The sequence below is a fragment of the Chrysemys picta genome, chromosome 2 (genome assembly GCF_011386835.1).
Source record: "Chrysemys picta bellii isolate R12L10 chromosome 2, ASM1138683v2, whole genome shotgun sequence".
Taxonomy (NCBI): domain Eukaryota; kingdom Metazoa; phylum Chordata; order Testudines; family Emydidae; genus Chrysemys; species Chrysemys picta.
The window spans coordinates 50,968,664-51,971,692 of NC_088792.1; the positions used below are offsets into that span (position 1 = coordinate 50,968,664).

The 1,003,029-nt window shown below is 42.1% G+C and overlaps 9 protein-coding genes and 2 long non-coding RNA genes across 58 annotated transcripts; 5 read left to right on the plus strand and 6 right to left on the minus strand.

Moving 5' to 3' along the window:
- Positions 1 to 199,727: 199,727 nt before the first annotated feature.
- On the plus strand, positions 199,728 to 209,321 carry TAC1 (tachykinin precursor 1). Of its 6 annotated transcripts, none has more exons than XM_005299868.5 (6): positions 199,728 to 199,932; positions 200,274 to 200,495; positions 201,972 to 202,068; positions 203,154 to 203,177; positions 204,802 to 204,855; positions 208,682 to 209,321. In XM_005299868.5, the coding sequence occupies exons 2-6, from the start codon at positions 200,373 to 200,375 to the stop codon at positions 208,729 to 208,731; spliced, it is 348 nt and encodes a 115-aa protein (XP_005299925.1). In that variant the 5' UTR covers positions 199,728 to 199,932; positions 200,274 to 200,372; the 3' UTR covers positions 208,732 to 209,321. The 6 variants fall into 6 exon arrangements, with proteins under 6 accessions (XP_005299925.1, XP_042712810.1, XP_005299924.1 ...); XM_005299867.3 differs by lacking the exon at positions 199,728 to 199,932 and adding an exon at positions 200,022 to 200,129 and having other exon boundaries at positions 200,277 to 200,495; XM_005299866.2 differs by lacking the exon at positions 199,728 to 199,932 and adding an exon at positions 200,047 to 200,129.
- Positions 209,322 to 243,590: 34,269 nt separating this feature from the next.
- ASNS (asparagine synthetase (glutamine-hydrolyzing)) lies at positions 243,591 to 277,936 on the minus strand. 3 transcript variants are annotated; one of them, XM_065587008.1, is made up of 13 exons: positions 277,753 to 277,936; positions 265,780 to 265,974; positions 263,498 to 263,793; positions 260,148 to 260,385; positions 257,664 to 257,849; positions 256,584 to 256,685; positions 253,787 to 253,914; positions 252,553 to 252,679; positions 250,901 to 251,007; positions 249,387 to 249,487; positions 246,179 to 246,260; positions 245,750 to 245,905; positions 243,591 to 244,672 (listed from the first exon to the last, which is right to left on the minus strand). In XM_065587008.1, the coding sequence occupies exons 3-13, from the start codon at positions 263,744 to 263,746 to the stop codon at positions 244,463 to 244,465; spliced, it is 1,686 nt and encodes a 561-aa protein (XP_065443080.1). In that variant the 5' UTR covers positions 263,747 to 263,793; positions 265,780 to 265,974; positions 277,753 to 277,936; the 3' UTR covers positions 243,591 to 244,462. The 3 variants fall into 3 exon arrangements, with proteins under 3 accessions (XP_065443080.1, XP_065443081.1, XP_005299928.2); XM_065587009.1 differs by having other exon boundaries at positions 265,780 to 265,977; positions 277,753 to 277,876; XM_005299871.5 differs by lacking the exon at positions 277,753 to 277,936 and having other exon boundaries at positions 265,780 to 266,106.
- A 6,278-nt stretch (positions 277,937 to 284,214) lies between these two features.
- C1GALT1 (core 1 synthase, glycoprotein-N-acetylgalactosamine 3-beta-galactosyltransferase 1) lies at positions 284,215 to 324,006 on the plus strand. Of its 3 annotated transcripts, XR_010599142.1 has the most exons (5): positions 284,215 to 284,516; positions 308,411 to 308,650; positions 311,401 to 312,068; positions 315,511 to 315,667; positions 318,487 to 324,006. XR_010599142.1 is itself a non-coding variant. In XM_065587011.1 (4 exons), the coding sequence occupies exons 1-4, from the start codon at positions 284,505 to 284,507 to the stop codon at positions 318,676 to 318,678; spliced, it is 1,128 nt and encodes a 375-aa protein (XP_065443083.1). In that variant the 5' UTR covers positions 284,222 to 284,504; the 3' UTR covers positions 318,679 to 319,667. The 3 variants fall into 3 exon arrangements, 2 of the variants coding, with proteins under 2 accessions (XP_065443083.1, XP_065443082.1); XM_065587011.1 differs by lacking the exon at positions 315,511 to 315,667 and having other exon boundaries at positions 284,222 to 284,532; positions 318,487 to 319,667; XM_065587010.1 differs by lacking the exon at positions 315,511 to 315,667 and having other exon boundaries at positions 284,222 to 284,516; positions 318,487 to 319,667.
- A 19,888-nt stretch (positions 324,007 to 343,894) lies between these two features.
- COL28A1 (collagen type XXVIII alpha 1 chain) lies at positions 343,895 to 484,595 on the minus strand. Of its 3 annotated transcripts, none has more exons than XM_024101347.3 (36): positions 484,480 to 484,595; positions 483,106 to 483,268; positions 482,019 to 482,578; positions 479,661 to 479,681; positions 478,692 to 478,748; positions 476,324 to 476,377; positions 475,032 to 475,073; positions 474,201 to 474,227; positions 469,139 to 469,183; positions 463,921 to 463,965; positions 459,601 to 459,654; positions 440,191 to 440,259; positions 438,507 to 438,575; positions 431,841 to 431,909; positions 429,845 to 429,913; positions 427,830 to 427,898; positions 426,890 to 426,958; positions 425,008 to 425,076; positions 423,213 to 423,284; positions 420,921 to 420,989; positions 420,381 to 420,452; positions 419,622 to 419,690; positions 416,180 to 416,248; positions 392,729 to 392,797; positions 391,563 to 391,631; positions 383,973 to 384,041; positions 381,799 to 381,867; positions 373,753 to 373,821; positions 373,300 to 373,380; positions 373,173 to 373,208; positions 372,057 to 372,093; positions 368,846 to 369,397; positions 352,401 to 352,591; positions 346,732 to 346,981; positions 345,671 to 345,847; positions 343,895 to 344,753 (listed from the first exon to the last, which is right to left on the minus strand). In XM_024101347.3, the coding sequence occupies exons 2-35, from the start codon at positions 483,230 to 483,232 to the stop codon at positions 345,675 to 345,677; spliced, it is 3,531 nt and encodes a 1,176-aa protein (XP_023957115.2). In that variant the 5' UTR covers positions 483,233 to 483,268; positions 484,480 to 484,595; the 3' UTR covers positions 343,895 to 344,753; positions 345,671 to 345,674. The 3 variants fall into 3 exon arrangements, with proteins under 3 accessions (XP_023957115.2, XP_008161646.2, XP_065443084.1); XM_008163424.4 differs by having other exon boundaries at positions 484,348 to 484,504; XM_065587012.1 differs by lacking the exons at positions 343,895 to 344,753; positions 345,671 to 345,847; positions 346,732 to 346,981; positions 352,401 to 352,591 and adding an exon at positions 353,047 to 353,336 and having other exon boundaries at positions 484,348 to 484,493.
- Positions 484,596 to 503,836: 19,241 nt separating this feature from the next.
- Positions 503,837 to 687,446, plus strand: UMAD1 (UBAP1-MVB12-associated (UMA) domain containing 1). Of its 23 annotated transcripts, XR_010599143.1 has the most exons (7): positions 504,125 to 504,172; positions 559,193 to 559,247; positions 571,467 to 571,577; positions 649,142 to 649,209; positions 652,330 to 652,415; positions 682,393 to 682,519; positions 685,782 to 687,446. XR_010599143.1 is itself a non-coding variant. In XM_065587022.1 (6 exons), exons 1-6 carry the CDS (start codon positions 503,837 to 503,839, stop codon positions 682,421 to 682,423), a joined length of 654 nt encoding a protein of 217 aa, XP_065443094.1. In that variant the 3' UTR covers positions 682,424 to 682,442. The 23 variants fall into 23 exon arrangements, 20 of the variants coding, with proteins under 20 accessions (XP_065443094.1, XP_065443098.1, XP_065443096.1 ...); XM_065587022.1 differs by lacking the exons at positions 649,142 to 649,209; positions 685,782 to 687,446 and adding an exon at positions 619,735 to 619,769 and having other exon boundaries at positions 503,837 to 504,172; positions 682,393 to 682,442; XM_065587023.1 differs by lacking the exons at positions 649,142 to 649,209; positions 682,393 to 682,519 and adding an exon at positions 619,735 to 619,769 and having other exon boundaries at positions 504,121 to 504,172.
- On the plus strand, positions 504,077 to 527,797 carry MIOS (meiosis regulator for oocyte development). 8 transcript variants are annotated; one of them, XM_042856822.2, is made up of 11 exons: positions 504,077 to 504,216; positions 505,066 to 506,437; positions 507,947 to 508,045; positions 509,788 to 510,045; positions 510,605 to 510,774; positions 515,906 to 515,971; positions 517,064 to 517,222; positions 518,689 to 518,841; positions 520,237 to 520,441; positions 523,089 to 523,218; positions 525,444 to 527,797. In XM_042856822.2, exons 2-11 carry the CDS (start codon positions 505,141 to 505,143, stop codon positions 525,634 to 525,636), a joined length of 2,730 nt encoding a protein of 909 aa, XP_042712756.1. In that variant the 5' UTR covers positions 504,077 to 504,216; positions 505,066 to 505,140; the 3' UTR covers positions 525,637 to 527,797. The 8 variants fall into 8 exon arrangements, with proteins under 8 accessions (XP_042712756.1, XP_008161645.1, XP_042712772.1 ...); XM_008163423.4 differs by having other exon boundaries at positions 525,461 to 527,797; XM_042856830.2 differs by having other exon boundaries at positions 504,113 to 504,252.
- RPA3 (replication protein A3) lies at positions 545,397 to 558,944 on the minus strand. The gene is made up of 4 exons (XM_005299876.3): positions 558,808 to 558,944; positions 549,255 to 549,329; positions 547,852 to 547,960; positions 545,397 to 546,143 (listed from the first exon to the last, which is right to left on the minus strand). The coding sequence occupies exons 1-4, from the start codon at positions 558,904 to 558,906 to the stop codon at positions 546,061 to 546,063; spliced, it is 366 nt and encodes a 121-aa protein (XP_005299933.1). The 5' UTR covers positions 558,907 to 558,944; the 3' UTR covers positions 545,397 to 546,060.
- Positions 687,447 to 688,768: 1,322 nt separating the features above from the next.
- LOC101944751 (uncharacterized) lies at positions 688,769 to 720,767 on the minus strand. Its single transcript, XR_508153.4, has 6 exons — positions 720,639 to 720,767; positions 695,046 to 695,130; positions 694,849 to 694,947; positions 692,155 to 692,429; positions 690,510 to 690,717; positions 688,769 to 689,663 (listed from the first exon to the last, which is right to left on the minus strand). It is a non-coding gene; the product is annotated as an uncharacterized LOC101944751 (long non-coding RNA).
- A 781-nt stretch (positions 720,768 to 721,548) lies between these two features.
- Positions 721,549 to 819,952, plus strand: GLCCI1 (glucocorticoid induced 1). 2 transcript variants are annotated; one of them, XM_005299877.4, is made up of 8 exons: positions 721,549 to 722,222; positions 750,234 to 750,385; positions 769,568 to 769,654; positions 792,777 to 792,893; positions 797,233 to 797,385; positions 805,748 to 805,958; positions 815,804 to 815,924; positions 817,038 to 819,952. In XM_005299877.4, the coding sequence occupies exons 1-8, from the start codon at positions 721,706 to 721,708 to the stop codon at positions 817,384 to 817,386; spliced, it is 1,707 nt and encodes a 568-aa protein (XP_005299934.2). In that variant the 5' UTR covers positions 721,549 to 721,705; the 3' UTR covers positions 817,387 to 819,952. The 2 variants fall into 2 exon arrangements, with proteins under 2 accessions (XP_005299934.2, XP_008161641.2); XM_008163419.4 differs by having other exon boundaries at positions 721,557 to 722,222; positions 792,780 to 792,893.
- A 10,593-nt stretch (positions 819,953 to 830,545) lies between these two features.
- ICA1 (islet cell autoantigen 1) lies at positions 830,546 to 923,835 on the minus strand. 5 transcript variants are annotated; one of them, XM_065587034.1, is made up of 16 exons: positions 920,480 to 920,598; positions 912,533 to 912,578; positions 909,446 to 909,617; positions 907,222 to 907,398; positions 906,216 to 906,288; positions 904,160 to 904,283; positions 902,349 to 902,547; positions 859,900 to 860,025; positions 859,613 to 859,711; positions 848,835 to 848,932; positions 846,342 to 846,391; positions 844,012 to 844,074; positions 843,876 to 843,917; positions 839,321 to 839,599; positions 833,950 to 834,045; positions 830,546 to 831,467 (listed from the first exon to the last, which is right to left on the minus strand). In XM_065587034.1, the coding sequence occupies exons 5-16, from the start codon at positions 906,259 to 906,261 to the stop codon at positions 831,346 to 831,348; spliced, it is 1,344 nt and encodes a 447-aa protein (XP_065443106.1). In that variant the 5' UTR covers positions 906,262 to 906,288; positions 907,222 to 907,398; positions 909,446 to 909,617; positions 912,533 to 912,578; positions 920,480 to 920,598; the 3' UTR covers positions 830,546 to 831,345. The 5 variants fall into 5 exon arrangements, with proteins under 5 accessions (XP_065443106.1, XP_005299936.1, XP_005299935.1 ...); XM_005299879.5 differs by lacking the exons at positions 907,222 to 907,398; positions 920,480 to 920,598 and adding an exon at positions 923,695 to 923,835 and having other exon boundaries at positions 909,446 to 909,614; XM_005299878.5 differs by lacking the exons at positions 907,222 to 907,398; positions 920,480 to 920,598 and adding an exon at positions 923,695 to 923,835.
- A 33,693-nt stretch (positions 923,836 to 957,528) lies between these two features.
- LOC135981939 (uncharacterized) lies at positions 957,529 to 962,204 on the minus strand. Of its 3 annotated transcripts, none has more exons than XR_010599148.1 (3): positions 962,068 to 962,202; positions 959,923 to 960,168; positions 957,529 to 958,101 (listed from the first exon to the last, which is right to left on the minus strand). It is a non-coding gene; the product is annotated as an uncharacterized LOC135981939 (long non-coding RNA). The 3 variants fall into 3 exon arrangements; XR_010599149.1 differs by lacking the exon at positions 957,529 to 958,101 and adding an exon at positions 959,255 to 959,795; XR_010599147.1 differs by lacking the exon at positions 957,529 to 958,101 and having other exon boundaries at positions 959,255 to 960,168; positions 962,068 to 962,204.
- Between the last annotated feature and the right edge of the window lie 40,825 nt (positions 962,205 to 1,003,029).

Here is a 1,003,029-nt window from a genome sequence, read left to right on the forward strand (position 1 = left end):
CAGGGATGGTGTCCCTAGCCTCTCTTTGCCAGAAGCTGGGAATGGGCGACAGGGGATGGATCACTTGATGATTCCCTGATCTGTTCATTCCCTCTGAAGCACCTGGCTTTGGCCACTGTCAGAAGGCAGGATACTGGGCTAGATGGACCTTTGGCCTGATCCAGTGTGGCCGTTCTTATTATTTATTGGCCAATGGCTGTATTAGTAACAGTCTGAGACAGTGAAATCAATTGTCTCTACCAATGTGATACTTTTGCTTTGTATGTAATTTACTAGGTTTTTTTTTTTTTAAATTCTATCATGTGGAATTATATTGATACCCATGTGGGTCATCAGCAGTTTTGGAACCTTTAGATCCACAGCACAGTCCTCTGCCACTTGAGCTAATGGAGTAACTGATAGCAGTAGTAGGTTGTAATCATCTAGAAGAAGATGAGAGGCACACTTTGCCACAGGGTTTCAAAGATATTTGCTGACAGCAGAGCAATATTGAGACTCAGGAATAGAGAGTTCAGTCACAGGTTCTGAAAAATTGTTCTCTAGTGGGCACAGACCTTTCTGACCCGTGTCTGACCTGTAACTGTGCCAGTCCTGCCTCTTTCTTCCCTACCCCCTAGGCTCCTTGACCCAATCTATTCTCTCTGACCCCCAACCCACAGTGAACACTTATCCTCTCTACATTTCAGTCAGGTTGCGTCCTCTTCCATTCTGTCTGGGTGCAAGAAGAAGGGGAGAACCATTGGGAGCACAGGAGAACATTTCTCTGCTCTCAGGCTTGGTCTACACTACCCCCCTAATTCGAACTAAGGTACGCAACTTCAGCTACGTGAATAATGTAGCTGAAGTTCGAAGTACCTTAGTTCGAATTAGTTCGAACTTACCTTGGTCCACACTCGGCAGGCAGGCTCCCCCGTCGACTCCGCGGTACTCCTCTCGCCGAGCTGGAGTACCGCAGTCGACGGCGAGCACTTCCGGGTTCGACTTATCGCGTCCAGACTAGACGCGATAAGTCGAACCCAGAAGTTCGATTTCCAGCCGTCGAACTAGCGGGTAAGTGTAGCCAAGGCCTCAGTTCTTGTGTCTGGTGCCATGAAGTCCCATCAGGAGCAGTAATTATAGGGAAAGTCTTGCCTAGTTCCTGCAGCCCTGCATCAGTGCGGATTGACTCTTTAGGGAGTTTAGCTGCCAAATGCTAACAAGTCTCTACCGTGCATGTGCAAACTGCTATTTTTTCTAAGGCCCAGGCAATAAGGGAACATGATGAGTAGCCATAGCATGGAGTTGCTGCAACAGTCATCTGCCACCTCCCTGTCCTAACAAGCAGCTGTGCAGCCATGCAGGCAGGTTCAAATAAGGGAACCAGCAGCGTGCTGGTTTAAAAAGTTATATGGCACACTGATCCTTATGTGACAGGGCAACTTATTCTGTTTGGCTGGCTAGCCCGCTCCTGCCACCTGACTCTTCACCTGACCTTTTACTTGCTTATGGAGATTGTCCAATAGGCCTATGTCCTACCCCACAAATCCATGCTGGAGGCATCTTTTTCAGGGGTGAGCAGGTATTCTCTCACCTCAGCAAACAGCCTTGAGACTGAGAGCTCTATTCACGCCTCTTCAGCCTTTGCCAATGTCCCTTTGACTCTGAGCCTGCCAATTGTCTCTGAATGCATGGGGTGGAAGGAAATTCCCATTTGTGTGTAGCAGAGGCGTCAGTGATCATTGATTAGAAATGATCAAATGTTTGCATGAAACCCTGCAAGGTGAAAGCAGCAAGTTGTGCATCTCTCTGCTGCTACCCCTCTCCCCCGCTGCTGGGGGTGATTCTGGCCCAGGAAGGAAGAATAATAATTAATCAAAAGATTTAGAACCAGTGAAAATCTGGAACAGACTAAGATTAAGTTTTCATTCATCCTGACCTGCATTTCTAAAACATGAAGGTAGTTACATTTGCTGGCCTTTAAATATTCCAATGGGTATTAAACCACATGAATTTTCAGTGTATCAGCAAACACAAGTTCAGCAGAAACCTGCTCCCAGTGCTCAATGGTTTACAGGCCCACATCCTAAGATATCTAATGCTCATATAATGTATAGTTCTATATAAACATGTTCATTATATCTCCTAGGTGATGCTCATGTCTAATTCATAACAAACGAGTCCCCCCAATGAACTAATCAGTAATAAAGCTCATGTCTAATTCATAACAAACGAGTCCCCCCAATGAACTAATCAGTAATAAATCAAGAGATGTTTTAGATATTTAAGCAAATGAGATTTTTTTCTTCCTCAAAGACCATAACGTGGTATACAATCGGTATGATCTAGTGGTTAGTGCACTTGACTGCACATCGTGAGTTCTTCTTATCCCAGCTCCATCGCTGCTGTCTGACTTTAGCCTTGTCACTTCCCCATTCTGTACCTTTGTTTCTCCTCATAACCTTTGTCTCTTGTCTATTTAAATTGTAAACTCTTCTGGGCAGGAACTGTCTTTTACCCTGTGTTTGTGCAGTGCCCATTCAGCTTGGTTGGGGCTATTAGGTGTTACTGTAATACAAATAATACCCACAGTCCTGAGCGATGTAGGGAGACAACAGACCATTCCAATACTAGGGCATGGGATGGGGAGTCAGGAGATATGGGGTAGAGTCCTAGCTCTAACACTGACTAGATGTGACTTTGATCAAATCACTCACTTAACCTCTGTGCCACACTACTCCCATCTACGAACAAAAATTATGATAATGATCTATACTGTGCTAGTTTGCCTAGGGAAGTTAAGCATAATGAAAAGTGTGCTGCATCTGGAATAGTAGTTTGAAGCTGTTAAAGTGAATGTCAACAATGCATTAAATGCTCTTTACCCTAAAATAATTTAAATGGAGGACTTTGTAGATTCTAACTTACCTTTAAAACTGACATTAAAGAACATGAAATTGCTCCAGCTGAAGATACCCTTAAAGCTTTTACACGTGCATTTAATCAAGTACACTCCTCTGCACAAACTGAGTTTTTAGCAAACAACTCTTCCATTAAAAGTTAGCAAATATTGGAATTGCCAAGTCATGATGTGCTGCTAGTCTGTACCAGCAGCCAATTAACACCCTATGTCTGTTTAGCTGTTCTTGTTGGTGCCTGGAGTGCAGAGCCACTCCCCTGTCCACCTGCTCTCATTGAGGGTTAACAGGTGCATAGGCCCAGTGACAATTGAACCCTACATTTCCAAGTTTGCTTTTCTTTATAATTTTAAGAATATTTTTCTCTTTTCTATTTTTATGGGTGTTGCTGTTTACGATAAGAAGAAGAATGTTACTTATGATTGCTGGTGTGATTCCAAACAGCTTCGTTCAGATCTACCTCAGTTTGATAACTCAAACTGCTGTTTCTCAGCCGAATGGTTCTAATTATTCTGTCAAGTTCACGGTTTAATTAGTGTATTGTATGTGATGGGGACTGGCCATGGAGGGTTCAAGTCCAATACCTGTCAAGGCTTAGGGTATGTCTGCTTTGCAATCAGAAGCATACTGCTGCACATGTGGACATACCTGAGCAAGCTTTGATCTAACTATAGCAGTGAAGCTGCCTGAACCCACCCAAGACCCTGGTTATGTACTTGAGCAACTAATCTGGGTTGCTGTGGCTTCACTAGTGTGGTTGTTTGAGCTAGCTAGATTAAAGCTATTTTAGGTATGTCTACCCATAGAGCAGTCACAAGGTCCGATAGAAGTGCACTTTGAGATACAAGGAGGGCTTGGCTGCAGCAGGTCTGAGCATGATCTCGGCCCTCCCCAAGGTTAGCCCTCCTCATGCGGGTCTGACCAAACTTACCCTCGCTGAGCAGGAAAGCAAATTTTGCAAATGGAGATGTGCCAACAATAGGCTAATACTTTAAATCATTGGATAAAAGGTGCTATGTAAGTGCAAAGTGTTAGTGGTGATATAGATTTTTCTTCATTTTATACAAACGAGGTCCTCCATCCCGGGCTCAAAACAGCTAAGGTTAGATTTTCAAAACAGCTCCTATAAAACCCCCTGTTTAGGTATCTATATGAACTGGCCAGATTTGCAAAAGTGCCCAGCCACCATTAGCTCCTGTTGTTTTCACTGGGAGCTGCTCAGTGCTGAGCACTTCTGAAAAGCCAGCCCCAATTGTATAAGCGAAGCACTTCGGAAAGTCTGGCCCCTTGTTCTTTGTCTGGCTATTGTTGAAACATTTAAGCTCAGTGAACTTTTACTGAACAAAGAGTGACAAGTATTGGTGGATATCTAATTTTTTTATATATATTATATCGCTAAAACCATTTCTTTTCAATACGAACACCATTTTTGGAAAGATAAGAATATGTATAAACATCTAGAGATACGGTACATACACATATTTACCTGATCAAGAAGAAGTCAGGTACATAGCAAGTTGGTAGTCAAAAGCATGAAACCAAAGGTGTATGTATTTGCACAGTATTTGATGGTGACTACAAAGGACACTGTCTAATGTGCCAAATTCATCCCTGGTATAATCCCAATGATTTCAATGGTCTAATGCCAGACATAAATTTGACCCAAGAATGTAAGAAGTTAAAATAAATAAAGGGATACTAGTATAGAATTCAAAGATATTAAACCTTTCCTTCTACTTTAACATTCAGCCTGAAATTCAAGAACTGCAGACACATACATAATTCACAGCTCAGGAGGGTTTCAGAAAACAGTCTTTCGACATTCCTAGAGGAAATGTGATGATGCTAGTGTGTTCTTACAAATACGCCTTTTGGAGTTGTTTCATGATTTCCAGCCCATCTTACACTAAAGCAGCATTTTCCAGCCTCCCAGAAAAAAATTAAGTCTTTGGTCTATTTTTGTCTCAAGATGAAGATATTTCTCTAGTCTGTATACACTTCAAAGCAATTTTTAAATGAAGATACTAAAGCAGTGATCAAAAGCAGATACTGGAAAAAGAAATAACTTTGCACGTTCATTTGATTTATGACTTTCTCCCCAACATTTGACCTTTCTTAACTCTGTTCTTTGAACAGTTGCTTGTATTGTTTGCACTGGACACTTCTTTAATATTTGCTGTATTTTGTTTATTGCCCCAGCTAACCTTAAACTGGGGGAAGTTGTGGTTCATCCCTGAAATCCTCATGTTATACAACATTAGAACATGTATGCTTGGGCTAAGAGTAGTGTTAAGTTTGTGTTTCTAGGCTTTATCTAGGGGTAGTGGATGCTGTCTAAGGCAGACACTGAAGATTCAGGGTGAAAAAGCTGTTGGGGATTGATTAGAATCAGGGTCCCTTCTACTAGGTACTTCACTAATGCAAAGTAAAAAATGATCCCACTCCAAAAAGCTTACAAATAAATAATGATACTTAGCATATATGTACATGGCACACACCCCTGACCTCTCATAACAATACTTAGCTCTTATACAATGCTTTTCATCCATTGATCTCAACATGCTTTACAAAGCTCAATATCATTATCCCCATTTTACAGATGGGGAAACAGATAAAGTTTAGGTAACTCAGTTCTCCCATGGCAGAGTTGAGAATAGAATCTAAATTTACTGAGTCCTAATCCAGTGTGCTAGCCACTACAGCCCACTGCCTTCTATGTGTTGTTTTATTGGTTTGTAGAAGAACAGAAATGTATTGTGTATATTGTGTTGTATATAAAGCCTGAATGTAGGGGATCAAATAGTTCTTCAGAGAGAACTAGCTTGTTTGTGTATGTTGTGAAGACAGTTGTCTGGTATATTAATTCTTTCAGAAAATATGTGAACTCAGCCATTGCAATTATTAACAAGCTTTGTCACAACCCTCTCTGCACTCAAAGATAGCCCATTGCTAACAATGGATGTCAGCAACAGATGCAGCTGAGCCGTTGCTTAGCATGATTTGTCCTTGCAGCTAAATCATTTAGCATCAGTTCAGCTTCACCTATTGTCAGCAATGCTTAATTTTCATAGTGTAGGCAAGGCTTCTGAGTGGTTTGCAATGAGATGCAAGGCTGTGTGATCCCACTGTGAACCAAAGTTGGAAAGGTTTGTTGTATAGTCAGGGCCGGCTCCAGGCACCAGCTTCTCAAGCAGATGCTTGGGGCAGCCGCTCCGGAGACGGGCGGCATGTCCAGGTATTCAGCGGCAATTCGGTGGATGGTCCCTCACTCCGCCTGGGAGTGAAGGACCTCCCGCTGAATTGCCGCCGCAGATCGCGGTCGCGGCTTTTTTGTTTGTTTGTTTGTTTTTGTTTTGTTTGTTCTGGCTGCTTGGGGTGGCCAAAACCCTGGAGCTGGCCCTGTGTATAGTTAGTCAATTAGACAAGAAACGCTATCTGAAATCACAGTAGAGAGGAGCTCAAAAGACCTGGCTAGCTTTCTGTAGCGTGTCTTTTAATCTTTCAAAAAAGAAATCTGATATTTTTTTATTATTGTTTTGAAGAGACTGTGCTGAACTAGTAGGGAATTTGGGATTAATCAGTAAAGAGAAAATATTGGTGAAGGCAATGAGAGAAACTACTTTTTCCTGAGGACAATTTAAACAGAAGAGGCCTGAGGGAAGGACCAGAAGGGTGGCAGCTAGAGGTGGCAAGGGATGATGGAGAGGCGAATGACGGGAGCCAGACAGTTACATGAGTTGAACTCAGCTTTTTCAAATTTGTTCCTTTTTCCTAAGACGTGCTGAATATTCTTAACTCCCATTTGCTTTAGTGCGAGTTGAGGATACTCAGCACCTCACAGGATCAATCCACTGGTGAGAGACAGAAAAACCTACTGTTAACAATACAATGTTATACAATCCTTTTCATCCATCCATCTCAATGTGCTTTACAAAGCTCAATATCATTATCCCCATTTTACAGACGGGGAAACCTGATAAAGGCCATGTAACTCAGTTCTCCTGTGGCAGAGTTAGGAATAGAACCTAAATTTGCTGAGTCCTAATTCAGTGTGTAAACATCACTAATCAATGTATAATAGGGTGTCCTAGACACATACTTGAAGAAGATAGATAACTTGAAAGAAATGTAACTGGAGCAAAATCTTCCCATACAAAGCTTAAATGTCATAGTTGCCATATCAGTATTTGTTGGAACTGTAGTTTGCTGATTAAGGGTCACTAAAAACCCATAATGAATCTGACTAGGCCTAGATTCTGTTCTTAGTTACATTCATACTGGAATCATTGAGGTTGCATGGATGTACAAGACTAGAATTTGGCCTAGAGATATTCAAGACTAATGATCTTCTAATGATTACTTCCTTCTAATAAGCTAATTTTAGTCTTCTTGCTGCTATTTCTACTGCTTGGTTCCCAAGCCCTCAAGAATTCATTCCTGCCATGTTTGTTTATTTATGTAGTTGATGGCACTACTCTATAAGACACTTTTGCATCTTCTTTTTCTGTTTTCCCCTAAACCCTGCAGGATGGAGCCCTTGTTAGTCTGTGGAGACTAACCCTCATTCCTGTAGTCTCAGAAGCAAAAGGCTTTATCATTGGAGCTCAAAATAGTTAACAATGATCCCTCTGAGCGAACATTTCCATGAGAGGGTATAGTGTAGTGTACTCGCCACCAGGCTCCGGTCAGCACCATTGACCAGGCTGTTAAAAGTCCGGTCAGCAGCATAGCGGGGCTAAGGCAGGCTCTCTGCCTGCCCTGGCTCTGTGTGACTCCCGGAAGCAGACGTCGTTTCTCTCCAGATCCTAGGCAGAGGCACACTGCCCCCACCCTGAGCGCTGACTCCACAGTTCACATTGGCCGGGAACCGCAGCCAATGAGAGCTGGAGGGCCAGCGCCTGCAGATGGGGGCAGCACGCAGAGCTGCCTGGCCATACCTCTGCCTAGGAGCTGGACATGCCGTCCACTTCTAGGAGCCACCTGATGTGAGTGCCACCTGGAGCCTACACCCCAAACCACCTACTTCACCACAACCCTTTGCCCCAGGTTGGAACCCGCTCCCGCACCCTTACTCTCTCCTAGAGCCTGCACCCCTCCCACACACCAACCTCCTGTCCCATCCCTGAGCCCCCTCCCTCACCCAGACTCCTTCCCAGAGCCCACACCCCCTTCTGCACTCCGAACTCCTCAGCTCCAGCCCCATACCAGAGCCCGTACCCCCAGCTGAATCCCTCACTGCCCCCGGCACTCCAACCCCCTACCCCAGCTCGGAGCCCCACACACACCCCTGCTGCACCCCAGAGTCCCCCCCCCGCACCCTTAACCCCTCATTTCTGGCCCCATCCCAGAGCCCACAACCCCTCCCACACCCCAACCCCCTGCCCAGCGAGGGTGGGGAAGAGCAAGCAATGGAGGGAGGGGGGGTGGCATGAGCGGGGGCAGGGCCTCAGAGAAGGGGTGGGGTGGGGCCTCAGGAAGGGGCAGGGCGGGGTAAGGGCATTCGGTTTTCTGCAATCAGAAAGTTGGCAACCCTACTTGGCACATCACTCAGTCCTCCAGCTGAGGAGCAGCAATTCCAAACCCCTTCTGGGGTAACAAATATCCAGGTATAGTTTAAAGTCCCAAAAATTCAACTTAGCTTCTGAGCCCTGTGCTCAACCCTTTCCTAAGTGTCTCATTTCTTTCCCCAGCTCTGTTCTCAAGCACTGAATGCTCTTAGACTATTTATAAGGCCCAAATGCCTATTGTGCTGTCCCCTGATCTTTCCTTAGTTCCCCCTTCCTTTTCTAACAAGTAATTACCTAATTACTATCCAGGTGAAGTGAATTTCATTAACCGGGCCTTTAATCCTTTCTTGCCCATGATGGGTTTCACTCCATCACAAAGTGTTTGTGAGGGCATTGGCCAGTAAGAAGAGCATGACAGCAGAGCTCTTGAGGACAGAGAAGGCCAAGAAGCGATACAGGGACTTTGGTTCTGGACTGCCGTCCTGAGATTCATATGGACCTTGTGACATCTATGGGCAGGGCTGGCCCTCCACCAAATGACACCCCAAAAACAGTACCCTGAGCCCAGTGCCCCCCCCCAAGGCTGGCACTCTAAGCAGTTGCATGGGTCACGTGCCCCTAAATCCAGCCCTGTCCGCAGGTTTAGGAGGCAAAGCTCCTCTTTGTTTCACTGGAGGAGTGGGGCCAAATCCTGCTCGAAGAACTCTGAGAAAACTTAAGTTGAAGCTCACTGATTTCCTGGCCCCTGCCTGAGTAGGCTTTTCTCTTTGTGGAAACATCCTAGCCCACGATAATTTGGTAAGCCTTACTGCTACAATCCCACATAAGCATTATGTACCTGTAATGCTGTTTAGTAGATAAATGCATATACTATTTATCTTCTAGTTATATGATAACTGATGTGTCACATACAACCTTATGCAGTATGGAGGGGAACGAATGGGTATAAATGATCTGAAAATGGGTGACATTAATAATTCCATTATTTAGCTTTGGAGGGTAACAGCTTGCACAGAGCAGCTAAATGCAGACCCCTCTACTTCTTGGGCAGGTCACACCCCTATTCTACGTGTAGAAGTTTTGACTTCTTAATCATGAAGAGGCTCTAAAACATATATGCAGATGGAGGGGTTACCACCACATAGCCACATTTCCCCTCCAATTTCCACCCTATTCATCTGGTGAAACCTACAGGAGGAGTTTCATTCAGCAGAGGCCAGCAAAGAAGAAGGTCCTGCTGAAAGCGCTAGCATTCTCTGACTCTGCATAATCTTTCTTGGGATGAGGTAAAATGACCTCATGGAGACAGGCCATTTTTTCCACCTCTTCACTTCCTAACTAACAGAACCTAACTCCATTTGTGCATCTGCAAAAGAGCTCCCACATGCTCACACAAAGAGGGGAATAGGTTGAAGTGCAAGAACTGTTCCCTCTTCTGAACCCCCAGAGCAGGTGAGTTACTTCCACAGTCCAATGGGGTAATTATGCATCACATAAAAGAGCATAGGAGTTTTGTGATATTTGTTACCTGTGACTTAGCTTGTTCCCATACAGTCCCAAAGGGCCAGATCCAAAGTCCACTGAAGTCAATGGGCTCCATAAAGCCCATAGTAATTACAATAATAAATCTACAAAGTATTTCAATTTCTGCCAGCCAGACCTTTTAAACAGAATTTCGAAATTTCATCTTCTACTTTTCTATATAGATTTACAGGCCCAAATAGATTTGTCAAGTAGTTTAAATTATATAGTGAACATTATAACCATCACATGAAAATCATAAAGCAAATTATGTCCTTTCCTAAGGGTAATTATTTATGTCTCTGAGTTCGTTTAATCGTTGAAAGTCAGCTTCCTGCAATAGTTCCGTCAAATAGAAGGCCTGATGTCAAAATGCCTCTTTGCATTTCTGTAAATGAGATTGCAAAAAAGAGTGCAGACACTGTCTGCGATCAAAAATCTATCAAGTGTTAAAAAAATAAGAATGGGCAGATCTTCAGCTGGTATAAATCTGCGTAGCTCCATTGACTCCAATCATACTATGATGAGTTTCTGGCCCATGGTTTTAAACCTATGTAAATGAAGACAATAATGACTTTAGAATGTATAGTAAAATAATCTTTTTTTTAATAACTCCAGATATACATATACAGGCAGACTCTTTCAGCTATTTTAACAAGACCTGACCTTGCCATGATCAATATACATACTTTCATTAACACCAGTGTGAGTACTACACATGGTCTCCTAGCTTTTGAGTCTAGAAAAAATATGGTTCATTTAATAAGAGATTGTTCAAAAAAGTTGACATAGGCAAGATCTTCTCTTTTTTAAGCATCTTAGCTATTAATAGTTTTTCCTGAAGCACAAGTTACTGCAGTCATAAAGTTCATGACATACACACACACACACACACACAGAGTGGAACTTACTCTGATCTTAGCACCTACCTAGTTCTCTTAGTGCCTCCTTCCTGTCATATTTGGTCTTTTCTATTACCATTATCAGCACTGTTTATGTTCCCTACCAATAAAGGACAATTTGAAGCCTTTTAAATAGGGCCATATTTTTTTAAGTTGTGACAAACTGTTGTTTTAGAAAATTATTTGCACTAGATCCTCAGTAGAAAATGTAACCACAGAATTTCTGTGAAATTGGATATTTCCTTCCTTGTTGCTCTGTATGGTTTCTGTGATGTGGTGAAATATACATTGTTTCAAAGTTCATAAATACATTTTTTTTAAATAAAATAATTTATTTTGGATCCCTGAAGTAGTCGACTCTTCAAACCTGGTCACTCTTCTAATCCTCAGCCCCATGACTTCAATTTTCATAAAGTGTCCAACCTATGTTAAAAAGCAAATGACAAAATAGCACAAATAGCAGAGAAGCAATAGATCTGTTTTAATGAGGCCAAATGTTTTTGGGAAGAAAAAGAAAATTGAATGCACATAATTCTGTTCTTGCCCAAAATTGGTTTTAACTGGGCTGCTTTGACAAATCAACTATGGCAGAGATACACGAAGGTCAAAGGTTCATCAATGCAAAGTGATCAAAGGCAGCCCTTTGAAAAATGTATTATTGCCTTTGTCACTGTAATGCTACTTTTAATTTCATTAAGTGTAGTGACAACTATGTAAATAGAATTCTCTTTAAGAGACTAATGCTGTATCAGAGGATAATATGAGCTTTTAATGAACTAACTTACCATTTCTCTCTTTCAAAAAATAACGCTGTAATCTGAGAAACAAATGTACTGTTTTGATCTTTCAGTACTGTGATCCATGTGGCTGGAAAAGGCACTTAGCCATATTAACGTTTCTTTCAAAATACTATCACTAAAAAGGACAGAAAAAACAACAACGAAAGAATGTTCCCATTTCCCCCCCTGTAATAAAGAAGTTTGGGTGGATTGATTAGCAAAGTATACGCTCCAATAAGATGTGACTTTTAATTAGATGATTTGACAAGAAACAGAGAATGAGGACAAAGCAATCATCAAAAAAATCCAGATACAGAGAAAGATAGTATATGGCAATAAATAAATCTAATTAATTTAATCTGCATACCAAAGGATCCAAGTTCCTTTAAATATATTAATTTTATTTGACTACCTTATTTACACTGTTAGCAAAAATTTAGCCCTGTGGTTGATGGTACAACTAGCTTCTCTTTGGTAATCAAGTGTAACTGAAGTATGTTTTTACAGCTCCTTGATCCATTAAAATACATTTTTGCCTATTCTAGTAGTTGTTAAAATATTGATAGTGCTGCATGGTTCAGAACAGCATCTTTTAAACAGGCTTATGTGCCATTAACTATTTTTGCTTACTCTTCATAAATAACAAGACCCTCTGGGATTAGGTCTGTCTTATGAAGGTCCTTTCACTCTTCCAAACATGGAGAACAGGCTGATCCTCTATGCCCAGCACTAAGGCAATATAATAAAAGGAGACGCTGCTTGTGGCAATCCAGAACTGTGTCATCAATCCAGATTCTGCCAAACATGGGAACCTATGCACACTCACTAATAAAACCCAATGGATAGTTAAGAATCAGGCAGTGACCAACTGTTCAATACCACCTAAAATCATCTCAAAACAAAAATTGGAAGGGGGAGAACCTCAACACTTGAGATTTCACCAACCTCTCAAAATTGTCTGTGGGTGGGGAGGGTTCATAAAACTAGCTCATGTTTGTGAACTTTTCCCCCTGTTATTTAAAACATCTTTCCTTGATTTTCCAGCTATATGGAAGGCAATGCAATAAAAGAAAGACAGGCACAAAGGAGTGCTCTATCTAGCATATATTTACTGTACTTTCCAGTAGACCAGACAATGTATTTTTCTCCCTTTTCTGCTCCTTTTCTTTGATTTTAATTCTGATGCCGCTCTGCTCCATTTGCCACTTTTTTTTCCTCCATGCTGCCTCCCAGATTCCCCTTTTTGCAGCAGCTCCTTAGGGGAACATTTCTCAGTGACAGCAGCTGAGTTGAAATTTTGACCTCATAGTTTTCAAGTGGATTCAGAATTGTGCACACTGAGATCATCCATTCCCACACAAAAATCCTGACATTTTTCTCAACCTATTTCTTCTAACTCCAGATGAAGGCTTCATCTTGCAAATACCATCGAGCATAGTCCTGTAAATTGTAGTCAGTGAGGAATTACTCATGGCAGTAAGGATTATACACAGTGTTAGCAGGCCCAGACCCTATGTTTGTAAGGGAGGGGGAAGGAGGGCAAGGTAACAAAAATAGGATCACACAGTTACATGGTTTAGCTATTGCATAATTTGGTTCTAAATCAGCTTAAATTTTGTTTAATAAAGGAATTCAGCTATCTTCAACTGCCATTCAACCTAGCCATCATTGATCCTGTAGAGCTGATTTCTCTAGTGAGTCTCAAGTGCTCAACTTGACATAAATCTGGATGTCAGTCTTTCACTGTGTGCTTGTTTGAATGCAGTCCCATAGGCCAAATTGATTCAATTGGCATACAACATATACTGTAGTAAACAACAGCAGCAAATCAGAAGTCAGTGGGCATCACGTTGTCCAACATCCTTCGACAATCCAACATGCACAGTACTGTGTAGGCAATAATTGGTATGCTGGCATTCTTTGTTTCTATAGATATACTAACATGAGTAGAAATAGAATTGACAATGTTACCCTTACAGAGGTCGGCTATGTAACGCTATGATACACAAGTTTGAGAAAAGAACACTCATGCAGTTTTCTGAAAACCACCATTTAAAAAAAAAAAAAAAGCAATTTCACCCATATTCAATGTAGCTGGAGAAAAGTTGCTGAAGGGCTCATTGTCTGGCAGAAATATGGCTCAGATATTCACTGGTTTTTTGTGGCTCTCAAGTAGGTACCTTGAAACCACAGTGCTAAGTGCTTTAGAAATGACTTTTGTTAGGCAAAAGTATGTAAAATAAACAGGGTTTTTTAACCATTAGGAACTGGACCAACCACTCCTATGGGATTGGTTCAGGGAGGTGAACTTTTGCTTTTCATGACAATTTCCCCCTGTACACATAGTTCAGAGTGGGGTTGGGAGCACAGCCTCCAAACCCATAAATGTTAAAAATCTCCAGGGAAGGGGACTCCCCCCCCAAAAAAATGTGTGGAGGCAGGAGGAAGCCAGAAAGTGGAGCGCTCTGTGCTGCTACTTCACTGCACTGTTTTCCCCAGGAATTGAAATTAGAACCCCATGGGTGTTCAAATTTATGGGGCAATGGGGGGCCAGGGGTGAGGGCCAAGGCGGGAGACCGGGAGGGGCCAAAGGTGGGCTGTACATTTTCCTCAGAAAGGCAATTTGGCACTACATTTTAAACATCATAAAACATCAATACACCTCAGCATTTGAATGCATGATGATTTATTGTTGTTTATAGATCCAGGGCCGGCTCTAGGCACCAGCAAAACAAGCTGGTGCTTGGCGCGGCACATTTTTAGGGGCGGCATAGCCGGCGCCAGAATGCCGCCCCTAAAAATGTGCCCAGGCCGCCCTAGCTCACCTCCCCTGCTGCTGCCACAGTGCGCGAAACAGCTGTTTCGTGCGCCGCAGTGGCTCGGGCTCTCAAACCTGGGAGGGGGGGGAGACTCCGAGTGGCCGTGGCGCGGGCGCCGCTTCTCCCCCTCCCTCCCTCCCTCCCTCCCTCCTAGGCTTGAGAGCCTGGGGGGAGGAGGCAGGGCTGGGGATTTGGGGAAGGGGCGGAGTTGAGGCGGGACCGGGGCTGGGGTAATTAAAGAACCCGGGGGGGGGGGCAGCCAAAATTGTTTTTGCTTTGGGCGGCAAAAATCCTAGAGCCGGCCCTGTATAGATCATAATTTGAAATTATTCAGTCAGCCAACATCGCCGAAACAAATGCGCCGACATTGTCATAACAAAAACAGCTGTGTGAGGAAGCTAGGTTTTTTTCAATACTTTTCAAACCTATTATGCTTTTTCAGGTACAAGTATTTTACCATATACGGTATATGCTTTTAAAGTGTGTATTAATGTTTCAATTTCAATTCAAATTTCCAACCAACTAAACTAGAAAAACGTTTAAAACAACTAGAGCTAGTTCAAACATGACTAAATTGGCAACATTGCATGTAACTAGTTGACCACTGGGTGAAGGAGGAGTTGAGGGGTGTGTGTAGGGAAATCCCTGGTTCGCTGCATGCCCAAATCAGAGGGACAGCAGCTGCTGAGGATCCAGCCAAAGGCATCATTCTCCCTATTCACCCATTTAATCCTTGATCCACTATTTGTTTTATTTCTGCATGCAAAGTTGAAGTGGGTGAGCTAGTCATATCTCTAACTGCTGCATCAAGCGTCAAGATCCAAGTACTTTCGAGCAAATTGGAGCTGTGCATATGTTCCATCTTTTTAGCCTTACGGTATTTTCTTTTTCTTTGCGTGTGGAATAGGGATGCATTCTCTCCTCCTTTGAGCAGCTCTCCTTTCATCAGTTTCCTCCTCTTCCCCCTCTCCTCCTGCCCCTTTTGATTTGTGTGCCCATTAGAGAAGATGCCACCTTTGCCTAGTTGAAGGAGACTTTAATGACTCATGAAAGTATCAACCACATGACTGCTGTGGTTTTTCAATGTAACTTTGCAATGGAGAGAATCCAAAAACCAGGATACTAATCACAGTATCAGAGACTTCAATTCCTATCAATGTGATAAAACAGCATCGGGGATTTTGTGTACAACTCGACACCTAGAGGAATGGTTGGATAATTGCCACCCACAATGTTTTAAAGTATGTATGACTAACAACCTCAAGTGCCAGTCAAGGAGACAGTTTTGTGGGAAGGATGATTCATAAGAGAACTATACAATAGTTTCTTGCCCACCAGCCAAGACTGAGAATAATTTAATAGCTAACCGTAGAAACAACTGCAGCACTTTCAACAACTTGAAAAAGAGGATCCAGGTTTTAATTTAGTGGTGTTGGCTGTTTTCATGCTCACTGGAAAGGATTACAGGTCCTCTAGATAAATGGCTAAGGTTTAGAGTCACACAATTAGAGATAACATTGTAGGGCAGAAAGAAAATGACCTTAAAAGCAAGAGATGAAGGGTAACCATAGATGGAACTTTTAAAAGTAAAGCAGGGATTAGTTATAGGACTTCCACCCTTCACAACACAGAGAAATAATATGGATGATGGCGCTAACATGCTGCAGATAATTCTAAAAAAGGAGACAGGACAAATAACAAGGAACTATTCTATATGCAAGACACTGGGATATCAGATGGCCAATGCAAATTAATATAGAAGAATGTAAAATAGCTAATCTGGGAGAAAGAATAATTACCAGTTTGCCTGCAGCCGCGCCCCCCTCAAGATCTTTAATTGTTGTATGCAGTGTTGTTGTAGCCGTGTCGGTCCCAGGACATTAGAGAAACAAGGTGGGTGAAATAATATCCCAGACCTAAAGAAGAGCTCTGTGTAAGCTTGAAAGCTTGTCTCTCTCAGAACAGAAGTTTGTCCAATAAAAGATATTACCTCACCCACCTTGTGTCAAGATCTTTACTTTAATATCTATTTTTAAAGATCAGTATTTTTCATGAGATTTCTAGTATTTTACACTTTGGGGCCATAAAAAGCAACCTCAGTTCTGGTATTTCACTCTACCACTTCCCTTCCCAGCTAGAACCAGATAGCATAGTTGTACAGCAATGAAATATAGCAATTAAAAAATTAACTGACGTTTTAAAATGTCAAAAAAGCAATAAAAGGTTTGGTTTGAGCTTTGGGAAAGATTTAGGTCATTTCTCACATGCTGCATATTAAACAGATCTCTGCCCTCTCCAGATCTCTGCTTCTGAATACTGTGTGTTGAGGTCATACACCACTGAAATCAATGGGCATTTTGCCAGTGTATTCAATAAAAGCATGTTCATGTCCCTTAGGCCCCAATCCTGTGACTGGATCTATACATATAGATTCTTGTACACACCTGAAGCCCAACTGAGATTAGCACAACTCCACTCAACCACCTGCAAAGATCACATGGTAGGCTCTGGGCCTTGCACTGGCTACACAAATAATTGCTTTTTCCAGTTCACTGGGTGAACTGAAGAAAAAAAAAAGGGGAAGTTATTTTGGCAAACTGAAAGAGTAAAAAAAAGCTAGTTTCAGGTTGAACTAAACTTTCCAAACATTTCATTTCATTTTTGACTCTTTACCTTTTTAAATTTTTAATGTAGAGGTGTCATTTTGAATTGAAAAATTGAAATATTTTCATTTAGAAAATGTGGAAATTAATTGTTTAGCTTTTTTAAAAAAATGTTTTGTTTCACTTTTTTTTAATTGAAATTTGACATGAATTCATGACATGTTTTGGTCAACCCAAATCTGCTCTAACTTAGGTACTTCTATAGAGATTTAGGTAATTAACTTTGGACACCCCCAAATTTTAAAGCATTGACCCTGTGACGTTGCACCCCATAATGCTTTATAGAAATATGCTTATGAGTGTAAATATGACATAACTGGAATATGGTTTATGCTAGATATGCCATGTAACATATCTCTGCCAAGGTTATGTTCTACTGAATGTATTCATCCTATTCATATGCATGTATCATTTTTATATCTGAAGTTATGAGCATTGGCTCTATGCTTGTATTTAAAGTGTTTATTTAAAGTGTTTGCCGTAGGAAGCACATAAGGCACATTTGGTCAACATAGTGTGAAGGGGTTATTCAAGTAATTGGGAGTACTCAGCTAACAGTGGACCTTGATAGATGCCAATCCACATCTGAGTTTTCCTGGAAACGTTCGGGCTAACGTGCGCAATGGCGTCGGCCTGTAGAGAACTGAGTCTGTGACTCCAAAACTCCATCTTGTAGCTGTGATTCTACACAGGAGGAGAGAGGGGTTTCCACCCACAAGAGAGAGACTGTATAAGCCCTTGGAAACCCCTCCATTTTGTCTTCAGCTGGCTCAAGCGATAGCCTCTCCACCCCCAAAGAGATGCCTGAAAGAAACTGGAACAAAGGACAGTACTACAGGGGTGTGAGTGACTGCTGGACCCAGGCTAGGAGGAAGTCTAGTCTGTAAAAGAAGCTTATTGGAACATCTCTGAGGGTGAGATTTACCTGCATTTAGTTTCTTACTGTATTAGGCTTAGACTTGCGTGTTTTATTTTAATTTACTTTGTTCTGTCTGTTTTTACTTGGAACCACTTAAATCCTACTTTTTATATTTAATAAAATCATGTTTTACTTATTAATTAACCCAGAGCAAGTATTAATACCTGGCGGGGACGGACGGACATCTGTGCATTTCTCTCTATCAGTGTTATAGAGGGTGAACAATTTATGAGTTTACCCTGTATAAGCTTTATACAGAGTAAAACGGATTTATTTGAGGTTTGGACCCCATTGGGAGCTGGGTATCTGGGTGCTGGAGATACGAGCACTTCTTAAGCTGTTTTCAGTTAAGCCTGCAGCTTTTGGGGGCTGTGCTTCAGACCTGGGCCTGTGTTTGTAGCAGGCTAGCGTGTCTGGCACAACCAGGAAAGGTGCTGAAGTCCCAATCTGCCAGGGAAAATAGGCTCAGAGGTAGTCCCAGCTCATCAGGTGGCAGTTCCCAAGAGGGTTTCTGTGACCCAACCCATCACAGACCCCAACCCACTGTTGGTGCTATACAAATAATAAATAATAATTTATTTTAACCAGAGTGAGTTAACAATCCATAATGCAGTATAGTAACATGTTAAATTAACAATATTCACTCATTTACGGAGTCATGATTACAGGGTTAGCTCTACCTTTGACCTCTCCTTCAATGTCTCCCTTCTTTCCAACTGGGTCTCCTTAGCAGACCCAACTGGGTTTGGCACTTACCAGATGCTTCCCTTTGGGAGCTATGATCAGCAGGAAATTGCAGTGACACCAGACAGTGTCTTCAAAGCAAAGTATTATTTATTTATCTAGAGCAACATAGCAAGCAGAAAGAAAAGGTTTAAAACAGCAAAAGCCCTATGTGTGTTGTGTTATCTACAGCTTAGCATTTATTTCCCTCAAGATTTCGGCAGACCTAACTAGCCTGCTTTTCTGGGCACCCAGGGTCCTCTCTGCTTTCCTGCAGACCTTGCCTCTCTGTCTTCACTGAGCTTTAGAAAGTGTGTCTTTTTAAAACAAAGCGTGCCCCTTGGTCTCTATATCCACTTGTTGTCCCATTATACCACCTGTTGAAGAAGGTGGCTGTTGAACCCAGCATGGACAGAGACAACACGCCAAAGTCCTTGACACCTGAATAGTCAATTAAGCACTTGTGACTGGGCTATCTAAAGCCATTGACTTTGGTTCTGCAGATATGTGAAACCAACTAAGAATGACTTAGAACTTAGTTATTCATAAGCAGGCAGCACAGTAACTATCAAGCAGACAGAGGGTCACATAATAGTCATGAAAAATTACAGATCTCCCATTTTCTACTCTTATATTTACTCTCTCCGATTCTTCAGTTTTCTTTTTCTCTTTTTAATTCACATCTCCTCAGTAAGATATGTAGTCATCTCATAATTCAATGATCTGAATGGGATTCTGAGAACTTCAGTTCACTGAATCTCAATTCTATGGTATGTAATCAGATGCCAATAACTTGCTATTTAATATAAACAGATTACTGTATTCATTTCCATTTGCCAAAGTTATTTGCATCACACAATGAAACTAATGCTACTATAACAGGAAATAGATTTTTTCTAATGGAGATTACAGGTCTCCAAAGTCTCTTTTCATATTGAGTAAGAGTCCTGGAAACTTACAGTAGGTGAAATAAGCAACTGCATACAAATGTGTAATTTTCATTTGGGACCCTCAGATGTTTCTTTATAAGGTCTGGTACTGTTTTCATTAAAGATGGATTTCCATATGTTGGTAGTACTTGCTAGTCAGATTGTTCAAAAGCTCAGTGCTAGCATCACTACTGAATACTGAAGTAAAGATTTTCCAGTAACTAAAGTATTGAAGCCCCACTCTAGCACAGCAGATAAACATATGTTCAAATCCACCCACGTTCATCACAGCATTTAAGCACATGCTTAATTTTAAGCTTGTGAGTAGTTCCATTGAATGAATGTAAATTAAGCATGTGCTTAAAATTAATCACACATTCAGGTGCTTTTCTGAATACAGATGGAATTAAGCACATGCATAAAATTAAGAGCAAAGCTCTGTACTGAAACAGGGTCTGAATTATAATTTAATACTAGCGCTATGAAGCTAGTTATAGCTAACCCTACACTGTCTGGTACTTCCAGTATATTTACGCTTTCTTTCTGTCTGACCATTGAATTATAACACTTCGTGGTCTGTTGTATTTTATGTATTTAATTGTTTTCTATTATCCATTTAAATCATCATATCAAAATTTTGTTTAATGCAAATTTAATTTGACATAAAATAAATGAATCTGAATGACTAACAAATGATACAATTCCAAGATCCATTTGAATGTAAATATATTAGATTAATCTATAGTTAGCCATCTGTCTATTTGAAAGCTATTTGCAGTGTTGTTGTGGCTATGTTGGTCCAAGGCTATTAAAGAGGCAAAGCCCATGAGGTAATATCTTGGACCTAAAGAAGAGCTCTGTATAGCTCAAAAGCTTATCTCGTTCACCAACAGAAGTTTGTCCAATAAAAGACATTACCTCATCCACCTTGTCTCTCTATTTAAAGGATAGTGTATTAGTTATGCAAATCCTGCCTGCTGAATACTGCAGTACAATCTGTTTTGTAAATTCAATTTGATGGAATCTGGCAATTGCATAACGAGGACTCAAACTAGCATAACTACAGGGATTATGAGAACTGAAGGAAGAGACATCATTATGAATAATTGTCCTCAAGGTGGGGTATATTGGCAACTTCAGTGCAGTAGAAAGCATTCTAGTCTGTAGCTAACAGCAAAAAGCAACTCATCTCGGTTTAAGAAAAAAAAGAAAACTGCCCTAACTTTGCTGTGCCACATCTGGACAATTGCCCAGCATCTGCACCTCCTATAGGCTTCACTTGGAATTGCAAGTCAACAGGAGTTCTGGGTATTCAGCACGGTACTGGGTGTAGTCCTCTTGTAAGTCAAATTTGAATATGTCAGAGAAGATATTGAAGATTGAACTTTATTTTTGTGCCATTTATATTTTTATATTTGGAATATTTATCAGGTGACTGGAATTTTTACAGTTTCAGCTGGATGCTAATGCTGTAATTTTAAATCCAACTTCAAAATGGCAGGAGTGGTGAAGTCTGTAGTTTGATAAATTAGTTTAATTCCAGTTCTTTCTAATCTGTTGATTGACTGAATTAATGGTAACGAATGATGGGAAGAAATGAGATTAACAATCCATTTCAGAGAAGGACATTTCCACTAGTAAGATATTCCAAAGAGCTGGACTTCTACATTTTTTTGTCAAACTCAAATGACCCTCAGAACAAGGCTTCGTGGGCTGGTTTGTCATAAAGGGCCCTTTTATTGAGTTAAACTGAACAGTGTGTCAGATGCAGTACCTAAGAGGAATGATGTTAGTCCCTGATGCTATTTAGTGCAGCCACAGGGCAGCATCAACATATATCAGTGTAGGTAGACAGGCAGTTTTCAAGGACAACCCCAAATAGAGGATGCTTCAGTTATCCAGTTTAGAGGTTGTCATGCATGGACTGGATAGTCCAGGCACACTGATTTAAACTACTGTAAGAAAGGTGGTGAATGACCTCCAAGGTCAGATATGAACTATGGTATTAAATGTACAGACCAATGCAAAACTATCCTCTCAGATCTGTGCTGCACACCATCTCCTAGAATCACAGATGTTAGAGATGGCCAATCAGAGATGGCCATTGCCAATTCAAGATTATTTCCTCCAGTACACACACCAGTGCTCTCCTCTGCAGTGCCCATCTCTAGTGCACTTGCTCTGCATGTATAAACCCGCTGAGATCAATGGAAATTTGCAAACAGCAGGAGGCTATGCTGTGTCAGTAAAGATCTGTGGTCCACCCGGTGGGAAAAAAGGGAATTTTGCCTTTGTTGGAACGAAAACAGAAATGGAATAGCTCAACTAAAGTGAGTGGAAACAAAGCAATGAAAGCTGCATCTCCAGGTTTTTATCCTCTTTGTACTTTCCTTATTCTTTTTTCACCAGTCTAAGACAGTAATTTTTATTTTCATTATGAGAAATATATTTGATTTTCAGACCACTGGCTATGGGGACAGATTCACCAAAAATGGTGCAAGGAGGTGCAAATTTGCACCAGCTAATTACACCATGTCCCATAAGGATACATCCAGATGGAGGGAAACTGCAATTAGGCCTGCCTTGTCATCATTCTATGGGGTAATCTGCTAGGATTGGAAGTTATGGCTGGGGCTCCATAGGAGCCCTGTAATGCTGAAAGGATGTACTGAGTCAGCCTATAGACCTTCCTAAATAGTGCTGTCCACTTTTTGAGCTACAAGGCCCTTTAAGGGCTCTCCAGTAGAATTCAGTTTATGCCACCAAAAGCTCCCCTGGTGAGCTTTCCTCCACAAGTTCTGTAATGGATAGTCCAGTGGTTAGGATACTAGCTTTGGACATGTGAGAACTGACTTTAAGTCCCTGCTCCTCCATGGGCTTCCTGTACAATGCTGGGCAAGTCACAGCTTTTCTGTGCCTCAGTTCCCCTATGTAAAATGGGGATAATAGCACTGCCTCACCTCACAGGGGTAATATGAGGATAAACACATTTAAAACATGCTTTGAGATCTACTGATAAAAAGCCCTATATAGGAAATAAGCATTATTATGTAAGAATTTATGTTGGCAGAAGCCAGCATAAAGTGGGGTTGAATCTGGCCCCATTAATTGTAACATGGAGAAACCTGTCAGTTAAGGCCATCAGCGGGATGGCTTTTTTTTTTTTTTTTGTACTTTACTACCATGTTGCTACATAACACAGTGCCATTAGTATGGAGAAATTTCTACAGACCTTGAAATACTAGGTCCATTTTTACAGATGACCATGGGTAAGGGCTCAGTATTAGAGCAGATTTCACTATAACATGGTTTGTTTTCTCATTTATTATATTTTTCCTAGTCACTATTTAATTCTAGACAAATCCTATTTTGGGGCCACTGACTCACTATATAAAGAAGCAATTATCTACGTCCATTGTTTCTGTTGTACAATCTGCCCTTCCAGATTTCTCAATATTTGGGAACTTGAATTCACACCTGATTTCAGTTGTACTGTTATACCCTAAATGCATTTCAGTCTTGCGCAACAGCATGATACAGAACACATATGGGTCCACAACAATGTAGAAATAGCCAATCAGAACTAATTCCTTTGAAGTCCATGAAGCTATGTAGTGGGTTAGCAGTAGTCCTTCCCCCATGTTCTCCCCTGGGTCAGTGAGAGGCCAGTCCACTCACTACATCAGTGGGCACCACCCACAGTCAGGGAATTAATAGAGTAGTAAACAGTCTAAGGCTCTGGCCCTTAGGCAGGGCAGAGCACCAAACTGTCTAGCAGCTTCCAGCCCTCAGGCAGGACAGGACAATGAGCAGTCTGTGTGCTCTGGCCCTCAGGAAGGGGCATGGCAAATGAGCAGTCTGCACTCTGGCCCTCAGGCAGGGGCAGGACCTCAATCAGTCTAGGAACCCAGATCCTCTAGCATGGTGGGGTACCAAACAGTCTAGGGGCTCTGGTCTCAGGCCAGGCAGAGCAGAGCAGTAGGCAGTCTATTGCCTGACATGGCTCAGGTAGACAGCAGACAAATGGAGGCCTCTTGGATTAAGGTCAGTAGGCTGCCACCAGGAGTGGGATGGTAGGGGAAACTGGGCCCACCCAACTCCACTGGGTCCCTGCCTGGGCTCTAAGAGTTGTGGAGTGTTCCACTACTGGGCCAGAGGGGAATCCAGCCACAACATGCTGACTGCATTTCAGGCAGCTCTGCAGCCAGTCTGGAGTCAGCTGTCCCTGGGCCACTTCCTCCCCTCCCCTTGGGATGTACCTGGATCCATAGTTGTCTTCCATCTCCTCAGAGTAGGTATTCAGAGGCTGTCCCAGCAGCTCCCCGGTGTCTCGGTTAGCTCATGGCTGCAGCAGCTCTGGCCAGTCCTCAGCTTGGTGGGGCTCCCCTTCAGTCTTCAGCCTTGGGAGTGGGCAGAAGGCGTCTGTCTCCTCTGGCAGCTGCAGCCCAACTGAGCTCCAGCCCCCACCCTTGATACTTTCTGTCCTGCCCTTTAACTTCCGGCAGGAGGGGCGAGCCCAGACTGGCCCCGCCCACCAAGGATCACAGAGTGACTCCTCCCCCTCTGGGTCAGTGGGCGGCTACTCCACCTCACTACAAGCTACAGTAGAGTAAAACTGGTCTAACGTTAGAATAATGGATATAATATTTGAGCCAATCCCTAGATATTATTGTAATAGGTATTTCAAAAATGTTGGAAGAGATCAGATAGAGGATAGAATGTTATAAACCTTTGACAGGGAAATTGCTTGCAGATCCCTGTGGTTGGTTTAACTGTGTCTGCCAGTGAAAGGACAGTATCAATTTACACAGCTGGCAACCTTTTTACCTGTTAAATTATAAATCACGCATATGACTGCTAATAAGAATAATGTACCTAAATTTCATAGATAACCATTTTAAAATGTTAAATAACCTTTCTGGACTTTAGACTAAATTGTGGTATTTCGCCACTGGACTAAGTGGAAACCCAGTGCAGAATCACAGCACCCTTGCTGGAGCTTTTGAAGGGATTTTCTTCAAGGCCTATGTACCACCTGTCTTCCTATGTGGTTCAGTGTGCTCTGGTAGGGCACTAACAGATCAGTTTTTGTGCTTCCCTCTGAGCACTGGTGTATCAGACCTGATGGTCATTTGCATGGTGTGATGCTGTATGACTGAAATATGACCATTTATCTCATCAATATTGCCACTGTTATACAACTGCGATAAATCTTACACAAAGTATGTCATGTAAGGTATCAATGGAAAAGTAACAATCTATCAAATATGATTATCCTGTTTGTATGCATGTATCATTGTTGTATCTAAAATTATGAATACTGACTATATACCAGTATTTCAAATGTGTTTGCTCCTGGGGTAACACCCACAAGACTTCACATCCAGTCTAGCCAGCACATTGTAGATGGACCATTCGAGAACTCTTAACTCTCTCAATGGGCCATAGAGCTCACGGTGAGCCTTCCTGTGGATGCCTTAGCCAGAATATGAGTAATGGCTACTCCTGTGAGTCATCACAGCATGTAAGGGCATGTGACTTGCTCATGTGACCCAGGACTCCTCCTTGTTCCTGTAGTTTTCCACAAACTAAGACTGAGAGCAGTCCCTTCACATGGGAGAAAGTATAAAAGACCCTGGAAGCATCTCCGTTTTGCCCCTTTCCTGCTCTGATCTCTGGCCTTGCATGAAAAGGAACATATTGACTGTGGACCTTCCAATCTTTTTGGAAGTTACCAGAGACTACAAGGCAGCTGTCTGTAACATCACTGCTACAAACCTGATCCAAGAACTTTGCCATGATTATATGTATATGTTTTCCTTGACCATTTTAATTCTCTCCTTCTTCTTTTCCCTTATAAATAAACAGATATTAAATACTAAAGGATTGGCAACACGGTGATTATTGGGTAAAATTTGAGTTAGATATTGACCTGGCTATGTGGCTGATCTCTTGGAATTTGAGGATCCTATATGTGATGAAATTGGTTTTCAGTAGCCACTCATCATAGAGTCCAGGGTCTGGGTGGTAAGACGAGGGTTGGAATGCCTAAGGAGACTGCAAGGAGACTCTTGTTAACCAGCATGGTGAGACAGAGGTTTACTTTTGTTACTGGCTTGGTATAATCTTATGATAGACTAACCACCAGTTTTTTTTTGGGGGGGGGGGTGTTAGTCTGCCCTATTTCTCAGCAGTTTGTCCTGAATCTGGTATTTTCAGCTGTGACCCACTGAGGCACAGTGACATATGGGCAGAGTGAAATAAGCTGATTATACACTTCCCTATCCACACTGTTTTTGTTGTGGATATAATGGATATTGTGTTGTGCTGGATAGTAGATTAAATGTGTCCATCATTAAATAGGAAAATCATATGGAGTGAAAGAAGGCAGCACTGTACAATACACTATTTGACTGGGTTTTCAGCTGTGGTCTGAAAAGATATTGTGTTTTTCATACTACTAAAAACAACTTCTCAGAGGACAGATGAATAGTTGTTCCACTACATGGATGGAAAAATCTGTTGACTAATATGCACAAGTTATGTCATGACTCAGAATTATGACAATATTCAACAGATATAACAGTATTCAAGTATGTAAAAGGTAGTTATAAAGAGGAGGGAGATATATTGTTCTCCTTAACCACTGAGGACAGGACAAGTAATTGGTTTAAATTTCAGCAAGGATGGTTTAGGTTAGAAATTAGAAAAAAAAAATCTAACTGTCAGGGTGGTTAAGCACTGGAACAAAATACATAGGGAGACTGTGGAATCTCCATCACTGGAGGTTTTTAAGAACAGGTTAGACAAACACCTGTCAGGGATGGGCTAGATAATATTTAGCCCTGCCTTGAGTGCAGGGGACTGGATGAGATGCCTATCAAGGTCCCTTCCAGACCTACATTTCTGTAGTTCTATGATCCATTGACTTTTTTGTTCCTAAGGAAATTAATTCCCAGGATCTTTTCAAAGCCATAAAAAGAAAATAAAGTGGTATGGTACATCCTGGAGTTCTAGGATATTTAAAAAGCTATGTATTAAAAGTAACTGACTTCTAGAAATACTGACAAGTGAAGGATGATACAGATCAGTCAGTGTGACTTTTTAATTCCTTTCAGGACTTATGGGTTTGCCAAAATGTGGGCACAGTTTGTGAACTCATGATTTGTACAAACTTCAGTCAACTTCTCATTTCTGGTTTTATTTGACAAGTCCTTTCATTTTGAAGTGCAAAAGTTAGGAAAGTATGTGGATCATATACATTCATTAGGTATTTTAATTGCTGAATTGAAAATTGGAAATGTGTGCACTTTAATGGAACTTAATGTGCCATAATTGCACAGCAGTGTCACGGTGAATCGATTGCTGATGATGTTCAAGAATAGCTCTGCACATCTCAACTGAACTTCAAGCACAGAAACATTTCTATAAGCATAGAATGTTGTCAAAAACACTTTTATCATCACTGCTAATGAACGTTGGGACTAATGTCATTGGTAAAAACTTGTATCTTTAAAAAATATTATTTCCCTTATTTTTTTCTAATACACTTCATTAAATATCTCTCTGGGATCTGAGAAGCAATTTTCTATTTCTAGTGCAAGGCATTAAAGCAACTTGTGTATGTCTTTAAATTAGTATCATTTCTTACATTTTAGCTATACCACACTTTACTCATTTTTTTAGAGAGTGACAACGTGTGAAACTGACCTTCCTAAATTAGAATTCTTTTTGGCTCTTTCACAAGCTATTATTTAAAAGTAAACAGACTGTGATAAGTTCCACAACCCAGATGGGCAATGGCAATTTGATAGCTATGAATAGAACAACTGTGATAAAACTGAGTTCTTCCTAGTGAGATGAAAAAGGCTAAAAAACGCAGGTTGCAAGAAATCATTATTACTTCTAGAGACTGGGTCGGAACCAGTACCCTGAATACAACCATGTTTTACTTAGGGAAAGGTGGGTTTTGGAATCTGAATGTAGATTTGGATCTGAATTTTGCAGTTCAAACCCTTTTCTAATTATGGCATTTCTTTTCATATTGCAGCTTCTTTGGAAGCTCTGTAGGTCTCTAGGATGGTGGAGATAATTACATGGAACACAATGCAAAAATATGTCTTGAGGTCCTACCAATGGAAGAAGGCAAGACTATTTCGCCTGTGGCTGACCGATCTGTTCCTGATGTCAATCAAGAAGAACCACACGGCATGTGATGGAGGCACACCTCTCACTGTTCAACATTCTACAGCAGGTAGGGAAAGAAACACAGGGTAAACTATACCATTATCTATGGGCCTTGTCCTTCCATGGACTTCAATAGGCTTTTTGATCAGGCCCCACACCAGGGTATAGCATCACAGACAACATTAAGCCCTCCATCTGGAGAATATTCTACCTAACAATAATACAGGTGCTTGTATTTGCAAAAGGAACATTTGGAGCATGAGTTGACAGCCTGGACTCTGGCAGCAGTACTGTGTGTGATGCTTGGGCTGCAGAACCGCAGTACCTGATCGACAAAATTCAAGGCACAGCTGTGGATTGTGAAACATTATGCAGTATCAGATGCTGGGGCCCACAATATAGAGACTTGAGTTCTCCACTTCTCTGCTGGTTTTTGTCACTTGAAAGAAAATAATTGAATCATTGAAGTTAGAGATGAAAAAGAAATATAAGGTCAGTGTAGTTCTCTGCCAACTCAGTATTGCTCCTTGCGAGGACCAGACATCTGTGGCCTGCTGACTGCTTACCAAATCAGCCAATTGGTTCTCATCCAGTTTCAACAGTCTTGCAAGCTGCTGAATGTCAGAAATATTTTGCAACTTGAAATAAGCCTTAATTGAAATGTTTTCACTTATATTTACAGTTCTTTAAAGCAGTATATATAAATGGTGCCATTTTCCTTACAAAACAGATGTGATAGGAAAGCAGATAAGAATAAGACCGCTCGGCTACCTGCATTATCCCACAATGATCAAAACACATTTTTGTTCACTTGCATAATCCTAGGAAATGAATTACTTATCCTGTATATCCAATGAGCTAGCTCTGAAGCTGCTCAAATATTCTGAGATCTGACATGGCCACTTTGACAATTCAAGCTGACAAAGGACCAGTCTGGTTTGATTGTCTGGGAGTCTATTAGCACTCTCTTTTGGAAGCCTGCTGTTTGACTTATATTTGAAGTATCTTTATTATCTCATCTCTTCACAAGTACAGCTTTTCTTTCAGCTGTGAGATGTTATCAATCAACCTAACCTTCATGTTGCTTTAACAATTAGTTGTTTTTTAATCCAGGACTGAGAAATAAAAAATAGGTCAGTGAAGTCTGAGCGAGGACTGAAATGCTTTATTGCAGTGAACTCAGAGGGTAAATAGCTCTGACTGAACTGGAATTATAGCTAAGAGATGTTGGACCAGATTTTCAGCTCGGCTTTACGGTGGCTTAGCTTCATTACCAATGGAGCTAGTCCATTTTATGCCAGTTGAGGATCTGGTCCCTGAGCTTTGTTTTTTGGGTTTTTTTTCCTAGCAAAGAGGGATATCTATGGGAGGTTGTTTTTATAATGGTCTAAAGAAGTTCTCTAGATTAGCTGAAGTCTTTACAAGGTTATGTGATAGGATGTCCAAAAGATTAGGTTGGATATTAGGAAAAACTATTTCACTAGGAGGGTGGTGAAGCACTGGAATGGGTTACCTAGGGAGGTGGTGGAATCTCCTTCCTTAGAGGTTTGTAGGGTCAGGCTTGACAAAGCCCTGACTGGGATGATTTAGTTGGGGTTGGTCCTGCTTTGAGCCGGGGGTTGGACTAGATGACCTCCTGAGGTCCCTTCCAACCCTGATATTCTATGATTCTATGATTCTATGATTTTTGTGACTTTGCAGCGCTTTTAAATTGGTCCTTACAACAAAATAATGTGATCTACTTGATCAGGTATTCCCCATCTTCTCCTACCCATGGCTACCAATTCACTTTCTTTTTTCTTTCCATCGTCATCGATCCCAAATCCTTTGTGTTCATATCCCAGAATCTTTCAAGCTGTTACAGCCCAAGGGATCAAAAATGATCCAGTGTATAATGGATTATATAAGGCTTGCCTTACTCATGAGAGTAGACCCAAATCAATGGGAACTGTTCATGTGAATAAGGCAAGCAGGATTAAGCCTGATGAATAAGTAAATAAAATAAAAAATAGTTGTGTTAATTATATTCAATGGTCCAAATTCAACCCTAACCTGGATGTTATAATTCCACTGACTTAACAGAGTTACTCAGTTGTTCCTACTTAGAGCAGGGCTTTATCTAGCACAATTTGCTTGGTAAACTCAGTTACAAAACACATGAAAGTAAAATTTAGATGCTCTTTTTACATGTCCCATACAATCCTCAGTGTGTTTTCATTTATTATTATTGCACATTTTCAAATCCTGGGGTAGAAGTGTTGCGAAATTAAGTCCTGATAATAAATCACATTACTTAATTAGTCATTACATATGCACTTCTCTATGTGGTTAGTTGGATGTGTTTATGTCTGCTCATTAACTATAAACATTAACATAAAACGTTGCAAGAAAATATCCCCCGCTTATTGGCCAGATTCTCCTGTCCTCACTCATGTGGTGGAGAGGATCTGACTGCTTGAGTGCTCTCATGCTCCTCAGGGGGACTATTATACATAAAGGTAATCGCCACACCCACAACCTGAGATCAGGGCGAAGGGCTGCAGTTCAGCGCACTGTGCACTCTTCAGAACATTTTGAAATCCCTCATCTGACCAGTAAGACTGTAGGTCTGACTTTCCTTTGTCCAGTTGTTCCATTGCTCCAGATATATCAAGGTCAACACCTTGGAGTCTCTTGCTTACAACATTTATTTCAAACAGTATGTCATGCCACAACACTAAGCCACACAGAAATTTGAAGTTATGTATGTTTCTGGTGATTCCATTTCCCTTTGCCACTGTTCTCCCATGAACAGTTCCTGTCATAGCACTATCCTCCAAAATGACAACTATGGCATCATCTATCTTCCCAATTTGGTGTTTGATAGGCTTTATCGCCTCCACTCGACTTTCTCATCATGTGGCACTCAGTGATTTCAGTGTTAGAGAGGATGTTCCCAGATGTTGCTTCAAAATTTGCCATCGATGAGTTGATGCACAGAAAAATACATAGATGCTTTGCATTACATTAAAATATTCAGCAGCCTCACTAGAAGCTGATGCTGCATCACTGACCACCAAGTTCAATGAATGAGAACTGCATGGGACAAAAAAAGCTTGAAGGTTTAACTCTCGGATCCGTGTCTGCACTCCTCTGTTCTTTCCTCTCATGTTGGCACCATTATCGTAGCCCTGACCTCTCATGTCAGCTATCACAATTCCCGTATCTTCCAGCTTTTTAAGAAGCACATTTGTCATACCAGCTCTTGTAGTATCATCTATGTCAATAAAGTCTAGAAGATGCTCTCTGACAGTCACCATTGCAGGGACATTTTCACTAGTTCTGTTGTTGTTACCAAACGCACCATTAAAGTCATTTGTTCCGTATGGCTGATGTCAGTTGTGCAGTCCAGAATAACAGAGTAATATCTTGTTGACTTCAGATCTGCCACAATCTTCTTTTTGACTTTTGTTGCCAGTAACTGTATGATCTCATTTTGAATTGTTTTTTCAAGGTAGTGGTGTGTGTACATTTCTTGGGTGGTGACTCTTCCTAGATGTTCCTGGAGTACAGCATCAAACTCAGCCATCAGCTCCACAATTTTAAGGAAGTTTCCATTGTTTGGCACATACAGCTGATCTGAAGTGTCATGCAGTGCTAGGTTTTGGGTAGCAAGCATTCTCACAATGGCAATGAGCCTTTTCAGAACATTTTGCCAGCAAAGAGACTGATGCAATCTTCTCTTGATGCTGATCATCTATGGTGGCCCTTAGCCTTAGTCTCATCTCAAGCTCTTTCCACCTATGGAATGCTCTCTGGTGATTTGCTGCCTTCTCATGGCTAGCCAGATTTCTAGCCAGATTTTTCCAGTCCTTTGTTCCTGTAGAACCCAATGTGGCTGGAACATTAGACTGGAAGAGTTTGCAACAAAAACAGTATACAGCATTCTGGGTTTTTGAGTACATAAGCCATGGCCTCTCCACTTTGTCGCCATTGGGGATTTCACGGCAATAATGTGTTGGATGGAAACTTCTATTTTCATTGTCTTTGGGGAACATGAAGTTTTCACTTGCTGTGGCCCATGCAATACAAGGAAGTCCCTCAGGCTTTACTGCTCAAGTGGGTCCACAGTCCTGGATCATCTAGACTTAAGGAACTAAACTCAGCAGCAACTGTTTCTTGCGCCTCCACCACACTCTTCTCTGATCTACACTTTTCTTCAGGAATGTGCATGGTTACATCCATTTGAGATGGAGATATGGATGCTGCAGTAGCTGCCAGGTCACCTGCACTCTGACTAACTGGAAGATCAGGCATCTCCTCACCACTCACATCCTCACTGGGGCCGGAAGGCTCACCGTGAACATTTGTGTCTATGTATCTCAGGAGAGCTCCTTCCTGCTTAGCTAGAAAAGCTTCCTTTGCTTTCTTTCTTTTTTTTTTTCTGAATGCTGCCCCAGAGGGGCGTTTTCTTCTTTCACTCATGACTGCTGGTCTGTGCCAGCTATAGTGGCGCTCAACACTCAATTGAAGGGGAAAAATAAGCAGGCTGGTAGCAGGGCCTGAGTGAGGGAACATATCAGTGTCTTAAGGGCCTAACTGGCTCCTACTACTTCAGTTGACTGCCTGTTCTCCTCAAGTGGGTTCAGGAAAGCAGCAGGAAACAGGAAGCTCGCTGAGAAGCTGGTGTTAATCAGTCCAGGCTCCTGGGGGTGCTAGAGAGGTACAGAAGAGGCTCCCTCTCCTCTCTCCCCTGCAGCCCCTGCTGCTTTCTGTTATTCCCTCTTACCTTTTCTCCTGCCTGCCTGTTATGTCTCTTGTGCCCTTCTTCCTCCAGCACAGCACTCCACCATCTGTGTGCATTTAGAGCAGAGAGAATACATATGCACCAGCGCAGACACAATTTTATACACTCTGGGTCCTAGTGGCGCCCCTCCACAATCTGGCACCTGAGGCGGCCGCCTCAGTTCGCCTCATGGTAAGGCCAGCCCTATGCACATTGCACAACCTATGTGATTTCCACAACAATTGTGGACATTACCGAGGTAAGGATAATAGCATTCCATATAATGCTTTTGAATTATTAGGACTGATCACATTGTGCCTAACACTGAGAGGCCCTGTACATTAGAGAAGCTTCCACTGGTGTAGCTGCACTGATGTAATTTACAAGAATAAATCATAGGGTTGCCAACTTTGGACGTATTCCTCGAGGTTTCCTCAGATGACATAATCTTTAATTAAAGATTAATCTTTAATTCCTGGAGATTCCAGGATAATCCTGGAGGGTCTAGCAAGTCAGACTGGAACAAGTCCTGTTTTGCACTCATACAATGTATTGACATTACAGGTTTGCATTGGTGTAGCTGCATCTGTACAAATTTCCCTAATGTAGATATGACTGAAATGATTGATCTACCTTTAATATCATTGTCTCCAAGGGTTTGGCCCAGTATGATAAATCAGAAAGTTAAAGCACTATCATTCTAATTATGCTTGAACAAAGATAGATTATCTATCTAAGCATATGTTTTAACCTTGAAATAAGATTTTTCAGATCTGGACAAATTATTTAAAATTATGTAAATTTTACTAACTTGTATGTGGATGCCAGGTAATTGCAAAATATCAAAGAGAACAAATAGCTACAAATGTGGGTATTCGTTAAACAAAGGAGACAACTTCTCCATTGTAAGTACCTGAAAAAAATTATTTGTTACAATTCAGTTTTAGCTGTAGATGGAATGCATTTTTTCACAGATTATATGATTACATAAGTCTTCATAAAACTCTATTAGTGCTACTCTTGGGAACAATCCAAAAAGGAACACATCTGGAGTAAATGGAAATATTATGTCAGTATTTTTCAAATATATTCTGTTGCTCATAAACTAGAACTATGCAATACAAGGACAATGCCACCAAATGTACATGAATGATCCCTTTTCCTTACAGATTTTCCAATATTTAGAGGAAAAAGCCCCAATTCAGCAATATATCTAAGTCATTGTCTAGCTTTAAGCACATATATTAGTCCACCCAGCCCACAAAGAGCAAGTCTTTGTCCCTGATTAGGAAAAAGACTTAGGCATAGATTCATAGATTTTAAGGCCATCAGGGAACATTAGGATAATCTAGTCTCGCCTCCTCCATAACACATGCCATAGAACCTCACCAGTAATTTCTACATCATAGAGCTGGGCAGCAATTGGATTTTCTATTTCATGGAATAGTCCATAATTTCAATTTTCTTCATTCCAAAATAGAACCAAAAAAAATCAAAATTTCCTGTGAAACTAAATTGTTAAAAAATATTTTGGGTCAATTGAAACATTTCATTTTGATAAAAATTAAGACATTTCTAATTTCAACTTTTCTTTTAAATGATAGAATAACATTTTAAAAATTGAAATGGGAAGTCATTTCAAAATGGAAAATTGAAATGTTCTGTTCTGAAAACATTGAAATGTTCTAGAATTGGAATGCTCCATTCCATTTTTTTTTCCTGAAATGAAATTTCATTGAAATTGACACATATCCTTACAACATTTTGCTTTCAACAAATTGGCATTTTCCAATGGACAAATGTTCTGTAGGAAAATTTCTAACCAACTCTATCCATAACTTTGGATTAAACTAAATCATATTTTTTAGAAAGACGTCCAACTTGATTTAAAGACTCTAAGTGATGGAGAATCCATACTAGAAGTGATAGAGAATCCACTACTATCTTTGCTAAGTTGTTCCAATGGTTAATTACCCACACTGTAAAAAAAAATCACCTTATTTCTAGTTTAAACGTATTTCGATTTGACTTCTTAAGGTATTCACTGTAAGGCAGGTTTTCTAGACCCCCAGTCATTCTTGCAGACCTTTTCTGAACACTTTCCAGTTTGTCATCAACATTTTTTGAACTGTGGACATCAGAACTGGACACATTATTCAAGTAATGATCTTGCTTATGCAGTATAGGGGTAATACCATCTCCCTACTGCTACTTAATATTCTCTTGCTCATTCCACACTAACTTCAATAAGACTTAAACGTGTATTTAAAGTTAAACATATGCTGAGTGCTTTGCTGAATTGGGGTCTTAATGAGCCCTTACTTCCTCCAAAGCTAATAAGAATAGGTGGGCTTGGAGCATGCCTGAGGGATAAACAGATAATGGACTATTTCACAGCAAGTGGGGAGCAGGAAGTAAATTCCAAAATCCAGGAGTTTACAAAGAGTCCCCTACCAACATCCCCTTCCTTTTAATTCAATAGGGCTTGAGTACAAGGCCCAGATCTGCAGCCATATGGCACAGAGGCGTACATACTGCTTTTCTTATTGAAAAAGTATGATGTTATTTGGTTAAATGACCTGACAAACTGACTCATACTTAAGTTTTTTCTGTTTTCTTTAGAGAACATGTGAATTGTTTTTATGTAGAGGGTTGATATCAGAATACTATAGTGGTAGGTAATAAAAAAGTACCATTCTTAAATTGCATTTCAGTAATATCAATGACATGTAAATGTCTGATTAAATCTTTTGAGCAGTTATTTCATCACAAAACGTAATTATTTTTATAGGTGGGGGTAAGACAATAATTTTGGCATTATTTTTCTTACAGTCTTTTTCTCAAATGTGGAAGGAAATACTAGCAAAAAGACGCATGAGTTACCCCATTGTTTGGTCTAATATCTTCTAGGATACCATTAATACTTTTGTTATTTGAGCCTGTGGTGGGGTGACTGCCCCATACAGTGAGAAGAAGGGGTTGAAAGCAGCACCAGGGAGGCTGTGCAGAACCCATGAATCAGGAAAGGGCTTATTGAGCCCACCAATAGGGGGAAGGCTTGCTGGAGCAGCCAATCAGGGCCAGTGAGAGCCATATATAAAGGGCTGCTCAGCAGAACAAAGGGGAGTCTCTCCCTGGAAGGCAAGGGAGGAGGATTGGCTGCCTGAAGAAGCGCCATAGATAGAGCAGTGCTGGGCAGGGGCAGCAGAGTGTGAGGGTGAGCTGCTGGCTGACCACTGCCTGGCTGGGGCCTTGCTACAAGGGCCGAGAAGGTGCGAGGGCTACAGGGGAAGTGGCCCAGGGAAAATAGGGAGCAGGTTGGAGGAGGGCAGTAGGTGGCTGCCGGCTATTGGGTCCCTGGGTCGGGACCCAGAGTAGCGGGTGGGCCTGGGTCCCCCCCCTTGCCAATGAGGAGAGTGGCCGGTATTCAGACTGCAGTTCGCCCCTGGGGCGAGGGGCTGGACCTTGGACTGCAGTTGGCCACTCCAGGCAAGTGACAGGACTAAGGACTGTCAGCCCCCCCCCCAAAAAGGGGGGGAGAGAAAGTGGAGTGGGGCACAGCCGGAGGGCCATGCCCAGAAGAGGATGCTGTGGTCCAGGGAGCGACATGGGTCCAAAGAGTGGAGACAGCAGTGACGGAGGTGTGACACCATAGCTGAAGGCAGACTGGAAGGGCTGAGAGCTAATTCCCAGGATGGCCAGCTGGAGGCACTGCGATGGTGAGTCCCACTTTGTTACAGGGCCTGGGATTCCAAAGATACCAATGTTGCCATGGTTGGCTTCTGAAAGCCTGACCTGAGTATAGATGCCCAATATATCAGAACATTTGGCAGATTAAATCTATTCTATTTTGAGAGGATTCTTGCATAATAAATAATGAGATGAACCAGAGAAGCTTTTAAAAAATACCAGACTTCACCAATTCTTATTCAGACCTGTTGAGTCTTCAAAATTGGCCTAGAAATATTACGAGAATATTTTCTCTTCCAAGATTCTCAATTAATCCTGCATCTGGCAGCACTAACCACATAAGAATGTTCTTGTGGTAATGTGGCCCTTCTGTTTCTGATCCCCACTTGGAACTGGGAAATGCAGAGGGATATGGAAACAAATATTTAAAAAAGTTAACTGAACTTCTGGAATTTCTAAAAAGGATCAGATTTGCCCATTGTTTAAATTTTAATTAAATACTTGGGGGAAGGAAACCTTATTTTATCCAGGTCACAGTTCCTGGCCCTAATAACAGCTGCATAGTAATATGTTAACTAAAATTGGTCCAAAAATAGTAAGTTTGTCTCTCAAAATATTTGAAAACATTATTGTTCTCTTGAAGTTTATTGTGAAAACATTCAAACAGTTCCAATTTTTCAATAAAAAACAAAAAACCTGAATTTTGTTTTTGATTTTGATTTCATAACTCCCCAATGTTTCATTTTTCAGTTCCCCCTCCCTTTATTCTTTTTTCACTGAAAAAGGGGAGACAGAAGCGAGAGAGAGAGAGAGAGAGAGAGAGAGAAAAAGAGAGAAAAGAAAACCTTTTTTCTTCCAGTTTTTGATCTTCAGGGTTTTGACTGAAAAATAGGAAAATTTCCACACACAAAAAATTGAAAATTATGCCCCAAAATTTTCATATATATAAAAAAAGCAATTTTTCATTGGGAAAAGGGTTAAATGAAATATTTTCACTGACTGCAAAATAACTTTTGATTTTTACTATTCTATTCTAAAATTAAGATTTTAGAATGGCCAAATGACAAGGATGAGGATTTCAAAGCCAACTGAGGTGATTTAGCCACGTTAACTCCCGCTGAAGTTAATGGGAGTTATATAACTAAATTCCCTAGTCGGCATTGAACATCTCAGCCTACAGAAGAGATTTGGACAATGATAAAACTAGCTAAAGCCATAACTGTTATACTTGTCAAAATGTATTCATGAGGTTATAGAATTCAGGCAAAGAAATAAATGACAGTGAGGCAGTTGAGTGCTTTGTTCTGTTCTGTATTCCTGGAATCAAGTCATCCTGCTGTATTGTGTGCCTGAGACAGTACATTCGACACATGTAAACTAAACTCACAACAAGACTTGAAAACACACAGATGAAAAGGAAAATATTAATCAAACTATTATCATATTGGTTTGCCAGCCATGAGAACTGTGCACCATAATGCACTTTAATGGGCCTCAGAACATGCATTTGCAGTCCAGTAACAGCAAAGCAATGAATAGTTGATTTAAGAATTAATAAACTGATATGTGATTGGGAAAAAATTAAAGCATTTCATCAAAAAGATGCTCACACATCAGAGGCTCGCCTTGGTACATGTAAAGGATTTGCTGCTAGGAACAGGACTGAGCTATTAGATACCTTTTTTCGCTACACTCAAGACTGTCCATTTCATCAGTCACCCGAGTCTCTTTCGGTCAGCTGGCCAGGCTCAGGGAAAGTTTTATTGTTCTGCTACTGTGTTGTGTTTTTTTTCTTTTGTTTTGTTTGCTAACAGTCCAATGTTAGACTTAGCATGCAAGTGTTATCTGTTTTACCATTTGATACAGACATAGGATAGGGATTTACAAAAAACAGACACTCACATAATTATGCAATGTGTCCATTATTCTGCGTGTTACTGGTGAGGCTACTACAGATAGTTAAATACACTGGTAGTTATATGGGCCCATTACGGAGCCTATGTTTGCTCTCATTCATTCCTAGATGTGGACTTATCTGGAGCAATACAACCAGGGACGGTGAGCTTGTTACCTCTCAAAAAGCTAAGCAGGGATGGGCCTAGTAGTTTCTTGTAGGGAAGAGAGGGCTGAAGGAGTTGGAAAGTCAGCAGGTGGCAGCCTTCCGTTGAGTCAGTACTCAGCCAAGCTGCTGGATACATTGCGCCTTTCCATGCATGCTGTCTGGCAAAGCTTCTGTCCAATTATGCATTAAGACTGTCTTTTGGCTGAGATGTTAAACTGACGTCTTGGCTCCTTTGCGGCCATTAAAGGTCCCATGTAACTTTTTGCAAAGGAAAGGGTATTAGTCTGGATTCTAGGAAACTTGATATACATCCATTACTTTTTTTATTGGTTTAGTTTTTTAAAGTGTAATAGCATGATAACGGTCAAGACAAACAATGGTGACCAAATATATAAATCCAAACTTGGAGCAATTATTAGCACATTAGGGGACCAATTAGTGTTGTTACCAAAAAGAGGATCATAGAGGGAGCTGAAATGAATGTGACAGGGTATCTAAGGTGGCTACTGGAGCTTTGGAGAGCTGCTCCTGAGAAGTGCCAAGTAGGGGTAAATCTAATTGATAAGAGCTGGGAGGAGAATTTTGATTGTGAAGGAAGGAGAAGCTGTCCAATGTGGGAGCCCCATTTTGAAGTTTTGCTTGGGATCCTCCTAGCTATAAATCACAGTCCTATGATAGAGGTTAAATTTATCATAATTAGTCACTGCACTGGCCTGTCCATTTTTCATAATTGAAAACATGGGTGTAAACAGATGCAGCTGCATAGACTGCAACCAAGTTTTGCCCATTTACATTAGCAAAAAATTTGGCCCAAAAGCTTGTTGCCACAATGACTTCCTGTAACACGAGAGACAAAGTGTGTGAGGTAATAACTTCTATTAGCTTTTTAGGTCTCTCCCATATCCTAAGACCAACATGGCTCCGCCATCACATTGCGGTAATGTGGCAGGTAGCCTGACTCAGGATCTCATAGCAACTAAATGAACTCTATGACAACTCACCACTGCACTCTATATCACAGAACATAAGCTGGTGTTTGGATGCTGGAATTGAATATGGTTGTATTTTCAAGAATTACATTGTGAATGCTTTAGTATTTTTCTCTTTCTGAAATAATGAAAGACTTCTGACATGTATTTACATAGTCTTTTACTAATTCCCTTGGAGAACCATGGCTCATATTAAATGCAAAACTTGACAGATGTGGTAGCTAGCCAGTATAAATGAAATTCCATAATCATTATCATGCAAATAGTCATTTTACTTCTGCTTTCATGCACATTGGCAGATAGCTTTATTAAGGAATGGCCTGGCATTCTAATACAAGGCACCGATTTAATCAACGTAGTGGACTGGTCTCCTCAGAAAAGTCAGATAGAATTTAACAACCAACACCATAAGCCTTAGCATTTGCTTATGAAGAACAGATTTCCCACTGGTGTAAATCAGCATAGCTCCACTGACTTCGAAGGAGCTTGGTGCATTTACACAAGATAGGCATCTGGCTCTCAATGTATAAAATATCTTTTCTACATGTGTATGATCCATAGTTAGCTGTATATTCTATTTGTATTTGGCAGAAACAGGAATTAAACAAGTATTTTTGTGCTTACGGCAGTGTCAAATAATAACCCTTTCCATGCTTCTTGTGGAAAACAAAAATTACAAATGAATTTTTGTATACTGAAAATTGTGACCCCTTGTATATAGACGAGATGATTATTTTTGTGCTATTTATATTTTACTACTGTGAAAAATGCATCCTCGTTTCTTCCTGGCCTTTGAAGCTCATAAATGTGCTGCCCATGAAGCTCATAAGTGCAGGGCGATCACATAAGTATTTCAGCAGTAAAGTGATTTGCAATACCTGGGAGAAAAACAATGTTCCTACCAAAGTTGCACAGATGTCATTCAGCTACATTGTGTCATAAATATTTCATTTGAAAGCTACAAATTCTTGCAGTCTGACAGACTCTATATAACAAGGGCTAGTTTTTGCAACCTTATTCATATTGGTGATCATTTGTACAGTCTCATCGATGTCAATGGGGCTACACAGAGAATGAAGCAGAAGGATGTATCAATTCCACCTGAAGTTGTGGATGGAACAGAAAGTTTACCATCTGTAACAAAGGAGGAAGTGAGGCAACACCTGCTAAAATTAAATGTTTTCAATTCAACAGGACTGGCTAGTTTACACTCAAATCCTAAAGGCACTAGCTAAAGAGCTCTCCAAACCACTAATGTTAATCTTGGAAAACTGGGGAAATGGTTGGAGGACTGTCACTTTCTGTATTTAAAAAGGGTAAAAATTGATGAGTTGGGGAACTATACACTGGTTAGCTTGATGTCAATCCCAGGTAAAATGATGGAACAATTAATTTTGGACAAAAGAATTAGAGGCTAAAAATATAATTAACATCAGTCACCATGGTTCCATGGATGGTAGGTAGGACTTATAAAACAAACCTGTTGTTTCTTTTGTTTAAAACAGGATTATAGGTCTGGTTTCTAAAGGCAACTGGGGTAATACAATATTAACACATTTGACTTAATACCATGTCATTTGATTTTTAAAAAATTGAATTATGTCAAATTAATGCGATACAATTAGATTAATTAAAAACTGGCTCGCGGATGGATCTCAAAATGTAGCTGCTAATGGGGAGGTATCAGTGAGTTTCTAGTGCGGTTCCCCAGGGATCAGTTCTTGGTCCAATACTAGTTAATATTTTTGTCTACAATCTAGATGATGATGATATGAATTCTTTGCAGGTAAAGCTTGTAGATGAAACAAAGATTGGTGGGGTAATAAATAATAAGGAGGACAGGTTACCATTACAGTGATATGAATTCCCTCACTAAATGGTCACAATCCAGCAAAATGCATTTTAATGCAGCCAACTGCAATGTAATACATCTGGGAATCAAGAAATAGATTATGCCTATAGCGTGGGAGGTTTTGTCTTGGAAAGCAGTGACTCAGAGTCATTGTGGATAATTGCCTCGCATGCACTGTCAGTGCGATTCTGTGGCAAAAAGGTCTCATGCGATTCTTGCCTATATAAAAAGGGGAATAGAAGTAGGAAAGTGAGCTTGTGTCCATACACAGCATTCATTAAGACCACTACTAGAATTCTGAGAGTTGTGGTGGCCACACTTCAAGCAGGATGTGGTCTACTGGAGAGAGTTCAAAGGACGGCCACAAAAATGATTTGGGGCTAGAAAACAAGACTTACAATGTAAGGCTTAAAAAGCTCAACTTATTCACTTTACCAAAGAGAAGGTTGAGAGGTGACTTGATCACTGTGCATAGGCACTTATACAGGGAAAAGATATCTGATAGTGGGGGCTTTTTAGACTTACAGATAAAGGCTCAACAAGATTCAATGGCTGGAAGCTGAAGTTAGACAAATTCCTTAAAAATAACCTTGAAATAAAACTTTATTTCTTAGTAGTGAGGGTAAGTAAACATCGAAACAGCTTATGAGAAGAGGTGGTGGACTCTCCATCCCTTGGAGTCCTTCAAATAATATTAAATCCCTTTTAAAAAGATATATTTTAATCCAGTTTCTGGGAGATATTCTATGGCCTGTGTGTGCAGGGGTGAGCGTGTGTTCAGGCTGGATGGACATAGTGGTCCTTTCAGGCATTGGAGTCTGTGAATGAGTTCCCCTGTTCATTCCCTTCCTTCATGGGCCATAGGGAGGATGGGAATGTCTGCATTGCCCTCAACATGCTCACAGCACTTGCAGTGCTGCAGGAAGGTCAGGACTGTTGTGACAGGCTTCTCTCCAACCCTGGGGTCCTTCACAAACAGCTTTGGATGCCTCTTGCTTGTCAGCATCTCTGTGAGTTTTATTAATATTACCACCACTGAGTCTCAGTCATAACTGCCATGCTGCACTTCTAACACCAGTGTCCTTCAATCCTTTCTCCAGGGAGAGATCTCACCAGCCAGAGAGCTAGCTTCCCATGGGATCTGCTAGCCCCTCTCCCCCTTACACTGCCTTCCTGTGCTTTTAACTAGCCTCCCCAGCTAATTAGCTCATAACCCCCAGTTTGCTTCAGCAATTAAGTATCTTCCTCCTCCATCAGGCCTTTCGTGGCTGAGCTAATTAGTGCTTAAGTGATCTCATGTTTCAGGGATTCAGCTAGTCTCATGCATGGGGCAGGAAGGATTCTCTCCCTTCTTCCCCCTGCCCCCATGAACAATCAGCTAGATGTATTCAGGGTTTGTTTACCTTCCTCTAAAGCATCAGGGATTGGCCACAGCCAGAGATGGGACTGTGGCTAGGATGGAGCAGTGCTCTGAGGTGGGACAGAGAATCCTCTTTCCAGATGCCTGGCTGCTGTGTCTTGCTCACATGCTCAGGGTCATATTGTGCTGAGGTCAGTAAAGACTTTTCCCTTAGCCCAAGTTGGTAGGGACCTTGGATTTTTAAAAAACCTTCCTCTGCAGCCTGGGGTGTGGTTCACCTGTTGGGATCATCTGGAGGTATTTCACATACTGGATTTCCTGCTACTGCAGGGGCCTCAGGCAGTGGTGTCACATTGGTCTTTCCTGTTCTCTGTTTATGATACACAATAGTTTAGTTTCCTGAGGACTGAAATGCCTTAGTCTAACTAAAGTCTTTGGGCTTCATATAGGGGTATCTGTGTGAAATTTAACAGCCAAACAGCCAATAATAAAGACGAGTTCTGACTAAATGATCCAGTGGTCCCTTCTAGATTTAAATTCTATGAATCTGTGAAACTGTTAGGCTGAATTTTCTTTGCAAGTGTATAGCTCAGAAATATCCGTGTATAGTTACAGAGCTACTCAAACCCACATGCAACAAATTGTTTATAAAAAAGCGTCAATTGAATGATATGAATAAGATGAAGGCTGCATATAATGGCCCTGTTACCTCATTTGTTATCTTACTAGAAAACACTGTGCTGTATATGCAAATTCAGTGTTCAGTATCAGCTACTGCATTAGCACTACTTGGCATATGAAAGAGAGAGTTATTGCTAAAACATTACTAGAATGTGAATATCATGAATGAAATCATTTTAAGTAATATTTTTTCACTCTGGATACTCCACGAGCATCCATTTGCTCATCTTATCAGGGTGGTAGGGAATTACAGAACAGATAGAGGTTTGAGCCCCAAACTCCATGGATCTTAGGGGACATGATGGAGGCCCTATCCATCTCCAATACTTCCTGACCCTTTCTTGTATCCACAGCAACACAGCTCCTGGGAGAAAAGTGAAAGGTAGGTTTGATGATGCATTTCTCCCCCCCCCCCCGCCTCCTTATTTTTTTCCATTGCACAATTGTGAAGTTTCTCTAACAAAATTTGGCAAACCAAAAATGATGGATATTGCCTGGTTAACAATGCAGATGCTAATGTGAAGTAAAAGTGATGCATGTTCTTGGAGATAGGTAGACAGAATATGAGTAGATAAATGAGCTGGAATGCCAATTTAAAAATACTTCTAGAATGCTAATTAATATATAGGGTGCCAGAAGTATTCTCATATCTGATTGTACACTGAAGCCAGCTGTCCTCTAGTCTGTAATCTCATCCTTTGGAGATCAGTCCAGTTCATTTTGTTTTTAACTTATCTTAATAAACATACATCACTAAAATATCCTGAATGATAGGATTTTAATTTATACTAAATCAATTATTCTGGGCTGGATTTAGCAGGGGTCTGGGCTAGCCCAGTGGAGACAGTGAAAGTCAGCCAAAAGTGGGCAGCATGGTCTGCTGAGGAAGCAATTAGGGTGACCGAGGATGAGTTGATTCAGTACATTTCCTAGGCAGCCTCCACTAGCAGTCAGAGCCGGCTCCAGGGTTTTGGCCGCCCCAAGCAGCCAAAAAAAAAAAAAAAAGTTGCAATCGCGATCTGCGGCGGAAATTCGGCGGGAGGTCCTTCGCTCCGAGCCGGAGTGAGGGACTGTCCACTGAATTGCTGCCGAATAGCTGGACGTACCGCCCCTCTCCAGAGTGGCCACCCCAAGCACCTGCTTGCCAGGCTGGTGCCTGGAGCCGGCCCTGCTAGCAGGTATCTGTGGCACTCTGTACCTCAGAGCAGCACTCTGGAACCCCCATATTCACCACTGCCCAATAATTATGATATGTTTCATACAAAATATGCCTTGTGAAGTATCATTTTAAAAGTCTTGATCTGTTGAACATTAATATCCTGTTGGATTGTATGTGCTATCCTTGTATGTGAAGTTATGAAGTTTTGCTACATGTGTGTTACTGAAATACGTTGTGAGGATGGGAATACACACAACCAGCCTTTCAAGTAAAACAGTGGAGTAGCCAGACAGCATTAATAGCTCATCAACACCCATCAAAGAAAAATTCCACTATTTCAGGAACTGTGTACTATAGAAACTTCTCAGCGAGAGCATGTATACAATGGAGACTACTTGACCCACATCATAGCAAAAGATCTTTCCAGCAAGCTAGAAGAAACTATAAAAGAGGGTAAGTGACATCATGACTTTGCCTCTCTCCCACCTCGACTCAACACCTGGAAACACATTTGGAGGACAAAGACTTTGAACTGGGGAGAGTGGTCCCCAGCTGGAAAAGAGTCCCAGCCTGTGTACCAAGGAACTATATCATTATTTGCTTGATTCAAATTATGTTTAGTTTATAGAACTCAGACTGAGAATTTACCTTTATTTCTTAGGTAATCATCTTTGATCTCTATGCTTGGTACTTTTAATCACTTAAAATCTGACTTTCTGTAGTTAATAAATCTGTTTTATATTTTACCTAAAACAGTATGTTTGGGAAATCTCAGATCAGTTTACAAAGGCTAATGTGTGTCCTCTCCACATCGAGGGAGGGGCAGACCTGGTAATGAACTTACACTGGTCAGTCTTCTCACCAGGGCAAGATGGTACAGTTCTGGGGAGCAGGGAGGAGCTGGGTCAGTCTCACTCCAGCCTTGGAGTAGGAAGGACCTAGCTGCCTGAGAGCACAAGGGTACCTGAAGCAGAACAGTGCTGGGGAAGGGCAAAAGGAGCTGGGGAACTCCAGCCTGGCAACTCCCCAGGCTGAGGCCTTGTTAAAGGCCTAAGGAGATACTGGGGCTGCAGAGGTGCAGCCCAGGGATAGGCAGAGGCAGCTGGTCCAATTCCCTTGCCAGTGATGAGTGGCCATTACAGACTGTAGTTTGCCCCAGAGAACAGGGGCTAGATAATGACTGACAGTAGCCACTGAGGCAAGGGGGGCATTGAGGATTGGGGGTTCCCCTGGGACGGGAGACCCAGAGTGTGGGGGTGGCCATAAGGCAGCACCCCAAGGAAAGAGCACACCAAGGTCTGGGAGGGACACCGGGCCTGTGGCAGGCGAGACACCGGCCAGAAGGGGGCGCTCCGAGTGCTGGAATTGAGCTAATTCCTGGACAAACAGCAGGAGGCACCACAGCAATGAGTCTGCGGTCTGCTACAGTGGGCTTTTGATCAAGCCCTTACTCTTTATTCCCCTTTCCTAATCCCAAAAGAATCATACACCAATTCTCTTGTCATTTTAACATATTTAAATGGTGTTTCTTTCATAACTGATCTTAGAGAAAATAGCATTTTATGTATTAAAGAGTCTCAAACCCACATGCAGTATTATTTGCCTATAAAATGTGTCAATATGATAGACAGAGGAAGATGGGAAATTATTCACTTTTGATGATTCATAGCCTCCTGCATATCCAAGTACCATATACCAGCTACAACTGACACATACTGCATTGTTCTACGTGTAAACAAACGCTTTTATTAAGACCATAGCCAAAGGTAATCTTAGTCATTTAAGCAAACACTGCTGTGAGGGAAGTTATCTATCTTTCTAGCTCCATATTGCAATGTGAACTGAACTGCTTTAGGCATGAAGCTGATCTTCACTTCTGTGAACAGGACAAATATTTGTTTTTTGTTTTTTGGTGTGGATCTCTACTGCAATTTTCAATACAAATGTTAGGAAAAACTACAGTATGAATGTTTTCTGTTTACAGTACAAATAACTCCATGGGGGGAAAAAGAATAATGTAAGACACCTCTTACAGGATAGGGTAGACTATGATTTTATTATTATTATTATTTGTATTCAGCTAGCATTTAAGGTACGTCTACACTGGAATAAAAGACCCATGACATGGCTAAGGCTGGCCCATGTCAGTTGACTTGGGCCTCAGGCGGCAGGGCTAAAAATTGCAGTGTAGAAGTTCAGGCTGGGGCTGGAGCCTGGGTTTTGGGATTCTTCCATCATGCTGGATCCCAAAGCTTGGGCACCAGTCTAAGTCTGAATGTCTACGCAGCCGTTTTACAGCCCCACCACCCAAAATCCATGAGCCCAAGCCAGCTGATGCAAGTGTTTAATTGCTTTGTAGATGTATCCTTAGAGGTCTTACCTAAGATTGGTGGCCCATTCAGGTAGGTGCTAGATGGACCGTACCCTGAAAGCTGTAGCCAATTACTTCATTTTATCATTGTTATTGATATGTGATGTTATGACTAACTAACATGCTATGCCATATATAATCATTGTATGCTAAACAGATTTAAGTTGTATAGAAGTATAAGATTGCTCAGTAGTAAGAAGAGATAAACATGCATTAGGTATTTAAGTAAGTAGGGCTAAAACGCAAGGCCTACAGGCTGAGGCTTGTAAAATGTCAGCTTAGCTATACCAGGCCATAGGCTTAAGAAATGCTTGACATAAGAAAGTGACCAAAGAATGACCCTGTGCTACAAGATGATGGGAAAAGATCTGCCAGTGGGTGGTATTGTGAAAAATTAAGAGTAATTTTGACTACAAGATGCCCAGTAGTCACATTTTTCTAGCACATGCACAGATTGCTGGGCTCTGAAATTGGGTAAAATTAATTCCTTGTGGGAAAAGTCCAGCAGGAACCATCCCTCTATGATGATCAATTGGCAAGGCAGCCATCAGACCCTAAGGATATTGTTAAGGATGTGAGTATAACTATATTTGTAATCTGTGCATACACAAACCAGCCAGGCCCGCCAGGAGTTTTCCCTGCACAAGTGGCGGAACAAGTTTGGGAACCACTGCTCCAGACACTTGGTACACCGCAAGATGAACAACAGAGCTGTTCTGTAAGGCTGTCTGTACACTCAGGAAGATATCACTGCCTCCATTTACATTCAGAACAACCAGGATGGCTAGACACACACATTCTGTTAAAAATGAACGTTAGCACAACACTGCAGCGAGGGTGGATTCTATATGTGGAATAGCTGGGTTATGGCCATGGTGAGTCAAGTTTAAGGTATAACTACTAATAAAATATCTGGACTTGTCATTGAATAAATGATCTAAACCAAGTTTGAAAGTAAAGGAGGCATCTCTTTAAACATAATATAATGAGCCCCGACTTTTAAGATGTTTTCAAACTCGATGATGAGTGAAATCTCCAAGGAAGTCATTTATATGTTAGTAACATTGCTCTGTCCATGTTTCAAGAGACAGAACTGAGCCTGTTATTCTTCCACTGATCCGTATGCAGATTGGGTAGGATATTTTCATTAGCAAAGTGCTGCAGGCCATGTCATCATCCTCTTTCCACAGCTAAACTGCAATGCAAGTACATGACATGAAAGGGAATGCATTTCAGAAAGGTCTGCAATTGCCAAAGAGGTGAAAGGGATACTACTAATATTCACAACACCAGCTTTAGCAGCAAAAGCATATTGGCATTCCATTTAATTATACAGTTGAGCATCTGGCTTTTTTGTCATCAGTCCAGAGAAGAGCAATCCTGGCCAGGCAAGCTCAGTTTGTACCTGTATTAGTTCAATAACGAATGGTTTTATAGATGTCATGGAAGATCATTAAAGTATAGAGAACTGTGAAGTCAACTGTGGCTGAACCAAAGAATCATGCTTCTTGATAGTTATATTAATTCTCTTAATAATAAACAAATAGGAAAATGTACCAGATTATACTGCTGCCCTTTTCATTTACATTTCAGGGGATGAGGAGGAAGATTAAGAAGATGATTTAGTAAACAGTGGTATATATTTTTTCCTTTCTTTCCACCCTATTTGATCATTCTCCCCATTCCTTTCCCCCACTTTGGTAATCTCAAAAAATATCAAACTGCTGCTGACTGGACAGCTAGTAAACACAGAGTCAAATTCATACTTAAGGTCAGAGAACTTGGAAATGAGTCTCTCTTATCCCTGAGCTTAGTTTAGGTGTCACCTGCATGCTATGCCATACGATTGCTCTTTGAAACAGGGACCACCCCTTGCTGCATTTGTACAATGCTTAGATCAATAAGCGCCTGATACTCCTAGGAGTTCCATAATACATTAATTAATAAGTGACAGTGCATGGAAGTGGGGAAAATATCTACCAATCTTACTGAAGGTCCAGCCCCAGTCCACCATATTTGGGTAAACAGACCCCCAAATTTTGAAGATGTTCAAAGACCCAAATTTTGGCCCCCCATTTTTAAAATGCATTAGTCCAGACTCCCACAATCTGAACACCCCTGAATGCTGGAGTGTTTGTTTCTGAGCCTCTGTGATGGGGCACTATACTCACCGCTGGATGGCACCACCTCCTGGTCACTCTAGGGATTAGCTCTACACAGCTGACACCCCTTCCTTCAGTGGCACTCCATCACTCTCTCTCAAGCTGCAGCCTGGCAAGTTAATTGGCCTACCCGGCCACCTTAACTCCTTCAAGTCTTGTGTTGGGTGGACACCACATCACAGCCTCCTTTCCACAAGGAAGTGGGGAAATCTGTGCATGCATGAATCAGGGGCCTACAAGTACGGGTATCATTCCATCATTTCTTGTATATATGTTGAAAGTAGTATACAAAATTGCATATTTTAGATTTTGCTTCATTGGGTATTTTATTGTAGCGCACAGGTGGGCAAATTACGGCCCGTGGGCCACATCCAGCCCACAGGACCCTCCTGCCCGGCCCCTGAGCTCCCGACCGGGGAAGCTAGCCCCTGTCCCCTCCCCTGCTGTTCCCCCTCTCCAGCAGCCTCAGCTCACTGTGCCGCCGGCGCAATGCTTTGTGGCCTGATCCAGTGCTCTGTGCTGTGCGGCGGCATGGCTGGCTCCAGCCGGGTGGCACGGCTGCCTGTCCTGGTGCTCTGGGAGGCACGGCTATAGCGCCGCCAGCCACTGGTGCTCCAGGCAGCATGGTAAGGGGGCAGGGAACGGGGGTGTTGGATAGAGGTCAGGGGAGTTCTGGGTGGTGGTCAGGGGGCAGGGGGATAGGATAGGGGTCGGGGTGGTCTGAAGGCGGGGAACAGAGGGGTTGAATGGGGGCAGGGGTCCCGGGGGGCAGTCAGGAAGGAGAGGGGGAGTTGGATGGGGCGGCAGGAGCAGTCAGGGCAGGGGTTCCGGGGGTGGTCAGGGAGAAGGGGTGGTTGGATGGGGCAAGGGTCCCGGGGGGCAGTCAGGAGTGAGAGGAGGGGTTGGATGGGGTGGCGGGGAGCAATCAGGGGCTGGGGTTCTGGGAGTGGTCAGGGAGAAGACGTAGTTGGATGGGGCAGTCAGGAGACAGGGAGAAGGGATGGTTGGATGGGGCAAGGGTCCCAGGGGGCAGTCAGGAATGAGAGGAGGGGTTGGATGGGGTCGCAGGGGGCAGTCAGGGGCGAGGGGTCCAGGGGCGATCAGGGGACAAGGAGGGGTGGATGGGGTAGGGGTCCCAGGGGGCTGTCAGGGGACAGGGAACTGGGGGGGGTGGTGGATGGGGCAGGAGTCCCGGGGGGGCTGTCAGGGGGCAAGAAACAAGGGGTGGTCAGATAGGGGTCGGGGGCCGGGCCATATCTTACTGTTTGGGGAGGCTACCCAGCCCTCCATATAATTTCAGAAACCTGATGTGGCGCTCAGGCCAAAAAGTTTGCCCACCCCTGTTGTAGTGTGACACATTTTTTTTAATAGATGAAACAAGCAGAACCCAAAAGAATACATTAATATCTAGCATCAGACCTAAAGAACAGCAGGATTACGAGCGTTTCTGTTGTATGTGACAGATAATACACAGTGACTGTACACTACTGAACACAGAAATACAAGAACGGAGCAGGTATGGGCAGAGCAGTGAAATGAGGTATGCTGTGATAGGGTACGCACACCCCACACTGGGCTGGAAGGGGTTAAAGGGCAGTACTGAGCCCAGGTAGTCCTGCTCCTCCAGCCCTGCAGAGCATGCTCCAACTGGAGAAGGGGTTGAAAAAGAAGCAACCCAGCTCAGAAGGTAAGGCTGGGGAGGAGGACAGACCATCCCTGAAGGCTCCTGACAAAGGCGCTGAAGAAGCCTCCCTAGAGGATAAGATTATATTTTGAGCCAGGTTCGGGCTGAGCATTTGTTTGCCTTTTCTTTTTCTTTTCACCTTATCTTGGACTGGAAACTGGAAGGAAAAACCAGCAATAGCAAGTGACCAAGAGAGAGTAACTCAGAGGACACCTGCAGGGGCCAGACACTGTTGACTCTTCTAGGGCTCCCCTAAAACTGCCCCTACAGCCAAGGGATCAAAGCCACATGCCTATCTCACCACACCTCTGCTTAAAGGAGGACCGGCACTGGAAGCCCTACCCGCCAGGAAGGGGCTCTAGGTGCACTAACCCCTAGGCCACCTAGTCCACCAGGGACTCTATTACATATGCATAATGTTATGTTTTCACATGCCCATGTCTGCACCCAAACTAAGCATGCTGGAGTTGATGGTAGTGAGCTAAATATCCCAGCAGAAAAAGCTGGACTTTTCAATAGTTTTTCAGATTTTGATTTGAGACTGATAGATTTTTCAGGCTTGGGGCAAACTTGAAAGGACACATTGCTAGGGCAGGTTACCTTTTGGGCCTATCAGCCGGCATGCACAACTTCAACAAAGTCTTAGTTTTTACTGAAATGTCCAAAACTGTGTCACACTTCCTGCTGTTTTCAAAAAGCTGAAAACTTCAACCATGCTTCCCTGATGACATATTTGCCTCTGACTTCATCTCTCACAGATACCCTACTGAAGTTCATGTTTGAGTTAATACATTCAGAGGACAGCATATGCTAAACATGAAAAAGAAATGGAAGGCAACTTTGCATACCGAGCATGGTTGTGTTTTAACTTCAAAGTTATTCTCAAAACTACTTGATTATTTAGTGCTTTTCTTCCCTCAAACAGAGAGAGTCTCAAAAATTCAAGCTGAATCTGCCTATTCCTCAATTCCACCATCAGTAAACTTGAGATAAAAGTTCTGAAACACTTTTAAAACCACTTTGAGATCATTGGATGCTAAGCACTATATAAATGTTGGGTATATTCGTATTTAAAAAGCTGCCTGATGTTTGAAGTTCTTCTCTCCTCTCATAGACTTTCCCACGAAAAGAAATATTTCCCTTGTATATTCCAGGGCTGCTTATAGGTGAGATTAGGTAACAGGGAGACTCATTTGTCAGGCACTTTGGTGGTCAAAAAATTAGACAGACAGAGTACTTCCATTTGAACTACAAGTAAGCAAATCCATGGGTCATTGTAAACTTTTAACTAGAATTGATCAGGGAAACTTTTTACAAAATGTTTTTTTCATCAGAAAATGTCATTCATTGAAATCAAAACTTTTTGTGGAAAATGGTTAATTTGGATGAATTTCCTGTTTCAAATTAAAAAAGAAAGAAAAAGTTTTGAAATTGTTGAAATGTTTCATTTTGATATTTTGGAAACAAAGTTTCATTTTTCAGTTCAAAATTACATTTTTGTGTAGAAATTTAAGTTAATCTTCAGTTTTCTTTAAAAAAAAGCTAATAAAAATAATATACCAAAAGTGGGGGGAAGTGGTTTTATAGTTCATGAAACTTTTCGGGAATTTTATCAATTTGGGATGAAAAGGCATTTCAGGATCTTGAAAATTCTCACAGGATGAGAAATCCATTTCCTGCTCTGCTCTACTTTTAATCAATGTCAGGACATCACAGGGGATTGTATGTAATTTGAAATAAAAGAAAATAAATAAATAATACTCCAAGCTTCAGTGGCCTAAAAAAACCTCTTTGCTAAACAATTCAATAGACATTTAAGGAAAAGAGTTGGATGCATAATGGACAGAAAGCTATTATTATTTCACAACCCCATTTTATTATTTTAGCTAAGAGGCAATATCATCATGAAATAGTACCAAGAACAGCAATGCATGGAAACAAATGAAAAAAAGCACAGAAATTGTAGTTGTTACCATATGTGTTTATAGAATGTGTGTGTGAGTGATAAGACAGTCTTCATCTCCCTTTTACTGTTCACAAACTATCTAAACGTTTGCTTAAGACAATGTCATATCCCAAAGGTGAAAAAACCCAAAGGTGAATTTTTTTTTTTAAATTAAAATACAACATTTAGGACACAGCAGTCTTGGAAATAGATTCTGTCTATCCAAAGCTCTTATAAAGTATACATCACCATGGAATTTAGGCTCCAATTCTCAACGTCACTAATTCTACTGCTTTATATACACCATCTCTGTGCATACTTAAACCAATGGGGACAGTGGTAGCTAAGAGAAGAACACTGGTTTTAAAAGCAATTACAACATGAACTAGAAATGCAAGTCTATCCTGTACATTGGTTTAAGAACTATTGCTACTCTTGATGTGTCCAAATGTGAGAACTATCACTTTATCCTTACTACTAAGTTGGACATCTAGGGTCTTATATGGAAATTATGTTCAGAATTCCTTAATGAGTTGCTTGCATTTTAGGTGGCCTTCTCTTTGCTCATCCATCACAGGTGCCAATATAATCCCTCTCTCATTGATCTTAACAACAAACAGAGACTCCATTGGGATTTAGGGAAACATTTTTAATGTTTTTTCTTTTCTCTCCTTGGTCTTTATTCTTCCTCTTTCTTTTTCTAGACTCCTTAGTCACAAACATATTTATTCATTCATGTGTAAAAGTTAGTTTATTATTAGGTATCATAATGATTAGACCTGGGTGAATAATAGCATAATTTTTACACAAAATGGAGGTAGGCTGGCTGTTAGATACCTCAGGCCATGAGGGAATGCTCAGGAGGTGGCCTGCCTCTGTTCCCCTCCTTAGGGGCCCTTAAGCAATCCACAACCAAACTCTTCTAATTTCAGCTGTACCCCTCCCTGGGGCTGGATTTATTAAACATAGAAAATTATTCAAAATAAAAATTCTCAAGTCCCCATAAAGTTTCAGCTCCCAGTCTTCCAGCTGAAGGTCTCGCAGGACTTCTTTGTCTGGAGCCACTGTCCATGAAGACTGAGGGTTCACTGCTGGATCCTACTCACTTCCAGCAGTCTCTATAACCACCTACTCCCTCAGCTAGTTCTATGAATTAACCCCTGTGCCCAAGCCAGGTGTGGCAGGCAGTGCTAATTGTAGGGCACTGGCCCATACCAGGGCTCCAGCCCTTAAAGGACAGGCTGTCCCATTATGGTTACTAAGGCTATGTCTACACAGGGGACTGGACTCGATGACCTCTCGAGGTCCCTTCCAGTCCTAGAATCTATGAATCTATGAATCTACACTACCCGCCTGAATCAGTGGGTAGAAATCGATCTCTCGGGGATTGAATTATCACGTCTCGCCAGGACGCGACAATCTATCCCTGAATCGACGCTTGTACTCCACCAGCGCAGGTAGGAGTAAGCGCCATCGACGGGGGAGCCGTGGAGGTCGATTTGCCACCGTATTCACAGCGGGGTAAATCGGCTCGGATACGTCGAATTCAGCTACGCTATTCGCGTAGCTGAATTTGCGTAACTTAAATCAACCCCCCACCCCATAGTGAGGACGTAGCCTAAGACCCAGTCCAACAATGCATTTAAGGACATGCTTAATGCTAAGCATGTGACTAGATCTATTGAAGTCAATGAAGTCATGTGCCTAAAGTTCAGTATGTGCTTACTTGCTTTGCTGAATCACGTCCTAATTTGCCACCCTTATTTTGCCGCTTACTTTGTCACAAAGTCCACAGACCGTTATTATAACCAACTTTGTTAGAAGAGTACAGAACAGAGAGTTAGGAAAGTTAAGGTGCTCAAAATTGCATAATCCAGTCATAAGCGATACAGCATTGCCGCCTATTCTGAATCCTTTTAAATAAACAAAACATATTGTTATTTTAATGGTTTATTCAGCCCTTCTTGAAACCTTAAAATGATTGTTATAATCATCAATATTTCATAACAGGGAATTGTAATTCAGGATTTAAACTTGTGTCTCCTGCCTGGTTCTGAAAAACAGACTGTACAGAGGTCTTTCAATGTTTCAACCTGCAGTTAGCTCTTTATTTATGATACAAAAGAAACTGATTATATATTGTCAATAAAAATACATGGTAATTGCTCTTATTCTCTCCATAACATGTTTTTTTTTAATAGCAGAGATACTGTGTAATTGTTACCAGATATAACACAGGAGACAGAGCACTCAGTCAAATAAATGCCAGATGGAAAAGACCTCTCAGTCAGCTACCTAGTAGGCCCACTCCCTGCCAGTGCAAGATTGCTCCTCACAGTGTATTTGTGTATGTTTGTGCAATCCCTTTTAAAATGATCATAGTTATAGATTTTCTACTACTTTACCTAAAAGACTATTTCACTATCCAAAAGACCTCACCAGCAGGAAATACTTTTTTCCATTTAGCCTTAAGTTTTACTTGCTTACTTTCATTCCTTTACTCCTAGATATGCCCCCCTTGACCACCCTGGACAATCAATCAGTCTTCCTCCTTGGTGATTATGACCTTTAGGTATTTGTTGACTGTTACCATGTTTCCCTTAGTCATTGTTTGGTCAAGTAATGCATCTTTAATCCTTCCTGAGTCAGTTCCTCATGTGTTTAAATGCTTTCTTGAAGCAAGAGTTGCTAAGAAATTACAAAGTCAACATGTTCAGTAGGGATTTTTTGCATCAGTCTTCACTGCAGAGGATAGGGCGGGGGAGGGGGTGGTGGAAATCCCCACACCAGAGATTTCCACACCTGAGCCATTCTTTTTAGGTGACAAATCTGAGGAACTGTCCCAGACTGAGGTGTCAATAGAGGAGGTTTTGGAATAAGTGTATAAATTAAACAGTAATAAGTCACCAAGATCATATTGTAATCACCCAAGAATTCTGAAGAAAGTCAAATATGAAATTGCAGAACCACTAACTAAGGTAGGTAACATATCACTTAAATCAGCCTGTGTATCAGATAGATGGTGGATAGTTAATATAACACTTTAAAAAAAAAAAAAAGGCTCCAGAGGTGATCTTGGCAGTTGCAGACCAATAAGCCCAACTTCAAGGCAAATTGGTTGAAGCCGTAGTAAAGAACAGAATTATTAGACACATAGATGAACACAATATGTTGGGGAAGAGTCAATAGGGCTTTTGTAAAGGAAAATCAGGCCTCACTGATCTATTAGAATTATTTGAGGGTACCAGACAAGCATGTGGACGAGGATGAGCCAGTGGGTATAATGTACTGAGATTTTCGAAAGTCCGTCCTTGTCAACGGACTTTTGAAAAGTGAAGTACAAAAGCTTTTGCCAAAGGCTTTCAAGCAAAGTAAGCAGTCATGGGGTAAGAGGGAAAGTCCTCTCATGGTTCAGTAACTGGTTAAAAGATAGGAAACAAGGGTAGGAATGAATGGTCAGTTTCACAGTGGAGAGAGATAAATAGTGGGGTCCCCCAGGGGTCTGTACTGGGACCAGTGCTGTTCAACATATTCATAAATGATCTGGAAAGGAGGTTGAACAGTAAGGTGGCAAAATTTGCAGACAATACAAAATTACTCAAGATAGTAAAGTCCAAAGCTGACTGTGAGGAGTTACAAATAGATCTCACAAAACTGGGTGACTGGGCAAAAAAATAGAAGCTGAAATTCAGTATTGATAAGTGCAAAATAACTCACACTGGAAAACACAATTCCAAGTATACATACAAAATGATGGGGTCTTAATGAGAGTTCTTGGAGTCATTGTGGATAGTTCTCTGAAAACATCCCCTCAATAGGCAGTGGCAGTCAAAAAAGATAATGTCAGAAACCATTAGGAAAGGAATAGATAATAAAGCAGAAAATATCACAATGCTACTATATAAATCCATGGTACACCCACACCTTAAATACTGTGTGCAGTTCTGGTCACCCCATCTCAAAAGAAATATATTAGAATTGGAAAAGGTGCAGAGGTCAACAAAAAATGATTAGGGGTATGGAATAGCTTCCATACAAGGAGAGATTAAAAAGACAGGGACTGTTCATCCTAAAAAAGAGATGATTCAGGGAGGATATGATAGAGGTCTATAAAATCATGACTGGTGGGGAGAAAGTGAATAGGGAAGAGTTGTTTACCCCGTCATATAATACACCTCTACCCCGATATAATGCTGTCCTCTGAAGCCAAAAAATCGTACCACGTTATAGGTGAAACCGCGTTATATCGAACTTGCTTTGATCCACTGGAGCATGCAGCTCCCCCCCCCCCCCCGGAGCGCTGCTTTACCTCGTTATATCCGAATTCATGTTATATCGGGTCGTGTTATATCGGGGTAGAGGTGTACAAGAATTAGGGAGTCTCCCAATGAAATTAATAGGCAGCAACTTTAACACAAACATAAGGAAGTACTTCTTCACACAACACACAGTCAATGTGTGGAATTCATTGTCATGGGATGTAGTGAAGACCACAAGTATAATGGGGTTCAAAAAAGAATTAGACAATTTCACAGAGGATAGGTCCATAAATGTCTGTTAGCCAAGATGGTCAGGGATGCAACCCCATGCTCCGGGTGTCCCTAAACCTCCAACTGCTGGAAACTGGGGCTAGATGACAGGGGATGGATCACTTGAAATTGCCCTGTTCTGTTCATTCCCTCTGAAGCAGCTGGCACCGGCCACAGTCATAAAACAGGATATTGGGCTAGATGGATTATTGGTCTGACCCCTGGCCATTCTTATGTTTTTAGTAGTTGAATTTATTTTGGGATAACTTAAAATCCCAGGAGAGCCCTGATCCTCCCTGTTAATTCATCTGAGTTATTGTTACAATTTTCAGTTAAACCTAGAAAATGGGAAACTATTGAACTCAACAGAAAAATAGCTCCTCTTTAACTGCAATCGTGCTCTTGTGTGATAATGCCAGATAATGCCTTCTGCTTCTTCCGTCGGGGATGTCACATGTGATATAAGAGTCTTCCCCCACACTGCTTGCAAACGAAGAAAACAATATGACCCATATGCCCTCCAGAACACAGGGAATCAGAGGGAGGGGAAGAGCCACCTGTATTGATTCCCTGTGCCTCCACATCAGCTCGGGATGACTGCTCATTCTTCTGTTGTCTAGTAGTGCAACAATAGGAGTGTGTTGACCGGACTCTATTGCAAATAGAGCTGGTTAAAAAAATAGGGTTAAATTTTCATTCACATTTTCACAATAATTTCATCCTATTTTCACAAAAAATTGCAATTTTGACCAAAGCAAAAGAATAATCAAAACTGCAAGCTTAGAATATTTTTTACAAGCTATAAGTGCATAAGTGCAAGATTTTTAATTAAATATATCAGATTCAGAGATTTTCAGGCCAGAAAGGACCATTGTGATCTTCTAACCTTATAATTTAAATAACACCGGCCAGAGAATTTCAATCAATAATTCCTGCATCAAACTCATAACTTCCAATCTTGGTTTAAAGTGTTCCGGTGACGGCAAATCCACTGCATCCCTAGGTATATTGTTTCAATGATTAATTACACTCATTTGGAAAAAAGTGTGCCTTATTGCTAGTTTGAATTTGTTTAGCTTCAGTTTCCAGTCATTGGATTGTATTATGCCTTTGGTAGATTAAATATTCCTATACTGTCTGAGATCTTCTCCCTATATAGTTACTGACAGACCATGTCTGTTAACTCATGTCTGTTTTTTTTGTTAACCTAAAGAAGATTGACAAAGAGTCCTGTGGCACCTTATAGACTAATACGTCTGTTAGTCTATAAGGTGCCACAGGACTCTTTGTCGGTTTTTACAGATCCAGACTAACACGGCTACCCCTCTGATACTAAAGAAGATTGACTTCTGATGTCTCTTATTATATGGCAAAAGTTTTCCAGGCCTCAAATAATTCTTGCAGATCTTTTCTGAACCCTTACCAATTTCTCAACTTCTTTTTTAAAGTATGGACAAGAAAACTTGACATAGTATTCTAGTAACGGTCTCACTAATGCCATTGGTTTGCTTATCAATAATTGTAGAGCAGCGATTCTCAGCTTTTCTCCATCTATAACCCTAAAATCAGCTTTGATTACTTTGGTATGACCCCAATTTCACAATGCTTTAGAACCATAAGGGTTAGATGTGTGGAAAATGAATAAGTGATTACCGTTAAAAATGACTTAATTCATAAGTGGAAAATAACATCTACTAGCATAAAAAATGACCAATAGATTTTATTTATTTAATTGTTTGTTTATTTGAACCTAATCATTAGCGAGACTACTTTATGTACTGAAGTGTTTCCATCTATTTTGAAGAGGATAGGCATTTGCACTGCTTAGTTTTGATTATACGAAAAATTTTATGCATCATGGATACACCAGGATATAATGGATGCACACAATAGTTCTTACCCATGCAAGGTTCAAAAGTATATAGGGGCAGCAGACTTCGAGATTACGTGAAGGCAACAATTGCTGAATTAAGAATACAGGACAAGTTATTCAGAATGCTGCAAGTGCATTTTCTAAGGGATGTTCTTCCTTGACTCCATTTTGGATATTAGGAGAAGCCACAGGCCTGGAAGCCTTTAAAGTTTTATAAATAAGGCTTGAATTGGAAGGTTTAATATCAAAATATATGAAGTGGTTTATGAGATTAAATAAGTAGAGTTGAGGAGGCTCCCTTCAATAACGTACATCAATGGATTGAAAAGATAAATGAGTCTCATGCCGTACTGCTGCAGCCACCAGGGCTCTTTATTGATTTCTTTGGGCTTTTCCCAGTCTGAGAAGAAACAGAAAAGATCATTGTTGCTTAACTCAAATTTTCTTCATACTTTCTATGCTTCTGCCTTAGTCTTCTCCATGGACCATATCATTCCCTATTCTCTACCATGCTGGCTTCACTTTGGATGACAAGGCCATTTAAGCCCTCAAAATAGCAAGTGGGCCATAGCCCTTGTGCTAGCCCTCTGTCTAAGGGTGAATTTCACCCTTTCCAGAAGCAGTTTGTTTACATCTCTTCTCCCAGTCTCAGCACACTTGGTGCAAGAGCTTTCTTTCAATATTCTCTATCACCGAATCTTTTTCAGCTGACAGAGTCTGTAGTCAACTTCCCAGATGAAATAGTATGTGTCCTAATGCACAAGAAATATTTACATGGTGGACTAACTTTCTCCCATCGTTTAGCTTTAGAGCATCATTTTGATATTCTGAATCACTTGGCCCACTTCCAAGCAAAAGATCAGCTATAGTCCTTCTGATTCCAGTTCAGTGTAATTACTGGTAAATGTAATCCCTTGTGTCTCCAGATAACTTTTTCAAAAATGCCTAAATCCCATGGGATTTAGTATCCTAAGTCATTTAGGCACTTTGAAAATCTTACTGTAGGTCTCTTTGTGATGTGGGAGGGGAATAAGACATAATCAATTAGCAAAGATTAAATTGTTTCCAAACTAGGATTCAGTAGGACTAACAACAGTGTTTGAGTGCTACTAACAGGCTAGAGAGGTTGGTACCTTAGAGTGCTTGGTACCTTGGTACTATGTCCTAAAGCATTAAGATTATACGATGCCAGGAAAACAAGACATAGTCAGGGCTCCATCTGACAATGCAATGTCCTCCTGCTGGGCCCACTGGGAATATATAAATGAGAAATACATGTTTCTGGAATCCAGCATCCCCCCTACTTCTCGAAGTCTGGGCTGCTGTGGTCACTTTGAAGGTCACAGAGATGGATTGACTTTTTAGTGCCGCTGCTTTAGCCATGCCTGCTCCCCTCCTGCTTGTGGCCACTTTTCTCTGCCTACATGGCAGCATGTGGGCAGCAGCTTTAGTGCTCTCGTCTTCTCATCTGCCTACGTGTCTTTTTTTTTTTTTTTTTTGGTTACAGTTTGGGGCAGTAGTGAGCAGCGATCTGTTTCCCAGCCCATGCTCCCCACGGGTCTTTTTTTTTTTTCTTTCTTTTTTTTCTTTTAAGCTGGGTGTTGGAACCTGTCCTGCACCTCTGCTGCCAGGCCTCTCTGTGGCAACTCTGCACCTTCCAGATCTGGCAGAGCAGCCTAAAATGCACCAAACAACAGTCAAACAGTGCTCCCTCTGTGAGACTGCCCATCCAGCTTGGCAGATGGCGAGTTGCAGACTGACTGCACCCAACCCTTTGTCCCTAACTCTGTTAGGCCCCGAGGCTATGAGTCAGACAGGCAAGTGGGATCCCACCAGAACAACTGCTACTCTAACGTGGGGAAAATGGACCAGAAGTCTATGGGCAGAGCAGGGAGAGGCTCCAAGTAAGAAGAGGATCCCAGTCAGCCAACTCAGGGGGGAATTTCCAAGAGGCCTGTGAAAAACAGAGAGGGGACACAAATCCTCCTCCACCTGAGTCCTAAAGTGGGTACTGAGCACCCTGGGAAAAGAAGCAGGGCTCATAAACACCACCCCTTCTTCCCATTTTGCATTGAAACATTCCATTTTGCTCTGGAAACATCTCTCCTCCCACCTCCCTGCAGGAATGGGTGAGGACTCAGAAAGAAATCTCACGAGAGGATTTCAGTCCATCAGCAAGGTCAGCTGCAAAGACCTCATCAAAGCCATGATGGAGCTTGTATGCTCTCTCAGTGAGCTAAAAAAGCTAAAAAAAAATCAAAGAAAGTGGAAAAGGGAAAGAAAAAGCATAAAAGATCTAGGAGGTATGAATCCTTTCCCTCTTCCCTCTCCTCTACTGAGGATGACGACTTGTCAGGCTCTGACTCTGATCAGGACCAGGGAAAGACTCAGCAAAGTTTTTTTCCCCCCTGAAAAATTCGAGGCCATGTGCAACAAGATTGTAGTCACTATTCAGATTCAGCCCGAATAGAATGCTAAGAGGAAGCCTCTGAGCAAATTAATCCCTCGAAATCCTTGATTGCTCTACACTCCTCCTTTGAGGAAGTAATTGGGATGAATGGGATAAACCAGGCAAGGATAAGCACATTAACAGAATCTTAGGTTCTATAGGATCCAGGAACCAAAGGTCCTGATTACTGAGCTACAGAAGGTTGATGCTGCCACAACATTCCTGGGAAAAGATATGGGTATCCCCTCAGAAGGGGAGTTCTATCCTAAGAACCCCACAGAAAGAAAAATAGAGGCCAATCTCAAAAAAGACTTTGACTCAGACTCCTTCAGGCCTTTCCTAGCAGCTACTTGCTTTGCGAAGGCATGCCTCTCCTGGCAGGAAGATCTCAGCGCCCTGAAATTTAGAGATCAGCCTCACTTCGGCTCTATTTTAAAGAAAGTTTCCCTGGCAACAGTGTGCACTGCTGATGCCTCAGATGGATGAGATGAAATTCTCAGCCAAAGCCCTGGCCTCCAGCACAGTCACCAGGCACCACCTATGGCTGTTTCCCTGGAAGGTGGATAGCCACTAGGAGCAGGTGCTGTGCTCTGCCAAATCATGGGAGCCCTGCATTTCAGAGAGAAGCTAGACTAGGTAGTAGTGAACAATTGAGCAAAATCTAAACGGCCCCTCCCGATGCCACACCATGCCTTTAAGAGAGAGCACAGACTGGCTTTCAGACAAATACCTTTCTTTTGGCCTTCATCCTCACAGAAATACCAGTAAAGGCACAGCAGGTTCTCCAGAAGAAAATCGTGAAACTGTGGCTTGGGAGGAAAGCACTGAGGGAACCCTGGTACTCCAAAAGCCTCTTTCTGATAAGGACCACACAGGTCTTCTCCCAGAACTGAAGCTAGGGGGAAGAATTTCCCATTTGCAGCAGGAATGGATTGCTTTGACCATAGATCAGTGGGTCAGAAACAAAGTGAGTAAAAGATAGTTCCTCAAGTTATGGGCTCCACCCCAACCATTTTTCATCCAGTCCCTCATCTTGAATACCCCACAAAGAGCAGTCTAATCCAGAATGAGATATCTCACCTCCTGGATAAGGGAGTAATAGGGAGTAATTTGTTTCCTCAAAAGAAAGATTCTCAGGCTTATACTACATCATCTTTATCATGTTCAGGGGGAATCTGAGCCATTTTAGATCCCAAAAGACTCAACAAGTGGATGAAGAAAACAAAGTTATGGATGAAGACCCTAACCTCTGTGGCATCCTCCCTGCTTTCCAGGGAAACTTTCTGATTTCAGTGGATCTGGCAGATGCATTTCTCCACATTTCCATCAGACTGTGCCATCGCAGGTTCATAAGGTTTGCCTACCACAGAAAGCATTATCAATATCAGAAACTCCCATTCGGCTTGTCATCGGCCCCCTGGGTCTTTACAAAAATGTTGCTAGTAATCAAAGCCAGATTCAGGTTACAGGGGATCCACTTATAACCTTTGCTGGATCAGAGCTCTATCTCTTAATCTCTAGCTCTTAATCAGAGCTCTATCTCCAGCAATGGCACACAGAGTTACGTCTCTGACCTTGAATCTCCTGCAGATGCATGGCTTTTGTGTCTATATCAAGAAACACTCCCTGATTCCACCCACAAAATAACCCACTTGGGAGTGGAGATAGACACCTCAATAGCAAGTATATACCCATCTCTAGAAAGGTTCCAGAAGACTCCTCACATTGTTTCAGAACTTCATGATGCCTATCATAGCACTAAACCTTCAATGGTTAGGACTCCTAGTACTGGGCCTATGCATAGGTGCAGTCACACTTCAGGCATCAAGACTTCATCCCAAAAATAGGAGATCACGCTGGAGAATGCATGAAGGATCAAGTAAAGGTTCTACAGGTGACTGACTCCTTGAAATGGTGGTCACCCCAGGCAATGTCCACAAGGGCATGCCCATATGGCTTCCAGATCCCATGAACTTCACAACAGTTGCCAGCCAGGAGAGCCCACAGGGGGTCCCAAACAGCTCAAGGCATCTGGAACCTGGAAGAGAGGACCCACGGCATAAACCTCCTAGAACAAAGAGTGGTCAAGCTGGCACTGCAAAAATTCCACTCCAGTTTAGAGGGGAGCCCCTCACCCTGATTCAGTCATACACCACGATCACGGTCACGTGTGTGAACAGCCATGTGGGGGGGGGGATAAGAAGTCCACTGCTATGTGCTGAAGCAGTGGAAATCATGCAGTAGACCCAACTTTTTCTCCTCTCCCTCAGGACAATGCACATAAAAGGAGACCTGAATCAGAAAGTGGACTGGCTCAAGGTGAACAACTCTGAGTTGTGCCTGAATAAGGAAGTCCTCTATTACTAGATGGATTAGACTATGCATTGCAGAAGCATACAAGGCATCAGAGATTCTGGTTCCAGAAGGGGTCAGGGTGCATTCCACATGATCTCTGGTGCCCTTGTAGGCAAAAAGAGCTAATGCATCCACAGTGGAAATTTGTAAGGCAGCCATCTGGAGAACTGTACTACCTTTATTAAGAACTACAAGATAGATTTCCTGTTCTCAGCAGGAGTAACCTTTGGCAGGAAGGTACTGCAGGCAGTAGTCCCACAGTGATTTTGCCCTTTGATCAAATGTTATAAATGGGGAGGGATACTGTTTTTCTTTTCTTCTGACTTTATCCTTTACCGTCCCTACATCTGTTCACTGCTTGCTATTTCCTAGATATCAAGAATTGTGGAAGACGCTGGGCTGCAGAATGGAAAATTTCCTACCGATAATTTCCTTTTTGCAGGCAGTATCTCCCACAATTCTACCCTCTTTACATGGCTAAAGAGCCAGAAGGTCAGAGGGTAAGAAGAATCTTTACTACAAAACTTTTTTTTTCCTGTTGTTGTCCACTGTACATAGTTAGCCAGTTGCCTTTGAAGTATTTGTTACTAAGATTGCTGTACAAATTTTTAGTTTAGGAATAATCATCTGGCCATGAGTGGGAACAGAGAGGGTGTGGCCAGAGCACTGGCCCCAAAAAGTTGATCTGTCTCAGTGAGCTGAAAAGTGAGCAGAGCAGCCCAGACATCAAGAATTCTGGGAGTGAAGAAATGATTAGTAAGAATTATTTCTGATTATTACTATATTACTTTTTATTGCCTTTCTCTCTCAATCCCATAAGGCCAGATATCAGCAGGAAGAAACAATAAAAGAATATTGAAAAGGGAAATTGTAGCCACCCTGTAAATCCCATACTTTGAGCAATGATGAACATCCAAGCACACAGCAGCCATTGTTAAAAACTCAATATTTGCCAAAAGGTACCAAATGATAGGTGCCTTTGATCAAATAGAACAGCTAGATCATGCAGAATTTTCTGATAGCTAGAGTAGGAAATTACTGTGTTATCTTAGATTCCACAGTGTGGTAACTGTGAATAAATGCAGACTTTTTAACAGCAGCCACTGAGAACACAAAGAAATGCCAATGATCAGGCACCCAAAATCACTAGTTACTCTGGATGATTTAGGCTTATACATTTAGTATACAGAAGGTTGCACTTGCAAGTCAAGAAATCTAAGTGTAACAGTAAAGTGGACATTTGAGTAGCTTTCATGTAACGCTGGTGAATGCGGAAAAGTATAATAATTATATCATAGTCATAAAGTTGGGATAGTTGATAGTCATTCAAGAAACAGTAAAAACATTAGATTTATAATAAACTCAGTACACTGTACAGCATAGTAAACAAATGAGAGCATTAGATGCATAACCATGACATGGATTCTAATTAATTTATTGATACAAAATCCAGTAGACACATCCTTCATGAACAGAAGCTTCATCTTCAGGCACACACCACTCTGTCATTGAATATTTTCCTTGTGAAAAATATATTTGGTTTACTAGCACCACTAAGCAATCTTATCAAATTAATTACAGTACTCAAAACAATGTAATAAATTTGTCAAAAGCTAGACTGTAGTCTTCCAATAGGCTTAATTCATGTTTGATTTCATTAAAAGTAATAGAAACATCCACTGGCTGATAGGCTGGTTCCCTCATGCTGTTTACATTTTTAATCTCAGAACAATTAGACTGAAATATCTAATCAGTTTTTTATGTGTGGCTTAGGGAAACGACAAATCACACGCTTGAAATCCCTCTATTTCAGAGGTTTAAAAAATCCTTAAAGCAAAACAAATTAATTCATATAGAAGGTCTTTTGCATATAATGGTGATAGACTAGAGAGAGAGTCTAGTAATGGTTGGTCCTCCACCTTTATGGAAAAATCATATAGAAATTAATAGAGGTGAAGCCAATAGGATTTTAAAGGGATTTAGACCCTGATCCTGCAAAACACTTAAGCATGTGATGTACATCAGTCATCCCATTGACTTAATAGGATTACTCACATGCTTCACTGTCTACACTGGCACTTTACAGCGCTGAAACTTTCTCGCTCCAGGGTGTGAAAAAGTGCCCCCCTGAGTGCTGCAAGTTTCAGTGCTGTGAAGCGCCAGTGTAGACAGTGCATCAGCGCTCATGGAGGTGGGAGCTCTCTCCCAGCGCTATGCCGCGACTACACAAGCCACATTAAAGCGCTGCCGCGGTAGCGATTTAATGTTGCCAGTGTAGACTAGCCCTTAAGTATATGCTGGATCAAGACCCTAATAGGACTCAATAGAAATTAGTCTGCAGCCCATAGGGTGAAATCTTGGCCCCACTGAAATCAATAGGAGTTTTGCAATTTACTTCAATGGGGCCCAGGATTCACATACAGAAGTTAATAGAGAACTATCCTGTTTTAGCGTGTTTTAGAATTCTAAAGTAGAGAATAATACCATATTGAATTCTATAGTATGGCTTTGAATTACTGTAGGGCAGGAAATGATTTTCTCCTCCTGTAAATATTTTTTAGTTTAAAATATTTTTCCCATCTCAAATTGGAGCAAAAAGTCAAAATCAAGATGCAGAACTGATGTCAAAGTGCAGCTGTCTGTGTGTTCCCTGCTCCTCATGGCCTGCTTCTGGGACAATATCAGGAGATAGGCTTTTGGGAGGGCCCTTCTGCACCCATATGTCCTTGCCGCAGGGCTGGTGTCAAGCACAGGTTTCTGTGATGTTCCTGCTGCAGCCATTCTACGTCCTTGATGGCCAATAGAATCATAGACCATCAGGGTTGGAAAGGACCTCAGAAGGTCATCTAGTCCAGGGGTTCTCAAACTGGGAGGTCAAGACCCCCCAGGGGGTCACGAGATTATTACATGGGGGGTCGTGAGCTGTCAGCCTCCACCCCAATCCCCGCTTTGCCTCCAGCATTTATAATGGTGTTAAATATATTTAAAAGCGTTTTTAATTTATAAGGGGGAGTTGCACTCAGAGGCTTGCTATGTGAAAGGGGTCACCAGTAAAAAAGTTTGAGAGCCACTGATGTAGTCCAACCCCCTGCTCAAAGCAGGGCCAATCCCCAACTAAATCATCAAACCTGACCTTAAAAACATGTTCTGTGAAGTCCCTGCCTCATTAACTTCTACTTTGTTGCAGGGCTGGTGGGAGAGTCCAGGCTTCTGTGAAGTCCCTGTGACGCCTCATCTCTACACAGCTGAGATGCGGGCAAGGCAGGGGCTTCTGTGACATGCCTGCTTCACACATATACCCTATAGCAAGTCTATCTATGGGTTTTCAATTTATATTTTTCACAAGTTTAGCAAAATTCACTCCAGAAGAAGTCATGAAAGTTTCAAGAGACTGGAAACTGTGGAGAAAGGATCACCTAATATATCTTCATACATAAAATCAGTCAACTGTGTCACTTTAATTATTGTACTAGCTGGGATCAAACAGGAATAGCTTTTTAAAAGTCTGGAGTATCTGATGTTCATCTGCTTTGAAGAACAACATTGGCAATGATTCATAGACAACCCAGTGTAGAGCAACAAAATTCTGAGGACAAAACTTTTAAAAAAAATATACTCAAAAGATCCACACGCAGATTCTTACTGGACAAGAGGTGTATGTGTGTGTGAAATAATAAGATACCCATAAAAGAGCTCTAGAATCTTAACAATTCATTGCTTACAACTGCAAATGATAGAGAGACAAGGTGGGTGAGTAAATATCTTTTATTGGACCAATTTCTGTTGGTGAAAGAGACAAGTTTTCCGGCTTTACACAGAGCTATTATTCAGGTCTGGGAAACTAACAGCTAAATACAAGGTGGTACAGATTCTTTGACATAAGCAATTAACACATATTTCAAGGACCCATCCAAGGTGAAGTGACCCATTAACACCCCTCCTGTCATAGAGAGGAAAGGAAAGGGCGGGGGGGGGGGGGGGAAGCAGCAGAGAGGGGTTGTTAGTGGTTTATAGATTGTTGTAATAAGCCATAAATGCAGTGTCTCTATTCAGTCCATGATTTTTAGTGTCTGGCAAGTTATGAATTTAAGCTCTCACGCTCCTCTTTTGAAAGTGTTATGCAGGTTTCCTTTGAGGATAAGTATTGATAGGTCAGCTTTCGAGTGATTACCCATGACCGTCCAGCAGCAAAACACAAACAAACCATCCCATACAAATAATGAATTAAATCAGCTAGTCAAAAATTCAAAACAGCAAAACAGCCTCTCTAATACCTCCCCTCCATAAACATACTTTCAACCTTCCTCAGAAACTCTGTCAAATAAATTCCTGTTGCAATATGCCCAGAGGTATTAAGTTTGGGCTATTTTGGACCAAAATATTGTTTTGACCATTAAATCATTATTGTTGGTTTATTACTGTATTTTTTTAATTGTTTTAAATCATTACAAATGATGCAGTATTTACTGGTAAGGATACAATCTTATGTATTTTGAAAGGAATTGAAAGATATCAGATTGACAGCACTAGAAACTGCATCACTCTGTCTACAAAACAGATCAACAACAATGCAAGCTACTTCATACCACCACAGTACTTCAACCCTGAGCTGGACGACTCCTAGAGGTGAGAAAGGAGATTTTTGTCCATGTCTAGTCAAATCTTGGCCTCTCTGTTCAGACTAAGGCCTTGTGCACATATTTGTAATTGAACTGATTGAAGAATGAACAATTCAGAGCATCCACACTGGATATGCTGAAGTGGTTTAAATTTTGCCCTGTGTCCACACCAGTAATTGCCTCAACCATTTTAGTTGCAATGCCTGCTGGGTACCTATCCCAGATTTCTCAGTTCTGCTCCCATTATGGGAGATTTCACATGAGTACCCAAGTTTTATGAGACAGTAGTTGGGAAATTAGCCGAACTGTTTCAACTTGTCTATATATATATTGATACTAAACAGGTTTATACTGAACCAGTTTGGGTTTAACCATGTATTGACTCTGCCGAAAGGTGATGGTCTTTTCTAAATGGTTATGAGACCATTTGAAACCATTTGCAGACCATTTAAGGTGCTTTGGTGAGTGGATGCTAAGTGTCCTACAAACATTCTAAGGACTTTAACTGATTTAATTCCTCAAATGTGGATCAGGCCAAAAGGATACCATTGTGTGATGATTTTACTGATATTGAACCCAGTTCACTAGGAACTGCAAGGCGACCTCTAACTAATATCACATGATCTACTACTCCACAGATGATAATGTCAATGACTTTTGATCACTGCTGCTGTGGGCTGGGTTCAAACATTTACTGTGTTACCAGTCTCCTGAGCCATTCAGTCCCCTAGGAATACAGTTTGAAGTTCAGTCAGTTTTCATTCACATCCATGATATTGTTCTTTTCAATAGCCTTGATTAACTGAACAATTTTACCTGATGAATTGTCGCTTTGTGGAAAGCAGTTTTCTGTCAAAAGAAAATGAATTATATTCTTGGTGCCCAATAATAAGTAAAGGTTAAAGAAGTTGATAATATGGATTGTGGTAATTTAATCACAGATATAAATGAATGAGAAATTAAAACTGTTCATTTCCGTACCAGATGTGCTTTGCCTACAAACTTATCTACGAAAACAAATTTACTTGTCATCGGGCAAAAGCAGACAGTGTAACTTCTGCTCTCTCTGGCAGAGATCCGCAATGTTGGCGTCTTTATAGGGAATAGTAGCGATACCAAGCCACATTTTGCTCTGTTACATGTATGTAAATCCATACTAACTTCACAAGTTACACACTACTCAAGTTAGTACAGATGTATACAGCTGCAGCTGAGAGCAAAGTTTGTCCCATTGCTTGCTGGTTGCATTCTCACATCAGCTGCATTAATTATCCTGAAGTCATCCTTTCCATTGATACTACTGTATAAGTGTCAATAGCCCATGGTAAAGCTATTGCACCCAGGGTGGAAATGATCGGGGTCTTAATAGTTCCATCACAAATTTTCTAGGCCAAGTGTGATCTTGGTAATGAATAGCTGCAAACTGGCCTGAATATAGGCTAACAGGATACGGGTGAACATGGCTCAAGCAGGAGATCCCTGTCCTTCAGTCTCAGTACTGAATAACACTGAAAATAAGTCAGAATAGCTCTGTGCATCTGTGAGTAAATTAGGGCTTGATTTTAATCTCTCTGGCACTGGTTTTACACTGCAGTAATTGCACTGGCATCTGTGGAGTTACTCCTGATTTCAACTGGTGTGACTGAGATCCAAATGAGGCGTTGATTTACCAAATTGGGTAAGCACTACAGAGAGATGCCCACAGACAGCTAATATGCAGCTGCTTCCAACCTTGTGAATAAACCTAGTCCTACATATGGCAGGATTTTTGATACCCAAACTTTTGCCCATCCATAGACAATACCCCAGCCCTTGCCCATCTCTGTTCCCCATTATCATTTCTAGAATCACTAATTCACTCTAAGAACTGCTGAATCCATAAAGGAAGCATCTGTGTTGGAAAAACTACTGCATTCTTGTTCCTGAAGAGGGAACAGAAAACAATTCAGGGTTGTTAGAGTGCAGCTGGTACATCAACAGCTCTGGAACTGATGGGATACGAGATATGAAAATGACCCCACATCTCTGCCATTTTATTTAGTGGGGAGGTGGCATTTTGATTACTAACCCCTGTGTTTTAGATTTAATATAAGTAGGGATATTTTACTAGTATGTCAATTAAAATGTGTCTTTGGAAGGATTACTATTGCCTATTGCTGGAAAAGATGCCATTCAATAGGATTTTTGTTTATTTTAGATGTATCATTGGAGTGGCTCATATCATTTTAGTTCATGACTTTGAATTCTCTTATGAGATGCCATTTAGCAATTTCATGAATATCTGAAAGTCTGCCAAAAAACAATGTATTTGTCCATATGAGGCAAAATTATCCCTTCTGCATGGGAGAATTCCCTGTCAGGTGGATTATACATGTTATACTATGTTTCTTTAATAAAACATGTTTTAAAAGGGTCTGTGAATGTAAAGCCACCATCATAGTTTTAACTATGTTAAAAGAAACCCCGTCTTTATCCTGACAAAAAATAAGACATTGGGTGAAATTCTCATATCAATCACAGCAATATAGTGGCATCAACCTCAGTGGGCTTGCACCCATGTACTGTAACTGAGAGGAGAAGTCAGTCCATTGGTGTGTTTCTCCAGCCATTATATTGAAGAAATTTAGTGGGTGCTCAGCTAGCTACCCCCTGGCCAGCCCCTGCATGGGTGTTCAAAGGTGGGGTACATGCAAAGAGTACATCTGCAGTCCTTAGGCTTCCTAGGTGCAAGGATTGCTGAAGGTTGGCACCATTATTCCAAGTAGGGCAGGGATGGGTGTGGGTCCATGCCACAGGTGGTAGCACAAGCTGCACTTCTGAATTCGCTCTCTGCTTGCTACAGGAGATATTGGCACTCCTGGAGCTCAGGGAGGTGTACTTCTGCACCACCCAACACAGACTGATGCTTTAAAATCTCCGTTATTGCCCCAGAGCGTGTGCATCTGTGATTCCTCATGCACACTCTAATTGATTAGATCTCTGGCAGTCCTGAAATGTTAATTGAATACTGTATGTCACAGAAACAGGTGTTTTGTAATTTTACATGCACACACCGGTGGGTTGACACATCACAGTGTTAGAATCCAGACTTTTTCTTGGCACTTACATACAGACAAGAATGTGAGTGTTGACAGCAGATATGGGGGAAGACCTTGTCATGACTCTACTGATCCTACGGCTTCCCACTGTTCTAATGATTTTGCCATCCATGACACTGAAAATGTTGTTTATTAAAGATGATAAATATGGTAATGGAACCTCATTTCTTCTTACATCTCAGATAATATACACAGGTGAGACCTTATCTGGAATACTGCATGCAACTCTGGTCTCCCATGCTAAAGAAAAATGAACTCACACTGGAATATGTGCAGAGAAGGGCTACCTGAATGATCAGAGGAATGGAGAACCTACCTACAAGAGGAGATTTAAGGAACTTGGCTTGTTTAGCCTAACAAAACAAAGGATGAAGGGAGATACGATTGCTCACTATAACTACATCAGAGGGATAAACACCAGGGAGGGCAGTCAGCAGCGAACCAGCTGAGCGGCGAACAGCAGAGGCTAACAGCAGGAGTTTGCCTGGGAGCTGTCCAAGAGGAGGTACGCTAAGTGCTGCATTAGGGGGGCTGTGTTGGTGAGTATCTGAGTGCCTGCTGCTGGGACAGTTGGTCAGTTTGACTGTGTGCTTGATTGCTTGCTTGTTTGTTTGAAAAGTGTGAATTGGGAGTGCTTTGTTCCAGGTGGGCCTTGAGTGGGCCTGACTGGTATATAAGGGCAGTCAGCAGCGAACCAGCTGAGCGGCGAACAGCAGAGGCTAACAGCAGGAGTTTGCCTGGGAGCTGTCCAAGAGGAGGTACGCTAAGTGCTGCATTAGGGGGGCTGTGTTGGTGAGTATCTGAGTGCCTGCTGCTGGGACAGTTGGTCAGTTTGACCGTGTGCTTGATTGCTTGCTTGTTTGTTTGAAAAGTGTGAATTGGGAGTGCTTTGTTCCAGGTGGGCCTTGAGTGGGCCTGACTGGTATGTAAGGGCAGTCAGCAGCGAACCAGCTGAGCGGCGAACAGCAGAGGCTAACAGCAGGAGTTTGCCTGGGAGCTGTCCAAGAGGAGGTACGCTAAGTGCTGCATTAGGGGGGCTGTGTTGGTGAGTATCTGAGTGCCTGCTGCTGGGACAGTTGGTCAGTTTGACCGTGTGCTTGATTGCTTGCTTGTTTGTTTGAAAAGTGTGAATTGGGAGTGCTTTGTTCCAGGTGGGCCTTGAGTGGGCCTGACTGGTATATAAGGGCAGTCAGCAGCGAACCAGCTGAGCGGCAAACAGCAGAGGCTAACAGCAGGAGTTTGCCTGGGAGCTGTCCAAGAGGAGGTACGCTAAGTGCTGCATTAGGGGGGCTGTGTTGGTGAGTATCTGAGTGCCTGCTGCTGGGACAGTTGGTCAGTTTGACCGTGTGCTTGATTGCTTGCTTGTTTGTTTGAAAAGTGTGAATTGGGAGTGCTTTGTTCCAGGTGGGCCTTGAGTGGGCCTGACTGGTATATAAGGGCAGTCAGCAGCGAACCAGCTGAGCGGCGAACAGCAGAGGCTAACAGCAGGAGTTTGCCTGGGAGCTGTCCAAGAGGAGGTACGCTAAGTGCTGCATTAGGGGGGCTGTGTTGGTGGGCCTTGAGTGGGCCTGACTGGTATATAAGGGCAGTCAGCAGCGAACCAGCTGAGCGGCGAACAGCAGAGGCTAACAGCAGGAGTTTGCCTGGGAGCTGTCCAAGAGGAGGTACGCTAAGTGCTGCATTAGGGGGGCTGTGTTGGTGGGCCTTGAGTGGGCCTGACTGGTATATAAGGGCAGTCAGCAGCGAACCAGCTGAGCGGCGAACAGCAGAGGCTAACAGCAGGAGTTTGCCTGGGAGCTGTCCAAGAGGAGGTACGCTAAGTGCTGCATTAGGGGGGCTGTGTTGGTGGGCCTTGAGTGGGCCTGACTGGTATATAAGGGCAGTCAGCAGCGAACCAGCTGAGCGGCGAACAGCAGAGGCTAACAGCAGGAGTTTGCCTGGGAGCTGTCCAAGAGGAGGTACGCTAAGTGCTGCATTAGGGGGGCTGTGTTGGTGAGTATCTGAGTGCCTGCTGCTGGGACAGTTGGTCAGTTTGACCGTGTGCTTGATTGCTTGCTTGTTTGTTTGAAAAGTGTGAATTGGGAGTGCTTTGTTCCAGGTGGGCCTTGAGTGGGCCTGACTGGTATATAAGGGCAGTCAGCAGCGAACCAGCTGAGCGGCGAACAGCAGAGGCTAACAGCAGGAGTTTGCCTGGGAGCTGTCCAAGAGGAGGTACGCTAAGTGCTGCATTAGGGGGGCTGTGTTGGTGGGCCTTGAGTGGGCCTGACTGGTATATAAGGGCAGTCAGCAGCGAACCAGCTGAGCGGCGAACAGCAGAGGCTAACAGCAGGAGTTTGCCTGGGAGCTGTCCAAGAGGAGGTACGCTAAGTGCTGCATTAGGGGGGCTGTGTTGGTGGGCCTTGAGTGGGCCTGACTGGTATATAAGGGCAGTCAGCAGCGAACCAGCTGAGCGGCGAACAGCAGAGGCTAACAGCAGGAGTTTGCCTGGGAGCTGTCCAAGAGGAGGTACGCTAAGTGCTGCATTAGGGGGGCTGTGTTGGTGAGTATCTGAGTGCCTGCTGCTGGGACAGTTGGTCAGTTTGACCGTGTGCTTGATTGCTTGCTTGTTTGTTTGAAAAGTGTGAATTGGGAGTGCTTTGTTCCAGGTGGGCCTTGAGTGGGCCTGACTGGTATATAAGGGCAGTCAGCAGCGAACCAGCTGAGCGGCGAACAGCAGAGGCTAACAGCAGGAGTTTGCCTGGGAGCTGTCCAAGAGGAGGTACGCTAAGTGCTGCATTAGGGGGGCTGTGTTGGTGAGTATCTGAGTGCCTGCTGCTGGGACAGTTGGTCAGTTTGACCGTGTGCTTGATTGCTTGCTTGTTTGTTTGAAAAGTGTGAATTGGGAGTGCTTTGTTCCAGGTGGGCCTTGAGTGGGCCTGACTGGTATATAAGGGCAGTCAGCAGCGAACCAGCTGAGCGGCGAACAGCAGAGGCTAACAGCAGGAGTTTGCCTGGGAGCTGTCCAAGAGGAGGTACGCTAAGTGCTGCATTAGGGGGGCTGTGTTGGTGGGCCTTGAGTGGGCCTGACTGGTATATAAGGGCAGTCAGCAGCGAACCAGCTGAGCGGCGAACAGCAGAGGCTAACAGCAGGAGTTTGCCTGGGAGCTGTCCAAGAGGAGGTACGCTAAGTGCTGCATTAGGGGGGCTGTGTTGGTGAGTATCTGAGTGCCTGCTGCTGGGACAGTTGGTCAGTTTGACCGTGTGCTTGATTGCTTGCTTGTTTGTTTGAAAAGTGTGAATTGGGAGTGCTTTGTTCCAGGTGGGCCTTGAGTGGGCCTGACTGGTATATAAGGGCAGTCAGCAGCGAACCAGCTGAGCGGCGAACAGCAGAGGCTAACAGCAGGAGTTTGCCTGGGAGCTGTCCAAGAGGAGGTACGCTAAGTGCTGCATTAGGGGGGCTGTGTTGGTGAGTATCTGAGTGCCTGCTGCTGGGACAGTTGGTCAGTTTGACCGTGTGCTTGATTGCTTGCTTGTTTGTTTGAAAAGTGTGAATTGGGAGTGCTTTGTTCCAGGTGGGCCTTGAGTGGGCCTGACTGGTATATAAGGGCAGTCAGCAGCGAACCAGCTGAGCGGCGAACAGCAGAGGCTAACAGCAGGAGTTTGCCTGGGAGCTGTCCAAGAGGAGGTACGCTAAGTGCTGCATTAGGGGGGCTGTGTTGGTGGGCCTTGAGTGGGCCTGACTGGTATATAAGGGCAGTCAGCAGCGAACCAGCTGAGCGGCGAACAGCAGAGGCTAACAGCAGGAGTTTGCCTGGGAGCTGTCCAAGAGGAGGTACGCTAAGTGCTGCATTAGGGGGGCTGTGTTGGTGAGTATCTGAGTGCCTGCTGCTGGGACAGTTGGTCAGTTTGACCGTGTGCTTGATTGCTTGCTTGTTTGTTTGAAAAGTGTGAATTGGGAGTGCTTTGTTCCAGGTGGGCCTTGAGTGGGCCTGACTGGTATATAAGGGCAGTCAGCAGCGAACCAGCTGAGCGGCGAACAGCAGAGGCTAACAGCAGGAGTTTGCCTGGGAGCTGTCCAAGAGGAGGTACGCTAAGTGCTGCATTAGGGGGGCTGTGTTGGTGAGTATCTGAGTGCCTGCTGCTGGGACAGTTGGTCAGTTTGACCGTGTGCTTGATTGCTTGCTTGTTTGTTTGAAAAGTGTGAATTGGGAGTGCTTTGTTCCAGGTGGGCCTTGAGTGGGCCTGACTGGTATATAAGGGCAGTCAGCAGCGAACCAGCTGAGCGGCGAACAGCAGAGGCTAACAGCAGGAGTTTGCCTGGGAGCTGTCCAAGAGGAGGTACGCTAAGTGCTGCATTGGGGGGCTGTGTTGGTGAGTATCTGAGTGCCTGCTGCTGGGACAGTTGGTCAGTTTGACCGTGTGCTTGATTGCTTGCTTGTTTGTTTGAAAAGTGTGAATTGGGAGTGCTTTGTTCCAGGTGGGCCTTGAGTGGGCCTGACTGGTATATAAGGGCAGTCAGCAGCGAACCAGCTGAGCGGCGAACAGCAGAGGCTAACAGCAGGAGTTTGCCTGGGAGCTGTCCAAGAGGAGGTACGCTAAGTGCTGCATTAGGGGGGCTGTGTTGGTGGGCCTTGAGTGGGCCTGACTGGTATATAAGGGCAGTCAGCAGCGAACCAGCTGAGCGGCGAACAGCAGAGGCTAACAGCAGGAGTTTGCCTGGGAGCTGTCCAAGAGGAGGTACGCTAAGTGCTGCATTAGGGGGGCTGTGTTGGTGAGTATCTGAGTGCCTGCTGCTGGGACAGTTGGTCAGTTTGACCGTGTGCTTGATTGCTTGCTTGTTTGTTTGAAAAGTGTGAATTGGGAGTGCTTTGTTCCAGGTGGGTCTTGAGTGGGCCTGACTGGTATATAAGGGCAGTCAGCAGCGAACCAGCTGAGCGGCGAACAGCAGAGGCTAACAGCAGGAGTTTGCCTGGGAGCTGTCCAAGAGGAGGTACGCTAAGTGCTGCATTAGGGGGGCTGTGTTGGTGGGCCTTGAGTGGGCCTGACTGGTATATAAGGGCAGTCAGCAGCGAACCAGCTGAGCGGCGAACAGCAGAGGCTAACAGCAGGAGTTTGCCTGGGAGCTGTCCAAGAGGAGGTACGCTAAGTGCTGCATTAGGGGGGCTGTGTTGGTGGGCCTTGAGTGGGCCTGACTGGTATATAAGGGCAGTCAGCAGCGAACCAGCTGAGCGGCGAACAGCAGAGGCTAACAGCAGGAGTTTGCCTGGGAGTTCGCGTGGGGAGAGCGCACTGAGGCTTTCATCTGCAGGTTTCTCTGAGTAGTTCCTGCAACAGTTGAGGAAGCTCCTAAGAGGACGGTGATATGGAAGGTGAGCGATCAGCTGTTGTAACCTGCACAGGTTGTGCCATGTTTGTCTTTCTTCCGCAGGACAGAAGTGACTTTGTCTGTACAAAGTGCAAGCTGGTCTCCATATTGGAGGAGAAGGTTCGAGGGCTGGAGAAACAAGTATCGACTCTGCGTTGCATAAGGGAAAATGAAGATGTCCTGGACAGACGTCAGGAGATGCTTCTACGGCCACAATGTTCTGAAGATTCAGAGCAGGCGCAGCAGGGACAGAAGGATTGTGAGGAGGTTTGGCAGCATGTGACCTCCAGAAGAAGAAAGAGGAGCGTCCATGCACCAGCAATGGAGATACAGGTGAGCAATCGTTTCCATGTTCTCTCTACAGGTGCTAATGCGGAGAGTGGACTAGATGGCCCATCTGAGGGAAGGGAGCAGAAGGAGACTCCACCGATTGGAAGGCAAAAGATGCACTGTCCTAGGGATGCGGGTTCCACGACCACCACTCCCAAGAGGAGGAGGAGGGTGGTGGTGGTCGGGGACTCCCTCCTCAGGGGGACTGAGACATCTATCTGCCGACCTGACCAGGAAAACCGAGAGGTCTGCTGCTTGCCAGGAGCTAGGATACACGATGTGACGGAGAGACTGCCGAGACTCATCAAGCCCTCGGATCGCTACCCCTTCCTGCTTCTCCACGTGGGCACCAATGATACTGCCAAGAATGACCTTGAGCGGATCACTGCAGACTACGTGGCTCTGGGAAGAAGGATAAAGGAGTTTGAGGCGCAAGTGGTGTTCTCGTCCATCCTCCCTGTGCAAGGAAAAGGCCGGGGTAGAGACCGTCGAATCGTGGAAGTCAACGAATGGCTACGCAGGTGGTGTCGGAGAGAAGGCTTTGGATTCTTCAACCATGGGATGGTGTTCCAAGAAGAAGGAGTGCTAGGCAGAGACGGGCTCCACCTAACGAAGAGAGGGAAGAGCATCTTCGCCAGCAGGCTGGCTAACCTAGTGAGGAGGGCTTTAAACTAGGTTCACCGGGGGAAGGAGACCAAAGCCCTGAGGTAAGTGGGGAAATGGGATCCTGGGAGGAAGCACAAGCAGGAGAGCGCAAGAGGGGAGGACTCCTGTCTCATGCTGAGAAAGAGGGACGATCATTGAGTTATCTTAAGTGCCTATACACAAATGCAAGAAGCCTGGGAAACAAGCAGGGAGAACTGGAAGTCCTGGCACAGTCAGGGAACTATGATGTGATTGGAATAACAGAGACTTGGTGGGATAACTCACATGACTGGAGTACTGTCATGGATGGTTATAAACTGTTCAGGAAGGACAGGCAGGGCAGAAAAGGTGGGGGAGTTGCATTGTATGTAAGAGAGGAGTATGACTGCTCAGAGCTCCGGTATGATACTGCAGAAAAACCTGAGTGTCTCTGGATAAAGTTGAGAAGTGGGAGCAACAAGGGTGATGTCGTGGTTGGAGTCTGCTATAGACCACCAGACCAGGGGGATGAGGTGGACGAGGCTTTCTTCTGGCAACTAGCAGAAGTTGCTAGATCGCAGGCCCTGGTTCTCATGGGAGACTTTAATCACCCTGATATCTGCTGGGAGAGCAATACAGCGGTGCACAGGCAATCCAGGAAATTTTTGGAAAGCGTAGGGGACAATTTCCTGGTGCAAGTGCTGGAGGAACCAACTAGGGGCAAAGCTTTTCTTGACCTGCTGCTCACAAACAGGGAAGAACTAATAGGGGAAGCAAAAGTGGATGGGAACCTGGGAGGCAGTGACCATGAGATGGTCGAGTTCAGGATCCTGACACAAGGAAGAAAGGAGAGCAGCCGAATATGGACCCTGGACTTCAGAAAAGCAGACTTTGACTCCCTCAGGGAACAGATGGGCAGGATCCCCTGGGAGAATAACATGAAGGGCAAAGGGGTCCAGGAGAGCTGGCTGTATTTTAAAGAATCCTTATTGAGGTTGCAGGAACAAACCATCCCGATGTGTAGAAAGAATGGTAAATATGGCAGGCGACCAGCTTGGCTAAACAGTGAAATCCTTGCTGATCTTAAACGCAAAAAAGAGGCTTATAAGAAGTGGAAGATTGGACAAATGACCAGGGAGGAGTATAAAAATATTGCTCAGGCGTGCAGGAGTGAAATCAGGAAGTCCAAATCACACTTGGAGTTGCAGTTAGCAAGAGATGTTAAGAGTAACAAGAAGGGTTTCTTCAGGTATGTTAGCAACAAGAAGAAAATCAAGGAAAGTGTGGGCCCCTTACTGAATGAGGGAGGCAACCTAGTGACCGAGGATGTGGAAAAAGCTAATGTACTCAATGATTTTTTTGCCTCTGTCTTCACGCACAAGGTCAGCTCCCAGATTGCTGCACTGGGCAGTACAGCATGGGGAGAAGGTGACCAGCCCTCTGTGGAGAAAGAAGTGGTTCGGGACTATTTAGAAAAACTGGACGTGCACAAGTCCATGGGGCCGGATGCGCTGCATCCGAGGGTGCTAAAGGAGTTGGCGGGTGAGATTGCAGAGCCATTAGCCATTATTTTTGAAAACTCATGGCGATCGGGGGAGGTCCCAGATGACTGGAAAAAGGCTAATGTAGTGCCCATCTTTAAAAAAAAAGGGAAGAAGGAGGATCCGGGGAACTATAGGCCAGTCAGCCTCACCTCAGTCCCTGGAAAAATTATGGAGCAGGTCCTCAAGGAATCAATTATGAAACATTTAGAGGAGAGGAAAGTGATCAGGAACAGTCAGCATGGATTCACGAAGGGGAAGTCGTGCCTGACTAACCTAATTGCCTTCTATGATGAGATAACTGGCTCTGTGGATGAGGGGAAAGCAGTGGATGTGTTATTTCTTGACTTTAGCAAAGCTTTTGATACTGTCTCCCACAGTATTCTTGCCACCAAGTTAAAGAAGTATGGGCTGGATGAATGGACTGTAAGGTGGATAGAAAGCTGGCTAGATCGTCGGGCTCAACGGGTAGTGATCAATGGCTCCATGTCTAGTTGGCAGCCGGTTTCAAGTGGAGTGCCCCAAGGGTCGGTCCTGGGGCCGGTTTTGTTTAATATCTTTATTAATGATCTGGAGGATGGTGTGGACTGCACTCTCAGCAAGTTTGCAGATGACACTAAACTAGGAGGCGTGGTAGATACACTAGAGGGTAGGGATCGGATACAGAGGGACCTAGACAAATTAGAGGATTGGGCAGAAAAAAACCTGATGAGGTTCAACAAGGACAAGTGCAGAGTCCTGCACTTAGGACGGAAGAATCCCATGCACTGCTACAGACTAGGGACCGAATGGCTAGGTAGCAGTTCTGCTGAAAAGGACCTAGGGGTCACAGTGGACGAGAAGCTGGATATGAGTCAACAGTGTGCTCTTGTTGCCAAGAAGGCTAACGGCATTTTGGGCTGTATAAGTAGGGGCATTGCCAGCAGATCGAGGAACGTGATCGTTCCCCTTTATTCGACATTGGTGAGGCCTCATCTGGAATACTGTGTCCAGTTTTGGGCCCCACACTACAAGAAGGATGTGGAAAAATTGGAAAGAGTCCAGCGGAGGGCAACAAAAATGATTAGGGGTCTGGAGCATATGACTTATGAGGAGAGGCTGAGAGAACTGGGATTGTTTAGTCTCCAGAAGAGAAGAATGAGGGGGGATTTGATAGCAGCCTTCAACTACCTGAAGGGGGGTTCCAAAGAGGATGGAGCTCGGCTGTTCTCAGTGGTGGCAGATGACAGAACAAGGAGCAATGGTCTCAAGTTGCGGTGGGGGAAGTCCAGGTTGGATATCAGGAAAAACTATTTCACTAGGAGGGTGGTGAAACACTGGAATGCGTTACCTAGGGAGGTGGTGGAGTCTCCTTCCTTGGAGGTTTTTAAGGCCCGGCTTGACAAAGCCCTGGCTGGGATGATTTAGCTGGGAATTGGTCCTGCTTTGAGCAGGGGGTTGGACTAGATGACCTCTTGAGGTCCCTTCCAACTCTGATATTCTATGATTCTATGAGGGAGAGGAGTTATTTAAGTTAAGCACCAATACTGACAGAAGAACAAATGAATATAAACTGGCCATCAACAAGTTTAGGCTTGAATTTAGACAAAGGTTTCTAACCATCAGAGGAGTGAAGCTCTAGAATGGCCTTCCAAGGGGAGTAGTTGAGGCAGAAAACCTAACTTGTTTTAAGACTAAACTTGGTAAGTTCATGGAGGGGATGGAATGATGAGACTGCCTACAACGACAAATGGCAATTGCATTAGCAAATATCTCCAATGGCCAGAGATGGGAAGGGCTCTGAGTTATTACATAGAATTCTTTCCCAGGTGTTTGGCTGGTAGGTCTTGCCCACATATGGTCAGGGTGTAACTGATTGCCATATTTGGGGTCAGGAAGGAATTTTCCCCCAGGTCAGATTGGCAGAGACTCTGAGGGGAGCTTGCCTTCCTCTGCAGCATGGGTACTGGCTCACTTACTGGTGTGACCTAGAGTAAATGGTGGTGTCTTGGTAACTTGAAGTCTTTAAATCAAGATTTGAGGATGTCAATAACTCAGCCAGTCCCTTATAACCTTAAAGTCTATGAGTAAATAAGTGTGTATCAGGATTCATCCTACACAGATAAATCCAAGTATACATATAATTTCCTTTGTACCTTAGGTTTTTTTGTTAATAATTATCACTTTAATAATTTTGAAAATGAAATATAACACTAAATCTGGTTGAAAAATGTTAGGCAGGACATCTTTCCATTGGAAAATGCAGTTTCATTAAAATCAAAATATTCTGAAGGAACGTGTTGATTTTGACAAAATTTGGGGTGGAAAAAGGTCTACATTAATTATTGTGACTTAACTGAAATGAAAAAGAATGTGGCAATGTTTTGATTCAATAAGGTAAAAACAATTCATTTTGATTATTTTGTTTTGATTTTTGTATTATATTTTTAAAAATCAATACACAATATATTATTTAATATTTTCAATTATATTGTTTTGACATTATTGAAAGGAAACATTTTGATGGTCCCAAATTGAAAATTTTCCTAATTTCTATTCCACAGGAAACTTCATCTTTGTTCTGATTCAGAAAGAAAACACATTTCAAAATATCAGAATTTCTGATGGAATGGAAATTCTATTTTTCAACCACCTCTACTTAATGCACTATGAAACATGGACAGGTCTGTGTTGCATTTCTTTGGAAGGAGCAACACATCTTTCTTCCTTTGTGACATTCCAAAGATTTCAAGAAAACACAAAATATATGGAAAAATCAGATTCAACTAAAGATAAAATCTTGAAAGGCAAATGAAAACTCCTGCATGCACCTTAATGAAAACATCCGCTGCTCTTGATTGACCATGGCTTTGAGCTCATTTGTACAATGTAACATTTTACAAATTATTCTCTTCTGATCCACTGTGCACTGTAAACGAACATAAGAATGACCATTCTGGGTTATACCAATGGCCCATCTAGCCCAGTATGCTGGCTTCTGACAATGGCCAATGCCAGATGCTTCAGAGGGAGTGAACAGAACAGGGCAATTTATCAAGTGATCCATCCCATCATCCAATCCCAGCTTCTAGCAGTCAGAGGTTTAGGGACACTCGGAGTATGGAATTGCGTCCCTGACCATCCTGGCAAATAGCCATTGATGGACCTATCCTCCATGAACTTATCTAGTTCTTTTTTAAACCCAGTTATAATTTTGGACTTCTCTACATCCCCTGACAAAGATTTCTATAGCTTGACTGTGTGTAGCATGAAGAAATATTTTATTATGTTTGTTTTAAACCTCCTGCCTATAAATTTCATTAGGTGACCCCTGGTTCTTGTGTTATGTGAAGGGGTAAATAACACTTCCCTATTCACTTTCTTCACACCATTCATGGTTTTATAGACCTCTATCATATCCCCTCCCCTAGTTATCTCTTTTCCAAGATGAAAAGTTCCAGTCTTTTTAATCTCTCCTCATATGAAAGTTGTTCCATACTCTGAATCATTTTTGTTGCCCCCTCTGTACTTTTTCCAATTCTAATATATCTTTTTTGAGATGAGGCAACTAGAACTGCACACAGTATTCAAGGTGGGCATACCATGGATTTTTATAGTGGCATTACGATATTTTCTGTCTTATTATTTATCCTTTCCGTAATGGCACCTAACAGTATTAGCTTTTTTGACTCCCGCTGCACATTGAGCGGATGTTTTCAGAGAACTATCCACACTGATTCCAAGATCTTTCTCAAGTGGTAACAGTTAATTTAGACCCACCATTTTGTATGTATAGTTGGGACTAACAAATAATTAAAAACAAACAAGAGCAGCAACTTTGCTAACACTTCCAATGTTTTAACACATGGGGGGGAGGGTCTGCTAGTTATACATTAGTGTTCAGCACATCAAGGGCATCCTTGGGTTTACACTCTCTACTAGAAACACCCATATTAGATTCATGGAATAGAGTGTTAATTTTTACTTCACACACCCCATCCTGTTCATGGTGTTATTGAGCCTGCTGGAAAGGTTAATTTGGTTCTGCTAATACACTAAGGCAAGTGCCTTGTTACAGTATCCAGATCTAAGAGATTTGTGAGTGACTCTCCAGTCAGCTGGGTGAGCAGTCTGTTATATTCAGGGTAGTGTGCAGCCATCACTATGCAATCTGAAGGAGGGATCCATAGAAGTACATAGGTACCTAAACTCTGGACTTACAACAAATTGTTGCAATTGTTCACTATCTAGCTAATAGGTGTCATTCAGACTCTTAGGGATAAGTTCTGCCTTATCTGCACATGGACTCCACAGTGGGTACATCTTTCCTCCAGCTCAATACACCCATGTCAGATCCAGGCAGAATGCTCACATTAGCACTCCCTGAACACAAGGAAAAAGAACGAGGAGTCCTTGTGGCACCTTAGAGACTAACACATTTATTTGGGCATAAGCTTTCATGGGCTAAAACCCACTTCATCAGATGCCTGGAGTGGAAAATATAGGAACAGGTATAAATACATGAAAGGATGGGAGTTGCCTTACCAAGTGTGAGGTCAGTCTAACAAGACAATTCACTTAACAGCAGGATACCAAGGGAGGAAAAATAACTTTTGAAGTGGTAATGAGAGTGGCCCATTTCAGATAGTTGACAAGAAGGTGTGAGTAACAGTAGGGGGAAATTAGTATTGGGGAAATTAGCCAGCAGGACTGCTATGGGTACCTGCATGGCCCCACAGTATGCCAACATTTTTATGGCTGACTTAGAACAATGCTTCCTCAGCTCTCGTCCCCTTACGCCCCTACTCTACTTGCGCTACATTGATGACATCTTCATCATCTGGACCCAAGGGAAGGAGGCCCTTGAGGAATTCCACCAAGATTTCAACAATTTCCACCCCACTATCAACCTCAGCCTGGACCAGTCCACACAAGAGGTCCACTTCCTAGACACTACAGTGCTAATAAGCGATGGTCACATAAACAGCACCCTATACCGGACACCTACTGACCGCTATACTTACCTACATGCCTTCAGCTTTCATCCAGACCACATCACACAATCCATTGTCTACAGCCAAGCTCTAAGATACAACCACATTTGCGCCAATCCCTCAGACAGAGACAAACAGCTACAGGATCTCTATCAAGCGTTCTTAAAACTACAATACCCACCTGGTGAAGTGAAGAAACAGATTGACAGAGCCAGAAGAGTACCCAGAAATCAGCTACTCCAGGACAGGCCCAACAAAGAAAGTAACAGAACACCACTAGCCGTCATATACAGCCCCCAACTAAAACCTCTCCAGCACATCATCAAAGATTTACAACCTATCCTGAAGGATGATCCCTCACTCTCACAGACCTTGGGAGATAGGCCAGTCCTCGCTTACAGACATCCCCCGAAGCTGAAGCAAATACTCACCAGCAACTATACACCACACAACAAAACCACCAACCCAGGAACCAAACCCTGCAACAAACCCCGGTGCCAACTCTGTCTACATATCTATTCAAGGGACACCATCATAGGACTGAACCACATCAGCCACACCATCAGGGACTCATTTACCTGCACATCTACCAATGTGATATATGCCATCATGTGCCAGCAATGCCCTTCTGCCATGTACATTGGCCAAACCGGACAGTCTCTACGCAAAAGAATAAATGGACACAAAATTGACATCAGGAATCATAGGTATTCTGAGGTATTCTGCCTTAGTCTTCTATTCACAGCCAGGATGACTCATAGCTCTCCCCTCACTTACTACTGCATTGCAACCCCTACCATCCACTCCAGACATCAGCAAAAACATAACTTGGTTCATCGATTCTGTGTCCTTACTCAGTCCTTGATTTGACTGGACTGTGGGATCAGCTCAAGGCTAAAGTCGGTCTAGATGATCAATTAAAATCTAGATACTTGATAACAGATTCAGTCTGCCCTTGTAAGATAGACTCCCTACACTATACTATGGAACTGGGGAGAAAAAAAACACACACACACATCCTAGCAACACAAAAATTAGCAAGACTCTCTCACTCAGGTAGCAACACTCTTCTCCAGTAACCTCCCAGTAAGATACAAGTAGAGAAGAAAAGAGTAGCTTGATCCTTCCAACGCTTGCACACTTGAGTAACTTTATTCACGTGAGTAATCCCATTACACTCAATAGGATATTCCCCTGCCGTATTAGCACCATGCTTTGTTAGAACATAACATCTGTCTTTTCCTACCCCTTCTTTTCTTTAATATGAAATAGAAATCAAATTACTGTGCATTTTACAAATTCTTATTATGCAGGGAACTTTTAGAATCTTTTATTGCTTCCACTAAATTTGTATTTGTGTCTAATTTTGTAAACATTACGAGACTCAAAGAAAAACATTAAACGTAAAACATAATTAAACGTGTAGATTTTATGTTAATCAACCTTATAGAGAGATTTATTTTATTGTATGGATTAAACTTTCAGCAAGTTGGCAGCTTGGTAGATATAATTTAACATCCCTTAGTAATCTCATACGGGCATAAATTCAAACTGCTCACATTTACAGCTATTTAGAATAGTTCTCACGCATACATGAGAAAATTAATTAGAGAAAATGGGAGGGATTTTTCTATTCATTTTGAAGCTGTTTGATATATGTATTTTTTTATACTTTCCAAAACAATTCAACACTCCATGATCAAGTGCTGACTAAAGAAATACAGAACTCTAGCAGGAGTCATCCTATTACCTTTTTTGAGGCTAACAGTCCCTGGTCCAAATTCTGCTCTGAGCCAACAGACTTACACTGCTGCAACAATGAAACTCCTTTAACCTTCCAGATTAAAATGACATTGGTCTGTCCCTTGAAAAAGAGGAGACTGAGATCAGAGACACTCTTTATTCAGGATATTTCAAAAGAAACAGGAATTGCCATACTGGATCAGACCAGTAGTCCATGTAGTGCAGTATCTTATTATTAGCAGTGGCCAGTATTAGATGCTTCAGAGAAAGATACAAGAAACCCTGCAGTCAATACGTATATTGGACACATACAGGCACTATAAACCAGATTCTGCCACCCTGAGGGCACTTAATGCCACTCCAGCAGGGTGAGAGGGCCATAAAGGGAATTGTCCTAGTTCAAGGGCAGAGTACAGGTATTATAAGCAGGGAGGAAGGATGGTCCCACGGGTGGGTTGCTAGTTTGAGACTAGGGAGATGCAGATTCAATTCCCTGCTCTTCTTCCTGTGTGACCTTGGGGAACTCAATTAACCTTTCTGATCCATAGTTCCTCTTCTCACTGATGTGTTTGAGAATAAATCCATTAAAGCTTGTGAGGCGTCCAGGTACTGTAGTAAAGGGGGCCAGGTAAGGACCACTCTCCTGTACAGCTACTATTACAGGAACAAGTGGGGTGACCGGATGTCCCAATTTTATAGGGACAGTCCCAATTTTTGGATCTTTTTCTTATATAGGCTCTTATTAACCCCCACCCCCTGTCCCGATTTTTCACACTTGCTGTCTGGTCACCCTAGGAACAAGTTAGGACCAAACATAGGAAGGGGCTGAGAGGCACAGTAGCAAATCTGGCCCTGTAGTTCTACTTGGCTGCTCAACTTCCACATTGAGAAACACATCACATAGCATCTATTCCTGGCTTGCATTAACTTCAGTGGAGTTCTTCCTGATTTATATTAGCGTAAAATAAAAATCTGTCTCAGGGTGCAAGACTTTGAAGTCTGGAACTTGATTTCTGCCCCCCCCCTCTCACCATTGGTCCATCAGGTCACAGAGTAAGGCTTAGCTTTTGTACTCAAATTCTTACCAGAACTGGACTGGGGTTAGGCTAGGGAGGGTCTGGAGTTTAATCAAATGTCTGTATATTCTTGAATGACCTTAGAGTCTGTTAGAGAAATATATTCATAGATTCTAGGACTGGAAGGGACCTCAAGAGGTCATCGAGTCCAGTCCCCTGCCCGCATGGCAGGACCAAATACCATCTAGACCATCCCTGATAGACATTTATCTAACCTACTCTTAAATATCTCAAGAGATGGAGATTCCACAACCTCCCTAGGCAATTTATTCCAGTGTTTAACCACCCTGACAGTTAGGAACTTTTTCCTAATGTCCAACCTAGACCTCCCTTGCTGCAGTTTAAACCCATTGCTTCTGGTTCTATCCTTAGAGGCTAAGGTGAACAAGTTTTCTCCCTCCTCCTTATGACACCCTTTTAAATACCTGAAAACTGCTATCATGTCCCCTTTCAGTCTTCTCTTTTCCAAACTAAACAAACCCAATTCTTTCAGCCTTCCTTCATAGGTCATGTTCTCAAGACCTTTAATCATTCGTGTTGCTCTTCTCTGGACCCTTTCCAATTTCTCCACATCTTTTTTAAAATGCGGTGCCCAGAACTGGACACAATACTCCAGCTGAGACCTAACCAGAGCAGAGTAGAGCGGAAGAATGACTTCTCGTGTCTTGCTCACAACACACCTGTTAATACATCCCAGAATCATGTTTGCTTTTTTTGCAACAGCATCACACTGTTGACTCATATTTGGCTTGTGGTCCACTATAACCCCTAGATCCCTTTCTGCCGTACTCCTTCCTAGACAGTCTCTTCCCATTCTGTATGTGTGAAACTGATTTTTCCTTCCTAAGTGGAGCACTTTGCATTTGTCTTTGTTAAACTTCATCCTGTTTACCTCAGCCCATTTTTCCAATTTGTCCAGATCATTTTGAATTATGACCCTGTCCTCCAAAGCAGTTGCAATCCCTCCCAGTTTGGTATCATCCACAAACTTAATAAGCGTACTTTCTATGCCAATATCTAAGTCGTTGATGAAGATATTGAACAGCGCCGGTCCCAAAACAGACCCCTGCGGTACCCCACTCGTTATGCCTTTCCATCAGGATTGGGAACCATTAATAACAACTCTCTGAGTACGGTTATCCAGCCAGTTATGCACCCACCTTATAGTAGCCCCATCTAAATTGTATTTGCCTAGTTTATCTATAAGAATATCATGCGAGACTGTATCAAATGCCTTACTAAAGTCTAGGTATACCACATCCACAGCTTCACCCTTATCCACAAGGCTCGTTATCCTATCAAAGAAAGCTATCAGATTGGTTTGACATGATTTGTTCTTCACAAATCCATGCTGGCTGTTCCCTATCACCTTACCACCTTCCAAGTGTTTGCAGATGATTTCCTTAATTACTTGCTCCATTATCTTCCCTGGCACAGAAGTTAAACTAACTGGTCTGTAGTTTCCTGGGTTGTTTTTATTTCCCTTTTTATAGATGGGCACTATATTTGCCCTTTTCCAGTCTTCTGGAATCTCTCCTGTCTCCCATGATTTTCCAAAGATAATAGCTAGAGTCTCAGATACCTCCTCTATTAGCTCCTTGAGTATTCTAGGATGCATTTCATCAGGCCCTGGTGACTTGCAGGCATCTAACTTTTCTAAGTGATTTTTAACTTGTTCTTTTTTTATTTTATCTGCTAAACCTACCCCCTTCCCATTAGCATTCACTATGTTAGGCATTCCTTCAGACTTCTCGGTGAAGACCGAAACAAAGAAGTCATTAAGCATCTCCGCCATTTCCAAGTTTCCTGTTACTGTTTCTCCCTCTTCACTAAGCAGTGGGCCTACCCTGTCTTTGGTCTTCCTCTTGCTTCTAATGTATTGATAAAAAGTCTTCTTGTTTCCCTTTATTCCCGTAGCTAGTTTGAGCTCATTTTGTGCCTTTGCCTTTCTAATCTTGCCCCTGCATTCCTGTGTTGTTTGCCTATATTCATCCTTTGTAATCTGTCCCAGTTTCCATTTTTTATATGACTCCTTTTTATTTTTTAGATCATGCAAGATCTCATGGTTAAGCCAAGGCGGTCTTTTGCCACATTTTCTATCTTTCCTAACCAGCGGAATAGCTTGCTTTTGGGCTCTTAATAGTGTCCCTTTGAAAAACTGCCAACTCTCCTCAGTTGTTTTTCCCCTCAGTCTTGATTCCCATGGGACCTTACCTATCAGCTCTCTGAGCTTACCAAAATTTGCCTTCCTGAAATCCATTGTCTCTATTTTGCTGTTCTCCCTTCTACCCTTCCTTAGAATTGCAAACTCTATGATTTCATGATCACTTTCACCCAGGCTGCCTTCTACTTTCAAATTCTCAACGAGTTCCTCCCTATTTGTTAAAATCAAGTCTAGAACAGCTTCCCCCCTAGTAGCTTTTTCAACCTTCTGAAATAAAAAGTTGTCTCCAATGCAGTCCAAGAATTTGTAGGATAGTCTGTGCCCCGCTGTGTTATTTTCCCAACATATATCCGGATAGTTGAAGTCCCCCATCACCACCAAATCTTGGGCTTTGGATGATTTTGTTAGTTGCTTAAAAGAAGCCTCATCCACCTCTTCCACCTGGTTAGGTGGCCTGTAGTAGACTCCTAGCATGACATCTCCCTTGTTTTTTACCCCTTTTAGCCTAACCCAGAGACTCTCAACACTTCCGTCTCCTATGTCCATCTCTACCTCAGTCCAAGTGTGTACATTTTTAATATATAAGGCAACACCTCCTCCCTTTTTCCCCTGTCTATCCTTCCTGAGCAAGCTGTACCCATCCACACCAACATTCCAATCATGTGTATTATCCCACCAAGTTTCAGTGATGCCAACAATGTCATAGTTGTATTTATTTATTAGCACTTCCAGTTCTTCCTGCTTATTGCCCATACTTCTCGCATTTGTATATAGGCATCTAAGATACTGATTTGATCTTTCCTCCCAGTTTTGTCCTGACCCTCCTTTCTCTCTGACAATATAGCCCACACTCCCTCTCGTTTCCGACCCATCTCCCCGGTCTCCATGTTCCCCACTTACCTGTGGGCTTTGCTCACCTGTCCCCGTCGAACCTAGTTTAAAGCCCCCCTCACTAGGTTAGCCAGTCTGTGTCCAAATAGGGTCTTTCCTCTCCTCGAAAGGTGAACGCCATCTCTGCCTAGCAGTCCTTCCTCGAATAGCATCCCGTGGTCTAGGAAGCCAAAGCCCTCCTGGCGACACCATCTTCGCAGCCAGGCATTCACCTCCATGATGCATCTGTCTCTGCCCGGGCCCCTACCTTTGACAGGAAGAATTGAAGAGAATACCACCTGCGCTCCAAACTCCTTCACCCATACTCCCAGAGCCCTGTAGTCACTCTTGATCCGCTCAGTGTCACACCGCGCAGTATCATTTGTGCCCACATGGATGAGTAGCATGGGGTAGTAGTCAGAGGGCTGGATAATCCTCGACAATGCCTCCGTAACGTCTCGGATACGGGCTCCCGGCAGGCAGCATACCTCCCGAGATGAAATGTCAGGGCGACAGATGGGCGCCTCCGTCCCCCTCAGCAGAGAGTCTCTGACCACCACTACCCTACATTTCCTATTCGCAGTGGTGGCAGCAGACCTCCCAGCCTTAGGGGTACGAGGCTTCTCCTCCTTTACTGTAGGGAGTGATTCCTTCTTTCCTGTATCAAGAAGAGCATAACGGTTACCTATTACCACGGCAGGAGGGTTCGGAGCAGGGGTGGAGCACTGCCTGCTGCCAGAAGTAACCAGCTGCCAGTGTCCACCCTGAGCCATCTCCTCCTCCACCAGTGGTGTATCAGCAGTCCTGTGTATGGGACAGCTACCTCAGCTGTCTCCACATGGACACTGTCGAGGAATTGCTCGTGGATTCGGATGCTCCTCAACCTAGCCACCTGTAGCTCTCCCACCTGCTGCCTGAGAGATTCCACCAGCAGGCACCTCTCACATTGGATGGTCCCCCCAGCCTGGATATCAGTAAGTGGAAATTGCAAGTTACAGTCTCTGCAAAACCACACCAGGATCTGGGTAGAAGCATCCATGCTCAGGTGCTCTGTCTGGCTATAGGCACAGGTGGAGGAGACAGAAGCAGTGCTGGCACAGGTGTTGCGGGTCTTCCTAACCATCGTAAGCCTCCCTCTGTCAAACTCCCGTCTGCAGCCCCCGGTCCGCTGAAAGGGTTGTTTAAGCAAGAAGTTTTGAATGTAGTTGGTTTATAGGTATTAAGGGGAATAAAGAGAAAACAGATAGAACCGGCAAGGGACCCTCGCCCCCTTCCTGCTCCCTTCCAAACTCCCTGCTGGCAGCCCCTGTTCGCAAAAGCTCCCTGGTCGCTTGTGCGCTGCTTTATAAAGCCCTGGCCTGTATGAATGCCCCGCCCACTGATTAAGGCTCAGCCACTTACCAGAGGCTTCTAGCTTTCAAACCTTCCTTTGAAGCTCACAGCTTCCAACTGCCAGCCACAGCACATGGTCCTTCAAACAACCAAAACAAACAAACACACTGACAAACACAAGCTCAGCACACAGCAAGTAACCCTCAAACACAAACAAACACACACTACAGACAGTCACTTACCCCAAAAGGGTGCTGTATTGCTCCTCCTTCACCTGGAGAACTCCCTTGCGAAACTCCCTGTTAGCAGCCCCTGTTCGCAAAAAAATATTATATAAATAGAAAAAATAAATAGGGATGCTTGAAAAATTTCCAGATTTTAATGAAAAATTTTCCTTATTTCTTTTAAAAACAGCCCTAAAAATAAGTAACTTTTGTTTCCCTGATATCACATCTCACACAGATGAATTAATCACAACTATCTTGTATTGCTTTGTAATGTTCACATTTAGACAGATACATTAAGGCAGCCTGTAAGGGTTAAAATTCTACCAACATCTCTGATACTGGAAAGTTGATTTGTCCTTTATATGGCCACTTGGTGTCATTACATTTACTTAATAGAATTGATACTCTTTGCATTTTTTTTTAATCTGCTTGGTCCCCAAATTTAGAAGTCCAACTGATATATTTCTTCCAGCTCAGATAGCACAGAGGCATCAAAATCAACCTGGGAGCCAATGCTTCCTTCTCATTGTCTTGGGAGTTAAAGGAGTGATTCCTTTTAAAAGGTTCCCAGACACTAGAAAGAGGGAAAGCAAAATGTGTATGCATGCCAAGAAAGTGTCATAATAGCTTATTCAAGAAAATAAAAATAATTTATTCAACTTGGCAAGAGCCTTGCACTCTAAATTTCCACCCAAAGTACTTGATTAAGTGCTACACTTTCTCAGAGACACACTGACTTTCAGGATGGCTGTCTTTCCATTACAACCAACCAGCAAAATGGGATGTGCTGGTCAGTTTTTCATCTCTTCTCCTTCTTCCTCCTCTCACTGCCCAAGAGGACTGATGAAGAGTGATGTATGTATTATAGAGCTAATGGCACTGTGGCTTAGAAAAATAAACATGGAACTAGGGCATGAGGGACACCAGAGATTTAATCCTGGCTATGTCACTGATTCACTGTGGAATGACAATCTGCAAACGCTTTGGTTCAAATTTAGAAAAGAGCCTAAGGGATTTAGGTTCCTATATCCCATTGGGAAAACAAAGACAAAGGCTAGGATTTAGTTTCCTAAACTGTAAAGTGGGGATATTAGTTTCCTACTAACCAGGGGAGCCATGAGGATTATTTTAGTGATTTGTCAAGCTGTTTTAATATGGATACATGTAACATCATATTACATAGGTACTACATAGTAATAATAATGCCTAGCTCTTATACAGTACTGATATTGAGCTAGATCATGGTATTTAGGTATCTGGGGCAGCATATAGCCACTCTGCAATGGGTGGCTATATGCTGGTTTCTGGTTTCTGCAAGCAGAAACCATTCTGCAGACTTCCTCCCAGAGTTCCTCAGCACATAGAGAGGAGTGCAGGCCACTCACCCTCCACACCAATCTTGTTCTGTGGAGCATAGCTGAGGGAGGGGTAAGATAAGACTGTCTCCACTTTCTCTTTACCCCGCCTGTGCCTCTTTGAGGCAGTTGGGGAAGAGCAGTCCTTTCACAAGAGTCACACACAGCAGTCACCTTTTGACAATGGTGAATAGTAACTGCAAGGTGCCCTTGCTGTAATGAGGTTCTGGGGGAGCTTCCCAAAGAAGCACACAATTTTGTGTAACAGTGGGGTAGGGAAGGGGAAGGGCTCCTTTTGCGCTGCACAGGCACCAGTACTGCAGAAAAAAAATCCTAGGACTGACTTCAGACTGATTTGAATATACTTGTAGTAGGCTGTAGTAAAGTCCTGGACCCACTGAAGTACAGCTGTGCTTGTTTACTGAAATTCAAAGTACAGAAAATGCTGTAACATAACATAAGAACATAACATAAGAACAGCCATACTGGGTCAGACCAAAGGTCCATCCAGCCCAGTATCCTGTCTACCGACAGTGACCAATGCCAGGTGTCCCAGAGAGAGTGAACCCAACAGGGATCCCCTTGGACTTCTTTTGTACTGAAATATCAGTGCTCTATTTAGATTTGCCAAATGATGAACTGAACGTGCATTGATTTCTGTTGGATGGTTTATGCTTGGATGGTTTTGCGCTCTAGATACCAGAAGTCTGGAATTGGCCACTGGTGCTGCACTAGCACTACTAGATAGGTTTCTGTTAAACTCACTTGAGGTTCTCACTCTAAAGAGAGAAGGAATTCATGTTGCTAAAATAATACTTAGCGGAGTCAAATAGGACTAAGACAGCTAGAGTAATAGTGATCATTTTAGTCCAAGTGGTGGAGCTTTTGGATCTGAGAGTCCTTTGTCCCAGCTGGAATAGTTCCCTCACAAATTAAAAAGGCACTTCTCAGACACAATGGTTTGAATAGTACTGAATTGCCATGTGCAGCACTAATGCACTGCAAGGGGATTCTCAGAATATTCTCAAATTACTCCTGGAAGTATTTTCAAGTGACCTTTGAGAGCTAGGGAGATACTACACAAGCACTGAAAAAGGAGGCATTGGACTCCTAGAAGTGGAGACTTTCTTTCTTTCTGTCTTGGCATTTATAAGGCACCAATCACTATGGAGAAAACCCTGAAGACTGCAGGATTAGTATGTACTACAGTTAATGGGACAGCTTCTCAGATGGTGTAAGTCACTAGAGCTCCATTGACTTCTGTGGAGCTACATCTATTTACACCAGTTAAGCAGCTGGCCCAGGGTAAGGAATTTCAGACTATAGCAGTTAGCCTGTTTCATTTGTTCCTCGTTCTTTTAATAACAGTAGTGCAAAAGTCTGTAAGTATTTAATACATCCTCAGCTAGTGCAATCAGTGATCCTGTAATGTGGTAGCTGAGAGGCCCTATTTAAAAGGCTTGAATTAGCAATGATACAACATGGGTCTGATTCTCCTCTCAGTTGCACTAGTGTAAATTGGGAGTAACCACAGTGAAATCACCAGTTCGAAATCAGTATGGCTAGTACATTCAGTGTTTATATAGGATGCAAAAATTGTTTTTTTCTCCAAGTCAATATTTAAACTACACAGTAGGCTCAGCTGAAAGTAATAACCTAGCCACACAATTTGCTGGTTAATTCTTTGTTCCTTCCTAAGTGCCTGTGAGAAAGCAGAAACATAAATCTTCCATTCACACAAAATAAATTAATCAACAAGTAGCAGCTCTCAGGACTTTTTCCCCACAGAGCAAGTGAAAATATTGTTTTTCTACTATGGGTACAACATTTCAATCTGACTTGAAAATAACGAAAGAGCTTCATATATTTAATCAGATATTGATTGATTGCTATAATATACTAAGTCAAACAATAGCTGCAAGGAGCATGGGGGTTGGAGGAAATAAAACACCTTTAGACTAACATGTTAGAACAAATAAGTGATAGATGAATATACAATATATGTGATTCTCAGGCTGTTATAGATGCATAAAGTTAACCCTCTGATTAACAACTGAACATTTTCCTTTTTAGTGCAGTATTGTAAATTTAAGAGATACAAAGCTAATTCTGAGTTTGCTTCCGTATTGTATGCTCTTGTACTTTAAACACTCCCTGTTCAGACGCTCATTACTGAGCCTGAGATCTGGAACAGATGTTTTTTCAGGACAATAGCGTGTGAACATCATTCTGATGAAAAGAGAAGCTGCGGAATTACATGATAGTTGCAGCAGATGAACTGGTCTTGAAATTAAGGCATCAAACTGGGAGATTTCAGATCATTTCCTGGCTCTAGCACAGATTTTGTGTAACTGTTGGCACAAGTGCTAATATCTCTGGGCCTCGTTTACCAACCTATCAAATGGGAATAGTAATAATCATCCTTTCTTCCCACTCTTTGTCTGTCTAGTGAGACTGTAAACCTTTGGAGTAGGGCTATGTGTATGGATGCACCTAGCACCAGGCGACTCTAATCTCAGTTGTGCTTTGTATAAATTTGGAATATAAGTTGGATGAGAAAAGAAGGGAATAAAGAAACTAATTAATTCTGTGGTGTTTGTAGTGCAGGAGGTACAACTATATCATCATAATGGCTCTGGTCGACATTGGGCCTTGGGTCCGGGTTTCCTGGTCGGTGCTGGGAGTGCCAGTCTGGGTGCTGGGAGGGTGACTTGGGCCTTGGTCCGATAGGGGTTTCTGGCTTTAAAATCTATGAATATTGCCCTGACTGACTCCCAGGAAACAGAAAGTAAATTAGACTACTGGCATATGTTGATTGCCAGTTGTTTATTCTTTGGTAGGCTCTCGCATACCACAGTAACGGGTACCAGGGCAGAACTCTAGATAGATCAGATAGATGGAATAGAATACATGGGGAATTACCTGGTGAAGGATTGGTGACCATGTAGGGTGACCAGATGTCCCTATTTTATAGGAACAGTCCCGATATTTGGGGCTTTTTCTTATATAGGCTCCTATTACCCGATTTTTCACACTTGCTGTCTGGTCACCCTATGACCATGGGGCAGGGAAATGTGATTGTTCACAATGATTTAAGGTATGTCAACACTAGAAATGCTACAGTAGTACAGAAGGCATTCTTCTGTTGCTGTAGTAAATCCACCTCTCCAGGAGGCAGTAGCTAGGTCAACAGAAGAATTATTCTGTCAGCCTACTGGTGTATACACCAGGGCTTAGGCCAGCTGAATTACACCGCACAGGATGCGAAATTTCTCACAGGTCTGAGTGCTTAAATTAAGCCGGCCTAACTTTATAGTGTAGACCAGCCCTAAGAAGTAGTCCCTGTTGTAAAAAAGTAATAATCCAAATCATAAAATATTTGTTCTAGTGCAGTGCCAGCTGGTTTAGATCTTCATGGTGTTCTTCTGACAGTACAGAGTGTAAATCAGACTTAAAAGGTATCCAGACATGACACGCGCCGAATATTAAGTAAACTCTGAACAGAGTCATTGTGGCATTTTGAGTCTGACAGTAACAAATGTGTTTAGTATTACAGTACCTCACACCATTCGTTTTACTCTGTTAGAAGGGCTTTCCCAACCTCTTTTGGGTTTCCTTATTTTGCCACCAGAACAAGAAAGATGTAGCTGTTTTTATGTTAAGAAATTTCCAAATTACTCCCATTGCTTTGACAATCTGTTTTTCTGGTTTGGTCTGATTTCCCTTTTTGAACCACAGAGGAAGAGTTGTTTGATATAGTTTTTAAATGTATATGTTAAGTGTCGAACGTCTGCTACAGCTATACAAACATGCATCTACGATAGTCATAATGCCACTACTGTGCCAGATTCCACATGCTTTTTCCTCCCATATTGGCAAATCTAAATAATAGATAAAAGGGAAGGTCCTTTTGTGGATTGAGAACTGGTTAAAAGACAGGGAACAAAGGGTAGGAATAAATGGTAAATTCTCAGAATGGAGAGGGGTAACTAGTGGTGTTCCCCAAGGGTCAGTCCTATGACCGATCCTATTCAACTTATTCATAAATGATCTGGAGAAAGGGGTAAAAAGCGAGGTGGCAAAGTTTGCAGATGATACTAAACTGCTCAAGATAGTTAAGACCAAAGCAGACTGTGAAGAACTTCAAAAAGATCTCACAAAACTAAGTGATTGGGCAACAAAATGGCAAATGAAATTTAATGTGGATAAATGTAAAGTAATGCACATTGGAAAAAATAACCCCAACTATACATACAATATGATGGGGGCTAATTTAGCTACAACGAATCAGGAAAAAGATCTTGGAGTCATCGTGGATAGTTCTCTGAAGATGTCCACACAGTGTGCAGAGGCAGTCAAAAAAGCAAACAGGATGTTAGGAATCATTAAAAAGGGAATAGAGAATAAGACAGAGAATATATTATTGCCCTTATATAAATCGATGGTACGCCCACATCTTGAATACTGCGTACAGATGTGGTCTCATCTCAAAAAAGATATACTGGCACTAGAAAAGGTTCAGAGAAGGGCAACTAAAATGATTAGGGGTTTGGAACGGGTCCCATATGAGGAGAGATTAAAGAGGCTAGGACTTTTCAGCTTAGACAAGAGGAGACTAAGGGGGGATATGATAGAGGTATATAAAATCATGAGTGGTGTGGAGAAAGTAGATAAGGAAAAGTTATTTACTTATTCCCATAATATAAGAACTAGGGGCCACTAAATGAAATTAATGGGCATCAGGTTTAAAACAAATACAAGGAAGTTCTTCTTCACACAGCACACAGTCAACTTGTGGAACTCCTTGCCTGAGGAGGTTGTGAAGGCTAGGACCATAACAGAGTTTAAAAGAGAACTCGATAAATTCATGGCGGTTAAGTCCATTAATGGCTATTAGCCAAGATGGGTAAGGAATGGTGTCCCTAGCCTTTTTTTGTCAGAGGGTGGAGATGGATGGCAGGAGAGAGATCACTTGATCATTGCCTGTTAGGTTCACTCCCTCTGGGGCACGTGGCATTGGCCACTGTCGGTAGACAGGACACTGGGCTAGATGGACCTTTGGTCTGACCCAGTACAGCCGTTCTTATGTTCTTATGTTATGTTATTTTAAAAAGGCCAGTAGAGGTAAGGATCAAAAAGCTAGGTACCCTTAGCCAAAGAAAGAAAGCTGTGATTAAGAACCGACTGGACCTAGCTTTCTTAGCCAATACACAGCACTAAGGACCAATTCTACTCCTACTGAAGTCTATGGAAAAGCTCTCATTGATTTCAGTGGTACAGAATTGGGCCTTGGAGAAATGTGTACTGACCAAGTAAGGCAGGTTTTGCAATAGCAATTCCTTAATTTACTGGTCTTTTCTAATTCTACTACCAAGTGTTTATGTCATAGACCTTTATCAAACCATCAACTCATAGCGTGCAGTTAGGTGTCCCAGAAATATCCAGTAAAAGGAAATGAGGTACAGCTAGTTTATCCTTTTATAAATTTTACAAAGAGTAGTTATCAGTGGTTCATTCTCAAACTGGGAGGATGCATCTAGTGAGGTCCCACAGAGGTCTGTCCTGGGTCCAGTACTATTCAATATTTCCATTAATAAGTTGGATAATGGAGAGTATGCTTATAAAATCTTGTAGAAAATCTGTAGCCCCACAAAGCTGGGAGGGGCTGCAAGCACTTTGGAAGACAGGGTTAGAATTCAAAGTGGCAAACTGGTGGAGTGGACTGGAATCAACAAGATGAAATTCAGTAAAGACAAGTGCAAAGTACTTCACTTAGCAAGGAAAAATCAAATGCACAAATATAAAATGGGAATACCTGGCCAGGTAGTAGTACTGCTGAAAAGGATCTGAAGTTATAGGATCTGAATGGATCACAAATTGAAAGTGAGCTAACTATGTGATGTAGTTGCAAAAAAGGCAAATATCATTCCGGAGTGTATAAATAAGGGCATGTCTACACTACGAAATTAGGTTGATTTTATAGCAGTCAATCTTTAGAAATCGATTTTATACAGACGGTCATGCATGTCCCCACTAAGCGCATTAGGTCGGCAGAGTGCGTCCTCAATACCGTGGGTAGCATCGACTCACGGAGTGGTGCACTGTGGGTAGCTATCCCACAGTCCCTGTTGCCCATTGGAATTCTGGGTTAAGATTCCAATGCCTGTTGGGGCAAAAACATTGTCTTGGGTGGTTTTGGGTACATGTCGTCAGTCTCCCCTCTCTCCTTTCCTCCCTTCCTCCTTAAAAGCAATGGCAAACAATCATTTTGCGCCTTTTTTCCTGGGTTATCCATGCAGATGCCATAGCATGGCAAGCATGGAGCCTGCTCAGCTGCACACTGCTTTTGTAGATCAGACCTGCCCTGACAATTGAGAAGTGAGTGGCAATAGCCCTGTGGAAGCTTGCAACACCTGACTGCTACCGATCAGTCGGGAATCAATTCAGAGTGGGCAAATCTACTGTGGGGACTGCTGTGATCCAAGTAGCCAGGGCAATCAAACATGAAAACATGTCATCACGAGTGTGGGGTTTTTTTTGCTTTCTAATCTGTGATAACCTCAAGGACGGAGTTGATGCAGGGAGCATAGAAGCATTTGCAGCTGCAGGGGTGGAAAAAGGGGGAGAATAGACTTTTAAGAAGATACATTTCTGAGAAGAAAAGGGACTCTTTCACAGTGAATCTAGCAATTCACAGCAGACAGCACATGTGTTTTAGATATAAGGTCGCATTTTGCCTTTTATATTGAGCGCCTGCCGGTATGATGACACATCAATACAGCTGGGCAACAGAATTCGGTTTCCAGGCAGCCATGGTAAGCCAAAGGGTATATGGGGTTGGCTTCTTATGCATTCATAACATGTGTGAATGGTTTCAAACTGCAGCACCCTCCTTTTCCATAGCAACCAATGCTGGCTGGGTTTGCCGTTTAAAAGGAGGAGCTGCGGTTTTGGGTGGATGTGCAGCAGACCCCTCCCCATCCCCACGTGACTATTCTCCAGGATGATCCCTTTTAGCCAAGCACAAACAGCCCAGCATGCCCAGGGTCTAATGTGTCGAGGATCACCAGACAGAGGGGATTACTGTTCCCTTACAAAATTTCCCCTGAGGTACCTTCTCCGCCTTCAGGGTCCGGAAACAATATGCCCTGGGAGGGTATTGGCTCCAGGGTGAGGAACAGGTCCTGGCTGTTGGGAAGAACAAGTCTCTGCTTACCTCCTGCACATTCTCCTTCTCCTCCTCCTCCTCCTCATTCTCATCCGCAAAATCCTCATCCATGTTGTGTGAGGCTGCCACCTTGCAGGTGTCCACGGGAGTGTTGGGGTACTGGTAGGGTCCCCCCCTAGAATGGCATGCAGCTGATCGTAGAAGCAGCATGTCTGGGGCTCTGACCCGGAGTGACCTTCTGCCTCCTTTGTCTTTTGGTAGGCTTGCCTGAGCTCCTTAATTTTCACGCTCTGTGTCCCTGGTGTAGCCTCTGTCCACCATGCCCTGTGCAATGTTGGCATATATATCAGCATTTCTTCTGCTGGATCGGAGTTCTGCCTGCACAGATTCTTCTCCCCATACAGCAATCAGATCCACTGTCTCCCGTTCGCTCCATGCTGGAGCTCGTTTGAGATTCTGGGATTGCATGGTCACCTGTTCTGCTGAGCTCGCCATGCTGACCAAACAAGAAATGAAATTCAAAAGTTCCCGGTGCTTTTCCTGTGTAGCTGGGTAATGCATTGGAGTTGAAAGTGCTGTCCAGAGTGATCACATTGGAGCACTCTGGGATAGTTCCCAGAGGCCAGTACAATCGAATTGCACAGCACTGCGTCTACAGTATCCCAAATTCAAACCAGGAAGGTCAATTTTAGCACTACTCCCCTCATCGGGGAGGAATAAAGCAGTTGATTTTAAGAGCCCTTTAGGTCGGTGGAATGGGGTTGTTTGTGTAGACGCATTCATTATAAAATTGACCTAACATGGCTAAATTTGACCTAACCTCATAGAGTAGTCCAGGCCTAAGAGAGTGTCATATGTCATATACAGGACATAATTATTCTACTCTGTTCAGCACTGGCAAGGCCTCAGAGCTAGAGTACTATGTCCAGTTTTGGGCACCACACTTTAAGAAAAATTGAACAAATTGGAGAGAATCCAGAGGAGAACAACAAAAATGATACAAGGTTTTGAAAACATGACCTATGAGGTAAGGTTAAAAAAACTGGGGTTATTTAGTCTTGAGAAAAGAAGACTGAGTTGGAACCTAATAACCATCTTCAAATACATTAAGGGATGTTACAAAAAGGATGGTGATTATTCCCCATATCTGCTGAAAGTAGGACAAGAAGTAAATGGCTTAATCTGCAGCAAGGAAGATTTAGATTAGAAATTGGGGGGGGGGGGCGGAATTTCTAACTATAAGCATAATTAAGCACTGGAATAGGACACCAAGGGAAATTGTGGAAGCCCCATTGCTGGACGTTAAGAACAGGTTACACAGACACCTGTCAGGGATGGTCTAGGTATACTTGGTCCTGCCTCAGCGCAGGAGGATGGTCTAGATGACTCTCAAGGTCCCTTCCACCCCTAGATTTCTATGATTGTTCTAACATAGAGCATGAGCATGTTAGTACCTTGCAGGATCAGGCCTAAATTAGTGTTTTTCTGGGACATGATTCAGAGGTTATAGACATGTAGGAAACAATACAAAAGATTTGGTAATGGGACCATCTTTACAAGATGCACATGCTCTGTCTAGGTGACTGAGAAGCTCTACTTTATATTAACCCCTCTGATGCCTTCACTCAATCTACTATTTCTCCTCAAAACCTAATTAATGGCAATTGGGTGACAATCCTACCTTACTTACACCATGTAAATCTGATGATCTCAGAAGATGATAGCATAAGCTCTGAATGATTCAGCTCTTGTGTGTCATGCTGCAGCATCAGGAAAAGCTAAAAATTCCGATTCTTGAGCTACAGCCCTTACCACAAGAAGTGCAGGCATCAGACTCAGTGCCATAGGATGAAGCTGGCACACTATTAGCAGTTGCAGTGTCAATGTTGAAAGTTTTCAAGTCCCTCTTGCAAACATCTTTGAACCTGAGATTAGGTCAGAGCAGTGGCCTTGGAGCATCTCTAAGTTCTTTATACAAGAGATCCTTTGGAATGCATCTATTATCATCCAGTGCAGGTAAGCAAGCCAACGGAGACATCTGTGAGTGAGAATTAGTGATTAGACTTGGCAGTTTTGCTTTGTGTCAGGAGCTTTGGTTTCCCACTCAATATTGCAAAGACACTGGTTTTGGAAGGTATTCAGCCTTCTCTCGTGCCTGATGAATATGGGCCAGATCTCATCACCATACAGCAGCAGGCTCAAAATGCATATCTGGTAAACCCATATCTTGGTGTTCAATGCTGGTTTCCTGTAATCCGACACATGCTTGGTCAGTTGGCTGAACGTGGTAGCTGCCTTTGACATGAGAGAATTAAGCTCATCATCTAGAGATAAGTTATCTGATCCAGTTGATCTTAGATAGTAGAACTTGTACACAACTTCTAGCGTGGTGTTAGTTATTGAAACTTTTGGTGCAGTCAACACACCTTGTGCCATAATCATCGTCTTTAGGCTGATGGTTAGTCCAAATTCACCACAAGCTAGCACAAAGCTACTGCAAAGTTGCTAGAGCTCCTCTTCACTGTATGTGATGAGCATTGCGTCACTGGAGAAGAGAAGTTATTTTAGCAGTGTTTGACTTTGCTTTTTGTATTAGTTGTGCTATGTTGAAGAGTTTTCTATCTGATCTTGCATGGAGAAGTACTCCCTTTGTGCTACTTGAAAAAGCATGATGAATCAGCAGAGAGTGTTGGTACCATAACATATCCCTATTTGACACCACTTCTGATGCTGTCATATTAATCAGCATCATACTGGACTATAGCATTCATGCCATCATGGAAGGATCAAATCAGGCTGAGAAGGACTGAGGGGACAGCCAATTCTCTTCTAGCAATTGGGAAAGGCCCTTTCTGCTGGCCATGTCAAATGCCTTTGTGAGATCTATGAAGGCCACACAGAGGTATTTCTTGTTCTTGACCCTTTTCTTGCAATTGATTTAATGTGAAGACCTGTTGATAGTTGATCTGCAGACACAGAAGCCATGGAGTAACCCCAGTGTCAGGAAGATCAGAATCTAACCCAAAATATGCAATTTATTCTATGTGGTTTGCAGTGAGACAGAGCCAGGCCATGCTCACCCCTCCCACCAGAAGTCAGTGGGTGGGACTGGGAGCTCAGTTGGGCTGCAGCCGCCAGAGAAACCAGATGACTCCTGCTTGCTCCTGAGCTGGGAGACCACTGCAGGCCCCTTGGGAGCTGAGGACTGGCCAGAGCCGCCGGAGCCGTACACTGAGCTGACCACAGAGGAGTTGCCACAGGCCAGAGCTATAGACTCTCATTGCCCCGCCCTGACTGAGGGCCTGGGCTCCCTAACTGTACTTGTTGCTTGGCCCTGACCACAGGCCTGAGCTATCGACTTGAGCTGTTGACTGTTGTCGCCCCACTAAATCCCCATGGTGGGTGACAAACAGAGACATGGTGAGGCATACTGGCCTCCCACAGACCCGGAGGGGGAGGAGCCCCCACTGCTACATGGCTAGACAGTCAAAGATTAGCTTAATGGGACAAACGTTCAGTTCTGTGTATATTTCCCTCCGACATCAAAAAGTAAGCAGGCCTTGAGGTCAAATTGAACCTGGAGGAATAAAAAGGGATAACAATTTATCTTGTGGCTTTCGATATCTTGACCTATCTAAAAGTCTCACTTATAGTGTTTGCTTCCTAAATGTCCGGCTAGCTCTGATTTGGGGCTTTTGTAATGTGATCACAGCATACATCCACATTCTGGTACAGAAAATAGTTAATTCCCTTCAACAAACTCTCTCTGTGAGACTGATGGCTTGAAGTTATGAAGTATTTTGTTTGGGTCAATAAAGAGATTTGTGACAATGGCAGAAAAGTAAGATGACAATTGGTGTGTATCATAAAAGTGAGAGAACTTAGCTCTGCATCTTACGCAGATGCCGAATCTTATATTCATTTCAAACATCCTCCAGAGGAAAAAATGCTGATTGCTTATATGTTACTTGGTAGCATTAACTCAACTGTTTTTCTCTTATCATGACTTCTGTCTCCTAACAGACAGTGAGCCAAAATCACCTCTGCACTATACCCTGGGCTATTTAATGTATGTCATAGTGGTTGTATGGGGTACGCAAATCAGGACAAGTCTGGGTCCAAAGTAAAGAAATTATTCATTTTTTACATCTAATAAAATGTATACAGAACTACATTTGGGGTAAAAATAAATAAAGATTTTTTTAACCAGAAAATGATTAACTTCATAATTAAACTGCATTGCTGTGGGGCACTGAAGAAAGAAATTCCAATCATTGGATGATGCCCAGAGATATCAATATTTGTTTGTCTGCCAAAGCACAGCAAATGACAGCAGCCAAAGAGAATGCCTTTCTTGAATTACAACACGTTTCATTAGGTAATACCCAGGAGGATTCCTTTAGATGTGCAGAAATGCTAACATTGATCAGACAAGGGTACAGGAAACAGAGGTAATAAAATTTCATTAACAGAATAAAGTGTTGAATCCATGCATGAATAACTATGCCGTGCTATTGTTCACTTTCAAATGCAGTGGTTTATTTAAATACCAAACATGAAATAATGCATGACGGCACTACGGAATTTCCCCTGGAAGCATAATTGATTCGTTTCTGGAATATATTGTTTATAAGAACCAAACACCATTTTTCGCCAGCTGTTGTGATTACCATATTCCTTTCCCTTGCTCATGGGATTCATTGCCGATCCTGACTCCAGCATTAGCGTAGAACCATTTCTTGAGAGAAAAGTGAAACTTTTGTGATAAGTATATACAAGTAAGGCTAGTATGCAGCATGCACGTAGCATGCCCTCTTCATATAAGCTGTAGGCAGTGTACTACCAGGTGAAATGTTTGCAAAAGGCACATTATAAATGATAAGACATAGATAAAATAGTTATTGGCAGTCCTCACTTGTCATCTATTCAATTATTATCACTTGGTAGTTTCTCAGAGTTATCATGGTAAGAATGGATCATGATGCTGTAAATGCAGATGCTGTAGAAGTGGACAAACAGACATCACTAGCAGAGAAGCAGTGGGCGAGGCAGATCAATAAGATAAAGAAGATACATAGGAAAGACAAGAGTTGTGGAGGACTTTAAAGGTGAAGACAGAAAGCTTGTCATTGAGGCATCAAGAGAGGAGGTTTTGGAACAAACTCATAAAGAGTAATTAGTCACCAAGTCCAGATGGTATTTCCCAAGAGTTCTGAAGGAGCTCAAATATGAAATTGCAGAATTACTAACTGTGGTATGTAACCTATCACTTAAATCACCCTCTGTACAAGATGATTGGAGGATAGTTAAGGTGACACTGAAATTTTTAAAAAGGCTCCAGAGGCGACACTGGCAATTACAGGCCAGTAAATCTAACTTCAGTACCAGGCAAATTGGTTGAAACTATAGTAATGAACAGAATTATCAGAAACAGATTAACATGATATGTGGAAGAGTCAACACGGCTTTTGTAAAGAGATCATGCCTCACCAATCTACTAGGATTCTTTGAGAGTGTCAACAAGCATGCAGACAAGAGTGATCCAGTGGATACAGTGTACTTGGACTTTCAGAAAGGTTTTGACAAGGTCCCTCACCAAAAGCTCATAAGCAAAGTAAGAGAGAAGGTCTTCTCATGGATCAGTAACTGGTTAAAAGACAGGAAACAAATGGTAGGAATAAACTGTCATTTTTCACAATGGAGACAGGTAAATAGCAGCGTCCCGAAGGACCTGTTCATGGAACAGTGCCGTTCAACATATTCATAAGTGATCTGGAAAAGAGGGCAAACAATGAGGTGGTAAAGTTTGCAGATGATAGAAAATTACTCAAGAGTTAAGTTCAAAGCAGTCTGCTAGGAGTTACAGAAGGATCTCACTAAACTGGGTGACTGGGCAAATAAATAAATAAAGTCAGATGAAATTCAATGTTGATAAATGCAAAGTAATGCACATTAGAAAACATAATCCCAAGTGTACATACAAAACAACAATGCTAGGAATCATTAGGAAAGGGATAAATAATAAGACAAAATATCATAATGCCATTATATAAATCCATGGTATGATCACACCTTGAATACTGCTGCAGTTCTAATCACCCCATCTCAAAAAAGACACATCAGAATTGGAAAAAGTATAAAGAAGGGCAACAAAAATGATTAGGGGTAAGGAATTGCTTCCATATGAGGAGAGATTAAAAAGAGTGGGACTGTTCAGCTTGGAAAAAAAGTGACTCAGGGGAAATATGATAGAGCTCTATAAAATCATAAATGGTATGGAGAAAGTGAATAAGGAAGTGTTATTTTTCCCTTCACATAACACAAAAAACAGGGGTCACCCAATGAAATTAATAAGCAGCAGGTTTAACACAAACCTAATGAAGTATTTCTTCACACAACACAGTCAACCTGTGGAACTCATTGCCATTGGATGTTGTGAAGGCCAAAAGTATAACTGGAAAAAAGAATTAGATAAGTCCATGGAGAATAAGTCCATCAATCACTATTAGCCAAGATGGTCACGGACACAACTCCATGCTCTAGGCTTCTGACTGCCAGATGCTGGGGCTGGATGACAGGAGATGGATTACTCGATAATTGCCCTATTCTGCTCATTCCCTACAAAGCATTTGGCACCAGCCACTATTGGAAGACAGGACAGTGGCTAGATGGACCATTAGTCTTACCCAGTATGGCTATTCTTATGCTCTTATTATTAATATGTCTCATAGAGCAAGGGAATCTTAAGTAATAAATGACTGGTTCAAAACATATTGCATTATAAATAGGCAAATCAGTTCCAGTAAAAAAAAAAAAAAATCTAACCCAATCCTTCTTCTAAAACCCAAGCTAAATCTGAATGAAACTGTATTTGAAATTCACTCTGTATTTAAGATCCATTAACCTTTTACACTTTGTTTCTGGCTGCAGCTGAAAGCAGAGATACTGAGATCCCATGGGAAAAGGCTGTTCTTGTAATAGTTCCAACCCACACAGAAACAAGGCCCCTGAATGCTAATGGCATATGAGACAGCGGTAGAATCCATAGAATAACAATCTTTGGTTTCCAAAGACTATAGGGTAGAGGATTCTGTTCCCCCATCACCAGTGGAGAACCCCTACACAAAGGCTGTTCTTTTGGCCCATCATTATTTTAGAGTATGCTCTTAGTAAATGATTTGAATGGCTTTTACTGTGTATAGTTTTGTGCAATGAAGTGTGTGTTAAAATGAAACAGGCAAGATGCACACTTTGAGGTCTTGACAACCTGGCAAAAGAGGGTCACACAGATACAAGTTTATTCTGACATATTCTAACGTCTGTAGTGGATACAAATTTAAGTTGTGATCATGCAAGCTTAATTGTGCAGGTGGATCTTTCTGCCTATGCATAGCCCACCCCAACCCCTTATTTCAAGGGGCATCCCACAAAATCCCTTGAAAGTATGGATCAGCTTGCAAGAAGTTAGTTCAAATTTGGTTTATGCGTTGGATCAAATTCAAATCTGATGTCTAAACTAAATTAGATTCCCACACATATGATCCGACACCCCTGGACCTCTTTATACCCTGCTCCAAATGTGAGTGTAAAGGAATCTGAATGTATATAACTTATGTGCCATGGAGCTGTAAGAAGGTGTAATGTAAAGTAGTTGGTTGCCTACTTCAATTTATAGTCCGTTAGTTTCAGTTCTTGCTATGTTCCACTTGGTGCTTGAGTTTCCACAACTAGAATATGGGAGAATGCACAATTGCTTCTTTGTTATTTTCTAAAAATGATCTTCCCTCACCCCTTGAAACTCTCAGGGTGGCCAGTTATAAAAGGCAGAAGATTCAGTCTCAGTTTTATCCAAGGGATGATGAGAAAGTGGCTGCTTATTAAAGCCTGGCCATTAAAGGTATTGAGCATCATCCACTTCACCTGAAGCCAAGGATGTGCAGCCCTTTGTAAGATTGGGCTATTACTGAACATGGAGTCTGAGTCTTCACTCCCTTCTTCCCTCCCCGACTGCACATACTCTGAGGAAAATATTTCCAGTCAGAAAAGTATTCCGTGTATCTATGTTAACGTATGCTCACGTTTTCAAAGCTTTCAGCCACTTGTACTTCATAAAATATTGAGCATGTCTACCAATTACCATATGCACATGAGTTCTTTTTTCCTTTTCAAAGCTTATGATGTTATGTGCTCTCAGACCAGAAGCCTAGTAAGTCTGAAAAGATCAGAATAAAATCAATTACATATTTATAAGGCATCCATTCATCACTAAACACAGCCCACATTTCTTCTTGCTAGTACCTTTTTGATTAACTGGACATTGGTATTTTGTTTTATCTTGACTAGAGTTTAGTAAAGCAACGTGCCTGCCTCTTTAGTTAAGTATGGAATCCAGATCCGTTTAATAAAAGCTGCACAAAGCAAACAGATGCAAGCTACAAAATTACAGCCTGATGTGATGTATTGTATAGCAACCAGGGTGATTCTGCTTAAGAAAACAATGTCTTGTTTGCTTGTGTGTGTTAATAAAATATATCAGGAAATAATCTGATGGATACAACTTCACAAATGCTTTATATAGTCAACGAGTACAAGGCTAAGGTTGATCACTGACTGTAATCCACTCCCCTGGACTAGTAAAACTCCATTCATAGACAGGTAGATGCCATTCTTTCAGATCAGAGGGAATGTGCTAGGTAGTACAAGGGAAGGAAGAGGGTGTTTTGAAAAGTGAAGGAGAGAGGATTGTTTTGAAGTAAGATAAACTATCTAAATGATTCATGCTACAGCATGGATGCTACTGGCATATTAATAGGTAACAGTTTGATTCTGTGTGGCATTTCTATTCTCAAGAGCCAATGATTCAATGTTATTACAGCAAGAGCACCATTAACTGCTACAGTTAAGATTGTGTACCTTTTTACATTTTAAACTCTGGATTTCATTCCCTCATAACTTTCTAGAACGTTCACCTTTTGGGATGAAATTTTTCATGCTTGGTCTTGTTGGAATATGTTTTTTGGTTGGTTGGTTTGTTAGTCTGAGATAAAATTGTTCTGCTTTTGAGTATGAGAAAAGTGAATAAAATATTATTGCTCTTTCTGAATCTTGTAATTTTTTAAAAAAATGGCTTTAGATGCAAAGTGGCTGGGGTTTAGAAGATGGCGTGCCAATAGCCACCTGCTGAAAAACACTTTTTAGTGTTGCAGCAAAAAACGCATTCCGACACTCTTGACATGCATGGTACATGTTGCATTTTTTTCACTTAGCTTGTAGGCCTACATTTTTTCAAAAGTGGCCATGGATTTTGGGTGCCCAACTTGGGCCTGCTTTTCAGAAAACTGAGCACTTACAATAGAGTTTGAAGTCCAATAGGAGCTGTGTGTGCACATTGCTTTTGACAATCAGTCCCAAGATGTCACAAGCTGGGCATAAAGAATCTGTGGCCACCTCTGGAAGTTTTGGCCAGAAAATGCACAGCTAAGAAAGGCTGCACGTTGCATGTGTTCATAATCAGGTTAGCCGAATGTGGACGAGCATACTGAAAGTGGGTTGAGGCACAGTTCTCTGCAAAAGCCTTGGAATCAGTTCCTTCAGACTTGCTAAGGTGCAAAGGGAGTTGGGGAGGCCTGCTTACATTTTGTAAGGTACGCAGACAGACTGATGCACCTTAATAGTTCCACAGTTCTTAAGCCTTTTATCTTAGGTATTTATATATATATATATTGTTCTTCTTCGGGTGCTTGTTCATGTCCATTCCAACCAGGTGTGTGCACGCCGCGTGCGCGCCAGCTGGAAGATTTTTCCCTTAGAGCATCCGTAGGGTCGGCCTGGGCGCCCCCTGGAATCGCACCTTCATGGCGCCCAGTATAGCTCCCTGCCGACCCCCGCACCCTCTCAGTTCCTTCTTACTGCCGGTGACAGCTAGCTGGAACATCGCTCGCTCTTGTGGCAAGTGCTTTAGATGTGTCTTCTGCAGTTTTTTCTTGTACATACGGTGTAAATAGTTCTTTAGTTAGTTATTAGTTAGATTCAGTGGTAGTAGTTTAGCTTGTTTGGAGGGTTTCCCACCAGACAACATTTTTCCCCACTCTGGGGTATGCCCAGGTCTCCAGGGTTTAAGCTCTGTGAGGACTGAGGCAAGTTTATGCCCAAAAGTGACCCTCAGTCTTCCTGTCTGCAGTGTCTCGCGGCCTGGTCTACACTGGGGGGGGGGGGAATCGATCAAAGATACACAACTTCAGCTACAAGAATAGCGTAGCTGAAGTCGACATATCTTAGATCGACTTAGAATCACTTACTTCACGTCCTCGCGGCGTGGGATCGACGGCCGCCACTCCCTCATCAACTTTGCTTCTGCCTCTCACCAATCTGGAGTTCAGCAGTCGACGGGAGAGCGATCAGGGATCGATTTATCGCGTCTACATTACACGGGATAAATCAATCCCTGATAGATCGATAGCTACCCACTGATCCGGCGGGTAGTGTAGACGTACCCTCGGAGAGAGTCACCAGAAAGAAAGGTGCAGGATCTGTAAGGGTTTCCAGCCCAGAACCCTTAAAGACCAGGAGCAGAGACTTAAAATCCTGTGAATGGAGGTGGCGCTAAGACCACAATCCGACCCCGGATCTGCCAAACCTGTGCCAAGTACCTCCTTGTCAGTGTGCAGTGCTCCGGTGCCGACGGTGCATGAACCGGTGCCAATTAAGGCACCGCTCTCAATCCCCAGTGCCGTTAAACAAGAAGAGGCTGGAGAGGGGTTGGTCCCCCCCCCGCCAAAGCCCAAAGGGTCGGTACCATCTGCGAGTGCCTCAGGACAGACCGCCTTGTCCCTACAGAATGCCAGGGTCTCGTCAACTCCTGCCCTGGCTGGGGTCCAGTCGAGTCCGAACCCCCGATAGTGCCCAGATCGTCAAGGCGACCACATCCAGCTCCCATTGATGCTGGAAATGTTTGCGGCGGCCAAGGACCTGATGTGCCTCCCAGTGCCATCCTCCCCACAGAGGAGGGACAAGTCACTGGTGACTGTGTGGCCCCACTTCCATTCCAGGGGCAAACCAGCACTGATGGTGCACCGATCTCCATCCCCGGTGCACTCTCCCCGGCATGGCCCATATGTGTAGAGGAGCTGCACCAATCCCCAGCCTCTTGGCACCGCTCGCCGGAGGCCCAGGGCACAGCACCTCCGTGGTCCTCCTACTCAGAGACCTTGGAGTTGGAGGTGGATTCCTATCACTCCAGCAGGAGCAGGAGGTCCAGATCGCGCTGGAACCACCAGCCCTACCCGGCACCGTAGCCGCAGCAGTGGCAGCCATCATCCCAATGGCCCTTTTGGACACCCTGGGCGTACCACCAGAGCCAGGGTCAAGTCCAAGGTTCATGGTCCTGGTCGGTGTCAGTATCTTCGGTGTCCTTTGTTGCGCCGCAAGCAATGCCGGCACTGCCTACAGTGGCACTGTCAACCGAAGTGCCGGCCCTGCCGTTACAGCCAACAGCTCCAGCACCGACCCTCCCATCAACAGCACTGCCGATGGCTGCAGCTTCGACTCTGCTGGTGTCAACAAGGTCTGCACTGCCGGATCTAGTGGCTCCCGCACCGACCGCGGTACCGAGGCTCCCACCTCCAGCGGCCCCAGCACTGCACCCCTCCGAATACTGCGTGCTGAGAGACCCAAAGGGCACTAAAGGCAGTGAGCAAGGTCCGCTGCCAGTTCTCTCCTCCTTATCCTCGCCAGCTGAAGCAATCACGGGGATGTCAGCGGCCCTGGCTCTGGAGGATAGTTGGGTTCTCCAGCAGCTCCTGCGCCGGGCTGCCCAAAGCCTGGGCATACAGGCGGAGGAGGTGGCGGAGGAGTCAGACCCAGTCGTGGATATCCTTGCACCCTCGGGTCCATCACGGGTAGCCCTACCACTGATAAAGACAGTAGTGGATACAATTAAGTCTCTGTGGCAGACCCCTGCTTCTCTGGCCCCTAAGGCCAAGAGAACCGAAAGGCTCTATTTCGTACCATCTGAGGGATATGCACACTTATATACCCACCCACCCCCCGACTCATAGGTGGTTGATGCAACCAATCAGAAGGAGTATCAGGGCTTCCAGGGTCCCAACCAAAAAACAGGGAGGCGAAGAAACTCAACCTGTTTGGCAGGAGGGTCTATTCAACAGGGGGCCTACAGCTCCGCATCTCAAACCAGCAGGCCATCGTAAGCAGATATGTGCACAATACCTGCACTGCGATGGCCAAGTTGGCAGAGCTCCTGCCACAGGACTCTCGTGCAGAGTTCTCCGCTCTAGAGGAGGAGGGGAAGCTGATCTACCAGGCATCCCTACAAGCGGCTTTGGACGCAGCAGACGCAGCCTCACGCACACTGGCCATGGGGGTGTGGCAGGGCTCCTGGTTGCAGCTCTCTGGACTACCACATGAGGTCCAACAGATGATCCAGGACCTCCCCTTCGAGGGCTTGACCCTGTTTTCTGAGAAAATGGACAAGAGACTTCATAGTTTGAAGGACTCTAGGGCCACCCTATGATCTCTGGGGCTTCACACACCAGCTATTCAGAGCAGGCATTTCAGACCTCAGCCTGCCCCTAGGTTCTACCAGATGCAGAACCACCAGGACACTCCTTGTAGGAGGAATAGGAGCAGTGGGAGGAGGCAGCACCCCTCTTCGGGGCAGAGCTCCAGTCAGCCCAAGCCTCTTGCCAGCCCCAGACCCCCATTTTGAAGGTGCGGTTGAGGACAGCTCACCAGTTCAGACTCTGGATCCATCCCCTCTTACCGTCTCGTCCTGTCTATCTCCCTTCTACCATGGTTGGTCCCGTATCACCTCGGACCGTTGGGTGCTCCGCACGGTAGAGAGGGGATATTCCATCCAATTCTGTGCCCTCCCACCCCACCACCCCACTTCCCCGTCCCTCTTCAGGGACCCCTCTCACAAGCAACTTCTAATTCAGGAAGTGTAATCCCTCCTCTCGGTGGGGGCAGTGGAAGAGATTCCTCAGGAGCAAAGGGGCAAGGGATTCTATTCCCAGTATTTCCTAATACCGAAAGCCAAGGGGGGCCTCGACCCATCCTGGACCTGCGGCAGCTCAACAAGTTCATAAAGAAACTCAAGTTCCGCATAGTCTCGCTGACATCCCCTCACTGGATCCAGGAGACTGGTATGCCGCCCTTGACTTGAAGGACACGTATTTCCACATAGCAATAATTCCTCCTCACATTTGTGGAGAACAACAGCCACTATCAGTTTACCATCCTCCCTTTTGGCCTGTCAGCAGCACCTCACGTTTTGGCATTCGTCGCGGCATTTCTGCACAAGCACCGGATTCATAGTAGTCAAGAAAACCAAGCAATGGTAGGTAAATAGCATAATGGCTAACAGGGGTCAGGATGGAGACTCTTGCCTATATGCTCGGGGTCTTACTGATCGCCATATTTGGGGTCGGGAAGGAATTTTCCTCCAGGGCAGATTGGCTGAGCCCCTGGAGGTTTTTCGCCTTCCTCCGCAGCATGGGGCAGGGATCTCTAGCAGGAGGGTCTCTGCCGATTGAAGTCACTAGTAACAGGATTGGGGACTTCAGCAGCAGAGTCCAGGGAAGGGGTAGGGACGGTTTTATGGCCTGCAGCATGCAGGGGGTCAGACCAGATGATCATAATGGTCCCTTCTGACCTTAAAGTCTATGAGTCTATGAGTCTATGAGGTTTTCTCTTACCTTGATGACTGACTGATCAAAGGCCACTCCAGATCCCAAGTGGAGGATCAGGTCGGCTTCATAAGAAGGACCTTCCTCATACTAGGTCTCCTTTTCAACAAGGCCAAATTCACTCTGTCCCCGGTGCAGAGGAGAGAGTTTATAGGCGCAGTATTGGACTCGACTCAAGCCAGGGCGTACCTCCCGGAAACCAGGTTTCGGTCGCTAGGGGACATCATACAGGGCCTCAGGCAGTTCCCTATGACTACAGCAAGGAACTGCCTGAAAAAGCTGGGGCACATGTCTGCATGTACCTTTGTAGTACAACATGCCCGACTCAGACTTCGCCTACTCCAGTCATGGCTGGCGTTGGTTTATTGGGCGGCCCAGGATGCTCTGGACAGCATTATAACCCTGCCCTGCCCTGTGCTGTACTCACTCCTATGGTGGCTCGACCCACAGGTGGTTTGTGTGGGAGTACTTTTCACCAGCCCCCAGCCTTCCCTTTCATTAGTGACAGATGCCTCGGATTTGGGCTGGGGGGCTCATTTGGGAGACCTCAGAACTCAGGGCTTCTGGTCTCAGGCGGACCTCGCTCAGCATACCAACGTCAGAGAGCTGAGAGTGGCGCGTCTGGTGTGCCAAGTTTTCAGAGCCCACATATCAGGCAGATGCATATCAGACCTTACGGACAACACCACGGTGATGTTTTGTATCAACAAACGGGGGGGGGGGGGGTGCATGCTCCTCTCCCCTGTGCCGGCAAGTCCTCATGCTGTGGGGCTTCTGAGTAGAGCACTCGATTCACCTGCAGGTTTCATACCTCCCTGGGGTATAGAACGAGCTGGCAGACAGTCTCAGTCAGACCTTTCACAGCCACGAGACTAACAGAAGTATTGGGAGCATAAGCTTTCGTGGGTAAGAACCTCACTTCTTCAGATGCAAGTAATGGAAATCTCCAGAGGCAGGTATAAATCAGTGTGGAGATAACGAGGTTAGTTCAATCAGGGAGGGTGAGGTGCTCTGCTAGCAGTTGAGGTGTGAACACCAAGGGAGGAGAAACTGCTTCTGTAGTTGGATAGCCATTCACAGTCTTTGTTTAATCCTGATCTGATGGTGTCAAATTTGCAAATGAACTGGAGCTCAGCAGTTTCTCTTTGGAGTCTGGTCCTGAAGTTTTTTTGCTGTAAGATGGCTACCTTTACATCTGCTATTGTGTGGCCAGGGAGGTTGAAGTGTTCTCCTACAGGTTTTTGTATATTGCCATTCCTGATATCTGACTTGTGTCCATTTATCCTCTTGCGTAGTGACTGTCCAGTTTGGCCAATGTACATAGAAGAGGGGCATTGCTGGCATATGATGGCATATATAACATTGGTGGACGTGCAGGTGAATGAGCCGGTGATGTTGTAGCTGATCTGGTTAGGTCCTGTGATGGTGTTGCTGGTGTAGATATGTGGGCAGAGTTGGCATCGAAGTTTGTGGCATGGGTTGGTTCCCGAGTTAGAGTTGTTATGGTGCGGTGCGTGGTTGCTGGTGAGAATATGCTTAAGGTTGGCAGGTTGTCTGTGGGCGAGGACTGGCCTGCCTCCCAAGGTCTGTGAAAGTGAGGGATCATTGTCCAGGATGGGTTGTAGATCACTGATGATGCGTTGGAGAGGTTTAAGCTGAGGACTGTAGGTGATGGCCAGTGGAGTTCTGTTGGTTTCTCTTCTGGGCCTGTCTTGTAGCAGGAGGCTTCTGGGTACACGTCTGGCTCTGTTGATTTGTTTCTTTATTTCCTTGTGTGGGTATCATAGTTTTGAGAATGCTTGGTGAAGATCTTGTTCACTGTCTGAGGGGTTGGAGCAGATGTTGGTCTCTGTCTGAGGGGTTGGAGCAGATGCGATTGTACCTCAGTGCTTGGCTGTAGATGATGGATCGTGTGGTGTGACCGGGGTGGAAGCTGGAGGCATGAAGGTAGGCATAGCGGTCGGTGGGTTTTCGGTATAGGGTGGTGTTAATGTGGCCATCGCTTATTTGTACGGTGGTGTCTAGGAAGTGAACCTCCCGTGTAGATTGGTCCAGGCTGAGGTTGATGGTGGGGTGGAAGCTGTTGAAATCATGGTGGAATTCTTCCAGGGTCTCCTTCCCATGGGTCCAGATGATGAAGATGTCATCAATATAGCATAGGTAGAGAAGGGGCATGAGTGGACGAGAGCTGAGGAAGCGTTGTTCCAGGTCAGCCATAAAAATGTTGGCATATTGTGGGGCCATGCGGCTGCCCATAGTGGTGCCACTGGTCTGGAGGTATATATTGTCACCAAATTTGAAATAATTGTGCATGAGGATAAAGTCACAGAGCTCAGCAATAAGTTGTGCTGTGTCATCATCAGGGATACTGTTCCTGACAGCTTGTATTCCAACTGTGTGTGGGATGTTTGTGTAGAGAGCCTCTACATCCATGGTGGCTAGGATGGTGTTTTCTGGGAGGTCACCAATGCATTGTAGTTTTCTCAGGAAATCTGTGGTGTCACGGAGATAGCTGGGAGTGCTGGTGGCGTAGGGTCTGAGCATTACTGATTTATACCTGCCTCTGGAGATTTCCACTACTTGCATCTGAAGAAGTGAGTCTTACCCACGAAAGCTTATGCTCCCAATACTTCTGTTAGTCTCAAAGGTGCCACAGGACCCTCTGTTGTTTTTTCCAATGACTGTCCACCTCACAGTCCCTGATGTATTTATCCGCCCAACAACCTTGTGAGGTGGGGACATGTTGTTATCCCCATTTTACAGACGGGAAACTTAGAGAGACTAAGTGACTGCCCATGGTGTCACATACAGTCTGTGGAGGAACAGGAAATTGCACCTAGGTTACTGCACTAACCACTGCAACATCCTGCCTCTCTAAGGATATGTCTACATTGCAACATAAGCCTGTGATAGAGCCCGGGTTCAAGGACAACCCCTTGTGTCTACACTGCAATTGCACTAACCCTGGGATATGATTATTTTGACTCAGGTCTGCACACTGCAATGTGGATGCCAGAGCCCTAGGTTTGAGCATGGGTTAGAAAAGTGTAAACATTGGGTTAAAATACAATGTAGACACTCAAGCCCAGGGATCCCTAACCTGGGTCAACTGACTCAAATCCTGCTAACCCTGAGCTAACATTGCAGAGTCAGGGGTAGGCAAACTATGGCCCGCGGGCTGGATCCGGCCCGCCAGCTTTTTTAAGCTGGCCCTCAAGCACCCGCTGGGGAGCAGGGTCTGGGGCTTGCCCTGCTCCAGTGCTCTAGCCAAGGTGCAGGGTCAGGGGCCGTTCCATGTGGCTCCCAGAAGCAGCGGCATGGCTCCCCTCTGGCTCATATGCATAGGGAGAGCCAGGGGGCTCTGCTCTGCACGCTGCTCCCACCCCAAGCGCCACCCACACAGCGCCCATTGGCTGTGAACCGTAGTCAAAGGGAGCTGCAGGAATGGTGCCTGCGGACGGGGCAGCATGCAGAGCCACCTGGCCGCGCCTGCGCATAGGAGCCAGAGAAGGGACATGCCGCTGCTTCCAGGAGCCGCTTGAAGTAAGTGCCGCCCGGAGCCTGCACCCCTGAGCCTTTCCTCATGCCTCAACCCCCTGGCCCAACCCTAATCCCCTGATGCCCTCCGAACCGCTCGATTCCAGCCCTGAGCACCCCTGCATCCCAAACCCCTCATCCCCCAACCCCACCCCAGAGCCCACACCCCCAACCAGAGCCCTCACCCCATCCCACATCCCAACCCCAATTTTATGAGTGTTCATGGCCCGCCATACAATTTCTATTCCCAGATGTGGCCCTCGGGCCAAAAAGTTTGCCCATCCCTGATTTTAATGGTCTTCTGCAAAATAATATCAGATTATAGAACACAGATACACATTTTTTTGCAGCATAGAGCTTTGAAGTGGTGGTGTGCAGTTCCTTCGTTCTGTATGTACTCTACTGTACAGGTTTCCCCGTGTCTCACCAAACCCGTTAATTCTTTTTCCTTTTAAAAAAGAAAAACCCCTTGGAAATTCCATATGAACCAGCTACAGTAAGACAACATTGTTATATAGTTAAGCATTCAAAAGGCAGAAAACACCACAAGTTGCAAGTGTAACCTTGACCATGCCCCCTTCTCTGTGTGTTCACACTGTTAATTCAGGGTCACATGCTATTTCTTAAATAATACAATACCATACATTAGCTGGGCCTCAGGACCTCCCAGGTGTGTGAAGGAAGAACTGCTTCCTCTTCCACTGCTTCCTCCCTTAAGAGCCTACAGCCTGGTCCTTCCTGACTGTATGGGGGTGAGGGTCGGGGATCAGGGTCATGGTACTGCCTTCCCCTTGCCTTCCCCGTGACCTTTTGGTAGCTAGTGCCTGTGTGGTTTTAGGTAAGAGCAGTCCCTACATTGGAGGGAGCACAGACAATGCATTTATACACAAGGCAATGTGCAGGGTGTGGGAAAGGAAGAGAAAATTGTCTAAAGTCCCATTTAGATGTCTGTGCAGTGGCAGGGAACAACTTGCCCCTAAATGAGAAACTTGTCTCTGGGTCAGACTGCACCATAGATCTTCTGTATTAACAATGCGGTACCATTCTTAATAAGATCAACCATGTCCATCTCATTGATCACATAGTTACATCTGGGCACAAACAGGAGTGCAGCATAGCCTTTTGGCTCCCATACCAGAGAACATCAATCAGACAAAACTCTGCTTTCAGCTTCACACGATGGCACTCTGCTCTCCCTACTTGCACAGGCCTGCCAGGGATGTCAGTGGAAGAGCTGTACATAGAATGAGAGCAGAATATAGGAGTCAAGATTTGCTATATGGGCCGGAAAGTAAAAATTTTGCTCTTAATATACATTAAGTGCTGCAAACACAATAGCAATAAGTTATTCAATAACTCCTGAATTATTATTCTCCTCTTCAAGCATGTCATCTTCCACAAAACTCCATTATGAGCTGCTGTTTTTTCTCCAAGTATTTATAGATGGTTGTAGTGCTTATTTTCTAATGTGTTTAGAAGCACTTTGTTGTCATTTCAAGTGATGAGAGCTGAAACCATGTGTCCTCTAGACAATAACTAAACAGTAAAAACATTCTTATGAATTTCAGGCTGTGGAAACAAGCTGTTAAATGAAAATTAATAAAACCAATTTAAAAGACAGGGATAAATATGAATTCCTGGCTGTGTCCTATTAAACTAAATTTACTCTATCGGTTTTGTTCACTGTGGAAACAAAACAAGTAAAATATATTGTATTTAATTGATAATATGTAGGTGGCATTTGATTATGTTGGGCTTTCACCACTTTCTCTTTAGCAACTTGGTTACATTCTCTTATCTTGTGTTTCTGACAACCTCTCTTTCTCTGCTTGTGAAATAAAATAACTTGAATCATTAAAAATTCTGTTTACCTTTAATAAAAATATTAGTAACTACATTGCAGCTCTAACATTTATTGTAAACCTCATTATATCTTATCTCACTGATGATTTGACTGTAATGACTGTGTGTACACACAAATTTCTTTTGAGCCCACTATTGACATGATTGCACAATGACAATCACAGAACATTTTGTACATTATACTTCCTTGATGGAGCTGGCTGAGACATGATGGTTTCCCTGTGAATATAGGAACTTTCCACATGACTCTGAAAACTATTATGGGCTTATCTTCACTACGGGGGTAAGTCAACCTAAGTTACGCTACTCCAGCTACGTGAATAGGTCAACTTACCCTGGTGTTTTCACGATGCTGGGTCGACAGGAGACGCTCTCTGATGTCTCCTCTGGACCAACTCTTCTCCTGATCTATTCCCTCTGATAGCCATGTGCAACCACAAAAGGAGGTTATATGAAGCGTTTTTCTGTGTTGACCATCCAATGCTATGGATCCTCACAACACAGGACAAATTATAACATGCCAAATTATTCTGTAGTGTAAACCCACTGAAGTCAATGGAATTACATAAGGGATAAATTTGGCCCTGTGAGCTTGATTCTGCAAGAGGTTGATCCCAAAATTTCTTTCATATTTTATTCAATAGCCCCATTATCAAGAACGACATAAAATGGTGAACAGAGGGGTTAATAGTTTAACAGAGCTCCATTCTGTTTTTTCCAGACTTACATTTCATCAGGAAATCCCCCCTCGAAAGAGAATAATAAAACTGAAATAATTTGATCATTTATTTGCTTTTCTATTCTATAGAGTTCTTATGCCTCACTCATCGCTGTAGTAACTGAGTGCCTTCAAATAGCACATTAAGTGATGTGACTAACATCTGGCACGTGTTTGTTCTGTCATCTTCTCCCCAGGAGGAGGAATGTGTGCAATGGAGTCACATTGCTAAGTTTATGTTAGAGAAGGCAGGGGCAAAGAAGTTTGTCTTGTACTTAGAGAGGAAGGTTCCAGAAAGGGGAGAAAAGATGGCATGTGTCCCATTGGCGACTGCCAATAGCAAAAATCCCCAACTGCTAGAGACAGGACATTAGATGGGGAGGGCTCTAAATTACTAGAGAGAATTCTTTCCCAGGTATCTGTCTGGCAGGTCTTGCCCACATACTCAGAGTCTAACTGATCACCATATTTGGGGTTGGAAAGGAATTTTTCCCTGAGTCAGATTGGCAGAGACCGAGAGTTTTTTGCCTTCTTCTGCAGCATGAGGCATGGGTCACTTGCAGGTTTAAACTAGTGTAAATGGTGAATTCTCTGTAACTTGAAGTCTTTAAACCATGATCTGAGGACTTCAGTAACTCAGCCAGAGGTTAGGTGTGGGTGAGGTTCTGTGTCCTTCAGTGTGCAGGAGATCAGACTAGATGATCATGATAGTCCCTTCTGACCTTAAAGTCCATGAATCTATGAGTCTAAGCAGCAGCAAGTAAGTAAAAAGGCAAAACTTTACATGAGGATCTTCACTGATGCTCACAACACTTTATACCAGAAAAAGATTAAATGATGACCTGTGTCCATATCAACACTCTCCCCCGCTCCCTCTCAAATCCTGCCAATTATGTGGGCAAATCCAGTATGCATTCTGTGGGCTTGGTTAGCACTGCTTTCGATAATTAGCTGCAAATTGCTTTAAACACCATTGGTAATGAAGATTCCCAGAAAATCATGATGAAATGCAAAGTAATATCTTTAATGGAGACAATATTGATGAACTTTTTGAAAAATGTAAATAATTTTCAAAGATGTACCAAATTTTCAATTTAGAGATTTAAAAAATGGCACCAGGATTTTCCCGAAAGGGCTGGAGAAACAATCTCTCAGAATCGTGATTCACATCTTATGTTAAATATTACTGGGGAGGGTAGTGGTAGAAATCCTAAAAATGTATAGGTAGCATAAGATCCTAAACAAGGAGAACAGAGAATTAACTGAAAGGATGACATGCTGCAAAGAAACCCAAATGTCATGTCTCCAATCTGCCAATGTTAATAGGAAGATGTTGCAAAGTGCAGGTTGAGGCTAGGAACAAAGGAGCATAGAAGTTGTCAATTTTTAATTCTCTTTGTAGTCTGCTTATTCTCATTATTTTCTCTGAAAATCTGATTTTTTCAAACCAGGTTTACACTGGCCTGGACTACTGCGTTAGCACCTTCTTATGAGAAGAAATGCTTACACATGGTTATTTCTAGAAAGGTGCTCGCGTGGTTTCTCTGCCTGGTGAAGGCAGCTTCAGGGCTTTTGCTGGTTAGCTAGCAGGAGTCCTCCAGAGGACCAGGGTGTAAGCACAAAGCTGCTACTACAACATCCCTATGAAGATGCAGTCAAAGAGAGGGAATTAACAGACCCCAGAAAGCAGCTGGCGCAAGACTGACGGGGAATATATCTCTCCTGAATGATTCCATTGCTCAGCTCCTAGGCAGACCCATGCAGAAGTGAAAAGTACACCACCTTGTGGTAGCTTTACTAAATGGGGTACTGCACAGTCACACTTGTTATGAAGACAGCACATGTGAAGGTGTGGTGTGACTTGTGGGATGGCTGCAGCACTCAAATGTCAACAAAACCTCATACCACATCATAAATGCCACATGATGACACAGGAAACACTTGTTTTAGAATTGATTTACAAAGGGTTGTGATTTTTTTTAATTAAGAGGACTTCTTTTTGTGTCCCTCCGTCTTTAAAGCCAGGCTCCGTTAGCTGCACCAACTGAACAGGCCCTTGAGAAAGGAGAAAAAATACTACAATATTCTAATGTATGGATTCACGCTAAAGGTTAAGTGAGAAAACAGCTTTTCAGGGCCAGATTTTTAAAGACGCAACTAGGTACCAGATTTTCAAAAGCATCTATCTGCCTTTTTAGATGCCTACATACTTCTAAAAATCTGGCCTTTAGTCATCTATGTACTGTACATCCAGATACTGTAATACTTTTGTCTGCAGTCTTAATTGCTGCTGGCTCTCTTCCCCTTGGTGCTCTGTTAATAAATAAAATTTTAAAAAAATTATTTCCAGTGTAGGGCCCAACACTGTACTCCATACTTTGGCACAGCTCTTATTGAAGTTATTGGGATTGACGTTAATGAAGTTAACAGCTCTTATTGAAGTTATTGGGATTGAAGTTAACTTCAGTGAAGTAAGTGAATCAGATTTTCAATGGAGTTTCATTCAGAACTCTTGTAGTCAATAGAAGTCTTTGTCAAAGTAAGGAGAGCAGGATGAGGTGCTTAGTTCAAAATAATTCACTGGAAGGAAAAAAGAACATACTTCTAATTCTTTTAACTGATGTCAGTACAAAGAAAACATCTGACCGCTTACCACTTCAATCTAATAAATGCAGGATATTCAGCTTTCAATGCACAGTGACCTGAAGTATTTCAGTGGGGATTACTGACTTTCTTTTTAAGGTAAAAATCCTTTAGAACTCTAACATTTTAAATACATTTCTTCCATATTCTATTCCCTATGTGAATTTTCCCATCTGAAGCTGCTTTCTTAAGTGCTTCTAATGTTGGATGAATTGATAATTTCTCTGGTCCTGAGAATTTAACACTCAAAAGTGAATAGAAGTTTCTGCTATTTACATTTTTTCATGCTAAACAGGAAAAGGGCAGAGGGGAAAAAAAACATTTAATGATTTTTCTTTGAAAAATGAGGCAAATAAAATCCACTTTTTAGTTGTTCTCATCTACTTTTGTAGTCTAGCTAATCAGCATTTATTTACTCAGGGCTTGTCTACACTTACCAGAGGATTGACACTGTGGCGACTGATGCATCGGTGGTCGATTTAGCAGGTCTAGTGAAGACCTGCTAAATCAACCGCCGATCGCTCTCCTGTCAACCCCTGTACTCCACCTGATCGAGAAGAGTAAGAGGAGTCGACAGAAAAGCGTCTCCCGTCAACATTGTGTAGTATGGACCCCGCAATAAGTAGATCTAAGCTACGTTGATTTGAGTTACACTATTCACGTAGCTCAAATTGTGTAGCTTAGATCAACTTTTCCCTTTAGTGTAGATGAGGCCATAGAGAAGCTAGTAGCCATGCTGCCTAAAAAAAAAAAAATCTATACTTCACTCTTATATTAGCAGCAAGAAGTCAGCTCCAAAGATTTTTGTGATGCTGAGCATATAGGTGCCAATCAAATTACACACTAAGGATATTGGGCTGTCTTCCATTTGGATGAGAACTACATTTGTGAGAGCTCAGGTTGGGGCTGTAAAATCTCTGTCCATTATGGAATGGAAGAGATGGGCTACTCGAACAGGGACACCTGAAAGCATTGTGCTTAGACACAATGGTCTTGATTGTCCCCCCGACTTGCACTCTATCTAGGCATGTATTTATGTGCACAGTGGGTGTAAAATGTTACTATCTTGACTTGGTAGCACCCACTTTGCACATATGTAAATGACTGCACAAGATTTAAGGAACTAAAAGATCAGGTCCAACACCCATCAGAATGCAGTAGTGCAGCCACTGTCTGGTTGGAAAGGAATAGGAACACTACCTCTTCCCAAAGAATTTTGTGCAGCCATCAGCACTAGGTTATTGGAGTCTTTGTGCTTTCACAACATAAGAATGGAGAAGATGAGGCAGGCTGGTATTGTGGTTAAGGCAGTGGAGTGGGACTCAGGAGATCTGGGTTTAGTTCCTGACTCTGAGACAGACCACCTCTGTGACCTTTCTGTGCCTCCATCTGTAAAATGTGGATAACAATGCTTCCTTTCTCTTGCCCTTTATAGGTCTTGTCTGTTTAGACTGCAAGCTTTTAGGTCCAGAGACTGTCTTTCACTATGTGTAGGGCCCTACCGAATTCATGGTCCATTTTGGTAAATTTCATGGTCATAGGATGTTAAAAATCTTAAATTTCATGTATTTAGATATTTAAATCTGAAATTTCATGGTGTTGTAACCATGGTAGTCCCAGCCCAAAAAGGAGTCATGGGGGGATTGCAAGATTATTGTAGCGGGGTTGCAGTATTGCCACCCTTACTTCTTGTGCTGCTGGCCGGAGGGTCTGTGATGAGTTTTTCATAGCTGTGATTTTGGTAGGGCCCTAACTATGTTTATACACAGTCCCTAATACAATAAGGCAGGATCTTGATCAGGTCCTCTAGGTGCTTCAGTAGTACAAAAAAAGGACCTGTGTGGAAGCACATTGGAAAAGGAAGGCTCCTTCTTCCCTACACTTACTGTACCCATGTAGGACTGGGCAAATCTACCTCTCAGAACAGCAAAACAGTTTGACTAAAATAAGGGCCAATCCAAATCCACAGCCAAAATTTGAACTAAACTTTTCTGAAAATTTAGACATCTGAATACCCCCTTAATTGTATTTTACTATTGTTGACTCCTGTGCTACCTGATTTTGCATGGGACAGGAAGAGATAGTACTGAATGCCACCAGAAAGGCTTTAGTTGTAATGCTATTTCCATACTAAATAGAAGCAGAAAGCTCCCAGAATCTTCCAAGAAATCCTATTCTCACAAGATTATCAAGTCAATTTTGCAGACTTCAGAGGATTTTTAGATGAGGTTTGAATAAGCATCAGGTAACTGGATGAGCCCCCAAACCTGTGGAGGTTAGTACATTACCAGTAATTTGGCCACTGAATTATTGATCTCTACCTCAGTATAAAACTGACCAACAGAACATAATGGAGATCTGTTAATAGTAAATCTACTCTTTCTTTAGCTCTATTCCATTTTAGTGTATTTGTCTTTGCTCATGTTACAGTTTATAACAAACTACATTGCAATAAATTGGTATATGGCAGATTTGTGAGTTTTGTTTGGCTTGTTGCCAAGGTAGATAAGAACATAAGAATGGCCCTACTGGGTCAAACCAAAGGTCCATCTCACCCAGTATCCTGTCTTCCGACAGTGGCCAGTGCCAGGTGCCCCAGTGGGAATGAACAGAACAGGTAATCATCAAGTGATCCATCCCCTGTGACCCATTCCCAGCTTCTGGCAACCAGAGACTAGAGACACCATTCCTGCCCATCCTGGCTAATAGCCATTGATGGACCTCATCCTCCATGAATTTATCTAATTCTTTTTTGAAACCTGTTATGGTCTTGGCTTTCACAACATCCTCTGGCAAGGAGTTCCACAGGTTGACTGCGTGTTGTGTGAAGAAATACTTCCTTTTATTTGTTTTAAACCTGCTGCTGAAACCAATTTCATTTGGTGACCCCTAGTTCTTGTGTTTTGAGAAGTAGTAAACAACACTTCCTTATCTACTTTCTCTACACCAGTCATGATTTTATAGACCTCAATCATATCTCCCCTTAGTTGCTTCTTTTCCAAGCTGAAAAGTCCCAGTCTTATTAATCTCTCCTCATACGGGCACCGTTCCATACCCGTAATCATTTTTGTTGCCCTTTTCTGAACCTTTTCCAATTCCAATATATCTTTTTTGAGATGGGGCGACCACATCGCACACAGTATTCAAGATGTGGGCATACCATGGATTTATATAGAGGCAACATGATATTTTCTGTCGTATTATCTATCCCTTTCTTAATGATTCCCAGCATTCTATTCACTTTTTTGACTGCCGCTGCACATTGAGTGGATGTTTTCAGAGAACTATCCACAATGACTCCAAGATCTCTTTCTTGAGTGGTAACAGCTAATTTAGACCCCATCATTTTATATGTATAGTTGGGATTGTGCTTTCCAATGTGCATTACTTTGCATTTATCAACATTAAATTTCATCTGCCATTTTGTTGCCCAGTCACCCAGTTTTGAGAGATCCTTTTGTAGCTCTTTGCAGTCTGCCTGGGTCTTAACTATCTTTAGTAATTTTGTATCATCTTCAAATTTTGCCACCTCACTATTTACCCCTTTTTCCAGATCATTTATGAATATGTTGAATAGGACTGGTCCCAGAACAGACTCCTGGGGGACACCACTATTTACCTCTCTCCATTCTGAAAATTGACCATTTTTGCCTACCCTTTGTTTCCTGTCATTTAACCAGTTACCAATCCATGAGAGCACCTTCCCTCTTACATGTGGCAGTTTACTTTGCGTAAGAGCCTTTGGTGAGGGACCTTGTCAAAGGCTTTCTGAAAAGCCTGGATCCACATGCTTGTTGACCCCCTCAGAGAATTCTAGTAGATTGGTGAGGCATGATTTCCCTTTACTAAAACCACGTTGACTCTTCCTCAACAAATTATGTTAATCGATATGTCTGACTATATTGTTCTTTATTATAGTTTCAAACAGTTTGCTCGGTACTGAAGTCAGGCTTACAGGCCTGTAATTGCTGGGATCACCTCTGGGGCCCTTTTTAAAAATTGGCATCACATTAGCTATCCTCCAGTCAGCTGGTTCAGAAGCTGATTTAAATGATAGGCTACAGACTACAGTTAGTAGTTCTGCAATTGCACATTTGAGTTCCTTCAGAACTCTTGGGTGAATACCATCTGGTCCTGGTGACTTGTTGCTGTTTAATTTATCAATTTGTTCCAAAACCTCCTCTAATGATACCTCAATTTGGGACAGTTCCTCAGATCTGTCACCTAAAAAGAATGGCTCAGGTTTGGGAAACTCCCTCACATCCTCAGCTGTGAAGACTGATGCAAAGAATTCATTTAGTTTCTCCGCAATAGCCTTATCGTCCTAGAGTGCTCCTTTAGCACCTCGATCATCCAGTGGCCCCATTGGTTGTTTAGCAGGCTTCCTGCTTTTGATGTACTTAAAAAAAAAAGTGCTATTACATTTTGGGTCTTTGTCTAACTGTTCCTCAAATTCTTTGTTGGCCTTCCTAATTGTATTTTTACACTTCATTTGGCAGTGTTTATGCTCCTTTCTATTTTCCTCACTAGGATTTAACTTCCACTTTTTAAAGGATGCCTTTTTGCCTCTCACTGCTTCTTTTACTTTGTTGTTTAGCCATGGTGGCTCTTTTTTGGTTCTCTTACTATGTTTTTTAATTTGGGGTATACATTTAAGTTGAGCCTCTCTTATGGTGTCTTTAAAAAGTTTCCTCACAGCTTGCAGAGATTTCACTTTTGGCACTGTACCCTTTAATTTCTGTTTAACTAACCTCCTCATTTTTGTGTAGTTCTCCTTTCTGAAATTAAATGCTAGTATTGGGCCGCTGTGGTGTTTTTCCTGCCACAGGAATATTAAATTGAATTATATTATGGTCACTATTACCAAGTGGTCCAGCTATATTCACTTCTTGGACCAGATCCTGTGCTCCACTTAGGACTAAATCAAGAATTGCCTCTCCTCTGGTGGGTTCCAGGACCAGCTGCTCCAAGAAGCAGTCATTTAAGGTGTCAAGAAACTTTATCTCTGCATCCTATCCTGAGGTGACATGTACCCAGTCAATATGGGGATAATTGAAATCTCCCATTATTATTATTGAGTTTTTTATTTTAATAGCTTCTCTAATCTCCCTGAGCATTTCAGTCACTATCACCATCCTGGTCAGGTGGTCGGTAATATATCCCTACCACTATATTTTTATTATTAGAGAATGGAATTTCTATCCATAGAGATTCTATGGTACAGTTTGATTCATTTACGATTTTTACTTCATTTGATTCTACGCTTTCTTTCACATATAATGCCACTCCCCCAACAGCACAATAATCATTTATCATTTGAGACTGATTTTATTGGGCCTTTATTTCTCTGTTAAAATATTTTATTACAAAGTATTTCTTCCAAAAAATTTCAGAATCTATGGAGATTGATTCACAATAGATTTTGCTTATCATTTCCTCTCACACGTTGTATTGGGTACTTATTTAAGCAGTTTTCACTACATTAAGCCACAAGTCTACTAAAGGTAAGAAAAAAGGTAATCTGCTAGTATCTGGAGTAACTTCAGATGAAGTCTAATTTCCAGTAATAACCAATCTTACATTGCAGTGACTGAATCTAGTTTAAAAGGCCCCAAAGTAAGATAGATGTAATTTGTTTCACTGTATATGTTTCAATGAATATTAAATTCATCATGGGAGTGCAAAGCATTTCCTGCTGCAACACAGTGCCAAAGCTTGCTATCGTGAAAACCTCAGCTAGAACCTCCTAATCATTGTGTGTGCTTTACAGAAGAAATATTTTTTCTATGAGGGAGTTTTTCATTTCCTCAGTGAGAAGTCTCGTTATTTTGGGGTAAAAAATACCTAGATGCATTCAGCTGATAAAAGAAAAAAATAGTGTAGGCTGAATATCAGCAAAGAAACCAAACAGAAAAAAATATCAGATGGTGGAATAGCTTCCCGGGGAACTGGTACAAGCCTCATTACTGGAGTAATTTAAATCTGGAGACTGTATTCTAGACAACAGTCCTTGATTGGGTGTAAACACCTAGGGCTTTACTCAAGGCTCCAAGAAGAGAGTGGGGAAGGGGTTTGAGACTGCTGAAAGGGTGTATAAAACAAGAAGTACTGGGATGAAATAAAGAAAAAGAAAATTTAGGCTGAATACCCAAAAAATGAAATCTTAGAATATAGAATATTGGGGGGGGGGGGTAAGCAGTGGAAACCAAATCACAGGAAAGATTTAAAATTAGACTGGAAAAGATACTAAAAATATACACGGTAGGGAATGATTCTTCCCTGCCTGTTGGTGGCACTTTCCCTTCTTAGGTCTTCTCTAGCCCTAGGCACAATTCTGCAAGTTACTCTGCACAGGAGGACTCCTGTAAATGATGAAGTAGTCAGCGCTACTTCTAGAGAAGCTTATGTGGATTGCCAGTGGAGGTCCACCTGCTCTGATTCAGTCACAGGATCAGGGCCTTAATGTTTATGAGGCAATGAAAAAGACTTTCACAGCCAGGGCTTTTTGTAGGCAGTAAACAATTGTTTACTTCTGAAGATTAATCAGAGGTGAGAATGGTAAATGTTTTGATTTTCCATGCACCCTTGAAAATGTGCTTTTCTTTCATCAACGGCGAGAAAAAAATTTCACACAACTTTACACCTATTACCTTCCCCAGCTCATCTCTTTAGCAATCTCCACACTTGCCCTGTATTCACTCACAATAATTTACCACTTTCTATCTCTGCTGTGCTTTTCATTCATTAAACATCCATTTTAAAACATTTCAAGATTTGCTCTTCTAGGAGGTCTCTTTTCATTTGAATTAGACTTAGGAGTCAGTAAACTAACGGACATTTCTGGGAATCTGAACATTTTTTAACTCCACTCCATCAGTCTTCAGAATTAAGGACAAACATAGGGCCCATTCATCCACACACCCTGCCACCTCCCTCTCAGTGCAACTCAGGGTATTCTCTCTTGTGACTTGGCCCTCTGGCCAGGTCATGATGCTCCTCCTCATCTTGGGTCCTAGAGTCCCACTGAACAGCCATCCTAGGCAGTCTTCTGCTCCGCTCCCTGGTCTGTGCCACTTCTCCAGTGAGTGTTAGGGGAACCTGGCCCATCAACTCCTCCAGGTTCCAGTCCAGAATGGTACAACCAGCAGCCAAGGTCTGCACAATCCCAAACCTTGCTACTGTTTCCCTCGGCTGCTCCTACTTCACCTCTATCAGGGTCTTTCTATACCCTCTTCCTGGTACGCCCTTTCCTCAAGGCCAGGAACCCAGGCCTTCTATTCTCCCCCTAGTTTCCATCTTTCCTTCTCTACAGCCTCCACACTGCAAACCCCTTTCTACTGCCAACTTCATAGCTTTATCATAGCCCTGCCTGTTCCTTCTCATTTGAGTGCTACTCCCAGTCAGGAGTTGCTTATCCAGCCTAATTCCCCTCAAGTGTGGCCTATCAAATTAATTGCCCCCCTGTATGCCTCATTAACCCTTTCAAGGCTGGTGTGGGGTGACCCCCCCCCACCCCCATCACAGTCCCTGACATTCCTAAAGCTGGGGAGTGAAATGGGAGAGTAAAATTGTCTTAACTCTTCTGTAATATCCCTGCATCAAGCTCATATGCTCTGGCTTTAGTGCAGGGAGTAGAATTTGCCCTTAGCCACTAGAATTGCATGTAATATAAAAAGAGACAATTTATTGGTTTTAAAATATGTTTGATATCTTGTACAGTTCCCTTTATCAGAAGATTCCTGAGCAACAGCATATCTTGCCTAAGGGATTATTTTATACCCACCATCAGCACGCTGCAAAATGTAGTATAAGAGCCTCCGGAGATCCATTGGCTAATAATAAAATAGCTAACTTCAATCACTTGACTAGGAAAGTAGGTTTATTATCTTGCACAAATTGTTTTGCAATATTAAAAATATTCATTTTTAAATGTTCCTAGCCATGTAGGTTTTATGCCCTGTCTCTTTTCTACAGGCTTCTTGACGATAATAAGTGCTAAAGTCTGATGCCGAAGCAGATAGGGACACCCAGCAACTTTGTCACCTAATAACATGACCCTACAGCAAATATTCAGCCTCAACTATAGAGGCTGAGCAAGTTAAATCCAAGCACCTTTTGTTGCAAGCTTTAAGAAGCAGCTAACCAGATGACATGACCTGAACCGTAGTTGTTATTATTTAATAAGTATATTCCTATATTATTTTTATCCTTTCGTTTTTGATACTCTTCACTGGATATTCATGTGTTCTATATGTCACCTCTGTATGTAATGCCTTTTGACAGTCTTTTAATTGTAAAAACTCAATCAATTATTGAAAAATTGCCTATGAAATCAGATAAACAGAGTTGAGATAGATCAACATAGAACTTCCACTGCTTAAAGGTTCCCAATGACAGAAACAAGGATGGTTTATGACTATGAACAATTCTTACTAATACAACAACATTACAATAAAGGTTTTTGTGTCTGCTTAACATTCTGACATTAACAAACCATACCCATGACAGTATGAATGACCTCAAGCTTTGAAAAAAGAATGGAATAAGATATGGTGGGTAGAATACCTATTTAAATTATTAAGTAATGAACCAGGGACAAATTGTCCCTGTCACTTCTATGTCTGCCTACTGTGCCAAGTACACACAGAAAACAAGAAGGCATCAGTGTGAGCTGTATTTTCTAAATTAGAAGCTTTTAGGGAAATTACAGGGCTCTGCAGAATTTCAGCCCCCTTAGTAGTGACTAGTGTTAAAGTAGAAAAGGAAAGATCCTTTGCACTTGGTTTCTTCACAGAAACCACATCCTATGTTTACGCAGAATGCTGTCTCTAATTGAGAATAATTACCCTATAAATCTAACCCTCCAATTTCCTTTTTATGTGACAGTCAGTTCTCACTTAAGTGTTATCATGCACAAAATAATGTTTGGGATGGGTCAAAATATTGAGAGGATGTCACTTGTCTGTTCCACGGATCCAAACCAAAGAATACTCCTAGAATTCCTGTATGGTGCTCTTGACATCTCTGGCTGTAATTCTGGCAACAATATTCGTGAATTTTTAAAAATATTTTAACCCCGGTACTCAATTATAGACTAATTTCAAGTAGTCTAGCATGCACGTACTTGCATAATTCAGAAAAGAAAGATGTCTTGGTTAAATATTTTAAAAGTGTTTTAAAAACTCTGCTACTTTAGCTCAAGATGTTTCAGAAGAGAATGTGATAACAAGATGAAGAAAATCTGCAAATGATGAGTCCAGGAAAAAATATTTTAGAAAATGGAGAATTAATTTTTCTAGCTATCTATGACGTGATTTACTAGGATTTTCTTTAATTGTACAGTTATTGAAAGTAACCTTGATTAATCTGGAAGACATGAACATTAAAAGCAAGGGAGAGACTGTGTGGTCTATCAAACACCTCATTTACAGATGAGGGAATAATCTATGGATATCTTCTCACACAAACACTAAAATCTACTTGGTAATTGTGCCTCATCATCCCGCCTTTTTCAGGAATATTAATCATTCTTTCTTGGGGATGATCTTTATTCCTTATTTTTGTTGCTAGCTTCTAAACACTTCTTCATGAAAATTCTACCCCAGTTTCCTTCCTGGACATATAATCCTCTCTTCAACAGTCTATAGTCTGTTTATTTTCAATTTCTTTACAAATTCAAATTCATTACAGAAACTAATTCCCCCCCCCTACTGTTACTCACACATTCTTGTCAATTGTTTGAAATGGGCCACCCTCATTACCACTACAAAAGTGATTTCCCCTCTTTTGGTATCCTGCTGTTAATTGAACTGTCTCGTTAGACTGATTCCCCACTTGGTAAGGCAACTCCCATCTTTTCATGTACTATGTAAATATACCTGCTATTGTATTTTCTACTCCATGCATCTGATAAAGTGGATTCTAGCCCATGAAAGCTTATGCCCAAATAAATTTGTTGTTCTCTAAGGTGCCACAAGGACTCCTCATAGATTTCAGCAGCAGACCTCGCAAATTCCTTCAAATGAACAAGTGCACTTTTAACTAGCTACTTACCCATGCTTAGTACATCTGTGATTAGGAGCATGCACACCTGTAGATTTAAGGGCATTGCACATATTACATTCAAATACCCATTTTTTTGTTAATCAAACATGCGTAGACTCCTGAAGACCATTGTGCCAGCCAGAGTGACCACAGTTGATGGCATTGAACCAGGAATCATATAATGAAGTTCCCAGATCTGGCTTAATCCTGCAAAGCCATGAATCTCTGGGACAGCCCCACAGTCAGCACCAAATAAAGTCAGGGCACACCCCTTCACACGTCAATGGAGAGTTTGAGAGCACAGTGTGCTGTAGTGTCTTTGTCCTTTCTAATGACATGGCCGAAGATTCCCCTTTTAAGTTAATGAGAGTTTTGCCTGAGTGAGGTTTGCGATGTTCAAGCCTGTAGATGTCTAGCTCACTGATCAATTCCTAACATGGCATATTACCCACGTTTCTCATCATTTTAATCACCTGCTCCTGAATTCTCTACTTCATGTAGCTCAGTGTGCAACCTGAATACAGTCATCTGCAACCTCACCACTGTTGAATAGAAGGGAAAAACTTAATTTCACATGTGATAACTGTGTTTACACAATGCAATTGTATAAGCAGCATTGTTGCACTGAGAAATCATTTGCCATTTTCTCTAAGTGTTCTTTTGTGGTACTATTTTTGAGCAAATGGTATTCCATTCCATATGAGAGCTTTTGATTTTTGTCCTCAAATAGACTAATTTCTGAATTTAATTATATTTGTGCCAGACTTATCTTGCTGAACTTTTGCTCTGTCCTTTGCCAGTCATTCCACACTAACAAACTGGAGGATGGCTCACATAAAACCTCTGTGAACAGTGCCTACCATTGGGTCCTGTCAGGAGAGTTACAGTTTTCATTTTAAAAGTATGTTTCTAGCTTTTTAACCTTAAAAAGATAGTAATTGAGATGATTCTTTGGGGAGCTCCTCAAACTTAGCTGACACATTTTACATAAACAACAAAAAATAATCTTTCAATCCTAGGCAAAAATTGGTTACATTTAGGGAGAGGCACCAATTTTATTTATTTTTACAGCCACCCCAAATTGCTAAGGCTGGCTCTAGTTGTTAAAATTTCCAGCCCTTTCTAAATGGACTCATTATTGCTAAGACCATGGCAACAGCTATTTCAAAGGGAACTCCCTCCTTTTGTCCCCAACCAGCATTTCTAGATGTGCCTGAGGGAAATGTACTTTCTACCATCCTGCCCCACCCATACCAGCTGCTCAGCAGCGGAAAAGGTCATGCTGCTACTGCACTGAGTGCCTGTCTCTTCAGCTCCCTTCCAGAAGTTGAAGAGTTGGTTCTGAGAGGTAACCTGGGGCCCTGTTGCCTCTTCAGCAGAGACCTATTGCCCACACTAGGAAGAGACCTCCAGCCGTCAGGTGAGACCTGCCCCTGGACAGAACCAAGTAGATCTATTCCCCCAGCTGGCCACCAAGTCCACTCCTAGGGGGGACCACTTCTCTCCTGATAAGCATCCCACAGCCAAAGACCACAGGGAAACTTGTCTGTCATCACTGCCAGAGTCACTGCCAGGTAAAGGAACCACTTATAGGAGTCTCAGTGAGGTGGTGGAAATGGATATGATGGTTCAAGGAGTACTGCAACCAAGGGTGGAGGTTGGAAGACTGATGGATTTGGGAGAGGAGGTAGAGTATAGAATTGTGAGGAAGATAGGCCCATATTCGAGTTGGACCTGGGAAAACTTTAATTGTCCGGTCTAAGGGAAATTTATTCTGATAGTAATGTAAAAGAAGCTCCTCGTTTCTAGGAATTGGAATTTTTTAAATAAAATTGAGGGAAATTTCAAAAGAAAAAGTATTTTTGAATAAAAAACAAAATGTTTCTTTTAAAAAATGTTAAAGTGAAATATTACAGATTTTTTTTTTTACACAAACTATTTGGCAAAACTGACAAGTAAGGCTTTTGATACTGTCTCACATGACTTTCTCAGAAACAAGCTAGGGAAATACAATCTAGATGGAGCTATTATAAGGTGGGTGCATAACTGGTTGGCAAACTGTTCCCAGAGAGTAGTTATTAGTGGTTCACAGTCAAGCAGGAAGGGCATATCAAGTGGGGTCTTGCAGGGATCAGTCCTGAGTCTGGTTCTCTTCAATATCTTCATCATTGATTTAGATAATGGAATAGAGAGTATCCTTATAAAGTTTAAGAGGAAGAGTTGCAAGTGCTTTAGAGGATAGGATTAAAATTCAAAATGATCTGGGCAAACTGGAGAAATGGTCTGAAGTAAATAGGATGAAATTTATAAGGACAAATGCGAAGTACTCCACCTAGGAAGGAACAATCAGTTGCACACATACAAAATGGGAAATGAGTGCCTAGGCATCTGGGGGTCATAGTGGATCACAATGTAAATATGAGTCAACAATGTAACACTGATGCAAAAAAAAGCAAATATTATTCTGGGATGTATTAGCAGGAGTGTTGTAAGCAAGACATGAGAAGTAATTCTTCCACTCTACTCCATGCTGATTAGGCCTCAGCTGGAGTATTGTGTCCAGTTCTGGGCACCACATTTCAGGAAGGATGTGGACAAATTGAAGAAAGTCCAGAGAAGAGCAACAAAAAATATTAAAGATCTAGAAAACATGACCTGCGAGGGAAGATTGAAAAGATTGGATGTGTTTAGTCTGGAGAAGAGAAGACTCAGAGGGAACATGATAACAGTTTTCAAGTACATAAAAGGTTTTTACAAGGAGGAGGGGAAAAATTGTTCTCCTTAACCTCTGAGGATAGGACAAGAAGCAATGGGATTAAATTGCAGCAAGGGAAGTTTAGGATGGACATTAGGAAAAACTTTCTAACTGTCAGGGTGGTTAAACACTGGAATAAATTGTCTATGGATTGTCTCCATTATTGGAGATTTTTAAGAGCAGGTTAGACAAACACCTGTCAGGGATGGTATAGATCAGTGATTCTCAACCAGGGATACGTGTACCCCTGGGGGTATGCAGAGGTCTTCCAGGAGGTACATCAACTCATCTAGATATTTGCCTAATTTTACAGCAAGCTATGTAAAAAGCGCTAGTGAAGTCAGTAAAAACTAAAATTTCATACAGACAATGACTTGTTTATACTGCTCTATATAATATACACTGAAATGTAAGTACAATATTTATATTCCTGTTGATTTATTTTATAATTATATGGTCAAAATGAAAAAGTAAGCAATTTGTCAGTAATAGTGTGCTGTGACACTTTTGTATTTTTATGTCTGATTTTGCAAGCAAGTAGTTTTTAAGTGAGGTGAAACTTGGGGGTACACAAGACAAATCAGACTCCTGAAAGGGATACAGTAGTCTGGAAAGGTTGGTCTAGATAATACTTAGTCCTGCCATGAGTGCAGGGGACTGAACTAGATGACCTCTCGAGGTTCCTTCCATTCCCACAATTCTATGATAATATTTTAATATTGCCAAGTCTGCAATTTTCTCTGAAAAAATGTTTCAGGCAAAAACTTTTGTCTAGCTCTACCTGTGACAGAACTGAGGTTTAAGGAGGATGTATTTAAGTGGTGAGCTGCAAAGAGATCACAGAATTTCTTTGAAACAAGCCAAGGTGATTTCACCTATTGCATAGAGCTATCTCCCTTGATAAAAGCCTAAAACCACAAGGGACATTCATGTCCTTCACCAGCTATGTGGATACATTGTGATGGCTTGAGGTCTTCAATTAAAGAAAAAACAGCTCCTCCTTGAATCTCTCAATGTAGGGTTAACAAAAAGCAGTTCCTTCCAGTGTTAACCCATGATTTGATTAGATTGGCTGCTGTATTAATTTGGCAATTTGATCATTTAAATCCATTGATCCAATCTTAATTGTGACCTTGATTTGATTATTGTACGGTCCCATCCTTAATTAGATTAGTAAATTATAGTAGTTTAGTTCAGTGATGTTTGTTTAATTTGATATTTGCCTGCTTATGCTTTTTAATAAAATCCATAAAATATATAGACCTGTTGTATTCTTCCAATTTGCAAAAAGGGGCAAGTAACTTTCAGAGCAAAGATAATTTAGCCCAGGTATTTGACAGCCACTTGGCTCAGTTTCCAAATTAATACTTATGCCCTTTACATAATTAATGGATTGGGGGTGGGGTTGGGCAGGAGGGAAGGCAGAGAGAGTGTGGAACTGACAGATTTTGCTTTGGAGGAGAGTATTTTGTCCAGGTAATGTTGTGTACACCTATGACTGAGGCAGAACATTTTTGAGTAAGCCCTTACTGAGGGTTCGGCACTGTCCCGCTCCTGCAATTCACAGGCTTGACTCCTATCTTATCCTGCCTTCCTCCACTTCATGTAATATATGCTTTAATTTGTGTTGAACTCAATATAGCTACTCTTTGTTTACACCAGTACAAGGGGGAGGAGTATCTGATCTTCTTCCACCACTTCAGGTCCAAATATCTACTAGTATTGTATAATGTATTGTAGGCACCATTCCTTAAGGGGTTAAAGAGTCTCAGAGATTTAGCACAAAGATGTTTTTTGACCTCAAATAACACATCTTTTCATTTAGATTGGTAGATGGATTATTAATTTTTTATTGGTGTGAGACTGATATCCCCATAACTAGAACCCCTGGGCCTGATCCTTATCTCACCCATAGATTTTTCTTTATTATGTCAGTGTAACTCCACTGCTTTTAGTGAAACTACTTCTGACTTACAGCAGCGCTTAACAGAGCAGGACCAGAGACCGCCTGCATTTACACATGTACGACTTGGTTTTGAAATTCTTTCTTTGCACAGTTGTTTTGTGAAAACTATTGATAGCTTTTCCAGGGTAGGACCTTTCTTCCCTCGTGACATAAACAGTGCCTGAATTAATTATTCAGTGTGATTCAGTCCATTTTAATTATTAAGTATAAAAACCTAGAGTGAAGACATAATGCTGCTGGCAACCTTCCCTATGACTAAGGTAGCCAAACAGAACAAATTTTATGGAGGGTGTGGCAGGGCTCACTTGTTCCTGCCTCTGCCCACAAACAGCTCAGAGGCCTTTTTGCTGGTAAAACACCCCCATGCAATTTATTTACAATGTTAGCTCTCTCTCTTCCTGCTTCCTCCCTTTCCCATTGTGCCTGTTGTATCATCTGTCTAACGGCCTGATTAGCCTCTTAGTGCTCCTCAGTCCATCCGTTGGGTACAGCACTTCTTAATGAGGTCTGCTCTGGAGTAATTAATTAGAGCTGCAATGATCAGAGTGCTGGCTCAGTGGCTGTTGTCCAGGATGTCACAGCTCAACCTAGCCAGGGTCCCCTTGCTGCCTCACTGGCTGGCTGCTGACGTCGAGGAGGAGGAACTGCAGCAGGATGCTGTGGAGAGGGTGCTGCTGCTGCAGGACTTAGTACACTTACCATCCTGCCAGGGGCGGCAGGTTTGCATAATTTTTGGTGGTTCCCAGAATGGGTCCAAGTCTCCCCTCCCCCGCCTAAGGCTCTGGGAGGGAGTTTGGGTGTGGGAGGGGTTGGGCTCTGTCTCTGGGAGGGCATTTGGGAGGGCAGAGTGTGGGCTCTGGGCTGGGGTAGGGGTGCAGGAGCGGGTGCGGGGGATGGGCTTTGGGAGGGAGTTTGGGTACAGGTTGCGGGCTCCGGGCTGGGGCAGGGGGTTGCGCGGTACGGGGGAGTGGGTTCTGGGAGGGAGTTAGGGTGCGAGGTGCGGAGTCTGGGCTGGGGCAGGGGGTTGGGGTGCAGGAGGAGATGTGGGGTGCAGCACTTACCTCGGGTGGCTCCTGAAAGTGACCTGCACACCCCTCTGACACAGCTTCTAGGCGGGAGGCAGGAGGGGTCTCTGCACACCGCTGCCCACAGGCACCGCACCTGCAGCTCCCATTGGTGCTCAGGGCAGGGGCAGTGTACAGAGACACCTCCCCGCCAGGGGCCGTGGGGATGTGCCGACCACTTCCGGAAACGGCATGGGTGGGCAGCAAGCCGCCTTAGCCGCGCTGCACTGCCAGTGGTGGCGGCGGGGACCTCAGGCCCTTTTAAGTAGCCTGGGGCAGCCGGGGGGAGGTGCGTGGGGGCAGCAGGCGGGGCTGGGGGAGAGACCCGGCCCTGAACTTTGGTGGAGCCAGGCCCGCGTGCTCTCCTATTGGTGGAGTACGGGCAGCATGGGCCCATACAACTTGCCGCCCCTGCCTGCTGCACCCCCTGGCTTGAAGTGGTTTCCATCATATACAGGGTTTACAGTTTGGTTCAATGGCTCTCAGCACCCCCACTATACAATTGGCCCAGCATCCCTGCATCCTTGTTTCAACCCGCGCCTGTGGTGGTTGTTGCTGGTGCTGTGGTGGAAAGGGGTAGTGGCTTGGTGCCCTCCCCCCAGTCCATTCACCCCCACCCCCACCACTGCCCCCTCCACTGTCCCCAAACATCATCTGGGACTGTCTCCACTCCCTGGCCCAGCCACTTGCCTCGACCCTGCTTCTACCTGGGACTCCATCAGCAGCAGCGAGCAGAGACTTTTTGTTCACAAGTGCATATGGGTCCATGCCCCCTTCCTCCACCTGGACTTGCCCTTCCCCCTGCTGTGCTAGGCTGGTGACCCACACCTGTTTTGGTCACCCACCAGACCCTACAGCAGTTTGCCTCTCTCTCCCTTGCTGCCCACCCCATCTTCCCTGCTACTGACTGCTTGTTTGTTTCTTCTGCCCCACCTTAGTACCCTTGCAAAGGTTTGTTTATTTGCCCACCCTACCCTAGCCTTTGGGAGTTTGTTTGCCTTTCCCACCCTGCCCCAGGCCCTTTTTAGTCCTGTTCCATTCCATCCCTCCCCTTTGTTGCTCAGCTGCTGCCCTGCCTGGCCCCACTCGCTCCGTGCACTATGCCCCCCAGTGCTTGTGAACCCCTCTTTTTTCTGTTGATCCCCATTCACTGCACCACCCATCATTGCTATTGTCCCCCCCTTTTTTTTTTTACTCAGTGCAGCCAGAGGAGCTGGTACCCTGTCCCCATGCTGATTATCATGCCCCTCCCCCTTCTTGCCTTGTTTGGCGCCCACAGACCCTATCCCATCAATCCCCTCCTCTCCTGTACGCAGCCTAGCAGGGTGGAGTGGTCAGCTGCCCTCCCCTTCCCCATCTTTTCCCTTCCTTGCCCCAGCTCGGTGCTTGTTCCCATCCCCATACCTGTCCTTTGGCTGGCACATGGGGCTCTCCATGACTTGTGTCCCCCAGCTCATATTCCAGGAGGTGAAGGCAGCCTTACTGCCTACCTCCCAGGCCTTTGCCAAGAGGGTCTTGTGGGACGATGTGCCCCACTCACCCCTGACCCTCCACACCTAGTCATCGGGGCCCCTGCCCTGTGATGCCCTGTGATGTTTGCCGGTTTGTTTCTGAACCATGCCTAGGAAACATTTGTACATACTCATGCTCCATACCCTCCATTTCTTCACCCTCATGTCCCTCCCTGACACCAAATGGCAGGACATTCTACCACCTGTGGAGGGTGAGGAGCCCCGGTGGGCCAGTTTGTATTCCACCCTGGTCCTGCGGCCTGCCAGGGATATCAATTAGCTGCTCCTTCACAGAGCAGCGAATTGAGCATGGGTGTGTACGTGGTGCAGTTCACTCCCCTGTATGATACTTGCCCCTTTTGTGGTGTGGGGAAGACCCTGGCCCACATTTACATCAAGCATGCCAGGCTGCAGAACCTTCTCCTTAGGTTCTGGCTGCACTTTTCCCCACACCTCCTGATCTATGCACATCCCATCCATGTCCACACAAAGTCACAAGGCCTCCTCATCAACTTCCTCCTGGCACTGGCTACGATGGCCATCCACCATACCAAAAGGAGGATGCTGGACAGGGCGGTGCTCTGCGACTGTGGGAGCCTATTTCTGCTCTTCCCTTAGATCAAATATCGAGGCCAAGTTCCTCAGGGCAGCATCCACGGGCTCCCTGGATGCCTTCGAGGAGCAATGGGCGCTGTCCAGGGTTCTCTGCTTGGTGTCCCCCTCTGGATCCCTGCTTTTGATGCTGTAACCCTCATTCCCATAGCTATTTTATCATTTGTTGTCCCCTGACCTTACTTGAGCCCTGGGTTCAGTGGCTCCTCCCCTTAGGCTGAGAGAGGGGCCTTCAGAGGCAGGAAAAGTAATCCAAGGCCCCACTGCTTCCATCAGTTCTCCAAGGAGCAGGGCTGTCCAATCAATACTCACACATTTCTCTCAGTCTATCGTGCTACCTACACAAACCCCCAACACTCAATAGCATTGGCTTGGGCCCCCTCTCACCTTCAGAACCTCCTTTTTCTCTATTTCATCACCCCATTAAACCCACAGGCCAGTTTAGGAGGAAAGAGCAACAAGTGAGAGGGATTCGTTCCATGTCTGAGACTGGCTTCATGTCCAAACTATCTGGCACTTGATAATGAGGACATTGATTAGAAGTACCATCTAATCCAGTACCAGATTTGAGAAACAGAGGGTACAGCCCTGAAGAGAACCAGAAGCCCATGCAGGCACACCATAACCTGGGGACCCTTATGCAAAAGCTGAGGAGTGCACATACCATGGGTATCAGAGGCTCAAAGAACCCACAATAACTGAAGTCAATGAGACCTGCACGTGGTCAGCACTCCTGAAAATCAGGCCCTCATGGCTCAGACCCAGTTCAGTCTGAGAGCTGATTGACCACAAGGGAACCCTACTGTCCCTAACATAGAACCTAACTCGCTCCCCTGGGTTGAGATAGATATACTGTCTCTAAACACTTGCACTGTAAATTTTTGAATTCCCATCTAGAATGTTCATTTTAACATCTGAGACTAGACTAGACTAGACATCCCTTGCCCGTGCCGCTTCCCGCCGCCCCCATTGGCCTGGGACGGTGAACCGCGGCCAGTCGGGGCCGCGATCGGCTGAACCTGCTGCATCAGCAGGTAAATAAACTGGCCCGGCCCGCTAGGGTGCTTACTCTGGCGAGCCGTGTGCCAAACGTTGCCGACCTCTGGACTAGACAGTTTAACTCTTCGTACAGTGCAGACACCAAATTATCTCCATCTATTTAAAGCTGTGATTTGCATTATTCTTAGATAATATTTTTTTCTTATTCATTCTTTGCTACAGATTATTTGCCTTGAATTATAGGTGCTGTTCATCATTGTTTGAAATGTTCCACTATCTTGGATTATAAAAGCATTGCAACGTGATCCGGTAATTGATTGGCAGCCCATGGCAATCAGCTTGATAGAAACTGATATTCAATATTCAGTCACTGATCTATTCGTATATTTAGCGATACTATTATTAGTTTTATACATGTTATTTAAATATAGATTTCAAGTTGCAGTTAGAGATATAAGTCAATCATTTCCTATTTTAAAGGGAGCACAGGTTAGAGGATATTAGTCTGATGAAGACTAATGGCATTTAAGCAAATGCCCTACCTAACTTGTGACCATCATTTGATAGGAAAATGCCCCTTTAATTTGACCAATTAAAACTCATCATGATATATTTTATTTGCTTAGGGTTGTTTTTAAACAAATATTTCTTTGAATTGTACCGTGACACTGTAGTTAGTTAAGCAACTGTACTTAATTTGGTAGTTCTTTTAAAAATAGGTATTTTGGAGGGGCTTGTGTTTGAAGGTGTGGCTTTAACTAGAATAGTCCAAAGCAGAAGAGATGAAAAAGGATTATTTTAAACATTCATATCTATTCAAATAGAGACTGTTTGCTAATGAAGATCATGTTGTTTTCCTTTATCTTGCCATTTTAAGGAGGAAATAGTGGGGGAAAGTCTGGATCTTCTATAGCTAATCCGATAGTTTGTCTTGCCTTGTTTCTAATCCTCGCGCTTTTCCTGAGGTACCATTTCCATGCTTGAATTTCACTGTCAGCAGCCTGAGAGAGATACTTTCTCAAACGCAGTAAGAACATTTTTTCCTCAACTTTGCAGCACATGAGAGATTCTTGAGCCACAACTGTGATTATGATGATGTATTAAGGAAAGTTTAATGGTATTTTCATTATAGCGTCCTGGTCTCCTTCACCTTCTCATTTTTTTCTTGTCCTTTGAATGATATAAATAAAAATAAAAAATGGTATGTCATGCCTGCTGCAGACAAATTATTGACAAGTATAAACTGTAGTGTTACAGTTAGAGTTGGGCAACTGATTTTCTTGGTTTAATGGCAATTTAAAGTCTCAGGTCAAATGAAATGTTTTGTTTTGACTTCAAGCATTTTTAATTATTTTGAATATTTTAAATAATTAAAGGAAATATAAAAACAAAAAGTCAATTTGAACCAAGAAAATCAAAATGTTTCATTCTGAAAATGTCAAAATGAAATGTTTCAGTTATTTTGGATTTTGTTTTTCTCAATGAACAATTTGGTGTAACTGACATGAGGCCTAAAAACAACATTTTGGTGCCACCTAATCTGTATATTTTGCCAAAAAAAAACTTTGGCTGAAAAATTTCACCCAGCTCTAATCAGTTGATAAGAGACAATTCGGCCTGGTTTACACTGTGGAATATCCCCCAAAATTCTAATCGGTTCTAAAACCAGATAAACCAAATTTTAAACTAGTTAAAAATGAAGGATAAACCAGACTCTCGTGGCCTGCACTGTCTTATAAACCTGCTGAAAAGAGCATTAAAACCAGCTCAGGCCATTAACTAATTAATTATTGTCATTGCAATTTCAAAAGAACCTATTGGTTTCTCTAACCATGGGAGGAATATTTGTATGATTATTTGACATGGCTCCCTTCAGAAATTATATTGAGGTCATAAGAGTCACTGAGAAGTGTGGGTATGTGTGCAGTATGTGTGTGTGCCCATTTTGCACACACACACTGAATTTGGTTTGGCTTTAGCAAGGGTTCTGCTGCAGTTCTGAATTTGAAAAGTTAAGAAGTCTGCACTTAAAGCAGTTAAAGAGCTCTTTGTGTGGGTTTGTCTGGAAATATCCCCTTAAGCGCCCTCATTACTGGCATTCTGGAAATGGTTATAAGGACTTTAAATAACTGACATTATTATTTATACAAATGGTTCCATCAGTGACTAATGGTTTTGTTTTGATGCTCTTACAAATATTTCATACTGGTAACACATGAATAGTGGTTAATAATGCTATGCCTTCTCTGTACTAGTTTTCTGATCTGTGCATTATTTCTATGGACATAGTTCTATTTTTGCTAAAAAATACCTATGGGATACCACCCGCTGTTTCAGATCCCTCTATTATTTACAGTTTGTGTCACCAATAGAAAAATGACTTAATAAACACCAGGCTAGCTTCCATTGCTATGCAGACAAAACACAGATCTATGTCTCAAACTTTTCCTTATCTTAGCCATCTGAGTTGAGTCCTGCCTATCAAAAATGAAAATATGGATGGGTACAACTTTTCTTTTTTTTTCCTCATCAATTAAATGCTGATAAAATGGGGTGATGCTGATTGCCCCTCTCATTTGGAAGGTTGCCAAGATTAACTATGTGAACAGCCTATTAAAGTGCAGAACCTGTTACAATGACATGGCGCTTTTTTATGTCCTGCGTTATCTAAGCATCTCAGAATACTTTACACAATACTCCTTTGAGATGGGTAAGTATTAGAGGTGTGCAGGAACCGGAGATTCTGTCTTGTGGGAAATTCCATGATTTTGAAATTTGTTTTCATTCTAAATTGGAACAAAAATATCAAATTTTGAAATTTCCTATTAAATGAATTTTTTCAAAATACTTCATTTCAGGTCAATCAAAATGTTTCATTTTGACTTGCACATAAGAACGGCCATATTGGATCAGACCAAAGGTCCATATAGCCCAGTATCCTGTCTTCCAACAGTGGCCAATGCCAGGTTCTTCAGTGGGAATGAACAGAACACGTAATCATCACGTGATCCATCTCCTGCCTCCCATTCCCAGATTCTGACAAACAAAGGCTAAGGACACCATCACTGCTCATCCTGGCTAATAGCCACTGATGGACCTATCCTCCGTTAATTTATCTAGTTCTTTTTTGAACCCTGTTATGGTTTTGGCCTTCACAACATCCTCTGGCAAAGCGTTCCACACTTTGACTATATGCTGTGTGAAGAAATACTTCCCTTTGTTTGTTTTAAACCAGCTGCCTATTAATTTCATTGGGTGACCCCTAGTTCTTGTGTTATGAGAAGGAGCAAATACCAGTCATGATTTTAAGACTTCTATCATATCCCCTCTTTGTCACCTCTTTTCCAAGCTGAAAAGTCCCAGTTTTATTAGTCTCTCCTCATATGGAAGCTGTTCCAGACCCTTAATCATATTTCTTGCCCTTTTCTGTACCTTTTCCAATTCCAACATATCTTTTTTGAGATGGGGCCACCACATCTGCATGCGGTATTCAATATGTGGGCATATCATGGATTTAAATAGAGGTAATATGATATGTTCTATCTTATTTTCTATCCCTTTCCTAATGATTCCCAACATTCTGTTAGTTTTTTTGACTACCACTGCACATTGAGTGGATGTTTTCAGAGAACTATCCACAATGACTCCAAGATCTCTTCCTTGAATGGTAACAGCTCATTTAGACCCCAGCATTTTATATGTATAGTTGGGATTATGTTTTCCAATGTGTATTATTTTGTATTTATCAACAATGAATTACATCTGCCATTTTGTTTCCCAGTCACCTAGTTTTGTGAGGTCCCTTTGTAACTCTTCGCAGTCTGCTTTGGACTTAACTATCTTGAGTAGTTTTAACAAATGTATTGGAGCATAAGCTTTCGTGGGTGAATGCCCACTTCATCGGATGCACGAAAGCTTATGCTCCAATACATCTGTTAGTCTTAAAGGTGCCACAGGACTCTCTGTTGCTTTTTACAGATACAGACTAACACAGCTACCCCTCTGATACTTGAGTAGTTTTGTGTCATCTCCAAATTTTGACACCTCACTGTTTACCCCTTTTTCCAGATAATTTATGAATATGTTAAACAGCACTGGTCCCCCTAGGGGACCCCACTATATACCTATCTCCATTCTGAAAACCTACCAATTATTCCTATTCTTTGTTTCCTATCTTTTAACCAGTTACTGATCCATAAGAGGACCTTCCCTCTTATCCTATGACAGCTTACTTTGCATAAGAGCCTTTGGTGAGGGACCTTGCCAAAGGCTTTCTGAAAATCTAAGTACACTATATCCACTGGACCCCCATGTCCACCCCCTCAAAGAATTCTAGTAGATTGGTGAGTCATGATTTTCCTTTACAAAAGCCATGTTGGCTCTTCCCCAACAAATCGTGTTCATCTATGTGTCTGAGAAATTGCAGTATTTTTCTAGCCATATTGGTCCCAAAAGGACCAGAAAAAAAGCTCTGTGTAGCTTGAAAGCTTGTCTTTCACCACAGAAGTTGGTCCAATAAAAGATATTATGTCACCCACCTTGTCTCTCTAATATAATTTTGATTTTGACTGTTTTCTATATAGTGTAAAATAAAAGCAATTTCAAAATGAAATAAATGTTCTCCCTTGAAATGTTGAAACAGAATGATGGCTTTTTTTAAAAAAAATTTCTAAACAAAATCTCGTTGAAATGAACACATTTCTGTCACAAAAATGTTGATCAGCTCTAGTGAGTATTATTACCCTACTTTACAGATAAGGAAGTTGAGACACAAATGGCCTGATTTTCAAAGGTGCTGCTGAGTACTCACAGATCTCATTTTCTTACATAGGAATTATGGGTGCTCATCACTTCTGAAAATCATGCTAAAAGATCTTGATTCTCCTCTGATTTACACTGGTGTCAATCAGGAGTAACTCTACTGATTGCAGTCCCTCCTATCTAGTCTATCTGAATGCATTTATATCATGCTTATCAGAGTGATATAGGAGCATCTTTCAAGAAAATAAAATGAAGATTGGCTGTAGGGTAGTTATCTCTCCACTCCTATCCCAAGGCAGGGAAAGTAGTTTGTGTTCTTTTTTATTTTTATGTGTACATGTTGCTTCATCATTATTGGTCAGGAAAACTAAAGCAAAGACAGGAGGGGATATAATTGGGGCTGTTGACATTCACCAGTGATTAGAACAGTAGAGCTATTATCAGACAGTGATTTAGCATGTCTTGATTTAATCTGTGCTCTTTGGCTCTCACTTTCATGAATACTGTACTTTATCACTACCCCAAAATAAACTGCCTAAGTGTTAAAAAATCATGTGGGCCAGATCTTTAGCTGGCTTAAATTGATGGAGTTCCTTTGAAGTCACTGAGGCTACATCATTTACACCAGTAGAGGATCTCACACAAGGATTCTAAATGGGACTAAGCAATACTAAATATATGTGGAAACAACTATATTGCAAATGAAAAAAAAGACTACAATTTAATCTTATTTTCTACTGTCATTCATGAGCTACACTCTTACAGCTCATGTCATCAGCTGATTATTATTGAATTGTGGCCTTTCTATTCAATGTAAGACCATATTTTGTTTTCTCAATATGGAACTAAAAATCAAATCAATTAAATAAAGTATTGGACATTATCTAGAGGTAAGCAGCACCATCAGGAAAGAAATATTGAGATAGTGCCACATACATGTTAGTGCCTAAAACAACTAATGAAATTATTATAGCCACGTATTGTGTAAAGGGAAGACAAAGTGGGAGATGTAGCTCCAACAACCCTATGGACATACATGTTAATACTTAAAATAACTAATGAATTCTTGGCTATGAGAGACCAGTGGGGTTTCTGATAAGCAATGTTTCCAAAATTTTGTCACCTAAATGTTACTTTTCAAAGTGAAGAGATTAAATATGGAAAATGTTAATGTTACCCTACTTGTTTTAAGCCCCAATCCTGTAACATACTTCATTGAGACAAACCCCTATACCTGCACAGAGTTCCAATGACATTAATTGGGGGTGGCCTGTGGCCTATTCACAGATTACTTCAGCATTATGGCCTTAGGGAGATACAAGACTATCCTTAATACTAGCACTTACAGCTCCACAAATAATGAATTTTTTGGTCCAAAAAGTTTTTAAAAAAATCCAGTCAGACAAAAACAAAAACGTTAACATTTCTGGGTGAATTTGAAAATAAAAAAAATGTTCATTTCAGGTCAAACAAAAAATTTTGTTTCAACAAAATAAAAAATATTTCATGTTGATTTCAAGCATTTTAAAATGGCTTTGATTTTTTTTTAAATAAAATGAAAGGAAATGGAAATGCAAAGTCACTTCAAATGAAAAATGTTGATGCTTGATTTTTTTCCACATTTGGGAGGAGGGGTTCTAAACACTCAATCTAGTAAAACTGCCATGAATTTGCAAAACATTTTGATGTTGCTGAATCTGCCTTTTTGCCTAGAAAAGTTTTGGATCAAACATTTTGCCCAACTCTACTAGCACCTCTGTCTTCTCACTAACAAACCCCACACCTTACACTGGGAACATATTGGTGTTTGACATCAACGAGCCACAAGTGAATGCTTTATGCTGCGTTTTGTTTTTTAATCACTATCTTTTAACTGCCAAGGCAATGCAGTGACAGTCTCACTTTCTTTGCAACACTTTGCACTTCCATAATGCCTTTCACTGAAGATCTCAGAACACTTTTCATTTTCCAGACTGAAATTAATCAAGTCTCACAACACCCCAACAGTTCTCTCATTACAAATTGATAAATTATAACTCAGCACTTTAAATGAGCCTATTTGTGAAAAAGGAAAAGCGCTCAGCACGCTGGAGCAGAAGGTTATTTTAAACAAAACTTTACCTCATGAAGTATTTACTAGGGAGAAAACATGCCTTTTCAGCAGACCTATAAGTCTGTTCTCTATTATGTTCCCACACAGTAAGAGACTCTTTTTAGCAGCCTTTGTTCCCTCTTAGGCCTAAGAGAACAAAGTACTTCAGCATTGGAGATCCCCAGCAGATGTTTAACAAGTTCAATCAGACTATAAAAGGTGCTTGAGCCTGGAGCACAGTGTTAATTATGAGCAGAGATCATTCTGGCAGGCCCTACTATTACATAACTGCAGAAGGTTTCTAGCAAAGAGTAAAACGATCTGTGTGCAGGAAGGAAAGGAGGCAGCAGACACATGATTCTTCATCTGATAGGTTCAGATTTTATTAAAAATCAGGATGAGCAGCTTTCCTCTGACAGATTGCTGCTACGTTTAAGTTTTCTGCTTTGATACTACACTTTTCTAGTACAATAACATTTTCCTACGTGTTCTCGCTGTAACTAAGTGAGGATGTCCCTACCAAGGCTGCAAGGGTGAGTTAGAAACATTGTACTACAGTGCTTGTGTGTTCGAAGTAATTTCTAAATTACCTTTCTCTTATATTTATTATATAGTTCTCATGTGTATTATTTTTCTGAGTTACACAATGGATTTCAAATAGCAAAGTAGGAAATGGTACATTATCAATGTCTGATGGGGCTGGGAATCTTTCTTTGTGGCGCGCCTGCCTGTGTAGTTGGAACGAAAGAAAGAAACAAAAATCCCTGTAATTGCCAATAGCAATAAATACATTAAATCACAGTGACCTCATGTCAGACTGGTTGTAATGACACAGAAACATGGCTTTCAGAAGCATGTGTTGCTGCTTACCCGGGAATGTGATTTACCACCCAATTTTGCAGTCCTCATGTGCCCAAAACTCCCATCAGTCATTTGAGGCACTTGTACATACCCAGGATTTGAGGTGGGCTTGTGCAGCCAGCGCAGGGGCCCACGCTGCTTCAGTTTCACTGTTATTTTTGGCCACACTAGCTAGATTAAAGCTAGTATGGGTATACCTACATGAGCTGCAGTCATACCTCTAATTGCAGTGTAGATATACCTTTTAAAGCTCTGCAGTATAGGGCATGGTTTTCACCTGTAGACATTGTAAGCTGTCTAGCAACCCCCCACAAGCTTAGAGTTTACAGTGCCTATTGGCAGCATCTGGCGAGTGGAAGAGAAATAGCAGACAGCATGAAGCTTATGTAGTTTGCAATATGGCAGTCTGCATTTACAAGCCTTGCAAACTCTGTAGTAGTAAGCACAGGATTTATAAATATCACATAGTTTCCAAGATTAATGGTAAAATAACAGCATATATACAGCAGAGAACTAGAGATTCCAAAAAGATAAATGTAATTCTATGCCAGAGCTTTCACTGGAGACAGAAGCAGTGACCTTTTGGCCAGTAAGTCTTCTTCCCTTCTCATGTATTGCCCCTAGAAGAAAGAAAAACTACAGGAAACCCCTCCCCCCCCCCCCCCGATGGAACCGAAAATATAGTCCCAATAGGTCAATACTAAAGCCTGATTCTTATATTTGGTGCCCAGAGACAACTGTGATTGATGTATTGCAAACAGAGATGCAGACAGACTTCATGAAATTTTTAGCAAGATCCCTTTAGAATTATGATTGGACCAAAGAATTTTAAAAATGGAAAATCCTTAAACGTCTCTAATCTCAAATTCCCCACTTTCCCAGAATTATCCTCTGATTTAAGACTAAACTTTCTGGCTAAACGGAACTGTTTTTTAAAAGAATTTTAGAGTAGGTAATCATCAAACTTGTGCTTCCTGGCATCTCTCTCTTTTTACCCCTCTATCACCCAGGCTCTTTGTATTCTGCTCTACTGTTCTGATCTTTCCCCAGTGTTCACTCTAGGCTAGCCTCATTTACCAGGCCACTCAATTACACTTCATTATTCTTCTGTCAAAGAATCTCTTGGGATCTTTGTTGGAAGCTGATGCACAACTAGGTGATCGTCTTATCTTTATGTAACTGGGGGACATGCTTGCTTTCAAGGTAAGGCATTATTAGACATATTTTAATGCCACCTCCTTGATTTAACAGCATCATTATTATATTATATCATACACCTTTACCCCTATATAAAAAATCTTACCGCATTATAGGTGAAACCACGTTATATCAAACTTGCTTTGATCCGCCGGAGTGTGCAGCCCCGCCCCCCCCGGAGTGCTGCTTTACCGCGTTATATCCGAATTCGTGTTATATCAGGTTGTGTTATATCGGGGTAGAGGTGTATTTATATTTTATATTACAATTGGAAAAGGTATAGAGAAGGGCAACAAAAAAGATTAGGGGTATGGAACAGCTTTCGTATGAGGAGAGATTAAAAAGACTGGGACTTTTCAGCTTGGAAAAGAGACGATTAAAAGGGGATATAACAGAGGTCTATAAAATCGTGACTGGTGTGGAGAAGGTGAATAAGGAAGTGTTATTTACTCCTTCTCATAACACAAGAGCCAGGCGTCACTCAATGAAATCAATAGGCCACAGGTTTAAAACACACAGCACACAGTCAACCTGTGGAACTCGTTGCCAGGGGATGTTGTGAAGGCCAAAGCCATAACTGGGTTTAAAAAAAAAGAACTAGATAGGCTATTAGCCAAGATTTCCAGGAATACAGTCCCCTGCTCTGAGTGCCCCTAGCCCCTGTTTGCCAGAATCTGGGAGTAGACAACCAAAGAGAGCTCACTCAGTGCTTATCTATTTTGTTCATTCCCTCTGAAGCAGCTGGCATTGGCCATTGTCAGAAAACAGGATACTGGGCTAGATGGAGTATTGGTCTAATCCACTTTGGCCATTCTTATGTTCTTATTAACTTCTCAAAAGAAAAATCTCAATCCCCTAACTTTGAAGTTTAATCAAACATGTTTTATGGCTTAAAATATTTACAAAATAATGATTGTCCTTTTTCGGGGTCAAAAATGTAATTGCTAGAAAGACTCCTAAGTTAGACCCTTTACTGAGGAAAAAAATCTTTTAAAATAACTTGAGGGCATGATGCAATCAGTGTCCTTCTCAGATTCACATAAAACTGGAGAAAACTCTGATGAAGCTATGTTTACACTTATGGTATTAAATAATTTAATAGATGGTTGCTTGTACTCTAGCATTTGTTCACAGGGGAGCTTCTAGCAGTGAAATCATTAATTATATTATAGAGTTAATGAAAGTATACCCTGTATATTACATGTATTGTATTGTGCAAGTAGGACAAACAAAATAGTCCCATTCTTATCTATTTAAGTACATGCTTTTCTTTAGTGTGCAATGAAAATGGAATATGGACTTTGGGACTTTCAAGTTCACAAGACAATTGTAGCAACAAGCATCTACTGTTATTTGTGCTATTGTCCATTGTAGCTATTTGCTTTATTTAGAAGTTGATGTGCTGTATGTGGCCATTAGTATGAACCACACTTACAGCTGGTTGGGAATTTTTTGATGAAACACGTCAGTTCATCAAAATCAAATAATTTTGTGGGTATGTACCCATTTCAATGAAACTTGTATCAGGAAATGTATCTCAGGTCCAGGATGGAATTTCCAGTCAAAGCAAAAGAGAGCAAATCATTTTCTCCCCAGTAGCCAATGGTTGGCGCACTCACATGGGATGTAGGAGAACCAGGTTCAAGTCCCTGATTTAGAGCACCAGATTGCAGAGACAGTCTCTTGTTTGCTCTCTGGCTCAGTGAATAGTTATACAAAGTGGGAAATAAGAGACAGAGACTGACTCTACAGCCTGGTGGTTAGGGTGTTCCTGTAAGATGTAGGAAACTCTGGTTCAAGCCCATGAACCAGTAAACATTTAAATTTTACACAATTTGGAACAGCTCCAATAGGAAAGAAACCCATTCCAGAGTAGCCAATAGTCTGGTGGTTAGGGCTGGTACCTGGGAGACCCAGATTCAAGTCCCTGGTCTGAATCAGGCAGAGTGGGGACTTGAACCTCCCTATCTGAAGTGAGTACCCCAACCAGCTGACTGTCTTGGGGGCAGGAACCTTTGCACCTCAAAAAACTTCACAAGGTCTAGGTTTCATCTTGATGCAGAATGGGAAATAAATTGAAGTCTCAAAAATTTTTACAGGACCAGTAAACTATTTCCCACTCAGCTCTACTTATGAGAATGCCATGGGTTTTAAATAGGTATTCATACACTGATATAGTTTAAGGGCACAGGGACTATTATGCTCACTAGTCTGACCTCCTGTGTAACACAGTCCAGAACATTTCTCCCAGTAATTTCTGCAGCAAGCCAAATAGTTTGCGGTTATACTTGAGCATGGATGAAATCCTGGACTTACTGAAGTCAATGGAAGTTTTGTCATTGACTGTAACGGGGCTAGAATTTCACTGTGTATCTTTTATAAAGACATCCAATTTTTAAAGACCTGATGTGATGCAGAGTCCACCACATCCCAGGGTAAGCTGTTCCAGTCATTAGTTACCATCACTGTTAGAAATGTGAGCCATATTTCCCATTTGAATTTTTCTACCTTTAACTTCTAGCCATGGGTTCTTGTTATGTCTTTGTCTGCTAGATTAAAGAGACATCTAGTATCCAATATCTTTTCCCTGGGTAGATACTTATAGACTCATCAAGTTGCCTCTTAATTTTCTCTTTAATTAGCAAAAACAGATTGAGCTTCATTAGTCTCTCATTTTAATAAATGAGTAGACAGCATGATGATTTCAAAAATCACTTTTGATTAAATTAAAAGCAATGCCTTTATTGTCTGTCTGCGAAAGGAAAGTATTCCTAGGAAGTTATACTGGCAGGTGTAACTTCATAATATAGATTGTAACATAAAACGGAGTCTTTCAATAGTTATTTCTGCATTAAAATATCCCTGGAAACGATATAGTGATCCACTGGAAATCCTTAAGGACATTAACTTTAGAGACAGTCCAAGTGCTGTATGTTATTTGCATAATTTTACAGCAATGAAAATAAAATAAAACCAAAACTCTAAGAAAATGGGGAAGGGATGATATTCATTGGTGTGTTTGGGTTTTTTGTCCTCCACTCCCTCCAGGAATGTAACCTTCCTGCTATGAAAATTCTGAGTCCATTATAGATCATGTAGTCCACCACTCTGTCCTTGTGGGCTGGTCCAAAACAAGCACTTAGCATTGAGAGATTCATCTGCTATGAGAAACTGGATCCACTCTTCCTACTCCACATACACCTTCCACACTCTACTTAAGACAATACACCACCATTGTCCTAGTGCAGCACAGAATTCTGGAGTGTGGACATCCTTCCAATTAGCTTCGGGGAGGGGAAGGGAGAGACAGTGGGGTTTTTTTTTGGTATATGTGAACAGTTTCTACCACAATGTGGCCCTGATTTCAATTGTATCTGTAGTTTCAACCATAATACAAATACATAATAAGAATGACTGTTTAAATGTCTAAATGTTTCTCTCAGAAATAAGGACCACACACCAACAGCAAAATATTTACTGAAGAGAATTGCTGAAACTAGATGTTAGCTAAGTGTCCATGGTGTTCTCAGGTTCCCTTTTTGTGGATGCATTTGAATAATTTCCTCAAACTTCCAAAAGCTCAGTCATTAAATTTTAGCTTTACTGTCATATTCAGCCAGGCATAATCTTCCTTATACCCATTTCCATCCTAGTGCTGAGCAACACTATTATTCAGCACTTTTTCCTTCTCTTCTTTTTTCAATGGAAGCAGGAAAAAAAAGTAGGAGATAACAGCTGGCATCAAACACCACTTTTCCACAGCACAAGGCAGGTTTCTCTAAACTAATGATGTTTCCATCTCAAACCCACTAACACTGTTACCTTTATTATTTTCAATAGTAATAAAATACGAAAATATCCCATTGAAAATACACTGATGGACCATAATTACAACATCTGGTTTTATCTATAGAGCTAGAAGACCACTCATGTTTTTCAAAATGGGAGCAGGATAAACTCCTTATAAACTCCCAAGGCTATGGCTAGTATAGTTTGGAGTGTTTATTTTATGAAAATGGTAAATCACCAATCAAGTAAAAACAGAACACACCTTGAAAACCCAACAAAAATATTATACTATAAATAAGTTCCTCTCTGCAGGACATAAGCAACTAGACAACAAGGGAAAATGTTCCTAGCAAATATCGCTTTCTAGAAAAAGACATCACAAGAGAAACTGCCTCCAGGCACTGTCTTGCTAGGCAAAACCCCTACTAGCATAAATAAAATGATTCTAGAAGATACCACTATATCCCCACTAAGCAAAAACAACTCAAGAAGCCCCTCTCTGGCCATATCAAAACCCTGTATCTGACTGAATGCCCAGGCAAGGTTCTTATAAACACAGATGAAGCCCAGATGGCCCACAGGTGAATGAAAGCTCTTATTATTCCACCCCAGTTATGTCCAACAAGGTATTTATAAATCTGGGGCCATCATCACATTTATTTTAGGCTCCTAAAGTAAATAATCTGCTGTGGTGAGGGACGACACTGTTAGGAGGCTTATTCCTTCACCATCTCACTTCCCTGGTCCTTCTCGCGTGAACAGAGAGCAACAATTTTCTCTTTAATTTTCTCTGAAGTCCGAAGGTGCAAACAATTCAATGTTTATTGGGGTGAACTTCCAGCAAGCATGATTCCAGTTTCCTTCCTTAGTGTCCCCCTTCCCAGCTCTGACACCACAGAGCCTTGCCTGTGTCCCTGTTCCTGTTCCCATTCCCCCCCTTAGCAAAACATGATCCCAATTCCCCCACCCCCAGTCCCTGTTTCCATTCCCCCCCTTACTTCCTGATTGACTACAGACTATATAGTAAAATTTGAGTTCTGCTTAGCTATACCTTAACCAATCATTTTACTGAAATTTTACTAACCAATCCTAACATACGATAACATGGTTATTTAACCAATTATATCCCACCCCCTTAATTGGTTTACACCCAACAAAATTAATTATACAGCAGTCAGAAACAATCACAGAACCAGACAGAGATTATACAGACAAACAATAGGGAAGTGGAGACTACAGTGAGAGAACATTACAGAAATGAGGCTTTCACATCCCAGCTATTGATAAGGGAGTTCTTGCCAGACAGGATGCTATTAAACTAAGTTTCCTTTTACATCTTCTAGGCTCTTACCTTTCTCTGGAGGTGATAGGAATATCAGGACAGGATTGTATTCCTAACAGCCCAATAGCACCTTATTTCAATGTGACTAGTTTGGAATGTGAGGATGTGACCATACACTTCCCAGTTTATGGCTGGCCTCTGCTGCTTAGCCGAAGGCCTTAGCCTAAGAACCAGGCCTTAGACTGTTATAGTAAGAGAAGGCCCTTACACAGACACACAGTGATTTTGATTCTTTCTTTTATACCTCTATAACTAGCTAAGTGATAAGAATACACCTAAATTCTTAAAGTATAGGCCTTTGCAGACAGGCCTGGATATCTATATCCTAACAGACACACTCACAACCACATGGCTGTTTGTAATATTTGTTTAGTTGTTAGTATATAGTTTATATTGTTAGTAAGATGGCCATTCTGACCAAAGCTGCATAACAGTTAATCCTTGGTTCTCAGTAATTCATTTTCTGTAACTTTCATTATTCATGCTAAAATATTTTAGGTTTGGTCATTTTCTTAAGGTGACTATTTATTTATTTTTTTGGACATTTGAACAAAACCTGTTGAAGTCTTTCAGAAAGCATATACTTATTCTTGTTGTAATTTGTTTGTTGACAATGGGAGTAGATTGTTATGATCCTTTGGAAAGCCCATATCCAGCATGTGCAATATGTTTTGCGTAAGTTATTGCTCAACTCATAAAGTGCAAGAATGGAGTAGAGAGGATGGAAATAAATAGGAGGCTAACTATAATCCTATTAAAAACCAGCTTTGAAGAAAATTCTTAAGATGCTTTCTAAAAATGGAGAGAGATTAACTGAAATGGCATCTCTGTTTAGTGCAGCTATTACATAGAGTACTTGGTATATCAGCCACAGTGGAGGCATATTGCTCCCCAAGTGCTCAGTCTTTTGAAAGACAACTGCTTCAAATTACTTAAACAATTCTGTTTTGAAGTTGCTGGTATAGTCTGAACAGAAATAGTTTTTAGTGTGTTTCATCATCTAACCCTTTTAAAGCACTCTACTGTACATGGCAAAGGCCACGTTGTTTAAGAGCATTTCTGTTGTGTTCTTTTTAGTGTTTTGATGAAGGAATCCGAAGCCAGTATATGAGACACACGATTCTTTATTGAAGTAAACACCCAATCTAACTAGGAGAGAGAGCTCCTAGAAACAAAACTAAAACCTCTCTGGATAAATGCATCCACTGATCAGAGTTGCTAAGGAGAGAGCGAGAGAGAGAGCTAAGTGACAGGCTAGCTCTTAAAGAAAAATGATCCTCACAATTTCCATCACTTTCAAAGCAGCATTATGATGCCCAACAAAATATGTCCAGAAAACCAGAAAATGGTTTTTGAAGGACATACTCATTGTTACTTAAATCCATTTGCCATAGTGAGTTTCTTTCTACTCTGTCCTCTGGACCTGGGCTGTTATGCCAGTATTCCCAATTCAGTTTATTCTTTAAGAGAAGCAGCTGAATTTAATTTATATGTTCAGACTAATTTCAGAGGCCTGATTCTGCTCTCCTACAGGTGAAGTACATGGGTGACTCCACTCAAGTCAGTGGAGTTACACCAGTGTAAAATTGGTAAATTAGAATGGAACTTGTTCCCTTATTTTATAAAGGTTGGTAAAATCAACTCTTGTAATATCAACAGCCACTAGCACTGGTATAGTTAATGAGGTATCATTGACTTAAAGTCTAGTCACTTTCCCAAGCTCACACAACATCTCAGGAAACAGAGACAACGTCTTCTGAGTTCTACTGTAGAAACCTTCATTCATTTCCCCAGTATTTTCTCCATTTATCTTTCATGGTGGTTTTGAAAGACTGAAAATAACACCCTTTCTTGGAACCCAAACAATATATTCCCCAGTGATCTCTGTGGATTCTGGAACAGATGTTTTCCCACATTATTTGAAAACCACCTCTGCAATGATTTACTCCTAGGTGCTATTTCCAGGGCTACCACAATATCTATTATGCTGGCAATTTACAGCTGCCAGTGATAAGAAAAATATTCTGTCTAAAGAGGAAAAGAAACACATTTTTGCCTCATTTCAGTAATATAACTCTTATAATAATAAGTAAGCAAAACCCTCAGCTACAGCATTGAAGTGAGAAAAGAATACACTCGTCTGACCTCACATTTACTGAAACAGCTTTCCATAAAATAATAATAAAAAAAGCTTTTAAAAAGCACTCTGAAAAAAGTCGCAGCAATCCTATAAATGAATAGATTTTCTTTCCCGGTGGAAAGGTGAAGAATGAAGGCTCTATAAGGCCAATGTTTACTGGGTGCATACTATTTCTGGGATAGTGTGCATCTCGCAGAATGTGGCAATTATCTGAAGAAAGCATGAAGGTTATGCATATCCTGTAAAGGGAGCATGGACGCTGTTGTGTGAAATGGAGAGTGCACAGTGAAGACCTTAATCATTCTCTTCTTATAAACAGTGAGAGAAAGCCGAGAAATCAGGTTCATAAGCATTAATCCTGTGGCCTTAGGATCTTATCCTGAAAGACTTCTATTAATTTGAATGAGCTTTGAATCAGGCACTGTCATTGAGACAGGGTACTGAGACCGTACCTGAGCACCGACAGACAAAGAGTTAATTCCCAGCTGCAATCTCCTAGGATGCTACCACACTAGATACAACTAACTGAACCAGCAGGATTTCATTCATGTAAATAGCAATGGTTCAGTGTGTCCACACTAGCCAGCATGTTTTGGGCACAAACTGGCCCATGTCCATAGTCAGCACTTACATCAAGAATGGAAGTTGCACTGCCTTCTGGATACCTATTCCACAGCTCGCAGAAGCAGTGGCTTGTGGTAGATTTGGAAAAGTCTTCTGGGAGCCCAAGAGAATTGTGGGTGAAGCAGTTACAATTCCCGTAACTTATTTGGGAAACTGCTATTTCCACAAAATGTTCTCAAAAAGGAGGCTAGGCTGAACAGCTACAGTTTGCTATTTGCTCAGAGAGTCAAATTCCTGCTGGAGGTCCTGAAAATGAATTACCAAGCATCTCAAGACACCCGGTGGTGATATAGTGTGTTCTGGTAATCTATCCAGAGAGCAAGAGACTGAGTCCAGCAATCCATGGAATTCATGTTGCAACTCAAGGAGAGATGCTACATCTTCCAAAATCCTGGCCCAACCATCTCCTGGAAGCCCTTGGGTCCTTGTGTGTATGTGTGAGAAGAAAAAGGTTGAAGTTAGATATGGGTTAGCTACAACACATTAGCTGACCTCAACCACTTTCCCTACTCTGGACATACCCAGAGCCACCACAGAATGAGCCCCTGCCATAATTCAGAGCACACTCCACAGCCTGACCCTTATACAGAGACTCTGGTTCCTGAGAGATCTCTAACCTATTGCTGCTTTGTGCACCTTCTCTTCAACTCCACTACTGCAGTCCTTTTCCTGCAGCAATGAACCAGATACAAGCTCACTAATATTTGTTCACCTAAGACTGAGATTTCTGCAACAGTGTACTAAGTAGTCCTAGCTAACATTTGTGTGCATTGCACTGGCTCCTTGCATTGCTCCCATTAGTGTAAGCGGGTACCCTGTGTTTCCTGGGGGATTAACGCCCATACACGAGGTGTGAAGAAAATTTCCTCACATAGAAGCAGTGCGCATTTTTCAATCTGCTCCCAGATTTAGCTCGTAGACCCATTGTCCTGCTGAAACTGTAAAGACTGTCCCCTAGAAGACAGCACACTTGCCCAAAGACAAGTGGGTTGTGCTGTGAGGGACACACTACATATATGACAGGCAAATACAAAGTCAGTGTTTGAATGGTGAGGTTGTAACTATTCCATGATCTTTTTCTCCACTTTGGGGTTAAAATACCTTCCAAATTCTTATTTTCATAAAATGTGGGAAGAGAAAAGAACTACATTGAGAGGCTAGTCCAGGATAGTCTCTTGCATATCCCATGTAATCAAATACTACTGTGTAGATTAAGAGTGTGATCCCCACTGGCTGCAAATGGGTATAGTCCATTGACTTCAATGGAAGTATGTTGATTTACACCAGCTGAAGATTTGGCCCTTATAGTCTAGGTGTGGAAGATTCATGGAATCTAGAGAGGCCTAGCTACTTTAAATTAGTTCTTTTTCTTCTTCATAATGTGATGTTTGCAAGTATGTATCTGTCACTTCTGCACCCTACATTCCTGTCCACAAAATGGAGAAGACAGAGAAAGAGACTAATGATACCCTTATTGATTTTGTACACAACATTAGTGTACAAGTTACAATTATTTGGACTTGAGGACTATGGGTGGAATAACGAAAGCACAAGGAGCCTAACAAGTATACTCCGTAAAACCTACTATAATCAATTATACTAGAGTTTATTCATGAAATGGCACTCCTGATCTCACCAGCCATATATTATGCAATATTGTCCCTTTTATCTTTTCTTCTGTGTATTGGTGGATGCATAAACCCTATTCATTAATTTGTGAGGCTACATAAAGGAAGGATGTTCTCTAGTTTATTTTCCTACTTTAATCCCATATGATTATGAAAGCCATTATCTTCATTTAAGGAATAAGGCATAAAAGGAGAAAGTATAATGAAGGGATAAAATTGGGAGAAAAGTACCAGTCTCCACCCTATTTCTCCTTAAGAAACGGAATGAGGAGGTAGATAGAGCTTTTGAAAATGATTTTAATACTATCATTTGAAGGGGGTCTCTTTCTTCTATAGTTAGTAATTACTTTGGGCTCATTTGTGAACCCATCTGCACACAAAGGAAGGGGAATAAGAGGGCATAAGGAACCCCTTCATTCCCTAGGCAGCAGGCTACTTTCTGCAAGGATGAGGAGAGCAGCTGCCACTGGGTTGCTACTCCCCCCTGTGGACCCTAAGGACTCTTTTGGAACTGCAAGCTATAATTTGAAGAGCAGGATGCAGGGTAAGAGTTGTGAAGGGCAGTCCTGGTTGCAGGGTAAGACACTCTGTAGCAAAACATGCAATAAAAGATATTCTGGAAAGAGATAGCTTAAAGCAAGGTGAGGTGAGCTGCCTTATGGAGCAGCCTGTTTTCTCTCTGTGTGTTTTTGGGTTCTTGTGTGTTGTTGTTCTGAATTCTAAAAAATAAGTCATGCTATGTTGCAACCCTCCAGCAAAAGTGTCTGTGGTTTTTATATAATTCCTCTGTGTGTATGCAGTAAACTTTACACCCTCCTACACAGATGGGTGGGAAAGGGCAAGAAGTGGGTGGAGATATGGAGATGTGATTCTGAGAGTCACAGTCAGGTTTCTGCCCTGATCCTGGGACACTAGAGCTGCATATTACCACTTACGCAGGCTGGAGTGCAAGGTACCAATCCAGCCCATAGGTTTTGAGTTATATTTTTCAATTGTTAAATATGGAGGGATATTATCCTTTATTTTTTATCATAATATGTTATTCCTAGGGTTTCTTGCATTAGTTACGGGAATGCCCTTTTGCAGATCATTGATGGAGTGATTTGGGATTGTTTTATGGATGGAATTCTAGGCTAAATAGATCCCAATTCCTACTTTTTTTCCTATTGCCTTTTCTGCACATACTTGTATTTTTAAAATGAACACATATAAAGTACAGGATAGTCTGGGATTTTACTTTACATAACTTTATGATGGAATCAGAGAACAAATTTCTGCCTTCCTTTGCCAAATTTTCTAGGATAATATACAGTCTTAGGATGTGCTGGGTAATATTGTTCTGTAATGACACAATATATTTTCTTCATATGCAAACCAACTCAGCAGGTGATCAGAAGTAGAGGGGGAATTGGTGTTTATGAGTCAAGCAACCAAGGTCCCTGTCAAAGAGGTAGGAGAGCATGACTGGCTCAGTGAAGGATTCCTGCTCATTTAGGGTCTGATCCAAAGTCCACTGAAGTAAATTGAAAGACTCCCATTAACTGTAATGATCTTTGGACTAGGCTCTTGGAAATACCAGAAAAGAGTTGCAATAGGGATCTCCCTTCTCACCAGTAGGGTGACCAGACAGCAAATGTGAAAAATCGGGACAGGGGGTCAGGGTAATAGGAGCCTACATAAGAAAAAGACCCAAAAATTGGGACTGTCCCTATAAAATCGAGACATCTGGGCACCCTACTCACCAGTCGTCCTAGCTACTGGTCAAGTGGAGTGAAGGATTCAGGGCCACTGCCATTTTTGCTTTAATTTTACTGTTCTTCCTAAGTAGGAAAAAAACTCCCTGCTAAAGTCCACAAAGCCACTACTTTGTCCTTCCTCAAATCCCACCCAACTCATCTCTGCCATGATATCTACAAAATGCTACCAGCTAACGGTAGCAAGACAGCTAGTGATCTGAAATCTCTGATTATTGTCCGATAATGTACATGTCTTCCCATTACCTCATCCACTCCCATCTGTCTGTTACATCTTGTCATAACTTAGACTGTAAAAGCTCTTTGGGCCAGTGACTGTTTTTTGTTTTGTTTTGAACTTCATATTTGTACAACACCTAGCTTAATGGAGCCTTGATCCTCGATTGATGCCTTTTAGATGCTACTCATAAAAATAACAGCACATGGTGTGCAGTGTACTGATATGTCCTATGTGCTTTGATTTAATAACTCCTTTGTTATTTGTGATTAGTTTTATATATTGTCCTACCTGGACAGCTGAAAAATGAAGTCAGATGAATCATACGCTGTATTCCTCAGACTGAAGTTATCTTGACAGCTCTGATGCAATACAGTGGGCTGATGCAATACAGTGGGCTGATGCAATACAGTGGGCTGCCCCTCAAACAATTCATCCTGAGCTATCCCATCAGGTGGCTTGCTAAAAATTGTTGTTCCGTACTGAACACAAAGACCAAAACTAAAGAAATGTAGCTTCCAATAACAGGAGGATCCACTGTGTTTGGAGGGGGGGGGGACGAGCGTGGAATTATGTAACATAATCATCTGGCTGGCTTTGGACAACAAATGTTGCCGTTTTGGGAATCAAATAAATAAATAAATATATGAACAATCCTGAAAGTGTTCTCTTCTCTAAGTAGGGCCATTTAGACCATCTATCAATTCACAGTCCGTTTTATTTTACTTACTGATGTCATCCTTTAGTTACTTGTGAATTCAATGCACCCTAACATAGATATCCTTTTCAGAGTAAGAGCAATTCATTATCTGATTACTGTAGAAAGAGGAAAAATAGATTAAAATCTTGATCAGGATTTCTGGGAACCACCAATCAGTTTGGGGGGGAAAGGACAAAATTGAAATGTGTGTTTCAGGGAATAGGAGATTTTATTGTTTAATGTGATTGTACCTCAAAGAAAAGCTGGCTTCATATGTGTATTATGATCAATAAGTTTGGTAGCCTCTGTCTGTGTCTGTATCTATTTCATCTAATTTATATTTACAGAGCAATAATCATTATCATCTGTAAATGCCAAATATAACATGGAAAATTAAAGATTATTTGAAATGGAATGGAAATTTTCTCTATTTTTGCCATCCTTGGCTTTCTTCTTTCTTCTTCAATACTTATTGTAGATAGAGAACTGTGGGGTTTGCATAGGGGCCCTAAAATCCTCACATCAGGGCCACTCTGATCTCTCCAGCACAGTGTTCCACTCTGGCTTTAATTTCCAGCCATAGGTTTTTGTTATGCTTTTCTGTACTAGATTAAGAGCCTCTGAGTACTCAGTTTTTTCACCACATGAAGGTTCTTACACAAGTCTCCTCTCAACCTTCTTTTTGATAAGCTAAATGGATTGAGCTCGTTAAGTCCCGCACTGGAAGGCATGTTCTTCAACTCTCAAATCATTGATGTGGCTCTTTTCTGCACCATCTCAAATTTGTTAACATCCTTTTAAATATCTGTACACAAGAACGGTATGCAGTATTCTATATGGTACAGAGGTAAAATTACCTCCCTACTCCTACGCCCATATTTGTACCACCAACTGTTGCATTCACCCTTTTTGCCTTGGGAGCTCATGTTGATTTTTTTGCCCACTATGACTCCTAAATCCTTTTCAGAGTCACTGCTTTCCAGGATACAGTCCCCCATTCTGTAGGTATGGCCCTCATTCCTTGTTCCTAGACGTATAACTGCATATGGCTGTATTAAAACACATTTTGTTTGGATGGTCCCAGCCTACCAACAGATCCAGATTGTTCTGTATGACTTCCCTGTCCTCATCATTATTTACCATACCACTAATTTTTGTCTCATCCACTAATTTTATCAGCAGAGATTTTATATTTACTTCCAGATCACTGATAAAAATATTTAACAGTGTCAGGACTAGTTCCGATCCCTGCACAACCCCACTAGAAATATATCCATTTGATGATGATTCCCCATTGACAACTAGTTTTTGCACTCTGTCAGCCAATTCTTTATCCATTTAACATGTGCTATATTGATATTGTATAGTGCTATTTTTTTAAGGAGGATGTCAAGGGGTATTAAGTAAAATGCCTTGCAAAAGTCTGTTTATCACTGGACATCAGATTTAACACTTCACTGAGTTGAATGAGCAGTTCACATCTATGAAGCTATAGTTCCAGGCTCTCTGCAAACTCAGGTAGACAATTCATAACAGACAGACACTTTTTTAATGAAAGCTGAGATTCTGACTGACAAGATAGTTGCTTCAGATGCATTCCAGTATGGTATGCACATGAGTACTGGCTTCTTCCAACTCCTGAATTGTGTAGAAAAGGCCTATATATCTAGAAACTAATTTATTTCCTTGTAATCTTAATTCCAGAATCCTTCAATAACCTGATTCCACTGGCTTGGATCAAAGACAAACCATGTATGCAGATTTCGTCTCACATGTCTCACAAAATGCCACTGCCTCACTAGAATGTGGTACTAGAGAAAATATTCTTCCTCTCTGTAAATTAGAAGAGGTTTAATTTTGCTCTTCTTCGACTTGTTTGCTTTCACTTCAGCAATAATATATCTAGCTCTTACACTGTGCTTTTCATCCATAGATCTCAAAGCACTTTACAAACCAAGGTGAGTAATCATTCTCCTCAGCTTACAGTGTTATGACTAAGAAGAGGTTGGGTTTGTGGTGTGGAGAACTGCCTCTGAACAGTGTGCTCACACAGCTCAATTGCTTCCATAGTCCATATTTTGCCACTTCCAAAACCCAAATCCAATATTTTTCTATGGGTGACACTATTTTAAGCATAGTTAGAAAATGAGGGAATGAGGATCATCTTCATTTCCTCCTGTGCATGGATTGATTATATAGCCAACAGCTAGAACTAAAGTGGTACTTGAAAGGAACACTACCAACAAATTATTCAAATCTGTAAAGAAGTGAATAAGTTACCACTGCCCAGCAGCCATGCTAACAGATGCATTATCTTTTTTCCACTGCTGATTTTTCTGTGACTACACATATCTCACATTTGCCTCACTCTGCCCTTCAAGAGTTATATGCACATCTGTGGTGCATAAACAAAAGGTGCTTAGCTATTTATGGAGAAGATTATTTTGGAGAATAATAGAAAAGAGATCATTGCATTAGGATTGCTTAATTTCCACAAACTTATTGTTGCAAGGCAATGATTTTTTACCTCCCAGGTATAGGTCCCCAACATAAGTGCTATCATATCTCCATTGTCCTTGAGTTCCCATAGAATGACAGAAGGTGAGGTGGAGCCCAACCATAGAAAATCAATCTCAGCAGCCTACAATTTAATTTACGCTGCTTCACTAGAAGAGCAGAGACAAAGCAGAGATTTCTATTCATTTTATTCAGAGAAGTAATATTCGGTTTATTGTGAGCAAGAAAACATGAGCATGGCATTGGCGTAGCTGAGTTTTCTCTCAAGTGAGTTTCAAGAAGGCAAAACATACCAGATCATTAGTTGAAAAGTAAATAGGGGAAATTAAGCCAACCACTGAAAGTTAGAGAGAGACAAATGAAGCATTAATTGAGAGACAAGTAGGAGAAAAGCAATTAGGATATCATTTGGAAGTAAACAGGAGATGAGACAGAAGATAAATTATCCATCAAGCAAATCTCTACATTTCATTAGATGCTTCATTACTAATTATTATGAGCTGAGTTTTTTCTCATATCATCTGCAATGTGCTCACAGCAGTTAAAAGCAGTAGGATGACTCAAAAGCACTGAAAGGTTGGTCACTTTTCATCTGACCACAAGAGATAGTGACATGCCATAGCAGTTATATACTACTGTGCTTTTGTAGATTGTAGCAAACATATAAACAGACAAATCCCCTGTCCTGTAAACACTTATGTACACACTTAACTTTACTCATGTGACCAGTCCCTTTGCAGAACAGAAGCCTAAGTTTGCAATATATTTACATGTCATTCTAGATTGGTGGGGTCAGCTGAAAAAAAGAATTACTCAACTTTATCACTGTTGGTGAAATCCTCCCGCCCCATAGAAGCTAGACAAATTCATACTATGAATAAGGTGCAAATTTTAACAGTGAGGACCATTGGAACAATTTATCAAGGAGGAGGGGGTGGATTATCCATCACTGGAAATTTTTAAATTCAGATTGAATGTTTTTTAAAAGATATGCTCTAGTTCAAAATGAATTAAGTCAAAGAAGTCCTATGGCCTGTGTTACGCAGATGGTCAGACTAGATCAGGGATCGACAACCTTTGGCACGCGGCTCGCAAGGGTAAGCACCCTGGCGGGCCGGGCTGGTTTGTTTACCTGTCGCGTCCACAGGTTCGGCCGATCGCGACTCCAACTGCCCGCGGTTCGCCACTCCAGGCCAATGGTGGCTGTAGGAAGCAGCGCGGGCCAAGTTATGTGCTGGACTAATCCATATGTACCAATGATGTGCACATAGGTAGAGAGTGGTGAGAGGGTTGTGCTGGGGTATGGCCAGATCATATAGCATTCTGGTCAGTAAAATGGAGCTTATTAAACCACTCTAGCCAGCATACCATAGACCCACCCATAGTACAGGAACTGCATTTTTCCTCCTAGTGCCTATATCACTCCTTTCACCTTCTATTCATTCTCTGTCTCAATCCCCTAACATCCCAAGTTAAGTTCCAGAACAATCTAGCCCCTAATATCTAAAATGACCAACTACTATTGTTAGCAGGACCCCGCTATCAATATAATATTAATCAGTGTTTCAGAAATTCTCTTCTTATATTAGAAGATTCCTGGAGATTCAGTTACACCAACAGCTTGAAATTTTAAGGTTGCAAACTCACAGATTCAGATTCTCCATCATCAGCTAAGTTTTGCATGTGCAAAATCATTGGCACCAGGAATGGCTGAAAAACTTAGATTTCAATAAGTTAGTGCACAAAAGTGTAAACAAACTGAATTGGAGGATATTTCTGAGAAGCTGGTCCAAAAGGCATAGGCATCATTATTATTTCTCTAGCGAATTGCACCAAATGTAGGAGAATAAGACAAATATCATTGTAAAGACTTTGTGTATCTTATTAATAGTCTAAAAGAGCTTACTTACACTTGGTTGTGTGCTCCTTTCAAACAGGACTGATGGAAAATTGCAGAAATACAAAACTATGTTGGGTAGCAGTCTCAGGAGGCACAGAACTAAATTGGTATCATTTTTTTTCTAAACAATGCGAAAAGAAAATGACTATCTCCTGAAAACTGAAAAAAAAATAGAAATATTAAAGCTTAAGAATACGACATGCTGCTTTTACAGTAATGGATGCTGCACTAAAGCATAACTCTGCTTTTCTGCTGCATTTATTTTATGTTTCTGATTTCTTTGTTTTAAAGTAATCAAAATTATTCTGTATTATATATTATATTGTATTTTCAGACCTCACTAAATCTTTTAATGGATTAAAATGTGGATGACAAAGATGCTTAAGCCAATTTCTCCAGTTTTTCATAGTCTGCAAACTATTTTGTAATGGTTTGGCTGTTCCGTTTTCTAAATACATGAGATTTTCAGTGATCCTGGGTTGACATCTCCAGGAACCTATGTCCTGTGTTTATGTGCAGAAGAGGGAGAACTCAGGCCTCAACCTTGGGTGTATTTTGGAGGTTGTGAAAATTAAATGTAGTCTCATTGCCCATTAGGTCCTGTGCTGCTGCTAAACATTTTGCTTATTAGTGCCAGATAGTTGTTGTGATGGTGTTTGTTTTTAATCCTCTATTTCTACAGTGACATGGCAGTGATACAATATAGACAGATAAAAGGCAGGGCCCTGTCTTGAGGAGCTTACCCCCTTAGGGTCTCATCCAGCACCCACTGAACTCACTGGAAGTCTTGCATTGTCTTAGTTAGCCCTGGATCAGACCCTGAGACCCAGCACAGCTAGGGATAACAAAGGTAGGGAGGATAGTATGGGAAGAATGAGGCTGACAGTATCATGAGTCTTATTGTTGCAAGGAACCATCAGAGTAGCTAATGTAACAGAACCAAAAAGAGATGCAGAAACAGAATGTATGTACTTACCAGATTAAAAATAGCCTAAGAACATTGCTAACAGATAATAACAACCATTCTGGAATAGTGGCACCCTTGTCCAGCAACACTGAGCTCTATACCCTCTATCTTTATGAGCTAGGGTGTCATACCTGACCCATGATGGACATTTGTGAATAGTGAGGCCCAAACAGTACATAGATACATAGATACTGTTTGTGACCCACCATCAATATGATGTCCAAGCAGAGATATGTTCCACTCTATATGCATCCAAAGAAGTAGGCTGTAGCCCACGAAAGCTTATGCTCTAATAAATTTGTTAGTCTCTAAGGTGCCACAAGTACTCCTGTTCTTTTTGCGGATACAGACTAACACGGCTGCTACTCTGAAAGCAGAGATAAAGAACTACTAGTTTGTACAGTTTGTCTCTGTGTTGGAAAATCATTTTAGCCTAACTCAGAACCATTGTAGCTTAGAGCCTGGTCACTGATGCCATGCTGCCATTTGCAAAGCCACATCTTTGCTGATTGAGGAAGGATTTGATCAATATAAATACCTCATTGTGATTTACTGTTGGTGCTTGACGTGGCCTACTGTGTATCTACAGCAAAGAGGCTTATGTCAGAGAGAGAGAGGATACTGGAAACCTCTTTGCCAGGGGTATCAAAAGATTTAACAGGATTTTGAGGAGAGGTCTTTATTTAAGAATTTATTTTAAAATGTCTTCCGTTTGCTTCTTTGAGACATATAAAGGACTGTGAAGGCTTTTTCCACAAAAAGGGGGGTGAGCATGGGGTTTCTGTTTGTATTTTACCACAGAAATATCAAGAATGTCAAGTCTAGTCTTCCATAGCTTTGGTAGGGACCCTCTGTGGTGGGAAGCAGGGGCCTCAGCATGTGGGTACAGTGAGATCCAATTCATTAACTGAAGATGAAGGGGGGGTTGAATCTTTAACAAAGATGTTCTTTATCCAGAATGTTAGACAAAGAATTTTAAACAGTCTGACTAAACCTACCAATTGCTTAATTTTCATTCTCTTGATGTCATCATCTCTCTATTTTGCTGGTCTTCACAGCAATCTCCAGGGAAGATAAGACCTGAATTTCTAATATATATTCAAAATAACAACAATATATATAATCAGGCCTTTATATATTTTCAAGAAATTAAAAAGTATGAAATAATCTTTTTCTCTTTGCAAGTCACCTTTACAATTCATTTTGCCAGGGGCACATTTCTGAGGTAATTCTATGGCAGACGAGTGTTACACATACAAATGATTTACACACACCACTGCTGATGCTTCACTACTTTTCTGTATGATTAGTAGGGAGCTAAAATTACTTCTATATCAGCTAAAACCAAAGTGAGAAAGCGAACATCACAGGTAATGTACAAGTACCACAAGGAGGAGGGAAAGCAGTCATTCAATACTGACAGGAGAGAAAATTCCAGGAGGGAGATTAGGTCCACATCCTACAGCCCCAGAGAAGGTGACAACATAGTTGCTGAAGTCAAACTCGAAATGATTAGCAAGAAAATAGCCCCTACAATAGTTCTGCTGGCAGATACATCATGTTGATGTGCCAGATCCTTGGCAGAGGTGCTTTGAGTCTGAGCCTGCTGCTCCAACACTAGAAGAAGACCTCAAGAGACATGTTAGAATCTATGTTGACCAAGCCACTTCCAAGATTTCTAGAACTCATACGTGATATTCAGAAGCGAGTGGGTGAGGTAAATGTTGTTTTGCAAATTGTTGTTTCAATCTGTTCCTTTAGTCAGAAATGAGTGAAAATCAGGCTCATTGTAATTAGGAATAATCTATTTATAGAGATATAGACCTTATTTATGCAAGACCAACAGTCTGGATATCACTTGCATTAACTATCAAGCCTGAGAACTGTTTTCTCATATGTGTATTTGTAATAAACTGTGGTACTTACATTGAATGGCAATTGTATCATTTGATTTAGGATCTATACATGTAATATGTCACTTATATATGTATTAAATATTAAGTAACCGAAAGAATAACTTTTCATACATTGATTTAAACTAGAGAAGTCCAATCTGCATTATTTAATGTATAATCCATTGTTATACAGTGAAGTTGTTGATGAACCTGAGATAGAAACTATATAGACCTTTTCCAAAGCCCACTGAAATTAATGGAAAGTCTCTCACTGACTTCAATGGGCATTGGATCAGGCTCTATTTCCATTATTTTGCAAAATGTCAGCGATAGGAGCCTTTAAATTATAAATAAAACCTATTATCTTAATGTTTGAAAATGCAATACATTCTTATTACAAAAGCTAACTTTATAATGGTGAAAGCTATTACAGATAATAATAAATATTAATGTATTTCTTTATTTAAAAAAACCTGATTTCTTCCTTAAAGGTCCTATTATACGTTAACTTCACCACACTCATATATCATTGTGAACTTATGCATGTGATCCATATTATGTATATAACTATAAATATTACTGAAGTGTTAGGAAAAGACTTTGGTTGTGAGTTGTGTTATTTAGATGTACAGTTATAAATATTTAGGGCATGTTGAAGCAATCTATTTGGATATGATTTGTGAATTGGGTGTATGACTATAAATATAAATGAAATGTTAAGAAAAATCCATTTGGTGGTGGGTTGAATTCTTTTCTGAACAGGTATATATTTCTATCTGTGACATTTTTATGAGAGTTTTAAGTGTCCGTCTCTACTACTGATATAACAAAACAGGCCTTTTATTTTGGTAAACATGTCTATCCAATAACCAAATAACGGTGTGAATGCACTTACTTCAGTTTGTGAACAGTGTTTACTTATCATTTACTTCACTGTATGAATATGGCTTTATTTTCAAAAAGTTATCTCTATTTCAGTATCAGTGCTGTATTTCAGGATGTTTGGAAGAGCATAAATCCTCTAAATCTTTGACAATCACAAGTGTAAGTTCTGTAATATGTTATAAGTAGTGCAGGTGACAACAACATCTACAGCTAAGGTTGCCCAAGACTTCCCATTATAAGACCCTTCCCATTATAAGCAAATTTCAACTGTTTGGGCTGCAATTTTCCATGCCAAGTGGAATTTTTTTTAAAGTTTCTGCAAAAATGGTTCAGCCATTTCCCCAGAATGAGGTTAGAGAAACATGTTGTTTTGCCCATGTTAGCCATTCCATTGAGAAGCTCTAGATTGCATAGCATACCCGAAATATGAGAGAACCATATTCTACTGATATTAGAGTGATGGGCACATTAAAATCCACCTAAACATGAACACAATAATGATAATATCATTATACTGTGACAGTTCACATGCTAAATTGCTTAATCTTGTCTTCATGTGTTCTGTGCAGTGTTACCCTGTGATATCTCAGTGACACTATGACGCCATTATTTATAGTATGCAAATATTAAAACGTGAAAGACACTAAAGATAAAAGGTATTATTAATATAATATATGTAGTATATGTATTATGTATTTTCTTTTATAATGCCATTGTGCATGCATATATCTTTTTTCAGGCAAAAATAGAACCACAAGGTCCCTGAGACAAAGAGCTTTCCATTAAAATTGAGGCCAAAGACAAAGCAATCTGATTACAAGCATAGAGTAGTGCAAACATAAGACGGGGGATAATAGTGCATATCCTGGTTACTAAGGGGGTACTAAGGCCTGTCTCTCTTCCCATGTGATATTGCCACAGTTGCAGTCTGTGAAAGTAATCAAGCTAATAGACACCCTGGTTTAAGAGAGAGTGGGTTGGTGGTAGGGTATTTTCTATGAAGGGTCATGGACTCTGGAATTCTCTTCCTTCCTCAGTCTATCAGCCCGGACTTGTTAACTTTTATGGTACACTGCAAGGCTCCTCTGTTATCTCACATTTTTGGAGCGAGGGCAGGTTGGTGGTTCGGAGGTGGTCAGAAGAAGGTAATTTTTAGTTTATTATGGGTACATAATAGGGTTTTTTCAAGATTGATTAATAAAGCAAGTTAACTGTATTGAGATTTCCCCCTTAATCTGTCTGTTTTAAATACCTTTTGTACAAGCACCTCTAGTTGAAGGCACAAGTGCTACCCACATATTTGAAGAAATAAAAATGCCTATATAAATATAGGCCTCTTGGCAGTGTTATTTCAAGAAAGCAAGAGATAGAAGCTGGCTGAGCTTGGCTTTCATGTTTGTTACATTTTTAATGTATGATGGGAATGAGTTTTTAACAATGAAAGAAGAAATGAGTTGTGGAAAAAATGAAAATGAAAAGAAGATGGTTATATGATGCAGAAAATTACAGAAAAAGAAACTAAAAGCAAAGATCTGAAACTCTATTGCTATAAGCCAATTGTTTTAAATGGACAATAACCTCCTTAGATATGGGTTATATGCTTTCTATGGTCTAATTTTTCTTTGGTAAAGTATGTAATAGATACTTTGTTAAGGAACAGAAATCAGACAGCAGGGTTCTTCTCCAATTCATTACTCTACTTTAAACCTTTATTCTGCAAAAATAGATGGATGTAGACAATTCTAAATCTGTCAGAGAAAAATCTATCTATATTCAATTGGATCAATCTGAAATTTCTTGTAATTGGTTCATGTCTTCTTGACAGTGTTCATATCTTTACTTTGATCCTGATAATGTTCACCTTTCCATAACAAATAATCCCATAACTGTCCCACTCTGATTCTGAAGGCTTCATTTTCAATGTTCTGCTTCCCATTTTGGAATTTATTCACATAACGATTCTGACCCATGAGCTCCAAATTTGTTTTATCAGAGGTCATTTCTTTCTTCTCTGGATTAGTACCTGCTAGAGACTGCAGAATGACAAATTCACCAATCAAAAGTCTCTTAACAGAAATTATTTCTATGAGGTAAAAAATGTCAGCCATTAAAATCATGTTTGTACTTAATACATAAAAGCCTCTGGTTAGTAGGCACAGAGTCTCCTTTTCTCAATCTATGACTTCTACAAGCATTAAAGCCTGCTAAGCAGTATACTTTTTTCATTTAATTCAATGGTAGCTGAGTCTTGACTCATATGGGAGTAGGATAGGACTCTGTGACCCTGACTTTTTATCAGCCCCCCAAAATTACATGTAGCCTTAAGAGAAGAACTCAAGTCTTTTATTCATCTTTTTGTTAACTGTTGAAGGGTATGTCTACACAGCAAAAACAAAAAACAAAAAAAACCACAGCGTCAAATTGCAAAGCCTGGGTCAACTGACTTGGGTTCATGGGGCTTGCAGTGCAGGGCTAAAAATAGCAGTGTAGAAGTTCAGGCTCAGGCTGGATCCTGGGTCCAAGACCCTCCCCACAAGTATCAAGGGGATTCAGAGCCTGGGTTCTAGCCCAAGACTAAATGTCTACATTGCTATTTTTAGCCCCGAGAACAAGCCCCGTGAGCCCCAGTTAGCTAACCCAGGCTCTGAGACTAGCTGCTGCGGCTCTGTTTTTGCTGTGCAGATGTACCCTAAGAGTTGCGTTGACCAATAAGAAGGCAAGTGTTATTCACTAGAGCTGTCCAAAACTCAGAATTCCATTCTACAGGAAATTCCAATGTTCTGAAATGTGTTTCTGTTCCAAATCAGAGCAGAAACAAAAAAATTCAAAATTTCCAACAAAGCGAACAGTTCTAAAAAGATTTCATTTGGGTTCAATTGAAACATTCCATTTCAATAAAATCAAAAAGTTTTGTTCCAACTGTAACTTTTTGTATTTTAGATGATAATTTATAATATAACATACAATATTTTTAACAAAAAGTTGTTTAGAAACAAAAAAATTGAAATATTGCATTCTGATGTTGGAACATTCTGACCTTTTGAAAATTCTATTTTTCATTTTTTTTAAATAATATAATCAGAATAGAAACGTTCCCATAGAAAGTTTAGATTTCAATGAAATGGCAGTTTTCAGGGGGGAAATGTTCTCTTGGCTCTCTCTATTATTTATCTATAAGCTGGCAATGTTCCAGAAGTATGAGGTTAATGTCAAAAAATGTGACCCAGTTCGTAAGCTTTACCACAGCTACCATAATATAGATATAGATAACACAGCTGTAGATACAGATACATTTTGTTTGTTTTTTGTTTTTATTTTTAAGATTCTTAGACTCTTGCCCTTTAAGGTATTGCCCTATTGTGAAGCTTAAACTCAGAAAACCACCACTTTCTATTAGTATACTAGTGCATGGATCTATATTCCTAATAGTGTTACCAATTTTGGCTGGATGTATTCCTGGAGTTTTCATCACATGACATAATCTTTAATTAAAGATTATATTTTAATTCCTCAAGATTAACCCTAATTCCTAAAGCAACATACTTGTCTCACTTGGTTCTCAATCCAACTTCAATTATTATTGCTGGGCCCTATCTCTTGACTTGTCTTTCCACTCTTAGTGTTACCAGTCCTGTTCTTTCCCACCTTTACACTTGGTCTGTGGGTGACTGCCGCCACTCCAGTAGCTTCAGCCACAATGTTTATGCTGAAGACTCGCAAATCCATCTCTCTACACTCACTCTATTCCCTTCTGTCCAGTGTAATAGCTAATAATGGGAAATATGCTTCCTCACATTTAGAGATACACTGCCCTGATTAAAGCCATGTCGTGTGGATGTTAATATGATTTATACTCTTTCATTTTCAAGTGTTAAAAATGCTTCCTAGATTTTGTTTCACCTTTATTACAATGGGACTGTTAACATGGCCTAGAGGATAGGTGAGAAACAGTAGATGTGATATATTTTGATTTTTGTAAGTTTTTTGACACAGTCCCATATGGCATTCTCATTAGAAAACTAGAAAAATGTGGTCTACGTGAAATTACTATAATGTGGGTGAACAACTGGTTGAAAGACTGTTCTCAAAGAGTAGTTATAAATGGTTCACTGTCAAACTGGGAGGTCATATCTAGTGGTATCCAGCAGGGGGCCAATACTATTCAATATTTTCATAATTGATTTAGATGGAGAGTATACTTATAAAATGTGAAGAAGATTACACCAAACTGGGGGGAGGGGGAGGGGCTGCTAGCACTTTGGAGGACAGGATTAAAATCTAAAACAACGTTGACAAATTAGAGAATTGGTCTGAAATCAATAAGATAAAATTCAATAAAGACAAGTGCAAAGTGCTTCACTTAGGAAGGAAAAATCAAATGCACAACTACAAGATGGGGAAAACTGGGTAGAGGTGACAGTACTGCTGAAAAGAATCTTAGGGTGAATCACAAATTTATATGAGTCAACAATGCGATGCAGTTGTGAAAAAGGCTAATATCATTCTGGAGTGCATAAACAGGATGTATGTAATACACGAAGGTCATTGTCCCACTGTACTCAGCCCTGGTGAGGTCTGAGCTGGAGTACTGTGTCCAGTTCTGGGTGCCACACTTTAGGAAAGATGGGGACAAATTGAAGAGAGTCCAAAGGAGAGCAATAACATGATAAATGGATTAAAAAACAGACCTCTGAGGAAAGGTTAAAAAAACTGGACATTTATAGTCTTGAGAAAAGAAGACTGAGGGTAGAACCTGGTAACAGCCTTAGAATATGTAAAGGGCTGTTATAAAGAGGATCAGGCATCCTTGCATTCACCAAGCATTCTCAAAACTACGATACCCACACAAGGAAATAAAGAAACAAATCAACAGAGCCAGACGTGTACCCAAAAGCCTCCTGCTACAAGACAGGCCCAGAAGAGAAACCAACAGAACTCCACTGGCCATCACCTACAGGCCTCAGCTTAAACCTCTCCAACGCATCATCAGTGATCTACAACCCATCCTGGACAATGATCCCTCACTTTCACAGACCTTGGAAGGCAGGCCAGTCCTCGCCCACAGACAACCTGCCAACCTTAAGCATATTCTCACCAGCAACCACGCACCGCACCATAACAACTCTAACTCAGGAACCAACCCATGCAACAAACCTCGATGCCAACTCTGCCCACATATCTACACCAGCAACACCATCACAGGACCTAACCAGATCAGCTACAACATCACCGGCTCATTCACCTGCACGTCCACCAATGTTATATATGCCATCATGTGCCAGCAATGCCCCTCTGCTATGTACATTGGCCAAACTGGACAGTCACTACACAAGAGGATAAATGGACACAAGTCAGATATCAGGAATGGCAATATACAAAAACCTGTAGGAGAACACTTCAACCTCCCTGGCCACACAATAGCAGACGTAAAGGTAGCCATCTTACAGCAAAAAAACTTCAGGACCAGACTCCAAAGAGAAACTGCTGAGCTCCAGTTCATTTGCAAATTTGACACCATCAGATCAGGATTAAACAAAGACTGTGAATGGCTATCCAGCTACAGAAGCAGTTTCTCCTCCCTTGGTGTTTATACCTTAACTGCTAGCAGAGCACCTCACCCTCCCTGATTGAACTAACCTCGTTATCGCCACACTGATTTATACCTGCCTCTGGAGATTTCTATTACTTGCATCTGAAGAAGTGAGGTTCTTACCCACGAAAGCTTATGCTCCCAATACTTCTGTTAGTCTCAAAGGTGCCACAGGACCCTCTGTTGCTTTTTACAGATTCAGACTAACACGGCTACCCCTCTGATAAAGAGGATCAATTGTTTTCCACATCCACTTAAGCAGACAATTAGTAAGGGGCTTATCTTCAGCAACGTTAAGATTCCACAGTATTCTTACCAGCAAGTTAAAAAAGTACAGATTGGATGAATGGACTATAAGGTGGGTAGAAAGCTGGCTAGATCTGGCTCAATAGGTAATGATCAATGGCTTGATGTCTAATTGGCAGCTGGTATCAAATGGAGTGCCCCACGGGTCGGTCCTGGGACTGGTTTGTTCAATATCTTCATTAATGATCTGGATGATGGGATGGATTGCACCCTCAGCAAGTTCGCAGATGACACTAAACTGTGGGGGAGGAAGATACTCTGGAGGGTAGAAATAGGGTCCAGAGTGACCTAGACAAATTGGAGGATTGGGCTAAAAGAAATCTGATGAAGTTCAGAGTCCTGCACTTAGGATGGAAGAATCCCATGCACTGCTACAGGCTGGGGACCGACAGGCTAAGCAGCAGTTTTGCGGAAAAGGACCTGGGGATTACAGTGGACGAGAAGCTGGATATGAGTCAGCAGTGTGCCCTTGTTGCCAAGAAGACTAATGGCATATTGGGCTGCATTAGTAGGAGCATTGCCAGCAGATCAAGGGAAATGATTATTCCCCTCTATTCAGCACTGGTGAGGCCACATCTGGAGTATTGTGCCCAGTTTTGGGCCCCCTCACTACAGAAAGGATATGGACAAATTGGAGATAGTCCAGCGGACAGCAATGAAAATTATTAGAGGGCTGGGGCACGTGACTTACGAGGAGAGGCTGAGGAACTGAGCTTATTAGTCTGCAGAAGAGAAGAGTGAGGTGGATTTGATAGCAGCCTTCAACTACCTCAGGGGTCAGCAATGTTGGCACGTGGCTCGCCAGGGTAAGCACCCTGGCGGGCCGGGCCAGTTTTATTTACCTGCTGATGCGGCAGGTTTGGCCGATCGCGGCCCCCACTGGCCGCGGTTCGCCATCCCGGGCCAATGGGGGCGGTGAGAAGCTGCGCCCAGCACATTGCTTGCCCACGCCACTTCTCGCCACCCCCGTTGGCCCGGGACGGCGAACCACGGCCAGTGGGGGCCGCGATCGGCCGAACCTGCCACGTCAGCAGGTAAATAAAACTGGCCCGGCCCGCCAGGAGCCGCGTGCCAACGTTGCCGACCCCTGAACTACCTGAAGGGAGGTTCCAAAGTGGATGGAGCTAGCCTGTTCTCAGTGGTGGCAGATTACAGAACAAGGAGCAATGGTCTCAAGTTGCAATGGGGGAGGTCTAGGTTGGATATTAAGAAAAACCTATTTCACTAGGAGGGTGGTGAAGCACTGGAATGGGTTATCTAAGGAGGTGGTGGAATCTCCATCCTTGGAGGTTTTTAAGGCCCAGCTTGACAAAGCCCAGGCTGGGATGATTTAGTTGGGGTTGGTCCTGCTTTGAGCAGGGGGTTGGACTAGATGACCTCCTGAAGTCTCTTCCAACCCTAATCTTCTATGATTCTAAGGGAGATTTAGGTTAGATATAGGAAAATCTTTCTAATTATAAGGATAGTTAAATTCTGGAATAGGCTTCCAAGGGAGGTTATGGAATCCCCATCATGGGAGGTTTCCAAGAACAGGTTGGACAAACACCTGACAGGGATGATCTAGGTTTAGTTGATCCTTCCTCAGCATAGGGGTCTGGAATTCATGAGATTTCAAGGTCCCTCCAAGTCCTATATTTCTGTGATTCTATGATTCTATAACATAATGATGACTAAGATAATTGTTGCTATATTATTACATTAATCATTATTTTAAACGACTCTTTTCTATTATGTTAGAATTATGCACATGAGAGCAATAAGATAGCAAGGTGGAATTTTTCCCTCCATTTTTATAGTCCTTTGCCAACAAGAGAGAGAGGTTTTTGCTGTTACTGACAAGCATAATAGCTCATGGAAAGTGCACTTTCTGTTAGCATTAGGAAATTCCTTATCTTAGTGTCTCTAGGTTAATTTACGTAAAGTGAAACCTGGCCTAGATAACTTTTGCATCATTTATCTCAATGAACCACATGAATCTGAATAGTAAATAATGAATATTCTTATTCATAAGCGTATCTTCTTTTCCACAGGCAAATATTAGTATTTTCTGTGAAAAAGACCCATCCCCAAATATACCTGTGATCAGAAACCTGTTTGCACAAATGTTTGACCTCACATTCACAAACACTGTCTTGTGCAGGATACTAAAGACTTAATTCTCTAAACATATAGTATAGAGCTAGTTGCTTACTCCCTAACAGGATAGCTGCTTTACACAGAGGAAATAATAGACTAGGATGATATTCAGTGATCCTGTTTAAACAGCCAGGTTTGAGCTTTCTGATATTTTATCACATTATGAATTAAAGAAAAAGTCCATAGAAAATGCACCAATTCCTTCTGATGGTTTGACTTCCTCTTGCTTCTTGATGCACAAAGAACATACTCAGTTACCAGTTAAGTATCAGGGAGTAGCCGTGTTAGTCTGTATCTACAAAAACAACAAGGAGTCTGGTGACACCTTAAAGACTAAGATTTATTGACACCTCCTCATCTATTATTGGGAGTGGACTACATCCACCCTGATTAAATTGGCCCTGTCAACACTGGTTCTCCACTTGCGAATTAACTCCCTGCTCTCCATGTGTCAGTATATAATGCCTGCATCTGTAACTTTCACTCTATGCATCCAAAGAAGTGAGGTTTTTACCCACGAAAGCTTATGCCCAAATAAATCTGTTAGTCTTTAAGGTGCCACCAGACTCCTTGTTGTTTTTGTAGATACAGACTAACACGGCTACCCCCGATACCTGACAAAAGAGAATGCCAATTCATCGAAGCTGAAGTGTTTCATGAAAACATCTCAGGTTCAATGAATTTTTGTCACATTTTAGATCGGATTCTGACAGTACCCTGTCTGCCAGGTTTCCCTGCCTGGTTTCCTAGCAGGCTGTTAGGAGGTCTGGATTTCCAGGGTCCAGAGCTCCAAGGCAGCCGCACCATATAGACTCTATAGAGTAACCATAAAACTGACACAAATCATGTCAATTTCAGCCAGCAGCTGCTGGTTTCCTAGGCAACACAATGTGGTAGGGTTTCTGAAATAAAACTTTTTCAGAATTTCCGGTGTGCAGGAAATTTTTGTGTGTGGGAGGGGGAATGATTTCATTTTGAATTGGAACAATCACACATGTTGATATATAGACATTTCCTGCACACTGGAAATCTTGAGTTTCGGCCAGTGCTAATGATGGTGTGAGACATGCTGTGTACATTTTCATTTCCAGACACATTTTAATAGCTTTGATCTGACAAAATTATTCCATACTGCTTTTATGTGCCTTTTTTGTTATGCAGATACTCACTACACTTTTTTAAAATATAAGTTTCCACTCCTTTCTTATTACTCCAGTGACAGTAAACTAGTCTTTGAATCATTATTCCTCTGTACCCTACCATCATGGATGCTGTCCATTGTTCTTGTCTCACTTAATCACTATCACAGTCTGCTGAGCCCCTGGTCATGTCTGTGAAATGTTCACATTCATGTTGCTTTGAAACATTTCTTTCAGGGAGTGTTCATAGAATCATAGAATCATAGAATATCAGAGTTGGAAGGGACCTCAAGAGGTCATCTAGTCCAACCCCCTGCTCAAAGCAGGACCAATTCCCAGCTAAATCATCCCAGCCAGGGCTTTGTCAAGCCGGGCCTTAAAAACCTCCAAGGAAGGAGACTCCACCACCTCCCTAGGTAACGCATTCCAGTGTTTCACCACCCTCCTAGTGAAATAGTTTTTCCTGATATCCAACCTGGACTTCCCCCACCGCAACTTGAGACCATTGCTCCTTGTTCTGCCATCTGCCACCACTGAGAACAGCCGAGCTCCATCCTCTTTGGAACCCCCCTTCAGGTAGTTGAAGGCTGCTATCAAATCCCCCCTCATTCTTCTCTTCTGGAGACTAAACAATCCCAGTTCTCTCAGCCTCTCCTCATAAGTCATTTGCTCCAGACCCCTAATCATTTTTGTTGCCCTCCGCTGGACTCTTTCCAATTTTTCCACATCCTTCTTGTAGTGTGGGGCCCAAAACTGGACACAGTATTCCAGATGAGGCCTCACCAATGTCGAATAAAGGGGAACGATCACGTTCCTCGATCTGCTGGCAATGCCCCTACTTATACAGCCCAAAATGCCGTTAGCCTTCTTGGCAACAAGAGCACACTGTTGACTCATATCCAGCTTCTCGTCCACTGTGACCCCTAGGTCCTTTTCAGCAGAACTGCTACCTAGCCATTCGGTCCCTAGTCTGTAGCAGTGCATGGGATTCTTCCGTCCTAAGTGCAGGACTCTGCACTTGTCCTTGTTGAACCTCATCAGGTTTTTTTCTGCCCAATCCTCTAATTTGTCTAGGTCCCTCTGTATCCGATCCCTGCCCTCTAGTGTATCTACCACGCCTCCTAGTTTAGTGTCATCTGCAAACTTGCTGAGAGTGCAGTCCACACCATCCTCCAGATCATTAATAAAGATATTAAACAAAACCGGCCCCAGGACCGACCCTTGGGGCACTCCACTTGAAACCGGCTGCCAACTAGACATGGAGCCATTGATCACTACCCGTTGAGCCCGACGATCTAGCCAGCTTTCTATCCACCTTACAGTCCATTCATCCAGCCCATACTTCTTTAACTTGGTGGCAAGAATACTGTGGGAGACAGTATCAAAAGCTTTGCTAAAGTCAAGAAATAACACATCCACTGCTTTCCCCTCATCCACAGAGCCAGTTATCTCATCATAGAAGGCAATTAGGTTAGTCAGGCATGACTTCCCCTTCGTGAATCCATGCTGACTGTTCCTGATCACTTTCCTTTCCTCTAAATGTTTCATAATTGATTCCTTGAGGACCTGCTCCATAATTTTTCCAGGGACTGAGGTGAGGCTGACTGGCCTGTAGTTCCCCGGATCCTCCTTCTTCCCTTTTTTAAATTTGGGCACTACATTAGCCTTTTTCCAGTCATCTGGGACCTCCCCCGATCGCCATGAGTTTTCAAAAATAATGGCTAATGGCTCTGCAATCTCACCCGCCAACTCCTTTAGCACCCTCGGATGCAGCGCATCCGGCCCCATGGACTTGTGCACGTCCAGTTTTTCTAAATAGTCCCGAACCACTTCTTTCTCCACAGAGGGCTGGTCACCTTCTCCCCGTGCTGTACTGCCCAGTGCAGCAATCTGGGAGCTGACCTTGTGCGTGAAGACAGAGGCAAAAAAATCATTGAGTACATTAGCTTTTTCCACATCCTCGGTCACTAGGTTGCCTCCCTCATTCAGTAAGGGGCCCACACTTTCCTTGATTTTCTTCTTGTTGCTAACATACCTGAAGAAACCCTTTATTTATTCCTCTTTAGCCTTCATCTTTTTCAACAATATGTTGAACAATTTCAGTTAGCTGGGATATGACTATGACAATGGCATCTTGTTGTAAATTGTACACGACTGATCATTGAGGAAAGAAGCTGCATTATTCCTCTCTGCTGAAATGTCCAGCTTTGAAACTCAGTCTCAGATACCGAACTGGATTATTCTTTTCAAAGATGGAATGTTTCAGCCAGATAATAAACTTTAGCCAACTTTTTGTTTATAGTAGGAAATATACATTGATGGTTCTCCATGCCACATCATGTAAAGCAACACACAATTAGGATAAGATGGTATGATGTTTAAAACTTAAAGAGCTCTCTTATTTTTGGATCAGTTACCCACTCTCTGTTCAAATGAAAACTTTTTCAATTAGAATATTCACCGCCCGGAGCAGATACTGTATGAATGAATGATTGAATGAATGATGACATTTTGGCAATGTGTTAGCTATCAGGATGAGTCAAAGATATACCCACAGAGTAGTTGGGCATATTTTTAAGCATGAGACACTTGTTGAGCTGAAGAAAAAATAGCCTCATTATTTAGATAACTTTTCCATCATTTTAATAATATCTCAGCAGTTTTGGGATTCTGCTCAAATGCATACAAACCCCTTTAGCACAAGTACTGCTAACTATATACCAGATAAAGTCAATATGCAAGGGATACTATTTTCACATAAAAACCAGATCAGCTGACAAAGTAATATAAAGTGTGAATATAAATGATTATTGCAAATTATTCCTCTCTACCTATAATAAATGCAGTACATGGAAGCAAGAAGTTGGAAACTTACAGAACCTTCAGCTTTCTACTCACCCTGCTTTTAGATGCAATACTGACTTCCTCTCTCTCTCTCTCTCCTGAAATCTCCACTGAAAATATGATGTTTTACATGTTCTAACTATAAATAGGCAAGACACCACACTGATCAATTCAAACAGAAATTCTTAGTTAGACAGTTCGGATGCACACATTTCTTTCTAAAAATCAAGATGCACTTATAAACTAAAATAATCTTTTCCCAGCCTTTTTATATGACACAGGTAAAGGCATTATTCAGGGTGAAATCTGAGTAATACAAGACAATTGCTAAATATGAGCCTGATCCTGCAGGCAAAATTCCCATCAATGTCCTGTATCATCTGTGTTTGGGGTTAGTCCAGCTAGAAAACAGAATCATTTGAGTTCTCATTATATGCCCAAAAAACAAAAATAGTTCTGACTCAGTGGTGGCACACAAAACATCACTATTATGAAGAGGAACATGGGAATGTAGAGGTATCTTTGGTATCACTGATAATAATGCCTCTCTGTGGAAACCAGGAAAATGCTCTGAACGTTTATAAAGAGAATAGCCCTTCTTTGAAAGGAGGAGGTAATCATATATTTGCTTTTCTATTGTCTTGCTGCCAGGTCTTAAAAATGTTAATTGACTCCCAGAATTATTATTTGTAAGTAAAACTGCAGGGTATTTTTCCCTAGTGGATAAGGTCTACTGTGAAGTTATGCATTGTGACATTTTTTCAGAAAGGAGAAAAACCTGATGGGAGCCTGACAGGTCAAATTTGAGCAGGTTGTCATGGCTGCAGTGAGAGAACAGAAGCTTTTTGTTCTTTCCTACTTTTAGCTGAGTTGAACTGAGGGAGAGGTATGATGCAGAAAAATAAACTGCTTCCTTCTTAAAATGTTGTTAGTCGTCTTACTTGGACTAACCACAAGCTCAATCAAATATAGAGGGTAAAGAGTCTATAAATTGCTCTGTAATTGGAGTTTGGCTGATTACCAGTTGTTCAATGAAGTTTGGGCCCAGTCCCACGAGCCCTCTGCGACTGGAACTGCCACCGATGTCAAGTTCTGCACTTAGAAGTCTGAATACCTCAGTCATTAGACTCTGCACCTTTTCTGTGTGGACTTCTGTGCACAGATGGAGCCCCCACTGAAGTTAGTGGGGCTGCAGATGGTGTCCAGAACAGCTTTGCAAGATTGGGAACTCAGGACTAGATTCTGTGGCCCTTACCCTTACCTTCTGCACCCTAGCACTTAAGGCCATGACTATGTGGGACAGCACTTAAGCACATTCTTAACTTTAAGTTTCAATGAGACTTAAAGCATGTGCTTAAGTGCTCTCTAGCATGGAGATATTTTCCTAAATCATTGTCTTACTTCATAAGCTGTCCAACTGAAATCACTTCTGCCCATAAAAAAGGAGCAGCAGAGGGGAATAAGATTTCTATAAGATAGAAATAACGATGGTAACTGGTAAGGTTACAATCTAGCCCTTAGCTAATTAATCTTGAAAGAGTAAAGTGAGGAAGATATTAATGCAGTGTGATTTTTTTTTTATCTGTGGACATAATTCTGCTCTTGGATATACATGCGGAATTTGTAATATGTTATTAAAAGTAATTGTACCAACTCATAGAGTGTCAGAAACAAGGCTTTCCTGTTACACATTAGTGTTAGAAGGACAGTGCACAAGCATCAGATGCAATAAGCACATACTTTCTTATCTGGTGAATTATCTTAAACTCAATATTATTACCTAGGGAAAAGTATTAAAGGTAGAAGAAACTACCTACATTTAATGAAATACTCCAGAACATTGGGAAAACAGAATATATAATGTTTTTTGAGGCAATAGACCTTTGATCTATGAGTAATAATTCCATTTTTGATGTGGCCCCAATATATTTCACACACTTCTCTTCATTTGCTTCATTTGATGGGAGTTACTCAAATCATGAAAAATCATAATGTTGCATTGTAGTATTTTTATAAATTATCCATCAGGACATTAACAAGGAAAGATGTGAACATGAAATTGGTTTGAGTGTTGGCCTGCTAAACCCAGGGTTGTGAGTTCAATCCTTGAGGGGCCATTTGGGGATTTAGTTGGGGATTGATCCTGCTTTGAGCAGGGGTTTGGACTAGATGATCTCCTGAGGTCCTTCCAACCCTAATAATCTATGATTCTATGATTTCAATTTGAGAGAAGAAATGTCTATAATTCCAATTCAACTGTGTAGTGTTTAATATTCTCCATTACAATAGGTATTGTGTGTGTGTGTGTGTGTGTACATAAAAATTAAATTAACTAAATTAATAATTGCATTTAGATATGAAGTATCAAAGGGGTAGCTGTGTTAGTCTGGATCTGTAAAAGCAGCAAAGAGTCCTGTTGCACTTTATAGACTAACAGACGTATAGGAGCATGAGCTTTCGTGGGTGAATACCCACTTCTTCGGATGCATGCATTTAGATATGAAGTGATACATTGTTGGGCTTCATATTGACATTGCAACAAAGCAGGCAGTTAAAATCATGCATGTAGCTCCATGCAGGATTTGATGGTTGGCATTAGAGTATAAAGCCACTGTTAGAGAGCTGCCGATTCTCCTTGTGTTAGTTTAAAGAGAATTGTACAACACTTAGTACAAAGGAGTTCTTTGAATCCCTGATTGGGGCCCCTCTAGACACTTCCATAATAATTACCAAGAGATTATATAAAATTAATTTCCTAAAATGAGAATGACCTCATAGACTTTAGCATCTAAAGAATTGGGCAAATAATGTATTTATCTTACTTTATGTGGTAATCTGCCAAGCACCTAGGCCAATGTTTTCAGTACGTCATCTGATAATAAGAAAAAGCTATACTTTGTGAATTTTACCAAAGGTATTCTAGAGCTTATGGTACACCTCTACCCCGATATAACGCGACCCGATATAACACGAATTCAGATATAATGCGGTAAAGCAGCACTCCAGAGGGGCAGGGCTGCGCACTCCGGCAGATCAAAGCAAGTTCAATATAACACGGTTTCACCTATAACGTGGTAAGATTTTTTGGCTCCCGAGGACAGCATTATATCAGGGTAGAGGTGTAATATAGTCAATAGATTTCAGGAGCGGATTTACCATGAAACAAATGGTCAGGTGGCACAGGGCCCCCAATGACAGGGGGCCCCCAAAATGCAGGGCAAATATCTGACAACCTGCCCCTGAGTCCTGGCCAGCAGTGCAGCAGGGCTTAGGCAGGCAGGCTACCTGCATGCTGTGGCCAATGGCCCCACACCACTCCCAGAAGCGGCTGGCTGCTGGCACGTTTCTGCATGCCCCTGGCAGGGATTGGGGTGAAGGGCGCCAGCAGCAGTGTAGCAGAGCTAAGGTGGTTCCCTGCCTGCTCTGCCTCCCTCCCTCCGCACCACTTGGCTCCCGGAAGCGGACGGCATCTCCCTGCGGCCCCTGGGTATGTGTGTGTGTGTGTCTCCACGCACTGTCCCCGCCCCGAGCACCGACTCTGCAGCTCCCATTGGCCATGAACTGCAGCCAATGGGAGCTGCAGGGGCGGCGCCTAGGGGCAGCAGCACACAGAGACCCCATCTCTCCCCACCTAGGAGCTGCTGCCGGAGGGGTGTGTGTGCCGGTTGCTTTAGGAGCTGCGCTGCCCGAGGTAAGCGCCAGCCCCCTGCTCCCCTCTCGCACCCCAACCCCTTGCCCCAGCCCAGCGCCCGCACCCAGCACCCAACCTTCCTCCAAGAGCCTTCCCCCCCTCCTGCACCTCAACCCCCTGCCCCAATCAAGGTACCTCACTTTATTTTCATTTACTTCCCCTTACTTATAATATAGGAGGAGAATGAAGAAAAAAAGAATGAAAAACGGGCGGGAGATAAGAGAGAATGCTCTTTTTCTTGGCTGGGTCCCGAGGGGGGCCCCCAAAAATGAAGCTGTGCACAGGGCCCCACTAACTCTAAATCCGCCACTGCTAGAGATTAAAGTTTGTTCTTCAGTGCTATCTCACAGTATACAGATAACATATATGTGACAGTGCTATGTACTGGATGTATTATTTATACGTTTATATTAAATGTATAAGCCCTTCTGATTTTTTTCGTCTATAGAGGACCAGATTTGCCTAACTGCACATGCAAAAAATATGTGCATAATTTGTGTGCACAATTACATGTGTAATTGTACATGTTGATGTAAAATTTTAAGCTGATCTCTTACATACACAGTTAGAACAACTGCATGCTCAATAATAAAAACTTGGACCATAATTTCTATCTGAATAAATAGTACTGTAAGCCTTGGGAAATCATCTATCCAGGCCCATCTCAAGAGTGCCCTCTGGGAGTCAATAGGATCAACAAACAAATGTTTAAATATGCGAGCTGAACTTGGGCTGGCAGGGAGTTAGAATTGGGGTAGAAACGCAGCACTTTGTGGGCATTCCTTAATGACCAAGAAGAAGTATAATTAAGCTTGTTGCTGAATTAAAAATTGAATGTGTTTGCTGCATATGTATTAACTGGAGAGTGATACAAAATTAAATTAGACTCAACACTTGATACTTACTCATCCAAACCAAACTGCAAGAAGAAATTTATCACAGAGACATATACCCACACCTTTCTGATATGTGACCTAGTCTCTGAACTGGAAGAAGAAAGACAGCTTTGACTTGGGGATCAAACAACCATCTGCTAATGTGAGTTTTTAAAGTCTCTAAAACTATACTTTCTAACATAAGTTAAGTGCCAGCGTAGTGATGCTTTCTGTAGTATTTTCCTAGAAGTGTTTATTTTTGTGCCTTCTTATTTTGCTATTTTGTTCTTTATTTTTTCCTACCTATATTTTTAGCTGGGGCAGTCACATCAGATAGATGCAATGAACTTCAGGTGAAGCAGAGCCAAGAGGGATAATAGCTTGAGTACAGGTTTCTAGGAAAGAGTGTCTATCTAGGTACGTATATGGCCATAGTATCTGAGCACCTCACATTTATTAATGGATTTTATCCTTATTCTTTAGATGGGGATCTATGGCACAGGGTAGAATAAATGACTTTCCCAAGATCACACAGAAAGTCTGTGACTGAGCAAGGAACTGAGCTCAGCTCCCCTGAGTCCAAATCCAAGTCCAGTGCCTTATTCACTAGACCAGTGGTTCTCAACCCGCAGGTTGTCTGCAGCCCAATCAGCACATAGCTGCAACCCATGCGACATCCTCAGGGTCATACAGGTAGTATACATATTGTGCGGATGCAGCATACATAACACATAAAGAGTTGCATATGTGGCCCACAATGGTAAAAACCTTGAGGACCGCTGCACTAGACAATCCTTCCTTCCAGAAAACTGCACTCTTCTGTTCCCAATAGTGGTACAGAAAAGCTATGGAGGCTAGTTTGTGTATGAATAGAGTGAATACCCTGAAAAGCACAAGGACTGCCAGTATTAAAGATACTCACAAGTGAAGGAAATTCCAAAAGCTAAGGCAGCTCCCAGATTCACCTGCCAACATGATACATTCCCCTAATACACTGAAGAGCAGAATGTAAATCCGCGAATGAAATCACTGTGACTGACATGCTATAAATGCAAGGAAGGGAATGGCAAAGAAAACAAAGAACTCTTCAGGGTGACAGTATTCAAGGTGATGGGTAGTTTCTAGATTCATAGATTTTAAGATCAGAACGGACCATTACATCATCTGTTCTTACCTTCTGTACAACACAGTCCATCGAATCTCACCCAGTTGCACCAGCACTGGTCCTACTAACTGGTGTTTGACCAAAGCATATCAAACAACCAAAGGCCTGGAAAAAGCCTCACTACAAAATAAAAAAGAGATTGCAGCATGATCCTTGAGTGTTGTGTAATGTGGTGGTTTCTCATACAAAGGAGCTTTTTCTGGTTCCCAGGTATAGACCATTTCCTGTGTTGTTCAGTGTAGTCCCTCTTTACTGGCAGTCATGCGCTCCAGAACTCAGAGTTGATTTATCTGCTAGAGTCTTCTATTAGTTCTCCAAAGAGAAATCAAAATAGTGACAATGTGAAATAATCCTTCCCTGAAGACTGCTAGCCTCCGGTTTCCTGAATAGATAATTCTAACAATGTTTTATCATGATGGTACTTTGAATAGATGCGTGTGTATCTCAACATTGCTAACACCATCTTTTCATTATTGTAATCAGTCATTGGCTATAATAGAGAGATTAACATTGCATGTTCAGACAGAAGGACTATAATTTTCCCATGTTTCAGTTTGATGCTTTTATCAGATCTTTATAGTATAACAAAATAAGATTCAATGGGACACACAGTATTTGCTTCTACAGCCCTAGTATATCTACAGACCTCAGACCTTACAAGTGCAACATTATTATGAAAGGAAACATAATTTTAGTTAACTCTAATTTATTCGTTATTTTTCTCTCCCTCCAAACCCTGAACAACCTCTCTGCCATTAATCTCTCTATGCAATGCCTTATTCTGCCATGTCATAGACATATTTGTATTTCCCCCTTTCCTAATGAATGGAGCTTTACAGCTGTTCGGAACAACTGTATGGAGAGAACAGATCATGTGCCAAGAAATTAAGATACACAATGCAGTTGAAGAGGTTATCTATAAGGGAGACACATTTAGAGGCCAAGACACAACTCTAAACTGTGATTGATGATTGCATCTTCCTTTGGGCTGAACCTTAGTCTCTTCGTCTTTCCTCCCTTCTGGACCTATGCTCAGTGAGCACGTACAGTGCCAGCAGCACTCCTGAACATTTGCATCCTACTCCAGCAGGATTTGGAGTGTGGACATTGGATGTGCTGCCAGAACCTGCTTGCGCTACTCACTCCTTCCTAGTCTATGTAACCACCCTGTGGGATTCCCTCCCATTTCCCAAATCCTTCAAAAACATTGCAGATCCTTTCATCATAGACATCAAAAAGAATTCTAGAAGAAACAAATGCAAAGTTTTAAACATAAATCTCACCATATCCAGGACTCTATATCAAACAGTGGGAGAGTGGAGGCGGAGGGATGGATTCTCAGATTTCCTCAGGCGTCATGGTGGCCCCCTAAGAATTACTGAGAATCAGTTCCTCCTCCTTCTTCCGCTGATGAAATGTAGATCCCTAGCCCTTTGAAGAATCTACATCAGAGTTGTGACAAGCTTTTAAAGTTGCTTGGAAGTCACCATGGACACAGCTGGCAACTTTCACATGGTAAATAAGCACCCCAACTTTCACAATAAGCCAAAAATCAAGCTAATCCCATTTCAAAACAAGGCCAAAACAAGCCAATTCCTAAGAACCCCCACACTGTATGTGACTAGATCCCCCCCAGCATGCAGTCTGGGACTGTGGTGGGCCCGCTGTGCACCCTGACTCTCTCCCACCCCCTTGCCCCTGCTTGCTGGGAGCCAATAAAAAAAAAGAAGCAACAAGCAACAAGCTACAAGCCCAACAAGCTACAAGCCAAAAACTAGCCAATAAGCAATTTATAAGCCAATTAAGCCAAAAACAAGCCCAATTTCTGTGTTTTTTCCCGCGGATTTGGCACGTCTGACCATGGAGTGACTGGGAAAGAATCACAGCAATGCAACAAAACAAAATAAACAAAACATCCTTGTAAACAATGTGATGAAAATCCTCAGGTTACCATGACACCCATTAGCAACTATATATCTGTCACTTTCTCCATAGGACACACTTTCCAGTATGACTAGCTTCTCCATTTATTTAGTTATTGTCATAAATGTCATTATATCCCATCCTCATAGACCCATTTTACACATTCTTCCTTGTTCCTTCCAGCCCAATTACATAGTACATAATTTTTACCTGACCCATTTAGAACTTGTATGCAGTATAGTTGTAGCTGTGTCAGTACCTGGATATTAGAGAGACAAGGTGGGTGAAGCAGTATCTTTTATTGGACCAATTGCTATCTCTCTCACCAACAGAAGTTGGGCCAATAAAAGATATTACCTCCCCTACCTTGATGTGATTATTGTACTCAAGATGTTTTAAATATTTTAAACATATTGTCAGATTCAGAAATGGTGCAATAGGTAGCCATACCATACAGAGATGTTTTACTGTGATTTCCAGAGTTGCTTGAGATCTTGCAACTTTCTCCCTTTTTCTATTTTTTCTGCTTCGTCCAAGTCTTTTTCCTTCTCACTCTCTCTCCTCCCGGTTCTTTTCATCACCTACTTTTTATCACACATACAAATGTTAAGTTCATTGGTAAGTTCAACGTTTGCAGCAGAAATTCCAACCCACTTTTATGCAGTGCGGAAAAATACTTCATGCTGGGGTCAAAGATTTAGAAGAAAGGCTGGAGAAGAATTGTGAAGAGGAATGAATGAGAGGCAGAGAAATCATAAATATACACAAGATCGTAAAAGACTTCTGGGACTTGTGAAGAGATGATGAACTTCACAACAATACACTATTCAAGATGTGCTGAGAGGGAGAGGGAAAGAGAGCAAAGCAAAACAAAGCAGAAAATGCATTTGGATTAAAAAACAAGGTTTGTCTTCTCCTTTGCCCAGCCACCAATAAAACTGGTGGCGTTAATTTTCTATATTAAGATCAGAATTCAATTAAACTTCTGCTGAGACTACAGTTCTCTCTCCTGCAAAATTCAGACTATGTGGCACTCCCTCTACTGATATTTTTTTTTTGAACATAGGGACAGCCATACTGGGTCAGACCAATGGTCCATCTAGCCCAGTATCCTGTCTTCCGACAGTGGCCAGTTCCAGATGCTTCAGAGGGAATGAACAGAAAAGGACAAACATTGAATGATCCATTCCGTCATCCAGCCCCAGCATCTGGCAATCAGAGTATGAGGTTGCCTCTCTCACCATCTTAGCTAATAAACATTGATGGACCTGTCCTCCATGAACTTATCGAATTCTTTTTTGAAGCCAGTTATACTTTCGGCCTTCACAACATCCTCTGCCAACAACTTCTATGGGCTGACTGTGCATTGTGTGAAGAAATACTTCCTTTTGTTTGTTTTAAACCTGCTGCCTATTAATTTCATTGGGTGACCCTTGGATCTTGTGTTATGTAAAGGGGTAAATAAATCTTTCTTTTTCACTTTCTCCACACCATTCATGATTTTATAGACCTCTATCATATCCTCCCTAAGTGATCTCTTTTCTAAAATGAACAGTCCTTGTCTTTTTAATCTCTCCCCATATGGAAGCTGTTCTGTATCCCTAATCATTTTTGTTGCCCTTCTCTGTACCTTTTCCAATTCTAATATACCTTTTTTTCAGAAGTGGGGAGCAGAACTGCACACAGTATTCAAGGTGTGGGTATACCATGGATTTATATAGTGGCATTATGATATATACTGTCTTAATATCTATCTTTTTCCTAGTGATTGCTAATATTCTGTTAGCTTTGTTTACTTTTTTCTCTTGTTATATTATTGTATGCAATACCTCATCAGAGATTATATCCATAGAATAATATACTGTATACATTTTTTTCTAAAGTAAATTTTGGAAAATAGGGGCTTATCTGTAAAAGGCTTTAATTTGTGTCTTTCATCATTATATGACAAACTTTGGATGTAAGGCATCCAGCAAAATATAGGGGCATGTAGAGAAGGCAAATGAAAAAGTAACCTTTTTTTCATTTGCGGACCCTTAAAAATTTTTGAATGGAGGTGCAGACTGTTTTGTAAATCTTAGACATAGTCTGTGGACCCCCAGGTTGACAAACACTGTTCTAGACTTTCCATACCATTTATCAAATATAAAGTTGTTTGAAGCCTAGGGAGTTAAGAAATTATTTATATTAATTGTAGGTTGTACTGTGTAATAATATCATTAATGTGTTGCTGCTGTTAGGGTGAAACTACCAGGGCCATGGAGAAGCTTGAGAAGGCCCATGATGCAGCAGAACACTCATGGTTTCACTATACAAGAAGTCAGCATGTGGAGGAGCTAGGGAAGGCCTACCCATCCCCTTCTCGGTTGTGGAACTGAGTCTGCTGTGGTCCACTCCATGGGAGTGTAAAAAAGGACAGGGGTGTAGTGGAGTGCCCAGTGGCCCCATAATTGATAGGCCCCCAACAAGAGAAAGGACAATCTTGTAGTTAGGCATGGGATTGGGAGTTGGGACATCTTAGTTCTATCCCTGATCCTGCCACAAATATCTTGTGTGACTTCAGGCAGCAAGCATTCATCAATGATAATGAATTAGCATAGAAATTTTGATAGATAATCATTCAGGTCAAACTTTTCAAACTTGGGTGGCTATGTCAGGACAAGGGACCTATTTTATAGTCAACCCACAGAGATGTAATAAAACCTGAGCAGTTCTGGAGGGCTCTGTGGCGTAATATATTTACTTTGACAGGAGAGAAGATTTGGTAGGCCTGCAGAAAAAATCATCTTTTGTCCTCTACTGTTGATGAAGTGGCCTTAGCCATAACTTTGTCCTTACAGGTCACCATAGTTTTCAGATGACCTAAAACAACTGAAGCAAGAAACAAAATGACTAGAAAGCTAGTCTCTGAAGTCTCAGCCTGAATCAAATCAACTGAGTCATAAACATTTTTTGTAATCTTATGTCATGACTGTGCAGGAGGCAAACAGATTCTTTGCATCATACTATCTGCAAAGTGAGTATCAGTCAGCAGATTTTGTTAATCCAAGGTGTTTTTGCTCAGTGGCTGATATGACACCCTCCCACTATGAGGAAATTTCATGTTACTATTTCTCCGGTTAAGTTTAGGTCAGTGGTGCTCACAAAAGTACTACAGATTTTGAGAATAATTTGTACTACAAACTGTGCCTTAGCCCTTAGTTCTTCCTGGATGTTGAAGGCTAGTGAGGAAAAACAGGAATCATTGTTTACAGAGATTGCTAGCATGTCCCTTAAACATGGTAGGGTGCTTATCTGTGTATAGATGTACATATGCCACAGAGGTTTCGGTAGATGATCAGCTCCTGAGGATGGATAAAAATCAGGTGTCCATGCTTATATTGTTAGATCTAGCAGCCATCTTGCATGCGGTTGGTCATAAAATGTTGTTAACTTGCCACAGACCCTGGAGGGAATAGCTAGAGTTGGTCTTAGGTGACTTTGTTCCTATCTCAAAGATCTCAGTATAATTTGGGGGAATTGTTCTTCAGCCCCACGCACTCTCTCAGAGACTTCTGCAGGATTCTCACTTTTGTTCAGTATGTCCATTGGGCCACTAAAGTAGCAGGGAGGTGCTGAGATGCAGTAAATATTTTCTGTTTGCTGATGAGACCCAGCTCTATAACTCCATTTCATCTGACCCCCACCAACACATCATATGCCTTACACAGTATTGATAAAAATTGGGCCCCAAATGAGGGCAAACTGGCAAACTCAATCCAGATCAGATGAAAATGATGTTGATAGGATTGAGGAAACAACTGGAAAATATTACGAGGACTATATCTCCCTGTGTAATTGGGGAAGTGTGCTCACCATGTGTGGCTCATGCTGAGAATCTGGGGGTACTGTTGAATCTCCAACTGCTGTTAGATGACCATATAAGTGGCAAGATTGGCTTTTTCTGTCCGAATCTGGCCAAGACACTGAAAATATTTCTTTGGGATGCGGCCCTTGCTACTTTGAGATTCTTGTCTCCCTGTGAGCCTTGTACAACTGAATGTATGGCACCTGCCTTAACAGGCAGAAAATACAGTGATTCCCTGTCTCCCCCCCTCTGCATAAGCATAATTAGATGACATCACACTAGCATATATTCTTTATACACACATTCATATTCAGATACATGTGTATTCTAGAACTATAAATCCTCATTACAAGAATAATTTAAAATCTGATACATTTGCATTATAGAATTAAAAAACTTAGGTTGCACAGTAGTTCAGCAACCTGGCCACACTAAATTATAAAATCTGTCTGCTATCTGAGTTCTGCTAATTTATTCCATGTCTCATAAGTGTAATGCAAATTGGATTCTTCACCAATAAATAATTTTAAGATGTCAAAATCAATCACCCATGGTACCATGACGCCTGATCTGTAATCAATCTCATTCTACTTTCTCTTTAGGCATATATGTGTGAGAAATTTAAGAGGTAATCAATCACAGCTTCTCTTACTTATGAATAAACTGAGACACCTCCTGACTAGAACATTTCAAATGATCTTGCAAAGCTGAAAATCAGAAGTGAAGTCTGTGGATGTGTGGATGTTTATATATATACAGAGAGGTGAATTCAGATTTATTGGGGCCCTGGGTACAAAGAACATTTGGGCCTCCCACACCACAGCAGCTATGCCCACCCACTTTTCAACACGGGCATAGTAGCCTCGGGCAGGAACAGAGTGGCAGCGGCAGAGGCTGCACTTTGCAGAGAGGGAGCTCCTAAGGTGATCAGCTCTCCCACTGCAAAGTGCAGACCTTGCTAGTGGTGCCAGCCTCTTCCTGGTGGGGGGCTGAGGTGGGCCTTAGCCCCTCCCTCATCATGGGGCCGGGCCCCCTGCCCCAAAGCCCTGCCACCTGGCCAGGCCGGAAGCTAGAGCAAGGGTATGGTAATAGCAACTCATGGAGCCTGGCCACAGTGGGGAGCCCCGGACCCTCCACCTATCCTGGGTTCCCCCGGGGGGGGATGCGGGGGGGGATACTGGCCAAGGGCTGCTCTTGGACTCCCTGACTCCCCACCTGGGGCTCCCTGGGTGGCTCTTACCATGGCCCTTCCTGCCTGGCCAGGGGACGGAGCCTCAGGGGAAGAGGAAGAGCAGGGGATGAGACCACAGTTCCTGCACTGGTGTCCCCCACCCCACTTCTACACAGGTTCCAGCGCTGAATTGGCCGGGGACCCTGGGCATGGGCCTACTGGGCCCAGGCATTAATCCACCATTGTATACACACACATTATTAGTCTGTATAAACTGGTATTGCTAATAGCTGGTACACATCTACCCCAATATAACGCTGTCCTCGGGAACCAAAAAAAGCTTACTGCGTTATAGGTGAAACCGCGTTATGTTGAACTTGCTTTGATCTGCTGGACTGCGCAGCCCACCCCCCTGGAGCACTGCTTTACCGCATTATATCCAAATTCGTGTTATATCGGGTCGCGTTATATCGGGGTAGAGGTCTATTAGTTGGACTGACAAAGTCCTTTGATGATGGCATACCAGCTGTGCTGTCACATCACTATACTATTGGATTTTTGTTGCAAACCAACACATCAGTTCAGGATTCAAATAAACATTTCTCAAGTATCCTCACAGAGAAATTATCATTTTAGAGCCATCTGAAAAACAACACTCTGTGTAGTTTTTCAGACACAACTGCTTCACAGTTTTCCATTTGAGTTGGGATTCATGCCATGACAGGTTTCTTTAATCCAACTCCTAAATGTGAGACTAGAAGAATGCCTGATTAATAATACTGAAGTCTTCTTCCCTTATTATAATTTGCATGAGAAATACTGAACATTTGGAAGACCTTTGATCCCATTATCTCTGGATTTGTGAGACAAAATTTCTATATCTGTTGTTTGAAATTATAGGGCCTAATATTGTAATCTCTCATGCTCATTTGCAAACAAATTGATAGTATGATGTAAAACTTACTAATATCCTGTAATTCTTTTTTACAGTCATATACGATGTTACAACTGCATGTGCCCAGTGGCTAGGGACCAAATCCTGCAGTCCCTTTAATTGATATTAGCCAGTGATGCAGGTATCTCAAATAATAAAAAGAACCTGGTGACAGAATTGTGCTAAAAAATTATAACTTTTTTCAAGAGAAGAAAACTTTTGAAAGGCTGATTTTAAGTCCTAATTAAGACACTAATAATTCATATGGTTATCTTGGCCTCAGAGTAATAACAATAATGCTTTAGCACTTTTGAGACCTAGATTTCAAAGTGTTTGACAAAGGTAGGTAGGTCATTTCCCCTTTCACGGATGGGCAAACTGAAGAGCCAATGGGAAAAAAATCACATTGACTACAATGGGAGCAGTATGGAGCCCCAACATGACTCATTTAAGATAATATCATTAGTTATTGACAGAATTACAAATAGAGTCATGTGTCCCCTGACTCCTATTCTTGTGCTCTATGCACTGAATTGCACTTCTGTCCCCATCATTTTATGCCCTCTCTCTCTCTCATGTTAAAGATGGGCACTTTTGCTAGAGGCCCTGAGATGGGCTTCTCACTTTCTGAAAAGTCCATAGTGCATTTTTTGTGTGTAAGGTTCGAAAGGACAGGAAAACATTGAGCAATCAGCTCATTGTATGACTGGGAAGAAAAAAGTGAGCTTGCCCTTTTAGTCAATGTTCACTCTCATCCAGAATACTAGATATGACGGCGATAAAATGCTTGAAGTCATTGAAACCTATAAAAAAGAGAAAGGGCAGGACTATATCCATTTTAATTTTGTGGTCTCTCTCTTTCGCTCTCTTTAAAAGAAAATCTTTCTCGTCTAGAAGATCATAGGGCACACTGTCATTGTTGTGGCCATTTTGATGACAATTTAATATTGCTGGAAAACTAGGACATGATAATGTCAGTTAATCATGGCTAAAATATTGAAGCTTGAGTGCGTAGAATTGTCTTCAGTGGGCGCTGTGGATAGTCAGCACCTCTGCAAATCAGGATCTTTACTGTGGTGCCTACATATGGATCTGGGTGTTACATTTTAGGTACTCAAGTTTGTACATTTTGGCCCATATGTTCACAGATGCCCACTGAAGACTGACATGGGATAACCACATGCCCACAGAAGACTGACATGGGATAACCCAAGCACAGCAAAACCAGCAAGGGCTGGATCTTCAAAGCTCATGTGCAAAATGGGACGTTGCACAAAAGCACAGCAAGGAAAAGAGATGGCTGAATTCCCCAATGTTGCTCAACAATGCCATTTCCACCAATGTGTCTATAGGTGTAACGAGTATGAAAGGGACTCATGTTGGGACAGATCTTTATGGAAGAAAAGGAGTCAGAAGAGTAATTATCACTTTATGGTTAACCTTTTCTTTACCAGTCTAACCTGAAACCAGCGGTGTCTTTCACCTAGCAACTGGATGGCAGTGCCGCAGGATTAACCGACTAAATGGCAATGGGCCATTCTGGGAGGGAGGCTTAACATTGTGTTGGAAGGGCCATTTCAGTAACAGCATTCTGAAACAATAGGAATAATGGAGTCAGAAAACAAATTGCCATTTCCTGGAAAATGTTTTCCTTTCTAAAAATATTTATAGTTACTGCCAAGCCTGGAATTAAGTGGTTTATCTAGACAGCATTACTGCACATTCTGACAATACAGGTGCTGGTGTATAACTAAGGTTAAATGAACATCATCATGCATATAAGTAACCTTAAATAAGACAGACAAGCTATGTGAACTGCAAGGGAAGCTAAATGGTTATCTGAGTTGAATGTCATAAGTCACAGAAAACTGTCATATGGAAAAGGATAAAGGTCCAAATTCTCTGCTGGAGTAGATTGGCACCACTTCAGTAAAGTCATTTGAACCATCAGAGAGTTTGACCCCAAATCTTTATCATTCAGACGCCTTATATTAGAAGATTTGGTAGTGGGATATATCGATGTCTAGACATAAATGTTCTGGAGTTTAATGTAATTATGTCTCAGAACTCATTTCTGTTTACATGCTAAACTGCTGTGAGCAGGACAAGACCATCTAAAGAAATAATATTACAGGGAGAGTATATAGTTTAAACATAAAGTTAAGATAATGTATTTCCATAACATGCACAAAAATAAGCAATGTTTCAATTAGGAGAGAGAGAGAGAGATGGTAAGAGCTGCAGTGAAAGCTCCCAGCAAAAGCAAATTTTTTTCTGTAGGGATTGATGTTTCTCATCAGTGCAATTTTATTGTTGGTATAATCATCTCTTACCATAAATCACACCCAACACAGTAAAGTGTAAATTACTGTCAAAAACCACATCTTTTGTAACCACAAGAGAAAAAGAAAAGAGGGAGAGGGAGAATCTGGAAAATGAAGAACTGTAGCCCAAAGAAGCTTCTGTTGTACCGCTTTCACCTGCCAGCAAATCTTTCAGTGGGTACCACATCTGACATCCTTTTCAGAGGTTAATGTAATCGATTATCAGATCTGTGTCCATTCAAGAAAGAGAAACAAAAAACAAAGCAAACATTTTTTTTCAAGAGATGTGTTATACAAAAATGCATCTGGTGTTGTAAAGATGTAAAAGGACCTGATCCAAATATCACTGGAGTCAATGGAAAGGTTCCCATTGATTTCAGAGGGCTTTTGGATCCGGCCCTTAATGCAAACTAAACCGTCATCATTTCCATTCCATGTCTCGTTTTCCAAAGTACCAATAGAAAGAGATCCTGCAACTGTATTGAGCGTTTGAGGCCAATGCAATAACCCCCTGATAAATTAATGCGGATTGAGCTATCCAAGCTGACAAGAAGCCAGGATTCATTCCTTTGAATTTGCATTAGGTGATCAATACTGAAAGAATGTTCTACAGAGGAGTCCCACTGTTGTGTAATAGCTTCCTAATTAATTGTAGCTTTCATTAAGGAATGCCTGGGCATGGGCGTTATTTTCAAGTGTTCCAAGTGATTCTTCGGTTCTCTTGTAGCAATATTTGGGGGTCCCTTGAGATCATCTTTAGTGCACCTGCCCTGACGTCTGAAATATTATCATGAAGTTGCTTTGAGTGCCTGGAATGCGTCACTTGCTCTGCTTTGATGACTAATCTTTGGTGTCAGGGGACAGTGGATCAAAATCCCTCTCTGGGCGGATGGCAGGAGTTGCGGGTTGGAGATGGGCTCCTTCTGCGCAGACTTCCCTAACATTGCGTCATTTGCAACCCTAAAGGAATATACTGTAGTTTGTGGTGGACACGGACACCCAAGGGGTCACCTCCAAAGAAAGGTTCCTTCCGAGGGTCAGAGGGGAAGAAGAAGGAAGGGCTACTCGGGGTAATTGACTACTGATCGCAAAGTACAGCTGGGGGCCTGTCACGTGTTTCACATAACTACAAGGAAGTAATTAGATTTAGGCAAATGAAGCTCCCTTGGCCCTCCCCATCTCCAGGTATATAAACTGGAGAGCTCTCGAGCGTGCATTTAGACACACTGCGAGAGAGCAGCGGAGAGCATCGCGCTTTCCCATTGCAGTAAGTGCGCTCAGCCCCAGGACTCGCCCATTGCTTTGCTCCTTAGATCTTGGCTCTGCTGAGATGCGCGATTCCTCTTGGGACGGATGCTGAGGGGGGGAGGAGTTGTATGCAGTACTCATGCCTTTCTTTTCTTTGTTACAGCAGACAGCAACTTCGAGCAACTGGCCGGAGGGCTCGGGACACTTGTCCGCCACCCACCCACCGCACTAGGGGTACTGCCTAGCAGGAGGAGAGGCGAATATGAAAATCCTCGTCGCTTTTGCAGTGCTTTTCCTAATTTCAGCGCAAGTGTTTGCAGAAGAAATCGGAGCCAATGATGATCTGAATTACTGGTCTGACTGGTCCGACAGTGACCAACTCAAGGTGAGCTAGGGAGCCTGGAGATGCTCAGCTCATGCACGTAAGTAGGGGGGCAGCTTTTATAAGTAAATGCATGAGCTCTGGGCGCCCGTCAGGTGAGAGAATTCTGAGCTTTGTCTTGCAGTGTATCTTATTGTTACATTTCCTAATTTATATACGATACAACCTATTTCCATTTAAGACCGAGCGGTGACTACTGCCAAAGAATTGCTAGGTAACTGCCAGCATTTAGCCCTTTAATGGATGGGTCAAGTGCTTTAAACGGTTACTTTCTTTGGGTGGCTCCCAAATCCTTGTCTGTTCCAGATAACAGCGTGTCGATTTCACACCAAGTTTAACAGAGGTTCCACCTCTCCCATAGCGCGGGCAACTTGCGAGTTGTTGCTTTAAGGAAGAACAAGTGAAGGGAGTAACCGCGGAGAAAGATGTTACGCAGTAAAACAGGTCGCTCCCAAGAAAGTTTACTTGTGGCTAGGAAGACGTAGCGGGTGGATGGGGAGCGCGGAGCAGGGAGGGAGCCGCAGTGAGAAGGGGATGGGGGAGCGTGTGCTGGGGGAACTTTACTCCCAGGGCTCTCCGAGTCGGGTGGAGCTGTATGGAGCGGGCTTGGCGGCGAACCGTGAGACACTGCAATGGGCAATGCCGCCGTAACGTACTCTTGCCTATACGCGCAATGACCGAACGGAGCCGCTTTAGCCGACCCGCTTTTCCCGGGATGTAGGAGTGGGTTTGTTTGGGGTCGGTTTACTTAACAATAACCCGAGTAGCGAACCCGGGCACCACATGCGTCCTGCCCGCTCCCCCGCCAGCCCCACCCAGCGGGGGCGCCATAGCCCAGCGAGCCGGGGCGGGCGAAAGGAGAGTGAAAATGCCCATCCCCTTGCGCTGTGTCTTTTTCCTCTAGGGCGTGGCCGTGGGTGCGCCGCGCTTAGTGCCGCTAGATTTCCCCCCGCTCTCTGTGTGTCTCTTGGCCCGTCTCCGTTCCTCTGCAGATACCTGTTGCTAGACGGCTGCCGGGTAGTCACGGGCTTACTGCAAAGCATATGGCCTGCAGACAGTCCATACACGCAGGCACGTGGCTGGCGGGTGGTGGTTCCCCTGGGAAGGGCCAGCCCGGCGTAAGGTGACCAGCCCTGATCGGACCTGCACGCACAAGAGTTTTCCTCCAGGCTAGACATTAGAATCCAAACGGATCGAAATTCCCCCTTTGGAAAGAAAGCAGCAGCTCCCTCCGGCTCGATGGCAGCTTCCCGGTTCAGATTGCTCTTGCGGCTTCTTCTCAAGCAGTCTCAGTGCAGAGTCTACAGGCAGGCATGCCCAGTGCAGCAGGGACAGGCAGCCAGAAGTTTGTAATGGGGCAGGCTGCTGGGGCGTAGTTTAATTTGTTGGATGCGATTCCAGGGAGACTCCGGGTTTTTTCCTTCCCGGATCTCCAGGGCTGTGCTGCGTAAAATGCTGACACTCTCCTCTACATTTCAGGAGGAGCTGCCCTTACCCTTGGAACACTTTCTGCAGAGAATTGCCAGGAGACCCAGACCACAGCAGTTCTACGGGTTAATGGGCAAACGAGATGCTGGTGAGATTGCATTCTGTTTCTGTGCTGGAGGAATGATTTTACACATATCAGAGCCTAGGGGTCCTTTAGCCTCCTGTCTTTTAAACTAATTCACAGTTCACAATTCTCTCTTTGCAATTGAAGAGGCACTACAGGCATTTCGGTTCATGTAGTGTCTTTGAACTAGCGTGACCGGATGTCCCGATTTTATAGGGACAGTCCTGATAATTTGGGGCTTTTTCTTATATTGGTACCTATTACCCCCCACCCCCATCCCGATTTTTCACACTTTCTATCTGTCACCCTACTTTGAACTGGACTGCGCCCTGTTTATGACAACTCATTTTGAAGAAGAGGTAATGCGGATAAAATGGGAATTTCACTCTCATGACAGGAAAAAAAATTGAAACAGACTTACACTCACCTATGGTACATATACACAAAAATGTAAATCTGACCCTAAATGCTTTAAGAGAAAGCAAACACAAAGATGTGGAAACCTATTTCATTTTGCTCCTCAGGGTACAATCAGAATAAATTATTTTCAGGACCATCTCAAAGATACATCATTGTAGACCTCTTTTCAGCATAACTATCCGTGCCTTTATAAAACTTCATAATTTGTTTTTTAAATATAAATTAAATTCACTCCAGCTACTGAAAGTATTTTCTGTTTAATAGAAAATTAATCCATAATTTGGAAAAACAGTGGACATATGATTTGGTCTTTATAGTAAACAATTCTTAAGTGCACACACATTTTGTAAACACGATTAAGAAAATAAATGATATCTTGTGGGCTGGTATGTATGCCTTTAATTAAATTATTGTCATGATTTCTAGTTCAAAAGGTTTACTAGATTAAGAACAGGGGAAAATACCTATTTTGAGTCTTAATGAAAGTTAACTAGTTGTGTCTTGATTTATAGAAGATATTATATTTTATTAATTAATATAATATATAGCTTGATTGATATGGCGGTAAATTATTGCACTAATTCTCCAAGACTGGGAATATACAGATTGTTTCTATTCCTTCATAGACCTCACATAGAGATCACTTCTATTTCATCACTATTAAAACTACTTTTTTTTCCTTCCTCTAGGTTATGGCCAAATCTCTCATAAAAGTAAGTTTTTTTTTGTTTTTGTTTTTTTCTAAATTATCTAAACAAAATGAGAAACTGAATTGTTCTAATTTTGAGGTTTCTAGTGTCACTGTAGCCTAGAATGTTAGTGTACTTACTAAAGACTGAAAGCAAGAGTGGAGGAGAAATATTTCTAGCTCTGGGTTTACAAAATAATATAGCTAGAGATAGGCTTGGTCATGGTTATCTACTCTGAACAGCCCCTCTTTGGGGCTTTCTCGGTCAGTATGGGATTACTCCCAAAGTCAAGACACATGAATTTAGGTGGCAGAAGCAAGCAAACCAGAACTTCAAATCCCTGGTTTGATTCCAGATGCAAAGTTTACACTTGAGATATATCAATGTTCTAAGTTAAGTTATATCTAACTGACGAATGAGTTGTCACATAAGCAAGTGCACCTGCCAACGTGAATCAGTGTGGACTCCTTTATTCCTGTATGTCACCCAGGAGAAATTGTATCATTCACACTGAGATGTATTTCCCCCCCCCCTCTGGAACTGTCAGAAGATACTAAAATGAAATCCAAAAGCATGGCTTTTAATAAAGATTGATGATATACATTTTGTGAGACCTTAGCAATCGAAGAAGGTTAATAAGCATGCCAGAGTTCTGTGCTAACGGCTCGACTTTATCACTGGGATTACTTATCTGAATGACAATTTAAAAAACTCTCATCCAAAGCTCAAGCCAGATAACCAGTAGCTACATCTGGTTAAGTCAAAATTATAGCCTTCAAATGTCTCCTCTCTGAAGATCAGAGAGATTGACCTCTGAGAGGTTTTATGGTAATTTATCCTGTATTATGAACACACAATCAAGGAAAACTCTTTCCAAAGAGGAATTTGCACTCTGTTCACATCAGAATAGTAAAATAGAAGTAGATACTTTTCAAAATGTTTCTCTGGTTATTTGAAATTAGGCTAGCTACTGCTACGTGTGCAGCATACATTATGGGCTAAATCCTGCAACTCTAAACAAGCCTCGGTCAATGCTTCCAGGGTCACAAATGGAATAAGGACTGCAAAATATGGCCTCACGAGAAGGTAAAAATCCCGTATAGGCCAGATTGTGGAGCCCTAACACATACTGGTAGGTAATCAGCATTTACTTCTGTGTAGTCCTTTGACTAACCAGCTTGACTAAGGACTCCATAATTTGGCCTATAGAGTCCTCTGTTCCATATGACAGCAGGAAACATTTATGTGAAATAATTCATGGAACAGATGAATCCAACAGACCCAAGATATAGGAAGGGGAAGTTTGTCAAGCTATAGGGCCTGATCGTGCTTCTATTGAAGTCACTGGAAGTTCTACCACTGACTACAATGAGGTCAAAATTGGCATCAATTATCTTGTCATTGTCTGTTTAGCCACAATGGAAAGGCACCTAGTAGCCTGACCGGGCTCTGAATCAGACCGTATGAGATAGGTGAGGGTGATGTGCATTCTCCATTTATACTAACATTTCAAGTGATATCAACTTTAGTAAGTAGGAAGAATATTTGTGGAGTCTACATCTTCCTTGTATTTCTCATGAAAACAAATTACCTCAGAAAAACTGCATATTGAAAATGTATTAAAACACCCCCAAATATATTTTTTCAGGGCATAAAACAGACTCCTTTGTTGGACTTATGGGCAAAAGATCTTTAAATTCTGGTATGTATAAACAATGGCTAAGACTAAAACTACCTCTTAATTCTACTATTACCTTTTCATTCTCTCCAATAAATTGAAGAAGCAGTCTTGACATGAGACAATTCATAAATGACAGATGAGTTCTTATGACAGGAGGGAAAAAAGTTGCTTAATCAAAATATTTTAATCTGAAGGTCATTTCAGTGAGGGAGGATGGGCAATAGGTTGAGCCAGGCACAGTGCAGCTGGTGCCATATACATTTTCCTAAAGAATTCTGCTTATGCCCCTCAATCCTGACCTGTAGCATCCATGTTATTCCAGTTCTCCACTTCTTCTGAGCAGAGACTGAAAACCACAGTAAATTCTGGTGACATGAGAATGTTCAAGGATAAAAGTATCCAATCCATTTTAACTGGTGGATTTGAACCTAGATCACCTCAGGTAGAAGGTGCACTACCTCCTGCACCAACTGACTTTTGGAGGTTTAATGGGAAACTGTTTTTATCTTGTACACTACTGACTGTGAGCTTAAAGTCCTCCCATCTTCCAATCTTTACATCTTTTGCCACAAGGTGTAAAGGTTTTATTTGTTAAACATCCGCAACTTTTGTGAACTTTTAAATTTTACATTCAAATAACGACTCAATAAACAAAGTTAAGCAGCACTTTAAACTACTAAAGTATTGCAGACAAGTGCTCACCACGACTTTCCCTCCCCTTTCCCCATATTATCTGCATTTCCCCTAATCTTGCCCACCTTTGTTAATATTGCATATGGATAACTTCAGTCTTCCATTAGCTGTAACTTGTCTTATCCACAAAGCATTAGTTAGCTATCCAGAAAGGGAATTTTTATTTTTTATTTCTGAAGTGATCTAATGCCTGTTTAAAGCTACTGAAATAATTCTCACTGTTTTGTTAAATGGATTTTAAGTTAAATGGCCAGACAGCATTTTGATATTACACAAGTGCACATTGTAAACTATTTTCTGTAATTACAGTTGTCAGTGATTTTATTTTTAACTAGACTGTAGTCAAAGTAATATAGGTCTCTATATCCTAACTATTCTTGCAAATTTCCATGAATCAGGAGCAATCTAGTATAGTTCTTCTCACTGCAAGGGTAATAATGATTAAATGTACATATACTTGTAAATACACATTTGCTATTACAGCAGCAAATGGCATCAAGTGATAAATCTGGTTCAGTTTACTTTGGGATTAAATTTACCTTATTATTTTAAGTATGAAAATCTGAGATGCAGTGAGTGTAAAATGTTCTTTGATTACTTCCAAATTCGCTGGCATAGTTAGAATACAACTATGGTTAGTTAATTATAACCAGGATGAATAATGAAGTTGTAGACAGTCAGGATTTCTAATAGTAATGTACCAGCCTGATAGATAAACCAGTTTCTTAGAATTTAGCATTCATACTCCTCTGCCTAGTTGGGAGATGAGGGTGGAATAGTATAGGTTTGATTCCACTCCTATTAAAAGTATGCTACAACTGCAACATTGTTTGCCCCATACAGACCGGGAGTAAAGTTTGTGTTGGAAATGGGCTGGGTTTCTCCCCTCGATGCCTAATACAATTTATCCAGAAAATTACTAAGTCTTCTGGTGGATGGAAATTGAAATTAGAGGTCCCATGGTACCATAATCCTGGTGATTCACCCAACATTTCCTGTCTCAGTAAAGCAGGTTCCAATATGTAATGCCCTGATCTGCAACGAGTTCATGCAGGCAGAGCCATGCACCCACTCGTTGCAATCAACGGCCTGCAAATAGCCATAATAACTAAATAACCATAAATGCACGGGTAATCTATACTGATAAGAGGTACAGGAATTACAGGTACTGGGGGCATGGCAGCATCCCCGGCTTGAAGTGCTTTCCATCATATACAGGGTTTACAGTTTTGTTCAATGGTTTTCAGCAGCCCACTATAAAAATTGTTCCCAGACTACTGTAGATCATGATTTGTGTATAGTCCAGAATACTTGTTCAGTGAATTCAATAGTAATACCTTACTTTCTGCTAAAGAAAGTAAGATATTATCAAAACTTAAGCAGAATGTATTGTTTTAGTGTTTAATCAGACACACCCTGAAAGCTGTTTATCTTTAATTTGGGCCCTTGCTTGGTTTTTCCTTAAGCCCTGTGGAGCAGTCATAATTCAAGCCTTGCAAGATCAGCAGCACTAGATCCCTCAAAATTAGCAGGGCATTCGCATGTAATAGTTATGCATCTTCATGCTTTACTGAGCATGGCCAGGAATATTCTTGATGTCAGAAGGAGGGTGGGGGGTGGGAAGGTCTCCCTCATGATCCGTGCCACAGGCTTCTGGCTTAGAGGCAGATATGATTATGCTTAAAAAGGGAAAAAAGCAATGAATCCACTAAAACAGACTTATGGAAGATGCAGAGGGTTTGGTTCAATGGCTGCTTGAAGAATTCCTCTAGAACAGTGCTTCTCAACCTTATTTGATCAGGCCCCCCTTCTTCGTGTCTGCAGCTGTTTACTTACACACACGCACACCAGAAGTACACATACCGCCACCCAGCTCTAAAGGCAGTATCACTTTTCACAGCAGACTTAATGCCCCATTGTCACTTACTTCTGAGCTGCTGCTGACAGTCGGAGTCCCACCACCTCCAGGTGAGGGATCCGGGGGTGGGAGAGCCTGAGCATGAGCTGCCTCCCTGTGAGGGATTGCTGGGGAGGGAGGAGAGCCCAAGCAGCAGGGCTCTGGCTGTCCCTTGTAGTCCCACCTCCTATGTGTGCATGGCCCTTCTGCACAAGCCCCAGCCACCCAGGGCTGACAGCCAAAGCTCTTAAAACACACACACACACCTCGTGCCTCCCTTGGGAGGCCCACTCCATAGTTTGAGAACTGCTGCTCTAGAACAGAGGCAGACTGCACAGCTGAGACCTCCCACCTTCTGTGGGGCACTATGTGAAGAAATTAATGCCATTGGCAAGACAGGAAAGGAATCCTAAAAGACCCTTTTGGTTTGTGTTTTCGTTTAAAAAAACAAAACTAGTATGGGAGATGCAAAAGGCTAGACCAGGACCCTCCTCGCACACAACTCTACCCTTATGGTGGAAGGGGAGGTCAGCTGCCTTCACAGCAGCATCCACCTCTCCCACTGCAAACGGTTTGTTAATAAATATGAGGCAGGAGTGAGCTGGGGCAGGCAGTGGGTGGGAGGTCTTTCTTAGGAGAAAGAACATTGTTCCTTCAGCTGGCCTTCTGGAGAGTATCAGGGAGAGGTGTACCTGGAGGTATTTAACATTTTCCACCTGTCCCGTTGAGAAGGTCCTCCTTTTAGAGGGATCCTGGGGACAGCTGTGATCAGTGGAATTCCTGGTAGCAAGGCACCATTAGAGCCATCCAGCAAGAAAGCCACGGTGGCCATACAGAGCTAGCTCAGAGGTTCGAGTCCTCCATGCAGCTGGATATGACCTATTACAGATCCTAGGAGATCTGCAGTGTGTTGTGGGTGGGCCCTATAGCTCACCCCTAGTCTGGAAGTGACCTCTGGTCTCTCACTGGGATTGAGACTACTGGGGAGCTAGCATACACACAGAGCTTCCAGGAGCAAACTGCATTGAGGAAAAACAGCATATAGGCCCAATCTTGAAAGGAGCTGAAAGCCATCAACTTTTATTGAAGTCATTGGGAGTTGAGTACTGACAATCTCTTAGGCTCAGGCCCTTAATATATTGCTCAGAACTGAATGGTGCAACACAATGAAATGTGGTGATACATAAAACTTGCTATGTTTTATATGACTCCTGGTGCTTATTATATTTATACAACACTTTACACTTATTTTTTCAGGGTCCTCTGAAAAGAACACAGCACAGAATTACGAACGAAGGCGTAAATAAGACATTCCCATGTATTTATTAAACTTCATTTGTTTAAATGGCCAATGCAGTGTAATATAAACTATCCACTGTAAGGAATAATTATTTATTTAATAATTGTTGGGTTTTTTTGAGTTGTAAATTCAATAAAATGATTATTTTTCATAGTATGGCAGTGATACATGTTGTATAAGTGTGTTCTAGGTCTAAAATGAAGACGCCCCATGGAACCGAAATCAGTGACATTTCACAACAAAGCACATTATTTGAAATGACCTATAAAGATATGTTCACCAAATAACAAAAAAAGGAAATAAAATTTTGTTAATTTAAAGCAATCATATCAGCTTCACTACTAGTGCAGAACAGAACTAATGTACAGTCTAGTGCCTCAATTTCTTTTCATGGTTTAAAATGTACTGTAATTTTCGTATCAAAAATATATTTGTATCATTGCAGCATGTTTTATGTTTCGTGACTGTGTGTGTATATATATATATCTATTTAAACAAAAGAGGTTTGAATGTGAATCCAAGGTCTTCAGTTCATAGTCTGAAATTTTATGATAGTAACATTTTAAATAAAAAATACTTTTGGGATTTTGCAACATACCTTCCTTGGGTAGAGTGATGGAATTATTTCAAACCCAGAATCATCTGAAATAAGATGCAAACTGAAGAAAAGATATTGGGCTCTAGAAGCTGAAGAAAGCCAGTTATAATTACAGTACTTCATTTTGCAGGGCAAAATATAAGCTTTCTAATACTGGGGGGAGGGGTTAAAACTTTGAGGATTCTTTCTAATTCTGTTTTTAGTGGTAGGGCCAGCCACCTGCCCCTGAGTTAATCTATTATGGGCTCAGTCATACAAGGTGCTGAGACCCTTCCAGCGCCAGCTCTGGCTTTATTGCCACCCCAAGCAAAACAAAAACAAACAAACAAAAAAACACCACAACCCACGGGCGGCAAAAAATGGCAAAGCAAAAAAAACCAAAAATAAAAAAAAAACCCTGCGGCGCGGCCAGAGCCAGGATGCAGGGGGACTCCCTGTGCTGCAGGGGGGGGAGAGAAGGGAGCGGGGGGAGAGAGAGAAGGGGGGCGGCCAGGGCTTCAGTGGGGCGCTGCCACTCGGCCCCTCCGGCCGCGCTGCCTGCCGGGAGGGCTCTGCGCCGCTCCCGTGGGCTGGGAGGGAAGGACGCAGGCTGCCCTGCTGGGCTTGCTGCAGGGTGCTCCCGTCCTCCACGCCGCCAGCCCCGCCACTCCCTACAGGGCAGCTGGAGCGGAACACACACTAAAAAAAAAAAGCGGCCATGCAGCTGGCCCTAGGATTGGGCGAAATGCCGCCCCAAGCACCACCTTGCTCGGCTGGTGCCTGGAGCCGGCCCTGGATCCTTCAATTTCTATTGAAGTAAAGCTCAGTACTGTGTAGGATCGGCCCTATGACCAAACTCCCCTGGATTCTGCAACTATGGAGCCACAGCATTGTTCTGTCCCAAGGGCCTAACCAAATCAGAAACTGTAAAATTGTGAATTATACAGAGGAAAAACGGCTATTTGGCTCTCTCAAGTGTTCCTCTTCTACATAGCACTCACCTTCCTCTCCACAAAAGCAAATGCTGAAAAGCCACTCACATCAGGGAAAACAATACATAGCATTTTAGTTAGTGTTCTACATGTTCAAAGTATTGTACAGCCAATAACTAATGCCACCTTATAGAGCTGGTCAATCATTTTCTAACTAAAGGTTTACATGTTGGAACATTATTTAAATTGAAACATTGCACAGGAATGTATCAATTTTGACAAAATTTGAGTTTGAAAAAAATTGAAACAAAGCGTTTTTGATTTTTTACTTTGAAAAGAAACCTTCTGAAATATTTTGTTCTTTTTCTATTAAAATAGAATATTAAAATGGAAGAAAAATGTTAACTCAAAATCAAAATGAAACATTTCAATTCTGTCGATTCAATGTTTCTATTGATCTGAAACAAACTCTCTTTTTTAAAGTTTAATTTATTAGGAAATTTTTAAAAATTGACATTTTTTTCTGATGCTGAATGAAGACAAATTTTGAAATAATGGAATTTAGGATAGATGGAAATGCCATTTCCCAATGATCCCTGTCACTAGAGAGGTGGGTAAGTAATATTTGCCCCAGGCACCACAGTGAGTCAGTGGGAGCACTAGGAGATCCTGATTCCCAAACCTGTGCATATTCCTCTAGCCCAACATGCTTCTATCACATAGCCTGGAATCTGGTGTCTTGATATGCCATTCAAACATAGTGCTGTGGTAACAAACACTGTCTCCTGGATTTTTGTTTACTCAAGCAGGTATATACAATGATCATTTTGCTTCTCTACCACTACCATCATCTAACTTATTCATTAGTAGTAGTAAGTGAAACAACGGGACTATACATTATCTGAAGCTTAATCTAAAGGAGAAGGGAGTTTTAAGTTTAAACCACATACTACCTGCTAGGCTAAACTGCCTATTGTCTTCACTCACCTTTACTGGGCACCTTTCCATGTTGCTTTTAAACATAATTTGACTTTGGACAGAACTACTTATTGCTGCTGTCACTCTGTATGATGTCAGCTAGTGAGAGCAATTAGAGAGCTGTGCCTGTATTGCAGCGTGCCTTGCTTTATAATTAATTTCCTGCTTTCTGCAAGACTCATGGCAATATACATAAAGCTACACAACTGTTTTGGGGGTGACAGGCTGCCATCGCCCAGGCAGAATTGGATAGTCAATAAAGCTTCAGCAAAGGCATTACCCAATAAAATGGAAACAAGCTAAGGAAACTAAAGAAAACTGTACAGGAAGCAGCACTAAAAGAAGTCACTGAGTGAGAGTCAAAGTCATCCCCATTTTATCTTCTCATTCAACTTTGTGCAGTAAAATAAAAAGAAGAATTAGGAAGTTCACCCTTGTAAAAAGGCAAGTTGAGATTGGAACAAGAACAGAAATTGAGGCCTCATCATAGCATGTACAACTCACAATTTCTAAATATTCAGAGTATTGAAGTCAAACTCTTAGGATTAGCGTGTCCCTGCCCTAGCATGGATAGATGTGGGGAATGCAAGAGTCTTTCTTCTCATCTTGAGCACCCTACACAAGTATCAGGAACAATCAGTTCCTGTAATTGGGGAACTGCAGGGACTGGTCCTTCTTTGCACTCCTCAGGCAAAAAACACTCTAAGGGGTCATAGCCACAGAAAGATACACTTTGCACATTCTCCCTGCACAGGGGGGAATTGGGAGCGGGAGTGGCTCTCTTGAGCAGGAGTGGCTCTGCAGAGCCCCTCTACCCAAGACTGTGGCTAACTGCCACACTTGAGCCTTTTCTGTTTACCTGTTGAGTTTGTGTTTAATATCAGGTCTAATAAAAGGAGGGAAACAACACGGAAATGCCTGAGAGCTGAGGCAATTTAAAAAAAAATAATTACAAGAGTGATTTAAAAAAAAACGCTTGTTATTCAGAATACACATTGAATGGCTCAATCTGAGCTGTTGAGGGCTATTGTACATTTGCATGCTCTATTTAAATCCTTTTTAAAAACTTTTGTTTATACACTTGGTGTAGCATAAAGAAATATTGTGTAAATTCCAAACATCTTAAAGACCAAATTTTGTCTTGATGGGCTTTAATAGCTCCCTTAACAGCAATATTGGCCATTGAGTTAACGAGCACTAGCACACATTTTAAGCTGAGCATTACTGACAATAGGTCATAGCAGCTCCTTCATAATTGTATTTCTCTGTTATGTATGTGCAGATATTAGAAATGCATTGTTTGGATAAAGCTATCCATTTGGTTATTAATGAATCACTCATACTCTTATTCAAAATAGGTGCTACTGGAGTAGAGATTGCTAGGGTAGGATCTTGCTCCTGTCAGCAGCAGCACTGATGTCCTTGAACCAGTCTACTTCTTCTAACAATATTGAGCAAACCTCCTCAAACTGTTTCCAGAATGTTTTTGAAAAGAGTGAACTGACGTGTTTGTCCAGAGAGTCTTACAAAACTATTCATTATGACATTCAATAAATATTATCATTTATGCATAACAAATTTGGCTAATGTATTTCTATTTGATAAGAAGATTAAAGGAGTACAGGCTCAGAAACTTTTTTTAACCAGATACTAGGTTACAGGTTCAAAATCAGGGATCCAGAGAGGGACACCGAGAAGAGAACCCTGGACAGTGCCCACTACTCCTTGAAGGCATCCATGGAGCCAGTGGACATGGCCCAGAGGAACTGTGCCCAGAAACGTGACTGCAGAAAGGATTGGAAATAGGCCCTGTAACCACAGAACACTCCCCATCCAGCTTCCTCCTCCTGGTATGCTGGAAGGCCCCCTGGGCCATTGCCAGGAAGAAGTTGACAAGAAGGCTTCATGACTTTGTAGGGCCACAGATGAGGTATGCATAAAAGAGGAGGTGAGGGAAAAAATGCAGTCAGAACTGGAGGAGTTTTGGAGGAGCTGGAAGAGGGGCTGCAACCTCATGCACTCAATATTAAATGTGTACCATGGTCTCCCTCTCCCAGCAGAAGGAGCAGGTGTCAGGAGAGATCTTGTACCACGCCAGGTACATGCTGATGCTCACAACCCCATTCTCTTAGAGTGGCACCTGAGTGAGTAGCCCTGGTTTGGCTGCAGGTTTGCCTCACAAGACCTTAGGAATATAATTTTCAGTGTATATATATAATTTCTTACACAATATCTGACTATACATTTTGCAGTGATTATGTTGACCAGTGTGACATGGGCATTCATTAGAGACCTTACATGACATTCTTGGGATGAACCCAGGGGATCCCTGTACCTCTGTCTAACCCTGGGCCCTATACAAGTTGGCATCCAAAGGTCCTTGGGTCACTGTACCGTACATCTACGGACAACAAGATAGTCCCTGCCTCTGTTACATAGTGGTCAGGGCTTATGCCATTTGACCTGCAGAAGGTGTTTTGGTAGGGAAGCCTGGGCCCACCCACTCCACCAGGCTCCAGCCCAGGGCCCTGTGAGGGCAACAAAAACACAATCTTCTAAGTTAAATAAAAGCAGAAAAAAATAAAAACATAACCATAACGATCAGACATTCTTTATAAATCATAAAGCTCTGAAAAAAGGGCATAATCCTAAATAAAATAAAATTCTGTGCAAGTTGCCTTTAAGTCTTATTTCTTTTTTACCTGAGAAATATCTGCAATGCTATGACTGATTTTTCCTGGTTTTGTTGGGCCTGTTGTCAGTCTCAGATTTAGAGCATATTCATTGTGGGCTCTAATATCTGAAGGGTTGAATTTTTAACAAAAATAGCCCTTATCCAAAATGTTATTTAGCAATTAAAGTTTTGTGATGGGAGGTGAACAAATTCAGGGAAGGGTTGATGAGCTGCTATGGGCTCAATCTGTCCTGCTGCCCTTGCCCTGCAAGAGCCATCATGCTTCAAGGGGGTGTTCAAAAGGAGAGAGCCAGTTCAATTGAGGGGAGGCTGGAAAGGTGAGCTGAAGGGCAGGCAGGCTGATTTAGAGGGAAGGAGGGAGGGAGAGAGGGAAGGAAGGTGAGATGGACAAACCTGAACCCAGACCCAGACCCAACCCCAACCAGAGACTGTTAGATGTTAGAGCCTCCCGGAAGGAACGTAGGCCTGGTGTGGGCCTGTTGCATTCACTTTGTTGCCTGGGAGTGTGTTCCCTTTTTGACCTGAGGTATTGTGTTTACTGTTTTACTTGAGACTTACGCGTTATCTGAATGGGACTGCTGCAGTCTGAAAAGGAATGACTGCCCTCAATAAACCTTTGTTGGCTTGCTCCCTACTGGAGTCCATGCATTGATTTCTTTCCTGAACCCTGAAGTAACATAGTTACATAATTAAATAAGATTTAAGGGGACCAGATTTTACTTTGGTGCCCAGTGATTCCCATTTAGACTCCTGAATAAGTGACCATTGGGAACAATGGGAACTGGTGGGTACTTGTCACTTTTGAAAAGCTGGTAGCTTCATTTAGGTGCCTTAATGGGAGCTAAATTCTTCTACCAAAAACCATCTCCAACCATAGGTGCTGAGCTTTTCTGAAAATCTGACCCCTGGAAAAAGTCTGCCTAAAAAGCCCCCTCTCAACTGCTTAACTTTCATACTCTTGTGATATAACAGTTTCACTGGTTTGCAAGTCACTATTTAGTCTTCCAGCTTAGACAAGACTTGAACTTCTAATGTAAAAAACAAGCAGAATAAAAACTTTAAAAAATATTCCATCCGTACCCTCTTTGTACACCACAGAGAAACAAGAAAAGATCATAAGCCCCATTTTTTTTCTTTGTAGGCCACCTTTAATATTTTGACCACTTCATAGAATTGTAGGACTGGAAGGGACTTCAAGGTCATCTAGACAATGATGAGCTGCCAAAATCTTAGGAACCGGTTCCCTACCGGGTCTTCGGTAGCACGGCGGCAGCGGGTCCTTCAATGCCGGAGCGAGTGAAGGACCTGCCACCGAAGTGCCGCTGAAGACCTGGTAGGGAACTACCCGGTGAGTACAAGCCCCACCCACCTCCCAAAACAGCCTATCCCCCCACCATCCGACCCCCATCCATGTCCTGCCCCCAACTGCTCCCCTCAGAACCCGCAACCCATCAACCCCCCCGTTCCTTGTCCCCTGACCACTCCTTCCTGAGACCCCCCCACCCTAACTGCCCCCCAGAACCTCACCCCCTACCCAACTCGCCCTGCTCCAGGTCCCCTGACTGCTCCGACCCCATCCACCACCACCCCGACAGATCCCCAGAATTCCCACGCCTACCCAACCCTCCCCCGTTCCCTGTCCCCTGACTCCCCCCCCCGAGAGCCTCTGCCCCCTCTAACCCCCCCCATCCCCAGGACTCCCTGCCCCTTATCCAACCCCCCCCCGGCCCTGGCCTCTTACCATGCCGCTTACCCCCACCTCCCCCCTCTCCCGGAGCCTCATTGCACAGCATCCAGGAGCGGCCCTGGACAGCACTGCAGCAGCGTGATGGCTCCACCAGGGCCTGAGCTCCCGCCGCTCAGCCCAGAGCTCGCAGCCCTGCCCCGCCCTTACCACGCGGTTCTGAGTGGGATAAGTGGCATGGTAAGAGGCCGGGGCCGGGGGGGGGGGTTGGATAAGGGGCAGGGATTCCCGGGGACAGGGAGAGGGGGTTGGATGGGGCAGAGGTTCTGAGGGGCGGTCAGGGGACGGGGAATGGGGGGGAGTTGGTAGGAGGGAAGGCAGAGGCGGAAGCGAGGCTGGAGGGGGAGCCTCAGATTCTAGTGGGGGCCCCTGTGGGGCCCAGAGCAAATTGCACCACTTGCCCCCCCCCCCAGGCAGCCCTGGAGTTCACAGCCCCCCTTACCTTGCCAGCGGCTGCTCAAAGCAGCAGGTCTGGGAAGCTGAGCTGCCGGCGGCTCGGCACACTGCGGCTCTGGGGGAAGGGGGAAGGAGGGGGAGGGGCCGGGGGAGGTCCGAGCTGGGAGCTCAGGTGGGGGACAGAATGGTCCCGCGGGCCGGATGTGGACTGTAGACCAGAGTTGTTTGCTCACCCACCCGGCCCTTTAACAGCCGGTTCTCCACCGGCGTCTAATTTTAGCAACTGGTTCTTGCGAACTGGCTCCAGCTCACCACTGCATCTAGACCAGTCTCCTGCACTCAAGGCAGGACCATGTAATAATTAGGCCATCCCTGACACGTGTTTGTCTAACGTGTTCTTAAAAACCTCCAAAGACAGAAAATCCCTAGGCAATTTGTTCCAGTGCTTAACTCTGACAGTTAGGAAGTTTTTCCCATTGTCCAACCTAAGCCTCCCTTGCTGCAATTTAAGCCCATTGCTTCTTGTCCTAGCTTCAGAAGTTAAGAAGAATAATTTTTCACCCTCCTCCTTGTAAGAACCTTTTATGTACCTGAAAACTGTTATCATTCCCCCCCTCAGTCTTCTCTTCTCCAGATTAAAGCCCATTTTTTTCAATCTTTCCTCATACGTCATGGCTTTCTAAACCTTTAATCTATGGACTTTCTCCAATTTGTCCACATCCTTCCTGAAATGTGGCGCCCAGAACTGGACACAATACTTCAGCTGAGGTCTTATCAGTGTAGTAGAGCGGAAGAATTATTTCTCGTGTCTTGCTTACAACACTCCTGCTAATACATCCCAGAATGTTTGCTTTTTTTTTTTTTTTTTTGCAAGTGTTACACTGTTGACTCATATTTAGCTTGTGATCCACTATAACCCCCAGATCCCTTTCTGCAGTACTCCTTCCTAGGCAGTCATTTCCCATTTTGTATGTGTGCAACTGATTGTTCCTTTCCAAGTGCAGTACTTTGCATTTTGTACTTATTGAATTTCATCCTATTTACTTCAGACCATTTCTCCAGTTTGTCCAGATCATTTTGAATTTTAATCCTATCCTCCAAAGCATTTGCAACCCCTCCCAGCTTGGTATCATCTGCAAACTTTATAAGTGTACTCTCTATGCCATTATCTAAATCATTGATGAAGATATTGAAGAGAACCAGACTCAGGACTGATCCCTGAAGGACCCCACTCCATATGCCCTTCCAGCTAACGACTCTCTGGGAACACTTTTCCAACCAATTATGCACCCACCTTATACTAGCTCAATCTAGGCTATATTTCATGTTTGCTACCCATTAAGTACCATACTTTTGATTTAAAGTGTCTATTCTTAGTGTCTCCACTTGAACTTGAGAAACTGGGGAAGATGCAAGCAGCGTCTCACTTACCTGTCATTTCAAATGTTTTCAGTAGAAAAGATCATTTTATTATCAATTTGTGTATCTAGACCCAAGGCACAAAACTGCTTCAACTAGAAAGGAGGCAATTTACTCTGATGAAAATGGAGAGGGAAGACTTTTAAGCTTTATACAGATGGTTCTTCATTTGCAATAGCAGGATGAGTTTGGGCTGAAGCACCTTTTATCTCAAACTCTCAGTTACTGTCAGAGCAGTTGTAAAGATAACTCCATTTACCAAATAAAGTTTTCTTAAAACATAAAAATACCGGGTTTCTGGTATTCTTCCAAAAGACATTAAACTACCCTTTGGTTAACATTGTGTAGCCTCTGTACTGGATCTCTGCCAACCAAATCTGGTCATTTCAAATTCCAAAATAGGCAGAAAAGCTTTGAGTGGTGCTTGCTTTCTTTAGAAAGAGGACAGTAAAGAAATGGCTCTTATTGTTTACCTCCTTCCAGTCCCCTGCCAAGCAAAACAAATTTGTTATATTGTTTTTATATTCCTAAGGGTTCCAAGTACTTACCTAAGGAATTCTTTGGACAATGACAATCAGCATTGATGCAATATTGCCAATTCTCACTATATCTGATGTTTTTCTTAAAGCCCCAGCTCCCAGAGTCATGTGATTATGTAAAAGCAGCAAGGAGTCTGTGGCACCTTATAGACAACAGACGTATAGGAGCATGAGGTTTCATGGGTGAATACCCACTTCTTCGGAAAGCTCATGCTCCTATACATCTGTTAGTCTATAAGGTGCCACAGGACTCCTTGCTGCTTTTACAGATCCAGACTAATACAGCTACCCCTTTGATACGTGATTATGTAAGACTCTCTTCTTTTATTTTTTTAAAGTACACTTCTAATCTGAATTATTATGAAGAAAAGCTTGAAAATATGAACCCTAAAAGCTCAAAAACCAAGAGACACTCCCCCCAAAATAAAGTATTTTAAAAATCCCATATTTAAATCAGTCTCATGATTTTTGACACCTGACTCATACTTGAGATTGGCAACACTGTTAAATGTCTATTCTCATTAGAGGTCCATCACAGAAATTCAGGGCATAAATAAGTCCTGTGACCCACAGAGAATCACTTTCTTTTAACAGTGAACTTTAAAGAAACAGTATTATCCCTAAAAGTTCTACCCCTCTGATTCACTGCAGCATTTCTGCCTTGAACTTTCCACAGCCTTCCCTCATGCCTGGCCCTCTGTGTGTTAGAATGTAGCATAAAGCAACAAGGTTTCTTTTTCTCTAGATGATTAGTTCATAGACTCATAGAACTGGAAGGGACCTCAAGAGGTCATCTAGTCCAGTTCCTTGCACTCAAGGCAGGACTAAGTGTTAACTAGACCATCTCTGACAGGTGTTTGTCCAACCTGCTCTTAAAAATACACAATGATGGAGATTCCACAACCTACCTACGCAATTTATTCCAGTGCTTAACCACTCTGACAGTTAGGAATTTTTTCCTAATGTCCAACCTAAACTGCTCTTGCTGCAATTTAAGCCTATTGCTTCTAGTCCTATCCTCAGAGGTTACGGAGAACAATTTTTCACCCTCCTCCTTGTAACAACCATTTATGTACTTGAAAACTTATCATGTCCCCTCTCAGTCTTCTCTTCTCCAGACTAAACAAACCCAATTTTTTCAATCTTCCCTCATAGGTCATGTTTTCTAGACCTTTAATCATTTTTGTTGCTTTTCTCTGGACTTTCTCTAATTTGTCCACATCTTTCCTGAAATGCAGCATCCAGAACTGGACACAATATTCCAGCTGAGGCCTAATCAGCGCAAAGTAGAGTGGAAGAATTACTTCTCATGTCTTGCTTACAATACTCCTGCTAACACATCCCAGAATGATATTTGCTTTTTTTGCAACAGCGTTACACTGTTGGCTCATATTTAGCTTGTGATCCACTATGACTCCGAGATCCCTTTCTGCAGTACTCCTTCCTAGGCAGTCATTTCCCATTTTGTATGTGTGCAACTGATTGTTCCTTCCTAAGTGGAGTACTTTGCATTTGTCCTTATTGAATTTCATCCTATTTACTTCAGACCATTTCGAATTTTAATCCTATCCTCCAAAGCACTTGCAACCCCTCCCAGCTTGCTATCGTCCACAGACTTTATAAGTGTACTCTCTGTGCGATTCTCTAAATCATTGATGAAGATATTGAAGAGAACCAGACTCAGGACTGATCCCTGAAGGACCCCACTCCATATGCCCTATCTGCTTGACTGTGAACCACTGATAACTACTCTCTGGGAACAGTTTTCCAACCAATTATGCACCCACCTTATAGTAGCTCAATCTAGGTTGTATTTCCCTAGTTTGTTTATGAGAAGGTCTTCTAGTTCTGTCATCTCAAAAATAATGGACTAGTATAATTTTATTGTACATTATCATTCTACATTTTCCCATTGTCTATGCTGCTTCTTCAGTAGTTGTAACAGTTCAGGACAAGTCCAGACACTTGCTATTGGTTGTAGACCCAGGTACATGCAGGAAATAATTGGATTTTCATTGTATGTCTGGAAGGAGGGTTTTGTCTGTATAAATCACTCTTGTACTGCTTTACCTTGTCTAAATTGTGCCTGAAAAGGAGTATGATTTTTCCATCATGTAGATATGTGCTAGTACATGTAACATGATATAGCACACTGTAAATGTTATGATTTCATATATGTCAATTCTTTATTTATTTGGATTAGTACAATAAGTAGTAGAACTGGTAGAAAAAATGGGATCGTTTTTGGGGTGGGAAATTGACTCTTCTTTCCACTGAAATTTGAAATTTCAGAGATCTGAGGCATCTAGATATTCAGAGCAGCCTTGCCATAAGCTGCTGAAGAATCTTAACCAAAAATGGAAGACTATTTAAAGAACACTAGTTGGCCAGAACTTCAGTGTTGAGATGTTTTCTTGAACAGAGGCTGTGTGAGCACTGTCTTAGGGAAAGCAGCAGCCTGCCCTCTGCAAGGGGGGGCATTGACAATACCCACTAGTAACAGGCCCCAGTTCTTATCAACTGGGCTTCACCAGCCAAGAAGAGCACAACGCATTCAAAGCATGTCATAATTCAGAGATCAAAATAGCAATGTATTTTACAACACCGTATCCTGTATCCTCAGAGGATCATTCATGTCACCACTATAAGCACATACCTTTAATCCAGTTGAAGCAGCTTCCAACCATTGTTGAATTTAAGGAAATTTCCTGCACTTTTCTAAGGCTTAATATTTTATCAAAGCCCAACCACGCTGGTAGTCATATAGATACTCTATATATTGTCCCAGCAGGACTCCACAGAAGGAAAAGGAAAGAGACAAAACAAAGGAGGCCACGGGAAAGGTCTGTAACATTGTTCTTGTTAATTTATGTGGCGCGAAAACCCTAATGTTCGAATTAAAACACCTTTGTTTCTGATCCACGTGGTTTTATACTCTCTCCAGGGAGCCTCCTGCACCCTGTTTTTTTTTTTTTTTAATTTTGGTTTCATTCTATCTAGGCCTGGAGGAATCCAATAAAAAAGTATTTCTAAGACTATGGCTATGTCTACATTTAGGCCAGAGTACAGGCACTCCATGTGTAGCTACACACCTCAGTGAAAGGCAGGCTGTATCCACACCTGTCATTGTGGTGTGTAGCTATATGGGGCAATGAAAGGCTCCAGTCATAGGGAGGCAGCGGGGAAAGGCTCCTCCAGCAGGACATTACACTACTAAAACTAGCAAGCATAGACTTGGGAAGCACTGCTTGGGCACATACAGAGCCCATGTAAGGTATATGCCCTGGGGGCAGATGTGTATGACATTCTACTCACCTAAGCCATGCCTCAGTGCTATTTATACCTGTGCTAGGGAGCATGCAGTGTCTGTATTCTACACACAACCATAAGGGTAGACATACCTTATGAGTAGCAATAGGACTTTAATAAAAGGGCACCCTTTGTATAGCACGTTTCCTGGATTTTCTGAGTGCTCTAAGCCCTCCATTTCTGTCTGTTAAAATAATTTATCACAACAGAGAATTAATCTGAGCATGGTTAGTTACTGTTGATCCCTTTATTCCCTCTTCTGGGGTTTGAAGCATAAAAGCTTATAGCCCACCATATTTTCCTAAGTTTTGTATTGTATACATGGCCACCTACCTTGGTTAATATATAATATGACTGGCAATAGTGATCACTATCCTCTGCAATATTTCTATCCTGTAGGTTTGGGAATTGCCTACTGCAAAATCTTACATCACACCTGGTGAGTCTTTTATTGAACCTTGATAGCTGCGGAGAACCTTTTTGCTCTTGGAAAATGAGCTTGTGACACTCAGAGACTCAAAGAAATAAATCCTTATTTTAAAAATTTCTTCAATGATGATCTGTCTCTAAAATATTTAACTTTCACAAAAAATAGTTCTCATTCATTTTGAATTGTACTATACAGCTGCTTCATCACTCTGGATTGTTTTTAAAGCTCTTGATTTCTCATCTTCCATATGTTGTAGCTCTCTTAATTCAGAGCTCAGTCCTCCTGTTAACGTCAATAACATGATTTCATTTTTTATATATATAAAGAAACAGGTTTGCCAACGGCTGCTTTTTAAAAGTTTTGTACCATGCTGACACTAGACCTTCTGCTGTGCAAATTGTCATCTAAAGACGCAGCATCTCCATTAGCTACTGACAGAAAGCATTGCCTCCAACAGTGCTGATTCACATAGCTAGGCACCTGCAAAATGATGATGGCAGTAGAAAACTTAAATGACAAGATTTTCAAAGCATTGCACCTTATCTGTGTGTGTGGAAAACAGAGAAATGGTGTGTGCAAGTCTACACAACGGCTGGAATGCATGGAAGTAAATGTGCATAACATTTTTCAAATCAAGGGCAAGTATACACATGACATGTCTATGCAACATGTTCTTCACTGTTAAAAATGGGAGGGGAGAGTCAACGGTGCTACATATATTGCTATTCAAGAGTATTTTTAACTTACAAAAGTTACATGTGCATTTTCCATTCCCACCACAGAACTTTAGACACATCCAACTCTTGACAGAAAACAGTTAGATTTCATAAAAGTGTTTACATTTATAGATTCCAAGGTCAGAAGGGACCATTAGGATCATCTAGACTGACCTCCAGTGCTGCAGGAATGTCTCTAATCACTCATTTTAGATGCTAAAATGTCTCTGGAAGAAGAAGCATTCAAACAAGGATCAAGAAGAATTATGCTATAGGGGGCAAATTGAGTCATAAGAATTCACGGGAAATATCTTTTTGGACCTCACAAAGGAACAAGTGTAATTTTTTTTTAACTATTTAGTATTTCTGAAAGGGAATTTGAAAAATCAAACACACACAAGCCCTGTTTTAGCTGGAATGGTAAAAAATTACATCGGGGTAAATTTCAGTAATAGGCTATGTGAATAAAACATTAACACCGAGGTGATTTTCTACAGGGAACTAGTATTTGTGTTCCAATCTCTTTCAAGATGAAGCAGTAAACCATTGTTATTTTTTTAATATGACAGGATAATTTTCTGACTGACCAGCTGCTCAGTCTTGAGCCTATCAAATTTGAGATGCAAAAATCATGCCAAGTTATTGAAATAATTAAATTTCTTAACAAGGAAAAGGAGCTGTGATATCACATATCATTCTGTAAAGGTTTGAGCAAGATTCCTATAATCTAACCAGCCACTCCCCCCAAGTGTTACTTAGGGCATAAGGGTAGACAAACTGAAAACAAGGCCAAAAAAATGCATAGATCATCATAAGCATTTACATTGCTTTTATATGTATGTAACCCTTCTGCCAGGTGGAGCCAGCAGCAACAAGGGCCGGGTTCAGAATCTAGGGGTTCCTTTTCAACAATACAACACAAAACCGACTCGAGCCCCCACCCAGTGACCTGGGACAATTACACACCACCCCAGTGCACCTCTGAGAGGCAATACTTCCCCACTCGCAAGCACAGAATCTGAGTGTAGCAAAAACTTTTAATAAAAGGAGGGAAGTAACTTAGCATTAATTTGGGAAAACACCACAACCAGGATTCATAAACACAAACCATGAGCAAAAGACCCAACCCCAAGTAAGTTGGACAGTGTCCTTTTCCCCTCAGGGTCTTAAGTCCAGCAACCCAAAAGTCCTTTTAACATGCCTATCCCCTCTCTGTACCCCACTCACAGTTGCTGTCCTTGGCCAGTGCAGCCCCAGAGTTCACAAGTTCATCTGCAGAGTTCACTTCCCACCCTGTGCAGAAGGCAGATGGGGGGGGGGGGAGAAGGAGGCACCTTACACGCTGCACTGCTCAGGCACTCACTCATTGCCCCAACAGCCAATTGCCACACCTCTGCAGGATGTTGTTGTGGTCCTCTCCACCAGCTTCTCTGCTGCCTGCTCACCAAGATGTCTTCAGCCTCCCCTCCCGCCCCCAGGTAACACAGCTCTCAGCAATTTCAGCTGTTAGCAGGGGAGCCTCACTGCTGGTACACACTGGGCAATCTCTTGCAATAGAGACACTGTCACAAAGTAGGTCTAATATTTAGATTTAGGTATCAGTGATTTCAGCTCTGCATCAGGTAACAAAACTCTCAAATGAGCCTACATTAGCTCTTTTATTATACCACAGAGAGATAGGTCATATGGTGTCTAAAACCCTTAAACAGGGCCCACACCACCAAGCACACATACCTATCTTCACCCTCTCTTAACTCATTGGGCTTTGGAACCCATGTCCCCTGCCTAGCGAGTGCTGTTCAGTTGAGGATGAGTCCCTCCATTGGGATATGCCAGGTATAGTTCTGCTGCCCTCAGTTCACACAACAAGGATAACAACCCTTTATTACTCCTGCCCCAATAACAAGGAGACTGGGGATCAAACACCAGCCACAAATGATCATTTGGGCAAGCAATCCCATCATGCTGAGCACCTAGGCAGGGTGGGTATGTCCATGCAAATGAGATCAGCTTCTGAAGTCTTTTTCCACAGCTCACCACTAGATGTCAGGGGAGACTCTGCTTACATGTACATATCACATTACTTTATATATTACATTAATGGAGATATCCTATCTCCTAGAACTGGAAGGGACCTTGAAAGGTCATCAAGTCCAGTCCCCTGCCTTTACTAGCAGGACCAAGTACTGATTTTGCCCCAGATCCCTAAGTAGCTCCCTCCAGGATTGAACTCACAACCCTGGGTTTAGCAGGCCTATGCTCAAACCACTGAGCTATTGAGTGTGATTTACCTTGCATAGAGACTCAACACTATGCATGAAGAGTGTAAAACACTCGGAACGACTTTACTGTTGAATGCTCATTATGACTTCCATTTAAGGAGAATGTGGTGGCTGACAAAATATATTGCTAAAACAACACACTAAACTCAAGAAGAGCTAAGCATGTAGTATGGGCATAATCCAAAGCACAGTGAAGTCAATGGCAGTCCTTCAGTAAATTTCAGTGAACTTTGGATCAGGCCTTACATGCAGACGTACAAGTTTGGTCAAATACATATAGGCACGTGAACAACCTGCCTCTTACTGTACAACAGGAAGCCTTGTTCTCCTCCTTCTAAACCTGCTTTTACCTGTCCTTCCCACAATAACCACTCGCCCCGGTCTCTGAGATAACCCTTTGATCTTGATCACGCTACAGAATGATCATTAAAAATTAAACTAGAGAAGACCTTAGACCTTCCAAGATGTGGGTCAAACTTAATTGTTTAATCACTTTGCTTTTATGCCACAACTGTTTCCTCCCACCCTCCTGCGATTATATTAGCAATTCGGGGTACTATATTCTGGAAGTTGCTAAACAGCCTCAGATCCAATTGAGCTAAATGAGATTTGAGAGAGCTCTCCATCTTGAAGGAGGAGTTTAGCACCTAGCAGGATTGAGTCCCTAGACCCTGGTTCTGCAAACACATATGCACATGAATAACATTAGTCATGTGGATAATCTCAGTGAGTTCAATGAGTAACATTCCTATATATATTTGCAGGATGTATAAGTGGGATTCAAAAAGGTACTTAGGCACCTAACGCCCACTTAAATCAACAGAAGAGAAGGAGGAAAGAGAAAAGTGTCGGGAGGGAGGCTGATTTTATTTTTTAGTAAATGAGAGGGTGTGTTGGGACTTAACCCCATCACCTGCAAGGCAAGGGAAAGAACCCCAATTGGTCATGTTCCTCACCTTCAGGGTGATTGCCACCTAGCCAGAGGAGACGGAGCTAGGCCTTATAAGTAGATGGTGGGGGGACTGACTGCAGAGGAGACAGTGCTCTCTGGTGGAGAGAAGCCCTGGGCTAGGTTTTATCCAGACAGGAAACAATGGAGGAAGAACATTACAGGAGTAGACTAGCTCCTGAAGTTGAGCTAACAAGGGAATTGCTTTGAAGCCTGGAGGGTTGGGGGTGGAATGACTGTTAGTTTGCAGATTTGTTTGGACTTGTATTGGCCTTGTTTGTGCTACCCTGGAAGGGGTTTCAACTTTGATGTGACATGGCCAGAGGGCCAAGCCACAGAACACCCAGAGGGAGAGTCAGGAGAAGGTGCAGGCTGAGAGAGGCCCCTAGGGGTCCAAGGGAAAGCCTAGTAGGAGTGTACCAGTGACAAGGACCCCTAAAACACTATTGTCAGGCTGTCTGGAGTGGCTCACAAACCTGGATGCCTACCTCACGGCAGACTGTAAGAACCAGGGCACAAACCCCAACTTGGTTGTATGTTCTATAGTTAGATTTCACCAACCCAGTAACTCATGTGAACTCCTACAGCACTATAACAGTCTTACCATGGAGTCATAGACAGTCCCCTTGGGATTCCAGTTTATCTTGCCACTCAGGCAAGCCTGCATATGTGATAGATGATCCCTTACACACACACACAAAAATCACAACAATATTCAGATTACTCCCAGTCCCAAAGGACTGGTCACTTACCCCAGTCATTTGCACCCCAGATCTCAAACCAAAGACTACACTTGTAGCCAATCCCCTAATAAACTGAAAGGTTTATTAAGTAGGAAAAAGAAATCAGAATTATTTATAAGGTTAAAGTAGGTAAACATACATACACACACACACACACACGAGACACAGTCTTAGGCTTCAAAAGGTAATAGTAGCTGCTATAATATGCAAGTTATATATGTCCTTTAGGGCTAACCCAGGCCAAGCAGCTTGGGGATCCCTTGCTTATGCTTAGAAATATTGCCCTCTCCAAATTCCAAGTGGCATAGTGGATAATTTCTCCTTAACAGAGATTTTTATTCCCTTCCCCAATGATTCAAGCTGTAATGGGCCAACAGCTTGTACCCTCTTCAGGAATGTGGGGGAAGCAATCAACAAAGTCTTTTGTCCACTGATGTTCCACTATGGCCTGTCTGTGTCTATAGATCTTCTTTTGTTGGGAGGAGATAACACCTCTTATGGCAAAGCAGTATTTTGCACTTGGTAATGCTTCTCCTCTGACTCTGGGGGTTTCCAGTCTAAGGCTATGTCTACACTGCAGCCTGTGGCAAAACTTATGTCGTTCAGGGGTTTGAATAAGTTACACCAACATAAGCATTTGTGTGCACAGCGCTACGTCAGCGGGAGAGCATCTCCCGCCAACATAGCTTATGCCACTGATGGAGCTCTCGCCCATCAACACAGAGTGTCTTCACCAGACACACTTCAGCACTGTATGTGTAGACATACCTTTAGGCCAGGTCTACATGAAGAAAATAGGTTGGCATAAGTACGTCGCTCAGGGCTGTGAAAAATCCATGCCCCTGAGCGACACAGTTAAACTGACCTAACCCCCAGTATAGACAGCACTATGTCAAAGGGATGGCTTCTCCCATCAACATAGCTACTGCATCATGGGGAGGTGGAGTACCTATGCCAATGGGAGAACCCCTCCTATCAGCATAGGCAGCATCTTCACTGAAGCGCTACAGCTGCGTAGCTGCTCTGGTGCTGCTGCAGCGTTAAATGTAGACCTGCCCTTAGCAAACATTTTTATAGTTACAGAGCAAACACTTAAGGAATACCTTATAACATGAGATACAGATACTATAAGATTAATAATGCAAGCATGCCATAAAGTCTGAACACTAAACACGTTCTTTTAACTCTAACACCTACTTTAACAATACTACCACACAGGTGAGTCAGAGTGGTTTCCAGCTATGCATTTGTCAATGTTCAGTGAGGCCTGGGAGATTTGGGATGAGCTGGCACCTGGTCTGCCGGCATCACAGCTGTGCCCAGAGATGAGACGGCACGCATGAGGTGAGGATGTGCCCCTACGGTGGGCTTATAAAGATGGCATAGAAAGGACAAAGTGAAAAAGAAGGCAGAGCTCTGAATTTCTTTAAAACCTGATGCTGGAGAGAGAAGCACAGAAGAAAAGAGAGAGAATGGGTGGTGAACTAAAGAGAAGACTCTTCAGCCCAGATCCTCAAAGGTATTTAGGTGCCTAATGCCCATGAAACCAACAAGTTAAGCTTCTAACTACATTGAGGATCTAAGCCTTCCTCTCTGCAACTCTTATTTCTCCCATGCCTGCTCACATTCTCTTCCTTTTGTTTTGTCTTTTCCTCTATGGCCAACATGAAAGTGATGGTTACCTCCTGCCTTCGTACTTTGGTCTATGAGCAGTGGCTTCCCTTCCAGCAAGGGAAGAGAGAGTTGGTGATGGCTTCCCTGTTTTTCAAGAAGGAGAATAGAAATATCCCCCTCCCTCCTCTGCTGAAAGTTTCACGCAGCTCTACAGCTCTTGAAGGCTTTGGCCTAAATCAGGCCTACAGAGCACAATGGGGACAGAAAAAGCTGGAAGGGTCAACACAGCATTTCCTACTCATTCTCCCCTGCAGAGTAAGCAGTGGGCATCAAAAATTCATTGTAGAGATAGCTGGAGTTTGGAGTGAGGGTTTGCTTAGCTACTTAACTCTCAGCTTCTCTCAAAGCTGAGCATCTGGAGAGGAGGGTGAAAAAGCAATGAGACTCCTTAGTGCCCCAATCTTGTAAGCATTTGTGTGCATGCTTAACTTTACTATTTGAATAGGCTTATTGAAACAGGACTGTTCATGGTGTGTGTTTGCAAGATCAGGGCCCAGCCCTCCCCACATCCCTGCTGATCATCACTAATGACCCATGCTGTCATGAGAACCTCTCCTTTGTTAGCTCAAACCGCACCCTCAGGAGGGCTTCACATCATGGAGGGGACTCCAGGCAAAATATTGCTGGCAGTAATGAGGGATGATACAACAAAAAGTGGATTTTCACTGGGCATGTCCTGTAGGAAATGCAGAGCCCTAGATCAGCTTCCATGAATTTCAGGGTAGTGGGAGTTTTCTGTGCTTCTTAGGCACTTTGGACCTGTATTTGCCAGGATTCATTCTCTCTTGACATATTCCCATGGAATGATTGAGCCCTGAGTTTAGAAAACAAGCAATGCTGCAAGCTTACTCCAGGCACATGTTCAGGCCATGGTACTTTCAAATTCCCCAAACAAAATAGTTATTACTGACTTTGCCAGACTTAACAAGTGCTGTGACATGTAACTAAGCCACGCAAAGCACAGAGTATCTAGCATCCTCAGAGGCTTTCTTCTCTTCAATTTGTCTCCAGTGTGGGACTGTTGAGACTTTTGATCCCTGAAAAAAACATGTCAGCATCTCCTAATCTTGCGCCTTGCCATCTATTTTTAACAGATGCTACACTTTAAGCACATATCTCCTAATACATATGAACTTTGCAAAATCTTTTCCATTATTCATCCAATTTGTTAAACATTATGTCATTGTTTGTATGTATGTAGATAAAAAGCAATAGGGAAGTTTGCTTATTTGAAATTGCAGTTTGTTTTCAATTATATAATTCTCCACTTTGGGATAAAATACTATGTATTTAAATAGAAACTGAATGTATTAATATTTCTCTAGTCATTATCATCCAGACTTTTAAAACAAATGCTGGATTTAACGAGCATTTAGAATTCAAACCTATTCCATTAAACAATGATGATGGAGAATAATTAAGAAGTAAAAAATTCCATCTGTCTCTTCAATGCACTTTTATAGCACTTATCACCATGGTATTTAAGGACTGATTCTATTTAATAGTTTTATTTAAATATAAATGCATTTGGGGTGAAATTCACCTGCCTCGGCAAAAAATCAAGCAATCGAGTTTTGTGCATGGATATTAACTGGTAGAATTCTTCCTCTCTGACCAGAGGCAGAATCCCAACTGCTGGGGAGTGGACAGTTGAAAATGCTATCTAGGTACTTATATAGCCTTCATCCTTGTAATATCTGAACACCTCATAGTCAATGAGCTTATGCTCACAACATCCTTGTGAGCCAGGGAAGCATTGTCCCTGTTTTGCAGGGGGGACATGGAATAGATTAACCGATTTCCCCATAGTCACCTATAAAGCTTGTGCTTGAGGCAGGAATTAAATTCAGGTTTCCCAAGCCACAAGCCAGTTCCCAATCCACTAGACCGCCCTCCCCTCCCTAATCACAGGCTTTACCACGTTCTTAAGTTGTATTAACTTTGTGTGGGGAATTCTGCTGGAGGCAGGGAGGAAGGATGTGTATCTCCCCCTAAACCTATCCTTGACTTACCTACTCCTTGCCCCTTCCTAGTTCCAGAACTCCATCCCCATACTCTCTGAGGGCCGCAAGCTAGATATGGGAGAGAGCCACTGCCATCGTTGCATCTGACTCTCCTGTTCCACACAGCGGGAGCATACATAGATGCCTTTATCTGCACCTGGACTGGGGAGACATTGGTGGAGGGTATAATAGGCCAGGGGAGACTAAACCTCCCCCAATAGGATGCAGCACACCTCCCTTTGGAGGCGCGCTGCTGGCCAGCCGCCTGTGAAGCACCACTGCTGAAAGGGCATCCGAGCTGTGGCCCCCGGCCATTTTCTGCCCCAAGGTCCTGCTCCTGCATCCTGCTCTTCCCCTGTGGCCCCATCCATGCTGCTCCTCTTCCCGCCCCTGAGCCTTTTCCCCTGCCTTTTCCCCTGAGCCCCCCCACCGCCCACACTTGTCCACCCCCTCTGCTCCTGTCCCCCGTCCCCTCTCCACTGCTTGCACTTCACCCCCTGAGAGGCAGAGAGGCGCAAGTGGCAGGGGGGGCACCTCGGGGGAGGTGGCAGAGATGCATGGGCGGGGGGGCCTCTCATGGGGCTGAGTGGGACCAGGGCCTGGGGCAGAGTGGGGATGGAGATGGACGGGGCCTTGCGGTGTGGAGGCCGAGGGGGGTGGGCCTCAGGGTGGAACAGGGGGCAGGGGCCATGGTCCAGGCATTGGTGGTCCCCCTTCACTTCTAGGGAGCTTCCGGCGCTCAGGCCCAGCCTCTCCAAATGCAGAAGTCATGTGCTGCCCATGTGTGAGACACAACTGGGCCCATCAATTTGGTTAATCAATTATATTATTTTTACAAATTTCCAGAAACTCAAGTTTGCTGAAACTTTTTTTTTTTAATATAAGTTAATAGAAACATGCCAGTTTTGGTGCTTTCACTGCTCCCCAAAATATGGAATAAAATATATTTTGTAAAATTATTTTATGTACTTAAATAGTTCACAATGTTTACACCAACCTTAAAGTCATTAAGAAAAATGGTAACTATATTGTATGCAATATATCAATTATAGAACGTTGGCTGTTGCACAGCAAATTTTTGTGCAACATATTTGTGCGTTTGTGTGTACAAATATATAATGATGATCCACATGGCTGAGCACTATGGTAATATAAAGAATTTTGAGGCTGCACTGACTACAGGATTGAGTTGTTACACCTTAGATCAACTATCTACTTAATAATAGAATTAATGAGATTAAGCCTGTGCCCACTGAAGTAAATAGGAGTTTTGCTATGGATTTCAGTAGGAGTAGGACTGGACCCAATGTAAATAAATTACAGTGATGAATAATACTCTCTCCTGGTTGGAACTGATTGTATATGCTATGAGAATATCAAACTCAATACTGGGGTAACTGGGTAAAATTTAATGGCCAGTGTTATACAGGAGATCAGACTAGATGATCTAATGGTTCCTTCTGCTCCTAAACTCTGTGAATCCATGAGATTATTCTCAAAGTGTGAGACACTGATCCTCTGAGAACAATGAAATGATGTTTCTTATACAGTGTAATTGCCGTGGTTGGACAGTGGTTCTTTTGTCCGGAAAATGTTTATGCAGTGCATTTGCTCAATTTTATCATTATTGGATCCTTACTAATTTAGAGCCATTTGAGGTTCTGAACTGTTTGGCATCCCCTGACTTGCACAATTAGACCCCGTGAGAGCAGAAATTCTGTTTTCTTCAGGCAATCAAAGACTATCTCATTATTAAAATAGTCACTAAAAACCCATGCAGTTATTTTGTAAATAAGCAGAGTTCTGAGTGGTTAAAGTTTAGGTTCCACTGTTGCAGTCTGAACCACATCACACACCCTTGTGCCAGTAGGATGCCCCAACTGTTTTACTGGGATTCTGAATAGACAGCCCTGGGGCTATAATTTGCCTGTTTAAAACATTATAATGAATTGTAGTGCTCCTGGAAGGTGCCCCATTGTCAGCCCAGGAGATGGATGTCCTCTGTTTACCCACAGCCACAATACAAGCTTCCCCAACCCTTTTCTAACAGGAGAGAGTAGTTGCATCTTTAAGCCCATTCTTTCCTAGGCCTGTCCTCAGAGATTGCTAGAAAGAGCTCCAATTAGTGTCAATTGTGATGACCGGTCTATGTGCCTTTTTTTTTTTTTTAAAACCTATCATCAGTCAACTGTCATTCATCTGGTAATTTGCATCTCTTTGGTATATGACATTTAAATATTTAATTGGTTTTTTAAAACCCCTTTCTATTTTTTCCAAAAATAAGGCTCATTTTAATAAAATGTATCTTGCATTAATATGTTATTTCCAAAGACTTACGAATGGCTCCAAAGACAAATGCCCAGGTATGCTAGATAAATAAGACAAATGCCCAGGTATGCTAGATAAATAATAAATATTATATTAATACCGATAAGTACATATTCCCAAAATGGTGTAGAATGGCATTATTCCAGACTGGACTGTGCTGTCAGCAAGAAAGAGTTGTCTCCCCATGATGTGGGCTGGAGCATCTTTCAAGACATTTTTGGAGGGAAGCATGAGGTGGACTGCAGTGATTTTTAAAGAACGACAGCTATGTTTACCTCAGTACCATTTTGGAGCCAAGTGTGAAGTGAATTCTGGGGTTTGCAAATGGATTTACTGTGCTATTCAGTGGATCCAACCACAGATAAATAGCATGCACATAAAAATATGTTTCCAAGGCCAACTTACAATAGGTGAGAATCTGAACCCTAGATTGTTATGGCTGTCAAAATGAGTACATAAAAGACATCCTATTCAAAATGGCTAAAGATGCCATTATTATATAACTGATATATCAGAATGGCTAAGGGGTTCATAGATTCCTGACAAAATATCAACTAATTACAAGGAATATACTCAGACCCATACTGCAGTTGTCAATGGACTTCTGCATGCATAACTGCAGAATTGTACCCTTAACAGAAAGAGGAAACCATTTCAGTACTGTGAACTTTCTCTGAATATTGTGTTTTAAAACATACAAGAAAAAAATGTCTTTTCTTTTGAAAAGTCTCAGGGCATTTTAATAGATAAAGGTTTCTCACTGCCTCTTTGATTCACACCTGTAACACCCACTTCTAGCAACTGTAGTCATAAGGGGAGAACAATAGCCCAAAACCTTTGCTGAAAAAATATTAAGTTATAACAAACTGGAAGAAGCCAGGGAATTCAAAGTTAAAAATAACATTTATCTTATCCCATTGTGTATTATCTTCCTCAACAATTTAGAGCCAGGACAGAGTACCATATATAACACTAAATTTTCTGTAATTCAGTATAACCCTATTTAGATTATTTTCCTAATTTCCTAATTTAATTAATTCATTAATTTAACAAGCCTTTTCTGTTTTATTTTTTTTTTAATTTAATCTAGCAAATGACACTAGTCTAATGCCTATTATGTTCCTTTCACCAAAGCCAGTGCAATAATCTTAAAAACGACTGTACTTGAGAGAACATGAAAAAAAAAAAACAGAAAAAAAATCGCATTCCTTCCATGTCAACTATGTTCCTTTTAAACAGACAAATTATTAGCTACTGCCATCTGCAGGCCACTGACAAAAATCATTTGATTGCAGACTTATATTTTTCAATAGAAATCCACAAAATACGGACTCAAATATTAACATGTCGCAGAAGCAGTGCACTAAACACCTACTGAAAACATTTGACGACACTCTATTTCCCTTAGTTACATTGTATCAATTTAAATCGTTACGTTAATAGCACATGGTACAGTACACAGAGCAGCAATGTACAAAAATACAGGACTCACCAGCTCTGATTTCTTAGCACAGTTCCAACCTTGGTAGCGCTGAAGCTGTTCCCCCTGGGCCCCTTAATAAATGAGGATGCATTAAGCAATTGATGTTTCTAAGCCACCTGCCAGCAGCTGCAAAAAAGATATGAACCTAAAGACCCAGGTGAAATAAAAATGAGTTGCAGTGGTTTATAAATTCCCCTGATAGAAAAGTCTCGAGGCTACTGATTGAAAGGGGGCGCAGAATGTGCAGGTCCGGCCTTTGGGGCAGGCAATCAGGGAAGTCACACTGGGCACCAATTTAAAAACCAACTGTGGCATGCCCAAATTAACTTCTGGGGGGAAAGAAGGCACCACAACACTCGGCAGCTTGTGGGGGGCGCCCTCGGTGGCAAGATCAGAGCCCCTCCTGTGCTAGGCATTGAACAGATATGTGCTAAGGGACAATCCTTCCTGTAGATCACACAGGAAGTCTGTGTCCGAACCAGAAACTGAATTCAGATCTCCAAAGTCCCAGTCCAGTTTCTTGTCCATAAAACATCCTTCTTCCCAATTATAGGAGAGGACTCTGTGCTCTGAGCCTTTGACTAGAAATTTGAGTGATGCTTAAGTTACCTTTGTTACCTTCCCGTAAAAGAGGAAGGTTTGTTTTCATCCTCTGGCACTTTATGCATATCCTCTAAACAGTGTAAAATTATAAGGATGTTAAATGAAACTAAAAATTTACTAGAAGAACAGATTAAATCAAAAATAAAAACTTTAAACTTCTGGAGAGCCATAACTGGGCAATAACTAATCTACATGCACCATAACCTTACAATTGCATAACAAGAAAACAGGAAATGAAAATGCTGCAGTCTCTCAGCATCTTTTTCAGTAGCCCAGACGATCATGCATCTCCCATAGTCTCTCTATCAAATGTAAATCTATCCAGCATGTCGGAGACCCATCCCTATAGATCTTCCTCTCTGTGTGTCATTTCCAGATCTCCAAAGTCAAAGGTGCAATTTTGATCACTATCTCATTAGTCAGGAAAGCATCCACAATTCTAGCATTGCTTCAATGAAATATTCATAGTTGTACATAAGATTTCAGTCTATTTGGTATGGCCCAACCCAGTCTGGAATGAATTTATAACATACATTGAGTAGCTGTTTTTCTGGGCAAACAATTTTGATTCCTGGGTGGGTGAGGTAATATCTTTTATTGGACCGACTTCTGTTGGTGAGGGGGATGAGCTTTTGAGTCTACAATAAGCTCTTCTTCAGGACTGGGAAATGTAATCAGAGTGTCACAGCTAAATACAAGGTGGAACAGATTGTTGAGCATAACTAGTTAATGCATATTTCAAGGGACCATTCAAGGTTAACTGGCCCCTTAACACCTCTCCAGTCATAGGGAGGGGGAAAACAGGGGGCAGGGAAGGCAGCTGTGCAGATTGTTAGTGGGTTATAGATTGTTGTAATAATACAAAAATCCAGTGTCACTATTCAGTATATGATTTTTAGTATCTAGCAAAGTTATGAATTTATGCACCATGGCTCATCTATTCAAAGTGCTGTACAGATTTCCTTTCAGGATGAGGACTGATAGGGCAGATAGAGAGTGGTCACTTAGTGAAAAGTGTTCATCCACAGGTGACAAGGTGGTTTTGCCTTTTACCATTTTCCTATGTGAGTTAATTCAAGAGCGTAGTGATTGGTGTGACATTACACCCCATATTCTTCATGGAAATATGGTTATGATATGGTGTAACTAAGATATAGGTTATGCAAGATGGGTCTTGTAAGATATCATTGGAAAGATTATGATTTACTGAGTGTGTTTATCCAATTTGTATACATGTATCATTTTTGCAGGGCCGGCTCCAGGTACCAGTGAAGGAAGCAGGTGCCTGGGGCGGTCAAATGAAAGGCTGCCTGTTGTTGGGGTGGTACGTCTGGGGCGGCGGCGGCAGTGGTACTTCAGCGGCAGCTCGATCGGCCCGCTTCAGTCTTCGGCAGCAATTTGGCAGTGGGTCCTTCACTTCCTGTCTTCGTCCTCGGCAGCACTTCGGCAGCAACTCAATCCGGTTTTTCTTTTCTTTTCTTTTTTTTCCCCGCCACTTGGGGTGGCAAAAAAGCTGGAGCCGGCCCTGCATTTTTATATCTGAAGCTGGGAATATTGACCATGTCTCTGTATTTCAAATGGGCTACGTTGGATGAGGCCAAACAATGTTAGTGGCTTATTGAAGAAATGCACACAAGCATAAGGATTATCCCAGGAACTTGTGCAATAGAAACCTCTCAGAGATAGCTCTGCACAATGGGAACTGCTTGACCCAGGTCAAATAGCTCTATACAATGGGAACTGTTTGACCCGGGTCACAGCAAAAAAGCTTTCCAGCAAGTGTGGGGAAGATATAAAAGAAGGACAATGACAACATGAAGTGTCCTCACTTTCCTTACAACACACCTGAAAACACTAGAAGAACAAAGACATGGTCCCAGGCTAAGATCTTTAGCCTGTGTAAGAAAACCTGGGAAAGCCAAAGCAACTTGTGCCTTAAGAATCTGCCAGCCTGTTTATCACTCAGGGTGAGAATTTGTTAATTTGTAACCTACCTATCCAGTGTGTTAAGCTCAGTCTGTGGCTTTTGTTTATTTACTAAAGTAATCTGCTTTGTTCTGTTTGCTATCCCTTGAACCACTTAAAATCCATCTTTTGTAGTTAATAAACTTATTTCTTGTTTATAATATAACCCAGGTTATACAGTTCATAATTGGGAGGGATAAGAGGCTGTGCATACCTTCCTCCACATTGAGGGAGGAGGCAGATTTCATAATATACCTTTGGGTCTGCACTCCAAGGGAGGTGGACACCTGAGCGCTGGGCCAAGTCCCTTAAGCTGAGCCTTCCCAGAACTGATCTCAGTGTCTGTTTTGTTCCACAGTTGGGTGTGGCCCTACCTGTGTGTTTGCTGGAGGAGGCTTAATAGCCTAGCTCAGCAAGACAGGTTAAAAGGGTGCCCAGGCTGGCATAACAGGTGGGCTCAGAGGTATCCCAATACATCAGGTGGCATCCTAAGGGATCCAACCCATCACAATTGGTTTCACCCACATGGTTGCTATTAGGACATTTAGTGCACTGGATGAGGTACACCTCGTGTTGTAATAGGCATGTGTAGGACTCATGGGATCTTGAAAGGTGTGTTGTGGGGGGGTGTTGATTATTGTGGCATTGGAGATATGTCTGCTGGTTTTGCATTTGTTGTTTTGGCAGGGTGTGGTGCTGCTTTGAGTTCATAGAATCATAGAATATCAGGGTTGGAAGGGACCTCAAGAGGTCATCTAGTCCAACCCCCTGCTCAAAGCAGGACCAATTCCCAACTAAATCATCCCAGCCAGGGCTTTGTCAAGCCAGGCCTTAAAAACCTCCAAGGAAGGAGACTCCACCACCTCCCTAGGTAACGCATTCCAGTGCTTCACCACCCTCCTAGTGAAATAGTGTTTCCTAATATCCAACCTGGACCTCCCCCACTGCAACTTGAGACCATTGCTCCTTGTTCTGTCATCTGCCACCACTGAGAACAGCTGAGCTCCATCCTCTTTGGAACCCCCCTTCAGGTAGTTGAAGGCTGCTATCAAATCCCCCCTCATTCTTCTCTTCTGGAGACTAAACAATCCCAGTTACCTCAGCCTCTCCTCATAAGTCATGTGCTCCAGATCCCTGATCATTTTTGTTGCTCTCCACTGGACTCTTTCCAATTTTTCCACATCCTTCTTGTAGTGTGGGGCCCAAAACTGGACACAGTATTCCAGATGAGGCCTCACCAATGTCGAATAAAGGGGAACGATCACGTTCCTCGATCTGCTGGCAATGCCCCTACTTATACAGCCCAAAATGCCGTTAGCCTTCTTGGCAACAAGAGCACACTGTTGACTCATATCCAGCTTCTCGTCCACTGTGACCCCTAGGTCCTTTTCTGCAGAACTGCTATCTAGCCATTCGGTCCCTAGTCTGTAGCAGTGCATGGGATTCTTCCGTCCTAAGTGCAGGACTCTGCACTTGTCCTTGTTGAACCTCATCAGGTTTTTTTTGGCCCAATCCTCTAATTTGTCTAGGTCCCTCTGTATCCGATCCCTACCTGCTAGTGTATCTACCACGCCTCCTAGTTTAGTGTCATCTGCAAACTTGCTGAGAGTGCAGTCCACACCATCCTCCAGATCATTAATAAAGATATTAAACAAAACCGACCCCAGGACCGACCCTTGGGGCACTCCGCTTGAAACCGGCTGCCAACTAGACATGGAGCCATTGATCACTACCCTTTGAGCCCGACTATCTAGCCAGCTTTCTATCCACCTTACAGTCCATTCATCCAGCCCATACTTCTTTAACTTGGCGGCAAGAATACTGTGGGAGACCGTATCAAAAGCTTTGCTAAAGTCAAGGAATAACACATCTACTGCTTTCCCCTCATCCACAGAGCCAGTTATCTCATCATATCTCATCATCAGGAGTTGGTGTGTCCCGGTCTGTGCAGAGCTTGTTTCTGATGATGAGCATGGAGAGGTTGGAGGAGTGTCTGAAGGCCAGAAGGGATTCAGGAAAGATTTCATTCAGGATGAGGTGCCCATTGAGTATGGGTTTTAATTGTTTGATGATAGCCCATATGGGGTCCGGTGTGCACTGGTAGATGACAACTTGGAGTGTATGGTCAGAGGAGGTTTTATTTCTGTATTGAAGCAGGCTGTCTCGGACTATTTGGGTGGCAGGTTCCATGATGTGATCTACTTCTTTGGTGGAGTGTCCTTGTATGGTAAGGTGGTTATGAATGAATTAAGGTATCCCAGATTTTCTCCTTGGAGCATATTCTGTGGTATCTGAGTGCCCGGTTGAAGACAGCAGATTCCTTGGTGTGTTTGGGGTGGTTACTGGAGCTATGAAGCAGGGCAATAACTAGGGCAGGGTGAGCAGGGCAGCTGACCAGGGTGCAAAACCAGCAGGTGCAGAAAAATGGGGTGGCATCGGATCAGGCCCAGTGGTCACCCCCACACACTGTGTTAGCTGGAGCAGAGGGTGCTCAGCTCCCCCCAGTATCAAGCTCATCAGTATAAACTGGAGCCCAGGGTGCTCATTGCCCCCCCTCCCCGCAGGATCTGGGCCCAGTGACCCTGGTGGGAGCAGGCTCTCCCCCCAGTGCTAGCAATGTGGCAGTGGCAGCAGGCAGACAGGGCACTGAGCACAACCAGCTCTCCACCCTGGGGGTGGGGAGGAAGAGGCTCGCAGTGAGGTGCTGACTGACAGGCTGGTGCTGTGTCCTAGGCCCGCAGCAGCTGCCCTGCCAGGAAGTACATTACTCCCCACCTCCTGTGGGTACCCCTGCCACAGGTACCTCATCCAGCACCCCACACACACACACACCCTACCAATACACACACACCCCTCCAGCACTCCCCCAAATATACCCTTCAGCACCCCACAACTGTACCCCCCCCCCAACTCTCCCTCCCTCCAGCGGTGTCCTCTATTTGAATATGGTAACCCTAGCGAGGTTGTTCCATTCTCCCGGCCTTAGTTTCCAGAGCTGATGTGAGCGAGTCTGCGCTGCCAGCAGCAGCCACCTGCCCCCAGCACCTGGGCTGGATGCCAGGTTCAGGCTGTATGACTGCAAGCTTGGCAGCCACGGAGCTGGGGCAGGTCAGCCAAGGGGAGCAAAGGGCAGTTCTACCCCATGCACAAGGAGTGTGGTGTGACCCTGCTGCAATGGCAAGTCCCCAGGCAACGAGCGGGGTGTGATCAGGCTGCTGCGAGGCAGGTGCCCCAGGGCAATGAATACTGCAAGGAGCATCTCTGGCTTCAGGGGGTGTTGCCAGCAGGTGCTGGGCTCCTTCACAGCAGAGGCAAGAGCATGTTGGGGGGCAGCATGGAGCTGTGTTGCTCACCCTGCCTGGAGAACAACTGGCCACGCAGAGATGGTCTGGCTCAGGGAGCAAGGCAAGGAGGGCTGCCAGGCAGACAGCCAATGGCCTGGCTCCCACAGCATGGAGAGCCAGGGGTCCAAGCAGAAGAGGTGTTTTGTTTTGAAACTTGGAAGTGTCCGTTAAGCATGCGTATCCTTACATAGGCCAGTCAGGTTAAAGTTCTTTTCCATAGAATTGGTCCTCTCTCCCAGAAGGTGGTCTGTATGTGCATGCCCTTGCTTAAGGAAGACAAGCCAGTTTCCTCTCTTTGCTGTGAATTTTAAAGAGACCCTACTTCAAATAATTTATATTTTTATAGAATTTTAATTTATATCACATCAATTCTTGACAAAGGGGGCCCAGAAGGTCTGTCAGCCTCTCTGTTGGGTTCCCCATATTCACGACTTGTCTGCCGGCTTTCTGCAGCATCCCTGGAGAGCCAGTCCTAGCGATGTTTGAACTGTGCAGACAGAGATGGTGCCCTTTGTCCGGATGGACTTGGCTCCTGGGGCTATGATAATAAAAACAACAACTGACAAAGTGGTGAGACCCTCATTAAAAGTAGGAGGGAGAATTGAAGAGACTGGCAGCCCTAAGTTACTCTTACATTCCCTCTAAAACTGGCTCTGCCACCGTGTTACTTTCCCCCAGAAGAATATAGCACTCACTCTTGACAGGAAGCCCCACAGCAGCAAATCAGCAACTTGATATTACAGTGACAAACACATTAGAGTGATAGTAGACAAACAACTTCTCTTTACTCTAGAGCTTCTTCTCAGACAAATGCTGCCCCCTCTGGGTCAACAGTAACAGGGAAAAACTTAAGAGTACCAGAAAATTCAGTGAGCAGTGCATCTTTCTTTTGCATCCCAGTACAGTCAAAATGCTTAACATCACCACAGTCTGTCACACCTGTTTAACATGGTGTAAAACTGTTTCAGAACCCATTGTGGGTGGGTCCTACAGAAACTTCACTTCTAGGCTTATGGAAGATGGTAGGTAGCATTAAACTGTCAATTTCAGTTAAATACCTTTATTAAAAAGCAAAGTGATGGTAAACCATACTATGAATCTGTTACAACATAAAATAGTTTCAGGACCCTTGTTATGCAGAGGCCTATACTCAAGTGGTTCAAGTAACAAAAGTCCACATTAAGGTAAAGCCCGATACATGAACTTCTGAAATTACCAAAGGTTAGAAACAGACTGGTACAAACTGAATTCCTTAATTATTATTATTATTATTTTTAAAGGCAATGCTAAGCGGTCTTCAAGGCTCTGGTAAAGTCACAGGTTGGCATAACAATGATCTGAATGAACCTAGAACTGAGAGAAAACGTTTGTAGTTGAAGTCACCAAAATGTGCTCCCTTTGATTAATAATCATGAGATGAGGTTTTCATCCCCTTTTTGGACATTTAAATGGGAGCAGCAGAATGTGTGGACTGGAAGGAGTGAGCTTAACCTTAGCCATCATCATGACTGCAACCCCCACCTTCTCCTGAGACCTTGGAATCCATGGTACCATTAGGCCTTCATCATCCTGATCCCGCAAGGTCTCCTGACCAGACTGTGCCAGAGCAAGTTCCACACGACATTGCCCCCTCCTCTGGCTTCAGCTGAATCTTGAATAGCACTTGGAAGATGATATTTGGGTTCCTACAGTCACCCTCCCTTACACAATTTTCCCATCCTACTTTATTGATTCTCTTTTTTAACCCGTCTCCTTTTGCCTTCTGTCTACTAAGAGTCTGGCTTAGCCAGCCAAGACAACAGCATGCCCAGCAAAGCATCTAAAAGCAATGTCTTAAGCAGCCTGATATTGCCAATGCCAGCTCAAGTGGCTGGTTAGACCATGTACAGAACCTACATTTCTCTAGCAGCAAAGGCCGCAAGTGAGAATCAGCACCACAAACTGCATCTTCCATCTTTGCTTTTTTTTTCTCCCCTTTTGTCTTAAAACAAAAATCAAAACAGGACTGAAGTTTAGCAACAACAACTCCAAATCATCTATCCTAAACTTTTCTCTTTCCCCCCAGTAATACTGATAATACTATCTTTAATACCCTTTAAGATTACCAACTAGGGGAGCCCCCTATTAAAAAACAAACAACCCAACTGTACAGTGAGAGAGAGAGGAAGTAAGGAAAATTGTTACAATAAAAACTTCAGTCCTTTACATTTCAATTCTTTAAGTGTTTTTCTTTCTTCCTTCTGTGTCTTTAATAAAATATTTAAAAGATGGTAATGGTGGCTGTTAAATTAGTACTGATGTACTTCCATTGGGACATGAAAACCTCATGCCACACTTAACAGTGAATAAGAGTTTAATTAACTTCTTACCACCTGTTGGGTCCAAGACACCCTTTTATCAACACAACATCCCCTTTCTCCCAACTAGCCATAAAGAAATGGAGGGTGACTGGCAACCCTTAAATTGAGATCCATGTTGTAATATAACTGCTATTTGACAAAAAATATTTTTCACCATAGCATCTATCAGAACTCCTAGATGTTGTGAATCTGCAGAATGTTCCCTGAGAAGAGCGCACTTTTTTCTGAAACGAAGCTAATAGGTCCCTTATGAAGTCTCACAACACAATAATCTTATAAACCATATAATCTTGAGGTGTATGTGTGTCAGCCAAAACACAGCCATGTACATAAAGCCACCAGACAGTTGTTCATGGGCTCCAGGGTGCCACTGTGGTATTTCAATACAGATTTCTGAAGAGAAATTGAGCACTGAAAAAAACAAGCACACACGCAGACATTTTACAAAGGACCCTAGTACTTCATTTTAAGCATTCATTTTTCTCTGATATTCTATGCAATATCAATAGTCTTTTAGTTAATAAAAAATCAAAAAGTTCTGTCTTAAGAGCTTTTCTACATTTAGTACGCAATTTGGAGTTTGTCAGCTAATCCATAAACAGTGTAGTTATTGATTGCCATTATATAAAACCCATTTTTAAAAACATCCCATTCAAACAATTTACTAGTGGAATAGTGAACTGTGTAGAAATGCATTTGCTATGCTACAAGGGTATGTAAAAAAAACCTGATTGTTTAGGAAGAACTAAATTCTCTTTCAGAGAAGGAGTCCAATCCTGAAGTCCTTACTCAGGTAAAATGCCCATTGAATTCTAGGGAGTAGGATTCTGCGTTTTGTCTCCAAGAGGTCCAGTACATAAAGCAAAGCATAAAGCAAGGGGACCCTTCTGGATTCTGGGGTGCTGCTCTGGCACTCAAAACAGAGCCCAGCACAACTTATAGCAACCTACAGCAGCTTTAACTCACTGCAGCCTATCCTAGGCTGCCTGTGGGCTCTATGGACCTGTGCACTACGGACCTACCCCCAATCCACCACTATACCAGGCCTTGGGAAAGGGGCGGAATAGGACTGCTTACTGGTGAATTCTTCTTTGACCAGTTGTGGCTCCTGTACGGCCACTATATGCTGTTAGAGTAGCATGAGAGCTGAGTAGGAGCCAGAACCTATCGCAACGTACATGTTGTGCCTGAGAAAGCAGTTCAGGGTGGCTCCAGCAATATCTCAGAGGTTCCACTTATTTGCGCATTCGCTTGCAAGTGACACTTTTTATTCTCACTCCTACATTTCCCCAAATGTTGTGCAGGTGTGTAGCCACTTGACTCACATTAGAATCAATAGGAATCATGAAGTTAAAACCCCATACAGCTTTCAAAAAACAAGCCCTTGAGATAGAAACAAAAGGATATAACTGGCCAATTTTATTCCATGCTTCAAATTCTCATATCAAACCCGTTACCACTATATGTATAGACAGGCCAGATCTACAAAGATATTTCAAGTATGTCGACACAGGGATAAAAGTCCCACGGCACGGCCACGGTTCACTGGCGGGGACTGCGGGGCTAAAAATTGCTGTGTGGACATTCTGGCTCAGGCTCCAGCCCGAGCTCTGGGATCTTCCACCCTTGCAGGTGAGAATGTATTGGGATTTTCAGAAGTGCCTACGCAGGTTAGATCCCTAACTTCCATTGACTTTAGTGAGGCACCTAACTTGCTTAGGCACTTCTGTAAATTCTACTAGGTGCCTCTCTGTACCTGTAGGAATTTGCAAATCTCTGTAGATCTTACCCAATGTCTACAGTAACCACATGAATGCTACAGCTTTTAAAGACAGGAGCCTAGACAGAATGTCCAGTCCATAAATGCTCATTTTATACCCCCAACGTGAAATTCGGGCGAACGCACATCGTATGAGCCATTCAAGTCTTCCAAGGAGGCTTTGTTAAAAATACATTTATGTTTGTAACTGAAGTCAGCCAGTCTGAGTATGAACAAGGGGCAGAGCTGCTAAGCACGATGGTGCCCTTTTCACACAGTAGTTTTTCAGACCAGAACTGTAGTTTAAGTGAGGCAGAGGTCCTTGTGCAAGCCCTCTGCCGTGGAGTGAATTTCACACTATTATACTGGCTATAAAGGGCTTTCATCTTAAATACCATTGTCCAAATCCATTTTGAATATTCTTTTAGACTATTGGGTTGCATGCCCAGCTTTAATGCAGATGGAGCCATTTGGCAACAAGCAATTTCTGTTTCAAAATTACTGGAACGCTTATTCTTTGGTAGCTGACTTGTAATGCTTCAACGTGCGAGCAGAAGGATCAGTAGCTTCAATCCATCTTGGCATCCAGTAATGAGCGAGCCAATCAGCACGCCCGGGGTAGTGCTTCTCAAAGATCTGACGGTAGTAGTAACCTTCTTTAGTCTTAGGAGGATTAAAAGGAAATTTCTCTGCTGCCTTTTCCAGCAGAAGATCATCAACCTATGGACACGCGCGAAATAAAAATTAAGCTGTGAAGTTGCTTTATAAATTATTCACCAGATCATTAGCTGCAGTCGAAATCCCATCATCTCAGTGTAGAAGGATTTACCATTAACTCCACCGTTTCTTAAATTCCAGAAAGAGATTAAAAGCTTTCTAAAAGGTGAAATTCTGCCCTAGGATGTGCACATGGGTGCCACTGAGCTCAAGGGGAGCCTGATCTGCACAACTTTATTGAGAATTAGTCCCATAAATGGCCCTATTAGTGAAATATTGTTTCTGGCTCCACAGTAAGGGTCAACTTTTTTAAAGCTAAAATTCTCTTTTCTAGTAAACTTACAAAAGTATCTCCCCATTTTCTTCCTGCCTCTCTCTCTTTATTGAATGATTCTGAGCAAGCTCAGACTATGCAGTTATCTGCTTCTTGATAGGTTCTCTCTTCTGCCTGCGTTCAATGGACCCCAATTCATTCCAATCAGCACAACCCAGTCTGCAGGCTTCCAGTGGCAGAAAGTACCCCAGGAGCAGGAGTGCAGAGGTCAAGTCTCCTGCAGCCTCCATTTCACCCAGGGCAGCTTTCCCTGAAGTACAGGGGTGTAAACTGCACTGGCATCAGCAGAGGTGAATCTCACCCACAGGCTGGCATAAGGTGGACATTAGGTCTTACACTAGTGATCATTTACACACAATCCCCTGTGCTAAGCAAGTGTAGCTGTAGTTACACTGCCTGGCTCGGTAAGAAGAGATTTCAGCTCCAAAAAGAGCCTAGCTATGCTACAACCAAGTGTGGCTATCAAAAATTGACACTGTACTAACTCTGCAACTGGGAACAGCAGGTAGAGGTGATATAAATGTATGAACTACAGCAGCTGCCCTAAACTGAAGGATTTCCCACAGTACCGCAGCTGCAGCATTCATTTCTCACATGAACCTCAGAATCAAGCAAGTTTATCCATAAACTAAACACACACATATATTTGCAATCCAACTATTTCCTTCACTTAAGCAGATCAACTGCCTTTCACAGCATATGGTACTGTAGATAACAAGCAGTAATTTTAACATGAATAGGTGTACCTGGAGATCAATATGCTCTTGGAGAATTGAAAACCAAGACTTCTTGAGAGATGTTATACCATCACTGAAGGCTTCTTTGGGTCTCCAGAGTATTTCTTTCGGAAGCAAGTTGGAATCCTGAAACGATTCTCTCAAGAGATGCTTTTCAATTCCATCCTATTGATAGGACGCATAACAATGCTGTGAATGTGAGGAACGTAAGTGTAACAAACCCTACAAGACAATTTTTAAGGCTAGATTTTTAAAACACATCTTCCCCTTTTGAAGCCCATTCAATAAAAAGATCAGGCCATTGACACCAATCCAGCAAAGCTATCAAGCATGTGAACAGTACCATTAAATTCTATAGGATTACTCCTGCTTAATGCTCTGCTGGATCACAACCTTCATCTCCAATATGCCTTCTGCGTGCTGTGTAGGTTTGTATACCTTTGGGATTCTGAGTTCTGCTGGCAGGGATAGGTAATAAGAAGTAAACCGGTGATCCAAAAACGGGACTCTCAGTTCAAGACTAAAAACAAAACAAAAAAAATTAAATTAGAAAAATACTACATCAACTCCATGACACGTTAGTTTAGAATTCCATAACTGTTCACATCCATTTATTTTGAACAGCAGAAGGAATACAAGGCTTAGTACTTTAATATATGAATATTTCACTTATGCTCAAAATTTAATTTCCGATTAATCAATTCGGACAATCCAGTAAATTATCTGCACAGTATTTATCAACCAAAAAAGTCCAAGAATTTTGTCACGGTGTATGCTGCCATCTATTGAAAGTTTATGATATCATGCAAAAATGTAGGAATTCCTACAGCAGGTTCCACAAAGACCTCCATAAAACAATGCATTTTGCATATAAACACTGAAAAAAAAAATCCTATAATCCTAAAAGATCTGTCAAAAAAAGCAAGTTGCCTGTGAGGAGATGCATTATTTTCACCCTGAGTTTGGCTTTCAAACATGATAGCAATAAAGATGCACCTGCGGGAACCATAAAGACATTTCATAGTGATTCTGCAATGCTCTCATGCAGAATTTCCATTAACTTCAGCAAGAGTTCCATGTGCAGAAGCACTGAGCCCCTACTGCTTATGTTCGGGCCCAATATGTTGTGGAGCCAGATAACTAGTATCATTTCTAAGACTTCATATTTGAGGTGACAAATGAGTTGATAAGAACTTTGCCTTTGGAAGCGAGGAACTGCATCAATCACTCCTGTACTTGCAGCAGGGCATATTAGTTTAAAGCATGTAACATAATGGGCCAGGACTTCAGCCGGTGCAAGTCAGTGTAGCTACACTTAAAGTCAGCTGGGGAAGTGGTCCAGTGTAACTTGGTGCATTCCAAACCTGAGTTTATTATTCTTAGTTTTTCTCCTCACAAAAAAAAAAATAAACACCAACTGCAGGTAATGTGAAATACACACTGCCCTTGGAGAACGACTACGGTTCAGTAATATTTGAGTGCAGAGGCTTGAACTTCCTACCCTTGTATACTGAGTAAGAGGTTAGGGCTTTTCAGTTTCAGCCAAAGATTGTTCAATGTGCATAAACGAGAATCTGCTGCTATATATTTTCTGCAGGTGATAGGCATCTTTGACTGTTTATACTTCTTTGTCCCAACCCCTCATACTGACTGTTACCCCTATTTCTCACATCACATCTACATTTAACTATAAGTTATCATAGCAGGGACCTTGTTTTCCAATTGTTCTATAAAGCATTTCACAAACTTCTGTATAACAGTAAAAGGCAATTGCAGCTCTTCAAGCAAAAGGCAATTCAAAGTGTGAAAATAAACAAACCTGAATAAGCAGCCAGTCGTCGGCGCAACATGCATTCTCCCCGTTATTAAAATAGAGAAACTGAGGCACAAGGTTTACTTGCTCATGGTTACACAAATCTGTGGCAGAGCCAAGAACAGAGCCCCGATTTCCTGACTGCCCAAGTCTCGTGTTTTAGTCACAAGACCCTCCTTCCCTTCATATCTATCCAGCTTCTTTATTAATACTCTATCACTTTGTCTTGTCAATTTCCTTTTTTTTTTCTTCCAGTTTCCATTCCTTAATGTTCAGATGCATCCCTGTTGTTTATGCCAGAGGTCCAAAATGTATATAAACATATTGCCTAAGCTCTTTAGTTATTTTTAAAACTTTCTGGTTTTATCTTGGTCACAAAGGGCCATTCCCCTCCACCCCCACCCCAAATACTAATATTTCTAACTATAGTAAATATTTTGTACTGCTCACAAGAAAGATCATTCCTCCTAGACAAAAGCCTTTCCTGCATCAATTGGCAGAATAGCAACCTGGTGCATTTGATATGATCAGTTATGCACAATGCTATGAATGCTCCACCTAGATTCCTTCAGGATACTTATGTAGGGATATTAAAGAAGGTACTAACAGTGATTCCCCCAAGAGACAGTGACCCCCTCATAATTTGGCCCCCACACTTTAAAATCCAACAGTTTCACCAAGTACAAAAATCTCTTGGGTCTTCTGTTAAAACTTGTAAGCTACTGTCTGTAGAAACCATTGATTGTATCTATCCTGTGACTACTATGTAAAACTTACAAACAAGTTAACTGACTTTGTTATACAATGTAAACAAACACTATAAGCTGTTAAGTGTCTTTCACAACTGCTCCTAGGACAGACCCCCACCCTCTGTGATTAAAGGGCCGGGAGTCTCAAATGAATTAGCACACACTCTGAAAGTGGTGGAGACAGTAAATTAAAATATGGTTAAGGGATGGAATGTATGCTGATGAATGCTTGATATACATGGATGGTTAGGGAGGTGCCAGCCTAGAAAAGGAGTATCCATCGGCCGAAGAATGTGTCAAGTGGATGACCAGAAACCCCCGGAGGATAAACTGGGACCCACCCCATCACCTGGAAGGATGAGAAACACAAACTTTGGACAGTTTGGAGCCACCAGGAATGTGCCACTTTGGACAGGAATGTGCCATCTGCTGATTGAGTCAGCAACAGCAGGATGAAACAGCTCCCATAGACTAACATAGGAATTAATTCCTATAAGAATGGACTCTAAAGACTGATGACTTTGAGTCTCTGGTTCTGCTGCCAACCTCCAGGAGCATCAGGTGCATCTGACACAGACTCGGCTCCATCCTCATGACCAAGATACCTGGCCAGTAACTTGGCATGAGCAACTTCTAGGCTGGTAACTATAACACCTATACAGAACTTGAATGAATGAATAAGATCCTGCTGGTTTTTATTCTATTGGTATAACACAAATCCAATTTAATCTTGGTATGTAACTTTATACTGTTCTCCAGCCTTCTAGCTGAGATTTAATGGGTATCTTTTTCTGTTTGCTTTTTCTTACATGAAGCCACAAAAAAGGATATTGCTTTCCTGCTCACACGAGCTTTTAGGGCCAGATCCTGGTCCCACCAATAAACAGCTAACACATTTGTCCCTTAAAATATACTGAATTATAGATGAAGGCAATTGAGGGTAATATTTCCCACTACATGCTACCAAATGCACCACTGTTTAGATGTTTGTAAGAGGACAGCAAGATTTTTAAGATTCTAGTTTACTTAGGTTCTTAAACTACACTTATAACTGTGGTCTGTGGGAGCCTAAAACAGGCCTTACCCATGAGCCGCAGTAGTTCTGTCTGCACGAAGTACATCAAACATGTAGAGTTCTCTCAGAAGCCTCTCACTCTCTTCCATAGCTTCTTCAGGAGACGGGGCCTGTAACATACATGCATATGTAGTGCACACATATATATTGCATGGTTGTATTGCTACTTTGAGAATTTTCTGTAGCATATATGGATTTCCAGTGATCTCTTTGCACGGAAGGAGAAATTGTACTATGGAATACGCTGCAGAGTACAACGATACGCTACACACTTTTAGGGCATGAATGTTAAAGCAACCTGTACACTAATTTACACTGCAGGCCAACTTATTTCACAATTTCCAAACATTTGAGGAGAATACATACAATTGGATGATTAGGACTCCTTTCCCCAACCTTCCTCACTTCTATAGAAACACGCCACATGCATGCTCATACTCATGGGCTTACTCCAATACTGTACAAATAGCATGTGTCCCGTGTATTTCCCAAAAGCTACAACACATTCTACGGGGAGAATGCCAAATTCTCGTGATTTGGACAAAACTGCTCCAGTGTCTTCTTTCTATTCAAATTTCTCAGGAATCCAAGTAGAACATAAGCGATCTCATAACAGGGCCCTAAGGACTCAAATAATGAACCTCCTCAATAAAGTTTGTTTTGGAAGCAGTTACCTGGAGAGGCTGAATTTAAAAGATTGTATATCTGTTACTATGATAGTTCTCACCACGAGCCAAGAGGATGTAAGTGATATTTGTTGCACAAAAAGTATAAAATGTTTAGGCCAGATTCTCATCTAATGTAAATCAGCATAGCTCCTTTGACTTCACACTTGGCAATCTCAGTACAGAGGCCAAGAACTGCAGGGAAAGAAGACTGAACTGTTTGTTTACCCTTAGAAGTGGTATCCGCAGGTCAGTGTTGGCACACACATTAGCATGACAGTTTGGGGAAAACCTGCACTATGACAGGACTGTCCCTATTCCATAAACAAACAGAGAAATTAATGAGAAGATCTTCAGATGGTGGAAAGTGTCAGAGCTTCACTGAACTCAGTGAGCTATGACAATTTACCCCATGAAGATCTGTCCTTCAGTCTCCAGCTGGCACCTTAACGAACTCTAAATTTGCTTTTAAAAATATAGAAGAGAAAAAAATGTTTGAATTTAAAATTATTACAAAAACGTGTAATGATCTCCAAAAGGAAGATTCTATAACAGGAGGAAAAAGGAAACGTCTGGACCCTGGACACAGCTGGTGACGTTCTCTTAAAACTCTATTTGACTTCAGTGGGACTACTCACATGCACAACAGCTTGTGTGCAAAAGTGTTTGCGAGATGGGGTTTTGAATACTTACTTATTTATCCACTTTAATACATTGTTTATTTGTAAGTGGATATAAAAGTACCAGCACCAGAAAGAATTAATATATTCCAAGGACTCTTTTCTGATTATTGTGGCCCAATATGGGCATGCACAAACAAGAATCCTTTTTCCTTTGTGAACAAAATGGTGTTGTTACCTTATGGAAATAGATATAGCCTTGTGTAAGTTCATCTGATCCTTCCCCTGAGAAAATGACCACACTGTCTGTCTTCTTGCGTATGTGTTTGGAAACCAGATACATACCTAAAATAATAAAATCAGATTTACAAAGTTATTGTAAATTCAGTTATAACTGAACAAAATTCTGACTTCAGAAGTACAGCCTGCACAGTAATTATTTTGATTTAGTGTTTCAGCGCTTCTCTTACATATTAGAAATGAGGGGGAAACAGTTGAAATCCACAACAGCAGCAACTCTTTCCGCTTTTCAATGCCATTAAAATATCACTAACCCATATCATTTTAGGTATATTTTCTGTATCTAAATTGTTCCCATGGTGCATGCTTTCCTATAACTAGTCCTTAAAACTCAAACAATTGAAGGGAAAAATATATATAAGTGGCCTTGATTCAGGAAAGCTAAGTCCTAGTGAAGTCAGTTGGACTTAAGTACATGCTTAAAGTTAAGCACATGCTTGAGTGCTATCCTGAATAGGGATGTTTTCCTGAATTAAAGCTTATATTTGTAAGAATAAAAATAACCAGTCAAATATTTATTACTGCTGTAAGTTTATCTTAACAGTTATACTGTATAGTCCATTTAATTTCCAAAGCACTCTACTAATAAATTCTCTCTATTCTCTTCATATACATACAATGAATTCAGCCTTCTCCCCATTGAACATTTCCAAATGATTTAGTAATAAACAAAACCAAAATTATTCTATTTTTTTTTTCATTTTTATTTTTTTTTAAGACAGAGTTCATTAACAGGGGTTTATTTCAAGGAGTTCTAATACACGGTCATACTAAAATCACATATGAATGCAAACAAAATGTGAAAAAAATTGGAAAAATTATTTATGTTTCCATATTTGTTATGGCAAAGTAGTATGTATATTTTGAATTCACAAAACTTTGCCTGCCTTTCTGGAAGATACACTTTAGCCAAACATGAAGTTTTTGTTTCAGAACAGGAGTAAATGGATGAGATTCTATGGCTTGTGTTTTACGGGAGGCCAGACTAGATGATCTAATATTTCCTTCTGGCCTTAAAATCTGAATATCTGTCTTTCATTTAAGGATCTCAAAGCCTCAATAAACCTCAAAGGAATGTAAATTTTGTTATACCTGTCTTACCAGTAAGACAAATAACTTGCTATGGTCCCACACTGAGGACTTGTCTACGAAAACATTTAGTTTACCACAAACTGTAGTCTAATTCTAGCCTGCGCTAGCCTACCACAAAATAAATAAGTGTCTGCACGGACCCTGCTGCCATGCATTAACAGTTCCCTAGTGACCTCTGATTTACTCCTGTTTCAAAGAAGAGTAGATCAAAGACCACTAGGAACTGTTAGTGAGCGGCAGCAGGATCCACACAATTAGTTCACGGCAGGCTAGTATTGAGTAGATTTACACCCCAGCTTGCCATGAAATAAGTGTTTGTGCAGAAAAGCCCTGAGACAATGACAAAGTTGGAACTAGAAATCAGGGTTCCTGGCTCCTAGGTCCTCTCTGATCATTAGACAGTATACAAGGACCTTTTGTGTAAAATACATCAGTACTAAGTAAAGAGTATATTTAAAAAAAAATAAATAAATAAATAAAAAAAAATATATATCTTACCAACTGAAGCTCTTACTGTTGTAATATCATATGTCTCCAAGCTAAAAATAACCTCTTCTAATGCCTGAATTCCTTCTTCAGAATTAAATATTACTTCATGATGTTCACTGCCAATATAGGCAGCTACCTGTTTATAACAGATTACATTAGTAACCTGCCTTTTAACCCAAAGTGCTTTGCAAACATCCACAACACATCACTAGAATGCCAGAGTTCTTCTGCAACAAAAATTACATAACTGATTAAGACAGGAAGAAAATAAAATGGATATCCACTATAAGCCGTGGTGGAAAATATTTCCCAAATTATAATTTATTCTAACCCCAATGTTTACACAAAGTACAGTGGAATCTGTAATGGCTGTGACATTTGTTTTTTTAAGTACGACACGACCTAAAAGACAGCACAGTGCCCCCCAAAAGATTTGTCTAAACTACAAGTTCATTGGCAACTAACACATTCGCAGATGCTAGACGAGACACTTCCAGTGGTTCTTCCAAGATCTAAAAGTTTAGTGGTTTAGCCTTGGACTCAGCCACAAATGGAGGCAGAATTGAGGAATCTTTGAAAGCATGGCCGTTGCAGCAGAGCCCTGCGTGAGAATATTTTTTTAATCCTGCTCCCGTACCTTCCCGCAATACCCACTCCCACCTACTCAAACATTTTTTCTTGCATTTTTATCCTCCTCCCATCCGCAAAAACCTTAGATCCTGCAAGAAAGACAGATTCCACCATGCTACCAAAAAAAAGTTAATATTTTTATATATTATAAAAATAATTTTTACCATTAAAAAAAATAAAACAAATCATGCTTAAACCATTTAGTGATGTCCCACAAATTTCCGCAGTCTGGTTTTTTTTGCCCACCCAATCATGCCTGCAACAAAAATACATTTTACCACTCCTGGTATTATGGCAGCAGATCCTGCAGGACTCCCTGGATCCATCCCTCGTAGTAATAACGCAGTGACAGTTTTGGTCACAAAAAGATTTTTCAAATACATAAGAACAAACAAATAAAACCAACCTATTTCTGTAATTTAATTAAGATTTAATTAAGCAGCAAAACCAATGCTGTGCAAACTTGGTTTTACTACAAATTCTGATTCCATACAAAAGAGGATTAAGACTACATCCAGGACACATTGTGACCTTATACAGGTAATGTAAAAGCAGTATTCTCTATTCAGCTTGAGCACACTAACTGTAACTGAAGACAAAAATATTACTATACCTTTCTGGCAGCCAATAAATCAGGACTGTCTTCCATTCCAATGGCAAAGGTTTGTAAAGGGTAATTGATGCTTGATTCTTTCATCAGTTTCAGGAGCATCGCAGCAACCAAACTGGAATCCAAACCCCCTATCAGCAAAACAATTTATTTTGTTATGTTTTTAAGGCACAAGCACCTGTACAATGGAAACATGATTTACATAGGTCTTGCTTTTTAAATTGTGTGTGAATCCAAGACATGGATGTACAAATGAGGGTGGAACAGAGCTCTAGAAGAAAAAGACGGCACTGTACAATTTCAGTGGAACAGCTATAGTAGCAATTACTAGTTTATGTGCTGTTCAGGAACCGCAACAAATCTTTTTTTAATATACCACCATGGAAGATCTATTTGTGCAATGATTCTAAATAAACATACCTTCTCTCTGCCCATCCTGCCAAGACTGGACTGATTCCCACCCACCAAATACAAAACTGTACTCATCTCCTTCATGACTATACTTCTACCTACTGCTAACAATGGTTCTCCCTAAGCTTTGCCAGTTCTGGCCTGCTCACAGTTCCCAACTCTCAGCTTCACTATCCTTCTTGCCATTTTAAAAGCAAAATGTACAACTCTTCATGCCTATCTCATTTACTGCAACATCCCTTGGTAAAACACACTGTTGAAACTGCATGCACAGGGCAATAGTTGTATAAATAACACACAATTAGTGTGTACCTAGATTGTAATTATGGAGATTTGACTACGCTGCTGTAACTTGAGAACTTTACATTTTGAAATAGTTTTGGCTCTGGGTTTTTTGTTTGTTTGGGTTTGGGGGGGGGGGGGGGGGGGGGGAGTGGAGGGGATGGACACTGTCCCATCCCCAGCACCACAATACCCTTCCCAGCTTTTATGTAGGTAAAGGAAAGGAGTTAGCAGCACTTATCAAACTAATAATGGCTTCTATTGAGCCCTGCCTCATTCCAATGCAATAAGATACATAGTGAACATGTGTCATTATGCCATGCATACACACATGCACAACCTACCTTAACTCTGTCAATAAGAACTCCTAAAAAAAAATTGTAGTGAATCAAATGTCAGACCCAAGACTAGACAGAAGATACCTGGATTCTACAGTAAATGTCTAACCACCAGAGAACACTGCCTCCCAGCCAAGACACTGAACTTCCTTCTGGACTTTAGATTACCCCCTTGGAAAAAGTTAGTATTAGTTTTGGCCCAGATACCCCTAAGTCAGTACACACAGGATATGCCTTCTCCCTCTCTGCCCCCACAAACACACGGCAGAAAAGAAATCATCTCCACACCCAATTTTCCAACTCCCACTCTTTTCTGGAGTACACAGAGGCCTCTCTATAGATTTACCTTGTTATTACAGTGATGTCTCATTTTTATAAGATATTTACCCTCACTAAAAAGCCCTATAATGTTATGAGTACATTGGATTAGCACTGATTAAAGTGTTGGTTTTAGATTTTTAGTGAAAGATGGCCAGGCACTCTGCAATCCAACCTCACAGCTCAGGTTCCATTAAGTATAATAATATAGTAAGAGGCTCAATAAAGACCATAACAATTTTCAAAACTTCCTTCAAATTTCTGTTAAAATTTTTGGTAGGTAGAAAAAGTGCATTAAAAGTCCTGTTATTCTAGATGCATCACAGACAGACCAGTGTAAGTAAGCACTTTATTTATTTATTTGGGGGAGGAGGGAGTGTAGGAGCAGGATTTTAGAATTGTACTATGAGAATTAATGTCTGATTTGACTTTACCCTGTCAGCCACCCTTTTTGAATAGCAGAAAGGAATGACAGACCAGAACAACTAATTATGGTCACCCTTTTGTTTTAGGATAAGTTATAATGTCTACTATGGTTTCCTATATGTATTACAAATTAGGCACTCTACTTAAATATACATTTCTTTGTTTTAAGGTTTTAGTAAGTAAGAATCAGGATCTTGTATTGTATCTATGTTAAGGAGATTAGAAGAAATGATGAGGGCCTGAAGCCCCAATATGAATTGTTTTAGTTATAAGATTTAGCAAGGCTTGATTTACAATGTATTCTGCTGAATATAAAATGCTGTCTATATACCTTTGAAGGTTTCTGTAAGAGAGATTGTTTGTGTGAATGAGGAATGTGTGCATCAGGAAAGAGATAAGGTGTGAAAGCCATCACAAATGTCCAGATGGTCAAAAAAAGTGAGAGACTTGGAAAGACCAGGAGACAATCAGAAAACATCCATTGTATCTGATGCTAGCAGCATTGATGACCTCAGAGGTGAGGCAGGCACTCCCGAAGGTGAAACAACAAATAGAAGATAACAATGGGAAGCCCGACCATTACCATCAAATGATAACAGCAGAAAATCCCAAGATTAACACCACTTAAGGACTAATGATTACAGAATGACATTGCAAAATGAATGGACTCAAATGGGAATTTGCAACTATAAAGCTGGGATGTTTTGCTATGGAACTTGGGTTGAGTCCTGCAAAGCCTCGGAGCATCGGATCGTGACCAACAAGAGCCCAGCTCCTCACACGTGCTCAATGTAACTGGCTATTAGATTGACTCAAGCTACCACAGACTGGTACCTATAAACATCAACTGGCAGAGAGAGAGAGAGAGAGAGAGAGAGAGTGTGGCAGCATATGCTACCTGTTGTATTTTCAATAAATGTGGCATATTTGCCTTTGCCTGAAAAGATCCCGTGTGCTTTGTATGAGCATAATAAGAGAAGAGAGCAGGGAAGAAAAGTATAATCATTCTAAGTTTTGCTATTTACCTGACAAAAGACAGCCAATTCTTCGGTGACTCATTAAACGTTTTTTAACAGCATTTTCAAACAGAAGCCGAATGTTGCTTTTCACCGTTTCGAGATCCAAACCTGCCACAAAAGGAAACAAGCAAATAGCTTTGTTTCAGGGGTTTCCCTTAAGGTTTTGCTGGACTAAACTAAATAAGGATACAACATTCTTTGCTATCAAATGAATTTCAGACAAGGATGCAGGAGCTCCAATATATTCGCAGGCAGTCACATACAAAGAGAGCCCCCAAGTGTCACACCCATACAGTATAAGGTTTCTTTTCAGCTCTTTGCCAAATAATTCTACCACTTACACCACACAATACAGGTTACATGTTCATAGATTCATAGACTTTAAGGTCAGAAGGGACCATTATGATCATCTGGTCTGACCCCCTGCACGCTGCAGGCCATAAAACCGTCCCCGCCCCTTCCCTGGACTCTGCTGCTGAAGTCCCCAATCCTGTTATTAGTGACCTCAATCGGCAGAGACCCTCCTGCTAGAGATCCCTGCCCCATGCTGCGGAGGAAGGCGAAAAACCTCCAGAGGCTCAGCCAATCTGCCCTGGAGGAAAATTCCTTCCCGACCCCAAATATGGCGATCAGTAAGACCCCGAGCATATAGGCAAGAGTCTCCATCCTGACCCCTTTTAACCATTATGCTATTTACCTACCATTGCTTGGTTTTCCTTGACAACTATGTTTTACCATTAAACCATTCCCTCCATAAACTTATCTAACTTAATCTTAAAGCCAGACAAGTCCCTCGCCCCCACCGTTTCCCTCGGAAGGCCGTTCCAATATTTCACCCCTCTAACGGTCAGAAACCTTCGTCTAATTTCAAGCCTGAACTTCCCCACGGCCAGTTTATATCCATTCGTTCTCGTATCCACGTTAGTACTAAGCATTAATAATTCATCTCCCTCCCTTGGCTCTTTGCCAAATAATTCTACCACTTACACCACACAATACAGGTTACATGTTCATGAAAAATTAAGTAATGAATTATTCTGATTAATTTAAAACAAGGTTATAAAAATCAGTTCTTTCCTGCGTTACCTGCAGGCAGATTTTCCACTGTATCATAAGCAGCATGCAGAGGCTCATCTTTACAACTATGAAATTTTACCAGTTCCACTGATGCAACTTTGCCAGATGGTTTTAAATCCAACACTTCATAGTGTCCCGGAAGAAATGGCTCCACTTTAGGACTAGTGGACATGGAGTGCTTTAAGTTGATAAGACCTGCAGACATGAAAACATGTGGAGAACAAATTTTCAGGAGTTTCTGAGTATTTACCATGCCCATCACCATGGTCCCTGAGCTGCTTAAAAGTAGAACCAAAATATTTTTCTCCAGATTATCTATTATAGTCTAATTCTGCCCTGGCTGGTACAACGATGAGGAAAAAAAAAAAATATGCTGCCTGAGCCCTCCTCTGGTGCAGGAGTCCTGCCAACAATAGATTGGGTTGAGACATGTTTTAGAATAGCAACAAAGTGAACTGCAAACGTAGACAGGGTGTGCCCTGTAACTAGCACTTGCTGCTAACAGCAGCATGCAGCACATGATACCTCCATCTAGCTATGATCAAGCCACAAAAACAACAGACAACAACCTCATTGGGTCATGGTTCAGAGGCTACCATATTATCTTTTAACTCTATGGGGAAACCCTACCTACCTTGTTGCCTGTGTGGGGAAAGAGGCTCTTGACACTCACTTCGTCCCCTAATTCACCAAAGGGTCTGGTCCTGTGCTTATTGAAGTCAATGTCAAAACTCCCATTGACTTGCATGGCACAGGATCAGGTCTCAGTGCAGCGCAGGGCAAACTTTACTATAACTCAGCTTCTAACTGCTAAGTAGTATTTTACTACTGGGATGTTTTAGGGAAAATATGGCATAATTGAAGACAGTGACAGGGTCAAGTGCAGTACATTTACTGCCTGTGTGAGCTTGAAAGAGAGAAATTAACAAGTTTACATATAAAACCAAAAAGAGGTTAACAAAAATCACTAAGTGGCCAAAGTCACTGCGGAGCTGATATTAAAATAAGTAATTATTTATATCAATTTAGCAATTCCATAATTACTAAATTATAGACTCAGAACCTGAATGTGTTGTTTCTAATAAAGGCCTCAGAATCAGACTTGCACTAAAATTGTCAAGGGCCATATTTTACTTTAATTCTACACATCAAACTTCTGGTGAAGTCACAGGGAGTATTTTGCAAAAACTGAACGGGGAATGTCCCACATGGTTATTTGGATGTAGCCAGATGAATTTCAAAACATCAAGTTATCTCAACAGTGATACAGAAGGGAACTGAGAGCTGAATCCAGGAGCCCTTATTGGGAAAAAAAATACCATAGGCAGTTAAGAACAAATAAAAAGACTGTAGGATTGAGTCTCTGAGATTGCATCATTACAATGGTCGAGCTAATTGGATGCAATAACTAAACATACATACAGCAGTTCAAGGATAAATGTGAGGAGACAAGAGATTTATTTGTATCTTGTTCAAATAAACTCCCTTCCTATCCCAGTTTGATAATGTTTATACATATTAATGTCTATGGTTCCAGTATTTCATTGTTTTTCTAAAAATAAAGAACGGGTGGAAGTAGGGTGACCAGACATCCCAATGTTATCAGGACCATCCTGATATTAGGGCCTTTGTCTTATATAGGTGTGGCCAAACTGTAGCTCGTGAGCCGCATGTGGCTCTTTTACAGTTAAAGTGCGGTTCCCGGAGCCCCCCCAACATACCCCCCCTCTCATTCTCCGCCTATAAGACTGGGCAGGGGGGGAGCTCGGGGCTTTTACCCTGTGGCAGGGTGGTGGGACTAGGGGCTTCTGCCCTGTAAAGGGGGGGTCTAGGGGCTTTAGCCCAGTGGAGGGTGAGGGCAAATCGGTGCAGAAACCCCGCACCACAGCAGGCACCGCCCCGCAGGTCAGGTTGTGCACGTCTTGCGGCTCTCTAACCTCTGAAGATTATTGTATACGGCTCGGAGGCTCAGTAAGTTTGACCTCTCCTGTTATATATGCAACTATACCCCTCTCCACCGTTACACACAAGAAAAAAAAAAAAGCAATGTCCCAATTTTTCACACTTGCTATCTGGTCACCCTAGGTCTAATTGACACTGACTTCACCTGACTCCTGTATAACTGATCAGAATCAAGACCTCAAATATTATCTGAAATCAGATAAAGATACCTGGCAGTCATAACTATGTAAAAGTAGATGAATGGCCTTTTAACATAGCTAAAAATCAGTTAACTCTAAAGTCTTCCTATTTTATAAAATGTCTAGAGTTCTATTTACATTTAAAAACAAAACAAAAAACCAAATTGGAACCACATGATTTTATTTTATACTGACCAGATTCAATTACCAATAATTTTGTTGTTCATGTTTATATATCCTTAACGATTATCAAGAGAATGAAATTTGTGTTCCTCCAAGACTTTTTATATTTTGACTCAACAGCGGTGATGATGAAGTTGATTACTAAATTACTGAACTTTATTGATTTTACCTTTTGCCTCAGAGCAGACACCCAAGAATCCATCTTCAGTCAGCACCTTAAACAATGGCCTGACTCCATAGGTATCTCTTCCCAGAAACACTTTCCTGTTTGCAGTGTCCAGCAGGATGAATGCAAACACACCATCTAGCATGCAGGCTGTTTGCTCTATTCCTCCTCTGTTGTAAAGATGAAGGATTACCTCGCCATCTACTAAAGTTTGATATTCAAATCCAAACTGCTTTTGCAGCTAAAGAAAATAATTATTAGAAAGAAAAAAAAGAGATTAGCATTCACAGACACTGACTGCATTCATTTTTACTTAAAAAAATAAAAGGGAACATTTACTTACTTGTAATTAAAAAAATAATATAGATTACTTGGTGAATAAGAGTTTGAAAACTTTATAGATGTTTTCATACAAGCAAAGGTAAGGATACATTTGTATTTCAGATCTGATCTGGGTTCTATTTGCAGCTCTGCCACTAACTTCCTCTGCAACTCACTTCAGGGACAAATTTTCAAAGGTAGCTTAAAATTGTGTGTGCTTCAGTTGCTGGGTGTAAAATTTGAGATACCCTGTGTCTGATTTTGAGAGACATTGAGTTCACTTAATCTAAAATTAAATCTCTTAATGGGAACAATAATCCTTATCTACCTTACAGGTGTGTGGCGTTGCTTAATTCATTAAGATTTCCAAAGCCCTTTGGAAATTAACTGAATTTGCTTCAATTATACAATACAGTAATAATACTTTGACCTGAGAATTTCATTTTGCCAGTTTAACTGGAGGAATTAAAACAAACAAACAAATGTTCGTTCGGTGAAATTTAAGATTCTTTCATAAGCAAAAAAAGCAGTTTCAGGTGCCAGAAGTTTCAGCAGCCATGACTCATGAGTAAGCTTCATGCCCTTGTTGTGCTACTTTTAAAAATTATTTCTACCATCTACTGGATGGTAGAAAATCTAAAAATAACCTGTAAGACAGCATCTGTAAAAAAGGATACTATCACTATATTTTTGATAATTTAATAATACTTTTTAAATCATGAGGTGAAATCTTGGCCTCACTGAAGTCAAAGGGAATTTTGTCATTGGTCACCATGGAGCTCATCTATGGTTCTTTAACAAATAAGCTCCAAAAACATACTTGCCAACTGGAAATCAATCTCTTTACTTAAATTGTTTTTAAACCACATCAGTGCACACATCATTTTAGGTTTTGCCTGATTAAGAACTGCCGGGTTGGACTCATGTTCAGAGTCTGTTTTTAGAAAGCAGTAAGTGCTACTGAAAATGGCCATAACATACTGGAGAACACAGCAAGTATTGCAGACTGCTGATACAAGGGACTCAGCATTGCTTTTCTCTGGAGTATGTTATGGTCATTTTCAGTAGCTTACAGCAAAAGTCAGACACTGAAAAAGCCACACTCTGCAGCACTCAGTTCGTCAAACTGCCAGTGACATCAGTGGGAGCTTGACTGAGTTAGCATTACAGAATTGGGCCTTTTGCTAACAATCACAGCTGCTACTTACCCATATGTTCCATATTTAACATGCTGGTGTGACTGACTATATATAGGCCTGGATTCAGGAAGGTACTTATAAACGTGCATAACTTTAAGGATATGGGTAGAACCAGACAATAAATTAGGGCCACAGTGCCAGGTTTTCAAAAGGTATTTAGGTACCTAAAGATACAGACAGGCATCTAATGGGATTCTCAAGAGTGCCTAAGTTGAGTACCCAACTCCCAATCATTTCAATGAGATTCAGGACTGGTCTACACTGGGAACTTACATCAGCATAGCTACATCGTCACCGCTGAGAGACGCAGCTATGCAGACCTAACCCCTGGGTTATGTCAAAGGAAGAATTCTTCCATCAACCTAGTTACCACTTCTAAGGGAGACAGATTAACTACAGCGATAGGAGAACCCCTCCCGTTGCTACAGTGCATATCTACACTGAAGCAGTACAGCTGCATCGCTGTAGCGCTTTAAGTGTAGACATACCCTTAGACACCTAACCTGTTTAGGTGGTTTTGAAAATTCTACTAGATCCCTATCTGCATTTTTAGGTGCCTAAATACTTTTGAAAATCTGGCCCATCATGAACACTGTATTGATCTATATTAAGAATATTTAAGACATGTCCTACTTCATCTAATATGATGAGATTAAGCAGAAACATAAATAATATACAACTAGGACAGTAGAAGAGCTCCCCCAAAATAATCTGCAGAATACCAAAATTAAGATGACTTTATTAATTTATTGGGGGGGGGGGGCGGGATTTTACTTTTTTTTTTTTTTCCTTCTAACTCCCAAATTCTTTATTAGTAAGCACTGATTATGCGCTTACCCCTTGGAAAATTGGAGTAGATTTCTTTACCAAATAATTTTTCCTCTTTCCATTTATACACAGTCACTATTTACTGTAAATATTTGAAGGACTATTGTATTCTGAGTATCTCTCATATACTTATAAATTGACTCCAGATTTTCACCCAAATAGTTTCTTTTTGAAGTTGCATCATTTGATTATTTGCTTGTTGAGATGAGTTCCTGTCTGCATCCTGTAAAACTTGCCCTGGCCTCTTCTTTTGTCATTCAGTGTTGCACGCATTCTATAGCAATATGCATTTCCTCACCTTTTGGGGGCGAAGCCAGACTTTGAGGCACCTGCTCCCCTACTTGGTGTAAACTTTGCTTGTGCCAATCAGAAACGAACACAAACAGGTTTTGGGCCCCGTCCCCTATGACACTTCTATGATGTCATAGTTGGTACTTTTGGGGCTGCCTGCCATGTGCAGGCAAGGGAGAGGAGAAAGAAAAACGAATCCTGTGTATCCTGTGTACACCCGTAACCGAGCCTGATCACCTCGAAGCCTCTCTCTCAGCTCACGTGTTTCAAACAGAGTGTCTATGTTTGCCGGTCGTTATGCGTTGGTTTGTATTTGTAAGTATCAGTTATTACTAATTGCTGCATCTTTGTTTATAAATATTGTTAGTAGATATTTTAGTCATTGTGTGTTTTAAGTTTCATTAACTCTATTAGCTAATCAAACGCTGCTCCCTTACCCCTTGTAATTATCCCCAATAAAACTTTAAATTGATTCATTTTAGTTGTGTGTGTGTGTGTCTGCAGCTTGCATCGTGACCCATATTCTCCTTGCATCCCTTACCAATATAGTCTATTGCCACGTGCAGCCTGGTAAATAACAGGCCTGCATTTTCTTTCACCCCTGTGTGCCCGTGGCAATCCACATTGCCACTGACATTCTAGTCCACAGTGTTTTAGAGAAGTTCCAAATCTTCACCGGCACTGAGTTACTACAGATCACAGTTGTTTTTTTACCTGTCTGAAATTGTAGATTTCTCCATTGTAACATAGCCATAAATATGGAAACTTCTTCACCCGAATAGGCTGCATGCCATATAATTGATCAACAATCGCCAGACGATGGAAACCAAAACAACAGTTGGTGAAGCCATTGACGTTTTCAAAACGAAATGCATCAGGACCTCGGTGAGCTATTTTCATGGCACTTAGACACTGGACAGAAAGGCATTCATCGCTTCCAAAAAGGGCCCAGATACCACACATTGTGAAATCTCTTGCAGGCAGTGTCACAGCTACTTAAAAAGAAGAACCTGTTAACAGAAAGATATGTGTTTGGGGTTTCTTTGTTTTTTAAACAATTACCAAGCCTATGGCCTTTCTCACTCAGGGGTGTGAAAAAACACCCCTGAGCGCTGCAAGTTTACACTGCCACTTTACGGCGCCGAGACAGTGCACCAGTGCTGGTAGCTACTTCCCTCGTGGGGGTGGTTTTTTTAGAGCACTAGGAGAGAGCCGCGGCAGCGCTTTAACGTGAAGACATAAACTGAAAAACAGAAGAACGTGTTTTTCCTTATTTACTTTGTGTATTTGACAGTACTAATGTTTTCACCGCTCAGCTCTGTTGGGGTTACTATGCCTGCCTGAGCCAGAGTTCTTCCATGTTTAACTCTAATCGACCTTAACAACCACGGACAGGAATTGGAATGTATAAATAGCCAGTTAGCAATTACAACCTTGCTCATACTAGGTACCAAACAATAATGATGAGGTTTGCATGTTTCTAGCTGGGGAAGGGGTAATAAACTAAGGGTAAACAGGACCAAATAACTGTTTAGGGAGAAGTTACTAACAAGCTAGATTTATAGCCCTAGAATGATTTAGTTGCTTAAATGTATAAACATGCCTTCGGTAGAGAGGGGCGGGGGAGTAGAGGAGGGGTGGTAGAGAGGGGGAGGGGAGGGGCTTAGTTGTAAAATGTATAAAGAAGAGAGAAACTGTTTTTGCTGGTGTGCTCGATTTGAGACTTGCCTGTCTCCTTGCACCACTTTGGGATCTCAAATAAACTTTGATTGTTTCTCCACCCCGGTATGTTTATTGGCGTGAAGGCCAATACTCCGGGCACCGAACCCCACTGTTGCTGTCCTCAGGCCCCTGTGCCGGCAACAGCTCTACATAGTCAATTTAGCTGTTTCACTATTTTGTATTTCCTCTATTGTTTGCATGGGTCTTCCACATAGCAAGGGGGGGCGGGGGGATTGTGAACAGAAAAAGTTGCCAAGCCACAAAAATTGGCAAACATACTCAGAGGTAGGTGTAGGTACTTCAAAACTACTTTCAATTTATTTTTAATTGACTAGATTTCAAATTGGCAGTGTCTCTTTAACACTGCAGGACAACTTTTTTCAAATGTTTTGACCATGGAGTGAATTTATGGGGGGACAGGAGGTAACCCCATTTCATTCAGCAAAATTTCATCTAAAAACCCTCCTTTCCCGAGTAGTCTCAACGGTGATACGCAGCCCAAGTAACACGTATTGCTTTATTCATATCCTCTGCCTGATGCAATACTGGTGTCTTCCTCTAATGCAATTCTTAGGAGTACAGCTTTGCACAGCAATGAGTCAGTAAGCCTCTCCTCTTAAAGACTGCATAGCCCACATGAAGCCCAGCGGCTGAGGTTCCATGTGGGCAGAGGAAACTGCCCGCACAAACCAGTTAACAGGATCCGGACTTTAGTCCGCAAACTAGAGTAGGGGCCAGTGTCTGCCTCTGTGTATTCATCACCTAGCAGAATGGGGCCCTCAACCTTCGGGTCTTCTAGGCACTAATTCAACACATAGCAAGGCCCCATTCCTCCAGGCACGTGCCATCGGAGTAGTCCCATGTGTTATAAGCAGGCGGGTAAGAGTTTGGAGGATCGGGGCCCACAGGAGAAGCTGGCAAAAGAAAAACGTTAACATGCTGCACGCGAGTGACCAATGCCACCATCAGAAACCGCTTTTACGCCCAGCTGCCCCTGGGCGTGCGCCATTCCCCGCAGCTGGAGGGCGCGCTCCGGGAGGGCAGCCAAGCCAGTAGGTGGGGAGCAGCGCACACCCCGGCCAGGCACAAACCAGGAAGGAGCTCCGTACGGGGGAAGCAGCGCGGCGGGCGGCAGCAGCCCCCACCCACACCAGCCGTGCGGCGATAGCTCCCCCCGGTGCCCTGCCCGCCAGCCACGCGGTGCGCGCCCTCCCCGGGGAGAGCCAGCGGCTGCCGGGCACAGCAAACCGCCGCCGCCCTCCCTGCCCCGTTACCTCTGCTCCGCCTCCGGCGCCGGGCGAGGCTCCAGCAACCCCCAGCCAGATGCTGCTAGGGAGGCTCCTGCTCCAGAGGGTCAGGATGCTGCTAACCAGACAGACAGACGGAGGCAACAGTCTTCCCCGCCACTCCTGACCTGCCGCCCGCCGAGCAGCGCCGGTGAAACCTGACTCCTCCTCCCAGTCTTCCTGCTGCTGAAACACAGAGCGAGGTTTCATCATGTCGCTGCTCCGCCCCAATCTCACCACCAAGCACAGGGAGGCGCTGCGCTCTGCTCTGCTGTACACCTGGTGCTTCACTGACTCGAGATTTATATTGAACTCAGCAACCTGCCGCCAGCCATTTCCTGCGCCTCCCCGTAAGGCGGGCAGGGCAGGGGAGCCTGTCAATCTGTTCACAAGGAACGTTTCTCCAGAAAGAAAAGAGACACCCTTCCCCCCCACACAAGCAAACAAACACATGTTCTGTGCCAGATTAAATACAAATATTAAAATAGTAGTGTCAAAAATGTCCTTGCTAGGGTGCGATACACTGAGCATAGTCAGCTAATGGTGTCTCCAGTTGTGAGGAAAGCAGGGAGGCTATAAATAGTCCAGCCAGAGCCATATGGTATTATACAGCTATCAAAGCCATTTCCCAGTATACACATGAGTAGATACAATTAAAGATGATCAGAAAGCACAGTCATACCGTTATCCCACTAAAACTACTTCCAAAGGTCCTATTCTCCATCACTTGTTATTACTGGCACCCCGGCGCAAAGTGGTATAGACGTGAGAGCCTTCCAAGGCAGCTGCCAGTTAGAGGAAAAATTACTGACAGTCTGGGCATAATCTTAGTGCAATTTAAAGACTAACAGATTTATTTGGGCATAATCTTTCGTGAGTAAAAACCTCACTTCTTCGGATGCATAGAGTGCACTTTCACCAGCGCCCCAGGACCCGAGCCAAGCCGGGCAGGAGACGCCGGGGCCAGAGCCTCTTGGCCTGGGCCGGCCAGCCGCAGGAGGGAGCTGCTCAGCCGGGGGGGCCAGACTGGGCCGCGCCTCCTTGCGCCCCCCTGCCCCAGCCCCAGCTTACCTGCTGCCTGCCTGCTTCAGGCTTCCCGCGAATCAAATGTTCGCGGGAAGCAGGGAGGGCAAGGGGCGGGGGGGAAGCATTCAGGGGAGGGGCGGAGTTGGGGCGGGGCTGGGGCAGGGGCGGGGCTGGGGCAGGGCTGGGGCGGGGCCAGGGCCCCGTGGAGTGTCCTCTTTTTGGACACTTAAAATATGGTAACCCTACGAAAGTGAGATCTTGGAAGAGTGTTGCCGTTTTCATAATGTAATAAAAATACTGCAATGTTAAATAATAGTTGTTAAAAAATAGTGTGTAATAAGCATGTCATAAAAACAAATTTTATATTTCCAAGATCACTGCTTTTATAATTTATACTCAGGTAAAGGAGAAAATCCCTGGAAATATTCATTTTCAGAAGGGGGTTCACGAGACTTGACATTTTAGTGAAAGGGGATCACAGGTTGTTACAGTTTGGGAACCACTGCCATACAGCAGTCAGATCCAGTGTCTCCTGTTTGCTCCATGCTGGAGCTCATTTGCAATTCTGGGGGGACTGCATGGTCACCTGTGCTGCTGAGCTCACCACGCTGACCAAACAGGAAATGAAATTCAAAAGTTCCTGGGGCTTTTCCTGTATACCTGGCTAGTGCATCGGAGTTGAAAGTGCTGTCCAGAGCGGTCACATTGGAGCACCCTGGGATAGCTCCCAGAGGCCAATAACGTCGATTTGCGGCCACACTACGCCAAATTCGACCCAGAAAGGTCAATTTTAGTGCTACTCCCCTCGCCGGGGAGGAGTACAGAAGTCAATTTTAAGAGCCCTTTAGGTCGACGGAACGGGGTTGCTTGTGTAGACGCATTCATTATAAAATCGACCTAATGCGGCTAAATTCGACCTAACCCTGTAGTGTAGACCAGGGCTGAGTTTAGTTCCTTAAGTCTAGATGATCCAGGACTGTGGACCCACTTGAGCGGTAGGCTGAGGAACTTCCTTGTACTGCATGGGCCACAGCAAGTGAAAAACTTCATGTTCCCCAAAGACAATGAAAATAGAAGTTTCCATCAAGTGAAATCCTCAATGGCAACAAAGTGGAGATGCCATGGCTTATGTACTCAAAAACCCAGAATGCTGCGTACTGCTTTTGTTGCAAACTCTTCCAGTCTAATGTTCCAGCCACATTTGGTTTCTACAGGAACAAAGGACTGGAAAAATCTGGCTAGAAATCTGGCATGCCATGAGAAGGCAGCAAATCACCAGAGAGCATTCCATAGGTGGAAAGAGTTTGAGATGAGACTAAGGTTAAAGGCCACCATAGATGATCAGCGTCAAGAGAAGATTGCATCAGAGTCTTTTTACTGACAAAATGTTCTGAAAAGGCTCATTGCCATTGTGATAATGGTTGCTACACAAAACTTAGCACTGCGTGGCACTTCAGATCAGCTGTATGTGCCAAACAATGGAAACTTCCTTAAAATCGTGGAGCTGATGGCTGAGTCACCACCCAAGAAATGTACACGCACCACTACCTTGGAAAAACAATTCAAAATGAGATCATACAGTTACTGGCAACAAAAGTCAAAAAGAAGATTGTGGCAGATCTGAAGTCAGCAAGTTATTCTGTTATTCTGGACTGCACAACTGACAGCCATATGGAACAAATGACTTTAATGGTGTGTTTTGTAACAACAGTACCTAGTGAAAATATCCCTGCAATGGTGACTGTCAGAGAGCATTTTCTAGAATTTATTGGCATTGATGATACTACAGGAGCTGGTATGACAAATGTGCTTCTTAAAAAGCTGGAAGATACGGGAATTGCGATGGCTGACATGAGAGGTCAGGGCTATGATAATGGTGCCAACATGAGAGGAAAGAACAGAGGAGTGCAGACACAGATCTGAGAGATAAATCCTTGAGCTTTTTTTGTCCCATGCAGTTCTCATTCATTGAACTTGGTGGTCAGTGATGCAGCATCAGTTTCTAGTGAGGCTGCTGAATTTTTTAATGTAATTCAAAGCATCTATGCATTTTTCTCTGCATCAACTCATCAATGGCAAATTTTGAAGCAACATCTGGGAACATCCTCTCTGACACTGAAACCACTGAGTGCCACATGATGGGAAAGTTGAGTGGAGGCGATAAAGCCTATCAAACACCAAATTGGGAAGATAGATGATGCCATAATTGTCATTATGGAGGATAATGCTATGACAGGAACTGTTCATGGGAGAACAGTGGCAGAGGGAAATGGAATCACCAGAAACATACATAACTTCAAATTTCTGTGTGGCTTAGTGTTGTGGCATGACATACTGTTTGAAATAAATGTTGTAAGCAAGAGACTCCAAGGTGTTGACCTTGATATATCTGGAGCAATGGAACAACTGGACAAAGCAAAGTCAGACCTACAGTCTTACCGCTCAGATGAGGGATTTCAAAACATTCTGAAGAATGCACAGTAATTGGCAGAGGAACTTCACTCTGAAGCTATTTTCCCACCCATTCAAGAATACAAGAGTCACCGAAGAAGAAAGCATTTTGATTTTGAGGCACAGGATAATCCCATAAGAGATCCCAAACAACAATTCAAAGTTGAATTATTTAACCAGGTGCTAGATGGTGCAATACAGTCAGTTGAAGAACGTTTCATGCAGCTCAAGGAACATAGCAGTATATTTGGAATGTTGTATGATATTCCAAAACTCCTCACTTTACCTGAAGACCTACACCTGCAATGCAGGGACTAGAGACAGTGTTGACACATGATGACATGCGCGATACTGATGCGAGTGATTTAGGTCATGAACTGAAAGCCCTTTCAAGATACATTCCAGCAGGATCAACTACAAAGGCACAAATAAGATGTGCTCAAATAAGATGACCATCCTCTTTCCAAATGCTTTTGTTGCTCTGTGTATACTTCTAACACTTCCTGTAACAGTTGCCAGTGGAGAACACAGCTTCTCCAAGCTGAAGTTAATAAAAACACATCTACGCTCCACGACACAGGAGAGGCTGGTTGGCCTTGCAACCATCTCAATAGCTCATGAAGGCCCAGACCTTCAGGAAGCAGTTCAAATCTTTGCAACCAAGAAGGCATGGAAAGCACCACTTTGATTATTCACACAGATAAAAATGCCAGTGTTTACTATGCAGACAAGAAAAGTTACATTTGCTGTTCAGGCGTTTTGTTATACCAACAAAATAAAAAAAATGTTATACCAACAGAATAAAAACCAGCAGGATCTTATTAAGAGGGATAAGGCAAAGATGCCACATTTATTGTAAATATACTGATAAAGCAAAAGATAAAAGTAAACAACGTTGTTTGACTACTTATTTCTTATACACACACACACACACATATATATATATAGAGAGAGAGAGAGAGAGAGAGATTCATTCACACAATTCATTCATTCAAGTTCTGTATAGGTGTTATAGTTACCAGCCTAGAAGTTGCTCATGCCAAGTTACTGGCCAGGTATCTTGGTCATGAGGATGGAGCCGAGTCCGTGTCAGGTGCACCTGATGCTCCTGGAGGCTGGCAGCAGAACCAGAGCCTCAAAATCATCAGTCTTTAGAGTCTATTCTTATAGGAATTAATTCCTATGTTAGTCTATGGGAGCTGTTTCATCCTGCTGTTGCTGACTCAATCAGCAGATGGCACATTCCTGTCCAAAGTGGCACATTCCTGGTGGCTCCACACTGTCCAAAGTTTGTGTTTCTCATCCTTCCAGGTGATGGGGTGGATCCCAGTTTACCCTCCCAGGGTTTTCTGGTCATCCACTTGACACATTCTTCGGCCGATAGATACTCCCTTTCTAGGCTGGCACCTCCCTAACCATCCATGTATATCAAGCTTTCATCAGCATACATTCCATACCTTAACCATATTTTAATTTACTGTCTCCACCACTTTCAGGGTGTGTGCTAATTCATTTGAGACTCCCGGCCCTTTAATCACAGAGGGTGGGGGTCTGTCCTAGGAGCAGTTGAATGAAGTGAAAGTCACTTAACGGCTTATAGTGTTTGTTTACCTTGTATCAATTACTTCAAGAACAAAGTCAGCTAACTTGTTTGTAAGTTTTACATAGTAGTAAAGTATTTTTCACAGGATAGATATAATCAATGGTTTCTACAGACAGTAGCTTACAAGTTTTAACAGAAGACCCAAGAGATTTTTATACTTGGTGAAACTGTTGGATTTTAAAGTGTGGGGGACAAATTATGAGGGGGTCACTGTCACTTGGAGGAATCACTGTTAGTACCTTCTTTTATATCCCTACATAATCCCCCTTTTGACACTACGATATTTATATAATCGTTAGTGTCACTTTCTTTTTAACCTATTTAAGAGAAGGTACTGTGAGGCAACGTGTTTGTGATTCCAATTTAGCGTACATTCTTTTTATCTGAAAACACATGCCACACATACCAATTATACAAATACAATTTAATATCAAGACTACTATCAAGGGGTGTAGCATTACTGATAGGATGCCAGTGGTAGTCGGGGACCATCCAGAGAATATATCATACCAGTGGTAGATTGCAACAGAGGGTCCTGTGGCACCTTTAAGACTAACAGAAGTAAGGTAGGTTGTAATTTGTTTCTCTGCAGTGGCAATTCGTAACATGTCCCCATTGGCATGTATAATATGAATAGTCCGATTTCCTACTTGTTCATTTGTCTGTTCTAAAAATTTGGTCACTTCTTTGCTTTTAATTAGACTATCAGTAAGATCTTGCCATCTAATTCCAAGGTCAATTGAGAAGTCGGCCAGCTCAGCTATTAGTGTTAGCTGGGACTTCTTTGGCCGCAGTAAATAGTAAGTGTGATTTCTAGTAAAAACAGTACTGACATTGCATTTACATTCATCTACTGGGGGGTTGCTAACACTCCCATCCTCCCAAAATACTTCCTCCCACTAGTGGATACATACACATTGTCCATTGTACAATACTTTGGTGTCATTGTCCAATTCATCCCACATACATGATCCCAATAAAACATATTTACTACAAGGCTCTGGAGCAACAGGTAAGGTGAGGCATACCCACTTTTGAGGAGTCCATTCGGTACAACCTCTAGTGTCCAATAGTTTTCCTCCCTCCCCAGTCCACTGGGGTTTGAGGTCCGAGGCAGCCAGAATGATCCCATGTGTAATATGGGGAGTGGGCTAACCTTCCATACCTTTGCCTCCAGAGACTGTTGGTGTGCTATTTTCACAATTATTTCCCCAATTAACAAGTCTGATTTCACAGTGCTGGAAACATACTGCATCCAGTCATATTGGTAAGTATCAAACAGAGATCATTTCCTTTGTTTTAACAAATGCATTAAAACCTTAATATTACCCAAAATTACCCAAAACATTTTATGTTCCAAAGTAGATAGGGGAAGTTATGGGGGCCCAAGAACTACCCTTCAGGGCTTGGGGAAGTAGAATACAGAACGCATAGAGGAAAGTGTGGAATTAACAGTACAAGCAAATGTAACTAACATACAAATGTATCAATAACAAAAATTAACAACAAAATGACTATTAGAAAACCTAACAAAAAATAAACCTGATGCATTGGGGACCAAAGTCTTTTGGACACAAGTGTGATTGATAAGTTGGATGGATATGGGGGAAGTAGAGAGAAGAAAAGACATTTGTCCTGTCTAGTGTAGTATCCCCTCTTTCTTTGGACCCAATGCTAGCACAGGACACCACTGGAGACAGACACAGAACATGCAACACAGAACACTGAACACAGACTTTGTCGCGACACTATAACCATGGTATTTTATAACTCTTCAGCTGGTACCAGCTCTCCTGATGTTCAGAGCCTGAAAGATAGAAGCTTGGAAACAAATTAGCACAGTGCTCCCATCATGGCAGAACCTGCTTAGTCTCTGCCACAGTGTGTTTGGTACTCGGGGCTGCACAAATGCTAATTAAGTGGTGCATTTCTTTGTGAGTTAATTTTTTTTTTCTTTTCTTCATTTTAAAATTCCCAGCCACTTTGCCATGGCCTGGAGGTCTGAGGCAGAAGCAGGCACTGTTGTTACTGTTGCAAGGGCATTCTGGCCCTGGGAGAAGGAATTTACTCAAATATCTCCCTTCCTAATCTCCGAGGGGTCCCAAAAATCTGCCCCTTCTGGGGTCTTAAATGTTCCTTCTTCTGATGTTACTGTTGCTGTAAGATTTGAGAGTGCTGTTTTAACTCTCTGTACCCAACTTTAAGGACATCTAACTGGATTTGGGTACTAATGGACATACATTTTATTTCTCTGCTTTTGCAGCAGAGGCTTGTAAATCTTGGTGCAGTTTTTCATTTTTGCATTTAGCCAATTGAAGGAATACCTTGTTACAGATCTTCCATAGAAGCCAAACTGCAGCTGCTTCCTTTTGTTTTTACAGAGTTTTCATGTACCCTCGTCAAAGTGACAGTCTGATTACACAGAGCCATCTTAAGGCTCAGTGTTTCTAGCAGTGCTTCTTTTTGTTTTTTGCACCTTACCCCTGCTGTTGCTTCAGAGAGCACTGTTAATTTCTTACTCTTTTACTATAGCTCTCATCTGCTATTTTGTTACACATTAAAAACAAAACAAAACTAATTTATCTTAAACCTACAAAACAGGAGTTTTACAAACCAGATGTGTTGGTTTAGGTTCTTAGAACCTTACATATTTCCACAGACAAATAGATATATATACACATTTTCTTTTCCTTAACATCTCTTCTATATTGCTGTTTTTACATAGCTGTATATAGATTATATTCCCTTCATACATTTGGGTCAGTTAAGTTCCAATAGAATCCCCTCATGTTTTTAACAAATTGTCCATAGTCAAATTATTTCAAATACCTGGATTATTTACAGACATTCCTTTGGAAAAGGGCCCATTTTTCCTTCAGAATGGCTGCAAAGAAACCAAGAATTCCTTTTCTCTTTAACATGGTACTTTTTAACATTTTCACAAAGTTTAACTGCTTAATTCTGTTCAGCCTCTGTAGAGTTAACTTTTCACGGTCTTTCCTTAAATTACTGTTTATCTCCCAAAATGACACCTTTATCAATCAGATTTTACCATTTTAAGTATTGTTCCAGGGATTCATGCTTGTACTTACTGCTTTCTTACTCCTGTCACTATGCCCTTAAGGCTTCCAACCAATTTTCCAATTTCTTTATCTGTTGCTTGCCTGCTTGCCTGGGCCTGATCCTGCTTTTTCCAATGAACCTTTCCTTCCCACGGGCACAAGCTTTGTTCCACTACCAATTTAGCAAGGAGGGTGGGCTTCTCAACCAGCCCCCACCCTTCCTGGTCCCTTTCCTTAAACATTTTTTTAAAAATTGTGAAATGACCACAATATCATTCTCAAAAACAAAAACAAAAACAAAACAAACAAACACCACACTACACTGCCCAAACTCCTATGTTCTTCAGAGTTTGGTTTAACAGAACAAGATTTGTATCTTACGATTTTAACCCACTCTGGGCCAGAGGGAGAGACACTAAGCTTCCCTCTGTATTGCTCGGGCTTCTACCGCCGAGGGTTCATACACCAAATATAAAAACCCTTTCCAGGGGCAGAGCAAGAAACCCTAAGTTCTCCTCTTATGCTCAGTCATGCTACGACTGAGGGTGTATGCACCTTTTCTTGAACATTTTTAAAAGCTTGTTCAAACTTTCCTGTTGCTCCTGACATCGTTCAGCGAGTGACACAGCCTAGATTTTGAAATCATAGCTTATTAAATTCCCTCGTCACACCTGACACCAGTCAGCGAGCGACACAGCCTAGATTCTGAAATCGTAGCTTATATTTGTTATTTTCCTGCTACCTATCCGGAGGCCAGCAGGTTTGGTTAACCAGATTGTATTACGCTAAATTTACTTGGTGGTGTGCACACCAATGTTTACAATAACTGAGGCATTTTACCAATATTCCCCCTTTCGCAATTCTCCACCAAAATGTTATACCAACAGAATAAAAACCAGCAGGATCTTATTAAGAGGGATAAGGCAAAGATGCCACATTTATTGTAAATATACTGATAAAGCAAAAGATAAAAGTAAACAACGTTGTTTGACTACTTATTTCTTATACACACACACACACATAGAGAGAGAGAGATTCATTCACACAATCATTCATTCAAGTTCTTTATAGGTGTTATAGTTACCAGCCTAGAAGTTGCTCATGCCAAGTTACTGGCCAGGTAACTTGGCATGAGCAACTTCTAGGCTGGTAACTATGACACCTATACAGAACTTGAATGAATGATTGTGTAAATGAATCTATATATATATATATATATTTTAATATATGTGTGTGTGTGTATAAGTTAGGTGTTGTTACGCTGAGCATTGCAACACCTAAGTCCGTTTATGATCTGGCCTTACTCCTTACTTGCTTATGTTCCTTCTGGGTAAGGGATTCTGGATTCTGTAAGTAGGTAAACTATTACTGCTATCATATAAATAGTAAGACAAAATCTAACCCATCATTACTCTTCGGTAGCTAGAAACCAAATCAATATAATGTTTTCCAAAATAACCAGCCTCACCACTCTTCATCAGTTTCATCACACACCATAAACCACTTCTAAAATAATTCAAAATGCAACGTAAGTGGTTAAGGGCTAAATAGTTAATGTTTGGGAAGTGCTGAGTAATAGCAGGCCATATTTTACTTCTAATTTATATTGAGCAGTACCTCACCCATATTATTATGTGCCATCTTTAATGACAGAGGGATTTATCGTTAATATAAAATAATTCATGAACTTAAACTCACCAATTTTTACACAGATTCAACATTTAAGTTTCTGAATGTTTTAATTTTAATCTTTCATAGAAAGATCACACAAGATTTCCAAATTCAGGCCCGATATCAATTTCTCCAGAATTAGATCACAAGATATGCTGCTAAAACAACATTATTTTGAACCTTATCTTAAATGCCATAACTCCATGCATAACCCCACTACATAACTTGTTATTAATTATATTATTAATTATTTATTATTTATTGTTAATTATTAATTATTATTATTATTTTATTATGCCAAGGACATAGTAATCTGTCCAAAATATGAAATAGCCAGACAAAGGAACGTACATGCAATTGCTGGAATTCTGGGCCCCTTCCTGCAATGCTTCTGATGTGTGGTTTCTGCAGGGGCTGCTAGAGCACAAAATGTGCACCCTCTGCTTCCCTTCCTAACTACCTTTTTTTGTTTATGCATATGAAGTACAGATGGCCTGAATTAGACCCATAAGTAATCCATTACAGTGTCATGGATACATATTAATAAGATGCGGAATATCAAAAGATTCAGATTTGTTCAGATACGTGTGTAAAAGTGTCTGAGCCAATCTGGTCTGCAAGCCTCTGATCCAAAACCCACTGAATTCCATTGAAAGATTGACTGTAATGGGTTTTGGATCAGGCCTATAACTGGGATGGAAACATTCTGAGAAAAAATTATCATGTGAGGGTTACCAAGCTTCAACTGGGTCGTATATATTATACTGCATTCTCATTGATATTTCCAGCCTACGCCAAAACCAGGAAACTCAGGAACTGCCAAAGTACCATATATACTCTATCACAAGCTGGTTCGTTTATAAGATGAACCCTCCCCCCCACCCAGATGGATACGTGCTCCAGTGGGCCGGGCGGTGTGGTCACAGCCTGTTCTGGGGGGCGAGGCTGAGCGGCATGGCTGCAGCCTGCCAGCCCCGGAGCTGCAGCGGCTTCAGAGGCTGCGGGGAGAGCAGCATGGCCAGAAGTGGAGCGACTCTGGCCCCGCCTCTTCTCTTCTCTGCTGGCTATGCTGCCTCTCCTTGCTCCCTCTGTTGGGGGGAGGGGCTGTGTCCCACCTCTCCCTCTCTACACCCGTTCATAAGCCAACCCCCTTTTTTACTAAAAAAAAGTTGGCTTATGAATGAGTATATATGGTAAATAGCAAACAAAAGGCTAATTACGTCAAATTTTAAAAGTTCTTACTTAGTCCCTATTTTATCCAGCTCTGTTTGCTATATATAATTACATATATCTTGCTAGAAGTCTAATATAGAACAATGAAATATTTATTCTAGTACACAGATTATATCTATCATAGTTTTGGCACACACTAGGTATTTATTCAATACTCCACAATGGCTTGCTTAAAGTAATTAATCTGTCATGAAAGGATTTACTACAGCATGAATAGTACTTTAGAAATTGCATGATGTTTACCCACAGACAATGCTTCTTGGTTTGCAGATCAGTGACCTGTAGGTATTGTGACATGGCATTCCAGTCTGATGAGAATCTTTAGCTGGCAGATTTCTTTGTACAAAAATAGCTAATTGACAAGTTTCAGCCTGCAGAAAACTTTTATGGATAAATTAAAGACAGGAGCAGAGGGGAACCCTGTTACAGGAGGCCATTCATGCACATGAGTATATTGGGTTAATTTTGATGGAATAAATAGGCACAGGCAATCAAAAATTTTAACATGACTCTGTCAGTGTGGAATATTAAACAGTTAAACAAATGTTGGGGTTTTAAGTACAGAGACGTCTGCCTGCTTAGTCCCAGGGCAACAACCACCATTAATTTTTTAAAAAATCTTTAATTAAAGATACAGAAAAAATAAAAACAGCTAAACATTTGTAAGTTTCACAGTACCCCTTATTCTATTTCCCTTTAACTGTAGGGAGCTTTCATAGGAACAATCCCCACTGCCCAGCTGTCAGTCTTTTAAATGGTAATAGGGATGGTAATAACTGTCTTTATTTGGGGGGAAGAGGAAAAAAATTAGTTGAGATGGGGGTTGTTGTTGTTAAGGTCAGATCCCATTACCTGGTAGACAAAACAAGACAAATACATACAAAAGGGGAGAGAAAAGAAGAAATGGTTACTTACGGTAACTGTGGGTCTTTGAGATGTGATGCAGACCTGTATTCTACTTAGGTGTGTGCGTGCCCAGTGCTCCAGAGCTGGAAAGTTTTGACTAGCAGTACCCACAGAGGGGCAGCGTTCACATCTTGTGACTGTCGCCCCTCCCCTGGCTATATGAGGTGGTGGCTCCCCAACTCCCCCCCCTCCCGCCACGCACAGAATCTTGCACCAAAAGACCATGAGAGGAGACTCGGATGCAGAAGAGACAGAGGGTGGATTGTGGAGTCCACATCTGCATCACATCTCAAAGAACCACAGTTACAGTAAGTAACTGTTTCTTCTTCTTTGAATAGATGCAGTTGTGTATTCTACTTAAGTGACTCACAAGCAGTACCCCACCCAGGAGTGGGGGGTCTCAGAGTCTACCAAAAGAGGGATCCCAGGACCGCCCTTCCGAGGCCTCTGTCTGGTCTGAAAGATGAGGTAATAGCATAATGATCTGTAAATGCTTGCCTGGATGACCATGTGGCCACGCTGCAAATGTCCAGTGTGACATTGCACTCCATAGAATTTTATGAAAATATGCTAATGAGTGTGTTTATAATGTAACTGGAATATGCTTCATGTAAAAGGTCTCTTGTAAGGTATCATTACAAAGCTTATAATCTACTTAGTGTGTTCATCCTATTTGTATGAATGTTTCATTCTTGTATCTGAAGCTAAAAATATGAAGTATTACTCTGAACTACTATTTAACTATGCAAAGTGTGGGCCATTAATGGTGGTTTGGAATCTTGATGGCTCCCATTAACCAGTACAATTGACTGTAGGTGGCTATGTTTACTTGCAAGCCTTCCTGTGAGTCAGGCCGGGAAGAATGAAGGCTTGGGGTCTCACAGGACATGTGACCATGTCACCTGGTACTGGAATCCATTTAGAAGGAGGGGTGGGGACCCAGAGAAACAAAAGATTCCCACCTTGTGCTAAAGCTATAAAAGGGGATGGAACAGAACAAAGGAGGGTCCAGTCATGAGAAATCCCCTAGTTACCACCTGAGCTGGAGCTAACAAAGGTTGTACCAGGGAAAGGATTGGGCCCAGACTAGGAAGGAGTCTAGTCTGTGAAAGAAGGTTATTGTAACATCTCTGAGGGTTGAACCAGCACTGTCTTGGCCGTATCAGGGCTATGAGGATAAGATTGGCCCCATCCACCTTGAGCTTGAAGATGACCTGAGGAATGATCGGGATTGGAGAAAAGGTATACAAGAGAGGTATACAGGTATACACGGTATACAGCTATAGAGGAAGGTGTCGGACAGAGAACCTGGGTTGAAGCCCCCCTGAGAGCAGAACAGGTGACATTTCCTGTATTCCCTTGTGGCAAACAGGTCAATCGTGGGAATGCTCCACACTGTGAAGACGACCTGGAGGACACTTGTCTTCAGGGACCACTTGTGCCACAGAGAAAAATACCTGCTGAGAAGGTCCATGAGATGATTTTGCCCTCTGGGTAAATGGATAGCTATCAGAGTAATGTCCTCCTCCATGCAAAATTACCACAGATTGCCTCTGGGCAGAGCAACCTGAAGTGTTCTCCCTCTTGTTTGTTTACATAGTACATTGTAGTGATATTGTCGGTGAGTATGTGAACCACTGAGTGTCCGATACATTCCTGGAAGGCACGGAATTCATTGTGGATGGCCCAAAACTCCAGATATGGAGCAAAGCCTGACCAGTGTCTGTACCTTCAGCGAGCGCAGGTGTGCCACTGATTTCAATGGCAGTTAGGAATCTAAATACATTTGAAGATCTGGGCTTGAGTGGCTATGTAGGTGTCCCAAACTCAATTATTCTATAGAACACTTGAGAATGAAGGTGTCCCATGCAAAGCCCGTTCACTCAGTCTTTGTTCAGATGATGTGGATTTCACCAACTGGGTATGCCTACACTGCATTGTAACCCAATGTTAGAGTGAACTTACCCATGTTAGAGAACCCAGGGCTTGAGAGTCTACACTAATTCTTAACCCTATGTTAACAATTTTCTAACCCGGGCTCAAACCTGGGGTTCTGGAGTCCGCAATGCAGCACAAAGACCCAAGTCAAACCAACCATATTCCATACTCCCTAGCACCCTCCCAAAATGTGGCCACTCTTGCCCCTTGATGCACTGAGGAAAAATTTGACTGTCCACCCTGCATGTGACAGGAAGTTTGAACAGCCTGGCAACGCATCCTGCTGAGAAGTCATTTTGGTCAGTGCACTCCCACCTAGATTTCCTCCAGCAACATGGAGGAAATGCCTTTAGAAGAACTTCTCTTGCTTGCACTTTCATTCTTGTGTCAGGAAATGAGCAGAGTTTCCATGAGACACTGGTGGACATTTAGGCAGCGTTTTCTGATCCACCAAAGGCACCTGATGGATTTTATGATGCAGCAACAGGAGAAGAAGACAGAAGAGGGAATAGCACCTTGGCATCGCAGACTTGCGCTGGTGGATGTTGCTCAGTACAATGGTCATAGCTGCTGATTCCCCCTATCTAGTCTGGGGCTTCTGGTGCAAGGTCACAACCCCAGCTGGTGGTGCAGTTTGGAACCCCATTTTTTCTAAGCCAGCAATTACCTCAGGAATATCTTTAATGCCCATCACCTTGGGGTAAACCACACACCTGATTACCTCAGAAACCTCCACCACCACTTTACTCACAGTCGACTTTTCAACACCAAACTGGCTGTCAATGGACCTGTAGCAGTCTGGGATAGCCAGCTTCCTGGACTGGCAAGGGTGTCTTTATGCAGGAGGGTCAGGGCAAGCTGCTCACAAAGCTCCAGAAATGTAGCTTTTCTTCATGCAAAAGTTCTGGACCCATGCTTCCTGGCCAATGGGAGCTGAGGAGCCGGCGCTCAGGGCAGAGGCAGAGAGCAGAGTTGCCTGGCCATGCCTCCACCTAGGAGCAGAGGGAGTGGAATGTCACTGCTTCTTGGGATAGGCGGAGCCAGGTAGGGAGCCTGCCAACCCCGCCCCTCCCCAGCACCCATGGCGGCTCCCAGACTTTTTCCCTTCTTTCTTCATTTTCCCACGCTCTTGGTGCTGGAGGGTAGAAGTATCCACAGGAGAGGGTTCAACAAGGAAGGCTGTATGGGATTTATTTGTCCTGCCCTTCCGTTCATAGGGCCTGATTACATAGGCCACTCCAACATGGAGTTATCCAAGCTACTTCTGGACTGAGAGTATGTTGCTGGGGGATCATGTTGTAGTGGAGGAGAAGCAGAAGGAGCCGGTGCTCTTCCAGGCATGATGGAGATGAGTCACTCAAATAATTCTTTGTTGAGCCCTTTAGCCACCGTTTGTTCTAGGAACTGCGCTGCAACTGCCTGCTCCCTTGCTGAAATCCTGTCCTCCAGCTGCACGGTGAGCTTCGGCCTTTCCTCTTGCTTCTCAGCTTGCCATTTCTCTGGTTTTAAGCCCCTCTGCTTCTGGTACTGGACCTGCTTGTGGGCCCTCTCAAGAACACCGACCATAACTTCCTCACAGTAATGCTTCCTCTTGGAACGGTCCATGAAGCTATGTTGGGCCAGGGATTGAGTTGTAGATGTACAGCAGCAGAGGTTGAGGGGCCTGAAACAGGACAAGAAACAGAGGGCTATTGTCTAAAATAGCTCAGTGGAAGAGCACAACATTAATTCTTGTGGAATTTCAAGGATATAAAATGTTATATTTCAAAACTGAAGCACAATATATTGTGAAAAGGATGCTTCAGTTCACAGAATCTCCCCAGATACAGAATGGTTAATCACAGTTATAGAAAAAGTGCAGAGGCAATGGTAAGTTTAAAATTACAAGCTGTTTGCGGTGAGACAAGTGGCCTTGCTACAAAAGGTTTTTTTCTGTCATTTCAGCCTTTCACATTTTGGAGAATATATTTGTTCCTGGGGTGCCCTATTAACAAAGAGAGATGTTATTCCAAGCTGCTGGTGGGAAACCTGCAGTATATGCAGCCAAAGTAGTTAAACATATAGTGACTGAACAGCACATCTATGTGGAGCGAACTAGTTAGCTACGGAGGTGGCCCTTAAAAATATGCCCTTCCCTGAAAAGTGACTATCTGGAGTTCTTGCTTCAGGAAGTTAACGGCTATCACTAAAAGGCACTAGATCAGAATCCATGTGGGAATTAACAGGATGCTGGGTTATTTTACACATAGCTTACCCTGTTATGGCTGCATGCAAACATGCTGAACTCCACAACCTTCCTTCTCCCTGCTCCGACACATTTCTGAATAAAAAACAATACCTCAGTCATACTTGGGAGAAATGATTTTGTCAATCACAGACTGCCTGGACTACCTCTAACAGAAACATTCACTGCTTCCAGGCAGCTCTATAGACCGTTGAGGGATTACTGAGCAGTAAACTTAAAGCCATTATTACTTCAAGAAAAATAGCAGTGACCCTAGCAAAAAATCTGTGCCTTTCCAGTAAAAACACTCTTTAAAGTTGTTCTTTACTGTTTGCATTTCCCAGTTTCTATTTTGAACTCCACTTGGTGATGGGGAGAAGGGGAAATGCTAAGGTGCTGGCATACAATCCACCATTAGCAGATACATGTTGCTAGCTGGGGCTTCTCATACATTTTGCATTTGTTCTTAGAGTGGCAATCCCTCCCATTATTGTAGTAATAAGCTTTAAATTGGAGTCAGAAACATACCGAGCTCAGGGACGGCTTCTGTCTTCTCTGGGTTTGCTGTAGACTTGGCAGTGGGGCAATCCTCAGGGGACAAGACAAACAGCTCTTCCAAGTACAGATCCAGAATTTGCAGCTGATTCTTTTCCAAATGTAACTCTTCTGCCAGGTGGGAGCAGGCAGCAACCAGGTCTGGGTTCAATATCATGGGGTTCCTTTTCAACGATACAACACAGAACTGGCTCGAGCCACCACCCAGTAACCTGGGAAAATTACACACCACCCCTGAGCACCTCTGAGAGGCAATACTTCCCCACTCACAAGCACAAAGTCTGAATGTAGAAAAGAAACTTTTAATGAAAGGAGAGAAGTCACATGACATTAATTAGGGAAAATGCCACAAGCAGGATTCATAAACCTAAAACTGTGAGCAGGACACTCACCCCAGAGTGGCAGAGTCTTCTGCCTCATGTTCTTGAGTTCTACAACCAAACGTTCCTTTTCTGTGCCCCTCTCTGCTCCCTCACCATACCCCACTCACAGTGGTTGTCCTTGGTCAGTGAAGACCCAGGTTTCAGAAGCGCATTTGTGAGTTCACCTCCCACCCAGGGAAGAAGACACCTGGTTTGCTCCACCATCTGAGCACTTGCTTTGGTTGGCTGCCCTGCCAGCCGCTGCTCCTCACCGCCTGGCCACCCTGCCAGCTGCTGCTCCTTGTTGCCTCCCGACTGCTTACCACTTTTGCTGGTTGCTCCCACCGGCCGCCCATCAGTCACTTCCTGCTGCCACCTGCCTCTCTGCTGTGACCTCTGTAGGTCAGTCTCTTAGTTATTTTTAGCTCTCAGCAGGCTGGGGAGAAACACTGCCTCATCACAACTGATTTCAGCTCTCATTGACTACTTAACATAACAAATAGGCTCCTAATGAAGCCTATTTAGCTCTATCTTTGAACAGTGGGGAGGAACAGGCTAAACCAGACCAGGGACCCTTAGAGAAAGGACACACTTCCTTGCTGGGACAACTGTCCCCACCCCTCTTACTTTCACAGGGGTCTGGCATTCGAGCCCCTGGCTTAACTAGGTACTTTCAGCTGAGGGTGACCCCTTAATTGGGACAGATTAAGCACAGTTCTGCTCCTTTATTCATACAATAATGACAACAATATTGATAACAGCATTTCTCTACCCCTTCATTCAGTACTAAAGTGATTTGTAACCCAATACCAGCCAAAGTTGATTACTTTGAGCAACACCGCTCTATCTGCTGAGTGGAGTAGATGTGTTCATATAAATACAGTTTGCTCCTAAAGTCTCTCCACCTTCCAGCTAGTTGTCTGGGGAAAGTTCATTCAGACCCAGGTTATACATGCTCTGGAACTGGTTTTAGAAAGAGAGTCATTTCATGTCCTCACTCTGAGCCTGGCTCCCACCAGTGCCCATGCTGGATTTAGGGGCCAGCAGGGCACCATCTCAGCTGACTAGGTCATCATGCACCATGGTAGACTCCATGCTGGGGATGTTATGTAAAGCTTCCACTCAAATGCGATTGTAAGATGTGTAACTTGTATCATTAAGTTCTGCAGCAGAACCTTTTTGCAGACTTTGTAACTTCAGTGATTGTTAGCAAAGCCTTTGAAGTTTTGTAACCTTTGCAAGCTCTGTAACCTTTTCAAGTTACCACTTGCATGAACTTCCAAGTTTTGTAATATCCCATCACTCAATCAGAGAGAGTGTGAATGAGGAAGTGTGTGGGGAAGATAAGGGAGTGTGAACAAGGGAGTGTATGTGGGACTGGGTGGAGAGGAACTGCAAGGAGAAGAGAGCCCGGAGCCAGGTGTGCCTGATGTAATCTGCCCTGAGAAGGCAATCACAGAGTGCTGTGAAGAAAAGATGCATGAAAGGAACAGGGACTGGGAATGCTTCTTGCTGACGGACACAGAAGAAAAACTCAGTGTACATGACAGGAGCCGCCCAGTTCCAAAATAAAAGGAAGCAGCCATGCACACAAGTGGCTGCTCCTTGAGCTGCTCAGCAGCTTGGATTTGTGACCGCAGGCGGACACACCAGAGCTACCATGCTTCGGCTTCTCGGCCTCCATGCTGTCTCCGGTAACTCTCCGCCTGTGTAAGTGTGTGGGTGCATGAGGGTATGAATGCGGTGAATGTGGGCGTGTATGAATAAGCTCCATCTCTTTTCTATCTGACCTAACAGTGACATTGTAATAAAACTAATACAAGTGTGACCCTGGGTTGGTTTTTAGGGGAACAGAGGTAACAGGGGATTGCCCAGCATCCAGTCAAACTCCTTGTAAAATGGGCATGCAGTCAGTGAGTTGCCCAAGGTGTGGTTCTGATTCCTCATCTTCTGCTACTTGCTCTTCAGTTTTTTAATCCACTCACTGCTCATCAGTCCAGAAAGCTAAAAGGCTGGTAGCTTTGCAAATTATCTGCTGGTAAATATGGTCATTCCTAAAACTTTTGCTAAAGTCCACAGTTTTGCTGGCTCTTGCTCCAGAGATTCACTAAAATCTGGCTGTGCTCCCATAACAATGAAGCAGCGCGCTTTGCAAAAGGCTTGTTCTGTTAGGTCTCCATTACAAACACAGAAGGCTCTTTGATGATGTGTTTGCAGCTCAGTGGTCAGAAGACAATAGAAAGGTTAATACCGACTCACTGAGCTACTGATGTATGCCAAGGGGAGTGGATTCCATTTTCAATTGAGTTGATTGGAGATTGATGGTATAGAGAGGACAAAGGAAGTTGGCCCATGTGATTGTGGAATACTTTTGACGGACTCCCAGGACACAAGTCAAACAGGGCTGTATCTATACTGCAAGGCAGTAGGGCTCAAAGCTTGGGTCATGGCTTGACACGGGAGCAGACCCTTCAGCCCCACAGGGTCCTAGGAACCAAGTCTGAGAGATTTGTGTGTAGGTGGAAGTGGGGGTTGGGCTCAAGGCTGAGGCTGAGCCTTGATTGACATTGTAATGTATCAAAGGGATAGCCGTGTTAGTCTGGATCTGTAAAAGCAGCAAAGAGTCCTGTGGCACCTTATAGACTAACAGACTTATAGGAGCATGAGCTTTCGTGGGTGAATACCCACTTCTTCGGATGCATGCAGCCATTGCACTCTGTGCAAAGAACAGTTTTACCACACTCTGGTAATTTTTAAACCTTCTGTAACTTTCAAACTTTTTGGAATGAAAACAAGCATAAGAAATGTCAGTCCAAAGATCTTTATTCCTAAAAAGGAATAAATTACCAGAAAACACAGGAATAAAAGTGCTAAAGTATAGAAACATTAGTGCGAGGCTTTAACAGAAGTGTTAGAGCTTTAACTACAGTAGTTCAAACAGTACTTCAATAGGTCAATGAGTACAGCCACCCCCTTTTTTGTGAGCTGTTAAAATAATGGCAATTCATCTGTGTGAACTTGAGAACCTCTGAACTCCAGTTACTGTTTGAACACCTGCATCACTCCATCTGCTGTATATTTGTTGTTATTCTTGACTGTGACAAATCTTTGTCCAGCCTCTCCCAATTCACATGCTGTGCTAAACTAATCCCATCCTCTCAGTTCCCTCGTGGGCCTCAAACAGTTTCTCTTGCAAGAACAGTTGGCTTATACTTTTATGCAGATATTGTCTATCCTCGGGAGCAAATAAGCAGCCAAGGCTCAGTTTGAATTGGAGTTCAAAGCAGAACATATTGATCAAATAAAATTGTTTGAGGATACCTGTAAATATTTGTGACAAGGTGTACTCAGCCTTTGTTGCTTCCTGCTGGGGCCCTGCTGCCCTACTATACTGCATCTCAAGAAGCAGCCAGCTGAGAAGAAAAGAGCAGCAAAGGTGGGTCCTCCAAGCTTGCCAAAAAAGGAATCTCTGGAGCAGCCATTTTGGAAACCAGAGACCTGATCCTCCCAGAGCTAGAAGAGCAGATTTAAAAATTTTATTAAGATGATGTTAAAAAAAAAAAAGTGAACAGAGTTTGAGCATAGAAGTTTCTGGTTATCAGGGAATAACGTACAGATTATCGAGGGTGCAAAGTTTGGTTTAAGATCAGGTGGCATAAGGAATACATAATCAGCAATATCCCCGATTGGGGGTGTGACGGGTTGGATCACAGAAACCCCCCGGGGAGCTGCCACCCAATGTGCAAAGATTACCCCTGCTTCTGTTTTCCCTGCCAGCTCAGGACTCCAGCACCCTGTCTTGCTGAGCCAGCCACTCCTGTCCGGCTCTAACACAGATCCAGGGTCCGAATCACTTGTCCCAAAGCTGCAAGTTTACCTGAAAACAGCTCCCAGAAGTGTGCTTGTCTTTAGCACTCAGATGCCCAACTCCCAATGGGGTCTAAACCCAGATAAATCCGTTTTACCCTGCATAAAGCTTATGCATAAAACTTATGCAGGGCAAACCCAGAAATTGTTCGCCCTCTATAACACTGATAGAAAGATATGCACAGTTGTTTGCTCCCCCAGGTATTAGTAATTTACTCAGAGTATGTATTAAATAAAAAGTGATTTTATTAAATACAGAAAATAGGATTTAAGTGGTTCCAAGAAGTAACAGACAGAACAAAAAGCAACAGAGGGTCCTGTGGCACCTTAGAGACTAACAGAAGTACTGGGAGCATAAGCTTTCGTGGGTAAGAACCTCACTTCTTCAGATGCAAGTAATGGAAATCTCCAGAGGCAGGTATATATCAGTGTGGAGATAACGAGGTTAGTTCAATCAGGGAGGGTGAGGTGCTCTGCTAGCAGTTGAGGTGTGAACACCAAGGGAGGAGAAACTGTTTCTGTAGTTGGATAGCCATTCACAGTCTTTGTTTAATCCTGATCTGATGGTGTCAAATTTGCAAATGAACTGGAGCTCAGCAGTTTCTCTTTGGAGTCTGGTCCTGAAGTTTTTTTGCTGTAAGATGGCTACCTTTACATCTGCTATTGTGTGGCCAGGGAGGTTGAAGTGTTCTCCTACAGGTTTTTGTATATTGCCATTCCTGATATCTGACTTGTGTCCATTTATCCTCTTGCGTAGTGACTGTCCAGTTTGGCCAATGTACATAGCAGAGGGGCATTGCTGGCATATGATGGCGTATATAACATTGGTGGACGTGCAGGTGAATGAGCCGGTGATGTTGTAGCTGATCTGGTTAGGTCCAGATAAAATAAGCGATGGCCACATTAACACCACCCTATACCGAAAACCCACCGACCGCTACGCCTACCTTCACGCCTCCAGCTTCCACCCCGGTCACACCACACGATCCATCGTCTACAGCCAAGCACTGAGGTACAATCGCATCTGCTCCAACCCCTCAGACAGAGACCAACACCTACAAGATCTTCACCAAGCATTCTCAAAACTACGATACCCACACAAGGAAATAAAGAAACAAATCAACAGAGCCAGACGTGTATCCAGAAGCCTCCTGCTACAAGACAGGCCCAGAAGAGAAACCAACAGAACTCCACTGGCCATTACCTACAGTCCTCAGCTTAAACCTCTCCAACGCATCATCAGTGATCTACAACCCATCCTGGACAATGATCCCTCACTTTCACAGACCTTGGGAGGCAGGCCAGTCCTCGCCCACAGACAACCTGCCAACCTTAAGCATATTCTCACCAGCAACCACGCACCGCACCATAACAACTCTAACTCAGGAACCAACCCATGCAACAAACCTCGATGCCAACTCTGCCCACATATCTACACCAGCAACACCATCACTGGACCTAACCAGATCAGCTACAACATCACCGGCTCATTCACCTGCACGTCCACCAATGTTATATACGCCATCATATGCCAGCAATGCCCCTCTGCTATGTACATTGGCCAAACTGGACAGTCACTACGCAAGAGGATAAATGGACACAAGTCAGATATCAGGAATGGCAATATACAAAAACCTGTAGGAGAACACTTCAACCTCCCTGGCCACACAATAGCAGATGTAAAGGTAGCCATTTTACAGCAAAAAAACTTCAGGACCAGACTCCAAAGAGAAACTGCTGAGCTCCAGTTCATTTGCAAATTTGACACCATCAGATCAGGATTAAACAAAGACTGTGAATGGCTATCCAACTACAGAAACAGTTTCTCCTCCCTTGGTGTTCACACCTCAACTGCTAGCAGAGCACCTCACCCTCCCTGATTGAACTAACCTCGTTATCTCCACACTGATATATACCTGCCTCTGGAGATTTCCATTACTTGCATCTGAAGAAGTGAGGTTCTTACCCACGAAAGCTTATGCTCCCAGTACTTCTGTTAGTCTCTAAGGTGCCACAGGACCCTCTGTTGCTTTTTGCAGATTCAGACTAACATGGCTACCCCTCTGATACTAGACAGAACAAAGTAAGTTACCAAGCAAAATAAAATAAAATGCGCAAATCTATGCCTAATCAAACTGAATACAGATAATCTCACCCTCAGAGATGCTTCAGTAAATTTTTTCTCAGACTGGACACCTCCCAGGCCTGGGCACAATTCTTTCCCCTGGTACAGCTCTTGTTGCAGATCAGGTGATAGCTAGGGGATTCTTCATGATGGCTCCTCTCCCCTTGTTCTCTTCCACCCCTTTATATATCTTTTGCATAAGGCGGGAACCCTTTGTCCCTCTGGGTTTCCACCCACCCTCACTGGAAAAGCACCAGGTTAAAGATGGATTCCAGTTCAGGTGACATGATCACATGTCACTGCAAGACTTCATTACTCACTTGCCAGCACACACATATACAGGAAGACTCACTGGTAAATACAGCCATCTGCAGACAATGGGAGTCATCAAGATTCCAAACCATCCTTAATGGCCCACACTTTACATAATTACAATAGGCCCTCAGAGTTATATTTCATATTTCTAGTTTTAGATACAAGAGTGGTACATTTATACAAATAGCATGATTACACTCAGTAGATTATAAACTTTGTAAAGATACCTAACAAGAGACCTTTTGCATGAAGCATATTCCAGTTACATTATATTCACTTATCATATTTTTATAAAACCATATAGACTGCACATCACAGGTGGTAAAAGGTTGATGGGTCAAAGTACAGGCATTGAGATATGAGGGTATGAAGTTCACAGAGTGGCTATGTTCGTGTGTGGAGTATAATGAGTGGATATGATGATGAGGTTGGTATGACCCTCATTTGGTGAGATTTAATGTTCAGGGAGTTTATGGTTCCAGTTCATATGAGCCAACGGAGAAGGTGACTTGGTCCCTTTCTCGTAGTGAGGGAACGATGTCACTCTGGATCACGCCTCCTGGTACTGTCGATGGCCGGTGATGTGCTCGATGTAGATGGTCCAGGGACATCCACCAACAGTACCAGGAGGCGTGATCAGTCTATACTGGTGTATGTTAATTATGCATTTGTGGAGCTTGAGGTTTTGTGAACCTCTCATACTACTGATCAAAAGCTAGTTGTAATTCCTGAATATTTTCTACTTGTAACTTAAACCCAGTCTTGTAAAAATGTGCCACAGAACCTTTAATGGCTTCACACAGTCAACTTTAGTTTTATGTTTCATAAGAGACAGCACTACCACAGTAATTAGAGGTGCAGAGTTGTACTGCCTCAGAGAGAGCTCCATGGTGTGCAGAGAGGGTACAGACACTCCTACAACCATTATGCAACGTAGTCCCCTGTGCAAAACTGGCCTGATGCAATCTCTGGTGTGTAGCTATGGCTCCTCTTCCTTCCCATCCCATCCCCTCTTTGTGCATCACTGTGGGGGAATAAGCAGGAAGGAATCCCTGTGCTCCATTGGTGGTAGGTACTAAGATTCTGCTTGTCCACTCTCCAGGCCACTAAAAGGATGGATGAAAGCTCTAATTGCTTTTCCTTCCACTGACTTCCTTATAGCACCTGTCCTCTCTCCACCTCATCAATTCCATCCCTTTTCATTTACTACCATAAATATTCTCAAATCAAAATAGTTTGTTAGCCCCAGTTCTCAAATAGTCTCTGAAAGTGCATTTTGAGTGTCTATTCAAATGTAAAATTCACAATTTACTATTCTTTATGTAACTCACCAACACAACATGAACTGTGATTATTACAAACCAACATACACAATTCAAAGTTATATTCAATTATATAAGATACATAAATTGAGTTATGAGCGAGTTATGGCTTATGCATAATAAGTTACAATGAATGGTCTACAGTATATTCTGTTAAAATATTTGCAATTAGAAATTAAAATATTCTGTTGAGGAATTTTCACTAAAGAAATACAAATATTTTTGAATCACAACTAAATGAGAATTCAATGTTCTGTCCATGGATAATTTGCAAATAGATAAAAAGACAAAAATAAACAAATATGAATGACTCGCTCAGCTCTATAAAGATAAAACAGTTACAGAGTTAACTAAAGTGTTTTGGGAGAGCATTAGTAGGAAATGTTATATAAAATGGTATATTGGGTTTCCTGCTTTGAGAAAATGTCTCTAAGTTCTACTTGGTTTTTAAACACATCTGCTGCTTTTCCTGTTATGATCAACACTACTTATAAGAATGCCCTTGATAGCCAAAAAAGCATAACTATAGCCAAGTAATCAAATATCTGGATAGTTTAGTACATGGTTGGAAGAAGAATTTCAGACTGTTACAGTATTCCCTCCCCCCTCCGAAATTACATGGTTTCTGGGACTGGTACTTAGTGAAGGTTCCTGGTTGGCTCAGTTTCAGGCTCCATGAAAGCTACTTTTTGAAACAATTACTGATTGTGGTGGCTGAAACTACAGAAGTGTCCATTTAGAAAGTGTTATTACCAATGAGAAAACTAAAGGCTGAGATCAGCAATGTGGTGCTTTTCTTATATAACAATGTGAAGATCCACACAACAGATACAATAGTTATGTTCTATCCATTGTACGTGCAACATCAGTAGGAATTAAACTCAGGCCCTCCACTATCCCAGCTTCCTTCAGAAAGCAAAAGGAGCTTCTTACCTAAAGTATGAAGATAAATTATATATTCTGGGTCATCTCATTTTAGCAGTGGTTAGTGATATTGTATCCTTATACATATCAGAAACAAGGACCACAGGACGTAGCTGTTTGTAATATTAAATACAGCCTATTTAAAGCTAACTGGGCAGTGAAAAAGAATAAGAAAGATAGTGGGAAAGGAAATGGATTGAGGGGGAAATAAAGGAAAGTGGGAGGAGAAAGCAATGAAAGGTATAGAGATTAGATATGTGGGCCTGGTCTACACTGGAAAATTAGGTCAGCATAACTACATAGCCCAGGGTTGTTGAAAATCCACACCCCTGAGTGGCCTGGTTAAGCCAACATATGGTAAGTCTTGAGTAGAAAGTACTAGGTTAACAGAAGAATTCTTCCAGCGACCTAGCTACCACCTCTCAGGGAGATGGATTACCTATGCTGATGGGAGAATCCTTCTCTCCTCTGAGCATAGGAGACATCTACACTGAAGTGATGCAGTGGTGCAGCTGTGCCGCTGTAGCATTTTAAGTGTAGGCAAACCCAAAGTGACTTGAGGAAGCAGGAAAGGAAACAAGATAAATACTAAAGGGCATATTTTCAAAGGCATTCAGATGCCTAAAGATGCACATAGGTATCTAGTGGAATTTGCAAAAGCACCTGCCTGCATCTTTAGGCACCTGAATACCTTTGAACATCTGTCCCAAAATGACTAGAACCAAAGAGAAATGGAGCAGAGGGAAAGCAAGACAAGAAGAGGAAAGATGGCACCAAAGGAAGGCAGCAGGCCAGAAGATAGATGAGAGAAAAATTAAACTCTTTGTAATTTAGTTTAAAAGTATAGGACCAGATAGAGTCTGGCCCTTGTGTAGGTGTGCAAAGAATGGGGAGAGTACAAGTAGCCTTCCCCTTCCACGTGTGACTTGTATATAGGCCAACCACAATTGCAGTGAACACAGGAACTACTACCTGTTATCTCCCACAGGTGGCAGGGCAGAGCTCCACTGCAGGTACACCAACTAGCAGAGGTGGTTTGTGGTAGTAGAATGGTACTTTTTCTACACTTTCCTAAGGAGTGTAGTAGTGGATGCACTTCCCCTCGTCCCCCTCGCTCTGGGAAGATATTGTCTGCTGCCCTTAAAAAAGGCACTGGGATCAGCAACAACAGAGCCCAAAATGTTGATTTAAACACACTACCGCTCTGTATTGGGTTTACGATGTAGGTACTTATTTTAACACATGCGGATGGTGTATATCAGCCTTGGGTGTTTGTCCCTCCTTTTTATAGTTTCAGTCCCTGTCTAGAAAGACATTTCCAGCAGAGACCCAGGAGATAGAGTCTAAATGGAAGGATGTTCTCTGCTGGTTTTCTCACCTGTTTGAACTTCCTTTGTTTTCCCTTCCTGCTTGATTATTATTCTGATTACTGCTTAAATGCAAATTAAGGCAAGCACACATTCCTTCCTCTGTCTAGGACAGACCTGACTTCTGCTTTGGCAGGACTGTGGGGTTTGGAACATATTAATAACATCATACAGGGAAATCTTGTAACTTCACATACAATGTTGCCACACATTTTACCAGGACAATACTGGCCAACAAATTACGAGTTTTCAAATGATACTTTACACGGCATACTTTGTACAAAGATTACTACAGCCTTGTGTAGGGGAATACCAGGGTGTATTTGGTCACAATAAGCATCTACCCTGGAGACAAAACCATTATTCCACATTAAGATGTATCTAAGAACTGCATAAAGTGACACTCTTAGCTAAAAGTACTTTTGAAAGTTAGGAAGCTCATGCACTTTGGCTGACAAGGAAATAATAGTTTATAATCTCAAATACTGTTAATCAATATGGATAACTTTCCTTGTTTTCCTAACCGCTTGTGCAATTTTAAAGTGACTTTTCGTCTCGAGATCCTGTTTGCCTTCATGGTACATAAAGAACTATTCATATGAGTCAGCAGTAAAGATTATAAGATATCTATTAGAGAGTAACTTCCTTGTAGTCACTTCCTTTAATGCATTATGCACATTAGAAGACCACTGAGTAGTGTTATGGCACTTGTGTTCTTTGGGTTAATACAGAAAATGGTAATTTTGAACACAACGAGGACACCATAATTTACAACACATATGTTCTGTTTGTCTAGAGAGATCTGTATTTGTGGACTGATTTTGAGCAGGCTTTTGCACTGATTCTTTTAGCAAATATGGGTGGTGTTAATCCTCATGTAAACCTGTGTGTTTAGTAATGCCATGCCTAATCCTGGTTCTTCAATCCAGGATAGGTTTCCTGTTTTATTATCAGAAATAATACAGGCCAGAAGAGTAATTGAGTCACATGCCTCAGTTTTTCCATTTGTAAAATAATACTTTCCTCCTTTGTAAAAGTGCTTTGTCATCTACAGGTAGAGTTGCCAATTTAGGTTGGACGTATTCCTGGAGGTCTCATCACGTGAAATAATCTTTAATGAAAGATTAATTTTTAATTCCTGGAGACTCCAAGGCAACCCTATCTACAGATGAAAAGCACCATATAAGAGCTAGGTATTTTTAGGGACAAATCCAGCCCCCACCCCTGTAGCCTCAGTTATCCACCATCTCCCCCATCCTATCCACTTTCTCCCTTATCTTGGAAATAGAATGAAACAGTTCCACTGCCCAGCAAGAGATTGGAGTTAGGGGTTGAGGGCAGCTGTGCAAGGTGCATCTTATATGGTGCAGAGACCTGATCTGTTGAGGCTTCCTGTGTGGAAGTGCACAGTAAGTGAGTTGAGGTGGTGCAGGGGAGGATTTTTTTCCAGCGTCCATGCTGTGGCTCCAAAACCACTCTTGTAGATTTAGGAGGAAGGACATCTTCCCTTCCCCCTCAGACTCCACCCAGCTCCCTGTTTAGATCCTCAGTTTTTTTCCCCTCCACCTTCCCTAAGAAGATATCTAGTATACATGGGAAATAGGTCCCAAGATTTAGCTGTGAGAACAAAATATTCAACTGAAGCTGAAGGATCCAAATAGAATAGTCTACATATACAGTATATGGATAGCACTGATCCCTAAATACTCTGCATAGAACAATTTTTTTCAAAAAAGCAAAATATAATCAGTATGTCTAATTGTCAGGATTTTTTCATACATCTAGATATTGGACTTTAAAGTAGGAACCAACTTTGGACACCAACCTTTATATTAAATCCTTTAGTATTATTTTTCTTACTATTCTCCATATGTCACTTGCATTCATGAACTGAGAACCTCACTTTATCTTTAGCTAAAATGGATTATATATCAGTACAATAAAGTCAAATGTCAGTCCTAAATTCATGCTGAATATGAATAACTTTTCTCTTGTATTTTATTTTCTTTGTTCTTAGTCTTGTGCAGTTTTAAATTTTATTTATATACTTATGGTGATATATTTGCCATTCAAAGAACTATTTTTTTAAAGATATAGGGCCTTATCCTACTTTCCTTACTCAGGTCAAAGGTCCCATTAATCAAAGTAACCCATCCCAACAGCCATTGTTCTGGCCTATCTAGAAGTTGCTAAAATATCTGACAGTAGGAGATCTATGCTACCTTACTTGCAATGTGGCAGACTCACTCCATGGGAGAAGAGTTGGGGAAGTGTTTTTCAAAAGAATTCTACTTGGAATTATTTTAAACATTAATACAGAGTATTTCATAATCTGAATTGAAATAACATTCTCCTGAGAACACTTTCACTTTCTTGAGAACAAAAATGTATAGAAAGCAAATAGAAGGGGCAAAGAATACCACAGAACAAACACATGGTTTGTATTCTAAAAAGTATTAGCAAATCATTTGTTATTCAGTCATTGCCCAGCTATAGTTATGAGTATATATTAACCACTTTGAGCCAAATACTGCTCTCATTTATAGTGGTCCCTTAATCGGTGTTACTGTGGATTTACACAGGTGTAGATGAAAGTCGGAGAACTGATGCTGGGCCCCACTCCAGTTGCTTTGTGCCACTTGGTATGAGGCAGCCAGGGATCAGTTAGAGTAGCATGGAAGCTGCTCTAACTTATATTGGAAATCAAACATACCCCCTCTCCCTCCCACTATTGGATTGTAAAAATGTGACACTGACTTAAAAGCCATTTACAGTTTACCATTTACAGTCTTGCAACAATCAGTCTGGCCAGATCAGAAAATCTGAGCCAGCATGTAACCTTTCTTATTTTTATTATACACATCACTTTGCATCATTTTCTTGTTTAATACTGTGAAGGAGCACTCACCTTGAGTGCCTTCTTGTGGCTGGGTGTGATATTGCAGTCCTTCTGTTGCCCCTGGTGTCTCCTGCAGGCTGTCAGCTGATCTTGGTGGGTCTTCAGTGGCTTACCCCCTCCAACCAAGTCAGCAACTTCAAATGAACCCCTTTCATGGTATTAAAGAGTCCAATAATAATAGTAAAAAAACCTATCTGCCCTTGCTAGTGTGTACAGCACTGGCCCTGGGCCCTTTAAATTCAGCCCAGTGTTCAAGCTCCCAAATAAGCTACATCCCCTTCTTGGGGTTTATGCTAATTTACCCATGGCTGGTTGGGAAATCCAGGCCCACCCACTACTCTAGGTTCCAACCCAGGGACCTATAAACAATAGCTACATACTGCTTGATTCAATTCATTGCTGCTGCTTCCCTGGGCCTCTTTCTACCTGGCCCCTTTAGCTTCACCCTTTAGCAAGGGTGTTCCTGAAACATGCTGAGTCTATCCCCAGTTCCACAACTGGAGAAATGTCTAGTTCTCCTGGGCTACTTCCTACCCTTCCTTCCGAGTCTGGCTGCCTCAAGGCATCCACCGTCTCCCTTCCATCGGTGGTGGAAGGTGGCTGGGAGTCAGTTGGAGCCTCGGCTCAGCTGGCTTCAACATCTTGGAGCTCCGGCAGTCTCATGTCTGTTTCCTTCTTTCACTGAATTCTATATTAGCCACTTGAGCCAACTTAAGTGTGTCCCTACAAGGGAGCTGTATCAATTTAACTAAATCTGTTTCTAAATTGATTTAGTTACTGCAATGCACTTTTTGTGTGTAGACAAACCATTAGGCACAACTCTTCTCTGGGCTTTTCCTGAGGTGGGGGCTCTGCTGCCCCCCTAGTTCTCAGCTCCTCACCTAGAGTACGGCAGCTGACCGGACTCGGGGTGAGGATCTCCCCACCAGAGGTGAGAAGCCCCAGGTGGCTGCCCCCCTGCTCCTGGCTGGGAACATGGAGGCAAGAAGACCAGGGGGCAGTTGGGCTCCCAAGGGGTAGCTGCAAGGAGCTCAAAGAACCAGTTGATTGCATCCATTAGCACAGAGGTTGGCAACCTTCGGCACGTGGCCCATCAGGGTAATCCGCTGGCGGGTCAGGAAACGTTTTGTTTACGTTGACCGTCCACAGGCACAGCCTCTCGCAGCTCCCAGTGGCTGCAGTTCACCGTTCCCGGCCAATGGGAGCTGCGGGAAGTAACGTGGGCCGCAGGGACGTGCTGGCCGCCGCTTCCTGCAGCTCCCATTGGCCGGGAACGGTGAACTGCGGCCACTGGGAGCTGTGGGGGGCTGTGCCTGTGGATGGTCAATGTAAACAAAATGTCTCACAGCCCACCAGGGATTACCCTGATGGGCCACGTACCAAAGGTTGCCAACCCCTGCATTAGCACCTTCCAGTATAAAAGTACCCCCAAACCTCTTGTTGCGGGTGATGATTGGCTGATAGACTGCAGTCTGCCCCAGGGCGCGGGGGCTAGATGGTGACTGGCAGTAGCCATAACTGAGGTGACATTGGGATAGGAGGTGGGGGTTCCCCTGGGTGGGGAGACCCAGAGAAAGAGTGGGGTACTGCCAGGGGGGCAGCACCTAAGCCAAGGGTACCGAGGTCTGGGAGGGACATGGGGGGCCAACGACAGGCAGATCACCGGCCTGCAGAGGGCGCTTCAGAGGCTGGTGAGCTAATTTCCGGTACGACCAGCAGGAGGCGCCGCAGGAGTGAGTCCACGCCTGATTACAGGGAGGCAACTAGACACGCACAGTGGGGAAAGGGGACTGAGCCCCTGGCATGAAAGAAGGGGTGGGAAAGTTGCAGGGAGTCCCTTCAACAGAGGGTAATGGGGTGGGGGGCATACAAGGAGAGCTCTCTCCCATCTGCATCACCAGATATGGCACAGATGCGCTGATGTAGCGCTTCTAGTGTAGTCTAGCCCTTGGTTTGTACAACGTGCTCAGTCTACAGAAGCAAAAATCGTGTGACCCTCTACGTGTTAATAATCAGTCTTTGTTTGCAAATTCATTCAGCAGTCTAGGGCCTTCATAAAAATAAAATCTCAATTCCACCAAGCTGCGCTAACAAAACCACATAAGCTATCTGCTCTATTTGTAAGAGCTCTATCCTTTGATCACATTATCATGTGAAATGTACATAATGTGAGCAGATAATATAGCTATATTCAGCTTTTCAAAACCAAGGCGTTCGACAGAATAACATCACAGTTGTTAAATAGATACGTGGAATTATCACAATCAGATAAGGAATGAAGGATTGTTTGTCTGAAATATACCAAACATGGCAATAATCTCTGAAGGTGCAGTTACATAGCAATTGTATTCTACAGTGGCATAGAGTTAGTTTTTGAAGTGCGGGAACTTTAGACCAATATATTGAAATGAGCAGAATGAATGAGTGGAGACTGCTTAGCCCCCAATCATCCAGCGGTGACCCTACCTGTAGTGTAGGCAGACAATGCAGCTAGTTAAAAAGAGAAGGCAACAGCAAAGTACATCAAGAAGTAGAAATTTCTAGAGGATTTCAATTCCAAATATGGTTGCAGGGTGGAGGGAAGGGGATATTTAAGAGTTTTGCTTCAAAATGTGTTTTACACTCTGAAATCATTTAAATGTCAAAAGAAACGTGATACTCTCATTTTCCCAGTAACCCTACCTCTACCCTCCCAAATTCCTTCTGCCTTAAACTCAGGGGTGAAAGTAACTTAAAGGACTCACTGGTACGCCAGAGTCCTGAGTGGGAGCGTGGCCTCAACTGGAAGAGGTGTGGCTTCAAGCAGAAGAGGTGGGACCTGTCAAGATTTAAAGGCCCTGGACAGGGCCGGCTCCAGGCACCAGCCCACCAAGCATGTGCTTGGGGCGGTGTCACGGAGTATTGGGGGACTCAGGGCCCTGCACCCCCGGCTTCCTGCGATTCACCATGACTCTCAGCCAGCCAGTAAAGCAGAAGGTTTATTTGGATGACAGGAATACAGTCCCAGACAGGTCTTGCAGGCACAGACAACAGGACCCCCTCAGTTAAGTCCAGCTTGGGGTCCCAGGGCATCCCAGCCCACCCCCCTTTGGGGGGTCAGAGCCATCTCTGCCTCCCAGCCCTCTCTCCAGCTCGCTTCCAGCACTCTGCCTTCAGCGACCCCTCCCACCGCCTTTGTTCAGTTTCCCGGGCTAAGGAGTCACCTCGCCTTCAACCCCTTCCTGGGTTCTCATGTTACACACTCAGGTATGCGCCCTCGGGCAATCACCCATCCTCCAATGCAATGTTACTCTGAAACCATCCTCCAATGCAGACTATCCCAGCCACCCTCCCCTGTCAGCATTCACAGACCTCAGTGAGAACAGGCCCAGTTCGTCACAGGCGGCACCTGGAGGGGCGCGGCGCGGCGCTCTGGCCCAAGAGCAGGGCCGCGACTGGGCTCGCTGCCCTCCCTGCAAATCTCTGGCCGCCGGTGAGAGCGGAGCCCCGGCCGGGCTCTCCACCCTCCTCCCGGTGCTCCGGCTGTCAGCGGAGCCGCGGTGGGCTCGCCGCCCTCCCCTCGGCACTCCAGCCGGTCGGGGAGAGCAGGCCCGCGGCCGGGCTCGGTGCCCTCCCCGGCTGCACTCCCTGCTGGGGGGGCAGGGCAGCAGGAGGCTTTTTTGCCTCGGGCAGCAAAAAAGCCAGAGCCGGCTCTGGCTGTGAGCCCCAGGGCCTTTAAATCACCGCAGAGCTACCAGCTGCAGAGGCAGCTGGGAGCCCTGTGGCTCAGGGGTGAATTAAAGGGCCCGGGGATCTGGCCGCCACGGAGCTCCGGGCCCTTTAAATCACAGTGGGAGCCCTGCCGCCGATACCCCAGGGCAGCAGGGCTTGGGCACGGATTTAAAGGGCCCAGGGCTCCTGCCATTGTAGGGAGCCCTGGGCCCTTTAAAGCGCCGCCGGAGCTCTGGCAGCGGGATTCGGGCCGCGCTTTAAAGGGCCCAGGGCTCCTCATAGCGGCCGGAGCCCCGGGCCCTTTAAATCACCGCCGGAGCCCTGCCGCCGCTACCCTGGGGCAGCAGCAACAGGGCTCCGGCGGTTACTTAAAAGGCCCAGGGTTCCCTGCAGTTGCAGGAGCCCCGGGCCCTTTAAATCCCCACCGGTTTACTTTCACCTCTGCTTATGAGTTTTCATCTTGAGGTCCCAAAGCTATTTACAAAGAAGGCCCTTCCTCATTATTCCCATTTTACTCATGGGCAATCTGAGGCACATAGCCTTGCCCAGAGCAGTGGCCCAGCTGAGAGTCCCACTCCGGCTCTAGTCCTCAAGACTGTGCCACCAGTTGCCTGAATCAACTCTAGCTGAAGGCACGCTGAGGGAGGCTAAGAGGCGGCGTGGTGGCCGGGCCAATAGCACCATTAATCCTCTGCTACTGCTGTGCCACAGAAGCTACATGGGGCTGGAGGGACGGATACCACCCCGATCTGAACCAAGCCTGGGGCTCTTTACTCCAGCCCGTCAGGCTGTGGCACTTGCTGTAGCTCGAGGCCCCCAGTCAGAGCAGCTACGTGACAGGCGCGCGGGGCAGGGCGGTCTCGCCCCCTCCCCTCTGCCTTGCCCTGCCCGGGGACAGCGGGGCGGGCGGAGCTGGGGGCGGCCCGCGGGCTCTTGCCGTTCGTTGGCTCAGCGGCACGCGGAAGGGGCCTGCAAGGGGCCGGTCCCTGCAGCTCACCGCGCCGCCTCCAGCCCGGCCCCGGCCGCTCGCTGCCTAGTGAGCGCGACCAGGCTGCAGCCCCCCTTCGGGCCGCGCGGCGGTGACGTGAGGAGCGGCGCGGCTCCAGCGCGCTGCGGGCTTGCTCAGTGCGCGCTGGGCCGGCGCGATGGTGCCGGGGCCTGAGGGCAGCGGCTCCGCCGGCTGCTTCCCCTCCCCGCCTCCTGCTTCTAGCTAACGGGCGCCTGAGAGCCGGGACCCGCGCTGCGTGCGCAGGGCCGAGCCGGTAAGCGGGGAGCCGTCCCGGGGTCGGTATCGGCCTAGCAATGGGGGGGGGGGGTGTCGGTCTGTCCAGCGGGGCTGTCGGGGCAGAGCCCGGGGAGGCCCCTGTCAGCGGCAGCGGGGGCTCAGGCTGTGTCTGTAACCCAGGCAGCCGGCTAGAGGCCGGGCATGGCGCGGGCAGGCACAGACCCCTGCTAGCGAGCAGGTGCCTGGCTCGCCCCTCTCCGGCGAGCCAGAGGCTGTTTCCCGTCTTCGCTCCTCAGCGCCTGTGCGAGGAGGGCGGGCGAAGCGAATCCCCCTAGAGCCGGCAGAGTCCCGTTCCGCAGGCCCAGCCCAGATCCCTCCTGGCTGGGAGTCCCAGGCCTTAGCATTGATCAAGTTCAGTGAAACAGCATTAGGCATTTATGGGGAGGTGAATTTATTGCTAAGAGAAGGGTGCCAGATTTTTGGCCGGTGGAAGAGAGGTTTCTACTAAGATTTTTCCTCTAAAAATGGGATTATGTTATGGATGGCTATAGGCTTTTTATTTCCATAGTTTTAGGTTTTGAAAGCAATTTTAAAATAAATGTGTCTCAAAATTACTTAATTCTAATTCTTTGTATTTATACTAGCTATGAATGTATTTTTGTTCAGATACCAACATTTCCTTAGAAAAAAATAGTCTGATAAATTTTCTAAGTAAAACTTTCTTCATTATCAGCTGAAACTCATTGATTCACACTGATGAGACCCATTGCAGATGAACAAATTTTGTGAGTTAATGAGTAGGACCCTACCAAATTCATGTTCCATTTTGGTCAATTTCACAGTCAGACGATTTTCAAAATCATAAATTTCATGATTTCAGCTATTAAACCTGTAATTTAATGGTGGTGTAATTGTAGGGATCCTGACCAAAAAAGGACATGTGAGATGGTTACAAGCTTATTGTAGGGAGGGTTGCAGTACTGCTACCCTTACTTCTGCGCTGTTGCTGGCAGCAATACTTCCTTCAGAGCTACACAGTTGGAGAGTGGCGGATGCTGGCCAGGAGCCCAGCTCTGAAGGCAGCACTGCCGCCTGCAGCAGCGCAGAAGTAAGGATGGCATGATATGGTATTAAGTATCAGGGGGTAGCTGTGTTAGTCTGTATCTACAAAAACAACAAGGAGTCTGGTGGCACCTTAAAGACTAACAGATTTATTTGGGCATAAGCTTTCGTGAGTAAAAACCTCACTTCTTCGGATGCATAGAGTGAAAGTTACAGATGCAGGCATTATATACTGACACATGGAGAGCAGGGAGTTACTTCACAAGTATGATATGGTATTGCCACCCTTACTTCTGCCTGCAGAGCTGGGCTCTCAGTCAGCAGCCACCACTCTCCGGCCGCCCAGTTCCGAAAGCAGCAGTGCAGAAGGAAAGGTGACGTGGTATGGTATTAACATCCTTACTTCCACCCTCTGCTGGCGGGGCCCTGCCTTCAGAGCTGGGCTACTGGACAATAGCTGCCACTCTCCGGCTGCCCAGTTCTGAAGGCAGTGCAGAAGTATGGGAAGCAATACTGCAACCCCACCTAAAATAACCTTGTGACGCCCCCCACACACACAATTCCCTTTTGGGTCAGGACTCCCAATTTGCGAAACACTAATCTCCCCCATAAAATCTGTATAGTATAGTGGGAAAGCACACAAAAGACCAGTTTTCACAGTCCATGATGCGTTTTTCATGGCTGTGAATTTGGTAGGGCCCTATTAATGAGTGAACACACATGGTTGAATTGCTTGTTTTGATGTGTCGTTTTTAATTTTAATATATTATATTTCTATGTATACAATACTGTAGTTTCTTAAAATAATGAGATTTTGTCAATACAAAACCTAACTACATTTTATCAAATCTTTACTTAAAAATGAGATCATTCTGTTTGTCATTGCTTTGGTGTTAGCAGCATGGCAGTATTGATCAATTTCATTCTGAAGTATACAACTCTTAAGGAGTATTTATCTTAGGTTTTTTTTGTTTTGTTTTTTTTAACTACACTACATGCGGTAGAATTAACCTAGAGAGAACCTAGTTGTGTATTAATGTGTTTCCATTTAATTAAATGGACAAAGTCAACTTAAGACAATCTTTTAACTATTGCTAGTAACACTTAAATTTTACTTTTTTTAAATGTAAATAAAAATAAAATATATGCCTTTATAAAATATCTAGGCTCAAGGTACCTATGCTATAAATTAAAAATACACAAAATAATACAAAGGAAATAGCCACGAGCATAAATGACAATTTTAAAAATCCAGATTACTTGTGACTTTTTATATTCTTCTTTTAGTTCTTATATTTCTTTCAGTTCAGAGAAAGGAAGTCAGTTAATTATCTTGTACTTTGCTTACTTTTGCCTCAATCATGTTTTGCGTGGGCAGAATCCAAAACGTTCACAGAGTTCTGTTGACGGGTATGGCTTGTAGAACATGTTTCAGGGCAGCAGCCATATTATGTATCACCATAGTGCTATTATGTTTGGGTTTCAAACAAGGCAGGAGAATGCCTCTGTTCTTAAAAATATTTTTCCAAAATTTGAATAAATTCTGTAAATTTTTATGGATTGGGGGTTTTATAAAAGCTCGTCTTTACACAACTTAAGTTTTGGACCAAATTTAAGGTGACAGTCTTCCTTTAAACTGTCACAACACTTTTAAAACACTAAGGAGGCAGTCAGTCCCATTGACTTGAATGGGACTGCTCGCATGAGTAAAATTATGTGTGTATAAGTATTTGCAGGAATGTTCCTAAAGTTGTAATGAGGTACAAAATTGAATATGGCCTTAGGCCACTGTAGTTTATCAACCCTTTAATTCTTGTCTGGTTTAAAGAACAAGTAGTAAGGTAGCACTAGTGGGTGCAAACTGGAGACTTTTGCTACTCCACAGATTCTGCACTTGTCTTGGCATGGTTCTACTTCTTAATGACTATCTGAATAAATCATTTTGTAGAGAAGTAATTAAATAAAGAATATGGGTGTGAGGACTGGTTATTAAGTATCTGAGAGCTGATCTTTTATTTTTTTTTTTTTATATAATTTGATCTGCTCTGGTCAGATACTGTAATGTAATGCAAAAAAAGTGTTTAAAAAACACTTCTTCCTTTTGTTTTGCTGACAAGTAAAAACATTTTTCACTCACTTCACATCTTAACATTATATAAAAATAAATTCCAAAATATAGCCTATAAATATGCATAAACAGTCTCCTATACATTAATTTCTCTAAGACTGTTTAGTGTCATCAGAATTAATATACAACAAACTATTTAAATGGTTGGGAGGATATTTTAAAATGTATATCAAGCATGGGGGCTCCATTGCTGAAGTTTTCAAAAATGTTGTCCCCCCAAAATAATACTTTTACTCTTCTGGAATACTGCCAAAATATACACTGGTGGTTTCCAGGCATAATTGATATTTTTCAGAAAAACATATATTGGAAACATTAAGTAGCGGAAAATGTATTTTATGACATTTTTCTTTTAAGGCACTTTATGTTTGGCATCAGTGAGTTCTTAATATTCCACTTAAATATTTGACTGTAACTTAATACTAAAATAGTTTAAAAATTACAAAAAAATCATTCTGAAATGATATAGTGCTCCCGTAAGTAAAATTAACAATGATTGTTAAAACAGAACACTTAAATTGCATGGTAAAGAGGCAACTAATATTAAGTGTGCAAGAGGTGAAGTGTGTGTTCTTTTGTGAAGGCCTGCAGTTGTTCCATATGACAAAAAAAAAAAAAAAAAAAAAAAAAAAAAAAAAGTTTATAAAGACCTGAGTTTTGGAGGCCACACTTTATCCTGGCACTCTCATTGTCTGTCTTGCCAGTTTTGAGGTGCTCTCTGGTAGCAGATGGAGGCCATCCAGAAAGAAGCACTATAGCAAATATTTTAATACAATGAACAGTTGCAGTGTTACAGTTTATTTGTGTAAATCCTATAAGTTTGATTATTAGAGGGCATTTAGCTCAACTCCTTTTGCCTTCTGTGTTGAGATTAATAACAGATCAGATTCTAATAGTAGCACTATAAATCAAGTCATCGTCTTTTCACAGCTGTAAGTCACAGGGGGTACTATAATGTGGCTTGTACCACCCTGATATTTAAGGTGGAGATATGCTAGTAAAAATAGTTCCCAGTATAGTACTCTACCTTGATCCAAGTGAAGGCTGCCTTAATCAGAATAAGCATCATATGTTGGGACTTATGATCTCGACATCATACTTTTCCGTATTACAGATGAGAGCAGCTGCAGTCAGTGCTATGATATGCAAATTTGGTGCAGCTGTCAAACTTCTGCAGAATGATCAGTGTGGCCCTCAGTTGGGGAACTCCTGCTGTAGTTTGTGCATAAAGGCTCCATAATCACTTGATTTAAAATATAGTAATATGTTGCAATTTGGAGTAATTTCAGCATAGTTTTGTGTGTGTGTGTGTGTGTGTGTGTGTGTGTGTATATATATATGGAGTTAATGTTCCAGCTAATCATTAACAGTTAGGAAATCCCCAACTCAGAGGTCCTCATTGCAGTTATAAGCTTAATAGAATTTTTTTTTTTCTAATTCATCTCAAGTTGTGCACTGCAAATGTATTTTTGTTTTCAGTTTCACTTCTTTCCTAGCAGTTAATGACCAATACAGCCTTGAAGTTTGTGATACTTCAAGTAGCTGTCCAATTAGTTTGGCAGGAACCCAGTAAAAAAACAAAAGTATAAAACATACTTTGTTTCTATCACGCTACATTTTTTAAGTGGTGTAAATTGCTGGTTCTGGAAGCTGGGAAATAGTGCCACCCGTATGACTAATAACTTATAGTTTGCATTCACAGAAGAAATATTATTTTATTAGCTTTTTCTAATGTATCTTTTATGTTCATTTGTCTGAATTCTAAGATTAATTTCTCATAGGCCTTTTTTTGGAAAAAAATGGCAGGCTGTTGTGTACAGTTGTTCATTCTTACAAAAATTTTAGCTCCTGGTGTAGAATCTGATGTTTAGTGATATTTTTATTTTTTTTAGAACTCTATTTTCCCATCTAGTTGACCAAGATACAAGGAGTTGAAGTTGCTTGTACAAGATCATAGTAAATGGCTCACATAGTCCCCCAATCCTTCCAGGAGTTGCACCCGTGCCTAACTTTATACACATGCGTAAACTCAATGATGTCAATGGGACTCCTCCAACTGTAAGCTCTTTGGGGCACGCAGTGTCTTTGTGTGCTATACAAACACAGCAAATCGCGGTGGCGTCATGGTCCATAACTAGACACCCAGGCACTAGTAATGCAAATAATAACAATAATAGTTGTGTGAAAGTTTTTGCAGAATCAGGTCAGGATTTGACCTCAAGAACCATTCTGCATTCTGCTTCTCTAATAGATTGTGTACAAAGAGTAATTATAGCCCTTCTGTAGATCAAATGTATTGCAGACAACAGAACAATCATTTTAAATGCCGCTTTTCTGTAATGTAAAAAATGTGACATAGAACCACCCTTGCTGGGGCGTTGCTTGATGCCACGCATTTGCTGTACAGAGTTCTAGATTTGCTTGGAAGTGAGTTGCTCATCCTTACAGATTGGAATGAGACTATAACACATTTAAAATTTTCCTTAGTTTGAAGTGAAGTCAAATCTAAGGTTAATTTCTTTAAAAAACTAGGGGGTTCCATAAATTGTTGTTCTGTACACTAAGCTTATTGCACACAATAGGGGCTCCTTGCATTCCTCCATACCCCATCACAAGCTCTCTGCATGCCACCTTTCCATCCTCTCTGTTTCTATTCCCTGCAATGCCTTCCTCATGCTAGTCACTCTGTGTCCCCTATTCCCCCTCCATTGTGTGTGTTTGAGTTTTTTAATACCTAGAACTCACATTTGGGAGAAAAATCTTTTTTAAAGGTTTGACTGTGAATTAAGAGCTGTTAAGATTGACTTGCACATTTGGGTCATCCAAGAAATTCTCAAGCATGTAGCAAAAACAGAAAAACATATTTCTAAGAAATGGTGTGTGTGTGGGTGGGAGATTCAAGTCTGGAGGAAGGGAGTAAGGAAATCTTTCAGGGTGCCTTTACAGATCCCAAAAAGCAGAACAATACTCAATATTTTACACTGAAATTCTACACTTACATGTATGTACAAGGACTTCTAACAGTGCTTCTCAAAGTCGGGCCGCCGCTTGTTCAGGGAAAGTCCCTGGCGGTCCGGGCCGGTTTGTTTACCTGCCACGTTTGCAGGTTCGGCTGATCGCGGCTCCCAATGGCCGCGGTTCACTGCTCCAGGCCAGTGGCGGCTGCGAGAAGCGGCGTGGGCTGAGGGATGTGCTGGCCGCCCTTCCCGCAGCCCTCATTGGCCTGGAGCGGCGAACCACAGCCAGTGGAAGCCGCGATCGGCCGAACCTGCGGACGCGGCAGGTAAACAAACCGGCCCGGACTGCCAGGGGCTTTCCCTGAACAAGCGGCAGACCGGCTTTGAGAAGCACTTCTCTAGAACATATTGAGGTTTAACCTCCTGTTGATTGTATCTAAATCCTATGCACTAATTTTAATGGGAACTACTGTATGTGGTAATACAATTATTTGTGAATAAAAATAATCTCTCTTGCTTGCTTTTAGGAATTCTATTTATGTTTGCATATAAGTGTCATGTCCCAATGGGTTTTTTAGACTTTAAAAGCTCTTTTCATAAAGAAATTGATATTCAAGTCAATCCTGCAAAGAATTAAGCACATGTAAATCTACTAGCTGAATTTCAGCAGAAGCTTTAAGGTGTTGGTTTTGTCTTATAAAAACTCATTTTGTGGTTTACTGGCTATTTGAGAGATTGCTTCTCTCCCTATGCATACTGTCTCAAGCTATCAACCCTCTATTTAAAATATGAGAAAGCAGAAAACAGGGTTTTTCTCAGGGTGGGCTCCTTGACTTTAGAATTTACTTTTCATTGGGCTGCTCTACACTGGAGCGGGGGTGGGGGGGATATCGATCTAACATATGCAATTTCAGCTACGTGAATAGCGTAGCTGAAGTCGACGTATCTTAGATCGACTTACCTCCCATCCTCACGGCGCGGGATTGATGGCTGCGTCTCCCCCTGTCGACTTCGCTTCCACCCTTGCCCTGGTGGAGTTCCAGAGTCGACGGGGAGTGCGTTCGGGGATCAATTTATCACGTCTAGACAAGACACGATAAATCAATCCCCGATAGATGGACGGCAGGTAGCGAAGACGTACCCATTGTCCCATCAGAGCCTGGATTTGGTGACTTTCAGGACATCCCACATCTATCTGTTTCTTGGAGGGGTGGGGGGGACAAGACATTGATAGAAAAATGCACAGATAAGATCTAGTTCATTCTAGGATTGGGAGTATTTTTAGATTTTTTTTTCTATCTGTTTGACTTTTTTTTATGATTATTATTACTGTTTGTGTCCTTAACTCTTGTAATATGCAAACTTGTTAGGAGCAGTTGGGGAAAAATGTAAATAAAAGGGGATGTGTGTCTCTACACACACTACTTTTTTGCCTTTCGAATATCCTCTTTTATGTTTATATAAAATGCTTCCACTTCTGTATTCCTTTATATACAAAGGAATAAATATTGGTTCTAATCTTGCTGCTCTTAGTCACCCAGAACGCTAGTTCAAGTAATGGGAGTTCTGCATGAATGAGGGTTCTAGAATCAGGCCCTGGGTTTGCCATTTGACTTCTTTTTCACACTCCCCTATATGTCCCTTACTTAGCTTAGAAAAACTTAATGTTACTTTCTTTCTTGACAGCATATTGCCTTCAGGAAATGGCCTCTTCTAAATCTTTGTTGAATCTTCTAACCTTCACATTTGGATCAACAATAGGATTTTTCACATGTTACATGCTATTTAGCATAGTGTTGGAAAAACAGGTTGAGATCCAACCTAATATTCTTCACAATGATCCCCATGGTGAACACTCAGAAGAAACTGGAAGTGATCAGCTGGAAGGACAAATGAACTTCAATGCTGATGCTGGGCAGCATCAAGGTATTTTTTTGTTTTGTACAATGTAAAAGGAGAGGGAACATTATGTTCCAATTTGACATTTTTCTTTCTTCATTGCTAGGTATTTATACACAAGTTTTTCTTATTACATGTGCACACACAATATAAAATCACGTAGGTTTCCCCTCCTAAAGCATTGAATGATTGTTTTTTCTTTACTAACTTGCATTTTCTAATAAGTGTGATTTTTTCAGAGAGCACAATACTTTTCAACAGTTGCATCCAGACTTGGAAATGGAGGTAGCGGTTTAAAGTTTGGCTCCTGGAGCTTCTTAAGTGGTAAACTACAACCGAGATTTTTTTCTGCTCATTTGACACAATCACAGTACTTCATAGGCAGCTAGATTGCTTTTTAGTTTTACTTAAGCTAATTTAGCAGCATCTATAATTTGTGATTAAGCTTTTCAAATAAAAGTGAAACTTTAAAAGTAGCCCACTATTCTTTAAACCTGATCAGTCAAGCGGTCTACATTTTGGGAGGGGAAAAATGCTATAGACATTGGTTGTCTGAAGCATGTAGTATATAACATCATTATATAAATAAAGTTCTGTGTAAGTTCAGAGTGTTTCACAAACATTAACTAAACCACCTCAGCCCTGTGAGGCAGATAAATACCTATTTTTGAGGTATTAAAACTGATGCATAGAAAAGTTAAATGACTTGCTCAAGGTGTACAGATCTGTGACAGAAAAGAAAATAGAGCTAAAGATTCCTAGCTTTTAGCCCTTTGCTCTACCTACTAGATCTTCAAGGGGAGGTTGTCGTCCCCCTCCCCCCTTCCCCGTTTCATTTTAACACAGGCAACTTATATAATGGCGTGAGGCTGGGGTGGTCTGACTTTCATCAGGGAATTAAATGACTTAATCTCATAACCAAAAAATACATACCAGCCAATTGGTGATGAAAAGGATAATTGGCAATCCAAAGCCATATTCATTCAGAAACAAATTAATTCTACTCTACTTTAATTTTGTTGTTCTCAGGCACTCAAAACAAATAACCATATTTATTTGCAATTCCATGCACTTTTTTTCTTACAGTGGATATATTTTGTCAGAATGATTAACTGTAACATTTAGAGCCTAAATCTTGTCTGCAATGGGACTACTTATGTAAGTAAGCTACTTACTTATGTTAGGGTTTGCAGAGCCAGGCCACTAATGAGTAACTTAAAACTAAATATATTTAAACTGCAAAACACGTACAAACCTGTTTGTTCTCTGAAATGTACACACTATTATAGTAAATTATTGTAAGGAAAATTGGCCTGATCTTGTATAAAGGTAAACAAACATTTTTAGGTCCCCATCCTGCACTCTGATCTGAACCTGAATCTCATAGACTTACATGTAGTCTTTTGAAGGCAGTGGGGACACTATGGGCATGTCTGCACTACAGAATTATGTAGCCTAAATTACATCATCATTCAGCTGCTGCAGTAATTAAATTGATTTTGCGTGTCCACATTAAGCTCCTTGTGTCAGTGTTGCGTGTCCTCAACAGGAGTTCTTGTACCGATTGTACTGTCAGTGTGAGTCATTGTGGGATGGCCTCTGAAAGCTAGTAACAGTTGATGAAAGCAACACTGCGTCTACCCTGACACTGCATTGACCTAATTACATTGATTTTATGCCTCTCGTGGAGGTAGAGTTATTAAGTCGGCATAGAGGGGCAGTGTAGACACTTACATAGTTAGGTCAACGTAAGCTGGCTTGAGTTGAACTAATTGTAGTGTAGACCATGCCTAGGTAGGCACAGGGGTGCATCTACTTGGGTCCAGTTGCAGTATTGGTGCATGAGTTTTTAAACCTGAAACCTATTTAAACCTTAAATAGGTGTAGACTTTTTTATCTGATTAAGTTGTCAGTTGTATCTGGAAATGAAAAGTATTTCAGATACAGCAATAACGATTTTTATCACAGTATTGCAGAACCTATTTCTTGTCTCCTTTCAGTAAATAAAGATTTAATTTGGTTTCTGGTGACAAGTTGCCTTTTCTGGCTTACTTGCTGCTTTTAACTTGAAAACCAGTTTCCATAGTTGGTGACAGTTATTTTAAAATAAATTTGTAATTATTAACATTTTAGGTATTAAAACTAAACATTTAAAAAAAATCTAATTTGCTCTTCACCATAAATATTGTTTTACTTAGCATGGACTGTTAAAAAAAAAAATAGACTGACTGGCTTCAAATTTTTACATTTAGTCAGTTTTTTAAAAGGTTTTCATTAGCTTCGTAAGTCTACCAGAGAATTCTTTTAAATAAAATTGAGTTGAATTTTTTAAAATTCATGTAAGGTTTTGTAAAACCATGTTTGGTTTTTTTGTGAGAAGATCTTAATAGTATCCCTTTTACTTCTTTTGTAAAACTAAGTATTTGAAAATAATTTTAAATTTTTTCATTCCTGAATTTAATTTTGGTCTTGCTGACTGAAGAAAATAAAAGACAAATGTTGGTCACCAAATTTCAGGTAATGTAAATTGGGCTGTACATGACTTGTCTTATATTAAATATGACAGAAAAAAGTTGTCCAAAACAGAAGCCTCATCTGATGCGCATCTATACTGGACTTCTTCCCATTCATCTCTCTGCACTTTCTTAATGGCTAACAACTTATTTTTTCTTAAGCATTGCTGAATCTTTTATATTGTACTTTTCCATTTGTGTTACTATTTAGTGTGTTTGCTAACGTATCATGGAATTTCTCCCCCCCCCCCTTTCCCCCTTTAGATGAGAACAAAAATATTGCAGAAGGACTGTATCAGAAGGTGAAAATACTTTGTTGGGTAATGACTGGGCCTCAGAATCTAGAGAAAAAAGCCAAGCATGTTAAGGCAACTTGGGCCCAGCGTTGCAATAAAATACTATTTATGAGCTCTGAGGAGAATAAAGACTTTCCAGCTGTGGGACTAGAAACCAAAGAAGGCAGGGACCAACTGTACTGGAAAACTATTAAAGCCTTCCAGTATGTACATGACCATTATATTGACGATGCTGATTGGTTTATGAAAGCAGATGATGACACATATGTTATACTGGACAACTTGAGATGGCTTCTTTCAAAATACAATCCCGAACAACCAATATACTTTGGAAGAAGGTTTAAGCCTTATGTGAAACAGGGCTACATGAGTGGAGGAGCAGGATATGTACTGAGCAAAGAAGCTCTAAGGAGATTTGTTAATGCATTTAAAACCAACAAATGTTCTCATAGCTCTTCTATTGAAGACCTAGCACTCGGAAAATGCATGGAGAATATTAATGTAGAAGCTGGAGATTCAAGGGACACAAGTGGTAAAGAAACTTTTCATCCCTTTGTGCCAGAACATCACTTAATCAGAGGATATCTACCTAGAACATTTTGGTACTGGAATTATAATTATTATCCTCCGATAGAGGTAAGGTTTTTTTTTTGTTTTTTGTTTTTTAAAGAAAGGCTGTGTTCATTGTATGAAGTACGTTTCTGAAGTTAGCCTATAATCACTGTATATATAAAAAGATATTTAACTGTCCATTATTAAAATGTTCTGGGAAAATAAAATGATTTTGTTGTGGGTGCCTTAGACAGATTTAAGGGTGGAATCATTATATATTCCATTTATAAATTAAAACTTGAAAGCAAGTACCATACCTAGTGTTCCATGAGAATAAGTTAATCTGAAATTACTTTTACTGTTCTAATGTTGTAAAAGATGGACTGGATGCTCCAGTGGGTCTCTTCTATATAACTCTTGTGCTGTATGGAGAACTGGTTTATCACAGGATGTTGGCTTCTTCTTGTTTCCTGTTGCTAAATCACATTAAAAGGCAGCTAAAATACGTAAATATTGTTCCCAATGTTATCTTTCCATGTCGACAATTACTGTAGTTGCAACTTATTATGCAATCATAATGGGAAGGAATATGTGGTCCATGAGAAAATTTAAGGTGTGGTCCATGCTAGTTTGAGAATCCCTACAATGAATTTCCTTTTGTAATTTTAGAGGATACTATTTGCCTGTCAAAGTTGAGGGGAACATGAGAAGTTTGCAGTGAGTGCAAGTGGTGGAATTTGGCTTTTTAGCACCTCTTTTATTAAATTGCAATAACTGATTGATATTTTTTTTTTTGTTAAAATCAAATTCTACCAATTTAAAACTGAATGTGAGGTCCTTATTGTTGACCCGATTTGCAGAGACATGGAGACCTGTATCTCTCATTCTAATCAATGAGAGCTATAGTTCTTGAAAGTAATGAGGGCTGAAGGTACTCATATCAGAAAATCTGGTTTGTGTGTAATCTCTGCAAGAGCCTTATTAACAACCTAAAGGTAAGGTACACAGGACTGAAAAGGACCTCCTGTCACTGAGTCCATGCTATCACAGGCAACCCATCATATAACCTTGTTCATAAATTTATCAAGTTCCATCTTAAAACTAGTTAGATTTGTAAATCTAACAGCAGTGGTAACTTTATCTGTAAATGGAGTGGGAATTACACTAACACTGGGTGCTTTTGAAACAGTTCCTCTTGAAGTCAGTGGTGAAACTCCCATTTCATTTGAGAGCAGAATTAGGCCATCACGGAATATTTTTGAAATCCCACCTGTCTCATAACACCACCAAACCATTCTTGGTGTGTTCAAATGTAGCATGGTTGTGATAATCAAGTGATAAAATGTGCCATTTAGTAAATAGAAGAAATCTTCTGTCCCACTTTTAAGAGACTGTCTTGATAGTACTTTTAGAGTAATATAATAGGACAGTAAAGATGAGATGCAAAAAATAACACTGGAACTTGCATTGTCCTGTCTTATTCCAAGAAGCAAATATTTAAAAAAGAGATGGTGGGTATGTTGTTCAAAGCTCAGTACAGTACTGTAGCCTCAGCTGATTTAGTCCCCATCCTTGATTAAGAAGGACCCTTTCAATTATTTAAACACAGTTGCCCCCTAAACTGGTTTTGAACATCTCTAGTTGGTGTGTATAGGTCCAAACTGTGTGTCTAAGAATTGTGTTTAAAAAACGATATTCAGAAACATACTTGCAACTAGTTTTGATAGTGAAATATATAAAATACGTACACATAATTACATTTAAGTCAATGGAATGGTCTCGCAGTGGAAATTGTGGAAGCAAGTTGCTTGGCATATAAAAGTTAACTTTTTTAATGTGAGTGTTTACTCCGGTTTTAGTCATCTTTAATTTTTCTATATCTGCATATTTTTAGTTAAATGTCAGGTACCTATAGTGTTGAGGGTGAGGGAAATATCTTTATAGACATTGTAATTCAGGGGTTTTCAACCTTTTTTTTCATTTGTGAACCTCTAAAAAAAATTTTGAATGGAGGTGCGGACTCCTTTGGAAATCTTAGACATAGTCTGTGGAGTCAAAAAACACTGTTGTAAGTTAATATCCTTTTTTCTCTTGATAAATCTGGAAGAGAATTTCATGCATGAAACTGCAATTAAAGGAGCATCCACTGATATCTGCCAAAATAGTTCTGCGTCCTTTGCCAGTCCTGCTGAATGTCTCAGCTGGGTGTAGAAACTAGATCTGTTACCTTCAGCTTTGTGATTACTCATGTATTCATTTCTAATGAGTAAGGCTACGATTTAATCATGGGTATTTTTTAGTAAAAGTTATGGACAGGTCACGGGCAATAAACAAAAAATCATGGCCCATGACCTGTTCATTACTTTTACTAAAAATACCCATGATTGAATCTTGGGGGTGAGTGCGGGGAGCCACGCGGGCCTGCGGCAGCAACTGCTGGGGGAGGCCTGCTGCTGCTGCTCGGGCCACTGCTTGTGGGGGGGGGGCGCTGCCAGGTGCCACCAGGTGCAGCTCCTCCCGCTGCCCTTGGGACCACTGCTCAGGCAGTCCCTGGGGCCGGCTGCCAGCGCAGCAGCCGATACGGCTGGCCCCCTCCAACAGCAACCAGTGTGGCTGCCTGAGCAACAAGCTGCAGCCGGGCCCAGGGCCAGCTGCTTGGGCGGACCTGGGGACAGCCACACTGGCCACTGCAGAAGTCACAGAAGTGCAGGAAGACATGGAATCCATGACTTCCCCAACCTCCATGACAGACACGGATTATGTATAAAACCTAGGTCTCAATTATCAATATTTTAACCATAAAACAGTGAAACTTCTAATAGTATTTTTTGTAAAGAACTGGTTAGCATTTGTAATTAAAGGTGCGGCATGATCTGTAGGAATGATCATATGATTGGTTCTGAGGTTTACTATTAGCCCTGCCACTGGCTCTCACTAGATCTTGGGCAAATTTCTGTGTTTTTCTGCCTCCATTTCTCCATTTTGTAGAATGGACTCTCCTGAGGGGGAGCAGGACTAATTAGTTGTGTGTTTATACACCATTTTAAACTATTGTATACTATAAGGGGAGACTTCTCACAGACACAACGGGGAGTGAGACATCTAACTCTCTCCTGTGTTATTGAAAATCTCTCCCTAAATCACTAAGTGCTAAATTTTATTAGGCTTGAACCTCTGGTTAAAAACTAGTCTTGATAATTTTATTTTGTTTGCTTTAAATGTTCCTCAATTACTGTTAAAGGACCCAGTCTTTCATGCACATCGGAGTTCTGCTTATGAATGATTTGTAGGATTGGCCTAAACTTTGGTGTTTCAGTTGCAAGTGAATGAAAGCAGCCTGAAAAGTGCTTTGGATTGAAAGGTGTCAATAAATTCTATACTTTATTTCTATAAATATCCATATGGAGTGAATATTTTGACATGTTTAGCTTCTTCTTAGTAATAACTAAAATATTTATGTAGTTGCAGCAGTTTCTGAACGGATAGCATATATGATGTATCTTTAAGTATTTACATTCTAAATCAGGAGGGATGGAGATACACCTCTACCCCGATATAACACGATCCGATATAACACGAATTCGGATATAACGTGGTAAAGCAGTGCTCCGGAGGGGGGGAAGGACGGCTTGCTCCGGCGGATCAAAGCAAGTTCGATATAACGCAGTTTCACCTATAACATGGTAAGATTTTTTTGGCTCCCAAGGACAGCGTTATATCGGGGTAGAGGTGTATATAAAAAACACAGGCACACTTTCCTCCTCCCCTCCCCTCCCGCCCCCCCCACACACTTACTTCTAGATGTAATTTCTTTAGAGTGCTTGGCAGTCAGTTCCCTTGTTAAAATACCTGGTCCACGCAGGTAGGAAACCAGTGATTATCGTGTTTTTAGTCTTTTAAAGTCTTCTTTATGGCAACTGTTGCCATGATCGTGGAATAAAAAGGCATGACCGCCACTTAAGTTGCTATTAATGGAATATGGTGTAAATGTGCTAACATTCTTCAACAAACTAAAACAGATAATGTTTAGGATCCAATATTAAAAGATAGTATCTGGAAAACTGTTAGCTGCTTTCCAGGCTGAGTATTACAGTTAAAAAAAAAATAGAATTGCTTTACCATATCTAATCCAATCTCGTCTCCAATGGTGGCCAATTACAGATGCTTCAGCAATGGACAATTATGGAATAACTTACCAATAGGGAAGCTTCTCCCTGACTCCTGGTAGTTGGCTTATGGTCTGAAGCGTGAGGGCTTATAAGGGAAGTAAGTTATAACTAATATAACAGGGTGTTTTTTATCAACTGTATAAATGCTGCCCTTTTTTTGGAAGCCTACTGAGTTCCTGGCTGAAGATTGATGATTTATTTCTTTGCCATTTTCTAATCCATAACAATGCTTTACTTAGTTTAGTTTATTGACTAGGCTCTTCAGAAGGACTTTGTCAAAGACTTTTTGAAAGTCCAAATAATTTTTTTGAAAGTCCACATGTTCTCCTGTATCCATTACTTTGTTGACATATTTAAAGAATTTCCTGACCAGATGTCATGCTTATTTGCCCCTGTCATATTCAGGTAGGTGTACTCGTAGTAGTATTGTATAGCCTAAGGGCTAATCCTGGATCAATACCCCATTGTGCTAGGTGATGTACAAGCACATATCTCTATCATTTCAACCAGTTCATCTGAAAATGAAATTTATGGGCCTCAACAATTTTAGGATCAACCCTAGCACTTTCCTAAAATGAAGAATAATAGATATGAAACTTGCTATATTCCAGTCCTCTAGCATAGTAATTTGATTTTAATCGGAGTTTGCATATTTTGAGCAGTTTAAGCACTTCATTCTTAAGTTGCTTCAAAAATCATAAATGAGTATCTTCCATTCCTGGTGACTCATTACTATTTAATTTATCAGTGTGTCCCAGAACTTTCTCTTTGACAGCTCAATTTTGGACAATGTCATCTTCTATCTGATAAGAGTATCTCTTTTAGGCAGATCGCCAAATCCACCTGGTAAGCACTGATCCAAAGAAAGAATGTAGTTTCTCTTCTGTGTTCTTATCCATGTTAATTATTCCCTTTTATTCTGTTATCCCAATAGACCTACTATTTCTCTCACAGACGTCCTACTTTTAATATACTTAATTCCTTATTTTTGTCTTTTCTTTTTTCATTAGCTGCTCTTCATATTCCCTTTTACGTTTTACATGCTGCAGCTTACTTTCTGCTTGAACTGGTTTTCTATTGTTTGAAGAATACCTGTTTCTTTCAAACTCTAGATCCCTGACATTTAACCATAGTGAAAGGCAGACTGTGTTTCTACTTCCTTATATTTGGCCTCTGTAACCATTACAGTATGCTTACATACTCAGCTCCCATGCTGAGTTTAAAGATAGTAATTTCCTCACATTAGGGTCTCATTAACTAGCTTCGATTCATTTTTTTTAAAATTTCTGTGTCAAGTTTTTCGTGTCACCTTTTTTTTGTGTGCACAGTCTTTCCAGTGAGAGTTTGATTAGTTTGAACTAAGGCTGGTCAAAATGTAGGATGTAATTTGTAGAAACGACAATCCACTTCTTTTCTTCAAAATTTTGAAAATTTAATTGAAATTGCAAATTTGGGGGCGGGGGAATTAAGCAGCTTTAGTTTAAACAGTGTGGTGGAAAAATTAGAGATTTAAGAAATTTGAGGGGTTATCCATTGTTGCTCACTATTTGCGTCCAAGCAGAAATCTATCAGAGTACCTTGCTAGCACCAGGTCTTTAAACAAAGTCCTTTAGCTCTTTTGGCTATTTCTGGCCAGGAGGGAGACTTGCAATTGAATTAGAACATGGGAAACCAAGTTGAAGGTGTCCTGGAGAATAGGTGAGGAAAATTGAAGGTAAGGAAAAGTGGATGGGGAGAAACATGGGTGAAGATTCTGGGAAGCAGAGTCCACACAGATCAGTTACTGCACAACATGTTAGAAATTATACCCTGGTTTGCTCTCTTGTACACCAGACATGCTCTTCGTCATTTAAAAAAAAAAAAGGATATCTCTATCTCCTAGAACTGGAAGGGACCTTGAAAGGTCATCAAGTCCAGCCTCCTGCCTTCACTAGGAGGACCAAGTACTGATTTTGCCCCAGATCCCTAAGTGGCCCCCTCAAGGATTGAACTCACAACCCTGGGTTTAGCAGGCCAATGCTCAAACCACTGAGCTATCCCTCCCCCGATGTTGTCACAGAAACTATCTAAAGCACATCAAGCATTCTTGAAAATCGTTAATTTCCATTTGGAGATGATGATCAAGCAAAATAGTATACCAGGGTCTGGGTATTCTATTCCTGCAAAATTTAGGCTTTGAAATGTGGGAATTATTGATAAAAGTGAATTGTATGATAAAGTGAAGCCACATATATATTATTTACACTTTAGAGAGAATTATTTTTAACATTTTAAGCATATTTTGAAATGTCCTCTGAGTCTTTTGTTTGTTTCCCCCCCCCCCCCATTTTTAGGGTCCTGGATGCTGCTCTGATCTGGCAATTTCATTCCACTATGTTGATTCCACAACTATGTACCAGTTGGAATACTTGATTTATCATCTCCGACCATATGGTTACCTATACAGGTACAATCCTGACTCTCTCAAGAATCTAGAAAAGCAAATCAAAAGCAAAGCAATGGATAATGATGCAGAAAGCTCCTGAAACGGAATCAGACTTCTACTCAATAATAAGATGTGGAACAATGCACTGAAAGAAGTATCATGGAGTGAAAAGCAACTACATCTAGCTCAGACAGGACTCTGGAATTGCTAGTAGTGATTCATTTGAATTTTAAAAGTTCTGTGTTGAGGGTCTTCCTCTGTGACTGCAAACTACAGGTTTCATTGTGCAGTTCTTATTCGTGGGGATAGTGGGACTTTTCACATGTTAGGACTGCAGAATCAGGCCCTAAAGCTTTTATGTGATCTGTGAAATCTGTTGAGGTGGCTTTGTTACAATTTCTTCATGTTTATATTATTGTATTAAAACAAATGGATGGTGGTGAGATTCAAGCACGATTATACAGTATTTTCTAGTCATTATTTTTCTTTTTGCCCCAGTTCCCATTATTTTGGATAAGTACTAATGTTAGAAATCCTGGGCTACATAGGTTCAGCACTTTGAGATGGTGATGATACTGGAGAAATTTGACATGAAGTAACTTGGCTGAAAAGAGAGAGAAAAAAGTCTTCAAAACCACTCCTGCCTTAAAAACAGACTTTAAAATATTTGGTGTAATTAGTAATATTCTGCCTATTTAATGTCGAAATCTGAATTACTTCCCAAATGAAATGAACTTGTTACTCTTGGCCTCATCATAAACGTCCCCCAAGATACTACTATCTGTTCCACAAAACCACCACCCAGTTGGCTTGTGCTAATTGGCGAAAAGCCCAGGAATAGCAAGGCTCTACATCTTGGAGTATGTTGAAGATGTGTGGAAACTTGCATACCTGCCCACTCTATGCCTCTTGGTGTGTACTCCTGGCTTGAATGGGCACAAAATTCATCCAAAAGCTTTTTAATGTACACATGATAGAAATAAACCCCTTATAAGTGCAATTTCCTCCCCTTGTATTCATTCTGTAAGCCAAAAAATGTTTGTGTGATAACACTACAGTCATACAATAAATACTTGTTGTAGACAGCCAGGCGTTTATGATCTAGCGTACAGTAATTTCCAGATTCGCCCAGTGCTACTATTAGTTTATTTCTATTTAATTTACACATTGCTTTACTGGGGAGGAGGAGGGTTCTTTGCTTATGGAAGTGAGCTGGCACCCAAAAAAGTACTATTTTAAATCACAGTGTAGGTTCTCTACTGTGTTCTCTACTATGATTTTTTTGAATGTTCCCTACAAATTCAATTTTATTTGGCTGCAATATGTAGTTCCACCTCTCTCTGAGGGTTTTGTCTGGTTTATAGTGTGGCTTTTTTCTCTGCCTTCAGTTTAAGATTTTCATGTGTCATTTTAAATGCTCTTTATTGTCTGTCTTGTGAATGTGTTGCACAGTTATTCAGGTAAGCCAACCTGAATGCAAGGACCCTTTCAAAAAGTGCATTTATTTCATCCACTATGTGGCTATGGGGAGTAGCTCTATGCCTAATTAGCTAAAAAGGATCCACTTGTTATCTGTGAGACTGACACAGATTATCAATATATTAAAATGCAATCAGAGGTTACACCAACTATAGATTTTTGCTCTTGTGATCAATATAGTATATACATCATTAACCCAATTTTATGTTCTGCCTAGCTTGACACATTGGCTGTCTTTGGTCCTCAGTTTCACAAAAGCCTCTTTATCACTTCTTTGCTGGTTTTCATCTTCATCATATTTGGTGAGTGTGGCCAAAACCTTACTTCCCTTAGCCAGTGTTTTGATGAGGTCATATTACTGGTTGTGAATGGCTTTACTAAAATGGTTACCACTGTTCTCCTGAGGATGTTGCTAGGAGGTTTTGGGAGACTCTGGAGTAGTTTATCTGACTTTGAGAGACACTAAACATTATTTGCCAACAAACATCATGACTGACTTATCTATTTTCTTCTGTTCTGTTTTGTGACATGATGCCAATAACCACAGGATCTCATGAATGTGAAGTAAACATAGCCACGTTTGCTGCTCCTCAGTGTCTGAACATGGGATGTATTTATGTTCCCTAGTACCACTGATGTTACCATATAGTGATTGTTTAATTATTTCATATTTAAATCTAAATATTTTGAGTATTTTTCACTAGCAGGATTGCCTCACACATAGGCTGGAAGGGGTAGGAGCTTTCATGTGTGCTGTGAATTGACCTTTAGAACTCTTTAAAGTTTGAACCTGTTGGATGATTGAAAAGCTGTGCTTTTTATGAGAGACTATGCTGATGCTGGTCCAGAGGAGAATATTTATCATTTGTGTTTCAGCTGAACTGTAGAAGGTGATTAAGCTTAGCAAGGTATTCCCATGTGAGAGTCACTCATTAGACTAACATTAGGTCAGATATGAGATACAGTCAATAGGATTGCTAAATCAATATGCTATAAAAGCACCGACAGCTATAGCGATTAATATATTGTTCAGATTCTTGGCTAAACGATTTTCTTAACAGCTGATGGTGCATTTAATCTACATTTAACAAGTTGATGGTTTTGATTTTAAATTCTGTATACTCGGCCAATGTAAAAGACCTACTGAATTGTAAATCTATAGTTCCTCATTACCCTTCTCTTCCCTCACTCTCCTTCAGCGTCACCCATTGACCTGTAACTTCTCAGCTTGTGGTGTAGGCAGCCAATGTTGTAGTGAATTGGGTAGGCTGTGTCTGAGAAATGCAAATAACCTTCTCCAATAAAGTGTTAGCAAGGATACTTCAGAAAGCGTTTAGTACAGGGGTGGGCAAACTACAGCCTGGGGGCCATATCCAGCCCTTCAGACATTTTAATCCGGCCCTCGAGCTCCTGCTGGGGAGCGGGGTCCGGGGCTTGCCACACTCTGCACATGCTGTGGCTCTGCATGGCTCCCAGAAGCAGCGGCATGTCCCCTCTCCGGCTCCTACGCATACGGGCAGCCAGGAGGCTCCACATGCTGCCCCTGCCCCAAGCGCCACCCCTGCAGCTCCCATTGGCTGGGAACCGCTGCCAATAGGTGCTGCAGGGGCGGTGCCTGCGGACGGGGAAGCGTGCAGAGCCACCTGGCCGGGCCTCCATGTAGGAGCCGGAGGAGGGGACATGCTGCTACTTCCGGGACCTGCTTGAGGTAAGCGCTGCCCGAAGACTGCACCCCGGACTCCTTCCTGCACCCCAACCCCCTGCTCTAGCCCTGATTCCCCTCCTGCCCTCTGAGCCCTTCGGTCCCAGCCCAGAGCACCCTCCTGTACCCCAAACCTCTTATCCCCAGCCCCACCCCAGAGCCCGCACCCCCAGCTGGAGCCCTCATTACCCCCCTGCACCCCAACCCCCTGCCCCAGTCCAGAGCCCCCTCCCATACCCTGAACTCACTTCTGGCCCCACCCCAGAGCCCTCACCCTCTCCTTCACCCCAACTCCCAATTCCATGAGCATTCATGGCCTGCCATACAATTTCCATACTCAGATGTGGCCCTCGGCCCAAAATGTTTGTCCACCCCTGATTTAGTATCTGGCTAAGAAGGCTTCTGTCTCTACCCTTCACCACATATGCCCAGAAAGGAGAACAGGAGGTTTTGCCTTCCAGTATCACTGATTGAGAAGTATTGACTTGACTTTATTGTACATTTTTCTAAAACTGTTGTGTTTTTCTGTCAAACTCCAGTATCATTATGGAAACAAAATGAATTGTATGTAGGGATTATTAACTTGGTTTTTACTTTGATAGCCATTTTACCAGATAGTTTATTAGGTAGCCACGTTTGGAAAACTTTTATGATTGCTTTTAGCAGAGGGGCTTTCAACATTGCAGCCTCCTTGTATAGTGTTCTACACTTGTGAGCCACTGATTTCAGTATCATGTCGTCACTTTAAGAGCAAGCACATAGTAAATTGAGTACTTCTGCCGCCCAGGCAAGCTACTACAAGGAATCCTTCCTTAACTGATGAATTGCTTTTCTATGAATATGCCTTGGAAGTGCAGGGGCACAGGATGCCTTATGCCACAGTGCTTATTACTCTTGATTTTTAATTTTAAAAAAGTCTGACAGAATTCTGTAGCCACAATGTAGTGATTGAAACAATCCAATCATGTAATTCTAATCTAAATTTCTTTAAGAAAATTACTTGGCAGTAAATTTTCTACAATCCCTGGGGTTTATACTGAGAGTCAGACATGGGTTTTGTTCTTTTAATAGGCTTCTTAATATTTTAATTGCTTTGTTTTTCAGTACATTCATTAGACATGCATTAGTTTCCAGAGGTATGACCGTATTCTCAAATTATCCGAAGCTCTTACTTGTGGTCTGGTACTGAATGTTACGTTTTCAGAGGAGTGACTCAATTGAACTTTATTTAATCTGTTCACTCTTTGTTGTTGTTCATTCAGTATAGCAATTTGCACTGTATTTGTCTGCATGAGTGGGTACACTCCCTTGTGATACCTTGTCTGTCCTTTTGCTCAACTTTTCTTTCCCCTTTGATTTTTTTTCCCCCCTGGTCTTTCTGAGAATGCTTCTACAGCTCCATCCAGTGAAGCAGTGTTCAAATAATCTTTTCACAGGTTGCTACTAGCTCTGTTATGCTTTAGTAAGTGAAAGAAAGTTTCAGTGACTGCATTTTAAGACTACTCCCAAAACAGCCAGGAGCCACCCTTTTAGTTTACGTACTCTGATAATCTGGAGAAGGAGGTGGCATCTTGATAACTTAACTACCATTGATAGTAATGATTTGGGTGTGCACGCACCATGATGAGAATGGGACAAAGAGTCCTGTGGCACCTTATAGTCTAACAGAAGTATTGGAGCATGAGTTTTCGTGGGTGAATGCCCACTTCGTCAGACGTCTGCCCATGAAAGCTTATGCTCCAATACTTCTGTTAGTCTATAAAATGCCACAGGACTCTTAGTCTGGATCTGTAAAAAGCGACAAACACGGCTACCCCTCTGATACTTTACATGATGAGAATAGTCACCTTAGTATAGGACTAGGAAATTAACCTTTCCAATTTTTACTGTGGCAAGAAAAAATTTGTGTGAACCCCAGCAGATGTAGCAGCTCTTCATCTTACTGTGTGTTGTGTTTAAAATACTCTGCTAAATGAACTGCAGCTATTTGTGTGAAAAAATAGTTGAAGGAAGACACATGTTGCTGCTGAGCAGTCTATTCCATTAAAATCAGTGAATGGTCTGGAATTTGAGACAAGAAAATAGTTTCAGTTGTGGTAGACAATGGTTGGTGACTTATGTGTTTTGAAGTGATCACCATAAACAAAAGTTTATTTTTAAATAACTTCTTTGAAGTGCCTATGACCATTTTTTAGTAATGAATTTAAAGTGATAACTGCACAAATAAAATAATTGATCACACATAAAGCTTGTCTCTTGTGTTCCTTTACTCATTCAATACAGGTGACCTTGATAGACGCACAACTCTGCTTACCTAAAAAGAACAGGGGTACTTGTGGCACCTTAGAGACTAACAAATTTATTAGAGCATAAGCGTTCGTGGACTACAGCCCACTTCTTCGGATGCATATAGAATGGAACATATATTGAGGAGATATATATATACACACATACAGAGAGCATGAACAGGTGGGAGTTATCTTACCAACTCTGAGAAGCCAATTAAGTAAGAGGAAAAAAAACTTTTGAAGTGATAATCAAGCTAGCCCAGTACAGACAGGTGATAAGAAGTGTGAGAATACTTACAAGGGGAGATAGATTCAATGTTTGTAATGGCTCAGCCATTCCCAGTCCTTATTCAATCCTTTGTTGATTGCAAACTAGACACAACTTTTTATGTTTCAGAGTGTGAAGTTAGGCCCCAGTGTTATAACTGGATCCACACAGGGAGGCCTTTGTTCCTGCAGAGTCCCATTAATTTCAGTGTGATGTGAGTGCAAGGGTCTGTTTTCCATGATTCAGGTTATCGGATCCATATCTAATGCTTATATATAATTACCTCAACATTAGACTAGAACCGTTAGAAAGCAGCCCTTTTTTGTGAAATATCTCACCTTTTTGTTTCCACGTGCTTTTCAATTCTTTCAATGACTATTGTATTTTCGCATAAATACTTAAAATTCATACTTTCTGCTTCAAAAGCTTTGCATTTTTTCATCTGAGAAAATGATCAGTTTAAAGTGACCACTTTTTACTTAGAGCTTCCTACATTCAGCAGACAGCCCACAGAACTCCAGGTTTTTCACTACACTGAATAGCACTGTGACACTGCTGGGCAAGAACAGCTGAGCCAGCACTCAGTGGTTCCAGTCAAACAATGCAGAATGGAGCTGGTTAAACACTATGCCTAATTTGTGGGTGGAGCAGAGCTGGAAGGCTAATTAAGCCATTAGGCAGAGGAAGGAAGTAGAAGGAGGGAAAGCAAGTAGCAGGGAGAGGAGAGAGATGGCTCTTCCCTGCTTGTTGCAGGAGCTGGGTGCTCCGTAGGACTGTTGGAGCAAAGCTGTATATAGTATGAAGGTGGTGGGAACCCACTGTAAATAAACTCCACAAGGTGTTTGACCAGCACAAGGGTCTCTGAGCAGTGTGTGGACCAGAGCAGAGTCAGGAGCCAGAAGGCCCTGCCACAATCTACCATTTTGGAAAACTGAAATGTAAACATCTCCATTTTCAAAGGCCTCACATTTTTTTTGCACACTTTGTACAACAGATTATACTTTAATCCTTTTAAAATGCATCTTATTGCTCAGAACCATTTGTGACCATATGCAAATAAAAGCCCCGATTCTGCAAATATACATAACTTTGCTCAGCAAGTAGTGCCATTGTGGAATTGTGATGCATGATTACTTTGCAACGTCATGAAACTGACAATGTATGCAAAAAGCATGTGCCAAAATGTTTGCCAAATTGGGGCTTGTAGTGGAGTGTTTACTCCTAGCACTGCCAAAATACAGTGCGGTTTCAAATTAGAAAGACTCAGCACACAATATACTGTGAGAACTACAAGCGCTATGTCTTTTATATTTTCCGCATTTGGTTCAACAGGAATAGAGCTGGGCCTGCTGGTATAGCTTTCCATTCTTGGTTAGACAAAGTATAACTTTCATTCCACAGCATAATTTTAGACAGAAATAAAAATGTATTGGTGTGGTCTCTGTGTGCATTTTATTTAAAGTGATCTAAAGCCATAAAAATGTATTTGAGCTTAATTTCAGATGTTCTGTGCTTTAAAATTGCTATATAACTTTCAGTTTCAAACTTTGAACTATATATTTATTATTTTCCATTTAAAATGTTTGTACTCCTATCCAAATATGATCTGACTTTAAAAGTATGCAGCACTCCTTGACTGTAATTTTCCTATCTCTTGCTCTGAAATGGGCATTGCACTCAAGAAATCCAAACTACAATTCCTCTGGATTGGCTTTGAACTATTTAATGGAATAATCTTAATTTATCAAACATTGTATAATACATAGGTAGATATCTTCTCTTTCAAAGTGCCATTAACATCTTCATATGATGCAAATCTAGCACTGAGAGAAGTGTACTCTATTTTCTTCTTTACCATAGATACTGTTAACACAAATTCCTGAGTATAGTACTATAGTAATTGCTTCGCTGCCTTTTGTACTGTACGAGAGCACCTGCTACTACTGTTATAGTTTGGGTTCACTAGCTATTTCCTTATTCATTATTGTTACACATGTTTACATCCCAGTAATAAATATATAATATAAAATATAACCATCAACTTTATGCTAATATGATGGAGGACTTCAGTCAAGGAGCAAAGACATCCCAATGGACTCAAAGAAAAAGCTTCTGTATCCAGAGATTTAGATAGGAGCTATTCTTTTTTGTGCTTCTATAACTTTTTATCCTTATCTTAAGGACCAGCTTCTGTAAAGTGCAGCATGAGATCAAAAAGTTAAGGGTGTTCAGCCCCTTGCACAATCAAACTTTGTTTGAAGTTACAAGTCTAGGGTGAAACTCCTTTATCCTCACAAACATGTTTTTAGTATGGCTAACAAGTTACATTGCACGTACTACATGAAGCTTAATAGATGCTTTAAAAATACATTTCTATGATTTCATTTCCTAATGTTGTTTTAACTGCAAAATCTTCACCATGGGCTGATTACAGAAAGATCTGTATTATCCAAGGAAATTCCTGAAGCTCCATTCTTTGTTACAAAGAAAATTCAAACATAATGAATGTTAAGTTTCACACACAAACTGGAAAAAAAGCTTTAATGCAAACGTTTGTTGCAAAGTACTGTGTTCTTTCTTCCTTTTGCCATATTCAGTTTCCTTGAAGGTCTCCCAGAAGCTCTAGTGCACTCAGATACCAGAGAGATGGCAAGGGAAAGAGGAACAAAAATGGAACTAAATTTGCACTTAAGGCATCTATATAAAATATGATAAAACTAGTGTTTGCTGGTGCACATTTTTAATACTCTACAAGTAAAGAAAGGTTGGCTGGTATCAATAGAGGGGCCCATGTTAAAATAGTTTGGGTGCCTTGATAGAAAGGGAAGCTTTAACTGCATTTCTTGGTTTTCGAATATGGGGCCTTGGACAAGAGCAAACCAAGCCCACTCTCAACATGAGGTAGTCAGAAAAATGTGGCAGGAACACTAACTCTCAATCTGATGTCTTTGTACACTGGTATTCAGATTTGAATTGGGTGTGGCAAACTGAATTTGAGCCTCTCTCTTCCCTTCCTTTTGCTTTCCTTTCCATAGTATCTAGTTTTGTGGCTAGCAAAGCCAAGCCCAGAAGTAATTTTTTTTTCCTGTCCTCTTTTCATGCTTGAAGATTTTTTTTCTCAAGCTTCACTGATTAAGTCTTAATGTGTCATATCTTTTTTTCTGCATAAGTTGGATGGGAAACATGTTTTCATTCTGATTTGGAATAAAAAATAGTTTTAAAGTTTCCTGTGAAAATATTTGTGGATTTTTCACACTGACAGTTAAACAAATCTAATGTAGACCAGGCTGAATGGGTTGAATGAATCTAGCTACCATCACAGGAGCATACTATTAGGGCTGATCTACACTAGAAAATTAGATTGACTCAGCTATGTCACTGAGGGAGTGTGAAAAATCCACACCCCTGAGTAATGTCTTTAAGATGACCTAAGTCCCCATGTTACTAGTGGTATAACCATTTAATTTCTAATGTTATTAGCTGAACAAGTAACCCAAAGAAAATACCCAATGTAAATCAGGGAGTTCTAAATAGCTTAAAAAAACCCTTAAACATTAGCTACACCCAGTTCTGTTTCCCATGCCAGTTTGTCTCATATTATGAAACATCCCACCTTGCTACAGAGGATCTTAAATCAAATATCTATGTAATTCATCTAACAGATTTATAGAGCCATGACATTCTGTTTTCAGCTTTAGCTATTTGTAGGACAGGAATGGAAAGTTTCCTTCTTTAGTGTTACTTCCGATGTGCTGCAAAGGTCATCTCATCTTAAAATTCTGACAGGACTAGAAATAAATAGGTGTGATGTGACATTTAAAGCAGGGCAAAAATATAGCAGCTGTATTGTCTGGGCATCTTGAAATGCCACACATCCTGCAAGAAGCGTTATGAATTCCCCAGAATGTTGCAAGATGAGGATGGGGGGAATGTTAAGATTCAAAACACAATACAAATAATCTAACATTAAACTACTCTACATGATGCAGGCTTTCCAGCATTTTTAATTCTAGATGGGTGACTGCTATATCTAAAGCTTGTCACCTGGAGAATCTTGTAAATTCTAATGGCCAACAATTATATTGGGATAGACCCCCCAATATTGATGAAAAATAAATAAATTTTACATCACTACATTTTTGCCTTATGTGTTAAAAGTAAGTAAGATTTTTATACTGATCATGCTTGGAAGATAACATGCTTAGTCTTGATTTTAATAAATGTCTCTATTCAGAAGTGTTGTGTAAGAGATGTTAGAAGCCATAAAGCGAAACTATAAAAATGGGTTTTTTCTTTTTCACTAGACTATTTTTAGGATAAAGTTACTTGTGGCTGAATAACCTGAAACACCAGAGAGTAAGTCAACTCTAATGGAAGTGCCCTGTCATACAAGAACGTGAACAGCAAGTATTTCTTAATTATAGGTTTAAAGGCCACATTGCTCCACACCTGCATATTCACTGCATAAAGCTGGGCCTCAGGAAAGTGAACAAACCGGACTCCCAAAAATAATGCATGTCACATAGTGACCTGGCCTTTAAAAGAATGTGGGATCAGCCTCACCTGTGCCAAGTGTAACTTCCTTCCCCAGCTGGGGGTACAAGAGAGCAAGAGCTAGATCTACTAAGGGACTGAGTGTTGCAATACCTAAAAATCTATGTATTTTTGCTAAGGATTCTCACAGGAAGTTCATTGTATAAAAAAAAAACTTGCCAAAAGAGGTTACACAGATATACATAGAAGTCTATATATTCTAACATTCATAATTCTGGTTGGGAACCATCTTTTTAACATGAATGGAGCCATACAATATTGGCAGAGTTCTTGTAACAGTGTGGCACACACTTTTTGCAAATGCCCCTTTCTGGTTAGATGTGTCTGAGGTCTTTTAATAGTCCCAGCCCTGGTATCAGGCCATAACCGCCAGGGCTTCATGCCTGGAGGCAATGGTTTTGGCCCTTTGGTCTACTCTGGCCCCAGCCATGCCACTGAGTGGTTTAGTTTCCCTTCTGGGGGTTTCTCGCTGTCTGATTGTAGGCCAGTTCCCCAGTGGCCTATGGGGTGGGGGATGGGAGAGCCAGGATCACCCACTACTCCTGGTCCCAAGTCCAGGGACCCTAAGAATAGCAGTCTCTGCCACCATGTCCCTTTGATGACATTGCTTTCAATTCCCTGGTCCACTTCCTCACATCCCCAGCCTTTGCCAAAGCTTCACCCTTACCTCAGGGCTCATCTAAGTTCAGGACCAGCAGCCAGCCAAGGGCTCTTCCTCACTGTCCTGGTCTCGGTGAGCTGTCTATGGTGCTGCAGTCCCCTTTGGCCAGCCAGGAGAACCAGATTGCTCCAGCAAGCAACTGACTACCTCTGGCTCCTGCAACTCCTTTTATATGGCCCCTTAGGCTGCTCAGCGGACTCCTCTACTGCTCCTTTCCTGGGATGGGTGTGGCAAGACACTGAGGCCTCTGGCAAGGGCCCTGGACCCAGGGCCGGCTCCAGGCACCAGCTTCTCAAGCAGGTGCTTGGGGCGGCCGCTCCGGAGAGGGGCGGCAGGTCCAGGTATTCGGCAGCAATTCGGCGGACGGTCCCTCACTCCGCCTGGGAGTGAAGGACCTCCCGCCGAATTGCCGCCGCAGATCGCAATCGCGGCTTTTTTTAGATCGCGATCGTGGCTTTGTTTTGTTTTGTTTTGGCTGCTTGGGGCGGCAAATATTTTGTTTTTTTACAGTGCAAATATTTGTAATCAAAACTGCTTCTCCTCCCTTGGTGTTCACACCTCAACTGCTAGCAGAGCACCTCACCCTCCCTGATCGAACTAACCTCGTTATCTCCATACTGATTTTTACCTGCCTCTGGAGATTTCCATTACTTGCATCTGAAGAAGTGAGGTTCTTACCCACGAAAGCTTATGCTCCCAATACTTTTGTTAGTCTTAAAGGTGCCACAGGACCCTCTGTTGCTTTTGTCAATAATGTGCATCAAAGAAAGGAACGACTTTACTACCTACACAGTTCCAGCAACTTTCTTTAGTCACCCATTAATATGCTCATATTTCAGCATCTTCTGTATTCCCAGAAAACACAGCAACGGTCACTAATTCATTCCAAGATATTATTTGGTTACCACAAGATAAATGGGCTTTCAAAAAACTAAAGTACTAGAAAGAGCATATGGTCTTTTCAAGTATTCCTTACTCACCCTAAAAAAAAAAAAAATCTGGTACATTTTCTCCTGTTACAAATTCTGATGCAGATACAGGAAATAAATTCAGAACTGTGATGGGATTGACTAGGTCCAGGCAGGGCCAGCTCCAGGGTTTTGGAAAGAAAGGAAATACATCTGGAACTTAGGCTCTTTCCTAGATCTTAAAAGAAACAATTACAAAAATTAAGCATCAAGATAGCTCTCTTGAGGTTCAGCTTAAAGATTACAAGCAAAACAAAAGCATCTGGGGTTAGCACAGAGGAGATCCACAAGCCAAAATAAAAAAATAACCTAATCATGTCTATTTAAACATGCCCTGTCCAATAATTTCTTCTAGGTATGGAAGATGAACTTTCATACCTGGTTCAAGCCCTACACAGCATTCCTGCTTATAGCATTGCTGCTTCATGTCTCTTTCTCCGGAGAACTGCAGACACAGTCAAAAGGAAGGTTTTTTCCCCATTTTAAAAAGTTCTAGTCTTCCCCTTGGCTCTTTTGGTCAGGTGCCCACTCCTTTTCCTTTACCTGGGGAACTTTGTTAACCCTTTACAAGTAAAGTAAACAGAGAACAGCCACCAAGAGGGACTTTATATCTAACTGGCTGGCTGGGTGTTCATAAAAGGGAGCCCCCCCACCACCACTTCATTTATCACACGGGCTCTTCCTCCTCCTCTGCTGAAATCACTGTTAGCTAGTCAGCTAACTAATTAACCAACCATTCAGTTAGATATATAGAGTTTTTAAAAAAAAACATTAAAGAAAAATACAAAACTGAGAATAGCAAAATATGAATGACTCTTTCCCCATCATCACATTCAAAGAAGAGGAGAATTGGTAAATCATACTGGTTGAGACAATTTAACTAAAACAGTTTGACTAAAATCAAATAACATTCCAAGTATAAAATTAAAAGGCATTAGTTTTCCCTCCCAGTTTCCCCTTTCTATAATTAACACTGCCAGAGCTTTCCTGTTGAAGAGTTAATGCTTCAGAGTTAAGGAACACAGCTGGCTTTCTGCCACTGGGACTCAGCTTCTCCCAACCCACACATGGCCTTTTGCAAAGCAGCTGCCCTGACTACTTACCCTCATGGAGTCTGAGTCCGGCATACAAGAACCTATTGAGCTACCACACCCAATTCCAGAAACTTCTGAGTATGGAGAGCTATTTGTGAATCTGCCTAGCAACAAGGACCCAGACCCAACTCATTCCTACCTCTTCTCCGCACCCAACCGCAGATCTCTTCAAGAGATATCTCCCTATTAGGCAGGCGGGTTACAGAAGGAGCCTGGACTAATTATAGCAGTTATCAACAATCATTTTATTTTGATGTTGTTAATATGTTTTACTGTTTGTTTGGTAAATGGAAGCTGTCCCTTTAAAAACAAGAGTGGACCACTTATCATAGGGCTTGTTTGAAGAAGAGGGAGAGCAACATATGTGAGAGTTTGCCTGTGTGTCCAGAGAGAGGATGACCCCTCCTGAGTAAGCTCCAAAAAGGTCAGACCTTGATTTAATCAACATATCTTTACAAAAGCAAGCCTTGTTCTCAAAGAGGTAATAATAGGATGTATTGGGGAACGGATGCATCAGGGCATTGCTAATAAGTTTTATATAGCCTTTCACCTACAGATCACTACCATGAATCCAGTCCAACTCAGCAGGGACTAAAAGTTCTTCCTATGTACTGGATGGATAGTGAAGATAAAAATGGTCATACCAGGTCAGTCCAATGGTCCATCTAGCCCAGTATCCTGTCTTCCAACAGTGGCCAAAGCCAGGTGCTTCAGAGGGAATGAACAGAACAGGAAATTATCAAGTGATCCATCCCGTGTCGTCCAGTCCCAGCTTTCAGAGACATTTCAGAGCATGGCTTTGCATCCCTGCCCATCCTGGCTAATAGCCAGCCATTGATGGATCAATCCTTCATAAACTTATCTAGTTTTTTTTTTAACCCTGTTGTAGTCTTGCTTTCACAACACCCTCTGGCAAAGAGTTCCACAGGTTGACTCTGTATTGTGTGAAGAAATATTTTCTTTTGTTTGTTTTCAACCTGCTGCCTATTAATTTCACTTGGTGACCCTCCCCCGCCCCCAGTTCTTGTGTTATGGGAAGGAGTAAACAACACTTCCTTATTTACTTTCTCCATGCCAGTCATGATTTCATAGACCTCTATCGTATCTCCCTTTTAGTCATCCCAATCCTATTAATCTCTCCTCATATGGAAGCTGTTCCATACCCCTAATGATTTTTGTTGCCCTTTTCTGTATGTTTTCCAATTCCAATATATCTTTTTTGAGATGAGGTGACCACATTTGCATGCAGTATTCAAGATGTGGGCGTATCATGGATTTATATAGAGGCAACATGATATGTTCTGTCTTCTTTTCTATCCCTTTCCTAATGATTCCCAACTTTCTGTTTGCTTTTTTGACTGCCACTGCACATTGAGCAGATGTTTTCAGAGGACTATGCACAATGACTCCAAGATCTCTTTCTTGAATGGTAACATCTAATTTAGACCCCATCATTTTATATGTATAGTTGGGATTATGCTTTCCAATGTGCATTACTTTGCATTTATCAATGTGGAATTTCATCTGCCATTTTGTTGCCCAGTCACCCAGTCTTGTGAGGTTCTTTCCTAACTCTTTGAAGTCTGCTTTAGACGTAACAATCATGAGTAGTTTTGTATCATCTGCAAATTTTGCCACCTCACCTTTTTCCAGAACATTTATGAATATATTGAACAGTACCGGCCACAGTACAGACCCCTGGAAAACACCACTATTTACCTCTCTCCATTCTGAAAACTGACTATTTATTCCTACCCTTTGTTTCCTATCTTTTAACTAGGGCTGTTGATTAATTGCAGTCAACTCACCCAATTAACTCAAAAAAATTAACTGTGATTTAAAAAATTAATCGCGATTAATTACACTGTTAAACAATAGAATACCAATTGAAATTTATTAAATATTTTTGGATGTTTTTCTACATTTTCAAATATATTAATTTCTATTACAACACAGAATACAAAGTGTACAGTGTTCACTTTATATTATTATTTTTATTACAAATATTTTGCACAGTAAAAATGATAAACAAAAGACAGTATTTTTCAAGTCACTTCATACAAGTACTGTAATGCAGTCTTTTTATCATGAAAGTGTAACTTACAAATGTAGATTTTTTTTGTTACATAATTACACTCAAAAACAAAACAATGTAAAACTTTAGCGCCTACAAGTCCACTAAGTCCTATTTCTTGTTCAGCCAATCACTAAGACAAAAAAGTTTGTTTACATTTATGGTAGATACTGCTGCCTGCTTCTTATTTACAATGTCACCTGAAAGTGAGAACAGGCGTTCGCATGGCACTTTTGTAGCCGGTGTTGCAAGGCATTTATGTGCCAGATATGCTAAACATTTGTATGCTCCTCCATGCTTCAGTCACCATTCCAGAGGACATGCTTCCAAGCTGATGCTCGCTAAAACAATAATGCGTTAATTACATTTGTGACTGAACTCCTTATGGGAGACCTGTATGTCTCCTACTCTGTTTTACCTGCATTCTGCCATATATTTCATATTATAGCAGTCTCCGATGATGACCCAGCACATGTTCATTTTAAGAACACTGTAGCTGCAGATTTGTCAAAACACAAAGAAGGTACCAATGTGAGATTTCTAAAAATAGCTACAGCACTCGACGCAAGGTTTAAGAATCTGTGTCATCCAAAACCTTATAGGGACAAGGTGTGGCGCACGCTTTCCGAACACTTAAAAGAGCAACACTCCAATGCAGAAACTACAGAACCTGAACCACCAAAAAAGTCAGATGCTGGTGGCATCAGACTCTGATGATGAACATGACCATGCATTAGTCCGCTCTGCTTTTGATCATTATCAAGAGTAACCAGTCATCAGCATGGATGCATGTCCTCTGGAATGGTGGTTGAAGCATGAAGGGGCATAGAATCGTACAACTGGAAGGGACCTCAAGAGGTCATCTAGTCCAGTGCCCTGCACTCGAGGCAGGACTAAGTATTATATGAATCTTTAGCACATGTGGCACGTAAATATCTTGCGACATCAGCTACAACAGTGCCATGCAAATGCTTGTTCTCACTTTTCGGTGATGTTGTAAACAAAAAGCAGGCAGCATTATCTCCTGCAAATTGTAACCAAACTTGTTTGTCTGAGCAATTGACTGAAGTAGGACTGAGTGGACTTTTAGGCTTGAACGTTTTATATTGTTTTATTTTTTGAATGCAGTTTTTTTTGTACATAATTCTACATTTGTAAGTCTACTTTTGTGATAGAGATTGCACTTCAGTACTTGTATTAGGCAAATTGAAATATACTATTTCTTTTGTTTTTTACAGTGCAAATATTTATAATCAAAAATAAATATAAAGTGAGCACTTGTACACTTTATATTCTGTTGTAATTGAAATCAATATATTTGAAAATGTAGAAAACATCCAAAAATCTTTAAAGAAATGGTATTCTATTACTGATTAATTTTTTTAATCGCTTGACGGCTGTACTCTTAACCAGTTATTGATCCATGAGAGGACCTTCTCCCTTGTTCCACCATGGCAGCTTACTTTGCTTAAGAGCCTTTGGTGAAGGACCTTGTCAAAGGCTTTCTGAAAATCTAAGTACACTATATCCACTGGATCCCCCTTGTCCACATGCTTGTTGAACCCCTCAAAGAATTCTAGTATATTGAGGCATGATTTCCCTTTACAAAAACCATGTTGACTCTTCCCCAACAAATCGTGTTTATCTAGATGTCTGATAATTCTGTTCTTTACTATAGTTTCAACCAGTTTGCCTGGTACTGAAGTTAGGCTTACCAGCCTGTAATTGCTGGGATCATCTCTGGAACTTTTTTTAAAAATTGGCATCACATTAGCTATCCTCCAGTCACCTGGTACAGAAGCTGATTTAATGATAGGTTACATGCCACAGTTATTAGTTCTGCAATTTCACATTTGAGTTCCTTCAACTCTTGGGTAAATACCATCTGGTCCTGGTGACTTATTGCTTTTTAATTTATCTATTTGTTCCAAAACCACCTCTAATGACACCTCAATCTGGGAGAGTTCCTCAGATTTGTCACCTAAAAAGAATGGCTCAGGTTTGGGAATCTCCCTCACATCCTCAGCTGTGAAGACCGATGCAAAGAATTCATTTAGTTTCTCCACAATAGCCTTATCTTCCTTGAGTGCTTCTTTAGCATCTCGATCATCCAGTGACCCCGCTAATTGTTTAGCAGCTTCCTGTTTCTGATGTACTTAAAATTTTTTGCTGTAACTTTTTAAGTCTTTCGCTAGTTCTTCAAATTCTTTTTTTAGTGGCTCCTATAGGAGATGTATTTGGTTGGTTTCTGTTCCAGGTCTGTGATGGTTGGCATTCATGAGGAGTGTCACCTAGTGGTCAGGGAGTTAGGCCCTTCAAAACGCAGAGGAGGTAGGGGAGCCCAGGCCCTCTGACTCCACCAGGCTCTGGCCCAGGGCCTTGTGAGGGCTACCAGAAGTCTAGCACTCAGAAGCACCCTAAGGCTAGGTCTACACTACCCGCTTGAATCGGCGGGTAGAAATCGACCTCTCGGGAATCGACGCTCTTACTCCACCAGCGGAGGTGGGAGTAAGCGCCGTCGACAGGAAGCCGCAGAGGTCGATTTTGCCGTCGTCCCTACAGCGGGGTAAGTCGGCTGCGATACGTCGAATTCAGCTACGCTAGTCACGTAGCTGAATTTGCGTATCTTAAATCGCCCCCCCCCCCCTGTAGTGTAGATGTAGCCTTAGGCTGCTTTCCCTGGGCCACTTCCTACCATCCTGCTATTGTCCATAGTTCAGTCTATCACAGGAGGCTGTCAAGGGGGTCAGCTCACTGCTTGGCACCTCCTCATGGCCAGGCGTGGCATGGCTGCTCTGGGGGCAGCGGCTGCCTCCTCCTGTGACTTGGCCCTTTGGCCAGGTCAGTTCCAAGTCTCTCCCCTTCTGGGCTGGGACATAAACAAAACAAGAGGAATTAACACAAGCAAAGTGAGTTAGTGTGCAAAAGAGGGAAATGCCTCCCTTTCCAGGTACAATGGAAGCAGATCCTCCCTTCCCTCATGGAGGGCCCTTCAGGCAGTTGTTCCTGGGAGAGATCCTGGCTTCCCTCAGCCCTTTCCTCAGGACCTGCAAAGTAAGGGTCCTTTCTCTTCCCTGGCCTGCCCACAAGTGAGTTGTTCTGCTTCTTTTTAACTTCCCCTTCAGTCTGTGTTTCTCTTGCAGGTATGGTGGGGCAGGGCTGGCTGAGTCCAGAGCAGCTCCTTAACCCCTTGTTGCCCTGGAAGGGGTTTGTATACCCCACTACATTGGACAATATGAATTGCAGACAACATGGAGATTCAAATAGAGTTTGGAAAAGCAGGTTTTACTTGTACTTTTAGAATATGTTTGGAAGTATAAAACACATACATTCAAATTCTACTTCATGTCATGAATTGACATTGGTCCACCTCCTAAACCTGCATGATTTAAAGTCTCTGTCCAAGAGCAGTTTCAGAGATGTTTGTGGTTAAGAATAAGTTTCATTAATAGAAAGTGGGAAAGACAGAATGTCACCTGGCCACCTTGTGCTTGGATCTGATCAGTGTTATTTGGCTGTCCGGAGGAGGGCCGCTCGAAGGGGACTGCACTTCAGAGCCCAAGATCTTGATGCCGCACGCTGTCCTTCCGGGCAAAGAGACAACGTGGCCAGTGAGTTCAGCGCCCCCCCAAGAGCAACTTCACCTCCCCAAGCTTCTCTACCAGACCCAGAGGAATCACCTGGTGAGTCTGCAGGCTCAACAGAGATCCGCCCCATGGAGAGTGAGGCAGGGGAAGAAGACTGCATCTACCTCCAGTAGCCGCTCCCTACAGGTCTCCTCCTCTGCCCCTTCTGTCTCCCCGTCCATGGAGTCCAGACCCTCGCGGCCCTCAGCAAACACGTTCATAAGACCTACAACAAATGGATTGCTTTCCGATGTAGCCGCTGCGAGCTCCCCTTCGAGACCCAAAAGAAATGTAAGTTTCATCAAGCCACGTGCAGGGGACCCCCCACGAACGTGAAAGTGAATCCCACTGACATCCTCCGGGTTCCAACCCTGACCCCCACCGATGATCTGGCTTCAGCACCCCAGCCAGCATCCCCAGAGTCACAGCAGATCAGGGGGGACCAACCGCCAACTGAGGGAAGCGTAACCCCCGCCTCGAGGACTGACGATGCCACCAAAAGGACCAGTCCTGTCTCCAGAATCCCCACACTGGACCCTGCTGTGAGGGGGACCACCACCACCTCTCAGGTCAACAACCTCACCAGACGCCTCAGCGACTTCATAAAAACCATCCGGCACAACACGGACGCGAGACGCTGCAGCGCTCCCCCACAGGTAACCTCATGCCGCCCTGCCGTAGGAGCAACTAGTATCGTTCCCCAGGCTGCACGGCAAGATCCAGCCAACGGAGGAGCCTGCCGTAGCCCCCAGATCCCACAGCCAGACCCTGCCCCCGGGAGACCCAACACCTCCTCCAAGGTTACCCAAAGAGCCTCTGACTGCCAAAAACCCCATGCCCCACCGAGGACCCACCAGCCGGATGCCGCCCGCAGAAGAACCAGAACCATCCCCAGTGCTTCCAAACACGACTGTGCCCCGACAAAGCCCAGCACCGGTGCTTCCAGAACCCCACTCCGTCCCGGAAGATCCAGTGCTGCCTCAGAGACACCGAGAGCTGCCCTCCCCGTCACACCAGGACCCCCGCCTCAAGACCCACCTGAACACCGCTCCACAGTCCAAGGGATAACAAGGCCACAGACCGTCCCTGCAGCACCTGAACCTGCAGAGACAACGCAGCAGAAGGAACGACGGCCACGAGCGAGGGTCGCCATGCTGTGGCAATCCGCCTGGATGGAGGAGCTGGCAAAGGCTGAGGACTTTGAGAACTTCGACACCATGATGGACAGACTGACTGCAGAACTGTCCGCGGAAATTACAGCCAGAAGGAGGGAACCCCAGGAAGCCGCACGGGCCACTCGCAGATTCCCTGCGCCAAGCCGTAACAACACCGCCAGAGAAGGCAGGAGAGGGGACGTCGGCCGCCGCCACGATCCAGCGGCTGCATCCCGTATTCAGAAACTATACAGGATGAACCGGACGAAAGCCATGAGGGAGATCCTCGACGGGACCTCCTCCTACTGTGCCATCCAGCCGAGAGGCTCTACTCCTACTTCAAGGATGTGTTTGATCACGAGGCCCAGACCAACTTGCGACGCCCAGAGTGCCTTTCCCCGCTACCCCGGATTGACCTCACGGAAGACTTGGAGCGAGATTTTTCCCCGCAGGAGGTGCAGGCGAGGCTGTCGAGGACCAAAAACACCGCCCCTGGAAAAGATGGCATCCGCTGAAGAAGCGAGACCCTGGCTGCTTGGTGCTCGCTGCCATCTTCAACAAATGCAAGCAGTTCCATTGCGTTCCCCGCTCCTGGAAAAAGTCCATGACCGTGCTCATCCACAAAAAAGGCGACTGAGACGACCCCGGCAACTGAAGGCCCATCTCCCTCTGCTCCATCATCTACAAGCTGTATGCCAGCTGCCTCGCGGCAAGGATCACAGACTGGTCAGTGTGCGGGGGCACCGTCAGCTCAGTGCAGAAGGGTTTCATGTCCTGCAAGGGATGCTACAAGCACAACTTCCTCCTTCAGACAGCCATCCAGGAGGCCAGGAGGTCCAAGAGGCAGTGCGCAGTAGCATGGCTTGACCTGACCAACGCCTTTGGGTCCATACCCCACCATCACATCTTTGCCACCCTGGGAGAGTTCGGGATGCCAGAAACCTTCATCCAGATCCTCCGGGACCTCTACAAGGACTGCACCACCACCATCCGTGCCACGGACGGAGAGACGGACGTCATCCCCATCCGCCGCGGCATGAAACAAGGATGCCCCCTTAGCCCCATCATCTTCAACCTGGCCGGAACCGCTCATCCGAGCCATCTCCAGCGGCCCAACCGGCTTCGACCTGCACGGCAAGAAACTCAGCATTCTGGCCTATGCGGACGATCTGGTCCTGACCACGGACGACCCAGAGAGCCTCCAAGGTATGCTAGATGCCACCAGCCAAGCTACTGACTGGATGGGGCTCTGCTTCAATGCGAAGAATTGCACAACTCTGCACATTGACGGCAGCAAAAGGGACTGGGTGCAGACAATGGGGTTCCAGATCCAGGGTGAGCCCGTCATCCCCCTGGCAGAGGGGCAGGCATACCAGCACCTGGGCACGCCAACAGGGTTCCGTGTCCGGCAGACACCCAAGGACACCATCCAGGAGATCTTGCAGGATGCCGCCAAGATTGATGCCTCCCTGCTGGCACCGTGGCAGAAGATAAACTCCCTGAACACCTTCCTGATCCCACGCATCTCGTTCACCCTAAGGGGATCTGCCGTGGCGAAGGTGCCCCTCAACAAGGCAGACAAGATCATCCGGAAGCTGGTGAAGAAGTGGCTGTTTCTTCCCCAGAGAGCCAGCAACGAGCTGGTCTACATCGCCCACAGGCACGGCGGCGCCAACATCCCCTGCATGGGTGACCTGTGTGACATTGCAGTGATCACCCACGCCTTCTGCCTGCTGACATGTCCTGACGCCACGGTGAGGAACATTGCGGCGAACGCCCTGCGTGATGTGACAGAGAAGCGGATCAGCAGAGCCCCCTCAAACCAAGACATCGCCACCTTCCTGAGCGGCTCCCTGGATGGGGAATTCGGATGGGATGGGCGCGACATCGCTTCACTGTGGTCCCACACTCGCAACGCCACATGTCGCCTGGGGAAGCGGATTGGCTGCCGCTGGCAGTGGTGCAAGGAGCGCCAGGAGCTGGGAGTCCGGGTGCCGCAGATCAGGTCGGACGACAACACCATCGTCACCCCGATGGCCAGGGGCTTGCTGAAGAGGACTCTGAAGGCCACCATCTGCTCGCTCTACGTGGAAACCCTTAAGCGTAAACCGGACCAGGGTAAAGCCTTTGAGTTGACCAGCAAGTGGGACGCTAGCAACCACTTCCTCGCCGGGAGTGGCTTCATCCATTTCACCGACTGGCGGTTCATTCACCGTGCCCGGCTCAACTGCGTCCCGCTCAACGGAGCCGTCCGCCACGGGAACCGAGACAAGCGTTGCAGGAAGTGTGGCTACCCCAACGAGACCCTGCCCCACGTCCTGTGCAGCTGCAAACCCCACTCCAGAACCTGGCGGCTGCACCACAACGCCATCCAGAACCGCCTGGTGAAAGCCATCGCGCCACGCCTAGGGGAGATCGTGAACTACACCATCGCCGGTACTGACAGCCAGCTAGGACCTGACATGGTCGTCACCGACGAGGCCCAGAAAAAGATCATTCTTATCGACGTCACGGTCTCCTTTGAGAACAGGACCCCGGCATTTCGCGAAGCCCGAGCTCGTAAGCTGGAAAAGTACGCCCCCCTGGCTGACACACTGAGAGCGAAGGGCTATGAGGTGCAGATGGACGCCCTGATTGTCGGAGCCCTGGGCACCTGGGACCCGTGCAACGAGTGTGTGCTGCGGACCTGCGGGATCGGTCGACGCTATGCACGTCTCATGCGGCGCCTCATGGTCTCAGATGCCATCCGATGGTCCAGGGACATCTACATCGAGCACATCACCGGCCACCAACAGTACCAGGAGGCGTGAGCCAGAGTGACATCGTTCTCCCACTACGAGAAAGAGACCAAGTGACCTTCTCCGTTGGATCATATGAACTGGAACCATAAACTCCCTGAACATTAAATCTCACCAAATGAGGGTCAATCCATCCTCATCATCATATCCACTCATTATTATCCATACCCAAACATAGCCACTTTATGAACTTCATACCCTCATATCTCAATGTCTGTACTTTGACCCATCAACCTTTTACCCCCAATCGGGGATATTGCAGATTATGTATTCCTCATGCCACCTTATCTTAAACCAAACTTTGCACGCTCGATAATCTGTATGTTATTCCCTGATAACCAGAAACTTCTATGCTCAAACTCTGTTTTCTATTTTTTTTTAACATCATCTTAATAAAATTTTTAAGTGGGAAAGACAGAATGTCACCTGGCCACCTTGTGCTTGGATCTAGTCAGTGTTATTTGTCCGTGTCTTTTATAAGCAAAAAATATTACACAGAAATTAGAAAAAGCAATCTATCTTAAGGTATGTGACAATAAAATCAGTTTAGTGTGTATCTGTATATTTTATTTGCCAGTAAAACAACCTAGTTTATATAGATAAACCTATATTTATCATTCTGGAATTTTTCTCAATGATGATACTTAAAAGTTAGAATATGTAACAATAGCAGTAAAATGGTATCTGATTGCCTGTACTGCAAAAAAACTGGTCTTATTGTAAGATACAAATGATAAATAGTAGTGTTCTGTATTTGGCAACAAGATAGAATACGTATGTATATTATTCACTGTAGACCTAGTATTCATTTGTTTTCTGACAAAAATGATAATGTTATAATAGATTTGCTCTAAAATTGTTGGCTAATTGACAATCGTATTTTAAAACTAAATTTTAAGAAGTACTTGACTTTTTTTTTTTCTTCAGTATTTCTACAAAGACTTACTTGGAAGGGGATGGTAAGTGTCTTCCTCATTAGCAGAAAATATTTATTTCTATTTCTCCAATTATACTTTTCCAGAGGTCTCTTCCAGTCTGAAATATATTCCATTATTAAATATAAATGTGGACTTACATAACAATGTATAAAGTATTATCCAAATTATATAATGCAGGAATATATTAGCATTTAGGTTTCAGTTTAATGGGAATCAGGATTTTAAAATATCACAGATACATTTTTTTATACATCAGAGTAGTAACAGTTCATTGGTTTTATGATGTGAACACTAGTCAACTTGAAATTACCAAAATATAACTTATATTTAATAACATCCATAACATATGTGAAAGAGCCTGGGAGAGCCTGTTTCATGTGAAGCAGACAAGATCCTACCCACTTGGTGTTTTTCAGAATGTAAAAATAAAAGGCTGTTTGCTTAAAATAGAGCTTGTGTGGGCATTGCTTTGTTTTCACACAAATCTCTAAAGCAATATCCGAACAGGCTGTGTTCCATGTGCATACCATTGTGGCAGTGACTGAAGCGTCCTTAGTATCTCTTCCACCTGAACTGTATCTGAATTGCTAGTCTTTGCCTTGCTCTGTAGAATTCCCATCCAGTAGAGAGAATTTCTTGTCCTTTGTCTTTATTCTTGCTATGAGGAACTTGGTAAAAAGATTTTTATAGTTGCCCCATCTGGTGGTACTTGAGGAGATTACATGTAAAATAAAGAGTTCTGTCTTGAATTATTAGAATGAATGTGTACACCTCTACCCCGATATAATGCTGTCCTTGGGAGCCAAAAGATCTTACCACATTATAGGTGAAACCACGTTATATTGAACTTGCTTTGATCCACCGGAGTGCGCAGCACTGATTTACCGTGTTATATCCGAATTTGTGTTATATCGGGTCGCATTATATCGAGGTAGCGGTGTAATTGTGCCCTGCTAAGTGTGGTCACTTATCCTGTGGGCCAGTAAAATCTTAGGTCCCACAAGAGTTTTTCCATATCATTTGCAGTGCATCTGTTGCTATGGCCAAAAGAATAGCAGATTTTTGGTGGCCTTGTTAATAAATTTCAGTATGTTTTGAAATAAGAAATGAAAAGGATTTTCCTTTTTTTTTTATTGTGAAAGAAAATAATATTTGAGCTTTTAACAGCTTGATTTTGTTCTAAATCTTTGAACCCCTGGTATTTAAGCAAGCAACACTATGAAGCTCAGTGTTTCCCTGGTACTCTCCTCATTTTTGACTTTTGCATTCTAACCGAACACTAAATCCCTCATTTTTCAGGATGAAGTGATCATTAGCTAATATTAGTTCTATACATACAGGCCAACATTTTGAGAAGTGACTAGTGATTTGGGTTACTTCCTTTTTGGATATCCAACTTGAGACACATTACCAGGGACATGTTTTCAGAAATGGGTGAGCACCCTTTCTCTGAAAATTATGCCTTGTTTTAGGTGTCTCAGGTTGGGCACACAAAATCACTAGTCCTTTGGAAAAATCATATACTCCAGCATTTCTTTCAGTGAGGATTGCATAACATCTGAGGTAAACAGCAATATACCTTTTGATGTCCTTAAGAGTTAAGTAAGAGGAACTTAAAACTGTGTAAGCATCTATTTTATCTTGTTAAAGATTGGCATGAGTGCCTATGCAGGCATAAGTATTGTATTTCCAAACAAATAACAATGCAAGACTACTTTATATTAATTTAATCAGAAGCTCTTCAGTTTTAGCTTATACAGTGCCTTCAGGTAGGGTTGGGTCTGAAAGGAAAAAGTATTATAATAGAAATAAAGATGTCAGTACATCTTTCAGTGCTTTTCCCTTTTAATTGCAACATAATTTATTTTATTTAACTGTAGTGTATATGTTTTTTTGTTTCATTCTATTATACAGGGGCCCTGAGAAATCAAAATATGTTGAATAGCCTAAAAGTTGAAGACTCTCATAGCTTTTACCATAACTATACAATAAAATGAATTGACAGGGCTTACCTTTCTAACTGACAAAATTATTCTAGCGTTAAATCCAAACCTGCTTCAACAGAAGAAAACACTCATTCAGTTATATCCAGGGTATTTAAATCCCCAAGGGATACTGATAAATGACACATTTTCATTTCCTGCTCTAAGTGCTGTAACAAGAGAAACAATTTCAGGCACCACTAATTTCTGTTTAAAACTGTAGCACACTTTATTTTTCAAATAGATTGAAGCCTTTATTGTTAAATGCTGAGTATCAAAATGTTTGACATCTTAATTCTAAAATTGGAATGATATGTGCCATATACAGTACTATATCAAAACAACAAAGTTGGAGGGAAAAGGTATATTTCTTTGTATGCATCATAAAGTTATTACTAGATGATCTAGATAATATATGCTATATATGAGTGTATCTACACTCTAGTTATTGTGAATGTCATATTGTGACAAGCACTAAAAGATACTCTAGGAGTGTTCATATTGGCACATCATTCTGGATTCTTCTCCAGTGTTCATTCCTGTACACACGCCAGAAATATTCAGCTTCACTAATCCCAACTGACAGTTCCTAGAAGGAAATAAAAATCAATTTGATTATTATAGAGCTTTGAGGAATGCAATTGCTGCAGTTTAAAGTCACTTTTTTAAACAAAAGATCAAATGCAATATATCTTCTGTGATTTAGATGAGTAGAAACTTTCCTAGACTCACAAGCAAAAATAAGGAAGTTAATTCTGATACCAGAGATAATGGTTCAGATGTTGCTGGGGTGGATTCTATATCACCTAATTAATATTATGTACCCACAGCTCTGGTGGTTTAACTGTAAACACTTATGCCACTTACAGCAAAACCTTAATTTTTTAAAAAATGTGTTGGTCATAAAGGAGATATCTAAAACATCAATCTATACAGAGGTAGCTATTATAGAGAAAGCTATAGCTATGAGACAATACAATATTTTTTCTTTGGAAGTTTCAGACTATAGGCTAGGATGACCAGATGTTCCAATTTTATAGGGACAGTCCTGATTTTTGGATCTTTTTCTTATATAGGCTCCTATTACCCGACCCCCACCCCCTGTCCTGATTTTTCACGTTTGCTGTCTGGTCATCCTACTATAGGCAGTCCAATATTCCCACTTGGTGGTGATAATGCTTACCCACCTGTTGTAAAGCGCTTTAAGATTTATGGATGAAAAATGCTACCTAAGGGCTAGGAATTATTTCTCTTTGTCTGGGGAGGCCCATGTTAAACAGTATCTGGGAAATATTCCATATGGCAACAAGACAACTTAATTACTGTAGTACGTCTATAAATCAGGTTTTGCATCCCTTTAGACAGTTATACTTAGGAGACCACTTGAAGAGTTGAATACCTCTGGTCCCTGCATTCAATATGCTGCACAATTAATTTTCTTATCTTTTCAATTTAAAAGATGACTCTGGATTTGTGAGGACAGCCTCCAGCATAGATGTGACTTACTTGTTCATCTATGAATACAGGTTTCCTGACATTCTTTTTCTGTATCAAACCTATTTCTGGTGCCATTACAACCTCCATACCAAAATCGGGCACAAGAATTGGCATCCTTGTCATAATACCACTTCACCAGATAATCTCGACAGTCTCCTTGTTTCATAGGTTCCAAGCACCTAGGATCTGAAAACACATCAAGTTAAGTTAGCTGGGGTTTTTCTTCCTTATTGTGTTAAATTGAACTTTATAAAAGAACCTTCTTCAGTAAATAAAAACCATCTCCTGTTACACCCACTTGATCTCTTGGGGTCATATACAGTCCTCAGTCAAATTCCCATTGACATCAGTGGAAGGTATGTGAATGGATTGAAAGATATACGGACTAGTGGCTCAGTTTTCAAATTTGGGTGCTTAAATCCCTATTTTGGAACCTAAATCAGTGTTGAGGTGCCAGAATTGGATTCTTATTCTAGAAAATGTCATTGCCAAGCAATAGTAACCAGTAGGATAAGAATAATTAGTGATTTGCAAATATTTAACTCCCAATTTATACATGCTTTTATTTTGTTCCCCATATAATTTGGTGAATTCAGTGTCTAGCAAATATTAAGGTTTGTTAACACTGCCTAGACTAAAAAATAGTGGAGGCAAGTCTAGTGAGCAAGCTACCTCCTGAAATATTGTGAATGCCATTCGTCCTTGACTAGAAATATCTGCTACATCTCCAGGCCCCAGGCTCACCTGAGGAGAGTTTCTCAGTTGTATATCAAGCTATTAAATTTTTTCTCTGTCTAGGCTAAATGATTTGAACTCAAGCCCCCAAGCATGAAAACAACTTGTTCACTTAATCCTCTCTGCCTCCTTATACGCTCTGCATTTGCCACCATAAAAAATTTAAAATAGCTTGTATTCAAAGTGTTATGAAAAGTAGTCAGCATTTAGGAGGAAAAAATGAAGTCCTTAAAAAGCCTGAACAAACACCTACTGTAAAACAAAAACCAACAGTAACAAGACAAGAACGAGATCTTTGTTCTTGCCAAATTCTAGCAGCAACATTTGCTCCTTACCTTTTCTAGTCGCTATTACTTGAGGCTTCAAAACTGTTGAAGGCCATTCTACATCTGTGATTATACCGAATGGCAGAGGTACATCTGGACTAGGAGCTCTAGTTTCCAAGTCATCAGATCTGCCATAAAGAGAAGAGGTCACTGGTTGTCTGTGACTACCAGGAATGTTCCTTTGAAAAGGTGTGCTAGCAGTATAATCCAGTGAGGAAGACAACAGCTCTGTCTCTCTGTCAGTCTCTGGAGGGCTCAGCTACAAAAGGATTAAAAGTTTTACATTAATGGTAAAATTCTACTTAGACTCGCATACCAAGAGAAAAATTGAGATGATGTAGGAGGCTAATAGTATTTTCTCATGTGCTATTTAGCTGTACTGCTCCGCAAGTTCATGCCTCTCTAATGAATTGTGAACCTCCACATCTCTCTGTTGCTATTTTTACTAAATACGTTTTTAGAGCTTCTTGGGTGCTGATGGACTGAGAAGGCAATATAGTGCTTTCCACTTAATTCAGTCACAGGCTATGTCAAACCTAATTCTAGTTAATCAATGCCGCAGGAACCTTTTAGTTGGCAAAGTAAATAAAATCAGGGATATGAGGGGCCAAGGAGCAAAATGAATCTGTGAAATGCTTCATCATTTCTAGTATGTAGTTCCAAGGGATTATGTGACATTTTAGATCCTGAATCTAGGCAGTGAGATGGATGGCACCCTATTTGCTGCATTACTTGCAGGGGGATATGCATGCATTCTGCCTCTGCAGAGATGTTTTTAGGAAGTAGGAAAGTCGCCCCTAAGAGACTGCTAGAGCAGAAGGTGATAAACATTTAAATTGTGGAGACCATATCTTAATACACAGATTGGCTTGTGGACATTTCTCCTCCCATTCACGGTCACATGGGATCGTCTCATCTCCCTGCTGCTGATAGTCAGGATTTTTAATGGTTAACCAGATCATATTAAGTAGTAAATACAATTGATCAAATATCAGAATTTGAAAAGAAATCTCCAATTGATAGTGAATTGCTCATTAGGGAAATAGAAATATGTAGAATTTTTTGGACAAAATAACCCCCCTTCCTAAAACCTGTAAAGCTCTACAGATCATTAACCTAACCCCAAATTTTAAAAATGACTCCAAGGTTTAGAAACAATGGAATTATAGATCACAGAATGGAGAGTGTTCTCTGAATTATCTGAACTCCAAATCTATAAATAATGCATTGCTTTTGATTTATGACACTATGTACACTCTCATTTAAAAGAAATAATATTACAGACATCAACATTTCAAAACGCAACTTAAAACATGTAGTGTTATAGATTAATGTGAAATAGTATTGGATACTGGTGAGCTGATTTGTCACTTTTATAACTGGACATTATGCTCTGAATCCCCTTGTTTACAAGCAACCAGAATCCAGGGCCAGTCCAGGAAAAATCCTGCTCATTGTGACTCAATAGCTGTAACTGTGGGAAACGTTTAAGCAGGCGGACACAGTCCAAAGAAGCCTCTTCAGGCTGCAAACTTATATTTGTGTTTCAGCTCAAGCTCTTTAAATGGCCATATTTATTTTGATGGGAGTTAGGAGCTGTAAAGATTTAGCTATTGATATGATCATCCAAATCCACATTAATGAGCACCTGGTCATTTAGAGGTAAAAATAATTAACACTAAATCACATAGTACGTGATCCCATAAACAGCCAATTCACTAATGAGCTCAATACGGTGCTTCCAACTACTTTGCCTAAATAAGGCCAAATTCTGCCCTCAGTTTCACCCATGCAATACTAGGTGTAACTAGAGGCATGATTTGCCCAGAGACTAAAGCAAAAACAGCATATGTATGTTATTCCGCTATTCGTCTAAATCAGGGATTGGCAGCCTGTGGCCTGTCAGGGAAATCTTTTAAGTGTAGACAAGCCCTCAGATTGCTCATGACAGAGGGGTGGCCAGGCCAAATTTGCTACTCTAGACCACTGCCCATAAATCTGCTGCCCTAGGTAACTGCCTAGGTTGCCTATAGGTAGAGCAGCCTCTGCTCCAAACCCATACTGTGTGTGATCCAGTGCACAAGGCTGGGCCACAACAGAGTGAAGAGACCAGACCATTAAAAACTGTTGTTCAGTTTTAAAAAAATTATTAACTTTTTAAAAAGAAACTAGGGCTGTTGATTAATCGCAGTTAACTCATGCGATTAACTCAAAAAATTAATTGCGATTAATCGCGGTTTTAACCGCATTGTTAAACAATAGAATACGAACTGAAATTTATTAAATATTTTGGTTGTTTTTCTACATTTTCAAATATATTGATTTCAATTACAACACAGGATATGAAGTATACACTGCTCACTTTATATTTTTTATTACAAATATTTACACTGTAAAAATGATAAGAAACAGTATTTTTCAATTCACTTCATACAAGTGCCATAGTGCAATCTCTTTATCATGAAAGCGCAACTTACAAATGTTTTTTTTTGTTGCATAACTGCACTCAAAAACAAAACAATGCAGAACTTTAGAGCCTACAAGTCCACTCAGTCCTACTTCTTATTTAACCAATCGCTAAGGCAAACAAGTTTGTTTACATTTACGTGAGATAATGCTGCCCACTTCTTTTTTTAAATGTCATCATAGAGTGAGAACAAGCATTCGCATAGGACTTTTTTAGCCGGCATTGAAGGTATTTATGTGCCAGATACACTAAACATTCGTATGCCCCTTCATGGTTCGGCCACTGTTCCAGAGGACATGCTTCCATGCAGATGACGCTAGTTAAAAAAATAATGTGTTAATTAAATTTGTGACTGAACTCCTTGGGGGAGAACTGTATGACTTTGGCTCTGTTTTACCTGCATTCTGCCATATATTTCATGTAATAGCAGTCTCAGATGATGACTCAGCACATGCTCATTTTAAAAACACTTTCACTGCAGATTTGACAAAATGCAAAGAAGGTACCAATGTCAGATTTCTAAAGATAGCTACAGCACTCAATCCAAGGTTTAAGAATGTGAAGTGCCATCCAAAATCTGAGAGGGATGAAGTGTGGAGCATGCTTTCAGAAGTCTTAAAAGAGCAACACTCCAATGCGGAAACTATAGAACCCGAACCACCAAAAAAGAAAATCAACCTTCTGCTGGTGGCATCTGACTCAGATGATGAAAATGCACATGTGTCAATCCATACTGATTTGGATTGTTATCGAGGAGAACCCATCATCAGTATGGATGCATGTCCTCTGGAATGGTGGTTGAAGCATGAAGAGACATATGAATCTTTAGTGCATCTGGCATGTAAATATCTTGCAACATCAGCTACAACAGTGTAATGAGAACACCTTTTCTCACTTTCAGGTGACATTGTGAACAAGAAGCAGGCAGCATTATCTCCTGCAAATGTAAACAAACTTGTTTGTCTGAGCGATTGGCTGAACAAGAAATAGGACTGAATGGACTCGTAGGCTCTGAAGTTTTACATTGTTTTATTTTTGAATGCAGTTATATTTTTGTACATAGTTCTACATTTGTAAATTCAACTTTCACAACAAGGAAATTGCACTACAGTACTTGTATTAGGTGAATTGAAAAATACTATTTCTTTTGTTTTTTACAGTGTAAATATTTGTAGTAAAAAATAAACAGAGTGAGAACTGTACACTTTGTATTCTGTTATAATTTAAATCAATATATTTAAAAATGTAGAAAACATTCAAAATATTTAAAATAAATGGTATTCTATTATTGTTTAACAGTGCGATTAATCGCGCGATTAATTTTTTTAATTGCTTGACAGACCTAAAAAAACTTTTCTGCTATTGGGTAACATATTGTTGATTTGAACAGATATTCCTTAGAATGGAAAATATCACTAGAATTTGTAACATTTTAACTGTTAAAATAGTTTTACAAAAAACAACCCTGCACCCACTCTTGGATGTCCATAATAGACGCAGAAAGAAAGGAAGAGCCAGCAACGCTTGAAAATTGAGTGATCTGGTATCAGCTGACACTATCCTATAGGATATTGTAGAGACTAGGTGTGTAAGGTAATATCGCTTAATGGACCAACTTCTGTTGGTGAGAGAGACAAGCTTTCAAGCTACACAGAGCTCTTCTTCAAGCCTGGGAAGGGTAATCCCAGCGTCACAGCAAAATGCAAGGTGGAATAGATTGTTTTAGTATAAGTAGTTGGCACATATTGTAAGGGACCATTCAAGGTAGAGTAGCCCATTAACACCTCTGCAGTCATAGGGCAAAAAGACAGGGCTAGTGGGTACAGATTATTGTAATAAACCTTAAATCAAGTGTCTCTGGACATTTAGTGCACTGGATGAGGTCCACCACATGTTGTGATAGGCATGTGTAGGACCCATAGATCTTAAAAGGTGTGTTGTGGGGAGTGTTGATCATTGTAGCAGTGGAGATATATCTGCAGGTTTTGCATCTGTTGCTCTGGCAGGCTCTGGTGCCACTTTAATTGATGTGTCCTGATCTGTGGGGAACTTGCTTCTGATGATGAGCTTGGAGAGGTTGGAAGGTTGTTTGAAGGCCTGAAGTGGGGGTTCAGGAAAGATTTCTTTCAGAATGGGCAGGGCCGGCTCCAGGCACCAGCTTAGCAAGCAGGTGCTTGGGGTGGCCAAGGGGAAGGGGCGGCACGTCGGGCTCTTCGGCGGCAATTCGGTAGCGGGTCCCTCATTCCCCTCTCGGAGGGAAGGACCTGCCACCAAATTGCCGCCGAAGAAGAAAGCGGTGCGGCTGAGCTACTGTCGATCGCGATCGCGGCTTTTTTCTTTTTTTCTGCCGCTTGGGGTGGCAAAAACCCTGGATGGCCCTGAGAATGGGGTCCCCATCACGTATGGGTTGTTTGATACCCTGTATGGTTCCAGTATGGGGTGGTAGGTGAAAACTAAGTGGGTGTGGTCAGAGGGGGGTTTATTTCTGTCTTGAAGCAGGTTCTCTTGGGGTATTTGGGTGGGCTGTTCCATGATGCAATCCACTTCTCAGTGGAGTGTCCTTGTTTGGAGAAGGCAGTTTTAAGTGTGTTAAAATGTTTAACCTGGAATTATTCCTCAGAGATTACAGAATCTAATTTTCAACATGTGGGATTTCATTCTAACTGCACAAAACTGTGCCTTCACAACACGTTTGCACAGGCAATTAGCATATTTTCCACATAAAAATGTCTTCTACTGCATAATTAGGCATGTGCACTTTGCTACATATATTTTCTTTTCTTACATAACTATATTTCCTAATAGTACTTTTCCATGTAAGAAATTGTTCTAGTTGCATTCACAAAGGGGTGGTGATTTGTACAATTGTGAATGGAAGGAGAGGTACCCACAAAGCTCACTTTAAGATGTGTCCATACTATGAAAAGTTTGAAAACCCTGGCATAATATATATTTTACAGATCTCCATTTGATTCTAAGACTCCAACATCTACTTCTTTTGGTAAACAGCTGTTTTTTAATAATTAGCAATTAAGTTCCAGATCTCACTTTAAATATCCTTTGTCCAAATCTTGCTTCTGTCTGTTGAAAGAATTCATGATTTGATCATGTTGCATCTTACAAGGATAATAAACAATGTAAGAAATTATGTTTTTATGTAAATACAGGCATAGTTCTTTTTAAAGATTATTAATAATTACACTTTACTTACAAAATTGATAGTTTCTTGTGTAGGTGGAGGGACATAAAGTTCTGGAGTCTGAGTTTTACCAAACTGATCAATATTACGTTCGTTGGGTGTTTCAAATCCAGGGTGAGGAGTTGAAAATGAACTGAGGACTCTGGTGATATATGAGCTGGAGTCATTCTCACAGATTTGTTGGAAGAGATTATTCTCAAGAGCTGAAAAGTTTAACAGAAATCCACATTTTACTCTGATTCTGACAGGAAATTCAGTGCATAAGTGGAACAGTTGCCAGAGTTGCTCTAAAGTGATCATACACATGAACAAAGAAAAGTCTATAATCCAGTGCAGTGGTTCTCAACCTTTTCCACCCCTTGACTGCCTTCCCCAGAAAACCCTTAGTATCTGTCTGGAATCCCGCTCCCATTTAGCAATATGGAAAGAGCAGAGTGGTTTTGACACCTGACACCTGTTCATGACCCCACTTTGAGAACCCTTGTTCTACTGTCTGTACATCTGGTTGGCAGTCACCTGTTTGTCTTGAAAGCTGCTACATATAGTATATCCTAGATATATTTACCTCTGAAACACAGTGAATTAATTAGTACAGGGGAAATGTACTGAAAAATTAAGTCCTCTTAGGCTACGTCTTCACTGGGGGGGGGGTGTCGATTTAAGATACGCAAATTCAGCTACGCGAATAGCGTAGATGAATTCGACGTATCCGAGCCGACTTACCCCGCTGTGAGGACGGCGGCAAATCGACTGCCGTGGCTCCCCCATCGACGGTGCTTACTCCTACCGGCACTGGTGGAGTACAAGCGTCGATTCGGGGATCGATTGTCACGTCCCGACGAGACGCGATAATTCGATCCCCGAGAGATCGATTTCTACCTGCCGATCCAGGCGGGTAGTGAAGACGTAGCCTTAGAGAATGACGTGAAAAGTAGATCACGAAATTATCTGAAAAGAACTAATATACAATGAGTATTCTCAAATCTGTTTATTTTTGTTACTTCATATATCAGTGATATCTCCCAATTAATGACTGAATGGAACCAATATATAGGGCTTTATTAGTATCTAAAAAGCACAGGGACAGGTGACTAGAGAAAGTAGCTGAATCTGTCGTTAAGGTCCCAATCCTACTATGAACTCTTCATGGGCTGGCCCCTGAGCCCACTTTGAGCCCCACTGAGTCACTGCTGGCCATAATCTGCATCAGAGTATAAGAATGCTATTACCACTCACTCAGTGAGGTGCCAGTTCTGCCAAGATGTCTGTGCAGGCAGACTTCATTACAGGTTCAGGGGCTAACTGAGTAGGTGGTATCATCTGTTCTATACTCTGATGTAAATATTGCCAGTGGAGTTGGAAAAAAGATTTAGGCCCAGATCCACAAAGGTATTTAGGCTTCTAATTTCCATTGAGGTCAATGGAAATCTACCTTGGTGGATCTGGGCCATAATGTTTTAATTTGCCATGGAAAAATCTCAGTCTTATGAGTTTGTAACAGGGCATGCTGGCACTTTAAGGCAAGATACAGGCCTAGCACCGTCCTTTAGAAATTTTAGTTTAGAAAAAAGGCTTTCTGCAGATTATAGCTCCTATGGGACATGGCAACTACAAACCTGAGAGCCAGGCCTGCTGGGAGGTCCTTTTTCCCAGTGTGAAAGAGACATGGGAGGGAACAATACTGGTGATGGTTCTCTCAGGTGAGAGAACCTGGAAAGGCTGTGCCAAGAGCAAAGGAAGACAGAAGGCAGAAGATTCTGGAAGTGAACTGCTGGCTAGGTAAGTGGTGGAGGGTGGAGGGTTTTGGTTTTGTGGAACATTGGTCCACCTCAGGAGAAGGGGAACCAATCTCCTTGGGGACAGGGTAGCTAGAGTAGTCCATGAGGGGGTTAAACTAACAGCAAAATAGGAGGGTAAGAAAAGGAAAAATAGGAGCACTAGTTAGCACAAAATTGAGATGCTGAGAATAAAATCAGTCAAGGAACCAAAGGATATGAAGGGAAGAAAGTCTATAATTGCTTCTACACCAATGCTAGGAGCCTGGTTAACAAAGAAGAGGGATTGGAATTACTCCTTTATGGGCACAAATTTGATTTAGTTGGTATTATTGAAATTTGGTGGGATTATTTGCATTAAAATCAATGGTTATAACCTGTTTAGGAAGGATCAAGTAGGCAACAGAAGGGAGAGTGGCACGCTTTGTCAAAAATATTTCCAAGTCACTGATTAATGCAGAAGAGAGTGCTCTTGAATGCTTATGGATCAATGCCTTAGCAGATAGAGCACAAAACAGAGTGTTAGTTGGTGTCTGCTACAGATCATCAAATCACACTAGGGAACAAGATGACGATCTCCTTACTCTAGAGTATAGGGGAAAAAACTGAGTGATTATGGGGGACTTCAATTTGAGTGACACATACTGGAGGTCTCATGGTGCCAATACTAAAACATCCTTGGAATTTCCAAATATTACAGATGACAATTTCCTAACCCAAAAAGAGTTGTGTCCAAAACTATATTGGACCTATATTAGACTTCATCTTGACAGATAAAGAGGAACTGATCACAGAACTAAAGATTAATGGTAGCCTAAGTACAAGTGATCATGACTTGATCACATTTCTAATGTCCAAACAGAATAAAATTCAGACCAGTGATATATTTACTTAGGACTTTAAAAGGGCCAATTTCACAATTATGAGCCAAATCGGGTGGAAAGAAGAATTTAATCAGAAAAAATGTGAATGATAATTGGGAATTATTTAAGAACACTTTACAAGATGCCCCAAAAGCCACAATCAAGGAAGAAGGCCTTATTGATTAAAGAAAGACCTAGTTTAGAGAGGAAGTAAAGACTGCTATAAAAATAAAAAATATATATATTATCTTACAATAGAAGAAAGGGGAAGCTAATAGTAATGAATATAAATCAGAAGTTAGAAATGATAAAAAAAATTGATAAGGGAAGGAAAGGGACACACGGAGAAATTTATGTGCAGCAGAGTTAAGGAAAATAAGAACAAATTTTTAATGTATATTGAGAACAAAAAGAATCCTAACAATGATCCATTACTAGATGGAAATGATAGAATTATCAATAATAATGCAGAAAAGGCAGAAATGTTCAATAAATATTTCTGTTCTGTATTTGTGTGTGGGGAAGATGATATAGTCATATATGATAACACTCTCTTTCCATTCCACTAGTATGTTTGGATGATGTTAAACCGCAGCTACTAATGTTAGACATTTTAAAATCAGCAAGTCCAGATACCTTGCATCCAAGAGTTTTAAAAGAGCTGACTGAGAAGCTTGCTGGACCTGTTAATGCTGAGTTTCAATAAGTCTTAAAGTAGTAGGGAAGTTCTAGAAGCCTGGAAGAAAGCTAATGCTGTGCCAATATTTTAAAAGGGTAAATAGGATGACCCTGGTAATTATAGATCTATCAGTCTGACGATCCCAGGCAAGATAATGGAGCAGCTGATATGGGACTCAGTTAATAAAGAATTAAAGGAAGGTAATATAATTAATGCCAATGAACATGGGTTTATGGAAAATAGATCCTGTCAGACTAACGTGATAATTTTTTTTATGCAATTACAAGTTGGTTAATAAAGTTAATAGTGTTGATGTACTAGACATCTGTATGTATTTGACTTCGTACCACATGACATTTTGGTTAAAAAAACTAGAACAATGTAAAATGAATATGCCACACATTAAATGAATTAAAAGCTGGCTAACCAATAGCTCTCAAAATGTAATTGTAAATGGGGAATCATTATTGAGTTGGTGTCTTTTTAGTGGAGACCCACAGGGATCCATTCTTGGCCTTATGCTATTTAACATTTTTATCAATGACCAGGAAGAAAACATAAAATCATCACTGATCAAGTTTGAAGAAGACACAAAAATTGGGAGTGTGCATGGAGGAGCAGATCCCTTGAGCTGCAGAGCTATATGCTAATATCTATTTCCATCCAGAGTCCAGGGCCCCTGACTGACCCCTCTAATAAAGGAACAGCTATCCCAAAATGGCTGGGATGTCAGCAGGCAAATATTTGTTTGCTGGAAGCTCTATAAGTAGTTGAAAAACAAGGAGTATGTATCCCCCTTCTCCGTCCCCCCCGGCACTGTGAACAAATTGGCAACTGCTGAGGGCACTATGTATATGGTGGCCCTGCTGAAGAGAGTTGCTGCAGACATAGTAGGGTTACCATTCGTCCGGATTCCCCCGGACATGTCCGGCTTTTTCGGGTTAAAAATAGCGTCCGGGGGGAATTTGTCAATGTCCGGACTTCCCCTCCTCCCCCCACCCCATGCAGAGCGTGCGCGCGCTTACAAAGCAGCCGGTGCTCCAAAAGCCAGAGCCAGAGCCCTGCTTGCACTTCCCCCTCCTCCCTCCTGAAACTTGACACCACTCCCCTCCTCTCCCTCCCTCCCTCCCTGCACTCACAGATCGCCGGCTGTTCGTCTGGAGCTCCGAGCCTGCTGCCCTCCCCCGCTGTCGAGCGTGCTAGGGGGCCGGGGGCCAGAGAAGCGGCAGGGAGGTTCGGGGGGGGGGGGTAATCAAGAGACAGGGAGCAGGGGGGAGGGTTGAATGGGTCAGGGAGTTTGGGGGGGGGCTGTCTGGGGGTTGGGGGTGTAAGGTTTTGGGTAGTCAGGGTACAGGTGGGGGGGTCTCAGGAGGGGGCAGTTAGGGGACAAGGAGCGGGGGGGGTATTTGGGAGTTCTGGGGGGGCTGTCTGGGGGTTGGGGGTGTAAGGTTTTGGGCAGTCAGGGTACAGGTGTGGGGGGGGTGTCTCAGGAGGGGGCAGTTAGGGGACAAGGAACAGGGAGGCTTAGGTAGGGGGTGGGGTTCTGGGGGGCAGTTAGGAGCAGGGGTCCCAGGAGGGGGCAGTCAGGGGACAAGGAGCGGGGGGGGGGAGTTCGGGGCAGACTTTCTGGGGGAGGGTGGATAAGGTTTTGGGCAGTGAGGGTACAGGTAGGGGGTAAGGTCCTGGGGGGCAGTTAGGGAGAGGGGTCTTAGGAAGGGGCAGTTAGGGGATAAGGAACAGGGAGGCTTAGGTAGGGGGTGGGGTTCTGGAGGGCAGTTAGGAGCAGGGGTCCCAGGAGGGGGCAGTCAGGGGACAGGGAGCAGAGGGGTTTAGATGGGTCAGGAGTTCTGGGGGGGGCTGTCAGGGGGTGGGGGTGTGGATAAGGGTTGGGGCAGTCAGGGGACAGGTAGGGGGGTAGGGTACTAGGGGGCCAGTTAGGATGTGGGGAAGGTCTCAGGAGGAGGCAGTCAGGGGACAAGAGGCAGGGAGGCTTAGGGAGGGTGTGGAGTCCTGGGGGGCAGTCAGGGGACAAGGAGTGGGGGGGAGGGTTGGGGGTTCTGAGGGGGCAGGAAGTGGGAGGGAGTGGAAGGGGCAGGGGCGGGGCTAGGACAGGACGGGGCGGGGCTAGGACAGGGGCGGGGCTAGGACAGGGGCGGGGCTCCTCCCGTCCTCTTTTTTGATTGTTGAAATATGGTAACCCTAGACATAGTAGATATCAAGGCCACACAATACAATTCACTGTTACCTCAGTTAACTCCTTTCTGCCAGCGCTGACATGACAAGATGGGTGAATGAAGCAGAAAGAATAGTATCATCGGTGGAAGATCAAGTACAAAGGCTCTCTGCCCAGCTGCAGAGAAGCACAGATTTATTTTTTCTTAAGTCTAAACTGGCAGATCTCCAGGGAAGGTCTCGTTGCTATAATTTGAGAATTATCAAGAGTACCTGGAGGGGCAGAGAAAGACTACTCCCTAGAATTTGTTCCTTGGCTCCTTTGAGAAATGCTTAGCTTGCGGGATGATTTTAAATTTGATTAAGAATGAGCATGTAGGTCCCTGGCTCCTAAGCAGCCTGGAATACTAAACCTTGTGCACTGATTGTCAAATTTCTCAGATTTATGGCAAGAGAAAAAATATTGCAGCTAGTTCATGGGTGGGGGGAGAACTGTTGAGGGGATGCCACAAAATAAGATAATGATTTCTCAAGATTTTGTAAAAGATGTGGTTGAACAGAGATCTGGCTTTAGAAGAGCAAGGGAACTGGTTAAGCAGCAAGGCCTTCAATATTTTATAAAGTTTCGAGCTCAGTTTCATGTCAGGATTAGTGAAGCAGTGCATCTGTTCCAAAAGCCACAGGAAGCAAAAAGGTTTTTAAATAGCCTGCAGTGAAATGAGTATCTGTTCTGTTTTATACTACATTTACTTCCCAGTTGTTATGTCTGCCTTACCTGCACTTATGAACCTATCCAGTCATTGCGACTGACTGACTTCTTTGGGTTATTTCTTCAGCTCCAAGCTTATACTTTATTCATTTTTGGGACACGTATATAAATTCTCATCAAACTGTGAAGCGCCCCAGCAGGGGAGTTAAGAAAACACCTCATCCCGAATTGATCTCATGGGAGCGAACTGACTGTGGAAAGGATTTATTTAAATTGTGTATTAGCAATATTAAGTGCTTTGCTCCTGTATTTGTGCTGAGGTATTCATGAAACATTTGACAACATCCCCATGTGGCAGATCAACATGAATTATTACAAGGCCTGTGTATTAGCTGGGCACCAACATACCCACCAAAGATGGGGTGGTGCAGCTCCCTGATGTTCTGTAGAAATTCGAGGGCTCCAAAACCACTTTTTAAAATTGGTGCCAGTGAGAGACTTTGCTGTGTTGCCATGCCTTACTGCTGGGGCTCCTCAAAGCCCAGCAGCTTGACATCCTATGTGCTGGAAGTAGGAGAGACGGCTCTCTTCCCTGCAAGATGTCCTGGAAAGCTGCACAGAAGCTGAGCAATGTAGTTATACCCCCTATGGTCCAACAGAGCAGAGGAGAAGGTCAACATAGGTTGCTGAGCTACAAGGACAATGACTTCTACCTTCCCTGTCACCTTTTACTTTCTCCCTCTCACCCTGACCCTGTTTGCCCCTCTCCCCACTTCCACTGCCTTTCTCATCCCCCTTGCCCTGACCCCCCACATCTTCTTCAGTTCCTTTCCCCATCCTAACGCTTTCGATAAGCTCAAATCTGGAGTACATGAAGTATGAAGTTAATAGAGGAGTCACTTGTTTGCTGTGTTCTTTGGTGCAATAATTTACAATTTTGGGAACAGTTAGATTCCTCTCCTGTTAGTTATGTTAATATGAAGAAGAGAAACTGAATGTTTGGTTGTAAACTAAAAGGGGGAGGGACACGTGGCTCTGGAATTCCCACAACATACAATGTCTTACTCAATGCACCAACCTGTATTACCCGTACTCTGGTGTTTGGTTTGGCAAACTGAAACAAATACAAATTAGGGGATAATATACAGGCATAACTTTGACATACCTAGTTAAGAAGTATTCCATTTGTGGAGTGCATGCTCCCTTTCTGTCTCCTTACCACGTAGTTACTACTCTGGTATGGGGAAAATAGGATCCCTGTTTTAAATAAATAATAGTAATACTTTCAATAATGGATATTGGTGGATCTCTCGGCCTGGATAGTGTGTCTCCCTGGCTGACCCCTTCCGGAATTTATGAATGGTTTAGTTTTTTCTATATAATGTTAAGTATTTGACAACTATTGCCTTTTCATTGTGCTTGCCTATGCTTGGTGTAAAGTTAAGTTGGTATATGTATGTTATGTTTTTGCTTTATCTTGTCTTTTTGTGCTCTTCTCCCCTCCCTATTCCCTGGAAGTCTGGCAAGTGTCAAGCATCTAGCAAGGTAATCCAAAATCTGTGGAATAAGTGCCTGAGACATTTCATCCATGGACTCTCAGTGGGTTTCTGTATGGGGAGGAGGATGAGACGTAATAGAGCAAATTATACAAACATTCCACCCCCTTCATCTGTAAGGCTACAAAAATAATTCTTAACACAGCCAAATGGTCCTAAATCTTTTATTTCCTGGAATGTAACGGGTCTCAATACTCCAGTTAAAGAAAAAAGTGTACTCATTATTAAAGAAAGCAAAGGCAGATGAAATGCTTTTGCAGAAGACTTGACCACAGATGAGGCTGCTAAATTAGAGCACGACTTGGTAGGAAAAACAATGTCTTGCTGCTTCTCATCCAAATCCAGAGGGATAGCCATCCTCTTCCATAAAACACTGTCCGTAACAGTCTTGGAATCAATTTCAGACAATCAGGACAGAGTTTTAATCCTTAAAGTCACCACAAATGTATCTGAACTAATCACTGCTAATATGTATGGACCTACACTTGATGATCCTGAAACTTTTCGTAGGTTTTTATTAAATTACATAGCTCACCCCATATCCTTACTGTTATTGTTAGGGATTTAAATGAGGTGCTTGATTGAACAAATCTCAACCTCGGGGTCATATACCAACCAAAACTAGAATGGATCTGGAGTTGCACATTGAAGATCTGGGACTATGTGATATCTGGCGACTTATACATCTAATGGGTAGGGACTAGTCATAGTTTTCTTTGGTACCTCAGTCCTATTCCTATATAGATTTCTTTTTAATCTCCAGGGACTTGGTTAATTCTGTAATTGACTCCTCCATTAATATAAGTGCTGTCACTGATCATGTTCCTATAACTCTTCAAATAGGAACAGACCTGAGAGAGAAAAAGCCTTATAGCTAGCGATTTAATTCTTCACTTTTATTAGATCCGCATTTCAAAATTTTTATTGAAAAAAGAAACTGGCTTGTTGCTGGAGACAAATGAACCCTCAACATCTTCTAGCAGGCTATTTTGCTCAAGGGCAAATAGAAATAAAATTGTAAGTTTTGCATCTGAGAAGAAGAGGGAACCTGGAGAAAAAAATGAAAGCCCTTTAGAAAAAAGTAAAAGAGCTCAATTTATCTTATGCCACAACTCCATCTCCAGAATTTCTTTGATCCTCAATTAATTGTAGATTTAAACTCAATAAGCTGCACTCAGCACATCTGAATTCACCCTATTTTGACTCTGGCAGGACTTCTGGGAATTGGGTGAAAAAGCAGGCAAATTGCTGGCATACTGCCTAAGACAGTGGTTTTCAAACTTTTTTTCTGGCAACCCAATTGAAGAAAATTGTTGATGCCTGCGACCCAACGGAGCTGGGGATGAGGAGTTTGGGGTGTTGGAGGGGCTCAGGGCTGGGGCAGAGGATTTGGGCGTGGGGGTGAGGCCAGGGATGAGGGAGTTGCGGTGCAGAAGGGGGCTCCAGGTTTGGGGGGGCTCAGGGCTGTGGTGCAGGAGGGGTCAGGGCTCTTGGCTGAGGGTGCAAGCTCTGGGGTGGGGTCGGGGATGAGGGGTTTGGGGGGGCTCAGGGCTGGGGAAGGGGGTTGGGGCGCAGGGTTGGGGCGGGGACTTACTCGGGCGGCTCCCAGTCAGTGCGGAGCATAAGAACATAAGAAAGGCCGTACCGGGTCAGACCAAAGGTCCATCTAGCCCAGTATCCTGTCTACTGACAGTGGCCAATGCCAGGTGCCCCAGAGGGAGTGAACCTAACAGGCAATGATCAAGTGATCTCTCTCCTGCCACCCATCTCCACCCTCTGACAAACAGAGGCTAGGGACACCATTCCTTATCCGTCCTGGCTAATAGCCATTAATGGACTTAACCACCATGAATTTATCCAGTTCTCTTTTAAACTCTGTTATAGTCCTAGTCTTCACAACTCCTCAGGTAAGGAGTTCCACAAGTTGACTGTGCACTGCGTGAAGAAGAACTTCCTTTTATTTGTTTTAAACGTGTTGCCTATTAATTTCATTTGATGACCCCTAGTTCTTGTATTATGGGAATAAGTAAATAACTTTTCCTTATCCACTTTCTCCACATCACCCATGATTTTATATACCTCTATCATAACCCCCCTTAGTCTCCTCTTTTCCAAGCTGAAGAGTCCTAGCCTCTTTAATCTCTCCTCATATGAGACCCGTTCCAAACCCTTAATCATTTTAGTTGCCCTTTTCTGAACCTTTTCTAGTGCCAGTATATCTTTTGAGATGAGGAGACCACATCTGTACGTAGTATTCGAGATGAGGGCGTACCATCGATTTATATAAGGGCAATAATATATTCTCAGTCTTATTCTCTATCCCCTTTTTAATGATTCCTAACATCCTGTTTGCTTTTTTGACTGCCGCTGCACACTGCGTGGACATTTTCAGAGAACTATCCACGATGACTCCAAGATCTTTTTCCTGACTTGTTGTAGCTAAATTAGCCCCCATCATATTGTATGTATAGTTGGGGTTATTTTTTCCAATGTGCATTACTTTACATTTATCCACATTAAATTTCATTTGCCATTTTGTTGCCCAATCACTTAGTTTTGTGAGATCTTTTTGAACTTCATCACAGTCTGCTTTGGTCTTAACTATCTTGAGCAGTTTAGTATCATCTGCAAACTTTGCCACCTCACTATTTACCTCTTTTTCCAGATCATTTATGAATAAGTTGAATAGGATCGGTCCGAGGACTGACCCTTGGGGAACACCACTAGTTACCCCTCTCCATTCTGAGAATTTACCATTAATTCCTACCCTTTGTTCCCTGTCTTTTAACCAGTTCTCAATCCATGAAAGGACCTTCCCTTTTATCCCATGGCAGCTTAATTTACATAAGAGCCTTTGGTGAGGGACCTTGTCAAAGGCTTTCTGGAAACCTAAGTACACTATGTCCACTGGATCCCCCTTGTCCACATTTGTTGACCCCTTCAAAGCATTCTAATAGATTAGTAAGACACGATTTCCCTTTACAGAAACCATGTTGACTATTGCTCAACAGTTTATGTTTTTCTATGTGTCGGACAATTTTATTCTTAACTATTGTTTTGACTAATTTGCCCGGTACAGACGTTAGACTTACCGGTCTGTAATTGCCGGGATCACCTCTAGAGCCCTTTTTAAATATTGGCGTTACATTAGCTAACTTCCAGTCATTGGATACAGAAGCTGATTTAAAGGACAGGTTAGAAACCTTAGTTAACAGTTCCGCAACTTCATGTTTGAGTTCTTTCAGAACTCTTGGGTGAATGCCATCTGGTCCCGGTGACTTGTTAATGTTAAGTTTATCAATTAACTCCAAAACCTCCTCTTGTGACACTTCAGTCCGTGACAGTTCCTCAGATTTGTCACCTACAAAAGCCAGCTCAGGTTTGGGAATCTCCCTAACATCCTCAGCCGTGAAGACTGAAGCAAAGAATCGATTTAGTTTCTCCGCAATGACTTTATCGTCTTTAAGCGCTCCTTTTGTATCTCGATCATCAAGGGGCCCCACTGGTTGTTTAGCAGGCTTCCTGCTTCTGATGTATTTAAAAAACATTTTGTTATTACCTTTGGAGTTTTTGGCTAGCCATTCTTCAAACTCCTCTTTGGCTTTTCTTATTACATTCTTGCACTTAATTTGGCAGTGTTTATGCTCCTTTCTATTTGCCTTACTAGGATTTGACTTCCACTTTTTAAAGGAAGTCTTTTTATCTCTCACTGCTTCTTTTACGTGGTTGTTAAGCTACGGTGGCTCTTTTTTAGTTCTTTTACTGTGTTTCTTAATTTGGGGTATACATTGAAGTTGGGCCTCTATTATGGTGTCTTTAAAAAGTGCCCATGCAGCTTGCAGGGATTTCACTTTAGTCACTGTACCTTTTAACTTCTGTTTAACTAACCCCCTCATTTTTGCATAGTTCCCCCTTTTGAAATTAAATGCCACAGTGTTGGGCTGTTGAGATGTTCTTCCCACCACAGGGATGTTGAATGCTATTGTATTATGGTCAGTATTTCCAAGCGGTCCTGCTATAGTTACCTCTTGGACCAGCTCCTGTGCTCCACTCAGGATTAAATCTAGAGTTGCCTCTCCCCTTGTGGGTTCCCGTACCAGCTGCTCCATGAAGCAGTCATTTAAAATATCGAGAAATTTTATCTCTGCATTTCGTCCTGAAGTGAAATGTTCCCAGTCAATATGGGGATAATTAAAATCCCCCACTATTATTGAGTTCTTAATTTTGATAGCCTCTCTGAGGCCTTGGCTACACTTACCCGGTAGTTCGGCGGCGAGCGATCGAACTTCTGGGTTCGACTTATCGCGTCTAGTCTGGACGCGATAAGTCAAACCCGGAAGTGCTCGCCGTCGACTGCGGTACTCCAGCTCGGCGAGAGGAGTACCGCGGAGTCGACGGGGGAGCCTGCCTGCCGAGTGTGGACCAAGGTAAGTTCGAACTAAGGTACTTCGAACTTCAGCTACGTTATTCACGTAGCTGAAGTTGCATACCTTAGTTCGAATTAGGGGGGTAGTGTAGACCTGGCCTAATTTCCCTTAGCATTTCATCATCACATCACTATCACCGTCCTGGTCAGGTGGTCGATAATAGATCCCTAATGGTATATTCTTATTAGAGCATGAAATTTCTATCCATAGAGATTCTATGGAACATGCGGATTTGCTTAAGATTTTTACTTCATTTGATTGTACATTTTCTTTCACATATAGTGCCACTCCCCCACCTGCACGACCTGTTCTGTCCTTCTGATATATTTTGTACCCCGGAATGATTGTGTCCCATTGATTGCTCTCAGTCCACCAGGTTTCTGTGATGCCTATTATATCAATATCCTCCTTTATCACAAGCACTCTAGTTCACCCATCTTATTATTTAGACTTCTAGCATTTGTGTACAAGCACTTTAAAAACTTGTCACTGTTTATTTGTCTGCCCTTTTCTGATGTGTCAGATTCTTTTTTATGTGAATGTTTATCATCTGATCTGGCTCCTACTTTATCCTCTTCCATCCTCTGCTCCTGACTATAACCTGGAGATTCTCTATCATTAGACTCTCCCCTAGGAGAAGTCTCTGTCCGATCCACTTGCTCCTCTGCAGCAGTCGGCTTTCCCCCATCTCCTAGTTTAAAAACTGCTCTACAACCTTTTTAATGTTTAGTGCCAGCAGTCTGGTTCCACCTTGGTTTAGGTGGAGCCCATTCTTCCTGTATAGGCTCCCCCCATTCCAGAAGTTTCCCCAGTTCCTAATGAATGTAAACCCCTCCTCTCTACACCATCGTCTCATCCACGCATTGAGACTCTGAAGCTCTGCCTGCCTACCTGGCCCTGCGCGTGGAACTGGGAGCATTTCTGAGAATGCCACCATAGAGGTCCTGGATTTCAGTCTCTTCCCTAGCAGCCTAAATTTGGCCTCCAGGACATCTCTCCTACCCTTCCCTACGTCATTGGTACCTACATGTACCACGACCATCGGCTCCTCCCCAGCACTACACATAAGGCTGTCTAGATGCCTCGAGAGATCCGCAACCTTCGCACCAGGCAGGCAAGTCACCATACGGTTCTCCCGGTCATCACAAACCCAGCTATCTATGTTTCTAATGATCGAATCTCCCAATACTAATACCCGTCTTTTCCTAGCAACTGGAGGTCCCTCCCCCGGAGAGGTAACCTCAGTGCGAGAGGCAACCCCAGCACCATCTGGAAGGAGGGTCCCAACTATGGGAAGGTTTCCCTCTGCTCCCGTTGACTGCTCTGCTTCCCTGGGCCTTGCATCCTCCTCAACAGCGCAGGGGCTGTCTGACCGGATGTGGGACAATTCTACAGTGTCCCGGAAAGCCTCATCAACATACCTCTCTGCCTCCCTTAGCTCCTCCAGTTCTGCCACCCTTGCCTCCAAAGTCCATACGTGGTCTCTGAGGGCCAGAAGCTCCTTGCACCGAATGCACACATACACCACCCGCCCACAGGGCAGGTAATCATACATGCTACACTCAGTGCAATAAACTGGATAGCCCCCACTCTGCAGCTGGGCTTCTGCCTGCATTGTTTCCTAGTTAAATAAGGGGTTGTTTAAAGCAAGAAGTTTTGAATGTAGTTTGGTTTATAGGTTTTAAGGGGAATAAAGGGTATAAGATAGAACCGGCAAGGGACCCGCGCACCCTTCCTGCTCCCCTTCTAAACTCCCTTGCGAAACTCCCTGTTAGCAGCCCCTGGTCGCTTGTGCGCTGCTTTATAAAGCCCTGGCCTGGGTGAATGCCCCGCCCACTGATTAAGGCTCAGCCAATTACCAGAGGCTTCTAGCCTTCAGACCGTCCTTTGAAGCTCACAGCTTCCAACTGCCAGCCACAGCACACGGTCCTTCAACCAACCAACCAAACAAACAGACTGACGAACACAAGCTCAGCACACAGCAAGTAACCCCGAAACACAAACTACACTACAGACAGTCACTTACCCCAAGGGTCCTGTATTTGCTCCTCCTTCACCTGGAGAACTCCTTTGCGAAACTCCCTGTTAGCAGCCCCTGGTCGCAGGGGTGCTATGGCAAGCTTCCTGCCTGTCCTGGCACCATGGACTATGCTGTGCCCCAGAAGCAGCCAGCAGCAGGTCCAGCTCCTAGGTGGAAGTAAGCAAGCGGCTCCGCGCGGCTCATGCTCACAGGCACTGCTCCCCCCAGCTCCCATTGGCCAGTTCCCAGCCAATGGTAGTGCAGAGCTGGTGTTCAGGGCAGGGGCAGTGCGTGGAGCCCTGTGCCCCCTCCCCCCCGCCTAGGAGCCGGACGTGCTGCCAGCAGCTTCCAGGGTGCAGCGCGGTGTCAGAACAGGTAGGGACTAGCCTGCCTTAGCCAGGCAGCACTGCCGATGGGACTTGAGCTGCCACAACCCCGTGCCTTACATTCCACAACCCAGTACTGGATTGCAACCCTCACTTTGAAAACCACTGGCCTAAGACAAAAGACCTCTGCATGTAGAATCATGGCCATCCATGATACACATGGTAAACTATGTACATCACCTGAAGATTAATGAAGTGTTCTTTAATTTCTATAAAGATCAGTACCAATTGGACATAAACGCCTCCACAGATGCTTTGGATCAATTTTTCAAAAATATTACACTACAGCAAATGACTGCAGTCCAGCATAGAAACCTTGATGTGCCTCTAGCAGAGGACAAGTTAATTGAGAAGATTAAGAATATGAAAGTGGGGAAAGCCCCCAGGCCAGAGGGCTTCCCTGCCAAATAAACACTTCCTTGACGTCCTGTCTAACAAGATGCTTATCTATTTGATCTGAATGCCCTAAGACTGCCAGAGGCCTTAGATATACTGCGAACTTTGGAAATGCTTCAGAAACGTTTGTGATGGGAGCAGCACACCAAGACCCCTGACCCCTGCACCCCTTTGCTGCAGGGATGCAGAGCCAATTCTGCCAATTCGGAGCCCCTGCCAACCCCGCCAACCCTCCCCCCACCAGCAACAGCAGGGGTCCTGGCCACACACCGCCTTCCCCCAGCACCAGCGTGGGTCCCGGGCCATGCTGACCAACCCCCCCCCACCAGCAGGGTCCTCTGGGCCACCTCCTCCAGCCCCCACAGTGCCCCAGACTGCCCCCCCAAGCACCCGCAGCCCCCCCGCCCAAGTTTTAGTCACGGGTATTTTCAGTAAAAGTCATGGACAGGTCAGGGGCCATGAATTTTTGTTTACTGCCCGTGACCAGTCCATGACTTTTACTAAAAATACCCATGACTAAAACATAGCCTTATCTCTAAGTACTTACCTGGGGAAGAAATATTTGATAAATGAATTCTTCAGTCTATCAGAGAAAGGTATAATACAATCCAATGGCAGAAAGTAGAAATTAGACAAATTCAGACTGGAAATAAGTTGTAATTTTTTAACAGTATGGGTAATTAATCATTGGAACAATTTACTCAGGGTCCTGGTGGATTCTCCATCACTGGCCATTTTTAAATCAAGATTGGATGTTTTTCTAAAAGAGATGTTCTAGGAATTATTTGGGGGAAGTTCTATGGCCTGTGTTATTCAGAAGGTCAGACTAGATGATCACAGTGACCCCTCCTGGCCTTGAAACTGATGGATCTATGGGGTAGAGAGACTGGAAGGAGTACTTTATGGTGGTGTCTATGGGGAGGAGAGGTTGGGAAATGTCATAAGCTCCATTATAGCTCTATGTGAAACTGTGAAAAAGAGGGAAGGATTGACAGACCTTGAGGGAGATTAGTGGCCCAGAGAGAGACAGAGAGAGAGAGACAGACAGACAGAAGGCAAAGGTGAGGAGAAATCCTCTTCGCTGTCCTGCACGAAGGACAGAAGACTTCACAGACAATGATGGAACTTTGACCCAGCACTGAGGCATTCTGGGGAAAAATTGACAGAAGCCTTCAATGGAGGGCTGGTAACCCACAGAACAAAAGAAGCTGTATAAAGAATGGCTGTGGGAACTCTCATTGTTTGTACTGGACTTTCATTTACCCTGGAAGGCATGAAGATTTGATTTGGCTAGAGGACTAAATTACACAGCGAGTGAGGGAAACTGAGGAATGAGTTGCATCTGAAGGTAAGAGGCAAGCTACTTTGTCACAGAACTGAACTATACTGACTGACTTCAGTTGCTATGTCAAAGGCCTAATTCCATGCAATGCACTATTTTCATGGTTCCTGTTAAAGAGGTAGTTTCTCTTACCTGGGAGTGTGATGAAGTCATCTATCTGGTAGACATGTTCACTGTCAGGGTCTGTAGCAATGAGTTGCAATTCTTCCAGAAACTCCTGAAAGTTAGGATCAGTCTTTTGAACCACCCCAATTACAAATATCTCAATGTTGATGGCATGCGCACTCCTCACTACGACATCCAGGCTTTGATCACGAGTATCAGCTTGTCCATCTGTTATTACAATAGCCACTTTTCTTACCCCTTGTCGTGCAACCTGAAATATCTCAATGGCTTTGCTGATAGCTGTAGCTGTGCAAGTGCCTTCCCCTAGGTACTGCATATTATCAATAGCAAGTTTCACCTTATCTTTGCTCGTGTACTCCTGCAGAGTCGATACCAGCTCTACTTTGTGGCTGAAGTTGATAATGCCAATGCGGGCAGTACCTTGGTTGACCGTTACCCTGTCAATGAGTGTTTTCACAAAATCTTTGACAATTCTGAAGTTGTCTGGTCCAACGCTTTCTGAGCTGTCAATCACAAATACAAGTTCCAGTGGAGTTTCTTTACATTTGACGCCACAGCCTAAAATATTAACAATTTTTGACATTTTATGAGAAACTTCCTTTCGATTACACAATGAATGCAACTGAAAAAATATACATCAGATTCTCAGTTACCCAAGTCAAGGTGACTTTTCTGAAAACAGAAAACTAAAGTAATCTACAGTTACTGAGATTTTTTTCATAGCAAATGGTAGGCCAGATGCAGAATGGAAAGAAATGGGTAGAAGATTCTGACTTCCCAAATTTTAATTTATCTATCTCTACATTTTTACAATGAAGGCTCTCTTTTTCTTTGTTTACATTTTGTTTATTTACCAACCTCTACTAAATATTTATTAGAACATAAGAATGGCTATACTGGGTCAGACCAATAGTCCACTTAGTCCAGTAACCTGTCTTCTGACAGTGGCCAGTGCCAGATGCTTCAGAGGCAATGAACAGAACAAGGCAATTATCAAGTGATCCATCCCCTGTCATCCACTCCCAGCTTCTGGCAAACAGAGATTTAGTGGTACTAAGAGCATGGATTTGTGTTCCTGACCATCTTGGCTAATAGCCATTGATAAACCTATCCTCCAAGAATTTATCTAATTCTTTTTTGAACCCAGTTATTCTGTTGCCCTTCACAACATCCCCTGGCAATGATTTCCACAGGTTGACTGTGTGTTGTATGAAGAAGTACTTCCTTATGTTTATTTAAAACCTACTGCCTATTAGTTTCATTGGGTGACCCCTGGTTCTTGTGTTATGTACAGGGGTAAATAACACTTTCCTATTCACTTTCTCTACAACATTCTCGATTTGTATAGACCTCTATCATACCCCTTCTTAGTCATCTCTTTTCTAAGATGAACAGTCCCAGTCTCCTTAATCTCTCTTCATATGGAAGCTGTTTGATACCCCTAATCATTTTTGTGGCCCTGCTCTGTACCTTTTCCAATTCTAATATATATCTTTGAGATGGGGCAACCAGAACCGCATGTAGTATTCAAGATGTGGGAGTACCATGGATTTATATAGACTCATAGACTTTAAGGTCAGAAAGGACCATTATGATCTTCTAGTCTGATCTGCTGCACAACGCAGGCCACAGAATCTCACCCACCCATTCTTGTAACAAACCCCTGATCTATGTCTGAGCTATTGAAGTCCTCAACTTGTGGTTTAAAGACTTCAAGGTGCAGAGAATCCTCCAGCAAGTGACCCGTGCCCCATGTTGCAGAGGAAGGCGAAAAACCCTCAGGTCCTCTGCCAATCTGCCCTCGAGGAAAATTCCTTCTCGACCCCAAATATAGCGATCAGCTAAACCCTGAGCATGTGGGCAGGACTCACCAGCCAGACACCCAGGAAAGAATTCTCTGTAGTGACTCCGATCCCACCCTATCTAGTGTCCCATCACAGGCCATTGGCCACATATTTACCACTAAAAGTCAAAGATCAATTAATACATAATAGCATTATGATGTTTTATGTCTTATTAAAAGACAGGGGGAGGGATAGCTCAGTGGTTTGAGCATTAGCCTGCTAAACCCAGGATTGTGAGTTCAATCCTTGAGGGATCTGGGGCAAAAATCAGTACTTGGTCCTGCTAGTAGAGGCAGATGGCTGGACTCAGGGACCCTTCCAGTTCTATGAGATAGGTATATCTCCATATAGTATTATCTATCCCTTTTCTAATAGTTCCTAACATTGTTAGCTTTTTTGATTGCCACTGCACATTGAGCAGATGTTTTCAGAGCACTAAGCACTATTACCTACATAGGAAAAAAAGTATCCATAACTATATCAATTTAATAACTTTCAGTGTAGCTATTAATAATTTCAAAGTAAATTAATAAACAACAGAAATGTTCTTTACTCCATTTTGCTTTTATATTTTTAAGTTCTATCTCCCTTAAAGCACACAATCTAGTAACTGAAATCTTAACATTTTTTCTGACAGTTTAGTTAATAATTTCTGAAACCTTTAAAAAAAGACATGTAACTGTGGTTTTTGTCCTCAGATTTCCCAGGTTTACACAGTCTGTAAACTCTAGGCCCAGTCATCTCTTCTGCAGACAGCTGCAGTACAGAGTTAAGGGAAGACATTTCAGTGAGGTTATCCTACCAGTAACTCTGTGCAGAAAGCAAGTTCTTGGCCACTTGCGGAACATTCTGCATGGCTTGCCAACAAACCCTGCAGATCCCAGAGATATGCAGAAGGCCTGGCCCCTGGTGTTCCCTCCTTCCTCTTCTCTTCCTCCCCTTTCCCCCCCCCACCCCCTTCTCTGGCAGTGTGGCTATGCTGTCAGGACTTCCTCAGCTGGTGTCTGCCCCTGGAACCCTTTTTACATTGCTGAGATAGTGTCTAGGGACATATGATTCAGTTTCTGGCTGGATTATACTTCCACTGTGAGCTCTGCTGGATTTCCTTTTGATTTGCAGAATTCCTCTTGCTAGCCCATATAATGTGCTTACTTTTCAGCTGAAAATCATAGGCTCTACCCAACTTCACTTATTTTCTGTAACATCTTATTTAAAATGTTTTACTGCTGACACTGTACATGTGTTCCATTATGACAGAGATCCTTCCTCACTAACACGTGGAGTAGCAGGCTTTACTTGTATCATTTTCACCATGGTAGTTTTATTGTTTTTTATTAAAACTTGTTATTTCTTTTCTATAACATAGATCTTACCACATATTTCCATGATAAGTCTGATAATTTCTTCTTTCTGAAAGACAGTATTCATTAATGTGTTACGTTTATTCTAATCCTAGGGCATGTTTTTCTTTTGTTTGAGCTGCTACTGCATATCCAAAACCTGCTGTCCCGTTTTTGCAGTTTTGCTATTTTACAGAGCAAATTATATTGCACTTAGGGACAACTATAAAGTGGCTGGAACTCATAAATGTCACCAGCTGACATGCGGCTATATCATGCCATCAGCTTCTAAATAGTACTCCTAGTTGAAGTCAATGAGGAGTCTGGTGGCACCTTAAAGACTAACAGATTTATTTGGGCATAAGCTTTCATGGGCATAAAACCCCACTTCTTCAGATGAAGTCAGTTGAAGTCAGTTAGCTGTTCTTAAAAATCTATATAATATGTGGCCCAAAGTATTTACAATAAATTGCTCTTGATACTAATCATAGGTCTCAAGAGTTGTAACGTGTTGGTCACATCTCGGGTATTAAGTCCTTTAATGCACATTTAAAAAGAAAACCTTGCAAAGATGATGCAGTTTACTCTATGTGGTTATCTCAGAGACACATGCTCCATTATTTTATTATCCTAAAATAACTTGTTTGGATGTCTGAAACAAAACTATGTGGTCTAGACAATAGAAAGGTCATTACTACATGCCCCAGTCATTCCCACATGCATTTATATCCACCCATATTGTACATTCTCAGCAAATTGCATGCAGAACAATGCCTGCTTCTATCACATGAAAGGGTTTTGAAACGCTCCATGTTTGGCCTGTGTAGATTCTTCAGGAAGTGGTATAGTTAGCAAAGTATTTCCACCACTCCAACCAGCAACAAGAATGACAACAACACAGCAGAACCTGTCTATGACACAAATTCCACCAATAAGATGATCATCTCCGGTGGAATTTGTGTTCTGCTTCCAAATGTATTGCTAATGTCCTATCAGTGTGTCTCTGAATTCCAGATCAGCCCAATTTATAATAACTTAGTCAAACTCTGAAGCAGCAGGATCAGAATTTATTCAAATTAACAAAACATGCACAGTTTTTGCAAAGGGTAAATTCTTGACTGTCATAAATCAATTAATGTATATACTTACAGTAAGACCAGGTTCACCTTTTCTTCCCACAAACCCCTAAGAATTTGTAGAATGAGATCAATTAATAAATGCTAGTTTATCTCATTTCCATTCTGTAAAATTAAATAATGTAAAAAAGGCATTTTACCATTGGTCCTGCAGGGCCTGGTTCTCCAATATCTCCTTTATCACCTTTTTTTCCTGGATCACCTTTCTCCCCATAATCTCCCTAATAGAAGACAGCAGAGGAAAAAGTAGGGAAGTGCTAGAGATACATAATTGGAACTGTGCTTCCCCAGTTTTTGTTTAGTTTGTACTAGCACATGTCCTCCATACAAACCCATGGAAGAACTCTATCTGTGCATTTGAGACTACTGATCAATGGGCAGTTTGTACGTGAACCACTGCAGTAATTACTGTGGTGGCTGTATGTCGACCTAATATAGTTTTATAGCGTAGACATGCCCTAAATTTTTGCAGGATCAGGCCCTTAGACTGCAAGCTCTCTTTAAGGTAGTGTTGGTCTTTTGTTTATCTGCATAAAACCAGGCACATCTAATAAGAAAAAAAATCGTTTATTAATACATAGGCTAGGATTTACCTTTGAGCCAGGGAGGCCATATCCCTCTGAACCCCTAGGTCCTGGTAAACCTGGAAGTCCTTGTTCTCCCTGAATACAACATGGAGAGTAAATTCAACTAAAAGTGATATTAAGTTATGGAAAAGATACATTCATGTAGTAACATTCTGTGTCATAGAGAAAGCCGAAGTCTTTGCATTATGTAATGTCACCAACAATTCAGAAGTGCTGCTCTTAAGTAGCAGTAATAACTAATGGGTTTGGGTTTGGAGATTCCGTCCATACACTAAAGGTCTCACAATACTTTTTTGTAAAACAGGGGTTGGTGTATGGTGCACCAGTTGCCCTGCTATATGTATATAGTTTTATAAAATGCTTTGTGATAGTGGCACTGTATTCAATATAACTGCCACCATGGAAACTGGACATTAAAAACAGTAATTTTTAGCTACATGTGGACTTCCTGAATGTACAGAAAATCCATTACATTGATAGAGGTTCACAAACCATTCTGTTCCTTTTAATACAGGAATGTTAGTATTTTTTGACTGAGACATCATACTAAAGGCAGAACAACCCCACAACTCAGCTAAGCAGCCTTAAGCAGTCACAAGTGTTACATGACGGGAATGTGCATTTACAAAGCCCAAAGGAATGATAAACAGATGTCTCTATAGTGAAGCCCCACAGAAAGGAAGTAATTTGTCTACCTTAAAGCACTTCTTCCACAGCCACAGGGAGTGCTACTACATTGTACAATACCTTTAAGGCCTAATGAAGAGACAGATCTGTTAGGGTATATCTACGCTGCACTCTGAAGTGTGACTGCAGTATAAGTAGACGTAACCACGCTAGCATGGTTAAAATTAGCAGTGTGGCCACAGCAGCATAGGTTTCAGCGCAGGCTGCATAAGCACACTGAATAATCCACACCCCTGAGTGATGTAAGTGATACCAATCTAAGCGCTGGTGTAGACAGCACTACATCAAAGCTCTCCCACCAACGTAGCTACTGCCTCTCACGGAGGTGGAGAAATTAAGTCGATGGGAGAGCTCTCTCCCATTGGCTAGAGCATCTTCACCAGACGCGCTACCGTAGTGCAGCTGCATTGGTGCAGCTGCACCACGGTAGCGCTTCTAGTGTAGACTAGCCCTTAAGTCATACAAAGTGTTCTCTACCACCTTTCCCCAGTCTCTGGATTGTAGCAGTCATTTTTTTTAAAGTGACAGGGAAAAATAAGTGCTGGGACAGCCTGAGACCATTCTAGGTTGTGATTCCCAGCTGAGATATGGAATTGCACTAGCATAAACCTGGAGTGATGCTGTGGACCCCTGAAGTGCAATCTTAACCCCAGTGAAGTCAATGAGAGTTCTCCCATTGATTTCAATGGGACCAGGATTCCATACCAGGCCTCCGTTCCTGTTCTTTTGTAGATCAAACACTCGGGGGGGGGGGGGGGAGGTAATCTGATCAGGGCTTTAGAGTAAACAGAAATATGATATTTTACATTTTTGTCATTTTTTAATAAAAAGAAAGCAAAAAGAACATTGATCCAATGTGGCCCAGTCAATGGCCGCTCTTTATCAATGTTAATTACTGCAGACAGCAGTCACAGCTCTTTAGTTTTACTGACAGCTAGCTAAAATATTAGATTGGTTTAGAATGATACTAAAATGTGGATGGAACATGTTATGAAATGAAAATCACATATATACGTCTGACATTTTCCCATGAGAACATAAGCACAAGGCTTGAAGCAGATGCAGAAAAGTTATTTATGTTTCACTTTACCCCATTTCCAAGTTTTGTTTGTGTGTGCTCCTGCTAAAGTATGACTGGTTTGAAAATGGAAATGTCTGAGGCAAGACTCTGCTTCCGTAAGGCTCTCTTCCTGTAGCCTCAGACAAGGGAAGCAAAAGACAGCAGAGAAGGAAATAAGGACCTATGAAAATTATTAAAATGATAGTAGAGGGATTTACTTGCAGCATGAGTGTGTTAAACAGAAGGATCAATTAAGAGAGGACATAAATGGCACTGGAAGTTATATGTTAGTAAAATGGAATAAGCCAGTGCAAAGTGATATAATGTACATAGTAAAAGGACAGAGGGGTGAGTTTGTAGCATGACTAATGACAAGAGAATGACAGGTGTAAGATAAAGCTGGCTATGTGAAATGCCGCTATTTCCATTCATATGTTGAAGCCATTTACATCACTAAAGCCCAATGTGAAGAGGGGTACTGTGACAGGGTGATGGCTAGGAAACCCGGAGCGAGCCCTCTGTCACGCCAGCTCCAATCAGGAAAGGGGTATTGGAGCTGGCTGAGTAAGCCCAGTCCTAAGTGGCAAATGGGGAACAGCTGCCAGCCTCTTTAGCCAGGGGCTACATAAAGGCTGGCAGGCAGGAAGCCAGGGGGGGAGTGGAAAGGGAGCAGCTGGGGGAGCCAGAGGCTGCTCTCCCCTGCTGACTGCAGAAGCTAGCAGTCCTAGAGGCTGCAAGCCTGATGCTGTCTGTAGCTCAGGACTGGCTCTAGGCACCAGCAAAGCAAGCACATGCTTGGGCCGGCATAATTCCAGGGGTGGCATTCTGGCCATTTTTTATTTTTTTTTGGCTTGGGCAGTTGCACTCTTGGGGCAGCACATTTTTGCTTGGGGTGGCAAAAAACCCAGAGCTGGCCCTGCTGTGGCTACAAGTTTGTGGGAACTTCTACTGTAAATAAAGAGCACAGGTGATTGCACCAAAGCAGAGTCTCTGGCTGGCTTGTGGGTGCAGAAGTGGCAGATGATAGAGGGGACCACCTGTGCCCTGTTACATATGGGGGTTTGTCTGGGAGCCTAAGCCAATGGATGTGGTTGGTGGTCTGGAGATGGAGGAGACCCTGCAAGGCTTCCAGCTGTCCCACCAGGCTGAGAGATAGGCCTTGCTAACCTGGCAGGCAGAACAGCAGAAAAGCCTAGAGGACTTTATAAGAGAGCAGGCCAACATTCAGCAGCAACTCCTGCAGTGAATGGTGAGTTCTGCAGTAAGGGATGGCACCTGGCCACCAGGCTTGGGACTCTGTAAAATGGGGCTGACAGATGACTCGGATGCCTTACTGGGTATGTTCGAGCGGGTAGCCATGGGTGCCGGATGGGATAGGGCCACCTGGGCCCTATGGCTGGCTCTCTATCTGGTGGGAGAAGCTCAAGTGGCCTAAATAGCCCTGAGTGAGGAACAGGCCAGGAACTATGAGATGGTGAGAGCGGCCATCCTAGACTGGGTGGGCCTGTTGGTGGAGAAATACAGCCAAAAGTTCTGGTCGGCCTGATAGATGGGGGCTGTTTGGCCTCTGACACTTGCTCAGAGACTGATGGATGGGGCCACCTGCTGGCTGAGGCCTGAGATGCAAACGGTGGGGGAGATAATGGATGCCCTCGTCCTAGAACAATTGCTACAGAGTCTCCCTGAGAATGAGTCTGGGTCAGACAACATCAGCCAAGTACGGTTGATGCAGCAGTACCGAGGAGTACACGGAGGTAGACGTTCCCCAAAGGGAGGGCTGACCCTATAAAGACAGAGTTAGGGAAGAAGCTGAGGGAACCCCTTCCTGGGAAAGGCCCCAAGAGGAAGGAGGAACCCTGAGGAGCTCCTAGTAGAGCTGGCATGATTGGTTGCTGACAGTGTGGGTGGCCAGGACATAAAGAGGGGGACTGCCCAGATATGGAATGTGGGTGGGCTGAATTTTGTGGCTGGACTAATGCTGGAGGGTGGACAAGGGGGTAGAGGCTGTCCACCTTCCCAGTGAGGGTGGGGAGGAAACCCCATAGGATACAGCTTCAGCCTGCTTGCTCATCCAGAGAGGGCTGATAAAACTGCACTGGATAAGTCCAGGTGCATGGATGGCCCTGGAGTGTACCTACGGGGACAGGAGACACTGCCCGGTGGTCCAGGTGCCCCTAGAAGTGTAGGGCAACTTTAAATGGAAGCGGATCAGGGCAGTAGAAGGGTTACCATGCTCTGTTGTGTTAGGTACGGACTGGGGCCCTCCCCCCCAGAGGGAAAAGGAAAAGTTCCCCAAAGAAGGAGGCAGGGACCCGTAGACTGAGAAGCCCCAGGAACAAAGAGGAGCCAGGTTCTCAGGATAATGAACATAACCCTAAACAACAGAGCCCAGATAGGATAGACAGAGGAGAAGGAGGTGCAGGCGAGATGGCCAGCCCAAGTTCCTTAGAGGGAGTAAAGGGGCAACTGGAGCTCCCCACGACGCAGCTCCAAGAGAAGAAACAGGGACTCCACTTGGTGGCTTGAGAGAACCTGGGGTGTCCAGCAGGAGGTCAGGATTGGCCTCGACCCACTACCGGAAGAAAAGGGGATAAAGGAGCAGGGATGCTTGCTGGGGTGTGATTGGTGTGAGGACCTGTGGGTGGTGGCAGAGCTATGGGGACATCCACCCCACACCCCCGACCAGTGTACTTTTTGCAGGTGGGGGATGAAGGAACCTCCAGGAGATGATGCTGGTGATCACCCAAAAGAGATGGAGAGGCTTACCAAGATGAACCCCACCGGAAGAGGGTGGAGAGGCCGAGGAATGACGAACCTGGTGGTTCATAAGGGGGAGAGGTATGTGACAGGGTGCTGGCTAGGAAACCCTCAGCCAGCCCTCTGTCACACCAGCTCCAATCAAGAAAGGGGAATTGGAGCTGGATGAGTAAGCCCAGGCCTAAGTGGCAAACGGGGAACAGCTGCTGGCCTCGTTAGCCAGGGGCTACATAAAGGAAGGAAGGCAGCCAGGGGGAGAGGAAAGGGAGGAGCCAGGGAGTTAAAGGCTGCTCTCCCCTGCTGGCTGAAGCTAGCAGTCCCAGAGGCTATGGGCCTGATGATGCCTGTAGCTACAAAGTGGTGGGAACTTCTACTGTAAATAAAGAGCATGGGTGATTGCACCAAAGCAGAGGTCTCTGGCTGGTTTGTAGGCACAGAAGATAGAGGGGCCCACGTGTACCCTGTTACAGGTACACATGGCATGGTTACACAGTTTTGCCTCCAGACTGCCAGCGTGCCAGAGAGGTGCTTCACTGCTGGCTCCACGTAGACTGGTGTGGAGGAGGTCATTGCAGCTGGGCCAGGGAAGAAATTGAAAGATTAGCACTTATGCAGTTCTTATGATCCCACTGAAGAGTCACAGAGAGTGCTCTTCTATCATTCCATCTGCTAGGCTGCAACAGTGGCAGTTCAGTTCTGTGCCCTACCCAGAGACTGAGCAGGTGAATTCAATCCTAGAATCATAGGACTGGAAGGGACTTTGAGGTCATCTATTCCAGTCCCTTGCTGCACTCATGGAGGACTAAGCATTATCTAGACCATTGCTGATAGGGGTTTGTCTAACCTGCTCTTTAAAATCTCCAGTGATGGCTATTCCCTGTTTAGTACTCTATACAAAGTCCAAGGAGGCTTTGTTCAAGAAATAGTGAATTTCATTCCTTATGAATGCCGAACATAAGGCCAAACACAATGCACAGTCAACCTGTGGAACTCCTTGCCATAGGATGTTGTGAAGCCCAAGACTATAACAGAGTTCAAAAAAGAACTAGATAAGTTCATGAAGGATAAGTCCATCATTGGCTATTAGCCAGGATGGTATCCCTAGCCTCTGTTTGCCAGATGCTGGGAATGGGTGACAGGGGATGGATCACTTGTTGATTACCTGTTCTGTTCATTCCCTCTGGGGCATCTAGCATTGGCCACTGTTGGAAGACAGTATAGTGGGCTAGATGGACCTTTGGTCTGACCCAGTATGGCCATTTTTATGTTCTTAAACCCTGCTCATGCAAGCAGTGCCATTAACACTAATAGGTCTTCTCACATGTATAAGGCAAGCAGGATTTACCTTTCAGTGAACATCAATAAAGATCACATTTTGTTAATTTAAAAATATTCAGTGATTTACCAGTTTGACCCACATACTATAATTCAACTAAAAATTGGCTATTTATTCTTACCTAGAAAGCAAATTATGCTTGTGCAATAATGCTGTTTTTCAGGTCCCTGATCCTAACTTCCTGCTAGAGCATTGATCAATAAATGCACCTTTAAATAAAATCTAGACTCTGAACTGATTGTCGATTTGGGCAAGATACACAGTGGCTTCTGCACAAAAACAAAAGTATAATAGGAAAGCCCTGTCAATGCTGCTATCAGATTGTGTAACTGATCTCTTCTCCTATGCTCCATTCTCTCTACAAGCACAGAGTTCCACATAAGTAATAACTTCTTAGGTTGAAATTTGCTGTTGCCCAAACAAAAAATGGGCACTGTACTTCTGAAAAAGATCAGTGATTGGCACCACTGAGGCACCAAAACAGATTTCAATGGATGGCGAAAACAGTTACTGGAGTGTCAAGACAAGTGCCACAGTGCTAAGAAAGAAGGATTAAAGACTTTAGTAGTTTAAATGATTATATAATTCACTAATCATCTTGACACAACTCACTGGACTCTCCAAAATTCTAGGGCCAGCTGTGTATGTTCAGCCACATTATTATAGTAATTGTCTCAAATGCAAGGACAAAAATCTTATTTCAATAGCCCACATTATTAAATGTGTTTTTCAGTGGATCATAGTCACCACCTTAAAAACCCTCAGTAGTAAAACTATTACCGCATATCTCAAAAATATTGCATGTTTTGAATTTATCTCACAATGCGATAGAGGCAACATTTAAAGTTGTGTACATACATGACTACTCCTCTAGAGAATGTTTTGGCTACCTTTTAGCTACCAAAGTAGAGAACACACTCAGATTCTTTCTCCTGTAACTGAAAAAATGTGGATTTGCACAAATACTGTATATTCTGCAGATTATTTTTCCTGCATTTTAGATGCATTTCAACCACTGAAACATTTCCACTTGGTTTGGCTAATCTCCTTGCTCTAGCTAAACCCACTGTAACCACAAGATTTAGTCATATACATTCCACATAATATATTCTGGAACCATTGCCAAATGGGAACAGAAGGTGCATTTCTCAACACAGCTATGCCAGTGCACCTCGTCACTGGGGCTTAATCCTGCAAAATGCTGAATATGCTATTCTTGAAACAGCAAAGCATTTAAATATACACTTAAGCATGTATGTATTTCCATTGATTTAGAAGATAAAGATTGGCACTTGGGGTGTTCTCCATTAAGGCCCTGGCCATTAAAAACTTGCTTCCCTACCTTTGTACATAGCAGCCAGGTTGTTAACCCTCAAAGTGCATTACAAGGTTCACTTTGCTCCCCCACTCATAAGTGATGGCTGGGGCTTGATACCGGGGCCGGGGAGAGGGATTGTGCCGGAGGCTGGTTAACTTCTGTTATATTTATGATGTCTCTGGGTTATTTGATTTAATCTGGGGATAAATGACAGGTCTGTCAGTGTATTTTTAAAATATGGTAAAGGGTGCTCAGAGCAATGAATGGACACCCAGGCCCGCCGACAGAAATTCTGGGCCCCTGTCACTTCTGGGACTGCCTACACAGGCCCACGGGGTCCCCCAGAGTGCGGGGCCTAGAGCGGTCTTACGCACGTAGATTCCCTGTGGCCCACCTGGGTGATTTAAAAGGGCCCGATGAGCCCGGCCGCCGCTGCTGCAACGGCGGCGGACAGGGGCCCCCGGGCCTTTTTAAATCACCCATGCCCCTGGGCAATTGCCCCTTTTGCCCCGCATGTCCGGGGGCCTGTGGACACCCTCTTATTATAGAGTATTACAAATCCAAATAAATAAATAGCATCTTGTAAAACTGAGACTTACTTTTCGTGGTTAAAAAGTATTAATCGGACAGCAGACATAATTCAGATTAATTTAGGTGACCAATCACACACCACAAATAACAAAAGGTGAATAGTTGAAGTAAATAATTCATAAACAACCCATCAACTTAGGGGTTAAATTCACAACTAATATTCACAGAGATTAATTTAACTGGCTACAATAAAACTGCCCTCTACACTGAATTTACACACAACAAAAAAGAAACAAGGAATCTCTGCAAAAGACTATTTTAAATAGAGAACTCTTGGCTATACATCATGTTAAACTTGGTTACCTTGCTTCCTTGTATGCTATCCCCTTGAGGGCCAGGTGGACCTGGCAAACCCTTCTGTCCCACAGCTCCCTGTTAAGAATTGTGCAGCAAAAAGAGAAGAATTAGTTTGAGGACTCTCAATTACTAACATTACTCTTAATCAACACACATTTACCACAAGCAAAGATAAGTAGAGTAGATGCATTTTAAAACTGTACGGGCTCATCTACACTAGCATGCTAAATCGGCACTGCTCTCCTGTGGACTTCAGTACTCCACCTCCCCGAGAGGCGGAAGCTAAATCCGTGGGAGAATGTCTCCTTCTGACATAGGGCAGTGTAGACCCCAGGTTAGGTCGATGTAAGCTATGTCGCTCAAGGAGGTGATTTTTTCACATCCATGAGTGACATAATTTGCATCGACTTAAGCAGCAGTGTAGACCAGGCCTAAGATTCTGACCCTGATTTTCCTCTGGTTGACACAGTTTACACTGAGGTAGTTCTTGAGTTCAGTAGTTACTCCTGTATACACCATGGTAACCAAGGGGATAACTCATCCCAAAGTTTTAAAGAATGAATTATACCAATGAAGCCGAGCCTGATTTTCCACTGTACAAAGTGGGTGTAAAACATTCTGATGGGGTAGCATTGTACGCTTGTTCTATACACATGTGCAACTGAATACACAAGGGGCAAAGCAGTTGAGATATCAGATCCTCTGTAAACACAACAGGTGGGCTGTCGTGCACATTAACCTGTTGTGTGTCACCAGGGCCGGCTCCAGCATTTCTGCCGCCCCAAGCAAAAGAAAAAAAAAAAAAGCCGCGATCAGCGGCGGCAGTTCAGCAGCAGTTCAGTTCGCTCCTAGAGGGAGTGAGGGACCTGCCACCCCCGAATTGCCGCAGGTGCCGCCCCTCTCCCTTGGCCGCCCCAAGCACCTGCTTGTTAAGCTGGTGCCTGGAGCCGGCCCTGTGTGTCACATGTCCAGGTATGCCAAAAGTCACTATTGTGACACATCTGGTGGGGCCTGGGCATGCTGATTCAGAGTCACATTCTGCCTGGTCCTTACACAGTGGGGGAGAAAGATGTAAGTGCCAGGAAGAACTGCAGCCCTTGTGCTTTAGGAAATACAAGGGCTGTTCTCTCCCTATTTCCCTGAGGTCTCTCAATACATAGAATCATAGAATCAAATTGTCTTAGTCCATCTTACTATTTTGTTGTTTCTCCAATACAGTAAATGGAGTATCTCCAATGTTGTGTGAAGTGCCAGTATTCTGCAGATACTATTTAGAAGTGCTGCATAACTCAGATGTCTTAAGAATCTTTATATGCATCTGTTTAGCTCATGAATCTTCCAGCTGTTAGCCAACACTGAAAAGTAGTTGCTGTGGTTTGTGGCAAGAGATGTGCAAGGTTGTACAGAGATTTATTTTTAGGTTGAGTTTGTATAAAATATAGCATGTTGGTGAAAAGACTATTTTGAGACTTGGGTAAAACATGCTTCAATCAGGGCCACAACATTCTTAAGATAAAATGATTTTCCTCTTTCCATTTAAAACAATTTTTTAATTCTGTTACTCCTTATTAAGTTTAGTGTATGTAGTATATTTTCTGACACTAGTTTTTGCTGGCAATTTTTGTTCTCAATCCATATATTACTATTTTTAAATATAGTTTGCCGTGTTGTTGTAGCCATGTTGGTCCCAGGATATTAGAGAGAGAAAGTAGGTGAGGTAATATCTTTTATTCATTAATGTGTTGACTTGGGTTTAGATTTAATTGGGCAAGAATTGCTGGTGTATATATATATATATATACTTTAAAAAAGCCTCCTCAAAGGAAACTCCTAAAAAGAAACAGCACAGAAATAAACAGAAGCAAACACAGTCTGTGTTACTAAATTTAATTAGCGACTTTATTGGTTTGATTATCTATTCAGTTTTAGGCCCCAATCTCACAAACACCTGCATGTGTGCTTAACTTTAATCATATGAGTAGTCCCATTAAACTCAATGGGATTCATCACATGCATAAATAGGTACAGGATCAGGGTCTTTACCTTTTAGGCATGATTCTGATCTCAGTCATACCAGTGCAAATCCAGTAGTCAAAGAAGTTACACCAGTATAGGTGAGGTCATGTCAGGTCTCAGGCATCCATCAAGATCACAAATCTACAAAATGGATTCTGACAAACCTTTGGACCAGATATTCCTATTCCCCTAGGCCCAGAAGGTCCTGGCAGTCCCCTTGCTCCAAGCTCTCCCTGAAAAGAGAGACATAAATCAGTTATCATCTCGTAACTTAACTCATGAACTGATATACTTGAGGTAGTGACCATTCTTTAATTTAGAACTTTATTATTGTATTGTATTTATTATACATTCCTGAAAAAATCCAGGATGAGACAGTCAATCCAGCTTAAATGATATCTTAAAACATACATAAATCTAAGTGTATGCTTAACAATTCTATTTAAGATAAAAAAACAAAATGGGAATAATTGTACATAAAAATTACCAGGGATTTGAGTCAGAAACTATATATGCCAAAACACAGATCATATGACAGCTGTTCAACATCTTAACTAAAATTTCTTGGTTTCAGTTCAGTTCCTAACTGACAAAGGTCCATACCACCAATACCACCATTACAGCTGGTACTTTTTTGCTGCTTTGTCTGTCACAAAGGAATGAATAGGCTTGAAGAAGGTTAACTTTTTGCCTCCTACTGGGGAACTCTGCAGGACAGACTTGAATCACACTGGTGGGTTGCTGTAGACATTTATACTTTTATACTGTCTGTGATGTACCTATTCTGAAATTAAAGGACTTCAGTATCCAGGGCTGTCAAATCAACATCTTTTGTGAGAAATAAATACATTTATCAACAGTTTTCATTCAGATAGAAGATTAAACCATCCATTTATTTTAACAGTATTGCTGAACTTTTGATGCATACCCTCATTTCTTTTTGCAAGGGGTTCTTTTTACTGGTGGAAGCGGCGCGGGCGAGTGGGGGCCGCGATCGGCCGAACCTGCTGCGTCAGCAGGTAAATAAACTTACCCTGGCGAGTCGCGTGCCAAACGTTGCCGACCCCTGAGAGAACATTTCAGTCTACATGTACTTGCTTAAAAAAAAAATGTTGACATGGCCTGTAGAGGGAGCACCTGCACTAGGATAACCAATGTTACACTGATTCACAGAGGAGGCTTGCAAATCCATGAATCATCATCAGTAGATGGGTGAAAGAGGGTGTGACATCAAGTTGGCTAAAACAGGAGGAAAACAAATTTACAGTGTTTTCATTCTCTAGCTTTACTTTGTCTCCTTGGTGATTTTCCATAATTAAACTCCTCTCTCCAAAATTCAACAACTGGTTCTATTTGAAATACTCCAGATCCAATCTTTAGTAGGAAACTACTTCATTATGGATTGTCTTTCTGTAGCCATAATACTCCATTTCCTATTTCCTGGTAGTGTTTTGTGTACCCCTAACAAGCGCCAGAGATACATACGTGTGTTTGTAAATGTTAAAATGTGCATGAACCAAAAACCCAGATCTGAAGGACTTTGGGATGTTTGAAACCTCAGTGCAAGTGATGTGATGGTCTTATTGGCCTGAGTTTGAGTTCAAGTTCATCACATCACCCGTGAGTGGCATAATTATAGGTGAGCTATGCATGTGTTCCCAAATGGGTACCACACAATATTATAGGATAGACTATCTGCACGCACACATCTGTCTTCCCCCTCCACCCCACAAGCCTGTAGACCACAATAATCCCTCAGCTGGCTGCAAGAAAATTCTTCTAGTGCAGGCCACAGGCTGCCATGTTGAAGGCCCCTCCCAAATCTTGGCAGAGGTGCCATGTGGGAGGCAAGATGGCAGTGACAGGGATGTACAGTGCTATGCAGGATTCTGGGCTACTGTGAGCTGCAGAACATATGTAACTCCTGGAAGCAATTGGGTGGGTAGGGGATATATGCCATAACTTTGAGCCACGTGGAGCCACGGCACATACGGAGTGGGGCAAGCCCCCAACCCTGCTCCCCGGTGGGAGCTCCAGGGCTGGATTAAAAGGCCTGATGGGCTGGACGCGGCCCGTGGGCCGTAGTTTTCCCACCCCTGCTGTAATACAATGATGTGTATTAATTTCTCCCCCACTCCTTTTAAAAATAAACATCTTTCTTAGAACCAGTTTGAGTTGTAAAGCCATTCCTTACATTTCATAAGAGCAGTGCATTTGTTTTCTATGCGAGCAGCAGGTAAGATTCCCTGGGTTGTGTAAATGATTGTGTGATATGTAATATGTTGTAAAACATCACTTAGCAACTTTACCTGTGTTTGGTATTTTTTAAACAATGTTCTGGTGGGGGAAGGAAGTTGTGTGGATTAAATAGCATTGTTGTGAAAATGAAATAAGAGAGTGCACAGGAGGGGAAACATTCTGTCTCCTCATTTCTGGATTTATTTCTGAGACACAGGGGCCAAGGTCTGGATGATATTCTTCCTGCAACTGCTTATGGCTTCATAATTCATACACTAGGGACTGTACTGGTGGTTTTGGCATTTCCTCTGTTATTTAGTGAGAGTGGTGGTTTGCCTTTTTCTAATGTTGGGGTGTCTAGGATATAAATTTCTTTAACCATTGCTTCAGGTAGCCGTAATGCATTTATATCCATTTGTGATTAAGTACCAGCTTCCCATGCCCTTGCTGTCTATGCTATAGAAAATTTGGTGCTGTCTATACTGAATGCATTCCACATGTTTCAACTTTGTTTTCATGTGAATCACGCTTCTGTTATACAAAATTTTTATTCTGTAGTATACACATATGTGAACCTACTCCGAAAGCAGGGAGAACAGAGCTGCAATTCAGATGTATGGAACATTCTTATATAATGGTACTCAGTGGAATTTCAGATTGACTAGCATGCAAATTTATGACTGAGTCTCTTTTGTTAAGCAAGTGTGCTTTTTTTAATTGTAGAGATTAGTGTACTGATTGTACTCATTTTTTTGTGGGGGGATGAAGTGGGAGATCCATTGTGCCAAAGTTTTATTTCAAATCTGACAGTCTATAAAAATTGTTACCAAGTCTCCAGTTTCTGGGCTCATTTGGGGGAATTCTGGCATTTCAGATAGCTTTAGGTAGGTTACAGAGTGGGAAAAGACAAGAATTCCCACACCTGTACATACAGAGGAGAGAAAAAGGTCAGATCCTTTGATCTCTCTTTCTTTTTCTTTCTTTGACTATCTGCTCTCCAGTCAAGTTTATAATAGATGCACTGCACCAAAGTTACAGATGTATTATCAGGATATTACCCCTTTTGTGGTACAATGGTCCCACATTGCAACACTTACAGCCATTCTCTTTGGAGAGAGTCAAGCATTTGATTAGGAAAAAAAACCTTAGTTTAATTAAATATTTCATTTTGATTGGCTTAAGATATACATCCACCTAGTTAGAGCATGAAACAGAAGCTATTTTTTAAAAAATTAACAATGTAAATAAGTTAAATTTTAAGTAAAATATCCTTAACTCTAAATTTTTAATCCAGGCCATATAGATAAACATATTTTTGAATTTCTAGTTCTGACTTATAGTATCATGCTGTTGTAACCCACACACATCCTGAGTGTGGTGTTCTGTCCCTGCTAGTGGCATTGAGACCACTTAGAGATTAATGAGTCTGCTCTACTGCCTTAGCTAAGGGCCAGCTAACTTTTAGCTCAAGCGGTAGAGGCTCAGGAAACTGAGCTCCAGAGGCCCCAGATTCCATCCTGCCCAGCGACGACCAAGGTCTGTCGGTTTTACACTGTGATATGTTAAGGACCAATAATACTCCCGTGGAACTTGGTAAAAGTTTTGCTACTGATTTTAATGTGACCAGGATTTGGCCCTAAATTAATTGCTTGAAATGCAAAGAGAGCTACTCCTTCAAGGTTCTTTGCCATACAGCTTGCTTGGACCAAGGCTCCTACATTCTGTATCCCATTGCTACTGAATTCCATTATAAATTTTGGCCACACTCAGATAGAATAGGTGGGTCCTTGAACTTCATAAGCAGCCTCTGTGACTTCAATGGAAGTCTGCCTGAAGAGATCTGATCTCAGATTCCAAGCTTTTGTCTGTAACCCTCTATAACACATGGCTCTGATTGTATTGTATTAGATCCCGGTCTTTTAATAATTTGAAAAGACAACCTTTATTACAACTCATTTTTATCAGTGTAATTCTTAGACCCAAACTACACAATTCTAATGTTTCATATAAAAACATGGAATAAGTCTACAAAAATGTGGAAGGTGTGTCTAATTTACATGATGATTCCAATCCCACCTGAAGTTTCCAATAAATGTTTGAGAATGTTGCTGATTTACTTGCCTTTGCCAAATTCTTTTGTCACTTAATTCACTGAGGCCCATTTTGTATTTAATAGCATTCTATGGAGATTTCCAATTAATTAACACTTGATTTGTTAAAATATGGATTATATCTTAATACTTAATTTTGACAGGTTTAAAGTTACACTTAAGTTTACTGTAGAACATTTTCCATTTATCACACATTTTGATAAAGTGACATGACCTGGCATAAGTGACTACGTGCAAAAATAGATATATCCTTCAGTGAACATTGCAGAATCTCTATGCATTAGGTGGAAATCTATGAATTAGTTCTAATTTCTGAGCTGTTCTAGACCCCAATCCTGCAACCATTTACACATGTGTGATGCTGGCAGCTGGCAGGTGCAAGGTCATGCCAAAGCCCCAGGCCAATTCACTTCTGTGTTAGTATAGATCAATATGATTGTTAATTGTATAAGAATATATTTGGTGTTTAAACATCATGACAGCTAATTACGTTACATGCATTGTTTTCATTTATCTGTATCCTTTTATAATATAATGGCAAACATTTACATTGTATAGACCTGGGAACTAAATAACCCATCAAACAAGAAAGAAGCCTTGTGTAATGCAAATAAAGAACTTTAACAGGAAAGTACACCTCTACCCCAATATAACGCTGTCCTCAGGAGCCAAAAAATCTTACCGTGTGATAAGTGAAAACGCGTTATATCGAACTTGCTTTGATCCGCCGGAGCGCGCAGCCCCCCCCCCAAGCACTGCTTTACCACGTTATATCCGAATTCATGTTATATCGGATCGCGTTATATTGGGGTAGAGGTGTACTAATTTGTGCATATTTGAAGGCAAGTGGTCACTGAGTGTGGTCACTGCGCTCTTCCCTCTCCACCAATCAAAGAATAAACCCTCATGGGTGGTGACCTTGTCAGCTTGTTTTCTGTTAGGATAAGTTCTAAGTATGGATTCAGAGAAAGATCCTGCATCTCTGGGCTGTATGGGTTCTAACAGGACAGAATAACGGAACAAGAAGACTGAGATCCCCAAAGTTATTCTGGGTAAGCCTGAGAGACTTTTGGGAAACTGGCAAATTACTGCATCTCTGCTATCATTTGGAATTATGTACAGGCACATCACAGTCTATATATTTTTATCTGCTTTAACCTCTCAATAGCTCTCATTTCTTTTTCTTAGCTAGTAAACCTATAGTTAGTTTATTATAATATTGTCCACCAGTATTATCTCTGTAAGATCTACAATGCAACTTGACTCGGGTGAGTGACTGGGGTCTTGGGACAGGTAGTAACCAAAAATATTTGATTTTTTTGGTATAAGTTACCGTTTATCACTAAGTGTGGTTTGTTTGGGTGGCAAGATAGACTGGGGAGTCTAAGAGGACTGTATGGGACTCTTTAGTGTATTTATAGTAATAGTAATGTTATAGTAATCCAGGAGTTCACATCTGGTACTGGCTTGGTGATATCTAATTATAGAACATACCACCAATTTAGGGAATCTTCCCTGCTTTTGACAGTCTGGCCTTAGGTAGGCACTCATGTCATGATCCACTCCAGTGTAACAGCATGTGCTTAACTTTCCTCATGTGAATAGTCCCAGTGGCTTAAATGGGACTCCTCACAAGAGGAAAGTTGCTTGCCGGACCTGATTTGATGCAGTGTAAATCAAATTATTACAAGACTCTTCACTATACATAAATGGAATAAATAATGGATGGCTGAGATAACAGTATCTTTTATTAGCTGTTCCAGTGTGTTACTTTCTGGCATAATGAAATATTACATGACCACATAGTATCTTACTTTAACTAGTTACAATTAGACATTGTGCTTTTGATGCATTTTAACATTGGTTTAGTAAATCTGAACAATGTTCAATATCTCATTGCTGTTCAAAATAATTAAAATGATCTCCTTAATGTCTGTGTCTGTCCAAAGAATTACATTTATTTTGCACTCACAATGGAATCAAGTTTAATATCAGGTGGTTTCTTTTAAAAAATGTGAGTTTACTGTTAATGAAACATGCCAAGCTGACAGCATTGCAGGCTGTCATGCACAGAGAAGATACTACATACAAGCTTTCTACATACTGCAAATGTGCTTCAGTTCTGCCTGGAATAAGAGGGGATGGTTACATCTCCCCTTCAGTCCTTGGCCATTAGGATGTGATTGCTAGTTGGAGTCAGAGGTGATTGTTTTTTTTATGAAAAAGTATCAAACTGTTTCCAATTGATGATTTTTGGTTTCTACCCATCTGGTCCAGATTTTAATGTGTCACCTGCAGGTGAAAGACAATCCCCAGAATCTGGTTGTAGCCAGATAGGCTAAATATATAGTAGCCATATATCATGAGATTAAAAGTTGTGAAAATGTAAAAGATTTGGGAAAACTTAGGATAAAAGATTGTCCTAAAAATACCAGTTGGCTCTCTTTTCTCCTAGACAAACCTAGAAATGAAGGGAAACCATGTGCTCCCATTTCTATGACTCCCAGGAAAGAGTAGTTAATATAGAATTAAAAAAAGATTTAAAAAAAATTATAACACTGAAAATAAATGGACTAGTAACGTATTAGGAAAGTACTCCAAAGACTCTTAGTGGCTGAGAGGCATTGCACCTGGGGAAACTAAAGGTGACAAATGTGATTAGAAATGTAGAGTTGAAATGCTTCCACATTGTTTTCATAGTATGTGCAGTGTCACCTAAAGTATTTTAATGTTCTAGACAATCTGATAGCTGCACCACAGAGCTGCATTGCAATTGCTACATTTAAAAACAAATCTGGAGGAAAGAGAACAAAGAGAAACTGCTTTACAGTATCCCACAGGGCAGTATTTAATGATTTGCACATTTCAAATAGAAAATAGAAGGCAGGAGGGAGAAAGTTGATGGGAACGGAGAGAAACAAAATAAATGTTGTCGTCCCCTAAAAGCACATGGTTTCCCAAAATATGGGAGTTTCATTCCTACTCTTCAAATATTTGCATATTCCTGTCAGAAAACATAAGTACACTTATCATCAGTACAAGATATTTTGTGTATGGTATTTTCTAGAACAGACAACGTATGTGAATCTCCTTAGAGACATAGTCACTAGGCAGCTCTCTGCCTGCATGACATTCTGCAGCTCTCTCTGCATTCTAAATGCAAACTCCAGCACTCAGATGAGACATTCTGTAGATTGTGACAATTCTCTGTGGGGTTGTGGGTATATAAAACAAAGAAGGGCTTTCACTCTGCCAGAGATGTTACAATCAACACCTGACAGTGATACAAGGCATGAGAAGGGACTGCACCATTTCATCATATGTGGCATGCATCTCAGGTTTGCTGGACTCATATTTTGGAGATGTCTGCTATTTTAATAGTATGCATTACTATAGCACTGGTACCTTTTGTCCAGGATCTCCTGTGCCTTTTGGGCCTCTTGGTCCTGGAGAGCCTTGCAGCCCTGGAGGTCCCTAGCACAACACCAGAGAAATAGTGAGTAGTTTCCTAAACCATGAGAAAGAAAGGCGTTTCATCCCTAGCTTCGAATTTCTACATTTTTGCTACTGGATATTTTTGTCAGAAGCTTAACATTATTTACATGTACTGAAGAGTGGTTTCCCTTAAATACCAAGAGGGACACTGAAGGAACAGACAGATTGTTAGGAGAGACAGTCACAAAATCCAAAGCAGGGCAAGGGCATGACTCTCAGTGTCAAAAGCATCTGAGAAATCCAGGAAGATGGGGTACAGGTCCTTAGATTTAGCCAAGCTGATATGGTTAACCATCCTCCAGGATTGTCCTGGTGTCTCCAGGAATTAAAGATTAATCTTTAATTAAAGATTATGTCATGTAATTAAATCTCCAGGAATACATCCAACCAAAATTAGCAACTCTACAAGCAGAGTTTGTTAGAGATGTTGGTGACAGCAGTTTCAGTGGCATGAGGGGGATCCAGGATGGAGGTGAGGGAGAGGAACTTGAAGGAACGGTTATAGATGGTGTGTTCAATAATTTTGAAGGTGACCAGGAGAAGGGAGATGGAGTGAGGTAACTGGAGATGTAGGGGTGGTGTGGGGTCAAGAGTGGGTTTTTGGATATGGGAAGCTATAGTATCTTTGAACTGTGAGGGGAAAGACACCAGATGAATATGAGAGGGGAAAAGTCGGGAGGGAGGGAGAGGGTGAGCAGGGGAAGTCATGAGGCAGGAGGGGGTGGGATCACTTGCTTTCTAGCAGGAGTAGTGTCACTAAAAAAACCAAAACATCATGCCCAGAGGTAATTATTTGCAGGATTACGCCTGTATTTAGGAAAGGGAAGGGGTTGGTTGGTTGTTTTTTTAAAAATAAACAAGGAAGCTGAGAAGTTAGAGGCCTCCAAAATGTAAACAAAATGTTCCTGTTACTTCAAATGAGAGAGAAACCTAACTGGGTCTAGACCCTTCAAAGCAGCAAACTCCCATAACTAATACCCACATAACTATTGTTATACATGAAATTATTCATGTTACTTGGGACACCAAGTACAGTATCTAATTGCCATTAAGAAATTACATAGAACAACACATACTGGTGCACCTGGATAGCCATCTCCTTTTGGTCCAGGTAGCCCACGTGCTCCAGTTAGTCCTGGGTTACCCTGAATACAAATAAAAAATCAAGCATTGTATCAGCAACTGGACTGTAAATAACACTGACACACAAGATATACTGACAAACATATATATGAAGAAACTATTGGGGACAATAGATCACGGTGTTGCCAACTCTTGTGATTTTATTGCAAGTCTCACACTACTTGTGTGTGTGTGGTGGGTTGTTATTATTTGATTTTTACAGCCTCTTCTGGAATTGAGAGATTCCAGGAGAACCTCAGGTTTCATTTTTTTTAAAGTATGTTCCTAGGCACAGTGGTTGCAGAGAAGAGTTTGAAAATGTGAAGTGAGTGCACCCTAAAGGCTCAGAAACCAGGAGGCCAACAAAAAGGATTATTATTTAAAAAAAACCTCATGACTGTCTTATTAATCTCATGACTATTTGGGGCTTGACTCATGAGATCTAGCACTGGAGACTCACAATACTGAGAACATGACATGTCAGCCTCAACTTGTCTTGGATTATGTGGTATGTCTGATTTTTTTTTCAGGTAAATCAGCCTCCAGGTTCAACAGTACTCCAGAGCCAGACAGTGCTTTGTGGGGAAGAGAAAGAAAGAGAAATTCCTGCACAATCTCCTTTGATTCAGGGGGAAAATGCACTGAATCAGGAGACCATGAGTTTTTAGCTCATATTTTCCACTGCTTATATTTCTGTGCATTTCAAAAGCCTTACTAATGAGTAATACCACATGCAGGGGCCGCTCTAGGCACCAGCAAAGCAAACAGGTGCTTGGGGCAGCCCATTTGCAGGGGCGGCAGCCAGCAGGGATCCAGCCCGGGAGCTGAGAACCAACAGGGGGCTGTGGGAGCTGTAGTTCCTTGGTTAGCTCCCTGCCTATAGAGCCAGCCCTGGAGCAGGGAAAGAACTACATTTCCCAGCATTCCCTTGGCCGCTATCAACAGGAAAGGGAGGGGGAGGGAGTATGGTAGCTGAAACCTCATGCTGCAGCTTGCTGTAAATGGAGAGCTCACTGCTAGAGCAGGGTGGCACTGTGAATGGGGAACAAGTGTGCCCAAGGAGTAGAAGGCTTTGGCCCAGATATCCCCTTCAGAAGACATCCCCAGACCGGATTAGGGATACTGGTGTGACCTCACCTTGCAGCCCCCAAAGAAAGAATTGGGTGGACTAAATGGACAGTGCCCCTCTCTATCTGAAGCCTAGCAAGGGAGGTACGTGGATCCACTAGAATTTAAAATGAAAAGTAAGGGAGGGGAGACTACTGGACCTGGGCAGCTTTAGATACAATACCAGGCACGTAGGAGGATTTCCACTTAAGAGCCATGGAAGCAGAAATAGACTTTTCCTTTCCAGATTTAGCTAATATTCAGAAAGGGAGTCTAGCATCTGCCTTCCAGATTTGAACACCTCCAAATTCAGGCGTGCTCAAGCTCAATTTGGGCAGCTGTTACTTCATTACTCCCAAATCAAATATACTGATCTATTGTAACTTGCTGTAGAAAAAGTAGGATAAAATTGAGCAAGAAATGCTTCCCAGTGGTTATTAGGACTGGAATTGCTATTTTCAGCAGCCATTGCCTTTTTTTTTTAGTTTTATTTGTTTAAAAGGGAGACAGTGATATTGCATTGGCAAATTCCCCATAGAAACAAAGATTGGAACAAAAGAATAATAAAGGCACCGCAACTTTTCCTCATTTATGGAGGACAGTCTTATAATGTGCATCCAGATATCCTCCAATCACACAAGCTGAAAATTGTTCCACTTTACTGCAGTTCTGTAACCATATGGGAACCAAACCTGTCTGTGTTCTGTGCACATCCAAAATTCTTGCTGAATAACCCACCCTGGGAGTGAGTTACCAGTGACCCAGGGCTGGGGTGGAAGGAGTGTGCAGGTGGGGAGAGCCCAGGGCTGGGGCGGCAGGGGGTGCGGGTGGAGGGGGCAGAGCCCAGGGCTGGGGCGGCAGGGGGTGTGTGGGTGGGGGGGCACTGGTGGGGAGGAAGAGGGGAGCCCAGAGCTGGGGCAGCACAGGGTGCGGGGGGGGGGGAGAGCCCAGGGCTGGGACGGCAGGGGGGTGCAGGTGGGGGGAGGCGTAGAGCTGGGGTGGCAGGAGGATGGGGGGGGGAGCCCAGGGCTGGGGCAGCAGGTGGGTGCGGGGGGGAGCCCAGGGCTGGGGTGGGGGCAGCCAAAATTTTTTTGCTTGGGGCGGCAAAAAACCTAGACCACAACTGCTAGGAATATAATTCTCTTCCTCCATCCCCACTGACATTTTGCAAGTAAATTTATTGAGTTTGCAATAGATCACTTCTTGCAGAGCTGAAGAAAGAACCCAAGTTTCCTTCATTCAGCCACACTGCCTTTCAGAATAAATATACTTAGCCATCCTGTCTGTAACTACTAGACCACAAGCCCCGTTCATGGACAGACATGAATCGTGATCCTCCAACCTTCTACTGCTGTCTAGCAGTTGCACAAACTACCTGCAATGCATAAGTGCTGGAACTAGGAGTGCTGGGGGTGCTGCCGCACCCTCTGGCTTGAAGTGATTTCCATTATATACAGAGTTTATAGTCTGGTTCAATGGCTCTCAGCACCCCCACTATAAAAATTGTTCCAGCGCCCCGCTGCAAAGTGTGTTAATTCCCCCTTTTATTGGCTGGGCCATATCTAGCATACCAGTTAATCTTTAACTCAAGTGGTAAAAGTGTGTGCTGGGAATCTGAAGGTTCAAATCCTGTTGCTGAGCCTTTGGCTAAGGCGGGTCCTTGCAAGAGCGAGTTTCTGTTTTTCCAACTTTCTGTCTAACCTGGCTTATTTAATTAATACATTTAGAAAAGTTATAATTTTAAAACAAGTTATAATTTTAAAATATTGTAAACTGTCAAACATAGCATGATAAGCAACAAAGCACAGCTGTTCCCCACTATGGTCACTGGTCATATTTCAATTTCTTCTGTCACACAACAGCACGTTTTAAGGTATGATATGAAGAGTGGAAACTTTCTATAAATAAATAAAACTTTCACAAGGGGTAGAAGATTATGTAAATTGGGAAGAAGATCACTGACAGAAACAGATGAGCAGTGTTGAAGATGAAATTCAAAATGAATCCTGCTATACAAGATATGATTTATGGTAAAGGAGAGCCTTGCAATAGCCAAAGCTGCGGTATCACAAAGAGGTTATAGTGAAAGCTAAAGTTTGGGAAAGTTACAACTAAAACGGAATTGATCAAGTAGGGCTTTATAGGAAGGAGTTTTGTAGTACTTTACACAGTGACAGATTTGAGCTAGCCAGTAATAAAACAGAAACAGCTGCGAGCAGCGGCACAGGAGGCACCGAACAGGGCTGCTAACGGGAGTTTGAGTGGGAGTTCCATTGGAGGAGAAGGTACCTGTATTTGCGTCTGTCTTTGTATTGCTTGTATGTGTAGAGGCCTGTAGGGGCAGCGTGCTGGGCGGGCAGCTGAGCCCTGATTAGGGGGCGGAGGTTGGCTGAGGAGAGGGCCTATAAAAGCGGCCACCCAGCCAGGCACCGGCACAGAAGGCAGCGAACAGGGGAGTTTGAGTGGGAGTTTACAGGGGGAGGCGGAAGGGGAGGCAGGAGGGCGTGGTGCCTTGTGTACTGTGTTTCCCCAGGTGCAGAGGGCACAGCTGAGCAGGCGGGCCCAGGCAACAGCAGCCATGAGCCAAGCCGCAGGGGACACAATGCAGATGATTGCATGCGGCAGCTGCGGTATGTACATGGTCCTAGCAGCGGTACCTGAACAGAGGTATGTGTGCATGAAATGCCGCCTAATAGAATTGCTGGAAGAAAAGATCCGAGGCTTGGAGATGCAGGTAGATACCATGATAGAATTTAGAAGGGGGTTCGAGCACCTGATGGAGCAAAGGCAAGTGGGGGCTGAAGGGGAATGCTCAGGGGTACAGGTGGTAGCAGGGGCTATGACCTGTGAGGGGGGAATGCCGGGGGGAGAACAAGGGCAGTGGAAGTATGTGACTGTGAGAAGCAGGCAAAGGAAAAGGAGGGCCAGTGAAGGAGAAATAGAGCTCAGGAACAGGTTTGGGTGTTTGGAGAACGAGGAAGGGGTGCAGCAGGTGGTAACTGAAGGGGGCAGGGTGAGGAAAAAGAGACAAGCGGCTAGTCCCATAGAAAGAGGGGAGGAGTTGATGGAGACAGCACCAATTCTGGGCCCCAGGAGGATACAGGATGACGTAAGGGGGACTATAAGGGAAAACAGGAATGGACAGGGGTTGCAACTAGAAGGAACAGGGGATAGATTAGTAGATCGCACTGTCACCAGGCAAAGGCAGGTTTATGTGATTGGGGACTCCTTACTGAGGAGGTTAGACAGGCCTGTAACCAGGGCGGACCCAGAGAACAGAAGGGTGTGCTGTCTCCCTGGTGCTAAGATATGGGATGTGGACCTGCGGCTGAAAAGGATCCTAAAAGGAGCAGGTAAGAACCCTTTGATCATCCTTCACGTAGGAACGAATGACACGGCTAGGTTCTCGCTAGAGAGAATCAAGGGAGATTATGCCAGGCTGGGGAAGACGCTTAAGGAAATCGAGGCTCAGATCATCTTCAGGGGGATTCTGCCTGTTCCTAGAGAAGGGCAGCAAAGGGGTGAAAGGATTGTGATGATAAATAGTTGGCTAAGGGACTGGTGCTATAAAGAGGGCTTTGGGATGTATGGCCACTGGGAGGCTTTCGGGGACAGAAAACTGTTCTCACGGGACGGACTTCACCTGAGTAGGGAAGGAAATAGACTTCTGGGAGGGAGGCTGGCTCATCTCATCAAAAGAGCTTTAAACTAGGAATTTGGGGGAGACGGTTGGGAGATGTCCAGTTAATCTCCACACCAGATTATAACATTGAGAGGGAGGACAGTGAGATAAGAACAGATACAGCCGGGGGGAAGAGATTGGACATAAGGAGGGGTGGTGGTGGATACCAAACTAATGGGTAATACCAGCAGTACGGTGTCCATATCAAATGGGAGAATGAATGTGAGAGAGGCCAAAAGGCATAAATTAAGATGTTTATACACCAATGCAAGAAGCCTAGGTAACAAAATGGAGGAATTGGAGCTCCTGGTCCGAGAAATGAAACCGGATATCGTAGGAATAACTGAAACGTGGTGGAACGGTAGTCATGACTGGAGTACAGGTATGGAAGGGTATGTGCTGTTTAGGAAAGACCGGATCAAAGGTAAAGGTGGGGGAGTAGCATTGTATGTCAATAGTGAGGTAAACTGTAAAGAAATAATAAGTGAAGGAATGGACAAGACGGAGTCTGTCTGGGCAATACTCACATTGGGTAAAAGAACTACTAGAGCCTCCCCTGGGATAGTGCTTGAGGTGTGCTATAGACCGCCGGGATCTAGCCTGGATATGGACAGAGAACTCTTTAACGTTTTTAGGGAAGTAAATACTAATAGGAACTGTGTAATCATGGGAGACTTTAACTTCCCGGATATAGATTGGGGAACAAATGCTAGTAACAATAATAGGGCTCAGATTTTCTTAGACGTAATAGCTGATGAATTCCTTCATCAAGTAGTTGCTGAACCGACGAGAGGGGATGCCATTTTAGATTTGGTGCTGGTGAGTAGTGAGGACCTCGTTGAGGAAATGGTTGTAGGGGACAACCTTGGCTCAAGTGATCATGAGCTAATTCAGTTTAAACTAAATGGAAAGACTAACAGAATTAAATCGGAGACTAAGGTTTACAATTTCAAAAGGGCTAACTTTAATAAACTAAGGAGACTGGTTAGGGAAGTGGATTGGACTAACATATTTAGGGATCTAAAGGTGGAAGGCACCTGGGAGTATTTCCAGTTGAAGTTGCAGGAGCTGTCAGAGGCGTGTATCCCAAGAAAGGGAAAACGGTTCGTAGGCAGGAGATTTAGACCGAGCTTGATGAGCGAGCATCTCAGAGGGGTCATTAAGAAAAAACAGAAAGCGTACAGGGAGTGGAAGGGGCGGGGGGATCAGCAAAGAAACCTACCTTATTGAGGTCAGAGCATGTAGAGATGGAGTGAGAAAAGCCAGAAGCCGAGTAGAGTTGGACCTTGCGAGGGGAATTAAAACCAATAGTAAGAGCATTTATAGCCATATAAATAGGAAGAAAACAAAGAAAGAAGAAGTGGGACCGCTTAAGACTGTAGATGGAGTGGAGATTAAGGATAATCTAGGCATGGCACAATATCTAAATGAATATTTTGCATCGGTATTTAATGAGGCTAATGAAAGGCTGAGGAATAGTAGAAGCGAGACGGATGGGAATAAAGGAGTGGGGATTGACATTACCGTATCCGAGGTAGAAGCCAAACTCGAACAGCTTAACGGGACTAAATTGGGCGGACCGGATGATCTTCATCCGAGAATATTAAAAGAACTGGCGCGGGAAATTGCAAGCCCGTTAGCGATAATTTTTAATGAATCCATAAACTTGGGGGTGGTACCGTTTGACTGGAGAATAGCTAATGTGGTTCCTATTTTCAAGAAGGGGAAAAAAAGTGACCCGGGTAACTACAGGCCTGTTAGTCTAACATCTGTAATATGCAAGGTCTTGGAAAAAATTTTGAAGGAGAAAGTAGTTAAGGACCTTGAGGTCAATGCCAATTGGGACAAATTACAACACGGTTTTACGAAAGGTAGATCGTGCCAAACCAACCTGATCTCCTTCTTTGAGAAAGTAACAGATTTTTTAGATAAAGGAAATGCGGTGGATCTAATATACCTCGATTTCAGTAAAGCGTTTGATACGGTACCGCATGAGGAATTATTGGTTAAATGGGAAAAGATGGGGATCGATATGAAAATCCATAGGTGGATAAGGAACTGGTTAAAGGGGAGACTGCAGCGGGTTGTACTAAAAGGTTCGGTATTGGGTCCGATTTTATTTAATCTATTCATTACTGACCTCAAAACCAAATGTAGGAGTGGGCTGATAAAGTTTGCGGATGACACAAAGTTGGGAGGTATTGCCAATTCGGAGAAGGATCGGGATATCCTGCAGGGAGATTTGGATGACCTTATAAACTGGAGTAATAGTAATAAGATGAAATTTAATAGTGAGAAGTGTAAGGTTATGCATTTAGGGATAACTAACAAGAATTTTAGTTATAAGCTGGGGACGCATCGGTTGGAAGTAACGGAAGAGGAGAAGGACCTCGGAGTCCTGGTTGATCGCAGGATGACTATGAGTCGGCAATGTGACGTGGCCGTGAAAAAAGCTAATGCGGTCTTGGGATGCATTAGGCGAGGTATTTCTAGTAGGGATAAGGAGGTGCTGGTTCCGTTATACAAGGCACTGGTGAGACCTCATTTGGAGTACTGTGTGCAGTTCTGGTCTCCCATGTTTAAAAAGGATGAAATCAAACTGGAACGGGTACAGAGAAGGGCCACTAGGATGATCCGAGAAATGGAAAATCTGCCGTATGAAAGGAGACTCGAGGAGCTCGGTTTGTTTACCTTAACCAAAAGAAGGCTGAGGGGGGATATGATTGCTATCTTTAAATATATCAGAGGGATAAATACCAGGGAGGGAGAGGAATTATTTCAGCTCAGTACTAATGTGGACACGAGAACGAATGGATATAAACTGGCCGTCGGGAAGTTTAGGCTTGAAATTAGACAAAGGTTTCTAACCGTCAGAGGGGTGAAGTTTTGGAGCCTTCCGAGGGAAACAGTGGGGGCGAAAGACCTCTCTGGCTTTAAGATTAAGCTTGATAAGTTTATGGAGGGGTTGGTTTGATGGGATACAGTGATTTTAGTCAATAGGTCAATAACAATGGTCAATGATGGGATAGTAAAACAGAGAACTTTTCCAGGCGGTCTGGCTAGAGAATCTTGCCTGCATGCTCGGGGTTCAGCTGATCGCCATATTTGGGGTCGGGAAGGAATTTTCCTCCAGGGTAGATTGGCAGAGGCCCTGGAGGTTTTTCGCCTTCCTCTGCAGCATGGGGCAGGGGTCGCTTGCTGGAGGATTCTCAGCGACTTGAAGTCTTTAAATAATGATTTGGGGAGTTCAACAGCTAAGTCAAGGGAGAGAATTCTTCCGGGTGTGGGTGGGTCAGGTTTTGTGGCCCGCATCATGCGGGAGGTCAGACTAGATGATCATAATGGTCCCTTCTGACCTTAGAGTCTATGAGTCTATGAGAACAAGGACTGGTAACCTCGGATAAAAGGGAGGATGGAAAAGGGGAGGATTTAGCTTTAGAAGTTCCTACTTAGATTGACATTTTTAAGTGAGGTGCACTGAAGTGAATGTACTCTTGGTAATAATTCTGTACATTACTAACTCTAACACATTGTTCTTTCAGTATTTGGACTTACAGTTTGTAAACAGATACAGATAAAATCATCTACATTTCTTGGATAACTCTTTTGAAAGACCACATGTCCAGAACACCAAGGATATGCATGTATTGGCTCTAATCCATCGCTGGGCTTTTAGAGACTTGGTGCAGTACAAAAATCACAATGTAATAGCCTGCACAAGACTGTGGAAGATACTTATCATGGTTCTCAGCTACAGAAGTCTAATAGTGGTTTTGATAACAACCCTAATTTATTATTTTAGTTCAACTACTATAAAGGAATAATGATGGAAGTCCAAACTCATTTTTCCTTAGAAAACATGTCTACTTAGCTCTTAATACTTGTACATAATAAAGGAGGCGCTAATACATGTAGTCAACCTATTAATTTTTTATTCTTTTTAAGAAAAAGGAAATCATGAATCATAAGTTCATTTCTCTATTTTTATTTCAAATTCCAGTGCTGTAAAGAGCTGCCAAACAGATGTTTCCATTTAACCTTAGCAGACCAGTACAAACATGTTAACATGTTCTCTTCTATAAGAGCTGGGAATTTTGCCAAACAACTGCTTGCTGCTGTTAAAAAAGCAGTTCAATTATATTCCTATGCTTCAGAATATTCAATTTATTCTATCCCATATCTTTCATAACTGCACCTAAACTAGAAGAGATATATGATTCAGGCCAACTAGCCTCTATGGCAGCTTCACCACCAAGTTCCATGAATCTTCTTGACTCCATAGCCATCAAGGCTAACTGCCAAGTACCACTGCTTGTATCTGTGGAGTACCTATTTAAGTATTATGCACTTCTCCTTTCTATTTTTTAGTATTAATTTGTATTATCATAGTGCTTAGGAGACCATGGACCAGGGATCCATTGTGTTAGGTGCTATACAAACACAGAACCAAAAGATGGTCCCTGAGCCAAAGGGCTTACAATCTAAGTACAAGACAAGAGATAATAGATGGGTATAGACAGATGGGTAGTATGAGGAAACAGTGAGACAATATTGGTCAGCGGGATAGGCAGAGGTCTAACATAACAACTGCCTAGCCATTGTTAAGTTTATTGTCGCCATCAGAGCAAAGAAGAATTTTAGAGAAGGGATGTGAAGGTGAACAATGAAGTGACTTCAGAGATGTTTACAGGAATTTCTTCCCAAGCATGAGGGGAAGTGAGGGAGAAAGCACAAAGATGCTTGTCTGAAAATTTAACAAGCAGGTGATGGAGGCTGGCATCATAGGTTCATTGTGGGCAGGGGTCTACCTTATTCCATTTATTCCCCAAATCAATAATGCAGGGACAGTGTGGGCATTCATCTCCATTGCCTTGCACTCTATCTAGTCATTCATACCAGTGCAAAGTAAGTTAAAACATTACAACTGGTAAGATTTGAGATTTTTGATTTAGAAGTATTTTACATCAACTTTGTTTTCATTTTGCTCAGGTATAAATAATTAAACAAGATGCAAGACAGTGGAGAATCAGACCTTATTAATTGTGAGAGGGAAATAACATGACTCCAATAAGCATGTAGGGCCAGATGTTCAGCTGGTAGACTTATGTTGACTTAGACCTTGCAGAAAATCTGACCCCTAGTATATTTCAACTTCACTGCTCAGGGGGCTGATGATGTTTGGAACCTTTATCATTGCAGACCAAATTTTCAGAAGTGGTTTCTAAGTCTGTATTCCCAGAGCTGTGTGTCCAAATTTTTGGAAATGGAATTTCAGATGCTCAAGATTTTACATATCGAAAATTTAAATGTGTGTGTGTGTGTGAACTGGGTAGGAAGATTATCAGTGGGAAAGCTGGCCCTGTACGAGTGGTTCAAGGTTCAGCTCAGGCTGTGTTTCCAATTGAGTCCAAGGGCAATGCATCCTGGGACATGTAGTAAGAGAGACCCTGGGAGCTATAGGCTGGACACCAGTGTGTGCTGGGAAAGGGGGGCAGGGTTATGAAAGTGCTCCCTTTCTGCTATAAAGGAAAGATTAAGGAAGAGACTAGATTTATTGTGAGGGTCTCAGTGAGAAGGGAACATGACCTGTTGAATGTTTCTGCACAAAAAAGCTTAGCAGGAAGCATAGGTGCTGGAGCAAGGGATGTGGTGGGTGCTGCGGCACCCCCTGGCTTGAAGTGGTTTCCATTATAAACAGGGTTTACAGTTTGGTTCAATGACTCTCAGCACCCCTACTATAAAAATTGTTCCAGTGCCACTGGCAGGAAGGCTGAAAGAGCCTGGGAAGAGACCTAGAGGAACAGTCTTCAGGCTGGTGAAAGTTCTCTAAGGAGGGGCTAGTATTTGGGTCTAGAAAACTAGAGGCTCAGGGAGAGCAGGAGCTACCTGTAGCTCTCCAGAAAGGGTTGGAAAAGTTGAGTGGTAAGGCTGCTTGTGAGCCCATGGGTGTAGAGAGCGAGCCCCTGCACAAAAGGGTGAAGATTTTGGAATTTTCTTTGCCCCAAAAGAGAAGGAGGTTTTGGGGACTGGACCAGAGAGCTAAGCCATCATACCATGAAAAGGAAAGCTGAGACTCTCTCCACATGTATTACCACAAAGAGAAGCTAAGCCACTACTATATCTAAATACTCAATGTAAGTGCGCCAGTTATGCAAACCTGCTTGAGGATACAAATGCAGAGGCTTGGTTGAGGCCACTCTGAAACTGCCCATATGTCCTGTTTAAATTTCTTTTACCCCTCTTCCAATATACACTGCACATGTTCTGAAAAATAGTTTAACCTCCATAACATTATATTAGCCATATTAATTTTACACAAGGTGTAACTGCCTCCCCATGCCCACAGAGTTTTCATGCACCCCCAAAGTGACAGTCTGATCCCCCAGAGCCACCCCAAGGCTCAGTGTTCCCATCATTGCTCCCCTTTTCCTTTTCTTTTTCCTGTGCACACATACAAAATTTTATTTTTTGCCTAACATCCCTTGCACTGTAATTACTTTTTGTTACACAACTGTACCCTGGTTACACTCCCATCTTGTACAACCAGAGACAGCCAGGGGCAGTCAAGTTATTTTCCAATAGAAACCCCTGACATTCCTTTAGTGATTTTGATTACATTACCCAATAGTCAAATAATTTTGATTAGATTATTCCTCCGCCTGCTACCTGCAGCAGTTCCCTATAGACCATTTCTGTGGGAAAAGGGCCCATTTCCCCTCAGAATAGCTGTAAAGGCTTCTGGGGACAGAAGTATAGTGGTGGTAGTAGCCACTCTTCCTGACCCCTGGTATAATTTAATTACCAAGCTTCCATCCAATGTGACTGCATAGAGTTGCATATACAGTTACATTTATATAACTGGGTTTTATTATTAAACCAAAAACTTGCTTTCGTAACACCACAATCGTTACCTTTACCATCTTTATAACTGTTACCATTTCCACAACTTCCAAATGTTTACTTTTTTCAAATCCTGTATTATCAATTTTTGCAAAAGGTATTTATTTGTAACTTTTTACTTATTTAAATCACTTACTTTTACATTTAGTTTTTTAAGGTAGTGCACTTTGTTTTTAACAACTCAGCCACCAAGTACAATTATTGCCACACAGCTGCCTTAACCTGTGCTGTCTTTACCTTGAGACTGTTTAAAAGGCATTAAACCATTTGTCTCCGTGGTTGCCCATGGATCTTTTACTTCAAAAATTCCAATGGACTACAGCAGATCTTCATCATACTTTGTCCCAAACAAAACAAAACACAAAACATTTCACACGAGTATTCAAAGTACCCTCCATTAAAACTTTAGAAAAACAAAAGTGTGGAAAGGCAGAGGGAGAGAAGGGGGAAGAGGTGGAAAGAAACCAATTAAGCCTGTCAGGTCAGTTTAAAAGTACAGGCTACCAGCAGCATTACCACTCCTGCAGTCTCAAATGTTTACAGTAACACATTTGACTTCAGTGCAATTATGCTGACTTACACCACCAACTGGCCCAGCTCAACCAAACGGAGGTGACCATCTCAACCCCCCAAATGGAGGTTTCACCTCAGGTAGATTTTTACATTGAAGAATGAGATCTTTTGGTCTGTAAATGACTGTCTTTTAATGATGTCTGAAGTCCAAAACCATAGCAATTGGCTCCAATAGATTTCTAATTGTAAAAGTAGTGGTCATTAACATGGAATAAGTTGATATCTTCTACAGATATTTATATACATGCTTCAAGTTAAACACATATGTAAGTATCTGGAGGATCGTGATCTTAGATTTTTAGTTCTTTAGACTGGAGACTATCTCATTTATATTTTTGTACAGCCCACAGCACAATAGGGTCCCTGTTCGATTGAGGCTTCTGGAAACTACTGTAATTATAGGTTGCCCAACATTTTCCAGTAGAAAATTCTATTTTCAGTTGTTTAGAACTTGGCCACGCTCCAACCATTTGGGCAGAATTTTTTTCATGCTGAGTGTCTGTTGCAGGCTGAATTTTGGGGGGGAAATTTCAGCCAAAAAAGTTCAGCTGTGTCTGAGAACAAGGCTAGAGGAAAAGAGCTTGTTTTCCCCACATTAAAAGATCCTAGCAGCCTCTTTGAAAAGCTCTATCACCCCCAGGCTTTGGACCAGAGTTGAATTCTGGAAGGTGGCCTCTGTGTCAAGGACATGCCTTTTCCTATCTCCAAAAAATCTGCCAAAATTTGGCCAAGTTAGAAACCTTTGCATACAGTGGATTTTCAGAAGACACTCCTTAGATTTTAATGCTAAAGTCTCTGAAGATTGTCTGCTCTGGAAATGCTCCTACCTGGGGCTGAGCCCACACCTCCCTCCCCGGCTCTGCACAGCACAGCAGTCTTCCTCCCCCTGCTCCTGGTACATCCAAGATGGTCATCCATCAGTCACGTAGGAGGAAGGTTGATTGCGGGAGGGGTTGCTCAAACCGTGGAGCTGTTTTCTGGTCCCTCGTATCACATCTAGAGCTAGAGTTCCTCTGGGCAGTGTCCAGTGGCTCTTTGGACCCCTTTGAGGAGCAGTGGGCATGGGCTGAGGTTCTTTGCTTGGTGTCCCCCTCTGGATCACTTCTTTTGGCCTGATGGTCCTCACTCTCATCCCTGTTTTTTCATTTGTTGTCATCTGTAATTACATGCTGACTGGGCTCATAATTCCTCTCCATCTGAGGAGGTGCAGCCCTTTAGTTTTGGGTGGGCCAAGGCCCGCCTGCCCCAATACGTGCAACAGGTATTCCACATCGAACTTTGATCTTTTCCCAAAGGCATCTCTTGCACATTATATCTTGCTCCATACTGCTAGGAGGCTATTACTGTTTGTTAAGCCCTCGCTAGGTGATCTTTCAATATATAGAGCTCCCGTTACAAAACAATTCCCCAGAATACTTGGTATGAAATAATACGCCACATATACCAAATTTCTGGTTTGGTTTTTTTAACAGAGTTATAACACAATTTATATTACTGAGTGTGGCAAAAAATGTAACAGTGTTGCCAACTCTTCCAATTGTATTGTGATTGTTTTGTGATATTTGGTGCTTTTTTCAAAGCACCAGCTGCTGGAATCCAGAAATTGTATGAGAATCTGTTTTCATTTAAAAGAAAATGTAAGTTTCTATCTGTGATAGGGCTGAGAAAGGGTACACAGCCTGACAGAGTTAATGAGGGCCTGATGCCAATTAGATCATCCAGCATCACCTGAGAGAAGGAGGGCCAGGGTTAACTGAGAGGGAAATCCAGCTGGGAAGGGCTTGGAGAGCTCTATAAAACCAGCAAGCTGAACACAGAAAGGGGCTGGGAAGGCTATAGCTAGGGCTACAGTGGCTGAGTCTGGACTCAGCAGGCTGGCTGAGCCTTTGCTAGGCAGAGTGATATGGAAGAGATGACAAATGAAACTGAAACCAGGCTGGATAATGAAAATAGGGAAAACATGGAGGAAGACTGGATGCAAACAAAGAAAAAAAGAAAAGGGTAGATTTTTCTGGAACCAGAAGAAGGACCAGCAAATAGGAAGGCAGGAAAAGGAAATGGGCAAAATTACATAACAGTAAAACCCCTAGGTAAGAACATAATGATAGGGGATAGCAGCCCCCTGAAGATTGCAGAGTGGAGAAGAAAAAATGCTGGAGATGGCAGAGACTTGTTTTTTGTTTTTACATTTCACTAACCAGTCAGGAAGCTCCTTAAGATAAAGATGCTAGGTAAAATTAAAATAAACTGTCAACTACTCAGATTCCTCACAGAAACAAGAGTGGTAGCACATAGTTTGCTAGCTGAAATGTCAGAAGAGGAAATAAAGTAAGGATAAGGTGATAACAGCTAAGAGGCTAATTAGCATAAGAGGCAGTGATAGCAAGTCTCACCAGTTGTGCTGGTCACTCTTAAGGGAAAGATGCTACCAGAGTAACCATAGGGTATCAGATATTCTGGACTAAGCCCTTTAGTCTTCCTCCTGTGAGATGCTACAGGTGCCAATTTGGACATGTAGCAAATAATTGCAAAGGGAAACTACAGTGCAGTAAGTGTGAAGATGAACATCCATTGGATAATTGTGAGGAAGGGACAGAACAAAATGTTGCAACTGTGGAGGAAAACACAGCTCAGCATATGGAGGATGTACCAAGGCAAAACAAACTAGAGGAATAAAAAACCCCCACAAAATTATTGATAACATCTCATAGGCAAAAGCTGCTAGAAAATATTTAAAAGAAAGAAGAGGGAAAACAAAGAACCTGACATGGGAAAAGGAATAGCCAGCAACAAATTAATGAGAAGGAAATAATGAGTAACTTCAAACAAACAAAGAGATTCATTGTGTTTCTGACTGAAGTAATAAAGAAAATGAGAACTATAATCAAAGTGACTGAAAAGTACCTACAGGCTAGCAACCTCAATGAAGGAAATATTGAAGGTTAAAAAATTATGGTGACTATTTTCAGCTGGAATGCCCATAGCCTAATAGCGCATAGGAAGGAATTAAAGAAAATAACTGATATGAAAACAAAGCCTGCTATAATATGCATGCAAGAGACTTGGCCAATAGAAAAATTAGACTAAAATCCTGGGATATGGTGTATATATAGGCATGATAGAGAAATTGGAAAGTGTGGGGATGTCTGTACCTTCATTAAAGAGGACCTGAACTACCCTGAAATAGAGATTAAAAAGCTAAATATTGAGTATTATGCTACTAACATACCAATACAAAACCATTCTACTGCTCTAAGACTTTATAATGCCTATAACTCATGCAGGAAACTAGAGGCTATGGCCTGAAAGAATTAATTGCAGATGTCACATACCCTCTCATTATTTGTGGTATCTGAATTGTCAGAACAGATTGTAAGGAAAGTAAGAAAAATTATAATGATAAAATGTTTAGAACAATTATTTGAAGAGAATAAATTCAGTACAGCTGATGGAAGCTTCTCATGCCTGGATCTGGGAATAGCTTCTAGTAATAGCAAGTATAACCATAGCTGGGAAATTTACAGAGGAGGGAATGGCTAGTGACCAATTCCTCACATAATTACATATCAAGGAAAAGGTAATACAGAAGATGAGGATAATATCCTCACTCAGAATCTCTAAAAATAAGCAACTGAGAAGATATTGAGGAATTCTGTAATAATGTTACTAAGGGAATCATAAAGCCAGCTAGTTTAGCTATTCCTAGGATGCCCACACTACCTAAAGATAGGAAAAGAATTCCATGGTGGAACAAGGAATGTGAAATAGTAATTTGGGAAAAGAATAAGAAATACAAGACAGCAAAAAATTCCCTAAGTAGCAAGGACTTAATGAAATATAAAGCAAGTAAGGCAGTTGCACAAAGGACTATAAAAAGAGAAAAATGGAGAACACACTGTGGGAAGTACATAAATACACCAATGCAGCGGAAGTATATAAACAAATTAGGAAAATGAATGGAATAAAGGGTAAGCCGTATAAACCAAGCATTGCAATTGCAGGACATGGAGTAATAAGCTCCAACAAAGAAAAAGCGGAAATTCTGGCCAAAAAGTCTGTGATGACAACGATCAGAGGATAGAAATTAGAAAGAGGAAGAAATGTTTATTAATGATTGAAGATGATGAAGAGGTGGGAGGAGGATGTGGATGTTATTTTAAATGAAAACTTTGGTATAGACAACTCCAAAAATCAGTACTAAGGCACAAAAGCACCGCGCAAAGCAAGAATGAAATACGTTTTAAAATGCTTAAACACTTAAGCAAGGGAAGCTCGAGGGTGTGTGACTGGGGTCTTAGTCGGGGCCAGCTGAGATCACTCTATGAGGGTGAACTGCAAAGAATGGGGCTGACAAATCCCAGAGCTTGTGGATAATTCAATATTTAAATTTACCAAGCCAGCACTAAACAGCTTCTGTTATACCTTACTGGTTGTTCAGAAGTCCAAACAACACAATTCCCTTGAAGTGACCCAGCCTCAGGCCTCCATCCAGGTACCCAAGTCAAATATGATGCAGATTTCTGAAAATCTTATCATATAAAAGAAAAGGTTCTACCAATCCCAAAGGACTGGACACATTACCTCCCAGGTTAATGAATATTCCAGATCTTACCAAAATACACGCTATAGTCAATTCTTATTAACTAAACTTTTTTTTTTTAAACCAAGAGAGTATGGTTAAAAGATCAACATACATACAGACATGAGTTCAATTCTTAAGGTTCAGATTCATAAAAGAGATGGTGAGATTTGTAGTTGCAAGAATTCTTTCAGAAATCGTTCATAGGTTCTAGTCCAATGTCCAATATCATTGCAGGGTGTTCCAGCTTAGGACTGGGATCTCAGTCCTTATGTCTTAAGCTTCCCCTGTATGAAGCCTCAAGCAGATCTGAGATGATAGAATCAGGACCCAATGGTCTTTTATACAGTTTTCTAGCATCCACTTGACCATACAGTCCTGGATAAACTATAGGCTTCTGATATAACCTTCTGTTTTCTAAACACCACCAGTAATTATTTACACAAATTAACATAAGGCAATTTATCCACTAGGCACTTTATTACAAACTTCAAAGAGACATATAGACAATGACATTACTTCAACCAAGATTCATCTAAATCAGAGGTTGGCAACCTTCGGCACGTGCCCCATCAGGGTAATCCGCTGGCGGGCCGCGAGACATTTTGTTTACGTTGACCCATCCACAGGCAAAGCCTACCTCAGTGGTTTGCGCATTGGCCTGCTAAACCCAGGGTTGTGAGTTCAATTCTTGAGGGGGCCGCTTAGGGATCTGGGGCAAAAATCAGTACTTGGTCCTGCTAGTGAAGGCAGGGGGCTGGACTCGATGACCTTTCAAGGTCCCTTCCAGTTCTAGGAGATAGGATATCTCCATTAATTAATTTTTTTCCATTAATTTATTTTTAGTTCGCCCTTCCCAGCCAATGGGAGCTCCGGGGGCCTTTGCCTGTGGACGGGTCAACGTAAATAAAATGTCTCCTGGCCTGCCAGCGGATTACCCTGATGGGCTGCATGCTGAAAGTTGCCGACCCCTGACCTAAATGTTAATATTCCCTTTTGATCTATGAATCTATAGCTATGTGATAGGTAGCATTTAAGATACACACAATTAGTATCACTTCTAACAATATAGGTTTGCATTTCAAAGTTCTAGCCTAATTAGCATGAATAGCCCTAATTACCATTTGCATACCTTTTTAACATGACTTTAAAGGTTGGCTTTGGGTCATCCAGCCCGCAAGCTGTTTAACCCTTTCTGGCCATGAGTTATATTTTTGTATAAGATTTGTTGCAATTATATAACAATGGTAGCAATAATGATTTGCATGGTTATATGTGACAATGTCACAGGGTGATACTAAAATTATATAATATATGGCAAGAAGGTGAAATCCTGCAGACTGGAAACATGTGATTATTGTCCCAGTGAGGAAACTGGGTAAATTGCTCTCAAGACCTGAGGCATACAGATCAATTGCATTCACAGCATGTTTACATAAAACAATGGACAGAATGGTAACAGAGATTAGTAGCACATCTAGAAAGAAACAGGTTCATAGACGGAACATAAAGTGGGTTCAAAAGAGGTAGGAGTGCGATTGACCATCTTGTTAGGGAAGGGACAGAAGTACAGAAAAGCATGATAAACCAAATAATTCGTGATCAGAACCTTACTGGAGACAGGAAAAGGCTATAATGGAGAGAGGGATACTGCATAAGGTGGCCTCCATAGGTGTTATGGGGAAAATGTATAGATGGGTAAGGGACTTCTTAAGCAACAGAACTATACAATTAAAGTATAAATGCAAAGTGATGCACATTGGAAAATATAATCCTAATTAATAAATCCAAAAAATGGGCTCTAATTTAGCTGTTACCACTCAAGAAAGAGATCTTGATGTCATCATGATAGTTCTCAGAAAATATCTGCTCAACATGCAGCAGCAGTCAAAAAAGCGAACAATGTTAGAAACCATTAGGAAAGGGATAGATAATAAGACAAAAGATATCCTAATGCCACTATATAAATCCATGGTATGCACATACCTTGAATACTCCATACAGTTCTAGTTGGGCCATCTCAAAACAGATATGTTAGAATTGGGAAAAGTACAGAGAAGGGCAACAAAAATGGTTAGGGGTACGGAACAACTTCCATATGAAGAGAGATTAAAAAGACTAGGTTTATTCAGCTTAGAAAAGAGAAGACTAAAGGGGGATATGATAGAGGTCTATAAAATCATGAATGGGGTGGAGAAAGTGAATATGGAAGTGTTTGTTTACCCCTTCACATAACACACAAAGCAGGGGGTCAACCAATGAAATTAATAAAACAAACAAAAGGAAGTATTTCTTCACAGAACACACAGTCAACTTGTAGAACTCGTTGGCAGGGGATGGGGTGAAGGCCAAAAGTATAACTGGGTTCAAAAAAGAATTAGATAAGTTTATGGAGGATAGATCCATCAATGGTTATTAGCCAAGCTGGTCAGGGATGCAACCCCATACTCCAACTATCCTTAAACCTCTGACTGTCAGAATCTGGGAATGGATGACAAGAAATGGATAACTCAATAATTGCCCTTTTCTATTCATTCCCTTTGAAGCATCTGGCACCGACCACGGTTGGAACACAGGATAGTGGGCTAGATGGACTACTGGTTTGGCCCAGGATGGCTGTTCTTATGTTCTTAAATCCAAATAGGGAAAGCTTTTTCTAATATATATTCAATTGCAAATGGAACTCCAGAAGGGAGCATAATTAGCCTAACCTTTTTTAACATCATGATAAATGACTTCCCTAATGGGGTAAGTAGTGATCACATTATTTGCTGATCACTGTTCCAAATGAACTTAAAGCAGAAACCTTGAAAGTGCTGCCAAAAGAAACAATCATGCACTTCAGAGAAGTGCAGAATGAGGAAATGGAGAGTTTCAAATTATCCATAGGCAAAATAAGGGAATGATCTTCACATCAAAGAAAATCCAAAAAGATGACCAACAGATAAATATAGTGGAAAACTTACAAACTCTTAGGTGTGATATTTGATAACAAACCTGCTTGGATGGACCATACTGAAAATATTAAAGATAAGTGCAAAGGTAGAATTAACTTACTTAAAAGTATCTCTGGAACATTCTGCGGAGCAGATAAGAAAATGGTGGAAATGCTATACAGAGCACTAACAAGACCAGTTATTGAGTATGGATGCTAGACCTTTGGATCAGCAGCAAATACAGAGAAAACAGGACTATATCCAAGCACAGGCATTGCAGCACACATGTGGTGCATTCACTACTAAGTTTGTGCGTACTCCAAATAGTAGCTAGTGAAATGGCTATCTTTCTAAGAATGAAACTCCTAGAGTTAGCCTCTTGGGCCAAAGTAGTAGGTAATAGCAAAGATGACAACATGAAGCCAATATATAATGATTGCTGGGAGTTAAGTGGAGGCTGGGTAGGAAAAAAATTCAAAATCTCCCATGTAAGTTGGATACAGAAGTGGATAAAAGATTGTAATGAAAAGAAAAGATTGAAAGAGACCAAAATCTATAGCTATGGGAAAATACTCAGTCATTGGTAAACCATTCCCCCTGAGCTAGACATAGAATTATATAATGAAATAAATTAAAGATGAAGACTGATAAATATACAAGATTTAGCAAATCAATATATATGTAAGTGGGAGTGGAGACACTATTGCCAGATATATACACATGGCTCAAAAGAGGAGGAAACAAGAAGAGAGGGAACAGCTTTCTGCATGCCCTCACTCAGACTCAAAAAAGCCATAAAACTAACTTTGTATATGTCATCACAGCTGAGCTAATAGAGATTATGTTAGCACTAAATAGGGCTTTGGATATATGTGCTGCCGTGGTCACCCTGTCTGACTCCTTATCAGAGCTGCAGGCAATTTACAATAGTAAGTCTGACAGTGGAAATGGTATTCTCAATGAAATATTAATGCTAACAACCAAACTGGTGCAACTGGATATAACCATAGTAATAGCTTGGATCCCAGGGCATACAGGGATAGCAGGCAATTAATTGATGAACAGGCAAAGTGCTAATAAACACAAACAAGTTGACCTAGGGTAGGAATCCCCTGAAGCAAACTGGAATTTAAACACCTACTCAAAAATGAGCTAAGGAGGGAATGGCACAAATGTATTTCTAATTAATATGCACAAAGATGAATTATTCGTAACATGTAATGTTCAGGAAATGATAGATCATATCCTTTTGAATTGTATAGACTGTACCAGTGAAGGCAGTGTTTGTATAGAAAACTAAGAGGCCTTACAGTAACAAAATTTTACTTGCAGCATCTATCAAGAATCTAAGGAAAACAGGACTCATTGGAAAAAAAGCTCTTCTGCGATTCTTTAAGAATATCAGGAAAAGTGCAAGTGCATGGTAGTCATAGAATCAGGAAGCGTGTCTGCTGTGCCACAAAGAGGGGGAGGGGCGGAAGGGGAAGAAGGCTGCTGAGAGAAGGTCTGCAGTCACTCCCTAGAGGGAAAGGGAGTTAGCCAGGGACACAGAGGAGATCCAGGGGGAGAGTAAGCTCTGGGGTCCTGCCCTGGACTGGGGAGTCTGACAAGAGGCTGAGAAGGGTGAAGTAGCAACTGTGAGCAGAGGAATCTCCAGTGATAAACCCAGAGATAGACAAGGAGATGGAGAGGTGGGGTAGGGAGGAGCCAAGGGAAACAGCAACAAGATCTGAGACTGAGCAGACCTATACTGCTAGTTATAGGGTCCCTGGACTGTAACCTGAGTATTGGTGGGCCTGGGCTCCTCTACCAACCACTGAGAAAGTGCCACAGGACCTAGAGATGGCACATCAGACTGTTTGAGGCAGCATCTGAACAGTTTGTTCGGTAGGACTTTGTTACCCCAGAAGGGGTGGACTATATGCTGTCCTGGCCAGAGGACCGAGTCATGGAATGAGAGAGGGATTACAATGCAAGCAACTGATGGCAGGGGGCACCAAATGGAATGAGAGCTAATTCCCAGACCTAGGCATAAGGAGGGCACTTGGGGTGAATGGACTCCTTTGAACTAGCCCTCATAAATACAGATAAAAACTTGAAAATTTTAACTAAATGCCCCCTAAAGGCTCTGGGACAGAATATACCTCTATATTCACACCCTACATACTACTGTTGTACTCTTTATGCAAAAAGCATGCCTTGTAAGGTATCATTTGAAATCTCAGAATTTGCTGTTCGGTATTGTTCAGGTAAAATGTGTGGCAACATTGTATGTGAAGTTGTAAAGTTCCCCTGTATGATTTTATCAACACATGTTCCAAATCCCACAGCCCTGCCCAAACGGAAGTTGGCCAACAGGTCTGTCCTAAACAAAGGAATGTGTGCTTGTCTTAATTAGCATTTAAGCAGTAAATGGAGTCATCAAGTTGGAAGGGAAAACAAAGGAAGTTCAAACAGATGGGGAAAAAACAAAGCACAATATCCTTTCACATAGAGTCTTTGGGCTTGTCTACACTTACAGCGCTACAGCTATACCCTGTAGCACTAAGTGAAGACGCTATCTGTGCCAATGGGAGAGCTTAGGCATAGGTGCTCCATCTCCCTGAGAGGCGGTAGCTATGTCAATGACAGAAGCTCTGCCATTGACATAACGGTGTCCACATTAGGAGTTCGGTCAGTATAACTGGCACTCGGGTGTAGATTTTCCAGTACAGGACATTTCTGGGGGAAGATCTGGGACTAAGGGTGTGTTGGGGTCACCCTGCAGTATAACCCAGGCTGGTGAGAGCTAAGGTATAGCTGGCAGGCTGCAGTTACACACAGACTCAGGGTGTGGCTTGCATGCTGGAAGGCTGCTTGTGAGCAGCCCACATGGAAGCTACTATAGCATGGCATTATAAAGCACCCAAGGTTGTAGGCAGGACTGACAGCCCCCCACTTGTCTGGATTATACCCCTGGTATGTCTCAGGCTCCAAAACCAGTGGCAAATAAAAAGCCCAAAAGTTTTACTTTTTTTTTAGAAAACGCATGACTTTTTTAATTGCTTGCGGTTGCAACACTTGAACATAAGAACAGGTCAGTCCCTCTAGCCCAGTATCCTGTCTTCTGACAATCGCCAATGCCAGGTGCCCCAGAGGGAATGAACAGAACAGGTAATCATCCATCATCCATCCCCTGTCGCACATTCCCAGCTTCTGGCAAACAGAGAGACATCCTTGCCCCATCCTGGCTAACAGTCACAACTATAACTGTTTGACATTTGTCACAAGCTCGAAGTGCAGACAAGCTTTAATGTGGGGTGGGGGTGAATGGAACAAGAATGGAACAAAGACCAAGCAAGAGGATGAAAAGTAGAGAAATTTGAGGGGCTAACTTTGACCAGAAGAGGGATCTCTTGTAGTTTTGCAGAGCCAGGTGTGGTGTGAGAGAGTCATGTAATCTGTTTTGCATTTCTCAAACTAGTCAGAAGCTTATTAAATAGCTAGATTCAGTTTGGAATGATGGAGTTGAGGTATCAGCCTGTTTGGGTTTTTCAAAACCATTCAACCATATTTTTTTCTTTGAAATGGTTAATATTTCTCACATTTCTTTTCAACCAAACATGAAATAAAGAAACATGCTACATACCATTGGTCCCATTATTGAATCTCCAGGATTTCCATCACTTCCTGGTAGACCAATTGCTCCTGGCTCCCCCTACACAAAAAAAATTATTATTTATTGTCTTCACTCTAGGTTTTGCAGAAAAAAACCAGCTTCATGTATTCACTTATTTTTGACACTAAAATGACAGTGACTGAAGGTCTACAAAGTAAGCTACCAATATTTTAGGAAAAACTCTCTTTCTACCTCACTACTAATCTCCCTGTACATACTATTTTGAGTAAAAAATGTAACATGTTAAAAGTGCTAGTTCTCCCTTTGAGAACGAATTCCAAACACTTATTTTCATTAAAGAACAAGGGTTAAAATAGTGCTAATCAACCAATGGGTCACATTCACCTGTGTTTTATGCCTGCTACTGCCAGTGTAAATCAGGGCACAAAACCTCTGCCAAAAAGCTGTTGTGTTGGTACAAAGTGAGCAAAACCTCTCTCCTGCCAGATGCCCTACAGGAGGGTCCGTATTGCCCAAAAATGGCCAGTGCTGGTCCTGGAAAGGGGTTGTGGCAAAGAAAGCCAGAAACTGCAATGATTCAGTTCACCTCTGTTGCAGACTTCCCACATGGGGCTTCTGAGGAGCCCCAGAAAGAAACTTGAGTCTCAGTTGAATATTGCTTGCTATAGTTGGTGGACTTCTCACCTGTATTTACTGATGACTTGATAGATAGTTGGTTTGCTGGGTGCTACCAAGCTTAGCTTTGAGCTTTTATTACATAATTAAGATAGCAGTACCTCCTTGTAGCACTGGGGCTTACCCTAGACCAACAGCTATATTTTCCCCCACCCCCTTCTTTGGGATCTCTCAAAGATCTTAATTTTCAGTAGAAAGTTTGCAATTTATCAACACCAACGGAATGCACCAGTAGGAGCTCAAGTAACATTCCTAAAAAATTATTGTTGCTTACATAAAGCAATCACTGAGCTGCTGCAACCAACTTCAAAACTATGGGGACACAGCATATTCCATAGAGTGCAAGATAGATATCTAATTGTTCATTTCAAAAGTACAGCTGAAGTTACTATAGACAAGCCAGCAACAGGCAGGAGACTGTCTATTTGCCAAGAGACAGTAAGAACTGTATTCATACCTTTTTCGTTCCAAAATAACTGTCCAATGAATGCTACCAAAGCTGTGCAGTATCAGAGGGGTAGCCGTGTTAGTCGTATCCACAAAAACAATGAGGAGTCCAGTGGCACCTTAAAGACTAACAGATTTATTTGGGTGTAAGCTTTTGTGGGTAAAAAACCCACTTCTTCAGATGCATGGCCGAAGACCCATGCATCTGAAGAAGTGGGTTTTACCCCATGAAAGCTTATGCCCAAATAAATCTGTTAGTCTTTAAGGTGCCACCGGACTCCTCGTTGTTAAAGCTGTCCAGGTGTTTGATATACCGAAGTTGCCAACAATGGCCAAACTGGGATGACCTCTGAGAGCCTGAGATGCTCCCAGAGTTGAATGGTATGCAGACTCATTGTGTTAGAAACTGTTCATCTGACTTCACTACTGCAGAATGATGGGAGGCTTCCAGGACAAAATTACTGATCATTGTGCTTGCCAAAGAATTCAGAGAAGCTGGACTTCCATTCATCCCAATATATCAGGGAGAAATAGTGGGTCGCCTAGCAAGAAACTTTTCTAAGGGATAGAGGGATAATGAGAAAAAGGTTTGTCCATTTCCTAGAAAGTTCTTCCTGAAAGAATAACTTAGTGTTTACAATTACCATAAGCCATTTGTTTTGTCAGATCACATCACTCAAAGGAGAGCCTGATCCAAGTGAAATCAGTGGAATGACTTCAATAAGCTTAGCAGCTGGGCCATATTACTATGCAACTGAGGTGAATGGGAGTTTTGTCTGAGAGGGAAAATTCAGTAAGAACCTCAGGATTTGACTCTGCCCATCAAAAAACGTCACTGTTGCATAGTCTAGCCTGCCCTCCTACCAAAATATCTCTTCTTTCTATGCTGGGAACAGTAACAGGAATTCTCTTCACTCACTGTAAATATAGATGGCAGTGCCTGTTTCAAGTGGGGGAGGGAGGAAAGGGCTTTAGAAGCCAATATCTTCATTCCTATCACCTGCAGCAAGGCCAGAATCCTGGGATTTGTACTACACCCCATTGGCCCAGTCAAAGAATGGCAAATTAACAAGAGACAAGGCACCACATCCACAATGGAGACTGTATATGTTGTTCAAGGATGGAAGACAATGGGATATAAATGGCCCCAAATTATAATACTGGTCATTTTTTTGGTTCCAGTGTGATATTAAATGGACTCAATACAAAATAATTATTCAGGATTGGCCCCCTTCAGACCAGCCACTAGAATTCACCCCACCTCTGAATCCTCTACCCTCCCCACAACCATGAGGGTAGCAAGGGTACATGAAGAAGAGAGTCTGAGAGAGCTACCCTTCTTCTTCCAGGATAATAGAGTCCACCAACTATCTTCTGGGTGTGTCACTCATGTTTACCTTTGGGAGCTGCCCCTTTGAGCTTCTCACCTGAGCTGGCCATTGCCCCCAAACTGCAATGAAATTACATGTAAACTTAACTTTTAGTTTCTGCCCTTACTCCCTAATAACCTACAACTAGGCCTCCAGGATGCTGCAAGGAAGGCACAAAAACTCAGACCACCTGACACCTTGATGTTCTTGCCCCAAAGGAAAATTTCCTTCCCGATCTCAGACTGTCAATCAGACACACCCACAGCATCTTGGAAATACAGTTCAAACAATACCTCCATTATCAGGCAGGGCAGCAATGAAAGAAAAATGGCTGCTGCATACTCTGAAGGCTTAATGTACAGGAAGAGAGGAGTTAAGACAATCAACTCTCCTTTTTCCCTTGTCCCACAGCCTACCCAATAGGAGCAGAGAGAGGTGGAGAATCTCTTGCCCCTCTCTCTGGCCAGGCACATCTCAGTGTGAGTTTTGGGGTAGGAAGGGGAAAGTCTGTAAGGCCCCTGAACAGCCAAGCCTATTCCTCCCTTCCAACCCTCCTCCCAGAATCTCAGAGGTTTCTTCCCTGCTGGGCTAATCAAACATCCTCCTCCCCTGCTGAGCTGGTGGGTGGCATTCTGTTACAAAAGGCTGAAAATAAACCTTTTTGCTTTTTCAGGATACATATGAAGTCTCAGCTTTTACAGGGCCATTCTGACAAAAGTTACCTTCAATGAAATGACAAAACAGTTATTTTCCTCTATGAAATAAACCACAGTACAACAGAAGATAGGCATACATCTGTATTAAACTAACTGGGCTAGGTCTGCCTTTATTTCTATCATTGCAACTTTAGTTCCATTAACCTGGTATAAGTATACCTTATATCAGTATAAGGTATAAGTGTTACTGAGTGCAAAATGTTCAATATTTTGGCTCCAGCAGATAAATCTCAGATGATTTACCTTTGGTCCAGGCGGTCCACGAATCGATGGTCCAGGGTTACCAACTGAGCCTTTATTTCCGGGCTCACCCTACAATAAAACAATATAATATAAGTATAAAGTAAATACTTCCTGTGTATGTACTAATTTATTTATTGTTCAACCCTTAGTATAAAATAGCCAAAATATTTCAGATCAAATGGGTAATATTTGGTGAAAAAACATAAATCAATCCATTTTTCCTCAAATTTGCAAACCCTAATAAACCTTTTGAGGAACATAGACTGAACTTCAAGTCTGAAATGAGCACTGGTTGAACAACTTATTTGATAAAAAAAAAATTAATACTAACTCATGTGGTGGTGGTTGTTTCTTTGCTCAGCTAATAGAGCTATTTTATTATATACGTGTGTGATTTGGATGGCTTCAGTGTGCAGGGCATATATATATATATATATAATACATTATACATCAAACTACATCAAAAGAATGTTAAGGTTGAAAAATTAAGCACCCTAGCCTTGGGAAATGCCTGAATTAACAGTGCCTTTGCAATATTAATTTGGTCCCTTTATGATGGTATTGAATTACATAATCACATACTATTTTTCCACAGAACCCCTGCCTCATTCAGTGCACAGGATGAAAATATACTTTTCTGTTTTGCCAGTTTAACATAAAAATCTCAAAGCTTTAGAGTCGTCAATAAATTCACACCATAAAAATTCCAGAGATGTTTGTATAGTGTAGAAAAAGGAGTATAGGAAAGAACAAACCTACTTTTGGTCCTGGAGGTCCTTGTAATCCTTTAGCACCAGCATCCCCTTGGGATCCTTTTTCTCCGTGATCACCCTGACCCAAATATAATCATTTAGTTTATAAATCACTACAAAGATTTTACACTTGATAGTTAAAAAAAATCCTGGGTGCCTAAGGTTAGGGAGAAAGATTCAAAATTATTTAGATATCTAACTCTCATGTGTGCCTTTTGAATATATCCTTCTACATTCCTAAAGCCACATTTAGGCACTAAAAAGTAGCCTGATTTCCACCCCCCCATCCCAAGGAGCTGAGCACATTTACGTCCCACTGACTTCAATGATAATTTTGAACTTTAATTTTAGTACTTGCATTTCATTCTGCCGCATACTCATGCTGAGCACTCTCAAGTTCTATTGAGATCAAATGTTTAAACTGGTGAAGCTACTACTTAAGGAAGACCATAACAAATTCAAATTATACCAGTCATTGAACTGTGTTTTTAAACACGAACATTTAACCTTGTTATGTTTCTCAAAGATGGATATTAATAATTCATACCTTTTGGCCAACATCTCCTTTCCCAGGTGGTCCCTCTGGGCCTCTTAAGCCAGGCACTCCTTGTTCCCCCTAATGAAAATTATATCAGTTTATTAATTCTCACATTGATGTGTATGCTACAGAATCAAAGTTCTAATTAACATTCTGGGAAGTGGTTTGGATCAATACACTTTTCCTGGGTTGGGCAAGGTCAGGCTCCCAACATATCAAAAAAAGTTTGTTCTCTCAATTATATCCTGTGTAGCTGAAACAGTCCAGCTTGACAGTCTCAAAAAATAACCCAACCTTGAGATTTTTCAGCTTGGTTTAAATATCAAACAGTTTGGAGCTAGTACCCAGACTTTTAGGTCCCAAAAGCTGCAAGAGAGTGTCTGCAGGCAGCCCCTTCTTCCTATGCAGAATGCCATTGAAATCAGCAGGGTTCTATGCAGGCATAGATGACTGCCCACACAGAATCAGTTGCAGATCAGGGCCTGATTTGCTTTTGAGAATCATCCATTCACAATTGGACAAATATTGCAAAAGAGAATCTGAAAACATTCTAATAAAAGCTGCAAATTCATTTTTATGCTACATGTGACCAATTCTGGTCAGAACTTTACCAAAAAGGAAATTTTAACCAAACAGAAGATACGAGAAAAGAGCTGATCAGGAAACAGAAACAAATATTAGCAACTGTTTTTATTTATTTCCACAAATACTCATAGGAGTGAGTTTTTCCTTGCAAGAATTGTTGTAGAAAGATACTCTATGCACACATAGTCATAAGGGAAGTACCAGAAGTGCTTGCACAGCTGTCTCAAAAACTCTTTGTGGGATAGATTGTGAGCTATGCAATTTGGAAGCAGAAACAATGCCATTTAGCAAATACTTGAAGCAATAGGTGTGGCAAATAGGTAATAAACAATCTATAGACTGAAAGGCATTCAAGAAAATCCTTCATCCGATTGTTTTTAATAAGAACAAATTAGTAAATAAACATAAGTCATTCACAAACAGAAAAAAGTGTTAAATAGCTTAAGTTGGTGTGTATAGTCTGCCAGCTCTGGAAAAATCCACCGCTGATTAGAACTTTTGATTTAAAGTACAATTACGGGGCATGACTTTAAGTTAGGCCTCAATCTGGACTTCATTTGTATGAGCCAGTTTTGTGTCTGCAAATAATTGTAACTACTTCTTTGTGTCCACAAAACACTGCAGGTGCAAATGCTAGTTAGACTAGTTACCTACTTGCGCCTATAATGAATGTGATAGGTGCCCAACTGCTAATATTTGTGCTTGCAAAGAATTGTGGAAACTATGATGAAGGTGTAACTGTTTGTGGATGCAGTTTTTTCTGAAGACACATAGGCCATCACTAAAATAAGCCCCCTAGCAACTTCTGCTTTCTACAGTTTTTTTGCTAAACTCAATGACCTTCATTTTTGGGGGGTGAGTGGATTTTCACTGACTTCAATTTTTTATGAATGTGAAATAATTTAACATTAAGTTGCAAAACATCACCCCTGCTTTCCATCCACCAAGAAAGATTCCATACTTCAACCTTTAGTCTGGCACTAGTTGTGTCCTTTATAGCGGCACTAAAAAGAAGTTGTATGAAGTGAAAAGTGGACTTGTACTCTTACTTTTGTAGATCTTTATTGACCCAGACTGAACTAAATCTTGCAAAGCAAACTGGATACTGAAGGCCACACTAATCCCCCAGTGGCAGAAAATCTGAGGGGAAGAGGGGCTCAGTGACATAAGATGTCTGCTACCCCACTCTGATGGAGTATGCGTAGTGGGTGGGGGTGAGAAAACAGAAATCCAGAGCTGGCCAACACAATCCACAATATGGACAGGACCCAGGTCTAGGGTTGCCACCTCTACTGTACCAAAAAAATGGGAAATCCGAGATGATTCTGAACCCATAAGACTGGACAGCTGGAACTGTGTACAGAGCATCTTGACAGAGCTCCTGGGACAGCTACCACAAAAAAGGGATGATCCTGGGAAAACCTGGACAGATAGCCACCCTCGCGAGGTCAGCTAGAACAGTTGCAGTTTCAATGCCCAGTGCCCCTTTGCCAGTGGGGCTCTATGGAAACCTATCCATATTTAAAACTGTCTTATCTCAGCAGACCCCCTAGGGAAGGACATGTACTGGTGCCAACCTTCCCCCAGGAGGAACGTCTCTCCATTGTGTAGCTGCCCTCCTGGGAGCAGAGGGATTCAATTTGCAATGAGGTCTGAATTTGATCGTCCTATCTAGCCTAAAGCTTTCACATCCAGCAAACAGAAATACTGGCTTACCTTTTTCCCGTTGTTTCCAGTTAGTCCTATCATTCCCATTTTTCCTGGGATTCCTGGTGTTCCTGGATGTCCCTTAAAAGGTGATCAATATTTATTTCCCAAAAGCTTGGTAAACTCATGCACTTTATACACTGAGGGAGTTACATTCTGTTACAATACTGGTTAATGGGCAATATTTCTGTCCAAAAATAGACTCTCCCTAATTAATACTATACTGATTATCCCAATCAAGAAACCCAACTAATGCATTCAATATGGAATACACATTTTAAATTTATTTTTTAAAAACACTACACCTCTATCAAATTAAAGCATCTCTAGATTTAACAAACTAGTATTCACATGGCATGGCTAGCATGTAGCATAAGGGCCTGCTCCTGTGGTTATTTATAGTTACATTGCATAGCTAATGGATCAGAGATCTCTTCAATCAGTTCCTTTAGTATTCTAGGATGTATTTTAGAAAGACAAGGTGGTGAGGTAATACCTTTTATTGGTCCAACTTCTGTTGGTAAGAGAGACAAGCTTTTGAGCTTATACAGAACTCTTCTTCAGGGATTAGGCGGTGGGGGGAGAGGATTCATGCCCCATTCTCCCTAGGCCTTTGGGTGCAGAAGGAGAGGAACTGGGGAGATGGCAATGCCCCCTGCTCTCCCAGGACTCAGCACAGCAGGGAGGGGGGTCACACCTGTGCAGTTCTTTTCTGCTGCAAATGTAACCCACACACCTTCTGGGTGTGGTGTTCTGTCCCATGTAGTGGCACCGAGACCACTTAGTCAGAGAGAGATAAAATGAGTCTGCTCTACAGCCTTAGCTAACAGCCATATGACTTTTAGTTCATGCGGTAGGGGCTCATGAATATAGCTCCAGAGATCCCAGGTTCGATCCCGACCGCTAATGACTGGGGTCTGTTGGTGTTACACAAACACCCTGCCGAGAGCAGACATCTTGTCTTCAATTCCCTGAGTATAATTGCAGCCTTGCCTGCCCGGCCACCACCTATGGTCTAACTTGTGATAGTTCTGCTGGGGCAGAGCGCCACACTGCAGGGGCTGCAACTCTGCTCTGAGCAGAGGTGTAAGCATGGAGTTTCTTCTCACATTCCCAACTGCATCCCAGAAACCACTTCCTCTCCCTCACAAACTGCATTCCTTATCCCACAGCTATGGCTCTATTCCAGTAAACCCTGGGACAGGTAGTGCTGGCCTGGAGACTTTCCTCACTAGCCTTAAAGAGACCAGGATATAAAGACGGAGGACTGGACTTTAGGAGGAGGGCCAGACATGGGGAAAGGTTGGGAGCACTATGCAGTGAGTTGGGTGAGTAATACAAAAGTTACACAGGATTTTGCTTCTTTGTTTACATATATGACTATTTGCAAATTTGCAAACCTCCTTGAAGTGGGATTTGAGAAGGGTCATAAAGGAGGAGAGAGTGAAGGCATGGCAAGTCGGCCTAGGGATGGGTGTGGATTAGGAGTGATATAAAAACTGCATAGGCAGCCCCTTCTATGAGAGCTCTGTTTGCTCCTCCCAGCTCATCACTCTCATATATTATTCAGTCTTCATTAGCATGATCGTTGCTCTCCCATTTGCTAGCATCATGCTATCACTTAAACATGACTTATTTAGAAGAGTGAATAATGGTTGAAACTATGAATTTTAAACAGTTGAAATACACTTCTCTATGGAGACTTTGTCACTGAGGTACATGGACATAAGCAACTTCTTACTAAAAATTATCATATATTTTTGCAGAAAACTTGGCATGATTTTTTTTTTTTAAATAGGCTCACTTTCGGTCCGGGTACTCCAACTCCTGGTGGTCCTGGATCCCCCTTTTGTCCCAATTCACCTTCTTTTCCCTAGTAATGAAAAATTATTTGTGTTTAGCACAAGTACAGATTTTAACTTTATTTATTTGTATAACAACACAGATTATTGAAGGTTTAGAACAGATTCCCAGGTAGAGCTGGTTGAAAATTGATGACAAAACAGTCTTCCATCAGAAAATGCAATTGTGTCAGTTGAACTATTTCGATGAAGTTTTCAACAGAAAAAAGTCAATGAATCATTTTGACTTTCTAGTTTTATTTTGGTGGTTAAACATTTTGTTTTGACTTTATTCTTTTGATTCAATTTGTTTTGATTTTTATATTAATATATAAATATTTACATTGAAATGAAATATTTTGACATAGTGAAACAAAAATGTCTTGATAGTTCCAGATTAATTTTTTTTTGGGGGGGGGGACTTTTTTTCCGCTGGAAATTTTGATATTTTGGCTTTTCATTCTGATTTGGTACAAAACCTAATTTTGAAATAGCAGAATTATCCCAAGGATCAGAAATTCCATTTTCTGACCAGCACTAGCCTTGAGCTTTTCATGGTCTTAATAGAGATCGTATCTCTTGATCACCTGTTCTCCCTTGCCCAACCACACAGCATCCTTATGGCAACTACAGCAATTGCTTACATGCAAAAATAATGTCCAGAAAGTATTTAACAGGGTGCTTTCAATAAAATAAGCATTCTGTCCTCTTGTGGAAGAACTTAATCACAATGTCTATTTTTGCTTTTTATTTCATCTGTTCCTGCTAATTCATTTGCTCCCCTGCCCATTCTGCCTTGTTCCTTTGCCCCTGAACATTCCTCTCCTGAAGTACCAGTCCTGCTAGTGGCTCTGGTTATGAGGGTGGCGCTTGTTTCACCTATCTTTCTTTCACTTATGTAGCGGTTAGGGTGACCAGATGTTCCAATTTTATAGGGACAGTCCCGATTTTGGGGTCTTTTTCTTATATAGGCTCCTATTCCCCCCACCCCCTGTCCCGATTTTTCACATTTGCTGTCTGGTCACCCTAGAAGCAGTGTCACCTTGTAACTGTAAGCTAGGCTGACTGTCTTTCTCCCTTCATGTTTTCGTCTAATGCTGCAGACCTCCAAACCCTTTTCCTATGATGAGGATGGAAGGCTGCAGAATCAGATGGAAAGAAGAATGAAAGCCAGCATCATGTGACCAGCAAATTCTCTGCAAATCACCAGAGTTCACAGTGGGAGAGCCATTAATTTAGAATTTCTCAGTGGAGTCTGACATTTACATACAGTGTCTATATGCCACCAAACCAACACACAATGAATCAAAATGAAAGAAATTTGACTTGAATCCATGGTTGATGAAGAAAATCTGTATTTGTTTAAACAGTAAAGAACTGCTAGCTTGAAACAATGCAGTGGTGAGGTCCAGCAATGGAGGCGGTTAAAATGGAGTGGCTTTCCTCTTCAGAATCTTTCAAATATATCAGTCAGAAATCTCTATGTTTCTACTTCATATACTATTAAACACTGGTAGCCAGTGTTGCCTTTTATGAGTTACGATATCAGGGGCGTGCTTCCACAGTAGAAAACTGTTCGAGTACTTGAAAGCAAGCTCCAAACATTCTGTTGTAAGGACATATCCATGCTTATTCCACCCACACAGCACAGTGTCATGGGAGTTTTCCTACAAAGACCAAATATGGATCGCGGTCTAAAAATGTACAGCTCTCATTTCTTTCCATTGTTCCCACAATGGAATACACTTTAAAAGCACTGGGATGTCTGACTTTGGTCAGATATATTCCTTATCCCTTGAGGTGGCCAATAAATTTTTTTTTATTTGCAATTCTCTTGAAAGTTACCTTTGGACCCTGCACACCCATGCCTCGAGATCCTTTTGGCCCAGGTATACCTTTAGGACCTTGGATACCCTTAAAAAAAAGAAGGAAGACGTTAATGAACTACACTTCCATGGGTTCATTTTCCAAGTTAATAAAATGAATTTATTATCCTCCAAAGGAAAGAAACCTAACTGGCTGTCTGTTCTAGGGCCAAATCACAAGCTCCTTACTCAATTTTCCCTCAGTCACACACACATGGATTTTACTGAATTACCCCAAGTTAAGGAATTGGCCTACGTAGTGGTGGGGAAAGCCGGGGAGAGGACTTTTGTCTCCTCATCCTAATCCTGTGCAGTGGGAAATTATGCTCTGGCCTCTGAGAGGATAGGGCTACACTTTCAAAAGGGACTCATCACTTTAGATGCATCAATTTTTGAGTGTCCATTGTGAGGCCTCTGTAAATGATCAGAATTTCAGAGCCGCTGAGCACTCACCCTATAAAAATCTTCCCTACTGCATCATCCCATGTGGAGATCTCTGGAAGTCTGCTGTGCAAATTATTGCATGGATTGGTCCAGATAATTCACCTTTCAATTGGCTTGATCTCAAGACAATTGAAATCAGAGTCTTTCCATTGATGTCAATGAACTTTGGATTGGGCCCTGTCTGGTATTTTTAAGGTACAACTCACAGTGGTGTTTTTTGAATCTCTAGGCATTAAAAATTAGAGATTAGGCCAAGTATGAAATCTAGATCTGAATCTAAATTTTGCAACATCTCCAAAGTTTAGAGCTGCGGCTGACTCTTTTCCTACTGAAATCAGTGACACAGCCATTTACTTAAACAAAGCTAATAGGGTTTTAGTTTGGGCTCCTGTCATCTAATAATAATGCAGTATATTATGCCAAAACTAGGCATTCAGTTGAATGTATTTCTTAACTAAACTTAATGTCAGATTTACCTGGATTCCTTGACTGCCGATTCCAGGTTGTCCAATAGGCCCTTGTGGTCCTTCAGGGCCCCGTTCACCCTGCATAGAAAAACCTTGTGACTTGTAAATCACAATGATTTATAACAGCATCATTTTTAGGTCTGAAATGTTTTCCTTACATTCTACCATACAGATTAACTTACAAAACATCCAAAAGAAAAACCCACGAAGAGAAGTCATGGGATACAGAATATTTGGGCTAGCTTTGCCATTATTTTTTCAAAGATCTGTTCTGGTTATGTTTTATTCAGTGTTAATAACAATATATATAGCAACACCAATCTTTGGAACATGAAAAGTCACTAAGAAAATGTGTCTGAATTATTCACAGGTATCAGCTTTAAGGAAGATAAAGCAAATGAAAATATCTCTCTTCCCCCAACTCAAATAACATAATTTAGTTAACAAAATTCTGTTCTAATAAAGAATAAGCGAAAAATTTGCTTAGCAATGCCTACAGTGAGAAGTTTTCTGAAACTTGTATTCACCCAACCCACAAGGGAATTAGAATTAGAAAGCAGCAGACTGAAGTATACATCCTAGAAAGAAGATCTCTGCAGTATGTCACAAACAACTAAAGTCTGTGATGGTGGTTTGAGCAACCAAGCTAGTAATTGCCTTTCAACTATATTTTAAATTACCTGAAACTATATTTTGCAGTTCCTATTATATGCATTTATTACTATTGAACCAAGTTTCCAATATAACTCTCTGCCCTGAATGCCAGTAACTTGCAAACAAGAGAAACCTAGCTGATATGAGCACCTTACAATATTTTCAGTGCCATGCAGGGAAATGTCATACATAGGAACAGATTATCCCTGGCTTTTGAATGGACATGAGGCGGGAGGAAAGATGCAAGAAACTTTCCCCTGCACAAAGACCGGGGACAATTGTAGTTCTTATCCTTGGGAAACACATTGCATTGAGGGGGCAGGGAGGAGGTGGGATATCCTAAAAGGTCATGTGGACTGCTGCACACTCCCCCTAAGCAGTGGTGGACTTGGGGAGAAATTATGGCTCCCAGAGAGACAATCCTTCTCTCATCTCCCACTGAGGTAGGGTGCTTCCACATTGCCTTCTAATCAGAACTTCGGATAAATTCTTCACTCTAGAAGCAGTTAATTCTGAGTGTTGGGATAGTATGTTATACAGAGCACCATGACAACCAATGGCATGTGGTGGTAATGTAGCCACAATGTGATTTCAATGTCTCTCACTGAGATCTCTCAGGAATTAAAAGAATGTGTTGTCTGGCTTTTGGCTGAATTTATTTTGCTAGCAGATGGAGGTGAATTCAGTGTCTGCAGGCTAATTAATACCATACATCAGATTCTGAGGCCATTTTCCAAATAGAGAGCTTAAAGATAGGCTCTTCAATACACATTTGGATGTTAAAAAGTGGCCTTATTTTTGAAAGGGTGAAACCCATTGATTGCTGCTAGATGACCTCATTTTCAGCACACATTTTGGAAAATCATGGATATGGTCATCTTAACCAGTTTCCTGGGAGATTCCCAAGTGACACAGGGCTGGCAATGCACACTTTGCATTCTAATTCCTTGCACAGAGGTTGGGAGCATGGTCAAAACAAGGGGCTTTGCTCCAGCAATCCCTGGCTGACAGAAATCCCCTTGCATGCTATAATGGAAAGGTCCCCTGAATAGCACCAGAAGCAGGCCAAGCCCCAGGATTTGGGAGCTTAAATGTGGGGGTAAAGTCACCTTTGTCAACTTCTTTCCCCTCACTCCCAACTGCACAGAGCACAGCCTGGCTGCAGCTGAGGACTGAGCCCCATGTGTCATCAGTCAATAGACTTAACCAGGGGCATGGTCATAGTATTAGAACAGCATAGAATAGTTCAGTCCACATCCAACTATAAGATATTTATATACTATTTCTAGATCGCATTAAGGACTAAATAATCATTACTTTAACTATAAATCATACAGGTATGATTTAAAAAAAAATCTTATTTACCATACCTTAGCACCTTTGACCGATTCTCCTGCTATTCCAATTGGACCTGCTGGGCCTTCTGAGCCTTTTTCACCCTGGAAATATATAGTATTGATATAAGTTAACTGGCTTTAGGACTTCACACATTTAAATTTCTAACACAAATCAACAGAAAACCACAATAGACGATGTCTGCACGGAAACAGTTTCTTCAAACAAGACACACTATCAAAAGAGTCATTTATCGCAATGGGAAGTAGCTTAGCTACAGTTCATAAACTGCATTTATGCCATTAGAACTATTGTAACTTGAAAGGGCTTTAAAAGAACTCTCAGGTTTAGATAGAGTAAGAAGGGGGAAAGCAATAATAGAAAGGAGACTAGAACACTCTGGGTTTTTCATCTTTTAAACACTGCAAAATGTGCTTAACATAAGAACATAAGAATGGCCATACTGGGTCAGACCAAAGGTCCATCCAGCCCAGTATCCTGTCTACCGACAGTGACTAATGCCAGGTGCCCCAGAGGGAGTGAACCTAACAGGTAATGATCAAATGATCTCTCTCCTGCCGTCCATCACCATCCTCTGACAAACAGAGGCTAGGGATACCATTCCTTATCCATCCTGGCTAACAGCCATTAATGGACTTAACCTCCATGAATTTATCCAGTTCTCTTTTAAACCCTGTTATAGTTCTAGCCTCCATAACCTCCTCAGGCAAGGAGTTCCACAAGTTGACTGTGCGCTGTGTGAAGAAGAACTTCCTTTTATTTGCTTGATAGAGCAGTTTGGTGTGGACTGTTGTAACACCAGTGCACACAATGTGACTGTCTGACATCTTTTCCTTTATAGGGAGGAAAATCCTCTTTGTTCAGCAGTTAAGGCACCAGGGAATTGTGGAACCAATAAAATATCTCAGCATGAGATTGTTGTGCTCTTCTTGTACAAAACAGCAGAAAGAGGATTACGTGGGACTGGGATGTGAGATTTCAGTTCAAGTTCCACCACTAATATTTGGGGTTTTGTTTTAGTTTCAAAAAACTATTTATTAATCAGCACACTCAGATATTTTATTTTAAGATGTTGATGATATGCTATAATGAGGTATATGTCCATACAGACTCATTGTCACGTTCTGAAGTGCTATTCAGACCAGTGAGAGGTTGTGTCACTGCTTATCCTGTAAACCTGAGTGCCTTAAAATGCTCTGCTGCTGTGAAGAAAAGTGCCATGGAGTCTGATGGAGAAGGTTCCATGATAGTTTCTTCCCCACTAGTGCTTTCTATAATTCAGATTGATCTGTCCCTGCAGCTTCTGATATGCCAATTGACTGTCATTGCCAAGTGTCTGTGATTGTGCCTGGATGAAGACATCAGCCTTTCTGTTATCTGGAAAAAAACTGCTTACCCACAGCCCAGATTTGTCTGGTTCAAATAAATTTTAATAATATCAGATAGAAGGAATGCATAACTCCACATATAACATAAATATATGCATTTTCAATTATATTAATAACCAGCACATTATTAGCTTGTATATGATCTCTCACAAGGCATGTTTTGTACAAATATTATTCCAATAGTGTGTAGAGTGTGAATACAGAGGTGCCTAGAGTCACAATCGTATAATCCTTGTCGGAATTTCCCAGAGTGGCAAGAAGAATCAAACTGCCTTCTGAATGGTTCCCTCCAGTACTAAGCAGCTGTATGGGTTATAGTTTACATAAAGAGCTTTCCAAAAGATACTTTTTTAACCTACCAATGCTACCATGATAAGACCTTTTATTAACACAGTCTTCAGCACTAAGTGGGTCAGTAATTTATTACTGTATTTTGGCGAGGGTGACATTTCTTTTGGTAGGACTCAAGCTTTTTAAGAGAAAGTAAAATATTCAAGAAGCACCTAAAATGTCTTGGAGCATACGCCGCATTGACTGACTTTCAGTATTGTGCTCCTAAATCACTTAGGCACTTTTTGAAAACCACAATCACAGTATTTAATAATTTCAGTGTAACATTTACCTTCTGGCCTGGAATGCCTTCTCCTGGGGGCCCTCTTTCCCCTTGTACACCCTCAGGACCACGAGGCCCCTGATGTTAAAAAAAAAAAAAGAACAGTTTCAGACGGCATGTGCAATTAAACATTTCCTTATTGATGCTATTTCAGGTACACGAGTACCATCCCATCTGTCATGGAGCTGAGAACTGCAAGGGCTACAAGAAATTCTGCAATAGCCTACTTAAAGCAAACAATTAGAACACAATGGAGCAGCCACTTTTTGATGAGTTACATAACAATGGTGTGGATGACATAAAATAGATATTTTATTGGACCAATTTCTGTTGGTGAGAGAGACAAGCTTTCAAACTTACACAGAGCTCTTCTTCAGGTCTAATGAAACTTGAAAGTTTGCCTCTCTCACCAACAGAAGTGGGTCCAATAAAAGATATTACCTCACTCAGCTTGTTTCTCTAATATCGTAGGACCAACACGGCTACAATACTACTGCATACATAGTGTGATCTACAGAGGTTTCAGGATCTTTTCTATTTCCCCCTTCTGTGAGGGAAAGAATCAGCAATGGAATCACATCATTTGTTTGGATGGTTCTGTGCCTGTAAAAATCCGTGTATTGTACTGTGTGCTAGTATAAGCTATTGTAATTACATCCATTGTTTGTATAGTGGTGATCCTTAGAGGCTTTGGCTAGATTAGGGCCCCACTGGGCTAGGCATTCTACAAACATAGTAAATGACAGTCTTTGATCCCAAAGAACTTACAATCTTAAAGGTACTACTTATTACCATCAACTCTAAAGGAATAATAATTCATGGAAGAATTAATTGTGGAAGTTATACATAAAATAAATTAGTTTCTATTTAACACATAGAACCCCAACTCTACGTATATAATAAAATTAATGTTTTTAATCCCCTTAGCATAATTTGATCCCTCAACTGTTTTGATAAAGGCATTATAATGCACAAGGCAAAATGCAAAATGAGTTAAAATTAGCTAGGGACATAAAAGGTAATAAGAGGTTCTTTAAATACATTAGAAAGAGAGAGATGAAAAAGTGTAGGTCCTCTGCTTAGTGAGCAAGGAGAGCTAATAACTGATGACATCAAATAGGCTGAGGTTGTTTAATGCCTATTTTGCTTCATTCTTCACTAAAAAATTTAATGGTGACCATATACTCAACACAGTTTAATATTAACAACAAGGGGAAGGAATGCAACCCAAAATAGGGAAAGAACAAGTTAAAGAATATTTAAATAAGTTAAATATATTCAAGTCTACAAGGACTGATTAAGTTCATACTAGAAAACTTAAAGAACTAGCTGAAACAATCTCAGAACTATTAGCAAGGATCTTTGAGAACTCATGGAGGACAGGTGAGGGCCCAGAGGACTGGAAAAGGACAAACATAGTGCCTCTCTTTAAAAAATATTGAACCAAAAGGATCCAAGGAATTTTTGTCCAGTCAGCCTAACTTCAATACCTGGAAAGATAGTGAAACAAATTATTAAACAATCAATTTGTAAGCACCTAGGGGATAATAGGGTTATAAGTAATAACAATCATGGATTGATTAAAAACAAATCATGTCAGACCAACCTAATTTCCTTATTTGACATGATTACTGGCCTAGTGGATGGCGGCAAAGTAATAGACATGATCTATCTTGATTTTAGTAAGGCTTCTGACACAGTCCCAAATTACATTCTCATAAGCAAAGTAGGGAAATGTGGACTAAATTAAATTACTATAAGGTGGGTGCACAACCGGTTGCAAGACTGTACACAAAGAGTAGTTGTCAATGGCTCTCTCTCAAACTGGGAAGGCATGTCTAGTGGGGTCCTGCAGAGGTCAGTCCTGGGTCAGGTACTAGTCAATATTTTCATTAATGACTTGAACAAAGAAGTGGAGAGTCAGCTTGAAAAATGTGCTGACATCACCAAACTGGGAGGGGTTGCAAGCACTTTGGAGGACAGGTTTAAAATTCAAAACAACCTTGACGAATCAGAGCTTTGGTCTGACGTCAACAAATTCAATATAGACAAATGCAAAGCACTTCATTTGGGAAGGGAAAATCAAATACACAACTACAAAATGGGGAATAACTGGCTAGTAGTACTGCGGAAACAGATCTGGGAGTTATAGTGGATCACAAATTGAATGAGTCAAAAATGATGAAGTTTCAAAAAAGGTAATATCATTCTGGGGTGTATTAACACGAGTATTGTATGTAAGACGGGGAGGTAACTGGCCTGCTCTACTCGACACTGATGAGGACTGAGTTAGTGGACTGTACCCAATTCTGGGTGCCACCCTTTAGGAAAGATGTGGAGAAAGTCCAGAGGAGAGCAACAAAAGTGATTAAAGGTCTAGAAAACATGACCTATGAGGAAAGATTGAGAAATTGGGTTTGTTTATTCTGGAGAAGAGAAGCCCGAGGGAGGACATAACAGTTTTCAAGTACATAAAAGGTTGTTATAAAGAGGAGGGCAATAAACTGTTCTTCATGTCTACTGAAGGTAGTGTAGAACACAACAGGAAGGACAAGAAGTAATAGGCTTAATATGGAGCAAGAGCAATTTAGATTAGATATTAGGAAAAACTTTCTAACTATAAGGGTAGTTAAGTTCTGGGATAGGCTTCCAGGGAGGTTGTGGAATCCCCATCATTTGAGGTTTTTAAGAAAAGGTTGGACAAACTCCTGTCAGGGATGGTGTAGGTTTACTTGGTCCTGCCTCAGTGCAGAGCGCTGGACTTTTAATGACATCTCAAGTTCTCATCCAGCTCTACATTTCTATGATTAAGAGAAATTTACAAAGATTTCCACAATATTTAGTTTGTATTCTTGGTCATATATTTCATAATTGCCATTGCAGTATTTTTTATTCCAAGTTACTGAAAGAAAGGTTTTTATGTTTTCCCCAGAAGAACTACTCTGTGAGAAGGCAAAGGGGAAGACAGTTATTATTCTTGAAAGTGTCCATGGCGTCATTAATCAAGTGATGTTATAGCATCATTTTTGAGGTCAATACAGGAATTATCATCTCTGAGTAAGGTACAGTGGTCACAATTATAGAGCTGGCATGTCAATAGTATCTGAGGCCTTGGCTACACTCAGGACTACCCAGCGCTGCCGCGGCAGCGCTGAGAAGCACAAGTGTAATCGCGCCGCTGTAAGTACTCCACCTCTCCAAGGGGAATAGCTTGCAGCGCTGCAGGCTCTGATTACACTGGTACTTTACAGCGCTGTACTCGCTGCGCTCGGGGGGGGGGAGGGCGCGTTTTCACACCCCCGAGCGCAGCAAGTTGCAGCGCTGTACAGCACCAGTTAGCCAAGGCCTGAGAGAGTTACAAGTTATTTCCCATAATTAAAATGTGTGTGGTAGCTCTTAAAGATAAGAACATCTACTGATCCATAATACCAAGCAGGAGTGCCACCAGCTTTTCTGCCGCCCTAGGCGGCGGAAGGTCCCGCCCCGAAATGCCGCCCCTCCACAGAGGCAACGGAAGGTCCCGCCGCCGAAATACTGCCGCGGTCGCCGCCCCCCAAATTGTAGAGCCCTAGGCGACCGCCTAGGTCGCCTAATGGGTTGCGCCGGCCTGATACCAAGCTAGATTACTCTTCTGATTGGTGATACCAAACTTCTCTGAATTGCTTTAACTAGTGCCTAGCACCAGAGGCAACTGAAGTGTGTCTTATATGGTCTGTTTGTGTATTGCTATATGTGTACTATCATTAGGATTCTGGAAATGCAGCAAGATGGCAATTACTTATTCTGCTTTGTTTGGAAAAAATTCTCTGCAAAATCCAAATGTGAGAGTGTGATGATTTAAATTAAGAATAATTTTTTATTGTATGTGTAAAGTAAACTGAGTCCATTCTCTTATATGAGTAAAACATATATGACAAAGCCAAGCTGAAGTGCATGGTTTCCAACAGAGAGCTAAAACTTACTACTGGAGAAATGGTGGAATGATAAAATGATAAAAAAGAAATGGCAAAGCTTAGAAATTCAGAGGCTGCTCTTAAAAAGAATAGCCAATTTTGCCTTAGATAAACACTGAAGTAACTTTCTATTTGTAGCATTCTTTTCTCTTCCCTAGAATTCATTTATCGAACCTACTCTTAAATATCTCCAGAGATGGAGATTCCACAACCTCCCTAGGCAATTTATTCCAGTGTTTAACCACCCTGACAGTTAGGAACGTTTTCCTAATGTCCAACCTAAACCTCCCTTGCTGCAGTTTAAGCCCATTGCTTCTTGTTCTATCCTTAGAGGCTAAGATGAACAAGTTTTCTCCCTCCTCCTTATGACACCCTTTTAGATACCTGAAAACTGCTATCATGTCCCCTCTCAGTCTTCTCTTTTCCAAACTAAACAAACCCTTTCAGCCTTCCTTCACAGGACATGTTCTCTAGACCTTAAATCATTCTTGTTGCTCTTCTCTGGACCCTTTCCAATTTCTCCACATCTTTCTTGAAATGCGGTGCCCAGAACTGGACACAATACTCCAGTTGAGGCCTAATCAGCGCAGAGTAGAGCAGAAGAATGACTTCTCGTGTCTTGCTCACAACACACCTGTTAATGCATCCCAGAATCATGTTTGCTTTTTTTGCAACAGCATCACACTGTTGACTCATATTTAGCTTGTGGTCCACTATAACCCCTAGATCCCTTTCTGCCATACTCCTTCCTAGACAATCTCTTCCCAATCTTTATGTGTGAAACTGATTGTTCCTTCCTAAGTGGAGCACTTTGCATTTGTCTTTATTAAACTTCATCCTGTTTACCTCAGACCATTTCTCCAATTTGTCCAGATCATTTTGAATTATGACCCTATCCTCCAAAGCAGTTGCAATCCCTCCCAGTTTGGTATCATCTGCAAACATAATAAGCGTGCTTTCTATGACAATATCTAAGTAGTTGATGAAGATATTGAACAGAACCGGTCCCAAAACAGACCCCTGCAGAACCCCACTTGTTATACCTTTCCAGCAGGATTGGGAACCATTAATAACTACTCTCTGAGTATGGTTATCCAGCCAGTTATGCACCCACTTTATAGTAGCCCCATCTAAGTTGTATTTGCCTAGTTTACTGATAAGAATATCATGTGAGACCGTATCAAATGCCTTACTAAAGTCTAGGTATACTACATCCACTGCTTCTCCCTTATCCACAAGACTCGTTATCCTATCAAAGAAAGCTATCAGATTGGTTTGACATGCTTTGTTCTTTACAAATCCATGCTGGTTATTCCCTCTCACCTTTATACACACAGTATAAGTTTTAAACAGACAATTTAATACTGGTATACAGTGATGATGATTGTGAAGCTTGGTTGAGGTGGTGAAGTCAGAGGGTGGGACACCCTTACTGCTAAATGATGAACTAGCAATTGGCTGAGCCCTCAAGGGTTAACTCATTGTTGTTAATGTAGCCTCACACTCTACAAGGCAGCACGAATGGAGGGAGGGGAGACAGCATGGCAGACAGAGACAGAGAGGCACACTGTGTGTGTGTGAGAGAGAGATGTGCATAGCTCCTTTAAGTACACTGACCCCACTCTAAGTACACTGCCTTTTTAAGTAGATCAACAAGCTGAGACATCAGCTGCTGCCCGGAAGCTCCCTCTCTCCTGAGCCCTGTTGTGTGTCCCCCCTGCTCTATGGAAGATGGGGTAATCAGGGTGCAGGAGCAGGGGGGAGGGGGACACTCTAACATTAGCCCTTCTATCTCCCCGCTCCCCCACACAGCAAGCAGGAGGCTCCGGGGAGCAGCTCCAAGGGAGAGGACAGGAGCAGCACATGGCAGTGGGGGGAGGGACAGCTGAACTGCCCAGCAATTGATAGCCTGCTGATCAGCTGCCGTACCGGGAACTTAGGGGAACAAGGAGTTGGTAGGCGGGCTGGTTCCAAGCCCCCACCAGCTAGCTGCAACGGGCTGCTCTTCCTGCAAGCAGTGGACAAAGCAGGCGGCTGCCAAACAATGTTATAAGGGAGCATTGCACAACTTTAAATGAGCATGTTCTCTAATTGATCAGCAACATAACAACGTTAACCGGGATGACTTTAAGTGAGGAGTTATTGTACAAGTTTCTTCTCTTTTTATTTATAACCAAAGAACTATAAGAACTAGTTTGAAACCAGGAACTAAGATCCTGAGACTGACAGTGGCAGAGAAACATTTAAAGATATGTGGCATCTAAATAACCTTTCCTGACCAGCTGTGTTGGCGTATTTAAGTTACACACAGGTACATAGGAATGGTCCAACTTTTGATTCTTTAAAGATATATTTTTTATTTCAGACAGTTCTAAAGTGTTTTTCTCCTTAACATCAACTAGAAGAGAAGCACAGATACAAATTGGCATCTAGAGTCTTATTGAAAATGAGGCCCTAAGAGGCTGTTTAGCTGGGATCAGGCAATCAAATTTTTCTTTGTTTCATACTCTTTAGAGATGGCACTGGCTCCTGGCTCAGCTCTGCTACGTGCAGTTGTTATTGCAACAGTTACTAACACATCCCCGCACTTTCATTATCCCAGCAGTAGCAGGTACAGAGTGGGCCAGTCAATCTGACCATAATCTATCAAACAAGTTCACTTAGACGTCTTGTATTGTTTTTAATTTCTAACACGTTATACAGAACTGTCCTGTCCACTTACAGTTAATCCTGGCTCACCAATTCCAATAGGTCCTGGAGGCCCAATTCTTCCTTCCTGGCCTCTATCACCCTATTGGGAAGGAATTTCAGAGATGTTACTTATTGTTTTATTACAGTGTGACTTTCAAAAGCACCCAAGTGACTGGGACTAAGTGACTTTTGAAAATGGGACTTAGCACTCTGGAGCCTAAGTTTCATTGAAAGTCAATGGGACTTAGGCTCCCAACTCATTTGGGCACTTCTGAAAATTTTACTCTTTACTCATAGGTGAGGTATACTGCATCATATAATATTCCCTGGTGGCACTGAAATGAAACCACTAGCATCTTTTAATGAACAGTTAATATGAACTATAATTTATGAGCATAAAAAAGTCATCTTCATTTATCCTTAAGGCTAGATTGTAGCCCATCCTACATGCCAATGGGAACACAGTATGGGGATAACAGGCACCCACTTATACTCATGCACCAGTACATGGTACCATCACAGCCAGCACACAGGGAGTATCAGGCTCCACAGAGCCATTGCATCCCCCACTCTGTATAAGGCAGTAGGGAGTTGGCATAGCAGTCCAGTACATTGGGCAGCATATGCCACACTGGGTGTAAACCTGGTGCAGTGTAGTTCCTCTACAGAGCATCATGGAGCCTGGGAGGGACACTATGACTCCCTAATCCACAATTTCCCTCCTGGGCTGCACCAAAAGCAGCACAACAATGCGCTGCTCCTTCATCTGGGCAAATTACAAAATGATTATGTAGCCCTCATGCAGCACACATTGAATGCATTCCAACATCTCGCATTGTTCCACAGCATGGAAAACGCCCATGAGTTCCATGGATGCAGGGAAAAGAGCAATAAAACCTTACAGGTATGTTGTTCTAGGCATTGGCCCTTTGTCCATACGGTACAGAAGATACATGGCCTAAAGCAATTTTTGAAGAATTAGCACTAGAAGTAATCTTTGGCTCAAACAAGATGCAGTAATGAATAGGTGCATAAGAGAGAAAATAGCAGGGAATCTCCATCTCCCAACTAAGAAATATGGGAGAAATCAGTCATTTATTCTCCAACAAGTATTTAGTTCCCTTGTCTCTGGCCATATATATTGTGTGTAAAAGCAGCCAAGGTATATTTATACGCTTTACATAAATATGCATAATGGTGCAGGATTGGAGGCAGACCATGTGTACTTCAGCCATGAAACTGATCTCACCTCTACTGATTTCAGTAGTTACTTCTGATTTTCACTGCTGTAGGTGAGATTATAATAAGGCTTTGGGATAGCTGAAAGGCAACTCAGCTACCTCCATCCTATGCAAGTGTGTAAACTTCTAAAGTTATATACTCTTCAGCTTCAAATAATAATAACTCACTTGTTATGGCAGTAAACTCAAGCTAACTTTCATTAAAATATACTACAAAGGATTCACATAGAGACTGCATCATGATAGGAAATGTATTGTATTATTGATGGCACCTTAGAGACTAACAAATTTATTTGAGCACAAGCTTTCGTGGGCTACAGCCCACTTCATCTGATGCATAGAATGGAACAAATAGTAAGAAGATAAATATACATACAGAACGTTAGTCTCTAAGATGCCACAAGTACTCCTGTTCTTTTTGAGGATACGGATTAACACGGCTGCTACTCTGAAACCTGTATTATTGATGATTACCTTAGGTCCTTGAAGTCCAACACCAGGGAGTCCGATGGGACCATAAGGACCTCTAGGACCTGGCTCTCCCTAAAGAAACAAAAGAAGTTAAGAAACAACAAAGTGCTTATGGTACTTTCATAATATTCCCCACAATATGTGTCCCTAGTGTCATTACAGATGGGAAAATATGTATTTACTTACAAAGAATTTTTCTGATCTAAGGAAATGAGTTCCAAAATTAATAAATGTCATGGATGAAGTCCCAGGCCTGTTGAAGTCACTGGGAGTTGTGTCATTGACATCACTGGGGTCAGGATGTCACTGCATAAATCTAACCAATCTGAGAATAATGAGACCACAGGATTTTCTTTGCAACCATAAACTCCAAATTGTTGTTGTTTTTTATGCTGGTTCCTTGGTTGTTGACCTTATTTGGAACTTGATGTGTGTTGCTTAGTCCTTCGCTCTTTCTTTTAGGGATTAGGAAGTATTTATGCCTTAACTGTTGAGCTTAATATCTCTCCACACTGCTGACTGTATATTATAGCTCCTCTGTAAATCTTAGTCAGTCTCTGATTCTCAATTGTTCTTAGTGTAATTCTAATCCAGTTAAGGTAGGTTTCACTAACAAAAATGAGATCTGTAGACAATTAGTTCTGATGTGTTATCTAACAAATACTAAAATCACTGGCTTAAAACATCATTAGGATTTAATTTAAACCAAATAAACTCAACATTAAGACAAATATTTGATTCAGCTGCCTTGGTGATAAACCCAATATATACACTAATAGAGTCTTAATCTACTCTAACATTACTTGATATTGCCAGGGTCTCTGAATACGAATGTACCTGATGTTTGATACAATATATACTGTGGTAACAAGGTGAGTTGACCTCAGTGGCTGCAGCTGTGTACCCCAGTAGTTAATTTGGGCCAGTGTGTCGAGATCAGGACAGCTTTTGGATTTCCTTTCTCAGACCCTTACCCTTGTTCAGTGGTATGTACTTAATCCTATCTAGTGGCCTTTTTTAAGAATAGTAAATTTTTAAAAAGAACAGTCCCCTTTATTGTATTTTATTTAGCAAATTAGTAAAACTAATAAGGTTTTTAAAGTAGTTCATACAATATTTAAAATGCTTAGCTTGTTGAATAAAGCTATGTTTACACTACACAGTTTTGCTGACATAAGGCAGCTTATGCTGACCTAACTATGGAGGTGTACACATTGCAATGCTCCTCCCGCTGCTATAACTTGCCTGCTATGCCGACATACTAAAACCACCTCCACGAGAGATGTAGAGCTTAGGACGACATAGTTAGAGCAACATAGTGTCAGTGTAGACACTACGTTGCTTACATCTCCCTAAGTGGACTCCAGGAGGTATCCCACAATGACCACTCTGGTCATCGTTTTGAACTCCGCTGCCCTGTAGCCAAGTACACAGGTGAACGCCCCTCCCCTGTTAAAGCCCCAGGAAGTTTTGAACTTGCTCTTCCTCATTGCTCAGTGTGGAGAGCCCACATAGCAACTGCCCAGCTGAGCATGCTGGCTCCATGCAGCATACACGGCCTTATCTGGAGCACATCAGAGGTGGTGGATCTACTTGGTCTGTGGGGAGAAGAGGCTGGGCAGGCACAACTCGAATCCAGCTGCAAGAACTTGCTCAGGGCAATGAGGGGAAGGGTTATGATAGGGACACATGCAGCAGTGCTGTGTAAAACTCAAAGCCCTGCAGCAGGCATAGCAGAAGGCAACAGAGGCAAATAGTTGCCTCTAGTGTGGAGCTGCAGACATGCTACTTCTACAAGGAGGGAGCTGGGGTCAGGGTGGTGGTAAATAGCTTCCCTGTTGAGCTCCTCTTATATCCATGTGTTCATAACGCACAGCACAATAATAATAATAAATAGAGATATACCTATCTCATAGAACTGGAAGGGACCTTGAAAGGTCATTGAGTCCAGCCCCCTGCCTTCACTAGCAGGACCAAATACTGATTTTTGCCCCAGATCCCTAAGTGGCCCCCTCAAGGACTGAGCTCACAACTCTGGGTTTAGCAGGCCAATGCTCAAATCACTGAGCTATCCCTCCCCAATACTAAAAAACAGTGCAGGATCCATGCTTTCTGACACAGATGTCTGACTCGCAGATTGCCAGGGCAGTTGAAAAGCTGCTAGAAACCTAGTATGATGCCTATGGAATGATGAGATTGAGAAACCTGCATCATGTGACGCTGAATCCCCTCCATGAGGCATTGCAAACCCTTCCCAAAACACCCTGCAACCAGTTGCACAGTGGAATAGCTACCCAGAGCTATTCCACTGTGCATCAACACTGCTCTCTGTGTTGATGCAAGAGCCGTTACTGTGGATGCACTTGGCCATCACAAGGAGCATAGTGTGGATATGCAACAGCGGTTTAACTTAGGCTATGTCTACACTACAAAGTTAAAACTATCTCTTTGTATACTAAGTACTTGCCATTTATTTCAAGGGGCCAGGATGTTTCCCCCAGAATTCTGGCCTGTCTTCTAGCAAAGAGTTAAACTGAGATGCAGGAAGAGGAGTGTAATAGTACATAATTTGCCCCAATGTCCTCCCACTGCTCTACAGCCAAAATGCTTCTGAAATAAATGTAGTCAAACTTTACTAATTCTGGGTCACTGAGAACGAAAATGATGCTTAAAATTGTTGATTGACTCTAGTTTTCAAGATATGCTATTGGGTCAGTATATACGACCTTTGACTTGGGAATGGCAGAGGATAAGTGAGTTATAAAGGCTTTGGCTGACAGTTTAGGACTGCTGCTGGTATAAAGCTGAGAGGAAGGAGGGTCCAAGGTTTAAGATACTAACCTGGGACTTGAGATACCCACATTCAGTTCCCTGCTCCTACACAGATTTCCTATGCAATCTTGGACAAGGCCTTTAGCTCTCAGTTTCCTATCTGTACAATCGGTGATAATACTACCTCCCAACTTCGCAGGGATGAGACACGACATTAAAACGATTGTGAGGTGCATAGTACAGTAATGCAGGCCATGTGAAGCAGCCAAAGTATCAGGCCCTTACAGGAAGAGTGTGTGTTTGTGTATTGAGGAGGGAAATCTTTTTATTGAGACACCTTTGTAAAATCTTCTCCTAGAGCAGAACTGGCAGTTCTGCATGCATCTATTTAATTTGTAATGAATATAATTTATTACAGAACTGTTTCCTCTTTCTTGTTCATGAATTGCCACAAACAGCTGCCCATTTTCTTGAATATTAGTTGTTCAAAAGTATTCACCAAATGATTTCTCCATATAGCTCTTGACCTTGTTTGCAAATAGCTTCTTGTGATACTCAGCATTCTAGCTGTTTCGAATGCACACATAGCACAGCATGCACAGGTCTCAGAGCATGTTTATAGTCACTGAATGGAGGACCATAACCCTCAGAAACAGAGTTCCAGCATGAATGTTTGCAATTACAAATTCTGGGCCAGTTCTTGTGTTGCCCCAACAAGACAAAGAGGACTTACAGTTGCCATAAACCAAAAGCTGAGGATTTTCCTGATGGAAAAAGCCAACTGAGCCAGCAACACCATTCATTCTTCCCCACCAAGTAGGGAGTGTCTGAGCCAGAGTGCACCTGGCTCTGGCAATCCCTGGCTGATAAAAAGAGAACTAACCCAACCAGCATAAATTAGACCAGCTTTGTGGCTATTGTGTGGGCCTGATCCAAAGCCCACTGAAGTCAATGGAAATGTTTCACTTCAGTGGGCTTTGGATCAGGACCTAATTTGCATCATGGATTGGTTTAGCTTCTAGCCAGCCCCAGGAATGGCGAAGGCAAAAATGTGGCATAGAGCCATCCTTGCCTTACAGCAGCTGTGCTATGCCTCCCAGGTGACAAGAACCCACATCTGCAACACCTGGGACAGCTGATGTTCCCAGATTGCCACCAGGAGGTCATGCTAGGTGGCTGCCAAGGAGCACTGTGGAGATTAGGCACGGCAGGGCGTATTACCCAAACGGACCAGAGCAATAGCAGCCTACAGCCTTCTGATTGGCCCATGCTGACTATTTAACCCTGGAGGGTGGTCCAGGAAGTGGTCTGGATAACTATGTAGACTGCTGGGTTGCCAGACTTCACCTTGCTTTCTGATCTCCAATCTCTGACCCTGCCTCTTGCCTCCTGATTCTAAGTAAGAATCTCTGGTCTCCAACCCTGGTTAGAGACTGCCCTGACTCTTACCTATTGATGCTGGCTCTAGCAATTATTCTAATCCCTGCTTGCTGACTGATGCTTTGTGGCTGTCCTTGACTTGTGGACATCAGCCCAGCTGTGACTACTAGACAAGACTGACTCACCTTTCAGCTGAGATTAACTCTGTTGTTAGGAAGTGTTCTACAAACTTAGTTTTCTGCCTTCCAAAGAGACACCCTGTTTTGCATCCACTTCCAGCAATTTGTAATAGAACTTTCAAAAGATGATGACCCTGTGGCATATTTCCTAAACCAATGCACTTGTTATTTCTCAAGTATCCATATGTTCTAGCTGTGTGTGTGCTTACATAAGTGTGGGTGCATGATGGTGGTGCTGACTGCAGATGGGAATCCTACTGAGCTCAAATAGTGCCCAGAGATGTTTCTTAATCATGTAAAATATAGTTTTTTCTTCAAGTGACCACTGGATTTTAACCAACTTTTCAGCAGCTATTATCACAGTTAGTATGTATTGACACTGCTATTTCTTTTCCACAGAACATGAAATCTAAGGGTATTTGGAGTACATGGTAGATTTATTGTCTTAGGATTTTAGGTAATGTGCAAATTACCAAAATTATCAAAGGCTGGATATTACATAATTTTTTGTGGAAGTGTAAACAAAATTTCACTTCCCAAATCTTTTGAGTTATTGTTTCTCTTTCATGCACCCATTTGAGTTCCCTTTCTTTTCTCTTGCTGAGATCTTCTTTCAATTGAGTTTAAAACTAAATAGGATAATGGTAACAAAAATACCATTTGATCCGGGTTTAATATTACTGGGCATTAAAATTCTATTGTTTTAGGTCTGACACATTCTCAACAATAATTGCTGTTTCTCCTCTTAGCTTTTTCCAAACAATTCATTATTTAATATGAGAACTATGCTCACTAAATTCAATGTAGTGCCAGTATAAACAGTGTTTCTTTACTTTTTAAGAATACTAAAGCTTGTGCACACTACAAGAAAGATATTTAACTTCCTGATGTCAAATGAAGCTATATTTATTGTAATCTTCCATGTACTTTTTTAAAATCACTATAAGTAACATGTATCACTGTAGAATATACACTCTACTATGCTAATTATAGCACATTTGAAAAACGCAGTTTCATTGTAAAGGGGTATAGTTGTATGTTCTTCTTAATTTTACATGTATTTAGTTAAATTTCAAGGAGACAAAATTAAGATTGCCTGGGGAGATACAGCTTGCATGAAAGTAAGTAAAGAAGGAATTTACAACATGTAGGAGTGAAGTAGCAGCATCCCTTAACAATTCATTTCCAAGTTTTCACACTTTTGGAGGAATTTGAGATATAGTTTTCATAACATAATTCTAATACATTTTTTGGTACTAGGTAGTTATCATTGATATCCCCTTTCAACCTTAAATATTTGTTAATGAAGTTTTGTGTTTACTATTATTAGTAGGGATTGACTCTTAATCCAAAATGTTGGTACATCTGTGGAATTTACCAGCATTAAAGTTAGGGAAACTATTCACAGTGAACAATTTTCTCTCATGGCTGCAGGAAGTAAGTGTTATTTTTTGCTTTTTAAAAAAAGCATACTTTTCTGTTTGTGAATTATCCAAAAACAATTATAGCTGTTCATCTCTAAAAATTAAATAATAACAATACAAGACTTTCAAAATGGCCTTGAGCATATCTGATGTGAATACTCTTGTGAATATTTTTGTGCTGTTACAATGACAAATTTTGTTTTCTGCCAAAATTTTTCAAACAGAATCTCACTCAACCAAATGTTTGCAAAGAAGCAAACGAATGGGTCTGTGAACACCAGCGAAGTGAACTGGCACGTTTACATGAAAATATTTGTCAATACTTTTCTGCTGTATTAGCCTAGCTTTACATGCAATGGAAAAGCAAGCTCCTCGTGTCAGGATTTAACTGTCTTTGCTTTGCTGCATGCAGGAGATTACACACTACCTGCTTGCACTATGCTTGGCTTGATTTAGAACTCTAAGGGTATGTCTGCAATGTAAGCCTGGGCTTAGACACAGGCTCAAGGCTAATCCCCCTTCCGTCAACACACAAAACACGTGAAACTAGGGCTCGGACCCAAGATCCAGGGACGTATGTGCGCCCGCCTAGTGACAAGGTGTGAAAAGTAGTGCCGCGGCCCCGTGCCTGCCGGGGACAGATGTTCTCTCGGCTTCTCTCCGCACTGCCCAGCGCAAACTGGACTCATTTTCATTTGCCAGAACAACCTATTAGGCTTTGTAGCATCATGGTCGTGCAGATGTAGGCTGTCTCATGCGCGTGCTGTTGATTCCAACCTCTCGTCACTCGTGTATCACTGCTCTTTTTTTCTGCTTGCGCCTGCGCACGCAGTGGGATGTCAGTGACCCGTGTTTCCATATATTATGTGAGTATTCTTTCACTGCACTGATACTGCTGTTTTCTCGTGCTTTGCGATTTATTATTTTTTTAACATTTTGCCCCAAAATGAGTGGTTCAAATAAAAGACAACGTACGTATTATTTCAACGCAGAGTGGGAAGAATCCTATTGTTTTATTGAAAATAAAGGGAAATGTGTTTGCTTATTGTGCGGTGGTGCTGTTGCAGTGCCGAAAAAACATAATGTCGAACGCCATTTCCAAACTAATCACGGATCTTTTGACATTAGCCATCCACTTAAATCTGAGTTGAGGAAGGTTTGATTTGAGCTGATTAATTTTCTTCTATCTGCCCAGCAATCTGTTTTCACTAGACAAGTAATAAAGTCTAAAAGTGCTACTATTGCTCCCTTTAAAATTGCTCATCTGCTCGCAAAGAAAGACGGTGAATTGTTGAAGGAAGCATTTTTGACTGGTGCTGATTGTCTGTTTCAGGATTTTCTAACAAGCGTGAGATTTTGTCGGCAATACAAGGCTTGCAGTTATCAGACAACACAGTTACGAGGAGGATACATGCAATTTCAAGCGACATGCAAACTCAGCTAAAGGATGACTTGGAAATATGTGACTGGTTTTCACTGCAATTCGATGAGTCAGATATATCAGATACAGCGCAGTTGGCAGTTATGGTGAGGATGGTATTTAGTGACTTCACCCTAAAAGAAGAGTTACTAACAGTATTGCCTATGAAAGGGCAAACAAAGGGTGAGGACATCTATAATTTATTCAAATCATTCACAACATCAATTAGTATGCCACTACACAAGCTTTCTGCGATCACCACTGATGGGGCACCAGCAATGATGGGCAGCGCCAATGGATTAATTGCACTCTACAAGAAGAATGAATCCTTTCCGAACTTTGTTTTATCATTGCATTATCCACCAAGAAGCTTTGTGCGTCAAAGTTCTTTCTTTTCAACACATCATGACTGTCGTTATTAAAATAATTAACTCTATTTGAGAGAAACCTTTGCAACACCGACTTTTTAAGGCCCTGTTGGAAGATGTTGATGATAAACAATCTGATCTTATCTTGCACACAGAAGTACGATGACTGAGCAAAGGTAAAGTTCTTGCACGTTTTTAAAGCCTAATTGAAGAGATCAAAGAATTTCTTAAGTCCACAAATCAGAACTTTGAGCAACTAGAAGACTCCAGCTGGTTAATGGACTTGGCTTTTCTTGCCGTCATCACTGACAACTTGATCATTTTAAATCTTGAGCTCCGGGGAAAAGACAAACATGTGGCTCAAATGATAGGGTCTGTAAAATCATTCATAGCAAAACTGATCTTGTGGATGTCACATATGAAGACGAAGTCTCTCGTACATTTCCCAAGTATGAATAAAATGGTATGTGACAGTGATTTTAACCCATCACCATTTGTTATCCACATTCAAACACTTCTGGAACAATTTGAAAAAAGATTTCAACAGTTCACCATCATTGAGCCTGTAGTTGCCTTTCTTGTGAATCCTTTTACTTGCCAAATAGAGGAAACAGAAATGGCTACATCAATTGCGAGTCTCATTCAAGTAAGAACAGAAGAAGTGGAACTGGAGATTTTGGACCTTCAAAATGATATTGTTCTAAAATCCTGCGCAACAGATGAAAACTTTTGGAATCTGGTTGACCGAAAAAAGTTTCCTGCCTTAAAAAATGTAGCATACAAAATAAAATCTTATTTCAATTCCACTTATCTATGCGAAGTTCTGTTTTCAACAATGAACATCATAAAATCAAAATACAGATCTCGGCTTACAGATGCCCATCTTGACGATTGCTTACGAACGGGAATATCATCCTACTCTCCCAACTACGAAAAATTGGCTGAAGAAATGCAGTGCCAAAAATCACACTGACTTTATTAGAAAAAACATGTGAATTAATGATACCTATTTTCCATTAAGTGCTGATGAGCATGTATGATTAACTTGTGTTTAACTTTTTTCATATGTGTTTGTTTGTTTATTGAAATTCAGATACAAGTAACAATACAAAGAATATTTTTTAATTAACCATAACTGGCTATCTGTACTGTTAAAGTAAGAATAATAAATACATTTGGACCAGCAGTTCATCTATGTTTTACTTTTTTTAAATAAATAAGATGAAAACTGTTTATGATATTTATTTTGTAAAAACTCCTTAATTTTTTGTACAGGTAGATAAAAAAGAGCAAATTCACATGGTAAGGTGAAAGAGTAATTGCCGAATAATTTAATTAATACCTTTTACATGTAAAATTACCTTTTTTATCTTATGGATTCATATTTTATGTAATATTAAATATGATGTTTTTCGTATTATTTAATGTACAAATGCAAAATAAGCCTTGAAAAATTGTTGGCGCCCGCCACACTCTTCTGCAAATATGAATGTGCTATTGGCCACAAAAAGCCTGGAGACCAGTGGTCTAGCACAAGTCAAGCTGTGACCCAGGGTTCAAGCCATATGGCTTTGAAGTGCAAATGCAGCCCCCTGACTTTGGGTCCTGGGAGTCTGCCAAAAGTATCTCACAATCTCATGGGACAGCTTCCTTTGTTCTCTCTATCCCAACAAACTCCCATCGACTCCAATGAAAACAGAAGCATGCCCCCCCGGCATACAGCAGCAGCTCAGTAAGTCAGCATTAACCCTTCCATTGTGTTCTGATGACCAAACTGCAAACACACCAGCAGAGAGCCTTCTGTGTTTGCAATGGAGACCAAACAAAACAAGCCTTTTGCAAAGCATGCTGCTTCATGGTCATCAGAGCACAGCCCGATCTTTGGTGAATCTCTGGTGTGAGGCCAGCACAACTGCGGACTTTATTAAGAGTATCCGGAATTATCACACATACCAACAAATAGCAAGATGAGTGGCAGTGTTGCAAATTTACTGGACTGATGACCAGTGCAGGGAGAGGATTAAGCAGCTCTAGAACAAGTATGGGAAAACCAGGAACCAGAATCACACCTTGGGCAACTCACTGACATCATGCCTGTTTTATATGTCACTGCAGCACGGAGCCAACAGTGGTGCAGGATGACCTGGTCAGTCAGGATGATGTCCTGCTGGCCCCAGAATCCAGTATGGGACTGGTGGGAGCCAGCAGCTGGCACTGTGTGAGGACCATGAAGTCACTCTGCTGAAACTGGTCTCAGAGCAGGCTTTGGAACAGGAGCAGCAGCAGCAAATTCTGGGTTCATACTCACAGGACCTGTTTGATGCACTCGTGAGCAATAGGCCACTGCAGAGCTTGCAGCAGCTACAGAAGCCACTTCTGAGCCCAGTAAGTGTCTGGATCCGTTATAAGGTTTGTTAGTCCAGTAATGGGAGGGATTTCTGCTCTGTGAACCAATTAGGGTGACCAGATGTCCAGATTTTATAGGGACAATCCCGATATTCGGACCTTTGTCATATATAGGTGTCTATTACCCCACCCCACCCCATCCCTATTCTTTACACTTGCTGTCTGGTCACCCTAGAACCAATGCAAAAGTCATGAGAAGCCCTGGCTAGCAACATGTATCCACTAATGGCAGATTGTATCAAGGCATCTTGGTTCCTGACCCTTCCACATTCCCATCACCACATGGAGTTGAAAATGGTGATCGGGTAATGGAAACAGAAATGAATGCCTTTGAAAGACAAATTTTTTGCTTGAGCCTTTCCTGCTTCTTAAAAATAATAACCTTACATTGCCATGCCTGTAAGTATGCCTCTCTGTAACCACTCAAAAGTCTATCGAGCCACCTGGAAACGGTGAACTGTGTAGGGCTGGGGGAGATAGAAATGTGTTCCAATTACAAATCTAGTCCACTTCAGTTAGAGGTAGGCCATGCTGTCAATAGGTGACAAAATCATTTGTGCCAAGTATGATTGGGTTTGAATTTTTGTCTCAATGTGCTGGGGTCGGGGAGGAGGAAGGCTGTGGACTTATGTTTGCACACAGGTAAGCCATGTGGAAGCTAACACAGTATCCTGTTGATTCCCTCATAAATTCTGACCCCATCTCAGGTGCTAGTAGCTAAGTCTCTGAGTTTGTCACGGAAGTCACGGATTCCGTGACTTTCCAGGACCTCCGTGACTTCTGCAGCGGGTGGTGCAGCTGGCCCGGGGGCCACCTGAGCAGCTCAGGCAGCCCCTGAGCCAGCCACACCAGCCATTGCTGGAGCAGTCTCGGGCCACCATGCCTCCACCTGCACCAGCACTCAAGGTGGAGGCAGCGCATGGAGCCGTCTGACCACGACTCCACCCAGGGGCCGCAGGGGCATGTTGCCGCTTCCAGGAGCTGCCGGGTAGGGAGCCTGCCAGTCTCGCCAACCCCCACACCCTGTCCCCCCAGCACCAGCGGGAGTCCTGGGCTGTCCCCCCAGAGCACCTGGGCTGCCCTCCAAGAACACCCGTGGTGCCCCCTAGGTTCTTGCCCCCCCGTCCTCCAAGATTTAGTCAGGGGTATATCATACAAGTCATCAACAGGTAATGGGCCATGAAAATTTTGTTTACTGCCCGTGACCTGTCCATGACTTTTACTAAAAATACTCATGACTAAAACATAGGCTTACTAATAGCTGCAAACTTTTCCTGAAGCAGGAACTCCAGAGAGGCAGTCACATTTCAGGGAAGGGCATATTTTTCAGAGCCACTGTGGTAGCTGACCAGTCCACTCCACTCATACAGGTACTGTTCAGTCACTATACATTTGTGTAGTGGGGTGGCTCCCCCACTCCAGCAGAAAAAGGATTAAAGTCAGCCCTGGGAGAAGGTTGTGGCTGAGAGCTGCTAAGCTGGGCTGATTGGGGAAACGGCCGCAGCTGGGCCATGCCCCAATCAGGCCACAGCTGGCCTGTATAAAAAGGCTGTGAGCCAGTGGCCCAGAAAGAGTCTCTCTCCAGGCTGGGAGAGAGCAGGACCTGGCTGCCTGCAGAAAGGGTACTGGGAATGAAGCAGGGCTGGGGAGAGCCAGGGGAGCTCCAGGCTGGCAACTCCCTAGGCTGCAGGGCCTGGTCCAAGGCCCATAGAGGAACTGGAAGGCAGCAGGTCCAAACCCCCTTGCCTATGATAAGTGGCTTTTACTCTGCAGTCTGCCCCAGTGAGTGGGGGCTAGATGGTGACTGGCAGTAGCCCACGACTGAGACAAGGTGGGGATTAGAGGGTTGGGGGTTTCCCAGAGAGGGAAGACCCATAGAGACTCGTAGGGGGTATTGCCAGGGGACAGCCCCCAGGTAAAGGGGCACTGGGGTCTGGGAGGGACATGGGACTAGCTACAAGTGGGACACTGGCCTGCAGAGGGCGCCCAGGCTGGGAAAGCCTGAGATGACCAGCAGGAGGCACCACAGGGGTGCGTCCCGTATGTTTACAGTTTGATTACTTCAACAACATGCACTGCAGGTTTCCCACCAGTAGCTTGGAATAACATCTCCCTTTGCCAATCAGGCACTACAAGAACAAGTATGTTTTCAAAATGTGAACCGCCTGAAATGATAGAAAAAGCTTTTGTAACATGACCACTGGCTGCTCCCTTACACCATCCCAAACCCAAATAGTTCTGCAATTTTTAGAAAAAAATTGAAAGCTGTCTTCAGTTAACTTACCATTGTCTCTACGCTTTCACTGTGATTACCAAGTTGTGTTCTGGGAGCTTCAGTGGACTGAAGCATCCCTTTCACACAATATTACAAAGTAACATTTTATATCCTTGAAATTCCACAAGAATGACTTCTGTGTCCCTCACTGAGGCCAGGTCTACACTAACCCCCTAATTCGAACTAAGGTACGCAACTTCAGCTACGTGAATAACGTAGCTGAAGTTCGAAGTACCTTAGTTCGAACTTACCTTGGTCCACACTCGGCAGGCAGGCTCCCCCGTCGACTCCGCGGTACTCCTCTCGCCGAGCTGGAGTACCACAGTCGACGGCGAGCACTTCCGGGTTCGACTTATCGCGTCCAGACAAGACGCGATAAGTCGAACCCAGAAGTTCGATCGCTCGCCGCCGAACTACCGGGTAAGTGTAGCCAAGGCCTGAGTTATTTGAGTTATTTATTGGTGTATTGCCCTGTTCCAGGCCCCCTTGAATTCTACTGGCTGTTGTACCTCCACAGCCAGCTCACAGTACTATATAAGCCTGGCCCAAAGTACCTTCACAGACCGTTCCAAGAGGAAGCATTTCTGTGATGAAGTTCTGGTTGAAGTTCCAGACAGCAACAACAAGCAGGTCCAGTACGAAAGACAAAGGGACTTATGGCTAAAGAAAAAGCATGCCCGGAGGCAAGAGGAAAGGCTCAGGCTGGCTGCACAGCTTGAGGACAGGGTTTCAGCAAGGGATGCATCCGAAGAAGTGAGGTTTTTACTCACGAAAGCTTATGCCCAAATAAATCTGTTAGTCTTTAAGGTGCCACCAGACTCCTTGTTGTTTTAGCAAGGGAACAGGCACTTGCTTCACAGTTTCTGGAACAAGAGCAGCAGCTAAGGGAGAAGGACAGTACTCAACAGAAATAGCTTTTTTTAGCAGCTAATATCACTAATGGTTGCAAGAGTAGCGACTCTGGCCGCATCATCCACAGCATGGCCTGTCTCCCTTCTGCAGTACCCTGTGCTGCAGTCCAGAACAGCTTGAAAAACTCAATGGCTGGGTGGAAGACCTCTCAGATGGAGATAAAGGAGGTGCTGGTCATATCGAAGCCCTTGGAAGCAGCACAAGAAGGTGTGTGCCAATGTGCTCCCCACCGGACTACCAGAACTATAAAGAAGTTTCTGCATGGCCTGGAGGCAGAAGATATGGACCTGAGTGTGAAGGCAAATCATGCCCTGTCCTCCCTTCTCCAGGGGGAGACTCAAGACCCCTGCAGAGACCCAGTGCAGTCCTGGCCATAAGAACTCCAGAACTAACTTCTGGAGGTGGGCCAGGGTACCCAGGGGCAGGCTCAGGGTGTTGAGTTGGTGCCAGAGCATGGACGGGACTAGTTGGTTGAGCACAAATGCCCTTCCCCGCAGCATTCCTGTCCATCTCAGCAGCTGCTCAGCCACCATGCCCTCCAAGCCTTGCAAGAGAATGGTCCTATTGAGTTCTGGGCTTGCAAGAGATTGGTTGAAGGCAGGTATATTAGCCCCAGAATGATAAAGGCCCTTTTCCCTATAAACTGAAAAGGAACTACCTCAGGTGCCCTTATCTGACCTGAGTCCAATTAAGGGCTACCTGACACCTTTAAAAACCCATCCTCTGAGAGAGGAGGAGGAGACAAGCTGCTATAGGGATAGTGACAGCAGAGAGAGAGGCTTCTCCACTGAGAGGCTGCTGTCCTCCCTTCAGAGGAAACAACCATACTGAATGAGGGTTTAGGGGGAAGGACTGGCAGCCCAGGGCCAATAACAGGACATCACCCCCCCAGCGAGGGGTAGGAAAAGGTATTCCCCTTTATTTTGTGTTTGTGAATTTGTTTGGAGGAGGAGCACTCCTGGGGCCTGCCTGAAGGCCTACCTTGAAAATATTGATAAACCCAGAGTGGGAAGACAAACGCTGTCCAGAGTGGAGCTGATTTAATCCAGGCCCTGCCCCCACCACCACCAAAGGAGGAAGTGCTAAGCCTGGCAGGACAGAGGAGGTGCCTTGCCACAACAGTTAGGTACAGCAATTCACACAGTGCCTGCATGTAAGTTATTCCCAGTTATACTGTATGAGTGCTGTTGCCAGCCACTCTTGAATTACACTGCAGAGCAACATCAGCAAATTCCCAGTCCCAGACTTTCCCCCACCAATGTACATCTTATACTGCCCAGCTTTCTCCAGGACAATACAAGCTCATATAAAGTCTGTCATTTTATTAATAGAAAATTATATGCACAAATCCTGTTATCCCAAATGGAGTTTCCCAAACACATTGGTTTAGATAAAAAAAAAAGTTTATTAACTACAGAAAGCTAGATTGCAAGTGTCTACATGTAATGAGGCATAAAAGTCATAGTCGGTTACAAGAAAATAAAAATAAAATGCAACTAATGCCTAACTTAACAAGCTAAATGAATTCAGAGCAACATCTCTCTCACCAGATATTCCAGCTGTCTTATGGCTGAATTCTTTTCAGTCAGGATCCCTCCCCCAGTCAATGCTGCTTCCTTTGTTCTTCAAGTATTGTTGATGCCATGGGTAGATATAAAGGGAGGAATCATTTGGGGCGTTTGCTGTCCCTTCTTATAGTTTTTTCTCTTCTTTGAGAATCATCTCTAGCTGAGGTTCAAGAGACAGAGAGTCTGCATGGACAGGAACCCCAAGTTATTTCTTTATCAAGATGTAGATTTTTCACCCATACTCTTTTTTCCTGCTAAAGAATGGCCACTTAACCAGATGATAATCCATTTGATTTAGCTGACAACTGGCGAAAGCGTCAGTTTGCCTTTTGTCTCTAAGGAACTGGTTTGTGACTGCTTTCCAGATTTGGAACATGTCTTAGTAATATCATACCATAGAATCTTATAACTTTACATTCAATGTTGCCACACATTTTACCATGACAATAATGATCAGCAAATTGTGAGTTTTCAAATGATAAAGTGCACTCCTTTTATAAGAATCACATCCATCTCGGATTATTTGAATTTTATAAGTGGTTGATTCTTACAACCAGGGTATAGGTTAGTATAGGAATAATTTTGTCCCTGTAGTTTTGATCGGTTGATTCTTATATCAGTGATTCTTATAAATAGAGTACGCTATACATTTCATACAAAGTATGCCTTGTGAGGTATCATAGTCCTGTAAAAGAGTCTATACCCCTATGTTAACCTATCAGGGATGTATCAGACCAAGAAGCTCCACGGAAGCAGTCTGGTTAATTGCAGTGAAAGAAATGCAGAGACAATGGTAAGATCAAAATTCTAAGCTTCTTTTTGTTTTCTAAAAATTGAATAACTACTTGGGTTTGGGGTGGGGTAAGAGGGCAGCCAGTGGCCTTGCTACAAAAGCTTTTTCTATCATTTTAGGCCTTCCACATTTTGGAGGCCACAACAGTTCTTGTGGTGTCCAATTGGCAAAGGGAGATGTCATTCCAAGCTGCTGATGGGAAACCTGCAGCATATGCAACTGAAGTATTGACTGAATAGCACATCTTTAAGTGGAGTAGGCTGGTCAGCTACTGAGTTGGTTCTTGAAAATATACCCTTCCCTGAAATGTGACTGCCTCTCTGGAGTTCCTGCTTCAGGAAAAGTTTGCAGCTATCAGCACCCGGGATTGGGTCAGAATTCATGAAGGTTGATGCATTAGCGTCCACATAGCTTAGCCTTTTATGGTTGCATGCAAACACATAGAACTCCACAACCTTCCTCCTTACCCTCCTTCCCCATTTCTGGACAAAATTTCAAATCCGTCATACTTGGCACAAATGATTTTGTAATCTATGGACTGCATGGACTACCTTTAACTGAAGTGGACTAAATTTGTAAATGGAACACATTTCCACCTCCCCCACCCTCATATAGTTAACTGTTTGCAGGTAGCTTGTTAAACTGTTGAGTGGTTACAGAGTGGCACATTTACAGCCATGGCTATGTACATTATTATTTTTAAGAAACAGGAATGCCCTAGCAAAAATGTGTGCCTTTCCAGTAAAACTTCATTTCCAAGGCATTTTTACTGTTTGCATTTCCTGGTGGGGTGGCGTGGGGGAGCCAAGTCAAGAGCGGCATATAATCCACCATTAAGAACATAAGAATGGCCATACTGGTTGGACCAAAGGTTCGTCTAGTCCAGTATCCTGACTTCCAACAGTGGCCAATGCCAGGTGCTTCCGAGGGAATGAACAGAACAGGTAATCATCAAGTGATCCATCCCCTGCCTCCCATTCCCAGCTTCTGGCAAACAGAGGCTAGGGACACCATCCCTGCCCATCTTGGCTAATAGCCATTGATGGACCTACCCTCCATTAATTTATCTAGTTCTTTTTTTTTTTTGAACCCTGTTAGTCTTGGCCTTCACAACATCCTCTCGCAAAGAGTTCCACAGGTTTACTGTGCATTGTGTGAAGAAATACTTCCTTTTGTTTGTTTTAAACCTGCTGCCTGTTAATTTCAGTTGGTGATCCCAGTTCTTGTGCTATGAGAAGGAGTAAATAACACTTCCTTATTTACTTTCTCCACACCAGTCATGAACAGCAGATACACACTGCTAGCTAGCTAGGGCTTCTCATAACTTTTGCATTGGTTCATAGAGTGGAAATCCCTCCCATTACTGTATTAATAAATATTAAATTGGAGACAGAAACTTACCAGGTTCAAGGGTGGCTTCTGTCCCTTCTGTGTCTGCTGCAGGCTTTGCGGTGGGCTGCTCCTGAAGGGGCCATCAAACAGCTTCTCAGAGTACAGCCCCAGGATGTGCTGCTGATGCTCTTGCTGCAAAGCCTCCTCTGGGACCAGTTTTAGCAACAGTGTCACTCCACTGTCCTCATGTGCAGAGGTGAAAGTAAGCCGGTACGCCCTGGAACAGCATACCGGCAAGAGCCAGTACACCAGACCGGCTTCCCCAGGAGGAAATTTAAAGGGTCTGGGGCTCCCAGCAGCATCTGGAGCCCCTGGCCCTTTAAATTGCTGTCAGAGCCCCGCTGCCGGAGTCCCTGGGTAGCCGAGGTGGCCAGGACCCCGGCTCCGGCGGTGATTTAAAGGGCCTGGGGCTCCACTGCAGTAGCAGTGGCTGGGAGCTCCTGGCCCTTTAAATCACCACCGGAGTCCTGCCCTAGGGCTCCCGCAGCAATTTAAAGGGCCCAGGGCGGTAGTGGCAGCCGGAGCCCTGAGCTCCAGGGCTCCCAGCCACCTCTGTAGCTGGTAGCTCTGGCAGTGATTTACAGGGCCCGGGGCTCCCAGCTGCCACTACCACAGCCGGAGCCCAGGGCCCTTTAAATCTCGTTCTAAAGGGCCTGGTACTTTAAAGGCCCTGCTTCTTCCTGTTGAGACCACACCCTTTCCGGTTGAGGTCCTGTCCCCTGCTCAGGACTCCAGCATACTGGTAAATCCTTTAAGTTACTTTCACCCCTGCTCACGTGGCACCTGCCGCTACTTCCCATCAGTCAATTCTGAGGGCAACAGGGTCAATGGCTCTGTGCTTGGCACAGTGCCCAACAACCAGTCAAACTCATCCTAAAAGGGGCATGATGTAAGCGAGTTGCTGAAGGCACGGTTCTGGTCTCTGGTTTTCTGGTACTCGCTCTTGAGCTGCTTAATCCTCTCCCTGCACTGTTCACCAGTCCAGTAAATCTGGAAAGCTGCCAGCTTCTTTCTCATTTGCTGGTACGTGTGGTTATTCCTGGTACTCATACGAAAGTCCACAGTTGTACTGCCCTCCCACCAGACTTCACCAAAATCTGTCTGTGCCCAAACTAGCACACAAACAATTGCAATGTAGCCAGTGGTTGCATGGCTGGCAACTCGGGCTACCTGCCTGAGTATAAATCCACTCAGACCCCTGGGTACTTAGTCAGGTGGCCTGAGCCACCACCCATGCTATCCTGGCTACACTGCTATTTTTAGCTCACAAACTTGAGCAAAGTTTGTCTACTTCCACTGGGAAGCAACTTCCCAGCTGCAGTAGATGAACCCTAAATCTGCCGTGCTCACTAGAATGGAATATATAAACTAAGAGGAAAGCACCAATACAGTTCAGAAAAAGTAAATGCAATATACAATAAGATTAGCTGGTAATACGGTCCATGCATTGTCAATGTGAAATTACAGAAAGAAGCCAAGACTTCTAACTTTTGCAAAGCTTAAATCAGGATTAGTAGAGACATGGCTATTTCGCCACATGCATGAATAGTTTCTTTCAGAACCATTTTTTTTTTCTTGCTGAAATAATCCACTATGGGCTTCCTTAATTGTGTTTTGCATGAAAGATGGACAAAAAAGAACAAGAAAAGCATTTGTCAGGAAAGGAAAAAATTATCAGACCAAGATTCCAATATAATTTATATCAAATATTTTCCACATATAAAACTGTTCCTTCGTGTCTTCAACTGGACTTGTTGCCTCAGGAACAAAACTTGAATATATCCCAAATTGTACACGCAATTCTAATGGAACCTAAAAATGGTATTTCATTCTTTAGGCCACAGTTCTGCTGTAAAATGGATAACTTGCAGGTGTTAACCTCAACCCCTATATTTTGAAAGAGATGGTTGAGGATTTAACTGTACAACACTCATTGAAGATAATGGAAATTTTATGAGTAGAACAAATATATTTGCATAAATCAATTTGCTAATAATTTGTGAACAGGAAGAATGCCTACATTCCTCAAATACTTGGGCCAATGAATTCTAATTAGCTCTGGTTACAACTACTCATTATTTTGAACAATCTATCTTAAATATGTCAAAGGCCTTGGTATTCATTCAGGACCAACTCCTTGTCTAATGTTTTTTAATTCCATTTTTCAGTCCTCAGAACACAAAGCATTACATAAATACTCAACTCTTCTTAAGAGATCTTTCACATCTGAATATTTCCTAACAGCAAAACAGAAACATATCAAACAACTTCAACAATATTCAAGCACAAAATATTTCACCCTAAAAAGTAATTTTGTAGCAAGCTGCCTGAATGAATTTAGAGCCTTGTCAGTAACGCTAAGATTTACTACCCTGATGACACTGCCCTACTGTACATTATTCTCATGCTGAGCACACCACTGTCAAGAAACTCATGACATCGCAGTGATAAAACTAATCTAGCACTCTGCTAGAGCTTATCTTGCACACACTCCATATTCCACACAGACAGTCCTATATCTTACCTTATTTCCTTGAATACCTTTTGGACCTGGCTCGCCTGGAGGTCCACTGATTCCCTATACCAAAATAAATATCATAGAATTAGTTTTCTGTAAAGATACATAAGTTTCTTTTGAATGTTGTCTTGAACACAATACAGTAAAATATCTTTGGGGCTAGAGCGGTCTTTGTTATACATTTGTACAGTGGCTAGCACAACAGAGCCCTGGCCTCGAGGTGCTACCATAATACACATTAATAATAATAACCAGCTCTTGCAGAAAGAATATTTTACTTCTACATATAATTTGCATGTATTTAATTTGGAGCTTCTTGTTCCTCTTTCTCCAGCTCCGGACTCTGTGATACTTCCATACTGCCCCCTATGCCTGGAATTCCCTTCCCTGGCAAGTTCACTAAACCACCACCTTCTCTCTCTCTCTATTCAAGTCTGTAAAGAAACCACTTCTGTGAGGCCAGCTATCTACTGTTGAGTTGTGGTTTATTTTGATTTTCTGAAAAACATTGCATTCTGCAAGATACTTTTAGAACTAGTTGTTACTGTGGCCACAATTGTGTTCTCAGACACAAAGAAAACAATCCTCTGACCTCTGTGAGTGGTATGTAAGTACCCAGTCTGCAGCACTTACACAAAGGCGTGGGGTATGAGTGTGTCCATATCACAAATGGGTGGTCAGGCTGCTGGGTGCAGGTTGATGAGTTACTGTGAGAAACAGCAAAAATGTGGAACTGACTGTTCTACATCCTATTCATTTAGCCCTTAAAACTCTCCTTGACACCCAAAGTAGATCTCTATCTCCATAGTCAGCTAGTGGGAGTCCCAGGACCACTTGGCAGGTTGCCCATAATGGGGTTGTGCAGTGCACTTCATTGCAGCTCCCAGCAGCAGAGCTGATCACCAGGTCATTGTGTCTCTGTCTATAGGTATGTCTACACAACAAAGGAAAACTTGTGGCTGGCCCATGTCAGCTGATGGGCTCGTGGGGCTGTTTCATTGCTGTGTAGACTTCCGGGCTTGCCGTGTAGCCCAGACTCTAAGACCCTGTGGGGTGAGAGAGTCCCAGAACTTGGGCTCCAGCCCAAGCTTGGAAGTCTACACAGCAATGAAACAGCCCCACAGCCCAAGCCCAATGAGCCCAAGTCAGCTGGCACAGACCAGCTGCGGGTTTTTCTATGCTGTGTAGACATACCCTATGAGGCCTCATGGAGTTTTCCTGTTGGATGGGCAGAGATACTCATGAGCAATAAAGAAGTTTCAACCATGAGAACTGCTTTTTATTACAGTAGAAAGTTTGGGAAATACTAGAAAATGTTATGCTGGTAAAAAGAAAAAGAACTGGCAAGAATCTGTTTCGCTGATTTTGCACCCTCTGTGGCAGGCTTGGCAAAACTATCAATTTATTGTACCTCTCCCTTGCCTAATAAACCATACCAATTGCTCTACAAACCATGCAACAACACACCAGTATTCCTAAATAATCGCAAAATAATGTAGTTCACAAATCATTTTAAAAAAAACATCATAACCATCAACAAAACAGTTAAAATTCTAAAAGGCAAATTATCAAATCACACAACCTAGCAAAGAATCCTCCCATAGAAACAAGCGGTATAGCTAATGTTGTCTGTGTCGCCTTTCTGACTGAGGTTGAGACTAGTTGATTTGTTCAGGTAAGGCTGGTGACAGTATGTGTATTTGTATGTATGTAAATGTCTGCCTTTATTCTGTATTTCCTCGTTCTGAGTTGGTTATTATTTGCCACTAACAACCTTAACTGGTTTTTGTCAAATTGTTGTGTGTTTAAATAAAAACAAATTCTACTTTATTCTGTTAATAAATGAGGGACTTTACATAAAAAAAAAACAAAATAATTTTAAGCCTATGAGAACACAAACATTGAAAATAATTCCTAACAGAAGTTTTGGAAATCACATCACTCTTTTTGATGTATTTGTCTTGGTGAAAAATAGATTACCAAGAAGTGGGATGAAGAAATGTCTGTGCAGTAGAAAATGTGCATCAGGCAGGATGTCAGGGAATCTAATAATGTAATTTTCTGTAAATGAGATCAATCACTATCCAGTTTATTGTTTGGCATGTTCCTTTTGGTCACTGAAGGTACTGTATTCCCATTAGTTATTATTTAGTTGCCACAGTTCATAGTTACAGTAAATCGCTGAGCATATTGGATTAATCCTCGATCTGTTTTTATTTTCCAGCAATTTTTTGCATCAGAAGTCTTCCAAACAAACTGAATATACAGCATAATATACTATAATATAAATATAATATAATTCGTTAATATAATGTTCTATAATATTAACAATATCCAACATTAGTTTTGAAACAAGGGTATCACAGAACTAAAAACTACATTGACTACTGTACATTGAAAGGAAAAAAATGTTCAGTTCATTTGACTTCACCTAAAAATAATAGGGTTGTTTTCCTACTAAATTGTTCCGAAGTTATTTTTTACAAGAATTCAGAAATGGCTCAATTTGCAACAGTTAGCTGCTGGGTACTTTACAAAGGATGCATAACTGAACACACACTGCATGGAGAGTTTAGTTTCTATAGGGAAATGGTGATTATTTGATTTGTCTCATTTTATGATAGGTCTAAATCTCTCTGATTCATGATGTTTCTATCTAGAAATAGTTGGGCTGGGCGCAGAAGTGGAGTGGAAAAACTCTATGCACTTTCCAAGTACCAGCATATGGAGCCACTAGGGAGACATGCGTCTGATGAAGTGGGTATTCACCCACGAAAGCTTATGCTCCAATCAGGGCCGGCTCCGGGCACCAGCTTGTCAAGCAGGTGCTTGGGGCGGCAGCTCCGGAGAGGGGCGGCACGTCCAGGTATTTGGGGGCAATTCGGCGGACGGTCTCTCACTCCGCCTGGGAGCAAAGGACCTCCCGCTGAATTGCCGCCACAGATCGCGATCGCGGCTTTTTTTTTTTTTTTTTTTTTTTTTTTGTCTGCTTGGGGCGGCCAAAACCCTGGAGCCGGCCCTGGCTCCAATACATCTGTTAGTCTTAAAGGTGCCACAGGACTCTCTGTTGCTTTTTAGAGAGACACAAGTAACTTCCTGAGGTCTCTGCCATACTAAGCAAATATCTCCAGATCCCTGTCCTCACTCTTTCTCTGTAGAGGGACTGTGGAAGTTACTGGAACCCAAGGTTACCAGTAACCCCAAGAGAGAGAGGCAAGATATGGGCCTCCTACAACAGATAATTAAAAATAAGTGAGATTGGAACTGGGGGATTTGCAGCAATGAAGGAATTGTCCATCATCCCTTTTCAAGCAACAAGAAGCATTTTCTTCCCAATGAGATGGGACCTTACTTTGACTCATCACTCTTGCTACTGAAACTGTCATGTTAGTGTTCAGGATCTATCAAACCTGTGTGCTGCCTGCACTGCTATATGTGTCATAAACCTCTTACAGACAGAACTGGAGCAGCTAGAGACACACCATAGGCACTGTCTGTGCCAAATCCTGAACCTAAAGTGGTTTGACTTTGTGTGAAATGCCAAAATCTCACAGAGATCTAGCCTTCCTCCAGTTGCTCATTACATTCAAAGCAGCACTACATGCTCTTTGGCCATGTCACCTGGATGGACAAAAATATGCCAGCACACCACGCTCTCAGACTCTCCATCGGCGTGCAAAAGCACGCGTACCTTGACCCTACATGGCGTCGCCTGTGGGGCTGCCCCAGAGATTCATGGATTTTCAGGACTGAGCCAGATCTGGGAATTTTACTCTACAATGTCTAGTGTGATGCCATCAACTGTGGTCACTCTGGCTGATGCAATGGGTCCTCAGTAGACTATGCACATTTGATGATGATATTGACATTTGAGCTCCTCAACCAATTCCATCTCTCCAGCTATCATTCATCTGGGCAGTACTCTGCCCATCTTGCTGGCATATTGGGGAGTCTGCCATATATGGTCATTGAGGGGTGAAGCCTTTAGATTCTAGCTATGTGATTTGGCAGCTACATAGGTGTTATGTGGTCAGTCTAACAGGAGAAACTTCTCCCACAGTATGTGGAAAGCTCTACAGTTGAAGATTCCAACTGAGCCACACAGCTCTGGCTAGGCTCTGTGCCAGATACATAGCAGGGGCCAGGATTTGGTCCATAAAGAATTTTCTGAAATTCATAGAGTTGCCATGATTTACTTTATTTGTCAAAATGTGAAACTTTGCAGAGTTTAGCAATAAAATGGATTGTGTGATAAATACAGAGCAACGTTACAGAGAACAGCATAAGTAGTACTCTTTATTATTTAATAACTTTCAGCTTACTCACCTGTGGTCCCCGCGGTCCTTTTTGTCCAAGAGGGCCTTCTAAACCCTGGGGGGGGGGAAGGTAGCAATACACTTTATCAATTAACTGCATTTAGAACCACATATTGCTAAAGCACAGTATTGAAAATGTAGCCCAAATTGTTTTGTTCTTTATAATATACAAAAAGACCAGATTTGTTTATACCATGTCTCCACTTATGAATTTCCTCTGGATTTCATTCCCTGCTCCACTATGGCTATGTCTACACTTAAAATGCTACAGCAGCACAGCTGCAGCCCTGCAGCTGCGTTACTGTGGTACTTCAGTGTAGACAGTCACTTCAGCAACGTGAGAGTTTCTCCTGTCGCTGTAGTTAATCCGTCTCCCCAAGAGATGGTAAAATTCTTCCATCAACCTCGCGCTGCCTACACCGGGGATTACGTCGGTATAGCTATGTTTCCTCAGGGGTATGAATTTGTTGTTTTGTTTTTAGTAATTCTGTTTTTCCTTTGAATTGTCTCTTGATGTTTGATCAAACACCTTTATTATAAGAGATATACAAGGTGGCTTAGGGAATGTTTACATGGCAATGTAAGCCCATAGTGCAATGCAAGCCAAACTCAGGCTCAAGCCTACCCCCCCTTCCAGCTACACACAAATCACCCTAACTCAGGGTTCAGATCAACGACCCAGGATTCAAGTTCTATTGGTTTGCAGTGTAGATGCAGCTCGACTGGACAAGTGCTCTTGAAGTCTGCCAATAGTATCCCACAATCCCACAAGCTAACTTTTTGTCCTCTAGACAGTCAAGTCTTCCTACATTGCCCCATGAACAAAGGGCTAGAGTGGCAACATTTTGGGAGAGCGATAGGAAGTCTGGGATATGAGTGGTTGGACTCAGACCCACATAATGCAGTGTAGATGCTGGAGCCCCAGGGTTCAACAATTCCTAACCTGGGGTTACAAATGCATGTAGATCCTCAAGCCCTAGGTTAATGAGCCCAAGGTCTGTTAATTCAAGTTCTACTAATCCTGGGTTTATATTGCAGTGCAGATGTACCCTCAGAAATCAATCCCTATTGATAGATAAGAGTTAGTTGGTTGCTTAGCTGGTTGTCATCTGATACATGTTCTGAATCTCAATTTCTATTGATATAACTGATGGAAAATCTTTAACAAACCCAGCAATGATCATGTTATCTCTGTGATACAGGGGCTGAGTCTGATCTCACTTGAATAAGTTTTACACTGCCATAACTTCAATTGACTTTAACCTAGTTACTTCAAATTACGCATCAGAATCAGACTTATCATTTTCAAAAATCATAAAAACCTTTATCTTCAAAAGTAAACGTGCATTTATCTATTATCTTATTAGCTGACACATTTATGCTCCATAAAAAAAAATTTACTAGTTACAGCTACTGTCCAGTTCCAGTGTAGTTCATAAATCTGTCTTTCTGCTGTACTAGTTTTTCACTATTTACCAGAATGCACACTTAGGGATGGTCCACACTAACCCCCCAGTTTGAATTAAGATACGCAACTTCAGCTACGTGAATAACGTAGCTGAAGTCGAAGTATCTTAGTTCGAACTACAAGGTACTTACCGCGGGTCCACACGCGGCAGGCAGGTTCCCCCGTCGACTCTGCGTACTCCTCTCGCGGAGCAGGAGTACCGGTGTCGACGGCAAGCACTTCCGGGATCAATTGCTTACCGCCGAACCCGGAGGTAAGTATAGACATACCCTTAGTGTTTAACTCACATCTGGCTCAATTACAATTTGCTTCCCAAGTAAAAAAGAATTTTAGGCCAATCCAGATGTTCCCCTGTTTTTTTCCTCCTCATCCTCTCTTCATTTTTTTATATTTCTACATATACAGAAGTCAGTGGATCTGGCTGTCCTTTCCACAGCATGTGTCTTGTTTTGATCTTGTAATTGTCCTGATGAATAAAGCAGCTGATGGAATGGAATGCTTTAAATGTCACTATTTCCTCATCTTGAAATAGATTCAAAAGTTCAAGACATTGTATGTATCCCGGCATCTGAGGGCCTGATCCTGCAGGGATTAACTACTGAATATAGTGCTTGCTACCATGAGTAGCCACAATGATTTGATGCACATTTGCAAAATTACATGAAGATATGGCAAAGCAACCACTAGAATGAAACAAATCATGATAGTTAGTGTGTGTAGAATCAAACCTACACTGAGAATATGCATAAATGGTTAGAAGCAGTTCTGATTTCAAATCAAGACAAGTTTTCTGCATTTTGAGCCATTGTCTATATTCTAGTCTGATTTGCATTTAGGGAAACCCATCTTGCAGGCAGTGGGAAATATCAGATGCTCCGTTGAAGTCAGTGTAATTAATTAAATTAGAAGAAAGAAAAATAAACCCTCCTCCTGGACAGCCAACAATACTGCCTATTATACTGCAATGCCAACCACTGCATCTTCTAAATTTGTTTCTGAATATTGGAGTTGTGCTCTTGACACTCCTCTTATGTGTGTTCAATGTCTGATAATTTTTCCAGAGGCACAGATTTTTTTTTTTTTTAAATTCTTGAGAGGTGGTTGGCAGATTTTCAAATGTGCATTGAGCTGGTAATTCTGTGGGTGACTAATATAACTCTGGTCTGTTCAGTAACTTCTAAAAGTGCTTACTCCATTATAATTTCTTTACAGATCCTTTACAGATGTCAAATGTTTTTTTCATCACTGTCCTTAATGCAAATTAAATAACAGAGGAACACTCTGCTTAGCTTTCTGTAGTCTTGGCATATGGTTTTTATGTCCGATCTCCTGGGCTGCTTTGTCCATGTTATTTGCCAGCTTCTGAACAACTTCCTTTTATCTTAATACACATTTCACTTAACCTCCTACTACTTTGCACGTTGCCCAAACTTGTATTCTTTTTTTCATGTGAGATGTGCAACTCCTCTATTTCTTTAATGTCATTATCTCTTCTGATTCACTTGTCCTTAAAGATATTTCTGAACCCCTGCTATTTCACATGATCTGGTAGGTCTTTCTTTGTGACAAATCTTATTGCTTAAAAGTATGTCCTAGCTGCCAACGGAAATGTTTCACAAACATCTGCTTTGTTAACTTACATCAAATGACTGCTCTATAGGCACTAAGAAACTTTCCAGTTTTGCCTCTGATAAGGTGTACATATTACAGAGACTAATAGCGAAGAAAAATTGTAAATATTTTGGTAATATGATGTCATTACAAAGCTAATTGATGCCTCTTAAGAGTTACCACTATTCCTTTTATGTCAATTGATTTTAAATTGCTTATATAAAAGTCTAATCCGTTTCAATCTAATCATAATGCATGTCTATATAGAAAGGGATAGGCTATGTTATCTTTCCCATGGGCCTGATTTAAAATCAATAAAGTTAACAGGATGACTGCTATTGTCTTCAGTGGGGTTTGGCTCAGGTCCTATATGCATCTGTAATTCCCTTTACAGGATATATTCAAAAATAGGGACAGAATATATATAGTATGTGTATAATTAGGGGCTGGGCATAAATTAAGTAAAGTATGGCGGGGGTCCTTAATTTTGTATGTTTGTTTCAGTGTTACAGAGTATTACAAGGGGTAGGTGAGTCTTGAAAATCACCAAAATATGTGTTATGGAATTTATGGAGAGCGCCTTATAGATAGGGCTGGTAGCAGTTTCTATTATGGTTGCTGAACACTAGAAATTATAACTTTCAGTTCCTTATAATTTTGCCAGACTCTAACTGTTTGGGCTGAAATTTTTCATGCTGGATATCTGCCTCAAGCAGTTCAGCTCTCTCTGAGAATGAGGCTAGGGAAAAATATATTACTTAAATATATTACCATGTTAAAAAGCTTCGGTAACGTTTTCTTTGAAAAGTTCTAGCACTCCCATGTTTTGGAGAACTGGGACTTTCCAGGCAGAGAGCCTGGGCCTAGGAGCTGGAATGGGATGGACAGTGAAACTGTATAAAGGAAAGAAGGCTGGGACTGGGAACTAGTATGACTGGAGAATGTGGGTGAAGGGAAGAAAGAGAGAGAAATCAGACAGGAGTGGGGAACTGAACTGTGTGGACAAGAAGGCTGGGACTGGGATGAAACACCTGAGCAGTGGAGACTGGGAGTGAGATGAGATGAGACTGGAGGCTAGGTGAGGAGACTGGGAGTGAGATGAGGAACTGGGGTGGGGAATAGATGGGACTCTGACAGGGACAAGTTGGAGGGATAGGGTAGAAAGGGTCAAGCTTATGGGGAACAGCCAGAAGGGTCCGGCACACTCCCTCCAGAGCCTGGAATGGAACCCAAGATTCCTGAATCTCACCCAGGGCTGGCTCTGGCTTTTTTGCCGCCCCAGGCAAAAAAGCCTCCGGCCGCCCCCACCCCCCAGCGCGGCAGGGGAGGGCGGCCGGAGCGCAGGGGGAGGGCGGTGAGCCCCGGCCGGGGCTCCGCTGTCCCCGGCGGCCAGAGCGCCGGGGGGAGGGCGGCGAGCCCGCCGTGGCTCCGCTGTCCCCGGCGGCCAGAGCACCGGGTGGAAGGCGGCGAGCCCGCCGCGGCTTCACTGTCCCCGGCAGCCAGAGCGCTGGGGGGAAGGCGGCGAGCCCGCCGCGGCTCCGCTCTCCCCGGCGACCAGAGCCGGAGCACCGCACCGCCCCCCTCCAGGTGCCGCCCCAAGCACAAGCTTGGTGGGCTGGTGCCTGGAGCCGGCCCTGGTCTCACCATTCCTCTGCCAACAGCAAATATCTTCAAAACCCACCGGCAAACTGTCTCATCCCTCTCGAGTGCTGGTCCACATCGCGGATAAGTACTACCACCCTCACTTTACCATACTCCATTAGGTCAAGTGGCAGAGGTCTGTGAGGTGGATCTAAGGGTTCCAGCCCTGCTGGTGACCCATGTGGGTTCCAAAATGATGCCACATGATGGAATTTCTGGTTTTGGTGTTTGCTTTTTGAAAAACTAGGAAATTACACACAAAAATACTGTTTTAAAATAACATTATTAAGGTTTCAAAGTCAATCTGTCAAAAGTTAGGATATTCCAGATCTAAGGGTGCCCATGCAATCCCAATTCAGCCCCCCCCCCCATGTGTATATGCATAATGATGCATTCTTTAATCACATGATCCCCACCTGCGTCATTTAGTGCACAGATTGATGGTACTTATGTATGTGCTCCACAATTAACACCATGGACGACATTTTAATTAAAAAGTTGTACTTACTCTGTCCCCTTTTAACCCTGGTGTCCCACATTCTCCTCTTTCACCCTATAAAAAATTAAATTTTTTATAATTGAACAAGATTTTTTGATTAAATAAAATGCATTACATAAGTTTTGGTATTTTCTGAAGACGTGTAAGCACTGTAATTATATCAAGTTCTGCAGAAGTTCAGTTCTACTCAGCATATCTAAATTTATCTTCCTAAGACTATACATAACATAACAAGTCAAGATATACCACATCTACCACTTCCCCCCATCCATAAGTCTTGTTACCCTGTCAAAGGAAGCTAATAGGTTGGTTTGTCATGACTTTTTTCTTGACAAATCCTTGCTGGCTTGTCAACGTAAGAGACGGGTGCATCTCTGGGTTCATGGGTAAGATTTTTCCATAACAACAGATCTGCTCCCTTAAACTGACTGACTCCTTGGCCCGTAACTGCACAGGAGCAAGGACCCACTGAAACCCAGAAAGAAGATGACACAGATGCTAGAAAACAAGGGACAGATGTGATAACCTTTTACTCCTGTGGACAACAGGGGCACTCATTTTAAGACTGCCCCTAGTTGGAGTGTAAGTTCGGGCAGATCTGGACTGGCAAGAATAGGGCCCACAGGAAAAGTCCAGAAAAACTCACAATCCCCATTGAAGTAGAGGGCCAACAGACTCTGGGGTATGACCAGACATTTATCTGAGAACAAGTAGCCTAGGCGACAGAGAAACCCAAGAAGGGAAAAATCCCTATTAAATGTATCCATGGCAATGTTCTATTAGGCATCCCACTAGGACAATAAGATTTTTGATGGGCTCCAAGACCAGATGAAGGTATGTGTCTCTGCAGACCTACCTTATCCTGTAATATTAGGCTGAGACTGGTCATATTTCCCTGAGCTCTTGCAGAAGCTTCCCTTAGCCCAGGAACTCGAGGAAGATACCTCAGAAGAGGTATTAGGCATCCTGTTCCCCTTTAAGAACCCTGACCTTCTCACCTGCCAACCCAAGGAAAGAAAATCTTGGAAGGAAAAATTGGTAGTGGGGAGAGAGTGGAGGGAAGAGGCAGATGTGGTTCCTTCCATGGCTGTAACAGGGACCACAGATGCCAGAGCTGATGCCACTGACGATGATGATCCCAGAGAAGGACCATCCATGAGACCAAATATACCACCACTGCTGCAAATGGATCCAGAGAAGTTAATTGGATTCTTGGAGTTTCAAGGAACTTCTTGAGCAAAGGAACAACAAGACCTTGAGCTGAGCCTTCGAGCAGGTATCCATGGTGGACGACAAAGAGTAGACCCCATAAAGGGCCAGCAGTATCCACACTTTGCCCTCAAGGAGGACTTATTATACCATGTAGACCAAGACACGTAGACACAAGAGATACGGATGCACCTGTTAGTACCTCAGATACATCGCAGTGAGTTGCTGCACTTGGCACATGCAACCCCATGTGCAGGGCATCTTGGGAAAGGCAAAACGCAGTCTAGGATCCTGGCCCGATATTTGTGGCCAGTAGTCTTCAAGGAAGTTGAGAATTTCTGTACCTCTCATCCTGAATGTCAACTGACAGCCCCCAAGGGAATCCCGAGAGCCACACTAGTATCTCTCCGCTTGGTGGAGACCACCTTTGAAAGAGTGGGAATAGACCTTACAGGTCCCCTAGAAAAGAGCACCTCAGGGCATCAGCACATACTTGTCATCGTGGTCTATGCCACCAGGTACCCTTAGGCCATACCACTATGTTCTACACATGCTAAGACTATCACCAAGGAGCTGCTGAAGATCTTCACATGGCTCAGGTTTCCCAAAGGGGTCCTGACAGGCCAGAGGATGAATTTCACGTCCCAGATGATGAAGGAAATATGGACATTCTTAAAAGTCAAGGCCCCGTGGACATCCATGTACCACCCTCATATAGATGGCCTAACAGGTTCAACCAGACACTCAAGGGGGGCTCAAGACACCAGACAACGGCAACTACTCACAGCCTTACTTTTTACCATCAGAGAGGTGCCCCAAGCTTCCACAGAGTTTTCGCCCTGCAAACTGATAAATGGACAACAACCGAGGGGCATATAGTCAACCTGGTATGGTTGGGGGAGACAAACACTGAGAGCTGAAAATGTTAGAAAATGGACGCTATAAGGGCGTATGCTAGAAAAACCTGAAGGAAGCACAGGGACAATAACAACAGTATAACAAAGAGGCACGGATGCATGTCTTTCAACTGGGTGACTGAGTCCTGTTGCTTCTTCCAAGCTCAGAATTGAAGCAAATGGCCTAGTGGCAAGGCCCTTATGAGGTGATAAAGAAAGTGGAAACTGTGGAATACTTGATCAGACAACCAGGAAAAAAAGGGAACAACAAATCTACCACGTAAATGTACTGAAGCCCTGAAAAGGCAGGGAAAACTTTTTTATCTCACCAAACCCTGAAAACTGGAACTAGGACCCCAAGGTAAACATTGCCTAAAAGGTTCAGTGATCCTCAGGGAAAAAATTAAATAAGAAAGCAAACAGGCACTCCATCTGCTGGCCGCTTTCCCATGGGTATTCTCAGCCCCACCTGGGAAGACATTCCGAACACAACACCATATTAATACAAAACCTGGTAAGGTAATACAAGAAGGGCTCTAACTGATCCTCAACAAGTTGAGGGGGGGTCACTGAGAAAAAGATCAGGACCATGCTGGAACTCAAGAGTGATAGAAGAGTTCCTGAGTGACTGAAGCAATCCTATTGTGCTGGTGCCAAAGCCTGATGGCTCACTACATTTCTGCATAGATTTCAGGAAGGTGAACACAATTTCTAAATTTGATAGCTATCCATGTCCTGAGTGGATGCTCTTAGACCAGCTGGGAGAAGCCCAACTTATCACCCCTTTATATTTGACAAAGGGGTACTGGCAGATCCCCTTAACATCAGTGTGTCTGGAGAAGACAGCCTTTTCTACACTGTTAAGTCTATTCCATTTTAAGACCATGCCCTTCAGGTTACACAGGGCAGTGGCCACCTTTCGACATTTGATGGACCAGTTGCTCCAACAACACAGCCAATATGCAGCGGCATACTTGGATGATGTAGTTATCTACAGCAAAGGTTGGGACTCCCATTTGGACATGGTAGCCACTGTCCTCTGATCACTGAAAGAAGCCAGATTAACAGCAAACCCTACTAGATGTGCAATAGGGAAGGAAGAAGCCTGGGACATGGATTCAGTGGAGGACACGACTTGGTGGACAAGGTTCATGTCTAACAGGCATAGAAGGCCCCCATGCCAAAAAGCAAGTGCATGCCTTCCTAGGCTCAGCTGTCTACTACCACCGATTCATACTTCATTGTGCACAGGGCCGGCTCCAGGCACCAGCCGAGCAAGCTCGTGCTTGGGACAGCAGATTCCACGGGGCAGCATTCCGCCCAATCCTAGGGTAGCACGGCCGCTTTTTTGTTTTGTTTTGTTTTGTTTTGTTTTGTTCACCGATCCAGCCACCCTGTAGGGGGCGGCAGCATGGAGGAGGGGAGCGCCCTGCTGGGAGCGGGCTGCGCGTTTCATCTGCCCCAGCTGGTGCCAAGACTTCAGCAAGCCCAGCAGGGCAGCCCGCATCCTTCCCTCTCCGCCGACCGGAGCAGCGCAGAGCCCTCCCGGCAGGCGACGCAGCGGTCGGGGCCACGTGGTGAGTGCCCCGCTGAAGCCCTGGCCGCCCCCCTTCTTTCTCTCACCCCTCGCTCCCTCCCCCGCCCCCTCCCCCACGCTAGCCGGGGCATGTCTGCAACGCAGGGAATCCCCCTGCACCTTGGCTCTGGACGCACCGCAGGTTGTTTTTTTGTGTGTGTTTTTTTTCCTGCTTTGCCGCTCCAGTCGTGCCGCAGGGTTTTTTTTTGCTTTGCCGTTCTGGCCACCCTGATTTTTTTTTTTTTTTTTGCTTGGGGCGGCAAAATAGCCAGAGCCAGTGCTGATTGTGCAACAGTAGCAGCAGTGCTAACAGATTTGACTGAGGATTCTGCCCCAAGATGGGCGTTGTGGACACCCATTTGTGAAAGGGCCTTTCAAGAACTCAAGACCACACTCTGCAGACACCTAGTACTGTATAGCCAGAATTTAGAAAAAGAGATCATATTACAAACGAACGCATCAGAGGTAGGGCTAGGGTGGTCCTTTCTGAAGATGTCAATGGAGAAGAATGCCCAGTAGTATATATCAGCTGGAAACTCTTCCCCTGGGAGAAAGCATACTCAGTGATAGAAAAAGAGTGCTTGGCTGCCAAATAGGCAATAGAGGGCCTCCTAGGAAGCAGGTTCACGCTCGTTATGGACCACATGCGTCCGTGCTGCCAAAATGTGATGAAGCAGACAAACAGGATAATGAGGTTGCTACCTGTCACTACAGCCTTACACCTTTTGGATACAATACCTGACGGGAAGGTTGCACTGTAACGCTGATTTTCTATTCTGGGAAGGAGCATATTTCAGCCAAGGCAGGGCCTCGGCCTTGCAGGGGAGGATCTGTAATAGGGTTTACAAACCCCATACTGAGCAGAGGCAGAAGGGGGAGAGGAGTCTCTCCTACCTACAGGCAAGCAGCCTGACCACATCCCCACGCAGCTGTCACAACTGCCAATCATGGAGGCAGGCACCTACAGCTGAAACAAGGCCTGCTATAAAAGGAGAGAGCTCAGAGAAGTAAGGGAGGCAGAACACCAGGCTGCCTTCAGAAACACAGCCAAAAGGGACTGAAGCAGACGACTTGGCCTAATGAAAGGCCAGGAGCCAAGAACTGTCCTAACCAGGGGCTAACCAAAGAGAGCCAGTCAAAGGGCTGTAGAGACCCCCTTGAAATACCACATCAAGGACCAGTGATGCCCCAATCCTCCAAACACACACATGATTAACTTTATTGCCATGAATAGTCCTATTGATTTCAGTGGGACTGCTCATGGTAGTAACATTTATATCTGCATATGTGTTTGTAGGTTCAGGGCTTAAGACAGAACCTTCTGCTGAGTATCCCATGTGGATTTTCATCAAGTGACAATCTGGACTTAGGTTCTTCACAAAGATCTTACCTTTTCTCCCTTGTTGCCAGGATCTCCCTATTTAAAAAAAAATAAAAAAAGATTAAAAAAATAAAGTGAAGATACAGGACATACTTAAATTACTAACAGGAAAAATATAGATAATCTTATCAAGTATAATGAAGTTTAAATATAGTTATAAGAAAGTCCATTTAAGTTCTCATCTTCTGTAGGCTTCAAGAAATGGTGTTGTCCCGCTCCATACACACCCACCCCATAACAGTAGATAGACAAATATGTCCTTTACCAGAAAAAATTTCTACTGCATTCCTAGCAAATATAATCTCTACCCTAGACTGATTTTCAAATTAGATTGAACTATTGCATTACTGTCAAGTTTATTGACTGTGAATCTTCAAGAGTTCAAACTGAGGGAATACCAGATGAGGGACCTATTCGTGGCAGCTATGCAGATGAGATCTTTATTATGTGAACTTCAGTTCTCCCTTGCAGATAACTATAATGCTGGTCAATGCAATACACTGTCACTTCAAAAGTTCCTGCTATCACAAGGGCCCCATCTTAGGAAAGCACTTAAGCACATGCTTAGCTTAAACAGGTGCTTAAAGTGCTTTCCTGAATACAGATGCTTTTCTGAATCAGGAGCTAGTTCAGATACATATTATAAATGATAATATGAAACATCTGCATAAAAATTTGAAATCTAAGACTAGATTCTCAGTTAGTGTAAATCAACATAGCTCTCTTCAAGTCACTTGAGCTATGCCAGTTTATACTAGGTAATAATCTGGCCCTAGCTTTCTAAATTATGATATTCTCAAGAATAGATCTTAATAAGGAAATACTAAGTCATCTACATACCTCTTCACCTTTTTCTCCACTTTCTCCTTTTTGAGAATCACCCTGTCAGGAACAATGGAACCCAATCAAAATATGCAGCACTGTTTTACCGAACATTACCAAATTAGAACCAAGATATACTGATTGAAAATCAACACGAATTTTAACTTAAAAGGCTCCATCTTCTCTTCTACAATGAAGCATATACAGTGCAAAACTTTGACAACACAGAAAACTAAAGCACAGTTATTAGATGCCTGGGATCTTAAGCAGAGGTGAAAGTAAGCCGGTACAATCCAGTACGACGTACTGGCAAAAGCCGGTACGCCGTGCCAGACCGGACCGGCTTCCCCAGGTCAGCAATTTAAAAGGCCTGGGGCTCCAGCCGCTGCAGGGAGCCCCAGGCCCTTTAAATCGACACTGGAGCCCTGTTGTTGGAGCCCCGGCGGCGGCCCAGGGCTACGGCGGTGATACGACTACCGCAGCAGAGCCCCAGGTGCTTTAAATCGCCGGAGCCGCCCCGGGGGTTCCCAGCTGCCACCGCTACCCCAAGGCTCAGGGCTCTGGCAGAGATTTAAAGGGCCCGGGGCTCCACTGCGGTAGCGGGGGCTGGGAGTCCTTGGCCCTTTAAATCACTGCCGGAGCCTTGGGCTGCCGCCATTACCCAGGGGGCTCCAGCAGCGGGGCTCAGGCAGCTATTTAAATGGCCCAGACCTCCGCTGCGGTAGCGGCAGCTGGAGCCCTGGGGCTCCCAGACGCCTCTGCAGCTGGTAGCTCTGGGGGTGATTTAAAGGGCCTGGGGCTCCCAGACGCCACTACCTCAGCTGGAGCCCCAGGCCCTTTAAATCTTGATTTAAAGGACCCGGGGATTTAAAGGCCCCGCCTCATCCGGTTGAGGCCCCGACCCCTGCTCAGGACTCCAGAGTACCGGTAAGTCCTTTAAGTTACTTTCACCCCTGATCTTAGGCCCCAATCCTGCAAACAGTTCCTAATAAACAGAGCCTGGAGGCCGCACAGAGCCTCATTGACTTTAATACAGCTCCACAAAGGTGCAGGGGTCTGCCTGCAGAGACGAGCTTGAAGAACTGGCATCTTAATTTGTTCAGTCTGATAAGGATTTAGATTCAAATACTATCCTTGCATGCAGTTCTGATAGATTTGAACAGGATTCTTTGAGGGCAGAATTCCATGCTTGAATATTGATTTATGGCATGTTGTACTGTACCTTTTCTCTGCTTTGCTCATTTGCATAGTTTTGAATAAAACTAGAAGAAATTGGCATTAATTTTAAAGAGAAAACTCTGTCAATTTACCTTGTCTCCTTTTGGTCCTTGCTCACCTTTATCCCCTTTACTACCACGTCCTCCCTTAAACAAAACAGGAAAATATTATGAACATCCTAATGATATGTTTCTGGTTTCTTTAAAACTGGACCAGGAAGGAAGGCAACAATGGCGAAGGGAAAAGGTTTAGGCAAAAGTTCTACAGTGAAGCAGCGAGAGACAGAGGAGAAGGAGCTTGACAGGCATAAGATTGTTCTCATTAGTCTGATAAATTTCCTTGCTCAGTATTAGAAGACATGACTCTGGCTGTGATTCTTTACCCATGCCCCAGTGTAAATACGTTTTCCATCTTCAACATTAGCAAAATAGAATCCTAGTAAACCTAACGAACTAAGGTGCAACAGAAAACATAACACACTTCCTCGCTGCTTCCTTTCAGAGACATTCCAGTCATTTTTGTTTAGTATTGTCACATACAGAATATGACTTGTTTTAGCCCATATGGTTGTCTCTGCTCATAATATATTTTACAGAACAGATTAATGCCAACATTCTGCAGCTCTAAGGCCAAGAATTTTCCCCACCACCTTGCTGGTCCATGAGACCAAGTGTGATGTGGCTTGTGCAAAGGGCTGGGCTGGAAAAGGAAGCAGAGGTCCTGGGATTCTTGTTACATACCGTACTGTGATCTAATAATTTTGGACAAAATAACTTAAACGTCTTAGATATTAAATTCTGATTAGAGACTACAAAAAAGTGCAGGAAGGCTCATTTCTGGACTTGTGTTACCCAGCAGTAGTATGGGATGGTAGGCCTGCCGCCATATTCTGGTTCCACCAGGGCTGGCCAGTTAGTCCAGTGGATAAGGTGTGGTGTAGCCTATGAGATGGTCTAGGTTAAGAAATAAGTAAAAACAGTGCTAACTGGCACTTTTCACAAGTTGGACATGAAAATCCTAGTATCCTAGACAACATTCATTCTCATTCATTATAAACAAATGTTTATTTGTTTCAGGCTGTGAAACAGATATTGCTAGACATCTACTGTGTGTTTTGTTAGCCTAAACAGTCACTGCACTCCCAATATCCAACTAAATAGTTTAGGAAGTACATTCTGATCAGCTAAAAATCTAAAACCAGATTCTATTTTGATTCTATTAACTAGAATTGCTCCAGGTCTAGATTTGATTCTATAAGCTAGAATTGCTCCAACTCTAAATTTGCTTCTGTTCTATAAAGTACATAAAATGCATGATTAAAAGCTACAACAGAGGTCGGCAACCTTTCAGAAGTGGTGTGCCGAGTCTTCATTTATTCACTCTAATTTAAGGTTTCGTATGCCAGTAATACATTTTAACGTTTTTAGAAGGTCTCTTTCTATAAGTCCATAATATATAACTAAACTATTGTTGTATGTAAAATAAATAAAGTTTTTTAAATGTTTAAGAAGCTTCATTTAAAATTAAATTAAAATGCAGAGCCCCTGGGACCGGTGGCCAGGACCCGGGCAGTGTGAGTGCCACTGAAAATCAGCTCGCGTGCTGCCTTTGGCATGCATGCCATAGGTTGCCTACCCCTGAGCTACATAAATATTGTATTTAGTAAACTGAACTGGTTCTCAGTTTTACAGAATACCTTGACAATCCCAAGCATCATTGTTTTGTTGGCCGAATATATCTTTAAGTGCTTCATCACCTGACTGATACGGCATCTGGCTAAGATTAGGCAGAAGAGCTATAATATTATGCTGTGACTTTACAGCCGATCACTCAGCATACAACATTAAGATTTTCTGGGTCACTCAGACACCAACTGCATCTGTTAGCCATGGAGAAGCCAGCTACCAAGAAAGATGGAATAAGAGACAGAGATCTTTGCCTGAGCAGCAAAGCTCAGCTCTGACTTTGGATTCAAATTGCCCCAAAGTCTGGGGTGCTCAGATTCAGACTTTTGGCTTATATCCATTTCTATGTTGAATCTTTGCGATGTCTTTCTAAGTTGGAGGAGACAGGCTGTGGGCGTATGTAGCATAGAGCCCTAATAGCCTTCCATCACAACTAGGGTTTCTTGATTTGTGCTTCAAAATCAGGTACCAATTTAGCCAACCTAGATTTCAGCATAGTATATGGGTTCATTTTTTTTTTTTAAACATCATTAAGAAGATTCTCTGTTTGGAGGTTTCAGGCCTTCATTAGGGTATATGAAATCCATAATTTCAGAAACCATAGAAACAAAATTAAACATTTACATTATAGCATATGGAAGGCTGAGATCTTGCTTTCATACAAACTGTAACCATTTTAAAAGACTGTTCTGGCAAACATCCATAATGTTCTGCTTTGACCTCTGATTAGAATTCATAGTTCTGAAGCTTCCTAACAAAAAATATATATACTTACAGAAGGGCCGGGTGGTCCCTGGTCTCCCTTTTGACACTCACAGGACTTCCGCTCACACTAAAGGGTTAATAGAAATATTTTAGAAAAATATTCAAATTTAGCATTTCAAATTTTAGAAGCACTTTTAAATCAGTATTTTTGGCTAGGACATGAGCTAGCTGAAGCACAACAGTCAAGCAGTCAGAAAATAAATGATCTTATAAAATGAGCCTTCCTGTAACAAACCAGACACCACTTCTACACTGCACAATCTCAATTAAAATAATCCCTTAAATCTGTTCCATCTCAATCTTTGATTTGCACATATTGTATTACAAATATTTTGAAAAATGTTTTTCTTAATAGCCAAATCTGTTATACAATATAAACATTTCAGGTAGTGAACACATAGCATGTAATGTTACCCACTAATTTTGGACATGAATCTCAATTTTGAGGCAAGTAGGCTGCCACATTTTATGAGACAGGCAAGTAACTTATACCCGGAGTAGCCCCGATACCCTTTCAAAGGAAAAGTTTCTTAAATTGTAAAACTGAATATCGCCCACTAATGAGCAGTGTTTGGGGATTTATGGTGAGAAGGGCTGGAAAGAATGGATGAGAGTTAATATAAAAGTCTCCATATTTCCATACAAATAATAGAGCCAGATTTTATCACCCTTATTTACATTGGATAGTACCTTACTCCTCAAGTAGTCCCATCCATCCCAATGATTCTGCTTAAGGAGTATTACTCAGTGTAAGTAAAGGTAGAAGAATCTGGCCCAACAATTAATATCAAAAACTGTCTGATTTCTGACACACTGGTTTTTGAGTAAATTCTTCTTCTGTTCTGTGAAGAAATAAAAACATAGCACTACTACATTTGTATTCAGATATCCGTAGTGAAGGAAATGGCACAGCCTTGATGTGCTGATTAAAACATGTTACACTGATATACTAATAGTAGTCAAATCTTGTAACACTTACCCGCTTGTTAAATAAGGCAACCTGGGAAGGAAAAAGAAGAAGAAAAATATATTCTCTTGTAAAATATACCAGTTTATTAATTTAACCAAGGTGTTTGTTATAAAATATATTGTTTCCAAATACCATTCCAAGAATGGTAAATTAAGTGAATGGTTTCAACCTTTAAGTGTGCAATTCTTACACTGATGAACACTTAGTAGGCCTACTCATGCCATATTCACTGAGAGAGACATGTAGCATCATAGGAACATATCCTGACACTTTCATAAGTTCCAAAAGCAGATGAATTACCAGTGTTTTGCTGTGTAGCTTCTCTTAGGGTATGCTTCTCTTGAAGCATGCTTGACAGCACACATACATAGCCAGACACTAGCTCTGCACAAGTTAGTGTACTATGCCAGCCCCGAAAACCCTGTTTTCTAGGGGGCCATCAAAGATCTCATATTTCTTTGCTTAAATTTCCTTAAATCACAATGACTCTGATCCTATCCACCCTCTAGAGGGAGTTACTCATATCCAACAGGAGGAGAATAGGTCCCACAGAATGGCTGGAGGAGGTGTGGAACTTTCAGCTGCATATACTGATGCCTAGGAATATATACTGAAAAAATGTCTATAATGTAGCACCAGCCAGGAAGATACCACCAATGGGCCACCAATGTTAGTATGTAACATCTAGTCAGAATCTTTACCTTGGAAAAGTAGTAAAGATAAGAAGGACAAAGAGTCAAAATGCAAATAGCTAAACCTGAGATCTTGGCTCATTGCACAATGTATGAAGAGATCATGAAAATGCATCAGTTATTAAAGAGAGTAACTCCAGATTTATACCAGTGTAACCCGGAGAGGAATTTGGCCCATTACATATTGATTAAAATAAACAATATAGTGGATTTGATTTTAAAATGTTTGTTCTATAAATATGTCAAAGGACATCTATCTAACACGCAAGACATAAATTAGTAAAGTTCTTACAGTTGCCTTTTACCAATTGCCATCAGTGTCTGAGAAGTCTCCAGATGTTTCCTTAATTGTATAGTTTGTCCATGTGCTTTTACACATATGTGATAACTAGTCACTATATCTGGTTTTAAAACTTTCCAAACTAGTTTTAACATGCTTTTAAAGTGACGTAGTGAAATGTAAACATTAAGAAAACCCTTACAATATTTCTTCTTGTGTAATTACTGAAAAGCTAATTTAATTCTAAACATGTTTTCCCCTTATTTATCTTCGCTTATTATTTACAGCCTCTTATCCTACATGAAAATACTTTCAGTAGCCTTGAAAAGAAGTCCCGCAGGAGACACTATTCCACAGGAGCTCACAAGTCAGTGCCACTAATTCCAGCCACACCAACTTCATAACTGTGCTGGTATTTACTGTCAGCTATTAAAACAATTTTGGACATACTGCTTACTGTATGTTTGTACTACATTGGATTTTTTAGTGTGCTTTCTAAATGAGAACAGTAGGAGACTTGCACTGCTTTTAAGTTGTGATCCAGTGCCTACTGAAGTCAGTAAAAAACTTCCATTGTCTTCAATGCGCAATGGATCAGGCCCTTAGCATGTGCTTGTGAATAATCTAATTCACTTCAATGGAATTACAGACAATACATAAAGTTATGTATGTATATAAGTCTTTGCAGCATCAGGGTTTTAGTCTCCATACTTTTGAGTGTGAGTTTGTAAAATTAGATCAAAATCAAAATGTTGATTGATCTGATGTCAAAATTACTAGTAACAACATAAAAATTACAGGACTGGGGCTTTAGTGTGCAAGCATTTTGGAGTCAAGGCTATTTTGGCAGCACAGATAGATCTGCAAGGATGGTGTTAGATTTTGGTGATCTAAGTACAGCGCAATTCCTTGAAAACTAGGAGGCACACTGGAATTATGAGTAACTATCCCCCAAATTATATTGAGGGATGGCACAAAATCCTCCCTTGCCCAAAATGTTGTTTGACCGAAGGCTGGGCCTGTGAATTGAACTGGATTCATGCTGCCTCAGATCTTTTTCACAGCTGAACCACTTCACCTATTCCTGCAGCATTGCTTAACCTTAAGTATTCAAAAGCCATCATGAGACAGATCCTAAAAAAAATCAGATTGTTTTTAAAATCATTTGATTAAAAAAAAAGTTGGCTTTTTTATCTGCTGTTTGGTTTTTGAACTTTTCAGGTACGCTCATGTAATGTCTTCAAACTTTTCTCTGCAACCAGTAGGGCTAGAAATTTAAGAAAGAAAATAAGACTGTACCTTATTTTCAAATTAATATGTGTCTATATCATCATCAACGACAAAATCTGCCACTAATAAAAGGGAAGAGAAATGTAACCATTCACACTTACTTACCAATTGCTCTTTTATTTTCTCTGAGAGATTAGGATCATTTAGGATTAGAACAGGTTCACTAGGAGCATTCCCAGATATCAAATGGAGGTTTGGTTTATTGGCATTTTTACTAGATAGTCCAATGGTAATGAATGATATTCCAAGATCTCTGGCTGCTGCAGATATCCCCTGGACATCAGGACTCTTTGGATGGTCAATACCATCAGTCATCAACAAAGCCACTTTTACACTTCCCTTACGACTTTCAGTTTTAAACAGTTGAGTGGCATTGGAAATTGCATAATAGGAGTAGGTGCCATGCCCAATATAGTTCATTTTCATGACTTCCTGCTTAAAGTTATTTAGGTCTTTCCAGGCTACAAAGGAATGCTCAATTTTGACTGTACTGCTGAACTGCATGATTGCCAGTTTGACATCATACTTCTGGAATTTACCAGGTTTTATTAGGAAAACTTTGTCACTTAAGTTGTTAACAAAATCTTTCTGCTCACTGAACAATGCATTTTTTGCACTTTCAGAACTGTCGAAGATAAAGACCATGTCAATGAAGCACACAGGATCTGTAATGGAATAAGAAAGTTACAATAATAATTCTGTCTTAAGGGTATATACCTGCTTCCAAGATTTTAAATTAAAAAAGCCACTGCAACATTCCCAAACCTCCCCCATCATTTTTTTTAGGAGATAGAGACAAATTCTGCTCTATAGTACATCATGAGCCCAATATTTCAGATTTTAGGTCACACTTACATCACAGATTATTTTTATCATAGTAATATTACATCAAAATATAAATTTTCTGACCGCAAATTCAATATGAAAAATGATTGTTCAATTTCTCATAATGTGTATCATTCAGAAGTGATATATATTTAGATGAAAACAAAGGATCACATTACAATACAATGTAGATATGAAATGTGCTGCTATATATTCCAGGACTCATTAGCAAACACAAAACAAAAAAAAACAAAAAACAAAATAATCCCACACATGTATAATTTCTCATTTCCTTGGAAATTATCCTGAAAAACTTCTAGGAAACATTTTATACAGCCTATTGCAATTTCTAAGAAAAAGGTTTTACCCGGAAAATCATCTTTTCTTGCAAGAGGATTTGGCTTTTGTCCCTTCTTTCTGTTTTGTCCATAGGCTACATGATCTGTTGTGACAGCCAAAAATAAAAGGCAAAAGGCAAAATGTTTTTTCCACATAGTGACTGTGATCCAAAATCAGATGACTTACTAGTCCTATTAATAGAAAACAAAATATCTATTAATGCTTCAATAATAAAATTAATAGAAACATATTGTGTATATAGACAACAAAATTTTGTATTGAGCATCTTTCAGTTTCTAGGTACAGTATCTCAGAAAGATTTACCGAGGAAGAAGTTAAAACAAAATAATTCTGTGCCCAAGTAGGAAAACACAGCAGCCACTGCTGTGTCAGCTATAGCTCACACATCCTTGGACATTATATTCTGTTTTACTGAGAAAAAACATGTGGGATGGGACAAACAAAATGTTCCCTACTCTTTGTAAAAATATTCACTGCTATCTTTAACTTTCATTTGGACATCCAACTGAGATGGGTAGTAGGGATCGCAGTTAATATATAATTATCATCCCATTTAAATGATAATTACAGAAATATTACAGAAAACACTGATTATATGTTTGCTTCTGCAGATCCAAAAGTCCACTTGCTTAACAATACACAGGAACTTGCTTTTCATGTTTCTAAATTGCACTTTTACACACAGATATATTAAAAAGATGTTAAAAGTCCATTATGTAATTATCTTTTTTTATAAAGGCAATAGTTTACCAGTGAAATTCTACAACTTAATATTTTATCACTTCTTTCTAAAAGGATGGATACAATGTTGTTTATAAAAATACCATTATGGGATCGTATCTATGATATCTGATGGTAAACTGAATATATCATTAAAAAATTTCCTTCAGTCAGTGTGTTAACTAATTTCCAAAATGCACTGATAGCTATTAAACCTGAATTACAAAAAAGGTCTACAATTTAGAGCAATTCATTTTAATCATTAACACTAAAGATTACTTGCTAGTACATAATTGTATAATAAAAGTCCTTGTTAAATATTAATTTTGAACTCCATTCAGTACCTACACATTTAAAATCATTAATGTACTCTTCTGAGAAGATAAAAGGGAAAATGTACAAAACAATAATAGAATGACTAGAATTATAATAAGCAATAAGCTTCACAATCAGTTTTACACAGTTTCTGTTCAAGTCTCAGATGAGTTTATTTCAATTCGATAAGTGTTCTAAACTGTTTATGACTTACCTTATAAATCATGCAAACAGCAAGTTGGCGATTTAAAAAACTGTAAATAAATGTGACTGAAAAATACATTTCTGTTTAAGAAATAAGGCAATTTGTAAATAAATAATCTGTCCAGTTGTAAATAAGGGTTACCTTGCATCTAGTTCTTTCATTGTCCTTTATTCATGTTTTGTTTGTCAAAACTGAATCCAGAGTGGCCAGGCATTTAGCCAGCATTACAGATCTGGGTGGGAATAGTTTAAAGGGACACTGTCCTATGAACATGGTAAAGTCTTACAAGTTATTTGAAGAACAGTTTGAGTGTTTTTTGTTTTCCATAATTGAAGTTTTATATAGAAATACTAATGATCAGTTACCTGTAATAATAATGATCAGTTATCTGTATCTGTATCTATGCCTCTCCCTTCCTTTGTGCTGATGTATGGAAAAGCACCTGTTGTAAGTACCAGGTAGAATAGAGCCCCCAAACAATACAGTTTTATGTTCTATAATATCTTGCATGCAAATTGTATGTTACAGAGAAAAATTAGACAGTTCTGGTGTTAAATAAAAAACAGCCGAGGAAGAGCTTTTAAGGCAGGAAGATATCATTCTGATCAATTAGCATGACCACCTGTACAAACAAGTTATAGAATTTCACCAGTATTTTCTACAGAGTCCCATAACTTGTGGATGAAAGTTTTGGAAAGACATTCAGTTAATGATTCCAAGCGGTGGAGAATTTACCATATCCCTTTAACCTGTTCCATGGTTAATACCACTGAAAAATGTGCACATTATTTCCAACTACAAATTTTCAAGGTTCAACTTGCAGCTATTGTATCTTATGTATTTATCTGCTAGATGAAACAGCCCTCTATTTCTAGCATTTCTCTCTGGGCAGGTATTTAACAATAGAGCAGTTCGGGAAAATCTATTCTTTTTTTTCCACAGAAAATTTCAACTTTTCAGTGAAACTTTTTAAAACTTTTCATCCAAAAACTGAAATGTTTTGATTCAAAGCCTCATGAGATTTTTAGTTTAGATACCTTGTGCTCCCATTCTCCTCTATGGGCTGGGCTCTCAGGCTGGACTACATCTCCCATGATGCAACTCTTTCTCCCTTCTTAGTGAGGGGAGAGGTTCCATGATAGGAGTCCCTTCTCTTTTATAAACTAAATAGATTGCGCTCCTAAAGTCTCTCATTGCAAGGTATGTTTTCTAAACCTCAGATCATTTTGGTAGCTTATTCCTGAGCCTAGTCCACTGGGGGGAGTGGCTCCTCCCCCGTCGCGTCTGTGGGCGGCCAATCCGCCTCACTACGTCTCCGGGGGTCGCTTGACGTGGGGAATCGGTGGGGCAATGGGAGACGTGAGCTCGGGCCTGTGATCAGGACCGAACAACAAACACCGTTACGGAGCCCCAGCCCCTGGTCGGGGCGGGTCAGCAAAGAGTCTCGGGCTCAGGCCTATAGTCAGGCTTGGCAGCAAACAGTCAATTAGCCCAGGCCCTTGATCAGGGTGGGGCAGTAGAGAGTCTGAGGGCTCAGGCCTGCACTCAGGCTGAGCAGCAAACAGTCCGGCCTCCTAGCTGTGGCGAAGGGCCGACAAGCACAGGGTTCTTGCCTAAGAGGGGGGAGACTGCCACCTACGGATTGGGGTGGCAGGCGGGACACAGGCCCACCCACTTCACTGTGTCCTGGCCCAGGGCCCTAGCAGTGGTAGAGCGGTCTGCCACCGGGACAGTGGGGATCCTGACCCAACATGCTGACTCACTTGCTGTCAGTGTTGCAGCCAAACAGGGGTCGGCTACCCCGGGCCACTTCCCAACTCCCCTTCATGGTGTACCTGGCTCTGTAGAGGGACGTCCTGGTCATCGAGGAAGAAGGTCTGTGTTAGGGCTTGCAGCTCCTCCGTGCTCGGGTCAGTAAATTTTGACCAGGGGTTGAACTTTGAATTGGACAGTCTGAGAGACTGTGCTCTTTTTATGGCTGGACTGAGAGGAAACTGAGGCAGGTGCTCCTGTTGTGCCATGGCTTGATGCAAGAGGGTGCCCCAGTTGAGCCTGCCCCATGACAGGCCCAGTATAACTAAACTTATAGTCAAATAAAGAATTAAGGTATATTCAAACATACTGAGTGCACACAGCTCCCATTGACTTCAGTAGGAGCAGTGTATGGGTACTAAAGGTAAGAATTTGGCCCATTGTTAATCCATTTACAGGATACTTTAAAAGTCTATGGAGTTGAGTATGGGTATGGATTGTCTCCAGATGGTTCCGGCTTCTTAGCTTTCTAGGAGAAGGGCATCTGAAAGAGACAAAAGGAAAAGAAAAGGGAGTGATTACAAAAAAATAATCGACATAGACCTTTCCTGTCTTTTTTGGTCTTGAGACTTCTGGGTGTGGTTGGTTTATTTGTCTGAGTCTGAATGAATCCTGTGCTTCTGTGAACAATATGTGTCATATACCTCCAGCACAGAAGAGACTACGCAAGCACTTGCAGAATATTGTAATGTCCTTCTAGTGATGTTTATTGATCTGGGGTACACATAACTACATTGTTAAAACAACAAGCGTTCCAAAGGATGCTAAGGCAAGTAAGCTTGGTGCCTTTCACAACAATACCCTGCTTCAATTTTTAGGCCCCTAGAATGCTGCTGGAGTGCTACATTATAGTACACAAACTGATTACCAGTAACAACATCCTAGTCACCTGATTAAAAAAATTCCTACACTTCCATTATTAAGGCTGGTTATTTGCCACAACAAAAATGGAAAACTGTCATGGCAAAAAAAGATAAAGTAATAATTTTAGATAAAAAGATAGAAATTATGGCACTTTTAAAATTAATATTAAGTTGTTTCTCATGAAAAACTTTACTAGTATACTATACTTTACATATACTTTACTGAATAATAAAAAATGTGTAAAAAATTAAAAAATATGTAACTGATAGTTTAAATCCACTTAAGTACTTCTATTCAATGCACTCAACATATACAGAACAAACTCTGTAAAAAATCATTGAGGAGTCTTGCTCAGTGGCAGGCTGACCAAGATGAGACATTGAGAATGTCTAAAAGTCCCATTTTTTGGTAATAAAAGTAATGGCTGTGACAAACATACAGCCTTATCTACTGTGGACAAAAGTGTTACATTGTGCTTGAAAGAAAGAAAAATACTGTAAGTGGGGAGGGGAGAGAATCAATCCTTTTATTAGAGTAACACCATTTCTAGAGTTCAGATTGTTCAGTATTCTTCAGTGGGAAAAACTGTGCAAAGAAAGGAAACAAATTACTTGGGCTTTTCCAGTCAAACACATAGCCTTCCTAGTAGTATCAAACATGAAAGATGAGGATTTAACCCAAAGAACAAAGATGAAGCTGCTATACATGTTACCACTTGGGGCTTTTTCTAAATGTTAAACTATTACTCATGATTGTGTTTGACTTTCTTGGCAGCATGAACTGCAGCAGATCGTGTTTGACATGCTACCGCCTCTGTAATGTAGCATAGATAATCCTGTCTCACTGTCCCATTTTTGGTTCCCTTTAAGAGGACTGTACAGCAATTGCACTGGATGGGGACCCCCCCAAATGTGCTTAAATTTTTTCCTCCAGTGTTTAAACAATAGTCAAGGGACAGGCTAACTTGAAGCCTTTGCATAGCTAAAGTTCATTTCATGAATGTTTAATATAAACTTTGATGTGGGATATTTTGGGAGGAATTATGTATGTTATTAACCATAGGGCCAGACCACTGGTTATTTGCTATGAAATGTGTCGTGGTGCTTACTTTCACTCTATGACATCATTAGTGAATGTTCTTTATGACCTCTACTTGTCTACTGCCCTCGCCTGTGGGTACCACCCCTGAAGGTCCCATTGGCTGCAGTTCCCCGTTCCCGACCAATGGGAGCTGCGAGGGGTGGTGCCTGCAGGTGAGGGCAGCACACGGAACCCTCTGCCCTCCTCCCCCAGGGGCTGCAGGGATGTGGTGCTGGCCACTTCCAGGAGCGGCATGGGGCCAGGGCAGGTAGGAAGCCTGCCTTAGCCCTGCTGCACCACAGGGCTGGCAATCCGGACCCGGCCCGCAGACTGTAGTCTGCCCTCCCCTGACTTAGAAAGGTAGGAATAGGGGCAGATAATAACAAAATGAGATTTAGCATAGAAAAATATATCGGGAAAATAATCCAAAATAAATGTATTCAGTGAGAGGGAAAAATCTCAAAGCCAGTTATGTTAAAAGACATCAACCAGTATGGGAAAAAGTGGACCACAAATTACACGAGTCTGTGTTATGTTTCCAGGTCAAAGGAAGCCAGACATGTCTTTTTAATGAACTACACTGAATTTAATTCTGAGAATCAGAACAACAAGAAAACATTTAACAAAAACAAATCAAGATGGACCACAGAATGGTACCATACTTAGAAACTACATCCAGCCCACTGCATTCATAAGTCAGTCTCCAACAACTCCAGCTGCAATTTACAACTATTTTAAAATGTGGCACACAGACTGTTCCAGACACCATGGTTTGCTAGGTGATATAGTAGCCAAAAAGTCCAAATCTATCAAGTTGTGTAAAAGTCTCCCAAGAAAAACAGTGTAAGCCCCATCACCTGAACCATTTAAAACTACTTAAGCAGGAGAACATTAAAAATGTATTGTAGGTAACAATCCTGCATTGGCAGGGAGCAGGCCGGGATAAACTTTTATCTGTCTCTGATTTATATGGTCTAAATGATTTTCCTGCTGCCAATAATGAATGCGTACAATGGACTTTTCTATGTTATATGTAGCATGGCCACCTAATCTTGCAATACTTCTCCTCTTCTTTATACTTTGTTTCTTCCTTTTTCTTTCTACTTTTTCTGTTCTAAAGATTAATATTACATAGTATTACTATGTAGTATTAATTACTAATAGAGGCCAGCATCCAACATCTGTTGGGATAGTGATGACATTAGTGATGATTGAGATACAATTCATATAACAAAGTAGTATATGTATCACCTACACCAGGGATCAGCAACTGCTGCTCTGGAGCCACACGCAGCTCTTTGGTTGCCCCCTTGTGGCTCTCGGCCGGCGGTGCAGCAGAGCTCTGGCCCCACACCACTCCTGGAAGCGGCTGGCTGCTGGCACATCTCTGCGCGCCCTTTGGGGGGAGGGGGACAACAGGTCACTGTGTGCTGCCTGCGCCCGCAAGAACCACCCCCACAGCTCCCATTGGCTGACTCCTGGCCAATGGGAGCTGTGAGGATGATGCTGGGGGTGGGGGCAGCGAGCGGAGCTGCCTCCCCTCCCACCAGGGGCGCGTAGAGACATGCCAGCAGCCAGCCGTTTCAGGGATCGGCGTGGAGCCAGAGACCTGCTGCACCGCTGGCTGGGAGCTGCCTGTGGTAAGTGCCTCCTGGCCAGAGCCTGCACCACACACCCTCTTCCGCACCCCATCCCCCTACCCCAGGTCAGAACCCCCTCCTGAACCCAAACTCCCTCCCAGACCCCGCACCCCCTCCTGCACCCCAATACCCTGCCGCAGCCCGGAGCCCCTTCCTGTTCATATTCAAATTCAAACTCCTGAAGTCGCATTAAAAATATTGGTGAGTAGTAATAACTTTAATATGTTCAATTATTATTAGTTGATAAATTCTAACTTTACAAGTAGCTTTATGTGTGATGTGGCTCTCGAAATATTTTGGTCAAAGACAAAAACAAAAAAATGGCTCTTCTTCTTTGAAAGGTTGCCGGCCCCTGACCTTCCCAAGTAACATATTTTTCTTCTTATGTGTGTGTTCCTACATGTGCCTAGATCTACACACATGTAGTAGCATATCCATTCAATCAACTCAACCCTCATAGAGAAAATCACTGTATACTTTTGACTGTGTTCAAGAGTTACTTCACTGCCAGTAGAGTCAAAGGGGAGTTGATTTAATGGATTTTCAGCCCATCTCCAATAGTTTTTAGCTCATTTGGGGCACAGAAATCTGAGCCTTAACCACACAAAGCTCAGGAAATATTAAAATTTACAATTCTTGGACATAATGTCCTCCAGTTATCAGAGTGCTTGTAAAATCTGGCACCTGTCATGAACATCTGATATTCTGGCAACAATGATGTCAGCATTGATTGTATTTGTGTATCTGTGGCTGGGAAGTCTGTAAATCTGTTCCACATATATGGGTCATCTTTGTAGTTTGTGAAACCATTCTATAAGGATAATCCCAGCTCTTGCCTTTCCTCTCAATTTGCTACTCCAAGGAGATATATAATATAGACATTGATTTTTAAGGATGAGAGTTTTACAGTTCAGTACTTTATTTTCTTCAGCTACTCAGCCTGATCAGGTCTTTGCATTTAAAAAAAAATCAAACCTGATGTGAAGAGTGTCCATCTCCAGGTTTAAGATCTGGCTTTAATATTATTAATTCTGTTTACTAAACTATCAAGTGTAGCAACCATGTTTGCAATAGCTGTCTGCACCACATCAAATATTCTTTTTAGTTCATCTAGCGAGGGCTCCCTGCTTGCTCAGATTGTATGATTCCACTGACCAGTGGATTATACCTGTACCATATGCAGCTTCTCCTGTATCAAATGCACAATGTAACCTCTTGGTATGAAAAGTTAGACTCTAAGTTTATTTCCCTTTACTTCTCACATTATTTGTTGCTTTGTTTTTCATAATCTATGTTTCGGTGAATGTACACTTGAATTACATTTTTGCAAATATAGGTTATGTGATAACATATCATATACTGCTTGTAACTCTCCCCAAGCCCCTCTTCCCTCAGAACTTTCTTTTTGTCCCAGTTAACTCATATGTGGATTAGATATCTGTAATGTATTGCCCTCCTTTCTTCCCTATTCCATTTCTAACCTCTAGTAAGCTACCCTGATACTGTTATTCTGGTTTAGTATTTCAACCAAAATTTTCATTGGTAAATCTTTAGTGGTAAAATCTATTATTCTACCTATTAAGAAAGCTCTAAGGATTTAAGTGATTGGATACCTAGATACTATTTGTCCACTAACCAGTGGCTTCTATTTTTATATTTTGGCACAAATTACTCACTTCAGGATTGCTTTTTCCTTTATTTCATAGAGCAGATAAGATTAAGTAGCTCTGTCACATACAGATCTGTCTGACAGATTAAACTGAAATTGCACTTATTCAGGGCCAAATTTTGCTCCCAATTAAGTTGATGGTTAAACTCCTATTGACCTCAATAAGACTAAGCTAAAATCCTTCCTTGAAAATGTATCCTTTTGACTTCTCCTAGTTCCTCGCTAAATGGCTACTGAATCTTTGTTTACTTAGAGATTGTTTATGCCTTTTAAAACCTAGATTTGATATTTTTCAATGCACTGTATTTAGGATTAAGCTATTGTCAATGTATGTTGGACCTCTAGTTCTTATAGTGGAAAGATATTATGATTTCCTGGACACAACTAAGACTTCTTCTCAGGTCACTCTGAGAATTACTGAAAGCGTATATAAAAATTGGTCTACTTTTCTTTTTTTGGCTTCCTGAAGCACGTTAGCTTTAGAATGTAGTTTTATATATAAAATGCTATAAACCAAGAGAGATTTATTTAAGCAACTTCATCCATATTATTTGTTTATACTAATTGCTCTGTTCCACCTTATGTGACTGTACTAGGCCCCGGCGGAAACTTCTAGGCAACTTTAAAATTACAATTTCTAAAAACTCTCCTCCTTAACTGCAAAATTCCCTTTTAGATTAAGAACTGGGAAATTTGATATTTTCACAACATCAGTTTTAAGACATTCTGAATTTTATCTCAAATTATATTTTGCTGATACTTTCTCCAATATTCAGGACTGATTGATCAAACTCATTAGTAGAAAAATGCTTTCTTATTCAGTCTTGCAAAAGAAGGAGATTGGGGCTCCATCTTGTGGGCTTAGATTGTATATAATTTGATTATCAGGTCAGCTATTTAAGTGTCTTTCAAGGACTGGTTCTCACAAAATTTCTTTTTTTATTAATCTAATGAAAGTCATAACTCACCACCACACATGCAAAACTTTGGTTTTTTATTCAGATGCACAAAAAAAATAGTCTGAAAATTAATTTGAGGGTTCAGTCCATTACAGCAGCCTGATTTCAAGTTTCATCTCACTTCAGTCAACATACGCTTATACTAAAACTCTTTTAATACTTGATTATTTTGACAAGTGATGTGAACATGGTGTACTTGTATCACAGTCTAAAACAAAATTCTTGTCTCAGCCCACTAGCACTGTGATGTTGCACTCCATATGTTTATGGAAATATGCTTATGAGTGTAAATTTAATGTAACTGGAATATGCAAAAGGACTCTTGTAAGGTATCATTACAAAGCATATAATCTACTGAGTGTGTTCATCCTATTTGTATGAATGTATCATTCTTGTATCTGAAGCTAGAAATATGAAGTATTACTCTGAACTACTATTTAACTATGCAAAGTGTGGGCCATTAATGGTGGTTTAGAATTTTGATGGCTCCCATTAACCAGGACAATTGGTTATAAATGGCTCTGTTTACTTGTAAGCCTTCCTGTGTTTATGTGAGTCAGGCCAGAAAGAATGGAGGCTTGGGGTCTCACAGGACATCTGACCATGTCACCTGGTACTGGAATCCATCTTAAACCTCGTGCTTTTCCATTTAGAAGGAGGGGTGGGGACCCAGAGAGACAAAGATTCCTGCCTTGTGCCAAAGCCATAAAAGGGAATGGAACAGAACAAAAGGGGTTGCCAGTCATGAGAAACCCCCTAGTTACCACCTGAGCTGGGACTAACAAGAACTGTACCAGGGGAAAGGATTGGGCCCAGACTAGTAAGGAGTCTAGTCTGTGAAAGAAGCTTATTGGAACAGCTCTGAGGGTGTAAACAGTTTCTTAAATGTATTAGGCTTAGACTTGCATGTTTTGGTTTATTTTGCTTGGTAACTTACTTTGTTCTGTCAGTTATTACTTGAAGCCACTTAAATTCTACTTTTATACTTAATAAAATCATTTTTGTTTATTAACAAACCCAGAGTAAGTGATTAATACCCGGGGGAGCAAACAGCTATTCACATCTCTCTATCAGTTTTATAGAGAGCGGACAATTTGTGAGTTTACCCTGTATAAGCTTTATACAGAGTAAAACGGATTTATTTGGGGTTTGGATCCCATTGAGAGCTGGGTGTCTGGGTGCTGGAGATAGATAACCTGAGTGGTGTTCAGTTAAAGCCTGCAGCTTTGGGGTTGTGATTCAGACCTGGGTCTGTGTTGCAGCAGACTGGCATGTCTGGCTCAACAAGGCAGGGTTTTGAAGTCCCCCAAGCCATCAGAGAAAACAGGCTCAGAGATAATTCCAGCACATCAGATGACAGTCCCAAGGGAGTCTCTGTGACCAAACCTGTCACAAGCACCTGTTCAGAAACATCAGTCAGTTTGGTTCCTTGATATATAAATGTGGAGATCAAAATTTGGGTTACATATTACTGTTGACCGAAACAGAAGTTGGAAATAAAAGTAGCCCAGATCTTTCGGTCTTAGGTTCGCCCCCTACCCGTATCTGTCACCGGGGGTTTGTATTTTATAGAAAACTTCACAGAATCAAGGTGCAACAAGGTTTATTAAAGAGAGAAAATGACAAGGACCCCAAAAATAACCAGGGGGGAGGGGGTGAACCTAAGACTGAAAGATCTGGGCTACTTTTATTTGCAACTTCTGTTTCGGTCAACAGTTTTGGCAACCGCGGCAGGACCCCAATTTGGTTTGTAAAACTCCCTTTTATTTTTATTTCTTATTTAGACACAGCTGTAAGGGTGACAACCCATTGGTTGTGGGGTGAGGTCTCTGTCTCCGCAGCATACTCGGAGCAGAGACCAGCGGGTAGGCAGGTGTGCCGGTGGCACAGGCCATTGATTCCTGCAGCGGGCAGCCTGAGTGCTGATCACGAGGAGTGTAGTCACGTCCCGCTTGGCTTCAGCCATCTTGATTGAGCGAGTGGCTGTATCACTATCCGGCAGGGCCCAGGCAACGTGCCATGGTCGGGGAAAGGCAGTAGGCCTACGGAGGGTGGGACGACCCCGTTGTGACTCCGAGATTATCTGACTCCCTTATACTGGGAGGGGGGACAGCTTCAGACACTGTCCCACGGGCTCACATACCCCGACGCACTCAAGGAGGGGCTTGGAGTGCGGAGTTGCTGCACCAAGCAGAGGTGACAGCAGTAAGCTGGAATAGTCTTTTAGGTCCTGGTAGCTGGAAAGACTTGGGTTGACCATGAGTATGCGGACCTTAGGAGCAACTGGCTGGGAAGCAGAACAAAATAAAAACTCCTTAAGTGAAGGTGTCCATCATTTTGGGAAAGGCAAAAACCCATGGTCTGAAAGGTTGTTTAAAGGGCGGGAAGCATTTAATATGCTATCCCATAGCTGGGAAGTTATGGCTAACGATAAGCCTAAGCCTTCTCAGAAGGTAAAGAAGAGGGCTTTGATATATGGGCTATATATGGCCGGCCTGGAGCTCCATAAGAACGGAGAAACGCAGGCCACTGAAATCAGCAGCCTCAGATCCCAGTTACAAACATGGGATCAGGAAATAGAAAAGTTGGGATATAAGTTAGAAGGGCTAGAGGCACAAAACACTACTTATGTGTCACAACTGGGATGTTTAGAGCTCCAAGTCCAGGACTTAACAACCTCACTGGCAAAGAGGGAGAAGGAAGCTCTCTCCCTTCATACCCAGCAAACAGAGTCCCAGGCAGCCATCAGGGAGCTCCTCAAATAGCTGGGTTCCAGGGAAAGCAGATCCGCTGATCATCTAGAGTGCCAGCATGAACTAAGGAAGCTAAAGAAAAAGCTTGGGAAAACTCGGGGTCTTTTAAAAGCCATCAGTAAAGCTCCGGTATGTAGAGGGGAATCCTCTCACAGCAGCCACGATAGTAGCTCCCCAGTATCGGAAGAGGAGTATGTTAGAGCTCCTCTTAGGGCAGGAAAACCAGCAGCATTGCCAACCGCTCCACCGCAGGAACCATGCGAGGAGGGGGAAAGCCTTCCTATGGCCCCAGTGACTATCACTGTGATCAATTTTGGCCCTGATGCTAATCGTCCAACAGGAACCAGGCAGGAAGTAAAAGCATATACCCCTGATCAGGCCCGTGCTATGGGAAAAGCTCTAGGCCCCTTGAAACAGCATTAGACTGGCTAGCTAAAGTCTGTGCCCTCCCCAATATCGTCAAGGAGGATGTAGCAGCATTAATTAGAGAATGTATGGCTGGGGAAGACTTTCGGGCTCTGCCCATGTATATACAGGTAGCTGATGTCCCATCCTGCATGAAACTATATGAGGGGATATGGAAGTTTTATCACCCTAGTCAGAGTATAATAGGATGCTACTATTCAGATTGTCAGCGATCTGGAGAGCGGCCTGAAAAGTACTTGAGCCGTAAAAAGTTACTATACTGGCTAGCCGGTGCAGAGTCATGCAACACCCCAGAATTTGTGGAAACAGAGTTCCAAGGTCTAACATCGACTATGAGGATCGCTTTAGGACCCATAAGTCCAACCTACCTTTTCCTTAAAGAACTTGAGGATAAAGTGAGAATGGCTTATGAGCTACAGAGAGAAATGTTCCCCACTGCTCTCAAGAAGCGGGTGTCTGTGGTCCCCGAAAAGGGGAAGGAGTTCACGAGACGCTCCAAGACCAAAACAGGGAATATCCAGCACCCCAGGCGCCCTGCTGCCCAAAGACACGGTTCATCTAAACCTCTCGGGGAAGGTCCGTCTAGAGAAGATGCCAGGTCCTTTCGAACCATGATCTGGAGACAACTGCTCCAGTTTGAGTGTAAGGAAGACATAGATGGGCTGTCAACTAATGAACTGTTGGGAAAATTGATCAGACATAGAAAAACCCACGAGAGCCTGCAGTCTCCAGCATCTCCAAACCTCTTATGAAGGGGCTGAGCCCGCCCTTGCTCCCCTGTTAAGGCGCCAATTGACTTAGACCAGTAGGGACGGCCTATTACTACGGCTTCGTTTAAGGGTGGGTTTGGTTATTTCCATCGACAAATGTTGGTTGACACTGGCGCCTCAGTCTTAAGTTCCTGTGGAGACCCCAAGGTCAATCACATTCCGATATTGTTAAGCAAAATGCCAGAGGGTTACAGTGGGGAAAGTTGCTCCTTTCCATTCACAGTACCCATACTATGTACAATAGCAGCAGTGACTACTCAGGCTACCTTTGGTATCCAGAAACTGCCTGACAGCCAAGGGATTTTAGGCATTGACCTCCTAAAAAAATTAAGCATAGTAGTGGATCTTCCTAACAAACAGCTAACCATAGGAGACAGAGACAATCAATATGGTATTATCCCAGACTCTCATAGGGTCTCAGCGTTAAAGGCCCCTGAAGAGCTTGCTATACCTAACTGGAGACTGACGTTAAGCATCTAGTCCAAAGACACCTTGGAGCTTTCGCAAGCAACAAGCTACAGTGTGGACAGATACAGGCAGAAGTAAGGGTAGATGGACCTGATCCATGACCTCTGAAACAATATCAGTACCCGACAGAAGCTGCAGAAAGTTTAAAGACAACAATCGAGGCACTAATGCAACAAAAGGTGCTAGTTGAAGTAGAGAGCCCCTGCAACTTGCCCATTTGGCTGGTGATGAAGGCGGACAAGAAAACATGGCGCCTCACCGTGGATTATAGAGTGTTGAACCGGATAACCCCTCGCTTATCCCCAGTAGTGGCGAAGTTCAATGATATCATGGCCGCCATTACCGCAGGTGCCAGATATTTCTCAGTGCTCAACCTATCCAATGCTTTCTTCAGCATCCCATTACATCGAGTCACAGCATAAGTTCGCTTTCACCTTTGAGGGACGCCAGCTGACTTTCATCCGTGTTCCACAGGGCCTACACAATGCCCCGAGTATATGTCATTGTCATATGGAGAAGGATGCAAGATCAGGACCAAGTGCTGAGTTACGTGGATGACATCCTGATTGCCACGGAGAGTCGGGAGAAGAATCTACGAATTCTCGAAGTACTCCTGGATAAAATCCATTCCACTGGATTTCTAGTTAACCCAACAAAGGCCCAGCTAGTGCAACCTGAGGTCACCTATCTAGGCATCCATCTATCCCCAAATAGGAAACAGCCAGATAGACAGAGAGTTGAGCTGATTTGCAAGCTCCCGGCGCCCAGGGATATCACAACACTGTGATCGTTCTTAGGCCTCACAGGGGTCTCCAGAGAATTTATAGGAGGCTATACTGCCATCGCGAGACCCCTCTATAAACTGCTTCAAAAGGGCCAAGAGTGGGAGTGGAGAAGCATCCTCCAAGACGCATTCCAAACCCTGAAGCAAGCACTAGCAAAGGCCCCAGCTCTAGCTTTTCCTAGGCCAGAAGACCCTTTTCATCTACAGCTGGCCACAGATGGGGATGGAATTAGTGCAGTGTTGTTGCAGGATCAAGGTAGCGGACTACAACCAGTCGCCTATGGATCGAGAGTTCTCACCCAGGTGGAACGGACATTCAGCCCCTGTGAAAAGGAGGTCCTAGCACTGGTGTGGGCAATCAGCCATTGGGAATATTTGATGGGATTGGCTCCTGTTATTGTAAGAACATCACACACCCGCATTAAATACGTCGTATCAGGGAAGATCAACGAGGGACGAGTGTCCTCCCCTCGACTTGCTAATTGGACCCTAAGCTTGGTAAACCAAGACATCACGGTATGCAAGTCGCCTCAGTTTAGCATCCTTCCTTACGCACTGCTGTCGGAAGGGCAGGACCATGAGTGTTCTTTACCATCATCGACTCCGATGATTAACTCTCTCTTCAAGGTGGAAACCAGCTTCCTAAAAATCAAGGAAATAAAATTGACCATATGGATGGTGGATGGCAGTTGTTATCATCAAGACGGCCAGATACACGCCAGATATGCTGCTTTACAACCAGTCTCAGGAAAAATACTGCAAGGCATGGTAAGACTGTATTCAGCTCAAGCAGCTAAAATAGTGGCAGTGGTAGCAGTTCTGTAGGAGGAGGAGCAGGAAGAAGACGTGTGTATTTGCTCAGACTCAGATTGGGTGATTCGGGCTCTGAGTGACTGGATGCCAGTGTGGATCCAGAACCAAATGCATTTGTCGGACGGAAAACCCATAAAGTACGCCAACTATCTCCAACATGCCTGGAATCTAGCATCTGACAGGAAAGGATGTACTTATATGTGTAAAGTGAAGGCTCTTTGTAAGGACCATATGGAAGCATCTAAATTAAACCACCAAGTGGATCTCTTAGCCAAGGAGGCCGCTTTATTAGACGAGAGCCATCTCTGGAGACATATGCCACCACCCATCTCCAAGATTCAGCCGTTGGATCCTGATGTGAATAGTCAACTTTACATTAAACAGCTTCAACAACAAGATCAACAAATCAAAAGCTTGTTGGGAAAAGGAGAATGCAAGGGGTACTCTATCTACACAGACAAGCATGGACTTATTTTAGCCTGCAGGAAGAATGACAACAATGCATTCCCGGTGGTGGTGATGCCCAGCAGTCTAAGAAAAGAACTGGTCATTCTAGCCCACCAACAGGGCCACTTTTGTCCAGAAAAGACCATGGCGCACCTAACCTCTGTGGCTTGGTGACTAGAGATCTGGAAGGATGTCAATACCCACATCCAATCCTGTCTAAGATGCGTAGAGAATAACGCAACATCTAGAATCGCCAAGGGACCCTTGCAGCACCATCTTATAGAAGGCCCTTGGTGCAGGATCCAAATCGATTATATTGGCCCTCTTCCCTGCACTGGCAGAGGCCATAAATACTGTTTAGTAGTCGTTGACGTTTTTACCAAATGGGTAGAAGCTTATCCAACAAAGAATTGTACTGTCAAAACAACGGCTAAAGTCCTTTTAGAAGAGACCTTTTCCAGATTTGGGTTGCCCTTGGAAATGGACTCAGACCAAGGTCCCCACTTCGTTGGTGAGATCACTCAGGTGTTGTGCCAAGCTTTGGGAGTAAAGCAACGATTACACATTGCAGGCCATCCCCAAAGCTCTGGCTCAGTTAAGAGGACTAATAGAACTCTAAAAACTGCACTGGGGGAAGTCATCTTCTTTCAAGGGAAGGACTGGGATATAAAACTCCCTCTTGTTCTTATGGCTATTAGATCAACCATAGCTTCTCATGGCTTTACTCCATTTGAGGCCATGATGGGAAGACCCATGAGAGCTCCAGAGCATTGGTGGGTAGGAGGGCAGCCCCCAGATGAGTACCAGTCTAGATTAAAAATAGATGCCTACATGACTTGTATATTACATGACATCATTAATATACTGCGACAAGTAGCTGCTCAATTAAAAGCCAACATTAAGGTCATGGATAGGAAATTAAGGCATGTAAAGGCTATAGAATGGGACATAGGAGATAAAGTTCTGTATAAGTACTATATTGGCTGTAGAGCAGTGTTATTAAAGTTAAACATTTATCAATCTGCAGGACTGTGTAATTTGTACCCAAGAATATTAGAAGAATTGACTCAGGAGCTTCCTTAAACATTAATATTGATTTTTAACAAATCTTGGAACAGTGGTGAGGTTCCAGAAGACTGGATAAAAAGCTAATATTGTGCCAGTATCTTAAAAGGATGAATGTGATGATCAGGAAAACCATCGACTGATTATCCTGATATTGCATCCCATATCAGCCTTTCCATGATTTTGTCTTGGATCAATCAGTAAAGAATGAAAGGATGGTAGTTTAATTAATGCCAATTGCTTTATTAAGCAAACCTGATATCACTTTTTGAGGAGATTACATGTTGGATTGATAAAGGTAACTGTGTTGATATAAATTTCTGTAGGTCATTTAACCTAGTCCTGCACAACATTCTCATTAAAAAAGCACTGTACAAAATCAATGTAGTCTATATTAAACTGAAAGTTGACAATAACTAACAGTAAATGAGGAATCATTCTCGCATGGAGGTGTTTCTAGTGGAGTCCGGCAGGGATATGGTTTTGGCCCAACGCTATTCAATATATTTACCAACAATCTGGAAGAAAATATAAAATCACTGTTGGTAAAATTAGCAGATAACATAAAATTGGTGGAATGGTAAATGTTAGAGACAGGCCAGTTATACAGACTGATTTGGATCACTTGGTAAAGTATGCTAATTTGAACAGCAGCAGCAGTTTCAGATGGCTATGATGTAGCCATGGTGGTGTACAGAAAGGACATCTTGAATGATCTCTTGCAAGTTTTCTTTCTTTGGAAAGAATCAGTATGGGAGGATTTAGGCTTCTTAAATCCCTCAAAATTGCATCTTCCAACCTCATTCATGGTCGGCCACATGCTCTGCTTTCTTTCATCTCAGCTCAATAAACCTTCTATAAAAGCAGACCTTCTGCACATTGGACATGACCCCACCATTGCAGTCGTCTTATTCGCAACTGGCGCAAGACTGCAACTTGCTGGGATTGTCTAAGTATCTCCTCATTTATGGGGCAGGGGGGAAAATGCGAATTAGAACAATGTGTTTTAATACAGCCAAATGCAAGGTCATACATCTAGGAACAAAGAATGTAGGTCACACTTATAATATGAAGGACTGTATCCTGGAATGTAGTGGCATTGAAAAGGACTTAAGGGTTATCATGGATAACCAACTGAATATGAGCTCCCAGTGTGATGTTGTAGCTGAGGGGGCTAACACGATCATTGGATGTATAAGTGGAGGAATATTAAGTAGGGGTAGAGACGTATGCATCATTGAATACTATAGGCAGCAGATGACTTCTTTCAGAACACAAAATTCTATTCAATGACAAAAAAGAACATTAACTGTAGCTGTTGTGACTGGGAGTATCAAGAGATGAATTTCTACTTCTTTCACCCTAGGAAACATAGCAAAAAGATCAGGTCGCGCCACTAGTGATAATAAAAAAGAACAAGTTGAAATCAAATCTTCGTTCATTTGTCATATGACATATATGTTCAAATTCTCTATTCTGTCCTGATCACATAGCAGCCCCATTGATGGTAGTGCCTCGCTCCACTCAACTGTCCATGTTTTATAAGATAGGCATCTGTAAAAGCTACACAGAGATTGAGTAGAATCCAGAAGTCGCTGTTGTAGATTTGTAAGAATCAAGTCTGTGTACTCTTTCAGCTGGCTTAACGAACAGTTCTTTGTCATCTTCACTTAAGGATTCATTGGTCAACTTCTGGACTGAAGTCTTTGCATCTTCCACTATGTTTTTAATTGATATCTCACTGATTGATCCAAGTGTAGCTTGTATTGCTGGACAAAGATCTACTACTGTTGTAGCGGATGCCTGGATGACATTGTTTAATTACCCAAGTGGTTTCAATAGTAAACTTACAAGAGAGAGAATGGTGATTGTCTTCTCTGCAATAATGGTTGCAGTAATTTTAAGACACCAGCCAAGGATCGCTTGTAAGAAAGCCGGGGTTTTTTCGCAGGTTGGCCTAATTTAAACTTCAGTCCCAGAGCATTGTCTATTTTTTCCACAATGTTCAGTCTTTTTGGACTCCTCTTGAAAAAAGTCTATAACAAAGACATTAAATGTATGGCTTTTAAAATGTCTTCTGAAGATTCTGCAGCTCAAACTAGTGCGAGTTGGAGTAGATGTCATTTGCAGTGCGTATAGGAGAGATTAGGGTTACACTTTTTTCTGAGCAAAACTTATTCTCCATGCATTCCAGATAAGTTTGCAGCTCCATCAAATGTACAAGCTGACATCTGTTTGGGGTCCAATTCACAAGCATTTAACTCTTCTAAGATGTGGGTTGTCAGAGATGCAGCCAATGTGTCTTCTATAACCTGAACATCTAGAAATGCATCTACTGGCCTACCACTGACATCAAGATAACATATGCTATGACTTAATATTTGATGACCATTTGCATTGGTGCATTCATCAGCTAGGTATGCACATTTTTTGAATGTGGTGAGAGAATGCTTCACTTTTTCAACTGCTGAGTCTTTCATTGTTGCACCGCAGGCTCCTAACCAGTCAATTGAGTTTCTTGCAGAAAGATAGTGAGCATTTGCTAGTCTTGTTTGGAACCAGTGTCCAACTTCAGGGCTAACAAGTGACAATGCACTTAATATTGGCCTCCAGTTTGTAGTGTGTGGTATCTTTTGCTTAAATAGAAAGTATGATGTGGCAGCCATGTTTTTTAAAAGGCTTCCTGCATGTCAGTACACTCCAGAGGCTTGGTGTTTTACAGCCTTTTCACAGTTTGTCAGCATTGGCTTTGCTGATCGGTTTGGCAAACCAGGCTCCTCCAGTTTTACCAACTGTGGCAGTAGGAAGCTTTCCTTCTTCGTAAGATTCTTTGTAAGAGGTACACCAGTAACCATCTTTTGTAACTTCAATAAATGGGTAAAATTTGACTGACAAACATCAGGAACTGCCTTTTAGATTGTGGCAACACGGTTTCTTTAGTAGATAGCTGGATTTGTACTTTGGGCTGTTCAGATGTGGGTATACCACTTGAACCTTCAGATGACATGTTGGCATATTCTTAGTTCTTGGTATGTTCTTCATCTTGGTTGGTTTTTGAGGCCTTTGTGTGGAAAAACTGTTGTTTTTTATCTTTTCATTTTAATTTTGACCTGCAACATTTAAAACAGATATGAATAAATTAAATGTTTTGATAGGATAATGCAAATTAAACCAAAACACATAATTTTAGATTTCTAAAACAAAAATATTAAAAAAAATAAAAAATATGTAATTTAAATTGACCTACAAAATTTATTATAATATAATACAAATGTTTAGTATAGAAACTCCCTGAGAGAACGACCTCTTGAGATAGTGACGATGCAAGATAACGACCTTGGCAAATAATGCATTTTAAAAATCTTGGCCGACTAGGAAACGTGCATTTATATAAGTTTTCCAGTCACAAATCTAGCATTCCGGAGCAAACTCACTAAAACATACTAAATCAAGTTGTCCCAAGAATGAGAAAGTATATTAATTCCTTCCATATATATATAAACTTTAATGACATATCAATAAAAAAAAGGCGTTATTACTGTGGCTGCCCGGTTGCTGTAAGCAAGTTTTGTATGTTTTCATTGGCAAGGCGATTTGGTGCTAACTCTCAGCCCCACATTTTAAACATCAAAAACACCAATAAACATCAGCTTTTGAATTTGATGATTTACTGTTGTTTATCAACCATAATTTGAAATTATTAGGCCAACCAACATCGTTGAATTGAATCTGCTGTTGTCATAACAAATGCAGCTGTGTGAAAAAGCTAGTCTTTGGTCATACTTTGCACAACTACTAAGCTTTTTACAAGTATTTTATCATATATATGCTTTTAAAGTGTGTATTAATGTTTCAATTTCAATTAAAATTTCCAATCAACAACTAAATGGATTTTTTTCCAACTAGCAAACGGGCTGCCCGAGGTGCTGCGCTAGGTGGCTGGTGGCGATGCGGGGCCGCGGCCCCTCGTGCATGACCCCCATGTGGAACAGTCCCGAGGCTCGCGCCGCGGACGCGCTCTCAGTGACAGGCCACAGAGCCCCCTCGAGCGGCGGGAAACCAGCATTTCCCCTTTCCGACGAGTCCAGCAGTCGCCCTGGCAACAGGGGCGGCATCGGGGCGGGGCTTCCTCTCAGGCCGCCAATCGAACGTGACAAAATCCGTTACCGACGCCCTGGTGACGTAGTCAAACGGCGCTTCTTATTGCGTAGAAAACGGGGGGCGCTTGGCGTCTCTATGTTGGGGTTGTCCGGAGACCGACCCCGGAAGCGAAGGCGCCAGTGGCAGCGTCGTATTCGGTTCGGGAGAGCGTCTGAGGCGGGTGCGCGGTGAGTGAGCGGAGCTTTCACGCCGCGCGCCACAGGGTGGGTTTCCAGAAATGCCCACTTGGCTCCGGGGAAGGCGATTTCTTCAAAATGATACATAGAACGAGTGTTTCTGAGGCGGGAAAGCTACAAAAATTTCTCCCACTAATGTGTGAAGGTTCTTTGTAGCAGAGTAATAATAGGTGGGAATTAATGTTTGAATTAAAGTCCAGTTCTGCGGAAAAAACCGTACTGAAGCTCTTTGTCTTGCAAAACGGAAAGAAGCGAGCTGCTTAAGAGTTTTGTAAGTGCCTTTGACAATATCATAATATGTGTATGTGCTCCTAATACATATATCCTGTATATGAGTTGGTTTCTTTTAAGTCTTTTTAATCAGACATTACATTTTTGCAAGTTGGCATGGCATTCTCCTCCCTTTCTTGCTACAGAGAAGACATCTGTGCTTTGACAGAGTTTTTTTCATATTGCCCCATGAGATGAACTTTAGTCTGACACCATGTGGTGCTGAGATACCTCAATACTCATGGTAGTATAATAAAGGAGTAATAGTCACAGAGGGTTTCATACACATGGGAAATTCTGTTTTCAGTTCAAAGAAGTCTAGCTGGATATTTTTTCTCAGTAGATATATTATATCAATAACAGACGGAAGAGGGTTGAGAATGGAACCTTAGGGTGATGGGGGAGAATTTTACAATCTCAGCTTAAGTATATACAGTGCTTGAATGTTTGTTTGCCTTAGAAATAACTCAAGGCCTTGTCCTAGTTTTAATTTAAAGATGAGTTAGGCAACTAAAGAACAAATATAAAAATCTGTGTTTACTAAAACCATTACAATTCCTTTCTTAACAGTTTCCATGTGGATGGACATCACCTGCGTCTTCCTACAGAATTTTAAATCACTTGCATTGATCTGTAATTGCAAACATGAGTGGCTCCAAACCTGATATTCTTTGGGCTCCACACCATGTTGATAGATTTGTTGTATGTGACTCAGAATTGAGCCTCTATCACATTGAGTCTGCTGTGAGTTCAGAACTCAAAGCAGGGTCCTTGCGATTATCAGAAGAAACTACAGCTACATTATTGTCAATAAATTCAGACACGCCATACATGAAATGTGTGGCTTGGTATCCTAAATATGATCCTGAATGTCTTCTAGCCGTTGGACAAGCAAACGGTCGAGTTGTCCTTACCAGTCTGGGCCAGGATCACAACTCAAAGTCCAAAGAGCTGATAGGAAAAGAATTTGTTCCAAAACATGCACGGCAATGTAATACCTTAGCGTGGAATCCATTGGACAGCAATTGGCTTGCTGCTGGCCTAGATAAACATCGGGCTGACTTTTCAGTATTGATCTGGGATATAAGTAGCAAATACACTCCAGAGAGTGCAGTTGCCACAGAGAAAGTGAGACTTTCAGCTGGAGATACTGAAGCTGGGCTGGTAGTGACAAAGCCACTTTATGAATTGGGACAGAATGATGCTTGTCTTTCTCTTTGCTGGCTTCCACGGGACCAGAAACTTCTTTTAGCTGGAATGCACCGAAACTTGGCTATCTTTGACCTTAGAAATACAAGCCAAAAAATGTTTGTAAATACCAAGGCAGTTCAGGGAGTGACTGTAGACCCATACTTCCATGATCGTGTGGCTTCCTTCTATGAAGGTCAGGTTGCCATATGGGATCTCAGAAAATTTGAAAAGCCTGTTTTGACCCTGACAGAGCAACCAAAGCCCCTAACAAAAGTAGCTTGGTGTCCAACAAGAACTGGACTGCTAGCTACTTTAACTAGGGATAGTAATATTATTAGATTGTATGATATGCAGCATACTCCCACACCTATTGGAGATGAAACTGAACCTACAATAATTGAACGAAGTGTGCAACCATGTGAAAATTATATTGCTTCCTTTGCATGGCATCCCACAAGTCAAAATCGAATGGTAGTTGTGACTCCCAACAGAACTATGTCTGACTTCACAGTTTTTGAAAGGATTTCTCTGGCATGGAGTCCAGTTACATCTCTTATGTGGGCTTGTGGCCGACACTTGTACGAATGCACAGAGGAAGGAAAGGCTAGTTCCTTAGAAAAAGACATAGCCACTAAAATGCGTCTCAGGGCTTTATCCAGGTATGGCCTTGATACTGAACAGGTCTGGAGAAACCATCTTCTAGCTGGAAATGAAGATTCTCAGCTGAAGTCACTTTGGTACACTCTGCACTATATCCTTTAAAATGTAAAATAAGGGACGTTGTAAAGGAACCTTGTATACAGATCAGTCTCTATATAAACAATTTGTATTTCTTACTGAATGTGTAAAGAGCTTATAATGTAAACAGAGCAAGATATTGCAAATACTTTCTGAATATTAATCATAAGAATTGAAATTCTACTTTTCCAAATCCCAGGGGAAAAAATAATGGAGGAAAAAACATATTGTCCTAGTATTTTTCTTTCCAGATGTGTTTGTCTTTCATCTCCCCAGGACGTTTCAAAATTCCCTTAGAGGCAATCCAATACCCATTTGCATGATCAGGGTAATGCTTACATTTCATTTAAATTAAATATGGTCTCTTTATTTTTTGTAATTGTATTTTAGGAAATGTTTCATTGTTACAAGTGAAATATCTACTCAGTGTATTGTAAGGACTCACTAATGTTCGTAAAGCACTTTGAAGATTAAAAGTATGTAAGTGCTAAACATTTGTTTTCATGCATGATTGCATAGGACTCTAAAAATCTACCTGAATAGTTCCAAACCTTTTAGACAGTTGTATACTTTTCCTGATTTAGGGCCCAGTCACATTTACAAACCTGGAGGCAGTTAAATAATTCAGAATGTAGAAGTACCCCCCTGCCTAGTGGAAACTGGGTCCATTCCATGCTATATCCATGGCTACTATTTGGGTGAAAAGCAACACACGTTTGTGGACAAACTGTAAAAAGCAGTCACCTTTTGCTCCCTGCGCACTTTCACTAAGGGCTTGTCTACATGGGAAAATTTACCAGCATAGTTATACCATTATAATTATACCTGTAAATTTCCCCATGTAGATAAGCATGAATATTTACAGGCTATGGACTTGTCTGTACATACAGTTATTCAGAAACAGCTCTTCTAGAATATGCCTTCTTTCTGTTTAGCTACATCCACTTTGAAAATGGGTTAAGATAAACAGGAACAAGGCACTTTTGGAATAGGAGTGTCTACACATGGACTTATTCAGGAATAATTTCATGTATAGAAAGAGACTTCAACATTTAGCGCTTGACACTTTTGGATGCTGGGTAGGCACTTAAGGGGAGAATCCATTAATTAAGTTTCTTGTTGAAGAGACTCGACCTTTCTCCGTTCACCCTTTCCCTAAATTTAGTCCCTTTAGATTTTTGCTTATGTAGACTGTACCTGCCCTTCATTTTATTGAGGGGTGCTATTCAGAATCCTAGTGAGTGAGCTGGGGCCAGCCAACCCATAAACAAATTAGCAAGTAAGGAAATCTTCTTTGACAACAGTGCATGGTACCGTTTTCTTACATCATGTTAATTTATTAAAATTTAGTAGTTCATTTTGCTTACAATGTTCCATTAGTGTGGTGATCTGCAGGTGACCATCCTATTGTGGAGAGGCTGGTATGTAAGACTACTTGAATGGGAGCACATTTGAAAGAATGGGGTCTTTTTCCTGTAATTAAACATTAAGACTTTTTCATGTTTCCTATACGTGTGAATACTTATGAAACAGTATACTGAAGATATGGATCAGAAGCTTACAGGAAACAAAGGGTCCTTAGTTTATGCAGGCATTAAATCAATTGTGAAGTCATCTTTGGGTAAGAACATTGCTACTTTAATAATAATTCTACTGCAGCATGTTTACAAAAACTTTGTGTAGACTGGTATGGTTTGTCACATGTACAAAATTGTTAACTTGTTAGAATGCACGTTGCAGTATATGGAAAAAATGAATATGCAGAAAGATGATGCAGAAGCACAAGTAAACATTAGTTTCTAATTGGCTCTTGGATAAATCCCCGTATATACTCGATCATAAGCCACTTTGTTTATAAGCCGACCCCCTCCTCCTCTCCCCCCCCCCCCCCCCGATGGATAAGTAAAAATGGAAAATTTTTATAACCTGTTCATAAGATGACCCTATAATTCAGGGGTCAGCAAACTTTGGCTCCCAGGCCATCAGGATAAGCTGCTGGTGTCTATGAGGATGTCTCTGACCTGACTGGAGCTGCTCTGGCAGGCTGGGCGGTGCAGCTGCAGCCTGCTCCGGCGGGCCAGAGTGGGCCGCGCAACTGCAGCATGTTTCAGTGGGCTGGGCCGGGCGGCGTGGCCGCAGCGTGCTCTGGCGCCCAGGTGGCATGGTCACAGCCTGCTCTGGGGGCTGGGGCCAAGCGGCACGGCTGCAGCCTGCCAGCCCTGGTGCTGCAGCTGCTTTGGAGACTGGGGGGAGAGCAGTGTGGCCAGAAGTGGAGAGAGACTGGCTCTGCCTCTTCCCTTCTGTCTCTGCTGGTTGTGCTGCCTCTCCTTGCTCGCTCTGTTGGGGGGACGGGGTGGGGACTGTCCCACCTCTCCCTCTTTATACCTGTTCATAAGCTGACCCCCGTCTCTGGTGCTTCCCTTTTTTACTAAAAAAATTCAGCTTATGAACGAGTATGTACAGTAATTTGAAACAAAACCATTTTTCTTGCAATAGCACCCAGAATTTCTGGTTTGCTTTGAAAGTCCGTTAACATAGCGCAAGATGGGTTTCAACTTATTGGAAAAGTCATGAAAATTTATTTCAAACATTGCTTTTCCTGATGTTATGTAAAAGCTTGAAAATGATTCTTTTTCTGTAATCATTTGACAATATAATTTTTTTCTGAGTAAGAATGCAGCAGCAGCCAAATAGACTTTGTACTGGTTACTACTTTGTATATGTCAGAATAATATAATCAGTGATGTAAACCAAAATACCGAGTAAGTCCTCCATGTGTGTGAAAGAGACAGAGGGTGGGTGTGTGTGTGTGTGTGTGTGTGTGTGTGTGTGTGTACACAATCACCCTCTATCTACATGCCATGTGCTTGCTTAGCTGAATAAAAAGATGTTTCACTTATATCAGTCTTGCTTCAAGGAGCTTATAGAAGGTGTGGCTAAGCCCCTTGAAGCAAGAATCATGTCTTTTTATTCTGGGAGGCACCTGGAACGTGTTTGGCTGCTGAACGAAATAATGAACCGTAGAATTCTAGTAATAACAGAAGCATGTGCTGTTCTGTCACCTCTTTCCTTTTTAAGCTTAATTTTTGCTTTTTCAAATTCGAAAATCTTGTTACAAAGTTCATAGGAGCAATGAAGAGTTTCCAGAATGTTGTGTTGGTAAGAAGACTTGATTGGAAATAAGTATCAGTTTAATGTACATGCTAAGAAGCCATGTATTTACAACAAATTCTATTCTATACTAATGCTAAAACAAAAGTTTAGTAAATGTTCCTTTGTAAAACTAACTTTGTTTTCAATGAAGCCTGAAATTAAAATGTTGCAAATTGTCTGTCAAATAATTTAAATTGTGTTTCTTCTTAGGAACAACAGAGAATTTGAGGCATAGCAGGAGTGGGTCCGATAGGCAGGCAGATATTATTCAGTATCTAAGTGAGGAGAGGTCATTAGCCTTGCAGCTCTGTGGGTGGATTAAGAAGGGAACAGATCTAGACGTGGAACCCTTTCTAAATTCTTTGGAACAAGAAGGAGACTGGGAGAGAGCTGCTGCTGTGGCACTTTTCAACTTGGACATACGGCGAGCAATACAGATCCTAAATAAAGGAGCTTCTTCTGAAAAAGGTATATTTTTGTACCTTCTAATTTTTTATTTTTATTTTTTTGGTTGCGGATAACTTGCCTTACAGTTACTAGATCAGTTTTCCCTTCCATAGAAACCCCATCAGGGCATTAATGGCAGCAAGTGGACACCCACCCTTGATACACTTAATTCAGTGAGGGTTGGATTGGGCCCCATGTTGGTGAGGGGTGAAAACATTATCTAGTATTTAACCAATTCTAATCTGTTGCTTCCTTCTTTAATGCATTATTGGTCTTAGTCTCTTGAAAGAGCAAGGGATGATCTCATGCCCTGTACAAAATACATCCACTAGAACCCTAGAAATGCTGATATCTAGTCCAGTACCCAAGACCAATCTTTTTCTTTTATGGAGGTGTGTTTTCAGTTTTATATTATGTAAATAGATTGCTTTTCATTAGTTTAATGTTTAGTGATGCAGGAAGCAAGCAAAGTATGTCTGAATGTCAGCATATGTGGGCTATTTCGGATTATTGTAAAGTTCTTATTGAACAAGTGCTTTTAAAATTTTTATCCCTATACTTGGTGGTTTTTGTTAATCAGGTGATCTGAACCTCAATGTAGTAGCAATGGCTTTATCAGGATATACAGATGAGAAGAACTCCCTTTGGAGAGAAATGTGCAGCACTCTAAGATTACAACTAAACAACCCCTACTTGTGTGCCATGTTTGCTTTTCTGACAAGTGAATCTGGTTCGTATGATGGAGTTTTGGTAAGCAAATTTGTCATACTAAACCTCCTTTAACTGTATACATACAGAGGCCTATATATGAATTCTTTGAATTTAATTCTAATTAGAATGTATTCTTGTTTACTTCCTCCTGATGCTCATTGTTTTCTCATGAATATTTCCTTTTAAAAAAATCCTATGATATTCATGAATAATCTATAAAGATGGAATAAAATTCTAGCTAAAAATGTCAAAGTTCGCTTCATAGTAAAACTTAAGAGTTAATTTAGGTTTTTTCTTTAATTGTAAACTCATTGTAAAACTATACAAAACTACATGAATAACCCTTTAAAATTATAGTTGGGATCTTCTCTCTTTCAAACAATAAAAGACAATGTTAAGAAAATATTTAAGCGGGTAGGGAAGCAAATGAGTGAGAAGATGATAAAAGGGGAGGGAAGGGAAAACAAATAGAGAAGTTCATCAGATTTCCCCCATGTTTTCCCTTAAGTGAGCATTCCAGTTCACTCAGTTGTCGTCTTTGTTTTCTAGCAAATTTAAAAAACGGATCTTTTAAAATTATTTAAAAGATTGACTGCCTTGCTTAGGCTATCTTCTGGAAAAACAAATCAAAATTTCTTAAAACAGCTGGCATAATAGAATAGGGGAATCCTATGCATAGGGCCCTACCAAATTCATGGCCATGAAAAATGCGTCACGGACCATGAAATCTGGTCTTTTTTTGTGTGCTTTTACTCTATACTGTACAGATTTCACTGGGGAGACAAGCGTTTCTTAAATTGGGGGTCCTGACCCAAAAGGGAGGGGGGTGTGTGTGTGTGTGTGTGTCACGGTATTGCCACCCTTACTTCTGCATTGCCTTCAGAGCTGGGCGGCCAGAGAGCGGCGATTGTTGGCCAGGTGCCCAGCTCTGAAGGCAGCGCCCCAGCAGCAGCAGCAAAGAAGTAAGGATGGCAATATCCTACAATGCCATGCTTGCTTCTGCACTGCTGCTGGTGGCAGCTCTGCCTCCAGTACTGGGCTCCTGGCCAGCAGCCACCACTCTCCAGCTGCTCAGGTCTGAATGCAGTGCCGCCCCCAGCAGCAACGCAGAAGTAAGGGTAGCAGTACCACTCTTTTTCTCCCCCGCTAACTTTGCAACCCCCCCCCCCCCCCTACAACTCCTTTTTGGGTCAAGTCCCTCAGTGATTGGGGAAGGGAGGCAAGAAAGTGCCGTGCATCACTTAACAGAAACTGTTCTGGCCAGTGTAAGGATCAGTGTTTAACTGTCATCAAAGGGATAGCTGTCCAGACATTGTGAAGGAAAGCAGTCATGACATAAAGTGAGGCTGAGATGAATGTTCTCCCTTTCAGCAAATGTGCACCCTCTCTTTCCAGGATGTGGGGGAATAAGAGCAAATGGAAATCTAAGGAGGGTTAGCAGTTCATAGAATAATCCACCAAAACACTAAAAACCAGTCACAGGGGTCTAAGAAGGGATTGGCAAAAGGTAACACGAACATGGCCAACAAGATAAAGGGAAGGATAATAAATAAGTGGTGGCTTTTTTGTTTTTGTTCAAGTATACCTTTTATTTAAAAAAAAAATGTAAAGTCTAGATTCCCCCCCCCCCGTTTACCTTAAAATTAAAAAAAATAAAATAAAGAGAATTCCCAATGAAAAATACTATTTCACTTTTACAGTGCAAATATTTGTAATAAAAATAGTGAGCACTGTACACTTTGTATACTGTGTTGTAATTTAAATTAGGGCTGTCTATCTAATCGCAATTAACTCACATGATTAACTCAAAAAATTATGAGATGAACTGAAAAATACAGTTTCATTTATCATTTTAGTGCAAATATTTGTAATCAATTGGTATTCTATTGTAACTGCGATTAATCACAATTAAGTACCATAATGCAATCTCTTTATCGTGAAAAATCTAGATGTTGTTGTTGTTGTTTTGTTTGAGTGCAGTTATGTAACAACAATAACAATGTAAAACTTCAGAGCCTACAAGTCCACTCAGTCCTACATCTTGTTCAGCCAATTGCTAAGACAAACAAGTTTGTTTACATCTAGGGGAGTTAATGCTGCTGGCTTCTTATTTACAATGTCACCTGAAAGTGAGAACAGGCATTTGTATGGGACTTCTGTAGTCGTAAATATCTTGCAATGCCGTGCCAGATATGCTGAACATTCCTATGCCCTTTCATGCTTCAACTACCATTCCAGAGGACATGCTTCCATGCTGATCTCGCTCATTTAATAATAATAATAATAATTAATTAATTAAAAAAAAGGCGTTTAAATTTGTGACTGAACTCCTTGGGGGGGAGAATAGTATATCTCCTGCTCTATTTTATCTGCCACATATTTCATATTCTAGTAGTCTCAGATGATGACTCAGCACATCTTCATTTTAAGAACACTTTCGCTGCAGATTTGACAAAATGCAAAGAAGGTACCAATGTGAGATTTCTAAAGAGAGCTACAGCACTTGACCCAAGGTTTAAGAATCTGATGTGCCTTCTAAAATTTGAGAGGGAAGAAATGTGGAGCATGCTTTCAGAAGTCTTAAAAGAGCAACACTCCAATGCGGGAACTACAGAATGTGAATCACCAAAAAAAAGAAAATCAGCCTTCTGCTGGTGGCATCTGACTCAGATGATAAAAATGAACATGTTGGTCTGCACTGCTTTGCATTTTTATCGAGCAGAACTTGTCCTCAGCATGGACGCATGTCCTCTGGAATGGTGGTTGAAGCATGAATGGACATGAATATTTAGCGCATCTGGCATGTAAAAAATTGTGCAATGCCAGCTACAACAGTGCCATGAGAACACCTATTCTCACTTTCAGGTGACGTGAACAAGAAGCAGGCGGCATTATCTCCTGCAAATGTAAACAAACTTGTTTTGTCTGAGTGATTGGGTGAAGGATGGTGTGGAGGATGGTGTGGACTGCACTCTCAGCAAGTTTGCAGATGACACTAAACTAGGAGGCGTGGTAGATACACTAGAGGGTAGGGATCGGATACAGAGGGACCTAGACAAATTAGAGGATTGGGCCAAAAAAAATCCGAGGTTCAACAAGGAAAAGTGCAGAGTCCTGCACTTAGGACGGAAGAATCCCATGCACTGCTACAGACTAGGGCTAGGTAGCAGTTCTTCAGAAAAGGACCTAGGGGTCACAGTGGATGAGAAGCTGGATATGAGTCAACAGTGTGCTCTTGTTGCCAAGAAGGCGAACGGCATTTTGGGCTGTATAAGTAGGGGAGTTGCCAGCAGATCGAGGAACGTGATCGTTCCCCTTTATTCGACATTGGTGAGGCCTCATCTGGAATACTGTGTCCAGTTTTGGGCCCCACACTACAAGAAGGATGTGGAAAAATTGGAAAGAGTCCAGCGGAGGGCAACAAAAATGATTAGGGGTCTGGAACACATGACTTTTGAGGAGAGGCTGAGGGAACTGGGATTGTTTAGTCTCCAGAAGAGAAGAATGAGGGGGAATTTGATAACAGCCTTCAACTACCTGAAGGGGGGTTCCAAAGAGGATGGAGCTCGGCTGTTCTCAGTGGTGGCAGATGACAGAACAAGGAGCAATGGTCTCAAGTTGCAGTGGGGGAGGTCCAGGTTGGATATTAGGAAACACTATTTCACTAGGAGGGTGGTGAAGCACTGGAATGCGTTACCTAGGGAGGTGGTGGAGTCTCCTTCCTTGGAGGTTTTTAAGGCCCGGCTTGACAAAGCCCTGGCTGGGATGATTTAGTTGGGAATTGGTCCTGCTTTGAGCAGGGGGTTGGACTAGATGACCTCTTGAGGGCCCTTCCAACCCTGATATTCTATGAAGAAATAGGCCTGAGTGGACTTTGTTTTATTTTTTGCATGCAGTTATATTTTGTACATATTTCTACATTTGTAAGTTCAGCTTTAGTGATAGAGATTGCACTACAGTACTTGTATGAGGTGAATTGAAAAATACTATTTTGTTTCTTACAAAATACTTGATCAAAAATACTTGCAAATATTTGATCAAAAATAAATATAAAGTGAGCACTGTACACTTTGGTATTTTGTGCTATAATTTAAATCAATATATTTGAAAATGAAGAGAGAAATCCAAAAATGGTTATTAAATTTCAATTGGTATTCTATTGTTTAACAGCGCAATTTAAAAATATTAATCTTGATTAATCGCAGTTTTATCATGATTCATTTTTTTTGAGTTAATTGCATGAGTTGACTGTTATTAATCGACAGCCCTACTTATAATGTGTGACTGTAGAAAGCAATTGTATGGTTATCCTCTGATTATGTTGCCAGTATGTGGTACCTTCACAATTGTTCTCTGAACCTGTTTAGGAGAGAAACTTGGTTTAACTGTTTGGTTTTCCACAGAATGCTTATAGGTTAATCTGTAACTGTTAAGAGTTCTAACTTTGGGCTCTTGGTCTGTATGGATGAAAGATTAGAGGAGCTGTACAAATATTCAGTTAGTTTACCCATAAGCCAACAGCTAGAAAGATATATCTATCTTGTTTAAATAGACTGAGTTCTTTGGGGTCGGGAGTCTCTTACCCTGTTTGTAAAGTGCCCAATACAATGGGCGCAGGTCTCATTTGAGGTCCCTAGTGCTACTGTAATACCAATAATAAATAACAGAAGTATTGAGGTTATTTTAATGTCTCTAATATGATTTTTTTCAAGAAAGACAATTTAGTAGCATCATCTACTTTTCCTCTTCAGTTCAGCACCTCCTCCCATCTTTCTTCTCTCTCACTTGCACATGTTTTCCAGCCTTCTCCTTTTTTTCACCCTGCATGTATCCCTGCTGCTTGGATGTATTCTCCACTATACATGCTGGAAGCAGTGTGGCCCAGCACTGTGACTTGCCAGCTTTTCATAGACTGAAGTGCAATTTATTGGATCAGGCTCTTTGCCATTGTGGTAGATTGCCCCTGGTAATGGTTTTGTGACTAAGCCTAAGCATAAAAAGGTACCTGGTACTTGAAAGAGTTAATATCACAATGTGAGGGCACCTCTTATTCAAGTGCATAATGAAATTCATGTCATTAGTTATACAGTAAGCCTACTGTTCTGTTTAGAAACAAGTGATTTGGAAATTTGAGCTTTATATTGCCATATGTATCTATCTTTCCCCGCAGTATGAGAATAAGGTAGCAGTACGAGACAGAGTGGCATTTGCTTGTAAATTCCTCAATGATGCACAGGTGAGTGTGTTTGAATATTAGCATAAGCTGATATGTCATCCTGTATCTTTAATCAGAACCTTTTATAGAAAATTCTAAAAGTGTGAATAATGGAAGTAATGATACAATGTGTTCCTTTCCTGGAAAATAAAAAGGAATATATTAACTATTGTATAATCTGAAAATCTGATTTCCACTTGTGATAACTTAAGGTCAATATTAATACTTTCACTATTTTTATAGCATATTACTATGTTAATGTATTTCTAATAGGATACATTGACTGTTAATGCCATAGTCATTATAATCCCTGATATATCTTTACTAGCAATTTTATAATTATAGTGTCTTATTCCACAACTGACTCTGCATAGGTGATTTCCCATTTAATTCAGTGGTGCTTCATGCTGACAGAGTTCTGCTTGCATGGTGTCAATGGCTGGATCAGGACCAAACTGTGTAGAGGAGGTTTTCACAATCTGTCTCTTGGTTGCCCTTCCTTCTCCTTTGTCTGGCTCACATACACATGGTCAGGTTAGCAAACAAAAATTAAGCATCCTTCAATTAGTGATCTTATCTAGGCATGTGAATTTGTTTAATCTGTTTTCATGGGAAATGGTTAAACACTTTGACATGCCTGTAACAAACTAACCTGATTAAGCTATACAAACTTTCTTTGCTGTTTAAATGCTGCATAAATTGTTGTCTAATTGTGAAGATTCTCTTTTAAAGAGAATGTGTGTTAATCTCTAAGACTTGACTTCAGAGTGTTTTTTGTACTGATAGAACAGCAAACGCTTATATTCCAGATTAAGTTAAGAGAAATCAGATAGGTTGTTTGACAGTAGGAAAGGGTATTTTTAAAGTACTGAAATGGTGGCTCATCTTTTGTTTTCCCACCATGTGAGGAAACTTGAGTATGTTTGCCAGGATTTTGACTCTGATGCAATGAAGTGGATGTTTCTGTATTTTAGATTCATTTTTCTGCATAAATTCCAGCAGATACCTCTTAGGGAGAAAATTAATCAAAAAGTTGAAGTGTTAGCATGTGCTAATTGGTCACATTAAAAGTCATGAGAAGAAAATGAAGGTGGAAATCCTTTATTTTTGTAGCTGAATAGATTCATTGAAAAGCTGACAAATGAATTGAAAGATGCTGGGAACTTGGAAGGAATTCTGCTGACAGGACTGACAAAAGATGGAGTGGACTTAATGGAAAGTTACGTTGATAGAACCGGGGATGTCCAGACAGCAAGCTATTGTATGCTCCAGGTTAGTATTTCTCTCTGAAGTAATTTCAGGTTACTCCATTATTCTTCAGCACTATAGTAATAAATCTTTATATAGTGAACTGAAAAGTACTTCTTAGCATGTATTAAAAAAATGAGATATACCATGTATAGCCTATGTAGTTTACTTTCAGTGTTTCATTTGGCATCTTAGAAGCAGAGGTTCTCGTTGCTCTTTCTGGGGAAAGACATGGAATACTCCTTTCCCCTTCCACTAGCTGGGCTGGGCACACCTAGTCACAGTCTGATACTAATTGAGCTCCCAAGCAGGATCCAGGGATGGTACTCTGAGAAACATCCCAGTACCTTCCTTACTTCCCAGAAACTGGTGGCAGAGGAACTTGGATTCTTACCATGTCATTGCTTCTGGATTGTGTTGGCAGAGTTGCTGTCACCACCACCACCATTGACTTTCATACCTACCTTTTGGATAGTGAGTTTAGTCTTCTGATGTCTGGTCCTACTTTTAAAGTCCCGTGGGTCTGGGTTGTTAAGGGATATCGGAGTACAAGTGTTTTCTGCCTGACAAGAAGACTTAAGCTGGGGTAAGTATTAGATACACTGGTGCAGAGCTTGAAAAGTGTATGTGACTGAATGTATCCTGCCATGTCATTACCCCCATTCTGCTGTGTTCTACATTTTTGATCCTGTACACATGCTGGCTCCCTCTCCCCTTCAGATCTCTCCTCAATTCTGCCTTTTCCCACATTCCCTCCCTTGTACAATACACACAATGAAAATACTAGTTTTAAAAAACCTACCCTAACATTGTGTGCCATGTTACTATAGCAACTGTGTGAAAGCACAGCTTTTTCACACTTGTTTTACATCCTCCTCCCCTTCCTGATGTTATACCTCCGTGTCCTATCTCTTATTTGATTTAAATTGCAAGTTCTCTAGTGGGGATCATGTTTGTGTAAAGTGCTATTCACTTGTAAAGCACTATGTAGAAATGTAAAAAAACAAAACTTTGTTGTTAATCATAATCAAACTGTGAATTAAAATATTGAATACTTGGACAATAAGCATATCATGCTCCTAACAAAGCTTGGTACAATTATAAGATACATGGGTTTCTGAACAGTACTAAAGCGTAGTATTGCATTATAGCTCATGTTTGCTGAATTTTTGTATTTAATAGATAATTTTGAATGTTTCCTTTAGTCATACTACATTGTACTGCTTCAGATATCTTTTACTAAATCATGTGAATCCCTCTGAAGAAATACTTGTATTGTGGGGGGCTGTAAAATATGTATTAGTCTTACCGTTAATATATTGCGGTTAACGTTTAAAACAAATTGGCAGCAGCCCCCAACCCCAGACCCTGACCGCTGTTGGGTTAACAATTACAGTTAACTAATATAATTTGAATAGTTTAAACGGGTACTTTTAAAAACTCTATTTACATCCCTAGTATTGTATATGTTGGTTTATTTCATGCTTTAGGGTTCTCCGTCCGACATACTTAAGGATGAGAGGGTTCAATATTGGATTGAGAATTACAGGAATTTGTTGGATGCTTGGAGGTTCTGGCATAAGCGAGCAGAATTTGACATCCATAGGAGTAAGCTGGATCCCAGTTCAAAACCTTTAGCACAGGTAAACATGAATTATATTTTTGTGAGCATTTAATAAGGTAAAAAGTTAGTCCTTCAGCACCTCATCCATAGGGTTTCCTTTCACACGTTCATCATAGTGTCTGCTCAGACCTAGCACAGCTTTATGTGCCTTCAGTAGGTCCAGACCTTCCAACCCTTTCTAAAGGATTTGGGACCTTCTTGGACGCAGGGATCCTGTCCATTTGCTGGGGAAGAAGGCTGTGAGGCATTTTAAAACCAGGCTGTTTATCTAAAATTTCCTATCTATTGGCCCCTGGAAAATCGAGTGTGAACTAGTGTATGTACACCTCTCTGGAGGGTACCTTCAAAGAGCTGACAATGGAGGAAGTGCATTAGCATCCCTCCTCCCTATGAGAGAGGGTACATATTGCCACAACACATACACAATTGCCTTTTTAATGCAATGTACCCCAAAGGTATTCAATAAGGTTTAACTTAATTCATTAGATTTGTTCAGGATATTGTCAGTCTGTCACACATACATAGAGAGGCACGTACTCATTGTTGTTAGCCACATCTTGGCCTCCACCAGCAGAAAGGAAGGCCTGGTTTAAGGCCATGCTGAAAATGTTGCTGCAAGAGCCTGTTAAATGTGTGTAGGGCAGGCAGGGTGGCGGTGGTCTGACAAAAAGCTGCAATCCTGATTGTTAGATGAGGGAAAATAGTACTGAAAAAATCCAGTTTCCCCTTACAAAACAGTGGAAATGAAATAAACTTTCAAGTCTTTTTATTAAAGTAAGCTCGTTTTTGTTCAGTGTTTTTTAGCAGGTGTTTATATAATCATTTTATAAGAGTAGAAACAGGCCTTTCAACAACTTTGATTTCCAGCACTTTCTATGGTGAAAGCAGGTTCCTTCATCCCCTGCTAAAAAGAATCATTCAAACTGCAGCAGTGCATTGAGCTCCACACTCGTCCCATTCACTGTAAGAAAATATTGACACATATGGTGACAAATATTGATTAAAAAGTGCCCTGAATTTATTTGTGTGTGTGATGTAAGATATTTTATATGGCTAAAGACACAAGAATCAATATTTTTTTCCCTAAAATAGTGTTGTGTAGAGTCCTACAGCCTTGTATCTCTCAAGATTCTAAACTTTTGTATCTGTTTACCTTCATGTTCTGTTTAGAACCTCAGATGGGCACTCCTATGTATATTTCAACTCCAATACTTTGCTGTTATTGACTGTGGGTGTTTTTTAATTCTGTAGCTTGTGGCCAACTGTCTATTCCTAATGAGATTTTAGCCTTTTATCTTAAATCAGCAAAGCAAAACTACTCCATTCATGAACATAACTAGAATGTATTGATTGTACCCTATTGCAAGTATCTCATTCCTATTATTAATTTTGGCTCTTGTCTGTGTTTTTGTAGGTATTTGTGAGTTGCAATTTCTGTGGGAAATCAATCTCTTATAGCTGTTCAGCCATACCTCATCAGGGCCGAGGTTTTAGTCAATATGGAGTAAGTGGCTCACCAACCAAGTCAAAGGTTACAAGTTGTCCTGGTTGTCGGAAACCCCTTCCTCGCTGTGCACTTTGTCTAATAAATATGGGGACTCCAGTTTCCAGCTGCCCTGGTATGGCACAATTTTAAGAAATTCCTTTTTAATCTTAAAATGCAGTACTATTTAAAGGTGCATGATTAGTGGCCCCTGTTTAATGACATTGCATTTGTATCTCTCTTTCTAGTCTTATTATTTTGAAATACCTCTCTCATTGAGTGAAAGATTCACTGGTTCAAATCCCACCCAGTTCAGTGCTGAGACCCCTGATTACAATTATTTGATGCCTGACAGTTTGGAAATTAGTTGTTCCTGACAGTTTGCCTGTAAAATACCTACTCCCTCAATGAACATGGAGGTTACCCTGTCATTGCTAGAGAGCAGGCTCTCCCAAGCAGATGAGGTACATTCTTGCATTGCAGCCTACTGTTCTTCTGTTGCTGCTACTGCCTATGAAGATGCATGTATTGTATGACTCAAGACTTCAGTCATCTGGAGTCTAGTCACACGTGGGAGAAGTGAGTCTAGTAGTCAGAACACAGGACAGGGAAGAACTAAGAATTCCTGACTTCTAATCCTGACTCTAACACAGTTTTCCTTTATGACCTTGGGCAAGTGACTTGACCTCTCTGTTTCAGTAAAATGAGACTAAAACTTAGTTATGTACTTCACAGGGTTATTAGGATCAGCTTTGTTTGTAAAGTATTTCCATCTTGGGATCATACTATAGAATTGTTAAGAATTTCATGCTATAAACAAAAAATAGGTAAAAATACAACTTTACTAAATGGTATTATTGTATCTTTATTATTGTTGACAAATCTGTAAGTGTAGGGTGAAAAACAAAGACAATGGCAGCAAGTTAAAGCCATTAAATATATCCAAGAGACTATGCACTTCTTACTTATTACGTGTACCCTAGAAAGTTTTTAGCTAACTGTTTACATTTTACAGTGACATGAATAAGATTTAATCCATGCCTTGAAACTGAAAAAGCACTTTATATTTCTAAAATGTAATTATATTAAAACTTATTCTCTCTTCTCCTCTTCCCTGTGACAGGGATGTGTCCTTGATCATGCCCCCTTTTGGCCCTGCAGGTGTACAGCCCTCAGCTCCCTCTTGGTGCATGCAATCACTCACTGAGACTTGGTACTGAGAACAAGATCCACCCCACCCCTTGTTGTGGGCGCTCATTAACTTTTTTCTTTTTTTACAGAGTACAAAAACCTCCATTGTTAGTCCCTCAAGTCCAACCCTACTGCTGGTACTGTGGTTAATATTGACAAGTGTTTTCTCCCAAGTTCAGGAGTCCACAGCCACTCTTCCTGGAGCAGAGTTATAGCTTAAATGACTCCCACTCCTTAAATCAAGAGTCCAAACTTTCCTGTTGCTGGATTGTATTTCAAAACAGGTTCACTCTCCTTAAGTCAGGAATTCTCCACTGTCATCCTGGAGCTGGGTTAGAGTTCAGGCTAGCTTCTTCCGAGCTGGCCCCTCTTTACTCAGTCCTTTCACTTATCACCTTAGAGAGGTTAACAGGCAAGCAGTTCTCCTGCTAGAGTCTCTGGGAGCTCCTCTCTCCAGGAGCACCCTCCTCCAACTGAGCTCTAATAGCCTTCTGTCAGGTCCAGGTGCTCATTAGTTAGCTGCCAACCAGACCCCCATGGCAGTTAATTGCTTACAGATGGGTTTGTTCTCCTTAAAGAAGTCTGTCATGGGTAGACTGGGTCCTGACTCCCCAGAAAGGGCCAGCCATCCTGTGATGCTCCCCCATATGTAAAATGTCTGTCTGCAAAAATTTTATTGCTAACTAGCAAACTAATATGTCCTCCACTGTACTGTCATGAGGTTTATTTCATGGCTGTAACAGCCTTCAGTCTTACTGGTTAAATGCTAAACAAATTGTGTTGATGCTTTCTCTCACTAACCATGCTTATAGTTCAGTATTGTGATATTACAGACATGGAATATAGTATTGTCATACATACACACATCTTTCCCAACTGTTTCACCAGTCTGTCTTAAGACTTCTTTATTACAATTGTTTCCATTTATAGCTTATTGATAGGTTACTATGCGGTTCTAGAGTAACACTCTTCCAAAGCAGAAAAGAAATCCTCGCAATGAAATAGGTAACATTAGAAAATGTAGCAGTTATTGCAAAAGAAATAGTGTGATATGAAGCTATTAATAGGCAAGCAGAAATTACTGTGACAGTAAGAGCTAAAACAGTAGCTTAGCAGTATAATTCTATTGGTTGTTTTATACTTCCTGGTATACTAACATTTTTTTCCTGTTTATTAATTTTGCTAATTACCTGTTAGGGGTGGAAATGATTTTATAAAATCTCAGAATAGAAATGTATTGCAAATACTCTCATATGAAACCTCCTGAGAAGCTAGAATGTAGGATCTCCGTAGTATTGGGAGTACCAAAAAGTCATGTCAAATACACCTGGTAACACTGTAAACAACTATGATATTTCAAAATATTTGTGCTCAAATGAGAAATACCATATTGAAGAAAAATGTTCACGCTTTCAAGATAGAATCATTGGTGAAATAACTTTTTCTTAACTAATTACAGTTATCACCCCAAACTAAATGAAAATTAATCAGTTTATTTCTGCTTCCAAATCAAGCTCCTAATTTCAATTTTAAGTTCTTTAATACTCCAATATAGCACAGATATTGACTGAAAGTTTCTTACCTATCCATAGGAGTATCAAAGTCAGATGAAAAGGTGGATCTTAGCAAGGACAAGAAATTAGCCCAGTTCAACAACTGGTTTACATGGTGCCACAACTGCAGGCATGGTGGTCATGCTGGACACATGCTCAGCTGGTTCAGGTAAACTGACAAAATTAAATATGTAGCCGCTCACACAAATTTATATCTAATGTGCCATATCTGACATACTTCCTTGGCTGTCGTGTTCATTATATATTGTATTTACTTGTCTGGTATTACGTAAAAATATAATTTAAGCCAGGCATACACACAAGTGAACCAAGCTTAAGGTTGAGATTTCAGCTTTAACTCTGTATCTCCTGATTTTGAATCAGTGATTTCCAAGTCCTAATATTGCATTAACGCTAGCTTTTGCATGGAATGTATGTCAGCAGAGTCAAATTTCTGCTGCTATCATCCCACAGTGGAGAGTTTGAGCATTTGCTTGAGATTCAAGACAGTTGTGTGTGATTACAAGACACTATAACCAGTAATGGCCAGTCATCCAATTAACCCCTGTGCCATTGTGCTGAAAGCCATGCCCTACCTAGAAAAAGCTGTAAGTGTGAACAAACTTTCTCTTTTCCATGACTTTCTTGGCATATTGGTACTGCTTGATAGTTTGATTTGGAAAGATGTGGGGGAGATCTGTCCTGACATAGGGATCAAAGAAATGGCAAATTCTTGTGGGGGGCAGTCATTGTTAGGGGTGGCCCAATGGAAAGGGAAGCTGGCAGCCTACGGAAGCAGTCTGATAAAATGGAGAACTTGCTAGCTGGACAAAAGGCTGCTTTTTATCATGGTACTGGGGGTCAGCTATTGCTCAGGATCTAGGAGAGTGTGTTAATTTCACAAATGTAAATAGCGATTTCACGTTGACAGTCCTGACTGTCTTGTTTTTAAATTTTGTGTATTGTGTTTAAAAACATATTCTTTTCTATTTTCTCATGTGATGACAGGTGTCAAATGTCAGGTTCATTTGAGTTCTATTCTGACAGTTTAACAGCATGGCTAGGATTAGTTTCTAGGTTATCTCGTGATTTATTGCAAGATGTGGCATGTTGCCCATTAATTATTCTGTGTCATGCACAGTTAGTAGCCTTTTATCCCATTAAACTGTAGGATGTATTAAATGCATGTCTCCTCTCTCTAGATGTCATGCTATACCTCCTGCAGTTGGTGCCTACTGCTGGCGATATTTGAGCCCAATTTGTCACACTATATTGGACTCCCTGTCTTGAATTTAAACTTTGAATATGGCACCATTTTACATATTAGAAAGATCATTTTCAAAGATGCAGACAGGACAAGGACAAGAGTGTCATTTTAATTTTATCATAGACTCTTAAGATCAGAAGGGACCATTATGATCATCTAGTCTGACCTCCCGCATGATGCAGGCCTCAAAAGCTGACCCACCCACTCCTGGAATAATTCTCTCCCTTAACTCACCTGTTGAAGTCCCCAAATCATGATTTAAAGACTTCAAATTGCTGAGAATCCTCCAGCAAGTGACCCCTACCCCATACTGCGGAGGAAGGCGAAAAACCTCCAGGGCCTCTGCCAATCTACCCTGGAGGAAAATTCTTTCCTGACCCCAAATATGGCGATCAGCTGAACCCCGAGCACGCAGGCAAGATTCTCTAGCCAGACCCTCTGGAAAAAGTTCTCTGTAGTAACTATTAATATCCCATCATTGACCATAGTTACTAATTACCAGCGATGGCATGTTATTGACCTATTGACTAAAATCACTTTATCCCATCAAACCATCCCCTCCATAAACTTATCAAGCTTAATCTTAAAGCCAGAGAGGTCTTTCGCCCCCACTGTTTCCCTCGGAAGGCTGTTCCAAAACTTCACCCCTCTGATGGTTCGAAACCTTCGTCTAATTTCAAGCCTAAACTTCCCGACGGCCAGTTTATATCCATTTGTTCTCGTGTCCACATTAGTACTGAGCTGAAATAATTCCTCTCCTTCCCTGGTATTTATCCCTCTGATATATTTAAAGAGAGCAATCATATCCCCCCTCAGCCTTCTTTTGGTTAAGGTAAACGAACCGAGCTCCTCGAGTCTCCTTTCATACGACAGATTTTCAAGTTGACTGTGTGAAACTTACTTTCTGAGCCTCTAGGTACTTTCTGCTTATATTTTCATAGTTTAAAAGGACTGATCTTCTGCTTTCAGATAACTTTTATTGCTGATTTATTCTGTATGCTTTATTACTATTTCCAAATTATGTTTAGCTATTGATTTCTTTGATCATGTTGCTGCACAGATTTACGTTTTGGGAAATACAGGACTGAGATTACAGAACTGTTCCTTTACAATTTTATAATCCCCAGTTTCCTTTCTCATCCAGGGACCATACTGAGTGTCCAGTTTCTGCGTGTTCATGTAAATGTATGCAGCTGGATACTACAGGGAATCTCATCCCAGCAGAGACTGTTCAGCCATAAAACAACCGAGTTTCAAAATGTGGGGCTAATAGCTGTCCTTCACAGCCTAAATACATACCTCAAAACAAGCAACTCATGAATCACCCATAGTGGAAAAATAAATCATTCTGTTGGATCAGCAGTTTTGGTGTGTGAAGTTTATATGTGCTTCACAGAGCCAGGTGTTGCTGGAATGAACCTTTTTAAGTGTGCCATGTGGACTATAGTCAGTGTGTTGAAGCAGATCCTTTTAGAAATACTTCCACAGGCTTTGTTGAAATTCAAAGCACCCTTCAAGAAGAATTTTTTTTTCAGAGTAACACTGAACAATCCATGAATCCGCCATCTGAAATGAGCCAGTGTTATATACTGTTGTTAGTACGAGTTCTGGGCTTTCAAAATAGATAATTGAAGACTGTTATTGAGAAAATCCCTGAGTTATGCTGTAGCTTTCTATTTTCATTCATCACTGCTCATTATGTACAAAGGATACTTTTACTTAGAAATTCTTTCAAGAGTCCAGCTATTAAAACATTTAATTTCCCTTATGGATTTTTCTTGAAAGAAAAGTTGCGTTCATGTAATTTTTTTTTCTGTATTCACATTTTGTTAATACCAAGACTATTTCAATGCAAGTTTACTTGCATATCTTGCTGTTTTGAATGTAAAATCTTTTAAGTTTTTTCTTAACAAGAAACAGTTTGAAGAATTATTTCATAAAAAGTGGACTATCAACTTCAAAACAGAATACAAATAAATCCTGATTTTTATGAAGGACTCTGTGTGCGTCTAAAATATTATCAAAACTGACATTTTGTAAAAGTTAATCAAATTCAATTGTCAATTCAAATTATGATTACTGGACCCATATAAATTTCAGATAACATGAAGATTTGAATATTCAGTGTTTAGAAAATCCGGGTTTACCTGCTCTTGTAAAATGTGTTGAAATGTGAAATGCACTAATTAAAATTATGCTACAGATTACCAGTAGATGTTGGCCCTCCTCATAAAATTGCACAATTTTTAAAGTTTCTGGTCAAGAGCAGTTTCATAACCTGTTGCTAGTCAGGAACAAAATTCATTAGTGGCGCACTGAGTGTCATTTGGCCACACTATACTTGGCTCTAGTGAGTGTTTATTTGTCCTTGATTTTTATAAGCACCAAATTTCTCACAGAATTAGAAGAAACTGCTTTAAGGTGTGTGTGGGTGTATGTGTGGTTTTTTAACTGGTGAATAAAAATTGATACTTAACACTCGTATTGTCACTCAACCCCCCCCCCCCCCCCCCAAATGTTAAAAGATGGAACACTAGCAATAAAATGGTATCTTATTGCCAGTATTGTGAAAAATTGGTCTTTAAAAAACAGAACATACTGTAAGATGCAACTGGTTACCAGTATTCCATTGTATTGGCAATAAAGTAGAAGCCAAATGTAAATTATGTATATGATGCCTCACCATGGACTTTTTTTTCTGATTAAACCTATTGTTTTAATATATTAATTACTTTTCCCTACCCTAAAATTGTTACCTAAGTGGTAGTCTTATTTTTAAACTAATTTGTAAAAGGTACTTGATATTTGATTATTTGTACAAAGGCTTGCTTGGAAGAGGGAAAGATTTTTGTCTTATTAGCAGCAAATATTTATTTCTACCTACTCAATTATATTTTGCACACTTTGTTTTTATGTTGTGAGGGGCTTCTGCCAATCTGAAATGTACTCCATTAATAAATGTAAGCTTGAACTTAATGCATAAGGTATTGTTCTGATGATATAGTGCAGGCAATGTAATATTTAGGCTTCAGTTTCACAGGAATCTGGATTTTAGACTGTCAATTTTTTATTTTGAATCCACCATAGTAGTAACAATTAATTGGTGGTTTGTTTGTTGTTCCCCCTCCTCCCCCCCCCCCCCGGAATATTCAGTATAAACAACAGCATGATTACTTATTGTCATCTTTCCCTCATGTAAAAGTTCTCATTTTGAATTGTCAAATCCTATCATCATGAAACTAGAAGCTTATTTTATGGTTCTCTTCATCTCTTTAAATCATATGAGTTAAGAATGTTTGTATATTCTGATACAGCATAAGCACATGTAGTCAGTGCTCAAGCTTTCAGGCAAATGCATTATATTTTAACACCCTCATTTCAGTACAGGATGAGAAGTGCAATGTCTTCAGCATTTTAATCTTGTTAATCATTATCACTATTTCTCCTGTGCTGGTTTTAAAATAAAGTTGTGGTTTCTGTCTGTCTGATTTGCTGCTTTAACGTGAATTGCTTCTTAGTGGTTTTTATCTTCATTGTTCCTTAGCATTCTACTGATACCACAGCCCATGAAGGTAGGAGTACAGTAAAGAATAAATACATGCAATTTCTGTGAATGGAATGTGGTTTTTTCAGTCTTTTTGGTTTATTTAGGTTTCTATACTGGATTCATATCCATTTGATACCAAATGTGAATATTTATCTCATTAGAAATTCCTATAATTAACATGGGATGGGGATTGCAATTTGTATGGAGTCTGACAACAATGATACTCAAATAGGGAGGGAAAAATCTTTGCCTCAGTCCTCAGAAAAAGCCACTAACTACAGAAGCCGGGGAGAGGCGTTGCAAAGAAACCATTTCCGGGTGGCCATTCTTAGCCCTGGCATACTTTAGGGTGGCCTCAATGCTGGCTATAGCTCCAAGTGCCAGCCAGAGAGAGAGTACAGTGTGCTCTGTCTAGGCCTCCTCTCTCCCACAGCCATATACCTCAAGCTAATTGTGTGTAACTATAACAAGGCTGCTGTTCTTCTAGATGTTTTGCTGGTTGTACAGCTTTAGTGGTTACTCTTCCTGAGGTTGGAAACAGCTGTTGTGACAGATTGGTAACAAATCTGCCTGGGACTTCAGGTGATCAGGCTGAGGCCGCAGGATCTTTAGGGGAGATGAAGGAGCACACCAAGTGACTAAGTTTAAAGCTTTATTAACCAAATAACAGCAGTGAGTGCTGGGTGTGCCCCACATTACTCAGAGGGAGGAAGAAAGCATTAGTGCCTGAGCCCTAACCCACTTTCATACTTACACACGCACAACCCAAGGTTGGCTAAGCCTGGGTGTATCGTAAGAAGAAGAAAAGGGGAAGAAGAGTTCTGCCCTGTGCATAGGTTGTCTTCAGCTCCCAGGAGGGTTTTAAGCTCTGGGTTCTTCCAGGGGTGTTTTTGTCCAGGGACCTTTGTCCCCCGTGCTCTCGGTACCAGTCCGAACCAGCCTTCTGCGGCTCCCTTAGTTTCCCCAAAACACACTGGTTTCAGGGTCAGGAGCTTGTTTTTCAACTCACTGGCCTTTGCAGTCTTACTGGTTTTGCAACCCCTTCAGTTCTGTCTGGCTCAGTTCTCCCTTTCTCATAGCTGGCCGGGGTTTGAGATCCAGGCTTCTGGCTGTTTGGCAGCAGAGAGCTTGTTTGTGTGCTGGCCTTGGGCTGCAGTTTCATTCTTTATCTTCCAGCCTAGCTGGATCGCTGACTTAACCCGTTCCTGTCTCCCTTCCTCCCTCTTTGGCCTCTTGTAACCTGCAAAGGAATCTTCCATTCCACACTCACACCTTTAACCCTTCCCAAGATACTTCCCAATGCATATAAAGGCATTAGCAATATACAATGCTGGTGCTTACCCAGGGGACCCTGGGGTGGGGGTGAGGGGGCATTTTATTGTGACACTGTGTCTATTACTTATTTGTATTTCTCATATGATTTTGGAAATATAAATAGCAAACTTTCATAAAGTTTGCTGCTATTGCCTAACCCCCCCCCCCCCCTTTCTGCCATTTTCTGCTGATTTTCTTTCCAGGCCTTTTTATGTATATAAACATTACACACACACCCCCCTCTCTCTTTAACTAAAGTTTACAAGTGGATGCTAACAAAATCTAAACAGGTATTATAAAATGGCTTTTAAAAATAGCAATGAGAAGGTTTTGACTCTGCAAACAGGTTTGCCTGGAATGCTTTTGAATGGTGTGTGGCTGGCATATTTAACTTAGAACAGGCATATATTCCTAATTTCTGCACACCTCAATTGTCAGTTAAATACATTTTACGTATGAACTGGTGTCACATCCATTTACAACAGATTTGATTGGCAAGTTTCATCTCTAGGCTCTAAATGTCAAACCTGTGGATAGCAAATGTGTTCTTGGGTGACAGTTTTGACATTTGGTATGCATCCGAAGAAGTGGGCTGTAGTCCACGAAAGCTTATGCTCTAATAAATTTGTTAGTCTCTAAGGTGCCACAAGTACTCCTGTTCTTTTTGCAGTTTTGACATTATTAGTAGTGTTTCATCCTTTGAAGATAAATACAGAATTCATTTGGCTTTTTAGAGTGCCTTAAATAGTCCCTTCACAGAAACAAGACAGGTCCCTGATCCTGCCAACATTTGCACCTACTTAACTTTAGTCTCATGAATAGTCCCATTGACTCCATATGAATAAGTTTTTAAGCAGTTGGCAGAAACTACGAGGCCTAAATGATGGTTTGACAAGACAACTGAAGCTATAATGTACATATGTACAGTGAAGGACATGTTATTACATACTCATTTTTGTAACTCACTTCAGGTAGACACCAAACTGTTAATATTAAGCAATAAAATTTTCCCACAAAAATGCCATTCCTTACTGGTGCTCTAGCAATGCTGGGTGCTAATTACTTTTCACTTAGAACTTGTAAAGAGCAAATCCTGCCCTCTGCTTTTTGGGTGAACTATAGCTGGGACGATAAACACCTGAACATCAGCAGGCTCTTCTCCCTTCTTCCAGAACCTCCTCCCAGTACAGCAGCTCTGACTGACGCTTTCTACAATTTCCTGAATGAATGTTGTTGAATTAAATTAATACATTCAGGTCCATTGTATTAAAAATGCAGTTGTATATGTTATTGTAGAATTGAAGATATTTCTATGGGAAGGGTGAATAGGAGAACAGCAGGGGTGGTTAGGCAAATTCACTCAGTTTGTAACATCCCCAGAGCAACCACCTTCCTGGAAAGCTAGGCATATACTAGTTCAGCTTTCATTCAGACAAAACAAGGGTTTTTGGATAGTCAGTCTGGGTTTCACTTTCCTGAACCACAGAGGGCCCCAATCCGTAGGGGAGGGTTGGAAGGATGCCTGCTAGAATTTGTTAGGGTTTGGGTTAATTCCAGTAAGCTTAAAAGCCAACACGTTTTATTATTGCTGGGGGAATACTGTGCACATGCAGAATTCATGGGGCATGCAGAATTTTTTTTTCCTGCAGAAAATACATTCTGCCAGTAATGACAGGTTTCAGAGTAGCAGCCGTGTTAGTCTGCCAGTAAGGTGCTGTAATTACCCCTTTTGACCATGAGGGCCACTATGGAGCCAGAACCGAGAGCAGCTGCCAGTGGGAGCAGCCCCAGCTGCAGCTAGGGAAGAAAAAGAGACTGTTCCTCACAGCATCCTTCCTGCGGGGCCAGGTCAGAGGCAAAGGATATGGGGGGCCAGATGGCATGAGGCACATGGGGATGCTGGAAGGTCACAGACTGGGGTTCAGAAGGGCTAGTGAGAGGGATAGACTGGGGCAGGGTCTGAATAGGAGTGGGGGTGTAGGGACACATGGGGACAGGGAGGGGTGGGTGTGGATCTCCCTCTTCAGTGCGCTATTTGAACACCAGGTTGGAATCCCAGAATTCAGCTGTCACATTTCAGGCCAACTGCACCTGTATTTCCCCTCTGTGGTTCAGCAAGGGTACTCACTCTCAGCTTTCAGCTCTCCAGCCATTTCCTCTCTGAGTGGAGAACTATGTCTCTCCTCCTTCTGACCAGGACATTTCCAGGCTGAACAGATCCCTGCCTTCACCAGCACAGAGAGGTTCTCAAAGACATCTGCTTGCTTTCTCTTCATAGACTGATAGAGTGACTGTCAACAGTTATAAATTACCACGCAGCACTTCCTATCCAAGCCTTTTTTTTTTTTTTACCTTAAGAATAAAAGCATTACAGAGAAAAATCTTATACTCCATGTAGGAATTCTGCACCAAAACATTAAATTCTGTTGCAAACAATTAGAAATTATGCACACAATATTTTAAAATTCTGCATATTTTATTTGGCAAAATAACAATATAATCATGCCAGTTTCAATTCATTTTAGTAATTTATTTCAAAATACCTGTCCACAAATATGTCTGTAACAATATAGACCACAAAAGAGATGCAGGAAATTTTTTTTTTTACATTCTTTTCTAGTCATTTCACCCCATATTCTTCATACAAATATGGTTATGATATGAATATGGCATATACTTTATGTAAGATGGCTCATGTAACATGTCACTGGAAAGGTTATGATTTACTGAATCACCAATTATCCAATTTGTATGCATGTATCATTTCCGTATCTGAAGTTAGGAATATTGACTATAACAATTATAACTGTACATATACTTGGGGAAATGCCCACAAGACAGTAAGCAATCAGACTTAATGGGCCATTAGAAAAAGACAATGAGTCTTTGAAGATGTGGATCTCCCTGAAGTGCCTTCTTGTGGACATTTGCAAATAAACCTGGTTTCATAGTTGCTTTGACACTGCAAGGTCAGGTGATAAGAGCATCTGGTACAAAACACCACCTTGAACACTGATGGTACTTTTCCTCTGTAGGGAGATGGGGATCAAACAAAGGTTTCCTGCCTTAAGTAAATCCTTTTTAAGGCTGGGGAGGGGGTTAATCTGGACTCTCCTCCATTGCCTACCCAAAAGAAAGACTGCTGAAAGTATCTGAAGGGACAAAGGAACTAATCTGAGGGGAAAGGCAGGGGTCCAGTTTGTAAGAAGAAATAACTGGAACTGTAAATTACAGAAATTCTGTATCTTGCCTAAAAATAACATTTAGGGTGAAAAATTAGTTCTTGAAACCAGTCTCTTTAAGATCTTAAGCTTGGTATGTGTTTTATTCGCTCAGTAATCTGCTTTGTTCTGATAAGGGATAGCAAACAGCCTTTTAAAATTAATAAATTTGTTTTGTTTATTATGAAACCCAGATTGTGCAATTTCTAACTTGGGGGGGGGGGCAAGGAGGTGTGAATCTCTCTCCTCACATTGAGGGAGAGGGTGAATTTTTATGCGCTTGCGCTGTGCAGATCTTTCTATACAGCGCAAAACAGTAGTATTTTTGGTTTATTTCCCAAAGGGTGTGTGCATGTGAGGGCTGGGTGAATCCTCTCTCACAGATCTGACTGCGGTCTGTGTCTGCAGCTGGGTGTGGTCTTGCCTGGGTGTGTGCTGAAAAGGGGCTCGAGAGCCTGGCACAGCAACCCAGTGCAAGGGAAACCCAGGCTGGCAAGGCCAGAGGGCTGAGTGGCACCCCAGCACATCAGGTGGCACCTTAGAAGGGGGTCCAAACTGTCATGGTGGTGTAGTTGGCAGGAAAATGTGCACAGCTTATTGCTCTGACACACTGGTTGTGATTTAAGTGAGTTTTAAGTGTGTTGGCTGGAGAACAGACAAAGTGGTTACTGGTTTGTTTTTTGTTTGCTTATTTCGGGTAAGGGAAGTAGGGGCAGAAAAGTAGGAAAATGAGTGAAAGTGAAGCTACCAAGAAGTTGGAGCTCCACAGGTTGCAAGTAGAAGAAAACAAAAGGATGCATAAGAGATGGAATTAAAACAGATAGAAATTAAAGCAGAAGTCAGGCAAAAGCTGCACACCAGAGAGTCATAGAACCGAGAAAGTTGGAGGCTGTGGGTGTGCAAGTGCTCCATGCACCTGGCGTTGGAGAATGCTTGCAAGCAGTGTTCGTTGGTCCATGTTTTGTGTCCTTGCTCTCATGCCCCAAACCAAAGGCATAAAGGGCAGAGTGGACTGTCTACCTCTCTTTACCGCAAATCCAGGAATGATCTAAAGCAGAGGGCAGGTAGTGAAATACAGATAGGATCATACATCTGGAAGACCCTATTTACTATTACTACTACTTACTATAAGGTAAGTAACTTACTCTTCTTTGAGTGCTGGTCCCCATATGAATTTGATTGTGACTGACAAGCAATATTCAAATAGGAGGAGGGTGCAAGGATGCAGATGGCAGAGCCTGCTGAAGGACCGCTGTCCTAAAAGATACATCAGTGGAGGCATCCTGTATTAGAGCATACTGTGATGGAACTCCACATATCTACCTTGCAAATGTCAAGTAGAGGTACTTCCTAAAGTGATGCCACAATGTCATTTGTGCTCTTGTAGAATGAGACGTTACCCCATAAGGGGAGGAAGATGTGACAGCTGGTAGTAGAGTAGGATACAGCCTGAGATCCAGTTACAGATCTTTTGGGGAGATACAGCTTGACGTTGGAGGAGTTCTCTCTGGAGAGAAACAGTCTTGGTGATTTTCTGATTGGTTTTGTCCTCATAGACTTGAAGGCTGGAAGAGACCATCATGATCATGTAGTCTGACCTCATACACATTGCAGGCCACAGAACCTTGCCTACCCACTCCTTCATAGGTAAAGAGCCAAGGCTCGTTGCATGTTGAGGGAACTAAGTCGTCTCCTCTCCTAAGATGAATGTGGTTTCATAAAAGACAGGTAAGTGGATTGGCTCTAGAACTCTGAAAGTACCTTGGGGTGAACTTCAAATGTAGTTGTAATGAGACTTTGTCCTTATGGAATATAGTGCATGGCGGATCCACTGTTAGGGCTCCAAGCTCACCTACCTTTCTGGCTGAGGTGATGGCCACAAGGAATTCAACTTTTATCACTGCCAAATCATGCAGTTCCCACTTGTGATTGATGGTGAAATGCCTTTTGAGGGTGTCTGCAAACGCATTCTGAGTTCCTGGAAGGTAAACTGCCGACAAGGTGATTCAATTCCTGATACACCAATTGCATAGGGGTGACTGCTTCTACACATAGTGGGGTCTTGATCTTCCTTGTTTGTTGATGGAAAAGATGGTACTTCTATTGTTCGATATAATAATCAGATAAATTGCTGAAAGGCCTTGCAAGCTTCTCAGACTGCCTGAAGTTTCAGAAGATTGATGAGCATCCTGTCCTCTTGGGGTGTCCAAGTGCTATGTGCCATATTGTTGTCCATGTGGACCCCTCACAGCACAAGAGGGAGGCAACTGTAATAATTTGTCCAGTGAGGGAACAGAAAGGGAGTGCCCATACTTATTTGATGGAGATCCTTCCACCACACTAGAGATGACGTTACTCTGGAAGAAATTGTCAGTATGATATTCATGATGTGTTTGGTTGGTAAATACACTGTTCAGAGCCATGCCTGTAGGCAATGCAAGCTGAAGCTGGTGAATGGGGTAACATAAGTGGATGAAGCCACACAACCCAGAAGGGAAAGACAAGTCCTGACTGGTGTTTGAGGGACCAGGTTACATGTAACAATCAGGTCATTCATGGTACTAAACCAGTCCTTTGGTAGATAAACTAGGATAACATAGATAAACGTAGTAAGAGGACCAAAAAAAGTGCCACCGTGGCTAAAAAATAAAGTAAAAGAAGCAGTTAGAGGCAAAAAGGCATCCTTTAAAAAGTGGAAGTTAAATCTTAGTGAGAAAAATAGAAAGGAGCATAAACTCTGGCAAATGAAATATAAAAATATAATTAGGAAGGCCAAAAAAGAATTTGAAGAACAACTAGCCAAAGACTCAAAAAGTAATAGCAAGAATTTTTTTAAGTACACCAGAAGCAGGAAGCCTGCTAAACAACCAGTGGGGCCACTGGATGATCAAGATGCTAGAGGAGCATTTAATGAAAATAAGGCCACTGAGGAGAAACTAAATTAATTCTTTGCATCTGTCTTCACAGCTGAGGATGTGAGGGAGATTACCAAACCTGAGCCATTCTTTTTAGGTGACTGAGCAGAGGAACTGTCCTATACTGAGGGGTCATTAGAGGAGGTTTTGGACAAATTGATAAATTAAGCAGCAATAAGTCACCAGTACCAGATGGTATTCACCCAAGAGTTCCGAAGGAACTCAAATGTAAAATTGCAGAACTACTAACTGTGGTAGTAACCTATCATTTAAATCCGCTTCTGTACCAGATAATTGGAAGATAGCTAATGTGATGCCAATTTTTAAGAGAGACTTTAGGGGCGTTCCCCGCAATTACAGGCCTGCAAGCCTAACTTCAGTAGTAGGTAAATTGGTTGAAACTATAGTAAAGCACAGAATTATGAGACACTGATGAACACAATTTGTTGGGGAAGAATCAACATGGCTCTTGTAAAGGGAAATCATGCCTCATCAACCTACTAGAGTTCTTTAAGGGGGTCAACAAGCATGTGGATAAGGGTGATTCAGTTGATATAATGCACTTAGATTTTTGGAAAGTCTTTGACAAGGTCTCTCACCACAGGCTCTTAAGCAAAGCAAGCTGTCATGGGATAAGAGAGAGAGTCCTCTCATGGATCAGTAACTGGTTAAAAGATAGGAAACAAAAGGTAGGAATAAATGGTCAGTTTTCAGACTGGAGAGAGGTAAATAGTGGTGTCACCCAGGGGTCTGTATTGGGAGCAGTACTGTTCAACATATTCATAAATGATCTGGAAAAAGGGATAAACATTGAGGTGGGAAAATTTGCAGATAATACAAAATTATTCAAGATAGTTAAATCCAAAGCAGACTGTGAAGTTAAATCCAAAGCAGACTGTGAAGAGTTACAAAGTGATCTTATAAAACTGGGTGACTGGGCAACAAAATGGCAGATGAAATTCAATGTTGATAAATGCAAAGTAATGCACATTGGAAAACATAATCCCAACTATATAAATAAAATGATGGGATCTAAACTAGTTGTTACTGCTCAAGAAAGAGATCTTGGAGTCATTGTGGATAGTTCACTGAAAACATCCACTCAATGTGCAGCGGCAATCAAAAAAGTTAACAATGTGGGGAATCATTAAGAAAGGGATAGATAATAAGACAGAAAATAAATATATTTCCTCTATAAAATATATTTCCATGATACGCCCACATCTTGAATACTGCATGCAGAAGTGGTCACCCCATCTCAAAGAAGATATATTGGAAAAGGTACAGAAAAGGGCAACAAAAATGATCAGACTGGTGTGAAGAAAGTAAATAAGGAAGTGTTGTTTATTCCTTCTCATAAAACAAGAACTAGGGGCCACCAAATGAAATTAATAAGCAGCAGGTTTAAAACAAAAGGAAGTATTTCTTCAGACAACAAACAGTCAACCTGTGGAACTCTTTGCCAGAGGATGTTGTGAAGGCCAAGACTATAACAGGGTTAAAAAAAGAACTAGATAAGCTCATGGAGGATAGGCCAATCAATAGCTATCAGCCAGGATGGCTAGGGATGCAAAACAATGCTCTGAAGCGTCCCTAACCTCTGCTAGAAGCTGGGAATGGGCGACGGGATGGATCACTTGATTACCTGTTCTGTTTATTCCCTCTGAAGCACCTGGCATTGGCCACTGTTGGAAGAGAGGATACTGAGTCCAAAATCACCCCTATGAAGTTGATGGTTTGCATTGCAATGAGGATATATTACCCCCCTCCCCTCCCCCCCAAGTTCACACTGACTCCTAGAGAGATAGGAGCTGAAGCATTATTGAGGTTGACATGTCAACCTGTGGAAGTATTTCAGGAATGAATCTGTTCTGTTCATTCCCTCTGAAGCACCTGGCATTGGCCACTGTCAGAAGACAGGATACTGGACTAGATGGACCTTTGGTCTGACCCAGTATGGCTGTTCTTATGTAGGTCTCTTGATCTGTCATGGCATCGAGAAGCCAGTTGTTGAAATAAGGGAAAATGCTGAGACCATTCTGTCTGAAATGAGCTGCTACTATCAGGAAGATCCTGAGGATGGTGGCATGGCCTAATGGGAGCACTCTGTATTGGAAGTGATTGGGGCCCGCCATGAATCTGAGCAAATACCTGTGGACAGCATGAATGTCCACGGGAAGGTATGCATCCTTCATATAGAGTGCAGTAATTCAAACGTCCTTTTCTAAGGATGGGGATTATTGATGCCAATATGACCACGCGGAATTTCAGCTTCCAAATAAAGCATTTGAGATTGTGGAGATTGAGAGTGGGTTTCAAACCACCCTTCTTTTTGGGTACAAGGAAGTACATTGAGTAAAAGCCTGCTCCCTGGTGTTGGAGAGGTACATGCTCTATTGCTCTTTGCTGAAGGGCAGACTCCACCTCCTGCCTGAGAATCCTCTCATGAGACTGGTCCCTGAAAAGGGATGGGGATTTTGGAGGAGGTAGGGAAATATTCTATTGCATAGTCAGATTGGATATCTAATACCCAGTTGTCCATTGCCACAGCACTCCAGTTGTGCAAAGAGAGTGCTGAATAATCTCCAAAGGATATGTGGGGATCAAGTAGTGGTGGCATCATTGAAAATCTCTTATATTGGAGATTGTTGTCACATTCCAGGGTGCAATCCAGACCCGTGAGAGGTTGTGTCACCACCTGCCCCGTCACCCTGGGTTCCTCACAATGCTTTGCTGTTGTAGCTCCCAACCCGGGCCACTCACAAATAGCCTAACAGCCTGCAGGTCACACCCTAAGTGTCTCTGTATAGCTAGAGCCCAGCAGCTCTGACCTCTGCAGCCTGTCAGCAATGCTCGTCACACTCTGGCTTCCACCAGCCTTGATTACTATTTGGAGGAAGGGCCCCTCAACATATGCGCAGTCCAAGATTTTCCCCAAAAACATGTTTGCTGCATTGTTCAGCCCTCTCCTGGGCAGTTCAGATGTTAGAGGTCCGTTGCCCCTGTAAGAGGACAATATTCAGCAGTTTGCTACTTTAACTGGAGTTTACCAGTTTAGTTTAAACATAATTCTGGATTAGTTTTGATTTTAAAAATAAAACATGTCTATTGAACTACAAAGAGGTAGATTTTTGAGTGAGTACAGGTATTAAAGTCAGAAATGGTTACAAGAGAAATAAAGATAAAAAGTTGTCTAGTAGTTAAAACTTAAACTAAACTTGTTTCAAGGTAAATCCTTATCACATGTTCCCAGCTGACCAAATTCTCTGGTCAGGATCTCCTCCCAGAGTCTAAGGGCTGGTTCCTTTGTCATCTTAGGTGAAAAAGAGAGCGGGAGAGATGCCTTGGGGGTGTGTTTGTCCCTCACTTTTATAGTCTTGTCTTGTCACCCTTTGAAGTGGATTCTTCTGAGGATTACCTCTCAAAGTGAAGTTTATTAAAACAGTAAAGAAGGCGACATAGAATCCAGTGGCGAAGGAGTCTCCATGCACTTCCTTCTTGCTTGGCTATGCTGAAATGCCGATTTGCCTTGTGTCCTGCCATTTCCTCCTCTTGCTGTCTCAAGGACTCTGTTTACTACTTGTATGGAAATTGAGGTAAAAACACATTCCTTTGTTTAGGATAGACCTGTTTTAACAACTTTTGCCTAGTCAGGGCTGTGTGGATTTGAACATGTGCTAACAACATCATACGTGGGAATTCATAACTTTACATATAATGTTGTACATACATTTCACCATGATATTGACCAGCAAGTTATTAGTTTTTCAAATGATACTTCACAAGGTAAATTTTGTACACGTATTATTACAATAGTGTGTAGAGTGTGAATACATGGGTGCTTTTGGTCACAATGGAAACAAGACTTCTGCACCCTTTGTCTTTTCTGAGGAGTGTAAGATTGCTGATGGTAAAACTGCTGAATAACCAATCTAGGTTTGTAGACCTGCCTGTGATATTTTCTCTTTGGAGAGGTAAATATATTCCTAGGGAGCAGAGATTGGCCCTGTAGTCCTTCAGAGTACTAAGTACTCATCTGTCTTCTCTCTGAAAAGGTGGGCTTCATCGAAGTGCAAGTCCTACAGTGTTTTGGAATTCCCTGGGAAATCCCAAAGCATGTAGCCGTGACTCATGGTGCATTACAATGGCTGTTGCTACTGACCTTGATGTGTTTGCTGCATCAACCACTGATTGAAGTGTGGTTCTGGCCACCAGCCTACCTTTTTCAATAAGAGCTTGGAACTGAGCTCTGTCTTATGACCCTTATCTACAAAGTCTGTGAACTTGGAATAGTTCAAATGGTCGTACTTGGCTAACATCACTTGATAGTTCACTATTCTGAACTGAAGGCTAGTGGATGTGAAGACTTTCCTCCCCAACAAGTCTACACATTTATAGCCTCCTTGTCAGGAGGAGTGAATCCTGAATGTTGTCTAGATCTCTCTGTGGCAGCCTGGATGACCAGAGTTAGGTGCAGGATGGATAAAAAGCAATTCCCCTCTCTTGGCTGGAATGAAACAGCATTTCTCTGCCCTCCTGGAGGTAGGAGCACATGTGGCTGGTGTAGCTCTAGCAGGTTCCAGAATAGCTTATTTAACTGGAAGTGCTATTCAACTGGATCCGGTAGTGTGTAGTATATCCTACAGTTTGCGTTGAGGGTCCTAGACCTCCTCTAAGGAGATCTGGAGTTCCTCTTCCCTGTGCATAATAATGCTTGGAACTGTTTATGGTATTCTGGAGGGGACAGAGACACCAGGGTCACTGCTTCATTGGGAGATTAAGACAATCTTTTTGGAATTGGCTCAGAATCTTCCTCTTTCGTGGGGGTCAAGAAGGAATTTTGGCTGTTCCCTCAGGAGGAAATGGAGGAGTGACTCCCTACCAGAATGGACCGGCTCTGCATATCTGGTGTACAGATCCCACATTCCCCAGTATGCCCGTAAGCTGGGTCAGAAGGGGGTTGTGGAGGTTCCCAAAGCATAGGGTACAACTGATCCTTAGGTAAATGCTTTAGTGGAGATTGGTGCCAGAGGCTCTGGATCTCCTGTAAAGGCTAGAATATCTTGGATGAGGAGATGATGGTTCTTTTGGTTGCTCGGATTCTCACAAGGAAGAGAAAACGGGGTCTGGATCTATTGGAGATGCCTACTGTTCTGATGGAGAAAAGCAAGGCTGGTAGACAGAAGAAGTAATAGACTTCTCTCATAGGTAACATCCCCTGGTGGAGTTTTGACCTCTTTCGAGAGAGAAGGTCCAGATGATGGGGGAAATTGAGGATTGCAAAGAGCAAAAACATCTTCTGGTATAGTATAAGTCTCTATCCTCCACTGAGTTTGAGGGATCCTGATTCACTGGTGCTGATGGGGTTGGAGATACTGTCAGTAGTTGAGGCTCTGGTTGGGTGTTTCTTGCTTGGACTGACGGCTCCCGATGTTTCAGCTTGCATGGTACCAGTGGAATCAATGTTGCTGGTACGGGGACCAGTACCAATAGAAGCCTGATTTTATGGGCTTTTGTGTTATGGCCATGGGACTTAGGATGGTCTAAGTCATTATGTGCTGAATAAGCAGGGTTGCTTGAGTTAGGCAGAACTGTAATGGTCACCTTCAAAGCAGACTTAAATGTAGTGTTCCCTGCTTTCCTGATGAGAGTCCATGGATATGGATTCCCTTTCACCAATCACATTTCATGTCAGGAAACACACTTCATGTCGGTTCAGGCTGATATAAGTGGGGGAAGGGAGGCCTCTGCCTTGGTCTGATTGCAGCCTCATTGCATTCTCCATGAGGTGCTTTCTAAGTCAGAGTTCCCACACTTCACGGGCATACAGCTAGGGAAATAGTGACAGAGATCACATTTATCCATGACATTTGCCCCCCTGGGACAGTACAGACAGCGTCGATGGGTGTTGCTGACAGAGAAGGAATGAGGGCAGAAAAGAGTTTTTGAAGCCTAGAGTTCTAGGCATAGTCCATTACCCGTGACAGGTATGTGCATGTGTGGTGGGGAGTTAATTTAATAGTTTCCTGCCGCGGGAGCTATGTACACAATTCACTGAAGGCAAACTTTGAAATATTTTCAGATTGAAGAACGACGAAGAAGCTCCAGACACTGGAGGCTCTGACCCAGGTGGTCAGGGTGATCAGTTGGCTCTGCACTATATGCACTATGGTTGAGGCACTAGGAGAGCAAGGGTGCATGCATGGACTAATGGATGTTGCTTGCAAAAAATCTCTAACTCTGGCTGCATGGAGCACATGAACACACATAGGAACTAGCACTTGAAGAAGAATGGGTGTTAGCAGGGTGGCACACTGTTCATCTTCAATAGAGCACCAGTATTTTCTTCATCTTGCTTTCCCCATGGAATCGTATCCTACAGAGCAGATGACACACCTTGCTGGAATCCTTGTTCCCTCCCCAGTGTTGGCCATAGCAGGAGTTGGTGCCGAGACATGACTGTTTAGCATTTATTTCCTCTTTAAAGGAGAAGATTGTTTCTCAAAAAGGTTCCAAACTAGAGGATAGAAATTCAACATTAGTAGTGTTACGGGGGAGGTGTGGAGGAATTCAGCCTGCTCTTAAGAGCATTTTACATGTCACTTTATTAACTTGCCTACGAAGAACTTTGGTAGCTTTGTAACAAGTCAACAAATAGTGTTTGGAGTCTGTTCCTAGTATTAGTAAAAGCAAAATTTAAAGACAGAAATGTGACATTCTAAGATATCAGACTCCCCTCCTTCAGCCAGTGGGCAGACCATAAGTTTTATGGTGTCAAGTATCGGGGGGTAGCCATGTTAGTCTGTATCTACAAAAACAACAAGTCTGGTGGCACCTTAAAGACTAACAGATTTATTTGGGCATAAGCTTACGTGGGTAAAAACCTCACTTCTTCAGATGCGTAGAGTGAAAGTTACAGATGCAGGCATTATATACTGACACATGGAGAGCAGGGAGTAACTCATCTGAAGAAGTGAGGTTTTTACCCACGAAAGCTTATGCCCAAATAAATCTGTTAGTCTTTAAGGTGCCACCGGATTCCTTGTTTTCATAATTTTTATGTTAATGTTTATATAAGTACATACCTTTCATCCTGAAAAATCCCAAAGCACTGCTGAGCCTTCCCTGCTTCCCTTTCATGAAGCCTTTCATGCTGAGATAGTCAACCTTCAGACCTCTGTTAAATTTAAATTTAAGACTTTGGATCTAGACAAAATATTTAAACATCCTGCTAATCTGAAGAGAAGATTAGATGCTTGGAAAACAGATCAAAGAGATTGTTGGTGCTTGGGCTATTCCAGTTGCTAACATGTCCTGTTGCATTTAGAGAAAATGTATTTCTATTTTGCTAAACTTGCATGATGATATTTTAAAGAATACTTGATTTGTGTATTATACTGCTTCCTAATTCCTCTCAAATTGCTTTATATATTTATATTCAGACAAAAACTGTTATGACAAAATTAAGATTGAGTACATTATTAATGTAGGATAAAGTACATTACAAAGATGACTTAATATCCCTAACCACGCATTATGAACCCAGAAAATTCAGAATTAAGGTTAAACTTAAAGAAAATCCCAACATATTCAGGTATGGACATGTACAGTTCCGGCACCCAAACAATCTTAACTCAGTCCTGTAGTGATATCATGCAATAACCATATGATTAAGGCATTTTAGTGTTTGTGGTCCCATAGCTGATTACACTGATTTTTAAAGACCTTTTTCCTCCCTCATGGCATTGTTAAAGGGGGAGGATGTAATTTGAAATTAACTCCTAAATTATTTAATTAACGTGTAAATTCTCAGAAAATTAATCATTTAAAAATACATGCTATAATTTTGGAGAGGACACATTAAAGCAGGAAACTAGGATTCAGAACTCAATGACTTTTCCTAAATCTGTTGCTGATTCATTATTGTTTGCAGTGTTGTTGTGGCCATGTTGGTCCTAGAATATGAAAGACACAAGATAAAAGCTATTACCTCAACTATTAGTCCAATAAAAGCTTTCACCTTGCCTACCTTCTCATTGATTCATTATGTGAATTTATGTAATCTTAGCTTCTGTGTCTCCATTTACCCATACAGATAATGGTTATATCATACTTAACTATCTCAGAGATAATTATATGTTACTTAAATATGCAAGATGCTTTATAGGGCCAATTAGGCAAAGTGCCAGACCCCAAAAAAATTATACTTAAATTTAAGACACGGTACAATCAGTAAGACAAAGGACCCTGCATGTGCAGCTGGGACCCCAGGATGCTGGGCATGGGGCTAGCAGCAGAGCCCCCCTAAAATGTGGGGGTGCTTCAGCACACTCCTAGTTCCCCGGTTAAACGTTTAACCGAGAGAATTTTAATCAGTTACACGGTTATTTTTTTTATATGTTATGTACATCCCTAGTCCATTCATTCTCTGATCTCTCCACTTGTACTAACTGACGTAGTTTGAGGTGGCCCTTGTCCACTAGGGACTGTGTTTCCGTGGATTTGAGGGGTGTGTGTACCCCAGAATGTGATCAAGCTAATTGCAACCATATTATGTGCATTCAGACACCATAGATTAATAAAATGGAACACCACAGAGTTAAGGATTAATTTGAATAAGCAGGCTTTTCAAGGCCAAGTCAAAACTAGCTGGTGGTTTCTGCCGAGCAGAATGGGAGGAGGGGAGAGAAAAAGTCAACAACTGAGACAAAGAAAGTAAGTGGACGGAGAACCTTGAATTTGGGCACCTTTGATCTAGAAGTATTATTCTGATTAAGATTGTTAGGAATGTTTGTTAAGTAGTTTATTGAAAGTTAGGAAAAGTGATTATTTAGTAGGTGTTACTATGACCAACGTGTTTTTAGAATTTAGTTCTGAGCAGTCCTCTGAAGCCATCTTAAGAGACTTTTTCCTGACACCTTTTCTCTCCGGCGGGTGAACAACTGGCCACTGCGAACCTGCTGTTAATTACTCAATACCATTCCAGGTTTTAGTTGAATATTTGGGATGTTCTAAACCTTTTGCATATGTCTGTGTGTGCTTAAAGCTAATAAACTGCAGTTTTAGACAGAGCATGCTTACTTGCATTAATCTTTCATCAGATGGAATTGCTGTGTTCCTAATGATTTATACTTGACACTGTCTGGAGTGAAACAGTAAAGTTACTACTGCTGTGGGTTCTGAAAACCCTGGGTAACAACTGAACCAGGATGGATTCATTTTTCACAGGTGACTGAAGAACTCTCAGATAGCAGTAACTCTGTTATTGGTGATCTGATCTGGATTTGAACTAGCAGTCTACAGGTGAAGAGTGTTCCATCTTATTTCAGGGACTACTCCCTCCAGATACATAATTTTAGTTAAAATTAAACAGCACAGCTTCCGATAATTACTATATGGTTTAGGTAGTGTCATGAAGATTCAAATTGAGTGACTAGCCTCTGAAGAAGAAACTGTCTTTGAAAATATTTGTTTTCCCACTACCTAAAATGAAAATACTGCAAATGTTTAAACATACCTCTTGCATGTGGCAAATAGCCATAAAAATTGGCAAATATTTTAGTCTGTATAGAGCACTAAAAAATTTAGAAAAGGTTGCATATGAGAGCTTATTCATCATGGACACACCTTAACAAGGTTTGTTAACCAAAACGACAAGTCTCTGAAGCAATGAATTAGGAAGCAGACTATACAAAGCATCAGATTTTTTCCTTTTGAGACTTTGTTCCTGAAGACCATGTTGTTAACTTAAAAGCTCTGAAGACTCCTGTTGATTCACAAAACACATATAAAACATAGGTAGTGGCGGTGCAAACTTTCCTGCCAATGTTAGTCTCAGGGCCACCTTTAGCAATTAAAATAATACAGTCTCATATCTTTTCAGTTCTTGGTGCTTGTGCTTAGATTGCCAACAAGAGTGCAGGCTGTGGTAGGTTTTGTGATATGGCCAACTCCATTTGAAATTAGCAAAGACAACTAGAAACAATATTTTAAAAACTATTTATCAACACAGTGGTTATTAGGTATCTTATAGGTGCTCTCGCTGGTTTGTGTTGGAGAGTTAAATTAAAAATTACGTGAGGCAGCAGTTGAATGTGATTTTATTTAGTTGTTATCACAAAGAAATGGTTATGTTAAAAATAGACAAATCATAGCATTTAATTCAAGTCAGGTTTGAGGCTTTATTGCCAAACTAAGGAAAATGACTGTTTCCAAGACATAAGAACTCATATCCAAGCTTGCATAATCCAAGTTTAAAGATACTGTTTAAAGCTACAACCCATAGAATGTCTTAGCAGGAAATGTGTATTTAAAAATAAGTATCATACAGAACACCTGATACATGCAGTATGGGGGGGAAGCACACAGAAACTTAAACATTAATTTTTTTCTTTTAAAAACAAACCAATTTGCTTACAAAAACATTTCTCTGGATACACTAACATCACATATATATAAAATGCCTGAAAAACATTCAAAATAATATTTTACCTCTTACTGAAAAGATCTCAGTTCCAACAAAACTACATTTTTTCATTGGCTGCACTTAGGATTGTTAGTAAAGACGCAAGTACGAAATAAAAGTCCAGTAGTACCTTGCCACAGTGTCCAGTTCAAATAACAGTTGGCCAACAGACATCTCTTGAGCACCTCCACTGGAAATAATTTCAGCCTCCTTGCTCAACAATAAGATTACACCATGCAGTTATTGTCTACTCTGAAGTTGGAAGATGTGTGCCAAGAAGTATCAATCATTCCTTGTAACACCAAATGGGAAGTACTCAGGAAATTCATGGATAATTTTCAGTGCTTCATTGTAAAGCGCAAGATCTGAAAGAGGGACAGAAAATATTAAGACATTGTGACAAATGGATTAAAATGCTAACTAGCCCAATATAACAAGGTTGACACATTCTCTATTTTTACATTATGGAGTTTGAGAAAGTTCTTCCTCCTCCTTCAGCTAAGTCTCCCCATTTTTAGGCCTCTTTAGCTATAATTTCCTTTGACAGATGAAAACAAATATTTAGAAGAGGTTGTAGTCCAGAGTGCATGTTGGTAGTTAAGAGATGGGGAACAAAAAGGTAATTCCTTAGCAGCTATGCTGGTACTCCATGGTTTGGAAAAGTATTGTATTACTCTTGCTAACCTTCAGAACCTTGTATTATGAAAGTGGGTGCTACTGTTTATCCACTTTCTCTACAACGTCTGTTTATTTTACCTGCCTCATATTGCTTCTTGGGTCTCCTCTTGAAACTAGGTTTTTTGTTTTTCTTTTTAAAAGCTCTCTTCTCTTGGGAAATCCTTGTCATGGTTAACCATTTCTGTTGCCCTCTCTCTACCTGGTCTATTTCTTTATAGAGTTGGGGAGGGGGGGGGAGGGAGGGTGATCAAATTTAATTCTTCTGATGTTATTCACAATCCTCTAGTCTTGACTAACCTACGTCATCCATAAATTTTGCTATCTCAATATTTGCCCTTCTATCAAGTCATTTCTTTACTGCCACCAAACCCAATAAAGGGTGGGGGTACACCCCTCTTAGCCTCCTTCCAAGTCCAATGAAACAGACCAACAAACGAACCATATATTCCTGCTGTCTCTCAAATTTCTAATCTATGAGAAAGATTTACCTCATTATCTGACTACTGTTTCTTGACTAGCCTCTTGTGAGGGACTTTACCAAAGGCTTTAAAAAAAAAAAAAACAAAAAAACCCCAAGTCTATTGATTTCCCTTTATCAACCATTTTGTGGACACCATAAAGTAATTCTAACAAACCGGAGACACATTCTCTTTATGGAAGCCATGCTGGTTTGTACTTATGTCATAAGTATCTAAAGTGTTTTATAATTAAGAAGTAATCTTTGTAAATTCCTCTATTGTCCTTCAGCCTCGCTTTCCCACACCATCAAAACACTATCCAATGAATGAAGGATTGAATCCAGAGAGTACTATGTGTACACATAGCAAGTATGTGCTGTGTTCAGAAACCAATGACAGGAGTGGTACAAATGATCTACATAAGAATACTCTCTTTGGCTTGAACCAGCTCTTGCATAGGGACTTTGACATTACTGTATTTATTTTTATCTTTCTGCTTTCTTTTCTGTTCAAGGTTCTGTAATTAAGACAAGTTACTTATGTAGCCTCCATATTTAAGTCTAAGGACTTTAGGGTTTTTTAGCAACTTTCTTGTTTAGGTTCTTTCTAACTAGCTTTCCCTAAATTCCTCTCTGCCCCCAAAGTTCAATACCATAATACTACATTTTGGTATGATCTTTCCTCTGAGAATATTGCATTATGGTCACTAACTCTGGAACAAAGCTCTGGCACTGCATGGAACCCTCTGTATCAGTAGCAGAGATTTCTGGAAGCAGCTTGTGAATGTGTAGAAAAAGCTCCACTCACCACACTGGCAACTCCCGGACGGACCTGACGCATGAGAAGGGATTAGCAGACATGCCCCTTCCGTCACTGTGGAAATGTTTATAATCTAAAAAGTTACGTACGTTATTTGGAAGGCTTATCTTTTACTTACCAAAAGCGCTTTTATCTTCTCTGAACTGGACATATGACATGCACATGATAGTTGCCTGATTTGTAACTCTTCCCACTACTTCAATGACACCAGAGAGTTCTTCATCTAACTAGTGAACACACAGAAATTAAATCGTCACCAGATTAGGTTTACTATTTCCTGCATGTCACTAGTTACACACCCAGCTACAGTTTAGAAAACAATGTTTGTTACTGTAATTTGTCTGTTCCATTTCACACAATACAGTACTACTGAAATATAAGTCTACAACCTAATTCATTATTTAAAAGATCTACAGCTTTATAACCAAGAAAGGATTTAGTATTGTCTGGAACACACCGATTAGCAGCAACCCATGGGAATCTTGGGTGGGTTATGTCCTTTACAGTACAGCTGGCTCACACTGCAGGCTGGTGCAAGGGGCACGTAGATGCCATGCTTACCAGAGGTGCAGCAGGAGAAGAGTTTTTGTACTCTGAGTGCGCTGCTACAATTGTGACAGGCTTTTGCCCAGACTGTGAAAGGAATGCTCTTCATGTGTTTCAGCTATAGGTGCCTATGCAGGAGTTACAACGTAGACCCTATGTTTAGGCACCTAAAAGTGAGTAGCTTGAGCCCAGGTAATGAAGATTAAAAAAAGAAAACTGAAAATCATCATCAAGGTTGGCAATCCAAAGGTAAGTGCTTTCTTAAGCCATTTCATTATTTCTGAACATCTAGAATTTATTTCCAGCCTACCAATGAATCTCGTAGACTATGAAAAACAGGACTTTCTTTCCAGAAGGATAGATTACCTTAGGGGCCTCTTGTTATATATGTTAGAACAAGGGAGTACGCTAGGGAATAAAGGAATCTGTCAAAGGTAATATATGAGAGTGTTTATTTAAATATATATATAGGGCCCTACCAAATTCATGGCCATGAAAAACACATCACAGACCATGAAATCTGTATAGTATATGGTAAAAGCACACAAGAGACCAGATTTCACGAGGGAGACCAACATTTCTCAAATTGGGGGTCCTGAACCAAAAGGAAGTTGCGGGGTGGGGGTGTGTCACAAGGTTATTGTAGGGGGGTCAGCACTTCCGTGCTGTCTTCAGAGCTGGGTGGCCAGAGAGTGGCAGCTGCTGACTGAGGGCCCAACTCTGCAGGCAGCAGTGCAGAAGTAAAGGTGGCAATACCATACCGGGCTATCCTTATTTCTACACTGCAGCTGGTGGTGGCTCTGCCTTCAGAGCTAGGCTCCCAGCCAGCAGCCATCACTCTCCAGAGAACGGTTTCCAAAAAGGAGCAGGCCTCAGCTCCCTCTAGGCATTTATTGTCCTTTCAGTACATGATCGGAGGAAAGAAAAAAGGTTAGGACCAATAATGGTAACTTCCAAAATGACACTTAAACTTACAGGCTCGCTCAGTTCAACAGTTGTATTTTTTCCTTCTCCATCCGAAAGGATGAAAAGTTTCCCCGATGGGTGAATCTACAAAGAGATTATTAAGTCTTTAAGTACATACCTTCAAACTATCAAAGCAAATTTCTTCTGAATTATAACTTGATTCTGTACTGTACATATCACACATTCAAGAACAGTAGAAGTGTGTAAAGTTAATTATTCCCCATGTCAGCTTCAAAATATTTTTTAAGATCAAAATTCTTACTTTTTACCACCAATTTACTTCCCCCCCCCCCCTTTCTGTCAGAATAGCCGATTGAAAAAGCATCACTTGTTTTTAGCTACTTTCAGGCTATGTCTTCACTTGTTTTTAGCTACTTTCAGGCTATGTCTTCACTTGTTTTTAGCTACTTTCAGGCTATGTCTACACTATGAGTTTAGGGTGTGATTCCCCTGATTGTGTACACATACTCATGCTAATTCTCATCAAGCTAGCACAAGCATAAACAGCAGTGTAGCCATGGTAGTATGACTAATGACAGCAGAGGCATAGCTGAGTTGTGCTGAGTACATACCCTATATTTTCAGGCAGGTTTGTATTCAGCACAGCTCAGCCATGCTTCTGCTAACCGCAACCAGTGCTACTGTGGCTACACCGCTATTTATACTCACGCTAGCACAATGAGAGCTAATGCAAGTATGTGTACACGAGCAGAGGAAGCACAACTAGCTTGTAGTGTAGATATAGCCTAATTTCTTAAAGTACAGCGCTTGTGATGCAAACACAACAGATCATGATTTTTAAAAGTTTGGTTTTCACTAAAAGTTTTTTTTAAAAGTCAAATATATATATTGATGTTAGGTTCTGTAAAACCCTTTTAAACAAAATCAAAATTATGACATTGCTATAACAGCATAGAATTAGATACATTAACAATGAAAAAAGAAGAACAGGAGTACTTGTGGCACCTTAGAGACTAACAAATTTATTAGAGCATAAGCTTTCGTGGACTACAGCCCACTTCTTCGGATGCATAAGTGGGCTGTAGTCCACGAAAGCTTATGCTCTAATAAATTTGTTAGTCTCTAAGGTGCCACAAGTACTCCTGTTCTTCTTTTTGCGGATACAGACTAACACGGCTGTTACTCTGAAACCTGTCATTAACAATGAAGTGTTTGCTTAATATGGAAGAAATGCAAAAAAATATTTATTTACAATATTTTTATAATAATGCCATCTAACAGTATTAAATAATTTTTATTGTAGTTATTAAAAAGTGACCTTTTAGATGCTAATTAAGAATTAGAAAATTTTCATCTTATATATTTATCCAAAACAGGCAGTAGAGATCACATTTTCTAATTTTAAGAAAAAACCCACGACTCATGTTGAAACATAAGCTATCCATTCTTAGGTCTTTGTTTCTGTATTGTGGATTGTGTTTTTAAAACATAAGGCATGGATCATGCTCTGAAGGTCAGCACACCTGGGTTCTATCAAACCAACAAAGTAATAAATACCAGAGTGGAGAGGGTGCCACTGAGAACTTCAGACACAGACTGATATTCAACTTTATCAGCTGCTGAGTGCTTCCACTAACCTTAAAAAGTCACAGATCTCTTTGATTTTTTAAAAAAGAGGTTTAATAAATAAATAAATAAGTACAGATGACAGTCCCTAATATTACTACAACTAAAAATATTAGAGTATTCCCCTTACCCCCCCTTATTCTTTCCCCTTACCAGTGCACTGAAGTTATTTCATTGCTTCTCTATAGACAGGTTTCACACAGCACCAGGGGAGAGAGTCATTTTAATAAGCAACTCCATCTTCCAGTAAGACAACAAAAGTTAGCAAGGGGTTATGGTGTAGTCATGGAAGTTTTCAGGGCAATCAGGTCATTCATCTGTGACTGACCCCTACCCTTTCTGGATGATCAGAGAGTAAAGGATATCTAAGTAGGGTGGATAAAAATCATTTTTTTAAATAAATCAAAAAAATCGGATTTTTTTTTAAATAGTTTTTTTCCTCAAAAAGCATTTTATCAAAAAAATCCGATCTCATCATGTTCCAATAGTTCATGGATTAAAGACCCAATCATATGTGGTTCCAGGGTCTTCTGTATAGATTATTTAGGTTAATCTTTCTATCTACCCAATGGGACTCAGTGCTCAGTCTAGAAGATACCATCAGAGATGCTTAGTTTTGCAGTTCTCAAACTGTGGATTTGTCTCCAGAGATAACATGCTTGTTAACAGCAAAAATGTTTTTCAAATAAATAAATAAATAAATAAAATAATATATAGAGGTGAGAAATAACAGACCTCGATCCTATTGTCCCTCTGCAAATTTGTGTACACTGAGTCAATCCCTTACCTCTCTCTAAGAGTGCAAAGTTTCAAAAAGTTCAATAAATAGAAGATAGTTGGGGGTGGAATAGATCTGGGCAAGGACAAGTAGTCTGGAGATAAATGTGAGAAGGGAGGGATAGGCAGTAGAAACAAAAGTGAAACTGTTTGAGCAGCATATTCCAGAAGTCTTGAATTCTTTCTTAGTGTAGCCTTCATTGATTTGAGATCTACCATACCATTCTCTCGCTAGAAGGGAAAATCTATATTGCCAGCAGGTCGTCAAAGAGACCCAGTTTGGGAATATTTGAATGAAGTCCCTCTACCTGTGGGTAAGACAGGCCTGGGTGCAAAATGCAAACAGAGCAACAAAGAAATGCAATGCCTGGTTGCCCGAATGAAACAACAGCATGAGAAGTGTTCCTTTCCAGGAGGAAGCAGCATTGAAGATGATGAAAGGTTGGTAAACTTTTTTATTTCATACTTCTTTCTTAAGGACTGCTTGTCTTCCCTCTGGACTATTCTTGAATTCTTATGTTTGAGCAAAAAAAATATAGTTGTTACTCTATGGTACTATCATTTTAGATGCAGTTGTGATAAAAAAATAAATAGCTGGAAATAGGCAGATCTTCCTTTTACAATTTCACCTTTAAAGTAGTACTGAATGTCAGTGAATGCAATGAGCAATACTAAATGAGCAGTATGGTAGTAATAATTAAATAACTGCATTGGCTTATTTTGTTTAGGAGAGTCCATCCTCAACATACAGGATTCTGAAGACTATCCACCTTCAAGATTCATCATTTTCTATAGTTTCAGAGTTATCTGCCGATGATCGTGTTTGTTGCATCATGTATGTCACACAGCCACAGTATATCACCTGTAGCAAAAAGAAAAAATTGCCCAGTTTGTTTATGCAACAAACTCTCCTTTCCATATGATTGAGAACCCACACTTAATTAACCTGGTTCAGTTATTAATAGGATACAGTCCACCCAACAGAGCAGCTGTTGCAGGCAAACTGCTGAATAAAGTGTATGAAAGAGAAATTGAGCAGTGTGCAAAAGGTCTAGAGGGTGAAATTGTGAACCTGAGTCCTGATGGGTGGAGCAATGTCCACAATGATCTTGTTGTATGTGCTTGTGTGACAACAGAAGAAGGGAATGTCTTCTTACAGAAACAATTGATACATCAGGAAATGCACACCCAGAAGAATACTTACACGAAGTAGCAATAAAAGCTATAACAAACTGAAAAAAAAAAGTAGGAGGAACCAAGCTAACTCTCCCTCAAGACATGCGATGGGACTCAGTAGTGGACTGTTTTGAGAGTAGTGGACTGTTTATCAAGAACTGGCCTGATCTGAGGACAGTTTGTGAACAAAATTGTGAAAAAATAGATGGCACTGTCACAGCCAAAGTTCTCAACACTGGGCTTAAGAGAAATGTTGAACACACGCTGAGTACCCTGAAGCCTATTTCTGTAGCCTTGAACAAAATGCAGAGAGATAGCTGTTTTATTGCTGAAGCTGTTGAAATTTGGAAGGAACTGATTGAGATCTTAAAAAGAGAAATATGCAATGACAGAGTTAAATTACAAGCATTAAAAAAAACAAATGGGCAAGCACTATCTCCAGCTCATTTTCTTGCAAATAGTCTCAATACTCGGTACCAGGGTCAAACCTTAACTGCTGAAGAAGAGGAGTTGGCTATGACATGGACATGGACATCCAGAAATCATCCCTCCATAATGCCAACTATAATAAACTTCAGAGCTAAGAGTGAACCATTCAAGAAATATAGGATTGCTGATGATGTTTTAAAGAAAGTCACACCAGTGAACTGGTGGAAGTCACATAAGCACTTGGATTCAGAGACTGTTGAAGTGATAATCTCACTTAACAGCAGTAGCTTCTTCTACTGGTGTAGAAAGAATATTTTCCTCCTTTGGACTAATTCATTCCAAATTGAGAAATCGTTTGGGACCTGAAAAAGCAAAAAAGCTTGTTTTTCTTTTCCAGATTATGAACAAACAGGAAAATGAAGGTGAAGATGACTGAGCTAGCTGCAGAAGCCAATATTTTAAGTTTCTCACATTGACTTGGCGTTCATAGTCTATTTACATTTTGTTTTGTTTTTGAAAATTTCATTTAACTATTTTAGTTAAAAACAATTTTAACAAAAACAAACCTGATTTTAAAAAACTTGAATGTATATCTAAATTCAAAAATTCATATGCTTGTTTGGTAAAATATTATATGTTTGCTGTTGGAGAAAAAAATCCAGAATACATAACAGTGTTGTTTTAGTTAAATAAAACAATTTTTAAATGTCTGTCTGGTGACGTTCTCCTCCTAATACAGCATGGCAAGAAAATCCTCCAAATATTAATGATTAACCTGTTGAATTGAAGATAGTTCACCTCCCAATGACTTCATAAACATCTGCTTCAATTACCTTTGGTAAATGGAATAACCAAACAATCATTCATTTTCTGATATAGCTGTAAAACTAATCTGAAAAGTTTTCAAAATAAATCACTTTAAAAATCAGGGCTTTGGAGCTGTGCTCCGGCTCGGCTCCAGCTCCAGGCAAAAACCTGCAGCTCCACTGCTCCGGAGCTGCTCCATGCTCCGCTCCAAAGCCCTGTATTGTATAGTGTGTACCTTCTAAAAATTAAACCTACATCTATCTCTGAGTTGTGAAGAATATGTATTAAGGTTATAACAACCAACAAGAATGCACTTTTATGTAGAAATCCATTATTAAATCAAGTCTTCCTGACTAAAAAAAAAAAACCAATGAGTTGTTTTTGCTGATACAGACTAACATTCTGAAACCTGTCTTCCTGACTAGTGATTTAAATCAAATCCACTCAGTATCTAAGATCACACTTACAGATTTTAAAACTTCCTTTGATGAAGCAAACGTATCACCTATCCTCAAACATGCAAAATTTGACTTATACTAAAGAAGCCTTCAGTCATGAACTGTCCTCCAGCATCCAACATCCCTTTTCTAAACAAGCTAATTTAGAAGCTAGGGGGGAAAAAACAGTTTCAAACACTAGCTGTCAGCATCCTGAACCTGTCGGGCTTCAAAGCAGGGCACACAAAAGACAGCACTTGTTGTGCTGGTGGATGACTTCTTGTGTCCATATTCAATGGAAGTACATTCATACTCATCATGTTAGACATCTTTGGGCTACTTGATATGGTTGATCAACCAGATACTTCTGCCTGACTCCAAAAAATTGCAGGGGTTGGGGATAGACCAAAATTCCCTGAAATGGCTCAAGTCTTTCCTTTCAGAGTAAATCTGAAGAATTGCCAATAGCAATTTCTCTTCCACACTGTTTGATTTTATATGAAGCCTTTGGAAGAGCTAAGGAGACAATGCATGCTGAAGTGCCAACAGTATGCAGACTATGCTCAAGTTGACATCTCATTTACATCAAACTTAAAAACGACAACTCCTTCCTGCTCTCTCAATACTTAGACAAAGTCAGTCTTTTGATGAAGAGCAGCTGGCTAATCCGAATTGATGCTGGTTGGTTCTGAAGTACTTCTTTCTTCCTATCGCTTCAATAAATACTCCCATTATCAAAGGTCCTTGATTATTAAGTTGGTCCACAGCATGGGGTCCTTTGAACAGCTCCATGCACTTGGATACCCAAATAGCTAGAGCAGTAAAACAACAACTGTGACTGGCCAGAAGATTGTGCCTTGTCTTTTTGAGACCAGCATTCATGACTTCCAGTCTTGATTAGTGCAAATTATGCCTACGAATAAAGCCAAATGCTAATCTGACTGGTACAAAAATGCAGTAGCCTGTCTGCCTAGCAGCACAGGTCCCAAAGGCTAGGAATACATCACCTGGCTCCAGGCTCAAGACTAGTTCTCTATCTCCCGTTAAAAGTCCAGTCTGTATATTCAAAGCCCTTCAGGAGTCTGACCCTCTTTACCTAAGGGATTGTTTCTCCCTCCACAACCACAGCCTCCTTCAATAAAACCTTGTCTGCATTTAAATGTTTTCATACTTTAATTATTATGGCATAGTTAAAGTGGCAACTCCCACCCCCAGCGTAGATGCATTTATAACAGGATGATAGTACTTCCACTTTATTGCAGTTTGGTGAAGCAAACCAAGCTATACTATTCCGTCAATGTGCAAAGGCTGAAATTGTGGAAAAGCAACATCACTTGCCCCATAACCTCAGCCATGCTGAACACAACGCCATCTACAGCCTCAGAAACAACCCTGACATCATAATCAAAAAGGCTGACAAAGGAGGTGCTGTCATCATCATGAATAAATTGGAATATGACCAAGAGGCTGCTAGACAGCTCTCTAACACCACATTCTACAGGCCATTATCCTCTGATCCCACTGAGGATTACCTAAAGAAACTACACCATCTGCTAAAAAAACTCCCTGACAAAGCACAGGAACAAATCTGTACAGACACATGCCTAGAACCCCGACCAGGGGTATTCTATTTGCTACCCAAGATCCATAAACCTGGAAATCCTGGACGCCCCATCATCTCAGGCATTGGCACCCTAACATCAGGCTTGTCTGGTTATGTGGACTCTCTCCTCAGACCCTACGCTACCAGCACTCCCAGCTATCTTCGAGACACCACTGACTTCCTGAGGAAACTACAATCCATCGGTGATCTTCCAGAAAACACCATACTGGCCACTATGGACGTAGAAGCCCTCTACACTAATATTCCACACAAAGATGGACTACAAGCTATCAGGAACAGTATCCCCGATAATGTCACAGCTAACCTGGTGGCTGAACTTTGTGACTTTGTCCTCACCCACAACTATTTCACATTTGGGGACAATATATACCTTCAAGTCAGCAGCACTGCTATGGGTACCCGCATGGCCCCACAGTATGCCAACATTTTTATGGCTGACTTAGGGGACGAGAGCTAAGGAAGCATTGTTCTAACGCCCCTACTCTACTTGCGCTACATTGATGACATCTTCATCATCTGGACCCATGGAAAAGAAGCCCTTGAGGAATTCCACCATGATTTCAATAATTTCCATCCCACCATCAACCTCAGCCTAGATCAGTCCACACAAGCGGTCCATTTCCTGGACACTACTGTGCTAATAAGCGATGGTCACATAAATACCACCCTATACCGGAAACCTACTGACCTCTACACTTACCTACATGCCTCCAGCTTCCATCCAGGACACACCACACGATCCATTGTCTACAGCCAAGCTCTAAGATATAACCGCATTTGCTCCAATCCCTCAGATAGAGACAAGCATTCTTAAAACTACAATACCCACCTGCTGAAGTGAAAAAACAGATTGACAGAGCCAGACGAGTACCCAGAAGTCACCTCTTACAAGACAGGCCCAACAAAGAAAATAACAGAACACCACTAGCTGTCACCTTCAGCCCCCAAACTAAAACCTCTCCAGCGCATCATCAGAGATCTACAACCTATCCTGAAAGATGATCCTTTACTCTCACAGATCTTGGGAGACAGACCTGTCCTCGCTTACAGACAACCCCCCAACCTAAAGCAAATACTCACCAGCAACCACACATCACCGAACAAAACCACTGACCCAGGAACCTATCCTTGTAACAAAGCCCGATGCCAACTCTGTCCACATATCTATTCAAGTGACATCATCATAGGACCTAATCACATCAGCCATACCATCAGGGGCTCGTTCACCTGCACATCTACCAATGTGATATATGCCATCATGTGCCAGCAATGCCCCTCTGCCATGTACATTGGCCAAACCGGACAATCTCTACGCAAAAGAATTAATGGACACAAATCTGACATCAGGAATCAAAATACTCAAAAACCAGTGGGAGAACACTTTAACTGTCTGGTCATTCAGTGACAGACCTGCGGGTGGCTATATTACAACAGAAAAACTTCAAAAACAGACTCCAACGAGAGACTGCTGAGCTGGAATTGATATGCAAACTAGATACAATCAACTCAGGATTGAATAAGGACTGGGAATGGCTGAGCCATTACAAACATTGAATCTATCTCCCCTTGTAAGTATTCTCACACTTCTTATCAAACTGTCTGTACTGGGCTATCTTGATTATCACTTCAAAAGTTTTTTTCTCTTACTTAATTGGCCTCTCAGAGTTGGTAAGACAACTCCCACCAGTTCATGCTCTCTGTATGTGTGTATATATATCTCCTCAATATATATTCCACTCTGTATGCATCCGAAGAAGTGGGCTGTAGTCCACGAAAGCTTATGCTCTAATGAATTTGTTAGTCTCTAAGGTGCCACAAGTACTCCTGTTCTTTTTGCGAATACAGACTAACACAGCTGCTACTCTGAAACAAGCTATACTAGTATAAAATACTTTACATTGGTTTAAATGTGTCTATACTAGGGCGCTGACTGGCAAAACTATGTTGGTAAAAACACCCACCATACCACCATAGTTCTCCAGGTAAAAAATTATATCAAGATCAAGCTTAGCATGTTCGACCATAACACTGAAAGCAAACAAGCCACAGGGAGAGACTCATTCTTCCAGAGAGAGCAGGGAGAACAGAGACATACTGGCATTGTTATTTCTATTTGGGTATACTTGCCAGATGCAACAGCACGGGGCTGTGTAAATATCGTAGCACTAGGCAGATATAATTTGAACTACTTGCAATTCATTTTTAAAGACCCACTAGATCCGAAGTTGCTGGTGCCCCCCTACCTATCGTAAGCAGCGCAGGCAGCCGGGAGAGGAGCCACAGGTAGCGGGCGAGTATCCGGTGCAGAGCGGACCCCGCGGGGCTAGTGCTGCCATGCAGGGACGCCGGGGGCGGAGATGCGGCACGGAGCTACACGGGGCTCTGGGTCTGCGACACCTCGGGCCAGGACCGTGGGTAGAGCCTGCCCCGGTGCTGCCTGGCTCCGGGGAGCGGATCCCCAGCAAGGGCTGTGAGGGGACCCACAGCCGCCCCCTCCCGCCCAGCGTCGCCGAACCTGCGATCGAGGGGAGCCGCGCAGCCCGGAGCCTCATGCTGCCCTCGAGCAGAGTCCAGCAGCGGCCGATAGCCCCTCAGAGCCTGGACCCCGGGAACACGCAGGGAGGCAGCGGACTCCAAACCCTCCGGCCTGAGGAATCAGAGGAACCGGGCAGGGAGCGGCTAGCGGCGGGGGTAGGACCTTGGCAGAGTCGGGGGATCCCGCTACCTTCTCCAGTCGGCCCACGAAGCAAACGGGCTTCCCGAGGTGCTGCGCTAGGTGGCTGGTGGCGATGCGGGGCCGCGGCCCCTCGTGCACGTCCCCCATGTGGAGCAGTCCCGAGGCTCGCGCCGCGCTCTCCGCGACAGGCCACAGATCCCCTGGAGCGGCGGGAAACCAGCACTTCCGCTCTCCGAGCCCGGCAGTCACCCTGGCAACAGGGGAGGCGGGGGGGCGGGGCTTCCTCTCAGGCCGCCAATCGAACGGGACAAAATGAATTACCGACGCCCTGGAGACGTAGTCAAACGGCGCTTCTTACTGCGTGGTGGTGTCTGTGTCAGGTGTGAGGGTCAGGTGGGGACTGGCTGGAGATTGAACCCGGAAGTGAAGGCGCCAGCGCCAGGAGGTGTCGTGGTTCGGTTCGGGAGAGCGTCTGAGGCGGGTACGCAGTGAGTGAGCGGAGCAGGGCTGAGCCTTCCCCGCCGCGCGCCACAGTCCCTAGCGGAGGGGAGCCGCTTGGGGTTGCCCCTGCCCACACCCCCTGGAGCGCTGGGTGCGCAGAGGTGCTAGGGAGCGACTGGTCTCGTCTCCTCCCTCTTCCCCCCCCCCCCCCCCAGCTGTTGCACAGAGCTGGGGATGGAGGGCGGCTGATCTGGCCCGTCACTAACCCTTCCCTATTCTGATCAGAGCCGTGACTCCAGCTCGATGAAAGGCAGCCAGGTCATGTCTCCATGTGGGTGTGTTTCAGGAGGGGTTTGTGAAGGGCTGTGAGAAGCTGCTCAGACTTTATCTACATTTGAACATAAGAACGGCCATACTAGGTCAGACCAAAGGTCCATCTAGCCCAGTATCCTGTCTTCCGACCAGGGCTGGCTCCAGGCACTAGTTTCTCAAGCAGGTGCTTGGGGTGGCCGCTCCGGAGAGGGGCGGCACGTCCAGGTATTCGGAGGCAATTCAGCGGACTGTCTCTCACTCCGCCTGGGAGTGAAGGACCTCCCGCCGAATTGCTGCCGCAGATCGCGATCGCTGCTTTTTTTTTTGTTTTTGTTTTGGCTGCTTGGGGCGGCCAAAACCCTGGAGCCGGCCCTGCTTCCAACAGTGGCCAGTGCCAGATGACCTAGAAGGGAATGAACAGGTAATCCTCAGGTGAGCCATGCTGTGTTGCCCATTCCTAGCTTCTGGTAAACAGAGGCTAGGGATACCATCCTTGCCTATTCTCGCTAATAGCCATTGATGCACCTATCCTCTATGAATTTATCTAGGTTTTTTAAAAACCTTGTTATAGTCTTGGCCTTCACAACATCCTCTGGCAAGGAGTTCCACAGGTTGACTGTGTGTTGTGTGAAAAAAATACTTCCTTTTTTTTGTTTTAAACCTGCTGCCAATTAATTTCATTTGGTGGCCCCTCGTCCTTGTGTTATGAGAGAGTCAATAACGCTTCCTTATTTGCTTTCTCCACACCAGTCATGATTTTACAGACCTCTACCGTATTCCCCCTTAGTTGTCTCTTTTTCAAGCTGAAAAGTCCCAGTCTTTTTAATTTCTCCTCATATGGAAGCTATTCCATACCCCTAATCATTTTAGTTGCTCTTCTCTGTAAGTTTTCCAACTCCAATATATCTTATGAGATGGGGTGACCAGAACTGCACGCAGTTTTCAAGATGTGAGGATACCATGGATTTATATAGAGGGAATATGATATTTTCTGTCTTATTATCTATCCCTTTCTTAATGATTCCCAACATTCTGTTTACTTTTTTGACTGCTGCTGCAGCGGATGTTTTCACTTGAAATTATTTCAGTATAACTGAAGTTGCTCAGGGGTGTGAATAAGTTCCCCCTCTGAGCAATGTAAGTTATGCCAACCTAAGCGCTGGTGTAGACAGTGCCATGTTGGCAGGAGAATTTCTCTTTCCAACCTAACTCCTGCCACTTATGGGGGCTGGAGTTAAGGCCTTGTCTACGCTACTGGGGTAAGTCAACCTAAGTTACGCTATGTAGCTTAGGTCGACTTACTGCCAGGGCTTTGGAGTGGAGCCTGGAGCTGGAGCGTGGAGCAGCTCCGGAGCAGTGGAGCTGCAGGTTTTTGCCTGGAGCTGGAGTGGAGCCAGAGCACAGCTCCAAAGCCCTGCTTACTGCAGTGTCTACACAGTGCTGTGTCTCCCGTCGACTTATCTTACTCCTCTTGTTTGGGTGGAGTACTAGAGTTCACCAGAGAGCGCTCTGCGGTTGATTTAGTGGGTCTTCACTAGACCCGTTAAATTGACCCCCGTCCCTGGTAAGTGTAGACATGTCTTAAGTCAGTGGTTCTCAAACTGTGGGTTGGGACCCAGTTTTAATGGGGTCACCAGGGCTGGCTTAGACTTGCCGGGGCTTGAGGGCTTCAGCCCTGGGTGGCGTGGCTCAGGTTACAGGCCCCCTGCCTGGGGATGAAGCCTTTGGGCTTCAGCTTTGAGCCCCCCGGCCGGGGCAGTGAGGACAGGTTTTGGCTTTGGCCCACCCGGCCGGGGCGGTGAGGTCAGGTTTTGGCTTTGGCCCCGACACCTAGGGTGGTGGAATTTGGGTGGGCTCAGGCTTCAGGGGTCATGTAGTAATTTTTGTTCCCAGAAAATTGGGCCTCCCCCTCCTGTGGTCACAGTGCAATGAAGTTTGAGAACCCTGGCCTACGTCTATGCAGCTGTGCTGATATAGCACTTCTTGTGTAGATGTAGCCTCTATGCCCAGCCAGAAGGAAGTGCTTGGACCTAGGGTCCATATAGTGTTGGACCGGGCTCTTACTGTTTTTCTTCACAGTGGTGCAGTAAATTTGACTCCAGTGGTGTAATGTTACAAGTGGGTGAAAGTTCACGCACCTAAACAAGTGGTGCCTTGGGCGCTCAGGCCACAAAGCTCCCACTGATGTGAGCGCTTTCCTGTCTGGAGTGTAGTGCCTCACCCGGAACTGGAAGTGGGAATTGATAAAGGCTGTTGGTGGATGAGGCTGGAGGTGGAATTAGATCTTCAGGATGGGAGGGGAGACAAACTTTACTACCTACTGATGGTGCTGAATTGGTTCATTCTTTGAATGTTATTTTAAGGGATAAGGGCTAACCACTTCTTTAAAAATATAAACTGCTTTTACTTTCACATTTTGAGACTCTCTAATTTAATAGGGGAAATCAGTGGGGGGGAGGGATAGCTCAGTGGTTTGAGCATTGGCCTGCTAAACCCGGGGTTGTGAGTTCAGCCCTTAAGGGGGCTACTTAGGGATCTGGGGCAAAATCAGTACTTGGTCCTGTTAGTGAAGGCAGGGGGCTGGACTCAATGACCTTTCGGGGTCCCTTCCAGTTCTAGGAGATAGGATATCTCCATTAATTAAAATTAAGTGGTCAGTATGGACCTGCAAAGGCCAGCCCTGGGAGTTGCTCCCGCATAGTGTGCTTTAAAAGTGGCTTTCTGCAGTGCTTGGGTCTCCTTTACCCAGGGAGAGCTGCTGCTATTCTCAGGGTCTGTGGATGCAATTGGCTTTTCCTGCTGCCTCACCCATTGGGCACACCCAGTGCCAGGTCTCTCTTCCCCTTCACTGCCCAGTGTGCAAAATTGCCCCTCTCCCTTGACTGACTTTCCTCCCACTCCAGTCGACTTTCCTCCCACTCCAGTCATCCTTCCACCATCACTGAAGTTGTCCTTGTAGTTGCTAAGGATCCTCATTCCATGTTAATTCTAGTTAGCATTTCCTTCTGCCTCTCACACCATCAACCATCCAATTCTCCTCAAGTTCTTCTCCTACTTGAGACTTTGAGTGTTCTTTCCTTGCTCATCTATGAGCTTGTTGACTGCTAGTTTCTGTTGGTGCTCCCAAGGGGGTTTGGTCCCCCATCCCTTTGGTGCACTCCTGGGTATCTTCATCTGCTTCTTTGATTTCCCCCCCCCCCCCATCTTTGTTGATAATCCACAATTCTCCCTTTCTACCCCTGACACTTTCTTGTCTGTCCATGACTGCGTCTCTTCATATCACACTGACATATCTTTGCTAAACTCTCCCTGGACTGTCCTTTCCAGCACTCATTCTTGTGATCTTATTTGTCTATGAACCCATCATTTCCTCAAATCCAGGCTCTCATCAGATCTTGTCCTTATCTGCTCTTCTGTTTTCTATGACATTTCTATACTCTGCTGCATTTGTACCCATCCCCAGGTGCCAAATTTCTGATTCATGCAGTGATTCTTTCTCACTTGGACTACTGTGATTTCTTCGTTTCCAGCCTCTAGCTACTAGTCTCCAATCTATCGGATATGCTACAGACAAAATTGTGTTTTGCTGTCCATGTTCTCCATCCCTACACTAGTTCCCTGTCTTTTCCCAAATAAATTCAAACTAGTTCTTTTAAAGTATTTGTCGCAGGGTAGGTACACAGGGCGTCAGGTTGTTGGGGTATCAAAGTGGAGATTTAGCATCCTGTGGCCTGCCTCCTGTGTTACCACAGCTTCCTGGGCCCCCCAAGGCAGGGTAGTCTAGTAGCTGGAATCTGTGCTGTCTCCCTTTGGTGCAAGGCGGCGCGACCAAGTGACTAAAGTCAGTACGGCAGTCCTGCTGCATGGTTTGCCCCTCTGGGCATTAGCGGCCCCTGCTCCAGCGGGTCCTGACCCAGAGCCCTAGGGAACTGGTGCTTCCACAACCAGTCTCAGTCACCCAGTATCTCAGTTCCGCTCCCTGGGTCACTTCCTACCCTTCTTTCCAAGGCTGGTAGTCTCGTGATCTCCACTGTGTCTCTTCCGTTGTCGTTGGCAGTCGGCTGGGGTGGTCTGTTGGAGCCTCAGTCCAGCTGACTTCTGGGTCCTGGAGCTCCGGCAGTCTCCCTGTAGGAGCCTGCAACACACATCTGCTCTTGTTGGAGCTGGAGCATGCCCAGCAGGGGTGAGGGGATGTGGCTTCCTTGGCTGACAGAGTGTAGTTAACCCCTTCTGAACCATTGTGGGGTAGGTACACCCTGTCACAGTATTCTTGTTCTTCTTAGTGTACTTGGCCTTTCAGAAAGCCTTTGACAAGGACCTTCACCAAAGACTCCTATCCTATGACTAATTACTTGGTTAAGAGGGAAGGTTCTTTCATGGATTGGTAACTGGTTAAAAGACAGGAAACAAAGCATAGGAATAAGTGTTCAGTTTGCAGAATTGAGAGAAGTAAATACCAGGGGTCTCCAAAAGATCTGTACTGGGCCAGTGCTGTTCAACATATTCATAAACTGTCTGGAAAAGAGGAGTAAACAGTGAGGTGGCAGAGGTTTCAGACAATACAAAATTACTGAAGGTAGTTAAGTCCAAAGCAGACTGTAAAGGGTTACTCACAAAACTTGTTTCAGAGTGGTAGCCGTGTTAGTCTGTATCAGCAAAAAGGAGGAGGAGTACTTGTGGCACCTTAGACTAACAAATTTATTTGGCCATAAGCTGCATGCAGTGGAAAATACAGTAGGAAGATATATATCTATATATATTACACATACAGAGAACATGAAAAAATGAGTGTTGCCATACCAGCTCTAACGAGACTAATCAATTAAGGTGGGCTATTATCAGCAGGAGGAAAAAAAAACTTTTGTAGTAATAATCAGGGTGGCCCATTTCAAACAGTTTACAAGAAGGTGTGAGTAACAGGAGAGGGAAAATTAGCATGGGGGATATAGTTTTTACTTTGTGTAATGACCCATCCACTCTCAGTCCTTATTCAAGCCTAATTTAATGGTGTCCAGTTTGCAAATTAATTCCAGTTCTGCAGTTTCTCGTTGGAGTCTGTTTTTGAAGTTTTTGTTGTTGAAGAATTGCGTCTTTTAGGCCTGTAATTGAGTGACCAGGGAGATTGAAGTGTTCTCCGACTGGTTTTTGTGTCTGGCCAGTGTACATGGCAGAGGGGCATTGCTGGCACATGATGGCATATATCACATTGGTAGATGTGCAAGTTAATGAGCCTTTGATGTGGCTGATGTGATTAGGTCCTATGATGGTGTCCCTTGAGATGTGGACAGAGTTGGCAACGGGCTTTGTTGCAAGGATAGATTCCTGGGTTAGTGTTTTTGTTATGTGGTTGCTGGTGAGTATTTGCTTCAGATTTGGGGGCTGTCTGTAAGCGAGGACTAGCCTGTCTCCCAAGATCTGTGAGTGAAGGACAATCCCTCACGATAGGTTGTAGATCCTTGATGATGCGCTGGAGAGGTTTTAGTTGGGGGCTGAAGGTGACGGCTAGTGGCATTCTGTTACTTTCTTTGTTGGGCCTGTCCTGTAGTAGGTGACTTCTGGGTATTCTTCTGTCTCTGTCAATCTGTTTTTTCACTTCAGCAGGTGGGTGTTGTAGTTTTAAGAACACTTGATAGAGATCTTGTAGGTGTTTGTCTCTGTCTGAGGGATTGGAGCAAATGCAGTTGTATCTTAGAGCTTGGCTGTAGGCAATGGATCGTGTGATGTGGTCTGGATGAAAGCTGGAGGCATGTAGGTAAGTGTAGCGGTCAGTAGGTTTCCGGTATAGGGTGGTATTTATGTGACCATTGCTTATTAGTCCTGTAGTGTCCAGGAAGTGGATCTCTTGTGTGGACTGGTCCAGGCTGAGGTTGATGGTGGGATGGAAACTGTTGAAATCGTGGTGGAATTCCTCAAGGGCGTCTTTTCTGTGGGTCCAGATGATGATGTTGTCAATGTAGCGCAAATAGAGTAGGGGCGTTTGGGGACGAGAGCTGAGGAAGCGTTGTTCTAAGTCAGCCATAAAAATGTTGGCATGCTGTGGGGCCATACTGGTGCCCATAGCAGTGCTGCTGACTTGAAGGTATACATTGTCCTCACCCACAAGTTTCACACATTTGGGAACAAAGTCACAAAGTTCAGCCACCAGGTTTGCTGTGACATTATTGTGGATACTGTTCCTGAGGGCTTGTAGTCCATCTCTGTGTGGAATGTTGGTGTAGAGGGCTTCTACATCCATAGTGGCCAGGATGGTGTTTTCTGGAAGATCACCAGTGTATTGTAGTTTCCTCAGGAAGTCAGTGGTGTCTCGAAGATAGCTGGGAGTGCTGGTAGCGTAGGGCCTGAGGAGAGAATCTACATAGCCAGACAATCCTGCTGTAAGGGTGCCAATGCCTGATGAGGCATCCAGGATTTCCAGGTTTATGGATTTTGGGTAGCAGATAGAATACCGCTGGTCAGGGTTCTAGGGGTGTGTCTGTGCAGATTTGTTCCTGTGCTTTTTCAGGAAGTTTCTTGAGCAAATGGTGTAGTTTCTTTCGGTAACCATCAGTGGGATCAGAGGGTAATGGCCTGTAGTATGTGATGTTAGAGAGCTGGGTGACTGGGCAACAAAATTCAGTCTCGATAAATGCAGAGTAATGCACACTGGAAAACACAATCCCAAATATACATTCAAAATATGGGATTTAAATTAGCTATTGCCACTCAAGAAAGAGATCTTGGAGTCATTGTGGATAGTTCTCTGAAAACGTGACGTTGCACACGAGCAAAGTTCTGCTTTACCTAATCCAGGATCGCATTAAACAAAGCATGTAAGCAGAACTATCATCACAACAAGCTGGTTTCGGAGAGGGCCAAGGCACACATGACAGATCATGAATATCTGTCAATCATTGAAAAATGTAGAGTACAGTCATCCATTGATCCTTTGTTTCATTAACTAATCAAAAGCATTTGATACCATTCAACATGATTGTCTTTGGAGGATTTTGGCTGACAAGGATTCCAAAGCATTTTATTGAATTCACTGCAGTGTCTGCCAACACACCAGAATGTGAACAGCAGTAGGTGACAGTAAGTGGTTTTCCATTGCTGCCCAATGTGTGAGACAAATTTTGGCCCAAGCCTCTTTAACCTATATGCAGAATTTATTCTGAGACAAGCCTTGGAAAGTTTTGACAAAGTGGAAGGAGCTGGGATTTCCATTAGTGAACGTCACTTAATCAAGCTCAGATATGCTGATAACACAATACTCTTTGCTACAACCCTTGATGCAATCCAACAAATGTTGGGATCTGTAAAAACACTTAGTGATCAATATGGACTATTCCCAACTGAATACAACTGGATTGAAACAAAATAGTTGTCAATGTACGTACAACAAAAAGAGGTTTCAAGTTGACATCATGATTAATGGACAAGTTGTAGATGACTTTAGTTATCTGGGATCATGTATAGCCAAACATGACAGGTTTTCCAAAGAAATTGGAAGAAGGATAGGGTGGCTTGCTCAACCATGGCCTCATTTGTGGGAAAAAACCTTGGCATCTCAAAGTGCAACTGGTGAAATAACTAACTTTTTCCATTGCGATTTATGAATGTGAATGGTGGGAAGTTGATGTGACTGACGAGAAGAAAATTGAAGCATTTGAAATATGGTGCTGATGAAGACTCTTGCGTATCTCCTGATGGAAGAGAAGACAAATGCCTGTGTTCGAAATATTATTGAAGAGAAGCAGACCATTATATTGGAAATCAACTGATGCAAACTTGTTTACTTTGGTCACATTAGGCATAGAGATGGAAATAACCTTGAGAAAATTATGTAAAGAAATGGTGGAGGGCCTTCAGAGTGCAGGATAATCAGTGAGGAGATGGATGGATGATGTGTGGCAGATCACTAGGAAGATCAGTTTTTGAATGTTCAAAGTTAACAATGGATTTTGAAAGCTTTAGAAAATTCTGCTATATCACTGATCTTTGAACATGAATACATAGATTTGGTTAATAATTCAATAACAGCGGAATGTGTCGGGCAGTTCATATATGGTGAATAACCAGTACTTGTTTAATAAATGTAGGAAACTAGCCACAGCATAGACTTTGCTAATGCTACTGAAAAATGTTGCAGAGGTTGGAATGAATACTTAAAAATAATTAACTCAGTATTTCCTTCGAACACTTGTTTTGGTAGGCCCCCACTAAACTTTCACTTCTTTCACCACTGTATGTTCTTTTCCAAAGACTTTCCCAAGTTTAACTTAATATAAAGTAATAGAATGAAAACCTATATACATGGTGTCATAAATATAGGGGGAGGGATAGCAACCTTTATGTATGCAGTAGCATAAAATCCTTCCTTGGCAGCTGTACTGGATTGCCTTACCTGTAAGGGGTTAAGCAGTTCAAATAACCTAGTTGGCACCTGACCAGAGGGACCAATGAGGAAAGAAGATACTTTCAAATCTGTGGGGGGAGGATTTGTTTTGTTTTTGTTCTCTTTTGTTGTTCACTCTTCCTATGGAAGGAGAAGCCAAGCAGGTACAATATCTTCTGAAAATAAACCTGGAATAATCCATCTAAAACCACAGAAATTGTAAGAAGGGCAAGGAAATGCATTAGGTGTTCTTTTGTTTTTGTAACTGTAAAGCTAAGTCCAGAGGGGAATCCTCTGTGTTTAAATCTTTTTATTACCCTGTAAAGTTACCTTCCATTCTGATTTTGCAGGTGTGATTCTTTTATCTTTATAATAAAGTTCTTCTTCTAAGAACCTGATTGATTTCAGAGTCCTGAAGACAAAGGGTTTGGTCTGTGCTCACATTGCTAAGGCAATTGGTTAGTATGTTATTCTCAAGCCTCCCCAGGAAAGGGGGTAAAGGAGCTTGGAGGGATAGGGATTCCAAGTGACCCTTCCCTGAATTTTTGTGTAAATCACTTAGTGGTGGCAGCAATACCGTCCAAGGACAAGGAAAGGAATTTGTGCCTTGGGGAAGTTTTAACCTAAGCTGGTAGAATATAAACTTAGAGGGTCTTTCGTGCGGGTCCCCACATCTGTACCCCAGAGTTTAGAGTGGGTGGGAGGGAACCCTGACACATGGGATCAGAGGAAAAGAACCTAATCAATCAAACTTCTTTACAGACTGTTTTATTGAAAGTTTGAAAAATGGCAATACTGTATTCAATGGAAAGTAGAGCAATTTAGGCAAAAAGGGAAACCAAAGTAGATAATGCAACACCTTTTCAGTGGACCATAAAATAACCTGCTTATACATACAAGCTTTTGGGCAGGGGTCGGCAACATTGGCACACAGCTCGCCAGGGTAAGCACCCTGGCGGGCCGGGCCAGTTTTTTTCATCTGCTGATGCGGCAGGTTCGGCTGATCGCGGCCCCCACTGGCTGCAGTTCGCCGTCCTGGGCCAATGGGGGTGGCGAGAAGTGGCACGGGCGAGCGATGTGCTGGCCGCAGCTTCTCGCCGCCCCCATTGGCCCGGGACGGCGAACCGCGGCCAGTGGGGGCCGCGATTGGCCGAACCTACCGCGTCAGCGGGTAAATAAAACTGACCCGGCCCGCCAGGGTGCTTACCCTGGGTGCTTACCCTGGTGAGCCGCATGCCAACGTTGCCGACCCCTGCTTTTGGGGTTCCAAGTGTGTCTTGCATGTCAAGGGACTATGGTTTAATAGTTTTGTACACAACTTTTTACAATAATGGAGAATTGAAGCCGCATGTTAATGAACTCTTAATTTTGTTTTTTTCCATAAAATTAAGAAAATATACTAAAGAGGAACTCTATTTAGATTTACTATTGTAATTGTTGAAGACATACTATAGATGGTGATTCACAGCCGTTGAACTTACCGGTAATTGTCCAGCTATATCGGAAGAAGGACAGGAGACATCTGGATGTGGTTTAATTAGGCTGTAATTTTTATTAACTGTTTGTTTGCTTAAAGTGTCATGCAGTTCTTTTGCAAAGGCTGATGGAACTGGCAGTCTCTTGCTTTCCATTACAGGAAAGTCCTTCTATAGTAAATGCACCAAAAGGACAAGCAAGTCCTTCTATAGTAAATGCACCAAAATTGCTGCTTATCATCGGTGGTGGGGGAATTCATACTTTTACAGGAATCCCACCTTCCAGGAGGGGGGAAAAAAACATTTTTATTGGATTCCTACCTCTCAATATGGAATAAATTATACATATAACTTGATTTCAACGTTTCTGTACCGTAAGTGTATGCTTTTTATTAGTCATGCAGACGGCATTTGAATTGATACGGTATATATCGTTCGATTTTATTTATTTATTTTTGTTAGCTGGTAGCTTGATTAAAAATGAAATCAAGAAAGACAGATTGCATCTACGCTTCTTATCATAAAGGATGTGAGAACATTTTAAATAAATATTTGGGTGATGGAAAAAGTCACTTTTTATTTTTCTTCTGTCAAAAAAATCTCCTAAACGAGGCTTTCTCAGAACCAAGTAAATTGGGATACGGAGGGGAGAGCTTGTGGACATGGTTCAAATGAATGTCATCCTGAGTCGACTTCTAGTTTTGGTTGAAAACTTCGGAAAAGTGAGGGTTTTTTCCCCTCATGACCTTTTGTTCTGTGCCTTATTCATGAAGTCATTTTTGATAGTGTTTTCATAGCACATTAAGTCGTCTTCAACTTTTATCTAACTAATACACTGCCTGAAATGATCAAAGGTTACATTATAATGAATAGAGATGTGAAGAGCTGTCCAGGATTCAGTTTTGTATATGAATATAGTGGCTATTCAAAATTGCTGAGATTGTACATTGCAAAGCTTGGATAGTAATTTGGGTATCCACTGTTGCTGTGCAAATTATTTGTTCCACTACTAGCATGTCTAACTGGCTTGTTTTAAACTGGCCCAGAATGGTCAGTCTATAGATTTTCTTTTGGTGACAAAATAACCATGCTAAGCTTGCCTGCTTAGTTTCTTAGCAAAATGCACACTGGCCTAACTAAGAATGACCAGTCATCTGCTATTCACCATATTTGAAAATGGTATTTAAAAGCTGCTGGAAAAGTTACACAGGTACTTTGCTGTTCTCTAGGAATGTAAGCTCTGAAAAACTGAAACTTTGTATTAGGTATATCTCCATATAGAATTCCCATCTCCTAGAATTGTAAGGGACCCCGAAAGGTCATTGAGTCCAGCCCCCTGCCTTCACTAGGAGGACCAAGTACTGATTTTGCCCCAGATCCCTAGGTGGCCTCCTCAAGGATTGAACTCACAACCCTGGGTTTAGTAGGCCAATGGTCAAACCACTGAGCTATCTCTTCCCTCACATACCTAGTATGTGTTTTCAGAAATTCATAACTTGGGGCCCTGTTGTTCAAACCCATGTAACTTTCATGCAGGTAATTCAATTGACTTCAATAGAGATACTTGTGCGAATGAAGTAATATGTGTAAGTTTCAGTGGGATTGGGCCATTGGTTAACTTGCGGCAAAATTTGTTCCAACTTGGTGACAAGCATACATAGTGAGGATTAAATACTTACTGTATTTCAAGTTTCAAAGTTCAGCTAGTTTTGGATTCAGCTATCTGGGTCTGGTGAGTTAGGGAGGGCATAGCAATTTTTCATTGGCAAAATGGGTGTGAGAGAATGTGAAAACATGCATCAAAAACAGCCAAAAGGTTTTCCTTCAACTTTATGAAGAAATATAGAGACCAAACATGGAAACTTGCAGAAAAATTGTGTTTGGATTGAAAGTTATTAGTGAGGGAAGGTGAATAGTTGTTTTGTACCTCTGTCTGTAGTGTTGACTTTCTCAACAAAGTATTTCAATCCATTTGACACAAGGAAATCTGATTTTTCAAATCTAGAGATGCATGTTCAGAGTTAATATATGTAATGTACTATCTTTTTGGTAATTTTTCTAAGCTAAATTGTATTGCTTCATACTTATTTAACAATATTTTCCAGTTAGAGAGAGGCTTGGGGGAAAAGAAGATATGTTCAACTTTTTCCGAAAAACCCAAGACTCTAAGAAGGTGTCATTACCAGAAAGAGAGGCAGATGGATTTGTTCTTTTGGGTGAGTGATTCTAATGTAATACTGTTTATAAAGTGTTTTAATAATATTACTACTGTCAATTTGGTAATTTTTTAATTTTTACATGAAAACAGAATGAGGAACAGAAATTGGTCAAAACACTGAACACATGCACACAATTCTATTTCTTTAAACAAGATTTTAGTTGTTGCTTTCATTTCATATATTGTGATAAAGAGAAACATGGGTACTTTAAGCTAAATACTAAGGCCTAGTCTTCACTTACCGGCTGGTCCGGCGGCACGCCATCGATGTTCTGGGATCGATCCCAGAACAGTGCTCCCAGTCGGCGCCGGTACTCCAGCTCGCCGAGAGGAGTACGCGGCGTCGACGGGGGGAGACTTCCGGCCGCGTCTGGACCGCGGTAAGTTCGGACTAAGGTACTTCGAATTCAGCTACGTTATTAACGTAGCTGAATTTGCGTACCTTAGTCCGAAGTCCAGACTAAGTGGGGACCAGGCCTTAGGCTCTTAGCTGGTTGCCCAATGAAAGAGGAAAAATAAGAACACTGTGTTGCTGAAAAACATGAATAACTTCAAACTTTCTTCCCCCATTAAAAGGGAGAACTACTCTTCTTAAGCACTTATTTGTTATAAACTCAGTTGCTACTAAAGTCTTCCAGATATTAACTCGGAAATGTCTGCAAGTTACATGTGTTATTTATAGTCACATATGAAATGTAGGTCATCTCTGTCAGAATCTGGCACTTGAGTACTTTGGTGAAAATTTAAGAAGTTAGTAATGCTTTAGTCTCCTAAAATGTCAGTTGTTATAAATTAGATTTTCCAGAAATAAAATGGAATTCTGCTCATTTTAATCAAGTCTTTCATGGTCGTGTAAGAGGAATCAAATGTGAGGAAAATCAAGATTTTTATTACCTTTGTATTGCAACCGATGTTTTATTTCTTATTGCAATTAATTCCGTCCTCGTGTAAATCTGTCATTATAAATACTCTGATGCCATCATTATTCTGATTTACTGATTTGTTCTTGCCAGAGGTCTTCCACCTCTCCATTTGCAGCTGACTTTTTCCTACTAATACTGAGTTTTTCAGTTACTGTGGATATATTTAGGAGTTTCTTCCATTTGTGCTGATTCTAACCTTTTCAGAGAGATTCCCTGTGGATGTAACGGGTATTATCACTGGAATGGTTAGGAAATTTCATAACGGAAGAAATTTTTTAACGGAAGTATTAGGCAGTAGCTTCCAGAACAACTGTTTTGTCTTGTAAGTAGTTGGGACACCTATTGGTATGCAAGTTGTTAGGGCAGATCTAATTTCAAGGATGTAATTTTTACTTTTGTAATGTCCTGTTTAACAGTTGCCTCTCAGTAAACTTACTTGATCTGCTACAGCCCTGTATCCACAAACTTCAGTTTTGGTAGCTAAATCTATTAATTCTGACACCTGCATTTAAAAAAAAAACTCTTCAAAAGCTTCTGTAAAGCACTTCAGAAGTAATGACTATATAGCTTGAGGCAGTCCCAGAGTCAGTGCTGCAATGCCAGGCGTGAAGAGCTGTGGGCAGAAGTGTCTTGCATGTCACATACATCCTGGTGGTGACTGTAATTTTTGTGTTGTTTTAAACTAACACAGTGGTTAACCTTGCAAATTACTTCAAAATAGATTGCCATATAATTATTTCTTTTCCTTGTAAAGGAATGTCCAGTAGTCCTGACAGTGGAAGGTATCATTCCTTTATAGATGGAAGCAGGTACAAAACTGTCAACGTCAGGGGAAGCTGTCACAGGAAGGAATGCCTTCTTCAGGAAGTCATTAGCAGTTCTGTCTCCATTTATCCCAGAGCAGCAGCAGTTTAGAAACTTTAGCTACCTGTGTGGTTTTAATTTGGTGATTTTTCTTAATTATTTTTCAGATTTGATGGTAAAGAACTTCAAAACCTTAAAACCTGGTGTATTTTTTGTTGTTGTTGGGGGGTGGTTTTTTTTTTTTTTTTTTTTTTGGTCAGTGGAGTCTGGATTTTAACGAAGGCATACAAGAGTAAATAACTTAAGAAACCGAGTCTCTTTCCAACTCCTTAGCCAAGGGAGGAAGGATAGTTCTTTCTGTACTGGGAAAAAGGAGGGAGAGCCCCAGGTCAAATGTGATACTGTGGTCAGGAGAGTTTCTGTCACTATAAGTCTTCAGCTAAATTCTGTGGCAGATGAGAATTCAGTCATCCTCATAAAGTACTTCTGAATGGGGTTTTATAAGGAAAGGGTGATCCCAGTACACCAATTTATAGAGGGAATTATTCATTGTTCTTTGTGCTAAAGTCCACAGATCTGTTGCAAGAGATACTTCGTCTGTTTGCGAGTTGGAGGCAGAAACAGACTTGTCAGTCACTGGCTGCAAGGGAATGCCTGACCTGAAGTTCCCCTCCAGTCTTCTCTGCTTCCATAGTGGCCAGTGGCTCAGCCAGCTTTCTCTGTTGCATAGCTTTTCTGAGGGAAATTCCAAACTTGATTTCAAATTTTTACACTAATATTTTTGGCTCTCTGTCTGTCTCTAATTCTGATCTGTGTCTCAGAGCTGAGTTTGGCTCTCTTCTGCAGGGCTTTTGCTGAGGTTCAATTGCCCTGATAAGGGATTTTTACAAAAGATGAAGAGTACCCTAGAAGAAATAGGTGGGTGCAGGATTCTAAACAGTGCTACAAAGGAATGAGTGGCAACATAGCATAAGCTTTCACCATGTCGATTGGGTTCAGGGAAAACCAGTTATTGGGAATTGCCAAATAAACCCCACCCCCTTCCCTCATTCCTCCTCCTCTCGCCATGCTTTCCTAAAGGCCAAACAAAGTTAGAAAATAAATTGTGGGTGAATGTAAACACATGGATATCATTAGACTCCTTGTTGGGTCGTAATTGAGAGTTTCCATTTCTCAGTTTTGTCCATTGCATTACCTCTAGAGGTAAGCACCTTCCACAGGTAGAGATTTGTTAGCTAGCAGGTTAAAGAAGTCCTCAACACTCCTTCCCATGAAGCCCATTGCTGTATATGTATGCATCATAGCCACAAGCCAATAGTGTTTTTATCTCTGGATAAAGAGTGAGAAGTCTATTCTCTGTGGAATTAAAACAACAAAAAAGTATATTTTGTTGCTGTGTGTTGTCTTGCGCTAAGAACACCACCTTTGCGCACACACTTCTATATTGTGGTGATCTCTCACAATAAAATTGTTAAATGAACACTAAAGGATCACAGTAAAGATATGGAATGCTACTTGCTAGCATTCCCTAAGTGTTTGGAAGCTGTTTTATGCCAATAGTTCTATTCTCCCTGTTTCGTAATACAAGAACAAGGGAATATTCAATTAAGCAGAATGGTGGCAAATTCAAAACTAATAAAAAGGACATTCTTTTTCATACAATGCATAATCAGACTGTGGAATTCATTTCTGCAACATGTTAAGGCCAAGAACTTACCAAGATGCGAAGAGGGATTAGATGTGTATTAAATAACAAGAATATACAGAGTTATAATAGTGAATGTTTCCAAATCTTGAAAGAGAGAAAACTTCCTGTTTTCAGGCTTTAAGCCAATCTCTGCTAGGGATGAGATCTTTGTTGGGGTCAAAGGGCGTAACACATCATCCCGCATCTGCCAACTGTGATTGTATCTTGTGCAGGATACTGGACTGGATGGACCATGAGTAAGGCTAAGATTTTTGTCAAGGACAGGTCACGGGCAATAAACAAAAATTCATGGACCCCGTACTTATCTGTGACTTTACTAAAAATAACCGGGGGCAGGGCTAAGTAGGGTGGAGGAATGGAGTCCCATGGGTGGGTGGGCAACTGACAGGCCAAGACCCCCGCCATGGCTGGGGACACAGCCCTGGCTTCAGCGGTGGGCACAGCCATGGGGGTGGGGGCGGGGGAGTGGTGGTGGCGTGCAGCCCTCTGCTCCGGAGCTGGCCGCAGCTGCAGGACGGGTGGGTGGCCCCAGCTACGGCCCTGCTAAGTCCCGGCTGCAGCCAAAAGGGGGCACACTACCCTGGCTGCAGCTCCTGGCGGAAGCTGTGGGATTGGGGCATGGCAGGGGGAGCAGCCCCCATTCTAGAGCTGGCTGCGGGACAGGGGTGCACAGCCCAGCTGCAGTCCCCCCACTGCCCAAAAGCCAGGGGCTGCAAGGTCCTGATTCCAGCCATCCAGCCCCAGTTGCAGCAGGGCAGGGGTGCACAGTCCTGCCTCCAGCCCCCACTTCAGTTGCTGACCGCTGAAGCGGAAGAAGTCACTGGGGTTTGGTAAAGTCACAAAATTCGTGACTGTCGTGATCTGTGACTAAATCATAGCCTTAACCATGAGTCTGATTCACTATGGTAATTCCTATGTTAAAGTCCTATGTAGTTCACTTCAGTCGTTGGTATCCTAGCATACAGGAACTGGTTTGTCTACAATGGTGTACAGCAGATTTAATATTTAGCTTTTTTGAGAATTGCAGTTTTGTTGCAGAAAACATTTTAAAATAATCTCTTGAATCCACTGAAGTTCTTTCATATGAGGAAAAAATAATGCAACATGAGTCAGTTTTCTGTCCAGAAAATATTGACTTTGTCCTTCGAAAAAGCTAAGTATTTTTTCTCACCTTTATTTTCCTACAGCGTATTCTAGATATGCAAGTGCCTGAAGTATTGTTTGCAGTGACAGGAAGAATTGGATACACTATAAATTGGAATTAGTGGGACTGTGTAGCTTTCCGTTATAAATAGAGTATAATTAGGGCCCTGTGTAAATCATTGGTTTTTTTAATATTTATTTTTATAACATTCATAATAGTGTAAAGGGCAAAGTATTAAATTTCACAGAGTTTGCATGGTTTGAATTTTACAGGTTAATATACTCCCAGGATAGAATGAGTTCAGTAGACTAAATTTAGCTGTAAAATTCATTGTGTTGTGTAACTGAGTTGGGTTGCATGCACGCAGCAGTCTACTCGTCCCCAAAATTTGGAAACAGCACTGTAAGCTAAGGTAACTTTTTGTATTAAAGACTTAATAGACATTTTTTTCTTTTTTAAAAACTATTTAAAAGATCACAGTTTGGGCATTTTCATGATTTCCATGCCCTTCCTGAAATCAAGATTTACACAAAGCCAGAAGTGTATTATATGCCTTGCAACATTAAAGCCCCAAAACGATGAAGGCAATCGGAAAGTGATAGAAGTAGATTTTGTTTACAAAACTTTTTAAACTATTCTGTAGTGTTTGGTTGAAACCACCAATATATAATGGGACCCCATTTCCCAGATATGTTTATTTTGATCAGAATTTGCCAATGAGAAGAAAATACATGCATTTTAAATATCCTTTTGTTCAAACAAATGTATTATGAAAAGTACAAGTCCATAAATAAAATTACTTCTGTTCTAGTAATAGTTCTAGTACAGCAGCATAATTGATCATTTCTCAATATTTGTACAATTGGATTTATTAGTGCAACTTTGTTTTTATTTGGAAGATCAATGGCATGGCGATAGAAGTGTTAGCTCTTGATGCTTTTGCTTGTTTTCTGGGACTTGCTAATATATGTGCAGAAGAACCATGTCAGTGTTAACAATGTTTTTTCCTTAATATTAAAGGGGCTCTGAATGGGGCTAATAAGCAAGGGTTAGTGGTACTGGTTTATTGTATTTTAAGCAAAAGTATATTAAACACACTAGGCAGGATGCCAGTTGGGCATGTGCTTCTCTCATCTAAAGTCCCTTGTGACTTTCCCCATAATGAAGCTGCAGCATCCATCATGTGGTTCATGTTTCCACCACTGCCCTCCCAAAAAAGCAAACTGCTACTTCATCTCCATAAAATTGTTTTACCATAAAATGAGTGGTGTAGTCTTCAAAATAAAAAGCACTATCTGAATAGCACACCATTAAGTAAAAGCCTGTGTCCATGCAAAGTCTGGTCAAAATTTCTGACAATAGAAGTTGTTTTTTAATCTCTTGATGTGTCATTAACCTACATCTGAAAAAAGTGTATTGCTTTCTGTCTTTTATGCATAAGCAAAATTAAGCTACTAATCCTGTTAGGTGTCTAATACTACAGTCTGAGTTTACTGAGCAAGGAGGAGGGAACAGGCCCAGGAAAATAACAACCCTCTCCTCTGTCTTTCTTGTCACCATAAGGAGATAATGGCTTCCTCCTCATTCAGTAATGAAGTCAAAGTAATCCTCTTGGGTACTTGTTTCACACAAAAACAAACTGCAGTTTGCACTTGTATCACTAGGTGGTAGTTTTTTCCTTGCATTCTGCTGCTACAGTAAAAATCAGTGGAGTACAGTACAGTAATTAAAGTATGCCATTTTTATTAGACTGTAGGTTTTAATCATAATTTCAAAGCTTTATTTCAAACATTTTGTAACATTAAATTTCTCACTGAAGTGGCACTTTAATAGTAAAAAATGAAATCTGAAATGTTGATACCTATTATCTAGATGTTGGCTTGTAATTCCTTCCAAGAGAGATCTGTTGAGGGCCACGAGACCTACATAACACAAAGGAATGAATTTGCATATTTTTATAGCAGAAAATAACAGAATGCAACAACATGAATAATTGGGAGCACAAGCTTCATGCTATATTAATACTGTTGAAAAGCATGTGTTGATTGTACTCTAAAAGCCAGTTGTGTTTTGGTTGAGTGAACTTGGTCAGCATCTCTTATGTAGATTAAAGGAATTAGGTTACAGAACAACAGAAATTCATTGTTTTGCAGTATAAGCAGGTGTATTTCTTAAAAGCAGTATATATGCTTTTTTCTTTCTAGATTTCATATAGCACAGGAAATAGATCTACATTTCACTGTAACTCAAATGTGTTTAACTTTTAATGTCTGTGATCAGAACATATCACTTCATTGGCTGTGGCCTGCACACTAGGAACATTTCTTGTATATCTTTAGGGTAGTATTTAAAAAATAAAAATAAAAAATAAATTCCTCCTCAATCAAAATTCAAACCCTGAAAGCTTTTTAGCTCTTGAAAAATATTACTTAGTCATGTATAATTATAGTTCCCCTGCCTCTTACTTTCTAGGGTTCAATCTGTCAGGTCATATTCCAACATACCTTGTAACATGTAAGCTTCATAATTGTTTGTTTTTTAGCTTTAACATTTTAATAGGAACATTTTAATGTGCATAATCAAGTTTATTTGACATGTCTGTAGTAGCTCCTAATGATTGTAACATAATATGAACAATATATTGTAAAGAACAGCTGTTGTTTATAGTGCTGGGTGGACTAGATGTAGCTGGTTAGCCCTTAATCCTAATAATATTCAAAAACTGGTATATTTTTTTGAAACCTAAACTGTAACAACCAGGACTCCTATTTTTAACTGCTTGTGATTTTAATTTCAGAAGAATGTAACGTAACATGTTGGAACCCAAGAGAATAAGTTGTTTTAGGACTTTCAAGCAAATGTGTGTACTTTCCTTTCACTGTCCCGTTGAAAATTCTCCTTGGTACATCCAATTTAATAAACATTTTAACATGTTATTGAAAACATTTATGTTAAGCATGGACTTGTATTTATGTTGTCTCATTGAAAGAAAAATTGCTAAAATTGGAGTAGCATCTTTTTCAAGATTGTATGGCTGTTAAGCTTTTTGAAATAAATTTGTCATTGACAAAAAAAATTGTTTTGAGGTGACCAAAGTATTTGACTGTTCACCCCCACTTTGAAAGAAAGAGAGGTCATCCTCCTAAGAATAAAATAGTAGATGCCGCAAGCATTTTCCAGAATTGAGTTATTACAGAATGCATCTTTACAGTTCTCATGTTGGAGAATGTATATATTGAAACATCTATAAACATTGCTTAATTGACATGCCCACATTTGGGCATGGGAGTATTTGACATTGCTCTTCTAAGTCCTGCAAATAAGGAGTGATGAATGTAAATAATGTTGAATAGTTATTATCAAAACAGTTTTTCAAAAATAAATGATAAAGAATTCCTTAGTCATAATGGCAAGTATTCTGCAATGTTGGTTGTTCTACACTTTATGTATTTTTATTTATCTTAGTTTCTTGTTCTGATTTCTTTTACTTCTGCTTGTAGTGTTCAAATGGTCTATCAACAGTTATAGTCTGCTAGCTTTATTCACATTCAGTAGTATCTTACTCCCCAAGTAATATCATCTAGCTCATATATAGCACTTATCAGTGCATCTCAAAACATTATAGAAAGGAGAGTTATAGTAAGAAGTAGTCCTGTTTATGGAGCAAGTCATTACAGTGAGAATGAGACGAGCAGAATTTAGACTAATGTAAGTGTAATGTGTTTTGTTTGTATTTTTGAGGTGGGTGGGGGTGGAGAAGGGATAAATATGGTCTGTAATATTTTTTCCATTTAATGTATGGTCCACTGAATCTCACTGGCACTATGTAAACTTGTTTTGATTATAGAACAAGTGTATTTTGGTCTAAAATACCATGAGCCCATTTGTCCTGCATAAAATGAATCTTTGATTTAATTATTTATACTCTTAAAAACATGGTATATACTTGAGGAAAAGACAACCTATCATGCACTTGAAAATGACCATGAAGGTGTAAGCAACATTCTGTGATTCACTAACGCTATAACTTATTAGCATTCAGCTCAGCTATTGTATAGGTGTTGGCATTATGTCAGAGTATCGTTCATAACATTTAGGATAGGTGTACATTTAATGATGGCGTGTAGAGGGCAGTCACTGTACGTCCAACTAGCATACATATAAATAACAATGTAGATGGTGAGGCACTGCTTGGGGAGGTTGAGTAGAATGGCCTCCACACCTATATACCTTACACAGCTCTCTACAGGCCCCATGGAAGCGCCCACTGCTATTTTTAGACTCTGGCTGCCTGCTCACTACTGGAGCCTTTCCCTGCCACAGGAAGGACTATGGTGAAAGACTATGGCAGCTGGGAAGGTGTCATAAACAGACAGTTAAGGGTTAATACCTCTTTTACCTGTAAGGGGTAAAGAGTTCACATAGCCTAGCTGACACTTGACCAGAGGAACCAATGGGGGGGACAAGATGTTTCAAGAGGAAGGAGGGAAGTTTTCCTTTGTCTCAGTGTTAGTTTCAGTTTTGTGCTGGAGAGAAAAGATCCAGGAATCAGCCTCTTATCAGAGTAGTGAGTATTAGAGAAGGAATAAATTAGTTTGTTTATTTTCTTTTGTCTTGTGCATTAGAAGGATAATCAAATTGGGTCGTCTTTTGTGTAACTAAGGTTTTGCCCGGGGGAACATCCTCTGTGTTTTGCATCTGTTTTCTGTGAGAGTAGCTTGTATGCTAATCTCACAGAGGTATTTCTTTTACCCCCCCCCCTTTTTTTTTAATTAAAAGTCTTATTTTAAGAACCTGATTTTTTTTTTTTTTTTTTTAAGATCCAAGGAGGTTGGATCTGGACTCACCAGGAATTGGTGAGGGAAAGGGAAATTAACTCAAATCCTGCCAGGAAAGGGGGGGATGATTAATTTCTCCTTGTTTTAAGACCCAAGGGTTTGGATTGGTGTTCACCAGGAAATTGCTGGAGAAGTCTCTCAAGGTTACCCAGGGAAGAGTTACAGTACTTGGGAGGGAGAGATTTGGGGGGGGACGGGACAGAGTTTTCCAAATGACTCATAAACAGCTGTTTTAAATGATTCGGGTGGTGGCAGCATACTGATCTAAGCTGGTAATTAAGCTTAGGGGTTCTCATGCAGGTCCCCACATCTCTACCCTAAAGTTTAGAGTGGGGGTGAAACCTATGACAGAAAGTTTCTAGCTGAGAGGAGGCAGTGGAGAACGGCTCTGGCAGGGAGGAGCTGCTGAAGCCTTTCCCCATTGCCTCCTGCCGGAGCCTTGATTGCCTCATGTAGCTATACACCTAAAAGAAGCCTGTTTTTGGGGGGGGGGTGGAGGGACATGCTGAGCATCCACCCTCTAAAAATCAAGCTCATTTCAGGAGTCTGGGCACCCAAAATTCCTTTTATATAAAATAGGCATACTTTTTTCTAATTTATAAAATGTGTTTTTATTTTGAACAGCCAGCCTTGTTTGCAGTCACTATTTTCCTTGTATGCAAGCCAAAATCTTTCCATCCAAGCTTGAAGAAAAAGCACCAACAGGGAAGATTTGCTATCCAGTCCATCATTCTCTTCAGTGATATTAGTTCCATTGCTACTAAAGTACACTCCTAGTGGTTGTCAAAGATGTGACCTTTCTGGTCTCCCCTCACAGCCTTTAGTATTGTTTCAGTTTGTCCAATTGATATTTTTTTCTAACTTCTTGGGCTCCTTACAACAGTACTCCAAAATATTGATGTCCATTCTAAAATCAGTCTCTTATTCAACACGTTTCTTCCAACAGAAGATCTGAGAAACTCATTGATCTGGGAAACTTTCGTGAGCTTACCCCCATCAGTCAAACTGGCTTGTATGCACAATGCATAAACTTTCAGTTATGACATGGAAAATGGCTAAAAAATTACCTTGTATCAACATTTTAAAACATCTTCCCACCATATCAGATCTTCTTAAGATCCACCTCCCTTTCCCCCCATGTTTTATGCAGATACAGTGCATTTAAGAGATATTGGTCAACAATAAAAATAGGACTGCCAAAGAAAAACTTCAGTTTGAACCCAAGTTCAAAGATATATTGAAACTTTAATGAGAAACTGAACAAAAACAACATAGAAAATTCAAAAGACATAAAAGCTAACCTTGGGTAAAATTTCACACCAATTGAAAACTTATGTTTTTCTCTCTGAAAGTGAATGTATGCCTCATTTTGGAATACAACCTTATCTACATAGTCACTACCAGGTGTCTCCATACTGAGATGTTTTGATGGGGAGGGCCAAGGTGTGAATGGGAAAGTTTTGATTTATTGGTGCATTAATATAGCTAATGCCTGCTGCTTTCTGTCTTCTAATTTTAAAAATATTAGAATAAGATGTTACATGCATTTTCATCAGAAAAATTGTTTTTAGAGGTCTGAGGGGTGTTGCTACAGTTCAGGAAAACATTCTGTTAATCCCGTCATTAGGTGAGATACATTCAACCTAAGAAATAAAATTCTTTACAAATTGAGTAACATAATAGATTAAATCTTGCTTATTTTAAAGGAAGTGGTATCTTCAGTCAGAGGTGATGTGTTGGGGAGGATCCACATGTGTTCTACCTCTCCCCCCTCCCCGATTTGCCTACCATTTAGCAACAGTTAAATGTTCCTAGGGTGACCTATCCAGGGGAGCCACTGCAGACTCTGCCCCAAAGGCAGTGGGCGTGGGGAAGGGCAAGGCCTTGGGCCACCTCTCTCTGGGATGCCCAGCAGCGAGAAGGCAGCGGTTCCCTCTGGCGGCCACACTTGTGTGCCCATGCAGTACGGGAAGGGAGAAAGCAGCAGGATGGCTGACTGTGGGCTGAACCCCCACCCCCTCAATACATGAGGCTGCTTCTCCTTCTCTGCTGCTGGAGTCCCCGCGCTTTGCAGACCACCGTGGGTGAATGCCATTTGCCTGTTCCTAGGGTAGAGGCTGCTCTCCCACTCCTATAGCAGGGGCTCTACCCAGGGGAAACTGCTCCCCTCACACTGCAGCAGGGCTTTCCCTGTCTTCCATTTCACAACCACTTTGATCCAGAGGTGCCGTGTGGGGTGGTCACATGCCCCCCCAGAACCTTTAAATTGTGGCTCCCCTCCCCAGGCAACAGTTATGTGTCGCCTCTGTCTTCAGTTGAAAACATTCTGATTTTTATTTGCTTAATAAAATCCTAGTCTTGGTTAGTCTGTGAACCACATATCTTGTAGATCCACTAATCTTGCTGATAATACAGTATATCTAACGAACACTTGATACAATGTTAAGTTTGTTTAGTAGCAACATGACACTTTTCATGGAATAGATTTTTCGTCAACAGGACTAAATTTTCTTTGTGGTTCTTTTACATTAGTTTTACGCTTCCTAAATAGATTTCCTTCAAGAAACAAGGGGAAAAAAAATCATGAAAAATGGTTGAGAAGGATAATTTCTTTTAAACTTATTTTTGACTATTTAACGAATTCTAAATATCTAAAAAAAAATCCCTGCTTTGCTGCTGAGAAGTGTATGTTGGAGGGGGGAGCCATTAGTTCAGAGGGACATAAACAAAAGTTGTTTTAGGCCTGGTCTACCCTATGGCAGGGGATTGATCTAAGTTACGCAACTTCAGCTACATGAATAATGTAGCTGAAGTCAATGTACTTAGATCGACTTCACTGCTGCCGCTCCTCCGTCGACTCTGCCTGCACCTCTCATGGCAGTGGAGTACAGGAGTCGACAGGAGAGCGCTCGGGGGTAGATTTATTGCATCTAGACTAGACGTGATAAATCGACCCCCGCTGGATCAATCACTGCACGCCAATCTGGCGGGCAGTGTAGACATACCCTTAGTTTCATGTTTCCTCTGCTGCCTCTGTGACAAAATTGGCACATGCCAGTCCTAGAGGGGGCTGCTATCATTGATAACACTGGCTCATAAAAAAAGGACCCAGATCCTTTCCTGTTACAAAAAAGGATAACCTTGGAAGGCACGTTTTCATTCTGGGTTTTTAAGATTGCTGCAAACCATGAATACTTGAAAGTCTGTAAAAATGTCATCTTAATATCGTCAGAAGCTTCAGCAATGAAACAGTCATGTGAATTTAACTCCAGAGTTCAAGTACTGTCTTGGTAAGTCTACCATAAGCCTACCACATGTAATAGGGTGGCTGTGGTGTGTTTGGTGTTTTTGTTTGTTTTTTACCTCTTTATTCTCTTCATATCCATGTCCTTCTACATATATTTTACATATAAAACAATGTAAATTAAAAGAAAGGAAGTGAAAAATACATTTTTATAAAATTGCACATTTGTTCCTCTTTCTGAAATTGAAAGAATTTTTCTACAGAACTAGTCTTCAGATTCCTTTTGTCCATTAAACAAGTCATTAAGCATGCTCAAACTTATTGAAGTGATTGTTTCTTTCAGGTGTACATTATATACACCGTTTTTTAAATGTCTAGTCTAGAGTAAGAAACCCTTGCTCTTCAACCTCCTTGACCCTAGTGGCTATGATATATACGGTTGCTGATACTGACTCCAGGAAAAAGAAAGGACCAGTGAGATACAGAGTAAAGAGAGAGCTAGCTTTCTGTGTATCCTCAGTGTGAATATTCATTTTTAGTACTTGAATGTATGGAGCATTTCTTCCACTTAGGTTAGGAAGTACTGTGATATATTTCTTAAAGAAGTCATGCTTCCAATTAAGGATTTCTCAGTGCATTTTACAACCATTGACTTTAGCCCCAAAACACACCTTATATCAATCATGTGAGGTAGGTAAGCATTATATGTATTTTACAAATAAGGAAATTGAGTCAGATTAACTGACTTATCTGAAGGCACCCATGAAACATGCCAGAGCTGACTTCCACTGCTGTCTTTGAACACCAAATCACTTTTCCTTTTGATTCTACTTAACTCTGTCTTCATAGGTGGTTGTCAGGACTGCTGGAATATTTACTTGTCTTATACCTACACAAGTTGTGGTAGAATTTAGTGTTAGCTATTTTAATGGGCATCAATGTAGATCTTCAGAACTAGAGTTCTCACTTTTACTACTTTTGTGTGGATTCCCCATAGAGATTGTTTACATCTTGCTCTCTCTCTAATTTTATGTATGTTTTAATTCTTCAGTTTCCTATTGGTAACTATTTCCACTTCTAAAACCTCTATAAACTAGAAATGATTAAGTGCTCAAGTCCTATTTCCAGCTGTAACTACCTGGAAGTGTGACAAAAAATTCTGGGAGGTGATTGTTCTTTCCTCCATTAAGAAATTACAAATATAATTTATTTTTGGCTTATAGTCTTATTTTCTAAATTACATTTAAATTCACGTTTGTATTTTTGGTCAGGTTTTTCTAATCTTCTCTTTCTGGCACTATATGTGAAAGAAAGCGTAGAATCAAATGAAGTAAAAATCTTAAATGAACCAAACTGTACCATAGAATCTCTATGGATAGTAATTCCATGCTCTAATAATAGGACTATATTACCGACCACCTGACCAGGATGGTGATGGTGACTGTGAAATGCTCAGGGGGATTAGAGAGACTAAAAAAATAAAAATAAACTCAGAGTAAAAAACTCTGGAGCTGGCTTGGCTCTATGCGAGCTAGAGAAGCATAAGACTGTTTTGACTTGTGCTATCTGGAATGGCTTTCAAAGGACTGTTCCATTGACCCAGAATTGCTGGAGTGCAGTGTGCTCTAGCCTTACCCTTCCTGACCTTGACGTGACCCCAAAACAGCCACTACACTTGGAGGTCAGGAACAAGTGGCATAGAGCTGTCTATGTTGGCTTTATGCCATGTGAAGATTCACTTACACAAAGGGAATTTTCGCCTTGTTGTTTAAACCAGCCCTCTGTCCTTGTATTTCTGATGCTTGAAAGACAAGAGTAGGGGTCCAGGATTTTGCATGTACTCTCTAAAGTAGCAAGATCCAAAACCGTAAAACTGCTAGCTTTATTCTATAAAGCTCTTGTATATTGCACCCAGAAATAAATTGAAAGCTAGAGTAGACCCTGAGAAATGCTGTTAATGCTGAATTGTAGACATGTGTGGAGGTGACAAGGATAACTTGACAGATTCTCATGTTGCATTGTATAAAAGCAGCCTGGGTTTGATACCTAAGACAAATTGTGCATCTATGTAATGCGGGCAAATTCAATTTATAGGAGATAGCAGGGCCGGCTCCAGGCACCAGCTTGCCAAGCAGGTGCTTGGGGTGGCCACTCTGGAGAGGGGTGGCATGTCCAGCTATTCGGCAATTCGGTGGACAGTCCCTCACTCCCACTCGGAGCGAAGGACCTCCCGCCAAATGGCCGCCGCAGATCACGATCGCGGCTTTTTTTTTTTGGCACCACTTGGGGCGGCCAAAACCCTGGAGCCGGCCCTGGGAGATAGCTATGAATCCTGCAGTCGTCTTCACTCCTTCTAGGAGTTTAGCAACCTGAATTCCATATTAATAAAGTTTTTTGTGCTTTTTGAATTTTTATTTCTTGGAAACACATTCTGACTTTATTTTATTATATTTATACTTTTGTAGTCTGTATCCAAGGCACTTGGTGGGGTGGTTGGGGTGGCACTGGGGACAGAAGTTGAGCACCTGGATATGTTCACAGCAACTTTTATTACTTCACGTTTCTGGACTGTCTGTGCACTGAACTAGTCTCCTACTTATATCAGCGTTGTGGTTAGGCTCCTGTAAATTATGCTAGTTTTGGGTTCTCTATGTTTAGAGAGAGAAGAATATTGTGTAGTCATGCATCAAAGCAGAAGATAATTTGCAGATTAGGTAACCTGTATTCACATCTTTACATTTCCTTCTTGGTAATATCTCAGACCTTAAAGGAAACAATAAATCTGGGTAAATTCTTAGACATTCTAGATCCTTCCACAAAAATATTCTGTTGTGATTACAGTTTTGGCTTAATTAAAAATCAAAGCAGAATTTCAGTTTCATTTATCATTTTTATGTTGCTATTAATTTACCTTGGTTTTGGTAGTATTTTAAGTGATACCAATTGGATACAGGGTGAAAATTTTGCTTTAAAATATCTGAGTTCAATCTTCGGACACTTTGTGCAAGGACATATTCTGTAAATATATGGTTGTTGACAATTGAAACAATTTCAGGATTAGATCTTGATAAAACTTTCCTTCTCAAAGTAAACTCATCAACATTAGTGAAGAAATTGTTGGGAGAAAACAGCTTGTATGTGTTTAATTTCTGCATTACTGTGAATCCAAAGGTGATTAAATCTATTCTATACACTGCAGTCTGCATCTCAATGCTTAAAATGAAAACCAAAAACCATAGTATTGAATTTAGTGTGACTGAACTATTCCAGATAATTCAGGGAAATACCTTTTAACTTCCCTGTATTCTGAACTTTCTAATCTACATTATTTTTTGATGACCAGCCTTTCTGGAAGGACCCTTAAAAACAACGAAGAATGTGGTGAGTGGTTAAACTTAAAACCAGGAAATACAAAGTTATACTACACACCATCTCCACAACACAACCTTAATTGTGCCCTCTAACTGGCTATTGAGAATGGGTCAGTACAGATGATGCAAATGTTATAGGAAGTAGTAAAAATTAAATTTTATATTCTATGCAACAAATTCAAAGTACTGAAGTGGCTGTAATGGCTCAGGCATTGTGCTGAAGAAATAAATGTCCATCTTGTCCAAGATAAAATCAGATTTATTAAATTCAGATATTTAGAGTGGTATGAAACTTAAGCATCCTCTATCTTGTGTCTTCACTATATAAAGTTTCTGCATTTAATGTGTGGGATATTTAAAATAATCACCCTTATTTATTTTTTCATTTTTGTAGAAGTTGATCGGATGTGAACTAAAAAGGATTTTGCAATACCGTAATTCGTTAAGCATGTAACTCAGATGAACCATTGGCAAAAAGCTCCATATAGATGATGTGGTACTTGACGATCACAGCTATTCAATTGGTGCATTTTACACACTTTTACAAGATGAATAATTCTGGTACTCAGTAAAAAGTAAACCTTCGAGGTGTAGGATGCAGTGATGCATAACTCATACTACTTCTGAAAGGAAAAAAACTTTTCTTTAAAAGAAAAATATAGTCATATAGAATATGAATGTTCTCTTTTTGGTGTTTTTTGTAACTTTTCTCCCTGAATAGTCTTCTTCTGATTCTTCTTTTTACATTTCCCTATCAAATGTTTCTCATGTGGTATGCTTTTTTTTTTTTTTTTTTTTTTTTAAGAAATTTTTTGTGTATTAAGAAGAAAGCAATGAAGCTATTTTGGAGGGAAGAGGTTAAGAAATACACTGAATGGAATACATCATGCCTTTCATCAGTTCACTTTATCATTCTTTCTCTGTTGCTTGCAATAACTTTCTTAAATATGAACACGTGGGTCAGTTGAGCATGTGCTTTTTTTTTTTATTGGTATGCCAGTGTTTTAATTTTTCTTGTGTGTGGGCGACACATGTTGGTTTATATAACTTTGAACTTGTGTAGCTCCCTTTTCTTCTCTAAACTTCTTTGTGTTGAAGGCTCTTGTCATGGTATTCCTGTCATTAAATTAATATTCCTGCTTCTCCTTTTCTATGTGATATGGGAGGAGTACTATAGGACTGGGAGCAGCATTATTAGCATATCCATGCTATATGCAGGATGAAAAGGGTATCTAGAGAGGTGCTGTCTCCCAAGAAAAATATTGGATTGCCACACCAGACCATAAATCCCATTACATCTCAGAATATCACAGGAGCACATGCCTCTGTATATGGAACAGGTGTATCATGGTTAGTGGCACTGCAAGCTTTCTCTCCCCTCTCCACCTGTGTGCCTGCTCCACCTGATCTAGATTAACATCTTCCCTGTAGAAATGAAAGATTGAAGTCTCCAGAACCACTTAGCCAATGTGCTGAAACTTTGGGACTTAAATTCTGTGTGCTGTAGTTTGCTCAGATTCAACCTGTGCTAAAGCATGATAGGAGAGAGCTATATCTGTCATAGGTCATCTCTGTTTCACACCCTGGAGGCACATTGCTATAAAAATCTCATTGTAATGGATGTGTGGAGCTTAACATTAACAAGAATTGGCAAATTTATCCATGCTTTCCATGAACATTTCCTTTCTTTGAGTGATAAGGTCCCTGGTTCATCCAGCATAGAAGCCGAAATTAACATCCAAAGATTTGTCTTGGCAGTAGATGGAATTTACCATGCTCTGCAATAGGAGAATTTTTTTTCTTCTAAAAATCCATAATACAATCTGTAATTAAGAAAATAGTTTTGAATTATCCTTATAATAGTTCACCTGGAGGGAACTTCAGGAGGCAGGACATCCCCAGACCCTAGGACTAACAGGTCTAGTTCTGCTCCCAAGCTGCAAGTAGGCATTGTAATGGATCTGTGGCCCTTGTTACCAAAGAGGAAATTTTCAGGTTTGCACGGATACATTTTTCTATTACTATCATAGTCTGTAAAAGGATGAGAGGTTTTTATTGCAGTATTGTAATGAGGACACTTTAAAAGTTATTGACATTAGGGCTTTGGCTGAATCCATTTTGATCCTAAGGCCTAGTCTTCACTTACCGGCTGGTCCGGCGGCACGCCATCGATGTTCTGGGATCGGTTTATCGCGTCTGGTTAAGACGCGATAAATCGATCCCGGATCGATCCCGGAAGTGCTCACAGTCGGCGCCGGTACTCCAGCTCGCCGAGAGGAGTACGCGGCGTCGACGGGGGGAGACTTCCGGCCGCGTCTGGACCGCGGTAAGTCCGGACTAAGGTACTTCGAATTCAGCTACGTTATTAACGTAGCTGAATTTGCGTACCTTAGTCCGAAGTCCGGACTAAGTGGGGACCAGCCCTTATATGCAAGTTATTACATGCTGAAGATAGACAGCCAGTGTCAGTCCAGGAATTTGGTCAGTTTTCTTCCCTGCCCCATCCCATTTAAAAAATAAAACAAAAACATGACAGGCTAACTAGATTTTATGTGAGTGGAGAAATGTACTAGTTTAGAGAATTGAGATGTTCAGTAATATTTAGGGCTATAGCTGTTAGCTTAAAAATACTACATATAGTGTGTATATTTTTTAAAATGCCATTCTTGGTGGTTAAATTTTGTGGCTGGGTGGTTAGGTTTCAGATTTCTGTATATTTGACTTTATCAGTAATGTGTCTGGCTGTGGCTGGAGGAGGCTTACTGAAGTTTGATTAGGCATATGGGAGAGCCTAAAAGATATTTCTTATTTTTTCATCTCTTGGTAAACAAATATTTTTTCACAGACAAATGGCATGGGCATACTGTAGTGAAGATATTGTACAATAAATATTTAAGAGCTTGAAATAACAGTAATTGAAACCTAGCCTGTATACTGCAGAATCATAGAAATGTAGGATTGGAAGGGACCTCAGTAGGATATCTAGTCCAGTGCTTCTCAACCTTTCCAGACTACTATATCCCTTTCAGTAGTCTGATTTGTCTTGCATACCCCCACCTCATACCCTATTCACCTCACTTAAAAATACTTGCTTACAAAATCAGACATAAAAATACCAAAGTATCACAGCACACTATTACTGCAAAATTGCTTACTTTCTCATTTTACCTTTATAATTATAAAATAAATCAATTGTACTTACATTTCGGAGTATAGTGTATATAGAGCAGTATAAACAAGTCATTGCCTGTATGAAATTTTAGTTTGTGCTGACTTCGCTAGTGCTTTTTACGTTGTCTGTTTGTAAAACTAGACAAATAACTAAATGAGTTGGTATACCCCCTGGAAGACCTCGGAGTACCCCCAGGGGTACACATACCCCTCGTTGAGAACCACTGATCTAGTCTAGTCTCTTGTGCTGAGGCAGGACTAAGTATTATCTAGTTCAGGGTTTTCAAAATTCGGGTCGTGATCCAGTACTGGGTCGCGGCATGTAAGGCTGGGTCGCTCTGGTCAGCACCACTGACTGGGACATTAAAATTCCTGTTGGCAATGCTGCCAAGCTATGGCTGGCTAGTGCCTACCTGTTCTGACACTGGAAGCGGCCAGCAGCAGGTATGTCTACTATGCAGGGGTGCCACAGGGCTCCACATGCTGCCCCCACCCTGAGCACCGTTCCCGGCCAATGGGAGTTGAGGGGGGGGGGGCGGTGCCTGCAAGCAAGAGCCAGGCGGAGCCACTTGTGCACCTCCGCCTAGGAGCCGGACCTGCTGCTGGCCGTTTCTGGGGCACGGTGCAGTCCGTGGTGCCAGGACAGGCGGGCAGTCTGCCTCTGCACCGCGGCTACGCTGCTGACCAGGAGCCGCTGGAGGTAAGTCAGCGCCCCAATCCCCTGCCCCAGCCCTGAGCCCCCCAAACCTGGAGCTTCTTCCTGCACCCCAGAGTCTGCACCCACAGCCCAGAATCCTGATCCCCTCCCGCACCCCTGCCCCAGCCCAGAGCCCCCTCCCACACCCCAAACCCCTCATCCCCAGCTCCAATGGGTCATGAGCATCAACAATTTTATTCAACTGGGTCCCCAGAAAAAAAGTTTGAAAGCCACTGATCTAGATGGTTTTTGTCTAACCTGTTCTTAAAAAGCTCCAATGACAGAGATTCCACCACTTTCCTGGGTAACTTGTTCCAGTGCTTTAATTACCCTTACAGTTAGGAAGTTTTTCCTAATGTCTAACCTAAATCTTCCTTGTTGTAATTTTAAGCTCCACTACTTCTTGTCCTGCCCTCGGTGGTTAAGGAGAATAACATATAACAATCTTTTACATGTTTTAAGACTATTATCCTGTCCCTCCTCAGCCTTCTCTTCTTGACACTAAACACACCCAGTTTTTTCAATCTTTCCTCATAGGTCATATTTCCTATAGTTATTTTTGTTGCTTTCCTCTGTACTTTCTCCAATTTGTACCACTTTCCCAAAGTGTGGTGCCCAGAACTGGACACAATACTCCAGTTGAGGCTTTCAGTGCTGAGGAGAGTGGTAAAATTACTGCTCGTGTCTTGTTTACAATACTCCAGCTAATATATCCCAGAATTATGTTTGGGTGTGTTTTTCTGTAGTACTCGTTCCTGTGCAGTCATTTCCCATTTTGTATTTGTGCAATTGATTATTCCTTCTAAAGCCCTAATGTCAATAACTTTGCAGTGTCCTTCTTGAATTTCACCGTGTTTATTTCAGACCACTTCATCAGTTTGTAAGAATCATTTTGAATTTTAAACCTATCCTCCAAACTGTTTGCAACCCTACCAATTTAGTATCATCCACAAACTTTGAACGTGTACTCTCACATCATTATCCAAATCATTTACATTTTGTATTTTAGAGTACAGCATGTATTTGATCAAATGTGGTCTATAATTTTTTTTCTTTAAAAGCCCACTGATACTGAGGGCCAGACCCTTATTGTTAAATGCTTTGCTTAAGTCTTTCTTTATTTAGTTGTTTGTTCTTTAAGTTGATGCAATTTTCTTTGAAATGTGTAAACTTGTTTAATAAGCCAGGTATTTTATAGTATTCTCTGATGTGTGCTGTGATACTCAAATATTGAGGCTACGTCTCAGAATGCACTTCGTTCTCAGACAGTGATGTCCTGTTTTAAGCATGTTTAGTTAGCAAAGGATCCTGCTTTTGATCTTTTTAGTTGTCATTTTTGTGTTCAGCTACTCCTGAAAAACAAAGATACTGAGAGTAATTTGCTTTATTAAAATCTGTTGCTGACACGGTGTTTCACTAGTCATTCTTGGGTAATCTTCTTTGATTAGGAACTCATTCAAATTTGGATCATGTCTTCTGTGGCGACATCTATGGCATTATCTTCTTAGTAGCAAGTAATTGAATTTTTAACCAATTTAACAGAATCAGACTTCAAATATTTTATGTAGATTCAAATGGAATTTTTTTCAGATTTCATCCACTTTCTCTAAAGATTTCCTTACTATGAAATATCATATAAGCTTTTGGGGGGCTGAATACAGGAGGAAGAGTGACAAAATACTTGATGGGGATGATCAATCTTTTAACTTCAGAATGTTGCTGTCTTACAACCTGATCTTACAATTTTACAACTATTCTGCAGATTTAAACTTCAGTAAGTTTGGTACCTATGTTTTGCCATATTGATAAATGTCTGCACACAATGTGGCTGTCTTAACTACTTTTCAAATTCATCCTATTTGTGTTTGGTAGGTTCAAGACATAAAGATGCAGTAAACTTAGTTTGGGTTGGTCTGGGTGGATACTTTCTTACTAGATTAACATTATTGTCATGAAGCATGCCAGTTGAGAAGGTGCCTCCTGAGAAGCAGACACTTGGGATCTGGACTTGCATCACCTGATTTCAGATAGAGCACACATCTGTTCAGAAAGTGTTAACCTTTTGCTTGGAAAATGGTGACCCAGAAAGGCAAATAAAAAAATCATGAACCAGTATTAATCTGATATACAAAAACATTTATAATTTATTGGTGTTCTGAAAAGATGAGAAAAAAACACTTATTAGACTAACAATTCTATAACCAAATAGATTTTTGTGCCAGTACTGGGAAGTTTTCACAGGATGATTGTAAGGTTTATGCATAATATGTTAATAAGTAGATATGCCTCAGATGTAATGAGATTATAACTTTCTGCTGTTGTCCCTTTTGTAGGTTTATTGTTAACAGTTTCTACATAGTTCGTAGCTATACACAAATGCTAACATACAGACGCCCCCCGCGTTACGCAAACCCAACTTATACAAATCCGAACTTATGGAAAAAGTTCCATAAGCTAGAAATAGAAGGGGTTGCTTTTTTTGCCTAATGGTTGGGTATACGTTTCCGACTTACGCAAAATGCGAGTTACGTAAGGCTTTCTGGAATGGAACGCTTGCATAAGTCGGAGAGCATCTGTATATGATAGATAAGGCTATGAGTGTGTCACGGATTCTGTGACTTCTGCAGCGGCCTGGGGGCTGCATGAGCACCTCGGGCAGCCCCTGGGTCAGTTCTGTGGGCTGTTGCTGGGCTAGTCTCAGGCCGCTGCGCACCGCAGCAGCAGCAGCGGTAGTTGTGGGCTGCTGCACCGCCCCGCCCACCAGCAGCAGGGGTCTTGGGCCACCATGACCCCCGCTCCTCTCCTAGCAGCAGTGGGGGGAGGGGGAGTCTCAGGCCATCCCCCCAGAGCACCCACCATGCCCCTGGGCTGCCCCCGGCACCAGAGCACCCAAGGTTTAGTTACTTGTATATAGTACAAGTCATGGACAGCTCATGGGCCATGAATTTTTGTTTACTGCTCGTGACCTGTCCATGACTTTTAGTCACAGGTATTTTTAGTAAAATGTAGCCTTATCTGACTCTTAATTGTTAATCTCAAATATTTTTGTTTGTTTTTTTTCAAATGCAATAGAATGGCAAATTTAGTGATAATGCAAGGTTCTTGGTCAAAAAACTTCCATGGGAAACATTGCTATTTTTCATCACAATTTCAAAATTTTTGAAAATTTCAAATTAGTTCTATTAATCTAGGTTACATAGAAAGACATAATTTTAGGCAGTGATGAGATCAGCGGGATTGATTTTAAATCAAAGAATTTTAAATAACTGATTTTAATCATGATTTAAATCAGCAAGCAGAAAACCATTATTTAAATAATCAATTTTAATTGTTTTGCATTTGTACTAAAGAAAAGTTGATTTTTTTTTTTTCATTGGTTGGTAACCATCAAAACATGCTGATTTGGAACTAATTATAGCCTTTATGTTAAATTTGGTGGTTCTTACTAACCAGGAGAATACACTATATCTATACACTTTTTTTTTTATTTAAACAATTCTATAGCTTTACATTTTTTATCATGTCAGTAAAAGACGAATGATGCATTTCTTATTTATTAGAACAGTGTCTTAGGGGTCCACAAAAGACTTAAACTGAAAAAATGACTGATCAGAATTCAACTCTATATACAGATAATAATAGATTTCCAAAGGGGTCTGTACCTTCATTCAAAATTTCTAAAGGGGTCCACATCTTCACTTAAAATTTTTTAGGGGGCCCACAAATAAAAAAAAGTTGAGAACCACTGTACTAGAAGTTTAATTATTTACTTGTTTGTGTCAGTCTCTGTTTTGATGGAAATTCAAATGCAATTAAAATGTATAAAACAGCATTTTAAATTGTATGATATAAAACTACTTTAAATGTGCAGATATATAAGAATAAAATAACAAATGTTATCAAAACATGGTTTTGCATTTAAAACTAATTGATTTATTAAACAAAGAGAGCATTAGCTGTAATTAGTGAATTGGACTGATTGTTCTGATCTCATGATGTCTTTCAAGATTTTTGAAATTGTAGCTCTTCTTTGAGTTCTTGTCCTTGCACATGCGTACCCATGTACGACATACACATCAACCACCTGAGATGAGATTTCTAACAAGAAATGTTCATTGGTCCGCACCTGTGCACTGGCGTTCATTGTGCTCTGAACTAGTGGTATAAGGGGTGGTCGGGACTGATGCCTCTCCATTTCCTTCTTACTGCCATGTGGCCTGAGTAGGAATTCTGTGTCTGATGTACTTTAAATATATTTGTAAAGAGTTTTTTATATTATTTTTAGTAGTGTTTTAGTCTACTTAGTGTAGTTTAGTTTAGTTCTCCCTGCCTTGAGGAGATTTTCCCCAGAGACAAGGACTATGCCCAGGGTTTAAGAACATCTCCTGTCCCTTTTCCCTCTCTGTGAGTGATGAGCGCCAGTTCTGCCTATACTGCCTTGCAGAGGCTCACAGCTCTGCAAAATGCAGCATTTGTTGCTCCTCCCCATATGCATGATGGACAAGAGCTCTGACTAAAAGAGCATTTCATGTATAAGGCCATGAGACCTCAGTTGGACCTGGGTCAGGGAGAAACCCCACCTCTGGCAGAACAGTCCCACTCAGTGGACAGCACCCCTCTGAGTATGAGCTCAGCTGCTGCTACCATAGCTGTCAAGTCCAAAGAATTGATACGGGGGTTTCTCAAGAGAATATTGTCCACTCTCACAAACCTGAGGACTAGTCTGCTCCTAAATTGTAAGATCCCTCCTTGGCTCTGTCCAAGTCCAGGTGACTCCTTGTGCACAGAGCCTAAGGATTTAGGTTTGCTCAAACTCCTTGAACATGAAGGTATGGTGTGAAGAATTAAGGATCATTTGAAATCATAAGCTAACGGATTGATGCTGTGTAGGAGCTTAAATATAGACCCTGCTTCAGTAATGGCCCGCCCCCTCGAGGATCTGCCATCCACCGTGAATAGAGATGCACCATCAGTCCTGACCATGGGAACACCCTGAGCTCTGGGGAAGGCCGAAAGTTTATATCTCCCCAGAGGATCTCTTTACCTTACCTTATCCACAGTCTCTGCTCATTTTTGGTCCAACCCTACTGAGACATCATGATTTCAGAGAAAGAAACCTCCTTGAATAGGAGGGAATATTCCCCTGTTTCATCTAGCTGGAGCATTTGTTCACCGGTACTGACAGCTCTGATAATTGAATGGGAGCCTACCTTCTTGACTGCCAAGTTAGAGGCTCCGGATAGAACATCACCTGGTAACCATCACAAGGAGGCTAGCCCAGCAGAGGTGCCTGAAGGTCTGGCATCTGTCATTATGACTATCCGGGGGACTGATGGTACCCAGTGCCATCGGGTTCCCCTCTACCAGCCAACTCTTCGTACTGGCATTGTAGCAATACTTGGGATGCCTATACAAAACACCCTGGATCTGTGCATGAATGCCACCTACCCTCTCCTAGCAGACACCAGCTAGCTCCATCGAAGTATGAGGGAGAAGAAATTGAGCCAGGCCTGCTGGGACCAATGGTTCCGATGGGTGTATCCTCCTCACCAGATGAGGTGATTGCCCCATCTTCACCTTCCCCACCCGATGACTACAGGAAGTATCAAGAGCCCCTGAAGAGGGTGGTGACTGAGTTCCAGATCCAACTCAGGGAGATACAGGATAGTCAGACTAGGCTCCTGAACATTCTGCAACCTTGTGTTCCAGGTTGGGAGGTCCTTCCTATGAACGAGGCCATTATGGAAACAAGCAGGATACGTTAGCATACTTCCTTCTTCCTGCACCCCACCCAGAAAGGGCTAATAAGCATTATTTTTACCAGCCAAGGGAGTGGAGTTTCTGTTGACGCATCCAGTATACACTTCTCTGATGGTGCAAGCAGCCACTGTGAAGTCTAGATTTCAGCATCCCATGGTAACACCCACTGATAATGGTACTAAACAGCTGGATTTCCTAGGGAAGAAGATATTTTTCTACTAACCGTCAGTTTTGAATTGCTAACAAAGCCTATTAGTTGGCAAAGTATGATTTCACCAGTTGATTCACATTGTTGGACTTTAAGAACAAGCTCCCTCAGAAGGACAGCACCTGATTTCAAGGCCTCATTGAAGGCAAACTGGTAGCTAAAACATCTCTCTTTGGGCTGCAGTTGATGCCACTGACACTGCTTCATGACAACAGCTGTAGCTGTCCCTCTTTAAGAACAAGTCTTGGTTTCACTGTGTTTCGTTTGGAGAACTTTTATTGGAGAACTGTGTTTCTCTAGTGATGCCATCTTACATTGTCCCCTAAACTTTTGATATCCACCTCATTCACTTTACTCACAACTGGAGGGCAATAACAATAAACAAATGGGTGCTCAAGATCATTCACTCTGGCTACGTGATCAAGTCTGTCACTTCCCTATCACAAACCCTCTTCCCAACCCTTTTTCAGGGACCACTTTCACAAGGAGTTCTCCATCAGGAGGTAGAAACTCTTCAGAGGGGGGCTATAGAGCATGTGCCACCTCAACATCAAGAGAAAAGTTTCTACTCCTCATGTTTCTTAGTTCCCAAGAAAAACAGGCTGGAGACCAATCCTCAATTTACATCAACTTAATGTCTTTATTTGAAAATCAAAATTCTGTATGGTCTCATTGGCATAGATAGTGGTGGGCAACCTGTGGCCCAACAGGATAATCCGCTGGTGGGCCGTGAGACAATTTGTTTACATTGACCATTTGCAGGCACGGCCGCCTGCAGCTCCCAGTGACCACAGGCCATAGACTAATCAGAGTGACGTTAGACTCCACTGCAGCAAGGGCTTTACCTCCCTATGGAAAGATTCCATGTTATGAACAAATCTCCCTCAGACCACAGTCTGTCTTTCCCTAGTAGTCTGCATGGCCTCCCATACTTACATAACACTATTTACCAAGCTCCACCTCTGTTGTCTGCAGGCCTGGTTCTGGTCTGTTTACTCACCAGGCAGAGACAACATGAATACCAGGGTAACAATTCACACCAAGGTCACGGCTTCTCTTGCTTGGGGGATGAACCCAGAACAAGTGCATGTGAGAGTCACTTTTTTACACCCCGGCTTGACGCAACTGTTTTCATGAATAACAGAATCTTACACAGAGATCTTGAAATCTTACACAGAGTTCTTCAGGTCTGTGTAAGCTCGAAATCTTCTGTCACACCAACAGAAGTTGGTCCAGTGAGAGGTATTGTCTCACCCACCTTGTCTCTCATATCCTAGGACTAACACAACCACAACATCACTGCATATCTAGATAAAACCAATGTCTGTTTTCTCCATAAATAAACATGGTGGAGCAAAATCCTTTCTCTGCAGTAGCAGTGCACGTATGGAACTGGTGAATCAGAAACATACAGCACTCTCAGCAACATACCTACCAGGTGTGCAGAACTCTTTGGTGGACAATCTTAACAGACACTTTTCCACAGACCACAAATGCGAGACAATTCTGTCCTGAATGAGAGCTTCATCCAATGGTGAACAACATCCTGGGACCAGTTCGCTTCCCAGATGAACAAGATGTTTCCCTTGTACTTCTTCAGAGCATCTCTGGGCCGGGACTCCAAAGGTGGTGCCCTTCTGCTGCCCTGGACACATTACTTCAGGTTTGCCTGTCCTTCCATCCCACTGATACCATAAGTTCTATGAATGACTCAGAACAACAGAGGTCAGGTCATTCTCATCCTGCCCAACTGGCCCGGGTGACTTTGGTTTTCAGACTTTCTGTGAATGCCAATCTGACCTTCTATCAGCATACAACCCTTTTTTGAGTCACTAAATCTGGAGAGCAGCTTGACCAGACATCCCAATCCAGGCCCTCTTCATCTCATGGCCTGGTATTTGGATGGGCTTTAGACCCAGAGCATTCCTGTTCAGAGGCTGCTCAATCTATTCTCACTCAGAGCAGAAAGAACTCCACCAGAAAATGCTATCTGACCAAATAGAGATGTTTCTTAACATAGACGGTATAGAATAAATTATCCCTAAATTCCACAGGAATTCCTTATTTTAGACTACCTCCTCACCTGTCAAGCCTTTCCGTAAGCTTTCTCTGGGTCCACCTTGCAGCAGTCAGCACCTTCCATCCTCCAGCTGAAGATATACTGCTTTTACTCATCCAATGACAATTAAATTCCTGAAGGTCCTCACTAGAATTTTCCCACTGGTGGTGAAACCAACAATGCATTGGGCTCTTAATCTTGTTCTTTCAATACTTATCAGACTTCCCTTGAACCGTTAGCCACCTGCTCCATGTCCTGCCTCTCCATGGAGGTTGCCTTCCTAGTCACCATCAAATCAGCTAGAAGGGTGAGTGAATGGAGCATTTATGGCTGGTCTGCCATAGAACACATTTCATAAGGAGAAGGTTTCCCTTCGCCTCCTCCTGAAAATGATCCCTAAGGTCATTTCTGAGTTTTACGTAAGGTGGCTACTTTGAGCTTTATCCATACTTTCACAAAGCATTATACATTAGTCCAGACCTCTTCTACAGATGCAGCGATGGAGACAGGAGAATTATCAGCCTCTATACCAACAGCATCTTCCCACCCCATCTTCCTGTCACTTTTATATATGAAACACTTACAGGCATCAGCACTCAAAGTTACTCACCTGTAACTGGAAGCTCTGTGAGATATGTGGTCGCTATTTGTATTCCACTATCTGCCCTCCTTTCCCTCTGCTTTGGATCTTATTTGATTCGTGATAAGAAGAGGAACTGGAGAGGCATCAGTCTGCACTACCCCTTATACTATCCCTGTTTGGATCATGAGGAGACCAACAAACACTCCTAGCTAGAAATCTCTGATCTCAGGCGCATGGTGTTCATGTGTACCCACATCTGGAATATAGATAGGGACCATATTTGTAAGAACTTCCAGTTACAAGTGATACTCCTGGGGAAATTCTGCACCAAAAAATTAAAAATTCTGCATACAATATTTTAAAATTCTGCATATTTAATTTGTCAAAATAACACAATATAATCACACCCATTTTATTTTATTTATTTTTTTGGTCATTTATTTCAAAATAATTGTCAGCAAGTATACTTGTAAGAATGAAGACAACAAAAAAGATTCAGGAAATGTTTTTTGACAAATAGACTCCTTACTAGGCATATTAATTCAGAACTCTGAATAATAATTAATTCACAATACAGAACTGTACTTCCTGCACCCCTCAGAAGCAGTGTAAAGGCTTGGGGGAGTCTGGGGTAACGGATGAGCTGAGGGAATGGGAAATAATTGCTGGGAAGGAGCCTGGGTGTGAACTTGGAGGGTTGTTGGGTATGGGTGGAGAAAGTATGAAACAGGTTTTTTTTGAGGGGGCGGGGAGGGATTGTTAGGGAGCATCCCATGTAGATTCTGGCTGACCCCTAGCCTCTCCCATTTAGTCAGGCACATCTGCCCCTGTCCCCAGGTGTTCCTGCACCCCTATATGTCCTTGCACTCCCTGTCCACATGTGCCCCTCCACCCCCACTCAGACACCCACTCCTCTTTCCCTATGTGTCCCTGTCCCCATGTATCTCTGTGCCCCACCCAGCCACTCCCCTGTCCCTAAGTGTCCCTGTACCCCCCTCCTCCTGTCCCCAGGTGTCTGTGCCCCCACCCAGCCACTCCCCTACCCCAATGTAGCTCTGCATTCCCTCCCCAATCACCATGTGGCCCTGCCCCTCCCTCCTCCCTGTGGCCTTGTGCCTCCACTCCCATTCAGCCCCTCCCCTGTCTGTCCTCCCACACTAGCCCTTATGAGCCCCTGTCTGACATCTCCGCCTCCTCCCCCAGTATCCCACACTGTTGGTCTCCCCGTAGCTCCTGTCTCCTGGCCTGGCCTGGCCTGACAGGCGCTGTGAAAAAGGCAGGCTCGTTCTCTTCCCTCGCTGGCTGGGAGCCGCTGCTGTTTTCTATCACCACAGTGCCCTCTGGTGGGCAAAAGGCAGAACTTCATAAGTTATTTTCTGCTGGGAACGGCTGCTGTTCTTGCTCCACAGCACCCTCTGGTGGTTAAAAGGTGGCACTACAGCAACATTTCAGCAGAAGCTTTTTTTTCTGCATCAAAAAAATAAAAATATGCATGGCTCACTAATTATGTGCACATGCAGTAGCACAGAATTCCCCCAGGAGTAAAGAGAGTAATCTCCACATCTGATTTTCTCACACCTCGTTTGTATTTCTAGACTGGATGAGGGGAATTAGCTTTCCTGGTTTTTCAACTCCAGTTGGCTTCTTAATGTTGAATTAGTCATTCAGCTTAAGTAGTTGAATAAACTGAAATGAAGAACACATTCTCTCCGCATCTGTGGAAGAGGCTGCTACTGTCAAAAGCTGGTTTAGCACGTCAGTGCACTCTGATTCCAGGTGCTTAACCACTGACTTCCATGAGTTCAGTGGTTTGACTTTCTTTAATATTTGGCACCAAACATGTACTGCTTAATATTATTTTTTATTTAATTTTAAAGATAAACTTGTATTTAATTTAAATAAAAAAATCAAGTTAAATTTAAAAAATCAGTTTTTTGTTTGTTTTTATCCACAGTTTTCTAGAAGTGAGGTTATTTCTTTTCACACAGTATGCATTGACAAAGTTCTGTGTCACAGCTGAAAGTTCAATTTGTGAGTGTGTTTGAGAGAGAGAGAGAGAGAGAGAGAGAATATGCGAATACACACAGATGCAACCTTACTGCTGGCATTTCCTTACCTTTAGAGTGTTTGACTTTTCACCTTAATATTCTTAATGTAGTTTTTATAAAATTTGCCAAGTTTTTAAAAAAGCAAACTGAAAAAACAGCAATTTCATGATGTGGAACCATACTAATTCCTACATAAGTCATTAGCAGGGCTTGGGACTTTTAGATCCACAGCATGGAGCTCGACCGGTTGAGCTAATTGAGTAACTGGTGGTAATAACGTATCCTCTTTGTGGACCAACCACTACGGGAGTGAGGGGGGGGGGTGGAAACAAACATTTTTTGCCAGTTGGATTCACAAATATTAGCCTGTAGAACAGGGGTGGGCAAACTTTTTGACTCAAGAGTCACATCTGGGATGGAAATTGTATGGCGGGCATTGAATGCTCACAAAATTGGAGTTGGGGTGAGGGCTCTGGGTGTGGGCTCTGGGGTGTGGCAGAAATGAGGAGTTCAGGATGCAGGAGGGGGGTGACGATTTCAGCTGCGGGTACAGACTTTTGGGTGGGGCTGGGGATGAGTTTGGAGTGCAGGAGGGTGCTTCAGCCTGGGATCGAGGGGTTCGGAGGGCGGGAGGAGGATCAGGGCTGGGGCAGGGGGTTGGGGCTAAGGGGTGCAGGCTCTGAGTGGCGCTTACCTCAAGTGGATCCTGGAAGCAGCGGCTTGTTCGCCCTCCAGCTTCTACGCGGAGGCGCAGCCAGGCAGCTCTATTGCTTGCTGCCCTGTGTGCAGGCACCGCTCCTGCAGCTTCCATTGTCTGTGATTCCCGGCCAACGGGAGCTGTGGGGACAGCACTTGAGGTGGGGGCAGCGTGCGGAGTGGAGCCCCCTGGCTGCCCCATGTTAGGAGCCGGAGGGGGGACATGCCGCTGCTTCTGGGAGCCACGCAGAGCAGCCCTGGACCTCACTCCCCGGCTGGAGCGCCAGAGCGGGGCAAGCCTCAGACCCCACTCCCCAGAAGGAGCTCAAGGGCTGGATTAAAACGGCTGGCAGGCCGGATGTGGCTTGCGGCCTGCAGTTTGCCCACCCCTGCTGTAGAAGAATGTTGGGACTCATGAATCCTGGGTTCAGTTTGAGGTTTTGGAGAGGAATGTTCTCAGGTAGCTATAGATCCTTTCCCCTTTTCATTCCTAGTCAAGCAGCTTCCTCTTTATCCTCCATGTTACCTGGGTGTTAGCAGTGGGGTAATGGAGAGTACAGGAGAGACAGTCTCCCTGGTCTCAGTGACAGTGCTTGGTGCCACTGGCAGTCAGGAGGAGAAATTGTGGGAAAAGTCTTGCTCAAACCTTGCAACATTGGGATAGGATTGGTCAGTGAGAATGATGTATGTGTGGTCTGGTCAGTGATAAGATCTGTGAGGATGGAGTATGCTCAGTGCAAATTGAATCTTTAGAGAGTAATGCTGCCAGCCTCTAACAAATCTCTACTGAGCAGATGAAAACTGAGATTTTTCATAAATTTATAACCTGGCCAGATTTGGGCAGGGATGACAAAAGGCACCTCCCTGATGGTAAGAGAACACCTTTACCTAATTTCAAGTCCCTGCTTCAGCACATGGAGGCACTATAGCTCATCAATGAACTTTTTGTAAGTATTTTTTAACGTGTGCAAAACAGTGCATCTCTCTAGACCTAATTTTATGAAGCAGCTGAAATGTTTTTACTGAAACTTTCAAAAAAAACCAAAACCCTCATACTGAGGCAGACACCTGGCATGGAAAATTTCAGCCTCAACAGTTGAAATTTGGCTAAGCTTTGTAAGCAAGTGAAAACAGGGTCTTATAGTGGAATGTGTTAAGATGCCCTAACGTACATGTGTGTGTAAGTAGTATAAAAACAAGCATGCAGGTTTTTTTTAACAAGACTAAGATGACTAGTCCAGTCATTGTTGGATTGGAGATGTACCTTTCTAAAAATAGTAATTAATGAATGGGTTTTTCTACAGTTACTAAAACACTGTTATGCATGCCTGTGCATGAATTTGGTACATGAGAGAGATAAGAGCCTTAGACCCTTTCGTTTCTTTTTCATAACTGTCATTTTTGCTGTTGTTTTTGTGTAACCTTAACATATTGGATGAAGGTATGTTTTTTTGCTTCCTTTGAAGTCTGCTAATGTTTGTAGATAAACTGAAATGGAGGTAGGGTGACCAGATGTCCCAATTTTTATAGGGACAGTTCCGTTATTTGGGGCTTTTTCTTATAGAGGCCCTTATTACATAAGAACATTACCCTCCACCCCCTTCCCAATTTTTGACACTTGCTATCTGGTCACCCTAAATGGAAGTTGCAAATAAAATCTTCATTAGTATTTGCATTATCACACGGAGTGCGAAACCTAACTTTATTGTGCATGGTATAGTGTAGCTGGCAGAGTCTTACTGTCATACTTCAGAAGTAATAAAAATAATAGTGAATTACACTTGCATGGAGATGAGTACTATTTGCTGATGTGTTTTATTTGTATAACGGATCTTGTCATTTGTAAAACAGAATCAAGGTAATTTTTTTTTTAAATAATCACTAATTCACTTATTCTTTTAATGTTCGCCTGTGTACGTCCATAAAAGGTCAATAAAATCTACATTTAACTGAAATGACAAAGATTAAGAGGTCATTGAAAGCAGAAATTAAGACCTCAGAGAATCACTACTGGAATATTTAAATGTTCAAGAATATGCAGATACTGTATTTGAGGGATTGGATGCCTGTTTTACTATAAACTGGAACTGATGCTTACTATTTCTGTACATTTAGTAGCAGCAATTTTAAGAATTACTGTTAATAAACACGCAATTGCAAAATAGCATGCATCTATGGGGGGAGGGAAATGAAGTTTGAGTTATGTTTTGCATGTATAATGTCAGCATTGGTTTCATGGACTTGATACAGTACAGTAGCTCAGTAAAGCTAACACTGTTGTGATCTAGTTTGCTAGTCTGACCTTTATTTCAGTAGAACCAGCAGGCAAAACTAGAGAGGAAACTTAAATCAGGATCCTGCAGTAAACAGTGCACAGATGGATCCATGTGCTCATGTGGAGCCCATTGACTTCACTGGGGTTCTGTACAGGTGCAAGGATCTGTCCATGCACCAAATAGGGCAAGATCTTCCCCTTTTGTTGCAAGATTTAAAAAGTATCACATTTTGAACAAATGACTAATAGTGAGGTGGTGAATCTGAAGAGGGTTTTGATTCCTTCATAAAATAATACGGGGGCTGAAAAGTCCTCTTGAGTCATCTAGTCCAATTCCTTGACTCATAAGGTAGATTAAGGTAGTTTAGAATGTGAATAATTAGCAATATCTTGTGTGCAGATTTTTTTACAATAGATGTTTAAATAACTTGTTTAGTGTTAATTTTTAATAAATTTGCTAATAATTCAATTGTTTGTTATTAATCATAATTAAATGCCCCAAAACTTCATTAATGCAGAGTTAAGGGTGCCCCGTGGTGTCTCATGGTCCTTCTAGAACACCTGGGTTCTCAAACTGGGGTTTGGGACCCCTCAGGGAGTCACGAGGTCATTACATGATGGGTCGGTCGTGAGCTGTCAGCCTCCATCCCAAACCCCGCTTTACCTCCAGCATTTATAATGCTGTTAAATATATTTAAAAACATTTTTAATTTATAAGGGGAGTCGCACTCAGAGGCTTGCTATGTGAAAGGGGTCACCAGTACAAAAGTTTTTGAGAACCACTGTTCTAGAATGTCAAATTCAGCTATGCTCAAACCTCTGAAAACCAGAAGATGTAGACTGTTAATGGCCCCTTAGTCTTACTGCCCATTCATATTTCATTCTCTTTGGCTAAAACTCATGTGGAGTTCTAAACATAACCATGAATAACTTCTGCCATGTAATGCCCCTCCCCCAAAGGGGGCAAGGGTGCCGTGCACCAACGAATATAGGTCCTAAGCACCTGAGAGAGGTTTTGGGAGGATCAGAGCCATAGTTTGAGTGCCAGGTGTACACAAAAAAGTCAGAAGAGCCAAGTGATTTTGTAAAATGCTTTTTGCTTCTTGGGAACTCCTGGCTCAAATGAGCCCAAATTTTGACCACTAATCCCTACCCTGCGCTCCCATGAGGCACAGCATATTTCAAGACAATCCAAGTCAGCATGTGGATGTTAGAGCACTTTTAAAGAGTAAGTGACTCTCAATCTTCACTTTAGCAGGGCTTATTCTCCAATATAATATAATTTTAACTCTCTGAAGCAGAATTAATTCCAAAACCACTTAGTCATCTGTAGGAGTTGTGCACACCTGTTTAAAATACACATTGTTTTTATCATTCTTCATTATTAACTTGCACATTAACTTATACTTTTAAATAAAAGCACACAGTAAAGAAAACTGAGCAAGAATTTAAATTTTACAAGTAAATGCATAACTGCAGTAGATCAGAAAATGAATGAAAAAGAAAACACAAATTAATGTAAATGTTACTTAAATGCCAGGAAATATGCTTTCTTTGTCTAAGGATGTAACTCGTATGTTCATTTTAGTTTTTTAATGTATTATTTATATTGTAAACGGGACTTTTTGGGAAACATTATGAGAGCTGGTGTGTGTTTATGTTGCAAGCCATTCTTTTTTATTTTGTAATTGATTAATATTCTGCCTGGTTAATTTTGATTTGATTATGGTAGTGAGAACAATTGTGGGATGTGCTAATTTATGTGGACTTCTATCTTTTTAATATTTTTGAGTCTACAGCACTGGATAGGGTGAAAATTATCATTCCTCAAATTTTTTTCTTTTGAGGTGACATATATGTAATGTGCTACTTTAATGAATCAATATAAATCTCTGGGCTTCAGTCCAGGCTTGTATTCAAATTCCAGATTTCACAAAGCTCTGTTCATAAATCTTTCAAGGGGGAACATCCACGTGCCAGTTCAAAATAATTTCAGGCAGTTTTATTTCCCTTGCATCATCACCATTTGATATATAGAAATGGTGTTTATCCAACCACCATAATCCATTATTCTATGCATTGTTGTAGCCATGTTGGTCCTAGGATATTAGAGAGACAAGATGGATAAGGTAGTATCTTTTATTGTACCAATTTCTGCTCGTGAGAGAGACAAGCTTCTGAGCTTACACAGAGCCTAGACCTGAAGAAGAGCTTTTCAGGTATTACTTCACCCATCTGGTCTCTCTAATATCCTAGGACCAACAGAGCTACAACAATGCTGCATATAACAATGGACAATCTCAAACTTTGCCATCTGAAATGGAAACTCCACAACCTAAAGAAAAAGGAAGCAAAACTTAACAGCAACATCTACTTCCTGAGCAAATGCAAGCAACAAAACATTGTCCCCTGACGTCTCACTATCTGTAACTCTCTGGCCATTACACACAAATCTAGACCTGAAGAACAGCTCTGTGTAAGCTCGAAAGCTTGTCTCTCTCACCAACCAAAGTTGGTCCAATAGAAGATACTACCTTATCCAGCTTCTCTCTAATAATCAATTATTGTGATTTTTTCCTTTTTTGTTTTTGAAAACCTGAAAAAATTGTTAGCTCATTAAGAAATAAAAACACTATATTTGAAAGATGCATGCTTTAAGAAAACTTTCAAGTTGCTTGCATTGTTCAGAATCTTAACTGTATATGCAATGTCCTTGCATGGCATAGGTCAAACAATAAATCTTGATGTTTATTTTGTGTCAAAGTTTTGTAAACATATGCCCAGTTCATAATCATTTGTCTTTATAGTTTCAATTATGGCACTATCGCTATCCACAGAATTGATGGCATATTAAATTACTCCCAGAAGTAGACCAAATAAATTACAGTTTAATGCAATAGTGTGGGGCATAGTGTAGGAGTGATTACGCCTAACATGAGTACTCCTGCTGGGTAGTCAATAGAAGCATTGACATTGGATTACTTTGAAAGCCCAGTCCTGAAATATTTACTGAAGTAAAACACCTGTTCAGGATTTTGTGTCTTAGAGGACCTGGTCTGTGGTGGAAACAGTCCATTAGAGAGAAATGGAGGTAAAAAGTAACAACCTGATATTATTTCTTTCTATGGACATTGTTATATTAGAGCCCTAAGCAGGACAGTTGCCTGAATGGCAGTTTTCTAAAGGTAGCAAATAGGATTCAGAAAATGTGTTGCAAAATCTTTATTACAATAATTGCATTCCTCTTCCCCTCCCCTTCACCCTCAACCTCTGTGTGTAATAAAAGCTATTTGTCAACCTTCACTTCAGCAGGATTGCTCATGGTAGTCAGTGCTATGCTTGCTGCTGCTATTGTTTAACATTTATATAGTGATAGTGCCTAGAGGCCAGCCAAGTCAGGGCCCCGTTGTGTTAGTGTGAGCCAGGGAGTCCCTCAGTGCCCAGTGGCAGAGGGCACACTACACAATACCATAACTCACATCAGGCCTGTCACACTCATTGCCCCAATACACTCTGTCATAATCTGTATCTCAAAGGGATCGTGTAAGGTATCCTATGCAAACTAGTCATTAATATTATTGCATGATTTTTGTAAGGGTGGTGTATGAAGCATTATAGATGTGCTGGAAATATGTTCTTAAAGGGTATCTCGCAAACAGTGCATAAGCTCAGCTTGTCCTAAACAAAGGAATGTTGTGTCTGTTTTCCTATATCTGCAGTGTAAATGGAGCCAGGTAATACCTCAGAGGACAGTTGAAAAATACATTTACATATAAGGTAAACCCAGCTATCAAGCTAAACAAGTGAGGGAGGAGAAGACCACTTAACAATCATGACAGGATGAAGCCTTCCTGACTCTTGAAACAGAGACAGAAGGAGAGAGCCATTTTAGCATCCATCACCTAAGGGACAAAGGGGGAGCAGCACCTTTTGAGCTCATGAAAAGTGGCTCCTCTTGACCTAAAAACCTCTGAGACGTTTGTTTTTTATACAATAAACAGGAGCAAAAAGGCATACTTTTTAGGTGACATTTAACCTGCTGCTTCTTGCACCTAGCCATCTTCCCTTGTGTTCCTGTATTGTGAGATTTTTAGATAATATTTTCTTGGGTTTAAAAGTGACAAACTGCGTTAATGCCTTAAATCAGTCTCAGATTAAGTGACTAAAGCCTTAGGTTTAAATTGCAGAAAACAAATGCACACAAAAACCAAACCAGTTTAGCAAATGGGTACAAATAGGGAGTGCAAAGTTATACTACCATAAGGATTTCTTTAACTTAACACTTCAAATATATCTGTGGGAAAGTGTGTTTAGACTGTACTACTATCAGACTCTAGTTGAACTTTGGCTGATGGGTGTCTGTTAATTTTTAAGTGCACAGGTTACTCATATCATTGCTAGGCATTTCTTGTCCTTTGTCAACTGGTTCCTGTTATAGAACAGAGGACTGGATTTAGAAATGCAAAACTTAAGGCTTGAATGCACAATGTTAATGCTGCCTTTTCTCCATACACATTACAGCAGAGACTCTAATTCATGTTCACAGGTTATCTCGGTGTGAGAAAAGGTTTCTTACCTTTCCAGTGTCAGCGTGTTGCTGTGCCTCAGTTTCCCTGCTGGTACATAGTCTCCCCCACTTCTGGGTTGTTTGTTTTTGTGATGTCCTTGTATGTATGGTTGTAAAAATATTTTCAAAGCAGATAGTCTTTGTGCAATATTTAGTTCAAAGTTTGTCTTTTTCTAACTGAACATGTATAAAAATGGAGGCACTCTAGCTTGTGCATTGAGTGTTCATGTTTGCCAGCATGCTGACGTAATCATGCTCATGCATTACCCTATGCTATGTCTTCCCTCCACCTCTCAAAGGAACACTGTTGGATGGAGTTGCAGTGGCAGCCTTAACTGTATGCCATTTATGTAATCATCAGGCCACCTCTGCCTCCTTTATTATCTTTATCCGGTTTGGAAGGTTATACTTCAGAAACATCTCCTGGTTTTCTGGAGATGGTTCTGAAGTATAACCATTAGCAGATTCCGTTTCCAAGGTTCCATTAGCAGGGGGAGTCCCACTTTGTTTTCATGCTTTTGTTTAATGTAGTGTATGTGTGGTGTTAGTAAAATGGCTTAAATTAGTTTCATATTATTTGTGTCTACACTTCCACTATGCACTCATTTGCCTTTCTGTAGTTAACAAATCCTTTTGTATTTCCCACACAGGACTCTAGTCAGAGCTTCCTCCTCTTCTCCCCCCGCCCCTTTCCTCACCCAGGTGAAACAACAATAAAAAACAAGACTCCAGTCCATCTTTCAACAATCTAGCAGCATGTCTCACCTGTGGTTATTCCTTTGGGTATGTCTACATAGCAGCTGGGAGCGTTCCTTCCAGCGCGGATAGACAGACGTGCACTAGTTTAGCTTGAGCTAGCATGCTAAAAAGAGCAGTGTGGTCACAGCAACATAAATTGCAGCTTGGACTACCCACCCAAATACAAACCTCCCTGACCCCTGAATACATACTCAGGTGGTCAGCCTGAGCCACTGCCTACGCTGCTGTGCTCACATTGCTATTTTTAGTGTGCTAGCTTGAGCAAAGTTACCACATCCATCTAACTATGCTGTGATGCACCCTCCCAGGTGCTGTGTAGACATATACTTTGGAATCTGAATATGCCCACCTCCAGGTTCCATTGCATGCTTTAAACAATTCCTCCAGCAAATCTAAATTCTGCTCCTTCTTTTTCTGACTTCTACCCTTCACAATGTCCTAATAATCTTTTCCTCTCATGGGACAACTAATATTCTCTTCTCCCAGATACATGTATTCCTCCTCAAGTTATAATCTTTCCTCCCTGCTCTTCCTGGCATTTTACCCTGGAAACAAGCCTGGATCCTTCTTTCTTCCTTCTCACTTCTTTGTAAGAACTTATTTCCTAGTCTCAGCAATTCCAGATACCTCGTCTCCAGCCCCATATTTTTAATAAAACAAGAAATGTACAATGAATATACAGATTAACAGAGAATAAGATAAGTAGAATTAATAGACTCCAGACTTATTCATATATTTTTGTTAAATACATTGAAGTTGGATCACTTGAATATATACAGGAAAAATTAACTGTAAATAATTATTTTTATTTTGCACCCCACATCATGATATTGAATGACCATTTTCTGTAACACAATTCTGGTACTTGTTCTCCCTATCACGTTGAACTTGTTTTTAACCAAACTAGTTGAAGTAATATCGTGAATTAAAATATCATCCCATGGGCATTAGTCCCAATTATGTCACTAATGGGCCCCACATGCAATGCGCATTAAAATACCTGTTTTTACACTTGAAAACAAGTTAGAAAGTTGTGCATATTTAAGTGTCAGCCCAGTTTAATTTTTCATGCTTCATACCAACATGCAGTACTGCATGTATGCTTGTTAAATGTATGTGAATAATTGGCTTGGAAACAACACAATCATATCTGCTCTGTTAGGTTAAGATAATATGAGTACAAATGCACATTCTTACAAATAAGCTGCCCTAAAATACAAAGTGGAAAAATAAATGTAGTGTGAAATGTTATGTAAAACACAGGCACAGCATAATTAGCAAAGGACTGTAGACATGCTATTTGTTAAGACCTGAATAGTAACAGTCAATTAATTTCTCACAACGGGAAACAGCAAAGTAGTTAACAAAGGAACATCGTCTGTCAACTACAGTGTGAAGACTATACAAAGAATCACAAAACTGAAGCAATTCATGGAGTGTAATTCATGAATTAAAAACCTACACAACAGTAGAGGTGACTGTTGGTTTGTATTGCTTTGCAACTGACTGTCTGAGTCATTTACAAACACATCTCATGTTTTAGTGAAGTACTTGTTTTATTAACAGTGCATTAAATCAGTTTTGGCCAGCGCTCTGTGTGGCCTATGAGGTTAGATGAGTATAATATACATATTTGAATATATAGAAAAAAAATAGTTACAAAATTTCTAATTTTTTTTAAATATGAGACTGTTCATTTCAAAAGAAAATGAGGGAGATTTTCCATCTAATACAATCTCTTAGGATATGTGTATGCTAGAGGTTTTTAACTTGAGTTAACTGATTTGTGAAGTTAAGATCATGCAAGTCTGGATGCTCCATGAATGTTTTGTTCCAGGATTCACATTTTTGGAAACTCTTTGAAGAAGGAACAGCCTTTCATCCACAAAACTTCAACTTTTGTGAGAAGGGAAGTGTCAGATGTAAAAATCAACGTTTAAACTTTAATCCTAATAATTTTGTGTTTATAAAAGAAACAGCAACATTTAAAAACCAAGTATCAGTTGTAAGGGACAATTCTGGAGGTTAAAAAGGAATAGCCAAATATGCATGTCATGGCGCACAATGTAGAGAATGAAATCCTAGTCTTGGATATTCATGGAACAACCTATATCTCTGTTCCACACTAACCACGGGGTCCCAGTTGTGCCATTTTATAGCTTAGTAAGCAAGGAGACACTGAACACTTCCACCTTCCTTTCTTCTAAGTTTGGTGGCTGTAATATTTTCCATAGGATTTTTAAAAGGCATATATTTTCATGCATATCCCTCCCCCCATCACATAAATTTTAGATAATTTCAGTTCACATCTGTGTGCTATTTGCTAGAGTCAAATTGAAATACTTAAGTAAGCTAGTCAAAGTCTTGTGTGAATGGTTACAACCTTGTAAAGCAGTTACCAGAGCTACAGTGGAATATAACAACAAAGATAAAAGCCTTTTACTTCCCTGGAGGAAGAATCAGAAACACATGAGACAAACAAACAAGAGAAACTATCTAGTGTCAAAAGTAGCGTTGCCAACACAAAAGGCCTGTGCTTGGTGGCTTTGCACTTGCAGTTCTTACTAATCTAGACACCTTGTCTAAAGATCTTTTGGATTAACTCATTAACTTTAAAGGTGCAAGATCAGGTCCACTGTAGATGCAGAAAGATAATGCAGCACTATATTATATAGATCTTGCACCTTTAAAGTTAATGAGCTAAATGGGAACAGGGTCAAGCCCAATGAGAGGATATCCATGTCTTGTATATCATTGTTGTTAAGGGTAGTGTCGGGGAGGAATGGGGGCAGAAATACGTTCATCTGATTTGTTTTGTTTTCCTTTCTGGTTTTGAATCTTCTAATGCAGCAGTTCTCAAACTGTGGGTCGGGACCCCATTTTAATGGGGTCACCAGGGCTGGCTTAGACTTGCTAGGTTCCAGGGCTGAAGCCCAAGCCGCACCATCTGGGGCTGAAGCCAAAGCTCAAGGGCTTTAGCCCTGGGTGGCGGGTCTCAGGTTAGAGGCCCCCTGCCTGGGGCTGAAGCCCTGGGGCTTCAGCTTCGGTCCCCCCGTCTGGAGCAGTGGAGTGCAGGCTTTGGCCCCGCGGGGCTAGGGTGGACTCAGGCTTCAGTCCCCCCTCCTGGGGTTGTGTAGTAATTTGTGTTCTCAGAAGGGGGTCATGGTGCAATGAAGTTTCAGAACCTCTGTTCTGTTTATTTTCCAATTGATTTTTCTTTTTAATATGACACCATTTTAAAGTGCAACAGTGTGTTAGAAACGATGCATCATTAGTTAAAAATTATGAAAAACTATTAGGTAGAAAGACTATTTGAAGAATATGTTGGGCTTTTTTTTAGGCTGTGTTGTTGGAGTGCTTTCCTGTACAACTCAGATCAAGTAGAAGTGTATTAAAATAATACCAGTTTCCAGAATGCCACAGGAAAGTGGTTCCTTCCTTTTATTATTAATAAAGTTTTTGTTGCAATACTGCCTAATCAACCAAGAATGGAGCCCCATTGTTCTAGGCTAACATAGAGTAGTACACAGTGCTTTCACTTAAGAGCTTACAATCTAAGTAGACAGGACAAACACAGGGAGAGTGAAGAACACACAGAGTGCACAATGTGATGCCAGCAAACAGCAACAAATATTAGTTCCGAAAATGAATTTTTTAAAGGTGGGTTTAGTTAGGAGTTAGTTAGCTAAATGGGAAGGAAGAGGGATAGGGCAGGAGAAAAGAGGATTGTAGGGGTAGGCGTGGAGTGAAGCTCAGGTGAAGAGACTATGTGTGCGTTGGAGCAAGTAGCCAAGCCTCAATCTGGTGCATTATACATGCTGTGACCTGGGCCTGTTAGTGAACGAAAAGAAATTGACCCTCACACCAGTACAACAAATAGAATTAATCGGGATGGGCCTCGTGTGACAAAGTGGGTTTTTTTTCTTGTTTTCTGTGGAGTTTCAGTGGTTTGCATGCGAAGGGGGTGGAACTCAGTTTCCCTGGGTGTTACTGGTTTAACGAGGTCAGGGGAGAAGGAGTGTGTTTTGCAGAGGACCGGAGAGAGGACTTGGGGACCCAGCCGATGGCCGGGAGGATGGATACCCCAGCGACCGGTGACCTGGAGGCCCAGCTGAGGGAGACGCAGCTGGTTCTGGCCAGTGGGCGGACAATGGGCTGCAGAGTGAGGACCCAGTGACCTAACCAACCAGTTCCAGCCAGAGGACAGAAGTGAGGAGAGGAGGCCCCGGTTTACAACCCTGTTTACCTGGAGAGAAGACAATGGACAGAGGCGGGGCCTGGGGCCGGTGATCTCAGATGCCCAGCTGGGAGCAGGGGGCCTTTGGGCTGGAGAGGGGGAGCAGGCAGAGCCCACCTGGATGCAGAGAGACTGGGATGTGCTGGGCTGAGGGAGGCCAGGCCTGAGGCCCTGAGAGTTTCCTGTGCTGTGTTCAACTCTCGATAAACCCTCCTGTTTCATGCTGGCTGAGAGTCACTCCGGTCTAGAGAACAGGGTGGCATCAACCCCTTCGGGGGTGGAGGCCTAGGGGGTCCAGAGCGAGTGGAAGAAGAAACAGGTGTGCTAGGGCTCCGAGAGGTGCGGATCAAGGAGGTGGAGGGGCCTGACCCCGAGAGAGAGTGGACCCCCGATAAGGGCTGTCTCACTAAAAGGGGCACCCCCCACGGACCGCACGGGGCCAAGAGTGGGCACGATCTGTGAGTCCGTGACACTTTGATTCAATATGGGCAAGGGCATTCCTTCCGAGCCATGTCGGACATAATCTCCCATGTAAGGGGTCATCTGCTCACCACCACCACCCTCACTTGCCTAAGGTTGCTAGGCCACATGGCTGCCTGTACTTACATGGCCTGGCATGCCCGGCTTCACTTCCGGCCGCTGCAGGTGTGGTTGGCGTCGGTCTACATCCCCCAACAGGCACAACTTGGAACTGGTTGTCAAGGTGCCGGATTACATCTGGTCATCACTGGAGTGGTGGTTGGACCCCGCATTGGTGTTGCAGTCCCTTTCGCGGCTCCGTCCCTCTCGCTAACTCTGGTGTCTGATGCCTTGGACCTGGGCTGGGGAGCCCACTTGGGCAAGCTCAGTACCCAAGACCGTTGGTCGGGGGTTGACCACTCCCTCCATATAAACCTCAGGGCAGCTCATCTGGCCTGTCAGCCTTTTCGGTCCCACTTGCAAGGCAGAGTGGTTAAAGTCCTGATGGACAGCACTGCTACCATAAGCGCTGACTCTGTGGGTGCTCCAGGGCTGGAACACCCATGGAAAAAAATTAGCGGGTGCTTAGCACCCACTGGCAACCAGCTCCACTCCGCCCTATCCCTTCCAGTGCCTCCCGACCACTGCAATCAGCTGTTTTGTGGTGTGCAAGAGGCTCTGGGAGGAAGGGGGAGAAGCGGGGATCGGACGTACTCTGGGAAGGGGGTGAAACTGGGCGGGAAGGGGGGGGGAGACTTGGGAGGAAGGGTGGGGTGGGGCCTTGGGTGGTGCGGGAAGAGGCGGGACAGGATGGGTGGGGGCGGAGCGGGGGATTGAGAAGGAGGAAGGAGCCTATGACTGCCACGATGTTTTATATCAACAAACAAGGTGGAGCCAGGTTGTCAGCCCTCTGCCAGGAAGCCCTCCGGTGCTGGGAGTTGTGCGTGCAGCATGCCATTCGTCTCTTGGCAGCACATCTCCCTGGAACCAGGAACGTATTGGCAAATCACTTCAGCAGAGCCTTCTTGTCTCGCCACAAATGGTCACTCCACCCTGAGGTGGTCAACGAGATCTTCCGAAGGTTGGTGTCTCCCCAGGTGGAGTTGTTTGTGACTCATCAGAACAGGAAATGTCACCTTTTCTGCTCATTTTGGGGGGTCAATAGGGGCTCCTTGTTGGAGACCTTCCTACTTCCATAGTTGGGGGCTCAGATGTATGCTTTCCTGCCGGTGCCATTGCTTCACAGAGTCCTCATGAAGTTCAAGCAGGAGAGGCCCAGGGTTATCCTGATGGTCTCGGCTTGGCCTCACCAGCACTGGTTAGGCATGCTGATGGACCTGTTGGTGACGACTCCAATGCAGCTGCCCTTCTGGCTAGATCTCCTGTTGCTGAATCACAGCAGGCTCCTGCATCCAAATCTGGCAGAGCTGCACCTCACAGCTTGGTTGCTCCATGGTTAACTACTGAGGAGCAGGAGTGCTTGGCCTGAGTCCAGCATGTCTTCCTGGGTAATAGAAAGCCCTCCACTGGAGCAACCTACCTGGCCAAATGAAAACGATTTATGTGGTGGGCCTCAGCCCAAGAGGTTAGACCTGAACAGGCCTCGATGTCGTTGATCCTGGATTACCTTATGCGTCTCAAGCTCCAGAGCTTGTCCATTTTATCAATTAACGTCCACTTGGCCACTATATCAACCTTTCACCCTCCGTTCCAGGGCAGGTCAGTCTTCGCTCAGAACATGACAGTCCAGTTCTTAAAAGGTCTGGAGCGGCTCTACCCCCGAGTCCGGGACCTGGTTCCTCCATGGGACCTGAATCTGGTGCTTGCGCGGCTCATGAAAGCCCCCTTCAAGCCCTTGGCGTCCTGTTCCCTTCTGCTCTCCTGGAAAGTGTTATGCCTGGTGGAAATAACTTCTGCCCGAAGGGTCTCTGAGATTAGGACACTTACATTGGAGCCACCCTATACAGTGGTTTTTCATGGACAAGGTCCAGCTGCAGCTGCATCTGGCTTTCCAGTCCAAGGTGGTTTCATAATTTCACATGAGACAGGACATATTCCTCCCAGAACCTCATAAGTCTGAGGAGGAACATAGGTTGCACTCCCTGGATGTCAGGAGAGCACTAGCCTTCTATATCGAGAGGACCAAGCCATTTCACAGGTCGACACAGTTGTTCGTCGCGGTAGCAGATAAGATGAAAGGTCATCCGTTGTCCACCAAGAGACTTTCATCACCGCCTGCATCTGATTCTGGTATGATCAGGCAAAGGTGCCTCCACCAGCGATTGTAACCGCCCACTCAACTAGAGTGCAAGCCTTGGTGGCAGCCTTCCCAACCCATGTGCCAATTCCTGATATATGCAGGGCTGCCACCTGGTTGTCCATCCATACATTCATGTCTCACTATGTGCTTACCCAGCAAGCCCGAGACAATGCTGGCTTCAGTAGAGCAGGGTTACAAGGCGCATGTCTGTGAACTCTGAGCCAACCTCCTTGGCTACCGCTTGTGAGTCACCTAGAATGGAATTGACATGAGCAAGCACTCGAAGAAAAAACGATTACCTACCTTTTGTAACAGTTGTTCTTTGAGATCTGTTGCTCAAGTCCATTCCACTACCCTCTGTTGGGGTTGCCGGCAAGAAGGAACTGAGAGGGTGTAGGGCCAACGGTGCCTGATATACCGACACATGAGTGCGGCACTCAAGGGGGCGCCACAGCCGACCCTACGGATACTGCTAAGGCAAAAATCTCCGACAACTGTGCATGTGGGTGTGTGCACACCTAAAATGGAATGGATATGAGCAACACATCTCGAAGAATAGCAGTTACGAAAGGTAGATAACTGTTTTATATTTTAGATCTGTTGCAGCAGAGTATATGGCCTGGTTCTTAGAACTAATGTAATTTTGTTGTGCGTTATCTGTACTTTGCATGCACAGTTCTTAAATGCGTAACTCCCTGCTCTGTTCCCCGCCACCCCCCATCTTAATTAGCAGAAGGGCAGTAGGAACATCTCTTTATCAGATCTTTTGTAATAATTCAGGAAATTATTAAATGAAATAGTAGCTAAATTACATTGTGTGCACATGCGCAATGCTCCTGTTCTTAGTTGTGTGGTTTTTGAGTTTGAGAAAAGTAATACAGAATCCACTGAACATAAACAAAGCAAAGCATATTTAAAGGTACTTCTCTACCTCTTAGTTACTTCTCAGTACAGGCTATTTCTATATCCGAAATCAGCTTTTAAATGCTGTAGAGCTATTTAAGGAAAGTGTCCATTTTTTAGATGATTAAAAAATAAAGGGTGGGATTTTCAAAAGCACCTAAGTTTTAAATATCTAGGTGATTTTGAAAATCCACTCCAATGTTTATATATATACACAGTATAAAATGGCTGACCTCCAATACCAAAAAAAAAGGACCTCTGTGACTTGAGTACTTGAATATTAAGTTGAATACATTTTGTCTAATTGAGAGTGATGTTGTATACAGTGTCCACTCATATGACCTTCTTCTTCATGTGTGAAGGGAAGAAGGATAATTTATGAATAATGCAGAGAGTGACCTAGTGTGTTTAACTCCAAAGGTTTGCCACTTAAGAATGACTGCATAACACACAACTTGCAGAAATAAATAACTTGTAGAAATAAAAGTAAAAGCCATGCAACTCCAGGGGGGAAAAAAACTTTGTATAATGTGAAGTGAAAGGGAGATGCCATGAAGTGCTTGTATTTCTAGAGTTATAGTAGGAGAACTCAGTAATTTTACTGCTATTAGTTGAGTAACAGTGGGAGACTTAAAGTACTAATGAAACTTCAGAGTGGGAAGTAGCAGTGTCATTGGGAGAGAGGGTGTATTAGAAACTGGCCATGGTGTAGAGAAAGTGAGAAACAGATGAAGGGGAAACTGAGAAGAGAACACGGTAATCTGAGAAGTAGGTAACTAACAACCACAAGAAATGACTTGTTCAGCTGCGAACAGTGCCTCTCATCAAAGACGAGTAGTACTGCCTTTAGGAAAAGCCAGTTGATTAGTGAGAAGTGATGGGGTATGACCTTTCTGAATGTTTATGCCTTTTTTTTTTTTTTTTTTTTTTTTTTTTGGTCCCCGTCATTAGTAGGAGAAAGTCCCCAATTAAAAATATCCTCAATGGACTCTAGTAGTGCTATGTATGGTACGTTCTCTACTTTGTTAAATGTTATGTTTCTGGAACTTAAACATTGAGATTACAATCTCATTTACATTGGCAGAATTTGCTGTCCTTTAGTGTGAAGTTTGGTGACCTTGAAATAGGGTGTGGGTGTTTGCATAACTTCCACTGGATTTAGAGTACTTACACATAGATGGCTCACTGAATAAATGTTTTATTAGTTAAGAGGAAGCCTGCAGCCAGTTAGTGATTCTATGGACTAAGATTAGTTTTGTTCTCTTACTGCCCCAACCCTTATCCCCAAACTCATTTTGTGTTATTATGAAAGTGCTGAGTGACTGATAGCATGCTTGGCTCTTTCCAATGCTGTGAACATGTCTTGGGCAAGATTCCATCTACATAAGTTTACAAACATACTTGTATATTGAGCTGCAAAAAAACCCTCTGCTTTTTCCAGATCTGGCTTGGTGGTTCAAGTGGCTTGATCTTCTGGTGAGTAGTGTCATTGGGGGCCTTTCACCCTTTCTCTCCATCCCCTCATGGAGAGTTCTGAGGACATAAAAAGGGAGTAGCCCAACATGCCCTTCTGAGCCTTTAACTGGTTTGGGAAGTTTTAACAAAAGACTCTAAAGTAATGGGGAAAGTGTTGAGAAGCATGAATATGCAGAGGCTATTTTCTAACCACTCCAGTTAATGATAAATAACCATTCTCTTTCAGCAGCCTCTACATACTAGTTTAGCATGCACTACAACACCAGGGAGGTACACTGAGGAGGCACAGATGAATAAGGACAGCAGAGCTGCCAAAATTATGTGCTCTGGATGCCATGTCAACAGCTTATTAGAAGTGACCACACCTCTTTCTCTCCTGAATCAAGACTCAGAGAAATTTGGCAAAAGAATGTACAGAATTGCAAGTAACAGCTATGCATCAGTGCATCAATCTGTGTTGAAGGCAATGTGAAGGCATACTGTGGAAGCTGCCTTAGGTCTGGTTGAGAACACTTGGACAACTGTAGGTGGTTGATTGCCCATCAAGTCAAAGAGTTGTGAAACATAGTCTGATCATTTGGACCCCCTATATGCCCTAAATGTCTGGGGAACTCATTGGATAGGTTTGATTCCCACAGAGAGAGGAATGGGAGAAAGGTGTGAATGTCCCCAGTTGACATGGCTCCCCAGAACATGACTGTTTGGGAGGCTTCCTGCATCTAAGGTACATATTTAAAAAAAAAAAAAAAGACTGGAAGAACAAAAGGCATGCAAAAGGTGATTCAAGTAGAAAACTGTAATGTTATATGTTGTCATATACTATTTCACATGTGAACATTTTGAAAATTAAATATTAAGTATTGAACAATTGAATTGGCATGCTTTTGTATAAGTGTTATACTCACTAATGTTTGGGGGCAGAGGGCTCACAATAAAAAGCTGAACTGGGCCCCATCTTTCTGTTCCCCCACTGCTGCCTCTCTCTGAGTATCCAACTGATTATTGCTTTAGGCTGTAAACTTGGGGCTTCAACCATACAACACTGAATACACTGGTGATAATAACAAACCAGGGGATGGGGGTAGGGATTTAGATAACCATTACACAGTATCATAACTTCTCTTGTCACAGAACTTTTTACTATATTTGTCATTACTTCAGTCTAATAGCATTAGCTTAAGTAGTGTTAAGACAAACTATCACTTCATGAAATTATGGTCTTCTCTCAATTGGTCCAACATAGAAATATTTTTGTAAAGTTATAAGGGATTTTTATAATGGAAAATTACATTGACATTTGTGAGACTGTTATACTTTGTCAAATAACAGATGCCAGCATTATATGCATTCAAATTAGAGGTAAAAGGCAAAGTGCAGATTATGGAGAAAAAAAGTCTTCCATATGCTTTAAATAACCATGTTTAACAATTCATTTTAATTCTGGACCCTTTTTAAAAAAAAAATCAAAATGAGACCATTTGGTAATATAGCATCAATAAGCAGAGGATGGGACCCTGAAAGGCAGAAATTTTCCTCATAAACAACGAATGCTTTACAGTGGTTAGGTATGCCTTCAGGATTTACTTCATATGAAAGCTCATCAGAGTATCCAATTGACAGCCTGGGTATTTTATCTCAGTGGAAGTTGAATCCAAAGACATTTTATCTTGTTGAAATACTTTCTGCCAGCTCTGCTTATTTCTGACTTAGCATCTAGACTTCAGCATGTTGTGCTTTGGGGTACTTTAACAAATCCATATCAATCTGAAATGGATGAGATTTCAGAAAAAGTATTTTATGTCCTTGTGACATCCAAGATAAAACTTCTTCAGATCCCACAACTGACTATTGTACGTGGTACATTTTGGTGTTCCAGTAGGTGTATTGAGCCTTAGCAATTTTCAGTATTAATTTCTTCCCTGTGTCTGAAGCAAGTCAGCAAAATATGAAATGCTTTCATTGATAGTTATTTCATGAAGAACTTATTTTGTGAATCTTGACCTCATTTTAAATGCTCTTTATAAGCTTCCTTTCTGAGCCTTTAAGGAATGTCACCTGACTTTTCTTACTAGTATTGCTCTAGTGCCTGGATCTCATATGTGGGTTAATTGAAAACTTATCAAATGAAAAAAAATCTGAAAAGGCTATTTCCTAATACTGTGCATTGCTTAAAGCTACAGAGAGCTTGTTTAATTTACATCCTCGTGATGATTCTGTACTTGTACTCAAAATCTCGGGGGAAGAGGGATATGAGTAAAAGACAGCTATTATGATATTAAAGTATAGAGTGATAGCTTAACCTTTTCCTTCCCTTCAAATCAAAAGTGTCCAACCTCCAAAAGAACAGTTCCTCCTATATAAAAATTGACATTGATTACAGAGAGACAGAATCTGACTCAGATGAGTCTTTAAATCAAAATCTAGATTATAGATATATACGTATGTATAGATTTTTCTATTGTTGATGAATTAAAAGATTCTTCTTTGAGTGATGGTCCCTATTGCATTCCACTGAGAGTTATGTGCCAGGAGCCTGGAGCCAGAGCTTTTGAAAGTAGTACTGTTGGATGGTCTGCACATGCGTCCCTGCATTGGCTTGTAGTTTTGTCCGAGGCGATAAAAGGCGGGCCGGGTGGTGTCTCCAGTTGTTTCTCACCTCCGCATGATTCGAGTTGGAGCTTCTACTATCCTCTTGTCCTTGGTGACTCATTTTCCAAATCTTTTAGAAAACCTGTTTTTATTATTGTTGATAGTTAAGATTGTATTGCTTTTGTTCTAAATTTTCTAGTTTCAAGTTGTTTTTATAGGATTAAGGGTTTGGGATTCCACTTCAGCGATTTTCCTTCCAAACATTCCCCCACCAGTACCCGGGCCTGGGTACTGGATCATGCCGAAAATGCTGGTATTCAAAATCTGTGCTTCCTGCCCTGGCTTGTTTTCCATTAGTGATGACCACCAGCACTGTTTGTACTGCTTGGGGGAATTCCACATCATGTCTAGGTGCAGTATCTGCCTCTCCTTCCTGCCCATACATGAGAAAACTGTGCTTTCCGTCTCAAGAAGCAACTCATAGAGGATGCCATGGGACTGGCATCAGATCCTGCCCGGGGAAACCCCCCCCCCCTTCCCCGTACATTAGCCTGAAGCTCTCACCCGTTAAGGACCCCGTGCCAGAGCCTAGCCATGGGCCAAGGAAGCATATGCATAAGCATGGCAGTAAGTCTTCCTCCAAGTCCAAAAAGGGCTTGGCACCATCCACAGGTTCCAGCCATGAAGGAACTACATGTTCCAAGGCCCACAAGAGTGAGAAAAGGCAGCACCGATCACCAGATCCATCAATACTGAACACAGATCCTGGTACTCTGCCTACTTTGGCTCCACCAGGGTCTCCTTCTATGTTCCTGCCACCCCCCATTCCGGTGGCTCTACCATTCATGGAAGACTCTGACTCCTCCGATTTGGATGACACGGCTGTTCGACACAGCCCACTGTTCCCATTCCGGAAGCACAACAACTGCATGGTTCCGACTGCACTGTGGCAGTTCCCCACCTTGCCTTACCTGCAAAGCTGGTACCCAGCCCCCTGGACACATGCTCAACAACAGCAGGATCAACCGGGTTGGTCATATTGGAGCTCATGGACACAGTAGTCACTTCTGGAATGGTCCTACTTGGTTCAGGAAGAGTCCTCCACATCACCACCCACAATCCTCGTCAGATAGATGCTCAGACATAGCATTAGATGATGATTCACCAATCAGCCCATCTCCGATTGATCCGGAGAGACTCCCATCATTTTTTTCCCAGATGTGGACACCTCATCAGCCCCTTCTTGTCCCCCAGATGACACCCTTCACCAGTTCCAGGAGCTACTATGGAGAATAGCCAACACTTTTGAGATCCCATTAGAAGAGGTACAGAAGTGTCAACACCAGCTACTTGACATCCTACACACATCAGTACCAGAGAGGTTGGCACTACCAGTCAACAATACCATCTTTCAACTGGCATGCACTGTATAGCACACCTTGGCCATATGGTTTCTATTCTCTCATCCTCCATCCAACTCACTAATCATCCAGGCGGCATCAGAGCAGTCCAAGCAACAACACCTGCGCTCCACCCCTACAGATAGGGAGGGCAAGGTGCTGGACCTCTTGGACAGAAAGGTCTTCTCCTTGGCTGGACTCCAATTCCATATCTCCAACTACTTAGCCTTAATGGCCAAGTTTTGACTTTATCAGCTATGGACAGAGACTGAGTTCACCAGCAATTACCCCTTCAAGATCGCAACCAGTTCCAGGCAGTTTTACAGCAAGGCATGCTGCTTGCCATGTCCATGCTTCAAGCTGCAGTGCATTCAGTAGACACAACCTCGCATTTGATGGCAACAGGAATTGTCATGAGTAGGGAATCCTGGTTACACTCCTCAGGTTTCCCCAGAGGTGGAGAACACAATTGAGGATTTGCACATGTGTATATGCGCATATTTATTTGTTTTTCCTAAAGTTAATTAAGTATTTTAGGAAAAATTGTCAGAGCAGCCACCAGAAAGAGTGGCCACACTCGGAGGCCACCCAAAAATTTGTTGTGAGAACTCCTGGTACCCAAGACCCATCCGTCTGCATCAACAACTCAGTCATCCACGCGACACATCCAATTATCGTGTAAACGGTATTTCTGAGTCAAGAAAGAGCAGTCACCAACTCCATACACCAATGCCCCTACTGGCTACCCTCTTTGGTGGCCACCTCAAACTCTTTCTGCCAGCATGAAAAGCTATAACAACGGACAAGTGGGTCCTAGATGTTACCCAAAGCAGCTATGCCTTAGAGTTTTTGGCGATACCCCACCCCACCTCCCTCCCACACACCCCCTCTACCACAATCCACATGTCGTGGGAGTGCCCCATTGCAAGATTCTCCACCTAGAGGTGGAGTCCCTCTTTTGGAGAGGAGCCAGTCCCTGTACCCTTTCAAGGCACAGGGTTCTATTCAAACTTCTTCCTAGTACCGAAGAAGAAAGGAGGATGGAGACTTATCTTGGATCTCCAATGCCTCAACCATTCAATTTGCAAACCAAGGTTCCTCATGGTCCTGCTTGTGGCAATCATTCCCTCCCTCAAAAAAGGCATGTGGTTTATGGCTCTCAATATGCAAGATGCCTAGTTCCATATTGACATGCCCCCGACTCACAGAAGGTTCCTGAAGTTCAAGGCGGGACCTTGACATTTCCAATACAGGGTTCTCCCATTCGGACTTACCACTGCCACACGAGTATTCACAAAAGTTTTTTTTTCTACGTGGTGGCAGCTCATCTCTGACATCAGAGTATCCTCATTTTTTCCCTATCTAGATGAGTGGCTGCTAGCAACACAATCCAAAGAAGAGGCCCAGGAATCGATGTCCCAGCTGCTTCTACTCCTCTTCTCCCTAGGAATCCGCATCAATGTCAAAAAATCGACTAAGCCCTGCACAGTCCTGGAGTTCATAGGAGCTCACATCGATGCAGCATCTGCTCAAGCTTATTTGATATGGGACAGATTCCAGACAATGCAAGAAACAGTAACTTTATTGACTGCCAACCTTCTGGTCTCAGCCAGGACCTGCCTTTCCCTCTTGGGGCACATGGCAGCATGCACATATGTCATGATCTTCACTCAACTATACCTGCATTGTCTACAACTATGACTATAAGAGTCTACTTCCTTATGCACCAACCTATGCACATCTTGTTTAGCATCCCGCCAAAAGTTATCTCTTTACTAAAATGGCAGACAGACCCACCATAAATCTGCTCAGGGATGATCTTCCTTCCGTCCTTGCTGAGCGTGATGATCATAACGGAAGTGTCTGTCATGAGCTAGGGCACCCACGTGGGAGACCGCATGATACAAGGCACCTGGACCCCACAAGAGGCCAGGATGCACATAAACATATTGGAACTCTGGTCGGTGTGCAGAGCTTGCTGCATGTTCCCACCAGCCATTCATGGCCGCCACGTCCTGAACATATCAGACAATACTACAATGGTCTACTATATTTAAAAAAAAAAAAAAAAAGGCAGCATGAGGTCCCAAGCCCTGTATGCCTCTGGGAATGGTGCACTGCACATCATATCCTTTTGACAGCAGCCTACCTACTAGGCATCCAGAACGTAATTTCTGATACTCTCAGCAGGAACTTTGCAACCGGCCATGAATGGGAGTTGCATGAAACGGTAATCGGGGACATCTTTGGTCAATGATGGATCCCAATAAGAGACCTTTTCACACGGCACACCAACACCAAATGCACCCAGTATTGCTCAAGGGGAAGACTTGAGGCTCACTTGCAGGGCGACACTCTGGTCGTTGAATGGTCAGACCAGATGAACTACTCTTCTGCCCCTTCCCCCCCCCCATACCTCTCATACCATGGGTCATCCACAAACTCAGGTGGGAAAGAGCAACAACCATCCTAATCGCCCCTTTCTGGCCTTGCCAATTCTGGTTTCCTCTTCATGTTGCAGCACCCTCCACTCAGACTTTGGATGTTTCCAGAGCTGCTGCCTCAACACAAGGGCAGACTCAGTTACCCCAATCCATGCACACTTTAACTGACAGCTTTGTTTTTGGATAGACATCTCCACTAGCACTACAGTACTCACTAGCAGTGTGAGATGTCCTTTCAAACAGCAGTATCGAGCCAAATGGATATGCTGCACTTCCTGGGCTGAACAAGGCCTCATCTCTGAAGCTGTGAGCATCCCAATGCTCTTACACTATTTCCTCTATCTAAAGAAATTCTTTAGACTTTCTCTCAGCTCCATCAAAGTGCATGCAGTTGCCATTAGCACTTTCCATCCTCCAGTGGAAGGCCATTTGATTTTTACCCACCCCTTGACTGTAAGTTCTGGAAGGGCCTTCTATAGAAATACCCACCCATACAGCCTATCGCTCCCCAGTGGGACCTCAGCCTAGTTCTCACCTCATTAATGAACGCTCCCTTTGAACCTCTAGCCTCCTGCTCTCTGTCCTTATTCTCCATGAAAGTTGCTTTCCTCGTTGCCATTACATAAGCAAGGAGGATTGGTGAACTGGGAACCATGATGACTAACTCCCCTTTCACGACCATTCATAAAGACATGGTCTTATTACGGCTGCACCCCAAGAACTGCACCCCAAGTTCTTACCAAAGGTGGTTCCCCATTCCACCTCAATCAATCTATACATTCTGCCTTCTTCCCCTAGCCTCGCAGCTCTAAGGAGGAATGATGACTTCACTCGCTAGCAGGGTTGGCTCTAGGTTTTTTTGCTGCCCCAAGCAAAAAATTTGCCGCCACCCAAGCTCAGGTGGGGTTGGGGCTCGCAGGCGGTGCTGGAAGCGGAGAGAGTGATGTCACCTTCTCCCAGCACCTGTAGGGTCTTTACCCCCTCCCCCGCCCGCGCAGAGAAGCCCTGATATAAGAGGTGGTATAAGGCAGCGCAGCAGCCAGTGCACAGATGAGGCAGCAGAACCCCAGCTCCCCGGCAGGACTCGTCCTCTCCTCCCCAGGTAGTGGCTGGGCCCTGGCAGCTCAGCATCCTGGGGCTGGGGCTTCCCCTTCCCGCAACGGACGGGGGCGCAGCGCCTCGCCCTGTCTAAGTGGCACAGCTCGGAGAGCGCAACTGCCCCCCAAAAAAAGGATGGCCGGAATGCCGCCCCTGGAAATGTACTGCCCCAAGCACATGCTTGCTTTGCTGGTGCCTAGAGCTGGTCCTGCTCACTAGATATTTGCAGATCTTCTATCTAGAATGGACAAAGCTGTTCCAGAAATCTCCCTGACTATTCATAGCCATAGCAGAGAGAATTAAAGGACAAGTGATTTCTACCCAGAAAATCGCTAAATGGGTCTCAAGGTACGTTATGCGCGGCTACCAATTGTCAGGAACATCCCCACCAGATGGGATTTGGGCCCACTCCACAGCTGCACTCCATAGCGTGCCCCTTGCAGACATATGCAAGGTGACCATGTGGAGTTCAGTACACATCTTTTCCTTACACTGCTCTAGTGCATGATTCCATGACAGATGCCTCATTCGGACCAGCAGTCCTCCGATCCACAGTCCTGTCGTTCTCCTTGCACCCTTCTCCTACATAGGTACTGCTTGTTAATCACCCTCAGTGGAATACAGTAGAGACCATCACTCGAAGAAGAAAATGAAGTTACTTACCTATAACTGGAAGTTCGTTGAGATGTGTGATCCCTATCTGTATTCGAAACCCACCCTCCTTACCCTCTGATGTGGATCTGATAGGTCTGTGGTGGAGAAGACACTGGAGAACTCAACGGCCCGCCTGACCCTTTATCCTGTCAGGCAAAACCATGAGGCAATGCAGGGACGCATGCATGGACTGCCAAAGAGTACTACTGTCGAAAGTTCTGACTCATGGTGCATGGTGCATGCACACAGTCCTCCTTGGAATACAGAGAGGTACCACATGTCTCAAAGAACTTCTGGTTACAAAAAGAAGAACAGGAGGACTTGTGGCACCTTAGAGACTAACAAATTAGTTAGTCTAAGGTGCCACAAGTCCTCCTGTTCTTCTTTTTGCGGATACAGACTAACACGGCTGCTACTCTGAAATCTTTCTGGTTACAAGTAAGTAACTTAGTTTTATCACACTAAGAAAAGGTTTAGATGGACAGTAGTCCGATCAGTGATTGACAGTGGTCTTAAATGGTGATTTGCTAGTAAAAAAATGTGTATTGGACTATTTGAAAAAAATATTACTTTCTCAGATGACAGAATGAGAAATGACAAAATGGCCAATCGTAGTCTGAAGAATTCAGCAGAATTTCTACTTGTAGCCAACATGGGAAGCAATGACAATATGAATATCAAGAGACTTGTAAAATAAGGGATGATTTGAGGAAGAATTTGGGAAGAGACCTAAAGAGAGACTTGTCAAATATATGATTTTTCCAGAGAGATTTTCAGTGCCGTGGGCAAACAAAGAGGAAAAAACTAATGCTGGAAGCCAAATGATATGTTGATGAGATAGAAGAGAGGTGATTTCTTGAATACCTCTGAGTTGGAAACTACCAGTACTGGTTTCAGAGGAAATTTCAACTACCCAGACATCCACTGGGTGACATACAGTTGAACATGGATCATGAATATTTTTAAAATTTACAGAGGAAATTTTCTTAATACAGAAAGTAGAAAATTAAACCAGAGAAGATGCTGGAGCTCCTCATTCTATCATCTGCTTTCTGTTCCTCCCTCTTCTCTTCTCCTCCTTGCCTCACTCTACTCCATTAAAAGAGAGGAAATAATCTGCACTACTGGAAACAGTAGAAATTATAGAAAGCCAATGAAGCTGCATTGGCTGGTATATTTGGGGGGGTGGAGGAGTCAAGGCTCCGTCAAGTAGCAGCCAAGTAGAGGCTGCTCCTCTGCTCCACTGAGAAACTTCTGCAGAAGGAAATATTTCCATCCCAACTGATCATTCATGTTTGTGTTCTGAGTACACAGAACTGAAAATACAGTGCATTCTTGGTAAAATAGGTAGCTTGTACAGAAAGAATAAAGGTTTACATTGAATTACCAGAAGAATACTCACAACCTGAATTTTGAAAGGTGAATTACAGGTTCATGTAACTCCTCTTTTGTTGTCTCTCTTGGCATCAGATTCCTGGTCTAGAGTCTGTATTTTTTTTCCTCCTTTTTCAAATAAATAAAATATTAGAGTTTTAAATGTGCTGGGGGAGAACAATTTTTTTTCTCTTCACTAGTACTTGAGATATACAAATAAAATATACAAACCATGAAATGTAAAACTGAAATGTTAACCCTTGTTGCTAGAAGTAAACTTTCCCATACGTAAGTACTTGTGCAAAATAATGGTAATTAATGTGAAAATTCTATACTGAGGTTGCTCTGAGGCATAAGAAAAGTGAAACCAGTAGAAGTGTTTTTTTGAATTTCTTAAAGCAAGGCTTTAAATCAACTGTCTCGAGACATGAACTTAATTTTGTGTAAGAGAGTTTTGAGAGTAGCATAATGGCACCATTCATGTCATTAAAGTTAGGTCAGCACTTCTGTTGTAAATCCTGTTTTTCAGGGGTTCAGAACTTGTCCATAAAAATTGATTGAGCTTGAAACTTTGAATATAAGGTTTCAGTATGGCAGCAATGTTGCTTTTTTTTTTTTACTAATTTAAATAAATTTGTGGTTTTAAGTTATACAGGTGAAAAGAAATTGAACATTAATTTTAGTAGATATCAAATGTTGGTGAGATGATAATGTTTTACTCAGTAGACTCAACTGCATAAAGAGAAAACAACAAATATGCAGCTGCTGGACTGAATTTAGCCAATGGTACATGAGGAAGCAGCTCTCTTGAAGATAAGGTACTTGTTCCTTCTTACATGACAGGCTGTGTTTGGAAATTTTTACTACTGCATGGCAAACCACTTTGACACAATTGACTATAATGGTTACCAAGACAGTTATTTGCAGATAATAAAGATTTATGTAAGAAAGTAAAATATTTAGAATAGATATTTATTTGATTGTATCAGTATTGCAGCAGGATGGAAAGTGGTTCAGATCTGACAGTATCATCTCATAGTGCCAGTGGACCTGATCCAACTCCTATTGAAGTCAATTAAAAGACTCCCATTTACTTCAGTGGGAGTTGGTTCGGGCCCAACTCAGTTTATAGGATGGCTCCAGCAGAAGAGTCCGGAAATGTTAATTTAAATTAAAAACATTGGTTTCAAAATGGACTTCACATTGTACATTGTACAGCTTGCTTCTTGACATATTATCTGTCCCAAACACTTTGCTGAGCAAACTAAGTACTGTTCTTTCAGTTCCTGCAGAACTTACTTTTAGACTGTTTAAAGCATTAGGGTAGCTCAAAACTTAAAACATGCTAGTCAGTAATGGGGTACAAAATTAAGAATGGGGAAAAAAAGACTAACTTTGGGAGTCAAGTGGAAAAAAGGGTCTAATGCTAAAAACTTAACATTCCAAGGCAGTGTGTAAGCAACCTGGTATTCATCATCCATCTCAAATGTCACTATTATAGTAGATGAAGGGGAGAAATTAATGATTTGCATACTGAGAAAATAATTACTTTTAATGGGCATTATCCTGCAAGGAACTTAACACTTTCTCAGATTTCCATGGGAGATGAAGGCATTCAGTGGCTTGCAGGACTAGGCCCTAAATTTTGGGTTATAGTTGATCGTAGCTTACAGAGAAAAAACCCAAATCTTTCCACTATGTTAAAATGAAAAGTGTTTCTGCTACATAAAAATATTTCTGATCACTACCCTTTTTATTTATTTTTTTCTCTCTGATTACACATTTAGTTGTAATTTTGTTATAACCATTCATACTGTTCATAGCATATAGAAATGAATCCTGCTGTGAAGGATTTCCTGATAATACATTGCCTTGCTCCACAAGAAGGTGGTAATAGGATAATGAAGATCCACTATGAGAACGATTATTCCTCTAAAATGGCAGAAATCAGTTTTAAGAAAACACTTTTCAGGTAGATTGACTTCTTTATTTTTATGAGACACCATGTTTCATGCCTTTCTGTTCTACTGTTGATGACTTATTAAATGCATCTGCACATCAGTGCTGCCACAGGTCATAATGAAATTATTTTTATGTGAAATAAAATACATACAAAAGTAATTCATTCCAGATTTTACTAAATATGGCTCCAGTCTTGCAAAGATTTAAACATATCTGCACATGGACTTCAGTGGGACTGTTCTGCAATGTGTGAAGTTAAGCATGTGTGTAAGTCTCTACAGAATTGGAGCCTATGCTTCGGACAAAACTCTGAATAATTGAGAAATTGCGCACACACACACAAAAAATTGTGACAAGGTAACATTTTCATGAGTTATCCTATAAGCCAACACAATCATACTTTTCAGTTAGTCAAAGATTATTTAAGTTGCTAAATAGTAGCCTGTTTTAAATTAGCCAGTATAGTTTCTGTCTAGTTACGTACATCTGGTAAGTTAATATAAACGGTCACTAGGAGTATCCTGCAGGGACTTGTTTTTGCATGCATACAGGAACGTTTATGTAGAAATCAAAGGCTGTGAATCAAAAGAAAACACTTGTTTCCAGTATACTGCAGACTTTTTAAAAAAATGGCTTTGAAAAATTGAAAGTATTGTGGTTTGTTTTTATTGTGGAACCCTTCAGGGAGAACAATTTACAGTCAGTGCCATTCTTCACAGCTGAATGGAGAAGAGGTGCTTGCTTAGTGAAATGGAGCAGCTGCACTGGTTTTAGCTCGGCTCACAAAAACATTTGCTCTTTAATCAAGAAGTTCAGATTTTGTGGTACAGTTTGTTTTCATGATGGAAGTGGTCAGTTGGGCCATGCAAGACAGCTGTAGTATAATTGAGAGAGTACTTCTGAAAAGCAGAATATTCACTAAAACTATGTAAATGAATTCTTAAAATAATTAGATGTAACATGAAAAGCTTATAAATTTAGCTTACTAGCGAGCATTTGCTGTTGTCACAAATGTTATGCTGTGATGGTAAAATAATTTTTATAGAGGTCTGTTTATCTTGAACAGTTTTTCAGGACAGCAGTTTATTACAAATGTTTTTGATAATCCAGTATTTTGGGAAATTGATTAACATGTTTCAATTTCCTCAAAATATGTAATTACAAGAATATTGGAAGTCTGTTTTTCTTTTTCTTTTTTTTAAATCACTTGGGGTACATCATTTATCTTAAGGGAAAGATGTACACGGAACTTTTATACTGACACTTGCATGTTTTATCTTCTAAATATGAATATATAGTGCTTCCCAGAGCAGTAGTAACTTAAATTATATGTGCCTCTGCGAGTTAATAAAAATTAATGCTACATCTGTAAGTAAACAATGTGGCAAAATATTCCATCTAGTAAAATGTGAAGCCTCAGACTGATAGTTTGTTTTTAGAAGGGAATGGTATATTTTTTTTTCTAAGCAGCAATGTTTGTTTGAGCTAAGAATAGAAATACCTTGATTCGCATCACAAATCACAATCCAGAAAGTTCTGTCTGGACATTTAAAAGGGTTTTCTTGTTTTTTTTTTTATTTTTTTTTAAAACATTTTGTGGTCAAAGCTAATACCAGTTCTGAACTTGGAGCTGTATGTCTCATGCTGAACTCTGCAATCTTTATATGCATGACAGATTTGCTGGGTCCACTGTTGATCTCTATAGGTTAGAACAGCAGTTCTCAAACTGTGGGTTGGGACCCCAAAGTGGGTCACAACCCCATTTTAAAGGGGTCGCCAGGGCTGGCTTAGACTTAGAGCAGCCTGATCACAGATTAATACAAGTAAGACATATCTAAGGCCTTGTCTACACTACGAGAGTAGTTCGATTTTACTTGCATCGAATTTTTGTAATCGATATTGCAAAGTCGAACGTGTGTGTCCACACTAAGGACAGTAATTCGACTTTGTGCGTCCACACTAACGGTGATAGCGTCGACATTCGAAGCGGTGCACTGTGGTCAGCTATCCCACAGTTCCCGCAGTCCCCTCTGCCCATTGGAATTCTGGGTGTAGCCGGCAATGCCTTCTGGGTAACAAAATGAGTCGAGGGTGCTTTTGGGAAACTGTCGTCATCCGTCCATCACTCCCGCCCTCCCTCCCTGAAAGCGCCGGCGGGAAAACAGTTCGCGCGCTTTTCCAGTCATTGGCAGCGCGGACGCCACTGTACTCCGAGCATGGAGCCCGCTGCGACCATCGCTGCAGTTGTGGCCGCTCTCAACGTCTCGCAGCTTATCATAAAGGTTTCCCTGAGGCAGATGCAGAAAAGTCAAGCGAGGAGGCTACGGCACCGCGGTGATGTCCTGAAGTCTGAGAGTAGCACTGGTGGACCACGGGGGACGTTTTACCAACATCTACGTGGGATGGCCGGGCAAGGTTCATGACGCTCGTGTTTTCAGGAACTCTGGTCTGTTTAGACGGCTGCAACAAGGTATTTACTTCCCGGACCACAAAATAACTGTTGGGGATGTGGAGATGCCTATAGTCATCCTCGGGGACCCAGCCTACCCGCTAATGCCCTGGCTCATGAAGCCCTATACTGGCGCCCTGGACACTGAAAAAGAACTCTTCAACTACCGGCTGAGCAAGTGCAGAATGGTGGTGGAGTGTGCTTTTGGCCGTCTCAAGGGGAGATGGAGAAGCTTACTGACTCGCTGTGATCTCAGCGAAACCAATATCCCCATTGTTATAGCAGCTTGCTGTGTGCTCCACAATCTCTGTGAGAGCAAGGGGGAGACCTTTATGGCGGGGTGGGAGGTTGAGGAAAATAGCCTGGCTGCTGATTACTCACAGCCAGACAGCCGGGCGATTAGAAGAGACCAGCGGGAAGCGCTGTGCATCCGGGAGGCTTTGAAAGCAAAGTTCCTGAGTGAGCAGGGTAACCTGTGACTTTATAGTTTGTGTACTGAGAAGCTAAACCTGCCCCCGTTTCTTTACCCAGGTAATGTTGACTATCCTATCCAGTTACATACCCCCTTCACCCCCCCTCCAACACACGTGTCGAAATAAAAATAGTTCTACTTTGTTAAAGCACACCGTTTTCTTTAATACTGTTTTCGCGGGAATTTTTTAAAACTGGGACGCAGACTGTGGTGCGGGGCGGGTGTAGTGTTGTGACGCGAATGCAGCTTCTAAACTCAAGGATTGACAGGTTCCGCTGCGGTGGGATGCTTGTTTCAACGGAGCCTGTCAACCCTCCTGATCGGGACTGTGTGTATGGGGGGTCTATTTGACTTTGTGGCAGGGGGAGGACGGTTACAGATCCCATGCTGTGTGGCTCTGTCATCCTGCCTAAGGACCGGCGCTTAAGATCTGTAACTGCCCTCCCCCGCCACAAAGTCACAGAGCAACCCACCCCCCCCCAACATTACATCAAAACAACCTCCCAGACTAACCGGGGCAACTAGTCACTGCATCACTGCACTGTGTATGTGCCCTGCTGCTGTGCCTGCCCCCGACTATGTACCCTGCCAAAGGAGACTGTCCTGTCCAATTACCAACCCCCTTTCCCCTCCTCCTCCAAAAGAACATGATTGAAACAGTAGTTAACAGAAACGAATTTTTTATTATCAACTACACATGGCATTGGGAGGTGAAACTTGGACGGGGGCTTGTGTCAGGCGGGAAGGAAAGAACTTTTCAAATTTTGGGAAATGAGAGCCTTCTGCTACTAGAGCTCTCTGCAGGGGTGGAGTGAGACTTAGCAGGGACTCTGCCGCCTCTCCTTCTTTGCACTTTGGGTGAGGTGGGTATGGGACTTGGTGGCGGGGGAGGGCGGTTAGAGATGGACTGCAGCGGGGCTCTGTCCTCCTGCCTCCGTTCCTGCAGAACATCCACAAGGCGCCGGAGCGTGTCCGTTTGCTCCCTCAGTAGTCCAAGCAGCGTTTGAGTCGCCTGCTGGTCTTCCTGCCGCCACCTCTCCTCCCGATCCATGTTGGCTTGGTGCATTCGGGTCAAGTTCTCCCGCCACTGGGTCTGCTGTGCTGCCTGGGCTTGGGAAGAGGCCATAAGCTCAGAGAACATGTCCTCCCGTGTCCTCTTCTTCCTACGCCTAATCCGCGCTAGCCTCTGGGAGTGTGATTCCAGGCTAGGTTGTGAGACAGTCGCAGACAGGGCTGTGGAAATGGGAAAAAGGGAGTGAATTCCTCAGAAAGATAAATGTAGTTGTGAACAAAGAACATAGTCTTTCTCTGTGAACAAGACCATGCACAGCACCTTTCACATGCGCACTCAGCACAAGGTCGAATTCTCGGCCTTCGCATTCAGTGCCTGGGGTCTTGAACAGCACATTTGAGAAGCGAGGCAGCACAACGGAATTTCTGTTGCAGGCAGACATGGTAAGCCGTACACTTGTGGCAGTTTAAAACTTTTATATTACCACTGGCCTCATTTCACATTTAAATCAATGTCAGTCCCTGCTGCCAGCAATCCGGCAAGCGGGAACTCTGCCCCTGTCCCACCCCCTCGCGGCTGTCCCCGGGAACGATCCCTTTCGGCTGCCCCTCTCCCGCCTCCACCGCGTGGCTGCAAACCAGCGGTTACAGTTCTGTAAAGGAACGGGAAAGCAGTCCCAACACTAACATTCCCCTACCTAATTAAAAGCAGGTCACCATGGCCGACATCACCCTGATGAGGATCTCCGAGAGCGACAAAGAGAGAATGCTCCGGGAAAGCCTCCAAAGACCAGGGCCGTATGCTGCCCTGCTGTGCAGAGCAATGATCCCCGAGTACTTGATAATCTCGTGGCGCGGCAACGTGTCGTACTTCGGAGGACCCAATAAGGCCGCTCTCCCCAAGAACCTCATGCAACGGCTTTCAAGTTACCTCCAGGAGAGCTTCATCGAGATGTCCCAGGAGGATTACTGCTCTATCCCCGGACACATAGACCGCATTTTACTGTAGCTGCAGTAGCAGGGAATAAACAGTAGAGCGGCTTGTGCAGGACAATCACTGAAAACCGGACATTGCTAGATTTCTTTTCAAAACTTGCACTGCCCATTACTAAACCGTTAAGCGCCTAGGGCACACTAATCATGAACAACCCATTCTTTTAATTGTTAATATTCCTGTTTTGTTAAAAATAAATGTTTAGATGTTTACAACACTTACTGGCTGATCCTTCACCAGATTTTGTGTCCGGGGTAACGGCTGGGGACGCTTCGTAGGGGATCTCTGTAAGGGTGATGAAGAGATCCTGGCTGTCGGGGAAATCAGCGTTGTGAGAGCTGCCGACTGCCTCGCCCTCCTCATCTCCTTCCTCATCTTCCCCGTCCCCTAACATGTCCGAGGAACCGGCCGTGGACAGTATCCCATCCTCAGAGTCCACGGTCACTGGTGGGGTAGTGGTGGCGGCAGCACCGAGGATGGAATGCAGTGCCTCGTAGAAACGGGATGTCTGGGGATGGGATCCGGAGCGTCCGTTTGCCTCTTTGGTCTTCTGGTAGCCTTGTCTCAGCTCCTTGATTTTCACGCGGCACTGCGTTGCATCCCGGCTGTATCCTCTCTCTGCCATGTCTTTAGAGATCTTCTCGTAGATCTTTGCATTCCTTCTTTTGGATCGCAGCTCGGAAAGCACGGACTCATCGCCCCACACAGCGATGAGATCCAAGACTTCACGATCAGTCCATGCTGGGGCTCTCTTTCTATTCCCAGACTGCACGGCCATCACTGCTGGAGAGCTCTGCATCGTTGCCAGTGCTGCTGTGCTCGCCACGATGTCCAGACAGGAAATGAGATTCAAACTGGCCAGACAGGAAAAGGAATTCAAATTCAAATTTTCCCGGGGCTTTTCCTGTGTGGCTGGTCAGAGCATCCGAGCTCGCACTGCTGTCCAGAGCGTCAACAGAGTGGTGCACTGTGGGATAGCTCCCGGAGCTATTAGCGTCGATTTCCATCCACACCTAGCCTAATTCGACATGGCCATGTCGAATTTAGCGCTACTCCCCTCGTCGGGGAGGAGTACAGAAGTCGAATTAAAGAGACCTCTATGTCGAACTAAATAGCATCGCAGTGTGGACGGGTGCAGGGTTAATTCGATTTAACGGCGCTAACTTCGACATAAACGCCTAATGTAGACCAGGCCTAAGTCATGTGGGTTGAGATGAGAGAGAAATTCTGTTCCCTAATTGGAACCTCTAGGCTGAGGGACTCATTGAGAGGATTGGTAGTGCTGGGTTATAATTTCAAACTGATCACACATGGCAGATGCAAGGTTGTCCTCTGTATTCTGTTCTATGGCTCACTACGTTAGATGTGCTCTTCTGAGGGCCATGTATTATGACCTAAAAGATGAAAGAACACTGCCTGTAGCTAGGCATCTGGAGAGCTTAAATAATACACCAATTAGGAGTTGAGACCCCTCATATTTCTATCACAAAAGGCATGGGAAAGTGACGCCAGAGAAGATCAGTGGCCAGGTATCGACATGGTGGTAGGTATTTCTGATATTTTAGTCTTTCCTGAGCTTTTAAATCATGATTCTGGGACAGTGTAAGCAGAGACCCTAATCTGTGGTTTATGCTTTCAGTACACAATTGGTTGTGACTAAGACTATAGGCCAATGGGCTGATCTACCATGCAGGGAAGGTGAAATCATGCTCCAAGCAATTGTACAATTCCATTTCCTTAGGGTTTTCTTTATTAATTTAGAAACAAAAAATCAAAACAAACTAAAGCAATCTCACAGGGTCTTGTCTTAGCCCTTCTTCCACAGCTACACGACTTTCCCCACCTGAGGCTTCTCCCTAGCCAGCTCCTGTTCCCTGCAGGTCTTCCGCCTGACCGATGCAGAGTACCCCAAACAAATCCTTCCATGCCCTTAGATCTCTCCTGTCTTCTCTGCTTCCCAAGAGGCAGAAACCTGGTCCAGTCACCATCTTTAGATGGACGGATACCAGTCCATTGTGTGTCCATTAACAGCTGGGTCCCACGTGCTTCTAAGCCCACCTGGGTCTGAGTAATGCTCTGAATCTCTCAGGCACGCTCCCAAGTGCAGATCCCCTGTCTGACATCCTTCTTGGGCAGTAGGATTCCCATAATTAAGAACATAAGTCAGACCAAAGGTCCATCTAGCCCAGTATCCTGTCTACCGACAGTGGCCAATACCAGGTGCCCCAGAGGGAGTGAATCTAGCAGGTAATGATCAAGTGATCTCTCTCCTGCCATCCATCTCCACCCTCTGACAAACAGTCTAAGTTTTGTTGCCTTATACTCTGGAACTAGTACCACACCCCTTCCAATCCCTCAGTTGCTTAGATAATTTCCCAGAGTCTAGCTAGCAGTGGGAAGCTCTCTGGTAAACCCTTCGGGGACAACTAGGAACCCAAGCTTAGCAAAGGAATTTCTTAATCACAAAGACAACAAGGAGCCTGGTGACACCTTAAAGACTAACAGATTTATTTGGGCATAAGCTTTCGTGGGTAAAAACCTTTGGATGCATCCGAAGAAGTGAGGTTTTTACCCACGAAAGCTTATGCCCAAATAAATCTGTTAGTCTTTAAGGTGCCACCAGGCTCCTTGTTGTCTTTGTAGATACAGACTAACATGGCTACCCCCTGATACTTAACCACAAAGCACACTAGAGTGTTACAGATCTTTGAAAAACAGCAAATCATGAACACACCTCCCCATCCCCCCACAAATCTGATCTCAAACCCTCCTGTGAATCCTGAGTTTGGTCAGCATTCTTATGCTATGTAGCCCTGTCTTCTTTAGCTTGGTCTTCTTGCATGTTGCAGTAGTCACCCTTGCTTTAACTAAAAACAAAACAAAACAAAACAAACAAACAAAAAAAACCCACCTTGTCTCCCTTTAGCCCATGTGCCTCCTCTGGGGGAATTCCAGTCTCCATCTCTGCCCATCAGCTTCTGTGTAGAGAGTCATTCAAAATCAATGGCTTCAGTGGTAGAAGACCCCTTATTCCAGTAGGGGAGAGTCATTGAACATTGATGGTTGATTGCTCTGTTATAGTTGTGATGGGTTCCCCCAGGGTGCCACCTGGAACTGGGGTACCACTGAGCCCTCTGACTCACCAGTCTGGGCTCCCTCTCAACACTGTGCTGCTGTGACAAGCTATAGACCACTCCTGGTCCTATACTTCCACCAGCATTCACGCATTGACGGACATACCCAGCTGCAGTTACATGATGCTGACCAGCCACTTTTGCATGAACCAACAATAGAGAGGCTACTGCCAAAATAACCCCCAGCCTAGGACCCCAGAGCTGTACTGTCGTGCCCTGTTGGAAACCACAACCAGTATGAATTTATTGTTCAGTTCACCTCTCCCTCAGTGTGGAGAAGAATATGCACAATATGCTTGTGTTAAATGAAGCAGAGATTTTCCCCAGACACTTCCGTCAAAGGCACACTGGGTTAGATTAAAACATAAAACAAGTTTATTAACTACAAAAAGATAGATTAAATGATTAAAAGATTAAAAGTGATAAACAGATCAAAGCAGATTACCTAGTAAATAAACAAAACTGCAAACTAAGCCTACAATACTAGAAAGATTGGATATGAATTAACAATTTCTCACCCTGATTGATGATACAAGCAGGCTTGCAGATTCTCAAGGCACAAGCTGCACTTGCTTTGCATTTTGGGATCCCAACCCCCGTTCCAAGTCCTTTTCTTTTGGAGCTTCTCTCAGGTGTTCAGTTGTGGGGAGGGAAGAACCCCAGATGATGTCACTCCCTGCCTTATATAGCTTTTCCATATGGCAGGAACCCTTTGTTTCAAACTTGGTTTCCAGGCCAGTTTGTGGAACAATACAGGTACCCAAAATGGAGATCAGTGTCATGTGGTCTGGTCACATACCCTTGCATGCCCTACTGAGTCATAGCAGCCATTACTTACAGGCTGTCTGGAGGACATTCTCAGGAAGGCTCACAAGGTGGCGGATAAGCTTCTTATAAGGCCTGTTGTTTCCCCTGATAACCCATTACCTTGAATAGGTCCTTCCCAACCAGCTGTCTAGACTGGAAGCATCTTGCCTAGTGGATGTGACCCAGGTATAACTACATTTGAAATACAGAAACACCTAGTCAATATTCATAACTTTAGATACAAAAATGATACATGCACACAAATAAGATAATCATATTCAGCAAATCGTAATTTTTCCAATGGCACTTTATATGACCCATCTTGTACAAAATGTGTCATAATTGTGCCATAATTATATCGTAATCATTCAACTATGAAGAATATGGGGTGCAATGTCACAGTATCTTCTCAGACGTAGTTTTCCTACTAGATATTAAGTCTCCACTACAAACTAGATGTTCCAATCTGGAGAGACTTAACCTTTCCAGACTACTGTACCCCTTTCAGGAGTCTGATTTTTCTTGCATACCCCAAGTTTCACCTCACTTAAAAACTACTTGCTTACAAAATGAGACATAAAAATACGAAAGTTTGACAGCACGCTATTACTGAAAGATTGCTTAGTTTCTCATTTTGACCATAGAATTTTTTATATATATATATATATATATATGAAAATCAATTGGAATATAAATATTGTACTTACATGTATAATGTATAGAGCAATATAAACGAGTCACTGTCTGTATTAAATTTTAGTTTGTACTGACTTCGCTAATACTTTTTATGTAGCCTGCTGTAAAACTAGGTAACTATCTAAATGAGTTGATGTACTCTTAGGGGTATGTGTACCACTGGTAGAGAACCACTGCTCTAATCCATAAAGGAGATTGCAACTAGATTAGATGATCCTTGCGGTCCCTTCTCCCCTATGGTTCTATGATTCTATGATCATACCCTCAAATGAAAGTTGCAGTATAAAGTAGAGCCCTTGAACAAAAATCATACTCACAACACAAGATAGAGTTCACAATTTGACACAGACATATTCATCCATTACAGTAATTTCCTCTGGGGCACATGACTAGAAGTTCGCATGTGACCTAGAACTTCAGTTTCCAGTTTTAAAGGACCATAACAGGTGCACTGGAATATGCACATGCACCCCAAGTCTCAAATATCATTTTACATAGACTTCCATCTTTCAGTTGTGGACACGATGCCCAACTTAGCTTGTACTAGAGAGACATGACTGGATGGCAGTTTTTGGCCTATTTTGTCCAGCTAGATACTAAGTTCAGAACAAAGGAAGGGAGATGTGTATGGCCATGCTTTCTCCTTCTAGTCTTACTTGTAAAAGGTGCCCACTCTACAGATACTCATTTGAGTGCATCCATTTCTATCTGTGTAGGTACCTTTTATGGTACTCCTCTTCGCACTGAAGGTCAGTCATCTTCCTTTTCTTTCTTTCTGTCTGTCTTCCTTCTGTTGTCATCTGCACTCAGACCCAAACGAAATGGTACTTTTAGGTAAACTGATTTGCTTTGAGACTTTGCTTATAGTGACCCTTACAGTAGGCTTCTGGAAGTTCTGAAACAAATTTTTCAAAATTAATGTTCTTTCTTAAAATGCAAATAGTTAACCTTTTAGTGTTTAGATCTGTCTCAATGTGGTGGTGGTTGCAGGTTTGACTAGGTGTATTGCAGTTTCTTGATATTACCAAATATGCTTAGGAGGATGACTAAGAATGAGAATTCAAAAGCTTTATGAAGTAATGGAATCTTCAGTTTCGGGATGCAGGGCTCTTTGAGATTTGAGAAACTTAGAACCTTTTCTGTCAACAAAGAAAAGTAAAAGATCACTGCTGTACTGGGTAATGTGAACAGTAAAACAGAATTGCAACTGTTTAATCTCATTTTGTACAAATTGGCCAGGAGCACTTCTCCAAAGTTAACACTTTCATTTGGTAGTGTAACTTTAATTATTTAAATAGACTGATGAATCAATATAAAAATATTATTGTAGTGCAGATTCTATTATATTTTCATTATGTAACATGATAGGTGTGGTTAAAACAGGGGTCGGCAACCTTTCAGAAGTGGTGTGCCGAGTCTTCATTTATTCACTCTGATTTAAGGTTTGCCGTGCCAGTAATACATTTTAACGTTTTTAGAAGGTCTCTTTCTGTAAGTCTATAATATATAACTAAACTATTGTTGTATGTAAAGTAAATAAGGTTTTTTAAAATGTTTAAGAAGCTTCATTTAAAATTAAATTTAAATGCAGAGCCCCCCGGACCGGTGGCCAGGACCCAGGCAGTGTGAGTGCCACTGAAAATCAGCTCGTGCGCCACCTTCGGCACATGTGCCATAGGTTGCCTAACCTTGGGTTAAAACAGTGGCTGTCTAGCCACATACAAAATTAACAAACTTTTTGTGGTTTTACTTGTTTTGTTTAGAATGTTAGTAATAAAAGATGATATTGTTTAAGATAACTATCAAGCAATGTGTTTATGGTATCGTCCTATAAAGTCTCTGGCAGAGAAAATGAAAAAAGAAAAATCACAAGCAAGGGTTTAAGGTTGAAGAACTGTAATCTCGGGCTTAGTGTGTTCGATCTTCTGACATATATTTATAGGAATGAAGATATCGTTGAGAGGGAGAAAAAAAATAAACAATCTACATGATTTGAATTTACTAAAACTCATCACAGTCTGAATTCCCAGTACTACCATATCTGTAGTTTCAATGCTATTAATGACTCAGAGAAGGAAGTGAACAATGTTAAGTATCCCACAAGACATGGCAAGGAGAAAAATACTAGTTTGCACCCAAATGAATGACCAAAATTTAAAGCTGGTCAGTTGTTCCTTGCATTTGAGGAATGAACTGGAAACTCCAAACCTCCCCTGCATTTCTATTAAAAGTTAAATACCACCAAATAGATGATGGGCTGAATGTTTCTTCCAGTGCACTCATTTGAAGCAGTGAAATACTTTAATTCATATCATGCATTTCCTCTCTCCTTCAGTTGCATGCAAGTTAATTGTCTGTCAACATCAGTTTTGGTTACAAATTACAGATCCACAGTATTAAGATGTACGGCATGACATGTGATGTATACTATAAGATCCTCTGATTTACTATATAATAATGTCATATGCAAACCAGTAGCATATTTCATGGTTTTAAACTACGAAACCACCTAATCTTTCACTTTTTTGAGAGAGTAAGGAAATAAATTGTTGAATGTTATGGTGGTAGAATTTTCTTAAAGAAAAGTTTTCGTTAAATGGGTGTAATGCCTGCATGGTTAAACATAAATTAGTTTAAAAACTGGTAGTGTCCTGTTTAGTTTGTACTTGTAATTTACTAACACAGATTAAATCATTATTAACCAAGTTTAAGTGGACTTTAAGACTGTCCAGATACAATGTTGTGTTGGTTTAATTGAACTGGTTTAAAATCAAACCTTGAAATTTATTGCAACTAAGATCAGGCCTAATTTAAATATATAGAAGAAGACTTTCTTCCAGAGATCAGGTTTAGAGATGACAGGGAAACAATTTTTCTGTCGTGTAAAAAGGCTCATTCATATTTTGAAGAAAAAACATTTGTACCAAATTGTGATGGAAGCTTTTTCTTTTTCTTTTTCTTTTTCTTTTTTTTTAACAGGACCTACTACCTTTTGGGAGAACCAAAACAGAAATCTTTTGGCTTCCTCCTTGGGCTGCTCAGGGAGCCCTGGCTAACTGACATTTCACCAGATTAGCTGCCAGGGAACTGGCCAGCTGGGAGCCTATGAAGCTGGCCAGCCAGCCTGCAACGCAGCCCCTGGAATCTGGGAGCCAGAGCTCCATAGCATCCTGCCAGCTGGTCATTTTAGAACAAGAGGAGTCTGGAGAGTGGAGGAGCAGAGCCAGGCAGCCAGGAGTCTGCCCAGTGGTTTCCTACAGGCAGGCTGTCAGGGAGTTTGGGAGCCTTTGCTGCTGAGGAGCTGCAGACCCTGGTGAACTAGAAGCCTTCGTAGCCCCAGGCTGCTGAAGAGCCATGGAGCCCGGGAGCCCTGTCTCCCTGCTAGCTTGTCAGATGGGCTATGAAGCAGCCAGGAGTCTGAAAGCCCTGGGAGATTCTACTCAGTTGCAGCCTGCCAGGTGGTTTGTAGAGCAGGCGTTCTCAAACTGGGGATCGGGGACCCCTCAGGGGGTCACAAAGTTATTACATGGGGAGGGGGGGTCGCGAGCTGTCAACCTCCATCCCAAACCCCGCTTTGCCTCCAGCATTTATAATGCAGTTAAATGTATAAAAAGTGTTTTTAATGTATAAGTGGGGTCGCACTCAGAGGCTTGCTATGTGGAAGGGGTCACCAGTAAAAAAAAGTTTAAGAGCCACTGTTGTAAAGGAACTTGGACTCTCCAATAGCCTGCATAATCAGACCGGGAGCCAGGAAATTAAAGGATCCCATGCGTCCAAAGAGTGTGGAGCCTGGATGCTCAGGCTTTCCAGCAAAGCATGCTGCTGAGGAGCCAGGAGCTTGGAAGCCTTGTCAGTCTGTGAAGGTGGGATAGGTGAACTGGCAGGAAATTAGGCAGGTTTCCATCGTAAGTTTAATTTAAATCAGCACATTCCAGCAATGTTTTGATTTTGATGAATTGGCATTTTCCGACTGAAAGTATTCCATCAGAAAATTTCCAACTGACTCTGGTCAGGCTCTTTGTGGTCATTATACTTCACTGTAATATAAGTGTTCGATGATTTGCGGTTATGGTAGTTTTTCAATTTGTCCACAAATGATACAAGTAATAAAGCTTTTGGTGGTAGTAACTTTGCTATATCTGTTTATGCAGTATCCAAACAATCCATAAATGCATTTGTTTTGTTGTATGAACTCTGTGTTGCTAAAGCTATGAAATAAATGCAGCTCATATTTTGTGGTGTTTTTGTTTCACATTTACCTGGAAGACGCAGCTGAAAAGGTGCCTGTATTTCATGGATTTTTAGTGTACTAGCCTTCTAGTGATCATTCACCTTGATTTTTCTCTCTAAATTATAGCTTGTCTATGGTAATTGTCTAGCTACAGAGAAATTATAATAAATTTTCTTTGATTCTGTTAAGAAGTATCTGTTTGTTTTTATCTTTGTATGATTTCCATTCAAATAATCAGCAGACTTGCGTAAAATCCCAGTATTTTAAAGGTCAGAGTTTTTTCTAAGGAAGTTGTACTGTTATATTTCCAAGTATAACAAGAAAATAAAAAGAATGAATCAACAGTTTTTAGCAAGTTTATGTATAAAAGTGATAAATATGAAAAATCTGTGGGTTTTTCATAACTAATTTTACTAAATGTTTTCTAAAAAAAAACCCCTTAATTATAAAATTAAATTGATAAACAATATGGAAATACATTTATATTAGAGGATAAAAGTAAATGAGGAGTTCCCTGGTTCAGAGTCTCCTTTACAAAACTGGCCTTAAAGTGAAGTTCCTAGAAATGTTAAACCATTTTAAAGCACAAAAGTAATTTGAAAATAACACTAATCCCAGTTAATACGCATTATTGACCTATTTGCTCTTTAAAAAATATAGCACTTAATCTTTTGTTGTATGGGGTTGGTTATGCAGGAAAGAAGTCTGATCCAGAGATTAGCTATTCTGTTGGTTTTGGATGTTGTTTTCACTGTTTCTGAGCACAGGTTAGAGACACATGTTTAATTTTGGTGATGAAAATAGGGAAAAATAGCCAGTTTTTCACACAAATTAAAGTACATCAGGTCACTAAAATGAGTAAGTGTATTACTACTGTTAATTTTATTGTGGAGACCAAGACTAGTGTTTGTTAGCTGTTGAAATATATATATTTTTGGTACTGCGGAAAGGTTATGCCCTCTCTCTGTCTAGTAAAATTGTCTTCGGTTCAGAATTCCTTTTTTCATATGTTGTCATTGTGTAATGGTTTCATGTTACTGTATACCATTTAGGACACCAGGAGTTTTCAGGAGATTATTACTGGGGGAAGAAGTAGATTATTTTGCAATATTATGTTAGAGGAAAAGAATCTGCTTTTCCTTAGGGTTATAAACCTGGGAGTAACATTGATCTTCCCACAAAGAAAGTCGTGATGGAATGCAAATGCTGCAATGGGTGCAACATAAACTTCCATTAGAATCTTAGATCTCTGGATTCACCAATGCAATCCTATGATTTTGAAAGAGGCTGCAATTTAGAGAGAGATTGTATTAAGTAATAGATAGGAGGGGACACAATCTCTTGATCTACAAGTATTCTTGCCTGGGAAATGTAGACGATAGACTTGGCTTACAGGCTATAGTGTATTAGTTTTTAAATTGCTTTTTCTACAGCTTATTGCGTTATTTATTTATTTTTGTGGCGCATGTATGGAGAGGTAGCTGTAGGGTAGGAGAGTTCTTTTCAAATTATAGTGGATAATAACGGTGGGGAGAGGTTTTTATACAGTTATTTCATATAAAAATATTACCTATTTAGAAGATTCATTCTTCATTCTCATCCCTCAGTTTGATCAAATTATGCTATTGTATATTCTTCTCTTACTTCCAGATATATCATTATGTTTAATTTTAAAATATCTAAAGGAAAAAGTTAAGCAAGTACATGCAAGTATAATAGGTAATTTTTAATCTATTAATACTAAATCAAATGAGGCGCTGTGCAAGTATCTCCTTGTGGTGCTGCAAAGCCTCCCCAGCTTGTTGTTCGGGTGAATGTACAAGTGGTCAGTGAGAGCTTTAAAAAAGACCTGTCTAGTGTCTAAATAGTTAGCTGATTTGAGCAAAGTTATATCCCCTCAGTTTCATTAGCCCATGTTCTTTCCCATATTTTGTACAATGTTCACAACACTCACATTTTTCCCTTTTGTTCTTTTCTTCTAATTTTTTTTCAGAACATGGGTCAACCTGGGGAACCACAAACAGGTGTTAGGTGGTTGCTACTGTCCTTTCCTTTCCATATTGCTAAAAGAAGAGCCCCAGGGAGAAACGGTTGAGAACCACTACTTTAAGTTTTCTTGTCTAGTGATGTGGGGTTTTTGTTTGTTTTTTTAATTTAAAAAAAAATCTTCCTCTCTTAGTTTGTCTTTCCTTTAAACTCATTGTGGTACCTTCTTGTGGTTTTTTCTTTCTCTTTACTATATATCTTCCTATTTTCCTGCTTCTTTGATGCCATCTAATCCATGAACAAGCTAAGCACTTCATAATTTGTAGCACAGGCAAGGAAAGTGTTTTTAAAATGCATTGTAATTTATGTCTAACTTCATAATAATTCACACTTGCGTAGCTCCTTTCATATGAAAATTTTAAAATACTGTATAAACATAACATTTTTAGAACATTGTTGTTCGATAGGTAACTCATATTTATGCACATTTACAGAAAACAGCAGAGAAAGGTTAAATGATTGGCCTAGGTAACACTGTGACTCATAACAGAACCAAGGATAGAAACCAAGAATTCTGATCTTCGATGGTACAAGGATTCTGATCTGATCAGATGGTACTAGGAAAGTACCATCCTGTCCATATGAAAGTTTGTACTGTAGTGACGTAATTTTGGATAAGAATCAGGGGGTAGCCATGTTAGTCTGTATCTACAAAAACAACAAGGAGTCTGGTGGCACCTTAAAGACTAACAGATTTATTTGGGCATAAGCTTTCGTGAGTAAAAACCTCCGAAGAAGTGAGGTTTTTACTCACGAAAGCTTATGCCCAAATAAATCTGTAAGTCTTTAAGGTGCCACCAGACTCCTTGTTAATTTTGGATAAGAATATCATGATTATGAGCCTCAGAATTTCCACTTTCAGAGTTCAGAGTCACAAATTGAACTGTATATTTGTTTACAAATATTGCCATCCATAAATATTATGTCAGTGAGTTTTTGAGAGCCTTTCCATGTGTATATGTCATTGTCCTTTGGATACAGTTTTAAGTTGAACTTTAAAATGAAATTTTTGAGAATTACTCATCGTATATATGGGGGGAGACACTGCAATTTTCACAGATGGGGAGAGAGATCCAAAAGAAATGCACAGTAGAAAGTTTTTCTACTGCATTAGGATTAAATTCAGTTAGTGCAGAGTTGGCAAAGGCCATGCTGTTTCAGCTGGTTATAATATACAAAAATGTAGTTTCTGTGGAATAGCTCATAGAAGTCTTGCAGGTTGATCAGTTGATTTGTCTTGCAGTTGAATGAATCGTTTAGAAAGTGACTTCATTAAAAAGCAAAAAATCTGTACTGTTGAATTTTGTAGAAATTGTTGTCTTGTGGTGAAATATGGAGTTGTATGATAACCTATATTCTTTGCTGAACAACAGCTGTGCCTTGTAAACTAAGGTAGGGGCTGTAGAACTCTAATTTCAAAGAATGTTGAATTAGAGAAAATGAGAAATCATAAAATGGTAAAACTAAAAAGTAAATACAAGGGGATATTGCTCACATATAATACTCTGTTGTTATGTCTTCCAGTAGGAGAAAGTAAGAGTAAAGCATTGAGTCAAGCATTGAGTCCCATTCTTCCCATCAACTTTTTCCCCTTACCTGGAATCAAGGAGGCAAAGGTTTTTTGTGACAATGAGCTCAGTATATCAACCCCTCCTCTCTTCTGTGAGATACGGTATTGCCAAAGCAAAATCAGAGAGTAGAGAGGGCAGAACCGTGTCACCCTTCATCAAAAATCAAGAGGATGCTGGAGAGCTATTTAAAAAAAAAAAAAAAGATATATTGCCAGTGAGAAATAGTCATCATGTATCCCTCTCTCCAACCCTAGGGAAAAAAATTAGAGATAATTGACTGGTGTAGGAAGCAGTATCCATTGAAGAGGGCTTACCTTAAAGTGCTGCTTGTAGCGTCTTTTGCCCAAAGGGGGTATCCTGCACAGACAGAAGGTCCAGCTGATGAGACTTAATGGTGTGTGGGAAAGTCCACATGATAACCGTACACATTTCTACAACAGATGCCTCAGTCCTTACTGCCCAGGAACCAGAGAATGCTTCTAGAGGAATGATCCCTGACACTCAGGTGGTAAGGACAATAAGATTGATCATAGGTTAGACAAATGCTTAGACTGTATATCAGTGGGGGATCTTAAAAATAGCTTTTCCATATTGGTGATTATCCAACATGGGGATACCAAAGAAACCCACACAATAGCATTTAACTTAAAAAGGAGAGCTACACAAAAATGAGGAAACTAGTTAAATGGAAATTAAAAGGAACAGTCACAATAATGAAATACCAGCAAACTGCATAGAAACTTTTGTTTTAAAATGCCATAACAGAGGTTCAAACTATATGTATGTAGCCCAAATTAAAAAAAAAAATAAGAGGACCAAAAATGAGTAAAAAAGGTGGTTAGAAACAAAAAGGTATTATTAAAAATTGGAAGTCAAATACCACTGAGGAAGATCTAAAGGAGCATAAACTCTGGCAAGACAAGTGTAAAAATATAGTTAGAAAGACCAGAAAGAATTTGAAGAGCAACTAGCAAAAGACACACAATCTAATAGCAAAATAATAAAAATATAAGTACCGTACATCAGAAGCAGGAAGCCTTCCAAACAATCAGTGGGGACACTGGACAATCGAGGTGCAAAAGGAGTACTCAAGGAAGACAAGACCATTGCAGAGAAGCTAAGTGAATTCTCTGTATCCGTCTTCACTGAATAGGATGTGAGGGAGATTCCCACACCTGAGCTGCCATTTTTAGGTAACAGATCTGTGACGTGTTCCAGCTAATCCCCATCCCCCTGCCAATTACCCACCGTCCCTGCCCACCTCTGCTGCCCCCTGAGCCAGGCTCCAGTCCTCCCTAGCTCAGCCCAGCTCTGCCCTCCCAGCAGTCCTGTGCCTGGCTCTGCCCCTCCCTCCTCCTCCCCCCCCCCCCCCAGCCGTCCCTGTCTACTTCTGCCCCCCTTCCGCTCTTTTCCCTTCCCAGCCCGGCTCCCCCCAGCCTGGTTCCTCCACCCCCTGCCCCGAAGTCCTGTGCCCTGTTCTACCTCCCACCCCCGGAGCTCGGCTCCCCCAGTCTCCCAGCCTGGGTATCCCCCCGCTCTGTTCCCAGCCCGGCTCCCCCTGCCGCCCCCGGCCTGGCTCTTCCTGACACCTCACCTACCCCATTCACATGGATGATGCAGAAAGTTTCGCTCCTGGACCTGGATAAGTTGCAGCACAGCATCAATTGTTGCTGCAGCCCCTGGCCCAGCTCCTCCCCTGAGCTCTCTCACCCCCCCTCCCCCCAAGCACAGCTGGCCCATCTCACCCTTCCCCTGCCCCAGCACTGTCCAGCATGGTGCACGGAGCCGCTGTGCAACCCACAATGGCGGGCGCTGGGATGGGAGTCAGGCAGGATCTTTAAATTGTTTTTTAACAAAGCACAGGGTCCACATGCACATCAGATCACCCTACCTTCATATCACCACACACAGGTACGCAGGTGATGCAGCAACTGGAGCCAAATGCCAATCACCATGCAAGCTTTCTGATTGGCTGGGCCTGGGAGCCAATCAAAAAAAAAAGCAACAAGCTACTTTAAAAGCCCTAACAAGCCCCCCAAAAGTAGCCAACACGCAAGGAGTTACAGAGGGATTTCACCAAACTGGGTGAGTGGGCAACAAAATGGCAGATGAAATTCAGTGTTGATGATGCACCTTGGAAAACATAATCCCAACTACACATACAAAATGATGTGCTCTAAATTAGCTGTTACCACTCAAGAAATAGATCTTGGAGTCATTGTGGATAGTTCTCTGAAAACATCTGCTCAATGTGCAGTGGTAGTCCAAAAATTTTACACCACGTTAGGAGCCATTAGGAAAGGGACAGATAATAAGACAGAAAATATCATAATGCCACTATATAAATCCCTGATATGCCCACACCTTAAATACTGTGTGCAGTTCTGGTTGTCCCAACTCAAAATAGATATATTAGAATGGAAGCAGCACAGAGAAGGGCAATAAAAATGAATAGGGGAATGGAACAGTTTCCATTTGAGGAGAGACTAATAAGACTGGGACTTTTCAATTTGGAAAAGAGACAACTAATGGAGGAAATGATAGCAGACTATAAAATCATGAATGGTGTGGAAAAAGTGAATAAGGAAGTGTGTAACACGTGAACCAGGAGTCGCCCAAAGAAATTAATAGGCAGCTGGTTTAGAACAAATATAAGGAAGTACTTCTTCCCACAATACACAATCAACCTGTAGAACTTGTTGTGAAGGCCGCAAGTACAATTGGGTTTAAAAAAAGAATTAAATAAGTTCATTCAGGATAGGTCCATCAATGGTTATTAGCGCAGATGGTCAGGGACGCAACCCCATGCTCTGGGTGTCCCCCAAACCTCTAACTGCTTGAAGCTGGGACTTGACTACAGGTGACAGATCACTTGATAAATTGCTCTATTCTGTTCGTTCCTTCTGAAGCATCCATCACTGGCCACTGTTGAAAGACCGGATACTGGGCTAGATATACCATTGGTCTGACCCAGTATGGCCATTCTTATGTTCATATTCTATTTGGATAATTGAGCATATACAGGATAATCTGACTAAAATAATTTTTGCACCTTTCCAAATTATCTCCTCACCATTCTTATATTGTTTATTAAAATTATTTTTACTTTTGCTCCTCAAGATCAATTCAAGTTCATAGTCTTTAGAATTTTACTATGATTTTGCCTGCAGACAACTGGCGTGTGTGTGTGTGTGTGTGTGTGTGTGTGTGTGTGTGCGCGCGCGTGCGCACTTAGGCTCCAGATCCCCACTTTGCTGCTGCCTCTCAAAGGCTGACAGCATTTTTACTTTTTCCAGACTGGCTCTGCTGGAATATTCCCAGAACAGTCTAAAACAAGGGTTCTAGATTTTTTTTCATAATTTGGGTCTCATCTTAATCTGTTGTCTCATGGACCACCACTAATTATGACTGTGTGGACTACTTTCCAAAACGCATGTGTGTGATTTTTTCCCCTTGATTTCAAGTTGGAAAATATAAATGTGGAAATGACATATTATATGTCGACTTAATTCTCCCTTGTACAGTGAATCATATAATTACAGAGTAGTACTCTAGAAATTGATTTACTAGTTTGTGTGGAAAATGGAAAACCTTTCACTAAAATAAATTTATTTTTTTGCTTTGATAGGTGATACAATTAATGAACAGAGAAGAGCATCTAAAGATAAAAATTCATTTCCTGAGACAGGACCTACATACAGTCAACCTGTTCAGGTAAGAGAGACTACATTTCCTTAAGTGTCTTTGGTGACATTTCTTAGCAGAAGAGTATTGAATAAACTGCTGCTATTTCAGAGATTTCTAAGGATATTAGGTAGTAGATTTTGCTCTAGCTTTGCAGACAAGGGCATAGATGTGATAGTTTATTTAGTTTAAAAAATTCAGAGGTCCTGCTGAGAGTCAAAGAAAAGTCAGTATGGTAGAGAAACACAACTCTAATAGCGCTGTTGCATTCATGCCTTTTTCTATCAATCTAAGATTCTTCTATGGCCTGCATTAGCATAGCATCTGAGTGCTGCTTAATCTGTAATCTTTGTATCCTCACCATGGAGCTGTAAAGTAGTAGTATTCCAATTTTACAGACAGAGAACTGAGGCACAGAGAAAATGACTTGATCGTGGTCACACATGAATTGCCAAAGTAGGGAATTGTACCTGAGTCTCCCAAGTTCCAGGCTAGCACCCAAACCACTGAACTATCTGCCTGGGGTAGCCCTTGCTGGAAAAGCCAAGGTCAGGATAGACTGTGAAAGGGAGAGCAGATACTCCCAAGACTGGTGGGTAACACTGAAGTTAAACTCCCCCCAAGCAGTCACAACTGCACTTCTGATCTCCCACACTGGTTATCAAGAAGCAAAAAAGAAATCTCACAGCCCTCCCCACCCCAATCTATTGCATTCCAGTCTCTGGCTCCCAATCAGCACCTAGGTCCAGTACAGTGAGAAGTTACTTTAAACTCTGCTCACATATACAAAATGTTCTTCTGACCCCAAAGGGTCAGCCACATTACCAGCTCACTATAGGTTTGGATCTTACCCAAAATGCCACATTGCCAGCCTAATGCCACATTGCCATTAGTGTCTAAAACTAAAGGTTTATAATAAAGAAAAAAGAAAGAACAAGAAGAGAGATGCTAAATGGTAAAGCAGTCACATACATACAAAAACTTCAAAGTCCGTATATCAGGTTCCTAGCAGTACTGGTGAGTTTGCTGTCCCTCCAGAACACATCCACAGCTTGGATGGGTCATTCAGTCCTTTGTTCAGAGCTTCAGTTTTTAGCAAAGTTCCTTCAGAGGTAAGAAGCAGGTTTGAAGACAAAATGGAGAAGATGCAGCTGCCTTTTATAGTTTTTTGCCATGTGGCCTATGCTAGGGTTACCATTCGTCCGGATTTACCCGGACATGTCCTCCTTTTTGTTCTAAAAATAGCGTCCGGGGGAATTTGTAAAGCACTCAAAATGTCCGGGATTTCCCCCCTCCCCCAGCAGAGCAGAGCGAGCAGCTGGGAGGGCTGCAGGAAAGTCCCGGGCTGGACTCCAGAGCAGCTGTAGAGGAGCCGGATCCGCCCTGCATTCTGAGCCGGCAGCTCTCCCCTGCAGCCCGGTCCAGCAGCACTGTGCAGGGCCAGGGACCGGGTTTTGTTGTGCTGGGGAGCGCAGCCATGTGTCCGGCTCGGCTCGCACAGAGCCCAACACCCTGTTCTGAGCAGCAGGGTAAGGGGCCCAGGGGGCAGGAGAAGGGGCAGGGAGGTTCTGGAGGGGGCAGTCAAGAAACGGGGGGGGGGGCTTTTTGGGGGGAGTGGAGAAAGTTTTGGGCAGTCAGGGTACAGGTAGGGGGTAGGGTCCTGGGGGGCGTCTTAGGAGGGGGCAGTTAGGGGACAAGGAACAGGGAGTCTTAGGTAGGGGGTGGGGTTCTGGAGGGCAGTTAGGAGCAGGGGTCCCAGGAGGGGGCAGTCAGGGGACAAGGAGCGGGGGGCTGGGAGTTCTGGGGGGGAGCTGTCAGGGGGCAGGAGTGGGGAGAGGGATCGGAGCAGTCAGGGGACAGGGAGCAGAGGGGTTTAGATGGGTTGGGAGTTCTGGGGGGGACTGTCAGGGGGCAGGAGTGCGGAGGGGGATCGGAGCAGTCAGGGGACAGGGAGCAGAGGGGTTTAGATGGGTTGGGAGTTCTGGGGGGGGGGGCTGTCAGGGGGTGGGGAGTGGTTGGATGGGGTGTGGGAGTCCCAGGGGTCTGTCTGGGGGTGGGGATGTGGATAAGGGTTGGGGCAGTCAGGGGACAAGAGGCAGGGAGGCTTAGATAGGGAGTGGAGTCCTGGGGGGCAGTTAGGGGCAGGGGTCCCAGGAGGGGGCAGTCAGGGGACAAGGAACGGGGGGAGGGTTGGGGGTTCTGGGGGGGCGGGAAGTGGGAGGGGCAGGGGCGGGGCTAGGGCGGGGCTCCTCCCGTCCTCTTTTTTGCTTGCTGAAATATGGTAACCCTACCTATGCTTCCTTTGTTTCAAACGCAAGCTGCCCAGCACATGGCTTGAAAGCCTTAGAGTTCTGTCCATAGGCATGCCCCTGCATGCTTTGCTGAGTCATAAGGTTTATCTGCCTTCTCTCAATAGGTCAGTTGTATAGCTGATGGTCCTCAATGGGCCAACAAGCAGGCTAGGCAGAGCTGATGCCCAAACTGTCTTGGGGTGTCACCCAGAAGAGTAGTGTTGAGTGAGAAAGAAAAGAATGCTTTGCATCAGTGGTGCATCTAAAAGTTTATGTAAATACCACCAAATCCTCAACAAATGATAGTGCAAGTAAAGGTTTAACAAAGCTTTCATGATATATAGGCGTTGGTGCAAATACTGTTTTCATTGTCCTAAACTCCACAAAGATAGAATGTGAGTTTTTCAAAATGAACTTAATCAAAACAAACTCGTACCCACATGTACAGCAAAGCACGCTCCAGGACGTGATGCATTATAAGTGAATGGCCCAAGTATAGATGTTTTCCAGTCCCATCTGGTTATATGGTACTGACTTGTAGATGGACCAAGAGCACCATATATTTTATGAACCCAGTCACAGTATGAACACTTGATAGCAACAACAGACAGCACTAGCGAAGGACTGAGCTAGTACAGCTTGGTATGATCAGTTTTTTTATTTCAAACCTATTAGAAACCTACATGGTATTAGGTATTGAAGATTTTTACTTGAATTTGAAATAAATTATTACATCATAATAGTTCTGACTCTTAGTCTGTTGGTAGCAGTGGACATTTAATCTATACAATAGTGAAGACTAAAGAAAATATTTAAGATCAAGTAAGGTTTACATAAGCCAAAATAAAATAAAAATGAGAAACTCTAGGACAATAGTCAAGAACAAGAAGAATGCAGAGAAATCTAACTTTTTTTTTTTTTTTTTGGCAATCAGATTTGAAGTCTTAGCCACATGTAGACAAGTGATCAGAAGATCTTTCCCACTAACTTTGTCAGGTGTGGAATATGAAAATGTGTCAATTGTTATCTTAGCTAACACATTAAGAATTGAAGCAGTCACCCAGAACTGAAAGCCTGAGCAACTACAGTTTAAGCTGAACAAATGAGCCCTATAGAGAAGAGCTGTAACAGACTTATATCCTCTGTGATTGGGCATAAATTGTCAGCCCTTACCTGTTTTCCAGCTTGAAAAGAATGTTACTACTAGTAATTAGATGGAGACATAGCTAAGACTGTGATATTACGTTCAGCATACACTCCAGTATTGATTTTGAAAGGGAACCTTTTAGCAAAGTTTAAAGATGGCTCTCTGGTAATGGTATGGTACAAGTTATAAATATGTTGGTGTAATGCATTATAACGAGATAAGTTAGGCATTGAAACAGAAGCAATTACAGATAAACAAGATGAACCTATCCATATGTCATGTTAATGCATTTGCACCCCAAAAATGTTGTACATGGTACGCACACAAGCACTTCAGTTTTCCCCCTCATAAATAAATGATGTTTTTCTAAACATGAACCTACTCTGCATAGTCCTGTAGTTTTAAATATATGCAGTACAACAATGAAATGTTTTTTTTTCCTGTTAACCATCATACATAAAATGTTTAGGAAAAGCTATCTAATTTAGCCTTAGAACTATTTCTCCTTCTGCTTTCTGTGTGTCATTGTGACATTTATTACCATGAAGGCCTTGGTCTGAGTAATTCCTTGGTATCTTGGAGGTCTGCATGATGTTAGTGTTGTTCATTTAATAGTGGGTGACACTAAATAAGGTCTGCAGGTTTTTTAAAATCTGGATTAAAAACTGTGCCTGATATGGTAATCTTTAATTCATCATCACTAGTGAGTGTTGTTTAGCTTAAAATAATGAGCAACCAAAAACTGATTTGCTGAACTGGTAGAAAAGGCTTCTGGAAAAGAGCTGGAAGAAGATTAAACAAGAAAACAAACATGAGTCCCAAGGTTGAAAATGTAGTATAACTTTTTGATTTATAATTTATTCATACTACTGATTATTTTTGATAACTGATCTTGTGTTTATTCTTAAAGGAAAAAGACATTTAAAACTATGGTCCTTTTGAGGTTTATCAACCAAACTAAATCATCTAATGAGGGATCCATTTCAATTAATCCTTACTCCCCCTCTAATAAAACAATGGACTCTTTCTTCTTGAGTGTCACATCTGCCCCTGGCTTGATTATTCTCTTTGCAATTTGCTCATTGGAATGTTCTTCATCTCCCTTTATGCTACAGATGCTACTTGTATGATCTATTGTGACATATATAGTTTATCTGTGTATTTTAAGTGCACATTTTTATTTAGTTTGGCCATTGGAGGAAGAGGGAGTTGTCAGTAAACTTTCCTAAAACATAATCTGGCTCTTGTACCGATCAATGGTCAGAATGAAAACAAATATAATGGTTCCATCTCAGGTTAGGATTCTTTGTGTCAACTGACAAAGAAATGCAGTATATAAAACAGTATATATTTTAAATGTTTTTTTAACATACTTTCTAGTAGACAAGGGTTGGACTCTATATACATCATTGCTGGGCTCTATTCTGATCTCAGAGCCATTCAAATCGTTTGAGCATGATGTTGAGAAAATTACCTTTATCATGAAATTCATTCCTGTGAAGGGCAGCCCAAGACCTGTGCACCACTTAAGTTCGACTTAAACCCTGTTTTGAGGGATCCCTGCAAAAAGATGAATTTCACCCTTAATATGTGTTGTTCCATCTCGGTTTCTAGGTCAAATGCACAATGTTGTCTCTACTGGAGGAGATTCAGTAAATTATGGCTGGGATGTGAGAAAACAAACCTTCCTGAAGTTTTCTCTCAACAATGGCTGATAACATAACTCTTCATAACCTATGTAAAATGTACCTTCAATCTTGCATTATTTCAAAGTGTTTTACGTATTTAGAGGAAGGAGGAGAGAAGTTTCCAGAATTAAATATTGGATTTTACTGGGGGAGTAAATCTTTTATTTTATTTTTAAATATTAAGGCATAGAGATTAATTATTTTAATTGCTTGACAGCCCTAAAAACTATACAATTGTTGTATTTAACTCTGTTCTGCAGACTGCCATCTTATATACTTAATGTGGTGTTAGTGAGAGACACAATATTACCCAACTTTGCAGAAGAATATTCTTCTGCAAAGATATTGTAATTTATTTAAAGCTATTTGTCAGTTAAACTACAATGGGTGTCAAATATTTGTTGTGCATAATTGACCAGGGGTGTTCAGTTGTTTAAAAGAATCAAAGCCTTATTTTCTCATTGCAAACTGGCTTTTATTTTTAAACACTATCTGATTTAGATTTTAAAATGTGTGGGCTTTGTACTTGGGGGAACAGGGAAAATGGTAATCAAAAATAATTTTCATGTCATTTTCCATAGGTAACTTGCTTATTCAGAGGTGAAACTATGAAAAGTTTGGTTCTTGAAGCAAATACCTTTTACAGATTCTCCATTAACTTTTGTCTTTTTTGCTGTTCCTTCTCCGTTTAGATTTTAGTGTGTGTGTGTCTTTCTAAATCTTGAGGGAGACCAGCTGGGTGAGGTAATATCTTTTATTGGATCAACTTCTGTTGGTGAAAGAGACAAGCTTTCGAGCTCCACAGAGCTCTCCTTCAGATCTTGTTTCTTTCACTAACAGAGGTTGGTCCAACAAAAGATATTACCTAACCACCACATCTGTCAGATCCTGGGAACACTATGGTACAATACTACAAATTTCTAAATCATGTCAGTTAAATGATATCCACTTTACATAGTTCTTGCTTAACTTAATATAAAACTTAATTACATAGTGCATAAGTGAGAGCTAAATAAAAACAACCATCTTGATAACTATTTTCTGTCCTTCTCAACATATCACAAGGGAACTTGTTTAGATTTCAGCAATTCCCAGTCTTCACTATTCTGAAGTGGCATAACACTATGTAAAATGCAGCCAGAGGAATTTCAAGTATAGGGGCATGACCCTGCAAGGTGCTGAGCACTCTGGTTCCAATTCAGCCTGTGTAGTCTCACTAAGTCACTTCAGTGGGACTATTCACATACCTCAGGTTGAACACATTCCTAAATGCTGTGCTTTGGATAAGGGCCAGAGTTCTCAGAATTTTTCAGAACTGCACCCATAAAATAATCTTTGCTTCTGAAACATGAAGCCTCTAGTTTAGTTGCAGTATTACAGTGATAGGAAATACCATGATTTTATCAGTTTTCACAGTACTTCAGTTTGTAGCTTTTGCATTTTTATTACAAAATTTGTCAATATTCAGTCTTAACCTATTTTCATTGGGATTCTAAAATTAAGATTATAATGCATCCCAGCATCAGCATTGTTGTTAGACTATTTAGATATATTAATAACATTTTGAAGCTTTGGTAATATTCCATTGGCAGAGAAAGGTAGTAAAAATATATATAATTTTTTTTGCTGCTCTTTGACAACTATGTTAGTATGTACTTGTGGAGACCAATATAAAATATTATTTGACAGATGGTATGGTTGTAAATTAGGATTTATAAAGATTACTCTCTATGGTGTTGAGGACACCCTGAGGTTAAATTGATACAAGAAACAAAAGAGATATTTATAGTAATAACTTTGGTTCTTCATATCTCCCTACTGTCATCTTGTAAAGCTGCTCATGTCTTATTTGATATTGCACTTCTTATTGATGACCAATAGCCCCTCTTTACCCAACAGATGTCATCAAATTTAATGGGCAGAAGCTGTAGTAACAGTAATTGTATTAAAAGAAACTACTAAAAGTGAGCTATGCTGGGTCTGTAAATTAAAGGAATTTTGCTTATTAATTTTATACTGTTTGTTCTGCTGATTTCCCCTTTCATGGGCTTCATACTCCCTTCAAATATTTAGTGGCTATTCCCCTATGTCTGGAGAGCTTCTTGTACATTTTTATTGTGGGGTGGGGGAAATGACTCCCTCGGGGATTGCTTAATCCCTAGTTATCCAATTTATATATTGTTAGACATTTTTAATTATATACCTTTGTAAGATACTTATAATCATAATTATAGCTAGGTATCTCAATTCATGTGGAAGACTACAGTATGGCTCACTGGAACTTCCTTGGAGCATTTGATACAGCAGACTATGGAAATGGCAGAGACAGAAATCCTCTCTGATCTGGAACAAGTGGAAAACTGTCTGTAGTTTTGTGGGTCAAATACTGGTAATGCAATGTGCAACGTTTTGGGGAGCATATATTAACAGTAGGAGAACTTCTGCAAAACAAGACAATATTATAAAAAACCTATTTAGCTGAGCTCTTTGTCAGCATTGTGATCTTCCAGGATTCTGAGACTTCTGTAAACAGTGCTTGCTTGTCTGGCTTAGTCCCAAATATGATTAGTTTGTGCTGGATGTCATGAGACCCAAAAAGGACAAAGTGAGATTTTTGTTGTTAACGTCCATTTTATTTGGATCTTAGGGGTAATAGCACATGTTGTTTAAGTTGATAGACTTTCATATTTGCTTCTGCTGGTCACCTTTTTAATCATTTGTTTGATTTAAGCTCAGAGGCTGGACAGTGCTATCATTATCTCTCCTGTTTGTTTTTAGCAATGAGACTGGGCTGTCAGCTTGCCTAAATGACATGTCCAGGTTTGGCTGTTTGGATTATTTTTTTAATGAGTTAATGACAAAAACAAGAGCTATTGCCTGTAGGATGTAGGTGTCTAGATTCAGCCATTCAGTTCTTAGCCCTGGTCTACACTATGAGTTTGGGTCAAATTTAACAGCGTTAGATGGATTTAACCCTGCACCCGTCCACACGACGAAGCCATTTTTGTTGACTTAAAGGGCTCTTAAAATCGATTTCTGTACTCCTCCCTGACAAGGGGATTAGCGCTGAAATTGACATTGCCGGGTCGAATTTGGGATAGTGTGGATGCAATTCAACGGTATTGGCCTCCGGGAGCTATCCCAGAGTGCTCCTTTGTGACCGCTCTGGACCGCACTCTCAACTCAGATGCACTGGCCAGGTAGACAGGAAAAGCCCCAGGAACTTTTGAATTTCATTTCCTGTTTGGCCAGCGTGGCAAGCTGATCAGCACAGGTGACCATGGAGTCCCAGAATCGCAAAAGAGCTCCAGCATGGACCGAACGGGAGGTACTGGATCTGATCACTGTATGGGGGGAAGAATCCATGCAGCAGGCAAGCGCACAGCAGGCAAGGGGAGAATCCTTTCTCCCCGGCAGCCAGAAACTGTTCATCATCCTGGAGCCAATACCCTCCCAACCTTCCCAAAGCGGGCTCCCGGACCATGAAGCTGGAGAAGGCACCTCTGGTGAGTGTACCTTTGTAAATATAATAAAGGGTTTAAAAGCAAGTGTGTTTAATGTTTAATTTGCCCTGAAGACTTGGGATTAATTCGCAGCCAGTACAGCTACTGGAAAAGTCTGTTAACGTGTTTGGGGATGGAGCAGGAACATCTCCATGAAACTCTCTCCTGGAGGTACTCTAAAAGCCTTTGCCACGCAGTGGGTGGAGGCCCATTCATGCTGAGCTGTTTGCGTTTGGCTGAGAGGGATCTTCCCTGATACTAGCCTCGGGGTGGGGGGAGTGAAGCACATGTGCTATGTAATGTGAATCGCTTGATTCAGTGTGAAATAGTCTTCCCTTTGTTCTCTAAAATGTATCTTTTTAAATATTACTCTCCCTTTTTTTCCTCCTGCAGCTGCAAATGTTTCTACGCTCCCCCTATCATCTCCGTCCCAGAAGCTAATGAGCCTAATGTGGGAGCAAACTGACATGCTCAGGCATCTGGTGGAACTGCAGGAAAGGCAGCAGGAGCACAGACAGCCGCTGCAGCCCCTGTATAACCGCCTGCCCTCTTCCCCAAGTTCCATATCCTCCTCCTCCTCACCCAGCCGCCCAAGAACGCGGGGGGCGAGAGGCTATGGGCACCCAGCCACTCCACCCCAGAGGATTGCCCAAGCAACAGAAGGCTGGAATTCCATAAGTTTTGAACTGTAGTGTGGCACTGTCCTTCCCTCCTCTCCTCATCCACCACCCACCCGGTGCTTCCCGCCCTTCCCGGGCTACCTTGCGAATTTTCTCCCTATTTGTGTGATGAATTAATAAAAAATGCATGATTTTGAAACCATAATGACTTTATTACCTCTGAAAGCGGTGATCGAAGTGGGGAGGTTGGTTGGCTTACAGGGAAGTAGAGTCAACCAAGGGGGTGGGTTTTCATCAAGGAGAAACAAACAGAACTGTCACACCGTAATCGGCTGCCAGGCGATTTGCCTCAACCTCCCACCCCGCCATAAACGTGTCCCCCTTACACTCTCAGATATTGTGGAGCACACAGCAAGCAGCAATGACAATGGGAATATTGGTTTCGCTGTGGTCTAACCTAGTTAGTAAACTGCGCCAGCGAGCTTTTAAACATCCAAATGCACATTCTACCACCATTCTGCACTTGCTCAGCCGATAGTTGAACTGCTCCTTACTACTTTCCAGGGTGCCTGTGTATGGCTTCATGAGCCATGGCATTAAGTGGTAGGCTGGGTCCCCAAGAATAACTGTAAGCATTTCAACATCCCCAACGATAATTCAGCTGTGAAGGCTCTTCTCATCTTGGTATTCTTGCGCTTCAGTGCAGGGGAAAGCAAGTCACAAAGTTCCATGAAAGTGCCCTTACACATGCAAAAGTTTCGCAGCCCCTGGGAATCATCCCAGACCTGCAACACTATGCAGTCCCACCAGTCTGTGCTTGTTTCCCGGGCCCAGAATCGTCGTTCCACGGCATGAACCTGCCCCATTACCACCATGATGTCCAAATTGCCAGGGCCCATGCTTTGAGAGAAGTCTGTGTCCATGTCCTCATCACTATTGTGATCGCGCTGTCATCACCTCCTCACCTGCTTTTGCAGGCTCTGCACATGCTGCAGGATAATGCGTGAGGTGTTTACAATGCTCACAACAGCAGTGGCGAGCTGAGCGGGCTCCATGCTTGCAGTGTTATGGCATCTGCAGGAGAGCAGAGTTGCAGTGGAAGCGGTGGATGATGACGGTTAGCACTGCGCACATTTCCCAATGAAGAACACACGTTCCCGGGAGCCCATGACAGACAACATGGAGAAATTCACTATCAAGGCAAGAGCAGGAGAGCAGAGTTACAGCGGAAGCAGTGGATGACGACGGGATGCCACATGAATAGATATTTATAAAGAACGACGAGAGGACCTGCGAGGTGGATTCATGGCACCAGGAGAGTAGAGTTGCAGCGGAAGCGGTGGTTGGATGACGACGGTTAGCCATCCTACTGCACCGTCTGCTGAAAACAGTATGGCGTCTGCACGGAAAAAAGGCGCGAAATGATTGCGTTGCTTTCACAGAGAGAGGGGCGACTGACAACATGTACCCAAAACCACCCGCAACAATGTTTTTGCCCCATCAGGCATTGGGAGCTCAACCCAGAATTCCAACGGGCAGCGGAGACGGCGGGAACTGTGGGATAGCTACCCACAGTGCAACGCTCCGAAAGTCGACACTAGCCACCGTACAGTGGACACACTCCGCTGACTTAATGCATGTAGTGGGGGGACACACAAAATCGACTGTATAAAATCGCTTCCTAAAAATCGACTTCTATAAATTCAACCTAATTTCGTAGTGTAGACATACCCTTAGCCTACCTTTTTGGAAGCTCTATTATACCAGTATGGATAGAGGATTATGTTCTCACAATGAAGAAACATTCACATACTTGGGCAGCACCATCAGCCAGGACGGTCGAACAAGCCAGGACATCCAGAACAAAATCAATGAAGCCAGGAACACCTTCAGGAGCTTAAATACAGTCTGGAAATCCTCAACATCCAAAACCAACCTCCAGATTTATCAGAGCTGCCTACTTTCAACATTACTTTATAGTGCAGAATGCTGGGGAATGAGAAAGTATGACATGTCCAAACTATCTTCATTCCATACAACCTGCCTCAGAAAAAATCCTCTGTATCTTTTGGCCAGGAACAATCTCAAACCAAGATCTATTGACCCAGTGCAGCCAGGAGATACAAGCACCATCATTGCCAGGAGGCGTTGGAGATTAATTGGTCATGTGCTTCGGGTGGAAACTGATTCCATCACCAGAGTAGCAATAAAATGGACCCCTGAAGGCAGGCGAAAATGAGGCCGCCTGAAAACAACATGGCGAAGAGCTGTTTAAGCTGAGCTGAAATACCTGAGGCACAGCTGGGGAACCATTGAAAGACTTGCCAGAAAGACAGGAGTGGAGGAACTTCATCGCTGACCTAAACGCCAGAGGCATAATGGGATGATGATTGATTGATTATACAGCCTATTTCTATGGTTAACTTTAAGATGAAAGTCCTAGCCTGGATGTGCTGTAACATTTTAATAATAGGCATCTGTTCTGGTTAAATACGTTGTTTACCATCTGAGGACTACTGTCTGATATCCTTGTTTGTTTGTTTTTGCCCCATTGTAGACAACTGTAATGGCTTCTTTGGTACTACCCATACAAACACAATAAATTGACTTAAGATGGTAGAAAGTAGTGTGCTTGGATTCTGTCTGGTACAAGCATGATTGAGCATATAATGAAATTCTGTTTCTGGCTAGGTTATACTACTAGCTAGTCATATGCCATGTTAACTTTTAGGGCTTCTCTTGACCTACAAAGTCTTTCAGAATGTTGGTCCAAAGTGTCTATGCTTTGGTTATTCCTTACACCACAAACTACATGCTGAAGTCATCTGCTATTAGAATGGGCTGAATTGGGCCCACCTACAACAGTTCAGTGACCCAGTACTTTTCTCTGAATGATATCATGTTGTGAATCAGAATCACAGCTTTCTTTTTAAAATTATAGGGCCTGATCGTAAGATGCTGTAAATTGGCATATTGCCATTACCTTCAATGAAGCCTTGCTGATTTACACCAGCTGAGGATTTGTCCCACTGTCTTTTTTTTTTTGTATGGCTGTGAGAATAGCATTCAAAATATGAGGTGAATGTAAACCAATGCAGTCATGTGTGTCTCATTCTGCAGCCAGTCTTCTACTATATCTTTGAGAGGTAAGAACTGCTCATGTTTGTTCCTATGTAGTATTAACTATGAATCTTAATGATAATTTAAATATGTGCATTATTACCTATTTTACTGTTGATCAAACTATCTAGAAAGAGGGACAATCCTATTATAAAGATCAACAAAATCTACTGACCTGTGAATTGATCTTGGAAGAGTAAAACCATTTGTTTTTTCAGTCTAAGATGGATGTTAGACTGCTTATTTCACGAGTGACAACATATGCTACACTGTTGCCTCAGTCATTTAGCGACCCTTCTCTGAAGCTCCTTATATAGTGATGTAAAGCATCCATTAAGTATTTTATGGGAAGCAACATAGCCTAAGAAATAGGGCACCAAATTGGCAGTCCAGAGACCTGTGTTTGTATTTTGGTTTCATCACTGACCTGCTCTGTGTCCTTAATGTGGAGAAGTGACTTGCCTATCTATAAAATGAAGATAACGACAATTCCCCTTTTTGCAAAGCTCTTGTGTTCTGCATAAGTGTGAAGTATTATTATTTATTTTTATCAAAACTTAAGGTTCACTTGTTTATCCTTCGCTTTCAATCATTAGATTGACTGCAGACGATGTTAAACTTTTGGATTATTTCCTGGAAGGGTCTTAAGCACCCTTTATCTAGTTAGGTGATTTATAAATTGAAACTGTATAAAAACGAAAAGAGACTCGTGTAGAGAGAGACTGACATTAATTACTTCACCAATGGTTATGCCACTGAACCTGTGACGCAGATCCACAGTTGATCTGAGAGGACAGATTTGAGCAATGGGAGACTATTGGACTGCACTACTACTTAGAGGAGACAAATGTTTTGTTCATTGTTTTGGCTTGTACACTGTGCCTATCAACATATTTCTATGTGTATATATTAAGCACACACAGTAATAATTAACCTGATAGGTAGCTGTCGTCAAAGAGTGTTCAGTTCTCTGACAAAATAGATATTGTGAAGGCTGAATTTGAACGGGGGAATTGATGTGCTAAAAATTAATGAACCAAAGTTTTAGAATATTACATTCAAAGGTTCAAGCATATCTGCACAAATGACCCATTATGAATCTAAATAGTCATATAACTATGCAAATTACTGTGCATGCTTATTTGTAGTTATTGAGCACCCAAATTATGACTGTATAATTCTACAGATTTGATCCAGAACCTTCTCTGCCTTTGCCGCCTCTTTGGAAACTTCCAGTTAAATTAATCACCAAATAGGATTAATTCCCCAATATCAGTAGTTTCTTTTTTCTCCGAAATAAGGATTGTGGTATTCCTCACATTTGGGAGCAACCCCGTCATGCTGGCTCACTGTCCTGCTACAGACCAGTCAGGTTGTTACCCATCCTGATTTTGTGAGTGAATTTTGAAAGTCCCCGCAAGGCTTTCCAAATGTTTGAACTGTCTTGAAATACCATACATGCTGTTAGTGTCATCATAGCCTGATGTCATGATGCAACATCATGTTACAATGACCTTTGCAACATGACACATCTGCATAAAATGGTGACTGAAACACAACCCTAAACAGAAATTGAACAACAGAATCACAGTGTTTACTTCAGTTTTCCCTCAACTGGCAGCAAAAGGAAGCAGCACTGCTCATTCCACTGAATTAGGAAGGAAAAAGCAATTCAGTGAGAACTAGGCATGTTTCAATCCAAAACATCCATATGGTGTTGGTAAACCAGGAGTATGAGTTTTCTACTCTTGTATGCAGTTTGTTGCTATCAGAAACCCAGCCCAGCCAACATGCTGTTTCTGCACCTCTGCCAGAAAAAAAACAAAAAGTTGATATGACTGTGCTAATATCTACTCAGCTATATCAGTCTACAGTCCGTCAAAAAGTCTTGTAAGACAGGGCCGGCTCCAGGGTTTTGGCCGCCCCAAGCAGCCCCTCCCCTCCCCCCCCCCCCCCCAAAAAAAGTCGCAATCGCGATCTGCGGCGGCAATTCGGCGGGAGGTCCTTTGCTCCCAGTGGGAGTGAGGGACCGTCTGCCTAATTGCCGCCGAATACCTGGACGTGCCGCCCCTCTCCGGAGCGGCCGCCCCAAGCACCTGCTTGCCAGGCTGGTGCCTGGAGCCGGCCCTGTTATAAGAACACAATCAAAGTTCTGAGACTACTCAGAGTAAAGGACTTCGTATTGTGTGGAACTTTTCACACTTTAACACTTCTTTGTTATATATGGTTTTAGTTTAATTTAATGACCACATTATTAGAAATTGAATGCAAGATACTTTAATGTTTAATATTGTATTTATATTTTCTGGATAAAATAAATTTCAGTGCCACAGAGAAAAAGATGCTTCTGTTCTCTCTTCATGGTTCAGTAGCCTACATTTCAAATTAGAGAACCAGTAGGCTGAGAGAGATACCTATAGGATGAGCAACTGATTTGTTCTAATCCCGTGTTCCTTAATTATTTCCAAAATCACCATATTTTTACTCCTTTGGCTCCTAAGTCTAAATTGTAATGCCTGTGAACAACAGTTTTTATACTGAAAATATTTGTAGTTTGTAAATCTTAAACAGTTTGGCTTCTGGGAGTCGATTAGCTGCAGCTGCACTGTATTCTCCCTCCGTTTACCTATGCACAGGGTAGGGAGGAAATAGAGAGAACAGGTTTCTACCTGGTTGACTTGGCAGTGTGGGAGCGTTCTTTGTTTTATTTCATCTAGGTAGTCACCCTATGTATGTTTGCAATTAAATAACAGCATGTGCCCTTTTCAGTTTACACAATGAGAATTCCTCCAATCCTTACTCACATTTGCTGTCCCACTCCAGTGGGATTATGCACATGAGTAAGGGCTGCAAGATCAGGTCTCTGTTTAGCAGGATACAGAATATGTCTAGACAAGTGTAATTTTTTTGTTACATATTGCTTGCCCCAGCACTCACTGGTCTTTACAGAAATGCTGATAGCAGTTTAAAAGGGTAGCTTTTTTGGTTGTTTTTCTACTCTTCTTTAAAATGGATTTTTCTCTTGTGTGGTAGCTTTTTCTCCAGTCTCACTGCTGAAAATCTCCCAACACACACACATACTCAAATTCTCTTTTATACATCTCCCCTCTGGTATTATTTTATAGTAATAGTCTTGAAAATGCATGCATTAGTGCCAAGTAAAAGAATCAAAACATTGTAGTCTCACACTGCCTCATAAACATCCTGATTAGTTTGAAATAACATGTATTTTTAATAAAGCAATTGCAGCTCATGTTGTTTTATAACTCCTTGGTTCACAAGCAGAGCAAAAACAAAACCAAAAACCAACCCCCACCTCCCAACATAGTTTTGGTCTGTAGGATTCAGCTGCCAACAAAATTATGCTTGGCAATGGAGTACAGGTCAGATTTTCAAAGGTATTTAGGTGCCTAGAGATTTTCAAAAACACCTAGATGCCTAACTCTCATTGATTTCAAAAAGTTTAATTTTCCTTTTGTCATATTCCAAAATGGCTGAAATGCTTGATCAAACATCCAAAATATTCATCTTCGGACAGAAATCAAGCTTAGAAAATTTCAGCCCTAAAGCTTAGTTCTGGAAGGTTATGAGCAAATGAAAACTGAGAGCTATGAAGAAAATGTGTGAGAAATCTGAACTACAGTGAGTTACAACAATGCCTTCAAATATTGCAAGAATGTAGGGTCATATGCTTTGCTCAGAAATAATAACTGGCAGTTTTCTTAATGCTTTTCACTTAAGCAAATATTTTGTATGTCTTGAATTGGAAAAAGTAGTAGCCTCAAGTTAGGGGGGTTAATCTCTTAAAGCTAATCAATAAAGGAATCTATAACTCCAGTCCCTAGGTGGTACTTGCGAGTTGTCTCTGTTCAATACTAGTTCATGTGACATAGCCTTAATCTCTAAGGAGTATCTTTGTGGTACCCTTAAAGTATAGCCTTTTATGATTGAGGTTTGAAGGAGCTCAAATAATCAAATTTCAGAAGTATCTAAGCTTGCAACCAACAGATGTCATGACAGCTCTATACCCTTGTATTTTGGATTTAAAACTGCTAAATGAAATCCTAGTTTAAAACATTTGGAAAAGCATCTCTCTATTCATGTATCCTCTTCAGAGAACTATTTAGTCATTTCCAGACTGATTAGAAGTATTGTTAGGAAAATGGCGTTATAGTAGGTAATCTTCTTTTCTAATAGAAAAAATATCTAAAGAAGGTCTGGAAAATGGTGGTTTTTCTGATATAACCATAAGATAACTAAGCTGCTTTTTCCTCCTTTTTGTCCTTTCTGAACATATTTAGTTTCTCCTTGGACACTTATTTTGATTCATAGTTCATAGCCTAGAGATGATTGTTCACTAAATATCTCTTGAAGAAGCCTTTCATTGATTCAAAGGAGTCAACATAGTCTGTAAATCACTCCAAGCTTATAAGCACTTTTGAAAAGTCCAAGACAATTTTTCTGTTTCCTCTAACTTTATCTTTGTTCTTGATAGACATATTGGTAATATTTGTAATATCTCTGTGACTGTCTGTGTAATGAGAAATTTCTGATAGTCACATTCCACAGTGAGAGACCAAAATGGTGGTGGTTCATTAGTTTATAATTTGCTATCTAGATTAGGTCATTCAGGAGAAATTTAGTTCTTTTCTTGAAACCATAGCCTGAACTAGAGGTTAGACGTTGACTTTCCACGTGGTGCAGTTGCTAATGGTTTTTTTTTTTCTTCCCCCCTTCCCCTCCACCCCTATCTTAAATCATTTTAACAAAAAGATTTTCCTCTTACATCTGTATTGTGAAATTGTTTTTAGTTACATAGTTCTTTTCTCAAATAATCACCCTACTTTTTCTGTACAGTCCAAATATAGGACTTTTTACTGTCCAGTGGAATGAAGGTGAGAATGCTGGATACATCACTCTTTAGCTCTCCTTTCCAATAACTGGACATAGAACAGATTTACCGCTTCAAAGGCGGCTTTCTGCTTTTCCTGCCACAACAGTTAGTGCTATGTTGTAGCTTCAGCACAGATTAGGAAGTGGGGTGGAGGTATAAAAGAATAGATTGAAAGGATCGGTGAAACGCCAGTTATTCCAAGTGGACAGATCTGCTCTCTTGTGGTTTCACCTTCCTAAAAGCCACTTTGCATAGGCTATTGGTTGGAACAATGCGGTTTTAAGTAAGCACCATTTTTTTTTTTTTTTGATGCACAGTTATTCTCTTGAACAGATATAGCCACTGGATGACAATATATCACACTTGGATGCTGTTGATAAATTCACCAATAAAATCCAATAGAAAATTCTGTTCTTCTGGTGCTTGTTCATGTCAATTCCAGTCAGGTGTGAGTGTGCGTGCATGCACGGCAGCCGGAAGATTTTTCCCATAGCAGCATCCGTCAGGGCAGCCTGGGCGCCCCCTGGTGTCGTGCATTCATGGCACTCAATATAGAAGCCTGCCGACCCCACCACACCCTCAGTTCCTTCTTACCACCAGTAACAGTTAGCTGGAACATCCCATAGCTCTTGCTTTAGCAAGGGCCTTATCTGTGTCATTTGTTTATAGTTCTTTTGTAGTTAGTAGTAGTTTACAGTTAGTTTAGAGTGCGTTGAGGTTTCCCCGCCGACTCCCCGGAGCCATGGTATGCCGCGGTCGCTGGGTTTCAAAAAGTGTGAGGTCTGCGCCAAGCACATGTCAAAAAGTGACCCACACACTGCATGTTTAAGCTGCCTGGGTGAGGATCACCAAAAGGATTGTTGCAGAATCTGCCACAGGTTTCGCCTCAGAACTTTGAAAGAGAGGAAGCAGTGGCTCAAAGTTCTGCTCACCGACAGCGGCGCCGACAGCGCCACCTACAGCCCCAGCATGGGTGTCTTCTGTCCCGGCACCGAGGGGCATGGCACTGTCCGGGTTGTCACCAGCCCGGGATCCTGACAATTCGCGGTACCCTTTGGGTGCCGACGGAAGGGAACAATCACCCTTTTCAGGGGCTGTTTCCTCGCTAGATGAGGCTATAGCCTCAGCCCTGGAGGACAACAGGGTGTTGCAGCAGTTGCTGTGGCGAGTTGCCCAGGGCTTGGGTATTCAGGCAGAGGAAGTAGTGGAGAACGCGGATCCCATGGTGGATATCCTCGCCCCCTCCAGAGCTGCACGCACTGCCCTGCCTCTTATCAAGACCGTATCGGACATGACCAAAACTTTATGGCAGACCCCATCTTCGTTGTCCCCCACAGCTAAGCACAATGAAAGGTGCTATTTTGTGCCAGAGATGGCATCTGTACTCGCACCCGCCGCCTGATTCCCTTGTCGTGGACACTGCCAATCAGTGCGAGTGGCAAGGCTACCAGGGACCCTCCCCTAAGAACAGGGAGGCGAAAAGACTCGACCTTTTTGGGAGGAAGGTCTGTTCTACGGGCGGGTTGCAGCTTCGCATTTCAAATCAGCAGGCCATTGTCGGCCTTGGTCAAGGAGGGTAAGCTCATCTTCCGAGCTTCCCTGCAGGCTGTGCTGGACGGAGCTGATGCAGCCATGAGGGTGGTGGCTATGAGAAGAGGCTCCTGGTCTCCCTTACAAGGTCCAACAGACAATACAGGACCTTCCCTTTGAGGGTGTGACTCTGTTTTCCGAAAAGATGAATAAAAGGCTTCACAGCCTGAAGGACTCAAAAGCCACCCTCAAGTACTTGAGCCTTCACACCGCCGCTACGCAGCGGAAACACTTCAGGTCACAACTTTCGCTGCGGTTCTACCAACAGAACCAACAGGACGATTCCAGGAGGAGGAATAGGAACTGCAGGACAAGGCCACACTTGTCCTCAGGTAAGGGCTCTGGCCAATCCAAGCCACTTCGCACCCGAAACAGGCCTTTTGAAGGTGCGATCGAGGACGGTATATCAATACAAGGACTGGATCCCCCTGCCTTACCTTTTTGTCCCGACTATCCCCTTTCTACTCTGCGTGGTTCCACATCACATTGGACCGTTGGGTGCTCTGCACAGTAGAGAGGGGATATTCCATCCAATTCTGTGCCCCCACCTTCCCTTCCCCATCCCTCTTCAGGGACCCCTCTCACAAGCAACTCCTTGTACAGGAGGTGCACTTGCTCCTATCGATAGGGGCAGTGGAAGAGTTTCCTCAGGAGCAGAAGGGCAAGGGCTTCTATTCCCGGTGTTTCCTAATACTGAAAGCCAAAGGCTGGCTCAGGCTCAGGCTCATCCTAGACCTGCGGGAGCTCAACAAGTTCATGAAGAAACTCAAGTTCTGCATGGTCTCTTTGGCCTCCGTCATCCCTTCCTTGGATCCAGGGTACTGGTATGCCGCCCTCAATTTGAAGGACACATATTTTCATATTGCAATCATTCCGTCCCACAGAAGGAACTTCAGGTTTGTGGTGAACAACCACTATCAGTTCAGTCCTTCCATTCGACCTGTCAGCGACACTTCGAGTGTTCACCAAGTGCATGGCAGTCGTGGCTGCATTCCTGCACAGGCAGCAGGTACAGGTGTTCCCATACCTCCATGACATGCTCATCAAGTGCCGTACCAGGGCTCAAGTGGAGGCACAGGTTGACTTCATAAGAACGATGTTCGACAAACTGGGCCTTCTCCTGAATGTGGGGAAATCTACGCTGCCCCAGTTCAGCGAATAGAATTTATTGGGGCGGTGCTGGACTCTACACAGGCCAGGGCATATCTCCCGGAAGCATGACATCATTTGATGTCTCAGGCAGTTCCCCACCACCACAGCATGGAATTGCCTGAAACTTCTAGGATACATGGCCACTTGTACCTATGTGCTGCAGCATGCCAGACTCAGACTTCTACCTCTTCAGTCGTGGATAGCATTGGTGTATCAGCCAGTTCAGGACAGCATGGACAGGATCGTGACCCAGCCTCGCCAGGTCCTCAACTCCCTCTGGTGGTGGCTTGACCCTCATGTAGTATGTACAGAGGTCCCCTTCACCAGTCCTCAGCTGTCTCTCTCACTAGTGACAGATGCGTCAGCACTGGGCTGGGGAGCACATCTGGGAGATCTCAGGACTCAAGGCCTCAGGTCTCGGGCAGAGTTCACTCTCCACATTAATGTCAGGGAGCTGAGATTGGTGCTCCTGACATGCCAGACTTTCCAAACCCACATATCAGGGAAATGTATGTCAGTAATGACAGACAACACCACGGCAGTGTTCTATATTAACAAACAGGAGGGTGCACGCTCCACTCTCCTGTGCCAGGAAGTCCTCATGTTTTGGGACTTCTGCAACAGGAAGTGTCAGCAGTTTTGCTCGTTCCTGAATCACAACCCTGGCTCCATCATGGACGCGTTCCTCCTCCCATGGGGAGGCCATTTCCTATACGTGTTTCCACCTATTCCGCTCATTCACAAGGTACTGCTCAAAATACAAAGGGAGCAAGCCTCCGTGATATTGATAGCTCCAGCCTGACCTCGCCAGCACTGGTACACATCGCTCCTGGAAATGTCCATGGAAGCCCCAGCCACCTTGCCATTCTTCCTGGACTTATTGACCCAGGATCATGGTTGTCTCCACCACCTGGACCTCAAGTCGCTACACCTCACGGGATGGAAGCTCAATGGCTGAACCTGACGGAGCTTTCCTGTTTGGACCTGGTCAGACAAGTCCTTGGCAGTAGAAAGCCCTCCACCAGGGCTACCTACCTGGCCAAGTGGAAGAGATTCTCAATCTGGTCGACGCAACATGGTTCATTACCCGCCCTCGCCTCTATACTGCATATATTGGACGATCTTTTCCACCTCAAACAGCAAGGGCTATCCATGTCATCAGTAAGGGTTTACTTGGCTGCTACCTCGGCCTTCCATCCAGGTGCTGAGAGCAAGTCGGTCTTTGCCAACCCTATGGTCAGCTGTTTCTTAAAAGGTCTTGACAGGCTATACCAGCAAGTCCAACAGCTGGTCCCAGCCTGGGACCTCAATCTGGTTCTTTCCAGACTGATAGGACTGCCCTTTGAACCACTGGCAACATGCTCCCTCTCTCTTACAAGGTGGCATTTCTGGTACTGATAACCTCAGCCAGGAGGGTATCCAAGTTCAAGGCCCTAACATCAGAGCCTCCTTACACCATGTTATATAAGGACAAGGTTCAGCTCAAGCCACATCCAGCTTTCCTCCCGAAGGTTGTTTCCCAATTTCACATCAACCAGGACATCTTCCTCCGTGTGTTCTATCCTAAGCCGCACTCAGGTGGCAGGGAGCAGAGGCTTCACTCATTGGATGTCCGCAGAGCGCTGGCCTTCCATATTAAGAGAACGAAACCATTCCAAAAGTCCATTCAGCTGTGTGTGGCCATGGCAGACAGGATGAAGGGTCTTCCAGTCTCCTCCCAATGAATTTCGTTGTGGATCACGTCCTGCATCCGGGAGTGCTACCTCCTGGCAGGGGTGCCTGTCCCTCTGCTCATGGCGCACTCCACCAGGGCTCAGGCTTCTCCAGCTGCATTCCTGGTGCAGGTTCCCACTCGGGAAATATGCACAGTGGCGACATGGTCCTCCATACATACTTTCACTGCACATTATGCAATTACCCAGCAGGCCAGAGACGATGCGGCCTTCGGTAAAGCAGTGCTCCAATCAGTGGACATCTCTGACCCCGCCTCCAGAACTGAGGCTTGGGAGTCACTTGATTGGAATTGACATGAACAAACACTCGAAGAAGAAAAAAGGGTTACTCACCTTCTTGTAACTGTTGTACTTCAAGATATGTTGTTCATGTCCATTCCAATACCCAAAGCATAATAATACCAAAAGAAAGACTTGGGATGTGCTCCTGCCTAATGCATCCCCAAATTTTTCATCTCTGAAGGAAAGAGTGAAACATACATTCCCATCTGTTTATAACCAACCAGACTTAAGTCTGCCAAAAAGAGACATAACTATCTCCACTTTATTCACACATCTCTACATTTTCCATAATAGTTCTTGTCCATTTGTATTATAGATCCGTGGTCTCCAAAGTGGGGGTGCGCAAAAGGATCCTTGGAGGTGCGCGGCAGGAGGAACTTTTGTTTGTTTGTTTGTTTTTGCTTTGGCAGTTTGGGCAGGAGTCTGAGCGGCTATTTTTTTTTTTTCTTCAGCAATTCGGGCTGGAGTCTGAGTTTTTATAGGCGGCAGGGGGTGCGGATCAGGTGACAGGCTTGTCTGTTTTTCTAAATAGGGAGTCCCCAATTATGTAGACCTGCCTCTTCCTCGTGTTCATGCAATTCTCTGGCCTTCCCTCTTCTGTTCTTTCTGGCTGCATGTCATCTTGTCTTCTGTTCTCACTTGCAATCTTGTGTGAGTCATCCTCTATCTTCCGGCAGTTCCAAAGTCTACCTATCTCCATTGTCTCTTCCCTCTTCTTGTAGGACTCACTACTTTTCTCTTCTTCCTTTCCCTGCCTCTCCTTCATTTGGAACTCAGCAAACTTATTCCTCAGCTCTATTTCTTCTTCACTAGCAGGTCTTTTCCTCTGCCTTGTTCTTATAGACACATGCTTCCATAGACCACTTTCTTCATCCAGCAGTCTTACCCTCACAGTTTTCTTATCCAGAATGCATCTGCAAGTCTTGGGTTTTCCCTTCAGTTGCCCCTCTCCTTTCCTCCATCTGCTCAAATCCTCTTATAAATTCAGCCATAGTTTCTAGCTGCATCTCCATACCTCAGATTTTCTCTTCCATCAGTTCTGGCAGGTGGCACTTCATTTGGATGACACACTTGTCAGGTACACTTTCTAGAATAATGTACACTCCACAGCTTCCACAATCCAGTCATCTTAAGTGTTTGTTCCATTTTTCGGGTCACTACTACTGCTGTCTCTGTGGCTGTCATAGCTTTCCCTCCCTAAACTCCTGACATGAAAAAACACACACGTACATCCTCCCCCAAACACCCCTGACAAAATCCTGTTTACTGGCAGAAAACAGGCCAGTGACATTGACCACAAACATTATTTCCTCTAAACAGTTATGAAAGGATAAAGCACCTGGTTTTGACGGTATTGCAGCAGAATTGTTAGAGTGGAGGTCCAGATTTAGTTCACTGTTTTCATAGCATTGTCTTAAGTTTGAGAAACCAGTCACATTCCAGAAGATTGGAAAAAGGGCTGCATCATCCTTTTTTTAAGGAGAGCATAGGTGAATGATGCTGCTGTCTGTCCCAAGGAAGGTGTTTATGCTCATACTACTGAACCAAGTAAAATACTGTCTCAGCCCAAAAATGAGAGCTAACCAGTGTGGTTTCTGCACAGGTCACTTACAGAATGTTATTGAAAAACTATTAGAGCAGCAAAAGGAGGAAGGTAACATTGCATTTATGGACTTCATGGTCGCTTTTTACTCAGTGCATCAATCAGCACTGTGGATACTGCTACCCCTGGTATGGGGTGCCGGAGGACTTAATGTGCCTAGTGGAGGAAATGTTCCATGGTACATTTAGGTGTGTGCGCGTGTAGCAGGATGGACCCTGCACCTGCCTCCATCCCAGAAACTGTCACGTGTGCTTTAGGCCCTCTCCTCTGGAGCTGAGAGGAGCAGAGGTCTTTTCTTCCCTGAGGCCTCTGCTAGACTGGGCTCAGCTAGCCCTGTTACTCTCCCCTTTGGCACTTCCTTCCTGTGTACAAAGAGGGAATAGGCATATGATCAATCAAACATTCTTCAAATAAGAGGAATTGTGGCTTAGGTGGGTCAAGAGATTTGGGTTCTATTTCCACTGGGCAACAAAATAGCAGATGAAATTCAATACTGATAAATGCAAAGTAATGCGCATTGGAAAACATAATCCCAACTAAACTACTATTTTGTTGCCCAGTTACCCAGTTTTGTGAGATCTTTGTAACTCTTTGAAGTCTGCTTTGGACTTAACTATTTTGAGTAATTTTGTATTGTGTGCAAACTTTGCCAGCTCAGCGTTTTTCAGGTCATTTATGAATGTGTTGAATAGCACAGGTCCCAATAGAGATCCCTGGGGGACCCAGATATTTATCTCTGTCCACAGTGAAAGCTGACCTTTTATTCCTACCCTTTGTCTCCTATCTTTTAGCCACTTACTGATCCATGAGAGGATCTTCCCCCCCCATAATTGTTTACTTTTCTTACAAGCCTTTGGTGAGGGACCTTGTCAAAGGTTTTCTGAAAGTCCAAGTGCACTGTATCAATTGGATCACTCTCATCCATATGCTTGTTGACACCCTCAGAGAATTCTAATAGATTGGCGAGGCATTGTTTCCCTTTACAAAAGCCCTGTTGACTCTTCCCCAACATATCATGTTCATCTATGTGTCTGATAATTCTGTTCTTTACTGTAGTTTCAACCAGTTTGCCTGGTACTGAAGTTAGGCACTCTGGTCTGTAATTGCCAGGATTGCTTTTGGAGCCTTAAAAAAAAAAAAAAAAATTGATAGGACATTAGTCATCCTCCAGTCATCTGGTACAGAGCCTGATTTAAGGGATCGGTTACATACCACAGTTAATAGTTCAGCAATTTCATATTTGAGTTCCTTCAGAACTCCTGGGCAAATACCATCAGGTCCTGGTGACTTATTACTGTTTAATTTATCAATTTGTTTCAAAACCTCCTCTAATGACACCTCAGTCTGGGACAGTTCCTCAGATTTGTCACCTAAAAGGAATGGCTCAGATGTGGCAAACTCCCTCACATCCTCTTCAGTGAAGACCAATGCAAAGAATTAATTTAGCTTCTCCACAATGGCCTTGTCTTCCTTGAGTGCTCCTTTTGCATCTCAATCATCAAGTGGCCCCACTGATTGTTTAGCAAGCTTCCTGCTTCTGATCTACTTTAAAAAATGTTGCTGTTAGTTTTTGTGTCTTTTGCTAGTTGCTCTTCAAATTCTTTTTTGGCCTGCCTAATTATACTTTTACATTTGACTTGCCAGAGTTTATGTTCCCTTCTATTTTCCTCAGTAGGATTTGACTTCCAATTTTTAAAAGGTGACTTTTTGTTTCTAACCACCTCTTTTACTCTGTTGTTTAGCCATGTTGGCATCTCTTTGGTCCTCTTACTTTTTTTGTTTGTTTGTATAATTTGAGCTTGCATTATGATGTTTTTTAAAAGTTTCCATGCAGCTTGTAGGCATTTCACTCTTGTGACTGTTCCTTTTAATTTCCATTTAACTATCTTCCTCATTTTTTAAATGAAATGCTACTGTGGTGGGTTTCTCTGGTTTACCTCCTATTTTCCTCCCCACTCCCAAGGATGTTAAATTTAATTACATTATGGTTGCTATTACTGAGCAGTTCAGCTATATTCACCTCTTCGACCAGATTCTGTGCGCCATTTAGGACTAAATCAAGAATGATCTCTCCCCTTGTGGGTTTCATGATTAGTTGCTCTAAGAAGCAGTTGTTAATGGTGTCTAGAAATTTTATCTCTGCATTCCATCCTGAGTTGACATGTTCCCAGTCAATATCAGGATAGTTTAAATCCCCCATTATTATTGGGTTTTCTAATTTGTAGCCGCTGTAATCTCCCTGAACATTTCACAGTAACTGTCATTATCCTCTCGTGCAGATGCATCTGCAGAAATGAGGTTCTTACCCATGAAAGCTTATGCTCCCAATACTTCTGTTAGTCTTAAAGGTGCCACAGGACCCTCTGTTGCTTTTTACAGATTCAGACTAACACGGCTACCCCTCTGATACTTGTCATTATCCTGATCAGGTGGGCAGTAGTATAGTCCTACAGCTCTACTCTTATTATTCAAGTATGGAATGTCTATCCATAGAGATTCTGTGGTAGGTACTGTTTGTTTCATGTAAGATTTATATTTGACTCTATTCTTTCTTTAACATATAGTCCTGCTCCCTCACCAACATGACCTACTCTGTCATTCCTTTATATTTGGTACTCTGGTATTAGTGTCCCATTGACTATTGTCATTCAACCAAGTTTCTATGATACCTATTATATCAATATCATCATTTAACACTAGGCATTCAAGGTTCACCCATCTTAGTATTTAGACTTCTTGCATTTGTATACAAGCACTTATTACATTTGTCAATATTTAGTTGTCTGCCTGCATGTGATGTAGTTAAATGGGACTCTTGTTCGTTTGACTGTTTCTCTTCAGTTCCTGCCCTGTACTTTATCAGCTTCTGTCCTCTTCTCTTTACTAGGTTATATTCCCTTTAATAAACCCTTCCCTAAGGAATGTGTCTGTCCGAACTGTGTGCTGCTCTGCACAATCTGCTTTCCCCCAGCTCTTAGTTTAAAAACTCCTCTACCACCTTTTTAATTTTCATCTGGTTCTGTTTTGGTTTAGGAGGAGCCCCTCCTTCCTCTAGAGGTTCCCTAGTTCCTAACAAACCTAAATTCCTCCTCTGAACACAGTCGTCTCATCTATGCGTTGACACTGCAGTTCTGCCTGTGGAACTAGGGTGGCCAGATGTCCCAATTTTATAGGGACAGTCCTGATTTTTGGGTCTTTTTTTTTTTTTTAATATATATATATATATATATATATATTTATAATATATATAAATATAGGCTCCTATTACCCCCCCACCCCCATCCCGATTTTTCACACTTGCTGTTTGTTCACCCTATGTGGAACTGAAAGCATTTCAGAGAATGCTATCATGGAGGTTCTGGACTTTCATCTCTTACCTCGCCGCCTAAATTTGGTCTTCAGGGCCTCTCTCCTATCTTTCTGTATGTCATTGGCAACTGGCTCTTCCTCAGCCCTACACATAAGTCCGTCTAGATGTCTTGAGAGGTCTGCAACCTTTGCTCCCATTTGGCAATTCATTATGCGGTTCTTCCAGTCATCACAAACCCAACTATCTGTATTTCTAACAATCAAATCCCCCATTGCTATTACCTGTCTCTTAGAATCATAGAATATCAGGGTTGGAAGGGACCTCAGGAGACCATCTAGTCCAATCCCCTGCTCAAAGCAGGACCAATCCCCAGACAGATTTTTGCCCCAGATCCCTAAATGACCCCCTCAAGGATTGAACTCACAACCCTGGGTTTAGCAGGCCAATGCTCAAACCACTGAGCTATCCCTCCCTGCCCTCCGTAATAACAAGAGTCCCGTCCCCTAGAGAGGTATCCTTAATGTGAGAGGATACCATGATAGCATCTGGAAGGAGGATCCCAACTCTGGGACTGTTTCCTTCTGCTCCAGTTTGACGAAAACCATTGCAAAACTCCCCTGTTTGCTGCTCCTGTTCACTAACTCATGATGGCTAAACATTTTCCATACCTGTATACTGTGTATCTCTTCTTTCCTGTCCAAATGCCATCTATTTTATGCCTTTTGATGTTGAAAAAAATATGTTGGCTCACTGATGAAGAAAAGGCCCCATTTATGTGAGTTAATTCTGTGTAACCATTTCCTCCTGTAAATTCATTTGATGAAACGTAAATTGTTTGATATTCTGAATGCATTTAATTTATATTGTTTTAGTAGGATGATGTGCCACAGTATGGCAGTGTTTTCTTTAGGAAATGTCCAGAGAATATACTTCGAAATGCATTGTATTTCAGAAATTGTGTAAACTGGATAAACAAATTAGAAGTTTAAATAGAAACCAGTGTGACTCATGTGGGATATCAAATTCTTCAGATTTGCTGCTGTAAATAATGTGGTTGAAGGATACATGCATGAAAACAAAAGCCATTTTATAACCTCAACTTTGATTGTATACTACAGTTTTGTAATGATATGCATATTGTAACCGGCTTGGTGATTTTAACAAACTGAAAAAGTGCTCTGTTAGAGAGTCCAGTTCTCTTTGTTGTGCTGCTGTAGTTGGCATAAAATCTGGGTTTGAGGGCATTATCCTAGGTGTTACTGTTATTTGTCCAGAGTCTGAGAGAGAGAGAGAGAGGGAGGAATGTATTTAATGTTAAAGGACACTGTCAAGGTTCTGGGGCATAAAAATGTTCCTAGCTTTATAATAGTTGTATGTGGCAGATCTTACCTAAGCTCTCTTGCATGCATTCTGATGCAACTTCTTTACTGCAAAGGACCATGATTACATGTACTGGGTACCCCAGACAATATAGGAAAAAAACATTTCTGAAATTGTGAACTATTCAGAGCTGAGAGTTGTTTTCCTTATATGTGTGTACAGTATGTAGTACATAGATGGGAACTATCATAAAACAAATGATGATGAAGAATGGAGTTGCATTTTATACCAGATACCTGGATGTATTCGACAGTACTGAAGGGGTTAAAAAGTGCAAACGTGGGGTTGGATTTTCCAGTTGACTAAGTTCGCTTTGTGCTGCTTACACAATGTAAAGTGAATTTACCCTTGTTTGAGAAATCCCCTGGGGACTTCCCCCTTTGTAGGGATTACTTTCAACTAGTGTAAAGCTGGCAGTGGTGGCTTTATCATTCGTTGCCACCACCTTCTACACTGGAGCTGGCATAAGGAGAAGACATGTTGCGGGGGAGAACCAGGCTCCATTCTCCATCTGATTCTCTGCTGGCAGAAGGCGTCATACCAGCAGCACAATGTAAAGAATCCCCCCTGCAGGTTTAAGTGATGCCAGGACCCAGCAGAGTGGAATCAGGGAACAGTGACCAGGTCTCTGTAAGCCCCCCTTTATCCATGGCACCTGACCTTAGCTTAGGTGTTGCAGAGAATTGATCCCCCTGAGACATTTATTTCTCCACAACAGCAGGGGGTGGGAATTCTTTCAGCAAATTAGTGTATTGTGTGACTCTCTCTAAACAAACCAATGAATGTGAACATCTTAAAATAGTAAAAACACATACTTGTTTTCACTGAGGAGACTGTGTTCCAGTGGTACGTGCACTGTTCCCATCTCTGGCGTTGGCTCGCATTGTGACATTGGACAAACCACTTTACACCTTTCTGAGCCTCAATTTACCCATAGAACTTGAGGCTGTCTCTCCACGGCATTGTTGAAACCAGGGATCAGATTATTCCAGTAACAGGTTTGATGTCCCAGTATTTTTTCTTTCAGCTCCTATCTTTCACATGCTGCTTTGCTCCCAGCTATTCAGAGCTATTCTTGCAATTCTGTTTTTATAAGTTAAATAGCATGCATATCTATGTAATACAGAAATACTTGACAAGGTGGATTTGGTGAATGACAATTGTGGGGATTGAGAGTATGGTGAAAATGGGGTTTAAGAGTAAAATACTGCCAATTTATTTTCTTCTTAGTCCAGCCACTGGTTGAAGTAAATTAGCAGCCCTTCTTTATTTTTTTTTAAATCTTGCACTAACATTTCCAGTGCTATCAATTTGCACCTTTCACAGGCATGACATTTATTACATGGAAGAAGAGGGAATATGTAACTGTCTTTCTGTGTACCACATGCCTGTATTTTTCATCTTAGTTTAAACTAATTTCGGCACATAATGTGCTAATTTGCATTGTAAATTGAATTCATCCACTTTGTGGGCCAATTAGGATGTAAACAGGTGTTCTTAAAAGTGTAGTCTTCCAAACAAACGTAGGAGTCTAGGGATTTCTGATTATCATCTAGGCCATAGGATCAGGACAGCAAATGAGGGCTCATTTTTCCCTAGAAAGGTGAGGAAAAAAATGTTATATGAAGACCCCTTATAACCAAACTCTTACAATACCACCTTTTCCTAACCTCCATTTACTGTCTCTGACTCAGATCTGTGCTTGCCAGCATGAGGCTGATGTAATGCAAGCAGATACCAGCACCTCTAAAGAAGCCCAAATAGGACAGTTATCTGGAGAGATAAAGTGACTGTGATGCTTGTGCAGGGTACAGTTTAAAGGTAAACATGCCTTTTTATTTAGAAGTTAGAAATTAAAGGCACATATACCTCGTCTTTTATTGCTTCTTTTCTAAATGAAACTGAATTGTTAAACTAGTGTGCTTCCTTCTGATAATCAAAGTTCTCAGAAAAGAAAGTGTCTATATAGGCAGGATAGTTTTATTTCAGTATGAATTCTTTTATCGTGCAGAGCTTGAAAATCCACTTTCTTGTTTGCTCTCGGCAAGTAGGAAGCTTTCCCAATGAGATGAACTGCTGTATAATCTAAGATTCCTTTTATAAAAATTTTTTTGCTGGCCTTGATAGTTGCAAAGATAATGGAATGGAGTATAAACCAGTGCAAGAACGTCTTACTGAGCTTGCAGATATACAGCTCCATTGTCTCAGCTGTTCCTTGCAGCTTTGGAAACCTTCAGCAGAGTTAAAATTGAACATATTCTTTTATTAATTTTCATTGCTGTCACTTAGATCCCAGAGGCAAAAGAAAGAAACTGACCAGGACCCTGTCTGTTTCATTCTGCTAATCCTTTTCAAAACTAGGAGCAACAGCACAAGCAAGTACTGGAGCTACTCACAAGAATGCAGAACCCGAAAAGGGAGTCTGGGGATGGGATGAAGAATAAAAGAAACACATCCATTGTAGCATCTAGAAAGCAGAGGGGAGAGCTGAGTAGCAGACACACACCCATATTGCAACAGCCAAGGGGCTGGGTGAGAGTGGGTTAGACTAGCAGAAACCCAACCATAGGCATATTCTGTTGACTGGAGGCTCTAGAATGAGAGATGAGAAGAGAGAAAGAGAATATTCCTTCTTTTCAAGGAGATAGGGCCTTCAGCTTTGACACCAGAGGCTGGTATGAAAGAGGGAGACCACAACCTAAGTTCAAAGGTAGCCACCTAGAGTGAATCCCAGCAGCTAAGTGAAAGGTTCTCTTTTCACCTGGGCATTGCCTATGGACAGTGGAATGCCATCTTTTGTATCTATTTTGGCTACTAAGTTTGTTCATCTGGATATTAGATATCTCATAAAATTTCCAAACCCAAGGTGAGTGTTCATATATATTCCGTGATTGTGGATTTTGTGCAGTAAATCTTAAGTTTTAAATGTCTAGCCTTTATCATTGTAAAGAAAGCCTTCCAAATGCAAACCAAATGTAAGTGATGGAGAACTTCCTTCCTTATTCTGAAACAGTAGTTCTGAGAGGTCAGCATTTCCTTATTAATCTCAGCAGTGTGATGACTCTGAAACCTAATGAATTGTAAATGTTAATGTTAACTCTTTCACTGCTGATCATTTTAGTAGACAGTTATCTAGTGTGAGAATTACTAGATGAGAATCATCTATTTGCTATCAGATTGCTTTCAAGATATCTCCAGTCCTGCCCACAAGGGGAAAATGTCACCCCTCCCCATCCTCTTGCCAAAAGACTCAACTGCCTCTTATAATTTCCCTGGAACCAAAAGCCGGAACTATCCCCTGCCAAGCAGCCACAACCCTTAGCTTCTCCACAAGAACTATAGTTATGTGCAGAAATCTAGCATTGCTCATCTTAGCTTTGACTCCCTTTAAAGTTAATGGGAGTCATTCATCTTAAAAACTTGTCCAACTGTTTGAAAATTTATGTTCACGCTGATCATATAACTTTACATTCCTTCCTTAGTAATAAAAATATTCTTTAGGTTTTTCTATATTTGCATTTACTTGTATATGAGAGTGGTTTAAAGGAATAAACACGGGGCTGGGAATCGAATTTGAGCTCTGTTCTATGCCCTTCTATCACTAACTGGATTTGAACAAGTCACTTAACATCTCTGTGTGTTTTCCCTTCTATAGAATGGAGATACAGTAATCACTTACCTCGCGGAGATGTTGTGAATTATTAACAAATGTTTGTACAGTGCTTTAAAGATATAAATAGCAATATAATATTTACCTCCTGTAGAGTATTTTTCATCCATAGATCTCAAAGTGCTTTCCAAAGGAAGGAGGGTGTAGTGTCTCTGTTTTAAATATGGCAAAACTATAGGATAGAGCAGTGGTTCTCAAACTTTTTTTTTCCGCAGATCACTTGAAAATTGCTGAGGGTCTCAGCAGACCACTTAATGATCTTTCCAAATGTTGTTTGTACTGTTAGCTAACTATTGTAAAGCGCCATGTAAAAAAAGCTTAATAATAATGTGTGTTTGTTCTACATATAAAAGCACACAACTCATGTTTTAATATCAGTAGTCTTACCTTTCTAATGTGATGGATGCGCTCTCTCTCCCCCACCACGGCAGCCCCCGAAATGGGGCTGGGAAGGAGGGGTGAGGGTCTCTCCCTCTCTCCCCCACCGTGGCAGCCCCCGAGCTGGGGCTGAGAGGAAGGCTGTTTCTCCCCGGCAGCCCCAGCCCTGGAGCTGGGGAAAGTCGCCTCTTTCTCAGGCTGCCGCAGCCCTGCACATCCTAAATTCCCCCCACTCCCTCTTCTCACCCCACTTCCCCCTCCCACCAACCCCCTATTCCCCTCAAGGCCACCACCTCACCTTACGTGTGCTGCTTCTCCAGGGTCCAGGCACCTAATTAGTGGAGCCACGCCAGCGCAGCTCCACTAATTAGGTGGGTGCCCCCTCATTCTCTCATGTGTGGCCACCCAGGTGCGCACTTTAGAGGGAACTATCTGCAGACCACCTGAAAGGAGTGGTCTGTGGACCATAGTTTGAGATAGAGATTGTGATTTATCCAAGGTGTTACAACAGGTCAGGACTCAAGTCTCCCCTAATCCAGTACCCTATCTAATGGACCATATAATTTATTTAATCTGCATAGCAGGATTTTGAAGTAAACTGCCCAGATTTTTCTTTTTATCAGTACTTGCTCAAGAATCTATGATGGTCACATTGTGCAAAAACTGTTAGTGCATGTAACAAGAAAAACAAACAATCACTTTATGTGGTCATTACAGGCACACCCAACCAGTTGGGCAATTTCCGTTTTAAATTAGTCTACATTGGTATATTTGTCAGTGTTCACAATTGTATAGTAGGATTATGTGGCCAGAAAAACTGCCATTATTCATTCAGAAAAATCCATTGTTAATACAGCCTTGGCTAAAGGAAGCTTGACTCAAGGAATTGCCATGGTAGGCATTAAGAATTCAATTTGTAGTCTACCCCAACCAAACCACTACTGCATATTATAAGTAGGTCATCATGTTTTCAAGTGTAAAGCTTAAACTTCGTAATTTGTAGTGTCTAAATTATTGTTCCTTTGTTTTCTTTAGCCAAATACAGAAAAACATTCACATTTGACTGTAGTGGGTGCTGAGGAGGGAAATGAGACAAGTCAACATTTGGAAAGCAATCATTTCATGTCAGAATTCCTCAGTGATGTACCCTTCACCCTAGCACCCCATGTGTTAGCAGTACAGGACACCTCTAATGGCCTTCCAGACCAATTGCTCTCCGACAACATCAATGATGATTTATCAAGATTTTGGTATGATTTTACACTTGAAAATTCAGTGCTTTGTGACTTGTAATATGTCTTTATCTTTCTGTCCCTTTGAATGTGCACTGTGACAACTTGAAGATAATTACACAAATATTTTGTTTTGTAACTTAACTGCTTAAATGTTTTTGTGGTATGCCATTTATATAACACATGCATAAAAACTAAAATAATTAAAATCTCATACTGTTTTATTCCTTAACATAGCATCTTACATTACACTTAAGTAACTTTTCAGAAATACTGAATTTGTTCCTAAAATAGTCAAGCAGAACTATTAGTTTTGTTTAATCCTGAGTAAGAGATCCATCTGTTAATGCATTAATTGGTGACTGTCAATAAGTGGACTGTAAATGCACACATTTCATTATTCTTACCTGTCATGTCATAGACTTCTGCCGCATTTGATATTTTACTCTGATGCCACAAATGCAAAGCCTGTTGTGCATATTTCTTTTTAGACTGTCTTTGCTTTTTCCAGGGATGGAAATGAATGCTGATTGTAAATGAAGTCATGCTATTTTGCACTGTAATAAGCAACTGATGCTCCAGTCTCCAAATGCTGCTTTTTAAACTTCTGAAGAAAGTTTACAGGTTTAACTTTGTTAGTATGATTGAGTAGATTTTACCATACACAAAACATAAAGCTAGTCAGCTTCTCTTTTTTTCCAGTAGACCTTGCTGTTCATCTTACCACGTCACTTTGGTCTCTCTTTCTCAAGGGTTTTCTCTCTAACTGCCCTGTTTTTTCTCATTGCCACATGTGTTCCTGGTTTATGCATAGATCAGTTTTTCCTTTTTAACCTTTGTGCCCCCGAAAGAAAGAAATCTCAGGATATGTACTTTTAATGGTCATACCCTTGTTTTTTTAATTGTGGCCCAAAGATACAGATGGCAGTGTTTAACTACTACAAAACATTAAATTGTTCCATACCCAACTAAATACCTAAAAATTCATTTCAAGCCTTGAATATGCATATTTTATTATAGCTAAAACCTAACTAAATTGCTGTTGCCCAATGAACTGCTCACTGAAGTCTTTTGTAGTGTGTGTAAATAATTCTCTGTGCCATATGCAAGATTAAATTTGTTTTGACTATCAGGAAAAAATATATTTACTGTGCCAACTGTAAGTGGGTATTTTCATAAGAAATGTGTGACATGGGATATTTAAAAACATACATACAGGTTTTCACATTGGTGTGCTTTTAAGATGTTTGGGATAATAAATACCACAAACGATAGAGAAGCTATGTTGTAATTACATTTTGGTTTGTTAAAATGATCATATTTTCTCCGATTTTTTTTCTGGAAACCTATGCATTTCATTAGTTTGTTTGCAGTCTGTATCTGTTAAGTTTATAAATATGCTTTGAGCTACTTGTTTTCAGGGAAAGTATCTATATTGCACTTAAATAAAAGCTGTGGTTAAATAATATATTAACATGGTGGGTCTTTCTTTTTAAACATATAAGAGAATGCCATTATTATCTAATCCTTACATACATAGTACATTACAGTCAGGATTATCCCAACAACAGGGGGAATACTGAATAAGTTTGGATAACCAAGAGAATTTTCAGTGTCACTAATAAATATCAGGGGTATGATCTTTTTTTTTTTTTTTTTTTTTTTTTTTTTTTTACAGAATGGAGTTTCACATACGGGACATTATGAATAATCTAGTTTATACTATATTTTCTGTGTTGTGCCCATAGATTCCAGTGGCACATCTGGCACTGATGACACTGTATTCTGAGGTTACCTTTTGTGATCCAAGAAGTGCTAAGATTTCACAGAGAGGGAAAATAGATTTTTAATAAGTTGGTTAGAACTTATTTCTGTGCTGAATTCCTTGGCTAGTGGGGACGTTAATTAAGTTCTGGTTTTCAGTGCTAAACTCAATTCTCATGTTTCTTTTGCATTTAACCTTTAAACTTTTACCTATCTTGAAAATGGCATATTCCTGTTCATATTGTTTTTCATCCCATAACTGATATTTGTCCTCAACTCAGCCATTCCAAGAGCAGAATTGCAAAACAGAGATGAGTATCCAACAAACCGATAGAACTGGTTCTTTCCACATTAGTAGACTTGTAAATACACTTTCTCCACTCTCCTATAAGATATTTTATTAAATTAAAACATTCCTCACTAGAATCCTGCTCTCAAATGCTCACAGACCAATATGCCTCTATATGCATAGGAAAAGAGCAGATGAGCACAGGATGGGAAAGTACACAACCATGACATGAAATACAGCTAGTAGGTCAAACATTTCACCTACAGCCATAACAGTATCTCTTTGGAAGGGTAAAATTTACATACAACAAACCTGCTAGCAATATTCCTCATTACCCTCTCTCTAAAAAGCCTAGGGGCTCAAATCCCTCTCTTGCTTGACATCATCCATAAAAAGTGTATACAGAATCCTAATGGTATCCAGACAGTCAAAGTAAATTTTCCCACTGGGAGATGGAAAATACACCCCCAAAAAATCTATTAGGAAATAATTCGATTTATGTGCATTAGCTCCTGAGCACTTGCCCACTACTAACATGATGACGACATTACATCATTAGAAAATTAAATGCTTTAGAATGTAGCTGTTTCCATTCAAACCTTAGACTGAAGAGAGTGATACATATTTATGTATGTGTTTAATGACCATACGTGTTAAATGGTTAGTAGACGGATGTATATACATTGGAATACATTTATATTTGTCACTGGTTTGTTAATGTAACAAATACCAAACTGTTTTATACAGTGTGGCTTGAATATTTATTTGGCCATAAATGAAGAAATGTAATTTAAAGCAGCATACAAAAATAATCATTTTAATAATTTCTAAGCAGAGAGAGTTAATATTAACATATTTTAAGTGTCATAAGGTATCATAGTTGCTCTATTACACATTCAATATACAAAATTCTGGGACAATTCAATTTATGTGTATTATGTATCTGAGCCGATTTTTGATAGCTTTGAAGTTTTTCATTTACAGTACCAATAATCTCTCAAGAGAAATTGAGTTGTCATCTCAAAAGCTAATGTTTATAGACATTTAGGGTCTGATCCTGTTTCACTGGAGAAAATGGAAGCTTTTCCATTGACCTCAGTAGGTGCAGTAACAGGCCTTTATTTTTTAATAAACAGTTTACCCAGACAGTCCCTTTTGTTTTTTTTCAGGGGAGGCTTTGAGTGTAATCTATGGTTAACAAAACCTCATTTTGCAAGGGATATCCTCTATAATGTGTGATGGCTTCCTTATGAATATTTTGTTATAAATCAAACTTAACAAAACATCTTTTATTTCGTCTGAAAAAGATGTGACTAAGACTTCGGAAAGGCCTAATTTTAAAATGTAGGGAAAAAGAGCGAAGTCCACATGTTCAGTGGTAAATCATAGAATAATTGCATCCAGAACAGCCCGACAGCAGGCTGATCATGAACCAGCCCCTACAAACAGCTCTTTAGCGACAAGCAAAACCAGAAATGGAACTAGATAATAGGGTGTACAAGAGATCTGCCAAGGAGACAGCCACAGACACAGTTGCTGCTATTTCCTGGAAAGTACAATCTGAAGCTTGACATCTCAGTGCTGCCGTTTCCAAGTTTACCCTTTGTGTGACTACAGGTGTAGGCTTTGGTCCTGGAACAAATATAAAAGGAAGAAGGCAAAGAGCATATTCAAGAGTGTAATTACTAGTGTTTCAAACTGATATACAATTTATATATAGTTTATTTTTTAACTTCATGGATAACATGCAAATTGATGAACAAAATGTAAATTCTTAAGAGCTACAAGGTTTTTATCCAGGAGGACAGCGCTGTTTGCACAAAAGACTAGAATGTATATCAGAGAAACAACTTTTTGTGAATTAAACGTCTGACAATCCTGCTTTGGGTTTTCTCTTCTCTCTACACCTAGTATGGGGAAGAATCAGACCTGAAACTATGGGGATATATAAGCCCTTTCCTTCATAGGAAGCTACAGATTGTTCCACCCATTCAACAGCAACATAACAATTCCAAATTCCCAGGGTTTTTTTGGATGGGGAACAGTTCCTGCCTGCACCCCCACTCGAGCATTGCCAGAGATAGTGTTGTTACATTAACAAGGTAGCAAAATTAAAAGTATAACTTTAAGTTCTTAAGATATTGACCAAACTATTAAAGAGGAACTTCCCCCTTCATAAACCATTTCAAAGGAAGGTTCTTCTAGCATGCTTTAGCAGGGAAGAAGGCTTAACAGGGCTAAGCAAAGGACTACAAAAAGCAAAGCATGTTCAATGCCTCTCCATTTCTGTATCTATCCTAGGTCCTTAGGCTGAACATTCTGAAGCTACATGTGGCGACTTTGTATAAACTACTAGAATTAGGCAGACAGGGTCTGATTTACTATTATCAATATATAAAAAGATTCCTTGAAGTGGCAGAGTTTGTCTTCTTCCCTATTTCCCCAATATTTCCACCATTAATCTTGCATGTTCCTTACCTGGTGATTAAGTCTGGTAATTATCCTCTTCCTTTGAATCACCTCGGAAGAATTTCAGAATTGGGGACCTTGTCAGTGAGCCACAACTCAGCATCTTTCACAATGACACAGTCTCCTTCAGGCCTGAGAGCTATCCCAGCCTTAATTCCCCAAAAAGATCCATTTGCACAGACCCCACATTACTGTTTTGCCTTTCTTTTGTCTGGATCTAAAACAACGTAAAGAAGAAAGATGTGAACTTTATGGGGAAGCAAATATGCATATTTAAAGGGAAGCACATTCTCTGTTCAGATTCCCTTTGTACTGCCAGTCAGTTATAGGGAAGATGTTTCTAAATTATTGATATTCAAGATTAAGATGTGTATTTCAGAAGCAGACAAGGTCAGAGGCAAATCTGGTCCTCCAGGAATTACAATTCATTCAACCAGGTCCCTGGCTATTTCTGGGGCAGAGAGATCTCATGAAATCTTTGTCGGTATTTGCAAGGCTGCTCTTCTGCTCACACTTATGTTAGGCTAAAGGCAAAGCAACATTTTCATTCTTCTACACTTTCATGTCTGACGGTCTTCCTGAAGAAGCAGTGAGATCCAAAGCACTACCAAATAGATGATGCCCTCTCTGGATGCAACTTTTGATAGAAGAACTCTGCAATGGGCAGTGCCTTCAGTAGTTTAATTTCTTATCCAGATTTACTCTACCAAAAACAACTGGTTTGCTCTGAATTTCCCTCTCCTTTAGAGCCTCACTAATTCTTAAATCCTTCAGTAGGAGTGTCTGAAAATTCTAATTTCTTTTCTCCTACTGCCATATCTGAGAATCTACCCCACCTTAGTTATGGGTTCTGGGATATCCTTAGATATATTTGTTTTTTTTCCATTCACTCACTTTCAGGATATTAAAATGTTGTTTGGTTCTTTACAAATAGTTATGAATTAATTCATGTTTAACAGTTAAGTGTTGTTACAGCTTTGAGAGCAATGCTGTCTGAAGCTTCTTATGAAAGGACAAGGCTTTCTCCTGCACCTCTTGTTCTGTCCTTTAACTGCACGGGAAAGGAGGATGCACAGTGGGAGTGTCAGAAGATAGGAGAAACGAAATTAACAAATGAGACACAATTTTCCTTGCATATCATTTTGCTGTAGAAGACATAACTAACCAAAACTGAAACGTACAAATGAAATTAAGTGCAGTTGGACAGAACGTGGCATATGGGAGGTTAAAGTCAGAAAATAATTGGGGCATTTGTCCCCGCCTCATTCTGTGAACAAGATCTTGAAGGCTTTTTCAAAGAGAAAATTAGCAGTATCAGCTATAGCCTCCCTTCTATCATCCTCCTGTTCATTATACCAAAACTGCTGTTGCCACATTTTCTGTCTAGACCTTCAGGACAGGGACAGATTCTTTATGTATTTGCACCGTACCTAACACAAAGAGCTCCTGATCCTGGCTAGGGCCTTTTGGCAGTACTGTAATGTAAATAATAGAGTCATGGAGTTAACATTTAATTGATTGCATACATCCTGTCAACAGAGTTTCTGGTTATTTTGTTTTTATCTTTAGCCCTCTCTGTTGCAGGCCTGTGGTCTGAATGCTTTCAACAAACCAAAACATGAAGGTAAATATTCTAATAAGGTTTACTACTTACCTGTCAGTATGAAGGAGTAGCTCAAAGATAGTTAGATTTTCCTTAACCATGGTACATAGTAGACACAAATCTGACAGATTCTTTCAGAGAAGCAAAGGCTTATGGGCAGCCCAGAACTGTTTTTTTTTTTTTATAATAAACAAGCAGTTGTGAAGATTTCAGTGTGTAACCTAGCTTATGTGAAGAAGTTGGAAAGACCTTTCCTAGTTCTACAACAAAATGCAGCATCTGGTGGTGTCGGTGGAAGTTGTGATAGCCCCAGAACAAGGCAGTAGCTGTAGTGCAGAGAAAACAGAGGGTTTAGTTCAGCCAGCCAGCCAGTTCAATTCAGTTTTATCTTTGTTGCAGAGATAAAATAAACTCTTGAGATCAAAGATCTTACTTGCAAGGATGTCCTGTTAAGTCAGTTGACACATATACATCAGTATTAAGACGTAAAGGAAACTGCTTATAAGTAAGCAACAAATATATGAACCTCAGTAATTAACATCTCACATGCAACCATTTGTAGAAATCATTACACATTCAGTGCATCCATTCAAACTCAAATATTTATATAGCAGTTTGTAAAGGTCAGTTCTGGGCATTCATCTAAATCCACTGGAAAAGAATTCTAAAAAAGATGAGGTACAGCATTCAAAGAATCTTAGGCTCATGAAGGATGGCATTTAGATAGTCTAGACAGTGCAAGCAAACAGGCCTCCAGAAGTGGTATGGAAAATATTTTATTTAAAGAGACAGGTGTCTTATTCAAATTAAAGAATTGTATAAGGTCCATAAAGTAGACCTAAGGACATGTACTAGGATCCTGGTAAGAGACTGTTACCCATCCAATTATTATTTCTGCTGGACTAGCTATTGCATGATCACTTTAGCAAGAATATGGTCCTTTCCCTCAAGCAAGTTGCACAATATGTGATGCTTCTGGATTGTGCCATACTTTCCTTCCTTTCAACTGCCATTATGAGCTACGAATGTATCAGCATAAATTGTTCTTCTCACCCAAAAATTTGGGACAGTTTTGGTTGCACCACTAACTTTTTAGATAGACTTGCTGGCTAAGTGGTATTGTGGATCTTCTATTGTTACTTGTTTTGCTTTTTGTCTCTTCCATAATGTCAAAATATAGTTCGCTCTTGTTCGATCTTACCTTCCGTTAAATTAATGTTGCTTAATGTTAAACTACGTATGGCCTCCTTTTAAATGGTAGTGTGGAGTAGATTTAAATATCTACTATAAAAAGGAAAGCCAGATTTTTAATACACTATGGCATTTTACTCTGATGTAATTTTACGGAATCATTTATCGATATTATGTCAGATTCTGATGTTACTAGTGTAATTTAGACTAGAATCTGGCTTACGGTATTAGCTCTGTATCTGTATTATTTAACTTTAATGTTCTGGGAGGGGGGGAAATAGTGGCAACAGATGTGGCATTAAGGAAGGAATTTAAGATACCTTCCTAGATTTCGTGTTTCTGGAATTAGAATAACTGGGAGAAAAATCCTCACTCTTCACTATAGGCATTTCTGTATTTTATTTTATGTTGCATGTACTGTGCAATAGATGCATCCATTCTTCCCCACAGATAAAGTAAACGAAGTAACCGATTTCTGGAAACTAAGTGATTTAAAAAGTTGTGATCACCTTTTTTTCCCTTCAATGCGAGAATAATAGATGCTACTGTTGGTTAGTAAAATTGCCATTTTGAGTAAAGACCTTAAAATGCTTTATACCACTAAAAAGTAATAATAGACCTATGAATTTCAACAAAAATAGTCCCAATTTTAAAATGAAAGTAAGTTTTAAATCTTTATTATGTTTATATACATGATTAAAATATTATGTTAGATGAGCAAAGGTGATCAATGAGCTTTTTTAATTAAAAGAATATCTAGTGAAACTATCTCTACCCTCGTTAAATTTATCACCACAATAACTTAATCTGACTAGAAATTTCCCTAGCTGTTAATTTGTACATACCTAAGAGCAACTCTAGGAATAAAACATTTGCTTACCCAAAATTGTCTTTTGGCTCTAAATTATTTCCATTCACACTTACGAATTACGTTTGAAAGAGCTGTCATGGTTTGGACAAATTGACAGTCTACCTCCCCAAAGAACAAGAAAATGAAGGCAATGCTGAAAAATATCTTCTTTGAAGCATCATTTGCAACAGATATATCCCTGAACTTTGAAGTTAGTGACTTATTCACTGGTCTCCAAACTACTAGCCCACGGTGTTTGAGAGACCATTCAAAACTGATATCTGGGCAAGAAACCCTATAAGACTACCACAGCGATCTGGATCAATGTTTGAATCATGAGACCATACAAGGTGAAAGTAGCAGCTCCACACAACATCGTCACAACTCATTAAACTGGGGGAGCTGAAACATTATTGGCAGCAATGTCAAATGATCTGCATGAAAACAAATGGAAGGCAGCAACTTGACTTTCTGTCCACATGTCTGAGACACTATAAAGTAGGTATCCTGTGGATTGAGCATCTGTCAGGAGAGTCAAGTATGTGGTAGCTCCGTAATCCCTTGGCTTCTTCTGCTCTGTTATTATTGTACATAACTATTGAGCCTATCCTTTTCTGAGCCAGAAATGTCCTTTACTGTTGTGAACATCTCATTGTTAGGATGATGGGACATTAAGAGAACAGAGAGGAGAGAACATTTTTTACCTGAGAATTTCCTTGCTTAGACCCTTCATGTCCTAGAATCAGATTCCCACAGAAGATTATTTCTGAATAGTTGCAGAATTAATGTCCAGGTCTTCAGGCCTGTTATTGATAATGAAAGGCCCTGTTAAAAATGGAAATTAGTTTACTTTTATTTATAATTAAATATTTTGATAACAAGAAGTTTAAGTATTTTGTACCCCTGAAAACTACAATTCTGGGAAAGCATGGTGGGATGATCTTCTGCCCTCCATATGATAAAAGGCCTGGTCTGTTGCCAGCCACCTAGAAGAGAGGAGAAAATCAGTCAAACACTGTTCCAAGAAAATAAATTCTCAGGTAAAACAGATTTTCCATTCATTAATACTATATACTCAAAATGCAGTGGACAACACTAAAAGGTGGAATGGTTTGGAGGAAGACTAATTCCTAATGATCTATATCTCTGAAATGGACTCATCTGAAAAAAAATTGCATTACTGTGTGTAACTGAAAGACAATGAAACCAATCAAACAGTATTTGCAGTTTAGTGTCCTGATTTTTTTTCAAAGATGCTGAGCACTCACAATTCCCATTTATGTTAATAGAGCTGGGTTTGCTCAATACTTCTGAAAATCATGCAAAAGATTCTTGCATGTTTTTTTTCACTCTAGAGGAGATCTTTTGAGATAGAGGAGCAACTCCAAAAGGGCAAAACATTCTAGCTCAAATTTTGACTTCAGCAAAGTTACTCCAAATTTACATTTGTTTAACTGAGAACAGAATTTGGCACCAAATGGTTAGATCTCTTGCCATTGACTAAAGTAGTTAATATTTCTAAAACAATTTCTCATTTTAAATACAAAACCTCTTAGTATGGGTGCTTTATAAAAAATGTGTAATATTGATTTTATACCGAAAAAAGGCTGACCACGTGAAAATGCAAAATTATCAATTTATGCCAGTGTATAGAGCAGGAACACTTCTCTACCAAGGAATGAAGTTGATCACTGAGGGCTAAATTCTGCCACCTTTACTATCATTCTGTAATAGTTTGTTCCTCATACTGCACCAATGGGGCTACTCAGCGTGAGTAAAAGTTGCAGAATCTGGCCAGGGATACAGTGCTCACTAATTAATGGCAGGGCTAGGATCACCGCCTATTAAGGTTGCCCAACACTTCCCATTATAAGTTTTCAGTTGCTTATAACTTAGCTAAACTTTAACCATTTGGTCTGAAGTTTTCCATGCTGAGTATTTGTCTTAGGCTGAATGTGTTGAAAAATTCAGCCAAAATGGTTCCACTATTTCCAAGAATGAAGCTAAGAGAAAAGTACATTGTTTTGCCCATTTAAAAAAAATTCTGATTATCATTTCTTTAAAAAGCTCTCATCCCCTTCTGTCTCCCTTCCCCCCAACCCCCATTTTGGAACAGGGATTTAAAATTTGTCAAGATGGCAGCCTCTGTGTCAGGGATGTGGCTTCTGTTGTCCCCATGAAAATCTGCCCAAATTTCACTAGTTGTAAGCTTTTGAAAAATCACAATTTGCACATGCTCAATAGAGATTAGATTTTTACAACTAAATTCCTTGAAGATTCCATGTGTATAACTATGCACCAGCCCAGGGCTGAGCAGGACTTTTTCTGCAACTGCAGTTTTGGGCTGCCACAGGCCTTGCCATATCTGGGTTTGAGCATCTGAACTTAGGAAAGAGCATTCCTTCTCTATCTGTTTTCTCAGTAACCCCCTCATTGGCCCAGGCAGCAAGGAGGATGAAGCTGCCTGGTCTAAATGCAGAGGAGACAAGAGCCAGATGTGCAGGTGAGTGGAAGGAGTAGACTGGGGGGAGGCAAAAACTGAGATTAGAGATTGGCGAGGGGAAAGGGAGGAGAGACCGAGACAGGTTGGGAAAGGAGATTGGGACTGAAAACCAGTGGGGCAAGGGTAGGAGGTGAGGGAGAGGCATTGGTGGGGATGGAGAATTATGATTGACTGGGCGGGGAGCTCCCGGCCCCTCCCCTGCTGTCCCCTCTCCCCCATAGTCACGCCACCACGCGGGCAGCATTCTGGGCGGCGGGATTGCGTGCTCCTGCCGAGCAGCGCAGCAACATGTCTGGCTCCGACCGGGCAGCGTGGCTACCAGACATACTGCTCTGAGCAGCATGGTAAGGGAGCTGGGGCCGGGGGGTTGGATAAGGGGCAGGGGGGGTCCCAGAGGGCAGACAGGGGGCAGTTGGATGGGGCGGAGGTTCTGGGAGGGGTGTGGATAGGGGATGGGGAACGGGGTGGGGGGGTTGGATAGGCATGGAGTCCCGGGGGGGCCTGTCGGGGTGGGGGTGTGGATAGGGGTTGGGGCAGTCAGGGGACTGGGAGCAGGGTTGTTGGATAGGGGATGGGGTCCCGGGGAGCAGTTAGGGGCAGTCAGGGGACAAGGAGCAGGGGGGGTTGGATGGGTCAGGGGTTCTGAGAGGGGCAGGAAGTGGGAGGGGGCGGATAGGGGGTGGGGGCCAGGCTGTTAGGGGAGGCACAGCCTTCCTTACCCGGCCCTCCATACATTTTTGCAACCCCAATGTGGCCCTCGGGCCAAAAAGTTTTCCCACCCCTGACTTAGATGCTTAAGCCACATGACTCCAGGAGAGGGGATCTGGTTGTGGAATGCTAGCAAAGATAGGTGCCTCCTTGCAGCCCAGACTTAAGCACCTAACTTCATGAGAGGGGAAGGGTTTAGGACATGTCCTCTTATCAGCATCTCCCATTGGCTAACTTAGGCAGCTCCCCACCAACCTTGCTGACTTTTGTGGATCGCGTTCTTAGGTGCCAGAGTAGCAGCCGTGTTAGTCTGTATCCGCAAGAAGAACAGGAGTACTTGTAGCATCTTAGAGACTAACACATTTGTTTGAGCATAAGCTTTCGTGGGCTACAGCCCACTTCATCGGATGCATGTAGTGGAAAATACAGTAGGAAGATATACATCTACACAGAGAACATGAAACAACGGGTGTTACTATATACACTATAGGGAGAGTGTTCAGTTAAGGTGAGCTTTTATCAGCAGGAGAGAAAAAAAAACCTGTAGTGGTAATGAAAATGGCCCATTTCCAGCAATTGACAAGGAGAGATGAGGAACTGGGTGGGGGGGAGGCTAGAGGGGCGTGGAAATAAGCATGGGGAAATAGTTTTACTTTGTGTAATGGTCCATCCACTCCCAGTCTTTGTTCAAGCCTAATTTAATGGTGTCCAAATTGCAAATTAATTCCAATTCAGCAGTCTCTCGTTGGAGTCTGTTTTTGAAGTTTTTTTGTTGTAATATTGCAACTTTTAGGTCTGTAATTGAGTGGCCAGGGAGATTGAAGTGTTCTCCAACTGGTTTTTGAATGTTATAATTCTTGACGTCTGATTTGTGTCCATTTATTCTTTTACGTAGAGACTGTCCGGTTTGGCCAACGTATATGGCAGAGGGACATTGCTGGCACATGATGGCATATATCACATTGGAAGATGTGCAGGTGAACAAGCCTCTGATAGTGTGGCTGATGTGATTAGGTCCTATGATGGTATCCCCTGAATAGATATGTGGACAGAGTTGGCAACAGGCTTTGTTGCAAGGATAGGTTCCTGGGTTAGTGTTTTTGTTGTGTGGTGTGTGGTTGCTGGTGAGTATTTGCTTCAGGTTTGGGGGCTGTCTGTAAGCAAGGACTGGCCTGACTCCCAAGATCTGTGAGAGTGATGAATCATCCTTCAGGATAGGTTGTAGATCCCTGATGATGCGCTGGAGCGGTTTTAGTTGGGGGCTGAAGGTGATGGCTAGTGGCGTTCTGTTACTTTCTTTGTTGGGCCTGTCCTGTAGTAGGTGACTTCTGGGTATTCTTCTGGCTCTGTCTGTTTTTTTCACTTCAGTAGGTGGGTATTGTAGTTGTAAGAACGCTTGATAGTGATCTTGTTGGTGTTTGTCTCTGTCTGAGGGGTTGGAGCAAATGCGATTGTATCGTACACTTTGGCTGTAGACAGTGGATCGAGTGGTGTGGTGGTCTGGATGAAAGCTGGAGGCATGTAGGTAAGTATAGCAGTCAGTAGGTTTCCGGTATAGGGTGGTATTTATGTGGCCATCGTTTATTAGTACTGTAGTGTCTTGATGGTGGGGTGGAAATTGTTGAAATCAAGATGGAATTCCTCAAGGGCTTCTTTTCCATGGGTCAGATGATGAAGATGTCATCAATATAGCGCAAGTAGAATAGGTGCCTATCTCTCCCCATTCATTGTATAGGGAGCCTAAGTGCCTAACACAGATTTTGTGGATGTTCCACGTTGTTCCAGTGATTTTCTAGGTGCCTAAAAGTTAGTCGTTTCAATGCTCAGTTTCATCACCCAAATCCCTTTGTGGATCTGGGACTAATTCTGCCTCTGAAATACTCTGCCAACTTTTGTGGTTGTACAATCATATTTTCTTATGGTTGTTTTTTTATTTCTTCTTTGTTGCTGTGTGAAAGACCCACAAAGGAAACTGAGTGATTATAAAGAAGAAACAATGAAACTACCTAAACTAAAAGAGTTTACTAAAAGAGTTTACTAAAAACTAAAAACTTAAATGCTCAAAGTAAAGAGACTGAAAAAATAGAGAAATATTTTGGATCTGATATTTTAGTTACCGTAATCTCAAGTGCTACTTGGATCAGCTACATAAAGTTTTCAGACAGAAGTGTAATTAAGTTGATATGTCTAATCATTCTTTGGAACTAATCTGAAGTTGTGTTTCCTTTTGCCAGTTACTTCCTAAGGCCAAATTTTTAAAGATATTTAAGGGCCTAGAAATGCAGATAGGTACCTGTCTGCATCTTTAGACACCTAAATACCTTTAAAAATCTGGCCCCTTGCCTCTGTTGTTACCATTCCTTTACATTTTCCCACCAGACCCTTGATGCCTTTCCATTTTAATCTTTGTTTCCCTCTTAGTGGCCTCTAGTCCCACTGCTACTTCCTCGTGGAGCCTCTATTCTGCTGCAAACCACGCCCTGAGATGTTGGCCATCTACTTACCAACCCTACATTGGAATTAGCTATCCTCACTCGTTATGATGAAGGACAAGACTTCTTCTGGTACAGACATCTTCCATGGATCTCAACTGTGCTTCTTTCCCCAGTCATTCCTCCATACTCTTAAACCGTTAGTCCATGGCTGCTCAGCTCTGCCAGTATTCTCGTGTTCTGCATGCTTCCTCCATCCTCCTTTTCTACTTCTCAAAGCTTTTCTGGGCCCACAGGCACCTTCACAGAAGACTGCATATGCATCTCATTTTGCTTTTCCCTTGTAGTCCTACTTCCCACTGGCCTGCTTCTTGATCCTATCAATTATATCTATTGGTGGCTCCCAAGGGAGTGGGATGCCACCAACTACTAGAGGATAAAAAACATGGAAAACAAAAATAGAACTGACAAAGTTTTCCAATATTTTGTTCCTATCAGCCTGTTTCTGAGCGAGTAATAGAAATACAGAGGCTTCTGTACATAGAAAAGCCAAAATTATTAAATGGAGAAGCCAAGTGCTACTCTAGCCAAGAAAGGACCCTAATTAGCAAATTAAAGGCGTCCAGTGTCTAAGGCACAGAAGTGCACACAAGGCTGCAGAAACCATGGTTTATAAGTATGGAAGGAGGATGTGTGTATTTATGTATTTTGTTAAATCCTAAGGCTGGTGAAAATAAAGGGAGAATTAAATGAGTTACAGGGCTTTGTTTGAAAGGCATTTTTATAAAACAAAATAACAGTAATATCCAGGCACATAACCATGAGAGCTTTAAATATTGCTACTGTCAATAACTACCCCCCTCTTCTTCCTGCCCCCAAAAAGAACAAAGGCAGCAACCAAGTAAATGTGTCAGTGAGGAATAAAAGTGATAAATAGTTTGTAAAGTGAAGTCAAGTGGAAAATTACCATGAGAAATATATCAAAAATGTGTTCAAGAATCTGGTTTAAGATATCAAAAAGTCTATTTTGACCTTCAAATGATTCTTTCCTAAATAAGAATAATAGGTTGTAAAATGTGCAAAACTGGATAAGATTAAAGAAAACTAAAATGTTACATGTTACACATTTAGACATTAAACTGCTTGCAAGATAGGGCTGTAGAACGTAGGTTCAATTCCCACTTTTTATAAAGTTTTGTCAGCATAGCTTCCTCTAGCCAAATGACTTACTCTTTCAAAGCTGATATTTTTTCCCAAAAATATTTCATTGTTTTAACATGCCAGTAAATTTATATGCTGACATTTTGTTGAGGTTGTTGAAATGCACTGCTAAAGATCATGTTCGTGTTTCCATAGTGTATTGATCGTTTTACACTCTTAATTTTTTCCCATTACAGGCTTAGTCACATGGGCCTTTAAGCAAATTAACATAAATTAATATAAATCTTCATCAGAAAGAATGATTTATGGAGATGAGTAACGGTAGTAGTGTGAATTATTACACTGTTTACAGAGATAACATCTAAAAGCAAGATTGAACCAATAGGAGTGTGCCTAGAGAAAACAACTGTAACACTATGTAGATTGAGAAACTAAATCCTTCCTCTTACCAGCTACTAGTGTTAATACACAACCATTATAATAGACCTTATTGGTCTTGGTAACACAATGTAACAGCATCAGACTGAGGAGGCAGTCTCCAAGGAAAGGAAAGAATAGGAAGCTCTGAGGGAGGTGTAAGGCAGTGATGGGTCATGTTGAATTTACCTTCTACCTCCACAACTGGTAGGGTTCAGAGGCCTGAGAACAGTATTCTTTTTTTCTCTCTCCTCAGATGAGGGGGTTGGAAGCATGGGTGCCATTGCTTCATGTTCTGATTCTCTAAACCAATTCACCTGTCATTTCTAGTGTTCCTTTTTGCTCATCAACAAAACTAATTAACTACCAAAGCTAAATGCTGTTTTCATTTTCAACGTGTGCAACCCCACTGAAAATAAAGGAGTGGCACAGGTATAATTGAGTTGGAATTTAAGACTGTACATTGCACAAGTGTAACTGATGACCTAATTTGCTATGTTAAATATAAGAAATTCTATTCTATAATCTATACCTACCTTTTAGGGCATGTCTCCAATTGAACTGGGAGGTGCATTTCCCAGCTCGCATAGATATACGCATGCTATCTCCACTCAAGATAGCGCCTAAAAATAGTAGTGTGTTGATGGCAGCATGGGTGGCAGCTCAAGTACATACCGAGGGGGTTGGACGGTATTGTACTTGGGGCAGCTGCCTATGCCACCACCGACACACTGATATTTTTAGGTGCTAGCTTGAGCAGAGCTAGCACAGGTATGTACATGAGCTGGGAATCGCAACTTCCAGTTCAAATGCAAACATACTCTTAAGAGTTTGCAGAAAAGGGGCTTTAGCTTATGGAAGAGGGAAGTTTCCTGCTGGTCTTGATAAGGGATTAAATAGGGAATCCCCGTCCTGATCTTGGAAAAGTCACTCAAGTCTTTATTTGAGCAATCATCTGAGAGACAAGGTGGGTGAGGTGATATCTTTTACACAAGCAATTTCTGTTGGTGACGGAGATAAGCTTTTAATATTACACCGAGCTCTTCAGGTCTGTGTAAGCTTGAAAGCTTATCTGTTTTACCAACAGAAGTTGATCCAATAAAATATTACCTCACCCTTGTCTCTCTAATATCCTGGGACCAACATTGCTAAAATCATACAGCACACTTAATTTGTAGAGACCTAATTGCTTGTAATTTCCTAAACTAGGAAAACAACCTTTTTTCCATTAAAATAATCTGACTTTGACCAATACCTCTGATAATTCCTATGAGATAGGTGCTGGTTGCTGATGGATAAAGTTGCCAGTATGGGCCCACATGTGTCAACAAATATATGCCACATATGTGTTTTGATGAGTAAATTCATCTAACTTGTTTACAATTCATGTAAATTGGTACTGTTAATTAGCTAGAATTCTCCTGCACACTTAAATATCCATAAGGATGATGAAGTATGTATAGGACAAAATTCACTGACAAAAGAGGTGGTATTAGAGTGAAAATAAGAATAGGCTATCCAACAACCAAGTTATTCCTTTGTTACTTTCTTATAGTGCAAGTTACCCCTATGGTGTACATTAATAGTGCTGAAGGCATTTGTACTGTGATGTATTTCTAAATTGGAAGCCCGTACCAAAGCGCTGGTCATGGGTCTGAGATTAGGAGGATGAACCTCCAGTTGTTCACAGTACGTTGTTTTTTTTCCATAGCCTGCTTAAAGAGATGGAATTTGAGGTAACTCTTTCTAGCATGCCGGATGAGATTGTAGAAGGGCAGATGCTGCACTGATCAGGGATATGACCTTCTCCAAGGCATAATAGATACCTTATGTGTCCATCCATAATGAATGTAAATCTGCTGCATGTGGGGTAGTGTATTCCTCAGCCAAGAGGTAAAAGGAGGTCTTGACATTGACCAATAAGCTGGGAAAACTAAGTCTAAAAAAACACCGACGGGACACTATGCCAGGAGTGGGGATGTACACAGACAAACATTCCACAGGACCACTGTAGATGCTTACTGTAGGTAAGTAACTGTTCTGTACCCTTCCAAAATAGACAGTATGAGTTACCAGTGCCAAAGACACTCGTGGTGTCAGCTGTAGATGTACATAATGGAGAAAATGGGTAGTCACATGTCCATATATGGTTGATTTGGTAATGTTCAAATCAGAATGCTTCTTAAATGAGATCCACTGCTGTGCATTTTACCCATGCATATAACATTAGTCAGTACACATGGTGCACATCCAAACTCAAAAGAGTTGAACTGGGCTATATGAGTTTGAATGATCTTTTTAAAAAAAAAAAATTCCTCAAATAAGCCATAGACTATAACAAATCTTGACTATTCTATTATAGTTCTATCCTGATACTATGTTACCCCTTTGATACAGCATACAGCTGATAGATGTGAGACCTTGGAAGCATGGAAACTTCAAAAGACTATTTTGCTGAGATGTGCCAAATGGGCCCAGGGATTATTCTTAAATGTGTGTACCTATAAATGTTTTATGTATCTTTGTGAGGAAAGGATTGTATGATAACTCCATGGTGAGGGTTACTGAGCTTCCTCGAGGAACTAAAAACAGCAGGGAATAATTACTGCAATTCCTGAGACAGGCAAACCACTCCAGAGAAGTACCACCTTAAAGTGGGATTGGGGAGGGGAAATGGAAGAGATCCAGGAGACAAAGGGCTTTTGGTATAAAGGGTCAGCGTGAACTGACTCAAAGATCCTCTTTTGATCCAAAAGGTGACACGAGATTGTAACCTAAAGGGCAAAACCCTGCTGGAAGGGTTTGAAAGACTGTGACCTGACAGATTCTCCATGTGGAAGATGGGTAACACCTGGTAAGCTTAGCATGCATGTAGACTATTTATTATTTTATATGTTTTCTCTGTAATGCTTTTGTCCTAAATAAATGTACTGTACTTTGTGAAAGTTGGCTGCTCACTGGGAAACATTGTCATAGTCCCTGGGAGAAAGCAGAACCATGGGGTGCTGGACTAAGGTCAACTCTTCTGGGATAGTCACAGTGAACTACAAGTACTATAGTGTATATACTAAGTAAAATATAGATGGGTTAAAAAAATAGATAAGTTTGTGGAGGATAGGTCTATCAATGGCTATTAGCCAAAATGGCTAGAGATGCAACCCTATGCTATGGGTGTCCTAAACTTCTGACTGCCAGAAGCTGGGACTAGATGATAGGGGCTGGATCATTTGATAATTGCCCTGTTCTGTTCATTCTCTGACGCATCTGGCTCTGGCCACTATCAGGAGACAGGATACTGGGCTAGATGAACCATTGGTCTGACCCAGTATGGATATTCTTATGTTCTTAATCGCAGGGGGACTGCAAGTCTAAATCCCGTCTGGAGGGAAAGGGACATAAGTCCCCACCAACAAAAAGGTGACAGCTGGAGGCCTGAGATCTAAAAGGGGTGCCTTTGAGCAGACTAGGGAGGGAGCAGAGATGCAGTTAAGCCCAGAACTGTGGCAACAGTTTATACACTGCCCTAAATACAGAGGATATTTCTTTTCAAATTCGCTAGGTAGTGGTGTATAGTCTAACAAATCAACTGACTTCCTTACCTTTCTCAAAAACCCACCCTATATGACTGCTGTAAACATCCCCCTTCTTGCCTGTGAATATTTATGAATTCTTAACACATACAATGCTCTCTCTTATTACAAATGTTTTCTATTAAAAACTCAAGTTCACTTACTGCAGAATCCTTTAAAACAAAACAAAAATGTCTACAAAAGCATTTTGGGAAGGTTTTGGGGGGGATGGGGAAGGGAAGATGGCACTTTTCACAGTTACATCTGTGTACACAGGTGTAGACTGCGGTTATGTAAAGGAAGTGGGTGGCTTAAGGGCAAACTTAAATGTATTATAACAACTTGATCTGTACTTCTAAATTCCTTGTTTCTTTTTTGAACAGTGTTAAGACTGCTAAACTAAAATTTGGTTCTGTATTATGGTATTTGGCATGTAAAGTTGCTGGGGGCACTGAAACATTACATGCTACAATTTGCTACAGGTGGGAACTGAATTTGTGTGATTGCAACATACATAGCTTGACGAGTTGTGCTCTGAAATAAAGAGGACTGACACTTCATATTTCAGAGTGGCTTATATGTATTGTACCAGGAGTTTTTCTGGACCATCCCTCCTCACTCCCTCTCTTCTCTTCAAAGCAAGACAAGTCCACAACTATTAAAAGTTAAGGTCAATTAAAGGTTTGATTAATTGGTTCATTTCTTAATGTAAGGGTGTTTGCTTACTCTGAATAGCTGACACACAACTGGTCTTTATGAGTTATGCACCCAGGACCCAGAAGAACCAACAAAGAACATGAAGATTTAGAAATCCCTAGTTTGCTATTTCCCTGAAAAAAAGCTCTTAAGCAGCCACTAGTCAGTTTTACACATCCCTTTACTTTTTACCAAGACAATAGGGTTTAGCCAGGATTAGAAAGAAGGGCACGACCCAATGCTCAGAGGGCTAAATTCTCTTGATTGGACAAACTGCACTTAGCAGCAGGATTAGAAGCAAGGGGTACAAAAATGATGTTAAGCTACTTTTACATTCTCTTGGTCTGGGGCTGTTCTAACATAAGCCCAATTGTGAGTGACCGCAAGGGGCCATTTTGATAGGCTGGGATATGGGGATGCCCCACCAAACCCACTTTCCTCTAGAAATACTCCCAGTGTTGGGGGCTAGGGCCCTGATCCACTTTTAGCCCAGTGGGTAGAGTAATCACCTGGAACATGGGAGATCCAGGTTCAATTCCTCCCTCTGCCTGAGAGGGGACGAGAGATGGAGAATGGCCCTATAGCCTGATTGTTAGGAAACTCTTTCGGAAACCCAGCGTTCAGCCCTGGCTCCAGTGACTCTACTCTTTAATTATTTACACACAGCAGACCACCTGCATCAGAATATCCCATAGTCTAGTAGTTAGAGCACTCTCCTGGGAGGCAGGAGACCCCCTATACAAATCCTTTCTCCCCCTCTGGCAGAGAGGGGGTAAGTTAACCTGGATCTCCCACATCCCAGGCAAGTGCTCTACTAACCACTGGATTAAAGGTTATAAGGTGGGTAACACCACTACCACGTCCTCCTCAAGCCAGATTTTGAATGGGGCCCAATCCAGTAGGCAGCATCTAGCATCTATGGGATCGGGCCCTGCATGCAACTTAGGCAGCTTGAATGCATATTTTTCCGCAGTTCATGAATCTCTCTGGGGCTTGGGTGGAGATATGTATCCAGATCCATAGAGGGAGGCAGTGGTACATATGTCCAGGGGCAGAAACTAGGAACTTTTCCTTTGAAAACGTAGGCACTGAGTGAGTTTAGATGCCTACAACGTTCAATGGGAGTTTTGTGGATCACAATGGAACCAAAACTGAGACTTAAGCACTTAAACCTGAGACTTAGGTGCCTAAGCTTGGGGTTTAGATGCCTAAATACCTTTGTGGATCTGGGACCAAGCTAGTTTAGGTGCCTACAAGGTTAGGTGGTAGTTGAGTGGGGATTTTGTGAATCACAGGGGAGCCTAAAACTGGGACTTAGGTGCCTAAGTACATTTGTGAATCTGGGCCTGAGAGTCTCTGTGCCAAATAGAGATTCCCTTAGCACAAGGGAAATCTTCAAAGGGCTGAATCTATGGTCTTTACATCTCTTTTGCACTGCCAGATCAGTCCAAAGCGACCTTAATGCAGCCAAGACTTTGGTGCACACAGTCCATACAGTGTGCATGCCATCATAGAGTTCTAAAACTGAGAGACACAAACTGCTCTAAGTCTATGCATTGACCTCCCACTGATGTCGATTAAAAGCATTCCAAGCACTGGATCAAAGTGATCATGACTTGAAGACTAACTCATGGTCTAGTTTGACCTTTGTCCTCAAAGGCCATATTTACTTATTTCTTACAGTGTGTTAATGTAGGGTATTTGCACAGCTGCAAACATACACACCTTGAACAATTCCACAGAAGCTAATACCAAGCTTGTTGATTAAAATTTTTAACTTGTATACAGTAAAGTAGGATACTTCACTCTTTGATGCTGCACTTAATTTGTACATATGGAAAACAGCTAGTCTCTCTCTCTCTCTCTCTCTCTCTATATATATATATATATATATAATCAGTTAGATCTATTGATTTGTGGAGTACTCTCTGCGGGAATTAATTTCTCCATCACTAGAGAAATGTAATACTCTACAGGATACTGAAGGGAACAATCCAGGTTTGGGACAGTAGGGTAGATAAGACATACTGCATCTTTTCCAGCTAGAATGTCTTTGATTCTCATTGCTGCCAATGCAGGCATTTGTAAGAAACTAATTTTATAGGTTTGTAAAAATAAAACTGATAATACCTGAATGACTTTTCACCCCTGGACTGGCATGTTAAGTCTCTAGTGTTAGAACTTTGTCACTAGTGGGGTGGTGTTTATCACACTTTTGCTGAAGAAGTGGGAAATGGCTTGAAGATGGCAGAGTAATAATAGGAAAAATGAACCTTGACTCGTATAAACACATGTATAAAACTTGCATAGTCAAAGTAAAAAAAATTGATCTTTGTGATACCTCTGCTGATTCATTCTATGTTTATATAGTCATATTTATACTAGAAAATAACACTTTTGAAGCAGTCATCTCATCTTCATCTACATACACAATTTTTCCTGTGTAACTGAAGACAAAGAAGAGCTCTTTGATAGTTGTTTCAATATTAATGGGTTCTTTAAGTGCCAGGGAACACTTAAGCATCATGCCAGCATTCATTAAGACTGAGGAGAATTCTAATGACTAATCAAATTAATGTAATTTTAAAATGGAGATTGTAAAAATTTTCTTTAGCTATACATTTGTAACAAAAAATTATGCAGCATTAGGATTAAATTATTTCTTTTGCTACTGGCTTGTTTATAATCTAAGAACATATTTGCCTACCAAATTGCAACCCCCACCATGAATGACTTAACTCTCCCCTAAAGCCCTTCCCCACTCATGCGCCGTCCTCTTTTTCCACGTTCTTGATGACTTTTTCAACAAGAAGAGTGACAAGATCAGACATGACAAACCCCCTCCTACTTTTCCTTTTACCTGCCTGTCCCCTCTCCTCCTTCCCCCTATCACTGACACTGAGGAATTTAACCTGTTTTTCTCCTCTAACCATATCACCTTTTCCAGTGATTCCATTATCTCATCTCCTTCCCACCTCCCATACTCTTCTTAACTCTACTCTCATCAGGTCACTTCCTATCATAATAGGATAGGGAATAATCATAGTGTGCTTCTAAAAATCCCACAGTTGATCCACTGCCCTCTTCCATTACTATCTCTTCTTTTTTTTCCCCTTCACTTCTAAATTCAAAGACTGTGCCATTTACAAACATCTCAAGTTCCTCTCCATCAACTCTATCTTTGGTCTATTCCTATGTGGTTTCTGCTGTCTTCACTCCACTGAAACTGTTTTCATCAAGATCTTTCTCTGATCAAATCTCTGGCCTGTACTCCATCTTCAGACTCAAACTCTCCATTGCCTTTGACACCAGTGATCATACTCTCACTCTGAAATCTTGTTCCTTGACATTTGCAAATTGTCTGCTCTTAGTTCTTCTATCTTTCTGACCCCTTCAACATCTCTTTCAGCAGGGTTCCTCCTCCAGCTTTCACTTTTCATGGAGTTTCCATTGGTCTCTATCCTTGGATCTTTTCCCTTTCCCCTTGTGCCCTTTCTCTAGATTATCTCATTTGTTTACATAGCTTTGATTGTTATCTCCACACTGATGACTCACAAAGCTAACCCAACACTCCCAACCAACTGGAGGAGAGTGCAGATCTCTTTTCATCAATATAGCTCCCACTTGCTGAGGGTTTCCACTTCAGATATTTCCTCAGTCAGAAAAAAGAAAGACTCTACCTTTATTCCATCATGGACTTTAGGAAATTGAACAATTACATCAAGAAGTTCAAATTCTGCATGCTGACACAGGTCTCTGTTATTCTTACCCTTTCCCCCAAGGCCATTTCAAGGCTCCTAAAATGCATGATTTAAAATCTCAGTCAGACCAGCTCAGTAAAAATATTTTCACTTCATATCTCAGACCTCAAGGAAACCAACTGGCTAGTTCAAGCTTGCACATGACAAGCCATGGAGGAATTTCTGATAGTACCATGTACCCCTTCTGACCCTAATACTATGGATAATTTGGGGAAAATATCCAGAAAATATATTTAATTGGAACAATCCTGGACCCTAAAAGCTAAGTCTTTCTTTTCAAAGAAATGACTTGTGGATATTTCCTAAACAATACTCCTTCCTGAGGGAGAGCCAAAAACCTGCGTCATCAGGTTTACTCTTAAGATTAATAGATCTCATGGTCTCCTCCATGTGACACCTTATGCTTAACTACAGATGAGACCATTACTACATTGATTGGCAATGAATAACACTCCACCTGTGGATGATGTGGCAGTACTTTATCACAGACATGTTCCTATTACACTGATATAAAGATCATATTTATGCCTTTATATCAATCTCATTGATTCCACTGCTGGTCAGAAAATTAGTTCTTCAAGTGTACTATCCCCGCACTAGGATTTACACTTCCCTAGAAAACTATTTCTAGTAAAAGACGGTTACTCACCGTTGTAACTGTTGTTCTTCGAGATGTGTTGCTCATATCCATTCCATTAGGTGTGTGCGCGCCGCGTGCACGATCGTCGGAAGATTTTTACCCTAGCAACACCGGCGGGTCGGCTGTGGAGCCCCCTAGAGTGGCGCCTTCATGGCGCTGAATATATACCCCAGCCGACCCGGCGCCCCCTCAGTTCCTTCTTGCCGGCTACTCCGACAGTGGGGACGGAGGGCGGGTTTGGAATGGATATGAGCAACACATCTCGAAGAACAACAGTTACAACGGTGAGTAACCGTCTTTTCTTCTTCGAGTGCTTGCTCATATCCATTCCATTAGGTGACTCCCAAGCCCAACTTAGGTGGTGGGGTCGGAGTGAGACATTGCTGTGTGCAAAACTGCTGATCCGAAGGCAGCATCGTCCCTGGACTGCTGCACTAGTGCATAGTGTTCTGTAAACGTGTGGACTGACGACCAAACCGCAGCTCTACAAATGTCCTGGATCGGAACTTGCGCCAGGAAAGCCGTCGAGGAAGCTTGGGCCCTCGTGGAGTGAGCGGTGAGGTGTGGTACTGAGACACCTGCCAGGTCGTAGCAAGCCCGGATGCAAGACGTAATCCAGGAGGATAGGCGTTGTGAGGAGACCGGTGAGCCTTTCATTCGGTCGGCCACTGCAACGAAGAGTTGCGTCGTCTTTCTAAAGTGCTTTGTGCGGTCAATATAGAAGGCCAGGGCCCTTCGCACGTCCAGGGAATGCAAACGTTGATCCTGGCGAGTAGCATGTGGTTTAGGGTGAAAAACCGGGAGAAATATATCCTGGTTGATATGAAATGGAGAAACCACTTTAGGGAGAAAGGCAGGATGTGGACGAAGCTGCACTTTATCCTTGTGGAAAACTGTGTAAGGGGGCTCGGATGTAAGCGCCCTGAGTTCAGAAACGCGCCTTGCTGAGGTGATGGCTACGAGGAAGGCTGTCTTCCAGGACAGGTACAGAAGTGAACAGGTGGCCAGTGGCTCAAATGGAGGACCTGTGAGCTTGGAGAGAACCAGGTTGAGGTCCCACGTCGGAACGGGCTGACGTTGTTGTGGGTACATCCGGTCTAAGCCCTTGAGGAATCTAACGACCATCGGGTTAGAGAATACCGAGGACGCGAGTTCCCCTGGATGGAAGGCCGATATAGCGGCCAGGTGAACTCTAATTGAAGATATCGCCAACCCTTGCTGTTTTAGGGAGAGGAGATATTCCAAAATAAGAGGAATAGGTGCGTGCAATGGGGACGTGGCTCGTTGCTCGCACCAACAGGAGAACCGCTTCCACTTGGCCAAGTATGTGGTCCGTGTTGAAGGCTTCCTACTGCTCAGCAGAATCTGTTGGACAGAGTGTGAACACTGTTGCTCTGCCTGGGTGAACCATGGAGCAGCCACGCCGTGAGGTGGAGTGATTGCAGGTCGGGGTGACGCAGCCGGCCGTGGTTCTGCGTGATGAGATCCGGATACAACGGAAGCGGGATCGGTGTCTGAACCGAGAGTTCCAGCAGCGTGGTGTACCAATGTTGTCTCGGCCACGCTGGAGCGATCAGAATCACCTGTGCCTGGTCTCTGCGCAATTTGAGCAGTACCTTGTGGACCAGAGGAAACGGAGGGAAGGCATAAAACAGGTGGTCTTTCCAGGGAAGGAGAAACGCATCCGAGAGGGAGCCTGGGGCTCGACCTTGCAGGGAGCAGAACACGTGGCACTTCCTGTTGTCTCGAGATGCAAACAGGTCTATCTGGGGAAACCCCCACTTCTGGAAGACGGAATGTATGATGTCCGGACGGATAGACCACTCGTGCGTTTGAAAGGACCTGCTGAGTCGGTCCGCTAAAGTGTTCTGGACTCCAGGGAGGAACGATGCCGTGAGATGGATTGAGTGGGCGATGCAGAAGTCCCACAGGCGAATGGCCTCTTGGCATAGAATTGACGAACGTGCTCCTCCTTGCTTGTTGATGTAAAACATGGCCGTGGTGTTGTCGGTGAGAACTAACACACAGCGGCCACGTAGGAGATTGAGAAATGCCTGGCACGCCAGGCGCACCGCCATCAGTTCCCGAACATTGATGTGTAGGGCTAGCTGAGGTGCAGTCCACAGGCCCTGGGTATGGTGCTCGTTGAGATGGGCGCCCCAACCCAGAGATGAAGCGTCTGTGACCAGGTGCAGAGAGGGTTGTGGGGCGTGAAACGGCATCCCCTCGCAAACCACATTGTGATCTAGCCACCATGTGAGGGAGGTCAGGACCGAGTTCGGGATTGTGACCACCATATTCAGGCTGTCCCGATGTGGGCGGTATATTGATGACACCCAGGTCTGGAGTGGGCGAAGCCGAAGTCTGGCATGCCTGGTTACGTACGTGCATGAAGCCATGTGACCCAGGAGGGTAAGGCACGACCTCACCGTGGTAGTTGGGAAGGCCTTGAGTCCCTGTATGAGGCTCGTGATGGTGCAAAAGCGATTGTCTGGCAGGATGGCTTGTGCGCGTCTGGAGTCTAGAACCGCACCGATGAATTCTATTCTCTGGGTAGGTTCTAGAGTGGATTTGTCCTTGTTGAGTAGGATACCCAACTTGTTGAATGTGCGCACTATTATGTGGACGTGATCGCGAACTTGTTCCTTGGTGCGACCGCGTACCAGCCAGTCGTCTAGGTACGGGAACACCTGTATCCCTTGCCGACGAAGGTACGCTGCCACGACAGCCATACATTTCGTGAAGACCCGTGGGGCCGAAGATAGGCCGAAGGGAAGGACTGCAAATTGGTAGTGCACCCTGTTTACCACGAATCGGAGGAAGCGTCTGTGAGGCGGGTAAATAGCAATGTGAAAGTATGCGTCTTTCATGTCGAGGGCGGCAAACCAGTCTCCAGGATCGAGGGAAGGGATAATGGCCCCCAGAGAGACCATGCGGAACTTCAACTTTACTACGAATTTGTTGAGTCCGCGCAAGTCCAAGATGGGTCGCAGACCTCCTTTGGACTTGGGAATGAGGAAATAACGGGAATAGAATCCCCTGCCCCTTAATTCCACTGGAACCTCCTCTATGGCCCCCATAGCGAGGAGCGTAGAAACTTCCTGTATAAGAAGTTGCTCGTGAGAAGGGTCCCTGAAGAGGGACGGGGAAGGGGGGGGAGGAGGGGGGGATAGAAGAAAACTGGATAGCGTATCCCCTCTCCACCGTGCGGAGGACCCAACGGTCCGAAGTTATAAGGGACCAAGCACGGTGGAAGTGGGAGAGGCGATCCCGAAAGGAGGGGGCTGGATCCTGGGGGATGACTGGGGCGCCGTCCTCGACCGCACCTTCAAAAGTTCTGCCTGGGGCCTGAAGGTGGTCGAGGTGGCCCCTGGTTCTGGCCGGGTTGAGGGCCGGTCCACCTCCTTCTACCACCTCGCCCTCGCCTCCGGGCCGAGTCCTGTCTCTGACGAGGCGGGGGGGGGGTAAAAGCGCTGAGGCTGCGGCCTAAATGGCCTGCGCTGGGGGCCCACAACATGCATCCCCAGGGAGCGCATGATTGTTCTCGAGTCCTTGAGGCTCTGCAGGCGAGAGTCCGTCTTATCCGAGAACAATCCATGACCCTCAAAAGGCAGATCTTGTAGGGTTTGCTGCAGCTCCGGAGGCAAACCCGAAACCTGAAGCCAGGAGATCCTGCGCATAGCGATGCCCGAAGCCAGGGTCCTCGCCGCTGAGTCTGCAATGTCCAAGGAGGCCTGCAAGGAGGTCCGAGCCACCTTCTTGCCCTCCTCTACCATGGCTCCAAACTCTTCCCTGGACTCTTGGGGAATCAACTCCTTAAACTTCCCCATAGAGTTCCAGGAGTTGAAATTGTAGCGGCTCAGTAGCGCCTGTTGGTTCGCCGCTCTAAGTTGGCTGAGTAAACCTTACGGCCAAACAGGTCGAGCCGCTTAGCCTCTTTTGATTTAGGCGCTGCAGCCTGCTGGCCGTGGCGCTCTCGTGCATTCACTGATTCCACCACCAGTGAGCACGGTTGGGGGTGGGTATACAAGTACCCATAGTCCTTAGAGGGGACAAAGTATTTTCTTTCCACCCCTCTCGCTGTGGGTGGAATGGAGGCAGGAGTTTGCCATATCGTATCCGCATTCGATTGGATCGTGCGGATCAGAGGTAACGCCACCCTCGATGGGGCATCTGCTCCAAGGATGTTCACGATCGGGTCGTGCACCTCCACTATCTCCTCCGCCTGCAGGTCCATATTACGGGCCATCCTACGCAGGAGATCCTGGTGAGCCCGAAGATCTATCGGAGGGGGACCCGTACATGAAGTGCCCGCCACTGCCTCGTCCGGAGAGGAGGAAGAGGATGCCTCCGGTGGTACCGGATCCAAGGGGGGGTCCTGATCCCCTTGCTCTTGGGCCGGGGCATCACCTGCACTTGGGTCCCTGGTGTCGGGTGGCGTGGACACCGAAGCCTCCATGCCTCCTGGCGGAGGCCGAGAGATGGTGGATTCTGGGGCCCTTCTAACCGAGTGACCCGAGCGAGAGGTCGATGGTATTGGAGCCCCTTGCTCTTGGTGGTATGCCCACGGGGTCCAAAACGACCAGTGAGATGGTCCATGAGAGTGGTCCTCTGCCATCTCTTGCCAGTGGCCGAAATTTTGTTCATCGGCGTGCCCTTGAGGGGGGTATGCCGATCTCGACAGGTCCTCCGAGGAGCGAGACACCGATCTAGACGGCCATGGCGGTGCCGAGAGAGATGAAACCATCCCGGTGGGCTGCGGTGCCGCACGGTGCCGGTCCGGAGATGATCTATCTCTACGCGGTGCCGGCGATCGGTGCCGGGACCGCGACCGGTGCCGATGACCTCGTCGGTGCCGGGAGTCGGATCTGGACCTCGACGAGGACCTGGAGTATGCCCGGTGCCGGGAGCGACCCCTCGACGTCGAGCGCCGACCGTAGCGGTGCCGAGAACTACGTCTCGACGTTGATCGGTGCCGACGATCATGTCGGTGCCGAGACGAAGAGCGGTGCCGCGAAGAAGATCTTGGCCGCGAGTACGACCGGTGCCGAGACGATATTCGGTGCCGGGACTGCGAGCGGCGTGGGGACCTGCTTCGGGACCTGGACCGGTGCCGAGGTTCCAGCCCTTGTGATGGCGGGCGCATCAAGGCAGGTTTCCCCCTCGACTGGACCGGGCGAGTCAACGGTGCAGTCGGTGCCGGTGGTTGAGGCGGTGCCGGCTCCGTGAGAGCTATTAAGTCTCTCGCCGCCGCGAAGGTCTCTGGAGTCGACGGGAGGCACTGTATCACCGCCGGCCTAGGGGGAGACGCTATTTGCACCGGACTCAACGGCCTCGGCGCCGGAGTCGACGGTGCCGGAGGCACCTGTTTTCGTTGCTCCACCGGTGGACGCGGCTCTACCCCCGACACTGGGGGAGCTGGCGTCTTCGGCACTGATGTCCCCGTCTTATGGGCTTTTTTATGCCCTGGGGATAAGGACCGGCGCCGAGGCACTTGCTGTGTCTGCGGTGCCGACGAGGTCCGGTGCCGGGGAGGCTTGTCTGACGCCACTCGCGTGGTCGTCGCAGCCGGTGCCGCCGGGGCACTGCGCACCGAGGTGCTAGGTGCCGGGGCCTTGCTCGTGGAAGGAGCGTCCGGGCTAAGAGCCGCCTCCATCAGAAGTTGCCTGAGCCGAAAGTCCCGCTCCTTCTTTCTCGGACGAAAGGCCTTACAGATTTTACACTTGTCTGTCTGGTGTGACTCCCCCAGGCACTTCAGACAGGATTCATGCGGGTCGCTCGTGGGCATAGGTTTAGCGCAGGAGGCGCACAGCTTGAAGCCGGGAGCGTTGGGCATGAGCCCGGCCCCGCGGCCGGGGGAGAAAGGGGGGAGACGACCCCCTTAATCCCCTGGACTATTTAGAACAACTTTAAAACTACTTAACTAACTTACAACAAACTCTAAGACTATAACTATAACTACAACTATGATACAACAAGATAAGCTAGGGAAAGTGGAGAACAGCTAAGCAGCGCTCCACAGTTCCAACGACCGTCAGGGGCGGTAAGAAGGAACTGAGGGGGCGCCGGGTCGGCTGGGGTATATATTCAGCGCCATGAAGGCGCCACTCTAGGGGGCTCCACAGCCGACCCGCCGGTGTTGCTAGGGTAAAAATCTTCCGACGATCGTGCACGCGGCGCGCACACACCTAATGGAATGGATATGAGCAAGCACTCGAAGAAGAACCTAAGATTTCATAGAAGGAATTTAGGTAGTTGGATCTGTACTGCTCTTTTATAGACTTGGCTCAGAGTGCTTGGAGGGCTCTTATGCAGTCCCAGTGGACACAACTTTCTAGAAAGATCCTCAAGCTCGGAAATACTAGAGGTATCTATCTCATATGTGTACATATGCAAAGGCAATACAATCAAACAACTTAGTTGCTGGTAACTAACCTTTATGAGGTCTTTCCCTTGTTTGCTGATAAATATTGTCTCCTGGCACTTGAAGTTTTACTTTACAATACAGAGGCTACCTTTGCTATCATTTCTTTACTATATTGCATGCCAATTAAAAATAATCTGTAACATAGTCCATAGTGCCATCCACATTCTACACGATCACAGAAGTTAGAAATGGAAAAAACCTATTCATCCAGTTAGTCTTCCCTCAGTCAATGAAGAATTGTGCCCTACAGTTTATTCTCCAGTGCTTTGTTCAATTGGTATTAAATGACTCAAGCAACAAGGTTCCCATCTCTCCCCTTGGGAGATACTAAAAATTACTTACAGTTCCCCTCCCTTGTCTCTTTTAACGATGCCTAACATTTTCATTCTATTTAGTTTTTAAATGTAAGAAAAGGAAATTCACATACTAAAATCTGGTTTTAAATGCAATTAAGGTTGTGATGTAAACACACAAAAGCAAGGAAAGACACAGTTAAAGCAGAAAGATAGCATATGTGTTAGTCACCATGTGGTGCCATCTCAGTATTACATTTTTGAGTTAACTGTACATTCCTTTGTTCTTCCTGGTTTGTACCTTAATGTTATGTAAGTGCACTTTCATTGTATAAAAATTAGTATTAAGGCTGGTTATGAAAGTAAGTTTTATTGCTATCACACCAACAAACCACATTTACAAATAAATATTTGTTCCACAAACCAATGTATTACCTGACTGGAAATAATCATTGTCTTCCATAATTTTTTCTCAGTATTAAGGCTTTGTCTTCTAGTCCTTAACCTGTTATATATATTGAATTTCTCAAAATGGAATATGCTTGTTAAAAATACATAACTTCTAGATCAACAAGAGGTAAAACACTCTTTAAAATAGTAATATATGAAAAGTTTTTTTCATACCACAATGCCTCTTTGACAACAGAGCACTCTCAGGCTTAAAGCATACACATTAGTCCAGCCACATATGAAGTGAAGATAGCATGTTCATTGACTAAGGTTTGCTCTACACTACAGATGTATTTGGTATAACTATGGTGCTCAGGGTGTGGAATATCCACACCCAAGTGATGCACTGTTACTAACCTAACCTCTGGTGTAAACCATGCTATGTTGATAAGCATTCCTGTTGACATAGCAATCGCCTCTTGGGGAAGTGAAGTACCTACACCAATGGGTGCATCTTATGGAGATATAGGAGGGGTCGGCAACCTACGGCACACGTGCCGATTTTGAGTGGCACGCTGCCTGCCCGGTGAGAGGAGGAGGAGGCGCCGAAAAGCGCCACGCTGGGGGAAGAAGCGGGGAAGGGGGGAAGCTTGGCTGCCGCAGGACCAAGCTTCTGCCTCCTGCCCCGGCAGGGGAGAGCGGTGGGGGGGGGGGGTCCCGGCCCCCCGCCCCACTCAGGCCCCCTGCCCACTGCTCTCCCCTGCAGGGGCAGCAGGCTGAAGCTTGGTCCTGTGGCAGCCAAGCTTCCCCCTCCCCCACTTCTTCCTACAGCTTGGTGCGTTCCGGCCCCTCCTCCTCCTCCTCCTCCTCCCCCTCCCCCTCCCTGCCGGTGATAACCCTTGTGAGGGGGAGGGGGAGCGGAGCAGAGCCGAGCGGCAGCGTGCTCGCTGCTCCATAGAGCAGGCAGAGAGAGGTAGGGATGGAGCCTGGGGGAAGAGGGTGGAACAGGGCATATCCCTTCCAGCCCCCTGCCTTGAGCTGCTCAGGGCAGGGGGCTGGGAGCACCCCCACGAGCCGAGCACCCCAGCCTTCTGCCCTGGACCCCCCACACTCCCCCCAGCCCTCTGCCCTGACCTCGAGTTGCCCCCAACACCCAGCCTTCTGCCCTGACCTCCCCCCCAACACCCAGCCCTCTGCCCTGACTCCCCCGCAACACCCAGCCTTCTGCCCTGCACCTCCACACACACCCCAGCCCTCTGCCCTGACCTCGAGTCCCCCCAACACCCAGCCTTCTGCCCTGTACCCCCCCACACCCCCAGCCCTCTGCCCTTATCCCTGCACCCCCAGCTTCTGGCACCTGCCAGCCTTCTGCCCTGCACCCCCACACCCACCAGCCTTCTGCCCTGACCCCTGAATCCCCCCACACCACCAGCCTTCTGCCCTGAACCCCCCATATCCCCTCTGCCCTGACCTCTGAACCCCCCCACACACCCAGCCTTCTACCCTGCACCCTCTGCCCTGACCCCTGAACCTCTCCCCCAGGTCTGGGGTCCTGGCTGCCGGCCCCTTGCCAGCCGGCGTCCCGGCCAAAGGCCCTGCTCAGCCCTAGGTGAACAGAACCCCAGGCTGGAAGGGGGCTGAGCAGGCTGGTGGCGTAAGATCAGCATTTTAATTTAATTTTAAATGAAGCTTCTTAAACATTTTGAAAACCTTGTTTACTTTATATACAACAATAGTTTAGTTATATAATATAGACTTAGAGAGACACATGTATTACCGGCATGTGAAACCTTAAATTAAAGTGAATAAATGAAGACTCAGCACACCACTTCTGAAAGGTTGCCTACCCCTGAGATATACCTATATCTCAATGAGCTGGAAGGAACCCTGAAGGGTTATCGAGTCCAGCCCCCTGCCTTCACTAGCAGGACCAAGTACTGATTTTTGCCCCAGATCCCTAAGTGGCCCCCTCAAGGACTGAACTCACAACCCTGGGTTTAACAGGCCAACGGTCAAACCACTGAGCTATCCCTCCCCTCTTCACCAATGATACAGTGATACAGCTGAATTGGTGCAGCTGTGCTGTTGATGCACTGTATGTATAGATAAGCACTAAGCCTATGTCCATACTCCTGCTAGCTCTCATCGAGCCAGTGTGAGTATAAATAGCAGTGTAGCTGCATAGCACTGATAGCAGCAGTGGAGGCACAGCTGAGCTGGGCTGAGGATAAACCCACCTGAAACTGGTACTATTGCAGCGATGCTGCTATGTATACTTGTGCTGGATGAATGAGAGCAAGCATGACTAGTTGTATAGGAGCAGGGCAATTAAGAACATAAGAACGGCCGTACTGGGTCAGACCAAAGGTCCATCTAGTCCAGAATCCTGTCTACCGACAGTGGCCAATGCCAGGTGCCCCAGAGGGTGGGAACCTAACAGGTAATGATCAAGTGATCTCTCTCCTGCCACTCGTCTCCACCTTCTGACAAACAGTCTAGGGACACCATTCGTTACCCATCCTGGCTAATAGCCATTAATGGACTTAACTACCATGAATTTATCCAGTTCTCTTTTAAACTCTGTTATAGTCCTAGCCTTCACAACCTCCTCAGGTAAGGAGTTCCACAAGTTGACTGTGCGCTGCATGAAGAAGAACTTCCTTGTATTTGTTTTAAACCTGCTGCCTATTAATTTCATTTGATGATCCCTAGTTCTTGTATTATGGGAATAAGTAAATAACTTTTCCTTATCCACTTTTGCCACATCACTCATGATTTTAAATACCTCTATCATATCCCTCCTTAGTCTCCTCTTTTCCAAGCTGAAGAGTCCTAGCCTCTTTAATCTCTCCTCATATGGGACCCGTTCCAAACCCCTAATCATTTTAGTTGCCCTTTTCTGAACCTTTTCTAGTGCCAGCATATCTTTTTTGAGATGAGGAGACCACATCTGTACGCAATATTCGAGATGAGGGCGTACCATCGATTTATATAAGGGCAATAATATATTCTCAGTCTTATTCTCTATCCCCTTTTTAATGATTCCTAACATCCTGTTTGCTTTTTTGACCGCCTCTACAATTACACCCCTAGATTACAGTGAAGGCTCTCCATGACCCATTATTTGGCTAAGACTAATGTGACTCAGTAGCATCCCTTTTAGGTAGCTAAGGAGTGGTATGGACACACTTTAGGATCATAGATTCATAGATTATTAAGCCAGAAGGGAGCACCGCTCTGATCTCCTTCAAAATACAGGCCAGAGAACTTCCCTGAATTAATTCCTGTTTACAGTACAGCATATATTTTAGTAAAACAGCCAGTGTTCATTTAAAAATTGCCAGTGGTGGAGAATCCACCACAGCCTCTCAATGGAGTTCTGTCCCAGAAGGCAGCTGTAACACAGGGCTGTAGTGGGGGGGGGGATGTAAAGTAGGATAAATGGGGAGGCAGAAGTAGCCCCAGGCAAAAAGAGAAGAAAAAAAATCCAGACCCACCTTTCTGATCAAGTTCTTTCAAATTTAAAAGGAGAAAACTGGGGCGCAGCTAGAGGAGAGGCCTGAGCGGGTACAGAAAAGAGGGCCTATAAAACCAATCTTAATGGAAAGGAACGAGCCACACATTTCTCACTGGCTCGGGCAGGGGCGCATAACGGCTTCACGTGTAATGCTGAGGGGAGCCTGCTCATTTGACAAAATACTACACCATGTACACTGAGTACTATACAGCCCCACAGGCGGCCCGGCCGGCCGGCACCCCGGCAAAAGTCAGGGCTACTCTCCCTGAGTAGCTGCGGCACCGGCCCTCAAGCAGCCCTGCGCTCGCATGTGCCCGTTCAGCGCCCTCACCAGCTCTCCCTGCGCGCTGTGGCCGCAGAGGTAACAAAGACACGGAGCCATCGGACGGGCCTGCCCGGAGGCGCGATGGGGTGGCCTAGTCACACAGAAGGGGTAACGGCCAGCCCCAGCTCTGCGCGCGCCCCGGGCCTGAGGCAGCCTGCTCCCCTCGTAACACAGCCGCCACCTCCTCGCTAGCCCAGCCCACCCCACCACCGGGCAACTTAAGCCGCCCAGCCCACAGCTGCCACCTCCCCACCGCCCAGAGCTGCTCTCCCTACCCCCTCAATTAAAAAGAGACCTCTGATTGGTGGACAGTGCTGCCCTTCATGTGCCGTAGCCAATCAGACTAGGGCTAACGGAGGCAGAGTACCCAATGGGCGCGCTGCTTGCCGCCCTTGCCCGTCGCTGCCGGGCGGCTGAGGCTACGAGTTGCCATTCGGGGGTAGGCAGGGCGGCGAAGAGAGCGGGTGTCGGTTGCTGCGGCTCGCGAGGGTAGGCGCACGGGGCTGGCTGCGGACCCCTCCCCCCTTCGCCGCGAGGGGCAGCGCTATACGATGTGAACGGCTGCGGGGCTCCGCAGCGCTCCCGACGGGCGGCGATGGCCAGAGCCTGGCGCGGGAGCAGCCGCCGTCGCCGATAGGAAGCGCCGGGGGCAGCCGGGCGGCGTGGAGAGTCGGTCGGGCCGTGAAGCGCTTGTCCCGTCCCCGCCCCCCGGCGGCGAGTGCATGTGGGGAGCCGGCCGGGGGCAGCGCACGGAGCCCCTGCCGGGACTTGCGACCCCCCTGCCCGCCATGTCCTCCTCGTCCAGCTCCTCGCAGACCCCGCCCGGGCACCACCCGCCGCAGAGGATGAGGCGCGGCGCCGCCGGGTCACCCACCGCGGCCAGCGGCGCCGCCGGCAACGGTGCGGGGGGAGGCGCCGCCAGCAGCGCCGGGACCAGCCGGCTGCTGCAGCCCATCCGAGCGACCGTGCCCTACCAGCTCCTGCGGGGCAGCCAGCACAGCCCCACCCGCTCCCCTTCCGCCTCGGTGGGGAGCAACACCGGACCGGCGGGCGGCGGAGCGGGCCGCGGCAGCAGCCCACCCAGCCCGACGCCGCCGCTGGCAGTGGCTGCCCCCCCGGGAGGCGGCGTGGCGGACCCGGGGAGGGTGAAGGGCAGGCAGCGGCGCTCGCCGGAGAGCGGTGGCAGCAGGAGGAGCAGCTCACCTGAGAGACGGAGCCCCAGCTCCCCGGTGTACAGAGGTAAAGCACCCGGGACGGAGAGAGACCAGGGGGCCGAGGCCGAAACACCATCTCCTGAGCCTTCTCCTCCAGAGGAGGGCGTGTGAACCCCGAAATACCCCCCGCCCGAGAGAGGGACGGGGGGGTTGAATCATCCTCTCTGATCTATTGCAAAGAGCCGAGCCATGAAATAATCCCCGAAGAGACTCGTCCCAAACCTGAAAATACCCCCATCATGAGTTTCCCCAGAGAGATGGGGAGTGAACCCCGAAATACCCCTTCTCCCCACTTCCCAAAGAGAGAGTAGGGCTGAGATCTGACCTCAAAAAAATTCTATTTCCTCTCCCTTCAAAAGGGACCAACTGTGGGGATGAGCCCTGAAATGTCATCTCCCTTTTCAAGGGAGAGTGAGAAATCAAGCTTTAAAGCACCCTTTGCAGAGAGAGATTGGGGTTTAGGGCTGAAATACCTCTCTGTGCTCCCAAATAGAATGATGAGGACAGGCCTGTAAAATACACCCCCATACATGCACACACAAGGAGGTGCAAACAAGGCCTGAAAGGATCACTCCCTCATACAAGAGGCGGTACAAATACAACATCTAAAGTATGACCGACCCCATGCTGCCCTCCATGCAAAGAGGTTTAAACGCGAGCTTTGATATACACACACTTGATGAGATATAGATGCTCTAAAATATCGTACCTCAGTGCACATGGGTATAAAACACCATCTCGCCGTATATGCCTGGTTATAAAGAAAAGCCCTAGGATATCCCACTACCACCCCTATATGGGTACACACACATGAATTGAGATGGCACAGATATAAGCTCTAAAGTAACCCCTTCCCTCTCCATGGTATTTTAAAACAAACCCAACCTCTTAAACTGTTCTTCCCCCCCCCCCCCCCATTTTTAATTTTAAGGTTAAAATGTGAATTTTAAAATTCTTCCATACACATCAAAACAACACAAAATTCTGATAGTCTAAAGAAATGCTAAAAATAAACCGCCAGACCTAAAAAATCATAAAATGCCTCAAAGAAAGAAATTAGAAAAATGATAGAAACCTTAAAAACCACAACCTAAAATACAGCCTAAAAAGCTTTAAAATAAGTACAGGCTCATTATCAACAGCTCTAACATAACCTGATTCATGTTGTCTGTTGAATTATTAAAGGTGTTAAAGTGACTGTGGCCATCTTAGTCCCGTCTCCCCTCCTCCCCCATCACTTCAGCAGTTGAATGAATCAGACTGAATGCACTTTGTATGTTACCCTGCTGCAGTTATCAGGTATCGCACATCACCTCTTCATGGGAACATTTTATATGGCTCAGCACCCCCTGTACCTCTCTCTAAATCTCTCAATCTTTATAATTTGCCACACAAATGAACATAAATGTTTTGGTTGTCAACATGTTTTGTAGACTGGAATCGGTTCCCTTATCTCTGCCCCCCCCCCCCCCAATATCTCTATTGGGTTTGTGGTGAATGCTTGAAGTCTATTGTAATGTTTGTGACTTGAGCCGATCTGGCTATTCAAATAGTCCTAGGATACAGGCAACTCAGTATGTAAGTATATAAACATATGACTAATAATATTAATGTATGGCGTTGGTATACTGTATACAGTATTTACCCTTATAGCGAAGACTAAATGCTTTCCATCACATCTTAGTATTTATGCCAACATTATGCAATAGATCTATTATCTTTATTTGGGAAGAGATTTGTAGGGTTACAGGGTTTTGCATGCTTTCAAATGGAAACAGTCCTTGGCAATTTTGCTTCAGTCAAGTTGTATTTAAAAGATTGAGGTTCATTTGTTCCCTTAACTCTAGGAATTTGTATTTTTTTTTTTCTTACTGAGCTTCCTTTTTTTCCCTTTAGAGACATACAAGTGTACAATGTTACTCTGAATTCTGGGAAATCAAATAGGAGGTCAGCCAAAACAAAACAGACTTGATGCATATAATTAAGTGTGAACATTAAAGCTGATGACAAATATTATTATAAATCGGTTCCCAGGTCTAACTTCGTGATAAACATTGTAATGTTGCAGTGAGTGAGGGTCTGCACTTCAAATGAAGAGTGGGATGTGGGTAATTACTTGTGGTTGGAGAGAAGTACTGCAGAGCTGTTAAGTATTTCATTAGTGTATTCATGTGGGTTTTTTTAATAAATACATTTTTGGTTGAGTAAAATTTTAATTTTACAAAGTGACATGCGTGTTTGGAACTGTAAGTTGTTGTCTTTGTCTTAATAGTTCAAACCTATAAATTAGTACTGAATGACTTCTCTATCATTAAACTTGCTTGAGCCTGCCTTATGGTAAACTCTTAGCAGCAGATAAAATTTGATACTGTTTTGTGTGTGTACTATATAAAATTATAAGTGGTCCATTGAGATATCTGTCCATAATCCCCAAGGAATTTGTCCCCCCTCCTTCAGGTCGAGCCAGCTGCTGTTGCAGAAACTTGACATCCTACAGCAAATCCTGAATGAATGAATGAAAACAACGTGATCGCCCTAATAATGACCACTATTGCACACGTCAACAGCTTTATTTTACAGAAATACAGGCACCATTTTCTAGAAGACTAGGGTGATAAAACTGTTTTTATAGTTTTGCGAATTAAAAGGTAAAACAAAAAAAAACATATTTACAAAATTTGGAGCATGGATGAGGTACCCAATGGCATGAGTTTGCCTCCTCATTTCTTTGATCTACTCTGTTCTGGATCTTTAGTACATAATGTACATGAAGTAAAAATCAGTTGTAGCTTGTATGGTAGTGTCTGTACAGAGACTATAGAACGGTGTTGGAATACTACTAGAGTCATAGTGGAGGGCTTGAAACACTTCTTGTCATCAAACATGGACCATCTTACTACAGATGATTGCACAGTTTACTCCTTTGGCTATTGTTAGCCTCTTAATCATGCCTGAGTATGACATAAGTCTTAATGAAACTATTACACTTTGTGTCATACTCTTAAAGCATTTCCCCTTTTGATGTAAACTGAAAGTTCCCACTGTTGGCATAATCCTATTTTTTGCAATGCAGAGACCGTTTTGGTTCTGGCTGTGCAGACTGTCTTGTATTGTTTCAGGAGCATGCTGTTGTGGGAGACTGGCTATGCTTTTGACAGAAAAGACGTTTTTCTCTACCTAAAACACCTGGTGTTTTTCTCAGTTCCTTTCAGTATAGATGCCTTGAATTTGATCCCTCCTCTAAACCATCTTGTGTGAAATATTCCAGTATTATGAGTGGGTTTCCTGAGATTTACTTTTTTTTTTTTTTTTTAAACCATATTCTGTAAAACTACTTTGGGTTTGAGCCTTTTAGGGGTCAAGGCAACTGCTGCTGCTGCAGACACTGACATCACTAGTGTATGAATGAAAATGGCATGCTCCATTTCTTCCTCCCGTCATCCTCTTCTCCACCCACCCTCCTTTCTCGGATGTTCAAAATGCTATTTATATTTCTAAAACAAGATAGCTTTTTTTTATGTTTAGATTTAAGATTTAACATGCCATAAAAATAACTTTGGTAGGAAAACTGTGTTTTTAAAAATGCTACCAGTATTTCTACATGATCAATATTGAAATTGCATGGCTGAGAACTTTTTGAGTTTTGTATACCTCCATCAAATTACCCCCCCCGCCAAAAAAAACCCCCACCCCATCCCAAAACACTGAATAAATGTACTTTTTTTTGTTTGTTTGTTTGGTACACTAGAATAATCTTGGAAATGTGCTAGTTAAACTTAAAGTGAGAAAAGGAAAATACTATGTCATTAAGGTGCATGTTTTTAGAGTTCAAACAAGTGTTTTAGAAAATAGGTATAAAGCCCTATGGCTTGTTGAATGTAAGAATAACCCAGTTTTGTGAGGTGAGGAATGTATGCCTCAGCCTATTTAATGCAGAAATTGATATATAAGGCAACATGACTAGCAACAGAAGACAGTTCAGTAGAAATGAAGGCTTGAATACTATTGCAGTAAGATGTCAGTTGAGTGAACAAAATAAATGTTGCAGTCTGTGTGTTCTGGAGTGGGGGTGTGTGCGTGGAGGGCTGGGGGCAGCTACCAGAATTTCCCGTAGTTGAATAAGTTTAGATCCTTTTTGTGGGGAAGTAAAGACAGTAGTTCATATTAAGTGTAAAAACTTATTGAATTTATGACCTCAGGGGAAGTGAGATGCTATAATGTTATAGCTGCAGTTCAAAATATAAACTTGTTTTGTAGAATTTTTGTCGGTTTTCAGATTGAACATTTTGCATTAAGAAGAAATGCCCTAATTGTATGTTAATTACAGTGGTACCTACTAGCGTGGTTATAATTATCAGAAACAGAAATATCGTTCACTTATGTGGTTTGTAATGTAAATCCTTCCCCCCTCCCCCCCGAAATTTCCAAAGTCAGAGTTAGCTGTAGGGACAACTTTCAAAAAATATTTTAATTGATTTAGCTGTTTAGGGAATTAAGCACTTTTAATATTTTTATAAACAACTTCTGGAGGTTTGCCAACACTAATAAGAGAAAGTAATAGCCAGGTGCTCCAGAGGAATAAATGTGTTTATCATTTACTACTCCTGAAGAGTACTGTTTTGCCTATGCACATATGAAGCTTTGGTATTTAAAAAATAAAATTAAAAAATCTTCAAAAGATTAAACAATTGCATGTCTCCTGGATAAAAAGCATCCAACAGTTTGACACAATGGGAGTTTATACCAAGGGTCCTGTTGTACCAAAAATCAAGACCTCTCCTTTATCTCTAACAAATTAAATATAAGGAAATATTTTTTTATGAAACTTCCTACTCTGAGTTACCCAATGTGCATGCACAATTGCAGCATTCTCTATTTTGTGTGGCCACAACAATGATCTCTCCCTCCTCTTTTACCCTACCCTCGCCCTTAAAAATTGCTTTAGTTGGAGTATAATCCATAACATGAGTGACTAAATTTGAAACAGATTCCATGAGGTGAAAGACTGTTTAGATAGATCAAGGGTCTGGTAATCGTCTCCTTTGATAAGGATGTTTATTAGGTGTACTGTGTTAATCAGCTTGTTTGTGCTATTAAACAGGTTCCTAAAAGGCTTTTTTCAGATACCATGGCATAGAAAAATGGAAAGATTTAGGTATTCCTTCTGTCTGAAGTTGCAGGGTATTGCAGCAGCTCACAAAGATGTAAAGGAAATAGTATTTTTGTTCAGTGAGGATACCACTGTAAAAAAACACCACTTTTGGTAGTACTTACACAGTGATTTATATTTTCAAGTCACTATATTAACTTCACCCCCATGAAGTAAGCAAGTATTATTATACATATGGGGAAACGGAAATATAAGTTGACTTGTCAACATCCACAGAACAAGTCAGTAGCAAAACTGGAATTAGGATTCTGAAGTTTTTGGTTTCCATTCTTGCCCTTTGCTGTATTCCACACAGACAAAAGCTGCACATTAAACTGCAAAAGAAAAGATTGAAAGAATGTATAAAGTAGAATTATATGAAGAAGTCAACATGTTCAAAATATGCGTTTGTATATTAACAGTATAGCAAAGTTCAGCAACCCACTAAACTTAGTAATGCATTAGGAAACTAGGAAGTAAACATTATACTGCCTTCTGCTACTGAAGTTTGAGTGGTTTGATAGGGGTTGTTGCCATCAGTAGTTGATAGCAATCAGTTTTCTAAGCAACAGTTTCATTTTACTTAGACTTGGAAAAGCTAGCCTTAACACTGCATCTGTCATGTTGCAAAGCATATGCATATAATGTTTGAGAAATTAAGCAAACATTAAAAGTGCAAGCGAACAGTCAAGGTATACCTCAGATTAGATTGTATTTATTTTCTAAAATATGCTCTAGGAATTATTTTGGGGAAATTCTATAGCCTGTTTTATACTGGAGGTTAAGATGATCACAATGGTCCCTTCTGGCTTTAGAATCTCTGAATATGTTCAACAGGGTGGATTTAGTGATTTAAATCATGATTTAAATCACTAGTCAGGAAGACTCGATTTAATCATGGTTTTCTACATAAAAGTGCATTCTTGTTGGTTGTTATAACCTTGAATACATATTCTTCACAACTCAGAGATAGATGTAGGTTTCATTTTTAGAAGGTACACACTATACATTTTTAAACAGTGACTTATTTTGGAAACTTCCCAGATTAGTTTTACAGCTATATCAGAAAATGAATGATTGTTTGGTTATTTCATTTACCAATGGTAATTGAAGCAGTTCACCTCTCAATGACTTCATAAATATCTATCTCCAATTCAACAGGTTAATCATTAATATTTGGAGGATTTTCTTGCCATGCTGTATTAAGAGGAGAACATCATGAGACAGACATTTACATTGTTTTATTTAACTAAAACAACAACGTTAAATATTCTGGATTTTTTTCTTCAACAGCAGACATACAATATTTTAACAAAAAAGCATATGTTCCTTGCTTCTCACATTAATCTTCAGACTTCTTCTCCTTGTCCAGATCTATTCCGCCCCCAACAATCTTCTATTCATTGTACTTTTTGAAACTTTGCACTTTTAGAGAGAGATAAGGGGTTGACTCTGTGTGCACAAATTTGCAGAGGGACAATAGAGTTGAGGTCTGTCATGTCTCACCTCTATATATTTATTTATTTATTTATTTATTTAAACAAACACATTTTTGCTGTTAACAAGCATGTTACCTCTGGAGACACAAATCCACAGTTTGAGAACTGCAAAACTAAGCATCTCTGATAGTGCTCGGTCTAGAAGATACTAAGTCCCATTGGTTAGATCAGGAATCGGCAACCTTTCAGAATGGTATGTCGAGTCTTCATTTATTCACTCTAATTTAAGGTTTCGCATGCCAGTAATACATTTTAACCTTTTTAGAAGGTCTCTTTCTGTAAGTCTGTAATATATAAATAAACTATTGTTGTATGTAAAGTAAATAAGGTTTTTAAAATGTTTAAGAAGCTTCATTTAAAATTAAATTAAAATGCAGAGCCCCCCGGACTGTTGACCAGGACCCGGGCAATGTGAGTGCCACTGAAAATTATCTTGTGTGCCACCTTTGGCACGCGTGCCATAGGTTGACTACCCCTGGGTTAGATAGAAAGATTTAACCTAAATAATCTATACAGAAGCCTGTGGAACTATTGGAACTCCTTTACAAAACTTCTTAAAAATTACATGAATATATTGTCTCATACTATAGAATTAGAATTTATAATCCCTATTCCATGATGAGATAGTTTTAATTAAGATACATTATAGCTCAAATATATCTTTAAACAGGTTTTTCCTCAAAAAGCATTTTATCAAAAAAATCCAAATTTAAAAAAAGTTTTTTTTTAATAAAATCACTGATTTTTATCCACCCTGATATTAAACCTATTTTCATTATTACCCCAGCTCAGTACTTGTTGTCTCTTCATAGTGGAGGTTGCAGTTAAGTTTCAGTTTGAAGTGGTTGGTCACGTCTACATTCGGAAAAGGTGTGTTAGCTGGGACTTGCTACTTCCCATAAGTGTTTATCTTGACCACCTAACACATGGTAAAACAGCAACTAGCCTTGACTATACTATGATTTTAACACATTAGCTAATGTGTTTAAAATACATCTTTTCCTACTGAATACAAGGTCATTATGGTAAAGGCATACTAACTAGATATTTCTGCTAAAATAATGATTGATATTCTATGATGTAAATTAAAATGTTGACATTTAAATAGCCATTGTTAGGTTTTAGTGTTAACACGTTATTGAAATGAATTAGGGTAGTTCTCATTTTTCAGAGCTATTGTTTCATGTATTCCCTCCCACGTATTCCCCAAACCAATTCTTGGGTAGAGTCAATGAGAATGAAGAAAAATAAGGGAGGTTTATCACTATAATCCTTAGATCTCTGGCAGAAATACTCCTAGTTCTACTGCTGATAGTATTGCCCTTCCCTGTCCCTCTTCCAGGGTTGGCAATTTCCCAGGAAAAACTAGTTTAGAACAGGGCACCGGTAAATACCAGTTTAAACTAGGAAACATAATTGAATCTGTGTGCAGCAAGTTCAGCAAGCGTGGAACAAAGCTTTTCAAACTTTGGATACATCTGTTCAAAAGTGAGAAACATGCTTGGTCTAGCTACTACATCAGAGTTGGTCTTCTGTTACAGAATGCTGCATGGCCAAATGGGTCTGGACTGGTAGCTTCTGATTGCTTAATGCTTCAAGTCCAAAACTCTGCATTATTGTTTTCATCTAATTGAATGTTTTTGACTTTTGTTTTTACAGTATTGGAAACTGGAATATGAGTCATGACGTGTATAATTTCCTTGTGAATAATACCAAACCAAAATGTATACAGACATTCTGATCTCCAGGATTTCAATTACATATATTAATATTACACCCACTGCAGATTTGCTTTTTATTTATGACCCTAAATTACAAATCTACAAATGTACTGCCTTATGTAACCACAATTTGAATGTTTAACAAAAACAAAGCGTAATTTGGAGTGCATTAACTAAACGGTTTTAAAAATAGAAAAGCCTTAAACAGGGACTAACTAGTCTTTGTGGCTTGGTAGAAACTGATTTTGCTTGGTAAAAAACAGATTTGGTAAATACAATGCTATCCCCTGCCCTCTTCTTTCCCACATTTGCCTCCCTCTGGCTGTCAGTCTTCCTCTTGCCTCTGTGTACCTTCCACATTCTCCTGCATATCCACTTTTTTCTCCTTTTTCCTCTGCCCTCCCCCCCCATGTTCCCCTGCTTCTCACAGTGCCACTCCCAGTATAGCATATGGGGTCACCATCTTCCTAAGGACAGTGTGGTTTCTCTCCTATTGGAACATTGGGAGGTGGTGGCCAGCATTGTTAAAGACAAACTAAACTTCCTTCTGAAATAATGGCCATCTTAACCAAGTGGCCCCAGAGATGGTGGCCATTTTGAAAGAAGTCATTTCTTCATGCATTTCTCCGAAGATTATTCTCAAGTCTGACCAATATTGTTTCTGCAATGAAGAATAACAAAAAATGACTAATAATTGCTTTTTAAAAACTGTCCATTCTTACAGTTACTCAAGATTCAACACAGGTAATTTAAAATTTAAATTTAATATTTTTAAATTTATGCCCTTTATATGTTAAATGCCACACTGAAAAGCCACCTCCATGTAGAGGAAAAACAGGGATTTATGCCCCATTTTAAGATTTTTATTTTTATTTTTTATTTTTTTTCAGAGTGCATCTTAAACTGGAGTCATGACCAGCTGTTCCATAATAAATATTGATGTTTGGGAGAGCCCATACTTCAAGTATCCATGTGTGCTCTTCCTGAAATATAGTGTTTGGCTATGTAAAGTCATATGAAATTTAAAAAAACCCCAAAACCTTGAAAACCATAAATTACATGAGAACATAATTTTTGAAGCTTTCAATAATATTGGAGCTATACATTACATTAGCCAGACTAAATGATATGCTAAATATTCCAATACTTTATTTGTTTACAAGTAGATTATTGCATGTGACCATATGATGAATTGTAACATGGTTACTGCTTATAAGGTATTTAATTTATTACAGGTTTGGTAATGGGTTAAGACCCATTTTCAGATACTGAGTAATTATACTTTTTTTTTTTTTTTTTTTTGGTTTGTCACATTCTCCATTTGATGCTAGTCTTTGCAATGCTGTCCCTGTAGTCTCATCCATACTATTCCAGTGACCGTATACCCAGTGAGAAGATGAACATTGTATTGTGCTGGTATTAATATAAATGCTAAATGACCAAGTGAACTGCGTGGTGTCAATTCCACCATGGGTTTCTAATATTAAATGATAAAAACCTTGGCTAATGCAGAGTGAAAGTGGCCCAGTGATAGCATGTGTCCTCCTAGAACACTGAGTTCTGCAAAACTCAAACTTCTGAAAACCAGGAAATACAAAGTTAAGGTAAACACCCACTCAGCCTAAACTCTGGTCCCCACCTAAAGCTGGTAGTAGCCACTGGCAATTACCTCAATTCACTACAGCTGCATTCAGTGTATTAAGTGTAGCTGAATTGAATGGTGGAAGAATAAGATGCAACAGGTTGGAAGAGCTGTGACTGTGATATGAGGTGATCTGAGTCTGTCTTCCCAGGTGTGCTGTCAAAGGAAAGAGGTACATATTGCACCTTTACATTCCAGTCTGGATCATTTTAATACAGAATTGTGTAGGTTCAATAGCAGGGCACTGGGGTTGTCTTGCCATGGGTATTGTCAGTAGGGAGGTGGGATATGAGAGCAGTATGTGGATTTAATGCTGGGTAAGAGGAAGTATAGTTGTGGATGGTATTCTTTCAGTAAGTATGAAGGGATTGTAAAAGGGAATGAGGTAGTGGTTAAATTTTACAAGTGAGGTATTCTGTCGGCAAGTAGGCTCAGTGTTTGAGGGTAGGCCAAGTGCAGGTAGCACCTGTCCATTACAGTGAAAAGACAGAGTGGGAGTGTTATAGGCATATTGAGCAATGCCCCAAAGAGGGCAGAGTTAAGGTTTCATGGGCATTTCCCTTACATATGTATTTCCTGGTTTTCAGAAGTTTGTTTTGCTGTACTCAGCATTCTAAAAGGGGCACGAGCTATCACTGAGCAACCTTAATGCTACATTAATGAATTTTTTTGCCATTTAATTTCCTAGGCTTTTGTAAACAGGAAGCTATGTTTGCTGATAGGAATTAATGGTCATTTAGACAGCTGCAGACCTCACCTTGGTTTGCAGTTGATATGCTATCATGGCTAGGTAATAATCAAGACCTAGCTTTTGTATAGTGCTTTTCATCAGTAGATCTCAAAGAACTTTGTATCATCATCCCCATTTTACAGATCGGAAACTGAGGTATAGGGGTGATATGGCTTGTCCAAGGTCACCCAGCAGGCCAGTGGCAGACCTACGAATAGTCCAAGTCCAGTGTTTTTTTTTCCACTTGGCCACACAGTTGCTATGTGATGTCTCAGTGCTTCTCTCTCCGCTCCCTGGCACCCCTCCTCCCCCCCGTACATTTTATTATAGTAGAATGGGGATAATGGTCATACTTTGAAATGTTTTCAATGTGTAGTTGCTAACCGACCTTTAGATGAGATTTCTCTCACTGGCCCTGTGTCCCAAAAATTTGATAGTTTTTAGATAGTTGTTACAGTAACTTCAAGCATGTGAGCAAAGACTGGTGTGTGCTGCTTTTTCTCCATACATTGCACCACCATTCCTTGCAATATGTCGTGTGTGCTGCCTCCCCCACCCCCTTCCAGCTCCCCCTCTCCTTCCTATCCCATTAAGCCATTAGTTGGCACTATAGAAACCATTAACATGTGATAAGTTGTTCCTTCCTGTCTCCTGGCCTATGTTGCTGCTTACACCTGTCACAGGCAGTAGCTTACTGGAAGGCCATACGCTATCTTGATTATGTAGCCAGAGCTGCACACTGAACTGGACCTCTCACTACCTACTACCCATCTCAAGTTGGGATTCCTATCTTTGAGACTTCCCCAGCCATATCCTAGGTCCACCCAGTCTGTCCCCAGGTCCACCGTCCCGGAGTGATTTGTATCTTAACTATTCATTTTCTGGGTTTCTGGTGTTTAAACTTGTTGCCTTGGTTCTCCCCACCCAGATACCAGCTAATATGGAGGGGCAAGGAGACTCTCATACACTCCAAGGAGAGCAGGATACCCCAGATCCCAGAGCAGGCAGGGAAGGAGGCTCAGACCAGTGCTGAGGGTAGTACTCCCTGAGATCCCAGCACACACAGTGAAGGGGGAAATTCAGGGCTGATTGTGTGGGGGGGCAATATCCTCTGCTACCACTCACATTCTCCAGCCCCTCCCTTCTCCCCTCCTACTTCCCCAATCTCTCATCTGTCCCCTACCTCTTATTACGATTTACCTCCCTCTCCTTGACACCCCTATGCCCAGCAAAAGATTCCAGATCCTCCGCACTGTTCCTTCCTACTCTTGCACCCCAGTCGCCTCTCCCAATTAGCATTCACATTTATAATATCTTTTTTTTTCCAGAAATAGTTTGTTTCTGCTATACTTGGATTACCTTTCTCCAAAATAAATAAAAACCCAGCACCTTGACAAAAACAGATTTCTCCTCCTCCTCCTTCCCCCTCCCCCCCCAAATGTTGACAGTTCAGTCTTAGATTTCTGCCCACGCTGGGTTTCGGACTTGAAGTTGCAGGCTCAGGAAGTTGTTAAATGGTCCATTCATTTAATAAGAACATATGAATGATCATATGGAGTGAGACCAGTGGTCCATCTAGCCCAGTATCCTGTCTTCCAACAGCATCCAATGCCAGATACTTCAGAGGGAGTGAACAGATCAGGGAAAATATTGAGTGATTCATCCCCTGCCAGCCAGTCCCAGCATCTGGCAGTCAGAGGCTTAGGGACACCCAGAGCATGGGGTTGTGTCTGTGACCATTTTGGCTAATAGCCATTGATAGACCTATTCTCCATGGACTTATCTAATTCTTTTTTGAACCCAGTTATGCTTTTGGTCTTCACAACATCCCTGGCAACAGGTTCTACAGGTTGACAGTGCATTGTGTGAAGAATAGGCAGGAGTTTCAAACAAACATAAGGAAGTACTTCAATTCAACAGGTGACCCCGGCTCTTGTGTTATATTAAAGGATAAATAACATTTCCATATTCATTTTCTTCACATCATTCATGATTTTATAGACGTCTATTGTATCCCCCTTAGTTGTCTCTCTTCCAAGATGAACAGTGCCAGTCTTTAATCTCTCCTCATATGGAAGCTGTTCCATACCTCTAATAATTTTTCTTGCCCTTCTTCTGTACCTTTTCCAATTCTAATATCTTTTTGAGATGGGGTGACCAGAACTGCGCACAGTATTCAAGGTATGAGTGTACCATGGATGTATATAGTGGCATTATGATGTTTACGATCTTATTTTCTATCCCATTCCTAAAGGTTCCTAACATTTTGTTAGCTGTTGTGACTGCCACTGCACATTGAGCAGATGTTTTCAGGGAGCTATCCACCATGACCCAAGGATCTGTCTTGAGTGGTAACAGCTAATTTAGAGCCAATCATTTTGTATGTACAGTTGGGATTATGTTTTCCAATATGCAACTCAAATTTTAGATTGATCTTTCAAAGGGGTTACCTGATCGAGGTAAATACAATCTGAAACAATAGTGCTGAGCTGGTGAACTGCTCCATTCATGTCAGCTGCTGTTTCCTTCCTCCCCCAACCCCACCGTACCCCCAAATTCTAGTTTATTGTGTTTGAGAGTGTTTGAGGGTATTGGTTGCCATATACTAGAATGGGTGGAGAACGTACGGCCTATCGGCCAGATCCGGCCCGCTGTTTCATTTCATCTGGCCCGCGGCAAGTCTCTGTGTCGTGGGCTGGAAGCCCCAAGCCTCGGCGCCGCCCACGGGGCTGGAGCTGCAAGCACTGGCTCGCCCTGCTGAGGGGGGAAGCTGGGGTTGCCAGGCCGTTAAAAGTCCAGTTGACTCCGCACAGCTCTCGGAAGTGACCAGCATGCCCTGCAGCCCCTATGAGCAGGGGCAATCAGGGAAGCTCCACGCGCTGCCCCAGCGCCAGCTCCGCAGCTCCCGTTGGCCTGGAACTGCGGCCAGTGAGAGCTGCAGACAGCGTGCACAGTGCAGAGCCCCCTGGTCTTTCCACCTAGGGACTGGACACGGGGTGGGGGGGGCGCTTTTGGAAGCAGCGCAGAGCCAGGGTAGGCAGGGAGCCTGCCTTAGCCCCACTGCGCCACCGACTGGGAGCCGCCTGAGGTAATCGCCGCCCAACCGGAACTCACTCCCTGAACCCCCTGACCCAGGTTGGAACTCCCTCCCACACCCAAACTCCCTCCTGGACCTGCACCCCAACCCTCTGCCCCAGCCCTGAGCCACCTCCTGCACCCCAAACCACTCATCCTCAGAGCCCACACCCCTAGCTGGAGCCCACACCGCAGCCTGCACCCCAGCCTGGAGCCCCCTCCTGCACCCTGAACCCCTCATCTCTGGAGCCACAAGTGCCGGCTCGCCTTGCTACGGGGGGGGAGCCCAAAGCCTCTCACCCCCCCTTCTCCCCGGGGCTGTGTGGGGGCCCACGACTGATTTTTTTTTTTTTTTTTTCTTTTTTTTGGGTCAGTGGCCCCGATGGAAAAAAGGTTCCCCACCCTTGCACTAGAAAATTAGATCAACCCAGCTACATCACTCAGGAGGGGGGGGAAAACCACACACACTGAGCACCATAGATAAGCCGGCCTAAGTCCCTGTGTAGACAGCGCTAGGTCGACAGAAAAATTATTTCCTATGCATAGCTTCTGCCCCTTGAGGAGGTGGATTAACTACAGTAATGGGAGAACCTAACTCTGCCAATTGGGGAGATTCTGTAGTTAATCCACCTTTAATTAATCCACCTGCCCGAGAGCTGGGCAGAGGAAATAATTCTTCTGTTGACCTAGAGCTGTCTACTCAGAGACTCTAGGTCGGCTTAACTATGGTGCTCAGTGCATGTGGCTTTTTCATACTCCTGAGTAATGTAACTGCATCAGCCTAACTCTTCACTGTGGACCTCACATTTGTCTAAACTCATGCATAGGCCAGGAAGGCGGAAGGCCTGTAGGACACTGGGAAAGATTACTCCTTTGGAGGAATATCCTGTTGTCCAGTTCATGTAGGATGGTTTGAGATGCAAGAGCAGGCCCTGAATGAAGGCTATGAAGACAACTGAGACTTCTGGGACAGCCCTACTATGTCATTCTTGACCAATTTGCAGAGAACATTCCTCCCCACATGCCCTGCCCTTCTGAATCACTCTTCTAGTATTGAAGGAAAAGATGGTGATGAGGTATGGCATCCCACAGCAAAAACTGGGAACAATAAACTAGTTATTAGGGCATGGTGAACCACAGCAGCACTTGGGAATGACAGCCCAATACTGATGGCACAGTGGCAGCTATTGCTAACAGCCCAATATTTTTAGGTGAAATAGGAAATCCTCATTCCTCTGTTACATCTTTCCTGGGAGCATGAGTAGGGATATACAGCTATAATTCATCTCGGGCAGCTGGAGACCAATTATTTAAAGTCAGCCTCTCCTCTGTGACTGTATACGCTGTATACTATTCAGTACTCCATAAAATGACTTTGCATCATTATGTACAATATACAATTCAGGAGTTATGTTCTTAATTCAGTTCTGTTTAAATTGAGAGCTCTGATAAGGCTCAACGATTTAGAATAAATCAACATAAACCACCTCCCAACTTCAGCATTCGGTACTTTGAACTGACCAAGCCTTTAACTGATCTCAGTGTGCCTATGTACTCAAATGCCTGCAGTATCCAGTGTTGCAAGTAAGAAGTGAAATGCACAAAGAGTTTGAAATGATTTGCTTCTGGGGATTTAATGTGATATTTGCAATACTTTATCCTTGACCTATAATATTAGGTTAAGTTTCTTTTACAGTTCTTCTCACCATAACATAGTTTGTACTGCCAGCAGTTCAGCAGCTAAGAAGCAGACCAATTGTCTTTATAGAATTAATTTTCTTCTTTGAGGAAACAGAGTTTTTCAGTTTATCAATTCAGTTAACGTAATTTTTTTAAAAGTAAATGTTTTACATAATGTATTGTCTTGCACACCAACATACAACTTGAGTTGACAATGTTAGTCCTACAGCATATGTGGATAGCACCCAAGATTAGCAACCATGAAAATTCACATACCCTCCTGAGTTAGCTCTATATCTGCCACCATGAACAATTCATGTATACAGACTACTGACACTACTTTCTACAGATGTTTCAAAAATATACATTACCTTTGAGGCTGGTTGATTATATTCTTGCCCATGAGAAATTAAGCTGCTGATGTAGAAAGCCGAAATTTTTTTTCTGGGAAGAAAACCAAGTGTTTGAAATGTGTTTGTACTTTTTGTCTTGGGCAAAGAGGATGACAACACAAAGAAGATAGTCTTCCTTAAGAAATCATCGGATGCACAGAGGAAGTACTGAATGAACATAAGCCAGAATGGACCAATGAGAGTAAGGTTTTACAAGAAAGAATGAGCGAGAGTATTGTGTTATCAACTGTCACAATTAAGCAGGGGCCGGCTATAAGCAGAGCAAGGCTATAAGCCTCAGAACTGAAATTTAGTTCTATGAAGATAGATTTTACCTTAAAATGGCAACTCTCCAATTATAAACCTAAATTCTATTCTTCTTTCATCAGCATAGTTAGCTGACAGTTTCTTAAAAGAAAAAAAATGTCCTTAGTTGTTACACCATCCAAAGTTTATTCACTGACACTTCTGCCATAAACCTAGTTTTTATTTTTTTGTATATATTGCATAATTTCGACACGTCATGGGGGATAATTTTCTCAGACTGCGCTTAAAAAAAAAAGCCATTGAATTTAGATTGAGCATTTGAGGCAATTTTAGATTTGTTTTCTAATCAGAGCACAAGGGAAATTAATAGATTTGCTGCCAACTTGTGGGGTAGTTTCCAGAAAATGTTAAACGTCAGTCGAAATGCTGTATGTGGTATAGTTGTACCTGTGTCATTCAGAGGACATTAGAGAGACAAGGTGTGTGAGGTAATACCTCTTTATTTGACCAACTTCCATTAGAGAGAGACAAGCTTTCAACCCACCTTGTGTCTCTAATGCAAATGTTTGAAGTCTTGAATTTTGTGGTACAATAATCACTATATTAAGGATGCCTATTTTGTATAGGGTGAAATATGTTGGAAGTGTTATGCACAGGTGTGCCAGCTAAACTAGCAAAATAAAAAACTGCTAGCAGAATGTTTATAGCAACAATATATACAGGGTGTATTGAAATATCAAGGAAAGATAAAGACTGTCTGCAATTTCAGTTATCACAGTAATAACAACTATACCACTACCTCGATATAACGCTGTCCTCGGGAGCCAAAAAATCTAACTGCGTTATATAGATCTTGCTTTGATATGCCAAAGTGCACAGCCCCGCCCTTCCCCCTTCTCCCCCTCCCTCCGGAGCACAGCTTTACCACATTGTATCTGAATTCGTGTTATAGCTGGGTAGAGGTGTAATTAATTTACAGGGAGCGCAATATCCAGCCAAACTGGATAACCAGCACCCAACTATAATCTAGGCAAGGGAGATTTAAGCCATACTCAAAAACCTATACCTAAAATATCAGACGGGTAGCCGTGTTAGTCTGCATCTGTAAAAAGCGACAAAGAACTGTGGCACCTTATAGACTAACAGAAGTATTGGAGCATAAGCTTTTGTGGGTGAATACCCACTTGCGTCTGACGAAAGCTTATGCTCCAATACTTCTGTTAGTCTATAAGGTGCCACGGTTCTTTGTCGCTTTTTACTATACCTGAAATAGGAACTTTCATATTAGACCCACTCATCATCTGGAAAGGCACCAAGTTCTGCAACCACATCAAACCATGTGGCTTTCTGTCCAACCAGAACAAAACTGGATGACCTAATATTACTTGATGAAAGGACATCAGGCCAAATTTTATCACTTTAATCTCTTGGTAGCTTTATGTGCCATTTTCAGGCTGTTCACAGTCTAAGGCAGAAATAATTGCATCAATTTATAATCTCCACTTTTGGAATATTTCTTCACAATCATAAGAACTAGAACATTTTTTCCTAATAAAATCTTAATATTTAAATTGGAGCACTATCCTGAGGATAAGTCTGCAGTCACATAACTGTACTATAAATGGGCCTTGCAGCCAGCCAGCCAGCCAAGTACAGAATAATTTGGAGTCATAACTCTCTCATGTTGCTATAACTACTTAGGCAAATACTTGGGGGGAGGCAGAAGTCGGGCAGTAGCCATTTATCAACTTGGCTATTTTTCTACTAGCTAATAATCTACTCCATGATTCAAACAGATATGAATGTTCATTCAAGGAAAAGGGTTATTTTGTGCAACACACAAATTTTATTTTTATTCCCATTGCAAACCAATTTAAAAAAAAAACAACCTTGTAACTGCATGTGAATTACATTGGAATGGAATAAAATTTTCCAGATAGCCTGATGACAAACCATGAATAGATTTTAAGTGCTTTATTTGCCCTGCTAATAGTTAACCTTAAGACTAGCTTTCTGTTTCAAGCTCAACTTTTGAGTGCTCTAAAACCTACACTGTTACTTGGATTGCCTTGAAATTTGGTATGCCTCCTAGAGGGTGGGGTTCTGTTAGTGAGCAAATTTGGGGGTCATTTGACCAAGGGATTTTTAAGTTATAAATGGTTTTTCTTGAAGTTGACATTTTGGCAATCGATTTTTGCTTACAGATAGAAATCAAATGAGGACTCCTTGTACCGGGAGGGCAGGGGGGAGACGGGACAACAGAGTGCATGGCACCCAACTCTTGGGTGAAAATCAAATTAAAGCATTATTGGGGGGAAACTGCTTCTTTAGTTTACAGAGTCAGAAGCTTTTCACATTAAGTGATGAGCTAAAGGAATTACATTGTTCATGGGCAGTGAGAGAGGATAACAATCTGGAAAAACACCTGCTTATCACAAAAGCTCTGATGAAATATCAGAGTCAGTGAACCCAAGCACCGTGAGTTCAAATCTAAACCAGGGCAGAAATTTGAAGGGAAAAAAAGTAGGTATACTGCTTCATATCAAAGGGGACTTTTATTTGAGGCAAATGTAATCACAGGGCAGCATTATATTCAAAAGGTGTTGGTTTGTTGGTTTTTTTTAACTACACAACCCGATGCTTGCTAAGAGGGGAGGATGGTTAGAGGTGAAAGATTAAAGAATAGGGGGAAGGGTTGAGGGATCAAGTGATGGGGAGGTGAGATGGGATGGGTTGGGCACTGGGAAGGGAAACATGGGGTTAAGTGACAGCAGGACTGGGGGGAGAATATACATAGGGGCACCTGTCAGCCCTGCATTCCCCTCTCCCATGTGTATCATGATCTGGGGATCCCAGCCCACCTACAGAGATGTGGCACCCCCTTCATGTAAGTCAGGTTCTGGAGGGAGCTTCCTTTTCAGGGGAAGGTCTCTGAGCCCCATTCCCTACCTCCCATTTGAACTGGGATCTGGGGGTCCCCCTCACTTGTGTCTAAGCCCTGCTCTACCCCCCCCCCCCCATGTTTGCACACCAGGATCTGGGCCAATTTTGAGCAGGGGTTTGACTGTCATCCTTACTCTCCCCCCCCCCCCCCCCCCCGCCCATGTGAAGCAGGTTCTGGAGGGGGCTTGTCTTTCTGGGATTGTCTGAGCCCCATTCCCTCACCTCTTTGTGTGATCTGGGAGTCATTGACACCCCTCAGGAGTATTTGAGCCCCACACCATGCCCCCCCTTGTGTGCACACCAGGATCTTGTGGGGGGAAGCTGCCATACTTCATGTGAACTGGGTTCGGGGGGATGGAGGGTTGCCTTTCTGCGAGTATCCACACCCTACTCCCTAACTTCTTAATGTGAGCAGAGGATCATTGCCCTCCTGCGGATGTCTGATCCCTGCTCCCCATGATCTGGGGGGGGTCCTTTGTGCACATTACAATCTGGGGAGGCCCTGCCCCTCTATGGGGGAGGTCTGACCCCTCTCCCCCTTCTATAAGGCACATTCTAGGGGGTCTTGCCCCTCTGGGTGGGGAGTTTAGAAGGTGCACACTCCAAGCATATACCAAGAACGCATTGCTGAGACTAGACTGAGAACAGGTATGTTTGACATCTCAGATTCTGATGTCAAATTTGGCGTCTTATGAGAATCTGGAATTTCTGATAGGATGATCTACACCTGAGCTAAAGGCTTGGTCTGCACTCAAAAGTTAGGTTGACATAGCTACATTGGTTAGAGATGTGAAAAATCCACACCTCGGACCAGCATAGCTATGTCAACCTAACAACTAGTGTTGACACAGCTATGTCGATGGAAGAATGCTTCTGTCAATGTAACTACCTTTGTTTGTGGAGGTGATGTTCCTGCGCTGATGAAAAAGCCCTTCTGCTGGTGCACACTGTCTCTACGTTATGGGGTTATGGTGACCCAAGTGATGCAGCTACACTGATACAGTTTCCATAGTGCAGAGTATCCTAAGACCATTGTAGCGAATCTCAACAGTAGGTCATAAATGCATTCTTTATGCAAGGCTCTGGTAGACTACTCAGTAGTATTGCGCTTCCTTAAGGAAGCAAATCTATCAAAACCAACAGTTATGCCTACTTTCCCAACCTGGGGTGTTCTCCCATTACTACAGGCTCTTGTGACCTGTTAGTTCAGACCAATGTCATCTGATTATCTGTTTCCTTTCCACAAAGACCTGCTGCTTGCTTTCAGTCACATTAACAATACATCTTCAGAATCTTTGCATTTAGAAGACTTGAGCCTTCACTGTGTCTTCCACCAGGAAAAGGCGTTCTCTTCATGCCATAGAATCATTTATAACCAATGCTAACTCTTCTTTCTACATATCACAGAAAATTATTCTTCCTTTGTTTTGCTCTAAACTTAAGCCCCCAAAACAGAGTGTGGCACCGTCTAGATTTGAGAATGTGGAAGGATATATCTTAATAGAACTGATCAATTCAGAAAAACATCATCATCCATTTACATCCCAAATGCCTGTGTCTGAAAGTATTAAGATTCTCCATAGTCTAGTGCAGGGGTGTCAAACTCAATTGCACAGGGGGCCAAAACTCAAAACTCGCGGGCCGAACAGTATAACCATTTATTTAACAGACTAAATATTTATGTTTTTTAACCATTAATATGAACCAAAATACAGGATATCATTCCAAAATAAATACATTTCAACTTAAAATATTTTGCTCTTCATAAAAAAATATCCTGTCAATACAATACATTCAAAATCTGTACATGCTGGAATATTAAAAAATCTGAAAATATAAATAAAAAATTGAATTTAAAGCAAAAGTATAATCATAACAAATCATAACATTCCATTTTCTTGTCCTATTTAGTCAGAGCCTGATACTTGGAGTCTTTTCTTTGCAACAAGTTCGTTTATGTTTGGGGTTAGGTTCTGTGTTGTGAAGATTCTCAGGATCGATTGCAGGTGTTCATCAGTGAGGCGACTCCTGTGTGACGTTTTGTTAATTTTCATCACAGAGAACAGCTGCTCGCACAGATATGTGCTGCCAAACATGGACAGGATTCGAGCCGCATGTTGGCGGAGCTGCGGCATCGCTTCAGGAATGAAGCGAGTGAACTGTGCTGGCCCCGCAGTGTCGTACTTTGCCTTCAGTGTCCCGTTACATTGCAGTTCTATCAGCTCCATCTGCATTTCTACAGGTGCGGTTTCCACATCGACTGCAAATGGGTTGCGAAGCAGCTCGAAGTTACTTTTCAGTGCCTCAAAGTCACTGAAGCGCCGTGCGAACTCAGTGCGCAGCGCGCTGAGTTTTTCAGCAAAGGTGGCATTTGGGAAAACTGTGGCACTTTCTTGGTTCCGTATTACTTGGCAACAGGGAAAGTGAGACAAGTTGCATTGGTGCATTTGTGTCTCCCATAAGCGCAGCTTCACTTGAAATGCCTTCACTGCATCATGCATATCGGTTATTATGTGCTCCCGTCCCTGGAGTTGAAGGTTTAAAGCGCTAAGATGCGACGTTATGTCAGCCAGGAACGCCAACTCACATTTCCACTTTTCATCCCGCAGAACTGTGCAGTCTTTCCCCTTACTGTCCATGAACTGGCAGATTTCCTCTCGCAGCTCAAAGTGTCTTTTGAGAACTTTTCCCCGACTTAGCCACCGGACCTCCGTATGATATGGCATATCGCCAAACTCGCTATCTATTTCCCGCAGAAAAGACTGGAATTGGCGGTGATTTAAACCGTGGGCTCTGATAAAGTTGACTGTTTGTGTTACAGTGTTCATCACATGATCCATTTTTAGGACTTTAGCACTCAGCGATTCCTGGTGTATGATGCAGTGATACACTGTCAACTCACCGGCACAGTTCTCCTCCCGCATCTTTGAGCGCATCCTTCCCACCAGTCCATTTTTTTCACCACACATAGCAGGTGCGCCATCTGTTGTAAGTCCAACGAGTTTTTCCCACGGCAGTTTCATGTCGGTTACACTTTGAAATACATTTCCAAAGATGTCTTCTCCTTTCGTTGTCCCGTGCATCGATTTAATGTCCAGTATTTCCTCTGTTACGCACAAATTGGAATCCACACCACGGATAAATATCGCCAGCTGTGCAGTGTCAGTCGCGTCAGTAGTTTCATCCACGGCAAGGGAGTATGCAACAAAATCTTTTGCTCTTTCAATCAACTGTGTTTTCAAATCAGTCGCCATCTCACAAACCCGATTAGCAACAGTGTTTCTGCTGAGGCTTACATTTGCAAACGCTCGCGTTTTATCTGGACAAAGGACGTCGCACACTTTCATCATACAATTCTTTACGAATTCCCCCTCGGTAAACGGCCGTTCTGATTTGGCGATCTCTTCGGCCACAATGAAACTTGCTTTCACAGCAGCTTCACTTTGTGATTTTGCTTTGGTGAAAAATGTCTGCTGGGATGTCAAATTCTTCAACTCCTCTACCTTTTGTAGCTTCTGTCCTGCGCTCAGGTTTTTGAATTTGTTCTCATGTTTCGTCTCGTAGTGCCGTCTTAGGTTATACTCCTTCATTACAGCGATATTACTCCCGCAAAGGAGACACACTGGTTTACCTGCAATTTCAGTAAACATATACTCATTCTCCCACCGGCTTTGAAAGCCTCGGTTTTCAGAAACAATTTTTCTCTTGGCCATTGTTGGGGTCTAGCTTTGATTTGATATTAGCGTTGTATACATCAACAGACCGCGAACTTGAACCGCGGCTTGCCGTTGGCGGCAATTGCACTGCATCATGGGATTTGTAGTGTGTGTTATTGGGGCGTCATATCACAGGGCCATTAAAAACAGATATATAAAACGATTTCGCGGGCCGGATATAATTGTATGGCGGGCCGGATGTGGCCCGCGGGCCTTGAGTTTGACACATGTGGTCTAGTGGATTGAGTGCTGTATAATTGAAACATATTCAGCTGCAGATAAACTGTTTCCAAGGGCTTATTCAATGTGTTCTGCAGTAGCCTCCTGGACAGAATGTCCATCAGCTACTATAGAGAATCTGCAAAACTATCCCCAGTCATCCATCAGCATTGGGTTGAAAGTTTCTGCAAAACTTCTTGGCAGGAAAGTGCTGTATGTGGTGGTCCCAAAATAGACTAATACTACTAATTTTAGTGATGGTGGAACTTATATCTTTCTGTTTTTGGCTCTTCTTACTAACTTTACCTTACTGGTCTTTACATCTCATTTGTCTCAAACTGGGGAGAGGTCTTCTTCATTTGAAAAGTTCTTCAGGTTCAGTCTGATGGCCTCTTCAGAGAGTTAATATAATTCAATAAACCATTATTAAGTTCTACTTAATCTGTGTATGAGTTTCAGGGTGGATTTGATTTAAATCAAATTGATGTAAATCATGATTTAAATCACTAGTCAGGAAGACTGGTGTGACTTTCCCATTTTTTTTTAAAATGCTTGTAATTTAACTCTGTCATTGCATATTTCTATTTTTAAGATCTCACTCAGTTCCTTCCAAATTTCAACAGCATCAGCAATAAAACAGCTATTTCCATGCATTTTGTTCAAGGCTGCAGAAATAGGCTTCAGGGTACTCAGCATGTGTTCAACATTAGCCTTTATTTCTGGAACACTGAAGTCTTTGGCTAGGAGGTGCATCAAATGAGCACTGCAACCATATGTTAGTAGCTTGGGACTCTCCTTCTAAATTTCTTCTCATCTTGGATACATTTGCAGCATTGTCTGTGACCAAGCTGCGTATTAGACATTTGAATTTTTTTTCACATTTTGTTATAGCTTGTACTGCTCCTTCTTGTAAGTATTCTGCTGTGTATGCATTTTCTGATGTCTTCCTTACAGAAACAATTGATACAACAGAAGAAGGGAATGTCACACAAGCACATACAATAGGATCATTGTGGACATTGCTCCACCCATCAAGACTCAGGTTCACAATTTCAGCTTCTAGACCTTTTGCACACTGCTCAATTTCTCTTTCCTTCACTTTATCTAGCAATTTGCCTGCAACATCTGCTCTGTTGGGTGGACTGTATCCTGGTCTTAATGACTGAACCATATTAATGAAGTGTGGGTTTTCAATCATATGGAAAGGAGAGTTTGTTGCATAAACAAACCAGGCAATTTTTTCATCAATTACCTCTTTTTGTAATCTGCTGATTCTTATCACAAATTTGTCTATGGTTGTTTCTGGATGATGGAGATGATTTTTTTTTTCTTTTTGCTACAGGTAATATACTGTGGCTATGTGACGTACACGATGTGAGCGAAACACTATCATTGGCAGATAACTCTGAAACTGTAGAAAATGATGGTGATCTTGAAGGTGGATAGTCTTCAGAATCCTGTATGTGGAGGATGGATTCTCCTAAACAAAATAAGTCAATGCAGTTATTTAATTATTATTACCATACTGTTCATTTAGTATTACTCATTGTATTCACTGACACTCACTACTACTTTAAAGGCGAAATTGTAAAAGGAAGATCTATCTATTTCTGCTATTTTTTTATCAAAACTGCATCTAAAATGATAGTATCATGGAATAACAACTATATTTTTTGCTCAAACATGAGAATTCAAGAATAGTCCAGAAGGAAGACAAGCAGTCCTTAAGAAAGAAGTATGAAATAAAAAAGTTTACCAACCTGAAAATCCTGCATGTTCAGATGTATTCCTTTCATCATCTTCAACACAGCTTCCTCCTGGGAAGGAACACTTACGATGTTTCATTCGGGCAGCCAGGCCTTGCATTTCTTTGTTGCACTTTTTGCATTTTGCACGCATGCTTGTCTTATCCACAGGTAGAGGAACTTAATTAAAAGATTCGCAAACTGGGTCACTTTTATGGCCTGCTGTCATTATAGGTTTTCCCTTCTAGTGAGAGAATGGTATGGTAGATCTCAAATCAATGAAGGCCACACTCAGAAAGACCTCAAGACTTCTGGAATATGCTGCTCAAACAGTTTCACTTTCGTTTCTACTGCCTGTCCCTCCCTTCTCACATTTATCTCCAAACTTCTTCTCCTTGTCCAGATCTATTCTGCCTCAACAATCCTCTATTCATTGAACTTTTTGAAACTTTGCACTTTTAGAGAGAGGTAAGGGATTGATTGTACACAGATTTGCAGAAGGACAATAGGGTTGAGGTCTGTTATTTCTCACCTCTATATATTACTTTATTTAAAACATTTTTGCTGTTAACAACAGGCATGTTATCTCTGGAGACACAAATTCACAGTTTGAGAACTGCAAAACTTAGTATCTCTGATGGTATCTTCTAGACTGAGCACTGAGTCCCATTGGGTAGATAGAAAGATTAACCTAAATAATCTATACAGATGCCTGCGGAACACCATAAGATTGGGTCCCTAATCCATGAACTCTTTTACAAAGCTTTTCTTAAACATTACATGAATATATTGTCTCATAATATAGAATTAGAATTTATAATCCCTATTCCATGATGAGATATCTTTGAGCTATAATGTATCCTAATTAAAAATATCTTTAGATCGTTTTTTCCTCAAAAAGCATTTAATAAAAAACATCTGATTTTTTTTAAATCATTGATTTTTATCTACCCTGATGAGTTTACACGTTTTGTACAGCTTTAGAAATATTCATCTGTTGTGAGAGTAGAAGGAGTGTGACCAAGTGTGAACTGCTTCCAGTATCTGCAGTGAGAGAGACAAAGCTCAACCGTCTTGTACTGGACTAGAAGCCTGTATCAGAAGGGGAATAACCATATAACAGATTTTTTTTTCCAAGTTACATAAAGTACAAATACCTTGTTTTGAAGGAAGAATTGAAACCTTGGCTCAGTCAGCCAAAGCACTATTTATTTGAGCATGTTAATATGGACAGAGTGGAGAGATAACTCGGCCATAGTTCATTCAGGTCTTTGAAGATGGCTAGGACCTTGAAATTAAACCAGAATTCTGCTGGTAGCCAATGCAATGTTCAGTGATCTGTGGTGGTACTGATAATTTTCTCTCTCAGGTGCTAGGCAGGCTGGTTCTTGCTTAGGGTCTAACTGATTGCCATATGTGGGATCAGGAAGGAGTATTCCCCTAAGCCAGAATGGCAGTGACTGTTTTTTTGTTTTGTTTTGTTTTCCCCACCTTCTGCAGTGTGGGGGTGGATCATCTGGATATTATATCTCACTTAATCCCCTGCCATTTAGGCACTGATCCATCTATCTTACTCCCTGCCTGTGCCACACAAATTTAGCCTCCTGAGGACTATAATACCTTGGTCTAATTTTATATGTTGGGGTTAGCGTGTGGAGGCAGGGTGGTGGTGGCGGCCTATGATATACAGAGGTCAGACTAGAAGATCTGATGATCCCTTTTGGCCTTAAATTCTAAGACTCTATGAAAATGTTTTGCCCTTTCTCCAGAATCACATCAGTCATGCCTGGAGCAAGCTATAGCTAGCTGCTCCTCATCTAGACCTACAATTCCCCTAGCAGCACAGTGCTTGAGGGAATTGGTATATTTTAGCTGAAAGGATACTTTAGATCTTCTTTCCAAATACTGATTGCATCTGAGCCTGTGGCATCTTGGGCTCTCCCTACTTACTCTTCTAATTGAATTAGATGTGATATGATGATTCCCTGTGGTGCTCTGCCTGTCAGGGCCTTGGAAGTTAAAGGTACTCATTGATAATCACTGGGATCTCTTTGAATGGAATGAGTGGTGTTAACTTAAAGTAATTCCTTCTGCCAAATCCCAAAAATAGAGTGTGAGGGCTGGTCTAACACTACAGCGGGGATTGATGCTCTGAGATCGATCCACGAGTGGTTGATTAGCAGGTCTAGTAAAGACCCGCCAAGTCAACTGCAGATTGCTCTCCAGTCGACCCTGGTACTCTACCTCCCGATGAGAAGAGTAAGGTAAGTCGACAGGAGATTTTCTCCCGTTGACCCCCCGCGATGTAGCCCCCGCGGTAACTCGACCCTAAGGTATGTTGACTCCAGCTACGTTATTCACGTAGCTGGAGTTGCGTAGTGTAGGTCAACTTACCGCGGTAGTGTAGACATAGCCTGAGTGGCACCTTGTGATCCACTGTGTGAAAGGCAGAGCTACTACAGATCTTAGACGTCTTTCCACTGATGTGAGATAACCTCACCTGTATATTGTGTGAGTGCTGTCAGATAGGGCATTGTCTGAAACCTAATTTTAAAGGATCTATCAGTAACCTTTTTGTTTGAAAAAAAAAAAAAATAAAAAATTACTGCTCAGATTTCAGAGAGGATTAGTCACACCTTACTTTCAGTTAGAGACCTGGAGGAGGAGCATTATTCCAGGAAAGGGTGGATGGAGCCACAGAAGAATATCAATAGTCTCAAAACACCCAAGGTAGCAAAAGGCTGGAAATATTGAAAGTTCTGCAGTGAAATAAAAATGGGAACAAACTGAAATTAAGAAATAAACTTGTGTCACCATCATCTTATGTTTATAAAGAAGATATACAAAATATAAACTTATTACTCATTTAAGGTTTTCATAAGATTCTTATGGAAATCTTGAGTACCTATGATGCAAGACAATATCTGAGTACTGGGGGGATGGTGGAGAAAATTCCTTGACATTTTTCCCAAAATTTCTTCTTAGTTAGGGCTTGAAAGGCTGTCTTATTATATAGTAATCTTTTAAAAGTGGGCTACAAAACTATGAATTTGGCCATTTTAAACACTACCTTAACTTAAAGGGGGAAATGATTTTGATGTGAGGACAGTTTTCAATTTAAACAAAAACCCTTTTGCTTAAACATCTTTTTCCCATGCTTAAAGCTAAGGGTAAACTACTTAAATTATAACTTTTTGTTTTACCTGGCTTGTTATGTTTCATATCAAATCTTGAATAACCTTTTTATTTTTTTTGCAGTGGACAGGCCAAAATCCCAGCAAGTTAGAACCTCTGGTACCATAAGGCGAACCTCTTCTTTGGACACAATAACAGGACCTTATCTCACAGGACAATGGCCTCGTGATCCCCATGTACACTACCCCTCATGCATGAAAGATAAAGCTACTCAGGTAAAATCTATAAAATCAAAAAAATCTATTAAAAAAAAATCACAGGACAAAAATTGCCTGATAAATTGGTCTGTGCCTGTTTGCATTTTATTATCTTGTCCAAAATGTCAACTAAACTCTCTTCAGTAGAACAGCAGCTTTTCTTTCAAAATCTCAGCACAAATATATACTTCTGAAAAAATTAGGGTATGATAATGTTTTTGTAATTTGGTGGTTTGATCTTACTAATGTATTGAATAATTCAGAATGTTTCTGTGCTTTTAGAAAGTAAGTTTTCAATAATCCTTCATTTTAATTAATAAGCACAAGTATATACATTTTAAAAATATAATTGAGGTGAATTTCTGTCGGTGGCAAACTAGTAAATTATGAATAGGTGCTGTATTCTTTTCTACAACCTTAATAAAGCAGTCCTCTTGCTGTTGTAATTTTTGCTACTCCTAAAAGCAGTGAATGAAAGGTGAGCTTCTAATATTTATTAATTACTTACAATATTGGTGGTAAAATGACCTGGGGAATGACACTATGAAGATAGATCATTTCAGTGATGAGTGCAAAAGCTAATATTTTTAACTCTTGGAAAATACCACTCTTGAAACAGATTGAAAAGAGTTCTGTTAAGTATTATAAATTATTAAATTCAAGCAGAAACATAGTTTTTACTCTAATCTCTAAGATTAACCAGTCACTTTACCTTTTTTGTGTTTTGGTTCTTTTGTTTTTGTTAAAATGGGCAAGAAAAGTTGGACATTATCAGGTGCTGGGCCATGTGGCTTTTCTTGCATTTTTCAGAAATTAGACACACACATTTCATTCTATTAGATAGAGAGTGAGATAGGAGAAAAGCTTGTACTCCTCAGTTACCTATCCTTTAAACTTGTAGAGTTGCACACGTTTTTAGTCAAGCAGTTTCCATTAATAGCAATGGGAATGGCATTGCTTAAGCCCAGTGTAGGAAACAGTATTTTAGTGGTGTGTATTATGAACATTTCAAAGCAAGCCATAGCTTTTGATTTCTGATTCAAGTTCATCAGGCATTTTGGACCAAGAGGATTAGTGAATACTATTGGTGCAAATGTTTTTCTAACATTCAGAGGTGCACTGGCATAGTAGATTATTCAGCCTATTTTTTCTGTCCTCCACCTGGAAATACCCTTGACTATTCAGACTAGCAAGTGGCAAATTGTTTTCAACATAGCTAAATTTAGACTTGGAGGAAAGAGCCTAAAGTAAGAACATCTGTTAAATATGCAGATGTTACATCATGCTAACGAGGAATCACAATTTACTCAGGTTAACCCAACTTCTAAATGCAAGCCTTCAAAGTCAACTTTGTAGGTCCCCAAGTTTTTACCTTTAAGACCGCGGTTCTCAAACTGTGGGTCAGGACCCCGTTTTAATGGGGTCACCAGGGCTGGGGTTAGACTTGCTGGCCCGGGCTGAAGATGAAACCCAACCCCCACCACCCATGGCCAAAGCCTGAGGGGTTTAGCCCTGGGTAGCGGGGCTCAGATTACAGGCCCCCCGTCTGGGGCTGAAGCCCTGGAGCTTTGGCTTTGCGCCCCCCTCTCACCCCTCCCCCAGGGCATGGAGCTTGGGATTTGGCTTCGGTCCCCGGCCAGGATGGCAGGGCTTGGGCAGGCTCAGGCTTGGTCCCCCATTCCTGGGGTCATGTAGTCATTTTTGTTGTCAGAAGAGGGTCATGGTGCAATGCAGTTGGAGAACCCCTGCTTTAAGAGATAAGTCTTGTTCAGCATCTGTGGAGAAAGTTTAGTGTTAAATAGCTTGTACTGTGTTTCGGCTTCAAAGGACTCCGTGTCCATGATAGTGCTAGCCTCACTTTGTGTCTTATGTACCAGCTTACTATCCAGGCCACTGGTTGTATGTCTTAATCCCATCACAGAATCAAGTGGGGGTTTAAGCTACTAGTCGCTTTTTTGTATGAGGACTGCTGTTGCTGATGTCATTGATGAATAGGCAGTTTAAAACATCATCTTGATATTTGGTTGAATTTGAAGTTGGCCAAATATTCTGCAGTACATTGTATGTTGGATGTTATAAAAGCTAACACATTAATGAGCCATCATTCCATGGGAATGGAGGCAAGAGTTAAACAAGCCTTACAAACTGTTATGAATTTACCGGACTTGCAGCCCTTGTAATTTAATGGAACAAATGGTTGTGTATTGAATTGAATTGTAATAGTTTATTTTAATTTCATATTTTGTAACTTCGATTGCTTGTCTCTGTGTAGTGCATTTCAGGTTGCTCATGTGCCCAGGACCAGAGAATTTTTCCCTTGGAGTGTCTGTTTGGTCCACACATGCACCCTCACTCTCCTCATGCACCTCACTGAGGACATAAAAGGCACTGCCAGACTGCCACCATTTTAGTTTCTTCTTACAGCTTGTGGTTTAGGGTGGGGTTTCAGTGTTCTGCTGACTTCTTCGGCTTTTCCTTGTAAATAGATCAAAAAGGTAGTCTCAGTTGTTTTAGTCTAATTAGCAAGCTAAATTGTTAGGTTTGGCTTCCTAACTTTGGGACTCTTCCCCCCCCTCTCCTCAGGGTGGAGATTGATTCAGTCACCTCTTGGAAGCTGTGGGAATTTCAGCCCTGGCCTCCCTGGCCTGTAGGGTCTCCCTCAGGTTCAAGTGTCTTCCGTTCCCTCCTCTTTGGGGCTAAGGAGACTTCCTGTCAGGCTTTTCTCTCTTTGGCACAGGAGGCCCACACTCTTCCTTCTTGGGCTGTGCTTGTTAATTCAGGCCAGCTGTGGCATCCAACTGGCTCCTCCCTAGACTGATGCCACTTTTTACCATGGTCCTTCTCTCCCCTGGATTGGGAGAGCTCTGCAGGCATCAGTGTTTCCTGGTGTCTCTGGGAGCCGCTCTCACTAGGACCTCTGGCTTCTTAGGGTGGCCTAACTTATTTTGCCTTTTGGTACCTGGTGACATTACACTGAGCTTACCAGTGAGGAAGACAGGTCTAGCAGCTCATACCACCAAGCTTGAACAAGGATATCATTGTAATTTGCTTGGTTTCACATTTAGGAGTCCTCCTTTCCTCTGACAGCAAAATTGTTCATTAAAATAATTAAAAAATAGACTTCAGTGATACAGACTACTCTGTACAGAACATGGCTATGCAATTGTCCATTGTCAAGTCTCCAATGTATTCTTCTAAATTAAGAACTTGATAACTTCTACAATCCATCAACAGACGTTTGTTCAATAAAAGATATTCCCTCACCTACCTTGTCTTTCTCATTGAACCTAATAATGAAAATTCCTTGTTTCTATCTGATTTCCTGTTTCCTTTAGACAACTTCAGGTTTCCAATGTTTAAGTTATTTTCTAGAATAAATATGAATTCAGCAACTTCCAGATTTTCCATGAAATCATGGAATGTAGATATTTCTGCATGTACTTTGCATCAAATTGTCAAAATGGCTGGTTAGCATTTGCTAATATATTAGATACAATATGGTTGACTAAAATCATTAAGGCTTACTCCTTGTTACATAGATGCAGTGGGCTGGGTAACACAACTTTTTCTGTATTTTTGATTTTGTTTTTAAATAGAAATTGTGGTCCAACTGTTGAAGTGTTTCATGGGCAACTGGTGCTTCACTTCTGAAAAATAAGGCTACTAAGATGAAGTGGATTGTTGAACTTGACTCTGAATGGTTATTGAATCTGAGGGCTTGAAATATCAGATCAGTGCTGAGTGTATTTACTTCTTTGGCTTTCATTTTTAAAATACTCTTTTATTGGTATCTTTTCTAAGGAAACAGGAATATCAAACACTTACTATTATTTTTCCCTTCTCATTCCTGGGCTTCCTCCCACTCCCTAAAACGGAAAAGGATAGAAGACAAGTTTTAGCCTTCTGACTGTAAACTAAACTTAACCTCTTCCAGTTGGAAGTGTCAGCCAAGCAAGGGAGGTTAACAGATCGAAGGACAAAAGTATTTTCTTCCAGGAAAAAAAGAGGAGGGGAGATTGAATGTATGAACATATAACTACAAAAGCAAGATGTCCACCAGGCAGACCAAAAGTAAAGCTAGATTTAAAAAAATTTATTAGGAAATCCTGTATTTTGCTTTTTCAGTAGACATTATATGTGGAGCTGAAGTAAATCATTTGATATGCTTCTATAAACCAATCCATAATGGAATAAAATAAAATATATATTTTGGTTATATAAATGGTGACACTGCAGGGAGACATTACATTTTTTCTATACAGGAAGGCTCCCCCAGGAATGGTGCTGGAATGAACAATGACACACATGCATCCCAAAACCAGAATGAAGACTATGCTGAGACCCTCACATGATGGAAGTGACAAAGGGATAAACTTGGATGTGTAGGGCAGTTTGATAGGGAGAGAACTGATTTCTGGGAGAACAAAAGACACGGACCTTTTCTTGGCAGCCTATTAAGACATGGCCTCTGTGAGCTTATTATCAGGCACCATAGCCTTTGTAATGTATGCTTCAACGCTTGTAGTGTAGATTTCAGCAGCAATGTCTATGCAGCAGCGTTTACGCAGAGTACCAAAGAAAAGAATTTGCTTTCTTTCTTCTAACTAATAACAGTAACTATAATTCAGTTGTTTCTCTCACTGTTGATGTGTTTTGATGTACTTCACATGAGTTTCTTGAGAAGGAAGAGAAAAGTAAGCGGAAACCTGCAATTCTAAAGTAAAGCAGGCAGGGATCACAGCCCTTTCCATGTCTCTGATGTACTACATATGATGGTCCATGCTGGCAAAGAGAGGTGTCTTTGTCCTTGAGGACATTTGGGTACCTATTATTATAACTGGTCTGCTTGTTATCATTTTTTAAAAGAATAACTAATACATTTTGAGTTTATTTATTTCCTTAATAGAGGAATAATGTCAATGTATAACAAATATAGCATCATTCCTAATCATACGTCCTTAATGTGCACTACACTTTACAAGCTTAGCACCTTAGTGTGTGGTAAAAATGTCTGTGTCCTGTCTACACTAGTATTCTCACTGTTGCTGCCCCAGTAATATTGCAACAGTGGGAGATTTTTAAAAAATGGTAGTATAGAAATTGTGCGGTGGTAGTGTAGAAAACCCACGCTACTTCTGTCAATATTTTTTCCCTTCTTGTAATTCTAGAAGTCCAAATAGATTCACGCTGCTTTTCAAATGATCCATCTTTAAAAATGAAATCCACTTTGCTTAGTATATGAGAGCCACTTTCTCAGTGATCTGTTCAATTTTCCATAAATCTTGAAAAGCTCTCCAGAGGACTGACCTCTGTGGTGCATTATAGTCAACATTATACATGAATGTGTATGCAGTGGTGTAGCCGTATTGGTTCCAGGATATTGGTGGGTGAAGTAATATCTTATTGGACCACTTTCTGTTCGCGCACATAGAGTGTCTCTCTTTCTCACCAATGAAATCATACAAAAAAAATGATAAGACAAAAACATATCACGTGTGTGAGAACACTTCACAAAACAATCACTTTATATCGGATCTCTCAGTCCTTATCCTCAAAGGAAGCCTGCACAACACATTCAAAAGATGAGCCTGGGAGCTTAAATTCATAATTTTGCTAGATGCTAAACTCATTCATTGAATAGACACACTGTGTTTATGGCTTATTAAAATCTATGACATGCTAAGCCCCTCTCCCCCTTCTCATGCCTGGAGGGGAATTAACAGGTCACTTCACCTTGAATGGTCCCTTGCAATATGTGTTACATAGTTATGCTAAACAATCTGTTCTACCTTGTATTCAGCTGTGACTTTCTGAGTACATTTCCCCGATCTGAGGAGGAGCTCTGTGAAGCTGAAAAGTGTGTCTTTTTCTCAACAAAAGGTAGTCCAATAAAAGACATTACTTCATCCACCTTGTCTCTCTAATTATACATGAATGTCTGATTAGGTATGTGGTTTATTCTTCTGTTCTTTGTTCTGTTGGTGAATTTAAAAAATGGATTAGTCTCTTCCCAACCCCCCACTCCACACAACCCCCCCCCCCCCCCCACACACACACAACTTTTAGTATGAATGTAGAGGACATAGATAAAGAAAGAAGGCTTCTCTGCTATGTAACAATGTGTCTATTTTGTACATTCAGTTGCTCATGATTTCAGAGAATTTAGGTTCAGCATTATAGCTGTGTCAGCATTAAACTCAGCTCTTAATCTTTTTCCTACTTGGCTGAGGAATAGTCCATTTTTGGAACAACTTCATAAAAAAGTGTATTTTTAGAGTTTTAAAGTTAATGCCATCCCTTTCTGAAATGCAGAATTGACCAATCACTGAGCAAATACATCTTCCTACTTTTCAAAATTGAATATTCTAACTAAATATCTTTATATAAATATAATGCTCAAAAGATGCCCAACTGACACTTCACTTTTTTTTTCCTGATTGAATTTAAGTCCTGATATACAAGGCACTTTCTTGCCTGTGATGCAGCATGATCAAAGTTTTTTGCAAAGTTAGTTTTTTACTGAGTTATTAGTTTCTGTGATTCCTATGCTAGCCAGTGTCTTACAGCCCCTACCTTTCAACTCTCCAAGACAGCTGTGCTTCATAGAAATGCTTTGAGTAGAATTGGTTGATGCTTACATCTCTTGGTTGTAGGAGGCCTATTCTTTCTAATAGCAGAATCCCAGTGAGGAGAACTTCATAGAAGGAGATCTGATGAAGCCTGATAATGTTCAGTCCTAAATGCAAGCATCTTCTTTCATAAGATGTCTTCCCATTTGTCTTCCCTTATTCCTTGACGGAGGGGTCAGAGGTTAGAAGAGTGAGTGACCCCAACTGTTCCTCAGTTCCTTCTTAACCATTGAAGCTGCAGCAAACTCTGATTGCATGTCATGTCCTAGATACTTTGTCAATCTTACCTTTTTTTCTGCCTTTTCAAAACAATTTTGTTTAATTATGACAGGTTTCTTTATTTGAAAGAACAAAGAAGAAATGGTACTTGTCTGGTATGGATATTTTCTGGATTGTGCAAGTGGGAAGGCTACCTTATGCATTCCTTCTGGCAGGGGAGGCTCCTCAAACCCAGTCAGCTAAGTCTGGCAATATGCAAATCCAGCATCTACTTTGTAGATCTGCTAGCGTAAGTGACTTTTGCCTGGCTTAAGAGTTTCCCACATTCTTCATCTTAACCAGCTACTGAGCCCACTCTCAAAGTTGTCGTAGAGTTGTCTATGGCACAGAGGCCCTTGGGTCAACCTAATCCAGCTTCAGGGTTCTGATCACATTGGGGACCAGAGGTCCCTGGATCTTCTATGCTCACTTAACATGGTATTGAGATCCTGGTGCCATCAACGTTTCACAGAGGTCCTCAGCTTCCTCTAGGTTGACCTAATTTGGAGCCAAGATTGTGGCACTGAGGTCCCCAGAACCCCGTGGATCAATCTAACCTGATGCCAAGGTTCTGTTACCTCTAGGTTAACAGAGTCCAGTGCCTAGGAACTGGCACTGTGGTCTCTTTTATAAACAACTTGATGAAGCAATGGGGTGTCCATTCTATATGTCAATAATATTTCCAGCAGTCTGTATTGTCTGAGTCTGGTGCAAACATTTTGGTCCCATTGACTAGTTTAGCACTTGCTTAAAGTAGTCAAGTGCTATTATAAGTGGGGCTGAGGATCCGGCACAATTGACTGGTGAGCCACTTACAATGTGTACCAAACTACTTCAACTGTGTGTTTCTAATATTTACTGAAAACCTGTCTAGAAATCCAATATTTTGGTAGATGAATCTATCAAAAAATAATAAATCTTTAGTCCTATCTTAGGCTTTTATGCCAGCACTCATCACTACAGTGCACAAGCATCTCATGTTAGATTGGCATAGCAAGGTCTCAAGTTCATGGAGTCTGTGTTTTTCACCGTTGGTTGGTAGGGAGGTTCTGCTTTGTGTCTTTATGAAAGCTTAGATCTTCACCATGTGTTTGGCAACTTTAATTAAAAAAAAGTACCAAGGCTCCTAACTGGCCATTTGTCTTTAATAACTTGGAAAGCAGATACATTCAAGTATAGGTGGCCATCCCCCTCTCTGAACTTTCCAGTCTCAAAACTGTGCCCAGGCACTGGATTTCATGAGACTTTCATGTAATTTAAAGTTTCCAGTATAAGCTGCTTGAGATAAAGGATGGCGGCAAAAGTAGGAATTAATCGTTTGACATTTTTTCTAAGTCAGAAAAAATTATGTCCAAATTGCTTTAAAATTCTGGATACCCAACACAATTGCAAAATTGGAAGTGAAAACTATTTTTTGAGGAAGGGCCAAAAATCTGACTTTCAGTAGAAAGAATCCTCAACTTTAGCTGCTTCCTTTCCATAACATAGGGGTATGTCAATGGTATCCACTTTTAAATTCCATGACCAAGGAGCCTCACTTTAAGACTTTATGAATTTAGGAATTAGACACTTAAAATGAGACAAGGAAATTGTTTGTTTGTTTGTTTAGGAAGCTTTGTTGGAAGCCTATAGATAGCCACTATGTTGTTGTCTTACCCAGCCACACTGGGACACAACAATCCATCTTAGCACTAAAGAAGAGCAAGTGACGAGCTTTTGCACTCTCGTGAAACACCCAAGCGCAAAATTATTGATCCTGGATTTATTTTCTAAATTCTAGTCAATTGCATGATGCTTTGTCTTGAATTAGGAAGAAAGTATGTCCCCTAGCCAAAGCCATATTTTCCATTTAGGAGAATTTCAATACCTTATGTTGTGGTCAGCATTTCTTTTATCCCATCTGTAATACAATATATGCATATATTGCCCTTCACAAATAGTTCCAGGTTTCCATACAATTCAGAACAAAAACATCGAAGAAACCTTTTCAATTGTGATTGAAACAAAGCAGACTTATTCTGTAAATATTTATGAACTCCAGTCATTTGGCAATAGCTATTTTCTTTCTGAGCTCAAATGAGTGTTTAGGCTATTGAGTTGTCTTCCACATCTTTTCCCCCCCTTCAGAAACAAGACTTTAAAAAACTGCTAGTGAAGTTCAACTTTTAGGCATGATCAAATAAGGAATCTCTGCAGAATGGGAAAGGAACACTAGAATCATGATAGAAGGGTGAAGTCAGCTTCATATGGGAGGGCGGGGGAAGCTTGTGAAGTACATCAAAACACATCTTCACATGCACATCTCTTTACAAAGGCCTAGTTATACTACCAGTCTCTTTTTTGGTTATTTTCTTGATTCTCTGAAATATTGGCAACTTTTTAAATTGGTGTTGAGAGATGACCGTGTATTTTACTCTAACTACTGTATAGCATATTCATCTATTTATAGAACATGGGAAACCAGAATTTATAACCAAAGTAGTGGACATGATTGAACAGATGGCAACCAGTTTATTTAAATAAATTGTTCAGTGTTAGCTATTAGCATTGGATGCCACAAGGGATTTTGTTAAGGTTTAATCATAAAATATATAGATTTACTTACATCTTAATCTTCAAATATGTATCCCTAAATATACAAAAGTGTCAATTACATCAGAACAGTTGAGATTTTTTTTTTTTTGTACGTTTGTGCACCCAAGCTGTGTCCTGTGTGGTGAAGTATTTCTAGAGCTCCCTGTACAAAGGCTGTTTTTAATTTTGGAGCTTCAGATGTGACTGACTCCTACCAACAAGTGAGGACCTACCGTATTTGTCTCGTGACCAGTTCAGATCTTTCCATCGTAGTCACCTCCATATTCATGAATTTCTTTGTGCTTCTTGGCTGAGCAAGGTAATAGTTTGGTGCAGAGAAGTATTTTCTAGAAGTTTTCAATAATTACAAGGAACATATGAAAAGTACAGTGATTTCACAGAGAACCCAAGCCACCAATAAGAAAATATCACTTTTTTTTTTTAAGTTGACTTGAACAGTGTGTGACTAGTGAGAAATAGGGAAGAAGAAGAGAGAAATATACTTCTCCTTTACCCTGCCACGCCTTCCAAGAGCTGATATTTTACCACACACTTAGTATAATATTTGCTTTTAATGTTTGATTCTTTAACCAGTTTTTAGAAGTAAGTTGAAAAATGGCGTTTCTATGATAATGATAATTTCAGACATAGTATCAGTCACATCACACATTCTCTATTTTAAACTATTTCCATGTAGAAGAAGAATTATGGACACCCACTGTACTTCCTTGGACTTCAGATCTGACTTGGTCTGAAACAGTGATCGTGTAATGATCCTGCAATGTGATCAGATAAAACTCATGGGTTCAGGAATGTTGTTTGAAGTAGACTACCCAGACATAGGATTCTATGCTGCTGGATTAGACTATAGGATCAGGACACTAGTGAGTTATGTACTGTCAGTTCCAATGATATTTTGAAAGGGAAAAAATTAAAAGAAATGTTTGAAAATTTTCTTTACAAGTGGCACCTTAGATTTAAACTAGAAAAATGTTTAAATTTAATGTAGCTTTGTGTTTTCTTTGAGCATTACAGCATAAAAATAGTAGTTAATTACACTTTGATTTAGTCAGCTTCTGTTAACTTTCGGTTTCTAATACCCAGCCTGGGTGTTTTTGTTAAAAACACCCAACAGAAGTAAGGTGAATGGGTGCTCTCTTCAGGAAACTTATGCTGCTAAACTATGCATTGTGCAATTTGTTATTCGAAGTCATGCAGAATTCTTTTTATGCACAAATAGGTAACTGGTTAATTTAGATTATTCTTTTGAGAAGCACAAATAACACCTTCTGGAGAAATGTATTTAGAATTCTTGTAACACTTCCCCAAAAAATTATGTTAATCACATAGACTAACATAATTTGTTGGGGCAGAGTCAGCATGGTTTTTGTAAAGGGAAATCATGCCTCACCAATCTACTAGAATTCTTTGAGGGAGCCAACAAGCATGTGGACAAGGGGGATCCAGCGGATATAGTGTTCTTAGATTTTCAGAAAGCCTTTGACAAGGTCCCTCACCAAAGGCTCTTAAGCAAAGTAAGGTGTCATGGGATAAGAGTGAAGGTCCTCTTATGGATTGGTAACTGGTTAAAAGATAGGAAACAAAAGGTAGGAATAAATGGTTAGTTCTCAGAATGGAGAGAGGTAAACAGTGGTGTCCCCCAGAGGTCTGTAATGGGCCCAGACCTATTCAAATCATAAATGATCTGGAAAAAGGGGTAAACAGTGAGGTGGCAAAATTTGCAGATGATACAAAACTACTCAAGATAGTGAAGTCCCAAGCAGACTATGAAGAGCTACAAAAGGATCTCTCAAGACTGGGTTACTGGGCAACAGAATGGCAGATGAAATTCAATGTTGATAAATGCAAAGTAATGCACATTGGAAAACATAATCCCAACTATACATATAAAAGGATGGGGTCTAAATTAGCTGTTACCATTCAAGAAAGAGATCTTGGAGTCATTGTGGATAGTTCTCTGAAAACATCCACTCAGTGTGCAGCGGCATTCAAAAAAAAAAAAAAAAGTGAACAGAATGTTGGGAATAATTAAGAAAGGGATAGAAAATATCATATTCCCGCTATATAAATACATGGTATGCCCACATCTTGAATACTGTGTGCAGATGTGGTTGCCCCATCTCAAAAAAAGATGTATTGGAATTGGAAAAGGTTCAGAAAAGGGCAACAAAAATGATTAGGGATATGGAACGGCTTCTGTATGAGGAGAGATTAAAAAGACTGGGACTTTTCAGCTTGGAAAAAAGACTACTAAAGGGGGATATGATAGAGGTCAATAAAATCATGGCTGATGTGGAGAAAGTAAATAAGGAAGTGTTATTTACTCCTCATAACACAAGAACTAGGGGTCACCCAATGAAATTAATAGGCAGCAGATTTAAAACAAACAAAAGGAAGTATTTTTTCACACAACGCACAGTCAACCTGTGAAACTCTTTGCCAGAGGATGTTGTGAAGGCCATAACAGAGTTCAAAAAAGAACTAGATAAGTTCATTGAGGATAGGTCCATCAATGGCTATTAGCCGGGCTGGACAAGGATGGTGTCCCTAGCCTCTGTTTGCCAGAAGCTGGGAATGGGCGTCAGGGGATGGGTCACTTGATGATTACTTGTTCTGTTCATCCCCTCTGTGGCACCTGGCATTGGTCACTGTCAGAAGACAGGATACTGGGCTAGATGGACCTTTGGTCTGACCCAGTATGGCCGTTGTTATGTCCTTAACATTCAAAAATCCAATATCAGTTTTAATAACAGCCAACATCCGCTAAAGTAATCTCACCTCTTGATGTCCCCTTGTCGTCATCCCTTTGAATTCCTCCACTGATTTCCCCCTTTTCCCTATCCTGTAAAGTTTAAACTTCCTATCAGGGCCTTTCATATCTGTTCAACCTAATCTCTTACTACATCATTTCTGTCCTCTGTGCACCACCAGTTCTGCTAGCCCATTTGTTCACTTCTTCCCACAAGTTTCTCCATGCCTTTCACCATGTCATGACCTATATGGCAGGGATAGGCAATCTTTCAGAAGTGGTGTGCCGAGTCTTCATTTATTCACTTTAATTTAAGGTTTCGCGTGCCGGTAATACATGTTAACGTTTTTAGAAGGTCTCTCTCTCTATAAGTCTATATTCTATAACTAAACTATTGTATGTAAAGTAAACAATGTTTTCAAAATGTTTAAGAAGCTTCCTTTAAAATTAAATTAAAATGCTGATCTTACGCTGCCAGCCTGCTCAGCCCACTTCCAGCTTGGGGTTCTGTTCACCTAGGCCTGCAGCGGGCTGAGCAGGGCGACTCGAGGTCAGGGCAGAGGGCTGGGGGGGAATGGGGGTGCAGGGCAGAAGGCTGGGTGTTGGGGGGAGGTCAAGGCAGAGGGCTGGGATGCGTGTGGGGTGCAGGGCAGAAGGCTGGGGTGCTCGGCTCGTGGGGGTGCTCCTAGCCCCCTGCCCTGAGGGGCTCAGGGCAGGGGGCTGGGAGGGATATGCCCTGTTCCACCCCTTTCCCCAAGGCCCGTCCCTACTTCTTTCTGCCTGCTCTATGGAGCAGCGAGCACGCTGCCGCTCGGCTCGGCTCGGCTCGGCTCCGCTCCGTCGCCGGCAGGGAGAGGGGGGAGGAGGAGGGGCCGGAATGCACCACGTTGTGGGAAGAAGGGGGAGGGGGAAGCTTGGCTGCCACAGGACCAAGCTTCTGCCTCCTGCCCCTGCAGGGGAGAGTGGGGGGCTGAGTGGGGCGGGGGGCCGGGACCCCCCCACCCCGCTCTCCCCTGCAGGGCAGAAGCTTGGTCCTGCGGCAGCCAAGCTTCCTCCTCCCTCTTCTTCCCACAGCGTGGCACTTTCCGGCCCCTACGCTCCTCCTCCTCTCAGTTGGCAGGCAGCGTGCCATTCAAAATCGGCTCACATGCCGTGTTTGGCACGCGTGCCGTAGGTTGCCGACCCCTGCTATATGGAATGCCCTCTTTTTCTGATCTGCCAAGCTTTTATTTATTAAAATCCCTCCCTATTACTCTTTGTTATAAGTGACCTGATCCAGATTTGGAATTTTTTTAAAATTATGAAGCCTTTGCAGAATGATGATTTTGGGTATTTACACAGTATATCAACACAAACAACATTTAAAGTTTTAATTCATGGTCTTTATAGATCTCCATAAAGAGAGACATATCGGATGTTGGAAATATACAGAAAATGTTGCTACTTAATACTGTTTTTAAACTACAAAATACTAAGGAAAATGTACAGCAAATAATGATCTGTAGGAATGGGATTCAGGGATTGTGTATCCCCTGTGAAAATGATGCTGTTTTCTTTTCAAACAGGTTTCTGCATGTTTGTGGGATTTTTGCAGTTTTCTGATTTCCGTTGCTGATACCACATTGATGGATTTCAAATTTCAGTGCATTATCAGTTAACTGATTTATTATAGTCTGAGAAATACAAAACTCAGAATCCTTGGCTACAAGCAGTTGTATAAAATGCTCTTTTCATCATGCTCCCTGTAGGCTGGGGGTGCATATATTTACCAATTTGAGTAGTAATATTTCATACAAGCATTCCCAGTGCCTTCTAGTGGACTACTGACATGATTAAAATTATTTACATGCTTAATGTTTGACTTTACAAATCTTTGGACCAATAGAAGTCCTTCTATATATAGTAGTAGTCTTTGTTCCTGTATACTCAGTTCAATAAAGCATTTTAAAAACACATGCACACTGCATAGCAGATAATCTCATTGTCACCTCATCCCCATCCTGCTGTTTGTTGTCCACACTCATAGCATCAGATCCATTACTAGCTTTCGTGGCAAGAACCATGTCTTTGAGTTGTAAAGCATATAGTGTGCATTTGGATGCTTTAAAAAACAAAAAATGAAACATTAAAGTGCTGCCAGATTCAAAAGATTATATGCTCTGGACTATGTACTGTGGTAAAAATAGCAAAAATAGTAAGAACATTTAAGTGATTGGAACTGGGTAATTTCAAACAGAACCATTGTTTTTGTTTAGTCTTGTATGTATGTGTGATGGAGCTTCACTCATCCTTAGAGCACCCTGTTGCGTCGCCAGTATCCTGGGCTCTTTCTGCAGGCTGTCTGTCTCTCACTGGGTCTTCTGTGGCTCAGTCTTCTGGCCAACTCATAAAATCCAAATACCTTTTGAGGTAACAGAATGGTCCAAATGAAATTCAAAAAATAAATCTTAAAACTAAAAACTGCTTCTGCTTTGCCTTTTGAACGGTTGAAGTCTTCTGCTTCTGGGCTCCTTTTCCTGGCCCCTGCAGAGCTTCTCTTCCACAGCAGGATAGTCTCACTTACAAGTCCTACCCTCAAGACTTCTTCCACAGGAGCCTAAGCTGGTCCCAGTGGGTTTCTTCCATCTATTGTACCCTAAGCTAGGGTTCCCCCCACAAAGTAGCCTACTCTGCTCCCTGGTGGTCTTCCTACTCCCTTTCCAGGAGCCGGACTCAAACTGTAGGCCACTCTGGTGTAGAGGGAGACACCGGCTCCCTTTCTAGAGCTTATTGACAAGAGCGCCTCCCTGTCTCCCTTCTCCAGGGACCACAATAGTTCTATTGTGACTCTTATTGTCACCTGTAAATCTTCATTCAGAGCTTGTCCCCAGAGAGGTGTATTCTAACCCCCCTCTTGTGGGTTCCTCCAGGCAGCAACAGCCAAGGGCTTCTCTAGAGAGAACTTTTTGTCCCACCTTTCCTTCTAAGTAACTTTTTCTTGATGCTTTTCTAGCAGACTCTTTCTAGCTCAGCTGTTCCATTATTAATTAACTAAAGAGTGCCACCTGGAGTACCTGATTGCTCCCAGGTGTGGCCCACATGGTCCAGGTATACCCTAACTCTCCTGAAGGTCCATTGGCCCTTTTAAGATTAATGAATGAAGAAACACAGACCTAATTATCAGCAGTTGATATAGAGCTCCTCCTAAGTGTCAGATAAGTTACTTTAGTATTGTACTTTTAAGTGACTGCTCCATCACTGCTTTAAAATTTCTACTGTGCTATGCAAAGATCACCCTACTACTGTTTCCTGGCCACAATTCTTAGCTGAAAACTTTCAAAAAATTACTACCTTTTATAAAAGCTAGATTGGCTTTCCTTTTATGATGATTTGTATCTGGTTCTGAAACACAAGCTAGATATAGTAGCTAATGCAGAGGACTGGTAAAAAAGTATAGTTTATTTAGAATTTGGGTAAATTGCAGAGGTGATGGTGCAATCTGCACCATTTCTGATCTAAATGCAGTGGGAAGAATGTTTGGAGGTACGTATATCTGGCAGGCATGAAAAAGCAGAGCAGAATTACCATACGCATTTTGGAGGAAACACCAGTCTTCACAAAATTGGGTAAATTAGAACAATGGGATGGTATAATGCAAATTGGGATTGAGGAAAGCAACCAAATGTATCCTCGTCAGAGGTTTTTCCCCTCTATTTTGGTCTCCTGCGAACAATTTCTCTCAATGGAGACTTGAACCCTGGACCTTCATATCCCAAAATAGCAGCTCACTCCACCTTTTTAACTTGAGAAGGATATTGCAGAATTGTGTTATCCTGTCCTTTCCACTCTCATTTAGTTTAACCAGCTGCCATATCTTGTTTTAAACCAGGGATCGGCAGCCTTTGGCACGCGGCTCGCTAGGGTAAGCGGGCTGGGTCGGTTTGTTTACCTACCACGTTCACAGGTTCGGCCGATTGTTGCTCCCGCTGGCCGCGGTTCGCCACTCCAGGCCAATGGGAACTGCAGGAAGCGGCGTGGGCCGAGGGATGTGCTGGCTGCCGCTTCCCGCCAGCCTCATTGGCCTGGAGCAGCGAACCGTGGCCAGTGGGAGCCGCGATCAGCTGAACCTGCTGACACGGCAGGTAAAAAAACCAGCCCAGCCCGCCAGGGTGCTTACCCTGGCGAGCTGCGTGCCAAAGGTTGCCAATCCCTGGTTTAAACTAAGCTTGTAAACTCTTTGGAGCAAGGACCATCTCTTATCTCTATAGATAACACAAGAGGGCCCTTCTCTGGTTTGCAGGTGTAGACGCTACTGTAATACTGCTGCTGATCCCTTATTTGTTGTTACCACATTCTCTTTAAGCAGAAGACATCTGTAAAAACACGGTTGGTTAGCTCCTGCTTCTGGCCTGAACTGCAACATCCTTGCTGTTGTGACTCATTGTGGTCTGATGTTGCTGTTACTTTATTTTGCTATTTAATATGCTTGACAATTCTATAAATGAGGAAATTAGGTGTAATTGTAGGACAAGGATGTTAATGTTAAGCTGCCATGAATACACACTTTTTGTAGAATTGAAAACAAAATGAAACTTGAAAAGGCTACCATAACAAGTAATACAAAGAGAAAAAATACTCTTTGAAACAGGATGTTTTTAAGGCCTTCCTTCCCACACAGTTTTTGTGAGATGGGTTTAACAGTGTTTGGGGAGTAATAGATATGTTACCACTTTAGTTTACATATATTTGCAAAAACAGCAGTCCTGTTTGATTGTAGTAAGAGTTTTTGTTTGTTTTAAAGGTTAGTCTTTGTTTGAATAGGATATACATATGGGTCTATGCCCATAGTATTTTGGGATGACAGCGCGCACACACGTGTTTTTACAAAAATATTAATGTTTGACATGAGGTTAAGACAGAGTTGAAAGCAGCAACGTAACAGTTCTGAGGGAGAGATGCTGGCTGGCTGAAGATATTCAAAGAACTGCATGTTATTTTAAGCCTTCAGGACCTGAATTTTCTTTTTACCTGTGTGAATATTGATTCTCTTGGAGTCAAATATGGTGTTGCCTGACTTAAATGCTGTATTTGAGGAATCACTATAGTGTAGTGTTGCAAGCAAAGGACCCGGTCCTGTAAACTCCTTCACACACAAGTAAGTTGATGCAATAGTCCTGTTAAGCTTACCAAGACTACTTATGTAAAGATACTCACATTAATAACTGTTTGAAAGGCCGTGACCTGATTTAGCAGTATATCCACAGAAGAACTTTGAGGCAACTTAGGGGCACAGAGGGCTAGGATTTTAGTAGAAAATAAGGTCAGAGGCAGACTGAAGAGAATGCTAGACCTATGATTCTTAAGTCAGTGAGTTGTTTGTTGTTTTCTGTGTCTCTGTCTTTCGTTATTAAACCAGTTGTAGCACAAGTAAAGTGTTCCAGCCTTTCTGTATCCACATTTCACATTGCTGCTCCTGGAGTTCTTAAAAGTAAATGTAAATTTTAAACTCTGCAGCTGTTGCTTTTGCTGTCAATTACTCTTTGTTCAAGATAATTACAGACTGTGTGCATATAGTAAATGAAAATAGACTGGGGTAGACTATTGATTCTTTTTCCACTCACTTCTCACCAGTAAAAAAATGTACTAACTCCAGAGCTTTGTCTACATTAGTTGTCAGTTCTGCTTCCCTCACCAATTAAATCAGGAGTGCAGAGGGGGGAAGGACATGATCCTGTTCCCCAATTTCTCTATTTAGACCCCTGCTGCCTCTGACTCACATAAAAACGTTTAAGCAGGAGGGCTTCCTGTTTCTGCTGCCTCATGGGGCAGTGTCTCATAGTTTTTTTTAAGAATTCATTTTGTACTGTTTGGCCTTCATCTTTTTATAATGTGAGGATTAGGTTTACAATATTTTTATATAGTTAACAGAATTTACATTTCTATTGCTTTCTAATCTAAATGTCTAAAGTGTTGTGAAAGCCATATATTCCAGGGTTGTTGTTTTTTTTTAAATTGGAGCAACTTGTGATGGTGGATTCTTTTTCATTATTTCTTGTAATCCTGTAGAAATTCTGCTAGCTCTTTAAACAGTGTTGAAAAATAGAAAATACACCAGATTCCTTTCAGTCTTTTTGCTTTAAAACTGCTGGGGTGTGGTGGTTGGGGAGAGGTAAGGTCCCAATCTTGCAAACATACATGAGTAATTTTATGTACATAAGTAGTTCCCTAAACTCAGAGGATCTACTTATGTGCAAAGATGCATGCAAGAGTGTTTCTCTGTAGAATCAGAGCCATATTTTGTAGTAAGAGAGAGGTCATGAAATACTGTCTGAGTGACTAACCTATTTTTATGACAGGCTTGAAAACCTGCCTTAACTCCAATATTTCCACATTTTCCAATGTGTAAATAACCACCTTAACTTTGGCTTATCTGGCTTTCAGATATTGGTGGTAATTGTTTTTTAAATTACAGTGTTCTGTTGTTCTCCCATTTAAGTTATTGATACATATTTACAACCTTACATTAAAATTAAAAAACTATTGTGACCACACTGCAGCAAAGCATTTTAACTCCACATAATAAAAAGAAAGTGTCTGTTATAATTTTTCTAACTTCTGTAACTGCCATTCACTGTGCTGAGCTGACCTTGAAGGGAGGTCATGAACAAATGAAATAAAGGTGATGAAATGAAAGGACTTGATGGGAGATGCAGTTACTGTTGAAGGGAGAAAATGTATAGAATTGTCTATTTTCACTAACTAACTTCATATGCATTGAGAACATTCTCACTACATGTATGTCGGTTTTTGAAATATGCATTTACATGCATGTGCAGACAGTATACTGAATGTTTCAATACATTGCTGGAAGATGAGACCAGTAAATTGTGCAGAAAGTTTGTCTCTTACATGGTGAATTCAGTATATTAATATAAAATAGCAGCTAGAAGTTGAACTAAAAACCTCACATTTGCTGTTTGTTTTCTTTAGACACCTAGCTGTTGGGCAGAAGAGGGATCAGAAAAGAGATCGCATCAGCGTTCAGCATCATGGGGGAGTGCTGATCAACTAAAAGAGGTAAATAGTTTTACATGAAGTAGGTACTCGACAGGCCAAAATTGTAATGCATTTTTAAAAAAAGTTTCACACTAGTATTTTGGAGCCTGGAACGGTGTCTGTGTGCACACCATCACCCATGCAGATTCCGCCCCTAGTTCAAGACAGTGACTTTAGAGCTGCTTTATTTTGTGCCAGCTGAACCATCTCTCCCCAGCTCAACCTTTTGGCCCTGGAGGAGGAGCAGGAGTGGTTGGTGTAGAGACAGATTTGCCACTTAGGAATTTTCCCTATTCAGTGAAAGTTTCCAGAGTAGCCTCCCAGAGAATAGTTATCAGTGGTTCACAGTCATGCTGGAAGGGCATAATGAGTGGGGTCCTGCAGGGATCAGTTCTGGGTCTGGTTCTGTTCAATATCTTCATCAATGATTTAGATAATGGCATAGAGAGTATACTTCTGAAGTGTGCGAACAATACCAAGCTGGGAGGGATTGCAAGTGCTTTGGAGGATAGGATTAAAATTCAAAATGATCTAGACAAACTGGAGAAATGGTCTGAAGTAAATAGGATGAAATTCAGTAAGGACAAATTCAAAGTACTCCAATTAGGAAGAAACAATCAGCTGCACACATACAAAATGGGAAATGGCTGCCTCAGAGGGGATCTGGGGGTCATAGTGGACCACAAGCTAAATATGAGTCAACAGTGTAACACGGTTGCAAAAAAAGCAAACATCTTTCTGGGGTTGTATTAGCAGGAGTGTTGTAAGTAAGACACGAGAAGTAATTCTTCCACTCTACTCAGTGCTAATTAGGCTTCAGCTGGAGTATTGTGTCCAGTTCTGGGTGCCACATTTCAGGAAAGATGTGGACAAATTGGAGAAAATCTAGAGAAGAGCAACAAAAATAATTAAAGGTCTAGAAAACATGACTTATGAAGGAAGATTGAAAAAATTGGGTTTGTTTAGTCTGGTGAAGAGAAGACTGAGAAGGGACATAACACTTTTAAAGTACATAAAAGGTTGTTAAAAGGAGAAGGGAGAAAAATTGTTGTTCTTAACCTCTGAGGACAGGACAAGAAGCAATGGGCTTAAATTGCAGCCAGGGAGGTTTTAGGTTGGACATTAGGAAAAATTTCCTAACTGTTAGGGTGGTTAAGCACTGGAATAAATTGCCTAGGGAGGTTGTGGAATTTCCTTAAAAATCTTAAGTGATGAGCAGGTTAGACAAACACCTGTCAGGGATGGTCTAGATAATACTTAGTCCTGCTGTGAGTGCAGGGGACTGAACTAAATGATCTCTCAAGGTCCCTTCCAGTCCTGTGATTCATACAATGAATGAGGCATATTACTTTTTAAGAGCTCAAGAAGTGGAGCAAATTAAGTCATGGCTGGTCATGATTTTTGAGGCTTGGTGAGGAAGAGGCTAAGTGATTGAAATCAGGAAATAGATGCAGCATTAAAATGTCTATGGGGATGGATATATTAATTAATTGAAGTAAAGCTTTGTGAGTTGTCTCATTATGCTTAAGTTTGGGTTATATTTCATTTAAAAAAAAAACCCTACTGTAAACCAATGTTAAGATTGCAAAGTTTAGTACTCAAAAGTTAGAAAATACAAGAATTAAGGTTGTCTGAGCAGTGTTTGTTTACACAATTAAAATTTTTTTTCCACAGGACCCCTGCCTCATTCAGTGCACAAGATGGATAGTGCTCACTGAATTAGCAGCTGTTCAATATTTTGTGTTATCTTTATTGTTTAATGTGTGGTTGTAGGTGTTTTTTATTGCACACTATTCAACTTTTGCCCTGAATACAGAATCATTAATTTCTTGGGGGCTTTTCTGTGGTGTTCATCACTACAGTATCTGAGTCTTCACAAACTTTAATTTATTTTCACAGCAACCTTGCATGGAGGGTGTGTGAGATATCACCATTTTACAGACTGAGGTATAGACAGATGAAGGTTGAAAGTGTATACTAACATTGGGAGTCCAGCTTGAAATGGCTAGGACGTGATATTTCAACTAGCACTTTAGATGTTCAAACCACAGTTCCCATTGACTTCAGTTGTAGCTGTGAATGTTCAGCACTTCTGCAAATCAGACCCCTGTGGTCTCAAGTTTCACACCGGAAAACAAAGATTACAAAATTGACTCCCTGTGGAAAAATTTGTTTTAAATGACTTGCCTAGCATCACAAGGGAAATCTCTGGCAGATCCAGGTCTGGAATCCAGTTCTCCAGGTCAGACTTCAGCTGCCTTAGGCATGAGACCACTTTTCTCTTCCTGACATTCTTTACCTAATTAGCTTCCCACCTTCTGATTTCTGTAACAAATGAGGCATGAGTCCTACAGAAGACAGCCTCTTTTCACTACACTACCCTGATTCATCTTCAGAGATTGGTCATCATTAGGGTTAGAACCTTTAGATGCATAGCACAGATCTTTACCACTTCAGCCAACAATAACTGATGGTTCTTCTTCAAGTGCTGGTTCCTGTGTGCATTCCACACATGGGTACACATGCAGTCCATGCACCTCAGACGAGAGAATTTGCAAGTAGTGTCCATTGGGCCACACCTGTGCCCTGGCACTCCTCATGCTTAGTATTGAGGATATAAGGAGAGGTGTGGACCATAGGCGCCAACTTTTTCGGGCGCCAGTGGATGCTCAATCCCCACCCCAACTCCGCCCCCTCCCTGCCCCTATTGGACTCCTTCCCCAAATCCCCACCCCGTCCCCGCCTCTTCCCCAAGAGCACCATGTTCCCCCTCCACCCCCTCCCTCCCAGCACTTGCGAGCACTGGGAGCTAGGGGGAGAAGCAGAGCCGCGGCGTGCTCAGGGGAGGAGGCGGATGTGAGAGAGCTGCTGCTGGGTGCAGAACACCCACCAATTTTTCACCGTGGGTGCTCCAGTCCCGGAGCACCCACGGAGTCGGCACCTATGGTGTGGACTGACAGCCTCTCCAGTTCCTTCTTACTGCTTGAATCAGAATCCTCTATGTCCAAAGCTTTTTTTGTTTTTCTACCTATAAGTACTTCTGTATATATTATTAGAATTTAGTGTTTTTAGTGCTTTAGGAGTTCTACAGTTAAAGTAGAGTAGTTTTCCTCATCTCGGGGACCCTTCCCATTTTTCCTACCTTGGGAGAAGGACTATGTGCAGAATCCAGGATTTAAGAACTGTCTCCTGTCTCCTGCCTCCGCTCTTTCTCAGTCAGCAGTGACCATCAGCGATGCTTTAACTGCCCTGGGGAGGTTCACATCTCTTCCAAGTGTGGCATTTGCCGCTCCTTTCCTCTTTTAACCTGAGAGAGATGATTGCTTCAATTGAGGGAGTATCTCTTGCAGAAGGCCATGAGACCCTGCAGTCTGCAAGCAGCGCTCCTCCGAGCACAAACTCTGGAGCAGAGGCCAAAGCTGATTAGTCAAAGGAATGGTTGCCTTGCATGAGAGTAAGAGGCACTCTCATAGGAACCAGAGCAGATTCCCTTCTAGGTTTGCTCCTCAAAGAAAGGATCCCTCCCTGACTCTGGCCTGGTTTTGTGAGTCTTTGTGTACAAGTCCTAAAGACTTAGGTCTGCCTAAACCTCCCACCCACAAGGGTAAGGTGTGAAAGAGAGAGGATCTGTTGATATTGGCTCCAGTTCATGAACCAAAGGATCAGCACCCACTGGCATCAACAGAGAGCTCCAAGTTGGACTCCTCTTAGACAGCACTTGACTCACTTCTGTAAGGATTTGTTGACCACCATGTCCATGGACACACCGGATCAGTTCTGACTACTTGGCACCCTGCACTCTGGCACAGACTAACACTTATAACTTTCTGGAGGATATTTGCACCTTTCCTTACCTTCAATCCCCTCTTTTTTCCGGATCTCGTCCTCGTAAGGGACATCTTGACACAAGGACAGAAACCCACCTTAATGAAAAGGAGTTACTCCCCTACTCTGTCCATAAATTGGCATCTTCATCTGCTGTTACTGATGACATCCCTGATGTAGCCAGAATCTCCCTTCTCGTTGGCTGAATCCAACGTCTCAGACAAGTCATCACCTCCACATACAGAGGCTAGCGGTTGGCCTGAACAGAGTCTCTAGGACAGTGGCTCTCAAACTTTTTTCCTGGTGACCCCTTTCACATATCAAGTCTCTGAGTGCGACCCCCCCACCCCTTATAAATTAAAAACACTTTTTTATATATCTAACACCATTATAAATGCTGGAGGCAAAGCGGAGTTTGGGGTGGAGGTTGACAGCTTGTGACCCCCTGAGGGGTCCCAACCCCCAGTTTGAGAAACCCCTGCTCTATGATGTCTCGGACCCATCCTCCAGCCAGACACAATTATCTGGGAAACCGATGGTACCCAATGCCTTGGGGTCCCTCCTTATATAACTAATCCATGGGATCCCTATTTCCCTAAGGACAGATTCCAGGCCATGAACAGCCTGATAAGAGAAGTCACCTACAGACCAGGTCTCTGGCTGCATCGTCCTTTGCTGTCTGTTAGCTCATCTGCCTCCCCTGCACAGGATATGGGCCCATACCATGAGAACACAGGGAATTTCAGTAGTGTCCTTTTCAAGAAGTGCCTATACTGGACATTTGTAGGGCAGCAACCTCTATTTCTTCTGCAAGTGCTGATCCCTATGTGTATTCCATGCATAGGTGATTGGTAAGCAGCATTCACAGGTGCAGGAGTGCGGGAGGGTGTTAAGATGCAGGTGCTATAGATGTCTGTAATTCTGGATCTGCAGAAGAGGTTTGGACTAAAGCATAATGCTTTGTGAAGGTATAGACGGAACTCTAGGTTACTTACCTGTAACTGGAGGATCTTTGAGATGTGTGGTCCCTATTTGTATTCCACTACCTGCCTTCCTTCTCCTCTGCTTTGGATCATTTCTGGATTCACAGTAGAGAAGGAACTAGAGATGTAGTCGGTCTGCACCACCCCTTACGACCTTGGCACTAAGGGCTGGTCTACACTGGGGGGGGGGGGAAACGATCTAAGATATGCAACTTCAGCTACGTGAATAGCGTAGCTGAAGTCAAAGTATCTTAGATCGACTTACCTGGGGTCCACACGGCGCGGGATCGATGTCCGTGGCTCCCCCGTCGACTCCGCTACCACCGCTCGCTCCGGTGGAGTTCTGGAGTCGACAGGGAGCGCATTCGGGGATCGATATATCACATCTTAACGAGACGTGATATATCGATCCCTGATAAATCGATCGCTACCGGCTGATACGGCGGGTAGTGAAGACGTACCCTAAGTATGAGGAGCAACATGGTGCAGCGTGGACCAACGGATGTTACTTGCCAGTTCTCTGATCTCAGATGCATGGAGCAAATGCATACCCACATGTAGAATACAGAAAAGGACCACACATCTTGTAGGATCTCCAGTTACAGGTAACTAACCTCCATCAGTAGCAGGTTGTCATCCTCTTATGTGGACAACTCACTAGGGTGGGGAGGTGAGACATACCTGTTGACCATGGATTTCAGATATTTGCTGACAACAGAGGAATGGTGAGAATCATGAATCTTTGGGTTCCATTCCAGTTTCTGAAAGGGAGTGTGTTCTCCTGGTTACAGATCCTTCTGCCCTTGTTTCCCTCCAAGCTTGTTCCCTTCTTCCCCTGTACCCACCACCCTGTATCTGTCCTTTCTTTTCTTTTTACCCCACCCTCAGCTCCCTATCCAGTCTCCTTGCCCAGCTAGTCCTAGTTTCCTTGTCTGGGCTCCCTAAGCTCCTCAAACCAGTTCTGTTTCTCCCCCCACCCCACCAGGCTCTTTTCCCAGCCAGTCCCAGGCTCTCACTTCCCCCCCATCCCTAATCTCCCCAGGCCTCTAGCATAACCAGTCTGTCAGTTTCCAGTTCTACAGCCAGTCTAGTTCCTAGTTTGCTCCCCCCTTTTTTCCTCTCCTTGGCTTGAAGTTCCAGGGTCTTTGCCCAGCCAGTCCCATTCTCTGTCTCCCAACAAGAGTTGGCTCTTGCCCCGCTCTGAATATAAGCCACCTACCTCCTTCTTCCATCCTGCTTGGGGGCCAGCAGCGCGGGCACAGAAGAGACAATCTCCCTGCTCTCAGTTCCTGTGCTCAGTGTCACAGGAAATGTCTACTCTGCAATTAGACACCTGTGGCTGGCCCATGCCAGCTGACTGGGGCCCACAAGGCTTGGACTGCAGAGCTGTTTAACTGCTGTGTAGACTTCCGGGCTTAGGCTGCAGCCCGAGTTCTGGGACACTCCCACCTCGCAGGATCCTAGAGCCTGGGCTCCAGACCAAGCCCAGAAATATACACTGCAATGAAACAGCTTCACAGCCTGAGCCCAGTCAGTTAGCATGGGCCAGCTGTCGGTTTTTAATTGCAGTAGATATACCCCCCAGTGGCCTGCAGTTGCTGGGAGCAGCAGTTACAGGGAAAATCCTTCTCAGCACCTACAGCACTAAGCTGGAGCATGCCCAGTACAGATAAAATCTTAGAGAACTTAACTGCCAAATTCTGACAAGTATAAACTGAGATTTTTTTTTTCAAAAGTTCGTAACTTGACTGAATTTGGGTAGTTGGATAAACGGAACATTTGGTTGGGCCAGAAACCCATCTCTGACATTGTTTCCTGCACCCCTTATTAATTTCAAGCTCCTGCTCCAAAGCATGGAGGCATGCCAGAGCTTCTCAGTGAAACAGTTGTAAGAATTTTTTTAACATGGGCAAAATGAATTCTCCCCTAATTCCACTCTTTGAAACAGCTGTATCATTTTTGCTGCAACTTTGGTTAAAATAAAATAAGCCTTTTTTGTCAGGGAAAATATCAACTGAAATGGTTACTTTGACATAGTTATAAGTACTGAAAACAAGGACTGCAGCAATGGAGAGAAGTGTGAACCCTGCTAGGCAACTGTATTTCTGTTATTAGTAACATATGTAAAACTACCTTGTGTTTGGGTTTTTGAACTGTATTCTCAATGTGCTTAACCTCTTTGGCAGTCAACAAACTGTTGACATTTTCCATGCTTTGAACGGACAGTTTAGTTTTTTCATTGCTTTTCGTTCCAACAATGATTCCACTAATTCATACCACTTTTAGTTGGCCGGCATTGTGAACTAAGCAAATATTTGTAGGCATATTTTATAATTAGTTTTGTAGAATATACAGTACGTGCTGTCCTATTTTTAAATTTCATTAGTATAGTTAAAATAAAATACAGTTGCTGAAAAGAACTAACCAGGAAAAAATAATCATGATTGAATACTTGCACTAAGCTTAGGGAATATTTTATTTAAAGATACACTGAAAGCTTTTAAAATAATAGAATATGTAGGCTCAAGGTTCCAAATAAATTGTCTCCTAAAAATGACAATTTATAACTAAATCAGATGGTTGAAAATCACTCTGCTCTTGAGTTGCCTATTGTGGTCATCTGCCTGGGTTCCCAGAACTGTGAACCACTGTTACCTCCTCAGCCTCAGCAACTGAGAAATTTGCAGCTGCAAAGCTATGTCAGCTCCCTGAGACACTAGCTTGTCTGTCATGCTGGCAAAATTTTCAGCATTCTGCCAGTCCAAATCTTACCCAGCAGGTAACAATCAGTAAACTCCAGTTCCTGAGTTCCTCAGAGACACCTTTCTGCAGTGCTCAATTCCTCTTATTGTAGCACCCACAAAACCTTACTGAATTTGATGCTCATTCTAAGGGATAGTACACAGCAGTTTATTAATTTAACTGGGGTTGACAAACCTTCCACTTCAATCAAAGTACAGTAACTCCTTGCTTAACGTTGTAGTTATGTTCCTGAAAAATGCTACTTTAAGCAAAACGATGTTGAGCGAATCCAATTTCTCTATAAGAATGAATGTAAATGGGGGGGGGGGGGGTAGGTTCCAGGGAAATGTTTTTTGCCAGACAGATTTATTTTTTTATTTATATAATAAATAAATATATATATATAAATTTATTTATTATATATATATAAATTTAATACTGTATGCAGCAATGATGATTGTGAAGCTTGGTTGAGGTGGTAGAGTCAGAGGGTGGGATATTCCCCAGGGAATGCCTTAGTGCTAAATGATGAACTAGCACTCAGCTGAGCCCTCAAGGGTTAAATGTAGCATCACACTCTACAAGGCAGCATGAATGGAGGGAGGGGAGACAGAATGGCAGAGAGAGACAGAGACATACACCCTGTGTGTGAGAGAGACGCACATTGCCCCTTTAAGTACTCTGACCCCACAGAGTACTTAAAGGCAGCCAGCACATCCCTCAGCCCACGGCACTTCCCGCAGCCCCCATTGGCCTGGAGCGGCGAACCGCAGCCAGTGGGAGCTGCAATCGGCCAAACCTGCGGACGCGTCAGGTAAACAAACTGGCCCGGCCCGTGATGGGCTTTCCCTGAACAAGCGGCGGACCGCCTTTGATTACCGCTGCTGTAATTGATCAGCAACGTTACAACGTTAACCGGGACAACTTTAAGTGAGGCGTTCCTGTACTGAGATGATGTATGGTAAAACATAAGGATGTAAGTTTAGTGATACCAAGTTTAAGCAATAAGGCTAGAAATGATTGCAAACAAGCAAAAGTAAAAATATGTTTCTAAAACTCAACAAACCGGATCTTTTATTCTGAGATGTTTGTCTGACCTCCACAATTCTTCCAGCATGGCTGGCCCGTTCTTTAGCCAGGACCCAACACATGGAGCTCAAAGCAGTTGGTTTCTTTGACTCTTCAGGTAAAGGAGGATTTAGGGGTTCATTCCCCTTCTTTGTATAGTCCAGTAAAACTTTTAAATGTGTTCTTCTGAAGTGTATCCCTAGATAAAGTTCCTTTCTCCTGTTTGGTGTAGACACCATGCTGGCTTCTCTCCTTTTTGTGTTTTTTTTTTTTTTTTTTTTTTACAATGCAAATGATCTTCCTCCAGTCTCTGATATCCATTGTCTTTTGGCCACACCTGACTTTGTTTACACTGGAGACACACTCAAGCAGGCAGAGCCACATTCTTCTGTCTGGGGGGGGGAAAGCTGGTTTGCCTCCTTGGTCTGTTTATAGACTCCAAAACACAATATCACCTTAGCCCATAATTTTACATATAGCATTAATACATACACTTCACAATGACTTTAATCACCAGTGTGTCACCAGTTCACATATACCTTACATGATACCTTTTAGACATTAGATTTAGATTATGACAACAGTGAGTTGGGGTACACTGCGCTGGTCAGGGCAGCTGAAACTTACTCCTAGATACCAGGGAGCCCCTTGCCTTCTGACATTGGGGTGCTCTAGGGTCACGCTTATCATGACACCTGAGCTAAATTTCTGTTTCCCCCCCCCCCCCCAATAGCAACACTTGAGGAATATCACCATCAGCTTAGTGCAGTGCTATAGGTGAAGCTTTCTGTTCTGTTTTGGGTATAGTGAGGCAGTCAGTTATTACAAGACACCCCCAAGCCTGAACTCACATTTTGAATGTTTGAGGGCACTTTTTCTTTTCTCCTCCTTAAAGATTGATCTTTTTGGATTCAAAAAGGATCCTTTTCTTTTCAGCCAATTCTCTATACCTTGTCATTATAATAATGAGGACTGTTTAAGCAGGAGTAAGTGATTGTTTTCAGTGTGGTTTTTTTGTTTGTTTATTTGGGGATGTTGGGTTAAAAAAATTGTGACTAGAGCATGGGAGTTTCTGGTATGTTTGTCTGTGGTTGTTGAACATAATATTTCTTCAATTTTTTTAACACTGTACCGAATTGAGGAATCTTTGCCTAATTAAATTTCTTTAATTCATCTCAAGACCCTGTCAAAAATGTTGTGACATTGGGATGAAGCCCTTGGTAGGGTAATCAATTAGGTATACTTGGTTTTAATTCATTTTCTGTGAAAATGAGCAAATACACTTTCTTTGAAGAGGACAAAATTTCTAAAGTGGCCAAATAATATTGAAATTATGAAGAATTTCCCATATGATCATAGTGATAGTACTTTCAGCTTATATCAAAGCAATCAGTGAAATTTGATTATATTTCAACTTTCCAAATAGTGGTGGGCCCAGGACTTTTGTACTGGCACAATTTTGAAAAAATAATGCAGCCTGTAAGCTTCTCTGTAACAAAAAATGACATCTTCTCTTTATTCAGTTTTTCTTCCCCTCAATTATTTTATAATAATAATATATGGAGATAGCCTATCTCCTAGAACTGGAAGAGACCCCTGATGAGGGCAGATAAGTGGCAGGAAACTCATCACAAGCTGCAGTTAATGCTGCCGATACTGCTTCAAGATCCATGGCAATTGCTATAGCAGGCGTGGCCAAACTGTGGCTTGTGAGCTGCATGTTGTTGTTTTACAGGTAAAGTGCGGCTCACGGAACTCCCCTCCCCCATTCTCCGCCTACCAGACTGGGCAGAGGGGAGCTTGGAGCTTCTGCCCTGTGGCAAGGTGTTGGGACTAGGGGCTTCTACCCTGTACGGAGTGGGGTCTAAGGGCTTTAGCCCCATAGGGGAGTGTCCAGGCAGAAGACATGTGCCCTGGCAAGCATCACCCCGCGGGCCAGGTTGTGCGTGTCCTATGGCTCTTGAACTTCTGAAGATTAGCGTATGCAGCTCAAATGGTCAGTAAGTTTGGCCACTCCTATGCTATAGTGATGCACTAGGAATCTTGGCTACACTCTTCCAGGTTCAGGTACAGAACACCAGGCAAGACTAGCCCTTTGACGTCAGTCTTGTCAACCAGAAGACGTGTCCTTGCATTCACTAAAATATTCCAGGGCCACCTTCCTTTCCCTGGGTATGTATACACTAGTCCTGAAGAGGAAGAACCATAAGCAATCTTACAATCTAAGGTCTTCAGTACAGCCCTTCTGCTACCAGCACTTTTACAAGCCACCTCATAAACAGCAGAAGGTACAAAAATCGATATACGCTGCCCGATCCATCTCTGCTGCAGCTACCTAGCTTCACCCCCAAACCAAAAGATACTTTTGATGGGACAGTCAAGGCGCAAACCAATGTTGATGTCCTCTCCACCTGACTCAGAGAACTGGGAGCCCTAATGGTAGATTCTTCTTAAATAATATTTCATAAAGACAAGGTCTCACTATGACTGGGTCCAAAGTTCACAGCTAAAGTAGTTTTGAAATGTCACGTAAACTAGACTATCCACTTACCTGTCTTCTTCCCAAAACTGCACGCCTCAGAGAAATTAGACTTCATTCCTTTGGCATGAGATGCGCTTTGGCACTTTTATTGGTTAAACAGGTCAGAAAGTCAGTTAGGCTGGCTGTTGCTTGAGGATCCTCCCAGAGAATTTCCAAGTGGATCTATGGCTGTATCCTACTTTATCAGCTGGCACACCTTTCTTCCCCACAGGGGGTATGGGCTCACTGTAAAAAAGCACAGGCAACCTCAAGCATCACTTCAAGAAGTACCTCTGCTTGATATTTGCAAGGCGCAGTAATGTGGAGTTCCAGCCACACGTTCATGAAATATTATGCTTTGGTCCAAGCCTCGTCTGCCTCTGCATCCATGTGAACAGCGGTTCTACAAGATCTATACCACTTGCATCCTCACACTCTCCTCCTCTGGGTACTGCTTGCCAGACATCCACAGTGGAATACACAAAGGAACCAGCACTCAAAGGAAAAATAAGGGGGAAGATACTTATCCTTCATAACTGGATTTCTTTGAGATGTGTGGTCCCTCTCTGTATTCTGCTACTCTCCCTTCTTCCCATTTGCTTTAGAGCCTCTCTGATTTTCAGTAAGCCGAGGAATCAGAGAGGCATCAGTCTGCACTGCCCATTATACCCTCAGCACAGAGCACAAGGAGAGCAAGGCTACAAATGCAGGCCAACAAACATTAGTTGCTAGCATTCTCCGGTCTCGCACATGAAATGCATACGTATCCCACTGTGGAATATAGATAAGAACACATATCGAAGAACTATTGTTATGAAGGGTATGTGGCTTCCTTTTACTCCCACTTTAAGGCCCTTTTACACTGACAGAACAGTAAGAGCCCCAAGTACTTTTTGTATGCTTTCTTGTACCAAGGTAGAAGTGGCGAGTAGTGATCAAAGCCAATTTGAAGAATTGGCTTCAGAAATTCTTCATTTATTATAACCCAAATTAGGGTCTTCTGATCCTTATCCCTCTACCAGTCCATAATTTGTTTCATAATGCCTAATGATATATCTTAGCAAGAGAGAGCTCTCCTTTTATTTAGTATAAATCGAAAGGTTACTGAATAGCAGTACCGTATGTACTCGTTCATAAGCCGAATATTTTTGGGAAAAAGGTGACACATCAAAGAGCGGGGGTTGGCTTATAAACGGGCCTATATCAAAATTTGATGATTTTAAACTTTATAGAATCATTGAATTGAATATCTAATACGTTGTCGTTTTGTTTACCTGGAGCGTCTGCAGGCATGGAGCCCCTCAGCTCCCTGTAGCCGTGGTTCACCGCTCCCAGCCAATGGGAGCTGTGGGAAGTGGCTGGGAACGGCGAACCGCAGCTACAGGGAGCTGAGGGGCTCCATGCCTGCAGACGCTCCAGGTAAACAAAACGTCCCGCCAGGCCAGGAGCCAAAGTTTGCCAACCCCTGAAATATAGGGTTGGCTTATAAAGGGTCATATAGTTTTTGCTATTTTTACCTAACCATCTTGGGGGGGCAGCTTATAAATGAACGGGCTAATGAACAAGTATATACGATATGTTACTATGCTGTGGTGCGCCACTTTCCGCAGCTCCCATTGGCTGGGAACGGCGAACCACGGCTACCGGGAGCTGAGGAGCTTCATGTCTGCAGACACTCCAGGTAAACAAAATGTCCCATCAGCGGCTTACCCTGACAGGCTGGGAGCCAAAGTTTGCCAACCCTTAAATGTAGGGTCGGCTTATGAAAGGGTCATACAGTTTTTGCTATTTTTACCTAACCATCTTGGGGGGCCAGCTTATAAACGAATGGGCTAATGAACGAGTATATACAATATGTTACTATGCTGTGGTGTCCACCTAGACTTCAGAGGTGAAATTCAATAAGCAAAAAAATAACGTTAGTGAACATTCGAACAAGGATCATGACAAATACTAGTTATTTGTGAGATAGTAGATAGTATGATTCTAATTATTTTGTAAATGTAACAATATTAAAATATTCTGAGATAGGATCAACTTCTTCATAATTGAAGTCTAATGATCCCATAATTATAAATGGCAGTGTGGATGGAAGGAATAATGCTAGCAACTTCTAAGTGTAAAGATATTGATCGTGCAGAAAAGGAAACCCACAGATTCTGTGGTAGCAGCAAATAGATTTTGTAATTTCAGGAAATTAGCAGATCTAGGAAGAATAGATTGTCAATGTAATTGTCTGTTTCAGGACATTTGGCCATCATAATTTGAATGCCTAACAGAAAAATGCAGATGAGTTTGTCATACTATTATTTTCTGTGTCCTGAAAGAGCTGATACCTGTCTGTCTGGTACTGTTCATTTTTAATTGTTCACGTGTAGTTTTTTTTTTCCTTTGATTTGAATTTTCTCTTACTTTATTACATGTTTTCTGTCCAACATTTTTCAAATATGTCAAACAGTCCCAGTGGAAAGATGGAATTGACTATTAGCTTGGAAAGAAAAGTTTGAAAATTTCGTTAATGATTGGACACTTTCTGGGATTTGAATTAGGCGAAGACCTAGTATTTAGACATCTTGATACCACAGCAGATACAGCCTTGGGATGCACATTTCAGAGCATAAATAGAAATAACTTACTGTTCTTCTTTGGCGCCCTGCACTCGTAATCAGAGATTTGTAGTAGCAGTGCCCAGTTGGGCCATGCACGCGCAGTAGCCGTCTCGCACCGCTCCAAGTGGTTACATTGTAGTGCGCAGCCAACCCTCCCCCAGGTCCTTCTCTACTGCCTTTGGCTTGAGTCAGAGCGACAGCAGCACTGTATCTTACCTCAGATAAGCTTAATAGTTCATAGTTGTTCCTGATAGTGTTAGCTTAGTTGTAGTTAGCTACTCTATTCCCTTGTCCTTTACATTTTATCTTTTACTTTTATTTTTTTCTCTTAAAAAAAATTATATATCTTTCTTTTTCCACACACTCCGATTCCGGAACCGTTCGGAGACCGTCTGTCACTATACTACCCAATATGGAACACCATCACAACAGACAAATGGGTTCTAGAGATTATCTGGAACAGCTACTCCATCCCCTTTATTTCTATCCCACCTACTCACTCCCCCTCCCTGTCCCTCTTTAAGGACCACTCTGATGAACATCTGTTACAACAGGAAATAAACCATCTCTTACAATTAGGTGTCGTGGAATCCATGCCATCTCAACACGGGGGAGAGGTTTTTATTTCCATTACTTTCTTACTCAGAAAAAGAGCTGCAGGTGGAGACCAGTCTTGGATTTACGAAAACTCAACAAATTAGTGACAATGGTGACTCTATCCACAATAATTCTGGCATTAGAGAAAGGGGATTGGCTCTTGGCCCTCAACTTCCAGGACGCTTATTTCCATATTACCATTCACCTGTCACACAGAAGATTCCTGAGATTCATCCTAGGGCATCAACATTTCCAATACAGAGTACTACTCTTTGGCCTGTCCACTGCCCTAAGAGTTTTTTCCAAGGTTCTCACTGTCATTGCAGCTCACCTCCACAGACAAGGAGTGATGATATTTCCATACATAGATGACTGCCTGATAAGGGCATCAATGCAGCAAGGAGCAATAAACGCCATGCAGACCATGATAACCCTGTTCACGGACCTCGGATTGCAAATAAATGTACCGAAGTGCCCACTGGTTTCTGTTCAACCATTAGAATTCATAGGACTGTCTCACAGCAGTGTTACGCCAACCATGCTTTCTCACTCTAGTCAACTTAATTTCAGCGGTGATGGACAGCCCGCAAACATCTGCCAGAACATGTTTACAACTCTTGGGGCACATGTTGGCGACAACGTTTGTTGTAAAAGATGCCAGATGCCACATGATATGCTTAGGCCTGGCTTCGAACAGTGTATATACCCCCCCACACACACACACTCTCTCACACACACACACACTCTCTCTCTCTCTGACACCTCAGAATGCCATGCAGGGTAAAAGACTCACTAACATGGTGGACACAACCACAGAACGTCTGCTCAGGAATCCCTTTCCAACAAAAAGTTCCACCCGTGACCGTCATGACAGACGTGTCCCCTGTAGGTTGGGCACATCTATGCGACAATACAATCCAAGGCCGCTAGTCCCCAGCGGAGTCCAACCTGCACATAAACTTATTGGAGCTAAGGATAGTCCAAAATGCACGCGAGCACTTTTTCCATTTAATCAAGAACAATGCCATCAAGATCCCTTTGGACAATATAGCATGCGTGTTCTATATAAATTGCTAAGGGGGAGAATGATCATACCCCCTATGTACAGAAGCAATACACCTCTGGAATTGGTGCATCACCAACCACATAGAGATATCGGCTTTCTGTCAGAATACAACAGTGGATCAACTAAGCAGGGATTTTTCCACAAACCCACAAGTGGAAGATGGATCCCAGAATTCTCAAAGCTATATTCAAACTATGGGGGTTCCCCACCATAGATCTCTTTTGCAAAAGGTCAGATTTCCACGTGCCCACAATATTGGTCCCAGGCCAGATTGGGAAATCACTCACTAGGCTACACGCTCCTCATAAAATGGGAGGTGCCAGTGATGAATGCATTTCCTCTGACCCCATTCCTGAGCCGAGGCATTCACAAGATCAGGCAGGACAAATCCAGGATCATTTTCATTGCACCCACATGGCCTAGACAAATGTTCCCATACCTGTGACAGATGGCAGTGAAACCGCCTCGAACCCTTCCCTTAGTGCCTCACCTTCTGTCACAGAATGCAAGGTGTGTCCGTGACCCCAACCTCCGAGTACTCCATCTCAAGGCCTGGTTACTCCATGGCTGATGGGGGTCGAGAAGGACTGTTCTGAGGAAGTGAAAGACGTACTACGGAACAGTCGGAGAATAAGCACAAGAAAGACATATATTCATAAGTGGAAATGATTCTGCACTTGGTGTCAGGACAAACAGATCTTTCATAGTCGGCCCCACTACCAAGAATCCTCGACTATATACTGGGGTTTAAAAAATCGGGGCTATCCACAAGCTACATCAGAGTACATTTGGCTGCCATCACCTCCTTCCACGACAAGGTGGACGGAGTCCCTAACTTTGCTCACCCGACAATTAAACGCTTTCTTAAAGGCATACAAAACACTTATCCCACACTAAGAAACCCTACTCCCATGTGGGATCTCAACCTTTTTCTACATGGTCACATGAGAAAACTGTTTGAACTCCTTGCAACTTGCTCTTTGTTGCACTTATCAATGAAGGTGGCTTTCCTCATTGCTATCAAGCTCGCAAGACGAGTGGGAGAATTAGGTGCCCTAATGGCACACCCACTTTATACTACATTCTTTAAGGATAAAGTAATCCTACGTTCGCATCCTAAGTTCATACCCAAGGTTGCCTCTCCTGTTCATTTAAATGAGCCCATTTACTTACCTATATTTTTCCCGAAGCCACTTGCTGACGGGAGGGAGGCCTCACTCTATACGCTAGATGTTCACAGAGCTTTCTACATAGAACAAAAACATTCAGAAAATCATCTCAACTATTCTGTTTCCATAACAGACCGCTCGAAGGGCCAAACAATCTCAAAACAGAGTATCCAAATGAATATCTGGATGTATCCATTTGTGCTACCAAAACAACAATCTGTAATTCCCACCAGGCATTCGCATGCACTCCACGAGCGTTATCAACATCTGTGGCCCTTCTCAATAATGTACCTATCGCTGACATTTGCAAAGCAGCTACCTGGGCATCAGCCCATACTTTTACTAAACACTATGCTTTGGAACAACAATCAGCAGCAGATGCTCAGTGTTATCCACCATCAACTCCGAAGCCCCTTCCCTTCACTGAGGGGCACTGCTCTGCAGTCACCTAAAGTGGAGCACCCACAGGGATACTTCTTGAAGAAGAGGAGGTTACTCACCTTGTGCAGAAACTGAGGTTCTTCGAGATGGGTGCTCCACTACCCTCCCTCCGCCCTTCTGCTTTGGAGTTTCATACCAATTCTCTGGGGTAGAGAAGAAACTAGGGGTCGTATGGCTGTGCACTGCTATATAACCACTCGGAGCAGTGCGAGACGGCTACGGCATGTGCGCGGCCCAAAATATCAAGGGAGACTACGTCAGGCTGAGGAAGGTACATAAGGAAATGGAGGGTCAGGTGATCTTCAGTGGGATTCTGCCTGTCCCTAGAGGAGGAGAACGAAGGTGAGACAAGATTATGATGATCAACAGATGGCTCAGGCAGTGGCGCAATAAGGAGGGCTTTCAGATGTTTGACCACTGGGAGGCATTCATGGACAGAGGACAGTTCTCATGGGATAGACACCATCTGAGTAGGGAGTGAAATAGACTTCTGGGATAGAGATTGACATAAATCAATAAGCTTTAAAGTAGGAACTCAGGGGAGATGGTTGGGAGATTCTCATGAAATCTCCACATCTGATTTTAACATTGAGAGGGAGGAAAATCAAGTATGAAATGATACAGCAACGGAGAAGGGAACAGCAGTGGGTAGGAGAATGGACATTAAAAGGAAGTATAATGCTGATACCAGTCAGGTAGGTGATACTGGCAGTAGAATGACAACACTTAATCGGATGAGGAAAATTGGTGAAGCCAAGCAGCAACAATTGAGATGTTTGTACACCAATGCAAGGAGCCTGGGTAGCAAAATGGAGGAACTAAAACTACTGGTGCAGAAATTGAAACCAGATATTGTAGCAATAACAGAAACATGGTGGAATAGTAGCTATGACTGGATTACAGGTATTGAAAGATATGTGCTGTTCAGGAAAGACAGAAATAAAGGCAAAGATGATGGAGTAGCATTGTATATTAATGATGAGGTAGATTGTAAAGAAATTAGAAATGATGGAATGGGTAAGACAGAGTATATTTTTGGGCCAAAATCACGTTAGGGAAGAAAGCTGCTGGAGGTTCCCCAATATAGTGCTTGGGGTGTGCTACCGACCGCCAGGATCCGATTTGGTTATGGATAGAGACCTATTTAATGTTTTTAATGAAATAAATACTACTGGGAATTGTGTGATTATGGGAGACCTTAACTTCCAGATATAGATTGGAGGACAAGTGCTAATAATAATAGTAGGGCCCAGATTTTCCTGCATGTGATAGCTGACAGATTTCTTCATCAAGTAGTTGCTGAACCAACAAGACGTGATGCTATTTTAGATTTGGTATTGGTGACTAGTGAGGACTTCATAGAAGAACTGGTTTTAGAGGACAATCATTGTTTGAGTGATCATGAGCTAATTCAGTTTAAACTAAATAGAAGGATAAGCAAAAATAGATCTGCAACAAGGGTCCTTTTGTTTTCAAAAGAGCTCATTTTAAAAAATTAAGGGAATTTGTTAGGGAAGTTGACTGGACTGAAGAACTCAAGGGTCTGAATGTAGAGGAGGCTTGGAATTACTTTGTCAAAGTTGCAGAAGCTATTTGAAGCCTATATCCCAAGCAAGCGGAAAAATTAATAGGGAAGGGTTGCAGACCAAGATAGATGAGCAAGGATCTCAAACAGATGATTAAAAGGAAGCCTACAAGGAATGGATCATGGGAGGGATCAGCAAGGAAAGCTACCTCTTGGAGGTTAGAACATGTAGGGATCAAGTGAGAACTGTCAAAAGCCAAGCAGAGTTGGACCTTGCAAAGGGAATTAAAACCAATTGTAAAAGGTTCTATAGCTCTACAATAAGAAAAAAACAAGGAAAGAAGTGGGACTGCTAAATGCTGAGGATGGGGTAGAGTTTAAAGATTGTCTAGGCATGGCCTGATACCTAAACAATTACTTCACCTCAGTTTTTAATGAGGCTAATGAAGAGCTTAGGAGTAGTGGCAGGGTGGCTAATGGCAACGAGGATATGGAGGTAGAAATTACCACATCTGAGGTGGAAGTTGAATTCAAACATCTTAATGGGACTAAATCGGGGGTGGAGGGAGGCAGATTATCTCCAGACAAGAATATTAAAGGAACTGGCCCATGAAATTTGCAAGTTCAATAGCAAGGATTTTAATGAATCTGTAAACTTGGGGGTTGTGCCCTATGACTGAAGAATTGCTAATATTGTTCATGGTTTTTTTAGAAAAAAGTGATCCAGGAAACTACAGGCCTGTTAGTTTTACCTCAATTGTATGAAAGGACTTGGAACAAATTTTGATAGAGAAAGTTGTTAAGACATAGAGGTAAATAGTAATTGGGATAAAATACAACATGATTTTACAAAAAATAAATCATGCCAGACCAATATGATTTCCTTCTTTGAGAAGATAACTGATTTTTTTAGACTAAGGAAAGGCAGTAGATCTAATCTACCTTGATTTCAGTATGGCATTGGAGAAGATGGGGATTAATCTGAGAATTAAACTGAGAAGGTGGATAAGGATCTGGTTAAAGGGGAGAGTATAGTGGGTCATACTGAAAGGTGAACTGTCAGGCTGGAGGGAGATTACTAGAGGAGTTCTTCAGGGATTGATCTTGGGACTAATCTTATTTATTTAACATTTTTATTACTAACCTTTGCACAATAAGTGTGTGTTAATAAAATTTGTGGATGACACAAAGTTGGGAGGTATTGCCAATACAGAGGAGGACCGTAATATCATACAAGAAGATCTGGATGATCTTGTAAACTGGAGTAATAGAAATGGGATGAAATTTAGTAGTTCAGAGTTCAAGGTCATGCATTTTGGGGACTAAAAACAAGAATTTTTGCTATAAAATGGGGATTTAATAGTTGGAAGCAACGGAGGGGAGAAAGACCTGGGTGTAATAGTCTATCACAGGATGACCATGTGCTGTCAATGTGATGTGGCCGTGAAAAAGTCTAATGCAGTCCTAGGTTGCATCATGTGAGGTATTTCCAGTAGAGACAGGGAAGTGTTAGTATCATTATACAAGGCACTGATGAGACCTCATCTGGAATACTGTGTGAAGTTCTGGTCTCCCTGTTTAAGAAAGATGAATTCAAACTGGAACAGGTGCAGAGAAGATCTATTAGGATGATCTGAGGAATGGAAAACCTACCTTCTGGGGGGAGACTCCAAGAGCTTGGCTTGTTTAGCCTAACTAAAAGTAGGCTTAGGAGAGAGACAGTTGCTCTCTATAAATACATTGGAGGGATAAATACCAGGAAGGGAGAGGAGTTATTTAAATTAAGTGCCAGTGTGGACATAAGAACAAATGGCTATAAACTGGCCATCAACAAGTTTAGGTTTGAAAATAGGCAAAGGTTTCTAACCATCTGAGGAATGAAGTTCTGGAACAGCCTTTCAAGGTGAGCATGGGGGCAAAAAACCTAACTGGCTTCAAGACTGAGCTTGATAAGTTTATGGAGGAGATGGTATGATGGGACTGCCTACAATGGCATGTGGCCCATCAGCGACTACCAGTAGCAAAAATCCCCAGCAGCTGGAGAAGAGACACTAGATGGGGAGGGCTCTGAGTTACTACACACAATTCTGTCCCAGGTATCTGCCTGGTGGGTTTTGCCCACATGCTCGCGGTCTAACTGATGAGCATATTTGGGGTCAGGAAGGAATTTTCCCCCGAGTCAGATTGACGGAGACCCTAGGAGGTTTTTGCCTTCCTCTGCAGCAAGGGTCATGGGTCACTTGCAGGTTTAAACTATTGTAAATGGTTAATCCTCTGTAACTTGAATTCTTTAAACCATGATTTGAAGACTTCAGTAACTCAGCCAGAGGTTAGGGGACTACTACACAAGTGGGTAGGTATCAGAGGGGTAGCCGTATTAGTCTGTATCCACAGAAACAATGAGGAGTCTGGTGGCATCTTAAAGACTAGCAGATTTATTTGGGCATAAGCGTTCGTGGGTAAAAAACCCCACTTCTTCAGATGCATGGAGTGAAAATTACAGATGCAGGCATAAATATACTAACACATGAAGAGAGGGGAGTTATCTTATGAGTGGAGAACCAATGTTGACAGGCCACTTCAGTCAGGGTGGATGTGATCCACTCCCAATAATTGATTAGGCGGTGTCAATACCAAGAGAGGGAAAATTGCTTTTGTGTGAGCCAGCCACTCCCACTCCCTATTCAAGCCCAAATTAATGGTGTTAAATTTGCAAATGAATTGTATCGCTGCAGTTTCTCTTTGAAGTCTGTTTTTGAAGTTTTTTTGTTGAAGTATGGCTACTTTTAAATCTGTTATAAAATGTCCAGGGAGATTGAAGTGTTCTCCTACTGGCTTTTGTATGCAACCATTCCTGATGTCTGATTTGCGTCCATTTATTCTTTTATGTAGAGACTGTCCGGTTTGGCCAATGTACATGGCAGAGGGGCATTTCTGGCACATGATGGCATATATCACATTAGTAGATGTTCAGGTGAATGAGCCCCTGATGTTGTGATTCATGTTGTTGGGTCCTCTGATGGTGTCGCTAGAGAGGATATGGGGCCAGAGTAGGCAACGGGGCTTGTTACAGGGATTGGTTCCTGGGTTAGTGTTTCTGTGGTGTGGTGTGTAGTTGCTGGTGAGTATTTGCTTCAGGTTGGGGGGCTGTCTGAAGCAAAGACTGGCCTGCCTCCCAAGAGAGTGAGGGATTGTTTTCCAGGATAGGTTGTAGATCGTTGATGTGCTGGAGAGGTTTTAGCTGTGGGCTGTACGTGGTGGCCAGAGGCGTTCTGTTATTTTCCTTGTTGGGCCTGTCCCGTCGTAGGTGACTTCTGGGTACCCCTCTCGCTCTGTCAATCTGTTTCCTCACTTCCCCAGGTGGGTATTGTAGTTTTAAGTGGGTAGGTGAAGTTCTGTGGTTTGCAATGTACAGGAGGTCAGACTAGATGATCATGATGGTCCCTTCTGACCTTAGTCTTAATGTAGTCTCTATATGCTGCTCCCTTTTTGTTTCTGGTGATTTGTGCAGTAATCTCCGTTTTGTGTACTGTTAGTAAATGCTGTAAATAGAATTTTCTTCAAAAAGTCATATTTATAGGAATCTCCTCCAAATCACCTTCTGGTAGCATGTTACCCAAGAAGGAATCTGTGTAGTACAATAGGAACTGCTCTGCCTTACTTCAGCTATGCAGACAGGACAGCGTTTGAATTTAGCATGTTGAAATCATTGTCTCATCTCATGGATCCAGGGAGATTGAACACAAAGAGTGCAAAATGATGTGTCCCATACAATGGAACATAAGTCTTAGCGCACAGACACAGTCTTTAAAGATTAGATGTGTTTAAAAGATTTACTGTATTCAATCAGAAGTTATTGGGCTAGATGTAGGGATCCTTGGGTGAAATTCTGTAACGTATTATGCAGCAGGTCAGAGTAAATGACCAATAATGGTCATGGTCCCTTTTCACCTTAAAATGTGTGAATCTTTGAATAGGCAGCACTGTATAGTTTGTTTTTATTTGTGTTTTTTTTTTTTAAATCATCAGCACTTTGCCAAAGAGAATTGGTCTGCATGGGGCAATTTTAAAATAGCATTGTAAAATAGGCTAAAGGTGTGCTAGATAGCTTTTCTGAAGTGAAGCAGTGCATGTTAGTTGTCAGAATTTGAAGACTTTTGTCAGTAATGGTGGGAAATATCAATGATAAACATGGTTCTGTTTAGGACCAGGGAAATCTACAAAGTCTGTAAATTATTTTCTCTGATGTCAAACCAGTTGAGAAGCAACAAAATCTGACAAAAGGCCAGAGTCCGGAGGAATGATTGTGGTTTGCATCTATTATTAGGGTTTATTTTGCACCTGAGAAAATTCAGCATTTAAATTGAGTTTGCCTTCAAATTCAGATTTTTGATTAGGCAAGTATTTTGAAAAAGAATGTAATGTATAGGCCAAATGATTGATGACTGTGCTGCAAGAAGCAGCAGACTTGTTCCTTTATAAAATGCTCTAGAAAATATTTAATTTTCTTTTGTCCATGATACTGCTTGATATAAGTAAAGATATAAGCAGTTACCTTTGTCACATCTCATCTTACCTTGATTTTATGTCTTTCCAGCAGATTGCCAAATTGAGGCAGCAGCTCCAACGCAGCAAACAGAGCAGTCGTCACAGTAAAGAAAAAGAACGTCAGTCACCGCTCCATGGCAACCATATAGCAATCAGTCAGACTCAGGTAAGCAGTTCACTGCTAGTATCAGCAACCTTTTTTTTTTTTTTTTTTTTTTTAAACAAAATTAAGAGAATAGCCTTCTGTTTCTTTCCATTTCTCCTTTGGTTCCCTTCCCGTGTTTTAAGTCATGTTGAAATGCTTAACACAGATTGATGTCATGGGTGCTACTGGGATTTTATCCCAAAATCACAATCATATAATAAAAAAGAGAACTGTGCCAAGAAAGCAACTTATGCCTCCTGTAAATGTTGAAAGATACTCTTTAAAAACTCTTCTCAAAAATACTCCTGCAGTCAGACATCGCATCAGCAAAAGGCTTCAGTGGTTGAGCTGGGACTACTTGTTATCTCCTTATGTCCATTTGACCACTGCCAGTTAACATCCTGGGAACACTGGCTGTCTCTCACCTCCAAGGAATGCCACTGCTGCCAGTGCAGCAGCTGGGTTCTGGGAGGGCAAGCTGGTCTTACCTACCCTTGTCCTTTTCTCCATTGGATCACTGTCACTGAGATGTTTGGGATCTCTGGGTCCAGTGGCAGTCTACTTCCACATACCTCCATAATTTGAGGATGTTAAAAGATCCTCAGAAACTTACTCATCACCATGGCTAGCTGCAACATTAGCAAGGACACATCTTCACAACAACAGAGAAGGTTACGGGTGACTTGATCACAGCTTGTAAGTAGCTATATGTGGAACAAAATTTTGATAAGAGAGTTTTCAATCTAGCAAATGAAGGTGTAACAAGATTCAGTGACTGGAAGTTGAAGCTAGACAAATTCAGACTGGGAAATAAGGCAGAGGGTTTTTTTAGCAGGATGGATTGGAACAATTTACTAAGGGTTGTGGTGGATTCTCCATCACTGGCAATTTTTAAATTTAGATTGGATGTTTTTCAGCAAGTTGCACTCTGGTGCAAACAAGATTAATTCAGAGAAGTTCTATAGCCTGTGTTATGCAGGTGATCAGATTAGACGATCACAGTGGTTCCTTCTGGCCTTATAGTTGGAGCCCTGTGTAAATCACAATTTTTATTTTTAGAAAATTCACTACAGTGTAAATGATAAAGTATTTGATTTCATGGAGATTGTAGGAAATGAATTTTACAACTAAATTTAGTCAATTTGAAGGATGGACTGACCTTTAGAAGTAACACTAGTGAGTTTAAAAGATGGAATGAAACTGACTAACATTACTTATAAGTAACACACTACTAGCTGCATTTGTTCTCACGACTACTAAGTGCCCCTTTCCAATCCTCCTGTCCTCTGAACCATTGCTCCATCTCTTCTCCCCTCCCTTTGCGCTTCTATATGCCTTCCCCTTAGACAAGCATCTAAATTGGGCTCATCCCATAAAAAAATAAGTACAGGCAGTTTCAGTTTTTCAGTGTAAAAAATTCTTCTTCTTCTTTTGTTTTAATCCTATCAAATGGGATCTGCTGTACAAGTCCTCTCCCTCCAAAGTGCTATGCTCAATGCCATATTCTCTATCACACCACATACTAACATGTCTTCCTTTATAACATCCCACCACTTCTTGGGCAACCTCTGTCTTTTTCCTTCTGTCTTGATCGGGAGGACTGTCTTACCACATAGTAGTTAGAACTGCGCTTTATATGACCAAAACATCTGAGCCTGTATTCCCTCATTTTATTTTCATTTATGAATGTTACATTGAGCATGTACCTGTCCGTTATATTATTTGTTGAATAGTATGAATGTCACATTGCTCTAACGTACTCATTCTTTACGTGGTCTTTCTTGCTTACACCAGTCATCCATGTCAACATTTGCATTTTTGTGGAACAGATCATTTGTTCATGTTTCTTCTTTGTTGTCCAATACTCAGCACTATACATTAAAACTGGACAAACTGCTGTTTTATAGACTTTCCCTTTTAATTTTATTGGTATCTTCCTGTCACATACTAAACCACTTATCTCTCTCCATTTGAGGTAGGCATTTATTATCCTAGCTCTAATTTCATCCTTCATTTCCCCTGATTCAAGAACCCAGATATTTGAAACTGTGTGTTTGGTATTCTCTGCCCATTTAGTTTCAAGAATAATTTTTCAGTGTTCACATTATTAAAATTACATACTCTGTTTATCCTCTGCTTATTTTGAGCACGTTTCTCCAACACATCTCTCAATTTATCAGGATTTATCAGTGTACAAAATAACCATTAAAAAAAGGTGAATTGATAGTCAAGTTCTTGCTTAGACTAGAAACGTATACATTTTTTGTCGTCCCCTTCTTCCTTCCCATTGTTTGTGTCCTCACTTGTTATGGGGGTATGTCCAGATTTAGATTGACAAGGTGGATGAGCTAACATCTTTTATTGGACCAACTGCTGTTGATGAATGAGACAACCTTTTGAGCTTACACAGCTTTTCTTCAGGTCTGGGTTCGGTGTAAACTCAAAAGCTTGTCTCTTTCACAACAGAAATTGGTCCAATAAAAGATATTACTTCACCCTCTTTGTCGCTCTAATACAGGGGTTCTCAAACTGGGGTCAGGACCCCTTGGGGGGTCGTGAGGTTATTACGTGGGGGGTCACCAGCTGTCAGCCTCTACCCCAAACCCCACTTTGCCTCCAGCATTTATAACGGTATTAAATATATAAAAAAGTGTTTTTAATTTATAAGGGGGGGGGGTCGCACTCAGAGGCTTGCTTTGTGAAAGGGGTCACCAGTACAAAAGTTTGAGAACCACTGCTCTAATATCCTAGAACCAAAATGGCTTCAACGTCACTGCAAACAAATTTAGGCTGGAAGCTCTTTGGGAATAGGGACTATTTCTTTCTTGTCTGTAAAATGCCCTACACAATTATGGTGTTGTATAAATAAATGTTTCTCTTTCCTTGTTCCTTAATACTTGTGAAATGTACATGGAAACAAGATCTTGGTTCTTTAGTATATCTGTTCTTTAGGGTGTCTCAAGAAATCATAAGTGTGAGTTTAATATGTCATTTCCAAAGCAGTCAATAGTGATGGCACAAACACGCATTAATGTGAAGAGCATACAGCAAAAACTAACGAACTTCGAAACAGCATTTTCAATGCTAATGTTCTTATGGCTAATGTTGCCAAAATAAACTGGAGATTGGTGGGAAAGCGAACAAAAGAAATACAAGCATAATTCTGAATTTTTTTAAAAAAAACCAACATAATCTCAAATGCAATTTTAATCTTACAATTATAAATTAATGTTTCTGTAGCCATACTAACTCTTCTGTCTTGTCTGCCTGAATTGCAAGTCTTCTATGAGATATGTAGTAATAAAGTGCTACATGCTGCGAGAGCATAGAAAAGGGTGCAGTAAAAGCATAAAACAGTACACAGTGCAATTTTGTCTTACCGTAGAAGTATAAATAGTTTTATTCCTGTTCATTATATTATTTGCTGAATACTGTGAATGTCCCATTGCTCAGTATTCACTGATCACATAATGAAAGTACCTAATATTGTGGTAACATTAATTTCCAGCCTTTAATTCACTTGTTTAAATCAAGAAGTTAATATGCCTTTCCTCAAAACCATACCTGTGTTTATTTGAATGCCGGATCTTCAAATGACTAAGTGGGATTCTCTTCTGATTTTGAGGTAAAAGCAATATCTGGAACAAACATGGGAAAACGGTGTAGTTCTGAAAATAAAGGTTTAGAATGAAAGTTTCATTTTACCTTTACTATAAACCAGTCAAAAAAAAAAAACCTGCATAAAGAGACTGTTAACGTTGCATGGCTAGGCACTCAAATGTCAGGAAATGCCAGTTAAACATGAGCATGCATTTGGGCCAGTATACAGAATAAACCAGCAGTGTCTATAGAGTAAGCATATACATGATATGGGGAAATTACAAAGAAATGGTCTGACTGGATTTGTTTTTTTCTTTACATTTTTCTTTTTACTTTTTCTATCTATTTGAAGGCTTTATGTTTATCAGAGGTTTTTCTCCCTTTGCATTCTGCATGCTACACCTTTGCATTCCCTAGAAATTATACAGGCCAAGTATTGAAAAGCACTGCAGTAAACTATTTCATATAAAATTCTGTTCACTTTACAAGAAAAAATAGTGAGTGGCATTAAATGTATGTAATCTTTAATTTCTGTCTTTCTAGTTTCTTAGTGGTAAGTACATTTTTTAATATTCAGTTAACAAACTAAAGATGAAAATGAGCTTCTCTAGATTTTAAAATTAGTGCATGATTCTTTAATTCACTGTCTATAGATTTTTAAAATATGATAATGACCTCAGTAATACTGACCCAATGTTTCATCTTAGAAAACTCTCCAATTTTAAAGCCTATATAATATTTTATCTCATTGACCTTGTAGGCTTCTATCTCCAGATCAGTCCCTATGCCACTGTCAAATATTTCAGTGCCAAAATCAACTGTTTCACGTGTGCCGTGCAATGTAGAAGGAATAAGCCCTGAATTAGAAAAAGTATTCATTAAAGAAACCAGTGGAAAAGAAGAAGTATCCAAGGTAAGGTTTAAATTTTTGGGGTGTTTTTACATTTTTAATGGTCAGAATTTAGTAACGTGTTGTGAGAATCTTCGAAATGACTGACGCAACATAGCTTTACATCTAGGGTTGGCTTGAAAAATTTCCGTTAACTTTTTCTATGGAAAAATTGAGGTTTTGGCTAAATAGTTTTTTTTGTGAAAAATATCTGCTTTCTACAGAACATTTCGGTTTCATCAAAACCTCAAATATTTCAGCTAAAACCTAAATATTTCCATTTCATGCTGCTGTGGTACTCCATGAGAGTTGTAGTTCAATTGCCTTTGTCTGAATTCTCCTTTGGGGGCTTGACTCCTGAACTGGACTTCATCTCCTTGGTCTTTCACCTGTCCTCACTAAGAGGGGAGACTGTGTGGTGCATCATGAGGGATGTAGACCAGGTAGGGATACTACTTGTAGAAGAGAATGGGAGCAAACTACAAATACATGGGGCATACTGCAGCAGCATTTCAGAATTGAATTATTTCCGTTAATGGACAAATATTTCAGTTTTGGTTCTCCACCGAGGGAGAAAAATATTTTCCGACTGGCTCTAGGCATGGCAAAACTTAATACAGTAAAAGCTTGTGTTGTCTGGCACTTTACCAACCTGAAAGCTCTAGAAACTGGCATTTCAGGGCACCGAATCCAGGCGGCACTCACCTCGGGCGGTTCCCCGCAAGCGGTGACATGTCCCTGCTGCTCCTAGGCTGAGGACAGCCACAGGAGCTCCGTGCGCTGCCCCTGCCCCACCCTGAGCACTGGCCCCACAGCTCCAATTGGCCGGGGACCGCAGCCAATGAGAGCTGCGGGGGCGGCGCCTGTGGGCGGAGGCAGCACCCAGAGCCGCCTGGCCGCATCTCCGCCGAGGAGCAGCAGGGACATGTCACCGCTTGCGGGCAACCGCCCGAGGTGAGTGCCGCCTGGATCCAGCACCACGAAACCCTTCCCACAACTCCACCCTCTGCCCCGAGCCCCCTACCGCACCCAAACTCCCTCCCAGAGTCTGCACCCCTTCCTGAGCCCCCTCCTGCAAGCAAACTCCCTCCCTCTTAGTTAACTGGAATTTTTAACTTACCGGCACCCCTCATTCCCCCAACATGCCAGATAACAAAGCTTTTTACTGTATCTGCTTTTGCAAAAGGTCATACAGTGGCTTTATGTACATGAGTTTTGAGGTGCCAAAACCTGGTATATATGGTCCTTCATTATGGTGATAAACACAAAAAGTAGTAAAGTAATCCTACCTTCTCCAGAGGCTTATTCAAGGCTGTTCATATATTTTGCATTAAATCTGGTCTTCCAAGTCTTGCGTTTTCTATTTAGAAGTGGCCAATATTTTGACAGTATTAAAAAACCACCAAAAATAATATACATATTGTCTTTGTGTTATCTCCTAGAGTGTATATTACTGTGCCACTGCCGATGGTTAGAGCTGTTAAAGTCAGAGGTCATTATCAATTTGTCTCATAAATACATTATTCTTGGACTCAAACATCTTATTACTGTACATGTTGGGCTTTACACTGTAAGTTGCTTGAATGTTCTGCCTCTGATCCAGCAAAGCAGTTAAGCGCATAAATGTTTGCTGGATTGGGGCCAGAGAACTCAGCAGTGACTCTATCTTCCAAAGGGCTTTCCAGATCTAGGGTTTCTTTTTGTGTCCTAAGAATCATAAGTTAGAAATAGGACCTTAGGTCTAGGACAGCCTCTTGCCAGTGGAGATTTGTTGAGTATTACACCAGACTCTTCCTTGTGCTTTGTAAAGTCTAATTTAAAATGTCCCAAGAGACAGAACCTCCATCACTTTCATGCAGATATTACTCCAAGCTTAATAGACCTCACTGTTGGGAAGTTTTTACTAATATAAATACTTAAAATGAAGAGAAAAATATAAATTATCCCATTTCTTCTAGTTTTATCCCTTTATATTATCTTAAATAACTCTTCTCCCTCTTCATTTGTGAACTTCAAAGTAATCATTTAAAATAATAGCCTTGACTGCCTTTGGGAGAAGTTGGTCTACTGGCTTATTTTGCTACTATAAGAAACTAGGTGGACAAATAGTTCCAGAATATTATCTTCACTCCACTGTCCAATATAGTTATCTAGTCAAGTAATGCATATTTAACTCTTAATATTTGCTTGTATGTCAAGCCCTCCAGCTCCCTAATACATTTTGTTGCTGTATTGTGAACCTCTTCCAATTTGTCGATCTCTTTTTTCTTGTAATGAAGGTACTAAAACCGAACAAAATATTGTAAGTGCAGTTGCACCAGAGCCATATTGAGGGTGATTATTATTTTCTTGCTCCACCGCATCTGTATTTGCTGCTCAGAATTGCATTGTTCCTTTTGTCTGCAATAATGCATTGCAAATTCATGTCTACGTGGTTGTCCATTATCATTCCTAAGTTTATATGAGCATTACTGCTTTCAAGAATTCTCTCTCCTGTTGAATAACTATATTTTGGATTCTTTTTCCCTAAATGTTATAAAAAAAATCAGAAACTGCAAAAAATAAAATGCATTTTATATGTCCCCTTATATTGTTTTTGTCACTTTTTCCCCATCTCTTCCCAATTTATCTGTGGATTTTGTCGTCAAGCTCTTTATTCTGTTTTTTTTTTTTTTTAGATCATTAATAAACTTTAAATAAGACTGGGTACAATGTAGGACCAAATTAAGCCCTGGGTACATGGGTGCAGCTCCATTGACTTCAGCTGAATTATCCTTACATCAGAGCTGAAATTTAATCCACAGATTCAGTTGGTAATCTATTAAACTTCTCCCTCAATTTGATACTTTGATATTTATCATTATCTTCTGTTTACAGTCTTTCAGAAAGCCTTTTCAATCCACATGAATCAGTTTGAATTAATTAAGACTTGTGTTTGCGGGACACGCTTTACTAGCACACAAATATATTGTTTCCTGCTTTCCTTGTGCTAACTTAATTTTGTAAGCATATTTTTAAAAAATGAACAGATATGTTAGTTTGCAAGATATATTCTGTTTCACCCCAGGCTGCTTATTGCTTTTGAGTCTCTAGAAGTTAGAAATATTTTCTCTCATTATTTATTCCACTTTTTTTTTACAAGGGATAGAAGTTAGACTTACATGATAGTAACTGCTAGGATATTTTCACTACGTATTTATACTTCTAAAAAATAATTGTTAAAGGCACAGTAACTTTATTAGTTAATTCCCTTACTATTCTAGTTGAATATAGTTTGGATGGCTAACTTGTATATTTTCAGATATTCCCTTTCCTTCTGTTTAGTAATGTGTATATTTTAATGACCCTCCGCTTTGCTTAAATATCCTAACTCTTCCTTTTTTCTTGTTAAAAACAGTTAAATATTAGCCATTTCTGAGTCCTTGTTAATATTATCCCATCCTTATTTATTAATGGACTTAATTTCTTTCTACTACTGATTCCTTTCTTAATGCTCATGTGAAAGCCCTCTATATTCCTCTTAGCTGCTGTTGGTTCTCTTCCCCCGCCCCCTTTTGGCTAGTACTAACCCATTCTCCTTTTTGCTGTCTGTTTTACCAGGAAGCCTTAGTTGTATTCTTCTTTGGTTGCTTTCTCTTTCCATTTATAGTATGAACAATGATCAGTTTCTTCCTGACAGGGGCGGCTCTAGGTTTTTTGCTGCCCCAAGCTCTGAGAGCACAACTGCCCAAGCAAAAAAAAAAAAAAAAAAAAAAGCCAGAATGCCGCCCCTGGAATTGTTCCACCCCAAGCACATGCTCGCTTTGCCTAGAGCCGGTCCTGCTTCCTGAAGCCATGTGTATGGATTTGGAGGCTGGATTTTGTCGTCTTAGTCTCCAGCAGATCTACAATACAAAGTGTTTGTGGTGGCTGGAGTGGAGTGTTGAATTTCATTTAGATGGAAAGCATGAACAACCTCTCATGTTTGATGTATGGAAAATCAGAGGTGTCCAGTTACAGGGCATTTTTCTACTTGTTCAACCAATAGACAAATGCCCAGCAGCTGGACATTGTTTTTCTGTACATTACGTATAAATGAACATATCTGACCCAAAACCTTTATATAAAAGTTTTTAAAATTAGAACATTTTAGCTGTATAAAGATGACACTATTAAAAAAAAAAAGGCATCCTAGAAAAGATTAGCCTTTTAAATGTTCACTTTAACCATGTATTTTGTTTAAATTCCTAATACTTGTGTAACAAGGGAGTAAACTAGTTTGTGTGTGTGTCCCTCTGTCCAAGGATTCAATCCTGTATTAAGATATGACTGTTTTCTAAACTCCATAAGTGTGAAAGATCCTTGCAGTATCCCTACATCTCCTGTTTGAATATTCACTGGTTTCATTTATTCTTATTCCAAGGGACCCTTGCAATGCACTGTAGATTTTTGCTTTCACTGGTCTTGACTATGTCTGCTTCTACTACAATGTTGTTCAGCTTCACTGCTATTATAAGGGCAAAGGCAAATTGTATCTTATCTCTGCCTTTTTTATGTTCCAGCCTGCATGGTGGTTTTAAATAGAAAAAGTTCTAACTTTGAGACAGGACTAGTTATTTCCTAAACAGCTATAAGATATGTGGAAACTAGATCTCTTGTGCCTATTATGGGTATACTGCATCTCAGTAACATTACTAATGTTCAGAATGTAAGTGGCTTCCTTCTTAAAGAATTAAGACTACCACTGAGTGTAGTTTATTGGTGAATTTTAATGGAGTACCTTGAGAAGGGTATGCTCCTGTCAGATTGACCGTGTCTTTATCTCTGCTTAAGGGGCTCTTTTTGCAACAAAGAGAGGGAGACAAATAGCTATCAATGTCATGCCATGTTCTGGGCTCAGTTAGCGTTGTCAGTATGCAAAAGATTAACACACATGACTTGATTCTCTTACAAAACCACTCACAATACAAAAATGTTCATGTAATTTTCCATGAATTTATCATTATAAGTAGTAAAAGCAGCTGTTGTGAATTAATTATTTCATTTTTTCAGTTTAAAATTGTGAAGACCTCAATTTTTAACATACTCCATAAACTACAGGTATGGCTCACTGAAAGTAATTTTGAAACACCGATTTAAGTTGTTAAAAGCCATTCAGGCTATTTTAAAATATTTTGATTTTTATTTGCTGGAATTTAAAAACTTTGCACAAGAAACAACATTAAAGTGAAAGTTTACAGTTAGTATTTTTACAGGTTTTGTTTTTTTTTAAATTGCATTCCTAAGTACGTAAAAAGGCTTGGATTTTATATGAAGGGGAAGTAGAATTCTGCAGAAGAAAAGTAGTCTCTGAAATATCTGTGGGCATTTTCGAAGTAGTGAACACCATTTAACGTACATAGAATAGTGTCTGTCTAAGAATGAAAACTTTTATTTTCCATAATCTTAGCTTCATGGCAACGTGAAATATTTTGTATGTGATACACTTCCTGACTGCACAGTGGCATTTTTACCCCTCAAAATTTAAGTATTTAAAACTACTGACTTATTAAAGCTATTCCTGTTTGAGGTGTGATTTTTTTTTTTCTTTTTTTTCCTTTTTACATACACCTCTACCCCGATATAACGCTGTCCTCGGGAGCCAAAAAATCTTACCACGTTATAGGTGAAACTGCGTTATATCGAACTTACTTTCATCCACCGGAGTGTGCAGTCCTGCCCCCTCGGAGCGCTGCTTTACCGCGTTATATCCAAATTCGTGTTACATCGGGTTGCATTATATTGGGGTAGAGGTGTACTTGTTAATCTTCTTTATAGTGAAATCTAATTCCTGATTAGTGATCAATGTTCATCTTTAGAGGAGTAAGATGAAATGATGTTTTCTCGATAATTCAGAGATCAATTGATTGTTGTTGCTAAATGAAGCATCTACATTTGGTCTGTTAACGATCATTATAAGGAAAATGTGTTCTGATTGGGCCCTGAAGGTGTTCGTTTCTTGTGTTCAGACACCATGTTGTGTTGGACGTTTACCAAGCACTTGTTGGTGAAAGTTTTTGACCATTTATGTTTAGAGTTTACTTCCCTGAGAAGCAGTGTTCTCTCTCTCTCTCTCTCTCTCTTTTATTTATTTATATATATTATATATAAATAAATAAAAACACAGTTTCAGTTAACCGTCTCAGTTTCATATGATTTGATTGCAGCTTTCTTTTTTCCATTCACGATGACATGTAAAAAGAAAAGTGAAATTTAAGCTAGGTAGTCATAATTTTTACCCATGTTATCGGTAGCTTTAGGAAGTTTTTTTACTGTGAAATATTTAGTTTATATAATATTACATACAAAAATACATTGAAAGAACATTATTAAGGTTATAAAGTGAAAGCACTCAGAAGTTAGGAAATGCCAGAATTAATGCTGTCTGTGCCACAGAGCTCCTATGTGGTGCTAAGCAAGTCACTTGTTCAAAGTAAAAGTCCTCTAGAATTTTTTAACAAGGGCAAAACAATGTATTTTCCCCTAGCCTCATTCTCAGAAATGGCTGAACCATTTTGGCTAAAATAAAATTTTAAAAAATCTCTTTCCTAGGCCTTGCCTAAATGAGAATAAAATTGATGTGTTTATTTATTGGTTTTATTTGTTCCCCCTCTCCTGTTTTTAAGTGCAATATAATTCAGATTTGTAGAGCCCTGCGTGGATACACTGTGTATCCACATCTGATCCACAGTCAAAAATTATCTGTGGATTTGCAGGGCTCTACACTGGGGGCCGGGCTGAGGCTCCAAGGCATCCCTCCTGCCGGAGCCCGGTCGGAGAGAGCCACATGAGTAGCCGTGGGAAGCCCGCATGGAGTCGTGGACCCTTCACCTGCCCTCTGATAGTTGGGGAGCCTGGGGGACAGGGACACGGCTGGGGACTGCTCTCAGTCCCTCCCCCTGCACCGTGGGCAGGTGGAGGGTCCGCCACAGCTCCCCAAGTGGACTACATGCTGGCCTGGGAGGGGGAGTCCTGTGGAGCTGCCTGGGGGCTGCTCAGGCCCCCCACCCAGGGCAGGTGGATGGTCTGCTGCGGCTCCCCACAGCTGCCCTCCTGGCTCTTATTGTGGCCAGGCTGTGGCTCTGAGCTGCCTCCCTCCTCAGCCAGAGCTGTGCTGGCAGCTGTGAGATGCCACTCTGGACCCTCCATCTACCCTGGGTGGGGGCCCTGAGCAGCCCCCTGCCAAATGTCCCAGCCTCCCAGCCCCCCCCCACCCAGTATCCCTGCCCCCCAAGCTCACCACCCAGGGCTGGTAGAGAGACCCAGGGTCCCCACACCTGCCAGCACGGTTCTCCTGGACCCAGCTCTAGCCAAGGGGCGGCTCTGAGCTGCAGCCTGGCCATGGTAAGAGTCAGGCGTGCAACTGTGCGGAGCCGCGGCAGACCCGCCACCTGTCCCAGGCAGGGAGCCCGAGCAGCTTCCGGTCCGTGTCCCTGCCCCTCTGTCCGCCCCCTAGCCTCTCTGCCCAGGACAGGTGGAGGGACCCAGGCTCTTCACAGCTGTCTGCGCGGCTCTCCCTGACCCAGCTCCAGCTGGGGGTGGGGTATGTGTGGACCCTCCACCTGCCCTGGGTGTGGGGCCCAAGCAGCCCCTTCTCCCCCGCCCAGTGTCCCTACCCCTCCCAACTCCCCCCGCAGATATAAAGCGGATACCTGCGGGTTTGCAGGGCTCTACAGATTTGACTGGAGATGTTGAGAGAACACTGTTCTCAAAGACAAAACTATATACCCAGGGGGAAGAATAGCAAATGGGGGAGTACACCAACCTGGTTTGTCACTGTCACCAAAAGGGGAGTGGGTGGGAGGGGCTTAAACAGTGGACCAGAGAATGGTGAGCCACAGTTGATAAATTTATATATTTTTTAAACTAGGCGTGTAACATATTATTCTATTTTCATCTTTCATTGTGCTCTCTCACCAAAGCTAGTCACACCAAAGCATAAAATCTTATCTGTTGGAGATCTTCGTTAAGGTGATTTTTTTTTCCTTTTGTAACAATAGTAACTTATTGGAAATTGCACTAGTGTAGTTATCTCTGTTAAACAAAATTGAGAAGCTAAGCAGTTATTTAACATTTTGTATTGTTACTTTTAAAAATACCGTAGTATTTGTTTAAACAGAATAAATCTTAGCACACTGAGATAAACTGAAATGCATCTAGTCCTGAAACTTGTATAAGAAATATAGTTGCAGTTGTCCTGGAGCAAAAGAGTTAATGTGTATTTTATCATTCTTTCCTTTTTAAATAACATGCTTGGTTTAGAACAGATCTTTGTAGTCTAGACCCGAGTCTTCAATGGGAGCTTTGCAGGCTGAAGGCTTTTAGAATCGGCCCTTGTTATGTAATCTAAGCGTTGTTTCTGTTGCAGCCTTTGGATATTCCTGATGGTCGAAGAGCACCCTTGCCTGCTCATTATCGTAGCAGTAGCACGCGTAGCATTGATACACAGACTCCCTCTGTCCAAGAGCGCAGCAGCAGCTGCAGCAGCCACTCACCATGTGTGTCTCCCTTTTGCCCTCCGGAATCTCAGGATGGGAGTCCTTGCTCAACAGAAGATTTGCTATATGACCGTGATAAAGGTGAGAGTTGAACAGTCCATTTGAGCATGTGGGCACTGGGAGAGCATGTGGTATCCTGCAGTTACTACTACCTTCATTTTACTCATTACATCAATTTTTTTATGTTTTGTTTGGTTGTTGTAGTGGGATTCCAGAGGAGGATTCATCTTAAAATTGGTTTTGTTTGTGTACATATGTTTTCCCCTCTTGTTTGTGAAATTTCACAAACATCTTCCATAAATATGTCAGAGGAGCACAGCAGAGTCATAAGTACATATGAAGGGTATAGCATAAAGAATGCAGAAAGCAACATGTATATGTTCAAAAAAGTGTTTCATAAAGGAGTATGTAGAATTTGGATTCATCATATGAATGGGTTACTTGCTGATCAAAATAGTGAATCTGACTGTTTATGAACCTTGTTCAAAATAGGATTTTGCATTTTTCTAACATTACATTTGTAACTAAACTACTGCTTCTCACTGGAAATAGTTGGAGCTTGCTGATGAAGAACTGAATTTGTATTTGGCTGCATTGCATAACCAAACAGGATTTCTGAATGACTTCTTAGTTAAATTTTACATTAAAACCATTGTCAATATCTTTCACTTTTCTCCGTGGAGGTTGTAAATGGCAATGGAACTTGGTCGGGTTCCAGTATTTGAAAGAGTTAACAGATAAATTATGTAGTACACAAAGATGTAAGTAGCAATACTGTACACTGTAGTATCATTAGCCTTCGTAGTAGTAGTAGCAGCACACATGCTGGAGAGAAAATGTCTTGTGTGAATGGAGATTCCCAGCATTCATAAACTTAATTTCCAGTACCTACAGAGTGACAGAATAGTTGTTTAGTTTCAGTTAAATATCTAATTTCTTTTGTGACTGGTCAGTTTCATTTGTTGTTTTTTGTTCCCCAGGTTATGCTTTTAGTAGTTTGTCTTTTGTTTCCTGATCACCTACTACTTCTACAGATCGGAATTTTGCTCAGAGTATGAGTTGGCTCATTAAACAGGAGATCTGTTACATATGTGGTACCATTGTTCTGTCAATTTTAAAATATTTCTGTAAACCTGAGTAAAAATTGTAAAATGCCCCTATTTGACTGACCAAAGAGACTGATTGATTGTTTGATCAGGAATTTTAATTTAGAGATAGCGTGTTCTTGATGTATTATTTCAATAGCTATGAATTGTCTAGGAAAGTGTCCAAAGTATTGTGGTGTTGCTCCTTTTCAGTCCGTTCTTGCTATAGATTTAAAATAAAAAACTAAACTTATTTCAGTTAGCTATAAGTAAGAATTGTTAACTCAAGAAAATGTCAGTTTGAGAACAGAGTTTCCTATACAGCATTAACAAATTTAGGCTTCTATCTAAACATTGATTTTTATTGAGATAACTAACATGTTTACAGTTAAGCACATGCATAAATGTTTGTAGAATTACTAAAAATGTCTAAATTGCCCTGATGTGTATGTGTTTGGAAGAATCATCAACTAGCCTAGTATCTTTAGCATCAGGACTGTGTCACAAGAGCCCTCTGTTTAGGAGCAACTTTGGGTGTTACTCCTGGGATGAAGTTTTAACATTTTCACAAATCTGATATGTGTATTTTGGGCAATAATGTTTGCTAGCTGAATGGCTCAATGGCTTCTGGGTGACTAATCAAAGTCTAAATGGGCTAAAGAGACAGACTCCATTTTGGTGCGAGGACAATGTGCATCTGTGAAAGGGTCAGGCAATGGATTCCACAGAGATAATTTGTATAAGGTTTCTGAATGTCTTAAGTAAAAACTCGTTTTCTTTTTGTAACTAAGATTTTTGGAATCAATTCACAAGTGTGCTAAGTACAGGACGATGCTGGGTGGTGCATTAAGGTTTTACACTCTTTCCGGTGTATATTCTCTGCTTATTTTTTGTTAATACACCTTTTAGTATTATATAATCTGGATAGAATAAGATTGTCTTTTTATGGGGAATACTGACTGTTCTTGATCCTGAAGAATGTTACTTGTCTGTCTTTAATTCAGGAAGAAGGGAATTAATTATAGAACTGTTTATCATCTAGAAAAGATCAGACTCACATAAAAAGTCTTGGTACAATGTAGGAGTTGGCCTGGCTCCAAAATCAGCAGAGACCGGGAGGGCAAAAATAGATAAGCTGCCCATTAGTGAAAAGGGTTATCTGCAAGTTCTGTGTTGCTTTGTCCAGGTCAAATCACTAAATAGACTGCCACCATCAAAAACATTCACAGTTTAAAAAAATTAGTCAACTCACAGGTATGTTTGTTCAAATGTATTTCCTCAAAACACATACACTAACCACCTCCTACCCCCCGCCAAAAAAAAAGAGATTCAATTTGTAGTTAGGAATGCACAAATCTAAACTTTTCAACAAATGAAATGAGTATTAACATTCTAAAGGAAAATCTTTTATTTGTGTGGAAGTATAATACAATGAGTGGGTTTTTAAAAAAAATATTTTTAAGAATTTGGGCTTTCAAGATTTTTTTTTTTTTTTTAACATTCTATATCTTGGATATCTCCTGGTTAGAAAATGAAGACTAGAACTGAAGTATTTTGTTTCAAATTTGAATTGCTTATCACGTGTCAGGTCTTCTATTTTTTAGGAAGTTGACAGTTACTTATTTGGACTTAGTTTTGCTACTGAGCTTCAAAAGTAGCAGTGGCATTTGCTCTGTCCATGGATCTTAGGACTGGCTGTAATACTAGGTTTTTACTGATTGACAGCCTTAGTGTATATGCATATAGCATTGGCGACAAACATGCTAGTTTGTAAAGTTATACAGTCAGTAATATCTGCATGCCTGGTATAATAAAAATATGACAAAATAGCTTAATTATCACTATGAAAATACTAAGACAAAGGTTTTATATTTAATTAATACGCAAATTAAGCTTGCTCTGTTTCCCACACTCTACTTTTGACATTATGATGTGAGGACATGTAAACAAGAAAAACAGCTGTAGCATGTGTTGGGAAACCTAAGCAATTGGTGCTGATTTAGAAGTGATACTGTAGCCAGAAATAGGCCTTTGCCCTCAGTTCAGTATAGTAGGGTGGGAATAGGACTGGTTCAGGAAGGAAGGGATATCTGTTTTGGATAGAAGCATCAGACTAAATGGATTAAAATTAGCTGCTTCTTTCCCCTTCCCCCGTGCCCCCCCCACCAAAAAAGTTCAATCACAGCACAACCAAGGCCATGGTTATTTTTAGTAAATTTATAACCAGTTTCTGTAGATGTAGTTTAGTAACTCTGTGGCATTGCTAATGAACAGCATTAATTGTTGGCGCTAGAAAAATGGATGCAGTGACTTTCACAATTTCAGATTCAAGGGTTCTTACGTGATATTAAAATTCAACTGTCAGATGAACAACATACCGTTTGTCCTTCTTTGCAGTCAGACATTTTAAGGCTTGAAAAGCTTACTAGTACATGCAAACAAAATGTAGGTATTTTAAATGCCAGATGATGTATTCTATTTCTTCCCTGATTTGGGCCTCGTTTTCCCTTCAAGTTAAAAAACTTGTTTTGATTTACTATTGAAAAATATAATTAACAGCATTAAACTGCTCCCGAATGTTTTTCTGAATAGAAAATGAAAGTTAATAGTTAATCGAGCCACATGAGCAGTAAGGGGAGCCAACCCACTGTCCAGACACAGCACTGCTTTACATTTCTAAAGCATCTTTTCTTTCTTGTGTAAAGCTGTGCTTTGGCCACAGGCCCTCATTTGCTGCTCTTTGAACCAGATCAGCTGTTTAGATTACATTTCTATAAGGAGCTACTTAATCTAATGAATTTTTCAATAGAAAATGAAAGTAAACTCTGGTGAGGGGAACCATAACAGTTTCTGCAATGGGAGAGTGATTCTAAACAGCATTGGTGAGAGCATGTGAGGAGAAAATTTAATGGCAACTGTTTTAAAAATTGGTTAGCCTATTGTATGGTAATAGGCATCATCAATGCATTAAGGCTACCAACTCTACAAAGTTTGCATTATTGGGATGCAGATCTGAGACACTGGTGTGACCCTAGTGCACATAGGATTGACTTTTGAGATCCTGTCTTCTGGAGGAATATTTGAGCTCTCTAAACCTATCCTGTTAAAATTGTAATCTAGAATCTGGTTTCTCATTGGGGAGTCAACCGGTTAAAGTATTTTTTTTATACACAGATTACCTCCATAGTGGTCCCTTGCCTAGCAATCTAGCATAGTAACTCTTAAGTTGCTAAATACTTGATATGCTGCAGTTCCTCTAGAACAGGGGTAGGCAACCTATGGCAGGTGTGCCGAAAGCGGCACGCGAGCTGATATTCAGTGGCACTCACACTGCCCAGGTCCTGGCCACCAGTCCGGGGGGCTCTGCATTTTAATTTAATTTTAAATTAAGCTTCTTAAACATTTTACATACCTTATTTACTTTACATACAACAATAGTTTAGTTATATATTATAGACTTATAGAAAGAGACCTTCTAAAAACATTAAAATGTATTATTGGCACACACAACCTTAAATCAGAGTGAATAAATGAAGACTCGGTACACCACTTCTGAAAGGTTGCTGACCCCTGCTCTAGAACTTGTTTTAGCAACATTTGTGTTTCGGAGAAGAGCAATATTGAGGTAATTCTAGTCTCATGGACAGAGGAAAAGAAAAGATAATGATGAGTACACAGGGAAGAAAGTAGGACAGGATAATTTTATACTTTGGGCAGGAGGTAAATTAGACAAAAACAATCCTAATGTATAACCAGCCTGCTTTAAAATATATTTTATATAGGGGAAAATACCTTTACAATGTATAACCTTTTCTTGAATGATTTAGTAATAAGTATTCACTTTTAAGTACTACTTGGAAGCTGCAGAATGGTGCTGTAAACTGGGTGCCCCAAGCAACATGCGGATAGAGGTGCCATCTTTTCAGTGAAATTTACTAAAAGTCCCATTGCATTTTCACAAAGACTTAATGTCCTGGCTAAATTCCAGTTTGAGTAACTATATTCTGTCTACCAGGATTGTATAGTCTACACCCAAAGTTTCAATTTTATATAGTATTCTGATAAACCTCCTGGGCTAAATGTTTTAGTGTTCTGTACACTATTACTTAGTTTGTATATTCCATCCCAATATTAGCTGCACTTCTGTGATGGCTGTTCAAAGGACTCCTTTATATATGGAGCTGTATCCTGCAATCCTGTCTTGGCCAAAACTCCCATTTAATTCTCTTTTAGTGGGAGATTTGGCTAAATAAGGACTGCAGGGTCTGGCTCATGGTTTGTAAAGGTTTTATAAAGTGCATGGAGAGACTACAAACAGGCACTTTTCTGTATAAATAAAGAATACCATTTGTTTTTTAATTGGACAGGCTTTTTTAACCTATCAAAACAAAAAGTAATCCTGAGTGTCATTAGCAGAGTTTCTATTTTCCTTTTTTTGTTTGTTTTCCAGTTGTCCATCTGCCACTCAATATTAGTAGTTAAACTTTGCCGGTTACCTCTTACATCTGTCCCTTTTGTGTAAGTACTGTCACAGGACGGTATTCTCATTGTTGAAACATATCTAGAGATTAAAAAACATTTTGTTACATATTTAATCTGTGTGTGTTTATTAGTGAAAATAATCATATTGTTTAATAGTTGGTTAAATCATAAACATTTTCTAAAACATAAGCATAAAACTGCATATAAAATGTCTAAATTTTAAGTTTACAGTTGTATAACTTGGAACTCCTGCCAGACAAAACTGTTTGCCAAGGCAATCTTCATTGTAGTAATAGTGAAAAAACTGAATTTAAGTGTTACATCTTGACTGTTTCCTATTAATCTTTTATTACTGCCCCCTTAATGAAATGTGATTCATTCATTTACTAAAATTGTAGGCTTTTAACTGCCAACACTGCAGATTCAGCCCAATACATGAAAAAATTAAGCAGTGTTCACCATTCCTCATGTAACTTCATCAGCAATAAGTCTTCTGGTACTGGAAATGTAACTGACAATGTTGTTGATACTGTTCCAAGGAGAGCAGAATTGAGCTTGCTCTTCTGTGGCATTGTTGGCTTTGCAGCACTGACAATATTAAAAACTTGTGTCGATAAACTAAGCATATGTTACTCAAAACGGGAAAGATACAAAGATACATCTGAACCATATTTTGCAGCAGCAAAATCAGTGTTGACAACTAACAGTCCTGTGAAAAATGGAGGGGAAATATGATTTTAAACTTTCAGTCACCATGCAAGCTATTTAGTGGTATTTAAAAAACATTTTAGAAATTTCAAAATGTTATCCGTGTTACACGTGCTTGACGGTACAGAGGCAGAGTAGCCATTCAGAGTAGCTAAGAAGTGACATGAGGAATCTGGAACCTTGACCTGGTTAAGATCAGATACGGAGGTACAGTATGCTTGTTTTGTTGACGTATGTTTGTAGAGCACACCCCACTAGCTGTTGAATGGAGATAAAATAATGACTTCTTTGAAAGAAACCGTGCATCCCTGCCTCCCAAAGGGATGGTGTTTTGGGAAGAAATATTTGCAGGTTTATTAAAATACACATTACTTATTTTTTTAATATTAGAATTACAGTTGAGGTTTCTGAACTTTATTACTGGAGGCAGGGCCGGCTCCAGGCACCAGCCTACCAAGCATGTGCTTGGGGCAGCACCTGGAGGGGGGCGGTGCTCACCCGGGGAGAGCAGAGCCGCAGCGGGCTCGCCGCCCTCCCCCCCCCCCCGGCGCTCCAGCCGGTCGGGGAGAGCGGGGCTGCGGCCGGGCTCGGCGCCCTCCCCGCCGGGGGGTGGTGGGAGGCTATTTTGCCTGGGGCAGCAAAAAAGCCAGAGCCGACTCTGACTGGAGGTATGTACTTCACTAAAAACTTTACCATATGAGATTCCAACACTACTGAAGACCAGTTTAAGAAACTGTAAAGACTGTCCTTCCTGCTTTAAATACTGATATAATTACAGGCTTGTGATTTTGTTTCCACAGCTCTAGAAAAAAAACTTAAGGTTTTATGAAATGAAGCACAAAGCACATACTGTGTGATTCACTTCATAAGCATATGTATTCTTCAGACATCAAAATCACACATTCTGTCCAAAATGAAAGGCTTGCTATTCTGTAAGTAACACACACACCCATTAGCTTGTGTTAGCTTGTTAATCATCCCCCTACTTCGTATCTACCCTTAGATATTAATCACTTTTACCAATTTACTTACTTAATTTGTCCTATAACAGTTTCAAGCAAACAAATCCAAACATGCTAAAAACTTGATCAATTGATGAGCTGGCTAAACAGGATTGTAGATCTTCTTAAAATTGACTAAATTTTGAATTCAGTTGTTATCTCTCTTAAGTTTACATCTATAGTTTTCCATTGACTGGTGCAATGAACAGTAATACAGTCTCATTTCCAAACAGATTTTAGGTGGAAACCTGGAGCTTCAATTTTAAATGCTAGAAGAGGAGGAATGAACACAGGATTACATTCCATCTCCCACATTTCAGTCTACTCTTCCTGTTCTGGGTTCAACATATGACCTTTTTATATGGGGTCAGCCATGCTGGCCAAGTATTGGAAAGATTCTAAAAGGATCTTGACACTGTCAACTTGACAAATCATACTACTGTTTGGAAACTTTTTACCTATCTTGTTCCAGGTAACACCTAATATCCTGTAACTAAAAAGTCCATTCTGCCTGTTGAGGGAGAAACAGTGAAACAGGCTGTGCAGAAGTGCTGTTAAGGAAGTAAAGAAACTGGAAAAAAATTTCCTCAAATCAGTTGCAGTACTGTTAAAGGGAAGTGTAGCTAAGTTGGTAGTGTCCGTTAAAAATGAAATAGTGATCTATCAAAACACCTAACATTTAAATTCAGTATCTTATATTTATGAGCGATGATTATATCGGAACTTTTGCAGACTCTTTTGTGGGTTCTCAAAGTGGACTTAAAATGAATTCACTGAGTTTCTGCATGGGATATGGGGAGTCTGTGCTAGTGGATCACAGTGCAAGATTGTGGCCTCAGTTATATTTTCCCTTGTTGTTTCTGCTGGCCTTTCATACAACAGGGGAAAATAAAACATTCAAAAATAGGAAAATGTGTATGTGAACCCACAGAAATTGTCTGGAGAACTCCAGATAGGTACAGAAATAGAAATTACTCTTAGGGTGGGATTTGCAAGCAGGACTTTGGTGCCCTTCAGCCTATTGAAATTCAAAATCCTGAGGTAAGTGCCCAGGCTCTCTGTACAATGTGTGGGGAGAGCAAGATGCCATAAAAAGGGATTTACAAAAGCCAGTGTGCTGAGTGGAGAGCTGCCTAAACTAGCCAGTGGGAATTGCTGAGGAGAAGGGGTCTGGCCTAAGCCCTGCCCCTTCCAGGGAGTTAAGTGCCTATCTCTGGGCCAGAGGAAAGCATCTTCTTCTGCTTGGGATTCACAGCCGTGAACCCTCTCCTGGAGTTAAGTGCCAAAGCCAGGTTAGTGTTTTGTCTTCAAAAATATTTGTGGTGGGGCCCCCTTATAGCCTTTAGACTAGTGGTTAGGCCCTCAGCCAAGCCATCAGAAACTTCCATTCTGCCTGATCTGTAGCAGGGACTTGATCTTGAATCTCTCACCTCCCAGGTGAGTCTCCTAATCACTTTTGAATCCCATCCTTAACTCCTTTTTTGAAACTGACTAGATTTCAAGTTGACATTGTCTCTTTAAATGTGACATTCCATTTTCGTGATGAACCAGGATGGGTAATGTTAGCTCTGCCTCCCATGCTACCAGTATCACAAAGACCACTTAACAGCAAAGTGGATGTCTCCCTAAGAAATTCCTCAAATTCCAGTGGGAAATATATTAACATACTAATATTTAAAACATTTTAATTTCTCAGTGCAATAAAAGATTTTTACGCTAGATGTTGTTAAACAGCCAAGATGAGAAAAATAGGTAATTTTCTTTTTAATCAGACAACATGAACCCTTTGAGTCCGTCCCCACCCATATATTAAACATCATCCTGTTGCACCTACCAGACTATTTCAATATGAGTCTTTGCTTTCTGACAAATCAGAGAAACAGAAAAACCTGCTCAGTATCTCAGGTATATCAGCTCTATATGGTTCTATTGTTCACTTTTATAATAGGAACAGTAAAACTGTGAAGAAAATAAGAGGTTAATAAAAAAAACCCCATATCATACAGTTGGTGCCTAGAAGGAAGGGTACAAAGAATGTTAAAAGCTTTACTTTATTATAGGTACTTAAAAGCTAGATTATGCAGGCAAGGTTGGAGGGAGGAATCCGTATCTGTACTACAAACCTGTTTCATTTTCTTTAACTCCTGTGCTACTCAGGAGGCTATTGAGGGCAACGTTTCTGCTAAGGACTGTAGGTTTTTAATAAAGTATACGCTGTATACATTCATTTTCAATTACCATGTTTATGCAATGTGAAGGCATACAGAACTCCACATTATCATAACCACTTCTAATTCTTCTGCATGTGCTATACATATTATCCTGTTCATTTACATTTTTTGAAATACATAATAAAGCACTTATTTGGTTCCAGGATTACAGCTCTGCTTTATTCAATCTGCAGTGTTCTGGATAAAAATATCCTCCTATTATGTGCTGTTGTATGGTAGATTACTGCTGCACTGAAGCTTTTATTCAGAAGAAATGTGCTATACAAGGGTGTTAGAAATAGTCTGCAATAAAGGAAGCATTGTGGTAGAGGCGAACTGGCATTAGAGGCTAAGTTGTGAAAAAGGCATCTTGTTTGGAAATCAAATTTAATGAAAAAGCACTCTCAATCACTAGTAATATAACTGCTTTAAATTTTCAGACAGTGGGAGTAGCTCACCGTTGCCCAAGTATGCCTCATCTCCCAAACCAAACAACAGCTACATGTTCAAACGAGAGCCCCCAGAGGGATGTGAGCGAGTGAAGGTCTTTGAGGAAATGTCGTAAGTAATGCCTTTTATATCAGCTGGTATCTGCAAAGCAGTAAACCTTTTTACTGAACCTATTCAATTGCAGATGAATAAACTACTCCAGCTGATGAGTTTTGCAGGAGCAAGCTGTTCTTAGAGAGTTTGAACAGGCAAAAAAGTTGAAGTGTTTATGTTGGCTTGAAGGGGAATGGAGTATTTTATGCTTGAACTTTTTAATGTGTTTATAAAAGACAAACAAGAAAAGAGACACGCAGAAAACATGGAATACTTAGTTTTAAAATAGTATGTCCAGCATTTATAAATCCCTTTTCTTTATAATCCTATCAGTTTGTGTTCATTTTATAAAATGTTCCTAGCTTAAAGGAAAATGCTGGGACCAGGCAGTTTTTGTCAGTCAGTATTGAGCTATATTTTGACATGTGTAAAACATATATATACAAAATGAAAGGGAATGTGTATAAAGTAGATACAGACTTAGCAAATTTACACTAGAGCGTTTGTCTAGTAGTTTTGGGGTCCCACTGTGCGCTATTGTGCAAGAGACCAGAATTTAAACTCTTGGCCTTCACCTCTTTTTCCCTAGAGCAGCAGTACTGTGGCTATGCTGTAGGTTGCATACACATAGCTCCTGTGGATGGAAGGAGCCAGTAGGGCATGTTCTGCTCCAGAGCAGTCCCTGCTGGCTAAGGAGCAGTGTTGTTGGGTTCTGGAGGAAGACTCGAAACCAATATCTGGATTTGAGGAAAGGAGAATTTTATCTTATGGAGTTTCTCAAAAAAGGGATTTAATACTCCTAAATATATGCCGCTGTTTCAATATTTTTGTCAAACTAAAATTTCTAAGTTCATCATCATGATACTTTTCCATGTGCATACGTACTGTAGATTTGATTGCTGAAAGCTGCATGTTGTCCAATGGTATCCAGTCACTTTTGTTATAAATACTATTTTAATGCTGTGGATCAAACAGTTAACTGACTACCAATATGGAAGATGTTTGCCCCTTTCTGTCCAATTAACCCCATTCCTTGTCATTCACATATTAGCAATTTGTAGAACTACAAAACCTGTTCACATAGTAAACTTTTTCAGTTTGTCAGGTATATAATAATTTGTCTCGTTGTAGGTCTCGTCAGCCTGTCTCAGCCCCGCTCTTTTCATGCCCTGACAAAAACAAGGTTAATTTCATCCCAACCGGATCAGCTTTCTGTCCTGTAAAACTTCTGGGTCCCCTACTACCTGCTTCTGACCTGACTCTCAAGAACTCTCCAAACTCTGGTCAAAGCACAGCTTTGAGCACTCTGACTGTTGAGCAGCTTTCATCTCGGGTCTCCTTCTCATCTCTGTCAGATGACACCAGCACAATGGACTCTACAGAGGTCTCAGTACAACAGCCATCCCAACAGCAGCAGCCGCTTTTGCAGGAACTTCAGACTGAAGAACTCTCCTCTCCTCAGAGCTATGTGATAATCTAGACCAAGGTGGAGCAGGCCTCTGCCCTGAAACAAGGACTGGGGAGTCTATACTAATACATCTGCATGGAGTGGCAACCTTTTCAGAACAAAACAAAATACTTATCAGCATCTTAAAAATATCTCAACACTGTTCTTGGCAGGGACAGAACTCGTATTCAGCATTTTTTTGTGAAAAAGCAGTAATGCTTGCAAAAACCGTGTATCATTAAGCATTTAAGTGGAGACTATGCATTTCATAGTATGACCAGATTAGTACCGTGTCTTGTGTTCTGTTTCAAATTCTACAGTATAAATAAGCTCTGTATCAAAAAAGTTGCCTGTCTGAATAGAAAATGTCTTGCTGTGTTGTGTCCTATGGAAAATACTGTACTTCAGGATTATGTTTACAATTGATCCAGGTGTTTATGTTTCTAACTTCTGTAATACATACAATGCAAAAAAAAATAAAAAATGGCCACAACAGTTGCACAGTGCCCGCCCTATGGCCTAGCTTCAGGTACTTCTCTCGAAGTCTAAACTCAGGTAACTTGGAATGTATATCATATTGGGATATAAAATATTTTACAGCTAAAAAGCTAAAGAGGGAACATCACTCTTTTGCCTTTCCTTATTTTATGCATTAATATTTCCTCATTACATTCCACTTTCTTGGAATAAGTGCATTCAAATCCAGGAGAATGATGACCCTGGACATGGGTGAACATGAGGAGAACCAGCAAATCGGTGATGTACAACATCACTTTGTCATGTGGTTACAAGTAAAACAACTGTTGCATTTACTGTCATTTCAATATATGTAAAATGTGGCATTTAAAGGTTTCAGGTGTTGCTCCGTTCATGACTGTTAAGCTGTTGCAAATAAAGTGTTCAGTACTAGGCTGTACATAGAAAACATTCCATGTTTTGTGTGAAAGGATTTTAAAAGACGAGAATGTTTTTGTTTAATTTCAGAAAATTCATTGAGGTTTCACAGGGGTTGGTGGGGATTTCCTCTCATGTTTATGTTGGCAGTTAAGGATGTTAAGGCAGTTAAGCTACTGTTACCATCTAAGAGTTGAATTAATGTTTAGTTTCTCTTCTGGAAATGTTCATTCATTTGCTGGTTGGAAATTAGGTTTCTCGGATTTTATCAAGCAACATGAGCAGCATTCTATTTGCATAGTGAATAATTCTACTTTTGGACTAAAATCCAAAAGGAGCGACTGGATGTTTTAAAGGAGGAGAGAAGCAATAGTTTGCCTAACCAGAGCTTCTCATAGTACCCTCATTTACTTAAATTACTACTGTATAAATCTTTTGCAGTTAAAATGTGGGTAAGAAACCCTAGTAAAATAGTTTTGGGCTTGCAGGCTGGTCACTTTCTCAAAAATAGTACATAGCAAGAACTGTTTCCTAATATTCTTACTGTGCTGGAACTGCAAAAGCATTGCTTTCAAAGATAATTTCCTGTGATACAAAGAGGAGCCCAAAGGCAGAATAAACTTGATGTTCTTGCTCCATTGGTTTCAGCTCAGTGGAATTAGGTTTATGTTGTCTGCTCCGAAGAGAATGTGGTTTACCTTTTCCCAGGAATTGAAGAGATTAGCCACCTGCAGCTACTGCAGCATTTAAATTCATGCCATTGCTTTTTTTTCTTTTGAAGAGGAATTGTGGGAAAAGACTAAGATAGCACCGCCAATAACTACTGGCAAAATTGGGAAAAAATATCCTGCCATTGTGTATTCTTTTGAAATAAAGAAGCCCAGTTCCCTTCCTGTTTCTGAACGTTTTGTTAGTATTCTGTTACAAGGTGTAAACCTGCAGTTTGTAAAACAGTCAGTGCTCTGACTCTAGGGTGGAGCTGCAAAGAGAGTGTAAGAGGGGAGGTCTGTTTTTATTTTTACCATTTTCGCATGAAGAACCTTTTTGAAGCCCTCACACAGCAACAGCCATCTTGAACCCTACTAATCTCAGGCCTTGGTGAAAACACTATATATTTTGTAGATTGAAGTTAAAGGGAAAAAATTAACCTGTTCTGTGATGTAAGTGCAAATTTGTTCTAATGTTTTACATTCTAGATTAACATTGCAATATGGTGACCTTTCTATGCTCTGGTAGTGTCCAAATATGAATCTGTAGTTTCAGTTGTTGGTGTTAGGATTCCAGAAAGATTAAAAAAAAAAAGTGATTTTTAGATCCAGGATGAACTCTGATGTACTATATTTACAGTGACATTACATGCTCAGTTAATTTTCCATGAGAAACTAAATATTAATTGTGTTGCACATTTGTTCTTAGCGTATTTGAAGGTTTTGAACCAAATGTGTTAAAGTTAATGCTTTGCCATGTAAATTTCCCAGCAGTTGTTGATCTCAAATGTATCGTACATCCCGCCGTAGAAATTTGTCAAATATTGTTTAAAGTTTTGTACATAGCTGTACTGTTATTTCTAGCCACTGTGCTGAACAGTATTCGAGTTATCACACAATATTGCTTTGCACAAGGAAATGTGTGGCTTTTGTTTTGTATTTTTTCAGTATAGAAGTTCCTGTGTCTTATTTAAATAAAGTTATTAGTAAAAATTTAAGGACACAATAGTAGTGGTTCATGTATTTGGCTTGGAAATGATATGTGAAACACTAAAGAATTAAGTTATTTAGTATTATTCCAAGTATTTCTATAACAACAACGATCCATACTAAGTGAGTATCTCTACCACTGGTGTTTCAACCTGTTATGGTTCTAGTTGACATGGAAATAATCTCATACATACTGGTTTTGCTCAACATTTGCTCCAGGGGATACAAAGCAACTAAAAATACTAATTAATTTCTGCAAATTGTAATGAAATATTTAAAAAAAAAAACATTAGAAACATCCTGCTTATCCACTGCCAAGTTTACAATATGCATAATGTTCAGACGTATCTATTCATATTTATGAAAGCGATTTAGATGTTTCATAGGAGGCTAAACTAAAAGAGCCTTTAAGAAAGGATGTGCTATAAACCTACTGATATAAAGCCACCAGCAACTAGATAATCTTGGTTTCATGCCATTTTGTTGGAGTCAAATAGTTGTTTTTTGATTTGAAAAACAACTTTCCATATACCAAAAATTGAGTATGTAAGCACAAATCCTCAAATGTTCACTATTCACTAAACTGCCATAGAAATAAGAAAATTTCAAATCATCTTGAGAAATTAACTGCAGAGCTAAATGAATGTTTAGTTAAAAATACTTCCTCATTGTGGTAAATTAGATTTTTCAACTTGAAAATTTTTGAAATCCTCAACTATGTTCCTAGTATGTTAATTGAAATTCATAATGGCTGAAGGGATAGAAATACAAAAAAAAAAAAAAATCCCATGCTACTATAGAAGATGTATATCGTCAAGAGCTTCAGTACTGCATTTGGATCAGACACATCTGTTTCAATGGCAGTTGCTTAAGAGCAGATCTGTACTGCCAAAAAGCCTCTGCTGCAGGACTCTGGAACCCCCAAATTAGACTTTCTCTAGGTAATGTAGCTTCCTGACTCCTTTCTGTTTGCTGATAGTCCCTGTTGCAAATCAGGCAGAGTGCAGATTCAAACCTAGTTGTGCCCAAACAATCTGGCTCTTGGCTGTTGTAACTCAGTGGAATGCACAGCCCCCAGCTGTATGCTTAGGCCGATTTCACAAAGTAGAGGGAGATTTAGCTACCTAAAAAAGGCATCCACACAAGCCACCACGCTGAGTGAGTAGCCACCTAAGATAGCCATGAGGAAATGCTGGGGAGAGGAGCCTAAGCCATTTTTTGAGGGGGGAGGGGACAAAAAAAACCCTGGGTGAATAGAGAGGGGGCCCTGCGAGGAGGAGGACTTTGAGTAGTTCCAGTTGTGTATTCCACTCAGCTGTGTCTGCACCCAATGACTGAAACAGGAGAACTTTGTTTTAGCAGTACTGTAGGAGCAGCACTTGTGCCATGTGGCTCTAGTCCCTCCCCTGGCTATTTAGGGGCAGTGCTGCCTCAACCCTCTTCAGTTCCTTCTCACTGTCCATGGCTAGTGTTGGAGTGTTGTGTGTGGTAGAATAGCATAAGGTAAACCATCACAGTCTGACTGGGATTTTGTTGTATATAGTTTAGATAGGTATCCTGGGTGATGACATCACCAGAGTTTAAAAACTGTCCATCATATTGGGGGGTGGCTGTCCCCCGTAGTGACCCCACATGCTCTGTTTGTTGTGCAAGGGAGAAGGGCACATTAAAGAATGGTCTCCATCTGCAAATTGTTCAAGAGGAAAATGCAGGGGAAGGTTGAACTTAGGTGCCTAAATCCTGTTATAGAGCTAGCCCAGAATTCCTATGGGATATGAGGCTTTAAACCAAAATTTTCACAGATTGTCACTGCAGGAGAGGTTTCACAGCTGAGTGGCCTAAGCAGGTGGGAGAGCTGGGTTCAAGTTTCTATTCCAAATCCGTGGGGATGCAAGCCTGAAACTCATATAGCCTTCCTTACCGACCCAACCATACATGTGCTCCAAATTCATCTCGAGGCTTGGGCCCCAGTGGAGAGAGGGGCTGGGGAAACACCATTTTGGGGAGAGGGGGTCTCTGGCTTGTACATGGGCACTGAGCAGCTTATTAACTGAAGGATGGCATCAGGACTTATTTAAGCTGGCGTTGGGTATGTCTACAGGCAGGCAGACACCTAGACATGTACAGGGTTAGATCAGATGGCAGCTGAGCAGTGGGTTTGAGAAGGTCAGTGGTACCAAAATGTTAGATTGACTTAGGCACCCAAGTACCTTTGTGGCTGTAGCCTTCATAGTATAGCTGTAGAGGAAAAATAAACACCTCAAAAACTTGATGTGAGGGTACTGTGAGCAGCACCCTCCTTGAGACTGCAGAGAGCATGAACGAGTACTGCGGAGCTGTGACATGCCCCAGTGGTGTTAGAGTAGTAACTTAGCTACCAATAATAATGCTTTAAGTGTAAACAATAACAATTTAATTGCTCATCATCAATCCATGTAAGGTGAGCGGAGGACCATATTATGATCTGCACAATTGAGTCCAAGTGACAGCTCATTGTGGTGCCATAACTGTTTGGGTAAGAAAGTAGCACTACATTTTCTTTCTCCACGCAGGAAAGCACCAGGTTCGGGGGCCCATTTGTATATTTGTACCCCCCAACAGGGGGAGCCAAACCCAAGGAGTCCAACAGTATGTATGTACCACTGAGTGTAGTTTGACTTCAGTTGCATGGGGCTTGTAATAGAAACACTAACCGTTTGTTTCCTAATTTGGCCCCTCTCCCTCGCAGGGATACTTGGGGAGAGAGGAGTGGGCGAGGCTCAGATTTTTAACGGAAGTTAGGCGTTGTCAAAATACCTTTAAAAATCGGGGCCCAAGTATTTTAACCAGGAGATAAGATATGCTGTATTCCCAAATAAATATCAATGACACACGTAGAATGCCCCAAGTTATCAGTAGTGTTCATGATAGAAGAGTTTGATCAAGATTTGTACTCCAGGATGCCCTATCTGATAGCTAGCTCTAATTTTCATATATTTTGTTGGTGTATTGCAAGGATCGGCAACCTTTGGCACGTGGCTCATCAAGGAAATCCACTGGCGGGCCGGGACGGTTTGTTTACCTGCAGTGTCCATAGGTTCAGCCGATCGCAGCTCCCACTGGCTGCGGTTCGCCATTCGAGGCCAATGGGGGCTGCGGTAAGCGGCGGCCAGCGCGTCCCTTGTCCCGTGCCGTTTCCCAGGGAGCTGCGATAGGCCGAACCTGTGGACAATGCAGGTAAACAAACCATCCTGGCCACCAGTGGCTTTTCCTGATGAGCCGCGTGCCGAAGGTTGCCGATCCCTGGTGTGTTGTCAAGCCGCATCAGCACCCTGGCATTTCACCAAAAGTAAATAGTCTTGAAAGTTGGTTGCTCAGATTCCGCCTCCCTACGTTTTTTATTAAAAAGCCATTTGCCAATCAATGAGAATGACGTTGGGAAGGCAGGGGGCCTATAGTCTACAGCAAACAAGGCTGGTTTTCAGTGGAGCCTGAACCTGGCCTTCACTTGTACACACACAATTTGGGCCACGCGCATTAAGAGCTCTGCAAGCAGTTGAAAGAGTCCAATATCTGCATACAGAGACCATAGGATATTTGGCCTGGAGCTGTAAATGCTGTTGGGCACCTAGGAAATCATAGGAACACCACTGCAATCTGCTAAGCTTGAGTTCAGTACCTAGGCTCCTGTACACATGGGGAGAGCTGGGAGCCTGAGCAGCCACAAAAGCTGGCATCCTAGGCAACTCCCTGCCTAAACCAGCCAACTGGAGATGCTGATGAGATGTGTGTATCTCAAGCCCATCCCTCCCCTCAAGATCGGCACCTAAAGCTGGGCTGCAGGGAGATGCCTCTCTCTGCTAGCCAGCCACACATGGGAACCCCTCTCCCAGAATCGGTCTGCTTAGGCATCCAAGGCAGTTCTTGTGCGAATGAGTGAGGCAGGGACCTAACACCCACAAAATAGGAGGCGGTGGTAGCAGCATTATAACTTTTAGCCCGAGTGTGTGCAACCCAGCTTCAAGTCCCCCATTGCCCTGGGGGGGAGGATTTGAACAGGCCTGTGTGCTAACCACTGAGTTGCTAAATTGGCGTGTGGGGGGGTCAGAGAATGATTGAAAATACCCACCTTATAGTGATCGACTCAAGCAGCACAATCTGTTTAGCTTAACAAAGTGAAGGTTAAGGGGTGACTTGATCACAGTCTGTAAGTTCCTACATGAGGAACCAATATTTAACAGCAGCTCTTCAATCTGGCAGAGAACGGCTGGGAACTGAAACTAGACAAATGCTGTGTAGAAATAAGGTGTAAGAGTGAGCATAATTAACCATTAGAACTTACCAATGAGTGTGGTGTATGCTCAATCGAGAATGGATTTTTTTTTCTAAAAGATATGTGCTGGGAATTGTTTTGGGAAATTCAATGGCTTGTGTCATACAGGAGGTTAAGTGTGATACAGAGGCCCACTGGTGCCAACCAACAGAGGGTTCACTGTTCTTTACAAGCAACTACTGTCTCAGCCCTGACAACTCACTTCACCTACTACAAAACTTTCATAGTATTTAGCTATGAAGGGTAGCACGGGAGGTCGCTGCTGAAAGCTGCTAATTTATCAGTCCTCATCATTGTGAGATGTGTGTATGAGGGCTAGGTAATGTAACTATATAGAAAATTATGCCCTCTGGGGATCATGTCTCAGAGATGGCCCACTCAAGCAGGAGCGAGTTGTCACCCCTGCCTAGCCTTTCATGTAATGTATTGCTCGATTGTCCACCTTTGCACCAACCCAGAACAGGCAATGGAAAGCCATCAAAGTCAAACTCTTACATATTGAAACTGCTTGGACATGAAAAGGAACAATATGCCAGCGAGGGGCATGCCCTGTCTGTGACTAAAGACAAAAAACCTGATTCAGTATGTTACAGGGTGGAGCAAGGCACTCTGAATCCATTCACTGTGGTGGTACCTTGAGGAGAGGGGGCTTCGTGAAATAGTGGGTCCCAACTCCCTTAGGCTAGAAAACACTGCAAAAAGTAGATTTTTTACCCCAAAATCCACTCTTACTAGCAAGCATTTTATAATTTGTTTGGTACATAGCCCATTTGTTTCCATCACTCACACTTCTTTTTATTTTAATCTGTTCTTTCTTAAACACATTTCCTTTTGTTTCATTATAATTGAAACTCACGGTCTGTGTGGGATACAGGAACGGTGAGCTAAGGTAAAAGTGATAAGTGGGGATTTTGGGAATGGAAAAGATGAGATTTCTGTGGGTATCCAGTGATGAGGGGCTAGATATCACAGGGGAACACTTTGAAGGGATTTGGGAGCTGGGTACACCTGTTGTCAACCTGCAGGACAAAGGCAGGGCTGATGTAGCCCAAAGGCTGACAGGTTGATGGCATTAGGGAGCTAACACAAGCAAAACTCCCTCGTGCTGGAGGCAGGTGGCAAAAAGGTGAGACTCAGTCTTGGGTGCCCCAAGAAGCATCGTCAGCCTAGATAATCACCGGGGTCCCTTCTGGCCTTTGAATCGTGGGACAGTCAAGTAGAGGGCTTCTTCAGTCTTTCCTAAGCGGTTTCATTTTAGATAAGAGTCATTGAAGCAGGACTGCACCCTCCACCTTGTAGCTCTTTGCTGTGACCACAAGGCTATGGAGTCATTCTCATTCTGTCTCTGCCCCAATGACTCCATTTATCCAGAGTGCAACAGCTTCAACAAGACAGATTGAGGAAGCCCCACCTCAGACTATCCTGTAGCCCAGGGTTCATAGCACTCACCTGAGGGGTGTGGGAAGCCCCTGTTCAAATCTCCTCAAGCAGAGGAAGGAACTGAACGTGAGTCTTACACATCTGAGTGCATGGGGCTAAGGTTATAAAGTGGGCAGCACCTCTTCCTCCCAGGTTTTCAATGGAAACCCCTCTGGTAGGTGGTCTCTGAGCACATCTACTGGCTTAGACCCCACACATAACTTTGGCAGACAAATGCCTGTCATTCCCCAATTTATGGATTGCTCTGGAGCCTAAGCAGGAGATGGATGCTTAGAGTGAGGCTGTAGTGCACATGCTCAGAAGCAGAAACTTAAGTGCCTAGGGAACTTTTATTGCAAAAACATGGATGCTGAGAGAGTTTAGGTGCCTACAGGGTGAGCCAGCAGCAGAGTGGGAGTTGGAGGATGGCAGTGAAGCCTGAAAACAGGCTTGATCTGGAGGTCAGGTGCCCAAGCACCTTTATGGATCTGAGCCCTTGTGTAAAATCTACTTCATGATTTTTGTGTGTGAAGGTTCTGGCACCTGCACACAGTCTTACTGCACCACTTTGGCCATGCTCACATTTGCTTACTAGCCTGGGGTCTAAGTAGGCCCAATGGTGCCATCAATATGTACATTTCTCTCTATATACAATGCGCCATACAGCAGAAAACACTCATATGAGCAGCATTACGCTAGTTCAGATGTAGGTTTTGATCATTTAAATTAATAAAAAATTACGTGTCAATTTTTCTTCATGAACTGTTCAATCGTCAAGATGCACATTTTAAATCCCTTGAAACAGCTGTTCTTAGACTTGTAGAAACCCAGGCTCACTGAAATCAATTACGTCAACTTTTAATAAACTTTCTGATAAAGACAGTTAATCAATTACCATTGTTTTCATTTTGCCACAGGGTCTGCGCAGCATTTATTTTAAAAAAATGAACTAAAGTCAGAATATGCAACCAGAGCGAACCACAGTAAACCACGATGAACACTAGGCTGCAATTTTACAGAATGATTAACTAGCCTATTGTCCCACTTACAGCTGAGCCTGTACATGCAGGGCACAGTAAAATCCTGTGACAATGGCATTCTGGCTTTGAATGACACTGAAACCTGACAAATGCTGTAGACCTCACAATTATTACAGAAGTACTGTTTGTAACACTATGTGAGGTTTTATCTACACGACTCCTATTTTCAGGGTGTTATTACTCCAGCTCAAGTATTAGGCTATGGCTACACTGGCGCTTTACAGCGCTGCAACTCTCTCACTCAAGAGCATGAAAAAACACCCCCCTGAGCGCAGCAAGTTACAGAGCTGGTAAAGCGCCAGTGTAAACAGTGCCGCAGCGCTGGGAGCTAAGCTAATCCCCTCGTGGAGGTGGAGTACCTGCAGTGCTGGGACAGCTCTCTCCCAGCGCTGGCGCCGCGACCACACTTGCACTTCAAAGCGCTGCCGCGGGAGAGCTTTGGAGTTGCGAGCAACAGAGGGTCCTGTGGCACCTTTGAGACTAACAGAAGTATTGGGAGCATAAACTTTCGTGGGTAAGAACCTCACTTCTTCAGATGCAAGTCTTGAAGAAGTGAGGTTCTTACCCACGAAAGCTTATGCTCCCAATACTTCTGTTAGTCTCAAAGGTGCCACAGGACCCTCTGTTGCTTTTTACAGATTCAGACTAACACGGCTACCCCTCTGATACTTGGAGTTTCGAGTGTAGCCAAGCTCTTAGACTTGAATAAATGTTCATGATAAAGTCCATGTGTAGAACTGATTATCAACTTTTAAAAATAAAATTTTAAAAATAAATTTTAAATACCTCTAGCTCTTTTTTTAATTTAAAAGTATAAAAAAAATTGGACAGGGCATAGCCTGAGAATTCAAAGCTAAATTTATTTTTCAAAATGACATTTTACAATGGCTTAATCCATAATGTGAACGAATGAGTTCCACCATTTTAGAAAAATATGGGGAAAGCTACAGTTCCAGTTTGTCTAGTTAAAAGTGGGTGGATATGATGAGGATTCAGAGCAATGCAGATGCTTTGCTGCACTTGTGCAGTACCCAAAAATGACCAGAGAGTCATTTACAGTTCAGAGGTCTACGATCTGTGACCTAATAGCTGCTTTAAAGCCATTATGGTCTCAGTGGCCTTGTTCACACTGTGTATTTTTCAGTAAAATTTTCCACCTTTGCAATCATTGGAGCAGCTCCTGGGAACTTTAATGGAGATTTGCTGCCACCATTTTAATAGCCATGGAGTCAAACTATGCTCAGAACAGGTTGACATGGTATGTTGGGCTAATGACCCACTTAAGACAGTGAGAATCTTTATTAATTTCAGTGAGCCCTGGGATTGGGATCTTAAATGCCAGCAGACCATCTCCATTAGTGCTCCCAACATTGCTGCCACCGGTGGAGTTATGTGGGTGATGACAAATTTGGGATTAAAAAAAAATGTAGTGCAGACAAAGGCTAGGTTACAAATCCAGATGAGCCATAATTACAAAGGACCAACTTATATTGTGCTGTGCAAACCTACCAAAATGTCAGTTTCTGCCCCACCATGCTTACAGTCTAGAAATCAAGACGACAGTTGGAGGAGCTGAATAAACAAGGCAAGGTTGGAGCAGTGGGGTTGGGGTAACAAAAAGAATAGGATACGTGTGTTTAAAATATTTTGGAATTCTGTAGTTAAGCAGCTACAACTGTTGGATTAATATAATTTTGAAAGTGTTTCCAAACTTACTATGTATGGATTTTATAGAGGGCTCGTTTGTTTGTTTTTTTAAAGGAAACTCAGCTACCAAAAGTTACACTTCAGGACATTTTAGCCAGGCCTTCAATTCACAACACAGATGCTCAGAAGCAAGCTGAAAATGTGGCTTTGCATCCTATTGTGCTTCACTTTTGCAGCTTTTAAGGACAAACTTCCTCCCAGCCCCCCACTGTGACGTTGCACTCCACATGCTTTGAATGTGAATATAATGTAACTGGAATATGCTTCATACAAAAGGTCTCTTGTAAGGTATCATTACAAAGCTTATAATCTACTGAGTGTGGTCATCCTATTTGTATGAATGTATCGTTCTTGTATCTAAAACTAGAAATATGAAGTTAACTCTGAGGTCCTATTGTAATTTTGCAAAGTGTGGGCCATTAATGATGGCTCCCATTGACCAGGACAATTGGTTGTAAATGGCTGTTTCCTTGCAAGCCTTCCTGTGTTCCTGTGAGTCAGGCTGGAAAGAATGGAGGCTTGGGGTCTCACAGGACATGTGACCATGTCACCTGGTACTGGAATCCATCTTAAACCTGGTGCTTTTCCATTTACAAGGTGGGGTGGAAGATTCCTGCCTTTTGCCAAAGCAATAAAAGGGGGTGGAACAGAACAAAGGGGGCTGCAGTCATGAGAAAACCCCTAGTTACCACCTGAGCTGGAACTTACAAGAACTGTACCGGGGAAAGGATTGGGCCCAGACTAAGAAGGAGTCTAGTCTGTGCAAGAAGCTTATTGGAACATCTCTGACAGTGAGATTTACCTGTATTCAGTTTCTTAAATGTATTAGGCTTAGACTTGCGTGTTTTGGTTTATTTTGCTTGGTAACTTACTTGTTCAGTCTGTTATTACTTGAAACCACTTAAATCCTACTTTTTAAACTTAATAAAATCACTTTTGTTTATTGATTAACCCAGAGTAAGTGATTAATACCTGGGGGAGCAAACAGCTGTGCATCTCTATCAGTGTTATAGAGGGTGGACAGTTTATGAGTTTACCCTGTATAAGCTTTATACAGAGTAAAATGGATTGATTTGGGATTTGGATCCCATTGGGACCTGGGTGTCTCAGTGCTGGAGCTAGGTGACTTGTTGAGCCGTTTTTGGTTGAAGTTTGCAGCTTTGGGGGCATGGACCAGACCTGGGTCTGTATTGCAGCAGGCTAGCGCGTCTGGCTCAACAAGGCAGGATTCTGGAATCCCAAGCTGGCAATGGAAAACGGGCTCAGAGGTAATTCCAGCATGTCAGGTGACAGTCCCAAGAGGGTCTCTGTGACCGAACCCATCATACCCACCATAACTGAGACCAATAGTATGAGTCAAGGATTAAGTGTCAGGTTGCCATGCAGTGATGGGGCACTAAGTTCAAGAAGTAGCGAAAGATTTATGAAAGAGCTCCCTGAAGGAAAAGAGCTGTTTCTCCCTTTGATTTTGTCTATATTTCTTATGGGTCTGGTTGTGGTGACAAAGCCACTGAGATCTCCCAGTCAACTCTCCTACGATTCCAACCCTACAGAACATGGCAGTCTCTCCTTCGGGCACTGGGAAGCTGCCACTCCCCACGGAAGCTTGGATGTGGTGTTCTTATTTAGTTTTCAAGCAATTAGTTCAAGGCTCCCGATTCACGGACTAACTGATCATGAGGCAGGCAAGAAGACTTGGATTAATTAATTGTGGATCAATTAACTGCTGGTGCAAAATTGCATCTACAGGAAAGGAATCGGATAGAAATCCCTTTAAAAAGAAAAGGGCCCAAATATATAATTGACTGAAAAACAAACATTGCACAGTGTGTTTTGCAAACTCACCCAAGTTACAAAGCTAAAGTGAAAGCTGACACTTCTTTAACGTCCTCTGTTTTAAAAGGGCGGGGGAGAAGCAGAAGAGACAATGAGTTGCAGAAGAATCTGAGTACAGGGTTCTCTTGCCCACCTACTGCATTACTATTCTTGAGTGGCCTGAGGCAATGAGATGAATTATTAGCTACTGTTTGAAAGCTGGTCATATTTCATCATCAGATGAATGGCGCATACTGCATTCAACAATGACACTAACATTCCAGCTGAAAAAAGAGGTCCTTAATATGTTTTTTTTTCTTTGTTGTCAAAACCATTTTATTAAAGGAGAGTTAGTGTCACAACAGGCTCAAGAAACACATGCTTATCAAATCAGTTTGATAAAAATTACTCAACAGAAAACTTGAATGCTTTCAAGGCGTGTGTAAGCAATAGTGGCACCCAACTTCTGCTTTGCATGTACAAATCCTGTTGGCACAATGAAAAACTCAGGAAGGATGCACTCTGGGCAATATTTTTGGTCTTGTGTAGTGCAGTTTGTCTAATAATTTAAATCAGAGAGACCATGAATACAGCAGCTTGATAGACCCCAATATAATCCTTCAATAATTTAGCCTCAGCATGGATTTTTCACTATGGATACTAACAAAACAGATTGAATTTACATCTCAACATAGCAGTGGCAAATACAATCATTATTTGACTCATGCAGCCTCTCCCATTACATGATCTTTTGATTTGCACAAGAAACATTATAAAAAAATAGGTTTATAATTTATATTTCACTCTAGCATTAGCTCCGCACATCTCAGGCAATGACAGTGTTTCAGCAGGTATCCTAATATGGCTAGAATTCTGTCCTAAATTTTAACCTCATTTGGTAAGTCCACATAGAAAATAAATGCAAACTCTTTATACAAAACAAGATCAAATAATTGTACCTATATAAAAGGGGGTTAAATCCCTTTAGTTTTATTATAATGGCACATACTTTATAGTTTCACAACAGCATACTGATTTCGTTGTAGTCTTCTAAACCCGAAGATAGTGTTAATGAACGGAGCAGTGTGAGTTACCATAGGCCGCAGACTCATGCATTGAGCAATTCATGTTCTTTATCTGTTTTCCCAACAGCATCAGGATTGGATAACGGGTCAAGGTCAGCAAAAAGATTGAACCAAGCAGTCAGGTCTTTAGGATTTTTTGCAGGTTCTGGAATAGTGAAATATACCACGTCAGAATTCTTGCTTGACTTAAACATAGCTGATTTAATGCAGAAGATCAAACAAAATGAATGCCATGAGTATTGTTAAGCTGATGAAGAAAATACATCTCCTTCTAGAAATAGTGTAATGAATTACATTTCAACATATTACTTGCATGTAGAAATGCATGTAGGACATCATTCTATACAGGTATTTATATGCTCCCGAATTCTGAGCACTTCCTAATTATTTGAAGATACAAATAATTTCTCCCCTCCCTCCATCTCCCTGTTTCCAGCCTGTAGGAGAAATTGCTTGATAACTTGACAGGTGTTTTGTTTCAGTTTGCGAATGTGAAGGAAGGAGAGCAAAGTGAGAGAAATGAGTTTTGCATGTAGCTTTGGCCATGGGACTAACCACTTCCAATCTTCTTCTGTGAAAGCGCTGTCTCCCAGACTGGTCAATAGTTTCATTACTCTGATGGAATGTAGTGGTTATAGCTGTAGAGGGAGAGTAGGGCCAATCCCCTGTAGGGCTTTGAATACCAAGACAGAAGACCCTGAACTGTACTCTTTCGGTTCACAGCAACCTGCTATGTTAACAGGCTGTTGCATTTTGTAACTGCTGGAGCTATTCAGGGTTAGCAGCTTCACACCTCAATAGAATGAATTCCAATAAATACGCCTGGAGATTTTGAATTAATTTTTCCCCACAGCCTTATGTGTGTCTGATAGGCTGGGGCTAAGTCTCAGGCAGGGGCTAGTTGGCTGGGTAATTAAAAGCACTGAGAGGTCTGAAGGATCCTCTTAGGAGGAAAAGTTGCCCATAATGATCTAAGTTCAGTTTGAGAAGAGGGACCTCAGTCATTTCAGGGCATTTCCATTCACCCCTGAAGCAGCTTGTACTCCTGTCCCACCTACATGGTCTCAGGTGCCAGAGAGATGAAACAAAATGATCATGGGATGTACTTCCTTTTCCTATGAACAGGAGGAAGATATCCATCAGAGCAACAAGTACTGTCTGAGTACCATGCCCTAGCCTGAACGATCCAAAACATAGGCAGCTGGCACTGAAGTGCTAGCATCTCAAATAGCTTAGAAAAGGGAGGCAAGTTATTGGCAGTTGATTGAAAGGTCTCTAACACCAAGGAATGGTCTCTTCAGTACTAGTTGCACTATTGCATGTATTGGGGCTCTTTAGTCAAAGGAGTTGTGGACAGTCTCTGTTAACAGGTGTCCCAGATGTCTTCTGTTTTCTCTTACCATCCAGGAAGGGCAGAAAATGTTTTCATTGCCCTCCCTCCCCTGTGCCAAGCCAAAAAACAGCCAATCAGCACAGCAAAAACAGCCAACTGGCCAGAGTGCAGTAAAACAGCCAAGTGACACAGTGGGACAGCGCACCCTGGAAGAAGGCGCCCAGGGCAACCACCTTGCTCGACCACCCCTCATAGGGGTCCAAGTCACAGGTGGTGTCTCTGACTGCTGTCAGTGAGTTCATGACTACTGTGTGTGTGAAGGGGCTGAATTCCTGGAAGGAGGAGAGAATTGCATTTCTGGTCTTGTAGTCAGCATGTTGTTTTCTGTGACCTGTGGAGCCAACCCAGATACAGATGATATTTTATGTGAAATAAAATACTTCCTCTCAGCAGGAGGTACTGTGTTCTGGGGTTGATCGGAGGCAATCTGGGTTCACAAAGCGATTTACGGACGAGAAAAGTTCTGCTGGGTCTGACTTCACTATCTGTATGGCTGAGAAGTAGAATCTCTTTGCCACCTTCACAATTATTGGAATAGGTTTTACAATAAACTTCATTAGATTAGTCTAACTGATGCAATTATCACAACTGCGACTTCCCCACCCACTTTATGACCACATCTAAAACGGATGCCAAAACCCACTCAGCCCTATGCACCTAACCATGCAAAGAAACTTCACACACTTCAGCAAGGAAACAAAAATACACAATATGGTTTAGGTCACCGGTCTTTCCTGCATAAGAGATCTTTGAGGAATTTGTGCACACACACAAGAGGCACTCTTCGCAATATAATTCACTTGTTGCTACAGGCACCTCAAAGCAAACAGATTACTGTAACATGGGGCACGTCACTGAAATAAAATCTTGATCAGCATGTTCAGTTAGGACTCTGTTCTACCATTTCAGAGGCCTGTACTTCAGCCACAATGTCCTCCCTGAACTCCAGAACAAATGAGGTTCAGTTCAGACAGAGTGCATGTGGATGCAATTCTATGGCTCACAGATTTTAGAGCAGAAACCCCTGTGTTTCATCTGCTATTTCATTGGAACTTAAATGACTGCTCATTACATTTCACCAGGTTTAGTGCCAGCAAATACAAATACATATATATTCCAACACCGAGTATCTAAAGTAAAGTATTTAATTAGTGTGCACATACAATTCCTGAAGGTAAATGTATTATGCAAATAATCTTAGAGTAATGGAAAACACTAATAATGAACATATCACCTTTCGCAGGCATCTTGTTGGTGTTCACATTCAGGCTGTTTGATTTCTGTGCTGGCTGTGGTATAGATGGATGGCTAACACTGTTAGCTGCCCAGCCTAAAATTTAATAACAAAGTTGCATTAGTGTCAATCAACAGTAATTACTTAATGAACTCGTAGCATCCTGGGTACTTTACAGCAGAAAACTCATATCAGTTGATGGAGTCATACACCAGCCTCACCCCTTTACCAGTTATGGTTACTGCTGCTCATATTCTCCCTCATTTCCATAGAGATAAGCCGTTAACTTCTGCAAAGGAGCAGTGTCCTTGAGAAGAGTATCTGCTGACCAGTTGCACGTTCCGAAAGGGTAAGGCAATCATGTGCTTTCCGTCTGCACAGCCGAACTTCCAGTCTGCCGAAAAGAGCACTTGTCCTGCCTCCCTCCTAACAAGACCACCTTCCAAGCACATTTTAAAAAACAGTCAGAATTAGTTCCTGCTCACAGAAGCTCCAGTGCAGACAATCCAGTCAGGCAGGAGAGAGGGTGGGAGGATTTTTAACATTTGAATTGTGGTAAATGTGACTACGATTTAGCTAAAATCTGACCCATGCTGTACTTTTTTCTTCTGTTGCTGCTCTTGTATAGTTCCAGGGACCATCATTTCATTTATTGGCCAAAGCTAAGTATTCAAAGGGACACTTAACTTGAAGCTATTTTTAAATGATTAATTTTAAAAATTCCAGGTCCTTATAAAGCACCTTTAAATAGCATATCCAGAACTTTATTCTTTAGGTTCCTTTTAAAAAAGATTTTATATGGGTGGTTTTTCTTCTTTCTTGGTTTTAAAATTCTTTTCAGCAAAGGAGAAACAAACCAAACAAAGTAAACAGCGAAAATGACTACACACAAAGTGCTGCTATAACATATACACATAGGCACCACAGTCGACAGTGGGAATAGAACCCACCAACTTTAGCACCAAAACTCCAAGTCTTTACCCTTGAGTTAACACCCCCTTCCCTCCTTTTTGCTGTGAGACAGCTGTGGATTATGCAATTGCTGGGCTCAGCCAGTACAGGAAGACAGGATCACAAGCACTAGGCTTCCATATTACACTGTTAAACATGCAATGTAAACACACAGGAAAATAGGACTTTTTCCCTTAAATTATTTCATTTACAGTTATCGAAGGTGCTTATTGTAGCTATAATGGGTGCACGTTATTTCAGTCCTTTCATTTTTATGATGGTTATAGGGTATACGCTACCACAAGTCTAACCATGATATGTGGTGCTACGTCTGTGTATATATGTAGCCAGATCCTCTTCCCAGTAATCCAATCATAATGTTGTCTTTTCTGCATGTGACCAGGGCCGGCTCTAGGCACCAGCACATTTTCAGGAGCGGCACTCCGGCTTTTTTTTTTTGCTTCCTGCGGCAAAAGACTAGAGCTGGGCCTGGAGCCGCTGCAGTTTGCACCATGGGGGAGCAGTGCCGCACCTTGTGGCTGGGCCGGGCAGGCTCCGAGCGGGGAAACTCGAGCTGGTGGCCACCCCGCGGGGCACATGGAGCTGCCTGCAGGTGCCACAGGGCAGCCGCCCCCCAGCGCTGCAGCCAGGGCCGGGCGAAGCAGCCCGAGCCGCCCAGGGACTGCGGCAGGACGGCCAGAAGCAGCAGCGGAGCCATAGAGGGCGGGGCGCTGCCGTGCGGGGCCCACGTCCTGCTCTCCGGGGCTCCGCTTCTTCTGGGGCTACCATGCCCCGGCTCCGTAGCCCCCTGCTGGGGCGGTCCCCCGGCTCTGCCCTCCTGGTCCCGGCCGGTCCTGGAGCCGGGAACCCTGGCTGGAGGAACCCTGGGCTGAGGCGCGGCCCAGGAGCCCCACTGCTTACCCCAATCCTGCCAGCGCCGGACCGGCTGGAGGGAGCGGCGGAGTCAGCACTGGTGCGGGGGAGCCCAGGGCTGGGGCAGCAGGGGGTGCAGGTGGGGGCGGGGGGGGAGAGAGAGCCCAGCACTGGGGTGGCAGGGGGTGTGGGTGGGGGAGGGCACTGGTGTGGCGGGGTGAGAGCCCAGGGCTGGGGTGGGGAGCAGCCAAAAATTTTTTTGCTTGGGGTGGCAAAAAACCTAGAGCCAGCCCTGCATGTGACTTACTTATCCAACCACCAATTTTAGTGATCAATGGACCCTAATTCTAGGATATCTTAAGTGCAATATATATATAAATTGTTAGCATTCAGAATATCCTCATTTGCTCTCATCTCCCTTCTTTCTACAAGCCCACACCTTCCTTCTCTGTCTCCCATAGTTTTGCTCCACTTTCCTCTTCCTCCATCCCTCTACTTACTTTCTTATCTTTTGCCGTGCCTGTCAGATACTGGGTCCTGGTGCCACTGGGACCTGTTACAAAGGCCATTTAAGATAAAGTCTATACCCTAGAGTCTTGCTCGCTTCAGCAGACTACCGCCATTACTGTGGCGATCTGACCTCTTTCTATTTGATTGGTAGGTAAAGCGGTTCCTCTCTGTTTATAATTAATGCCAAGGCCATTTTATTAAAATAGACAGCAGGAGTGTTTTATAGACCTGGTCTACACTATGATGGTAAATCGATCTAACTTACGTGAATAATGTAACTGAAGTTGATGTAGTTAGATCCACTTACCGAGGTGGCTACACAGTGCTGTCTCGACAGGAGAGCGTCTCCTGTTGACTTCCCTTATGCTTCTCGGGGAGGTGGAGTACACAAACCGATGGGAGAGTGCTCTCCCATCGATTTAGCGTGTCTTCACCAGACTGCTAAATCAACACGGTTCGCCGCTCCCGGCCAATGGGAGCTGCAGGAAGCGGCGGCCAGCACATCCCTTGGCCCACGCCACTTCCCACAGCCCCCATTGGCCTGGGGCACAGCAAACTGCGGCCAGTGTGAGCTGCAACTGGCCGAACCTGCGGACGCTGCAGGTAAACAAACCGTCCCAGCCCACCAGCGGATTTCACTGATGGGCCGTGTGCCAAAGGTTGTCAATCCCTGCTCTACAATATTTGCACACTAGTACCTTCTTTCCTTTGCTGTCGTCCACAATGAAATCCTGATAACCATGGACATATTCTTCTGGGGCTCTTGTGTGATGAAGCGTTTTTTAAATTGCTTTCATAATTTGTAGTACAGTATTGTTTTAAATCCCACGCATGTGCACAATACTCCGTCTAATGAATGGCCAATAGATATGTAGGAATTTGCTGCCACTCTATTTGAGCATGATAAACCCAGCATGATATAATGTTAGATACAAGCCAGGAAGCAGGGGCATTGCCTACATCAGCGGTTCTCAAACTTCATTGCAGTATGACCCCCTTCCGACAACAAAAAATTACTACATGACCCCAGGAGGGGACCGAAGCCCAAGCACACCCCAGCCCCACCACCCTGGGCCGGTGGGGGTCCATAGCTGAAGCCCAAGGGTTTCTGCCCTGGGCAGGAGGCATGTAACCTTAGCCCTGGGGCTACAGCCCCGGGCTTCAGCCCCAGGCGGTGGGGTTCGGGCTTTGGCTTTAGCCCCAGGCCCCAGCAAGTCTAAGATCAGCCTGGGCAACCCCATTAAAATGGGGTTGCGACCCACTTTGGGGTCCCAACCCACAGATTGAGAACCCCTGGCCTATATAAACAAACTGCACTGGGAAAGGGATGAAGGCAACATGAATTGAGTAACCATTTCCAGTGTTTTTCTGGAGTTTACTGGATAAACATTTCCCCTACCCCCTTTGGCATAGTGATGTTTTATCAGTGGTTTATTGGTTACTACAGAAATCAGAAGCCCCATTTGTATGCCAATGGTTGGCAATGGATAGGTTGAGTCGGTTAAGTAAAAGAGGCCAAATTCTAATTTCACAGAAACAAATGGGAATTTTGCCTGGAAACTTTCTCCCACTGACTTCCGTGAGACCAGTATTTGGCTCAAAGAACTAACTGATGGGAGATTTACACTGATGAGACTGGCAGACCACAAATCTGAACATATTGTAGAACAGTATTTAACTCTTACATAGTTTTTCCTTTTTGTCCTTGCACTAAGAGTTGGGGAGCAGAACGCCTCTGAAAGAGACACTGGACTCTGCTCTTGCTTGACGAGAACAGACAGTTCAACAAGTAAATCAATTTTAAAAAAAGTCCTCAATACAAACTGTGCTGATTTTTGTGATAAAACACTGGATCTGAAAAGGACTGCTTTAAGAGATTACCAGCGTATCTTTATGAAGTAGTCTCATGTACTGTACATGGGGAAGGGATATCTCAGTGGTTTGAGCATTGGCCTGCTAAACCCAGGGTTGTGAGTTCAATCCTTGAGGGGGTGATTTGGGGATTTAGTTGGGGATTGGTCCTGCTTTGAGCAGGGGGTTGGACTAGATGACCTCCTGAGGTCCCTTCCAACCCTGATATTCTATGATTCTATGATTATCACTATAGAGCAAGCTAGAGAGAGGAATTTTGCCTTTGAAAAAACAAACTGCAATTTATAAATTTGAAAGCATTTGTTGGCCTTGAGCCTATTCTGGTTTGCCTGTTCACTGAGAATGGCTTTATGACATGACTAGACAAAAAGATTATCAGTGAGACAGTAAGGAAGTCAAGCAGCTTACTTTTCATTCCTGCAAATGTGGGAAGTAAGTTTAAAAAAAAGTTACCACAATTCAATTTAGAAATGGAACCAGCAAGTTGCACATTTTTCTCCAGCTGAATGACATGTCTACACATATAATGTTAAGAAGAGTCCTTTAATTATTATGGATAAGTAAATGGGATTGAAAGTATAGCAAGAGGAAAGTTAATGCTCCCTTTAAAAAGGCAGCTGAACTAGAGCGCTACATTTGCAATGGAATATAAAAACCTAGAGAGAGCAATTGTTTGTTAACCAAGAACTTTTAAAAATAAAACTGGCTTGCTTTCTCCCTTAGAAATAACAACAACAACTTGTACTACCCTATCACTAAAAGGCTCCATATGAGATCAGGCCCCATTGCGTGAGATAATGTACGTATAGTAAGAAAAAATTTCTGACCCTCAGGGTATCATCTGTACACTGCACTAAATCATTGGTGGCTGGCCCATGTCAGATGACTCAGGCTCACAGGGCTATAAAATTGCAGTGTAGACGTTCATTCCCAGAGGTCGGGCACCAGCCTGAGCCTGAATGTCTACACAGCAATTTTATTGCCCCACAGCCCAAGCTGGAGTCAGTTGACATGGGCCAGCTACAGGCATTTTATTGCAGTGTAGACATACCATAAGAGTTTACACTCTAAATAGCCAACACGGACAAAGATTGGGAACTGAAGTAGAGAGAGACTAAGGTCCCAAATCTGGAAAAACTTACGCAAGTGCAAGACACACACTCACCATGTAGAGAGGACTGTAAATCGTTCATGTTTTGGTCTAAGAGCTGTGAGGGAAGGAAGCCTGATGGTGCTGCTGATGATGATGGAGTGCTCTCCATTTCTCCGACTGAAGAGATAGAGGAGAGGTCAGTGAGCGGGTCTTCTCCAAAGACAGCTGTCCACTCTTTGCTGAATTCCCCCTCATCCAACGAGGAAGCATTGAGGATCTCATTCAACAATACCATATCATCCTTATCACCAGACTCAGGCTCCAGGGAGTTTGCAAGATGGTCTTTCAAAGCTGATTTTAAACAAAACGTGGGGAACAAGACAAATTACTACAGATGAATTAACTTTCAGGGAAACAAATGCAGAACGAAGTGGAATACAGAAAACTTCAATTCAGTTTTAAAATACTGAATCATATTCAGATTGTATACTCGGTGTGGATGTCTATGGTTTCCCATTTCCAGACCCAGTTTCTGTGGACAAGTCTGGTTGCAGCTTATGCAGCAAGGTATTCTTTGATAGGTACTTGAAAACAATTACCTCCACAGAGACTTTTTTCCATTTAAAATGCAGTACAAGTTCATAATCACAAACCAAAGCACCGTATAGTCCAAGGTTTAATAAACTCTAGAAGGCTGCTTTTCTGCTTGCTGTCCGGGTCCCTGTTATACGTGCACTCTAAAAAGACTCATTTGACCTTAAATTAAATCAGATTGCTGCATGCCCAAATAGAAGGCTGCCTGTGTAAGATTCAAATATATATCAAACATTTGTTCAGTTGGACTTTTTGACCCACTGATGAATGACTGGATCAGTTGGGGGTCTCTATTTGAGAAAACTGCATACATGTTGAGGGGGATTTTCAAAGACACTCAGCATTGGCCTAATTCTTCTCCCATTGAAGTCAATATTAAAACTCCCATTAATTTTAATGGGAGCATAGTTAGACCAGCACAGAGTACTTTTGAAAGTCCCAGCGCTTAACCCTCGTTATCCTCTTTACCTGTTTCCCATTCTATATCAAAGGAACTGTGGTTAAAGAAGCTGCTAGGTTATCACTGACAAGGTTAGTGTTTTTAAAAAGTCCATTCCCACCCTCCCCAACACAGACATACACAGCGCATATAATTCCTGATCATAACTATTAACCATCTGGTTACATCCGATATTGTCACAGTACTCAAACTGAAAGAAACCATCTCTGGATTTAATCAACAGGTGTTACTTTCATCTTCACCCAGAAACGTTTAGAACTACAGGTATATTGAGGGACTATGCTGATAATGAAAACGTGGTTTCCATCTTCTACTTAGCGCTGGTTACAAGTCTGATACTATCACAGTACTGAAACTTAACAGTTTACCTCAATTATGTATACCTCAAGCATGTGAAAGCACAAGAGGCAGCTTCATTTTGCAAAGCTTCAGATGACTAGTTATCTTACTTTGTCCTCCACTTCAGCTTACATACAACTGTAGAGATTACAGATGCTTTTAATGTTTTTGGCATAAGAGATCATAAGAATGGACAACAGGATCTCTGGAGGCAAAATGGTCACTACATTTTATTTAAATGTAACTCTCTACTTCAATGTGTTCTTTTTTTTAAATGACCATAATGATTTACACTGAAGTTACCACAGTGGAGTCAGTAGAGAGAAAAGGGGCAGAACTTGAGTTTTAAATAGGCACATGAGTCAATATCACATAGGAGAATACAAACATCTACATATGAGGAATGAGTAAACCAGCTCCTGAAAATAAGAACCAGCCTGAATTTTTAGCCAATATTAAGGTAGAATCCAAACATTTAAACATCTTTTTAATTTACATTTTTATATGGCTCTGCATTTCCTAGGTAGGATCAAAAGTGGCAAGAGCACAAAAAAGCCTATTCTCCTGGCATTCCTATTAGAAATTACTAGGAGTATCACAAGAAAAACCTATCTCATGAGATTTTCACCCCACCTCCCTCCTCTCAGAGGAGTGGCTAAGAACATTAATACCTTCAAAACTTTTCAAAGCTCACATAGCAGTACTTATCCATATATTTACAGTGCACTCATGACTATGGTAACAACAGTACTCTATCTAGTATTTCTCAGGCATTTATCACTCTGATATCTAAGCACTCACATACTTTCCTAGTGTTTCAGCAGGAAATGTTTTACTTTCATGAAGTTTCAAGACTAGCAGGAGAAGATAACATGTATTAAGAGTGTTGTTACTAATGATAATGTGATACCATTACTGCACCTCACCACAAATTAAATTTACCACAACAGGAAGAAGGTTTGCAGTGATACAGCTCAGATCAAAACTATGCTAGGTTTGCAGTTTTCATGTGTGTCACACCTAGTTAGTGAAGAAATTATACATGAAGATTTAAATCTGAAAACTCAATTTCTTGTGACTATTCTAGTGTGGTAGTTATACTAGGTCATAAGTTATGGACTTTCTTACTTCATACCCTCCTCCGACACTTTCATATTTGTTTTACTTTTTGTTTTTTTCCTTTGCTTTCTATCCACCATTTCTGCTCCGCTGCCCATTTTCCCACCATATCCTTTCCTTGCCTGCACACACAGCTCTGAGCCCTGGAAATGTTTAAACACCACATTGAAAAAAATCCTGCCATCACTTTTCATTTTTGTCTGTTTGAATACACGTAACATGTATGTGTCCTTTAGAACCATTCTGTAGGGTATTTTAAAAAAAAGGAGAGACAAGAATAATGTGGCTTGAAAGAACTGCAACATGAGGGTTAAACAACACAGAAGGCGAATTAGGACTTGTGTACACACACAAAAATTGTGCCACTTTAACTATACCGGTAGAGTTAAAGGGTTAAAATCCCCTCTCACAGTTGTATAGGTATCAAGGTGTTTATACCAGTAGATATTATTCTCATAAAATTAGAGGAATAAGGTATACCACCATAAGGACCTTTATACCAGCATAACCGTGTCCATGCTAAGGATTGTACAGATCTAAGTCTTTCAGAAATTGTTAAATTGGTTCAAAACCTGTACATAGACCAGGCCTTACCTGTGACTCCAGTAGGAATGTTCGACATAGAAGATGGTGGAAGTGGTGGGAAAAAGAAAGAGAGAAAAAGGCCACTACCAGGCACAAGAGGGACACAATATTAAGCCACAAAACAAAAACTCACCACGTCTAACAGTTTATACATGGAGAGTCTGGGGCTCTCTATATTACATATATGACTGAGTATATGACATCACAATGTCAGCATCTCCATGGCCCTGGATAATATTTCCATCAACACTTCAAAAACAGAGCTGTGCAAATAACTATTTTTTTCAGTTTTCTGGCAATTCCAGAAATTACTTTTGGATTGACCTGAAAATGAAATTTTTTGAAATTTTCCACAAAACCCCAAAATAATAAAATTTATTTAGACCCAAAATGCAACATTTTGTTCAACTTGAAATGAATTATTTCATTTTGATTTTGAGCTTCTTAAAAAATTTTTTACAAAAACAATTCAGCAAATTCAAAACAAATTTGCAACATATTTTGTTCAAACCAAATCTGCATTTTTGGCAAAAACTAAGTTTTAGTTGAAAAACTTTTTTCCCCTAGACAGTTCTGTTGTCTTAACTAAAGTGTAGATATCTGTATCCACTCCTTCCCATTTGGAATTCTATACTTCATAGGCTCCTCCTCAGATAGCCTAAAATATATTCACCAATCTATCTGACTCAGCTACATAATGTTTTTGAGTCACAAAAGACTGTGTGGTCTTCTGAGATAAGTAAATTAGGCGCAAATGAAACCATTGCATGATGTGTTACTGCATTTTCATAAGATAGTGCGGTAAATAAAGGGTGTCATTATCATTAGTTGGGACCTTCTTAAACGAAGTGAGGGTAGGAGAAAAAGACAGGCTAAAACAGCACAGTTGGGAAAGAACAGTGAATACTACTCATGCCTTAGTGCTGACACTAGTCTAACCAGCAGAGGATACAAGTAGAGGATATATATTATAGATTGTTCTCCCGTGTATAAATGAGAACAGCATATCTGTTTTAATTAACAGGGAGGGTCAGAGAACTCAACAGTTCTTTTAAGTTTTTAAAGGCGCTCAAATCAGTTGTTTCTGGTACTTATATCTGCCATATTTCCAAAAAAATTATAGTGGCTATAGAGTCAGTACCAACTATAATGACAAGATGGGCATAAAAAGCAAAGAAGAATAAAAGACAGGACTATTAATCATTATGGGAAGGATGGGAATGACACTGTAACGTGCATAACATTAGCCCCACTGAAATAAATATGAATTACATCTTTTGTCAGCAAGACAATTATATTTTTTGGCAAATAAACTGAAGTACTGTAAATCCTATTGCACTCAATAGGGTTTACTTTTTATTCCATATCAGATTTAGTGCCCACAAATTACGTATGCAGAGTTGAAGTTCTTTAACAATATTTAAATACTGTAGGTGGATGATCTCATTTAGAAAAAGGTAAGATTAAAAATATTTTTGGTATTTTGCTTTTGGAAAACTGATATAATAGGCATGCATGAATTTCACATACCACTTTCTTCAGGTTTCAGGTCTAATAAATCATCTATGGCACCTAGTGGTTAAAAAGCAAAGCACAAAAAAATATTAGTCATTCATTGACTCCTTATGTAATCAATAGTTATAAATTGTAAAGTTACCTAGGTTACCTGAATTCTCTTTATAGTCAAAGCTTCCTCCTAAGGTAGAAAGGATGTCCTTCCCATCTTCAGCTGCAACCAAACACATGAAGCAAGTCAAACCAAGTTCAGCAGTAGGTATATACTATCGATCACCTGACCAGGATGGTGGTGATGATTTTGAATGCCCAGGGAGATATAGAGAGGCTACGAAAATAGAAACAACAATAATAATGGGGGATTTCAACTATCCCCATATTGATTGGGTACATGTCACCTCAGGATGGGATGCAGAGATAAAATTTCTAGACACCATTAATGACTGATCCTGGGAGCAGCTAGTTCTGGAACTCACAAGAAACGATTCTTGTTTTTACCCTAAGTGGAGCACAGGATCTAGTCCAAGAGGTGAATGTAGCTGAACCACTTGGCAATAGTGACCATAATGTAATTAAATTTAACATCCTAGGAGCGAGGGAAATACTAAAGAAGAACTAGCATTTAACTTCAAAGAGGGGAATTTCACAAAAATGAGGAAGCGACTTAAACGGAAACGAAAAGGAACAGTCAGAAGAGTGAAATGCCTGCAAGCTGCATGAAAACTATTTAAAAACACCGTAATAGAGGTTCAAACTAAATATATCCCCGTGCCCCCTCCTCCCAAGAAAAAACAGTTAGAGAACCAAAAAAATGCCACCATGGCTAAATAGCAGTCTAAAAGACGCTGTTAGAAGCAAAAAGGCATCCTTTAAAAATTGCAAGTCAAATCCTACTGAGGAAAATAGAAAGGAGCATAAACTCTAGCAAGGCAAGAGTAAAAGTATAATTAGGCATGCCAAAAAAGACTTTAAAGAGCAACTATCAAAAGACACAAAAACTAAAAGCAAAACAATTTTTAAGTACATCATAAGCAGGAAGCCTTCCAAACAATCAGTGGGGCCACTAGATGATCAAGGTGCTAAAGGAGCACACAGGGAAGACAAGGTTCCTGGGGAGAAGCTAAATGAATTCTTTGCATCGATCTTCACGGTTGAGGATGTGAGGGAGATTCCCACACCTGAGCCCTCCTTTTTACCTGACAAATCTGAGGAACAGTCCCAGATTGAGGTGTCAATAGGGAAGGTTTTGGAACAAATTGATAAAATAAACAGTAAAAAGTCACCAGGAGGGTATGAACACGGGCCAGGTGCTGCTCTAGGGCCTGCCAGCCCTCTGCCTAGGGCAGGTGGAGGGTCCGGGGCTCTCCAAAGTGGCTCAGGCTCCCTGGGCGGCCCAACTCCAGCTTCTGGCCTGGCTAGGGGGTGTGGCGTCGGGGGAAAGACGAGGAGCAGTTACTCCTTAAGTACCTATCCGTAAGGTGTCAAAAAGAAAAAATATTATGGGGGACTTCAATGTGGGAGATACTGCTTGCTGCATGGGACCTCCAGCATGTAAAACATCATCAAAGTTTACAAAAAGTATACACATTTTTTAACACAAAAGGTATTGCACCCAACATGAGGTAACATTGTTTTGGCTCTCATAATGAAGGATAAAGATTAATCAGTCACTGTACTGGAAGCTGGTGATTGCCTAAAAAAATGTATTGGGAATAAAAATTTAAACAGAAAAAATCTGAATGAAAATGGGAGTGCTTAAGGGAAAGCTAATAGGTGGCCAAAAAGCCACAATTAAACAATGACAGCTTTGGCTAAAAGCCCATCCTGGACCAGTGGCAAAATGAAGGCAGCAATTAGAGAATTTAAAAAGCAATATAACAAATGGAATAAAGTTACTTAGATAGCACTCATTATAAATGAGAACTTATGAAAATTGATAGCAGAAGCTAGAGAAATCACAGAAAAAATCCATGCCTGGCAGGGCTAAGGACAATAAAAAGGAGGCTAAGTATATTAGGAACAAAAATCCTAGCAATGGGAATAGCCAGACGAGGATGGTAAAACTGGTAAAAATAAAGCAAATAAAGGGCAAAAGTGTTCAATAAATATTTCTGTTTAGTACTTGGAAAGAAGCAGGATTGCGTACTCCTGTCATATGAGGATGACCAAGTGATTTCTGGTCCATCAGAAACTTAGGCCCAGATCCTCAAAGATATTCAGGTGCCTAACGCCCACTGACATCAATGGTGATGTGATTTCAATGGGAGTTAGGTGCCTGAATACCTCTGAAGATCTGGGCCTGAGTAAACTACATCTACCAGGGATAAACATTTTAAAATCAGCAGGCTAGAATTCAGACTGGATGATGTAATGGTCCCTTCTGTGCTTAATTCTATGAATTGCTATGAAGTAACTTGCGGAAGTAATACATACATTACATAGATCACCACAACTGAGAAACATTAGGATATACAATAATACCTGAATAGGTCAGTTCCTTGCTGTGGTTTTCCTCATCTAGTGAAATCAACCTTAAATTGGAGAGTGAAAAAAATTCAGAGCACACTTCTGTGTTTTAGTGTCATACATCTTGTAAAAGGTAGAAAAACTTTGGATACCTTTCCTTCTTCAGTTGTACCATAATAGCATTACATCAGTAGCAATAAAACAGTAATTTACATTAATCCCTTTACTTCCCAAGTACGCTGGTAAGTTGTTGCCTTCTAATATTTTGTCTGCAAAACCTATTAAAGATTAAACTGGGTTGAAGAGAAACTGTCAAGTGGCTTAAGTCCCATTTTTATCTACCTAAAAATCTGTAATGGACAATATACAACTGGATTCTGTGCATCCAGATTTTGTTTTGTCCACTTATCAATAAGGAGCTATAACCATCCCCCACAAAAACATTTTGCATTCTCTATCTATGGCAGCAATTAAATAGTATGGGCCAGATTCACTCCTAGTGCAAGTCCACTGACTCCAGTCAAGTTACCGTACATCCACCTCAGTGTTAACACAGATTTGGAAAGAATGAATCAACGGTGCTGATGTTATGAACAAACAACATAAGGTCTGGTTTACACACAATTTTTATACTGGTTTAACCATTTTGATTAGTGGTGTATTTAACCAAATGAATGCAGTTATCTATATAGCTATCTATATATTCCTAATATAACTGAATCCACAGTAGTGGGGGTTGCATTGCTTCAACTATATAGTGGTATAGTAAAAGCAGTACAATTTGTGTGTGTAGACAAGCTCTAAGATTATTTAAAAACAAAACAAAAAACCCCAGCATGCTAATTTAACCTGTGTTCACAACATAAGGTAAAATTCAACAGCCATCAAATGCTGAAAGGTAAAGGGGTTGTGTTACTGACTTAACCAATGGTCTCATAGTTGAGTATCAGAAGAATAAATGACCTGATGAGAGTAATGTAAGTTCATTAATCAAGGTAGTGAGTTCAATTCTACCCCTGCAAACAAGTCAGATATTTAAAATATATTGTGATTCCATGGGGATTTATATTTATTTTTTCTAAAGCCTTAGAAATGGTAATTAATATTTTTGTTTTAAGGAAGAAAATGAGGGAGAGGGAAACTGTTCTTTCTTCTTTGTTACAGAGGTTTGTGAAAAGCCATGACACAAGCAAGTGTGCCCATTACATGACAGCTAATGTGTTTTCTGGCAAGATCTACAATACTATGTCTAGTATCAAAGCAGACCTCTTGCATGAAACATGATTCTAGCACTCAGGATAGGTGTATTGTTTTGCTTTTGTTTTTAAACTGTAGCAGGAATGCAGGCAATATGGGGACTGAGGAAGTTTCTAGGCACAAGCTCTGAATTGGGGTGAGGTGGGGGAAGCTTCACGGAATAATAATAGAAGTGTAGGACTGGAAGGGACCTCGAGAGGTCATCTAGTCCAGTCCTCTGCACTCAAGACAGGACTACGTACTACGTACTAAGTAGTTCATTCCTAATACTCTTTTCCTTATTCTAGAAGTTCCTTCTTCAGTCCTTTCTAACCTGTTTAACCCTCAAATAGGACTCACTTAAAACCTATTAGCTAGTGGAAAATGTCTTCTGATTCTTTAATTTGTTTAAAAATGCAACAGTCTTTCCAAAAGACTTCTAAAAACCAGCCAAACAAAACCCAGTAACCAGCATTCAAATTGTTCTTAATTTTTTGACATCCGATCCTTATGTAGGTACTTTACTTGGATGGTCAAAACAACAGGTGGCATCAGGATTACATCACTGTATGTCCTCGCAACTGAATCTTGATGTTTCCATAGGCGAGGGATCACATCTCATCCTCCAGTTCTCCCATCCCCTGATCAGCTGCTCCGAAGATTAACATACAACCCATTCATATATCCCTCTCACCTCAGAGCCGCAGGTAACTCAAGTCACAATAGAATCAGCTCACTTAGATGTTCTCTTTGCAAAGTACCTGCTGCTGTACTGGATTAATAGCCAACGCTGTATACATCATAAAAACTAATCAGTGCTTACAGCAAGCAAGAATTCAGCTCCTGTTCCCAGGTGCAAGGAAGAGGGCATGAAAGGGACAAAGGATGAAGTGCAATATTATCATTTTTCTTTAAGTTGTTTACTGTTTCTCTTTATTTTTCAGGTTTTGCATTTTCCCCCTTATTAAATTGAAAGAGTAAAGCAGAAAGCAGTTAATTCGAGGGCCTAACTGTACTTGTTCTACATTGCTCACTTTTAGTTTACAACAGAACTTTTGTGCTTGGCTCCTTGGCTGGGGAATCTGATCTATACACTGCAGTATTACAGGAATTCCTCCACTTTGATCTCTATTTTTCCAAATCTCTAGTGTTCAAATAAAGTAAGCCTGTATTTACAGTTATAAGCATGACGGACAAACCCTAAGATGAATTGGAAAGCACAGCACAGATGAAAAAAATACATTGTTCTGAGATGCAGGACACGTGACTTACTGACTCTGCTGATCCTCCACTGATTTGGTGCTTGCAGTCTGCAAATCCTCCTCCTTTTCAGCTCTCTCGGTTAATTTATTTACAGGATCTTGTAAGCTCTAGATCACAATCAATACATAAACGAAAAAGAAAATGGTAGACAGTCAGGGAAATGATATTATTTCATGTAACATTAAACTGGCCCAGCTAAGTCCACATAAGAGAGCAAAATACTTTCAAAGTATTGGAGCCTAGTCTGAATCAGAGAGAGAAAATTCCTGCAGGTAAATTTTTTTTAGTGATTATTCACTAAAGCAGAGCTACAGTATAAATAACACGAAAAGAAGCAACCACTCACTATACATTTCCTTTATTGACCATTCATTTCTGAAGGAGGCCTCTTGGCTGTTGCTAAACTCCTATTCTGTTTCCAAAACGTATTTAAGAAAAATCTGTTCCGTTTGCAGCCCACACACTGAGAGAGAGAGTGTGTGTCTGAAGATGAGCTAGAATTAAAAATGAAATGAAGCTATATTTTTTTCTTCATACTGCTTCTTCATCTCCTCTCTCTGGCACAGCTATTTACAGGACCCTAACAATTTAGCTCATGTGCAAAGACTATAAGAAGGCCACACCTGTGTCCTCAGTGATAAACTCTTGTACTATATGACCTCCAGCTACTGTACTTCATCAAAACCTATTTGGTGTTTATTTTATAATTGAAGCAGACTTTGAGAGGCGGCTAAAGTGGAAGTTTTGTCATTTGAAAGCACGGTCGTGCACTGAAAAGTAAATATGTAAGTAACAGCATCCTGGCGTTTCGTGTTTATCATCTCAGTCCCAAATGTGGGCATGCAAACAAAAATACACAAACAGTTTATGCACTCAGTGACAAGGATTACATACATGATCATTAAAAGTATAGTATATATTGGGATGTTCTGATGTGGGTCTGCCTCACTCTCTCTTGTGGCAGCTACTCCACATATATAAATAATTTAATCATTAAATATGCACTGGGCCAGAGAGAGTAACTCCATACCCAAGTGGTTCAGGCACTCACCTGAGATGCAAGAAACCTTTGCTCAAACCCCTTCTTCTCATCAAGCAAGAGGGTCTCCCGCATCCCAGATGAGTGCTCCAGTCACTGGCCACAAGGAAAATTTCTTTTTTGCCTCATCCCCAGGCCATTTTGTGTGGAGTTAGGTGTGTGCCACCATCATTCTTGCAAGAAACAGCGTAGGCACTTCCCTTCCAGGAGAGGGTTCCCAGCTGTGGCTCCCAAGGAGAGATAGGCAGCTCCCCCCAGCCCAGACTTAGGTGCCTAACTCCCTAAAAACCAGTGGGGTTTAGGATACATCCCTCTCCTTGGCATCTGCTATCAGCTAGTTTAGGTAGCTCCTCACATAGTGTGCTGCCTTTTGTAGACACCAGTTTTAGGCATCTCTCTAACCCCATGAATTGTATAGGGAGCCTCAGTGCGTAACTCAGAGCTTGTGGATTCCACCTGTTGGTAACAGTCCTAAAAGTCAGAGATTGCAATGCTGAGCATTGCAAGACCGAAGTCCCTTTGTAGATTTGGGCCCAGATCATAAACTTGGAACTGTGAGAGTGGATCTTTGTGCCTGTGTAGAACAGCACTGAATTCAACAGAGCTCTGTGCAGACAGAAGTGTGTCTTGCAGGATCAGGATTTATATTTGTATCTTGCACTGTGCCAAATACACTACGTGAATGTAACAAAAAAACAAATGGAGCAGATATGATTTGGAATACCCACAAAAGAAGATCTTTTGGGTAAGTAAATGCCACTTTTACTGTCCCTTTTCTGATAACTGACTTTAAAGTGTTCATTTTACTGTAAGCCTTGCTGATATTCAGGATAACCAATTATTTATTTTTTGCTAAGAGAGAACACACTTTGTGAGAAGCACACTGAGTAGAGTATCAGAGGGGTAGCCGTGTTAGTCTGAATCTGTAAAAAGCAACAGAGGGTCCTGTGGCACCTTTGAGACTAACAGAAGTACTGGGAGCATAAGCTTTCGTGGGTAAGAACCTGAAGAAGTGAGGTTCTTACCCACGAAAGCTTATGCTCCCAGTACTTCTGTTAGTCTCAAAGGTGCCACAGGACCCTCTGTTGCTTTTTACACTGAGTAGAGAATCGTTATAGTTTGTGTCCAGAGTCTTAATAAAATGCTAGCATATGTCACTGGAATAGTAGAACCAGGGAAAGCTCTTGCTCCAAGTTCCCCACAGGATCACAAAGGAAAGTTAGAGTCACCAGTGATCTGCCATGTGGAAAATATTCCCACTTATTATCTAGTTTAGTTTGTTTTTACTGCTCCCCTGCTGACCTGAACAGATTATTCACCAGCGGGGGCATTTCTAACTCCTGTTTATATAATTTTGGTCCATGTTTATATGAAGGCAGCCAGTTGTACTTATTTTACCTTTGGTGTTTTAGGAACCAAGTTAATGTGCTTGCCATAAAGCTACATCTTGCAAGGTTTTTGTTTTCTTTATCCCAAGTTTATGTTTCTGTAAAGTAGCCTAAGTGAATTTAGTGCTGCATTGGAGAGTCGAGGTGTTTAAAGAATAGAAAAGAACACATGCAGCAGGAGTGCAAGCTTCTCATGCTGTGCTACAAATGGAACCTAGTGGAACCACTCCCTCTTCCAGTTCAGTCCGGCCCCCTTTGCTTATAATGCCAGAAAGAGCATTAATCAGCACCATTTACGAGGGGTTTTGTGGGTTTTAGGAAATGGACACTTGTCCACTGGCACCTAGAATGAAATCACTCTTGTATTTCATAGATACCATACAACAGATGGTACTGACTGGGCTGCATTCAAACTAGTGACCAAAGACGGATTCTTGCACCGCTGAAGTCTGTGGGAGTTTTTCCATTGACTTAAATAGGCACAGGACTAGGTTCCAACAGACTAAAGGCTTTGGTGAGATGCAGCTCAGAGGCACTGCACAGAACACAATGGGGAGAGAGCTGTACGTCACCTTTGTATCCTACTGATCCTCGGCTCCTCCAAAGGCTGAAGAGGCCCCTGACAGGCCCTGAGGACTTGTCTAAGTTACAGCAGCCTCCTCAGGTTGCCGCATGGGCCACAGCACTGCCTGGAATCTCTGCAGTGCAGTGTGCTGTGGTCCTGTCCCTGACACGCCCTTCTCTCCCCCAGGCCCACCCGTGGCATATGCCCTACGCCAGGGCTTTTGCAGGGTCCTCAGGAGACAGCCTTACATTTGTCTTCTGCAGTGCTCTCAGAGGAGAAATCCTCTGCCAGCCAGACATGGTGCTTTTAGGGCCCCTTTCCCTGACCGTCTCTCTCACCCTCCATATTCCAATACCATTTCCCTGAGCCATTCAGTCTTTCGTTTTAACTTTTATTGGAATGTAATAAATACAACTTACACTATGATTTTTTAACTGTTTTTGATTTCCAAAAAGTTTGTGGTTACCATAAAATGGTAACTGCAATACTAGATTAGCACCCATGCTCTCTTTAATGATTCAAAGGTGGAAAGAAAAATCCTCAGTATTCCCTGGGGAAATTACATACATAAAATGTTTTTTTAAACAGGTGTTTTCCTCTTAGAAACTCTAATACTAAGGTAATATTTTCCATCAGTGCTCAGACTGTTTCAGGAAATACTTTTTTATGGTACCAGGATCGGCACACCATGGGAAACGCCATACAGAAATGGTGCTCACAAGTGTTTGAAAAAGGTAACATAATAATAATAATAATAATAATGGAAGTTACTATTTCCTGTATTAGGAAAATAAATATAGCACAAAGTCCACAATTAAAAGGGAAATTATGCTGCGTGATGATTTAAAAAAAGAATGGTAGCCATATTTTAATGCAATATCCAAGTTTAATTATATTGGTATTTAAGAAATATTGTCTTGAACTCTGCTAGCAAATACTTCAGTATTTTCCCCCTTCTCTCTCCCCACTAAAAGCACTTATTTTTTTATGAAAGAGACAAAAGGGCTAGAGAATTTAGCAAATATTTTAATACAAAAATAAATGTAGTTAAATTAAGAAACAATGGTTAACAGTTTGGTTTACTGAATGTAAATCCAGTTTGTGATTGCAGTTGTGAACAAGTATACAAACAACAGTGTTTGGCATTCTGTGAATCTCTTTGGAAGGTAGGTTATGTTATGTTTTGATGGAGCAAGGAATTCTCTCTTACCTCACAGACAGTATAATAAGTAGACGTCACTGAAGTCACTGGAGTTGCGCACACTAAACCAAAGCTATTTGGTTCAGAATAAACAATATGCATAGGATCATATGCTTTGACTAGATGAATGTGCGGTGCTCCCATTGACTTTGCTGTGAGCTGTATGCCTGTATCCGAAACTCGACTCTCAAAGTATTAACAGAATCTTCTTGCTTGCCTCATTTATATCCCTCTACTATAAAATCAGGAATATACTTTGTGTAACCCTGTACACACTACATTCCTTAGAGCTTGTCTTCGCACCGAAATCACACCAATTTAATTTAAATGTTAAAATAAAAAGTTAAACTAGTACAGTTTTTGTGTGTGGACTCTTTTATGCCAGTTTAATGCTGGTTACATAGGTTTAACAAACCCTAGGGTAAAGAACTAATGTTTGAAGCCTTAACCAAATGTATAGGAAGTGACTCTTACTCAGGTGTTGCTTCTAACCCAGCTCCTGACCACACACAGAATTGTCTCAGCCACGTTTGGTGGTGCTTACTGTTCGTGTCTGCTGACCTGTTTGGAGTTGTAGGCTAACCCCTGAGCTGGTAAGTGCCAACTTTGCAGTGAGGACATAGGCTAAACCACTCTAGTGCTGATAATCCTTCAGTGCCTTCCCATGATTCCTCCCACTTGTCCAGAAGGACAGACAAGTTCTCTCACAACTCACCAGGAAAGAATCATAGAGCAGATCATCTTACTACAGCACGAAAAACCACAGGATCTGCCCCCACATGCCCTAGGTACACACACTGGTTAGCACAGCACCAGTGACGACACACTAACTCGAGTACGGCTTTGCAGTGTGGCTGCTCATACCTGACCTAGATAAACCCTGATGCTCAGACCCAGGTGCCAATCATTTCATATAATTCCACGATGAAGACCCACCCAATGAGACAATTATGGGACATCTGTTGCTAGACCATGAAAGGTGCTTTTGTCCCACTGTGGTTTCCTTCTTTTTCCTCAATAAATTAAAAAAAAAATTGAATGGGTTTATATCAGCAGCTGAATGAGAATTAGCCGTATATCCACCCACCCTTATTTCTTTCCCCCACGCAGTGTGAGGGACAGCTATCAAACTGGCAGAGGGCCAGGGAAAGTATGCCCTCCCAGTCCTACTGTCCAAAATAATGACCTTCTCACTAAGAAATTGTTATACACTTTTCAACACCAGTGTTATAAAAGGTGTAAGCTTTACCAAAGCCAGGCTACCGGCATTTTTACCTCTGTGTTCACTAACTCAACACGGTTTCAATGGCAAAGTTGTAAAAAGGTCTGCAACCTGCTTTTTATAGCTGATTGATGGCACCAGTGCTGAAAAATGGCTACAAAAATTCCTAGTGCAGAAGAATGTAAAGAACGAAGTGCCCCATGGGGGTAACATGATATGCTAGGACCACCATTTTCACCATCCCACCTAGTGAGTAAAATCAGCGCCTCTGGGCTTAGCAGTTCATCACCCCGGCACCTGTGGGCTTGCTGCATCAGTTACGAACGTAAAAAAATTGCTCGAGCCCTGGCTCCTCTTTCATTATAAATTAAACACTGAGTAAAATGTGGGCTAGTAAATAGGAATCAGGAGGGATGACATACGTAAGAAAAAGACAGCCGAATCTAATGATCCCTATACGGTGCTTTTACAGCCAGAGATCTCAAAGAGCTCTAAGTAGTCAGTCAGTAGCATCATCCCCACTTTACAGATACACAGAAAAGTTATGTGAGTTAGTGGCAGAGCTTGGAATCCAGGTCTTCTGTTTCCCCAGTTCAGGACCCACACTACTTCCAGACCCCTGTGAGCAATTCAGGAAGTTAGGAATTATACTACCAAAAAACACAAACAGGAATTAATGAAATATTAAAATAACTATGGCAAGAAACAATTAAAAGATATAGAAATGAGCTTCATTCATAAAAAGAAGCAACTGATGCGTATTCTGACATTTGTTATAGAGTAAAATTGTTCAGGTTAGTGCAACCTTAACGTTCTACACGCTCAATCAGCCCATTCCCTTGAATAATACTGTAGCAAACAGATCTCTCCAGGATGCATGGAGTCTTTAAATATTAATAATCATCTTTCATCAAGCATAAAACTAAGAGTCAGGAAATACAGCTGCAATCGCACAGTTACACTACTCTCAGAATACACCCTGAAGCAAAGAAAACAAATGGGTTGCTTTTCATTAACAGAGCTTGGCAAGCATCTCCAAAGACAATGTTTTCTTTCCAGAAACAATCCCAACAGGCATTTCAGAGGCTCTTTGCTGAGGTAAGCCTAATACATGAATACTCATTCATATATTAATTAAAACTTCCAAACATAAATAGTAATTTCCACTGTACAGTAATATTGCTAATTTTTCAATGACGGTCTATATTTAACTAAAATATTACATTTAAGAAAATAATGTTTGTTTTCAAATAATGTCCCAAAGTAAGGCCCTGATCCTACAAATATTTATGCTTAACTTAACTTATGCAAGTAGTCCCAGTGAAGTGTATGGGACTACTTGTGTGACTAAAAATAAGCACCATGTGTTTTTCAGGACAGGGCTTCAAAATGAGAAAAGTGACTTGATGGCATAGTAGCAAGCATCAGATTTAAGAATTACAGTGATTCTTCATACTTATATATATTTTAAATTATGGAGGTTCTTGATCATAATTCCACAGTGTGTGTTTGGAAACTGGTTTACAGGGTATATATTCCTAGTTCTTTCTACATGTAAGTGGCCTTTCAAACTCAAAATTGCACACACTGTTAGTTTTTATTCCCTTTGAATTTTCTAATTAGCACTTGTCCAGTTTAATTTCACAAAATATAACTGTAGCTTAAAAGTGTTAGTATCAATTTGTGGTTTTTTAAAGGATTGTTGTTTTTCTACACAAAAATTGGCACGGAGATTAATCTTGAGTAGATCTGATGCAATGTGTAGATTTAAAAACACAACAACAGGATTTATGGTCATTTTTAGCTGTTTATCATTATTCTAAAATTTATGCATCAAATGAATAGCTGACAGAAGCAGTCTTCATTGGATAAAATTTCTGTCTTACATACACAGTCTCTCCATCAGCAGCTACACTTATCTGTCAGATTTAATTTTACAATGGAAAAAGTTTCATGTGTTATTGCTGACAGAGAAGTTTTTATATGCAGCTGCTGATGGATACATCTCGGAGAAGTTGCATTTCTTTAGCAGATAAAATTTTATCCATTAGCAGCTTCTGCTACACACAGTCCTCTTCTGGAGTGATGGTGGTGGTGGCCCTCAAGAGCAGTGGGTCTTGAGGTTAACACCCCATCAAGATGCACAGGGCAGTTCACTCATCTCAGAGCTACTGATTCAGGCTTTCTGCAGACTCAGGCAGATATTGGTACACTGGTTACACTCAGTTCATATTTTCAAGCCTATCTTCACAGCCATGAAGGCTAAAAACTTTAAAAAAAAACAACCTTGGATTCTGATGTAATCACATGACCCCAGGAGCTGAGGACTTAGCCATATACATAGCCATTAAGGCCTATAGTACCTGTGGTTTAATCTGGCCATATAGTAGCCTTAACTGTGTCACAACCCACACGCGAGTGCACACAACATTTTGTTGTGAAACAGTTATATACACAGTATGTATATTTGTAACATAATATAAAATTTAAATTTATTAAAATTACACATGCACATTAAAGATATATAGGCACAGAGGAAAAAACTGAAATATTAGAAATATTCTTTGTATGAAAGATAAGTCTTCTATAGCCATAACATGAAGCCATCTATTGAAATTATGGGGATATGAATCTATCATCCATTCACTCAGCTTTCTAAAAAAAGCTAGATTGTTACTATTCAGTAATATTCATGTACTTGAAATGAATAAATGAAATATGATGACCTACAGATTTAAATTAAAATCTATTCATTATCCACAACTGTAAAATTAGTTTAGTAACACAGATTGTTTAAAGTAGGAAACCATAACATATTAATTTTTTTTTTTAAGTAAAAACTTCGGTGTACCATGGAAAGTGGTCATTGTAAGAGCTACCAAAAGAAAGAAATTCCTGATATTAAAAGACAACTAGCCTAATCTTCTATCCCAAATATTTAGTTATTTTCTTAAACATTTCCACTAACCCTTCATGTAGTTCCATGCTGAAAATCCCAGAACAGCGATCAGCATGACGTTCTCAGCATGGTAAAATGTCATAGCAAAAAACAAGGAGCCATATTTTCTCAACATGAGAGGCCAGCTCTACAAATTATAAGGATTCTCATTATGAGGCAAGAGCTCTATATGCTACATTGTGGAAATATTCACATCCATTTTTATGGCTGTAGTTTGTTTTAAGAGACTTCATCACGCACACACACACACACACCCCACCCCCCAGATCACACTTCTTTGAGTCACTGAGTCCAAAGCCAATTTTAATTGTAATCAAACATATCACAGAAGAGGAGTAAAATCAGAATAGCATTGCCTAACATCCTCCACCACAGGGATCTTTTACGCATGGAAATAAGCAGGTTGGCTGCCCAAGTCCTCTCTCAGCATGACATCTAAAATGTGTCCCAGATATTGAGATCTGAACAATATTTGGCTAGTTATTTATAATACATGTAGAGGAATCTCACTTTCTTAGACTATGTTAGAAGAGCAAATATAACTTAGAGAATGTTTTCACTTCAAGGTCCCAGAAGCAAAGACAAGGTTTTCATCTCAAGACACACTATAATACCAACAGAAAAAAAGTCAGAGTATTCAACAACAAATATATTTGTTTGCTTCAAAGCATGAGAAAAGGAAGTTAGTAAACTACCTTCGGTGTAGCGTGATCAGGCCTAGGCTGCCCTAGTACTCTAGCAATCATGCTACCAAATAGGGGATCCAAATCAGAAACTTTGCCCCCAAATCTGGGATGTGCCTGAGCTGCACTTGAGGCAGCTGAGTGAGGGGAAACAACGGCGGCTTTATGCCCTGCCCGATCCTGGGACTAACGGGATCAACTTGATCCCGTGTGCAACTTGCAGCAGCCTCAAGGCTATTACATATGCCTCGCTGCCTATTGCTTTATCACATAGGGCTGTGCTGGTCATGATCCCAGTCTTCTGCACCGGGGGCTGAACGAGGTGCGGTGGAGCCACTATGGTAGCTTTATGGTATCTGAGGACTCATGGATTCCTCCTCCGGCTAGTTAAGCTAGCATTATGGCAGCTTTATGATGCTTTAATCGGGCTCAGAAATGGGCCCTTGATTTATTTTTGCTGTTCCTTGGTCAGTGGAGGTTAGCAAATCAGATTTTTTTGAGCTGTTGCACCAGCAGACCTAGGGTTGCCAATTTTGGTTGGATGTATTCCTGGAGGTTTCATCACATGACAATTTTAATTAAAGATTAATCTTTAATTCCTGGAGACTCCAGGACAATCCTGGAGGATTGGCAACCATAAATCCCTATAGGCTCTTTGGGGTTGTGAGGTAACTCTCCATAAAGCTCTAACCTCAAGTCTCTCCCCGCTCTGGGGCCTATAGTGCAGCTGCAAGGCTGACTAGTGAAATGTGGACCAACTGGTTATTCTGCGTTTGAGACACATACAATTGAGGATCTGACCTGGAATTGTTTTAAAGCTAGGCTGTCTCAATCAATATTATATTGTCACAAGTTGTTCATTCTGGCCTTTCCTGCTTGTTGCAGCTCTCCTATCACTTCCCCAAATGCCTCCTGGACGGAAATACTTCCATCTTCTCCCCATCCCTATTTATTTGGTGCAAATGGGATCAGGCGGTTACATGCCTTCTTTGCTGTGTAATGACTACTGGGCAAGAGACTACTCTAATTTTAACTGAACAGTTGACAGATTTTTCAAAAAAAATTCTGTTTCTTTAGTGAATCCCCAAATTGCAGTGATCAGTGATTTTTATAGTGAGGCAGAAGAGCTCATAAACATAAGCATTGAGAATGGAGTCCAGCCCTATGTTCCAAGTGTGGCAGATTCAGAGGTTCTACTGCACTCCTGAAATTCCACCACAGAATTTGTAACAAAGCAAAGGAGAAGAAAAAAAAAGAGCTTGAGCATCCAAAATCACCTTGTGGGTACATAGATGCAGACGTTCTTTTTAATATGAGGGGATATTTTTAAAGAGCTGTTTATAAAAACAAGTGCAAAAAGCAAAATGGTGGCCATTCAATATGTGGGATTGTGGAGGACAATGTAAAACCTAGAGTTTGTCCTGCTTGCCTGCTATTCTTTTTGGCCCTGATTCAGCACTTGGGGCACATCACTATTTGAGATAATACTTGAGCATGTGCTTAAATGCCATCGCTTTGTTGATATGGGGCCATATGCTGGCCACTACGCATTTATCAAAAGGAAATGCCAGGATACTTGATAAACTGCACACCATGACCACGCGTTGGCAATCCATGACAAACCCCCTAGATATAAACATGCAACTAAAAAATGTGTACTGCTTTTCTCATTTATTACCAAATCACTTGATCAATGGATACATAAAAGAATACACCTGTATGTTCCTTACCTTTAACATAGTGAATTCGTATGGCTGATAACCTTTGAAACTTTCATGGATAGCTGCCATGGTGTGTGAGGTTTTTTCCCAAAAATGAAGCAGCGTTGTCTATAAAGAAAGTAATATTTCAATACAATATTAGTATAATAATCAGTATTAATGCTAACTTTCATTCCCCCAAGCGATTTTGATATTCTTATACTTATCAGCATATTGTCATATTACCGTAATATGAAAAACAGATTTTACAGCTTACAGGGAATATTTCCTTTGAGGTTAAAGTGTTCTTTGAATACCTGATATGTTGTTAAAACATGAGACAGGAGGTTACATCTACTCGCTCCAAGAAGATCCACTTTCTGACACACATCAGTCTTCAATTTGTCAAAATTTAGTTTTGCATGACGTACTTGTGCTTGAACCTTCAAATACAAAGAGTCATTTATCACAAACAGGAGATGAGGGAGTTTGGAGCAGCTGGTTTTTAATTATTTAAACTTTTTCTGCTTCCATCTACCTAGCCTAGCAGCTTATAAAAAAAAAAAAACACCCTGAAAAACAGTGCAGCAAACGTATATAATCTTTTCAGAAAATTAGGTAAACATAACAGGACTAGTTAAAAACCTATATAAGGCCCCTATTGTGCTGTCGAATGTTGCACAAAACTCCCAGATTTATTCATGATAGCATATGGTCTTATTTTTCTCTTGTCCTTTTTAGTTACTATAAGTAATTATATTCATTCACTGAAGATGTTATGTTATAATATTGACACACACACTACATAAAATGCATGTTAAATATTTATTATTTATAATGTGTTCAATATACAGTGTCCTTATTTTTATAACAGTTTGTAGGAACACATTCAAAAGCTTTAAGGATAATCAACTTATTTGGAACTGAATGCACCTTATTATGCATTATAACAAGAGTATTTATTGCGTGTCTAGCAGTTAAATATATATAGTTATATATGTATGCATCTCTTTTAGACACAGTCAAAAATGTGCTGTAATATGCATAAAGCACTTTATAATCAATGTGAATGAAACTATACAGTCATCATCTGGCTATTGTTGCTCATATCTGACTATGGTAGATGTTACAATTTAACAGTTTAATTCTATTACAAAAGTTCTCTATTCAAAGCTTTCTTTATAATAGGTAGGTAGGTTTTTTTTATACTTTTAATAAAAACACCAGAACCTTCTTATCCTAGGTAAACAAGCATATAGAATTTCACGGGACTGTGTTTTCTGCTCACATTAACCTTTGCATACCCACTCTCCAGAATTAGCCCACAATTTTGCCTGTTAAACAAGTAATTTTTGTTTTGAAGGCCAGTAAAGTATTGGTTCTCTTAGCAGTAGCAGCAGCTAACAGAGTAAAAGGCTGATCTGGATGTTTTGTGAATAGGGTTGGGGCGTAACCAGAATTTTCCCTAAGGGAGGAAGCCCAGAGTTTTCCCTCCTCTGCCCTGCACCCAGCCCCAAGCTCTCCATCCCACAAACTCTTCCTCCCCTCCCCCACTGCCTCTACACTCAGACTCATAATCTCCACCCTGCAGCCAGCTCTACAGTCCCTTCCTGCTGCCCCACACCAGACCTGCACCCAGCACCAAGCTATTCCCACCCCACACCCTGCTCTTTCCCCTACATTGCCCTGCACACAACTCCAAACTCTCCCCACCTCATACCCAGCCCTGAGCTCTCACCCACAGAGGTGATCAGGCTGAAGAGCACCGTACCCAGCAGGGGCCAGGTAGTTCTAGGAGCCCTAGACCCCACCCTCCTGCAACTCTGCTCCCCCAGGATGTGCTAAAGCCTGGATCAAACCTTGTACCTTCTTGGAGGCTGGGGGTTCCTGGAACCAAGAGTCTGGGGGTGGCCAGTGCCCATGGCTGTAGGAAGAACTGCAAAGGTGTGAGGGGGAGAGGGAAAAGGAGAAGCAGGCACACGGGGCCACACCACCACTCAAATTTGGCCTGGCCAATTATCTGTCCTGACAGGGGGGCAGTCGGGCCAAATTTGAGTGAGTGGAGTTATGACTTGGTGCACAGGTGCACTCAAATTTCAGCTCATGGCACCCCTGACCAGAGAGTTTCATTTTCATGACAGTTCTGCAAGTCTGCCTTAGTATTACATCGATGGAAATCTTTGTATGTAATTCCTCAGATTTCTTTTAAGGAAATGGAGAAATATTGCACACACGTACCTCTCTGTTGATTTCCCTGTATACCACCATAGTTACAAATCAAAAAGTTTACCTAACAAAAACTCCACAGTGAAATGGCAGGCAAAAATAAATGAAATAAATTAATTAAAAAAAAAAATCACACCCACATAATCAATATTGATATTATGTATTAACTTATTCCATATTACAACAAATAGTACTGCAGCCCTGTATTTGGAGGAAACTTCATACCACTTGTTCCAATGTATATTATTTTATTCCGAATTAGTCTAGAAATTCAAGAACAGTGAAGATAAGCTACTTCAAAAGGCCAGTTTTAAGGCTTGGCTACTGAAGCCTGTGTGTGCGCAAAAATTTCTTTAAAAAAAAAAATCTTAACTATAACACAAATAAATTTCCCCGTCATCACATAACTTAATATAAATGAGTACATTTTGTTCAAAATTCACTCTCCCATTTCCCCTCCCCCACCACAGACACACAGAGAGAGCAACTGAGACAAGCACTTAAAAATGCAACCTTAAAAGAAGAATTTTGGAAGAAGTTATAAGTACACGAAAGAAGGAAGCCTAAACATAGATTATCTATAGCTTTTGCTACCAAGCAATGCTATATGAAGGTACTTGAATGGGAAAGGTGCTGGGGTTCTGGGAAATATACTGGAGACTTAGGACCAAATTCTGGTTTCAGTTACACTCTTGTATATCCAGAACAGCTCCATTGATGTCAATGGGGTTACACGAGTTACTCTGGATATACAAGAGTGTAACTGAGATCAGAATCTGGTCTCTAGTCCATATGCTGTGATCCTGTGTTTTGCAAGAAAACAATGAATGCCACTATGACCTTGCATAGTGATATCCCAAGTGTGCAAAGAATGTTCATTTCTGAATATTCTGTCACACACAAGGCAGACCACAGGAATAATTCCTGCTGACAGCATGCATAATTATTAATTTCCAGAATTGTAAATCTGCACAAGGGTTTTATATAACAGACTGGAATTAGGATGTATGTGAGGTTTCCAATTTATTACAAATAATACTTTCTCAACTGAAGGAAAGGTTAGAAAATTACCACAGAAAGTGTGCTTTTTTCCTTTTAGTGGTATATGATTAAACCATTGTATGTTCTCTGTAACCTAGGGGCCTGCCTCAGGATACATCCTCTAAAGATTCTATGTAACATAGTACATGTCAAACTATATACCTATATCCTAACTGAATCTATGATTATAAATCTTTTAGCTTCCAAAAGAGAAAACAAAGATGACTAATACTTCATCCACTTGACCCAATGTGTAATTCAAGACCATATGTTTTGTGTGTCAATACTGATTATTAAAATACTTAATGTACTGCTGTGTTACCAAATGCCATTCACTTTTCCTGCCAAACAAGGAAGACAAGACACCACTGAGAATTATTAAATAGTTGATTTCATCTAGTATTTTGAGTTACCGGAGGTTTGGTCAGTAATGGGACTTCTTTTTCTGCAACAGCAGTACAGGATATTCAGGAGAGAATGCAGCCTAGTACACCAGCTTGAGTCTTTGCTTATTTTTGTTTGTCTATACATGCATTTACAATCCAAATTACATTAAACATCTTTTAAGAATATTTGTGGCTTTAGGAATTAATAATAAAACTAACACTTAATCATAATCTACTTCAGCAGTTCTCAAACTGTGGGTTCCCGTTTCAATGGGGTCGCCAGAGCTGGCGTTAGACTTGCTGGGGCCCGAGGCCAAAGCCTGAGTCCCACCGTCTGGGGCTGAAGCTGAAACCTGAGCCCCATTGCATGGGACTGAAGCCCAAGGGCTTCAGCCCTGGACGGTGGGGCTCGGGCTTCAACTTCAGCCCTGGGCGGCAGAGCTCAGGCTACAGGTTCCCCACCCAGGGTGACAGGTCTTGGACTTCGGTTTTGGGCCCCCCTCCCGCCCGGGGCATTGGGGCTTGGATGGGTTCAGGCTTTGGCCACTCCTCTCAGGGTCATGTAGTAATTTTTGTTGTCAGAAGGGGGTCTCAGTGCAATGAAGTTTGAGAACCCCTGATCTACTTAATACCTCATAATTCATTAGGCACTGACAGAACCGTGCGTTCTCTTCTCAAATAAAGGGCTCATGTAATACACCCTAATCATCTCCCTCCCCTGCAATTACTCTATACACCATGACTTTGATGACCGCATTTCATCATGGCCCTTATCCTGCAAACTCTTACACATATGTTCAGGGCCACCCAGAGGATTCATGGGCCCTGGGGCAAAGCAATTTCCGGGGCCCCTTCCATAAAAAAAAAAGTTGCAATACTATAGAATACTATATTCTCGTGGGGGCCTCTACAGGGCCCGGGGCCTGGGGTAAATTGCCCTATTTGCTCCCCACCCCAGGCAGCCCTGCATATGTTTAACTTTGCTCATGTCTTGAAAGTTCAGCACATGAATGTATTGAAGATTGTGACCCTGATGAGATTTTTAAGAATTCTGATAGGGGTCAAAGGATTCTATTGACTACATAAGTAAATTACACTAATCCAAATACGCCTTGAACATTTCCCAGTGAAAGAGGCAGGTACCCAGCATGTAGTGCTCAGCAGTTGCTTAGTTTCATAGCATAGATTAGAACTGGTTGCTATACAAGCAAATCCGGCAATGTCACCAACACCATCTGTAAAACTTCTGACTGCCTTGTCTTTTAGTTACTAAAGTGCCAAGCACTGAACAAAAAAATCATTTTCTATTCCCGACATTCAGATATATTACTACAGTGAATGTACGTATTACTTCTAACAGTCTTGCACTGAAACCTATAAAATACAGATTTGGAATACACTACTTTATACTTATATTACCATCGGTCTTAAATATTAGATTTTTTTATTTGAATTCGAACTATAACATTTTCCTACTCAATCAATCCAAGTTCTCACAGGAGGTTGTAGCATTTTAATTTGTATTAAAGCAGCAATAAAACTAAAACTACCAGATAAAGCAAAGGTGTCAGAGACACAATAAATTATAGAAAACTGAGAAACAATGTCACACAATCCATAACGGAATGAGCAGAATATAAAGAAGTGCTATTTAATTTGAATCATCATAGCAGCAACAGCATTTCAGTTTGATTTACTTGAGAACCAGATGAGACCTTGGAAATTGGAACAATCACATTTTCCTGTCAGACAACCGGTCTGAAATCTTAACTGCTCGTGAACAAATGATTGGGAAAAGTTTCTCTCCCTGGTCGCCTGAGTGCTGTATTTCTCTTAACGTAATTGAAATAAAAAATTTTGTGAGCTGATGGCCAACTCTGTTCATAAATTAAATTCCCATGATTTTGATATATATCTAACTATGCTTATACCGTATACTGTGACTGAGTCATTTTAAAGAAAACAAACATGTAAAAAGTTATGCTACCATTTTAATCCCCCCACTTCCCAACAACTATATGTTCTGAACTCTGTCATTTGCACTGTCTCTAATTTTAGATGTTTCCACGATCTCATTGTATTTCAGCTGGTATAAGGTTAAATTCAGTCTTGTAGCTAGTTTCCGTCGCACAAATGACATTATTTATTCAAGAACAAGATTTTTTCCATCCACCTTTATCAAAATGAGAGGCGTAAATGAAACTTAATTCTAATTCATGTATAAAAACAATAGCCTGTGACAGTAATTCACATTTTTAATTTTAATATGTGACTATTCCCATTGAATTTCAACAGTAATGCTCGTTATTACTACTATTTAACATTTATATTATGGTAGTTACTGAAGGCCTCAACCAGGTTGGGTCCCATTGTCCTAGGAACCAAACATTACTAAATTAAAGTTCTGCCCCAAGGATTACTAATTTAAGTACATGTGTAAGCGTTTGAAGGATTGGGCCTACATCAAACTGAAAACACTCTAGACATAACCCCCTTAATAACTACCAGTCTAATATAAATCCTGAGGAACTTCAAACTACAGCACTGTTACTGAGTATGCATTATGGTAGCTAGTAGTTTTTTAGTAATGTATAAGGTATAATATATCTTAATAAAGAATTTACTATTGTAAAACTCACCCCAACTTCAATGCAGGCAGGACTGGGGCCCTAAATCTACTTAACACTCCAGGGTTTTTGCACATTATGTGCACTAGTTTTCATGGGAAAGGTCATAACATCGTCTTCCCTCATCTGAATGGTAATAGAGAAGCCAAAAACATAAGGAAGTGTGTGTGTGCACCATGCAAGGAAGGGATGGGTGGATTAAATTTCATGTGGACACTACGTTCGGACATGAGAATGAGTAGTCCTGAACTAGCACATAGCACATGAAAGATAGTATAATGCAGTTTCTAAGGACCATGATATTACCAGGAACAAAAGAAAGCTTCTTGGTTTTGTTCCATCAATCTCTCTCTCTCTCTTCTACAGTACACAAGGTGCTAGAGAACAATAGGGTTTTGAATTATTTTTTCATTTGAAAACTGATCATACTTTACTAAAGCTTTACAGACAGAAGTAAAAGCCATGTTGTCCGTTGGCACTACATAAATGATAAATTAAAATTAAAATGAAGAGCCCCGAATTGTTAGGAAGCAATATATAAAGGAACTTGATCTCTTTGTAAGGGTACATGACTGAGAATCTAAACCATGTATTTTTATAATTATAGTGTAATTTACCAAAATGGAACAGAACAACTTGAAATGCTTTTAAGGGTGGGTGAAAGAGCTCTGTTTTTGAAATCTATTAGTAAGTAGGTCTTTAAAAACCCTATCCACCTGGATAGCAAAGTAGAACAACTAGTAGAGAAACAATAATATGTTTGTGTTGGGTTAAGTTTTAAAATACAAAAATTTTTTTTTTTAATTAATGACATTAATAGTTCTTATTCATCTTTTAAAATAGTATTGTAGTTTTAGGATACTAAGCAAAGTGAAACAGAAGTTACTATATACTTTATTTGTGTATTTGTCTATTAAAAAAACACTTTACTAAAAAGATCAAAGTGTTTATAGGTAACAGACTTCTGAAACCCAGGAATCACCACTTTTGAGTTCTGCCTAAAAATCAATGGCAGATTAAGCCTATTAGGGCAGATTTTACGCTAGTTTAAATTGTTATAACTTCATTGCCTTTAAATGAGCTATGACCATTTATACCATTTTTTTTGTCACTTAGTGCCTGATTCAAAGCCCACTCAAGTCAACGGAAAGACTCCCATAGACTTCAGTGGACTTTCAATTAGGCTCTTATTAAAATGTTCATAGAAGAACCATAATCTTGAAGAACTCCATACAAGTATTTGTAGACCTGCTTGTTTTATTTTTATTAGTAGTAAACAGCTCTGGTATTCTTTAATAGAACCCCTCCCTCCAAAGTGTGCCTGAAATACCTCACATATTAAAGGAGATGAGACAAATGGACCTGTGATGACACGAGTCTTTGGGGTCCATGAAGCCTAAAGACATTCCCTTCCCACCCCTACTACTCACTACTGGGAAATTTATAAAGAGCAAGATTATCTCAGCTTTCATTTAATTAGTAGATTTCTAGCTTTGTTTTCATTACAGAGCTGTCCTTGAAAATGTGACCACCACTTGGGCTTAAAATCTGTCAGTGATTTTTCCCACTGATTATCAGCTGTTCATAGTTCTTCAACCCGGTGTCCACCATGTCCTGCCGTGGTATTTGGGGTCTGTGGAACCTCTCTAGCAATGGGGTCTCCAGGTGAAAGCAGTGTGTTGGAAAGATTCTTACAGTCTAAGGCCAGAAAGGACCATTAGATCATCTAGTCTGACCTTCTGTATAACACTGGCCATTAAATTTCACCCAGGTACCTCGGTATTGAGCCAATAACTTGTGTCTGACTAAAGCATACTTTCCAGAAAGGCATCCAGCTTGCTTGTTATTTTTTATAAACACCAATCAGTGGAGAATCTACCACTTCCCTTGGTAGTTTGTTCCATTAGTTAATCACCCTCACCACCTTACTTCTGATGTGCATTTGTCTGGCTTCCAAACATTGGCTCTTGATACGCCTTCCTTGCTAGATTAAAAAGCCCTTTAATACCTGATATTTTCTCCCTCTGAAGGTACTTCTACACTGTAAACCAGTCACTTCTCAATCTTATTGATAAAATAACCAGATTGAGCTCTATAAGACTCTCACTAGAAGTCATTTTCCGCAGCCCTCAATTAATTTTTGTGGTTGTTTTTTGCACCCTCTCCAAGGACAACAACATGAGAAGTGGGGTGTTGTCTGGATTGCCTCAAATTGTATTAGCTTGGTGCTGCAGGCTCCCTTCCAGCTGCCTACAACTGAGGCAGGCTCTCTGCTGAGCAGTATGATATGAGCTCTATGTTCCTTCCCAAAAATTGAGATAGCAACCCCAATCTATTTCAGAGCTGTGTCTAGCAGCCACTATCTGGAGGGGGAAATGGTGAATTTTCTTCACTTCCTTCAGTACTCTCAACATACCGGACCATGACACTAATCTCTCCAAACTTTGGCCTTTCTTCACTGTCCCCACTACTAAAATTCTGTCCACTCCTGAATTCTCCCCCCAATAATTACTGTAACCTCTTCCTTCTGGCCTCTCTCTCTCTTTTTCCTTCAGGCTATCCAAAATGCTGCCAGTCACCAAAGCCATCTTCCTCTCACACAACTCCAATCACATCCCCGTCCTGCTTGATACCTCCACCATCTTACTATCTTTTCCTAATATAGACAGGTGCCTCATCTTCACTTACAACACCCTACACAGCTACCCCCACCCCCCCATTTGCTTTCATTTTCTCCTTCAGTCTTCTCCTTTCCTAACAGCCTTCCCAATCCTTTCATCCAATAACCTTTTGCCTTGTACCATGTTGTACCAACACCTGGAACAGGCTTCCTGTCCTCTTGGCTAGGTACCGTCTTGTATCTTCCCTTCTTCAAGTTCCTCCTTCAAACCCACCTCTTCTAGCAATCCTATCCTATCTCCTAGAAAGGTAATTGAGTCCAGCCCCCTGCCTTCACAAGCAAGACCAAGTACTGATTTTTGCCCCAGATCCCTAAGTGGCCCCCTCAAGGATTGAACTCACAATCCTGGGTTTAACACGCCAATGCTCAAACCACTGAGCTACCCCCCCCCCCATCCCTCCTCCTATATCTTGTTTTATTTTATTTATCCTGTTAAGATATTTGCGGCAAGGAAGGAAGTTTGTGTTAAATTACAAAGTGCTGTGCTAGCAGTGCTATCTATCTGTATTTTTAAAATGGTAATATAATATTGGAAGCAAAGATGCTAGTGAGCATTTTTTGAGTTCAGACACTGCTTATTTTTTAAGTCATGGGAGAAGAGGATTACCCTTTTTTTTTTTTTTTTTTTTTTTTATATAAAGACTTTGTACAGACCTGGCAGTACAAAACTCTTAGCATCATGGACACATGCCATGTTGTGTCAACATCTTTGTGGATTTTGTTTACAGGGAAAAATAAATTTGCTCCTCTTGTCAAGTTTATATAGAATCATGTGCTAAGCTTGTAAAATTTTACTAGCTTGAGGTTCTTGGCTCAGAAGAGATGTAACTTCAGTATAATTATGATTAAGTGATGATCATAACTGTTTATTTCATAACCACAGACAATCGGCAGATGTGAACAATTCTCTGACTCCAGCAAGGATACAGCATTAGTGCTAGCCCGCCTGTTCTCCTTCCCATCCAACATACAATTGCTCAAACCCATTTTCAATGATGGGTGGAACAAAAATTGAGTTGTAAAAGGCAATTAGCCTAGATCTGCCAGACATACACCACACACAGTGAAATCAGAAAAGGAATGGCTTGTCTGTGATATAGCTCCACTACTCTAACATTTGCTGTTTCCCTTCAAATTCCATTTCATACATTTCATATTTTATCTCTTTAAAAAGATTTTTAATGAACCTATCAAAGTAGCAATGGAAGGACTAACATATTCCTCTTATTAAAAGAACAGATATATAATATAGATTAAATTCATTCTACTGGACCTCCCTATGCTCAGGAATATATGCTGTTGCTGTTAGCAATAAGAAATTAATTACTTATCAGTCATTTAATTAGTGCTGAAGTGGAAGAGGCAAAAGACATTTTTGCACTGATTTTTTTTTTATTTTTACAGACTACTGAATTTGAAGTTGGCTTGTATTAATAAAGAGGTCTATTTCACATTATATAACATATACAAGTTCAGTTCATATAAACAGTCAGGAGTTTGACTGCGATGCTGAGGGCAGCTGAAAAAAGTTTACCCGTGTCGCTTGCTCAGGCACTCCTATCTTTTCAAGTGTCCTGTCCTTTCTCCAATGACCACAGCTCTTTGTCCTAGTTTCATTGCTCCATAAAACCTCCAAAGCTACTAGCCGGGTTCTTTCAATGATATAGGTGGCAGGCTCTTTAAAGGTGATTGATTGGGTGGCACTCTCTTATTATTTGTTCTTCTGTAAGGAGGGACGCATGGAGAGCTCAATGGCCTATTTCACCCTTAAGAACCGCTGAGCAGGAAGCACATCTTGGAAAAACCCATTGGCATACTACAAGCTTTTAGCCAATTAGTTGGTCTGCTTACTTCTATGGGTCTTCTGTGTACAAGGGAACAACTACGGACCCGGCCCTGTAGAGGCTCCTTTCCCTGGAAGAAGGAACTGATCCTCAGGGTCAGCACAAGCAATTCTAACTGGCTGGCCAAGCTACGGAACAGTGAATGTAGGAACAGTGAATGTAGGAAGCGGCTGCAGTGTGACCTGCAAATAAAGGAATTCTATTGTCTCTCTCTCTCTCTAGGACCAGGTGAAAGGGGTTGTAAAACCCTGATTACAAGGAGCAGCATAAAATACACCACCAATGAGAAGAGAAGACAAGCAAGCCTGGAGGGGAATGAGGGATTGTCCCTTCCTCTATACACTCCCTGCATGTTGGCGTGGTGGCTGTGGCACATAACTATTAACATTTCAGAAGCTGCAGTTCTGGATCTATAACTTCAGGTACAAGTTAGTGTCATCTCTTTTACATTCTTTTAACATCGTGGGTTTTTTTTTTTTTTTTTAATCAATGTAATTTTATGGCTGCAAAATCCATGACTCAAAAGTTAGGAAATGCCATTAAAGTTGCCCATGGAACTTTAATTCATCTCTCCCAACCCTTGTGCGTATGAATTATTATACTGTAATTAAATGATCACTTCTTTTCCCCCCCCCCCACAGGACTCTTGCCTAATTCAGTGAATGGGTATTTAGTTATTCAATATTTCTCTTTATCCTCCTCATTCAACACAATGCCCTGGGCCTTAATTAATGGATACCATCCAAATTCTGCACTGCATACAAAATTATTGATTTCCTCATGGCCATTTCTAGGGTGCTCTCACCATAACATCTGTGCACTTCATAAACATTAACCAATTTATCTCCACAGCACTCCTGTGAGAGGAAGGGGTTTATAACCTCATTTTACCACAGGAGGTCTTAGGCACAGAAAAATTATGGCCAAAATTGTCAGAAGTGCCCACTAATTTGGGGGTGCCCAAATTGAAACAGCTAGGGTCCTTATTTTCAAGAGTACTTCCCATTTTTGTAGCACTTTGTATGTTCAAAGCACAGCTCCAACCAATTTCAGTTGCAGTTGTGAGCATTCAAAATGTCTGCAAATCCAGGTGTCTCTCAGTTGGCACCCAGAAAATGAGGAACATACAATTAGCGATCATCTCTGAAAAGGTTGACTTAGGTGACTTGCCCAGCATTACATAGGAATGTCATGCCAGAGATGGCAACAGAATCCAGTTCTCTGGGATGGCATTAAAGTAATCACCATTCTTCTTCCTGAAATCCCCTGCCTCAATCACTACACACCTTCCAAATTCAGCAACAAACGAGGCAGGGATCGTACAGACAACAGCGTTCTTTACTGCACAACCCCAATACCTAAATGAGATTAAGGGAAAATATGTTGCTCTGCCCATGTTAAAAATTTTTTTTACAACTGTTTCTTTGATCACCACCATGCTTTAAGCATAGACTTGAAATTTGGCTAGGGGTCAAGGTGTCACAGATGTGCCTTTGCTGATTTGCCCAAATCTGGCCAATTCATAAACCTTTAAAGAAAAAACAAACAAAAATACTATAGCAGCAGCAAGGGTCTTGTCCACAGCTCCATACAGAAGACAACAGCCTATTATTGTTACCAGTTACCGCATTAAATCAAGTGGTAGAGCTGACTCTGCACAGATATTTAATGTTATGATAGTTTTTGTTCTGAAAGCTCAAGGAAAAAAATTGTTGCAAGGTTGAGATTTTGTACGGTCCAGCTACTTACCCGTACAAATAGGATTTATATACAAACTCATTCGAGTGACAAGGAACAAGAGATCCTTATATACCAAAATATTTAGAAATGTTACTGTATTATGTTATATCTGACACACATGATACATACATTGACATACATTTTACACACACACACACACACACACACACACACACACACACACAATTTAAAGTTTTCCTAGACATTCGGCATGCATTAACAAAATACAAAATGGTGGATTTTTCCTAAGTTTGGTGTATTTATTCTATAAAAAATGAACTTTTGCAAAATCACTGAATATACATTGTAAATTATTTGTGTTTGTGAAATTCTGTGCAATCTTCTGTTTCAAAAAAATAAATAAAATAAAAAAATTCCACCTAGAGACACCCAGCGTGGCAAATTTCAGCTCAGACATTTAACATTTGGCAAATTTATAAGCAATTGAAAACAGTCATATCGGGAAGTGTTAGGCAACAACAACAACTGGCAGCACTACCAGTTCTATCTATTAGCAGCAACATGGTTTGGGTGAAACTCAGGAGAAAAACTTGGAAATTTCTAAAAGTGTCAAAGCTTCCATGGATTAAATCTGTAATTTTTAAGCAGAACATATACATTGCAAATAATAGGAAAATATTCAATTCAATTCAATGACAGCTTTATTTGAATGTTGTGGATCAAATTTATACATTAAGAGTCCAAGGTTTCAGAACAAAGATGAGCACACATCTGCAGATCCACACTGGAGCACGTGATGACAACTGTGTGCTTGGATGGGTAAATACCTAAAGTGACAATGTGGGCACAGTTCTGTGCATGGACATCTGACCTCTCTATTTAAAAATGAATTATTCAGAAATGCCTATCTCAGCGTTATCATGAATTTGAAAAACCAACACAGAAATGATTGTGCACAACATTTCTTACTCCCAAATGCAAATCTATTGAGTACAGTGGTTGAGGTATAGGAAAAAGGGCTGCCAAAACCCTAGAAAGAATCCATCTCCACATCTAATTCTTCAAAGAGGCAATGCTGCAAACATCCCTTCAAAGCCATGGGTTGACCACACATGTTGCTATACAACTAGACAATTCGTGTCCTTAAGGATCAAACTATTTTCTGCAGCATTCACAGACCTTCTCAGTTTGGTGAAAGAGGATCAGGTTTACACAGAAGAGCCCTGCACTAATACTAATCTGTAAGATTTAAGTATTCAGGGCTTGAAATGGAAGAGGGAGAAAAGGGAATCAGTTACCTGCTATACATTTTTTAAAAACTAGTCCTGTTAATCTAGTTACATACCCAACTCAAAGCAACAAATTGAATTGTCTGACTAGAACCATCTGTCACTCTCATATTAACGGGGAACATCTTCCTGAAGAACACAGTGAAGTGTAGGGAGGAATAAAGTTAAGTAACCTAAAAGCTGCTTTTGTCTTCTCTTGCTCTATTCATTTATTTCCCCCCTCCATTTTTATTTTTATTCTCCTTTTCCTGTATCTCTTCTTGATACAGCATATCAAGATACATCTATCTGAAAAATTAATACAGCATCTCTCTCTCTCTCTCCACTTAGTTCTTGTCTGTCCCCTGTCCTCTCCCCCGCCCCATGTCGCATTCTTGCCAGAAGCTGCGAATTGGCAACAAGGGGTGGATCACTTGATGATTACCCATTCTGTTGATTCCCTCTGGGGCACCTGGCATTGGCCACTGTCGGAAGACAGGATACTGGGCTAGACAGACCTTTGGTCTGAGCCAGTATGGCCGTTCTTATGCTCCCTCACCTGGCTCCACTTTCTGCGGTGTTGCTAGGGTGACCAGATGACAGGAAGAAAATATCGGGACACAAGGGGGGGGGGAGGGGGGGTCACTGGCGGAGCAAAAAAAAACAAAAAACCGAGTGCTGCCGGTGTAAGGACACAAACAGCTCCCTCTCCCAATTCCCTACTGTGACCCAGTGCTGCCGGCAGTCGGGGGCGGGAGCTGAGAACAGCCCAGGGCTGCGGGCAGTCAGAGGAGATTATGCTTACCCTTCCTTAGGTATGCATACCTTCAGCCTCTGGTTTTTAGGAGCGGGGGAAAAAAACCAACAGAGAACAGCTGAGTGCTGCGGGCAGTCAGAGGAGAAGAAAAAAAAAAAAGCCGAGAACAGCTGAGTGCTGCCGGCAGAGAGAGAAAAAAAAAAAAAAAGCGGAGTGCAGCGTCCCGACCGAAGATCAATCGGGACGCGGGACAAATACCTAAATATCGGGACGGTCCCGATGTTGCACACCTTTTCCTTTCCTTTCCCCTTACAGAGGAGGTGCACCTTCTCTCTTATTGTAGAAGTCCCAACAAGGTGGATTGGGGAATGAAACTTTTACCTATGATGCTCGAAAGCCAGATGAACAGGTCCATTATCTACATAGCTGTACTGGAAAGATACTTACATGTCAAAATGAACAGCTCGTTTTTAAAAAGGAAGGAGGTACTCTGCTAAAAATGTGGGTCTGCAAGAGTAGTGCTGACATTTTAAATCAGAGTAGGTCCATCGACTTTAAGGTGTTAGAACACAGGCTAAAACATTTTATGGTGTTCAGGGAATGAGGCTTCTCAATGGAGCCATCTTAGGAATTTTCTATTCACAAAACCCAACACTTTCCTCCTTGCCAATTTAATTCCTCAGCAAATTGAATCCTTGTCCAACTTATCTACCCATCCTGATTATCAATACTACATCATTCTTGCAATAGTTCCCATTAGAGATAGTCCTAATTGTTGCTTATGTTTTCAATTTTTTGTAATTTTTACAAAAATGACTTGCAAGACACAGATAACAGAACTCTACATATATACATACACACGCACAGAATTCAAGGGGCCTCTCCATGGGTGCAGTACACCCAGGTAGATCCAGTTGCAAGAGAGGGGTTACAAGCATACCAGGTCTTTGGAGATTCCAGCACTTCTGCTGAATAGATTTTTTTTTATATTTTCAAAACAAAGTGTTTCATAACGATCCTTAAAGTTTTCCAATACCTTCAACACTTAACTTGACCTACTATTCTGAGGTAAACCAAATTTACCCGCAAATGTATTTTACATACTTATATAATCCTCAGAAGTGGCAAAATTCCTTGTCAAAAAGCAATAGCTTACAAATTTGCTATTGTTCAGTACGGATGTGTGTAAAGAACAATCTTATTTGTCACAGCTGTATTCTAGGGGCAAGCTGATTGTGCCCTATTATACTCCATGTATAACTGTTACCAATGCATTCAAACTCTTGGTTTCCGTTTCCCATAACTTTCAGATTCTGAATAACTCACTCGAGTTAAAGACCTGGGTTCTCTTTGATCTCTGATTTGGCTAAAACGAACCTTAACCTTATAAATTGTACAGCAGTCCTCATCGTACTAGTCCTTTTGCACTTTCAGCATGCTTTCCGCTATGCAAATAAGTTAGCCACATACTAATATGTGCAATGCAGCCTTCCTTACGTACACCCTTTATGAGCATAGAGAAAATGCTGTGCAGAATGTACTGCACATGCACAGCAAACAAATTTCCCAAGAGCACAAGTCTGTCAAATCCAAATGAAACTTCACTGCAACAGTTAAAAGCATTTATTGTAAATGATGGTCTTCTCCATACTAAATTTCAGTTTTCTACCTTGTGCTGATCCAAATAAGAGGCACACCATTTTTTTTATAAATAGAAAAATAATATTTATTCACTCTCCCCAAACACAAAAAAGGATGAACCATTTTCTCAAACTAATAAAAAACATCCTCATGCAGATACTAAGACTGCAAAATTTGACCTTCAAAGGTAAAAGTTTCAAAAAGGTCTGTGCAACTGAGGGTAGGGATTTAGAACGGAAACTGTTATGCAACCTCAAATCTAGAGGTCACTGCTGCTCCTAATATGATGAATACTCACACATGCCTATTAGAAAGGTACATCTGAACAGAAACAGAAATGCTCTCTAGGCCAGGGGTATGGAAATTGTATGGTGGGCCATGAATGCTCACGAAACTGGGGTTGGGGTGAGGGCTCCAGCTGGGGGTGCAGAATCTGGGGTGGGGATGTGGGGTTGGGGGTGCAGGAGGGTGCTCTGGGCTGGGACCGAGGGGTTTGGAGGGCAGGAGGGGGATCAGGGGTGGGTCGGGGCGTGGGAAGGGGGTCAGGGGTGCAGGCTCCAGGCAGCGCTTACCTCAAGCAGCTCCCGGAAGCAGCATGTCCCCCCTCCATTTCCTATGTGGAGGCGCAGCCAGGCAGCTCTGCTCGCTGCCCTGTCCGCAGGGGCCACCCCTGTGGCTCCCATTGGCTGTGGTTCCTGGCCAATGGGAGCTGCGGGGGCAGCGCTTGGGTCGGGGGCAGTGTGCGGAGCCGGAGGGGGGACATGCTGCTGCTTCCGAGGGCCGTGTGGAGCCACGGCACGCGCAGAGCAGGTCAAGCCCCCAACACTGCTCCCCGGCTGGAGCACTGGAGCGGGACAATTCCCAGACCCCACTCCCTGGCGGGAGCTCGAGAACCAGATTAAAATGTCTGAAGGGCTGGATGCGTCTCCCTGGCCGTAGTTTGGCCACCCCTGCTCTAGGCTAATCAAAGATGTATTTCAGGACTGAGATTCAATAAATTACCCATCCCAGAACTAGAAGCCTTCCGTCACACATCTCATACCACCTACACAAAGAACGCTAGATCGTAATTCCAAAGTATGACCCCAATCACTCCACCAACAATTAAGAATATATAGCAAACTCTCAAATGCATATTCTGGACACTTTCCATAATTCCAGCCACAATTCACTATTTATAAAACAGTGAACATGACATCTTTTAAGAAGCTGCAACTTACATGGGTTATTTCTCTTTAGCCTTTGGAAACAAAACCAAAAATCTTTGCCTTTATTCAGAATGATCTCATACGGTAAAACCATATGTATGAGACTTGGTGAATCAGAAGTTACACGTTGTCCACATAGCCACAAGGAACTGCAAGTTACACTCTAAAGATATTTGGTGGACTCATAGGGCTGATCTATTAGTTTTTAAATCTGATTTTAAATGATCTGATGCAAAACCCCATGTAGAGACTCTTAGTTCAATTTAAGAATGGTGTATGTGGGATTAAGCATAAATTAGTAAGGGATATACTTAAGCTAAATTGATAAGCCACTCTTAAACCAAAATCAGAGTGTCCACACAGGGTTTTGCACTAATTTAACTTAATCAGTTTAAAAACTCACCTTTACAGGGTGTTTTTGCATAGCTATACATCAGGCTAGTAAAAAAAAGGGCTACATACTGCTTTGGCTCAAAATATCCAGCAACTTCTTGGTAGGTTCAGGCTCCAGGTCTATTCTGATATCTATTCTTGTGCTCTTTACGTATCAGCTACTAACTCCCTGTCCCCTCCACCCTACCACTCACACATCTTTCCCAATCATTCAGTCAACAATCAGCTCCAAACAGTATGCAGCCCTATCCTAGATGACTGTGCCTACTTCTGACAAGATACCTGAACAGTATGTCTCTTTTACACCGTGGCAACCCTTGGATAGCTTGTTCATACCCACAATTGAATGTGGTATTGTATTTTTGATCCAAGTGGCTAGTCAAAGTTTGAGAGCCTGTAAGTGTTCCAGTTGGGAGTAGAAATTAATGGTAGTCAGGTATTTCTTTAATGCAGTTGTGTTTATTTACAAAGAATGTACAAAGTTCTGCGTCTCTGAATGCAGAAGGTATCAAATAGCAGGAAACAGATTATTTTGCTCACAATACCAAGAGCACTCTTTTCAAAAATATCTCCTCAGATTTCCTCCAGGGTCAGCTACCATGGTTTCACAGCTGCCTCCCTTCCCACCCAGACCTACCCAAAATAGTCAGCCAAAGCTCCTGAGAGAAGTCACACACTCCTTTTGTCTTAGGTTGGGGCTTATGTTTACAGTTATGTTAACTTTAAAAATGAGTTTGCACCTACCAATCTCCATGGGGTTTTTATTCAACCCATAACAAGGCTGCACCCAGCACACAACAGTATATTGCATACACAGATCCTCAAATATTTTGTTAAGTATCAGAGGGGTAGCCGTGTTAGTCTGAATCTGTAGAAAGCAACAGAGGGTCCTGTGGCACCTTTGAGACTAACAGAAGTATTGGGAGCATAAGCTTTCGTGGGTAAGAACCTCACTTCTTCAGATGCAAGAAATATTTTGTTCTAATTCTTTTAGCAACTAAAGCACTCAGATGTTCAAAGATATTTAACAGTTATTATACCACGCTGAGTTCTTGTTAACCATGTCACAGGCAATGCTTTAAGGTAATATATGTATATCATTCCGCTGATAAAACTTTGCATGGAATCAGTTTTGTCACTGAAAGGTTAAAATACAATACAGTGTCATTGCTCTTGTGTTCTTTGATAATCAACCAACAGAACACACAACATTTTCCTCAAGCAGTGTTAATTTAAAGGTTTCTATCAGGAATTTATTCACTTTTTTATAGATTGGATTAATATGACAACTATAAACAAGCAAGCAATCATTAAATGACTATTTAGATGAAGAAAAGTCAACTAATATATTTTGTTTCTATCTTTGTTGCCAGAATGTCAGATCTTTCCGCTTTAAGAACCCTAGATGTACACCTCAGAAAACTCTTCTGGTAAAAACAAGTTTCAGTATTAGTCAAGTTCAGCATATGTGCTATTGTAACATGCAAAAAATGTTAACACAATAGCAGTGAACTTCGACCACTGTCATAGGAAGCAAAACATTCAGCAAGTAATTCTTCTACTGTTCTGAGCAAGATGAGACCATTAGTTTGCAAATAAGAGGAAAATACTCAACTAGTATTATTTGACTGTTATGAACAAGATTTTACATTAAGTGCTCAAGATCAGAGCATAAAAATGAGCACACATCTGCAGGTCTACATTTGTGCAGAGATTACCACAACTGCATGCTTGGATTGGTAGTCATCTAAACCCCATATGTGGGCACATTTTTGTACTCTGACCTCTTTATTTAAAAATCTGGCCTGGATGATTCAAAACACCTCAGAGAGTTATCACTGATTTGAAAAAATCGACATAGAGAAAAACTATGTTGAATTTCACAAACAAAAATAACTTGCAGTATATTCAGCCCTTTTTATTTAGTGATTTTGCAAAAGTTGTATGTTTTTGCAAAATACATATGCTATGGTTAAGAAAAGTCCACCATTTTGAATTTTGTTAATCCAAGTTGACAGTCTCTAAGAACATTTAAAATTGAATCTGTAGGTCTATGTATGCATGATAAAAAAATATAATACAGTGACATTCATAAGTGCTTTGATATGTGGGAACTCTTGTTGATCCTGTTGCATAAATTCTATTTTAAGGGTAAGCAGCTGGACCATAAAAAAAAAAAAAGCAAGATTGTGATTTTTTGTCATTTAAACTTTCAAAATGCAATCTTACATTTGAAGTCTAGGGAAAATAATAATTTTAAATACCTTTGCAGTCAAGTTAAATTTTTACGGGCTATGGGACAATCCTTAAGCTGTGTAAAGGAATGGTATAAAAGTGCTCTAGAAGCCCTGGTTCTCCCTGGGGGAGGACAATCCCTACAAGGCATAATACCATAAACCTGTTTTCCAAAAAAAACCCTGAAAACCCTGATGTAGGAGCCATTCCAGGGCTGGGGGCAGGAGGGATGTATCAGTTGGGGCTACCACACATAGTACTGCAGAGATTCTGGGCAGCGCTGTGGCCCAAGGAGCAGTCCAGGAGCTGCCGTAAATTAGATATGCTTCCAGCAGCTGGATTTCTGACCCCTGCACTCCACTGAAACAACTTTTACAAAGGTCAGCACGATGACCAAGTTGTGATTGAGTACTGCATATCATGAGGTGAGAAGTCTCCCAGGGCCCTGAGGCTCCCTAGCAGAAAGCCACATTAGTTACGATATTTATGCAAAAGAGAGTTTGGACACAGGTAAGCTTCAAAAAGAAACACCAACAATTCAGCTGTCAACTGAAACCTTTTTAGAACAAAATATGAGAGGTTATTCATTAATAATTATAATTCACATGCAATGTTATGTCTCTTGCATATCAGCCTCACCACTGTACCTCCCCTCAACCCATCTCAGTGATAAACATCTGAAATATATAATTTAAACCTGACCAAAGCTGATATTTAATAGTAAAAAAAATGATGGCTTAGAGTTTCCTGGTTATTGTTTAATGAACCAATAATTATATTTCCATTTCCTTCAAAATAACTTAATTATAAAACAGTTTTCAGGATATGTGCAATTTCAGGAAGGTTCTTTATACATCTTGCCGCAGTGCTGCTAAAACTGTTTTCTCTTCCACCCCAGAAGAAAAATCTATAAGCGACAACTGGAATCTGCACGGGTACATCCAAGCCAAGGGGAAAAAATAAGATTCAAAGATGGAAAATGGAATGTTAGATCAAATTATCGTTTCTCTCATCAGTACAGTATATATTTTAGTGTTCATTCAGTTTAGTTTTTAATAGTCTCACGCAATGAGGAAGACAGATCAAAGTATACCATATTATATTTTTGTAATTAAATTATACCAAAGCTATATTATATGACTGTACAGCAAAGCATTTACAAAGTGAAGCAGATGGACCACATTATGGATATGCCCAGGCACTGTAGGAAGGGATAAGAGAAAATTTCTGGGCAGTGATTACCACAGAAAATCTTGGTCCTCTTATGTAAACAACATTCTCCCAGCAGCTGTACTCCCCTTCCTGTTTACTCTTCTCTCCTGCAGAATTTTCACAGTTCAGATTCATCTGTAATTCATTTTTTTAAATCCATTATATTTTTAAAAGATATTTTGGCTGTACTACTAACCTCCTCAGATTATTAAAACTGAAGGAGTTTTCAAATCTAATTTACTTCCACAACGTCTCTTCTTTGTTTACTTTTTGTGCTTCACTTGGGCTCTGATTTTGCAGGATGATCCACAAAGGTCTCGGTGTCCACCCACCGAGATCAACTTGCAGGATCCAAGCCTTGGTGTGGACAATGGAAATAAACGAGGCATTTTTTTTCCTGGTTTCACCTTCTGGTTTTCCCTTTTGGATGCAAATATGGCAAGGTAAATTTTTTTTAAAGTGTGTTTCATTGCACTTTTAAAAATCTCATGATAACATTTCGAAGATTACTAGATTTACATGAGAAAAACCATCAAAATCTAAATTTGGCATCTAAATTACTTGATATTGTTGCTTTAAAATAAAGCAAAGCATAATCAAAACAAAAGTAAATTAAAATTGGACTCTATATATTCTGTTGGTTTAAGGCAATTGCTAATGTGTTTTTAGATTCATTTGCTGTGTCATGGTGAAACAGAAAAAGTTGTACATAGTTATTTGAAGCTATTTAATGGATGGCCATCATTAAAATCTTTTGTCCGCTTGCCCTTATGTGATCTCAAATTTATAATATTGTTAAGTAAACAGCTAAACTTAATCTACTTTTTCATGTCTCAGCTAGTAATTCGAGGTCATTCAAAAATATTTCATATCTGTAGCAGTTTCTAAGCCTTTTATTTAATTTTACAGCCATTTCCCCAATCTCAGTTCAGACTTTAACTTCTTAAAAATAATTGAACAGATGACGAGGAATCTCTCAAGGGCATGCTTCAATCTGTGGAAGCTACTATAGTCTGCAAGCAATACATCTTAAAACTGATGTAATCTGTCCAAGAAGCTTGCTTCTATTTTTAAATAGCATCTTTTTATTATGCTTTCAAAGGGCATCTCTATCATACATTGTTATTTGGCTTTTAACCTACTAACAGCAATGATGTAGTCCTTCATGCCATTTAATATATATTAAATAGCTGCAGGTAGCTATTGATTTTATCATGCTATCTGGAATGATTTTACAAATACGTAATACAATAGTCCTGCTACAGTAATTTAAATGTCTATAGAATATAAATGTTTGTGTCACTAGGAACATTTCTGTTTCAAGTCACACTGTCAAGATGAGTATATCTTCTAAAATTCAGTCTTGTATGGGCCTGTCCATTTAATGTCACTGGATTGGACTTTGGAGGAAAAACTGACCAGAGAAGACCCTCTCTGTACTGAAACCCCATCTGCCAGTAGGAAACCCTCCCACACCACAATGGAGAATGAAGACCATGATTCTTTAGGAAGAAGAGTGTTGACAAAATGACTTTAAAAACAACAACAAAAAAACCCTGTGCATGTTCCAAGACTGATCACCAGATAAACATTTCACATAAACAGGCTTGTACATTAAACAGCTCCAACTACAACCATATATATTGTAGGATTTCAAAGCCCACATCAAAAGAAGATATTATTCTTAGCATCACACTCTACCACCATGAAACCTGACATATCCGTGTCAATACCTAATTTTAATCTTCTTGTAATCCAAGTTTGCAAACAGCCTGCTTATTCTTTTAAAGAGCTTTTTGAAGTGGTAGTGGTAGAGACAGGTGAATTATCCCATACACTGTCATATGATGTCTGTTACACATGCAGTCAAACAATAACAAAAATAGCATTGTTTGACATTATATCACTTTGAGAACTCTTATCTCTGAGATCTACCACGACCACAGCTTGCTCTATTTCAGTGTTCCCCGGTAGCACCCATCTTCTTTCAATCTTTGGCTGGCTTCTCATTTGTGAACTCCCATATCTTTGTCACCTTCAAGCTACACTACTCTTAACAGCTTGTCTACATAATGCTGGTAAAGTGTACTTGAGGGGTGTGATCAGAAAGCACTCTAACATGCTGCATGCTAATTTCCCCTTATAGACCTGCTGATGCACTCTAAAAGGGGTACTTAGTCTCCAACAGAACTATGCTAAAGCAAACTAGGTACCTTTTAGAATACAACAGCAGGGTCTACATGGGACACTTAGTGTGCTTTACAAGTCACATCCCTCTGGCATGCTTTGCCACACTGTGCAGACAAGCCTCTAGTTTCTCTACATTGGATTAAGCCTGGGGTGGGCACATTTTTTGGCCTGAGGGTCACATCGGGGTAAGGAAATTGTATGGCGGGCCATGAACGCTCACGAAATTGGGGCTTGGGGTGCGGGAGGGGGTGAGGGCTCTGGACTGGGGCCAGAAATGAGGAGTTTGTGGAGAGGGAGGGGGCTCCAAGCTGGGGCAGGAGGTGCGGGCTCTGGGGTGGGACTGGGAATGAGGAGTTTGGGGTGCAGGTGGTGTTGGGATAGAGCCAAATTGGTGTGGCCATACTGAATGAATAGTGAGAGCATAACTTGACATGACTTAAACATGGCTGAATGGCTGCAGAGGATCCTGGAAGCAGGTTCCCTTTAAGCAGAAGCAAATTTGATAAAGAACTGGCAACGTCTGCGTGTACAATCAATATTGAACTATCACATGTATAAAGTTACAGCATGGAACACAGGTCAACCTGGTTGTAGTGACCTTACAGCAAGGACACCACTCAAACAGTCAGAGTGAATGACTGATGAGTGAGTAAACATGGGGTGATCTTCGTTCGGTACCACCATCAACCCCAGCCACTTCTAAAATACTAATTGGGTAAAAATTAGTAACCACACGCCCACTGGGCATGCTTGTAAGACATGTGACTCCTTTGAGGAAAAAGAGTATAAGAATCAAGCAAAGTATTACTGTGGTTGGGATTCCTTAATTGACACTTGAAGCAGCAACGCTGCTAGACAGAGTAGCCAAAACTCTGCTCCGTGGGCTCGAGTAGGACTGTGAACCAGAGGGGTGTCAAGGAAACCAAGGCCTTGCCTTGAGGGAATCCGAGACAGACCAGAGGGCTGAGAAGAACAGACCAGGAGGGAAGAAACCGTCTATAAAATTGGTAACCACCTTCTCTGTTTGCCAAGCAGGAACTGCATGAGACTAGCGCAGGGCCTGTTTGTGTATGTTTGTGAAAGAGAGACTCGTTAAGAGAAACGTATAGCTCATAACATAGGAGTTATGTGCTTAATATAACCCTTTACCGTTTGTGTAATTCCTTCTCAATAAACTGCTGTGTAATGCAGATAATTATTGTGGACCTTTTCCACTAGTATGACAGTCATCTGCTCCACCGGTAGCCAGTGAAGATCCATTTCAGGGGTAGTAGCACCCCCTTCTATCAACAGGAGGGTGCTCCGAGCTGGGAGCGAAGGGTTTGGAGGGCGGTAGGGGACTAAGGGCTGGGGCAGGAGATTGGGGGGTGGAGGGGACTCAAGGGTGCAGGCTCTGGGCCGTGCTTACCAGAAGCAGCTCCTGGAAGCATGTCACCCCTCCGGCTCCTACATGGCGCAGAGGCGTGGCCAGGCTGCTGTGTGCGCTACCCCGTCCGTAGGCACCGCCCTGCAGCTCCCATTGGCTGGGAACCATGGCCAATGGGAGCTGCGGGGGTGGCACCTGCGGATGGGGCAGTGCGCACAGCCGCCTGCCGCGCCTCCTCATACTACGTAGGAGCCAGAGGGGGGTCATCCGTGCTGCTTCCTGGGAGCTGTGTAGAGCGAGGCAAGCCCCTGCTAGGAGCTCGAGGGCCAGATTGAAAGGTCTGATGGGCCGGATGTGGCCTGCGGGTCGTAGTTTCCCACCCCTGGATTAAGGGCTAGTCTACACTGAAAAATTACATTGGGTTAGCTACATTGCTCGGGGGTGTGAAAAATCCACCACCCTCCCTCCCGAGACACACAGTTAAACTGACCTAACACCCAGCATAGATAGCACTAGGTTGACAGAAAAAGTCTTCTCTCAACCTAGCTACCACTCTGACGGGATCTCCAGGTACCCCCTGGAACTCTGGGATCACTGTGCCCTCTTAGCTCTCCTGCCTTGGTTGCCCTTCACAAGGCTTTGCCAGTGACAAGCAGCAAACCCCTCCAGCCATTATCATCACTCAGCCACCAGTATGCAGCGTCACACCCAGCAAAATTGCACGAATACTCTCCAAGGCACTCATGAACTATACGCAGGGTAACACCAGCAAATCTCCCAAGCCCCCAGCCTTGCACCACAGAAATATATAGTCTTACACTGCTTAAGACCTTCTCTTGAACAGTGCACGCTTATTAATTAGTTTGCCACTTTGTCAAAGGAAAGTGGACGTGCACCAGCCTTTGTAATCTGAGCAGATTTCGCAAGCACTTGAGACAAACTCACTGGTAAGGATAAATCATTCAAATAAGTTTGTGAACTACAGAAAGATAGATTATAAGTGATAGGTAAAAAGGTCAGAGATAGTTCCCTTAAGAAAATAAAAAGTAAACATGCATTCTAAATCCTAAACTTTTAGGCTAAGTAAGAGTTGAATCAAACAGCTTTTCTCACCCCACTGGATGTTACAGGTAGGTTACAGCTCTTAATCACAGAATCATAGAACTGGAAGGGACCTCGAGAGATCATCTAGTCCAGTCTCCTGCACTCAAGACAGGACTAAGTATTATCTAGACCATCCCTGACAGGTGTTTGTCCAACCTGCTCTTAAAAATCCCCAATGATGGAGATTCCACAACCTCCCTAGGCAAATTAGTCCACTGCTTAATCACTCTGACAGGAAGTTTTTCCTAATAGCCAACCTAAACCGCCATTGCTGCAATTGAAGCCCATTGATTCTTGTCCTAACCTCAGAGGTTAAGAGCAACAATTTTTCTCCCTTCTCCTTGTAATACCTTCTATGTACTTGAAAATTATCATCATGTCCCCTCTCAGTCTTCTCTTCTACAGATTAAACAACCCCTATTTTTTCAATGTTCCCTTATAGGTCATGTTTTCTAGACTTTTAATCATTTTTGTTGCTTTTCTCTGGACTTTCTCGAATTTGCCCACATCTTTCCTGAAATGTGGTGCCCAGAACTGGACACAATACTCCAGTTGAGGCCTAATCAGTGCGGAGTAGAGCGGTAGAATTATTTCTCGTATCTTGCTTACAATACTCCTGCTAATACATCCCAGAATGATGTTTGCTTTTTTTGCAACAGCGTTACACTTCAAGTATCGGGGGTAGCCATGTTAGTCTGTATCCACAAAAACAACAAGGAGTCCAGTGGCACCTTAAAGACTAAAGACTGTTAGTCTTTAAGGTGCCACTGGACTCCCTGTTGTTTTCATATTTAGCTTGTGATCCACTATGATCCCCAGATCCCTTTCCACAGTACTCCTTCCTAGGCTGTCATTTCCCCATTTTGTATGTGTGTAACAGATTGTTCCTTCCTAAGTGGAGTACTTTGCATTTGTCCTCATTGAATTTCATCCTATTTACTTCAGATCATTTCTCCAGTTTGTCCAGATCATTTTGAATTTAATCCTATCCTCCAAAGCACTTGCAACCCCTCCTAGCTTGGTATCATCTGCAAACTTTATAAGTGTACTCTCTATGACATTATCTAAATCATTGATGAAGATATTGAACAGAACCAGACCCAGAACCGATCCCTGCGGGACCCCACTCGTTTTGCCCTTCCAGCATGACTGTGAACCACTGATGATTACTCTCTGGGAACAATTTTCCAACCAGTTATGCACCCACCTTATAGTAGTTCCATCTAGGTTGTATTTCCCTAGTTTGTTTATGAGAAGGTCATGCAAGACAGTATCAAAAACCTTACTAAAGTCAAGATATACCACATCTACCGCTTCCCCCTATCCACAAGGCTTGTTACCCTGTCAAGAAAGCTATCAGGTTGGTTTGACATGATTTGTTCTTGACAAATCCATGCTGACTGTTATTTATCACCTTATCTTCTAGGTGTTTGCAAACTGATTGCTTAATTATTTGCTCCATTATCTTTCTGGGTACAGAAGTTAAGCTGACTGGTCTGTAATTCCCCGGGTTGTCCTTATTTCCCTTTTTATAGATGGGCGTTATATTTGCCCTTTTCCAGTCTTCTGGAATGTCTCCAGTCTTCCATGACTTTTCAAAGATAATTGCTAATGGCTCAGATATCTCGTCAGTCAGCTCCTTGAGTATTCTAGGATGCATTTCATCAGGTCCTGGTGATTTGAAGACATCTAACTTGTCTAAGTAATTTTTAGCTTGTTCTTTCCCTATTTTAGACTCGGATCCTACCTCATTTTCACTGGCATTCACTATGTTAGACATCCAATTGCCACCAACCTTCTTGGTGAAAACCAAAACAAAGAAGCCTAATACATAGGGTGAATTTCTTTCTCAGCTTGGGACCAGTCTCCTCATTCAAGTCTTTGTCTTCTCAGAGTTCTTGTTGCTTTCAGAATAAGTGGGGGAGGACACAGGTGGTCTCATGATGCCACTGGCCCTTATTTTATACTCTTAATCCATGTCCCTGGAGAGATACTGGCCCAGGCATGTCCTGATGGGCCTTGCTAAATCAGAGAGTTGAGCAAGCTCCATTGTGTGGTGCTTGCGCAACTAAGTCAGAGAGTTGCGCAATTCTGATTGTGTGGTGCTTGCGCAACTGTCTCTCACTGAGCTGCACATCTTTTGTTTACAATTCTCCTGCTGGTCAAGGGTCGTTTAACGGTTGTCTAGGTGTGGGTTACCTCCTTTGTTCTCACTGGGAGTCGCCCACTGCTAGTTCCCCAAACTCACAACATATTTCAACAACAATCGTGCAGCAAACTCACATAATTCTTATAAATAAATATAGCAAAAATTCATATGGTATCTTACCCGGCATGCCTTGTATGAAATTTCACAACCATATATGACAATGAATATGGTGGTTAAATGGTGCTACTTTGAGGTACAATGTGTCACAACCATCTCTTCGGGGAGGTGGATTACCTGCAGCAATGGAAGAACCCCTCCCATCTCTGTAGTAAATGACTACACTGAAGTGCTACAGGGATATATCTACAGCGCTGAAGCTGTAGCGTTTTAAGGGTAGACATAGCCTAAGGCCGGAAGACCACTTGGAAACTTCAACTAATACCGAACGCAGCTAGATGCTGTCTACGTTGCAGCTTTTACCAGTGCTGGTAACCAATTAATATCATGGTTAACATACACACACAGCATTGTTAGTAATTATGGCAGCTGAAAGTGTATTGCCCATTCAACAGGCCTATGCCGGCAGTTTTCTTTAACAGATTCAGCACACTTTGCTGCACAGAAAGCCAAAACATCTCCCAATTGAGTATCATTTGCAAATGTAATTAACATTAGTGCTCCCTTTTCTGGATATCTAAAAGCTGTGAATAAAACAAGGGAAACATCCATCCCTGTATCACCCCAGTGAGTATCATCCTCACTTGAGTTCTTTTTATCACATTGGACAAAATACTAGGAAAATTCATTATAAAAGCACAATCTTGCCTTGGCAGAGATAGTTTATTTGATCTAATAGGTATCTTCCATCTTTATTTTCCATGATTCCCTGTAACTATGTTTATGGTCCTTCAGCCAGTTTTCAAAACTCCTAAGAGTGCTTGCTATCCTAGCCAATTTGAATTCATTTTTTTTCAGTAAGACTCCACAAGGCACTGTATCAAGCCAATACTTAACTAAAGCCCAGATTTATTACATTGAATGCAATTCCTTTTTCTACTAATTTAGTAATTTGATTTTAAAATATTGCTCTTCCAAGATATGTTATTTATAAATCTGTATTGTTTAGTACTCTTCATTCTGTTATCCTCTAAATGCTTACAGATTTTCTTCTCATTTTACCAGGGAGCAAAATTAGGTTTACAATACAGCAATTTTTAAGACTGCTCTTATTTCAAAGATTGGTATCACATCTGGTTTTCTTCCCATTCTGTTCCTTTGGTACTTCCTCAGTTCCGCATGATGTTCCAAACGTTACAAATAGCTGATTAGTACAGTCACTAACACATTACCTAGCACCTTCAGACGTACACTATCCATACCTGATTATTATTATTATGTACAAAAATGTAGTTTTCTTTCAAGTATTCCCTTCTTTGCTTTCAATCTACAGCTTTACTTAGGTCTTCATTCCTCCCTGATTATGCACATCACTTTCATATTTTTTTCTTCTTAAATATGTTTAAAACAGGACTTTAGGAAATCATCCATTTTAGGGTGGTAGTTAATATTTTCTCTCACTCCTCAGTTGCTAATGGGCCCTACTCTCTTTCCAGTGATTCTTGACCATTCCCATTCCCAGAATATTTATGAACAACCTTCTTCATCCCTTTGGATAGTGTTAGATTTTTATTTATTTATTTATTTATGCACTGCACTTTGTTTCCTTGCCAACCTTAATAGAATCTGTAAAACACCCATTGGGGAGACCATTGCATTTTTTATACTTGATACAACTAGGAAAATCTGGAAGAGGAACTGATCCAAAGTAAAGAATTTAACAGCAATTTAAAAGTTTCTCATAACTGCATGTAGAGTACTAGCCTGATTAAACTGTCCAAACAACTGGTTAGGATTTTTACCCTTGCATGGTGGATTCAGGAGATTTTGGCATGTCTCTTCTTTAGTGAAATCCATATCCCTCCTTTAATCCTTAGCAACACAAGCCAGTTAAGTGCAGGCTTCTGTAGGACTGCTAAAGCAGGTAAAGGTAGCCGAGGCCCATACTAGACTTCCACTGTCATAGCTATATTGGTCAGGGACATGAAGAGGTGTGATCCGTGACCAACATAGCAACACACTGCTGAAAGAATGCAGTAATCCAAGCAGGATTTTCTACCACACATTCAATCTAGCGTTAAATTTCTGAAGCAGAGAAGGAGAGGACACTCGTACCTGTCATTTAGCCATTTTCTTGATAGTAGTTTATTCTACATACATGCCAACTCACTTAATTTGGGCAAAAGCCTCCCAGACTCCTGCCCACCAAATGAGTGGAGCAGGGCAGCCATGGTGAGCTATCTTTCTCAATCAGACCACAGATACAATGGACCAAGCACCTCTGCTTTCCTCGAGCCATAAAGTAGCACCACGTTGTAGCTAACAGTAGAGGCTCAGACCTCTCTAACTAAGAGACCCTGTGGTGTGGCTACTGCAGGCTCCTCCACACCCCTTGAAATGCTGAGAAACCCCTACCCAGGAGAAAGAGAGGAAACAAGCCACAAGAAAGCATTGTCACAAGAAAGTGAGTCCCGGGTTCAGTGGCTCCTCTCCTTAGGCTGGGGGAGGGGACGTTAGCTGTGGGCGGGCTTGCGCTCACCCACTTCCCAGAACCCAACAGGACAAGAAAAGATAGCAATGGTCTTGGGAAAAACGTGATGCTCTCCCCCTCACTCAGAGAGTGTTAAGGATCAAGTGCAGAGGGAAATAGAGGAAAGAAGAGTTTGAGAGGGAGCACCAAGAGAATGGAGGGGTAAGTGGAAAAGGAGTCTGATGTTTGGGAATGTGAAAGAGAGGGCTGGAAGGAAGGAGGAAAGAAGGAAAGAAATTGAGGGACACAGGAAAAAGAAAGCAGAAAGACAAGATGAAGGTACCTGTAGAAGGAATGGAACAGTGAAATGAGAACCAACAGATGGAACATGACAAACCATATTTTTTTTAAAGTGGAAAACGCAAAACGTACATGGTTGTTTTTATGAATGTTTCTTGCTTACCTCTTTGTGTCCCTGACCAATGGAAATTTATGACTGGGTTTGTGGGGAAGTGGCTTTGGAGGTGTGTCTGGGTTCCATTTTTAAACACCAGCAGGGTTTTGTTATCTTAGCATGAATTCTTTGATCTGCAGGATTCTAAAATTATCTAAAATGTGTGAAACTGTACCTGGTATTCAAAATATTCCTGGGCACCCCTCTGGGACTCACATTTTTATTTTTAGGTGAATAAAATATGTTTCTCCTTTGTCAATTATAAAATCTGGCATTCATGGCTTAATGTCCAACACACCCCAGGGCTTCCTTGCATGCAAGAATGAGGATCCTAATCAGATACAAATATGTGTGACATAGTGGGGATTTTCCCTTGTTACGTTGTATGTGAGCCTATGTGAGTCTTACTGTTTTGCATGAATGCTGCGTGCCTCAGTTTCCCTGTGTATTGCACCAATGTCTAGGTGGTGGGAATAAGGGTGTGTGATTTTCGCAGGGGCTGCTTCAGCTGCCTGCACGGATGCTATGGCCGCCCCTTCATAACCTGAGATCCAGGAGGGGGATGCGACCCTTGGACTCTTGGTCCGGGAAGTGAGACAAAGGCTGGAGGAGGAGCAATGGGCAGGGCAGGGGCCAGGCAGCTGGAAGCAAGTCAGTTTCGGCTGGCTTGGGGTGTGGGTGGAGGGCCAGAGCCCTGGCCTACGCTGTGTTCCTGTCGACTAATAAACCTTCTGTTTTACTGGCTGGCTGAGAGTCACATCTGGCTGCGGTGCAGGGCCCTCTGGCTTCCCCAGGAGCCCCACCTGGGCAGACTCGTTGCGGGAAGCACACAGTGTGGAAGGAGATGCTGAATGTCAGACCCAGGAAGGTCGAAACTGTGTAAGCTTCTTGCTCTGGAGAGAGCATGCTCAGAAAAGGAGGCATGCTCCCCCAGAGTCCTGGCTGGCTTCATACGGAGTAGTTCCAGAGCATCGCCCCGGTGACTCTGTGACAACTCTGGAGATCTTAGAGGCCTAAAGTCTAGGATATGTAGGAAAGGTGTGTCTCCTACTGTTTTCTGGTTCCTGTCTGAGGAGATTCTGACCCATTCATAGACCTGACATCAGTTTCCACTGGGCCCAAAAACTGAGCCTGTATGCAGCCTCACCTTCACAGCCCAGCTTCCTCTCCCTCAGGTTGGATCGAGCTATCTATCTAGGGTTCTAGGCTCTTATTATGGCACCTATCACCATAGCATCTGAGCACCACACAGGTGCAGGACTTGCAATGCACTCCAGGCAGATGAATCCCATAAGGGAAGACTACAAAGCTGCACTGCAGACTGAGCCCCTGCACCACTTCTTCCACCTTAAATTTATTTTTTCCCATGCTTGTTCAATTGGGACTAAAGTTGCTGGGTAAAGTGTCTGCCTGAAGCTGAAGGGGAAAGATGAGATAATGGGCCAATATCCCCCACCCCCCACCCGTACCTTACAACTCTAGCTGATGGTGGCTCAGCTTCACTGACAGGTCCCAATCCGGCAACTTTGAAAAACCCACTACTCTGGAATGGTGCAGTCCAAATCCTAGGAATGAGGGGTGGAGAATAACAATGGAAGATGAAGAAACAGGTACAGAAAGGAGTAATTTGCTATGTAAATGGATGCACAACGTACATCCAGCCCTGTGACACATAACGTTTTCCTTATAGTCACATAAGGGTCAGCATGAGGTAACAAACTCAAGAGCAGGTAACTTTGGATCTTCTCAGTGTAAGATGGAACACCAGGTAGCTGATTACATTACACGTAGAGCCACCTTAGTGTGTCCATGTAATCTGTTAATTGAAAAAGGGTCAGAGGCACATAAGATTTGTTGAAGTGTGCAGGAAAAAGTGAATGACTTACTCCTTCTCTGGTTTGACATAATAAGGAATGCAATTGTTTTATAAACAATAAAAAAATATCATATTCATGTAAAAAGCAACAGAGGGTCCTGTGGCACCTTTGAGACTAACAGAAGTACTGGGAGCATAAGCTTTCGTGGGTCAGAACCTCACTTCTTCAGATGCAAGTAATGGAAATCTCCAGAGGCAGGTATATATCAGTGTGGAGATAACGAGGTTACTTCAATCAGGGAGGGTGAGGTGCTCTGCTAGCAGTTGAGGTGTGAACACCAAGGGAGGAGAAACTGTTTCTGTAGTTGGATAGCCATTCACAGTCTTTGTTTAATCCTGATCTGATGGTGTCAAATTTGCAGATGAACTGAAGCTCAGCAGTTTCTCTTTGGAGTCTGGTCCTGAAGTTTTTTTGCTGTAAGATGGCTACCTTAACATCTGCTATTGTGTGGCCAGGGAGGTTGAAGTGTTCTCCTACAGGTTTTTGTATATTGCCATTCCTGATATCTGACTTGTGTCCATTTATCCTCTTGCGTAGTGACTGTCCAGTTTGGCCAATGTACATAGCAGAGGGGCATTGCTGGCATATGATGGCATATATAACATTGGTGGACGTGCAGGTGAATGAGCCGGTGATGTTGTAGCTGATCTGGTTAGGTCCAGTGATGGTGTTGCTGGTGTAGATATGTGGGCAGAGTTGATATCATATTCATGTTATCAATGGAAAGCCACACTAGGTCCACTTGAGTGTGGAGACTTTGTGGGGCTCTGCATACTCATGCTGGTGCCCCTGCATACAGCAAAGGTAAACGTGTGCCCCAAGTACCTCTGCTGTTTTGAAAGAGAGCTACAAAAAATGCTAGTGGTTTAACTCCAATGTTATCAACTCTAACAATACTGTTTGGACTGCTGGCCTTTTAGTGTGTAAATCCTGTTATTTTTTTGAGGAAGGATATCAGAAACTTGTCTATATGAAGTTACTTTAGTCTCTGAAAAAAAGCCACCAGATTTACAATGGTATATGTATTATATTTAGAAGCTCATTAGGAAAGCATATATATTCCAACAAACATTCATATGATCAAGTGATATAAATATTGCCAAAGGCAGATTTCTTCACATATTAACTAGGAGAAATTAAAACCACAAATGTTTACTTAAAAATCTAAAACAAAACAAAAAAAGATTACTGTTAAAATAAATACAGTGGTCTTTTTGCAATCAAAAGTCTGAACAGCACTTTTAAAAAAAATTTTAAAATAACCCTCCAAGGATTTGAACTCAACCTCACTAACTACTTGCATCACTGAATATGCAGCACCCAAACCAAACACTTGATTTTTCCTCTAAGTTGGCACTTTATATTTACAGATTTTGTTTTTCCAAAGTGCATAAAGTCTTTTATTGAACACAAAACTACCACATGATTTCTCAGTTGTAATTATATAAATCCCAACTTCATCTAAAAAAATACAGTAGAATACTGCCACATTATGGCACAATTTAGATTTGCAAGCAAGAGGAGAACAAAAACAACTCAGCTACTTCTACTGTTGAGAACTACAGTATCTGAACACTACTTAAACTGTCCATGGAGTAGCATGAGCACCACCATAACTTGTTAAATAAAATTAATTTACAAAAATCTTTAGGCATAAAGCAATCCAAGTGTTCCCCAATGTTAGAGGAGACAACAACAAAAAATTTCTATAAGAGGGCTAACAACCTTTGAATACACAATGACCAGTCTGATAAAACGGTTACTCACCTTCTCGTAACTGTTGTTCTTCGAGATGTGTTGTTCATGTCCATTCCAAGCAGGTGTGTGCGCGCCGCATGCACGCCAGCCAGAAGATTTTACTATAGCAGCGTCCGTAGGGTCGGCTTTGGCGCCCCCTGGAGTGGTGCCTTCATGGCGCTGTATATAGGGGCCAGCTGACCCCCCACCCCCTCAGTTCCTTCTTGCCGATACTCCGACAGAGGGGTAGGAAGGTGAGTATTGTAATGGACATGAACAACACATCTCGAAGAACAGTTAAGAGAAGGTGAGTAACCGTTTTTTCTTCTTCGAGTGATTGTTCATGTTCATTCCAAGCAGGTGACTCACAAGCCCGAAGCTAGGCGGTGGGGTCGGAGGTCACTGCAGACTGGAGGACTGCACGGCCAAAGGCAGCATCATCTCTGGCCTGGCGTGTGATGGCGTAGTGCACCGTAAAGGTGTGGATTGAGGACCAGGTGGCCGCTCTACAAATTTCCTGCATTGGGACCTGGGCCAGGAACGCAGCGGAAGAAGCCTGCGCTCTTGTGGAGTGGGCCGTGATAGGCGGGGCTGGTATATTGGCCCGACTGTAGCACTCCCGGATGCAGGTTCTGATCCAAGCCGAAATTCGCTGTGATGTGACCAGGAGTCCTTTCATCCTGTCGGCCACAGCGACGAAAAGTTGGGTTGACTTTCTGAAGGATCTTGTCCTTTCGATATAGAAAGCGAGCGCCCTGCGAACGTCGAGGGACTGCAGCCTATGCTTCCTCGCAGAGGAGTGTGGTTTCGGATAAAATACCGGGAGAAAAACATCTTGACCCATGTGAAATGGGGAAACCACCTTAGGCAGGAACGCTGGGTGTGGCCCGATTTGGACCTTGTCCTTGTGGAAGACGGTGTACAGGGGTTCAGATGCTAGAGCTCTGAGTTCTGACACTCTCCGGGCTGATGTGATAGCCACCAAGAATGCAACCTTATATGAAAGATATAACAGCGAGCACGAAGCCAGCGGCTTGAAGGGGGGACCTGTGAGGATGGACAGGACCAAATTGAGGTCCCAAGCAGGGACAGATTGACGGATGTGCGGGAACAGTCTGTCAAGGCCCTTAAGGAACCGTCCAACGAGTGGGTTCGCAAACACTGAGGTACCCCCGTCTCCCGGCTGGAATGCCGAGATTGGAGCAAGTACTCGAACCGACGAGAGAGTCAGTCCCAGGTGTCTCAGATGTAGCAAATAGTCCAATATGAGAGGGACTGGGGCGAGCAAGGGAGCCTGGCCCCGTTGTGTGGCGCAGAGGGAGAAGTGCTTCCACTTGGCCAAGTACGTGGCCCTTGTTGAGGGATTCCTGCTACCCAGAAGGACCTGCCTGACCTGATGAGAGCATTGCAACTCCACGGGGTTTAGCCATGGAGCATCCAGGCTGTAAGGTGGAGCGACTCCAGGTTCGGGTGAAGCAGGCGACCGCGATCCTGTGTGATCAAGTCCAGTAGTAGGGGCAACCTGAATGGCACCCGCATAGACATGTGCAGGAGAGACGTGTACCAGTGCTGGCGCGGCCACACAGGTGCTATCAGGATGAGCTGAGCATGATCTCTGCGGGCCTTGAGGATTACTCTGTGAATCATGGGAATTGGGGTAAAGGCGTAAAATAGCCCGTCTGTCCAAGAGAGGAGAAAGGCGTCTGTTAGGGACCCCGGACTGCGTCCCCTGAGGGAGCAGAATTGATGACACTTCCTGTTCTCGCTGGAGGCAAAACAGGTCCACCTGGGGATGACCCCAGAGTCAGAAAATTGAGAGAACTATATCCCAGCAGATAGACCACTCGTGACCCTGGAACGAGCGGCTGAGTGCGTCAGCAAGCCCGTTGTGCGTCCCCGGGAGGTAGGATGCTGTCAGGTGAATTACGTTCTATACGCAAAAGTCACATAATGCAAGGGCCTCCCGGCAAAGGGGAGAGGAGCGAGCACCACCCTGTTTGTTGATATAGACCATCGTTGGAGTATTGTCCGTGAGGACAGAAATGCACCTGCCTGCCAGCTGGGATTTGAAGGCTATGCATGCGAGGCGCACAGCTCGTAATTCCCTGACATTGATGTGCAGCGAAAGATCCTCTCGTGACCAAAGGCCTTGGGTTCTGAGGTTGCCCAGATGTGCACCCCATCCCCGATCCGATGCGTCCGTTACCAGGGAGAGGGAGGGAGAGGGGTCGAGGAAAGGAACTCCTGTGCAGACCACCCGCGGGTCGAGCCACCATTGAAGGGAGTCCAACACCGGCCGAGGTAACGTCACCACTGATCCTAGGGAGTCCCTGACTGGCCGATAAACCCCTGCCAACCAAGACTGGAGTGGGCGCAGTCTGAGTCTGGCATGTCTCACCATGTAGGTACATGCTGCCATGTGCCCTAGTAATTTGAGGCAGCTTCTTGCTGTGGTGGTGGGGTAATGTTGGAGGCCGAGAATAATGTTGGATATAGACCAGAATCTGGCCTCTGGGAGATATGCCCGGGCATGTGTCGAGTCCAGAACTGCCCCTATGAATTCGATTTTTTGGGTTGGAGATAGTGTGGACTTGGCCTCGTTGAGTAAGAGGCCGAGCACGAGGAAGGTTTGCCTGGTAAAGACCACCTGAGCCTCCACTTGTGCCCTGGACCTGCCCTTGATGAGCCAATCGTCCAGGTAGGGAAACACTTGGATCCCCTGCCTGTGTAGGAAGGCAGCCACGACTGCCATGCACTTCATGAAGACCTTTGGGGCTGCTGACAGACCAAAGGGCAGAACCATAAACTGTAAATGAGCGTTGCCCACGAGAAACCTGAGGTAATGCCTGTGCTGAGGGATTATCGCAATATGAAAGTATGCGTCCTTTAAGTCGAGGGCGGCATACCAGTCTCCTGGATCCATGGAAGGAATGATGGAGGACAGGGAGACCATGCGGAACTTGAGCTTCTTCACAAACTTGTTGAGACGCCGCAAGTCCAGAATAGGTCTGAGGCCCCCTTTCACTTTCGGTATTAGGAAATATCAAGAATAGAAGCCCTTGCCCCGTAGCTCCTGAGGAACCTCCTCTACTGCTCCTGATGTGAGGAGGGACTGAACTTCTTGAAGTAGAAGTTGCTCGTGAGAGGGGTCCTTGAAGAAGGACAGGGAGGGGGGCTGGTGGGGCGGGAGAGAGGAGAACTGGATAGAATATCCCTCCTTTACCGTGCGAAGCACTCAAGCGTCTGATGTGATCCGGGCCCATGCACGATAAAAGGGGGACAGACGTGATCAGAAGGTAAGGTTGGACGGATCCAGGGTTCTGACTGGGAGGTCGTCCTCGACCAAGCCATCAAAATGGTGGTCTAGGCCCCTGTGTAGGCCTTGGTTGGGCAGATGACTGGCCGAAGGGCTGCTGTTGTTGCCTCCTCCTGCCCGTCCTTGGCCTTCTGCGCAAGGCATCCCTTCGATTTTGAGGCTGATACGGCCGAGGGGCCTGCGGTGGCCTAAACTGCCTACGCTGAGTGACGGGTGTGTGGGCCTAGTGAATGGAGAGTGGTCCGTGAGTCCTGTAGGCTATGAAGCCTCTTATCAGTCTTCTCCGAGAAGAGCGTGGGCCCTTCGAAGGGGAGGTCCTGGATCTTTCGTTGGACCTCGTGAGGGAGGCCGGAAACTTGAAGCCAGGCTTCATGCCTCATGACCAGACCAGTCACCAACATGCGTGAAGCTGAATCGGCTGCGTCCAGGGCTGCCTGGAGGGAAGCCCGGGTAATCAATCTCCCCTCCTCAACCAGGGCTGAAAACTCAGTTCGCGACTCCTGCGGAAGGAGGTCCGTGAACCTAGACAAAGCCGAGCAAGTGTTGTGTCCATACCGGCTCACTATGGCTTGCTGATTGGCAATGCACAACTGCAGGCCCCCCGTTGAATACACCTTGCGCCCGAACAGGTCCAACTTTTTGGCCTCTCTATTTTTAGGCGTAGCCCCCTGAAAACCCTGGCGTTCCCTCTGGTTGGCCGCATCAACCACTAGGGAGTCCAGGGGAGGGTGTGTATAAACATGTTCATAGCCCTTGGTTGGAACGAAATATCGCCTCTCAGTCCTTTGGCCGTAGGGGCCAATGAGGCAGGGGTTTGCCACAAGGTGCAGGTTGTGTCCGTAATGGTTTCTATGAGAGGTAGGGCTACCCTGGATGGGCCTGACGGGGTCAGGATATCAATCACTGGATCCGTGTCCACCTCGATCTCCTCAGTCTGGATTGAGAGGCTTTGGGCTGCTCGAGTAAGCAGTTGTTGGAGGATCCTATTGTCCTCCGGGGCCGGTGCCACTGAAGTTCCCGCTACTGCCTCATCCAGAGATGAGGAGGAAGAGATCCCTTGAAGGGGGCCTTCATCTACCCCCTCTCCCTCTACGAGGGGCTGCAGCACATGGTACTCAGGCTGCGCGGCCGGTGCAGACTCGGGATGCAGCACCGCGGCCGGTACCGGGGTCGACACCGAGCGACAAGGCGTGCTGGACAGTGCCCGCGGTGTTGGGAGCAAGGTCCCCGTCGGTGCCATGGTTTGGCTAGGCAGTGCCGGGTCCCTTTGTGGCACACTCCTGTCAGACGGCGGTGCCGGTGGTGGTGGCATTAGCGGCGGTACCGCTGATGTTGAAGAGACAGATGCGGCTCGTGAGCGGGGTCCGTACACCTGACCCACTGACTGGTGGTAGGCCCAGGGCGTCCAGAATGGCCACTGGGGGGGCGGTTGCCACTGCTGCTGCTGCCACTGCGGTGGGTATGGTTGGGCACTTGTACATGAGGACAATCGCCTATTTCTTGATCTGTTAGAGCAGTACGAGTCCGCCTCTGAGTCTGAAGTTTCTGAGTAGGAGGACATAGGAGGACGCAGTACCCACTGTTGCCGTAGAGGGTGCTGTCTGCACTGTCTGCTAGAGTGGCGCGGCGCGGGGAGTGCGGCGAGAGCATTGCCGGTTTGCCCCTAGATTGATAATGGGCCCGAGCGGTAGCCGGAGGTTCTCTGCACCGGTGCGGCTACGCTGGCACCGGGAGGCTCAAGAGGTCTGAGGCGGCCTCGAACGCCTCCGGCGTCGATGGGAGGCACGCTTCCTCCATTATGTCCGGGGATCTAGGCTTTTCCGGACTTGACCGTACCCTCTCCGGGGCGGGAGTCAACGGAACGGCCAGATGGGTCTGCGGCGCGAATTGTCCTGTAGTAGACGTGGACAGCGCCGACCCTTTAGAGTCCCAGTGTGGAGAACAATCCCTCACCGGCCTGTTCCTTTTAAAAGGCACTGGCGATGGGGAACCCTAAGGACCCGGGAATGCCCCGGCGGGGCAACAAAAACTTGGGGAAAACCCCCCAACTAATTACTAACTAAGCTAGCACTAAACAACAAACTAACTAACTATTTACAACAACGACGGAACACTGCTACGATTGCTGAAGAGCAAACGAAGTTCCAGCTAGCCATCACCGGCAGTAAGAAGAAACTGAGGGGGTGGGGGGTCGGCTGGCCCCTATATACAGCGCCATGAAGGTGCCACTCCAGGGGGCGCCAAAGCCGACCCTACGGACGCTGCTATAGTAAAATCTTCCAGCTGGCGTGCACACACCTGCTTGGAATGGACATGAACAATCACTCGAAGAAGCAGCAGCAGTTGTTCAGTGTGAGGGGGAACTATAGAGGTAGTCAATATCACAGGCATTGCTTTATCCAAAAATAGGATACATATATTTTGTTGGCTATAAAATGTAGAGCTTTTTGTACTTGGCATTCCAATGTGGTCTGAAAAGTTTAATGTTAAATAATAGCTGGGGATGGAAGGGACAGGGAGAAATTAGAGATTTTAGCCTAATAGAACTTTGGTAAACAGTTAAAGAAATAAACTAACTTGATGTAACTGCAACAGACAAAACTGCTTACAGAATTATACAGGTTTCAAAATACTTGGCTCCCAGGGGCGGTATTGTAAACAGGATGCAAAAGCTCCTAAAAGCTTTAAGACAAAACATTCATAGCAACTTTTAGAAATCTTCATTGCCAACTTTGAGGCATAGCATCCTGAGAAGACTTAAATTTCATGGACAAGATTTTAACTAGTTTCCCATAAAAACCCTCATTATCTTAACTACTCTATCTTTTTGATAATGTAGATCTTCCACATCACTTGTTGACAAGAAGAGCATAAATCAGGTTTGAATGACCATTACCAATACTATTTTCAATTCTTTATTCAAACATTCCTTTTATAGTGCATTTCCACTAAATCAATTGTTATACATAAGCAACTGGCCGAGGCTGGGACCAGACTGATTATTTTGCCTGCAAGAACCTGCCATTATAAAAATTTCCCAACAGGCACAATAAAATACAAGTTGGGTGCCCTGAGATTTGCAGGCATATCCTGTACTGACGCATTAAAGAAAAATTATGTCAAGATTTGGGAATTTTATCCCTCCCACCCCACTGCTATTGTCACAGCTTGCATTCACAAATATTAATATGAACTAGACATGCCAATTCTTTCCTATCAGTGTTCGATTCAAGTTTTAACCCCTTCCCCCCCAAACAAAACAAAATATATTGTGCAGTATAATCATATGAAAACATTTACTTCATCTCAAAATATTTCCAGTTAAAGGAAACAGACAGTTCATTTAAGGCTTCAAGGAGAGCAAGTTCTCTTTCACACAACAACTTTCTTTAGGGCAGATATGTACCAAAGTAACTTCTAGATCTCAAGCCAATGACCTACAATATTATGCCATTTCTGTTAACATTATAAATGTATTTATTGAGAGTGTAGGTCTTTGCCTGCGATCCAGGATTCTGCCCCCTCACTCCAATCCAGATTCACAACAGCAAGCATACTACTAGTTCTACTACATTCTGTAAGGAGAACAGCCACTAGTCCTATAGCTATGACTGTAAAGGCCTCCTAAGAATGAACTGGAGCCAAAGGAGATCAGTATGGTCTACACTTAAAACTTATATTGGCATAGCTATGTTGGTCAGCTGCGTGAAAAAGAAAAAAAAAACATCCCTGACTGACACAGCTATGCCAACAAAACCCCCAGTGTAGGTGCGGCTATGCCAACAGAAGAGTGCTTTTGTTGGCACAGCTAACATCGTTCTGAAGGGTGGTGTTTCTACACTGACTGAAGAATTTCTATATGCATACAGTGAGGCCCAGATTTTTAAAGGTATTTAGCTGCTGCTGCACACAGTGGTGACTGTTAATGGGATTTAGGCTCCTCAGTGCCTGAATCCCTTTTGAAAATAAGACTTAGGCATTGCAACACTGAACAGAGCAATGTCTAAATACCTTTAAAAATCTGGGCCTCAGTCTACACTAGGCTCAGAAATGCTGACATAGCCTAAGTAACTCCTACGTTGCTACCTTGAGGTGTGGTATCTTTGGGCTAAGCTTTTCGAGAGTGAATAGTGATGGAGTATCTTAGTTTTTGGGTGCCAACCTTGAAATACCTTAAAATGGCCTGATTTTTGGAGGTTGAGTGCTGAGCACTTTCTGAAAAATCAATCCTCTTTGAGGTTTCCCAAATTGAGTACTGAAAAAAAAAAAAAAAGAGACACCTAAAGAAATCACTAGTCACTTTTGAAAATTTTGGCCTTTAACCAAGCCCAAACAGTTCAACTCAGCAACAAATATTATGGTATTTCTATTAGTCTATACAGAATTTTCGTACTTTCTAGTAGCATCATCAATCTTCTCCACCCCTGTTGAGTGCAGACGTATCTCCTTCTCTTAATCATTCAGGTGTTTCCCCTCAGTTAAACATTTTAAAATATATATTATATAAAATACAAAAATGTATTCTAATCAGAACCAGGTAGTTAAGAACTGTGATTTCTTGCCACTTTCTCTCCCCCTTAGCCTCATCATCTGTGAAAGATATAATATTCCATATCAAATTAATGGGTATTCTGTCACATGGAAAAGATCAGTTTTGATTAATTGCATCCTCAGTGCTGTTGAATGTCTTCCTCACAGGAATCAAAATCATGCTTCACTACCATTTATCATGCTTCCCCCTCCAGCAAACCACAGGAAACATCATACCTTCCTAAACTTCTCCATCTGCTTGTAAAGATCCGGATCCAGCTCTTGAGAGACATCTTTCATCCAAAGTAGTGCTCCTCGGTATTCAGTCCGATACTGTTCCATTCGGTTTACAGTCAGCCATGTATCTGATATAGCCCTATATCTAAAAGTCTCCACTTCTTGGTATAGTCTGCACAAAGGAGTACGTAATGCCAACCTTTAAAAAAACAACCCAAAAACATATATTTTGAACTGATCCATAAAGATAATCGTCGTTTCTTAAAAAAAAAAAAAAATAGCAATCAAACAAATATAAACAACCCTGAGCCATTTCTAAAAAGTATGAAATGGACATGTCAGTCTAAAAGAAATTCACTGAAATGACTACAACATGTGAGATTGTCCAAAGACTCATTTACGGTCATAAGTGACGAGGATATCTTTACGTCTATGTTGTGCATGCTTTCTGCATAGGTGTCATGATTTTCACAATTACTTTCAGCTTCTCAAATCAGTAACAGAGGAGTCTTTTTCAGTGTATTCACTGCAAAATTTATCAGTGTATGTGTGTGCGTCAATTAAAAGGTTTAGACAAGTGAAATTAGCAAATGGGAATTACATTTAACAGTCACAAAACCTTTGATAAAGCACCTGTTACTAGTCACATACTGCAGATATACAGGATTGTAATGTTAAACTGCACATTAGGTTAATGGTAGGGTTAAGAATGTAGCCCTGCTATGAGCAGGTAACACTGAAGTCATCAGTCAAGCAGATAAATTATCTGAGTTTTCAAAGGAATTTGAATAATTCTGTTTATTTTTATGAAGTTTTAAGGCATTTTCTGCCATACTCTCAGACCCAGCATTATGGAGATGCAGATGGGGAGATCAGCTCCCCCACTCACACCCACTTCCTCCCCTTAACAGGCTCTCAAAAAATTCTACCCACTACTAACTTGCCCTTCCTACCTCCAGCTGCTGCTTTCCCCTGCCTGTAGCCAGCAGCAGCTTCACCAAGACACATTCAACAGCCTATTAGTGGCATAAAGCAGATTTTAAAGCTGGTTTAAGTAGCTATCTGGGGATTTCCCTGGCATAGGGGAATGTCTAGTTAGTGTAGGGCTGGCACAGCCAGGGAGCTACTACATCTGGCTGATCTTCCGTTACTGAGATGGCCAGAGGCTGATGACACAATAAAGTGCAGTAGTGACTTGTTATGAGGAGGGTGGGTCACAGAGGTGGAGGGGAGAACTGGCCGTCTGGGCCAGGGAAGGACGTATGTGGTTCTCTCTTTATGCTGGCTAAAAAAAGACCAAAATGTTGATTCTGGCTCTGAATATTTATATATATAAAAAAGTTTTCATATGATACAGGATTACTTATGGGGCACTGGGGCTTTGGTGAGAGGCTAAGGCACATTTACTGGCATTCTAAAAGAACCTAGTTTGCCACATGCAAGGGTTTACATAATTGGATGCATGCCAGATAATTAGCTAAAGAGAGGAATTTTCAAAAATATCTAGGCTACTTAGGAGCATAGTCAGTGGGATCTGTGCTCCTAAGAGACTTATATGCTTTTGAAGATCCCACCCATGGCTGTTACTAGCTGTGCTAACAGTCAAATTACAACCTAAGATGAACATATCAACCTCCCATGTTCAGCATGTGATGCTTCATTTTGAGACAAGCAGCCACATTGTTCAGCTCAAAATGGAGTATTTCAAGCCAGTCATTGAGGACACTGAAAAAATGTCAGCGCACAGAATTTGGTCCAACATGAATGAAGCCATGGAGTAACATTTCCCTTACACGCTGAAGCTGACATACCTTTGCTGAGAAGAAAAGCAGAGAGCCTTTCCTGTGGCCTGCATCATTTTTCCTGCTCTGGTTTTATCCTGAGAACCCTGTGATCGAAGAAATTTCCCCAATTCATTTTCTTCCTGAGACAAAACTAATGAAAAAGGAATGAATGGTCATATATATGCAATGTAATAGATTTTAACTGTTTAAAAATGTGAACAGCAAAAATAGGCTCACAAGTCACTTCAGATCCAAGCAGCACAGCACAAAAAAAGTTTTTTCTAATTAACCTTCATGCAGTTCCTGGATTTATGAAACAAAAGCTCAGATTCACTTGAACACACCTGTCAGTGAGTTTGGTGTAGTGTAATAAGAACCGCAAAATGATCTCTGGGCTGAAAGGCAACAAGCGAATGTGCTATTTATTGCTTGAATAAAGATATTACCGTGGTGAGATCATATGAAGGAGCCTACTGTGACCTGACAATATTATTTCCCTTGATCTAAAAAAAAAAAAAAAAAAAAAAAAAAAAACCACACCACTCATGGAGCCAGATCCTCAGTTGATATAAAATAGCATAGCTCTATTGAAGCCAATGTTGATTTACACCAGCTGGCCCCTTAAAATCTCTCTCCCCTTTTCTATTATTGTATTATTTAGTTGGAGATTTAATTCTTCAGGATAAATGTGTGATTTTCTTTTTAAGTTAATTGCTGGATGGTCTGCTCACTTTATGATTCTACTGTATTTCAAAAGCTGCATAGTTTAAAGGTCTCTCTTGTTGAATTTTCTGGGGGATTGGAAGTGGGAGTATTACATGCTGGATACTTCTGGAGTGGAAGTAAGTAAACTACAATTGGTTGTCACCTTAAACCAGATCTCTGCGATGCCAGAAGGTCACAGCCATTTTCACCTCATGGACCTCCTCCAGACAAGCTGTCCCCTGCAGCAAGCACTTTTTCCTACCCCCCGCCCCAGATTAGAACTCTCCACACATAGCTCCCTGTCTATCAGCCTCTTGGCCATCCGCATGTCAGTCATGCAGAGTAAAACAAGTGACACGTGAAGGAAGAGAGATAGTCATTACTGTAATTGAAATATTGTTATACAAATTATATTTCTAGATGTCAGCAAGGGCCCCTTGTTAGCCAAATCCACTCTATGACCACAGGTTTCAGAGTAGCAGCCGTGTTAGTCTGTATCCGCAAAAAGAAGAACAGGAGGACTTGTGGCACCTTAGAGACTAACAAATTTTAACAAATCTATGACCACACTGCATTCTAATCGAGTATATTCCTCCCTATATAATCGTCACACATAAGACTTCACTTGGGTCATCACTGCTACCATGGAACACTAACTCGGATATATTATACTATTGTGTAATCACACTTTTCCTCTACATCTTGAGACTTTTCACGGGCTTTTTTTCTTGGGGGGCAGGTGGAGGTGGGGAGTGGGATGGGAAAGTACCTACAACACTCTACAGAATAGAACCAGCCCCCCCCCCCACCACCACCACCACCAATGTGGCTCCCCCCTTAGCTTATTTTCTGCCTCAGACCATAACCCACCCTCCCACACATGTGGTTCTCTGATCTGCCACTCATTGTGGCTGTCCACATGTCAGGGCCAGTTTGACTATCAATTCAGTGTCATGGCTGTGTTGTGTTAAAACCTCCATTGCTCCTAATTCACACTAAATTCACATCTATCCCTCAAAAGACACACTCCTCACCAAGAAAACCAAATTTGGAGTTTCTAACATAAGCCACTTCTAAATTTGGGTAAGTCAAGTAGTTAGGCCTTGTTTCTTGAATGCTTTCCTATCTCCTATATGTACTCCTGTCTATCCTGGCCTAGTATCACACAATGTACAATTTCAGAAGAATTGAAGGAACTTTGGCCAAATTAGGAGGTTAGTTTCAAAACTGGGTTTATAATGGAAGGGTTAGCTTCAAATTTAACTAGGATGAAGAGAGTAGCATTTATCCCATGATCATCTTCACTTTGTCACATATTAGTTACTTCCATATTGCAGACTCAGCTCCCTGCTTAACTGCTGTAGTTAGTTATACTTACAACAAATTCTTTTTTGATAGAGTTCAATTGCTTTAAGCAACTCCATACATGTTCTCTGAATCGAGTGGAACAGCTGAAATTAAACATAAAACAAACTAATTATAAAACATGCAAGAAACATTCTAAAGAAAAAACAAAAACAAAAAAGTATTTGTTCTAAAACAAACCTGCATTACTTTTAAATTTAAAAAAAAGATCATTATTTCCTTTTAAAATGTGTTGCTTCTAATACCCTCTCATACTTGAACGTAAGAATTTCCTTCTATAGCCTTTTCTTAGGTTCAAATTGTTTACTGAAACTATAAACAGATCAACAACATACAAAGGAAACATAAGAAAAAAACAGAACAAAAAACAATTATCTTTGTTTTTGCAAAATAAAGTGACAGTTCACCAAGAATATGTTTATTTCTTATGTTTCTTTACTGACATTTTTAAATCTATGCACTAGTCATGAAGTTGTATAAAACTATTTTGGAAGAAAAAAAGTATATGTACACACAGAGCACCTTAATTGGAGTATATGAGATAACACAATGCCTACTAGCTTTTCAATATAAGGACACAGTCTTGAAAAGGGGTCCATGGGTGGTGGAAACTTACTGACTTCAGTGGGACTCTCTACTGGCATAAGAATCAATCCCTGCAGATCCCTTTGCAGGATTGGGGCTTTAGTTTATAAATCAATAGGCCAGGCCGTTGATTACAAAGAATGTTCAACCTGATCAGTTTTGTTTCTGTTTCAGTGTAGTCGCACCTCAGAGACACAAATTTCATAGCTTCAATTATTATTTATTATTATTATTTCTATTATGAGAGTACCTTCAGGACCCAACTGAGATATGGTAGGCACTATATAAAGATATTGTAAGAGGCACTCAGCACACAATTCATCATACCTAATCAAAACTTCAGTCTGGCCTACTATACATTTGTGCTGGGCTCGTCTATCAAATAGTCAGCATTACTTGCAGTTACAAAGTTATTTAGGTAAAAATGTGCTTGCCTTTTTCTATTTAGCAAACACTCATTTCCCTGTTTCCCAACACGACTGTTGCTGCAGCATCAATAAGAGGGCTGAGCTCAGGGACAAGCACATAAAAAACTGTTTGTACATGGACCCCACAGAATGGCTTTTACATCACCACTGTTGGCTTATAATCCACGATAAACAATATTCACCCTATAAATGCAAAATCACAGGATAAATATTTTCAGAATGCCGTGAACTAAAGTACTATTTAGAAAGATACACCCATTCCCAACAACTGTCCAGAACACAGAGATTTTATATATTAATTTTCAAAGCAATCATACTGACTTCAAGTGAAAATTGGGTGATGAACTGGGAAGGATAAAAGTCAACAAAGAAAAATGTCATTTTCAAAACAACAGGATATTCTAAAGAAAGCTGTAAGATAAATTCTTTAAAAAGGAACAAGTTTTATACCTATATAACTATATATAGCATGTTAATATGTAGCTAGATACTCTGCCTTAATTATTACATGTTGGAAACCCTTTTTCTTTCTTTCCCAGCTACACAAAAGATTAGAAGAAAGATGTACACTGTGCGTTTTGTAGAAGAGGATTTCTGGAGCATGCAGTGCAGTATTACTTTAAAAACGTGTTAGTATTTATGCATTTAGGTTATTTGTATGATACACACTACAATTTTTAGAAGAAGAGTAAACAGAAATCATTTTTTGAAAGTTACTCCACAAACCACGTAATGCTGCCAAACCATGTAATGCTGCCAAGAGCGTGAGAACTAACCTCAGGGCAGACTGTTAGGAACCAGGGCAGAAACCCCAAATTGGTTGTGAGCACTATACTTAGATTTCACCAACCAATTAACAAATGTAAATTCCTGAGGCACTCCAACTACCTTAACATGGAGTCACAGACAGTCCCTTTGGGTACTCCGATCTATCTCACCACCAAGGTGAGGGTACTTTTGTGATAGATGGTCCATCATAGTAATATTTAGGTTACTCCCAATCCCAAAGGACCAGCCACTTACTCTGGGTCAATGGCAAGTCATGACAAAGACTATGCATGTAACCAACCCAATAATACACTATATAAAGAGTTATTAAACTGGAAAAGGAAACGAGAGAGTTATTTACAAGCTTGAAGTAGGTAAACATAGATACACAAGTGAGTTACAATCTTAAGTTTCAAAAGGAAATAGAAGCTTCTATCAGCAGCAAGCTTTACAAGTCCTTTAGGGCTAACCCAGACTAAGCACCTGGGGATCTCTTGTTTATGCCTAGAAACATTCCCCCACCATCCCCAGAGTCCACGCAGCAGAGATATCAAATGCCTTTTGTTTAGGGTTTTTATCCCCCTTCAGCCACAAGCTCTGAGCTGCAAACTCAGCTGATGGGAGGAGTCCACTTATATGACTCATTTTCATGGGGAGGAGGCAGAACAAGAACAAAAGTTTTTTGTCCTCTTGTTGACGGGGGAAAAAAATGTAAAAAGCCAATGAATATCTTATATTTACATAGCAATTTTCAACCAGCATTCAAAAGGCTTGACAGACTATGATCATTCTATCTACAGATGTTCTGTGGCATAAGCCCTACACAACAATTTGAATAAAGAATTTATCCAAATTAAAATTACAGGAGGAACAAATAGGTATAAAATAATTTTCCAAGTTTTAGCAACCTTAGGGTAAAACCTTGTCCCACTAAAGCAATAGAAAAATTCCCATTGCCTTCGGTGGGGACCAGGATTTCACCCCAATATTTTGAGAGCAGGTGAAAAATCATTTGTTTAGCTTCCCCATTCCATTGCTGAGAACTTTTACCACCAATCACCACAATGATGATATTTTATAGGCCTCCATAAACATATTTTCTTTTAATATTCTGCTAATTCAGCAGCAACATTTTAACACTTTTCCAGTGCTCTGCTGTTTTGCATAGTGAAAAACTATAAAATCTTATTTAGTAAGCAAAATACTGCTGAGGTGAGGTTGGCTGGTTTGTTGGTTTAAAAAAACAAAAACAAAAACAAAAAAACACATTTAACTGCAGTGGATATCAAAGAGTGCAGTACTCCCATCCCCGCCCCACACACAACCTGCATATGAGATTAGACACATAAATACAAAGTATGGTACACATACATATGTACATACAAACACACAGACTTGATCCCATTATCAGATTTTCAGAGAGATTTCAGTCATTAATGTCTATTGTAAATTCATTACAAACCTCTAGTTTTGCATCCAGGTCTGCATCTGAAGCCACAACATGTTCATCTTCCTTCTTTCCTGTGACTTTAATAAGGGTTTGTTTTGTTTTCCAATATTTCTGCTGCATTTTATTGACCACAGATTTTTCCTGGCTTTGAGCATACTGGTCATAAAATTCCCTTGAATAACTGCTGAAACATTTAAGAAACAAAATTACAATGCTTGATTAAATAAAAAGAATGAGGCTTTTAAAAAAAATCTTTCAAACATTTTATTAGATTTTTAAGGAGTATCAAGAAAAAGAGGAAAAAGGATATATATCTATATTCTTTATCTGTGAAACTATATAAAACTACTAATTATGAACAAATACTTGTGGTTATGAATAAAAACCTTAGACTTGAACATTTCTGCACTTTGCAATGGTCAAATCCTAAACCTGAAGTTGTCGTTAATGCTCATCACTACCAAATATGCAGCAAATTCTCTAATTCCTTTTAGCCAAAAGAAATACTAGCATCACAATATATTCATGAATGTTTCCAGTCTTATTTTTGGAAGCATTTAAACCACTTCCAATTTGAATGTCGTAAATTGGTAGTGTTGCCCATTATCAATATACCTCTACCCCGATATAACGCGACCCGATATAACACGAATTCGGATATAACGCGGTAAAGCAGTGCTCCACAGGGGCGGGGCTGCACACTCCAGTGGATCAAAGCAAGTTCAATATAACACGGTTTCACCTATAACACAGTAAGATTTTTTGGCTCCCGAAGACAGTGTTATATCGGGGTAGAGGTGTATTTAGTAGTGAAGAATTCTTCAGTATTATAGCGTGATTTATCGCAGATATGATCAATAAAAACACAAACTGAGACATTACTTGTTCTGTAATGGTTTTTTGATTCATATATTGGGAGATATTTAAGGTGAAATCCTGGCCCCACTCAAGGGCTGCAGTAGAAAACTGTCATTGTCTTCAATAGGTCCAGGATTTCACCCTGAATGTCAATCTTGTACGTGAACAGATTGCAACTCAATGTGTCGAAAAGCAAGCAACAGTACCCCATCCTGCTCAATTTGCCAAGCACAAGACAAAGTCTGACACTCCAATTCTATACAGTACAAAGTCTAGAAGCAGGAAAAATGGATGATGCTTGATTGTATGCAACATGTACACTTTTCCCAGATTATTTTCCATCGGGGGATGATTCTGCATCTCTTTTCTAAACTTACTGAAGTTGCAGATGAAATAGAAATTGCATCCTCCTACAATTCCTTTAACCATATAAGCTGCAGAAAATTTAGCTTCTCAATATAACACTGATATGTCTGATGAACAGTTAATTATTAACTTCTGTGAAAATGGAATCCCTAACCCGTAAATAACTGAAAAACTGCATTAATTTTGCAAATGTTTAAAAGCAATGCGTTTGCTAATATTAAAATTATGTCAAATTATTATTCTAGAAGAATTTCAAGAGATTGAATACTTGTTCAAAAATAAAATAAAATAAAACATGAAGGCTTAGTTATGCCCCTACATGGTTCATAGCCACATAAGGTTTATACTCGCTAGGAAATTTAATTGTATGACATAACTATATTATTTGATTCAATTGTTTTTTAAAATGTATAACACAAAGCACTTTTTTTGTCTCTCACAAAAATATTTACAGTAGAGAAATTCAAGCATCTTATTCAACCTAAACACTGACTTCTAAGATTTGATTGCAGATCCCAAAGTAAAAATAAGGTTTTTCAGTTACTTTTTTGCTGCTGCACAAAATACCCAGTATATGCAAAAATATGCCAAATCCAATTTCATGTGCAACTCTTTGTAAACTAATTGCATACATATTAACAAGGGATAGCACATTAAGTCAGGTGAAATGTGTAGTATATTTTATGATGCAGCAAATATCAATTAAAGTTTTAATCCTATTATTAAAAAGAGGATCCAAAGAATCCCCATCATGAAGTTAAGAATTTTCCAGACAGATCTCTTTAGAGAACCAGGGTCTTAATTCTCAAAGTAAGTCAGCTTTTATCTATAACAAAAGTGACAATGTCCCTTAAAATTATTCAAAATAGAAATATCAAAATCACTTCAAGGAAAAATGTAAAATTAAATTAAACACCCCCACACACTCATGAAAACAAACATTTTCAAAACATATATTTTATTAAAAGGACTTAATGGGAAATGAAAGTTTATAATTCATGTTTTGCAATATCTCAAGTCTCAGACCTGCACTGTGGTCAGAACAGGCAGTCTATTGTGCCTCACTAAAGTCAATGAGGCAGTACCTGGGCAGATCAAAACATAGGATCAAGGCCCCAGTGTTTCAGCTTACATTCCTACTTCCTTTGAAGTCAAGGGGAATTCAATGGGTGCACAGTTGGGCTACAAATGTCATATAACAAAAAGGAAAATTGATTTAAAAAGAATGATAGATTTAAAGAATTTTTAGATAATAGCCAAATTTTGAAGAAATCAGGGGAATATAACCCCTTATCAATTTCTTAAGTACAATGGGAAAACTACATTTTTAAATTGAACTTTGAGAAAAAAAAATTACTCCTGTTTATGCATGAGATTTGATCATAATTTTTAAAGTGTACCTTATATGAGGAATTGAGTGTTGCCCGTATATTCTGTAGATAGGATAACTGAATAGAAAAAGCCTCTGTACTACAGGACACTGTTTTTGTGAATAACTTTATTCAGTACTGTAAACGGTCAACCTGGGTTTTTATACAGTGAATAATCATGAACATATGTTTAAATTTTACTATCATTTAACAAAACCTAACAACAATTATAACTAAAGAAGTATCTACTTTAGTCATAAAGTTAAATGATGTGGATAAATCCAACTCTGTTTGTAAAACAGAAGATTAATAACTAACATATTGGTTTTTCCATTACTTGATTACATGGCAGTCAGTTTCTTTTTCCAATCTGTCCTTACTGGGGATTTTATGCCAAAGATTGGATGACAAAACATAAAAAGTGTGGTAAGTATAGACAGCAACACTTCAGCATGTGTCTTCTAATTTTATTAGTGCGACAGGTTAAAAATATAAAATTACTTACTACTTATGGCCATCCATGTTTCTTTATTTTCTTCAGACACTTAGAACTAAAAAAAAAAAAAAAAAAAGACCATTAAAATTGAATTTAAAATAAAACTGAAGTAAGCTCAAGGTAGATATCCAACCATATATACATGTTAAGTATTATGTTTACAACATCCTTCTTTCCATATTGTCCCAAAATATTTCACAAGCTATGGACCAAATGCTGCACTCATGTACACACATGGAACTCTCATTCAAGTCAATGGGGATCACATAGAATGATAAAAACGTAGGGCTGAAAGGAACCTCGAGAAGTCACCAAGTCCAGCCTCCTGTGCTGGAGGCAGGACCAAGAAAACCTAGACCATACATGACAGGTGTTTTTCTAACTTGTTCTTAAAAACCTCCAATGATGGGGATTCCACAACATTCCTTGAAAGCCTATTCCAGAGCTTAACTACCCTTATGGTTAGAAAGTTTTTCCTAATATATAACCTAAATTTCCATTGATGCAGAGTAAATCCATTACTTCTTGTCCTACCTTCAATGGACATGCAGAACAACTGATCATTGCCCTCTTTATAATAGCGCTTAACACTAGGGATGTAAATACCATTTAAAAAGTTAACCATTTAAAGCATTAAAAATATGTTGTTTAAATGGTTAACCGATTAAGCGGCTGGGGCTGATACCACCGGCCAGCACAGCTGGCGCTGGGACCGCTCCGAGAGAGAGATTAGACAAGAAGCTGGGAGGAGGAAAATAAAGCTGGCTGGGCAAAGAGACTGGGCCTGGTTGTGGGGAGATTGAGACTGAGACAGCATGCCCGGTGGGGAAGACTAGGACTGGCTGGTCAAGGAGACTGGAATCAGTAGTCTGAGGAGTGGCTATTGGGACTGGGACGAAAAGCCAGGGGTGAGAAAGAGACGGGACTGGGACAAGGGCAGGTTGGTGGGGACTGGGCAAAAAGAGTCTGTGCCCACTAGAACACACTCTCCCCTCCAGAGGCTGAAATGGAACCCAAGATTTTTGAGTCTCACCATGCTGCTGCTATCAGCAAATATCTGTGAAACCCACTGGCAAAGTATGTCTCATCCCCCTTGAATGCTCATCCACGTAAAGGATGGCAATCTACTGCTGCAATCAGTTACTGTGCTCGCTCAAGTGGCAGAGGTCTGTGCAGTGGATCTAAAGGTTCCAGCCCTGTTGATGAAACCCCATGAGTGTCAATATGAGTGCCCAAGAGGGCGGATTAGCCCTTTTAGCCACACCACTGCACTGGGAGCTCAGACTTAGCTGATTATCCACCATAACCCCCAAGTATTTTTCCAAGTGTCTGCTTCCCTGGAGAGAGTTCCCCATCCTGTAAGGCTGGTCTGGATTGTTTGTTCCTACATCTCTGACTTTACATTTGGCCATACTGAAACACATTGTTTGATTTCATCCAGCCTACCAAGCGATTCATATTGCTTTGTATCAGGGACCTGTCCTCTTCATTACTTACCACTTACCCAATCTCTGTGTCATCTGCAAACTTTATCTGGGGTGGTTTTGTTTTCTTCCAGGTCATTGATAAAAATGTTAGATAGCATCGGACCAGAACAGATCCCTGCAGGACGCACAAGAAGCGAACCCATTCAACGATGATTCCCCATTTACAATTATATTGAGACATAACATAAGAACATAAAAATGGCCATATGGAGTCAAAACAATGTTCCATCTAGCCCAGTATCCGGTCTTCCAACATTGGTCAATGCCAGGTGCTTCAAAAGGCAATTAACAGAACAGGGCAATCCATCAAGTTATCCATCCCCTATAGTCCAGTCCCAGCATCTGGCAGCTAGTATACACCAAATAAATCAAGTTAATCTCAACTTTCAGAAAAGTGAGTACGTTAATATCTGAACATCATTAATAAGAAAAAATATATTGCTGGCTTCTCTGCATTATCTAGATTTGACACCCAACAATCTGTATTTTGACATCAAGCAGGACATAATTTGCTTAATTTGATATCTTCATGTAAAGCAAAAGTGCATATTTAAAAAGTTATTTGTATGCAGTAAGGGGCAAATCCAGACCCCAGCATCTGGCTAAGTAAAGTGGATATGTACCTACGGAAAAATAAAACTTCCATTCCAATTCCTATCCCCATTCGTGTTGTAGGTATGGAGCTATTCTGCAGAGATTATTCCAGTCAATGGCTGCAAGTAATCTACAGGGGAGCCTTTACACAGCCCTGTTCTGCAGGGGTTGAACAGGAGGATCCACACCAAGGTGTACCTCACCAGCCCACCTATCTCTCACAAGTAGACCTTCTGCTTCCAGTATGCACCAGTACCGCTATAATGATGCTGCAGCACAGGAGGCCTTGACAACTGATGGCCAATTCAATGCCAATTCAAGATCATGGTCATGGTCTTCAAAGCGAGCAACAGTTCAGGACCCAGCTAAAGCAGGGGCTTCCTCTTCATCCATGTCCCAGAGGAGAACAACTGACTTGGTGGGTCAATTCAGCTAACAAAACCAAGAGTGCATGGGAGCTGCAGATAAAGAGATCTTGGTTGAAGAGCTCATCTGGATAATGAATTACCAAAGGGAATTTGATTAAGACAAAGTCTCACTATACTTTTACAATTCACTGCAAGGCCCATCTGTAATCCAAGTGTTTTAAAATACACAATCCACCCAGGCAGAGATTCCTAGAATCAGGAAATGGTAATGAGAAGAAAACCCTATGAAGTCACTATGAATGTCAGCCTGCAGATAAATTTAGTTATTCAAAGGAGACACACTACAGTGATATAAAAAGAACTAAGATTAATACATCAAATGACATGTTCTCTTGGGAAGTATCTAGAAATAACATATGTGGACAGCATGAAATGTGGAGAAGAATCCAGCAAACCCTACCTTTATTTTAAGGTATTGTGTGAAAACAGGAGATGAATTCACACTCCTGGTAATACCTAACCTCTCCACCAGCCTCTCGGTTATCATACACTCATGGTTCCTGATCTGATATGACCCTGCAAGCACTAAGGATCTTCCATTCCCATTGAACTGCCTCCTCATCTGCATTTTAAACCAATTATCATATTACTTTAGTCCTTCCTTATCTGCATTTTAAATAATCAATTATCTAGACACATTTTTAGCCAGCTGCATAGCAAAGAGAAATTAATTGTACCTGTTCTAAGTAGAAATAGTGTCAATCTTGCAAGTACACTATTTTGTAACAAAGCAAGCAGCACTGTAGTACCAGTAATAAAATACAAGCTTTAAGCAAGTTCTATTTTTAAGATACATAAGAATTATGGACTCCTTCCCTGCAGGAGGAGCTAAAGGGGAGGAAATCTCTGCAAGGTTCCTCTCATGGAGATTTGTCCCGGATTGTTCCGTTGGGAAACCAGGGCTGTCTACGTGGAGGTTCTGTGCCTCTGCACCAGCTATGTGTCCCTGGCATTCCCCTCCACAATTCCCTGAAAGCATGTTTCCATAAAAATCAAATAACTATGGCTTCTGCAGTCAAGAGGATCCTCACTGCAAGTGGGGGTGGTAGGGATGTAGAAAGGACAGAGCGCATTCCCTTTAGTCTGCCCATGAACTTGCATAACCAACAGGTCAGGGGATAACTGACACATGTCTTGTTGGTTCTATTTTGTTATTTTCCCAAGCAGCGTAAGGAATACAGAGCTGCCTGTTTGGCTTGTATTAGTGATGTAAATCAACCATTGTAAGAAGAAAAACAGAACCATGAGCTCAGCTTGCTATGTACGTACAGAATGAATGACTGTTTCAAAATACAACGACCCAATCCTGCAATCTGATCCCTGTGGGAAGAACCATAGGCCCATGCAGAGCCCACTGAAGCCAGCGTGGATCATCTTGCAGGACTGAGAACTAAATTTTTAAATCTCCACATCTCCTAATGATTTGGGATCTTAAACAATACTTTTACACCCTATATAAAAACATTGCCATAAGACCTGTATTTCCATGCAAAGTTTTTTCCCCTTTAGCATTACACATTTTGTTCACTATTGGGAAAGGAAAACAATAAATAAATAACCCATTCAATTTACTTTGGATATCTGACATGTCAGAATAGTCTTGAACTGTTTAGCCTGCCAACTTTAACCTTCATGAGGGATACTGTATTATATCATGTCTCAGAGGAATGTCACTAAGGGAGAGACTATATTTTGCTGGCAATAACATCTAAATAGTAAGAGTTTTTACTGCTATAAAGAAAAAAATGGAATAATGCTGTCTTGAAAGGTTTACCAAATGTTCCTGTTCTTCAGAAGAAGCAGCACAACATTTTTCATTTATACTTCATACAGAATTTAATTTAAGGAAAGATTCTATACAAGAGAAATTATTCCTCAAACAATATATAACAAAAATCAGCTAGAATTGATCTAGAATTCTTAGCTGTTATATTTATATGCAAACCAGCATTTCAGTGTTTTCTCTTGGGCTTTCCTACAGTACCTATCACCATAGTACCTAAGGCCCTGGTCCTGCATACACACCCATGCTCAGCTTTAAGCACATAAAAAGTTCAAGTTAATGAGACTACTCATCCATGTGCTTATTTTGCATGCAAGTGTATGAAGGATTAGTGCCTAATTGCTGAAACTGGCTCCTTTTCTGACCACCTTTGGTCTAGCTTATCAGAAACAGAGATGCATAACTAAACCCCATATTCTTACAGTTTACCCTCAGCTTTGCAGGAAAAAAAGATTGCAACTACTTCCTTTTAAAAAAAAAAAAAAAAGAGAGAGAGAGAGAGAGAGAGAGAGAGAGAGATGTTGCTTCATTAGAAGTAAAGCTGAAGGAGGGAATGAGTTCAGGAGCGAGGATCAGGAAATAACAGGCGCTCTTATCGAAAATAGACCCTTTTTTTCCTGGCTGCTTTTACAAATACATCTTATTCTGTTATGTCTTAGAAATACCACAATCATCTCAGAATAGAGGGGTCTCAGGGAGATTCTGTAGAACTGCTCTATACATTATAGGAATTTTCTCCTCATCCATACCCAGTACTGGGGACAAGAACTTCCCCAGGAAGCCCACTGGGACCACTTCCCTCTTCCACTCTAGGTATTACTGGGATATATATTTATTATTTTGCATATAATTTCCCACCATTTCTAGTTCCCCCCCCCCCCCCTCAGGCTTTTGAGGCACAAGTGGCAAAATTTCATATAATCTCATATAAATTCCACCCCACCCTCCCAAATTTTTTTTGGTTGATTTTCTACAACTTTGAATTGATTATCTGCCACATCTAGTTTTGTTGTTAAAATTTTCTCCTTTTGTCTCTGAAGTAGTAAAAGGCTGAGCTGATCCATTTTGTGACTAATCAATTTTAGGGAAGCCCTAATACTGTGCTCCCTTCTTCTTTTCCTGGGATACTTGGATTGTGGGAAGGACAAATATCACAGTGATAAGTGCAAAGGACCAAACATACATTAGATTGGTGAGACATGTAATTCAAAACCTGGACTCTAGGGAATTTGAAGAAGTCTGGATCACTTAAGTTTATTCACTGGAATTTTATGGCACTGTCTATGATCCTGATCTGCATATGCTTACTACTGGGTTTAGTATTCACTAATTTGATTGCATTGGCCTCGTTAGCACTACAAAAGTAATTTTCCCTCTCTTGATATTCACCCCTTCTTGTCAACTGTTGAGAACAGGCCACTTCCACCTTAATCAAATTGGCTTTGTTAGCACTGACCCCCCCACCCACTTGATAAGGCAACTCCCATCTTTTCATGTGCTCTGATATATATACTGCTTACTGTATTTTTCATCCATGCATCTGATGAAGTGGGTTTTAGCCCACGAAAGCTTATGCCCAAATAAATGTGTTAGTCTGTAAGATGTCACAAGGACTCCTCATTGTTTTTACCATTAATAATGTATGTGCTTGAGGACTATCTTTTGTATTACTAAAAGCATCAGTCCCTCTTTCATTCAGCTTTAAATCCTCAGTAAGGGCTTGTCTACACAGGGAAATTAATTGTAATTGCTATTGTGGAATAAGCTATAAAAGTCACTTCATTCCAGAATTCATAGATGTATAGCTCATAAAGCTAGAAGGAACCCTTGTGACCACCTAATCTGACTTCCTACATTACACAGGCCATAGAACTTCTTTAAATTAATTCCTGTTTGAATAATTGAAAGTACACTAATTACTGAGGAATGATGTGCCTTAATCCAGAATAGAGTGTCCACACAGGGAACTGGTCCAGAATACTTACTGAAGAACAGCTTATTCTAATCAATTTCCTTGTGTAAACAAGCCCTTACTGAATGTAGTAACCAGGGGTCTATTTCCTCTGTGGACGCTCTATCCTTTAGGGTACACCATCTACCATTGCTATTGCTGGGTGCCACCCTTCCCCTTCCCACGCCAATAAATACATTTTAATTCACACTTAAATGCTACGTGTTTCTCTGTAGCAAATGTCAACCCAACTGCATATTACTCCTACATTATGTCTGTAAGAAGAAGAGTTTAATTCCTAAACAGAAGCGCCTCATTTTTTTGGTTGGCAGAACTGGGAAACATTGGAGATTGTGTGTGTTGGACTGCAGGGGGAAGTGGAAATTTGGCACTATGTCAAAGTGATCTCTATTTTTCAATTTTCATAGACATTTTTGGTCCCTGCACAACTGCAAGGTCCACTTCAAGTGTCAAAATTCTTCTTTAAATACAAATGATTGTAACCAAGGTTGTGCTGATGCAATCTCTCGGGTAACTCCAGTGTTCTCCTCACAAATGCCAAATCTGATTATGCTGTACTATGTGCTGTATGCCTGACAAATTTTGTGTTACAATAACAATTATAAGATTGCAAAAGAGTGCTTCAGAATTCTTAAGTTTATTTTTTACTCACAAATTTAAATTTAAACATTTTAAAGTGTTGTCTTTTTTTCCAAAACCTAAAATTCCATGTTCCAAGGCATGGAACATTTTTACAGCAGAATTACACAGCCCTGGAAACAGTGGTTTATCTCAGTAACACCGATTAGAGTGTTATATGTAGACATCACACTCTCTAGTGTAACAAAGTATTTCAAACGTAAGTGCAGGCATATTCAATTGGCAACAGAATCATGTGCAAACAATCGTCTTTTCTAGGTAATAATTAACTTTCACAGAGCATAATGTACACCATACAAGGTTAATACAGCACATTAAATTGATATTTCAGTCTAAAATGATATTAACTTTGCAATTGCTGCAAGTGAAATAGTCCCTGCACAAAAACCCAGTACGTAATATCCCTTTGCCCTTTTACAGCACCTTTTATTTGAAGAGTTCAAAGCACTTCTAAAATATACATGAAAGCCTAACATGACCCTGGGATGGAGGCAGGTAAGTATCCATTTTGGAGATGAACATACTGAGAACAAAAAATTCAGTGTCTTGTCCAACTTCATTCTGCACGTCTATGACGGAGCTGGGAATAAAGCTCAGTCCTTCAATTAAGTACATTTAAGAACCTCTTTAATCTCTCTGAAATGGCTATATAACATTCTTTAATAATAGATTTTAGCACTCTAAAATTAAACAAAACAAAATCTATGCCAAGTAGAATAAATTAGAAAGTAATCAAATATTATTATGGTATTTTCTTTATGCAGAGCACCTGCCTTCGTTTAGACTATCATAATAGTTTTGGCGATTCTTTGCTATATCTCAGCTTTAACCATACTAGAATAATATTTTATATAATGAAGTTTTTACTTTTCTAGAACATTGTTCTATTAGAAAGTGAGCTTATTCACAAACTGAGTTGGCAAGTCTCTTCCATTATCTGGTATGTCAAAGAAAGATAGATATTGCTATAATAGATCAGATCAAGGCTCAACTGGTCAGATATCCTATTTCCAGCAGTGCTTATTACTCAACATATCTAATTTAAATTCTTACCCCCACTCGTCAATGAAGCAAGATGCATAATACTATTGCTGTACATGGGGGGAGGGAGGGGGAATATTCCTCTCTGAACCCCTTCAGCTGGTCAGCTTGCACTCTGATCCATGAGGTCTGATTAACCATATGCACGGCATCAGCAATATACAATGATCCTGTTTCACCTTGGAGTCAACACTCCAGACCAACACAGACTGGTTGTGCTTGAAAGTTAACCTTTGTACTATAGTTTTCAATGAAACACCAATGGGGTCTGTAATTAGCTCCACTACAGGAGTCATCTCTACTGAAGGTACGGGCAAGAGTGACTTGAATGTTATTATAACGACCTGTAACAGATAATTCCCAAGATCTACAGTAACTGATTGCATAAGAGACTCACTTTACCACAGCTAGTAACAGCTACAAAACAATTGTTGTGAAATCACAATTACTAGGCAGTGTAGAAAAGTAAGAATGTTCTTCCAATGTTCCTGGCTTCCAGTTTTTCCTTATTTATAATGCTTTTGCATAATTCTGCAAAGTTTAACCTTGAAAATACTACACAAATTAAACAGTGGCAAAACATTTTGAACAACCAACTGCTTTACTGCTATGCTGATGGAAGAGGCATTTAAGAAAATATAAATGACACTTTGATGCCATTTCCTGACTTTTTGTTTTGAAGACTGACTCATGGAGTAGTAGGTTTTCCTGCCAACTTAAACAACAGCTTTCAACACTAGGTTAGAGGGTAAAAAGTATGTGCAATTATTCAAACTTTTTTGGTAGTATTACTTGGGAATTCATCAGAACAGTTCAGGGTTGGGACTGTGAAGCACATATAATGTATAGATAGCAGTACAATATAGTTAGCTTTAAAAGAAAAGAGGAAAAGCTTGTTTTTAAAGTAACACAGATCCCCACCCCACAGTCTTTACTCAGGCAAAACTCCCATTGACTTCAGCAGGCTGGGCTCAGAGTCTACACTAGACCAATATTTTTTACTCTTTTCCATAACATGACCCTATATTTCAAAGAAAAAATCGTTTCTGGACCCAATCTTTTTCCCATCTAGCCATAAATGACCTCCCTAGACCTGTTCCCTCCCTAGACCATCCCCAGTGGAGGATGCAATCCCCATGTTGAGAACCAATGCAATATATCAGTTTCACTAAAAGCCATCACCCAATAGTGCAGTAATAGAAAACTTGTGCAGCTCTAATGTAGACAAGGCGTTGGCAGCATTTTAACCATCATATTGCCTTCACATACGGCTTGTCTACCTGGAAAATTTTTACTTGTTATGCCAATACAGTTAACAGTGGCTTTCTTTGGTTTAGCTTAAACCTTTTCCTCAATGCCATAAGCTAAAATTGAAAAAAGGCAATCATACCAGGATACAAGTGTCCACACAATGGGTTATGATGGTGTAACTATATCTGTTAAGATTCACATATTAATGCCTACACCGGGAAATTCAGTATACAGGGTCATAGTCTATACAACAAAGTGATAAAAAACAGTGGAGCTGCCAGTGCCTTGCCTATACAAGAGCCCTCACCATTGCTACCACCAATAGGAAACATTGGGGGAAAGATTGGCATTACACGAGGTCTGAGTTAAGGATTCAAGAATCCAACACACAGTTTGCTTGGCCTGATGTTGTGAGAAAGTGATCAAACAGTTCTGGGAGATGTCGCTTTCATCTGATACCAACAGCTGACTGCCCCTGCAGGCAGAACCAGGGAACTAAGCTCACTTCAGAGAAGCCTGCCCTGGAGGAAAAAAACTTGGTACCTGGGCCTTTTCAGCCCATAATTTGTACATACAGCTTCACACTTTCAACACACCCCACATCCACCAGGAAACCAAGACCTGGGAGAAGATAACAGAGGTAAACAAGGGGAAAAGAACAGCAGGGGCTGCACATGACTACCAAAGATGACATATCAACAAGGCATTTCAGCTACTAAAGATTCAGCCTTCCCCTTTCCAATACATCCAGAGAACCATAGGAGATAAAAATATTCTGGAAACTAAAGGCCAGATTCTGATTTATGTCCGTGAAACTGAAATCAGGTCCTAATCCATTGAAACCAAATAGAACCATAATCTCTGCTGGATCAGAATGAGAGACAGACTATTAGCACTAAATGAGAGAGTTCAGAACAGAACACTTATTTCATTTACATATATAAATACACTTACAATATATATTTACATAAATAAATACCTGTGTCAGTATATCAATGAGTTAAATAGCATGCTGCTCACATGCTCATTGAAGGGACCCTGACAGTTTACAGTAAGACTAAATCGTGCGCTTTAAAAAAACCACACCAAGGTACTATATGCATGCTGTTCACATGCTAATTTAAAGGACACAGCAGACAAATCTATGATTTGTAAAACTAAGCTTTTTATAATATTAACACTTCATTAGAAATATTTTCATGCTTTTTAAAATCCCAGTGGAACCAGTTTTGTTGGGCTGTAGCCATTTCACTACCTGGTCAGCAGCCCAAACAGAGCAATATGCACAATAATAGAAAAAAAAGGAAAACCCACTATCAACCTGGGGGAAAACAGCCATTGCATTTTCTTCATCCAAGTTCAGGAAAATGCAAAAAGTGAACACACAGAAAAAAACAGTAAAAAGTTCATTTGATTTTTAAATTTCTTTCCATTTTAATCTGTGGGGTCAGTGGCAACACAGAGAAGGATTTTTAATAGTTTTAACTGGACATTTCCCCCTGTTGCCATGTCTGCCCATTTTCCAAAGGCCAGTGGCTGGAGGGGATGAGTGCGGGGAGGGGAAGGAGCCAGAGAGACATGGATAAACTGCATATGAACCCAGGGATGTACCCGAATGGCAAAGGGGGGGGGGAGATGGAGGGGGACAGGTGCCATTTTGTAACCTGGAAATTTTGCACAGGCAAAGCCCATTAGGAGTCACAATCCAGCCTCAGCCACATCTGGCTCTACACCCCCACCTGGGGCGCATCAGTGCCCCATGCCCACCCCTCCCCCAGCAAGAGAGGCGAAGGATCCCACCCGAGGGAGACGTGGTGCCTGCCCAGCATGCCCACCCCGCAGCCCTGCCCGGCCCTTAGGCGCCTCGGCCCGGGCACCAGCTGCCTGAGGAGAAACCTGCTCTTCCAGGCAGGCCCAGCACCGAGAAGCCGCGATTCCCCTCCCCCCGCCCCCGGGGCCTCCCCGGCTGCGCTCACCTTCTCCGGGGATGCGGAAGGCGCGGCCGCCCCGTGCTGGACGCAGAGGGCTCTGCGCGCCCCGCTCCCCGCGCGGCCCCTCTTCGCCGGGGCGCCCCCCACAGCCCGCGCCGGGGCCTGCTGAGCTGCTGCCGCCCCAGGTGTTCCAGCCCCGCCAGCGTCACAATGCCGAACGCAGGCTCCTCCGCCGGGGAGACCGGCCCCGAGCAGGGCGGAGCCTCCGTCACCTACATCCTCCTCCCCGCCCCCGGCTCCGGCCCTCGGGAGCGTTGCCCTGGCGCGAACCCGGGGCGAGCGGGCCCTATTGTCCCCAGTTCCGTGCCTGGCACCTCCCTGGGATTGTCCGCGCCAGGCTGACACTCACCCCTGCCCCTTTGTCTGCCCCGGGCTGGCTGAATTCTGTACTGGAGGCAATACATGAAATTCTCTCCTCCCCCCACCCCCCCGGAATCAGGAAGCCTCTGTGTGCTGGGAGGCAGGGCGACCTAGTGGGTACAGAGCGGCGAGGAAGGAATGGACAGCAGGGGCTGGATCCAGCTCCCATGAAAGTCAAGTGAGAGCCTGGCCATTGACTTCCAGCCAGAGAGTTGGAGCAGCCCCCATGAGTCTTCATACCTCTAGTAGTATTGCCAATATCAGATGAAAAATCATGAGTCAGCTCCCCCAAAATCATAAAACTGCCCCCAAAAAACCATGAGATTTTTTACAAAGATTATATTGTCTTTTTTAGGTCAGTCTCTGGGTTTTTGAACTCCCTCTGCCCATCCCCAGGGTATATGCATGTGACAATTAGTGTTTCCCATTCTCGCACAGTTACTGGATAAGGTAACTTTGGCCTCTGCTCCAGGAGCTCTCACCTCCACATCTGCTTGATTCTTGCCCAGCAATTAATCCTGTCCTCCAGTCCCCCATCAGTTGTGTCCCCACTCAAGCCCCCTCAGTTTAGCCTCCCTACTCCATAGACCCCACCATCCTCAGTTCATCCTCTCAGCACTCACCCCATTGCTCAGAACTCACCATCAGTACAGCCCCTGCATCCTACCAGCCCCCACCCTTCTCACTTCAGTCCCCCTGCAGCACCCAGGCCACAGTTCAGCCCTTCCAGCCTCATTTCTATTCCTCTTAGGGTTCTTCACCCTCCCCAAGCTTGGGGCAGGGGGGCTGCAGTGGGGTCCCCTCTCCTGTTACTCAGGGTTTTCAGAACCCAAAACAGTGGTAACTTAACTGTTTCTCTCCAGGTAGTGTCAGTAATAAATCAATGGGGGCACAGCTCAGCCGTCTGACATATCATGGTACAAACTAGAGTCTTTTATTAGATCTTAAGCACACACACATACATATGCTGTCAGCGTAGGTTTAGAGCATTTCAAAACATTTATATTTACCTAAAGTTAAGAAATGGTTTAAAAGGATCAGTGGCCAGGCTCCGGGGGGGGGGCACATCTCCCTTCCCTCTGACTGCTGGAGAGCTTAGATGCCAGATCCATGCTCAAAATCCATGCTCAAAGAAAACTTCCTCGAATTGCTCCAAAGCAAATTATTTTGCCTACTCTTTTATAGCTAACTTCAAAGCACATAACCTATTGTGACTCCTAGTGGGTCACCATAGTAATCCCTAATGGGTCACTAATTCTCCTACTTTCAGCAAAACTACTCATTATCTCTTATCATCAAAACATTTCTGGTCATAACAATAATAAAACTTACATATCAAAGGTGTCAGAGGTGCTCCAGGCCAAGGTCGACCATCTAAACCCTCCTTCTATTCTCACAATACATTCACTTCTTAACCCATCCTCCCATTCTGATAGCAAAATTGCAGACATGCAATTATTTGGCCTTGCCTCTCAAGGCCTAAAGATTTTCCTAGCTATGTGATTTTGATTTTCAGCTGGCCATGGCTCAACATACAAAATTGCTGACTGCAGTACTGTCACATTCTGGGGTACATGCAGGACTGTGAAATTCTGGGGTAACACTCCCACTTCCCAGGTTGGCAGGGAAGCAGCTACCTGAGGCTGACAGCTGGAGCTGAAAAAAAATCCTGAGCTTTGAGGGGGTCTATCACGAGATTGTGAGTGAGGCTTAATTTTACTTAGAAATCACATCTCTCGCAATAAATTTGTGAGAGTTGGCTAGTCTGCTCTCACCCTGCCAAGGCCTGAGTGTGGGATGCATTGTGGGATAAAGCCCCCAAATGAGGGACACACAGAAATGATTCAGTTAGGAAAATTGAATGGCTGTAATTCCTTCCTTCACTGTAAATGACGCCTTCTGTAACCTCCCTTTTTCATGCTTACTCAACAACAAAAATGAGGTTTATGTGGAGTAATGGGAACTGGGACAAACATGAGGGGCATTTGAGAGGAAAACATGTAAAGAAAGAGTAATGGGTTCTTACTTTTCCCAGTGCCCTTGCTTCAGGTTCTCCTCACCAATAAAAGTGAGAGGGCACCAGGAGAGTGCAGTAAAATTAATATTATTTGTTTCTATTAAGTAGTACCTAGGAGCCCCAGTCATGGAGCAGGACCCCTTTGTGCTAGGTGCTGTCCAAACACAGAACAAAAAGATGGTTCCTGTCTCAAAGAGTTTGCAGTCTAAGTCAAAAGAGAACAGCCAGACCAATGAGGGAGAGAATATTGGTCAGCATGATAAGCTGTGATCCCAGTTTACCAGCTACCTAACTGTTGTCAAGTCTTTTATAGGCAGCAGGGCAAAGGAGAGTTTTAAGGTGGGGTTTGAAGGAGGACAACGAGGTAGCTTTGTGGATGTTTACAGGGAGCTCCTCCCAAGAATGTGGGGCAGCAGGGGAGGAATTATACAGGTGCTTGTTTGAAGAATTAACAAGTGGGTGATGAAAGCTGCATCATTGACCAGTAGGAATCAGTAGTCAACATGTCGATTGTGAATGGGAGATGATAGATGGGGTAAGGATAGGATGTGAAGGCCTATTTGTGAAAAAGACCACAAGGCTGATGAGAGCTGGATTGGTGCTTTTTACCTCACAACAGTCCTTGGCTTCACAGGACTGTGCTGCCTTGACTCCCAAAACCCGCTGCCCCAGTGGCTCCTGTTCTGTGGGGCTGGCTGGACTCAGCTCTCCGTTCCAGCTATTGTGACCTGGCCCCTTGTGCCTGGGGTCACAGTACTGACAGGACAAAGCTGAGTGGTACTGTGACCCCATATGCCAGGGTCAGGTTGCAATGCCTAGGGCAAGGAGTCAAGCCCAGTGGGACAGAAGCTGCAGGAGCTGCCACTGTGGGGTGAATGTGGGGTAGGCTCACTCAGCAACTGCCCCCCAGGTCTCCCAGCCCTGATCCCTGCCTAGGGCCTTCCACACACTAGGAGCAGCATCTGACACTCCACCCTGGGCCTCCCACCCCTTAGAGGCAGGACCCATACTACTTTAGCTACAGGAAATGTTGGGAGATACGGAGTTTCAGCTATGTGGATGGATAGGAAATTCCTTCTCTTAGAGATATTATGCAGAAAGAACCAGCAGGATTATATATAACCTAGATGTAAGTACCTAGAGAGAGAGCTGAGTGACCCCCAGGTTACAGGCCTGAGTGACTCGCAGGATAGTGATGTTTTCTACAGTGATTGAAAAATGAGGAAGTGGGAAGGATTTGGGATGAAAGAGTAGAAGCTCTGTTTTATCCAAGATGAGCTTAAATTTATAGCTGGAAATTCACGAGGAGATGTCAGAAATACAGGCCATGATTTTAGTGTAGCCATCAGGAGATGGGTCTGGAGAACAGAGGCAGATCTGTGAATTGTCAGCATAAGATGGTAGATAAATTTTTGTTTGTGGATCAGATTATCCAAAGACAAGGTGTAGAAGGAGAAGAGAGGGGGATCGAGGATGGAGCTCTATGGAATCTCCACAGAAAGTTGGAGGGGGATGAGGAGTATCTGCTGAAGAACATGTTGAAGAAGCTATTAGGAGAACAAAGAAAGGAAAGAGTTACAGTAGCTGAAGTAGGACAGGATTTAAAGAAGAGCATGATCAATGGTGGCTGACTGGCCAAGGGGGATGAGTACTGTTTCTGAGCTATGGCTAGAAACGGGTGCTTACAGACTTTGGTGAGAGATTGTTCTATGGAATGCAAGGGACAAAATCTGGATTCGAGAAGGTCTAGCATAGAACTCCAGACATCAGTTGTAAACAACACATTCAGTGAGTTTAGAGATGAAAGGGAGATGTGGCAGTAGTTGGAATGGCAAGAAGGGTGGAGGTTTAAAAAGGGAAAGCCTAAAGCATGCTTGTATTGTGAATGGAAAACGCCAGAAGAGAGAGAGAGATTAAGGAGAAGTTTAAGGGATGCAATGAGAGTGGGTGCAAGGGAGTTCAGGAGATGAGATGGGATGGGATTATGTGGGGAAAGCGGAGGAGTTAGAGGGGGAAAGCAGATAAGAAACTTTGGCAACTGAGACAGGGGAGAAGGAGGAGAGAGCTGAAGGTGAGAGAATGAGCAGGGGAGAAATGAGGGACATTTTGAGAGGCATGGGACTGTGATTATTCTGATTATTTTCCTAGCTTGCTGGTGTCCCAAAGTCCTTATACCACATAATCACTATGGAATGTAACGTGACAGAACAAACAACATAACACTCAAAATACAGACAAACAAACAAACAGCAAGAACAACAAACCCCCAACCTAACACTTTTAGCTAGGAATGCCATGGGTGATAATGCGTAGCTGGTCCCACAACCATTTCCAAGGTGTTAAAGCCCAAATCCTGCAATATGAGTCAAACAGGAATCCACTCACATGGATGTCATGCAGGTTCAGGGCCTAAACTGGTCAGACAAATAATGAAGGTGTTGCTGTAAAAATTAAGGTTGAGTCTCCTAGATTCATGATAACTTACCACACTTGTGTAGAGACACAAATACATATTTCTTCTTCACCTGCTTCTCTACTTATTTTTAGACTTAAAAATCAAATGCTACAGTATAAAGTATCTGGGTTACAACAACATCTACTTTGGTGTTATTTAGCATAATGTCTTTCTCAGTTTAGATATTTTCCCTTTAATATTGTTATATGGCACTTTTAAAATTAAATTTCAACCCCTTTTTTTCTTAATGTTTCTTAGTATTTAGCTTTATTAATAATATCCTCATCTGGAGATACTATACATGAAATATGATTTTAGACTATCGGACCGTTATAGCATCTGTCCGACCTCCTCTGGAATATTTTTAGTGCAGCAGAGATAAAAAATGTAACCACAGGAAACAGTACCTGCCAAATGGTGTGTCATATATAATGTACCTAGCACTTTGCTCACCCAAGACTGTCTGCCAAAGTCTATCACAGGGGTCGGCAACCTCTGGCACGTGGCTCGCCAGGATCAGCACCCTGGTGGGCCGGGCCAGTTTGTTTACCTGCCACATCCGCAGGTTTGGCCGATCGCAGCTCCCACTGGCTCCGGTTCGCCACTCCAGGCCAATGGGGGCGGCGGGAAGCCACAGCCAGCACATCCCTCGGCCTGTGACGTTTCCCGCGCTCCCCTTGTCTTGGAGCGGTGAACCGCGGCCAGTGGGAGCAGCGATTGGCCGAACCTGTGGATGCGGCAGGTAAACAAATTGGCCCGGCCCGTTAGGGTGCTTACCTTGGCGAGCCACGTGCCAGAGGTTGCCGACCCCGTCTTACATATTACCTTATAACATGGGATATAGACATTACAAGTAAGATTAATGCATGCAGCAAGCAACTTACAAGTATTCTATAGAAACTAAACACATCTTTACAAATCTAACTGCTATCTTGAACAGTACTAACATACAATTGAGCTGGTCTGGTTTCCAGCCATGAATTTGTCAATGCCAAGCTGATGCCTACAGCCTTGGCAAGAGCTAGCACCTGGTCTACCAGTGTCACAGTGTGTTTTTGTTTGATTTATTTTTTTGTTTGGTTGGCTTTTTTGAGGGACTCTGGTTAGACTTGCTCCAGCCAACCTTATGGACACTGTCACTCTTTTCTGCCTTCCCTGCTGGACTCCTGTTTGTCCTTTCACGACACATTTGTGCCTGGTCTACACTACAGAGTTAGGTTGATGTAAGGTAGCTTACACTGACTTAACTCTGTAAGCCTCTACACTAAAATGTAGCTCCCATCGATGTAACTCACTCACTACACCAAAGTATTATAAAATGTAGTCAATAAACACTCCTAAACTTTTTTAGGGACAGGAAGTATCGATTAATTGTATCTTATTGGTTAGGTTTGTATGGTATTATTACACTGAAAACATTAATAATAAATAAGGCACCCTGGAAATCAGTAGTAAAGAATTAAAAGTAAAGGCTGAAGCTTCTGGGTGTTTTCTTTGATATGTTCATGGGAATTGTTCTGTTAAACTACAGACTTGAAACAAATGTATTAATTATTAAAAGAACTTCACCCATTAAGAATATGAATCATCTCATTTTTTAAAGATTCCTGGAGACATTTCATATGATAATAAGATGAAAAATCTATTTTTTTAAATTTCTAGCAGCTGTTATGTTGCTGAAGGATAAGGAACAGCACATTCTCCAAAGTGTTGGAATAATTTTAACATGTCAGAAAGCAAACATTTTAAATCTTGACAAACACTAACTATTGCAAGCAATAACATAAGATTGATATTTTACTCATCTTCCATAAAAGATTCTTATATAATAAAAAACATTTCATGTCCACCAGTTGAAGGTATTTGTCTTAATAGATGGATATTTTTATTTATCAGGCAATGCCATGGCTTGGCATCCCAGGTTTCCATTTCTGAACAGCCTAAAATCCTGGGTCAGCAGCATTTAAAATAATCATTGGTCCAAAATATGTTAGTATCTCCATTTTGTAAAGTAGTGTAGCACCTTCTTGCATATACAGTGAAAGCAGGCCAGCACAAAACATGGCAAAATATCACCATGTGTGACAAAAGGATTCTTACTGGTAATATTAGGGATCTTTACTGAACATGGTAGCTGATAAGTCCCATTGAGTAATCTGGGAGAGCTGAATATTGTGAATCAGATTTTTCAGTGCTGTGCAGATGTTTTGCACTATATTGCTGGTGCAAACTGACCCTAAAACTATCTTATCTGGCCCAAGGAGGATCACACTGAAGTAAATCTGATCTCCAGTGGCACAGAGCTGCCATAGGGGCTTTGATGCTCCTCCTCATTCTTATTGCTGGTGTACCAGGGAAAAGTGGGAGTGGCTTGAGGAAAGGGAGTGTGGCTGAAATGCCCCTGTGGTGCATCAGTTCTTAGTTATGGTTTCAGCTCTTTGTGGCTATTTGCTTGGGCTCCTCTAACTTGGCAAAGTAGGACCAGAGTTGAACAGAGGCAGCAACAGAATAAAAGGAGCAATCTTCCCTGACCTGCACTCTGGGATGATCAACCACACCTCAGGAGCAAACCCTGTATCTGTATTTATAAATACTTGTATCCATCGAAAGATATTGTGTGTTAGACTTACATTAAATAGATCAAGGGATAAATCTAGCTCACCTAACTCATGGAGGCAGTCCTACTAAGTAAACTAATAACTCACCAGGTAGATTTGCTCTTTACTCATGATCAGTCCATTACCAGTTTAATGTCCAAGTCTTAATGTAAAGGTATTTCACCTATGTACCATCTCCATAATTTGCACCAGTTGTGTGATTCCTGAGATGATTCTTCACCTTAGTTTGGTCTTAACCATTTTTGGTTTATTTCTTCAAATGACAGCAAGCAAATATTTTTCAGTTGTATTCTCTAGCTGCAAGCTATTGCTCTGCTGTTAGCAGAAAAAGAGGTGGTCATTTTATTTTCCAGAAATTTCCATCTATTTTGTTCAATGAAGAACTTCTAACATAAAAAGACCATGACAAAATGGTAAGACATACTTGAAAATAAATGACAACTACTTTTAAAATCTCTTGAACCTACCATTGGTGGCAGCTTCCCTTTGTATGTCATACCTTTCCAGTCCTCTGCAACATAGGGAGCATGTCAAGATCAGAAGTTGGGCATGAACAGTTCTGCTGCATTCCAGCAATCTCTGGAGGGTACAACAGGAGCATGTTGAAACTGGCAGAATTTAGAACAGATCTGAGGTTGCTTTAAATTACACCAGGGCCAATGGATCAGTTCAGGTACCAAGCACAGCATGGCTGGAGCTGAGGATATGACCCAATGAGTTCATGCTTAGAATCATTGTTTTCCATAGGACCTTCCATAGGACAGTGACCTGAGGGTGTTAAAATATATATAGATAGTGTATATGTGCTATTAATTCTCCACTTGTGGAGAATTCTCTTTCCTTCTCTCTCTTCTTTACTAGTCATGAGAAAGAATTAGAGAGGTACTGAGTTGCGACACTAGAATTGGTATTCTGTTGAGCTGCCATCACCCTTATATGCTGGAGAAACAGCACTTGTTGATTTTGGTCAGAGGGAGTTTTTTCATAATAAGCTCAGAAATATTAATTGTGTTGAAAATTTTATTTTCAAATTCATTTCACAGTTTGTTCCTGGAAAGCTTTGCTTCTTACCCTGGGGACATTATTGACCTGTACTGAGAAAAATGGTTTGAGTTTTCTTTTAAGCAGAGAAAGTACTTGTTGCTTCAAACTAATTTTTCATCTCCCGTTCAGCAGTTTTTCTTTCTTCTATTTTTCTCTTTTAGATACAACATGGATCATCTGGCACAGAAGACACGCTGTACTCTAACACAGATTCATTGTTCCCTATTCATGCTGATCTTTTCTTCTCTTACATATGGATTTAGTGCACATGAGACTTGCGTTTCCTGCACATTCATCTAAAATTATATTATTTATTCCAGTTCAGTTCTCTTGACCTGATGTGTTTCAAATCATTCCTGCTGAAGAGAGCTCAAATTTAATTAAGAGTATGCTGTGACAGATATGGCAATTTCCACAATATCTCTGGGAGATCTTACTGTGTTAAGTTTATGTATCATTGTGGGCCAGGGATTGTATGCAGTTCATGGGGAAAGGTGACCACAGGCCTTCAGGAACTAAGACCATGATTGGGGGAGGGAATGAGGCAAATCCACCTAGGTTATAACACCTCCAAAGAAGTACCACCACCTAAAGCTGTGTGGTAACTTATAGCTGTGGACAATTATGCTGTTTATAGCCTTTGAAGAGAAAGCAAAGCAGGCCTGCTTAAGCAGTCTGACTTGCTGGGGTGCTCATAGTGTGGGTAGGGGACTGTGAAGTCTGGAAAAACCCTGGTCAGGAAGAAGAGAGATGCAGTTCTTTGCTCAAGAGAGGTGATGGCTGGGGAGCTAGGAGCCTAGAGCAGGTGCCCTTGCTGGACCATGGAGAGGAAATACAGGTGCAGATGCCCTGAACTGTGAGATAGGCATTACATTTTTTACCTTCAGATTCAGCCTCTTAATCCACTGTCTGAAAATAACTAACTTTCTCAACCCTCACACACTTTGTAAAGCTGATTCTAAATATCCACATTAGTTTTTGGAAGTATACTAGTTTGCCTTTTTGTTGGTTTATTTTTTGTTGTTTTGTTTTCCACTATGTAGGATCCTCCTATCTTTTTAGAGATGTAGCCTGCTAACTTTTGTTGGTTTCTCGTGATCTTCTCAGTGATATGTATCATTTTAGTTTATTGCAATGGGCTACAGCAGTGAAAGGTCTGTCAACATTTCCACTATTACTTCCTGTTTGGAGACATTTCTAATTCCTTCATTAAATCCCCATCAAGATAAAAATAAGCTTGCAGTATATATAGATATAGCTAGAGCTATATTGTAGAGTTTGAATTAAATTGTTTTGAATTTGCAGATGTGAACCATATCATACTCTCACAAGTTTAATTTATTTCTTGCACAGCTGTAGAAATAATCCAACTAAATGGCAGAAAATAAAATATTTGGGGACAGATTATGCCTTTCAGCACAGCCTTGAGCAAAGGATGATGTGTAATCTGCACCACCCCAAAAACAGACCTGGAAGGCACTGTGCTTCTAAGACACCCTTCTGAGGCATAAATTACCTCCCTGATTCCCTCTAGACTAAACCAGCAGCAAATTATGACTCTTGCTGCACTGGGGGAATGTGTCCAAGGCTCCACCCATTCCCTTCTCCATCTTGTCGACTCCCTGCCCTTGGCTGTTGCATTTGGATGTTGTCAGACTTAATACAGAAGGTCTCCCCAAAAGGCACAGCAAAGGTGAAATCCTGGCCCCAGTGCAGTCAATGGGAGTTTTACCCTTGACTTCAGTGGGGCCAGGATTTTACCCTAAATAGTAGATTATTCAGTATATCAGCCCCGGGTAAGAGGACAGTGCAGATTTACTCTGTCCCAGGATGCCTAAGTCAGAATTCAGGGACAATCTGGTGCCAAACAAAGTATGCTCAACTCAGTCCTGGAGGAATCTGTGCCGGTAACTCCCTGTACATTTAGGGCCAAATTCTGCCTTTCCTTACAGCAGTATAAATGTGGAATAAAACCACTGAAGTGAATGGATTTTCTCAGACTCAGGTATAACTGAGGCCAAATTTTTGTCCATGGTTTTTAAGAATACCAGAGAAAGTGAGGCATGTGTTTAGTTTCTGGGTTCCCTATGTGGAGACTAGTGGAAAAGGAGAATAGGTTTTGTTTTTCTAAGAGATATGCTCTAGTTCAAGCAGGAATTAATTCAGGAAAGTCCTGTGGCCTGTCTTATACAGAAGGTCAGACTACATGATCACAATCATCCATGCTGCCCTTAAAAATCTATGACTCCATGGGGATGATTGGGGTGGGAAAGGAGAACTTCACATTAACCCCTGATCCTGAGCTAGGAACAGAATTGATGGGCTCTGAAATAAGTCCATCTGGCCCTCTTTGGCCAAGGAAAGATGATGTTATATGGGAGGGAATTTGCTGTCATGCATGAATAATCTTTGTTCCCCAATGCTGATAAATGGATTATTTAACTGCAAATTGTTGTAGTTCTCTAAATACTATTTTAATGACAGCATAAATACTATTCTTGTAGCAGCTATATCTTACTTTCTCATTTACTCTTCTATTCTATATTAGCTTTGCAAGAAACATTTAGGCTATTCTGATGTGACCATAAAGCTATCATACCCTACCCCTTTTCCTGGGAAAGATGTAATATGCTTAAAGGAATGATTAACACTCATTGCATACTGCCTCTTTTGAAAACATATCCGACTATCTTTATTCTGCATTAATACAGAACATACATTATGAGGTGTCTCATCATTTTAGGTGTTTTCAATTAAGACAATAAATTTACAGCCATATTTCTCCCCTGAATGGTATTCATTATAAGACCTGATAATTTCCAACTCCACTCTACTGAAAATAATGAAATTAGGTCAACACACTTATGTTCATTGGATTGTGTTATGCAGCTGATCTGAAAGGGATGCAAATATACATTTTCATAAGGTCTGCATTTTTCAAATCATTGACCAGAAATATGCCAATGAGCTAATATTGTTATTTTTAGTGTCTGAAAGATCCATTAAAGGCACCTTAGAGATAAAGAGCTGGAATGAATGACTGCACTGAACATGGAAGAAGAACACCGTAAAATGATTTTTAAATTCTGTTTTTCAGAAGTGAATGTTACTGAGACTGGACTCATGTTGTAACTAACTAATTGTTTTTACGGGGGTTGGATTGCTGCTTGTTTCCATAGAAGCTGTGTATCTGGTATAGGAACATAGGAATGGCCATGTGGGATCAGACCCAAGGTCAGTCTAATCCTGTGAGGCTCAAACTTTTCAGTCGTACCCCCCTTACCATTAATGGAATCTGTCCATGACCCACCTCCATTACTGCCAAGACTTCCTCAGCAGTGGAGCTTGAGGCTAAGCTAAAGCAGGAGATGGGGGAGGAACTGGGGCTAGAGGCAGAGCTGGTCTGGGGGCGGAGAGGGACTGAGGGGCGGGCAGAGCAGGGCCTGGAGGCAGAGCAGGACTGGGGGCTGAACAGGGTTGGGGGAGGAGCGACGCTGGGAGCGGAGCTGGTCTGGGGGCAGAGCGCAGCTGGAAGTGAGGCACTTCCTTCCTGCCCCCCCATCGGGATTGGCCCCAACCCCACTGTGCGCCCCCCCCAAATGTTTCTCCATGCCCCCTTAGCCCGGGCACACCCTGCAGTTTGGGAAACACTGGTCTAGTCTAGCCCAATATCCTGTATCCAACAGTGGCTGGCACCAGCTGATTCAGAGGAAGGTTGAAGAAACCCTGCAGTATCCAGGTGTGGGATAATGTGCCTCCCCTGAAGGTCTCATCCTAATCTCTGATAGTCAGAGATTGATTTAAGGCAGGGGTAGGAAACCTATGACATGCGTGCCGAAGGCGACACACGAACTGATTTTCAGTGTCCGTCACACTGCCCGGTCCTGGCCACAGGTCCGGGGGGCTCTGCATTTTAATTTAATTTTAAATGAAGCTTCTTAAACATTTTAAAAACCTTATTTACTTTACATACAACAATAGTTTAGTTATATAATATAGACTTATAGAAAGAGACCTTCTAAAAACGTTAATGTATTACTGGCACGCGAAACTTTAAATTAGAGTGAATAAATGAAGACGCGGCACACCACTTCTGAAAGGTTGCCGACCCCTGATTTAAGGCCAACATTTTTATCAGCATTGACTATCATAACCCTGGATGCCCCTGTTATCTATGTCATTTTCAAAAGTGCTCAGCACTGGGTTAACTCTGTTCCCAGAGAAGCCAAAGAGAGTTTTACCATTGACTTCAATGGAAGCAGAGCAAGGCTAATGCTAAGCACGTTTGTAACAGGGCCAGTTCTAGGGTCCCAGCTTTTTTGGTGGGGAGGAAGTGGAAATTTGGGGGCCCCTGGATGTTGACTGGAGTCCCTGCCTCTCCCACTCTCCTCGAGGTGCTGCTTCCCCCCTGGGCTCCTGTCTGACTTCCTCCTACCTTCTCCTCCCAAGCAAGCCCATCCTCTTGGAGCCCCTGCCTCTCCTCCTGCTCTTTATCTTATCCTCCCTGCTGCTGAGCCCCCAGTCCTCGGTTGGTGGGTCCGTCCAGCACAATGTAGAGCGGGACCTAGCTGCCAGCTGGGCCAAGGCACGCTTCCTCCCCACTGTGTTGAGGAGTCAGGACCTTCCCTCATTGACTGCCGTCTTATTGTTTGGCTTACAAGACTGACAGAACAGAAATTCTCCCTCTGCCTTCATGATATCATTCATTATTTTATATACTTTTTTACCATGTCCTCTCTTTTTCCATCTCATTTCTAAAGAAACCAATCCCAGTATTTTCAGTGCCTTCATGTAAGAATTCTTCCATGTCTATAATCATTCTTGTCCCCCTCTAACTCTGTAATATCCTTCTTCACATGGAATGATCAGGATTGCACAGTAGTCCATGGGAGGCTGCACCACTGAGTTATATAATGGCATTATAATATTTTCTGTATATTCTATATTATTCTCCATCCCTTTCCTTATACAGACTTATACCTTATTTGCTTTTTTAACTGCAGCTGTAAATTGAGCACAGGGCTTCATTTCAATTTCCCCCCCTTCCACTGTGTATTACTTTGCATTGATCAACACTGAACTTCATCTACCATCATGTTGCCCATTCACCTAGTTTGATTCTGACTTTCTGAAGTTCCTTATAGTCTTTTCTGGACTTGATTAACCGTGACTCAGTTTACCCATGTGGAAAACGAGTATAAAGTTTCCATCGCTTCCATAGCTTGTGGGCTTATGGTTTGTATATTCATCCTAAAATAGTAGTGCACTAATACTATTACTTAGATGATAGCAAGTTATTTTATCTCAAAGACATTGCTATTCTATTCTGTTGGTTCTTATATCATGCTCAAATCCATATAAAATTACATGCGTTCATAATTGCGTATATAAAATGGAACCTGTTTATATGGTTAAATGTTAGTGCCCTTGAAGCCAGCACCCTTTGACTTCAGCAGCAGTGGCTTTGGTGTAAACTCTGTTTATAGTAAATTAGAATGGAAGTATTTAACTGCTCCAGTACAATGTGCAAGCTCTAATTCTCTTTATATGGATTCTCCCCTTAAAATTAGGTAGTTTTTAAAAAAAATTATAAATTGGTTACATGTTATTCCTTCCATTATTAGAGTGAAATGAAAAAGAAATCATGGACAAAGTTTACCAGGACTTCAAGCAAAGATCTGAAGCTGTATTATCAAAAAACTAAACTTAAGAGATCAATATAGTATAGAGCAGAGGTTGGATTGTAATCTATTTGCAGCAAGTCATGAAATTTACTACAGATTGTGTATTAATAATTAGTATTAATTATAGCACCTAGAAGCCCCAATCAATACTGGGTCTTCATTGTGCTAGGCACAATGTACAAACAGATAAGACAGTCACTAATCCACATTGCTTACAGTCTAAATAGACAAGACCAGGGGTCGGCAACCTTTCAGAAGTGGTGTGCTGAGTCTTCATTTATTCACTCTAATTTAAGGTTTCACGTGCCAGTAATACATTTTAACGTATTTAGAAGATCTCTTTCTATAAGTCTGTAATATATAACTGAACTATTGTAAAGTAAATAAGGTTTTTAAAATGTTTAAGAAACTTCATTTAAAATTAAATTAAAATGCAGAGCCCCCCGGACTGATGGCCAGGACCCAGGCAGTGTGAGTGTCACCCCTGGACAAGACAGACAAAGGATGTGAGGGAGAAAAGAGATACAGAGAGATGAAGTGACTTACGAGGTCACATTGAAGATAGGTCTCCTGAGTCCCAGTGCAGTGGCCTTTTCTCTAGAGTGTATCTGGAAGTGTCACATGATACAATGTTGAGAGTGTATAGGAGTTGTGCAGCTTTAAGAGAAACATCTTAGGGTATCAGAGGGGTAGCCCTCTGATCTGAAGCCCTCTTTCATCTGAAGAAGTGAGGTTCTTACCCACGAAAGCTTATGCTCCCAGTACTTCTGTTAGTCTCAAAGGTGCCACAGGACCCTCTGTTGCATCTTAGGGTATGTCTGCACAGCAAAGAAAAACCCATAACTGGTCCATGCCAGATGACTTGGGCTCACAGGGCTTGGGCTGTGGGGCTGTTTCATTGCAATGTATACTTCCAGGCTTATGCTGGAGCCCGGGCTCTAGGACCCTGAGTCGGCTGACAGGCCAGCCATGGGGTTTTCTTTGCTGTGTAGACATACCCTTAGGCTCTAAGCTGGATATGGAAAGATTGTGTTACACCTTTGACATGAATAGTGCATTACAGTTTTACCTAGCCTAGGATCCTTTGTTCATTATGGTCAGAGAGTCTAAAAAAGCTTATAGACTTGAGTGTTGTGGTCAAGTGACTTGTAAAGTATTAGAGAGGTTTAGATTGGGTATTTTAGAGCAATTCAGTGTGTCTGGATAGATCGGTGGAGTCAGTCCAACAGCAACAAAAATATGGTTCAGTGACTTACTAAAACTGAATCTTTAACATAAATATTGTTTTGTATTTACAAATAAGTATTTTCAGAAGGTATATTTCATGTATCATTTAGCAAAATAAATAAAAACATAGAAAAATACTCTGTGAATATTGAGATAGAACAGGGTTATGTTCTGTATTTAATAACCCAGGTTACTACTGAGTAACCTGGGTTATTAAAAAAAAAAAAAAAAGGGTTTCACCACACCCCTGAAGCAACTGTGTAACACTAAATATCCAGGTGAAGAGTATTAGATCCTTTTCAAAATGTAGGTTTACATTTTCAAAAGATTCCATTCTGTTTTGACTTCACAAAATTGCATGTGCAGTTAGTGTGTTTGTGTAGGCACACATGCAGTTAGGTGTGCTGCTGCCTCTTTTGTGCCTGCAGAATATCATTTGGGCTAGATTCTACAATCAGTTTCACTGGTGAAAATCCAGAGTAACTCCACTGATATCTATAGTTTTATTCTGGGTTTATACAGGTGTATAGGAAAGTAAAATATGGCCCATTGTGTGGAGAATTTTGTGTAGGCAAAAGTGGTCGCTAATCTGAGACATTATTGAAAATGTAATTCTTAGTTGCCTACAAATGGTCATAGATCATATTATGGACTGGTTGTTGCAGAGATGACCCATGTCTGAGGATAGTGGGGGCGGGGGGGAGGAGAAGGAGGAGGACGACAGAGTGAGAGCAGCCAGCTCAGTAACACTGCTGAAGCATGCTCAGTCTGTGTGAGCATGCTCAGTACAAGCCAAGTAGCAAATCTGGGGGGGACACATGATCCTGCATGCCTCTTCCCACACGGTCACCCACCAGCAAGTTTTGCTTAATCCAGTAAACATTTGGTTTTTTTGCTCTCATATCTTTTAAATTATTTTTTTGGGGCATGTTCTACCAGTAGAATATAAAGAACCAAAAATCTACTCTGTTCCCAAGTGGGAATCTGATGGAACAGGGGGAAGAAAAGTGGTTTCCAAGTGAACTCCCTGACAATAGAAGTTCATAATAGAAACACTGATGAAACCGTAATGATTATCATAGAGAAGTGCTTCCCACACTCAGTAATTTAGACCTCTTAATAAGTGACCCCCCAATTCATAGGAATTGCTGTTCAGTTGTTGCCTGTAAGTACTGACATTGTAATTGAATTTTCTGCTCAATAATTTCTTCCAAGCTCCTCATTCAGCTAGTTATGGTCTGTTCCATGTGGCAGTTGCTATGGTAACAGATATTTAAAAATTGAAACCTAAATTAATACTTCTATATATAACCTGCTTTTGTAGAAGTTAACAATACTCCCACAAGTTCCTTGTAAGAAAGTGATTGTCAATATTAATAACCACACCATACACATTTTCAAGGAACTTGTCCCAAAACCAGAGAAATGCTATTTGTATAAAGCAATAGTGGCATCTGGTGGCTATTTTGTTAATCACAACTCTATATATGAAGTACAAATTGAATTTCATTCTTTAAGATATGGTGTGGTGGGGCGATTGCCCACACTCAGAGAGGGTGGGCTGCAGCAGGTCTAGGCGCCTGCGCAGCCGCCCAACCAATCAGGGAAGGGCTTACAGAGGGCCAACACAGATTGGGGCCAGCCAATCAGGGCCCGCCTCAGCCATATAAGAGACTGCCCAGAGCAGGAGCAGTCGGTCTGTCCCAGGCCTTCAGAGGGGAAGGTCTGTCTCCAGAGCTGGGAGGCCAGCACCTCGGACAGCGCAGTGCAGGCCAGGCCAGCCAGAGAGTGGGAGAAGGCCCTACTCCATAGCCTGCTAGGCGGCAGGCCTGGGAGGAGGAGGCCTAGCGTAGTGAAGGGCTGTTGGGGGAAGCGGTCCAGAGGGATAGTCAGAGGAGTAAGGAGAAGGAGGACAGTGAGACTGTCACTCGAGGGCCTCTGGACCGGGACTCAGAGTAGTGGGCGGGCCTGAGTCCCCCCCCCCCGCTTTTTTCCCCCTTTGTTTGCTGTGCTACCCCACGCACAGCCACGGGCCGCAGGGAGCGGCCGGTCAGAACCACACCGGATCCTAGACGGAGAGGATCGGACTTGAAGGTGTGGGGCTGTTGTTTACTCCCCCCCCCCCGGAAGGGGGTGTGGTTGGACAGAGGGACACTGCCGGAGGGCAGTGCTCCAGAAGAGGACGCCAACGTCAGGAGCAACACCAGACCGTGCACCCCACAGAGGCGAGACGACAGACGGAACGCCACCCAAAGAGGGCGCTCTACTGGCGCAAAACTAATTCCCCGAAGCGGCCAGGAGGAGGCGCCACAGCGGTGAGCTACCGACCCTGTCACACGTGGTGGAGAATGCGGGCATAGCGGTCCGCCCCTGATACGAGGGGCCAGCGCCAAGACTGCGGACTATTGCCCAGAACAGTGTCTTGCGCAGACAGACGGTCGACCCAGATTGTGGGTACCGACCCGGACCCACCAAAGGGGTCCAGAGGGAGGGGATTGAACCGGGAGTAACCCGCTGAACCCCAACATGGAGGCTGAGAAGTTATTAAAATGGCTGCTAGAGAAGCAGCAAGAGCCGTCGGCCCAGCAGCACCAGCAGCAGATGCAAATGCTGCAGCAGATGACCACTCAGCAGCAGCTGCTGATGACTCAGCACCAAGAGAATCAGCAGCAGCTCCTCCGAGAGTTGGCCACCCAGCAGCGGGTGCAGCAGGAACATTTGGTGCAACAGATGGCCGCACTGTTACGGCCGGCAGGAGGCACCCCTGCCGCCCCCATGGGAACCGGACTGGGGGATACCCCAGGGGCCCCACCGATACGCCTCACCAAGATGGGGCCCGACGATGACCCAGAGGCCTATCTGGTCACATTTGAACGGGTGGCGACTGCTGCCCGGTGGCCCTCAGAACATTGGGCCACGTTATTAGCCCCTTATTTGACGGGGCAGGCTCAGGCCGCATATCGGAGCCTCGACCCCCGGGAAGCACTCGAGTACGCCCGAGTCAAGGCGGCCATCCTAGACCATACCGGCATTAGCCCAGAGACCTACCGACAGCGTCTCCGTAAAGAACAATATCCTCCGGGGGCCCGACCCCGCGCTGTGGCCCAACGCATCCGGGACCACTGCTGGAGATGGTTGGACCCAGAGGGCCTGACGGGACCCCAGGTGGCGGAGCTGGTAGCCTTAGAGCAGTTCACCCAGATCCTACCCCCGGGAGGGAGGGCCTGGGTGCGACGGCATCGACCGGCCACCCTCTCCGCAGCAGTGGCCTTGATGGAGGACTACTTATCCACCGAGGGGGCAGAGGCACCACCCCGAGCAGCCGAGAGCCTTGGTCGCAAGGGCGGGGCAGAGAAGGGGAACCCTCGTGGGACGGGAGCCTCTGGACCACTGACAGGCAACAGCCATCGGCACCCGAGATCTTCCAACCCTGAACCCCGACCCAAGTTATTGCCGGTGGCGACTCGAAGGGAGCGACAGCCCCTGGAGCGAACAGGCCCCCCCGGAGGAGGCCCAAGCCCGGCCGAAACCCGAGAGAGGTGCTGGGGCTGCGGTCAAGAGGGACATTTCCGGCGAGATTGCCCTTTTTTGTACTGCAGCTACGGGCAGGCCTGGATGGCCGGACAACGGGCACGGCAGAAAGGGGTAAGAAAATTGATAGTCCCAGTCCAGGTTGAAGGGAATCCCACCAATGCCCTCGTAGATTCGGGGTGTAGTCAGACCCTCATACGAGAGGGGCTGGTCCCGAACCTCAATCTTTCGGGGCCCCCGATCTACCTGCAGTGTGTACATGGAGACATCCGCCAGTATCCCACAGCCTGGGTCAAGATGGGAGTAGGCGGCCGAGAGGAGGGTCTCCGAGTAGGAGTGGCCCCTAGGCTGGCCTACCCGGTGGTGTTGGGGCGAGATTGGCCCGGCTTCGGAGAGGTCCTCCTAAGATATCAGCCACCCAAGCCCCGACCGGACAGGACTATAGCACCGGGAACGGGGCTGCTTGGGAGCAGGCTAAGGGATGACCCCGGCGAGGGGACCTCCTCGACGGCGGAGACCCCTGCGAGTTGTCCGGGAGACAGACCCCGTTCGGTGGAGGACGCCCGGGTAGAGTTAGAGCGCGACGGGGACTTCTTACGTGAGCAACGGGAAGACCCAACCTTAAGCCGAGCCTGGGAGCAAGCCACCAACCCGGTCATTGAGGGGGACGGGACGCAACGGATTCCGCAGGGCCCCCGCTTTGAGGTATGGCAGGATCGCCTGTACCGAATAGCGCAGGAACCCCAGACCCGGGAGACGTTCCGTCAGCTGTTGGTCCCCCGGAGACTGCGAGCCGGTCTCCTCCACTTAGCCCACGCGAACCCTTGGGCTGGACACCTCGGACGCGAGAAGACCCTACAGAGGGTGGCCCGCCGGTTTTTCTGGCCAGGCATCCACCGGGAAGTGGCAGACTTTTGCGCCTCGTGCCCAGAATGCCAGCGAGCCGGACCGAAAGGGGTAGCTCCTGCACCCCTGGTACCCATGCCAGTCGTGGGGGTACCCTTTGAACGGATCGGGATGGACCTCGTCGGCCCCCTTGAGCGAAGCAAGACAGGGAACCGCTTTATACTAGTAGTCGTGGACTACGCCACACGCTATCCCGAAGCCGTTCCCCTAAAGACAGCGACGGCACCGACCATTGCGGGTGAACTGGTAAAGATTTTCGCCCGGGTGGGGATACCCGGTGAAATATTGACAGACCAGGGCACCAATGTGTCCTCCAAGTTAATAGCTGAGCTATGTCGCCTCCTCCATATCCGGACCCTCCGGACATCGGTGTACCACCCGCAGACCGATGGCTTGGTAGAGCGGTTCAACGGTACACTAAAAGCCATGTTGCGGAAGTTTGTGGAGGAGGACCCCTCACATTGGGACACCTTGTTGCCGGCCCTGTTGTTCGCAATAAGAGAGGTACCACAGGCCTCGACGGGGTTCTCGCCCTTCGAGCTCCTATACGGCAGGCAGCCCAGAGGAATACTGGACCTCCTGAAGGAGGAGTGGGAAGCACAGGAAACACGGGTCCTTGGGACCACACAATACGTGCTACAGCTCCGGGAGCGACTCCAAACGTTAGGGGCCTTCGCCCGTGAAAACCTGGAACGGGCCCAGGCAGGTCAGGAGCGCCTCTATAATCGAAGGGCTAGAGGGAGGAAGTTCGCCCCAGGCGATAGGGTGTTGCTGTTACTGCCCTCTTCCGAGTCGAAGCTCCTGGCCAAATGGCAGGGTCCCTACGAAGTGATCCGACGAGTGGGACCAGTCGATTACGAGGTCAGACTACCTGGTCGACGCAAAGAGACCCGTATTTACCATATTAATCTCCTAAAGGCCTGGAAGACCCGGGAAGCCATGTTCATCGGCCCGTCCACCCCAGAGTCAGAACTTGGACCCCTAGCAGGAGATCTTCCCGACCCCGGACCGGCTGTGGTGGGGTCAGGCCTCAACCCCAGACAGAGAGGACAACTGCAACAGATGGTGGAGAAGTTCTCAGATGTATTATCGGCCCGCCCAGGCCGGACGACCCTAATGAGTCATCATATTGCCACAGACCCCGGGAAGAGAGTGACGGACAACCATCGACCGTTACCCAAGAAAATGTGGGATACCGTCCGGCGGGAGGTGGAGACTATGTTGGAGATGGGAGTGGTAGAAGAATCGACGAGTGAGTGGCGAAGCCCTATCGTCTTAGTACCGAAACCAGACGGGGCGACCCGGTTTTGCATCGACTTCAGAAAGGTCAACGCTATCTCTCGTTTTGATGCCTATCCAATGCCGAGAGTGGATGAACTGTTAGAGCGCCTCGGAGGAGCCAAGTACCTGTCAACTTTAGATTTAACTAAAGGATATTGGCAGATCCCACTGACGCCAAACTCCCGAGCGAAGACGGCCTTCCCTACGCCCTTCGGCCTCTTCCAGTTCGTAACCATGCCGTTCGGCTTGCACGGAGCAGCAGCCACGTTCCAACGTCTGATGAACAAGGTCCTCCAGCCCCACGACCAATACGCGGCGGCGTACATCGACGATATCGTGGTTTATAGCCTTGACTGGGAGAGCCATTTACACCACCTGGCAGCAGTGCTACAAGCCCTCAGAGCGGCCGGCCTGACAGCTAACCCGGCGAAATGTCACTTAGGCCAAGAAGAAGTGACCTACCTGGGATACACAGTAGGAGGGGGGAAACTAACACCCCTGATTAGCAAGGTACAAGCCCTCAGAGATGTACCCACCCCCACGACGAAGAAACAAGTGCGTCAGTTCTTGGGATTAGCTGGGTACTATCGTCGTTTCGTACCAGACTTTGCATCTATAGCCGCCCCCCTGTCAGACCTAACAAAGAACTCCCAGCCTCGACAGGTACAGTGGACTACGCAGTGCGAGCGAGCCTTTAACACGCTCAAGGAACGGCTCACTCAAGAACCAGTACTACGGCACCCCGACTTCACGAAGGAGTTTATTCTACAAACAGACGCTTCAGAAGTTGGCCTAGGTGCAGTACTCTCCCAGGAAGTAGACGGGGAGGAACACCCAGTACTGTATTTGAGTCGGAAGCTGTTCCCCCGAGAAAGACACTTCTCAACAATAGAGAAAGAGGCCCTGGCGGTGCGGTGGGCTATCGACGCCCTCCGTTACTATCTGCTAGGGAATAGTTTTAAATTAATCACAGATCACGCCCCTTTGCGATGGATCCACAGCATGAAAGACACAAATGCTAGAATTATGCGGTGGTACCTCGCCCTTCAGCCTTACGACTTCCAGGTGCTCCACCGACCGGGTAAGGCCCATACTAATGCCGATTTCTTCTCCAGGCTAGGGGAGGAGGGCGAAGAATCGGATCAGGGAGGGGGATCTGTAGCGAAGGGGGTGGTCTGCGAGGGGGCAGCCAAGCCCCCATCCAACTGCCGAGGTCCTAGACAGTCAGCCCTGACGGCAGAGGATCCGTCACGGTCGTACGGGGTGTGTCCCAAATGCATGGAGAGCGTGAAAAGAGGGAGCATACCCCAGCCTAGGCAGACGGTCGTGGGAGAAGAACCCTTGCGGGAAGCCCCGGTGGAGGACCAGCCCACACTCCTGGAACCGCTAGGGACTGTGACTTCTCCAGGTCGAGAGGGAGCCTCACTGTGGGAGGGACCAGCCGAGGCGGTGGACCACGAGACCCGTGGAGAATCAGGGGACCCGTGGGACACTCCGGCAGCTGAACGGATAGGAGGCAGCTTCAGGGAATCGACAGACTGGTACGTCGGACCTGGTAAGCCTCAGCGTGTTTCGGTGGGATCCCCCCGCTGAGGCAGCGGATAAGCCGGGTTGCCTGGTAGCAAAGACTAATTTCCGTGACAAGGGCTATGTTTCTGGACTGTGAGCCGGTAAGCCGAGACACTGTGGGATAAAGGCTAAGTTCCGAGCTCCTGAACCTTAGGCCGATTAGGATACCCCCCCCCCCCGGGAAGGTTCTTAAGGGGGAGGGTGTGTGGTGGGGCGATTGCCCACACTCAGAGAGGGTGGGCTGCAGCAGGTCTAGGCGCCTGCGCAGCCGCCCAACCAATCAGGGAAGGGCTTACAGAGGGCCAACACAGATTGGGGCCAGCCAATCAGGGCCCGCCTCAGCCATATAAGAGACTGCCCAGAGCAGGAGCAGTCGGTCTGTCCCAGGCCTTCAGAGGGGAAGGTCTGTCTCCAGAGCTGGGAGGCCAGCACCTCGGACAGCGCAGTGCAGGCCAGGCCAGCCAGAGAGTGGGAGAAGGCCCTACTCCATAGCCTGCTAGGCGGCAGGCCTGGGAGGAGGAGGCCTAGCGTAGTGAAGGGCTGTTGGGGGAAGCGGTCCAGAGGGATAGTCAGAGGAGTAAGGAGAAGGAGGACAGTGAGACTGTCACTCGAGGGCCTCTGGACCGGGACTCAGAGTAGTGGGCGGGCCTGAGTCCCCCCCCCCCGCTTTTTTCCCCCTTTGTTTGCTGTGCTACCCCACGCACAGCCACGGGCCGCAGGGAGCGGCCGGTCAGAACCACACCGGATCCTAGACGGAGAGGATCGGACTTGAAGGTGTGGGGCTGTTGTTTACTCCCCCCCCCCCGGAAGGGGGTGTGGTTGGACAGAGGGACACTGCCGGAGGGCAGTGCTCCAGAAGAGGACGCCAACGTCGGGAGCAACACCAGACCGTGCACCCCACAGAGGCGAGACGACAGACGGAACGCCACCCAAAGAGGGCGCTCTACTGGCGCAAAACTAATTCCCCGAAGCGGCCAGGAGGAGGCGCCACAGCGGTGAGCTACCGACCCTGTCACATATGGCCTTTAAATTTGTCCTAACACTGCAAGGGAATTTTACTTTTCTAACATTGTCTTCTGTTTCTTTTCTCTCTCTTATGTGTATATAAGGCTCTTTTGAAGGGATCACAGTTCATTTCCATATATCATACAAGGATCCCTAGGAACAAGAGTTCAAAACTCAGACCTTAGAATCATAGAATCATAGAATATCAGGGTTGGAAGTGACCTCAGGAGGTCATCTAGTCCAACCCCCTGCTCAAAGCAGGACCAATCCCCAACTAAATCATCCCAGCCAGGGCTTTGTCAAGCCGGGCCTTAAAAACCTCCATGGAAGGAGATTCCACCACCTCCCTAGGTAACACATTCCAGTGCTTCACCACCCTCCTAGTGAAATAGTGTTTCCTAATATCCAACCTGGACCTCCCCCACTGCAACTTGAGAACATTGCTCCTTGTTCTGTCATCTGCCACCACTGAGAACAGCTGAGCTCCATCCTCTTTGGAACCCCCCTTCAGGTAGTTGAAGGATACTATCAAATCCCCCCTCATTCTTCTCTTCTGGAGACTACACAATCCCAGTTCCCTTAGCCTCGCCTCATAAGTCATGTGCTCCAGACCCCTAATCATTTTTGTTGCCCTCCGCTGGACTCTTTCCAATTTTTCCACATCCTTCTTGTAGTGTGGGGCCCAAAACTGGACACAGTATTCCAGATGAGGCCTCACCAATGTCGAATAAAGGGGAACGATCACGTCCCTCGATCTGCTGGCAATGCCCCTACTTATACAGCCCAAAATGCCGTTAGCCTTCTTTGCAACAAGAGCACACTGTTGACTCATATCCAGCTTCTCGTCCACTGAGACCCCTAGGTCCTTTTCTGCAGAACTGCTACCTAGCCATTCGGTCCCTAGTCTGTAGCAGTGCATGGGATTCTTCCGTCCTAAGTGCAGAACTCTGCACTTGTCCTTGTTGAACCTCATCAGGTTTTTTTTGGCCCAATCCTCTAATTTGTCTAGGTCCCTCTGTATCCGATCCTTACCCTCTAGTGTATCTACCACGCCTCCTAGTTTAGTGTCATCTGCAAACTTGCTGAGAGTGCAGTCCACACCATCCTCCAGATCATTAATAAAGATATTAAACAAAACCGGCCCCAGGACCGACCCTTCGGGCACTCTGCTTGAAACCGGCTGCCAACTAGACATGGAGCCATTGATCACTACCCGTTGAGCCCGATGATCTAGCCAGCTTTCTGTCCACCTTACAGTCCATTCATCCAGCCAATACTTCTTTAACTTGGCAGCAAGAATACTGTGGGAGACCGTATCAAAAGCTTTGCTAAAGTCAAGGAATAACACATCCACTGCTTTCCCCTCATCCACAGAGCCAGTTATCTCATCATAGAAGACAATTAGGTTAGTCAGGCATGACTTCCCCTTGGTGAATCCATGCTGACTGTTCCTGATCACTTTCCTCTCCTCTAAGTGTTTCATAATTGATTCCTTGAGGACCTGCTCCATGATTTTTCCAGGGTCTGAGGTGAGGCTGACTGGCCTGTAGTTCCCCGGATCCTCCTTCTTCCCTTTTGTAAAGATGGGCACTACATTAGCCTTTTTCCAGTCATCTGGGACCTCCCCCGATCGCCATGAGTTTTCAAAAATAATGGCTAATGGCTCTGCAATCTCATCTGCCAACTCCTTTAGCACCCTCGGATGCAGTGCATCCGGCCCCATGGACTTGTGCACGTCCAGTTTTTCTAAATAGTCCCGAACCACTTCTTTCTCCACAGAGGGCTGGTCACCTTCTCCCCATATTGTGCTGCCCAGTGCAGCAGTCTGGGAGCTGACCTTGTAGTACATTAGCTTTTTTCACATCCTCGGTCACTAGGTTGCCTCCCTCATTCAGTAAGGGGCCCACACTTTCCTTGACTTTCTTCTTGTTGCTAACATACCTGAAGAAACCCTTCTTGTTACTCTTAACATCTCTTGCTAGCTGCAACTCCAAGTGTGATTTGGCCTTCCTGATTTCACTCCTGCATGCCTGAGCAATATTTTTATACTCCTTGGTCATTTGTCCAATCTTCCACTTCTTGTAAGCTTCTTTTTTGCGTTTAAGATCAGCAAGGATTTCACTGTTTAGCCAAGCTGGTCGCCTGCCATATTTACTATTCTTTCTACACATCGGGATGGTTTGTTCCTGCAACCGCAATAAGGATTCTTTAAAATACAGCCAGCTCTCCTGGACCCCTTTGCCCTTCATGTTATTCTCCCAGGGGATCCTGCCCATCTGTTCCCTGAGGGAGTCAAAGTCTGCTTTTCTGAAGTCCAGGGTCCATATTCTGCTGCTCTCCTTTCTTTCTTGTGTCAGGATCCTGAACTCGACCATCTCATGGTCACTGCCTCCCAGGTTCCCATCCACTTTTGCTTCCCCTACTAATTCTTCCCTGTTTGTGAGCAGCAGGTCAAGAAAAGCTCTGCCCCTAGTTGGTTCCTCCAGCACTTGCACCAGGAAATTGTCCCCTACACTTTCCAAAAACTTCCTGGATTGTCTGTGCAATTATATTTATATAATTACCTTCAATTATACCCTCCCAAATCTCACAGTCACAAACTTGTGTGTCAAGAACACGTCTGTTTGCATAACTGTGCATGCCAAATGGACTACCTGATGTGGGTGCAAATGTAGGTTTTTATACAAGCAACTGTGCATTATCAATAAAGCTAAGATTTTGTCATGGATATTTTTAGTAAAAGTCAGGGACAGGTCACCGGCTTCTGTGAATTCTTCTTTATTGCCCTTGACCTGTCTGTGACTTTTACTAAAAAATATCCATGATAAAATGGGAAGGGGATGGGCAGATGCTGGGTAGCTGGGAGCTCCAGACCCACCCCCCACTGTAATTGGGAGCTGCAGGGTCCCTCTGCAGTGGTGGGGAGCAGCTGGGGACCTCCTGCCCTTGCAGCAGCTGAAGTCCCCCTGCCATTGCCGCAGCTGGGGAACTGTGGTAACTCCCATGCCGCCCGTGGCTGTGGGGGTCCCCCATGCCTGTGGGGGCACCTGAGGAGCTGCAGGAATCCCGCATGCCACCGCCGGTGGTTGCAGGGTGCTGCGGTGGCCGGGGAACTGCGGGGGTCCCTCCATGCCACTGGCAGCGGCCGGGGAGCTGCAGGGATCCCCCATGCCATTGGCGGTGGCTGTGGAGAGCTGCGGGATCCTCCTGCACTCATGGCAGCCGGGGAGTTGTGGGGGTCCCCCATGCCACTGGGGGTAGCTGGGGAGCAGCAGGGAACCCCCATGCCACCGCTGGTGGCTGCAGGGAGTTGCAGGGGTCCCCCTGCTGGCAGTGGTGGCTGGGGAGCTGCGGCGGTCCCCCGGCTGCTGCCAGTGGCCGGGAACTGCAGGGATCCCCCATTCCGCCGGAGCTGCAGGGTACCCCCTCTGCCCATGGCGGCTGGGAGCTTGGGGGCCTGCTGCCTCACGCAGCAGGGGTACCTCACAGCTCCCTGCCATTGCAGGAGGCTGCAGGACCCTGCAGCTCCCAAATGCGAGGGCTGAAGTCATGGAGATCTTTGGAAGTCACAGATTCTATGCTTTCCATGATCTCTGTGACTAAAACATAGCCCTAGTTATCAACCATGTTTATTATGGTAGTACCCAGGGGTGGCTCCAGGCACCAGCGCAGCAAGCGCGTGCCTGGGGCAGCAAGCCGCGGGGGGCGGCCTGCCGGTCACCGTGAGGGCGGCAGTTAGGGGGCCTTTGGCGGCATGCCTGTGGGAGGTCCGCCGGTCCCGCGGTTTCGGTGGCAATTTGGTGGCAGGTACACCAAAGGTGCAGGACAGGCAGACCTCCCACAGGCATGCTGCCGAATCCGCATTACCAGCAGACCTCCCGCAGGCATGCCGCCGAAGGCTGCCTGAGTGTCATTCTTGGGGCGGCAAAATACATAGAGCTGCCCCTGGTAGTACCTAAGAACCAACCAAGAGTGGGGGTCCTATTCTGCTAGGCACTGCATAAACAGAGTAGTAGACAGTCCCTGTACTGAAGAAACTGCAATTTAAATAGACGAGACAGATGCAAGGTGGCCCCATGTGTAACATACCTTAGCTGCTCAAGGACAAAACCTTAGCTGATTTAAAGTGTCTTAAAGTGAACACATCTCTTTGGGAAGGAAGTTCTGTAGACAGTCCCTGTCTGGTACAGAGGTCTGATCTGCTAGTAGCAGCCCTGCACCCTACCATGTACAAGGTGTACATGATGTGGCATCAGAAGCAAACTAGTGCCAGAGGAGAACAGAATAGAAGATAAACTGTGCAGGATTGAGCTCATCAACATGCCACTCTTCAATGTCCCAGAGAATTTCAGCTTTAATGGTCCTTCAGAATGGTTGGACTGGAGCAACATTTTTCATTTCTACAAGACTCCATCAGGAAATTGGAGATATTCAGGTATCATCTTTATTTTATGCTATGGGTAAGCAGGCAGAGCATACCTGTAAATCTTTTACCTTACTGAAGGCCGACAATGACGTCTATGAAAGAGATTTGGATACATTTGATGAAAAATCAGGAAATGTGGTTTATGGGAGAGCATATTTTCAGAGAATTCAGGAACCAAGAAAAAATAAGTTGAATCTTTTATAAGAACTCTGCATGCATTAGCTGAAAATTGATTTTTGGAACTGCAAAACATGAAAATATCAGAGACAGGCTGTTACTGGGTTAACAGACAAGAACCTGTCACAGCAACTACAATCAAAGACAGACTTAAATCTACCCAGAGCTATACAGGTAGCAAACAATCGGAATTAGACAAACAGCAGAACAAAAGGCAGGATAAACTTGAAAAACCTGAAGCTATTTTAGAAGTGGTAAACAGATACAGCATGAATTCTAAAAGTTATTACCATAAAAGCCCTGAGGCTAATGAGGAAATTCCAGGCAGACTAAATAGCCTTTCAAACTAAATATGAAAGATGGAAAAATTTATAACCCAACAGTTGTATGTCCAGCTAACAGTGCAAGTTATATAAATGTACAAAATATGGACATTTTACAGCTGTTTGCTGTACCAAGGCAAGCAGGGAATAGACTAATATTATAGACAGACAATCAAGAGACAGTCTTTCTGGGATCTATCATGTGTAATGACACAGAGCCTACCTAGATAGTGAAACTGAATATTCATTGAAAGACTATTAACTTTAAAATAGACTCAGGAGCAGATGTGACCGTCATCTCTGAAGGGGATTTACAACCACCTTCAACCCCTTCCAGAGCTGAGGTCACCTGACCTATAGTCCTGACTTGCCCTGGACTCATTCTGAACTGCCTGGGCTAGATCACCACAGAAACAACTCACAAAGACAAAAGCTCTGTATTCAGAGTATATGTGATCAAAGCCCAACAACCTTCTCAGCTGCAATGTGGCAGCCAGGATTGACCTAGTGAGAAAGGTGGAAGAACTCAATGGAGGATTAGGTGATACTGGACTTTTGAGAGAAGAAACAGTATGATGAATAACTGTTAGAGACAATGCTGAACCATATAATGTACATATACCTTGCAGGAATCTTTTCCTGCTATGTCATAAAATGGAAACAATGGATTGGCATAATCAAGAAAATCTGAGCCAACAGCATGGTGTGCCCCATTGGTATCAGTTAAAAAGAAAAATGGAAAAATACCAATGTGTGAATCTTAAAAGATTTAATGACTCTCTTTCTTGTGAGACAAAAATATATCCTCCCAACACTGGATGACTTCCTCCCCAACATGAAAGGGACTACAGTATTCTCCAACCTGGTTACTCAAGTGGATTCTGGCAGATTCCTTTAGCCAAAGAAAGTTCTAAACAACCTACATTTATTGCTTTCAGAGATTTTTGCTTTAGTGCATCTGAAATTTTCCAAAGAAAGATGGCAGAACTGTTAAACACAAATGGAGTTGTAGTCTTCAAAGATGGTATTTTGATATAAGTCTTCGATAGAAGACCGAAACAAAACCATCAACAACAATCTAAGCTGAAGAAGAGCTCTGTGCAAGCTTAAAAGCTTGTCTCTCTCACCAACATAAGTTGGTCCAATAAAAAAAAATTACCTCACCCACCTTGTCCTGGGACCATCATAGCTACAACAACACTGCAAAGAAGCTTAATCAGTCAGTCTAAACTGAAGCTAAACAAGGAAAAGTTTATGGGACAGACAATAACCAGAGTTGGAATCAGGCTTACCCTTGAGAAAGTAAAAGCATTTTGAGAATTGAATGTACCAGAACTGAGATGCATACTGGGGGATGGTACATTACCTTGGTTGATACCTTTCTACAGTGACAAAACTAGTGAATGAACTGTTAAAGTCCAACATACCTTGGCTTTGGGGGCCAAATCAAGACATTATCTTCAAAAAGGTAAAAGAAATGATCTCAACAGCTCCAGTTCTCATGTCCTATGATCCCAACAAACCCACAATGGTCACTGCAGATGCAAGTGGCAATGGCCTAAGTGTTGTATTATTGCAACATCATGGCTCTGAGTAGAAGCCAGTTGCATTTTGCACTCGCACACTCACAGAAGCAGAAAAATGATATGCACGGATTGAAAAGGAGTGCCTGCCAAGCACATGGATATATGAAAACTTTTACACATATCTGTGGTATAATGGATTCTTTTACATTGAAAACAGACCACAAACTGCTCTCATCAACAGAGAACACCTGGATCAAATACTGCTGAGATGCCAATGTCTATTGATAAGGTTAATGTGATTTAACTTGGTTGCTAAATATGTACCTGGGAAAAATCTGGCAGTAGCAGACACTCTGTCATGGAGCCCAGTCTCACTCAAACTACCCAGGAGCTCAAAGATGGCGTAAAGTTGTATGTGGATGCATACAGACCAGTGTCAGAAAACTGACTACACCAGTTACATAAAGTAACCTTGACAGATACACAACTCCCTGAAGTTGTGTAAGTTACACTAGGGCCAGCTGGCCCTAATATCCCAAGAACACTAAGGAAGTGACAAGAAACTATTTTGCAGCACATGGACAAATAAGCGAGTCAAACAGACTCATGATTCTAGGCAATTGCATTGTAATTCCCAATGAAATGAGAAAAATCCTAAACCTCACCCATGAAGGACATCAAGGACTAACTAAATGCTGTGAACAGGCCAACCAATCAGTGTGGTGGCTGAGGTGACACGTGGGAGGGCATGCGGGGTCACATGGGCCTCCAGATTGCTCTGTCACATGGTGCAGTGGACCCTCTCCCTGCAAAGCATCTGAACCAGCAGGGAGGGGCAGAGGCAGGAGCGGAGGAACAGCTGGGAGCTGCGGGGAGCTGCGGGGAGCAGCTGCTGCTTTCCGGGATGGGGTGGGGGGCTGTTTTTCAAAAGGGGGAAGCTGACAGGGGAGTAGGGGCCATAACTTGATCTGTTCAGAGGTTGAGCCCCCCCCCCAGGTCAGCAGGCACCAGTCATCTATTCACTGGGCATTAGTAAGGACATAAAGAAAGTATCTGAATATGAACATTGCATAACTAACAGACCAACACAACACAATATTACTAGCAGCCCACATTACCCACAAGCAAGTGAAGAGGCTCAGAGAGCTGTACAGACATCCAAGAAAATCCTATAGCAAGAAAATCTTTGCTTTTATGAGTTAAACACAGATAACACCTACTGGATATAAAAAATGGACATAAAAGAAATTGGAGTTATCCAAGTCCAAGGCTTTGAAAATGTGGGTCAGAGCAATTATGCCTCACAGCCCCTTATTGAATCACCAGCACATCATTATTTTAATGTTCTTGAGGATACTTTATACATGGGTCTATTGCTCAACTGCTTAAGTGTCTCTAAAGACACTGGTAATATTTTACCAAGTGCACTCACTTGTCCTTAGGGTCGAAGGCAGAATTGTCATCATACCCCTTGCAATTAGATTTTCACCTGAACATGTGGTAGGCACCTATGGCTTCTTGACGAAATGCTTAAATGCAGTGTGAGACTTCCAATTTCAAAGCTAACCCCTTGTGTCTGCATTACCCTCTAGTTTCATTTGCACCTATGAAAACTCATTTGGCTCTTTTAAAAAAATGTGCAAAATCTGGAGGTGAAGCACAGAAATGTAGTTAGGGGTTATTTATACTGTAGGTATTCAAATAGCTAGTGGGTTAGGGGAGAGGGTTGAGAACCCCTTGGAGTTATGAACATGGGATAAGAGTCTCTGGCCTTTTGCCCCCTCTTTTAGTACCTAGTGTAGTTGTAAGAAGAGAGAGGCCCTTCAATCTGGATGTGAGCAAGACCCTTGACTGGGGGCATGATTGGTTCTTTCTTTTATTCCTCTTTTCAAATTCCCTATGAGATTCCTAGGTCCTAGTCTTTGGGGAAGGTGGGGCTAGGAAACAAGTGGTCATGGACCCCAACCCTTCATGGATGTGGGAGCTCCAGTGCTAGGGTAGGTTATATATGTGCCATTTTGGGGCGGGAGGCAATATGAGGCAAGGGTGGAGTGGGGAGAGTGCTTTTTGGGGAGGGGACACTACAGAGGGTTGGACGTGTTTCTGAAAATGAACTTTGTGGCTCACTCTGGAGTTTTTTACTTGGGTGCCAAGAGGTGGCCTTTCAGTGATCACTTAGGGTGGTCAAAGAAGGTGGAGCAGGACTGGCACAGGTGGGGGGTATGGAGGGCCATGGAGGGGTCAGGTGAGAATTGATTGGTTACACTTATGGCTCATTATGAAAAATGTTTGAGACAAATAACCAAGCAGCCATTTATTTGATAAAAATCAGTTACAGTACAGTACAGGAAAGAAAGAGTCAATACGACACCAGTCCTTCCGGGAAGCAGTTTCTTGCAACGCTGTTCAGTTTACTTTACAGAGAAGGTGTACTCCCAAAATATGACCCCCAAACTAGATCTATTTATAGTTAAAACTGTTTACAAGTTAAGAGCACTCTATCCATCACCCAAGACTAAAACTCCCCGATTACCTTGTTTTTGTGGTGCCATGGTGTACCTCTCTTAGCTCTTGTTTTGAACACAGCATTCCAAATTAGCTAGGTCATGAAGGCACTCCCTACCTTGCACCTGGGTAGAACACACATGTATCTTGATTTTGCTGGGATTTACATTCATTAATGCCAAATGATATGTTTGGCCTTGCAGGATATATATCTCTTGATGTAAGTGAGCAAGAGTGAACCTAAAACAAATTACCATAACTTTGTGCTAACATTCACATATAATAGAATGTATATAATGTTAATGTGATGTGTAATACGTATTGCTATAATATGCAATATGTATAACACATACATTGGCTAACAGAAGGAAGAAGGGCCCTGAATCTTGGTGTGGTAGTGGGCAGAGGGAGGCAAAAAGAGATAGGAGAAAGGTGAACTTAAGTGTGGGTATCTTGCCATGTGCATTTACCTATATCCAGGTGCTGGGTGATCAGCTAACTGACCCCACTAAGGAAGCTTCCTAATCCCTCAAGGAATCGGCCGTGCTACTCAGGGTCTCTGCTGGAGCATGCAGGGAGATAGCAAGCAAGTTCTGATGGTCTGCTATCATTTGGATCTAGTTGATCAGTTCTCTGGTAAATGCCAGCTCCTCTTTGGCCTATGCATCATGCTCCTGTCTCAGTACCTGAAGTTCATACAGCACTTCACAATTGCATCTTCTACACAAGGGTTAAAGCCTCTTGGGGATGTGGTATTGTGCCCTACTTGACAAAGTCTGGAGGCCTAAAGGCCTTGTGTTCCTGGCAGTGATGCTTTATGGAGAGATGTTGGATGGAGGTGACTGCTGAAGAACGCTGGTACAGATGTTGTTACAGGTTGTGGTGGTGGTGGGGTATGTTGGTACAGGGTGATGTCACTGAGATCACACCCCTTACTCCAATGGCTCATAAATGGGAGAGAATAAATACTGAGCATGGGATTTCCAAAGCCACGGAATTAGGATGCACAAAATTCCCATTAATTTCTATTGAAAATTCGTCATTAAAATCCTTCAGGTACCTTTGAGAATTCTACACCTACAGTCTCCACGCACAAGGTGTTGTCTCTCCAGAGCTATTTCTAGAGAAGGAAAGCACACATTTAACTACACATAGAACTGAAGGGTCATTAGTCAACTTTGTATTATTTCTGCTACACAAAGAAATACACAAACCTATGGGTATTTTCTGGTTCCAAGGTTCAGCAAACCTTATTCCACTCAAAGGCCTTGAGACTCAAGTTAGAACAATTAGGGCATGTCTTCACTCCGGGGTAAGTCGACCTAAGTTATGCTACTCCAGCTACATGAATAATGTAGCTGGAGTTGACGTAGCTTAGGTCAACTTATGCCAATGTCTTCACTGCACTGCGTCGACGGGAGACGCTCTCTGGTAGACTTCCCTTGCTGTTCTCGGACAGCTGAAGTACGAGGGTTGACCGGAGATCGCTTTGCCATTGATTTAACAGGTCTTCACTAGACCCACTAACTCGATCCCTGTTGCATCGATTGCAGCACCATTGATCTCCTCGTAGTGGACAACAGCCCTTAAAATTACTAGCTTTGAAGAAACTTGTCCAGCACTGCACTTTTCACTAGCAGTTTATGAGAAATAGTTTAAAACTATATTCACATCCTAGAATGGTTCAGGTTTTATTAAAGTGCATCTCAGAATCAGCTTATTCTGTATTCCCTTGTTCCTGTAAGAGAAACATACATTTTGAAGCAGTCAGTCCAATTGCCAAATTCTTAGAGGTGTCAATGTCTTTCAGTTAGTCCCCAAATAAGAGCAATTGACCTATTACGTAGAGAAGGACGTATACTCTTGTTGTCTATGGCATTGAGTAGGGGATTCAGGAGATTGGGGGTCAGATCTGGCACAGCCAACCTTGAGCAAATTACTTAGGGTGAAATTCTATGTTTCGTCTCTAGGAGGAGAAGCAAGAACGGGGAGCCCAGGTGGGAGGGGTTAGGGTGGTTTTTAGACACTGTTTTGCCTTTCCAATCTTGGGCTGCTGGAGAGGCCCCTGGAATTATTTGGTCGGCCTGGGGAGCCTGTCTAAATTATGGCAGCCTCTCCAGGCAGCACTGCAGTCCATGGCATAGCCTGGAGATCTCCACAGTGCTATCTGCTGCAGACCCACCCCCAACATGTCCGTCCTGCCCTCAGTCCCATCCCAGCATGCCCGTTATGCCAGGGCTTGTGAAGGAATCCTTGGAAGGCAGATTTATCGCTTTCTTCTACAGGGCCGGCACCACGGCAATCCTTCACCAGCTGGAACCTGGAGGTTTTAAGGTCCTTTTATGTCACACTGCCCCTTTTACCTGGTTTAAACTGGTCAAAGAAGAGGTGAGGAACACATCCTTAATCTCGCCATGCCTTGGGTCCCCACCTGAAAAATGTGGCTATTTCCTTTATATTGTCTTTAGATTGCAAACTCTTTGGGGAAAAGACTTTCTTATACTGTATGTTACTTCAGGACCTAGCCCATGGGGGCCCCAATCTTGGTTGGGGCTTCTAAATACTGATGTAAAATAAATAATAATTTAAGTTATTTGACTTTGTATTAGGTCATTTGTGACTTCTGAACACATTCAGTCATCTCCTCTGCTAGTTGCATGGATATTCTGTTTAGACTCACTGGAGAATGCTGTAAGTGTAAGGTTCTATAACCTTTCCACTACAAACCCCTGTTTTTAGAGACTTATAACTTAGTGACAAAAGTCCCCTCTTAGCACACATGACTTTAGTTTGGGATTACATTTTATTCTCCTACCAAATTTGTAAGAGTGCACTTTGGCCATTTTTGGATGAAGAGAACGTTAAGAAAATAAGATCAGAGACAAGGTGGGTGAGGTAATGTCTTTTAATGGACCAACTTCTGTTGGTGAGAAAAACAAGCTTTCAAGCTTACACAGAGCTCTTCTTCAGGTTCTGAAGAAGTCAAAGGCAAAACTCACAAGGTAGGCTGGAAGCTTCTTTGCTCTGCCCAGTGAGGCAGTATCCATTTGAACTAAGTGGGGAGTTTTTCATTTTTACAGTATTCTGAACCATTAACATGTAGATTTAATGCATATTTAAAACTTGGTGAAATCCCTCAAATCTGCAGATCAGACACTACAGAGATTGTTTCATTTCAGCACAATGGTGTGATCTACCCCAACGAACGATACTTCCATGTTGTCTAAGATGTTGGAGAAATTAGTGTATTGACTTTTTGGAACAAAAGGACATCTTGCATCTTGCCCCACTAAGGCTTCTGATTAAGTTGTCATAGTTTCAGGGTAACTGCATCTCTGTCACCCCCATGGGAAGCCAGGCTTTGTGCTTCTACCTTTCCTGGGGTGGAATCATTGGGGTTGGCTGATTGGGCTTGGCACTTGTGGTTCTTCCCTTCAAGATTTTGTGACCAGTGGTGAACAGAATAGACCAAAGTATTGTTAAAACTTAACACTAGAAACAAAGCATTCAGAGAAAAGAAGTTTAAAAGAACAAAGTGGTCTATATGCACCTGTCTTACCCAAAGACAAACCATCCTGTGATGATGACCACAGCAGGCATAGACTCTTCAGACCCCTCAAAGGGTGCTGGGTGTCAGTCTGAAGAGCTCCCCAAAAATGATTGCCGCCCACCTAAGGAGAATCACTTTTAATCCAGCCAGAATTTCTTTGTCTTCTCAGTTTCTGAGCTTTGTAATCAAACCAGTTTGTTGGGATCAGCAGAAGGACAAACTAGTTTCCTCAGGTTCACTGGCTCTCCTATTGTCCTGTAACAACTCTCAAGTATTTGGTAAGGGGACAGTATTACATCAAGCCATTGTTTTGCCTTCCTACCTGTTTCCCCACAGGCTTGGTGATTTAACCCACTATAACCATAGGGTGGCCAAGTGTCTGGTTTTGGAAAACCAGTCGAAAAGGGGACCTGATGGTGTCTGGTCAGATCTACTGACCGGACACCGCAAAATCTGGTTACTGTTACTGGGGGAGGCAGGAAGGCACTGAGTCATCACCCGCCCAGTCCCTATTCAGCCAGGGCCACCTCCTACCTGCATTGGGTGGCTGCAGCTCCCAGCCCCAGCTCTGCATGCAAGACCCTCCCGACCGATGCAGGAAGGGGGGAGAGGGGAAAAGCAGTGAGTGATGGAGGGAGGGTGAAAGAGGAGCGAATGGGGGTGGGGATGGGGCCTCGGGGGATGGGACAGGGCAGGAGTGGGGCATTGGGGGAAGAGGCGAGGCAGGGGTGGTTCCGGCACACCTGCTGGAATGTCCAGTTTTTAAATATTACAAAGTTGGTAACCCTCACCATACAGTAAACATAACCACCACATTAACATACAGTATTAATACATTGTTAGAGCAGCCCTACTTTTTTTCACACAAGTCATCCACATAAGCCAGATTTTAAGGCCTGATCCAAAGCCCACTCAAGTCAATAGAAATCTTTCCCAGATCAAGCTCAAAGTTCTACTCTGAAAAGGTGCTATGTAAAAACAGCACCTTCTTAGTTAACACATGTCCTCAAGAAGGGGGTCCACCAACCTCACGTGCACCTCCTTGTGGCTGTGTCTGGGTATTAGCTCTCACCCCATCTTGTGCCCACTTCCGTTGGTTGCTCATGCTGTGGCCCTCTCGCTCACTGTGACTCAGGGTTCTCTTTCTTCATGACTCAGCGCTCTGACCAGCTCACTGTGTAGTTCCCCTTTTAGGGTATAATCAACAGCCCACTGGACAAGCTGTCTGGTTGCTGCCTCAGACAGTCTTCTGTTCCACATGTCCAGCTCCTGTGCCACTTTCCCAGGGACTGGTAGGGGACCCAGGCCCTCCCTCTGCACTAGGTTCCAGCCCGGGGATCCTATAAGCAGCTGCCAAGGTCTGCACACTTCTGCTCCTTCCCTGGGCTTCTTCCTATCCAGCCTCTGTCAGGCTATCTTCTCTGGATTGACCCTTCTTTCCAGTCTAAGACCCCAGGGCTTATTCTCCCCACTGAGTTTCTTACTCACTATCAGTCTGTACTCAGAGAGTGACTGCAGATTCCCTCCCTGCAGCCTCTTCCTACTTTCACTTTCTGGTTTATAATCCTATAATCCAGCTCCTTCCCCAAATGGGCTTCATCTGCCATTAGACTTTGCCATTCCCTGGTGCCCCTTCAGGTGCAGCATATAAGGCTAATTAGCCCCTTCTGGCCCACAATAACAGCCCAGAGGACTTGTATGGGGTGTAACCCCATCAGTCCTTCATATGACCTAGAGCATAGTTACTGGACTGTGAGCAAATGCTCCAATGCTCTGCATATTCTCCAAGGCTTTCCCTATAGACATTAGGACAGTCATAGGTATCAGAGTTCAGGACAATTGCATCTGAATTTTCCCTTTATGATCCACCTAAAGTACTCACTCTTAGGTTTCCGGATCCCAAGCTGTCACCTCTCTTGGGAAGAGATATGTGTCTCTCTCTCTTTTAACCAGGGTTTTTTCCTGCCTACTCTGTGATTTCCCCTGCAAGTCATACTGTCTAAGCAGGCCTGCTTTGCCTTCACCTCAGAGGCTATAAACAGCATAATTCCCCTTGGGTATAAGTTACCACACAGCCTTTTCTAAGCAAGCACATTTATTTGTAAAGTGAAATCATTACAGAGAACACAGATTAAAACATTCTAATAAGTTTACCATAGATCACCCCAGCTCCAACAAAGGCTCTGGCAGGAGTCAATTCTTCAAACCTCATGAAATGGGGTTTCTGTGGTTACAAGTTCATAGCTGCCTGGGCTCAGAACAAGCACTCTATGAATCTGAGAGTCACTCCTTTATACAGTTTGGGCCTCTGATCCTGTCCTCGTGTGACGTAGACCAAGGTCCCCTCCCTAGGGTGAGGCTTCAAAAGGCCGAGTTCTTGCATAACCGGAGGAGGTATTTTGTTTCAAATAGTCTTTTTGAAGATCAGAAGACTTCCCATTAGTCACGTCTCTCTCCGAGACATTACATACAGTCCCACAACAATACATACACATTTGAATTTTGAATACAAAGAACTCCTAAAATACTTAAGCTTAATTCAGTAAAGTTTGTCCAGGATATTGCCGGAAATTACTGTATCTGTCACAATGGGTTCTATTCCATATAGGTTCTTATACCATGCTCATCTGCATGATATCTGAGTGCCTTAGAGTAATGCATTAAGCGATCTGACTGATAGCTGTCATTTGTTTGTTCTCCCATCCTCTCCCCAGAGGGAGAGTGTGCAGTGGAGTGTTTTGTTTTGAATTTTTTTAATATAGTATGCATGTAAATATATGTTGATATATGTTTATATGTTCATGTTAGAGAAAGCAAAGTCAAAGAAATGTACCTTGCACTTTGAGTGGAAAGTGATATGTTTGTGATGGTTCTTAGTTCCTGTAAGAGATAATTTCTTTGACTTTAACACACTGTTTCTCCTGTTAAACTGGTATCTCCAAGCCAAATCTCACAGTATTTACCCAAGCAAAATTTCCACTGATTGTATCCTTAGATTGTATTTTCTGCAGCAGTATACCATGCAGAACTGACCTATACTTACAGTGGGCCAGATTGTACCCAGGTGCTGCCTGGGTGTACAAAAGCACCAGAAAATCCCCACCCTCTCATTATGTCCTCCATCCCTGGAGTGTTCCCACACAATCGCAGACCCTGCTCTCCCACAAAGACACTCATCTCTCCTAACACCATTAGTACTGTTGGTTGGCTATAGAAGGAAATACGTGATGGTGCAGAATATTCATACAACACGCCCATGTCCTCTCTAGGTACCGGAGGACCAAATAGTCTATGATTTTAACATAACTCCATGCAGTATGAATGCTGATGACCTTCAGAAGGAGTTGCATAAATAAGCCCAATCTTACCAAGAGCTCCCTTCAGGGAGTGGAGCTCTGAAACGTGCTGAATACAGGTCTACGATTACTAGGCACAATCTGATTTACCAGTATTAACTAACTAGTAGTAAGTTGATTTCTATATTTCCAATGGCCAATAATGATTCTTTCTGGAGTGAAATATTAAACATAGCAGAGTAATTATGCAGAATTATCTGGGATATCTTTTCAAGGCAGCAGCTCTTATGAACTGCTTTGAAAATGAACCTCTGTATGTCTGAAAAGGACCATTTCTGTCAATTCACCATAGATTACAAAAGATTATTGGGTTCTAGTTTCACCCTACAACAGTTGTTTCTCTGAGCTGCATTGTTTTGGAAGATGAAGCAGCAGAGAAACAGAACAGTAGTTCTAATTCATATCCACTCTACTTTCCCCAACAGCTCATTTACCTCTCTCTCTCTCCCCCCCCCCCTTCCTTGCTACTGCTGAAGGCAAGCTAATTAGGCTGTTCCCGCAAGAAATATTTATTCTGAGCTATAATAGCCACATCAGATAGACTGCTAGGATAAAACTCCCCATAATATAACCTTATAAGTGCCTATCAGCTTGTCATAATGTCTCCCTGTCTGCTTTCCTTTCATTCCTCACTTTGCAGGAAGAATTGTCTCATCCTGTTTTCTATTTGAGTATTAAGCAAATTCACTTCAAAAATTTATGAAATAGGTTTCTTTTTTCCCCCCAGCCTCCTTTTTATTTATACATTTCTAAGGCATGAAACATCAAATGTTAGCCAATAGAAATACAGGGTATATTTCTATAGCTTTCTTTTTGTGAATGCTTAACCTTCTGTTAACCCAATATATTAAAATTCTTCAAACACAGAGTAGCAATGTTCATAATCTCCAGTTCATTATCTTAATTAGATCTGTCCTATATTATCCCACAATTTATTCTCATTACTTTAAAGGTGATCAGCCTTAGAAAGGCATGTGAGAAGAATTCACTGAATTCTATTGTGCCAGCATTTTTCTGATCTCCTTTTGAATCTTTCAGGTGCAATAATGATAATGCTACTGGTATGTTTAATTAAAAATTGCATTTGAATGATATGAATATTCATTTGGGGGGAATGAACTCGGGATTAACTCAGGGGGTAAAATGTCTGTAATGGCCCGAGGATGTGAACTGAGCTGGGCTCCCCATTAAAATATAAATGAATAATTAAAAATGATGAAAAATCCAATGCATCCCACCCCACAACTATTAGGAATGCTTTGCCTAGGTTGAGTGTGTCTCCTCAGGTAACATTTTGCCTCATAAGCCATTAGTGTTCATCCCTTGATAACAAATTATACCACAAGTACTTGACATACAACCCTGCCCATAAGCTAATACCCTGTGCTAAATCTTCATTACATAATTAAGAAGGGTCATTGGCCTTTGAAAAATCTCAAGTCAAAGTGTTATATCAGGAATAGTCAGGTTCCCTTTAATAGTGTTCTAAGGAAGAAAATAGCAGCTAAGATTAAAAGTGGGTCTCGAGAAAGTTAATGTGGCACACAGGAAACTGTTCAGGAGGGTATGGAAAGGAAAAGAGCAGTTCAAATCTTTGATAATGCAGCTTTCTATATCCAAATCCCCCCTGGAAAAACTCAGCACTTCAATATTCTGGGCAAGGATGTTAACAACGTAGCTTCTCTTTGTTCTGTGAATAGCACCAGCAAAAAATATCAAAATGGCTCCTGGTTGTTTATTGTCATTTTTTCTGAGCACAGGAAACATCAAATAATGAACAGCTCTTGTACAGCTTATCTGCCATTGCAGGATGCTTTTTTTCGTTAAATAAGGCTACAAAACAAAGATAAAACTCTTTGGTATAGGAACATTGTGTGAAGTTTAATGGGCGTTTGCCAGAGAGTGTTTTGCCGGCTGTTAGCCAGTTGCCAAGGAAATTCAGAGGATGTACATTCTAGAAGATTTCCTGAGAATAAAATGAAGTCAGTTAAGGAGGCTTTGCTTGGAGTGGAAGTGAAGTTCCAGGTGCATTAAGTGGGTGGACAGAGATACCTGACTTTGTGTATACAACCACCCTGTGAGAAACATGCCCCTCTCCTGCTCCCTCCTCACACCCTTGGCCTTCTATTATGAAGTCTGTATTTGGGACAGCCTCGTCCCCATATATGTTGTCTTTTCCTATGAAACACTGACTGTGGCCCTTTTTGCACAATCTCCTTGCAGTCCTACCACTGAATAGAAGTGGAAGCATCTCACTGATAGCTCTCCCATGTGACTTCATTACCAGAGAGGAGATGCAGGAGTGAGAGGCTCCTCCTGACTCAGTCTTTCCTCACTGCTGCTGAAAAGGAGAAGTCAGAGGTTGGGCAACTTCTATCAGCCACTCATCCTATGCTTCAGGACAGGAGATGCCAGGGGATAGATAATCGTTCAAGACAGATTCTTCCTACACTGGAGCAAAGACCTGGGGAGGGGCACCTCAATTAACCTAATTCTCCTTGGCTCTTCAATTGTCTTCATTCAAGAGAGAATTGCTTTCACTAGAGGTCTAAGGGTGTCATTTTGAACTGACCTGTGACCTGAAATAATATGATACATTTATGTAAATAAGGACAAGATGAAAAAGTAAATATTTATATTAATATTTAATTAGATGGTCCATTTTTTGCTTATTAGGCAATAGAACTACAATATGTAAGGGAAAGCGTGAAGTCACAAGATATAACGTAAATACAGGCCAAGAATATCAAGAGAGTGATTTTGAGACACATTAAAAGTTGAGACATGTTAAAAGACCCTGATTCTCAGAGGCTGGTGCATAGCACTGTCTGAAAGATTCCTTCAAGGTATCTCAAGTTGGGCACCCAAATACTAATCGCTAGTCACTTACGAAAATCTTGACCTCAGCACATTGGTACAAATTTATGGCATGTGTAAACTCCACTGAATGGAGCCGCACCAGAATTAAATTTATCCCAGTAGTTCTATCTGAGAGTGGCATAGTAGCCAATTCTCTGATACTGCAGAGCAGAATACACCAATTCAGTGTTTTGTTGTGCTAGTTATGCTTTTTGCTGTTGATTGACTATTTTGGCGTTATTTTACATATGTTTGGGTTTAATGTGGGTATTTCACAATAAGATTTATCCAGCAGGTGCATCTAGTAGGTAGGCAGCTGCTGCTGCTTTCCTCCTCTTGCAGTTTCACCCCATTGTGGCATTGCAATGAGCTTGCATTTGTGCCAAAGATTTTCTTAAGACTTTGGCTGGAAGACTGATGTTCCATGAATAGATCAATGTGATTAATGGGCTCTGTTCTGGGAAGGGGCTGATGCTTGCGTTTTATACCCTGCATGTTTTGTATATTTTTGTGTAGTCCATGTGCCCATTGCCTGATAGTTAATCCCAACTGTGTCATTTAATAATACACAATAAACAGAAAGAATGAAGTGGGACATCCTGCCTATTATGCTCTTGGGAAGAAGGATTTTATTCCCCATCAGATGCCACTGATAGAGCTCATTGGCTTCCTTTCGTCGAGTGACAATTGCAGTTGTAAGAGTACAGCACAGAGTGCCACTTTAAAACCAAACATCTCAATTCACAAGTGAGAGAAGGATAAAGTTGTGCAGCTGGAGGATGCTATTTCTTCCCAGCAGCTGTCACTGAACAGGCACGCGGAGGCTCTACACGTCATGTGGCACAAAAAGCTTCATCCAGGGTTTGTCACATGCTTGGTAATAGAAAGAAAAGTGTTTGGCAGAAGTTTTAAATTGTAATTATTCAGTGGGCCAGATTTTGCCCTAAATTCTACTAAGTTAAAGTCAGTGGAAGTGAGAAATCGATGTACATGAGATCCAAATCCAGCCCTAAGTGTTTTAATTGAGTCATTTGATGTCACTGAAAGCTACAATGTGGAGAGTTTGATGCTGGTGTGAAATCTCTTATCACTGAGATGTTTTCAGTGGCACTTTTCTTTTCATCAGCTTGGGGGCTGTTTGGTCTTAAGGATGAATGAATGTGGGGGTCATCCTGAACCTGAATGGGAAAAAACGGGAGCTGTAACATTTGCCTGCATATATTAATTCCGAATCTCCTGCTTACAAAAATGTTATATGCAATGTCCTCTGTATCCTATACATACAGGACACCCAAAGGCTTCCAGAGCCCAATTTCAGCAAGGCAATTAGGCACACACCTACCATGTGGGTAGCCCGGTCACAGTCATAGTCACTAATCGCATGCTTAAGGGTAGGCTCATGCTTAAGTACCTTGCTGAATTGGGGCCCAAAGCAGTACAGCTGAATTACAAAGCCTTGATGCAGTTGGCTATCAGAGGGTAGGCTTCTACAAGTGAAGGCAGACAGAAACATTGACAATGAGCCAGTGCTGAACAACAGGCCCTTAGTGATCATCTGAATAAGAATCATGGTGGTAGCCAGAGATGGGAAAGGAACTGCAGCGTGTTCAGTGATCTATCTGGCCTAGGAGTCGTGTTAACTAGCATTTATGGCTACATGAATTTTCCCTCTAATGTCTTACTCACTTTCTTTTGGATTTTAGTCGGCATTCTCCATGTATTAGCCTGTCACAGGATGGTAGTTGGAATGTCCAATTCCAACCTGCAGTTTCTGAAACCTACATGAAATAAAAATGGATCTCCTGAAGATCACTGTTACCTGTTTTTATGACAAGTGGAGATGTACACTAGAAACACAATGCTGTTAATTGATGCAGGGGCCACCAAACAATGCTTTGACACTGACACTTTGAATAGCATTCAATGGAACCAAATCGCGTGGGAACAAAAATCCCTAGTCATCAAGTGTCATGTAATTGTAGGCGAGTTTGAAAAATCAGAGATGACATCTCCGAACGTCTCAGTACATTAGTGCCTTTGCACAAGGAGTTTTTTGATGAAAGGGAAGCTGCCTGATGGCTGTGGTTCATTTAATGAATTTTGCATCTTTTCAGAAGTAGATTAAAAAAATGTTAGTTACAGTGTGCCTCCCTGGATTGTGCTTATGCCAGATTTTATAAGGGCAAACTGGGTTGGGTCTAGTCAGTATTTGAATGAGAGACTTCCGAAGACCCAGGATTCTAGTGGAAGTGGTGTTGAGGTTTAGGAGGGGGAACGTATTCCCTTGCAATTAGGATGGAATTAATATCTCAGCATGATGCTAGTGGTTCCTTATGCTGCTATAGGTGACATAGTTTAGATCAGAGATAAATCCAAGGTCTTAGCCTCTTATGATCATTAAAAATCCCTTGGCACTTTTCTCAAGAGAAGGGAGCTAACACCAGTTCAAGAGATCACCAGTGCAGTTCACCTCAAACTGCAAAAGTACTCACCCTCAGTCTGGTTCAGGTTGCAAATGAGATTTTGAAAATGGGTTTATTGAGATGCAAACCTTTTTGAACTTCAGGGCTTGGAAACCCATATAAACTGAGTTTCACACAAATTCACCAGCCTTTTGAAAATTGAACTTGGAGGATTTTGTCACCACTTGAAAAATTATTTTCTGCCTATAGTACTTATAAATTCTTTCTCCTTTATTCAATCATTCGTAATGATATGATTTTCTTCACTTTGTGTTTTTTGTATTCTGTTGTGAACTATTGTTGTGGTACAGTGTTAAACAGCTGCTGAATTGTCCCTTCCTACTATCCGAGATATAGATATATTTCAGTGCTTTGAGAAGCACAACATATAGTATGTAAAGTGTTTTGGGATCACACATGATGAAATGACAACGAGGAATCCATATGGCACCTTAGAGACTAACACATTTATTTGGGCATAAGCTTTTGTGGGCTAAAACCCACTTCATCAGATGCATGGAGTGGAAAATACAGTAGAGAGGTATAAATACACAGCATATGAAAAGATGGGAGTTGCCTTATCAAATGGGGGGGTCAGTGCTAATGAGCCAATTCAATTAAGGTGGAAGTGGGCTATTCTCAACAGTTGACAAGAAGGGAGAAAAAAATCACTTTTGTAGTGCTAATGAGTTCAATGTAATCAAGGTGGCCCATTTCAAACAGTTGACAAGAAGGTGTGAGTATCAGCACGGGGAAAATTAGTTTTTGTAGTGACACATCCACTCCCAGTCTTTATTCAGGCCTAATTTGATGGTGTCCAGTTTGCAAATTAATTCCAGTTCTGCAGTTTCTCATTGGAGTCTGTTTTTGAAGATTTTTTGTTGAAGAATTGCCACTTTTAAGTCTGTTATTGAGTGTCCAGGGAGACTGAAGTGTTCTCCTACTGGTTTTTGAATGTTATAATTCTTGATGTCTTGTTAGTATAACTCGATTGCAAACTGCAGCTATACTTAAGGTTGTTGAAGAGTTTTCATTAGAATTTTTTTTTCAGTCAATCATAGCTTCCCAAAATGCTCACCTTTTGAAATGAAAGTTTTCCAGCCTAGTTTCTTTCTGAATGTGACTATTTTTGGGGATGTTTGAGCAGAACATAGTTCAACTGTTTTCAAGTGAGAGGAGAATGGAATGGAAAGCACAACCTATTAATTATAAGAAGAAAATCTTAATCCCTTGCAAAGTGCCTCTTGTATGGTGCACAGTGAATTAGGATGGGTTCTGCAGAAGCTCTTTATTAATTCACTGCATCTTGTATATGGGGTGTGTCTACACTTTGACCTGGAGATGTGACATAGCAGACTTAAATGGATTCAATTTTTCTAGAATACATAAAATAGCACACAAGATGTTTTACTTGTAGAATACATTGTATATTATATTAATTATATTATATTCTTTGGGAAATAGTATCTGATCATGTAATTAAAGTTTATCATAAGAAGCAAAGTTAAGGTGGCACATACAAACTTAGTTTTAGCATTTCCTGAATACTTAACCATGCCACATTCTGATTTATGAATGTGATGTTTTGATGGAGTATACAAGTATAAGATCAGCCTTCAAGGTGAAGTGTAAACAAGCACATTGACCATTTTGGCATTATATTTATTTTTATCAATATCTATGCAGAGACATTTGTCCTTATAGGATGAAAAAATGGTTTGATTTTCATGCAAGGGAAACAACATCAGGAAGAAATGAATGCAAAGATGACCGCAAAATGTCAATCTTTGGGATAAAATGAGAATGGACTACATTTGTATTATTTCCAGTACTCAGGTCTCATTACAGTCATTTTCCCAATGAATACATGAATAGTATGCTATTTCGTCTCCTCATTACCATCTCTGTCATGAAAAGGAGGTTATCAGAATCTTAATGATTCAGTTATTTAAACCTTTTTGATAGTCTCTGTCTTTTGAATGACCTCTCTGTTTCACCTCCTCCTCACAGGTTACTAAGGATGAGAGTGGGAATTGCCTTCAAATCAAATTACTAAACAATGAAAAGGTCAAAGTAGCACAGATTGCTATTATCTCCATGACAGAGATTATACCAAGAATGGGAAAAAGTCCCAATCTGAATCATTCAATAATGCCCAGCCTCCATCCCATCCAAAAGCAAATGACAGTAACTGTTCTGCAAAGGCCTGATCCAAAGCTCACTGAAGTAAATAGAAAGACGCCCAAGGATCCAGATTAGCTTTAGATTAGGGCTTGGGATTCAAATGAGGCCAAATCAGGGTGAGGGGCAATGGCAGACAACCACACTAATGTGTTTGTTCCCATGAACACGTTCTCCATTTCATGTCAAAATATTTCATGAATGGCAGTTTGTGATAGCAACCTCAAGCTGGAAGATAGACCTCTTCCAATTTAGGGTCAGACTCTGAATAAAAACTGTGGCGGACAGTTCGGATATGGAAATTCAAATCTGAACCAACCTTTGAATTTGAAAGGATTCAGAATTACAATTGCTTGTTTTTAGCCCCTATATAAAAGTAGCACATGACTAAAATAGAAACAAAATCACCATCCTTAACCTAAATTCCATATAGAATGGTAAAAAAAAATAAAATGGAGTTTTGCACCTCTTAATTTCCTACAGCCACTCTAAAGGGTACAGTGAGGTTCTCAAACAATCCAAAACCTAGCAAAGAATTCAGACTTTGGTGAGAGCTGTATGTGCTTGGCAATTCTCAAAATGTGTCCCCAAGAGGTTTGTACATAACTTGTGACAAACCACCTTTGATTGAGTTTTTCATAATCTTGAACAAATTATTTCATTTGCTTGCAAAGCAGCAAATCCTGTCCCCTCCTTTTTTGACCTGGAAGACATTGACCTTAGAGGAAGCTGTGTGGCTCTGTTGCAGAAAGCGTGGGGAGGAAAAAAGCAATGAGACCACACCCCTATGTGCCAACAAATTCTGCTCTGCAGGGGCTTCCTACGCCTAGTTTACAAGTTGTGGGTAGAAAGGGGTAGAAACAAAGCAAGAAGGAAGCATGGGTAGAGCCCATGAATCCAGTGACCATATCAGTTTGCTGACCACTCTCCCACAATGGAAGACTATATTCACTACAGCAGCTATGGCAGCCCTGAGTGTCTGCTGCAGGCCTGGAGAATGGAGAAGGATTCCTTTGCTGCCTAATCTGCTGCCTAACCTGCAGATTTCCTGAAGCATGCTGCTCACCCACTTGGGCTATATTCTGGTTCCAGGAACTGGAATCCTAATGGTGTAAGATCTATAGTACTTGGGGGGAAAATAAAAATTGAAAAGTATTCTGTGAAAACAAATGTTTATTTTGGATCAAGTTTGGAAGCGACCTTGTTACATGGTCTGGCTGAAAGGACTCTCTTCTGCCAGGCACTGTTTAAAAACATGTCTGAATGCTCTGTGATGCTTCACAGACATCTGAGATACTCAACTGGGAACACTGCATGATAGAAGCTGAGATTAGGTATTTTCCAATATCGTTATGACCCTGAGTGTGTTCACTGACCATCTTAAATGCTAAGCACACTTCACAGGCATAGACACTGCACATTTAAAAAAACATATTTTCCTACAGTAGCCAGGAACATTGCATGAGAGCCTCATGAAACGTGCCCAAAGAACAAATACAGCAAAGGATTTATCTACAAAGAATTTTTGAGTATAAGGTGGCTGTGTTTACCCACATTCTCCAATCTCCATCTGAATAAATAAAGCACTGTCATGGGATATGCTGCAATACTGATAATGAGTTTTAAACCCATTCACCCTGAGAAGTTTCTGCTGATAGTTTGCCTATCAAATGGATTTAAAATTGTATTGTCACTGCATTGCTTTCTGCACTGATTGCTTTTGTATTGTAGTTCCATGCCTCAATAGACAGTTTGATTGTATATATCAGCCACATTGTTCACAGGAGTCTGTCTGTAATAACTTGTAATCTGAAACCCTTCTTTTTAATAATAAAACTCAACATTTTCTTCTAAAATGATTTTTAACTTGGGGATGCTACATCTAAAAAATGATGTTTCGTTTTCTGGGTTTTTTTTCCAGCAGTGTTACATGTTAGGAGACAATCAGCTTAGTTTTATGAAAGAATATTGAAGGAAGTATTTTAGAAGGTAAATACATGTTGTAGTTATAGCTGCAAACATTTCCATACTTTACACTGTTATAATGTAAGCCTCAAGTATCCTATGTTTAGCGTTCTATTATTTTAAGTTCATAATGTGCTCATCCCAACTCCTGAGGCAAAAATATGCTCCGACACGTGTGGAGTTTTAAACATATGGGTTGTGATAAATGAAGGAGGGGGGTAGCTCCCTTTTATGAACATACAGCCAGTGAGTAGCTATAAAATCCCTCTTAGTAGCTGTTCTCTAATTGCTCTACCTGTAAAGGGTTAAAAAGTCTCACTGCTATGCATAGGTAAAAGGAAGTGAGTGGGCACCTGGCCAAAAGCGCCAATGGGAAGACTAGAACTTTTTAAAATTGAAAAAAAGACTCCCCTTTTGTCTGTCTGTTGTTGTTCTCCTGGGGAGAGGCAGACAAGGCAACACCTATGCTGTAAGAATCTTGGACTAGGTATGGAAAACATGATCAGTATCATACCTAGAAACTACTCATTTAAAACCCCATATATGTAAGTAGATCAGGAAATGTCTAGGAAGACGCAATTAGGTTTATCCCTTTTATTTCGTTATGGCTTGTGGATTCCTCTGTACTAACCCCAGGTGCTTTTGTTTTGCTTGTAACCTTTAAGCTGGACCTCAAGAAAGCTATTCTTGGTGCTTAATCCTTGTAGTTGCTCTTTTAAAATCTAGCACTAGCCTGAGTTCCCAGATGTATTTACTTTCTTTTTTTAAATTAATAAAACGTAAGTTTTTAAAGAACAGAATTGGATTTTTGTGTCGTAAGAAGTTTGTGCACATTGTTTAATTAGCTGGTGGCAACAGCTGAGTTCCTTTTTTTTCTTTTCTTTCTCAGCTCTTCCCCAGAGGGGTGATGGTGAAGGGGCTTGAGGGTACTTGTGGCAAGGTGATGATTCACCGGCACGGTGCCTCCTGCTGGTCGTCTCGGGAATTAGCTCTCCAGCGTTTGGAGTGCCTCCTACTGGCCGGTGTCTCGCCTGCCGCTGGCCCCTGTGTCCCTCCTGGACCCCAGTGCCCCTTACCCTGGGGTTCTGTCCATCACAGTACCCCCACACTCTGGGTTTCCCCTCCCAGGGGAACCCCCACCCCTCTAATCCCACCTTGCCTCAGTGGCTACTGCCCATCGTCATCTAGCCCCTGCTCTGGGGCAGACTGCAGTCTGTAATAGCCACTCATCACTGGCAAGACGGTTGGACCAGCTGCCTCTGTCTATCACCAGGCTGCACCACTGCAGTCCCCGGTACCTTCTTAGGCCTTAACCAAGGCCTCAGCCTGGGGAGTTGCCAGGCTGGAGCTCCCCAGCTCCTTTGCCCGTCCCCAGCACTGCTCAGCCTCAGGTACCCTTGTGTTCCCAGACAGCTAGGTCCTTCCTTCCTTCCTTCCTTCCTTCCTTCCTTTTCTCTCTCTCTCTCTCTCTCTTTCTCTCCTGCCTGCCTTCTCCCCAGGAGCCCTTCTTATACTGGCCCAGCTGGGCCCTGATTGGCTGCCTCAAGCAGGGCCGGCTCTGGCTTTTTTGCTGCCCCAAGCAAAAAAAAAAAAACCTGCGGGGCGGCCGGAGTGGTGAAGCAAAACATAAAAACAAAAAAAAAACATGTGAGGCGGCTGAAGCCAGGGTGCAGGGGGACTCCCTGCGCTGCAGACGTGCCCCAGGCAGCAGAGTGTGTGCCCCGGCTAGTGAGGGGGAGGGGGAGGGAGCGGGGGGAGAGAGAGAAGGGGGGCGGCCAGGGCTTCCTTCGCGGGGCGCTCGCCATGGGGCCCCTCCCACCGTGCCACCTGCCGGGAGGGCTCCGTGCCGCTCTGGTTGGCGGGCAGGGAAGGACGCGGGCTGCCCTGCCGGGCTTGCTGCAGACCTGGCACCGGCTGGGGCAGACGGAGCACGCAGCCCGCTCTCAGCAGGGCGCTCCCCTCCTCCGTGCCGCCGCCCCCTACAAGGCGGCCGGAGCGGCAAACCAAAAAGAAAAAAAACCTGCGGGGCGGCTGGAGCGGCGAAGCAAAAATAAAATACAAGGATTGGAGGGAAGCCGCCCCTTAGAATCTGCCGCCCAAAGCATGAGCTTGCTCGGCTGGTGCCTAGAGCTGGCCCTGGCCTCAAGCCCGCCCATGACTGGCTCTCCGGGGCAGCCCTTTCCCAGGGCTGTTTTAACCCCTTCAGGGTCAGAGTTGACTGACCTCCGCACTACAGTACCCCATAGGAATGAATTCCCAAGTGCGCCTTCCTGGGCTCTCAAAGGGGTTTTGCACTGGAGTGGTGGCAGCATCTACCAATCCAAGGTCAGAGAAAAGCTGTAACCTTGGGAGTTTAATACAAGCCTGGAGTGGCCAATATTAATTTTTAGAATCCTTGCGGGCCCCCACCTTCTGCACTCGAAGTGCCAGAGTGGGGAATTAGCCTTGACAGGAGTAGTCCCATTGGAATCAATGGGATTACTAACAGGTTTAAAATTAAGCACATGTTTAAATGCTTAGCTGAACGGAGGCCTCAAAGATCAGTTTTGAGCCCTTCCATCCCGACTTTGACAAAACGGAGCCAATCTGTTTAACATTTTGTATATATTCCTCTGCCAAAGGAGGGCTTTTGGGGGAAAGTTTGGCAGTGAGGCTCAAACATATTTTTGGGGAACAAATCTACAAGGGTATTTTACTGTTCAAATATTATCCTATTTTTTTTTTAAGTGCTCAGGTTAAAAACTCCATATTTGTTCTATTTAGCTGGCTTCTGTTAGGACTGATGCACTGGATTAGTTTTGGAAAGGCTGGGTGGTTACATTGAGAGTTGTGCAATTTAGATTTTACTAACCTGAATAGCACTGCCTGGTCCAACATGGAGATGAAAATAACTGCAGACTGTGTTTGTGGACATTCTAAGTTCTGAACAGACTATGGGCAAGAGAGAGATAGATCATGCAGGTGATGAGGGACTTGGAGCTAAGAATTTCTGTTCCTCACTCTGCCACATTGTATGGCCCCACTATATAACCCTGTGATGGGTTGTACAAACCCCACACTTGGCAACAAGGGGTTAAGGAACTGCTCTGGGCTCAGCCAGCCCTGCTGCATCAGTAGGAAATGCTCCAACTGGAGGAGGATTTAAAAGGCAGGGGAGCAGTTCATTTGGTGGCAGATCACTGGAGAAGAGAGCAGATCCACAACTCCAGGAGAGGTGAGGGAATGGCAGAATCTAATCTCTAAGACAACTGCCCAAAGGTCCCTCCCTGAGGGAAGGGAGGAACTGCTGTAGAGATAGCCTGACAAGGACCCTTTCCCTCTCATATGGACTCTGAGTTTTGTTAAGTCCCTGTTGTGTGGCTGATACTCCCGTCACCCTTTGTGGGTGGGGGAAAGGTGCGTTACAGCCCCGCTGTTGAGTCCATAGGCTGCTTCTGCCCTGATCTCGGGCTGCAGGGCCCTGTGGCCTTAGTTGGTAGCCTGGCCCTAGCTATCAGGGCAGTCTGGCCTACTGGCCAGGCTCAGTAGTATGGCCCTTGTCAGGGTAGTGTGGCCTAGTGGCCCGAGTTAGTAATACAGCCCTTGCTATCAGGGCAGTGTGGCCTAACGGCCAGAGTCAGTAGTACTGTTGAGCTAGGCCACCACCCTGGGATGGGTGGTTGCCAGGATAGGGGGACCCGGACCGCCCTTTGCACCAGGTCCTGACCCAGGGCCCTGTTGGTGGCGGGGTTGCCCACCACTGGCTCAGTGGCGATCCTGCCGAGACACACCGAGCCTGTCTATGGTTCTAGAACTGCTTCCCCGCAAAGTTTCCCTGGGTCACTTCCTACCCGATTCTCTGCAGTTCGCTGTCTCTGGATCTCCACAGACTCTCTCCTCTCTCTGGAGTCCTGAGCATCTGTGTCAGGGTCTGTCTCCATCTGGCTGGCCTCTGTGTCCTGGAGTGTAGGGGGTTTTCCCCCAGGAGTCAGCAGTACACCTCCTTCCTTGCCAGCGGTCATCCCAGACTGAGCTGCTCTGCTGCCTTTTATATCCTTCTTCCAGCAGGAGCATGCCCAGCAGAGCCGAGGGGGTGTGGCCTCCTCAGCCAAGAGAGAAGGGTTAGCCCCTGCTGCACCAGTGCGGGGCTGATACACCCCATCACATTCCCCTTTACTTTGTTTGGATTACCTCACCAGGGGAAGGCCCTAGGACAGAGCTGGCCCAGAAGAGTGGGCCATGCCGCAGGAGGAGGGAGTTGCCACCCAAAAGAGGAAGAGAACTACCATGTTACATGCAGCTGCCAGATGATGCTGTGTGGTGAGCGGATACTCTTCAAGCTGCCTTAACCCAGATAGTGACCTACGAACAATCGCAGGAGGGTGATAGGAAGTGACCTAGGAAGGGCAGCCTTAAGCATCCCCTGGCTGTCAGATCACTGATAGCCCTCAAAGGACCCTGGGTCGGAGTCCAGTGGAGTGGGAGGGACCAGTTCCCCTACCAACAACCCCCCTGCAAGTCCAGGGCCCAAGCCCTGATCACTAGGTGATGCTACCATAACCAACCCCTGACCGAGGACCGTCACAAGCCCTCTTCATTCAAGAATTTGATAGCATTTCACAAACATGAATTATATGTCTCATATACTGATGTGCGGTGGATATCATTATCTCCATTTTTGCAGATGGGAAAGCAGAGGCAGAGAAGTTAAGTAGCTGGCTGAAGGTCTCACAATGAGCCAGGGTCAGGATTAGAATCTCTGACTGCAGTTTGAAGTCATTGGGAGTTTTGCCATTGATTTTAATGGGGCCAAATTTCACTCTTAGGGTATGTCTATATAGCAGCTGACAGGGTGCTTCCCAGAGCAGATAGACAGATACATTAGCTGTGCTTGGCTAGTGCACTAAAATAGCAATGTGTCTTTGGTAGCATGGATGGCACCTGGGGGTAGCCACCCATGTATGTATCCAGAGGGTTGGGATCAGGTGGGATTGAACTTGAGCAGCTAGCTGCAGCATTGGAGCCAGGAGCATGGGCTGTTTTTAGCATGCTAGCTCAAGCAGAGCTAGTGTGTGTCCATCTATCCGTGCTGGGAAGTATCCTACCAGCTACTGTGGACGTACCTTTAATCTATTAGAATACATTATGTCCTATGCAAGTATTTGTTAAACTGGAGTTGGGGTATGTAAATATGCATCATCAGAACCTTAGCATGACATTGTAGATGTCAGCAACCAAGAACCTTGACAGTGAAGTGACATTTAAAAAAAAATCCACATTCATACATTGAAATGTGAATGTGCAACAGCAACCTTTATTTTAATGCTCCTATTTTTTAATTTATGCTATCTCCATTGTAAACTTAATGAAATTTTTAAAATTAATTATAGCATATTATTTCTCTGTAAGCAGAGAAACAACCATTCCTGTTTCTCTTTGAAATCCCTATTTCTGTGTTTTTGTTTAAATATTCTCCTGATCTTCCACTGAAATACCAAATATTAAAGTTCTTAATACCAAGTGTGCGTGGTGATGTCCAATGAACTAAAATTGTACACATTAGTCCTTTTTATTTTTAAAGTGAGAGTTAAAAAATTTCTAGTAAGAGGGCTAGAAAATGAGAAGAAAAATCAATGAATCGCTTATGAAAAAGGATTACTTTCCCAAAATTATCCTAATGAAGCATTTATCATTTTTTAATCCTTTATTTTCTCCTCTAAACTGAATCCAATCATCTGTTTAACTCATGCTTTAGAACTTGCATTTTAGCTTGATGGCAATAATAATCAAGTGCAATAAATTACATTAATATCCTTACAGATACAATTAGTTTAATAACATTGCCAGCTCCTTTCCCTTATCATCCAGCTCATCACAGTTCAATAATATATTACAGTGCACCAAAGGCTCATTTTTTTTCTGTATCCACGATGGGTAGATTAAGATTTTAAACGTTGCTTGTTTTATTGCTCAAATTAAAATACCTTGCCTTTATATAGCATCTTTAATCTCAAATGGAAACTAAAGTGCCTTATACGAAGAGGAATGATTTTTTGTAGGGCTGAAATACATGAACTGCTGGAGTAGAACACAATGTTCATTAACATTCTCAACAACGTTGCTAACTGTTTAAGACAGGAAGTGAAGAATATCGTACCTACAGAAACTGCAAATAAATTGAATAAGAGTGTTGCTAGCACAATGGAGCTTACATTATATACAAGGTACATATGCATACACAATTATTAATGCGTGTACACACACAGGCTAAAATCTATTCTGCTTGTATAACCTGAGTATTTGGGCTTTAAGGGGGTGAAGTAGGAATTGGCTAGGGAGGTGAAACAGAGCCATAGAGCCATGAGTGGGGCTGCTATTCCTATGGGCTTAAACAGCAGCTGCAATCCCTACACATCAGTTCCATAGGGTATGGAGGCCAGTAGAGTCACATAAATGCAGATTTTATGATCCTTCCTCTAGCCAGCCTCCACTGGCGCCTTCTGTTTTGACCTATATTGGGCTGGCATGAAGACCCTTCCTGGGATGCATAGGGAGTACACTGGCACTGCAGTGTGTCTACTCTGCCACCAGTCCCCTGTGCAGATGATCTTGCACTCGACTTCTTCACCAAGGGTAAATTCCATGCACTCAGAATAAGTTGCGTGAGATGAACTAGATTCCAGATGCAGCTGTACTTTCAAGACGGTAACAAATGCCAAGCTTTTGCATCGATTTTTTTTTGTCCATTTTGCTACTGAGCCGGTATCCTTCTGAACAAAGACTCAACACTCTGAAAGTAATTGTGTTGCGTCAGCACAACGTTAACACTGACAGTTTAAACCAAGTTCATAGTTGTCTATTAGTATGTTTACAGAAAAGATTAAAATATAGATGTGAACTTTTCTGGCATACGTGTGGACTAATTAATCATTTACCAAGGGTTATCAGTTAGCTTCTTCCTTCCACTTATCTATGCTATTGCTGCTGAACATACCTGCAGCCATTTCCAGTTGAAACAATATTCATTATTTGAACAGCTAAAGACTGGGACACTGGTACCATGCTATGTAGTGCTACATGAAAGAGGAACACATTTCATTTCATTTGAGAAGAAGGGAGAGCCAGGAACTGGGGAGACCACAATTCAGTTCCCTGCTCCACCAATGATTTTGTGTGACCTTGGTCCAATCACTTAATCTTGCTGTACATCTGTACCTGTAAAACATGGCTTATAGCACTTCTATCTCACAGGGGTGTTGTAAGGATAAATAAATTAAGGAATGAGAGATGCTCAGATAGTATGGTAGTGGGGGTCATATAAGGACCACATATTTTTCAGGAGGCTTACTGTACCTGGGGGATTAACTGTAAACTGGACAAGGTCAAAGTGTGTGGCAAAGACTCACAATGAGACAGAGAAAAAAGTTCATACAGGAAATGAGCCTATTGTAGGATTCCTTCCATTAGTGTAAACAGGTTTTACTAAAACCTTAGCATCATGATTCTGTATTTCTGGTTAAAATAATTTTCAGCAATAAAAGAGAGGGGGCATCAAACATGTATAGAACAGCAGTAAGTTTAGCCCTAACATGAGGGACATTTGAGTGTCATTGCCTCCTCAGTGCCTTAATTTCCCTTCGGATAAAGTAGTTTTGGGTTTAGCTCTCTAAACAAATCTCAGTAAGAGTCCACTCCTGCTTTGGGCTTCAGCAGATCATGTATGTTGTTGATATAGGGGAGTTTCACACCTTTTTCTACCTGGGTGGTACCACAATATATCTTCATTAGCCTTACCTGGATTCTGTCCTTTATCTGCCCCATTAATGTAGGGTTTCTAATTAATTTGCTTTCCCCTGGGTCTATCAATTGTCCTTCTCCTTCCTGTTTTTCCTGATATTCACGATGCAGCAGGACTTCCTCCTACCCGCACCCAGCATGGAGCCCCTAAAAAAGGACTGCTACCATCTCTGAGTCTCCAGTCCACACCAGTATTATATTGCACCAGGCCTCTTCCTTCTCCTACTTCAACCCTTCCTGGGGTGCTGCTATATTCTGCCTCCTCTCAATATCTTTCCATAGCTGCCCTCCTAAGATGAGTGCTTCCCTTCCTCAGGTCTCTCCATCCCCTCCTTAAGGTCCCTCCTAACCTCACCTACCATCCCTTACAGACCTCTCCTAAACTGGCTGTCACATGATACAGGATACTATACCTTCCATCCATCTCTCCTGAGTACTACATATCCCAGAGATCTCTTGCCTTAAAAGGATGAGCCCCATTAACAGCTGGCTGGTGGTATCAGCTCTTAAAGGCATCAGGATGCTCTGTTACAGGAAGCTCTCTGAGGCTAAATAACCAGGGCTTAACTTGGTCCTCGTTACACTTGGTTAGTTAGGGTTTTTTTTTTGAGCTTGCTCAATTATTCAGAATAGGAATTTTTTTTAAAGTAAGTCTCCAGCCCTTATAACTGTAGAGAAAACCTTGAAAACATGAAGTGTAACCGATGCAGTGACTCTTTCCTGCATCGTCAGAGAGCCTAAAACAACTGCTCTCAGAGGTATGAACTGTTCTATTCATTTAAAAAGGGATAACTCAAAAGTACAATGATGATAATTTAACTTATTTATTATCTATTTCACTGCTGTTCAAAGCTCATGAAAAGGAAAGGGAAACTCACAGAGCAGCACACTGTCATTGTGGTGCCATGAGTGGATGTGTTTGGGAGAGAATTACCACTCCTTTCCCCACTCAATCTTATCTATGGCAGCAAAAGGCCAAAAGGGAGGAGCAGAGCCCTTGAATACCAAGACTTGCCATCTAACTAGATGCCCCATGCCCAGGGCGGGGGGGAGCGGGGGGGCGGGGGGGCTAATTAGCTTCTTCCTTAACTCTAGAGACTGCTGCTCCTCTCCACTAGAGTCTGTCTGCAGACTCAGACAGATGTCACTGCATCAGTTACACTCAAATCACATTTTCTAGCTTTTCTTTGAAACCATGAGGATTAGAAACAATTTTTTCAAAAAAATGAAAGCTGAGATTCTGAGGTTGTCACATGCCACTGGGGCCGTAGGCTTGTGCCTATTGTACATATGCTTTGATCCATCCCTGCCCAAGACAGTATCCAAACCCCAGTTAGGGCAAACTAACTTGGGGAGGCCACCAGAACCCATGGGATCACATTTTGCACATCTATACAAACTGCTGTGAGTGGTACCTCATTTTGGCATCTCAAATGGGTGGAGCTTGTCTTGTGGGTGGAGCTGTTTTCCAGTTTTGGCCCAACAAATAATTAAGTGTTCTTCTTGCACTGTTTTTTGGTGACAAGAGGAGTAAGGTCTCTTTTATGAGGTGGGAGCTGGAAAACTTAATTAAAAATAGCCAACATAATAGCTCTTTGCAGTTATCTATCCCCTTACCTCTGTGGATCTCAAAGTGTATTACAAACTTCAGTTAACCTAATAACACCTCTGTGAAGCACATAACTAAGTGATACAGCCCTGGCTAAGTTTCTATGTTGCTGTATTGGAGGTGATATTTGGATCTCATGCGCTTCCAATCCTATTGAATCTGAGCAGCATCCAGACACCGTCTCTAAATCCAGCCTATCAGGCACATCCATGTCTGATACCTCTCCTTGGGATGGGGGTGCAGTGACCCAGCTGACTGAGGCCCCAAGACAAGTATTGTCCCCTCCAACTTTCCCCATTATCTTAAGCATGCCCTGCCCAGAGTGTCACCCCATATGGGCACTCTATTTAACCCTTTGAGGACTACATGACAATTAAAGCTAGGAACATACAAGCTTTTCAAAGGAACTTATTAAACACACACACTTTACTCATGAAAAAGAACCAGAGATTTTACAGATAAATGGAAAAATAACAAACACTTGCATGCAAACCCCTCCCTCCAGTGTCCTCACCACCACTGGGAGTCTTTGGCTTTTGGTCAGTATCCTTCAGCGCATTCCAGTCCTTCCTGCTCCCCCATTCCTCTTGCTCAGCCTTCTTGTTCTGATTTTTAAAACAAGTTTCTAACACCTGGTTTTCTTTTTCTTTCTTTCTTTCTTTCTTTCTTGCTTTCTTTCTTTCTGTTGGGGTTTTTCCATTCTGCACACCTTTGTAAGCTCACTGGCAGAGGATCGTTACCAGTTAATTCCCCAAACCATCAACAAAGCAGTTGCATAACTTGCTCAAAATCTTGCGATGAGTTGGTGACAAAGGCAAGAATAAAATCTAGGCATTCTTACTCCTAGACTCTGCTCTGACCCCCAGACAACAGTCTCACTCTCAAAATCACATTGTTATTTCATGTCATAATTTGTGATGTATTTCAAACCTTTCTTACATAAAAATGGTTGGTGGGTAGAAAGGAGAAGATGATACAACACTACTATGTTGGACAGCTCCCACAAAATGTCTCTTTGATCTATGGGCAGTCACAGAGCTTGTTGAAACTGATGGGTGTGATAACTGCTTTTCATTCATGCTAAAGGATGATGGAGCAATCACATGCTCTTTTGTTCAGTAATAGCTAAAACAATGGAAAACACCATCTCTGGGACTGATAACAAATGTCACTGACCAAGACTAGACTGAATGCCAGCACAGGGGCTGAGGCTTAACTGGATGGAACTATATCAGTCAGTAGCAATTAGAAGCAGCCAGAAAGTAGGCAGAGAGGACCAGGAAAAAATGAGGAGACAGCAAGAGAACCACTTGTAATAGGGGCCTGAGAAAAAGCCAAGAGAGAGAGCTTTTTGGGCGGAGTTCCTGTTGGAAAGGCAGGCTTGGAATTGTGAGCTTCTTGTCTGTCCTGTTGTTGTGTTCAGGAAAACCAGACTTTGTACATTCTTTTTAAATAAACAGGACTACAGCAAAACAAAATAAAACAAACAACCCCCCCTGCCAAAACCTGACTCTATCAACAATTTCTCCTCCTAAAGGCAACCACCTGCCAGATCCCAAATATTGGCTAACTGCTTGGGTCAAAACTGGTAACCAACACAATTTAGCAGTGAAATTCTCTAACTAGGAAGTAAAGCATGTTCTTCAACTGAGTTTTGAATAATAATTACATTTATGTTGCATGCCTAATTCAAATTGCCTATATTTTACAAGGACAAAAAGAATATTCAAGGGACTGATTCTAAACCCATTGAAATCAACAGAAAGATTCCAACTGACTTCAGGCCCATACTACCCATGCACTAAAAAACCTATTCCAATTTACAATGAATTTATGGAAAGAATCCACTTCAGAACGCCTGAAAACTGCAAGTATGCAGCTTAGTAAGGAAGCTAGTATCAGTTGCCCAAAAATAGAGTAGATTTCACTATTCAAATCCAGATGCCTGACTGTGAAGGAGCTGCTGCCCTTGCATATTCTATCTAGTTTTTAGTGGTTTGAACATAAGTGGCAGAAGACTATGTTTAAGGAAACGACTACAAGTGCCTCCTTTTATCAAATGTTCTATACACCAAAATGGAACTATTTAAGGAGTTTGATTTCATGACATTTTTTCAATGAACTGTCTGGGGACTGATTTTAGGAACAGTTCAGAGAGACTGATAAAATGATCAGTGAGTTAAATTCACTCAGATGGGTCTATAAAAGAACCTTGTACACAGTCTAGTATAGTGTGAGGGTTCTTTCGCTAATGCTAACTGAGCAGGGCTACTTCTTCCTGAAGAGAGTTAGGGACATATTCTGCCATCATTTACACCCATGTAAACCCACTGACCCATGCAATTTTGTGAAATTCATTGCTGAATAGGTTTATATGGAGGTTGAATTTGACCCTAAAATGCTAGAGGCAATTAATGGGCTCAGTAGAGCATAAGGTGGTTTGGAGGTGAGAGAATTAATTGAGAAGTCTGAGGGGAGAACAAAATGTGAAAGTAGAGATTTGATTGTGAGTCTGTGATAGGAAGAAGGGTAGAGAATGAGTTGTTTGGGGAATCTGGAAGGGAGGAGAGAATTGACTAATTAAGGACAGAGGATGTATTGAGGGGGTAGGGACCAGAGAATGGTCTGGAAGTGTCAGTGGATAGAGAATGGACTGATGGAGTTAAAGATGGACTGATGAGGCTAAAGGGAGCACAGGAATCATTGGGGGCTGAAGAAGATGATTGGGAAAAGAGATCTTTGATTTATTGCTCTGGGGAGGCAGATAGTTTGGAGAGCTGGAGAAAGGGAAGAGGATGGTTTGGACAGGTATTATATTTGTGTCCTGGACATGACATTAAATTGTATCCTCTACTGCCTTGTGGATATTTCTTGGTTGAAGAAAGGCTAAGAGATCTCACCCCAACAGAAAAGGTGCTCACGCTGAAACAGTAGGCAGTTAGAAGCTCTATTTAGGTTGCTTTCTGGCAGAAGCTACAATGTTTATGTCATTGAATGTCCAGACTCACTCTGGCCTTTGGATTCTGGTTCAGTGGTCTAAAGGGGGACGACAGGTCTATGGCAGCCTCTGTTCCTCTATAACTTTGCCTAGGCATATGTGCTGAAGTTCTCTGCAAGATGGTCACAGGGATCGAAGAGAGGCATAAGGGTCCTGGGGGCAGCTACCAAGTTTTCCCAGCAGCCCTGTTTAGGGATGGTCGTATGAGGGTGGCCCTGAAAAAGGTGGGTCAAACAATCCCTGCCTCATTGTTTACATCTTGGCTCAACTGTTTTTTATAAACAGAATTGCTTGCTGGAATATTTGCACTTTGACCCCTGGATACGACTTTGATCTGAATTTGGATTTGAGGAAAATGGCTGCATTTCAGAACTGATATTGCAGCTCTTTCGGAAACTTGGCTCTCAGACACAGACTTCATAAAGGAGAAAGAGTACACCATTTACTGACATGGCAAACCTGAAGGAGTAAGGGGAGAGTATGGTGTAGGTTTGCTAACAGAAATGAACTTATGTCATCATGTGAAGCTCCAATTGCAGTGTCCATACCTATCAGGACACTTCAAGATAGTCTACAGAAGGGATTCATTAACCTCTTCAGTGTCTATGCTTCAACTCTGCAGGCTAGCAATGAGGAAAAGGGTAGCTTTTACCAACAGCCGGAAGAACTGATCAGCAGGATTCCTCAGAAGGAACCCATCCTAGTACTTGGAGACTTCAATGCAAGAGTTGGGTCCAATTAATGGAGCTATCCTATCTCCTAGAACTGGAAGGGACCTTGAAAGGTCATGGAGTCCAGCCCCCTGCCTTCACTAGCAGGACCAAGTACTGATTTTGCCCCAGATCCCCAAGTGGCCTCCTCAAGGATTGAACTCACAACCCTGGGTTTAGCAGGCCAATGCTCAAACCACTGAGCTATCTCCCCCCCAAAATGCTGAGATCTGGCCTGGGATTCTGGGTAGGCATGGCATTGGACATAGGAATGACAACAGTCAGAGACTTCTCGAGCTCTGTGCCACTCAAGGCTTATCAGTGATTAACACCTTCTTTGCTGGTAACCCCAGAAGAAGAACTTTGTGGAGACACCTGAGGTCCAAGCACTGGCATCAGATGGACTTGGTACTGACAAGACGTACATATTTGAAAGATATCTTGCATACTCAATCCTTCCAAAGCACAGACTGTAGCACAGACCACTCTCTTGCCTGCTGCAAAGTGAAATTTCAAGCTAAGAAGAATCACTGTAATAACACTGCCGTACCACCTCATATTGACCACTTGTGCCAAATCAATGATCCTGTCAAGAAATGGCTTTTTAATGAAGAAGTAGCAAAGACAGCTGGGAAGAATGAAACTGCTTCAGATGCATGAGAAGCCCTGAAGACCAGTATGTACAATGCAGCAATCAAGAGTTCACTGGTTCATAGACCATTCGGAGATACTGCTGCCACTCGTTGAAAGGGAAAGATCTTCCCTGATCATCTACAAGTCTACTCCTACTACTGATTCGCTCAACAACCTAAGAGAAGCTCATAAGGTTGTTCAAATAACTTCAAGGAGGTGAGCTCAAGAATTTTGGCTGGGTCTCTGTGACAGCATCCAATAGGCAACTGATGCAGGTGACAGTAGATGGTTGTATGAGGGCTTTAGAAAGGCCATTGGGCCAATAAAGAACACAATAGCGTTGCAGAAAGATCTGGACGGCAATATCATAATTGATAAAGGGAAGCAACTGGAGATGTGGATTGAGCACCATGGAATGATATACTCAGGGGAGTCTGTAGTAGACCAATGTGTGTTAGACGAATTGCCTGGGTTTGAAGTTATGACTTCGCTGGATGCCAAACCTACAGTAGAGGAACTTGAATAAAGCATCAAAAAGATTCCCAAACAAGAAAGTTTCAGGATGTAACTGTTCACCTGCTGAAATCTACAAATGTGCAAACAAAGACTTGCAGCAAAGATTGCACGAGGTATTGCTACTCTGTTGGAAGGAAGAAACTGTTGCACAAGATTTTAAGGATGCTCGTTTCATTCAACTCTATAAAAACAAAGGAGACAGAAGTGATTGTAATAACCACAGAGGTATATCTCTTCTTAACATCATGGGAAAAATCTTAAGCCGTATTTTTACCTAGACTTAAACTTTATCTGACAGAATCTATCCTGAGAGCCAATGTGGCTTCCACTCAGGAAGATCCACCATAGACATGGTCTTCTCTGTAAGACAATTGCAGAAAAGTGCAGCGAGAAGCATATTCCACTGTACATGTCTTTAACAAAAGCTTTTGACATGGTTAATTGGTCAGGGCTTTACATTGTTCTGAAGAAGCAGGGTTGTCTATCTTAGCACTAGACATGATGAAGGTTTGTTTAACATTGCAAGGTTCAGAGCTAAGACGAAGGTGAAGGAGATCATCACAAGGGACCTGTTGTTTGCAGATGAAGCAGCCCTTGTGGGTCACAGTATTGATGCCCTTACAACATCTTAATACCAAGTTCTCTGATTCATGCAAAATCTTTGGGCTAGCAATAAGCTTGAAGAAGACTGTTATGCACCAAGGCTCTTCTGAACTCTTTTCAGATATCACCTTAGATGGTATTTGTCTGGATGTTGTTGACCAATTTTGCTCCCTTGGCTCTACCAGCAATGTAGTTCTTGATGCTGAGCTCATTAATAGAATCGGAAAAGCAGCTAGGAACTTTGGTCTTTTGCAAGACAGAGCCTGGAACAATAACAAATTGTCAACTAAAGGGAAAATCCCTATTTATGAGACACGTGTTTTAGCCATCTTCTGTATGGCTCAGAAACATGGACAACTTATGCCAAACATGCCAAAAGACTAAACCGCTTTCACATCATATGCTTGCATAAAATTCTTCAAATAAGATGGCAAGAGAGGGTGACATGTGGAAGTGTTAAATCATGCTGGTATGTCATTCATGGGATGAAAAGTTGGCTTGGACATGTCAAGCGAATGCTGGATTACAGAATCCCAAAGAGTATGCTGTACACTGACGCTCACAAAGGGTCTAGGCAGACCACTGTGCAGGTTTCAGGATGCTTGTAAAGATGAATTAGTATCCTTTAGAATCTCTGGGGATGATTGGGAAATGAGTGCAGAATGCTGCTGTGGTTGGCAGAGTCAGCTTGTAGATGGATTGAGGCATTGTGAGGCAGACTGGATCAAGTTTTGTGATGACCAGCCTCAGAGGAGAAAAGAATCTGCTGCTTGGATTCAGAGCATTGCTAGTGCGTGGGTGTGCCCTACCTGTGGACGGGATTGTCAGTCATGTATTGGACTCAGCAGCCATCAAAGAACTGATAGGCACATACACCATGCGCGACAGTGCCATTGAATTGATTGCATTTGTGTGATTAGGAACACACGTAATCACAATATAGTGAGCGGCAACAATGAACTCTTATAATTTTTTTTGCGGGGGACAGGAAAACTACGACTCACTGCCTTGTAGCATGGAGAAGGTGCTGCAGGGACTCAAGCTAACTGAATCTTTTTTTTCCAGACAACAACTCACATAGGAACTAACAGCAGTGTCCTTGGTGAGTGCATTTGCGAACACGAAAAACTACAGCACCCCCTATGCATACTTAACAATAGGGAAAAGAGATTAATGGATTGATGGAGCTGAGGCAGGACAGAATATGAGATAAAACCATACAATTGTGTGTATGGGCCCTTTAGATGAGGAACAAGGTGGGGCTATAGGAGTCTTGATGGTGGTTGAGAAGGGTCATGGGAGTCTCATGCTCCCACAATCAGTTTTCTTTGATAGTCAGTTCAAGCACACCACATCAAGTCCTTACTATGAACAGTTAAATGGAGTAGGAGAAAAGTCAGTACAAACATTGATGAAAAAAGTCCTTGGCAGATTCAAGGGCTCCATATTTAACATTATAAGAGTGTTGCAACAAACCTTACAAAGAGAGTGTCACATCAAACAGGAAGTGCTTCTCATCTGCCAAGGTAACAGATATCTCATCAGCACTAAGCCTAACAATTCCTGAAGGTCAGGCCTACAAGAGGAGCAGAATACATCCAAAGAAAAGTAGGAGGACACTGTCTCTGTTTCTCGAGGACAACCAGAATGGTACTGACAGAAATAACTCATGCTCATTCAGGCACTGACAATGAAACATATGGAGCAGCAAATCTAAGCTCAAGGTGTTGGATCTACCGGGACAACTGAATACACAAAGACAACGAGGTTCACAGATAGTGGTTATTGACAGTTGCCCAGTTGAAGCAGAATAACCCTTACTTTTGTCAGAGGTTCTGACCTCTGTCCAGATGTCTCTATTTGTGTGTTTCATTAATTGGCTGTGTTATTTGTGGTTGCTATTTTAGCACACAACAGATGTTTAACTTTTTATAACCTTGGTTGATGTGATGTTTCTGAGGCCAGAAAATAACTCTCTTGCCAGCACTCTTGGGCCTCACACTTTTATTATAGAGAGGAGTGGAAACCTTCAATCCCCTCACACCCCTCCCATTCCAATAGTAAATTTCTATGTCATTCCCAGCTGCCAAGCTGTCTTTTTCTGATTCCATGGTGCTTGTGTCTGAGGACATGCTTGATCTGGGACCATTCTATTCCTTATCAGTGTTCGGAGGCTGCATCTTCTCCTTCTATTTCTGTGCTGATCTAAGACCCAGAATTTTTGTCCCATTGTGAAATCCTATTTTGGTTCAGTATCCTGCTGTTTTAGATGGCAATTTTATCAGATCAATGGGGAATTGAGCCAGAGCCCAGTGTGAATGCATCTGCTAATTAAGGCTGCAGCTCATGCTTTCCTCCCTCTTCCTGCCACCCCATCTTTCTGTTTTTATCACATTCACAAGCTGTTGATCACAAAATCCCAGTGTTTACATATTCAGCTCTGCAGATCATGGAAGCTAAGGCTATGTCTACACTACACAGCCTATGCTGGCAGAGTTATGTTGGCATAACCCCCTAGAGCAGATGCAGCATACACTGACAGAAGGAGATTTTCTGCTGGTGTCAGAACATCGCCTCCCCCAATGACATTAGCTAAGCAAATAGAACCACTCTTCCATTGGCTTAGCTGTGTCTACACTGGGTACTTTTTGGCATAGCTATGTCGCTGGTGTGCCTGTGTGCCTTTTTCACTCACCTGACTGATGTGTAGCTAGCGTGTGTGGTTTTCTTCCACACCCTGACTGAAATAGCTATGCTGGTATAAGATATAAGTGTAGATTAGGCCTTAGCTGGCTCTGTGTACATTAATCATGTTCACAGTGCCGAAAGAGGGTGATCAAGTATGTGCATACCTGGTGTTCGTACAGGCACCCTTTAGGAACTAAGGCCTGGTGTACACACTAGCTACATCCCTCAGGGCTGTGAGCAAATTTCTCTCCCTGAGCATCCTAGTTAGGTCAGTCTAACCCCTGTGTAAGTGCAGCTAGCTCGAGAGAAGGATTTGTCCGTCAACCTAATGACCTCCTCTCAGAGTGGTGGATTAACTATATTGACAGAAAAATCCCTTCCATCAATATAGGAAGTGTCTGCCCTACAGTGTTACCGCAGTGCGGCGGCACAGCACAGCTGCAGTGCCACAGATGTGCTGCAGTGGTAGCTGTCGTATAGACATACCCTAAGATTCTGCAGTGCCAAAACATGTTCCTATGAGTCGGTATTCTGGTGGGATTACATCATTACGCACCTTGTGCTATGAAACATTTAAGAACTGGTAGATGAAAAATAATGCGTACAGAAACCCACTATATGTTTACACAGGGTGGGCCTTATTCTTTGTCTCCTTTGATAAAAGATTAGACCAACAAGAGGGTTGGCAGTGTCCCTTTAAGAGAAGGGAGAAGTAACTTATTAATTATAATTATATAATTAATTATATAATAAGAAAAGTTTGATTTTCCCTTTATTTTTATTTTTTTTTAATTGGCACTTCATCCCCACATCTGTTCCTTCAGGGCAGTGGAATACTGCCATAGACTGAACCCTGTGTCCCACATATTCATGTGCGGGTGCTGATAGCCAAGCTGAGCCCCCGCTATGGATTTCTCCTTTGTTCCAGACCAGATGTTGTATTTCTCCTTGGTAACAGTTAGCATGGTGGTACCTTATTATACATCTCTCTCTGTAAATTATGCCAATGCTACTTCAGAATTGGCTAAGAGCTGTGCTGAATCAATGAGACAGCTGGCACCCTCTCTGGGGACTGAACGTTTTACCTTTTGGATTCATGCAGTCTCCGCGAGCTGAGATGTAGGATGCCATGAATGATTTTTCTCAGAGACAGGTGAGAACAAAAGAGCTTTGTAAACCTAATTCAATAGAAGCTGGAGACATGGTGGTCTATTGATTACAAAAAAACCACATACACAGTCCAGTTGCATTTTCCCTGTAATTGATTTTTGTGTGAGCTGGAGGTGGGAATTCTGTCAAACAAAAAAATTCCATGTCAGGACTTTACTCTATATACTTGCATGTGAGTAGGATTTCAGCACATATCAATGTCTGTATGGTATTTAAAAACACATAAGTGAGCTTTTTGATCATTTACAGACCATACTTAATTTTTCCACTGCAGAGTCTATACTCGACTTCACAGAATATATTTGAAGGGGCTAGTTGACAATGGGCATCAAGAACAACGCTTGACTATTCAGCTATTAAAAAACACAACATCACTAAAACAGACCGAAGGATTGTCGGTGTAATCCCTGATACTGCCCAGGAGGATCCTGGCTGATGTATATCATCCAGCCCAAAATGCAGCCAAGCATCATACTCTATTTATAAATTGTACCACTTTCCCCACATCTGTCTGTATATCTGACTTTAGATTGTAAGATCCTTGGAGCAGGGATTGTCCCTTGCTGCTGTTTGAAAATGTCCAGATCATGCTGGGAGCTACCAGAAGCAAACTAACCATCATCACCATCAAAGCCAATGCTCCTCTAATACAATGGCCAAGTGTGTGATTTGTAACATTTTCCTGACCAGGCTTGTGTGGAATCACAATAATACCCAGATCTAACCAGGCCCTGCCTTTGCCAGACTTGTCAAAATTAATACTAATACCTAGCTTTAAGCATGTTCTCTTAGTGTCATTTCAAGTCGTTAGCCTTTCCGGGATGGCATGACTCCATACTGCAGTGTTGTGTTTGCAAAACACTACAAGAGATACAAATGAGAGCATTTAGAGCTAACAGAATTTGGGAAATGCACCCATGTTTTAAGTATTAATCATACTATCTGTACTGGCAAGATGACTGATAACACTGATCTTGTTGAGTTTAGGTTTAGGGTTAGGGATTAATAGTAGACAATGACACCGCCAGTCAGAAAGAAACAGAGCCAAGCGGCAATAGCAGAGGAGGGACTAGCATCAGTGACCTATGTCTTCAAAGTTTCTGTATGAAAAAATCCAGATAATAATTATTACTACAGTGCTGCCTAGTGTCCTCAGCACTAATTGCCATGCATTGTAGTAACACTGTAGTTATTCTATTTTCTCCGGGATGGATCTATCTTCTGGTCCGGATGCACTCTTTGATCTCTTATAGTTAGATTATCAGCTTTTTGGGACAGATATTGTCTTTTTGTGCTGTGTTTGTATAGTGCCTAGCACAACAGGGTCCTGTCCATGACTGATGAGTCTGAGGTGCTACAGTAGTATAAATAATAATAAATAATATCATCCTCAACTACTTTTATTTTTATTAAAAACAAAAATTGACTGAATGGAAACTGAAATCCCTGAAAATTACATTCAGTAATTGTATGCAAAATGTAAGCGTTATTGGTGGTGTATAATGGTAATTTGTATTTCTATGGTACTTTTCATCCCAATGCTCTTTACAAACATTTTTTAATTAAGCTTCACAACACTTCTGTGAGTTGGTAAAACTTAGTGTCTAGGGCTTGCTTCACCCATTTACTGAAATACAGACACCTCTGGAGTGGAGTACAGTAGCTGTTTAATAGTATATAGCAACACTCCACAGACATTTGAGGAGAGGAGATGAAGATCATATCCAATTGAAGCTGAAGGGAAATATAGATAGGCAGAATGTAATGACCATAGGTGGGATCTGACCAAGATACAGGAAATAACCCCCCTTGCAAAAAAGTGGCATATTGTCTTTAGTGACCACAAGTAAGGAGCTCAGTTTTATCTTCTCTGAAAGATAGTACCCTCATCGGTGGGTTGCATCCTAATCTTATCCTGAAATATTTAATTCATAGCATATCTGATGGCTAATTGCTACCTACTGAATCACCAGTATCTCTTCCTAAAACCTCAGGATATTCCTTGGAGGGTTCCTGTGCAAATACTGACTAGGATTAGTTTATGAGATATGACAGGATCACAGTACAAGGTAGCAGGGATGCAGCAGTTGTTTAAAGCTCCCTGTTCAAGAAAGAGTTATCCACAAAAATGTCTTGATTCCTTTTCCATAGGATCCCCCAACCCATATAACTTGCATTCTTATTTGTAGAAAACATACTTGTTTCTGCAAGGTTTCCTGGTGACTTTAAATAGCTAGAGATTTTGCTGAGCTATGACAGTCCAAAGACTCTATCTATGAGGTGCGGTGAGTTGGTGCATCAGTGCAATGGTGCCCCCTCTGGCCAGGCGTGGAGTGGCACCTGAGCTCACTCAGTCTGATGGTGCTGTTATTCTACTCCTGGTGCCCAGGAATCTGAAAACTCTCTCCGCTTTTAAATCCATTGGAGGGAGGGGGGTTGGTAGGGAAACCCAGGCCAGCCCACTCCACTGGGTTCCAGCTTAGGGCCCTTGAGCTAGATAAGCTGGATCAGCATTTGTTGACTCCAGCTGTACCCTGAGCTCCTTCCTACTTTCCCCCTGGGTTTCTGCAGGCTCTTCGGCCTGTTGGTCTGGTTGTCTCCTTCTAGGGCATTGTCCTTGAGCGGCTCTTCAGGAGGTTTCTGAGAGAAATTCCCTTCTGCAGCCTGCTCACTCATCTGGTAGCCACCCAGTCCCTCTACTTCCCCTCCCTTTTATCCTCCCAGCTGCTGTCTGGCTGCCAATCAGCAGTGACCAGCAGTGTCTGTGTTAACCCTTTGGTTGCTGGGTGGCGTGGGGTACATACACCCCATGCCTGGTGCCTTTGCACTCAGAGATGCATATAAAGATGGAAGAATGGTAAGTGACTGCAGATAACCATTTGTAGAGAGCATTCGTAGGTACTCAAAAGAAAGATGTAATAGCAAGTTAGGTAGCAAGAACAACTACAAAAACATATGGCTGGGTCATGTTTGATTGAATGGGATAGGTCCAGGAGGGGAAGGATAAGGACAAAGAGTAAACACTTTCTGCATTCTGGTTGTGTTTGTCTTTTCTCTGGAAAGGCGCCTGAGGGGCTGCCAGGCTGAAAACAGAATTACTTTTCTCTTTTCACCCTCACAATCCTTCCTGCTTGACAAGATTGATCAAACAGCTTGGTCTGGGTATCTTTTTTTGGAGCAAGTCAGGAAAAGTGTCGGTGTGGTGTGAAGGTCAGGTTGCAAAACTATTACTCAATGCTGCTGAACAGAGATACAACTACAGTCGCAAACCAAAGCTTGTTTGTCAAGGCATGCATTACTGATGAAGGGGAGCAGGGCAGGGGAAGGGAAACCAGAGCTCAGGGGTGAAAGCCTGATCCTGTCAAAATCAATGGGAGTTTTGTCATTGACTGTAGTGGAGCCAGGATTTCACCCCAATGTCTCTTTTGGGGATATTTTATTATTATTATTATTTTTAAACTGCTTAATTGCCGCCTGTTGGATTCTGCTTTTCTAGCATGTTTACCTTTGAATGATTGTAATCCTTTAATATGCAGTAGCACACTATTTTAACTGCTATAAGGAAAGGTGGGCAGCATTTATAAGAACTCTGTAGTGCATCCTTTCTTTAGGAAGAACATGTCAGTAGCTTTGAAAGAGACCTTTTAAAATAATTATTCAGTACTCACAGCAGCTACATTAAGAGCTTGAATGGTCCCTTTTACGCACACCTGTTCCATAAATTACGCATTTGATTCTGACTTCTCTGGTAAATGTGTACAAGCTGCTCTGTTACTTGCAGGAGGCATTCATGTCTCCCACATCAAGTCACAATCATTTCTGAGTATCATGGGGAGAGAAAGGTGTATGTGATCACTCTATTTCTATACATTCCATACAGCCGGAAATGGTCACTTATGAAATATATTACCTTACTTTGTAGATCAGTATGCAGACAGCAGCATTATTTTTCCAAATTTAAGAAGCACAACAGAATCTATACCTCTGGCATTTCAAATACATAGCGACCATTGAATTACAGAAAGAAGAATGTGTTCTACACACTTCCTAGCAGAAAGAAGCAGGCACTGAAATAGCCAATGACAGATAAAGACAAGATCCCCTAAGCACCAGGACATAGGTCCAAAGTTCAGAGAGGGCCTCCAAATTTAGGAGTGTGGATCATTTCCCCGCAAGGAGTCACTACTAAAGAAGTAGAGGCAGCAGCTTACACTGTTGCTCTCCCAGCCTCAGGACCTTAGGTATCTCTACACTGCAAAAAAAAAAAAAAAAAAAAAAAAAAAGTAATCTCAGGTTAGCAGCTAGACTTGAACACCAAGCTGCCTTGTAGGCTTGAACTTGAGCTGCTAACCTGAGTTAAAAGCTAAGTTGCTGTGTCTTCACTGCTATTTTCACATGAGTTAGCTAACCTGAGTTAAGAACACAACTTTTTTTGCAGTGTACACAGATCTTATGTGAAGAGGTCAATCTTGAGCTTCTTTTATCTGAAGATTTTGGCATAAAGCTGAGCCCAAAGACACTGGGCATTTTAGAGATGCAAGGCTTTCTTCTATCCATGTGGGAGATATCAGCCCCCTCTCTTTTTCCCTCAAGCAAGTGAGAGTAGGGAGAAGGAACAGCTAGGACCCCACTATAGTGAAGTAGTGGAGGGAGATGAAACGGTTGAGTTGCCTACCACCATTCAGTGTGGGAAGCCTTCAACAAGAAAAAAGAATACAGCCTCACTGCCAGGAGATGTGGAAAGGAAGGAATTATCTCACCTGCTGCCTCCAAGCAGCCAGGAATGGGGATGGAGACAAAGAGTTTGTGGGGCTCAAAATGTTGGTGGACCTGCAATTGTCACAGAACTGGACAGTAAGGTTGAAAAGATGAAAAATGACTGGTATTATTCTTAATCTGATTTCAGTGTTATATGCAGGAAAATATTGACAGTAAAGTAGCCATGGTAGGGTCTCCAACAATGATGACAATGTAGAAGATTAAGCTAGTTTTCATTCTTTTGTCTCTTAAATATTGTGTTCTGAAATGACACACTGATGTGGGTGGCCATCTCATTTTGAGTCATATGACCATCATCTGGTGTTGGACATGGAGGCTCAATGCCCAGCAGTTTTGCCACTGGGTAAAAATTAGGTCTTTTTCAGAAACCTACCATTATTTCAATGGAGTTTTGCAGAACAGGCAAACCTGCTATCTATTACAGGTTTGTCAAGTGACACCTGGGTTTAGCATGAATCAAATCTCCTCACAGTTTCTATGATGTATCATTCCATCTCTTCCTCTTCTTTGCTGTTCCATGAGCTACTTTATCTTCTGTGCAGCCTGATACTTAGTTTCCCTCAACTTCATGGAGAGAGACAGGAAAATAGTTTGAGGGCTCACTTATTTTCTTCCCAGGGCAACACTGGGATACAGACAAAGAACTCCATGACTCAAAAGTCAGTAAATGGTGACACGTAATTAGAAACACATGCAGGGAGTGCCAGCTAATGCACAACCTCCATAAGACCATTGTAATGAAAAGAATCTTGCATTTGTCACAACCTGTAATCCTAAAATTATCATATTACTTAATAAAATGGAAGTTTACACCAGCATATTTCTACTGAAGTTTCATATCTTGCACCCGATTAAGAACACAGAAGCATCCAGTGCATAACAGCCAAATGAAATTCATGGTTAAGACTAGGAAAAATGCACCACATTAAAATACATGCTTCATGTGTCTATGAAATCCCATTTCATGAAAATAAGAGTAAAAAGCACGATCTAATTGGTACAACTATGTTTCCTTGCTGTAGTCCCCCTTTTAAATTAGAATATATCATCCAAACATTGATTGGCAAGTACAAGATTCACATTTAACTTAAATCATACATCTACCCAATAAATGCAAATACACATGAATGTTGAAGCGTAACACTGTGAAGTCAGTGGGTTTACTCTGTGTAATTCAGGAAAAAGTCATGGTACATCCATGGTGAAGAAACTAGCCAATATCTTAAAATGCTTACTTGTTTATTAGCACATTCAATTACATAGCTGAAAGGAGTATGGGTTGCAAAACTGCGAACTACATTTCCATTTTTCTCCATATTCTTGGTCAAAAGCACTCTTGCTGACAATTGCACTTTTCAAACAGTCCAGCTTCATACTTAGCATTATTTATGATTAATTTCACTTTACCTTCTTTCGTGGTTCTGGCTACAATATCTCATTCCTATATCTCATTCAAGACAAGAGATATTTTCCAGAGTCTGGCTTTCTGTTTTGTATGTCCACAGATCTGTGTGCACTTGAGCTGGTCAAAAGTTTTTTTTTTTTTTTTTTTTTTTTGTCAAAATGAGTTTTCGGTGAAAAAACAAAAAACAAAGCATTTTAAGCAGAGCGAAATGTCCCATTTTGATTTTTTGTGTTCAAAGGACTTTTAAAAAACACATTGTTTTTTATATCAAAAACATTTTTCATGTTTTAAAAGGTCAAAGTCAAAATGAAACAATTTGATTTTATTGAAATTAAATGTTTTGATTGACCCAAAATATTTCCCCCCCCCAAATGTAATTTTGTGGGAAATTTTGAATTTTTTTGGTTTTGTTATTTTGGACTGGAAACTTTTGAAATCACAGAAGTCCTATGAAAGAGAAAATCTGGTTCCTGCCCAGATGGAGTGTGCACACTTGGGTGCACTAATAATCACATGCACAGATGATAGTTTTTGTACACAAAAAGTCCATTTGTCCAAACAGATTTTGTGTGCGCAAATTTTACCATCTGCACATGCTGTCTGAACTGTATCTAAAGAAGCATTAACATTTGTCTGGAATTGTCTATCTAATCTATCATTGTTCTTATTACTGCACTATTTGAGTGCCAATGCTGCTAGTTGCTCATGGTTCAGTTATCCTCTATATGTTTACAACTTTATTCTTTTCATATTTGTGCCAGTATTTTACTAGGTACTCAAGCTAAATGCAGGAGTGCTATCCAAAAATAGCAACAACATCAGCTAGTAACAAAAGTGTTGTACTCAAGATGAAGCTGTGTTGATATCTCACTTTTCTTCCTCCCTAAAGTCTTCAGAATTCCTTCAGGAGTTTGGGACTATTAACTATTGTATTTCACAGGATGACATCAATTCCTAGACATCATCTTTTCCCATCATTATATGGCAAAAACATTTGTATAGAACTTTTCTGTACTTCTGTTCCTCCTCAGTCCTCTTCTGAAGCAACAATGACTTTTGTTACACAGCGTTCCCACCAATTATCTTTGTCTGTTAAGGAGCTGGTTAGCAAATGCTTTCCTGGGAACCCTGAAGGACTCTTGGCCCTTGATTTCTTACAGTCTTTTTTCAGCAACTATTTAATTCTTCTCATATGGAAGGATTAAAAGGTTGCTTTTTCTCTCAGACTTTTATGATGACGTACAGAGGTGAGTATTTCTCACTCAGTCACTAGGTCTTTAAGCAGTTCGGCAGAAATTCTATACATACCTGAGGCTCTTCTTCCATTCATCTTCCTTCCTATCTGTTTCTCCTGTGTAATGTCACTTTCATCTCAGATTTTTGCTAGTAGCTCATCTAGCATCAGCTGGTACATAGTAGTACAGTATCCCATTTTCAAGAGCCTGATGCTGTACATAAAAGGATGCCTTTCATACCACAGTACTCTTTTTCATCTTTGTCAGTCACTGGTTCTGGTCCAATGACTTATCTTTTCACTTATCTTTACAATACGCCTGTTTACAATCACAAACAATTTCTTGCCATCAGCTCACTTGCCTCTTCCATTTCCACTCTTTTCCTTTGCCAGAACAGTGTCATGTCACATCTTGTCACTGGGTTGTCACCGCTTTATTGAGAACTGATCTTGCATCTCTTTTTTATTTTAATTTCACTTGTATACCACAGTGCTATAACATCATCATTTAGGGTTTCAGATTCTTGGCACCATTTCTTCCAACAGAAGAAAAAACAGGATTAGGAGACATGAAGCTAAGCCAAATGACAAAGTCCTACTACAGCTAGAGTAAACTCTCATTATTGTGGGATTCTTCTTAGATACTTTAGTGCCTCACTGTATAACCCACAAGCTCAATTTTACACAGGACAGCATTAAAATGTTTGTATCTAATGATAAAATACTTTTATTATGCTAGATGCTAAATACAGCCATGGGTTGTCAATGTTCCTTGGTTTCAGTGATGAACTGCATGGTTCATGCATCTTTAATGTCAAGAAGGAGAACACTTACTGAAGAGCTGCTCAATGTGCTGTGTGCTGTCCGTGTTACTAAACATAAAGACTCAAAAACTAATTCAGAAATGTCTGAATGCCTTAGAACTTAGGGATGTTGTGAAAGCTGTGATTCCTGTAGGAGTTTGTTTGAGGAAGGACCAAAGGGAAACAAAAATAATATTTCTCCCAGCTTTGAACAATGGGTATAAGTAGCGACAAATATATAATATGACATAGGTGGCATGCAGGTCTTTTAATTTTTTCATTTGCTTGTCAGCAACTGTTAGATTTTGGGGGAGCATAAACAGAGCCATTGCATTGCTGCTAACCCTCTTTAAGAACAGGCCAAATGCCAATTGAGTCAGGACGGTTGCTATTCTCACCCTCCTCAACTCCCCATCACTATAATCTTTACTCCCGTGTACAGGATCTGAGAAGGGGAAAGCCAACACTAAACTAACAGACAAATGTGTCCCCTTATAGAAAGCCTCCAAACTAACTCCATCCAGCAGAGTTCCGGTCGGTGGAAGAGTCACATAATCCAGTCCATAAGCCCCTTATCTCAGAGACTTAAATCAGAGACTTAAACCACCTTACAGTCAGAAGAAACAAGTCCCTCGGGCCTAGGCTAGACTAGTGACCTGGGGCCTGCAGCAACCAGCATAGCTTCTGAGGCACTGACCCACCCCATCAGCATCCTTTTTTCATATATATAACCTAGCCTCAGAGCTTGATTATAAGCATCAGACTGTCTCTTAAAGGGGTAGCACACCCTTCACACCTTGTTAAAAATGCATGGGATGTTGTTTTAGCTAGAAGTAGAGAAGCACATCATGGAAAATGCATAGAGGATAGGTCTCTGCCCCCCAGAGATTACAAACTAGGCGCCAGATTCTGCAACTTTGCTTTCATTGAATAGCACTTATACATGTGAGCAGTTCCACTGGTGAAGTCAGTTGGGCTGCTCCCGAGAATACGCCTCGCTCTGTGTGAGTAAGTGGTGCTGATTCAGGCCCTGCATGGGTAATGGTAAGGGCACCCACACAGAACATCTGAACAAGGTCTTTACTTCACATTGTCTCTTAAACAGCTTGTTATGGCTTAACAGCTCATTCCGTGGAGATGAAAAAGCAAAGGGGGCAGCTCAGCAGCATAAGAGGAATTTCAAGTTGACGTCTAGGGCCACCTTTTTAAAAATAGCTTCTGCTTCTGCACCAACAATTAACTGTGACTAGTTAATGTATCTGCAGATGAAATCAGGGAGAAAGTTGTCTGAATGCTATCATTTGCACAAGCGGTTAACTGCCGCCACACTTTTGCATCTGCAGGTGATAGAGGGCACAAAATTATGGAGGCAAAAATATTGAGCAAGTTAAAGTCCCTTTAAATATCTGGCCATCAGTGCTGACAATATGATTCATAAGGGATTGCTTGATTGATTGGACAGTTCCTCGGGGACACTGTCTTCAGCAGCAGCAACAACATTGTGAATATTTCCCTTCACTTATGTTGATATTATAGGACCAGTAAAGCCTTCAGGAATGGGAGACATACCACTGGCTGTATCCACTAGTACAATGATGCACCAGTACACTCAGATACTACAGATTTACTTATGACTGTGAAAATGAATATATTGTAAGTGTTTATAACACTTGTATTATTTCCCTCAGGCACAATAGGGGAAGGTTCTGACAGCCAGGCCAGAAAGAAACACTGACCAGGAACTCCTGAGCCCCACTCCCGAAAGTCACATATGGCCTGATACTGAACCATTGAAGTCAGTAGGAGTTTTGCCATGGTCTTCAGCGGGAATAGGCACAGGCCATTAACCTCTCTGCGTCAGATACCACATACGTTAAAGGGGAATAATAATACTGATCTGCTTCAATGGGATATTGTGAGAACGAATTAGTAAAGCTATGTAAGTGCTAAGTATTAAAAAGTGCATGGAATTATTATATTGACTCATTTAGTTAACAGTGAAGTTATAGTCCATTATTTAAATACTTGTGTGTGTGTCAAATAATGGCTGAAGCTATCTTGTGAGGGCTATATTTTATAGCAAATGATTCAGCATTTGCAATAAGTTTTCAGTGTAAGCCCTATTTAACCCTTAAAGAAGCATGGATTCCATTTATTTTAACATATGCCCAATTCAGCATGGTTCAAGAAGGATGTCCAGCCTGCCTTGTAATAAAATGCTGCCTCAGCATGGTTTATAGAAGATGCCTTACAGGTATGTGTTGGCTTGGAGAAGGCGTCTGGTATAGCATGATGAAGAGAACAGTATGTTCATAGTAAAAATCCCATTTTGGAGCAGCTGGATAGAGCAAATAGTGTGAAATCAATTTTGCCAGTGAATATTAAGTTTTACAACATATCAGAAAAAGATGATATCTCTAGTCCACAGATTTTAGACTATTTCGTCTTAAATAAGGGTTCAACCAATTAGACAAGTTACAATTCAAGCCTTTAAAATAAGTGATACAATAAGTGTAAACTCTCTCTCTCTCTTTTTCTCTCCTTCTCTCAAGGTTATGCTCCTCCATAATGTTTAATGACACCTCTATTACAATAGAAACTTCATAAATAGAAACCACCATTACTGTACAGCTATGCCACAAAGACATACAAAACGATCATACCCACAATGACTTTAGTTATCTCTTATCTGTTTGAGGTTTAGTGATGGAGTTCATATGGTTGACCTGATACCATTATTGTTTATATTCCAGCAGTGCCAGGAGGCCTCATTCAGACCTGGAGTCCTGTTGTTCTGAGCTTTGTACAAATACATAAAAAGCCATATTAAAGTAGGCTTCATCATCGGATTGGATCCATCTTAATTATAGAAGCCCATTTAGTAAGTATTTATAGCTGAAAAATTTAACCATTTGATGATCACATTTTTAAAATAAAATAAAGAGTATGAATTTCCCAGTTGCCCAAGGATAGGTATATTGATGTAGCTTGTGGTGCTGAGAATCAGTAGAGTATGCCAGATATATGCATTACTGAAGAGGGCTCAGTGCCACTGATCGCTATAGGATTATTGAACCCATATAACACACAATTAAGCTTAGAACAATAGTGTAATAAAATGTCTTTGGGAAGTTGTGTTGTATTTTCACAGTGCTCTCCTCAGCCCACGGATGCCTCCTTCCTTCTCTTTGCAATAGTGGCTATTGGGGAGAATTCCTGTTTGAACTCCTCTGCTTTCCACTCTTCAACAGTATCCCCAGGTAGTGGTTCTTCTCCGATATACTTTGAATTAGCAATTTCCTGCTTCACTGCACCTCCACTATGAGACAAGCTTTAAGATTTAGTGATCTTACAGCAGAGTTGAGTAAC

What these genes read in the sequence shown, in the direction of transcription:
- TAC1 (XM_005299868.5), top strand. Translation starts at nt 200,373, where the DNA reads ATGAAAATCCTCGTCGCTTTTGCAGTGCTTTTCCTAATTTCAGCGCAA. An exon ending in CCGACAGTGACCAACTCAAG is followed by an intron (nt 200,496 to 201,971) that starts GTGAGCTAGGGA and finishes TCTACATTTCAG; the next exon opens with GAGGAGCTGCCCTTACCCTT. An exon ending in TGGCCAAATCTCTCATAAAA is followed by an intron (nt 203,178 to 204,801) that starts GTAAGTTTTTTT and finishes ATATTTTTTCAG; the next exon opens with GGCATAAAACAGACTCCTTT.
- ASNS (XM_065587008.1), bottom strand. Translation starts at nt 263,746, where the DNA reads ATGTGTGGTATCTGGGCCCTTTTTGGAAGCGATGAATGCCTTTCTGTC. An exon ending in TGTCTGCTCTGAGGCAAAAG is followed by an intron (nt 257,850 to 260,147) that starts GTAAAATCAATA and finishes TCATGTCTGCAG; the next exon opens with GTCTTATCAACTTAAAGCAC. An exon ending in AGAACTACTGCGGCTCATGG is followed by an intron (nt 246,261 to 249,386) that starts GTAAGGCCTGTT and finishes TTTTGTTTTTAG; the next exon opens with TCTTGAACTGAGAGTCCCGT.
- C1GALT1 (XM_065587010.1), top strand. Translation starts at nt 284,483, where the DNA reads ATGCTTCGGCTTCTCGGCCTCCATGCTGTCTCCG. An exon ending in CGGCCTCCATGCTGTCTCCG is followed by an intron (nt 284,517 to 308,410) that starts GTAACTCTCCGC and finishes CTTTCTTGACAG; the next exon opens with CATATTGCCTTCAGGAAATG. An exon ending in ATTATTATCCTCCGATAGAG is followed by an intron (nt 312,069 to 318,486) that starts GTAAGGTTTTTT and finishes CCCCATTTTTAG; the next exon opens with GGTCCTGGATGCTGCTCTGA.
- COL28A1 (XM_024101347.3), bottom strand. Translation starts at nt 483,232, where the DNA reads ATGTGGAAAAAACATTTTGCCTTTTGCCTTTTATTTTTGGCTGTCACA. An exon ending in AGAAAATAAAAGAGCAATTG is followed by an intron (nt 479,682 to 482,018) that starts GTAAGTAAGTGT and finishes TTTCCTTCCCAG; the next exon opens with GTTGCCTTATTTAACAAGCG. An exon ending in TGGGTGTGCAGGGTCCAAAG is followed by an intron (nt 425,077 to 426,889) that starts GTAACTTTCAAG and finishes TTTCATTACTAG; the next exon opens with GGAAAAGAAGGTGAATTGGG.
- UMAD1 (XM_065587016.1), top strand. Translation starts at nt 503,837, where the DNA reads ATGCGGGGCCGCGGCCCCTCGTGCATGACCCCCATGTGGAACAGTCCC. An exon ending in GGAAGCGAAGGCGCCAGTGG is followed by an intron (nt 504,173 to 559,192) that starts CAGCGTCGTATT and finishes AAGTGAAGGCGC; the next exon opens with CAGCGCCAGGAGGTGTCGTG. An exon ending in AGATGGATTTGTTCTTTTGG is followed by an intron (nt 571,578 to 619,734) that starts GTGAGTGATTCT and finishes TGCTTTTTCCAG; the next exon opens with ATCTGGCTTGGTGGTTCAAG.
- MIOS (XM_042856822.2), top strand. Translation starts at nt 505,141, where the DNA reads ATGAGTGGCTCCAAACCTGATATTCTTTGGGCTCCACACCATGTTGAT. An exon ending in AATTGTGAAGTCATCTTTGG is followed by an intron (nt 508,046 to 509,787) that starts GTAAGAACATTG and finishes GTTTCTTCTTAG; the next exon opens with GAACAACAGAGAATTTGAGG. An exon ending in GTTCGTATGATGGAGTTTTG is followed by an intron (nt 510,775 to 515,905) that starts GTAAGCAAATTT and finishes CTTTCCCCGCAG; the next exon opens with TATGAGAATAAGGTAGCAGT.
- RPA3 (XM_005299876.3), bottom strand. Translation starts at nt 558,906, where the DNA reads ATGGGGGACGTGCACGAGGGGCCGCGGCCCCGCATCGCCACCAGCCAC. An exon ending in CTGTTGAACTGAGCGAGCCT is followed by an intron (nt 547,961 to 549,254) that starts GTAAGTTTAAGT and finishes TGTGTTCACTAG; the next exon opens with TTAGATGAAGAACTCTCTGG. An exon ending in AGAAGATAAAAGCGCTTTTG is followed by an intron (nt 546,144 to 547,851) that starts GTAAGTAAAAGA and finishes TCCCTCTTTCAG; the next exon opens with ATCTTGCGCTTTACAATGAA.
- GLCCI1 (XM_005299877.4), top strand. Translation starts at nt 721,706, where the DNA reads ATGTGGGGAGCCGGCCGGGGGCAGCGCACGGAGCCCCTGCCGGGACTT. An exon ending in GTGCTGATCAACTAAAAGAG is followed by an intron (nt 769,655 to 792,776) that starts GTAAATAGTTTT and finishes ATGTCTTTCCAG; the next exon opens with CAGATTGCCAAATTGAGGCA. An exon ending in GAAAAGAAGAAGTATCCAAG is followed by an intron (nt 797,386 to 805,747) that starts GTAAGGTTTAAA and finishes TTTCTGTTGCAG; the next exon opens with CCTTTGGATATTCCTGATGG.
- ICA1 (XM_005299878.5), bottom strand. An exon ending in ATGTTTTAACAACATATCAG is followed by an intron (nt 859,712 to 859,899) that starts GTATTCAAAGAA and finishes CTTTCTTTATAG; the next exon opens with ACAACGCTGCTTCATTTTTG. An exon ending in CCTGAAACCTGAAGAAAGTG is followed by an intron (nt 839,600 to 843,875) that starts GTATGTGAAATT and finishes GTTTAAAATCAG; the next exon opens with CTTTGAAAGACCATCTTGCA.